Genomic DNA, 998,491 nt, shown 5'->3' on the forward strand with positions numbered 1-998,491 from the left:
TTACCTAATTTTCCAACTTTTATTTTCCTTAATAAATGATTTTAATTAATTAATAACATGAGGAATAAATTTCATCATGATCTGAAACTTATACTGAATTTAGATAACTATTTTTTGCACTCCTGATTAGGTTTTGCTTTTTATCTCTTTAAAAACAGGGGAGTTACATTCTTTTCTCTGAAAGCCTACATTTTCCAGTAAAGAGCCTGGCACTTTTAAACCTCACCTTTACATTTTTGCCTGGCACTAGAAGGGTTAAATATGATCACTGCTACAATTGCTCAAGAACAAATTTGTCTCCCTTATAACAGCTCCTTCAATAACTATCCAACCAGTAATTTTTCATTATTTTGTAATGATGCACATCATAAATATGATGCCCCACAATGAAGAAACACACAAAAACAATTGAAATATTTAATTTTTAAAATTCAATGAAATACAAAAGAAATGTCTGGATCACTGAGATACGACTGTACACAACACAATTCGAATGACAGAAAACTGAATGTGCACAAAGTTGAACACAAAAAGATTCTGCCACTTAATCAGATCTTCTTGACGTAGGGATAAACTTGACACGAGGAAGTTCATAGAAGTTTTATGCTAACTTCAAACAAACTCATTGAATAGTCAACCTGAAGTAGCTTCTTGTTTGATATCTTGTAATGCCTTCTGAACCAACAGTTGTAGCTGAGGTGGGAGGCTATCTTCTGTTACACTGTGCTGGTACACATCTGGAATTCATTCCATTCACAAAATTAAAATACTAGACATTTATTTTTTCATTTTCAGGCACTAGTCATAGGTGAAGAGAAAGGCAGCATTTCCATTTATGCAGTTTGTAGGTTTGGGCATGCAACAGCATATACACATTAATTAAAAGAGAAGAGCATGCAGACACATCACCCTATGCATGTGCAGTGACTGGGTACAGGCTTAAGGAGCAGCAAGAACAACAGTCACTAGAAAAGTCTGTATCAAAGATAGCCACACATTTCGAAACAGCAGTCAACAACATAAGAATAATCCCCTCCAATAGGAAAAACAGACATGAAAGCAGAATAGCAGTTTAGGAGTAACAGTGACAGGAAGTAAGTCCAAAGGAACTTCCTTTTTAATAAAACTAATTTTTAATGATTTTAAATTGCTGTTGCATGTTGTTGATCTGTTGATCCAGCAGCATGATTAAAAATACATTAATCATAAAGCACCATTTTTACATATTATAAAATAAGAACCTGTACTTTCTGCAGCTAAAATATGTTCCCTGTCAAGTTGCCTTTAAATGTTAGAATGTACATTTCAACATCACTCCAAAATTCTGAATGTTCCTACCTTAAGCTACAATGAGGTGAAATGTGCAAGGCATTAGTTGCTATATTCTCATTTTGCTAGTGTGTACATCTTGAGCTTCGTTGCTATAACCATTTGCCGTTAGGTGTGCTGTGACCCACCTGGGTGTCAATATTCCGGCGATCACACAGCGGAGCGCAGTGTGTTGCATTGATGTGACAAGCATGATCCATAGTTGGGACATGCAGTGGTCATGGAGTGGCCTGAAGAATCCTTGTTTTTAAATTACAGTAGAAGTCCACTGTAGTGAGAATTCATAACGGCGAAAAATTTACTCACTATAACGGATTGTCGTTATATCCGATTTTTGTAAAAGTCGGGGAGGGGGAACCCCACACACATTAAAAAAAGTATGAAATGGCAACCAGTTTGTTCAAAACTTATTATTTCACAGATTTCCATACTACAACTTACTCATTAGTTATTTTTCTAATTCCAAGAAAATGTGAACGCGTTTAATTTCATTCTGAAAAACTGGAGTAGTATCACTCCAGTGGTTTCCGTGGCAAACATTTTAGTTTTCTTATTCAAACAGCATTATTGAACCTAACCTACATATTTCAAGCGTGAGTAGAGTAATGATAAACATTTCCGTATAATATAATAAAAATATTCCGGGCTATTATGCCGTGGTCCACTCCTCTCATTCCTTCCAAACGTTTCTACTACTGCTGTGGTAGTCATCTTCTGTGGCAGCGTCTAGGTACTCTCTCCTGTATCCTGCTGGCGACTGCAGTGGTTGCTTGGGAGGCAGCTGCATTTATATCTGAGTGTGTGACCTCCGATTGGTTCGCGCCAAGCAGTCTGACGTTTGGTTGGATCTCTGAGCACACGACCTCTGACTGGTTCATGGCATGCAGTCTGTCATCTTGTTGAATATATAAGAGCATGACTTCTGATTGGGTCGCGTCGAGCAGTCTGTCGTTAGATTGGATCTCAGAGTGCACGACCTCCAGTTGGGTTGTGCCGAGCAATCGGTCCACTGGTTGGCTTCGGCCGCAAGTTATATAAGAGGGTGTACCAGGCCTTGCTGAGCTTCATTCCTTCCTCCTTTCTATTAAAGTTATCTGGATTTTTGTGTATTTCAATAGCTTCCCTGTAGAGGCGGGCGTGGAATTGGGATGTTGTGGCCAGTATATCAGTATCCTTGTAACGGATCTCATGCTTTCTGTCAAGAAGTGCATGCTCCGCTACGGCTGACTTGTCGTATTGCCCCAAGCGACAGTTCTTTTTGTGCTCCATCAGGCGAGTCTTGACACTTCTGCCAGTTGTGCCAATATAAACAGCTCCACAGCTGCACGGTATCCTATAGACTCCAGTAGATGTTAAAGGGTCACGTGGATCTTTGGCAGAACGAAACATATTTCATAGCTGTCGGGTCGACTGAAAAATTGTCTTAATATCATGACGTTTAAAGAGCCTTCCAATGCGATCTGCAACGTCCCGAATATTAAGCAAAAAAGCAACACCTTTCTTTCTTCCTGGGTGGTTCTCATTTATAGTTAGCTGGCTGTCTTCTTCGATGGAGTATCCTCCTGACCTCTTGTACCGTGTAGCCATTGGTTTGTAAGGCTTGATCAAGATGCCGTAGTTCTTTTTCGATGTACTCTGATTCACAGACACGAAGAGTGCAATCCACCAAGGTCTTCATCATGGTGCACTTCTGGACAGGATGGTGATGGGAATCTTTGTTTAAATATCGGTCTTTGTGTGTTGGTTTTCGATATACTTGATGTCCTAGGGATCCATCATTCATCCCCTTCACCAGCACATCCAGGAAGGCTAATTCCCATCCTTTTCCTTCTCCTCAGTGAACTGTATACGAGGAGAATGCTACTTATATGTGTAAGAAAGCCATCTCCCCATATCACGAAAGTGTCATCCATGTAGCGGAACCAACAGCTAGGTTTATTTACAGCAGTCTGCAGAGCTTCTTCTTCAAAGAACTCCATATAAAAGTTAGCAATAACAGGGCAACACCATCAGTCTGTTCATAAAATGTTTCCATAGAAAAAATGTCGTTGTAAGTACCTGTTCAAATAAAACTATTGTCTCATCTGGAAAGAGATTTTGAATATGTTCTAGAGTATCTTTGATTGGCACCATGGTGAACAACGAGACGTCAAAACTGACGAGCACATCCCCTGGTTGTACTTGCAAGTGTTGCAGTCTGTTTATGAAATGAGCAGAGTCTCTGATATGCGAGTCTTTAGTTCCTATGTAAGGTTGCAATAAATTGTTAAAATATTTTGAGACTTCATAAGTTGGAGAGCCAATGGCATTAACGATGGGACGAATTACCAAAACGTAATCTTAGTCAATCGGAGGCCGCACACTCGGATATAAATACAGCTGCCTCCCAAGCAACCACTGCAGACACCAGCAGGATACGGGAGAGATTACCTAGACGATGCCAAAGAAGATGACTACCGCAGCAGTAGTCTAAACGTCTGGAAGGAATGAGAGGAGTGGACCACGGCATAATTGCCCGGAAGATTTTTATTATATTGACACCGGCCATGAAAGCCTTCATACTTTGATTTTCGTATAAATTTACATGCCAATAGTAATTCCGAAATTTAACCAGATGCAAGAAAATACAGTAAAACCTCCTCAGTAGATTTTCTCATTAAGATGATTTCTCGCTTACCATATCATAAATTCAGAGTCCTGGTTCACGTCGTATTAAATCTAAACACAGCATAAAAATACCTCACTTATCACGTAACAAATTTTAACTGTTACTGCTTAATACGATCACATTTTTCCTAACCCTGAAAATGTTCTTTGTCATCCCTTGCGAAAGGAACATGATTTCCAACAAAGATTAGAGCACTCGAAACAGTAGGCCAGCTGAAGAAAGTTGCATAAAAAAGAGAAATGGTCTTGAATTCCTGAAATTTACAGGGTAAGCAAGTCTTTAGCCTCAGGAAATTTCAATTTTGCTCTCCGGTTTTCATCGATATTGCTGAATAACCCAGAAAGCTTGTTTGTGCTTGTATTTCGCATTATATGAGTTACATCTAATGATAGCCAAAACAGCATCAAAAATAGAGTGGGACTGGTTACAGAAGAACATAGAAAATTCAATCCATAATATTTTGAGCAAGAAACAAGTGATATTGGATAAGAAGTTCCAAACTTTACTTGATAATAAAGAAAAACACTTTAAAGGTAATAAGAAGGTAAATATTCCGAGTGGTAATGAATACAAATTCTTTGAACCTGTCAGAAATCTAACTCAAGTTGAATTTGATAGTAATGAAATTAACATTTTAAGTAAAGGGCCTAAATTCAATTGGGAAAAGGAGAATTATAGTAATAGAAAAGATTTTGTTAAATTAATAGCTGAAACTGAAGTAGCCATAGCTAACCTACCAGTTGATGAACAAATTCCTCTTAGATACGAAATTAGTAGAACATTATCCAATATGATGGAACATACAGTAGAGAATCATAAGGAGTTGAATAAGAATATCAAATTATTGAAGAATAAGATAGATAATAATAATATTGTTGTGACAAAAGCTGATAAAGGTAATACTATTGTTCTGATAGGAAGACAGGATTATATTGAAAAGACTAAGAATTTTCTAACTAGCAATAATTTTGAATTGATAAAAAAAGATCCCACATCTTCTATGCAGAAAAAACTTGAACAAATTCTCAATAACATAACTTTTTTATTAAACTCCAAAGATACTAACTGTTTAATTAACATGAACCCAGAAATAACTATTTTAAGGGCACTACCGAAAATTCATAAACATGAAATTCCTATTAGACCAATAGTTAATTTTAGAAATAGTCCAGTATATAAGACAGCCAAATTCATACAAATATTTTTAAAAGAACACTGTAAGTTTTATAGCCAGACGCAGCTAATTAATACTATTGACTTTTGTAACAGAATTAAAAATACTGAGCTAACAGACTACTGCACGATACATAGTTTGGATATCAGAGATATGTACTCCAACATTCCTATCATAGATACTATAAAAATAGTAAGAGAGAATTTAATGCAACACAGCAAATTAAGTAAGGTGGAAGTTGAAGAATTTTTAACATTACTAGAATTTACTTTGGAAAATAACTATTTCATTTTTGACAGCAAAATTTACAAACAGTCTAAAGGCCTAGCAATGGGTTCGCCAGCTTCAGGTATTTTATCTAACATTCATGGATTACAGTGAATATAATAAAATAGTGGATAAAATAGATCGATTGATTACATGGTTGAGATAAGTCGATGATATATTTGTTATTATCGATGAACAAAAGGTTAAACCTGATGGTATATTAGAGTATTTAAATACTTTGGATAAACAAGTGCATTTTACAATGGAATCTGAAAATGATAGGACTTTAAATTATTTAGATTTAACAGTTACTAGAAATTCTGGTCATTTTGATTTTCAAATTTTCAGAAAAGCTACTCAAACAGATACTATTATAAGAAATGAGTCCAATCATCCAGGTTAACATAAAAAGGCAACATTTTACAGTTTAATTAATAGAGCTATGAACATACCTATGTCTAAGAAGAATCATAATAGAGAGATAAATATAATCCATCAAATTACTCATAGCAATGGATATTCCAAAAGATTTATTAATAGAATGATAAATAAAGTGAAAAATGAACCAAAAACAACTTTAATTAAAGTGCAAAAAGAGAAAAAGAAATTTGCAGTTCTAACTTTTCGAAATAAGCATTCTTATCAATTGGCTAAAATTTTCAGGAAAAAGAACATCAATGTTACATATAAAACGGATAGTAATACTAATAAGATAATTTTCAATTCAGATAAGATAGAGAATAAATGTATATTCAATTAATCAGGAATTTACTAATTAACATGCCAAACATGGAAACAAGGATACATAGGGCAGTCTGGTAGAAGTTTGGCTGTAAGGTACGAAGAACATGTTAATGCGGTTAAACATAAAAGATATTCGGCAATGGGAGAACATACGACTGAAATGAATCATAAATTTACAGACATTTCCAAAGACATGAAATTATTACATTCGGCCAAAAAGGGGAAAATTAATGAATGTTTTGGAAAATTTAGAAATTTACCTTACACAAAAAATTAATTTTGAATCAAGTTTAAATGAGAGAAGTGCAGAAGATAACCCACTGTATAGACTAGCATATGATCATTTAAGGAGCAAAAAGAAGAAAAGAAGGAAAACTTGGAAGATCCTAAATTTATATAGTATTCTCTTTCAGTTCAACCAAAATTTTATGTATTGATCATTTTTATATTTCTTTTTACTCTTTGATATGGTGTATTAGGACAATACTTCTTTAAATTGTAAAACAAAAGATTCTGTGATGTTTTGTTCTTTGATCTGACCACTGAGGAAGGGAATGGTTGAGATTTCCCGAAACATGTTTGGTTTAATAAATAGTTTTTCTTTCATTTAATGAGTGTATTGTTCAAGGGGGATTCAAATAAACTATTTTAAATAGTTATATTATACATTCCATTCAGAAAATAGAAATTTATTCTGTGTTGAGTGACAAAGTGAAGGAGAGTGAATATTTTTCATGTGATAGTCTACGTACAGATTAGGAACATAATCGTGTGAAGATGACTAGCGTGGTGCATATTTGTGTAGCACAGTTATGAATACTGGAAAAACCGTAAAGAGACAAAGTGTCTCTTAGTGCACTGGCACTGCCGGTGGCCCCAAGTAGCCTACGCAGTGGCCTCCATGGTATGCACTAGCCAGCGTCTTGGTAGGTGTGCTAGGTACCAACTGATGAGCCCAACCTAGCACACGAGGGCGAAACGCTGGCAACCAGGAATTAGTTAGCTGGAAAATTTATAATGTCCAATAACGGACCATTTATATTGGTATTATAAATTTACTCATTTGGGACAAATATTTCAGATTTCCCTATGGGAATCAACATCTATATCATCTGATAGCCAAGCAGGCATCAATTTTTGGTAAAGAGACAAAGTGTCTCATAGTGCACTGGCACTGCCGGTGGCTCCAAGTAGCCTACGCAGTGGCCTCCATGGTATGCACCAGCCAGCGTCTTGGTAGGTGTGCTAGGTACCAACTGATGAGCCCAACCTAGCACACGAGGGCGAAATGCTGGCAACCAGGAATGAGTTAGCTGGAAAATTTATAATGTCCAATAATGGACCATTTATATTGGTATTATAAATTTACTCATTCGGGACAAATATTTCAGATTCCCTATGGGAATCAAAATCTATATCATCTGATAGCCAAGCACGCATCAATTTTTGGTAAAGAGACAAAGTGTCTCATAGTGCAGTGGCACTGCCGGTGGCTCCAAGTAGCCTACGCAGTGGCCTCCACGGTATGCACTAGCCAGCGTCTTGGTAGGTGTGGTAGGTATCAACTGATGAGCCCAACCTAGCACACGAGGGCGAAACGCTGGCAACCAGGAATGAGTTAACTGGAAAATTTATAATGTCCAATAATGGACCATTTATACCGGTATTACATCTTTGTTTGGAAAACTTGCATCTAGAAGGGTACGATCTGTATGACCTGCCCAGGAATCACACAACTAGGCTCTTTTCATTAGTTACATGTTCGCCAAGGACTGAAGTTAGAAAACGTTTCATGTGTTCTTTAGTCATTTTTCCACTTTTGCTTGCCTCCACATGAATGTTTCATGGACAGGTTGTTGCAAGTTTCTTTAAAATATTTGGACCGAAAGTGCCTTGTACGACTTGTTTGCTAGTTTGCCTGCCATTGATAAAGCCACATCAATTGTGTAGCTGTGGGTAGAGCTATGTACAGACTGCAACACACTACCTGTAGTTTTCTCTCCTCTGTAGGACAGTGTTGATGCTGAAGACATTTCATACTGGAATTGAATCTGGTCACTGCTCCAAACATTACCTTTCTCCACACCCTCCTCTGTTATAAACATGTTCACTTCTTCCACAAACTGTTGTGCCTTCTGACGTATAATATTATCGTCTTCTACGTCCTTACGTGTGACAAATGTAGTAATATGCCTGGATGAAATGCCATATTCAGCCTTGAGATGGTCGATAAAGGAAATGGAAACTTTGAAATTGACCAACCCAACCATTTTAGCCCCTTCTAGTGCCCACGTCTGCAGATGCCAGTAGTGAACTGTAGATCCATACCTCCTTGCACCATCAAATTGTGATATTACATACTCTTTTATAGTTTGTAATTGCGACAGTCTGTTTCCTTTGAAACAAGCACCTGCTCCCCGTTTCTTAGACACATAATTTAGAATTAATGTGGAATTTGATTTACTTTTGATGCACATATAGTGCTTCATTAATTTGCTATAGGAATTGAAGCCACGATTGCAATAGTCCTCATAAATGTTCTCAAGTACGCTGTCATCAATGTCTTTTAATACACTGGACCTCGTCTTTTTGGGTGGAGAGAGTTCGTACTCAGTTTGACTGGACTGTTCCTGTTGCTCTGGAGATGAATGTCGTGTACTGCTCGAAGAGCCACCTTCAGGTTCAGGTTCCTCCTGTCCTTCAAAATCCGTATGTCTATCCAGCGTAACGTCATGTATTTTTGTGTCATCGCCATGATATTTCTGAATTATTATGTTTTATAATATATCCGCGAACTCCATATCCTCGGCCCCAGATGTCATTTTCATATTCAGCACGTCGCAACTTGGTCCCTTGGTGGATGCTGATCTCAAAGGTTAGTTTATTTGGTAAAACCATGTTAGGGCATTTCTAGAGGTTTCTAGAGGGGACAAGAGAATGTGTTCAGCAAGAAAACGTACTACTGAATACACAAATCAGAACTGTCCAACAGGGATATCTAAACACTTGATATGTTTTTTTCTGACACGCGTGCATTTTACATCGTGTATGGATGGCTAGAGTGAAAGATATAGGCTATCTACCATTTCTAAAGATGAGAATATTAAAAGGCATGAAAAATATGAGATGAATACAAAAACCTTTTCCTCTGGGGCTTAATAAATAAAAAGGTGTATAAAACACCAGACAACAGTAATGTAAAAGTATTTGCACTGGGGCACATAAAAGTATCCGCGCATTATATGCAGATCACACTTTTTGTAATACAAATGTCAGCTGAGGCCTTATGTTTCAGACCAGTGAGTTATTAAACATTGTTTCTGGACACATTCTTCGACCATAAATTAGTTGGAGGTTAAACCCGGCCATGTGCGAGACGATTACTTCAACCGTGATCTTCAGTGCGACAACATTTCGATCGACTCGAATCACGTAGTTTCAACATATGCGTCACCGCTGAAAGATGCGAGCGCCTATCCACTTCCTATATTTTAACTTTTTCTTCATTAGTAAGCGACATGGGGATCAACATCTATATCATCTGATAGCCAAGCAGGCATCAATTTTTGGCAGTAAGCGACCCTTAAAAGCACATCCCTGAAAACCTAGAATGGAAACAATAGTTATTAAATGACACATAATTATTCTGTTCTGTTTAACAGTTCGATTGTGCTTCCCCATAGCTATTTCATGCCATTCACTTGACGAAACTCAATTCTCATACTTTTTTTCCCTGAAGCTCTTTTAGATTTGTCTTTCATCTGCTTTATAAATGTCATAAAAATTGTTGCATCCCTGAGTGTTCCATATGTTCCTTTCTTTTGCAAATAAAAGACAGGGCCAACAATACATTATATTTCATTGTTTACAGCCATACAAGTCATTGTATAGACACTAATGTACTTGTTGAAATGCCGAGTAAATATTTTTGTTTTCAAACCAGGAGCTTTGGTGGATCATTTTCAACAATTTATACTTTTTCACTGAGCAAGTTGGCTGTGCAATTACAGATGCACAGCCGTGAGCTTACATTCGGGAGATAGTGGGTTCGAACCCTACTCTCAGCAGCAGTGAAGATGGTTTTCCGTGGTTTCCCATTTTCACACCAGGCAAATGCTGGGACTGCACCTGAATTAAGGCCATGACCACTTCCTTCCTACTCTTAAACCTTTCCTTTTCCATCATCGCCATAAGACCTATCTGTAGGTGACATGCTAAGTGAAAAAGATTTCTCATGAAATGGTTAAAGAAAGAAAGAAGCCTCAAATAGTTTTCAATTGAACACTTCCAACTACTTTCTTTAATCCCTGTACTGTAGGTCCGCGCTAACACCATCTTTGCCCGCTGCTGAGAAGTCTCCCATGCTGAGTTCAAAGGGATGTGAGTTCCCAACTTACATACATCTACACTAATTCACAACACACTGGAAGTCTCAAATGTATAATTCATCTCTTGTGCAAGATAAAATTGACTTCACCAATATACATAACACCGTACACTAATTAAATACCGTATTTCACGGCATAATCGTCGCACTTTTTATACCAAAAATTTCGAAAAAAATTGTAGGGTGCGACCATTATACGATGAATATTTAATACCAGTATTTGTATTACTCAAAAAATGTATTTATAACTAAATTGTATTTGATACAAATTTAAGATGCACGTAATACTCGCGTTTATACATCAAAATAATTAAAATAGTCTAAAACAAAATTCATAATTTTTCGCAACAATTCGGCGAACGTTTTTCCAACCTGAAAATAAAAATGAACGTATTAAGTTAATTTGTCATTAATTTGAGTATTAAAGTTAAAATATTACACTTGCAAAAAATAATCGCTTTGTTGTGAAATGCAGACTTACCGGTACGCAATTTATTCCAAATCTTCGGTGTCGCTATCGCAGATTTCGCTATCTGATGCGCCGTCCTCGCCTCTGTTAATACCAGTATCAGATTCTTCGTCTCCCTGCCACACTGCGTCATCTTCGGAACCGTCTAGTGCATTCGAAATCCCAGTCCTTTTGAAGCTCTTGGAGACTAGTTCAGGCGGTATAAGATCCCAACTCTTCTTCACCCACGAGCATAACAAGTCCAAGGGTGGACGCCTGATATTTCCGGCGGGCGTCAATTGCTGATCGCCGCTCATCATCCACTCGTTGTAAAATCGACGTAAGTGGTCTTTAAAGGGTTTATTAACACATACGTCTAGTGGCTGCAAAGCAGATGTTAGGCCACCAGGAATGACTATCTGTCGGGTCTTATTTGTAGTGAGAATTTGCTTCACTTCGTTCACGAGGTAACCTCGGAAACTATCTAAAACAAGCAGAGCTGGTTGTTTTAGTAGTGCACCAGGTCTTCTATTCCACACAGTTTTAACCCAGTCCAGCATGAGTTCTACGTCCATCCAACCCTTTGGTTGCACTCGTACATGAATTCCACGGGGAAACTGTGTATTCTTAGGCATCGTTTTCCTCTTGAAAATGATGTAAGGCGGCAACTTTCTCCCGTCAGCTGTAATGGCTAGCATTGCCGTGCATCGCAACTTCTCACTACCGCTGGTTTTCATTAATACACTCCGTGATCCTTTTAGCACAATAGTGCTGTTGCGAGGCATATCAAAAAAGATTGGAGTCTGATTGGCATTACCAATTTGAGAAAGCAAGTACGAAGTTTGCTTGCGCAAACGTATGACAAATAGGTGAAAATTTACAATCTTGTCCGTGTAATCAGCAGGCAACTTTTGGCTTAGTGTTGTTCTCCTTCGCACTGACAAATTGTGTCGTCGCATGAACCCCTTAATCCACCCACGAGTCGCCTTAAACTGAGTTACCGGTATGTTGTGTTTGCGCGCTACCTCCTGTGCCTTAATTTGTAACATTTCATATGATACACTGCAGCCATTGTTACGTATTTCACTGACGTAACTAAACACTTCTTCGTCAATTATAGGAAACTTCCCTGTTTTAGGACCTCTAAACGCGCGTCTAGAAGGGTTTGTGCTTTTTAGCTTGTTTTTTACTTTCCGCCAGTCACGCACCAACTTTTCACTCACAGAAAATTTTCTTTCTGCAGCTCTGTTCCCGTGCTGTTCAGCGAAGGCAATTACGCTTAGCTTGAAGCCCGCAGAATAGTTTCTATATTTACCCATAATCGCTTATAAATGCTTCACACGTTAATGTTTTGCGATATAAATGACTTTCCGTAATTGTTCACTATTAAAACAAATTATTTCTGCAAACACCCAAAACACAAATTAAAAACTTAAATTCTCACGCACACATGTCTACAGTAATCACGTAAATCTGAAACAAATAAATGCATCTGTGATCTGTCCATTCCAGAGCAGCCAATACTGTTAGGCAGCAAGGAAGCATGCAACAATTTATCAGTTTAGCTCGTTGGTTGCGACATACTACTGCGCTTGCGCAAAGCTCGCAAACCGGAGCTCTAGCTAGCGCGGTGTAGATCTACTGTATAGTTGACTGTATTCCGAGACGTCAGTAACAAACATTCATTTTTTTCAATTTCTTTTAAACATACGGTAAATAGGTTAATATTTCTTCCCAGTTATTGATGATTTTACATTACATTACTGACGAGTTTATAAAATAAAACTTTAATAGCATTGGATAATAATTATCTTGACTGCTTGGATAAAAGTTTTCATCCCATGCCCGGACACTTATGACGTAGTAGTAAGATAAGAGTCTAGTGATGACAACTGAGACATCGTAAATAATTCGGCTGAATAATTCCGTGGAAATCTGCGTTATCGTCTTGGATTTTACTTCGTGCGCAATAACACAGGAGCCGGCCCCATGGTGTAGGGGTAGCGTGCTTGCCTCTTACACGGAGGCCTCGGGTTCAATTCACGGCCGGGTCAGGGAATTTTACCTGTATCTGAGGGCTGGTTCGAGGTCCATTCAACCTACCTAGCCGGTATTTCCTGGCGACGTTGCCGATAAGCGATAACTTACAGCCTTACGTATTTCAAATGGGAACTCATAATATGTAGGTGGTGAATAAATAGTACACTGTCTCGCGACCACGTTGTCAAACTGCCGATAGCCTACCGGTAAGCATAATATGTAGGTGGTGAATAAATAGTACACTGTCTCGCGACCACGTTGTCAAACAGCCGATAGTCTACCGGTAAGCCATGCGTCGTACATATACCGGTATTATTTATTTATACGTTGTGCAACATGTCGCAAACGTGACTGTGTTGCCAAATTGCCCATAAACCATACACGTATTTAAATTGTGCATTCATGTGCAACTTACGTTGCAGTTCCATTTACCTTTTAACCAGATTAGTGAACAAAATTTGGAGGTGCGACGATTATGTAATTAAAGGTTTAAAGTCCGATTTTTGTATTGAAAATAAAGGATGCGACGATTACGTGGTGGCGACGATTATGCCGTGAAATACGGTATATCACTAACGTTTTGAATGTGCCTAATAAAAACTAAACAGGAACACAGAAGATAACTTTGTACCACGTCAAGACCTTGCCTGTAGTTTCAAAATCGCATCCAAGGGATTCGGGAATTCCTACGCTATTACCAACCTTGAAATGGGGCTCGGGAGTTTGGACGACCTTGCAATAAGGGTTGGGAGTGCGCTAGCCAGCATGCAGATTTACTAGCGAAAGTTAAGCTAAATTAAAATATTGCATACAAATTCTAAATCAATAAATTCAAGCAACATTTAAAATTTGAATGGAAGCGGTACTTCCAACATATCCATGGACACTACACCTGGAATATACAGTTAGGCTGGTATGCATCCTCAGCTACAAAGAACATCAGAAGAAAATTCCAATATTTTAAGATATACATTTGAAGGTTAAAAATAGTTCTCTTGAAAGTACTGTGTATAACTAACTAACTAACTAACTAACTAACTAACTAACTAACTAACTAACTAACTAACTAACTAACTAACACCGTTATGCTTGAAGTCTTATAATCATGATGCTTAATCTTGTGACATAAAAGCCTGTGAAGAGGTGATCTGTTAACACAAAAACATGTGACTTGCATAAAATGTCTCTCTTCAATATTCTGAACATAACTTACATTAAAACACATTTCAAATCCACTAGCAATTTCCCGCTGGCTCCGCCCGCAATATACAATGTATGGTGTTGTTCGTTAATATCCTCACGGATGTATTTGCAAAGTTCCGACTTAATGAAATAAAGCATATGATCTGCTGCGGTAATAGAATGAATTGTGTCAAGAAAACACTTGAAAATACATTACACAAAGAAATTGAATTAAACATTCCTTGGAACAACACTACGCGCTGAACTATTAAAAAGTCCTTCAAAGATCTTTGTCATGGAGACAAATGTACTCATAACTATTCTCATAATCTACCAATGTAAGTAGTTATTACCTCAAAAGAAAGTGCTTGATCCACTGAGCGTGTTTAGACCAAAACGAACTGCGTACCTCAATTAGAACAAAAGATATGATTGGTTCAATGAGAAAAAATGTTGAAGAAATGAGACGTCAAATTTAATGTGCACTCATAACTTTGCTCAGAATGAACCAATTTGAATAGTTACGAGCTGAAATGAAAGAATCTGATCCACTGAGTGTTCTTTGGCCAGAATGAACTCCATACCTCAATTAGAACCAAAGATATGATTTTTTTTTTTTTTTTGCTTTACGTCGCACCGACTCAGATAGGTCTTATGGCGACGATGGGACAGGGAAGGGCTAGGAAGTGGAAGGAAGCGGCCATGGCCTTAATTAAGGTACAGCCCCAGCATTTGCCTGGTGTGAAAATGGGAAACCACGGAAAACCATCTTCAGGGCTGCCGACAGTGGGGTTCGAACCTACTATCTCCCGAATACTGGATACTGGCCGCACTTAAAGATACGATTGCTTCAAAGATACAAAAAAAATTTAAAAATGAAATAATTTGAGGAAGGTGGAAGTTAAGTGATTTATAGTACCTGATGACAAATTTGTGCATGAATACCTTTAAGTTAAAACAAAAATGAAGGAATTTTTTAAAATCAAATCCATAAACACCTTTTCTTTCACAGTAAGATCAAAAATAAACTGTAGCTTGTGGTGCATTTCCAGCAATGGCATTCATAACGGATTGAGACAAACCCCAGAAACGAATCGATACTGTAGATGTAGTACTTAGTTACATTCAATGGGTAATTTTCTTGCCAAGGTAAACTTCCTCACATGAAGAAGTCTGCCAGCTCATCTCAAAATCTTTAAAATCTTGGTGGAGAGTTGTGGGGTAATTTCTCAAAGGACACAATGACATCAGGTGTTGATCATCATGGCAGGTTCCAACATGTAACTGGCCATCTATACAAAGAATGAGAAGAACCGTGGTGTCTCAAAAAGTTATTCAAGTATGTTACAACCATTACTTGTGCTTTTTCTGGTTCAAGGAGCATAGGCCTTCTCAGAACCCAAAACACTAATACCATAATCCCAAGAACATTTTCCACAATCTGCCATTCCTACTAAGGCAGTAATTGAAAACTATCGTAAGAGCTCATGAGTTACAACATTCTCTATGAATCAAGGTGGTGGTGGTGGTGGCTGTTTCAAGACATGAACTAAAATATTTAAATATTCTACCAAAACTTATGAACAGATGCCATAGATAGAATATATAAATTAACCAATTAAATTGCCACTGATCCCTTGTCAACAAAGAATTAAATTTAATTTGCATGCCTAAAAGATCAGATAAAGATACATGAATACACTTTCAGATAGCTATTTTGGGGATTCCCTCCATGGGAATTTAGAATTTTCCATTATTTTGGGGATGCTTTGGAAAGAATCTGCTTAAAGAGGTGCCACTGCAAGTAGCAATGTAAATGTTGCAATCATATTTTAAACTCTTTCCTCTTATTTCTGAGAGAATATTCACTTGCTATGTTTTCAACTGTACAGTATGTAAACATATTATCAACAGAGAAATGAGGAAAATCTCACTAAAAGGAAGAATAGGAGGAGGAGGAGGGAGAGGATTATACATCCTAGAACATACAATGTTCTATAAATTATAATAAATTATCTTAATCACTGCAACTCTAATAAGAATGAAATAAATAGAAAGAATTTGAGTGCACCAGGTTTGAACCACTAAACATTACGACATTATTTACTGACAGGAAATCTACTTAGCAAACTCTTTCCAATGTAAAAAAAGGAAAAATCTGAGTGCTTAAGTTATGCCTGCACATTAAGTACGCAGAAACATACCGTATTTTGGAAACGACTTAAGATTCTTTATAAAAGCAGGCTTAAAGCAATACTAATACAACAGTCCATGCTTTGTATACTTTCTCAATCAAATCACAGCAATAATAATAATAATAAAAAAATTAAACGCACAGGATATTTATTTTCATAAACAGTTCAACATGTTAAATTAAGTTGTCTAAATAATTCAAATAGTTTTGATGTTCATTCTTAGGGTAAAAAAATTTCCCTGTTTACCATTATTAAAAGCAACATTCACTTCTGGATGAAATAAATTTTACCATTTAAACAGCATGATTAGATATTATACTCAAAATTCTTCATAACCAGCACTGAACTCTATAACTGTACTCAGACTTTATAATAACAGAAGAGTTACCACCATAAAGCAAATTACTCATGCATTAACATGTACAATAATGTTACACATGCAAATGGTTACAATATCTATATCTGATAACACTGAAGAGTACCATTTTGAGGAGCTCCGTCGCTCATAGAGGACTGACTATCACTGTGCAATGATGGAGATAATCTTGAGGTTTTTTGAATCACTGTGCTGTCAGGGACTGATACCTCATGATTGCATGTGACATCTTTGTGTTTTGCTTCATCTAGAAACAAGAAACATTCCAAGTTTATGTACAAAATTAAAAGTAATCTTTCTCAGGAGATTCATGCATGAAGTTTTCAAGAAACTCTTTCATAATATAGGTAGAACCCTTGAGATAAGGTAAGTTACAAGGAACCCTAGTATATAATTCAAGTGTCTAAAACTAAAAGCAAGTAAGGATTAAATAATAAAATCTGTCATTGGTCTTTTTATTAGAGAATTACATTTCTTTATTATTCTGTTTAGTACACTAATTAGTACAAGGGCGAATCAAAAAATAAGTTACACTTCCAAGTTATGTCCCTTTGTGAAACCACCTACAGATAGGCAGCAAGGGAAACGTTCAACCAACTTTTTGATTCCAGATGTGTAGAAATCACCTCCAGTGCTATGTAACAACCTGGGGCCTATTCCACAAAAGTATGGTCTTGTACATTACAAGTTACTAGTGTGGGTTCTTGTAATGTATGGAGTTGTACATTTCTGTTCCGCAAAAGATTGAAAGTCTTGTATATCACCAGTGAATTGTTACAAGTTTTACAAGTGCAGACATATCAATAAACACACTACGTCATAGCATGAATCAGCTGTTTATCTTCGTATTCCATTTGTTGAATTAGGTTATGCTTGCTACATTTATCGTAATATCGTGCAGCAAAGATTCAAAGAAATAATATTCCTGTAAATTTCTTAATGCTACGACGTTATTTTTCAATTTATTTCTTTGATGATACGAAATTACTTCGTTATTATCACCCATCCTGTTCTTCCGTGATCCTCGCATATGTTCCACAATAGTCTGACATACCTTGGTCTGTCATTAGGAATCAGTTGCCGCTAATAACGATATTCGGCCGCATGAATTGTTAAAATGATGTCAAGAAAAACGAAGTTATTCATTTTGAAGGAAACAGAAAAAAGGAAAGAGATTAATTTCGGTGCATTCAGCGAGATTCTGAAAAAACAAGACAAAATAAATGGTTGGATGGAAATATTTGACTTGGGAAAAGCTCATGGAGCTTTTGAGGGGAAAAGTTGGGCGTATGTAAGAGATATTCTGCTCATTAATGATTCCAGGAATGTCCTTCTTGGAACATGTTTGTTCAGTATTTACAGGCCAATGAACAATTTGAGGAAATTTTACATCATTTATTGCAGCTACCACAGAATGTTTTGACCTACATACGGAAGATTTTTTAGTAACTGTTGTTTAGCAGAGAGAGATTTATTTCTGTTCGTAGGATGTTTTAACCTATGCCCAATATCTATCAAAAGTTCTTCCACTTGTATTGCGCTTAACCTAAAACGTTCATTGTATTGAAATACAGTGTTAAACTGGAAGTTTATTCTTTCCCTGTACAGATGGTAGTTTTCATTTTCATCACCATCGCTATCACTACTGCTAGACCACATATTTATCAAAATGTATCCGAAATAAGCATATTTAAATAGCACGAGTACATTTACGTATTAATGTCCTTTCACTGGTAGAGAATACTTCCCAATTCACTAGTAAGTTACAAGTACTAGTACTTTCGTGGAACACACCCATAAAATTCACTGGTAATTTGTAAGTATGGAGTAGTAAAGTACAACTGTAGAAAATTCTTTTGTGGAACAGAAAATCTGGTATTTGTACTAGTTACTAGAGAATTTACTTGTAATGTACAAGACCATACTTTTGTGGAATAGGCCCCTGGAGACAGCTGCTTTCACCTCCTCATTGTTTCGGAATCATCGTCCACCGAGATCCTTTTTCAGTTTACCGAACACATGATAATCACATGGTACTAAGTTTGGACTGTATGGAGGATGTTGCCATACCTCGTGGGTCATGCAAGGTGCATTATCGTGCAATATAATCACACCGGCGCTCAATTTTCTTCAATTGCCTTACTCAACCGGTTCAACGTTTGACAATACGAAGCAGAGTTGACTTTCATGCCTTTCAGCATAAATTCCATGTGCACCACATCCTGATATCAAAAAACCCTGTCATCTGGCCTTTCGGTGGTGGTGATGTGGTGTGCACCCATTCCACCGATGTTTTCTTTTTTTTGGACCCACGTTTCATCCCGTGATGATTCGTCGCAGAAACTCATTGCCCTCCACCGAATACCGTTGCAAAAATGCCAGTGATGATTGAAAACATTGACCCTTGTGGACATCAGTGAGCAAACGTCGGACCCATCTTTGACACAGTTTACGAAATCCAAGGTGCTGGTGAACATGGAGAACACACTGCCACACAAAATGTTCAGCATGCTGGAAATTTCCTGCAGTATTATGTGTCAATTCTCTCTAATGATCCCATCCACATGGTCAACATTTGCAACGGTACCGGACGTTGCAGGCCTGCCTTCGCGATATTCGTCTGTGAGATCCATGTGTCCAGCGTCAAATTGTTTACACATCTTTACAATACCTGGGCAAGGAATTGCACGCTAGCCATACACAGCAGTGATTTCACAATGAATGTCCATGCAATTGAGCCATTTAACCCATAGAAATCTGATCGTTGCACGCACCTCCAATTTGGAGTGAACATCGAGTTGACGTGCCACTGAGCCTAGCCCGCTCTGCACACACAACACGACGGGATACCACACCAACCTTCCTATCGGATGTGTCAGTAGTTACTGTAGCTTGCACCGCATTGGCCACGGTTACAACACACAGCGTGCTCTCGCGGCGAGTTAGTGTAACTTACTTTTTGATTCGCCCTCGTAAATATGTCCTCCTTAGCTGGTTCCCCCTCCAAAAAAAATATAAATTCAGATTCAAGCCTGTCAAAAATTCTGTTCTATTTACTTATTTTCCATTAATAATTTTGTGCGGCTATTCCTAGCCTGGTACATCTTTGTAATGCAGACCCTCCGATGAGGGTAGGTAGCATCTACCGTGAATAGGAAACTGCTAGTTAATGTGGTGGAGGATGGTGTTGTATGTGATGTGTGAGTTGCAGGAATGGACAGCACAAAGACCCAGTACCTAAACCAAGGGAATTAACTGTTTAAGATTCCTCAATCTGGCAGGAAATCGAACCCAAGATTCCGAGAACTAACAGCCAAGATGCTGACCACCCAGCCATCGAGCCAGATATTTGAACATCAATTTGTTATAAGGTCATATTTTGATGAAATCCAATTTGTCGGAAAACAAAAAATCCTATTAAGATCTGAACCAAATAATTTTTTTAATTAGATCTCACATGGGATGCAATGAACTGTTTAAGAGATAATAACTTAATACTGAAAAACCTTCACTAAGCCTACTGACTTAAGAGTAATCATATTTCAACATCTAGGAAATTATGCCCTTTTGAAAAAAGTCAAATCAAATACTTAAAATACAAAAGTATTTTTGTTTGAAACTCTTGGTTATTCATTAGGAATAACGTAACAAAAAAACTTTTCAGCCTGTCAAACACACTGCAATTACAATATAAATTATAACACTATAAACATACCTGTAAAAATACACACTATTGAACAAAGAATGACATGTTTTGTTCTATAAGAACATCCTCAGATTTTATCAAATCATTTAAAACATGCTTATATACAAGGATTGGGGCAAAAGTCATGGCAACCATTTTTTTTTTCTTGTGGATATGTGAACGGATTATAAACGTATGTGTGTCGTGTGGAAGTTTTGCAGGCATGGTGTGTATGCAGAACAACATATGGCTCTGTGATAGCTGGTAGTAGTGCAGCGAGGGCTGTGAAATCAGTCAGTAGGTGAGTGTCGTGCGAGATGGACGTAACCCGTGTTGAGTAGCGCGCTTACATCAAAATAGCCGTTCTCCGAGGGAGAAATGCAAAGGAATGTCACAGTGAATTAGTTGAAGCCTTTGGGAATAATGCCCTACCATACCATACAGTAGCACGGTGGGTAGGTAAGTTTGAGCAAGGACACGTGTCAACCAGTGATGCGCAATGTTCGGGACGACCTGCCAGTGTGTGGATCGACGTGGCACGTGCCGTCATCGAGCAGCTCCGGGATGAAGACAGATGATGGACACTACTGGAGTTAGAGAGGGCAAGTGGCATCGAGAAACACACTGTCCACAGGATATTGTGTAATGAGCTGCAACTGTGCAAAATCGCATCACTGTGGGTACCGCATGCACTGACGGAAGTTCAAAGGTGGGTGCGCTATGCAATATGCTCTGACCACCTCGCACGCTGGCAACAGGATGGCAATCAATTCTCGTCACGAATAATCGCCACTGATGAATTTTAGGCCAGAACTGAAACGTCAGTCCGCGGAGTGGCGACATGCTGGATCACCAAGGAAGCAGAAGGTCCGTCATCATTTGCCACTTTGTTCCACATGGCAGAATAATGACTGCACAGTACTACAGGGACTTCCTGATGCAACAGGTACAACGTGGCGTTCGGGAGAAACGTCCAGATCTTGTGGACAGTGCAATAATCCTGCACGACAATGCAAAACTACATAAAGCAGAGTGTGTACGGCTGCTACTGCAACATTGGGGATGGGAAGAATTGGAGCACCCACCATACTCTCCCGACATTTTGCCCTGTGACTTTGATCTCATTCTAAAGATTAAGGAACCACTACGTGGTAGGCGGTTTGCAACACAAGAGGACATTGCTAATGCTGTGCGCCAACAGGTGACCCGATTCACACATGGTGCGGCAAATGCTGAGGCAGATGGTATTCAGTGCCTCCCACACCGTTGGCAGTGTGTGGTGTCAGTAGCAAGGGACTACTTTGAGGGTCATTAGGCCCAGGTGTGTCATGTCAACTTTATGTGTACTGTGTTGTCATTCTTTTGCACCAGGAAGGCCATATTGCCCTGTATACTACCATAATAAATTAGTGTGTTTCGATATTTCAGCGCTATTCATTGTCCACACATGTAGTTAACACCTTGTCCTTTTGTCTGTATATGTCACATTTTCCAATCGGACTGGTATCTTCAAGAAAAAAAATAGTTGCCATGACTTTTGCCCCAACCCTCATATGTACAATGTTGTTTACGTTGCATAAACTTATCAATGATAGAGTTTAGTAAAATATGAACCAGTAATGACAAAACAATAAATTTACAAGTATTAATATAATGAAAAACTTCTGTATTTATCTAGACTGCCGATGCTAAGTCTGTTGTCACCAAACACTATTTCAGTCCTGTGTATTTTTACAGGTATGTTTATAGTGTTATAATTTATATTGTAATTACAGCGTGTTTGACAGACTGAAAAGTTTTTTTGTTACATTTAACTAAATCGACACTGAAAAGTATGGCTTCATTCCTAACAAATTAGGAATAGATTTTTGAGGTTACTGCCCCTAATGGTTTCACATCCTCTCCTGGGTGCTTCATTACTGATTTATATACTTAGTATGTAAACTTATTAAGGCGGTCAAGTACGGTTCAACTTTTTATGGTTTGTTGGTCTATGATTGCAGATATGTTGTCTACATATCATACCCAAAAGAATATCCCACTAAAGTTACTGATGACATTTTTGTCTTTTCAAGGTTATCAATATATATCTTGGCCGAGATTCCTGAGGCCAGTGAACCCATGGGAAAACCAGTCTGTTGATATGTGCTGTTATTAAAAGAAAAATAATTACAGTGGAACCTCGAAAATCCATTCCCGGAACCTATGTTTTCCCGGATCATGCGTTCAAATTACATGGTCCCGCGAACATCGTAATTAAATCACACTGTAAAAATCCCACATTATCCGTCCCTCGAAGAAACGATTTCCCGAATCAACCATCCAGAAATTTCAGTTCCGTCAATGCTAAATCCTCGATCGAGCGTTTTTCAATAAACTGTACATCACGAAAGGACAATTATGTCATATTTATGGATCTTGGCGTTAACGCCCCGTCATTGCAATAATTAGAGCAAGTACTGTACTGGAAAAGTGATCGGCAGTAAACTTGCATACGGGAACACCTTAGCAACAAATTCGGGTGGTATTGTTTAGAGAATCTTGGTAATTATAAAGCGGAGAGTGGCCACAATAATTGTAAGGAGATACAGAGCATTTTGACAGCTCTACTTGAAGATGGAACGAGTTTCGTCAAATGTTCGCACTTATAAAACGTCCACATTATGTCCAGGGTTACATGTATAAATTTTTACTTTTTACGATTGTATTGCCGAAGAGATTTTCAGCACTTTCCTCAAGGCACTGTATAGTAACTGGGCTTTCAGGCAGGAATCGAAACTGCTCCTTCTGAACACAAATCTTGCACAAATCTAGTATTTTAATATTATCGTATACGATTATGTTATTGAGACTAGAACAGATGTTGTACTTCACATACAAAAGGCCATGGGAGGTCTTGACATTGCCTGTTACTGTTTTGGTCCCAATGTAAGACTGGGAATTTTAAGTTTTTGAGTTAAAAGTCAAAAACTGCAGTCGTTTTATTTGCGCACATTACATGTACAAAATAAAGGGTTTGTATCTTCATTTCCAGGTGCCTCTGTGGATCAGCAGTAGAGTGTCGGCCTCCGGATCCCAAGATAGCGGGTTCAAACCCGGCAGAGGTAGTCGGATTTTTGAAGGGCGGAAAAAAAGTCCATTCGACACTCCATGTCATACGATGTCGGCATGTAAAAGATCTCTTGTGACACATTTGGTGTTTACCCGACAAAATTCATTAACTCTCAGCCACAGATGCCCAAGAGAGTTTCGGTTTACTCGGTATGCCATCTAGTGGGCCTAGAGTAAAACGGAACGTCGAAATTGACGAGCAGACAGCCAGATGGCGTCAAATTGAAATGTCTGCACACGGTAGCTGAGGCCATACGATTATTATTTATTATTATTATTATTATTATTATTATTATTATTATTATTATTATTATCATCATCATCTTCATTTCCAACTCGAACTGACATGTGCAGCAAGCTAGTTTTCCAGCTGAGCCCAAGGTCACAAATAACCGTAATTTCTGAAATTTTGATGATTTTATTCTCTCTTTCCAATTTGATTGGTTTAGTTACGGGCAGAATTGAATATAATGCATTCGATAACTTCTGAGTATTGATACTTACCTTCGAAACCGTTCTCGAGTTCAACATAACCTTTAAAAGTCAATGTAGGCCTAATTTACGCGATACAAGATTTCCAGAAACAGAATACGAATCAGAGAACAAATTACAATGGAAGATTACGAAAAGAAGGGATTTCACCATCATATTGAGTGCTTTTGTATCTAATGTGCTTTATTTTATTAGACGAGAGAATTAAAAACTACTTGTGGTAGAATGTTGTTCGGCTTGGCATTATTAGATTTTTCGAAGAGTTTGGCTAGTCAAAGTTGCTGAACTGAAAGAAATTCTCACGGGAAACTGACGGAGTTTCCCCTGTAAAACTGAATATAAAGTATCGAGATTTTGAACTCGCGTACCGGTAATTAATGTTTGATGCCTGTTTCGCGATCTAACTTGCCTGCCTCTCATCCAGAGGACCCGGTTTCGATTCCTGGCCAGGTCAGACATTTTTACCTGCATATAAGGGCTGGTTTCCAGGTCCACTCAGCCTGCGTGATTACCTTTAATTGAGGAGCTACCTAATGGTGAGATGGCGACCCCGGTCTAGAGAGCCATGAATAACAGCCGAGAGGATTCGTCACACTGACCATGCGTCACCTCGTAATCTGCAGGCCTTCGAGCTGAGCAGCTGTCGCTTGGCAGGCAAAGGCCCATTGAGGCTGTAGTTTGCTTTGGTTTAGGAGTGTTGTAATGTTATAATTATACATATTTCATTTTTGTGATGTTTAGTCAAATTGCTGATGGCTTTCATTCATTCCCAGATTTTCCGTTTTCCCATGTTGTACGTTTTATTTTAATGGTCCCTCCATAAAAGGAGAATCGAAGTTCCACTGTATTGTTTAATTTGAACTTTAATATGGTCCGATATTAATTATTTTCTTGTATACATGGACAACTGAATTTACTTAAATTATTGTTAACCAAATTAATGGTTTCTTTTATTTATTTATTTATTTTAATTTTTTAGCCAACATAGGACGACAGTCAGGTTTATGAAGCTTTTCTTCTTTTTGTCAGCTTAATACTGTTTCATCCTTTCCGAACATAATTTTCTTTCTGCTCCTGGACTCACTCTTCCTATTCTCTGCTTGTTGATTTTTGTCTGCAGTCTAGTGTGTTTATCTTTCAATATGTTGAGTGTATTGTTTTCTATTTTAAATCTTCTATTGTAATATGCAACTCTCTCATGTCTTAAGTTCTGTGATCCATCTAATATTATTCTTACTCTTCCATAATTTTTCTATTATTTTTCTAGTGATCCTATTTTCTGGTGACCGTATTAGCTGGCCTAAGAATGATATTCATTTATTTTTCATTGTGCTAGCCACAGGTTCATTTCTTTATAAACTGTCTCATTGGAAGCTAGTCTCCAGACTCCGATTACTCGATAATTTTTATTTAAACAGGTTCTCACTATTCTCCTTTCTAACTTGAGTACTCTATCTATTGCACCTGTGTTTGTTGTTTTGAATAATGTTTCACATGCATATGTAATTTGTGACTGGGTGACTGTTTTGTAGTGTTTCAATTTGGTTGCTATTGAGAGACACTTTTTATTGTACCTATTTTTGGTAACATCCTGTGCTGTAACCAGTTTATCTATTCTATTTTGCAATGCTGGTTTCTCATTCAGGTTATATGTGATTATTTCACCTAAATATTTAAATTTTTCTACAATTTTTATTTCTTAGTCTCCCAGCTTAATTTTATTTGCAAGCAGAAGTTGTGTTAGCGTAATTTCTGTTTTTACAAATGAAATTTTCAAACCAATATTTTGAGCTATTTCCTGTAAAGATTTTATTTGTTGTTTTGTTTCCTGAATATCATTGGTCAGAAGAGCTACATCATCAGCAAATCTTAGACAGTTCAAATGTATGTTATCCTTCTAGGTTCCAATTCTTATATTCTTGGAGTTGTTCTTGTACCATTCCCTCATAACGTACTCTAGTGCACAGTTAAAAAGAAGAGGTGACAATCCGTCACCCTCTCTTAAACCAGTTGTTACCAAGAATGGTTCAAAAAGTTCACCTCTGAACTTAATTTTAAAAATTGTATTAGAGTAAGTTCAATCAATTTGATTAGTTTTGGGCGAAGTCCAGAATGTCTTAAAATATTTAATAATGATGGTCTGTGGATGGAGTCGTAAGCTTTCTTGAAATCTATAAACATTATTGACAGGGACTTGTTTCGTTTTCTGAATATGCCATGACTAGCTTCAAAGTTATTATTTGTTCAGAGCAGCTTGTCCAAGGTCTGAAGCCTCACTGATATTCACCTAACTCTTGATCAAGTTGTTCTTTAATCATATTATATTGTATCTTAGAGAAAATCTTATACGCGCAGTCAAGGATGGAAATACCTCTATAGTTGTCTGGATTACTTCTTTCACCTTTCTTATGAATCGGATTAATTATAGCTGTTGTCCATTGTTCTGGGAATTTTTCTGATATCCAAATCTTCTGCAATATCATATGGAGGGATGTCCGAGTTGCACTGCCGGCGTATTTCCACATCTCTGCAAAAATGTCCAGTCTCCTTTGTACTTCCTTTTCACCCTTTCTCCAAATCACCACATCATCAGCATTCACTTCAACACTATTGCTACTCTGTTTTACACATTTTAAGATTTCATCCATCAATATAATAAATAATAATGGCGACAGTGCACTTCCTTGTTTGAGACCTATTTTTTTGTATAAAATGTTCAGAGTCACCATTCCCCACTTCTACACTGCTTTTACTCTCATGATACAACATTTTTATCTTGTTAATTAATGACTTTGGTACATTCCTTTTCAGTAGGCATTCCCATACAGGTTTTCTCTTAACTGTATTATAAGCTTTATCCAAATCCAAAAATACAAAGATGATTTCCTTGTTCCTTTCCAGATGTTTTTCCATTATTGTTTGCACTGTAAATGTCAAGTCAACTGTAGGTCTATTCAATCTAAACCCATATTGTTCTTCCTCTAACTGTGTTTATACGAGGCGTGTTTTATGAGTAAGGTCCGTTTGAAAATAAGTACACAACGAAAGGTTATTTTTAAAAATTAAAATTGTGTATGTATGTATGTATGTTGGGTATTCAGCCCGAAGGTTGGTTGGATCCTCAACAAGTTCACCATTAGCTGTCATAGATGGCCTAGGTGTCACTGAAGAGGCGTACTAGGGAAATGAGGAGTGAGGTAGTTTCCCGTTGCTTTCCTCACTGAGCCAGAAGTTGCTATTGCACATCAGTCTGCCAAGCCCACTGAAATACGTGCACCAACCGACCCTATGAGTGACATTTTCACACCATTCATAGCAGGGACTGGCTGCATAAGGAATGGCATTACTAGCATCACTCATACCTCAGCCAATTTCATATTGTCAAAGCCAAGTATAAGACTGAGCCAGGTCAATGAAAGTAACAGTTTTATTCAAGCCCTTACCAGAAGACACAATGCACTGTAAACACTACATCTTGCCAGCAAAAGCCTAAAGTAAAGTTATTTTCAGAAAGTACGTTCAAACACTTATCATACCTCGCAACCAATTTTAAAATACCCTCTTCATAGAAACTTGCCACCTGCTCCGATAACCAAGAGTTCACTGCCGTTTTCACATCATAGTCATCATTGTAATGGTTACCACTGAGGTGAAGTTTGAGGTGGAGGAACAGATGGTAATTTCTCGGCGCAAGATCAGGACTGTAGCGTGGGTGGTCTAAAACTTCCCAGGCAAAACTGTCCAATAAATCGCAGGTCTGACCTGCAGTGTGAGGTCTTGCATTGTCATGGAGAAGGACAATTCCCTTTGTCAGCATGCCGCATCTTTTGTTTTGAATCGCTCTGCGTAGCTTTCTCAGGGTTTGGCAGTATTCTTCTGCAATGATAATGGTTCCTCGTTGCATGAAGTCGACCAACAAAACACCATGCCTATCCCAAAACATCGACGCCATGATTTTGCGCTGGGACAGAGTCTGTTTGCCTTCACCTTTACAGGCGAATGTGTGTGTCTCCATTCCATGCTCTGTTGCTTCGATTCGGGCGTGATATGCGAAACCCATGTTTCGTCTCCAGTTACGATCTGACTCAAGAAGCCGTCACCTTCTTCGTCATAATGAGTCAAGAACTTCATCGCACACTCAAATCTTTGGTTTTTGTGATCCTCTGTTAGGAGTTTCAGGACCCAACGGGAGCACAGTTTCCTAAACTTTAGGTGTTCAGAAACAATGTTGTAAAGCACTGATCTCGACACGTCAGGAAATTCGTTTGAGAGACCTGTTATTGTGAAGTGCCTGTTCTCACGAATCTTAGCTTCAACTGAAGCCACCAAATCGTCTGTAATCAAAGAAGGGCGACCGGAGCGGTCCTCATCATGGACGTTGTCATGGCCATCTTTGAATTGTCGTACCCACTTACGCACTTTGCTTTCACTCATAACAGTATCACCATACACTTCGCAAATCTGTCGATGAATTTCTGCAGCAGACAGGTTCCTTGCTGACAAAAACCGTATCACTGACTGAACCTCACACACGGCGGGCGAATTGATAGTCTTAAACATTTTGAAAGCACAGAACAGAACAGTACAGGTTAGTTACAGAGCTAAAACTGAGCACAGTCGTTCCCGAGGCATGCCGGTACACGACGCCCATGCTCGTTGCGATATGTGCGCGAACTACTAGTGTCTACAACAAAATGGACCTTACTTAAAAAACACGCTTCGTATTATATCCCTCAGCCTTATGTCTATGACTTTCTCCATTATTTTTAGCCCATCTGTAATTTTCACATTTCTCCCTATTTCCTTTTTTGAACAATGGTACAATGCTTCTTTGCTGCCAATTTTCAGGTATCCTTTCATCCTTCCATATGGCATTGAGGGCTCGGTATAGCCACTGTAGTCCAATGCTTCCTGCTGCCTTAATCATATCAACATTGAATTCGTCTTTTCCACTTGCTTTACCTTTGGTCATTGCTTTCACTACCCTTTCAAGTTCCAACCATGTTATCGGGTTCTCTTCTTTTTCTCCATTTGTTATTTCCATGTTCTTATCTCCTCCTTCCTCCGAGCAGTCATCCTCACTATACAGTTTTTCAAAATACTTTGCCATCACCTTCTGAAGACCCTTTACGTCATGTACTATGGATCCATCTTCTCTCTCTAATGCCTTGATTTTTTCTTGATTTATTCTTTTCGATTTTACTACTCTGTGTATTTCATAAAAGATGGCAAAAATACAAGACGAGAAAGTGAAAACTGCTCTAAGAAAATTGAAAAGTATACAGGATATAAACGGCTATCTAAGTAAAGTTATGAAGGAGGAATTGCTTAAAGCGGTGAGTACCTTGGAAGATTGTTTCAGATTCATGAACAAAGGCCAGGACAGTGAAACTATGGATAAACATCAGTATGTTGATATAGCAAGCGTAGGAAAAGAGGTTAATGGCATCCCAGAATCAGAGATGACAGAGGTAAGAGACAGAAACTCTGTGGAACTGTGGCGCCATCTACCGATAGTGCGCATGAAACAGAATCAGAGATGACAAAGAAAAGTAACATAAGCTCTCTGGCGCCTACCACCGACAGTTTACGAGACACAACTAGGGCGCTATTCAGAGACTGAACAATTGGAACTACATGCCCAACCCAGCAAGCCTCGATATCCAGGGGCAAATTCGATAACCACAACAGTCAGGAACCAGTTCACACGTCACTGGAAGATAAAATCACCAATAACGTCACACAAGAACTAAACTATTTGATTGATATACTTACAAACAACTTAAGGAAAATGATCAAAGAAGAAATAGAGAGCGCCCAACACCCACCACTGACATCAAAACGTAACGAAAGACCAGCAGATGTTAAGGCAAGCAGTAATAGTAACAAGAAAAATGACAAACAGATTTCAGCATCACACGAGTTGGTGCAGGTAAAAACTCTAGACCTGGAATATGCCAATTTTCCGGAGCAAGTTACTAGCAAATCAGGTAGAATGCAAACAAGACAGCAATACGCAATGATAAGCACAGGTCCAAGAGTTGAAGAATTGCAAGCGGCAAAGAAGAAAGCTTGGCTCTTTATGGGGTGTTTGAGCCCACACACAACCTCCGATGTCATAAAGAAATACCTCGAAAACAGAGGAATCAAAGATGACGTTACCTGTGAAAAAATAGTAACCAATTACGACACGAAAGCTTTCAAAGTGGGGATTCCAGTTGATCTAATGGACAGGGTATATGAAGAGGAATTCTGGCCGAAAGGGATTATTATCAGACATTTTCGATTTCAGTTCTTTCGCCCCATACAAGACAATGGACGCTCCTTCGAATAATTCGGAAAAGAAAATAGTTGAAAGAAGGAACCAAAACTTAAGACGCTTCAAGAAGACTAAGAATCATGATGTGGAATATAGAAGAGCTAAACAGTGCAATGAATATGAGCCCTGAAAACTTTCTATTAGGGTACGATATAGCAATTCTATTGGAAACATTCGTCACTGAAGACTGGCAACACGCAGACTTCTATGGTTTTCATCTCATAGCTAGACAGGGAGAAAAAGGTAGACCTTCTGGGGGGATAACTATCCTCCTAAAACCACACTAACCTCAATATTATCAACAAGGTAATAGAACCATACCCTACTATTGGAAATAGGTGGCCTCGTAATTATAGCCGCTTACTTCCAACCGAACATAACAGCAATCGACATTATGGACGAGCTAGGCCAAATGATCACTCAAAGCAAGCAAGATAAACCAATAATTATAGCAGGTGACCTTAACTGTAGATTGGACATTCCAAATTAGAAAGCAAAGCTAGTCCTCGAGAAACTGAAAGCAGAAGGCTTCATCCTGCTATACAACCCCACTGTCCCTACATACATTTCACATAATGGAAAGAGCACAATAGATATTGCACTTACAGAAGGACCAATAACAGGCAACATGACTACAATATGAACAGCAAACCAAGCCGTGATTAGGAAACACCAATTGAAATATGTATTCAAGGGGAGTGGGAAAAACCACAGGAAAAGACAATTCACCCCCTTTCAAGGAAAATAGATCTTGAGAAAGTTAAAGCTATGCTAGATTCAACAACACATCTAGACACATTAATGGATAATTCAAGACTGGATGATGCAACAGAAATAATAGAAGAAATCCTACAAAAGGCCGCCATTCCGCGGGCCACAAGAAGAACAAAGATATGGTTTGATAGTGAGTGCTATAGGCTGAGGAGGGAGATCCTAGATAAATTGCAACAGTTAAGGCAGAACTTGAATAATCAAAAGTCTAACATACATATACAATGAAAAGAGGAAACTCTACAAAAGAACACTGAAAGAAAAGAAACGCGCCTACTTAAAATCAGAGGGTAGGAAGCTAGCAGAAGAAGCCAAGAAAAATCCGTTCATAGCCCTACATCCAAAGAAATAACTACAGACACACTACATAGACATAGAAACCTGGGAATCACACTTTAGTAAGATTCTCAACATCGAAGACCCAGCGCACCCCAGAAAAGATCTACATATCACTCCACATATACAAATAGACTGGGTACCCCTGGCCATAGAGGAAACGAGAATCGCTATAATAGACAGCCTGATTTATAAATTTCATTTTTGTTCCGTATTGATAGCCACCAAATGTCATAATGTCATAATGTCAGATGGAACTTTTCTTTTATGACATAACAGACAGCACCAAAAACAAGAAAGCTGCAGGTCCGGACGGGATCTATAATGAATATGTAAAAGACACTGCACACCTGCTAGCCCTTATATGGACAAAATTATATAACAAATGTATAGAAACTGCTTCCATTCCCGACCAGTGGAGAAAGTCAATTGTAAAAGTTCTATATAAAGGCAAAGGAGACCCAAGAGATTCCAATAAGTACAGAGGCATAGCACTGGAAAACTGCCCCTTCAAAATATTCACCACAATTATAACAGGAAAAATAAATGAGGAAATAAACCAGCATTTGCCAGAGAACCAATTTGGGTTTAGAAAGGGACGATCTACCCTAAACGCTATTGAACTGGTGCTAAACCAAATCTGGGATGCCTTAGAAGACAACGGAAAATATTACACCATCTTCATAGATTTTACTAAGGCTTTCGACCTGATAAACAGGAAGCTAGTGAGAGACAAGCTTAAGGAGATGCTAGGCACAAACAACATATGGGACTATCTCATCACATCAATACTGCAATGGAACGAAGTACGAGTTTCAGATAACCTCACTCTATCAGATCCAATAGCTCAATCAAACGGGGTCCTACACGGTGACCCACTGAGTCCTTCGCTGTTTATAGTTTCAACCGCAGATATCCTAAGAATTACCCAAAAGGAGGGAGTATTTTATTGCGCATATGCCGACGACATTGTATTTGGCTCAAGAGACATAACAAAACTACAGGAAACTGTAAATGACGTGCAAAATTGGTGCTCCGAAAACAAGCTGTTCATAAACATCTCAAAAACAGACACCATGATCTTCAGGAAAGGAGGGAGAGTACCTGCCTCAGCAGAAATCTTCATTCAGGATAAAAAACTAAAAATAGTACCAGACTTCAAATATTTAAGCATCACCCTGCAATCGAGTGCATATTGTTTCCCAAAACATGTCACAGAAAAGGCAATTCAAGCAATGATGGCAATGCATGAAATATAAGACATTAGATCACTCAGTCTGGAAACAGCAATGTTGCTTTTCAGAGTAAAAATTCTTCCAATAATGACTTATGGCATTGAAATTATATGGTCACATTTAACAATGAGGAACCTATCAACCTTGGAAAGGGTGAAAGCGAACTATATAAAGAAGGTGATAGGTGTATCAAAAATGACACGATCTAGACTTGTACATATATCTACTGGCAAGGGAATCATTTCTCGTAGAAGATCTCAGGACAAGTATGCCCCTACCGAACACCGGTGCATCAGAGAAACTGCTGGCAAAACTGACGGAGAAGAGAGAAGAAGTCCAACCAGACTTCTATGGCACAGGGGCAATGATAGATCGCTCATGGACAAAAGCTAATTTTGAATTAAGACATGTCGTTACAAGATTAGCAGTTCACGGTTTTCATCACCTACTCTGCAAATCAAAACACTTCCATGACCCAAGTATAGACTGTAAGTGCACACTATGTGGAAAAACGTGTGAACAGTCATCATCATCATCCTAAACCATCTCCAGTTTCCCGGGTGTGGTATATGAGCCTCCTCCATCTCATCCTGTCCTTGTACCATTCTTCCTCCACCAACCTGTCCCAATCATGACCGCTCAGCAGTACATCGTTCTTAACTAAATCTATCCATTTCCTTCGTGGCCTTCCCACGGGTCGTCTTCCTTCTACTTTGCTGTCAAATTCCTTCCTTGCAGTTCTGATTACTGGCATCCTCTTCATGTGACCAAACCACTTCAGTCTTGATATCTGAATCTTATTGAGGAGAGAATCATCTATTCCTACTTCTTCTCTAATTTTCTCATTCCTAATCTTATCTTTCCTGGTTTTCTGAATCATAGTGCGTAGGAATTTCATTTCAGCTAACTGAAGTTTGGAATTATCTCTATTGGTCAGTGTTGTGGTTTCGAGACTGTATGTAAGAACTGGTATATAATAGGACTTGTACAATGCCATTTTTTGAAAACTGGAACGCTGTCCAGTTGGGCTTCATTTAACATGACTATTGGTTTTGCTCCATCCCCATACACTTTCATCACCACCGTCTTGGTCTTTCTGATGTTTAAACCATATTTCTTAAACTCCTCATTCCAGCTTTGCACTCTCGCTCCCAATTCCTCTTCTGAGTCACTCCACATAGCAACATCATCTGCAAATGTGAAGGCTTTGATATCTCCATGTTCTTTCCTTTTAATAGATTTCATTACTACATCCATTACAATAATAGATAGAAGTGGTGACAATGAGCTGCCCTGCTGCATTCCTCTCTTTGTTTCTGTACCGGGCGGTACACCTCCACGCCGCTAATTCAAACATTGCGCCAGTTGAAACTCCTCTACTGGAGAAAGCCTGAACTTTAACAACCATATTAATTCTAAGGTTTCTCAGAAGATGTCTCTACGGTAAACTTTGAAGTGTTCTGAACTATGCCTGTTTCGATTTGTATTTGTTTGCTCTGTAGTAAGAAGTGTGAACATTCTCTTCTAGATGGCACTACGTAAGAACTATAATTGTGCACCCTAGTGCGAAATGAAGGAACTCTTTTTTGAAGAAATTTGGTATTCATAAGTTTGTTCTTTGTTAAATTTCTTTCAGTCATTGTTTGGGTTGGCAGTATAACCCTTCTCTTTCCGCCAGTTTGAATTTGACCAATGAGTAATTTCTGTAATTAATTTTCCACCAATCCTAGATGTCTTCTTCAGTTTTGACTTGTAATCTTTATTTAAAGATAAAAATTTCATTGTTCCATATTGAAATTATTGATGTTAAAAATTAAATGTGATACTGCATTTCTTTCTTTTAAGTATTGAATAGGTTGAACCTCCTTTTCAATTATTTAATTTTTAACATTTGTAATCTTTAGCCGACCAATAAAATTTTGTGGGCGGGTTGTAATCATTCATGAAACGTCTCAAATTTTCCGCGAGGGTATATAAACTGCTGATTTTCTGGTCTCGGGGCGACTTCAGTAACATCTCTCCTAGTATGATTATGTAGCAGGGGGGCGGGAAGCGCCTCTTTCTTCGGGCAGCAGTTCATCCATAAGGTAATGGCCGTTTAATAACTTCATTTCTCGCTAGCTCAGCAGTTTAACCCTCGGGGCAGGTTCGAAAACTTTTCAGGACATGAGACAATAGTGTGATACCACGGTAATTAGTACATTTTTGTCGGCTTCCTTTCTTGAACAGAGGTACAATGATGCCCATCTTCCAGTCCTCAGGAATAGTATTTTCCTCCCATATCTTGTTGAGCAGTCTGTAGAGCCATTGGATTCCTGGAATTCCTGCTGCTTTCAGCATATCTGCACTGAGTTCATCTATGCCCACTGCCTTTCCTTTCTTCATGCTCCTGAGTGCATTTTCAACCTCAAGCCATGTAATTGGTGGTTCAGTTGTGGTTCCTCGACTTGGCTCTCCTCTATCCGTTGTTATGTTTTCTGTATCTCCATTCAGCAGCTTTTCGAAATAGACCTTGAGTTCTTGTTTAATTTCTCCCTATTCTTGTGCCAGAGTTCCATCATCACATTCTATTGTTTTTATGGTCTCTTGATCCCTTCGCTTGTTTTTCACTACTCTGTATAGCAATTTCATATTTCCTCTACTGTCCTCTTCCAGTTTGTCTGCAAACTCATTCCACTTCTTCTCTTTTTCTTCCCTTCAATGTTCTGTACAGCAAGTTTCTTGTTCCTGTATACTCCTTGAAGTCTTTGTATTTCTTGTTCATTTCTTTCTTGTCCCTGTTTTTGTTTTTCCTTTTCCAGTGCCTTCTTTATTTGGTTTCTTTCTATCACTGCTGTTTTCACTCTATCATTCCACCATGGTGTCTCCTTTTTTCTTTTGATAAAACTCCACATAGGTTTTTGGCTTCTCCCACAAAGGTGTCTTTGAAGGCCTTCCACTCTTCATTAACGTTAGTTACTTCACCCTTCGGCAAACTCTGTTGAATCCTGTTTGTATTCTTCCTTTATTTGGACTTCTTGCAACTTCCAAGTTTTAACAACAATGTCTATAATTGATCATGCAAATATGTAACCCATCAATGTAATCTATATTCTCAGTTATGGCTATTTGGCTGCATTAAATATATTATTACTCTGTATAATAGTTTCTGATTTCCTCGACTATCTTGCTCAATTTTGTTAGTACACTCTCCCCAACATTCCCCTTTTTTCCTTGATACTCTCCTTTACTTGTAGTTTCAATCTTTTGTATTCCACATGTAACCTTTCTATCTTATTTTCATCTCTCTGATACATTTTTTTGCTTTTCCTTATCCATTTCTTTCTTCACCTTGTTCCTTTCTTTTATTTCTTTTTTTATCTTGTCTGTCCACCACCGTGTCACCTTTCCCTTAACCTTTGCTTTTGTTTCCCCGCATACCTCAGTTGCTGCTTCCACAAATGTCTGTCTTAAATTGTCCCACTCTTCTTCTCCACTTTGTATTTCCGTGATAGGCAACTTTTTTATCCAACCTTGGAATGTCATTCTTTTATCCTACTCCTCCAATTCCCAAATCCTGATCTTTGGTTTCTGCTTCAGTACAATTTTAGGGATTTTTACTTGTTTTAATTCCACAATTAATAATCTATGATCACCTTCCATACTTTCACTGGGGATTATCTTCGTATTCATGATGTATCTTCCCCATTCTCAGTCTGTTATAATAAAATCGATGAGTGTTTCATACTGTCCATCCCAACTACAACTATATCAGCTGATCTTATGGCTATTCCTCTTCATAAACCATGTGTCGTTTATTATCAGGTTATTTCTGATACAAAAGTCCAACAGTGTCTTTCCATCTTCATGTCTATCGCCATACCCACGTGGGCCCAGAACATTCTCAATATCCAATTCTATCAGTTCCCACAAGAGCATTCAGATCTCCCATTATCATGATTCCATCTCCAACAGTATGTGTTTCCAGTTCATTGAGGAAATCATATTCTTCCACGCTACGTCCTGTCTGTGGAGCATACACCTGTACTATCTTCAACAGTTCCTTGTTTACATGTATGTGCATTATTATAATTCTTTCATTTACATACTCAACTTCAGCTATTGGTTCAACATTCTGATTCACTACAAATTCCACTCCATTTCTTTTCTCTTTACTGTTACCCATCCAGTACAAGGTGTACCCCTTTCTTAGTTTCTTCATTCCTTTCCCTTTTCATTTTACTTCACTTAATCCCAGGATGTCAAGTTTTTGTCTCTCCATTAGATAAATCAATTCATTTTCCTTCCCATTCATTGTTAAAATATATATTGTTCCAAATTGGGTTTTGTTCTCTGATCTAACACTTGCACGAACATCAGCATTACCATCATACTGTGCAACTGTAGTCAGAGACTTGTCAGTTCCATTTCCATTTTTAAACTTCCATCCAAGGCTTGTATTATAGTTGAAAGCAAGTACAAATTTATTCATCTGCTGACCTGCTAAGCCTAAAGCATCCGAGGATTTTCTTTCGGGGTTTACTCCCTTAGCCTTTGAAGATCCCTCTTCTCCACAAGGCAGTGGTTCTTCTTCTAATTTTCTCCAGAGAGGATGGGTTGCCTCATCCACCATCTTCGCTATTCCAAAGGTTTCAGTCTCTGCCTAAGATGCTGTTAAGGTCTTCAACCGTAACCCTGGGCATGGGTTCAACGTTATACCCCATTGTAAGTCTACATTAGGAGTAAATATTCACATACAAAAAGTTCATCGTGAGAAAAGAAGAAATAAAATCTTAACACAATATTCTAGTAACATGATTGTTGGGGAAAGCTTACAGTTTACTCACTCAAATGGTCGCTGATAATGAAACCGAAAATAATCCTAAGAAGAGTTGGGAGGATAGGATTTCAAACATTATGCAAAACTGTGATGCTGATCAGCTGGAATCTTTTACTTATGAGGTTATGCAGTTCTTTTCAGATCAGGTAAATCAATTACCTGGCCCTCAACATCCTGCTATTAGATATTACAAAAGAAGAAATTTACAATATAATCGTAAATATGACCATAAAACCTTTAGTAATCCACAGCAGAGGTCTAAAAGGCAACAAGAGAAAAATAGAGAGCATTATGCCTATGAGGTAGCTCAATATCATTTCTATAATCAGAAACGGAAAATTGCTCGCAAAATTTTGGACAAAACTACTAAGGCCATTCTTGTAAAATCCCAATAACTGCGATTTTGTATCAGTTTGAAAAGACTTTTGGTACCAAAAATAACAATTTTCCTCTTTCTCTTATTTACCTGCTGATATTAATATTTCAGTAGATTATGTCCATAAGGCATTATACAAGATTAAAGTTGACACCTCACCAGGCCCAGATAATACTACAGTTCGTGTATTACAGCACCTCAAGGTTACTAAATTTCTGACGTTACTCATGAATACGATGCTTCATTTTTCCTATGTACCTACAAAACTAAAAATGGCCAGAACAATTTTAATACATAAGAGTGGAAACATAAATTATATTAAAGAATGGAGACCTAGAACCATATATTGGTGATTAGGAGAATAACTTAACAAATACTAGATATGAGACTGCGTTCATATGTCACACTAAGTCCTCATCAGCGTGGCTTCGTGCTGTTACCTGAAACTCATGTCAACGCTTCCCTCGCCTCCAGGATGTGAAACGTAACAAAAAGGATTATTAGGTCATTTTTTTAGATGTCACAAAAGCATTTTACTCTATCGGACATGACCATTTGATCCGAGGCTCGTTTGATTGTTGAAAGCAATGTTAATACGCTACCACTGGCTTGCTAGGCCTATAAAGGATCTTTGCGTTAATATTTTATTTACCGAGCTCGATAGCTGCAGTCGCTTAAGTGCGGCCAGTATCCAGTATTCGGGAGATAGTAGGTTTGAACCCCACTGTCGGCAGCCCTGAAGATGATTTTCCGTGGTTTCCCATTTTCACTCCAGGCAAATGCTGGGGCTGTACCTTAATTAAGGCCACGGCCGCTTCCTTCCCACTCCTAGCCCTTCCCTGCCCATCGTCGCCATAAGACCTATCTGTGTCGGTGCGACGTAAAGCAACTAGCAAAAAAAAATTTTAAAAATTTATTATGCACTAGCTGGTCAGTGCATTTCCTCATGTCAGTAAGGTTTATGGTTTAAGGTTTATGGGTAAAAAGAAGGAGGGACAAGATAAGAAATGAAACCATACAAAACACGCTACAGATCAACCCTCTAAAAGAAACTATGGACAGAAATAAGCTGAAATGGTTAGGCCAAGTCAAAAGAATGAGACAAGAAAGATTACCGAGAAGAGCTCTGGAATGGACAGAATCTGGAAAAAGACCAATTGGAAGACCACGAACAAGATGGAGGGATCAGGTGGAGGATGCCGTAAATCAGAGAGGACTACAGTGGCAGACAGTGATGAACGATAGAATGTGGGGAAAAAAGAGAAGATTGTTACAAAGAACACAGTTCAAACAGAAGCTGATCATAAGAAATCAAAACCCATCAAAATTAAGTGTGGCGTAGCTCATGGCTAGGCCTATCATGGATCTTTGCGTTAATATTTTGTTATGCACTAGCTGGTCAGTGCCTGACTTGCATTTCCTCATGTCAGTAAGGTTTATGGTTTAAGGTTTATTGCTGTTTAATTTAGCAATCAATACTGTAATACAAAATCTCACTGACCATGACATATGCCAACATTATGGCTATATTTTATCTGATGATCTACCACCATTATCCTCATTTGCTTTCGCAGATGACCTAGGTATACTCAGCAAAACCGAAAGTAATGCTACTACCTTGTTAAATTTAGCTGAAAGCAGCTTTGCAGAAATTGGTTTTCATATCGATCCTGTTAAAAGCAAATCTATAATCCTGAAGAAAGGAAAATTAACTAAAGGAAACTTCACTACACTTGAAGGATCAATAATCCCATCAATAAAAGCAAACAATGAACGAATCAAGTATTTAGGAATTGATTTCCACAACGAAATTTCTCTTGACAGGCATAAACTAATAAGCACAATAACTTCTGACTTAAATAATCTGGTAAAAACAAAACTTCTAAAACCAGAGCAAAAGATCACGATTATTAAAAAGTTTGTTTGGCCAGGTTTGATCTATCCTCTACAATGTGCCCCTCCGACACATTATCAAACGCTTTTCTTAAAGATTTGGACAAAATTATAAGACGTTCCGTAAAAGAAATAATGATGCTGCCAGATGATACTCCAAATTCGATGCTGTATAGTGCCAGAAAGATCAGAGGGATGCGAATAATTTACACAGAATGGGAAGCCAGTATACAGCATTACAATATTTGTAATTGGTTACTCCATATTCAGGACGTTCATCTACCATACGTAAGGAAGTTTTTTTTTGCTAGTTGCTTTACGTCGCACCGACACAGATAGGTCTTATCATTAAAAATTAAATAATTGAAGTTCAACCAATTCAATACATAAAAGAAAGAAATGTAGTAATTACATTCTTACTTAAATGGGACCGGTTTCGACCCTAGTCCAGGTCATCGTCAGCCGTAAAAACAAGTAGGCGAAATCACACAATGTTTATGAATATTGGAGAAATGGGTTAGTTTCACACTCTGTCAGGCACAAAGTCACAACACTATCAAATAATATATGAAGATTATAAATAAACTTGAAGTCGCAGACAAATAGATTTGTAGAAGCAAACCGCCAGTTCCCGCATGACCTTGAATGTGCCGCGCTGATCAACGGGAACTGGCGGTTTGCTTCTACAAATCTATTCGTCTGCGACTTCAAGTTTATTTATAATCTTCATACATTATTTGATAGTGTTGTGACTTTGTGCCTGACAGAGTGTGAAACTAACCCATTTCTCCAATATTCATAAACATTGTGTGATTTCGCCTACTTGTTTTTACGGCTGACGATGACCTGGACTAGGGTCGAAACCGGTCCCATTTAAATAAGAATGTAATTACTACATTTCTTTCTTTTATGTATTGAATTGGTTGAACTTCAATTATTTAATTTTTAATGTTAATAATTTCAATACGGAACAATGAAATTTTTATCTTTAAATAAACAGATAGGTCTTATGGCGATGATGAGGCAGGAAAGGGCTAGGAGTGGGAAGGAAGCGGCTGTGACCTTAATTAAGGTACAGCCCCAGCATTTGCCTGGTGTGAAAATGGGAAACCACGGAAAACCATTTTCAGGGCTGCCGACAGTGAGGTTCGAACCTACTATCTCCCGCATACTGGATACTGGCCGCACTTAAGCGACTGCAGCTATCGAGCTCGGTGCAAGTCGTTTATTCACAAGTAAAATTTGTTTCTTGCCACTCTGTACCAGAAGTCCAGACACATAAAGAAGAGGTTCTCAAAATTTTCTCTCAAGAAATTAAAGCTGTTTTGCTTCTCAAAAATGTGCAGCTATCCTAACACTGAAAAGTTGGTGTGTAGGAATGTAAAAATAAAATCACTGTTCCTTCCTCCCTCCATATTACTATCCTTAATTCTGCAGCTCAATGGAAGGAGACAAATACCACAACTTCAGCCAATGGGGGATAACACTATTTCAAGACATGGAACCTGAAAACAACTTTAAACGTTTTGAGAAATCAGATTTCTATGCAACCATAAAGAGGGCAAGGGATGATCTTAATGAAAATGACAATGAAGAATGGCTATACAATGATGGTGATCCATCCAGATTATAAAACTCTAACCCAAGAATGGATAGCAGAAAGTGTTCTGCAGGTCAAGAAAGAAGACAATGATGTCAAAGAGGAATATTGGCTTCATTCTCCCATGTTATCAGAAATAATAAATCATACAATGAATATCTTCAGGCCTACAAGTGCTAGCATATTAAGAAACAACATGCAAGTGGGATCGGCAAAGCACAGTCCAAGTGGAGACAGTAACCGCTGTCCTCTGCAATAAAAAGGTCCTCGAATACCTGAAGGCTAAAATGTACAAAACTGTAATAAGACCAATTGCTCTCTATGGAGCAGAATGACACTCTCTGAAGAGGAAACATGGACAGATCCTCCACACTATGCAGATGAGAATGTTGTGGTGGTCACAGAGACTGACTCTCTCTGACCATGTCAGAAATGAAGATGTGCAGTGGAGACTTGATGTGCCACAAATCGTAGAGAAAACAAGAGAGGCTCAACTCTGGTGATATGACCATGGTATGCAAAACAATGATAATTTCATGATAAAAACAGCCCTCTAACTTGACCCAGGAAGACGCCAACCACTGGGAAGATTTCTTTGAGATCATTTAGGAAAAGGCTAGGAAAGCAACAGTTAGGGAATCTGCCACCTGGGCGACTGCCCTAAATGCAGATCAGTATTCATTCATTCACACCTATGTGGTGGATGGACATCTTTGTGGAATATATGCGTGCTCTGAACCTCAACCCTCAAGACGTCCTAGACAGGGCCAGATGGTCAACATGTAGCACAATGGCACACAACATTTGACGGGAAAAATGCTAGAAGAGAGAGAGAGAATGTGCAAGTGAAGATTCTTTCCGTCCACTTGTTCAAAGTAACTTTCAGTCATCAAGTAAATTATGTCACTATCATCAATTTTTAAAATTCATCAGAAACAAACAAAAATCTAACTATATCAAAGTGTGTGTACCTTGTTACCACAGGGCTAATACAGAATAAAAAATTTCAGTAAAATAATATTACAGTTCATTTTATTTCAAAAATCTGCAATGTGACAGACACTCCTTAGCCCCTAACTTACTGCACATGAAACCTTCTACTTTGTTCTAATAATTTATGAAGACATTTGACCATAATTACATTAATTTAGTATACCTACACTCTGATAATTTTCAAAACAGTATAGATTGGCAGGATTTACTAGGAAGTAAAATTAAGCTTGAAATATAGCATGACAGACAGAGCAGATTGATCCAAAGAGAAATATCAGCCTTCCCCAACAACACCATGACTTTTGATAAAGATGATGAAATTCCAGTGATGAAAATTGGACATTAAAGCACAGTAACAATATATTTTAGACAGTCTGCTTGATAACTAAAATTCCTCAGATATCCGTCAAACTACTACTAATAAATTAGATGAAGAGAGTTGAAAAATTTCTGGAAAAAGTTACCCCATAAATACTTAAAACATACCGAGTATAACAATACGTAACTACATATAAATATTTACTGGCATTTTTAATACAGCAGTTTAATCACAGTCCAATTATTATACAATACCTCCATTGCATGGTGACACTCTGCTGCCTTGCTCTCCTTCAGAGTCAGATTCTTCTTCATCTCCATCTTTGTCTCCAGCTAGCATCCGGCTCACATCACGATCTACTTCAGAGCCAGTATAACCTTCCAGCAACAGCTGTGATGGAAATGCTGAGACACGACCTCCTTGCAGAGCTTCAAGTCGTTGCTCAAGTTCAGAGATTCTGGTGGCCAAGATCCTGTGCAGTAAAATGAATCAATATAAACCTAAAACTGGACAAAACATTTTAAATTATGTTGCATTTAGCATTAACAGTTAATTTAGGAGTGAAATACTGATCTCTTTTTCAAGTCTTCCCATTTACTGTTTCTTTTATTTTTTTTATTTTTGCAATTTCATAGTCCAAGGAACCTCTTAAGGTATATCTGTAAGTAACATGAAATAATGTACAGTATTATGCCTCTCTCTTTCTGTGTAGTGTAAGTAATACAAGAAATTAAAACTCTCATAAGAATCATTTCTTGAGACAAAAGGAGCATATAACTGTGATGGTTTAATAAGAACTAAGCTAAAAAATTCAACTTCAAAGACTGGAACTCAACCTTGAAAATATCTATTAACACTGTCCACTAAACAACAGTGGAAACTCCAAAGAGGAGAAACGTAACATTCTAGGTGTAAGAAGCAACTTGGAGTTCTGATGCAGAATTATTTGATAAGATAATCAGTTATGTGGAGAATGACTCAGAAAGGAACATGATTGTTGTGAGTGATCCCAGTTTACCAAATGTTAACTGAATGACAAAGCATAACCAACAAAAGGCAAATAACTGATCTGGGAAGGATAGCTGAATCAGAAAGCGATGGAACCAACTAGAAGGAAGAATGTGGTACTGATAAAAGCAGTAGTGGTAATTAAAAATAACTGTGATGGAAAGGAAGGTTGCAAAAGTAGAAGTATTGAGCAGTACCAAATGGTTGCTAAGAGAGGCATGAGGGAGTTGTTAAAAATGTATTATAACCAGTAGAAAAAGGTAAACAGCCTATGGGAAGGGTTTAAGGCAATTGTTCAGGAGTGCAAAAACAGGTATGTACCTTTAAAAGTGGTGAGAAATGCTAAAGACCCATTATAACAGAGAAATAATGAGTTTAAGAAGGCGGTGCAGATTAGAAATAAATGTTAGGAAATGGTTGTGGAAGTAAGGGGTGATATAAACTTACTAGGAAAATGAATTTAGCGAAAAAGTCAGCTTAGTATAACACGATGGCAAGCATACTTGGCATCGTGCAAGATTTTGTGAAAGTACTTTAAGGCAGAAACAGATTTCAGGAAAGACATTCCATAACCATCTTGGAACCTCAAACAAAATCAAATGTAAATTACCTGAATTTCATAGCCACCTTCAATGCTAATTCTCTTCATAAAACTGGAAAGTTTTACAGACACTCTCAGAAATCACTGAATTATATAATGGCACTTCAGGAGACCAGATATATAGATGAAAACAACTTCAATTCTGAAGGTTTCAGGATATACAAGGGAAAAGTTGGTGAAAGAGTCATGAAAAACATGCCACACCTTGGAACTGACTTCATAATAAACAAGAACGTCCTGGATCCCACAGTCCACTTTGAGTCTCAATCTGAAAGATTTTCAACTTTGGTTTTCAAATCTACCAATAGAATATACAATATCATGAATGCCCATGCCCCCCTAAATGAGGACAACAGAAAGAACAAGGAGAAAGTGGAACTCTTTTGGGATCAGTTGGACGATGTCATCCAAAGGGTACCTGAAAAGCACATCATACTAATGGAAGACTTCATCGCCCAGATAGGGAAGGAGAGAAAGTATCAACATGTAGTTGGGAAATCGTAGGAGTCATCAGCAGTTACTCGTTTTCGAGTTTACAGATTTCCTGGCTAATAGCTCACTTCAATTCACAGCAGTTTGTGTTTAAACTTCCAGTGATTGTACAGGCCAATATTTGCGTAGAAAATACGCCCACACATTGCGCAGCTGAAGGACAGGGAAGATCTTGGCTGGGTTTGGCGATGTTTGCATTCCTGTTGCTTCATACCTTCATGTCATTACATGTTATAAATCTCATTCTGTATTGACGGTTATCACTTTACAAGTAAAAAGTATTTATATGATCCTCCTTTTCAATACAAAACAACCATCTACATTAGGACGATATCTATACATGCTTCAGCCTAATCTAAAGTCCATCCTCAGTAGAAGCTCAATATTACAGTTATACAAACAAATTAAAAATACTGATGAAGTGTGTGGAATTAAAATACAATGATCATGATTGACAAAGTATAAACATGTTGAGGTAAAAAATCCTCTCGTCTGAAAACTCATTTGATTGACTAGATTCACAAGGCCGAAGTCCCCATAAGGTCCATTATTAATTTCAGAAATAGTCTGATGTACAAAATATCTCAGTACATTCATAGTTTTCTCAAAACACTATTTTTTCCAAGCTAATACATCAGTTAAAAATTCCCTAGAACTTTGTAATAGAATTAAAGATCTTACTTTACCAAACCATTACACTCTTCATCCCTTTGACATTGTTAATATGTACGCGAATGTACCTATTAACAAAAACCATTAAATTAGTAAAAACTAATCTTTCCAAATTCAGTAAACTGACTGTAGGTGAGATAGATGAGTTTGTTCACATGCTCAAATTTACATTAAATAATAATTTCTTCACTTTTAATAATACTGTATACCAACAGAAGGGTCTTCCTATGGGGTCACCGGCCTCGGAATTCCTTGATGATATTTACGTTGATTTTCTTGAACACACTAATATCATAGGCAAAATTAACGGTATCAAACATTGGACACTCTATGTTGATGACACTTTTATTACCCTAGATTCCGATACTATAGATATCAATACAGTACTTGAATTACTTAATAGCTTTGACCCTCATATAAAGTTCACGATAGAATCCAAAAACAACAACTCTCTTAATTATCTCAATCTATCACTCGCAATCATAATAAAACTCATTCCTTTTGCATCCACGGATACAGAAGAAGGCAGCTTTTAATAGTATGATTTTCAGAGCACTTACTGTTCCTTTGTACCATAAGAATTTCAGGAAAGAAATCAACACCATTTATACAATAGCTGAATGTAATGGTTACAGTAAAGCCTTCGTGAACAAAATTCTTAATAAATTTAGAAGTAAACCCAAGACCACTTCGGAAAAAGAACCTCCCCCTAAAGAGAAGTTTACCATATTGACCTTTAATAATAACAACATATATCCAATTTCTATTTTTAAAAAGCATAAGTTAAAAATAGCTTTCAAGACCACTCACACCAATGCTAACATAGTTTTTAATTCTCATACCATCAATGGCAAAAGCAAATTTACGAACTCTGGGGTATACAAATTAAAGTGCCAGTCTTGTTTTTCAACGTACGCAGGACAAACAGCCCGTAGTTTCAATATAAGATACACCAAACATCTTAACGCCTTGAAGTACTGCATAACTGCTACTCAACCATGAGCAAACATTGTAAGGAACAAAATCATAAATTGACTGTCTAGTGTTCGCAGATGATATGGCAATTCTGGCAGAAGATGCAGAAACTGCTAAGGTACAGATTGAAACACTTCAAGAGATTGCTGTAAAGACAGGACTTCATATATCGTTTGAAAAAGAGGAACTAATGATTCAGAGCAAAAGTGACCCGACAAAGACTATGGTCACATTAAATACCAAGGAGAGTGGATAATGCCAACAGGACTACCAGGATTACAAAATAGGGCAAGAAAGATGGAAATAGCATACCATTTATGTCAAAGTGTCTATTTTTTAAAAAATCAATGTCAATCACTGCGAAACTCAGACATTACAACAACTGTGATAAAGCCAGAAATTTTGTATGCAATTGAATGCATTCCACTGAACAGAAAAGGATTACTAGAGAATATTGAGAAAAAAAAGAGAAAAAATCTTGAGGAAGATACTAGGGCCTAGGAAAGTAGGACAAGAATTTAGACTGCGACTAAATGAGGAACTATACAAAAGGACCGAGAAAATCACAACATCCTTTAAAAAGAGAAGACTTTGCTTCTATGGACACATTAAAAGAATGACAAGAGAGAGAACAGCCAAGAGAATTCTGGAGTACATGGAGAGCAGGAAGACGCAAACTAACTCACTTAAAGGAATCAAGGAGGACCTGGAATAAAAGAACATACCACAGGAGGCAGCATACAATAGACAAGAATACAGGATGGTCATCAACAAAATTAAGGGATTCCAAGATCGAATGAGTAGAAAACGGACCGGCAAAACCTGGTCGCTAGAACGCAAGGCAGCCCATTCCGAAAGGATGAAGAAGTATCAAATCAAAATCTCTTTATTTGCAAATGAGGTGTCTACCTCGGTGGCAAATGGTACACTAAAATACATTATTGTCAAGCACTAAATATTAAATTAACAAGAGAAGAAAATTTTTCCTATAATACAATATTATACAATTTACGCTAACAATGTTTTCTATTAAACACACAGCTCATCCTTAATAAATTTATATTGTTTACAAAATTCTAATTATAATATCTCCTGTACTACTTACAAATATAGTCAACTGATATACGTATGTGGAATTGCTTCAAATGATACTATAAAACTGGTATAACATTAATATTTACATTGCATTTATTTATTTACTTTTTTTTTTACCCGTTCTGGATCCTAAGTAGCATAACGACCTGCTGCGTCTTAACCAGAGCCCCTTTTGCCACCACTTTTCAGAGTTCCTGAAGGGCCTTCACAGCTACCGTAGCGGTCCCAGGGCCCTCGAAGTCCCCACTGTACTTCACCCCTACAGGCAGTCCCCTACTTTGGCTGTCCAAACTCCTTAGACCAGGGGATGGAATTAATTTATTCACACACATTTTTTTTTTTTTTATTTACAATAACCTGCACCGGTCGAATGCCCTCTAACACTTCATTTATTTTCTCTGTTGCTGTTTATTCTCTTCTTGAATATCTGTACAGATTTTGGAAAAGGATCAAACACTACCCCTGGTAAACTGTTCCACTCCTTCACACCCTTCCCAATGAATGAAAATTTACCCCAATCGCTTCTGCTAAAATTCCTTCTAATTTTATATTTGTGGTCAGTCCTGCCGATATAATTATTTTCCAACTGAAGCCTCTCACGGATATCTCCCCATGCTGCTTCTCCTGTATAGGCTCTATACAATCCTGTAAGTCTAGTTTTCTCCCTTCTCTTACTTAAAGTTTCCCACCCAAGTTCCTTTAACATTTCTGATACACTACTCTTTCTCCTGAAATCCCCTGTTACAAATCTTGCTGCTTTCCTCTGCGCACTATCTATTTCTTTTATTAGGTATTCTTGGTGAGGATCCCAAACACTGTTTGCATATTCCAATAATGGACGAACCATACTCAAGTAACTTTTTTCTTTTAATTCTTTGTTGCATCCTTTAAGTAGCCTCATTATGACATGTAATGATCTGTATGCTTTCCCAACAATGTCATCAATATGACCCTTCCAGTGCAAATTACTTTCAAATCTCACACCTAAGTATTTGCACTTGCCATCTTTTGGGATAACTACCTCATCCAAAGTATATTCAAATTCAGTTTTAAAGCTCCTGTTTGTAAAAGTTGTAACAGTTGATTTGCCTCCATTAACCTTCATATTATTTTCTTCAACCCATTGTTGGATACTTTCAAGGTCCCTTTGTAATTCTGAACAATCCTCAATGTTGTTTATTTCTCTATAAACAATTATGTCATCTGCATACAATCTTATTTTTTGATGTTATATTGTTCCCTAAATCATTTGCGTATATTAAGAAAAGTAACGGACCAATTATACTACCCTGTGCAATTCCCTTCCAAACTTTCTCTTCCTGCGATACATTATTTCCTACTTTGACTTTCTGAACCCTTGAATTTAGAAATGCTTTTATCCAACGTGTAACCCTTACGTCCAATCCTATTCCCTCCAATTTCTTTAATAATATTCCATGTTCCACTCTATCAAAGGCTTTGGAAAGATCTATGGCTATGCAATCTAACTGACCTCCTGAATCCAACTGATCTGATATGTCCTGCTGAAATCCCACCAGTTGTGCCTCACAAGAAAATTTCTTTCTAAATCCATACTGGCTCCTCATGAACCAATTTTTATTATCACATATCCCTCTGATGTACTTCGATATTAAACTCTCCAGAATTTTACAAACTATACTGGTCAGGCTGATTGGTCTGTAGTTCTCTGGTTTCCTTTTATCACCCTTTCCTTTATAAATTGGTATTATTATAGATTCCTTCCATTCCTTTGGTATTACACTATTATTTATGACATAGTCAAAGAGAAATTTTAAATAAGGCACTATGTACCACCCCATTGTCTTTAATACCTCCCCAGTAATTTGATCACTTCCTGCAGCTTTTCCTTGCTGAAGCAGTTGGATTTCTCTGAAAATATCTTCGTTTGTGAATGAGAAGCTTCTTGTTTCCCTCTGTCTCTCTCCCTCTCTATCTTCTGTTTCGGTTTCCAACTCTTGACAATCATCTACTGAATCTCTAAATTCCCTACTAAATAGGTTTGCTTTCTCAGTATCTGTTAAATAGTGTTCACCCCCTTCTCCCACCATTGTAGGAATTTGGACTCCTTTTCCTTTTTGATTCCTGATATATGAATACAGCTTTTTCCATTTCCCTTTGTGGTCATTACCCTCTTGAAGTATGCCATTCATATAATTCTCTTTTGCTTCCTTTTTCACTCTATTCAGTTCCCTCATTAGCTGTTTTCTAGTTTCTCTACTCTCCCTACCCTCTTTGATTTTCCTGTTTACTATTCTACATTTTCTTTTTAATTTTCTTATTTCCCTTGTATAATAAACAGGGTCTGAGGTCATTTTACCCTTCTTAACAGGTACAAATCTCTTCTCTCCTTCCCAAATAATTCCTTTAAATTTAGCCCAAAGTGTATCCACGTTACTCCCTTCACTTATCCAACAACTGAATTGTGATTTAAGGTAAGTCCCAAATTCATCAACTTTAGTATTTCTGTACAATTTCTTGTCTTGTGTAACCCTCTTATTAAGCCTTTTTGGTACGAGTCCTACATCCATTATTACAGCCTTATGGTCTCCTATTCCTTCAATTACCTCGGTTTTATCAACAATTTCCCATGGTTTAACCAAGAATACATCTAGTAAGTTATTGAGACGAGTCGGTTCTTGTACTACTTGTGTAAATCCTCCCTCCCAAATTAACTTATTTGCCAGTTTCTGTTCATGGGCTTCACTTGCAGCTCCTTTCCATTCAACTTCAGGCAAATTTAGATCTCCCCCAATTATTACCATATCATTATTATTGTTTTTATGAGTATAATCTATTATTTTTTCAAAGATTTCCATGTCTCTTTCCTCTCTTCCAGGCCTGTATGTTCCTATAATTCCCACCTCCTTCATATTATCACAAACTAATTTTATCCCTAATATTTCATCCCTTTCATCGGTAAACCATTCATGTGAACAGTAAGTTTCCTTCACCAGAATAAACACCCCCCCTCCCTTTTTATCTCCTCGGTCTCTACGATAGACTGTGTACCCTTCTGGAAATACTTCTCTATTACCCACCCCTTCTTTCAACCACGATTCCACTCCTATCACCACATCAGTCTCATAAGATTCCATCAATGTACCGAATTTTAATTGTTTATTTACTACACTTTGACAGTTTACCAAGAGCAATCTCAGACCCCCTTCCTCCCTAAAACTTGACTGTTGCAATTGGGTAACTTGAAATTCCTTACTATCCTGAGTTTCTTTTTCTAGTTGACTGAGCCAGCTTGAAGTACAGCTGGCTCTTTCTACTAGTTTTCCTGGTCAGTATTATAACTCAAGGGAGTTGCCTGTTTTACAGTACATATCTTAAGATTAATAAAATCTAGAACAATATTTGCTATCTTTCGTTTACCTGAATTGTTTAGATGGAGGCCATGCTTTGTATAACAGTATCTCTCAAAACTGCTGCATTCAATAACCTGAGTATTCCGAAAATGTTTACAAATTTTAACAATATCTGTATTGACCTTGTCCACTTCAATGTTCACACACGAGTCTCTACTCAAATCATGCCTGTGGGGCACGTTCACTACAAAAACGTTAGTGTGGGTCAGCTTCCCTAGTGTATGTTTAAGTTGTGATCTTACATTCTTGGCGTCGTCGCGAGCTACGTCGTTCGTCCCACCGATGATAAGCACTGCATCGCCGCTCCCAAAGTTCCTAGTTGCTGCTTCTACGTTTTCCACAACACTGCTGATAGAAGCTCCTGGATATATTTCTCCGGTTGCTGCTATATTCTCGTCGTTAATAACTCCCGCAATTCCCCTTCCTTGGCTATCACCAAACACAGCTACCTTCGCTGATTTAGGCTTAACTGGGTCTTGAATCTGAATTCTAGGCCTAAATTTTAAACTCGGCACGGCAACGGATCGCGATGATTTGGTTTCACGCACGCGATCACTTTCTTCCAGGATTAGATTATTTAGGGCAGAAAACCTATTTCTAATGTTTATTTCCGGAAATTCAGTTGTAGATTTCTTCTTAGCCGGCCATCCACGAACTACTTGACACCACGTGCTCGAGTTTGTTACTTGTACCGGTATATCACTCGAAGAATGGTCAGTCCCAAATTCTAGCGATTGCAGTCTTTCTTTTAATTCTTGATTTTCAACTTTAAGAGTCTCATTGTCCTTTTTTAGAATGTTTATAATTTCTAATGCACTTTTATATTCCTCATCGACTGTTTTCGGTGCTTCGTCAACGCCGTCCCCAACAACAACATTCCGAACACACTGCTCACAAATCCAGTCAACATTTTCATTAGTTTTTACGTCTCTAGGGCAATTTCCACACTTATAATGCCACCATCGATCACATGAATCACACAACATTCCATTTTTCACTAATTTTCGACATTTTCCGCACTTTTCGTCACATTTTACGGTTAATTTACTCGGAGAATAAAACACTACGTCGTCATTACCGGGCGCCATTTTGAAAAGAAAAAAAAAATGTTTTATTGGAAACCTTTGTCCCGCTCATCTGTCAACAATTTATTAATAAAAACGAGTTTCACTACCGACATTCTAGAACTAGACCCGCCCTTCCCTCAATATCCTCCTCCCGTACTTTACCCCTCCTCCTTCCCCCTTTCTCTTCCCCAGTCAACCACATCAGCTCTGACACGCTGTAAGCTACACACAAGCTTAGTGTCAATGTGACATGAGACCGACAAGGTCGTACCATTTGAGACGACAGCCTTTTAACAAGTAAGTTGATTGAGCCTTTTCTTTTCACGCGATATATTTTGTTTTTGTTTCATCCATTCGTTCTCTTCTTTCCCACTACAGATGATGCACACTTATTATTTCATTTATTGACAGTCTCACTATGCTGCGCAACGGTGTTTCACTTTTTAAAATGAATCAGGAAGTTTTATATTAATCAAACGAGTTTTCAGACGAGAAGATTTTTTTACCTCAACATATTTTTACTTTGTCAATAATGATCATTGTATTTTAATTCCACACACTTCATCAGTATTTTTAATTTGTTTGTTTAAATGTAATATTGAGCTTCTACTGAGGATGGCCTTTAGATTAGGCTGAAATATGTATAGATATCGTCCCATCTAATATAGATGGTTGTTTTGTATTGAAAAGGAGGATCATATAAATACTTTTGGTTTGTAAAGTATCTTCATGTCTGCGGCATTCTTGTTCGAAGTGATGAACTGAGGCACAGACACTTTGCGCCCAAAGTAAACAGTCCTTAGCAAGTGTTGTGGGTTTATTTCTGCCATCTTTATGGTTTGTTTCAGTTGGTCATTCAAACGTCTCAGGGGGGCACCCTGTGGTCTTGAACCGGAGCTAAGTTCACCATAGAGGATCTGGCGTGATAGTCTGGTGTCATTCATATGGCACACATGTCCTGCCCATTTGAGGCGATGGCCAACAACCAATCCTTCTACACTCTTAGCACATGCTTTCTCGAGAACAACATTAGAGATGTAGTTTTCCCACTTGATGTTCATCATGGAGCGTAGATTTTGCTGGTGAAAGCGCTCCAGCTTTTTGATGTCACAGCAGTATGAGGTCCACGTTTCACAGCCATAGAGAAGTGTAGAGATGACTACAGCCTGGTACACCATTAGTTTTGTGCGAACTGTAAGGTTTTTATTCCTGAAGACTCTTGTGTGATAGTCGGCCAGAGGCCACATGGGCAGTGTTCCGTAATAATAAATTTGGAGCTTAATCTATAAGGAAAATAATTTATTGTACAGGAATATTTCCTAACACCATTATTGACAAAAGCACTTCCACCGGAACATAAAAACACACGCACTTGCGCACTTCACGACTGTCATCTGTTTTGAAACAAAACTTAAGGGAGGGATGTCATGATACCAACCACTACAAACACATAACAGGATAGAAATCAAAATTCTCTTAACATCCTCCCCACCTTGCAATTTTGTTTACACTAATCCACAGATAAAATTGCAACACAATGAAAATAGACAGCAGCATTCTACAATAAAACATTACAATCTTTCATTTGACACTGATTTTCATACAATGCTTGTCTCTTCTGGAGTATTTATAAGTCCAAACATTTTGGTGTTTTCACTATTCTACCACTTCTTGTAGACTTCACTTGTGGATTTGCCACTGCATCCGAAGATTGCAGGTTCGGGTCCTGTCACGGTCGCCAGAAAATGTTCCGTAAGAATAAATTTGGAGCTTAATCTATAAGGAAAATAATTTATTGTACAGGAATATTTCCTAACACCATTATTGACAAAAGCACTTCCACTGGAACATAAAAACACACGCACTTGCGCACTTCACAACTGTCATCTGTTTTGAAACAAAACTTAAGGGAGGCTGTCATGATACCAACCACTACAAACACATAACAGGATAGAAATCAAAATTCTCTTAACAGGCAGCATGAAGCCTGTTTTCCACATCCTGTTATGAAGTACAGCTCTTTGACAGATACTCCGAAGGTAAGTGAAGTGGTCTATTTGTTCTAGTTTGGTGTTTGAGATGGTAATGTTAAATTCTGGAATGTTAGTCCATGGTGCAGGCTGATCAAGTACCTTGGTTTTCTTGGCATTGATGGTGAGGCCAAAAAGGTCATAGATAGCTAGACAGACAGACAGACAGACAGACAGACAGACAGACATCCTTTTTTTTCCTCCAGATTTTATAGTTTTTCAACCTATTAATCCTTATGGAGAAAATAGAAAAGAACGAACAAATGAAGAAAATCAATACTAGTAAAATACATGACATTATAAAGATACAAATAATAAACCCTGTTAAACAAAACTCAGCAGCAAAACGGCAACACAAATCAAAAACAAAACAAACAAAAAAACACAAAAGAAACAATGCAACAACAATGGCCTACCTGTCAAACAATGGTTGAATCAGCAAGTCTTGCCTTCCAACTCTGAACTCTACACTCGTAGGCCAAGACCTAGAACAATGCATAACCACATCCTTGATTCATATTTCGCTATTCTCGACAAGGCTGCATGCTCCAGGCCCTGACCTGATTCACCGTAATCTAAGACCTTTGCTGATTCAACCCTCTTTCCTCCCGTATCCTGCTGAGGCTCAGTGCCCTATATTCCTCATTTCCTCTTACTTACTTACCTAGAACCCCAAGATCAAACTACACAAGTTATCTAATACAAAACCACTATATCAAATTCCTACATACACTGTCATACATATCTAATTTCATGTCCATGTGTCTCTTGAACATTACTCACACGTCAACTTCCTTTATTTTCTTTACACATAATTTTTCACTGCACTTAAATACCAACTTAAATTCCCTGCCCTATTACATTCTTTTATCACTCATCTAATAATTTTCTGATCATTACCATTCTGTTTAACAATTCCTGCTGACTTTCACTCAATATTTTCACTCTCACTTTTTTTGTTTCTTTACATCTTAGCTCTTCTCTCACTTCTCCACACAATAAACATAATGCATTATCCTTTCCAAAACGGTCATATGCATCCTTGAAACTGCTGACTGTCTGTTGCAGTTCCTCAGATGTAACAGCCGGTGATGCAGTATCATCAGCATACTGCATTTCAGTTACTCTAGTAACACTTCTATGTCTTCGCGAGTGAAGTCTGGACAGGTTGAAGAGGCCACCATCAAAGCGGTATTTAATCTCTACGCCTGGATTGTCTGTTGTTTCATAAAGCATGGCCGCCAGATACAAGACAAACAGAGCTGGAGCAAGTACGCAACCCTGCTTCAATCCATGTGTAATTGGGAATGGTTCGGAGAAGTTGTTTTGATGGAGAATCTGTCCAGTCATATCATCATGAAGTGCTTGCACTGGGCCTATAAAATGCTCAGGACAGCCAAAGTATCTCAGAACTGCCCACATAGCAATCTTGGAACACTATCGAAGGCCTTTTTCAGGTCATAAAATACAAAATAGAGAGGCTTCTGTTGTTGTTTGCATCTCTCTTGCAATTGTCTTGCACAAAAGATCATGTCAATAGTACCTTTGGAGGCTCGGAAACCATATTGAGACTCTGGTAGAGTCCTCTCGGAGATGAACTGCAGGCAGCTAAGCAGGATCTTTGCGAGAAGTTTACCACCTACAATGGATACAAGAGAAATGCCAAGTTAGTTGTCACATATACTACAGTCGCCTTATTTTAAAATAGTAATGATACTGGCATTTTTGAGATTGCCGGATACTTTTTGGGTTTGCCAAATTGAGAGGATGAGAGTAAAAAGCCTTGTTTTCAGGGGTAAGCCTCCACCTTCAATTAATTCGAGAGGGATGTTGTCTGGTCCATGTGCTTTCCTAGGTTTCAGCCTATCAAGTACCACACAGAATTCCTGATAAGTTGGTGGCATCGCCATCCATGGTTGAGGGGGGGGAGTTGTGGTACATCCCGTAGAAAGCCATCGGTAACAGTGGAGCTTCGGTCTAAAAGAGTGGAGAAATGTTCCTTCCAGCACCAGGATGTGTCTACCTTCGGTAAGAGTGTTAGCACCATCAACTCTTTTCACAGTTCCAAATGAAAAACGAGATGGACCGAAGATCTCTTTCATTCCCACGTAGAAGTTCCGCAAGTCTCTGGCATCAGATAGTCCTTGAAGTTGTAGAGCCTTCATTTCTCTTATTTAAGTCTGACATTTATGCTTCAGATCTTGAAACACAGCTTTCTTCACACTGGATGACGGATCTTGAAGAAGGGATAGGTGAACTTCGCGTTTGGCATTGATAAGGCTCTGAATTTCTTAATTGTTGTCCTCGAACCAGTCTTGCCTCTTTCTTTTCTCGTAACCGATGATTTCCTCAGCTGACTTAATGATAGCCCTTTGGAGTGTTGACCATTCTTACTCCACGTCATTTGTGCATACTGGATTGCTTACAAATCAGTTCATGATCGTATTTTGAAAGTCAGATGATGTGGATTTATCTGAGAACTTGAAACTGGCAAACTTGCGTCAGGGCTTACTTGGATGATGCACAGTTCGTTTCTGACGGAAGGATATTCTGAGTAGACAGATCAGAATTTTGTGATCTGTCCAACAATCATAAATACTTCTCGCAGTCTTAGCGATGGGAACATCTTTCCTGTCACTCTGTCGGGTGATGACGTAGTCGAGGATGTGCCAGTGCTGTCGAAGATAAAGATCGAAATCATCCGCAGAAGGAGATACAAGGCCCTTAAACACACAAGTAAACGATGTGACCCAGAGAAAAACATAAATTCAAAAGAATACCCTCTTGTGATGAAGGATATACACAAACAAGATTGGAATCAAATAAAAAGGAACTTATTATCAAAAGTCAAACAATTAGCCCCTAAAACAAAAGTTTTAAAAAAACATGCTTGGTGGTCGGAAGAATGTGACAATCTGTTTGTTGATAGAAAGGAAGGAAGCATGGCACAAATGGCAGTCGCAATGAACGGAAAGCAATAGACAAAAATTCTTGAATATCAGAAAGGTGGTCAATAAAAAATATCAAAAAAATTTAAAAGGCCTACGAAAACCAGATGCTAATTCAAATAGATGAGGACTTTACTAAAAACAAGACAAGAAGTCTCTATAAAATCTTTAAACAGAGAACAACGAAGTACAAGACACTGACTCTACAGTCATGGGACAAGAACAGAAATATAGCACATAACAACATGGATAATTGCAGGATACTAACCGACTACTTTGAAAACTCCTCAACTGTGAAACGCAAATATAAATGGTTCGATTGGACATTATAAATTTTCCAGTTAACTCATTCCTGGTTGCCAGCGTTTCGCCCCAGTGTGCTAAGTTGGACTCATCAGCTGGTACATAGCACACCCACCAAGATGCATGACTAGTGCATACTGTGGAGGCCACTGTGTAGGCTGCTTGGAGCCACCAGCAGTGCCAATGCACTATGAGAGACTTTGTCTCATTACCAAAAATTGATGCTTGCCTAGCCATCAGATGATATAGATGTTGATTCCCATGGGGAACCTGAAATACTTGTCCTGAATGAGTAAATTTATAATAACAATATAAATGGTGCATTATTGGACATTATAAATTTTCCAGGTAACTCATTACTGGTTGCCAGCGTTTCACCCCAGTGTGCTAAGTTGGGCTGATCACTTGGTAAATAGCACACCCACCAAGATGCATGACTAGTGCATACTGTGGAGGCCACTGTGTAGGCTGCTTGGAGCCACCGGCAGTGCCAATGCACTATGAGAGACTTTGTCTCATTACCAAAAATTGATGCCTGCCTGGCCTTCAGATGATATATATGTTGATTCCCATACAGAACCCGAAATATTAATCCCGAATGAGTAAATTTATAATACCAGTATAAATGGTCCGTAATTAGACTTTATAAATTTTCCAGCTAATTCCTAGTTGCCAGTGTTTCGCCCCAGTGTGCTAAGTTGGGCTCCAAGCAGCCTACGCAGTGGCCTCCACGGTATGCACTAGCCATGCATCTTGGTGGGTGTACTATTTACCAACTGATGAGCCCAACTTGGCACACTGGGGCAAAATGCTGGCAACCAGGAATGAGTTAGCTGGAAAATTTATTATGTCTAATAACAGATCATTTATACAGGTATTATAAATTTACCCATTCAGGACAAATATTTGAGGTTCCCAATGGGAATCGACATCTATATCATGTGAAATGCCAGTCGAAAAAATTACATTTAACGTCCCAACACATACCAATCCCGACTTACAGCCGCCCACCTTCGAGGAACTAGAAAATATCATTTTGAGCCTTAAAAACAACAAACAACAAAGCATCAGGAAAAAACCAGATCACAGTTGAACTTTGGAAGAATGCCAACAAGGAAGCAATAGGATCCCTGCAAAAAGTTTTTGAAGAAATCTGGGTCAAAGAAAGGATTCCAGGAGAATGTAAGATGGCCCTTATCCACTCAATCCACAAGAACGGGGATAAAATGAATCCCAACAACTATAGAGGCATATCACTTTTGGATATTACATATAAGATATTCTCCAAAGCCTTACTTAACAGAACAGAACTACAGTTAGATCATCAATTGGGAGAATATCAAACAGGATTCAGAAAGGGGAGATCTTGTCTGAAACAATTTCTGAACCGTAAAAATCTTATAGCATACCAGAAATCTAGGGCAAAAACATACGTCATCACCTTTATTGACTTCCAAAAAGGGTAGGACTCACTAGACTGGGAAAATCTACTTTCTATACTCAAAGAATTCAGTCTGGACAAAAAGACAACAAACCTCATAAGGGAAACTCTCACTAATACATAAAAAGTCAAGTTGATGGGAAAATTGTCGGCTCTTTTTGAGATCGAAACTGATGTCCAACAGGGTGACGGACTGTCCCCCATACTGTTCAATTGTCCCTTGGAGAAGGTAGTCAGAGAATGGGATAAGACAACCAGTGGTGGAATTCGATTGGGATCGGTAAACAAGGGTATCAAGATCAAATGTTCAGCTTTCGCAGACGACATGGCCTTACCAGCTGAGACGTGGCACAGTGAGATTTGTAACTACTATCATTCAAATTACATTACTGAGGTTGTGATAACTCAATTTAAGGAGAAAAGTACTTTAAGACTACATATAATTGATTGCTAGTTAACAGCTCCATATTTTGGCCAATAATATTATTTTGTGAGGAACTTAACTTCAAATGTGGGAGGAAGCCAAGAAGCACTGCATCAAACTGCTTTTAAAGGAGATTCCAAATACCAATTTTTACATCTGTAAATTAAGCTTTTGAGATATATACTTATTTAAAAAGTTCATCCCCCTTTTCAACCTCTTAACGACGGAATATCCGAAAATCTTTCCTTAGCGAGCACCTACACTCTTAATATAAACGTATCCCCAAAATTGCATTTCTCTATGTCCAGTAGTTTTGGCTCGACGATGATAGTCAGTCAGACAGACAGAGTCAGGACATGTTATTTTGTATATACAGATCAGACTGCAGTATAGGCAAATTGTATGTCATTCCAAATTGATTAGTTCAGTACCTAGATGAACGTTAATACCCTGAACTAAGCCATTTCTTTACCTAATACCCTGAACTAAGCCATTTCTTTACCTATTAGCTTTCTTCTGGTGCGACAGAGCTAAGGTCTTGTCTCCAAGAGCTTCTAGTAAGGCTAAGCAGAGGCTCTTCATATCTGCTAGCGTAGCAGCTGTGTTTGGTAACTGTGCAGATGTACCACGTTCCAACAGTTGCTGCACTGTAATGGGAAAGTAACATGTTCAAAAATAATAGAAAGAAAAAGATAGTTTTCAATAGGCTTATCAGAATCAATAAAAAATATATGACAGGATGACATATTAATGTAATTCCTAACTGCACAATAAAATTACCCATCAAATTGAGAGCATGAAATGAACATTTGCCATGAAGACTTATTGGAGGACTTTTCAACTAAATACTTCAATTGGAATAGATGAGTTCTCATCATCAATCCTAGTTCTTCTGACAAATATCTTCATTGGCCATGGAAACATGTACACCTAGCAGTGTGGCAAGAAACATTTATAGTTAATCTCAAAACAGTTGAGTGATTATCTAAAAATAATTACTATTTATATGCTCTTGTAAAGTCATGTACTAACCTATGTTATGCAAACAAATACTGAAACTGCATACCTTCACTTTCCACACATTTTGATACCCACAGTACTTAGGTAATTACCCATTACCCTTGTTAGTACTCTTTGAAAAATTGCAGATTACAGATATTTTTCTTCAGTTTGTTTAAGGTAGGTATGCAGAATTGTCATATATAGGGTGAGCCAGAAAATATGACTCTATATTTGATCGATTGCCTATGTTTAATTATAACTCTTACAGATAAAAGAATGATCCCGTTAGAAAGTCAAGGCCTGGCACTATCAACATACAACAATGCAAAAAATCAACAATATCGAGTCACATAACTGCCTCAAACTGTTCGCCGTTAACATAACATAGTCGGCAGTGCTTTGGAAAATCACTCATTACTTTCTGATACATGAACAAAGATATAGCACAAATTTCTTCCCACCCACTTGTTTGGTAATTCGCTATTCAAAATTTCCCTTCCCGCAACAGCGTAGTGAGGGGGTGCACCATCTTGCTGTAATATGCAATGTTGGTGCTGAACACTTTTCATCACTGGCACCACAACTTAATTGAGAATTTTGCAAACCTTCCATGACCTTTCTGTTGTTACCCCACATAAGTGTTGCTGCGAGGTCTTTCAGTAGGTTTTCCCTTCTGAATGTTTCCCGTTGTCAGCAGTCAATGACTCAACTTCTCCAGCTAAACGACAAATCCAGACACCCTTCTTGGCGTACTGCAATGAACCTATAGGACACCTCCTTTAATGTATCAGATGCCTGGAAAGAACAATGGCAACAGCAATCCTCGTAACCACATCATCATCACATCATTAAGAAGCCCTGCAAGTGCCCAGATGGATTAGGACCGGCCATGGCAGATCTGGAGCCACTCTCCTCAAATGGGGATGGAATACATCACCACAATGTAATATAAGCTTTGCATGCTTATAGAGGATCTATAGACGACTTACACGGTGTCTCAAGCAAAGCTCTTTTCTGGCTCTCAACTTGAGATATGGAAATTTAGTTATGAACTTGAGATGGTTGTATATATTGTATACAGTATTGTATTCATCATACGCTAAATAACTGACTCACTTTCCCACAGTCTACAGTAGCAACGTTATGTTAAAATGCCGCACGCGTCTCACAGCCTCACAATCATTCGGAAAAGTAATTCCCCATGCAGCTACGGTAACTTGCTGCTGCATAGTCAGCACCATTTTGATTTACAATGTAATCAATTTTGTTGTTGCATTGTTGAGTATCGATAGTAAGGAGCCTTGACTCTCCAATGGTGTCAATTCTTCCATCTGTAAGAGTTATAATCAAACATCAGCAATCGTATTTATAACTCGCTCTGTATCTTTTAATGTTCCCTACATATGATAATCACTGGAGGTTAGGTTAAGGGATACAGCAAATCACATGTTGCTACTTATAATTCTGGCAACAAAAGTCCTGTTGGAAATCTGCAATGTTATACTTTTTTTTTTTTTAAAGGTTGCAAGAAGATTTGCATGTACCAATCACTACTATTTGTTCCCATAAGTTCATTTTGGTTCTTTGGGTGGTATACAGCAAATATAATTTTGCTTATATATATGTACAATACTTATAAATGCTTGGTTGCCATATTCTTGTTGTTTTTTGTTTTTTTGTTTTTTTTACTGTAGTCTTTTCTTAAATGACCTCAATGAAGTTGGAAATTTATCAAACATCTCCCTTGGTAAATTATTTCAATACATAATTCCTCTTCCTAAAAACAAATTTGTCCTCTTGAATTCTGACTTTATTTTTATTGCACTGGAAAAAAATAAAATGTGCTTTTTTAAGATTTGAAATTATGCAACACACTCTCACAGCAAAAGCAGGACTGCCCTGATCCTGAAGATAGGAATAAACCGATACAATTCAAAAGGATGGCTGGGTATCAACCTGTAATCCCTCTTAGAGAGAGGTACTCAGCATCTGTGTCATTTCATACTTATTGTTCACACCTGCTGATCAAGGACAGCAGTAAAATGTCAACCTTTTCTCTAAGTGCTTTCAGTTTGCTTTCTTCATCTATGAAGGCTGGAGTTCCTGCAAGTGGTGCAACAGTGTTCAGTAGTTTCTTCTTGATATTTACAGAATGGTTATTTTACCATGCCTAAAGAAAAGGCAAAATTAACAAACAAAATTATTTTGTTATAGAATTCACTGGTTAATCCTACTCTATAAAGTGTGTAAAATGTCAACAAACTGTGTGAAAAGGAATGGAAGTATGGAATGACACAGATGCTGAGTACCTCTCTCTCTAAGAGGGATTATAGGTTTATACCCGGCCATCCTTTTGAATTGTAATGGTTTATTCCTATCTTCAGGATCAACATATAGAAGTCGCAAAACACAAATGTGTTCCGTGTAGAAGAAAAGCAGCAGAACCAAAAGGAACTCTGATCTCTTCATTCACAATATCTGAATACTAAAGACATATTCTCGAATAGTACCATACTACGAGGGTAATCCCAAAAATAAGGTCTCCTATTTTTTTATAAATATAAAAGTCTGTTCGTGTGGCTGTTGGTCACAATATAGTGAAGAGTGCTTCCCACGCTCGCATATAAACATGCGCACGCCACACTGAGACACTCAGTCTTGGCTTGGCAGCCATTGGGAATGGAGTTCCCGCTGGATGTTACCGCTAAGTGCGAAGTGCGCGCAGTTATTTGGTTTTTGAATGCAAAAGGTACTGAACCGATTGAAATCCATCGCCAATTGACGGAAGTGTATGGTGAGTCGTGCATGGATGTCAAAAATGTTTGTAAGTGGTGTAGAGAGTTTGCAGCCGGTCGGACTGAAATTCATGACGAACAAAGGAGCGGGAGACCCGTCAATTTCCATCGAGAGAGTCGTGAAGGTTGGGCAAATTGTGCGTGAAGATCAGCGAATCACCCTGGATGATCTCTGAACTTTGGTTCCTGAGGTTTCCTGAAGCGCCGCTCACAGAATTTTAACGAAAAAGTTGAAATACCGGAAGGTGTGCGCAAGATGGGTGCCACGCATGCTGACTGAAGACCACATGTGGCAACGAGTTGATTCTTGCCACGCATTTCTTCAACGCTTTGCAGCCTAACAGGACAACTTTTTGGACTCAATTGTCACGGGTGAAGAAACCTGGGTGTTCCACTTTACACCTGAGACCAAGCAACAATCACCCCAGTGGCAGCATCCCTCTTCGCCCAAGCCACGAAAGCCCAAATCTGCCGGTAAAGTCGTGACAACTGTGTTTTGAGATCGAAAAGGGGTACTGTTGGTCGAATTTATGCCCGCTGGGACCACAATTCATGCTGGCAGGTACTGTGAGACCCTGAAAAAACTCAGACGGGCAATTCAGAACAGAAGAGGAATGTTGAGCAAGGGCGTAAACATTCTCCATGACAATGCTCGCCCACACGTCGCCCGGCAAACCGTTGCTCTCCTGCAACAGTTTCAGTGGAACATCACCCACTCACCCTATAGTCCCGACTTGGCGCCCAGTGACTACCACTTGTTCCCTAAGTTGAAAAAACATTTGGCTGGAAAGTGATTCAGCACCGACGACGAGGTGAAAGATGAGGTTCACAACTTCCTAAACAGCACGGCGGCAAGCTGGTATGACATGGGCATACAAAATCTGTCACAATGTCTACAAAAATGCATCGACCAAAATGGTGATTATGTAGAAAAATAGCTAAATGTTCAACCTGTAAAATGATGTAAATTATTGAAATAAAGTGGTCTATGTATTTATAAAAATATAGGGGACCTTATTTTTGGGATTACCTTCGTATTTTTGAAAAGTTTGAAATTAAATTTACTTTCAAGTATAGTATGTATTTTTAGTGCCTATGATAATTAATTCCATAAGATTTCTTAGTGCAATAATGCAATTCCCGCAAAACTAAACATAGAGAAAGATGAATAATGTACAATAAAATCCATACATAAGAAAAACAATCTGATATAAATCTTCCTGTCTCAGTCAAGCAACTTAAATGTATTAATTTCTCCAGCTGACAAAATTATAAAAATCTAAAAATTAAAAATCAGACAGAGTGAAATGTGGAATATTAAGACGTGCAAGGTCTTCCAATTAGAGGTCCCCACAGCACAACATTATAATACATTTAGCTGAAGGTAAACGTGCAGAAGATAGAGCCAAAAAAGAATAATTTCAGTGTGTTACACACTTTCACATAATATAAACTAACCTCCATAATTATTTAATGAAAATTCTGGTAGAGAGCACCTTATTTTAAATTCCAGAACATATTTACAATTCCCTATCTAAAATTAAATACACTGCAAGCAGGGGCACAGCCACAATTTTTCCTGGAAGAAGGTGTGTTAATAAATGAAATCACCGGGCGAGTTGGCCGTGCGCGTAGAGGCGCGCGGCTGTGAGCTTGCATCCGGGAGATAGTAGGTTCGAATCCCACTATCGGCAGCCCTGAAGATGGTTTTCCGTGGTTTCCCATTTTCACACCAGGCAAATGCTGGGGCTGTACCTTAATTAAGGCCACGGCCGCTTCCTTCCAACTCCTAGGCCTTTCCTATCCCATCGTCGCCATAAGACCTATCTGTGTCGGTGCGACGTAAAGCCCCTAGCAAAAAAAAAAAAAAAATCAAATTCTAAAAACGAACTATAATGAGCAGCAATTTTTCTGTTTTCTGAATTGGTAATGTTAACAAGTACTTTATTAACGTGATACTGAGAAAATTGTGGTGGTCTTAATCCACTATATTTATTATTCCAACAGAAAAACCCATTTTAGATATCAATCAATACATAAAATGCTAATCAAAAGTCTTGGATGACACAGAAATATTTATTAACAATGAAAATAATCACAATAATGGCCATAATAATAATAATTTCATGTGGCTATTCCTAGCCAAGTGCAGCCCTTGTAAGGCAGACCCTCCGATGAGGGTGGGCGGCATCTACCATGTGTAAGTAACTGTATGTTATTGTGGTGGAGGATAGTGTTGTGTGAGTTGCAGGGATGTTAAGGACAGCACAAACACCCAGCCCTTGAGCCACTGGAATTAACCAATGAACGTTAAAATCCCCGACCCGGCCGGGAATCGAACCCGGGACCCTCTGAACCGATGGCCAGTAAAAGACCATTCACCCAACGAGTCGGACACAACAATGGCCATAAAATCAAAACAATGTTGTTAATTTAGAAAGGACAAAAGCTGTTGTAAGCAAAACACAGAAGGAAAGAGAGTGCTTGTTGCTAATAAGTTTAGCCACTCCAGAGACACACTACTTTGTTTTTGAAAGATTCAGTACTTCACGCAGAAAAAGTCTATTATGGTGATATTCTGTTTCCAAGGGTCTGAATATGTCATTTGCTTCATATTTTGAGAATACACTTTTTAAGATATTTATTGGTCCACCTTTACAATACTAGTTCATATCCACTATATTTAAATGGAAATCAAAGTCATATTAATTAATGTACCAAGATAGTACAAGTTTTGTCCTCCTTCGAGAACATCCTCAGCTACAATTGATAGCATATTGTTTCGTTAAGGGACTAATTCACTGAACTAGTATTAACCACAAAAGATAGAACATACTATTTATTGCACACGAGACAAAACATGATACATACACATGGCTACCGCCTTTATACATCCCGCTTTTGTCTTCAATGTCCCATCAGGCCTCACACACCACCGAGTCCAAGTAAACATTGATATCCTGCCAGTGTCCACCATTTTTGAGGCCAAGAACAAATAAACATAACCAAATTTTCGTAACATCCTCCCACCTTTTAATCACATGATTAAAACCACTAAATTCACAACCAAAACAAAACAAAGCAAAGAAAAATCTACAAACTGAGACGAGATGGGATTCGTATCTTCCTCCCACATCTTGTAGTAACCACTCGTGGAACAGTTCTGCTAGAGACAGGCACAGCAGGGCTCTTCTCCTGGACCTCTTCTTCATTCTGCCACTCAGTAATGGGAGTTGCTTCCAGTGGATAGATGTTCTGCACAGGCCGGTCCAACTCACCACCAGCAGTCTTCACCTTGACCACCCTGATGACATTGTCCTTCCCAGGACATACAGCAACCACTCTTCCTAAAGGCCAGTCCATTCTACGTGCTCCATCACTTCCAAGGATCACTACTTCCCCAACCTTTAACTCTCGACGGGGGTTCGTCTGACCTTTCCCCGGTTTAAGTTGTCCTAAGTACTCTATCCTGAATCTTTTACGTAATTCTGTCCTCAGATGCTGCATGTACCTGAATCTCTTTCCGTGGCTTATCTGATCAATGTGATCAATATCGGGCATCCCACCCTAGGAATATCCTGAAGAAACATTGCTGGAGTCAATGCTAGTAAATCATCACTGTCTTCAGATAAGTAAGTCAACGGTCGGGAATTAATAACTGCTTCAGTGTCCATTAATACTGTCAACAGTCCCTCGTAATCCAAAGAGGAACGACCAAAGATTCGTCGCAACAACTTCTTTAGCATCTGAACAATACGTTCCCAAAACCCTCCCCACCATGCAGCTGTGGGAGGATTGAATTTCCAAGCGATTCTCAGACAACTAGCTTCTACACTCACTTTCGTCCAGTCAAGATCACGGAACGCATTTTCAGCTCCCACAAAATTCCTTCCATTATCACTGTAAATAACATTTGGTCTCCCTCTCCGAGCAATAAATCTTCGTAACGCTTGAAGGAACCCTGGAGTAGACAAAGTCCTGATGAGCTCAAAGTGTACAGCTCTGTAAACAGCACATGTGAATATCACTATCCATGCCTTTTCACCCCCGCGGAGATGTAATGGACCAGCCAAATCCACCCCTACAATCTCAAAAAACAGAAGCATCTCGAATTCGATCCTCAGGCAAAGGTGCGACCTCTGTGGTAATTCCTTTCACTTGGTATCTTCTACACTTGACACAGCCAGAAATCACCTTTCTTATGGTTCTCCTACCATTGACGATCCAAAACCGCTCTCGCAAAGTAGAGAGCAGAACTTGTACTCCAGCATGAGACAATTCCAAATGTTTCTCCATAATCATCATGTGAACTAGCTTATGGTTTGCAGGTATCAGAATGGGAGTAAGGAATAATTCTTCATCCTTTCTTCTTATTAACCTCGTCTTGACCCGAAGTAACCCACTTTCATCTTCAAACACATTGAGAGATTTGAGGGACGACCGCTCCTTTTCTCCAAGCATCTCTTGCGTCACAATCTTCCATAGCCTCCTTTCAGCCATTTGCAACTCTTCCACTTCAAGTTCCTTTGAAGTGTGTCGTCCTCTCCTTCCGACCATGTTGTGGATGAATCGCAAAATCCAAGCTGTCATCCTGACAACTTTCGTGTACTTTGAAAAATAATGAAGATACCATTTTTCTTCTGGTTTCGCAGAAACTAAAACAGTAGAAAGTCCTTTCCTTTTCTCTTCGTTGACCTTTTTTTCATCAGGCATGACATCGTCATTAGGCCACTCAGAACTGGGGCATCTCAGCCACTGAGGACCCTCCCACCATTTCGACATCAGGAGTTTGGTAGCGGAGCATCCCCTGGAGGGTAGGTCAGCCGGATTATTCACTCCACGCACATGATTCCAACTATCAGGGCTCGACAATTGTTTAATTTCCTTCACCCGGTTGGCCACGAAAGTTCCCCAGACTTCTTTCCTCTTGATCCAGCAGAGCACTGTTGTCGAATCCGTCCAATAATAAGATGAAAGGTCTCCAATTCCTAAACTTGCCTTTACGGAGGAAGCAAGACGAGCTGCAATTGAACAAGCTAAGAGTTCCAACCGAGAAATAGTAGTTTTCTTCAGAGGTGCTACACGAGATTTCGCCTGTAAGAGTGTTACATTTGAATTTTGACCATCTTGTGATCGAAGGAATACAACTGCGGCATATGCTACGCCGCTCGCATCGCAAAATGTGTGAAGGCTCCAAGATTCCTGTGTTTCACAAGGTGCTATTTGTCTAGGAATTTTAATATCAGGCAATACGTTCAGTTCTTGAAGCCAATTTTCAAACTTTTTCCTCATTTCGTCCTCCATTTCTTCATCCCACCTCATTTTCTTCCGCCAACTTTCCTGTAACAGCAACTTGGGTACTATAGAGACAGGGCAAGTAAAACCGATGGGGTCAAAGATACTCTGGGCAGCAGCCAATACATTCCTTTTAGTGATCTTCTCACCAATCCTCGATACGTCAATTTGTTCACAAGAAAGAACATCTCTTGCTTTATTCCATCGAAGACCTAACACTGAAGTTACCTCAGAAGCGGATGAATCTCTTTCAGAAGAATTTAGCCATGTGTGCTCCCAGTTACGAAGATCGAACCGTGCTCTGCTCAGCAATGCAGTAGATTCTTCCATAAACATACATAATTCCTCCTCATTGTCCACAGAAGTGATGCAATTATCGACATAAAAGGAGTTTCTCAACTTTTCAGCTGTCCCTCGGTAGTCTGTACTATGTTTCAAGTGTAGATCTAACACTGCTTCCAGCAGAAATGGGCTGCAATTCAGTCCAAATACTACTCGGCAGTGACGAAATGCCTTTAATTCTCTTCTCTCTATATCCTTACACCATAAGAAGCGTAACCAATCACGGTCCGTTTCTTGGACAGATATCTGAAGAAAAGCCTTTCTAATATCCGAAATCATCCCTATCCTATTCTTCCGAAACATCAAAAGAAGTGTGGGGATTTGTAGTAGCAAATTAGGTCCTTTCTCGAGGCACTCATTCAATGAAGGCGTATCCTTTGACTTGCAGGAACCATCAAAAACTGGTCTCACCTTAGTGGTAGAGTTGTCTTTAAATATTCCTCGATGTGGTAAGTAGTAACATCGATCTTTGTTTTCTTCCTCTGGAACCTCTTCAATGATGTCCTCATTTACCCACTCCTGAAACACCTTTCCATATTCCTCAAACTTTCCTTCCTTGATCAGCCTGTTCGAAACAGAGATCAATCTCTTTTCCGCTATCTCCTTGTTGTTCCGTAGATACTGACGGCTCTCCAGCCAAGGTAACGCAACTTCATATCGGCCATCGCCATTAATTCTTACTGTATTTTGAAAGTAGTTACGTGCGGCTTCTTCCATTTCTTCTCTCGATTTGTTTTCCACTGGATCAGATATGCCTATGGTATCCAAGTTCCATAAGTCAGCTATCGAGGCAGATTGAATGAACAGTGAGGTTGTATATGGAGCTAGAGTGTCCTTCTCCCCTTCCTTCAGTCTGCCTGTCACTGTCCAGCCAAGCGCAGTCCTAACGGCTACCAATCCTGATTCAAGCTTATGCATTTCATCCATCAAAATATTTCTTGCAACATCAGCTCCTAGAAGAACTTCCACGTCAGTTGGATCACTTCCCACATCTGAGAGCCATATCTTTTTCTCTCTCATCTCCTTCATCCAGGGCCCAAACTTCAACTTTGGAATTTTACCACAAATTACCTTCTGATCGATTAACTGCAACGTTGTACTATATGAACCATCGCAGCTGCTCACCTCTACGTTGTACACATGGTGGTCTTCTTCACAGGTCTCAGCGCCTCCAAACAACTTATGAATCATCGTCTCTGTTTTCAAAGGTTTGTATCCCATTTCCTCAGCCGTCTTCTTCAAGATGTAGGATCTCTGGGATCCACTGTCTATCAATGCCCGGACCTTCTTCTGTTTCCCCTTATGTGTCAGCTTGATACACAATGTTTGAAGAAACACCTCCTTTGTGGCACTCTGAATGTTCATGGAGATATTGCTCTGGTTTTTCCCACCTTCCCGAGTTCTAGGTTCAAGTTTCTCTTCAGCCCCTTTCACATTTAGTTTATGGCACATAATAACAACATGAGGGTTAGTGCACAAGGGGCATCGAATGTGTGCCTTGCAATTCTTGGCTCTGTGCCCTAACTTCAGACATGCAAAACAGTTTTCTTTGGCTAGCTTGTTACGCTTTTCTTCCAAGCTCATTTGTTGAGCAAGATGACATTCCTTACTCTCATGTGATTTACTGCAAAACACACACTTTCGCTTCTTGCCATCGAATTTCGCAGAGAACAATGAACTCGCAGTTGGTAGCGATGTATCTTCAGAAATTTTCCCTCTTCCCTTCTCTTGTTTTTTCCTATCGGCTAAACCGAAACCTGCCTGCGCAAAGGTAATCCTTTCTTCTCCCTCCACTTCACGTTTAAGGAAATTAAGAAGAGTCTCCAGTTTATCTTTATGTGGACTGATAAAATCTTCATTCCCTGACGATTGATTTCTGAGCCATACCCTTAAAACATCTTCAGGTAAGCACGATTCTACCAGGGGGGAACAACACTGACCCATATTTATCTCTGGTTACACCTATGGATTCTAATGATCTTAACTTGCTCTCTAGTGTATCATACAAAGCGGCTATCCCTGATTTATCTTTCTTATGGGACACATTCTGGATAACTAACCCAATAAGCTCCCTAACGTAATACTCAGTCAAAAGATCTTCACGTCCAAAGCGTTCCTTCATACACTCTATAACCTTTGGATAGTTTTCGGCAGTGGCAGGGAAGCTATTTACCAGTTCTCTGGCTCGACTGTCAGGTTTGGTGCACTGAATCAGATACTGAAATTTATCTTCAGATTCTATATCACAATCATCATGGATTCTTTTAAACATGCTCCAGAATCCGAGCCAATCCTTTATTTCCCCCCCAAACTTGGCTAGTTCCAACTTAGGTAGTTTTAAATTCTTTTTAGCTGTAGATGAAATATCCGATCTGTGATCTTTAACTATGCCTACATTTTCAGTACATAAATTCGTCATCTTTAACTTAACTTCGTCCAAATTGTCTCTATATGTTTCAATTGCCTCGTACTCACGGTTATAAACATCGTCCTCTTGTTCCAATGTTAGTTCTAATATTTTTTCATCTAGTGGGGAAAGGTCAGCACTTAACCTCTCCAGTTTCATCAGCATCTTTTGTGCCGATTCCAGCTCAACTACTTCACTAGTTAAACTTCGCATTAGTTCGTTATACACCTTTGTAAACGACGCCCGAATTGGTTTACGTTGTTTCACTAATCTTTCCATGGTCGCGTGCCAGTATTTTTCACTGACAAAAGAAATCTTACGTACTGTATTCTATCGCAACTTTTCTTACTGTACGCGTTATGATCACGTCGGGGTCACCATATTGTTTCGTTAAGGGACTAATTCACTGAACTAGTATTAACCACAAAGATAGAACATACTATTTATTGCACACGACACAAAACATGATACATACACATGGCTACCGCCTTTATACATCCCGCTTTTGTCTTCAATATCCCATCAGGCCTCACACACCACCGAGTCCAAGTAAACATTGATATCCTGCCAGTGTCCACCATTTTTGAGGCCAAGAACAAATAAACATAACCAAATTTTCGTAACACATATCATAACTTTAAAAGTTCCAATCCAAAATATATACATACAGAGATTAAAATAAATGAGAGAACGCACAACATAGTACAAAATAGTACATTTCAATTTGAACATTTAATCAGTGCATGTATTTTATGACTATGGCATTTCTGTATTTTATTCATATTAAGAGAAACAGTAGATGTCAAGACAAAGAAAGACATTGACAATTTGTTTTCTCCATTTTAACCCACAAGGAGTCGCATCAAAACAGTTGGGTAATGGGTCACGCACGGTCGATTTTACCGGGAAGTATAAAATACCAGTTTTTGTATCAAAACTCATTGTATTATTAAGGAAAATCATGTCCATGAAACAAAGTACCAGTTTCTCTTGCAATACACATTTATGTAAGGAAAGTATACAAAATACTAGTTTTTATAGCAAAACACAATGTATTATTAAGGAAAAGAATTTCGACAGGACAAAATACAATTTTTATAGCAAAAAGACATTGTATTGTTAAGTAAAAATATATTGTTAAGTAAAAATATATCCATGAAACAAAATACCAGTTTTTTAATATAAAACACATTGTATTACTAAAGAAAAACACATACAAGAAACAAAATACAAGTTTTTCTAGCAAATCACAGTGTATTATTCAAAGAAAAATATATCTGTGAAACAGAATACCAGTTTTTGTAGCAAAACACATTGTATTATTAAAGAAGAACATATCAATGAAATTAAATACCAGTTTCTGTAGCAAAACACACTATTAGTAAAGAAAAGCATATCAGTATCAATGAAACTAAATATCAAATTTTGTAGCAAAACAAATTGTATTACTGAAGAAAAATATGTCCATGAAACTCACAAAACATTTCTATACTGACAACAAAGACCGCAGACAGTGAACGTCAGGAGTCGCTCAAGGTGGAAATGATTAGGCTTGCTGAAAAAACCTTTCCACTACCAGTAACTGACTGGTGATGAAAGGGGGAACAGCAAACGTAGACGTATAGTGGATGAGTCCACTAAAAGGTACAGGAAACTACCGTGAAACTACTTCGAAAGAATAAAAAATATGTGTGCCCGGTCTAAAAGACTGTTAACATCTCAGCAGTCGAAGGGGTAAGTGTCAACACTTTTCATTCAACTTCCACTATTAGCCCCCCCCTCATTCCAATTAATGTTCTTCAATAAATTTCAAAAATACTTTTTAATTACAGACTTTCATCACACTCTTGGCTATCTATCGACTGACAACAACTTTTACAACAACAACGTTCCCTTTTGACTAGCACGCTTACTCCAACATGTCCAACAACAAAGAGCTACACCAAAGCTACACCAATTCCAAACTCTTCCCACAAACACCATATCAGAGAAGGTGGCCCAATGACTCTACAACAAACTTTAATAAGGCCTACAGCATCCAACATTTAAACTAATACTATCTCAAAAAGAACCACGCCATATGAAAATTCTTCAAATTTATATGCACATAAAAACAAAATTAATACATATCAACTTCGAGAACCAAGAACTATTATCAGATGAAATTTTAATGTTTAACATTGCTCAAATTTTTAACAATACGCCATTTTATAATTAACTGGAGTCTGCTTACCATTTTTAACCATATTGTAACAAGTTTTAATATCAAGAATCAACCATCTTATATAATAATTTCTCAAATAATTGAGATGTTTTATAGAATCATTATTTCCACAATCATTGTTAAGTTAACAGTATACTACATCTTATACCGTAATAGTTATATAACGACCTCTCAGCCATTTTACAAGACATAGTTACATATCAACAGTATTCATAAGTCATTTCCGATCAGGTACCTGATTTATTCCTACGGTGAAACTATGGCTGATGATGCCTACTACTGATAGGCAAAACATGTACCATCTAATGTATTAATTTTTATGTTGACAATTCGATAAGGACAAAGTCCTGATTTTTAAGATTGCATTCTATTGAATAGGTGGGTAAACAATAAAAAAAAACTAGTTTTATGTAATACATACCGCTTAGTCGAGCGGCTCATGTCCTTTCTCCCAAGTCATCCCAGCCCAAACTTTGGAACATTTTTGTAACGCTACTCTTTTGTCCGAAATCACCCAGAAAAAAATCGAGCTGCTTTTCTTTGGATTTTTTCCAGTTCTTGAATCAAGTAATCCTGGTGAGGATCCCATACACTGGAACCATACTCTAGCTGGGGTCTTACCAGAGACTTATATGCCCTCTCCTTTACATCCCTACTACAAACCCCTAAACAGCCTCAAACATGTGCAGAGATCCTGTACCCTTTATTTACAATCCCATTTATGTGGTTACCCCAATGATGATCTTTCCTTATATTAACACCTACAGTAGATACTTACAGTGGTTCCCATAAGGAACATTTGCCCCATCAATGCAATTAAAACTGACGGGACTTTTCGATTTGTGAAAGTCACAACCTGACCTTTAACCCCGTTTATCAACATACCATTGCGTACTGTCCATCTCACGACATTATCGAGGTCATTTTGCAGTTGCTCACAATCTTGTAACTTATTAATTACTCTATACAGAATAACATCATCCGCAAAAAGCCTCATCTCTGATTCCACTACTTTTCTCTTATCATTTATATATATAAGAAAACAAAGGTCCAATAATACTGCCTTGTGGAATTTCCCTCTTAATTATTACAAGGTCAGATAAAACATTGCCTACTCTAATTCTCTGAGATCTATTTGCTAGAAATATAGCCACCCATTCAGTCACTCTTTTGTCTAGTCCAACTGCACTCATTTTTGCCATTAGTCTCCTATGGTCTACCCTATCAAATGCTTTAGACAAGTCAATCGCGATACAATCCATTTGACCTCCTGAATCCAAGATATAGTAGATATCTTGCTGGAATCCTACAAGTTGAGCTTCAGTGGAATAACTTTTCCTAAACCCGAACTGCCTTCTATCAAACCAGTTCTTAATTTTGCAAACATGTCTAATATAATCAGAATGCTTTCTCAAAGTTTACATGCAATGCATGTTAAACTGTCAAACTTTATGTAATTTTCAGCTTTCCCTATACACAGGGGCTATTATAGCAACTCTCCATGCATTTGGTATAGCTCCTCCATGCAAACAATAATCAAATAAGTACTATATCCCAACCCATTGTCCTTAGCATATCCCCAGAAAACTTATCAATTCCAGCTCCTTACCTAGTTTTCAACTTTTGTATCTTATTGTAAATGTTATTATCATAGGTAAATTTTAATACTTTGTTAGTATTAGTCACTTTTCTATCTGGACATTATAATTGTAGCCAACAGTCTTTACATACTGCTGACTGAATACTGCTGCCTTTTGAAGATCCTAACATACACACTCCCCTTGTTCATTAAATATATGATTCCTGGAATGCCCTCCTCAGAACCTGTTTCTGCCTTAAAATACCTACCTATACATACACTTCCATTTTTCACTAAAATTTGTATGACTGCCAATTATGCTTGCCATCATGTTATCCTTAGCTGACTTTTTTGCCAGATTCAACTTCCTAGTAAATTCCCTCCATTTCTCCTTACTTCCACAGCCATTTCTATTTCTTTCCAATCTGCACCTCCTCCTTAGTCTCTTTTACTTTGTTATAGTGGGTCTTTACCATTCCTTACCACCTTTAAAGGTAAAACCTATTTTCACATTCCTCAACAATAGCTTTAAACACATCCCAGAGGCTGTTCACATTTTTATTTAGTTTTCCGCTGATCATAGTTACTTTTTTAAAAACTCTCTCATGCCTGTTTTATCAGCAATATGGTAAAAGACCTTCCTTTCCATCACATTTATTTTTAACTACAACAAAAACAGCTTTATGATCATAAATACCACCTATTACTTCAGTTTTTCTATAGAGTTCATCTGGTTTTACCAGCACCACATCCAGAATATTCTTCCCTCTAGTTGGTTCTATCACTTTCTAAATCAATTGTCCTTTCCATATTAACTTATTTGCCATTTGTTGGTCATGCTTCCTGTCAATCACATTACCTTCCCACTTGACATTTGGTAAATTGAGATCTCTTGCTACAATCACATTCCTTTCCATATCGTTTCCCACATAGCTGGTTATCAAATAATTCTGAATCAGCGTTAGCACTACCCTTTCCCGGTCTGTACACTCCAAAGACATTAAGTTGCCTATTATCTTTAGAATTGAGCCTCACACCTAGAATTTCATGTATGTCATCTTCAACTTTTTTGTAGCTTACAAATTCTTCTTTCATCAGAATGAATACTCCCCCTCCTACCATTCCTATCCTATTTCTACGATACACACTCCAGTTCCGTGAGAACATTTCTGCATCCATTATATCATTTCTCAGCCATGATTCAACTCCTATTACAATATATATATATATATGGTGAAGATTGATGATAGCATAAGGTACTATTGTAACATTATTCTCAAGAGAGTTAAGGAAAAAATGTACAAAAGAAGGCTGTCATAACTGGCAAGAGCTGGATGAGTACCAGCTGAACTACACCTCAAATAACAAATTAAAACCAAATAAAACAGGATCTTGAAACATGAGGGTTTGAATGGCAACAGATCCAACAGGAAGAAATCTATGTTGATAGGAAAAGTGAAGAGTGCTTATTTACAGCATTGAGCAACTGGAGTACATTCTTGTTTATGATGGGGAAAAGAACACATTTCTTACTAAATAAATACTGGTTATGTTTCTCAAAAAATATTAAGAACACTACAATTCCATACAAGCAAAGACAGAAAGAGAAGAGAAAAATATACAGACACCAGACCAGCTACTCACCTTGTTTATGAGACATGATCATGCCAGTGCTGTTGTTAGTCCCCAACTTAACCGTCCCTTTGCTGCGCTTCTTTTCCAACATACTCTGTTAATGAATAAGTGTTAGTTGGTTAGTTAGTAGTTAATTCAATTGACACTGTTCAGTCCTGGCATTTGCCACATGAAAAATGGGAAACCATAGAAAACCCATCTTCAGGGCTGCTGATGATGAGAGCTTGAACCCACCACCTCATGAATGCAAGCTTAACTGTTACACAACACATACTCTATAGACAAATACAACACATACTCCATAGACAAACTGCTTAGAATGAAATATTCTCCGGGAAGACCAACGGGCTTTCAGCTCTTTTAACATATTTTACACACCTGGGCTAAGATTATTCCATGAAACATTATTTTCTGAGCCAATTTTCAAACCTCTTCAAATAACATTCAGTTAAATACCTCTCAAAAACTTCAAATACAGTACTGGGCAACTGGAGTAGGTTCATGATTGTGATTATACTCACTCACACCGTAGGCTTCTGAGGGAAGTGAAGTTCCCGTGCCGATCTCACAATCCTCTTCCATCCTTTTTGACCTTGAGCCTGCTCTTCCCAGTTATCAATTTGGAGGGTCTGGCATGCCTTGTTGATCTCCTCCTTCCAGGTGCTTCAGGGTCTTCTTGAAGGTCTTTTCCCATTAAGAGATCCCTTGTATAGATCTACTGGTGCTCTGTTATCCTGCATCCTCAGTACATGACCAACCCAACGCATTCTGTTGGATTCTATCACACCCATTATAGTGTGTCATTGAGAGAGGATGTAAATCTCATAATTAGATATTTTCTGCCAGCTTTGAGAGATCAGATCGAACCATGGGCCAAATATTTTTCTATATAGTTTATTCTCAAAGACTTACAACTGCTGCTGCTCTTTCTTGGTTATACTCCATGTCTCGGAACCATATAGAAGTACTGGTTGAATGATTGCATTGTATATAATCATTTTTGCATTCCTTGCTAAAAGCTTGGGAGCCTAATATAGGGCTCTTAGAGTAAAATGTCTTATTTGCTTTCTTAATTCTAGCTTGGTGTCCCTGATGCCTTTGGTTTTGCTCATCGATTAATACACCAAGGAATTTAAACTCCTCTACTCTCTTAAATATATATTTCCCAATCTTCAAAGGCAATCTGTCAACCTCCTCATGATTCGTTCTCTGTACAACCATGTAATGTGTCTTTTTATCATTTATCCATAAGCCAATTTTGCTGCCATTTCCTCTAGTTCCACAAATAACTGCCTAATTTCTAATTCACTGCAGCCCATAAGAACAATATCATCTGCATATGCAAGGACTTTATGTTGTCTCCCCAGTACGATGTCAGCAGGTACAAGAGCTAATTTCCTGATAATCTTCTCCAGTGCAATGTTGAATAGAAGAGGAGATAGTGCATCCCCTTGTCTCAGACCAGTTTTATTCTGGAAGGAACTTGATTTTCTGCCCTTGAGCAAAACACAGCTAACATTACCATCCATACACAGTTTGCACATGTTAACTTTATGGGAAAGCCAAACTCCATCATGATGTTCCACAGCCCTTGTCTATGGAGTGAATCATATGCCTTGAAGAAATCTATAAAGAGATAATGAACTGACTCCTGGTGTTCCCACACCTTATCATTAACAGTCTTAATTGCAAATATGTTGTCTGTAGTGGATCTGTTACTACGAAAACCGTTCTGATAGTCCCCATTAACGTTTTCAGCAAATGGTTTCACACACTGTAAAAGAATAAAAGACAGTATTTTGTAGGCCGTGTTTACAAAAGATATGCCACGATAATTTTGAAGTTCTTCCTTATCCCCCCGTTTATGAATTGGGACAATAAGTAACATTCTTTTGGAATAACTTCATTGTGCCATATCCTTAGAATGACCTTATATATGTATTTATGTAATCATTCTCCACTGTATTTAATAAGCTCAGCATGAATGTTGTCACTACCTGAAGCTTCATTGTTTTGTAAACATACAATACTTTGTATTACCTCTTGATATGATGGCTCTGGTATTTGTTGTTCTGATGGGGAACTAGATGGTTTACCAATACAGGTTTCTGGATTATCACAATTCAGCAAGGAATCGAAATATTGCTTACAGTAATTTAATAATTTGTCCTGATCAGCAATTAAATTTCCAGACTTATCTCTCATAATACTTGACCTTGGATGAAATCCTTTTTTAATTGTGTTGACAGTTCCATACATCTTGCAGATGTTCCTCTTTCTGTAGTCATCTTGGATTGATTCTATTTGTATGATTATGATTTTTTAAATGCATTTCTTAGAAAAAATAACTGGTTATGCTTCTCAAAAAAAAATATGATGATAGGAGCTTGAATCCATCACATCATGAATGCAAGCTTAACTGTTACGTAACACATACTCTATAGACTAACTGCTTAAAAGAAATATTCTCTGGGAAGACCAACAGATATTTTACACACCTTATTTTTTACTTTTTTCACAATTTTCTTTACATCGCACCGACACAGGTAGGTCCTACGGCAACGATAGGCTAGGAAATGGCTAGAAGTGGGAAGGAAGTGACCATGGCCTTAATTAAGGTAATGGGAAACAATGGAAAACCATCTTCAGGGCTGCCAACACCTGAATGCAAGCTTATAGCTACATGACCCAAACTACACAGCTACTTGCTCAGTGCATGCCTTGTACAATTGCCTTTTGGCTCTATTGCAACTTTAAAATATCACTCTCTTGACATTGCAAAACATTTAAATGGGCACGGCTGAAAACTGGCTCAAGTAAATAGAGATAAATTAAGTGATACAAAATGCCAAGCAAATTGGAAATTGATGCATCTTGAAAGAAAATAGAAGTGTTTTATTAGATGTTGTTAAGTCAATTAGAGCTCTCTGTCCAGCTTTATCTCCACTTATTACTTCAAAACAATTTTTGTACATACTTCTTACAAATAGGCCTAATCTGGTTCTGTTTAAGAGCCACTGGGAAACATTTAGATTTATACGGAGCGTAACTATGGTTCCAATTATTACAATAAGAATATGTGGAGTCAAACCATTAATTCAAAGAAATTAAAGAATTATGTAGGAAATTGAAGTACCGATAGCTAGCTTTCATCTTCAGTATTAATCTGTTGACATTAGAGTATGGTTTTTAACTACCAGATATAAGCCTAATGACTTTCAAATTAATTAAGAATGGCAACTATTAAAAAATGACATTTTTCGCAGAAGTCAACGTTTTGCTGTAAATTTCTATCACAATATCATTATGTACTAAAATTACAGCTGATAGTTCAATCACATTTGATCTGTCACCATCTACAGAGGGGTAGTCGCCATTACAGATTTCTTGCAAAAAAAAAAAAAAAATCAGCGAATTCAATTTTTTGCAGTTTTGCCTGCATATTTTTATGTAAGTGGCGAACAGTATTTTGAAGAAAGGTCAAAGAGGAGAGTATTTAATACAATTATAAATAAATAATTGTTTGGCGATAAGCATGTGGCAAAACAGGCAAAACCTTTATGAAATCTCCCCCAAGACCAATAATTCACCCACCAGAGGGAATGGAATGTCGTTACCTATGATATATTTTAGAAGACAATTCACACACATTAATGAATAACTATTTGCCATTGGGGCATTATTTTTGAGCTGTGCTAATCAAATATCGCCAGCTGCTTTCAAATTTAATTTTAATCCACACACCGAACTCTCATTTCAATTTAGAGGAATTTAGAATGTAATGTGCACTGTTCAATTGCTGGGCAGCAAAACAGCAGTTATTCCTATCCACACTACTGATATAACATGAAGCCCTAAATTGAAGCACTTTTGTATTATATATCCTAAATGTTTCTCTAGTGTCTCCAGGACCATCAATGAAAAATACATTCTTTACATTTGTATTGTTTCATTGGAGAAAGTCAATTATTTCATTAATAATTGAAAATTGTTCATGGTTTGTTATGAATACCATGTCGGCAAAATCAAAATTGAAAATTAGCACATTAGTATAACATGGAGGATTGACTCGCTGCTAACTACTGGAGTCGAAGACATTCACAGCCTCAGTGTTAAAATTATGACATGAAAAGTGTATAAATGGAAAAGGTTGAAATTTTTCCAAAATCACTAAAACTAACAAATATAGGGAGAAATGACATGGAGAAGGCAATGTTTAAATTCAACCAAAATCACTTCAAGCTAGCAAATATAGTGAAAACTACAAAAGAGACAGTAAAATTGCACTGAACAGCTTCTTCTTGGCCAGTGGCTCACTACAACACAGGCTGAAGAAGCCGAAGTACAGCTGACCAGGAAGATGTCTAACCGTGCATGCATGCTTACCTTCTTCCACCTCCTCTATTGTGCCAGATGCCTCGGTGCTTTCACGGTTCAGGCGGTCTTGAAGTACTGGCAAGCGCTTTGGCCAGTCAGAATACTACATTTTTCTTTCATAATTTAAAAATATACAGTAAAAAATGGTTATGCTTTCAAAGACTCTATGGGCCAAGAGCTTTTGTTAGAATGCTCTACGATGTCAATCGGTTCAGACATTCTCTTAAATTCATGGTCACAAAGTCAGCCTCATGTTTTAAATATTATTATTATTTATTTATTTTAATTTTTTAGCCAACATAGGACTACTTAGTCAGGTTTATGGAGGTTTTTCTTCTTTTTGTCAGCCCAATACTGTTTCATCCTTTCTGAATGAAATTTTCTTTCTGCATATGGAATCACTCTTCCTATTCTTTGCTTGTTGATTTTTGTCTGTAGTCTAGTGTGTATATCTTTCAATATTTTGAGTGTATTGGTTTTGTATTTTAAATCTTCTATTGTAATATGCAACTCTCTCATGTCTTCTTTAAGTTCTGTGATCCATCTAATATTATTCTTACTCTTTCATAATTTTTCTATTACTTTTCTACTGATCCTATTTTCTGGTAACCGTATTAGCTGGCCTAAGAATGATATTCGTTTATTTTTCATTGTGCTAGTCACAAGTTCTGTTTCTTTATAAACTGTCCCTTTCGAAGCTAGTCTCCAGACTCCGTTTACTTGATAATTTTTATTTTAAGAGGTCCTCACTATTCCCCTTTCTAACTTAAGTACTCTATTGCAAATGTGTTTGTTGTTTTGAATAATGTTTCATTTGCATATGTAGTTTGTGGCTGGGTGACTGTTTTCTAGTGTTTCAATCTGGTTGCTACTGAGAGACACTTTTTATTATATGTATTCTTAATAACACGCTGTGCTGTAACCAATTTATATATTCTATTTTGCCATGCTGGTTTCTCGTTCAGGTTATGTGTGATTATTTCACCTAAATATTTGAATTTTTCTACAATTTTTATTTCTTGGTCTCCCAGCTTAATTTTGTTTGCAAGCAGAAGTTGTGTTAGCATAAATTTTCAAACCAATATCTTGAGCTATTTCCTGTAAAGATTTTATTTGTTGTTTTGTTTCTTGAATATCATTGGCCAGAAGAGCTAGATCAGCAGCAAATCCTGGACAGTTCAAATGTATGTTATCTTTCTGGGTTCTAATTTTTATATTTTTGGAGTTGTTCTTGTACCATTCCCTCATAACGTACTCTAGTGCACAGTTAAAAAGAATAGGTGACAATCCGTCACCCTGTCTTAAACCAGTTATTACTAAGAATGGTTCAGAAAGTTCTCCTCATAACTTAATTTTAAAAATTGTATTAGTTAGAGTAAGTTCAGTTTGATTAGCTTTGGGTGAAGTCCGAAATGTCTTAAAATTTTCAATAATGATGGTCTATGGATGGAGTTGTAAGCTTTCTTGAAATCTGTAAATGCTATTGAAAGGGGCTTGTTTTGTTTTCTGTAATACGCCATGACTAGTTTCAAAGTTATTATTTGTTCAGAGCAGCTTCTCCAAGGTCTGAAGCCTCCCTGGTATTAACCTAACTCTTGATCAAGTTGTTTTAAACATATAGATAATATATTTGCTTGCATAACTTCTACGCCAATTTTCAACTTCAAAAAAGGGGGGAGGGAAAATGATAACTCAACTTTGAATCTAAAATATCGATGTAATTCCACCGCTTCTGCGGTATGGTATTTCAGCAATAGCTGGTACACATCATTACTACCGTTATTTTCTGCAAACATGATCAATGTTAATTTAAACTTAGTACTGCAACTCCTGTTTTCTTTACCCATCACTAACCACTATTCACTCATGCATGCAAAAATAATTAGCATAGAGACCAGTGTATGTCACAGAATAAATGCATGCCTCCTATGCTGTTACATAGCATACTAGCAATGCATGCATATATCAACATTACATATAGCCTGCTAAGCCAAGCGGTCTCCTTACTGTAGTTTTGCTACTTGCGCATCTCATTCACAGCATATAAACTGATGACCAGCCATTGAAATAACAGGACTATAGCTCAACAGGCATTGTTAAAATGTAACCAATTTTTACTGAAATGTGCATAACATTTTATCCCGTTCATTCCTAATAATGTTATTTGCTTTACGTCCCACTAACTTCTTTTATGGTATTCGGAGACACCGAGGTGCCGGAATTTTGTTCTGCAGGAGTTCATTTACGTGCCACTAAATCTACTAACACAAGGCTGACGTATCTGAGCACCTTCAAATACTACCGGACTGAGCCAGGATTGAACCTGCCAAGGTGGGATCAGAAGGCCAGCGCCTCAACCATCTGAGCCACTCAGCCCAGCTCCGTTCATTCGAGCTGAACTGTGTATTAAATAAAGCGGTTATCTACGCAATGAGTGACACAGGTTTTGGAATGCAGTTGCCTTTGTTGTAAGACCTCTGTGTCAACTATCATGCATTTTTTAAGAAATGAAGTATTTTGAAATAACACTACGGAATTAAGCACAACAACAAAAGCGATTGTTTCATTATTAGCTGTCAGATGTCATGAACACAAACAGCAGAGAAAGTGATGGATATGCTGACTGCTTGAACACTACATTACTTAAACGTGTAGCCACTGAAAGCTGCGTCCTTTACCGGAAGATTAGTAGCCATGATCCATTCATCTGCACTGTGACCTTTAGGGCGGCTTTGTATTCTGATACTGTGCAGTAACTTCCTTAGCATCTAACCACATCATACTGTACACCACTATGTGTATATTTCTTGTGTTATTCAATGAACAAATGTTAGGTTTAAAAATGCCGTAACATTTTCATGACCGCACATTTTGCAAACAAGATAAACAGAAAACACATGGATGACAGAAAACTTTTTACAGTACACAATCATGGTGGGAAAATTATGCAAATTTGTATTTTTCCCAAAATTTCCATTTCAAAATTAAGAGTGGGAAAATGATGTGAGAAGGAAAATTACATGGGTAAATACAGTACACATACGTTCAATGATCTACCTGAAAACTGAAATAAAAGAAAATCATCTACCCATATATGACTAGCATAGAGAAATTTTCAGGTGACAAATTACCATTGACCCTTGTTAAGAAATTTGGAAAAGCAAAAATTAAAATGCATTTCCAGTATTCTAGGACTTGGTCAATTTCTGATACCCAGCCAGTATTGCCTTGACTCTGCCTTAAAGGATGTCTCTCTCAGATCTGATAACTTGTCCAATGTAAAATGTCCACAGTGTTCAAACAAATACTCTTCTATGCATCACATTGCTATTCTTCATATATGTTGCTAAAACCAGACGTCATCACGTAGTTGCTCTAGGGAGCCTGTGTTACTTGCTCCGCACGGGCCGGCTGTCATTCACGTGTCAAGAGAGCAGCGGACAGGCAGGTTGCATACCGTGGCGGTACTGTACTTGCCGCTTGGAAATGTTACCATATGAACAATAGCAATGTAATACATACCGGTACATAAAGAAATCACCTCTGATTATAATATAGAGTTGAGTAGGGTAATATGAAATGTATGTACATCCTCAAATGTGATATTTTAAAGTTTTTCTAGTAACGCTATACTTCCCCAGCCTTCATATTCATCATACTTGTTGGAATGACATAAGGAACAATGGCGCTGCAGATTAAATTTTTGAATGTGATTCAATATTTTATTACATATTATTTGTGTGTTATTTTCTTGAAGTATCAAATACTCTTCTTCCCAAGAAGGTTTGAAACTTGTTGGTGTCAATGGCCTACGCTATGCTGAACTCTCTTCCATAGTGAATGCAACATTTACCGACTAGGCTTGAACGTGGTGTGATGTAAGGATAAAAGCCGGAACACACTACTGTCACCTCACGCGAGTTCACGCGTACTGTGTCACAATCTAACCTGCCCATAAAGATGTGCTATACCTTTGCGCCACTGACCTTCAGTGCGTACTACATCATGCACTTCCCCTACTTGCTCGCTAAGCTGCTCTCGTTCCTCAAGAGCGGGGAACAAACTGGCTCCCAAGGCATTTCACTGTTGATTGACGATGCTTGGCTAAAACAACATTCTCTGTACACAGCAAGTCATGCTTATCACTTAAACAATACAAAATACTCTTATAAATTCACTGCACGAGACATTCCTACAGTAACTTACAGCATTCCTCATGCCGAGACCCAACGGAAGAGCTAAGCAGTACTTGGCTGCACTGGTCTAAATTACTAATTACACCGTACATATTATAAAGTTTCATCCTACAATTTGAGATGAAAGTCTTGCACCTTACTTGCTGGTTTTTTAAACAATAAGACTGCATGTTCAGGGTAAAGCGATAATAGCATCAATTCAAATAAAAATATTGCATGAGTATCCGGGCAAAAAGATCAGGTTTTCCTTTTATAATTTTAAACATTATAGTTTGATATGTTCACTTCCTAAAAATTGATAATAATTACATGTGTCCTAAACAGGTAAAGTCCTTTATTACTAACACTCAGTACAACACTACTTGATTTCCATCCTATGATATAGGAATGCGGCAGCAAGATTTGGCTTATCCAACTACACCTTACAGACAGTAAAAGAACAAATCTTAATACGTAATCAACTACGAAGTATTCCATATTCTTTTGCAAATTTTCAGAAACCACCCACTAGTCTACTAGTCTTACCTTGTATTTTAATAATGCTTGGTTAGCCATGTCTTTCTCATCTTCAGCTTGATGCAATCGGTCCTGTAAATACCTGAAATTATGAGACTGCATCAGACAGGCTGGAACCAAAGTACAATGAAATCTTAATATTACAAACATTTTACAGGCATTTTCAATTGTGAAATTACCAGCGTTTCGCCCCAGTGTAGCAGTGGGCTTATGAGTTTATACCAGTTTGTATTGTTTAATTTCATAAACCAGCCCTCTGGTTCAAGGGGAACACTAAACCACTGAAGCTGAATCATCTTTCAGTTTTAAGCATGTGTAAGTTGAGAACATAGGACAGGGAAGTACAAACATGAGGGAGTATTTACACTACTTCCTATTTAAATGACATGGTGCCAGGTGAATATGATGGACTGATATAAGCTGTAGTTCTTCATAGTTCCATTTAGCATGTATTATCAATGGTTATTTCTGACATTTCATCGTTTGGATTATTTGGATGGTTAGTATGGTGGGTAAGCTACTGGACTATGGATGCTAAGACTAGTGGTTTGAATTAATTTGTTACTGAGGAATATAGACAAGCAACATTCTTTAATAAGATAATCAAGTTATGTATAGAAAGATAGGAACACATAACAGAAAAAATGAAATTACAGGTCGATGTGGAAAGAGGAGGAGAACAGAAAGAAAACACAACAGGACAATATAGTACTAACTAAAAGACAGAAACCAATGCAATGTATGCAAATGTGGAAAAGGATGAGTGTGTGATACGGTAATAGTTTTAAATATTTGTCCCAACCAAACACCCCTTCTTTATAGGCTTAACCCACAAATATGTTATAACTAGGGTTCGAGTATAGAAAAGCATTATTTTATCACATCACTTAATTATTCTCCAAGTATTATTCACATAATTTATGATGATAATGCCAAGAGAATTTGTTTGTATTTGGTTAATTTGGATGTTCTTCCTTAGAAAGATTCTGCAATTAAATGTTTGAAAGTAATGAAAAGAAAAAAAGAATGTAAGGAATGTGTCCAGCTTGCTCCTTGTCTACAGTCTAAATAAAAGTCTTTCTAAGTAATATTTGGGCGATATCTAATTCCTTCCAAGTCATATTTTGAAGTTTTTAACACATATTTTTAGAGTATAAGTGCATGCATATTTCCAGGTAATACAAATCAGAGCTGTATTGTTCCATACATCAGACATGCCAATTCGATTTTAATTACAAGGAATGATAAAGGACTTGAATAAGTTGTTTTTGTTGATGTATGTAAAATGACTTCAGCTTGTATTATGAAACAGATTGTTCTCCAAATATTCATTCTGAGACACCACATACCTATTTTCCATGACCAATGCATCAATGTCAACCAGTCTGTTACTGCCATCTCCTTTGAGGAGAGTATTGAGCTCATGGTTGAGTCGATGAACCTTACACTTGTATGCATCTCGTTCTGTGACTAGTTCCTCCTTCTCATCCAATACAGCCTGCAAGTCTGACTCCAACTGAGTGCACTATAAAAGAAGAGATATCCAAGACAGATAGACCACTTGTATGAATAACATAATACAGTTTGTTGGATTTGGCTGAAAGCTTGGCTTCATTAAATCATTTATTTATTTACGTTCATACTTAACATTATTTAAGGAGATATGAGGTGATTAATTTTTTTTATAATTTTATAATTTATTTATTTACATTCATACTTAACATTATTTAAGGAGATATGAGGTGATTAATACCTTACATTTACCAGTTTTGTTTGTTGCTCCATTCTATAGAATGTTCCCATGATATATACAAGAAAGGTAAGGATAACTTCACATTGTCATTGATGTAAATTTGTACACTTGTTGTTCATCATCTCTATATATATAAAATAAGAGTTTTGTCTGTACATTGCTCAAAATTTGATAAGGATGGTATTTCTGTATCGGTCATGTCCACAGTAACAAGGAAATGCACTTTCTACTTTTCTGTAGTCTGTATGTACACACATCACGCGAAAACGGCTGAACAGAAATGAATGAAAATCGGTATGTGAAGTCGGGAGATGATACACTACAATCTGGGCTATAAATCATTTTATTCACTCTAAGTGGAATGGTAGTTTAGGGGAAGGCCTAAAATTGAGTTCCGAAATATATTATTAGTCGTCCTATCGATAAATCCTACATAACTAAAGTTATACAGAATAATTTCCCATAATTTATGTCTTACACATTTTTACCGATAAGACTGGTACCTGTACAATGGGTAAGGCTTGCATAAATATGTTCATTAAAAATTAATTTTGAAGCTCGCGTTCGATATTGATTTGTGAATTTGTATTCTTGTTGCTAAGTCCATATCAACACCGAGCCACGAGAAAATGGGTTAACAAAATTTAATGAAATTCGGTATATAGAGTCGGGGAATAAGAAACTAAAGTCTAAGCTATAAATAATTTTATTCACCCTGGATAAAATTGTACTTTAGGGGAAGGCGCCTAAAATAAAATTTTTAAATACCTATGTTATTGGTCCTATTAAAAATTACTACATAACAAAAGTAATAGACAACACAATTTCTGATCATTTGTTTAATTCAGTTTTACCGTATCAACTATGATAAGAATGGTATTTCAGAGTCTGAAGAAAACTAAATGTGAAGGCCTGCGATATTGAAATCGCTTAACAGTGACCAGTTAAAATTGAAATAATAAATAAAGAGGTTGCTATTCAATACAAAATAATAAGAAATGCAGTGATTACATTCTTATTTAATAATAAATAGAAGTGGTACCAATTTCGACCCTAGTCCAGGTCATCATCAGCCAATTAAAACATGAAAAACAATGCATAGGAAAAAGAAAATAAAAGATCAAGTTCACTCCAGATCAGTAGAAGAGGCGATATAAAAATGATAGGGGTAGACACTGTCAAATTCAGAAGAAGTAAAATGTAAGTCACTTAAAAGAAACAGTGCGTAATTTTCTGAATGCTAGTATGGCACACGCAGTGTTAGGCAAAGTTTTATGTTTACGAAAAGCGGAGAACGGTTAAATGAGCTAGCTTGTATACACTGTCAGGCACAAAGTCATAACACAATCGAACACATATGAAGATCCATAATCGTGCTGAAGCTGAGTAGATCAATTGAAGTAACTTGCCAGCTCCCGGTGATCAGCGCGATATATTCAACATCAGGCACTGTGGTTTCAAACGCCAACATAAAATGAAGAATAGCTTAATGATCCAGTATTTGCTTCGGTTGCGGGAATGTAAGTATATATAGATATATATAATATAATTCAATATAATTCAATAAGTAATTGTGATCCTGTGGAATTTTTGGAACAGTTGACGTGAAAAAAGAAGAGAAAAAATATAGTAAAAAGCGCAATACCGGAAACAAATGAAAACATATATGCACAGTGCGCTATATTTTAAAATGTAAAAAATTCAGGTTGTGATTGAAGTAGTCGAAGTCGGCGCAAGGCAAGAGTTAAATTTGAATGAGAAGAACCGGTGGCTCACTAAGTAGTAGTAGTAGTAGTAGTAGTAGTAGTAGTAGTAGTAGTAGTAGTATGACCTGGTCTAGAATTACAATTGAGGCCTATTCCAAATTATAGCACCACAGTTCACTAAATAACTCAAAATTCAACCCTGTAATGAGCTTCTTCCTCTTCACTTTTATTAAATTCTACATTCATTTTATTCCAAATTAGCAGCCAAGAGGGGTTTCTCCTCTGGCTTCGAGGAAAAATTTGCCTCCAAGTCTGATAGATTTTCCTCCGCCAGTGTAGTGAATTGAGATTTTCCAACTCATCAGGTACTCCTGGGAAACAAGACTAAAAGGGCATAGTTTTTGCCCTGAGACTCTCCACTCTTTGCCCCCTCTGCACCCCAAAAATAAAAGAGTGTTCACGGCTCGCGGCTGTCTGTACCTGGTCATTCCAGCTCTGGAACATTGGACTGTTAGATCAGCATTGTACTACTGTTCGTTAAAAGTGAGAAAATGTGTGATTTTTCATATGATCGAATATTTCATATGATAGCATTGCTTTTAATCGCGACATTCCCACTGGCGTCATTGTAGTGTTCCATGCTGATTTCAGTTGGGAAAACCACTAAGGCAGTCTTTCTGGGTATGTAAAAAGGCAGGTGGAGAGCGAGTGTGTGCCATTATAATGAAAATTCCCCAACTTGATTGTGATCGGCATTGTTCTACTGATTGTTAAAATTGAGAAAATGTGTGGTTTTTTACATATGATCGAGTATTTCAAATGATAGCATTGCTTTTAATTGCAACATTCCCACTGCCATGAGAAAATTCCCTAACCCAGTCTTTAAATAAAAAAAGACGTTTGTTGACTTCCTTGTCGCATTTCTAGGGTAATGTTAAGAGCTGTACAATTTATTAGCTACAATCTTACTCACAAAATGTACACTACCCAACCTAGAATTCTGTATACAATGTAGAATTCCATAGCGAAGCATGGGTACATCAGCTAGCATATACATAAATAATTTTCCCAAGATATGTCAATACATATGAATTAAGTAAGCTAACCCCAACAAACTGAAGTAGTTTTTTTTAAGTCACACAAGAGTAGCAAATTTAAATCAGCACTTCTTAACCACTTGCTACTACTTTTCAAAGGATAAGTTATTCCATTACTCTCTTCAAATCTTTCCAAGAGTCAAGAGATCCACAAATTTTCCTGTTCTACTCTTGAGTGAATAATAACTACTCTTTCATAACAATAATTAATGCTTTTTTAATTTCATGGGCTAGGGAAATAATGGTTAACTGTTCCATGTTCTCATACGTGTGTGTGAAAATAATGTATCTGGTAATTTGGTACCTAAAGCTATGATGGACAGTAATTATGAACTGAAAATATTGGAGACACTTGCAAATCTAATCTAGTGAAGCCTGATTACTATCTGATGGCACAAAGCTGTCTAACTTGAGGAAAAGGAAAGGAACTGGAGGAAGGGTAAGAGAGCGGAGGAAGTAACGGCTGTGATACTCAACCAAAGCATAGCTGCTGAGGGCAGGCTACAGCCACTGCTCAACCACTCGCTGAACTGGGTTAGAAAGCAACGCTGAATGAGTTGAGCTCAAGGCAAGTACACAGTCAACCACGAGTAGACTATGCGTGAAGTTCTGTGATAGAACTAGACTGAATGTTTCACCTCCCACTGTCTTGAGTTTCAACAATCAATTTACCCAAAATGAGAACTGGTTTCTGCATATTTCTGATCTTGTGCCATCAGATTGCAATCATGCTCTACTATTTGATTGTATTTAACAAACTTGATAAAAGGATTTGCACTCGCGGGCATCACATTTAGAGCTCAAAGCGTTTGTAAACTAATGTTTAGTTATTGTTACTCAGAGTGTGTACTAGATCAAGAAGATCAAAATAGTGCTAGTTCAAACTTTTGGAGGTCTTATTCTACTGAAATATACTAAGAATCTATTTTCTAAAACCACCTTTACCGAGCTCGATAGCTGCAGTCGCTTAAGTGCGGCCAGTATCCAGTAGTCGGGATTTAGTGGGTTCGAACCCCACTGTCGGCAGCCCTGAAGATGGCTTTCTATGGTTTCCCATTTTCACACCAGGCAGTTGTTGGGGCTGTACCTTAATTAAGGCCACGGCCGCTTCCTTCCCATTCTGAGACCTTTCCTATCCCATCGTCGCCGTAAGACCTATCTGTGTCGGTGCGACGTAAAGCAAATAGCAAAAAAAAAAAAAAACTTTCTTCAGCTGCTGTTTCATGATACAGTGTAAGAAATCTTAACATTATTTTTTCCTGTTACTAGTGGTTTAATGTTGCACTAACACATTGAAGGTTTTCCGCGACATAAGGAAAGGGCTAGAACTAGAAAGGGCACAGCTGTGGCCTTAATTAAAGTACTGCCCTAACATTTGCCTGGTGTGAAAATAGCAAACCACATAAAAGCATCTCCAGGGCTGCCAAAGGTGGGATTCGAACCCACCATCTCCTTTGTGCAAGCTCACAGCTACACGAAACGTAACATTAAGTTCAATTCACAGTATAAAAATTGTGTTCATTTTATGTTATATTACGGTAACTGTAGTTCTTTGCTCATGACAACTGTACACTGCAATAAATTCTTTTTACATTCAGGCATTTTGAACAGCAGTGCAATTGCATTTTTGTTCAAGTACCATAAATATAGTCTCTGAATAGTGGACTACAGACTACTTTTAAAGAAAATGAATTATACAAGACACTAAACTTCTAGGTCATAAATTGTATCAAATATATTAACTTAAAAGAGTCCTGTCTACAAAATTTTTTAAATCTATGGGAGATAAAGATGCAGAACTTACATATACTGTATGAGTAGATAAGCATTCATCAAAATACAATATTTGCAACAATTTGAGCAAAAAATTCTGCGTTTATAACTTATCCTCATTGACAATGGAAATAGTTTACCTTTTGATTTAAAGTTTCAAGCTGCTGGACTAGCTCTTCTCTCTGATGAGATGGAAAAGTTTGGTTTTCTCCAGATGCTGCATTTGTCCGTTGTTGGTTCAGTCGAACTCTCAGAACCTACAACAGTTAAACATCCAACAATGACTGCTGCCTCAAAGAAAGAGTTTGGGACATCTTGTTAATAATTTTGTGTGGCTATTGCTGGTCCGCTGCAGCTCTTGTAAGGAGACTCTTCAACGATGGTGATCGGCATCTGCTGTGTACAGAAAACTGTGTATATATTAAGTGGAGGATAGTGTTGTGTTTGGAGCATGTATTTTGAGGACAGTACAAACATCAAATCCTCAAAAGCCAACGGAATGAACCGTCTGAGATTAAAATCTCTTGATCCGGGCAGGAACTGAACCTAGGGCCTCAAGAACAAAGGTCAAAACGAAGTCAGTCAGTCACAATCACAGTCATGGTGATCCACAGTTTTGAAATACATGAGACACGGAAATATTTAACTGTAAACAAGTTTTAAAATGTTACACAATTAAGCACATGTAAATTATTCATCCGGCCCCGTGGTGTAGGGGCAACGCGTTCGCCTGTTATCCGGCGACTCCGGGTTCGATTCACGGCTGGGTCAGGGGTTTTTAATTGTAAATGATTAACACCCCTGGCCTGGGGACTGGATGTTTGTGTCGTCCTTAACATTCCTTTCCTCACATTCAACACTCTACACTTCCACTCATGCAGGTTCCTATCATATGGTGAAAGTAGTGGCAAAAGATCTACAGAGGTCGACGCCACGAACAAATATCATTTTAATGGAAAAAAAAAAAGCAAATGTAAAAGTACTATGTATAGTTTAAAAGTAACATACTGTACAAAGGCCCATCAAGATAGTTTCTTTTTACTGTCATAAGCATACTCTGAAATACACCTTTTCATAGTTTGTCACAAGATCAATATCTATTCTTCAAGTACTAGCATATCTTAATTATCTGTCACGTATACAAACTCTTAAACTGATAACCCACATTGGTTTATGTATATCCTGATTTCTATCACAAGCCCAGGCGGTACTAGGTTTGCGAGGCAATGGAAGTCTTTCATTTTCATGTCCGTTCCCTTTCCTCATTCTTCGAAGGGTTGGACCCCTTCTTCACCCTTGTGATTAGAGTCAAGAGAGGATGGTTGCCCAGCTGCACTTTCTCTTACAATAATAATCACCACCACTACAGCTATTTCAAACAGAAGGATAATAACTAAAGAATTGACAGCTATCACAGTCCTCCTCTTTTCCTAAGCCTAGCTTGTCAATGGAGTGGCAACCTCAGCATCTAATCAGAAGGGAGGGTGCCAAATTAAACAAAATTATTTCCTTACCATCTTTTACCTGATTTAATACACCACTTGATGGTATGGCATAGTTCAGCGATCATTACTACATCCATAGAACCTAACAGTACAATTAGAACAAACCTTGATATCGCCTTGTGCGTCTCGCAGTCTTTGCCTCAAGTCTTCCACTTCAATTCTAAGAGCTTTGTTCTTTTCTTTGGATTCTTCTAAAACCTGTAATATACTGCTCCCAGAGCTGTAGGAATCCAATCCATCGGAGTAGAGATACGCTCTGCTTAAACCCTGAAAATGACGGTTAATCAATAGAAACAAATTTCATAGTCAAATGTCAATTGACCGCATCATGTATTCGGCATTCGTACCAAGTCAAATGATTTCTTTTTCAATGTAGAATACCGATCTTGTAGCTGTTCGGCCATCAACTTGAACTGGTCCCTTTCCGTGCGACATTGGTCAAGTTCTTTACTTAAAATAAGTAATGCTTCTGCTTTACTTTGCAACTTACGACGAAGTGCTGAATTCTATATGGGAGAAAAGAAAAGGAAGTAAATGCCACAAAGGTGAAATATGTTTTGGTTAGGTTCAACTATATCATACCCCAGTGTGCAATACCCAATTACCTCTGCCAAGAAATTCTCAACGTATTCTTCTACACATACTTTTCTAGGTGCATTTGTCATTACTAGGGTATAAACAGCTGATTAAGATTTCAGTCTTAACCAATTTCACCACGTAAATGTAAATGACAGACATCGAAAGTGACAAGTAGCGAGAATCGGAGTCAGATTCGGTTATCGATACCGTACTCGATAAATCATTGGATAAATCGAGCCGATCAAGCAAACATGCCAACTTGGAGAAATTTACGATTTACCGATTTACTCATTCTCTGATTTAGAAAATTGCATCAGTTTAGTCGTAGGCCTAGTTGTTTTCTAAACGCGACAGAAAAATGCACAACACGGAAACAAAAACAGAGGGTAGACTGAAATGTAAAAAACAGTAAAAAAACTGAAAACGTTTCTTTTTTAAACCACTCTTTCTCTTTCCCGACGACCACCATGCGCCGCTGTTGTACCAAATACAGTATTGTATTTGACTGTATTTGGTTGCACCCAACGAGCTAGAATAACATAGAGAGGCGGAAGCGCTGCCTGGGTGAACCTAATAGAACGAACGTCCGCCATGTTTCCTGTTGTCACACAAGCAAGGGGGCATGGCCTTTAAATGACGAAAAGTGTAGAAAATGCGCATTTTAGAATCGCTGGGGGAGAATTAAAGTCCGTTGCCGAAAGGAAGCATGAAAGCGAATACCGCCACTTCATCATATTGCGGCACGAGGCCAACATCACAATCAGTTGATTGTAGGGTAGTTCGAAATCATCGCACAGTGACATACGAATAGGCCTCGAAATCGGAACAAGAGCATTATCCTGCTTGGCTGTTGTGGTTAAGCGTAAATTAGAATAAAAACGATGGATAAATATTTATGACAGGAAACCTTAAAATCATAGGCACCTATAATAGGTTACAACCCCATTCTGTTAATATTTTAAAAATTATTGCATCCTCATGAGTACCGTGTCCCTTTCTTAATCTCTTTACCCTCCCGGGTTGGTTTTTCCCACGGACTCAGCGACGGATCCCACCTCTACCACCTCAAGGACAGTATTCTGGAGCGTGAGACATTGGGTCGGGGGATACAACAGTGAGGGAGGGCTGCACCTGCTATGCTGAACAGGGGCCTTTTGGGGGGGGGGGGAAGGAAGCGGCCGTGGCCTTAAGTTAGGTACCATCCCGGCATTTGCCTGGAGGAGAAGTGGGAAACCACGGAAAATCACTTCGAAGATGGCTGAGGTGGGAGTCGAACCCACTTCTACTCAGTTGACTTCCCCAAGCTGATAGAATCCCGTTATAGCCCTCGTGCCCCTTTTGAAATTTCGTGGCGGAGCTGGGAATCGAACCCGGGCTTCCAGGGGTGGCAGCTGCTCACGCTAACCAGTGCACCACAGAGGCGGCCCATGAATACTTTACCACAATAATCGTTTAGTGTAATTATTTATTATAATATAGGGGGATATCATGTTTCTCCCATTACCATATCATACTGGGATTACTAGCTTTTAAGTTGTCCATTATGAAGTGTGGCATAGTTTTAAAAACCAAGGCAACAGGCATCTACAATAAAGGCTGTATACATTTCAAAAATAGCAGTAAAATGCTGTTTTATCATATTTGGTGTACGTTTGAACGAAATAAGTGATTTTTTGTGGTTACGTTTTCTTGGTGGTGGCCGTTCCATTTCCTTTATTTGTAAATGTGAATGAAAATTTAATAGGGCTGGAAATGTACAAAGCATAAGCAACTGAATTGAGTGGGATACCATTTATCTCTTTTCGCCCTCACAACGCATTGTTCAGTTAATTCCTTGTTCTTTAAACGAAATCTGAAACAAAATTCGACAAATAATTACCATGGCTATCCGTACTTTCGCTAAGTAAACAATAAAATGGATTTAATTAAAAACAGAAATTACAAAAAGGAATCTCGGCTATAATTCAGTAATACTTACTTAAAGTACGATATATCCTTGGTTTTATTACTCCGATTAGTACAACCAATCGCTGAGCTTACGGCTGGCATTCTTGAAAGCGAGAATCTATCTTTTCGCTTCTTAAAACTTAGGGAATTAAATTGGCATGCACGATCTCCCTGTCACCCCAAAATATGCTCTCGCGCCAATTCGCTTTGTTTTGACAACCGTTAACATGGCTGCCCCTTATCAACTTGCTTCAAGCAGGGAGCGCTGATATCAGGTATACAGCCCCTCTATGTTATTCTAGCTCGTTGGTTGCACCTCACGTCACTTCAACTTGTGTCTAGCCTTAGCCTACAAGGAATACAAAGCCTGCTCACTCGCAGTGCTCTCTTCAGAAACAGTGTCCGCCTGGCAGTGCGCGCCTTGACCACTGCAGCGCTAGTATACCACCTCACATCAGCACTCACTAGCATTGCTAACGGGAGTTGAAACCAGCACAAATTTACATCTACACTATACCGCCTGTATATTATGTACGTTACTGATCAGAATGAAGTAGAAAATAATAAATGTTCACATTTTACCCCTAGAAATTCAATTCAGCTGTGGATTTTCATTTCAGATAACACACACAACTGTTAAATTTATGTGGGGCATTTAAAAGGACATAAGGTCTGCACTATATATTTTTACTACCGCACCGCAGATTTTCAGTGAAAAGGGACGAATTTAACCACTTTCGTTGATATTTTCTTCTCATAAATTGTTCTTCTACTCAAGAAGTATTCTCGGCGATACTCATCTGTCATGCCATTAGCGTAGTTAGTGACAGAGGGGCGCAGATACTTCTGCAATATTATTCTGCTTAGTTCCTCAGGATGATCACTTTTCCCATTCTGTAGAATAGGATTTTAGCAACATGTGGCAACAGTATTTCGGTTAATGTTTGTGCTATTTGCGGACTGCCCAGCGTTACCAATATCATTTCGTCCGTTACTTGCCCCAGTTGATCAGCAGTGAAACAAAACTTGGCTTTGGATACGTGAGACCACCTCTGTCTTTCATTTTTATTAATGACGTTAGTGGAGATGGACTCTGGATACTACTAATTTTATTTACACATTCCTGACATGGCAAGTGGTCTTCGGCAACTCATACCAAATACCCTCCAATATATGCCATTTCGGCACTCGACATAGAAACGCATGGTGCTCCTTCGGCTTCCTTTTCGATGCTTTCCAGTTGTGTTTGAAAATTTCTTGTTTTCTTAGGATTCGTTGCTGCCGGTTCATCCGCGTGAATTGTTGAGCTAGTACGTTTCCCTGTTGAGTTAGATGTTGCCATCCAGTCACTGCAGGCGGATTCATGCGCTACATTCCCCGTGAGAGATGCACTAACGAGTCCAGTTATTAAAATGTTATGTAGGGCCTGTGTAACACTTGGAGCGTTTGTTTGGTCGTTGCTACCTCCAAGTTGTCTGATGCAACTAAATAAGCTTTCTACTTCATCAGAAGAAAAATTTCTGGTTAGCTAAAAATGGAAGCCGTTCTCAAGCAGGTGCTTGACACACAGGATAGCAGACTTTGTCGTCAAACAAGCTGCTTGATAAGTTTCTTTACTTATGAATTCCACCGAACTTGCTCATGCTTTCTTCCAGAGTTCCAGATAGGAAATGAAGTCGTTATCCAGCCATTCCAATCTTTCATCATCAACTGAGAAGAAATGCATTGCGTCTTCATTCCGAGAGCGAATATGCTGCAAAGTGTTCTTCACGTTGAGGATGGTGAACCATTTATTAACTATGTTCAAGAACTCAATAGTACCTTCAGCATCCTGAAATTCTTTTATTCCAAACTGAGACCCGTATTGCCTCAAGAAATCGAGCGCCGAAATGACATCTGAAGAGAAAATATCCACGGCACTGCCCGTGTGCATCTTCTCAAATATTGTCGGGTAGACATGTTTTTGTGTCAGTCTTGTTACTAATTTTACTTTTAACTTTCTGTAAGTCGTACAACTTCCTGATGAACCTACCAGATATGTGTTTCCCATCCTTGACGTATTTTCAACAATACGACGTCACCAGTAGGCATACAACGTGTAGAAATACCGCCAACCGAGGTGTTCATGTGAGGTTGAATTGCAGCGCCTCTAGCGGCAAATCTAGCATCCACAGGGCGGACAGCTATGAGTGGCTATTGGGCAGGCCTTGTATTCCTTGTAGGCTAAGGTCTAGCAAAGAGGTGTCTAGGGAATGTCGAGAAGCAGCCATCATCGGCTTTGCTCGCGACTGCTCGAGAAATCTCGGCGTTTAGCACCTCCTACCTATCATGGCGATTTAGCGCCACGTGTGGAGGAGAAGTAGAAGAAGAAGAAGCTAGGTTTTGCTGTCAACGGAATGTCGAGGTGCAGCCGATGCAGCTTTTCGTGAGCGCAGCGCGTGAGGCCGCTCCCACGTTTTAAAGTATGAATTTCCTTCATTCTTAAGCAATAGTACAAATAAAATCTGTCCCTCCAGACGCCGTACATTTTTGTATAACTTTAAAGCCTAGAGTTTTAACTACGGTACCGGTACTGAACTATATTTTTAAAGCGTTTTCAAATCCCTGAAAAATAATCAGGTGGCAAGATTGAACAACGAACGTTACGTGTTTAAAATTGATAGAAATAATGAAACTAAATAATGATTTTTGCTTCTTTCTATTGCGATAGTTGAATGTTAATACTGATAGTAATAATAAAACTCAATAAGGTTTCACTTTGTTCGAATCCTTGGCTGAATAGCGTTGTGGCCGTCCCGGATTTGATTTCCATCCGGATCGAAGATTTTAATCCCGTCTAATTATTTCTGGCCCAGAGAATGGGTGTTAGTGTTTGTTCCACCACATTTCTCTTAATATTCAGACAACACACTGAGCCTCCTTGTTTCAGACGGCAGCGCATCGGCCTCTCACCGCTGGATAACGTGGTTCAAATCCCTGTCATTCCATGAGGGATTTGTGCTAGACAAAGCGAAGGCGGGACAGGTTTTTCTCCGGTTTTCCCTGTCATCTTTCATTCCAGCAACACTCTCCATTCTCATTTGATAGCATCTATCAGTCATTAATAAATCACTTTGGGAGTGGCGACCCCATCGTACTAATAGCCTATGCTTCATTCATTGCACCCTTGACCCAGTCATTGACTGGAAAACAGGTTGGTTTTTTTTTTTTTTTTGCTAGTTGTTTTACGTCGCACCGACACAGATAGGTCTTACGGCGACGATAGGACAGGGAAGGGCTAGGAGTGGGAAGGAAGCGGCCGTGGCCTTAATTAAGGTACAGCCCCAGCATTTGCCTGGTGTGAAAATGGGAAACCACGGAAAACCATTTTCAGGGCTGCCGACAGTGGGATTCGAACCTACTATCTCCCGAATACTGGATACTGGCCGCACTTAAGCGACTGCAGCTATCGAGCTCGGTAAAAAAACAGGTTGTAGGTTTTTATTCAGACAACACTCTGTACTTCCAACCACCGCAGAAACATGCAATAATGATTACTAGACTTCGGATCTTTAGGTGTTAAAAGGTTATTTTAGCTGCCTAAAAGACTCTCAAGTAGGTTGTAAAATACTTTTAGGCAGCTTCAATTGTACATATTTGAATAGGCTTCAATTAAAATACCATACTTATTTTGCTAAATTGATAATAACTCGTTACGGGGAAGTAAACAACTTTACTCACCTCTTTGCTGCAAACTTCACAGGAACAACTCCTATAACCACTTTTTAATTAAAGACGAGTTGGAACCTGACACTTCCGGCATAATTCACACACTGAACAAACGGGAACACCGAAATATTCTCACAGAATGATTTTTTTTTTTCTCCCAGCGGGTCAATGGATACTGTATCATCTCCTGCCTCGTGACAAAATATGGGAGTGTTCGCTGCGGGAGGTTCTTAAGGCATTTCGGGGAGTGTGGTTTACAGCTTCCCGATTTTAAAATTTTGTTTAGGATACTGAACACGAGTTAGCAAATATTTTATTTCCTCGGAATATACCGGTACTGAAAGGCATTTTTAACTGATTTAGGGATTAAAAAACGAATTATATAGGTTTTAACGTCAATTCAGACATTTTTAAGCACAATAGGACCACAGTTTCTAACTACACTAGCAAGATACCCGTGCTTCGCTACCGTATTATACTGAAATTTATAACTGAATGCTTATCGTTTTATATATAACCCGTCGATATTCGCGATTTGACTCGTTTTCTGAGAGATTCCACCAAAATTCGCGATTTGACTCGTTTTCTGAGAGATTACGGCAACGTTCCTCCCATTTTTCAATCTTTTTTCCAGCAATCGATTTTGTACTTCTCGGGCTAGGTCCAGGTATTCCACCCGGTCAGTTGGGTCCCTAAATCTTTGCCATCTTTTCCTATAACGATTTTTAATGTGGATCAAATCCTTGAGGAGATCCGGCGTGGTGTCGTCTTGGGTGCCTTGGCGGTACTAAACCGGCGGCCGGACTGCAATCGTAGTCATTACCCGTCCAGGACCCGTTTCCAGCACGGTCCGCACATTTTGATGGCGGTCCAGAACATTATTATTATTATTATTATTATTATTATTATTATTATTATTATTATTATTATTATTATTATTGCTCTGGACCCCACAGCAAGATGCAAGACCTCTACTTGGCGGTAAATTACATCTGCTGCCATTGTCATTGATGACAGTATGACCAGCACCATTGTCGCCCGTAGGCAAGTGCGCACAACTTCTGGCGATACGAATGACATACTTCCGTGCATTAGTGACCTTATTATAGAGGTGAACAATTGCATGGTAAATCTTATACCTATCGTTTATTTCATATGTGTTTAAATTTTTATTTATATGCCAGAAGAATCTACTGTAATCTAAGAAGGCTCTCCACAGGAAAAGATGGCTCTTAATGTTAATGTTATTTGCTTTACGTCCCATTAACTACTTTTTAAGATCTTCGGAGACGCCGAGGTGCCGGAATTTAATCCCGCAGGAGTTCTTTTACGTGCCAGTAAATCTACCGACACGGGGCTGTCGTATTTGAGCACCTTCAAATACCACCGGACTGAGCCAGGATTGAACCTGCTGAGCCACTCAGCCCGGCAAGATGGCTCTTGAAAACGAACCAGGAAAGATTAAAAATGATCAGTTTATGATCAGAATAAGTGCATTGAAAATCCACAGCCTGTTTCCAGTCATTCAACCGGGTCAAGAATGGAATGAATAAGCCCCAAGCTAGCTGTGAGGATAGGAATTGTGCCTGCTGCCGAGGCCTGTCGCACTCCTCTGGGGCAATGATTAATGAATGACAAATGAAATGAAACGATATTGGAGAGTGTTGCTGGAATGAATAATGACGGGGAAAACCGATGTATCCGGAGAAAAACTTGCCCCGCCTCCGCTTTGTCCAGCACAAATGTCACATGGAGTGACCGGGATTTGAACCACGAAACCCAGCGGTGAGAGGCCAGAGCGCTGCCGCCTGAGCCACGGAGACTCCTTATAAGTACATTAGGAACAGTAAAATCAATTGGTCTCACCTCCGTTTTCACCCCATCGCGGTTAAGTTGATTCCCCGCGCCACAAAAAAAGAAGGCGTGTTTCTTTATGATTAAAGGAGATTCCAAATGCCAGTGTTCACGTGTGTTACCTTCAGTTTTGAGATATAAGTATTCCCATAAAAATAATTCACTTTTTTTCACTTACTTTCACACTCCCCCCACCCCCTTAAGTGAATTTTCCAGCAAAAATATTTGTTTCTTTAATAGTAAAGGATCTTCTATATACCGATTATCTTCAGTTTTTGAGATATGTGTCCTCATGAAACGAATTCAACTCCTTTTCACACCCGCCCCCAAAGATGATTCTCCGCTCCCCCCCCCCCCCAAAACGCGTCTTTTTTTAAGAAGATCTAAATACCAATTTTCACGTCTGTAACAACTTTAGTTTTTATTAGATGTAAGTATCCTCAAATAATTAATTCAATTAATTTTTCAATTTTTCACCCCCTCCCTTCAGTAGATTTTCCGAGAATACCTGTTTCTTTACATTAACAGGAGATTCCAAATACCAGTTTTTACGTCTGTAACATTTTACGTTTCTGAGATATACTGCAGATATAGTCTTTCTAAAAATTCACCCCCAATTTGTCACTCCTGTTTAACCCCCATTAGATTTTCTAAAAAGCAAAAAAATAAATGTTTCTGTATGTTTAAAGGAGATTCCATATACCAACTGTCTGGTCTGTAATATCTTCAGTTTCTGAGATATAAGAATCCTCATTAAAGACATTCAACCCCTTATTCACATTTTCACCCCTCCTATTGGGATTTACAGAAAACAAAAAATACGTGTTCTTTCATTTTTAAAGGAGATTCTAAATATCAATTTTTACATCTGCAAACTTTTGAAGTTTTGAGATATAGATACACTAATTTTTAAAATACACCCCCCTTTCACCCCCACCCCCACTATTTGGATTTTCTAAAAACAAAAAATACATGTTTCTTTATTTATAAAGGAGATCCCAAATACCGATTTTCAGGTCTGTAACATCTTCAGTTTCTGAGATATAAGGATCCTTATTAAAGGCATTCAACCATTTTTTACCCCTTTTCACCCCTCCTATTGGGATTTTCCGAAAACAAAGAATACGTGTTTCTTTATTTTGAAAGTAGATTCTAAGTACCAATTTTTACATCTGTAAACTTTGAAAGTTTTGAGATATAGATACACCCATTTTAAAAATTCACCCCACCTTTCAACCCTACACTATTTGGATTTTCAAAAACAAAATGTACATGTTTTTTTAAAGGAGATTCCAAATACCTTTTTTTTCAGGTCGGTAATATCTTCAGATAAGTATCCTCATTAAAGGCATTCAACCCATTTTTCACTCCTTTTCACCCCTCCTATTGGGATTTTTCGAAAACAAAAAAATACTTGTTTCTTTATTTTGAAAATAAATTCTAAATACCAATCTCTACGTCTGTAAACTTTTACAGTTTCGAGATATAGATGCACTCATTTTAAAAGTCCACCCCCCTTTTCACCCCCCCCATTATTTAAATTTTCCAAAAACAAAAAAATACATGTTCCTTTATTTTTAAAGGAGGTTCCAAATTTAAATTTTCATGACTGTAACCTCTTCAGTTTTTTAAATATAAGTCTCCTCATAAAAGGTGTTCAACCCCCCCCCCCCCCCCTTTTCACCCCCTTCATGGTGTTGTAACCAAGGTTGAAGTTTACAAAACACAACTTTTATTGCTTCACTTTATGATATTTACACAAATAACTGAAATTTATTTTGAAGCAAAAAGGAATATTGAATCTTGAGAAAAGTCTGTCTTTATACAATATGTACAGGTTTACAGTCTTTATATACACTTCTATCTTGAAAAGATAGTCTTTGTGAATTGACACGTTGATAGTCGAGAACTATCTGGCACACTAACATAAATGTCTTTGAGAGTCCTTGTTTGTTGAAGTGCCTGAATTCCTAAAAAGCAAGTTCAATTGATTGAAGAAATTCCACCTAGCGAAACTAAGGGAGCTTGCATAATTTAGGGAATGAAAATGGCTTGTAAAAGAATTACGGAACATAGGCAGCGGAAAAAGGTAAGGGAGCGGTGACCAGAGGTGAAACCTCGTACTGCCAGAAATTCAGTCCACCTGGTCGAAGCACATTTTCAAGAGGAGTAGCCTCCGTGCTCGACGTAGGGTGTATTCTGGAGCTGGACACCGGGCAAGTGGGCCAGTGAGCAGGAAGGGAGCTCCTATTTATAGTACACTCGATGGTCAGGCACGCGCACTGAGGGCTGCGCGTCGAAGCTAGCAGAATGATACACAGGCGCGCGTGCAGCTGGCTGATGGAGCGAGAAGTGAGCGCCGGACATACAACACCCTCCCCTCCTAAATACGCCGGTACGGCGTGAAACGGCGGCGGCGCTGGCGGCGACTGCGATGCTGGGGCGGAGCTGCTGATGACTCTGTTGTATTGTCCGGAGCTGGAACTGGGCGGAGTGGCGCTGTCTCGTCCTGAAAGGAACCCATTGTTATTAAATGATCTAAAGCGCGTTCAGCAATAGATTTATCTGGTTTAGCAATAGCATCAATAGCTGGACAGGGGCGGTAGCGCAGACGTATCTGATCTTGATGGCGGCAGATACGTTTCTCCGTAGTCTGTATCTCGTATAGACGATGACCCAAAGATCTGCAGATGACTCCAGGTATCCAGAGTGGGTTGGATTTGAATGTCCTGGTGTAGACCTTGTCGTTGAGGGAGAACTTCGTTGGTGACGTCTTATGCTGGGCCGGCAGAGGCTGTAACAGAGAAAGCAAAGTTCTGTGAGGTCGTCCGTGGAGCTTCTGTGCAGGAGTGATTTTATCAGCGCCGGGTAGAGTTCTGTAGTTGTTTAAGAGTTGGAGCAAGGCTTGGTCTTTAGTTAAGCCTGAAGAGACAGCTTTCTTCATACTTCTTTTAAATGTTTGTACGAAGCGTTCAGCTTCACCATTAGATTGAGGGTGAAAAGGTGGTGCTAGGATATGACGAATGCCATTATGTGTACAAAAGTTCTGAAAAGCAGTAGCTGTAAATTGAGGTCCGTTGTCTGAAATGAGTACTTGCGGTAAACCTTCTGTAGTAAAGATTTTCTGGAGAGCACGAATGGTAGCTTCGGTTGTAGTAGTCGAATGCATATCCACTACATATGGAAAGTTTGACAGTGAATCGATGACTATTAACCACATGGAATTGAGGAAAGGACCTGCGAAATCGATGTGAACTCGTTCCCATGGAGTAGTAGCAGGAGGCCATGAAGCAAGATCAGAAGACGGGGCGTTCTGATTCGTTTGACATTGCTCACAATGACGTATTAGCTTTTCGATGGCGGCATCAATACCGGGCCAGTAGCAGTGTTGACGGGCGAGTTGCTTTGTTCTGGAGATACCCCAATGACTTTGGTGTAATAATTCGAGAACTTGTTTCTGTAGGCTAAGTGGGATAACCACTCGGAAGATGGTGCCTGCTTCTAGTAATACAACTCCGGCACGAGTCGTGAGACGATGCTGCATACGATGATAAGGTGCCAGGTGGGCAGGAAGTGTGCTCTGAAGAGGCCAACCGTTGCGAATGTAAGTACGTACAGTAGCAAGTGTACTGTCCCTATCCGTAGCTTTAGCTATGCAGGTAGCATCAATAGGAAAACTGGATACAGTATCTTCAAGTTCTATGTCCAACTGAAGACATTCAGATTCTTGAGAATCGAAGGCAGTATCAGGACCAACGGGTAAGCGGGAGAGGGCATCAGCATTACAATGCTGGGATGTGGCTCGATATACAATCTGATAGGAATAATCAGAAAGGAACATGGACCATCTTTGAAGCTTTCTGAGGGAATTTTCGGGGATCTTATTACCAGGATGGAATAAGTGTACGAGAGGCTTATGATCGGTAATGATCAGGAAATGGTTGCCATAGAGATATTCATTGAAACGGCGAATACCAAAGATGATGGCTAAAGCTTCTTTCTCTATCTGTGAGTATCGACGTTGATGGTCATTAAGTGTTTTCGAAGCGAAGGCGATGGGGCGTTCTTGTCCATGACGATCCTTCTGGGAGAGAACGGCACCGACACCGTAGTCTGAAGCGTCAGTAGCTAGCGTGATGATCCTGTCGGGCTGAAAATGAGTGAGTTGTATAGCTTGAATTAAGGCGGTGTTGATTGTTTTCCATGCCTGTTGGCATTGCGGAGTCCACTGAAACTTAACACCTTTTTTACGTAGAGCGTTTAATGGAGCTGCCACTGTAGCGAAGCGTGGAATGAACTTATTATAATAGTTCGCTTTGCCTATGAAGGACTGAAGCTGCTTGAGGTTCTGAGGTGCTGGCATGTTTACTATCGCTGAGACATTCTGTGTACTAGGACGAATGCCATTCTTATCAAGTATATGTCCTAGGTAGTGAACTTGAGGCTGAAAGAAGGTACATTTAGCGAGATTCGCTCGTAGGCCATTGTCTTTCAATTTCTGGAGAAGGAGGCGTAGATTGGTTAGATGTTCCTGATGATCTTTTCCAGTAACAATAATATCATCCAGGTAGTTAGTACAACCGGGAATGGAGGCGGTGAGTTGAGCCAAATAGCGCTGAAAAATAGCCGCTGAGGATGAAACACCGAATGGGAGCCGCTGGAGCTGTAGCAGTCCGAGAGGAGTGTTGAGTGTGAGAAATTTCTTAGATACTTCGTCTAAAAGTAGCTGGAGATATGCTTCTTTAAGATCAACTCGAGAGAAGAATTGTCCACCAGAGAGACGACGGAATAAGTCTTCTGGACGTGGAATAGGAAAGAGATCTGTGTCGAGTTGTGCGTTGACTGTAGATCGAAAATCGCCACAAAGTCGAACATTACCATCAGGTTTCTTGATTACCACGAGTGGAGTAGCCCATTGACTAGAAGTAACTGGTACTACAATGCCAGTTTGTATCCATCTTTCTAATTCTTTCGTGACCTGGTCTTGAAGTGCTAGGGGTACTGGACGAGCTTTGAGGAAGCGAGGCTTAGCTCCGGATTTCAGCTGTATGTGAGCTGTATAGTCTTTTGCTGTTCCGAGCTGAGAGTCGAAGACTTCAGGAAACTGCGCTAGGAGAGCGGTAACGTCAGAAGTAGGATGCAATGTAGATACGACGTTAATGTTGTCATGTATCTGGAAACCAAATAAGTTAAATAGATCCATGCCCATAATGTTTGATGCAGTGTAGTTGTTAACTACGAGGAGAGGAATGGCCTTCTGAATTCCTTTATAACTAGCCTGAAGCTGGATTTGACCTTTGATGTCAATTTTCTTCTTGTTAAATGTCACGAGCTGGATGTCAGCTGGAGAGCATGAAGGTGAACCTAAGTCGTGGTAGGTAGTCAGGTTAATAATAGAGACAGGTGATCCAGTATCTAATTGAAAATCGACAGATCGATCAGAGAATGAGAGAGGAATGATGATTTTGTGAGAATCCTTTGTGGGAAGAATAAGATTGATCTGATCAACTTCCATGTCGTGGCGGGGCTGTATATGCTTCCGGCGTGCTGCAGTAGTCTTAGTAGGGCGGAGCGAACTTTGACAGACAGTCTTAATGTGTCCAAGTTTATTACATCGTTCACAAGTAGCTTTGAAAAAACGACAGTCACGACGTTCATGATGCTTGAAACAACCTCGGCAGGAAGGCAGGAGTTTCGAGGTGCTTGTAGAATTGGGCTTCCGTGTAGCATTACGAGAGGGAACCTGGCGAGAATGCTTGGTGGAGAGCGCCTTATCCGTACGGTTCACTGTAGCAGAGGACTTGCGGGCTTGAGGCGAGACTTGTGCAACTTCGTGTGGAGAAGCTATGGCTGCGGCAGTCTTGGTAGTAAGCTCATAAACCGTAGCAATACGCTGGACGTCTTCTAAAGAAGGGTTACTCTGCTTGACAGCGTCAAAACGTATTTTGTCTTCAGGAGTATGTAATATTATCATGTCCCGAATGAGAGAATCAGTGTAGGATGAACCACAACCGTCCTTGGAGCAGATGAACTGGCAGGGTTTAGCTAGACCACGCAATTCAGTTATCCATTCAGTATGTGTCTGATGGGGTTGCTTTCTGCTCTGAAAAAATTTATAGCGAGCAGCCACTATGTGAGGAGCTTTGGCATAGTGTTCCGTGAGACGGGCCAAGAGCTGCATGAAGGGTACCTCAGATAAGTGTTCTTCCGGACTTAATTTACGTAGTAATTCACACGTAGCATTGCCAACCGAACTAAGAAATAGTGCGCGGCGGCGTTGATCATCTGTGACAGAATGGCAGATGAAATGCTGTTGTAAACGGGCTAAATAAACTGACCATTCTTCCTTAGCTGGATCAAAAGCAGAGAACGGAGGAATAGCTGATGGCTGTGTAGAGACAGAAATAGCTTGAATAGCCTGAATTAATGCTGCCTGTTGTTGTTGCATAAACTGTTGTTGTTGCTGCTGTAAGGCTTGGAAGACCGTAGCGAGTTGTTCCGCAGTAGCCATTGCGAGATGCGTGCAAGAAAGAGTAAGGTAAGCTGTGTGCAGAACTGGTTGGAGTGTCGTTGCTGTTTAGCACGTCGCCGTAGAGTTGACAACTGGGCCTGTTAAATTGTAGTGTCGTTTTAACCTCGTTGCTATAGAGTTGGCGATTGGGGCTGATGACGTGTAGTTTGTTGCTTTTTTACCTCGTCGCCATAGAGTTGGCGACTGGGGCCGATGAATTGGAGTGTCGCGTTTTTACCTCGTCGCCATAGAGTTGTGTTGTAACCAAGGTTGAAGTTTACAAAACACAACTTTTATTGCTTCACTTTATGATATTTACACAAATAACTGAAATTTATTTTGAAGCAAAAAGGAATATTGAATCTTGAGAAAAGTCTGTCTTTATACAATATGTACAGGTTTACAGTCTTTATATACACTTCTATCTTGAAAAGATAGTCTTTGTGAATTGACACGTTGATAGTCGAGAACTATCTGGCACACTAACATAAATGTCTTTGAGAGTCCTTGTTTGTTGAAGTGCCTGAATTCCTAAAAAGCAAGTTCAATTGATTGAAGAAATTCCACCTAGCGAAACTAAGGGAGCTTGCATAATTTAGGGAATGAAAATGGCTTGTAAAAGAATTACGGAACATAGGCAGCGGAAAAAGGTAAGGGAGCGGTGACCAGAGGTGAAACCTCGTACTGCCAGAAATTCAGTCCACCTGGTCGAAGCACATTTTCAAGAGGAGTAGCCTCCGTGCTCGACGTAGGGTGTATTCTGGAGCTGGACACCGGGCAAGTGGGCCAGTGAGCAGGAAGGGAGCTCCTATTTATAGTACACTCGATGGTCAGGCACGCGCACTGAGGGCTGCGCGTCGAAGCTAGCAGAATGATACACAGGCGCGCGTGCAGCTGGCTGATGGAGCGAGAAGTGAGCGCCGGACATACAACACATGGGATTTTCCGAAAACAAAATATTACGTGTTTCTTTAATTTGAAAGGAGATTCTAAGTACCAATTTTTACATCTGTAAACTTTTGAAGTTTTGAGATATAGATACACTCATTTTAAAAATTCACCCCCCCCCCCCTCCTTTCAACCCCCACTATATGGATTTTCTAAAAACAAAAATATTTGTTTCTTTGTTTATAAAGGAGAACCCAAATACCGATTTTCAGGTCTGTAACATCTTCAGTTTCTGAGATATAAGGATCCTTATTAAAAGCATTCAACCCCTTTTCACCCCTTCTATTGGGATTTTCCAAAAACAAAAATTGCATGTTTCTTTATTTTGAAAGTAGATTCTAAGTACCAATTTTTACATCTGTAAACATTTAATGTTTTGAGTTATAAGTACACCCATTTTAAAATTTCACCCCCCATTAATTGGATTTTCCAAAACAAAAATATACGTGTTTCTTCATTTTTAAAGGAGATCCCGAATACAAATTTTCAGGTCTGTAATATCTTCAGGTTCTGAGATGTAAGTATCCTCATTAAAGGTGTTCAACTCCTTCTTCACTCCTCATATTGGGATTTTCCGAAAACAACAAAATACGTGTTTCTTTATTTTTAGAGGAGATTGTATATACCAATTTTTACATCTGTAAACATTTAAAGTTTTGAGATATAGATACTCTCATTTTTAACATTCACCCCCCTTTTCACCCCTCAATTAATTGGATTTTACAAAAACAAAAATACGCGTTTGTTTATTTTTAAAGGAGATCCCAAATACAAATTTTCAGGTCTGTAATATCTTCAGTTTTTGAGATATAAGTCTCCTGATAAAAGGTGTTCAACCAATTTCCCCCCTTTCTCACACCCCTTAATGGGATTTTCCAAAAACAAAAAGTGAGTGTTTCTTTATTTTGAATGGAGATTCCAAATACCAATTTTTACGTCTTTAAACGTTTTAGCTTTTGAGGTATAGATATCTTCATTTTAAAATTTCACCCCCATTTTCACCCTCTTAGTGAAGGAATACCCAAAAATCCTTCCTTAGCGAGCACCTGCATCTTAATATGAATGTATGCTCAAAATTTCATTTCTCTATGTCAAGTAGTTTTGGCTCGGCGATGATGAATCAGTCAGTCAGTCAGGACAAGTTATTATATATATATATATATATATATATAGATGAAACGTGTAAATACAACTTCATTTTAAGTCATTTCTTCAAGAACATGAGAGGTCTTTCCCTAAAATCCGAGGGCTGGTGATTACATCCCTCCATATAGGGTTGGCGTCAAGAAGGGCACCCAGCTATAAATTAGGGCCAAATCCACGTGCAAGACAGGTCACACCCCCTAAGGCGAAACGCTGGTTAATAGAGCAAATGCCTGAAAAGCCATACATCTAATTTTTGATCTGATTTTTGATATTCTTTATTGGTGGAAAAATATCTAATTCCCTCCATGGGAACTTAGAATTTCCATTCGGAATTGCTAGGCGGGCATTAATTCCATTGTGGAGTTTTATCTCCCGTATGCAGTTATCAGACTGTGCCTCTTAGATAGGCATACACCCGGCGTCAATGGGTAGGGTTGATACATCCCACTCTGAAGAGTCTAGTAGCAGACCTAAGGCGAAACGCTGGTTAATAGAGCAAACGCCTGAAAAGCCATACATCTAATTTTTGATCTGACATATGGATCTGGTCGCCATCCTTGATAATCTTACAGCTGCGGGGTACGTTGAGCAGATACTGCTACAGCATGTGTTGGTTGCTGCATACGATGTTGGCTCTGAATTTGTACTCATGCACAACAATGCCGGGGTTCGTGTAGCGCGCATCACCAGAGCTGTCTTGCGACAACTGGACGTTCAAGAGATGGAATGGCTAGCAGTGAATCCCGACCTTAACCCCACCGAGCATGTGTGGGATAGGCTTGGCAGAAAAGTTCGTGGGTGTCCTGTTCCACCACAGACTCTCCAAGACCTCGAACAGGCTTTCATTGAAGAATGGGACCTGATACCGCAACGTGAACTCCGTCGACTTATATGGAGCATGCCACGTAAGTGCCAAGTTGTGATAAATGCTCGTGGAAGACATACACCATACTCTCCAACTGTGATAAAAATCCACCCTGGAGGACCATTATCACTTTGTTTTCATCCCTATTTGGACATTTCCGTTTGTGTTCTGAAAATGAACGTGAATCCATCGTTCATTTGTATACTTCAACGGTAAAGAATAAAGGTTTGGTTGGTAATATACCTGGGTGTGAGGTATTGTTTTGTGGAGCATGGCATACATTCAAAAACATGTTCCCCTAATTTTTTTGAACTGTGTATATATATTTGCGAACGTCATGGACACTGAAGTATGATTCACCCGCTTGCTGCGCACATTCATCAGCACTTTGAAGTGTCTCTTAGTATGTAGTCAAATACGAAATGATTTTAATTGTATAATTACACTGTACTTCTATTTAATTGTAATAAATACGCAATATTGTTCCTTTGCTGAAAGTTTCATTGTGTAGTATTGAATCCTTAAAAAACTATTACTGCACTTAAATTGGTAAATTGTCAACCTTTACCTCTCTTAATACCAATATAAATGGTCCGTTATTGGACATTATAAATTTTCCAGCTAACTCATTCCTGGTTGCCAGTTGTTTCGCCCCCGTGTGCTAGGTTGGGCTCATCAGTTGATACCTAGCACACCCACCAAGACGCTGACTAGTGCATACCGTGGAGGCTTTTTCTTATTGAAATAGTTGTTTCATTCCTGCCCGGTAAGGGGCAGGTGACCGTGGAGGCCACTGTGTAGGCTACTTGGAGCCACTGGCAGTGCCAATGCACTATGAGAGAGTTCGTCTCAATCACCAAAAAATTGATACCTGCTTGGCCATCAGATTTACTCATTTGGGACAAATATTTCAGGTTCCCTATGGGAATCAACATCTATATCATCTTTACCTCTCTGTCGTAATTCACTCAGAGAGCTTCAAAAATCTTATAATTTTGTAGGCTGCTTCTTCAGTTTTGATGTACATTACCCTCCACCCCCACTCACGTCTGCCATATCCCGTAATTTTGTTGACTGTATATTTTTTTGCCCCCGCACTTTTAATTCCAAATCACCGCTACTGAACACTGTAAGTCTTTTCTTCAACATTTACCCCCGACACACTGTTGTCCCTTAACGGCGAGAGACTTTGTGGGTAATAACTGAAAGAACAATCCTATTTCATCCACATTGAAATGTTTGTACTTTGTATTCTGAAATCCAACCTAGCAGTTTTGATTTCCAATCATCCACTATATTTTTCATTCACATCCTTAGATTCCCTGCAAACTTAATTCCAGGCAATATTGTGCCTCTTCTTGAAACTGTCGAGCCATCTCATAGATGCATTGAACTCTTAATTTCCAAGAGATTTGGCTACAGCGAGAGCTTCACTTTTAAGCATCGGACCCGAAATGAGCATGTTTTTTGACTGGACAGAGGTGAACAACTCCCACAATACCTCATTGACTTCCTCGTTACCGGTGATCATCACCTTCCTTTTCATTTGACCATTCCGTTGAATCAACCCATTCACTGTTTTTTATTTATTTTTTATTGTGTTTAAAATTTGCATTTTTCCACACTTGAACCAGAAGATTATTTGCCATACCGAGAGTTTGCCCTTTTCCTTAGCTTCAATTATTTTAACTTTTTTTGTTTAGCAACAATTTCACATAAGATTTAGCTATGATGATCAGTTTGTCTTCACTTTTATGAATACAGTGGCCAACTGTTTGGCAGTATGCCTGCTCCCTTATCTTTGTTAACGATCTATTCTCAAAATCTCGTTAGTCTCATCAACTTACCTGTTCAGCTGCTGTACCTGTTTATCATAGAAGACAGATTCTGGCATTTCCCTGAAGTGGCAGGGTGAAGAAATAGGAGGGTACCTGTACTGATGACAGGGATATCCAAACGCGTGCATCAGTTTGTCCACACAATGACACTGATCATATCAGCACCAGAAATGCACAAATATTGTACATAGGACTACATCAGCTCCTAATATTTTCTGTACTGTACAAGTAGAGTTTAAAGAATTATTTCATTAACCTTTCTGTTTCCTCATTAAACAAAAATAAGAACATTATAATGCCGTAAATTTTGCTAGGACCAAGAAAAAAATTCCGTGGTGGACAGTTTCTGCTTTATTCAAGTTCCGCTTTGAACAAGTTTTACTGTATGTATATCTCCTTCCATTTTTCCCTAAAATACATATTTTTTAGAATTTGCTTTACGTCGCACCGACACAGATAGGTCTTATGGCGATGATGGGATAGGAAAGGCCTAAGAGTGGGAAGGAAGCCCTAGCATTTGTCTACGGTGAAAATGGGAAACCACGCAAAACCATCTTCAGGGCTCCCGACAGTGGGGTTCAAACCTATTATCTCCCAAATGCAAGCTCACAGTTGCACACCCCTAACCACACGGCCAACTCGCCTGGTTCCTAAAATTCATACGATTGCCAATTATGTTTGCCATCATATTATTATTAGTTTACTTTTTTGCTCACTTCTATTTCCTGCCAACTACACAAAATTACATCACGCAGGAATGTTACTGATAAGAGTTTCTTTTGAAGAGCCTCCAGGTGTAGGTGTTCTATTTGATGTTCAGAAAAAAAACACAATTTTGTTCTTCACAGCACATTTTATATAGAACAGAAATATCACTGTAACATAAAATACATAAAATTAATGACATGATAGAGCCAAGTTTTTAGATATTTTGTAATCTTGTCAATCTTTTAACTACTGGTATTTTTCTTTTCATCCTTTTTCTTTTTTAGAGATCACGTTAATTAAGATTACCTTACATTTATCTTTCAAAAATAAAGCTGCATCTCTCAAGAGTTTATACTTTTACATTTTAGATCACACAGGCTCAATATGATGATCAACCTAATTGCAACAAAAACCTTCCACAGCAATTAAGTCACTCTGCCTTCTAAATATGGTACTCTGACCATGATAAAGATGAACCATAATAACTTATTAATATACATCACATTTGGTCTTCTCAAAATATTTCAATCTAAATGAACACTTGATGAAAAATACTTCTGACAATTTACATGTGATCTTCACAGACTTCAAGACTCCAATTGGTTATCAGCAACACCAACAGAGCTTTTCAGTAACTGAATACAGTTACAGAAACCAATGAAGATCACAACACCCTGAGAATGGAGTTTAGGAAATCAGCCCCTCAGTGGGTAGGTGAGGAGTGCTAATGCTAAAATAATATCTTTTTTCACGTGGTTATTTTAAAAAACAGGTTTATTCCTGGGGACAAAGGTGGCCAGGAGCTAACCACTCTGTCCCACTTAGTGCTGAGGTTATGGATAGTGAAAGCCTTTACCTTCCTCTCCTCCAAGAGCCTTCTGGCCTGTACGGAGATGGCTTGGCTTTGCTCTACTTTACTGCTATTTTTAATATGGCTTTGTAACACTCAATACAGACAGAGGAATATCAAGAGAGAAAAAAAATTATTAAAGTCAAAATTTGCAGAAGAATTATTTTGCATCAAGTTTAAGTCAAAAACCTTAGTTTCATTTGTACATTAACACAATAAGAAAGTTTATACATATATTAAAAAAAAAAATTTTTGGTCTCATTTAACAGGAACTGACAGTTACAAGACAAAAGTGGCTTTCACTGATCACGATATTATAATGAAGAAAAGAAATCACAAGGACTAGCAAACAGAGATGTCATTAAAATATAATGCCATGTTCCCTTTCTCCTATTGTTGTCACAAAAAATTCATCTGTTACATAATGAATGTGAAACATTGGAGTACCGGTATCAAGTCAGTTAAATAGGCATGTAGAAACAAATAGGTTCTATACTGTGTCAGCCATTCAACTACTCATCTCATATTCACTCATGACTAATCGCACTAAGTTACAAATAGTTCATCCATTAAATTCTATGATTTAGACCTAGATTTGTAAAGGCTGAAGAAATGCATATGCATATTTGTAGATAATTAACAAGTAAGGAGAATAAAAGAGGAAGGAGTCCAGGGATGATTTAATGCTAGGAGAGACAGTGTGTTACTGGTCTATGAGAAGAACAGTGGACCATATATCATAAGCTGAAGCCAAATGGAAAAGGAAGCGTTGAAGTAAGAACAGACAGGAGAATCCAGGAAAGATATTGAATAGCAACTTAAGTGGGAGAGTAAGGATGAAGACAAACATCCAAACATTTATATCATGCATTTTATATTATTTTCCAACTGAGAAAATTCAGTGGAAACAACATCAAGCTGATAATACTGATTCTAGACCTGGATCTGGACCTCAGCCTACTTTCAATGTTAAGAGTAAAATACATTATTATTTCTTCTGCTGTTTTTTGTAAAAATTTGCAAACAACATCAACCTCCATTAAACATATCTGAATGAAATATCAAATTCTTTCTTCTTTCCTAATAAATACAGAGACTGACATGCAAATTGAACGAATATTACTTATTCAGAAAAACATAATCCTGCATTCCACCCTAGACAAATTTTATCCTATTATGATAAATCTGTCTTTAATGGGAACATGTCATTATTTTGGGACATTTAAGAGTTCAAATATAATATCTATTTACATAATATATTATAAATAAATACATGTTATCACTCTATAAAATTAGATTACTATATAACAAGTTGGAGAACAATTTAACAAAAAATGTGAGGCCTTTAATTCATACATCCCCTAATTATTGATACTGAAGGTACTGTAAAGTATCTGAAAACCAACCACAGTTTCTAGTAAAGATATGGCCAGTTTTCATCAGTGTATACTTGTCACACACAAAAGACACAGATACGCTTTCAAAGAAAACTTGGGAGAAAGTAAAACATAGTTATTTACTCGAGACATCAGACACACATTTGCTGACATATATCTCAAATTATACTCCAGAAAGTCATGAGGAAAAGGGCTCCACATTGTGTAAACAGAGCTTTGAGATAATATCTTAGAGATCTTTTACAGATTTTCATCACCGACATGCTTAATCATCTACACATAATAATTACATCCATGTCAATTCCCAAATATTACATGATAGGAGATGTATAAATCAAAGATGTAATATCATTGTAAAATAATGATTTAGAAACATGTAACTAAGTTGATTTGGAACTCCCGTACCTAGTACAGCACATTATTATTGAAAAAATAATACTTTGAGTAACAAACCATACAGACAGGGCCGGATTTATAAGGAGCCATAGAACTTCACAGGAGAGCCATAGAACTTCGTGCCCCAGGGCCCCTCTTAGACACCTCAGTGTCAAAAATTACTTACAAGATCAATTTAACACTTCATTCTTGTTTTTGATTTCAGATCTGAAGTTTTCTAAAGGTTAATGAAGAAACTACTCCACAATCGTACTTCAACATTTGAAAACTGTAGCTACACAAGGCAGTTTACATTGGTCAAGGAATGAAATTAATGACTGGTGAATGTTATCCCTACTGCATGCAAAGGATTGTTATTTGTTGAGCTACTTGTGCAGTACAATATATTCTGTTTACTGTTCACAACCTTCAAGGAATGTAGTCACACTTCAACTTCACAGTGCATAAAAATATATCAGATAAGTTACTCTCCTCCCCTCCCAACCCCTTACTATTGAGACCTTTTTATACAAGAATATCATAAACCCATTTTTTGTTTTGTCTCTTCATTTTTTAGATTTATACTCCCAAGTCAATCTTTAGAAAATTAAAGAAGGATCATCATATCTTACAGTCCGGCTCCATGGCTAAATGGTTAGCGCCCTGGCCTTTGGTCATAGGGGTCCCGGGTTTGATTCCCAGCAGGGTTGGAAATTTTAACCATGATTGGTTAATTCCGCTGGCATGGGGGCTGGGTGTATGTATCGTCTTTATCATCATTTCATCCTCATCACGACACATAGGTCGCCTACAGGCATCAATTCTAAAAAAGACCTGCACCTGGCAAGGCGAATTTGTCCTTGGCCACTCCCGGCACTAAAAGCCATACACCATTTCATTTTTCATATATTACAAATATTTCAAACATGGTCAATAAGTTGCCATCACATAATGTTGATCCAGCAACATAAATTTTTATCTGGGAGAAGCATGTGTCATTTTGGGATTACTCGAAACTAAAATGACCAACTCCTACTCAGAATTTTGACTCCACTATCAGTCAGGTTGAGTATGATCATCGCTAATTGTTCAGAGGAGAGATCATTCAGAAAATTGGCATTGATAAAGAATTATTTGAGATCCACTATGACCAATGAAAGTACAAATGCTCTGTGCTTGCTGGATATAGAATGCAATGTTTTTAGATGATAAAGGTTACAGGAATTCATTTTAAAAATTCCAGATGTCCCATGACAAAAGATTTTCTGTAGCCATTCTTGTAGTCTGTGTATATATCAACAAAAGTTAATGTTAATGGATATATAACTCAAGTACCTACATTTAATAAACTGACTTTTATTTTAATGATCTGAATATTTTACTGATTCTTTAACTTCTGAGCAGAAGAGGATCAGTGATCCTGGAACTTTCCAGGTCCCAAGATCTAAATCCGGCCCTGCATGTAGACCAATATTCCTACTATTCACTCTTTACATACAGAGCAATTTGTTCCTGAAAAACATATCTTTAAAGATTGAAAGATTATAAATTCTGCCATCCTAGGTTTTATAGAAACATTATGCCATTTTCCTACAAAATCTGTACGGTTTTCTGTCATCGCTGGTACAATTTCAGTTACGTGATTTGCTCCGTTTGTGATCTCTTTCATTACTTTGACATTTTTCAAAATGGTCTAGAAACTTAATGTGCAATTTGGGAGGGAATATCTGCCCACATCCAGGGCAGATCACATCATCTTCAGTCTGTGTTGGTGCACCCTCATCATAGTATGACATTTTCCATGATGGAGATTTGCGTGGAACAGGAACAGAAGATGCCAAACATGCTGCTCCTTCAGAACCCGGTATAACAGCCACAGATGCATCATTCAGCATCTTCTTTGTTAAAGAATCTGCACTAGCAGCAAAATTCTGAGTAATAGGAGGGCTTGCAATAGGAAAATTAGAAACTTGAGAATCAAAAGACCAACGAGTAACAAGAGGGTTGACTCTATCATCAGCTAAAGATGTTTTTCTTCTGTTTCCTTCAGGTGTTGGTAAAGATGATGATTTAGCAACTGGTGTATGAGAGAATGCCATCACAGATGCTAGGCCACTACTATTAAAACCGATGGTAACACCACTGGCTGCCATACTTTCTTCACTAACACCCAGTTCTCCCACACCTGCATCTGGTTCAATACTGCTGCCACTGCCAGATGGAGTGATATGAACTACAGAACAACTTACTCGAGTACTTGAGGAACTAGGAGAACATTCTTCATGTTCCAAATTAAGTCCAACACTGCTGCTTCTACTTTCTAACTGACTGAATGAGTGTTCTGATGATCTGAGACCAACAATTTCAAAACTATCTAAGCTGTCTTCGTGCTTCACAAGCTTGTTATCTGAAACACTGACAGAAGTGTTATTGTTTCCATCAAACTCTATTGCACTTTGATTTTTGAAAGTTGTCTTCTTTTCTGTATCAGTCAGTTTAGTTTCCACTACATTTTCACAAAGTTTTCCTACACAGTCAATGGACGAGTCTGTATTTCCTTTCAGTTCTGCAAAGTCTTCAGAGAGTTCTGTAATTTTAGGTTCTATGGTGTCATCTCCATCAACTGTCAAGTCATCTCCAAAGAAAATTGTAGTTCCTCTTGGCAAAAGGTTACCCTGGAAAGAAAGTGAGAGAAAAATTAATTAAAACTGCATACCACAGAAATAATATCTGCTTTGGAATGAAGGTGCTGTATATGGAACAAAAATGTTGGACATGTACACTACCTGACCATAATATTTCAACATCTACTAAAAACTGTGATCCTGTAATAAGGAGTGGGGTGGGAGTACGGATAGCACTAACTTACTACGGACTTTCTACAAGACATCTGAACAACTGTGGAAGAATAGGAGACAATACTATCCCAACCGCATTAGGGTTGCATCTATTAGGTTCAAAACCAATAGTATGAGTAAGTAATGTTGTCATATTAAAATATGTTACTTCCTTTTGCATTTGCCTTTGCTGGCAGGACCTAGTGTTTACAGTGCACTATGTCTTCTGGTATGGGCTAGAGTAATTTTGTTACTTTCATTGATCTGTCTCTGTCTTATACTTGGCTTTAACAATAAGAAAGTGACTGAGGTATGAGCGATGCTAGTAATGCCATTCCTTTTGCAGCCAGTCCCTGCTATGAATGGTGTGAAAATGTTGCTCATAGGGTTGGTTGGTGCATGCATTCCAGTGGGCTTGGCAGACTGATATGTAATAGCAACTTCTGGCTCAGTGAGGAAAGCAATGGGAAACTACCTCACTCCTCATTTCCTTAGTATGCCTCTTCAGTGATGCCTAGGTCATCTATAACAGCTGATGGTGGAGCTGTTGAGAATCCAACCAGCCTTAGGGCTGAAGACTGAACATACATCCTTTTGCATAACAAATATAAAGTTTCAAGGTGATATTTCAGATGTAAGCAATATCAAACTTGCTTGTTCATATGTTTAAGAGCTTAAGAAGAAAACTTTATAGTTATACTAATGCATTGGTACATTAGAGGGAATTGTTGTTGTTGAGAATATGCATTGTTCATTAAGCTTCCAAGATCTATATATATAAAACAAGAGTTTTGTCTGTACATTGCTCAGAATTTGAAAAGAATTCTATTTCTGTATTGGTCATGTCCACATCAACAAGCAAATGCACCTTTTACTTTTCCGTAATTTTTGTATATCTGTCTGTATGTATATGTATGCATCACAAGAAAATGGCTGAAGAGAATTTAATGAAAATTGGTATGTGAAGTCGGGGGATGAGCCACTACAATCTAGGCTATAAATCATTTTATTCACGCTGAGTGAAATAGTAGTTTAGAGGAAGGCCTAAAATTGAATTCTCAAATATTTATATTATTAGTGGTCCTATCGACAAATACTACATAGGGTAACTAGAGTTATATTCAATTAAATTTCTGATCATTTATGTCATACATTTTTACCAGACTGGCTATGATAATCATGAATTTGTACTTTTGTTGCCAAGTCCATATCAACGCTGAGCCACGAGAAAATGGATTAACAGAATTTAATGAAAATCAGTATATAGAGTCGGGGAATAAGAAACTACAGTCTAAGCTAGAAACAATATTATATTCCTCCTGGATGAAATTGCAGTTTAGAGGTAGGCGCCTAAAATTTAATTTTTAATTAGGTTATTGGACCTATGAAATACTACATAAGAGTTATAGAGAATATAATTTCCGATAATTTATGTTTTATTCAGTTTTACCGTACCAACTATGATAAGAGTGGCATTTCATAGTCAGAAGAAAACCAAATGTGAAGGCCTACAATATCTGAAGTGCATAACATTGATCAACAATAACATTACATTGACCATTGTTTGTGTTAATGTTCTCTGTCTTTTATACAGCCACTCAACTCTGATAGATAAGATTACTGCTGCGTATCAAGTATAACAGCCTGACTGAATATTGGCGGGAAATAGCTGGGGAGTTAGAAAACTTTCTTCTTTACCATGCCATTTCTCCGGTTCATGCATTTTCCGATACTGCTGGTACGTAACACACTGGTTCATCATAGTATTCCAGCTATTTGATCCTTACTCTGATGCACTGTTTTGAATGAGCAGTGTGCACACTTAAAGGCAGAGGCTCACGTAGTAGTAGTACCGGTAATAGTAGTAGTAGTAGTAGTAGTAGTAGTAGTAGTAAAATTACAATTTAGGCCTATTCCAAATTATAGAACCAAAATTAACTAAATAACTCAAATTTCAACCCTGAAAAGAACTGTGTCTTAAGAAAAACTTCTTTCTCTTCATTTTTATTAAATTCTACTTTCATCAAGTCAGATAGATTTTTCCACCACCAGTGTAGTGAATTCAGATTTTCTGATTCATTGGGTACTCCTAGGAAACAGATTAGTAAAAGGGCTTAGTTTTTGCCCTGGGACTCTCCACTATTCGACCTCCCCCCGAAAAAAACGAAGAGTGTTCACGGATCACGGTAGTCTGCGGCTTGGTCATTCCAGCTCTGAAACTTTGGACTGTTAGATCAGCAGCATAGTACTGTTCGTTTAAAGTGAGAACATGTGTGGTCTTTCATTTGATCGAGTATTTCATATGAAAGCATTGCTTTTAATCGCGCCATTCCAACTGATGTCATTGCAATGATCTATACCCATTTCAGTTGGGAAATTGCCTACCATTACAATGAAAATTCCCTAACCTAGTCTTCATATGAGAAAAGACGTTTGGTGACTTCCCCATCACGTTTCTAGGGTAACGTTAAGAGCTATGCGATTTAATACAATCTTGCTCACAACGTGTACACTACCTAACCTAGAGTTCTGTATACAATGTAGAATTCCGTAGTGAAGCACGGGTACATCAGCTAGATGTAAACATGTTTATTTACTCCTCAGTCTCATTTCTTGATACGGGGTCAAGGATGAGGTGAGAAGAAATTATAGGGCATGTTTATATGATCGGATGCCCTCCTTGATGCCAACCTTAGTTGAGGAGCTAATGAAGAAGAAATTAATGATGGTGAATGAAATCGGGTAAGGAGGACGAAGGATCGGCTGTGGCCTATGAATAGGAACTGTCTCTGTATTTACCTGGAAGTGAAAATGGGAAACCATAGAACGCCATTCTCAGGACAGCTGATGGTGGGGTTCGAACCCGCGTGTCTCCCAAATGCAGAGTTGGCTCCATAGCTGTAGTGCGTCAACATGTGAGGCCACTCTGCTCCATTATATATATTCGACGTAATACATTTGTTGGAGCAGCAATGTACCTCATACTGTTTTCAGCCATAATGCAATTATACTACAAGCCACTTAAAATAATCTGAACATGGCTATAGTACATAATACAAAGGAGCACAGCAGGATTCAGTATAGAAAGGAGTATATGCGTTTGTTAAAAGTAGGCTATCTACACGATATACTGGATGGCCCGGTCTCACTACCAACAAATATGAACTGCAGCAGATGATAGAAGCCATCAAGCATACTCTTAATATTGTAAAATATTTTTTTCAGAATACAATACATGTGGCTGCTGTTGACTCAGACAAAGCAAAAAGAATTTGTTTCTGTAACAACAACAACAGAGATATTGAAAGTGGCTGGAGCTGATTTGGTAGTATCCATGGACAGTAAGGAGCAAGGAAAGACAGTTCTGCCAGTTGTTCTTCAGATGTCATGACAGCAATGGTGCAACCAGCAACTGTCAGGGAAACAAATAAGTCATGAAAAGGATGGTAGAGATCAGAGGAGGCCAGTCTGGGAGAATCCTACTTCTATATTTTGTTGCCATAAACAGGTACAGTATCAGGATTACTGTTATTAATAATTCAATATATCTTCACCCATCTAAAGAATTTGGATAAAAGTATTGTGTTTTCTAGTCAGTCAGATCATCATGTCTTGGCCTACCCAAGTTTTCTACCCAACGATAAACATAATTCCTTTATGCAGTCATGTATCAGTTTCTAGTTCGATCCTACAGTACATGTGGTACCTGTGGATTGAAATTACAATCTATCTGCATAAAATATCTTGCTGTTTAACTTTGTTATTTAATTCCTCTACAAAAGTATTTATAGTTTTGTATATTTTAGTACTGTCAACCTCATGGTGTAGTCGTAACATACCTAATCTATTTCCCAGAGGCCGAGAGTTTGATTCGTAACTAGTTGAAGAATATACTGAGGGCTGGAGCAGGGTTCACTCAGCCTTGTGAGATTAACTAAGGGGCTGTTTGATATGAGAGGCAGTGGATCAGGTCATGAAAGTCAAGTAATACAGCTGAGTATCTCGACACACTGATCAATCAGTCCTTCAATATCCGAAGAACCTAAGCTTGATATGAATCACCACCAATGACTCAATTTCAATTTCTGTTTTACAAATTTAAAAATGTATTTACTTTACAATTTTCAAATGCATGGATGAGCTGAAAACAACAAACCCATGTGCACAGCCGAGCATGAAACAGTATGTGTAATGAGAAGTCTGGAAGGTCCAAATTCAGAAGTTCAGTTCTGAGTCACACCTAACTACACTGTCATCTTCACATGCATTTCTGCACATGCTCAACACATATGCAGGAATAACAACCTATATCAAATTCCAGATCTATGTTACAATTACATATGCTCCAAGATTAATGAAGAGAGAGGCCATCTATGTAAATGGTAGCATGTACAGTGATTTGTCCTTGTTCTTTTAAGCTTTCACAAGTCTGTCTTACTCTCTCATTATTATTGTTCCCTTTGCTACACTAGCCAGTCATTGTGTTAAATACTTGTGTGTTTTCCTATCCTGCTTCTTAGCTTCCTATCTTTGATCAATATTTTTAAAGAACCCAAAACAACAGCAATGGTCAATTACTACACACAGTACACATTGCTATTAAACAAAGATCTATTAACTCTCTAAAATGAGTCTGTAATAAAAACTAAATAAAATGCAGATATGAGATACAACCTGAGCAAAGGTCCTCAAATCTGACAGCATACATTTTGGCAAGGATGTATAAGGTAATTCCAATGATAAGATAATTTAATTTAATGCTCATTCTCATTCTGGCCATCTTGGAAAATGAGGGTAGAAGGGCAAGGGATATAATCCAAGTCATACATACTGAAGTGCAAGGAAGATGTACCGATGTTCTGTAGGTCTTGGAAGGAATCTTCTGCCCCATGTGCATCTGGCTGCCAGGGAGGAAGATGTTGCACTGGCCTGCATTTCCTCCACAACACCGACAATGGCTGCTGTTCTGAAGTTTCTCCTCTCGATACTGCAATAAAACAACAACTTATCAATTAAAAAAAGAAAGTAACATAGGTCAGGTAAGATTAATCTGTCATTATTGAAGATGTAATGTTGTTGTTTTTTTTATCATCAGACCAAATACTGGTTTGATGCAGCTCTCCCTGCCACCCTATCCTGTGCTAACCTTTTTTTTCCTATAAAACTACTTCATTCTCAATCTACTCTAATCTCTTTGTCATATTCATGCCTTGGTCAATCCATAACATTCTTACATATCTACACTACCCTCAAAAAGTAACCAATCATTCCTTGAGTAAATAAACAACAAAATACAGAAGGATCAAAGAACCTTAAAACACAATGAGTTGAAAATATTGGACCAACCCTAATCAACAGCCAAAAGTATTAGCATACAAAAATATAACGTGATCATTCCTACAATCACCAACAGCTTTTTGACTAGAGTTTGAGATGTTCCTGCAAGATCCCTCATCTGTACACTTCTACATTAATTTTGTTTTACATCTAGCTACTTTTACATGGGAATATACGTTCACATACTGTGGGTTAAGTGCAAGTTCTAGGAGTTATCATACCCACTCTACAGCCTTATCCAGCAGAATCTCTGACATGAAAATTTCAGTCCGAGATACACATAGTGAAGGTGGATGGTTTACCACCAACATAGTATTTTCACTTCAAAAAAAATAAGGTCTCTTATGTGGGAAACAACACAGAAGGGAATGTAATTGTAGGGGGGAATATCAATTTACCCAATTTAATTGGGAAGGTAATGTGAATAACAGAAAGCATAACAGACAAATGGTAAATACAGTAAATTAATATGGGAAGGACAGTGAATCAGAAAGGAAACACTAGAGGGAAGAATATTCTAAATATGGTGCTCTATAGAGAAACTGAGGTGGTAAATGGTATAAGTACTCACAAAGCTGTTTTAGTCATAGTTAAAAATAAATGTGACAGAAAGGAAGGTTGTTAAAGCAGGACTAATACACCATATGGTTGACAATGGCATGAGGATAAAAATCAAAAGTGATCATAGGTTATACAAAGGGAGACACCATCTCAGCTAGTATGTAGTTAGAACTGACAAGTGAGTCATAATAATTGCGTATGTTTATTGCTAGCCTGGTGCAGCCCTTATAAGGAAGACCCTCCAACGAGGGTGGACAACATCTGCCATGTAAGGGACACTGCAAGTTATTGTGGAGGAGTATAGTATTGTACAAGGTGAATGAGGGTCAGGGATTTTGGGGATAGCACGAATACCCAGTCTCTGAGCCAAGGGAATTAAGACTGAAATCCCTGACACAGCCAGGAATCAAAGCCAGGGCTCTCTGAACCAAAGGCTACTAGGCTGACCTTTCATCTAAAAAGGCAGACAGAGAATTGAGGTGGAAAAATTAAAAAAAACACTTCAAATATTGCCACAGAAGAATTACTACAATAGTGGATAAGGCCAACTTGTCAAGCATTTAAATACACTGAGTATACTGTAAGGTATCAATATCACCCTACCTTTTGTTTGAGGGTTCGTAGATCCTTCAGCAGTTCACGCAGTTTCTTGTCTGCCGTCTCTTTGTCTTGCTGAGCTTGTTGTTTCTCACTCCTCTCTGCCTCCCAGTCATCACGATGTGCCTTCAGTTGGAACTCCAACACTTCAACATGTTCTCGATGTTCCTTTTCTATGCTGTCCAGTCGTTGGCGAAGCAACATCACCTCCTCTTGTAGACGAACATTCTCAAATGTTAACGCTTCGACAGTTGATTTAGTTTCACCTGGTTGATCACAAAGCTGTGAAAGGAACACAAAAATAATAAAGTTTAATTAATTGTCCAATGTTCAAGAGCAGCTTCTCTAACATCATGACAGTCTCAGAAATATGCAACGTATCTCAGTATGTTTTGCAGTCCACAAATGAAGCACCCATAGTTATTAAACACAGTAGAGTGTACATTTGAGTGCTGTATTCTTAATCTCTTCTAATTTGATAAGAACTGTTCTCTGCTCGGAAATACTCTCTTAAGGACTAATGAAAATGAAAACCTACAACCTGTTTTCCAGTCAGTAACCGGGTCAGGGATGGAATGAATGAAGCCCCCATCTTGCGGTGAGGATGGGAATTGTGTCGACTGCCGAGGCCTGTCACACTCCTGTGGGGCAATGATTAATGACTGACAAATGAAATGAAATGATAGTGGAGAGTGTTGCTGGAATGAAAGATGACAGGAAAAACTGGAGTACCCGGTGAAAAACCTGTCCCGCCTCTGCTTTGTCCAGCACAAATCTCACATGGAATGACCGGGATTTGAACCACGGAACCCAGTAGTGAGAGGCCGATGCTCTGCCGCCTGAGCCATGAAGGCTCTAACTCTTAAGGACTAACAGAAGCAGAAAAATATTCAATCTCATTTTTAAAAATGTATTTCTGTAAAGCATGACCATTTCATTACAGACTTCATTCTGACCTGTGCAAGTAGATTGTCACTGTCATGTACTAGAATATCAGAGGGTCATAGGACAAGCTTAACATGTTTTAACTAGTTATTCTAAATAATCACCCCATAATATATTTCAATGTGTGTAATAAATTTTCCTTACCTCTTTGGACTGAAATATCCGCTCTTCTGCGATCTTATTCATCTGCTCCTGCTGGTCTTGGATCGTTGAAAGCAACCGTTGAACATACATTTGCCTATCATTATTGTACTTCTGCCATCTCTTGTTTACTTCTGTCACCTAAGGAAGTTAAAATGAAATTAAAGAACGTCACATTACAACTACTTGAGAAACACAGAGCTTTCATGTAGCGCAAACTTACATCTGTTATCACAGCTTGCAACTTGAAGTTCTCTTCTTGTACTGCACGGAAATTCTTCTTCAATTCATCAAATTCTCCATGAGGAAAATTTGAAGTTTCTGATGAATTCTGAAATTAGAGAAAAAAATATAATGATTAAACACAATTCAGTTTAATTCTTTTACCTTCAACAGTAACTTTTGTAGCACTGTTTCTTCTGGAAGCAAAATAACATCAGAACTCATTTACAAAATCAACTATTTCTTGTACATCAGCTCTGGAGAACAGACAAGTCAACCAAATAAAATTAATCTTGCAGCCAGTCCAAACAAGTCAGTCTGTATGCTGACACTACTCCAATTAACAGCATCAGTAACAACTGTGCAGCTGTCTGACAGTAACCAGCAGGTATCTTCGAGCAGCAAATGCTGGAGTTGTACCTTAATTAAGGCTATGGCCGCTTCCTTCTCACTCCTAGCCCTTTCCTGTCCCACCGTCGCCATAAGACCTGTCTGTGTCGGTGCGAAGTAAAGCAACTTGTATTTTTTTTTATCTGATGCCATTTGGCTGCTTGCTCGTCAATTTCGACATTCTGCTTTATTCTAAGCATACTAGACAGCAAAAAACCGAATCTCTCTTGGGCACTTGGCTTAGTTTTAATGAATAAGTTTTGTCGGGTAAACACCAAATTTGCCTAAGATGTACTGGTTAATGTGATTAGCTGCCACCCCCGGAGGCACGGGTTCGATTCCCGGCTCTGCCACGAAATTTCAAAAAAAAATTAGTACGAGGGCTGGAATGGGATCCACTCAGCCTCGGGAGGTCAACTGAGTAGAGGGGGTTCTATTCCCACCTCAACCATCCTCGAAGTGGTTTTCCGTGTTTTCCCATTTCTCCTAGAGGCAAATGCCGGGATGATACCTAACTTAAGACCACCGCCATTTCCTTTCCTTTTCCTTGTCCATTTCGTCAAATTTTCCCATCCCCCCACAAGGTCCCTGGTCAGCGAGTTACTAGTCCTCCTTCGCAGTTGTATCCCCGACCCAAAGTCTCAAGCTCCAGGACACTGTCCCTGAGCCGGTAGAGGTGGGATCCCTCGGTGAGTCCGAGGAAAAAAACAACCCTGGAGATTAAATGGATTAAGAAAGAAACACCAAATGTCGACATCGTAGGCCTACCACAAGGAGTTGTAGTTACCTTGACATAAAGAGTGTTGAATGGACTTTTTTCCGCCCTTCAAAAATCTGATTCTTTTCTGGATTTGAACCCGGAATTTTGGTATCTGGGGACCAACATTCTACAACTGATCCACACTTTCTTTTAAATTTATTGTTAGCAATTTGCTTTACATCGCCCGGACACATATAGGTCTTATGGTGACGATGGGATAGGAAGTGGGAGTGGTAAGGACGCGGCCCTGGCCTCAATTAAGGGTTAGCACCAGGATTTTCCTGGTACGTTGCACCGACACAGACAGGTCTTAAAGCGACGATGATATAGGACAGGGCTAGGACCGGGAAGAGGTGACCGAGCTCTTAATTAAGATATAGCCTCATCATTTGCCTGGTGTGAAAATAGGAAACCACGGGCTGCCGACAGGGCTGCCGACAGTGGGATTGACCAAATTTAACATTGGTGAGACAAGAACTATTTGGTCTCCATAACATAGGTCAAGAAATACCTATGCGGTTAGTATGTAACAATTCATCTCAGAATAATTGTCATTGGAAAGCTGAAATAGCATAATTGGTATTACATAACAAAATTAAATTTAAATAAACGATACTTCATTCTGCGTTGTGACAGGTTACCAACTCGAGATTTGGTTAAAGCCCCCGGAGGTTTTACGAAACCACATTGTAAACATTATTCCTAAACTCAATGTGATCAACTTAAACTATGCCACTATTGATACAAATTATGTTAGAAATGTGATAGCTCGGCTAACTCAAATGTTTTACGTCGATGTTATCAAGTCGAAAATGTATTATTGAAATTATAAGTGCCGGAACTAACGAACAGGACTCTTAAAAAATATATATTTTAAAAGCTTAGGCGAATTAACGGGCTAAACGCAGTGTTCATGACTTTACATTAATTCTGCAACTTGGAAAGCTGATCCTCCGATACTGTGCTGCGATGAATGTAATCGTATGAAAGTGGGTTTGAGGAAAAGGAAACCAGAAGCCGGCATCAAACTAATTCTCCTGAAGTGAACAGGAATTTCCGGTGATGAAGGATTACTTGCTATCAACGCTGCTAGTGAATGTCAAACGTCCCTGGAGGAAAATACGCTGGAGGAAAACTTTTCAGACGGTTCGAAACAAAGTTTAACACGTGAGAGAAATCTGAGAACAGTAAGCCCAAGAGTAGGTCATGTCAGAAACCCAAGAGTAGGTCATGTCAAACCAATAGACATATCGCAGAATTTCTCTGTCAAACTACTAGATTCTATTCATTCCATCTGCGGCGTATGTTTCAGCAAACAACATCCCGTGAATACTGTTTCATAAGATGTATGGAAAGGATGAATAATGAATGAGAAACGGGAATCAGTCGGCACCTGAGGACACTCGCCTCAAAGTATTCGAAAAAAAAAAAAAAAAAAAAAAACATACCGTAATGTCCTAAGTTTCTCGGGTACCGGTAATCAATAATTTCGTGCAAAGCGACCAAAATAGATGGTGGAATTAGTATAGAGCCTATTAACGCAGATCCACTACATAAAAGAATATTAGAATGGATATAATATCTGTAGGCTACTCATCTGTTATGGTAATTTAAATAATCGAAGTTTAAACTTTTGGTGCACATAACGTTAAAGCATATTTGGAACGAGGCGATAATGCTTAGTAAGCCTACATTTTTTAATTGACATAAATAACTAATTTACACTTAAAGAGATTATCTGAGTGGATATATAGATAATAATAATAATAATAATAATAATAATAATAATAATAATAATAATAATAATAATGTCATTGGTCCCACCAACTAGGCTACTACCGGGCGAGTTGGCCGTGCGGTTAGAGGAGCGCGGCTGTGAGCTTGCATCCGGGAGCTAGTGGATTCGAATCCCACTGTCGGCAGCCCTGAAGGTGGTTTTCCGTGGTTTCCCATTTTCATACCAGGCTGTATCTTAATTAAGGCCACGGCCGCTTCCTTCCAACTCCTAGGCCTTTCCTATCCCATCGCCGCCAAAAGCCTATCTGTGTCGGTGCGACCTAAAGCCTCTAGCAAAAAAACTAGGCTACTTTTACCGTTTTTGGAGACGTCGAAGTGCAGGAATTTTGTTCCGCGTGCCGTCAAATCTACCGACACGAGAATGTCGTATTGAGTACGGTACCTTCAAATTCAAATACCACCGGACTAAATCTACCTCTTCTTTCTACCGCACATTGCACACTTATCTTGATGACAACGCAAGAGTCAGATGCGGTATACCTTTATAATAAGTTACGGCCAAACTGTCAGGCCACGTTCCCCACATGTAGAAGAAGAAAAGGAAGTATGCCACATGGACGTGGGTCAGGAAACGCTTTATTTCCATGTTAAAACTAATTTTCTACAACTCTACGAAGTACATTAATCATGGAAATCACACTAAGCATCAATGTTAACGGAGAGCATTTTGAACATTTCATGTAAGGAAGAGTTACATGTGATATGCTGGTACGTTCTGCTCCTGTGTGTTTCCTTGAAATACAAGTACCTACATATTGTAAGATCTGTAATCACTAACTTGTATATTACCCTCTACTTTCCTTTCCATTTTTATTAGTCTCTTAAGTAACCTCTACACCTGGTCCGGCCTCACGGTGTAGGGGACAACGCATACGCCTGTCACCCGACGGCCCCGGGTTCGATTCCCGGCCGGGTCAGGAGCTTTTAATTGTAAATGATTAATATCCCTTAATGTTCTTTTCCTCACATTCAACACTTTACACTTCCGCCATTTACAAAATACACGCAGGTTCCTGACATATGGTGCAAGTAGGGGCAAAAGATTTTTCTAGGTCGACGCCCCGAACAAGTAGCATTAAAAAAAAAAACCTCTGGCTGAATGGTTAGCGTGCTGGCCTTTGGTCACAGGGGTCACGGGTTCGATTCCCGGTCGGGTCGGGAATTTTAACCAACATTGGTTAATTTCGCTGACACGGAGGTTGGGTGTATGTGTCGTCTTCATCATTTCATCCTCATCACGACGCGCAGGTCGCCTACGGGAGTCAAATCGAAAGACCTGCACCTGACGAGCCAAACATGTCCTCGGACACTCCCGGCACTAACAAGGGGGCAATCCCTACTCGTCCCCATCGATTTCGCTCAAATTTATAGAACATGCGGGGCTTGGCTAGAAATGAAAGTACCCGAAGTGGGAACTCCAGATGACCAAGCGTATAGAAAATAAAAATAAAAAATTTGACGCGGCTCTCGCACCGTATAAGCCACGTACGTTAATGCGCACGCCGAGCAGTTGTTAGAGCTCGGACTGGTAATTCGATGGTCGTGGGATCGACTCCCCGTGTGGAGAATGTTTTTTTCTGTCAACTTTTATATTATTAATTTTCCAATTAAGCAAAAAAGGTGAATAATTAATTTTATTTATTTATACGCAAAAGGCATGGAAAAGATTAAAAAATTGGGATTTCATTGTCAGACTTTTTTCTACCTGCGCCAAGAATCTATTGTTTGTGTACAGCCGCCAGGAGCAACCTTTACTTGTCAGGTGGAAACGACTCCTACAGCGAAACGACTATTCACGTTTATGACACATTCCCCAAGGAGGGGAGATAGCCAATAAAGGAGAAAAAAGAATTTCAGTTTGAATACGTCGGGAAAGTTCGCAATTCCAAATTTTCTACAATTGTACGTCATATATGCCTTTTGCATATAAATAAATAAATAAATAAATAAATAAATAAATAAATAAATAAATAAATAAATAAATAAATAAATAAATAAATAAATAAATAAATAAAATTAAAATAAATGAATAATATAAAAATTGAGAAAAATATTCTCCACATGGGGAGTCGAACTGACGACCATCGAATTACTAGTCCAAGCTCTTACCGCTTCGCCATCTACTGCTCGGCGTGCGCACTTATACGGTGCGAGAGCCGCGTCAACATTTTCATTTTTATTTTCTATACGCTTGGCCATCTGGAGTTCCCACTTTGGGTACTTTCATTTCTAGCCAAGCCCCGCATGTTATATAAATTTGAGCAAAATCGGTGGTGACGAGTAGGGAATGCCCCCTTGTCAGTTTTATCCTTGGTTTTGACAATATGAAATTGAATAAGGTATGAGCGATGCTAGCAATGCAATTCCTTATGCAGTCAGTCCCTGCTATGAATGGTGTGAAATGCTGCTCATAGAGTCGGTTGGTGCATGCATTTCAGAAGGCTTCACAGACTTAGCCTATATGTAATCTGGCCCAGTGAGGAAAGCAACGGGAAACTACCTCACTCATTTCTCTAGTACGCCACTTCAGTGATTCCTAGGCCATGTATGACAGCTAATGGTGAAACTGTAGAGGATCCAACCAGCCTTCGGGCTGAGGACTGAACATTACTGACATAAAAATACGCTAAAATAATTTTAGAAAATAATGGCACACATTAATTCACAGCAAGTGATTATACTTGCTGCACTAGTGTTCTTCATGAAAGTTATAATCCAGGTACAGAAGAGAAGTTGAGGATATAAGGCATGCAAATGAGATAGCCTATAACTGATAAGATGTTACGAGATGGGGTAAAAGCAAGGAATCCGTGGAAAACGTCTGGAGTCTATGGGACATTGATACTAGATTAAATAAGTTTGCTGATGCTACTCTCAAAAATATTAGACGGACATTGACTGACCCAATCAACATTTGGAAAATATGGTTCAGTGAAAACTTTCATGGCCCGCATTATTCTTAAGTAACACAGCATAAAACCCAAAAGACTTTATACATATAAAATAGCAACCAACAGAATAGCTGTAAACCTCTGGCAGGAAGAAACTAAACTGATACCTCTAAATTATTTGTTTCTCAACAAGACTACCGCACCTCTGAAACTTACAAAGCTGACCAATCCTGACTCACCTCACTAATGAGTAGGCCTGTATGTTAGGAAGAGGAAAACGCGGTCGTTAATTCATACGAACCTAGTAAAGAACGCGGAAAGGAAACAGAGCTGTTAATGTTAACAAAACTGCCAACAATGATTCCCTAACATCTCACGCCTAGACACGCAGGTCGCCCAAGGGTGTCAAATACAAAGACCTGCACCAGGCGAGCCTAAAGGTAATCGCCCACTACACCGCGCAGCGCAGCCGAGAAGAAATTTCCGTGGTCTGCTTCTTGTGAAATGAAATGGCTAACACGTCTTCGGACACTCCCGACACTAAAAGCTGTACGCTAAAGAAAAAAATAAAATAAAAAAACAACCACCCGTACATTTTTCTCGGCTACACGGAAGAGCATAAATCATGGATAATATGTTATTGGGCTTGGAAGACGCGAGAGCGAGCTATAAAATATAACTAAGAGCTTGCGTTACTTATGTGATGTCTAGCGCCTGACAATGTGCAGCCACTCGGAGCAACTCGGCTTTCGGTCCGTCACCTATGAAATAAAATATGCCCGGCAGATTGTGTTCTTATAGCAACGTATAAATAACGCTACTGACCTATCATAACACTGGTTGTCAGTAGTTACAATGGTGTCGGGGAAATTAATGACGCTCATGCCAGATAAACCCGCCAGCCCAAAAAGACATATCCATGTTATAAAACATCTCCAATATTTATATTTTTAATAAATGGTAAAATGTTTAGTAAGTCTCATGATACGTGCCGGAGGAACACGTATTGTTCACGGTTTCGTACCTTTAGTCACAATGGAGAATTCTGCAAGTCACACAACAAAAATTTTAGGAAAAAAACACCTTCTATTGTTTGTTTGCTGGAGAAGTACAATAATACGACCGTAATAACGTCTTGATAAATATGCCTCCGGATAAAAATGACTAACACATATTCGGAAATGTTCGAAAAATGTGGATTCTTCTAAAGCGCTTGGCTATCAGCTCCGTGTACTTTACAAATATGGAACCTGTTGGTATTACTGCAAGGAAGACAAGGAAGACAGTTCGGGACAGTGACATTGTCAGCAAAACTCTGGTTAGGCACCTTGGTCAAGTATGTTTCTAATCCTGTTCACCCTGCTGTCAGAATATTTCTTTTTTCTCTGCATATGTATATATTTTTTTAATATATTCGGTTTTATGCCGTGCTACTTGAAAGTTTCCGTGAGTCGCCCTAGAGACTATTCTTGTCATGCCGCATCACTGATTATACCGAGCAATTACTGTAGCTGTAACGTCAATCACGTCCACGGTATTTAAACAAAATAAACCAACACACTACCTGCACCTTAATCATCATCATCACCATCATCTGTTTACCCTCCAGGGTCGGCTTTTCCCTCGGACACAGCGAGGGATCCCACCTATACCGCCTCAAGGGCAGTGTCCTGGAGCTTCAGACTCTTGGTCGGAGATACAACTGGGGAGAATGACCAGTACCTCGCCCAGGCGGCCTCACCTGCTATGCTGAACAGGGGCCTTGTGGAGGGATGGGAAGATTGGAAGGGATAGGCAAGGAAGATGGAAGGAAGCGGCCGTGGCCTTATCTTAGGTACCATCCCGGCATTCGCCTGGAGGAGAAGTGGAAAACCACGGACAACCACTGCCAGGATGGCTGAGGTGGGAATCGAACCCACCTCTACTCAGTTGACCTCCCGAGGCTGAGTGGACCCCGTTCCAGCCCTCATACCACTTTTCAAATTTCGTGGCAGAGCCGGGAATCGAACCCGGGTCTCCGGGGGTGGCAGCTAATCACGCTAACCACTACACCACAGAGGCGGACACCTGCACCTTAAAATGATTTATAATGTTGCTGTAGTCTACGCCCGTAACTGCTGGTGGCTGAAGGATCTGTTTCTAATCTAAATATAGCCATCAAAATCCCTAGGACAATAGCCCCCTGTCCAGGTAGGGACTTCGCTCGGTTATACTCGTTAGGCGAGCAGTCCTAAGGGCTGTTTCTACTAAATCATAATAACAATAAAACCACTTGACGAGCTTCACGCGGGCTGGGAAGCAGTAACTTATCCACCGTTCAGGGATTTAAAAAAGTGTTTCCGAGATTGATAACCGAATTTCCGCAATCAAACCAGAAAAATCTTGCAAATTTGAAGTTTGGAAGCACTTATGGTTACACAACCTAGCATGCTAGTAATAATAAATACCCCTCCCTCCCCACACACATATGTCAAGGTTCTAATGTGAATAACACCACCATTAACCCTGTAATGCCCGGCATGACAAATTTGTCACACGACTTTCAGATGCTATCAGAAGCTATAATGCATCTCTTCTATTCTTAATGCCCAGTGTAGCACATTATTTTGTCACACAGTCGTGAACACACTCTGGTAGATATTTTCTTCAACTGTGGTCCGGGAGGAATAAGAGATGCATTATAGCTTCTGATAGCATCTGAAAGTCGTGTGACAAATTTGTCACGCCGGGCATTACAGGGTTAATACCTACAGCATACACAAACACGCCGAGGAAGTAGATCCGCAAACTGGAACTTTCTTCAGCTTATCCCAGTTATTTCAAAACTTCTGGGGTCGCTGGACCCACAATAACTAACATTAGATTTTGGTCGAAGACTACTTTTCCTGTTGCCTCGTGAAAATTCACTCCTGGATCGACCGGGATTGGAGTCTTGTCTGTCTGGGTGGAAAGCCAGCAACTAAACCACTATGCTATTAACCCCACCCCCTCCAAAATTCCCACCGATATACCACATACATAATTTAATATAAGGAAAACTTGAACCTCTACCAAACCCATCCTGGTAAAACTCCCGGGCGGTAGATTCCACTGACACTCAGCTTGACCAACCGTGAAAATGAAATGTTCACGGGCCGATGACCTAGATGTTAGGCCCCTTAAAACAATCAACATCAGAAGTTCACACATACAAACGCGCACACAGAACTCTCCTTCCTTACGCACTTTGCTCGGCATACAATGAAAGCAGGCCAATAATAGACAATTCACCATAGTTTTGACAACTGCATTACAGTACTCAGTTTTCATCACGACAATGAACTGACACAGTCTCCCACCGTCCGATAGTTTTGCCTTCACCCTCGTGGAACTCGCATGTAGCGAGCGTGGAGTGGCGACCACAGGACCCCAGCTGAGCCCAGCATTGCTTCCATTATTTGTGCCACATCCTATCTCCCTTAAAAAGTCTTATCTTTCACGACCGTTCCCTTCTTTAATCCAATACTTGTTTACGCTAAAGAATCGCAAGCCGCAAACTTTCTTTTTCACCTAGGGTTAGTGTTATATATATATTTCGTATGGCAGGAGGATACATTGTTAAAATTCGGTTATCTTGAGTTGATGAATCCTCTAAATTGCTGGGATATCCACAAAGAAGAGCTCTGGGTCCAGCAGCCAAAGTTGTTGCTCTCTTAGCACCACCCAGGGGTCACGTGTAGGATAATATAAGGTTAAACCTACGGACGTGTAGCAACGAAAACCCCGCTCTAAAGATGGCTGACTAAGTAAGGGCAAAAGGTGTAAATAAACAATTTAAAACCACAACTGAGGCATTAGTTCTTAATAAATCCATAAACTTCTCAGCACATCTTTATCTGATCTTAAATCAAGGCCCTCAGTGAGTGTGTTAATAGAGGATGATAACCGGGCTGAGTGGATCAGACAGTAGAGTGGCTTCCTGAGCCGAAGATGACGGGATCGACCCCGGCTCAGTCTGATGGTGTATGAAGGTGCTCATTAGAGATGGTTGTAAAATAACGTAGCAGTTACTTTGTCACAGTTACATACCTGTCACTGCCACAAATGTAACGAGGACAAAAATAACAGGTTACCGAGTAACGACAACAGAATAACATACTAGTGAAAACAGTAACTGGAGAGTGGGAACTGTCACTAGTAGCAGCTTACAGACACAAAATGTGATCTTCAGCGTTCAGATAGTACGCATGTATTCCAAGTGAGAGCGCTTTCGTAGGAGATTGCTTTAAGTCAAATACACTAGATTTCACAAAAGACGCTATGTTGTCTTCTCATTTCATCCGTTGTCTACCTCTCGTTAACTTTATAGCAAACAGGAACGCCTGTTTTGCTGCACCGACTTTCAATAGTGCAATGATGCGTGCGCGCCTGTGCGAGTGAATGAACGGGACTTCGCAACACAGCTGTAAGGAGACAAGCTTGAAGCCGTGACCAATAAAAGATGAGTATTGTTGTGCGTTATTTTTAACTGTTACTTTTCACAGTTACTTTAAGTAGCAGTGACAGATGTAGCAGTTACACCAATATAACCGTTTGTCACACCTCTAGTGCTCGTATACAGCCCCCTCGTACCGGTAGATTTACCGGCACTCTTGCGGGACAGAATTTCGGTATCTCAGCATCTCCGAAAACCGTGGACGAAGTTATCGGGACGTAAAACTTGTAATGTTACTAGCTGTAGTACCCGTCGTTGAAGGGACAATCATAGGCCTACAGAATGTAAAGAAATATCTAACTCCCGAGCCACTTTCCGCTAATATTCAGGCATGCGGTTTTACTCGGGACGCAACGAAATGGTCAATATAATTGTAATGTTATTGTTGATCAGTTTTATGAGCTATCGATATTGTAGGCCTTCAAAACATTTAGTTTTCTTCCGACTCTCGGGTATTACAAGGCAGTTCTACCTTCTTGTCTTGTTCTTCAAGCGATCGTTCTTTTTCTCATTTTTAAAATCATGTTCACAGTTTTCCTTATCGATACGACCGATGACCACACGGTTTTACACCTTAAGATAATCATGGCATAAACCTTCGCCAGTTAGCACGATTAAACAATATCTCCATGTTATGGACCAAGCAACAAAAGTCTAAATTCATGAATTCCATGATCATAGTCGGTATGGTAATAAAACAGTATAAGAAAGAAATTATTGGTACTTGTATTCTCTACAACGTTTATGTAATACTTTTCGACAGGACCAATAGCATAGGTATTTAAACGATTGAATTTTAGGCACCTTCCCCTAATCTACAATTTTATCCAGCCTTGAATAAAAATTATTTATAGCCTAGACTGTAGTACCTTATTCCCAGGCTTTACATACCGATTTTCATTCAATTCTGTTCACCCATTTTCTCGTGGTTCGGCGTTGATATGGACTTAGCAACAAAGATCGAAATTCATGAATATCTCTGTTATTATAGCCAGTGCGGTAAAAAAAAAAAAATGTAGACCGGGCGAGTTGGCCGTGCGGTCAGGGGCGCGCAGCTGTGAGCTCGCACCTGGGAGATAGTGCATTCGAACCCTACTGTCGGCAGTCCTGAAGATGGTTTCCCGTGGTTTCCCATTTTCACACCAGGCAAATGCTGGGGCTGTACCTCAATTAAGGCCACGGCCGCTTCCTTCCCATTCCTAGGCCTTTCCTGTCCCATCGTCGCCATAAGATCTACCTGTATGGGTGCGACATCAAGCAAATAGAAAAAAAATGTAGAAGATACATGATCGGAAATGTACTTCTATATAACTTTAGTTATGTAGTACTTATAGAGTGAATTCTATGGTTTGGCTTTGCTGTGTAAATAACAACCACTAGTACGTAAAGTGTACGCCAGACGTCGCACAGCGATGCATAAACGATTCATAGTTTGTGTTTGAAAGATTGCCAGTACGAATCTCGAAGATTGCCGAGGTCGACCGCTTCAGCACTAGCGTGTAAATCTATCGCTAAAAAGTGCGCAGATAGTACACACAAACAGATATGACGAAAAATTAAAAAAGTATTTCCTTGTTATTGTGGAAACGACCGATACAAGTACAATTTAAAAAAAAAATTCTGAGCAATGTACAGACAAAACTCTTATTATATATATATATATATATATATATATATATAGATTATTATTATTATTATTATTATTAAAGTACGACAACCTTCATTTTGCTCCTTAGAACAACAATTCCCACCACGCATCTATCAACAAGACCCTTCCATCCTTTACATGTCTGTCACCTGTTATAGGACCATTCTAGCACGTGCCATTTGTTTATATGTAATTTGCGAATGTAAGTTTTCGCGATTACTGGCAGTAGGTTTTCTCCTCTACAAAATTACTAATTTATCATGCGTCTTTGAGGCGAATGATAACAGATTCCACACCATTACAGACATCCACAATAACGCGCTGTCAGTAATGTTACGCTCGCAGACATCCACTAGTACCACGCCACTTTAACCTTCACGGGAATTCCCACACAATTACAGAAACACACGTTGTTGAATAAAAACTACATGGTTTTTAATAACAAGATATCAACGTGTCATTTTTCTTATCACGTTATATCGGAAAGAATGATGCCAAATATTTGATTTCATGAAAAAAATGACCTTACCTCGCTGATGACAGGATGTTTCTTTTTGAGAGCACGACCCATTTTCATGTTCACATCAACCCTCATGACTTCACAGGCTAATTCAGTGCGTAATATCACCTCACTTTGCAACAATGCAATAATTCAGAACTATTCACACGTACACACGCAGTATTCCACTCTGGCAGAATCCGATTCAAGTCCTCTTTGTAGAAATTTCTAGTCCTCTTCAGATAAGTAAACATTCCTATCGAGATAATCACCACGCAACCAAGACGTAATGAATGTAGTATATTACACCGAACAGTACAAACCGTTTTCCGGCGACTATCACCCTGGTGATCCGTATGTGTCGACTACAGCCGGGGCGAAGCTATTTTATATTGCTGCTGGAAGGGAGAGGCGCGGAGGGGAACTCACGTGGCATTGCCGGTCACCAGAATGCGCTAGGCGCTTACATCTGTGACCGCCTTAATGGCGCTACTCGCGTCACGCTTAGACAGCGAGCTGGGAAGTCCGGCAAGTCACACGGAGATAAACACCGCGGGGAAGGTGCACACTTGCGTGCGTTACAGAAATTCCGAGGTTTCGAGGGTATTTTTGATTCAATCTTTGGCGAGGACTGAGTATATCGATATTTTGTATAATACACAGTAATAAAATACTAGAAATATTAGCACAATAGGGTGATGCAACCTAGAATTAATCAAAATATCAATTAAGATTCAAAAACGCACCTGGTTCATTATAATGGCTAGGGACACCGTGATTATCAGCCTTGTGTTTGTTACTGCGTGTGGCTATTGCGTAATATTCTGTTACTGCAATACCTGTTTGTGCATATGTTGTTTTTTCTTTTCTATTTGCTTTACGTCACACCGATACAGATAGGTCTTATGGCGACGATGGGACAGGAAAGGCCTAGGAGCTGGAAGGAAGCGGCCGTGGCCTTAATTAAGGTACAACCCCAGCATTTGCCTGGTGTGAAAATGGGGAAACCACGGAAAACCTCTTCAGGGCTGCCGACAGTGGGGTTCGAACCCACTATCTCCCGGATGCAAGCTCACAGCTACGCGACCCTAACCGCACGGCCAACTCGCTCGGTTGCATATATGTTACTGCGTATTTTGGAAGCATACAGTAGGAGTGCAGTATAGCTTTATTTTTCATGTATACGTAACAACTATCCTTGTTATTTTTTTCTAGGATCCACTTGTCGAATAGTGTACCGTATTTGAAGTACTAGTGGTTTAGTGGAGCACTAACACACATGAGGTCCCTAGCGACACGGGGATGGAAAAGAGCCAGGATTGAGAAGGCAGCGGCCGTTACCCGGAGTGGAAATGGGAAACCACGGAAAACCATGTACAGGGCTGCCGACGATGGGATTCGAACTCACCATCTCCAGAATGCAAGCACACAGTTACACCAACTCGCTCGGTAGTAGCTTATTTGAGATGAAATCATCTCATGTAGGGGCGTAACGAATGCGATACGGACACGCCTGCCAAATTAAAAATTCTGGCCCCCTCAAATAAAATGTAAAAAAACTATGAATAAATAATAAAAATGTAATTAAAGCAGATAGAAGTAATGCAATGTATTGTTAAGTCATATAACCAAAGGGATTATTCGTTTTTGTATGATAATCTATACTACAATCCTGTAGCCTATAATAAAAGAGAAAGCTAAGTTTGTGAGTTTGTGTATATTTGGAGGATAATCTCAGAAACTACTGGACCGATTCTAACATTTCTTTTACTAATGTAAATGTACATTAACCCTGAGGGACAAGGGCTGTATTTTATTTTCAAAACAATTCGAGAGGGGTGCGACGGGGGGGGGGGAGGGAGATATAAAAATAATAGGCTAATATAGGCGAAATATCGAATTTGTCGTACAAGGACGAGACAAAGCTCATTTTAAGCCCCTTGACGCAAAGAACAAAACTCGGTAACTCCTACAGGCCCGAAAACCATGTTTTGAGGCCCTAAAACCAACCGTTATGGAGATATTGGCACCACACTACTCCTGCTCTAGGAATCGGATAAAGAAATGAACTGCCGTAACCATGGCAACGTCAGCTCCATGATTCTACAGCAGCGAAATTATGCGTGTACGTTTGGGCATAGCGCCAACCAAAATTGGTACACAAAATCCCTGAGCATATCTACAGTATATCTCAAAAATTTACCATGTTACAGGCGTGAAGTGGTATTTATAATCTCTTTTAAAATAAAGAAACATGTATTATTTTGTGTTCATAAAAAACAATTAAGGGGGGGGGGGGGTACAAAGGACTGAAAAGTGGGTTGGCGTGAATTTTTAAGATGGGCATATATACAGTATATCTCAAAAACTTAACATATTACAGAGTAAAGATTTTAATATTTAAAAAACAGGTATTATTTTGTTTTTGGAAAAACCACTTAACGTGTGGGTAAAAGGGACTGAAAGGGGGTTGAATTAATTTTATTAGGATAGGCCTACTGACGATGTTACAGACTTAAAAATTGGTATTTGGAATCACCTTTATAAAGAAAGAAATACGTATTCTTTTGTTTTCGGAAAATCTACTTAAGGAGGGATGAAAGGATTGAAACATTAGTTGAATTATTAGTATGAGGATACGTATATTTTTAAAAAGACCTAAATATGTTACAGACGTAAAAAATGGGTATTTGGAATCTACTTTAAAAATTAAAAAACACGCATTTTGGGAGGAAAAACTTGGGGGGGGGGGGGTGAGAAATAGGAGTTGAATTATTTTCATGAGGATACAAATATCTTAAACTGAAGATGTTACAGTGGTGATAATTGGTATTTGGAAGCTCTTTTATAAAAACGTATTTTTTTCGGAAAATTCACTTAAGATGGGAGAGGGGTTGAAAGAAGTGACGAAGAAGTTGAACTTTTTATGAGCATACTTATATCTAGTGTTTACAGTGCACTATGTCTTCTGGTATAGGCTGGAGCAATTTTGTTACTTTCATAGATCTGTCTCTGTCTTATCCTTGGCTTTGACAATATGAAAGTGACTGAGGTATGAGCGATGCTAGTAATGCCAATCCTTATGCAGCCAGTCCCTGCTATGAATGGTGTGAAAATGTTGCTCATAGGGTCGGTTGGTGTATGCATTTCAGTGGGCTTGGCAGACTGATATGTAATAGCAACTCTGGCTCGGCGAGAAAAGTAACGGGAAACTACCTCACTCCTCATTTCCCTAGTACGCCTCTTCAGTGATGCCTAGGCCATCTATGACAGCTGATGGCAGAGCTGTTGAGGATCCCACCAGCGGCATCGCGGACGGACTGAACATACGTGAAAACTGGTATTTGGAACCTGCTTTACAAGTAAGGAAACACGTATTTCTTGTTTTCGGAAAACCACTTAAGGGGCTGAAAAGAATTGGAAAAGCAGGTGAATTTTTAAAATGAGTACCGGGATATCTACAGTGTATGTCAAAAACTTAACATGTTGTAGACATGAAACTTGGCACTTGGAAAGTCCTTTAAAGAAACTTTGCCTTTTTTGTTTCGGAAAATCCACTTAGGTAGGGGTGGAGGGAGGGCTGATAAAGGGGATGAATTATTTTTATGGGGATACTTATATGTCAAAACCTGAAGATGTTACAGATATGGAAATAGGTATTTAGAATCTCCTTTAAAAATAAAGAAGCTTTTATTTTTACTTGAGAGAAAACATTCTCACGTGTACAGTTCTACGTATGTCGCATGTTCATCTTAGCTTCAAAAGGCGGAATTTTTAAAATAAGTATCGGGATATCTACAGAGTATGTCAAAAACTTAACATATTGTAGACATGAAACTTGGCACTTGGAAAGTCCTTTAAAAATAAAGAAACATATCTTTTTTGTTTTCGGGGGTGGAGGGAGGGCTAATAAAGGGGTTGAATTCTTTTTATGGGATACATATTTTTCAAAACCTTAAGATGTTACAGATATGGAAATAGGTATTTGGAATCTTCTTTTAAAATAAATAAACTTTTTTAAAATGGATTTTCAGATAATGTCTTAGTACAGTGCCGAGGAACGATTACTTTTATCAAATTACGAAACTCACGCGAAAGACGCCGCGGGTAACTGCTAGTCTACAGTATATATATAAAATAAGAGTTTTGTCTGTACATTGCTCAGAATTAAACAAGAATTGTATTTCTGTATCGGTCGTGTCCACAGTAACCAAGAAATGCACTTTTTAATTTTCCGTAATTTCTGCTGTCTGTCTGTCTGTCTGTCTGTCTGTCTGTCTGTCTGTCTGTCTGTCTGTCTGTCTGTCTGTCTGTCTGTATGTATGTATGTACGCGCATCACGAGAAAACGGTTGAAGGGAATTTCATGAAAATCGGTATATAAAATCAGGGAATAAGTCGCTACAATCTAGGTCATAAGTAATTTTATTTACGCTGAGTGAAATGGTAGTTTAGGGGAAAGCCTAAAATTTATTCTGAAATATTTATGTTATTAGTGGTCCTATCGAGAAATACTACATAACTAAAGTTATATAGAATTAAATTTTCGATCATTTATGTCTTATACTTTTTTCACGTACCGGCTATGATAACAGGGATATTCGTGAATTTTGATTTTTGTTGTTAAGTCCTTATCAACACCGAGCCATGAAAAAAACTCCCCAACTTGACTGTGACATAACGGGCACGAGGGCCTGCAATTACACTGAAAATTCCCTAACTCAGTCTTCACATGAGAAAAGACGTATGGTGACTCCCCGTCGCGTTTCTGGAGTAACGTTACGAGCTATGCAATTTAATGCAATCTTATTCACAACGTGTATACTACTTACGAGAATTCTGTATACAGTGTAGAATTTCGTAGCGAAGCATGGGTACATCAGCTGGTTAAAAAGTAAAGTTTAAGATTTTGTATTGCTTCCGTGGTTTAATGGCTGAGCTGTTGAACTGCCACCCATGTAACACTTGGATCTTCGTGCTTAACTAACTTCATTTTCCAGTAACTATAGAACTATATTCTCTAACCGATACCGAAGTCTCGGTTATATTCATTTATTCGATTACAAAAACACACACAAATATACGAACTAAATTAAATCAAAGAAAGTTCGGAAAATATCAGACCACACAACTGGTAAGTCTAGTCTAATATTAACTTCGGCTAGAGAGTTCGTTCAAATCTGAGTTGACTGATAGTATACCAAATGGGGCCGATGACCTAAATGTTAGGCCCCTTTAAACACCAAGCATCATCATCATCATCATCATCATCATTACACCAACATCTTATTGGCATTATACATTGTTGTCGAATAATATGTGACAAAAGTTAAATTCAACAAACTTTGTGCATAATACCATCTCAGGTGCACTACACATCGACAAAGTGTCATTTTCTAACTAAAATACGACATTTGGCATCAATTCTCATCGCTGTATTTACTTTTTTAATGTTCTAATGTTGCGAAATATGGCAAGGGCAGGCATTGTTTATGGCTGTGTGTGTTACACTCAACACAATAAACTGCTGCTGGATGCATCCAAGTGGCAATTCCTCTAGGTACAAACTGGAAAAAAAAAAAAAAAAAAAAAAAAAAAAAAAAAAAAAAAAAAAAAAAAAAAAAAGAAAAATAAAACCATCTTTCACTGATTCTACAAAACCGCCCCTATCAGCTATAGGGCTACAATTTTTTTGCGAGGAGTCTTCGGGGCCCCCTTAAAGGACCGGGCCCGCCTGCATTGCAGACCCTGCAGGCCCTAACGTTACGGCCCTGATCTCATGGGTGGGTGTACGAATGCATCCATAGAATATTCTGCATGTTATAATGGTACCGACATATTGTCACTGACTGCTGCAAGTCTGTTTGTTTTTCTTCCTTTTTTCTCTAGTGGAAAACATGTTTTGTATAAATGTATTTCTAACTTACTAAACTCGAGGATCGTTGCTGTTTTTATTTTTAGAACATAGATAAGTAGCGATATTCTGTCCTGAGAACTTCGTGTTCAGTACGTTTCCACCTGTAATGGATCCTCCTGTGATCATTTTGGGGAGAAAGGAAATACTCAAGTAGACCTAAACGTAGACAAACTCCGAGGAAAATTACATTCAAAATGTCACTCTATGCTACGGGGTACCCTGACCCGTTGTCATTTCAAAAGTTTCGGTCCCTGACACTTAATGACAGAAATTCATCGGCTTGTCTCAAAACTCAAAACTGCTTACCATCAAAAGAGATAACGATAACCCTGAGTGGTCATAACAAATGTAGAAACAAGAGTGATGTTTTCGACCTGTGCCTAGATGCAGTGAGTATAAAGGAATTATTTGGTTGTGGTGAAGCTGGTTTTGGAAACGCTAGGGTGTATTATACTTTTATATTTGCAAGAAACAGAATATATTTTTATTCAAGTTGTGTGTTCTACTTTCTTTGCGGACCAGTGTTTTTGTGATGAGATCACTTCACGTCCAAGCCCAGATTTCTAAACAGGCCTCAGAGGTTTAGGCATAGGACGACACTTTCATAAGGGTGGCAAGATTTCTCCCTCCCCACCCCCGAATTTAAAGAATAGGCCTACTTATATTTCGGAAAGCCTACTCTTTCTGATGACACGAATGACTTCATGCGGCATACAAAACAGACAAGTAATAACAGCAGAGCTCTTGGTAACCGAATGCCGTGCTGTAGTCAGTGTTATACAGGGTGTCTCAAAAAGAACACCGACAATGTCGTCCGGCAGATATTCGGCGTTAAATATTAGCGTTCAAAATTGAAAGTAGCCCGTGCGGTTTTCACTACGTCATTGCACAACTTTGTAGAAAATATTGTGTACTAAATTTCAACCAGATTAGAATTTTACACCGAAATCCGTTCCCTTGCTAGTATGTCGTGCGAGAAGGCAAACTGATTCGTTTTCAAGAAGGAACCCATATCCAGAAACGTACGGCTTGGACACTGTAACGCATCGAAGTGTGAGATGGGTATGCGTTCCGCATGTCGTCAATAAATCCAACATGAGTAGCACATCGGACTCATTACAAACAGCGTTCGAACTGTGCACCTCCTACGTCATTGCAGAGTCTACATCGGCGTCTCACGCACATGACCCAATACGTGCGGTTGTCTTTGAAGAATTTCAATCGCTCCGTGGACTCGAGCAATAAGGTCCTCTGCTGACGTTACAGGAGTGTCCTACACCATACTCTTCATATAACCTACGTGGAAATGTCCGGCTTCTCTTAGTCGTCTCTCGATGGCCACGAATGTGGAATGATGTAGAGTACGTCTGTTTGGAAAACATTTCGCATACAGTCTTGCAACAGCTCTACCATTGCAATCCGTTTTGCCGCATGCAAGTACCATGTCGGTCATTTCCTCAGCTGTGTACTGGTACATGCTGCACTGCTGTTAACAACGTTACTGCACTGGCAGACTACAATACACAAGTAACGCAGTAGGATGCGCATCAAGGACTGTATGGAGGAATGTAGCGCATGCGCAGTAACGTTATTAGGCTGAAGTCGTCCATTCGCAGTACTCAGATGGCTAAAGAGTTGCATATCTTCCGTATTAAGACACCAAATCGGAACAAACGTTGGCCGACTTCGACGCTCTCCAGTGTCCAAACCATGCATTTCCGGACAGGGGTTCCTTCTTGAAAACCGATCAGTCCGCCATCCCGCACAACATACTAAACCTTGTCGGTGATTTTTGGGGACACCCTCTATTTGGGCCGGTACGCCGAACCGATGTAAATAAAAACCAGCGGTTAGCATGCAGGCAATAAATAAATAAATAAATAAATAAATAAATAAATAAATAAATAAATAAATAAATAAATAAATAAATAAATAAATAAATAAATAAATAAATAAATAAATAAATAAATAAATAAACTGGAGATGCCACTTTTATCTTTATTAAAAATTGAAGTTATTTGTAAGCTGTTTGAAATATTTATAATTAGGCTAGAGTTATTGTAACCACTGTTTTAATTGTAAAATACTGTGTGTTACTCCTTTGTCGGAATACTTGTCAATTGTTTCCTTTTCTCGAAAACTATGGACAGACGCCTCAAGAGTCGTTGTGATGTGAGTAGTTAAAGTCAAAATATCGTGGCTTGCTCTCGAATTGGCTAGTCCACACTAAACTTATAATGTGGCTCCGCTGCAGTGATTCAATTGGTTGAAACGTCGTGAAGGCCCCGTGTTGTCAGTTTGCTAAAGGAGGAATAAACCTATGACTGTTGCCAATGCAACAACTTGTGGCTAAATAGTTCTTTATTTACCTTTGAAAAGATATCGATTAGCTGTTTTCAGAAGTTCATTTAGAAATTAAATTAAAACATTCCATCACTGTTAATAAAGGAGTTCAGTCATGTTAAATTTCGCGGTGATAATTTTTAGTAAAAAAATGCTGGCTAGCAGCAAGTGCAGCATGAGTCCATCTGTAGCCTCCTTTGATAAGTGATTTTAGCAGTACCAACTGCAGCACTGTTAAAATCTGATATGATACTGACTCTACATTGCTCGAATAATGTTTAGATTCGAAGTCTTACCTGCGAAGTTTAACGGGGAACGACAAAGAGGCTGTAGATTTGTTACACGAGGGTGTATACTTCTTACTCGCCTTTATTTTCTGTATACCAAACTGTATACCACGTCTCAAAGCAAACACGTCGATCCAAGGGTTTCATGGTAAAGATTTTGGAGAAGAAGTGTTTTTTTCTTCGTCTTGTTTTATTCTATCTGTTAATGTATGCCTTGTAATCTTCTGAGATTATAGCTAGATGAGCTAAGGCTTTCCGTTCGTTCATCTTAACAGGAACAGTCTATTCCAAAGACCATGAATCGCTGCTACTTTACAGGCGCCACATTGCCGAAGTGTTGCTAAAAGTTTTAATAATAATAAAAATGTTATTGGCTTTACGTCCCACTCACTACTTTCACGATTTTCGGAGACACCGTGGTGCCGGAATTTAGTCCCGCACGAGTTCTTTTACGTGCCAAAAAATCTACCGACTTAAGACTGGCGTATTTGAGCACCTTCAAATACCACCGGACTGAGCCAGGATCGAACCTGCCAAGTTGAAGTCGGAAGGCCAGTGCCTCAACCGTCTGAGCCACTCAATCTGGCAATAAAAGTTTCACGCCTGCCTTTAACGCGAGATATTCTTAGAATAAAAGAAATGTCGGAATATATTGGACATTAAAGCACCACAGGTTAAAATATTATAAAAGTAACGGGGTTCACTCAGCCTCATAAGACCAACCAAGCTACTGTATATAGTTGACGATGTGGTCACGCAGACCACATGGCACTCCAACATAATTCTATCGGCTATCTGCGCGGGCAGGCACATGATCTTAACGTGCTCTATGTGTTTGTGTTTGTTTGTTTGTTTGTGTGTTTGTTTGTTGGACTATAACGGTTACGAGTTATGCCTATATGAGAAAATGGTTATTTAGTTGTGCCCCCCTTTAAAACAATAATCATAATCACAACAACCATCATCATTGTCCCCGTACCTTCCCAACCGAGACCGTTATGGTTTCGGGAATGCTGAATTCAGTTACACTCACTGTATTACTATATTTCAAGTTCAAACATAATATATATTTAGTATCCAATAGAAACTGAGAAGATCTACTCAATGACTACAAAAAGTTACATTTCTCTGGAGAAAATCGCCGCTGAAGTCACGAATATTCTATACTCTTAGGAAAGTAGAGTTCCTTAGTACATAAAATTAACTTCCTGCACCGTGCATTTAATTAAATTGTTTGCTGTTTTCTTTTTTCAATGATCGTCTTTCATTCCACTAACAGCAGGAAAACGACGGCAATCTGAATAGTATAGTTCCTTTCCGCTATTGCACGCTTCACAAGCCACCGAGAAATTCCCGCTGATTTACTGCGGAAGTCCCTGCGTTCCATGCAGGTTAGGCAAGTTCGTGTGTCTAAGGGGAGTAACTGCCTTATAAACCAATCGGGATTGTAATGGCAGAGTTTCAATTCAACAGTTAGAAAGGGAGTTAGTAATGGATGATAGTTATTTACGCCAACAGCCACGGGAAGTGATCTTTTACGTCAGTAGCGGCTGTTGGGAATTAGAAGTGGCGGACACAAAAATTTGTAGACAACAGAAAGCACCAGTGGCTGCGCGTGACCCTTTCTAGAAACATGGATAAGAATAATTTATGGGTATTAAAGCTTAAATAGAAGCGTCTATTTTTAAACTTACACAAATCTCCGTACATCTGAATATATTACTTCCTGTAACAAAGCTCTATCCGGCGATTTTTGGCAGCAAAAATGTCTATAACAGAATCATGGAAACCCGGATTATTCGGAAAGCTTTTCAGGAGGTTTTTCTCAAGTGACATGAAACAATTTTGATGATTTTTCCTGTGTTTGCGTACTTCTTAAATAATTTTTATCCATTTCATTACCGAGAAATATCATTCAACAGCCCGGCTCCATGGCTAAATGGTTAGCGTGCTGGCCTTTGGTCAGAGGGGTCCCGGGTTCGATTCCCGGCAGGGTCAAAAGTTTAAAACCACCATTGGTTTCGCTGGCACCGGGGCTGTGTGTATGTTTCGTCTTCATCATCAATTTATCCTAATCACGACGCGCAGGTCGCCTACGGGTGTCAAATAAAAAGACCTGCACCTGGCGAGCCGAACATGTCCTCGGACACTCCCGGCATTAAAAGCCATACGCCATTTAATTTCATCATTCAACAGAGGCTCTTGTAGCAGAAATAGTCAACATTAAAGAACAGAGTTTGGTTACTTCAGGTAATGTCACATTTAATCCTGTCATGTTATATATTTATAAAGTTATAGTATGCAGGACTTCTTAAATTCTGTTGATGCGTACATGGCCGAGAACTCGGTTTTGAATACCAGGACGTTGAAGTAGCTACCATATGATTTAACCTGAGACTCGAATGGCCGAGCAGAGAAAGAGTCAATGTATGTTTCAAACAAGTCAAAATCCAAAAGAGAAAAGTATTCCAGTTTATTCAATTCGGGAAAAACGGTAGGTTATATGTCGAACCATTGTATCAAGTACTTCCCAATACAGTCTCAGTAAGATTTCTGTTTGCCGTTTTCCACATCACCAGTTCGCTGCATTTTAACTTTCATTTCCATTTGATGATATGAATGTTCGTCTGTGCACCGCTTCCAAAACAAATAAAATTTATCACGTTTGTCATTCAGAAATCTCTTTAATTCATTGATCTTGAGAGTGGTGGTGGTGGTGATTATTGTTTTAAGAGGAAGTACAACTGGGCAACCATCCTCTATATAACACTAATCAGAGAGAAAAATGGAAGGGGTTTGACACTTCGAAAAATGAAGTTATCGGCCAAAGGAAGACAAGGGCCACGAAGGGCGTGAAAGACTCCCTAGCCCTCGTAAACCTAATAGCGTCGGGGTCGGAAAAGAACAAGAGTTGACCAAGGGAGGTCGGATAGGATAGATGAAAGTGAGGAGCCTGGCACAAGTAAGTGGAAGCAATGCCAGGACTCAGCTAAGGGCCCCGTGGTCGCCACCCACGCTCCAAAGTTCAGAGCCCCTGGGGCCCCTTTTAGTCGCCTCTTACGACAGGCAGTGGATACCGTGGGTGTTATTCTACCACCCCCACCCACAGGGGGTTGATCTTGAGAGCACAATATGTTAGGTTTGCAAAATGCTGAATTAGATTTTTGCTTGGTCCTTAAAGGCAGCTCTTGCTCCACCAGCGAAAAAACAGCATATATTAGACAAAAAATACCCGTGTGCTTCACTTTTATCAATATGTTTGTCCCGATTAATTTTGAAGGCATAGGGATTCCTCTATTCTAAAGCTACCGAACTTCAATAAAGCTATTTTGGAATTAACATTGCCTACAGACTGTTCATATCGTTTAGTACATACACTGACTGACAGAGCAAATGCAACACCAAGAAGGAGTGGTCAGAACTTTATGCCAACTGCAGGGTAGACTGACGTCACTGAGGTATGCTCATGATGTGAAATGCGCCGCTGTGCTGCGCACGTAGCGAACGATAAATGGGACACGGCGTTGGCGAATGGCCCACTTCGTACCGTGATTTCTCAGCCGACAGTCATTGTAGAACGTGTTGTCGTGTGCCACACGACACGTGTATAGCTAAGAATGCCAGGCCGCCGTCAACGGAGGCATTTCCAGCAGACAGACGACTTTACGAGGGGTATGGTGATCGGGCTGAGAAGGGCAGGTTGGTCGCTTCGTCAAATCGCAGCCGATACCCATAGGGATGTGTCCACGGTGCAGCGCCTGTGGCGAAGATGGTTGGCGCAGGGACATGTGGCACGTGCGAGGGGTCCAGGCGCAGCCCGAGTGACGTCAGCACGCGAGGATCGGCGCATCCGCCGCCAAGCGGTGGCAACCCCGCACGCCACGTCAACCGCCATTTTTCAGCATGTGCAAGACACCCTGGCTGTTCCAATATCGACCAGAACAATTTCCCGTCGATTGGTTGAAGGAGGCCTGCACTCCCGGCGTCCGCTCAGAAGACTACCATTGACTCCACAGCATAGACGTGCACGCCTGGCATGGTGCCGGGCTAGAGCGACTTGGATGAGGGAATGGCGGAACGTCGTGTTCTCCGATGAGTCACGCTTCTGTTCTGTCAGTGATAGTCACCGCAGACGAGTGTGGCGTCGGCGTGGAGAAAGGTCAAATCCGGCAGTAACTGTGGAGCGCCCTACCGCTAGACAACGCGGCATCATGGTTTGGGGCGCTATTGCGTATGATTCCACGTCACCTCTAGTGCGTATTCAAGGCACGTTAAATGCCCACCGCTACGTGCAGCATGTGCTGCGGCCGGTGGCACTCCCGTACCTTCAGGGGCTGCCCAATGCTCTGTTTCAGCAGGATAATGCCCGCCCACACACTGCTCGCATCTCCCAACAGGCTCTACGAGGTGTACAGATGCTTCCGTGGCCAGCGTACTCTCCGGATCTCTCACCAATCGAACACGTGTGGGATCTCATTGGACGCCGTTTGCAAACTCTGCCCCAGCCTCGTACGAACGACCAACTGTGGCAAATGGTTGACAGAGAATGGATAACCATCCCTCAGGACTCTGTACCTCGACGTGTTTCTGCGTGCATCGCCGCTGGCGGTGGTCCTACATCCTACTGAGTCGATGCCGTGCGCATTGTGTAACCTGCATATCGGTTTGAAATAAACATCAGTTATTCGTCCGTGCCGTCTCTGTTTTTTCCCCAACTTTCATCCCTTTCGAACCACTCCTTCTTGGTGTTGCATTTGCTCTGTCAGTCAGTGTAATAACTGTTAACATTAAACTCCTTTGTAGCCCAAATATTCGTATCTGTTGAAAATAAAAAGCAAGGCCAGCAATACAAGGAACACAATTTCCTTCAGCCACACAGCCATGTATCATTTGTGTACCAGGAATCATTAAAACGACGCATTTTGCTATTCTTTCTGATACCATACTGATGTACTGGGAGTCTCCCATTGTCTATGACTTGTATCTTAGAAGGAGTAGTTCGACTAGTGAGTGAATGTTTCAGTAAGTCTTCAATGACACAGCAGCATTCGTCCTCATCATAAATGAATCCTCCTTCAGCAACAAAGCCGGTGCAGGTACAAGACACGCTCATAACAATCGCCACTGAACCCAGCACGCGATTACTGTTAAGTTAGCCTTTCGACTGGGGCAAACACGCGAGCCTATTAGCCAGCCGAATAATCTAGCCAGTGCGTAGATATTCATACCGTGCTTGTTGAAATTCGGGTGGCAGTGTTGTTGAACATTAAGAGCGGCCTGGACGAAAACATCTCCGGCAACTTTTCAGCCCGCTCCTCAAATGATAACTGAGGGCAAGGAGGACCCTTCCAGGGTTACGGTGCTTTGCGAAGTTTTGCCAATTCTTACTTCAGGTAAGGAAACTGAGTCATCCTGCTTAATCAGACCCGAGTACTTAAGATTTTTTGAAGTCTCTCTAAATTCCGTATCAAAGTAATCAGTGTATTTGGAATTGAAAAAGGGCTGCAGTTGAGAAGTAAATGGTCGTAGCCTTTATGTATCATCCTGGTATTCGCCTTGAGTCGAAATTTAAAACCACGAGCAGTCACTTCTAGAATGGAAGAGAGTAGAATTTTAATCCACATTTGTGCAGTAAGGCTGAAAGTACGGCACCTTAAAAGTATCCATTTCTAAGCTAAAATGCCTTAACAATACGTTTTCAGTGTTACTGGTGTTGAGTTCTATGATTGATTTGTAAAATGCTTTCCATTTGTACAAAAAAAAAAATACAGCTGTGAATTCATTACTTTCCTCACCATTTGATACTACTTTTAGCACGTTCCGCTGAGAAACTATGCCTTTCTTAATAAGTTCCACACATTGATAACCGACGAATATCATAGACCGCTATTATTTTCAATGAATCATACTCCCCATTTATTGTTTTTATAAATCATCGCATTCGAATGAATGAGAAAATGTATATTTCTTGCGTTAGAAGATTCAGTTGTTGGGTAGACAATTGTTGACTATAATAACATTTTAAGAAATTTCACCATTATTAAGCATGGGATGTTCAACTTCATTCCATTTATAGAACTTCAAAATAATGTATGAATAATAATAATAATAATAATAATAATAATAATAATAATAATAATAATAATAATAATAATGATAATAATGTTATTGGCTTTATGTCCACTAACTACTTTTACGGTTTTCAGAGACGCCGAGGTGCCGGAATTTAGTCCCATAGGAGTTCTTTAACGTGCCAATAAATGTACCGGCATGAGGCCGACGTATTTGAGCACCTTCAAATTCCACCGGACTGAGCCAGGATCTAATTTGCCAAGTTGGAGTCAAAAGGCCAGCGCCTCAACAGTGAAGATGGCAACCCGTCGCGAGTTAACCGACTTTGAACGTGAAATGATCATCGGCGCACGGCGCATGGGTCATAGCATTGCGGAGATTACACGCGAATTTGGGTTTCCGACGTTAACAGTGTCGAGGTGGATCTTCAATATCGCAGAGAGAATGTTACCAACCCCGTAAACCGCCGTACGGGAAGACCACAGGTGTTTATCCAACGGACATCACGTCACCTCCGCAGAAACATACTGGGCGCTCGACGGGCTACTTTGAGTCAGATCAACGCCCAGTTGAGTGTTGCCAGACAGGAACCCATTTCTACCAGGAATATAAAGAGGCAACTGCACCGCATAGACTTCACCTGGCGACGACCAACTCGTGTCCCTTTGCTGACACCTGGACATAGAACTCAACGATGTGCATGGACCCGCGAACATCGACAATGGACCATGAAACAGTGGTGGCGTGTGGTATGATCCGATGAATCCCGGTTTCAGTTGTATCGAGCTGATGGGCGCGTGAGAGTGTGGCGCCTGTTCCATGAAGCTATTGATCCTGCGTGTCAACAAGGTTGTAACCAGACGGGAGGTGGCTCAGATCTGGTCTGGGCGGCGTTTACATGGTCGTAATTAGGCCCCATTGTCTGTCTGCACGGAGCGCTCACAGGTGCACGTTATGTGGACATTCTTTCAGACCATCTGCATCCTTTTCTGACCCTAGAGTACCCTCAGTGAGATGTCAAGTTTCAACAGGACAATGCGCCATGTCACCGCTCTGTGGTGGCACGCAAGTGGTTGGAGGAGCACTCCAGTGAAGTTACGACCATGAACTGGCCCTCCATATCCCCAGATCTTAATCCAGTCGAGCGTTCATGGGATGCTGTCGATACTGGTGTACGCTCCATGAACCCCGCACCAACCACACAAGAGCAGTGCAAAATGCGTGGGTCCAGATCCCTCCAGAACGATTCCACCGCCTTGTAGAGACGATGCCTCGCCGTACTGCTGCTGTTTTGAGGGCTCGCGGAGAAGCAACTCGTTATTAACATCACATTCTGCATCTTCCCATGACTTTTAGCCAGTGTATATAATGAAAGGGCTGCCCAGCCGAGGAGCTAAAGGTGTGTTTACCCCGGAGGGCTCGTTTCATCAGTAAGTTGACAAATTTATAAGGAGAGGCACATGCCCTAAGGTTCACTCCACTTATACCAAACAGGATTAATATGTTATTTCCTAGAGGGGGATGAAACAAAGGCGGCGGGGCATAATGCTAACCACTCTATCATAGTACCGAGGTTACGAAAAGTGGAAGTCTTCCACACCTCCAACGGCCTTTCCTGTCCTGTACGGAGATGTTGTTTTGCGTATTATATGGCAATGTGATTGGAAGTTGGGTGTATTAGGTTAGTACTGTTAGTACTAGAATAAATTATTACAAAAGGAATCCATCCTTTTTGGTACAGTTATTGCTAAGGTTGTTGATAGACGTGGCAGTATTTTAGAATATCAGTACGAGATACGTAGCCCCAGCGCCTGTCCATAGTGTGGAAGTTATTTTTTTAAATTTCTCCCGTTTTCGACATGGAATCGAACCCATGTCCTTCCAAGTGAACCCAGCATATCTTTACTGCCTAGCCCAGGTAACTCCATGAAAGAATAAGAGAGCAACACCAGGAGTGGCAACACAGTTGGCGGCACCGACATTCTCCGAGTACTTTCGCAAAGCACGCTTTTGTGAACACTGACATGCTGCATGGAGACCTAGTTCAATACGCTCTACTTGTAATAAAGAAACTCGTACACTTATTTTCACTAACCCAGTTGCTTGTCAGTGATCCTTTGATAGCAGCAGTCTCATTTTCAAGTCAACAGCCTTCTTGGAAAGTAACGCCAAGATGCACTAATTCTTCAAGTACCTGATCCTCGAGAGGGTGTGTCAAAAATACATTATTTAGACAGGGGAAGTAACTGGATCAGAGTGGGCGTAAAATCCCTTACCGTCATGAAGCTCTCTCTGTATCAGCGGTGGAATATCAGCCTCTACATCCAAAGATCGTGGATTCGAACGCAGTAAATGTAGTGGGATTTTTGTAGAGACGAAAAAAAAAAAAAAAAACAGTGGACACTCCGTACGACATCGACATATAAACGTTCTTTGATGGCACAATTGGTGTTAACTCGACAAAATTAATTAAAAACTCAGCCAATCGGAGATCTGCTTCTCTGCCATCTGGTAGAGTGAAACGGAACGTCGAAATTAAGACGCAGACGCCAACCTATGAAGCCCTCCTTAAGGTCATTTACTCACTCATGCAATGTTGTGAACGTAACATTGTGAAAAAAAAAAGAAGTCTACACAGCCCATGTGTTAGCAACCCTGCGCCTGAAGACAATCGTGCTCAAGAAAGAACGCAGTTCAATAATAACCGGTAATCGCAATGGACGTGATGTTCTAATGGCTTCGAAATTTATTTAACCGGCTGTCCGAATGCTGTCATAGAAAATTTCATAACATTCATTTCAAGTTCTCTTTTTCTTCGCCCTGTGGGTGGGAGCGGAAAAAGGCGACTAAAAGGGGACCCAGGGGCTCTCAACTTGGAAGCATGGTTTGGCGACCAAGGGTCCCTGAGCTGAGTCCTGGCAATGATTCCATTTATTTGTACCAGGCTCCTCACTTTCATCTATCCTATCCGACCTCCCTCGGACAACTCTTGTTCTTTCCTGACCCCGATGGTATCAGGTTGCGAGGCTTAGGGAATATTCCATTTTCACGCCCTTCTTGGCCCTTGTCTTTCTTTGGCCGATAGCTTCATTTTCCGAAACGTCGGATCCCTTCAATTTTTTCTCTCTGACTAGTGGTATATAGAGGGTGGCTGCCTAGTTGTACTTCCTCTTAAAACGATAATCTCCACCACCACCACCACTCTCTTTTTCTTTGTTTCCTAACTTTTGACTCAATTATCTGGCATCGGTACTTAGGAGGATGAAGCCCTGTTTTAGGGCCGGAATGACATCCATGAAATAAATTATCGATATAATAAATATATAAAAATATAAATTAAATAATGATATAAAAATGCACTTACAGATCAAATTAGTACTAGTATCTCAATGTAAAAAAAAAAGCAGATCTTGAGTTGTACAGAGTCCAGTGGTTCGATTCCCTTATGAATCCGAGTTTTACCGAGCTCGATAGCTGCAGTCGCTAAAGTGCGGCCAGTGTCTAGTATTCGGGAGAAAGTGGGTTCGTACCCCACTGTCGGCAGCCCTGAAGATGGTTTTCCGCGGTTTCCCATTTCCACACCAGGCAAAGGCTGGTGCTGTACCTTAATTCAAGCCACGGCCGCTTCCTTCCCACTCCTAGCCCCTTCCTGTCCCATCGTCGCCATAAGACCTATCTGTTTCGGTGCGACATAAAGCAACTTGTAATAAGAAATAAAAAATCCGAGTTTAGAAATGAAACTTCTACTTCAGACGAGCCACATGATTCTGAGGTACCTGTGCGGCCAGGCATAGAGCTATAACCATTCCACCTTATTTTGTGGATAACGGAAACCTCTATCTTCCACTCCTTCAGGCTTTCATACTCTGTACAGAAATATCTTTGCTTTTAAGGATGATATCCACTTTGCGGACATTTAATTTTCAGTTGCAGATTTTCATAATTGGATCTTTTAAACTTTAATCCTTTACTATTAGGTTAGTGTTATTATCTGCCACCCCTGGAGGCCAGTGGTCGATTCCCTGCTCTGCCACGAAATTTGAAAACGGGCTCCACTCAGCCTCGGGAGGTCAATTGAGTAGAGGGGGTTCGACTCCCAGCTAAGCCATCCTCGAAGTGGTATGTTCGGAACTACATTCATGTGAACAATACGTCACTGTTTGGGCAAATGGTCATATCTTCTAATGCTATTCCTATAGGACCTACATTATTTTCCTTAAGAGTGGTCACGGCTCTCAGCCATATATGGATATTTAGTCCATCAGAACAATATTCGTTGTGTTCATTTTCCTATGCTTACATGTAATGGAAAATGAACCTTACCGTACCACACTCTAGGAATGTAAGTTTGAATGGCTTATTTACGCACTCCTACAATATAATGAACTTAAGATTCATTTTCCTCTGCACATCAGCATACCAAAATAAACACAACGAAAATGTTCTGATGGCCTACACATCCATATATGGCTGGGAGGCGTGGCCAGTCTTAAAGAATATTGTAAGATATGACCTTTTGCCCGAACAGCGACGAATTGTTTTCACTGTCGGCCCTGCGGTGAAGAGGTAGTGCGCCTGCCCGTTACCCGGGCAGGTTAGGGATTTTTACCTGGATTTGAGGACTGGTTCGAGGTTCACTCAGCGTACATGAGCTATCTGGTGGTGAGAAAGCGGCCCTGGTCTAGAAAGCTAAGGATAACCGCCGAGAGGATTCGTCGTGTCGACCCCACGACACCTCGCAATCTGCAGGCCTTCGGAGCTGTTGCGCCGTGGGCTTTGGGAATTGTTTTCAATAATGACCTAAGTGAAATCTCTTGACAGGAACACTAAGTAAAAAAGTAAACTCCTGTCCTCATCCCGACGTGGTGTAGCTCTTTTCAGGCACATCCCCAATGGAGGTGAGCTGCATGTACCATTTCAACCACATACCAGCCCTCCCGCCGTTCTTAAATTTATGGCAGTACCGGGAATCGAACCCGTGCCCCCGAGGACGGAAGCTGATAACACTAACCGTTACGCTACAAAGACGGACGGAAGGAAAAATAATTTTGTTTTCATTTTTATAAGTGTCATATTCAATACTGATAAGCTGCTGTCACAAAAGCATTCCGAAGTCTGTGAACAAAAAAAAAAAAGTTTCACAGGCCTAGTTAAAATGTCAATGTTTCAAATTTAAATAGTTTGTTAATGGCGTGCTTAATTTTACCGATCATTTACATAATCTATTGATTTATTACCTGCCCCGTGGTGTAGGCGTAGCGTGCCTGCCTCTCCCCCGGCCAGGTCAGGGATTTTTCTCTCGACCTGAGGGCTGGTTCGAGGTCCACTCAGCCTACGTGATTAGAATTGAGGAGCTATCTGACGGTGAGATAGCGGCCCCGGTCTCGAAAGCCTAGAATAACGGCCGAGAGGATGCGTCGTGCTGACCACACGGCCCCTCGTAATCTGCAGGCCTTCAGGATGAGCAGCGGTCGCTGGGCAGGCAAAGCCCTTTCAAGGGCGTTAAGTGCTGTGGGGTTTTGGTGGGTTTTTTTGTATTGGTCTATTAAGTAGTTAGGCAAATAAACGACTGAGTAAATGTTCGTACCTTGTGGAAAATTTTTCACTTTTTCGCAAGCCTTTAATTAATTATTCGTGCCCCCCCCCCCCTCCCAAGACCCTTCAGATCTACAAATGGCCCTTCCAAGGGGCTGAGTTTGAGATCGCTGCTCTAGATTGTAATTTTACTCAAAAATCATAAAACTGACGAAACGTTTGACAGCAATTCTTTAAATAATAAGAAAAGGTTCACGCATGTCACAGACTCGCCTACATGCCTGCGCATTGCCCTGTCTTCTAACATATCCCCTGAAACTAAAGCTTATGTGAGCGTTCTGTATCAGACGGCCAGGCTCTGAAGCGGGTAGCCTGCGGCGGGTTCGGATCACGCGCACGGAGTGACACCTTGCACGGAGGCTTTACGTCGCACCGACACAGATAAGTCTTATGGCGACGATGGGACAGGAAAGGCATAGGAGTTGGAAGGAAGCGGCTGTGGCCTTAATTAAGGTACGGCCCCAGCATTTGCCTGGTGTGAAAATGGGAAACCACGGAAAACCATATTCAGGGCTGCCGACAGTGGGATTCGAACCCACTATCTCCCGAATGCGAGCTCACAGTCGCACCCGATAAATTCCCAAGTTCTTTGAAAACGGTTAAGAAAATGCAGATTCTTAATGATTGATTGATTGATTGATAATTTTTCGGTACTTTTTCTGATGCAGTCGTTATCAGAAAGACGGTGGATTGTGGTAGCTCATTGGTATTGCGCTAGTTGTTCAGCATTGCTGCAACTATGTGAATGCATGTGAAGTTTACGAAAAAGGAAGTCACGTCGATGTGGCGCGGATTCGAAATGAAATTGTAATTTCTAGTTGCAGTGTCGCAGGAGCATGAGCTCAACAGTCTCTTAAAAGTCCGAGGTTGTTATTCTCCGCGATACGAGGACGTCCGCCAGACACACATATTGTTTCGCCAAGAAAATAACATCTGCGTGTATACCTAACATTTTGCTTAAAGGAAGCGATTGTCTCAGTTCTTCGTCCCGTTTCCTCCATCATGAATTGCGGTTATTCATTCTTTGGTTTCCGGATTAAGAAATCCACATTTCAAGAAAGGAGGAAGCGAAGGAGAAGTACCATCCGATTGTATAATGGATGTTGTTATCCTTATAAATAAGAGTTAGGGCCACGCGAGTGGCTCCATAGTTTGGATCACGTAGCTGTCAGCTTGCATTCGGGAGATCATTGGTTCGAACCCCACTGTCGGTAGTTCTGAAGATGTTTTTCCGTGGTATCCATTTTCACACCAGGAAAATGCTGGGGGCCAAGGTCGCTTCTTTCCAGCTCCTAGTACTTTCCTATCCCATCGGCGCCATAAGACCTATCTGCGTTGGTGCGATGTAAAGCAAATAAAAATACAAGTTAAGTGCTGACAAATGGTTTGAAAACGACTGCACCATTAGTTAAGTAACACACACGTGTTAAACTTTAACAGGATTTATTTTCAGAAGAATGGACAGACAAGTTGAAGCCGAGTTGGATGACAATCAATTTGACTTCCACGGACATGTACGGACACACGAAATAATACCAAATCTGCGACTGATCTTAGAACTTCCGCGGGGAGACATGATAGCCAAGAGGTCATGATAGCTTCCCGCCAAGGTGGCCGTGGTTCAAAACTTGGCCAATGCATGTGGGGTTTTTGAAATGACAATTCACATCCTTGTGATTTGGATTCCGTGTAAAACTGGAGATCCCTTGACTATGATCACGATAAAAGTCACATAAGACTACTTTTTCTTGCTAGTTGCTTCACGTCGCACCGACACAGATAGGTCTTATGGCGACGATGGGACAGGAAAGGCCTAGGAATGGGAAGGAAGAGGCCGTAGCCTTAATTAAGGTACAGCATTTGCCTGGTGTGAAAATGGGAAACCACGGAAAACCAGTTTCAGGGCTGGCGACAGTAGGGTTCGAACCCACTATCTCCCGGATGTAAGCTCACAGCTGCGCGCTCCTAACCGCACGGCCAACTCGCCCGGTCATAAGACTACCAGCCCGCTTTTTGCTTATAAAATCGAATTAAGAAGGATAAGCAGCTGTATATGGCATTCGTTATCTGGAAACGTTCACTGCTCCAAGCTGTTTGAGATTCTGAAAGAGATCGCGTTCAAGGGTTATTTACAATCTGCACAAAACTCAAACGGCAGTGATAAGAATCAAGGCACATACAAGAGAAACCACTGTCTTCACAGAAAGGCATGAGGTAGGGTTGCAGAACACCCCTCTTCTTTTTGACAGGAAGTAAAATATATCAAAGGAAGCGATTGGAAAAGGAAAGCAAATTTATAGAAACCAGGATTTTCCAATTATATTGTCATTTTATCGGAGTCTGCAGACGATCTGTATAAACTGCTGAATGGTATGGACACAGTCTTGGAGGGAGTGCCGTGCCAGATGCGTCCATGCCGCGTGCGACCGGTGCTACTAGCGACCGCATAATCTGTAACCGTGCCGGATGCGACCGGTATTGACAACCCAATTTTCATTTAATAAGCTAGCGTATCATCCAAGATAAGGTAAATTAAATCACAACCAGAAAAAGAAAACAGGCCCAAAATTTATAGCACTGGTTACCGGGTAGGGAATTAAATTGTTCTTTATTCTGTTCAAATAGCGAACTACTATAACAACGAACCGTGCAAAACAGTCAATTATGTACAGTGAATTAGTCGTCGGGAAATACAGCCTATATAGGAAATATCGATGACCTAGTTCTAATACCACATATACAGTCCATCAGACAATTTTCGTTGTGCTAATTTTCCTTCTTATTTGTAAAATGAACCTTAAATACATCATACTGTAGGAGTGCGTAAGTACGTCATGCAGACATACATTCCTACAGTATGATGTATTTAAGATTCGTACGAAAATGAACACAACGAAAATTGTTCTGGTGAACTTCATATCCATAAGAGGCTGAGAGGCGTGCCCAGTCTTAAGGAAAATAATGGCTAGGAAGAGCATTGCCAGATACATGTTATTAGAACCAGGCTATCGAAATGGTTTACGTCTTATCCTACAACATGACCATATATGGAGCTGCGTTTCCATATCTGGGAGAAGGTATCATAATCAAAGCACATTCCAGTATGTACAGGCTGGAAGGGAACTGATACACCAAATAAACACAAGTAATAGATCTTGGAAAGAGGATCATAATGACATAATTTTCAGGTCTGAAGCTTGCACCGTCATGGTAAGACTTGGGAGAAAGGAGACGAGTTGCTTGACTAAGCGGTATGTTCCGAGCTGGCGTGGATTAATATTAGTAGACGAATACGTTTGAGCGTGTTTTTAAAAGTAGAAAAGATGAAGTTTAAGATGAAGGTGGAATTCAAGAGGGCAAATTGGGACAGATATTCGTTTATAGGAAGAGGTGTTAGAGGTGGGAATAATACCAAGAGAAATGTTCGGTATATTTCCAAATTCTCGGAAATTATTTAAGAAAAGACTAGCTAAACAACTGACTGCTACTTCGGCGACTGCCCTAAATGCAGATCAGTGATGACACTAACTGACTGACTGCACATGCGGCACGATCCACTCGGTCGCTAGCGACACAATTTTAGCGTGGTCGCATCCGGCACGGTTGCTTCCGGCACGTAACTCTTGGAGAAGTACAAGATGACATAAGTATTAAATCAAAAACAAAAGTAATGCAGTACCGTCGAATGAAGTCAGGTGATGTATGGGATATCAGATTAGGAAATCAAGTCTTAAAGGAAGTAACCAAATATTGTTACTTGAGTAGTACAATAACACATGATGGCAGAAGTACGAGTGTGCGGCATCTGCTCCATAGGAAAATGAAAAAATATATATATATTGTGGTCGAGGGCAGTGTTGTGTGTGATGTGTGGTTTGCAGGAATGTTGGGGACAGTACAAACACCCAGCTCCCGATCCAAGGTCAAAATCCCCGACCCGGCCGGGAATCGAACCCGGGGTCCTGTGAACCGAAGGCCAATACGCTGCCTATTTATCCAAGGAGCTGGTAATAATAATAATAATAATAATAATAATAATAATAATAATAATAATAATAATAACACCGGGCGAGTTGGCCGTGCGATTAGGGGCGCGCGGCTGTGAGCTCGCATCCGGGAGATACTGGGTTCGAATCCCACTGTCGGCATCCATGAAGATGGTTTTCCGTGGTTTCCCATTTTCACACCAGGCACCTTAATTAAGGCCACGGTCGCTTCCTTCCAACTCTTAGGCCTTTCCTGTCCCTTCCTCGCCATAAGACTTGTCTGTGTCGGTGCGACGTAAAGCCACTAGCAAAAAAAAAAAGTAGTAGACTACAGATAAGGATACAGTTGCATTATGTTTAAGGAAGATTTGGGTTATGTACACAGTTTCCTCCTCTCTATCATAATATATGTCCATCATTAATATAAAGCAGTTTATTCTGGACCTGTTTTCCTTATTTGTCTCCAAGGACAGTAAACTTGCAACGAGATTATAGTCTTATCATGAAATAGACGTCTGGTACTCTCTACCACTACGAAGGCATAAAGCAATGAGACCAAAACAACACATAAAACAACATACGCTAGCTAATCCGTAACTTCTCAGAGACAGATTAAGCCAGACGGAGATTTAAAAGTACATTTATCAATGAGAAGGAAAATTTATATAGGAAACTCCTAGACTGCTAATAATATCCCTGCCATAATACATCGGCTACAGATAAGAATACTTCACTTATCTTGCCACACTTGTCAATCACTTGGGTGTTGCGTACAAAGTCATCTTCTTTTCCCTATGAGCGTAAGTTTTGATAACAAGTTAATGCAGCCTGATAAGTGAGTCTCAAAGAACAGTCCAATTCATTCATTTTTTGACATGAATGGCATGCTTCATTATAACTGGATACTGAAACGCATTTCTCATTTTGGGTTTCGCACTGTTTTCTTTCGTTTGTGTGCATATGGATTCGTTTCTACTGTAGGTTTACGATCAATGCTTGTTTGGTTCATCAGTTCACAGACTGGTTTGTTTGTGGCCCGGACCTTCTGCGGCCCAGACGAAGAGCTGACAAGACAAGCATGTCCAAGTGCGGCTTGAGATATTTTATTACATGTGCAGCCAGATCTAGTAGTTCTGTTCTTGACGTAAAATGTAAATAATATATAAATTGGGCCGATGACCTAGATGTTAGACCCCTTTAAACAACGATCAGCAATATACACAGTACATGGTTACATAGAGTGATGCGAGTGATGCAAAGTTTCCTTCCAACATCTGGGCAGAATTCAACACTTCATGCCGAACAACACATACCTGAGAATAATTTCATTCACGTCTAAATGGGCTATTTTACACGAGTCATCCTAATATTTTGTATTTTTTTAATATTCTAAAGAACATCCAAACAGAAACAAACGCAAAGCTCAGCAGCCAACAAACAAATGAAAAGGCGATAACCATAGGAAAAGCGTTCTTAAGGATACAAATTACGACATTGTTGTAAAACTCCGTCACTTGTCTACAGGTTACAGGTCGAAAATACAGTTTCATTCACGTTTTTACCAGTATAAAGGTCAAGGCCAGGTTGAAAGACTCAACATTAAAAGACGAATGCTATAGCTTTACAGACAGTATTTTTAACCATACCTATAACAAATTTTACACATGACAGCTATATTCATATTTACGAACGCATTGTTACACAATGTTACAGATATTACTAAGTTAGCAAAATGGGAAGTAAACTATTGTATTCATGCCATAACTCAGGTATTCCTGGGCAGCACATAGACGATCACCTAAAACTTCCGGTTGCCGGATATTTGCGGTCACCGGTATAGATGGGAGTTACATATCGTAACATAATACTGTATACATTCCATCAGTGTAAGCTGTTCCAGAAATATTATGTTCCACCGGAGACACTAATACAAAAGTAACTGTCTGAGCGAAACCAAGGGGGATGGTAGGAGTTTCTGATTGGCTAACAGATATTAGGAAGCATAGCATCTCGCTTTAAGGGCGCACTCCTGCGCAGTCACGAGCGGTAATTTTGTAACAGTTTAGAGGCAGTATTGATATTCCTACCCTGCTACTTGCTGGCCTGTTACTACTACTAAAATGTTTTCATTCCTCCCCTGAAGGGGGAGGCGGGCCTCTTAGACGGCGACGCCGTCTCTCAGGCCGGGAGATTTGTTCGATGAAGGAGATTTTCGGAGAAAGGAGGTTGGCGGCCGTGGCCTGTACTAGGAACTGTCCCGGCATTCGTCTTAGTGCAGGAGAATGGAAAACCACGGAAAACCATTCTCAGGATAGCCGACGATTGGGGCCAGCCGTGAGGTCCAGCCCGGTACCGTCTCCCGAATGCAGAGGCGTAGAGCCACGGTAGGGCCGTGGCCACCCCTCCTCTGCTCGGTTGGCCGGTTAGAGTGCAGAGCTGTTCGACCACGGAGTAGCCGTGGCCACCTAAGGGCAGAGACCCACTCTGCATCTACCGACCACCCCTGGCCTGTTATAGATATGCTTTAGTTATTCGAAGTGCTTCGTATTAGGCTTACATGTGATAATACATACAGTAGCGTTGTTCCTCGAAAATGTTACGCGTTGTCTTCCCACTTTGTATCTCGAATTTATTATTATTATTATTATTATTATTATTATTATTATTATTATTATTATTATTATTATTATTATTATTATTATTTAAAAGTCAACTGGGTAATGTAGTTCTCATTAATGTACATGGTACTCAAGTATCAGGTCCTGAAAAGCCATCACGTGCATCTCTCCCTCCTGAAACTTCGTCATCGACTGCAACCTGCAACGCAGTGCGGCAACAGCTGCTATAATGTTTACCAGTACAAAGGAAAAGGAGTGATATAGAGAAAAAGACTCTGGACAAGCCACTTACATAGTTGATTACCGCAAATTCCCAGCCTTCATCCTATGGCGGAAGACGAAGTTTTTGGAGACTTTTTTACTAGATTTACAGAGAGAGGTGGCTACACAGTTTGCGTCACGTAGCTGTTAGCTTGTATTCGGGAGACAGTGGTTTTAACCCTACTGACGGCAGCCCTAAAGATGGTTTTCGGTGGTTTCCCATGTACACACTAAGCAAATGCTGGGACTGTTCCTTAGTTGAGGACACGGTCGCTTCGGTCCTAGTCCGGTTCTATCTTATCCCATCGTCATCGTAAGATCAGCCTGTGTCAGTGCGGCGTAAAGAAAAGTTCTGGATTGAACTCTGCTTACGTCTTGCCTGATAGAAGGACTGTTTCTTCATCTCTTATTCCGCCAGCATCTGAAGTGTACACATATGACACTCGTTCATCAACATATTTTATAATGTCGGATTCGAGTGTCCGTTTAAATACAGATCCTTGAACATCTAGGAATACACAGAGATATCAAATACAGTAGAGACAATACGCGATACTTCCGGATTTAGCATTGTTAAAATGGGAGACAAGTCGCAAGTGGCGTTCATAGTGGCTTGACCTGAAATATTCGCGTTAAATTCAAATATGAATGGAAATGTATATACGGAAATGGATAAATAAATTACGTCTAGAAAGAAAGTGTTACTAAGATATTAACTCCAAAGTTTCTAAAGCAATTCTGGATAAATGAATGAAGAATTATTTAACAGGTCATTATTTAAAGACTGAAATTAGACATATGATCAAGATGTGAAATGGACTGCTGTGAAAGGGCTTGATCTTTCATTTATCCAATTTTTTTAGCTTTAGAATTCCTGCCTGCACGTTCACGGTTAGATTTTTCTTTTTTCTCATTTAAAAGCATTGTATCATCATATTAAAACACTTGTCAACAAAAATATCGGCACATTACTAACACATACGATTCAATGAATTTACATTTAAGAGCTGGACAATTTTCCTTTTAACTTGAAGCCTACTAACAGAAAGAAAATCTATAAATATAGCCTCAAAAACATTCAAACTTGTCACGAGGGAAACGGAAGAAAGACTGCGCATTCTTCTCTACTTCATAGTTACTGCAGCCAAACACAGCACATACCTTTCCCCTCATGTTGAGAGGAGATATCAAGGAATCACACATGCTACTATTTAATTATGTCAACTCACTGAAAACGCATAAATAACACCAAAAACTTCACACACAAATACTCGTGCTCTTATGACAGAATCAGTAGTTCTCAGGTCAATCCGCTAGAGAGAGCTCTAATAGCTGTCCCTCGATATCTCGCAGAGTGTCGCGTATTGTCTCTACTGTATTTGGAGCTACCTAGCAACCACGGCGATATTTACAAATGAAGGTTTTGAAGCATTAGTTTTCGGAGTGTATATGGGTCACAGCAAACATTTCCTAGGAATAGTCAAGAATGTGAGTAACGAGCTGGCGAAAGGGAGAGTGAGAGGGAAGAAAGTGAGATGGAGATTGTGCTTTATCACGGTCACTACCGCTGAGCTAGCTGGCCAGTGTCGTTGGAAGGTGCGGTATCCAAGTGATGAGCCCATGCTGCACTGGTGCGCAACACTGATTCATCCGTCCGTCCGTCCGTCCGTCCGTCCATCCATCCATTAGTGCATACTGAAACGGGAACGCCCTACGAGCATTCACGTTTCATTCTTTTATTATGAGGAGCTCGCTAACACCCGGCCGTAAGCATTTAAAACTTGCGCCGAGCGCACAAGCATAGTGGGAGCTGCAAACAAGCTCGCGATGTTCTAGAACACCGGCCAAGGACAAGCGACGTCACGCAGAAGGTTCCTTCGTGTTCCATAGCATTGCTGCATGAACGAAATATAATATCAATATTTCAATAACGTCACCTTGCAGGCAGGAATAATGAACGCTGCTAACCGAAATTTCGTGTCAATCGGTGTGAAGATGGCCAAGATATAAAATTTTCTTGGGGCCCACATGTGTAGCCACGCCCACCGGCCTTCGGCAATATAAGCGAGTCGCCAGCCTGGGGTAAGGCAGAGAGAGTGTGCGGTACGCAGCGGCAGTGTGCTGTAGGCAGTAAGTGAATGGAGTCGGCAGTAAGCCGTGAGTTCAGTGAGTGTGTGCAAGCAAGCACGTCGCGACATAATTCGTCACTCGGTCCGGCTGTATACTTGAGTTCAGAACGTTCGTGTTAAAAGCTTTCTCCGTAGCCTTGATTTCATTTAAAGACTGTGTTCTCGCATAAACTGTGCCAGCCTTGATTTCATTTAAAGACTGTGTGAAAACAGCGGTAGTGTTTCTAGCCAGCCTTGATTTCATTTAAAGACTGTGTTCTCGCATAAACTGTGCCAGCCTTGATTTCATTTAAAGACTGTGTGAAAACAGCGGTAGTGTTTCTAGCCAGCCTTGATTTCATTTAAAGACTGTGTTCTCGCATAAACTGTGCCAGCCTTGATTTCATTTAAAGACTGTGTGAAAACAGCGGTAGTGTTTCTAGCCAGCCGTGATTTCATTTAAAGACTGTGTTCTCGCATAAACTGTGCCAGCCTTGATTTCATTTAAAGACTGTGTGAAAACAGCGGTAGTGTTTCTAGCCAGCCTTGATTTCATTTAAAGACTGTGTTCTCGCATAAACTGTGCCAGCCTTGATTTCATTTAAAGACTGTGTGAAAACAGCGGTAGTGTTTCTAGCCAGCCTTGATTTCATTTAAAGACTGTGTTCTCGCATAAACTGTGCCAGCCTTGATTTCATTTAAAGACTGTGTGAAAACAGCGGTAGTGTTTCTAGCCAGCCGTGATTTCATTTAAAGACTGTGTTCTCGCATAAACTGTGCCAGCCTTGATTTCATTTAAAGACTGTGTGAAAACAGCGGTAGTGTTTCTAGCCAGCCTTGATTTCATTTAAAGACTGTGTTCTCGCATAAACTGTGCCAGCCTTGATTTCATTTAAAGACTGTGTGAAAACAGCGGTAGTGTTTCTAGCCAGCCTTGATTTCATTTAAAGACTGTGTTCTCGCATAAACTGTGCCAGCCTTGATTTCATTTAAAGACTGTGTGAAAACAGCGGTAATGTTTCTAGCCAGCCTTGATTTCATTTAAAGACTGTGTTCTCGCATAAACTGTGCCAGCCTTGATTTCATTTAAAGACTGTGTGAAAACAGCGGTAGTGTTTCTAGCCAGCCTTGATTTCATTTAAAGACTGTGTTCTCGCATAAACTGTGCCAGCCTTGATTTCATTTAAAGACTGTGTGAAAACAGCGGTAGTGTTTCTAGCCAGCCTTGATTTCATTTAAAGACTGTGTTCTCGCATAAACTGTGCCAACATTCCCTCTTAAGGACTGTGGAATGCAGTATCGTGATTTCTTTTCCGAGGAACCATGTCAATTCCCATCATAACCTGTTCAGAATCACGTATGATCTTAAGTGCCAGTGATAATCTTCTAAAATTTACGACGTAATGGAACTTGGACTGTCATTTATTTCAACAAGTGTATTGTGCTGATGGAGTACAGTGCAGAGACTGTACCCGGTAAATTTAATTTTCTTTATGAAGTGCTTAATCATTGCACCTCGGAAGGTCCTAGATTGTTTTCGTTTGTTTATTATTCCAAATACGATAATTCCTTCCATCTTATCCTCGTGGAACTGTGACTCTAACTTTATCCTTGCCGCTAAAGTGTGTTCAACATCATTGACTGTGGGAACTATTTCGGCGTGCTTCGCCTTAGAGAAGTGTCACACCAGTGTCCCATGACGTCCAATGTGGAAGCTCCACATTTCCCCGTTCCTGCCTCAGGTTCGAGTCATCAACACTAATACAGAGAAAACCCCAACGACGGAAGACAACACCGACGCCGACCGCAAGACGACGCAGCCGCCGCAGGACGACGTCCTCTCCACGCCTTCAGGGATAACTCCACGATTCAGCTGTAAAAGGTGACATAATTCTTTGCATATCTATTGAATAAACTGAAGGATCCACTTAATCATGAATTTTTTTTTCACTACCCTTCTCTCTCACTCTCTTAGCATGGGCCGTACACGCCTTGTCGTTCCTCATGCTCTCCGACAAACTGAAGTACGGGCGTTCCTGTTACAATACATGCATTCATATACTACTCCTCTGTCGGAAATCATCCAGAACAAATCGTGCTGCTTTCCTTTGGATCTCTTCCACTTCTTGTATCAAGTATTCCTGGTGTGGGTCTCATACAATGGAACCGTACTCTAATTGGGGTCTTACCAGGGACTTATACTCTTTCTTCTTTACACCCTTACTACAATCTCTAAATACTCTCATAACCTTGTGAAGAGATCTGTAACCTTTTTTAGCAATCTCGTTAATATGATCGTAAACTAAAACGAAGGTGAAACACGAGGCAATATTTTGAAATATACAGACAAAATTATAATTTTATTTATACAGATGGGGCATGGCAGCCAAACGGACAAGTCAGAACTAAACCAGAATGCTGGCAACGTGCTCGTTCCTGGGTGGATGAATAATCGTCTTCTTTACTACCTTACTTTGCACCTTATTATTATTATTATTATTATTATTATTATTATTATTATTATTATTATTATTATTATTATTATTATTATTGACTTTGTTTCATTGTCAATGGTCATTCATCTTCGGTATAGAATAATTTCTGTCTTCCGGTTTGATCTAAATAAAAAGTACTACGTTACTGAAGTACGATGTATAGTCTAGATCTATACAACAAGATGGGGCACAGTATTCCGATAACGACACCAGATATAAACTTTCCTTTACGTTTTTTTTCTTTTTTTCTTTTTCTCTCTTTTTTGTTACAAGACTTTTTAAAAATGAGAAAAAGAAGTTTTAAATAATATTTTAACAAGGGGAAAGCTAGTTTACACAGAACAAGTTTTCCTGACAGGGAAATGTGATATAACCCGACAGAATGATATATGTTGACAAAGGATCTTTCGCAACAAGGATGAGATGTATTCATAGAGTGGTCGGATATGAGGAAAGTATCTACAGGGAAACTGTCCTTGCTCTTTTTACAGCAGGGTTAAGATTTGCGTGGAGTACAGTGAAGAAACCTTCCATAACAGACACTTTCCACATAAGGACGAATATTCATGTTATGACAAAAGTGTATAACTATAGTTTCCCGTGCTCTTCACTACACGTACAAATCGCAATTACTTTTTTAGAAGTTCAACGATAAATGCATGTTACTAACAGAATGGACCGTATTATAATCAGATGGACCAGGTCATCGAATTCTTCAAATTGATATAGAGCATGCATACATACTGAAACGGGAATGCCACTACGACATTCTCCGTCAAAGTATTTCTAACGTAACTCGTTCTAACTCCCATATGAGAAGTTTGAAAAGACCGATAGGATAGCCGAGTAATTAAAGGTGGAAGATTCGTGAATTCGAAACCTCATGGTCCGGCCTAAAGATATAAAAGGAACCCGCTGGGCTAGTAGAAATCAGTGTCTTCGTGTATTCCCAGCTGCCAAGGTGTGCGGGCCAGCTGTAGAAAGTTATATTCGAGGTTACCCTGTCCAGCTGGATGCCGATGACAGACGTATTACAAAGTACGAGTGTTCCAGTTTAAATTTCTAAGTGTCAGAGGTGCGAACCTAGCACTCTAATTTCGTGTGAGATAGGGAGTGATAAATTACCTCAAGTTGTTAATAGTGACTGACTTGTATGAACTGTGACACATGAGTAATACAATTCGTTTCGTAAAGTGTCGAACTGAAAGGGCTTAATCATTGACATTCTCTCTACAAGCAAACGATCGCGAAGTGACTTGCATAATTCATTTCAGTTCGTAAAGACTGTGCATTAAATTATTTCACAGGACTGTTTCGCATGAACCGCACTTTAACTTATTCTCACATGACTGTGCCTTCGTAACAGAATTTATTTGCAAAACTGTGCTTAACTTTTCTCATAAAACTGTGCTTTAGAATATTTCACAAGACTGTGCCTCAGTGAAATAACTTAATTCCTTCCCGTAAGACTGTGTCTTCGCAACAGTGTTCATTTCACAAACTGTGCTTTAACTTGTATTCATAAGACTGTGCCTTCGTAACAGCATTTACCGTCTTTCGAGTATTACGTAAGACTGTGTCTCAGTAACATAATTTGCGTCTTTTCGTTAGACTGTTGCAAAGTAACAGTGTTCATTTCATTTCGTAAGACTGAGCCTTAGTGTCAGAGAAGGTTCGAGACCTTGTAAATTGTGTTACCCCATTAACTTAAATTTCATTGACGAGTGTATCGGACGACAATTCTTTCATATTTTTGAACTGTGCTAATCTTTCTTTCATCATAAACTGTGCTACTAAATTAATTTGAATTTCTTCGATAAGTGTATCGAATGACTAACATAGTATTTGCGTTGAACCTTATTAACTGTGGAACTTGTAGGCCTAGATTATATGAACAGTGTCGTGTAATATTAATCTTCAGTGCAGTGCGGTAGAGAAGTGCCATATCAGATCCTATTGATAAGTCTGCACACTTCTTTACTCCCTTCATGAGATATCGGTGGAATAAAGTCTAAATTAATTATTCCACGCTGCACACAGACATCACCAGACGTCAGACTCCCGGGTTCGAGTCTCAACATAACCGCCGTGGGATAACGTGGTGCTATGGTGCTGAGAGGAGTTCCATGGTGAGGGGGAAGGAGTACGACAACGTGGGACATCACCGACGCCGACGGACAGCGTCTCTCCCTACCTCTGCCTGGACTTTCTAAAACCCATACTGTTCGTCTGTTAAAGGTGATATAATTTGTCTTACTTGAATAAACGCAAGGTTCAACTTAATAGGAACTTATTATACTACCCTTCTCTCTCTTGTTTTCCTAGCATGGACCGTACACGCCCTGGCGTCAACCCATGCTCTCCGTTGAATTTAAATACGGGCGTTCCGGTTACAATACATACATACATACATACATACATACATACATACATACACATTCGCTATAGACTTATACCTTGCAGCGTTCAGTATGGGAGCTTCTGTGAATTAACTAAGCGCCTCCACATTCCTCTATCTGCAAGGGGCTCAGTGACCTCATAAAAAACTGAGTTTAATTATCATTGCCTTAGTCTCCCTCTGCTTCTCTTATCCTCCATAACCGAGACCATTATCCTCGTAGGTAACTTATCCTTCTCAATTCGCTTCAGATGGCCCCTCCACCGAAACCGGTTTATCGTACAGTTTCATCCATCGACATCCCTAACTTAGTTTTAACGTGCTATTCCATGTACCTTCTCGTCATTGTTCCCACCTGTCTGCACCAGCCATAATTCTCACTAGTTTCTCTTCTGTTACTGCCAATTTATGAACAATACACTGGCGGAAAAATATCCAAACACCATGAAATAAAGAATGTAGAAGACGGAAATTTATGCAATATGTTTGTCGAGGTAACATATTTAATTGATTAAAGGTACAAAACTACGGCGGTCCTCCCTCTCGGTGGTGCCAGGGGTCGTCCAGAGCCCGGTCTTCTTGCGAGCGTACCTTCTCGTGACCACTGCTGCCAGCACGCATGCACAGTGGAGCCATTCAAGTCGTTCTGCAATAGCGTGGAAGGAAAATCCACCTTCACGTAGCCCTATTATACACCCTCGTTCAACAGCAGTGAGCTCTTGATACTGGCCTCTTCGTCGTCGTAAATATATTATTAACCCAGCCACAGTCACTCGGTCCAATCTCACGGTAACTAATGCTCTCGCACGGTACAGCCCGTATTTAAAGCAAACCTGATATGCTAATGCGATTTGCGGGAAATTTGAATCAACGTCATCTTTCATATGTATAAACACGCATACCAATATTCGTTAATCTAGAACAACCCCTTCTTGGTGTTTGGATATTTTTTCCACCAGTGTATATCTTGACTCCGCCCAGTTTTCACACTCGTACAGAAAATTTAGTCTCAAACAGACCGATGTAAGGATATTTTGTCCGAGAGCTGACTTCTTTCTAACAGAATACCATTGGTCGCAACTATTAGCTCACTGCATTAGCGTAACTGTAGCTTGATTCTGATATACCTGCCATCCACGTCAAGTTGGACGAAAAATAGCAACGTGCTACGCCGCATTATTACATTCGCAGAGCCGACCACGTGACTACGATGTCTTCAGACTTCGTACTGGCCGTATGAGTTAACAGTTGAGCGTACGATGTGCAAGACAAGAGATCTTAACGCATTTAAGCGTAACCAGATTGTCGATGCTAGACATATGGGACATTGCATATCCACAATCATGCAGGAACATTTTTTACACAGGCCACAGTGTGAAAAATGTACCGTGCATACGTAGATTCCAGCAAAACCATAGCCGCCCACAGTCAATTGCCGTGGTGTACAATGCCTTGATGACCAGTGTCACCGTCGGCTAGCTCAGATGGCAACAGCGGATAAACGGGCCACAGTGCAGCAGACCACTCGCGGATTCACTGCTTGATAACAACGATGTGTTAGCACGTACTGTACACTATTCAGAACCATCTCGCAATGGGGCACAGAAGCCACCGTCCCACAAGGAGACCTCATTTCTTCACATGTCACAAGGCACAAAGAGTTGACATAGTCAAAGGACCACTGCCATTGTACTCTCGAAGCATGCAAACGGGTCACCTGGATGGAAGAATTGGAAGTAGAAAAATACCAGTTATTTCATGCCGATGGCAGAGTGCAGGGGCGTGGGCAAATCCATGCAGCAATGGATTCACCTTGCCAGCAGAGTACAATTCAGGCCATTGGTAGTGGTATCCTCGTATGGGGACTGTTCACTTGGTATGAAGTAGGATCTCTGGTACATATTCTCACAATACAGGAGGAACCTACTGTCAGATCATGTCTATCTATTCGACCAGCAGCACATGTACAGTGCACTCAACCGCACATAATTTGGCCGGCAAAGATATATTTCATTTTATACCTTCTTAAAACGTGAGGATATTCGTAAATTGCGGACAGCCGGTAGCCGAAGAGGTGATACTTGGACTCCTACCAGCTGCAGAATATGTTAATCCTGTTTTAAACACAAGGATCTTGAAAGAAAGTCATCTCCTGCGACGGCCATTTTTTGTTTCTTTCGGTGAACATTCAGAAAAAAACTGAAAAAAATACTCACGTTTTCAAACCCCCTCATAACGTTGTCCCTAAGGGTCATGGGTACCATTGTGGCATCATCATCTCGGACCCAAGAAGAGTTTTCTAATTCTATCCCACATGAGATGTCAAAACTGATATTTAGATGACTAAATGTCCGATTTGTCAATACATTTTCAGACTTCAATATTTGGGCCCTTCCCTCAAATCAATCAATCAATCAATCAATCAATCAATCAATCAATCAATCAATCAATCAATCAATCAATCAATCAATCAATCAATCAATCAATCAATCAATCAATCAATCAATCAATCAATCAATCAATCAATCAATCAATCAATCAATCAATCAATCCATCAATCAATCAATCAATCAATCAATCAATCAATCTGCATTTAGGGCTGTCAACCAGGTGGCAGATTCCCTATCAATTTTATTGTTTACCTAGCTTTTTCGTAAAGGTTTTCAAAGAACTTGAAAATGTATCGAACACTTCCCTTGATAATTTATTCCAATTCCTTACTCCTACCAACGGCCGTAGCCGTGCTGAAACACCGGATCCCGTGAGATCTCCGAAGTTAAGCAACATCGGGCGTGGTCAGCAGTTGGATGGGTTGCCACGCGCTGTTGGTGGTGGGGTAAGGGAATGGAGGAGCGAAAAGGAACTGGCCACCCCACCGCACGCAAACTCCGGCTCAGGAATACCTCTGCGGAGGTTCGACCTGCCTTCGGGCAGAATAATCCTTACGTTACCCTTTCTCCTCGTCCTATAAATAATTGGTCCAATGTGTCCTCTCGAATTCCAACTTTATTTTCATGTCATGATCTAACCTAGTTTTAAAATCTCCGTTCAAGCTTATTCTTCTACTAATGTCATTCCACGCTATCTCTCTACTGACAGCTCCAAACATACCACATATTCGAGCATCTTGTCTCCTTACTACCAAGTTTTCCCAACCCAAAGTTTAAAGCAGCAATACAGACGCACAAGAGATGCTGACAGTTGGTACAATTAATTTTATTCACATAGAATCAACAAATTAACACACACCTAACCTTAATCACAGTATCACAACAAAATAATTCACTTCGAGAGTATCAGCAAAGCCGCCATTATTAAAAACAACTACCAATCGCTGTACATGGAGATTACAACTTTGAAACACAGTTGAAAACAGATGACTACCGACTGCCTACCCCGGCATGTCAGCTAACACGTGGTCACAAGTATATTCTTGCTACATCGTAACTCGTCAATCAATAACTTCCAAACATCAACTAACTTTTTTCGTCAAGATCGTCTGCTTATATATATGCGCCTGGCCAGGCTTCTAGAAAGTTACATTACAAAATATATCTTCGTGAAAATTCTGGAGTGTCTAATACATAGGTTATAATGTATAGAATATTCTAAATCGTTCTCGTGCCTATTATCATTCTGGAAGTTACAGTGTGTTTCACAATTATGGATTACAATTTATATATACAGGTAAGTATAAATTATAATATTAATTTACAGGCATTTACATTAAATGAACTGATATAAATGTCTATATACAGTGCACGTTTCATGATATAACCTCAAAAACAACGCGATCATATCGTATGTACACACGATGTAATAATAATAATAATAATAATAATAATAATAATAATAATAATAATAATAATAATTTAATGATTTATAATTTATTATTATTATTATTATTATTATTATTATTATTATTATTATTATTATTATTATTATTATTATTATTATTATTATTATTATTATTATTATATAATTCGCTGGGGCCATCAAGGACCACGTTAAGTCTTGTTGCATTTGACACTGAACTTGGCCTTCTTTAGAGCCCAATTTCCCTCATTCTTTATTATTATTATTATTATTATTATTATTATTATTATTATTATTATTATTATTATTATTATTACTCGAGCTCGATATCTGCATTAATTACCCATGGGCGAGATAATATTATTTTCAAGTTATATCTGTTATCGCACTTGCGTCAAGTTTGCAACATTTTTGTAATACTACCCCTTTGTATCTTTTTCAGTTCTTGTATCAAGTAGTCCTGATGAGGGTCTCATGCAATAGAACCATACTCTAATTGGGGTGTTACCACTTTTACGCCATCTTCTTTACATCCTTACTACTACAATCCGTAAATACTCTCATAACCATGTGAAGAGATCTGTAAAATGTCTTAACAACCTCGTTTATACTCGTAAGATTACCCAATGAAGATAATTCCTTACATGAACACTTTGATAGTTACAGTGTTCCCCATGAGGTACTGTCACCCCATCAACACAGTAATTAAAGCTGGGAGGAATTTTCCTCTTGGTGAAATTTATAACTTGACTTTTCATCCCATTTACTATCATACCGTTGTCCACTGTCCATCTGACAAAATTGTCTAGGTCCCTCTGCAATCGCTCACAATCATGCAACTCATTTACTACTCTATAAAGTATAACATTATCCGCAAATAGCCTTATTTGTGATTCCAGATCATTACTCATATCATTTCTATATATAAGAAAACATAAAGGTCCAATAGTACTGTCCTGCGGGACCCACTTCTTAATAATTACAGGATGAGATAACACATCATCTACCCTAATTCTCAGAGTTCTATTTTCTAGATATTTAGCCACCCATTCAACCACTCTTTTCGTCAGTAATCTTCCATAATCTACCCTATCAAAAGCCTTGGATAGGTTAATAGTGACACAGTCCATTTGACCTGAATTTAAAATATCTGCTGTACAGTATCTTGCTGGAATCCCACACGTTGAGCTTCACTGGAATAACCTTTCGTATACCTGAACTGCCTTGTATAAAACCAGTTAGTAATTTTGCAAACGTGTTTAATATAATCAGAAAGAATGCTTACAAACAATACATGTGAAGCTGACTAGCTTAACTAAACGACTTTGCCGTGCATTTAGTGTCGAGCAGCTGTGAACTTGCATTCGGGAGATAGTAGGTTCGAACCCCATTGTCGGCAGCCCTGAAGATGGTTTTCCGTAGTTTCCCATTTTCACACCAAGCAAATGTATGGGCTGTACCTTAATTAAAGCCACAGCTGCTTCCTGTCCACACCCAGCCCTTCCCTAGTCTTTTCCTTGCCCATCGTCGCCGTAAGACCTATATGTGTCGGTGCGATGTTCAGTAAAGTCACTTGCAAACTGACTGGCCTGTAATTATCCGCTTTATGTTTGTCACCCTTTCCTTACTGTGTTTCTTTTGGGATTCGAACTGTTCCGTTATGCGAATGTAAGGCGTACTGTATATCATTAGACATCTTAATTAATCATCTTCGTTAGGCCTGTGTCTTTTGGTTTTGGAGTTATTTATCATGAAGACTACCTCAAAATGGTCACTTTTTAAAGCACCCTCCCTCACATTTTTTTTCTCTTGTCTCATATTTCTAACCGAATTCTACCCATGCACTTCCACTAACTCGCAGTAACAAAAATCAGCCTAGTGTTTTAAATATATAGATCCGTAGTCGGATAGTTAAACTTGATGATAACTATACACAATTACAGTTATCAACAGGGTGTAACTGAACCGTTGGAAAAATGAAATAAAAATGATATGATCTGTGAGGAGTGTGGCAGAGAAAGCAGCTCCACAACACACGTTATTACATACTCCACGCGAAGGAACACGACAAAGAGGCTATGAATGCCCAGTTAACTAAAGGCAGGAGGGACTTTTGGTGGCAATTCAGAACAGTGTCAAAGAAATTCACACAGAAACTACATCATTAAAGATAGAACATAAACTGATAATGTACTGTACCGTACATGTTCGAAGTGTGAAAATAAACATTAAAACTGAAACCATTGACTATATACTGATGGCATGTTCATCACTTGCACAGGACTGCGTACGAAGCCATGACAACGTAGCTAATTGTATGATAATTCTTTTTAATACTGACACACATCGAATCAGACAGGTCATTAGTAGTCAATGATAGAATAGGACAGCTAGGACTGGAAAGGAAGCGACCGTCGGCTTAATTAAGGCACAGATCCATCATTTGCCTGTTGTGTAAATGGGAAAAGCATCCTCAGGGCTGCCGAGAGTGGGCTTCGAACCCAACATCTCCTGAATAGTAGCTTAGAACTACGTGACCCGAACCATACAACCAAATCACTCGATCTACGCCACAAATAAACAGATACGTGTTCGAGGGTTTGTGCATTCGTCTTTGTTTAGTGAGCAAATGGTCCTTTAAATTTTACAACCTGCATGCATTTTGGAAATATGCTTGTAAGCAGCTGTAGCTACAGTGAACCAGTGGTCAGCGTCCGTGACATGTACGCGAGCGTCTCAGGTTCGAAGCTTGCCTGCGCATGACCTTTCATTTTTATTTTCATTTTTATTTGATTTGATCTGTTTTTGTTTTTGTTCAGCTTGAACGAAATGGTGACCCTATAGTTGTGACCTTCCCTTTTGAGTATTCTCTATTACTGAAGGAAGAAATAATAATAATAATAATAATAATAATAATAATAATAATAATAATAATAATAATATTTATTTAAAATGTTAATCCGTTTGCTCTTCAGGGTTCGTTTTCCCTCGGCCTCAGTGAGGGATCCCACTTCTACCGCCTCAAGGACTGTGTTCTGCAGGGTGGGATATTTAGTTGGGGATACAACTGAAGTGGAGGACGAGTACCTCGTCTAAGCGGCCTTACCTGCTATACTGAACAGGGGCCTTGTGTGGGATAGGCAAGGAAGAGGGAAGGAAGAGGCCGTGGGCTTAAGTTAGGTACCATCCCAGAATTTGCGCATTTGCCTGGAGAAGTGGGAAACCACGGAAAACCACTTCGAGGACGGCTGAGGTGGGAATCGAACCCCCTCTACTCAGTTAACTTCCCGAGTCAAAGTAGACCCCGTTCCAACCCTCGTACCTTTTATTTCAAATTTCGTGGCGTAGCCGGGAATTAAACCCGGGCCTCCGGTGGATGGCAGCTAATCATACTAACCACTACACCACAGAGGCGGACATAATAATAATAATAATAATAATAATAATAATAATAATAATAATAATAATAATAATAATTGTACCGGGCGGTACACCTCCACGCCGCTAATTTAAAAATTGCGCCAGGTGAAACTCCTCTGCTGGAGGAAGTCTGAACTTTATCTACGCTATTAATTCTCTACTTTCTCAGAAGATGTCACCACGTGGAAAACTTTGAGTTTTTGAACTGTGTCATTTTTGATGTGTTTTTGTTTAGCTTGAAGTAAGAAGTGTGAACTTTCTCTTCTAGAGGACACTACTGAAGATCAACAACGGTGCACTCTAGTGCGAAGTGAAAGAACTGTTTTTTGGAGAAAATTTAATTTCAAGAGTTTGTTCTTTGTTAAATTTCTTTCAGTCATTGTTTAAGTTGGCAATATTCACCCCTTCTTTCCCCTTGTGTTGAACCTAACCAATCCCGAATTTCTTAAATTAATTTCTATCCAATCAGATGTATCTTCCCCCAACTTGAATATGTTGCTTTGTCCTACCCAATAAAGTGTTTGTGGGAGGGTGTTTTCATTCCCCTAACGCCTAGAAACTTCCGCGAGAGTATTTAAACTGCTGATTTTTGGGTCTCTCGGCCACTTCTGTTCCATCTTTCAGTGTATTAAGTACATAGCAGGAGGCGGGAAGCGCCTCTTTCCTCGGCAGCGGTCAGCAACAAGGTAATGGCCGATTAATAAATTCTTTCTTTGCTAGCTCAGCAGTTTAACTTTCGGGGCGGGTTCTAAGCGTTCCACTATGTAACCTTTTCCTAAAATGTAACTTCTCTTTTCATCTATTCTCTTGTAAAGCTACATACTGGGATAGAGAGTGCTAACCCTCTCGAGCTCCCACTCACATTGTCTGGAGGTGAACTTATTTTCTCAACCAATTCTTCCGTAATGTAATGTAAATTGTTATTTTCTTAAGTCACCTCTGTAGTATGGGATTAGCCCTTGCACTAACGGCCTAAGGCCAAGTAGGTCTTAAACAAAGTGTATTAGGAGTGCAAGTTCGCCTCCCCTCAAATTGTATTTTAGAGGTCATGTATTAACCTTCTTGTCATTTAATAGACCTCAGTAGGTTGGGTATTTTACCCCTGTGTATATGTCCTTTGAGGACAGCTTAAAGGTGGAGTTTGGTGTGGCCTGGGAGAGGCTTAAAATTGAGAGCGAGTGGCTCTTTTGAAAATGGTATATTGTATGCCTCGAGGAGGCTTTTCAGTGTAATTTGGAGCAAGGGCTCCTAGGTATGAATGGGGTTTTCTGCCCCTCCGTTAAAATTGTGTTTGGGGTAAAACTGAGCTGATTGCCCAAGAATTATGTTTCTGACTTTTGAAGCCCCAAATGGGGTACCTATGTAAATGTATTTTTCAATTGTGTTTCGGCTACTAAGTACCTGTTCTATTTGTTGTTACCTAATTTTGAAAAGAAAATATAACCTTGTTAAATTTTAAAATTAATTTCACTTTAGTAGCTTGAGACCTATTCACCACCCAGCACCTTCTTTCATGCATAACTACCACCAAAACACGGTAACAAGTGGTAGCAGAGCGTGGTTGAATGGGTCTCAATTTAGCCCCTTTTGACGGCTAAATATTGTTGGTTCCGAACTCTAACTATTTTCCCAGTTGCTGGAATTTTTTGAGTTTTTCAAAATTGTTCTGTCACCATGCCCGGCCCTCGCGATGTTCTCCTTCTTAACTATTTGCGCAAGGAGGAGTTGATCTATGAATTAATTATCAGAAATGTGCAATCTGGAGGCACGGTTGCAATAGACACTAACAAGCTTAGAGAGTCCCTTGATTTGCCCATTTCCATCCCCAATTTGGGAGAGAAAGAAATTGACGATTCTCTTTCCACGATCACGGAGAATGTTACTGGGCTAGCTTCTGTAGTTAGTTTTTTTGATGAAAATGATCCGTCTCCGAATCAAATTAAGCGTGTGCAAGGTAGGCTATATCATTTTTCGAATAGGGTTAACGATCTGTTGTCTCTAAAACTGAATGATGTTCAGAGGAAGGAAGCTAGTACGCTCCTGGAAAATATTTCCGAATTATCTAGTAAGGTCACTCAATTGTTAACTGGGGAAGTTCCTCCCAAATCTGATCAACCCACCATAGTAAATGCAGGTAGTGAGGAAGCGCCTCCCAAGGGAGAAGTTAATAGAATAACCGTTGCTGCTCAAACTATCCCTGCCCCATTGGACAACGAATCTGAACGTCGTGCATCATTGAGTAACATCCGTTCTGAATTAACTTCATTACCATTGAAACCTTTACCTACTATGTCACCCGGGTTTAGCAGCTTGCCTCATCCATTGGCAATGTTGCTCAGAGGTATCTCTAAGTTTTCCGTTAATACCACCAGTGATGTAATTTCATTTTTAAGATTTCTAGTGGAATTTCAGGATCATGCCCTTGTTTTTTCTCTTTCTCCATGTCAAATCTTGCAAATTATCTATCCGTATGCTATTGGTATTCTCTCTGATAAAATCGTAAGAGCCATTGCCGAGCAATCATCTATTGAGGATTTCCATGCCCACTTGCTAGCTAACTTCATCCCTGCTAGGGCCAGGTCCTCCCTTATTCAGAAGTACTATTATCGTGTACAGCGCTTGGATGAAAACTTGGCTGATTTCATACAGGACATTAAGTTTTATACTAGGGTGTTTGCCCTTCATTTTCCTGAAGATCAGATTGTACAGGCTATCGTAGAGGGAATTTCACCTCCCTATAGGTCATATTTGTGTTTCGCGGCGTGTCCGCAAACCTTCTCTGAACTTGAAGCATTGGCCGTCTCAGCGGAAGGAGTTAGATACGCCGATTCTTTGCGTGTCGCGAAAGAACCCCCGCCTTCCTTTAGTAACACTCGGCCTCCACCTCGCCGACCAGTCAATCCCCGTAAATGTTATGCTTGCGGGTCGCCTGACCATCTGCGCAACAAGTGTCCTCTGATCAAGTCTAGTAGGGCAAATAATGGAGCGGGTTCATCACAAGGCTGTTTTAAATGTGGAGCTTTCACACATATCGCAAAGAATTGTCCCAATTCGAATAGCACCCCCTCCTGCTCAACTTCTGGTGTAACTTCCAACAACAATCAAAAGTGACTAGTGGCTGCGGCTGAGTCAACTAATTCTGCTTCCCAAGGCTCAGCCCCTGGCAAAAAGGTCGAGAATTCAGGGAACGATAAGTCTTCGAATACATCTTTTGAATGCCCCAAAGAGTGTCTTAGGATTGCGGCGGATACCCCCGCACCTGTTCCTTTTCTTAACATTGAGTTAAATAACGAGCCTATAACAGCTCTCTTAGATTCAGGCAGTGTTTGTTCGATTATTTCGGCTGAATGGTATTCTAAATTGAAAGCTGTTTGTAAACTACCTGACTACGTCTCATCTCCTATTCAATATGTTTCGGCTAATTCATCTCCATTAGAAATTCTAGGTTCCGTACTGGTCAAAATTCGTATTTTTAAATTTACATGGAAAATTAAATTGTTTGTGGCTAAGCACTTGTCTTGCCCCATCATACTGGGAGCGGACTTTATTTCTCACACTGGTCTTGTGCTCGATCTTCAGAGTAAGTCGTGCACATTCAAATTTGCGTCCAATTGTAAAATTCCCTTGTTTAAGTGTAATTCTGTGTCATGTTCATCTATTTCGCCTACCCAGGATGAGATGTTGTTAGACCTTAGACATCTACCTGAGGAGCAGGCTGATAGTATTCGTAAATTATGTCAGTCATTTCCAGAGGTGTTCTCTGATACTCTTGGTGTTACTGACCTTATTGAATACAAAATTGAGGTCACGGATTCGATTCCTGTCCGTTTTCCACCTTATAGGCTATCTCCACCTAAAATGAAGGCTCTGAAAGAAATTATCGACCAGATGTTGAAGGATGGTATTATTAGGCCCTCTAAGTCGGCGTATTCATCGCCTATTTTTCTAGTCCCGAAACCCCAAGGAGGCTTCAGGCCTGTCATTGATTACAGGGCTCTCAATCGGAAGGTGGTGTTGCAATCTGTGCCCCTTCCTGACCTTCATTCTTGTTTTTCATGGTTTCGTAAGGCCAAGTTCTTCACTATCTTGGACTTGAATCAGGCCTATAATCAAATTCCCCTTGCCGAAGAGTCTAAACACCTTACAGCGTTTGCCACGGACTGGAATTTATACGAATACAACCGCGTGCCTTTCGGGCTCCCCACGGGGGCAGCTGTGCTCACTAGGCTACTAGATAGGGTCTTCTCCGACATAAAATTCGAGTACTTATATCACTACTTAGATGATGTCGTCGTATTTTCAGAGACTTTTGAAGAACATCTAGATCATTTGCGAGAAGTTCTCGATCGCCTTCGTAAGGCTGGGTTAACTGTTAAGTTGTCCAAGGTTGCCTTTGCTAAGCCCTCTATGTCATTCCTAGGGCATATTGTGTCACCCGATGGTGTAGCAGTCGATCATTCTAGAACACAGGCCATCCGTGATTTTAAACCTCCCAAGGACATTAAAGGTATCGCCAGGTTCATTGGTATGGTGAATTTCTTCAGGAAGTTCATTCCTAACTTTGCTAATAGAGCGGCGCCCTTAAACTTTCTTCGTAGGAAAGGCATCAAATTCGAGTGGGGACCTTCTCAACAAGCCGCTTTTGAAGACCTTAAATTAGCACTTTGTAATGCCCCTGTACTTGCTATGCCTGATTTCTCGAAGAAATTCATCGTCCAAACAGACGCGTCGTCGTCAGCGGTAGCTGCAGTCCTTCTTCAAGAGACTGAACTAGGGAGGCGCCCCATCGCCTATGCATCTAGGACTTTGTCGGCTCAAGAAGCCAAGTATTCCATCTATGAGCTCGAAGGTTTGGCAGTCTTATTCGCCTTAGAGAAGTTCCGTCTCTATCTGGAACATGTTAAATTCGACCTGGAGACAGATAATCAAGCCTTAAGCTGGGTCTTAGGTAGGCCGCGTCGTACTGGTCGTATAGCCCGTTGGGCCATCCGTATTTCTGCCTTCCAATTTGACGTCAGGCATATCAGAGGTACCGAAAATGTTGTCGCTGATGGACTCAGCCGTATGTTTTCAGATGACGTTGAGAACCATGAACAGGGCGACAGTTCATCACCTCCCGAGTCCATGCTATCTGAGGTTAATGCCATCCTAACAGATGCTCCCATGCTTTTTAGGGATATCGAGAAATACCAACGTGAAGATCCGACGCTGGCTCCGATAATGGAAGCCCTTTCTTCTGGGGAACATGCTGTCCCTTATGTTCTGAGGAATGGTGTTCTATGTTGCCCTTCGAGGCATGATAAGTTGATGAAAGTTGTTGTTCCAGCGGTTCTTGTACCTTTGATCTTCAAGTATTATCATGAGACCCCATTAGGAGGGCATCTTGGAATCTTTAAAACCCGTGAAAAGATTCGTGAAATGTTCATCTGGAAAGGGATGGACGGTGAAATCCGTGAACTTGTAAAAGCTTGTAAATCTTGTTTGCTCAGTAAACCCACCATGTCCACCAAGGTAGGCCTTTTGTCTTCGCATCAAGCGTCGCGCCCCATGGAACGCCTGTATATCGATTATGTAGGACCCTTCCCCCAGTCAAAGGGTAATGCTAACAAGTTCATCTTTGTGTGCGTAGATGGTTTTACCAGATTTTCTTGGTTATTTCCGACTAAGCTGGCTACCGCTCAGTCTACAATTACTTGCTTAAATTCTATTTTTGCTTCTTTTGGTCCGTGCCAATATATTGTATCTGATAATGCTAAGGCTTTTACATCTAATCTTTTTCGTAAATTCTGTTTTGACTTGTCCACCTCTCATGTAACTACTTCTGCTTATTACCCTCAACCATCCCTGGCTGAACGGGTTAATCGTAATCTCAGGTCCGCACTTATTGCCTATCATCATGAAGATCATTCCAGGTGGGACACGTCCCTGCATTGGTTAGCTTTTGCTTTGAATTCGGCGGTTCATGAATCTCACAAGTTTACTCCAGCTTCTTTGATGTTCAAGTTTGTTCCCAACTCGCCGCTCTCTAACCTCTGGTCTCTGAATGACATTCTACCCGAGACAATAGATCCGGATAACATTAAAGATCTTTGGAAGAAGGCTAAAGCCAATCTTAAAGTGTCTCATGAAAAGGTTAGGGAAAAGTATGATCGTGGACGGAGACCTACCACTTTGAAGGTAGGTGACCAGGTGATGGTCAAGAATTTTGTTCCCGCGGGCAAGCTTGCCCCCAGATTTCATGGGCCTTGTATAATTCTCGATTTTTTTACGCCAGTTACGTTGTTAGTAAGCAATCCAGCCACCGAGAGGATATTTAGGGTTCACCTGTCACAGGTGAAACCAGTGTAAATTTTGTGTCAACTTGCTTCATATAATTTGATAGGAATATGAAGGTTATATATTATTTTTTTTGAGTTCAACTTTTAAGGCTTTCTGCCCCTTCTATAACATTTTGGTCTTATATGTAAGCCTCGTGTAAAACCTTCCCCGATCCGTTAAACTGCCATTCTGTCCTTGCCTCGGCCATTACCACGCTCCCGTCTCCTTCTTTAATACACACTGTGGCTTGATTTGAGTAAATGCCATGGATATCCGCACGCCGTTGGCCCCTCAACCTCTCCACAAGCCTGTACCCTCAAAGAAGATGATGGTCCAACACAATTCTGCCGCCAAGCTTTAATGTTTCAGTGCCCCCGCAGCCGCGCGGCGCCGTGCAGCAACTGGAGCAGAGGACAGGCCCCCTCGGCCCCAGCGAGGACGAAGTGTGCACGGCGAGCCGGAGCTCTCCTCCCGGCCAAGGCTGATGTGCGGCGCACGACCTGCTACTTGCCCGCAGCCTGTATATGTTCACCGCGGGCGCGGCGTGCTTCAACACCTCTGCTCCCCTCATAGTGCGGGCGAGCGGTATCTCAGGGTACTTGAGGGGTCCGAGCGGCCTCCTTTGGACGCAAGCCGCAACGGCCGGTCTGGCCATCCCACTTCATCACCATCTACTACATGAACAGTTACTATAAGTAATGACTACACTTGGGAATTCAACTGCAATATTTGGCGGACTTTGAAAATTTTTTTTCCTTCACTTTCAAGTATAAAAAGTTATCTTCAGAAATTCAACTTCTACAAATATAAAGACTTTACTTCATCTGCAACAACAAAATTTTGAAACTCAATCAAACCAAGTTAAGAAATCTTATAAATGCTTCTGCAATCAATCTTCATATCTACAGCATAACTTGGACCTTGTTTCAAACAGATTTCATGTGTCACCCCTGGAGGAACTTTTGGGGGGGGGAGGTCTGTACCGGGCGGTACACCTCCACGCCGCTAATTTAAAAATTGCGCCAGATGAAACTCCTCTGCTGGAGGAAGTCTGAACTTTATCTACGCTATTAATTCTCTACTTTCTCAGAAGATGTCACCACGAGGAAAACTTTGAGTTTTTGAACTGTGTCATTTTTGATGTGTTTTTGTTTAGCTTGAAGTAAGAAGTGTGAACTTTCTCTTCTAGAGGACACTACTGAAGATCAACAACGGTGCACTCTAGTGCGAAGTGAAAGAACTGTTTTTTGGAGAAAATTTAATTTCAAGAGTTTGTTCTTTGTTAAATTTCTTTCAGTCATTGTTTATGTTGGCAATATTCACCCCTTCTTTCCCCTTGTGTTGAACCTAACCAATCCCGAATTTCTTAAATTAATTTCTATCCAATCAGATGTATCTTCCCCCAACTTGAATATGTTGCTGTGTCCTACCCAATAAAGTGTTTGTGGGAGGGTGTTTTCATTCCCCTAACGCCTAGAAACTTCCGCGAGAGTATTTAAACTGCTGATTTTTGGGTCTCTCGGCCACTTCTGTTCCATCTTTCAGTGTATTAAGTACATAGCAGGAGGCGGGAAGCGCCTCTTTCCTCGGCAGCGGTCAGCAACAAGGTAATGGCCGATTAATAAATTCTTTCTTTGCTAGCTCAGCAGTTTAACTTTCGGGGCGGGTTCTAAGCGTTCCACTATGTAACCTTTTCCTAAAATGTAACTTCTCTTTTCATCTATTCTCTTGTAAAGCTACATACTTTTTTTATTTATTTATTTGGGAAACCAAAACAGCGAGAAGCCGAATTACAGAGTTCCGCAATGAAATACATATTTACAATAGAGTAGCACAAGGCAAGCATAAAGAAAAGTGGAAGAATAATGACGAAAAAACATCTAACGATAAATATAGAGGAAAAAATTAAAAACTAACATAATTAGAGACACAACATAACAAAAACAAAAAATAAAGCCTAAAGAAACGAGAAAAATTGTTGAACGTAAAACGAAGAGAAGAACTTATAGCTAGGCACAGTAAGATAAATACAGACATAACACTTAAGTAATGGTATAGCACAGTAAAAAATAAATATTATATTATGTACAAAAGAGAGGACAGCAATGAGAAGAGAAAAAAGGAATATGAAGAAAATGAACTAGGTTAAGTTAAGTAAGAATCGATTAAAGGAGGCATACGAAGAAAAAACGTCCAAGTTCCTGTCAGAAGATAAAGAGTTAAGGAGGGTTGGTATGCGGATAAATAAACTTCTTTGAACGAGAGAGAGGCGGGAATACGGAATATGAAGGGGCGTATTAATCCTGGTTTTGCGAGTTGGAACATGTATGGAAAAGAAAGATGAAGGTTCAGGAGAACGAAATAAACCATTAACAGCGTTATATAGGAATCTAAGGTCGGCTACTTTCCTGCGACTAGATAGAGAGTGCTAACCCTCTCGAGCTCCCACTCACATTGTCTGGAGGTGAACTTATTTTCTCAACCAATTCTTCCGTAATGTAATGTAAATTGTTATTTTCTTAAGTCACCTCTGTAGTATGGGATTAGCCCTTGCACTAACGGCCTAAGGCCAAGTAGGTCTTAAACAAAGTGTATTAGGAGTGCAAGTTCGCCTCCCCTCAAATTGTATTTTAGAGGTCATGTATTAACCTTCTTGTCATTTAATAGACCTCAGTAGGTTGGGTATTTTACCCCTGTGTATATGTCCTTTGAGGACAGCTTAAAGGTGGAGTTTGGTGTGGCCTGGGAGAGGCTTAAAATTGAGAGCGAGTGGCTCTTTTGAAAATGGTATATTGTATGCCTCGAGGAGGCTTTTCAGTGTAATTTGGAGCAAGGGCTCCTAGGTATGAATGGGGTTTTCTGCCCCTCCGTTAAAATTGTGTTTGGGGTAAAACTGAGCTGATTGCCCAAGAATTATGTTTCTGACTTTTGAAGCCCCAAATGGGGTACCTATGTAAATGTATTTTTCAATTGTGTTTCGGCTACTAAGTACCTGTTCTATTTGTTGTTACCTAATTTTGAAAAGAAAATATAACCTTGTTAAATTTTAAAATTAATTTCACTTTAGTAGCTTGAGACCTATTCACCACCCAGCACCTTCTTTCATGCATAACTACCACCAAAACACGGTAACAATAATAATAATAATAATAATAATAATAATAGTAGTAGTAGTTTGCTCTCCAGGGTTGCGTTTTCTCCCCGGCCTCAGCGAGGGACCCCACTTCTACCGCCTCAAGGGCTGTGTCCTGCAGGGTGAGATATTTGGCGGGATTCAACTGAAATGAAGGACCAGTACCTAACCCAGACGGCCTCACCTGCTATGCTAAACAGGGGCCTTGTGGGAGATAGGCAAGGAAGAGGGAAGAAAGCGGCCGAGGCTTTCAGTTGGGTCCATCCCGGCATTTGCCTGTAGAAGAAGTGGGAAACCACGGAAAACAACTTTGAGGATGGCTGAGGCGGGAGTCGAATCCCCTCTACTCAGTTGAACTTCCGGGGCTGAGTGGACCCCGTTCGAGCCCTCGTATCACACTTCAAATTTCGTGGCAGAACCGGGAATCGAACCTAGGCCTTGGGGGAGACGGAATAGCGGAAGCTAATCACACTAGCAACTACACCATAAATGCGGAAATAATAATAATAATAATAATAATAATAATAATAATAATAATAATAATAATAATAATAATAATACGTGTATGGTCTCAACTATAGTGTGCAGGTATCTTAATTTGTCGCCATCCAGGCTGCCTGCACGCTGTTTTGACGTTCCGATTTAATCTACCAGATGGCAGAATAAATCGGATGTCTTTTGGGCGATCTATGACTTTGTAATTAATTGTGTCGAGAAAATACGAACTGTATCGCCAGAAATATTTTAGATGCCGACTTCGCAGTATAAGGAGTGTCGAATAGAAATTTTCCCCCTTAGAAAGTCCGATTACTTCTGTCGGGTTTGAACGTGTGATTTTGGGATCAAGAAGCCGACACTGTACCACTGATCCACAAAAGGAGCTCACCACGGCTGTTTCCTTCCCAGTCCTAGCTCTTCCCTATCCCATCGTCACTATAAGACCTATCTGTGTCGGTGCGACGTAAAGCAAATAATAATAATAATAATAATAATAATAATAATAATAATAATAATAATAATAATAATAATAATAATAATAATAAGCAGAAGAAGGAGAAGAAGAAGAAACTTTAGGAAGGATGAAAGTAGAGAGTACTACAGAGCTTTCAGACGCAAACTCAATGGCTATAAACCACCATGTCTATGCTTTGAGCGAAAGGACGGCACACTGGCGACGTCAAATGAAGAAAATTACAGCATTCTGGCTGACTACTTCAAGAATTTACTTAATTGCTCTAAACCGCAAAAGCCCCATTGAGACCAAGGAACCCTTACTCAGGTACCCAGATTACAGACCACCCGACAGAGATGAAATCAAGCGCTACATTGCCCGTCTCAAAAATAACAAAGCACTGGGGGAAGACTCAGTAGTAGCAGAACTATGGAAATATGCCCCAAAGGAATCACTTGATATCTTGCAAAAGCAAATAGAAGAAATTTGGAGCAAGGAGACCCTACCCGAAGATTGGAAAATAGCTTTGATCCATTCTATACACAAAAAAGGCAGCATGAAGAACATCAACAACTACAGAGGAATATCTTTGCTACCCGTGACTTACAAAATTCTATCACTTGCCATCCTGGAGCGTTTGAAAGCACAAGTCGAACATCAAATAGGTGAATATCAAGGAGGGTTCAGGAAAAGTCGCTCAACAGCCGAACAGATCCAAAATCTCAAAACGACCATCAGATATCGTACACTAAGGTCCAAGCAGTATGTGTCTGTCTTTGTGGACTTCAAGAAAGCGTACGACTCCATTGACCGGGAAGTCCTGCTAAACATCTTAAATGAATCTGGAGTTGATTTGAAACTGCTGGCATTAATTAGAGCCACCCTGACCGATACAAAATCCAAGGTGAAGTTCCACGGATGTCTCTCGCATTCCTTTGACATCAAAACAGGAGTCCGACAAGGTGATGGGCTATCCCCGATACTCTTCAACTGTGTTCTTGAAAAGATCATCAGAACCTGGCGGGTGAGATTACAGGAAACCAACTACAGTCCATTGTGAATAGGAACCAAATCCAAGGGGATCGCAACAGACTGCTTAGCATTTGCCGATGATATTGCTGTTCTCTCAAACGACATAGAAACCGCTAGAGCTCAAGTTGAATTTTAAAGGAAACTGCCGAACAAACTGATTTGCAGATATCGTTTGAGAAAACAGAAGTAATGACTAACATCAAAGAGGCTCCACCAAAACTCCATACAAAATACGGGGACATCATCCGAGTAGACAAATTCAAATACCTGGACGAGATCATCATGAAAAATGGGCTGGACAAAGAAGCACTTCAGGAGCGAGTATGCAAACTGGAAATAGCCTACCAAACATCCCGCACAATCTACAACAAAAAATGCCTTTCCCAAAACTCCAAGATACGTCACTATGAAACAGTTCTGAAGCCAGTAGTTCTATATGCAGCCGAAACCCTGTCTCTAAATGCCAACACAGGACTCCTTGAAGAACTGGAGAAAAGAGAACGTAAAATTGTGAGAGGAATCTTGGGATCAAAGTACAGGAATGTAATCCATCAAAAGAGATCCAACAAGGAAGTCTACAGCAAAATAGAGAAAATTACCGACACAATCAGAAAAAGACCGGCACGATTTTACGGTCATCTGAAAAGAATGGACGGAAGAAAGTTAACTAAAGAAATCTTTCACTCTTTTTATTCAAACCCCAAAACCACAATTCCCTGGTTTAGAAATACCAAAGAAGACCTGCAAATGCTACATATCTCAGCTGAAGACGTCCTTAACAGAGATCTCTTCCGCAAGAAAATATTGACGAACGGGCTAAACCGAGACGAGCAACCGAAGAGAAGACACGGTGCCCCTTGGACAGAGGAGCGTAAGCAGGCCCACTCACAAAGAATGAGGGAAATTTGGGCTCTAAAGAAGGCCAAGTTCAGTGTCAAATGCAACAAGACTTAACGTGGTCCTTGATGGCCCCAGCGAATTATATATATATATATAATAATTTAGATAGCGATTTATTTCATTATCCGTGCTTTCTATTCAAATTTAAATCAGAGAAACATATTCTTATTAGAATACTACTACGATGTAAACATGATTTACAGTTTTTTTGCTATTTGCTTTACGTCGCACCGACAAAGATAGGTCTTATGGCGACGATGGGACAGGGAAGGGCTAGGAGTGAGAAGGAAACGGTCGTGGCCTTAATTAAGGTACAGCCCCAGCATTTGCCTGGTGTGAAAATGGGAAACCACGGTAAACCATTTTCAGGGCTGTCGACAGTGGGGTTCGAACCTACTATCACCCGAATACTGGATACTGGCCGAACTTAAGCAACTGCAGCTATCGAGCTCGGTGATTTACAGTTAAAAGTTTCCTTAATATTCTGTATTTTCCTTGGTCCCAGTCAGTTTGCATATTTCTCTGTTAACGCGACAGACAGTGCTGTAATTCTTGGAATGAAAGATTTGTTTGCAGAGAGAAATCAAAGAGGACTGTTGAGAAATGTTCTATCACACCCAACGGAAATTGTGGACTACAGTACTTCTAGGTAGGTGTTCTTTCCGCCCCACTTAAGTTACATTTTCCTGCAGAATGCACGTGGGACTAACCGCGGGGAAAACGGTGGTTGCGATAGGAGGAAAATGTACAATACAGTTTAGATAATCGCAATTCTTTAGCTGTAATTCAATAACACTTGTATGACATTATCTTGTAGATTTGACTGTGGATAACAGGTCTTTACTGCAAGTTCCTGGATATCTAAGCCAAGTTGTCCTCCTCAAGTATCTTCTAATATGTTAAAGATATATATTCTGCTTTTAAATTCTTAAATTGTATTAAAGGGCTCATAAAACACTGTCCAGTTCGTCTCCACCGCGTACGAAATTATCGATAAACCAACAGCAACTTCTTTCTTTTAAATAGGACTATACTAATTTCACCCAATAGAACAGCTAAGACTCGAAAGTTAAATTCAGTGATGTACTTATTTTGCAAATTCGACGAATATTTTGGAGATATGGGCTTTCGTATGAGCAGGTGTTAGACACAAAGCGATGCACCATTGGCTTTGATGTAGAGGGCATGCAGCGTGATTCACGCCTTGTTGATAAACACATAGCTGAATAATCCTGTATATTCTCACCACTGTTTTATTTCACACAGGCTTTCGATAGCTTTGGACCATGTTTTCAGCTTCCCACTAGGGAAGCAGCCAATCACATCCCAACCAATGAAAGAGGGATATCTTTTCGTGTAGGCCTGACTCCGCGAAAACTAATAGTTTATGATGACAGGTCATAACATCATCTAAAACATTTCCTGTCTTTACTTTCTCAACCCTTTCAAAACAAGCGCCCATTATAATGTATAGAGTGAAGGCGAACTCCACCGACGAACTTCCGGAGGTTGTTCAGGGATACCTTCTGAGTACATGGGTATAATGAACCCGTGGTCTCCAGTGCCTCGCTACAGAGTAATTGTATTTCGTTTGGTTTGTTGCCCCAGTTAGCTTTGTATCTTTATAGCACTGAAAATAATATTTTTTTGCTGCTGGCTTTACGTCGCATCGACACAGACAGGTCTTATGGCGACGACCCCAATTTTGTGCCCCAATTTTTTTTAAAAAATGTGCGGGTATTATTCGCGTAAATACGGTATATAACATGTGCTGTACTTGTTTTTTTAGTTTTTCCGGATTATCCGGATTTTTTATAATCCGGATCAGTTCCGGTCTCACTTAATCCGGATAAACGAGGTCCTTGTGTACTCAGAAGTTATCCCTGAACAACCTCCGAAAGTTTGTCGGTGGAGTTCTGCTTCATCCTGTATACGGCATTTTGTCCCATTTTATATGCTAGTACCAGTTGAGATCCACTGATAAAAAAATTTATAGGTACACATTCGTGGACTTCTGTTTCTACCGTACCTAAAGAATTGGCTCTAGTAAAATAAGTATTATGCAATACCAGAGCGGGCAAGCCTGAGTGAACGTTAGCTAGGCAGAGGCGATCCCAAACTTCTCGATATTATAGGTAAATAGATGTTACTCAGTATTATAGGGCAAATACTTATCTCAGATATAATTCACCTTCTATACAACACATACAGTAGTCATATATCGTTAAATTAGCCTACAGCATAGTTTACTGTATTTTTCTACGTAAACATGCCAATGAAATTATTTCTTTGAAGATAGTTCTGGTATTTTGTCCTCTCAAAAGATCAAATTGTACAAAATATTAATCTTTCTACTTCTGAAGAAAGGGTTAAACATTGGCTTTTGTCCACGATTTCGCATACTATTACTACTAAATGTTTTCATTCCTCCCCTGAAGGGGGGAGGCGGGCCTCCTAGACGGTGACCCCGTCTCTCAGGCCAGGGGATTTGTATCGGAGAAGGAGATGTGCGGAGAAGGTAAGAGAGTTGGCGGCCGTGGCCTATACTAGGAACTGTCTAAGCATTCGCCTTAGTGCAGGAGTATGGAAACGCACGGAAAACCATTCTCAGGACAGCCGACCGACAGTGGGGACCAGCCCCTCTCCTTTTCCCGAAAACAGAGGCGTAAACTACGGTAGAGCCGTGGCCACCCTTCCTCTGATCGGTTGGCCGGTCGGAGAGTAGAGCTGTCGAACCACGGACCAGCCATGGTCGGTCACTTGTGGGCCGAGACCCACTCTACATCCGCCGACGACGCCGTCATGCATGAACATTCATTCTCTTGCCATTTTTAGAACTGATGAATGCGGGAAACTGTATCAAAATGCATTCTTTATTATTATTATTATTATTATTATTATTATTATTATTATTATTATTATTATTAACTAATACATCGCAAATGGGATATATTCCGATGGCAATGGTCACTTACAGGAGTGTAATAATAAAGTAAAATTAACATAATTACCCAACTACAACAACAACAAACAACAAGACTAAAACAAGGAATTCCATGGAAAGAAAATATTACGAGAAATACTAGCAAACATTCACTCAGGCTTGCACGCTCTGGTATAATAGGCTACTTCTTTCACTTGAGCCAGTAATGTTGGAATATGTTGATTTCCGTTGATAGAAGTTTAGTATTTTCTGAAAGAAGAAAGTAAGAAGAAGCCACCAAGCCATAAAAATAGCTCAAAGTGGGCAAATAACATCACGTCGGCAAGAAACAATAGTACTGGCATCTCCAAGTGGTACACTACTAAATCTGAGGTCTTGAAACAACATGTCTGGTAGTTAGGCACTGTGCTTCGATTTCCGCTGAGAATAGAAAGCACGAAGAACCAAACACAACCGCTATTGTTAGCAAGAAACCAACACTGGATCTGGGCGTGGTATGGAGGTTTAAAATATAATGTTTCTCTTCCTACTAAACGGGTTGGGATGAAACCAGTTACAGGGAAATTCTGGATGTGTCTACTTTAACACTAGCAAGGTTTATGAAAAAAAAAAAAAAAGGATCAGCAGTTTTTGCACTTATTCAATCTAAACAGAACAACTCTAGCACGGGGCCACAATATATGCACAGCGTTATGAAGACACCTTGCATAAATTGAGGTGCGCCATGAAGTGTAAAAGACCGGGCGAGTTGGCCGTGCGCGTAGAGGCGCGCGGCTGTGAGCTTGCTTCCGGCAGATAGTAGGTTCTAATCCCACTATCGGCAGCCCTGAAAGTGGTTTTCCGTGGTTTCCCATTTTCACACCAGCCAAATGCTGGGGCTGTACTTTAATTAAGGCCACGGTCGCCTCCTTCCAACTCCTAGGCCTTTCCTATCCCATCGTCGCCATAAGACCTATCTGTGTCGGTGCGACGTACAGCCCCTAGCAAAAAAAAAAAAAAAAAAAAAGTGTAAAAGCCCGGGCAAGCTATCGAACGGTATAATCCTTCTTCATGACAACACCCGCCCCTGCACTGCCAACTCTGTGAGGAATACACTTCAGAGATTTGGGCGGGGAACTCTTTAACAACCTCAGATCTCTACCCATGTGACTTTTACTCTCGGGAAAGCTGAAGAAAGACATTCGTGGAAATCGGTTTGTATCGTGTTTGACGACGACCTGTGAGACTGGGTTTAGATGTCGTTTCGTCGACAACCCACCAGCTTTTCCAGTGGGATAAATGTCTTATTAAGTCTGGAGATTACTTTTGAGCTACGAATTGCTCTAATACAGACAGTCACAAAAGTATCCGTCCACTTGCTGGTGTGATAAACACTTTGGTATAAGGGCATCAAATGCCTTCACGAATCCCCGAAGATAGTATCTAGCAAAGTAGGATTACGGCGGTATATATCAAGTGGCCGCGCGTCTTGGGTCACGTACTATCAGCTTGCATTCGGGAGATAGCGGGTTCGAACCCCACTGTCGGCAGCCTTGAAGATGGTTTTTCGTGGTTTCCAATTTTCACTGGGGATGTACGTAATTAAGGCCACGGTCGCTTTCTTCACACCCCTAGTCCCTTCTTAACCCAACGTCACTGTAAGACCTATCTGTGTCGGAACGACGTAAAGCAAATTGTAAAAAAAAAAGTGGAATGTGTAATGGTACCGGTATCATAATATATTATGTGTACCTCCATTTCAACATTGATGTACTGTAGGAACGTAGCGTAATAAATGATAACGCAAAAGTATTCGTCCCCTATGTTTTCTGTGATGTGGAACATCATAAGATGGGAAAATATATGACCCAGGGTTCTTGCGAGCAGTACGTACTGACGGTAAAGCATCACGCTCGGAGCTCGAATGGGTAAGACAAGGGGAAACACTCTTTGAAGGGGAGCGAATTGTCGAACTCCATAAAGAAAGACATTCGCTATGACAGACTGCTGAGAGGATAGGAATACTACGATCAACAGTAGAATGTATAATTCACAGGTTCAAGACGCCCTAGGAAGCTCACACAACGTGAAGAGAGACGCAGCCTACGCACCGTGCCTCAAAATTCACATGTTGCTGGTCTTGTACTGTGAGCAAATGTATAATCGTAAAGTGAGACGAACATCAACACCGATATTGTAAGACGAGTGTTACACAGAGCTGGTATGATATGAAGTTTATATATGACTTTCGGCCGGATGATGACCATACAGCCAGCATAGATACATATTCTGAAACACAGTAAAATACACAGAAAATGAACATAACAGGTACATATTACAAAAAATGTACACAGAAGACTTATTTTTGACGAGGCACTGTGAGAAATTTTCATAGGGTGTATTACAAACAAAGGTCTGTATTCTTCAGCGGAGTACACTGAGGCACGTTTTGTAGCGAGCAAAGTTAATAGTCTGCTTGGTAGTGGTTCATGTAATTCTACTATTGTCTTTAGAAATATTTGTTGCTGAGAAGTAAACCGGTGGCTCTGAAAAAAATGTTTTGGATTCTCCAACGCCTCTCTGTCACATGTACAATACGAGGTGTCGGCAACATGAATACGAAATAGATGTCTGCGGAATTTACCATGGTTGAATCTGATTATGATGATGGATGTAATGTATCGCCTGTTCGAATTCCATTTAGAGAACCAGGGCTTCGACGATGAATGAGGCTGTATCTGAGAATAATAATGTCCACGATGTTGTTTGAATATATTGCACTCTTCATACCACATGTCAAATACTCATCGTTTTGCCTTAGACATGAGGTCCAGTAGAAGCAAGGTTAGCCTGATTCCGCTGTTCATTTGGCGAGATAGTCCACTTATGAGAGGCCGTATAAGCAAAAAAGAAACCCTAGATAAGTAAGGTAAACAGAAGGAAGAGGTTGGAATTCACAAAAAAATATGTTAACAAGCCACTTACATTCTGGAAACGAGTATTATTTAGGGGTGAATGTAAATTCAGCTTGTTTGATGCGTCCGCAAAGCGCCGTTTGTGGAAGAGAGAAGGACGGGGAAATCCACAGTAGAAACCTTCAGCCTACAGTTAAACATGGGGGGTAGATCCATCATGATACGAGGATGTACAACGGCGCCTGGTGTAAGCAACGTCAACATCATACATGCATCAATGGATAGGATGAAGTATCTGGACATTTTATAGCAGCATCTAAATCTCGGTGTCGAAAAATTAGGGATTGCCGGTGACGACTACTTCAGCAAGATAATAACCCGAAACATACTGCCCGGGTCGTTAAGCGCTGGCTGCTTTACAATACACCTTATGTGCTGCAACCACCACTCCAGTCGCCAGATTTAAACCCCATAGAGAATTTATGGGCGGAACTAAAACAGAGACTGCAACAAAAAAGAGGGAAAAGCAAGGAAAGATGGAAGGCAATATTTCTTGAAGAGTGGCAGAAGATAGGCCCAGATATCATGGCAAAACTAGTCCAGTCCATGCCGAAGAGGCTTCAACCTGCCATTGCTGCCAAAGGAAATTCGACTGGATACTGAAGAGATACTTGTTCTGTGAGTCAAGTGCATGTGAAGTCCAAGTAGACGAATACTTCTGCTACATTCCTTGTCGGAACAGACAGCTACAGAAGCCAAAATTTTTAAACATGTTGTGTTATTATTTGATTGTTGCATTGTAATGGACGGATACTTTTGCGACTATATACTTTTTGACAAGTGAACAGTTTTAATAATAATGTTGTCCGACTCGTTGGCAGAACGGTCAGCGTACTGGCCTTCGGTTCAGAGGGCCCCGGGTTCGATTCCCGGCCGGGTCGGGGATTTTAACTTTAATTAGTTAATTCCAACGGCACGGGGGCTGGGTGTATGTGTTGTATTCATTATCATTTCATCCTCATCACGACGCGCAGGTCGCCTACAGGAGTCAAATAGAAAGACCTGCACCTGGCGAGCCGAACCCGTCCTGGGATATCCCGGCACTAAAAGCCATACGACATTTCATTTCATAATAATGTTGTTGATTTTTACGTCCACTAACTACTTTTATACTATTTTCGAGGACGCCGAGGTGCCGGAATTTTGTCCCGCAGGAGTTATTTTTACATGCCAGTAAATCTACTGACACGAGGCTGACGTATTTGAGCACCAACAAATACCACCGGACTGAGCCAGGATAGAACCTGCCAAGTTAGGCTCAGAAGGCCAGCGCTCTACCGTCTGACCTACTCAGCCCGGCATGACCCGTTTTCATTTGACTTCCCCGTATACTATCAACCCTCTCAAAATCGCGACAAATGTACAGACAGACACTGCATTATAATTATCTTAGTAAGATTTCGAGGTAGAACTAGATAAACCAGAGATTATACCACGGCATATTCCATTTCTTCCAATACTCTCCACAATGACTCCATGAAAGTGCGCGAATGGTGCCTTCCTTCATTTCCGAACCTCCGCCCAAGATTCTTGTTCGATTCCGGATCGGCGGCATTTGAGAGTGTCTTAATGTGACAACTATGTATCGCTGGTTTCTATCAAGTTTAAACCTGCCGGGGACAAAATTCCGACATTGCAATGGGCTCTTAAGACCTATAGAAATTGAAGGAAAATAAATAATATTATTCTTTCTTAGCCTTTTTACAGTTATTTGGGGTCGGCAATACATGTGGATTAAGCCTTCTTCTGGGTTACGTACTGTTGAGTTTTCATTAATTTACTGTAGTTCACTGAACATCGCATGTAACACCAGATACCTCTTACATGTCGATATCGCACGACATGGAATGCTGAATAAATTTATTTCTGTTCTGCTAAAATCCAACTACTTCTCCCAAGTTTGAACTCAAGATCATAGGAGCCTGAGGACGGCACTCTACTAATGATCAACCGAACGCGTTTACAAATGAGGCGATGGAAACGGTCTCTATCCCACACTTAACCGCAGTTAGATAATATCGGTGTGTGATAAACTAGACTTATAGATCATGGCATCTCAAATTCAGACCTTTGCTCGAAATTGGGCCAACGCATGTGCACATCATCTCTGAAGAAGCTATTCGGTGATTTACTATGATGTGTTAACCAACATATTGCGTAGAGTGATACAGTGTTTTCCTCACGGCTAATACATGGAACATCCACATCACCAGGAAGATCCATGAGGTAACAAAATAAACTCTTCTCTGTTTATATTTCCTCTTAGGACGTCATAGGAGCTTTTTCCGTTATCACTAAGCTGAATGGATTGCTTACTTGAGGAAGATGGCACAGGGAGAATAATATGATACTAATTCTTTCTTCATACCGACTGTCAGGAAGTTCAACATTTTCTCTCTCTTCTGCATCTATATAGTCTCCCTGGCCGATAGCAATCACTCTCGGTTTATTGCAGCACGGTCCAGCTGTAGAATAACTTTTATTCCAGTCCAGTATTAATGAGGTAAGAGGTTCGTTTTCTCTTCCTCTGTCTTTCAATTTACATTTTTCAGAGTAAGCTATAGTTACAATATTTTGCCGAGTTGGCAAAGGCACGCTTGATTCACGCAGGAGGGCGTGCGGTTCATTTTCTCGTTAGGAAACCGAGCAATTAAGTAGCGAGATTTCCTCTTTTTTCCCCGAGGTTCACTCATCTTACAACAGAGACGAGTCATTAATTTGGGAAAAGATGGCCGGAAACAGAGCAAACTACTCTATCCCACTAGTGCCGAAGTTACACCTGCCCAGTGGATACAGGAAAGGAGCTTGAACACCAACTCTTAGCATTGGCCTTATTAAAATAGAAACAGCTCAGTACCAGGTTTTGATCTACCACGGAAATGACGGATTTTACACGTGGATTTGTCCGATTTCTTGCAGCGCTAGAAAGTATCATTGCATTAAATCTTAGGCTGTAAACCCTTCAATTCACGTGACAATTGAAATCAAATATTTTAACTGTTCGTCTGTCTGTCCGCCCATTAGGTCTTCAGCCCAGAGATTGATTGGATTCTCAAACAACACCATCAAAATTGATTTGGTTACAGAAAAACCGAAAAAATAAATGGAGGTGCCAAATTGGGATGTACTGGACAAAATGAGGAGTGAGGAAGTTTGCTACGGTTTTGCTCGCTGGGCCAGAAAATGCTATTACAGCACGACTAAGCATATGGGTAACACCCCCACCCATCCTCAGCAGCTTTCATACTGTAATAGCCATAGACGGAACTGGGACTTCGGTGGCAGCTACATTTCACTCTGACTGTCAAACCATGCGATGAATAAATTTGGAGGCTTCCATGACCTTTACTGATAGTGACGTTAACATTATTTAGAACATTCTTAACAAGCTGCACACTGAAACGAATAGTACAGTACATAATTGCAAGAAACACTATACTCGGAATGAGTTTATTAAATAAGTGTTCTGTCCATTGCTGTTACTCGATGGAAAGAGTATGTTTTGCACTTGTTCTCTTGCCAGAGGCCAGAGCTTAGGCCTACACTGAAGTTTGGGTCTCATTTTGGGCTGTGACATTATAAGAACATTCTGAGCAAGTCTAGTGTGTCTAGATGCTATGAAAAGTGCCGTACTTCAGTAGCATTTTCTGGCTCAGTGAAAAAGCAATGGCAAAATACCTCACATCTCATCTTTCCCAGTACGCCTCGGTTTATGTATTTTCCCTAATAATAATAATAATAATAATAATAATAATAATAATAATAATAATAATAATAATAATAATAATAATTTCGTGTGGTTATTTCTAGCCGAGTGCAGCCCTTGTAAGGCAGACCCTCCGATGAGGGTGGGCGGCATCTGCCATATGTAGGTAACTGCGTGTTATTGTGGTGGAGGATAGTGTTATGGGTGGTGTGTGAGTTGCAGGGATGTTGGGAACAGCACAAACACCCAGCCCCCGGGCCATTAGAATTAACCAATGAAGGTTAAAATCCCCGACCCGGCTGGGAATCGAACCCGGGACCCTGTGAACCGAAGGCCAGTACGCTGACCATTCAGCCAACGAGTCGGACTGTATTTTCCCTATAATCGCATAACAGTCATTGAAGCTATTAGGGGATCCGACCAATCTCTATACTGATAACAGAAAACATGATGGTTCCTCTGTCATACGTTGGCTTTTTACGGCTCCATTCCAGTTCATATTACGACGACTATGTGAAATTTGACCTACACGAAGTTTTCACAGGGATCTTCGGTTTTCATTCTGGAAATACTTCATAATAATTCGTCATTTATCGATAGATATAAGACATAAGTCAATATTTTTTTTTTTTTTTTTGCTAGGGGCTTTACGTCGCACCGACACAGATAGGTCTTATGGCGACGGTGGGATAGGAAAGGCCTAGGAGTTGGAAGGAAGCGGCCGTGGCCTTAATTAAGGTACAGCCCCAGCATTTGCCTGGTGTGAAAATGGGAAACCACGGAAAACCATCTTCAGGGCTGCCGATAGTGGGATTCGAACCTACTATCTCCCGGATGCAAGCTCACAGCCGCGCGCCTCTACGCGCACGGCCAACTCGCCCGGTAAGTCAATATTAAAGATAGCATTAACGTGCCGAACTCCAACGTAGTTATTCGTTGTCCCCTTTGTTCCCAAGATAGTGGTTTAGATCTCGGTTGAGTTTGGTGTTATTTGAAGGTTTTTATTTAATCGTATGGTGATTATAACTACAAATTTATAAGTCCAGGTCCAAGTGTTTCAGCCACTCTACAGCACTTTCTGAAAGATGCTAGGGGCTTTACGCCGCACCGACACAGATAGGTCTTAGAGCGACGATGGGATAGGAAAGGCCTAGGAGTTGGAAGGAAGCGGCCGTGGCCTTAATTAAGGTACAGCCCCAGCATTTTCCTGGTGTGAAAATGGGAAACCACGGAAAACCATCTTCAGGGCTCCCGATAGTGGGATTCGAACCTACTATCTCCCGGATGCAAGCTCACAGCCGCGCGCCTCTACGCGCACGGCCAACTCGCCCGGTTTCTGAAAGATGAAACAGGTCGCTGGGGCTTCCGGAGTAGGCATGAAGAGAGCAGCGCAGGTTGACATGCTCCATGGTCTGCTCCTCTTCATTGCATTCACACATTGGAGAAACCATCCAACCCCACTTATGGCGTAAGAAATTGGACCTTCAGTCCGTATTTACCAACTAAATATTGAAGGCTTAAGTCGTGCCAAGTGTGAATATCTTAGAAAACAGCTGAATAACCTCGACATTGATATCGTCAACATTCAGGTATTTGAAGGTGTTTAAATGCAACAAATCCGTGTCGTTAGCTTTCAGAACGTTGAAAAAACTCGCTAGAAATACTTCATAATAATTCGTCATTTCTTGAGAGATGTAGGGCACTTAGAGTTTGTGAGACAAACACTCGACACCCCTGTCTCTTAAACGTCTATAAGGACGTGAAGGGATATTATTATTACATTTCATAGATCATTCAACAGGGATCTGGTTTATCTGCCATTTGGAAGCGTAAAAAGGAACGCGGAAACTGACGCGCGGACATTTTATATGGCGTCAAATCAAGATGCTGGCACATGGTAGTTGAGACCATACCATTTCTTTCTTTCTTTCTTTCTTTCTTTTCTCGAATCAGAATATATACTGTAAATATAAAATTAAATTCAAATTAGGTAAACTATAGTATGTGGACTATAGGCATAGATGGAGTTTGATTTATATACACAGGATGATTATTATCTATATATTATAGGAACTTACTAAAAACAGCTTTGAACAATTCGTCCGTCCCTTCTGCTGGACCGATTTGTTTCATTTCTGCTTTATTCCCTCCGGAATTACCTGCCGGTGATAGGTCCCTAAGTTCAGCCAACTGATCTAATTATGCGATGTTCATTCTTAGTAATGTTATTGCATTCAGCCATGTTTGAATACTACGTGTCAAGGCAGAGTGTATATACTTCCTCTGATCATGGAAGAATATTCTGTGCTATTTACTCTTTGATTCTCTGACCTTCCTCAGCTTCTTAATGTACTCAACAGATGGCAGAACTTCCCTAATATCTTACATGCTGCTAATAGAAAACATCGACGTACGCACAGAGAGGAATGTATCAAGAGGACTAGCCTTCTGTATGGCCATTACCAGTAATAAAGGACAGGGACAAACTCTTGAAAAAGCGGGTGTCTACAGGCTCTGACAATATAGCCGAGATCTTATTCTTATACTCGTCAGTGTCCATAACTACTGTCGCATTACCCTTATCAGCTGAGAGAATGGTCAGACTGAGCTCACGTGACCCCACCACTCGTGTGTCCATGTCCAACGCCACCGTGAAGCTCTTAAGACAATCTTCAATTCCAAAAGAGGAGGCTACACATATGTCCCCGGGGGATGCAGTGCCACCTAGATTAAAGGGACTCTCGGTATTTCGTCAACAAGCTGTCAACCATAACCCTTCAACCTAATGCACTTTTGGTGAGTTTCGATGTGGAGTCCTTGTTCACTAAAGTGCCGATTGCTCGGTCATGTCTCTCATTGAACACCTGTTCCCTGAGGACATTACTAAGCTATTTTACCACTGCGTGACTTCCAGCTATTTCTTGTGGGGTGGGAATTTTTACGAACAGACGGGCGGAGTGGCTATGGTAAGTTCACTTTCGCCCGTAGTGGCTAATTTCCTTATGGAGCACTTTGAGGATGAGGCTATTGCTTCGGCGCCCGTCAAACCTATGATATGGTGGAGGTATGTTGATGATGCATTTGTGGTCTGGACAGAAAGTCCTGAGAAACTTCATCTATTTCTAAACCACACAAATCATCAACATCCTTCAATTAAATTCACTATGGAGACGGAGTCGGACGGATGCCTTCCTTTCTTGGATGTTTTAGTAAGAACGAAACCGGACGGCTCCTTAGGACATAACGTCTATCGTAAGCCTACCCACACAAATCCCTATCTTCATGCAGATTCTCACCGCCGTCTGACACTCGCCAAGAGGGCGAGACGAATTTGTGAGCCATCAAATATCCAGGTGGAGATAGACACGCTCAAAGTCGCGTTCAAGGGTAATGATTACAGCGATTTGCAGATTCATAGAGCTCTGCATCCCAGAGAAACGACCAAGCAAAGCTCACAGAAGAAAGAAGTGAAGGGAACTGCCTACTTGCCTTACATTCACAACACTACAGATCGAAAGGCCAAGGTCCTCCGCAAACACAATACAAAAACCGTGTTTGGCACCACCACTAAAATTGCTCACAGTCTGAGTAAAACCAAGGACAAATTGTCCCCACTTTTACATTCTGGGGTATACGAAATTTCCTCTACTTGCGGTAAGGTATACATCGGCCAAACATGCCGGTCCATTGGTACCGCATCAAGGAACACTAGACACTACAGGTCCAGAATTATGCGGGAAGCTGTAGAAATACGTAAAAATCCTAAAAATTTCAACAGGGACACTGGCTATCAATTAAGTAATACCTGGTTGCCAGCCAGAATTTACGTCTCTTCACTATTGTTATTTCGTCTCGGTGTTTTCCACATTCGTACGTTCCTCATCGCCAGATGTTTCATTCCAGGCTTGCGTCAGTGTCATACACCTTTCAATGTCATATATTACGTACACATGTTATGTGAACCTCTTAGACTGATTCTGATGGTTCGGTCAGCTTCCGCTTCGAACGCTAGCGCTGTGCCACGTCCGGGGAGCCATCTGGTGGCGAATGAACGTACCATTTCCACTTCTATTATAACGTCTAAATTTAAAGAGTCATTGTTTAAGAAGCCTTTCTCATGGACAGTCGAGATTTTCTTCTGATGATGCAGAGCACAGTTCTCTGCGAAACATAAATTTCACCTTATTTTCTTGACACGGCATAAGCCCAAAAGCCTATAGAGTATCATGTCTATAAGTACGGGCCGTGAAAGTTTCAATGTCAACATATCTCGTCGTCCGATATTGTTTTCACGAACTGTATATTATACACTTGGCCTCGCCCTGTATTTCCATTTTGTTTCCTCCGCTTAACAACTTCGAATGAAAAGATTATATAATCATCTACTATCTGCCGATTCTTACCCCCGTTTGACTCGTTACCATAATCCCTGCCATGCTTGCTTACACAAAACAGTGTCATCCGACAACCGGCAGGTTGGTCGAGTTTACATGTTGTAAAGAACTACCTGACCTCTGAAATAATCGTCGGTTTTCGGACGAGTTTACATGTCCCCGATAGCCGACTGGCATTAGCACTGGTTTCTCACGAAGGGTGGCCCTGGTTCTGCCTTTCTTTCCCTTGCACGTGCACTAAGCGTACCGAGGAGGGGGGCGGGGTGTTCTTCCAGCGTGGGGGGATCATCAACGCATTCGAAGCGTAGGATTTCAACTACTTTTATGATTCTTTTTTTCTTATTTTTCGACTGACCGTTCCTTCACACACATTTTAGATTGTCATCTTCGTTATCTTCCCGATCAACAGGCGTAAAGAATACGAGGTTTAACAGCTTGTAAAATCAATCACGACGGAAACAACACCATCGAAGCGATATTTCCACGACAGCGATGTTCACCACTGAACAGTAATAAAAATACAAATGTGCAAATATCTCCATTTTGTAACTCGTGGCGTAAAAATGTATCAGCTATAAAAGATTAAAAATTAGATTTTCTGGAAAGTCTGTTGTGTAATATATTGTACACTATTTAGGCAGGCCTAATATTTCCAGAGATATTTGGAAGTAAGTGAAAAATGCAATAATCAGGAATATCTCAGTTATTATTCTTCGTACAACAAAGTCGCATAAAATAAAAGAAAGGAAATATTTTGCACGACTTTTACCGTGTAAAAGAAGAAAAAAGCAAAGTCATCTCCGTACAGGCCGTGGAGGTCCTCGGAGGGGCGGAAGGTAACCTCGGCACTTGGTGAAGTAGCTCTACTCCCGGCCGCCTTTGCCCCACGGAATTAACCTGGTACTCATTTCTGGTGTAGGGTGAGTGCACCTCATAAATCTTCCGACTTCCTGACGGTGTACCGAACCCCACGTCCTTCCGGGTGAACCGAGGACGCCTTTACCACATTCGTCAGGCAGCCCCTCATTACTTGCCTTGGCCACTTTAATATAGCTACGCCACTGCATACTAGTCCGCCTCTGTGGTGTAGTGGTTAGTGTGATTATCTTCCACCCCCAGAGGCCCGGGTTCGATTCCCGGCTCTGCCACGAAATTTAAAAAGTGGTACGAGGGCTGGAATGGGGTCCACTCAGCCTCGGGAGGTCAACTGAGTAGAGGCGGGTTCGATTCCCTCCTCAGCCATCCTGGAAGTGGTTTTCCGTGGTTTCCCACTTCTCCTCCAGCCAATGCCGGGATGGTACCTAACTTACGGCCACGGCCAATTCCTTCCCTCTTCCTTGTCTATTCCTTCCAAACTTCCTATCCCCCACAAGGCCCCTGTTCAGCATAGCAGATGAGGCCGCCTGGGCGAGGTACTGGTCATCCTCCCCAGTTGTATCCCTCGACCCAGAGTCTGAAGCTCCAGGACAATGCCCTTGAGGCGGTAGAGGTGGGATCCCTCGCTGAGTCCGACGGAAACACCGACCCTGGAGGGTAAACGGATTACGAACGAATGAACACTGCATACTAATCAAATACTATAATATATCCTAGTAAATAATCCGGCAATCCCCTAAAAATTTAATGTGTCAAGAAATTCTGTTGGGCCGTTCTCCCGTGATATCATAATAAACAGGTAGGTAAATAAAAATTAAACTGAACCTGCTTTCGACATTTGTATGCCTAACCGGAGATAAAAAAAAAAAAAAAAGTAACGAGACAACAAAGGAAAAGCGTACAGGAAAATTTATAATATGAGTTATCATATGTAGGTCCACTTCGATTTGATCCTCTTTTACTTTGACAGGAAAGTTACAGGAATGTGAGGAACTGCAGACCTCGACAATATTGTGAGATGTACAGTGGTGTGATTGTAAACGGGATGAAGAGTCAGGTCATGATTTCGTCCTCTCAGTTTGAATTACTGTGTTGATGGGGGTGAAAGTACCTCACAGGGATCACATTTACGAGGGTGTAATTAAAGATTACAGACAGATCTCTTCATATGGTTATGAGGGTATTTAGGGATTGTAGTAAGGATGTAAAGGAGAGGGTGTACAAGTCTCTGGTAAGACACCAATTAGAGTATGGTTTCAGTGCATGGGACCCACATCAGGATTACTTGATATGGGACTGGAAAAGATCCAAGGGATTGCAGCTCGATTTGTTCTGGGTGATTTCCGACAAAAGAGTAGTGTTACGAAAATGTAGCAAACTTTGGGCTGGGAAGACTTGGGAGAAAGAAGACGAGCTGCTCTTCTACGCTGCCAGTGAAGAGATTTTGTGGAATAACATTAGTAGCTTGAGTGCGGGTTTTAAAGGAAGGAAATATCATAACATGAAGATAACATTGGAATTCAATAGGACGACTGGGGCAAATATTCACTTATAGGAAGAGCAATCAGGGATTGGAATAATTTATCACCTATCTCGATACATTTCCAAGTTCTGTGAAATCATTTAAGAAAAGACTAGGTAAACAACTGATAGGGAATCTGCCACCTGAGTGACAGCCCTAAATGCAAATAAGTGGTGATTGACTGATTGATTATTTGATTGCTTGACTGACTGATTGATTCGTCTTCCGAGTGACTACGTAGATGTTTATTATTTCACTACCTGACACTCGGTAAGTTTTCGGTGGATACTGTACGCCAAAGTGAACTGACGTGTTCGGAAACAACCCTGTTGACAACAAATCCCCTAAAAAGATCCAAATGGACGGAGAAAGGGGGAAAGGCAAAATTGAGCTGGTCGGTTGGTGTAGAGAGCTGGGAGTGAATAACGGATTAATGGTTGTCTAATTACTTGTCATTACTCATTACATTACTTGTCTTGGCCACTTTAATATAGCTACACCACAGTATAGTAATAAAATAACACAATGTAGTCTAGTACATGATCCGGCTATACGGACTGTGACGGGACCATCTTCCTTTCATATCAACTAGTTCCTCAGCTAGCGAACCTCGTACGTAGGTCCAATATGTTGTTTGAAGTACTTCAAAGGAGTACGAATTGCTTACCAATGAGGAAACAGTGTTGTAAACAAAGTCATTCGGAACATTCACCTTGAAGCCTGTTCTTATCACACAGCTTGTAAATCACAGAGATAGCCCTGCCAGTGTACTGCCACCGCAACCGGCGCGTGCCCATTTCTCTTACGTCAGAGTGGGTAAACGTTCGCGAACTGTCCTTCCTGTCGCCAGGGAAATCACCTCTTTCTTAGAAATTCTTCTCAACTTCCAGCAACCACTTCCGCACATCGGCTTGATATGATAAGTAGTTGCCTCACGAAAGCCGAACAAGGCGGCTGAGGAAGTGGCACATCATAACCAAATAAACCTTATGGCACATATGTCACTTTAAGAGTATTGGCCTACCAAGTGCACTGCTGCCCAGCCAGATGGCCTGTAGATAATGGAGTATTACGTGGTTAGCTTAATATTTATATTTCTTAATCGGGTCTGTTCCCTCTCTTATTATCACACAGCTGCTGAATTGAACTAATGAAGCAGAGTGAACCATTTTTCGGCCCTCTGTCCACGATTAAAGTCTGTAAAGTAATCGGCAATCGAACCCGGAATCTCCAAGTAAGAGACCGGCACACTCCCATTACATCACGGGACGGGTAGGAAATTATGTACACAGTTTACAAAACAATCTGCTGATAACGGTGTCCGGATAGATGTGGGCACAGAGATTTGTAAACATAAACTATCTGCGGCGACTTCTTGCTGCCTGGCAAGGATGTGATGAATCGCTCTTAGTACAGTATTTGGATCCCGGAGATTTGCGGGCACTGCCTTTAAGAGGGGGGGAGTGACCTCAGAGCGAAACAACTTCGGAGACAGTTTGCTCCCCGCTGTTGACGAACGAGAGCAGCTGAGCAAGCATGGAGGAGAAGTGCATGACTTAAAACGTAGTGATGTAATGAGTCAAATATTTAAACTCGTTTAACTCGAGTCAAACATGTATTCGAGTCAACTCGAGTGACTTTCTGTTGTAACTCGAATAAAGAAATCGGCGGATGTCCAGATGAATCATGGCCGACTGCGATAAGACCTCACTCGCTGACGCACTCCCGAGTTACCCTAGTCAGAGACACGAACTCGCCCGGATCACCCCGAGTGAGATCGAGTGCTTTCTGTTCACTGACTGATCGATTTTTAATAAATGCTAGGAAGAGAACTCAAGTTCAACTATCGAGTGAGTATTCATTCGATTATAAGAATAATCCCATCTCATTCACAAGACATAGCAATGGTCGCCAACTCGAGTAGGCAGAGTTTGCGAATACTACTTGAGTTGACGAAGTATTCGACTCGTCATTTGCTATATGAGGGCAAATATACGAAATGTCCCGAATAGCCCCGAGTTCGGCCGAGTGCTTTCTGTTCTTTGATCGGTTCCTAACCTAAGCAAGAAACCAGTAACAGTATTTTCATTTTAAAAAATTATTAAGCGCTCTTTCTTTACAGAATTAGTTTCCTTTACACAGAGTTTAGTCTATTATTTGGTTTACGTTTGAGAAGAACTCAGTATTTCTGTTTTATTATTTATTAATGATTTCTTCAACTGCCAGCGAGTGATAAGTATGTGATTTCTGGTAGAAAATACATTAGGCCCTACTATACTAATACGAATACAATTGTCTTCGTTTGCATGCCTCAAATGTGCAACACACACAGTCATAACACAGATTCGAGCAAACTCTGCCCACACAGAAAGCACTCGGGTTCCCTCACTCGCCTCTTTTACGAGACATAACGATGATCTCGGCGTCTCGTCTCGCTCTCCCTGCCCGACTCGTCAACTAGAGTTTCCTTACTTGCTTCTTTCACGAGATATTGCGATTGTCTCGCTCTCCTTGCTCTATCCGATCAACTCGTCAACTCGAGTTTAAACTCGAGTATTCGACTCGTCACAACTCTAGCAAAAAGTACTCAAGGCCAGTGGGAATGCACTTTATTCTCACACCACACGACCTTCAAGCCTATTTTTTTAAATAAATGCACGTATCTCGAAATTTAAGTTACTTAATGGTGAAAATTTATTTATTCAGGACATATGAATGCACTTTATTCTCACACCACACGACCTTCAAGCCTATTTTTTTTAATAAATGCACGTAACTCGAATTTAAGTTACTTAATGGTGAAAATTTATTTATTCAGGACATATTGCACATCTTCAATTACTATTTGCTTTACGTCGCACCGACACAGATATGTCATATGGCGACGAAGGGGTAGGAAAGGGCTGGGAGTGGGAAGGAAGCGGCCGTGGCCTTAATTAAGGTACAGCCCCAGCATTTGCCTGGTGTGAAAATGGGAAACCATCTTCAGGGCTGCGGACATTGGTCCTCGAATCCACTAGCTCCCGGATACCAGCTCACAGCTGCGCGCCTCTAACAACACGGTCAGCTCGCTCGGTGGATGGATTAGAAGAGATAATACTCATTTTTAGTGAAAACAAAGGAAAATGAAGTTAAAAACGTCTTCTCATTTTTTATGGAGAGCACTGCAGCAAGCAGTTTGCACAAATCTACATCCTCCAGCAGATTTACCGTAGGAGGTCGGAGTGACGAAACAAAAGTTTTTCCCGTGGTATTTGCCCTGGTTCCTAGTAAGAAGAAAGAAACTTATGTTCGCCTGTTCCGTCCGATGGAAGAAGCAGTTCCTGAGTGCTGTCCAAGTAAAGTGAATGTTGATTTTGAGACAGCTGCGATATCGGCCCTTCGTCAGGTTGACTCATCAACTGAAATAAGTGGATAGCCTATTGCTTTCATACAGAGAAGTATCTATGGAGAAAAAGTTCAAGGTCTGGGTCTAACTGAGGACTACCGTCAGAATGACGATGTAAAACTTCACGTCAGCATGTGTGCAGCGCTGGCATTTGTGAAACCGGAGAATGTGAAGGAAGGATGGCTCGAGATTCATGCGCAAGCTCCTGAAAACAAAAAACCTCTCTGCATTTCGACTACTTTTTGGATAAGTAGCTACAGAGTGAGGAAATCCCCATCGCAATATGGAACTGCTACGGAAAAGGCACCGAACAATGAATGCTGTTGAAGGGTGGCACAACAAAATCAATACCTTCATTGGAAATCCTGATCCTAGAGCCAACTCTTTGGTGGAGTGCTTGAAGATGGAAAAGGAACTCAAACTCCATGCACATGAACCTAGAGATCAATGTCGAAGGGAAGAGAAGAATAACTACTTTAAGTTGGACGATAGGATTGCGAAAACTGTAAATAAATATGAAGAGACCGGTAACATTAGGTATTCCTTGAAAGCCGTTGCCTACGTTCAGAAATTGGCAATTTTACCAGTAATCCTCTGATAAGTTGTATAATAAAAACCTATAAGACGACTAACTAGGTTCAAGTATATATATATATTGACGAAGGCCAAGCAGCCTAATCAGCGATGAATTTTAGGATATGTGTATAAATATGCATACAGTAGTAAAAAGCGAAGCCCATTTCAGTTGATTTTTAGCACGCCAAGATGGCAACTGATTAATTATCATTTTGACAGTTCAAAGCCTGTGTAAAAGTGTGTGATGGGAATAATTCTTTGTTAGTTGTATAAATTAAATATTGTTTTAGACCTACGAAAAATATACCTTAAAGAAGAAACTAGCTTGTCATAACTCGCTTCACTAGCAGTTCGCCTCCTCAACGCCTCGCTAAGGTGTCCGCAAATCTCTTCTATGGAAATGTTTTTGAATTTCGTCAGACGCCTATCAGGTAGCCTCACAAGTCGCCGCAAATAGTTCATGTCCCCAAATTCCCGTATCCGCATCTCTCAGGTATCTTTGATAACGGCTGTCGGCTGTTAATTTAACTGGTATATATATTTTGTTTGAATGTATGTTTCACATTGTTTTCTTAACATTTAATTTTTATGGTTGTTATTTTGTTGGTGGCATTCTTTGCCCTATGGGATAGAGAAGAAAACTGATAAATACACAAAGAAAGCAATTTATTTTCTGTTGCTCTGGATTTTTTAAGCACAGTAAATCCTAATTTCTAGACAAAATATCTAGCCGAATGATGGGATATAGTATCGTAGTCATGTGACCTACAGAGAGTGAATTTCAAATAAGTTTTAGAATGTGGTTGGAGGTACTCTTTTCTTCATAAATTATAGTGATATTTCTGCACTTGAGCATTAGTGTTCTACAGAAATTAACCAAAATGGGCCTCTTACATTTACACATTTTTCAGTGCTCTGTTCAATTTCTAAATCACTTACAATTGTTGAATTTTGATTATTGGTGTTTTCCGGACAGCTTATTCTTTACTTGTGCTTTTACTGCATGCTTATCCATTATGCTATAGAATATTAACTTTTGTAAACTGCATGTATCTCAAAGTAAGATTACAATAAATAATACCGTCTCCCGGATCTATGGATTCCGAGATTATGGGAGATGGGTTATTATGATAATTTATCTTACATTCTTCATTGTCGATCGACTGTCCAAATATTATATCATTTGATCAGCAATAAAGGATCGTTTTATTACCTCCCACTAAACTCGACTGTTTGGAGTGAATAAAGACATGTCTGCTCCATTCAAGACAGTCTTCGTCTGACAACGATTCAGTCCCGAAAAGTACTTTCTGCTTCATATTTGGATTTCAATACCTTATCATTGAACAACATAAATGTTGTACAAGTGTGAAGTATTGTACTGATTAGAATTTAAGAACTAAGGATGTTTTTGCATGAAGATGCTGAGTTTGTTTGCGAGACAATTACTATTTGTTTTGTTTTCCTTATTTCTCTCTTTCATTCATTCATGCTACACTGATATAGGTCTACTATTGGAGCTATGTCCAGTACAAAACAATGTATTAGTAAAAATCAGCCATCTTTGGTCAATGAGAAAGAAGCCTCTGACTTGAGACGGATGTAGCATAAATTACGAAACAGAAACCGAGAGCCTTGGAAGTATGAACTACTCTCGCACGCTCCACAATGCTGTGACAGAAATTTGTGGGCATCAAAGTCACTTCCTGAAGGACAAGGTAATGAAATCCAAATATGAAGCAGAAAGTGCTTTTCGGGACTGAATCGTTGTCAGAGATGTGGCGATTCAGACTGTCTTGCTACATCCCTCTGAAGTCAGAGATTTCTTCCTCATTGACCAAATACGGCTGCAGAATTTTACTCAACTGCTGGCGCAGTTTGTACATTTCTGCACAGGATGTGGTAGAGGTAATAGTTTCACCCAGGGGAAAGAACTTTTAATGGGCAACACCACACTAGCAACAACATATTATGGTGTGGAGTCAGATTTGTTTTTCTTCTTCTTTCCCGGTCTTTCCCCCACTTATGTGGTGTCGGCACTCGTGTGAATTAAACCCAGTTTTATGGCCAGTTGCTCTTCCTGAAGCCAATCCTGTGTGGACCGATGTATTTGCTATAGTATTGCGTGTTTCTGCGCTGGTTAGTAGCGTGATATATGAGGATGTGCATCAAGACTGTCACGAACATCAAGCTTCCGAGCTAGAGGAATGAACCAATATCCTCGGCCCAGCCGGAAATCGAACTCTGGGCCCCACGAGGCGAAGGCTAGTACTCTGACCAGCCAAGGAGCCGGATTGATTTTGGAATACATTAGGAATGTTCATCGGTATCCATCTTTTTCTCAGTTTGCTTGCGATTATCCTACGGGCTCACTTCTTCAAGTATGGCACAGCACATTTTTTTTTTTTTTTTACAATTTGCTTTATATCGCACCAATACAGTCAGGTCTTATGGCGACGATGGGATAGGAAAAGGCTAGGAGTGGGAAGGAAGCGACCGTGGCCTTAATTAAGGCCTATCGACAGTGGCGTTCGAATCCACCATCTCCCGAATGCAAGCTCACAGCTGCGCGACCCTAACCGCACGGCCAACTCGCTCGGTGTCACAGTACAGTCAAGTAGGGTCTCATCTTATGTCGAATCAACAGGTTATTGCAGATTTCCGCCTGCTGATTATTTATTTATTTATTTTATTTATTTATTTATTACGTCTACATTGTTTTTTACTGTACATAGCTCCAATAGTAGGCCTATATCAATGTAGCATGATGAATGAAAGAGAGAAACAGATAAAACAAAAAAAAAATAGGAATTGTTTCGCAGACAAACCCAGCATCTTCAAGCATAAACATCCTTAGTTCTTAAATTCTAATCAGTACAGTTCAACTGAACAGTATTATCGACAACTTAATACAGTAATACTTCACACTTATACAACATTTATACTGAAGTCATGCATATGCAAACAAATAACATGATGTTCTATTAACAGTTCTATTTAATAAAAACAAAGGAAATATTAATAACGGTGAAGCTTCATAAACAACTCGTCGTTTTGCGATCGAAGTGCTTGATGTCGTTATACAGGAACCACTACACGGGAGGGTGGGGTTGCGATTTGGTGCGCCGCATCCAGGCACGGAATTCTGGGCCATTATTTCGTCCACGATGCTGCACAGAATCACAAAACAGTGGAACAGGATGTCTGCAGAGACCGAATAATATTCGTCACGTCAGAAACTTGCCCCTCCAACGACAATGGATGCATCTAGGGATTCACTTGCCCTTTTGCAACGGTTCTTTGAAAATCGACTAATTTCTCGCGAAACTCTATTCTCGTACCCTTCCTGCTCACAGCCCCACATGCCTACATAGGGATATGTTGAAATGATCGCTTTTCAAGACAGATGACCCGTCTAAAAGATATTCCCTAATTACAGCATCGATTCTTGTGTCATTACAGCAACCTTTGTTCATCAACATTCAGAAACGTTATGAACAGGGTTAGGATTTTGATGAAATGTAATCTTTCAATTGGTTCACAACAGACACTGATGACTTGTACAGAAATCCTGATCATAGTTCCAAAATTGTAGACGTACTAATTTATTAGGTATTTTTTTGGTCAATTTTTGCCCTTTTGTATATTTAGGTCGTTTTTTAAAAGTATACGTTATTTGTTACAGGGATACCCGTGGAGCAGAAGGAGGTTAAAGAAGGTGCGGGCTTGAATGGGGCTAACTACAATATCAAACTTAATTTAAAATTTGAACAGAAGGTTATATTTTCAGAACTTCAAACTTAACAATTTTTCATAACAATGAAACATCAGGTACAATGACAATCTTGAAACAAGTCCAGGAAAATACAAGATTAGAGAACATTACAAATCCTGGGCTTCAAGCCCCTCGCTTTACAATTCCTGAGCTCCCAGCTCAAATTTACAAAAGAGCACAAATTTATTCGAGGGCAGAAATCCCTTAATTCACAGAGCACTCGCTCCCCAAAATACAATTTCTAGCCTTCCAGAGGCACTCGTAAATCTCACAAAAACGTTGGAAAAGAGCAAACAGGCTCTCAGTTCCTTACTGCCTACTCAAGGCAACCTTACATCAATCTCTTGACTCCTAAACCGCCATTTACAAATTGAACTTACTTTACAGGGGTATCCAATACCCAACCTACTGGGCCTTCGTAGAAAAAGAATAGGTTAGATAACCGGCCCAAACACAAAATGAATGGAGGCGCACACTGCGTTCCAAGATAATGAACACTTAAAATCCTAAATGGCTCTAGGCCGATGAAACAGGGGCTATTCCCAAACTACTGAGGTGACTCGTATAGAAATTACTTTAACACATTACAGAAGGAAAAACAGTTTCAATACGTAGTCACCTCAAACCAAGACGAAGGGGAGCTCGAGAGGGTACTTCACTCTCTATCCCCGGTTTACAGTTAAAGCTTTATGAACTTTTACATTAGCCGGAGGAAGTTACAATTTAGAAAAGTGGGTTACATAACTAACGATTCGGACCTTTCCCCTCGGATTAAGCTGCGGAGGTAGCTACAACAAGAAAGATGTAATTTATGTGGGCATTACCTTATAGATCTTCTTGCTGCCGACGAAAGAGGCCGCCCGCCTCCTGCTTAAGCACATACACTCAGATAGACGACGATTAATTTGCCAAGAAACGTGATAAGCCGCAGTTTATAAACCCTCAAGGAAGGTTCGAGATCATTCAAGACTAAAACAGCCACACCCTCTCAATTTAATTGGTTAATCTCAAAGTTACACTCAGAATCGAACAAGAAGCCTGTGATAGGTTGAAAATTAGTTACAGAAATTTTTCATTGGCCAGTTTCAAAACTGGCGGAAAGAAAAGGGAAATATTGCCAACCCAAAAATAAATGAACATCAGTCAGTTACAAAAACCTAGAAATACAAAATTTCTTTAAATTATAACTTCTTGCACCTCGCACCAGGGTGCATGATCATAATTTTTGGTAGTGTCATCTATGGAAAAATGTCCAAACTTCTTGATGAATGGCAAACAAAACGAGGAGAAATTCACTCAGTTTAGGAACCTTTACAACTAAACAATTACTTAGTTTTTCAGTGGTGACATCTTCTGATTAAAGTTCTACCTGTTGTAGTAGTTTCCACTTTTGTTTGATAGAGGAGTTCATTAAGGCGCTTATTTAGAATGCGCGGCGTTGAGCTGTACCTCCCGGTACAATATTATTTGGTCACTTTATGGAATTTATTAGACTATTTTATACTTTGCGAGCAGTTATTTTCTTGCATGTTTGAGGATTTTGAAGCATTCACGCATGCGGTATTGGATATCATCGCAAATTCAAGTGAGGATGAATACGGAGAATCTTCACAACGCTTTGTCGATCCGGGGACTAAAGAAACTCTGTTCACCGCTTACTCCTTGGAAATGTCCACAATCCAGGAGAGACACCTCTACAGTAGTTGGAGAAGTCTTCCTCGTGAACAGTCGAGATTTTCTCCTGAAAACGCGGAACAAAATTCTCTGCGAAACGTACAGAATTTCACCCTGTTTTCTTGACAACCCAAAAGCTTATTATAATGCCTATAACATAAATACAGGCTATACCAACTCGATTAGTAAATTGATTGTAAAATTTCATTTAAAATTTGTAATTTTTTAAAAGTTTTCGGATCATTTTACTGGAATTTTGCCATCATTTTATAGACAATTTTTTAAACATTTTTAGGTCATCAGAATCCGGCCTTAGTTATGAACAATGTGTGGCACGTTGAACATACCAACGCAATTTAATAACATTTCAGCGCCGTTTGTTTTGCAGCATAAGGTCACAGTAGCAGTAAACATGATTATTATATCGGTAAATTTCAACAAGTCTAAAAAAGGAACTTTTTCTTCCCGTTGCCGAAATTCTCCGCTCGCCATTGAATATGTTGACATGAAGAAGTCTGAAGTTGATAACCAGTAGATGTGCTTACGTACTGTCCACAAGAAGTTAGTGTTTTAATAATATGTCGGTGGAAAGACGTGATTCACGTGGGATTAGGATCTTGGAGGCGTTCAGTTCCGGAATGTGCAGTAACTTACAAGAGAAGTCCTTTCGTTGCAACGTGACGGATGATGTGATTAGTTGTCAACAATGCTTATACTCTCACTTCAAACGAGGTTTATTTCCACTCTGTGACGGTTTGAAATTAGAAATATGGTGAAATGATAAGCTGTTTTGTTTCTCTTCAGGTTTTTCCATTTCAAGTATTAATCGTACGACCTCAGTTAGCATGTGCAGACATTTTGATGTGACTTGAAGTCATCTAGGATACTTGTACCGGTATGTCAATTTCGATGTTTTGATTAATTTTGTGGGTAAACACCAAATGTGTCCATCTTTTACACGCCGACATCGCACAATATCGGGTGCTGAATGGACCCTTTTCTGGCCTTCAAAAACCCGACTGTCTCTGCCGGGTTTGATTCTGCAGTCTTGGGATCAGCTACCACTGATCCACAGAGAGAGAGAGAGCTGCTATTTCCAGTGACGGTCTGACATCAAAATTGTGGTGAGCTGGTTAGCTAACGAATTTTCACCTATTATTAGCTTGTGATAAAAATTATGTAGAGTTGGTTGCTTAATTCATTTTCACCTATAATTAGTTTATGATATTTTTTTTTTTTTTTACAAGTTGCTTTACGTCGCACCGACACAGATAGGTCTTATGGCGACGATGGGACAGGAAAGAGCTAGGAGTGGAAAGGAAGCACCCGTGGCCTTAATTAAGGTACAGCCCCAGCATTTGCCTGTGTGAAAATGGGAAACCAAGGAAAACATCTTGAGGGCTGCCGACAGTGGGGTTCGAACCCAATATCTCTCGAATATTGGATACTAGCCGCACTTAAGCAACTGCAGCTATCGAACTCGGTTGATCAAAATTATATGAGTTGGTTGGCTAACTCATTTTTACTTATTATTAGATTTTAATAAAAACTATTGTATGTCGATCAGCTAAATGACTTTCACCTACTGTTAGCTTAGAAATTACGGCACCTCGATTAGCAAACTCATTTTCCCCTATTGTTAGTTTGTAGCTTAATGAAAATTATTTTATGTGGATTAGTTAATCATAAGCTTACAAGAGCTGAAAATGAGTTAAGACTATGGTATGTTAATTATCAAGTCGCCGGGCTGAGTGGCTCAGACGGTTGAGGCGCTGGCCTTCTGACCCCAACTTGGCAGGTTCGATCCTGGCACAGTCCGGTGGTATTTGAAGGTGCTCAAATACGTCAGCTCGTGTCGGTAGATTTACTGGCACGTAAAAGAACTCCTGCGGGACTAAATTTCGGCACCTCGGCGTCTCCGAAAACCGCAAAAGAGTAGTTAGTGGGACGTAAAGCAAATACCATTAATTAATTAATTAATTATCAAGTCAAAGGGCCTATTCAGCTATTGTTAGCTTGTGATTTAACACTATGGTAGTCCGGCCACGCGGTGTAGGGGGCAACGTGTCCGCGTGTCACCCGGCGGCCCCGCGTTCGATTCCCAGCAGGGTCAGGGGGTTTTTAATTGTAAATGATTAATATCCCTGGCCTGGGGACTGGGTGTTTGTGTCGTCCTTAACGTTCCTTTCCTCACATTCAACACTTTACACTTCCGCCATTTACATAATACACGCAGGTTTCTTACATATGGTGCAAGTAGGGGCAAAAGATCTTCGTAGGTCGACGCCCCGAACAAATAGCATTAAAAAACCACTAGGCCTATGGTATGTTAGTCAGCAAACTCATTTTCGCCTATTGTTAGAAGTTAGCTTGTGATCACAATTATGGTATGTCGATTAGCTAGCTCATTTTCATCATTTTCTTTTACAATTTGCATTTTTTTTTTTTTTGCTTTAGCGCTGACGGACTGAACATACATACATACTTGCTTTACGTCGCACCGACACAGATATGTCTTATGGCGACGATGGGATAGGAAAGGCCTAAGAAGTGGAAGGAAGCGGTCGTGGCCTTAATTAACGTACAGCCCCGGCATTTGTCTGGTGTGGAAATGGGAAACCACGGAAAACTATCTTCAGGGCTGCCGACAGTGGGGCTCGAACCCACTATCTCCCGATTACTGGACACTGGCCGCACTTAAGCGACTGCAGCTATCGAGCTCGGTCAAGAACAAATCATTCAAATTACAACGCTTAAAAACCGTCGCTTTTCCACATGCATTAAAGGTGAATTATTATGCATTAAATAAATAATAATCCTATTGTACACATCTTAAGACACCCAGGACTTGTTCAGTTGGTTTTTGAAGGAAGTGTAGGTGGTAAGAACGGTATGAATATGACAAGCAGATTAGAGCAGATGTAGGATGCAATAGTTACGTAGAGATGAAAAGGTTAGCACAAGATAGGGTGGCATGGAGAGCTGCATCAAACCAGTCTATGGACTGATGACTCAAACAACACAATCATATTGTACCTTGCATTCGTAAACATGTGCATTATGTGAATACCAGTTAATCATTATTCATCACCAAGGGTGACACTCCCTCCGTAAGTGCAGTTGCGGAGGACAGACCAGATGAGCAGGCTTGGAGTGACGGCGACGATATATATATTTCTTTATTTTTTAATTCGTGCGGCTATTGCTGTGGTAGTCTTTATGAGGCACACCCTCTGACAAGGATGAGTAACATCTGCCGTGTATGGGGGCACTGCACGTTCTTGCGGTAGAGGATAGTGTTGTGTATGGTTTATGAGTTGCAGTAATGTTGGGCATAGCATACAAACCCAATCTCCGAGCTGGTAATCGAACCCAGGATACCTCCGACCAAAGACCAACATACTAACCAGTTAGCCACACAGACGGACAATCAAGTTATAAATCACTAACCCCTTTTAATAGTATTTCTGAAAGAAATGGCCCCAGTATCTCTTTCAGACTGAACAAGTTAAGCACGAAATGAACATTTCGTTAAATTATGAGAAATTAAAAGAAAATGTCTCACTTTTCTGCGATTAAATGAATGAGTATGAAACCATATGACTAGAGTGACCAAATGAGCACTACTCAAATGGACACTACCTTTTTGTAATATTGCAGGTCATTAAATGATCTGGTAGTTTTCTCTAGATGTCTAGATGGATTTTAAAACGATCCACATCATACTATTAGAAATGATTTTCTTAGCATTATGTACTTATCAGCTGATACGACTTTTTCCAATGAATCATTCTTGTTCAGTACATAATTATAAAATTTTGTGCATTTAAAATGTTTCAGATTGTATTTCACAATAATACACCTTTTACTAATTCAATGTTTAAATGATAAAGAGTATTAGTTCATTGGGCTGACATTAAAGAAAACAACCTCTAACATTTTAGTCTGGTACTGAAAATAAATACTCTGTATTATTTAGGAATTCGGGATGCTACTCAAAATTTGTCATACTTTTGAGAAAATGTACCCATTTCCAATCACACGTCAAATTTGCCATATCCGTTTTTTAATACATACATTTTCATAAGAAAAACACTAAATAAAGAAACATTCTAATGTAAAAAAAAATTTGGCGCCTTTTCCGGACTCCCTGACATGGTAGAAATATAGGAAATGTCTGTAAAATGTAGCACGTCTGGTCTCGCTACATGTAACTATTTAGAAAGGCTACCGTAGTGCTTTAGTACCATTGCCTTACAAAGTGTTTTTCAAGAATAAATAGTGTATTTCCTGGAAATAAGGTCCGGTTACGATAAACCGCAATATATTTGTGGTCTGACTATATTTACAGTATATTTCCTCCGACCCAGGAATCCCCTGCTATAAAAGCTTATTTCCTGTCACAGTTCCCTTTCCATATCGCGAGGTCTTGTTTACCAACCGTTTATCTGACGATGCAGATATTTTGCAATGATCGAAGCCTTCATGAGGATCTAGAATATACTACGACTGCATTTCAAGGAGGAGTTAAACTAATAATAATTACGACTACAATTCGGAAGTTTATACGTACGTACTCCCTCGCTGAGTCTGAGGGAGAAACCGACCCTCGAAGGTAAACAGATAGAGAAGAGAGCGGTGATAAGGGTACAGAGATATGGAAGTCAAGTAGGGATGACATAAAACTGTTAGTGTTGAACTGTAGAAGTATTGTAAAGGAAGGAATAGAATTAAGTAATTTAATAGATATATACTTACCAGATATTTTAATAGGAGTTGAATCATGGCCGAGAAATGATATAATGGATGCAGAAATGTTCCCACGGAACTGGAGTGTGTATCGTAGGGATAGGATAGGAATGGTGGGAGGGGGAGTATTCATTCTGGTGAAAGAAGAATTTGTAAGCTACGAAAAAGTTAAAGATGAGAATCATGAAATTCTAGGTGTAAGGCTCATTTCTAAAGAGAATAGGCAACTTGACGTCTTTGGAGTGTACAAACCGGGAAAGGTTGTGCTGACACGGATTCAGAAGTATTTGATAAGATAATCAGCTATGTGGGAAACGACATGGAAAGGAATGTGATTGTAGCGGGAGATCTTAATTTACCAAATGTCAATTGGGAAGGAAATGCGAACGACAGGAAACATGACGGACAAATGGCAAATAAGCTAATATGGGAAGGACAGCTGATTCAGAAAGTGACGGAACCAACTAGAGGGAAAAATATCTTGGACGTGGTGCTGATCAAACCGATGAGCTCTATAGAGAAACCGAAGTAATAGATGGCATTAGTGATCACGAAGCTGTTTCTGTCGTAGTTAAAAATAAATGTGATAGAAAGGAAGGTTTTAAAAGTAGGACTATTAGGCAGTACCATATGGCTGATAAAGCAGGGATGAGCCAGTTTTTTAAAAAAGAACTATGATCGGTGGAAAACGGTAAATATAAATGTAAACAGACTCTGGGATGGGTTTAAAGAAATGGTTGAGGAATGTGAAAACAGGTTTGTACCTTTAAATGTGGTAAAGAATGATAAAGACCCACCTTATTATAATAGAGAAATAAAGAGACTAAGCAGGAGGTGCAGATTGGAAAGAAATAGAGTTAAAATGGCCGTGGAGGTAAGAAGAAATTGAAGGAACTTACTAGGAAATTGAATCTAGCAAAGAAGGCAGCTAAGGATAAAATGATGGCAAGCATAATTGGCAGTCATACAAATTTTAGTGAAAAGTGGAAGGGTATGTATAGGTACTTTAAGGCAGAAACAGGTTCCAAGAAGGACATTCCAGGAATAATTAATGAACAAGGAGAGTGTGTATGTGAGGATCTTCAAAAGGCAGAAGTATTCAGTCAGCAGTATGTAAAGATTGTTGGTTACAAGGAAAATTTACATATGATAACAATGATATTTACAATAAGATACAAAAATTGAAAACTAGAAAAGCAGCTGGAATTGATGAGATTTCTGAAGATATACTAAAGACAATGGGTTGGGATATAGTACCATATCTGAAGTACTTATTTGATTATTGTTTGGTTGAAGGAGCTATACCAAATGAACGGAGAGTTGCTATAGTAGCCCCTGTGTATAAAGGAAAGGGTGATAGACATAAAGCTGAAAATTACAGGCCAGTAAGTTTGACATGCATTGCATGTAAGCTTTGAGAAGGCACTCTTTCTGATTATACTAGACATGTTTGCGAAATTAATAACTGGTTCGATAGAAGGCAATTCGGTTTTAGGAAAGGTTATTCCACTGAAGCTCAACTTGTGGGATTCCACCAAGATATAGCAGATATTTTGGATTCTGGAGGTCAAATGGACTGTATCGCGATTGACCTGTCTAAAGCATTTGATAGGGTGGATCATGGGAGACTACTGGCGAAAATGAGTGCAATTGGACTAGACAAAAGAGTGACTGAATGTGTGGCTTTACTTCTAGAAAATAGATCTCAGAGAATTAGAGTAGGCGAAGCTTTATCTGACCCTGTAATAATTAAGAAGGGAATTCTTCAAGGCAGTATTATTGGACCTTTATGTTTTATTATATATATATAAATTATATGAGTAAAGGAGTGGAGTCAGAGGTAAGGCTTTTTGTGGATTATGTTGTTCCCTATAGAGTAATAAATAAGTTACAAGATTGTGAGCAACTGCAAAATGAACTTGATAATGTTGTGAGATGGACAGCAAGCAATGGTATGTTGATAAACGGGGTTAAAAGTCAGGTTGTTAGTTTCACAAATAGGAAAAGTCCTCTCAGTTTTAATTACTGCATTGATGGGGTGAAAGTTCCTCTTGGGGATCATTGTAATTATCTGGGTGTTAATATAGGAAAGATCTTCATTGGGGTAATCACATAAATGGGATTGTAAATAAAGGGTACAGATCTCTGCACATGGTTATGAGGGTGTTCAGGGGTTGTAGGAAGGAAGTAAAGGAGAGGGCTTATAAGTCTCTGGTAAGACCCCAACTAGAGTATGGTTCCAGTGTATGGGACCCTCACCAGGATTACTTGATTCAAGAACTGGAAAAAATCCAAAGAAAAGCAGCTCGATTTGTTCTGGGTGATTTCCGACAAAAGAGTAGCGTTACAAAAATGTTGAAACGTTTGGACTGGGAAGAACTGGGAGAAAGGAGACGAGCTGTTCGACTGAGTGGTATGTTCCGAGCTGTCAGCGGAGAAATGGCGTGGAATGACATTAGTAGACGAATAAGTTTGAGTGGCGTCTTTAAAAGTAGGAAAGATCACAACATGAAGATGAAGTTGGAATACAAGAGGACAAATTGCGGCAAATATTCATTTATAGGATGGGCAGTTAGGGATTGGGATAACTTACCAAGGGAGATGTTTAATAAATTTCCAATGACATTGAAATCATTTAAGAACAGGCTAGGAAAACAACAGATAGGGAATCTGCCACGTGGGCGACTGCCCTAAATGCAGATCAGTATTGATTTGATTTGATTTGATTTGATTTGATACATACCTTTTCTTCTTGCTAGTGGTTTAACGTTACACTGCCAACGGCCGTAGCCGTGTTGAAACACCGGATCCCGTGAGATCTCCGAAGTTAAGCAGCATTGGGTGTGGTCAAGATTTGGATGGGTTGTCATGCGCTGTTGGTAAGGGGTACGGGAATGGAGGAGCGAAAAGGAACTGGCCACCCTACCATACGCAAACTCCGGCTTATGCACACCTCTGCGGAAGTTTGCACCTGCCTTCGGGCAGAATATACCTTTACTAACGATACACTAACACACAGACAGTTTCTGGCAATGCTAGAATGGGAAGGGGCTGGATTGAGAAGGTAGTGGCTGAGACATTAATTACGATATAACCCCAGTATCATCCTGGTGTGAACCTGGGAAACCATAGAAAACTATCTTCAGGACTGCCGACGGTGGGATTCGAACCCACCATCTCCCGAATCCAACCTCACAGCTAAGTGACCCGAATGGCGTAGCCAGGTCACTAGCTGTACGTACATACATGCATACATACACACATCCAGGGACTGCCTAGCCTAGGTGATAAATTAATGCTCGAGTCGCCAGGGAAAAGTCGAGAAATTACAAAAGCGACTTCCACTTCTAAACATGTCCCTGAGATTCATTCTTATCAGTTTATTCCGAAGAAAAAAGATGACATAGATCTAAACATTCCATCCCATTTAATGCCGAGGTTGCAAATACAGTAAAACCTCATTAACACGAACTTTCCTAAGACGAACACCCGGTTAACATGAACAAAACTTTCGGTCCCCCCAGAGAATATATTATTCCTTATAAAAGGTCAATCAATCAATCAATCAATCAATCAATCAATCAATCAATCAATCAATCAATCAATCAATCAATCAATCAATCAATCAATCAATCAATCAATCAGTCTCTACTGACCTGCATTTATGGCAGTCGCCCAGGTGGCAGATTCCCTATCTGTTGTTTTCCTAGCCTTTTCTTAAATGATTTCAAAGAAATTGGAAATTTGTTGAACATCTCCCTTGGTAAGTTATTCCAGTCCCTAACTCCCCTTCCTATAAATGAATGTTTGCCCCAATTTGTCCTCTTGAATTCCAACTTTATCTTCATATTGCGATCTTTCCTAGTTTTAAAGACGCCACTCAAACTTATTCGTCAACTAATGTCATTCCACGCCATCTCTCCGCTGACAGCTCGGAACAAGGTCTCCTCGGTTAACACGAATTTCGACTACCTCGAACTACGAACTTTGTTTTAGCCTTCTGTGCCACTAGATCTCACTTAACGTAAACCACCGACGCCATTTATTGTGTTTTTAAAAATGTTTCTCAACTGGGAATGCAAGAAATGCGTGTAGTATACCATTATCAAATCATAGTTTATTTGGATGTGAAGCTTTTTTGTTTTTGCTAGTTGCTTTACGTCGCACCGACACAGATAGGTCTTATGGCGACGATGCGACAAGGAAGTGCTAGGAGTGGGAAGGAATCGGCCGTGGCCTTAATTAACGTACAGCCCCAGCATTTGCCTGGTGTGAAAATGGGAAACCACGGAAAACCATTTTCAGGGCTGCCGACCGTGGGGTTCGAACCTACTATCTCCCGAATACTGGATACTGGCCGCACTGAAGCTAGTGCAGCTATCGAGCTCGGTGGATGTGAAGCTATGAGCGAGTTAACGTTTCTTGGTGCAATTAGATAGACAATCGTGAATGTTACAGAGTCAACAATGCTCGTACTCTTACTCCATAAACTCATTTCAATAATGTGCACATTGAATGTAAGGAAAGAACACTCGAAGATCAACAGTTGTTATTGTTTGAGGTAGCGGTAGTGATCAGGAGGATGATGTAGTTCGTCTAGCCGCCAGGAAATTTTAACCACCTTGAATATTTTAGAACGTTTTGCTGCAACATCCGAAGTCACCGCTGAGTTTACTGAAACTCTTTTTTTTCCTATCTGATTAACGTCGTACTAACACGTCGAAGGTTTTCGGCAACGGAAGGGTGGGAGATTGGGAAGGTAGCGGCCGTCGCCTTCATTAACGTACAGCCCCAGCATTTTCCTGGTATGAAAATGGGAAACCACGGAAAATCATCTTCAGGGCTGCCGACGGTGGGGTTCGAACCCACTATCTCCCGAATGCACTGAAACTATGAATACAGCTGGCCATGAAGTAACAAGGACCGAGCTCGATAGCTGCAATCGCTTAAGTGCGGCCAGTATCCAGTAATCGGGAGATAGTGGGTTCGAGCCCCACTGTTGGCAGCCCTGAAGATGGTTTTCCGTGGTTTCCCATTTTCACACCAGGCAAATGTCGGGGCTGTACCTTAATTAAGGCCACGGCCGCTTCCTTCCACTTCCTAGGCCTTTCCTATCCCATCGTCGCCATAAGACCTATCTGTGTCGGTGCGACGTAAAGCAAATAGCAAAAAAAATTAAAAAAATAAAAAATTAAGTAACAAGGCATTTTCATTGCCTTGAGCAACGGGCGAAACATAGTTAATTTTTCTCCCGAAAATGACTTGAGTATCTTGGGATGTTATTTATGTAGTTTTTCTAATGACGTTCGGTTTCAGAAGACCATCTGGCCAGCATTAACAGAGTGAGAGAGCATACTTTTATAGATCTTCGTGGTTGAAAAAGAGTCATAACTTATAAATTAATACTACAGTCTGATAAATATTGACAAAATACAGCGCATAACAACAGCATAACAGCAGAATCATCTGTACCCTTCTTTAGTGAAGTTAAATAGGCCTACTCCACTGCCAACTTTAATTTCCATCCACGCACCAGTACTCTATTACACTGTACTGTAAAGTGAGTGATACTCTTAAATTTGAGTATTCTTTTAACACGATATTTTAAATACGAATTCTTCATTTTCCCGTCCCTTGGATATCGTGTTTTTTTGTTTTGTTTTCTTACTACTGCAGATGTCTTAATGGACTGTACGGAGTTGACTGCTTTCTATCTCCAATTGGGGAGCGTTTCTTCAAAAGTCCATAACTGATACTTCTGTTGAAATTTTTCTATATAGTTGTACTTGCTTTCTGACTGGTTCTCCATCAGCGATATTCCGCACACTTAGAAAATGCTGAATATCGAGAGTTTTCGCAAACTACGATATCAACAAAGAAAGTATAAATCCGATATCTTATGCATTGATAATAATTAGGGGCTATTTTATTTCGTGGAAACACTATTGGCTTGTGTTCAGTTTCCGCGTCATACTTCGCTAATTACAGAAACTGGCGGCACAATCAATTAAATTAATTCTTCTCCGATACAGTGGTTTCAGAAGGAAGAAAGTCAATCAATCAATCAATCAATCAATCAATCAATCAATCAATCAATCAATCAATCAATCAATCAATCAATCAATCAATCAATCAATCACTACTGATCTGCATTTAGGGCAGTCGCCCACGTGGCAAATTCCCTATCTGTTGTTTCCCTACCCACTTCTTAAATTAACTTATTGCAAAAAAAATTGTAAATTTATTGAACATCTCCCTTGGTAAGTTATTCCAATCCCTAACTCCCCTTCTTACAAACGTATATTTGCCTCAATTTGTCCTCTTGAATTCCAACTTTATATTCATATTGTGATCTTTCCTGCTTTTAAAGACACTACTCAAACTTATTCATCTACTAATGTAATTCCACGCCATCTCTCCAATGAGAGCTTGGAACTTACCACTTAGTCGAGCAGCTCGTCTCCTTTCTCCCAAGTCTTCCCAGCCCAAACTTTACAACATTTTTGTAACGCTACTCTTTTGTTGGAAATCGCTCAGAACAAATCGAGCTGCTTTTCTTTGGATTTTTTCCAGTTCTTGAATCAAGTAATTCTGGTGAGAGTCCCATACACTGGAACCATACTCTAGTTGGGGTCTTATCAGAGACTTGTATGCCCTCTTTTTTACATCTTTATTATAAGGTGACTCAGGTAACACACTGTGAGAAAGAAACGTCCTACAGTTTTTGATAGGAAAAGATACAAGCCTAACAAACATTGTGAAAATGAAGTTAAAGCAGGGACTGTAATATGCGAAGTGGAAACGTTGTGAGTAATGTGCATGCCAAACCTTGTACATTATAATTAAATATGAAACCATGTGTTTAAAGTCTTCAGCCCGTTTGTGGAAAGGTAAGGGAGGAAAGCACGCGAGGAAGGAAAGGGAGAGAGAGAGAGAAACCGCACCCCCTTCGAAATCACAAACATCACGTGCTAAGGACAACGTGGTGAGAAAAATAGTGTTGCAGACCAATCATTGACTGAAGACATTATAATACACATAATAAGTTTGAAATGCAGGGAGAGCCACAGCAATATGGAAATATATATATATAAATCAGAGATGCATGTGATGCATGTGAGAATAATGGCGGAGACTATTTTGTTTCGAGCGAAACAAATTACTGGTTTGTTCCATAACAAAATACAAATCTTTGTCTTTTCTAGGTTTAATACTGGTTTCGGCAGTCACCATGTTAAAGATGAGAGTGAGAAACATAACGGTTTCAGAATTGAAGGGGATTGCACTACTGATATTTAATAAAGTTAGTCTATATCAAAACTTCCAGTAACAGACGTTTTCTGTAGCAGCGAAGTTTGGCTGTATAAAAATACAACGTATGGACTGTATTTGACTAGAAACTCAATCTACATCTTCTTCCGCACATTGAAGTATAACGGTGTAACAGTTAGTGACATCAGCTGCAGTCCTCAGAGGGTCGGTTTCGATTTCCGGTACTGCTAGAAGTTTAAGATTGGCAGGAGGACTAGTGTGTGGTTAAAAATACATGCAGTTCACCTTCACTGGGGGTATCCCTAGAAAGAGAGCTGCACCGCCTCGGGAAGAGGAGAATAATTTTCAGCACATCGAGGTATTTTGATTCAGACAGGAGGTAGACACCTGTACAAATCAAGATAAGAATTTCAAGATGTGGCAGTACCAATGTATTTCATCAAGTAAAGCAAGTTTTCAGGAAGGTTTCAGATTTAATCCCTGTCCCTGAGTCACCGTTATATGCCTTCCTACTGAGTATTTGGAAGGATAGAGAAAGAGAGATTCTTTCCCCTCAACAATACTGTGACATACTGAAGAAACATGCGGATATTCAGACCCTTGGTATTGGCTGGAAAATTAAGGACTTTAAGAAGGCTAGGTCACCAAGTAATAAAATGTAATTAAAATTGTTTATCAATAGCTGTATAATCATTTGCAACAATTGAAATGTACTGTAATCAAAACATGCATTTGGTGAGTTCATCCTTTGTATTAGAAACGAGTCATACTGAGAAACATGCCGAAAAAAGAAACATTTGTGCCTAGTTCAAAGTTTCTCTCAGTATCTTAGACTATCCCAAGAGAGCTTTAAGAAACTAAAATTTGAGTTGCGAAAGAAGTGGATACACAGGAGCTTGAGCTTTTCAGACAGCAGATATCAGGGCTCAAGGCAAGCTAACTCTCTTGACGTCAAGGTGTTGACTGAAAAAAGTCACTGCTTTTTTTTCAAACTATGTAGTTAAAGGAAGACATTTATAGCATGAAATATCGCAAACACTTTTAAATTATAAATAGTAGCAACGATTACTAGCAATTACACGTCCATGTAAATTATAATGCCTAACTCTTGCCAAGTCACTGCGCTAGGGCAAATTTTTTTTTTTTTTTACTTGTTAGACGTCATGGATGTAATTACTGAATCTTACTAACCGGTCTTATATTCACAAAATAAAACAGACAGCAGAAAAAAATAAGCCTCTTATTTCACTACAGAAGAAAATCACAGGAATTGTACGTCAGAAAGGAGTTAAGACATTTTTGCGGAAGTACTGATTCTATAAGTTTTGTTGAGAAGTTATATATTTCAATGTTACCCAGTTGGAGTTAATGTAATAAAATGGAATTTGCAGTCGATCAAAGTGAGATAAATTTTTGAAATTATTTGGGCAGGCGGTCAATTTAAAAGATTTAAAAACACTGAATGCATCTATATAATTATATACACTTCTAAAATGATAGAGGGACATGATTTTGGTCGGCTGTAGGATTTAAGCAGATATTGTTTAAGTGTTACTTTATCTTGTTGCCATGTGCTTTTCAAAGATAAAAGGTCTAAGAAATTAACTGTTACGGCCATTCCGTGTACGAAATAGTGACATGTAGTGTTTTATATCGAATACTAAAAATGGAAGATCAATGAGGCACGTATTTAACCGTCTTAACCGACGCCTAGTCTATATATATATATATATAAAAATAAAAAAGTTTTGTCTGTACATTGCTCAGAATTTTAAAAAGAATGGTATTTCTGTATCGGTCGTGTCCAAAGTAACAAGGAAATGCACTTTTTATTTTTCCGTCATGTCTGTCTGTCTGTCTGTACGGGCATCATGAGAAAATAAAATCGGTATGTAAAGTCGGGGAATTATGCGCTAAAATCCAGGCTATAAATAATTTTATTCACGCTGAGTGAAATGGTAGTTTAGCGGAAGGCCTAAAATTGAATTCTCAAATAATGGTCCTATCGATAAATACTACATAACTTAAGTTATATAGAAATAAATTTCTTAGACATTTTTACCGTACCGGCTATGATAACAGAGATATTCGTGAATTTCGATGTTCGTTGTAAAGTCCATTATCAGCGCCGAACCACGAGAAAATAGGTGAACAGAATTTGAAGAAAATCGTATGTAAAGTCTGGAAATAAGGTACTACAGTCTAGGTTATAAATAATTTTATTCACATTAGATGAAATGGTAGTTTAGGAGAAGGTGCCTAAAATTTAATTTTTTAAATATCTATGTTATTGGTCCTATCGAAAAGTATTACATACCGTAACAAAAGTTATACAAGTTCCAATCATTTATGTCTTATACAGTTTTACCGTACCGACTGTGAATGAATTTAGACTTCTGTTGCTGTTGCCTGTCACTGTTACGAATGTAACGAGGACAATATAATAAGAGGTTACCGAGTAACGACAACAGAATAACGTACAAGTGAAAACAGTAACTGGGAGGTTGCAGCTGTCACCAATAAATTAGATATACAGCACTTATTGTTTATTTCAGCATTGTTGTGCCAATTACAGGTTCCAAGTATTGTTAACGAGTTCAATATTGTTCAATCGTGTTAACTGGCGATGGTTTTTGTCATGATTGTCTTAAGGTGTAAAACCGCGTGGTCATTGGTCCATATCGACAAAGAAAAATGTGAAGATGATTATAAGAAATGAGAAAAATCTTAAAGGAACGCTCGCTTGAAGAATAAGACAAGAAAGAGTCATGAAAGAAAGAAGGACTGCCTTTACATAAGATGCTCTGATATCCCAGAGTTGGAAGGAAGCTAAATGTGAAGGCCTACAGCCCTACAATATCGAAAACTCATAAAACCGATCAACAATAGCATTATATTGACCATTGTTGTTATGTGATTTGTCTCTTCTGCTGCCACTCATCTCCTATAGATGGGATTACTGCTGCATCCCAGATTAAACAACATGTATGAATATTGGCGGAAAGTAACTGGGGAGTTAAATAGATAACGTTGCACATTTTATATGATTGCCTCGTCAAAGACTAGTACTGCAGCTCGTGTCTATATATGACAAGCTTTCGTTTGTACAGCATGTGCACGTTCAGACAAAATAAAGTACCTAATGGAGGCGGAAACAGTTCACACAGCCACTGTTTATTTATTTAATTAATTTATTTAATTTTTGCTTTAGAACAGGGTAGCGCACTCCAATCACAGTAAACCTACAATGACGTATTATAAAAAAACTATTTTACTTATAATCTATAGCCTAGCTAGCAACGAGTTAGCTCGTTAATAGCTAATCTAAGCTACTCTGTAACAATTACACATTAGCCTATTCGTTAAAAAATAGTATGGTGTTTTGTTTTTACTTCTGCCATAATATTATTACTTCTTCAGTGTGGCAGAAAAATTACCTATAAACTGATTAATTGGTAATGTGAGTTTCAAGGCGCGTCGTCGCAAGAATTTACTGCTATCAAAGTCTTGTCTGATACTAAAAGACATCCAACAGTTTTCTCGTCCGATAAGACATTTTGTCAAATACCAAATCCAGTCTCACTCGTACCAACTCGCTCAGTCATCACCTGTGGGTGGGGGCGGTAGAATAGACCCGCGGTATCGTAAGAGGCGACTAAAAGCGGCCCCAGGGACTCTTAAATTTGGAGCGTGGGTTGGCGACCACGGTCCCTTAGCTGAGTTCTGGCACTGCTGCCAGTTACAGGTTCCTCACTTCCATCTATCCTTTCTGACCTTTCTTGGTCAACTATTGTTCTTTTTCGACCCCAACGCTATTAAGCTCCGAGGGCTAGGGTAATTTTCACGCCCTTTATAGCCCTTGTCTTTCTTTGGCCGATATTTTCATTTTTCGAAGTGTCGGACCCCTTCCATTTTTCTCTCGATTAGTGTTATATAGAGGATAGTTGCCTAGTTATACTTCCTCTTAAAACAAAGATTACCACCACCACCACCACCACTCTCACTCAGTCTACATTAAAGTTTCTCCTGTAATTTCTGATTGTTACATTCATTCACGGTCTGTTTCCTATATTATTTGTCAAAATTGTCTGAGTTGGTTACAGCATATAATTCATTACTGACTAAGTGAGCTGTGGTCTTCTGAGTTGACTATCGTGGAAATCATATTAATTGACAGGAGAAAATCAATGCTTATTCTAAACAATTAGTTACCACTTTCACTCTTTTCAGAAAAAGACGAGACAAAATTGGCTGCATTGCTAGATGCATTACCTCTGCCGACTTAAATTACATCACTGTGTACAAAGACAGTGTGGACGATCAAAGTTTATATGGCGCCAGCGGTGAGGTTAGAAAAGTAAAAATCTGAAGAGGAGGACACAAGAAAATGTCCACCGTCCTAGATAATGCGTACGGTAGTACGTCGAGTTAATCAAGAGGAAGTTTTATTTTTGATACCCGAGAGGAATAGTCTGAAAAGGCAAGTAACTAAGTGTCAAAAATGTGCAAGGCCTAGAATTCCCTTAAGTTTAACTGGTGTTGAAATACCGGAAGATTATACAGTTATAATAAGTCAGGATAGATTGCCTTTTCCTTTTCCTTTACCTTTACCTTTCGATTCTGGTTTTCAGGACTTCTTATGTTCGCCATTACGGAAAATCTGAGAATATTGAGAGCCAGTGACATTATTTTCTCCGACGGCACATTTAAAAGTTCGCCAACACAGTTTGCTCAGTTGTTTACTTTCATGGAGTATTTCGGAAACATGTCATCCCTTTAGTGTATACATTAACTTCCTCAAGAACTGAGAATACGTATAGGCAAATTTACCAGCATTTTGTTGATACAACTCGACAAGGAGGTATCACTTTGGACCCATGCATTAGTATGATGGACTTTGAGTTGGCGGAGCATGATATGTTTCCTAATACAACTGTAAAGTGGTGTTCTTTGCATTTTTTCGATCACTTTGGTGACTTATAGTGGTATTAAGATTGTCGCAGCAGTACAAAGTAGTGGGAAGCCGTGTTCGTGAGGAAGTTTCGTTGCTATTTGGATTACCCTTCGTACCGAAGGATGAAGTACTCGACGTTTTTGATGGCACTGCAGAGACGATTCCTGATGACCCGGAGGGAATGATGGAATACATTGAACCTGTGTACATCAAGGGTCGTCGAGCTTCCCCTAGATGTCTGGAATGTGTACAAAGATCCAACAATGCTGTGGAAAGTTGGCAGAACACGGTTCAAAAATTGATGGCGATGCACCATCCATCACTATGAAGATTTCCTGAAGTAGGAACAAAGGTAGAATTAGCAAGATATCACATCCCTTCTAGGTCACAGAAACATCAGGGCTCCGGTAAATTGCAGATACTTGCGCAATCAAGAGAGAATATTCTTCTTGGTACAACAATATCAACTGTACAAAGATGAAAACACTCTTCAAACATACCTGAAGGTCATTGCTTATCGCCTGAAAGTTAATCCATACGAAGGCACGAATGAGGAGGAATACATTTATAGTCTATCTGATACTTTGGCATTAAAATATATACGTGTCTGTATTAAACATATCTGTATGCACATTTCAACAGTATTTCTTTTCTAACATAGCCGACAAAATTGGACGAAATGTCCCAATGGACGTAATGTCCTATTGAACATGTTTTTCATTGGTCGTAGATATGATTGTTCCATTATTTTAGGACGACATACCCCCAAATCGTAATATGAAGTCTAGATTCTTATCTTGTAGAACAGTTTTTTGATACTATCACACTTCTATAGAATGGTGAATTGTTTGTGGGAGATAGTCAATGCCCTTTGAGTTTCGAAAGCAGTCTTGTGTTCAGGCGAGCTACACAGAAATTCAGTGATGACAAGAAGTAAAGTACGTATTATCTAGACTGCTGTTTACGATTCTGTAGAGATATTTGGCATAATTTTTTCCATGATTTTTCCGAACTAACTATTTTCTAATAATTATAAATACGAGACCATACGGGAATAAATGTCTTCTGTGATGCAGGAATCTGAAGAATTTTTTTCTGAACATTTTCTGTTAATTTGACGTGTTTTTTACACCTGGGATTTCATACTACACTTGCATATTCTAATTTTGCGTTTCCAGTTTCGTCGGCTATGTTATAAAATAAATACTGTTGAAATGTATTGTACCATTACGTTACATTTTGACGTCAGTTGACATGAAGATAGATCGGAAGAAAAATGGCGCAGATCAGCTTCAAGCGTTAAGAATGCACGGAATAACTTTCTGTGACAAGTTGACCGCAATTAGGAGGCAGTGCCTGGCGAGATGGAAAGGAAACTCTATGAGAAATGAACCATTATTTAAAAAAATTGAAAAACGGTCTATTATTATCTACTTTGGCAAGAAGATTTTTCGTCGTAAACGGACTGTGAATTGCAATTACTTGACCAGAAGATTAGCTGACATAATCAATATAACCATAATAGGAGCCATACGAAGGAAGAATCCAGAAACAGACTACTGGAAAATACGTAAAAACGGCAGGGAAACACGCATAATAGATTTCAAATACTGTACGGAAGAAGAGGTGTTGGAATACGGCATTCGTAAATAAGGCCTACACTGACTTAATAAACGGCCAAATTTTCATCAAATTATACGTATAGCCCATTTATAAGATTTAAAGAACATTATTCAGACAACAAAAAAAACCAAGGAAGAGCCAGTTTATGAAAATAAAATTGAATCTGAGCAGTATCTTTAGAGGAAAAGAAATATAAATACAGTTAGAGAAAGTCCTTGGAAAAGCTCTATATACTGAAAATTAAGATGTATTCTATCAATTTAATAATATCTTTTCGTTGCATGGAAATTGGACACGAAATGGAGCTAGCCTAAAGCGATGGAGGGAGGCTGACCAGATCATCGTAAGCTCAAGCCTGAAGACCTAGAGATCCAGCATGACGTGATCCGGCACAAGGCTAGACGTTCCGAGATGCCGTGAGCAGGAAGAAGAAAGCAACGTCGGACATAACATGGCCATGAGGTAAGTAACATTCTAAGAAATTTAACTATAAAGTATTTCATTTGGTGTAGTATAATTGTAGGAATGCTGTAGTGCCAAATATATGACCTGTTTGTGCCATTGTGTGAATTCTAAGGCATATGCCGGAGAAAATAACCACAGATACGTATTATTTATGTGTAGTAATATACTGCCGTGCTCAAAGGTTTGATCTGTGGTTAATGTGAGCAGTATCGGGAAGAGAATTGATGTTTTTGAACCTATATGCTTAGGGAAACGTAGTATTCAAGCTAGGCGAGGCTGAGATATGAAAGTGAAGTGCAGTATAATAATAATAAACCTAGGCTACCCATTGACCAGATTGAATAACGAGGCCGATATCGTCTACATTTACGATGAGTTGAAATAAACAGTAGCAGCTTGCGGTGTTTTGAGTAGATATTAAGGTAAAAGAAATGTTTTACTGCGACGTGGTAGACATTACGAAGTAGCTGAGTAGAAATATTGTTGTATGCGGAGGAATCGCAGTAATTAAATGCAGAAACGATAATATGTTGTTGGAGATTTGAGATGTTGAATAAGTATTGTGTAAGTAAATGATTGAAGGAAATAGGTGCGAATTTATGCTTAGCTACAGTTATGTTGCGATTGAAAATGAGGCAAGCAGTGAAATTAAGGCCTAGATACGTGAATATATTAAGTGTAGCAGTGATATTAAATGGTCTATTGGTCGAACTTATTTGGAATATGGAGATAAATTGATCGTAATTTACATGTGTTTTGAAGTGCATATAGAATAGAGATATAGTCGCCTAGTAATATATTTGTCTCACATAATGAATATACAGCATTGGAGCACGCGTTAACCTGAAAATGGTAAAATTAGTAGGCAGTAGAAGGAGTAATTTTAATTGAAAATACACATAATAATTAATTGGTCGGTACGATTCTGACAGGTCATGACGGTTGAAGAACATGGCGATGGCACTCGTAAATGAAGATATTTAATTTTATTTTTGGCACACATTTTAAATATATATAAGGATGTTGGAATTTCTATTTATGGTTAGGATTAATTTCTTTTAGATACTTAAAATGGCATTTTGAAGCCATCATTGGAAAGAGTTACTTATCTCATGCCATAAATAAGTCAATACGCAAATTCCCAAACCAGTTCCAAAGAGTACTGCAAAGAGACCTAAAGGAAAGAAAGACCACTCCCTCCTTTAATATAAAGAGTAAATCCTAATTGTCCCCATGATGAAATAAAATGATGAAATGTGGTCACGCAACAAAATAATAATTGCCCAGATGAATTAAAGATACCTGCCCAATTTTAATTATGTCAATTCATCAATTTTAGTTGTCAAGAAAAATAATATGTGATTTTTTGAGTTTACTTTCCTCTATTACCAAAGATGATCATTATTTTGTTAATTATAATATTGGCATGCTAATAAATTAGTTTTAAGATTATTCTAGCGTTTATTTTCAAAGGTAGAGATAGGAAGATTAGTTGTAAGGATACATTTAGGATGATATTTCGGAGTCATGATATTTAAAGGCTTATATTAATTCTATGGTAGGATTTCGGAGTAAATGAGTAACACATTGAACTATACACCCTCTTCAACGGAACTTGCGAAAGTAAATAGTATTGTTGAATATGTATAGATGTTTTTACCCTGAGATATTGACTTAATATTGACATGCAACCACCGCGTTTGATTGATATATCCATCCCCGATTTCGGATAGTTAATTAGCAACTTGTAAGTTGGAGATATTGCACGGGCAACATCATATTAAATTAGTACTACAACTTGAGGTGAAGTATGAGGAAGTACCTACAGCGCGATGGTGATGCCTATATATATATATATTTTTTTTATCAGTCCAACCTGGAACTTGGTAAGAATTAGGACTACGAGGCCACCAAAGGTTGCATTAGATTTATCACCCATTCGTGAGGCATAATTGTAGAGAAAGGCACCGTAGGGCATGTTGCAGTATATATATATATATAGACATGTTTAATATAGATTCGTACATATTTTAATGCCAAAGAATCATTTTGGGTTTTATGCTCCTTATTACGAATCCTAGTGCCCGGTATGCCTCGCTTGTTGCCCTGTTGACATGAGCAGGGAAAGTAAGACCCTTGTCAAACAGCAATCAACGGTCGTTTACTTCAGTGACTTCCTGCAGGATGGTCAACCTCGGTATTTTACGAAAAGGTAATTCTGGTTTACTTCCTAGTAAATGATATGGATATGCATTTCGATATACTATTGTTGCAATGGCTGCAGACCTTAATGTGGCTAAATCTGTCATTTGTAGGTCCTGGAAATTAGTGAGGGGAACGCGATTCTTCATTAGGGAAGCAAGCCATGATGGAAAGCCAAACGAATTACGACTTACGAATAAAATACCAAGACCCAGCGGGAAATCGAACCCGGCGCCCTGCCATCCGAAGGCCAAGATACTGACCACTCAGCCATGGGGCCGGATATTTCTATATTGATTGAGTTCTTTCGAATAACAAAAGCTCGTTCTCAGACTGAAAATAGTAAATTCTGACGAAGTTTTGTACTAATAACGAGTAATACTGTCCTGGAATATCGTAGTTAGATCATATTCATGGTATGACTTGTTTTGTACTACGACCATTTCGATCTACTGTGCTTTCCCATTGGGAGAGCTGTGAAGCTCGACGTCGGCGCATAACCTAATTTTGACGAATAACACCAAGCGATCTGCTCAAGGCTTAACGTCTCATTCGACGGACGAATCGCCATTAACAGCTCCATTAGAGGTTTAGAACTGAACCCAGGCTTTTGTCACGCAATCTAGTGGTTGGAAATTGTTTAGCACCCTGTCGGCCAACATTCAGATGGTGACATTTTTTCACCATTGGGCCTCAAACCACGTGGTAGGGTTTACTAGATAAACTCCGTCATTGCCAGAGCCTATTGACGTCACGGACACCTTGAACTTGTGTACAACGACTTTGAGTTGCGTCATCACCCTACATTATTGCGGGCCGTATTGCCATCTTGCTCGCTCCAACTGCGCGCCCTCTCCAATACAGATAATTTACGTCAAGTTAGTTGCACCCACTTCCATGGACCTTTCTTTTCTACAGTCCACAAACATTCATCATCATCATCATCATCATCTGTTTATCCTCCAGGTTCGGTTTTTCCCTCGGACTCAGCGAGGGATCCCACCTCTACCGCCTCAAGGGCAGTGTCCTGGAGCTTCAGACTCTTGGTAGGGGGATACAACTGGGGAGAATGACCAGTACCTCGCCCAGGCGGCCTCACCTGCTATGCTGAACAGGGGCCTTGTGGAGGGATGGGAAGATTGGAAGGGATAGACAAGGAAGAGGGAAGGAAGCGGCCGTGGCCTTATGTTAGGTACCATCCCGGCATTCGCCTGGAGGAGAAGTGGGAAACCACGGAAAACCACTTCGAGGATGGCTGAGGTGGGAATCGAACCCACCTCTACTCAGTTGACCTCTCGAGGCTGAGTGGACCCCGTTCCAGCCCTCGTACCACTTTTCAAATTTTCGTGGCAGAGCCGGGAATCGAACCCGGACTTCCGGGGGTGGCAGCTAATCACGCTAACCACTACACCACAGAGGCGGACCACAAACATTCACAAATGCAAATTTATGCCAAAGTTTCTAACGATCGTACTCTTCACAGGACAGTGACAGTTTCATACAACATATAGATGACTACAAATCTATGCCACTTCCTTTCCAAACAAGCAAGCTTATCTCTCGCCTCGACACCCCAGATTTACGTATTATCCGAACTAAAGGGACGTGCATTTTCATTTCAAAAATACCGAATGCATTGAGCTGGATTTGAACAACTGCCGCCTTGATGAGAAGCTAGCGACAATGCCACACGGCTAGCACGGTCGTACGTTTTTTTTCGTGGTTTTCTTACTGTTAAAAGCGCACTCTCGTGATCAAAACTCGTTCTCTTCAATCTCTACGAACACTGGGGACTTTATTTTTCACTATGAAAACCGAGGCAGACATATCTCGCCTAGTGCACTGTCACAGTAAAATGCTTCGAAGGAGGCTTTCAGGGGTGTCTACAGTGTGCTAGTCCGTGTTTTGGGGAGGTTTAGTATTCCAACTGATGAGCTCACTGCTGGTTATTTTACGACTGAAGCTGCCTGAATAGTTGCAATTTTTGTTGATTTGACATTCTCGGTCGGTGAAATTAAAGGATGATTTGCATCTGGGAAGTTTCCACCTACTGCTATTTCTTGATGGGTCCAACATTTTTGTAGCCGTCTCTTAGTACAATGATTACGTGTTTTTGATGGGTCTGTGAGAAGCCTGTTTGATAGTGCGTATTCGCTTAGATGTTTCAAGTCAGCATTCATATTTTGCACTGGATTTGACAATTCGCTTATCCTGTAGTGGCTACAGTATTTATTTGAAGGTCATCTGAATATAAGTGGTAGTGTAGATAAGATGTCATTGATGTACAACGAAAGAAGTGATCCCACAATACTATCTTGCGGGGTGCCTACTTTCCTAGGTCACCATTCTGAAATGCTGCCATGAGTTGTTACCCACTGCCAACGATCATTCAAATAAGATGTAAAAACTTGAGCTTTAAAGAGTCGAACCAGTAAGATTCGATTTTCCTAATTAATTAGTGTAAGTCTATGGCGTCAAAAGTATCACTGAAATACAACAGCGTTAGAAAAGTCACTTGACGTTGTTCCACAGCGAGTCTAATGTCTTCTGTCACTTTAAGGAGAGCAGTTGCAGTACTGAACGTACGCCTTCTTACAACCTGATAATAGGGGGTCAAGCAGAGAGTGGTTATTTAAACACTGCAATACTTGTTCGTACACGAATCGTTCCAAAGCTTTAGAAAGAGCCGGGAGAATAGAGACGGGGCGATAATCAGAAGGTAGTTTAGGATCAGGTTTCTTGGGTACTGGAATAGCATTTACATTTTTCCAGAGAGATAGGTGTAGTGGTTAGCGTGATTAGCTGCCACCCCCGGAGGCCCGGGTTCGATTCCCGGCTTTGCCACGAAATTTGAAAAGTGGTACGAGGGCTGGAACGGGGTCCACTCAGTCTCGGGAGGTCAACTGAGTAGAGGTGGGTTCGATTCCCACCTCAGCCATCCTGGAAGTGGTTTTCCGTGGTTTCCCACTTCTCCTCCAGGCGAATGCCGGGATGGTACCTAACTTAAGGCCACGGCCGCTTCCTTCCCTCTTCATTGCCTATCCCTTCCAATCTTCCCATCCCTCCACAAGGCCCCTGTTCAGCATAGCAGGTGAGGCCGCCTGGGCGAGGTACTGGTCATACTCCCCAGTTGTATCCCCCGACCAAGAGTCTGAAGCTCCAGGACACTGCCCTTGAGGCGGTAGAGGCGGGATCCCTCGCTAAGTCCGAGGGAAAAACCGAACCTGGAGGGTAAACAGATGATGATGATGATGATGATGATGAGTAGAAAATGTGTGTCACGATAGGAATAATGGCAACCGTAATATTATGGAAATGTATAGGGATGTTATCTACACCTACGGCTTTAGATTTAATTGAATAAAGTACTTTCTTAACTAGGTTGCAAAAGACAGCTTGAAAAGTAAAATGTGAGCTATCAGGTGATGGGTTGTGTGATTGGTACACATTTAATTTCGTCTGGTTAATTGGATTAGGCGGTATTCATCTTCTGAAAAATATGTATTACAGTAAGTTCATCAGGGGGAACAATGAATTTCGTCCGTAGCTGCTGACCTTTCGCAATACCCAGTGAACGAAAATGAAAGAGAGTATAAGTATTTCTTAGGACTTGCTTGACTCTGTTCCTAAGCATACGGAAGTTTTCGAAATAGAATTCATTGCGAGTTATCTTGTACTTTCGGAAATATACGTCACATTTCAGCACGGGCAGGGAGGGCGACTACATTTTTCAAGTCGTTTAGGAACATGCTTGTACAGTCTGGTAGCAAGAGAATTACATCTGTCAACTTTTGTCGTAGCAAAATATAATTTCTGTGTAACCCCATAACCTTTAGTGGTGCTGTTCGAAGATACAATCAGCCTCTAGGCTGATGACGTAACAGACAGATTGGAAACTTTAGAATAATAATATTATTGGTCCTAAGTTCCTCTTATTATATATTTTGTGTTCGGAGACACCACGGTGCTGAAAAATTTGTCCAGTACGAGTTCTTTTACGTACCAGTAAATCTTACCGAGACGAGGCGACATACCTGAACATCTTATAATACCACCGAACTCGTCAACTTGGCCTCAGAAAGCCAAAGAGGCCCACATTTTTTTTCCTAGCTCCTTTACGTCGCAATGACACAGATAGGTCTTATGGCGACGATGGGACAGGAAAGGGCTAGGAGTGGGAAGGAAGCGGCCGTGGCCTTAATTAAGGTGTAGCCCCAGCATGTGCCTGGTGTGAAAATAGGAAACCACGGAAAACCATTTTCAGGGCTGCCGACAGTGGGGTTCGAACCTACTATCTCCCGAATACTGGATACTGGCCGCACTTAAGCGACTGCAGCTATCGAGCTCGGTAAAGAAGCCCACACGCATTGAGCTGGAGTGTTACATCACACGCCTCTTGTCATACATTATATTTACTGCATCCACACGTAAACCGTTCGTGGACAACGTTAAGTGCACCTACTGTGTAATCTAAGTGAGCAGATAAAGCATATCGTCGTTGCCGGGACAAAACCTCCTATGTGAAATATTTTAGCTTAGAACTTTGGCCGGAGTCGGCCTCTGTGGTGTAGTGGTTAACGTGATTAGCTGCCACCCCCGGAGGCCCGGGTTCGATTCCCGGCTCTGCCACGAAATTTGAAAAGTGGTACGAGGGCTGGAACGGGGTCCACTCAGCCTCGGGAGGTCAACTGAGTAGAGGTGGGTTCGATTCCCACCTCAGCCATCCTGGAAGTGGTTTTCCGTGGTTTCCCACTTCTCCTCCAGGCGAATGCCGGGATGGTACCTAACTTAAGGCCACGGCCGCTTCCTTCCCTCTTCCTTGCCTATCCCTTCCAATCTTCCCATCCCTCCACAAGGCCCCTGTTCAGCATAGCAGGCGAGGCCGCCTGGGCGAGGTACTGGTCATACTCCCCAGTTGTATCCCCTGACCAAGAGTCTGAAGCTCCAGGACACTGCCCTTGAGGGAAAAACCGAACCTGGAGGGTAAACAGATGATGATGATGACTTTGGCCGGTAACGTTATGTCATCTAAGGCCGCTATTAGCCGTGGGCGACTAGTGGCGCAACTAAGTTGCGCCACTAGTTGCCAGTGGATTTAAGTACCGGGCGATCAGTGGCGCAACTTGTGAATACTTGCTCGGTTCATACCGGGGAATAGCCAGTTGAGAGAATGGCGTCCTACGAATAACTTCTTCTTGAGCATCTATTAAAAAGGAAAAACCGAAGGGTTAGGAAAGTGCGGAAACATCCTATATTTGTTTCTCGGCTGACTAGAGGATTATATTATACATTGTTTGACGATCTAAATGGGGATGACAGCAAATTTTTCAATTACCTGCGCATGTCAAAGTCGTCATTTTGCGAACTGCTTGGCCACATAAAAGAAGAAATAACGGGAAACGACATACGAAAACAAGTGTTTCCCAGTTGACCTGTAATTCACTAATAGAGCCATATAATGGATCAATGGTACTTGTAAATGTAAACGATTATTGAATTTATATGGGCATTACATACTGTGTTACCATATAAGAGTAGTAAACGTTTTATAACACTCACACACCGGGAGAGTTGGTTGTGCGGTTAGGAGCGTGCAGCTGTGAGCTTGCATCCGGGAGATAGTGGGTTCGAATTCCAGAGTCAGCAGCCCTGAAGATGGTTTTCCGTGGTTTCCCATTTCCACACCAGGCAAATTCTGGGACTGTACCTTAATAAAGGCCACGGCCGCTTCCTTCCAACTCTTGACCCTTTCCTATCCCCTCGTTCCCATAAGACCTATCTGTGTCGGTGCGACGTAAAGCCTCTTGCAAAATATATATATATATATATATATATATATATATATATATATATATAATACTCACCTCAAGTTCTTTAAAATGCTGTTCCAAGAATTCAGTGTTTTTATTTTGTCAGTGTAGGCCTAAGCTTCAGTTCTGGAATCCCAAGTGACCGGTTTTCATTCTAAGTCAAAAATGGTCTTAATTATTTATTTGACTTTCAAATTATTTTGCCATCCCCTTCATTTGCTGTTGTAGTTTATTTGATGTCTCCATCTTCAATAAATAAACTATCACAATAAGTAAAATATTCACTCTGCCACAGCACGATACCAAACAAGGTAATGAAGAAATATAATGGTTAGGTGGATCGCTGATTCAATTGCGTTCCATCGTCCGCATTACGTCAAGCTGGTGTGAGAACACGAACCTGAGTGACGTTTCCGTATGCGCGGGGAGGTACATCCGGCGACTAGTTGCGCCACTAGTCGCCCACGGCTAATAGGCTACATTTACTGCAATGCCCCGTCACGCAGTTGAGCAACTAAAAGTCGCCAGAGCAGTCGCCGGCTCAGATGACGGCCGGCAACTAGTTGCTCAGTTGCGCCACTAGTCGCCCGCGGCTAAAGGCTCCATTTGATCCAATGGTCCGTGACTCGCCAGAGCAACTAGTTGCGCCACTAGTCGCCCACGGCTAATAGCGGCCTAAGGTGCAATATTGTGTGAAGATGGTCAAGGCATTCTCACTCTTCATAATGTATGTGCTGCGGGTCAGTATATCTCCAAAAACGACGATATGCAATTATCGTTACCTGACTCCGCGGTTCAATATTCTGCGTTCTGGTCTTCGGACAATGGGGCTTCGGCCGAGTCGTGGGGTTTTGACCGCGTTTAGTTAACTTACGTGACTCACAGGCTGACTGTTTGTTTTGTCCCTGACATTACCAAAGCTCACTTACTACACGCCGCAATTCCGTAAGCCAGGCCTTTACCAGTAATTAGCCTAGGGCAGGTCCAGGCTCTCAGGGCTGAGAACGAACCCCCCAGACAGATAGCGAATAAGTGAGAAAGATTTTTCCTTTTTTGTTTGCTACTTTTCCAACGTCTCAGTAACACATCGAAGGTTTTCGGTGACGGAAGGATGGGAAAGGGATAGGACTGGGAAGGTAGCGGCCGTGGCCTTAATTAAGGTACAGTCCGAGCATTTGCCTGCTCACGGAAAAATATCTTCAGGGCTGTCCCGACTGCAAGCTCACAGCTGCGCGACCCTAACCACACGACCACCTCGCTTGGTGAACGATGGGAGGGGAATGAGGTGTATGGGCGACACATTTTATGAGATATACAAAGAATATTCAAGAATTACAAATATAAGCCCTCAAGAAAATAATACAACAAAATAAAACTGTCCTTTTATTCTGCATTTAGGATGACATCTGATATTTCTTTGATTTCCCCAACTTAGAGAAAATGATTTGAGCAGAATAAATGCGTAACCCTGATTTCAACGCAACAATCGACATACATTACTATTTTTACTATCATTCAGTTCACTTAGAAATATGACTGGAACCTGCTCAAAATTTAGAGAAGGCCTTCATTAAAATGTTCAATTCATGCAATACGACTTTGATATTTCTAAAACCCCTGCAGAATTATTTAAGGGCTTAACAGTTACTATCAGAGTTGCATTCGGACAAGTCACATACTTTAAAAATGAGAATTCTCAAAGTGTCTCTTCTGAAAATGTTTTTCGAACAGTGGAAGTTTCATCTTACAAGCACGAAATCTGTCCCAAATAGCACCAATCACCATTCTTTTGACTTGCAAAGAAACATTTAAATAACACAAATTATTTTATTGATTTTATCGGGTGAGTACCGAATGTATCATAAGCAGTGTTGGGCAGGAGTGCATTAAAACCTAATGAAAATACGGATTACACTTCAGGTGTGAAAAGCACCGACTCCCTTCATTCGGTGTCGAACTCGACACCTGGCAAACAGAAAGCCAACAAATAACCGACTACGCCAGTGAAGTCGGCTCTATCATTGATGACGAGGCGTCACAAGGTATCTAATCAGATGAGAGCAGCTTTCTCACAGCTATTCAACGACATTTCTGGGAACCAACTTTTGTAATCAGATGTTAGGTAACTAACGTGTTTAGTTGCAAGTCGTACTACGAATTTCACAGAACTGTAAATAGTGTCAGCGGAAACGATGAACACAAGGCTCATGGCGCCAAGGAGTCAAGGTCCGCTACAACAAAATATTCATATGACGATCTATGAGCGTCCGCCTCTGTGGTGTGGTGGTTAGCGTGATTAGCTGCCACCCCCGGAGGTCCGGGTTCGATTCCCGGCTCTGCCACGAAATTTGAAAAGTGGTACGAGGGCTGGAACGGGGTCCACTCAGCCTCGGGAGGTCAACTGAGTAGAGGTGGGTTCGATTCCCACCTCAGCCATCCTAGAAGTGGATTTATTTCCGTGGTTTCCCACTTCTCCTCCAGGCAAATGCCGGGATGGTACCTAACTTAAGGCCACGGCCGCTTCCTTCCCTCTTCCTTGTCTATCCCTTCCAGACTTCCCATCCCTCCACCAAGCCCCTGTTCAGCATAGCAGGTGAGGCCGCCTGGGCGAGGTACTGGTCATTCTCCCCTGTTGTATCACCGACCAAGAGTCTGAAGCTCCAGGACACTGCACTTGAGGCGGTAGAGGTGGTATCCCTCGCTGAGTCCGAGGGAAAAACCGAACCTGGAGGGTAAACAGATGATGATGATGATGATGATGATCTTTGAGCTAGAACTGTATTTCTTCATCTTACTTAGACCGTAGCGTTGTAACCCTTTATAAGAAGGCTATGAGATGCAGTTCAAGAAGGAATATACATTTTTTAAAATATATATTTTAGATAGTGGGGGTGGTGGGAAGGGTCTAATAATAATTTTGTGTGGCTATTGCTAGCCTGGTGCAGTCCTTGCAACGCAGACCATCAGGCGAGGGTGGGCAGTGGTGGTGGTGGTTATTATCTTAAGAGGACGTAAACTAAGCAATAATCCTTTATACAACAATAATCACAGAGAAAATGGAAGGGGTCCGACATTTCGCAAAATGAAGGTATCGGCCAAACAATGACAAGGGTCACGAAAGGCTGAAAATGAAAGCCTCCCTTAGGCCTCCATACATAATACCGTTGGAGTCGGAAAAGAACAAGAGTTGACGAAGGGAGGTCGTATAGGATAGATGTAAGAGAGGAGCCTGGCGCAAGTAAGTGGAAGCAATGCCAGTTAAAGGGCCCCGTGGTCGCCAACCCATGTTCCCAAGCTGAAAGCCACTGGGACCCCTTTCAGTTGCCTCTTACGACGAACAGAGGATGCCGTAGGTACGACTGTCTGTAGTACGACGGTGGACAACGTCTGCTGCATGTTATTGTGGTGGATAGTGTAGTGTGTGGTGTGTGAGTAGCAGGAAGGTTTGGGGACAGCACAAACACCCAGATTAAGATTAAAATATTTTAAAAAATTCCTCCATCCAGCCGGGAATCGAACCCGGAATCCGGGATAATAATAATAATAATAATAATAATAATAATAATAATAATAATAATATTGTGACCAAGAATGTACTAACTTATATAACTTGATCAACAATACCATCTCTTTGACTGTTGTTAGTTGAGATGTATTCTGTCTCTTCTTCTACCACTCATATCCACCACTACCAAGTGAGTGGCTGCGCGGTTTGGGTCACGTCACTCTCAACTTGCATTCGAGAGATGAGTTCAAACCCCGCTGTCGGCAACCGATAAGATGGTTTTCCATGGTTTCCCATTTTTACACCAAGCAAATGCTGGGACTGTATCTTAATTAAGGCAATGCATGTTTCCTTTACACTCCTAGCACATTTCTAACCCATCGTCGCCACAAGATCTGTGTCGGCGAGACGTAGGCCTAAACCGAATTGTAAAAAAAAAAAACAAAAAAAAAACTCCACTATATGTCATTACGACTTTTTCTTCTACAGCTTTTCCCCAACATGTGGGGTCGCGGCTGCTAACTGTGTCGCACACGTTGCCCTGTTTTACGGCCGAATGCCCTTCCTGACGTCAAGTCTATATAGAGGATTACTATTGCGTGTTTTTGTGTTGGTTGGTAGTATGGTGTGTTGTCTGAATATGAAGAGGAGAGTGTTGGAACAGACACCAACATCCAGTCTCCGAGCCAGAAGAATTAATCAGAAGCGATTAAAATCCCCGACCAGGCCTGGAACCGAGCCCGAGACCCTCTGAAGCGAAGGTCAGTCCGCTGACCATTCAGCCAACGAGTCGGACATGGCATTACTATTGTAGTTATATAATAACTAACCCATCTGTGCTAATATCGCAAAGTCAGAAGAAAACAAAAATATTGATGGCGTACAGTGTCCTAAGCACCTAAAGCTTATCAACAATAATAAGGATCTAATACAGATGGCGTACAGTGTCCTAAGCACCTAAAACTTATCAACAATAATAATACTACACTCACAGACTGTCGTTGTTAGTTGGCATTTGGGGTGTGCTTTCTCTCTTCGGCTGCTACTTACTGACGTGGCATTACTGCTCCAAAACATGCGTATAACCCGTCAACGCCCGGGATACAACTGATAGTTCCTAGAAGAACATGGTAATGGATACTGAGCTACGAGATAAAGCGAACAATTTAAGCCTAAAAATACTAGAACACCATGCTACAGGAAACTTATAATGATGATAACACTAAAGAGAACAGTACTTAAAACGAATGTATTTCTTACACGATACGTTGATTTTACCTATAAACTAGCTGATGTACGTGTGCTTCGCTACGGAATTCTACATTGTATACAGCATTCTAGCTTAGGTAGTGTACACGTTGTGATCAAGATTGTATTAAATTGCGTAGCTCTCAACGTTACCTTAGAAACGCGACGGGGAAGTCACCAAACGTCTTTTCTCATATGAAGACTGGGTTAGGGAATTTTCATTGCAATGGTAGGCCCGCTTGCCTACCATCGGTCACAATCAGGTTAGGGAATTTTCATTATAATGGCAGGCACTCACTCTCCACCTGCATTTTTAAATCCTCAGAAAGACTGCCTTAGTGGTTTTCCCAACTGAAATGAACATAGGTCATAACTACGTCAGTAGGAATGGCGCGATTAAAAGCAATGCTCTCGTATGAAATATTCGATCAAAGGAAAAACACACATTTTCTCAATTTTAAGGAACAGTACTACGCTGCCGATATAACAGTCCAAAGTTCGAGAGCTGGAATGATCAGACCACAGACACCCGTGATCACTCTTCGTTTTACTTTTATCGGCGGGGGTTGTCGAATAGTGGAGATTCCCAGGGCAAAAACTGTGCCCGTTTACTCATCTGTTTCCTAGGAGTATCCGATGAGTCGGAAAATCTCAATTCACTACGCTGGCGAAGGAAAAAAAACTATCTGACTTGGAGGAAAATTTTTCTTCCAAGCCAGAGGACAAACCCCATCTTCGCTGCTAATTTGGAATAAAATTAATGTAGATTTAATAAAAGTGAAGAGGAAGAAGCTTTTCTTAAGAAACGGCTCTTATCAGGGTTGAATTTTGAGTTATTTAGTGAACTGTGGTGCTATAATTTGGAATAGGCCTACTACTAAGAGAGCTTCTGTCTCAAGTGTGCACACTGCTCGTTCAAAACAGCGCGTCAGGGTAAGGATCGAATAGCTGGAATACTATGATGAACTAGTGTGTTACGTACCAGCAGTATCAGGAATATGTGAACCTGAGGAATGGGATGCTAAAGAACAAAGCTATCTAACTCCCCAGCTATTTCCCGCCAGTATTCAGGCAGGCTGTTGTAATCGGTACGCAGCTGTAGTCCCATCTATAGGAGTTGAGTGTCAACATAAGAGAACATCACAACAAACAATGGTTAATGTAATGTTATTGTTGATGAATGTTTGCGCTTTCGATATTGTAGGCCTTCACATTTAATTTTCTTCTGGCTCTGAAATACTACTCTTATCATAATCGGTACGGTAAAACTGAATAAAACCTAAATGATCGGAAACTTTATTCTCTATAACATTTCTTAATACTTTTCGATAGGACCAATAACATAGGTATTTAAAAATTAAATTTTAGGTGCCTTCCCCTAAACTTCCGTTTCATCCAGGTTGAATGAAATTGTTTATAGCTTAAACTGTAGTTTCTTATTCCCTGACTCTATATAACGATCTTCATTAAATTCTGTTTACCCATTTTCTCGTGGCTCGGCGTTGATATGGACTTAGCAACAAACATACAAATTCATGAATATCTGTGTTATCATAGCCGGTAGGATAAAAATGTATAAGACATAAATGATCGGAAATGTAATTCTATATAACTTTAGTTACGTAGTATTTATCGATAGGACCACTAATAATATACATATTTGGGAATTACATTTTAGGCCTTCCCCTACACTACCATGTGAACTACTCATCATGAATAAAATGGTTTATAGCCTAGATTGTATTGGTTCATCCCCCGACTTTATATACTGATTTTCATCAAATTCTCTTCAGCCGTTTTCTCGAGATGCGGGTACAGACAGACAGACAGACAGACAGACAGACAGACAGACAGACAGACAGACAGACAGACATTACGGAAAAGTAAAAAGTGAATTTCCTTGTTACTGTGGACATGACCGATTCAGAAATACCATTCTTTTTAAATTCTGAGCAATGTACAGACAAAACTCTTATTATATATATATATATAGATATAGATATATAGATTTACCTCAACGTGCATTATAATATATCGATAATATAGTATTCATTTGTTATAATTCACTTCAGAATTATAATTCACTTTAGAAATGACTCGTATGCGTTCATGAACATCTCTCCTTCGACTTTTGATTAACTATGTGCTATATATTATTAGAGTTTACTGAAAGTAAGACAAGAAGAAGCTTGCAAAACATGAGTGAGCATTCATGTAGGAACAGGGTGCGAAATCAGAAAGAAATGATGTTGGGGGAGAATGATCACAGGGCTTAACTAGAGTGTTTATTTCAAGCAGTACCTGGGGGGGGGGTATATAATTCCCCTGTAAGTATATTACACTGCAAAGTTATTCCCGGTGTTGAAATGGGCTTACCACAGTGAAACATAAAAAAATAGGCTGCATGTGCCGAGTTGCCACAACTACATTGCTTTATTTCTCAAGGTCTGGCAGTCATTCAATATCATTTGCATTATTTCAGATGTTTCTAATAAAGTGTGCACAGTAAAAAAAAAAAAAAGAACCCACAGTAATTTCAGTTTTATAATGAAACAATCTTCCTTTGGCAAGATTTGTCGGGCGTGTGGGGGTGGGGGAAATCCTCCCCACTCCACGATTTCACACTCTGATGCAGGAATACTTCGGAGCGGGGGCGGAATGAATGTGCTACGGGCCCGCTTGCAAAAATTAAAATTCGGACCCCCTCAAATCAAATGTAAAACTTATAAATAAAACCAAACCAAACCCTACGGCGCAACAACCCCGAAGGGCCACGGCCTACCAAGCAACCGCTGTTCAATCCGAAAGCAAGCCTATGAACAACTAATGCAAATTCAGTCACAGCAAGAAGAAGTAATGCAGTATATTGTCAATTTATATAAACAAAGGGATTATTCATTATTGTAAAATTTAAAAATATTGAATAGGTCTTAACTGCCTGTGTGGAGTAACAGCCAGGCTGTTGAACTGCCAACTATGCCGTCCCGGCTCGTTCAAAACTGAGTTTGACTCGTTGACTGTCATTTATCTGCTTCAGAAGGGAGAATCGATTTGATAGATTAACTGTTGATGAGAAGCCTCCGTGGCTCAGGCGGCAGCGTGTCGGCCTATCACCGCTGGGATCCGTGGTTCAAATCCCGGTCACTCCATGTGAGATTTGTGCTCTGCAAAGCGGAGGCGGGACAGGTTTTTTCCGGATACTCCGGTTTTCCCTGTCACATTTCAATTCAGAAACACTCTCCAGTATCATTTCATTTCATCTGTCATTCATTAATCATTGCCCGAGAGGAGTGCGATAGGCCTCGGCAGCCGGCACAACTCCTATCCTCGCCGCAAGATGGGGGTTTCATTCTTTCCATCCATGACCCGGTCAATGACTGGAAAACAGGTTGTAGGTTTTCATTCATTCAACTGTTGATGAGACGAAAGGAGAACGGTATGCAAGTAGCGCAGTTAACTGGGAGGTGTTCACACGCTAGGTACCAGTTAATTTATTACGGCGTAGGCATGTTCGATTCTAAGTGTAATTCTATACATGAAATAATCACCTAAAACTTATAATCGTATGTGAGCTTAGAGATAGTGCTGACATGGTCAGAACATTCAAATGTTGTCATCAACTCAACATCACAGACAAATTAAAATTACCACACAGGACGTGTGCGTGGGACAGTCGGTCTCTGATAAGCCTTTCAAAAATAATATGAACTCACACTCATGTGAGTCATGCACTCAAATGCCATTACTTAGCAAATGCTTAGATTGATGATGATGATGATGATGCTTGTTGCTTAGAGGGGCCTAACATCTAGGTCATCGGCCCTATGCATAGATTAATATATTACATCACGCACCCACGTGATTAAGCGAAGTGCTATGCTAGTGTTTACTTGGCTCCCAAAAATTGATCAAGTCAGAAGTTAAAATCCACCAGAAATATATTTTAATTTTTGTAAAGAGTCTGCGGGGCCCGGGCCTATCTGCATTGCAGGCCCTAACGTTACGCCCATACCTCGGAGACCACCAGACTCAATGAAACTAAAGATAATGAACGTATACTATAACAGACTCGTTAGTAGCAAACAGCTGGCAATGCTGGAAATTAAAAGTAAACAAGAAACTTACGCTTTGAGAAGAAGTCATCTTGTCACCATTCGACCAGGAAGTAAGTAGCCCACGTGTCAGAGTTTTATCACTACCACAGTTATGACAAGAACTGACCTCCATACACTAAACAACACACATGAATACTGAAATTTAACCACAAAAATGTTGAGTTAACATAATACTATATATCTGTGTGCCACCAATACAACAAGCAGCCAAGTCTCTCGCCACGCGGATGAAAGAACAGGATGGTGAGACATTGCTCTATCCGTCCTTATCGTGATACGAGCATGCACGACAAAGAAGTCAGCGCGTAGACTCAGCTATACCGCGCTGTTTCGATTTGTTAGTCACTGGATACAGTGAATTCTTGTAGAGGTAATAGCTTTGAGCTCAACTGTACGACATGGTCATCAAGGTTTAATCATACAACATGCGGAGAAGGAGAAGAGTATTACTATGGCAGACTAAAGTAAATTCGCGTTGAACAGTGCAAACACTGAAAGAGGTTGATTACTGGCCGTTTTGAGGTAATGGCGAACCCGCTACGCTTTTTTATGGGGTCCCCTGTTTTCTTATACTTTTTAAAACCGCGGAAAAAGCAACTTTTTACAGTGTTCGACATAGGCCGGTTTAAATATTATATAGTGTTTGAACTTCACCATCGCCGACTCTTTGGCTGAATGGGCGGTGTAGTCGCCTTCAGTTTAGATGGTCCCGGGTTCAATTCTCGGTCGAGGAGTGGATGTTTTTTCCTCTTAATAAACATTTACATAAAACACAATATAGCCTATTGCCATGTAATATGTAATAGTGAATGTACTCACAACAAAGGGTTGGAGTCAGGAAGTTCAACTGGCCGTAAAACCAGGCCCACCGACGAGTGGCTGCACAGTTTGGGTCACGAAGCTCTCAGCTTGCATACGGGTAATAGTGGGTTCGAACTCCACTGTCTTGTTTCCCTTTTTGACATCAGGCAAATACTGGAGGGCTGAACCTTAATGAAGGCCGCGGTCGCTCCTGCCCACTCCTAGCCCTTTCTTATCCCATCGTCGCCATAAGACCTATCTGTGTCAGTGTACTTCAAGTACACTTACTAATAAGAGGCAAAGTGTATTTTTGTCCAGAAGTGATCTAGAGGAAGGCATTCTTGAACAGGCACATCATGGGTCCCAGTCGATCAACGAGAAGAATTTGAAGGATCCTTTGTCCTTATACTACAGCAAATGCATCCCTACTGCTTATCATCACTTTTACCAAAGCTTGGTTTCAAAACAGTACCAGTAATGTATAAATTACTGATGAATGAGCGTCTGTTTTTCTGAAAAAAGTGGACGTCGATATCTCGAATAATCTCGGGACCTAAATTTCATTTCGAGTTATCGAAATTTCCAGATATAGAGAATACCGTTTTTGAGCATGTATAGCACATAATTGAATCATATGTATCTCCGGACGTATGCTAAGTACATTACTTTTAACATTGTTTAAACATCAATCAATCAATACTGATCTGCATTTAGGGCAGTCGCCCAGGTGGCAGATTCCCTATCTGTTGCTTTCCTAGCCCTTTCCGAAATGATTTCAAAGAAATTGGAAATTTATTGAACATCTCCCTTGGTAAGTTTTTCCAATCCCTAACTCCCCTTCCTATAAATGAATATTTGCCCCAGTTTGTCCTCTTGAATTTCAACTTTATCTTCATATTGTGATCTTTCCTACTTTTATAAACGCCATTCAAACCTATTCGTCTACTAATGTCATTCCACGCCATCTCTCCGCTGACAGCTCGGAACATACCACTTAGTCGAGCAGCTCTTCTTCTTTCTCTCAATTCTTCCCAACCCAAACATTGCAACATTTTTGTAACGCTACTCTTTTGTCGGAAATCACCCAGAACAAATCGAGCTGCTTTTCTTTGGATTTTTTCCAGTTCTTGAATCAGGTAATCCTGGTGAGGGTCCCATACACTGGAACCATACTCTAGTTGGGGTCTTACCAGAGACTTATATGCACTCTCCTTTACATCCTTATTACAACCCCTGAACACCCTCATAACCATGTGCAGAGATCGGTACCCTTTATTTACAATCCCATTTATGTGATTACCCCAGTGAAGATCTTTCCTTATATTAACACCTAGATACTTACAATGATCCCCAAAAGGAACTTTCACCCCATCAATGCAGTAATTAAAACTGAGAGGACTTTTCCTATTTGTGAAACTCACAACCTGACTTTTAGCCCCGTTTATCAACATACCATTGTCTGCTGTCCATCTCACAACATTTTCGAGGTCACGTTGCAGTTGCTCACAATCTTGTAACTTATTTATCACTCTATAGAGAATAACATCATCCGCAAAAAGCCTTACCTCTGATTCCACTCCTTTACTCATATCATTTATATATATAAGAAAACATAAAGGTCCGATAACACTGCCCTGAGGAACTCCCCTCTCAACTATTACAGGGTCAGACAAAGCTTCACCTACTCTAACTCTCTGAGATCTATTTTCTAGAAATATAGCAACCCATTCAGTCACTCTTTTGTCTAGTCCAATTGCACTCATTTTTGCCAGTAGTCTCCCATGATCCACCCTATCAAATGCTTTAGACAGGTCAATCGCGATACAGTCCATTTGACCTCCAGAATCCAAGATATCTGCTATATCTTGCTGGAATCCTACAAGTTGAGCTTCAGTGGAATAACCTTTCCTAAAACCGAATTGCCTTCTATCGAACCAGTTATTAATTTCACAAACATGTCTAATATAATCAGAAAGAATGCCTTCCCAAAGCTTACATACAATGCATGTCAAACTTACTGGCCTGTCATTTTCAGCTTTATGTCTATCACCCTTTCCTTTATACACAGGGGCTACTATAGCAACTCTCCATTCATCTGGTATAGCTCCTTCGACCAAACAATAATCAAATAAGTACTTCAGATATGGTACTATATTCCAACTCATTGTCTTTAGTATATCCCCAGAAATCTGATCAATTCCAGCCGCTTTTCTAGTTTTCAACTTTTGTATCTTATTGTAAATGTAATTGTTATCATATGTAAATTTTATTACTTCTTTGGCCTTAGTCTCTTCCTCTATCTCGACATTATCCTTGTAACCAACAATCTTTAGATACTGCTGACTGAATACTTCCGCCTTTTGAAAATCCTCACATACACACTCCCCTTGTTCATTAATTATTCCTGGAATGTCCTTCTTGGAACCTGTTTCTGCCTTAAAATACCTATACATACCCTTCCATTTTTCACTAAAATTTGTATGACTGCCAATTATGCTTGCCATCATGTTATCCTTAGCTGCCTTCTTTGCTAGATTCAATTTTCTAGTAAGTTCCTTCAATTTCTCCTTACTTCCACAGCCATTTCTAACTCTATTTCTTTCCAGTCTGCACCTCCTTCTTAGTCTCTTTATTTCTCTATTATAATAAGGTGGGTCTTTACCATTCCTTACCACCCTTAAAGGTACAAACCTGTTTTCGCATTCCTCAACAATTTCTTTAAACCCATCCCAGAGTCTGTTTATATTTTTATTTACCGTTATCCACCGATCATAGTTACTTTTTAGAAACTGCCTCATACCTGCTTTATCAGCCATATGGTACTGCCTAACAGTCCTACTTTTAAGACCTTCCTTTCTATCGCATTTATTTTTAACTACCACAAAAACAGCTTCATGATCACTAATACCATCTATTACTTCAGTTTCCCTATAGAGCTCATCTGGTTTTATCAGCACCACATCCAGGATATTTTTCCCTCTGGTTGGTTCCATCACTTTCTGAATCAGCTGTCCTTCCCATATTAACTTATTTGCCATTTGTTGGTCATGCTTCCTGTCGTTCGCATTTCCTTCCCAATTTACATCTGGCAAATTCAGATCTCCCGCTACAATCACATTTCTTTCCATGTCGTTTCCCACATAGCTGACTATCCTATCAAATAATTCCGAATCCGCATCAGTGCTACCCTTTCCCGATCTGTACACTCCAAATATATCAAGTTGCCTATTATCTTTAGAAATCAGCCTTACACCTAGAATTTCATGTGTCTCATCTTTAACTTTTTCGTAGCTTACAAATTCTTCTTTCACCAGAATGAAAACTCCCCCTCCCACCTTTCCTATCCTATCTCTACGATACACACTCCAGTGCCGTGAGAAAATTTCTGCATCCATTATATCATTTCTCAGCCATGATTCAACTCCTATTACAATATCTGGTAAATATATATCTATTAAATTACTTAATTCTATTCCTTTCTTTACAATACTTCTACAGTTCAACACTAACAATTTTATGTCATCCCTATTTGATTTCCAGTTCCCTGTTCCCTTATCACCGCTCCCTAGGCCATCCCATTTCCCTGAATGTACCTCCCTATTACCCTTCCAAACAAATTTCCTAACTTATACGTACCACTGTGGTTTAAATGAAGGCCATCCGAGCGCAGATCCCTATCTCCTACCCACCCATTAGGATCTAGAAATCTCACTCCCAGTTTCCCACATACCCACTCCATAGTCTCATTTAAATCCCCAATCACCCTCCAGTCAGTATCCCTCCTACACAGTATTCCACTAATAACAATCTCCGCTTTCTTAAACTTCACCCGTGCTGCATTTACCAGATCCCACACATCTCCAACTATGTTGGTACTTATATCAGCTTGCCTTACGTTGTTGGTACCAACATGAAACACTACCACCTTCTCCTTCCCCTCCTCCCTCTCTTCTACTTTCCTCAACATCTGCCTCAACCTAATTCCTGGATAACATTCTACCCTGGTTCCCTTTCCTCCACACACTTTCCCCACGTGTCTAACGATGGAATCCCCCATGACCAGAGCCTCAACCCTACCCACCTCATTTGATCCCCTCCCCTCCTGGTCAGCCCTATCTTTCCTGATAGCTGCAGAAGCTACTTCCTCCTCCCTTTTCTCCTTCCCATGACCCTGTTCCACCTGTCTTTTCCTATCCTCTACTCTACATTTCCCTTTCCTACCTTTTCCCTTCCTCCTACTTCCATGCATCTCAGCAACAGTTCCCTGTCCCTCATCTTCCCTCTGTTGTTCTACCTGGAGTGACTCGTACCGATTTCGCACAGACACCTGTCCTGAATTCTGATCCTGAGTAGAGCCCTTGGCCTGCAATCTCCTTCCCCTTAGAACATTAGACCACCTGTCTTCTACAACTCCTCCCTTTCCTTCCCCTCCCTCTTGTACACCTACTGTAACCTGTACATTGTTTGAGGGAGTCCTATCTTCCTTCCTGTCTTCCGTGAGAATCCTAATTATCTCCCTCAAACTTTCCAACTCCTCCCTCATACCCCTCAATGCCTCACCACACCCACAATAAGTACACTCGCGCTCCTTAGCCATTCTTTACGGGGGAAAAATTTTAAATTAAAAAATAAAGTAACTTATTTGCAAAAAAAAATAAATGAACGGAGGGATATATTGTCTGGGATACTACACAACAATAAGGTAATTAATATACGACTACACTACAATACTACTTAGTCGTGCTCTATTTTTTTTTAATCCTACAACCCCTAACAGGATAAAAACTGCTGTTAATTACTGAATATCGAAAGTAATACACAAGAACTACACAATTCCAAACTGCAATTAAGCCTATCCTAATTTCAACAATATTTTAGTAAGAGTTTCTATGGATACCTCTACTACACCAGTACTACACAAATATTTTACAACAACAAAATAAGCACACTAATTTCTAATAGGATATTACTCGTATACCACTGTACAGTACACTACAGTATTTTTTAAACTACTTTCAGACGTATCCTAATTACGATACCGGTACCGTACCGTATGTCACTACTAAGCACAACAGAAATGAAATTTGCAAGAACTACTGTACTCAAAGATTACCAACGAAGCTAAATGCTTAGACAAATTACTATTAGTATTAGGGTCTAATAGATACACACGAAAGATAACACACGAATATAGCAGGCAAGATACGGCACTATCTAAATGTACTGTATCTATACTACAATGTATCTACACTACACTACACTGCGTTTGGTTAAATGCTTAAGTATCGAAAGGATTGCCGTACACGAAGAAAAACACGAATATAACTGGCAAGATACTATCTAATATATTATACCTTATCTTCACTACAATTCTACTGAAATGTGGTTATGTGATTATTACAGCTGGTGGATTACTATTATTTTCCCTACTCCACGGGACGGAGAATAAAAGTGTCCTGAATTAGGCCTACTGAAAAATACGAGGTTGTCTACAATAATTTCTCAAATATTTCTATCAAAATTACTACTACTACTCCAGGGACTTGAACTGCAATTACTGGGATATATGAACTTTATTATTATTATTAGCTAACCGCTCATAAATACTGAAAGATCGAGGGAGCGAAATATAAATTACGGATACTAACTACCTACTCAGAAGTACAAATGAATGGAATACAAGGTCAGCTGATTTTTATTTATATTCACTTGACTACACTACACCCTTTGTTCACGACTGTAGCCAACAATGCAATATTTGAATATGAGGAGCGACAATAATCAATAACAATACGACTGTTAACTATTACCGTGTAATCTCTTTAACTTCAACCGAACGCTATTTTACGGCATCACTTTAATTATAACCCTTATTATAGCAAGTTTTTAGAAGACAGGATACAGTACGTACAGTAGTGAAACAAGAAACATACGTCCGTTAACACCTTTGAAAAAATCCTTTAGTATCTTTCTTTCTTTCTTTCTTTCTTTATCTGTTTACCCTCCAGGGTTGTTTTTTCCCTCGGACTCAGCGAGACACCCCACCTCTACCGCCTCAAGGACATTGTCCTGGAGCGTGAGACTTTGGGTCTGGGGATACAACTGGGGAGAATGGCCAGTACCTCGCCCAGGCAGCCTCACCTGCTATGCTGAACAGGGGCCTTATCGGGTGATGGCAAGATTGGAAGGGATAGACAAGGAAGAGGGAAGGAAACGGCTGTGGCCTTAAGTTAGGTACCATCCCGGTATCTGCCTGGAGGAGAAATGGGAAAACACGGAAAACTACGTCGAGGATGGCTGAGGAGGGAATCGAATCCCCCTCTACTCAGTTGACCTCCCGAGGCTGAGCCCTCGTACCACCTTTCAAATTTCCTTCAGTTATATTCAGTAGAGAGATACCTGAAGAAAAGTAGCGAATACAGTATACGCAATGAAAATATATCAAACAGAAGAAAGGTCCGTCATTTTTAGAATACATCGTCTTAATCGAAGAACAGCGTGATTAAGTTATAACAGATGTTCCCAGGAGGAAATATGAATCTGGAATATGAATACTGACGGCAAAACGTTTTAAAGCTGGAGAAAGAACAACAGTGATAGGAGGAAAATCAACAGACTAAACAAGGCAATAAATTAAAACGTAATGGAGCTGATGAAGTTTAGGTGTTTAAAAGAGTTCTGTATCATAATTGCATTCGCAGTTTTCCAACAGGCTGTAAAATATGCGAAGCGAAATATGACGTTAAATAACTAGGATAAGAAAGTAAAAGCCTTCTTGGGAAGGTTCCTTAAAAACCCTAGTGAAATTTCGTCCAGAGCCTGAGTTTCTGTTTTTCAGTCTCTTGATATGTGACGTGACTTGAGCAGGAGTAACGAATTTGAATTCCATAGGTGGGTGGCGGTCATCAGTTTCGAGCAAAGTTTCCTCAACCTCGTCTATGAAATCCTCGTTCGAAGGATCGCCATTAGGAGAACACGTTGATTCTAAAGTGTCCACCAAAGCCTCTGCATTTACATCAGTACAGTGTAGACTACTCCTCTATGTCCGTATAGTGCGAGTGCGCCTGTCATTTCAACAGCAAACCTGCGAGCCATGCGATAAACGGAGCCATCTGTTGAGCTTAATTCAGATAATTTCAACTGGAATGCAGCTCTGCAGTGACCGGCTCCATGGCTAAATGGTTAGCAGTATTGGTCCAAGGGCTTCTGGGTTCGATTCCCGGTAGGGTCGGGGATTTTAACTTTAATTGATTAATTCCGGGCTCGGGGGCTGGGGGTGTGTGTTGTGTTAAGCATTAGAAATCATCCTAGGTAGGTCCCCATCCTCACAGACGCGCAGGTCGCCTATACGGCGTCAACCCAGACCTCTTCGGAGGCCACACGCCATTATTATTAGCTCTGAGGTGTCGCTCTGGAATAATTCTTAGGTTGCGTCTATGTCTATCTCAGAGTGCCTTCATGCGAAGATCCGTAGTTGCCATCCACAGGTCTCGAACGCTTTCTTTTCTCTTAAGCTGCTGGAGCATCTCGAGAGGGAGGGTGCTCTCCACTGGTTTTCAGATGGTGGATGGTTGAAGTTTCAGTTGCATTCCGTACGGTCCGACACAGATAGGTCTTATGGCGACGATGGGATAGGAAAGGCCTAGGAATGGGAAGGAAGCGGCCGTGGCCTTAATTAAGGTACAGCCCCAGCTTTGCCTGGTGTGAAAATGGGAAACCACGGAAAAACATCTTTAGGGCTGTCGACAGTGGGATTCGAACCCACTATCTCCCGGATGCAAGCTCACAGCCGCGTGCCTCTAACCGCACGGCCAACTCGTCCGGTTTTTATATAATGAAGCCGTGTTTTATATAATCAAGCCGTGTTTTTTTGGAGGACAGTTCTAAGTAATTTCATGTAGCAAGATTGAAAATCCTTCGATGCTAGCATGTATATTTGCAAAGTATATGTCAATATGTGAGTGAGAAATAAATTGCACAGGGTGATTTTGCTTCTTAGTTGAATCTTCCATTCTCACAGTAAAAGTTGTACGAGACTAGAAACTGGATCTTTTGGTTCCTCTGTGTATTACTTCTGACTCAACCCTCTGGTTATTGGCCATCATGCTGCCTAGACAATATGAATTTAGTTACTACTTTAACCTGTTGGTCTTGCAGTTATACAGTACTGAATGTTGATGATGATGATAACTACCTTCAATAATAACATCAGCCCTATGCGTTAGAAAACATCAGGTGAAAATGGATACTCAAGACGTACTGCCATGATCGTATCCGAGAGGGTCAGTTAATGGTTTCATTATTGACCTTACCATTAAAGTGGAAACGAGTAAACACCAACCCGTAGAGGTAGATGAAGAAAAGAGTCAAATCTACAAATTCACCATCAGATGTTATAGAGAAAAGTACAAATTAACATCCATTGAAGTCATAGGCTTAATGTACTGGTGCTAGGAAGTCAATACCCTTGACGACTGCCAAGTGCGGTTAAAAGTTTGGCCTACCGGGCGAGTTGGCTGTGCGGTTAGAAGCGCGCAGCTGTGAGCTCGCATCCGGGAGATAGTGGGTTCGAACCCCACTGTTGGCAGCCCTGAAGATGGTTTTCCGTGGTTTCCCATTTTCATACCAGACAAATGCTGGGGCTGTACCTTAATTAAGGCCATAGCCGCTTACCACCACCCACCGAATCAAGAAAGAGCTCTCAATCTGTCAATCCTTCCGGTGTCCGGGCCTGGTGAGATTTCCCGTGTTGAGTCAAATTAAGCCGCAGGCTCCACTCCTGGTGGTGCCCTTCCGTCAATTCCTTTAAGTTTCAGCTTTGCAACCATACTTCCCCCGGAACCCAAAAGCTTTGGTTTCCCGGGAGCTGCCCGCCGAGTCATCGGAGGAACTTCGGCGGATCGCTAGCTGGCATCGTTTATGGTTAGAACTAGGGCGGTATCTGATCGCCTTCGAACCTCTAACTTTCGTTCTTGATTAATGAAAACATACTTGGCAAATGCTTTCGCTTCGGTCCGTCTTGCGACGATCCAAGAATTTCACCTCTAACGTTGCAATACGAATGCCCCCGCCTGTCCCTATTAATCATTACCTCGGCTTCCGAAAACCAACAAAATAGAACCGAGGTCCTATTCCATTATTCCATGCACACTGTATTCAGGTGCAACCGGCCTGCTTTAAGCACTCTAATTTGTTCAAAGTAAACGTGCCGGCCCACCTCGACACTCAATGAAGAGCACCGCGGTAGGATTTCATCGGGGTCCGCCTACGGCGCGCAGGAACCGCACGCGGATAACCACGGCGGCTTTCCTGTCCCATCGTCGCCATAAGACCTATCTGTGTCGGTGCGACGTAAAGCAACTAGCAAAAAAAAAAAAAAAAAAAAAAAAAAAAGTTTGGCCTGAGACACAGTGTGATTAATCAAGTGTGTTTCTACACTGAGAAAGGCTTTCCATGAACCACTAGGACTCATTTATAGGCTAATGTAAAAATTCATAAGCATTAAAGTCTGCAAATGAAATATTAAATAATTCATTGCAGTATTAATACCACTTCGGTGTAGTGTAATTTAATGATGCTTGAAGCTTGCTGTATGCATTTAGTCCTGTTTCGTAATACAAGGTCGGGGCTGAGGTGAGATGACATTATATGACATGTTCTACGGCTGGTTGCCCTTCCTGTCGCCAACCTCAGTTGAGGAGCTAATGAAGATGAAATGAATAATGGTGAATGCAACTTGGTAAGGAGGTGTAAGGAATTGGCTGTGGCCTATGAATAGGAACTATCCTGACGTTTACTTGGATGCTAAAACGGGAAAGCAAAGAAAACAGTTCCGAGGACAGACAACGGCTGAGTTCGAACCCACTCGCCTCCCGAATACAGAGCTTGGCTCCAGAGTGGTAGCGCATTAACACGCGCAGCTCGGTATGTTTGACACTTGTTATTTTTCGTTATTTGCTCTACTCTTTCAAAAATCATTTCATATCTTGTCATTATTTTACTGTAATTTTTATCATTCGAAGTATTGACACGGAATTTAAGAAGAACAATACTAGAAACTTTTATAGGACCTTTAAAGAGCACATACATGGATATCAACCATCTACCATGGGATTTCGAAGGGAAGATGGAAAATTGGCAGTGAATAAGAATGAAAATTGTGAGATATTAGCTACATATTTTGAGAAATTGTTGAACTGTGAAAAACCTAAAAATAAATGGCCAAAAGAGGATCCAAAGCAACGGAATGAAAACTCAATACCCCCTGACGAAAAAGAACTCCGTGAAATAATTACAGACTTAAAGAACAACAAAGCTGCAGGGGAAGACTCTGTCACAGCAGAGATGCTGAAAAGTGGTGGAGAAATCGCAATAACAATTTTAAGGCGAGAAATGGAAAAGATATAGGAAATAGAGGTAATCCCTGAAGATTGGAAAAATGCTATCATTCATCCTCTACACAAAAAAGATGATAGAGCAGATCCTAACAACTACCGCGGCATTTCCATCACATCTGTAACTTATAAGACACTCTCTAAAGCACTACAGAGGAGACTTGTGGAACAAGTGGATCATCAACTAGGCGAGTATCAAGCGGGATTTAGGAAGGGAAGATCGTGCGTTGATCAAATCTGGAGTCTGAAACGTGTACTAGAGAATCATCTCTCAAAGGATCTGGTAGTCGTTTTTGTAGACTTTAAAAAGGCGTATGATTCAGTCGACAGGGAAGTGCTATTCAATATATTAGTGGAATTTGGAATTGACGCCAAAACAACAGCAATTATTAAGCAGACTTTAACTGGGACACATTCGAAAGTTAAGTTCATGGGAGAGAACTCGAAGCAGTTCAAAATTAAAACAGGAGTCAGGCAGGGTGATGGATTGTCACCAATTCTTTTCAACTGTGTGTTGGAGAAGATTATCCGGGAGTGGGAAAAAGAACTGGACAGAAAAGGATTACTTAACCAAGAATACATTGGAAGGTCAAAAAGTGGTGTCATGATTAATTGCCTTGCCTTTGCTGATGACGTTGCGCTGCTATCTAGGAATACTGACACAGCAATAGAACAGCTGAATGTACTAAAACTACAAGCAGAAAAAGCAGGACTACAGATTTCTTTCGAAAAAACTAAATATATAACAAACATCAAAACAGCCCCTCGGTACCTGAAGACAGAACACGGTAAAATAGAAAGAGTTGATAGCTTTAAGTATTTGGGTGAAATAGTGCAATTGAAAACAAATGAAAGAGAAGCAAACAACACCAGAGGGAGAAAATGGCTGCGGCTTTTCGTAGGACATATCCTATATACAAGAAGAAAACCATCTCCAGACGAGCTAAACTAAGGCACTACAATACAGTGATTAAAACGGAATGTCTGTATGCTAGTGAATGCCTCCAAATGACAGGAAAAGCGGGACTGAGAGAAGCTGAGAAATTTGAAAGAAAGATCCTTCGCAAAATAATGGGTCCAAAGATTGTGGATGGACAGTATAGGCTGCGAGGAAGGGAAGAACTTTACCGAGACAATGAAAGGCTGAGTCCATGAGAAAACGGAGACTTAAATTCTATGGGCATTTATTTAGAATGGATGAGAAGAGACTAACGAAAAGGATTTTCACAATACTAGACAGCAGACCTAAAGTGTCGGACAAATGGTTCAGGGAGGTGAGAAAGGATCTCAGACAGGTGGGACTAAATTCGGAAAACATCTCAAACCGAACAAAGTTTAGGTCAGTGATCGACAGATTTCAGGGATTCCATGACGAACCAAAACTTAACCGTGGGTGGACGGACGAAAGAAGACAGGCTGCCAGAGAGAGGATGCTGAAGTTCTGGGCTGTGAGGAAGGCTTCCAGAAACATGTAATTGTTATCTAACGTGGTCTCTAATGGCCGTAAACGAATATATATATATATATGTATATTATAGGCAACCTCCAGTTACAGAACAAAAATTAAATTTTATTAAAAATAAAATAGAATAACAGGAGGGAGAAATTGTAAAGTTTCTCCCTTAGGGAGCAAAGTTACGTTACATCAACGGTGTTTTATTCAATTGGTTTAACGGGCAGGTTTTCTGGAGACGATGCGAGGGAAAGGGCTAGGACTGGGAAGAATGGGAAGAATGATGATGATGATGATGATGATGATGATGATGCTTGTTGTTTTAAGGGGCCTAACATCTAGGTCATCGGCCCCTGATGGTACGAAATGAAATGACAAAACAAAAGTTTTAAATCATCCACTGACCAAAATTAAAAATGGCATGAAGAATGAATGGATGGACATGAACCCAAAGCAATCAGTGGATCCTACCCAAACTCTACCATAAAGAAACAGCATTACCGACCAAGGGAACACTTCTAAAGCACAATCCTGATGATGGTGATGATGCTTGTTGTCTAAAGGGGTCCAAAATCCAGGTCAACGGCCCCTCATAATGGTACTTATCGCTAGTAAAGTAGAACCACGGTATTTGTCATGTTGGGGTACTAATCAAAAGTAGCGTAGACTCACGGTGTTCCACATATGATAGTATTATTCACAAGTATTGGACGTCGTACAGGTAACACAGACCTATGGTGTTTCTCACATAATGAGACCATACATAGGCAACGCAAACCGATGGTGTTCCTCACTTAGGTGTACTAATCACGGGCGAAGGTAATCCCGTGGTGTTCCTCACATAGTGGGTGCTAAAGCGCAGGCAACGCCCAGACCCGTGGTGTTGCTCACGTGGGTATGACTCACGGATACTGGAAACCTACAGTCAACCTCTCTCTGCTGCTACTAATCACAAATCTATTTTGTACCTAATATAGTGGTACTACTCGCAATTACAGGCAACCCATGGTGTTCCCCGCGTGATGGTACGAATCAAAAGTAGTTTCATGGTTCTAATTCAATCATCCCTTGGTCGCCCCTTTTAGTCGCCTCTCACGACAGGCAGGGGATATCGCGGGTATATTCTACATGTGCGTCCCCCACCCGCAGGGGGTAGTGTGTTTGGTCCGCGAGAGGTATTTTATTTCCCTCAAGTCCGCCGGCAAGCCGGTTAGGTCCCCCCCTATCCGCCACCTGGGACGCGCCACGTGGGAGTATCACCTCTTCCCCTGCTACGCCAGCGTAGTAGGTTCGTGGAGGATGGGAAGGAATCGTCCATAAGGTACAATCTGATGTGAAAACTGGAAACCATTGAAAATAATCTTCAAAGCTGCCGACAGTGGGAATTGAATCCACAATCTCCCAAATGCAACCTAACAGCTACACGGCCTGAACCGTGCAACCAACTCAGTCACACCGAATGTATATAGATATTGCCGCTTCTATATACTGTATCTTTGTACAATAGATTCGTGATTAAAGTAACACATGTTTGCTTCAGTACTGTCAGATAACAATGATATGCAATAAATACCATGCCATACGTTCCCTTGGATTATGGATTGAGGCTATATTAAAGTGATTCATCTTCCTTTCAGCATTTCCCTTATATAAAATTTTCCGCAATGTGTGAATAAATAACTTGGAATTCATCCAGATCACGAGGGTATGAATGAATCAGAATGCGGTCATCAATGTGCCATAGCAGTATTAGTATGCGAGACATCCTATATCTTCTTTAAGATAACAGTCTCCACCACAGCTCGTATCTTGTGATCTGTAGTCGGCATCCTGAGATTACTCACGCCAGGGAGGTAGAAGGCGACTCACGAGTTCTGTCTGGTACAATCAGCGCTCTTAATAAGCAGTCTTGATACTACAGACAGACACGTAGCCAAAGCGAAAAGCGAGTCCAGACCCCTCCCGAAATATTTCCCAAAAGTACAATCTATATCTTATCTTACTACATACAAAAATGGATGTATGTGGGTGTGTAAATGACACATCTCCTCCTAAACCACTAGAGCAATTTCAACCAAACTTGGTACACTTATGACTTACTGTCTGGAGACGAGCACTGTGGGGGTAAGCCATCCGTAGCTCCTTTAGGAGTGGGGGTCGGGGGTGGGGGCAAGATATAAAAATAATTGAAAAAGTGTCGAATCCACAATTTTCGGGGTCTCTGAGATGAATAGTGACACTCCCGATTTTTAAAGTTCAAAGTTCAGCTCCCTTTCGGGTAGGGGGCGAGGGGGTAGTGATATATAAAATTAAACGAAAATAGTATCGAATACATAGTTTTCGGGGTCGCCGAGGTTGAATTGTACACTCCGAATTTTTATTATTAGGAGACAAACCTCGTGGGGGTAAGACAGCCCAAGAACCCTTACGGATGGGGGGCGAGGGGGTCAGATATACAAATTAACGAAAATAGTGTCGAATCCATACTTTTCCGGGTCGCTGAGACGGATAGTGACACTCCGGATTTTTTAAAGTCCAAGTTCAGCCTCTTTGGGGTGGAGGGCGAGGGGGGATTGATATATACAATTAAAAGAAAATAGTGTCGAATCCATAGTTTTCGGAGTTGCCGAGGTGAATTGTACACTCCGGAGTTTTAGTATCCGGAGACAAACCATGTGGGGGTAAGACAGCCCAGGAACGCTTAGGGGCGGGGGCGAGGGGGTGAGATATTAAAATCATCGAAAGTAGTGTCGAATCCATACTTTTCGAGCTCGCTGAAATGAAGAGTGGCACTCCGAAATTTTTCAATGTCCAAGTTCAGCCCCTTCGGGGTGGGGGCGATGGGGAGTAACATAAAAAAATAATAAAATATAGTGTCGAATCCACAGTTTTCGTGGTCGCTGAGATGAATAGTGACACAACAGATTTTTTGTACCAGGAGACAAACCACGTGGGGGTAATACACCCCAGGAACCCTGAGGGTCAGGGGGGGGGCGAGGGGGCTGAGATATAAAAATCATCGAAAGCAGTGTCGAATCCATACTTTTCGGGGTCGCTGAGACGAATAGTGACACTCCGGAATTTTTTAAAGTTCAGCCCCCTGCGCGGTGGGGGCGATGGGAGAGTGATATATACAAATAATCGAAAAAGTGTCGAATCCATAGTTGTCGGCGTCGCTGAAATGAATAGTGAGACTCCGGATATTTTATAAGTCCAAATTCTTCCCCCTTTGGGGTGGGGGCGAGGGGGTGTGATATATAAAATAATCGAAAATAGTGTCGAGTACGTAGTTTTGGGGGTCGCCGGGGTGAATTGTACACTTCGAATTTTTAGTATCAGGACTAAACCACGTAGGGGTAGGACACCCCAGGAACCCTTAGGGGGCGGGGGGCGAGGGTTCAGAGATATAAAAATAATCGAAAGTAGTGTCGAATCCATACTTTTCGGGGTCGCTGTGATGAATAGTGACACTCCGGAATTTTTTAAAGTTCAGCCCCCTTCGTGGCGGGGGGCGTTGGGAGAATGATGTATAAAAATAATCGAAAATAGTGTCGAATCCATAGTTGTCGGGGTCGCTGAGATGAATAGTGAGACTCCCGATATTTATAAGTCCAAGTTCATCCCCCTTTGTGGTGGGGGCGAGGGGGATTGAGATATAAAAATAATCGAAAATAGTGTCGAATCCATAGTCATGGGGGTCGCTGAGATGAATACTAACACTCCCGATTTTTAAAAAATCAAAGTTTAGCTCCCTTTAAGGTGGAGGAGGGGGAAGTGAGATATTAAAAAATCGAATATACTGCCTAATCCATAGTTTTCCGGGTCGTTGAGATGAATAGTAACATTACGGATTTTTAAAGTCCAACTTCAGCCCCCTTTGGCATAGGGGGTGAGAAGGTGAGAAAATAAATTGTCAAAAATGACCGAGATAGTTGACGTGTGTATGTTCCAGTATGACTTTCAAGTATGACTTACTACCTGGAAAACATACTTTGGGAGTAAGACGCCCACAGAACCACTAGGAAAGCGCGTGAAATATAATCGGTATTAAAGAATGGAAGTCAGTTTGGAGCGATCTATATATACTGTACTATATGTATATATAAATTAAGGCATAAAAAATGAAAACAGACGTGAATTAATGAGACCATCCTAGGCATATTAGACTTAAAACTTGGTACCAGACAAGCTGATGACTTCAGGATCCCTAGAAAAATCTAAAATTCTCAAAGTTCTCTGAGGGGGACACGCTCGGAGTTTTTATCCAGAACGATAACTTATAGGTTTCGTGGGCTTAAAAGTTTCCTGAAAGTCCTAATTTTAAACCCCTGCCCCATATGAATATGGCGGCACAATCTTCCAATTGAAATTTGGCAAAATTATAGCTTTTTTGTACGTTAAATTTGGCTGTATTTCTGGATTTACCTAAATTTTCCACTTTGTACACGTATAATTGATGGTTTGATTCACTTATAGGAAAGATGGGATCATCAAATTCTACACGAATATTGGCCCACCCACTAGTCATATGTGAGCCGAAATCTATGTTTGAAGCTGTCGCATATCTGAAAAGTAATTCACTGTGTGAAAATCTTACATAAATTTCAACCTATTCAACGTTTCTGAAACAATCTTACCTTTAAAGAGATGAGATACGAGAAAATATCATAGGACCAGCCATTTAGATCGCTAAATGAGGCCAGAGGCGTCTTACCGTACAATCCGCTTTTCGATATCATGCATCGTTTGGCAGCAGTTATTCTGTAAATGAAGGTGAACATGCATATACTTCCGTATGTCGATCTACGTTTATTCATTGAAGTCGATTTGTAGCGATGTAGAAAGGGGTATGTCTGACACTGCAATTAATACTTTACAAATCAATAGTGACTGTGACTGTCAGGTGGAGGGCGCCTGCTGTTGTAATCAGTACTCCCCACATCGACTTTAACTGGCAGTAGTAATCGGTCCCCCTCCGACGCCTGTCTACCATTGTAATGAATAATTCCCTTCTCAATTTGACTAGCAGATGGCAAGGGAGCGTGCATTTTTTCAAAACTCTTTTAGCTGATTCTCTTTATCATTAGGAATTATAAAAAAATTTAGGTTGCAGGGATGTTGGGGACAGCACAAACACTCTGCCTCCAGGCCATTGGAATTAATAAATGAAGGTCAAAATCCCCGACTCGGCCGGAATCGAACCCGGGACCCTTTGAACCGAAGGCCAGCACGCTGACCATTCAGCCAACGAGTCGGACGCTTTTAGCCTGTAGCCGACGGAAAAATTACGAGGTGTGTTAAATTTTTCATTTTTACCCCCGAAAAATATCGAAATATGCAGGCATTTTTATTAACGGTTCGGAGATTCCTTTCGAGGTATTTGGTGGCTAAACGGTAAGTCGTATCACAAAACGGATGGCACAATTTGGAATGATCTACAACTTTGGCCCTATGATTCTTTGACGTATCTCTCTCCCCATATGCATTAGGTATGGCTGTATTTCTCCATTGTACGTAAGTTAGGTTTTTTTGCTTTTCACGCGTATATTTCATAGTTTGACACACTAATATGAAAGATAGAATCATCAAATTTGGTACACATATTGTCACGACCGATGGCCATATGCGAGCCAAACTTCATGATTCTAGTTTCCACAAAAGTATGCGGAAAATACTGTAATATGTTATAAATGTGCCCAAATTTCGCCTTCTTCAAATATGGGAGATACGAGAAAATTTTATAGTACCAACCATGCAGAACGATAAAACGGGCGTCTGATGGCGCAAACCGTTTGTCGATATGATGTAGCGTTTAGAGCAGTTAATCTTTAAATGAATGTAAAAATGTACATACTTTCATGTCCATCTATATTTATTCATTGACGTCGATTTGTAGCGATCTAGAACGCGTGTGTGTGCCTTTGTAATTAATACTTTACAAATCGATAATGACCCTCAGCAGGAGGGCGTCTGCTATTGTAAACAGAACTCTCCACATCGACTTTGGCAGTATAAATGGCGTCCTTCTCCAACTCCTGTGTACCATTGTAATGAATAATTTCCTTCTCGATTTGACTGGCATAAGGCTAGGGAGCAAGCAATTTTGTTTCAAAACTCCTTTACCCGATTGTGTTTGGCAGTAGGCAAGGGTGCCCGCCATTATAAACAAATTTACCCATCTAAAAAGTGGCTGATGTTAGGCATAGTGGCCTGTTATTATAATGGAAACTCACCAACTCGGTGTGACTGGCAGTAAGGTAACTGGCCTTAGGAAAAGGGGCCTGTCATTACATTGATAACAGCACAACTCAATTTCGATTGGCAGTAGGGAAGGTGCCTGCCATTATAATAAAATATCCTCAACTGTTATATATCTGGAAGTAGGAAAGGGGGCCTGCCATTGCAACGAAAACTTCCCAAATCGATTGTGACCGCGTAGCGGGCAATGGGTCCCGCTATTATGATGAAAATTCCCAACTCGATTGCAAATGGCAGCATGCAAGTGGACCTGGCGTTATCGCCACAACTCCGTAACTCACACTTTACATTGGAAACAACATGGCGACCTCCCTATGCTGTTTCTCGGATAACGCTAAGAGCCATGGAATTAAAAAAAATCTTATTCACAGCATGTACAGTAATTTACTTCTATATCCGTATACAATATAGAATCCCGTAGCGAAGCATGGGTACGTTTTGAGATAACTGCAAGCGATAAGATACGGAATTATAATTTTAAGAATAATAGAATTCGAAATAATATACATAATTATTTACTATGTATCGTTTTGCGTATAAAAGCTATGATAGCAATGGTTCTCAAATGGGCCGAGAGTAGGAATGTCGACTAGATCATATCTTGGAATGCTATAAACAAGACTATCAATAATCTATTTTGTACTCCTCTCCGAAATCCAGTTCTGCCGACGGGCCTGTCTACAGGTTCCCTATAGCCATTGTTGTTACACTAGGCGTAGTCAATGCCAGTGTACGTACGGTGCAGTATTGCCTAATTAGGTAGCTAGGCTATAGGCGCGAGTTCAGCACATAAGAACACTATTCAAATCATGCAAATAATTCTTGAATTTCTTACATCGTCTTCAGTATGCCATCAACGCTTGTACCTAGTACAGTGATGTGCAGTTCTCGAACTAATAGGACACTCTGGCCCCTACGGTATTAGGTTTGCGAGGCCTAGGGAGCCTTTCATTTTCACAGCATTCGAGGTCCTTAACTTATAGCGATATCTTCATTCTTCGAAGAATCAGACTTTTTCCATTTTACAACCTGATGGGTGATACGAGAGAATGGTTACCAAGTTGTACTTCGTCTTAAAACAACCATCACCACCACCACCGTTTCAGAGAAGTGAACTTGTTCGCAACCAGGCATTCTAGTTAATAATGAAATAATAATAACACTGATAAGAAATGTTTTATTGTTATTTAGAAATGAAGTGCTCAGTTCCTAACATGTTCTGTGTATCGAATGATCTACAATAGAACAAATAATTTGGCAATCGAAAGAGTGTTTAAATGAGAGTCCGTGTCAGTTAATTTTATGTCATATTAAATTCCGGCTCTTTTAAACCCATAGTAGTTGATGATATATTAAAAACCTTGCGAGCTGGCTGTGCGATTACGGTCGTGCAGCTGTGAGCTGCATTCGGGAGATAGTGATTTTGAACCCCACTGTCGGTAACCCTGAAGATGGTCAGTCCGGTTGGTGAGGCAGAAGTAGGGAACTTCGTTTCTAGTGGTGTTCGAGATTAGTCTCCAAGACCTAAAGAATTTTGCCACTTTTAGAAATGTCTACTTCGTGCAAGTAGCGCGACGTCGACGGGATAGATAACTAATATAAATACGTGGGAATAGGAATATATTCGTAGTGGAGAAATAAGGCACAACTTACAAATGAAATGGCGTATGGCTTTTAGTGCCGGGAGTGTCCGAGAACACGTTCGGCTCGCCAGGTGCAGGTCTTTTGATTTGACGCCCGTAGGCGCGTCGTGATGAGGATGAAATGACGATTAAGACGACACATACACCTAACCCCCGTGCTAGCGAATTTAACCAGTGATGGTTAAAATTCCCGACCCCGCCAGGAATCGAACCCTGGACCCCTGTGACCGAAGGCCAGCACGCTAACCATTTAGCCACGGAGCCGGACAACTAAGAAATAAATTCGATAGATGAAGCTGTGTGTATGAATCAGCTTCACTGGGGGGATGAAATAACAATGGACACTGTTATTGAGGAGAAACTATAGTGTGTATTCAACCCTTCTACCGTTTCTGTACCGCGTTGGTATGAAGTGAAATGAAGCTTCGTAGCGAATTTTATATATTTATTTTTATTTTTTTCTATTTGCTTTACGTCGCACTGATACAGATAGGTCTTATGGCGACGGTGGGATGGGAAAGTGCTAGGAGTGGGAAGGAATTCACTATGGACTCAATTAAGGTACAGCCCCAGCATTTGCCTGGTGTGAAAATGGAAAACCACGGAAAACCATCTTCAGGCTGCCGACAGTGGGGTTCGAACCCACTATCTGCCGGATGCAAGCTGCGCGCCCCTAACCGCACGGCCAACTTGCACGGTGGCGAATGTTTTCACCGGATGCTCTTCCCGACGTAAACCTCATCAGAGGAGTTAATGTGATGAAATAAATGATGTGATATATGATAGTAGGAAGGGAGAGGGTGAAATCCGGTGCTGGCATATAGTTTATCCCTATCGCATAGCACCAAGGAGTCTGTTTGTCAGTGGTTTGTTTCATGGCCACTAGCCGTCATCTCAGTGCAGAGGGTGACTTTATCTCTGTCTAGTATGTATTTGTGTCTTCATTGTAAACCTAACAACACCTCCTGATTGTCTTTTCCTTTTATCTACATAATTGCGCATAAGTGATGTATTCCATGGGATACTACGACATAGATATGTCTCTACTCAGCCTAACGTATCAGAATTACTATATGATACAAATGATTAAAGCAGTGTAATACTGTTCTGGAAATACAGCATTGGAATCTACATATTGAACCCTTTGGTCCATATTGAGGGATACCTACCTTTCTTACCTATGAGCAAAGTTCATGAGATCTGTCTCTTGGGTCGTTTCGGGTTCTTCGTCACTTGCTGAGGTAAAGGTAGGGTTCAGTAATTCTAATCTATCTACTGGAATGAAAGGTCTGTTTAAAAGATTCCTATTTATTCAGGAAATTCTGAAGTAATTTACTATGTCAACGGTGTCATAGTCAACTGTGTCCATTGGACACCACAATCATTTTTACATAAATGTCAGAACACTGGTGTGAGACTTTAACGTAACTGCCTGATGGGCATTCTTACTAGAAACCATTGTCTCAATTATTAATCATTTAAGAAAGGAAAGTCTGGAAATCCTTAAATTCGGCTTCCATGTGAGACCACATGTACCATCATAGTGATTCGTTATGGTCCAGTCCTCGTAACACGAACTCTGGACTCTGGGAATAATTAAGGCCGTCCAATCGATGTGTGCCACACAGTGGTTCTACGGCATGGACCCTTAATTGAATCGATGTGACCTGCGTCTATGTCATGGACCTACATCTACTCTTCTAAGTTGCTTTAAAGTTATTGTGGATGATGACCGCAAGGAAATGATGCTACAATGGCATATGGCCCTAATCTAAGTCACTGAGGTTGATGACCCCCTGACCATCCAAGTTTCTAGGCTGAAGGCTAAACACAATTAAGTTACATCGGTTTATGACCAAAGTTCCACTTTACTATCCCCAGCACATTCACTGCTCAATCAATCAAAGTTCAATAATTACAACAATAGCAATGCTCACAAACTTTGTGGCAGTAAAATCCATTTCCTTCGGATATGTCCCCTTAATCGTTACTTTACATGTTAACATTCCCCAGAAAACAAACTAAAATTTCCAGAATGCATCTCCAAGTTATTCGCTTGATTAAAGTTATTTCAAATGCGGTTTCACTGAATTTAATAATTAAATAAATTTAAATGATTTAACGAAATATTAACGAACAACAAATTTTATCTCCGCGGACTCTGGTTTCTTCACAAATTTCTACGCAGCTGTGATGTGAGTTCAATATTGCTATGTTTATCTGGCTGGAAGAGAATTTTACATAATTCGTTCCAGCTATATATATCCTGTCTCGTGAAATCACGCTTAAAAATCTAATCTAGTCCTAACCGTTATTAACACTTGGATATCCTAATAATCTACGCACAAACCAAACAACTCGCCATATAATTACGATGTCATATCTCGTTATTACCATAATGAATTTTGCACACCCCTCACAGACAAACCGATCATCACGACCATCGCTCTATATTTTGGACAACCCTGAATTAGGTTACTCAGTTCCTTATACTCAAAGTTCGTGATTTCAAATGTTCGTTACGTCCCCATTTACAGTATTTCACAATACTTAGATCATTACCGGCTATGCATTTCAACTAAATCCAGCATTTTAACGTTTCCCCTGGCCGAGAATTACAGTACAATCTCAACTCCACTCTTTCCCGTTATCATAGCTGAGGCCTCTCATCCCCCCAAGCTCGCTTGGCAGTTACAGGAAACACCTGGTTTATTCACAGTTGACTGACTTCTCGAAATGCTCCCTTTAAACTCTGCCGACATAATTACACAAATACGATATTCTAACCAACAAAATGCACAGGTTATGCTTCAAGATGCCCACACTAATTATACGCGTCGCCAATTGATACCGCTATGGATTTCTATGAATTTCTTTCCATTCCAAACATTATAAAATATTCCTCGGGCTATCATGTCCCGGCTTCAATGACAGGACTCTAACCTGATTCGCACATCTCATCTCAACTCATATAAAACATTCCTCGGGCTTCCGTGTCCCGGCTTCAATGACAGGTCCAACCTGATTCACAAAACTAACCGCTGTTTCCCAGCTCCACAATTATCATCGACAAAGAACTGGAATAAAATCCTCACTAGAAATCCCGACGTCTAATATCGCACAATGCATTAATCATGAATAACTTCGCATAAATGATATCGTATTTAATAACTTGATTTTTACGAGAAATGACTGAAACATTCTACTAGATCTTCCATTGTCAGTCAGACACAGTTTAGAATGGGCATTAAAAAAAACGTTTCTCTCCGTGACCAAATTCATCACCCTAGGTTCTCACCCGACAGCGCGCTTCCACTCGATTGAAAATGAGTGACCATGGATTATTATTAACGTCAAATTGCAGACAGAAGAATTTTACGTCGAATGAACATCTTAATTTGACATCACAAAATATAGGCAGTACACTCACACGGATGACGATCTACATTGGACGTGATATCACTTCGGAACCCTATGCAATCTTTTTACAACATTATACGGCACTCGCAAGACTTCAAACTTTTATCCAAGTGGAAAATAAAACAAATGACTCTTTTAGTCGTACTCTCACATTTACAAAACTTAGTAGGGGTGACCACTGCGTCGTATATCCCCATTCAAATACAAGAAATCACGAGACAAGATATAAGAGGTAGTAAGATGGAAAGTCACCTACCTCATGTCGTCACGCCAGTATTCGTCATAGGGCTCACCTGTGACCCTGGCATTTTATTTAGCCATTTTTACATTCATGGCTTCACAGTTCATTATTAATTTTCTTCAGGTCTCCTGGAATAAAGCATACAAAAAAGAAAATACCCTTCACTTGTTTGTTGAGTGCACACGATGGACTATAGTTATATACGCACACGAATTACTTAATCACATTAGAATTTATTCAGTACTTTGACCGTCCTATCTGGTACAATCATTTCACTCAAGAAAACTATCTCCTCATGGAGTCAAGACTTAGCCGCAATGGCTAAAATCTGCAGTTGAATTCAGTCTACTTTCGTTGGTTTGATTTCGCAGAGCAGCTCAACAATTTTTCGTCCGCTTTGTATCACAAATGCCGGAGAAGGAGAGTTCGTCATGGCGTCCCTTCATATTTATAGCAGTTACCCCCTCTCTTCGGATATCTCCCTTTGCCGCCAAGAAAATTTCTATAAATTTTCTGACTTACCTAAACTGTAATTTCAAGAGTTTTGAAAGTGACTACATGCTTGCTACATTTCTGGCGGTAGTGTTCATGGACATTTAAAATTTTTACGGGTTCGATTTGTGAGATGATTGACCCGCTTTTGATAGGCACTATATTCTTTTGACTTGGCTTGGTCACGCAATGTACACGCCCTTTGAAATAGTTCATAAAAATGACTTGAGATTCTTCCGCCGTCGACACGTGTGGTTGACGTCACGTACCCCAGAGCGTGGGACCGAAGGTAATCACCCCCTCGTCACGTGTCAAATCCATGCTATCAAGAATCCAACTTTTAATTTAATTGTTACATTATGCATAATGTTCTTAGGGCACAAAGGTCATGGGTTCAATATGGCATTTAAAAAAATTGACTACCAGATAGGTATCGTACACTACACAACAGGGTCTGCTGAAGGCTTAACGACTCCATCCGACGGACGAATTTTTTTTTTTTTTTGCTATTTGCTTTACGTCGTACCGACACAGATAGGTCTTATGGCAACGATGGGACAGGAAAGGCCCAGGAATGGGAAGGAAGCGGCCGTGACCTTAATTAAGGTACAGCCCCAGTATTTGCCTGGTGTGAAAATGGGAAAGCACAGAAAACCATCTTCTGGGCTGCCGACAGTGGAATTCGAACCTACTATCTCTGGGATGCGAGTTCACAGTTGCGCGCCCCTAACCGCACGGCCAAATCACCCGGTGACGGACGAATCACCATCAGCAGCGTCATATGCACTCACTCCGTACGAACCACACGGAGAGGGTTGGAATTGAATCCAGGATTTAGACACCTAATCTAGCGTTTAGAAACTGTATACCACCACCTTCCCTACCTTGCCGACCAACACTGTAATGGTGAGAATTTTTTTCGACCAACGGGACTCGAACCGGCTAAACACGGTGTCGGACCATACAGACTTGACACCATAACGATAATGGCCACCATCTTCGTAGCGAGTTTTACGACCGGATGCCCTTCCTAATGTTATTCATCAGAGGATGAGGCTCGTTGGCCGAACGGTCAGCGTACTGGCCTTCGGTTCAGAGGGTCCCGGGTTCGATTCCCGGCCGGGTCGGGGATTTTAACCTTAATTGGTTAATTCCAATGGCACGGGGGCTGGGTGTATGTGTTGTTTTCATCATCATTTCATCCTCATCACGACGCGAAGGTCGCCTACGGGAGTCAAATTGAAAGACCTGCTCCTGGCGAGCCGAACCCGTCCTGGGATATCCCGGCACTAAAAGACATACGGCATTTTTCAGAGGATGGGGCGTAATGAAAATATTAAAAGACATTAGTGATCATTTGAATTTCCCAGAGGGAAATTTGAGACCATTTTTTCATAACTGTCCCATTGCTGGCTTTTCCATCACAAACCACTGTGCCTATTTATTTCATTGTTCATGCCAGCTCATTCAGTTTGAATAGCCTATATTTTAAATTCCTCTGAACAGCTGTTAACAGTTTTTGTCACCGCAGCCAATTCATAAGAATCTATGCATGATACAGAAGACGAATTCACTGTAATGAACATCCCATATCAATTATTTAAATAATTTAACAAAGCAAGTACATGTTCACTTCACTCCACAAGCGATGAAAACAATCTACTCTGCAACGGAAATCTCACATGGTACAAGGTAGCTGTCTGGTTTGTTTTGTTTTTTTTTTGCTAGGGGCTTTACGTCGCACCGACACAGATAGGTCTTATGGCGACGATGGGATAGGAGAGTTGGAAGGAAGCGGCCGTGACCTTAATTAAGGTACAGCCCCAATATTTGCCTGGTGTGAAAATGGGAAACCACAGAAAACCATCTTCAGGGCTGCCGATAGTGGGATTCGAACCTACTATCTCCCGGATGTAAGCTCACAGCCGCGCGCCTCTACGCGCACGGCCAACTCGCTCGGTACTGTCCGTTTTTAAAGCCGGCTTTACATTTACGAGTAACTCTTATACGAGTGGGCTATTCGGACTGACTGGGATAAGAAATCGTAAATGTAAACGATGACTCGTACGAACTCGTAGCCCGTATGCGAATAGCAATTAAAGTAGAGAGGCTTCCGACTTGCATCCGAGTTCGACTGTTTTAAAAAATGGCGGAGACCAAATATTGCATGATGTCTGGTGAAAATCTGGAGGAGTTCATTGATTGATACTACAGTACGGAGTACCTGTGGAACGTTAAGTGTTCTCAATATCGGGACATCAATGCGAGAAATAAGACCTATGAAGGTATAGCGGAAATGTTAAACATAACTACGGATCTAGTTTAAAAAAATCAACAACTTTTGGAATAAACAAGGAAAGAGTTGAGGCTTATATACGCGTCAAGAATTCTAATGATTTGTAGCTATCTCCGGTAGCTAAAAATCTCAGAGTCACTGCCAGTTGCAACTAATACAACTTCTTAACTGAGTATTTTCTTTGGAGATGTGAGGAGCAACCTGGAAAACATGAATTACTAATAATATGCCAGTCTTTAGCATATCGGTACCGGTATTATAAAAGTCATCTCCTCCATTTACCAAATAGTGCAACATTTTAAATGTACTAAAATCCATCCTTAAAAAGTTTCTATAACCATCTCCTCCCTCGTTTAATAAATCAACTAGTAAATCTTCCTGTATTCCAAAAACAGATCTTTTTTTCAAGGATTATTTAACCCAGACGCTTCTGACGTTTTTCGCTTCATTCTGTTGTCTTGTTTTAAAACACAAGCAAGATACCAGCCAGAGCAAGACGTTTTCGTCTGCTTGGAGCCATATTGGAAACTGTACTCTTATACGAGTAAGCATCATAAATGTAAACGCGTTTCCTATTCGGTTACGAGCGCTCGTATACGAGTACTCGTAAATGTAAAGCCGGCTAAGTGTCGTATAGGCAACGCCAAGCTAACCAACTCAAGAATCACCAAACAAATAGATAACGAAATCTCACACCAGAATAAAATACAAAGAATGAAAATTCTGTCCTCTTTGAAAGAAATAAAGCTGTTGGTATTCATTAGAGGTGAAGCACTGGCATAAGCCTTTTGATATTCAGAATATAGCGAAATACGGAATATTTAGCAAAAATGGAGTTGTCCTGCAAAATTCAGGACGCCTCGCAACCCTGACAGACTTAAGTAGAAGCTACATTTTTGCTCTGTCAAGAGACAGATGAAAAATTCTGTATCTATCAGGAAATACCCACACGCGGAGAATGACACGTAATCCACCAAAAACATCTGTAGATGGTACGTATTCCATTTAACAAATTCTGCACTGTCTCATGTGACATTCTGCTACACAGTAAAACTCCCTTGGTGTCGACAATCCAGTAGTTTTCATTCTTGGCTCATAATTTATGACTATTATCGTAATTTGATAATCTGAATGACGACAAGTATTGCTAAGGGAAGCCTTATTCCTCCCTGTGCAGTTCAAACGCAAGACTAATGACGGAATTTAGAACAGCTTTCTGTGGATTTACGTAATGTTGCCATTTGCTTTCGTTAGGATTGATGGATGTGACCTCTGCTGGCTACTGCGCATTAAGACCAGGAAAGAGGATGTTTGGTCAAGTGATAGATTCGACGTCGGGGAAATACTGTCAGCCTTCAAGAAGAAGCGTGTGCAGTGCTGAGGAGGTACCCTTAGGGATACAGCCTACAGCATAAAGAGTTGAATGGGACCACAAAGTAGCACCAAGCTCAGGGGTGCCGCCACGGGGGTGCTAACGTGCTCAAGCACCCACCAACATTTTTGAGGGGTTGCCTAGCAACCACCAAAAGCAGGGAGAAGAAACAAAAAAACGAGGTAATAACAGAAGAAAAGAAAGAAAAAAGGGGGAATTTTTAATCCTAGTTCTTAACCCTAGCAATACCAAGATATTTTTGTCCATATATTACCAACGGGTGGGCTGAGGAGCTCACCAAGAAACTTTTGTTTTCTTTATTCTCAATCCCAATGGATATTTTATGTTATTAATTACAGTTACTCCCATAAATATTCGGTCAGTCTGATTTTTCACACCCTTTTACTCGGTAGTTAATCTTACACTATAATGATAACGTATAATACAATGAAACATGAAGCGCCGTAAGACCTACCTGTGTCGGTGCGACGTAAAACAAGTAGAAAAAAAAAAAAAAAAAAAAAAAAGAAACATGTAGGGAAACATAGTAACACGTTCTACAAACATTGTGATATAATTCAAAATCTTCTGACAGTCATCAGTACGTCCTCTGTCGTACATTAAATAAAAGCAACAATTCCGGTGCCACCTCAAAAATATTCGGCCACTATACAAAAAGCAACATAAACACGCATAATTCACAACAATGTTACACATTCAGTACTTTGTATGTCCACCTTGATGTTTTAGGACCTATTCCAGTCGATTCGGAGTACTGGCGATAACTTTCTTGTAATAATCAGGGCTTAATGCCGCCCATTCTTGTAGCAGTCTCCTCTTCAAGTATCTGAAGGAAATTGGCCGCCGCAATTGCAGAGCTGCCTTCATTCGACTCCATACCTTCTCGATGGGGTTCAGGTCGGGTGATTGTGGTGGAGTTTCAAGACCTTCGGGCAGTTGTACAACAGCCACTCCCTGGCAAGTTACGACTTGTGTTTGAGGTCGATGTCTTGGTAGAACTTGAAAGTATACTGTATACCAAGTTCTTCCGCAAATTGTCACAAATTGTTTTTGAGGATAGCCAAATACCCCCTTTTTTGTCAAAGTATCTTCAATGAAACTCAGTGCACCAACCCCGTTCGATGCTACACATCCCTACACGATTGCTCTTCCTCCAGGATTTTTTCGCCGTTGCTTGTAAATTGCTTGTTCTCAGTTCCTCGTGACGTTTCCGCCACACAAATTGCTTTCCATCGGACCCGAAGACTTTGAACTTTGACTCATCAACAAATAACACATCCTCCCACCAAGCACTGGGTTTGCGTACGAAGGTTTTTGAGAACGCTAGCCGCTTGTTTTTATTTACTGCACTAATGTATGGTTTCCTCCTAGCTCTTCTCCGAAAGAACACATTCCTTCGCAGTGCTCTTCGCACGGTATCAGTACCCACTTTCTTTCCACACTCTTTTAAAACAGCTGCTGGCAGTTTCGGAGCACTCATTTTCGGATTTCGTTTTCCATTCTGAAGCACAACCGCTCCTTTCGTTGTGTCAGCCTTCTTGGTCTGCCTGTCTGGGGAATTGAATCAATTCTGTCTTCATTTTTGCATCGTCTTATTATATCTCCAATTGTTGTTCTGGTTATGTTAAGCATCTGCGATATCTTTCTATGCGATATACCTCGAGCACGATGGAATATCACGAGCTGGCGTTCTTCAAAAGTGGTATTGTGTTGTCTTTTGCACCCCATTTGATACCATTCCGCAACACTGCAGCAAATGATTTCTGCACGACGTGTCTCGCGGCACCGCACTCCTGAACTGAACGTTTTGCAACGCTATCTGCCCTCTCTCTGTCAATGAACACAACGGCAATTCCGGTCTTTTCGGGTGACCGAATATATTTGAGGCGTGTCATTTCACCCATGTCCACTATGTCCTTTCTTTTACAGCATACTGTACATCAATGTCCGTGATTCCTCTTCGGCCTAAGCAACCAAATGTAGTTTCATAACTTGGACACATTTAGTTTCACATTCGGCTCATGGGTGCGTTAGTGTCATCACTTTTTCGCGGATTTTATCAGTGGCCGAATATTTATGGGAGTGACTGTAGATATGATTCATCCAAAACTTCACAAAGGGTAATTGATTCCAGAGGTACTTAAGTTTGCTAAAGATCGTTTTTCTATACCTGTTTTTACATGTACATCAGAACGTTCGTTTTCCGCCTTGAGAAGATTTAAAACTTTCCTGCGCAGTATCATGACGAAAAGAAAATTTGAACGACAATGCAACCATGCATGTCCATAATTAAGAAACAAAAAATAAACTGAACCTTAAAACTGTGGCGAATTTTATCAAACAATTGACTGTTGGTAGGCACACTCTTTATGAGTGACTTAGAAATTTCGCAAAGATTTTAAATGTTGTACTAAAGACTTTAAGTTTCTCTCTTATTATTATACTATTAATAAACGCCAATTTGCTTTTTTAATAAACTCTTTGGTATCATTCTACGAGAAAACTATAATTTGTTTTAACTTTAAGATTTCAGAGACACAATTTGTATATCTTTAGCTCCCATTCTTTTAATTCATATATATTTAAAATTTAAAATCTCTTACATGTCCATGTCGATTGTGTGAGGATATAGCCTACGTGGACTTTAGTTTGTACTCACTCATTATTGTTTAAAAAAGGCTAATAAAACAATAGTTTATGTTTTTCATCTGGCTCTACAAGTGGGGCACAATTACCAGCCCTCATTGTGACTGCGCTGGCGCGGCCAATTGACGCGGCTCAGACATTCCACCATGTTGTGATTATGTGCCCAGTTCGGAGCTTCCAGGGAGGATACCACGAACTTCATTCAGCAAGTGAAGAGGCAGTGAACTGGCTAAATTCTCTGGACATTAAATTATAAGTTATATTTCCATCCATTGATCTCTGTCCGATTGTTGTTGTATCTGCTTTAAGTATATATAGTTTCTTTGTACCCTCTACATGCCATACGAAGTCCAGCTCCATGGCTAAATGGTTAGCGTGCTGGCCTTTGGTCACAGGGGTTCCGGGTTCGATTCCCCGCAGCGTCGGGAATTTTAACCACAATTGATTTTGCTGGCGGGGCGGGGGGGCTAGGTGTATGTGTCGTCTTCAGCATCATTCCATCCTCATCACGATGGGTAGGTCGCCGACGGGAGTAAAATCAAAAGACCTGCATCTGGCGAGCCGAACTTTTCCTCGGACACTCCCGGCACTAAAAGCCATACGCCATTCCATTTCATTTCATTTCATGCCATACGAAATAAATATATAAATAAATCAAATATTGTTAATTTAAAAACACCTAAAACTGCATTTTCATGAGGGTTAAATTTCAACACTTTCCGGGGTCTTGCCCTTTTTCGTGACAATTTGCTTTACGTCGCACCAATACAGATAGGTCTTATGGTGACAATGAGATAGGAAAGGTCTAGGGGTGGGAAGGAAGCAATCGAGGCCTTACCTGAGGTACAGCCTGGTGTGAAAATAGGAAACCACGGAAAACCGTCTTCAGGGCTGTCGACAGAGGGGTTCGAACCCACTATCTCCTGAATGCAAGCTGATAACTACGTGACCCAAATCGTGTAGCCAGCCACTTGCTCGGTAGGACTCTGTGTTAGAGCATCCCCACTAATTTTGAAAACCCGGCTCCCCTGGCCACACTCGTACGGATACGTTCACTACCGCTTGTGTCATATAGCCTATGAACTTACAGGTACGTTTAGGAGATTCTTTCTTCAGTTTCTTCTTCTTCTTCTTAATCTGTTTACCCTCAGCGAGGGATCCCACCTCTACCGCCTCAGGGACAGTGTCCTAGAACTTCAGACTTTGGGTCGGGGATACAACTGGGGAGGAGGACCAGTGCCTCTCCCAGGCTGTCTCACCTGCTATGCTGAACAGGGGCCTTGCGGGGGCATGGGAAGATTCGAAGGGATAGAAAAAGAAGAGGGAGGGAAGCGGCCGCAGCCTTAATTGAGGTAAAGCCTGGCGTGAAAATGGGAAACCACGGAAAACCATATTCTAGGCTGCCGACAGTGGGGTTCAAACCCCACCATTTCCAGAATACTGGATACTGGCCGCACTGAAGCGACTGCAGCTATCGAGCCTGGTGTACATTTTTAAGTTACATATTTTATTCACATTTTTTTCATGACTTTCTTTGGCTAAATAGGCAACGCCGAGGTCTTCGGCTCACGCGCGTGTGTGTGACAGTTCACACCCCAGATTTCACAAGAATGTGGGAAAAGCGGCAGAAGAAAAAGAATAATCATTTATTGACAATCCATAGCCTGTTTCCAAGTCATTCGACACCGGATCAGGAATGGAATGAATGAAACCCTCATCTGGCGACGAGGATAGAAATTGTGCCGGCTGTCGAAGCCTGTCGCACTCGTCTGGGGCAAAATCATTTAATGACTTTTCTGTATTTCTTGTGTCTAGTTAGGTTTCTTCTTCTCTTCGACATTCTTGCTCTTATACACTTTCCTCTTCCACTTTATTGGTCCTTCTTCTCTTAAAGTTTTTATGTTGCTTTCATGTGTCGACAATGATTAGTTAGTGGTTATTCAACGGCTTGACAGTTTCATTCCTTTTTTGTCATGTTTACAATATCTCCAGAAATGTAAGTGTTTTTGAGCGGCGATTAATATATAATTGTTGTTTTAAATGGAAAAGGAGCGAAATTATCAACTCACATCATTATTGTACTGTAGTTTTGATCGCTGTCTCATTGTTGGGCAATTTGTAACTGTAATCTCAATCGAGCTTTGCCAGGTCTCATCATTGAAACATAATTTGTGGCTAATTTTATTTTAAGATAATTGACAGTGTTGTTCGACTACTGAATCTCCTTTTATGCCAATTGTTAGAAGCTGCTGAAGATTAGATGTTGATGGACTGCTATGCATCAATTTTGATGTGATAATTAATTCCCGTTTTCCAGTTCTATTAAGACGAGAAGTACCAGTGGATTATTATGCGACACATTATATGAGAAATAGTAATTTATGTGTTAAATATATATGGGAGCTGGGTAGCAGTCCGACTCCTTGGTTAAATGGTGAGCGTAGTGGCCTTTGGTTTCGAGGGCCCCGGCTTCGATTCCCGGCCGCGACGGAAATTTTAACTCCGTATGGGTGATTCCTTTGGCTCAGGGAATGGATGTTTATGTTCGCCGTTATACACATCTCTTCATCAACATACAATGAACCACGGTAGCACAGAAAATACCCAATAGCGAATACATCCCTCCAATTAAGGTTGACGTCAGGAAGGATATCCGACCGTAAAACTGAACCTAGTCCACATGACGTACCAACCCTAATGAACTGAGTAAAAGGCCAAGAAGAAGAAGGAAGCTGCTTACTCGAGTAAATAAGGCGTAGTCGCTTCACCTGGAAGGCGGTGGTTTCTATTTCCCATCAGGGAGTCAAGAAATTCAGAAACAAGACTTCCATCCTGTAGAAAGCACATGGTCCTAGTTGAGTTCCAAAATTAATTCCTCACAAAGACGACAGGACGCAGAGCTATTCATTCTGACCTACTTAATACCCAGGTTACGGATAGTCCTCCACGGTTCTTCGTTGCTTGCATGACGATGCTTTTACCATAGGCAGTTTCGGTGTTGACCGAAGGTTTAAGATAATATACCCTTCCTTTCTTCACGTTCTGATTCTATGGAAAATTCCAACTGAAGTCGTCGGGATATGAACCCTGGTCACTCAGATTGGAAGTGGACTGGATAAATCACTACCCCATCCCCTCCTCCAGTACAAATATATATTATAATGAAGATTGTATATGAGTCTTAACGTAGGCCTTCCCATCACAGCATGCTCTCAATATCTGACGATAAGGTTAAGCCCGTTTAATAATATCGGGAGAAAGCAGAGTAAGTTAACCACGGTCAAACAAACAATACTATAGCCTACCTCACATAGGTGAATGGAATTTAATTTAAAAATCATGATCTTTGACGTTTTTTAAAAAGTGAAAGTAAAATAAAATATGTAGCATAACATTACACTGACAATGCGCCATAATCTGATCAGAATTTTCCGAGAGTCATTTGTGGATCTATAGGATATTTCAACTACTGCATATGAACACACCAAAGCTTAATTTATTACGCTATATTTCTTCAGCAATTCTTCATAAACAAAGCTTTACACATGAACTATCATATGCTCTCAAGAGTAAGAAACATCGTAAGGCCGTGATTTGCGTGAGGAGAAAGTTCGAAAGCGATCTACGTCTTCTTCAACTATCTTCCTTACCCATGCTCTCTAGCAAACAATCTTTGAATCTTTAAGGTCCATCTGTCATTGTCTTGCCAGGCCATATGACAGGCCCACTGGCATTTTAATCTGGAAACTACACAGGACATCTGCCTCGAACGTCTTTTTGGTGCATACTATCGATTTGTGTGCATATATAAACTAAGATGCTTGAGAAAAAATTAAACACACTATAGAGAGATGTCCAATTGAACGTGGGTACAGTAGTCGCATGCTGAAGGATTGCGGCTAAACTGATGAACATCTTTGCGCCGTATCCAACCACACCAGAAAAAATCGTGTGCGCCTGGAGGATTGAATGCTGTTTACTTGTGTAACAATCGAGTTATAGTCATACCTCGAATACAGTTACGTGTCCCTGTTGTGCAATTTGAAATAGGTCGCTTCGTAGAACTTCACGAGGCGAGATAGACATATCGATGGATTGCTACACACGTTGGTCATAATCAGGGAACGGATTTGTATGTAATAATAATTAATGAAATATATATATAGCGAAATATCGAATTATATATGTACTTGAAACTACAAAAAACGACCATTTATATTTAATATTAAAGTTAAACAAGCTAAACAAAGTAGGCTTACATGAAACATAATGTTCACTTTTCATTTTAATATGACCTTCGAAGCATGAGCGCTCGCAAGGGGGGCAAGGGGGGACACTGGAATTCTAAAGATGTTGATGTTGAATTGTTTAATATCATACCAGATTATTTCATAAACTGAAATTACTGACAGTCATCTAGCATATGTTATAACTGGAAGTTTCTGTAAACAATTTAATGTTGCTGACGTTATATTGGTTTTTATATTCAAGAAAATTGTTAATGTGCCCCCCCCCCCTGGAAAAGATCCTGCGGGCGCCCATGCTTCGAAGAACACACAATCTTACATTCTCTGTTAACTAAACAATGAATTACAAAATGTTCTTTTAAGTGCTGGAAAGTGATTCATTATCTATTGTCTGAAGGCAGATTTATATTCATTGAAACTGTGTTCAACATGTTCAGAAGAGGTAATACGGCGTAACGGCATGTTTGAACTTCACAATGTCTACTGGGCTTAAGCAAATACAGTAGAGACAATACGCGACACTTACGGATTTCACCTTGCTAAAATGGGAGACAATTCGACGGTGGCGCTCCTAGTGACTCGACCTGAACAAATAGCGCTAAATTCAAATATCAATGGAAATGTATATACGGAAATGGATAAATAAATTACGTCTAGAAATAAAGTGGTGTTGAGATATTAACTTCGAAGTTGCTACAGCAATTCTGGATAAATGAATGAAGAATTATTTAAAAGGTTATTATTTAAAGACTGAAATTAGACACATAAACAAGATATGAAATGGGCTGCTGTGAAATGGCTTGATCTTTCATTTATGCATTACTTTTTTAGCTTTAGCATTCCTGCCTGAACTTTTACGGTTGGATTTGTCTTTTTTCTCATTTAAAAAACATTGTATGATCACATTAAGACACTTGTCAATAAAATATCGACACATTCCTTACACACATGATGCAATGAATTAACATTTAAAGGCTGGACAATTTTCCTCATAACATGAAGCCTACTAACAGAAAAAAAAATCTATAAAATTCCGGCTTTAATCTGAGAAGAGGGATTAAAGAAAGAAAAGTATGAAAATGTTGTCGATAGTGATGCTTTGAGGAATATTTACGTTCAATTAGAGTAAAAATGTAACATACCCTTGGCTGTATAGTCGAGGATTTTTAAAGTCGCTGGCCCGGAAATGATCTGAACAGATCTTATAATTCTTATATAAGCGTAACGTCCCTTCTTTCTTGTACACCTTATCCAAATCGCTTCTGTGACATTTCAAAACCCACGGATCACACCTACAACAACACATCGGTATTGAAGGTTAACTGCTGCACTATACAACAAAATATGCGTATTACATTTTATGCCAGTTAAAATATGGGTCGAGCAGGACAGAAGATTATGAAGTACTATAAAGATCTCTGTCACTGGAAGAATATATATGCAAACACAATATTACTTACATATTCTTGTCAGGAGGGAACCTGAAGAACGACCGCGCATTTTTCTCTACTTCGTAATTACTGCAGGCAAACACAGCGCATACCTTTCCCCTCATGTTGAGAGGAGATATCAAGGAATGACACAGGCTACTATTTAATTATGCCAACTCACTGAAAACGCAAAAATAACACCAAAAACTTCACACAAATATACACGTGCTCTTATGAGAGAATCAGTACTGTTCAGGTCTATCCGCTAGAGTGAGCTCCAATAGCTGTCCCTCGATATCTCGCTCAGTGTCGCGTATTGTCTCTACTGTATTTGGCTTAAGTACATTGTTAACTCAACACAGCATTGGAGCAACCTTTCCCACTTCTTCATATTGAGGGTTCTTTGAAAGTACAGTGTCCATCTTCATTTTTGCTACATTTGCAACTTTACCTTTATCACGATCCAATTGTTACACAGTATTATTCACACTTTCGAAACGTTCAGAAAGTGACAGGTGTGAGTTTTGGAGGCTTTTGAGTGCTTTTGTGATGCATGCAAAATTATGCTGAAAGTACCTAACTTAAGTTATTCCTCACATTCTGTCGCAGTCAACTGTTTTCGCACGGTTGATGAATTGGATTTCCAGAGTTACGAAATTAAGGGACGGACACAGCCTGTTAATTTAACACTTTTTAGCCGAAATATGGACTATGTTGATTTTAATGACTAAGAATATAGAACATTATGTGCTAAACTTCGAAATATGGAAAACTATGGAAAATGAATATTGCGTTCTTCAACTCTACACGTCATGATTCGTAAAGATAATACAAAATATAATTCATTTTAGTTTCCTAAATATATATGTATTTACATAGAAATCCGTTACTTTATCATAATGCATCTGTAGTGGGTCTATGTTCAATTGAACAGGTCTACCCCCATAGACCAAGTTCGGGAAGGCCGCGTAGTACATGCGTACATCAAGATCAGGGTAACACATCCGCATCAGAGATACGAGCGAACGTAGCACCAGAGTATGCACACGAATCATTGGTAACCGTTTACCTGCAGCTGGAATACGAACACGTGTGCCTTTGGCCCTGCTTACTCTTCGGTCACAACACCGTCGTGCACGTCTCGTGTGATGTTGGGTTACGAATTACTACTAACTACTAAAAGTTTTCATTCCTCCCCTGAAGGGGGAAGCGGGCCTCTTAGACGGTGACGCCTTCTCTCAGGCCGGGAGATTTGTTACGGTGAGGGAGGTGTGCGGAGAAGGTGAGGGGGTGGGGCGGCCGTGGCCTATACTACGAACTGTCCCGGCATTCGCCTTAGTGGAGGAGAATGGAAAACCACGGAAAACCATTCTCGGGACAGCCGACGGGTGAGGCCAGGCGTGAAGTCCGGCACTGTGCCCCAGGTCCGTCTCCCGAATGCAGAGGCGTAGAGCCACGGTAGAGCCGTGGCCAACTTTCCTCTGCTCGGTTGGCCGGTCATAGTACAGAGCTGTTGGACCACGGACAAGCCGTGGCCTCTTAAGGGACGAAACCCACTCTGCATCCACCGACCTTACGAATTGCACGTTATTTTGTTTAATGGTGACAGCAGTTTCTGCCTTCATGCAAGTGATAACTGTTTACGTATGTGACATCAACCTGGTGAGCGTCATCTGCCAGAATGTACTCCCCCCCCCCCCCCAAATATGGGCCCAACTCCTGGCATCATGGTATGAGGCGCAATGAACTACAATCCCGTTAACCTTTTGGTGTTTTTGGTATACTCGTCCCCATACTGCTGTTGCTAGGTGACGTGCTCTTCATGGTGTTCGACAACTGCCCTGACCAGCACGATCCCTAACTTCTCTCGCACCGAACATGTCTGTGACATGACAAGACTATGTCTCACCCAGTCTATACGGCTAGCTAATAACCTTGCACAATTATTGTGACAACAGGTGCAAGGAGCTTGGAACTTAGTAGTACTGCACGATGACATTCGTCACCTGCGAGAATACAAGCTTTCTGGCTGGCCGAGGGTGGTGCACAGTATTCAGCACCTTCAGTACTTGGAGCCTATTGCTTGGTATGGTCTGCATTGATATCATTTAACGCCAACAACCTCTAGGCTGAATCGTGAATATAAAGTTATATACACAGTCAGGACGTTGCAAATTTTACCGCCAGCGAATTAACAGTAGAAATACATGCAAATTCTTTATTATTATAGTGCGTATAAACCATCACTCTAATAATAACAATAATTTAGTGTGGCTATTTCTAGCCGAGTGCAGCCCTTGTAAGGCAGACCCTCCGATGAGGGTGGGCGGCATCTACCATGTGTAGTTAACTGCGTGTTAATGTTGTGGAGGATAGTGTCATGTGTGGTGTGCGAGTTACAGGGATGTTGGGGACAGCACAAACACCCAGCCCCTGGGCCACTGGAATTATCCAATGAAGGTTAAAATCCCCGACCCGGTCGGGAATCGAACCCGGGACCCTCTGAACCGAAGGCCTGTACGCTGACCATTCAGCCAACGAGTCGGACTATCACTCTAATAATAATGGTTAATGCTATAGACCAGGGATGGCGAACCTTTTCCAACTAGTGTGCCATTTTAAGTCTTTTTTATTACTATCATCTGTTGACTGTGCCACTTATTATTTTCCATTAGGGGATGTCCTACACACACACCCCCCGTCGGGACTTTCTGTATAAATTCCCGATTATGTTTCATAATATGTCATGTATTTATTCTTTTACAGATTTATTTATTTATTTATTTATTCATTTATTATACATATATCTGGTAAATACATTTGATTGCATGTTCCGTGGGGCTGTGCCTCAATTATGGCCACGGCGGTTTCCTTCCCACTTGTACGCCAATCCCATTTTCGCCGCAAGACCTATCTATGTCGGTGCGACGTAAAAGAAATTGTAAGAAAATAGTTATTAGATACAAAATTCAAAAGTACTAATATTGCGAATGGACTTAATTTCCTCCACTAGCTTCATTATCATTCCATGTTGAAGTTTGTATGCTCAACAATTAAACTAATTTCTCCCTCATCACATTTCCATAACGAAATAGAAAATTTAAAAAAACAGGTATCCTTTTTTTTTTTGTAAGGTCACATTCTGCTTTCATCAAAACATTCTGCATACATGTGGGAGTTGTCCAAGTTAGCTTTCAACTGCTCCGAAACTTCTTCATTCATTTTTAATATTCTATCCTTGACAGCAGTTCAGCTGGCTGGCATCCTTTAATTATGTTAATTATTAGTTGTTTGTTAGGGAAGTTTTCAAATAATGTGTCGGACGTCAATAAGAAACTTTGTTTCAACAACTCACCGTCAGAAATCTGTTTCCCATGCATGCTGTACTATGCAGTGAGACAGTCGCACTGATATTATTCCTTGGCCGAAAAGATGATACAAAAGAATTAGTTTGTTTTGTGCAATGTTCGATATTTTGTTAAACGAACTCTCTTCATTTGAAATGGAACAAATATTCGAATGATCAGTCTCGAAGTTGCGCTTTACATTAAATGTGAGGGATACAACTGTTTTCGAACACAGGCAACACATCTTTTTACCAGTCCGAATTCCCTTGGCCAGAGTTCTTGAAAAATACGGTCACCACCTTTGTTAAGTTTCTGCTCTTTTCGGCACCGAAAACAAGTTTGCGATGTCCGTATACAAAACCACCAGAAAACGACTCATTTGACTTTCGGACCTATTAGTGTAGTGGTGTTGCCACATTGCACGTCCGAATGGAACTAGTATTTAGATTTTCGATATTTATTTCTTAGACGTGAAACTTTATATGTATTGTCTGCAGTGCAAGACGTATATATAAAATATTATTATGTTTATGTGGTGTGCCACCGAAATCGTGTTCGCGTCACCTAGTGACACGCGTGGCATAGGTTCGCCATCCCTGCTATAGACTATAAGGGACGCTGGAGGCCAGAATTTTGAGTTCCTTGGCTTAACATGAAATTTAACGACAGTGTTAACTCGCATTTAAATAGGCTTTATTGCTAACCAACTCCAGAAGTCGATCCCCCCAACTGAATTGCGCTTATCAGCCGACTTCGTTCTGGAGACAATCGGAGAGTAGTCTCTGCTAAAGTCAACCGGGTGCTAGTCAGACACAGTAAAGCAATAACACTGAATTATTTTATAAAAACGTCCAACGAAGATTTCTGGGTAAATTTATGAAATTCTAAGCTCTCATCTCTCTAATAATAATAATAATAATAATAATAATAATAATAATAATAATAATAATAATAATAATAATAATAATAATAATAATAATATAGCATCAAAGGAAGGCCTCCAGATATCGTACGGAAAAAACCAGTACATGGAAAATCTACATCTACATAGCAAAAAAACAAAAACAAAAAAAAACCCACCGCTAGAGATGGAAAACAGAACAATTACACAGGTGTCCTCCTTTGAAAACCTTGGAGAAATCATACTACCATCGGGACTAGACAGTAGGGCCAACATAGAAAGAGCCACTGAACTCTATACGACGTACAGACCAACGTGGAATTACTACAAGAGAGTCATATTGCGTAATTAAAAATTACGGCATTACAAGACAGTTGTTTTGCCGGAAGCTTTATACGCCTTAGAAACCATATCCCTTGGAGGTCACTTTAAAATCATAGAAACTGAAAAGCAAGAAAGGAAAATTCTCCGGAAAATGTATGGTCCCACGAGAGAAAATGGAATGTGGATTAAGAGGGGAACAGCGGATCTCTACTCATTAAGTGACAGGTTCACCGATGCCGTACGCAAGAGACGCCTGGCATTCTATGGTCATAGGCTATCTATAGAATCGACAGCGACAGACTCACCAAAATAATATTTAAAGTAATTAGCTCAAAGAAGTTAAAAATAAACTCGCTAGAAGAAACTAAAGTGGACCTCGAGGAAATGAATATCACGGACGACATCATAGAAGATCGTGGAACCTTTCGTACAACAGTGGCCAAGCACAAATTCGTGGAGAAACCTAAAAAGAAAATTGGTAGGAAGTGGTCCATAGAATGCAAGATGCAACACAGTGCATTCATGAAGCGATTTTGGCAGGATAAGAAGGCGAAAACCATCAGGCCATCGAACAAGTTCAAACGCGCTCTTTGAATGGGCATAACAAAGAAAGAAGAATAAGAATAATACCGAGCGAGTCGGTTAGGGGGTCTGGTTGGATTTGGGAGGGACTGGATTCGAATCCCACTTTAGATTGTTTTGTATGGTTTCTCAGCTTTACACCTGTACCTTACTTAAGGCAACGGTCACTTCCTTCACCTTCCTACCCCATCGTCACCATAAGATCTCTTTGCGTCTGTGCGACGTAAAGCAAATACTGTATATATAAAAACATAATAAAACGTACGGCATCAAGCTACTATACGAGGGCATTTTGAATTTTGTAGTGTTGTTGGGAATGTGTTACTAGAGATCTCTTACTTGGCAATATCGCATGACTATTTTTCGCCCTTCAAAAATCCGACTGCCTCTGCCTGGTTTTGTCCCGTTAATAAGGCATCTGGAAGCCAACACTCTACCTCCGTGATCGCAAAGTGTCATTTCAGACCAACATGCGGAAGACGTCATACGATATTCCTCCTTGCTCACCACTTCGCTTAGCTGAGAAAAAAAGGAATCTGCATTCATAAGGAGAACGTGAAGTGGAATGGTTTACTGTGATCTAAAATATTGATGGGTTTCAACAACAACAATATAGTTTTAATGTTTTTAAATGTTTGAAAAAAATAATATTGACCACCGAGCGAGTCGGCTGTGCGGTTAGGGACGCGCAGCTGTGAGCTTGCATCCGGGAGATAGTTTCGAACCCCACTGTCGGCAGCCCTCAAGATGGTTTTCCGTGGTTTCCCATTTTCACACCAGGCTGTACCTTAATTAAGACCACGGGCGCTTCCTTCCCACTCCGAGCCCTTTCCTATCTCATCGTCGCCATAAGAACTATCTGTGTCGGTGCGAAGTAAAGCAAATTGTAAAAATATTGACCCCTCTAAATACCCACTTTCCAGGTCATTTCCTGCCAGAAACGGAGCTATGTTCGGTCTACTGTACATACATTTGTGAGCAGTTTTAAAAAAGGAACACACTCAAATCACAAAAGAACAGTTTCAGATGTCAACATTCGTGCTCAATTAACGGTGATCATTTATGAGGTGACCCCTAGTTTTGAAGGTCTTGTAGGATGAGCGGTTCAGACGGTTGAGACGCTGGCCGGCTCAGTCCGGTGGTATTTGAAGGTGCTCAAATACGTCAGCTTAGTGTTGGTAGATTAACTGGCACGTAAAAGAACTCCTGCGGGACTAAATTCCCGCTCCTCGGCGTCTCCGAAAACCGTCAAAAATAGTTAGTGGGACGTAAAGCAAATAACATTATTATTAAGATGCATGTGCAATGTCACAATGACGAAAATCACTCTTATTTTAATAATACATTAATACAGAAAAACACATATCGATCTAATCCTAGCAGTTTTTCATTCCTTCTTTCTTTCTTTCTTTCTCTCTCAATTCTTTGTTGTGAACACCAGCGGTAGAGAAGGTGTTCATACTCCACCTCTGCGTTCTCGCACACTATGATGAACGACCCCCACCTCTAGCCTTCACCCTGTGTTTAGGGGGTAGTATTCACAATACGTTGGGCCGATGATCCAGATGTTAAGCCCGTTAAACAACTATCATCATCCTCATCCTCATCCTCAGTAATTTGCGACGTTTTGCGACCACTGCTCTACCTGACAGACAGAAGGAGGTCATCTCATCCTGAAACACCCACACGCATTGAAACGTGATATGGACCCTAACATATTTACCCTTCCTTGATCGGTTGAATCCTCTCATAGGTTCTACGTATAGTACACCCAGATATGAGAGAGAGATGTAGGCTCCTAATTTGGTCAGTGTCTACACCACAGAACCAAAGATAACATCTGACATCACAGATGACGTAAGAGTATGCTGGGCATATAATGCAAGGTTGATTCTGACACACACAGCTAGCGGCACTAGAGTTAGAAGCTGTTGAAACCTCAGCTCAGTTTACGCGCTGATGTCATATGCAACAAATATGGCTTTAAATAAATACTGTTGTTAATGCTGCTGCTCCTGATAATCACGATGATAATAATAACTTCCTGTGGCTATTGTAGCCATTCTTAAGCGTCTGCCGTGTGAGACATTGCGTGTAGCTTCACTTTCATCCTACAATGCCTTGTCTCGGTATTGCTCAATTGATAGTCCCATACTCACTCTTAACTCACCATCAGCACTTCAGTTCCTTTCACCTCGCTGGTTGCATTACAGTTACATTGACATCTAGAACAGTTGCTTATTGTGTTAAGAAATAATGGAATATACACTTCTGTTACGGGTGTGTAGGGAGACAGATTAGCAGTCAAATATCTTGATAATAAATATAACGCTAAAACTAGCAGTTTCCCGCTGGCTCCGCCCGTATTGTACAAAGTATGGTGTTGTTCGTTATCCTCACGGATGTATTTGCAAAGTTTGGAGTTAATGAAATAAAGCACATGATCTGCTGTGGTAATAGAATGTAATATTATGTTAACAAAACACTTGAAAATACATCACATAAAGAAAATGAATTAAACGTTGCTTGGAACAACACTACGCGCCGAACTGTTAAAAAGTCCTTCAAAGATCTTTGTCATGGAGACAAATGTACTCATAGCTTTTCTCAAAATCTACCAATTTAAGTAGTTATTACCTCAAAAGAAAGTGCTTGATCCACTGAGTGGTTTTAGACCAAAATGAACTGTGTACCTCAATTAGAACAAAAGATATGATTGCTTCAATGAGAAAAAATGTTGAAGAAATGAGACGTCAAATTGAATGTGCACTCATAACTTTCCTCAGAATCAACCAATTTGAATAGTTAAGAGCTGAAATGAAAGAGCTTGATCCACCGAGTGTTCTTAGGCCAAAACGTACTCCATACCTCAATTAGAACCAAAGATATGTTTGCTTCAAAGAGACAAAAAATTGAAAAAATCAAAAATCTGCGGAAGGCGGAAGTTAAGTGATTTAATATCGTACCTGATGACAAATCTGTCACCCGGTTACTGGATACTGGCCGCACTTAAGCGACTGCAGCTATCGAGCTCGGTCCGGTAGTATTTGAAGGTGTTAAACTATCATAGCGGACTACAGAACAAACTCACAAGATCTTCAAAAATCTATCAGTGACTACTGCAATATATCTGGTGGAAAGCTAAATGCTAATAAATCGTGGTTGTTAAAGTTAGGAAAAAGCCAGCTACGTGATACAACTTCATTAAACTGGGCATCGTTGCAGCAAGAGGTAAACAACCTTAGCCCTTAAATGCACAGCATTTCACATGTGCGAAGGAGAATTTACTTGCTTTTTATTTCTGATTTACGCTTTTACTATTGTCACGGCCGACTGGATCCCTCGCTGCGCTCCGTAAGGAGCTAGCTAGAGCGCATCAAGTCGGCCGTGCTAGTGTGCATTTACTTCTACCTTGCAGATAAACTCGCTGGACGTCGCTAGTGTTTAAAAAATTAACAGTCTTTTACTGTATGCTTTTTCTTGCTAATCATCTGGAGTGAAGTTTAGACAGTTAAGGTAAAACAATTAAAATGTGTCGACATTTTTCTGGACTCCTCTGTAAACGTACAGAAATGTATATCACTTCAAGTGTAAATAAAAATGTAATTATTACTTAGCAGGCATATCCATTTCTTCAGAGATTTTGTTCCATGAATTGCGTTGATGGTCACACAAGTGATATTTCAATCACCTAGATCCAACAAGCATTTTCGTTTATGTATTAACATGAACTTTTCAAACTCCATATTGCTCGTAGTTCGTACGTAAAGATTCGGTAAAATCCCAGCAAGCTGGGAACGTGATAGGACTTTGTATAAGCACGACTAAAGGTCCGCTCCCACCTAGTGGAATCGAATCGAACCGAACAGTCGAAATTTCCGCTCGGCCGCTCACATCTAGCAGCCAGCAGCGGAATAGAATCGAACGGGATTCTACGCGGGAAATATAAGGCACGCAATGGACAGTTTAATAGCGCTAGCACTTTTGTGTGAAGAGGCGGAAAATGAAGATAATGAGAGGAAAAGAGATCGGAGAAGATTCTGGGTACATGAAATTAATTTAACAAGAGAGCCGAAAGGAGAGTATGCAACTTTATTTGAATATTTATTGCGCGATGAAGCTAAGTTTCGGCAGTACTTCAGAATGAGTGTGTTGAAATTTCAACAACTATTTCAGATGGCAGAACCACATTTAACGAAACAGTTTACAAGATTTCGTGCACCAGTACCTCCTCTTCTGAGAATGATCGTCTGCTTGAGGTAAGTTGTAAAATTTTTAAGCCAAAACCGAAAATATATATATATATATATATATCATAATATATGATAATGACAATTATGTGGGTAGGCCTATGTTTAGACACTTCGTTATCAATCCTGTTGAGTGTTTCCGGCAAGTGAGCTTGTTGTGGGCAAGTTTTATTACAAATTATTGACGAAATTCTAGCGAGCTGTTACGGAGAATGTTAATTTCTCCATAGCAGTACCGATATTATTTTAACGTCAACTCGAACGTGAAGCCTAATCAGTTGTCAGCTGACTGGGAAATTTGATAGCAATAGAAGTAAATAAAAGCAATAATTGTTATATAATTACTGCAGTAGAAATGCAAACTAGCTCCATCACTTCACCGTGAAATAATCATCGCATGCATCTCTACCGGTACCTACCTTGTAGAAATTTACTGGAAAGAGCAAGTTGGCGTAATCCCGCCGTGATCTTCTAATTTTACTTATTTGTTCTATTCCCTGTCGAATAAGAGTTTTGTGAAGTTCGAAAGCTACTCGGTGTGAACTAATAAGATAAATGACTTATCCTTATTCATATATTCGTTATTAATGGCTATAAATAGGTTTTTCTGCTGCATTCAAACTTTGAGTTTTAGGCCTAAATTCTAATAACAGCCTATATCGAAATAAAATCTTGATCATGACCTTTTAGAGCATTATAAAACTTTGCATTTGTTATTCTGGCTACTGACAACCTATAGCTATTCTGTTCTACTTTTCTGAATTCCTACAAGACAGCAAATTTAAATTAGTGTGGTGCTTTCCAAGTATTAGTGGGCTATTATGTTCTGTAAAATTAGGACTATAGATTGTAAGAGTGGAACTTGAACTCACATAAAAATATCAAAGGAAATATGTTCAAACTCAAAAAAAGAATAAGGAACGTAAAATACTTTCAACACCAACAACTGAATTACCCCCAGAATATCAGAAAAAGTTGAATGAGAGAAAATTGTTCATTTCATACTAGGCCTATTGGTAGACAGATAGGAATAGTCCTGCATAGAATCCTCATTAGAATAATAATTTAAATCCTCTAAGTTTATGGCATTAGGCTTGACAGCAGCTTTATTAAACATTATTAAATTTAAATTTGCTGTCCTGTGGAAAATCAAAAGTCAAACAGTATAGCTGTAGGGTGTCAGTAGCCAGAATAACAAATGAAAGGTTTTATAATGCTTTAAAAGGTCATGATCAAGATTTTATTATAATATAGGCTGCAGGCCTAATTAGAATTTAGGCCTAAAACTCAAAGCTTGAATTACTTAAATTTAAATTTTCACTGAATAACTAGGGCTACTAATTTTTAATTGCACTCTGGTTGTACCTGATAATGAAGGTGCCCCAAGTTCTTATTGGAACTAAAACAAATTTTATTTTGTTTTTAGTTCTTGTTTGAGGTTGTTCCCAATAAGTTGGCCTACTAATTGTTAACCTAATTTGAATGATATTCGTACCAGTAGTATTAACATGGTTGATGAAAGTAGATTTGTCTCCAGTACCTATGTTAAAACATTATTAATGGGAGACCTTGTAATAAATATACAGGCAGGTCTCTTAGCAAACTTTTTACAACCTGTCAGTAAGATATTTTCTAATTTCTTGATTCATTGGGACCAGATCATATGAGTTATAGGAAGCAGTTGATATTAATTTTGAATAACTCGTAACAGGTCGAAGGTAGATACCACTACAGAGAGATTAAAAGTAGCATTCATTGATAACACATGTGATATACAGGAAGGTTTCTTGGAATACACCATAATATGAGGGACTAATGTATATTTTAAGAAAAAGTTTACCCAGTTTTGAAGTTTCTGAGAATAATTACTTGAGGTAAGCTGCAATAATTTTAAATTTAATAAAAACAGTAATTGAATCTTAAAATAATCTATTTTATTACAACTTATAGCAGTGAACAGAACAACAACAAAATAATGTACTTTTTGTACTCTTCATTGATAACCCTGTCGGTTGACTGCTTCCATCTCAGCATCTGTCACAGCTTCTAGTACCCTTCTCTTCGTAGCAATTTGAAGGTCCAGAGGCAAAGATTTTACAGTCTCTGCCATACTTAAAAAGAAGTGTGTTATCGCATCAGTTTTGTTTGTTTCAAGAGGGTTCACCTTTTCCAGATAATTAGACAAAACTGTAGCTACAGATGTGGATGGAGGTGTCTGGGATCGTTTCCTTTTAAAACCAGAATGCACTGTTTTTGTTGATGGTGAGATTGTTGCCTGTGAAGTAGATGGTTTTTCTTGTGTGAACTGGTTAGGATCTGCAGCACAAGTTCCTTCAGTGGTTTCTGGCTCAATATACACTACAGACTCAGGTGTTACAGGTTCGGTTGATATAATGGTGTTATTGTCATTCAAAAGAAAATATTGAGTTGGTTCTATTATTAAATTCTGGGATGTGTTTTCTGTGGAAATATTGGATAACTGTGGGGAAATTGGTGCAAGGTATGGCTTCAAGAATGACAGCTCATTCTGAAATCTCCAGTCTTTTTTTACCCCTCCCTGACTTCCACTTTTTTCTTTCTTGATCAGAGATTTCCTGTAGCATTCTCTCAAACGCTTCCAGGATTCTTTACATTCAGTTGCTGGAAAAGAAAACAGGCCCATAAGTACCATAATTTATATTTGTAACATAAATACTATATAAGGCAAAATATAGTGAACTGTTCTCTATTTTGTTTCAGGTTCCTTGCTACAGGGGATAGCTTGCGAACAATTTCGTTCAGCTACAGGTTAGGACATTCCACAGTCGTCAAAATTGTTAATGAAACATGTGAAATTTTATCGAACATTCTTCATCCTATATACATGCCAAAACCGACTGAAGAAAAATGGAAAAGTGTTGAGAAGGGATTTCAAGAACGATGGCACTTCCCAAACTGTATAGGTTCCATTGATGGGAAACATGTCATCATACAAGCACCAAATAAAAGTGGTTCTTTGTTTTATAATTACAAGGGCACATTTTCTATTGTTCTTTTGGCATTGGTGGACTCGAACTATAAATTCATAGCCGTGGATATTGGAGCATTTGGTTCTAATAGTGATGGAGGAATTTTTCAAAATTCAAATTTAGGAAAAGCGCTGGAAACAAAAACTTGAATATTCCGGAAAAGAAAAATCTACCTGGTACGGATATCCATTTACCCCATGTTATTGTAGGGGATGAAGCATTCCCCTTAAAGACTTATTTGATGCGACCTTACTCCAAAGCTCAATTAAATGGCAACAAAGAAAAGAAAATATTTAATTACAGACTCAGTAGAGCGCGAAATGTAGTAGAGAACACATTCGGAATAATGGCTCAAAAGTTTAGACTGTATCAAAGACGTTTGCAGCAAACTCCTCAACATGTAAAGAACATAGTTTTCACAACTTGTGTACTGCACAATTTCTTGAGAGACGATGTAATTTCGTTCGTTGAAGAGGAATCGTTAAATTCAACTTCAGCAGCTCTGCAGCGGTTGCATTTTACAGGAGGAAATGCTACTTCTGTTGCAATGGGAGTACGTGATGAATTTAAAACTTATTTTAATGCAGTAGGTTGCGTACCATGGCAAAACGACATCATTAATAGAGGTAGACTGAACACAAATTAAAATCTGTGAAGTGTTTGTTGTCCGCAGCAAAGTGTAGCACTTATGAAATTGTTCAATGTAAATATATATTTTTTATTGTAAATACTGTAAATATAATAAATATAGGCCTAAGTGATGTCAATTATCGTACTAGTATACTATATGTGTACTTCAACATGATACAATTTTATAGTAAGGTCAACAACAATTATGAAATAACTTGTATATAATCTTTCTAACCTGTTTGATTTTTTATTTCCTTGCTTATTTCCTCCCAGGCATTCTCTCTTACGTTGTTGTTACAGTAGTGCTTGTGGGACTTGTCATAAAGAAAACTGTATTTCTGAACTAAACTGATCAGCTTTTCTGTGTCCATTATTATAAATAAAGCAAATTAACTATCGCAAATTAAAACGTCTCATCAGTCTGTAGGAAACAGCTGACTTCCACCTGATACACATTTGCCGCCAAATCCCCGACCGAAAGATGCCGATCGTTTACGAAGTTACACGAATGTTGATAATTCTGTTCGATTCCGCTCCGCTAGTCGAAAAATATTCTTGGCAGAGAATCCTGTTCCGTTCGGTTCGATTCGATTCGACTCGTGGCGATCGCCATCTCTATCTCCCATTTAAACACATGTTAAAAAAAATTCTGTTCGGTTCGATTCGATTCCATTCCACTAGGTGGGAGCGGGCCTTAAGTCGTGTGCAGTGTGCGAGCCCGTATAGCATTACTAGAGTCCGGATAGTTCGTACATATTCGCGCGTATGAATACGGATCCAAAGTGCGCTCACCCTGAGACTTAGAGTTTCTCAAATATTATCTTCATACATACATACATACATACATACATACATAATACATACATACATACATACATACATACATACATCTTACCGAGCGAGTTAGCAGTGCAATTAGGGGCGCGGAGCTGTGTGCTTGATTCGGGAGATAGTGGATTCGAATCCCACTGTCGGCAGCCCTGAAGATGGTTTTCCGTGGTTTTCCATTTTCACACCAGGCAAATGCTGGGGTTGTACCTTAAATAAGGCCATGGTCGCTTCCTTTCTACTCCTACAAACAAAAGAAACTTTGTTGACGTAACAGATGTGTTATAAAGAGAGACCACAAGCAAAATATTAAAGGCCTGTTTCTACTGCAAGGCTACCCCGCCCTATCACTCGTTTTTGGAGAACTTGATCGAGATACAGCGGAACATCTTCAGCATAATGGGTAAGAGCTATATCGTGCTAGAAATAAAGTTGATCAAAGGAATCCTGTTGCAACCTCCGAAGTATATCCAAGTACAGTAAAACCTCGTTTATCCTTCCCTCGTTGATCCGGATAATCCGGATAATTTATAAATGTAATGTTAACTTTAGATATTAATCTTTAATTATGATTGCAAGAACGTAACTATAAGTACCGTACGCCAAATATTCGCGTTTTAGTTTGATTGAATACACAGTTATTGCAAAGATTGTACAATAAATTATGGCAATACTGTACTGTAAAATTATTTTCTTTTTAGTTTAAGAAAGAATTACTAAAGTGCGCTGACGTGGTATGACGGTGGCTACGGCACTATGACGCAAGAAGAAATTGTAGCGGCATGGACTCTACAGCAGACAGCGAGAAAGATGACGTGGACGACGAGAGAGCGATTTCGCCGCAGCAGTGGACGACACATGCAGCTGACAAACATCATGGCGTACTTGGAACGTCAGCCTAACACCACTCCAGCTGAACTATTAATGATAAAGCGTTTGTGTGACCGTGCTTCATTCAAACACCACACGTGTTTGAAACAGAAGACAGTGGGCCAATTCTTTGTTAAGAAATTATGTGATTTCATGTGATTAAGATTGTTATATTTGTAATTTGTAGGCAATCCTATGTAAATGAATATTGAATTTTCACGACCGCATTGTAATCGAAACAGACTTTCAACGTATTAGATCGTGTTGCGTACATGTAGTACGTGTTGAAGAGATGTTAAGTACAGAACAAAAACGGCCACCCGGACACCACTGGGATCCGAACCCGCAACCTCCCGATTTCGCGTCGGTTGCTCTACCAGTTAAGGTATGGTGGCCTACGCTATCTTTGTTCTGTTTGAAAGGATCTGAGCTACAGGTCTGGCACTGCTGCTAGCACACTGTAGAGTGCGTTTAAGTCGCCCGTTGTGGGGCACGTCCGGCTGGTGTCCGGCTGGCCATTTTTGTTCTGTACTTAATATCTCTTCAACACGTACTACATGCACGTAACACGACCTAATACGTTGAAAGTCTGTTTCGAATCCTATGTAAGTTACATAATTTTGTTACGAAACATAGCTTTTTATCTTAATAAACGATAAATCTGCTTATTTAAGGGGTTTGGCTTGCTTATTACTCATATAATCAAGATTATCCGGATTTTCGATGGTCCGGGTTGCCTTTGGTCCCAGTTGGTCCGGATAAACGGCCCAAAGACACCGCGTTCCGCCCAAACATTCACAGTACACGGCCCGTACTTGTAGACATGGGCTTATGCCATGTCAAGGAGAAAAAGATGAAACTCTTTACGTTTTGCAGAGACTTTACTTTGCGTCTTCCGAAGAAAATCTCGACTGTTAACGAGGAAGTCTTCTACAATAACACTAGTCAATAGCCATTTTGCATCTGGGATGTGATATATCAACTAGTATGTATTTTGGTGTGTAGAATCCGAATATACCTTTCAAAATGTTCTAGCAGTACCATTTTGAGTTTTTAAAAGTTTTTTTATTTTTCGTATTCAGTATGTCGCTTTTTGCTGTTCTTCTGTTTTGATGTTTAATGGTTTCTTTTTGATTTGCAGAGGAGAGCTAGAAGATCTACAAATCGTCAGTAAATGGTTGGTGTGGTAATCCAGTGGTGTGAAAGAGATCCTCAGTGAGTGTTTCCTGTGAAAGGTAGTGCAAACGTTTTGTGTTTAAAACTTACACTAAGAAAAATGGCAACTAGTAAATCTCGTTGCTGTCTAAACCACCCCGGCAACTTTTGTTATGTGTGTGGGAAATTCACTCTAAAAGCCCAAAGAAAACCAATTACTGATTTGGTTAAGAAGGCATATAAATTGTATTTCGATTGTCCTGTTGGTGATGAAGATAAAAAATTTGCACCTCATATTGCCTGCATAACCTGTACTATAACCTTAACCGAGTGGTTGAAAGGAAAACGCAATAAAGTATCCAAATGTATCTTCAGTGCATCTGCCTGTGCCCCTTGATGAGGGATTGCCTGTTCCTGTCTGTAACTTGAAAGCCACGGAACCGGACACCATGTCAAGTGAATCAGAAAGTATTGAACATATAGAAGAGTACTGCCCTCAATATCATGACACTTCGCCTCAGCTCTTTAATCAAGAGGAATTGAATGATTTGATTCGTCATCTAAAAGTTTCGAAACAGCAAGCTGAAATATTGGGGTCGAGACTGCAACAACGGAACCTTCTAGCTCCAGGGATAAAAGTTTCCTGTTTTCGCTCAATATTTCGATATGCAGAATTCAATGTGTGTATGTAGAAATGTCAATGGTCTGATGATGCAGCTAGGTGTACAACATAATCCACAGGAGTGGCGACTATTTATTGACTCCAGTAAAACCAGCTTGAAAGCAGTACGACTGCATAATGTCAATGCATTTCCATCGGTACATTCGGCTTACGCAGTAGACATGAAAGAAACTTTTGAAACCATGGCTTTGCTGCTAGAGGCAATCAAATATAAGGATAATGAATGGCACTTTTGCTGTGATTTAAAAATTGTTTCACTCCTTACAGCTTTACAGGCTGTATTCACGAAATACTGCTGCTTCACTTTGTAAAAGCTCTGGATAAAGAAGGTGAGGCCTTCAATCACTTAAAAGAAAAGTTTTCAAAATTAAGTGAGGCAAAGCTGAAAGAGGGTATATTTGTTGGACCACAAATAAGAAAATTGCTGTAGATCCAACCTTTGATACCAAACTCAGAGTTATTTATCAAATTAGCTGCTTGGTCTTCTTTTAAAGCAATTGTAAAGGGCTTTTTGGGTAACAGAAAAGACAAAAACAATGTTACCATTGTGAATGATCTGTTGGACAACTATAAAAATATAAAATTCACTTTTTACATTCTCACCTTGATTTCTTCCCGGAAAATTTGGGAGCCGTAAGCGATGAGCATGGTGAACGCTTTCACCAAGACATTCTTAGCATGGAACACTGTTACCAAGGCCATTGGAACCCTTCGATGATGGGTGACTACTGCTGAGGTCTTGTTAGGGAGAGTGATGAAACGGTAAACAAGAGCTCCGTCGTCGCATTCTCCAAAAACCAAAGACGATTAAAGGTGAAAATACCTTTTGAACTAATTTGAACATTTTATTAGCATCATGCCCATTTATACATACAAAATAGTATTGATTTCAAACGTTCTGAATATGTATTTTTGTTTGTTTGACTTCATTGTGTAAATTTTCGCTATTGCCATCTTTATTCTGCTATATATCTAGGAAATGTGACGTCATAGAGAAAAACTGATTTTACCAGTGTATTCAGCACCCCAGAATTAGGTAAATCCATACTTTTATAAACCAGATAAAAAAAATGTTTAAATGTGTTAACTAGTGTAATCATGCTGAGGTCTGAATTTAAGGATGCTTTACCGTTGGACCTGTAGTGGTACGCTCGTTCGTCACCAGGTTGCTCTCTGTATGCTGGCACAGCGCTCCAAGCGGGAGCTGACGACAACATTAAGCTCAAATCACGGCCGACTTGATGCGCCGCTCTAGCACTTGAGTCTAGGGAATGTCGAGGTGCAGCCAATAATTGGCTATGTTCGGGCCTACTCGAGTCATCTCGGCGTTTAGTACCGCCTACCTAGCGATTGTGCACCACGTGTGGGGCAAGAAGAAGAAGAAGAAGCTTTGTTTTGTTTTGCTGTCGAGGTGCAGCCATAAAGCATTTCCGCGAGGTGCAGCCGATGCAGCTAGACGCCGTACATGTTTGTATAACTTTAAAGCCTAGAGTTTTAACTACGGTACTTAACTATATTTTTAAAGCGTTTTCAAGTCCCTGAAAAATAATTGCTAGTTGCTTTACGACGCACCGACACAAATAGGTCTTATGGCGACGGTGGGAGAGGAAAGGGCTAGGAGTGGGAGGGAAGTGGCCGTGGCCTTAATTAATTGCCTGGTGTGAAAATGGGAAACCACGGAAAACCGTTTTCAGGGCTGCCGACAGTGGGGTTCGAACCTACTATCTCCCGAATACTGGAAACTGGCCGCACTTAAGCAACTGCAGCTGTCAAGCTCGGTTGAAAAATCACGAACGTTACGTGTTTAACAATGATAGAAATAATGAAACTAAATAATGATTTTTGCTTCTTTCTATTACGATAGTTGAATGTTAATACTGATAGTAATAATAAAACTCAATAAGGATTTCAGTTTGTTCGAATCCTTGGTTGAATGGCCAGCGTTGTGGCCGTCGTTTCAGAAGGTCCCGGATTTGATTCCAATCCGGATCGGAGATTTTAATCCCGTCTAATTACTTCTGGCTCAGAGACTGGGTGTGATTAGACCCATATTAAATTAGCTGTAATATGCTTACAATAGTGTGATTTTTTATTCCACCTTTTCAATACAATTGGTTTTATGTTGTTAGATCATAATCATAAAATAGTGTTGTAGCACTATGATCTAACAACATAAAACCAATTGTATTGAAAAGGTGGAATAAAAAATCACAATATTGTAAGCATATCAAGTGGTATGTTCCGAGCTGTCAGGGGAGAGATGGCGTTGGAGGACATCAGTAGACGAATAAGTTTGAGTGGTGTGTTTAAAAGTAGGAAGGATCACAGAATGAAGATAAAGTTGGAATTCAAGAGGACAAATTGGGGCAAATATTCGTTTATAGGAAGGGGAGTTAGGTATTGGAATAACTTACCAAGGGAGATGTTCAATAAATTTCCCATTTCTATGCAGTCCTTTAAGAAAAGGCTAGGAAAACAACAGGTAGGGAATCTGCCACCTGGGCGACTGCTCTAAATGCAGATCAGTAGTGATTGATTGATTGATTATCAATTTAGCAAAAGTATGGTATTTTAATTAATGCCTATCAAAATACGTACAATTGAAACTGCCTAAAAATATTTTAGAAACTACTTGACAGTCTTTTAGGCAGCTAAAATAACATTTTAACACCTAAATATCCGAAGTCTAGTAATCATTATTGCATGTTTCTGCGGTGGTTGGGAGTGCAGTGTGTTGTCTGAATTTAAGAAAAGAAAACCTACCTCCTGTTTTCCTTGACCGGGTCAAGGATGAAATGAATGAAGCATGTTTAGGCTATTAGTACGATGGGATCGCCACTCCCAAGGTGATTTATTAATGACTGATAGATACTATGAAATGAGAATGGAAAGTGTTGCTGGAATGTAAGATGACAGGAAAAAAACCGGGAGTACCCGGAGAAAAACCTGCCCCGTCTCCGCCTTGTCCAGCACAAATCCCTCGTGGAGTGACCAAAATTTGAACCACGTCATCGAGCGGCGAGAGGCCGACGCGCTGCCGTTTGAGACACGGAGGCTCAGTGTTTTGTCTGAATATTAAGAGAAAAATGGTGGAACAAACACTAACACCCAGTCTCTGAGCCAGAAGTAATTAGACGGGATTAAAATCCCCGATCCGGATGGGAATCAAATCCGGGACTTTCTGAAACGACGGCCACAACGCTGGCCATTCGGCCAAGGATTCGAACAAACTGAAATCCTTATTGAGTTTTATTATTACTATCAGTATCAATATTCAACTATCGCAATAGAAAGAAGCAAAAATCATTCTTTAGTTTCATTATTTCTATCATTTTTAAACACGTAACGTTCGTTATTCAATCTTGCCGCCTGATTATTTTTCAGGGACTTGAAAACGCTTTAAAAATATAGTTAAGTACCGTAGTTAAAACTCTAGGCTTTAAAGTTATACAAACATGCACGGCGTCAGGAGAGACAGATTTTATTTGTACTATTGCTTAAGAATGAAGGATATTCATACTTTAAAACGTGGTAGCGGCTCCACGCGCTGCGCTCACGAGACACAGTGCTGGCTTCACGAAAATTGCATCGGCTGCACCTCGCGAGAACAGGCGGACATGCTTTATGGCTGCACCTCGACATTCCCTCGACAGCAAAACAAAGCTTGTTCTTCTTCTCCTCCTCCTTCTGCTCCACACGTGGCGCGAAATCGCCATGATAGGTAGGAGGTCCTAAACGCCGAGATTTCTCGAGCTGTCCCGAGCAAAGCCGATGATGGCTGCACCTCGACATTCCCTAGACACAAGTCCGCTCTAGCTAGTATGTATAAGGAGCGCAACGAGGGATCCAGTCGACCGTGTTCCAATCAAGATGTTCTATCACACCGTGTGTGCGTGAGAAATATCAGAGAGGACATCAGACGAATCAGAGACGAATGTGGTAGAAGAAATGACTAGAAAATAATAACATAAAATAAAATGCAACGAAAGACACCGGGATATAATAGAACAGAGCTGAAGAATGGAAAGAAAACCAGAGGATGATAATGATGTGAGACGGTGTGAGAGGGAGGGAGGCATAACATTTACAGTGCACCTGATTGATTCAGCTCTTGTTCCAGATCATTTCGATTTTCCGTGCAGCAATAAGTACAGTTATGCCAGTTAACATGTCCCGATAGTTTTTAATGGTGGCCTCATACGACCACACTACGTTAAGAAACAAATTGTGATCAACTCGATACTGATCAAGCATAACCTCATAAAATGTAGCGACCTGTCTGAAATATTTTCCAAAACCAATGCAGCTGACATGGAATGCTCACTTTGAAATTTTGGTCACGCAAAATCCTTTGGAATGAACGACGTGAAATTTCGGGATTCTCTCTAGCTAATCGTCTTGTAGTCTTCTTTGGACTCTTTGTGACAGGCAGACAGACAGAAAGAGAGATCTGTTTCTTAGTCTGTGCGGTCCTACGTCACACATCACGAAGTGCATCCAAAACACTACCTTAGTAGTGGAGATTTCAGCCTTGCTTATTTCTCTTCATTCTGAAAAAAGAACGGCGGTGAATATTGCTGAACTTTTGTTACACCTAGTATATTTCAGTAGAGACAGCTTCACTGTGTCTCTTGATTCTCTCGTCTAACGAACACATAGTATTGTTTTTGCTATTACTGTTGTTGATGAAGAAAGATGTTAATCCATCCTTATATCGTCGAATAATATTTGCGAGACTTATGTTTAACATGGAGGAAGTCAATATTTGTTAAGGAAATAAACAAGGAAATAGTGCAATCACCTGGTATTCCTAAGGTCACACATGTTGAGGAAAACAAACACCATATTTAAGTCACCATGGGATTGTTTGTTCTCGTAGTGTTTGGGCAACAGTAAGATTAGATTTGAGAATACATAGCCTGCATGTTGTCTACTGAGGTAAGCACTTGGAAAGAATGTCATTATAACGGTTTTAAAAACTGATAGTGAGGTACACAATATAAAGTTTTACCTGGAATCCGAACCAAATGTGTTCATTGTCATTTCATGCACTGAACACGCTTACACGTGTTTTACATGTTCTAGAGACAGTAGCGCAGCCAGGATCAACCGATTGGGGAAGAGGGGTTTATAGCTACAAAATGATGAAGGTGCTTGTGTGTGTGTGGTGTGGTGCGCGTTTGCACGAGTGTCTTTATAAGGACTGATACAAGTGAATTATGTTGATATTCAGATTGCAATACTCTACACAATATTAAGGTGACACTTCGGAGATAAAAATATATTTTTACCTAACGCATGGATTTCCACGAACCTTTGTGGGAATGTCACCTACATAAAAGTAGAGATATCACGAACATTTCTTTCATATGCAGTTAATAGCTTTTCCAAAATACATTTTTGTATTTGAAATTTTTAATTCAATTTTTTCATGAAATTTAATTAACATGTTAATGTAAATTCGTAATTAGGTAGATAATACGTCTTTTAAAACCACTATGTATCGATTTTTCTGTACATCTATATATATAAAATAAGAGTTTTGTCTGTACATTGCTCAGAATTTGAAAAGAATGGTGTTTCTATATCAGTCATGTCCACAGTAACAAGAAAATGCATTTTTTACTTTTCCGTAATTTCTGTCTGTCTGTCTGTATGTATGTATGTATGTATGTATGTATGTATGTACACGCATCACGAGAAAACGGCTGAAGAGAATTTAATGAAAATCGCAAAGTAAAGTCGGGTGATGAACCGCTACAATCTAGGCTATAAATTATTTTAATCACGCTGAGTGAAATGGTAGTTTAGGGGAAGGCCTGAAATTTTATTCTCAAATATTTATGTTATTAGTGGACGTGTCGTAATGAAAATCGCTAGACATAGATGGGAAATAATTCACTACAATATAGGCTATACACGCTGAGAAAAATGGTAGTTTAGGGGAAGGCCTAAAATTTAATTGTCAAATATTTATTTTATTAGTGGTCGTATCTTCACGAAAATTGGTATGCAAAGTCGGGGAATAGGTCGCTATAATCTAGGCTATCAATAATGTTATTCGCACTGAGTGAAATGGTAGTTGAGGGGAAGGCCTGAAATGTAATCTATATATAAAATAAATGTTTTGCCTGTGCATTGCTCAGAATTTGAAATGAATGATATTTCTGTATCTGTCATGTCCACAGTAACAAGGAAATGCATTTTTTTACTTTTCAATAATTTCTGTCTGTCTGTCTGTCTGTCTGTCTGTCTGTCTGTCTGTCTGTCTGTCTGTCTGTCTGTCTGTCTGTCTGTCTGTCTGTCTGTCTGTCTGTCTGTCTGTCTGTCTGTCTGTCTGTCTGTACACGCATCAATAGAAAACGGCTGAAGAGAATTTAAAGAAAATCGGTATGTAATGTCGGGTGATGAACCACTGCAGTCTAGGCTACAAATTATTTTATTCACGTTGAGTGACATGGTAGTTTAGGGGAAGGCCTGAAATGTAATTCTCAAATAAGTTTTTTATGTTATTAGTGGTCGTATCGATAAATACTACATAACTAACATAACTTTACTTATGTCGTAAGTTAGTAGTAGTTATGTAAGAAGTTATTAAATTTCCGATCACTTTTGTCTTATACATTGTTACCGTACCGCATATCATCAGAGATATTCATGAATTTGGATTTTTGTTACTAGGTCCATATCAGCGCCGAGTCACGAGAAAATGGGTAAACAGAATTTAGTGAAAATCGGTATGTAAAATCTGAGAATAAGGAACTACAGTCTACGATATAAATAATTTTGTAAGACACCCTAATATCACAGAGTCGAAAGAAAACTAATGTGAAGGCCTGCAATATAGAAAGCTCATAAACTTTATCAACAATAACATTACATTGACCATTGTTTGTTGTGATGTGCTTTTTATCTTCTGTTTCCTCTCATCCCCGATAGATAGGATTACTTCAGCGTACCGAGGTTTTTTCATTTGCTTGACGTCGCACCGACACAGGTAGGTCTTATGGCGACGATGGGATAGGAAATGAATAGTGGTGTGAAGGAAGCGGCCTTGGCTTTAAGGTACAGGCTGGTGTGACTGGTGTGAAAATGGGCAACCACGGAATACCATCTTCAGGGTTGCCGGCAGTGGGGTTCGAATTCACTATCTCCCGGATGCAAGCTCACAGCTGCGCGCCCCTAACCACACGGGCAACTCGCCTGGTCGTACCGACTGTAACAGCCTGCCTCTATATTGGCGGGAAGTAGCTGGGGAGTAAGATAACTTTCTTCTTTAGCATGCCATTCCTCTGGTTCATATATTTTCTGATATATCTGGTACGTAACACACTGGTTCATCATAGTATTCGAGCTATTCAGTCCCTACCCTGAGGTACTGATTGGAATGAGTAGTGTGCATATTTAACGGAATAATGACAGAGGAAAGAGCCTCCGTGGCTCAGACGGCAGCGCGTCGGCCTCTCACCGCTGGATACCGTGGTTCAAATCCCGGTCACTCCATGTGAGATTTGTGCTGGACAAAGCGGAGGCGGGACAGGTTTTTCTCCGGGTACTCCGGTTTTCCCTGTCATCTTGCATTCCAGCAACACTCTCCATTCTCATTTCATAGCATCTATCAGTCATTAATAAATCACTTTGGGAGTGGCGACCCCATCGTACTAATAGCCTATAACTGCTTCATTCATTACATCCCTGACCCGGTCAATGACTGGAAAACAGGTTGTAGGTTTTCAATGACAGAGGAGTTTCCACGGCAGTCTGCGACTTGGTTATTCTAGCTCTGGAACTTTGGACTCTTAGATCTCACTGTAGTACTGTTCGTTGAAAGTGAGAAAGTGTGCGGTTTTTCATTTGATCGAGTATTTTATACGATAACATTGCTTTCAATCGCTACATTCCTACTCACATTTTTGTAATGACCTATGTTGAATTCAGTTAGGAAAACCACCAAGTCAGTCTTTCTGAGAATCCCGTAAAGAAGCACGGGTACATCAGCTAGTTATTTATATAAGGAGATATTTCGTACTCAATTTTGTGTAATTTGTACGTTTTTACTTAAAAATCCCTACTACTTAAAAATTCTGCAATCAAAAATTCTATACCGGTACGCAGGTTTCTTAATATAGCTGTGATACATGTACCATGCAAATTTTGTTACATTTGTCAGAATATTATGGGGAAGAAATGGGATTTAACTGTAAAATTACAGTTGGCAAACAAAGCATTTTTACAGTGATAAATTGATTGATTCGGAGTAATAAGTTCTTGACAAGAAAAAAAACTTAATCCTTTCCCTCAGTCATTAAAAAAAATACACCAAAATGACCAAAATAGTCCGCCTCTGTGGTGTAGTGGTTAGCGTGATTAGGTGCCATCCCCGGAGGCCCGATTTCGATTCCCGGCTCTGTCAAGAAATTTGAAACGTGGTACGATGGCTGGAACGGAGTCCACTGGTTACCCTCCTGGGTTGGCTTTTCCCTCGGACTCAGCGAGGGATCCCACCTCTACCGCCTCAAGGGCAGTGTCCTGGAGCGTGAGACATTGGGTCGGAGGATACAACTGGGAGGATGACCAGTACCTCACCCAGGTGGCCTCACCTGCTATGCTGAACAGGGGCCTTGGTGGCGGATGGGAAGATTGGAAGGGATAGACAAGGAAGAGGGAAGGAAGCGGCCGTGGCCTTAAGTTAGGTACCACCCCAGCATTTGCCTGGAGGAGAAGTGGGAAACCACGGAAAACCACTTCCAGGAAGGCTGAGGTGGGAATTGAACCCACCTCTACTCAGTTGACCTCCCGAGGCTGAGTGGACCCCGTTCCAGCCCTCGTACCACTTTTCAAATTTCGTGGCAGAGCCGGGAATGAAACCCGGGCCTCCGGGGGTGGCAGCTAATCACACTAACCACTACACCACAGAGGCGGACTTTATGTTCATATAGGGTAAATAAACAATTGTACATCGTCGCCATAAGACCTATCTGTGTCGGTGCGACGTAAAGCCACTAAAAAAAAAGTAGACAAATGTACGTAGAGTCTAAAATTTAAAGTCAATGTTGGTACAAATTTTTAAAGGACAATATTGCGGGTACTCCAAGGATAAAAACAATTTTACATCTCGCATTACACAGTAATGCCAGCCAATACCAAAACACATCATTTTTTCTTTGTTCTTAACTTTATCGCCAGAAACTTACAATAATTGGAAGTTACTTACTATTTATCTTCAAGTGTCACACAATATGTCCGCCTCTATGGGGTAGTGGTTAGCGTGATTAGGTGCCATCCCCGGAGGCCCGATTTCGATTCCCCGCTCTGTCAAGAAATTTGAAACGTGGTACGATGGCTGGAACGGAGTCCACTCAGCCTCATTGGTCAACTGGGTAGAGGTGGGTTCGATTCCCACCTCAGCCATCCTCGAAGTGGTTTTCCATTGTTTCCCACTTCTCCTCGAGGCAAATGCCGGGATGGTACCTAATATAAGGCCATGGCCGCTTCCTTCCCTCTTTCTTGTCTATCCTTTCCAATCTTCCCATCCCCCTGCAATTCCCCTGTTCAACATAGCATGTGAGGCCACATGGGCGAGGTACTGGCCCTCCCTCCCAGTTGTATCCCCCGACCGAAAGTCTCACACTCCAGGACACTGCCCTGAGGCGGTAGAGGTGCGATCCTTCGCTGAGTCCGAATGAAAAACCAACCCTGGATGGTAAACAGATTAAGAAAGAAAGAAAGAAAGAAAGAAAGTGTCACACAATCATGTTCTTTGTAAAAAATTAGGGTTGCAGAAAAGTTTAGCGTAAAATGCATTGCTGGGCTGATTTGTTCACATACACTCACGTTCATAAAATCCAGAACACCTTAAAACACTAGAGATAGGAAGTTCATATTGACAGGACATGTGCATTACTATGTTCTGAAGAAATGATTAGCATTTGAACCATGTCGGCGCTCAGGTTCAAGGTCCACATCGATATCTCGGCGTACCACCACCGACTGGTAAAATGTGCCTGCGGCTCTCGTTGTCGCTATAAACCGAAGGCAATGGATCATTGTGACTTGACCATGCGTGCAGGATGCCTCGCGGACGTGTGCGAGAACCGTATCGTCAAATGAGTGAGTTTGAAAGAGGGCGCATTATTGACATGAGAAAACGCGATGCATCCATCCGGGAAATTGCTGCTCGTGTGGGACGAAGTGTGTCGGCAGTGCAACGGCTGTGTGCAGAATGGTTCACAGAAGGCCGTAGAACACGACCCCCGAGCACCACCCCCCGAGAAGATGGACACCTCATCCGACTGGCATTGCAGGACAGATCTGCGTCCTCCTCGGCTCTGGCGCAACATTTGAACAGTATGACACATCGTACACTATCAGGAGTGACAGTCTGTCGCCGTTTATTATGGTCTGGGTTACAGGCGCGTCGTTCACTTCTCCGCCTACCTTTGCTTAATGTGCATAAATATGCTAGATTGCAATGGTGTATGGAACGACGTCACTGGGAGCAGGAATGTCAGCAGATAGTGTTTCCGGACGAACCCAGGTTCTGATTGTTTGAAAATGATGGCCGCATTGTGCTTCGCCGCACACAGGGGGAGATGCATCACATTGACAGCATTCGCACAAGACATACCGCGCCAACTCAAGGCCTTATGGTGTGGGGTGCTATTGGGTACAACCACAAATCACAGCTGGTGCGTATCCAGGCACTGTGACTAGTTTGACCAAAGTGACATCCTGCGACCCGTAGCCGTACCCTTTCTGCACGGCATCCCAGACGCAATATTTCAGCAGAAAAATGCGCGATCACATGTTTCTGCACGAACACGTGCCTTCTTGTTGTCACAGGATGTCAGACTGTTGCCCTGGCCCGCCCGATCTCTGGACTTGTCGCCAATCGAAAATGTGTGGGATATGGTGAATCGACGGCTACGGCGCTGTGACCCATGGACAACCACCAAAGATGAACTGTGGAACCAGGCGAATGCAGCATGGATGGCTATACCCCAGGACGTCATTCGCGCCTTATACGCGTCGATGCCATCACGCATGGAAAAAGTTATCAGTGTGCATGGAGGACCCAGCGCCTACTAGGCAACAGGACACATGCTGAACCTAGGTGACTGAAATGCCAATCGTTTCTGCAGAACATACTAATGAACATGTCCGGTGAATATGAAATTCCTATCTCTAGTCTTTTAAGGTGTTCTGTTTCTTATGAAAATGAGTGTATATTACGAGCATATTGTGTCATGAGTGCGAAAAGGAAAATAGGCAAGTCCCGAAGTTCATATTTGCATACGTTCGGACCGCGGCTGTTTGGTGAAGAGACAGAGGCAATGAGACTCGTCTGTCATACACCCTTGGAGTATTTATGCCATTAGTCAATAGGCTGATTAGAAGCAACAAAATATGACACTCTAATCTCAGCGATTTCCAAACTGTAGTACACTTATCTCTCGATGAGCGCAATTATTTGATAAGGGGTTCGTGACATTTATATTATTGTAAAGAATGGAGGGGCAGAAGATGATGCAAAGCAACATGTCTAGAAAGTAAATGGAGCCTTTTTTAAATTTGTATCCTAACTGGCAGTGCAAAAGTATAACCAGAATGCAAAGCTGATGATTTTCTGAAGGAATGTTGAGTAAGTTTTTTATTTAGATATGAATGATGGTCCGACTCATTGGCTGAATGGTCAGCGTTGACGCCTTTGGTCCAGGGATACGAGTTCGATTCCCGGCCGGGTCGGGGATTTTAGTCACATCTGATAATTTTTTCTGACCCGGGGACTCGGTGTTTGTGTCTGTTTCAATACTTTCCTCTTCATATTCAGGCACTGCACTACACTACACCACTAACCACCACAGAAACAAGCAATAGTGATTTCATCCCTCCATATAGGGATGGCGTCAGGAAAGACATCCGGCCGTAAAACAGGGCCAAATCCACATGTATGCCACAAGTCAAACGTGCGATCCCACAGATGTGAGAAAAGCGATAGAAGAAGAGTAAAATGATGGAAAATCACAAATCACTATTTTATTTTTGCTAATGGCTTTACGTCGCATCGACACAGACAGGTCTTATGGCGACGATGGGATGTGAAAGGGCTAGGATTGGGAAGGAAGCGGCCGTGGACTTAATTAAGGTACAGCCCCAGCATTTACTTGGTGTGAAAATGGGAAACCACGGAAAACCAACTTCAGGGCTGCTGAGAGTGGGATTCGATCCCACTATCTCCTGGATGCTAGCTCACAGCTGCGCGCCCCTAACCGCATGGCCAACTCGGCCGGTCAAATCCCTATTAGACTACAAGTGTTTACGAAGCATGCTTTCCTTTATAGTAAGTACCGTTCTGATAAAGAAAACAAAGCAATGCAATTTTTTAAAGTATTCTGTTTATCATTTAAGCCTGTACCTTAAACTACTTCCCAACATAAGTTCCAAGCATACTGAGGCACTTGTCACATCGTGAAACCAGCTTCTGAATTCGATCCTCATAGAAATCTGCCGCCTGATGTGCCAGACACTGCCGCGCGGTCGTTTTAAGGTCGTGATCATCGTCGTGGCGTTGACCTCCTAAATGCTTTTCCAAGTGGAGGAACAAGTGATAGTCACCAAGTGTTCGGTAATGACAGACGATCGCCCACTACGCTTCTCGTTGTGACATTAGTACGGCCTTCTTGAAATGCCTTAAATAGCTTCTTTAAATTTTCTGACCATTGTTTCGCTCAGTGTGTTCTCCATGCACTTCCCTAATCTGCCGATGAATTTCAACAGCTTTCACGTCTTTTGCATTTAGAAAGCAAATCACAACTCGACGGGACCGTTAATTGTCAGAGGCATTTTCAATACGAACAAACAAACGTAAATACGGATAATGCTTCCGTAATGGCGCTTGCGGCTAGTCTACATGTGTATGTAGTGAGCTTTGAACGACGACTAAGTTCTGCAGCGGCCATATTTAAAAACGGTACGTACTTAAAAGAATGCCTCGTACAATTAGGTGCCTCAGAAACATATAAAAATTGGCCAGAGGTAATTACAAATGAAGAATTATGGGCACGATAATCGGAAGACTAGATCAAATAATAAAAGAAAGAAATGAAAGTGGAACTGGGTGGGACACATACTCAAGAAAGTAGACAATACCACTGAGAAACAAGTAATTGATTGGAATCCCCAGGGTGTTTGGAGAGGAGAAAGATCTCGTCCAAGCGTTAGTGGAAACGTGTCATCGAGGACGAGGGTCGACAACAGGGAATGACGACCGCAAGGAACAGAGTGAGATGGCGCAGCTGAGTGGATGTCCAGTGTTCCGTCGAGCGAGTGACTACCCGGTCAGCTGTCAGCTTGCATTCGGGAGTGAGTGGGATTGAACCCCACTGTCGGCAGCCCTGGAGATGGTTGTCCGTGGTTTCCTATTTTCACACCAGGCAAATGCTGGGGCTGTACCTTAATTAAGGCCACGGCCGCTTCCTTCCCACTCCTAACCCCTTCCTGTCCCATCGTCGCCATAAGACCTATAGGGTGCGACGTAAAGCAACTTGCAAAAAAAAAAAAAAAAAAAAAAAATTCTTTCCCAGCCGCAGCCCCTTCCTATCACACCGAATAATAATAATAATTAAAAAAAGTACAATGTTCCAGTGAAGGTAAAGGAAATAAGTCAGTCTACGCGTACAGTATAAGTCTTCTGTCAAATAATGTCAGTACTACTAAAAAATTATTTAGAACCCCAAGTCAGCATCTCAAAATTATGATGTTCGTATTTATTTTATTACTATTTGCTTTGTGTCGCACTGACACAGATATGTCTTATGGTGACGATGGCATAGAAAAACGCTAGGAGTGGGAAGGAATTGACCGTGGCCTTAATTAAGGTAAAGCCCATTTGTCTGGTGTTAGAATGGGAAACCACGGTAAACCATCTTCAGGACAACCGACAGTGGGGTTCAAATTCACTATTTCTCGAATGTAACCTGATAGCTACGTGAAACAAACCACGTAGCCACTTGCTCGGTGATTCTCGTAGTACACGAAATCACTTGTGAAAAGTAAATTATTGTTTGTTTTGCGGCAACATGTGACTTAACATATTGTTCACATTATTCTTGTGCATCCCATATGTATCGGATAACATTCTTTATTATTTTCTGTACTATTATTAGAGAAGCATTAGTGATACATTTACTTCCAGAAAATGTTTGAAATAAAAAGTTTCGCGTTGTATCGAGCACATGGACTCTACGACCAAACCAGGAATTCATTGATTGGGCTCATGACAAACGCCCATTGGGTTTGTATGACGTTACTTAGTTATTCCCCACCCCGCCAATGGCGCTACATCGGTAATGGGCCTTGGTCTATCAAGCAACCACTTCTCATCTTGAAGGCCCACAAAATTACAAGGTGACGCATGGTTAGCGCGACGCACCCTCTCGGCAGTTATTTTAGGCTTTCTAGGTTGGGGCCAATACCCACCGTCAGACAGCTCCTCAATTGTAATCATGTAGGCTGAGTGGACCTCGAGCCAGCCCTCCGATCCAAGTTGAAGTCCCTGAGCTGGCCGGAAATCGAATCCGAATTCTCTGGGTAAGAGGCAGGGGCTGCCTGGCCGAGGTGGTTGGTTCTCCCGAAAGGACGTGGTTACGATTTCCCGCCAGGAAGTCAAAAAATTCAAGAAACGAGATTATCACTTCCGGAGGTGCATATGGCCCTGAAGTTCACTCAGTATACACAAAAACTGAGTACCAGTTTAATTTCTGGGGGCAAGGGCGGCCGGGCGTAGAGCTAACCAGTGTACCCCATCAAGTGCCGAGGTTACAGATAGTGGAAGCCTTTACTTTTCATCCCTCCAAGAGCCTTCATAGCCTGTACGGAGATGACTTTGAATTTGGGTAAGAGGCAAGCTCGCTACACCTAGACAGTGGGGCAGGCTTATTTGTTATTAATTCCTTTTAATTTTTCGCTGAGAAATGTATATGAGCGCAGAAAATTATTGTTCGCAATGTATTTGTTGCCATTAGAAAACCCCACCTAGAAACAAACTAAAAAATGGTACTCGAGAAACAAAATATGGAAAACCTCCATTTATAAGTGATAGAACAGTCGTCACTAAATTACTGTTTGAAATTGCAGTTCCTTGAGTACGCTTATTATAGCAAAGTTCGTTTTAGCAATTCTCCCCACCTTATCACTCAATTCACTGTCCTCTAAATCAACATGAATGAGTTATCGACGCCTGAGAGCAACTTCTATCAACTTACTTCTTCCTCTTCTTCCTTCGATCAAAAGGCTGTAGCCGGACGAATACTTCCCTTGAATTAAATAGGATAGGCCGTACATCAGCCGTTAGCCCATCATTAGAGAAACATTCGTACCAATTTACAAACCCTAGAATGTCCGATTCATTGGCTGAATGGTCAGCGTATTGACCTTCGGTTCAGAAGGTCCCGGGTTCGATTCCCGGTCGGGTCGGGGATTTTAACCTTAATTGGTTAATTCCCTTGGCTCGGGGGCTGTGTGTGTGTGTGTGTGGTGTATTCAACATTAGAAATCATCCTAGGTAGGGCCCTCATCTTCACAGACATGCAGGTCGCCTAATAGGGCGTCCACTAGAAAAAGACCTGCACCAGGCCTCTCCGGAGGCCATACGCCATTCTATTCTACCCTAGAATGAGGTAACAGCTTGAACGTCCGCGTAGAACCTAAGTGTATCTCTGCGATGCCCGAGGTAGAAACACTTCGCAAAATATAAGGGAGGTATGGGACAACAATATATAGGCTACATTCTGTAATGTTTGCAAACTTTAAAATCTCATAATTTTGGTAAGTACAAATAGAAATATTCGAGTGACTAACGCCCTTTTTATGTGGTAGGTTCCTCAAAAACTCTAATATAATTGGCTATATGGTGTCAGTCGCAATCCTCTCCAATGGGTGTCACAGTGAAATCAATTTAAAACCGTCATTGCAGCACGGGTTGCCTATCCTAAAGCAAAAATGTACAGCAACAACATTTCCATTATTTATTATTATTATTATTATTATTATTATTATTATTATTATTATTGTTGTTGTTGTTGTTGTTGTTACGGGGTTACCCGTGGAGCAGAAAGAGGTTAAAGAAGGTGCCGGGGTGAATGGGTCTAATTATATTTTCAAAAACTTCAAACTTAACAATTTTTACAGGTACCAGTAGCAATCATTGAACAAGATGGGGAGAAATCCAAGATACAGAATCTTAACACTTTGGGCTTTAAGCCCCTAGCTTTACTTTTGCCGAGCTACTAGCTCAAATTTACCAAAGAGCACAAATTTATACCAGGGCAGAAATCCCCTAATTCGAAGAGCACTTGCTCCCAACATTACAACATCTAGCCTTCACGAGGCATTCATTAATCTTACTTTGAAAAAGAGCTAACAGGCCCTCAGTCTTCCAAGCCTATTCAAGGCGACATCAACTTACAATTTCTGGATTATACAGGGGTATTTAATACCCAACCTACTGGGCCTTCGTGGAACAAGAATAACGGCTAAATAAATGGCCCAAACACAAAATAAGGCGAATACTTGCACTCCTAGATATGAACACTTAAAACCTAAAGGGCACTAGGCCGATGAAACAGGGGCTATTTCCAAACTATGGAGGTGACTCGTATAAGAATAGATTAGAACATTACGGAAAGGAAGAAAACCAGTTCCAAAACGTAGTCTCCTCAAACCAATATGAAGGGCAGCTCGAAAGAGTACATCACTCTCTATCCCCGATTTACAGTTAAAGATTTTATGAAGTTTTTACACCAGCCGGCAGAAAGTTACATTTTTCAGGAAAACTAGGTTACATAGTTAATGATTCGGACCTTTGCCTCAGGTTAAACTGCGGAGCCTAGCAAGAAGTAAAGATGTTATGTGGCCATTACCTTGTCGATGTACTGCTGCCTGATGAAAGAGGCCGCCCGTCTCCTGCTTTGACACACACACTTAGTAAGATGACGATCAAATTGGTCAAGAAACGTGAAAATCCGCAGTTTATAAACCATCGGGGAAAGTCCGAGACCATTCAAGATTAAACTAGCCACACCCACTCATGTTTATTGGTCAAAATAAAGTTACACTCAAAATCGAAGAAGAAGAAGAAGACTATGATTGGTAGAAAATTAGTTACAGAAATTAAGGATTGGCTAGATTCAAAACTGGCGGAAATAAAAGGGAAATATTGCCAACCCAAAAATAAATGAACATCAATCAGTAAAAAAAACTTATGAATACAAAACTTCATTGAATTATAAGTTCTTATACCTCCCTCTAGAGTGCATGATGATAGTTTTTTGGTAGTGTCATCTATGGGAGAATGTCCAAACTTCTTGATGAATGGAAAACAAAACAAGTAGAAATTCACACAGTTCAGGAAACTTCACAATAACAAAATTACGTCAGATTTTAGTGGTGACATCTTCTGAGTAAAGTTCTAAGTTGGTGTAGTTTCAATTTCACTATTTCATCAATAGAGGAGTTCATTTAGGCGCTAGATTTAAATGCGCGGCGTTGGGGTGTACCTCCCGGTACAATTATTATTATTATTATTATTATTATTATTATTATTATTATTATTATTATTATTATTATTATTATTATTATTACGTGACATGGCCAAACCATATCTTACAATTACATACAATTTAACTATATTACAACTCTCTCTCATACTAAACTGTACACATATAAAAAACACATTAAAGGACATAAACAAAATACTGCAACGGAATTTTCAATGAAATATGGCGTATGGCTTTTAGTGCCAAGGACATGTTCGGCTCGCCAGGTGCAGGTCTTTTGATTTGACTCCCGTAGGCGACCTGCGCGTCGTGATGAGGATGAAAAATGATGATGAAGACGACACATACACCCAGCCCCCATGTCAGCGGAATTAACCAATGCCGGGAATCACACCCGGGACCTCTGTGACTAAAGGCCAGTACGCTAACCATTTAGGCATGGAACCAGACAGAATTTTTAATGACGGACACGTATGCACAGTTTTCAACTAGGACAAAGGTGAAGATTAAAAGCATTGCCCTTTTCTTTCTTTTGTTACCGGGCGAGTTGGCCGTGCGGTTAGGGGCGCGCAGCTGTGATCTCGTATACGGGAGATAGTGGGTTCGAACCCCACTGTCGGCAGCCCTGCAGAGGGTTTTCCGTGGATTCCCATTTTCACACCAGGCAAATGCTGGGGCTGTACCTTAATTAATGCCACGGCCGCTTCCTTCCCATTCCTAGGCCTTTCCTGTCCTATCGTCGCCATAAGACCTATCTGTGTCGGTGCGACGTAAAGCAAATAGCAAACATATATTTTCTTGTGTCTGTGGATGATAGTCTGTTAATTCACAGCGATCTATTCTACATACTGCGCAGCTTCACAATATACAATTGTACAGTTTGTCGTCTGTGTGCAAAATAAAGGCTCTGATACAGCTTATAAATTATACTACTCAGCACTGGTTTAGACGAACACATGACATGCTGTTAACCTACCTCTTTGCTCAGGAGAGGCAACCCGTGTCGCAGGGACGGTTTTTATTGTTAGTTTTTACTATGACGCACACGTAGAGACGGTTTTGAACGATACTATACATACTAGGGATGATGAGGTACCTATCAAATACAAAGGACGTTGATAACTCTACATTATATCTTTTTCCGCACAATAACTTACTGTAGATTTCCCACACATTGGGCATTTTACACGGTCTCTTTCTTGCACGGCTCTATTCGCCTCACTTAACCCTCACTGAAAACCGTTGGAACTCACAATTTCACTGAAAACTTTGCACAGTAAATAAAAGAAATTATCACTTGGACTGAGTTATTTAATGCGAAATATTAGATTCACTGCACGAAATAGTAACATGAAATAATAATAATAATAATAATAATAATAATAATAATAATAATAATAATAATAATAATAATAATAATAATAATAATAATAATAATAATAATAATAATAATAATAATAATAATAGCGTGTGGCTATTGGTAGCCTGGTGTAGCCCTTGCAAGGCAGACCCTCCGACGAGGGTAGGTGGCGTCTGTCATGTGTGGGGAAAACGACGTGTCAGTATGACGGAAGGCAATGCTGTGTGTGGTGTGTGAGTTGCAGGGGTGCTGGGGACAGTAGAAACTCTCAGTCTCTGAGCGAAGGGAATTAACCATTTGAGATTAAAATCCTCGACTTGATCGGGAATCAAACCCGGGGCACCGAAGGCCAGGACAGTGACTGCTAAGCCACGAAGTTAGTTGCCTGAAATATTAGAATGGGTTGATAACGCTTATAATAATCCATATAATCATCATCATAATCGTCGTCAAACCTGGGAACGAAGAACTAGTCTGTCCAGTGATTTTGAAGTCCTAATATGCCGACGATGCTGCTAAATGGAACTGCCTCTCTGCTGAACAAGGAAACATGGACGGATAAATGTTTAATGATAACGCTGGTTTGGCAAAATTATCTGGGATATGTTGCTAAACATATTCTCAGAAAATTATTGTGAAAACATGCACTAGGAACAGCGCTATGATCAGGAAATCCACTTCTCAAGATTACCACTCAACGATCAGATTTACTGATTTTATTACAACATTTCACAGGTTTACTTTAGCAAGGCCTTTTTATAAACAGTTCTGCGTACTCAGTTCGTGGACCAGTGGTACAGGTCGGCCTCTGATTCCGAAGAGCGTGGGTTCAAACCAGCCAGATTTAATGGGATATTTTGAAAGCGGAAGAAAGTCATTTCATGGCTCGACATCATACGATGTCGGTATGTAAAAGATGATGATGATGATGATGATTGTTGTTCAAAGGGGCCTGACATCTAGGTCATCGTCCCGGGTATGTAAAAGAACTCTCGTGGCTCATGCAGTACTTACATGACGAAATTAATAAAAAATCAGCACTAGGTCGCCATCCGGTAAAATAAATCGGGACACTGAAATCGGCACACAGGCAGCTTAAGAAATATCTGCACACTGCAAGTGGGGTCATGTGATGATGATGATGATGATGATGATCATGATGTTCGTTGTCGTGTCCTTGACTGTGAATGGTCATCGGAGCGATTTTCGGTTCAAATGGGTTCGGATTCGATTTGTGACTGGGACAGGAATTTTCGCTGCGGCTGATTAATTCTTCTGGCTCACGGACTAGGTGTTTTAGTTTTAATACTCATTGCTCTATTTACATACATCATCAGTCACCACAGAAACATGCAGTAGTGAGTGCATCCTTCCACATAAGGGTGACTTCAAGAAAATCTGTTGCAAAACTTGGCTGAAAAGTACACATGAATGGCCGACACCTAGTAACTTGAAATACAACCAGGAAAGAAAGAACATTATTATTATTATTATTATTATTATTATTATTATTATTATTATTATTATTAAATTAGAAAAAGATTAATTTAAAATACAAAATTCTAGATTTCCTTACAATGTTGTTCCGTTTTCTTCTTCTCAGTAGGATTTTCCACTTTTCCTGTTGTTATTATTATTGCTGGGGTGGTGCAGTCCTTGTAAGGCAGACCCAGCGTAGCGGAGGGTAGGGGTGGTGACATCTGCCGTGTATGGGAAACCGCGATTTAGTGTGGTTGAGGAGAGTGTTGTGTATGGCTTAAAAGTTGCAGGAATGTTGGGGACAGTACGAAAACCCAGTTACCCTGCCAAACTCTCCGAAAAGCTGTTTTGTACTGTCATTGAATACACTGGACCAGAGTGCCGGAAACGCGAAAGTCGTGTAGAAGTTACTCATGTACGACTCTTGCTTTATTAAATTGTACAGTATATTTAAAGTGCAGCCATAGTGATTGCCTTTCCTGAATAGCGTACGATCTCTAATAACAGAAACATTGTGGATGTGGTTTTCATCCGGCATGGCACAGGTCTGTCAAGGGCCTATTATAATTGAAAACATGTTTTTAATTCTGCTTGCTACGACTTCGGTAAGCAATTTGTAGTCTCCTTTAAGGATAGTGATTGGCCGATGTCGTGATACAATTAACAATAGTTTTCTTAGGGACCAAAATGAATATGCCTTTCGTAAATTTAGGTGAAACTTCATTTTGGAAAATGTAGTTCAACATTTGAGTCAGGTTATCTCCTACTACAGTCCATAAATGTTTGTACCACTCACAAGAGGATGGGATCTGCTCCAGGGGTCTTGTTAGCAGCAGTGTGACGTAACACAAATCCGATTTCCTCTTTCATTATAAGAGATTTGAGACGCTCTGTACGCTGATCGTCCAAGTAACATTTTGTTGCCTGAAACTTCTCTTTCAGTGCCGAGACTGATATTTCTTCGCCTGCTAGTAATTCTCCAAAGTATCCTTCTCCTTCTCTAAGAAGCTGCTTCCTGACCACCGACGAATGTATTGGCGATTCGTTATACATCGTAATTTGACGATGTGTTACGCCAATAGATGTACTTGTTCATCCAAGCACTTCTCTTGATTTCCCATACTGTTCTCCATTATATCACAGATACTTTTCTTAATACTGATGATATTGGCTAACAAATTTTCACTAGCCTATTCACAACAGTGAAAGTCCTGTACCAGCATGCCATAAAATTCAATTTTCTTATTTAGGATTGAGTAATTTCAAAGGATTTTTTTTTCAGTCGACAGAATCACTGGTTTAAGTCTGTGCACCAATAAGCAGTGGTAGAGATTCCTATAGTGGTGGTACAGTTTATAAACTGTAATGAAAATGAAATGGCGTATGGCTTTTAGTGCCGGGAGTGTCCGAAGACATGTTCGGCTCGCCAGGTGCAGGTCTTTCCAGTTGACTCCCGTAGGCGACCTGCGCGTCGTGATGAGGATGAAATGATGATGAAGACAACACATACACCCAGCCCCCGTGCCACTGGAATTAAGCAATTAAGGTTAAAATCCCCGACCCGGCCGGGAATCGAACCCGGGACCCTCTGAACCGAAGGCCAGTACGCTGACCGTTCAGACAACGAGTCGGACACTGTAATAAATCTCTGAGAATAATCTCCACGTAGGAAACATTTGTTATTTATTTTCCAAAGTCCCTCGAACAATGACATAGGCCTAATAGTCATTATTAGATATTAGTGTAAATAAGAAGATATAATGGTCGCTGAAGGGCACATGTATTACCTTTACTATTTATTCGTTCTTTGTGTGTAAAATGAATGCCCTTCGTCTTCGACGTTCAACTGCAAAAAGTTTATTGTACTTGATGAGGATGTAGCGTGTTCCATGTATCTAACAGGTTCATAGACTGTGTCAGTGAATGTAGTCCAGGACAAAAATTAAATTTCTCAAGTGGATCATGTGGATTTAGTATGCAGCTGAAGTCCGCAGCGGGGAGTATTGGAAGATATGTAAATAAAAAATAAATAAGAACATGTGGTAAAATATCATCTCCGAAGAGGTGGTCTCCTATAATTTTTATATTTAGAATGCTACGGGCTGTACACATTTCTTATTCTGATGTCATTCATATAGTCTCCCTTAAGGATGCATATACGTCGTTTACAGACATGCTTTTCCTACAGAGTATTGCAGTACCTCGACTATCTGATCCTAAATTGATGACACAGTAGTGATGCACGAGGGTCTTTATACTGATTGCATTTTCCTCCTGCAGAAGAATGCCATCGATATCGTATTCGCGGATGAGTCGACCTAACAGGATTCCTCAATCCATTGACATTAACAGAGAAAAATGTCAGTAGATGTCCATAAAGAAACCGAGGAAGAAATACAAACTGAAGGGAACAGGGTTGTAATGGTCCATATTGAGAGGTAAGCAGAAATCATTCGTTGCCTTTATGTCCGGTATTATTTTTGTTTGTGCTTTCCGTTTGTCCCCGGGTTTCAGTGAACTCTGTTGTTTCACTGTTCTGGGATGTGTGTGGTTTGTTGCTCAGTTGTTCATGTATAAGGGCTATTCAGAAAGAAATGAGCCGGAAGCTATAAAATGAAAACCTGTACCGTTATTTCAAAAGTATTGCCCAGCACTGCTGAGACACTTGTCCCACTGCGACACAAGGCGGTGAATAGACGTCTCGTAAAATTCTTGGGGCTGCGTTGAGAACCAGTTCCGAACATACTGCTTGACGTCATCGTCCGAGGTAAATCGTTTGCCTTGCAGAGCCTTCTTTAGCTCATCTTGGATTTTTTGGGTCACGGCGACCCTGCATGCTTCCACTGGAGGCTTTGTCGTTTTGGCTCGGGTTGGAAGTGATGACACCATGTCTCGTCTCCAGCGACCACTCGTGACCGGAACGCATCCCCTTCCTTGGCATAGCGCAGCAGATGTTCAGGAGAGTGGTTCATTCGAAATGCTTCTTCCTGTGCTGGTTGAATACTGTGAGGCACCCATTGGGAGCACTTTTTAGCGAAATTTCAATCTGTCCTTAATGATGGCGTGAACACTTCTGACACTCACTCAGACCTCTGCGGCAATGGCTGCTACCGTAACTCGCCGTTCTTGCATAATGAGGGCATGCATCCACCTGATGGACAATGGCATCGGTAATACGGTGTGGCGTTCCAGACCACGCATCATCGGCCAACGACATCCGTCCTTCCCTGAATCGCTCGTGCCACGCATTGACACTTGCAACGGGCATGCAGTGTTTTCTGTTCACTTCTGCCAATCTTCGATGAACTTTCGTTCCCCTCACTCCTACTGCTGTCAGGAAATACTCTCCACCCCTTTGCTCTTCTTTTGAAGTCTCAATTTCAGTGTTGTCAGCACGACTGGGTGCAATGGACGATCAACGGGTGCGCGTGCTCTCTCTGTCGTCACGTGATGTGCACCGATGCCCCTCCAGCGACGAATTTAGGACAGCAGCGCTCTTATAGGGACCGCACCTTCTTCCGCAGGCAATTGCATTACTATCCTTTCAGCGGTTTTCATTTTACAGCCTCCTGCTCGTTTCTTTAATGGCCCTCATAGTACGATGGGGTCTTCACAAGTTGGAGTTCGTTGGTATTTATCAGGTCATAGAGTGTCATCGTTTAGCTGATATTTTCTGATGCATGCTGAGGGTGTGTGTCAGGTGTAGAGTTTAGGTGGCGTGTTTCTGAAGGTGTATCCTCCCTTTCCTGGAAGTCTAATAATCCTACAGTGGACTGTTGTGTCATCTATGGTGTTTCCGGGGATGAGTTTGTATATTTGGACCCAGCAGAGTTGAAGTCTAACGTTTAGCGCCACTAGCGAGAAAATGTCAACTAACGCTGCTCGAAAATGGTCTGTTGCTATGACAACGATAACATAGATGACAAATTTAAGAAAAATATCACCACGTAGCTTGCTCTCAGTCGCTTTTGTGATATTATTAGAAGTAGTACTGTGTTAGCTGCGTTAGTTGTTGCTGGTTTATGTAATAATTTAAGTGTTTGTTTCCTGAATATTATTTTCGTTGTTTGTTTATATTTTTGTAAGTTAATCAGTGGCTTGTTGTACAGTTCTATTCTCTATTTGACATGTGCATTTGTTGAGGTTATTGTCAGTTTAGTGAATATGAAATCTCATTTATATCGGCAATGGCGTGTTCTGTCTTAAATGCCGGAATTAGCACGAGCTTAGGAATGGGTCAAAGTTTATTGAATTGCATTAGGCTAACATAGTTAATTAAATATTCAGCCTGACGTAACTATGACAACGCAGCGTACTTCGTAGTTACAGCTTTCGCCGCTCAAATGTCACGCTTCAACTCTCGTAGGCCCAACTACAGTGCTGTTTATTTACTAACCGAGGAACAAATATAAAAGAATAAAAAGTCAATGGTCTGCTAAAAGGTGTCAAACCTATACTTTGAGTGCTCACATTGTAAATAAATTTCAACGTAATTTATTTTTATTTGTAACCCGTCAGTCGCTGACTCATTCGTTTACTTAGTAGGAGCTTGTATTACTCGCGCAACTTTTAGTGATACATGGGCTCCCTAGTGTTGAATCTGTAGACCTCGGTTATTTTCGAGATGTCCGATTCCATGGTTAAATGGCTGGCATGCGTGCCTTTGGTCACAGGGGTCCCGGGTTCGATTCCCGGCAGGGTCGGGAATTTTAACCATCATAGGTTAATTTCCCTAACACGGGGGTTGGGTGTGTTGTCTTCATCATCATTTCATCTTCATCCTCATCACGACGCGCTGGTCAAAAGACCTGCAACTGGCGAGCCGAACCCGTCCTGGGATCTCCCGGCACTAAAAGTGATTAAACTTGAAATAATTATTTTAGTATTGTGAAGTGGACTGTATTGCCATGAGGCTGGTTCTCTCACAGGATGCAAGAAGGGATAATATAAACAACGGTAAACTTCAGTAACTATATTAAACATTGTCATGTGAACAATCAATACATGCTGTAGGCCTATAGGTAGTTAATACACTGGTGCAGGACTAAGCTGCACAATGCAGGGCTACGCTGCCACTAACACTCAAGTAAACATAATGTCTCCGTCCCTTATGTCCAGGGCACGTCCACTCACCCTCCCTCTCCCTCTCACACCGAGCTGCCAGGGGACATCCGAAGGCCATCTGGTAGCGCCAGAGAGAAGTGCATCACACCAAAGGGAAGTGGTGCTACCTACAGGCTCCTGACATATATACATCACTCTAATATTACCCATCCTCCGCCCCGTTGAACCTGTTCAAAACATAATTATATGACAATGCACAGAGTTAAGGAGGAGGCAGAGGCACCAGCTTCGTGATAGCACGCCTTAAGATATTGGCATTGCATCTTACGTCGGCAACTCTTATTAAATTGTCCCTTCCTGGAAACACCTGCTCAATAATGCCCATCTTCCACTGCAAAGGTGGCAGATGATCTTCCTTCAGCAGAACAAGCGTGCCTGCTTGAAGATTCGGATGCGACGTGGACCATTTCTTCCTCTGTTGCAAAGTGTGAAGATAATCCTTGGACCATCGACGCCACCAGTGCTGCTGCATCTGCTGAAGGTGTTGCCAGCGTGACAGTCTGTTAGGATGAGACTCAGTCATATCAGGGTCAGGAATGGACATGAGTGGAGCTCCAATGAGAAAGTGACCAGGTGTGAGAATAGAAGGATCGCTAGGGTCATCGGATAATGCACACAATGGTCTAGAATTGAGGCAAGCTTCAATTTGCGTGAGTATGGTAACCAACTCTTCGTAGGTTAAAACTGTTTGACCCACAACCCGACGGAAGTGGAACTTCATCGCCTTCACTGCGGACTCCCATATTCCGCCAAAGTGTGGGGAACGTGCCGGAATGAAGTGCCATTTGAATTTTGATGCTGCAGCATGATTGCTCATTTCCTTGTTGAATTGTTCGTCCTTCAGCATTTGCTGCAGTTCCTTATTAGCCCCAACGAATGTTGTAGAATTATCACTGTAGAGATCTTGAATATGTCCACGACGGGAAACGAATCTTCTGAGGGCTGCGATGAATGCCTGAGATGTCAAACCTGTGACAGGTTCGATATGTACAGCTCTCGTGCTGAAGCAAACGAATATCGCAACATAGCATTTGTAGATCGATTTACCCTTCCTGGATCCTATTTTAACATCAACTGGCCCTGCAAAGTCAACACCTGAGGACAGGAATGGACGAGACATCTGGATGCGAGCCTTTGGCAGTTGGCCCATGAGTTGACTTGCATTCTTTGCCTTAAGCCTGAAGCACTGCATACATTTGTGGACGACTGATCGAATGGTTTGTCTTGCTCTAGGAATCCAGTACCTAGATCGTAAGGATGTGAGCAGTAGCTGAATCTCAGCGTGGAGAAGTCTGTGGTGCTCATATTGAATGAGTAGACGAGTGAAATGGTGATTAGGAGGGAGGATTATTTGATGCTTCCTATCGTAGTCTAGGTCTGAGTTGACAAGTCTTCCTCCAACTCTCAAAATTTGTATTTCATCCAGAAAAGGGCTTAGACATAAAATCTTGCTCTTATGGGAAATAGGCTGCCCCTTGCTTAAGGCTTCGATCTCACGTGGGTAGCTGACCTGCTGAATCAGTCTAATACAGGTCAGGCTTGCCTCTTCAAGCTCCGTTGAAGAGAGTGGTGTGATGTGTTTGTGTTGAGGGTTGCGGCAGTTTAGGACGAAGCGTTTGCAATAAGCAACTATTCGGACTAGTTTACTGTAAGAGGAATATCTTTCGATTACATCTTCGGAGGCTCCTGAAGTGGTTAGCAGTGAGGTGACTGGTCGTACTTCGGGCAAGTCTTGAGGAAGGTCTCTGGGAGTTGAATTTAACCAGAATTCATTCTGTTCTTCGAGCCACTTCGGGCCCTTCCACCACAATGGCGTTGACTGAAGTGCTGCGGGATCTGTGCCCCTAGAGATTAGATCTGCTGGATTGTCGTGCGTGGATACATGTCTCCAGGATTCCATGTTGGTCTGCTGCTGAATCTGAGACACTCTGTTAGCTACAAAGGTCTTCCAGCGGGTGGGTGTGCCCATTATCCAGGCGAGCACAATCATAGAATCAGAGTATAAATGAATGCTATGGATGTCGAGTCCAACAACAGGAACTACCCTTTCAATTAATCTTGCGAGTAATGCTGCTCCACAGAGTTCCAGTCTGGGCAGAGTGATCCGTTTCACTGGAGCCACTCTTGATTTGGCGCATAATAGTTTGCTTGTGATTGTGCCGTGAACATCCATGGCACGAATGTAGAGGCAAGCTCCATATGCTCTTTCACTAGCGTCACAAAATCCATGAAGTTGTATATTGGAAGCGAGGTGAGGAACCACAAGCCGCTCAATTCTAATGTAGTTCAAGTGTTGTAGAAGGTTGACTAGGCTGAGCCACTTATCCTGCAATTCGTCTGAGAAAGGATCATCCCAGCCCAAACCAGAGCTCCATAAGTCTTGCAAGAACACCTTATATGTAATAACAACTGGGCTTATGAGTCCCAACGGATCAAATGTAGAAGCAACTATGGACGCGACCTCACGCTTAGTTATAAAGTGTCTTGCAGGGATCTTGTTATCCATCGTTCTTGAAATGCTTCTTATCAGGAAATGGTCTGTTGACGGGTTCCAAAGTAAGCCGAGGGTGTTGACACTATCATGTGTATCGAGTGAAATCAAATCTTGAGTTTCCTTACAGGTGGGTGGAATTCTTTCCAGAAGCTCGCTACGGTTGGCTGAAAACTTTCGAAGCTCAAACCCTCCCCTTTCGAGCAAGGCGATTAAATCATCTTGTAGTTGTACAGCTTCTTCAACCGTTCCAGTCGCGGTGATTAAGTCATCGACATAGAAGTCCCTCTTCAGGATTTGAGATGCTAATGGAAATTGTTTCATTTCGTCATCGGCTAGTTGTTGTAGAACACGTGTTGCAAGAAATGGTGCACAACTTGTACCGTACGTTACCGTTGTCAATTCATAGATTTTAATATTCTGATCTGGGCGTGATCTCCAGAGGATGCGCTGGAGTGGAGAGTCTAGCTGGTGCACGTAAACCTGTCTGTACATTTTGCAAATGTCAGCAGAAAATGCTACAGGCTGCATCCGGAAACGCAAAATAATGGAGTAAAGATCCTGTTGTATGTTGGGGCCCACCATTAATGTGTCGTTCAGTGAAAGTCCGTTGCTAGATCGCGCAGAACCATCGAACACTACTCGGGTTTTCGTGGTGCTACTTGTATCCTTGAAGACGGGGTGGTGCGGCAAGTAGAACACTTCTCTTTCGGAACTGCCATTGTCTGGAACTTCTGTCATGTGACCTAGTTGCTCATATTCCGACATGAATTCATTGTAGGCACGCCGAACATCTGGTTGTCTATGCAAACGACGTTCTAACTGTAGCAACCTCTGTTTTGCGTGTGAGCATGAGTCTCCCACCGGACCCACTTCTAAGCGACGAGGAAGGCGGACAATGTAGCGACCTGTAGAATCTCTCGTTGTGTTGTGAGTGAAGTGTTCTTCACATCTCATCTCTTCAATCGTTCGAGGTTTGTTTGGGAGGTCTTCTAGTTCCCAGAACCGTTGAAGCTGGTCATCCAATGAGGTTTCTCCACGGATGAAGAATGAACGTTGCGGCTGTACAGTTGAAGACGGTGTGCTCGATGCATTTATTGTTCCGGACAGTATCCATCCAAGCTCTGTTTCTTGCAACACTGGATAGTTCCCTGGTTTGGTCATCTTCCCACGACGCAAAATTTCGAAAAAGATTTCAGCACCTAGAAGTAAATCTATTCCGCCTGGCTGATGGAAGTTAGGATCCGCGAGTTGGATGTCATCTGGGAGATTCCAATCATCATAGCAAAGCTTCACAGATGGCATGTCTCCCGTAATACGTGGTAGTACAGCGCAAGTGACTGTTACCTTGTAATTGCTTGCAGTAGACTCTAAGTGCAGACATACTGAGTGTTTCGACTCGGACATGACCTCATTAATCCCTTGGATTGGAAAAGATATGCGAGACTTCTTCAACCGGAGCTTCTGAACTAAGGATTCTGTGATGAAATTAGTTTGTGATGCAGAGTCTAGAAGAGCTCTGCATTTTTGAAGTTGTCCCAACTGATTACGGACCATGACAACGGCTGTAGCAAGCAATACATGAGCCGAAGCCTTAGGTTTAAAGGAACAATAGGAACCGAATCCTTCGTGTGAGTCTTGTGCCGAATCCGACTCCGTACTATTCTCGGCACTTACTGGCATGGCAGACTGTGTATGGTGCTGATGGACAAGTGTATGATGTGCCTTGCCACACTGACGACACACATTACCTGATGGACAATTAACAGCATTGTGCCCACTAGCCAAGCAATTGAAACACAGTTGATGTTCCTTAACAATGTCTAACCTTTCTTGAACACTAATGTCCCTAAATCTTCCACATTTATAGATAGGATGAGAGAGCTTACAGGCTACACATGCATTGTTAGTTGAAACGTAGCTGTGTTTAGTATCTCTGTTTAATTTAGGTTTTGTTTTCTCTTGTTGGATAGTGCTAGGCATGTTAGATTTAATTAATTCTAAGGCATGACACCTTTTTTCTAAGAATTGTAGAAATTCGTCGAGTGATGGAGATTGTTTTGCTGATAACATGAGTTCCCAGTCCTTCCTAGTATTGGCATCAACCTTATCTAAATACAGCTGTGAAATGATTAGTTCATGTAGTGGAGTTGACAATTTTAGTGCTTCAATGGCATGTAAATGACCCTTACAATGACTTAATAAAATGCGTAGGGAATGTGGGCAATCCTTATTTGTTGCTGGCGGAGATAACAATGCCTTTATATGTGTACTGGCTACTAGGCGTGGATTGTCATATCTCTCACAGATCAGATTCCAGGCAATATCGAAATTGTCAGCAGTGACCGGCAAGTTCTCAATTAATTTATGTGCTTCACCTGATACTGCTGACAATAAATAATAATATTTCTGAATCTTATCTATAGTGTCATTATTGATCACCAAGGAATTGAATGTGTCATAAAAATGTCTGAAGTCAATAATATTGTTATTAAACACAGGCACCTTTATAGGCGGCAGTTTTACATTAGCCCTGCCTGAGCCCACAGAATGTAAACTTGGTGGAAAATTACTGCCCTCTTGATCTTCGATTAATCTCGTCATATGAGCCTGCAGATCATAATACACCTCTGAGAATTGTTCCCTATCCCTCTCATGATGTTGGGAGTCGTCATCTTCTATTTCTAGTTGATCTTGCACGACAGTATAGTCCTGCCACGCTTGTTGTAAAGCATCAAGTCTAACCTTAACACTGAATTTATCAATATGACCAGTTAAAGAATCGGTATATTTCTTTATGTTGGTTACCTTCGATTTCGCGATTCCACGCTTCTTTATTAATGACTTTCTAATATCGGGATCCATTGTGTGCAAGGATTTGACAAATGAAAGGAAGTATATGAACTGAGCTTACCAATTGTTGATTCTGCTGATGAACTCGCAATGGTGCTGGATCCAGTGTCAGCGCAATGAATGTGACGTCACGCCGCAAGATGGCTGCTTACAACACACGTTCGAACGACTGGCCGATATGCACAAGCGTATATTGTATCACAGTCACAACACTCTCGAAACTACATTTGGTTCACAGTATGCACAATCCGTTAATTTTAAAGTACACCTTCTATGCATCCGGCCCGTGATGGCCATGATTAAACTTGAAATAATTATTTTAGTATTGTGAAGTGGACTGTATTGCCATGAGGCTGGTTCTCTCACAGGATGCAAGAAGGGATAATATAAACAACGGTAAACTTCAGTAACTATATTAAACATTGTCATGTGAACAATCAATACATGCTGTAGGCCTATAGGTAGTTAATACACTGGTGCAGGACTAAGCTGCACAATGCAGGGCTACGCTGCCACTAACACTCAAGTAAACATAATGTCTCCGTCCCTTATGTCCAGGGCACGTCCACTCACCCTCCCTCTCCCTCTCACACCGAGCTGCCAGGGGACATCCGAAGGCCATCTGGTAGCGCCAGAGAGAACATCACACCAAAGGGAAGTGGTGCTACCTACAGGCTCCTGACATATATACATCACTCTAATATTACCCAAAAAGCCATACGCAATTTCAATTCATCTTCGAGATTTGTATTGGCAACCTTTGAAACACAAACTATGAATCGCTTATGCATCGCTGGCGTACACTTGACGTACTAGAACTGTTGTTGTTTACACAGCAAAGCCAAACTATAGAATTCATGCTAGGAACAAGATTCGCATCGATACATGTTATATAATGATATATAATATTATATAATGTGTGTGTGACAGTTGTTGGCTTAAGATATAAAGGTTTAGAAAATTCATATCGATCGATCATATTATCGATTCAATTCAGATTTCATTTCCATTCAGCTGGCAGTATTGCCGGGACCGGGAGAGCTCCCTCCTTACTCCGCAACCCTGTAACACCAAAGTTGCGCGAGTAATACTTAGTTCTCTATCAGAATTGATAACTGTGGGGGAAGAATGCCTGCGTATGCGCGAGCCAGACACTTTCCTATTGTGAGACCACTGTAGCACTGTGAAAGAGAGGGCTAGAGGGCTTCTGCTCGAATAATACCTTCAGCTCTACGCTTTTCAAACCAACTGTAGAGTTTCCCAAGATTCAATTACGTGCCCCTTACTCGATTAGACAATGCGTGGCATTTTATAACAAAGTTTCCTGTTCGCGCTCCCTATATTGCAATAACATAGGAGATAAGAGGAGCGTGGTTCACAGTATATCAGAGCAAAACGGCTGACTAAACAACAAAGATATGATATCATGAGGAAGTGTAGGGTAACATTACAAGAAAAATGTTGCATGCATGTGCTCTGACTCGAACCAGATCCCTTCTCTGATTCGCCACACTTCAATATTGAAATCATAGTGAACACATATTTGTACATCTGGTGACTTCTGAATTATGAAAACGCGACTGATTAACATACTAACTAATTAACTTTTTTTTTTTTTGCTAGTTGCTTAACGTCGCACCGACACAAATAGATCTTATGGCGACGATGGGACAGGAAAGGCCTGGGAATGGGAAGGAAGCGGCCGTGGCCTTAGTTAAGGTACAGCTCCAGCATTTGCCTTGTGTGAAAATGGGAAACCACGGAAAAAATCTTCAGGGCTGCCGACAGTGGGGCTCGAACCCACTATCTCCCGGATGCTCACAGCTGCGTGGTGCTAACCGCACGGCCAACTCGCCCGATAACTAACTAACTAACTAACTAACTAACTAACTAACTAACTAACTAACTAACTAACTAACTAACTAACTAACTAACTAAGAAATAATTTGATATAATAATAATAATAATAATAATAATAATAATAATAATAATAATAACACAGAGAGAGTTGTTTGCGTGATTCGGATTCTGGGAGATGGTAGGTTCGAATCCCACCATCGGTGCCCTGAACATGGTTTTCTGTGGTGTCCTTTATTTTCACGCTAGGCAAATGCTGAGGTTATAAGGCCACGGACGCTAGTTCCACAATCTTAGCACTTTCCCATCCTTGTCGCCTAAAACCTGCTATGATCTACGTGTTAGTGTGACGTTAAACCCCATGGATGATGTTGATGATGTTGATAATAATAATAATAATAATAATAATAATAATAATAATAATAATAATAATCTTTCGCACTTTGCCCCTTTTGTATTCTTTATTATTAGGCTATTTTCGATCATTGTATGTTTAAGTTATTGAAATAACACACTGAGTAAGAAATAATTGATTACAAATCAATGCACTATATCAGAACACACAGCAGCCCAGACAATCACAACGAAGTGCACCTGAATTATACAGGCACAACATATACATAAGAAAATAGAAAAAAATATGACAGGTGACCGGGAAAATAGGACATTTAGCTATGTAATGACTAAATTACTGTTGATGATAATCGCATAGACACAGGCACAGATAGTAATTACTATCATCAATTGTAATCTAGTAATTACATAGCTAAATATCCTGTTTTCCTGTACTTATTAAATGCACTTTTGTGCAATCACAAACAATCACATACAAAGTGTTTAAAAATTATATGCAAATATAGTTATGCAGTCAAGAAAGTTTACTCGGTTTCAGCCCATTTTCCTTGAGTATTTTACATCGTCGGAAAGAAGAAATTGGAAGGGCTTTGAGATGGCACTAAGAACGTCTGTGAGCTTGTTTCCGGGAGATAGACAAGGAATAGGGAAGGAAGCTGCAGTGGCCTTAAGTTAGGTACCACACCGGCATTTGGCTGGAGGAGAAGTGGGAAACCACGGAAAACTACTTCCAGGATGGCTGAGGTGGGAATCGAACCCACCTCTACTCAGTTGACCTCCCGAGGCTGAGTGAACCCCGTTCCAGCCCTCGTACCACTTTTCAAATTTCGTGGCAGAGCCGGGAATCGAACCCGGGCCTCCGGGGGTGACAGCTAATCACACTAATCACTACACCACAGAATATTATATTATATTATATTATATTATATTACTAGCAAGATACCCGTGCTTCGCTACGGTATTATACTGAAATTTATAATTGAATGCTTATTGTTTTAGATATATAATCCGCCGAAATTCGCGATCTGACTCATTCTCTGCGAGAATCCACCAAAATTCCCGATCTATTATTTTACGGCACGTTTCCTCCCATTTTTAAATCTTCCTTTCCAGCAATCGATTTCGTACTTCCCGGGTTAGGCTCAGGTATTCCTCCAGGTCAGTTGGGTCCGTAAATCTTTGCCATCTTTTCCTATAATATTTTTAATACGAATATAATCCTTCAGGAGATCCGGCGTGCTGTCATACTGGGTGCCTTGGCGGCACTGAACCCGCGACCGGACTGCATTCTTAGTCATTACCCGTCCAGGAGCCGTTTCCATCGCGGTCCGCAATTTGACGACGGTCCGGATTATTATTATTATTATTATTATTACTATTATGTGTTGCTGGAATGGCTGATGACAGAGAAAACCGGAGTATCCGGAGAAAAACCTGTCCCGCCTCCGTTTTGTCCAGCACGAATGCCACATGGAGTGACCGGGATTTGAACCACGGAACCCAGCTGTGAGAGGCCGGCGCGCTGCCGCCTGAGCAACGGAGGATCCTTATAAGTACACTAATAACAGTAAAATCAATTGGTCTCACCTCCTTCTACACCCCACCCCTGTTAAGTTTATTTACAGCCCGCCCCCCCCCCCGAAAAAGAATTAAAAGGATGCTTGTTTCTTTATGTTTAAGGGAGATTCTAAACACCAATGTTCACGTCTATTACCTTCAGTTTTGAGATATAAGTATCCACATAAAAATAATTTACTTTTTTTTCACTTCATTTCACAATAATCTCTCCTCCCCCTAAATGAATTTTCCAGCAAAAAAATACTTGTTTCTTTAATAGTAAAGGATCTTCTAAATACCAATTATCACGACTCTAACTTCTTCAGTTTTTGATTTATGTGTCCTCATGAAAGGAATTCAACTCCTTTACACTCCCGCCCTCCAAGATGGTTTCCCCACCAAAACGCCTTTTTCTTTGTTTTTAAAGGAGATCCAAATACGAATTTTCACGTCTGTAACAACTTTAGTATTAGATGTATGTATTCTCATACAATTGTCAACTAATGTTTCAATTCTTTCACCCCCCCCCCCCCCCCCTTCATTGGATTTTCCGAGAATACGTGTTTCTTTACTTTTAAAGCAGATTGCAAATATCAAATTTCACGTCTGTAACATCTTCATTTTTGAGATATCAGTAGCCTAATTAAAAGAATTCATCACCATTTTCAGTCACTTTACTCCCCCCCCCCCCCCCCGCCTTTCACCCAAGTGGTATTTCCAAAAACTAAAAATACACTTTTCTTTATGTCTAATAGAGATAAAAAATACTATTTTTCACTTCTGTAACATGTTAAGTTTTTTAGATATCCGTAAAAATTATCATTTTAAAATTTCACCCCTTTTGGGTTCCCCTTAAGTAGAGTTTCCAAAAACAAATAACCTATATTTCTTTACATTTACAGGAGATTTACACCCACTGTTTACGTCTGTAACATTTTACGATTCCAAGATATTCTGTAGATATAGTCTTTCAAAAAATTCACCCCAATTTGTCACTCCTGTTTAACCGCCATTAATTGGCTTTTCCAAAAACTAAAAAATACGTCTTTCTTTATTTTTAAAGGAGATCCCGTATGCGAATTATCAGTTCTGTAATATCTTTCGTTTCTGAGATATGTGTATCCTCATTAAAGGCATTCAACCCATTTTTCACCCTTTTACACCCCTCCTATTAGGACTTACTGGAAACAAAAAAATACGTGTTCCTTTATTTTTAGAGGAGATTCTAACCACCAATTTTTACATCTGTAAATTTTAAAGTTTTAAGATGTAGACACACTCATTTTAAAAAATTCACCCCCGTTTTCACCCCCCAATATTTGGATTTTCCAAAAACGAAAAAAATACCTGTTTCTTTACTTTTAAAGTAGATCCAAAATACCAATTTTCAGGTCTGTAATATCTTCAGGTTCTGAAATATAAGTATCCTCATGAAAGGCATTCAACCCATTATTCACCCTTTTACACCCTTCCTATTGGGATTTTCCGAAAACAAAAGAATACGTGTTTCTTTATTTTTAAAGGAGATTCTAAATACCAATTTTTACATCTATAAACTTAAAAAGTTTTGAGATATAGATACACTCATTTTAAAAAATCACCCCCTTTTCACCCCCCCATTAATTGTTTTTTCCACAAACAAAAAATACGTGTTTATTTATTTTTAAAGGAGATCCCAAACACCAATTTTCAGGTCTGTAATATCTTCAGGTTCTGAAATATAAGTAGACTCATGAAATGCATTCGACCCCTTTTTCAACCTTTTCCACCCCTCCTATTAGGATTTTCCGAAAACAAAATATACGTGTTTCTTTATCTTTAATGGAGATTCTAAATACCTATTTTTACACCTATAACCTTTAAAAGTTTTGAGATATAGATACACTCATTTTAAAATATTACCCCTTTTTTACCCCCCTTAATTGGGTTTTCCAGAAACAAAAAAATACGTGTTTCTTTATTTTTAAAGGAGATCCCAAACACCAATTTTCAGGTCTATAATATCTTCAGTTTCTGAGATATAAGTAGCCTCATTAAAGGCATTCAACCCCTTTTTCACCCCTTTTCACACCTCCTATTGCGATTTTCCGAAAACAAAAAAATACGTGTTTCTTTATTTTTAATGAAGATTCTAAACACCAATTTTTACATCTGCAAACTTTAAAAGTTTGGAGATATAGATTCACTAATTTTAAAAATTCACCCCCTTTTCACCCTCCCATTAATTAGATTTTCCAAAAACAAAAAAATACGTGTTTCTTTATTTTTAAAAGAGATCAAAAGTACCAATTTTCAGGTCTGTAATATCTTCAGTTTCTGAGATATAAGTACCGGTATCCTGATTAAAGGCATTCAACACATTTTCCCCCATTTTCACCCTTTTTCACCCCTCCTATTGGGATTTTCTGAAAACAAAAGAATACGTGTTTCCTTATTTTCAAAGAAGATTCTAAATACCAATTTTTACATCTGTAAACTTTTAAACTTTCGAGATATAGACACACTCATTTTAAAATTTCACCCCTCTTTTCACCCCCTTAGCGAAGGAATATCCAAAAATCCTCTCTTAGCGAGCACCTACATCTTAATATGAATGTATCCCCAAAATTTCATTTCATTATGTCTAGTAGTTTTGGCTCGGCGATGATGAATCAGTCAGTCAGTCAGGACAAGCTATTTTATATATATATAGATATTATATTATATTATATTATATTATATTATATTATATTATATTATATTATATTATATTATATTATATTATATTATATTATATTATACACTGACTGACAGAGCAAATGCAACACCAAGAAGGAGTGGTCAGAACTTTATGCCAATTGCAGGGTAGACTGACGTCACTGAGGTATGCTCATGATGTGAAATGCGCCGCTGTGCTGCGCACGTAGCGAACGATAAATGGGACACGGCGTTGGCGAATGGCCCACTTCGTACCGTGATTTCTCAGCCGACAGTCATTGTAGAACGTGTTGTCGTGTGCCTCAGGACACGTGTATAGCTAAGAATGCCAGGTCGCCGTCAACGGAGGCATTTCCAGCAGACAGACGACTTTACGAGGGGTATGGTGATCGGGCTGAGAAGGGCAGGTTGGTCGCTTCGTCAAATCGCAGCCGATACCCATAGGGATGTGTCCACAGTGCAGCGCCTGTGGCGAAGATGGTTGGCGCAGGGACATGTGGCACGTGCGAGGGGTCCAGGCGCAGTCCGAGTGACGTCAGCACGCGAGGATCGGCGCATCCGCCGCCAAGCGGTGGCAGCCCCGCACGCCACGTCAACCGCCATTCTTCAGCATGTGCAAGACACCCTGGCTGTTCCAATATCGACCAGAACAATTTCCCGTCGATTGGTTGAAGGAGGCCTGCACTCCCGGCGTCCGCTCAGAAGACTACCATTGACTCCACAGCATAGACGTGCACGCCTGGCATGGTGCCGGGCTAGAGCGACTTGGATGAGGGAATGGCGGAACGTCGTATTCTCCGATGAGTCACGCTTCTGTTCTGTCAGTGATAGTCACCGCAGACGAGTGTGGCATCGGCGTGGAGAAAGGTCAAATCCGGCAGTAACTGTGGAGCGCCCTACCGCTAGACAACGCGGCATCATGGTTTGGGGCGCTATTGCGTATGATTCCACGTCACCTCTAGTGCGTATTCAAGGCACGTTAAATGCCCACCGCTACGTGCAGCATGTGCTGCGGCCGGTGGCACTCCCGTACCTTCAGGGGCTGCCCAATGCTCTGTTTCAGCAGGATAATGCCCGCCCACACACTGCTCGCATCTCCCAACAGGCTCTACGAGGTGTACAGATGCTTCCGTGGCCAGCGTACTCTCCGGATCTCTCACCAATCGAACACGTGTGGGATCTCATTGGACGCCGTTTGCAAACTCTGCCCCAGCCTCGTACGGACGACCAACTGTGGCAAATGGTTGACAGAGAATGGAGAACCATCCCTCAGGACACCATCCGCACTCTTATTGACTCTGTACCTCGACGTGTTTCTGCGTGCATCGCCGCTCGCGGTGGTCCTACATCCTACTGAGTCGATACCGTGCGCATTGTGTAACCTGCATATCGGTTTGAAATAAACATCAATTATTCGTCCGTGCCGTCTCTGTTTTTTCCCCAACTTTCATCCCTTTCGAACCACTCTTTCTTGGTGTTGCATTTGCTCTGTCAGTCAGTGTATTATATTATATTATATTATATTATATTATATTATATTATATTATATTATATTATATTATATTATATTATATTATATTATATTATATTATATTATATTATATTATATTATATTATAACGCGGCTACTTTATGTCCGATGTGATGGAGTGAAACGAGAAAGAAGGAATATTCGATGCAGCTCTAGGTAAAATGGTAATCACATATTTTCTAAGGCAGGGAGTGAAATAGTTATATAATCGACGAGGGCGGTAAATAGTTTTGGACTAACAACGTCCTTAAAATCAGACTACATACCCATGCGGTTAGGGTCACGCAGCTGTGAGCTTGCATTCGGGAGATGGTGTGTTCGAACCCCACTGTCGGCAGCCCTGAAGATAGTTTCCTATGGTTTCCCATTTTCACACCAGGCAAATGCTGGACTGTACCACAATTAATGAAGGCCACGGCCGCATCCTTCCCATTTCTAGCCCTTCCCAGTTCAATCGTCGCCATAAGCTAGCAGCCCCGTTGTCATCACTGTACAATTGTACATTCCCAAGTTGAATGCTACTCATTAGGGACAGACTAACAAATGAAGAAATTTTTCTAAAAGAACCCTGTTCGCAGAATAAGTTCTTATTTTCCTTACGATTAGGACATATTATTTGGTTATTCATACCGCGTGCTACCGTGTCTAAGAACTGCGATACCTAGTTATCCATGGATTTGTGGATATTTTTATTATTTCGCTGTTTTTTTCTTTTTCTGGTGATTTTGACGTCGCACAATCAAATGGTCTTAATTGAGATACAGTCCCAGCTTTTACCTGGTGTAGAAATGAGGAAACATGGGAAACATCTTCAGGACTGCCGACAGTAGTGTTTGGGCCTACGCTCTCCCGAATGCAAACTTAAAACTACACAACGCGTACCGTGTAGCCAACTCACTCTCTGTGCTACAGTTCTCTTTGGACGAAAGAACTACGAAGTCGGCACAGACATGAAATTAGGCATTATCAAGCATTTGCATGGACTGTACATGAAGAAATTTTGGAACAATCTGATTCAAAATAGTGACTGAACTTCAGTGGCGGGATTCGAACTTCGGATCTTAGAACGATGTAGCTTCACAGATCTAACGCGCGGAGCACAAGTTCATCACATTGAGGTATGAAGGTGAGTTGTGCTCAGCAGAAGAGTTGGACATATTTTCCATTAAAAGAACAGAGTGCATGTGGAGTGTTGTGTCTCTAGATACCAAGTTTCCAACCTATACTGTAATGGTGTTGTGATTATGATACTAGGAATAAAAGAGGTTCCCTAAAATGTCCCCGAGGCTGTGTTTCGGATTTTCCTTGAGTACTGGGAGACTGGTGGGTTGGATGGAAGTGGTATAATCTACGTCAGTTGCATAGCGGATCTCTCCAGGCGAACCGATGTACTAGCGTAATGGGTACCCCGCCCCTGCAGCAGTGGGAATCACTGACCAAACGACCATGTGACTGAACTTAATAACAGGTTCCTGGAATGTACCTGCGGTGGACCACAGATAGGATTCTCTATAGATCATTTCATGTTAAGAAAACAGTACTGGTCTTATGACAACAAGGTTGCCATACCGAACGGTCCTGCTCAGTAGCATCACGGGAAAACGTTGGCACGTAAATTTGTGAAAGTCAGTATCCAAGTTCAAGATAAAAGGGGGAAGAAACTAAACTGAAAATTATTTTCATGAACTCAACGGGTGTGGGGGTTTAGAGGGGGCACTTTTGATATTCACAGGATAACGGGAAAATGGTAGAACCACTGTCTTCATGATGTACAGGCCGTACTGTAGCGAGCGCAGGAAAACAATCAGCTGATCGATGATCGTTAGGGTGGAAGTTTAGCGCGTGAGTTAATTGAGTTACATGTGAATTCTTCGCTGTTTTATTGAAAGTTTTAAGGTTGGCCGCATGTTTACTCAGTTATATATGACAGTGAGTCGTCATCGACTGCATTATTAAGTGAAAAGTCCTTAATTAGTAAAGAAAACTTAGTACGAGAGGGTATTCTTGTGAGGCTATAGGCTAAGAAGATCGCTCTGCAGTGTTTACATTTTGTAGTTTATTTGTGCAATGTGATATCCACAGTGGTTTTTTTTTTTGCTATTTGCTATTTGCTTTACGCCGCACCGACACAGACAGGTCTTATGGCGACAATGGGACAGGAAAGGCCTAGGAATAGGAAGGAAGTGGCCGTGGCCTTAATTAAGGTACAGCCCCAGCATTTGCCTGGTGTGAAAATGGGAAACCACGGAAAACCATCTTCAGGGCTGCTGATAGTGGGATTCGAACCCACTATCTCCCGAATGCGAGCTCAAAGCTGCGCGCCCCTAACCGCACGGCCAACTCGCCCAATATCATAGTGTAAAATGAATTGAGTTAATGCATCCAGTGTCTTATTATCAACCACGATGAGTATATATTTGAATTAAGGTTATCAGCGAAAGAAATCACCATGGCAAAGAGTTGCTGTGTGCCTGGCTGCAAAGTCAATTATTAACGAGGAGAGTACACTCCAGTATTTGTGTTATATTCTGAAGAAGAAAAAGTTAAGGTATGGAAGAAGGCTATTCCTAGGGAGAATTTAATAGTTAATCACCACGCAGTTGTATCAACCACTTTCCTGAAGACCAAATCCTGAGGGAAATAAGAGTGTCTCGTCCAGACGGTGAGTTAAAATTTGTTATAACCTTATGTCATAAACATGGGTAACATTGGGTATATTTTTATGTAATGAGATTTACGGCCTATTTCAATTCGGTGTATTTGGAAATTAAGGTCCAATTTATGCATTTTAGAAATGTATTGTGGAATAAGACTGCTGAGATTTTTCCTATCATAGGCAATGGTACAGGGTTATTACATGACAACTGAATATGAAAATGACTGTGTAGGCGTTATTTGCTACATTTTTAACAATCTTGTTAAAGATTGTTCAACATTGCTGAAAGCTTGACAGGATTTGGCAAGGTTTGATAGCATTTTATTTCACAATGGAGGAAAGGCAGGGAGGAGTTCTGGTTCTTGGACTAGCAGTGGGATATATTCTTAAACAGAGGAGAAACGCACAATAGAGCATAATTTGCGTGAGGAAAATATTAATGTGGTTACCTTCAACATAATTTTTGCAATGTATTTACTGCCATAACATCAATTGCAGAGGTTATGTTATGTTATATTTCATTTACTTACATAAATGCATGTCTTACTACACGAGAACATTTCAATATAATAATAATAATAATAATAATAATAATAATAATAATAATAATAATAATAATAATAATAATAAATAAGAATATCGTCATAAATCGAACATTGCCGATAGTGTTTACTTATAAGAAATTAACATAAAAGCTGCGGATTTCCTTGAGATATTTCTCGCGCAATCTCCTCGTATGCTGCCGTATTTTTAAACATTTTATTGCGGAACTCATTGGAGCCCACTGGATATAGGCAGAGATGTTTCTTATACTTAACAGTTAATACGCAGTGTTACGCACACAACATTCTCCGGCTATGAAGACGAAGCTATTTTTCATGTTTAAATTCCCAGCATGCTTCGTGGCCTAGAGCCACAACAAGCTTAAGCCTACTTATGTAACTAACACAGTACACTAAATCACATTCAGAATTTGCGATGTCATCAAATTACGCCTACTTGTTAAGTGATGCATTCGCATTCAGAAACCAAAGCATGCTAGTTTTCTTGTCACTTAACCTGGTGCGACGTTCGTTCAGCAAATCACCAGCTTTGCCCTTTCGCATGGCACGGACGAAGCCAAAACACATAAATACTCTCTAGCAACCAAACAAAGATGTGGGTAGTTGTACACTGTCTCTCGCCACCATTGCAAAGCGTCGATTTGACGTGGCAGGATGTCATCCTCTAAATATCTCTGTACTTCAATTATAGCTCTAGACTTTCCAGTACCATAGGGCTGAGCTTTAGCCACAGACTTGTCGAATGAATCCCACACAGAAAGTTAATGTGGATCATCATGAGAAACAGTTTGATTACTTTGAGTTTCAGTTGGAGTATTTTGATTAAGTTTTCCAGCAATCATTTCAGTCACATGTTTCTTTGCATTTTCAGCAGCAGTGGCTTTTCTGAACGACAGAGTCTTAAAACGTGAATCAAGGAATGTGCAGATATATATTGTTTTGCTACTCTCAACTGATTTCAGCCTCGTTAAGAAACCTTTCACCGGGCGAGTTGGCCGTGCGCGTAGAGGCGCGCGGCTGTGAGCTTGCATCCGGGAGATAGTAGGTTCGAATCCCACTATCGGCAGCCCTGAAAATGGTTTTCCGTGGTTTCCCATTTACACACCAGGCAAATGCTGGGGCTGTACCTTAATTAAGGCCACGGCCGCTTCCTTCCAACTCCTAGGCCTTTCCTCTCCCATCGTCGCCATAAGACCTATCTGTGTCGGTGCGACGTAAAGCCCCTAGCAAAAAAAAAAAAAAAAAAAAAAAGAAATCTTTCAATTTTCAAGACGACAGCCTTTACTTTTTCGTTCAAGTTACTGCTAAGCGATTTTCGGCACATATCAAACAGCTAACAAACATAATGACAACTGACGCAGTGGCTAGTGTTCCCCACTATTAAACTTTGTAGCACTTTCAAATGGTTTTAGGACGCAGCACATTTATTTCATTGTTGCTCACTCATCCGCAGTGATCACTGGTAAATCTGTGCCAAGTAATGCAACTGTGGCACCTTTAAGTTCAACAAAGCTGTCAAGGATAAAATAAATAGAGTTCCAACATGTCGCCACTTGCTGCAATAACTTTTTTGGTTGTCCTGAGCCATTCCTGGTCTGGTAGCTGCACAGCTTCTCCTTGGCAATAGCGCTTCTCTTGAAATTACGCAACTATACGTTTTACCTTCTCGACGACTAGCATCACTAAGCTCAAGGCATCCATTAAAATCAAATTCAGTGTGTGTGTGAAACATCCGAAATGTTTCCACCTAAGTTCGTTCACTATAGCATTTTTAATATTGGCTGCATTGTCCGAAACACGTAGCAAAATAGAACTTTTCCTGACTGCATGAACTGACACATTCATTTATTTGATTAAGGTTGACAGTGGTGTGGTTACCCTCAATCAAAGTACAGCCAAGCATTACTGACACCAGTTCTAAGTTTTCATTTACGAAGTGGATTGTTGTGGCTAAGAAACTCTGATTATTTAGTGAGGTCCAACAGTCTGTAGTCAAACACAGTTTTATAACAGACTTCAAAATAACTCTGACATTTGTCACACACTCTTCATACAGGGCAGGAATCAGTGCTTTCGAAATGGTTTTGCAGTTTGGTGGCTGATAATTTGAATTCAGTGCCTTTCGAATAAGCTAGAAAACCTTCATCTTCGACTATACTGAATGGTTGCAAGTCACAGACAAGCAATTTCAGTAACGAATTATCAATGAGATTCTTTTCTTTAGCGGTTAACTTCTTCGGAACAAAATTTGATACCGATTCCTGACGTGTTCTGGGTGCTATGGGTCTGGGAACACTAAATGTTCTCCTGTAGACGAAGAGAAACAAGTAGACGTTTCATCAGGTGGAGTATCTGAACTTCTCCGTATTGAGGAAATAGGGGCACGATATATTTCTTGCGAGTCATGGCTGTCTTCTTTACAGTGGGACACCTACAATAAACATACTACGGATGTAACAATTTCAAAAAAATAGCTCATCTGTATATTTAAAAAATACCACCACTGATTAATAAATATATAGCTAAAAATATAGTACATTTACTTAATTCGGACTTACTGACGGCGCCGCCACCGTTGGATGTTTACTGGTGATGTGTTTTTTCAAATTTATTCTTACACATTCTAAACTGAGCGAAGTATTCGTCAATGATATTATAGGACGTCCATATATAACTTCTTTTCGCTGAAAGCTCCATTTTAATGCCACAATATTGCAATATTAACTAACAATAACCCCGGCAAATGAAAAAGTAACTGTTCATCAGGTCCTCCTCTGTGGTGTAGTGGTTAGTGTGATTAACTGCCACCCCCGGAGGCCCGGGTTCGATTCCCGGCTCTGCCACGAAATTTGAAAAGTGGTACGAGGGCTGGAACGGGGTCCACTCAGCCTCGGGAGGTCAACTGAGTAGAGGTGGGTTCGTTTCCCGCCTCAGCCATCCTGGAAGTGGTTTTCCGTGGTTTCCCACTTCTCCTCCAGGCAAATGCCGGGATGGTACCTAACTTAAGGCCACGGCCCCTTCCTTCCCTTTTCCGTGTCTATCCCCTCCAATCTCCCCATCTCCCCGCAAGGCCCCTGTTCAGCATAGCAGGTGAGGCCGCCTGGGCTAGGCACGGGTCCTCCTCCCCAGTTGTATCTCCCGACCCAGAGTCTAAAGCTCCAGGACACTGCCGTTAAGGCGATAGAGATGGGAGTCCGAGGGAAAAACCAACCCTGGTGGGTAAACAGATAAAGAAGAAGAACTGTTCATCAACTGTCAAAACAAAGGAATAAAATGTAGGTAAACTTTTATGAGTGCTTTCTAAGGTGACAGACGAGCATATGGGTAGCAGGTATAAGAACTGCTCTCCTTTGGCTGCACGTTAGGAGTCACAGCTAAGCGGGAAGGTGGACTGCAAAGTGACTCTTGTGCGCGGCACTGTGACCTGTGACTCGATAAGGTGACAGACGGGCTTCTGCGTAGCGAGTATAAGAATTGCTCTCCTATTGGCTGCACGGTAGCAATCACAGCTAAGCCAGAAGATCGACTGCAATTGGTGGACCGGTAGCAGTCCCAGGCTCTCAGCGAGTCAACTCTTGTGTGTGGCTCTGTATCACGAGCGCTAGAAGCAGCGTGACACAATACAGTTCTTAATGCTGCCACTCGAGTTCGTAGCTACGAGAATGTTGATATTCCGAAACAATTCACTTCAGTTGCCTAAATCAGCATTCGGTACATTTTTAACACAAATACATTTTAATCAATTTCATACATGTTCGATAGTTATTCTTTTTTTTTTTTTTTGCTAGTTGCTTTACGTCGCACCGACACAAATAGGTCTTATGGCGACGATGGGACAGGGAGGGGCTAGGAGTGGGAAGGAAGCGGCCGTGGCCTTAAGTAAGGTACACCCCCGCCATTTGCCTGGTGTGAAAATGGGAAACCACGGAAAACCATCTTCAGGGCTGCCGACAGTGGGGCTCGAACCCACAATCTCCCGATTACTGGATACTGGCCGCACTTAAGCGACTGCAGCTATCGAGCTCGGTCGACAGTTATTCGTCGAACAGGGTGTAAAAATTGTAAATCACAGATATTTTGCTCCAATCACCCTATTGTGATTGCCACTGTTTGGTATCTGTGCCTAAATAACAGTTCGTGATTGTGATGCACATCTGTAGTACTACACTTTCTTGGAGTGAAAATGGGAAACCACGGAAAACCATCTTCAGGGATGCCGGCAGTGGAGTTCGAATGCACTATCTTCCTAATGCAAGCTCACAGCTGCGCGCCCCTAATCGCACGGTCACTTGCTCGGTCCTGTATCATCAGATTGAGCCGGGATCAAACCCGACTTGTGGAGTCTGGCCAGTAGATCGCAATGTTTTAATGGCTCAGACTTTATAGCAGCCGATAATCTTAATTCATATGGATCCAGTCTTCAAGAGGATGACAATGAGCCTTTGGGTGACCCAGTGCAGCTAGAAGCTCAGTCGAATAAAGTCTTCAAACTCGCTCAAAATGTCAGCTCTCTATCATCCGGCAATAACATTTTTATTTATTTGACCTAGAAGCAGAGGTAAACATCGCATTGATAAACTACGAGCATTAAGATTCAACAACGGTATTTCAAAATTCAGACTAACGTAGCCAATGGAGTTTGTATGCGTGCATTCAGTCACATGTCAGCCATTGTAATGAAGAACATACGGCTATGGCAGTATATTCCCTGAAATGACGTCATCTTCTCGCTACAGTGGGAAATTCACACAAGCAATCTCCAGCTAGCCCTCGCCAGCTCCGGGCAATCAAAGGTAATGGAGTGTTCCCCTCTGACAGGTACCGTACAACGTTGCCACACTCATCTGCGTTCTTCGTGATTGTTTTTCGCAACTAGCTCAAATGAATTGCAAGTGTCCTATAGTATTGTAGTTGGTTATGGTTGCTCCTGAACTTCAAGAAAGGATCGTTAACCACGCCAAACCGGCCTTAATAAAGTTACATTAAATCATGGTTTCCTACTGGAGACTTGATCTATGACATCACAATGTCTGTCTGTTAGGTCATCAGCCCAGAGGCTGGTTGGATCCTCAAATAGCACCACCAAAGGTTATGTGGTTATAAGGAAACCGCAAAAACCAATGGCAGCACTAAAATGAGGCGTACTAGGCAAGACGAGGAGTGAGGTAGTTTGCCATTGCTTTCCTCACTGGGTCAGAAAGTGCTATAGCAGCATGACTGACCCTATGAGCAACACCTTTCATAACACTCAGATGCACTAGTCGTGTTCTGAATGTCATTACTCAGGACCACTCATACCCCAGCAGCTTCCATATTGTCACAGCCATGGATGAGACAGGGACTTCGGTTAAACCTACACTTTGCTCTGGCCTGTGCCAAGGGATGGATACAAAAGTACTGTATCCATCAAGAAATGGCAGCAGGCAAGACACCACAATACCGAGCTACAAAGACAAATACAAGCTCGAGTCCATAAACATCACTGGCCTTAAAATCGGTGCTCGAGGGACCATTCCTCGGCTACTCGTGGACTTCTTGAAAAGATTTGGACTAGGTACTGACCTCCACTCCATTGTGACAGACGCATAAAAGTGGTCGATAGCCGTCTTCAGAAACCACACCTATAGACTTTAAGTACCACCTTGAAACTGCCCTGTTTTCATTTAAGTATTAAAAAGTCCACAGTTCTAGCCCCTCAGTCAAGCAACTCACTGTTGAAAACATCCTAGGGATATGAGCTACGAATTTTACGTAAATAAATTTATAATAAAATATGAGAATATATTCTTTATTTTTTCTTAAAAGTTACAATCCATTTCTTAATCATCGTTACCCGATCGATTAGATTAGCAGTTTGCCTTTTTGTACCACTACGAGCGCTGATGTGAGTCAATGCATTGTTTCACTTAAGCATCACTACGAGCGCTAATGTGAGTCAGTGCAGAGTTTCACTAAAGCCCTTATAAATACATTCGGTGTGGACATTTTTCAAAAATAAAAAAAACGCCTGAGAGTATTGAACCAAGGAACACATTACACAAAGAATTATGTAAATAAGTTAATTTGGCTAGGATTTAAATAGAAAAAGAAAACTAGTAAAAAAAAAGCAAGCTATTTAGGCTGTTTTCCGAAAATGCATTTAGGCCGGAAGTGATTTTCGAAAATTGTGTTTTTTGCTATTTTGCTGTACGTCGCACCGACACTGATATGTCTTAAGGCGACGATGATGGGACAGGAAAGGCCTAGGCATGCGAAGGAAGCGGGCGTGGCCTTAATTAAGGTACAGCCACAGCATTTGCCTGGAGTGAAAATGGGAAACCACGGAAAATCATCTTCAGGGCTGCCGACAGTGGGATTCGAACCCACTATCTCCCGGATGCGAGCTCACAGATGCGCGCTCCTAACCGCACGGCCAACTCGCCCGGTAATTGTGTTTTTAGTATGACAGAGCTACGCAAGACAATTCGAAACCTTTTCGGACCCTTTAGCCCTTCAAATTTCGGCACAATTTAAGGAAACTGCTTAATTTTACGTTTTTCATAGTATGGGGTCCATAGTTTGTCTGCTACGAAATATTTTCAACATAAAAACTTTTTGCTAATTGGTTAAGGTAATCTTTGTTCCTGTGGCAGCCTGCAAGTATTCCAGGAAGATATCTAATACATTTTATCTGCTTTGCGCTTTCCAGATCAGGGTTGCCGTATCGAAGATTTCAGCGGTATCATGGCGGGAAGGGGTTCCCTCATTACCAGGGGATACCGCGATCAGTCAGGTGTCTCTTTTTTTCTTTTGTTAGTTAGCTGTAGGGAGTAGAATTTTTAGTTTTAGTGGAAGGTGGTGCAGCTTATGGTCCGGCTATCCGCCTCTGGAGCACCACCAAATTAGTTTAAGTATGGAGTAGGGAGTAGAATTTTTAGTTTTAGTGGAGGGTGGTGCAGCTTATGGTCCGGCTATCCACCTCTGCAGCACCACCAAATTAGTTTAAGTAGGGAGTAGGGAGTAGAATTTTTAGTTTTAGTGGAGGGTGGTACAGCTTATGGTCCGGCTATCCGCCTCTGCAGCACCACCAAATTAGTTTAAGTAGGGTAGGGCGGCGCAGCCCATGGTATGGGGATCCGCCTGGGCTACGCCACCAAATGAGTTAGGGTATGTAGTTTTAAGAGACATAGAGTAGATATTGTTTGCTTAAAGTTTTGTTTTGTTTTGTTTCTGTGTGTTTTGTTGTCTTTATTGCCTCTAAGACGATGGTGGATACTAGGGTGGGCAATAAAGAGATGTTCATACTTCATACTATCGAAGATTTCGAACCACTGTCATAGATTCCGCGGCCGAGATAAACGTCTTCATCCACGATCTCGTGATTCCTTCTATATTGCCTTCTCAGTGAAGAAATACAGTTCAAATCCTTTCACTATAGGGCCAAACAATGCACGAATGTCCCTCTAAGCACTATGTTCGTAACCGACAAAAGTACCTAAGTGTTCTTATCTTAAGAGGAAGTTGCTTAGGATAACGGTTTCAACGGGCTGAGTGGCTATGATGGTTGAGGCGCTGGCCTTCTGACCCCAACCTGGCTCAGTCCGGTGGTATTTGAAGGTGCTCAAATACGTCAGCCTCGTATCGGTATATTTACTGGCACGTAAAGGAACTCCTGCGGGACTGAATTCCGGCACCTCGGGAGTTAGTGGGACGTAAAGCCAATAACATTATTAGGATAACGGTTTCCACACGACAGGAAGCAATCCAACGAGGTAATTTATTTATTTGTTAAAAGATAATATTAGTGTAGGCAGTGCAATTCTCTATTCCTGTCCGGCTGCTTGGCTGAATGGTTAGCACTGAGAACTTCGGTTCAGAGGGTGCCGGGTTCGATTCCCGAGTGGGTCGGGAATTTCAATGGCGTCTCGTAAACTCCTCTGATTGTATTTGTGCCAGTACGCCCCCTTCACATTCAGACAAGACATCACACCAACCGTAACAGAAAGACAGTGAATACATCCCTCCACGAGATTGGCATCAGGAAGGGCATAAGGCCGTAAAACAGGGCCAAATCTGCATATGCAACATAGGTCACACCGGCGACTTCATTAGATTGTGGGAATGGTAGGGAGAGAATGTAATTCTGTATCAGTTTATCAGAATTCCCGGGTTCGATTCCCGGCAGGGTCAGGAATTTTAACCATCATTGGTTAATTCCGTTGGCACGGGGGCTGGATGTATGTGTCGTCATCATCATTTCATCCTCATCACGACCCGCAGGTCGCCTACGGGAGTCAAATAAAAAGACCTGCACCTGGCGAGCCGAAGTCTTCGGACACTCCCGGCAATAAAAGCCATACGCCATTTCATTTTTACCTACTGGAAAAGCCCAGATCCATCTGAAGTGTTTACAGTGTCTTCGGGTATGGAATAGCACAAATTGTGATGTTCATCAGCTTCTCTTAGTCTTATCTTTGGCTTTGACAGTAAAAGTGACAGGGGTATGCACGACGCTAGTAACAGTATTCCTTATGCAGCTAGCCCTGTGATCAATGGTGTGAAAGTATGGTTTTGATATCGGTTAGTGTGTACATTATTGTAAGCATTACAGACCAATGAGTAGCGGACCTTTTGGCTCAGAGAGGAAATTAAACGGGTAACCACTTCACTGCCCGTCCCTAGTATGTCGCTTCAGTCACGCCCGGGTTTTCAGTGAAAGGTGATGGTAGAATTGTTGGGGATCAAACCAACGACTCGTAATAATAATAATAATAATAATAATAATAATAATAATAATGTTATTAGTTTTGCGACCCGCAAATTACTTTTATGGTTTTCGAAGGCACAAGGTAGGCTACCATATCTCTTATCCTGCAGAACTTCTTTTACGTGCCGGTAAATCTACTGACATAAGGCTGACGTATTTCAGCACCTTGAAATACCACCTGACTGAACCGGAATCGAACCCGTCAACTTGAGCTCAGAGGGCCAGCGCTCAATCGACTTGAGTTACTCGTTCTAGTGGGTCAACACGCTATTTACTGGACTTCAACATTCAAGAATTCTATGTTTTCCTTCTTTACTCATTTGACTGATCACCCCAACGCCCTGAATCACCAATTAAGTATAGGAAGTAAGTGTAATGATATTGTTGTGGGACGATGACAAGAACATGAGTGGGAGACACTGGAGGCTAGAAAAAAAGAAAAGCACAATTACGTGTCATGTACATTGCTTAAAGCTGAACGATCAGCATTCAGCCTTTCTCTCTCTCTCTCTCTCTCTCTCTCTCTCTCTGTGCGTGTGTGTGCGTGTGCGTGTGTGTGTGTGTAATTGCATTTGGGTTTGTCGCACTACACACATTCGTTACTTGTCGACTGCCGAATATTTGCCGTTCGTCAAGTACAGAACCCGCTGTGCTTGTGATACAGCGAGCACAGGTTAGGTAGATGCAGAGTATATTTACCGACCATCGATTTGTAAGGGAACGGCGAGCAGTAGCGCACAAGTGCAGTAGCTAGGCTGATATTTTATCATACGAAGTGAAACTCTGAAATTATGAACGCTGAGAGAAGCTTTTTAGCTTTAATAAGTTATTGCAAAGAAATTTTTAAAAGCCTAGACGATGAAAATTACGGGTGACATAGCTCAAAGGCGCCAGGAGAGATTCATTTTTGATACTCAAACCAGTAATGGACTACTTCTGTTCCAACATCATTCCTATTCTCTTCCATGCATCATGATACGAAGCATGCCAAATTTCCAGTTTTTTTCCGCATAGATTTAAAAACTCAAACCACACTCAAGCGCTGTCTCATTAGATCATCCCTTCGCTCGGGGGCTGGGTGTTTGTGCTGTCCCCAACATCCTTGCAACTCACACACTACACATAACACTATCCTCCACCACAATAACATGCACTTATCTACACATGGCACATGGCGCCCACCCTCATCGGAGGGTCTGCATTACAAGGGCTGCACTCGGCTAGAAATAGCCATAGGGAATTAATTATTATTCCTGGGAACTCCGCAAATATCCGGATGTAGGGATCGAGTTCAAGTATGTTGCTTGCCGAATATTTGTCCTCTCTGACGTGATAAAAGTCAGACTTCAAGCGTGAAAGAGCCAGCATCGAATATTTGTGACCGGCAGTCGCTCCACTCAAGCGATTTGGCAAGTACTTGTTTGCGATTTACCGAACGTCAGACGCCGCCTTTATACGAATTATGCTAGATTGAGGAGAGTTTAACAATCCACTAGAAATGCCCTGGCACATAAGCAGGACCGATCTTTCACGTAAAGTAAAAGGATGGCCACAGAAAACAAGCTATGGTAAATATCCGTTTGTAAATTAATGAACTGATAATCGAAATTAACTTTCAACCTATTTAAGTCGTGTACCGTACATATAGTACGTGTGGAAGAAATGTTAAGTAGGATACAGAACAAAAGTGGCCAACTGGACACCAGTGAGATCCGAACCCACAACCTCCCGATTTCACGTCGGTTGTTCTACCAATTGAGCTATGGTGGCCTGGGTCATACTTGTCCTGCTGGGAAGGATCTGGCCTGGGTCGTATTCGTTCTGTTGGAACTCCATGGCTCAATTGGTAGAGCAACCGACGCGATCGGGAGGTTGTGGGTTCCGAACGCACTGGTGTCCGGTTGGCCATTTTTGTTCTGTACTTAGCATCTCTTCAAAACGTACAGTACTTTTGCATCCATCTCTTCTTGGCACAGGCCAGAGTAAAGTGTAGCTTCCACCGAAGTCCCAGTCAACATCCATGGCTGTGACAATATGGAAGCTGCTGGGGTGTGAGTAGTGCTGAGTAATGACATTCAGAGCACGACTGGTGCGTCTGAGTGTTACGAAAGGTGCTGCTTATAGGGTCAGTCGTGCTGCAATAGTACTTTCTGACCCAGTGAGGAAAGCAATGGCAAACTACCTCACTCCTCATCTTGCCTAGTACGCCTCATTTTGGTGCTGTCATTGGTTTTTGGGGTTTCCTTATAACCGCATAACCTTTAGTGGTGCTATTTGAGGATCCAACCAGCCTCTGGGCTGATGACCTAACAGACAGACAGACGACGTAATAGGTTGAAAGTTAATTTCGATTACAATGCGATCGTTAAAATTCAATATTCAGTGAACTGATAATTTTAATGCATTTCCTCCATCTGTTATGGAGCTTTTCTTCGAAACATGTAGCGTTCTGCAAGAATAGACTTCATTATCCTGTAAATTTTGTGTACATTTCTATGTGATGGTGTTGTAAATACAATGTAAAGCTAGTCACTGTAGCACTCAATTTTCTGTAAATCGTAGCGTTAAGGTATTGGATTCATCGATGTTATCTGTGAATTCCTATGTGATTGTATTATCATTATTATTATTATTATTATTGTACCGGGCGGTACACCTCCACGCCGCTAATTTAAAATGTGCGCCAATTGAAACTCCTCTGCTGGAGGAAGTCTGAACTTTATGGACGGTATTAATTTTCAAGTTTCTCAGAAGATGTCACTACCTGGAAATTTTGGAGTTTTTGAACTGTGTCATTTTCGACGTATTTTTGTTTTGCTTGTAGTAAGAAGTGTGAACTTTCTCTTCTAGAGGACACTACTGAAGAACTACAATAGTGCACCCTAGTGCGAAGAAAAAGAACTGTTCTTTGGAGAAAATTTTATTTCAAAAGTTTGTTCTTTGTTAAATTTATTTCAGTCATTGGTTAAGTTGGCAATATTACCCCTTTCTTTCCCCTTGTTTTAAATTTAGCCAATCCCTAATTTCTGAAATTAATTTTCCACCAATAATGTGTTTCTTCTTCATTTTGTGTAGGGGGTTCTCTGTATTCTCCAATAAAGTGATTGTGGGCGGGTGTTCTCATTCCCCTAACGCCTAGAACCTTCCGCGAGAGTATATAAACTGCTGATTTTTGGGTCTCCGGGCCACTTTTGTTCCATCTTTCGGTGTGTAAAGTACATAGCAGGGGACGGGAAGCGCCTCTGTCTTCTCCAGCCGTTCAACAACCAGGTAATGGCCTCTTAATAACTTCTTTTCTTGCTAGGTCGGCAGTTTGATTCTCGGGGCGGGTTCGAAGCGTTTCCTCCATGTAACCTTTTCCTAAAATGTAACTACTCTTTTCATCTATTCTCGTTTAAAGCTACATATTGGGATAGAGAGTGCTAACCCTCTCGAGTTCCCACTCATATTGTTGTGAGGTGAACTTAGTTTTCACAACCTATTCTTCCTTGACGTAATGTGAATTGTTTCTTTTGAGTCACCTCTTTAGTATGGGATTAGCCCTTGTATTAACGGCCTAGTGCCAAGTAGGTTTTAAACAAAGTGTATTAGGAGTGCAAGTTCGCCTCCTCTCAAATTGTTAGTTTAGAGGTCATGTAATCAACCTTTTTTTTCTTTTTTTTATTTAAAAGACCTCAGTAGGTTGGGTATTTTACCCCTGTGTATATGTCCTTAGAGGACAGCTTGAAGGTGGAGTTTGGTGTGGCCTGTGATTGGCTTAAACTTTGAGAGCAGATTGTTCTTTTGGAATTTGACTTTTGTATGCCGCGGGGAGGCTTTTCTGTGTAAAGAGGAGCTAGTGCTCCTGAACATGAATGGGGTTTTCTGCCCCTCTGGTAAAACTTATTTTGAAGTAAGGTTGGGCTGATTGCCCAAACATTGTAAAGTCAGGGCGCGAAGCCCAAATCCTGTAAATATTGTAACTACCCTTTGACTTGCTACTTTGTACCTGCCATGCTTGTTATTTCTTTATTTTTGAAAAGAAAATATAACCTTGTTAAATTTTAAATCAATTTTACTTTTGTAGTTTGAGACCCGTTCACGCCCGCACCTTCTTTCACCTCTACCTACCACTAAAACACGGTAACAATTATTATTATTATTATTATTATTATTATTATTATTATTATTATTATTATTATTATTATTATTATTATTTTACACGTCCGCCTCTGTGGTGTATTGGTTAGCAGGTGGGTGCGATTCCCACCTCAGCCATCCTTGAAGTGGTTTTCCGTGGTTTCCCACTACTCCTCCAGGCAAATACAGGGATGGTACCTAACTTAAGGCCATGGCCACTTCCTTCCCTGTACCTTCCAATATTCCCATCCCTTCACAAGGCCCCTGTTCAGCATAGTAGGTGAGGCCGCCTGGGCGAGGTACTGTTCGAGCCATCACTACTGATCTGCATTTAGGGCAGTCGCCTAGGTGGCAGATTCCCTATCTGTTGTTTTCCTAGCCTTTTCTTAAATGGTCCTTCTTAACTGGTCTTCCTTATCAGTTGTATCCCTTGACTCAAAGTCTCACGGTCTAGGACACTGCCTTTGAGGTAGTAGAGGTGGGATCCCTCGCTGAATCCGAGGGAAAAACCGACCCTGGAGGGTAAGCAGAGAAAGAAAGAAAGAAAGAAAGAAAGAAAGAAAGAAAGAAAGAAAGAAAGAAAGATTATTTTACACTAGTTGCATTGAAATATTTAAAGTTGCAAACTTTGTGCGAATTTATGTAGCCTATGGCTGCATTACATTAATATTATTTTACTCTGCGTGTAATGGAACATTTTAAGTTAGAATGTATGTCTGTTAGTTTATTATCCCAAAAGCTGGTTGGATCCTCAAATAGCACCACCAAAGGTTATGCAGTTACGGGGAAACCGCAACAACCGATGTCGGCGCCAAAAATGAGGCATGCTAGGCAAGATGAGGAGTGAGATAGTTTGCCAATGCTTTCCTCACTGGACCAGAAAGTGCTATTGTAGCAACACCTTTCATAATAATCAAACTCACAGATCGTATTCCGAATATAATGACTTAGCACCATACATAGCCCAGCAGCTTCGATATTGTCACAGCCATGGATGAACCTAGATTCTGCTCTGGCCTGTACCAAGTGACAGATTCAAAATGACTGCATCCACCATGCAAAAGTAAGTGAATTTCTGTGTTACTGTATTGCAATAATAATAATAATAATAATAATAATAATAATAATAATAATAATAATAATAATAATAATAATAATAATGGCGTGTGACCTCCTAAGAGGCCTGGTGCAGGTCTTTCGAGTTGACGCCGTATAGGCGACCCGCGTATCTATGAGGATGAGGCACTCCCTATGATGAATTCTAATGATGAAGACGGCACATACACTCAGCCTCCGAGCCGTCGGAATTATCCAATGAAGGTTCAAATCTCCGATCCAGACAGATTTGGAACCCGGGACCCCCTAGATCAAAAGCCAACATGCTAACCATTAAGCCATGGAGCCGGACTGCATTGCAAATTATATTGTGTAACATTACTTGTAATGGAATGGTTTAGATCTTATTTGCAAATCTTGTGCGAATTCCCATGCGAGTTTTTGAAATAATTGTTTGAGTACTTACCAATAACTTTTAAGATTTACACATTTCTTCCTATTTAAAAATTCATTTCATATATCACACCTTTCATATCGTCTCATTAACTACTCCGATGAGGTTGACGGTCAGCAAGGGCATTCGGTCGTAAAAACTCACTACGAAGATTCATGTCACTTCATACCCCACACCGCAGAAAAACGGTATATTTCTTTTAATTCTCCTTTTGTTATTGTTGTATGTCCGGCGCTCCCTTCTCGCTCCGCCAGCCAGCTACACGCGCGCCAGTGTGTCATTCTTCTAGCCTCGACGCGCAGCCCTCAGTGCGCGTGCCTGGACCGTCGGGTGTGTACTATAAAGAGGAACTCCCAGCCTGTCCAGAGGCCCACTTGCCCCGGTGTCCAGCTCCAGAATACACCCTACGTCGAGCACGGAGGCTACTCCTCTTGAAAATGTGCTTCGGCCAGGTGGACTGAATTTCTGGCAGTACGAGGTCTCACCTCTGGTCACCGCTCCTCTTGCCTATTCCGCTGCCCATATCCAGTCATACTATTACATACCGTTATATTTCCCTAATTAATGCAAGCTCCCTTGGTTTCGCTAAGTAAGAATTCTTCCAACATTGAACTTGCTTTTATGAACTCAGCAAGGAAGGACTTTCCAAAACATTTATGTCAGTACTTCTGATAGTTTTCGACTATCGACTTTTCATATCACAAGGACTATCTTTTCGAGATAGTAGTGGATGTAAATACTGCAAACTTGTATATAGTGTACAAAAGATAGACTCTTTCTCAAGATTCCTAATTCATTTTGCTTCAAGTTAAATTTCAGTTTTATTTGTGTAAATAGTGTATTTTGCATTTGAAGCGAATAAAAAAGTTGTGTTTTGTAAATCTCAACCTTGGTTACAACAGTTATCAAGCATTTTGTTGTAAGGTTTCCTTTTCACGAAACCGTTTGTTGTCAATCAATCAATCAATCAATCAATCAATCAATCAATCAATCAATCAATCAATCAATCAATCAATCAATCAATCAATCAATCAATATTGACCTGCATTTAGGGCAGTCGCCCAGGTGGGAGATTACCTATCTGTTGTTTTCCTAGCCTTTTCTTAAATGATTGCAAAGAAATTGGAAATGTGTTGAACATCTCCCTTGGTAAGTTATTCCAGTCCCTAACTCCCCTTCATATAAACGAATATTTGCCCCAATTTGTCCTCTTGAATTCCAACTTTACCTTCATATTGTGATCTTTCCTACTTTTAAAGACACCACTCAAACTTATTCGTCTACTGATGTCATTCCAAGCCATCTCTCTACTGAGAGTTCGGAACATACCACCTAGTCGACAGCTCGTCTCCTTTCTCCCAATTTTTTCCAGCCCAAACTTTCTAACGTTTTTGTAACGCTACTCTTTTGTCGGAAATCACCCAGAACAAATCGAGTTGCTATTCTTTGGATTTTTTTCCAGCTCTCGAATCAAGTAATCCTGGTGAGGGCCCCATAGTCTGGAACCATACTCTAATTGGGGTCTTACCAGAGACTTATATGCTGTCTCCTTTACATCCCTACTACAGCCCCTAAATACCCTTATAACCATATGCAGGAATCTGTGCCCTTTATTATAATCATATTTATGTGATTACCCCACCTGTAATTTTCTGTAACGTAATTTTTATGGAATTTATGTTATTTACGTCGTTGCCATTGTAGGCATAATACTTTGCCACCGGAGCATCTCCCAGTTGTTATGTACTTGTGAATAATAATAATAATAATAATAATAACTGCATATAGACTCACCCAAAATATCTATAACAAAAAGTGTCTCTCCAAGCATGCAAAACTAAGACACTATAATACAGTAATAAAACCAGAATGCCTCTATAGATCAGAGACACTAATTTTGAACAGGAAAACTGATCTAGAAAATATTCAGAAAAAGGAACGCAAGATCATTAGAAAAATTTTAGGCCCAAAACTCGTAGATGAACAGTACCGCCTTAGAGGGAAACAGGGAATCAAACAATTTTCTAACATTTACAGCGACATCAGAAAACGCAGATTAAGATTCTTTGGACATATAAAAAGGATGAACCCAGATAGACTTACCAAGCAAATAGTTGAATTTTATGAAAACCGAAGTAAAGCCAAAACGGACACAATAAAATGGATTGGCGAAATTAAAACAGATCTCAAATTGGCAGGAATTACACCTGAGGACATCCAAAGCCCGGTTATCTTCAGAGCCAAAGTACATAAGTGGCAAGTTGACCAAGAGGAGGAACCAAGGAAGAAGACCGGAACAACATGGTCTCAAGAGAGAAAAGAAGCACACAGCAAACGAATGAAGGAAGTGTGGGCACAAAGAAAGGCAAATGCCTGTCTCTAAGTACTTTGCGTAGTCCTAATGGGCTCATTCGCAAATAATAATAATAATAATAATAATAATAATAATAATAATAATAATAATAATAATAATAATAATAATAATTGTACCGGACGGTACACCTCCACGCCGCTAATTTAAAATGTGCGCCTGTTGAAACTCCTCTGCTGGAGGAAGTCTGAACTTTATTGACGGTGTTAATTTTCAAGTTTCTCAGAAGATGTCACTACCTGGAAATTTTAGAGTTTTTGAACTGTGTCATTTTCGACGTATTTTTTGTTTTGCTTGTAGTAAGAAGTGTGAACTTTCTCTTCTAGAGGACACTACTGCAGATCAACAATAGTACACCCTAGTGCGGAGTGAAAGAACTATTTTTTGGAGAAAATTTTATTTCAAAAGTTTGTTTCTTGTTAAATTTCTTTCTGTTATTGTTTAAGTTGGCTGTATACCCCTCTCTTTCCCCTTGTTTTGTATTTAGCCAATCCCGAATTTCTTTTATTAATTTCCGACCAATCGGATCTATCTTCCCCCAACTTGAATATGTGGCTGTATCCTACCCAATAAAGTTCTTGTGGGAGGGTGTTTTCATTCCCCTAACGCCTCGAACCTTCCGCGAGAGGATATAAACTGCTGATTTTTGGGTCTCCGGGCCACTTCTGTTCCATCTTTCAGTGTGTAAAGTACATAGCAGGGGGCGGGAAGCGCCTCTTTCTTCTCCAGCTGTTCAACACCAGGTAATGGCCTCTTAATAACTTCTTTCTTGCTAGGTCGGCAGTTTAACTCTCGGGGCGGGTTCGAAGCGTTTCCACTATGTAACCTTTTCCTAAAATGTAACTAATCTTTTCATCTATTCTCTTTTAAAGCTGCATATTGGGATAGAGAGTGCTAACCCTCTCGAGCTCCCACTCATATTGTTTTGAGGTGAACTTAGTTTTCACAACCTATTCTTCCTTGACGTAATGTAAATTGTTTCTTGTTAAGTCACCTCTTTAGTATGGGATTAGCCCTTGTATTAACGGCCTAGTGCCAAGTAAGGTATTAAACAAAGTGTATCAGGAGTGCAAGTTCGCCTCCTCTCTAATTGTTATTTTAGAGGTCATGTAATCAACCTTTTTTTTCTTTTTTTTATTTAAAAGACCTCAGTAGGTTGGGTATTTTACCCCTGTGTATATGTCCTTAGAGGACAGCTTGAAGGTGGAGTTTGGTGTGGCCCGTAATTGGCCTAAACTTTGAGAGCCGATTGCTCTTTTGGAATTTGACTTTTGTATGCCTCGAGGAGGCTTTTCTGTGTAAAGAGGAGCTAGTGCTCCAGGGCATGATTGGGGCCTTCTGCCCCTTTGTTGAATTTTGTATATCGTAAAGTTGGGCTTCTAGCTCGAGAATAGTGTGTTTGGCTCTCGGAGCCCAAATCCTGTAATCTCTGTAATTGTACATTTCAAATTGTGTTTCGGCTACCAAGTACCTGTTCTATGTGTTATTACTTATCTTGAAAGAAAATATAACCTTGTTCAATTTTAAATTAATTTTACTCTTGTAGCTTGGGACCCGTTCACACCCGCACCTTCTTTCACGCCTAACTACCACAAAAACACGGTAACAATAATAATAATAATAATAATAATAATAATAATAATAATAATAATAATAATAATAATAACAGTGAGTGAGTGAAGAGTACAGTGGAATCAATATGATACTTTTACCAATAATTATTAGGATTACTGACTAAATTTGTTCTTGTAGTAACAAAACTGCTGACATGACATTCAGTAGATGCATTAGGACAGTCTCCCATCATCATTGACATTAGCGTATTCATCCCTTGAATAAGTCTGGGTTTTGTCTATTGAATGTTTCATAACAAATATAACGTCGTAGTTGGTTACGTAGCTTGTTCTCTGATGCAAATTAACTTTCCTGTTTACCTTTGAAGGTCTGCGTTAATTAATGTCACTTTTAACGTTTTTCCTCTATAATGTACATATTCAAAACTTCTAATGCACGGAGTCCATACATGAGGACACGTATTCAAAGCACTCATACTGAGGTATTGCAATACTATTCATACATATCGCCACGGAGGGTACAGCACGTTACGAAATACAGTCATCAATATATGACAGGCAATGTTAATAATGGAATAACCGGGCGAGTTAGGCGTGTGATTAGGGGCGCGCGGTTGTGAGCTTGCATCCGGCAGATAGTGGGTTCGAACCCCACTGTCGGTAGTCCTAAAGATGGTTTTCCGTGGTTTACCATTTTCACACCAGACAAATGCTGGGGCTGTACCTTAATGGCCACGGCCGCTTCCTTTCCAGTCCTAGGCCTTTCCTATCCCTTCGTCGCCATAAGACCTATCTGTGTCAGTGCGACGTAAAACCAAGTGTAAGAAAAAAATTAATGGAATGTTCTAGTCCTTGTAGATGTTAAATAGAAGAGGAGGTGGAACATTGCCAGAAATGTTAAACACGCTGTTTAATTATCTAGTCAAGACGGTGAGTAAGGTCAAGCAGCACATGAATATTTATGTATCAACATGCACTGCATCTACTATCCTGTATTTGCTGGGAAATCCAATATTTCAGACTTATTTTGGTACAAATCTCGGGTACCGTATTTTTGTAACATTTATCCCGTATTGTTGTTCTGATCGAGCGGAGTGCTCGAGCGTGTTAACGCGGCGTGGCTAAGGAGCCAAGCTTTGCATTCGGGAGAGGAGTGGGTTTGAACCCCACCGTCCAATGTCCTCAGAAGTTTCTGTGGTTTCCCACTTTCACTCCCAGGCATATGTAGGTACAGTTCCTATTCACAGGCCACAGCTGATTCTTTCCGTCTCTTGGCTCAATTTCGTTCACCAATATTCATTTCATCTTCAATAGTTCCTCAAACGAGGTTAGCGCCAGGAAGTGAATCCGACATATAACTTCATCTCAAAGGCAGTGTCCTGGAGAGTGAGACATCTGTTCGGGGATACAACTGGGGAGGAGGATCAGTAAGACATAAAATATGTAATTTGCATCCCGTATTTCTCGTTTGAATTTGTTCCACTTCTTCAGAATTAGCGTCTTATTGTTTGCTGGTAGCGCTGATTGACTTGATACTCTGTCCAAGCAGCAAGTAGTGGAGGGTGAATTGGTGTTCATTTAGCTCATGATAATGGTTGTAACAGAAATTATTAATTAAACATAAAAAAGCAAAGCAAACAGCAAAGTCGTCTTCGTACAGGCCATGAAGGCCCTTGGAGGCGTGGAAGGTAAAGGCTTCCACTACCCGCAACCTCGGCAACCTCGGGGTAGAGTGGTTAGCTCTACGCACGGCCGCCTTTGACACCAGGAATTAACCTGGTACTCATTTTTGGTGTAGGCTGAGTGAACCTCAGGGCCGTGTGCACCTCCGGAAGTGGAAATCTCGTTTCTTAAATTTTTTACGACTTCCTGACGGGGATTCGAACCCACGTCCTTCCGGGCGAACCGAGCACGCCTTTACCGCCTCGGCCAGGCAGCCCCTATTAATTAAACATGAATAGTAATAATTTTGTGTGGCTATTTCTAGCCGGGTGCAGCCCTTGTAAGGCAGACCCTCCGATGAGGGTGGGCGGGATCTGCCATGTGTAGGTAACTGCGCGTTATTGTGGTGGAGGATAGTGTTATGTGTGGTATGTGAGTTGCAGGGGTATTGAGACAGCACAAACACCCAGTCCCCGAGTCAAGGGAATTAACCATTTTAGGTTAAAATCTCCGACCCGGCCGGGAATCGAATCCGGGAGCCTCTGGACCAAAGGCCAGCACGCTAACCATTTAGCCATGGAGCCGGACAACATGAATAGTAATAATAAGTCAGTGGCAATGCGAAGGAAGAAAAAAAAGAAATGTGTGTTTACCGTTCTAACTGCGAATAGATATGTTCCTGGAGTGCACCTGTAAAAGGAAATGATCACAAAGCATATTTTTCATCAGTTAATACATTTTTACAATTTGCTTCACGTTGCACTAACACAGATAGGTCTTATGGCGGCAAATGGAATAGGAAAGGATTAGGAGTGGGAAGGAAGTGGCCTTAATTAAGGTACGGGCAGCCCCAGCATTTGCCTGGTGTGAAAAAGGGAAATCACGAAAAAGCATATTCAGGGCTGCCGACAGTGAAATTCGAATCCACTATCTCCTCGAAACGGGACTAAAGGGTAGAGATGCATGTTATAATTTGCAGTAAAAAATAGAAATCGTATTTTGAGATTAACCACATAATCAAAATACTACATTGTATATTTACCTCAACAATCCAATTAAGATTTACAGTAACAGTTTGCATTTAATGAAAACACAGGAATGGGTTAAATATACAACCTGTACACAATAAAGTTCGGTGAATAGTTCTGTACTGTCAACATAGATGAACAATGCACGACAGTGACCTTACTGCCCTTCGAAATAGTCCCCTTCCATAACTATGCACTGCTGAGATCGGGATACATGTCCTGGAAACTTTGCAAAAATGCTTCCTTTGGGATGGTGTTCGAAAGCCTCGTCACGTTTCGTTGCATGTCAGGAATATCGTTAAATCTCTTTCCTTTCAAAGCGAGTCTGCGTCGTGGGAATAGGAAGAAGTCTGGAGGATTGAGATCTGGCGAGTATGGAGGATGTTCAAGTTGCACCTCCCCCTTTTTCGCCGGTCTTCCGCTACGGGAGTTGTCAGAAACCCTTTCCCGGCCTCCTCGCAAACGAGCGAACCACCCGTACACACACTTCAAGGACAGTGCTTGATCTTCATAAACACGTACCAGCATCGCATGCGTTTCTTTCGGTGTCTTGCCAAGCTTAAAACAAACCTGTACATTGATATTTTGGCCGTTCATGTTCCTGTTCGCAGTTCAGAACCAACGCACTAAACACTCACTGTGTCAAACAGGTCTTACACGGCACACACACGATGCTCAAATGAACAACGTTGGGATCAGGTGGTCAAAACCTGCTGCTACGCAGGTGCAGCGTTGCGTGTCGCTAGTGCTGCCGGATCGACCGTTCTGACTTCATTCACCGAACTTTATTGTCACAGGGTGTAGCATGGCGGAGATAGGAGGGAGCTAACAGGCAGGCAACTGGAAGTGCCTTGGAAACACCCCAAAATGAGTTACGTACGCTACAAGAAACAAGCATCTAAATTATTTTAAAAATGCCCTTTACAGTATGTAATTTGACTGTACAGTATAATTTTATCCTGAAATCTATAACCCTTCAAACAAGTCGTGGTTTAAAGAAAATACAGTATAGCGCCATATAGATAAAATCTGCGAATGGAACATTAAGAACAAACTAAAATTTAATATTTCTAAGTGTGTAACCCTCTCTTTCTCAAGAACTAAAGTGCCGGTAACTTCCACTTAGTCAATGTTAGGGGAGAACTTGAAGAAAATCATAGAATACAGTGACTTTGGTATATTATTCGATATCAACTGAACAATTCGAAGTCATATTGAAAGAACAGCTAACAGCGCTGCGTAATATAAAACCATTTAATGGAATAACGACAATTATTACTCTCTATAATACATTAGTACGTTCTAGACTTGAATACGATACTGCTATATGGGACCAATAAAACAATAAAGGTATCGAAATAACAGAAAAATCCAGAAACGTTTCCTGAAATTTCATACATGAGAAAATGTGGTGAATTTATTTTGAATGTGATTTACGAGTGTCTGCTCATAGATGCCCATTTCAAATCTCTTAAATCACGTAGAGATTTATGCGATGCGATATTTATGTACAAAGTTGTCAAGTTGTAAATAGCGTCTTTTATAATTCATATTTTCTTTCATTTACGTTCTACTGTGAGAATGTGAGAACAGCCAGTCACAATAACTCACCACTTCACTGAATGTACAAAAGTACAACAGAAAGGCCGTGAAAAATATGAAGCTAGGTCTTGGCTGCAACAAGCATTTTTTTTTCTCAATCAGCTCGACTCATGATTTAGGCACTAAAATGAGTTTAAAATACGATCAATTAGCTAGTAATTAAATTAATGTTGACTATTACACGAATTTGTTGCCATCGGTATGTTAATTAAATTTCCTCATTTCTATCATTAACCTAATCTCATTATCATTATCATCACTAATACAATTAATTAATATATGTACTGCTATATTTTAAATCTGTAATGCATACTGTAATTGGAGACTTGTTTTCTGTTGTATGCTTTTCATTAAAATAAAATAAAAATCGTCCACTAATGAACACGTTCTGAAAATTAATGACGTGTTTCCAACATATTCAATATCGAGATGCAATTTTATTACTAAGCTGACACAGTAGTGGACATTGAAAAAAGTATTCCGTTACCTTAAAGATGGCCTCCCGGTATACCACAAACTGATCTTGAAAGTGGGGACTTCTGTTATGTTTATTACACAACGTAAAGCCACCGAAATTCGGCAGTGGGATGTGACTACACATAAAAATGCTCAAAAGAATTTTGACTGAAGCTATTAGTTTAATGGATTGTGGCACTAGAGAAACTGTTTTAATATTAGGAACCACGAAGATCCTATCAGATTTATTATTTCATTTCAAAAGAGCTCAGGTTCCCGTAACACTGCTTTGGAAGGACTATCACAGGGAAAGACGCACACTGTGTCCGCAGTTGGTCGATGTGGACAGTATTTTTCTCAACGAAAACATTACGTGGCTCCCTCGCGTGTCACGTACAAACGAATTCCTTTCGTGTTATCAGAAGGAAAAACCAATCATGTTGGCTAGAAGTAAATCTTAGGAGGCTTATTGCTGTAAGTTCAAATATGAATAAATAAATAAATAAATAAATAAATAAATAAATAAATAAATAAATAAATAAATAAATAAATACTTCTAAAATATTTGTTTATTTCACAATGACGTCGTTGAGTCTCGAAATACCGTTATGTTGAGGGGAGAAATACTGACCCGCAGTACATGTCAAACATTGGTTGTTACAGTTCATGCAGTACTGAACCTAAGATGACAGAGCCTTTCTGGTCAGAGTTCTAAGCTGAAATACTATTGAACAGTGCAATGACGAATTTTCTAGATATGATCAGGGTGATACTTGTATACAGCCACGCACATCACACTGTTGCTAAAAAAACCAAGGCCAAGTCGAAGAGAGAAAAACATACTTAAAGTGGAAGTACTCACCAAATTCTCATCGTAATGGCGTTCTCCTGTTGTCTGAAACAAACAGAAAAGTATTTATTACTTAAAAGAACAAAGAACTATACCTTACCCAAACAGTTCATGAAGGGTCTTGGAATGTAAAGACGACTGTTTCCCAGCCTGCAAATATTTGATTCTCAAGTAGTCAGGGTGATGACGCCCTTAGTCGTTTAACTTGTCTCTCATATCACTAATTCTCAGCTGAACCATCGCTGACTACTACTAAAAGCATAGCAGACGGTGATGGCTGAGCACATGACACCGACAAAGGAACTCTCTTTCTCTCTCTCTCTCTCTCATGTGTAAGTGTTATAAAGGTGAAACTTCGGCAGTGTTCTGCTTGTGTGTTCCAACGAGCACCTCTCTAGTATTGCTTCTTTTTTTTTTTTTTTTTTTTTTTTTTTTTTTTTTTTTTTTTTTTTTTTTTTTTTTTTGCTAGTTGCTTTACGTCGCACCGACACAGATAGGTCTTATGGCGACGATGGGACAAGGAAGGGCTAGGAGTGGGGAGGAAGCGGCCGTGGCCTTAATTAAGGTACAGCCCCAGCATTTGCCTGGTGTGAAAATGGGAAACCACGGAAAACCATTTTCAGGGCTGCCGACAGTGGGGTTCGAACCTACTCTCCCGAATACTGGATACTGGCCGCACTTAAGCGACTGCAGCTGTCGAGCTCGGTCTAGTATTGCGTTTCGGAGTGTTTTGTGATGCAATCTGCAGGGCTTTAAAATTTGGGAAATGTTCTTCAGAACGTCTAGCGCATAGGCAACAGCCAAGCTATGCATTATCTATTTTTCTAGTGAGCAATTCTCCTTTGATTAATAAATTAGGTTAGTGTCCGCTGGAGATAAGATGTTGGTCGATATGAAGTAGATGTAGAAGGAAATTATGAAGGGTATTACAATGAAAATTACAGGCTGTGCTGCTGATCAGTAACTCTTCGTACTTGTTGGGTTAATACATGGCAAGTTCAGTTTCATGTTAAATGAAAAATTGTAAAGGAGATTCGAACAACAATGAAAGAACAAATGAAAAGCAAAAAAGACATGGAAATAAAATCAATACCAGTATACAATATTTACATCACTAGATGGAGCAATAAATAATAGTGAGGTTGCGAACCTCTCAGACTGAACATTTTTAGTTAGATCACACTTCAAAAACAGCACGAAATCACTGTGTTGAAAATTCAGGCTTTGTGGAAACACCATCCCACGAATGGCTAGAAGGGGAGCGAAAAAACTTGAGAAACCAAGTTTGAGAGGAGACAACGTGCCAGGTGAAATGTATGTGATAAGTGATGGGAAAAGACACCGATGAATTTAAAATCTTTCATTGTAAACATCACTATCAGTACTTATTGTTTCATTTCCGTCTGCCATCTTTTATTTTCTTAGGTCTAGCAGATTTTTTGGTTTCAATTATGTTTTATATTAACCCTTTGTTCACTGAATTTGTCTCAGCGAGTTATTTATTACTCCATCTAGTGGTGTAAATGTTGTATATTGGTATTGTTTTTATTTCCAGATTCGAACAATGTTCAGTACTTATACAACACATATACAGGGTGGTCGGAGATAACGCTCGCCGAGAATATTAACGTTCATACTAATAAGTAATTTGAAAAAAAATGTCGATATCTGGCGCCATTGTCATTTCATCAGCTGCTGAAGTTAGCCAATCAGATCACTTCGCGGGCGAATTCAAATGGGCTTTACAAGGCGGTGTTGCTATGGCTGCACGTGGCTTAGTTGGGCTTGAAAGCCTCGCCGAGAAATGAGTATTAAACACTAGTACATCACGGGTTTCAGCCAGTATCACCATAGCGAGCTTGCTATGGGCCGGGCCTATCAGCAGGGAAGTCTCCCATGGAGAAGTTTATCTCTTCTATTGGCGCTCTCAAGCCGGCCATAAGCCACGTGCAGATTCAGAAACACCGCCTCGCAAAGCCCATCTGAAATCACCCGCGAAGCGATCTGATTGGCTAACTTCAGCAGCTGATAAAATTACAACGGCGCCAGATATCCACGTATTTTTTGTTCAAATTACCTAACAGTATGACCAGTGCTCTAACGGTCATATACCCGGTTCACGTTGTTTCCGACCAGCCTGTATTATGGCGTCTTCTTCACGTGCCATCTCTTCATAGAAGGTGGGCGGGCAATCATCACAGCTAACCGGTGTGGCAGCCCTGAATAAATCACAGGTGGTACAGTAATTCGGTCCAGAAAGCCAAGAATAACGGCCGAAAGGATTCGTTGGTCTGACCACACGACACCTCGGAATCTGCAGGCATTCGGGCTGAGCAGCGGTCGCTTGGTAAGCCAAGGCCCTTCAAGGGCTGTAGTGCCATGGGGTTTGGTTTGCTGTGGTACAGTAATTCTACTATTTCAAGTTGTCCAACCAGAATGTACAGTCGCTGAAAAGTAAGTGCATGGTATTGTATGCTCCTCGTATTTAATATTTTGTCAGACTTAATTTTAGTTATTACCAAAATATAACTCGCCTCCCTTGTAGATATAAAACCTGTGTAAACACACAACAAACATTACACCTATAACTTCCATTGTTTCTGAGGAAAGTGGACCTGCAAGGAACTTGCAGTATACAATACCACGTACTAATTTTTTGAGCGTCTGCACGTCTTCTAGCCGATGTTCGTCTGGCTTGCTCACATCAATGAAAATGCCACCGATAACCACAAAAGCGCTGTTTGACTAAACGTCGAATTTTCCGACACTGGCGAATATATCGACTCTTGGTACTTGTACTTGTCGGTTAATAACTGACATGACAAGTTCAGTTTTATGTTAAATGAGAAATACTATGAAGATGTCTTACATCTGTTCACAAGGTATTGCGGATTATACGAATACTGCCTCATCTACGCGGATAGGGGAATGAGGAAAACGCTCAGTATAACAGGACCTCGCTATGACCTTTACAGTGAAAGCTCTAGGACGACGACTGACACTTCTAGAAACAGTACTCGTAACGCCTTCTCCATGGCTCTCTTACTTGGAGGTCTGCAGATCGAGGATGGAACATCTACCAACAAGGTTATTCTATTTACTACTGTACAATATTTGACCTCTGTGCAGCGCAGATTATTCTCCCCCGTACCAATGACTGAGTGACGTCATGTGATGAGCTGGGGACCACAGGACCCAGCTGAATCTGGGATTGCTACTACATTTTTAGTGGGGCAGATTAAAGTAAGGCATTGAGTGGTTCGTCCCTTGGACGCTTGCTCAGTGCGTGTGGGGAACAGCCACCAGAGACAGACAGTAGTAGGAAAGCACTACTGCAAAGTGAAAGTGTAAATAAAATTAAACTTTTGTCAGTGCACTTCAAGTTATTGCCTGATACTATACCTTTTGTGTAATCTCGAATTAGGTATTCAAAAATCAGAGGCAGATTCGGTTTAATTTTTGTTTTCCAGCTCTGTGGCTGAATGGTCAGCGCAGTAAACTTCTGTTCTTGGGGCGTCAGGTTCGATTCCCGGCCGGATCGGCGATTTTAGACACGTTTGGTTAATTTCACTAACTAGGAGGCTGGGTGATATGATCGTCTCAACACACATCTTCTCTTACATATAATATATCACTCTACCAACCACTACAGAAGTACGTAGTAGTGAGTACATACATGCAGAAAGGGTATCCGGCCATAAAACTTAATATACATTAGTGACAACGCCAGATAATTGGGAAAGAAAAGTTGGTTTGTTTTCGTTACAACACGGGGAAACAGCTCTTAGATTTTCCCAAACTCAGTATTTACTGTGAGTTCAGGATTGTGTTCAGAGTTGTGGATCAGGCTATATGTTGTTATTTGACTAGTATTCAGTGGCGTAGCACTATAAGGCGGCTGCATTTGGAGGAAGTTTCAACATTTTCCGTTAATATTACCTGAAGTCGGCCTCTGTGTTGTAATGGTTAGTGTGATTATCTGCCATCCCGGGAAGCCCGGGTTCGATTCTCGGCTCTGCCACGAAATTTGAGAAGTCGTACGTGGATTGGAACGGGATCCACTCAGTCTCGGGAGGCCAACGGAATAGAGGGGATTCGATTCCCACCTCAGCCATCCTCGACGTGGTTTTCCGTGATTTCCCACTTCTCCTCCAGGAAAAATGCCGGGATGGTACCTAACTTAAGGCCACGGCCAATTCCTTCCCTCTCCCTTGTCTATCCATTCCAATCTACCCGCTCCCCCACAAAGCCCCTGTCCAGCATAGCAAGTGAGGCTGCCTGGGCGAGGTACAGGTCCTCCTTCCGAGTTGTATCCCCCGATCCAAAGTCAAACGCTCCAGGACACTGCCCTTGGAGGCAGTAGAGGTGGGATTCCTCGCTGAGTCTGACGGATAAACCAACTCTGGAGTAGAAACGGATTAAGAAAGAAATATTAGTTGACTCGCATTTTCGTGTTTCGGTTTCAGGCGCTGAAGATAAATGATTTGCTTTTATTATCACTGTAATAATAACATTAACTATTTAATTTTGTTTTTCAGTTTCACGCACAACAGTAGATGTGATTTACTTTTGTTATCATTAGGTTTAATTAAGTGGGTATAATTTCACTTATGAAAGCGAAGTGATCAGCACATTTTGCTATGTTAAAGAGACTGTATTATTATTATTATTATTAGTATTATTATTATTGTTGTTGTTGTTTCGGGGTATCTGTGGAACGCAGAGAGGTGAAAGAAGGTGCGGGCTTGAATGGATCTAACTACACTATCAAAAATTGAATTAAAACTTTAAAAGGTTATTTTTTTTTTATTTTTTAGAATATCACACTTAACAATTTTTTCACTGAGTGAACATAACAACATGACAAGTACAATTAGCAATCTTGAAACAAGACTTGAAAAAATCCCAGCTTAGTGAATTTTACAGCTTTAGGGCTTCAAGCCCTTAGTTTACAAATTCTTAGATACCGGATCCAGTTTACAAAATTCACGAAATCTCAATGGTTAGACAGGGACGGAAATATCCTGATTTAAGAGCACTTGATCCAGAAGTTACAACATTTAGCCTTCCAGAGGCACCCCTCACTATTACAAAACTTTGAAAAGACCTTACATGCTCTCGATTTCTTACATCCCGCTCAAGGCAACATAACATCAAAATCTTACACTCTTCGGCCTCCCAAGGCACTATTTACGAATGAAAATAGTTTTTCACAGGGGTATCTAGTACCCAACCTACTGGGCCTTTGCGGAAAAAGAACAGGTTAAATGACTGGCCCGAAACAAAAACCGACTGGAGGCGTACACTTGCGCTCCTAGATAATGAAATATTAAAACCCTAACAGGGCTCTGGACCCGATGAAACAGGGTCTAGTCCCAAGCTACTGAGGTGACTCGCATGGAAATCAATTTAATACCTTACAATAAGAAAACAGTTACGAATCGTAGTCACCTCAAACCAAGATGAAGGGGAGCTCGAGAGGGTAACTCACTCTCTATCCTCGATTTAGAGTTAAAGACTTTATGAAGTTTTACATTAGCCGAAAGAAAATTTACATCTTAGAAAAGTTTTGTTAGATAGTTAAAAATTCGGACCTTCCCCTCGGATAAGTTGCGGAGACAGCTACAGAAAACTAAGTCTGGTGGTCATTACCTGGCTGATGTTCTGCCTGCCGAAGAATGAGCCACTTCGCCTCCTGCCTTAACACACACACTCAGAAAGACGACGATCAAGAGACAAGGAAACTTGAAAAGCCGCAACTTATATACCCTAAGGGAAGGTTAGAGAGGATTCTGGGCTAATCCGGACACACCCTCTCATTTTTATTGGCTGAACCCGAAAGTTACACTCAAAACCGAACAAGAAGCTGAAAATTAATTACAGAAAATTTTCATTGGCCAGATTCAAAAATGGAGGAATGAGACAGAAGTAATCGAAACAGACTTTCAACGTATTAGGTCGTGTTACGTACATGTAGTACGTGTTGAAGAGATGTTAAGTACAGAACAAAAATGGCCAGCCGGACACCAGTGGGATCCGAACCCACAACCTCCCGATTTCGCGATTACAATGCGGTCGTGAAAATTCAATATCCATGAGACAGAAGTGTTGCAAACCTAGAATTACATAAAGAAAATAAATGAAATTTGAGAAAACCTATAAGCACAAAATTTCTTTCAATAACAACTTCCTTTACCTTGCACCAGAGTGCATTACTATAGTTTTTTGGTAGTGACATCTGTGGAAAAAGTCCAAACTTCTTGGTGTACAGCAAAAACAAAACCAATATAAATCCAATCATTTTAGGAAACTTCACAATAACACAATTACTTAATGTTTCAGTAGTGATACCTTCTGATTAAAGTCTCAACTTTATGTAGTAACAATTTCACATTTTGGTCGATAGAGGAGTTCATTAAGGCGCTTATTTTGAAAGTCTGGAGTTGAGATGTACCTCCTGGTACAATTATTATTATTATTATTATTATTATTATTATTATTATTATTATTATTATTATTATTATTATTATTATTATTATTATTATTATTATACGGGTTTTACATAGCACCGACACAGAGAGGTCTTGTGTCGACGATGGGGTACGACAGGGATGGGAATGGCAACGAAGCGAGCGTGGCCTTGCGTTTGCACTGTATGCGTTCTGGGGGCATTTGAGCTTGCCATAAATGGCCTAACCTACTCTATAAATGTGCGAGCTATCATGTAATTCTGTATGTAATAAGTTATTTATAAACATTAGTAGGCGCCGATTAATGGTTATTCTAATGATAAATAATTGAGGAAAATTGACCGTATATAAACTGCGGCAAACCACAATACTTATTTCTCCAGCTCCTGCAAGGAATGCACTTAATGACTTGAAGGAAGGCCTTGAATAGCCATTCTTTTGCAGAGGAACTCAACTTTTCCCTACCGGTATTAGATAACCCCGTAAAGGTTCGCATACAGAAAGTGATGAAAAATAGATTCTAATTTCGTATTCTAGATCTGTTTAGTCGCACAAAAAAATGAAAACGTATAAACTCCACGCAGGTACACGTCTCTGAGAAACAACGGAACCACCGGGCGAGTTGGTCGTACGGTTAGCAGCAGGCAGCTCTGAGCTCGCATCCGGGAGATAGTGGGTTCGAACCCCACTGTCGGCAGCCCTGAAGATGGTTTTCCCTGGTTTCCCGTTTTCGCACCAGGCAAATGCTGGGGCTGTACCTTAAATAAGGCCACGGCCGCTTCCTTCCCAGTCCCATCGTCGCCGTAAGACCTATCTGTGTCGGTGCGACGTAAAGCAACTAGCAAAAAAAAAAAAAACAACAACGGAACCTGCAGATATAATGTTTCTTGTGGGTATCCACATTGTTTGTATCAACATGGAAGGTGAATTACATTTTGATAAACATTAAAATTAAGTTCCGCCTCTGTGGTGTGGTGGTTAGCGTAATTAGCTGCCACCCTCGGAAGTCCAGGTTCGATTCCAGGCTCTGCCACGAAATTTGAAAAGTGGTACGAGGGCTGAAACGGGGTCCACTCATCCTCGGGAGGTCAACTGAGTAGAGGGGGGGTTCGATTTCCACCTCAGCCATCCTCGAAGTGGTTTTTCGTTGTTTCTCACTTCTCCTCCAAGCAAATGCCGGGATGGTACCTAACTTAAGCCTCCGCAAGCTCTTTGAGGTATTGAAATTCGACTCTTCCTTGTCTATCCCTTCCCATCTCCCAACAAGGCCACTGTTCAGCATAGCAGGTGAAGCTTGGTTATTATTTTAGGAAATTAGTGTTATTTATTTTATTTAAGGTGTATTTGTTGTATATTATGTTTTATTGAATCATCTTTCATCGGGAAAAATAACCTGTTGATGATCTATCTATCTATCTATCTATCGAGCTCGATAGCTGCAGTCGCTTAAGTGCAGCCAGTATCCAGTATTCGGGAGATAGTAGGTTCGAACCCCACTGTCGGCAGCCCTGAAAATGGTTTTCCGTGGTTTCCCATTTTCACACCAGGCAAATGCTGGGGCTGTACCTTAATTAAGGCCACGGCCGCTTCCTTGCCACTCCTAGCCCTTCCCTCTCCCATCGTCGCCATAAGACCTATCTGTGTCGGTGCGACGTAAAGCAACTAGAAAACAAATCTATCTATCTATCTTCTATCGAGGCGAAAGAGGTGGATCCCTCGCTGAGTCCGAGAGAAAAACCGACTCTGGAATCCAACATGTTGGCTGAACAGTCAGAGTACTGGCCTTCGGTTCAGAGGGTCCCGGGTTCGGTTCCCGGCCGGGTCGGGGATTTTAACCTTAATTGGGTAATTCCAATGGCATGGAGGCTGGGTGTATGTGTTGTCTTCATCATCATTTCATCCTCATCACGACGCGCAGATCGCCTACAGGAGTCAAATAGAAAGACCTGCACCTGGCGAGCCGAACCCGTCCTGGGATATCCCGGCACTAAAAGCCATTCGACATTTCATTACCGACTCTGGAGGGTAAACAGATTACGAACGGTCGAACAAACACCACCATCGCCAGTTAGTTTGTTACCATGATGTCTGCACAGTATTTCCAAGTCAGCCACGCTCGCAGTTTATGGACTTAGCTATAAATATCTAAATTCGTAAGTATCTCCATTATTATGCATTGTAAAGGTACCATAAAAGATTGGAAATTACATTTTCTATTTTTTTTTTTTTTTTTTTTTTGCCGTGTACACTACTGATATTTTCTGAGCAGGTCTCGCGATGTAGGGGTAGCGTGCCTGTCTCTTACCCGGAAGTTCCGCGTTCGATTCCTGGCCAGGTTCGTTTTTTACCTCGATCTGAGAGCTGTTTCGAGGTCCACTCAGCTTTACGTGATTGTAATTGAGGAACTATTTGACGGTGAGATGGCGGCCCCGCGCTGGAAATCCAAGAATAACGGCCGAGAGGATTCGTCGTGCAGACCACACAACCCCTCACAATCTACAGGCCTTTCGGCTGAGCAGCGGTCGCTTGGTAGGCCATGGACCTTCGATGCTGTTGCACCATGGGGGGAGGAGGGATATTTTCTGAGAATTTTGGAAGTTCATGAAAAATATAATAATCACGAATATCTCCGTTATTCATCTTTGTACGGTGCGGTTTATCGATACAGCTACTGTCATCTTAATGGAGGACTTTCATATTTCCAGTTTTGGTCCGCTTAATGTCGCTACTTCACTTTGTACGAATCAAGTAATATATAATGTGTAGCACAATATGGCTGTACATGAACTTAAATACCAAGTTTCGGGAAAATATATTTAGCCATTTCCCCGTGATGTAACAAACAAACAAACAAACAAACAAACAAACAAACAAACAAACAAACAAACAAACAAACAAACAAACAAACAAAAATTGAACTAAATCTACTTTCAACTTGTGTAGGCCTACAACTAATCTATATAAATAAAAAAGTACGGGATCCGCTGTCTGTAATTTTGTTTGTTTTGCCAATGTTTCAGATATTTATCCGTTTTAAGTCAACTCAAGACCGTATCAGTGGTTTTTAACTTTCGTCTCTGTCTGTTTGTCCGTCGACCGCGCGAGTTAGCCGTGGGGTTAGGAGCGCGCAGCTGTGAGCTCGCATCCGGGAGATAGAGGGTTCGAACCCCACTGTCGGCAGCCCTGAAGATGGTTTGCCGTGGTTTCCATTTTCACACCAGGCAAATGCTGGGGCTGTACCTCAATTAAGGCACGGCCGCTTCCTTCCCATTCCTAGGCCTTTCCTATCCCATGGTCGCCATAAGACCTATCTGTGTCGGTGCGACTAGCAAAGCGACTATCAAAAATAAAAAAACAAATGTCCGCCTGTTCCACTATCACGGTGAAACTGCTGGATAGATCTGGACTAAACTTCATAGTTTACTCATCCAGGAGCGTGTTTAGATATGCATACGATTTAAAGATCACTGAACAGAGGGGGGGGGGGGCGGTATAGGAAACCAGAACAGTTTTTTTTTCATTTTCTCTTAAACTACCGGTATTGATTTTCTGTAAAATCCGTAGACTATATGTGAAATGCCTCTTCATTTTAAATAACTTTAGTTATGTACAGAAATTCGCGTACTCTTCAAATGACGGAGATAATTACTATTTTCTGCGGGTTTCATGTTCTGCACTGAGTGACCGACAAACCGACAACGAACCTACTCGTTACCATGGCAACGTCTCTGACTGCTTGCCAGCAGGGAAGTAACGTAATGCCATTTTTGCCTCTTTTTTCTGTAAACTCATGGTTGTTCGTTGGGTAGAAAACGAGACAGACGTCAAGCTGCCATCCTGCAGAATATTTACGGAATTCCTTTGGAGGTTACAATCGTCCTCCAATAGCACTACAGCTGGCTGCGGAGTTAAGCCCATAATTTCACACCGTGAGGTGTTTTATGGCAGTTGCTATAATTTTTACTGTATTTCTCTTCTAAATTCTGTTTCCTAATTTAATTTCTTAGCCCTGCCTTGCCTCTTTAGGCTTAAGTAATAACACCATATGTTATCTTCTTATCTAAGAATCCCTGAACCTAAATTTCTTTTCTGTAACCGCTTTATTAAATCCTTAACTGATATCATCACAATTTAGTGAGGGACATTTCATTCTTCCAATACATCCACTTCGTACTTACATATTTGTCCTATCCAGCTGTTTTCAGTTATTATCCTATTTTCAATTAATGTCAACTTTCCTTAATGTCTCCGTATGTATACGAGTGCTTATCCCGAAACCTGGACACTCTTCCTTTTGAGGATAATTCTAAGCTGTTCAAATGTGTAACTTTAATAACGATACAGACCTTCGTTTCGGGTAATTGGTACCTAGATGATAAGTCGTATCGAAAAACAGATAGCACACTCGCCGCTCAATTTGTTGAGATGTACAACTTTGGTCTAGTGACTTTTGTACGTTAGAGTTGAATTTTTCTATTATAATCGAAACTCCCCAACTCGATTGTGACTGGCATTATGAAAAGTGGCTTGCCATTACAATGAAAACTCCCCGGCTCGATTTTGAATGACAGTAACATGGGAGCCTGCCGTTATAGTAGATTCTCCTAAACTCGTTTGAAAATGGCAGTAGGAAACGTGGCCTGCCATTATGATCAAATCCCCAACGTGCACCTTACAATCTTAAACAACGTATGGGGATTTCCCCGTGGAGTTTCTCGGATTTACGCTAAGAGACATGCAATTTAATGTAACCTTATTCACTGCGTGTCCAGTAATTTACGTATACATCCGTATGCAATGTAGAATACCGTGGCAAAGTACGGGTACATTTGCTAGTATACAATAAATGGTGATATCAGCTCAGAAAAAGTATAGCTCTTAGGCTGAATGGTCAGCGTAGTCATCTTCGGTTCAGAGGGCCTCGAGTTCGATTCCCAACCGGATCGGAGATTTTAACCTCATATGGTTATTTCTCCTGGCTCGGGGAATGGATGTTTATACTGTACCCAACATTCCTGAAACACACACAACACAATCCTCCACTACAAAATCACTCAGTTCCTATACACGGCAGATGCTACCCATCATCGTTGAAGGGTCTGCCCTACAAGGGCTGCATCAGGCTAGGAATAGCCACATGAACTTATCATAGCTCAGAAAAGAAGGAAATTGAGATTATGCTACAAAACTACATTAAAGGCTTCCAAGAAAAGTCCCCGTGGATGGGGCTGGTAAAATAACACCCACAGTATCACCTGCTCGTCGTAAGAGGCGACTAAAAGGGGTCCCAGGGGCCCTCACCTTGGCAGCGTGGGTTGGCGACCATGGAGCCCTTAGCGGAGTCCTGGAATTGTTTCCACTTATGTCAGGCTCCTCACTCTCATCTACTCTACCCGACCTTCCTTGGTCAACTCTTGTTCTTTTCAGACCCCGACGATACTAGAGCACTTGAGGCCTTGGAGTCTTTCATTTTCACGCCCTTAGTGGCCCTTGGCTTTCTATGGCCGATACCTTCATTTTTCGAAGTGTCAAATCTCTTCCATTTTTTCTCTGATTAGTGATATATAGAGGATGGTTGCCTAGTTGTACTTCCTCTTAAAATAATAACCACTACCACCGCCGCTTCCAAGAAAATGTATATCACCCAGGTGTGAGTAAATTTAATGTGAACCAGTCGCTGTTACGAAACGTACACGATGCATTGTTGCGTAGGCCAAAGGAACAGCTGCTGCAAGAATGTGTGAAGGAAACAGCTGTAAACATTCTACGAAAATAACGGTATGGAGTGTCATTTCTTGAAAGAGAAATGAACCGTTCTTGTTATTTGAGGTACAGTGAGGAAAAACAGTGTCATCAGGACCCGTACTGGACGCATGGATAATTCCCAACTAAATGCATGCTTTCCCGTATCACATGACAAAGATTGTGATGGCCAATTTCGAACAAAAAGAATGGAATAGCTCCAAAGGACTAGGACCAGAATTAGTGTTGAAAGTGTACACCTGATGCCAGTTAATAGAAATGTTGAACACTGTGTGTCATTAAGAAGGAGACTTAGAAACAAATTGTCATTCAAGGAATAAAAAACATGCCTCGGTTCGATCCAGACATTTAAAAAAGGCTAAAAGTTGATATACAAAGTTTTGGGTGACGTTATTTTGTTAAAATAAATTGCACTAATAATACTGTATGTGCACAAAAATTGTGTGCCATGAACGAATGTAGCGAGTATCGTCACAAGTATCGTCATAAACTGGCGTGTATCCCGTTTGTGTTTACTGATTGCTTGCGCGGAATTGCCATTAGGGAGCGTACCTGTCTCCGTAGCCTTTATACGTAGGTGTGAGGTACAGAACACGAAGCATGCCCGGACGACACATTTTTCGTGAATTAACCGCGGATTTGCAGTGCTCCAATACCTATTATTTTGTGAAGAAACATAACCACTAAAATGAAACCATGCCTCATCTGACAAACTTATTAAATGTGGGCCAAGAATGCTGTCAGCAGTAGTTTGCAACGTCCGATTACATGGTGATGATGATTGTTGTTTAAAGGGGCCCAACATCTAGGCCATCGGCCCCTAATGGTATACGAAATGTAATGACAATTTAAAAGTCAAAAATTCATCCACTGACCAGAATTCAAAACTTAATGATGAAAAATGAATGGATGAATATGAGTTTAAAATAATCAGCGGGTCAATTCACAATATTAAAAGTTAAATCCACTGACTAGAATTCAAAAAGACGATGATGAACAATGAGTGCGAACTTAAAATAATCAATGGATCCGACTCGCAATGCCCCACCTTCCCAGAAATTAACTTAAAACAATGGTATAAACCGACCAAAGCACAAACCTGAATCGATGATGCTTGTTGTCTAAAGGGGTCCAAAATACAGGTCAACGGCCCCTCAAAATGGTACTTATCGCTAGTAAAGTAGAACCATAGTATTTCTCATGTAGCGGCATAAATAAAAGTAACATAGACTCGCAATGTTCTTCACATTGTGGTACTACTCACAGGTAATGAACTACGCAAAGCTAACGCGGACCTATGGTATTTCTCACATAAAAGCGCCAGTCATAGGGACCCGTACTATCCCGTGGTGTTCCTCACATAGTGGGCACTAATCGCAGGCAACGCGGATCTATGGCGTCGCTCATATAGTGGTACTAATCACAGGCAACGCCCAGACCCATGGTGTTCCTCCAAACGCAGACCCATGACGTCCACAACCAGATGCGTCCCATTACAGACATTTACTCCGGCTTCATCATCTCAGGCTAGTAATTGCTGGACAATAGTCACTCTGTAAGGCTTTAATTTCAATATTTTAGCAGCCCTATGTACTGAGGATTTTGAGATACCGACTTGTTGTGCAACGCGTCGTACAGATTTAGTGGGAGATCGTGCAAATAATGTGTTAATGTCGTCGAGTTTTTCTTCTAATAGAACTCATCGTTTCGGTTTAGGAATTATAGCATTAAGTGATCCTATTGTTATTAATTTATTCACAAGACATCTAACTGTCTCTCTACCTGGAATTGGAACCACGGGAAGTCTCTCCTGAAATCGTACACACACCTTTCTACATGACTCGGTTGTTACAAATGTGTCATACATAAAAACTCTTTGTTCAAGCGTGAATTTCACTGGTATTTCAACAGTGCAGTTTTTTTTGCTAGTGGCTTTACGTCGCACAGACACAAACAGGTCTTATGGCGACGATGGGATAGGAAAGATCTAGGAGTAGGAAGGAAGCTGCCGTGGCCTTGATTAAGATACAGCCCCAGCTTTTGTCTGGGGTGAAAATGGGATACGAAGGAAAAGCATCTTCAGGGCTGCCGACAGTGGGGTTCATATTAGACTGTGGTGCATACCGACTGCCGGCCCCGCTGAGAGGACCACATTGTACAAGCTCTTGACCAGCTAGATGAGTTTGAGAGAGGCCGCATAGCCAAAAGCAGGTAAGACGTTTTGCCGCACTGCTCGCCACTTGAACCGTTCTGGCTACGCTGTGCGTCACTGTTGGACGCAGTGGGAACGTGAGGGTACATACAGGCGTAGAGAAGGCTTGGATCGACCCCGCCAGACCTGCCGCAAGGAGGAAAATTTCACTGCGCGACAGGCTGTAAGGATTTCACAGGCGTTACTGCGCCCCATCCAGAGATACACTGACTGACAGAGCAAATGTAACACCAAGAAGGAGTGGTCAGAACTTTATGCCAATTGCAGGGTAGACTGACGTCACTGAGGTATGCTCATGATGTGAAATGCGCCGCTGTGCTGCGCACGTAGCGAACGATAAATGGGACACGGCGTTGGCGAATGGCCCACTTCGTACCGTGATTTCTCAGCCGACAGTCATTGTAGAACGTGTTGTCGTGTGCCACAGGACACGTGTATAGCTAAGAATGCCAGGCCGCCGTCAACGGAGGCATTTCCAGCAGACAGACGACTTTACGAGGGGTATGGTGATCGGGCTGAGAAGGGCAGGTTGGTCGCTTCGTCAAATCGCAGCCGATACCCATAGGGATGTGTCCACGGTGCAGCGCCTGTGGCGAAGATGGTTGGCGCAGGGACATGTGGCACGTGCGAGGGGTCCAGGCGCAGCCCAAGTGACGTCAGCACGCAAGGATCGGCGCATCCGCCGCCAAGCGGTGGCAGCCCCGCACGCCACGTCAACCGCCATTCTTCAGCATGCGCAAGACACCCTGGCTGTTCCAATATCGACCAGAACAATTTCCCGTCGACTGGTTGAAGGAGGCCTGCACTCCCGGCGTCCGCTCAGAAGACTACCATCGACTCCACAGCATAGACGTGCACGCCTGGCATGGTGCCGGGCTACAGCGACTTGGATGAGGGAATGGCGGAACGTCGTGTTCTCCGATGAGTCACGCTTCTGTTCTGTCAGTGATAGTCACCGCAGACGAGTGTGGCGTCGGCGTGGAGAAAGGTCAAATCCGGCAGTAACTGTGGAGCGCCCTACCGCTAGACGACGCGGCATCATGGTTTGGGGCGCTATTGCGTATGATTCCACGTCACCTCTAGTGCGTATTCAAGGCACGTTAAATGCCCACCGCTACGTGCAGCATGTGCTGCGGCTGGTGGCACTCCCGTACCTTCAGGGGCTGCCCAATGCTCTGTTTCAGCAGGATAATGCCCGCCCACACACTGCTCGCATCTCCCAACAGGTTCTACGAGGTGTACAGATGCTTCCGTGGCCAGCGTACTCTCTGGATCTCTCACCAATCGAACACGTGTGGGATCTCATTGGACGCCGTTTGCAAACTCTGCCCCAGCCTCGTACGGACGACCAACTGTGGCAAATGGTTGACAGAGAATGGAGAACCATCCCTCAGGACACCATCCGCACTCTTATTGACTCTGTGCCTCGACGTGTTTCTGCGTGCATCGCCGCTCGCGGTGGTCCTACATCCTACTGAGTCAATGCCGTGCGCATTGTGTAACCTGCATATCGGTTTGAAATAAACATCAATTATTCGTCCGTGCCGTCTCTGTTTTTTCCCCAACTTTCATCCCTTTCGAACCACTCCTCCTTGGTGTTGCATTGTCACTGTCAGTCAGTGTATGGCATGGTAGTTGGCGATACGCCTGTGTCCACTGGTACTGTGTAGAGATGAGGAGAATGCAAGAATGAAGAATGTGGTCTGCAAACACGAACTTCCTGTTCTGCCCAGACAGATCGACTCTTATCCGCTCTTATCTGCTACACGAAAATATTGACTCACACTTTGCAGTTTGCTAGATTACAACTGACAAGAGCGAAGAGCTGCCAGTAGAAGATAATACAAAGTCGTCTGGGTAGTAGCGGAGTTGCTATGGTAACCATTCCGTCACTGGCTCTGCTGGTGAAAACCCCTTCGCCCCGTGCCTCACCGGGCATGTGCATTCTTCTGATCTCTCAACAATACCATTTCAAGGCGCCAGCAGGGTCCCTTACGACGTCCAGGATTATGAGTAGAGAATTGCCGAGCACGTTTGAACTTCTACCAGGAACGGGCAACATTGCAACTTGCGAAATGGTGACGAGTGGCACTGAGCGGCGAAGCACATTTCTGTCTGAATACAGGTGACCACCGAATTCGAATCTGGGGATGTCCTGGTCAGCACAGTGATCTACACTTCGTTGTAGAGCGCCTCCAGAAGTGTCACTGTGTAAGGTGCCATTTCCTACGATTCCCACCTACCACTGATGGTGACTGAAGGAATTCTGACGGCGTGGTGATACATCCAGAAAAAATTGCAACGGTGTATGCTGATCTTCTTAGCGCAGCTCGAGAACCCTATTTTCCAGAAGGATAATGCCCACCTCACACAGCACGGGTATTTCTGGCCTGCTTTCGTATCAACATGATTCCTTGGCCAGCGTTATCTCCAGACCTCTCGCCTATCGAGAAGGTTGAGACCAAATTCGACAGTAACTTCGGCCAGTAGCAACTGTGGCAAATATGGAGAAATTGTTACGTCAGCGGTGGCAGGATATTCCTCAGGAGAACATCCAGTGTCTGTAGCATTCGATGCAAGAATATTGTAAGATTCAAAGTTATGTAGACTCTAATTGATGTCTGTATAAATATTGAGCGATTGGGCCGAGATGAACTTAAAATACACCAAAATATATCTCATTTCGTTCTACGTTTAGAAGTGGTATCGAACATTTTTCGTACTTTTAATGCTTCAGATATTTTGTCGGGATCAGAAAAAGGACTTGTTTTTTCTAATCTTCTAAGGACAAAACAGCACTTTAGAAAGGCAAACAATGAAACCTTGCCACCTGAGCGAAATTTTATCCCACCGCAACTCCCAGTGTTCTTAGCCAGCTTTGAAATGTTAGACTTTTATCTTTATTTATATAAGAAGTTATAAATTTGGTGAAAAAACTTTTTTCTCACTACTGGGAACTCGTATGATATTAAGCGTCATAACAAGCGCTCCAATTAGTGTTTTCATAGAAAATAATTATGGAAAACTTGGATCTAGGAACTGATTTTATATCGAAGTTTATTTGATAGAAGAAGAGAATGCTCGCTCTGGCCACACAGTGCTGTGTGGCTGGTACAGTTCCGACACAGCTCTATACTGTCTTGGCACAATCAAGAGTAAAACGTAGTTTCCACCGAATTCATAGTCACATTTATGCCTATGACAGTATGGAAGCTGCTGAGGTATAGGTGGTGCAGAGTAATGACATTCGGAGCACGACTGGTGTGCGAGTGCTACTCATAGGGTCACTCGTGCTGCAATACCACTTTCTGGCTCCGCGAGGAGAGCAGTGGCAAATTAGCTCACTCCTCGTCCTGCCCAGTATGCCTCATTTTGGTGCCATCATAGGTTTTTGCAGTTTCCTTATAGCAGTATAACTATTAAGGGTACTAATTAAGAATCCAACCAGCCTTCGGGTTAATGACAAGACAGACATGGTCGAAGTGCCATAATTTTGTGCTAAAAAGTAGATCGTCCCTAAAAGAACACTTTCGTTTCGACTTTTCATACACCACGAAGCAATTAACAATAGAGAAATAGTACAATTAAACTGGAAGACCTTCTTCAGACAGCCACACAAAATGGGTGAGATACTGCCAGCTGAACAACCTTGAATTACTTAATGTAACGAGAAATATACACTGATGCTTTCCGATAATTCAAATTTTAATACGATACTTTAAAGTACAATATACGAGACAGTTCACGAAAAATGGAACAATATGCGTCTTGTGTATTATTTTCCGGGACAATGCCATCATTTTGTGCTAGAAAGTAGTTTTGTAACTAGTGAGTAAATTGACTCCATGGCGACTATATATTGCAACCTCGAACAGCGGAAAGACGCGCCTAACCAACTATGCTACCCAGTCGAGCAGTATAGTGGTACCAAAAGCCGATAGTGATTACTTCAAATTCCAGAACACCGCGCGACCCAGATAATGAAGACAATTCTTGGAGACATTACAGCACATGAGGATAAACCTTGGCCTCCTTTAGCGCTGTGGTATTGTAACGGAGGTCAGAGGGGAAGTCCCTTTATCATTTGTATTAGTAAATGCTTTATGACTCAACTTTCTAAGAAAAGAAATGCAAAATATTTGCAACAGCACGTGCCATTTATCTCCTAGTCCACCGTGAAAGTGTGAACCACACATCAAATCTAAATTATCTTAATAAATGCTACATGTTTGATGTCCTTTCAGTTATGTTCGGGCTGAACTCATTGGTATAATCAGTTACTCAGTGTCCTGCTGTTTCCAAAATAGCGGGTTCAACCCCAGCTGAGGATGGGGCAACGGCTTGACACTTACTTCCAATACGCCAAACCATTCATACCCAGTATCCATTATAATATCATATCTCATGTGGTATGTTATTCTTACGATTTGTATCATGTATTTCTCTACCTCAGCGCTTAGGAAAATTGCGACATACTGTACATCATGATTTATTTCCTTCCCTTCCTCTTTTTGTCTCATTTCTTAATTTTAGGTGTCTCCAGTATTACTTCACCCTTTCACTGCCTTCTTTTATTTTCCACCCGTTCAAACAGCTGGACATTCCCATCTCTTTCCTGAAAATTCTCAAACGTTCTAATCCTATTGTGAAATGTAAGTATGTCTTGAATTTCTGCTTTCGTATTCCCCATTTATGCCAAGTACTTTTTCACTTCGATGAGCCAAATTATTTGTGTTTAGGAATTTTTGCAAACATGGTAAGATATGTTTTAGTCAGTCATTCTGGATTCATTCGGACCAAGTGACCATAAAAAGAACTTCTTTTCCTGAGGACATCAAATAATTTTTCAATTTTACTATATATTTCTTTATTATTCCTTCTCGTCCAGGTACTCCGAACCTTTCTTGGTTGAAATGCACAGTTCAAAACAATTAGGAGAACATGTTTTTGAACGTATGCCATGCTTCAAAACAATACCTCCCACCCAGGTATATTACCAACTAAACCTTTATTCTTTACCGTTGAAGTATACAAAAGAACATCGATGGATTCGCGTTCATTTTCAGAACACTAACGGAAATGTTCAAATAGGGGCGAAAACAAAGTGATAACAGTCCTCCAGGGTGGATTTTTATCACAGTTGAAGAGCTGTAGTATGATGTATGTCTTCCATGAGCATTTATCATAGCTTGGCACTTGCAGTACCTGGCATGCTCCGTATAAGTCGACGGAGGTCACGTTGCGGTATCAGGTGTAACGGGACGCCCACGAACACTTCTGTCAAGCCTATCCCACACATGTGCGATGGGATTAAGGTCCGGACTCACTGCTGGCCATTCCATCTCTTGAATGTCCAGTTCTCTTAAGCCAGTTCTGGTGATGCGCGTTACACGAGCCCTGGCACTGTCGTGCATGAGTACGAATTCAGGGCCAACACCGTATGCAGCAACCAACACATGCTGTAGCAGTATCTGCTCGATGTACCCCGCAGCGGTAAGATTACCACGGACGACGACAAGATCCGTACGGCCATCAATTCTGATGCCGCCCCACACTATTACAGAACCTTGTCCGAATCGGTCGTCTTCCTGGACAACATTTGGCATGTACTGCTCACCACGGCGTCTCCATACACTTTGACGTCCATCACAATGTGTCAGGGGAAATCTGGACTCGTCTGTGAACAGCACAGGTCTCCATGGGCAAAGTTGCCAGTTGACGTGGGTACCGGCAAACAGAAGGCGAGCTGCACGATGTTGCTGCGTTAAACGGGGCACTCGAACAGGACGTCTGGGTCGTAAGGACACTTCTGTTAACCTGTTCTTTACTGTCTGGTCGGACACCGTGACTCCAGTGACCCTCCAGAGGTCTTGTTGCAGTTCTCTGGCAGTTGCTGAACGACGCCGCAACGCACAAATGGTCATATATCGGTCATCCTGTGGGGTTGCCATGCGTCCACGACCTTGTCCAACCCTCCTTGTGAACTGGCCTGTGTCATTATAGCGATTCCACAAGCGTTGAATAACTGACGGAGAGACATTGAGATCCACAGAAACACGACCAAAAGTCCATCCTTCCTGGATCAAAGTGACGGCCTTGCGACTTGAACCTCGTTAAGATGTATCATGGGATGTGCTGGTTTACGTACAACGTGCTCAAATGCCCGCAGTAGTCTGTGTACCTCACAACGGCTCACGGACGCACCGCTATTCACTTTGTTTTGAGGGATCACCTGACAGTTTAATGCATACTACGCCTTCAGATGGAGTATAACTTCGATTTGACATACCCTGAGTAGCTAAGATCTCAAGGTATGCTGTACGACCACTGGGATCCCATCTACCAAATTAACGTTTACATACCTGACGTTACAAAATATGTTCCCCTATTTTTTTTTTTTTACTATTTGCTTTATGTAGCACCGATACACATATATCTTACGGCGACGATGGGATAGGAAAGGCCTGGGAGTTGGAAGAAAGGGTCGTGGCCTTAATTAAGGTACAGCCCCAGAATTTGCCTGGTGTGAAAATGGGAAACCACGGAACACCATCTTCAGGGCTGCCTACAGTGGAAATCGAACGCACTATCTCCCGGATGCAAGCTCACAGCCGCGCGCCCCTAACCGCACGGCCAATTCGCCTGGTGATGGGGTTATGGGAGCAATCTGTGTTTCACATATACAGTACAGTACAGCACAGTTCATAACGTTTGGCCCAGATTTACGCCAAGAAGCCCTTCCTGTTGCCAGCCTTATATGGAGGAATATATAGAACGGTTACGTGTTCTTATGGTGGTTGGTCAGTGTGGTGTGTTGTTTGTAAACAATCCCTCACTCTCCAAGAATTAATCAAGGGTAACTAAAATCGTCACTGGGTAGTATGGAAGCCTCACAGCAGATTTCGAACAGGCGTTGGAAGAACTGAGCAGAATGTACAGAAAGGATTTTTCATCCGACACGTTTCTGTGATTGTAGGAAGTAAGTGGCAATTCAACATATCGTCGCTGCGCCTGCGAAAAGAGCAATTTTAAAATAATGTTTTGGGAGAAATACTGACCCGCAGCACACCAAGAGTGAAAATTCTTTGAAATTACTCACAAAGTATTGAACCTTATATGACAGAATCATACCGCCCAAAGTTCTACACTGAAATATTTCACATAGCGGTTTTCGCAGGCGCATTGATGATATTTCGATGGTCTAGAACCATGTTGTTCCAAGTCCCATTTATCTTGTGGGAAATACAGAATTATAAACTCTCTGTAAATTCTTACTTAGGTTTGAAATCATTTCTGTGTACATAAGTATTCTTTTCAATATATTCTTTGAAGTGTTATTGTAATGTTAATAGAGAATTGTAAATATATCTTGCTTGGTAGACTGATGAAATATACAATATAAGAAACCCAGTAAAAACCGGTGATATTGATAGTTCAGATAGTGGATGTGAACATAATAAGACTAAACAATCTCATTTTACAGTAGAAGCGATTTCCTTATAGGGCAGTCATTTTATTCCTTATTTATTATCATAGGCTGACCTTGTGACTTTATTAGGTTCCTATGGAATTATAAGATGTATTAATGAACAAACCATTACAAACATTGAAAATTAATAGACCAAAGGGAGGTAATGGTCATAGAACAAAATAGCTTACAGAAATACATATATTTCAGAGATGAAGGACATAGAACATTCATATTAGTTATATTAATTTTAACAAATAATTTTAATACACTACTATTCTCAGTTTCTGACATCACTGATACAAGTTTCACTTCAGTAAACAGTTCCATAGCTCTTTGTCTTCTAATGAAAAATACTTGTAAAGTGACTTAATGTCCATCATCATTGTTTCATCAATTTTACGGCTTGCAATGTTAATTACTTTTGGTTGTGGTAAACTTACTTTAGAATTAGATCTCGTCTTAGTGTGCACTGATACTTTAATTTCCTTAAAATTACTACCTGAAAATAAGCATTTGAATCTCACTGAACTATCTTTTCCATATTGTATACGCTTTAATTTTGAGTATGGCACTTTTTTAGATTTGATTTAAAATCGAAACCAAAAGCATCTTTTGGCACCATTTGGCTAACTTTGAATTTCTTATTTGACCTACAGTTCAGAATAACCCTGAACACAGACAATGGAGTTACTATTTCTATATTTCTCGTTCTATAACTGCATGCATTGAATCGACCTCTTGAACAACACTATTGCCAGTTTCTTGGTATTTTTATATTCTATAATGCTTATGTAATAGTTGTTGCTTACCAAAAATGAATTAAGGCAATGGACATGTTGTGTCTGGTGTCTGACGTTACGTTGGTACTGTGATTCTTGGACATGGAAGAGTGCGGTCAAGAAATTAATAGGAAATATGGACGTAGAACAAAACGGTTCTATTGATATCGGGTGTTTTAAATGGATCTCCTCCCTCCCTGTCATTCACAGCATAGCTCTGCACATGGTACATTCGCTGAGCCTCATAACTAATGCATTGGCGGAAAAATATATCCAAACACCAAGAAGGGGTTCGCTAGATTAACGAACGTTGGTAGGCATGTTTGTACATCTGAAAGATGATGTTGATTCAAATTTCCCGCAAATCGCATTAGCGTGGCGCTAGTAGTGGCCCGATGACGATGTACATCAGGTTTGCTTTAAACACGGGCTGTACTGTGCGTGAGCGTTAGTTACCTGTGAGTGACTGGGAGTGGGTCAAGAATGCCTTTACGACGACGAAGCGGCCAATATCAACAGCCCATTGCGATTGAACGAAGCCGTATAATACGGTTATGTGAAGGTGGATTTTCCTTCCGAGCTATTGCAGAACGACTTGGTAGGAATGTCTCCACTGTGCATGTGTGCTGGCAGCAGTGGTCACGAGAAGGTCCGTTCGCAAGAAGACCGGGACCACCGAGAGTGAGGACCACCGTATTGCGGCGAATGGCTGTGACGCAGCGGACCGTGTCTGCAGCAGCGATTCGAGCGGCAGTTGGCACGACAGTGACGCAGCGAACTGTTCGAAATCGATTACTTGAAGGACAGCTCCGAGCCAGACGCCCTACGCCGTGCATTCCACTTATGCCAAACCACCGCCGTTTGCGACTTCAGCGGTGTCAAGCGAGAGCTCATTGGTGGATGGAGTGGAGATCCGTTGTGTTTTCCGATGAAATCCGGTTCAGCCCTGGTGCCAGTGATGGCCGTGTGTTGGTTGGAAGGAGGCCAGGTGAGCGCCTACATTCCACCTGCCTGCAGCGTCGACACACTGGACCTACACGGGGAGTTCTGCTCTGGGGAACAATTTCCTGTGACAGCAGGAGCACTCTCATGGTTATCCCACCCACCCTGACTGCAGATGTGTATGCCCGTCTGGTGATTCGACTTGTTGTGCTGCTATTCATGAACAGCATTCCCGGGGGTGTTTTCCAACAGGTTAATGCACGCCCCCATGCCATTGTTGTAACTCAACGTGATCTACAGAGTGTCGACATGCTGCCTTGGCCTGCTTGATCACCTGATCTGTCCCCAGTCGAGCAAGTATGGGACATCATTGGACGACAACTCCAATGTCATCCAAACCGACATTAACCGTCCCTGTATTGACCGACCAAGTGTAACAGACATGGAACTCCATCCCACAAGCTGACATCCGGCACTTGTACGACACAACGCATGCACGTTTGCATGCCTGTGTTCAACAGTCAGGCGATTACACTGGTTATTAATGGACCAGAATGGCTCATTTGCGATGGCTTTCCTCGCGCGGATATTAACCTGTAGTCTTGTGCCTTTAATCAATTAAATATGTTACCTCGACAAATATATTGCAAAAATTTCCGTCTTCTACATTCCTTATTTCATGGTGTTTGGATATTTCTTTCCGCCAGTCTATGTTTATTAAAATAGACTTAGAACAGTATGGTCTGTGCATATCTGTGCATATTGTGCCCTATAACACGCACTATGGGAGACCTAAACTCAGCCATACCTAATGCTATTGCCGCTACTGGGAAAAGAACATTTAAAATTACAAGACTATCAGCCTTACAATGTGCATTCTCCCAGGATGGTAGTGTAGTAAGTGAAATTAAATCCAATGACCATGCAGTAAAACTTATAACAGCGAACTTTATGTAAGAAGAAATTATCCTTACAATGCTCTGTTTTTCGGTTGACTTTTCGTACGGCAGTGAAGCTGGGTATACTCAGGATATCATATTCATGGGTTCAATGTAACAGACATGAAAGTAGTGAGGAAGGTTGGTGGCACAAACAGGTGCGAACAGTAGTAGTGAGGATTTAAAGGCTTACGTTGAGCTTTAGTAATGGGATCATGTGAGGCGAACGGGTGAGGATAGGTTACCCGAGATAATAATGGACTCAGTAATAGAAAGTAAGAGAGGCATAAAGAGATCAAGGGTAAGACTCAGTCTTTAACGACTTAAGTCGAGAATTATAGAGCTAGTTGAAAACAGGATTGTGGAGGGATCAGTTCTTTCACAGAAGTTTGCAGACTGAACGCTGAAAGACATAGCAGTTCATAACGAAGATGTATGTATATTATAATAATAATAATAATAATGACAGTTTTGGTTTTACGTCCAACTAACTAAGTACTGACGTATTTGAACACCTTCAAATACCACCGGACTGAGCCAGGATTGAACCTGCCAAGTTGGAGTCAGAAGGCCAGCGCCTCAACTGTGTGAACCATTCGGCCCGGCTTGTATGTATGTATGTATGTATGTATGTATGTATGTATGTATGTATGTATGTATGTATGTATGTATGTATGTATGATTTTATTACTTTTGTTTGGGATCGGTTAACCCAAATTAGTACGGTCCGACTTTCAGGTTCATATAGCCGGTAGGACAAAACAATTCTTAGGGTAGTTGCGGTGTCAAACCAGATGGCGGACGGACCATCATAGCCTGTTGCAATCTACGTATAACGTTGTCAAAGTTAAAGAAACTATTAATATATCAAATCAATTATTAAATTATCAATAATAATAATAATAATAATAATAATAATAATAATAATAATAATAATAATAATAACACTTGCCAGACCATTTTAAATGCATAAATATTTATGTTAATGCCGAAAATGAGGAAATATAATTAAATCATGAATTAATACATATTGAATGCAATTCAAATTAACATAAAAAGGAAATCAAATCAATTTATTCATATACCGCAATCTGAATCAGGCAAGTATTTATAATTCGAGATATTGGGCTTCATGCACTGAAATGAAATTGTGCGCAGCAATAATTTAGGTCTATCTTTCTTCCAGATAGAAACAAACATGTCAGATAAAATATATTTTTTGAACGATTTTACATTTATTCTTTTGATATACCTCTTTGTGCAAAAACTGATAATAATTGACCTAAGGATAAAATAAAACATCAGTTACAATTTGAAAGGAGACTCAGCGTATTATTGTCAATCATCGATGAAACTTGCCATCAGTGAAAAAATAGGTAAATGGTTGATTGTCATCAACGACAAATGAAAAGAAAATGGAAATCAGCGTTGCACGTCTAATATAAAAAATATTCTCACATATTGATGTGGTATGTGTCCATTCGTAACATCTTCCTACATAATATTCCAACACGATAGGGCCGATGACCTAGCTTTAAACAACAAACATCATCATCATCCAACAGGACAAAGTAAGTTCAAATATGGTTGAAAATCAATTAAAAGAGAAAGCGCACTACCACTACTAATTTACAGACGTATTAGACTACCTAACACTACATTATTGGGAATTTCTTTTGTTTAATTTCGTTAGAAGTAATTCATGGTTCTTAAATGTATGGGCAAGCCTACATCATTCCTAAGAAAATATACCAAATAATCAGAGAAAACTATTCTGAAACATCAAATGAAATGGCGTATGGCTTTTAGTGCCGGGAGTGTCCGAGGACATGTTCGGTTCGCTAGGTGCAGGTCTTTGTATTTGACACCCGTAGGCGATCTGCGCGTCGTGATGAGGATGAAAAGATGATGATGAAGACGACACAAACACCCAGCTCCAGTGCCAGCGAAATTAACCAATGATGGTTAAAATTCCCGACCCTGCCGGGAATCGAACCCGTGACCCCTGTGACCAAAGGTCAGCACGCTAACCATTTAGCCATGGAGCCGGACTCTGAAACATATTCAGGACTACGCGTGAAATTCTAATGTTGAGTTTTCCATTTTCGGATATAAAATCGACGTATTCAGACCACTATATGGCTTATTGCACCGAAAACAGACTTCATCGTTAGCAAGCACTCCTACTGAACTCATTCCGAAAATTATCTACATCCAAAATCTATCTGTGCATTAATATAATTACCGACTAGAAATCACAACATCTGTATTACAATAAAATTCACGTGTTAACACTCAAAACAAATCATTCTGTTGATTATCTCTTTACATAGCCATCATATTTCTTGATACCATGTACTATTTATGACCTATTATGGATTTGTTTCTTTTCGAAATGAAACGTGTTTCTAAATATTATGAATATACATAGTATAACTCTAGAGCCTCCGTGGCTCAGGCGGCAACGCGCCGGTCTCTCACCGTTGGGTTCCGTGGTTCAAATTCCGGTCACTCCATGCGCGATTTGTGCTCGACAAAGCGGAGTTGGGACAGGTTTTTCTTCGGATACTCCGGTTTTCCCTGTCATATTGCATTCCAGCAACACTCTCCAATATCATTTCATTTCATCTGTCATTCATCAATCATCGCCCCAGAGACGTGCGACAGGCTTCGGCAGGCGGCACAATATTCCTATCCTCGCCGCTAGATGGGGGCTACATTCATTCCATTCCTGACCCCGTCGACTGACTGGAAACAACCTCATGTATAATTACGTCCCTGATAATTGCTTAATATTCCGTAACCTCCTCAATCATTAAGCAATCACTCAATGAGTTTACTACATTTTCTCCACTCAAGGATCAAGGTGTGTTTTCTTCCAATGTACATTACTTTTTTTTTCGGTTCCTCTCTTCTTTTTAATGATCTTTTGTTTTCTCCTTTATTTTTTTCAAGCTTCAACAAGGAAAATTTAATCTCTACCACCGCTCCATAATTTTAATCTCGTTACAAAAACAGATTTAACCTTTTACAAAATGGCGTCGCAGTGGATCCTCTCGCCCCTGTAGCGACGTATGTGATTGTACGTATATGCTCAGATATTTAAAATGTCACAGTATTTATTTATTTATTTATTTATTTATTTATTTATTTATTTATTTATTTATTTATTTATTTATTTATTATTTATTTATTTAATTATTTATTTATTTATTTATTTATTTATTTATTTATTTATTTATTTATTTATTTATTTATTTATTTATTTATTTATTTATTTATTTATTTGACTCGTACGAATGTAACAAATGATCTACAAATGATCTTCTATACCGATATGGGAGGGCAGCCAAGCGTAAGCTGCGTCTTAACCACTGTATCCTCACATGGCTGCTTGCGAACACGGTTCTTAAAACGTGCCATTTACCGAGCTCGATAGCTGCAGTCGCTTAAGTGCGGCCAGTATCCAGTAATCGGGAGATAGTGGGTTCGAAACTCACTGTCGGCAGCACTGAAGATGGTTTTCCGTGGTTTCCCATTTTCACACCAGGCAAATGCCGGGGCTTTACCCTTAATTAAGGCCACGGCCGCTTCCTCCCCAGTCCTAGCCCTTCCCTGCCCCATCGTCGCCATAAGACCTATCTGTGTCGGTGCGACGTAAAGCCAATAGCAAAAAAAAAAAAAAAAATGCCTTAGACTGAGAGGAAAAGTTTCCTACCTACTTCGAAAGTCATACACTTTTCTTCACTTCTTCTTCTTTCCTTTAGAGTTCCTGGAACGAAGATTATTACGCAAATGGAGAGCAGCCGAAAGGCGTGTTTCCTTATCTGAAATAAGTTACGGAATTTCCAATAAAACCACTCTCTCTTTAATCAGGTTGACCTTTCATTCATATCATAACTCATCTCCAAGGTTCTCAGACAGGATGAGCTTTCAAGGAAATCGAAAGTGCAACAGAGATACACAAGGAAACTGACGAAATCGCCGAGTTTATCATAAAGATAGGCCTATAAATATTAAGTAACCTTCATCTTAAGACGCCGTCTCCCTACGAAGGTTGGAGATCCAATTGATTATGATAACTCTGGAAACAGCGGCTCGAAAGATGTCGATGGAAGTTCGTCCACAACATCGGCGCAGGTCTTAAGTGAGGCATTTCTCCGTCTCCTCATACATCGTTCTCCTTCAAGTTTCCCCTCGATATCTTTCATCTCTCATGATGTACCTGAGCTTTCGTTCCTTGACGAATGTTAGAAGCTCTTGTTTCTTATGTAACGACTTCCTCCTTGGTCCTATTTTCTACCGAGGATATTCGAAGCATTTTTCTGTAAAAGTACATTTCGAAAGCTTCCATCCATCTCTCCAGCAAGGAATTGAGCGTCCAGCCTTCAAAACCATATAGGACACGGAAAACACAGCATCGCAACATGCGAAGTTGGAGCTGAAGGTTGAGATCTCAACGCTCAGTCATTATTTTTATTATTATTATTATTATTATTATTATTATTATTATTATTATTATTATTATTATTATATTTGCTTTACGTCGCACCGACACAGACAGCTTTTATGGCGACGATAGGACAGGAAAAGCCTAGGAATGGGAAGGAAGTGGCTGTGGCCTTAATTAAGGTACAGCCCCGCTTTTGCCTGGTGTGAAAATGGGAAACCACGGAAAACCATCTTCAGGGCTGCCGACAGTGGGGTTCGAACCTACTATCTCCGGATGCGACCTAACAGCTACGCGCCCCTAACCGCTCGGCCAACTCGCCCGGTATTATTATTATTATTATTATTATTATTATTATTATTATTATTATTATTATTATTATTATTATTATTATTATTATTATTATTATTATTATTATTATTGAGTACAGGAGACGGCATAACAATGAACTGTACCTGCATCTGGAAAGGATAACGGACACCATTCGGAAACCGAGGATTATTTTTTATGGCCACATAATACGTATGAGCTCGCAGAGATTGACCAACCGGATCTTATCCTACTTTGTAAACAAGAAAACCAAGCTACCCTGCTTCACCGGAGTTGAAAAAGACCTTAGAGAATAATAGGGATCACACATGAAGACATCCAGGGACATGTTCCTCTCCAGAAGAAAGTTCGAGCATACCAGCGATTCCAAGAAAAGCCGAAGTTGAAAACAGGCAAGAAGTGGACTGATGAAAGAAAGGAGGCTCACAGAAAGCGAATCCTGGAATACTGGCAAAGAATTAAAACTCAAAGATGCAAAAGGTTGAAATAACGTGGTCCACAGCCGATTATTATTATTATTATTATTATTATTATTATTATTATTATTATTATTATTATTATTATTATTATTATTATTATTATTATTATTTCGTTTCGATTCACTGCCATTTACACTCCGGGTTCGGGTGATCCCATCAGTAGGGGGTCTCGGCACATTACCGCCGCTAGGCAATGCTCCGGAGCTGAAGACACTCAATCTGGCTACAACTGTGCGGGAGGACTGGCCCTTTGCTTAGGCTGTCCCACCCGCTAGATCGAACAGGAACCTTCGAGGGATAGAAATCAGTAAAAGTTAGCCGAACATTAAGTAGAAGCAATGATGTTCGCGACACATTCCAGCGTGCTATCCTGGCATTTGACTGGAGCTGAGGTTGGAAGCCATGGAAACCCACTTTACGGGTTCCCGAGGATTGAAATTTCAATCCCCCATTGTGCTTATGGCCGGCCCCACGGTGTACGGGTAGTGTGCCTATCTCTTATCCGGAGGCTCCGGGTTCGATTCCCGGCCAAGTCAGGGATTTTTACGTGAATATGAGAGCTGGTTCGAGGTCTAGTTTGCCTACGTGATTACAATTGAGGAGCTATCTGATGGTGAGATAGCGGCCCCGGTTTAGAAAGCCAGGAATAACGGTAGAGAGGATTCGCCGTGCCGACCACACGACATCTCATAATTGTAGGCCTCCGGGCTGAGCAGCGGTCGCTTGGTATGCCATGGCCATTCGGGCTTCGGGGCTGTTGCGCCATGGGGTTTGGTTTATTTTGGTTTTCATTGTACTTATGAGGCTGAATGCTTCTCGTTCCAAACCTTATGCCAATCTTTTAAATCTCTAGCAGAACCGGGAATCAAACACGATACTTTTGAGTACAGAGCCTCAATGCGTGCCTTAAGACAACTAAGTCAATTTCTTCTTCCTATATTATTATTATTATTATTATTGTGCTGGTCCCGCGGTCTGGCGATAGGGAGCCGGCCTCTTACCGGGAAAGTCTTGAGTTCGATGGCCAGGTGAGGGATTTTTTACCTGGATCTGAGGGCTGGTTCGAGGATTGGAAAGGCACCAGGAATCGATAACATTTTCCCGGACATTCTCAAAATTGATACTGAAATCTCGGACAGCCTTCTGTAACAGGTGATTGGGAGAGTTCGAGTTCGACAATAGAGAACAGGTAAATAGGGAGTAATATTTTTTTTAAACAGTTATTATAGTAGGCACACGCAGCGGAATATTAAATCATAAGCCCCAGAGTGGTCCGAGAATGTAGAGAATGGCAACGATAAACATAGTTAAATGAATGGAAATTATAGTTTCAATAATAACAGTTACTTTTACTCCAGTATTTATACTGTATACATTTCCCGACCATCGGGAGATAATTACAATAGCAGGGATAATTTCCAATGTGAGTTTAAGATATTAATTACACAAATATATTAGCCCAAGTTGATTAGGTGATTACATTTTAGAAAAAAGTGGTGAAGACAACTTGAGTTGAGTAGTTATCCTAGCCCAGGGCCTCTCAAACGCCCAAAATCTCACGCGTGCAAATCGAAGCGCAAGAGCTCCGTGCACTGTGCATCGGTTCCACTCGGCTCGGATCGGACCAACGCTTCGTCTCTGGGCTACTCGGCTAAGGTCGGCTCAACTCGGCTCGGATTTGGAGCGTTACGGACATGTGAGGAAGAGGGAGACAGGGGGAGCGAGCGAGACAGGCATGGGGAAAGAGAGAGACAGCGCTATTGCTCCAAATCGAGGAGTGGGGGTCTGCACTCTGGGCAACCAAGCGAAGTCGTCTTTTGCACCGTGCACAGTGCATGCACCAGGAGCATGCAACCTGAGAGACCCTGTCCTAGTCATACATGTGTATACATCCCTAACGGAAATTTTACAAACACTATTATATCACGGGGTAAAGTATTTGGATAACAAATAATAAATTCAATATTAAAATAGGCAAGAAAATAAGCTAACCGTTTAAAAAGATCAACCAAAAAAATTTACCAACAATCAAATTCAGTGAAAATACCTAGACGAATGATGGACTAGAGGGTTTTTCTTTTTCTCGGCGTGTGGCCTCCGAAGAGGTCTGGTGCAGGTCTTTCGATTTGACGCCATATTGGCGAACTGCGTATGTGTGAGGATGAGGCGCTATCTAAGATGAAATCTAATGCTGAAAACGTTACAAACACCCATTCCCCGAGCCATGGGAATTAACTGATGAAAGTTAAAATTCCCGACCCAACCAGGAATCGAACCCGGGGCCCCTTGAACCTAAGGCGAGCCGTGGAGCCGGACGACTAGAGGGTAAAGTTCTTAAATTCTTGTACAAAAGTATCCATACACACTGAATCGATATCAAAAATTTAACAAGATATAGGATAGGGTGGGGAATGAAGCAAGTTAAAAAGCCGAGAGACACGACTACAACTTTGTTGTTACTAGATGCACAAAGCAACGAGTCCGAAACACACGAGGATTTCCATAATGCGTTAAAAGTTAGAACTGTTCGGATGCACCGAATGACAGAATCGGCCCTGCAGTAGTTGACACACAATGCGAAATAGTGCCCTGTAAGTCGAAGACTACCCCCAACTCCTTCAGTAACTCGAAGAATAGAATAATAAGAGAAGGTATATCACATTATTTTTTCTCTCTGTTTGTCACCTGCCACGAACCTGCTACGCAGGCGTAGCAGGGGGAGAGGCGATACTCCAACGTGGGGCGTCCCAGGTGGCGGATAGGGGGGTCCTAACCGGCTTGCCGGCGGACTTGAGGGAAATAAAATACCTCTCGCGGACCAAACACACTACCCCCTGCGGGTAGAGGACGCACATGTAGAATACACCCGCGGTATCCCTTGCCTGTCTTAAGAGGCGACCAAGGGATGATTGAATTAGAACCATGAATCTACTCTTGATTCGTACCATCATGCGGGGAACATCATGGGTTGCATGTACTTGCGAGTAGTATCACTAAATTGGTACGAAATAGGTTTGTGATTAGTTGCAGTAAAAATCCTGGCCTGGTGGATTCCAGTACCCGCGCGTCGTACCCATGTGAGCAACACCGCGGGTCTGGGCGTAGCCTGTGAGTTGTACCGCTATATGAGCGGCACCGTGGGTCAGCGTTGCCTGTGATTGGTACCCACTATGTGAGGAACACCACGGGAATACCGACGCCCGTGACTAGTACACCTAGGTAAGGAACCTTACCGGTTTGCGTTGGCTATGAGTGGCGCCATTTTGTGAGAAACGCCATAGGTCTGCGTTCCCTGTACGAATTGCAATACTTGTGAGTAGTACCATCTTGTGTGGACCACCGTGAGTCTTCGTTACCTTTGATCAGTACCCCAAAATGACAAATACCATGGTTCTACTTTACTCGCGACATGTACCATTTTGTGGGGCCTTAGACGTGAATTTAGCACCCCTTTAGACATCAAGCATCATTGTGCTTTATAAATGGTTCCTTGGTCAGTAATAGTCTAATTAACTACCGTACCTTCTTTTTGAGTCTGATCTACTGTTTTTGTTTGTTTGTTTGTTTGTTTGTTTGTTTGTTTTTGTAGGTTCATGTCCATCCATTCATTCTTCATGACATTTTTTATTTTATTTTGGTCAGTGGATGAATTTGAAATTTTTGTTATTTCATTTCGTACCATTAGGGGCCGATGACCTCGATGTTAGGCCCCTTTAAACAACAATCATCATCATCATCATCATGTTTGTCACCTGAAGACAGTTACAGTAAATGGAGCAGAGAACCATCTCTGTCCAACAAAGGTAATGTGCTCGCACATCCAGCAGGAATCGGACTCTCGCTCAACCTGCAGGGTAAGGCATATCCTGCATATTACGAGTTACTCTAGAACTGTCCTCACACAGTAGGAGCGGAAGAGTCAAGTGATTGACGAAGATGGCGGCCAGTAGGTGAACAACAGGAGAAGAAGAAGAAGGTAGTTTTAGGATGAAGTACGGGGGATGTGCAAACTAAGTCCGACATATTTGTATCACAGTACATATTGTAGCCAATTTATGGAAAGGTATAGAAGGAAGGGAAACTACCAAGGTACCTACTGGAAAAGAGTACTAATCGTAAACATCCCGAAGAAAAGTGATAATGCGGATTGCAACAACTGGAGGGGCCTCACTGTTCTCGATCCCTTGCAAATTATTATCAAGAATCATCCTTAATCGAATCAAGGACGTAGTAGATCGTAAACTGCGCTAAGGACAAGCTGGCTTCCGCAGAAAAGAATGCAGCTGTAGCGATCTCATAAACTTTTTTTTTTTTTTTTTTTTTGCTAGGGGCTTTTTACGTCGCACCGACACAGATAGGTCTTATGGCGACGATGGGATATGAAAGGCCTAGGAGTTGGAAGGAAGCGGCCGTGGCCTTAATTAAGGTACAGCCCCAGCATTTGCCTGGTGTGAAAATGGGAAACTACGGAAAACCATTTTCAGGGCTGCCGATAGTGGGATTCGAACCTACTATCTCCCGGATGCAAGCTCACAGCCACGTGCCTCTACGCGCACGGCCAACTCGCCCGGTGATCTCATAAACAGTCCTTGCATCATTCAAGAGCAAAGCGTAGAACTGCACAGCCCATTATGTCTCACCTTCGCAGATATTGAAAAAGCATTTGACATGGTGAACTGGAACGCAAGGTGGAATATGCGCAATGTATACGGCATTCCAGATAAAATTTCCAACCTAATCCATGAGATGTATGATCGATACGAATGATATATCGTCCACGAGGAAACGTAACCGAGCTTATCACAATCACCTCAAGTTTTCGCGAAGCCAGCGTGCGTGCTCTGTACACAAAGCCAGTATGTACGGAATCCAAACCGACATTTCTCCTTTACATAAGAATTGGCTAGAAATAATTTTAAGAGGATACTGAATGAAACCAGCGGGCGAGGGCATTAATTCTATTATTAAAACGATTTAATGCCTCCCATGGAAACTATATTAAGAAATGTCTAGGAGTTTTTACATTATTAAAGGAAAAAAATTCAGGCGTACCGTTTACAACACTACTTAATAATAAAAAGCCGCCAAAACTACTCTCAAATGCACGCCCGTGTCATGTTAAGAGGCGGCCGGAGTCAGTTCTAGATCCACATTTTATTTCAAAATATCGCCACTAGTCTCGTTGCTGTCGACAGCTAACTCCACTGATAGTTACATCGCGGATGCATAGATGTCAGTGAGAAAAGCCAAGGCCGAGCGAGCGATTTCCCTCTCACCCTCCAGCGTCACATAGTCTGTCACCAGGAAGTTGTGATACCGTACTTGCACGGAGCTGATGGTGTTGACATTTGTACGGAATGCGAAACATTCCAGGAAATTATTGAGCATGGGTTAGTGCTGAGCAAAACAGTCAAAATAAGGTACTGTTTCCGACAAAAATAAATGAAATGGCGTATGGCTTTTAGTGCCGGGAGTGTCCGAAGACAAGTTCGGCTCGCCAGATGCAGGTCTTTTGACTCGACACCCGTAGGCGACCTGCGCGTCGTGATGAGGATGAAATTATGATGGAGACGACACATACACCCAGCCCCCATGCCAGAGAAATTAACCAATTATGGTTACAATTCCCGACCCTGCCGGGAATCGAACCCGGGACCCCTGTGACCAAAGGTCAGCACGCCGGACATTGTTTCCGATGTTGAAATGAAGTAGTGCATCGTCCCCGTCAGACGTCTTTCCCTGTACCGGCCAGTCAGTGATACATAATATAATTCTATCCAATGAAAATACAAACATATAACAGAAGTTAATTCATTTACGCATGTTTTAGTCACACAGTGATACTTTGGACATACGATAAATATTGTAACGCGACCAAGAGCGGAATTTTCTAACAACCCTGAGTAAAAAAAGAAAAAAAAGCCTTACAAATTTATAACAGTTTTTCCCCTTGGAAACAAACAGTTCTGAAATATATAAACAATGTATAAAACATCCCATTGCATATTGTGTTAAAATTTGAATTCGATCAAATAACTTGTTTTCGGAGACACAGAGGTGCCGGAATGGCGTCCCGCAAGAGTTCTTTAACGTGTCGACCTTCCAATACCACCGCACTGAGCCAGGATCGAACCTGCCAAGGGGCAGAAGGCCTGAGTTCCAACATTCGAGCCGTTGTGAGTCTCTTTATCTTTACAAAGACGGATTTGAAGTCGTATGTTTTCGTATAAGTTTTAAATAATAAATATTACAGCATCTAAATATCCATTAGTTCTGTATTTCATGACTTGAGTGGAGTGTAATTAGAGTAACTACTAAGCTCAAAAAAATACCACTTCATTCTCGCTCTCTCGCTCTCGGTGACGTCAGGCGCTTTAGCCAATAGCAACGCTCCTCACCGGAATGACCTATCTGACCTGTGAGTTATTCCAGTTACGTTGGAAAACCCCATTTCCAAGAAATACAAGGATTGTAAACGACGGTTTTGTATACCTACCCGTTATGAAACTCGGAAACGGTGCTGGTAAAGAACGCAACAGCTGAGGGGCACTGCAACTTCCTTCTGTAGGTGGGGATAGTAGAATAACACCCACAGTATCCCCTGCCTGTCGTAAGAGGCGACTGAAGCGAGCCCCATAGTCTCTGATCTTGGGAGTCTGGGTTGGCGACCACAAAGCCCTTAGCTGAGTCCTAGCTTTATTTCCACTTACTTATGCCGGGCTCCTCACTTTCATATATCCTTCTTCTTCAAGTGACATCTCTTTTCTTTTTTTTTTTTTGCTTTACGTCGCACCGACACAGATAGGTCTTATGGCGACGATGGGACAGGAAAGGGCTAGGAGTGGGAAGGAAGCGGCCGTGGCCTTAATTAAGGAACAGCCCCAGCATTTGCCTGGTGTGAAAATGGGAAACCACGGAAAACCATTTTCAGGGCTGCCGACAGTGGGGTGGTGGTGTTTTTTTTTGTTTTTGTTTTAAGAGGAAGTACAACTACAGTAGGCAACCATCCTCTATTAACACTAATCAGAGAGAAAAAATTGAAGGGATCCGACACTTCGAAAAATGAAGATATCGGTCAAAGGAAGACAAGGGCCACGAAGGGCGTGAAAATGAAAGACTCCCTAGCCCTCGCAAACCTAATAGCGTCGGGGTGGGAAGAGAACAAGAGTAGACCAAGGGAGGTAGGATAGGATAGATGAACGTGAGAAGCCTGGCACAAGTAAGTGGAAGCAATGCCAGGACTCAGCTAAGAGCCCCGTGATCGCCAGCCCACGCTCCCAAAGTACAGAGCCCCTGGGCCCCCTATTAGTCGCTTCTTACGACAGGCAGGGGATACCGTGGGTGTTATTCTACCACCCCTACCCACAGGGGAACGACAGTGGGGTTCGAACCTACTATCTCCCGAATACTGGATACTGGCCGCACTTAAGCGACTGCAGCTATCGAGCTCGGTTCATCTCCTTTCAGAAGATCGGCTACCATCATAGAGATTCTTGCTTTGGATGTTGCTCAGTAGTGGAACAGTTTAACCAAGTTTTCAAATTATCAATCCAAGGAATGCGCCTTCTTCCTGGTCTTCTTTTGCCTTGTATCTTCCCTTGAATAACCAGCTGCAGTAGACGATATTCTCTTCTCTCATCTATCCTATCCGACCACATTTGATCAACTCTTGTTCTTTTCCGACCCCGACGGTATTACGTAAGGGGGCCTATGGAGTCTTTCATTTTCACGCCCTTCGTGACCCTTGTCTTTCCTTGGCCGATACCTTCATTTTTCGAAGTGTCGGATCCCATTTTTTCTCTCTGATTTAGAGTTATATAGCGGATGGTTGCCTAGTTGTACTTCGTTTTAAAACAATAATCGCGACGTAAAACCCCTAGCAAAAAAAAAACCAAACAATAATCACCACCACCACCGCACTGCAACTGAAAAACGGTTATATACTTGTAACTGTTTCATTCAACAACGGTTCAGTTCCCGAAACGGTTGCGTTCTATCTGTCCCAGCTGTAATGGGTATTACAGTGACATATGCACGGAGCCTCAAGGAGGGTTGTAATGCAGAAATAGGGGAGGTCCGCCTACTAGCCTCGTATCGAGAGCAAGGGAAGCAGTGCAGCGGTGTCCGACTCGTTGGCTGAACGGTCAGCGTACTGGCTTTCGGTTCAGAGGGTCCCGTGTTCGATTCCCGGCCGGGTCGGGGATTTTAACCTTAATTGGTTAATTACTACGGCACGGGGTCTGGGTGTATGTGTTGTCTTCATCATCATTTCATCCTCATCACGACGTGCAGGTCGCCTACGGGAGTCAAATAGAAAGACCTGCACCTGGCGAGTCGAACCCGTCCTGGGATATCCCGGCACTAAAAGCCATACGCCATTTCATACATTTCAGTGCAGCGGTGAGTTTTTGTTGCACACTAGTAACAAACGTAGATTAAAACCCATATCCAGAGGCGATTCTAGCCCTGGCGGGGGGCGTCTCAGTTTTAGTGAAATAATTATTTTAAAATTCCTTGATTAATAAAGAAATTGATAATTTACAGATGTAACGTATTTGAAATAAACATGTTGTGCTAATGTTGCCCATTGTATTTTCATAAACATGGTTATTTTTCTTTTGAATTCCGTTACCAAGACTTTCGAATTCCAAACAGCCCCCCCCCCCATTTTAACTATCCTTTTTTTTTTTTTTTTTTTTTTGCTAGTTGCTTTACGTCGCGCCGACACAGATAGGTCTTATGGCGACGATGGGACAGGGAAGGGCTAGGAGTGGGAAGGAAGCGGCCATGGCCTTAATTAAGGTACAGCCCCGGCATTTGCCTGGTGTGAAAATGGGAAAGAACGGAAGACCATCTTCAGAACTGCCGACAGTGGAGTTCGAACCTACTATCTCCCGAATGCAAGCTCAGAGCTGACCACACGGCCACTTGCTCCGTCTTTAATGTTTAGTGAATAGATTTAGAGATAAAACTACATAGCCAATGTAAAATTCCTCAGAATAACTGGTTGGATAGAAAATATGAAACTGATTCGTAAACATCTTATTTGCGAGGCGAAAGATAATTTAGTACTGAGAAAGCTACTGAAATAGTTCGTGTTAAACACAGTTGCAATATTCTGAAAAATGAATAAATTACAAGATAATTAGATAAATGCACAGATATAAAAACCGAGAAATATATTTGACAAAATTGAAAATATTAAACAAGTGGTAAATAAAACAAGCAAATCATTAACAGAAACACACAGTTAACAGTGGGCCGTATACAGCGCTAGCCCGCCAGTGTGAGCCAGCTAACGTCACCAGCCCTGCGCGTGACCCCCTACGGTCTAATCTAGGAACCGTGGACCAATCTGTGTCGGTGCGACGCAAAGCAAATTGTAAAAATATATATACATCTTAGACTTGAACATTGATTACGTAGGCAGTTTCCTTTATTATCTATATGCAAAAGTATATTTTTATCTGTAAACCTTGAACTTTCGTCCCAGACTTATTTCTCTTTTTATCTCGGATAAGGCACACAACATGAGGAGGAAAAGATTCAGTTATATTTTGATCTGTTTATATGCTTGTCAGTTGGTCTGTTATCGCATTGCGTGCAACCAGTAGAACATAATTTACGAAACTCGGTATTAAACATATTTCTTACAATGACTGATACAATCATTATGTGCAGTTAAATCGGAAACCCAATACTAGGATGAGGATGAATAGAAACAAAAGAAGTATGACTACCGGTGACTGACTGGTATGTTCTTTCCCTACGAGGTGCTAGTCCAGCTAATTACGGCACAGCTGACCGTGAACTTGAGTTTTTAAACGGGATGTGAACTGATTCAATTCGGAATTCCTTGCCTAAATATATTTTAAAACAGCGCATTCGTTATTGTGGCGGTTTAAGATTTTATACTATATTTACTGACCCGTGACTGTGCTTATTTACTATATGTGTTTGATGCAAAATAAGATGCAAATCCGTTGCATCGAAAGAAATCGGTCAAAAATTTGAAGGAAATATTTTACAACTCTTGACGACTTAAGACACTGCTTCTTTAGTACATTTATCAACAACGTTTATGTGTCTAGTTGAACTAAGTGCACTGGGCGAGTTGGGCGCGCAGCCGTGAGCTTGCATCCGGGAAATAGTGGGTTCGAACCCCACTGTCGGCAACCCTGAAGATGGTTTTCAGTGGTTTCCAATTTTCACACGAGGTAAATTCTGGGGCTGTTCCTTAATTAAGGCCACGGCCCCATCCTTCCCACTCCTAGGCAATTCCTATACCATCGTCGCCTTAAGACTTACATGAGTCGATGCGACATAAAGCAAGTTTTAATGAACTAAGTGCTTTTGCAGTAATTCATCACAAAACTGACTGCATATCAATTTCAGTTAATAAGATTACTGAAGTTATAACCTAAAATATGCTAACTGCATTACTGTACATACAAATGCCAAGTCATCTCCGAATAGGCGAGAGGGGGAAGGTAATGGCTTCCACTATCCCTAACCTCGACACCTTGTGGGGCAGAGTGGTTAGCTCTAAACTCGGCCGCCTTTGCCCCCAGGAATTAACCTAGACTCATTTTTGATCTAGGCCAAGTGAACCTCGGGGCCTTGTGCGCCTCCGAAAGTGGAAATCTCGTTTCTTAAATTTTGCGACTTCCTGACGGGGAATTGAACCCATGTCTTTCTAGGTGAACCGAGCAGCCTTTATCACCTCGACCAGGCAGCCCTTTGTAGTGTACATACTACATAATATTTAATAATAAGCGTATTAAAGCCATACAGACTGCCACATAAATATTGCAGCGCTGGTGGCTAGAGGGATAAAATTAAAAGGATCCAGTAAGGAATAATATGTGTAGAAGGATCACCATTCTGGTTGACTAGCGTGATATGAAAACCATTTTGCAGGGAAGTGTCGTGATAAATACTCGGAAGATTTCGAAAAATGCGTGGGACTGCTGTGGGATCCAATTTCCATCTCTGTCTCTGTATTTCCACTTTTCCCCACTAATAACAAAACTGTCACAATTTTGGATAAATTCGGCCGAAACATGCAGAACACAGACAAGAATTTTATCACTTAAGGGCATATCTTGTTGTGGAATAGCCTTCGACCACTGGAAAAACAAAGGTGGATCTGTACGTGGTAAAAATGCAGTCGAAATCTCTTATAACGACCCCGAAATGACCGTCAATCAATGATCATTATAACCGATAGTCGCACAAACCGGTTGTTTTGCTGTTGCTAGAAATGAATATATGTAAGTTTACGGCTGCACACTTACACGGTCAATTAAAAGATTTCTAAAACTTAAAAAAAAGGTAACTGAAATAAGCACTGTATTTACAGTACAATATTTGTGGAGTGGGAGTGCGAGGAATTTATTTGGTTTTCCTTTGAAGAATAGGTCCACCGGTCGGCACATTATTTGTTGTTTAATGCTTAAACCACGTAAGTAAATATTCTTCAATATGTTTGCGCTCAGATTATATGGCCCGCTTGATTTTTAAGGAATTTTCTTCGAAAAGAGATTGTCCTTCCAAATTCTAGAAATATTTAGAGTCATGCACCCAATTCCTTCGCGATGCTGATATTCGTTTCCCTATTTTCTAATCGCCATACTATGTGTGACTTTTCTTCAATATCACACACTTTCCTTTTCTTTCGGAGACATCTTCACTGCCTTGACTATTTAACAGACTGATTTGAAATCTACAATAATAAGCGTTATATTGTTGTCTTTTCTTTGTTATTTGTTTTACGTCGCACAGACACAGATAGGTCTTATGGCGACGATGGGAGAGGAAAGGCCTAGGAATGGGAAGGAAGCGGCCGTGGCCTTAATTAAGGTACAGCCCCAGCATTTTCCTGGTGTGAAAATGGGATACCACGGAAAACCATTTTCAGGGCTGCCGACAGTGGGGTGCGAACCCACTATCTCCTGGATGCGAGCTCACAGCTGCGCGCTCCTAACCTCACGGCCAACTCGCCCGGTACACTGTTGTCAGCAGCTCCCAAATACGTTTACAAAAACAATTGGCCAGAAAGAGGGCGTAACCCTCTAGGTGACCCGCCCCACCCCTTCAGGGTGGGGAATGAAAACTTTTGAAGAAGAAGAAGAAGACAAACAAAAATCAACACTGGACTTCATAGCCGATGCATTTCTCCGCAAATATGATCAAAATACGTCGTTTTATACGATCGGTCGTAATAAGCGATGTCGTCCTAAGCGATTTTTTTTTAAATACAGTGTTTATATAGGATTTAGACGGGATCGTTAGATTTCGCCGTTATATCCAATACGTCGTTAAACGCAATGTCGCAATAAACTATTTCGACTGTAAAAGTCGTTTATTATTCCACTCTTTATTGTACCTCGACTTGCGACCGGAGACATGGTAGTAAGTTGTAGGCATATTCACATGCGGTAGCTATTTGGAGCGCATGTCGAAATATACGTCCTGCTTCTCCTGTACTTTCCTATACTTTTCAGTTCACAAAGGATAACGGCAGATATTTCGCATTTTTAGTATTACCGAAAAAGATTGGAGAATGGTTCCAAACACACTGCGCTATATGCCTGCTCGCTATGTGCTCGGTGTGCAAAACGCTCTTCTCCTTATCTTCGTGGCGACAGCAGCGCTGATGGCGGAGGAGTAAAGCCACAGCCTGCCCGTTAACATGCGATTCAGTGACAGTCGTCGCACTGTAATAGTCATTTCCTTCTATTCTATTGTCATTTTCAAGATTATTAGCCTATGCTCATAGGTAACACAAGTTAATTTGCGGTCATTGTTATCTGAGGGCCATTTTTAGGCAGCTTAAATAGGCATTACGTGGTTTCCCACTTTCACATCAGGCAAATGCCGGGGCTGTACCTTAATTAAGGCCACGGCCGCTTTCTTCCATTTCATAGGCCTTTCCTCTCCCATCGTCGCCATAAGACGTATCTGTGTCGGTACGACGTAAAACAAAATAGCAAAAAAAAAAGTATCCTCAGCGTAATGATCATATTTAGTGAAAATTATTATTATTATTATTATTATTATTATTATTATTATTATTATTATTATTATTATTATTATTATTATTATTATTATTATTATTCCAAAATCATGGTAGGCCCTACAGTTTTGAGATCTAAGGCTCAAAAAGGACATTCTATGAACAAGGGCCAATTTTATAAAAGTCGCATACACTGAAGAAATAGCCTCCGGCACGGTCCATTAAATACATTAGCGGCACCTGCGGACGTAAAATGAATTAACAGTATCACGAGTGATTTAGTCCGCCTCTGTGGTGTAGTGGTTAGCGTGATTAGCTGCCACCCCTGGAGGTCCGGGTTCGATTCCCGGCTCTGCCACGAAATTTGAAAAGTGGTACGAGGGCTGGAACGGGGTCCACTCAGCCTCGGGAGGTCAACTGAGTAGAGGTGGGTTCGATTCCCACCTCAGCCATCCTGGAAGTGGTTTTCCGTGGTTTCCCACTTCTCCTCCAGGCAAATGCCGGGATGGTACCTAACTTAAGGCCACGGCCGCTTCCTTCCCTCTTCCTTGTCTGTCCCATCCAACCTTCCCATCCCTCCACTAGGCCCCTGTTCAGCATAGCAGGTGAGGCCGCCTGGGCGAGTTACTGGTCATTCTCCCCAGTTGTATCCCCCGACCCAAAGTCTGAATCTCCAGGACACTGCCCTTGAGGCGGTAGAGGTGGGATCCCTCGCTGAGTCCGAGGGAAAAACCGACCCTGGAGGGTAAACGGATTACGAACGAACGAGTGATTTATATCAATAGTTCCAGCAATATGTCTCATTTAAGTAGGCTATACGTTAATGGGTGTACCCGTGATTGTAGGGAAATGGGTTCAATGAGACAACTCCGTGTCGCTGGCTTCTGGCAAATTAATGAACTTCTGTGGACAAAATTTCGAATTCTCTTAAAAGCTGTAGCAAATGAAAGGACGTTAAATATAATTAATAATGACAATAATGACGTATGACCTCTGAAGAGAACTGATGCAGGTCTTTCGAGTTGACGATCTGCGCGCCTGTGAGGATGTGGCAATACCTATGATAAAATTCTAATGCTGTAGACGGTACACACATCCAGCTCAGAAGCCATCGGAATTAACCAATGAAGTTTAAAACCCCCTACCCAGCCAGGAATCGAACCGGGGATCCCCTGGACCAAACGCCAGCACGATAACCATTCAGCCACGGAGCCGGGCAATATAATTAATAATGGCATAAGATTTACGTCCTTCAAACTGCCTTTCGTACTTTCCAGAAACGCCGAGATACTGGAATTTTGTCGCGTAGGAGTTTATTGCCGGCCCCGTGGTGTAGGGGTTGCGTGCCTGCCTCTCACCCGGAGGCCCCGGGTTCGATTCCCGGCCAGGTCAGGGATTTTTACCTAGATCTGAGGGCTGGTTCGAAGTCCACTCAGCCTACGTCATTAGAATTGAGGAGCTATCTGACGGTGAGATAGCGGCCCCGATCTAGAAAGCCAAGAATAACAACCGAGAGGATTCGTCGTGCTGACCACACGACACCTCGTAATCTGCAGGTCTTCGGGCTGAACAGCGGTCGCTTGGTAGGCCAAGGCCTTTCAAGGGCTGTAGTGCCATGGGGTTTGGTTTGGGTTTTAGGAGTTTATTACCTGCTGGAAAATCTACCCTACCAACACGAGGCTGTTTATTTTGCTCCTTGAAATGCTTCGAGACTGAGACGGGATTGACCTCGCTAACCTGGGCTCAGAAAGCCGGAGTTGTGCCGTCTAAACTACTCAGTTCTTTAAAACACTCACTGCCATGGACGAGAAACCCCTCCCACCTCTCTATGTCGACCGGGTAGTTTTCGCAGAACGTCATTCATTTGTGACGTTTACTATGACTGTTGTACGTGCAACATAGCTTTAAGCAGTGTAAAATTCTGTTCATTTTGTCAAAGTCTCATTTTCGGTATAAAGTGTTTTATATAAACTTAAAATAGAACTATCGGTATATCTTTAAAGCGCATACCGAAGGCCATTTTACGTGGTCAATTAACTGCTCCAAATCACCCAGGTATTTTTCAGCAATTAATATTATAACACTGCCGCTGCTTTTACGGAAAAGCTATTACAGTAGAATCTCATTAATCCGGACCACATTTTTCCGGACAGCCATTATAAAGTTGAGTTACGAGCTCAATGTTATAAACTAAGCAGAGCAGGAGATAAGTGTGATTGTTGCAGAAAGTGCTGACATTGATGAATATGACCAAAATGAAGCAGGTGATATTATTAACTCTAAGCCAACATTTAAAGAAATTAAAGACCGTCTAAAGATTGTCATTAAATAAGTTAAACATAACGATGGGAACATATCTGCACATTACGAACATGTGAGGCATCTGCGTGCGTTAATGAAATAAATTAATGTCAAAGGAAGACAACAAAAGATGAGCAGTTTCTTCAAACCAATAAGCGTGTCAAGTGTGGTTAATGGACGTGTGCCTTGATTGCCATTTTCTAATTCTGTACTGCACTAGTTATTCTGTATTTTATACGGCATAATACTGTATAACATTATATGTTGCATATTAGATAACCTTTGTATTAAATTCTCCTCTGTCGTGTAGTGGTTAGCGTGATTGGCTGCCACCCGTGCAGGCGCGGGCTCGGTTTCCGCCTCTGCCACGAAATTTGAAAGTGGTACGAGGCCTGGAACGGGGTCCACTCAGCCTCGGGAGGTCAACTGAGTAGAGGTGGGTTCGATTCCCACCTCAGCCATCCTAGAAGTGGGTTTCCCCACTTCTCATCCAGGCACATGCCAGGATGGTACCTAACTTAAGGCTACGGCCGCTTCCTTTCCTCACAACCAGGCAAATGCTGGGGCTGTACCTTAATTAAGGCCACGGCCGCTTCCTTCCAACTCCTAGGCCTTTCCTATCCCATCGTCGCCATAAGACCTATCTGTGTCGGTGCGACGTAAAGCTCCTAGCAAAAAAAGCTTCCTTTCCTCTTCCTTGTCTATCCTTTCCCATATTCCCTCCCCACATGACCCTGTTCAACATAGCAGGTGAGGCCGCCTGGGCGAGGTACTGGTCCTCCTCCCCAGCTTTATCCTCCGACCCAAAGTCTCACGCCCCAGGACACTACTGCTCTTGAGGCGGTAGAGGTGGGATCCCTCGCTGAGTCCGAGAGAAAAATCAACCCTGGGGGGTAAACAGATTAAGAAAGAAAGAAAGAAAGAAAGAAAGAAAGAAATAATTTCTTAAATTTAAAATATTGTACTGCACACATTATTTTTACTGAACAGAGTGTTTAAATGGTACCTTAGCTCATTTCATAAATTATTCTGGACTTTCATTAATTCGGACAACCTAAAACCTCAATTAGTCCAGATTAATGGGGTTCTACTGTATTACCATTAACTTTATGGCATTCCAATTGATCATTCACCCAAGTTTCATTGAAATCTGTCAAGCCCAAGCCACACAGCTCCCATGACAGTGACCAGTCACCGTGATCTCATAAGTTTACATCACACTCATCATGTCACCCTGACCGGGAATGCGGGGCTGATTTCTGCGAGCCGCATTGCTAATGACGCCACCAGTTCCCAGTAGCTACGTCTACCTCACCTCCAACAGATAGCGATGACGTATATGTGCGAGTTGGCTCCTCGCATATAATCAATGGAACATGTGTACGTCATGGAAAAGGATGACTTACTCGTGGAGCGCGAGCCTATGGGAGCCCCTTGGTACTATTCAGCGATGTCTGATGATGTCCGCTTGCATAGCCGTGTTTTCTAACAAACAAGGAGCCGAAGTTCTGTCATCCAAAAGTATACTCCCTGGCACGTAAGCCTACACACTAAGGATACAAGCATACTCTTTTCTCTCCTGCTAAAACTGAAGGTAGTGATTTATAGTCATTTTCTAACTGTTGGGCTCGATTCAGTGTCGCTAACCATAAAATGTAGGGACCCTACTTGCCGATACGACGGCTTACAGTGACTGTAAATCTGGCATGTTGGCACTACACAGTCATGGTTTATTTCATGACTTGTAAGAATTACGTATTGCCATGCCGTATTATTAAAATCACTAGTGTTACATTTGCTGTTTTTTTTTTTTTTTTTTTTTTTTTTGCTAGCGGCTTCACGTCGCATCGACGCAGATAGGCCTTATGGCGACGATGGGATAGGAAAGTCCTAGGAGTTGGAAGGAAGCGACCGTGGCCTTAATCAAGGTACAGCCCCAGCATTTGACTGGTGTGAAAATGGGAAACCACGGAAGCTGGTATAATTAAAGCATAATAGGTCATCTGCGTATCCTTGTATATAAACACCTTGTTCGTCGAGCATGGCTATGCTTTTGTTCACCACGAGGTTCCACAGCAGAGGAGAAAGAACTCCTCCCAGAGCACAGCCTCGGGTGCCCTAACCGTCAGCATTTCTTCAAACAGGGTTGCTTTTATCTTCCTTCCGTCTAACATGGAGTTAATCCATTTGACGACGGTTTTACTCACCTTGCTCTTTTCCAATCAGATAGGACCACTAATAACATAAATATTTGAGAATTAAATTTTAGGCCTTCCCTTAAACTACCATTTTTCTGGGTGAATACAATTATTTATGGTCTAGATTGTAGCTGGTTATTCCGCGACTTCGCCTACCAATTTTCGTTAAGATACAACCACTAATAACATAAATATTTGAGAATTAAATTTTAGGCATTCCCCTAAAGTACCATTTCTATCAGCGTGAATAAGATTATTTATGGCCTAGATTGTAGCGATTTATTCCCCGACTTTGCATACCAATTTTCATTAAATTCTCTTCAGCCGTTTTCTCGTGATGCGTGTACATGCATGCATACAGATAGACAGACAGAAATTACAGAAAATTAAAAAGGGCGTTTTCTTGTTACTGTGGACACGACTGATAAAGAAATACCATCCTTGTAAAATTCTGAGCAATGTACAGACAAAACTCTTATTATAGGCTATATATATATATATTTTTTCTTTTTCTGTGGGATTGTAAATCTGTTTGGGTAACACCAGGTAAGTAGAATTGTGGCATGTGTGAAATGACGAGCGCAGCATTTTTTTAAATTACTGTCTTATTTCGTCCAATACGTACGTATACAATTCGATTAGGATGTCTAAGAAGCAAGAAAAATCTACAAGAACTTCTCCGAAAAGGAAAGCAACATTGCCTCCCCTATAAAGATCAGTTTTTCGCCCGGAAGGACGTGGGTTCGAATCCCCGCCAGGAAGTCGCAAAAATTTAAGAAACGAGATTTCCACTTCCGGAGGTTCATATGGCCCTGAGGTTCACTCAGCCTACACAAAAAATGAGTACTAGGTTAATTCCTGGCGGCAAAGGCGGCCGGGCGTAGAGCTAAACACTCCACCCCATCAAATGCCGAGGTTACGAATAGTGGAAGCCTTTACCTTCCACCCCATCAAGGGCCTTCATGGCCTGTACGGAGATGACTTTGCTTTACTTTTCTGCTTTGCTATGAAGATCAGTTCAGTTCAAATGGAAGGAAATTTCGTTTTCTACCTAACTTAACCTTGTCTTATTACGACTTTGGTACGGTTTGCAGACTTAGCCTTCGTGTATTCTTATTGATTTACGGCATAAATACTGTACATGTAATATGTTTGCTAGTGTGCACTATTGCAGCGTGGTCTCTCGTCAGTCCGACAAGTAACAGAAAATTTCAAGAAGGGAGGTGAATTATTTGCACAAGTGTCAGCAGCCCTGAAGATGGTTTTTTTTTTTTGCTATGGGCTTTACGTCGCACCGACACAGATAGGTCTTATGGCGACGATAGGATAGGAAAGGCCTAGGAGTTGGAAGGAAGCGGCCGTGGCCTTAATTAAGGTACAGCCCCAGCATTTGCCTGGTGTGAAAATGGGAAACCACGGAAAACCATCTTCAGGGCTGCCGATAGTGGGATTCGAACCTACTATCTCCCGGATGCAAGCTCACAGCCGCGCGCCTCAACGCGCACGGCCAACTCGCCCGGTGTAGATGGTTTTCCGTGGTTTCCCATTTTCACACCAGGCAAATGCTGGGGCTGTACCTTAATTAAGGCCACGGCCGCTTCCTTCCCACTCCTAGCCCTTTACTGTCCCATCGTCGCCGTAAGACCTATCTGTGTCAGTGGGACGTAAAGCAACTTGCAAAAAAAATATTTACACAAGGCAAACGCCGAAGAATACTGTTATAGTAAAGCATATATTATCAAAAGGGCTTCCTGGCCGAGGCGGTAAAGGCGTGCTCGGTCCGCCCGGAAGGACGTGGGTTCGAATCCCCGACAGGAAGTCGTGAAATTTAAGAAACGAGATTTCCACTTTCGGAGGTTCACATAGCCCTGAGGTTCACTCAGTCTACACCAAAAATGAGTACCAGGTTAATTCCTGGGGGCAAAGGCGGCCGGGCGTAGAGCTAACCACTCTACCCCATCATGTGCCGAGGTTACGGATAGTGGAAGCCTTTACCTTCCACCCCTCCAAGGGCCTTGTATATTATCAAAATAAAAGCAGACATATATAACATGAAACTGAGTGAGGATGAGAGAGTGTGTGAGTGTATTTCCTTAATTCCTCATTAAGATTGAAAGCCAACTTAATTATGAATATCTTGATTGGGTAAGGGAACTTCCATTGTTGATACTTACATTGAGGTTAGTTTGTTGGCTATGTCCAGTAACTGTAGTCGGCTATGGCTATGTCTCGTGATGTTAACATGTAACTAACCAAGTTGGCAGCAGTGATGAGCCATTAAAGTAAAGAGAATAGGGCGGCGATGTTTGCCCTTTACTGTATAGCCTTGCGTGACGAGTAGTACAGTTCTACGTACCTTGTGTCATCCGATACCATTTCTACGCTGCGCGGATCATTTCACTGAAAAAGTCTGGTCCAACCCAGACGTGTGACGTTAAAGGCGGAAACATACTACCGTCACGTTGCGTGACCTCACTCATAATGATGTCGCAATCTAACCTGTATAAAAATGTATTATGCCTTTTCCACACTGTACGAAATGTTGTATGATCATGGTCCGGCTCCACGGCTAAATGGTTAGCGCGCTGGCCTTTGGTCGATTCCCGGCAGGGTCGGGAATTTTAACCTTAACTGGTTAACTTCGCTGGCACGGGGGCTGGGTGCATGTGCCGTCTTCATCATCATTTCATTTCATCCTCATCACGACGCGCAGGTCGCCTACAGGTGTCAAATCAAAAGACCTGCACCTGTCCTCGGACACTCCCGGCACTGAAAGCCATACGCCATTTTTTGTGTGATCATGATCACATTAACACATATGATAATTCTAAACGGTGTGAATAAATCTATGTTGTTGTCTGAGTCATCAGTCCATAGACTGGTTTGATGCAGCCCTCCATGCCACACTATACTGTGGTTACCTTTTCAATTTTACGTAACTACTACATTCGACATCTGTTCTAATCAGCTTGTCATATTCTTACCTTGGTCTACACCTACCGCTTACACTTCCCTCAAAAACCAACTGAACAAATCCTGTGTGTCTTGAAGATGTGTCCTATCATTCTATCTTTCCTCGTCAAATTTAGTCAAATCGACCTCCTCTCACCAATTCGATTCAACCAATGCAAAATATGTTTAATGTATAGTATATAGATTCAATTCTATAATCAATGTAAAATATATATTTGTACATATAGACGTATGTCATTATACAGTATAATGTCCAAGAAGATGAAGAAGAATATTGTATACTGGCAACATGCCCGTGCTTTGCTACGGTTTTAAACTGAATCGTACCGGGCGAGTTGGCCGTGCGCGTAGAGGCGCGCGGCTGTGAGCTTGCATCCGGGAGATAGTAGGTTCGAATCCCACTATCGGCAGCCCTGAAAATGGTTTTCCGTGGTTTCCCATTTTCACACCAGGCAAATGCTGGGCTGTACCTTAATTAAGGCCACGGCCGCTTCCTTCCAACTCCTAGGCCTTTCCTATCCCATCGTCGCCATAAGACCTATCTGTGTCAGTGCGACGTAAAGCCCCTAGCAAAAAAAAAAAAAAAAAAAAAAAAAAAAAAAACCTGAATCGTTGAAAGTGTTAAACTTGTGGAAGTCCACTGACGACTTATCCTGTAAAATGCACCCTCAGTTCGTTCGTCAAAGGGTTTTGGAGGAACCTCTGTGGCACAGTTTAGCCTGAGTTCACGTGGGGTTGACAGTAGTGTGTACCCGCCTGGATTTCTGAACCCTGGTTAGCAAGTTCGTCCCCGTCTCAGTCCAGAGGTATTTGAAGGTGCAAAATACACGAACCTCATTATGGTAGATTTTACGGCACGTAATAAACCTCTACGAGACAAAATTCTTGCATATCGTCGTCTCTGAAATCCATTAAAGGCAGTTAGTGTGACATAAAGCCTATGTCATTATTAATTATAATGCTAGTATAATAGTATTATTTAACGTTCCTTCAATTGATCGTAGAATTGTGTCCACAGGACCTCCGGTTGCTACAGATTTTAAGGGAAATCGACATGTCAGAAACGTTCACACAGGTCCTTCAATTGCTACAGATTTTAAGAGAAGTCGGTATGTCAGAATTGTGTCCACAGGACCTTCGATTGTTACATTTTTTTAGGGAACTCGGCATGTCACAATTGTGTCCACTAATTGATACAGATTATAAGGGAAGTCCGAATGTCAGAATTTCAATTGGTACACATTTTAAGGGAAGGCAGAATGTCGGAATTTTGTCCACATGAGTTCATTAATATCCCAGAAGCAGGGGTATGTCTCATGACGAGAGCCCATGATACGGGCCCGCCTGCAGAACACAAAATCGGGCTCCTTCAATGAAATTGTATAAAACCTATCAATAACACACATGGAATTAACTACAGCGTCACTTTAATGAAATCCATATCCATTTAATATATACAAAGGACTTGCTGTTACAAAAGAAATAATGTATTAAGAGATTTTATTTTTTAAATATTTTGTAGGGATTGAAGTACAACATAAATAAATATACGTCGCTGCTTGAGCTATACCGCGTATCTGACAACAATCTTCCAATCCATTATTATTTTCCTTTAAGACTGGCCCAGCCACATATGGATATGCAGTCCATTGGAACAATTTTCGTTGTGTTCATTTTCCTATGCTACTGTGTAAAGGAAAATTAACTTTAAATACATTATACCGTAGGAGTGAGTAAATACGTCATGCAAATATACATTCCTATAGTACGGTACAGTAAGGTTCACTGATATCATTTTGTTATCAGCATGAAGTTCAGATTTTTCCTGACACACTCTGGAGTATACTCTCACGTGACCAGGAACATTCAGTCCTCCAAGATATGTTATACTTCCTCGCATTTGACGTTTGTTTAATGAATCACTGTCATTATTTCCAGCACTTTATGAAGAAGAAATATTGAAGTGTAATCTAGGACTCTTGGATGTTATATTTAAAAAATATAACAGTAGTTACGCATGAAACTGATCCAAAGTGAAAACTGCTAACAAGGTATCTCCTTTCTTAGCTATATAAACAGCGTAACCACTCAGCGGTACCACGATCTACCAGTTAATATTACTTATAAGGAATCTGTTCCTCAAGAAATATATATTTTCATATTTGTTACAGGCTGTAGATACCGAAACGAATGAAAACAGTAATACTCGAACTGTATTTCCTGAGGGCTGAACAGTGCTTTTTTATGTTATACACCTTTGTTACAAACATTATACTTGCCCTGAGTTTATACTATTTTTCATAAACTCTCTGGCCAAAATTATCCGGGTATGTTTTTCTACCCCTCAGTTCCATTTTCCCACTCACGTGATCGGGGATCAGGTAAGATGAAATTATACACGTGTTTTAAGGCCGAATGCCCTTCCTGACGCCAACCTCAGTTGAGGAACTAATGAAGATGAAGTGGATGATGGTGAATGGAATTGAGTAAGGAGATAGAAGGAACCGGGTGTGGCCTACAAATACGAAATGTCCCAACATTTGCTTGGAAGTGAAAATGGGAAACCACAGTAAACAACTCTCAGGACAGCCGACGGTGGGGTTCGAACGTTACCTTTCCAGTCCTTGCTCGCCAAAACCCGCCTGTGTATTAGTGCGACGTTGAACTACTAGTAACACAACACAACAACCAACCACAATCTCACGGCAGTAAAACATGTTTACCCGATGCGATCATCATCATAACGATGTGCCAACTTCTTCAATGAAACAACAGCTACAATAAATCTTGTGACCATGATCATTAATATCCTGCGTAACGTATCCCCCTATATTCACTTAACATGACCCCGCCACCGAAGCTGGTTAAATGTACTTCATCCATCGAGTTCATTCCTATCTTAGGCCTTTATCTCCTCATTCTGAATACCTTCCTACCATTGTTTCCATCTGTTAGTACTAGCAATCATTCTCGCTACTTTCATGCCTGTTACTTTTAACTTCATATGTGTTACAGGCTGCCTTTGATTGTCTGTAATAACTAACTTCTAATCCCGTAATACCCCAGTACGGCCTCGGTACTCTGCCAATTTTAATAAATAAATAAATAAATAAATAAATAAATAAATAAATAAATAAATAAATAAATAAATAAATAAATAAATAAATAAATAAATAAATACCCTGAGTCCACCCAGCTTTCACTCCCGTACAGTGAAGCTGTCTGGAAACAGAGCGGCGTAGATACAGTTTCGTCCGAGAACTGACACTTTTCTTACAACATACCGTTGATCGCAACTGCGAGCTCACTCCATTAGCTTTGCTGCACCTGATTCAAACTCACACTATACTACCATCCTGAGGCAATACACATCCTAAACACATTAAATTATTTAACTGTTCAAGTTCTGTTTTTCTGCTAGTGGCTTTACGTCGCACCGACACAGATAGGTCTTATGGCGACGATGGGATAGGAAAGGTCTAGGAGATGGGAGGAAGCGGCCGTGGCCTTAATTAAGGTACAGCCCCAGCATTTGCCTGGTGTGAAAATGGGAAACCACCTTCAAGGCTGCCGACAGTGCGATTCGAACCCACTATCTCCCGGATGCAAGCTCACAGCCACGCGCCTCTACCCGCACGGCCAACTCGCCCGGTGTTCAAGTTCTGTATACCGGACCTGACATTCGATCCTCTTAAGTTTCTTCCCTACTGACATAAAGTTAATTGTCATATCACAGTCACTGCACCTATTTTCAAGTTCCAAGATATTAGATTGCAGGCTTTCAGTACAATCTGCCATTAAGATCAAGTCGTCGGTATAGGCCGAACTGCTTACTAAACTTCTACCTAACTGAATCGCTTCCTGACACTTTATCCATTTCAGTACGTGATCCATTGAAATTATGATCAACAAAAGAAGAATACCTTATCTAACACCTGTAACCACCTTGAACCAAGAACCCATTCTACCACAAATTCTCACTGCGGCCCCATAGTCAACATGAATGCCTTTGATTGGATGTAATAACTTACTTCTAATCCCGTAATACCCCAGTACGGCCTCGGCACTCTGCCATTTTAAATAAATAAATAAATAAATAAATAAATAAATAAATAAATAAATAAATAAATAAATAAATAAATAAATAGTTCGCCTCTGTGGTGTAGTGGTTAGTGTAATTAGCAGCCACTCTCTGAGGCCTGTGTTAGATTCCCGGCTTTGCCACGAAATTTGAGGAGTGGTACAAGGGCTGGAACGGCCTCCACATAGCCTCGTGAGATCAACTGCGTACAGAGAGTTTCGATTCCCACCTCAGCCATCCTCGAAGTGATTTTCCGTGGTTTCCCACTTCTCCTAGAGGTAAATACCGGGATGGTACCTAACTGAGGCCACGGCCGCTTCCTTTCCTCTTCCTTGTCTTCCCATCCCCCCACAATGCCCCTGTTCAAAATAACAGGTGAGGCCACCTGGGCGAGGTACTGGTCCCCCTTCCCAGAGATATCCCCCGACCCAAACTCTCGCGTTCCATGGCACTGCCCTCGAGGCGCTAGAGGTGGGATCCCTCGATGGGTCCGGGGGAGAAACCAACCCTGCAGGATAGACGGATAAATAAATAAATAAATAAATAAATAAATAAATAAATAAATAAATAAATAAATAAATAAATAAATAAATAAATAAATAAAACAGCTGTCGATCTGCTTAGGAAATCACGACAGTATCTCTGAGGGCACCTGTGTGGGTTTTGCTAATGATATCACTTTACTTTCTTATTTGTTCTTATACATGACTTATTCACACCACTGTAATCTTATTCCTCTATGAGACTTGCAGTTCTTGATCCTGGCAATGATTTGGCATGTGACTTTGAAACACTCCTATTTGGCAAAGTATTAGAAACGGAATTATTACTCTTGTTATTATCGTGCACTGGTAACAACTCACTGAAGTTCCAATGTAGCTATCTTCAGGGCAAAAAATAGAACTAGATCTACTCATGGGGAAGAAGCTGATTCGGACAGCTCGCTCGGTGATCTCATTTTTAATTTAACAAAGACGATAGAAAGAAGCCTATTTCAGAAGCTTTGAACACTCTTATATAAAACCACAAAAAAAAATTAATTTTATCTCGGAGCAAGGGTAATCGAATTCAACATCTGACAAGAAATCTTGGTGTCAATACTTGAAACGATTTCTTCTTCTTCCTATTATTATTATTGCTAGTTGCTTTACTTCGCACCGACACAGATAGGTCTTATGGCGACGATGGGACAGGAAAGGGGTAAGAGTAGGAAGGAAGCGTCCGTGGCCTTAATTAAGGTACAGCCCCAGCATTTGCCTGGTGTGAAAATGGGAAACCACGGAAAACCATTTTCAGGGCTGCGGACAGTGGGGTTCGAACCTACTATCTCCCGAATACTGGATACTGGCCACACTTCAGCGACTGCAGCTATCGAGCTCGGTATTATTATTATTATTATTATTATTATTATTATTATTATTATTATTATTATTATTATTATTATTATTATTATTATTATTACAGATTCTTAATTCCTAAAATTCCGGGCCAACTCAATGAAATCGGAGAACATATACAAATTAAGGTGCAAGGAAGGGTTCAGATAATACAATCACTTCAAATGTATATATAAAGACAAAAGTCAGTAAGTGAACTGTGTTGCGTGTGTCTGTGGGGAAATGAGTGAATTACAGACCGGTAGGGCGGAAGGATGTGAACACAGGAGCGTGTAAATGACAGACTAGTAAAGAGAATGGAAGTACGAGTATGTGAGCACAGGAGTGTGTGAATGAATGGGTGATTGGCTAATTGTCGATGGAGAGAATGAATGAACAGGGAGATAATATATATACCTACAGACATATCTTGCATAGTGTTATTTTAAGTATTTTGTAAACCATGTAAATATTATAAATAATATCTCATCTTAAGATAGGTCTAAGGAACGCTTTATATATATACATAGGGACTCACCATTTTCCTCTAGACCTTCCATATTTCTTCTCAGAATTGTGGTAAATAAACAGTACTAATAGTAATGGTGAGTTCGTGTCCCACCACCCATCGACCGCCCTGAAGATAGTTTTCCGTGGTTTCCCATTTACACACCATGCAAATACTGCGGCTGTAGCTCAGTTAAGGCTATGATCGAACGTTCTATGTGTTAATGCGATATTAAAACAACTACCAAATTGAGGTGCTATTCGTAAATATCCACTAGTGCCTTAAACCGTCCTCAAGTTAGAATGGACTTAGGCGGGACTAACTACAAGCCAAGAAAACGTAATTCATGGACCTGTATTATCTGTGTACGAAGATGGTCTACAGATAATCCTTGTACATTGCTGCTAAATGTTGAGGTACGCATGTGAGCATTCGCAAAGAACATATCATAGGCAGGTTTGAGACGTCGGCAACAACTCCATTGACATATGATTCACAAGCACTGATAACGAACAGTGATAAAAAGATTTGGGAAGCTAACTGGATCAGTATTTAGTGTATCTCGTGAACGCTTCCCCTCCAACGTGTTACAATGCCTAACATTCAACAGTCAGCATTACGTCTGACTTAGATACCAAAATAATATTAAATTATCAATAAGACACGCTGACAGTGATGTAATAACATGTGCGGTTTATTAATGTTGTTACCTGAATATTAAAGGAAAACCACTCTTTTATGTTAATATAAATGTGTACGTTTTCACCTCCAGAAAATTTAATGCGAATGCGTAACCAGTGTATGGCTCTAAAGACGTAGAACGATTTGTAATAATGAGTTACGGCCGCATGCCTTTCCTGACGCTAACCCTGTATGTGGAGAATGTATTCACTATTTCTGTGGTGGTTTGTAATGTGATTTGTTGTATGTAAATGAAGGTGTGATAATGATGATAACCTACAACCTGTTTTCCAGTCTTTGACCGGGTCAGGGATGTAATGAGTGAATCATATATAGGTTATTAGTACGATGGGGTCGCCACTCCCAAAGTGATTTATTAATGAGTGATAGATGCTATAACATGAGAATGGAGAGTGTTGCTGGAATGAAAGATGACAGGGAAAACCGGAGTACCCGGAGAAAAACCTGTCCCGCCTCCGCTTTGTCCAGCACAAATCTCACATGGAGCGACCGGGATTTGAACCACGGTATTCAACGGTGAGAGGCCGACGCGCTGCCGTCTGAGCCACGGAGGCTCCCCGAAGGTGTGATAATACAACCATAATCACCCAGCCCCCGAGCTAGAGGAATTAACTAGGCAAAGTTAAAATCCCTGCCGGCTGGGAATCGAACCTGGGGCCACCTGAACTGAAGGCCAGTACGCTAACCATTCAGCCAAGTTAAACAGACAGTCGAATAAAATAATGACGTATAGCCCGTGACGTGGTGGCTGGTGAAGCGGGTAAATAATGTGTGTGACCGCCAGACTGGTTGTACACATTGCACTTCTTGTCGTAATGAGAAAGGAAAGCGATTTAACTGAGTTCCAAAATGGGACGATCATCTGCTTTCGGGCCAAGGGAGGTAGGATTTCGGAAGCAGTGACATTTGTAAACTGTTCACAGGCTTCTATCGTGAGTGGACGAATGGAACCATTGGGAATAACCATCATGGAAATTGCGGATCATCATCATCATCACCATCATCTAGTAGATCACGCCTACTCTCTGGCCGGGGAAAACTGCGGAGCTCCATGCGCCAGCGATATTCAAGGTGAACGTCGACTACGCAGGTGTGTGAAGGCCAACCGACGGGCTACAGTGAAAAAGCCCACGGTTCAAATGAATCAGGGGACATCCATGGAAGTTCAGCGAACTCTTCTTTGAACAAGGCTTCGACGAAAACGATTGGATAAGGGCCGATGATCTTCGATGTTAGACCCCTTAAAACAACAAGCATCATCATCATCATCAAAACGTTTGGAATTTACTCGACAGTATGCGACTGGACCGCTGCTGACTGACGACGGGTAACCTTCTCCGACGAGTCACGTTTTCAGTTGCATATAGCGGATGGATGTCAGCGTGTCCGTTACTGGACAAACAGGGGGCTGTGGGGGTAGTGTTATGGTCTGGGGAATATTCTTGTGGTATTCGCTAAGTCCCAGTATCTGCACCTGCGTGAGTCACTGCCAGCATGTCTAGCTGGTTATTCTGGATACTAGCAAGTGGTCATTATAATGTGATTCGGGCTATTGATACAGACAATACACTGACACTACTTAGGGAACTTAGCAATATCGTGCCAGTAATCTGCCATCTTTGGGAGGAAATTTCACGTACTAAGCAAGAGTCTAGTTCTGGTAACTGAGGGGCATCGTAAATAATTTAATTCGATTCGCCGTGGGCTGACAAATTCCCTGCAAATCTGCGTTATCGTCTTGGCAGCCCTATATTGGAAACACGCACAAATTCTATCAGATCTCTTGTATTGGTCTTGGTAAAACTATATCCATTCTGAATCAATACCATTATACTTCAGGAAGATAATCGATCTTCTGGCATGATAAATCTTCTTGTCTCTCATATTTCGTACACTGATGCAATTTCACGTACGAACTCCACGTTAATGAAGATAATCGTCAGATAAACTGTATCTGGAACAGAACTAAAGGTAGTCCAGACTAAGGTCGGATCATCCTCAGACTAACGGAAAAACCGCCTATGAAAAAGCTATTCGGTTTAGTGGTGCTTCCATATTTTGTATTACCAATGGGTGGTGCTCACTATCTTAAAAAGATTGAGGACTCCTGCCCTAGACCCTCAAGGAATCAACAACAATTTACACTTATGAACGTATTCCTTAAAACCGATTATTTGTTGCGGGGGCCTGTGGTGACCTAGCACGTAACGAATCCACTGCTTGGGGCAGACAATAGCAGTCTGAAGTCATCGTCCTGTTGCGGAAATGATAGTCCGCTGAGGCAATCTGGTAACCACAGCTACATTCCTCTAAGGGATTCACGACCGCCTGGTGAACTTAAAAAAAAAAAAAAGGTTAGTCTACCGGAAAAGAGTAGTTCACGCGCATGATGCAAGCTATAATAGAGTTATAAGAAACTTGAGATTTTTTTTTTTGCGGCAGATGAATAATTCATCTCAGAATGGCTTACCCGATAAACAATGAAACCATGACTAGGTGCAGGTTATATAAAAAAAATGAATCCTTCAGGTGGTGGACTAACTTGCTCTACTTCGGCAGTACTGATTAAGGGTTCGGTCAAATGATTGTTGTTATCTTGCCTGATTATATTTAATTGGTGTCCGAATCTATGGATCACTCTCGGGCCTCGTGGGATCTTTTTTATCTTTTTTATTTTTATTTTTTGCTAGTTGCTTTACGTCGCACCGACACAGATAGATCTTATGGCGACGATGGGACAGGGAAGGGCTGGGAGTGGGAAGGAAGCGGCCGTGGCCTTAATTAAGGTGCAGCCCCAGCATTTGCTTGGTGTGAAAATGGGAAACCCCAGAAAACCATTTTCAGGGCTGCCGACAGTGGGGTTCGAACCTACTATCTCCCGAATACTGGATACTGGCCGCACTTAAGCGACTGCAACTATCCAGCTCGGTCGTGGGATTTTAATTGTGAATGGTTGATTAATTTAGTTTCTAACTTGCAGCTTCCCATACACGGCATATGGTACCCACCTTCATCGGAGGGTCTGCCATACACGACATTAATAACCATACGAGATTATTATTATTATTATTATTATTATTATTATTATTATTATTATTATTATTATTATTATTATTATTATTATAGTCCACCTTTTGGTGTAGTGGTTAGAGTGATTAGCTGGCAACCCCAAAGACTCGGGTTCGATTCTCGGCTCTGCCACGAAATTTGAAAGGTGATACAAGGGCTCGAACTGGGTCCACTCAGCCTCGGAAAGTGTATTGAGTAGAGGTAGGAGTGAAAGGTGGTCGATTCCCACCTCAGCCATTCTCGAAGTGGTTTTCCGTAGTTTCCTACTTCTTCTCCAGGCAAATGCCGGTATGGTACCTAACTTAAGGCCACGGCTGCTTCCTTCCCTCTTCCTTATCCCTTCCAATCTTCCCATTCCTCTAAAAGACCCCTGCTCAGCATAGCAGGTGCGGCCGTCTGCGAGAGAAATTGGTCCTCCTTCTCAGTTGTATCCCCGACCTAAAATCTCACACTCCAGGACACTGCCCTTGAGGCGGTGGAAGTGGGATTCCTCGCTGAGTCTGGGGGGAATACCAATCCTGAATGTTAAACAGATTAAGAAAGAAGGATTTTTATTCCTTCGTTCGTCAACAGTTTTATTGATTAACTGACAATGTTAGTGTTATGTGTATACGTAGGTCGAGTCATAAGTCATGGCAAATATTTTTTTCTCGCGAAGAGGAGACAAGACGGAAAATCTAAGATATGCATTTGGAACCGTACGGTATGTACTTGCGTATGATGCTACTAGATGGTGTATGTAAACAACAGTGTGGTTCTGAGCATGCCCCCAAGTTCAGTATGTAAGTGTGAGCGTCACAAAATGGAAGTCAACAAGCAGGAGCAACGATCGTATATTAAAATACCAGTTCTCCGAGGCAGAAATGCACGCCAATGCCATGAGGAGCTGCGGGAAGCATTAGGTGTGCATGTTATGCCCTATAGAACAGTGGCAAGGTGGGTGGAGATGTTCAAACGGGGTATCAACTGCTGATTTGCCTTGCCTCGCCCAGGTCATCCAGTGTCCATGGACAAAGATGTACACACAGTGGAAACCTTGGGTGATTATTTCAAAGGTCTGTAACCGGTGGAGACCTGTCCTTTGTACGTAGTCTTGTGTATTTGCTGTCTATACCATAATAAAACAATGTTTACCAATGGCCTGTGTTCTGTCACTTTCCTACGAGAATCACCTGAAGTCAGAATTGGTCTTCAGGCACTATGCATAAGTACATACCCTATATATCCAAATGCATATCTTAGATTTCCGTGTTGTCTCCTGTTCGCGAGAAAAAAACTATTTACCATGACTTATGAGTCGACCCTCATGACTTTTAAAAATACGAAGGCAAAAGTTAAATTTAGAGGTGAATTATCAGAATCATTCACTATAAAAACTGGACTTCGACAAGGAGACGGACTTTCACCATTGTTATTTAATTGTGCACTGGAGAAGGTTATGCGTGAATGGAACAAGAAATGCCAACCAACTATCAAGATCGGTAGAAATATTAAACGCAACTGCCTTGCTTTTGCGGACGATTTAGTTACTTGCAAATACAATAGAAGAGGCTAAATTTCAAATTTAACAACTAGAAATTATAGCCAAAGAAAAAAAAAAGGGATTACAAATTTCATTTGAAAAAACAGAAATGATGCCAACTTTTAAAGTTGATTTACCAGTTATTCAACTGAACAGTAATAAAGAGATTAAAATTGTTCAGAAATTCAAATATCTTGGGGAAATAATAACATGGAACACAAATGAAAAAGAAGCAATAGAACACAGAACAACTAAATTTAAACAAGCACAAAGACTTATCTGGCCAAGCTATAAAAAAAATCTCTTTCGATAAACGCTATGCTGAAACACTATAATTCCACAGTTAAACCAGAGGCAACGTACGCTAGTGAAACTTTATTCAAATTAAATGAAAAATCTACAACAGACAAATTACAGAAAACTGATAGAAGAATTCTTAGAACAATTATTAATAAAAAAAACACCAAGTTGATGGACAGTGGAGATTGTTGCCTAACAACATTGTCTATAGTGAATGTGAATCAATAATATCTATAATGCTTAAAAGAAGAATTTCCTTTTCCTGTCACATATCAAGATTACCAGACACCAGGATATTGAAACAACTATTTGATTATTTTTTGAAAAATAAAATCAATAATAATTGGTTCAAAGAAGTTCAGGATGATTTGGAAGAATTGGGTATAACTCGGCAACAAATCAGACAGAAAAGAGAAGAGGATTTTGAAGAACAAAAGCATAAGTCTCAAACTAAAAACAGTTGAACGGAAACAATATACTGTATCGGACACACAAAGGGCTTCCAGGTCGGAGAGGATGAGAAAGTTCTGGGAGAAGAAAAAGAAGAAATTAACTCAAATGTATTGATTTAAGTGCTCCAATGTGGGAGTAAAATATGTAAATAAATAAATTATATATATGTGTGTGTGTGTTCTTAATGAGGTTCAAGTTTGTGGCTATACAAGGTTTTATAATAAATTACGAAAATTAATGAAAAACTCTAAAACCTTTCGCCTTAGTAAAATATTCGTTATTCGTATCCTTGGGGCATGTCCGTCACTTCAGCGACAGACTTTCAATGAATGACCTTAGCCCATAGCAAGGCATGTTAATACGGAGAGAGCATTTCTTTTTTTTTTTTTTTTTTTTTTTTTTTTTTTTTTTTTTTTTTTTTTTTTTTTTTTTTTGCTTTACGTCGCACTGACACAGATTGGTCTTATGGCGACGATGGGAAAGGCAAGGTATGGGAGTGGGAAGGAAGCGGCCGTGGCCTTAATTAAAGTACAGCCCCAACATTTGCCTGCTGTGAAAATGGGAAACTACGAAAAACCATCTTCACGGCTGCCGACAGTGGGGCTCGAACCCATTATCTCCCGAGTACTGGATCCTGACTGCACTTAAGCGACTGCAGCTACCGAGCTCGGTGCGGACAGAGTAAACTCAATTCCAAATTAGTAAGTACACGCTGGGCTGAGGGACACAGACGGTAGAAGCGTTGGCCTTCCGAGCCCCAGTTGGCGATTTTGGCCACGGTGTTTCTAGAAGCTCGAATGTGTCAGCTTCATATACACTAAGTAGATTTACCGCCACGTAAAAGGACTCCTGCGGGACAAAATTCCGGCATTCGGCGTCTCCGAAAACCATAGAAGTAGTTAGTGGGATGTAAATTCAATACCATTATTATTTCGTTAATCAGTACACCTTTAATATATTTACGTTTCTCTACTTTAAATACGCATTTTTCCGCAAAATTCCATTTTCCCTCTTTCCAGTACTTAGAAGGATTACTGTTAATCTTAACAGAAGTCGATGCTCCAGTGATATTAACGTACAGTTCCGATATCGTGCCACTGTCCTGATAGAAACATTCTAGACCTCGAAATTATGGTTTTCCTCTGGAGTTGGTACATTAATTTATTTGACACGAGCTACACATGAAATACAATCTATTCAATGAGTACCAAATCACTCCATAGAATTACAGAAACAAACGGTTATGCCAATGATACACGTTGAATTATAGGATAGTAAATGGAAGAAAACTTAACGTTCAAGGAATCGAAGGAGCGGGCGTATATTTATACTTATATTTATATTTATAATTTTTTCACCAGGTCGTTATCAAGACGGCTGTGATTTAAACTTCAGAAATGGAAAATTACGTTCCCGTGATTCGGATTCTACGTAAACTATAGTCCTGTGCCAAATACCAAAATGAAAATCATGTAATACTCCAGGCTAACTTTGAATCAAAAGGGACTGAGCACAGCATACTAATAATATGTGGAAACGGACATTTTATCATACACTTAAAGTAATCTGATAATCATTTATCAATAACAAAACCCAAACGGGGAGATAACAACACATATGAGGAAAAGCAGACTGAAAAATGACATGATCATCTATCGAAGTCCTCATATACGAGGGATCAAAGTAGAATGATCACCACTTCTTAACACTGTAAACAGGCGATTAGTGAGCTCCAATTTATCACGTGTTGTTATTATTATAGGTTCTTTATAGTATCAGTTAATGTCCAGCTCATCGGCTTTATGGTCCACGTAGTAGCCTTCAGTTCAGAGGGTTACGGATTCGATTCTCGACCGGACCTAGGATTTTAATTACGTAAGGTTAATTTCTCTAGCTCGGTAACAGGGCGTTTGTGTTCGTCTAAACACACATCTTTCTCTATTTATACACCACACTACTGCCCAACCACATGCAATAGTGAACACATCCCTGCATATACGACTGGAGGGGCACCCGGCAGTAAAACTAGACAAAATCCACGCCGTGGTACCAAGCCCAAAAATACTGAAAAACACGAAGAAAGATAGAGTTAATAATCGACTTGCATGTTTGTCTCGTAGTTCAAACAAGAATTATCTGTCGTGAGATAGGATTTTTCTACCTTCAATACAGGTACCTGATCAACTAAGCTACGCATTACGTCTTATGTCGTAATCATTGAGCCTCACACAAAGATACACATCTGTACTATGAAAATCTCTACTAAATGCATAGAACAATCAGCAGCATGTTCTAAATATATTCAAATAAGTTAGATGAATAAAACAATATTGCAGCAATATTTGGGAGAATTTTCTGATAACTACGTTAAACATGAACAGAATACTCGTTCAACTGATATTTCTCGTGATTAATTGCCATTTTGGTCATAATATCTCGACTTAAATCGACCTAAGTCTTTTATAGAATCCATCAACAGAAATTTCGGATAGTCTCCGACATTACTTCTGAATTGTAACGTAAGCGATAATCGAATTGTTGAATATTTTGCTTACAGTAGGCAAAAAAATGTGAATGCGGCCCGCGACGGCATTTCGAAAATATATTTTAAGAAATATGAAGGAAATTTACGAAAAATATTTCATAGCTCGTTCAAAAATGTATTAATTTTTATATCCTTTATAGACTGAAGTCAGAACTAATTCCTTCTTTAATATTATTTCTTGTTTTTAAGTATTCACTTGGGCTGAGTAGATTATTTTTGATTTTATAAAATTAAAATCCATCTTCGGCGGAAAATGAGCCCTTAAAAATGCCATTAAGCATTATAAAAATGGCTATAGGATCCATATCAATTCTTGAACTCCATGTCAACCTCACTATGCAGCATAGCAGGTAATCCATACCAAGAAATACTTTAATTGCCATTGGTGTAAGAAGCGGTCTCAGTTCTTCGTTCTCCTCTCATTGGCAGTACTAGCTGGCACACAGGGCTGCACACTCGAAGAAATTGTCAGGGAATTGTTCCTGGAAGTACATTGCTGGGATTTTAGGCTCTTACAACTGTATAGCAATGTGCCCTTCAGACTACTCTCACTAAATTGTCCTCCTTTAAGTTTTGACTACATTATTAATTTCAGTTTGTCTTTGGGTTAATATTTGTCAAATATTAATTCAAATTAACTAACTTTGTTGGGTGCTCTTCTCACAAATTCAATTGTCCTGGGTATAATAGTGTTTATTTTTAATTTTACTTTTTTATGCAATTGTAAAATAGTGTTTTAAGCAATTAAAACTATTAAACCTTCATTCCAATTGAACTATGCGTATTATTTCATACTTGTATCTCTGTTCTATTTGCGGAATGTTACGGAAATTGGCCCATTATTAAAGTGCGGCTCACGATCATGCCTAAGGTTTCCAATGTGGCCCTCGAGTCCGTACTAATTGGAAACCCCTAGTCTAAACATTGGAGATTTAATAAAATATTCGTAAATTCAGTCTTTCAATTTTCAACTTTACATTCACTGTCAGCTATCATCGAGGGGCATTTTTCCAAGGTAACATACCGTCGTTGCGCCTAAAAAAGCCGCTAGGATATTTATAATATTTCAGGTTAGAACTCTGACCAGAAAGGTTCTGTCATCTAAGGTTCAGTATTGCATGAACTATATCAATGAATTTTCGTTCTAAGTGATACATATGCTGCGGGTCAGTGTTTCTCCCTTCAACACGATCAGATAATGATATTTCGAGGCGCAACGACGATATAGAAGGATTTAAATTTTATAGGAAACATGCTATTATTTATTGGAGTAGCAATCATACAAACATTCCTTTCCTTTACTAATACACTTCAGGCCAAACCGTGATGCCATGTTTACATAGGTCATGCCATCATGAAGGAATCTAATAGGAGCATGAATACAAGTTAACTTTTGAATTATTCAGCGCTCAGAAGCACAAAGTCGGTGTCGTCATGAAATACACAACTTGTGAATACGGTATTAAAATGGTTAATAAAAAGTACCAGATATTCATGCAACAAGAGTTATACTGAATTTTCTATTTCGAATCTTCAGCAAGAGTAAAATTTTACCTCTAACATACAATGTAAATTTCCTATTATTTTAATGGAACCAAGAATTTGTCTCAAAGTATACATATGGTACTAACAGATATCGTCCGAGTCAATAATTCCCAACAACAAGACGTTCCTTTGATTGAGTAGGACTACTAAAACAATTTGAAAGTAAATCAGCTTGGATAAAAATCACATTGGAAATAAATACACCTCTTTTATACCATTTTAACAGAGGTGTTCCTCCATTCCGGACAAAAATACTTTACGACATACAGACAGCTTTACGGGATGCATATTCAGGCTGAGATTGAAATTGACAAAAATGTATTTAAGTCACTGTGGAGAGATTCCTTCCTTCAACTGTACAACGTTGGAAAGAGAGAGTTCACTTGAATAATATTCAATTCTTAAAACAATTTCCACTGAAAGCTGTATTCGTGATCCACTTCTTATGGACAATCGACAACTTCTCGTTAGTATTATGCCACTGCCGGGAACATTCATCTTGAGACATTTCAACTGAAAATGATCATCATTGATTAATGTCCGACTCGTTGGCTGAACGGTCAGCGTACTGGCCTTCGGTTCAGAGGGTCCCGGGTTCGATTCCCGGCCGGGTCGGGGATTTTAACCTTAATTGGTTAATTCCTATGACACGGGGGCTGGGTGTATGTGTTGTCTTCATCATCATTTCATCCTCATCACGACGCGCAGGTCGCCTACGGGAGTCAAATAGAAAGACTTGCACTTGGCGAGCCGAACCCGTCCTGGGATATCCCGGCACTAAAAGCCATACGACATTTCATTTTTCATTGATTAATGTTTGAAAGATTTTTCAATATCAGCAACACATTATATTATACATTAGAAACGATGTTCAGCACTCTACTTTGTATTTATTAACTCTATCGTAAGACAATAGTATGCGCCGTAATTATTAATATCCTACCTTTGACATGTTTGTGAATATGACAAAAACTATGCACAATAGCAGAGCATTTCACAGATATTTGGTATTTTGGTTTTCGCTTATGTCCATGCTGTGAACTATAAATTCATCTACCATATAAAATCAATGCATTTTATGCAATTATATAGAATAACATACTTATGATAACCTTATCTAATAAAGCAACGTCTTCAGAACGAAAGGTCACGTTATTTTAATGGGCTTTTGGCATGTTACGATTGGTATGAAATTAGATGTCTTCCTGTAACTCTTTCCAGCTCGGTGATAGCTTTTGGCATAATTATATATTTTAAAAATTATTTCACCCCATGGAAATTCCCTAGGGCTCTTAACTGATGTCATAGTATTAGCAGTTGCTTTGCAGGAGTCGGAGGAGCTGAACAATTGAACAATACCAAACATTTTTGCAAACTCCAGAATAAGAAGTGGGGAAATGTTAAGTGGCCAGAAAAGAATGAGAGAATAGATATGGATAAGAAAAATTAATGCAGAACTGAATGTGAACTTTAGATTCACACTCTTGTTAAATTATTAGAACTTAACAAACTAGGAGTACATCACAAGTGAGTAAAACATCACAGGAATTTAGGGGGAGAAAGCATGAGAAAGTATCTTAGACTTAGTTGAAGTCTGGAAAATACTTCATAAATCCCATGTGCTATTACACTGTATATTAGCCGGGCTGAGTGGCTCTGATAGTTGAGGTGCTGGCTCTCTGACCCCAACTTGGCAGGTTCGATCCTGGCTCAGTCCGGTGGTATTTGAAGGTACTCAAATACGTCAGCCTCGTGTCAGTACATTTACTGGCACATGAAAACACTCCCTCGGGACTAAATTCCGGCACCTCGGCGTCTCCGAAAACCGTAAAAATAGTTTTTTTTTGCTAGTTGCTTTACGTCGCACCGACACAGATAGGTCTTATGGCGACGATGGGACAGGGAAGGGCTAGGAGTGGGAAGGAAGCAGCCGTGGCCTTAATTAAGGTAAAGCCCCAGCATTTGCCTGGTGTGAAAATGGTAAACCACGGAAAACCATTTTCAGGGCTGCCGACAGTGGGGTTCGAACCTACTATCTCCCGAATACTGGATACTGGCCGCACTTAAGCGACTGCAGCTATCGAGCTCGGTCGTAAAAATAGTTAGTGGGACGTTAAGCAAATAAAATTATTATATATTCGAATATATTTCCAAGGAAGATTCGTAGAATGTGTATATGCAAGTGAATTATTTTAATTCATTTTTATAATGATGTATTTTCTTTCATTTGGAATACTTTTTGTATTCTGAATTGCTAATAACTAACAACGTGTATCAGTAAATATTAGAATAAATGAATAGGCCTACCTTCTCCATAATTTCCGCTAATCCATGATTGGGAGAGAAGAGTATTATAATCCTTTTCGGAAATAGTGAGTCTGAAAACTTTAAAACACAAACTCACAGTATCCCGTAACAAACCTTTTGAACAATTAATATAATTTTTTGCACCACTGCATGATTAAGGAAATCTCATCGGCATCTCACATAAACATTGCTAGACGTGGTTTCCCATTTTCACACCAGGCAATGCTGGCCTGTATAAGGCCACGGCCGTATCCGTTTTAAGACACTGGCAAGAAAATGTCAATTGTTTTGTGCATGGTCATGTTTTTTTGCTCTCAGACTGCATTGCTCTGTGGTGATTTATGGCATACTAAATTGCCATCCTTGCGTTACCGAAAAGCTTCAATGTGTTAGTGCTACGTTAAACCGCTAGCAAAATAAAAAGTTCTAGATGATGAAATGGTTACCAAAACCAAGAACAGAAAATGTTTTCTACCACAATAACCTATTTAAGTATTAGGTCATGCAGTGTGGACTGAGTAGATTCCGTACAGATGCACCATCATAGACCTAAACTAAATATTTTGTGGTATGCACTCTAATTTGCACTACACAGCATAACAGAAGAACTTGTGATAAATCTTCACCTTAAGTTGTTATCGATTATTTACACTTTCAAATACCTTGATCTGCCATAATTCTCGTTGCTCAAGAAGACAATATTTTACGGTGATAACTTTTAAGACACTGCCTAGAAAAAGTCAACTATAAATCTTGCTTTTAACATACTTTTCCCTACAAGTGCTTTGTGCATGGTCACTATTTGCTCTCATATTGCATTGTTCTATATTGGGTTCGTCGCCCTTTTGACATGATTGTAGGTACATGTTGAATCACATGAAATTAACATGGTTCAATACAAAGAAGTCCAATCCTATAACCCTACCCGGTCGTTTAGTTCCTCTGCGGTGAACCACGCTAGTGAGTAATTGCCAATAATCCTAGAAAATGTGTAGTAAGAACAAAGAGATTGGAATCCCTGACCTTTTACAGGTTGTGGGAAAATTGTTGAGTTCTTCCCAGGAGATCACTTGCAGGTACGATAACTCACTACCAGTTCCTGGACACAGTGCGAATGGTTATTCCCCTCCATTGTTGTCCATATGGATAAAATCTCTCTTTCTGCAAGGAACGGAACTTTGTAATTCCACACATTTAATTGTCACAATATGTCAGAAGGAAGTTCATAAGTATCAACCAACATTCATTACATTCGATGCTCAATTAGTATATCTTAATTTTGTAACTGTTACTTTATTAATGATCTGTAGTTGCAAATAATGCTTGTCAGGTAATATGTATTATTATTATTATTATTATTATTATTATTATTATTATTATTATTATTATTATTATTACTTTATAACTAGAAATATCTCTCTTGTAACAGCAAATTGAGGCACTACCAGACAGTTATCCGCCCAGAAGCCCCATACGCCGCAGAATGCTTGATACTTAATAGGAAAGGATTGATGGGTAAACTGGAGGTCCAGGAGAGGAAGATCTTGAGATAAATACTAGGACCAATCAAAGTAGATGGCGAATACAGAAAGCGACCAAACCAGGAGCTATACAGTTATAGTGAAAAAAATCACAGACGTAGCCAGGAAGAGGCGTCTGAATTTCTATGGACATGTCACGAGGATGAACCCAACTATTATCGGCACACTTTATCTGGATGCATTTACACCCTAGTGCTGAATCGGTCGACCTCGGCAATCTTCGAGATTTGTACTGGCAACCTTTGAAACACAAACTATGAATCGCTTAAGCATCGTTGTGCGACATCTGGCGTACACTTTACGTACTATTACTGTTGTTGTTTACACAGCAAAGCCAAACTATAGAATTCATGCTAGGAACAAGATTCGCACCGAAAAATGTTATATAATGTGTATGTGGCACAATTGTTGGCTTAAGATGATAACGGTTTAGAAACTTCATATCGATCGATCATATTCTCGAATCAATTCAGATTTCATTTTCATTCAGTTGGCAGCACTACAGGAACCGGGACAGCTCCCTCCTTACTCCTCACCCCCGAACACAAATACATCCAGATAAAGTGTGCCGATAACAGGAAGACCTGCCGGCTTCTCAACTACTGGAAGAACAGGAAGATAAGCTACCACTGCTAACAGTAGTGAAGAAAGACATACATGAAGAGTAACTGAAAACGACATTAAAAACCCAGCATCTTTCAGAAGAATAATCAAACAAAAGAGGTTTAAGGACAGACCACCCTGTAAGAAAATAGGCGCCCTGGACTAAGGAAAGGAGGGAGAAACATAGGCAGAGAATGCGCGTGTACTGCGCAAACATGAAGACCCTTTCTAAGCGGAACAGTTAAACATCATGGTCCTCAGGTGACCCATTCGAAATAATAATAATAATGATATTCGGGATATGGCGGGTTCGAATTCCACCATCGACAGCCCAGAATAAGGTTTTCCGTGGTTTCCCATTTTCACACTAGGCAAACGCTGAGGTACCATACTTAAGGCCACTGCCGCTGCATCACTGTCCTAGCCCTTTCCCATCCTTAAGTCACCGAAAACCTTCGACGTGTTAGTAGGACGTTAAACTACTAGCAAAACAATAAGTAAAAACAGATTGTTGTGCCACCATACTGTTTTGATAAATATGTTCATTAACACCTCGCCTTATACGTTCCAAATGTTTGCATGCAACATCCTAATTTATTATCTTCTTTCACATCCCAGTAAATTCTAGTTGCTTATCTGAAATTATTTTACGTTCTGTTGAACTATAATTGTCCGACTCGTTGGCTGAACGGTCAGCGTACTGGCCTTCGGTTCAGAGGGTCCTGGGTTCGATTCCCGGCCGGGTCGGGGATTTTAATCGTCTCTGATTAATTCTTCTAGCCCGGGGACTGGGTGTTTGTGTTTGTCCCAACACTTTCCTCTTCATATTCACACAACACACTACACTACCAACCACCACAGAAACACGCAATAGTGATTACATCCCTTCATATAGGGTTGGCGTCAGGAAGGGCATCCGGCCGTAAAACAGGGCCAAATCCACATGTGCAACACAGTTCGCACCCGCGACCCCACAGGTGTGGGATAAGCGGTAGAAGAAGAAGAAGAAGAAGAAGAAGAAGTTGAACTATAATTGTGTAGCCAATGATGCTTTCACGGCCCGTACTTATAGACATGATACTGCATAGGCTTTTGGGCTTAGACTGATTCTACTGTTCGGTCAGCTTCCACTTCGAACGCTAGCGTTGTGCCACGTCCTGGGAGCCATCTGGTGGCGAATGAACGTACCATTTCCACTTCTATTATAACGTCTAAATTTTAAAGAGTCATTGTTTAAGAAACGTTTCTCGTGGACAGTTGAGACTTCTTCTGAGGACGCAGAGCACAGTTCTCTGCGAAACGTTAAAGAATTTCACCTTATTTTCTTAACACGGCATAAGCCTAAAAGCCTATACAGTATCATGTCTATAATTGTGTTATTCGTCCGAGCTGGACCAAGTCATCCTACTGTGTACATAAAGTACAGGTTGGTGGCGTTTCGAATACACAGGAGTATTCTAATAATAATGTTATTAATTACTACTCTTTTTTCGGTTTTCTGAGACGTCGTGGTGCCGCAATTTAGTCCCACAGGAGTTATTTTACGTGCCAGTAAATCCACCGACACGAAGCTAACGTATTTGAGTACCTTCAAATATCACCGCACTGAGTCAGGATCGAACCTGCTAAGATAGGGTCAAAAAGCCAGCGCCTCAACCGTCTGAACCACTCATTCCGCCAGGAGTATTTATCAAAGCGACACACAACCGAGGTATCTCGATCGCCTTAAGACAGGCCTGCCGAGGATGCTGGCCACTACGAGAGGCTTTTCGCAAACATGGCAGCTATGACAAACGACTGCTGGATACGTACTTTGCTCCTCTGTACGCACAGAACACTATAACATTGAGATAATTTACATGAAAGTTATTACGTTCAACTCATACTGTGTGTAAGAATAACCGCAATGTGTCAGTCGCGGGGCTGAGTCGCCCAGGCAATAGATCACTGGTCTTCTAAGTCCAGGTTCGATCCTGGCTCAGTCCAGTGATATTTGAACGTGCTGAAATACGTGAGTTTCGTGTCGGTAGATTTACTGGCACGTAAAAGAACTCCTGTGGGAGAAAATCCGGGCACTCCGAAAACCATAAATATGCAGTCAGTGCGACGTAAAAAAACGACATTATTATTGTTATGTTAGTCCACAATTAAATAGATTTCACATAATGGGATTACGAAAACATTGTAATCATCAACATTCTTATTGCACAAATGATTTTCATGTCAAAATGAATACGAATGCGTAAAAATAATAAATTTTCATATTATTGTGGAAAAAACATGGGAAAGGGAATACTTATGCATAAATCTATTTGTTTATTAACTGAAAATGTGTCCGCTTCTGTGGTGTAGTGGTTAGTGTGATTAGCTGCCAACCCCGGAGGCCCGGGTTCGATTCCCGGCTCTGCCACGAAATTTAAAAAGTGGTACGAGGGCTGGAACGGGGTTCACTCAACCTCGGGAGGTCAACTGAGTAGAGATGGGTTCGATTCTCACCTCAGCCATCCTGGAAGTGGTTTTCCGTGGTTTCCCACTTCTCCTCCAGGCAAATGCGGGAATGATACCTAACTTAAGGTCATGGCCGCTTCCTTCCCTCTTCCTTGTCTATCCCTTCCAATCTTCCCATCCCCCCACCAAGGCCCCTGTTCAGCATAGCAGGTGAGACCGCCTGGGCGAGGTACTGGTCATCCTCCGCAGTTGTATCCCCCGACCCAATGTCTCACGCTCCAGGACACTGCCCTTGAGGTGGTAGAGGTGGGATCCCTCTATGAGTCCGAGGGAAAAGGTAACCCTGGAGAGTAAACAGATTAAGAAAGAAAGAACCGAAAGTGTACTATCATGCACCAAGAAATTAACTGACATTTCCAAAAGTTTCTCTCAATAAATAAATAATAAATAAATGGCCTGCATTAAACACAGATAAGTATGACTTTACTTCTATTCAGAGCCAGATAAGAGACAACGTAGACAACAATAGAGACTAAGAAAGAAAAAAGAAAGAAAGAAAGAAAGAAAGAAAGAAAGAAAATCTCCCCTAGGCCTCGAAAACCTAACCCCGTTAAGAACCACGGGAAGTCAGATAGGAAAAATTACAACCAAGAGCATGGCAGAGTTAATCGAAATGTGGATAATTTTTAAATTTCGTTTGCCAAGTATGAAAAGCTGCAAATTATTGTGGTACAGGATGGTGGTGTGCGAGTTGCAGGAATGTCGGGGGATAGAAAGAGTACCCAGCCCGAAGCCATGGCAATTAACCGGTTACAAATACGAATTCCGTGACAACCGAGCGAGTTGGCTGCGCGATACGCATCACGCAGCTGTGAGATGATGGGTTCGAACCGCACCTTCGGAAGCGCCCTCCAATATTCACGTCTGGCAAATGCTGAGGCGGTACCTTAAGTGAAGTCACGACCACTTTCTTCCCAATTCTAACCTTTTCCACATCTTTACGTCACCAAAAACCGCCCATGTATTGGTGCGACGTTAAACCGCTACAAAATAAATAAATAAATAAATAAATAAATAAATAAATAAATAAATAAATAAATAAATAAATAAATAAATAAATAAATAAATAAATAAATAAATAAATATTATGACCCAGCTTCTCTTGGGCCTCGAGACCCGAAGACTAAGATACTAACTACTAGCCATGGAGTCAGAAAGAAGTGTGGTCGCCACTACACATGCATTTCTCAAAACTGAGAGCCCCTATACATATACATTCAGGTCACCTACACTGCCCAAACTATCATTCCTTTAAAACAGAGGTGTTAACAAATCACATATACATGTACTTCTTCAATATTATATGCCGGCTCAGTGCCTCAGACGGTTGAGGCGCTGACCTTCTGACCCCAACTTGGCCGGTTCTTTTCTGGCTCAGTCCGGTGGTATTTGAAGGTGCTCAAATACGCCAGTCTCGTGTCGGTAGATTTACTGGCACGTAAACGCTCCTGCGGGACTAAATTCCGGCAACTAGACGTCTCCGAAAATCGTAAAAGTAGTTAGTAGCCAATAACATTATTATCTTCCTCATTATAGACTGATATACCTTTCAGCGTTCAGTCTACAAAGCCTTTCAAGGCTTGCTAAGAGTATTCCTAGTTCGGTAAATACCTGTGAAATAGGGTGGTTGTCTAATTTACACATAGTCGTAGTGAGAATTTTCACTCTTAACGATTTAGAGACCACCGGTGGATTAGTGGCTGTAATTTGATATTTTTTGTTTGCATTTCATTATCTGGTAGGACGAGTTGTTACCAATAAAAGTACGGAAAATCCTTCCGATATTATTCACATTAAAAAAATAATAATAATAATTTCGTGTGGCTACTGTATTAGTGTTATGGAGGATAGTGTTGTGTGGGATGTATGAGTTGCGGGGATGTTGAGGAGAGTCCTCGAACCAAGGGAATCAATAATTTAAGATTAAAATGATAAAATCTGCAAACCAAAAATATTTTGGGAACATATGGGTTATTAAATATAAAGCATTCTGCATTATAACTAATAATTCGAAATATAAAATGGTAATTAATTTCGTATATTCCAGAGATTTTTAAAGTCGTCAAATCCGAATTGGTATCATAGAATTACATCATCTGAAAATGTTTTATTAAGCGGGTAATTAAGCAACTCTTCGTGTAACTGCCAGTTTCCACCAGATCAAATGCTACGGGAGATAAAGTGTTGAGACACTCACAAGCAAAGTGGCATAATCCTTCCGATGTGTGTAGTTAAATCCTAGATCTTCCCAGAGTGAATAAAATTCAACGGTTGCAGATGGCTGAACAGCCTAGCATTGTTCTTTCTGCTCGAAGGAAGGAAACCGCCAGCATTCTTCAGCTTACAGCTCATTTCCTTTGCAGCCTAATATAGCGGCGAGGCATTCCATCGGCTTCCCTTAACTGATCATAGTCCGGCTCCATGACTACATTGTTAACGTGCTGGCCTTTCGCCACAGGGGTCCCGGGTTCGATTCCAGGTAGGGTTGGGAATTTTAACCATCATTGGTTAATTTCTCTGGCACGAGGGCTGTGTGTGTGTGTGTGTGTGTCGTCTTCATCATCATTTCATCTTCATCACGACACACAGGTCGCCTACGGGCATCAGATCAAAAAACCTGCACCTGGCGAGCCGAACATGTTCTCAGACACTCCCAGCCATTTCATTTCATTTCATTTTCAACTGATCGTAGCATGAACTTTCCTCAAATCGCCTCATTAATCAGAGGTCAGACCACTACAGATGTACATTTTTGGCCAGGCTAGCCGAGCATGATGGCGCCAAGTCTCTTGAGACAGGTAGGTTTGAAACCTATTGACGGTCGTTTTTGAAATGGTACACTACGATTTTCGTGTTGTAATTGCTAGGATTGTGCTATTCTGATAGATCTTGACACTTCTTTTTGAATATCCTTATTCAGAGGGGAAGCATGACTGCCTCTGACCCGGAGGATCCGGTTTTGTTTCGAGTCCAGTTCAGGTATTTTAACCCTTAACTACCCTGGTACCACGATAAGGACGTTACATACGCAGCTCCAGTCTGAGAGACCTCTGTCAGAATTTACCTATAATATTAAAAATAACTATCTTTCCTGTGTTATTTCCGTATTTTATTATTGAGAAAGACCTATTATAAAGTTCTACAATGAAAAAAGCGAAATATTGTAAGAACAGACGAGCAGTATTTTTAAATGTAAGTAATATCACCAACAAAAAAGAACACTTATTTGCATATGCTCCTATGAATATAATAAATATTTACAATACGGTAGCGACAATATTTAAGCATATTTGAAAAGCTAATCATGAATGGACAAGTTATAAAACTGGTGGATCAAATGTCATACCTAGGTGTTGTTTTAGACAGAAAACTAACATTTAGAGCTCACTTCCATTCTCTGTCTACCAAAGCTAGCAAATTGCTGTCTGGCTTCACTATTGCTACCGGATTGACATGGGGTCTTAATCCAGAACTATTAAAGATAATGTATCATGGAGGAGTTGAACCGTTATTACTGTACGGTGCATCTGCTTATCATGATGTGTTGAAAAGGAAGTGGGTTCAAGCCAAACTAGCCCAAATTCAAAGAGGTTTTGTACTCAGAACTATTCCTGTAAACCGCACAATATTCACGGAAACAGCCCTTGTTGTGGCGGGAATCCCATCTCTGTATAACAGCCATTGCCAAAGCTGAGCTCACATTAACAAAATAAAAAGGTGTTTTGTATCCTGATAGGATCTTAAGGGTCACTCCTGAGCTGCAAGCTAATGCATTGACAGCAGGTCACTCAAGTAAATTTGCCAATAATCTTGTGCAAGAAATGTGTTACACACATCATTACAATATTTATATGGATGGATCCCGGATTGGCAAAGAAAACGATGTTTGGTTTTTAGGATGTGCTTTTGTAGTGCTACAGAATAACAGTGAGGTGTATGCTGATAAATGTAGACTATCTCCCTCATGTTCAGTCTTTCAAGCAGAATTGTGCGCTATACAACAGGCAGTTATGTGGATTAAAAAACACTGTTCTGTTGCTCAAATATTGAGTGAATCTCAGGCAGCTTTGAGAGCAATCCAAGAAAAATATAACTTGCATCCGGTAGCTGTTAATATAATATCACACATATTAGGCTACAGTAATCATATCTGCATGAAATGGGTCCGAGGTCATGGTGGAGTAGAAGGAAATGAGAGAGCTGATGAACTTGCCAAAGCAGCTACAACTTCTTCTGACGCCTTGTTGATATATGAAAAGTGCCCTGTGTCTCATCTTCAAAAGGAAGTGAGGGAGTATACACAAGATATGTGGAACAACCAAAGGATCACCAGCACAAACGGCCGGCTAACAAGGGACCTGTTCTTTTCAAATATTCATGACACACTACAAAGTAGGTTATTGCAACATGAACATAGTATAACTCGGTTTCTGACAAGACATGGAAAGTTTGGATCGTACTTCGAGAGGTTTAGAATCAATATTCAGAAGCCCTACAGCTGTACCTGTGAAATGCCACAAAACTGTTCCTCATCTTTTATTTGAGTGTCTAATTTTCGACAGGAGTAGATATGAATTATTAATGCATTTAAACATGTGTAATATAGAATACCAAACACTTCTCACTATGGTATTTCAGAGAAGATGCTGTTATACAGTGTTCGTTAGATTTCTCCACCTCATTTATAAGTCATTTCTATTTTAAATTCAATTACCATGTAGTATCTTAGTCTCACTATCCATAGCCCTAATATACTAATTGTAAAATAGGGTTTATAACGGAATATTCAATAATCATAATAATAATGAGTAAAGGCGATTTCGCTTGGTTGACCAGAGTGCAGACCCGCACTAATCGGTTTGGAGCAATAGCGCCGTCTCTCTCTTTCCCCACGCCTGTCTCGCTCGCTCCACCTGTCTCCCTCTTCCTCACTTGCTCCGTAGCGCTCTAAATCCGAGCCGAGTTGAGCCGATCTTAGCCGAGTCGCCCCGAGACGACGCGCTGGTCCGAGCCTAGCCGAGTGAGACCGATGCACTGTGCACAGGACCTCTGCGCCTCAGTTTGCACGCGTGAGATTTTGGGTGTTTGCGAGGCTCTGCTATAACTTATTGTACAGGACAGACGAATGCAAGTGATACATGAAGCAATTGTGACTTTACGCCCGATATTAGAGGGTAGTTACTATTAGAGGACGTACATGACGTTCGTAGATTTATAAAAGGCATCCCATAATACTGATTTGACCAAGCTATTTGAGATTCTGAAGGTGGTCGGGATCAGATACCGCGAACGAAGAATTATCTACATTCTGTACAAGAATCAGTCTGCTGTGACTTTGAAAAAGAAGCATCAATCCAGAAAGGGGTGAGGCAAGGCTGCATTTGGTTCCTCATCCTTTTAATGATTATATAGAAAAGGCATTAACGGGAATCGTCAAAGAGGAATTTGGAAATAGAAACAAATCCAAGGAGAGGAAATCAAAACCCCGAGATTTACCGATGATATTGTTATTTTATCAGAGACTGTAGAAGATATGGAGGAATTGTTCAATGGTATGGACTGAGTCTTGGGGAAGGAGTACAAGATAAAAACAGATGAGTCCAAATCAACAGTAATGGAGTGCAGTCGAACGAAGCCTGGTGATGTAGGAAATATTAGATAAGGAAATGGAGTTTTAAAGGAAGTACATGAATATTGTTACTTGGATAGTAAAATAACTAACTATTGCAGAAGTAAGAAGGACATAAAATGCAGATTAGCACAAGTAAGGAAGGTATTTCTTAGAAAAGAAATTTGCTCACTTTGAACATTGATATAGGAATTAGAAAGATGTTTATGAAGACTTTCTTCTGGAGAATAGAAGCTTTTGAAATGTGGTGTTACGGAAGAATACTGAAGGTGAGATGGACAGATCGAATCACGAATGAAGAGAGAATGAATCGAACTGGTGAGAGGAGATCGATTTGGCTAAATTTGCGCAGAAGAAGAGAGAGAATTATAGGACACATCTTAAGACACACAGGACTTGTTCAGTTGGTTTCTGAGGAAAGTGTAGGCGGTAAGAACGGTACGGGCAGGCCAACGTATGAATATGACAAGCATATAAGAGCAGATGTAGGACGCAGTAGTTACGTGGAAAAGAAAAGGTTAGCACACGATATGATGGCATGGAGAGCTGCACCAGTTTATGGTCTGATGACTCAAACAACAACAACAACATATATGTACTGTATGTATATAACTGCTAGTAAAACATTTAAAATGAAACCGAAATCGCCCGTATTGCCAATATGAAAAAAAAGAGCGACGAGACAGGTCTATAGGTAAGGTGATGCTTGAACTGCTTTTAACTCAATGGGAATTGTGCACATAGACTTCATTCCTCAAGGAGCAACTGGAAACAAGAAGGACATTCTTTGCCGTCTACGCGATTCAATTCATCGTAAGCGGTTTGGCGTAAGAAGAACTGGCTGTTGCTGCACAACGTAGATTTCATTCTGCCGAAAAGATCATCACAGCCACAAAAGCAGCCGTACGGGATCTTTCAACCAATATCTTTCAGCAATATTTCTAACATCTATACCAACGTTGGTAGACGTGCATGGGGCACCCAAAAGGGAACAAAACTTTCTAACATGGAGGTGGTTGTGTAGAATTGAATAAATAGCTGGTGCAGGGATGTGGAGGGTCTCTTCTACCTGCCGATATGTCAACCGCCTCTCTTGCTGCAACATTTTCCTCACAGCTTCAATGTTTTCCTCAGTCACTGATTCAGACGGTCGCCCAGAACGAGGATCGTCTTCAACCCCAAAATGTCCCCTCTGGAACTCTTTGTACCAGCGGAAAATTGTTGTCCGATGTGGACAGTCTTTCCCCAACACAGGAGTCATTTCCTCCAGGCATTGGTCAACAGTTAATCCACGAGCAAAATTGTAGCGGATAATTGCGCGATATTCACCTTTAGACAACACTGACAACTTGGTTTAAATCCCACTGCTTGGTAACAATAGGTGTGAAGGTCACGCTTTGCTGTCTTCTAGACCGGTTTTCACCCCTCTTTTTCATCCCTCACCATAACAGGGGTGTCCAGCCAACCGTTTTTGCGTATTGCAAAACTATCCTAGTGCCCTTTGTATCTACCAACGGAGACTATTTTGAGGGACGATAAGTGGATGTCATGCTGCGTGGCTGAGTACATTCTAGACGTCAGTCCCCGAATTTTCCAACTGTGCTAATACTGTAATGATAAGACAAAATCTGTAATTGTTTATAAAGCTTTAAATCGGGGTAATTTAAAATTTTCGTATACGTGTTTGGGATCAATATTTTCCAAATTTACCCAAGTTTAACGTATTACTGTTCGAATTACAAAATCCCAGTATTTTAAAATGATAAACTAAAAATATAACGACCGAACGAGTTGGCCATGCAGTTAGGGTCGGGTAGCTGTGAGCTTGTATTCGGTAGGATGGTTTTCCTTGATTTCCGACCCTAATCAAGGCCACGGCCGCTTCTTTCCAAATCCTAGCCCTTTCCCCTTCTTGCGTCGCCGAAAACCTTCAATGTGTTAGTGCGACGTTAAACCACTAGCAATATACTCAACTCTATATACAGGGGAAGTTGTAAATTTTAATTTCATTGCTCCCAGACTTTGGAGTAGCTTTGAAGCTTTTAGTGCTCTTGAAGTTGCTACGTTATAAATCTGAGGTCAATCAGAAAATATAATTTATAAGCACGCGGCTGCCACCCGTGGGCGAGGTGGCCTGAAGGCCGCAAATCAGCCGTTGGCACGGGGGTTGCGCCTGAAAATCGCAGGGGAAAAGCCCCCTAATAATATTTTACTCTTGGTCTTATCACACCGATTCATGCAGTTTTTACGACAACGATGGTGTAGGGCAGGGTTAGAACTGGGAAGGAAGCGACCTTGGCCTTAATAAATAAAGTTACAGGCTCAGCATTAACACAATACGAAGTATCTGATGCAGTTGACTCCGTTCTCTACCGGCAGGGAGACGGTGCTAGTAGGCTCCACGTGCTCAGATTGCACTTTTTTTTTTTTTGCTAGTTGCTTTACGTCGCACCGACACAGATAGATCTTATGGCGACGATGGGACAGGAAAGGCCTAGGAATGGGAAGGAAGCGGCCGTGGCCTTAATTAAGGCACAGCCCCAGCATTTGCCTGGTGTGAAAATGGGAAACCATGGAAAAACATCTTCAGGGCTGCCGACAATGGGGTTCGAACCCACTATCTCCCGGATGCGAGCTCACAGCTGCGCGCTCCTAACTTCTCCTAAATGAGAGTTAATCAGTTCTAAATGAATCTAGAATAAATTATATCAAGGAAAGTAAATTATGATTATCCATCAAAATCATTTGTGATTTAAAGTAACTATACGTAAATTCGACTCGTGAACAGAAACGGACTTCAGCAGATGAACGATGAAAACAGCAGTAATCGCAAAATAAGAATTACGTAAATTCCAGGTAACCACGGAGATTTAAAAAAGGCTCCAAGCAACATATTACTTTTCGCGAGGACAAGGTAAACATTACTAAGAATACAACTGCCAATTATCTTCATGCAAAGATGCTGTAAGAAAGAAGGAACTGACTGTGTAAGATAGCATGTCTAATAGTTATACTCATTTATTACAGAGCTCAAAAATAGTTTTGGTTCTTCTAGTTTAGTGCACTTTTTATATTTTGCTGTGTGTATGTACGTACATTGTTCATTACGAAATGTTTATACAAAGAAAAACGACATGCAGGCAGCCATGTAAAAGCAACAAAAAAAGCAAATTGATTATATGCGATTTTGAACACAAAAGTATCGTTCATTGTGTGGGAGATCAATAACTCTGGCCTGAGGCATGCTTGAACACAGCGCCAAAGACTCCATCTTGCTTTGGGGAAGATTATCTAACTCTTCAACAGAGTTCTTGCCCACCGAATATGCCATACCGGCTACATCATTCGTCGTATGCCATGAGTCTCAAGGAACTGGTTAACCACTCTGGCTCACTGGGCACGAGCATTACCATCCACTTGTGTAAAACCTTTACCTACAGTGGCAGAAACTTCTGCAACTACAGGCTGGACGATGTTGTCTCTATACACCAGACCAGTCATGTTACATCGACTAAACATGATCTCACCCCGAAACATGACATGAGCCCCCCTTGCTGCTGACGGCACTCCAGGATGAAGAGCTCGTTCCATCTCTCACTGAATCGTCTAAAGATTGCTGTTGTATGGGTGCAAGTTTATATGACCTCATCAGAAAGGTGTGTATGTTTCTACTGTTCCTGATGCCACTGACTATGAGTTGTTGTCCACCTCAAACGAGCTGTTCTATGGTGCGGTCTAAAAGGAGCTTTTGGCACAGACCTCCTTGATATGTCTCATTTATGCAGCCTACCTCACACTGTTTGTTCTGACACATTCACTTTGGGGGCCCTCCGAAGATCCTTGCGGAACGAGGTGGCAGTTTCAGTACCTCCTACGACGTGCTGAAAGTAACAAATACCGATCTCTCCTGCAAGTTGTTTTGCGTGGACGTCCCGCCCAATGTCGATCAGCAACATTTTGTGTCTCCCTAAACTTTTTTTCCAAACTCTGGAGACATGTTGACTCACTCCAACATGAGCGGCGACATCCACTTGTCGCCATCCTTCTTGCAGCAGGTGGTCAGTGGGAGAAATGGGTATTCTTGCCATGTTAACCTCAGTCTTACACGTTATGTCTATAACACTTATCACGTTAACCTAAGTCCTGCGCCTGGTGTCTATAAACCACCGACCTCACAAGTGATGATGTTGAACCCAGCGAGTTGGCCATGCGGTTAAGGTCACGCAGCTGTGAGCTTGTATTCGGAAGATGGTGGGTTCGAATCCCACCATCGGCAGTCCTGGAGATGGTTTCGCGTTATTTCCCATTTTCGCACTAGGCAAATTGTGGGGCTGTACCTTAAATATGGCCATGGCCTCTTCCTTTACAGTCCTATCCTTTTCCTATCTTTGCGTCGCCGAAAATCTTCGATAAGTTAGTGCGACGTTAAACCACTAGGAAGACTGACCGACTCGACAAATGCTTCCTAATGGACAAATATCGAACCTGATCTCAGACATTGGTCTGCAAAGCATACTGTCAACATGTTTGAGATACCATGACGTGAAATCGTAATATGCAAAACCTTCTTTTCAGCACTATATATATATATATATATATATATATATATATATATATATATATATAAAGATGGTCTTCAGAGAATTTTGGGCTATCCAAAAATAAGACAAAGTTGAAAACGAGAGCTTATGTAATGTATTTGTAGCATACTGACTTAACCATGCAGTAACATAGGCTATTCTTCGAATAATGCAATGTGGTCAAATAATGTCAAGCGGTGCAGGAAATATTAGATTACATTTTTTTACAAGCTGCTATACGTCGGACCGACACAGATAGGTCTTATGGCGATGATAGGATAGGAAAGGGCTAGGAGTGGGAAGGAAGTTGACGTGGCCTTAATTAAGGCACAGCCCCAGCATTTGCTTGGTGTGAAAATGGGAAACCACGGAAAACCATCTTCAGGGCTGTTGAAAGTAGGCCTCGAACCCACTATATTCCGAGTACAAGCTCACAGTTGCGCGCCCTAACCGCATGGCCAACTCGATCGGTTTTAATAATTGTATTAATTTCACTGTGAGCTTCTTTTCTCTCTTTGGTCCAAGTTGTCCCCGTCGTTTTCTTCGGTTTGTCGTCTTGGTCAACTAGTCATTTGTGAATATTTGAATCTAAAAATTCACTCTTTTTTACGTCTTCTTGTGTGGTTCCTACCAATTAAAGGCTGTTTTGAATTCGCAGTTTCATTTAATAGTGTCAGTTTTGCCTTTTATCTTGTTTTCATAGAACTCGACTATTTGCTTTTGTGTGTCTGTCAGGGTTCAACCTTTTGATGTGTCCGTAAAATGTTTATCTGTGTTGTCTAATGCCACTCTAAATGTCAATGTATTGTTTGACTTCCTGCTTGTTTCTGAGTTTATGCTGTTCATGTGTGAGTTCTGAGCTTAGAATTTTCCTTATGATCTTGTTCCTTTTTCTCAGTGTTTTCAATATCTATTTTCCTGTTAAAAATGAGTGCTTCCCATCCATAGAAACATTCTTGTTTAACGACCGTACTGTAATGTATAAGTTGTGTGTTGGGAAATACTTGTTTTGTGTGTTTTTTGTTGTTAGAGATATTAGGGTGACTCGGCTGTTTCCATTTATTCGTTGGCTTTTGTTCAGGTTCAGTTTTCCTGAACTGCTTCCTCGAGATATCTAAATTATTATTATTATTATTATTATTATTATTATTATTATTATTATTATTATTATTATTATTATTATTTGAATCATTGTACCGGAGGTATACCTGCCCCGTGCATTTCAAATAAGCGCCTTGTAGAAGGCCATCTGTAATATGACTGTTGATCAGAAACCGTAGTGTCTACTGTTGGTTTCTGTTAAATGTAGAATGTGCCTTTAAGAAGCCTAAACCTGTAAATTTTGGAGAATAGTCCCCTGAAGAATAATTGTGTGGAGCAAGGACGCTTTTTTTCTACTATTGTAAATTCTGGAACTCGGTCCCCTTGAGTGTTGGTTGAAGCAAATACAGTAGAGACAATACGTGACACTGCGAGATAACGAGGGACAGCGATTAGACCTCTGTCTAGCGGAGTGACCTGGGAGTTACTGATTCTGTCATAAGAGCACGTGTATTTGTTTGTGAAGTTTTTGGCGTTATTTATGCGTTTGCATTAAGATGACGTAAGTAAATAGTGGCGTGTGTCATTCCTTTATATCTCCTCTCAATATGAGTGGAAAGATATATGCTGCGTTTGGCTGCAATGACTATGAAGTGCAGAAGGATTCACGCTCTTTCTTCCGTTTCCCTCGTGACAAGAAAATGTAAGTAAACATTGTGTTTGCATAGATATTCTTCCAGTTACAACGATATTTTTATAGTACTTCCAACATTTCTGACCTGCGCGATCCATATTTCAACTGGTTTAAAGTATAATCTTATTTTATTGTATAGTGCAGCAGTTAACCTTCAATACCGATGTGTTGTTGTAGGTGTGATCTGTGGGTTTTGATTTAATTCAAGAAAATGCATATGTATATGTGTGTCTGGTTGTGTTCCAAGTTACCCCGTTTGGAATACCGAAATGCGTTGTCAAGCACTGGAGGAAATATGGGTGATTTAAGAAATGTTACATATTTTGTTGAAACAATATGACGATGCAAATTTGCTTTACCCTAATGTAATGACAAGTATTGCTTATAGGGAAATTTTGAATGTTCTTGAGGGTAAATTTATAGATTTTCTTTCTGTTAGTAGGCTTCAAGTTAAAAGGAAAATTGTCCAGCTCTTAAATATAAATTCACTGAATCATGTATGTAAGGAATGAGCCGATATTTTTATTGACAAGTGTCTTAATGTGATGATAGAATGCTTTTATTGAGAAAAAAAGGTTAATCTAGACGTGAAAGGTCAGGTAGGAATATTAAAGCTAAAAAGTAATGCATAAATGAAAGAACAAGCCCTTTCACAGCAGTCCATTTCACATCTTGGTTATATGGCTAATTTCAGTCTTTAAATAATAACCTGTTCAATACATTTTCATTTATTTATCCGGAATTGCTTTAGCAACTTTGAAGTTAATATCCTAGAACCACTTTCTTTCTAGACGTAATTTATTTATCCATTTCCGTATATGCATTTCCATTGGTATTTGAATTTAGCGCTAATTTTCAGGTCACGCCACTATGAGCGCCACATGCGAATTGTCTCCTATTTTAACAAGGCTAAATCGGAAGTGTCGCGTATTGTCTCTACTGTATTTGGTTGAAGGGGGCAGTAGTGCTCTTGTTAAATTAGTAACTAGGGAGCCTCAAGCTCATGTTGTTAAATTGTGTTGATTTTTCTAATATTGTTACTGAAGCTCACGAGCTAGACTTTGTACCTGTTTAATTTTTTATTTGCTTAGCAAAGTGTAATGTTTAAAATTTGAAAAGTAACAAAAGATCGAAGGAAGAAATATAATCAAACATTTTAAAGTTTTAAATTAATCTTTCATCTTTCCTATATCCACTCATTCATGCCTGCACCTTCTTTCACCTCTGCGTTCCACAGAATCCTCGGAACAATTATTATTATTATTATTATTATTATTATTACGGGTTTCGGAGAGAAGCCGGGGTACAGAAAATTTGTTCTGCAGTTCTTTTACGTGCTGATACATTTACCGACACGACACTGGTGTAGTGGAGCAACTTCAGCTATCACTGGACTCAGCCGAGATCGAACCCTGCAACTTAGGCCCTGGAATCCAACTCTCTACCGTCTGAGCAACTCACCCCAGCATGGTAATAATAATAAGAGAAAGAAAGTAAGTAAGAAAGAAAGAAAGAAAGAAAAATCCGGGAGACAGTGCTTTCGAACCCCACCGTCGGCAGCCCTGAAGATGTTTTTCAGTGGTTTCCCATTTTCACACCAGGCAAAAGTTGGGGCTGTACTTTAATTAAGGTCATGGTCGTTTCCTCCCCACTCCTATCCCATCGTCGCTATAAGATCTTTCTGTGTCGATGCGGCTTAAAGTATTAAAAAAAAAATTAAAAATAAGAAAGGAACGTTTCTGCAAAGGAAAGGGAAGGTCGATGTGTCCGAGAGTGAGTGAGTGAGTGAGTGAGTGAGTGAGTGAGACCAAGATAGAATTCCCTTTTTCCCTTGTTTGCCTTAACCTCAGCTTTTAAAGCGTGTATTTATAGCCATTTGCAGTTACGGACTGGCAGTAAATCGTGAACTGAAGAGTTCGTTCTGACGGCGGTCACCTTTCACGAGGAAAAGTGCGCTGCAGCCAACACGTATTTACTGCATCTTTTTCCTGTTGCGCGGTCGTTAGCTCACACGTGGCTGACTTCCACCAGGAAAACTTGACTAAAATCTAATTATGTAACGCCTGACCTTGCGCACACTCCTTGCATTGAATTGCCCGCCATTCAACGACACAATACACAACCGTGTTGTTGTTTATTCATATTACTGTATTATGGGTTCATCAACATTACAGTCATTAGCCAGGCCAGATGTTCTTTTATTTTAACGTATGGTTTTAGTGAGCGAGTGGCCGCGGACATTCGGCTCGGCTGGTGAAGGTCTTTCTATTTCACTCTCATAGGTGACGGATGTGGGATGATAATGAACATGAGATAAGGAGAGGGTGAAACTTAGTGACGGCGCATAGCCTACTCCTGTCGAACAACACCAAGGGGTCTGCTCAAATCACTTAACGTCTCCATCGGCGGACGAATTACCGTACTTTCAACAGCGTCATATGCCCTCACTCGATATGGACACTGCAGAGAGATCCGGAATTGAATCCAGGCATTTGGCACGCAATCTCGTAGTTAGAAATTATAGGCTAATACTATCACCTCTTCCACCCCGACACCGAACATTCTGATCGTGAATTCCTTCTTTTTACACCAACGGGACTCGAACCAGTAAGCCACAGTGTCAGACCTTATAGTCTTGACACATTAACGATCATGGCTACCAGGCGAGCGCCATGCCAGGTGCGTATCCAGGATATATTCGAAGGGATGTGGGGGCTATAACGCATAGATTAATGTACGTAATTCAGCGTACCTTTACAGAATACTAGGTTCACTAGACGTACTCCTTTAAGAGTGCATGTATTCTTTAATCAATCAATTAACATTGATCTACATATAGGGCAGTCGCCCAGGTGGCAGATTCCCCATCTGTTCTTTTCTTAGTCTTTTCTTGAATTATTGCAAAGAATTCGGACATTTAGTGAACATCTCCCTTGGTAAATTGTTCCAATCCCTAAACCACCAACCTATAAACGAAGTTTGCCCCAATTACTTCTCTAGCATTCCAACTTTATCTTCATATTGTGATCTTTCCTACTTTTAAATACACCACTCAAACTTATTCGTTTACTAATGTCATTCCACCCCATCTCTCCACTGACAGCTAGGAACGTACCATTTAGTCGAGCAGCTCGTCTCCTTTCTCCCAAGTCTTCCCAGCCCAAACTTTGCAACATTTTCGTAACGCTACTCTTTTATCGAAAATCACCGAGAACAAATCGAGCTGCTTTTCTTTGAAGTTTTTTCCAGTTCTCGAATCTAATAATCCTGACGAGGGTCCTATACACTGGAACCATACTCTAGTTGGGGTCTTACCAGAGACTTATATGCCCTCTTCTTTACAACCTTACTACAACTCCGAAATACTCTTATAATCATGTGCAGAGATCTGTACTCGTTATTTATGTGATTACCCTAATGGAGATCTCTCCTTATATTACCACCTAGGTACTTACAGTGATCTCCATAAGGAACTTTCACCCCATCAACGCAGTAATTAAAACTGAGAGGACTTTTCCTATTAGTGAAACAACCTGACTTTTAACCCCGTTTATCATCATACCATTGCCTGCTGCCCATCTCACAACTTTGTTGAGGTCTTTTTGCAGTTGCTCAGAATCTAATAATAATGTTATTTGCTTTAGGTCCCACTAACACCTTTTACGGTTTTCGGAGACGCCGAGGTGTCGGAATTTTGTCCGCAGGAGTTCTTTTACGTTCCAGTAAATCTACCAACACGAGGCTGAAGTATTTGTGCACCTTCAAATACCACCGGACTGAGCCAGGATCGAACCTGCCATGTTGGGGTCAGAAGGCCAGCGCCTCAACAGTCTGAGCCACTCAGCCCGGCTGCTTACAATCTTGTAACTTATTTATTCTCTTTGGGGTCTCTATTTTTGCACACTCTTCTTTTTTCAGTCGAGCGTTGTTTTGCACTCTTTTCTTATGTGAAGCTTTTTTTTTTTTCGCTAGTTGCTTTACGTCGCACCGACACAGATAGGTCTTATGGCGACGATGAGACAGGAGAGGGCTAGGAGTGGGAACGAAGCGGCCGTGGCCTTAATTAAGGTACAGCCTGGTGTGAAAATGGGAAACCACGGAAAACCATTTTCAGGGCTGCGGGCAGTGGGGTTCGAACCTACTATCTCCCGAATACTGGATACTGGCCGCACTTAAGCAACTGCAGCTATCGTGCTCGGTCTTATGTGAAGCATAACAAATTAAAAGAATATATGGCGGAGCTGATGTAGGAACGTTAGCAATCACAATACTGCTAGCAACGTTGGCGTAGTTACCAACAGTCATTCTCATACGGTTACTCTCATTAGGTACTGTTCATATTCATTTACAAAGGTACTTTGGAGAATTAATGCAGAAGAAAGGAGTTGCTATTCAGTAGTCCCCCCTATTTGATGAATTTTCAAATTAAAAAAGAACTCCTGAAAGGAAAGCAGGGTGTTGAAAAGCGCAGTGAAACATTGCCGAATGAAAAGTGGATGAAATATTTTAGTGCACTGAAATAATTTTGAAAAATCCTGAGAAGAAAACAGGGAGCTGAAAGGTTCAGTGAAGCATTGTCTAATGAAAAATGGGTGAGCTATTTTAGTGCCACTGAAATAAATTTGAAAATTTTTCCTGAAAGGAAAGCATGGAGGTGAAAAGTAGGCGAGCTATTTCAGTGTAACTGAAATGTCACTTTAAATGCCGGTGTGGAAGGAACTTTTAATTCAATGACAGCACAGTTGTCATCAGAAGCACATAGGCTATCAATGAATCCAGTGAAATGTTGACTCAATTTAACTTCAAATACGGTAAATAAATTGTGTTCAGTTTGTAAACATTCTTTGAGGACAAGAAGCTATCTCATAAATTTACAAATACATACTTAATATTATGACGGCAGGTCTAGCCATTTTGACTAGAATTTCTTTCTCTTCTATTCTCAATCATGAAATAGTGACGGTTAGTTACTACAATGACTTTATATGTACAGTGTGGCCAAGGCCAGTCCAGCCGCCATGTTATAGCCAAGTACTCAATCAGCTGATAGTTGAAGGAGAGTGATATTATTACTATTTCAATAAAGAATGGACTATGTATGTATATAGGCCTATCAGTATTTGTTATATCCAGAGTCTGACTACCTGACGTAAGACTTCAAAATTTAGTTATACGTGGTATAGGCCTACAAGTCACTATTATTGAAGAGGTTGGAAATTCTGTGTTGGTAACTAGGCCTATCATAACATTTATATTATAATACACGTGGCATAAAACACTATAGTCATTGTCTTGAATAATGTACGTGATGACTGTAAAGTTAGCCTACATATTTTTTTTTCTATTTGCTTTACTTCGCACCGACACAGACAGGCCTTATGGCGACGATGGGACAGAAAAGGCCTAGAAATGGGAAGGAAATGGCCGTGGCCTTAATTAAGGTACAGCCCCAGCATTTGCCTGGCGTAAAAATGGAAAACCACGGAAAACCATCTTCAGGGCTGCCGACAGTGGGGTTTGAACCCACTATCTCCCGGACGCAAGTTGAAATCTGCGCCCCCCCTAACCGCACGGCCAACTCGCCCGGTCATTTAAATTTAAACAAAATTATAACATTACCATATATCAGGTTACATGGTTTTACATATCAGAATATACAACGCAATATCATAAAACTATACATATAAATCTACTTTTTATATATGACTTATGACCGGGCGAGTTGGCCGTGCGCGTAGAGGCGTGCGGCTGTGAGCTTGCATCCGGAAGATCGTGGGTTCGAATCCCACTGTCGGCAGCCCTGAGAATGGTTTTCCGTGGTTTCCCATTTTCACACCAGGCAAATGCTGGGGCTGTACCTTAATTAAGGCCACGGCCGCTTCCTTCCAACTCCTAGGCCCTTCCTACCCATCGTCGCCATAAGACCTATCTGTGTCGGTGCGACGTAAAGCCCGTAGCAAAAAAAAAAAATTATGACTTATCGGTATGTATATAATCTGAACACACGCAGAAGATAGAAAAGAATATGACTAGTTAACTGATGGGTAGACAAAATTGTATTACCTAGCTCCATATTTATGTTAACGTAATATAAGTTAACATAATATACTGTACCATTTTACTCGTGGTACTAATAGAAATAATAGCGAAAACCTGCTACTCTTTAGCGGCGAAAACAAGCAACTGCCGTGGTCCCCGGGTTGTGTATAGTGCTCCTTTAATGATGGCTACGGTTTGATCCCCGCAACTAGGAATTAAATATTAATATCACTTCGCAACAGGCCTATCGTTTGAGAAAATACTACTTGTTGCTCGGTGAAAACAAGCAATTTTCCTGGTCCTAGTGTACTTGTATTCGGGACTCAATTATCGACCACCCTCTGTTCGATTTCCATGATGTGCGACTAATAGAGTCACTGTAGTTTATACTGTTGCCATAAATCCCACCAGCAGTATTAAATCTGGCCATGTCTCCTCCATTAAATGAAAAATATACTTGTATTTTCACTTCACAGCTCTGGTAAATCTTAGAAATACGGATGATATGCTGAATCTATATGGCAATAATGTATAAGAGTATTAGTTGGTTCACATTTCATCTAGTACTTTATCTAACAGATTTCACCATCTAACAAGAACAAGGGATGCTTCCCTTATGTTGTCTAACTAGTTCTTTTTTTTTTTTTTTTTTTTTTTTTACAAGTTGCTTTACGTCGCACCGACACAGGTAGGTCTTATGGCGATGATGAAAAGGGTGAGGACTGGGAAGGAAGCAGCTGTGCCCTTAATTTAGGTACAGACCCAGCATTTTCCTAGTGTGAAACCGGGAAACCACGGAAAACCATCTTGAGGGTCTAACTTGTTAGTACGCATTAGTTGAGATTGTATCGCCCTAATTTGTGACTGCTTCTTCGTTGTATTTCTCCAAACAAGACAGATGTCGATGTGGGCTGTACCTTAATTACAGCAATCCTAGCCCTTTCCCATCCTTCCATCGCAGAACACCTTCAATGTATTAGGCTACAGTCACGACTAACTACAATCCTACTTTCTTGCTTATTTTCAGTCTGTAGGCTTAGGTATCCTTCTGTTCCCAGGATATCCGGCTCGATCCCAGCTGAGGTCAGTGACACTTGAGGCAATTTAAATGCGACTTCCCCGTGTTGCTGAATTCTGGCTTATTAAAGAAAAAAATTGGATCAAATTTTCGACATCCTGAAGCAAAAGAAAAAGAATCCCTCAGCTACGCTGAATGGATTAGTTCAGTGCTGAGCGTCCGTGGCTCAGGTGGCAGTGCGCCGGACTCTCACCGCTGGGTTCCGTGGTTCAAATCCCGGTCACTCCATGTGAGATTTGTGCTGGACAAAGCGGTGGCGGCGCAGTTTTTCTCCGGGTACCGGTACTCCGGTTTTCCCTGTCATCTTTCATTCCATTTTCATTTCACTTCATCTGTCAGTAATTAATCATAAGCCCAGAAGAGTGCGACAGGCTTCGACAGCAGCGGGCACAATTCCTATCCTCGCCGCTAGATGGGGGCTTTATTCATTCCATTCCTGACCCGGTCGAATGCCTGGAAATAGGCTCAGGATTTTCAGTTTCATTAGTTCGGTGCTGTACCAAAACGTAAAATAACTCTTACGGAACATTATTTTCGACACCTCGTTGTTTTCAAAAACCGTAAAAGCAAGCAGAGGAATATAAAATTACTTTCACATTTATTATTATTATTATTATTATTATTATTATTATTATTATTATTATTATTATTATTATTACGACATTTTCTCACAATATTCATGAGCCTTGCCATTATTTTGTGGATACACTAATATTTATTTGATTTATCGGAATTATTTATCTCCCATGTCGGTGGAGTCAAAGGACGCGTTATCTGTAGTCTGTTTCCCCTGCATGTTGTAGGAGGCTACTAAGAGCGGAACGGCCAAAGAATCTAGACTCGCTCTTTCGGCTTCTAAGCACAAAAACATATCCATAATTCTACACTTTTCCTAGTAGCGGAGAAAACATGTACGAATGCGAAGGTTTTGCCTTCTTCTTCTTTTTCAGAAGTACACGCGAAGCGTTGACCCTGACATGTATTGCCGATATTGTGTCTTACTGAAGTATTTCTCTATCCAGTTTTTGCATTTGTAACTTAGCATTTTATAGCGTTTTCAAGAAAAATGGAATCTGAATTATTTCTAATAAATAGGCAACGCTTCTGAGTGCCTTATTTTAAATTTAAAAAGGGGGGGGGGGGTCTGGGAGAACTTGAGAAGGAGGAAAGGAAGGTGCTGAGGAAAATTCTGGGACCGCAGAACACTACTGATGGGACTTGGAAGAGAAGGAGAAATGAGTAGCTCTATAAGTACACTGAAAATATCACGGACACAATGGGGAAACGAAGGCTGAAATTCTACGGACACTTAGTAAGAATGGATGACAAAGGGCTGCCAAGAAAATCTTCAGCCGGGCTAAGTGGCTCAAACGGTTGAGGTGCTGACCTGACTCCAACTGAGGGATCTTCGTAAGTGCTCGTTCCAGATGTGACCAGAATTTCTCAACTTCGTTGTTATAGGTTCGTTGTTGACCGGAGCGTGCGCAGTCACTATTCTGTAGGCATTGTTGGCGCATTTAACTGTGAGTACGCAGAGACGTTCCGAGGATGATATGAAGTCTATCACCCAACACATGTAGATTGCTCTTTGGTACCATAATTGCAGGTATGTTGATAAACGGGGTTAAAAGTCAGGTTGTGAGTTTTACAAGTAGGAAAAGTGCTCTCAGTTTTAATTACTGCGTTGATGGGGTGAAAGTTCCTTTTGGGGATCATTGTAAGTATCTAGGTGTTAATATAAGGAAAGATCTTCACTGGGGTAATCATATAAATGGGATTGTAAATAAAGGGTACCGATCTCTGCTCATGGTTATGAGGGTGTTTAGGGGTTATAGTAAGGATGTAAAGGAGAGTGCATATAAGTCTCTGGTAAGACCCCAACTAGAGTATGGTTCCAGTGTATGGGACCCTCACCAGGATTACCTGATTCAAGAACTGGAAAAAATCCAAAGAAAAGCAGCTCGATTTGTTCTGGACGATTTCCGACAAAAGAGTAGCGTTACAAAAATGTTGCAATGTTTGGGTTGGGAAGAATTGAGAGAAAGAAGAAGAGCTGCTCGACTAAGTGGTATGTTCCGAGCTGTCAGCGGAGAGCTGGCGTGGAATGACATTAGTAGACGAATAGGTTTGAATGGCGTTTATAAAAGTAGGAAAGATCACAATATGAAGATAAAGTTGGAATTCAAGAGGACAAACTGGGGCAAATATTCATTTATAGGAAGGGGAGTTAGGGATTGGAATAACTTACCAAGAGAGATGTTCAATAAATTTCCAATTTCTTTGAAATCATTTAGGAAAAGGCTAGGAAAACAACAAATAGGGAACCTGCCACCTGGGCGACTGCCCTAAATGCAGATCAGTATTGATTGATTGATTGATTGAGGTTTTCCCTAGTATATGCGATATCTACAGGAGTCGAAAAGATCAGAATCGCGAAATCACGTTTCTTGTACGGCAAGTATATGGATTCCGAATCTGTCACAGGTGCCTGTCAGTGTCTTGAGTTTTCCTGTTTTGGTCAGTGTCTGTACGTTAAGTATACATTATTATTATTATTATTATTATTATTATTATTATTATTATTATTATTATTATTATTTCGTGTAGTCTGAGTGAACCTCAGGGCCACATGTTTGTCCAGAAGTTGAAATCTCCTTTCTTAAATTGTCGAATGCCTTACGGTGAATCGAAACCCACATCCTTCCAAATGAACTGAGCACGCCTTTAAAGCCTTGGGTAGGAATCCCGTTTTAAAAATCTAGCCCCCCCCCCCCCAAGGCTAATCTGAATTAGAAAATGATTTATTGTAGGCTGTTTCATAATGTGAGGCATCTGTATTTCGTTTTAAATTTTTGATTGTTACAATAGCAGAAAATACATTGTCAACAACTCCACTAGACTTTTCAAGATAAGTTCACAGCGTGGCACTAGCTGCTTTTGCCTTTTAAGCTGACGCTGGTGGCTATGTTGATGGTTCTCCCTATTCGCTGTCTCCACTATTATCTTATTATTATTCTTCTTCTTCTTCGGCGCGCCACTGACTGACTGACTAATTCAATAATTTCTATATCTCTCATCGATGCCGTAAGTTAACTGCAACGCCGTGGTCGATTATCACAATATTTTTGAAAGTAGTATTTTCCGTTCTGAAATGGTTCACAGCAGAGTTCCATTCTGCTTCTTCAATGTGTTTGTTGTGACACCTGCTGTCTCTGCTTCAAGGTCTTCGTCTTCAGCTTGGAACGAAAACATGCCAAAACGACTTTACGAACTCTACAAACTGTTATCGATTCGATATACAGAGATCAAGATTGAGAAAATTGGACTTGCGTGGGTTTCGCTGCATTGACTTCGAATTCAGAGGTTCTGATCGTCAGAATGCGATTGTAATGTTAATTCTCTGTCTGGTAGGTAAGGGTTATTCTGCCCGAAGGCAGGTCCGAACCTCCGCAGAGGTGTTCCTGAGACGGAGTTTACGTGCGGTAGGGTGGCCAGTTCTTTTCCGCTCCTCCATCCCCTTACCCCCCACCAACAGCGCGTGGCAACCCATCCAACTCCTGACCACGCCCAATGTTGCTTAACTTCGGAGATCTCACGGGATCCGGTGTTTCAACACGGCTACGGCCGTTGGCTCTCTGTCTGATACCTTCCAAATACCAATTTATCTACTGTTTCTGAATTATCGAAATTTTTGTCCCAGGGCGGAAGGGAACAGACTAAAACACCAAGTGACAAAGGTTATCAATTTATCGATTTCGATTTTTCAAAGTATTACTGTATGCTTCAGGGAGACAATCACAATCATTACTACAAAAACCTTCACTCGTTAAATCATGTAATCCTCTTTTACATTCTCCGCTAAGCTGTAGCCTATATGAAAAAAAAAAAGATCTCTTGTCTTGAATAATAATTTTCTGTTGCCACTTGATGTGTTCCTAATTCTCCTTCCAGCCCGTTCATTTTAGCCTCTAGCATTTCTATTTCCGCAGAGTTCTCCGCCACCTTTTACGTAATCATTCTTAGCTCTTCTTTTACACAGTCTTTTAATTTCTCTCATTTTATTGCTCAGTTCGCGAATTATCTCCCTCACTTGTTCAGCCTGACAGGCCTCTCTGTTTCCCTGATCTTTTCCTTGCCCTCCCAACTCACTTCTCCAGCTGGTCCAGCATTCACTTCTACACCTCCTATTACTAGATGAATTGCCAATACTGCTGCCACCATCATAGTTACCTCCAGCCCAGACTGTTGCAGGTGCACCTTCCCGACTGCCGCACACATACACCTAGGGCCGCGCAATCCTGTTCGACAGCAACATTCATTCTTCACCGCCAGCACTCACTGCACAGTATTACCTCTCGCTTCGCTGGCTCGATTACAACTCACAATCAGTACAGCAGTATTAATGCTTTCTTTTTCTTTTCTTTTTTTTTCTTCCTTTTTTACAATTTGTTGTATGTTGCAACGACACAGCCTTTATTGAGGTGGCATAAAAATGGATACCACGGGAAAACATCTTCAGGGCTGCCGATATTGGGGCTCGTACCCACTACCTCCCGAATGCAATCTGGCAGCAACGTGACCCAAACCACGCAGCCTCTCACTCGGTATTATTAATCGTAGTTATCAATGTGAAAATATCAGACGCTTTCTATCGTGTGTCTAGAGAACAGACTCGTATAATTTCTGATTCATTTCATTCTGAACATGATGAACAGATGATTATATCATTTGGATAAGGAAAGTGCCCGCCTCTGTGGTGTAGTGGTTAGTGTGATTAACTGCCACCCTCGGAGGCCCGGGTTCGATTCCCGGCTCTGCCAAGAAATTTGAAAAGTGGTACGAGGGCTGGAACCGGGTCCACTCAGCCTCGGGAGGTAAACTGAGTAGAGGTAGGTTCAATTCCCACCTCAGCCATCCTGGAAGTGATTTTTCGTGGTTTCCCACTTCTCCTCCACGCAAATGCCGGGATGGTACCTAACATAAGGCCACGGCCGCTTCCTTCCCTCTTCCTTGTCTATCCCTTCCAAACTTCCAATTCCCCACCAAGGCCCCTTTTCGTCATAGCAGGTGAGGCCGCCTGGGCGAGGCACTGGTTATCCTCCCCAGTTGTATTCCCCGACCCAATGTCTTACGCTCCAGGACAGTGCCCTTGAGGCGGTAGAGGTGAGATCCCTCGCTGAGTCCGAGGAAAAAACCGACCCTGGAGTGTAAACAGATCAAGAAGCAGAGGAACAAGAAGAAGGATAGGGAAACTTTGAAAATTTTGCTACATCAGGAAATGGAACAGCTGGTGTAGAATTAAAGCATAGCATAATCATGAGAAGCGGTGCCAGCCTGCGTTTTCTTGGAAAATTGTGAACCAGCAGGAAATGTCAGAACAGTTATGAGGTAAGTACTGCGGCTATATAACACGGCAGCGGGGAGATCCCTTAGCAGCTAATGAGACTGAGATATAAGATAAAAGAAATTACATATTTCTGAAATATTACGGTAAACTAAAATATCACCTACCGGGCGAGTTGGCCGTGCGGTTAGGAGCGCGCAGCTGTGAGCTCGCATCCGGGAGATAGTGGGTTCGAACCCCACTGTCGGCAGCCCTGAAGATGGTTTTCCGTGGTTTTCCCATTTTTCACACCAGGCCAATGCTGGGGCTGTACTTTAATTAAGGCCATGGCCATTTCCTTCCCACTCCTTGACCTTTCCTGTCCCATCGTCGCCATAGGACGTAAAGCAAATTGTAAAATACATTATCCAAACTTACTCCAGTGGCCTTTTCACTGGCAGTATTTCTAGGGTTTTCAAAAATGAAAGAGTGCAGTACTGATGATTTATGGAAAAACCTGTCACCGACAAATAGGCCGTAGGCTGCGATATTTTAAAAATCTTAATAAATCCCTTCGTTCAAACTTTATTTAATGTCGATTATTTCCAGCAATATACAAAGCAATACCGAACGCTTCAGTACTGAAATCAGCTCCACTTCCTTGGTTTTCATTTCCACAGCCCGTATTCTGCTCCATTCTTAGGACTGGCCAGTAATGGTAACTATTTTTTAAGAGGAAGTAGAACTGAGCACCATCTTTACGCTAATCAGAATAGAAGAAAGGAAAGAGGTCCGAAACTTTGAAGAATGAAGGTATCGGCAAAGTAAAGGAAGGACCGTGAAGGGTGTGAAAATGAAAGGCCCTTTAGGTCTCGCAAACCGAATGCCACCCAAATAGGAGGAGAACAAGAATTGGTCAAGGAAGATCAAATAGCGGAAAGCTTGGCATAAGTAAGCGATAGCAGTGCCAAACTCGGCTAGGGGATTGTCAACTCACACTCTCAAGTTGAGAGCCACGGGACATCTTTCACTCACCTCTTACGAAAGGCACGGAATACCGTTGATGTATTCTAGCGCCCCCCCTCACATGAGAAGTAATAAAGTATCTGCACTAAGAAGATCGAAAAATTCTTGACAACTAAGCAGAAAATCGTGTGACGTATGAAATTCCTATTTAACCAGAAGTAGTGAACCCTGTGATCACTCCATTTGTCTTTAAGAACTCAAGAACTCAACAAAACCCCTAGCGCTTGATACTTTGAACTGCTAGGACGGCTGCAGCCCAGTCGAAAGGCCTGCAGTTACTGTAGTAACAATAATATTAATCGTATGACCTCAGCTACCAGGTGCAGGCATTCTGGTTTGACGCCATTCAGATCGCCTGCGTGTCAATTTAGAAGTTCCATTGTACTCCACCAGATGGCAGAGAAACCGGAACTTTTAAAGGTGATCTGTGGCTGAGTTTTAATTCATCACAGATCTTTTACAGGCCAACATCGTACGATACGGAGTATCGAATAGACTTCCTTCGCCCTGCAAAAATCTGACTATCTATGAGGCATTTGAACCTGCCATCTTATGATCTTGAGGACAACACTCTGCCACTGATCCACCGAGTCACAGATTAAGTTACTGGACGTCTGAATACTAACAGATACTGGAGTTTTAAGTGATCAGTGTGACGACGTCCTGGGCCTATTGCTTGGCTTTCTTGAGAGGGCAGCTGTCCCTCGTATCAAACAGCTTCTCACTTGATCTCACGAGGTTTGAGTAACCCTAATTCCAGCTCTCAGTCCAGAATTAAAATCCCTGGACTCGCCGGGAAACGAACCCAGCCCCTCCAAGTGTTACCCTTACACCAAGGGGCTTACAAAATCTCCAGATTACTAATGCAGAGGAATTAATGAAGTACGGTACTAAGAGTAGGCATGTGACTGTACTTTGCCTACACCACTGTGTTGATTGTTGACTGGAATGTCCTACCTTACTGAAGTTTTACCCTCACATGTTATTTCCTATAATGCAAGAAACCTCTATGCAAATCCTATAATTATTGAGGGAGTTAGCTGCAAGGTACGGGCCGCGGGACCGTAGCTTGCATTCGGGGGATGGTGGGTTCAACCTCCACCATCTGTGGCCTTGAAGATAATTTTCTGTAGTTTCCAATTTTCACAACAGGAAAATTATGTGTCTGTCTCTTAAATTGTTTTTAGAATAGAATAGAAATTAAATGGAATAGAATTGTCCAGGACCATTTGAAACTGAGGAGAGTATATTCATTTATTACAATCCATTGTTTATGGTACATGCAGCTGATTTTTCTCATCATTATTTTTCTGTAACTACATTAGACGTTATAATTAATAACTGTTTATACGCATTTTACAAATCATCCCTTTTTCCCTTAGATTTTATACAGTCTTCCATGACAAACATGTACCCTATCCTTCATTGGTTAAGTTAGTGCTCATTTTATTTTCTCTAATTTTATTTTGACACGCTGTTTTCAAGACAAAAATACTGGTGTGCTTCCCGGCGAGATCTACGCTTTGTTTAATAATTTTACAATATATGGAATTATTTCTCTCTATCTATTTTTGCTTTATATTCACTACCGAGATATTTGACCCTATGTGAATCTGTCTACCTAAATATTATCAGTAGACTGTCCCTTCATAAATTAATGCCACGTAATTCCCAATCTTACCCTATTCTTCTCCCATTGTCGTCGAAAACCTTAGATAGTGAGACGTAAACCCACTCGCAAAAAAAAAAAAAAAAAAAAAGAGGTAACATTAGAGGGGAATTACATTTATTTCACTCAGTAGCTAATGTAATTCGTACCCAACATCTTCCTGGTTTTCTAATAAGTGTAATTAGAAAGCAGAGTTCGTATTTCATTCCTTAAGTTGTTCCACGGCCTCTGTGGTGCAGTGGTTAGCGTGATTAACTGCTACCTCCGGAGGCCACGAAATTTGAGGAGTGGTACGAGGGCTGGAGGTCAAATGAGTAGAGGGGGGTTCGATTGCCTCCTCAGCCATCCTCGAAGTATTTTTCCGTGGTTTCCCACTTCTCTTCCAGGAAAATGCCGGGGTGGTACCCAACTGAAGGCCACGGCCGCTTCTTTCCTTCTTCCGTGTCTGTCCCTTCCACTCTACCTATTTCCCCACAAGACCCCTGTTCAGCATAGCAGGTGAGGCAGCCTGGGCGAGGTAGTGGTCCACCTCTCCTGTTGTATCCCCCCGACCCAAAAGTCTCACGCTCCAGGACACTGCCCTTGAGACGGTAGAGGTGGGATCCCTCGCTGAATCTGAGGGAAAAACCAACTTTGGAGGGTAAACGGATTAAGAAAGAAAGAAAGAAAGAAAGAAAGAAAGCTGTTCCACTTCGAAATCAAAGATCGTGCGTTTAAATCCGCATGACATGGCCAGATTTTCTCTCCTCACTTTCCATCCGGCATTCCATATTGTACAATGAGTGTATTCCAACATAATCATCTAGGAAAACAACAACACTCTTGTACGTATAGCCTACTAATAACCTTGGCCCGGTAAGATGATTGATTTCCAACCAGCTGTCTGGCAGATATCACTTCCTCAGCCGCACTGGTTTACTTCCGTGATCGGATCTTTTTTAAAATTATTATTTGCTTTACGTCGCACCGATACAGATAGGTCTTATGGCGACGATGGGAGAGTAAAGGCCTAGGAATAGGAAGGAAGCGGCCGTGGCCTTAATTAAGGTACAGCCCTAGCATTTGCCTGGTGTGAAAATGGGAAATCACAGTAAACCATCTTCAGGGCTGCCGACAGTGGGATGCCTGTGATCGGATCTCTTAACTCTATTACCAAGATGCTCATCAAGTGAGATCACGAGATTGAGTGAACCCAGTTCCAGATCTCAGACCTGTATTAAAATTCTTCTACGAGCCAGAAATCGAACCCTGGGCTCATAGATTTAATATTACTTCAATTATAATGGCTTATAGCCTCCGGAGAGGCCTGGTGCAAGTCTTTCGAGTTAACGCCTATAGCCGATCTGGGCGTCTGTGAAGATGGGGCCCTACCTAAAATGAATTCTAATCTTGAAGACGGCACATAATCAATCAATCAATCAATCAATCAATCAATCAATCAATCAATCAATCAATCAATCAATCAATCAATCAATCAATCAATCAATCAATCAATTAATTATCTGCATTGAGGACTGTCGCACAGGAGGCAGATTCCCTATCAAATATTTAAATTATTTCAAATAACTTCGAAATTTATATCCGTACGCTGAGGGAGAAATCTCTCTACTTGATAGTACTGCTCTTGAAGTGTAAAATGTTTGCTTGACAACATAGCCTACTGCATCCGGCTATACCAGACGTAAAATTCAGTTACACCCAGCTCTTGAGCGAGAGGAATGAACCATTTAAGGTGAACATCCTCGACCTGGGCGGGAATCAAACCCAGGACTTCTTCGGTCAAATGAGATCATGATTACCATTTAACCAGACATTTATTCAATCACGTCATAATATACAATAAGGAAGTAATATGTAGTTGATATATATATTTGACGGGTTAGTTTTCGTAGTTGCCACTGTGAAGCCATCTAACGGAGATGGGAGGCACCAGATGAGATAAAAGATAAAGCACTCCTTAATCAACAACAACAGTCAGAACTTTATTTCAGATACTTCTCAGGAGCTTAGGGCACTGTAAGTCGCCACCCCCCTCTCTCTCACACACACACACACACACACACAATTTTTATGATTCTCTTTTTCCTAACTTTCGAGTGACTGTTTCTTCACGTAGACTATATCTTCTTATTTCGACTGTAATTATTTTCTTTATCAACAGTAACTAATAACCACGCGGTTTCGCAGCTTATAAAATCAATCAGGAAAACAACCATCATCATCATCATCATCATCATCATCATCATCATCATCATCGCCATTCTGTTCGTTCCCATGACGATTGAACAGTGTTTCGACGACAGCGACGTTCGCCGTTGATGGACTAAGTAACAAAAATCTAAATCCGTAAATATCTCCATTAGTATTTATAGCTTGTACCAAAAAAAATCAGAAATAAATTATTGGAAATTTGTTACAATGTTTTGTTTGGATACAACTGATATTTTCGGAGATACCGTATTGTATTTGGAAGTTTGTGCAAAATATGATAATCACTATTATCTCCATTATTGTTCATCGCAAGGTAGAAAACGCATGAAACATAAAAGTTCGGAAAGTATATTTTATACAATTTCTCTTGTATAGCAATCAGTTTTTATATGCAGCTAATATTAACGGAGAATTTTGACATTTTTTGTTTTGCTCACCCTTAGTATTGCTACTGCACAGTATACTAATGAAATTATATGTAGCCTAGTATCCACGTCGGCTAGCTTTAAACTTAAATGCGGAGTATCGGGAAATTCTGTCAAACCATCCTCGAGTTATGTTGTGACGAACAAACAAACAAACAAACAAACAAATATTGAACTGAACCTATTTTCGACTTTTATTTACCTAATTTTACCTAATTCGAGATAAAAAACGAAATACGGGGCAAAAATTTGAAGTGAGCACAGCAAATTATAATTATGTACATATGGATATACTGTACTTGCATATTATGTAGTAGGATGATTGCCTTTGCAATAAGCAAGTATAGCCTATCATAAATATGTACTAGTATATACTGAAAACTATTTTCTTAGTTATTCATCATTGATTTTTTAGTTGTGGCAACTATTTCTTTTCTAGGTTTTACAGGCCTTCGATGTATCCACCGGTGTTGCGTACAACGTGTTCCCAACGGCGCGGAAGTCTTTGGATACGGCCAGCACTGCCAAATCTCTGGATGGTGCGAAGAGAGAGATCAATTGCCTGAAGAACGTATTTAACTATTCGGAAGCGAATCCCACGCAGTGGCTCCTTCATCTTAGGGATTAATTCGAAGTCTCAGGGACTTAAATCCGGAGAGTGTGGAGGGTGGTAGAAGATTTCCCAGCCCCAGCGAGAGAACAAATTAGGAATCATTCCTGCTGCATGCGTCCTTGCATTGTCGTACAGAATGATGAGAGGGCTATACATTAAGTATCCCTGCAATTTCGACCTAATCTTCAAGACGAAAGAACTACTGCATGGGATTCGCTACCGAACAGTTGTCGAAGACGTTCTGTAGCCCATCGATTGCTCTCTTCGCACCATTCAGAGACTTGGCAGTGCCGAAGTTATCCAAAGGCTTCCGCATCGCTGGGAACAAGTTGTAAGGCAACGCTGATGCTTACATCGAAGATCTGTAAAACCTAGAATCGTATGTTCTTGTATGCTATGTATCTAGACATTAATAGTTTTCACTACAAAAAAATCAGCTTAGGTACTGTAATATGCATGACCGAGGCAGAATTAACTTCATAATGAAAGAAAAATAAATCAAACTGCAGCAGACGGAATTCTTGCGTGTATGTTCGCATATATATATATATATATATATTGAACCCGAGTGACTTAGGCCCATAATCAATCATGATTTGATCGGTAAAATAATATGAGACATTTATTGAAATACAGAGGAGTGTATTTGAAAATATTTCGTTTATGTAATGTTGAAATCAGAGCGAAGGAAGGACGACAGACTGGAGCCTGACGGATTAGCTCAACACGACAACTTTTAGCTACTTCACAGCAGGGAATATCATTAGTTGGCGTACAAGTAAATACAGAGTCCACAAATAAGTCTTGGTCAGAAAGAGGAAGGGGGGAGAGTCATACAAAGAAAACCCACCACATGAGTAAGACCTTGGGATATTTTTGGTGGGACGGAAATTCCATGACCTCATGGAAAATTACAGCGGCTGAGTGTACGTTCGCTAGCCTAAGTCCGAGCAGGTGGAGATTTAAATCACGTGACCGCTTGCCGGCCAATAGTAAAAATTTGATGGGAGACTCAGTGATACCATCTTAAGGAATGATGGATGAGATATTTTCGTAACTACAAAAGTATTCAGTAATAAATTAATATGAGTACGCGGATGAATGTACTGAATTTATTAGATGTCATGCATGGAAAAATAATCAATACTTATTGGCAAATTAATTAAATTGAAGGCTGGATTTCTTGGAAACCGGACAGCTTGAATCTCATTGGCTGAAAGAAGACCACGTTGTCAGGGACGCTTACGAAGGCGCGAAATGTGAGGAGCGAAATCCATCCATATCTCCTAAATCTGTGATCACCTGGAGTTCATATTTTATCCAGCAGATATGCTAGCGGAGTGGATTAATTTGATGTAAATTTTAACTTCCAATTCGGAGTGCAAGTACCGATATTAAAAATCCACCCCCTCCCTAAGGGGCATGACGTCAACGAATCCGCGGGAAAAAGGCTTCATCAATATATACGGGGCGAGGATCCTCGCCAGCACACTTGTCTCGAATCGTTGGAGCTGAATTGACGGTCGCGAGCCACTTGTCTTGAATCGTTGGAGCTGAATTGACGGTCGCCAGCACACTTGTCTTGAATCGTTGGAGCTGAATTGACGGTCGCCAGCACACGTGAATTGAATATCGGGAGTTGAACTGTTGGTCGCCGGTAACTTAGAATTCTACGGACGTACAGTCATTTAATGGCGCGAGCATCCACCAGTGTTTGTAAAGTGTGATCGCGCTCAAGCAACATGTTAAATCTGGAAATAGTTAACGTAGGATAGTGTTTGTTATTTATGAATAATCAGTGACGTAAAGTAATTATCCTGCAAGAGAGTAGTATAAAATATATCACCATAAGTACGTACATAATAGACTGTGTGACGAACAGTACTTTAAGGAAGTAGTAGCCTGTACTTAGCTATACCGAACCGATGTAATGAACACGTCAAGAATGCCGTATAAATCGGGCGTATCGCGACGGGCGAAATAGTTGACACCTCGTCGTACGTGTCCAGGTCCATTGTGCGGTAGGTGGACGAAGATTAAATAGTGTAAATATATTAAATTCTTGGGTCTAGGATAGAAATTTGTTGTATCCAAATTAAAGCATACAGTGTTAACGTAGTAAATGGTGAAGGTTTGTGGTAATCAAGATATGAGTGTAAAATAATAATAATGTGCCAGGAAATCTTTTGTGAAACTACGCCATCAAGGATGGAGGAGTAAAACGCAGAGAGGGGCTAGATGAAGCCTCTCGTCTGCAAAGCTGCAATGGAATACCGATAACTAAGATGAGTACTAAATTGTAAAATATATTTGGGAAATGTTATCGTGATGGGAAAAATGGGAATAATTTGATTATACTTGGTTACCTTCTGTAACAAGATGGGTCGCTTAACGACCCCATCCTAAATTTGTAGCACGGACAGTAGTAAATCATAATAATGTAAATAATCGGGTCTTTTATGTATTCAGTTTGTTGGAGATGTAAATTTGTATATATATTGTAGTACGTTAAGTCATGCATGCATTCATATTTTCTTTGTAGTCGATAATTTTCTTTACATTTGATTTTGATTATGCTAGTTAAATAAGACCCGATATGTGCTTTTATGTTTGTCATTTTAACGAGCCATTTAATGACATGGAAGGAAAATCCAGCTTCGCCATACCAAGTGTGTTTTGTTGAAATTAATATGGTCATATTTTCAAAGTGAAGTTGTTAAATTTGTGAATTGCGATTAAGATAATATTTCCAAGTAAATCATATCTGGAGTGATTAGTGCCAGAATAAATTGAATTTGTAAAAGGGGTTATGCGTTAAACATATTACGAGGGGACTACCGAGTTACAGGCGAAAATATTATTTTTTTTAAATAATAATAATAATAAATAAATAATATAACTACTTTTTTTGTGAAGATATATATTTTTTTTTAAATATGATTCGGGGATAATAATAATTTATGTGATCAAGTGTTGAGTTTATTGGGAATCATTTAATGACGGGAGGTCGTTTTAATTTGGAATTAAAGTGCGTGATAACTTAATTTGATCGATTAATAATATTCAAATGTAGATCGGTGTTAATAATCCGTACATGTTAATGAACGTGTGGTTTAAATTACGGTCCAATATTTTTTACGTATAAATGTCGCGTTTTGAAGTTGCGATTCATTAGCCGGAACATGTAGTGCTAATATTACGAGACCATGATTGTCAAAATTTGGTAAATATAATTTCAAGATGTTACGATTATTTGTGGAGAATGAACTAAGGCATAGATCCAAATGAGATAGAAAATGTGAAAGAATTTGCAGTCAGATAATAAAAGGTCGTACGATGTCCGAAATGAATAAATAAGTCAGTTGATAATTCTGTGAGGAATAAATAAATGAATCGAGGAATATTGAGATAGAGAGGAAAATAAATTCCGTACGAGAGACACTTAGGATATTGATATGAGTGTAAAATGTACGGGCAGTGTCACAGAGAAATACTGAGTTACGCAGCGGGTAGAATTCGAACCCGTGACAGCATGTACGAAATAAATAGACTGCACAGCTATTCGTTGAGATACAACGGATCTAAGGATAATAAGAGTTCAGATCCCACAGAAATGGTCGTATATTGTATTCATTGTAATAACGAGCGAGGACAATCATGATGTCGTGATAATAATAATAATAAATATTGCAGATAAAGGATTGGACCGCCTTAATTAATTGAGCGTTGATAAGGATGTTAAACGGGAATCTAAATGATAATATGCAACCGATAATAATAATAACAATGTAAGGACGATGTTAAATCATCGCGGTCAGATTAATAATAATTGCCATAATAATAACTGTAATGATGTCGTTGGTTGATCAGTGAATTAATTTGTAATTGCGACCGATGTCTTAATATATAATTTGGCGGAAGTGACCGGTCTATTAATAATAATAACCTTTTTAAGTGACGTGAATAATAATAATATCTTGAGTCACCTATTCATTAATAATAATAATAATAACCACGAGAGGGATATAATAATAATAACAGTAATAACCATTTGTGTTTGCATCCCGCATAATAATGATGATATTAATCAACGTGACAGTGCCAGGAACCGTTGAGGAATAATAATAATAATAATAATAATAATTTCGAGGATGATAATTTTGTGGATTAAATTATTTGGTGACAACGTCCCTCTATTCGTATGTTGAATAATGAGAATGATAATATTAGAGTCTTTTGGTACCTCTTTATTGTACGGTTTCCGTACGGGACGATGTTACAGTCATACTTGCGTGTTTGTTTATTTCGCTCGCGATGCGAGGGGGGGTCACTGGCACGGTATTTCCCACCGCTCCTCGTTATCTCATCTGTGTCAGTAGTCTACTGAGGCTAACTGGTGACAATTCAGATCACATGTAAATAAAATGTAAATGCTAATTCATTGGTATGGCATCAGCTGGATATCGTAAGATAGGAACTGTCCGTGGAATCCAGTTTTCGCACTTCACGAGAAACATTACCCAGTCCGAGTACCGGTCTCGGAAAAATGTATATAGCCGGAGTACATCATCTTAGTTAAATCGGGAAGCCGACCGTAACATGGGTTATGCTCGGGCTCCCGATAGAAGGAAGCTATATCCTTGAGTAACGGTTCGATTCAAATGGAATCGATCCGTAAATTATACCTCCAAAATGTCATTTTATTTCAGAAGCAACGCAGCAAGATATTGATACCACTTGCGGTATGGCAAGTGATTTATATATGTAACATGTGTGTAAATTCAAATATTGTTGCCACGTGTATCAAAGTTTTATACGTCAAATGGCGTAATAAACCGCTCCTTCTGGCAAATTATTTCAAAGGAAACCACTCTCATAATCTCTTTATTGTAGTTAGATGATGCCCTTTTTAAGGGACACTGGGACTGAAATTTCCAAATTCTATATAAACTGAGGTACAGCTTTGAAATTTTGTATGCTTATGAATAGTCATAGCATAAACCACTGTGGTAAATTTGAGCATTGCAAGTTGATTAGTTCTTGAGATATTAATTATTTTATACATTTTCATGTGCAAATTATTCAATATTTATAAAGGTCTGCCGCATTAAACCAATCAAGATAGTGTAACTTTTAGGTAATATTCTATTGCATTAATACAATTGGAAGAAACCTACGGATTCTTTTTTGAATTGCATTAATGAGTATGAAGAAATAAATTTTTTCATATCCAAGTTTTTAATCTACAAAAAAATCTTCAATTTTTTAAGTTTGAAATTGTTTTGCAGCCAGATCAAAAGTGCAATCCAAAAATCGATCCGCAGGTGTATAGTCAATGCAATGAAGATAATAGATGCAAATTTTGAAAGCAATATCATAAGATTTATGACGCGTGTAACATTTTGAATGCCTGAAAAAGTGAAACAGAGAAAAAAGCAATTTTTTAAAATAATGGACAATGCTCATAACCTGTATTGCCAGCTGAGAATCTCAAAGAAATTTCTTGTTTTCTCCTACTTTTGGATTTTGGCTTACGCCACCAAGAACTTATTGTATGCATTTCACCACAGAACAACACCAAACAATAGTAGAAAACAGTCGCATACCTCAACACAATCAAACTGGAAAACAACTTGTTTGTAAACAAACAGGATTTGCACATGGTATGTACGGAAATAGTCCTAAATAATGTTGAAACTAATAAATATTTCTTTAATAAGTAATCACTGTCTTTGAAAATAGGCATAAAAATTTACTCAATATATTATGCAAGGCCAAACCAACACCTGAAATTTTCATTCAGATTTTTCAAACTTTTGCAGTTCTTATATAGTTTACGTAGTAAAAGTGCCTACTTCCTCCACTAGAAAGCAGCAAAATTGAGACCGACAGATGTAGGAGGCCTTTTTGAATTATTCTTATGAAATGAAATCGTGAAATCTGCTTGAATACACCACTAATGTGTGCTGATCGTGAGTCGAACGAAAGTGGGCGTTTAAAGGACTGCACGCCAGGCATTTAAAAGCTACACTAGAGCTTTAAAAATTGAGGAATTTGGATGAAAACACTGCTATCTGATCCGCGGGGGTTAGGGGTGTATTAATATGGAAAAAGCCGAAAATCAATATTTTACATATATTTCGCCAAAATTTCAGTCCCAGTGTCCCTTAAAGTAACAGTCACTTCCTAGTCCTATCATGGAGTCCTTAAATTCAAGTTACAATCGAGCCTTCCCCCTTTTAATTTTAAGTTGCTCCGTTCATCCCCGTGTTCTATTATGCCGTTATATTTATATTTGATGATTTAAATAATGAACCGACACCCCTGAGATAAATGCTAGTCTGGGACTCGGGAGGTGGACGGGTGCAAAATGGCTGGCCCAAAGTGGGGCTTTAAGAACGGCAAAGTGTTGCTTTAAGAACGGCAGAGAGGCAAATTTTATTGCTAATCAATTTTTATATTTTTATACTTTTTTTCAAAATTTTATATTTTTAAATTTTTGATTTTTATTAATTGATGACCGCATCACGGTCAAGTGTGTGTTCACTTGTAACGTAATATCATGCTAGAGTAAGGTTAGTTTCGAACGGAGCTAGATTTGACTAGTTTATTAATATAATCCATTGCTAATCTCTTCAAGTTTGGCAATGATTCAAAATTCAATAAGCTCGAAGATTTGATGTTTCTCTTTTCCCATATGAAATTTAATATTATTTTGGTAATTCAGGACTCCATTTAAATGTCATTGGACATGAGATGAATATTATAAACAGGTGTTTAGGAAGGCTTGAGATGGTAACAATTTTACTGAGCACCAGTTCAAGTTATTATTTAAAAAGAGGTTGAGATGGTATAAATTTAAAATTAACGTATTTCAGGGCAGGAGATTTCCAACTTCATCGTTGTTTTTAATGTTGTTGTTGTTGTTATATTGGAGCGGTTTATTGTGAAATCTTAGGCGCAAGCCAGCATTCAAGTTGAATGACCGGCAAATGTAAACAAGTTTTATAGTCAAAATTTTTTTGTTAAATGAAAGTTAGTGTAGGGGTATAATGTTATAGGATAGGGCCTAGACCCAATAGCGTATTCCTTCGTGTGCAGCAAGGTGAGAGGCCGATCGGCCCTTTTGCTTTCTCAAGAAAAGTTATAATGTCTGACGACGGTGGGGAGCGATCCCAGGACATAGTGGTAGAAGGACAAGGAGAGATGAAAGCTCTCACGTTAGAGGATTTAATGCGGAACTTAACTCTGAACATGGAACGTAGGTTAGATCAATTACAGGCCGATAGCGTGTCAGTTAAGCAGACAAATGACAAAATCATAAATAAAGTTGATCAAGTACAGGCTGCGAGTGTTTCACTAGAGAATAAGATCGACCGAGTACAGGCTGCGTGTGAAATAAATAAATCAGAACTCAAGGCGCAAATAGATGCAGTTCAGGCCGCGAGCGTAGCGATGGGACAGGAACTTAGGGACCAATTAACTCAAGTCCAGGAAGCATGTCACTTCGCGAAAGACGAATTAAAAGTGCACATGGATGCGTACATTACCATCGTTAATGAAAAGGTTGACCGCGTTAGAGATGAGGCTCAAATGGAACGCGCAGAAATTAAGGAAAAATTGAACGCTAGTGTCAAGGAACTCGCCGCTCTACGATTAACAGACAGAAAAGACATAGAATCACACATAGAGGAAATTCGGGATGAATGTCGGAAGGAGAATGACATCGTCCGGGGACAAGTCGAAGAAAAATGCGCGCAGATAGCTGGCACCTTGGACAAGCATGACAAGGGCATGAACGAGTTACGTGGGGAAGCCGCACGTACACTTGTCATCGTAGCAGGACTGAAAAACAAAGTCGAAGAACTAACTATAAATTTAGAAGACCGTAGCCAGAGAATAACCAAGTGCGAAGACGCAAACTTAGCGTTATTCCAGCGGACGGAAGACTTAATTGAACAGGGCCAATCATTTGCCGACACGGAAGTTCGCCTATTAGAACAATGCAAGGCGTATAATGGGCAAAATTCCGGCACAAAAGAAATGTCAAGTTGTAATCCCGACGGAATGGATGACATGCGAAAAGACTTGGAGATGTTGAAGGCTAGGTTGGAACCATCAGCGTCTAGCCAAGATTTTAACCTCCAATATCGCGAATACGAACCCCATGATAACCAGGGGATTCATAAGAAAGGAGGCCTATCCCATGCTGATACACACGGTTTCAAGTTTGAAAACAGAGATGGGTCGTCTACGTCATCAAGTGCTATCCCGACATCGGTGGTACACGTCATTAAGATGTCTGATGACAAGCCACCAAAGTTCGATGCCCGTGGGCATGTCACCCCGAAAGGTTTCATCCGGGAAATCGCCAGTTATATAAGTGAGAATAAAATACCAGTAGAGCGACAACTGCGAACAGTCGAGAAATTCCTAGACGGAGCACCAGCTGTATGGTTCAGGGCTTTCTTGTATACTTTTGAAGATTTTGAAGGATTTCGGCGGGCTTTTCTCCAAAAGTTCTGGAGTATTCAGGAACAGCAGGAGTTAAGGCTGGAAGTATACTCCAGACGATATTCGACATCTTCACCCACGAAATTCTCTGATTACTTTGTGGCACAATTTCACAAGCTACGGGAGCTTGATAATCCAATGAGCGAAACAGAATTGATTAGCGCCATTGGAAAGCAATTGCCATTCGAGGTCCAACGAATGATGATAGCGTCAAATGTCCAGACGGCTGTCGATGCGGAGGCTTTATTACGTCAATTAGACCTCACAACGCATCATTCGAACCCAAGACAAATTAGGAGCAGGGACCAACAGGTGAATAATATCGAACGGACAATCGAGCCGAAGACCACTAGTACGAAGAACCAGGGAACTAGTACTGATCCGGAACCTCGTCGAGCATATAATACGGAGTGGAAGCCGCGACAATGGATGAGACCAAGGAATTTTGCGGAAGGCAACCGGCAAACCAACCAAGGGAACTTTCGAGCTGACAGGGGATACCGTGGATGCCAGAGAAGTAATTACAGGCCGTATCCAGCTAGGAATCAAGGGAACCCGAGATATTACCAGGGAGGATCTCGTCAAGAGAAGGATGACAGATACCAAGAGTCTAGGCGGTACATAGAAGAGCTGAACAAGAGAAAATGGAAGGAGGCGATCCATGATCGAGGCCGTGATGAGGAAGCGACAGGAGCGGAGAGCTTGCAATTCCAAAGAGCAAGGATAGGTGGCAGCGACTTGAACCCGAATGCACCGACGTTCGATTCGGGACAAGGAAACAAAGAGATGTGACTAGAAGCAGAGGATGAACGAGAGGAAGCAGATGACGAGCCGGAAGAAGATGATGTCGAAGAAGAGGATGAAGAAGATGACGGAAGGGAAGAAGAAGTCCAAGTAATCCATACACCAATTGAAGCAAGGCCATGTCCAGAGTGTGGAGAGATAGACAGAGACGTGCAGGAATTTGTCAATGCGATCCATGATATCGAAAGACAGAACGAGGAGTTAAGGTTCAGGAACCAGATGTTGAGAGACGAAATCAACAGCCGTCGCAGAACAGAGGATCCAATGTCAAATCATGATAGTGATGATATGGACACATCATAAAAATAAAAAAAATCTCATGATACTCACTAGATTTTTTTTACCTGGGCAAGAGGAAGATGAACCCGAGTGACTTAGGCCCATAATCAATCATGATTTGATCGGTAAAATAATATGAGACATTTATTGAAATACAGAGGAGTGTATTTGAAAATATTTCGTTTATGTAATGTTGAAATCAGAGCGAAGGAAGGACGACAGACTGGAGCCTGACGGATTAGCTCAACACGACAACTTTTAGCTACTTCACAGCAGGGAATATCATTAGTTGGCGTACAAGTAAATACAGAGTCCACAAATAAGTCTTGGTCAGAAAGAGGAAGGGGGGAGAGTCATACAAAGAAAACCCACCACATGAGTAAGACCTTGGGATATTTTTGGTAGGACGGAAATTCCATGACCTCATGGAAAATTACAGCGGCTGAGTGTACGTTCGCTAGCCTAAGTTCGAGCAGGTGGAGATTTAAATCACGTGACCGCTTGCCGGCCAATAGTAAAAATTTGATGGGAGACTCAGTGATACCATCTTAAGGAATGATGGATGAGATATTTTCGTAACTACAAAAGTATTCAGTAATAAATTAATATGAGTACGCGGATGAATGTACTGAATTTATTAGATGTCATGCATGGAAAAATAATCAATACTTATTGGCAAATTAATTAAATTGAAGGCTGGATTTCTTGGAAACCGGACAGCTTGAATCTCATTGGCTGAAAGAAGACCACGTTGTCAGGGACGCTTACGAAGGCGCGAAATGTGAGGAGCGAAATCCATCCATATCTCCTAAATCTGTGATCACCTGGAGTTCATATTTTATCCAGCAGATATGCTAGCGGAGTGGATTAATTTGATGTAAATTTTAACTTCCAATTCGGAGTGCAAGTACCGATATTAAAAATCCACCCCCTCCCTAAGGGGCATGACGTCAACGAATCCGCGGGAAAAAGGCTTCATCAATATATACGGGGCGAGGATCCTCGCCAGCACACTTGTCTCGAATCGTTGGAGCTGAATTGACGGTCGCGAGCCACTTGTCTTGAATCGTTGGAGCTGAATTGACGGTCGCCAGCACACTTGTCTTGAATCGTTGGAGCTGAATTGACGGTCGCCAGCACACGTGAATTGAATATCGGGAGTTGAACTGTTGGTCGCCGGTAACTTAGAATTCTACGGACGTACAGTCATTTAATGGCGCGAGCATCCACCAGTGTTTGTAAAGTGTGATCGCGCTCAAGCAACATGTTAAATCTGGAAATAGTTAACGTAGGATAGTGTTTGTTATTTATGAATAATCAGTGACGTAAAGTAATTATCCTGCAAGAGAGTAGTATAAAATATATCACCATAAGTACGTACATAATAGACTGTGTGACGAACAGTACTTTAAGGAAGTAGTAGCCTGTACTTAGCTATACCGAACCGATGTAATGAACACGTCAAGAATGCCGTATAAATCGGGCGTATCGCGACGGGCGAAATAGTTGACACCTCGTCGTACGTGTCCAGGTCCATTGTGCGGTAGGTGGACGAAGATTAAATAGTGTAAATATATTAAATTCTTGGGTCTAGGATAGAAATTTGTTGTATCCAAATTAAAGCATACAGTGTTAACGTAGTAAATGGTGAAGGTTTGTGGTAATCAAGATATGAGTGTAAAATAATAATAATGTGCCAGGAAATCTTTTGTGAAACTACGCCATCAAGGATGGAGGAGTAAAACGCAGAGAGGGGCTAGATGAAGCCTCTCGTCTGCAAAGCTGCAATGGAATACCGATAACTAAGATGAGTACTAAATTGTAAAATATATTTGGGAAATGTTATCGTGATGGGAAAAATGGGAATAATTTGATTATACTTGGTTACCTTCTGTAACAAGATGGGTCGCTTAACGACCCCATCCTAAATTTGTAGCACGGACAGTAGTAAATCATAATAATGTAAATAATCGGGTCTTTTATGTATTCAGTTTGTTGGAGATGTAAATTTGTATATATATTGTAGTACGTTAAGTCATGCATGCATTCATATTTTCTTTGTAGTCGATAATTTTCTTTACATTTGATTTTGATTATGCTAGTTAAATAAGACCCGATATGTGCTTTTATGTTTGTCATTTTAACGAGCCATTTAATGACATGGAAGGAAAATCCAGCTTCGCCATACCAAGTGTGTTTTGTTGAAATTAATATGGTCATATTTTCAAAGTGAAGTTGTTAAATTTGTGAATTGCGATTAAGATAATATTTCCAAGTAAATCATATCTGGAGTGATTAGTGCCAGAATAAATTGAATTTGTAAAAGGGGTTATGCGTTAAACATATTACGAGGGGACTACCGAGTTACAGGCGAAAATATTATTTTTTTTAAATAATAATAATAATAAATAAATAATATAACTACTTTTTTTGTGAAGATATATATTTTTTTTTAAATATGATTCGGGGATAATAATAATTTATGTGATCAAGTGTTGAGTTTATTGGGAATCATTTAATGACGGGAGGTCGTTTTAATTTGGAATTAAAGTGCGTGATAACTTAATTTGATCGATTAATAATATTCAAATGTAGATCGGTGTTAATAATCCGTACATGTTAATGAACGTGTGGTTTAAATTACGGTCCAATATTTTTTACGTATAAATGTCGCGTTTTGAAGTTGCGATTCATTAGCCGGAACATGTAGTGCTAATATTACGAGACCATGATTGTCAAAATTTGGTAAATATAATTTCAAGATGTTACGATTATTTGTGGAGAATGAACTAAGGCATAGATCCAAATGAGATAGAAAATGTGAAAGAATTTGCAGTCAGATAATAAAAGGTCGTACGATGTCCGAAATGAATAAATAAGTCAGTTGATAATTCTGTGAGGAATAAATAAATGAATCGAGGAATATTGAGATAGAGAGGAAAATAAATTCCGTACGAGAGACACTTAGGATATTGATATGAGTGTAAAATGTACGGGCAGTGTCACAGAGAAATACTGAGTTACGCAGCGGGTAGAATTCGAACCCGTGACAGCATGTACGAAATAAATAGACTGCACAGCTATTCGTTGAGATACAACGGATCTAAGGATAATAAGAGTTCAGATCCCACAGAAATGGTCGTATATTGTATTCATTGTAATAACGAGCGAGGACAATCATGATGTCGTGATAATAATAATAATAAATATTGCAGATAAAGGATTGGACCGCCTTAATTAATTGAGCGTTGATAAGGATGTTAAACGGGAATCTAAATGATAATATGCAACCGATAATAATAATAACAATGTAAGGACGATGTTAAATCATCGCGGTCAGATTAATAATAATTGCCATAATAATAACTGTAATGATGTCGTTGGTTGATCAGTGAATTAATTTGTAATTGCGACCGATATCTTAATATATAATTTGGCGGAAGTGACCGGTCTATTAATAATAATAACCTTTTTAAGTGACGTGAATAATAATAATATCTTGAGTCACCTATTCATTAATAATAATAATAACCACGAGAGGGATATAATAATAATAACAGTAATAACCATTTGTGTTTGCATCCCGCATAATAATGATGATATTAATCAACGTGACAGTGCCAGGAACCGTTGAGGAATAATAATAATAATAATAATAATAATAATAATAATAATAATAATAATAATAATTTCGAGGATGATAATTTTGTGGATTAAATTATTTGGTGACAACGTCCCTCTATTCGTATGTTGAATAATGAGAATGATAATATTAGAGTCTTTTGGTACCTCTTTATTGTACGGTTTCCGTACGGGACGATGTTACAGTCATACTTGCGTGTTTGTTTATTTCGCTCGCGATGCGAGGGGGGGTCACTGGCACGGTATTTCCCACCGCTCCTCGTTATCTCATCTGTGTCAGTAGTCTACTGAGGCTAACTGGTGACAATTCAGATCACATGTAAATAAAATGTAAATGCTAATTCATTGGTATGGCATCAGCTGGATATCGTAAGATAGGAACTGTCCGTGGAATCCAGTTTTCGCACTTCACGAGAAACATTACCCAGTCCGAGTACCGGTCTCGGAAAAATGTATATAGCCGGAGTACATCATCTTAGTTAAATCGGGAAGCCGACCGTAACATGGGTTATGCTCGGGCTCCCGATAGAAGGAAGCTATATCCTTGAGTAACGGTTCGATTCAAATGGAATCGATCCGTAAATTATACCTCCAAAATGTCATTTTATTTCAGAAGCAACGCAGCAAGATATTGATACCACTTGCGGTATGGCAAGTGATTTATATATGTAACATGTGTGTAAATTCAAATATTGTTGCCACGTGTATCAAAGTTTTATACGTCAAATGGCGTAATAAACCGCTCCTTCTGGCAAATTATTTCAAAGGAAACCACTCTCATAATCTCTTTATTGTAGTTAGATGATGCCCTTTTTAAAGTAACAGTCACTTCCTAGTCCTATCATGGAGTCCTTAAATTCAAGTTACAATCGAGCCTTCCCCCTTTTAATTTTAAGTTGCTCCGTTCATCCCCGTGTTCTATTATGCCGTTATATTTATATTTGATGATTTAAATAATGAACCGACACCCCTGAGATAAATGCTAGTCTGGGACTCGGGAGGTGGACGGGTGCAATATATATATATATATACTAGCAAATGTACCCGTGCTTCGTTACGGTATTCTAGCTTGTTCTACGTAAGTTACTGTATACGCAGTGAGTACGTTTATATTAAATTGCATGTCTCTTAGTTCTATCCTAGAAACAAAACGCGGAGGACCCCACTCATTGTTTCCGATATAAGTTGCACATTGGGGACATTTTGATGATAATGGCAGGCCACATTTCTTACTGCCAATCATAATCGAGTCTGGGAGTTCCTATAATAACGGCAGGCTCACTTGCCAACTGCCATTCACAACAGATGTAGATAGATTTCATTATAGTGACCGACCGGCTTTCCTATGCCAGTCCCAATCGAGTTGGAGATATTTGATTGTAATCGAGAAATGCAGCGCTATCTAAAGCATAAAGAATCGAAATACGACAATAAAGCATAGAACCAACGTTGATGATGTCTCCAAATTGAGCAGCGATTGTGTAATCTGCTTTGTCAAATGACTTACCGTTTAGAAAGCAGTTACCACGAAAAGAAGGTCTGCACCGTCATTGAAATTGCCTCCATATTTCGATATGTTCCGGGGCCAAAACGTTATAGGCCTACTTTTGAACAGCTTGGAATTTTTCCTCAAAGGAAAGAGTGTCCAGGTTTTTGGATTAGCAGTCGCATACATATGGAGTATTAAGGAAGAAGGTATTACAGTTAAGAAAGTTGAAATTAATAGAAAATAGGATTATAACTGAGGACAGCTGGATAGGATAAATATGTAAATACACTGAAGAAAATGGAAATTGCAACACCCAGAAGGAGTGGTGCTACATTGCTGCAATTGAACATGCAGGACGAGTGTTCGGTTGTGATTCGGTTGTTACACTTTCAGGTCCCTCTGACTGCAAGTTTGGACAAAAATCAATACAGGATGTGCCCACCACGACCTGCAATACATTGATAAATTCGTCGAGGCATGGAGTCAATAAGGCCCTGGATCGCTTCCTAAGGAATTGTGGCCCATGCTTGCTGCACTGCACGGGTCAGTTGTTCCAGAGTTGCGGGTGGCTGAGGACGGTTGGCCAGTTGTCGACCCGTTCCACACATGCTCAATAGGACTGAGGTCTGTGAACTTGGCGGGCCATTCTAAGGTTGTGCTGTCGTGGAGAGCTTCTCTGGAGGTGCGTGCAGTGTGAACCCGGGCACTGTCCTGCTGAAACATCCATTAGCAATGTTCGCCATCATAGGGACAACCACTGGATTGAGTACCCTATCAACGTACTGTCGAGCAGTCATAGTGCCCTCCACAAGCACTAATTGTGATTTCACATTCAAGCCAATAGCTCCCCAGACCATAATGCTTGGTGTTGGCCCTGTGTGCCTCTCAACAATAAGATCTCGGCGACCCCCCTCCCCGGTACGTCAGCGCACACGATTCCGGCGATCACTGCGGGCAAGACAGAAGCGCGATTCATCATTAAAGACGACCCTATGCCATTCGTCGACCCACGTCGATCTTTCTCGACACCAGGCCAGCCTTACACGTCGCTGTTGTGGGATCAATGGAACACCTTCTGCAGGGACACGGGCTCGTAAGCCAGCTGCACGCAGGCGATTACCAACTGTTTGTTGCGTAACGTGGGGTGCCACAGCTGCTCGAATTTGCGCTGCTGTTGCATGGGATTCGATCCGGGCCATCCGAATGATGCGGCGATCCTCTCTCACAGTTCTCCGTCGCGCTGGGCCTGTGCGAGGTCTACGAGTGTGGGTACCTTCATTTGACCACTGCTGCCATACACGTTGTACCGTAGATGCTTGTCGGCCAACACGTGCAGCGACAGTCCTTAGCGATAATCCAGCCTCACACAGCCCAATTATCCGAGCCCTCTCAAACGGCGACAGTTGTTGATAGCGTGCTCTTCTCTGTCGTCGACGCATGTTTGACGGGGAACACTTCACTGCACAAACTGCAAGTCAACTACGCTACACCAGAGTCCGTATACTGGAGTTGATTCCATCGCGACCAATCACGTGGGGAGACTTGTAGCAACAATCCAATGGGTCTGAAACTTTGATCGTTTTCATACCTACATGGCATCGTTCCATATCTTGAAAATCAACACAAACGACCAATGCCTTCATGGTGTTGCAATTTCCATTTTCTTAAGTGTACCAACTGGATGTATTGTAAAATGAAATGTCCTCGATAAGCCAGACTTAGTTTTCGGATCAGCAAAAATAGAGCCAGAAAAAACTTGTAATAAATTAGTGCTGGGGTATTCGATTCATTTTACCGAATCGACTTACTTGATTCCGTTCACGTTACTGAATCGAAACAGTGATCCGGTTTACGGAACATTAGAGTCACCGTTCCTATTACGTCTGTACAGTGTTTACTAGAGATGGGTAAAAAATAGCACAACAGTTATTTTGGAACTGTTCCGGACTTGTAACTGATCTTTTAAATGAACAGTACGCAGGAACATCCTGTTCCGAAAGATAAGTGTTCCGAGTCGCCTGCACTCCAATGAGATTGGTCTAGCAATATCCTGTTCCGAAAGAACAGTGTTCCGTATCGCCTGTACTCCAGCGGGATTGGACTAGCAACACCCTGTTCCGAAAGAACAGTGTTCCGTATCGCCTGTACTCCAGCGGGATTGGACTAGCAACACCCTGTTCCGAAAGAACAGTGTTCCGTATCGCCTGCACTCAACTGGATTGGTCTAGGTGTTCGAGAACCACGCATGTTGCGCTAGTTGGCTGATTGTTCCGACTCCGGGCGAATGTGACTGCTAGTTCTCTACACTGGCCTAAACTAGTGATTGGCTGTAATGAACAGCAGGTGAGCATCAAGAGCAGGGAAAAGGAACCCACATAATATGAAACTGTAAGAGGCGTTTCAGCATTTTGATAGACAGCGAATCCGCGGTAAGTAATCTTTGTTCGTATGAATTCTCACTGCGAGAATCGCCAAAGCACTCTTTTACCGCGATACGGCTGTTTGTATTGTGCTATTCACTGTAATTTATTCTGTGCTAGGTACCAACTGATGAGCCCAGCCTAGCACACGAGGGCGAAACGCTGGCAAGCAGGAGTGAGTTGGCTGGAAAATTTATAATGTCCAATAACGGACCATTTATATTGGTACTATAATTTATTCATTAGGGGTGTTAGAAATAGACTATATACATACCAGTATCAAAAAACATGGCAATGCCAATATACCAAAATTAATGTTATTGAAATAGGCCTACATGTTTCATTTTTTCAATACCTTCCTTCTTTTGCCAGACAAAAACCTTGGTTAATCTATAACGGCTAGGTTCTTCTGTCTCTCGAAACGAATTTATGATTAAATAAAATTTATAAAATACCTGAAAAATAAAACATTTAATAACAGAACAAAGCTGGAAAATATTTTAACTTAAGGTTTCTTTTTCAGATTTCATTAATACCCTATTTGTTGTGATAAAATCACGTTTTAGAAATTTCTAGGGACACTAAAATTAAAGCATGAAACAAGCAGTGAGAAAACAACTTTCGAATTAGCATTTAGGAGGTTCGTTGGTATTTTCTAAATCCCCACCCCTTCAACCTTTGAGTTTTATTTTGGAACTGTTATTCGGAACATAGTATTCTTACTTTCGGAACAGAAACAACCAGAACTGTGTGGTGTGTACTGATAAGACAGCAGTAACAACATTCAATGCTTGCTGCTGTCATGTGGTCTTCATTCTATGAACTGCTTTCCTATGCGTCATCCAGTTTTCAAATTCAGGCTTCTCCTGCAGCCACCTCTTCGAATCAAGTTTTGATCGTACAAAGCCTTTCCCCCACAGTGACAACGCCAAACAAGTATACAGAATTAGATGAACAAGTATCTGTACACACAGTCATCAATGATTAGCATTTAGGGCTGTCGCCCGGGTTGCAGATTATCTCTCAGTTGTTTGTCTATTCTTAAATGGTTTCAAAGAACTTCGAAATTTTACTGTATTCACAGTTTCCTGATTCAATATGTTTTAGTTAAATTATTGCGTCAGTCAGCTCACTTACTCACTGTCCACGTACACCGGTGATCTCGTGATTCGATGATTGAAATCTTGTGCAATGATGCGACATACGAACAGAGAATACTAAGCGGTTCTTCCCAATATGAAACAGATAATTATGAGTGGTCATGAGCATGACTCATAGTCATATGATTGTCTCGTGAGCTGAGTTTAATTAATTATCGAATGTTAGATAAGTTATAATACTAAAATTCATTAAATTAATAAACAGAATAACCTAATAGACTGCCTGATTGCTAGCTACTTTTACTATATTTTGACTACCGTTTTAACACTGAAAATAAATCGAACTATGATTTAAACCCAGTGTTACTAACTCAGCGGATTTTCTACTACATTTGTCGGTTTTTTTAATGGAATAGCAGAAAAATTTGCAATTTAGCGGACAGTGGATTTTTGACGGATTTGCAAAGCTCTATTAACGATTTTCAGCGGTAACATCACCTTTCATCACCAGGAGAAAAACGATGATGATGCTTGTTTTTTAAAGAGGCCTAACATCTAGGCCATCGGCACCTACAGTAGTGGTACAAAATGAGACGAAACGTTATGACAATTAAAAAAATCGATAATCCTCCACTGACCAGAATTCGAAAACGTGAGGACGAAGAATGAATGGACGGATATGAAGTTAAAACAATCAGTGGGTCCGACCCGCAATGCCCCCGCATTCCCAGAAACCAGCGTTAAACAATAGTATTACTGACCAAGGGACTGCTTCTGAAGCACAATACTGAATCGATGATGCTTGTAGTCGAAATGGGTCCAGAATCCTGGTCATCGGACCCTCATAATGGTACTTATCGCTAGGAAAATAGATCCATGCTATTTGTCATGTTGCGGTACTAATCAAAAGTAGCGCAGACTCGCGGTATTCCACACAGTATGGCACTACTCACAGTTAATGAAATTCGCACATGTAACACAGGCCAATGGTGTTTCGCACACTGCGGCGCTGTTTTTATTATTATTATTATTATTATTATTATTATTATTATTATTATTATTATTTTGCTATTTGCTTTACGTCGCAGCGACACAGATAGGTCTTATGGCGACGTCGGCGCTATTTACAGGCAACGCAAACCTATGGCGTTCCTCACATAAGTGGACTAACCACAGGGACCCGCACTATCCCGTGGTGTTCCTCACATAGTGGGTACTAAGCATAGGCAAGGCAGAACCATGGTGTTGCTCATGTAGGGATACGAATCACAGGCACTGTAAAATGCATCCTGAGCCACACACTGTCGTTACTAATCACAAACCTATTTTGTACCTAATATAGTGGTACTACGCGCAAGTAAAAGCGACCCATGCTGTTCCCTGCGTGATGGTACTAATAATATTACGAGTAGTCTCATGGTTCTAATTTGATCATCCCTTGGTCGCCCCTTTTAGTCGCTTCTTACGACAGGCAGGGGATACCGTGCGTGTATTCTTCGTCTGCGTCCCCCATCCACAGGGGGTAGGAGAAAACATAGTATAGAACTTGCTGCGGTATCATAGTCTAGCAAATACCTTTGTACTGAACTTATGCTGCGTACTAGCACTTGTTTTCTAGACCAGCTCTGGCCCACAGCCTCAGTCACAAATTGTTGCAATCCTTACTGTACTCTTGATGAGCCAGGTAGTGTCGTGTTTGATATCGTGCTTCCTTTGACAGCAGGTTCTTTTGGTACGTCAATATGTTGAAAGTAACGGCTATCCTCGGATATTGTAAATATTTAACTGCAGTATATTAAACCCAAGGTACTGAAACGGATAGATCTGTTAACATAATACAATAGGCCTGACACCTGGCACCAGAACCCCTATAGTCACAGGTTTACGAGGATTTTTCTCTTGCGACAACTACCGACATATTGACCTTTGTTCCTTCATTCCATTAATTGTGGGCAGGTGCCAGGTAGGCTTAGCTCAGATTTACGGCTTTATGGTCTCAAGGTACTTTATATATCACTATCCTCCCATACCAATGTCATAGGTCGCCTAACCGCAAGCAAAAACAAGAATGAAAATCAATAAACGTCATTATTTAGAAAATATCAGCAAATTATCCACACTGCCATATATTTTTTATCCGGCAAGACACTAACTTCCCGAATATCCGCGTCCGTGAAGGGCTCTATCTATTGGCAGTGCAATATAAATGCGAAATTGTTTGGCATTATTTCTTTCCGCACTTATCATAAGCAATGAAAATAGTAATGAAAGTGAAAACAACTTTCGAAATAGATTTGAAAATTTCCGTATGTGCTTTGCTGCTGTGAACTGCCAGAATGTATTTTGAAAAAGAATAGGATACAGTGCGGAGAGGAGAGAAGATGATGACCTCCTGTTCTGAAACTGGTGAGTGTTGAGATAATATCCTCTATTAAAACAGCTGGTATATGCTATTTTGCTTCAGTTCAAAATTTAGCGGAATTTAGCGGATTTTAATCTAAAATTTAGTGGAGGAAAGATTTATGGGTTGGCAACACTGTTTAAACCTCCCTGTAAGGAGAGTCCAGTGAATGAAAGTGTCTATTACTTTCAAATGAGCCAATAGCGACAGCCCATTACAGCATAACATACTTTCAGTGAGCTATGGTTCTGTAATGTATCGCCCCTCAGCGGAAGTGTGGCTCCCCACCACGCCGACAGGGAGAGTAAATGATACTTCACTTACCCTGGTTCCGATAACGAACCGTGTGTGTATCCGTGAGTGCGCCACTCAGCACTTGTTCGCTGAGAGTCAGCTGAATCGTGTGCCGTGAGTTCGCCGTTACTGCGATTCGATTCACTCGGATAGTTGAATGAATCGATACACTGCTTCGAATCATTCCATCACTAGTAAAAATGTAGAATGCAAGGTTTGAACGCTGGCTACAAATGAACAATGACATTCGTTATACAGTTCTGTGTTCTTTGTTGCAGACACACACTGTGTTGTTTCTGCGTACATTATGCTATTGCAACAAACGCATCCCGTTCCCTGTATTGTACAATACTGTATCAATCAATCACCACTGATCTCAATTTAGGACTGTCGCCCAGGTATCAATTTCTATCTACACAAGTCTGCAATCGCCTGCGTGGCATATTTTGTACTAGCCGTTTACCTAGTCTTTATAATTATTTCAAAGAAGCTGGAAATTTGTGGAAGACCTACCTTAGTAAATTATTCCAACCTATAACTCTTCTTCCTATAAACGAACCTTGTTTCAATTCGGACGAGTACCAACTAACTGGTACGATTAGTTTCAAGTATAATTTACCTGAAGGAAAGGTCTTCATTGGTGTAATCACATAAATGGGATTGTAAATAAAGGGTACAGATCTCTGCACATGGTTATGAGGGTATTTAGGGGTCGTGGTAAGGATGTAAAGGGGAGGGCATATAAGTCTCTGGTAAGACCCCAACTAGAGTATGGTTCCAGCCTCACCAGGATTACTTTATTCAAGAACTGAAAAAAAAATCATTGAAAAGCAGCTCGATTTGTTCTGGGTGATTTCCGATAAAAGAGTATCGTTACAAAAAATGTGGCAAAGTTTGGGATGGAAAGACCTGGGAGAGAGGAGACGAGCTGCTCGACTAAGTGGTATGTTCCGAGCTGTCAGTGAAGAGATGGCGTGGAATGACATTAGTAGACCAATAAGTTCGAGTGGTATCTTTAAAAGTAGGAAAGATCACAATATGAAGATAACGTTGCAATTCTTTTTTTTTTCTTTTGCTAGTGGCTTTACGTCGCACCGACACAGATAGGTCTCACGGCGACGGTGGGATAGGAAAGGCCTAGGAGTTGGAAGGAAGCGGCCGTGGCCTTAATTAAGGTACAGCCCCAGCATTTGCCTGGTGTGAAAATGGGAAACCACGAAAAACCATCTTCAGGACTGCCGACAGTGGGATTCGAACCCACTATATCCCGGATGCAAGATCATAGCCGTGCGCCCCTAACCACACGGCCAACTCGCCCGGTAAGTTGGAATTCAAGAGGACAAATTAGGGCAAATATTCGTTTATAGGAAGGGGAGTTAGGGATTGGAATAACTTACCAATGGAGATGTTCGACAAATTTCCAATTGCTTTGCAATCTTTTAAGAAAAGGCTAGGATAATTAGAGGTAGGGAATCTGCCACCTGGACGACTGCCCCAAATGCAGATCAGTAGTGATTGATTGATTGATTGATTGATTGATTGATTGATTGATTGATTGATTGTGAATATTCCACGTTAATAACAAGCACAGAAACACGAAATAGTGAATGCATTCCTCTATACGGGGTTGGTGTCAGTGAGGACATCAGGCTGTACAACTGGGCTAAATCTATACCAAGTTGGGAAAAGGTCATGAAGAATAAGAAGAATAAGAATAAGAAGAAGAAGAAGAAGAACCATACCGGTTGATAGCAAACTGATCCACGGAGAGTTCTAAATCTGTATAAAATGGGAAGAAAATTGCGGAAATTGACCACCAGGCGGAACTGGTACGTTTCGGTCAAGTACAATTTTGTCTTCAGCGCAACAGATGAACGCCCGTGTTTGTCACGCAACTCTATCAACTTCCTAAGTTCCTGTGGTCTCCAGGTGAATCTACCCATTGTTATCATTAAGAATGTAAGGGGATTTTTGTATGGCACGCAGGCTCAGATTACACCTAGACCTAATTGCTCTGACTCATTCAGACGGGGAAGTACTACAGACTCTTTAGACTTAATTGCTGTCATTACTGATGAGTTCGGCTGTATCGACCGTATCAACATTTGTTCACTACGTGGCTTGGAAGAGTCGGGGTTCACCAGACTTACTTCACTGTCACATGCATTTATATTCACTAAAGTTTAACATGTCTTTCAGTCTTTCCGGCTCCATGGCTAAATGGTTAGCCTTTGGTCACAGGGGTCCCGGGTTCGATTGCCGGCAGGGTCGGGAATTTTAACCATCATTGGTTAATTTCGCTGGCACGGGGGCTGGATGTATTTGTTGTCTTCATCATAATTTCATCCTCATCACGACGCGCAGGTCGCCTACGGGAGTCAAATCGAAAGACCTGCACCTGGCGAGCCGAACTTGTCCTCGGACACTCCCGGCACTAAAAGCCATCCGCCATTTCATTTCTAGAAAGGAAGTTTCCTAATTCTGACGAAAATCATCGCTCGTACGAACAGTTGGGAGTGCTGTTAGGACTAGGATTTGTAGCCTAAGATTAGAAATATTTACGAATTTTGCCATTAACATAGATATACTAAATTATCATTTTACTTGCTATTACATTTTTCCCCCGTATTACGCATTACTGTTTTTCTTCTTCTTAATCTGTTTATCCTCCAGGGTTGGTTTTTCCCTCGGACTCAGCGAGGGATCCCACTGCTACCGCCTCAAGGGTAGTGTTCTGGAACTTCAGACTTTAGGTCGGGGTATACCACTGGGGATGAGGACCAGTACCTCCCCAGGCGGCCTCACCTGTTATGCTGAACAGGGGCCTTGTGCGGGATGGAAAGATTGGAAGGGATAGACAAGGAAGAGGGAAGAAAGCGGCCGTGGCCTTAAGTTAGGTACCATCCCGGCATACGCCTGGAGAGGTGGGAAAACACGGAAAACCACTTCGAGGATGGCCGAGGTGGGAATCGAACCCCTTCTACTCAGTTGACCTCCCGATGCTGAGTGGCAGAGCCGGGAATCGAACCCGGGCCTCCGGGGGTGGCAGCTAATCACACTAACCACTACACCACAGAGGCGGACATTACTGTTTTTACAGGACTTTATGTTTAACACTTGACTACTTCGCTGCCACGTGTGCGTGCAGCCCACACACTCAGACTACTTCTACTGCTTTTGCCAACTGTGTCGCATATTTATTTGTTCCTGTTTTACGACCGGATGCCCTTCCTGATGCCAACCCTATGTGGAGGGATGTAATCACTGGTTCTGTGGCGGTTTGTAGTGTGATGGTAATATGGAATGCAGATGAATAAAAACATGCAGTCCCCAATCCATAGGAATTAACCACACACAGTAAAAATCTTCTGTCTGGCCTGGAATCGAACCTGGGACCCTCAGTATGCTGATCATTCAGCCAAGGAGCCGGGGTACTATTATTTATGTTATTCTATGCTCATCCATCTTCGTTCTGTACAGAAAAATGGACCTAAATTCAGAGTGATGTAAGGGTGTAGGGGGCAACGCGTCCACCTGTCACCCGGCGGCCCGGGTTCGAATCCCGGTGGGGTCAGGGATTTTAATTGTAAATTATTAATATCCCTGGCCTGGGGACTGGGTGTTTGTGTCGTCCTTAACGTCCCTTTCCTCACATTCAACACTTTACACTTCCGCAATTTCCAAATACACGCAGGTTCCTAACATATGGTGCAAGTAGGGGCAACAGATCTTTCTAGATCGACGCCCTAAACAAACAGCATTAAAAAAGGGTAATTTACTCGGTGAAGTCATTTCCGTTGTCTCTACCGAGCCAGCTCACACCTTTGTTCTCAGGAATTAACGGGTATTCAGCTGTTTTGTATGCTGAGTAAACCCCAGCGACATGTATCTCTCCGGAAATGACAGTCATGATTCAAAATTTCTGAGCTTTCAGGCGGGAAGTGCAGTAAGGTTTGTTTCTCTTTTTTTCGATACATTCAAATACAGCTTAACCATATGATCCTTTAAGAAAATGGTTTATTTGTTTCATTAATTATTGTTTACTTTTGATATTTGATGTGTATGTTATGATTTTAAATTAGTGAAGGTTTATATATTATTTCAACATCACTGAAATTGCTGGCAAATTCTCTCTTAATTTTTCATTTTACCGTTGGATAAGGATCCCTTTAGAAACTAAGAGGTTTGGTGTGGTTCCGTACATCATACATACAGTATGTCTTTGCTACAGACTGGTACGCCGTTCAGCGTTCGATCTAGAAGCCTCTGTGAATTACCTCCACAATGCTCTCTTTTGCGACTAGCTGGCCTCGTGCAGTTCCACATTTCTTGTTTTTTAAATAATTACTAACTGAGTAGAGTGTAACAGTCATGACTTCGATCCTCCGCTACTTCTCTTGCCGTCTATATATTTTTTTTTACAAGTTGCTTTACGTCGCACCGACACAGATAGTCCATATGGCGACGATGGGACAGGAAGGGGCTAGGAGTGGGAACGATGGGACAGGAAGGGGCTAGGAATGGGAACGAAGTGGCCGTAGCCTTAATTAAGGTACAGTCCCAGCATTTGCCTGGTGCGAATATGGGAAACCACGGCAAACCACCTTCAGGGCTGCCGACAGTAGAGTTCTAACCCACTATCTCCTGAATACTGGATACTAGTTGCACTTACGCGACTGCAGCTATCGAGCTCGGTCGAATGTTCTCCTAGGTAACCTATCCTCCTCCAATCACTTAACATGGCTAAATGGTTAGCGAGCTGGCCTTTGGTCACAGAGGTCCCGGGTTCGATTCCCGGCAGGGTCGGGAATTTTAACCATCATTGGTTAATTTCGCTGGCACTGGAGCTGGGTGTATGTGTCGTCTTCATCATCATTTCATCCTCATCACAACGCGAAGGTCGCCTACGGGTGTCAAATCAAAAGACCTGCACCTGGCGAGCCGAACTTGTCGTCGGACACTCCCGGCACTAAAAGCCATACGCCATTTCATTTCAACATGACCTGCCACCGAAGCCGGTTCACATACTCAGCTTCATCCGCCTTTATCTCCTCATTGCGAGTTCACTCCTGCCATTGTCCCCATCTTATACCAGCAATCATTCTCTTTACTTTCATGCCTGCTAATTTCAGCTAACTCGAATCCATCCAACATTCACTTCCATTTAGCAAAGTTAAAGCTTATATAATATTTCGTCATTATTGAAATTTCCGTCAAATTCTAATTTAATTTTTATCGTTGGATAAAGGGTCCCATAGAAACTAACAGGTTTGGAGTGGTTCCATACATTATGCATGCATCTCTATTATAGACAGAGCAATGTTATTGTTTCAGTTATCAGTCCATAGACTGGTTTGATGCAACCCTTCAAGCCACCCTACCCTGCGCTAACTTTTTATTTCTTCGTTACTGCTCATCCTACATCTGCTCTAATCTGATGCTACATTCGTCTACTTCTACCGTTCTTACCGCCTACACTTCCCTCAAAAACCAACTGAACAAGTCCTAGATGTCTTAAGATGTATCCTATCATTCTATCGCTTCTTCTTTTTGTTAAATTTAGCCCAATCGATCTCCTCTCACCAATTCGCTTCAATATCTTTTCATTAGTGATTCGATCTATCCTTCTAACCCTCAGCATCCTTCTGCAACACATTATCTTTCTTTCTGAGCTGGTTATCGTCCATGCTTCACTTCCATACAATGCCGCGCGCCAGACGAAAGTTTTCAAAAACATCTTTCTAATTCTAACATCAATGTTTGAAGTGAGCAAATTTCTTTTCTTAAGAAAGGCCTTCCTTGCTTGTGCTAGTCTGCATTCTTACTTCTGCCATCATTAGTTATTTTACCACCCAAGTAACAGTATTCATCCACTTCCTTTAAGATTCACTTCCCTAATCTAATATTTCCTGCATCACTTGACTTTCTTCGACTGTATGACAGAAACATTATTTCACACGAGAGCTCCCTTCTTTCTTGCAGAATACCGCTGATCGCAACTACGAGCTCACTGCATTAGCTTGGTACACCTTGAATCCATTTCACTAGTATAGTACTATCCTGAAAGAATACATATCCTATGTACTTGAAATTAACCACCTGTTCCAATTTTTTATTCCGTACCTCGGATGTAGTCATGCTGGGTTTCTTAACGTTGAATACACGATTTCTAAAATATGTTCAATTTTACATTAAGGAAATAAAGGAAAAAAAATTAATGAATTTTTATTTCTGTAAGGATACGTGACTTTACTGGACAGCAACATATTTATGTAGATCTGTCATCCCTTCCATTGCCAAACGATCGAACGAATAATCTCTAATGGAAATATAATGTTAATAGTATGTAATCACTCGTAAGAAGATATCAGCTGGTGTTCTCCCAGCTATACAAAACAATTCTATTCTAGGAAAGGGTTTACCATTAAAAGCTAACGTGTAAATGGTGATAACATGAATGTCCATTCATCATGGGGCACCTTGTTCCTAGCATATTATCTGACGCATGCAGCTGGGTTACGAGAACTACTGTGGACTGTGGGCGTTGTTATCAGGCTTACTGACTTTGAAAGCGGGTGTTCAGCTTAATGGATAATCAAAATCAAGGGATCTGAAGTTTTACGCGGAATCCGAACCACAAGGTTATGATTTTCCATTTCAAAACTCCTCCATGTATTGCCTGCAATTCTAACCACAGCCACCTTGGTGAGAAGCCAGGGTCAATGTCACCCAGCTATGACGCCTAAGTACTAATGTTGCTGTCTTACTTCGTGGCTGAATGCTCAGCGCTTAGTCTTCGGACCGCAGGGTACCGCATTTAGTTCCCGACCCAACATGAGATTTTAATGGCATATGATTCATGATAGTGGGTTGGGCACAACATCCTGACAGATGGACCTCAAGAATTATTCACTGGAAGGCCGTAGAGGTGATGGCTGGATGACACAAAGCATGTAGTTGGTAACACGTAGCTCAAGACCGGCAAGATTGAAAAAGTATGGAAGAGGGCTGTTTTCAGCGGCAGATGGTTAACGGCTGAATAATAATAATAATAATAATAATAATAATAATAATAATAATAATAATAATAATAATAATAATTGTACCGGGAGGTACACCTCTATGCCGCACATTTAAATCTTGAGCCTAAAAGAACTCTGGAGGAAACGTGAACTTGAAACTAGACCTACTTAAACCTTTACTCAGAAGATGTCACTACAGAAATCTGATGAAATTTTGTTATCGTGAAGTTTCCTGTACTGTGTGAATTTCTATTTGTTTTGTTTGCCCTTCATCAAGAAGTTTGGACTTTCTTCAATAGATGTCACTGCTAAAAATTATGGTGCGAAGTGAAAGAACTTTTGATTTAAAGAAGTTTTGTATTCATAAGGTTTTTTTACTAAATGATGTTCATTTATTTCTGGGTTGGCAATATTTCTTTTCTTTCCGCCAGTTTTGAATCTAGCCAATCCCTAATTTCTGTAATTAAATTTCCGCCTATCACAGGCTTCTTCCTCGATTCTGAGTGTTACTTTTGAATTTAACCAATAACGTGAGAGGGTGTGGCTGGTTTATTCATGATAGGTCTCGAACTTTCCCCGAGGGCTTATAAACTGCGGATTTTCACGTCTCTTGGCCATTTGATCGTCATCTAACTAAGTGTGTGTGTGTGTGTGTCAAGCAGGAGGCGGGAGGCGCCTCTTTCATCAGGCAGCAGTTCTTCAGCAAGGTAATGGCCATCTAACATCTTACTCTTTTGCTAGCTCCGCAGTTTAACCCGAGGGAAAGGTTCGAAACTTTAACTATGTAACCAACTTCTCTAAAATGTAAATCTCCTTTCGGCTCATGTAAAAATTTCATAAATCTTTAACTGTAAATCAGGGATAGAGAGTGATGTACCCTCTCAAGCTCCCCTTCATCTTGGTTTGAGGTGACTACGTTTATTGCTGTTTTTCATTCTGTAGTGTGGTAAATTACTTTCTTATACGAGTCACCTCCATAGTTTGGGAATAGCCCCTGTTTCATCGGCCTAGTGCCCCTTAGGTTTTAAGAATTCATATCTAGGAGCGCAAGCATTCGCCTCCTTTCATTTTGTGTTCGGGCCATTGATTTAACTGTTATTTCTTTTTACACGAAGGCCCTATAGGTTGGGTACGAGATACCTCTGCTTCAATTTGTAAGTTGGGCCATGGAAGGCCAAAAGGTGTAAGATATTTTTGGTGTTGCCTGGAGTAGGCTTGAAAACTGAGAGCACTATCGCTCTTTTCTAGTGTTGTAAAAGTGCCTCTGGGAGGCTTGATATTGAGTGTTGGGAGCAAGCGCTCCACATACGGAGGAATTTCTGCCCTTGTGTAAATTTTGTTTTGGTAAATTTGAGCTAGGAGCTCGAAAAATTGTAAAACTAGGGGCTTGTAGCCCAAGAGAGTTAATGTACTGTAATCTTGGATTTTTATATTTTTGTCATTGTTATCTCACTAAGTGAGAATTTGTTAACTTCTTGCTTTTCAAAAATATAACCTTCCATTTCAGTTTTAAATTCTTTCTTGACATTATAGTTAGACCCATTCAGCCCGGCACCTTCTTTCACCTCTGCGTTCCACGGGTAACCCCGTAATAATAATAATAATAATAATAATAATAATAATAATAATAATAATAATAATAATAATAATAATAATAATAATAGCCGAACTTTGGAAGAATGCCAACAAGGAAGCAATAGAATCCCTACAAAAATATTTTGAAGAAATCTGGGCCAAAGAAATAATTCCAGAAGAATGGAAGATGGCCCTCATCCACCCGATCCACAAGAAGGGGGATAAAATGAACCCCAACAACTATAGAGGCATATCACTTTTGGATATTACATATAATATATTCTCAAAGACCTTACTTAATAGGACAGAACCACAGTTAGGTCATCAGTTGGGTGAATATCAAGCGGGATTCAGAAAGGGGAGATCCTGTCCGGAACAAATCCTGAACCTTAAAAATCTCATGGCATACCAGAAATCCTGGGCAAAAAATACGTCACCACCTTTATTGACTTCCAAAAGGCGTATGACTCACTAGACCGGGAAAGTCTCTTTTCTGTACTCAAAGAATTCGGTCTAGACAACAAAACAACAAACCTCATCAGGGAAACTCTCACCAAAACATTTTCCAAAGTCAAATTCATGGGAGAATTGTCGGCTCCTTTTGATATCAAAACTGGTGTCCGACAGGGTGACGGACTGTCCCCCATACTGTTCAATTGTGCCTTGGAGAAGGTAGTCAGAGAATGGGATAAGACAACTAGCGGTGGAATTCGATTGGGATCGGTAAACAAGGGTATCAAGATCAAATGTTTAGCTTTCGCAGACGACATGGCCTTACTAGCTGAGACGTGGGAGGAAGCCAAGGAGCAGTCCTTCGAACTGCTGAAGCAAGCAGAGAAGATAGGTCTCAAATTCGCCTTTGGAAAGACCAAAATAATCACCAATATTAAGAATCCTCCAAAATATTTGAAATTGGGGGAACAAAAAATAGAGATCGTCACAGATTTCAAATACCTTGGTAAATGGATCAGTTGGAATGGTCTTGAGAAGAAAGCAATGGAATCTCGGCGAACCAAAATAGAAACAGCCTTCCAGCTTACGAAAGACACCTATAACAAAAATCCCTCTCCTGGAATTCCAAGATCAGGCATTATAATACAGTAGTCAAGCCTGAAGCCCTGTATGCTGCAGAAACTCTAACTATGCATGGTCCAATGGAAAAGTTAGAGATAAAGGAAAGGAAAATACTACGAAAAATTCTAGGCCCCAAATTCCATAATAACGAACTTTCACACATCAGCAATGAAACTCTGTATAGGAAATCAGAAAGGATTTCCGACACAATAAGGAAAAGGAGAATTGACTTCTATGGCCACATCCTAAGAATGGATCCGAAAAGGATAACTAAAAGAATCTTCGACTATTTCCGTAATAAGAAAACCAAGACGAACTGGTTTAAGGAAACTGAGAAGGACCTACGAGAATTCCAAATTACAGAAGAATGCATGTAGATGGATCTGCAAAGAAAATAACCAAAGATAAAATGAGGTTTCAGGACAGGGTGAAGCCCAAGCGACTATACAGAATTTCTGAAGAAGAGAGGAAGGCAAGATCTGAAAGAATAAAAAAGTACTGGGAGGACAGGAAAACACTACTCACTAACCATTAATAGATCTATCGTACCCCAAAGAGGCTGAAACGGACAAGAAGAAGAATACCCATGACTTACAAAATTATATCATTTGTTATCCTGGAGCGTTTGGAGGCACAAGTCGAACATCAAATAGGTGAATACCAAGGAGGGTTCAGGAAAAGTCGCTCAACAGCCCAACAGATCCAAAATCTCGAAACGATCATCAGATATTGTACACTAAGGTCCAAGCAGTATGTGTCTGTCTTTGTAGACTTCAAGAAAGCGTACGACTCCATTGACCGGAAAGTCCTGCTAAACATCTTAAATGAATGTGGAGTTGATTTGAAACTGTTGGCATTAATTAGAGCCACCCTGACCGATACAAAATCCAAGGTGAAGTTCCACGGATGTCTCTTGCATTCCTGACGTCGGCGCTACAGGAAACAAAGCTCTAAAAGCAAAATTCTGTTCATACTCTTGATCCAATTTCCTTTCTTGGTTACACCGATGAACATTCAGGACCATTTTAAACATCTTCCGAATACTGTTTCGAGAGTGGTTTCGAAGAATAATGTTTCAAAGATGATTGTGTTCAGCTTGCCTCCATTCGATGTGCTCAGTGTGAAAGATGTTTATGTCTACACGACGGTTTATTTATCGACGTTGTAACCGTCCAGGTTTCTCCAGCCCTACTAATTTAATATAATATCATTTTACGCGATATCATTTGATATCAAGTTTACCCGCCATCGGCAATTATTTTTAATAACATATTTATTCAACGTCAATCATTTGTAATCAAGGCATTTTGGAATCATATTATATATATGATAACATCGTTTTATTATTTAAATTATTATATTATGTAGGATAAGAATTCATTATGTTGGAAATACGGTCAATATGTTGAGACATAGTTGTTTTCATTTCATCTCATGTTTGTGTATACGGAGGGTTATTCTTGAAGCTTGGGATTTTGCGTGAGTCATGGGTTTATTTTATGACCAAGGCTAGTAAACAGCGACCCGTGCGCGAGGCTTGCAAGTTGGTCAGCTATATCATCGCCACGCCTTCTGGACTTGTCGAGGAAGAAGAAAAGGGGAGTTGATGCTTCGATCTATCGAATCAGATACTTCGTTGTATATGAGTTTTGAGATTGAACTGTTACCAAGAGTGGGGGTGAGACCTGACAACATTACAACCTTACAACCTTACAACCTAACTACGAGATACTCCATCACTACTAATTCTACTGTGAACATCTACTTTGAACGACGTGATTTGATTTTTGATACAGTGTGTGGTCGCTCCGCGACATAGTTACTTTTGTACAATGTGTTGTCGCTTCGGTTATGTTATCGGATCTACGAGAAACGAAACAAGCTTATGGCTTGTGTGATATTCAGTAAATATTGTGGACGAAGAACTATGTTTAGTTCAAGTCTACGGAAGTTTGGTACAAGTCTGTACCGTATAAATAGTATAGCTCAGTTGGTTTGAGATTTCTACTAATATGGAAAAATTCATATCTCTGAATTTTCTCCTCATACGATCAACGCTGATCAGTTATTACAAGTATAGGGCCAATGTCTAATTTAAAGACTAGACAAGCAGGGAGTGCTAGTCCAGATAGCCCGTACCATATCAGAGAAGGAAGGAAGGATGTCCATGGAGCAAATTCTACATCGAGAAGAAGAGAACGAGCAACCACGGAAACCAGATGACTTCAACGGAAGCTGTAATTGGTGAGCTTCAATTAGATAAAGCAAGCAATAATAAATTCAGTAAATTATAAATTCCTCCACGCTTTAAGGAAACTTTTCCGATTCATCTCATTTTTTGTATAATAAATTCATTGGTATTTTATATTGCGTTAATGTTCTTTCTTAAGCGATACTTAATGGTTAATTATTTTAAATCCTACCCCTGTGATTTCAGTAAAAGTCTCTATGCTAGTAAATATAAATTTTGGTTTACAGTTTTGTTTAAAACTGTAACCATGGCGCCCAAACATTACATAGAGAAATGGGGAACCATGATATGTTTATTGTTTCTATTTGCGTGGCAATTTGCGGGCAAGCCACAAATAGTTTATTTAATATTCATGTGTCCCAAGATAATAACTTTCATCTCCCCAAGTGTTTTGACGAGAGGGAACAGTTACAACGTTCATATCTACTCCACTTGAACTGTCATGGGTGCGTAATGTATTTTATTTCCAGATTTTAAACGCTACAGAATGTACTTGCTCGCCCATCTACAATATTCAGCCGCGTGTGGACTAATCTGCACGAGGATTCCCGTCTTTATGTGTACTCATAGTCTACATTGGCAGCTCTTAGCTCCTATGTTTCTTGCCCATAACAGCTGTAATCTGCATTGTATGCATATCTCGATATTGTATTCAACACACTATATAGATTCAAAATGTGCACGACATCAGTTGGATACCCTTCCTTGTTAGTATTTATGATGGCTTCAGATATTAGCTCGTGATATCTTCCAAGTGCTTAGTAATATTTCCAATGGATAACTACATAACGCTTCTGCACATTAAAACCTCTGTATGTGAAAAAACATCTTTAAGATATGAGTGTCTGTCAAATTTTTCGGAGATTCGGCATGCACATAATTATAATGTGGTGATATTATAAATGGGGATACAGGTATTAGCGCAATGGGATCTTTTCGTGTTCAGGCCTACATCTCTACCCTCTTTCCCTTTCACACGTAGGTCCTATCTCATCATTCCAGTATGAAAATCAAGTGTCAGATTAATATTAAAAAAGTACAGGCAGATGTAGAAAGCCTGTGGGTAATGGTTTAGAACAAAAACGTTTTTAAACGAAATTCTAAAGAAATGTCACGAGCAATTTTTCCGTAAAACCAACTGTAAGGGAAATACATTGAGTTTTATGTTTTACACACCCTTCCCCCCGCCCTGAGGACCCTCCTGATATTTGCCTTATATGTCATTGTAGTGGAAAACTGCGTAGAACAAAAGAGTTTTTACATGAAAATCAAAATAATTTTGTAATAGGAAAGTTTCCTGTAGAAATCAATCGTTAGAGATATACATTGACTTTATGTTTTGACCTCTCTGAAGCCCCCTCCAGTGAATTATTTTGAACACCGTAAATATCATGATTCATGAAAATCCTCCCTCCCCCACATTCCTTTTCCCGTGATGTTGTAACAAACTGACCGACAGGCAGACAGGCAAAAATTAATCTGAACATGAAGTAGGCTATTATTTGTACTGTTCGTTAAAATACCAAGCCGGCAGTCAAAAGTTGAAGCAAAAATAGGTCTGATACCTCCGACTGTACTGTACACTACATGTGCTAAAAGTACAATAGGGGGAGACAATCCCGGCGAGCAGAAGAGGCTAGGGTAATAACTCAACGACTCCAATGCAGATGTCGTACTGTGTACTGACGAGATCGGTGTGCGATGTCTGTACTGCAGGCTTCAGTCTGTGCTTACGGGTTGAAGTGGTACGTTGATCAGCCCTATCCAAATGGAGTCGTAACTGGTTACGGAATTTGCAGATATAGTGTTCGTGTACAAGCAAATGGAAGCAGCAGCGAAGCCGAACGGTCGTACAGGACCAAATATCCAATATCCACGTAGGAGACATCCGGCCCACACGATGTTTCCGCAGCTGTTTCAACGATTAACTGAAACAGGGCAATTGGCACCACAGTAAAATGACCGAGGAGGACAACGAATTACACAGACTCCCGACTTAGAAGATGCAGTGCTTGCTCGCGTAGATGAGGCGCCTGCAATCACCACTCGAACAGTTGCACGTGAAATGAATGTTTCGCTACACCCCTACCATCTACAGAAAGAGCAAGTCCTGCTGACTTCGCACTTCGAGTCGTGTTCAGCTAATGGGTCTTGCAGTGCCTTGCAGTCGATCCTCACTTTTCTGCGTATGTGCTTTTCACAGGTGAAGACTGTTTTACCAGAGACGGAATGCTTAATAGTCACAACAGTCATGTTTCGGCCGATGAGAATCCCCACGCTATAGTTGTGAAGAGACATTAACACAAACTTTCAGTCAACGTGTGGGTAGGCATAGTCAGTGATTACGTAGTAGGTCCGTTTCTTCTTCCTCCCCGCCTAAATGCAGCAGTGTAAACATTGGTGCTCGGAGATGTACTGTACTACCCACGTTCCTGGAACATATCCCATTTGCCCTTCGTCAACGGATGTGGTTCCGACATGATGGAGCCCCACTTCACTTTGGAATGAGGGTTCGTGAACACCTGGATCAGGCATTCCCTGCAAAGTGGATAGAAAGAGGAGGTCCTGTTTCGTGGCCCACTCGTTCACCTGATTTCACCCCACTTGATTTCTTCTTGTGGGACCATGTGGAAAGCCTTGTGCATGAGACACCTGTCGAGACTGAAGAGGATCTCTTGGCCATAATTCTCGCTACCTGCGATGCTGTTCATACGACACCGGGGATATTCGAATGGGAACGACAGAACTTTGTGCGACGACCCCATGCCTGTATTGACGCAGGGGGGGGGGGTGGGCGCCATTTCGAACATTTGTTGTAAATGGAGAAGCTTATGAAATGTGTGCAGGCAAACGGACTCAAATGAGTAAAATTTTGCTTTACTTTTGACTCGATCGTTTCCGGAATATGGTTCCTTATCTCAAATGGATCCATTTGCTCATCCTCCATTATCGCTGAAAGTGTCCGACTCGTTGGCTGAATGGTCAGCGTACTGGCCTTCGGTTTAGAGGGTCCCGCGTTCGATTTCCGGCCGGGTCGGGGATTTTAACCTTCATTGGTTAATTCCAATGTCCCGGGGGCTGGGTGTTTGTGCTGCCCCAACATCCCTGCAACTCACACACCACACATAACACTATCCTCCACCACAATCACACGCAGTTACCTACACATGGCAGATGCCGCCCACCCTCATCGGAGGGTCTGCCTTACAAGGGCTGCACTCGGCTAGAAATAGCCACACGAAATTATTATCGCTGAAAGTTTGTAACATCAGCATGGATACACCCTGTATTAATGTCAGTGAAGGTAAATCGATCTACCTAACAGAGAAACAATCAACTCTGAACTAAATTTTAAAACAAAAAATTATCAAGAATGGATTATAGAATTCTTGCAGTTTAACTAAGTTCAGTTAAACACTGAAGTGCGAGCTCAAGTGGCTTTGAACATGCAACAAACGGGTCACTAATTTCAGGAGATAGTGGAACTCATGTTACCATGGCAATCAAATCTAATCAGCTGGCCCTCGCTCAACGGTATTTCCCTGTTTTGTAGACCAGTAACACAGGTGCAAGAGTCAGATAAAAACTACACGGAGCAGGCGTCGATTGTAACGTATGACGTCCGTTACTTTAGAAATGAGACCCGCATTTCCTGTTAAATAAGAACCGGTTTGAGACGTCAAGGGAAATATAATTATATCTGATATATTTTTTGACGTTTTGGATGCTATTAGTAATGATTGTCATTAAACATTAATGGTAAAACAAACAAACAAACAAACAAACCCCATGGCACTACAGCCCTTGAATGGCTTTGGACTACCAAGCGACCGCTGCTCAGCCCGAAGGCCTGCAGATTGCAAAGTGTCGTGTGGTCAGCACCACGATTCCTTTCGGCCGTTATTCTTGGCTTTCGAGACCGGGGCCGCTATCTCACCGTCAGATAGCTCCTCAATTCTAATCACGTAGGCTGAGCGAACCTCGAACCAGCCCTCAGGTCCAGGTAAAGAACCCTGTCCTGGCCGGGTATCGAACCTGGGGCCTCCGGGTACGAGGCAGGCACGTTACCCCTACACCACGGAGCCGGCAAACATTAATGGTAACAATAGCTAATTCTATTCCGATAAATATTCATCGTCACCTACAGCAAACATTAGTGATATATTAGAACACAATAGAGCAGAAGGGTATTTATGAATATATTGACCACGTCTGAGTTTTGTAGTGCTTTCAATTTAACTAATACACTGAAAGTAAAGTGGACTTGCTATTATTAAATTTGATTTCAAAACAGGAAAGAAAACCAGCTCTTCGTGTGTGTTGTTTATTTTGATGCCAATTATCATTATGTCGATTACACAACGAGTGAACAAAGCAAACTGAAAGAGTCAGTCACATCATTTCCTTGAGAAGTCAACAAAATGAGTAACGGGACCAAGAGAAGGAGATCAGAATGAGAACAGGAAAAACAATAGGCAATTGCTCTGTTGTGATTCTTAACACTTGGCAATTTCTTATTCTTTCCCTAATGATTTTACAGATGCTGGTGGGGTTGCGGGTGCGAAATGTGTCGCATATTAGGACTTCACCCCACTTTACGGCGGGACGCCCTTCCTGACGCCAACTTCATGTGGAGGGGTATATTCACTTTTGCGTGTTTCTATGGCGGGGGACAGAGTAATGTGTTGTGTGTGTATGTGAAGAGGAGTGCACTGGAATAAACACAAACACCAAGTCCCCGAGTCAGAGGAATTAACAAGATTAACAAGATTCGATTAAAATCCACCCCCTGAACCTTAGGGTTCAACGCTGAACATTTATATTCTGAGAGATGGTTTACCCTGAGCCTGTTTGATAAAAGCGCCACTTTTACTGCGGTGTCCTATATGTTCGGAGGTGTCTGTGTTGGTGTATAAGGATGTTAAGGGGAAACAGAGCGGATGTAAAAACGTATGTCTCGCCATTCGCTTAGTTGCCAAATTTCGAGTTTACTGTAAGTCTTGTGCTATGTGAGGTATTGTAGAAATCTTTAATTTCATCTACTTTTGGGCCTTCGTTTCTTGGTGGCCTCAACGTTTAGGCCATATTGCATTTATTATTGGGTTTTCAAGGTTCTCCAGTTTTCTGTAAAATATGACAGTGCTGTGGGTCGTGTAGTCCAGTGCGGTAATTTTGCCGCCATGCGATGGTCAAGTACCAATGTGCGCTTGTCGACTCTCAGCGTTAATCTCGACGCCCAGTTATGAAAAATCATTGTAATTTCTAAAAACGCTCAGAGGTTATTTTGTTCAGAATTATGCAAACCCATTACTACAGTAATTGGAAAAGAACACATGTCGAGACGCCGAGGTGCCGGAATTTAATCAACTTAAAGGTGCATTATTGTCATAAGCCACTAACAACCCTCCCCGAACATGGTGTTGTGATCGCAGGTCCCGTCGTTGAGTCTAGAATTGCTTTAACTTACTTGTGCCATTCTCCTTATTTTAATATATATCCTACCTCCGTTATTCAACTGATGCTTTCTTCTGACCTTAACGATATTATGTTTTCAAGTTCTAGAGGTTATTCCATTTTCACGCCATTCATGGACTTTAAGGACTTCTCCATTCCTTAACCGATGCTTTCATCTATTGAACTGCTGTACCTCTTACTTTTTCTATTATAATAAGAATAGAGTCCGACATTGTTTAGACTTACTTGTGCCAAATTACTCATTTTAGTACCCTCCCCATGTTCAAAATGATCATCTATTCCCTATGATTAAAATTATCATCCATAACTACCTCCCCTTAGAATCACATCATCTAAAGAGATAGAAACTCTTTTTCATGTCCTGGGATACTGTCCCTACGGCGAAACTCTGCGACTTGTCTATCACGCGATACGAAACTCCATCACTAAGTCATTACGAGACGCTGGTTACACAGTACACCAATAGTTCCGTGGATTGTCAGAGAATGGCAGTACCCGTACGATTGATATCATAGCCTTTAAAAATAACAACAATGGAGATATTATTGATCCTACGGTTCGGTTTGAATCGCACGCTAACCAGCCTAGTGAAGTACTCGAGGAAAAGAAAAGCATTTACGAACCTTCTACCGACGTGAATACGGACTGGATAACATGGACGTTATAGGCCGCATGATCGGTGCAAGAGGAACAATTCCTAAGTTCTTCGAAGAAGACGCTCAAAATTAAAACTATCAGAGTCGTTGACGAAGAATGCGAACCTCAGGCCCTTGAAAGGTTCATTATCCATACTGAGGAATCATTTATATAGTCATAAATATATTTAGTATATTGTTTTATGCGAAACCTCCTTACGGAGGAAGTGTTTATACTCTGAATAAATGTGTACATGGGGACAGACACACGAGGAAACGAAGACGCATTTACGAGAAATAAAAGAGGACACAAGTCTTATACCACTTGGCAACTAAACGAATTACAAACCATAAACATTACATCCTGTGCTTTATTTATCCAACAGCGTGGAGACTTCCGAATGAACACGGCATGCAGACAAAACAGACACACAACGTAGGCTGGTTGTGAGCTACCCCTGATAAAGCACCGAGTGCTCAGATAAGTACTCCGGAGAATCTTCGGTTGCTGCATATGGCAGGCGCGTACTCAACATACTCCCGTACGAAGCAGGTGCATTCGTATGGAAAGGTAATATGTATGAATATTGTTGCCGGTTTCATCATAGAAAATGTTTGAAGTAGTCCCCTCCCTACTCTGCAAACAATCTTCTCTTTACACATTCTTGCACTCTTGTTAACATTGCCGGTGTGATAGTTGCTCATAAAGTCCGCCCTAATTGCAGGCAATGTTTCAGAAACTTGAGCGTTTAAATAGCCTCTAGAAAAGAATTGCATGGGGGTTGAAGCGTAACCAGGTAAGCCAAACAAATACGAGACGCTCTTCTTCTCAAACAGCTTTTTCCATACCTCTAGGGTCGCTGGTGCGAACTGTGTCAAGCATATGTAGATTTGGCCCTATTTTACGAAAGGATGCCCTTTCTGACGCCAACCCTATATGGAGGGATGTAATTACTATTGCTTGTGTCTGTGGTGTTTGGTAGTGTCTGAATTGGAATAGGGGTGGGTTGGGACAAACACAAACAACCAGTCCCCGAGCTACGAGGATTACTCAGACGCGATTAAAATAGCCGACCCAGCCGGGAATCAAACCCGGGGCCTTCTGAACCGAAGGCATCAATGCTGGCCATTTAGCCAAGGAGTTGCACAAATTAATAGAAGACACTGAACACGCAAATTTACGACATTGAAGTAACGATGTAAGTTATGCTCACTTCTTCACCGATTTACTTACAGAAAGCCTCCTGAGTCGCAGACTTTCTAAAGTGGTGCCATCTAGGTGCCTGTCAACCAATTCGGTATTCCATCTTGCGACTGTCTACCAATGAAACTAGAATGGATCTATGGCTGGATTAATTTAAATTTTGCCATGTTACACAGAGTACACCAAGCCAATAGGCCTACCTATGAAATGTAATGCCAAGATCTCTATTGTCCTTTAAATATCGACTACCTCAGTTGGGGTGCCTTTGCTGGCGGGACCTAGTGTTTACAGTGCGCTATGTCTTCTGGTATGGGCTAGAGCAATTTTGTTACTTTCATTGATCTGTCTCAGCTTTATCCTTGGCTTTGACAAAATGAAAGTGACTGAGGTATGAGTGATGCTAGTAATGCCATTCCTTCTGTAGCCAGTCCCTGCTATGAATGGTGTGAAAATATTGCTCAAAGGGTCTGTTGGTGCATGCATTTCAGTGGGCTTGGCAGACTGATGTGTAATAGCAACTTCTGGCTCGGTGAGGAAAGCAACGGGAAACTACCTCACTCATCATTTCCCTAGTACGCCTCTTCAGTGATGCCTAGGCTATCTATGACAGCTGATGGCGGAACTGTTGAGGATCCAACCAGCCTTCGGGCTGAGGACTAAACAAACATACATACATACATACATACATACCTCAGTTGGGATCGAACCAGTGAGGTTCGACGACCCATGATTAACCCAGAGAGCTTAGTAATAAAGTACGAACTTAAACAGGCAAAACAAACTGGAGCAGGAGCACACTGTACACTGGATCCGGTCCAAACCCTCCTGCAGTTTACCCTCCTCCAGGGATGGAGGCTGGGGTAAGGGGAGGGGGGAAGTACACTGATAAGAGGGTCGTAAGTCGATGACTGCAGAAGAAACAAGGTTCGGGTCGCTAAAAGTAATTATTGAGCTAGATATTTTATTTTTATATTTTAAGACACCAGAAACCTGGTGAGATGGTTACGTGGTGCAGATCGTAAAAAGGGAATAACGAGTCATTAGTGAATTCGTGAGTTTGAATCACCTTCGCCAAACATAAGATTAATTTTCTGCAGTTCTTCATGTTCACACCATAAAAAAGTAACGATTAAGGGAAAATATTTTATGGAAGAATATCTCAGAGATTCTAGAGCATGCATCAACCGGCCCTGGCATGACGCTCTGATGTATTCCTGGAGCATTGTGTATGAATGTATCAATCAGGGGCGTGACAAATGTGATACGGGCATGCCTGCCAAAATAAAACTGCGGGCTCCTCAAATAAAATGTAAATACCTATGATAAATATAAATGTAATCACAGCAGATGGAAGTAAATCAATATATTGTCCAGTTATATGAACAAAGGGATTATTCGATATCTTAGTAATGAAAATGAAAATGAAAACCTACAACCTGTTTTCCAGTCAATGACAGGATCAGGGATGGGATGAATGAAGTCCCGAACTTGCAGCGAGGATAGGAATTGTGCCAGCTGCCTAGGCCTGTCGCACTCCTCTGGGGCAATGATTAATGACTGACAGATGAAATGAAATGATAGTGGAGAGTGTTGCTGGAATGAAAGATGAGAAGGAAAACCGGAGTACCCGGAGAAAAAACTGTCCCGCTTCCGCTTTGTCCAGCACAAATCTCAGATGGAGTGACCGGGATTTGAACCACGATATCCAGCGGTGAGAGGCTGGCACGCTGCCGCCTGAGCCACGGAGGCTATCTTAGTATTATTTAAAGAATATGTTTCTTCTTCTTCTTCTTCTTTATCTGTTAACCCTCCACGGTCGGTTTTTCCCTCTGACTCAGCAAGGCGGGAACAGGATGACATGTAGCCACAAAACAGGCACTGTAAACTGCGTTAATCGAAATAAAGGTGAACCAGCCTGTGAATCGAACCTACTACCAGACAGCTCAGCTCGGCTGATACAAAAAGCAACGATGCAGTCACCTTAGCTACCGGGAGCCTTGGTGCATAGCTAGCACGTTGTAGTCCTTATATACACTTTGTGTCCAAAGGGGGTAAGATAGTGTTATTCATAGCTGTGGTCGTTTTTCACACCCATTATAGTTTAAATAATAGAAATAACACGTCCGCTTCTGTGGAGTAGTGGTTAGTGTGATTAGCTCCCATCCCCGGAGGCCAAGGTTCGATTCCTGACTCTGCCACGAAATTTGAAAAGTGTTACGAAGGCTGGAACGGGGTCCACTCAGCCTTGGGAGATCAACTGAGTAGAGGTGTGTTCCATTCCCACCTCAACCATCCTGGAAGTGGTTTCCGTAGTTTCCCACTTCTCCTCCAGGCAAATGTCGGGATGGTGCCTAACTTAATGACACGGCCGCTTCCTTCCCTCTTCCTTGTCTATGCCTTCCAATCTTCCCATCTCCCCGCAAGGCCCCTTTTCAGCATAGCAGGTGAGGCCGCCTGGGCGTGGTACTGGTCATCCATCCCAGTTTCATCTCCAAACCCAGAGTCTGAAGCTCCAGGACACTGCCCTTGAGGCGGTAGAGTTTGGATCCGTCGCTGAGTCCGAGAGAAACACCGACTTTGGAGGGAAACCAGATAACGAAGAAGAAGGAGAAGAAGAAGTAACACTTCCGCTAATAATTTCTACCATATTCGCGAGCATTATATAAACGGTATAGTTGTACTAAGGCAATACAGGAGCAAGTACTAATGTTTTTTCGGATGACTATGATATACACGTTAGTTAGGTTGCCTACCTCCGAAAAAAGCAAGGGGCTGGTGAACCACCCGGTGTATTTTTTTTTTTTTTTGCTAGTTGCTTTACTTGGCACCGACATAGATACGTCTTATGGCGACGATGGGACAGCAAAGAGCTAGGAGTGGGAAAGGAAGCGGCCGTGGCCTTAATTAAGGTACAGCCCCAGCATTTGCCTGGTATGAAAATGGGAAACTACGGAAAACCATTTTCAGGGCTGCCGACAGTGGGGTTCGAACCTACTATCTCCCGAATACCGGATACTGGCCGCACTTAAGCGACTGCAGCTATCGAGCTCGGTCGGTGTATTTCTTGCGCGGAGTCTGCGGGGTCTGCCGAATGCTTTGCAGGAACTAACAGTATCATGCTAACGGAGAGCATTTTTGAACATGCTGTGTAAGAATATGTTTCATGTAGTATGTTAGTACGTTCTGTTCCTGTGTGTTTCCCAAGATTAATGTACTATGTTTAGTTGTAGAAAATGAGTTCTAACTTGGAAATACAGCGTTTCCGGACCCATGTCCATGTAACATATTTTCTTCTTTTGTGAGGAATGTGTCCTGAACGTTTGGCCGTACCTCCTGTATTATCAAGAATTCGCTTTAACTCACGGGATGCGAAGTAGTTGTCATAGATGGCAGACATATGGGTATGTAGGGCTCGGAGGTTGGTATTGTAGGATCGAGGAAATGTACTGAAAGAAAACTCTCATGCAGATGTGTTGTGAAGCCATCAGTATTTTATGAAGGGTACTTACTGCGTGGTATGTGCGTTGCACATCAAGACGAGTCCACGAGAGTCGAGTGAACGATGGCGATACATGGTTAAAATAATTCAAGTTACAGATGTATCGCACACGTGAATTTCATTATCACTGCAATCGATTCTGCAGGGCTTTATATAATGTCACAATAATCATAGTGAGGAGATACTAGAACCTCAACTGTAGTTCGTTTCAAGTTTTCTGATAAAACATACTAAATCTATTTAAAGGGTGCAGGGGAGAGAAAACTCGTTTTATTATGTTTGAAACATACGCAGTTGACGTTCTTTCTTCTTTCCAAAGTTCTCATTCCCACCCTGAAGGAGTGGGGCGGGCCACCTACAGGGTTACGCCCTCTCTCCGGCCAAGAGATTCAGGCGGATCAAGAAGATGTGATGGAGAAGGAAGATGGGTAAACGAAGTGAGAAATAATAGGAGATGTGTGCGAATCGGGAAGGTTAGTTGACGGTTCCAGGGCAGAGATGCAAGGTTAGGAGGTGGAGGGTGGCGGTGATATTACAAAGTGCAGTTGACGTTAAATGTTCATCAAGGGTAATTCCCTGGCATTGCACAGTTAAAGGGAGTTGTTTCCGAGTGTTGCACAGAAACACAGAAGGAAGTTCCGCTCGATTCTCTTTCGGGAGGAGAATGATAGCTTGAGATTTTGAGACCGCTCGAGGAAGACGATATGGGAATGGAAAGACGGTCTTGGTTCATAAGGAATGATTATCAGGATGAACATGCAAGCATCTTCATTATAGACGATTATGCATTTCATGGTCCAGTCTGTAAGCCCCTGTGAATTAATTAAACACCACCACAATCCTCTATTTCCGACTGGCTCAGTGGCCTGGTTTAGTTCCACACTTATTATCATTAAATAATTGTCCGCCTCCGTAGCGTAACGGTTAGTACTCGGGGGCCCGGGTTCGATTCCCGGTACTGCCATAAATTTAAGAATGGCAGGAGGGCTCGTATATGGTCGAAATGGTACATGCAGCTCACCTCCAATGGTGGTGGTGGGGAGGGGTCTGAAAAGAGCTGCACCACTTCGGGGTGAGGACACGAGATTTTACTTACTTAACATTAATTAAAAATAGTCTAATCACCATCACCTTGGTCTCCCTGTACTCCTCTAATCCTCCATGGTCTAGTACATTACTCTCCTAAACAGCCTATCTTCCTCCATTCACCTCACATGGCCCATCACAGATAAATTTGTAACTCATCGGTATACATATGGTGCGTACAGTGGCTCAAGTTCTGATAGATATCATTAATGCAAATGCAAAAGAAACGTGAGCCCAATACTGAGCCCTGTGGTACACCTCTCAGCAAGGATACAAAGATGATACAAATTTCGTTATCAAAAATACGCTGTCAATAATATGCTGTCGTAACGACAAAGGGGAAAATATTTTGTGGAAAAATATCTGAAGAGATTCTAGACTTTGTTGTTGATATGCATTATTTTAGGACGCGAATCCCTTTAATTATTTTTGGTATTTATATTGCAAACCCTTTCAGCTGTAAAACATTATTATGCGCATTTGACAAAATATATACAAGGAGTAATAGACTGTTTTATTATACATGAACATTATTTCATTAATGGTGTGTGTATGTTCACCTTGAAACAGATTTTATAGTTGCTGAGCTATGAACATTTTTGTTTTGCTAAAGTTAAGCTAGCGAATCGTAGAACTCCCCCTTAAAGAGATTTTAACAGTAGTTACATTATTTCTCAGTATGTGCCGTGAGCGGTGCAGGACTAATCGGTACCTCCCCGCTGTGTGAGTACACAACCAATCAGATTAGCTCCAACATATGGTGTAACAAGAGTGTGTAGACAGGTTGAGTGACAGTTGAGTGAAGAGTTGCAGGGTATTCACCGCCACGAATACAATGTTTACCCAAGTAGAGCGGATGTCGTACAGACAGTATCTATGAATTATATTATCATACCAACAAGATGTTCACTTACATATCACTAAATCGTTGGTGAAGTTTGATAAATGTACTGACGTGGTGGAACAAACCACAGTCTGACAAACCTCATAGTTAGCAATAAAATGCCGGGATGAGTGGCTCAGATTGTAGACCACTGGCTTTCTCTGAGCCCAAGTTAGATGTATCGATTCTTGCTCAGGCCACAGTATTTAACGGTGTTCAAATACGCCAACGTCGTGTAAATAGGCATTTTTTAAACCATTTGCTTTACGCTGCACCGACACAGATGGGTCTTATGGCGACGATGGGATAGGCGAGGGCTAGGAGTGCGGAAGGGAGAGACCGTGGACTTACAGCCCCATCATTTGCATGGTGTGAAAATGGGAAACCACGGCAAACCATCTACAGGACTGCCGACAGTGGGGTTCGAAGTCGAATGCAAACTCCCTGCTGCGCGCCCCTAATCGAACGGTCACTTCCTCAACACAGGTAGATTTACATGCACGTAAAAGAACTGGAACATAGAGACCACTGAGTCCAACGACTACCACATAACCAGCCGGCCTGCAGATATTGGGAGAGCCACTTGGTCAGTGTGACGAGATACTCAGCCATATTGCTTCCCTTCCGTGACCAATCCACTGCCTTTAGTATCACACAGTTCCTAACTTCGTCTAAGGAGGCTGCGCGGACCCCGTTCCAGCCCTCAGTCGAAAATTAAAAACTATTGGCATGGCCGGGAATAGAACGTGGCACATCTGTGTGTGAGGAAAGCACACAAACCCCACAGTGACTCCAGGAGAACTCCAGGAGACTGAATTCCAGCACCTTGGCGTCTCCGAAAACCGTTAAAAGTAGCCACTGGATTATGAAACATTATTATTATTATTATTATTATTATTATTATTATTATTATTATTAGTAGTAGTAGTAGTAGTAGTAGTAGTAGTAGTAGTAGTAGTAGTAGTAGTAGTAGTAGTATATAATTCACAATTTTACAATTGAGTGTATGAGGGTCTTCGGTACAATGTACATGGAAGAAGTACTATTTAGTACAAACGCACATATGTTCCTTACGTACCAGTATACACTTACATAGTTAACAAATAAAATGGCAGATATTTATATTTACTGTACATAAATAGTAAAAATTACTTCCTTCTTTATTTTCTTTTTTAATCTGTTTACACTCCAGGGTTGGTTTTTCCCTCGGAATCAGCGAGGGATCCCACCTCTACCGCCTCAAGGGCAGTATCCTAGGGATTCAGACTCTGGGTCGGGCGAAACAACTGGGGAGGATGACCAGCACCTCGCCCAAGCGGCCTCACCTGCTATGCTGAACAGGGGCCTTGATGGGGGGATGGGAATATTGGAAGAGATAGACAAGGAAGAGGGAAGGAAGCGGCCGTGGCCTTAAGTTAGGTACCATCCAGGCATTTGCCTGGAGGACAAGTGGGAAACCACTGAAAAACACTTCCAGGATGGCTGAGGTGGGAATCGAACCCACCTCTACTCAGCTGACCTCCCGAGGCTGAGTGGACACTGTTCCTGCCCTCGTACCACTTTTCAAATTTCGTGGCATAGCCAGGAATCGAACCCGGGCCTCCGGGGGTGGCAGCTAATCACACTAACCACTACACCACAGAGGGGGACATTTTTATTATTTAGGATCAAAATATATCCAGCTAAGGTGTATTACTTCAACAACAGTCCTATATGCTCTAGCATAGGCATTATCTGCAAATATGTCTTCCTAGACTGGCAGTACTGAACAGTTTAATTTGTTATTTTCATGGCGGCCAATGCGTGTATCGACTGCTTTTTTAGGAAACTATTAAGTACATTTGAACGACATATGACGATAACGATGACTCTCCGTAGCCTCCGTGGGTCAAGCGGCAGCGCACTGGCCTCTCACCGCTGGATACCGTGGTTCAAATCCCGGTCACTCCATGTGAGATTTGTGCTGGACAAAGCGGAGGCAGGACAGGTTTTTCTCCGGGTACTCCGATTTTCCCTGCCATCTTTTATTCCAGCACTCTCCATTATCATTTCATCTGTCAGTCATTGCCCCAGAGGAGTGCGACAGGCTTCGGCAGCCGGCACATTTCCTATCCTCGCCGCTAGACAGGGGCTTCGTTCATTCAATTCCTGACCGGGTCTTACTGGAAGCAGGTTGTGGATTTTTTATTTTCATGACAATGACTCTCTATCAGGCGGTAATAAATCTGGTATGTAGCCTATCGGCACTTTAAAAAAACACGAGCTACTCCTTTCTTTTTCCCTGTGGAGGAGTAGGGAGTGTATACCACAGCACAGTTACAACTTTTTATGTGGAAGATAACATTTGAACAAAGAAGAAATAATACTTGAGTTCCAAAATGACTGACTGGTACACCAGAAGGGAAATGAGACTCTTATGGCAACGGTAACTGAGTGATCGCTGGATTTCTACTTAGAGAAGTAAAAATTTTCGCAGTGTTCTCATTTAACTTCATCGCACCCAATACTGAATCAGTAGAAGAGTGTGCGGCTCGCCATCCTACTGCTGAAGTACGCGCTTGTTAGTGCTTTAATCTCGACGGGTTTCGATATGAGAATGGGAAGGTAGCGGCCATGGCCTTAGAACTGAAGTACAACCACAACATTATTATTATTATTATTATTATTATTATTATTATTATTATTATTATTATTATTATTATTATTATTATTATTATTATTACGGGGTTACCCGTGGAGCAGAAAGAGATTAAAGAAGGGGCCGGGGTGCATGGGTCTAACTACAATATCAAGAATTGATTTAAAACTTTAACAAAGGTTATATTTCTTTTAGGACTTCAAACTTAACAATGAAACATCAGGTACAATGACGAACTTGAAACAAGATAAGGAAAATCCAAAATTTAGTGATTTTTACAAATCCTGGGCTTCAAGCCCCTCGCTTTACAATTTCTGAGCTCCCAACTCAAATTTACAAAAGAGCACAAATTTATTCAAGAACAGAAGTCCCCTAATTCATGGAGCACTTGCTCCCGAAATACAATTTCTAGCCTTCTAGAGGCACTCGTTAACCTTACAAAAACTTTGAAAAAGAGCTAACAGGCTCTCAGTTTTCCAAGCCTACTCAAGGCAATCACTGGCCTCTCAAGGCACAACTTACAATTTGAAAAATGATTTTATACGGGGGTATTTAATACCCAACCTACGGGGCCTTCATGGACAAGGACAGGTTAAATAACTGGCCCAAACACGAAGTGAATGGAGGAACACAGCGCTCCAAGATAATGAACACTTAAAAACCTAAAGGGCTCTAGGCCGATGAAACAGGGGCTATTCCCAAACTACTGAGGTGACTCGTATAGAAATTACTTTAACACCTTACAGAAGAAGAAAAAGTTACAAAACGCAGTCACCTCAAACCGGGATGAAGGGGAGCTCGAGAGGGTAATTCACTCTCTATCCCCGATTTACAATTAAAGGGTTTACGAAGTTTTTACATTAGGCGAAACATGATTTACATTTTAGAAAAGTAGGTTACATAGTTAATGATTAGGAACTTTCCCTCGGATTAAACTGCGGAGGTAGCAAGAAAGAATAAAGTTATGTGGCCATTACCTTGTAAATGTTTTAGCTGCCGACGAAAGAGGCCGCCCGCCTCCTGCTTAACACACACATATACAAAGATGACGATCAATTGGCCTGGAAACGTGAAAAGCCGCATTTTATAAACCCTCAGGGAAGGTTCGAGATCATTCAAGACTAAACTAGCCACACCCTCTCAATTTTATTGGTATAGTTCAAAAGTAACACTCAAAATCGAACAAGAAGCCTATGATAGGTTGAAAATTAATTATAGAAATTAGTGATTGGCTAGATTCAAAACTGGCGGAAAGAAAAAGGAAATCTTACCAACCCAAAAATAAATGAACATCAATCAGTTACATAAACCTAGAAATACAAACTTTAAATTATAAGTTCTTTCACTTTGCACCAGAGGGCATGATCATAAATATTTTTGTGGTGTCATCTGTAGAAGAATGTCCAAACTTCTTAATGTAGAGCAAACAAAACAAGGAGAGATTCAGTCAGTTTAGGAAACTTCACAATAACAAAATTACTCGATATTTTAGTGGTGACATCTTCTGATTAAAGTTCCAAGTTGGTGTAGTTTCAGTTTCACTGTTTCACCAATAGAGGACTTCATTTAGGCGCTGATTTTGAATGCGCGGTGATGGGGTGTACCTCCCGGTACAATTATTATTATTATTATTATTATTATTATTATTATTATTATTATTATTATTATTATTATTATTATTATTATTATTATTATTATAGCCGGGGCTCAGAGGACTGAGGCGCTGGCCTTTTGACCCCAAAATGGCAGGTTCAATCCTGGCTCAGTCCGGTGGTATTTGAAGGTGCTCAAATACGTCATTCTGTTCCCGTAGATTGATTGGCATGTTAAAGAATTCCTTAAGGGCTAAATTGCGGCACCTCGGCGTCTCCGAAAACCGTAATAGTCGTTAATGGGACGCAAAGATATTATTATTATTATTATTATTATTATTATTATTATTATTATTATTATTATTATTATTATTATTATTATTATTATTTCTTTCGATACAGCCAACTTTGGGCTACGAATACACCAGCTACCTGCCACGTTTCTTCCTAAAGGTGATACCCTTCCCTTTACATTCTCTCCAAAGGTTCTTTAACCTTTGGCTCCTTTGCCGTTCTTCCACCGAGATGTTCCGTGGTTTAGCAGGCCATTTCTCTGGATTATCCCTCAGTTCCGCAACTTTCTGTCTGAATATATTTCTATTTTGAATTTCTGTGGGCGTGATACATCTTTCGTTGAGATCTTTATGTACTTCGTTCAGGCAGCTGGGATGAGTTTTCCATTTTTCTTGAAGAATAATTAATTTATATGCCAGTCTGTCTGGGCTCATTCCTTTCAAATGTCCATAAAATGTCAGTCTCCTCCTCATTTCGGTTGTTATCTTCACAATCCTCTCATACACTTCCTTGTTGGACCTCAGATGGAAGGTAAATTCTCCAGCGACTCTCTTTGGTCCTAAGATCTTCGTGAGGAACTTTTTTTCCTTTTTCTCAATTAAGGGGTCTTTTATTTTAGAAAGTGTCTCCGCTGCATGGAGACATGCTGGTGTAACTACTGTGCTGTAGTGTCTCAGTTGTGCGTCGAAAGAGAGGGATTTGGATTTGTAAGTATCCTGACTCAGTTTAAAAGCCAATTCCATCTTCCTAACTCATTCCTTCAGTGCTTCATTCTCGTTACCATTGGGGGTTAGAAGTTCACCACCGAGCTCGATAGCTGCAGTCGCTTAAGTGCGGCCAGTATCCAGTATTCGGGAGATAGTAGGTTCGAATCCCACTGTCTGCAACCCTGAAATTGGTTTTCCGTGGTTTCCCATTTTCACACCAGGCAAATGCTGGGGCTGTACCTTAATTAAGGCCACGGCCGTTTCCTTCCCACTCCTAGCCCTTCCTTGTCCCATCGTCGCCATCAGACCTATCTGTGTCGGTGCGACGTAAAAAAAAAAAAAAAAGTTCACCAAGGTAGTTCTCTCGACATCTCCATATGGTGTAGGATCAATCTTCTCAGAGTCCATGTATTTAGTTTTCTCGAACGAGATCTTTAGACCAGTCTTAGCAGCTATTTCTTGGAGTACTCCAATCTGCTTTGCTGCCGTTTGGAAATCGTCTGCAAAAGAGCACAACATCATCATCAAAGGCCAGGCAATCAACTGTAATACCGGTAGCTTTACAACCAATTCTCACTCTGTTTTGATGGTCTCTCTTAGCCAAATCCTTCCACCATTCCCAGACGACTTTCTCCAGCACGCAGTTGTAGGAGGGAGAGGCCATCCCACTGTCGGAGCGCTGTTTTGATCTCAAACTTTTCTGAGAGCTCCCCCATAAAGTTTACTCGGGAGTATGTGTCCATGAGAGTCTGTTGTATCAGAGCTACGGATTTATCATCTAATCCGAATTATTATTGTGTATGTATGTATGTATGTATGTATGTATGTATGTATGTATGTATGTATGTATGTATGTATGTATGTATGTATGTATGTATGCTGGGTATTCAGCCCGAAGGCTGGTTTGATCCTCATAGCTCTGCCAACAGCTGTAATGATAACCTAGGCGTCACTGAAGAGGCATAATAGGAAAATGAGTAGTGAGGTAGTTTTCCGCTGCTTTCCCCACTGGACCAGAAGAAGTTCCTATTCCATATCAGTCTGCCAAGCCCACTGAAATTCATGCACCGACCGACCCCATGAGCGATATTTTCACACCATTCATAACAGGGACTGGCTGCATAAGGAATGGTATTATTTAAAAAAATACTAGCATCGCTCATACCTCAGTCACTTTCATATTGTCAAAGCCAAGGATGAGATTGAGATAGGTCAGTGAAAGTAACAAATTGCTCTAGCCCACACCAGAAGATATAGCGCACTGTAAACACTACATTTCGCCAGCAAAGGCATATTATTATTATTATTATTATTATTATTATTATTATTATTATTATTATTATATGTATGTATGTATGTATGCAGATATTCAGCCCGAAGGCTGGTTTGATCCTCATAGCTCTGCCAACAGCTGTAATGATAGCCTAGGCGTCACTGAAGAGGCATACTAAGAAAATGAGTAGTGATGTAGTTTCCCGTTGCTTTCCCCACTGGGCCAGAAGTTGCTATTACATATCAGTCTGCCAAGCCCACTGAAATTCATGCACCGACCGACCCCATGAGCGATATTTTCACACCATTCATAACAGAGTCTAGCTGCATAAGGAATGATATAACTAGCATCGTTCATACCTCGGTCACTTCCATATCGTCACAACTAAGGATGAGACTGAGACAGATCAATAAAAGTAACAAATTTATGCTAGCCGATACCAGAAGACATAGCACACTGTAAACACTATATCCCGCCAGCAAAGATATATTACTATTTATTATTATTATTATTATTATTATTATTATTATTATTATTATTATTATTATTATTATCATTATTGTACCGGGTGGTACACCTCCACGCCGCTAATTCAAATATTGCTCCAGTGGAAACTCCTCTACAGGAGAAAGCCTGAACTTTAACAAACTGAATTAACTCAATGGTTTTTTGGAAGATGTCACTACTGTAAATTTGGTAATTTTGAAGTGTTCTGAACTGTGTCTATTTTGATTTGCGTTTGTTTGCTCCGTATCAAGAAGTTTGGACATTCTCTAACAGATGTCTCTACCAACACTTTGATAACGCACTCTGGTGTAAAGGAATGAACTTTCTTGAAGAAATTTAGCATTCATAAGTTTTGTTTTTACTAAATTTTGTTCTGTGGTTTGGGGGTTGGCAACAGTTATCCTTCTTTCCGCCTGTTTTGAATTTAACCAATAACTAATTTTTGTAATTAATTTCTGACCAATAGTGTCTTTCCTTCTCGATGTTGATGTGTAACTTTTAGTGACCCAATAAAATTGAGGGGGTGTGTCTAATTCTTGAAAGTTCTCGAATTCTCCACGAGGGTATAAAACTGCTGATTTTCTTGTCTCGGTGCCACTTCAGTAACATCTTTCTTGGTGTGTTGATAGGTAGCAGGGGGCGGGTAGCGCCTCTTTCTCCAAGGCAGCAGTTCATCTACAAGGTAATGGCCTGTTAACATCTTCATTTCTTGCTAGCTCAGCAGTTTAACTCTCGGGGAGGGTTCGAAACCTTTAGTATGTAACTACCCTTTTAAAATGTAAATTCTTTTCTGTCTATCTACAAATTACAAATCTGTAAAGCGGGGATAGAGAGTGCTTCTCCCTCTCGAACTCCCCTTCATTTTGAATTTGAGGTGACTATGTTTTCGTAACCGTTTTTCTCTTCCTTCTTAAAGTCTTAAACTTATTTTGCCGACTAGTCACCTCCATAGATTGGGATTAGCCCCTGTATCATCGGCCTAGCGCCACATAGGTTTTTAGACAAAAACTTGGTGTAGGAGTGCAAGTTATCGCATCCATTCATTCTGTATTTTGGGCCATTTTCTTAACCTGTTTGTTTTCTTCATGCGAAGGCCCCGTAGGTTGGGTATTAATTACCCCTGTTTCCTTGTGTGCCTTAAGGGCAGATAGAAATTAAGTTTGTGGTAGCCTTTGATAGGCTTGTAAAATCGAGAGCGGGACAGCTCTTTATAGTGTTGTGGTAATAGTGCCTTAGAGAGGCTTGAGATGTAAAATTGGGAGCTAATGCTCCATGTAATTAAGGGTGTTCTGCCCTTTGGTATCTTGTTATTGTGAGCTGAGGGCTCGAAGCCCAGATCTTGTAATTACCCCCTAAATCTTGTGATTTCTTTGTATCTAATTTTGGCTTGTTGTTGACTTGTTAAGTTTACAAATTCTACGTCGTCATTGTTAAGTTTTGAAAATATAACCTTTGTTAAAGTTTTAAATTAACTTTAATTTTGTAGTTGAGACCTATTCCCGCCCGCACCTTCTTTCACCTCTAACTACCACGGATAACTCCGTAACAATTATTATTATTATTATTATTATTATTATTATTATTATTATTATTATTATTATTATTATTATTATTAATATTTGCTCTCCGTCGCACCGACAGATATATCTTATGGCGTCGATGGGACAGGAAAGGGCTAGGAGTGGGAAGGAAGCGACTGTGGCCTTAATTAAGGTACAGCTCCAGCCCCCAATAGTTAGTCTACCTGTTGTGAAAATAAGAAACCATGGAAAACCATATTCGGAGTTGCTGACAGTGGGATTCTAGTTGATTTTTGTGGGCGGTTAAAATTTTGGCACTCCAAGTCTTTGTTCTTGGCATGATGGAGCACTCAAAGGTACCCGATAAAATAAACGCAACTCTGCCACCATAGTAGCCTATCCATCCAGTATAATTCCCCTTTCGTTATTAGATAGCTGCACAATTGGAATGTCGAAACTGTTAGGCAAGTCGCCTAGGTGGCCTCAGTTCAGAACGTCTGCAACTTGTCAGCTGAAGCGATACGAATATTATCACATCTAATCTCAGTTTTCGTACAGCGCTTTCATTCTTCAACAATGATTGTCAGATACTGTTGCGTTCAAGTTCAATGCACCCAGCTACAGAACGCTGAATGCATGCACTGTATGCGAAGCACAGCCTTCATTGAAAAAAACAAATGCCCTCGTCTGGTCGGCGACTACGATCTGTAATTCATATCAGACACGTGCGTACTGAGGAAAATCCAGAAAGGAAGTGAAAGCATGAACAGATAGGCTGACCTCTTAATACGTTTCGCTAAGTCACGTGATCGTCCCTAATACAATCCTCTCAAGGTAACGTTTAATATCCATGATCGTTTCTCCGCCGTAGAATTAGTTAGTGGAACGTAAAACTATTATTATTATTATTATTATTATTATTATTATTATTATTATTATTATTATTGAAGGTAAACCAACTCTTCTTACCCGGAGGCCCCGCATGCGATTCCAGGCCAGGTCACAGAGTTTTACCTGAACTTGAGAGTTGGTTCGAGGTCCTCTCAGTATACGTGCTTACTTTTCTTTTTCTTTTTTTTCCTGCTATTTGTTTTACGTCGCACCGACACAGATAGATATTATAGCGACGATGGGACAGGAAAGGCCTAGGAGTGGGAAAGAAGCGGCCGACATCCCAAGCATTTGCCTGGTGTGAAAATGGGAAACCACGGTAAACATCTTCAGGGCTGCCGACAGTGCGGTTCGACCCCACTATCTCCCGGATGCGAGCTCACAGCTGCGCGCTCCTAACCGCACGGCGAACTCACGCGGTGTACGTGCTTACAATTGAGGAGCTGTTGACAGTAAGATAGCGGCCCCGGTCTAGAAAACCAAGAATAACGGCTGAGAGGATTCGTCGCACTGAACGTACGTCACCTTGTAATCTGCAGGCCTGAGTGGTGGTCGCTTGGTAAGCCAAAGCCCATCAGGGTTGTAGAGCCATGGGGTTTGGTTTGGTTTGGTTTGGTTTGGTTTGGTTTGGTTTGGTTTGGTTTGGTTTAGTTTGGAATCCAACTCTGTTTCAAACGGTAAGTAATTTGAAAGGCGTCGTTGTCTTTCCCGGTTTTGTCCCAATTATCCAGGGTCGACATTAAAGTGAACCAAGTCCAGTTTTGTGGACGGAACACCTGCTGACACTAACCCTATTCACTATTGCGCGTTTCCGTGGTGGTCAGTAGTGTGATGTGTAGTGAATGTGAGAAGAGTCGAGTATCGATACAATCAAAAATAGCCAATTCTCAAACCAATGGAATGAACCGAATGCGGCTAAATTCCTCGGCCCGGGCAGGAATCGAAACGGAAACCCTATGAACCGAAGGTCACAAAATGCTGACCATTCAGCCAAGACGTCGGATAAACGATGACTTGAAAGTATTTTTTTTTAATTTCGTGTGGCTATTTCTAGCCGAGTGCAGCCCTTGTAAGGCAGACCCTCCGATGAGGGTGGGCGGCATCTGCCATGTGTAGGTAACTGCATGTTATTGTGGTGGAGGATAGTGTTATGTGTGGTGTGTGAGTTGCAGGGATGTTGGGAACAGCACAAACACTCAGCCCCCGAGCCATTGGAATTAACCAATGAAGGTTAAAATCCCCGACCCAGCCGGGAATCGAACCCGGGACCCTCTGAACCGAAGGCCATTACGCTGACCATTCAGCCAACGAGTCGGACGACTTGAAAGTGAAATGCTTAAACTCATTTAAAACTCCGTACTTGAGACTTTAATACATTCTGTTTTTGTCCCATTGTTGGGACTTAAGGCTCAGGGTTTAACATTCGCTGTGGATCCGTCTTGTAGTTGCTGTGTTGCGCTACTCCAATTTGATATTCTAAGTCATATACAGTAGATAGATTGTACAACTGATGTCAGTAGGTAAGAAACCTAAGAGAACTGAATGCCCGATTGGGGATACAAAGCTGATACAGGTAGATAATTTCATGTATTTGGGATATTTGTTCTCCCAGGATGGTAGTATAGTAAGTGAGATTGAATTAAGGTACAGTAAAACTACCGCAGTGAGCTCGCAGTTGCGATCAACAGTATTCTGTAAGAATGAAGTCAGCTCCCGAACGAAACTATCTTTACATCGGACCGTTTTCAGACCGACTTTGCTTTTGGGAGTGAAAACTGGATGTACGTAGGATATCTTCTTCATAAGTTAGAAGTAACAGACATGAAAGTAGCGAGGAATTAGGAGAAAAAGGACAGGTTAGGACTGAACTCGATAGACGAAGGTATATAAACCAGCTTCGGTTGTGGGTTCATGCACTTCGCCCCGTTATTTGTCGCTATACAGGGGGTGAAATATGTACCCCAAAAATCGCATGATTCTTCACCTTCGCAGCTCTACCGACTGAGCTATGGTGGCCTACATCATATTAGTTCTGCTGGAAAGGATGTGGAAGAAGACAAGAAGACAGTTCATTTCAGATACAATGCTGGCACGAAAACTAAATATTCACAGTAAGATGCGTAATTACAACTCTGTCGTTGAAATTTACTGATAATGTTATCAATCAATCAATCAATACCGATCTGCATTTAGGGCAGTCGCCCAGGTGCCAGATTCCCTATCTGTTTTTTTTTTTTTTTTTTTTTTTTCTAGCCTTTTCCTAAATGATTTCAAAGAAATTGGAAATTTATTAAACGTCTCCCTTGGTAAGTTATTCCAATCCCTAACTCCCCTTCCTATAAATGAATAACTTCTTTTATAATGTTCGGAGACGCCGAGGTGGCAGTAAGTGTGTCCCACAAGCAGTGCACCGACTTCAAATTAACTTTTTGCGGCGAGGAGAGCGTGAAACATGACTGGCAATAATATTGATATTTGGAGGGAAAAACAGTAAATAGGCCTATTAATATGAATCTTGCTATTTATTTTACAAATATATTTTCATTTAGGCCTACTAGAAGAAAAGTAAACACAACATTATAACTTGCTTCCAAATACATTTTCTGCCACTAAATTAGTGTCTTGGCGGATGCAAATTGTATGGCAGTGCGGATAATTTCACTCAGATATGTTCTTGTTTTTGCTTGTGGTTAGGCGACCCCTGACAGTGGTATGGGAGAATGGTGATATATAAAGAGCTTGACACGATAAAGCCATAAATCTGTCCTAAGCCTAACTGGCTCCTGCCCGCAATTAATAGAAGGAAGGAACAAAGGTCAATACGTAGATAATTGTCGCAAGAGAAAATCCCTCATAAACCTGTGACTGTAGAGGTTCTGTTGCCAGTTACCAAGCCTATTGTATTATGTTAACAGATCTACCCGTTTCAGTACCTTGGATGTAATATACTGTAGTTACACATTTACACTATCCGCGGATAACCATTTGTGGATGCGAGTGCAGATGAAGGAAGAGCGGATGCGGATAATATGTTGTAAACCCGCGCAGGGCTCTACACATAGACAACTCCAGTTGAATGGAACCAAGGGGTCTGCTCAAGGTCATAGGCCGCGTGCGAATGAAGCTGTTCGGTACTCATGGCGCCCCTAGCGGCAAGGAAGGGCAAACGCTAGTGATGGGTTGCGACTGGAATCGCGAAGAGTCGATTCCATATGTCTGGGGAATCGGATAACCGATTCCGGAATCGATTCCGAGGAACTAGTAGCACTATCTATGATGCAGATATGTAAACACGTGCAGCACGAATGTGTTCTGTAATGTGAGTTCGTGTTGGTTTAAAACCAGGTCACTTTACAAGCCATGCCAGCTCTCCCTCTCATTGTAGTGTCAAGAGTTATATACTCCAATGCGACTGTAATTTGATCAGAAAATATGATCCTCTGTTTGAAAGTAATCAAATTGTATGGATTGTAAACAAATCAAAGCTAGTACGGGGATTATGACATAATATAACACTACGATTTCAACAAAATACAATTGTACTGAAGATACAATCTTAACTAATGTTAAGCAGTGATGAAAACAAAAATAGTAATTCTGACAGTTTCTCATAATAATATTTAGCAGTAGTATGAAATCTTCTTCATCTTCTTCTCTTTCTACCACTTTTCCCATACCTGTGTGGTCGCGGATGCGAACAGTGTCGCACATGTTGATTTGGCCCCATTTTACAACCAGATGCCCTTCCCGACTCCAACCCTGTGTGGACGGAAGTAATCATTATTGCGTGTTCCTGTGATGGTTGGTAGGGTAAAGGGTAGTGCAGTGTGTTGTCTGAATATGAAGAGGAAAATGTTGGGACAAACACAAACACCCACTCCCCAGGCCAAAAAACTAATCAGAGGTGATTAAAATACCCCCACCCTACCGGGAATTGAACCCAGTACCCTCTAAACCGAAACCCTCAACGCTGACGATTCAGCCAATGAGTCTGACTGTAGGACGAAATGTCCATTGCAAATTAAATGTAACGGAAGACAGGTATGCTACGAAACAAGTTGTGTACTTATTAAAAATGTGACTTAATTCCACAGAATTTATACGTTTATACTAGCGATATTTCAAAACCACATTAGAAAATAACAGTATAAGCATAAATAACATCGTAGATTGCTACACTCAGTGTCGAAATGTGTACGGTAATGTGATTTCCAGACAACCAGGATAAATTGTTGTTTCATTATTACAGTATATGGCATAATTCATTCATGACAACTAATAAGACATTTCACTGTATACAAAAGAAATACCATAGTACATATTGCACGTTCGAATTTGCCCCACTTATATACGGAAGACTCACTCTAGTGAGTACGCCCAGCACACTCTGGTGACGTCATCGAGAACCGATTCCTCGCGTGCGACATTGAGTGCGACCTCGGAGTCGTAGGAACCGATTCTCGCGATTCCATTCGTCATTCGCGCACATCACTAGCAAACGCACGTAGTTTGGGCAGCATTTCGATCAGATTGTGAAATGGAACCCGGCTTATTCCGAGACAAGAAAATCAGTTTTTGTTGCATACTTCCATTGATTAATTCACTGAAACTGCGTTGTAAATTTAAAATCAGAAATACGAACCCTATTTAATTTCAAAACGCAGTACTCTTCAAAGAAGTTAACACATTTTCTGTACACAAATATTTTTCAGGCTGAGTCTGGTATCTGGGAACTGCCTGTGTAAGGCAAGCTTGTCAGAAAGGTGCAAGCTCATTCCTGCCATGGTTTATTTGTAAGTAGTGAGAGAGACGCTTCCAAAACTACGTACTTGCAACAATGGTAAAAACCAATGAGTGCTCGAGAACAGAGATATGTGAAAAGTAAAGAGATACAGAAGTTATATTTTCGCCATCCAACTGTTCGTAATTGTCTGATTGTTAACTGGTACTGCATTGTAAGATTAATCGGGATGCCTGTATCATTATTTTCTAATGAGCAAAACATGGTATTAAAATTGCTTATCTTCCTAGCACTTGCGTCAATAATCAGATAGATATTAGTACCTGTGAAATTTTCGGCTGTGTTGTCAATATCATGCCTTAATTTTCGTCTTTTTTTAAACTCAGCAATTATTTGTTTTTAGTAATTTCCATTTACTGATTCAATTTTATAAGTATGCCTACATACACATGGCTATGAGGATCTCTTCAAAGCATTCATTTTACAAAATAACTGATGTAAATACTGGAATTGTTCGTAGGTGTCGTCGATTTTTCATCTTTCGTGATACGTTTTAAAGATTTAGTCCATGCTTTCCTTCTGATCACATTTTTGTTAGTCGTTCGGAAACTTGAAAAAGTCGAATTCCAGGAAGAGAGTAGCTGTACGTAAAATTACACCCAACTACCGGAACAGTATGTTTGTTACTGTTAGAAATACTGGAATCACAATCAATTTTGCACGTCATATTACAGAAGACAGAAGCTAATGTCAATGCAAACCGCATGCAACGATAGAGCAAACGAGCACTGCTCTCCCGATCAGGAAATCCACGTTTGCCGCCAGAGCGCATCACCACCCATTCGACGAGGCCTATACGTCTTCGGCCGACGGACGAAGCACTGTCGACAGCGTCACGTGCCTTCGCTCCATATGAGCACTGCGGAGATGTTTGGAATGTAATCCAAACTTCTGGTACACAATCTAGTGATCAGAAATTGTATACCACCACCTCTGCTACCCTGCCGGCCAACATTCTGATGGTAAATTTTTTTCTACCAACGGGACTCGAACCGGCTAACCACAGTGTCAGACCGTATAGACTTCGCGCCTTAACGATCATGTCGTAGTGTGTGTAATATATTTATTTTAAAGGCGCCTCTCTGGGTTATTTTCGAGTAAAGTCGAAGTAGAAAGCAGGAAAGTGTGCAGTTAATATGTCTTCCAAGCCACGAACAGGGAAGTGTTTGTGGGTCTTTCTTAGAAATGAGGGGCGGGTTGGGGCATGCGCCTGGGGGAACACCTGGTATGTGTCCCAACTTCCTGTTCAATTGTCTGCTTCGGATAAAAGATACTTGTTTGATGTGTCACGCTCTGGAGACCACAATGTAAACAGCTAGTTTTCTTGTGAAAATCTTTCTTTCTGAAGAACTCCTGTGGGCACTGGCACCAATTTTGGACAGTGGGAGGAGGCCACGGTGATTCCCCCACCCCCATCTCTAAGATATCTTGAGGCGCAGAATATCATTTTCATTTTCAAAGAATATTCAATATCGGTTTTTTTTTTTTTTTTTTGCTAGTTGCTTTACGTCGCACCGACACAGATAGGTCTTATGGCGACGATGGGACAGGAAAGGGCTAGGAGTGGGAAGGAAGCGGCCGTAGCCTTAATTAAGGTACAGCCCCAGCATTTGCTGGTGTGAAAATGGGAAACCACGGAAAACCATTTTCAGGGCTGCCGACAGTGGGGTTCGAACCTACTATCTCCCGAGTACTGGATACTGGCCGCACTTAAGCGACTGCAGCTATCGAGCTCGGTAGTCAATATCGTTGTGATGATAATTCCTGTGTCTACATCAACAGCAAATCCGTTCGTTGCATTGTAAACAGTTGTCGCGTTCCATCTACTACCACTACTACTACTACTACTACTACTACTACTACTACTACTCTACAGCAGAGACACCTTTCTCTAATCTTAAGACATGAGATCCTGTGAGTGGCTGCGTAGTTTGGGTTGCATAGCTACGAGCTTTCGTTCCAGAGTAGTGCGTTCAAATCTCACTGCAGTAGCCCTGACGACAGTTCTCCGTGGTTTCCAATTCTCACACCTTAATTAAGGCCACAGCTTTTCCTTCCCGATCCTAGCCTTTTCTTATCCCATCGTTGCTGTAAGCAGTGTTGCCAACTTAGCGGATTTACCGCTCAATATAGCGGATTCTAAATCTTTCTAGCGGCGAAAAAATCCATTTAGCGGCTAGCCGTACTTTTGGCGGAATTTTGATGTGTCAGAGGATTTTCTAATGGTTTTATAAAATGTATATACACTGACTGACAGAGCAAATGCAACACCAAGAAGGAGTGGTCAGAACTTTATGCCAATTGCAGGGTAGACTGACGTCACTGAGGTATGCTCATGATGTGAAATGCGCCGCTGTGCTGCGCACGTAGCGAACGATAAATGGGACACGGCGTTGGCGAATGGCCCACTTCGTACCGTGATTTCTCAGCCGACAGTCATTGTAGAACGTGTTGTCGTGTGCCACAGGACACGTGTATAGCTAAGAATGCCAGGCCGCCGTCAACGGAGGCATTTCCAGTAGACAGACGACTTTACGAGGGGTATGGTGATCGGGCTGAGAAGAGCAGGTTGGTCGCTTCGTCAAATCGCAGCCGATACCCATAGGGATGTGTCCACGGTGCAGCGCCTGTGGCGAAGATGGTTGGCGCAGGGACATGCGGCACGTGCGAGGGGTCCAGGCGCAGCCCGAGTGACGTCAGCACGCGAGGATCGACGCATCCGCCGCCAAGCGGTGGCAGCCCCGCACGCCACGTCAACCGCCATTCTTCAGCATGTGCAAGACACCCTGGCTGTTCCAATATCGACCAGAACAATTTCCCGTCGATTGGTTGAAGGAGGCCTGCACTCCCGGCGTCCGCTCAGAAGACTACCATTGACTCCACAGCATAGACGTGCACGCCTGGCATGGTGCCGGACTAGAGCGACTTGGATGAGGGAATGGCGGAACGTGGTGTTCTCCGATGAGTCACGCTTCTGTTCTGTCAGTGATAGTCACCGCAGACGAGTGTGGCGTCGGCGTGGAGAAAGGTCAAATCCGGCAGTAACTGTGGAGCGCCCTACCGCTAGACAACGCGGCATCATGGTTTGGGGCGCTATTGCGTATGATTCCACGTCACCTCTAGTGCGTATTCAAGGCACGTTAAATGTCCACCGCTACGTGCAGCATGTGCTGCGGCCGGTGGCACTCCCGTACCTTCAGGGGCTGCCCAATGCTCTGTTTCAGCAGGATAATGCCCGCCCACACACTGCTCGCATCTCCCAACAGGCTCTACGAGGTGTACAGATGCTTCCGTGGCCAGCGTACTCTCCGGATCTCTCACCAATCGAACACGTGTGGGATCTCATTGGACGCCGTTTGCAAACTCTGCCCCAGCCTCGTACGGACGACCAACTGTGGCAAATGGTTGACAGAGAATGGAGAACCATCCCTCAGGACACCATCCGCACTCTTATTGACTCTGTACCTCGACGTGTTTCTGCGTGCATCGCCGCTCGCGGTGGTCCTACATCCTACTGAGTCGATGCCGTGCGCATTGTGTAACCTGCATATCGGTTTGAAATAAACATCAATTATTCGTCCGTGCCGTCTCTGTTTTTTCCCCAACTTTCATCCCTTTTGAACCACTCCTTCTTGGTGTTGCATTTGCTCTGTCAGTCAGTGTATAATGTCACATGTTTATGATATAAATATAACCGAATCAAATAAGTGAGACAAATTAGAATACACCTTGTACATGATGGAAGTACCACTACTCTTGTTTCTAAATTGTGTTAGGCCGAGCCTGTAAATCCCATCATGTAATTAGGAAGTATATCTGTTTTATTTTGTGAGTCTGTGTATTAGTTCACTTATTCACTGGGGTCTATGCGGGACTGAGTCTTCCTACTGTAGCACTACAGGGGTCATTATTTAAATATTTGGTGTTTTAGTGCATTTCATCAGTGTGTTGTGCATGCATTCTGTGTTTTTTAATGTTTAAACAATTTAGGGTATTTATAATGATATTAAAATAAGTGTAAAATTTCTTGCGGATTTCTAGCGGAAATGGCAGAGAGGGCGGATTTCACGCTTACAGTGTTGGCATCACTGGCCGTAAGACCTATCTGTGTCGGTACGACGTCAAAGAGAATGTTTTTGACATCTGAGTGTGCGAAGGTTGCTGCTTAAAAAGTACACGTCAAAGAAGAGTACAAAAATAAGTTGGTGACATCGCCAACTATCGGCCCTTCAATGACGGGTGGGTTTTTCTAGAGTACTATCCAAAACACTGAGCTCTAACAACCTTATGATTCTCTAGTACAGTACAAGTATACCAATGTAGAGAAATGACTGAGAGCAAAGCTCGATTAATTATCGAATTAGCTATATGCCACATTTTAAGTTTTATATCATTGACACTAACGATGGTATTTTAACTGTTTAAGTAAATATTAATATCGGGGACTGGTGAACCCACGGGCGTAGACAAGGCGGAGGGGTGTCCTGGGGGTTAGACCCCCCCCCCAATTGATTTTTTACAAAAGAATATAAATGGAAACAGGCAATAAACAAGTGAAAGGCGACTCAGTGGGATGGTTCTTTTGAACATCACAGAGACATAATTGTGTAACCAACAGATCTCTTGAATCAATTTTCTAAGAAGTCTCGACATTTGGATTTTATATTATAATCTATTCACTGTAAAAATGATCTTGATCATATTGTTCTTGTTATTTATTTTAATGCACGATTTTTGTAGTGCATCGGTACTGCAATCTGAATATCAAGTGTCCTTATTATTACACTTACGCATTCGCGCACTACACACGCAAAAGCACCTTCCTTATGTTCTATCATTATATTGTAATTATAACCCCCTCCCCTCTCCCCAATTTGTCGATCTTGGCTACGCTACTGGATGAGCCAGTATATCATTCTTCTATAACGCTCCTCCTCTTTGTAACCCTCTCTTTCATGTGTGAATCCTCTGATTGCCACCTAATCAAGTGAGGTGCAGTTAGAGGTATGGTATTTCACAATATCTGTGACCGGCGTATCTGTGACACAAAAATATCTGTGACTTTTATCTGTGATTCAGTCACAGGAAGCACGACCATATGATTTATCCTCACAGTCACTCTTTGGTCGCGGGCGGCCAGTATGGAAATACTTATAGTTGATATGATGAGATGTCATCATCACCCTCGCGACACACAACGCATCTCTGAAGCGGACCTCGCTGATCTCCGTTGAAGAAAGTCCTGTTTTTTGATCGGCTGGGTGGCTATCCATTTTTACTGCAAGCTCCCACCGACCCGAACAAAGCACACTCGCCGACTCCTCCTTGGATGTTATCCTTACCACTACCTTTCCACACCATGACTACCACCACCTCCATCACAACCACCACGACCTCTGCCCTCGCCTTTTTCTATTATCCTATGACGACTCTGTCACCGCTTATGTCCGCCTTTCATTCTATGCCATTACCTCTTCGTTCAATCAGTGTTCCATCTTCTCCCCCTAGCAATCTACGTCGACCACCAACTGACGCTACACCAGCACCACCGTCGACTCCGTTACCACCATCTACAACCGCACCAGCAGCAGCCACCAGCCAACTGTCATCACCACCGTCAACCTCATCTACTACTACTATCTACAGCTGTGTCGTTATTCTATTTGCAGAAACTGAGGGATTCGACCAGCTGATCCGAGATAAAGTGATCTCAACAAAGAGTTACAAGAAACACATCCTTAAAGATCCCGCTACTAAAATTGAAGAGCGCAGGAAATGCAACAGCAGCCCAGAAACTATTGAGTCCATCATCAGCAACTGCAGATTACTAGCGCCAACATCCCCAACACTGACAGACATAATGATACAGCCAAAACTATAGGCCAAGAAATTGCCCTGACCTGATCCTTGCTCCACAACAGGGTGACTTGCTATAAATACACCTCACAACGTGTAGTGGAAAATGAAGATTTTAAATTGCTGGGGTGCACGATACAAACAGATAAAATAGAGCAGGTATAACATTAACAGACAAACAGAAAACACATATATCTCATTGATATCGCTACCCCTAATGCCCACGATATGCAACGGAAATACAGGGAGAAGACTGACAAATATTCCACTGGCTATGGAAACAAAAGAGTAACAATTCTTGCTTTTCTCCTTTTTCACACTGGTCTTACACCATAATAATTTCCAGAAAACCTAAGGTACTACACTCCCCATGTGGCACAAAAGGCTGCGATTCTGAAGACCTGCAACATCATCCGAACATACCTGAATGCTCAGTATGGAGGATAAAACGTATATAGAACAGAAAAGAACGTAGACACAGTGAAGAATTTTACTGTAAAATTCTCAACGCATAGTCTATATTGTAAATTTATGTAAATATGTCAATTATGACTGATCTCTACTTTTTTTTGTATTTAATGTAACGAAATACGAGCTGTATTAAAAACTATAACAATTGTAAAATAAATTAAATAAATAAATAAATAAACAGTCCGCCTCTGTGGTGTAGGGAGGCCCGGGTTCGGTTTCCGGCTCTGCCACGTAATTTGAAAAGTGTTATGAGTGCTGGAACGGGATCCAGTCAGCCTCGGGAGGTCAACTGAGTAGAGGTGGGTTGAACTCCCACCTCAGCCATCCGCGAAGTGGTTTTCCGTGGTTTCCCACTTCTCCTCCAGGCAAATGCAGGGATAGGACCTAACTTAAGACCACGGCCGCTTCCTTCCCTCTTCCTTGTCTATCCCTTCCAATCCTTCCATCCCCCCACAAGGCCACTTTTCAGCATAGCAGGTGAGGCCGCCTGGGCGAGGTACTGGTCATCCTCCCCAGTTGTATCCCCGACCCAATGTCTCAAGCTCCAGGACACTGTCCTTGTGGTGGTAGAGGTGGGATCCCTCGCTGAGTCCGAGTGAAAAACCAACCATGGAAGGTAAATAAATAAATAAATAAATAAATAAATAAATAAATAAATAAATAAATAAATAAATAAATAAATAAATAAATAAATAAATAATGTTTTCACAGCTGATAACTACTTTATGATTTCCGAAGACGCCGGGGTTCAGGAATTTTGTCCCACAGGAGTTCTATGACGATCCTGTAAATGTACCGACACAAGATATTCATATTTTATTACCTTCCAATAACACTCAACTGAGCTAGGATCAAAACCGCCAGCTTGAATTCCGAAGACCAGCGCTCTACCATCTGTTACTTAACCTGGCGAAACAAACTTTAGAGAAAAATATTCTAGGATACACTTCTCAAGGTGTTCTAACAAATACCACTGTTAACATTCCACTGTCAAAAATCTGTAGGAATTCATTAAATGTTTTGACATTGACTGTTTTGAACATCCATTGTTGTGCTTAGTTACCGACTAGCGTAACGGTTAGTATTGTTAGCTGTTGTCCTCGGAGGCCCGGGTTCGATTCCCGATACTGTCAGAAATTTAAGAATGGTAGGAGGGCTGGTATGTGGTTGACATGGTTACATGCAGCTCACCTCCATCAGGGGTGTGCCTGAAAAGAGCTGCACCACCTCGGGATGAGGACACGAGTTTACATTTACAGTTACCGACTTACCAACGATAGGAAAGAAGTTCCGCTGAAATTTCAGCTTATGTTTTAGTGTCGGAAGTGTCCGAAGACATACTTGGTTCGTCAGTTCGATAGCTGGTTTTCCCGGTACATGCCATGGGCGTGAGTTCCTTGTACCGCTGTGTGAGGCTGTTGTCTGTGGGTGTAGGTCTAGGAATGGGAAGGAAGCGGACATGGCCTTGAAGAACAGTGTCATCCCGGTATTTGCCTGAATTGAAAATGGGAAACCGCGAGAATCATTTTGAGAATGATCGATGGGGGGTATTCGAACTCATCTGGCCGTGTCGCAGAGCACTGAGCTAACTTCTTCGGTGTTCCGCTGATAGAACTTAAGTATAACGTTTATGAAGAGTAACAATTAAGAAAAATGCTTCCGCATTCACCTTAAAAGAGTTTATTTTGGAATCTGCTTTATGTCGCACCGACAAATATAGGCCTTATGGAGACGATGGGATAGGAAAAGGCTAGGAGTGGGAAGGAAGCACCCGTGCCCTTAATTAAGGTACAACCCTAGCATATTCCTGGTTTGAAAATGGCAAAACACGGAAAACAATCTTCAGGGATGTCGGCAGTGGCATTCGAACCCACCATCTCCCGAATGCAAACTCACACCTGCGCGCCCGAACCGCGGGGCTAACTCGCTCCGTAAAAGAGAATTTCTAGTCCACTTTGAAGAAATTCTCTAGTTCTGTGTCACAGCTGAGTCATGTAATGGCAAATACGTAAAGAGTTTATGAGGCTTAAAGAGAATTATATCACTGGCACTAACTACAAGCATAACTGCATGTTAATCCTTAACGTAACGTAACCTGGTGTCTGCCAGACGGCGAAGGTACCATCGTTTTAAAAGTGTACTTAGTTTGTTTACTTTGCTCATTTTTCTACTCGACTGCTTTAATTTAAATAAAAATTTTAATAGAAAATTAAAAATTTTGGGAGGTGAGAACTATGTTCCGAAATACTCTTAGTTACACTGTCCATTTTGCTTCAAAACGTGTGAAATACATCATGTTTCTTCTCTCCTATAAATTTCTCATAAATCAATAAAGAAAACGAAGAGGCATTATTTTTTTGCGTTAACGATAAGCGCGACAACATATTTTTTGAAGCGATTTTGAGATAGGCCTATCTTGACTAATCGTATAATTCTGGTTAAGAAAATGGTGATTTTGTTTTTGCGAATTACAGCGAATTAAAGTAACAAGGCCAGTTTAAAGCGAAATTCACTTATTTTGCGATTAAGTGCAAAACTTCAGCGAAATTCAAGGAAAAAACGAGCTTGGATTTTTTTCCAAAATTAGCTGTCTAAAGGGAAACAAAAGACAGAGTAAGAATTTCTCAATTCGATAGAAGTACTTGTTCGTTTTAATATTGTAGGAAATCCTTTATTGTTATGTCCATGGCTATGGCTATATTATAGCCCTAATCAAGATTACATATGGAATAATGAATTACGAGTACTGTCAATATTGTTTCTACAGTATTTATATCTCCTTCGCATAAAGAATTCACCAATGACACGAATTAGAATTTTATGAATAATTTTAGTAAAATGATTACAGCGAAATTCAAGCGATGGGTTTAGGCCTATTTCTCGAAATAACGCAAGTAACTGTTTCCCTTTCGCAAAATCATACATAAATTAATGAGAGACAGGCATGCCTCCACTTATATACTGCAAGCCAAAATACGCTTCCACTGAACATTGTATATGGAAGGGTACACAATTCAAATAAAATTTATGGAAATTGTGCCATAAGTCTGTTGATTTTGCTGTATTATTCTTTTAGGACAAGCAATGTGAGAAGGTTTATTGCATTGAACGTGTACCCAACTGGAACTAATTGGTACATGGAAGAAGAAAGCAACAGCATCTCTGCGAAGGGAGAAATTCTGCTGGCATCTCCAAGACGTGAGATACATGTTAAAAGTTAGGTGTGAGGTGAGAGTGAAATGTAGAAGAAAAAAATGGCAGTAGGCTGTCACTAATTTAACGGCCGCAGGGTTATGAAAGTTTCGTAGACTTACTTATTAGAAATAAAATACAAATATTATGAGGATAATACATTTTGTTCAATAGAAGGTGGTACACTTGGAATGTCGGTAATAACTCTGTGTAGTACGGGTATCTGATATGAAGAATAAGAGACATCATTTAAGAGTTCGGGAGTAATAATACGAGTAAAATGTAAGATCAATAAATGTGCTCGGTACAACATTCAAATATAAGTGGTGTTTAAGAAAATCAAATGCCTTTTCATTTCTTGGATCTCTATATTAAAATCGGCCACCATGATGTTTGGCACATCAATATCACAACGACAGTTAACCTCCAAATGAGCGCGCGTGTCAACATAGCGCCATCTTATAACAGAGTATGCGTATGACGTCATTTTTTTTTTTTTTGCTAGTGGCTTAAGTCGCGCAGACACAGATAGGTCTCATGGCGACGATGGGAAAGGCCTAGGAGTTGGAAGGAAGCGGCCGTGGCCTTAATTAAGGTACAGCCCTAGCATTCGCCTGGTGTGAAAATGGGAAACCATAGAAAACCATATTCAGGGCTGTCGACAGTGGCATTCGAACCCACTATCTCCCGGATGCAAGCTCACAGCCACGCGCCTTTAACCGCATGGCCAACTCGCCCGGTACGTCACATACTTAGCACAAATTTTGCCTTACTTTGAAGCGCTGTTTCATGAAAACTACACTGCAGATATTCAATGCTTTTGCAACAGGTGTCCTCTCTTATCTGTCAATTGAGACATTAAATAAGTTGATAGTCTCGGCGATGTATGCGTTCTAACCAAACACTAAAAGTACCTTACATTTTTTCTGTGTACTCGCTGTCGAAGAACGTAAGTCTACGTTAAAATAGGCAAATATCCATCACGTTCGTAGATCATACGAGACACACACGCTCACATGCACAGACATGAGGAAATTTGTCTACACAACATGAGAATATTGTTTGTTTCCTCCGCTGCCGTTGGCTGAATGACATCGAGCTCATTGCTTGATACATAGCGTAAATATTTACACGTAGTTTTGTAGAAATTAGTGTTTTTAGAATGCCGGCATGCCCTAGGCAAGATCTTTACGCGTATTATATAGAACGTAACCTTGAAAGTAAAACCACAACGAGACGTCTGACCGCAGACAGCTCTCTCCCGGCTAAATGGTGGTTCCCCACTTCTCAGAAACGTCGCCGGAAACTACAACGCAACGAACACTTCGCAATTACTATGAGTTACGACCTTCATGATCATACAAGACGCGTAGCTCCAGAGATTTAGTACAGTAAATTCCAAGAAAGCCACTGGAAGTAGGACTGTGACTTGGAATTCAAGAAGCCGGGCAGTGGTCGAAAAAAGGCAGCTAGAATTCCCCGGAACATTTTCTAATCAAAGCAACATTTTCCATATCCAACGTAAACATATTCCGTGGCGCGCAATGTCCCAAATTATGTTTGTTGTTCACGAATTAATTGTAATTTTATACCAAATAATGAATATTGATAGATTTAACGAATTTCATCAGCGGAAGGAATGTTGTGCAGAACTGATCAAAGCAGATATTCAAATTCCTTTTTGAAATTCCGATTTAAGATGCTCTGAATTTGTCGATTTTGTTGAAGACAAGAAAATAGGCTATTGGGTGTGGCTCCCAGCAATAAACAGTACAAATGGAAGAGAACGTAAATGAGAAGAGAAACAGGGGGATGCAAAATAAAAAGGTCTCGATTAAGTGACTCCTGTCCTTAATAAGTTGTGGCAATTAATAATATATAATGTCATTTTTTGTCATATGAGGATAGGTCTATCTAAAATATTCAACATTGAAAGGTATATATAGTAAACCTCACTATTTCGGACCTCATTAATTTGGAATTCGCAATAATTCAGAGAGCTTTACAGTAGTAAAATACCACAATCCGGCGCTGGGAAATGTAGTCGCACCAAGGTTATTTATTGTATTTTATAACGTTGCGTCGAAAGCTCCTCCCACCTTCTTAGAAGTTACTTTACGTCGCACCGACACAGTTAGGTCTTATGGCGACAACGGGATAGGAAAGGACTAGGAATGGGAAGGAAGTCGTCGTGGCCTTAATTAAGGTGCAGCCCCAACATTTGCCTGGTGTGAAAATGGGAAACCACTGAAAACCAGCTTCAGGGCTGCCGACTGTGGGATTCGAACCGACCATGTCCCGAATGCAAGTTGATAAATACGTGGCCCAAACCACACATCCACCTGGTCGGTACTCTCACCCTAGCTCCGCCGAAATATTTTCTGCACCAAAAAAGAAAAAAATACTACAAAACCCGATTTAAAAACAGTACAGAAAAGATTCTCAAGCGAAAGCAAGTTTTTCTTTAAGCCATTATCATTATACACTGACTGACAGAGCAAATGCAACACCAAGAAGGAGTGGTCAGAACTTTTTGCCAATTGCAGGGTAGACTGACGTCACTGAGGTATGCTCATGATGTGAAATGCGACGCTGTGCTGCGCACGTAGCGAACGATAAATGGGACACGGCGTTGGCGAATGGCCCACTTCGTACCGTGATTTCTCAGCCGACAGTCATTGTAGAACGTGTTGTCGTGTGCCACAGGACACGTGTATAGCTAAGAATGCCAGGCCGCCGTCAACGGAGGCATTTCCAGCAGACAGACGACTTTACGAGGGGTATGGTGATCGGGCTGAGAAGGGCAGGTTGGTCGCTTCGTCAAATCGCAGCCGATACCCATAGGGATGTGTCCACGGTGCAGCGCCTGTGGCGAAGATGGTTGGCGCAGGGACATGTGGCACGTGCGAGGGGTCCAGGCGCAGCCCGAGTGACGTCAGCACGCGAGGATCGGCGCATCCGCCGCCAAGCGGTGGCAGCCCCGCACGCCACGTCAACCGCCATTCTTCAGCATGTGCAAGACACCCTGGCTGTTCCAATATCGACCAGAACAATTTCCCGTCGATTGGTTGAAGGAGGCCTGCACTCCCGGCGTCCGCTCAGAAGACTACCATTGACTCCACAGCATAGACGTGCACGCCTGGCATGGTGCCGGGCTAGAGCGACTTGGATGAGGGAATGGCGGAACGTCGTGTTCTCCAATGAGTCACGCTTCTGTTCTGTCAGTGATAGTCACCGCAGACGAGTGTGGCGTCGGCGTGGAGAAAGGTCAAATCCGGCAGTAACTGTGGAGCGCCCTACCGCTAGACAACGCGGCATCATGGTTTGGGGCGCTATTGCGTATGATTCCACGTCACCTCTAGTGCGTATTCAAGGCACGTTAAATGCCCACCGCTACGTGCAGCATGTGCTGCGGCCGGTGGCACTCCCGTACCTTCAGGGGCTGCCCAATGCTCTGTTTCAGCAGGATAATGCTCGCCCACACACTGCTCGCATCTCCCAACAGGCTCTACGAGGTGTACAGATGCTTCCGTGGCCAGCGTACTCTCCGGATCTCTCACCAATCGAACACGTGTGGGATCTCATTGGACGCCGTTTGCAAACTCTGCCCCAGCCTCGTACGGACGACCAACTGTGGCAAATGGTTGACAGAGAATGGAGAACCATCCCTCAGGACACCATCCGCACTCTTATTGACTCTGTACCTCGACGTGTTTCTGCGTGCATCGCCGCTCGCGGTGGTCCTACATCCTACTGAGTCGATGCCGTGCGCATTGTGTAACCTGCATATCGGTTTGAAATAAACATCAATTATTCGTCCGTGCCGTCTCTGTTTTTTCCCCAACTTTCATCCCTTTCGAACCACTCCTTCCTGGTGTTGCATTTGCTCTGTCAGTCAGTGTACATTGGTGGTAACAACGCCGGCCCCGTGGTGTAGGGGTAGCGTTCCTGCCTCTTACCTGGAGGCCCCGGGTTCGATTCCCGACCAGGTCAGGGATTTTTACCTGGACCTGAGGGCTGGTTCGAGGTCTACTCAGCCTACGTGATTAGAATTGAGGAACTATCTGACGGTGAGATGGCGGCCCCTGTCTAGAAAGCCAAGAATAACGGCCGAGAGGATTCGTCGTGCTGACCACACGACATTTCGTAATCTGCAGGCCTTCGGGCTGAACAGTGGTCGCTTGGTAGCCCAAGGCCCTTCAAGGGCTGTAGTGCCATGGGGTTTGTTTTGGTTTGGTAACAACACTGCCAACAAGTGAGTTTGCCGCGCGGTTTGAATCACATAGCCGTGAGCATTCATTCGTAAGGTGGTGGGCTCGAGCCCCACTGTCGGCAGCCCTGAAGATGGTTTTCTGTGGTTTTCTATTCTTACATCAGGCTGTATCTTAATTAAAACCATAATCGCTTCCTTCCCAGTCCTAGCCCTGCCCTATCCCATCGTCGCCATTAAGACCTGTCTGTATAGGTGCGACGTTAAACAAATTTGAAAAGAACATTGCCATGGCTTCAACATCCGACACTTCGGCTGCTGTGAAGCACGGCAATGGAGTTTCAACTTACAGCAGCAAATAAAGGGTTAAGTACCATTCTGAATATAGCCTATGAAGTTCAATACGGAGTTTTTACTTTTATGACACATACACTGCCGGCCAAAAGTTTCTGAACATGCAATCAATTGTTAAAGAATGGACAGAGATTAAAAGAAAACAACATATCTATGGAAAGAATTGACAAATAGATATGCTAAAACTAATATTTTACATTAAAACTACGTTTTTACATTAGCCTACATCTGAGCAAGAAGTAGGCAGTATGTAGGCTACACATTTACTCTCACATATCCCCAGAACACATCAAACAACTCTCTTCTTATCAAAGAAACCCCGTTTTGCCGCAATTACACTTTTAACTATTCTCGGCATTCTCAAAACAAGTTTTTCTAACACTGATGCAGGTATACTTTGCCAGGTATTCTGCCAAGTCCCACAGCTTTCCCGATAAAGGAGGACACTCTTTTCGGAATTGCCGATCCAACTCCTCCCACAGCAGCTCAATTGGATTTAAGTCCGGGGATTGGGGGGGCCATTCCATTAAAAACAATTCCCAGAGGTTTGTTTGTTTTGCAGATAATTCATGCAATAGCGAGACGTGCGTCTGGGGCATTGTTTTGTTGGACAAACCCACGTTGCTGTCCAGGCGGGAGAGCATAACGAGATACGATGGAATGGTAGCCGTTTTTGTCCAGTGTTCCTTGTATTCGGTGCAGACTACCAACTGCACCGAATGTGCGACAACCCAAAACCATCAAGAGCCCCCTTCATGTTTCACTGTAGGTGTTATACAGTAGGATGCATTTTCTCCGATGCTGAACGTCGAACATAAAATCGTCGCCGTTGCCTGAAAACCTTCGAAACTTGGTTACAGTAATATTCTGTCATTAAACAATCATTATTCATTACACACTTTTGGCCGGCAGCGTACACATGCTCCACCTGATCACTAATAAAAGTGGTCATTCTGGACTGTAAATAAACATAGAATACACAAATAGAATGATTGTCGATAGGGCTAATACACTCCAGATACATTTGCCATTACACATCGAAGTCATCTACCTCGGATCATTAGTTTCTATCCGGGGCAGCTGTGAGGCAGAGATAGCAATTGCCGGAAACACAGTGATCAGCCTTGTGAAGATCTGATCTGATGAACATATCACAAAATCATCATCATCATCATCATCATCATCTGTTTACCCTCCAGGTTCGGTTTTTCCCTCGGACTCAGCGAGGGATCCCACCTCTACCGCCTCAAGGGCACTGTCCTGGAGCTTCAGACTCTTGGTCGGGGGATACAACTGGGGAGAATGACCAGTACCTCGCCCAGGCGGCCTCACCTGCTATGTTGAACAGGGGCCTTGCGGGCGATGGGGAAGATTGGAAGGGATAGACAAGGAAGAGGGAAGGAAACGGCCGTGGCCTTAAGTTAGGTACCATCCCGGCATTTGCCTGGAGGAGAAGTGGGAAACCACGGAAAACCACTTCCAGGATGGCTGAGGTGGGAATCGAACCCACCTCTACTCAGTTGACCTCCCGAGGCTGAGTGGACCCCGTTCCAGCCCTCATACCACTTTTTAAATTTCGTGGCAGAGCCGGGAATCTAACCCGGACCTCCGGGGGTGGCAGCTAATCACGCTGACCACTACACCACAGAGGCGGACCATATCACAAAATACAGAACGAAATAATAAGTTATGGAAACGTTGTTGTTCAGCATTTTTCTGTACGGTGTTGAATCACAAACAAATGTGGGCCTGGCGGCGATTGCTATGTATTCCTTGACTAACCAGAAGAACGAAGATCTAAGTTTCATACAAACTAGATATTCAGCACAAGCAACCCATAATTTACAGACGCCGTGTTTTGCAATGCATTGGATATGTGATTCGCCGTGATACAACTAGTCTTGAGAAATGAGTTGTCCAAGGAAAAGTAGATGGAAAGCGGCCAGAGGTAGGACAGATATTAAATGGTCGGACGAGATTAAATGCTTCGTCAGAATACCTCTACAAACATCAGTCACTGCCGGGCTGAGTGGCTCAGACGGTTGAGGCGCTGGCCTTCTGACCCCAACTTCGCAGGTTCGATCCTGGCTCAATCTGGTGGTATTTGAAGGTGCTCACATACGTCAGCCTCGTGTCGGTAGATTTACTAGCACGTAAAAGAACTCCTGCGGGACTGAATTCCGACAATTTGGCGTCTCCGAAAACCGTAAAGGTAGTTAGTGGGACGTAAAGACAAAACATTATTTATTATTGACATCAGCGAGCCTCCGTGGCTCAGGCGGCAGCGCGCCGGCTTCTCACCGCTGGGTTTCGTGGTTCAAATCCCGGTCACTCCATGTGAGATTTGTGCTGGACAAAGCGGAGGTGGGACAGGATTTTCTGCGGGTACTCCGGTTTTCCCTGTCATCTTTCATTCCAGCAACACTCTCCACTATCATTTCATTTCATCTGTCATTCATCAATCATTGCCCCAGAGGAGTGCGATAGGTTTCGGCGGCCGGCACAATTCCTATCTTCGCCGCTAGATAGCGGCTTCGTTCATTTCATTCCTGACCCAGTCGAATGACTGGAAACAGGCTGGGGATTTTCATTATTGACATCTGTTAGATACGGTATCAGATACGAGTCAGAAAAGACGTTCAGTAGTCTATTATGAAGCCTGATTAATATACCTTTAAATATTGTAACTTCAGCTGTGCTGTGATAATATGAATTGCTTTTATATTAAAGTAGCATGTGCCCGCGGCTTCACCCGTGTTTATTAATTCAACCGCGTTAGTTATTTCTAAGTCGTAAAAGTTGCTTGCTGGTGACGCAGGCAGCTTCATTTCTTGGAGCAAAAATCGCTCTTTTACTCAACCATGAGTTATTGGTGGAAATGCAATGCCCACGTATGTTAAAAATTTCAGATCTCTACGTCCCGTAAATTTGGTAGGGCATCGCACACATACACACAAACAATTCCAGATATCATGGACTAAACGAAAATAGCTTCCTATGCCATGGACATAAAATGGCATCTTGACTGATATATGTATTACTGTTCCTCCCTTTTTTTTTTTTTTTTTTACAAAAGTGACTTTATGTGGCACCGACACAGATAGGTCTTATGGCGAGGATGAGATAGAGAAAGGGCTAGGAGTTCAAAGGAAGTAGCCGTGGCCTTAATTAAGATACAACCCCAGCATTTGCCGGATGTGAAAATGGAAAACCACGGATAACCATCTTCAGGGCTGACAACAGTGGATTTGAAACCCACTATCTCCCGAATGCAAGGTCACAGATGTGCACCCCTAACCGTATAGTCAGCTTGCTAGATTTACTATTTCTTGTTTATCTTTGTAATGTATTATATGCTTCCTCTGAATGAAATATAGGTAAGGGTTATTCTGCCCGAAGGCAGGTGCGAACCTCCGCAGAGGTGTTCCTGAGCCGGAGTTTACGTGCGGTAGGGTGGCCAGTTCCTTTCCGCTCCTCCAATCCCTTACCCCCACCAACAGCGCGTGGCAACCCATCCAACTCCTGACCACGCCCAATGTTGCTTAACTTCGGAGATCTCACGGGATCCGGTGTTTCAACACGGCTACGGCCGTTGGCTGAATGAAATATAAGACTGAGTTAATTGAAGAAAATACGGTTTACATTCTGAAATAAAATGAGAGATTCTACGGAAAGATCAAAGATCAGCGGACTAAAAATTTCAGTTGAATTTTTAGAAAATGAGGGTACAATGTTAGATGCATTGACAGTTAGAATTCTCTTCCTTCGTGACCTACATAAAAGAGACACGAATTTCCTAACATAAGAAAAATTGGTCAGAAGAACTATACGAGTATTTGAGTCTATGTGAGAAAATCCAGGCTCCTACAGCTAAAGTAGTTTCAAGTCTGCTCCTCTTGAAAACACCATGAGTGTTGCTGAAATTAATCCTGAAAATTTTTACAAAAGTCTTGCAGTGAATCTTGAAAATAGGTTCCTTATCACCGAATATTTTCTCAGTGACAGGAGTCAAGATGACAGTTCTTTGAGTGATATATTATACTAAGATATTTAATCACCTATTAATGTTAAATCCATCTGAGTGGTCTGATTCTCTTTTTTTCAGATGCATCGTATGGAAAAGAAAATGCAAGATAATTGTGTGAACAGATCAGCCTTGAAAACAATACAGCAATTACAAGGGAATTTAGAGAGTTTAAGGTCTGGAAGTGTATGACGAAGTTCCATGTAGTGCCACTGGTGGGAGCAGCAGACGGATCGACATAATCGCCATCGACTGAAGAGAGGATAGCGCTGTGATCTTCGATCCAACTCTCAGATCTGAAGGGAGCTCCAGCCAGCCAGAAGAGGTAGTCCAGGAAAAGAGAGCCAACTATACAGTTAATGTCTAGCATTAATGTTAATGGACTGTTAATCGGGGCCAGAGGAACAATGCTTAAATTTTGTGCGGAATACTTGCAAAATCTACGGATTTCTAATAGCATCCTCCTAGATGTATCAATTTTAGCGATGAAGGGGTCAATTCAAATTGTTCGCAATCACCTTTACAACTCGTTTTAATAACCACTGTTCATTATTATTTTCAACACTGTTGATGTGCTATACTTTGTCATGTCCGGCAACCCATAAATTGAGAAGTAAATAAAATATAACATAAACACCTTAAAGCAGACATTTACTAGCCGTCAAAACAATACTGGTATAACTGCTGAATGTGGACATTCTAGGAACGAGATTTTAACTTCCTTGCGAAGCAGGTCCCTAGTTCCTCGTCTAATGTCGATTAACCTTCTGGGACCAGATCTAAAAAATATCAACCGTGAACCATGTAAAATTGTGGCTGGTGACTAAGGCTATCTGCTCTTAAATCTCGCTCCCGGAAAAGAAACTTGATCAAGAAGTGCATGAATATGGTCCCCTATGGAAGGTTTTGGAATTATATGCGAGTACCGTAACTCGTCTAAAAATTAAACCCCGGATATGAGTTGATTTCGTTTTTGTGGATGGCTCTGTATTATCTTATTTTTGTGAATGACCCCAGAGTTTTTATATCTGACAAATAATACTGATGTTTTACTTTTGTGAATAACCCCAGAGTTTTTATATCTAACGAATAATACTGATGTTTTACTTCTGTGAATAACCCCAGAGTTTTTATATCTAACGAATAATACTGATGTTTTACTTCTGTGAATAACCCCAGAGTTTTTATATCTAACGAATAATACTGATGTTTTACTTCTGTGAATAACCCCAGAGTTTTTATATCTAACGAATAATACTGATGTTTTACTTCTGTGAATAACCCCAGAGTTTTTATATCTAACGAATAATACTGATGTTTTACTTCTGTGAATAACCCCAGAGTTTTTATATCTAACGAATAATACTGACGTTTTACTTTTGCGAATAACCCCAGAGTTTTTATATCTAACAAATAATACTGATGTTTTACTTTTGCGAATAACCCCAGAGTTTTTATATCTAACGAATAATACTGACGTTTTACTTTTGCGAATAACCCCAGAGTTTTTATATCTAACGAATAATACTGACGTTTTACTTTTGTGAATAACCCCAGAGTTTTTATATCTAACGAATAATACTGATGTTTTACTTCTGTGAATAACCCCAGCGTTTTTATATCTAACGAATAATACTGACGTTTTACTTTTGCGAATAACCCCAGCGTTTTTATATCTAACGAATAATACTGACGTTTTACTTTTGTGAATAACCCCAGAGTTTTTATATCTAACGAATAATACTGATGTTTTACTTCTGTGAATAACCCCAGCGTTTTTATATCTAACGAATAATACTGACGTTTTACTTTTGCGAATAACCCCAGAGTTTTTATATCTAACAAATAATACTGATGTTTTACTTTTGTGAATAACCCCAGAGTTTTTATATCTAACGAATAATACTGATGTTTTACTTTTGCGAATAACCCCAGAGTTTTTATATCTAACAAATAATACTGATGTTTTACTTTTGCGAATAACCCCAGAGTTTGTATATCTAACGAATAATACTGATGTTTTACTTCTGTGAATAACTCAAGAGTTTTAGATGTGGATGACTTCAGATTACATTTTGGTGAATGATCCTGGAATGTTTATTTCTAAGAAAAGAACGCAGATTATTTTATGGATGACCCTAGATTTATTTTACTTTTGTGAATAGCCTAGAACATTACGTTAATAAACGAACACAGACTTTTTATAAATGATCCATGTTATTCACTTTTGATAAATGTGAATGACCGCAGATTTTTATTTCTAACGGAGGCATCCAGTAATTTTTGGTAAATGAACCTAGAATTTTAGTTTTAGAAAGCGACCCCAGATTTTTATTTTTATAAATGTCCACAGATTTTTCATTTTGACGAATGATTCCAAAGATATACTGTATTTTGGATGACCCCAGATTTTATTTTTATTTTTATTTTTTATTATTCTTGTTTGCTATTCATGTTTCCAATAATAATTGTATGAAGTAAAACGAACTACAGTACCGGTCAAAAGTTCAGGACTACACATAAAGAAATGACGAAATGTCATCTAGAACCTAAAACTGTGCCACTAGACCTCTCTAATTCTCTTTCTGAGCTCTCACATCCAATAGGATGCATTTCGCCTGATTTCCTTGAGTTAGTCCAAGTACTGTAGAAGTTATGAATTTTTAACTCTTGTAAGGTCACACCAAAAGATCAAATATTTTGGAAATATAATGTACTGAATACTCTAATTAGTTGCAAGTATTATCACTAAGATATTTTTGTAGACTTAGCAATAGGGGGGGGGGGGCATTTCAGTATAAATATAAAAATTTCGAAAATATGCGGCACCGTTTTTTCGCATGTTTTATTTTTTTTTAAAGCAGCGCTAAGATGGTTGATTTTTCTTTGTCTTTGTCATGTATGGCACAAGGTCTCGGGGCGAGCTAACGGCGTCAAAATTATTTGCCCTAATAGTTTCGTTTACACTCTGCGGATGGCATCGAAGAACACATTTTTGATACCGATAGTTCTCACTGAGACCTATGACAAGAACAAGGAAAAATTGACCATTTTAGCATTGGTTGAAAAAAACACACACAAAAATCGGTGCCGCATTTCTTCGGAATTTTTATATTTATACTAAAATTACCCCTACCTATTACTAAGTCTAGAAAAGAATCTTGATGGTGATACATGCAACCAATTAGAGTAGATTTCCAAATATATTTCCAAAAATTTTGACTTTCTGATGTGACCTCCCAACAGTTAAACATGTATAACTTCTAACTCAATGAAATCAGAAGACGTATATCATATTAGATGCGAGAGCTCAGGAAAAAAATACAGAGGTCTAACAACACAGTTTTTAGTTCGAGATGACATTTAATTATTTTTTTTATCTAGTCCTAAACTTTTGACCAGTCCTGTACATTTTATAGTAGTGTTATGAATATCACAATTTTTAGTTATCAATGTATTTTTACTGAACACAAAGTATGCACATTTTAACATTTTCGACTTCTAAATACTGTTCATGTTCGATTGAGCTTTTTGTACTAATTGTTTCTATACGTTCTTTGTTCGATTTTGTGGATCACTTGGATGAAGGAAGAGGTAGTATACATAATATGGGGCCATCCCTGCGTTTATATACAGGGTGTCGCAGGAGGAATGGTCAATATTCAGGGATATGAGAGGAATTACCATTTGACGCAAAAACTTTATAGGGACATATGTCCTATTCCGAATGGTTTCCGAGGTTGGGTGGGTAAGACACTTACGTGCGCGCCACCAGCTCAAAAACAAATGTACATCAAATGTGTACTATCTCGGATAATCGGAATGGGGTATATGTCCATAAAGTTTTTTTTGCTTCAAATGATTATTCCTTTTATATCCCTGAATATTGACCTTTCCTCCTGGGACATTCTGTATACTACTAACGTTACACCCCGAACAATGTGGATTAGATTTAATGAATGCTATTTTCCTTTACGTCGCACCGACTAGGAATGGGAAGGAAGCGGCCGTGGCCTTCACTAACATACAGCCCCCAGCATTTGCCTGGTGTGAAAATGGGAAACCATGGAAAACCATCTTCAGGGCTGCCGACGGTGGGGTTCGAACCCACTATCTTCCGGATGCAAGTTCACAGCTGCGCGCCCCTAACCGCACGGCCAACTCGCCCGGTATTTAATGAGAAGGGTCTAACAGATGAACAGTTCTGCGAAAGCAAGGAGGAATTGTGTGCAATTTACATTCATAACTACGTTTGGAATTACCAAATGTCGTAAGATGTGTCATTGTATTAAAATGGGAACTTTATTCACCGTTTAAGCACTGCACAATGCCCCCACGTCCTGGACAGCAAAGCCTGACTGACTAACAAAAGCTTTAACAAATTGTATAATAATAACTGTTGCTCATATGAACACGTCCCAGTACTACTGAAGGACATCCTATATCCCTATAATATTATTATTATAATAAAGATGTTAAACGGCCATTACCTTTTGAAGGGCTGCTGACTGATGAAAGAGGCGCTTCCCGCCTCCTGCTATTCTTCCATACACTAAGCTAGATGTTGAACGAGTGGCGGAGAGCCAGTAAAGTCAGCAGTTTTTATACTCTCGGGGAAGATTCGAGACCTTTCATGAATGATTAAGACACACCCACAGTCGTTTATTGGGTAGCTTACAGTTACACATCGACATTGGTAAAGAAGGACGCCATTGGCTGAAAATTAATGACAGAAATTTACGATTGGCTAATTTCAAAACTGGCGGAAAGAAAGATTAACATTGCCAACCCACAAATGAAAGAACAACATTTAGTAAAGAACAAACTTATGAATACAAAATATCTTCAAGAAAAGTTCCATCACTTCGCACCAGGGTGCATGATCATAGTTTTGGGTAGAGACATCTGTGAGAGAATGTCCACACTTCTTGATAATTGTAAACAAAAACAATTCGAAATTAACTCAGTGACATCTTCTGATAAACGGTTGAATTAATTCAGTTTTAAAGTTCAGAGTTTCAGCAGTAGAGGAGTATTTAAGGCGGAAAATTCAAATGTGCAGCGTATATGTGTACCAACCGGTACAATTATTATTATTATTATTATTATTATTATTATTATTATTATTATTATTATTATTATTATTATTATTATTATTATTAATGTTCAGGGCACGCTTGAAATTCTGTATGTTCCGCTGTCTCCGTTTTCACTCCCGGGTGAGTTGCTTACGTGGTTTTGGTCACGTAGCTGTGAGCTTGCATTCGGGAGATGGTAGGATCGAGCCCAACTGTCGGCAAATCTGAAGATGTTCTTCCGTGGTTTCCTATTTACACATGAGTAAATGCTGGGTGAAGCAGCAAATAAATTAAGTCTGCGAACGCTTCCTCCGACCTGTTCACGTGCATGTCTAATATATAACTGATATTTACCTTCTATGCGGATTTGTTCCTCCTTTCTTTCAAAATATCACAGAAGTGAACTCGGACACTGTAACAACAACAGTCAGTTATTGAAATAATTTTATGTGGCAATAGCTAGCCTGCTGCACTCCCTCCAAGTAGGGTGGGTGGTATCTGCCGTCTAAGGAGAACTGCGTATTAGTGTGGTGGAGGATAATGTTGTGTATGAGTTGTAGGGACAGCAAGAAATAATAATAATGTTATTGGTTTTTACGTCTCACTAACTAATACTGAGTGGTTCAGACGGTTGAGGCGCTGACCTCCTGACACCAACTTGGCAGACTGGATCCTGGCTCAGACCGGTGGGATTTGAAGGTGCTCTGATACGTCAACCTCGTGTGTCGTGTCGATGGATTTACTGGCACGTGAAAGACCTACTGAGGGACCAAACTCCGGCACCAAAGCCAAGAGAATTGTCCGTATAAGAAAAATTAAATCCCGGTCGCCGAGAACTGGAAGTCAAGACGCTGACCACTCAGCCATGGGACCGGAGAGTCAACCACTGACACCTGCAAATTTTTCGAAGCAGCCGACGATAAAATAAGAAGGTATTTTTTGCATTTTCCAAAGTCTGCACCAAATGGAAGCAGACGTAAATACCATACTTGGAATTATGTCTACCATGCAGCTCAGAAAGTACAATACTGGAAGATTATACTGTATCACGAAAGAAAGCTTGAAACTGTTGAAGATCTTGTAAGACTTGGTAAAGATGCAACCCACCTTACGGAAGAGCAGCACCCATTGCATTCGCTTCAGGAGTTGTCATAACAGTATGAACCAGGTAAGCTCTAGAAGTAAAATTGGCGACCAACGTAAATTCAGACCCTAATATTACTCAGCCTATATTACAGTATCAAAATGCATTAATAAATTTGTTTACTGGTTTTAAGTCCCACTGTCTACATTTTTATAATTATTGGAGATTCCGCGGTGCCGAATTTTGTCCCACAGGAGTATTTTTCAGTGCCAGTAAATCTACCGATACGAGACTGGCGTATTTGAGCACCTTAAAATACCATCGGATAGAGCCAGGAATCGATGCAAAGTCTGAGGAACTCAAACTACTTATAGCATCCTTAATCACATGATCGTTTCCAACTGCAGAAGGATCGTTGTCACTAATTCGTAGCTGTTTACGTTGCGATTGACATTCTTTAGGGAGAAAATAACTATCGTAAACGTCTTGATCAGTTGGATGCTGTAGGCTTAGATTATTACCTGAAATAATTCTTCTGAATCCAGAAGTCCGGAGTTGTAACCATGTTCTTGAGCTGCTGGGTTAGAAACTGCGATTATCTTCTGTTTTTGCTGCTGTTGAGTTGTTGGTGTTGAATATGCTGGTTTACTTGACCGTTAAATACATTGCCTGTTGACAGATCACTATTTTGCTGGTATGTTTCTGAGTAACATGTTTATAACGCGGCACTAATGGCTTGGCCCGTGTCTGGTGGGCCAGCCATATTAAAGCAATAAATCTGTTCTAAAATACAGTACTAGGTGACTGTTAATTAGAAAAAAACAAATTATTTTATAGAAAGGTCAATGTTCCTCGCGCATCAACGAATGGGCCTTGAAAACTTGGACAGATCCACTAGAGTACATCACTTAATGCTGCCTGTGAGCGAGCTGATCCACACGGTTTGTATCTACCTGGGAGGTGTAATATATTTTGATAATAATTCAAATTAAGTCTAATTAAATATTAATAATGTCATTGTTTTTACGTCCCACCAACTACTCTTGACGGTTTTCGGGGACGCCGATGTGTCGGAATTTTCTTCCTCACGAGCTCTTTTACGTACCAGTAAATCTACCGACACGAGGCTGACGTATATGAGCACCTTCAAACACCAGCGGACTGAGTCAGGATCGAACCTAACAAGTTGGTGTCAGAAGCCCAGCGCCTCAACTGTCTGAGCACCGAGCTCGATAGCTGCAGTCGCTTAAGTGCGGCCAGTATCCAGTATTCTGGAGATAGTAGGTTCGGACCCCACTGTCGGCAGCCCTGAAGATGGTTTTCCGTGGTTTCCCATTTTCACACCAGGCAAATGCTGGGGCTGTACCTTAATTAAGGCCACGGCTGCTTCCTTCCCACTCCCAGTCCTTCCCTGTCCCATCGTCGCCATAAGACCTATCTGTGTCGGTGCGGCGTAAAGCAACTAGCAAAAAAAGAAACTGTCTGAGCCACTCAGCCCGGCTGATTAAATATTAAACGCATTGAAGCATACAATGCGCTCATCCTTTTCTGAGCAATTAATTTTGAAGGTATATATATTGCTTGTACCATCTTATCATATTTTTCCAAATGTTCCACGTGTCAATATTACATCAGCACCCCTATTCCGCCGCACTTCTAACCCCGTAAAGACAACAGATCTTCCACATCCCCGGATAGCAACAACAAACAACTGATACGGCAGCTCTTCAAGCTCACCCTGGCCATAATTAATCAAATAAAGACTCCACCAACTGGTAACAGATATCCAGAAGCAATACGAGAAATATAGCCAGTGTAATAACTTGCATTACTGATCATTAATATTTTATAGTGGAACGCTCAATCGGCAAATCCCAATCGGAAAACAATACAACGGGAATGAAATACCCAGAATATATGCATTGCAACAATATTACAAACATGGTTAGGAGATACCTTAAATATATACCAGAAAGAATTTCATGTCTTACGCTAGGACAGAGACGTCAATGCCTGTGGCGGCGTCGCTTTATTTATGAGTACAGGCTTACCTTTTCAAGAGATCATCGCCCATTCAAATATAGAACGCTCTCAGAAGATTGCAGCAAGAATTCCTGTCACTGCTCAAAAAACACTATATATATATATATATATATTCTCCACCGAGGACTGTAATTTCACTCAGAGAATGGTACTCACTCACAAACCAGCTGGAACCACCGTTTTTTTTGTGTGTGTGTGTGGAGATTTTAATAGGTATAGCAATTCGTCGGGCTGTGCGTTTAATGACGCATACGGAGCAGCTATTTCGAATACTATAGATGTGTTCAGTCTATTCATTCTAAAGGATGGATCTCGCACTCGTGTACACCGTCTAAGAGAACAGCCTTCATCCGTGCACCTAACTTTATGTTCCTCTAATATCTCAACGGATTTTCAGTGGAAAACTTAACCTTTCACAATGACATCGGATCATTATCCCATAGTAATACCCACTCTCCATCCATAACCCACAAATAAGAGTTATCCGTTAACAAAATAAAACTCAAAAGGAACCAACTGAAATGAGAACACAATGTAATCTTAATCTCATGTAATATTACATTAGGGACACAAATAAAAAATATATGATGCTCTAGTAAATGTGATCAATTTAGCAGCCTCTCTATCAGTTATTCAAAAAGGCATTTCTACACATCGGAAATGATATGTCTGTTGGTGGACGCGAGTGCTCTTTAATGGTACCTAAAATACATCAATAACTTAATAATTACAATCAATTTCCAACATCGGACAATTTTACGACTTACAAGAGATAGGACACTGAAGTAAAGAGGTTTCAAAAGCTACAAAAAATAGCTGGAAAACTTACTGCCAGTTATGGAAAAAGTTGTTTCCTGTCAATAACTTAGAATTTCTATTGAAGATTTTACCATCCATATTGCTGCAAAAACATTATCGCATACATTCCCCCAGTTAACTACAGCTATAAATACACCAAATAACGTTCTTTTAGATTAGATTTCTCTTCAGGAACTTGATTCTGTACTCCAGTGTTATTCAAATACAGCCCTAACACATCTACTGTTTGATGTTTTATCATTTGCCACCTTCTGTCAAAAATTCTATTTGCATAAACTATTTCAGGAATTTTAAAGAAGGATAAATATCCTTCCGATTAGACTGTACAAATAATTGTTCCCATTTTTAAACACGGAAAGGACCTAATGAAGCAACCTGATACAGGTCAGTCGTACAATCATCCTCTGTTTGTATATGAACTCTTATAAATTTTTTACTAGAATGGTGGCTCGAACCCAATAATCTACTACTAACTTCTCAGTATGGTTTTCGAAAATCTCTAAGCAACTTGCATAATATTAGCGTATTGACGATGTACATTGAACGAGTTAAACAGGGGCCGATAAACTACAGTAGATGTTACGTTCCTTCAAAGAACAAGCATCATCACGACTTAAAAACAAAGTTACCTCAGTGACGTATGTCTATATGTCTGGAGCATATAACAACGTGAGTATAACCTCTACTCATCTGTAAACTGCAGTTACTAGGCTTCCCTGAAACTTAGCTACGCTGAACTAATGGTTTACTAAGGTGCCGTATCATTTACATACGCCTGCATAACAATACTTTATGGCCGATCTTAAACCACGTGCAGATCTATCAACACCTCCTTGCAAAGTCCATTTCAATTCGCAATCTGATTGGCTAACTTCAGCAGCAAATAAAATGACAACGGCCTGAAATATCAAATTATTTTTTCAAGTTATTTTTCAGTATGACTAACCCTGTAACGGTCATATAGCCGGTTTACCTTGTTTCCACATCATCTCCCAAGCCACTGGATCAATTTCTACCAAACCTGGTACACTTCAGACTTACTATCTGGAGACAAGCACTGTGGGGATAAGGCGCCCCAAGGGGTGGGATAGAGAGGGATGAATAGAGATGAATAGAGATGAATAGTGACATTCCGGATGCCGTTTAAATCTAAGTCTTGCCCCCCACCAGCATGGAGTGTAAGAAGGTGTGAAAGGAAAATGTACAAAATAACGAGATTATGGATGTATGTGTGGCTGCTCCACCACAGCTACCAACCAAACTTGCTACACATATGATTTACTACGTATGAAAAAAATACTGTGCGGATAACACACCCCTAGTACCCATAGAGCAGGAGCTAAAATGCAAAAATGATTGAAAACAACCGATATTAGTGTCGAATCCATAGTTTTCGGGGTCGGTTAGATAAACTGTGACGCTCTGGTTGTCTTTTAAGTCCACGTTTAGCCTCCATCGTCATAGGGGTTAAGAAGGGGATGATAAAGGAAGCGTCCAAATTTACTAACATTAATACTGAATCCACGGTTTTTGGCGTCGCTACGCTGATTGGTGACAGCCCCAACGACAGTTGGGATCGTGTACATATCTATAGCGCTACGCGTAACTGTACAGTTTAATTTCGTGTGGCTATTTATAGCCGAGTGGCAGCCCCTCTTCACTGCTAATTTGGAAGAATATATAATTTTATAAAAGTGAAGAGGTAGAAGCTTGTCTTAATAAACGGGTCCTTCAGGCTTGAATTTTTGGTTGTTTAGTGAACTGTGTTGCTGTAATTTGGAATAGGCCTAAATTGTAATTCTACACCAGGTCATACTACTACTACTACTGAGCCTCTGCCTTAAGTGTGCACACTGCTCATTGAAAATAGCACGTCAGAGTAGGGATGGAATAGCTGGAATACTATGATGAACCAGTGTGTTACGCACCGGCAGTATCAGAAATTGTATGAACCAGAGGAATGGTATGCTAAAGAAGAAAGTTTTCTACCTGCCGGCTATTTTCCGCCAATATTCGGTCAGGCTGTTATACACGGTAAGCAGCAGTACGGTAATCCCATATATCGGAGATAAGTGGCAGCATAAGAGACAAAGAGCATCACAACACACGATGGTCAATGTAATGATACTGTTGATCAATGTTATGCGCTTTCGAAATTGTAGCCCTTCACATTTAGTTTTCTTCGGACTCTGAAGTACCACTCTTATCAAACCCGGTACGGTGAAACTGAATAAAACATAAATGATCAGAAATTGTACTATGTATACCTTTTGTTATGTAGTACTTTTCGATAGGACAGAGGTATTTAAAAATTAAATTTTAGGCGTCTTCCCCTTAAATACAATTTCATCCAGGGTGAATAAAATTGTTTATAGCTTACACTGTGGTTTCTTACTCCCCCGACTCTATATATCGATTTTCATTAAATTATGTTAACCCATTTTCTCGTGTCTCGGCGTTGATATAAACTTAAGAACAGAAATACAAATTCATGAATATCTGTGTTATCATAGACGGTACGATAAAAATGTATAAGACATAAATGATCGGAAATTAATTTATTATATAACTTTAGTTATGTGGTATTTTTCGATAGGACCACTAATAATATAAATATTTAAATTATAGGCCTTCCCTTAAACTAGCATTTCACTCAGCGTGAATAAAATGATTTATAGCCTAGATTGTAGGGGTTCATCGCCCGACTTTACATACCGAATTTCATTAAATTCTCTTGAGCCACTTTCTCGTGATGCGTGTACAGACAGACAGACAGACAGACAGACAGACAGACAGACAGACAGACAGACAGACAGACAGACAGACAGACAGACAGAAATTACGGAAAAGTAAAAAGTGCATTTCCTTGTTACTGTGGACATGGCCGACACAGATATACCATTCTTTTCAAATTCTGAGCAATGTACAGACAAAACTCTTATTTTATATGTAGAGATTTGAAAGCATCAACTACTTCCTAGGCAATCTAGGCTGTCACACGGACAAAGTTTAACGCCAAACTAAATAACATCAATCTTTAACTGAAATTAAACACATAACAATAACTCTAAATCTACCAAAGAGTTCGTACAATATCAGTCAATGACACAATAAAGAAATCCACAATAATTCACTTCAGATAGGTAATATACCGGGCGAGTTGGCCGTGCGGTTAGAGGCAAATGCTGGGGCTGTACCTTCCTTCCAACTCCTAGGCCTTTTCTATCCCATCCTCGCCATAAGACCTATCTAGGTCGGTGCGACGGAAAGCCACTAGCGAAAAAAAAAGGTGATACAAATCCTAAAAATTAAACATTCGAAAAAGTACCACATAGAAGAGCCGGGCGCTACAGCCAGTGGGAAATAATGGAAAACCATCTCGAGAGCTCAGCGTGGTTCGAATCCGCCATCTCTCGAATGCACGCTTACAGCTAGTCGAATAGCACCAAGCAACTAAACTCACACGCCCATTAAATTATGAATATAACCTATCATACCAGATGTATGTATTTATCGGATTAACTGGAAGATGTTTTCATTTCATAGCATGTAAATAATGTTTTGAACATCGATATAGTTCTCCATTCGTTTTATTCATTTCTAGTGCTAGATTCTTTATCGAAATAGGTAACATGGGCCCTAATCGCAATTGCTGGAGGTTTATCTCAACAGGAAAAACGACAATTATGCAACCAGCTCATTTCAGCTCAGCATAGATATGCCTGCCTTAACTTCCGTGTGACAAGAAAAAAAATCCCCTTTGGTAGCTTCCTACTGATAAAACGCCGATGTATTAAGCTTTCAAAATAAAATCACAGGGAAAAATGTTTAGAAATGATAGGACACCGCAGTGAGGAAAGAGGTACATACAAGGATACATCCCTTATTTTTACTATCTCTCGAAGTAATTTATCATCGTGTGAAAAACAGTAACCAATTGACTAGAGTAGAATAGAAAATAGCATCACTCTTCCCTTAGTTTTAGATCATTATAAGCAGAGGAGGTAGTTTTAGTTTATTGTCATCCAAAATTTTTGGCAATTGCATTTTAAATAATCCTAATTATAGTTGTTTTTCTATGAATAAATTAGAAATTAGATCTCAGGAATGTATTTATATCAATTTTAAATCAATCAATCAATATTCTAAAGGCTAATGCCTTGTCGATGCAACCACTCTTTTCTTCTATTGGCTGTTCGTGTCAGTTCCATGTAATCGTCACAACCTAACCTCTTCTTGATGTCGTCCAAATACTTCATCCTAGGTCTTCCACTCCCTTTCTTTCCCAGCACTTTCCCTTCAAGTATGTTTGTAATGAAGCTATTGTGTCTGATGACATGTCCAATACATTTTATTTTCCTGTTTTCCATTTCCTTTAAGAATCTTCTTTAACTTCCCTTAAGACTTCCAGGTTGGTTTTTCTTTCCGTCCAGCTCGTTCTGGTCATTTTCCACCATATCCACATTTCAGCAGCTTCAAGTCGATTCCTTTCTAATTTACCTAGAGTCCAACTCTCTCTTCCATACTGAAGTGTACTCCACACATATGATTTTTCTGACATCTATATTCTTGTGTGTGCTGGTTAAAATGTTTTTCTTAGTCATAAATGCCTGTTTTGCCAATGCTATTCTTCTCTTTACTTCCTCTGTTATCATACTACCAAGATAACTGAATTGTTTCACCTGATCAATTCTGACGTCATCAATTTTAATATTGGTTTTAATTTCCTCCGTATTTTTCCGTACTACCATTACTTTCGTTTTGCGTTTGTTTACTTTTAATTTCCATAGTTTAAGAGTGCCTGAGAAGACTTTCAGCATTCTATTCATTTCTTTTTCTGAGTCTGCAATTAATACATGTTATCATAATTAAGTCCTAGATTTTAAACTGTGTTATACCATCTAGGACTAACAAGTGTCATATCCTGCATTATTACATTAGTGATGCTCTTTTACTTTTCTTTCAATTTGCTTTTCGTCGCACAGGCGCAGATAAGTCTTATGGCGACGATGGGATAGGGAAGGGTTAGAAGTGGGAAGGAAGTGGCCGTGGCCGTTATTAAGGTACAGTCCCCGCAATGGGAAAATGGGAAACTGTCTTCAGGGCTGCCGACAGTGGGGTTCGAACCCAGTATCTCCCGAATGCAAGCTCACAGCTGCGTGCCCCTAACCGCACGGCCAACTTGCTCGGTATTCATTTTCCTTTAGCATGTATACTAATATGTAATGAGAGACTGTGAGTTTGTTTGTATGTAAGGGGTAATCTCCGAAATTACTGGACCGATTTTGAAATATCTTTCACTACTTGAAAGATAATATCATTCCGGTGAGCATATGCTGTATATCATTCCGGAATATGAATGGGTTCAGAGAAAACTGTCACCGAAGGAAATGAAATGAAATGGCGTATGGCTTTTAGTGCCGGGAGTGTCTGAGGACACGGACTCAGGGACGCGAGTGACCAAAGGCCAGCACGCTAACCATTTAGCCATGGAGCCGGACATCGAAGAAAAAATGGCTACAACAATAAATTGTACGAGGTTTGGAACTTAAATAGTGTAACACTGCTGTTGAAACGCTATGCAATGGAATCTAATATTGTCGCTGATGGCACACGTTGGTTACATACCTACCTTACCTCAGAGCAAATGGACTCGCCCTTCCCACATCACCTGCGTGCGCACAAGCGAGAGAAACACAGTCACTTGTGAGCTAGCGGTCTAACGTAACGCTGTCACTATGTTTTCCAAACAGGAACAACAGAGTTGGATCAAGACTGAATGTGCCAGAGGTCGTACAGCACGACAGTGTCATCAAGGTCTTCAAGAGGCTTGCGGGCAATCTGCATTGCCTCACAGAACAGTGGCACATTGGGTAAAAGCCTTTAACGATGGTCGGCAAACTGCGGCGGACATTCATCGGGCAGGTCGTCCTACGAGCGTCAGCGTTACTGGACAGTGATCGAAACCAGACGATTCGTGAGCTCGCCCAAGAAACCGGATTAGCGCATACGACTGTGCTTCACATCCTGAGGGAACCCCTGGGCATGCGAAAAATTTCATCACGATGGGCTCCGCATGATTGGACGGAAATGCACAAATGGTTGCCTTACGACGCTGTTAAGACGCACTTTGATTCCCAAGATGAAGGAACCACTTCGTGGCATTCGCTTCAAAACTGTTGCAAATATTGAACAGGCAGTAGACCGCTCCATTCGCACCATCAACAGAACAGGCTCTGCTAAAGGTATACTACGACTTCCACATCGCTGGCAACGGGTTATACACATCGCTGGTGACTACATTGAAAGACAGTTAAGGTTGCTAACATGTAACTCTTTTGTATCTGTTGTAAATAAATAGTTGCCATCATTTAAGTTCCAACCTTCGTATATTTGCCTGCATGTTCTTTTTTCACGTAAAACTATATGCCTTATGCAGCTCAAATTCAGAAACTTTATATCTGGAACCTTCGCTTACTATCACGCTGCCCGTTAAATGTGCTATGTAGTGAAAGAACATGTGAGGCAAATTATTTCTCAGAAAAATGTTTATGTGAATGTTCTTCGTATCTCTAATAGTTTTCGAGAAAAATGCTTTTCTATGTTCGGGCGTATGCTTTTGAGGGATGGAGTGTGATGGCCTCAGTTTGAACGAGTAAAGTAAACCACCAAGTGGGGGAAGCTGCACCATTTAATTCGAGAACAATTTAATGTGCAACACATTTTTGTGTGTAATTCACGGCGCCTATTCACACTCTCGCCTTTCCTTTACCTTTACCTTTTGCTGTACAAACCATAAACAACTGACTCCGCTTTAATTACTTGAGGATCGTATACTAGCGCCGCGAGTGAGTGGCAAGGAACATGAGTAGGTTAAACAAAAGACAAAACAGAAAAACACTCGGTCAGCTATCACGGCTTGGAGGCACTGCAAGACACTGCATCGATATAACACAGTGCGTTTTACCTCTCGCTCAGACACAGTCTTCCTCATTCCTAACATTCTCCAAGTTGTTATGACAAATTTTGCAGATAAGCTATCTTGGAAAATACTATTCCCGAATGCCCTCATCTAAGATTGCTACTACAACGTATCCATGGCCCAACTTCTTTCGAAGACTTACGGTCTGCCAAAGGTAAGTAATGACTACATATCAAGCAGCTTGCAAAGAATGTGGTTTTCTTGAAAACGATGAACGCTGGGGGCATACTTTAGCAAATGCAGCGATTTTCTTATCACTTCTCCAACTGAGCAAAGATCTCCGTGAGGTTCTACACATAGTTCACCATAAGAACTATGATATTACTTCACATTTATCAGATGATATAATAAATGAAGGCCTCATAATGAAAATAAATTAATTGAGTTAAGTAAAAAATGTCGGTAGATTTTGGTCTCCCGTCACCAAACCGGGAGAATCAATCAATTGATTCTTTAGAGATGTCACTAAGATGGCCATACGTCAATTAACTGAATGACTTCGTCTCAAATAATCTGCCATAATTATTATCGGATCAACGACGTGGTTACACCATCATAATAAATAGAGTGGAAAGTAATAAGGGCAACATTTCTTCATTGATGCACCTGGTGGAACAGGCAAAACGTTCCTATGTATCTTAATCCTGACTAAAGTCATATAAACAGGAAAACTGGCTCTACAGTGGCTTCATGCGGAGTAGCGCCTACAGTTCTCAGTGGTAGAAAAACAACACAGTCAACATTCAAACTCCGTTTAAATGTTTCACTTCAACAAGAAAATTGACCCTGAGTTAAAGTTTGCCAATAAGTTGCTTTAATAATGTGAGATGAGTGTACAATGAGCCATAAATCGCATATTGAAACTGTACACAGGACTTTAAATGACCTCAGCTATGCGGAGAAATAATGGGTGGTGACACATTTGTATTTGCTGAAACCTTTCGAACTGGAGTTATCGATACCAATGGAAGGCTCTCTACGCCCTCTACATGGCTGTGAAATTTTCTGTTTGCATACCCTGATAAAACAACTTTAAATGGCCAAAAGAGAGTTCCTTCAACTTGCAAAACATACTAAAATTGAGATAGACGCAGATGCACAGCTTGCTAAACAAATACATTGCAAAACCTGCTAAATTACGTAAGCAGCATGGCCGCTCGTTAGGATAAATATGCAAAACTTACTAATTTTTTCGTTTCAAGACAGTCATAACACCACGTAAAGCATCATGATACCTACATTAATATAACGAAAAAATACTAAAGTTGTAAATCTAGGACAGAATGTATTGTTTGAGACTGGAACTATTGGTCAGACAGCAGGCCTACCTCGAAGGAAACCGGACAGTGGTATTTCCAGTTTCGAAATGCTAAGAAACTTAAATGAAGAACAAAATTAAGACTATTTGCCTCGTTCAATGATAATATATAGCTGCAGTCGCTTAAGTGCGGCGAGTGTCCAGTATTCGGGAGATAGTATGTTCGAACCCCACTGCCGGCAGCCCTGAAAATGGTTTTCCGTGGTTTTCCATTTTCACACCAGGCAATGCTGGGGCTGTACCTTAATTAAGGCCACGGCCGCTTCCTTCCCATTCCTAGTCCTTCTCTGTCCCATCGTCGCCATAAGACCTATCTGTGTCGGTGCGACGTAAAGCAACTAGCAATGATAATATTTCATAATTTCCAATCCGGACAGCCGAGGAGATTGAACAAAAAAGGGAAGTCTGTTCGGAGCAAACTTCTTCTTCCTAATTCCATCCCCAAGGGCATCGTCCTGAAGAGCAAAAAATTAAATGACATCAAAACATTACTAAAATTAACACTTGAGAGACAACTGGAAAGAGTTGGAAAAGCTCAAGTTCTTTTTGTTGGGCCTTTTAAAGGAATAGACCGCCTACTTGGCAATGAAGATAATAGCAAGGATGGAGAGGTGTTCGATGTGATGAACGCTGAAGACATTGAGATTACATGATCGTTTTGTATATTGTCAGTACATTTTTAACATGAAAATTAGACTGTTGTTGAAAAAACGTTTTCGAATTCATTACTTTTGCAGTTTTTAATTACCTGTATCTATTTTCTTTTCGAATCTTTTACTAAGAATTTTTAGTTAATATCTTTGGTTATAATGATTGTAATAGTCTTGCGTTCTTAAAAGCAATGATTGCCATTTTTTCTCCTCTATTTTGCGAGCAAGATTTCTTTAGTTAAATTTACAAGTCATCATGATAGCCGGACTATGAAAACAATTAACTTTGTTAATTACTTCACTCGACTTTTACTTTACTCGTTCATATTTCTTTTTTAATTCCTCCGAGTTCGGCTCAAGCAGAAGCTAAATTGTTTAATGTGCTCAGACGATTATACTGTAATCTCAGTAGGGGTTATTTTACTTATGTGATAATTTGTGTTATTATTTCATTTGGCTGTCAGTCCCCAGTTACTTGTTCCAAAATAATGTAATATTACAGCCTCTTGCATTTTGAAAATGAAAACCTACGACCTGGTTTCCAGTCATTGAACGGGTCAGGGATGGAATGAATGAAGCAGATATAGGCTATTAGTACGATGAGGTCGCCACTCCCAAAGTGATTTATTAATGAGTGATTGATGCTATGAAATGAGAATGGAGAGTGTTGCTGGAATGAAAGATGACAGGGAAAACCGGAGAAAAACCTGTCTCGCCTCCGCTTTGTCCAGCACAAATCTCACATGGAGTGACCGGAATTTGAACCACGGTATCCAGCGGTGAGAGGCCAACGCGCTGTCGTCTGAGCCACGGGGGCTCCCTCTTGCATTTTATAACACTTAAATGAGTTCAGAATACGTAGACAAGAAAGACGTCAGATCTGCTATAACTCTCTGGCAGGTTTTGCAAATCAGAACGTGATCAAGACAGCCGTTGGTGCAGATGTACAACATGGCAAATTTGACTTCCAATTGCAAAACCTGGTATCCGTGAACTTCAAATTACTATAGTTCGAAAATCACTTTGGTGAGATTATACATACTTAAATTCAGCGACATTTTGCTGATTTAAAAGAATATCTTTTGAGAATTATCCGTAAGATGTTTTTGTCAATTTCCTCCCTTACGTTTATAATGCTTTTAGCACAGTTTGCAAAAGGACGAATCAATTTTAACTGAGATCGTGATACAGAGATTGTATGGATTTCATCATCATCATCATCATCATCATCATCATCTGTTTACCCTCCAGGTTCGGTTTTTCCCTCGGACTTAGCGAGGGATCCCACCTCTACCGCCTCAAGGGCAGTGTCCTGGAGCTTCAGACTCTTGGTCGGGGATACAACTTGGGAGTAGGACCAGTACCTCGCCCAGGCGGCCTCACCTGCTATGCTGAACAGGGGCCTTGTGGAGGGATGGGAAGATTGGAAGGGATAGGCAAGGAAGAGGGAAGGAAGCGGCCGTGGCCTTAAGTGAGGTACCATCCCGGCATTCGCCTGGAGGAGAAGTGGGAAACCACGGAAAACCACTTCCAGGATGGCTGAGGTGGGAATCGAACCCACCTCTTCTCAGTTGACCTCCCGAGGCTGAGTGGACCCCGTTCCAGCCCTCGTACCACTTTTCAAATTTCGTGGCAGAGCCGGGAATCGAACCCGGACCTCCGGGGGTGGCAGCTAATCACGCTAACCACTACACCACGGAGGCGGACATGGATTTCATAGTGATATAAATATCAATTTTAGTACAGGATCTCTGATATATAATCAGACCGAACGCACTGTGTTTGTACTCTGTGCTACGGCAGCTGCCTCAGAAGAACTTCTGTCACGTGCGGCCGCCCTGCTTTAAGCGTGTATACAATCTTATATGAAAGTGTCGTCCTTCCTGGGTTATACAGGCACTGTATCTCGTAACCACAGTCTGCCACTGTAACATTTCTAATTTCATTCGTAATGTTTTTTTTAGGATTTGTTCCATGCATTTTTTTCTTTCAGATTATCCCACAAGTAAATATTACACACTGTTAGATCTGGAGAATGAGGAGAAATAGACCAGCCTTGATCACTCTGTCTGCAAACACTTCCGAGATCGTAAGAAGGGAATCTTCTGCTGTATGAGCAGGGGCTGATTCTTGTTGAAACCACCCACACGAGTTTTCTTCTTCCGTTAACTGAAGGAAGAACGGCGTCAAAATGTCATCTTAGTACCTCTCTGCATTTACTGTCGCCTCGAAAAAAATTGGGCCTAATTATTCGTCTCGTTCTAACAGCACACCAAACACCAATCTTCCTGTAATAATGTGCAAGAGTTATAACTGTTCACACGACCATTAAGATGAAACCAGAGATTTTACATACTAAAATACGGTGTTGCAATGATAACTGTCTCACCATGTTAACAGCTGAGGTTCAGACTGGCGACTGATGCTTGCCAGGTCGAACACGTACAGGCTGCTTGCAAGGTCAAGAACTATATGCGCCTCCCACACTGCAACTGCCGTAGCGCAGAGTACTAACACCGTAGGGAAAAATAGCCGGAGCTGGCCCAGGGGCTAATGCGCAAGATGGCCGCCGCGCGCAATCTACCTCTAGCCACGCGCAACGTCCTCGGACACCTTCAGAAAATAGGATGTCGTCATCTTATGGAATACTGTCGAAAGAGGCTACAGAAGGGTGTACCTGACTTGAGAGAGCATGGGTTAGCGACGTAGGGGTCTTTAGCTGAGTCTAAGCATGATGTGTGCTAAGCTGTTATCTATTTAAATTCGCTGGCCAACACATGTAGGACACTTTATTCTGATATGGTGGGGGTCGAGCAGAGGAAAGCTCCTCCAGGGGCACCCTTGTCTTAGGTAGGAGTCGAGCAACCTGTGCTGAAGTTGTGTTTGCATTGGTGAACTAGAGGTCTTTAGCTGAGCCTAGACATGTTGTGTGCTAAGCTCTCCTCTATTTAACTTCCTTGGCTAACTCTTGTATGTTTATATGAGAGACCCTGTATATCTACTGCCTAAACGAGCACAACTAACATAACCTATCTAAATACACTATTTCTAAAGAATATGATCAGAATCAACCGAGCAAACTCAGAGGATACCGAAACTGTTATCATAATGAGAATAATTAACATACGAATAACGCCCTAGGTCAAAATTTTTGGTTTCGGTTAAATGGGGCATTCACTCGTTCTCGATGTGAAACTGACACACAGTTAGGAATAAAGGCCGTATGGTAGATAATTAGTCAATCTACTGGTCGAAGAAATTATCTATTATAAGAATACCTGAACTGTGGTAATTTAAAACACTGATTTCTTCCGATGCCTCATATGACCGAGGTGAAACAGCATTGAGATGGCGTGTAACGTTCTATAACAGATATTCTCTATTTGCTGTAGATATCTGATCATTTGAAACATGGTTTTATAAGTCCTTAAACAATAAACTCAATTCAAAATTTCAGAAAATTACAAAACAGACTGAGATAACAGTGGCAACTTTTGCTGATGTTTTAATCATATGTATTGTTGCCACTATAGCATTCTTCCATTACTGATAGCAATAGTGTCTAATATTCTCTAATATATTATTTAATTTTTGATGAGCATAAAAATTTGACCTATACCATCCTGGATATCCTGACACAAGCTACGGTGTCGAGAGGTGGACATTCTCTGAGTTTTTAACACTCTATCACGGATGTAAAACGAACTAAAATAGTCCCAAAGGTGGGACTTACAATTTATTCCGGGCCACGCAATGGTAGGATCGAGCAAACCGCTTGATGAGGTACGTCACGTTATCACCACGCTTGCATGAACACTGCCGCAGTAGCGTAGCCAGGATCGGCCAATGGGGGGGGTTACAGTTACAAAATTAAGATATAACATAATGAAAGTGCTTGTGCTTGTGCGTGTCTGGTACGCGCATGCATGACTGTCATAAGGATACTGATACAAGAGTGAATTACTGTATGTGATATTCAGATTGCTATACACTACAAAATTCTTACTTTAAAATACAGAACAAGAACAATATGATCGAGGTCAGCAGTTTTATCTCAAACGGTATGTTCAGTTTACAATCTAAGATCTAATTTTCGAGGCTTCCTAGAAAATAAATTTAACACATCTGTTGGTTTTACAACTATGTCTCTGTGAATGTTCAAGGGAGCCAACCCGTTGAGTCGACTTTCACTTGTGGTATTTCTGAGGTAGGTTTTAAGGCGTCTTAATGTTGAAAATGATCTCTCACTGGCTGCAGTGGTGACAGGTAGGGTGGCAAACACTCTCAACAAGCAGTAGATTACAGGGAGTTTATCTTGATCACATAAAAGAAGTTTATTGTTTACTGTCAGTTTCTATTTATTTTCTTTTTGTGAAAGTTCAATGGGGGGTGTTCTAACCCCCAGTAACCCCCCCCCCCCTGGCTACGCCCCTGAACACTGGTACAGTCCATGAAGAAGAGTGTCTTTTGCTCTGCAACACACGGTAAACATTGAACATTCTGCAATTTAGTTTGCCAGTATAATATCATGAACGACTCTCTACCACCGTGATGGAAATTCAAGAAGAACCCTACTTGTAATATGTCGTTCCAGTTGCATACTAAAACAGATTATTGGATCGAGGGAGATAAATATTGGCTACGCTGCAGAAAAGTACAAGTACTTTTCGATATCACATCTTTATTAATGAGGGCTTGGTAGATATTTAATTTCAAATATCGTGGATGTGGAGCGAATTTATTCACGTCGTAGAGAATAAGACGGTATCCCGCTGATTATTTTCTATATAAATACGAGGGCAAGTCAATAAGTATCTGCAATCAATTTTTATAATTCTGATATCCTCTGTAAAAAAAAAGGTTTTTCGTTGCGCAGCAAGCCACGTGTGCACCTCTTCTTTCACATGTTGTTCAGAGCTGAATCGAAGGCCTCTTAGAGCATTTTTAAGTAGACCAAACAGATGATAATCCGACGGGGCGAGATCAGGACTGTGCGCAGAATGCTCCAACACCTCGAAACGCAGCATCTAAAGAGTTTTAGCAGTGTGGGCGGTGGTAATGTGGACGCGCACTCTCATGCAACAGTAGTACTCCTTCCGACAATCGACCTCTGCGTTTGTTGCGAATTACAGGTTCCAGCGTGTTTACCAGCATACCACTGTAACGTTCACTGTTTACTATGTCCTCCTTTCCTGGTAATGTTCCAGAATTGGTCCTTGAGAGGCCCAAAACACTGTGAGCATCATTTTTCCTGCAGAAGGTTGACTCTTGAATTTCTTTTTGACTGGGGATCCGGGATGCTTCCATTGCATGCTCTGAAGTTTGCTTTCTGGTTAGAGAGAAGAATAAAAATGGACCCCACGCAGATCGGAGTGGCGTTTTTGAGTTACAGAAGGGTTTTTTAAAGATTCAAACTTAGCCTATACTACCATCTCCAGTGATGATCAGTTTCAGAAACGTTTCACCTTCGTTAGCATGACGGTCCAGTAGGTGCTGACAGATTCTCACACGATTGCGTTTCTGCTCTTCATTGAGTTGTCTTGGAACCCATCTTGAACAGACTTTGTGAAAGTTACGCCTTTTATGCATGATTTCACATGCAGAACAATGGCTAATGTGCATATGGTTTGTCACGTCATCACCAGTCACTCGTCTGTTATTCAGGATCATATCATGCAGTTGTTCAATATTGGGATCAATTACGGCTGCAGATGGACGCCCGGATCTTCCCTCATCCTTCACACTCATGCAACCCCTTTTGAACTGTTCAATCCACTGGTAAAGACTTCGCTGTGGCTAAACATTGTCCCCGTATTGCGCCGAAAGTCTTCTAGGAATTTCCGCTCCTGGTACACCCTCAGACCATAAAAAGAAGGTTACGGAATGCTGTTCTTCCTTGGTGCAAACAGAGAGTGTCGCGGCCATCTTTACGTCGCAACAGCGCAAGATGTACTGATTTGATAACGCTGAAACCTACCACAGACGTAGAAAATGGTGCCTTCTAGCGGCTGGTGAGCACATGACGCCATAGAGCCAACATAAGGACTATTACAGCAAAATTGCAGATATTTATTGACTTGTCTACGTACAATGTTAGGGCTCCCTCTGTGTGTAAATTCGTTTCTATTCTATTTTTTGGTTTATATTTATCCGTTTCAGGTCAGTACAAGACCATATTAGTAGGTATTAGTTTTCACTTATGTTTATTCGTGTTTCACCATTACGGAGAAGTAAGGAAACTTGCAGCATCACGTGATGTTTAATCTTGTGGATCGGATCAGGGGGGTATGACATTCTACTTCAAACATCTAACGTAAAGCCTACTGGCCGGGATTCAAATAGTAGACGTCCGAATGAGAAGTAGTGATGATATCACTACCACGTCAGTTTAGCATATAGTAAATTGATGCAATGACAGTCTCAAACTGTCATCGTTCATCACTTTTGCAGAGGTCTACATTTATTAGATAATTACGTGCTACTCACAGATAGCTGCACAAAGCTGCATCAGTACTCACCTGAAAAGGAGAAAGAATTAATTAATAAGTTTGTATAAATATACACATTTCTCAACTTAATGTTCCTTGATCATTCTATTATTTATTATTTTTTCTTTTTTTTTTGCTATTTGCTATTTGCTTTACGTCGCACTGACACAGATAGGTCTTATGGGATAGGAAAGGCCTAGGAGTTGGAAGGAAGCGGCCGTGGCCTTAATTATGGTACAGCCACGGCATTTGCCTGGTGTGAAAATGGGAAACCACGGAAAACCATCTTCAAGGCTGCCGACAGTGGGACTCGAACCCACTATCTCCCGATTACTGGATACTGGCCGCACTTAAGCGACTGCAGCTATCAAGCTCGGTGATCATTCTATAATAAAACAACAATATTATGTATACTGGGGTGAAAGAAATTTCACAGAATTGGTGTTTTAGACAGTAGACGTCGCATATTAACAACAGCTCGGTGTGGTTTAATAGCGGAGAACACCGATAGTAGCACTTCAGTCGTACTAATGATTCACTCATAGGAACAAACGCTCAGCGTCACAACACTAATCGAAGTTTCACAAGAAGTCTACGGACGAACTGATGTAGTATATCTTCGTTGCATCTGCAAAAATCGCTATGTGAAATATTTTAGCTTAGAACTTTTTTTTTTGCTAGAGGCTTTACGTCGCACCGACACAGATAGGTCTTATGGCGACGATGGGATAGGAAAGGCCTAGGAGTTGGAAGGAAGCGGCCGTGGCCTTAATAAAGGTACAGCACCAGCATTTCCTGGTGTGAAAATGGGAAACCACGGAAAACCACCTTCAGGTCTGCCGACAGTGGGATTCGAACCTACTATCTCCCGGATGCAAGCTCACAGCCGCGCGCCTCTACGCGCACGGCCAACTCGCCCGGTGCTTAGAACTTTGGTCAGTAAGTTTTTGTCATTTAAGGTTCAATATTGTGCAACAATGTCAAGGAATTCTTATTATTCATAATATATATGTCATTATTTCTCCAAAAATATTATCACATAGCGGTTTTCGCAGGTGCAATGTCAATATATCACCTTATTTACACATTAAAATCAACACAGTCAAGTAGGGGTTATACATAGAGTTTCTGCAATTTACTTCGTAATTACAACGGTTTTATCTTTGTCTTAATTTTTTTATTTAGTCTTTGTGTAAGCTGAGTGAGCCTCAGGGCCAAATATACTTAGCCAGTGATGTAAATCTCGTATCTACATTTTTCAACTTCCTGAGAGGGAATCAAACCCATGTCCTTCGGTATACAGCATACAAGTATGCTATAATCACGGGGCTCTTTTCATAATAATAGAAAACGTTTAAATAATTTTCATAACTATAAAAGGAAGATATTGGCCCTCCAGAGGAACACCATGAGAAACCGAAGAACGAGGCTGTGTCGGAGTCATGGCCGCAGGTGCCGTCACAGCATGGATTTGAAAATTTTCCACGTCTGGGGCAGTAGGCATGATCACCTGGGGCTTCAGTTGCGCGGAACTCACCTCGCCTTTTGAAGCTATGCTTTGGTGACTTCGGACTTTCTTTTTCTTTATTCTGTTAAGCCACTATATCCCCTCAAATACTTCTTCTACCATTTTGAATCCATTTATTGACCATATATCGTGACATTTTGCCAAACAAAGACATATATATATCATATATCAATACATTAGAGAAACTATAGAATAAATTTGTAAGATATCTATATTTCAAGCAGTACAATCACTTATCATATGAATATAGAATATCATACAAAAACCTATTAATGGAAATTACAACTGTAAATGGCATAATAGGCAACAGCACCTTTTTGGAAAAATTCAGCTTTAAATATTCAGGAAATTAAAATAAAATATAGAAAAATAGATTTATTTTTAGTACGATTTCTCATTTATATCGTGAGTCTTCAAGAGTTTATTTATTTAATTAATCGTATGGTGATTATAACAACAAATTCATAAGGCCAGGTCCAAGTTTTCAGCCACTTTACAGAACTTTCTGAAGGATGAAACAGGTCGCTAAGACTTCCGGAGTAGGCATGAAGAGGGCAGCGCAGGATGACATGGTCTATGGTCTGCTCCTTTTCACTGCATTCACACATTGGGGAATCCATCCAACCCCACTTATGGCGTAAGAAATTGCAGCGTCCATGTCCAGTTCTCGGTCTGTTGAGGCTACACCATGGTTTTCTTGGGAGATCGAATCCCTTCATTTTCCGATGGGGGGATGACCGTTGCTCGCGTCCGCAGGATTTTAGCTACTGATTGCCCTGCGCGTGTCCCCCGGATGGTGTTAAGCGAGCAAAAGTGAAGGTGATACAACTGAACAATAAAATGTATTCAAGAGTTAATAAAATAAAATACCATTAATTCATTAACTGTACAACATATGAATACCCTTACTCAAAAATGGGAGTATTTTGGACGAATTATGTATAGTAAAATAAATCCAGTCACCAATTCGAGAAAACTTTAAGTAACATTTCGATGCGTATATAAAATAAGTTTGCCGGAAACTATTCAAATATTCCTCACATTTCCCTAAATCTAGTTAATTCCCTGGAATAGTGACAAAATAATATCAGTTCTTTGACTGAAAGGCAAGTTTGTATTTTACTTGACTGTTGACATCGAGACTTAAGGTGGAATCTGAACCACAGGTTATGAACATAGTTTTCAAAAATCCCACATGCATTGGCTGAGATTCAGATTGTGGCCGCCGTGGTGAGAAGCCAGTGATAATGCTATTGGCTGTTACATCCTTAAGATTCGTGGTTATGGAGAGGTAAATATATAGTTTGGTAATAGTTGTAAGTTGATTCCTCAGTTAAACAGATAGTAGGAATGTTGTGGATCCATCCATTAGCCGACACAGAATGCCTACGAGTAACTGCACAGACTTACTAGGGAACTGAGGACTGAGGTAGTTTTCAGTTGCTTTCTTCAATGAGCCAGAAGGTGTTATTTTATATAATTCTAGCGAGCTCGGTGAAACACTTACACCAATCAAATCTACAAGCGAAAATTCACGCTCTTGTGGTTTGGATTCCACGTAAAAATGGAGGTCCCATGGCTATAATCACGATATCAATGTTCGCATAAACTTCAAGCTTGCTTGCTTTTACTACGTTAAGTTCACAGACCCAAGGCTAGTTGGGTCCTCAACAGTTTCACAATCAGCTGCCATAGCTAGTGAGCGTACTTGCTCCTGAAGTGGTGTTCTATGCAAATGAGGAGTGAGGTAGTTTCCCATTTCTTTCTTCACCAAGCCAGAAGGTACTGTAAAACGTATCCGCCTGACAAGCTCACTGAAAAACATACATCAAACCACCTTACGAGTGACACTTTCTTACCGTTAATCACAGGAACTCGCTGTGGTGAGAATAGTGTTACTAACATCTCTTTTTTTTTTTTTTTAACAGTTGACTTTACGTCGCACCGACACATATAGGTCTTATGGCGACAATGGGATAAGAAAGGGCTAGGAATGTGAAGGAAACGGCCGTGGCTTTAGTTAAGGTATTGCCCCTGAATTTTCCTGGTTTGAAAATGGCAAACCACGGAAAATAATCTTCAGGGTTGCCGACAGTGGGGTTCGAACCCACTATCTCCCGCATACAAACTCACAGCCGCGCGCCCCTAACCGCTCGGTACTAATATCTCTCATACCTCAGTCACCTGTTATATTGTCGAAGGTAAGAATGAGGCTGAGACAGAAAAACTAAAAGCATCAAACTTATTCTTGCCCACACCAGAAGACATAGTGGATGGTGTGCACTGTACCTCACCAAAGTTGGATTTGGGCAGATTCTTTTACAATGACTATTTTTTATAGACACATTAGCACAAAAACCAGAGCCATTCAAGTTATCAGACTTCCAAAACACTAGTAAAATAGAATAGAATAGAATAGAATAGAATAGAATAGAACAGAATAGAATAGAATATATTTATTTTGTCTGGCAAGATTAAGGCCGTTAGGCCCTCTGTTCCATCAAACCATAAAATACAGTATTTACATTAAGAGAATTAAAATAGACTACAAATGAGACATCTTGCAGATAAACAATACAATATTATAATAAAATGAATAATAAAGAATAAATGAATGATGAAGACGATGATTTACACAACTATGACATGACTATAGTATTCACAAAATGTTAACTGATCTAATTTATATTATCCTTAATAATAACAGTTCGTTTATATACACCGTATAGCTTAAAAAAGGCTAATCTACAATATTAACATAACATACGAACAGCAGTCCAGGACTTCATCTATTACCTAGCAGATATTGGTGACATCGTTGTCTGAAACTAACAATCACGTTCCTCTGGTAGAGATAGTTTGTGTAAGCCACTGTCGTGCTGAAGAAATAAATTAGTTTGTGCACCTTGTAGTGCTATGAGGTGGTATTGATAAGAGTATCATTTTATTATTATCATGGCCTTCGTTCATAGGACACTTGGCCATCAACTATGCACAATGAATAAAATGTTACAGACCTGTTCCGAAACTGTGACTGGGTGAGAGGTGGTGAAATTGACAGTACAAGTAGGAAGCCAAGCACGAGGAGATTATTCTATGAAGAGGGCTTAAGACTCAGTCCCTCCAGACGATTCACGGGTTAATGGCAGTACATTACGGAGAGTATGTCTCTGAATTTCGCAAGTTCTTCATGCTCAACACAACTAAAAAAATTAATCCTTCAAAAATCTAAGAGCGGATGATTTCCATGTAGGCTACTTGTGTTTAGTTTAAGCGATAGAGACAAAAATGAGTGTGGTATTGTAACGTAAAGACGGAAAAACTAATAATGATTTCTCAATGTTGTACCACACAAGGTCAAGAAGGCTTAAAAACAAGGAAGGGAACTCAAAACAAACATAAACTATGAGGAAAGGATATTTGTATATTTACGATCAGGAAATTGGGTAACACGCAGAGTAAAAAAATAATTACGAAAACAAAATAATGAGAAGTGACGAAATACAGTATTCCACACGAACCTTGTGCTCCAGTAATAAGAATGTACCTGCGTGTGGAACTTCGTGGCGCAAGTCGTAGGGAAGTCATCGCCCTTGTGATCCCACGATATACCGCGCAAGTTGGCTGTGCGGTTAGGGGCGCGCAGCTGTGAGCTTTCATCCGAGAGATAGTGGGTTCGAACTCCACTGTCGGAAGGCCTGAAAATGGTTTTCCGTGGTTTCTCATTTTTCACACCAGGCAAATGCTGGGGCTGTAACTTAATTAAGGCCACGGCCGCTTCCTTCCCACTCCTAGGCCTTTCCTGTCTCATCGTCACCATAGGACCTCTCTGCGTCGGTGCGACGTGAAGCGCATAGCGATCCCACGATAGCAAGTTCGAACCTGGCTAAAACCGGTGGTATATGCATATGACTGTGTAAATGCGACAACTCAGAATCGTTGCCTTCCGGCATATTTAGGAACGCTTGAGGGGCAAAATTCTAACAACCCGAAGTCTCTTAAAATCTATAGCAATGTTCAAGTTGGTGGTGGTAGTGATTATTGTATGATTAACATGCAATTTTAATCCCACAATGAGTAATTTGGGGTAGTAGATTACCCGATTATAAAGCTCAAAATATCGAAACTATCATTCTATGATATTACAAAATGAATCAAATACGCACACAGTCATGAATTCTGTATGAATAATCCATGGTAGCCAATAGGCCACACAAGTTATTAACGCTCGTTATAGGCGATAGTCGCACAAACCGGTCTTGTGTTGTTGTTGCTAATAATGTCGTATCTGTAGGTTTTAGGCTGCACACTTCTATGGATAATTAATAGAATAAAGTTTAAACTTCAAAAAACATAAGTGAGATAGATACTGTATTTCTAATATGGTATTTATGGATAGGGACTGAAAGGATTTTCCTCTAATGTTTACACACTACGTACAGTAATAACACGTTGGTAAAATATAAAATAATAAGCGAGGAAAGAAGTAGAAACAATATAAAATGCTTAATAATGTCGCACACGGTCTTGGCTAATAAGAGTTCTCTCTACCCTTCCAAATTGTAGAAATCGTTGACTGTGTTACACCGAATTCCTTTGCGACGCAGACGTTTGTTTCCCCCATTTTGTGATCGCCATGTTATTTGTGACTTTTCTTCAATATCAAAAACTTTACCTTCCTTTTGCGACGTCATCACAGCGATGATTGCCTTGATTATTTAACAGACAAACTGATCTGAATCTACAATCTACTGAAAACAAGAGCTTGGAAATAAGCTTTACATTGCTGCCAGCAATCCCCAAATGCGTAACAAACAAAATTCAACATTGGACATTATATTCGATACATTAATCCGAAAATGTGTCCATATCCATGGCTATATGGTTAGCGTGCTGGTCTTTGGCCCAGAGGGTCGCGGGTTCGATTCCCGGCAGGGTCAGGGATTTTAACCTTAATTGGTTAATTCCAGTGGCTCTGGGGCTGGGCGTGTGTGGCGTCTTAAGCATTAGAATTCATCATATGTAGGGCCCCATCCTCATAGATGCGCAGGTCGCCAATACGGCATCAACTCAAAAGACCTGCACCAGGCCTCTCCGGAGGCCACACGCCATTACTATATTATCTGAAAATGTGTGACAAAAAAATGGGCCGTTTTATATGATGTTGTAATAAGCGATGTCGTACTAATAATAATAATAATGTTATTTGTTTTACGTCCCACTAACTACTCTTGTGCGGTTTTCGGAGACGCCGAGGTGCCGGAATTTAGTCCCGCAGGAGTTCTTTTACGTGCCAGTAAATCTACCGACACGAGGCTGACGTATTTGAGCACCTTCAAATACCACCGGACTGAGCCAGGATCGAACCTGCCAAGTTGGGGCCAGAAGGCCAGCGCCTTAACCGTCTGAGCCACTCAGCCCAGCCGATGTCGTACTAGCCGATACAGTATTTATATAGGATGTAGACGGGATCGTTAGATTTCACCGTTATATCCGATACGTCGTTAAAAGCGATGTCGCTATAACCGGTTTCGACTGTACTTTCCTTATCCAAAGAAAGTATCTTCAGAAAACCTGAGCTTAATGAATCACATACGGTAGGCCTATAAGTAATTCAGTCCTTCAATTTAACAGAAATAAATGTGTAAAATAATTATTGTTGATCACACGTGACCTTAACAGACTTAAAACAGTCTTCAATGCAGCAGTCATATGAAGAACACGCTACATAAAGATGCATTTTTAATGTAATTTTCACCTTGAAGCTCTCTCCTTAACATGGGGTTCTTTAATCCCCCAATCGCAGTACATCAACTCACCACAAACTCCAAGGAGCTTTTAAATCTTAGTATACCGTTATGGAAAGTCACAGAATGCCAGACACTGCAGAGCAGCCAGTTCAATATCAATTAAAAAATAACATTCCACAGGAATTCAAATGAAATGAAATTAAATGGCGTATGGCTATTAGTGCCGGGAGTGTCCGAGGACAAGTTCGGCTCGCCAGGTGCAGGTCTTTCTATTTGACACCCGTAGGCGACCTGCGCGTCGTGATGAAGACACATACACCCAGTCCCCGTGCCAGCGAAATTAACCAATGATGGTTAAAATTCCCGACCCTGCCGGGAATCGAACCAGGGACCCCTGTGGTCAAAGGCCAGCGCGCTAACCATTTAGCCAAGGAGCCGGACAGCAATTCAAATATGTAACACAGGGATAATGGGAAGTATAACTGAGCAACAACCCCCTCTTGGTACTCATGAGTGGAAATCGGAATAGTTTCAGTCCTTCGAAGAACAAGGGTATCGGCGAAAGAAGAGAAAGGCCACAAAGGTGTGAGAATGAAAGACTTCCTTAATCCTCAAAAACCTAATAGTGTCGGAGTTAACACAAACTTTTAACTTGCGTCATGATCAGGGAATGAAGAACAAGTCACTGAAAATCTTTTTATTCAAATAGTTATTTCATTCTCCCCGTGAGGGGAGCGGGCCACCAGTCCAACAATGGGACTCTTTGGCCGATTACATGTTTTTCTTTAATGTAGTATTTAATCGTTCAGCATAAATACATGCTATATCAGATTACTGTTGACAAGAGATAAAATAAAAACAACCAAACAAAAAAATCTTAGTACAAAACAAAACAAGGTAAAAATAATCACTTTCTAAGGACGTGATTTGAAGTCGACCTCCTGTAGGCCCTTCTGTAACTAGAATAAGTGAGGAGAGTTTGTAATAAAGTGCTGGAAAAGATACACACACAGATAATAAAATAAAAAAATAAAAAAAAAGCATTTGGTCACTAACACAAAGGGATGTTCCAGTTTTTCTAGTCAAGTTAACTCTTATTTTCTTGAGAATACGTGTTATACTAATATTTCATTGAGAAGCAAATTGGCAGTTGAATAAAAGAAGCACTGAGCAACAATAGCACTCGAGTGGAAAGTCGTACACGTTATTTTATTTTTGATATACACAAACACTCACTGTTCATCTTCAGATTCTTCTCTTGGCGAAAGTAAAAGATCTTGAGGAAGTCTACTTTTAATCCGGCGTGGAAGTGTGGATCGTTTTCCAAGGGCGAAGAACACAGCACCAGGCACATTTGCCGATTACATGTACAATAGTTTATTGTGAAATATTTTGTATGAGTGTGTGCTTATAGCACACATTTTACGAAAGTAAAAAAAAAAAAGTCTTCTTTTGTAGAACACATCAGCAGAAATGAAAGTCTGTTTCTTGAAGTACGAAGCACTACAAACTTAACATAAGAATAGTAAACTTTGTTTTCTTGAATAGAAAGATTATGGAATGAAATGATAAAAAAGATCGGAATTTAAATGTACAAGCAATGACATAATATTATTAACCAATTCTTGTCCAAGTGAAAAGCCAAGTCGTTATAAGTTCTGAGAGGTCACACCTACACTGAACACAAATCTAATCGGAGATGGCGGTGGTATCGCCATTAATTCCACTAAATGTGTAAGGTGGCAATGGAAAAATAGCCGGAATAAGAACCTCAGTCAGAATTGTGCGATCTGCAGTGGTCCATAACTTTATGTGCGTTTAGCTTTAGCTGTGGGCTGAGGTCGATGGTGGGAAGAGGTGTTTGATAAGAGGTGTTGGTTGGTTTGCAAGGATGGCGGTGGCGAGAGGAGAAAGGCTAATTGCTTCTAAAGGTTCAGATGAGCTGCGGGAGACAGCATTCTGTAAATAGCGAAGACGAATAGAATGTACTGTAGATGAGAAAGGATTGTTGGGAATGTATATAGGTCATTTACTACTTCGAGTCTAGTTTCTGGTCTGAGGCGACAAGCCAGTCGGATGGCGTGACGGTCTAGTTTTACTATGTCGAGGTATTGAAAAAGGGAGGCGGAGATCCAGGATAAGGAGGCGTACGTGATAACAGATCGAGCAAAAGCTTTATACGTATTAATAATCTGTGTTGCTTTTAATCCCCGGGTTTGACCTAACAACCAACGGAGGAGGTGAAACCTGCGGGATGCCTATTTGTAAATCTGGTCCAAATGTATATTCCATTTTAAATTATTTTGAAAAGTGATGCCTAGGTAGGTAAGAGTGGTGGTTTCGGTAAGGGGTTGGTTAGTAGGACGGCATCTACGTTTACGATTGCGTAAAATTATAAATTGTGTTTTGCTTACATTGATTTTGATGTGCCAAAGATTCGAGCTCATTTAAGTAGGTTTGTAATCGGGATTGCAGGGATCGGATCGGTTATTAGTTCGTAGAGCCAGTATTGCTATGTTATCAGCAAATTGATGTAATCTGAGTGGGGGAAGAGGTTGGTGAATATCGATACAAAACAAGATATACAAAAGCGGTGACAATGGACTACCTTGTAATACTCCTGCTTTAATAGGAAAGGTGTAGGATAATGCATTATGGATATTGATTTGGGCTGTGTGGGATTTAAGAAAGTTGGCGAAGAAACGGATGATCATCATAGGTAGCGGGAGGTGACGAAGTTTAAATATTAGTCCGTCGATCCATACCTTGTCAAAGGCTTTCCGATGAGGGCTGCGCAGTTTTTGGGAGGTAAATATTTTGTGAGGGATGCAGAGATATGAAAGGAAACAGACAGCTGACATACCAAATCAGGAAGAGACAAGTTTCACGGATGGGTCATAGACTAGGGCATATCAATCTGATATTCGTGGTGACTGGAGGTAAAATACCTGGTAAGTGTCCACGAGAAAGACCAAGGAAGACATCTGTGAAGATAATACTTGAGAGTGCAGGTTAAGAAGCTATGAAGAGCCTAAATGTACAGTAACGAATCAAGTAGAAGAGACTTACTGTAGGGGTGAACCAGTCACAAGACTGAATCACTTGACGACGAGACACTGAAAAGAAATTTTCGTTGGCTTTGAATGTGTCATGACGACTTTCCAAGTGGAACTCCAACGCTGCTCACCACTCACTGTCATTCAGGTTTACCATACGAAAGAGTAACGGACGAATGAATGGACCTCGCTCAACGCCATCTCTTGCAGTTTCCGCGAAGGTCAAGAGCCACTTGTGAGTCTTAAACCAGTACATGCCCGTGCAAGACAAAGTAAACCATCACTCATCCCACTTCAGATTACGACGGCAACCACATCATTCCTTGTGCGTGGCGGGAATGCTGACTATTTAGGCGAATACTTGACAGTTGCCAAGCCAATAGGATAATACAGCTTCTCAAGACATCCACTTCGCTAACCAACAATCAGTGAACTTCTCTGAAGAAACACTTTAACATTACTCCACTTAGATAAACAACCAACAATTATTCGTCAGTGATTTTTGGGCCTTCCGGTGGAGAATCATCAAAATAATATTTCTGCTAGCTTACTAATCCGTAAGATGCTCTCTGGCGTCTTGGATGCATAGTAACTACAAGCGTAGTGAGGAATCAAAGTTATATCTTTTTTATCCATACCCCCTTTTCTTCCACTGACTGTGGGGACGTGATAGCCAAGTGGCATTGTCACTGACTTTTCACCACGCTGGCCGTAGTTTGAAGGCTGGCCAATGTGTACGAATTTGTTCAAAGGCTTACGTCCCTATAATCGGAATTCCTCATATTACTGATCAAGATATCAACAGCCACGTAAAACTAAAAGCCTGTTTTATTTTCTCTTTCATCTCATTATTCCTGTTTAAAATGTGCGTATATGTATATTTACACCAAATTTTGACGATGGCCATGTAACACTCGCCTCATTAGAAGAAATGTCTCCAGTTAGTTTTTATCCACTTCAGATCAGGGGTTCTCAGATGTGAACCTTCACGTCTTAATGATGTGGTCATCAGATGCCTATGTTACGTGAAATGCAACTCACAGAGCGTATCTGTGAATCTCCGAGTCCATGGAATATACACTAGTGGCAGCTTACACCAGATCATCGCTATGCTAGAAGGATATATTCAGTAAAATGTAGACGAAAGATACAGTATATTAAAAAATGTATTCCAGAGAGTCCATGCATTAATGCTGTTGGGTTTCTGTAACCTTCAAATAGTTTTCCTCACACCTAAGTCTTTAATGGCTGCACATTTGGTTCAATAATAAATCACAATTGTAATTCAATGTGAATATTGGAGAAGACATACGTGAGACGTATACCTTGAGAAATGAATATCCAATGCCAAATATGAATAATTTAGGACAGTATATTTTAATAAATAACTATAAAAGAATGTATTTTTCACTTCGTTTAGTCTTGTGTCTACAGAGGTTATTAGTAACATTAAAAAGTATTTCTTTCGTTCGTAACGCATGATTTAGTCACAACTACCCATTAGACATAGTTATGTTCCCGTTTCATTGCTGCTCTGTACTATGAAATAACCCCTATGCTGTAAGAACTATATTGCGCCACTATGTTCTATTTTTCAACTATCATAAAAGAAAGGGATTGGGTTGCAGCAGGTGAAGTTCGTTTTCTTGCTGTACTGTAATTTCTAACTTGGAAAACACACTAGCATTCGTCCTGGTACAGCTGTAAAATGCAATCGTTATGTAAATGGGTAGAAATGAGTCACGATCTAACTAAAAGCAACAGTGTTCTACTTGGGGCGTGTAAGACAGGGCCGCTTGACGTACATGTGCTTCATGACTCATAAGATAAATCCTGCAATTGCAAAATGAGGCTCCTAAAATGTTTACTACCAGCTCTCCCTGGGCAGAAAGTTCACAAGTAACTGGTCAACTTAATATAATGCGTCTAAATGCTCCACACGTTCCAAACTTTTAAATATTATTTCTTCCCACACCTAACTACGCGATGGCTGCATTCATTTCACAATTGGTTCAAAAATGAATACTCCAATTTCACCAAAATCAATTTATACTAAAGCGTCAGAAGTTGAGTACCAATTTCAATAAAGGTGAGTTATGATTTATGCATATACGTATCATAAAATAGAGGCCGGTGTGTGTGTGTATGGGGGGGGTGCTAATCTGGAACCCATCGAATGGATTTTGATGCGATTTTCACCGTTGTATATAGCATTTATCGGGGAAGGTTTATATGCATGAAAAGTTAATTTAGTGCGAATGGGAGCAGATAGTGGTGACTTTAGTGAAGGAAGTCAAAGATGAATCAAACCATTCGGACAATTTCTTGCCTTACGCTGCCTAAACCTCAAGTATGTGTGGAAGAATTACTGAGCAGAGAAAGCCCTACAGATATGTCTGCGTCTATTAGAAAAATGTAGTCCTCAGTGTTATAGTTCGCAGTAACAAAAAACAACCTTAAAATTAAAGATATTTTTAAATCAACCACGTAATCCATTTTAACACAAATTATTTATTCACCTCAAAATATTAAGGTAAAATTAACTTTTCCAGAATGTAATTTTCATGACTGGGCTAAGAGTTATCGTCGTTATAATGAATTTGTAGGAATGGTTTACGTATCACGTGGGGAGAAGGGAATGCATTTACAGGCAGATGGGCTGAAGGATCTTTGAAAAACGTCAAACTGAGCTATATATAGTCGCTCAAAACAAGAAAGAATTGAACCTATATTCTTATGTTTGTTGTGGGTATACACAAGGTTTGTGTTTACATAGGAGGTGAATTATATTTTGATAGTAATTAAAATTAAGTCTGATAAAATATTAAATGCGAGAAACATACAATACCATACGCCCATTGTTTTTTGAGCGACTATACGTCTATTAGAAGGGAAGAACATGTCAAATCCTAAAAAGCTTTTCTTTTGTTTGTTTTTCCTCTATCATCTGGGATCGGCAATGATGTAGATCACTGATGTTGGAAGTATTCATAATTTTGTGTCAAATCCTATAAGGCCTACCACCATGAATTACGAAAAATTGCTCTCGTACGAAGCCGGAGTGGGTCGATGTCTTACATTTAGGATATACGAAAATTTCACAATAACTCAGAAATCATCCGACTAGTGAGACTGAAATTTGACATAGAGGTTCCTTTTATGTCATAAGTAACTGGTAAGAAACCTTATTGAAAATTTAAGCCATGAGGGATGAAAACACAGAAATGGGCAATATCTCGATCATTCATATTTATGCCAATGAAATGAAATGTCGTATGGCTTTTAGTGCCGGGATATCCCAGGACGGGTTCGGGTCGCCAGGTGCAGGTCTTTCTATTTGACTCCCGTAGGCGACCTGCGCGTCATGATGAGGATGAAATGATGATGAAGACAACACATACACCCAGCCCCCGTGCCGTAGGAATTAACCAATTAAGGTTAAAATCCCCGACCCGGCAGGGAATCGAGCCCGGGACCCTCTGAACCGAAGGCCAGTACGCTGACCGTTCAGCCAACGAGTCGGACTATGCCAATTGATAGTATTGATCGAACGTGGAACACTACGATTGTTAATGTTTATCTCCATATATTTATAGGTCGTGGAACACTACGACAGTCAATATTTATCCTCCTTGATAGAGTTGATAGGTCATGGAATACTACAATAGTTAACGTTTATCCTCCTTGATAGTAGTGATAGGTCGTGGAATATTGTTCTTCTTCTTCTACCACTTCTTCCCACACCTGTGCGGTCGCGGGTGCGAACTGTGTCGCACACGTGGATTTGGCCCTCCATATAAGATGTTATCACTATTGCGTGTTTCTTTGGTGGTTGGTAGTGTAGTGTGTTGGCTGAATATGAAGAGGAAAGTGTTGGGACAAACACAAACACTCAGTCCCCCGGCCAGAAGAATTAATCAGAGGCGATTAAAATCCCCGACCCGGCCGGGAATCGAATCCGGGACCTTATGAACCGAAGGCCTCAACGCTGACCATTCAGGCAATGAGTCGGACAGCTCGTGGAATACTACGATAGTTAATGTTCATCCTCCTTGATAGCGTTGATAGGTCATGGAATGCTACGATACCTAATGTTTATCTCCCTTGATGACCGAGCAAGTGGTCGCGCGGCTTGGGTCACGCAGCTATCAGATTGTATTCGGGAGACAGTGGGTTCGAACCCTATTGTCGACAGCCCTGAAGATTGCTTTCCGTGGTTTCCCGCTTGGTAGTGTTGACAGGTCGTGGGCAACTACTGTATAGGTAATAGCTCATTTTTATGGCGCCTGGTACCGTTGATTTGTCTCGAACAGCTAGAGTAGTTCATTTTATGCCGCTAGAGAAGGAAATCACGGGTAATCAATCCTTGGACATCCTAAGAACAAAGGACAAATTTTCTCTTCCTTTATATCATACGCAAAAATGTATTCATTAAAAATACCTCCGTGCGAAGAACGGGCAATTTGTTATAAAATCTTTGTTCCTACAAACAAAGCTAAAGATGCGAAAAGATGCTCCCTTCTAATGACCAGTGATGCGATATGGCATCAGGACCTCTCTTATCTTTCCCAGTGCACAGAAAAGTATGCTTGATGATGATCATTTGTTAAACTCCTCTACTGTAATGCTTGGCGACGTTCATTTGTTCAGATATACTTCACTGTTACGAACCCCAACTCCCAATAACACAAGCATGTAAAATGTGGCAGAACATTTTGCTTTACTATTAGGAGAACTGCTTCATAGCATATCATGTGAAGAAAGTTATTCAAAGCAACGACTGTAGTTTTCCCTTTGCTGTTCTAATTACTCTCTTACCGTTCTTTCAGACCTAATATTTGTATTTGCGTTTTAGTTATGTACTATTCAATGGTTTCTTGGCTCCGCGTTGTTTGGAAGCACTGTTAAATGTTGCTCAACTTTATACTTCGAACCCCACTGCCGATAGGACTGAAAATTGTTTTCCGTGGTTTCCCACTTTTACCCCAGGCAAATGCTGAGGTTGTACCTTAATTAAGGCCGCGGCCAATTCCTTACTACTCCCAGACCTTTCCTATCCCGTCGTCCCCATGAGACGGATCTGTGTCGGTGCGACATAAAACAAATTGAAAAAAGTACTTATTTCCATTTTACTGTAATGTTTATTATTAATGCACTTTATTAATTGAGGTGTGGAAGTGTATTAACATAACTGCCTTCCAATTCTCTTTATCTGCATTGTGCACTTTAATAGAGTTGGTAGGCCTGAGCATTCCTACGTATATGCAGGAAGTTAAGTGTCATTAATTTTGAAGTCTGCAATATCTCAATTAGATGACAATGTGTTCCTATTTTTATTGCAATTGTCGCTTTTGGCGATCTTTTATACAGGTAATGATGAATGTAGCAGTCTAGTTTCTATTGTTACTAATCGTTTCATATTTTAATGGAGGTTTTTAAATTTAAAATGTATGTTATGTCTAATACTTCTTGGTTTGCTTTCCCATGGATATTCCCCATCCCCGGAAACAACCTCTAGGTACACCCATACGTTTAATTAGCACTATTTTCTATTCCACTGAGTATACATTGCTGATTTCTTACCACTGAGAAAAAGCAGTAGCCGTATTAACCAGGAACCAACAAAATCACTCCGGCCGAAAATCGCAATAGCCTACCGCCCGCCATATTAATGCCGACACCATCTAAGTTATACACTAATCATATATACAGTATATACTGTACCAGTTACGCACGGTACATGCCGTATTTTTTAAAAGCAATGTCGCATAATTATCACGTGCGCCGAGAACTCCAAGCTCGATGTGTTTACATCTACCAGTACGAGCTAGCTTATGAGTGAACAGCTGTGAATGACGTAGGAGCGAGGCAGACTAACCCGCCCAATTCGTCAACTTGCCTCGTGGCAAGGACTGGATAACCTGGAACAATGAGTCAGGCATTCTAAAACTTTAGATTTATAAATCGTCTTTGGAGATACGCCATTCTGTAGCCAATTACAAGAACGTCTCCATTATCAAATCTCAAGAAAGTTCATCGAGGGATTTTCTAGTAAATCCACTTTAAAATAATCACGTTATCTTATGACTTGTAACCATATAAAAGGCGGGGCTACACAGCAATAGACAAATATTCTCCAATAAGGGCTCTGCAGGGCCAGACCCTCTTATTCTGTCCGTCAACGGTAGAGTCGAGTAACAACGTAGTGATTATCAAGCGCGACGTGTAAGTTCTCACGCCGAGAACCGAACTCAGTATAATTCTCCAACTGCGGAACTTAGTATTTCTTCGGTCCAAACCCAAGTGAAGTGTTTAACTTATTACATTGCTATGCAAGTGTTAAAATATTATTTCAGTAACTGTGATATTTTAATGCCGTTTAAAATATTTCATCGTGATTACACAAGTGTTTTCCTATTTCTTGATATTCAACACTTAAGTGCTCCGTAACTAGTGAGTACGATAAACGGTGACAACCGCACTGTTAAAAGTGAGCGACGTAAACTGATAATCCATTATAGTTTTAATCTTAACTGGATTCGAACTGATTTCTGCTCATACTTGTACATAATTACTTCTAAATATTCTTCAGTGACTTTATTATTTTACGAGGCTCACCATGCTAAGAGTGACTGACAAGTTATTATTCATTTCATCGCTATTAGCAGTGTCTTACGGATAAACTCTTAAATAGCTATTTCTGTGTCAAGAGCGACATCTAATTTTAAGTTGTGGCAAGTAACCACTATAAGTAAACGGTGTTTAGTTTCAGCATTTTCAGTGGTGAATAACCATGAACTGTGTTCCATCATTTCATTTCTTAAACTACTGCTACCCGCATTGTCATCTTTTGAAGTGACATTCAATCATTTCTATCTGCAAGTGTCAAGTGAATTTTTGACATGCTTCAAATTACGTGTTGTGCGCCTACATCAATTAAAGTCAGTTTTCGATATCGAGTGATTCTGGACGTGCCGGGGGACTGTACGATTGTGGACACTCGTATAAAGTTAAATCAGAGTGATTACCCCTCATCAAGATCGCCACAGACCTTCGAGAAATTCGAGACCTTCAGATACGAGGTACGGGTTCGAGTCCATGGTGGCGAGCGGACTTGGGAGTATGAGTCCAGTTCCATGGTGACGAAAGGATCTGGGAGTACGAATCAAATTCCATGGTGACGAGAGGATCCTGGAGTACGAGTTTTCCTGGAGAACCATTCGAGAAGACGATTCAGGACATGGCGGTTCACTGCATTAAGGTGATATGAATTTCAACTTGCCAATAATTTTGAATAAATTGGACTTTCAAAATACATCTTCACTTATTGTAGACAGAACCTATCCTCCTGTACCAAGCCCTAGCTATTTTTGCCTAGGAAACACCTTGAGAACTTTCATCCATGCTCTTTCAAATAATAAGTTCGTACAGGCTATCTTTTACTGGTACAATACGTATTAAGAAAATGATACAATATTTCTGCAGCCTACGACTACCTCTTACCTACAGGCTATTATGCATAAATTCCAACAACACAGGCTAAATTAATTATCGACTATTTCAAAGATGTTGGACACCAACTAAGCGGGACGCGGAAATAGTAATGAAATAGTGGAAACGTGTTATTCCTTTTGTCTTCACAGATAGACGTACTTTAAAACCAAGAGTAGGCCTATATTAAAACAATAGAACATGAATATACTCGTAATAGGTATTATAAATATACTTCTGTCTCAGAGAGTTGAACAACTTTTCATGAAGACCGTCCAATGATGCCCTATGTCACCACTAATATTTCTGATTAAGGAAATCATTTTTTTAAATGCTGTTTCATGTTCAGAATGTGATTTTTTGTTACATTTAATAGATTTTCCATCACCCCAGGTAATTTGGGGTAGGAAAGGTTAAATTGAAGTTCTAACAACAATTAGTCTTGTAGGGTAAGGCTAGAGTCTTCCTAGAGACATTCTGTATTCGATTCGTGACGAGACAAAGAATTTTAAAGTTGAAATGGGGTTCACTCAGCCTTACCAGGTGAACTGAGGAGCTGTTGGTATCAGAGGTAGCGAAACCAGTCAAGAGAACCAAGTAAGATCACGTGACATCCCAGCCATCTGGGTGGGACAAAGTCACTTTGGCAGGCCCAATGTCCTAATCTCTGCGACTATCTAATTGAAAATCACCGAATGAGTTGGCTATGCGATACGAGTCACGTAGTTTTAAACTTACGTTCTGGTCCAAACTGATCAGTTGACAGCTCTGAAGATTGCTTCACGTAGTTTCGCACCTTCACTTCCGTAAAGCCGCTGGGCAGAGTAGCTCAGACAGTAGAGCGCTGGTCTTCTGAGCTCAAGTTGGCGGGTTCGAATCCGGTTCAGTCCAGTGGTATTTGACGATGCCGAAATTCACCTGCATTCTGTTGGTAGATTTATCAGTACCGATCTCGATAGCTGCAATCGCTTATGTGCGGCCAGTATCCAGTATTCGGGAGATAGTAGGTTCGAACCCCACTGTCGGCAGCCCTGAAAATGGTTATCCGTGGTTTCTCTTTTTCACACCAGGCAAATGCTGGGGCTGTACCTTAATTAAGGCCACGGACGCTTCCATCCCACTCCTAGCCCTTCCCTGTCCCATCGTCGCCATAAGATCTATCTGTGTCGGTACGACGTAAAGCAACTAGCAAAAAAAAAAAAAAAAAGATTTACCAGCACGTTCAAGAACTCTTGCGGGACAACATTCCGGCACCTCGGCGTCTTCTAAAATCGTTAATAATAAGAAGAAGAGAAATGTATTATTATTATTATTATTATTATTATTATTATTATTATTATTATTATTATTATTATTATTATTATTATTATTCAACTTTTACCCATCCCTGGCGGGGTCGCGAGTGTGAACTGAGGCACACTTGTAAACTTGGTCCTATTTTACAATCATATGCCCTTCCTGATGCCAAACTTATGCGGGAGGATGTATTCACAATTGCGTGCGTTTGTGGTGATTGATAGTGTGGTGTGTTATGTGTGTATGAAGAGAAGTGTATTAGGACGAACGCAAACACCCAGTCCTCTAGTCAAAGGAATTAATTATTAGACGCGGTGAAAATTCCCGCAACAGAGAATCAAACCTAGGACTCTCTGAACCGAAGGCCTCGACACTAAACATTCAGCCACTTATTATTATTTATTTATTTATTTATTTATTTATTTATTTATTTATTTATTATGCAATTTGCTTTACGTCGCACCGACACAGATAGGTCTTACGGCGACGATGGGATGGGAACGATCAAGGAGTGGGAAGGAATCGGCCGTGGCCTTAAAATTAAGGTACAGCCCCAGCATTTGCCTGGTGTGAAAATGGGAAACCACGGAAAATCATTTTCAGGGCTGCCGACAGTGGGGGTTCTAACCCCGGATGCAAGCTCACAGCTGCGCATTCCTAACCGCACGGCCAACTCGCTTGGTATTATTATTATTATTATTATTATTATTATATTTAATTAAAGGCATAGCCCTTTCTTATAACAGAACAGCGATAACCAACATCTGTTAGTATGATATGAAAGAGATAACTACAAAGGAGAGAGATCAATATCCCAGAACTGTGAGCTCGGTAACAGTTAAATTACAGCAGTAACAACTTCTCTAAACATTACTTGGTGAATGGGGAAAATAGCGTACACTGGCAGCCACTTGGAGGCTATTTAGAAATAAATGTTGGTAGCAATAATAATTTAATTTCAACCAATTAAGATTCCTGGCAGCAACCTCAGGTAGTTCGCCAGAAGACGTTTGGAGGGTCCCATTGCACAACGCATTTCATAATTATGTTAATTCATTGACCCCCCCCCTCTCTACTCATCCTACCTCCCCTGCACTTACCTGGCTCGTAAATCGTCGCTGCAAATTACTTGGCGAGTGCTTTCGTCAGCTGTGCATTTCTTGCAGGCAGTTTAAAGTAGGTCGACACAACGCTATGCATTGTACTGCATACACAGGAGCATGTATAATGTGTGTTCAATTAAAACATAGACCTAACCACCATTATTCGTATTGTCCCCGTGAAAATTGGCGATCTTACGAATATTTTAACAAGTGGAAAGCAAAAATTTTATTGTCTGCTTGAAGCCGCAACACATCACTTGGGAAGTCGTGGCGAGGTGAGAACGAGTTTTTTTTTTGTCGTTCAGAGGGGTGCGATACGTCATCGGCGAGACTGTGCCAAGGTTATAGCAAACCACGTGACTACCTTCGCACGCGCGACCCAGCTTGTTTCTGGAATAGTCTGCGCAAATTAAAGGAGATCATCAGCCAATTACCGTTCTCGCTGAAGAACACACCTCCCCGGGCTAATTAGATAAAAGGCCTTGCTTCGAGTGAATCGCTCTCTTAATGCTTAATGCTTTATGCTCTTCTTAATGCTTGTTCGCTGCGTGAGACATCACATTACCGGACCACGTGGAAGGAAAATTTTCAAGTCAAGTCGACGTCCGTTCTACCAGAATTTAGTCTGATAATTAGTGAATTCTGTGGAATAAAAACGCCTAGGAGCCAAGTTAAGTGTGACAGTGTAGACGAGCTGTTTATATTCTGCGTGTGCTTGTGCAAAAATACTTAATTTTGTCATCTCAGTTACAGCTTGTGACCAGCAATCAACGGAAGACGTCTTGGAATTGAACATCTCAAGATGAAGAATTCCGCAATTACCAACATCATTTCATCGAGGGACATCCATTGCAGAGCCTCCATGGAGCTGTAAAAATGTAAGGCGTCTCTGGTAATGGGAAGGAGACTGGCCGGAGTATGCTGAAATAACTGACTGTCGACGGGAATCGAACTCTACAAAAACTTGAGTACCCTTTTAATTTAATTTATCTGTCCTATCTTTTGTACAACTAGAGGTCTTTCTTCTTAAGTCGTAGATCTATCAGTTTGCTGTAGTTAAAAATGTTTCATTTTCCTACTTCTTAAGGTGTCGTGGTAGACTAGGTACGTGTGAATGAAATTTTGGAATCTATTAGAGTAGACATGTAGGTTGTCTTTGAATGACTTCCCATGCTTAAGGAGCTTAAGTTTAATAATCACTGACCACACGATAAATCTACTTTCTTTGTAATATTGAAAGTTACCGGACGGAAAATTTGCGTGTACATTTTGAGTGAATAGGGTCGAACCTAGTGTCTTTTAAAATCACTTGTTGTTTTTATGATGAAGTCATCTAATTTTTCGATATTCCAGGAGAATCAGTAGATGTAATAATCACTTAAATAATAATAATATTGACTAAAGATCGGGTAAAACAGATGTAAACGCTCGTGAGCCATAAAACTACTGTAGAGTTCCTAAATGTGAGATGGAATGTGCTCTGTTCATGAAGGGTCTGGAATATGGCCTATCCTGAGGGATATTTGTTGCATAATTGAGTAAATGATGAATTAGTGGTGATATTGATTTATTCTTGTGTATTTGGAGCGCAAGATAGATTATAATTAGTGGAGCACGTGTTTGCGAGTGTATTTCACAGGTAGGAAGTAAAAATAATGCGAGTAAGGCTCACGCTTGCGGTAAATTCAACCTGTAGCCCACATGATGGTAGTGCTTATGGATTTTACTAGAATCTTCCATTATAATCTCATGAATTAGATGGACTTGCGCTGATATGTGAAATGTGTTTCTACCAAGTGATACCCATGACTTCGATCACTAGCCACCATTAATGTAAGAGAATTTCTGTACACGGATTATTCTGCTAGACATTACGCGTCCCGACCATCGATAAAAATCATAAATAAAATTTGCCAAATCAGGATTCGATGTAAATAGTGTACATAAAAACGTGTTTCCCTAGTGTGAATGTGTGTGTGTAAATGTGTATATTTCTCTTGTGCCATGTTGATTTCATTTAATTTTGATCTGGTCGCGCACTCGCTGTGACGCGGATCACATTCATCGTTGTGTGTTGCCTTAAGAAATAATTTCATGCCCTTAAGGGAAAGTTTAATTAAATTAAGTCAAGGAAGACTAGGAAGGAATTTAATTTTTTTTATTAGCATGATTTAAAAGGAAAGATCATCTCGTTACTTTGGGAAGGCACTCGATTTGTAAGTAAAATTTATTTAACTAGCTCACACGTTGGTAATGTAAATTTCTAAAAATCTGAAATACTTTAAGATTAATTTGAATAGAAATGAAATGCAAAGATCAAAGGTAGAAATTTGTTAGCCACATGATTGCTTTGAAATATTGTGAAAATAAGTCATTAATAATTAATTAAAAATCATTACTCTGAAATGCTAATGATGGACATTAGGTAAATGATGCGGTGGAGAATTAATAAGAACACGATCGTGTGACAATGAAACAGGTTAATCGAATGATAAAATAATAATAATAATCAAGATAATAATTAATTAATTTTGAGAATTTTGGAAACAGTTTTTCTTTGCTACTGAAGTTCATGTTGGTGTCATTGATCAATATTAAATACTGTAAATGACTAATTCAGTTGTGTACACCGTAAAAACCACGTGTTGAGATTACTTTAAATTGGTGAAACTTTGAACACATGTTTATTTAATTCTTTCAGTCAAATGTTTGGTTTAAAAGGCAAGTGGCCTAATTACTTCTTTGGTTTCATTTACAGCACAGTAGAGCTGGAGATATGAACACGTGTCACTCTAAATCGAGGAAGAAGTCCGATATTATGAAAGCTCTGTTATGTAAAAAGGAAAATATCATCAAGAATATTTTGTTGTTATTCTGCTTATGTGAATAAATGTCAGAGTGTTGTTTTAATATTTCTTTTTATCCTGCTTGGTCATCAATCCTTAACAACCCTTAAATGCCTCTAGAAAGTGATAGCCAACGATCGAACGGTCCACCTTGGGATTCCTCGCTCGATGGCTGGGCTTAGCTCGGGAAAAATGGGGGCATTTAAGATGGCTTAATCCAAGCGTGGGGCTCGAGATTGGCTTATCCAAGCTCGAAAATGATCTTGTGCTGTCCAGTGTTTATGACATTGACAAGATCAGATGACCAAGTAAATTAGGCTGACTCTGACACATTTATTCGCCCAAATTCTTGTGGCTAACATAAGCACATGTTAAATGTAACTTGTATGAATATTGTTAAAAACAAATTCTTGCTGGTAATTAGAAATTTGAATTTGCTGCGATGATAATTAATTAAAGTTAGATTCATAATTGCGACCGATATTGGTGAAAATTTGGAACTTTCATGATATCGACAAATCGGTGCCTTCATAAATTTGATGGAGTTCGATTCCCAATATTTCAGTATTCCGATTAGAATCCTTCCAGTACCAGAATAGCCATTTAATGAATAATTGTAACTATGGAGGACTTAAGGCAGATGTTGTTGGCTATGGAGGAGAGGATTAATGCCAACTTGAACACTAGTCAAGCTAACTTAGAGAAAAGACTTAGCGAAAATCAGGCAAACCTAGAGAAAAACTTAGAGGAAAAACTTAGTGGAAATCAGGCAAACTTAGAGAAAGGACTCTTTGAACTCAACAATAGTCAGGTGAACTTAGAGAAAAACTTAGAGAGAAAATTTAGTGACACTCAGGTACACTTAGAAAAAGGACTCAGTGATCTCAGTGACGCACAAATAAACCTCGAAAAATCTCTCGGGGAAGCTATTGAAGAAAATTTGACGGACATTAAAAACCAAACTGAAGAAGGTTTAGGAAAAATATGTTCAGACATTAAACTTTTTAACGGCAAGCTAGCCTCAATGCAGAGCGAGCTCGTAATAGTCAAAAATGATTTCGCTACCATGAAAAAGGAGGTAAACGAAAACATTGCCAAGTCTATGGCGGGCATGTCCAATGAATTCAGTGAACGACTGGCGAACGTTCAGCAGGACATATTAACTGGAATCGACAAATACAAGGGCGAAGTCGAACAATCATTCCTGAATATTGAGGAAAAGATTGACACAAATTCAGAGGACCTTAAGGTTACGAAAACGGCTTGGGCGAAGAAATTCATTGGATTAAACGAAAAGCTACAACAAGTCGAAAAGGGCATTCTCGACAAAATCGAGACATCCCAAGTCGATAGCTCGGAACGGATGGATTATATCCACGAGTCACTGGAGGATAGTTGGGGCGAAATAAAAACGATCAAAACCACCCTGATGAATGCCATACACAAGGTCACGACTGAGTCAAAAACTGAAACCGAAGGGATTCGAAAGGAGTACACGGATGGAATTAAGGAGCTTGTACATGAAATGCATCTCCTGAAAATCCAGAACGAAAACACTAGCAAGGTCACTAACTCATTGCTAGAGAAGCAGGCGTTACTGGAGCAACGTGTAACCGGCACGGGTCTGACGTCAACTCCGCTTGCAACTGCAGGGACAGGCGCTGCGAATACAATTGACATTTCTTCAGAGCCGACAGTAAATGCGTCTCAAATGAATACAACCGGCCAGACGCAAATAGTAAATATAATTCGTCTTCACGAAGACCAGCCCAAGAAATTCAATAACGTTAGAGGAAACGTGACTCCGAAAGGCTTCATTCGGGAACTGCAGGATTACTTTCGCGACGCGAAAATCCCACCAGAAAGGCAGCTAAGAGTCACCGAAAAATTCCTGGAAGACTCAGTTCATACCTGGTTTGTCGCATTTCGATTTTCGTTTGACGATTTCGAAAGTTTCAAGAAAGCATTCCTGGAGAAGTACTGGAATAGCGACGTCCAATACAACCTTAGGACGGAGTTATACGCCAGAAAATATGCATCATCTACGCCCACGAGATATGCGGACTTCCTGTCCAGCCAATTAAGAAAATTAAGGGAGCTAGACTCACCACCATCAGAACCTGAGTTGGTTAAGTTGATCACACGACAGTTACCACCAGATGTGCAGAGGATCATGATAGCCTCAAATACACAATCTGCAATCCAGGCTGAGGCGTTATTAAGACAATTAGACATGACGTCCAAGGAACCAGTTCGTCAGGGACGAAACTCGGAACCTCAGATCCATCAGGTAACAACGAATAAGGAGGAAGAATCGAAACCAGTCAACCAAGGGAGAACGTGGAAACGTAACCCTGGAGGGCAAGATTCACCTCGTGATCGATCGCCCGTACGCAGAAATAGACCCATTAGAAACTGGGAATATTCCAGACGTAACGAGAGGAAGCGTCCATACTCAGATTACCGAAGGAGCTGGAAGCGAAACCAGGACTTCCGCCACTCAAGAGGAAGGAGAGACTGGCGAGAAGAAGAAAAGGAAAAATATCTAAAGGACCTTCAAAACTCGACACAGGAAAACGAACGATGGCGAAGAGCAATCCAAACCCAGGATACCAACCCTGATATCGTGGGGGCGGAAAGCCTTCAATATCAAGAGGCCAAGGCTCGGGGAAGCCAACATAACAACTCGAGTCAGGAGCACAGCCAAGGTGCCATTAAGAAAAGACCTCATCTCCAATAAGAAGAGATAGAACGAATCCTGAAGGCAAAATCAGCAAACTTCAAGAAGGAAGTGCGATACAGGTCGACGCATAGACTCTACCGAACACCTACACCACTAGCTGACACCGTGTAACCATCTGTTAAAAGGAAAAATAAGTTACTGAAGATGGAAATAAAACTTGAGGAACACCCTGTATGGAGAGACTAGGCTACTGGATGCCAGGAGCGGAACGAAGAACTCCGAGTCTCACACCTGTCGCGAGCTCAATTAAGTTATTACCAGGTGATTCAACAGCCAATTTTCCGGAACAATAGTAATGGACACTGTTATGTTATAATTTCATCTGCAAACGAAATTATCCTCCAACCAAGGGAGAGATGTCCCCGTGAAAATTGGCGATCTTACGAATATTTTAACAAGTGGAAAGCAAAAATTTTATTGTCTGCTTGAAGCCGCAACACATCACTTGGGAAGTCGTGGCGAGGTGAGAACGAGTTTTTTTTTTTGTCGTTCAGAGGGGTGCGATACGTCATCGGCGAGACTGTGCCAAGGTTATAGCAAACCACGTGACTACCTTCGCACGCGCGACCCAGCTTGTTTCTGGAATAGTCTGCGCAAATTAAAGGAGATCATCAGCCAATTACCGTTCTCGCTGAAGAACACACCTCCCCGGGCTAATTAGATAAAAGGCCTTGCTTCGAGTGAATCGCTCTCTTAATGCTTAATGCTTTATGCTCTTCTTAATGCTTGTTCGCTGCGTGAGACATCACATTACCGGACCACGTGGAAGGAAAATTTTCAAGTCAAGTCGACGTCCGTTCTACCAGAATTTAGTCTGATAATTAGTGAATTCTGTGGAATAAAAACGCCTAGGAGCCAAGTTAAGTGTGACAGTGTAGACGAGCTGTTTATATTCTGCGTGTGCTTGTGCAAAAATACTTAATTTTGTCATCTCAGTTACAGCTTGTGACCAGCAATCAACGGAAGACGTCTTGGAATTGAACATCTCAAGATGAAGAATTCCGCAATTACCAACATCATTTCATCGAGGGACATCCATTGCAGAGCCTCCATGGAGCTGTAAAAATGTAAGGCGTCTCTGGTAATGGGAAGGAGACTGGCCGGAGTATGCTGAAATAACTGACTGTCGACGGGAATCGAACTCTACAAAAACTTGAGTACCCTTTTAATTTAATTTATCTGTCCTATCTTTTGTACAACTAGAGGTCTTTCTTCTTAAGTCGTAGATCTATCAGTTTGCTGTAGTTAAAAATGTTTCATTTTCCTACTTCTTAAGGTGTCGTGGTAGACTAGGTACGTGTGAATGAAATTTTGGAATCTATTAGAGTAGACATGTAGGTTGTCTTTGAATGACTTCCCATGCTTAAGGAGCTTAAGTTTAATAATCACTGACCACACGATAAATCTACTTTCTTTGTAATATTGAAAGTTACCGGACGGAAAATTTGCGTGTACATTTTGAGTGAATAGGGTCGAACCTAGTGTCTTTTAAAATCACTTGTTGTTTTTATGATGAAGTCATCTAATTTTTCGATATTCCAGGAGAATCAGTAGATGTAATAATCACTTAAATAATAATAATATTGACTAAAGATCGGGTAAAACAGATGTAAACGCTCGTGAGCCATAAAACTACTGTAGAGTTCCTAAATGTGAGATGGAATGTGCTCTGTTCATGAAGGGTCTGGAATATGGCCTATCCTGAGGGATATTTGTTGCATAATTGAGTAAATGATGAATTAGTGGTGATATTGATTTATTCTTGTGTATTTGGAGCGCAAGATAGATTATAATTAGTGGAGCACGTGTTTGCGAGTGTATTTCACAGGTAGGAAGTAAAAATAATGCGAGTAAGGCTCACGCTTGCGGTAAATTCAACCTGTAGCCCACATGATGGTAGTGCTTATGGATTTTACTAGAATCTTCCATTATAATCTCATGAATTAGATGGACTTGCGCTGATATGTGAAATGTGTTTCTACCAAGTGATACCCATGACTTCGATCACTAGCCACCATTAATGTAAGAGAATTTCTGTACACGGATTATTCTGCTAGACATTACGCGTCCCGACCATCGATAAAAATCATAAATAAAATTTGCCAAATCAGGATTCGATGTAAATAGTGTACATAAAAACGTGTTTCCCTAGTGTGAATGTGTGTGTGTAAATGTGTATATTTCTCTTGTGCCATGTTGATTTCATTTAATTTTGATCTGGTCGCGCACTCGCTGTGACGCGGATCACATTCATCGTTGTGTGTTGCCTTAAGAAATAATTTCATGCCCTTAAGGGAAAGTTTAATTAAATTAAGTCAAGGAAGACTAGGAAGGAATTTAATTTTTTTATTAGCATGATTTAAAAGGAAAGATCATCTCGTTACTTTGGGAAGGCACTCGATTTGTAAGTAAAATTTATTTAACTAGCTCACACGTTGGTAATGTAAATTTCTAAAAATCTGAAATACTTTAAGATTAATTTGAATAGAAATGAAATGCAAAGATCAAAGGTAGAAATTTGTTAGCCACATGATTGCTTTGAAATATTGTGAAAATAAGTCATTAATAATTAATTAAAAATCATTACTCTGAAATGCTAATGATGGACATTAGGTAAATGATGCGGTGGAGAATTAATAAGAACACGATCGTGTGACAATGAAACAGGTTAATCGAATGATAAAATAATAATAATAATCAAGATAATAATTAATTAATTTTGAGAATTTTGGAAACAGTTTTTCTTTGCTACTGAAGTTCATGTTGGTGTCATTGATCAATATTAAATACTGTAAATGACTAATTCAGTTGTGTACACCGTAAAAACCACGTGTTGAGATTACTTTAAATTGGTGAAACTTTGAACACATGTTTATTTAATTCTTTCAGTCAAATGTTTGGTTTAAAAGGCAAGTGGCCTAATTACTTCTTTGGTTTCATTTACAGCACAGTAGAGCTGGAGATATGAACACGTGTCACTCTAAATCGAGGAAGAAGTCCGATATTATGAAAGCTCTGTTATGTAAAAAGGAAAATATCATCAAGAATATTTTGTTGTTATTCTGCTTATGTGAATAAATGTCAGAGTGTTGTTTTAATATTTCTTTTTATCCTGCTTGGTCATCAATCCTTAACAACCCTTAAATGCCTCTAGAAAGTGATAGCCAACGATCGAACGGTCCACCTTGGGATTCCTCGCTCGATGGCTGGGCTTAGCTCGGGAAAAATGGGGGCATTTAAGATGGCTTAATCCAAGCGTGGGGCTCGAGATTGGCTTATCCAAGCTCGAAAATGATCTTGTGCTGTCCAGTGTTTATGACATTGACAAGATCAGATGACCAAGTAAATTAGGCTGACTCTGACACATTTATTCGCCCAAATTCTTGTGGCTAACATAAGCACATGTTAAATGTAACTTGTATGAATATTGTTAAAAACAAATTCTTGCTGGTAATTAGAAATTTGAATTTGCTGCGATGATAATTAATTAAAGTTAGATTCATAATTGCGACCGATATTGGTGAAAATTTGGAACTTTCATGATATCGACAAATCGGTGCCTTCATAAATTTGATGGAGTTCGATTCCCAATATTTCAGTATTCCGATTAGAATCCTTCCAGTACCAGAATAGCCATTTAATGAATAATTGTAACTATGGAGGACTTAAGGCAGATGTTGTTGGCTATGGAGGAGAGGATTAATGCCAACTTGAACACTAGTCAAGCTAACTTAGAGAAAAGACTTAGCGAAAATCAGGCAAACCTAGAGAAAAACTTAGAGGAAAAACTTAGTGGAAATCAGGCAAACTTAGAGAAAGGACTCTTTGAACTCAACAATAGTCAGGTGAACTTAGAGAAAAACTTAGAGAGAAAACTTAGTGACACTCAGGTACACTTAGAAAAAGGACTCAGTGATCTCAGTGACGCACAAATAAACCTCGAAAAATCTCTCGGGGAAGCTATTGAAGAAAAGTTGACGGACATTAAAAACCAAACTGAAGAAGGTTTAGGAAAAATATGTTCAGACATTAAACTTTTTAACGGCAAGCTAGCCTCAATGCAGAGCGAGCTCGTAATAGTCAAAAATGATTTCGCTACCATGAAAAAGGAGGTAAACGAAAACATTGCCAAGTCTATGGCGGGCATGTCCAATGAATTCAGTGAACGACTGGCGAACGTTCAGCAGGACATATTAACTGGAATCGACAAATACAAGGGCGAAGTCGAACAATCATTCCTGAATATTGAGGAAAAGATTGACACAAATTCAGAGGACCTTAAGGTTACGAAAACGGCTTGGGCGAAGAAATTCATTGGATTAAACGAAAAGCTACAACAAGTCGAAAAGGGCATTCTCGACAAAATCGAGACATCCCAAGTCGATAGCTCGGAACGGATGGATTATATCCACGAGTCACTGGAGGATAGTTGGGGCGAAATAAAAACGATCAAAACCACCCTGATGAATGCCATACACAAGGTCACGACTGAGTCAAAAACTGAAACCGAAGGGATTCGAAAGGAGTACACGGATGGAATTAAGGAGCTTGTACATGAAATGCATCTCCTGAAAATCCAGAACGAAAACACTAGCAAGGTCACTAACTCATTGCTAGAGAAGCAGGCGTTACTGGAGCAACGTGTAACCGGCACGGGTCTGACGTCAACTCCGCTTGCAACTGCAGGGACAGGCGCTGCGAATACAATTGACATTTCTTCAGAGCCGACAGTAAATGCGTCTCAAATGAATACAACCGGCCAGACGCAAATAGTAAATATAATTCGTCTTCACGAAGACCAGCCCAAGAAATTCAATAACGTTAGAGGAAACGTGACTCCGAAAGGCTTCATTCGGGAACTGCAGGATTACTTTCGCGACGCGAAAATCCCACCAGAAAGGCAGCTAAGAGTCACCGAAAAATTCCTGGAAGACTCAGTTCATACCTGGTTTGTCGCATTTCGATTTTCGTTTGACGATTTCGAAAGTTTCAAGAAAGCATTCCTGGAGAAGTACTGGAATAGCGACGTCCAATACAACCTTAGGACGGAGTTATACGCCAGAAAATATGCATCATCTACGCCCACGAGATATGCGGACTTCCTGTCCAGCCAATTAAGAAAATTAAGGGAGCTAGACTCACCACCATCAGAACCTGAGTTGGTTAAGTTGATCACACGACAGTTACCACCAGATGTGCAGAGGATCATGATAGCCTCAAATACACAATCTGCAATCCAGGCTGAGGCGTTATTAAGACAATTAGACATGACGTCCAAGGAACCAGTTCGTCAGGGACGAAACTCGGAACCTCAGATCCATCAGGTAACAACGAATAAGGAGGAAGAATCGAAACCAGTCAACCAAGGGAGAACGTGGAAACGTAACCCTGGAGGGCAAGATTCACCTCGTGATCGATCGCCCGTACGCAGAAATAGACCCATTAGAAACTGGGAATATTCCAGACGTAACGAGAGGAAGCGTCCATACTCAGATTACCGAAGGAGCTGGAAGCGAAACCAGGACTTCCGCCACTCAAGAGGAAGGAGAGACTGGCGAGAAGAAGAAAAGGAAAAATATCTAAAGGACCTTCAAAACTCGACACAGGAAAACGAACGATGGCGAAGAGCAATCCAAACCCAGGATACCAACCCTGATATCGTGGGGGCGGAAAGCCTTCAATATCAAGAGGCCAAGGCTCGGGGAAGCCAACATAACAACTCGAGTCAGGAGCACAGCCAAGGTGCCATTAAGAAAAGACCTCATCTCCAATAAGAAGAGATAGAACGAATCCTGAAGGCAAAATCAGCAAACTTCAAGAAGGAAGTGCGATACAGGTCGACGCATAGACTCTACCGAACACCTACACCACTAGCTGACACCGTGTAACCATCTGTTAAAAGGAAAAATAAGTTACTGAAGATGGAAATAAAACTTGAGGAACACCCTGTATGGAGAGACTAGGCTACTGGATGCCAGGAGCGGAACGAAGAACTCCGAGTCTCACACCTGTCGCGAGCTCAATTAAGTTATTACCAGGTGATTCAACAGCCAATTTTCCGGAACAATAGTAATGGACACTGTTATGTTATAATTTCATCTGCAAACGAAATTATCCTCCAACCAAGGGAGAGATGTCCCCGTGAAAATTGGCGATCTTACGAATATTTTAACAAGTGGAAAGCAAAAATTTTATTGTCTGCTTGAAGCCGCAACACATCACTTGGGAAGTCGTGGCGAGGTGAGAACGAGTTTTTTTTTTTGTCGTTCAGAGGGGTGCGATACGTCATCGGCGAGACTGTGCCAAGGTTATAGCAAACCACGTGACTACCTTCGCACGCGCGACCCAGCTTGTTTCTGGAATAGTCTGCGCAAATTAAAGGAGATCATCAGCCAATTACCGTTCTCGCTGAAGAACACACCTCCCCGGGCTAATTAGATAAAAGGCCTTGCTTCGAGTGAATCGCTCTCTTAATGCTTAATGCTTTATGCTCTTCTTAATGCTTGTTCGCTGCGTGAGACATCACATTACCGGACCACGTGGAAGGAAAATTTTCAAGTCAAGTCGACGTCCGTTCTACCAGAATTTAGTCTGATAATTAGTGAATTCTGTGGAATAAAAACGCCTAGGAGCCAAGTTAAGTGTGACAGTGTAGACGAGCTGTTTATATTCTGCGTGTGCTTGTGCAAAAATACTTAATTTTGTCATCTCAGTTACAGCTTGTGACCAGCAATCAACGGAAGACGTCTTGGAATTGAACATCTCAAGATGAAGAATTCCGCAATTACCAACATCATTTCATCGAGGGACATCCATTGCAGAGCCTCCATGGAGCTGTAAAAATGTAAGGCGTCTCTGGTAATGGGAAGGAGACTGGCCGGAGTATGCTGAAATAACTGACTGTCGACGGGAATCGAACTCTACAAAAACTTGAGTACCCTTTTAATTTAATTTATCTGTCCTATCTTTTGTACAACTAGAGGTCTTTCTTCTTAAGTCGTAGATCTATCAGTTTGCTGTAGTTAAAAATGTTTCATTTTCCTACTTCTTAAGGTGTCGTGGTAGACTAGGTACGTGTGAATGAAATTTTGGAATCTATTAGAGTAGACATGTAGGTTGTCTTTGAATGACTTCCCATGCTTAAGGAGCTTAAGTTTAATAATCACTGACCACACGATAAATCTACTTTCTTTGTAATATTGAAAGTTACCGGACGGAAAATTTGCGTGTACATTTTGAGTGAATAGGGTCGAACCTAGTGTCTTTTAAAATCACTTGTTGTTTTTATGATGAAGTCATCTAATTTTTCGATATTCCAGGAGAATCAGTAGATGTAATAATCACTTAAATAATAATAATATTGACTAAAGATCGGGTAAAACAGATGTAAACGCTCGTGAGCCATAAAACTACTGTAGAGTTCCTAAATGTGAGATGGAATGTGCTCTGTTCATGAAGGGTCTGGAATATGGCCTATCCTGAGGGATATTTGTTGCATAATTGAGTAAATGATGAATTAGTGGTGATATTGATTTATTCTTGTGTATTTGGAGCGCAAGATAGATTATAATTAGTGGAGCACGTGTTTGCGAGTGTATTTCACAGGTAGGAAGTAAAAATAATGCGAGTAAGGCTCACGCTTGCGGTAAATTCAACCTGTAGCCCACATGATGGTAGTGCTTATGGATTTTACTAGAATCTTCCATTATAATCTCATGAATTAGATGGACTTGCGCTGATATGTGAAATGTGTTTCTACCAAGTGATACCCATGACTTCGATCACTAGCCACCATTAATGTAAGAGAATTTCTGTACACGGATTATTCTGCTAGACATTACGCGTCCCGACCATCGATAAAAATCATAAATAAAATTTGCCAAATCAGGATTCGATGTAAATAGTGTACATAAAAACGTGTTTCCCTAGTGTGAATGTGTGTGTGTAAATGTGTATATTTCTCTTGTGCCATGTTGATTTCATTTAATTTTGATCTGGTCGCGCACTCGCTGTGACGCGGATCACATTCATCGTTGTGTGTTGCCTTAAGAAATAATTTCATGCCCTTAAGGGAAAGTTTAATTAAATTAAGTCAAGGAAGACTAGGAAGGAATTTAATTTTTTTTATTAGCATGATTTAAAAGGAAAGATCATCTCGTTACTTTGGGAAGGCACTCGATTTGTAAGTAAAATTTATTTAACTAGCTCACACGTTGGTAATGTAAATTTCTAAAAATCTGAAATACTTTAAGATTAATTTGAATAGAAATGAAATGCAAAGATCAAAGGTAGAAATTTGTTAGCCACATGATTGCTTTGAAATATTGTGAAAATAAGTCATTAATAATTAATTAAAAATCATTACTCTGAAATGCTAATGATGGACATTAGGTAAATGATGCGGTGGAGAATTAATAAGAACACGATCGTGTGACAATGAAACAGGTTAATCGAATGATAAAATAATAATAATAATCAAGATAATAATTAATTAATTTTGAGAATTTTGGAAACAGTTTTTCTTTGCTACTGAAGTTCATGTTGGTGTCATTGATCAATATTAAATACTGTAAATGACTAATTCAGTTGTGTACACCGTAAAAACCACGTGTTGAGATTACTTTAAATTGGTGAAACTTTGAACACATGTTTATTTAATTCTTTCAGTCAAATGTTTGGTTTAAAAGGCAAGTGGCCTAATTACTTCTTTGGTTTCATTTACAGCACAGTAGAGCTGGAGATATGAACACGTGTCACTCTAAATCGAGGAAGAAGTCCGATATTATGAAAGCTCTGTTATGTAAAAAGGAAAATATCATCAAGAATATTTTGTTGTTATTCTGCTTATGTGAATAAATGTCAGAGTGTTGTTTTAATATTTCTTTTTATCCTGCTTGGTCATCAATCCTTAACAACCCTTAAATGCCTCTAGAAAGTGATAGCCAACGATCGAACGGTCCACCTTGGGATTCCTCGCTCGATGGCTGGGCTTAGCTCGGGAAAAATGGGGGCAGTATGAGGTTTAACCATGGGGCATTTCCGGAGCACTTGGGCAAAATCGACGTCTTTACCACATCCAAATGTTTCTGTAGTAAAATAAATACTGGGGATGTACATCACATCATCTTCGCATGCCGAAAGACTAGATATCAGTGACCAGTCTTCAACAGATCCCTTATAAAACTCGGAATTCGCAACCTGCAACTATCCAAATATAATTATCCACAGGAAATCTTCAAATATATTGGAAAATAGCCTCACTCTCATCAGAAACGAAATTAAGACATAAAATATTCCAAAACATTGGTGCAGTGCAGTGTGTGAATAATTTATTGTCATATTATTATTATTATTATTATTATTATTATTATTATTATTATTATTATTATTATAATATTTATAATTTGCTGTACGTCGCACCGACACAGACAGGTCTTACGGTGACGATGGGATAGGAAGGGACTAGGAGTGGGAAGGAACCGGCCGAGGCCTTAATAAAGATACAGCCCCAGCATTTGCCTTGTGTGAAAATTGGAAATTACGGAAAACCATCTTCAGGGCTGTCGACAGTGGGGTTCGAACCCACTATCTCCCGAATGCAAGTTCACAGCTGCGCGACCCTAAACGCACGGCCAATTCGCTCGGTATTATTATTATTATTATTATTATTATTATTATTATTATTATTATCAGTGTGTGTATGTGTCTGCTCTTGATAGGAATAATCAAATGGGATTGAACAGGGCCTGTTTAGTTAGTTTTGAGGGAAGTGCAGATGGTAAGAATGGTAGGGTCTGACCAAGGCATGAATATGACGAACAGATTAGATTAGATTTAGGATGCAGTAGTTTCGTTGAAATGAAAAGTTTAGCACGAGATAGGGTGGCATGGATATCTGCACCAAACCATTCTATAGACTGATGACCCAAACAACAACTATGTATATTAATGAGAATCAAGTGGAAGAAAATGTCAATTCTCAGTAGAGTTCAGTTACACTTTCGCAGAAGGGAAGGAGGAAAGTTAAGGGCCGTATAAACGATGCTAAAGCAATAAAATGTTCTTGGCAACACCGGAAATACTGTAGTTTACGCGGAGTATCTTAACGTCAAAAAAGTTAATAATAATAATTTTATTTGCTTTACGTCCTACTAACTACTTTTTCGGTTTTAGGAGACGCCGAGGTGCCGGAATTTTGTCCCGCAGGAGTTCTTTTACGTGCCAGTAAATCTACTGACACGAGGCTTACATATTTGAGCACCTTCCAAGTTGGACGTCAAAAAAGAGAAACGTCTGAGCTAACCTGCAAGCATTATAGCCTAGTACCGGTAGGCAATCATCACGTGTAAACTGCTCGTGTAGCCTAAATTCGAGGAAACAAGCGCCTGTATTCTTACAGTCTTTGGAGTGAAACATAGAACTGTAGGAGGGGTTGCCTGCCTTCAGGCGTCCGCGTAGCTATAATATGTGAGAGGTGCTGTCTTTTTCCACCCTTTTCCCTCATCGTAGTTGGGTCGTGGGTGGGTGCAAACTGTGTAGCACATATTGATTTGGCAATATTTTACGGCTGTTTGCCCTTTCCGACGCAATCTCTATGTGTATGAATATATTCACTATAGCGTGTTCCTGTGGCAGCTGGTAGTGCAGTATGTTGAGTGTACAGTGTATGAAGAGATATACGAGTGCATTGGGACACACACAAACCCTCAGTCCCAGAGCAAGAGGCCCACTGAACAAAAGCGCAGTACACTGACAATTCAGCCAATGTGCTGGACCGGTAGCTGAGGTGATTTCCTCTCATAATAGCATCCCGGTCTTCGGCTCTTTTCATTCTGTGTGGGACTAAGTAGCTCAGACCGTAGAGTGCTGGTCTTCTGAGTACAAGCTGATGGGTTCAATCCTGATTCAGTATGGCGGTACACTAGCCTCGTGTCAGTATATTCAGTGGCTCATAAAAGAATACTTGCGTGGCAAAATTCAGGCACCTTGGTGTCTCCAAAAACCGTACAACTAGTACGTAACCAATAAGGTAAATATTTTCTTTCCTATCTCGTGAGGATCAGGAGCTTCCCAACCGATTTAGAACATAATCCGCTTACCTTACAAGATATCAGTGCTCTTTTGTGCATTAATTTAGAAATAATCACCCTACATCAGAAATGAGTAGATTCCTACGGCAAAAGCGTTTAGACATGGAACTTACAACTCTATCACACTTGGTGTTGAAGTGACGAATACTCTGAGAATATTAAGTTAACACTCCTCAAAGGGACTTCACGATTTGTGTAGAGATAGCTTTTGAATGTCTTTCATTCACTAATGGTACATATCCTGGATCACACGTAGGTTCGAAGGGCCACAAGAACTTGTCATATGTCTTTAGAACGTAGTCATGGAAACTCATACTTTAGGTTCAAAAACGTTTAAACATTTTTAGGTTAGAGCATTTAGGAAAATTTCAGATTCATATTGTTTTCGTTTATTTCATATTTTACGATTTCAACCCTGAGATTCTATTTCATTTAGGTGATTTATTTTACGCTTTAACGGTTGCTGCCCATGGTTCTACCGGGATCAGCACGAATTTCTGTTATATCTCCCATTAATCTGAATACACAATCAATGTGACTGTCATAACATTTGATTTCCAGTTGCTCCCTGATTAAGGGAAGTACTCTATCCAACAGTTCATTTGGTTTCTCTCTATCTGGCTCTACCAAACCATTCATTATTATATTTTCCTCCTCTCTGCCTTCTCTAACCGTTCCTTTAGTTCCATCTTTTTTATCATCTGTTCTAATTCCAGGACTTTATTCTTTATTTCAGCCATCTTAATCTTATCCTGTAGCAGGCTCTCCTTGTTATCACTGAGTTCTGCTTCTAAAGAGGTCCTCAATTCCTTAGATTCTCTACTTTGCTCCCCCACGTCTTATCTACTTTAATGATCTCTTTGAGCTTCTCCATATCTTCTTGCCAAGACAGTCCAGGTCGTGGAATTAAGTCAATACCACCGATCATCAATAGCACCATCTGCATTATATTATGGTTATTGTTTCCGGCCTGTATTGCTTTCATTTTCACTCTGCATTGCCACCTGCCTATAGCGCTCTGATATTGCTCTATTGATACTCCCATGTTCGGCTTAGTCACGCACCTTCGTATTTTATATACTTGTCACGCATTCAGCACTATTGCGTCATTTCACCTTATTAGCTGAACTCCTGTTACATTCTCAGTCATCCTCAGGTCATTCTTCCACTCACTGTGTGATAAACAATTGTGGTGGCTGACCCATTTATTAGAGGCTGGATGATTTTTAAAAGGATAAATCTTTTACCTTCATGATGGAGGTCGCACCACTTCTTAAATTCCAGGTTTTATGGCAGTCTGAAAATCCGTCCTTGGGATTACACACATTGTCTTCAGGTGATGGGCTAAGACTTGTTAAGGAAATTTTGCTTTCTTTGTCGAGGTTTCTTGTACTGTGGGTGTAGGAGTTTTAACAGTTTTTTTTAGAATTCGCAAACTGTTAATTTGTTGTAAGGAATACCTCCCACTGTGTACAGAATAATCCAAGTCCCTCAGATTTTCTGTAAATCTGTAGATCGGTGATATCTGTAAAGATTTCCCTCAGATTAGATTTTATCGATTTGTCTGAATCGGCGAGGGATTATATTTACAGGAACCGTTTGGAAAGGGTAGAGAACGGCTGACAGATGGAGGTATTGATATTGCAAAATTTATAATTGGCTTTCAACAGAGGGGAAGAAGTGAGTAATTCAGTCTTATTATTCAAATCCTGTATTGCATTTTGAGAATTAAAAGAAATTACACTGTGAAAGCTAATTCCGAGAACTATGAATACTATAAAAGACAAGCTTTTAGGTGACAGATGGTCTTCTATGAGCTGCCCGTTAACAATATGTACAGGACCTACATCCGGATTTCTTTCCTAACATTCTATATTTTACTTCGTTTTTACTGTCAGTTGTACTAATCTCATTTGCGTGTAATTTTTTATAGTTACTCTTTATAGTTCGTTGTTCCTGTACTTGTTGCTGTGCACTTAGTTAAGTGTAAGAGAGAGTCTGAAGCCCGAACTTCGCCACGAGCAATAAAATCCTCTAACTACATAACTTACTAACTAACTAACTAACTAACTTGAAATGATGCCTCCTAAATACACTATATATTTTCCACCTTGATACAGATATTCATACGGCTTAGAAATAATTATATAGAGAGTTGAAGATCGAACACACTAATTGCTTGACGTAAGGGCTAGTAACGAATTTACATACTCCTCACTCCCATTCCACATTCCAGACACCTGTCTGTTGTCTATTTATCTGTTTATTTATCCAGATGTTCCGGTAAATAATGAACAAGGACCATGATTTATTACCAGCACAATAAATCTACGCTGATGCACATTGAGTGCAGCTGCTGCCAGCCTGTCTTGTGTTATCTGCGCAGTGCATGAGGATGCTATAAATAGCTGACGGGTGACTCATCCGACCGTCGCGACGCCGTTAGACGCTTACCGTCTGAAGGCGCCAGGTGCTCCTCGGATGCAGACATGCGTCGCTATTTGCAGTGTTTCTTCACGAGTGTTAGTCACTCCGCTTGTCTTGGCGGCCACGAGAAATACTTTTTGATCGAGTCATCGGAGAACGCCCTACTTTCTATCAACGGCTTGTCCCAGTTTATTAGCATGGCGGTGATTATCTAGCGATCATCGCCCATCTATGGTGAGCTGAAGGACTACAGGGTGCTCTGAAATAGGAATTACCATCAAAGGTCATCTAAGTATTGATGTCTTGAGGAAATATTAACATCATGAGTCAAAAAAAAAAAGTTAAATACTCGCTTAATATAGACATTCTGTATTTCACTACATCTAATCTATGTTTTATCAGTCAACAACTTGACCGTTTAAAGATAGCTGTGTGCCTTAGGTGATTAAGAGCTCACCTCGTGATCCTCGTGATCTATAGTGATCTAACACAGTGCGTTAGCGTTTGAGAATCCTTAACACCTTGACGGTTAGTATACTTTTCATAAAATACGTATTTTGATGATACAGTTTGTATTGAATCTATCGCTGTAAATTAATGAGGAGTTGAAAATAACCTTCTTTTAACAATCTCCAGTAAAAACTTTGAAAAGTCACGTGACTGAATGCGATACACGTGGCTGATTTCCATTAGAATATGTAAACAGAGATAATCAACCAAGTCATGTGCATCAGCTGTGATGCAGGTACATTTAGCTTCAGGAGAATGGAATTTAGAGTCTCCGTTGCTCAGACAGTAGCGCACCGGCCTCTCACCGCTGGATTCCGTGGTTCAAATCCCGGTCACTCCATGTGAGATTTGTGCTCAACAAAGCGGAGGCAGGACAGGCTTTTCTCCGGGTACTCCGGTTTTCCCTGTCATCTTTAATTCCAGCGACACTCTTCAATATCATTTGATTTCATCTGTCATTCATTAATCATTGCCCCAGAGGAGTGTGACAGGCTTCGGCAGCCGGCGCAATTCCTATCTTCGCCGCTAGATGGAAGTTCATTCACTCCATTCCTGACCCGGTCGAATGACTGGAAACAGGCTGAGGATTTTCATTTTCAGGAACGAATTTAGCAACAAGAAGATAAAAATATGTTGTATCCGAGAGGTAAACCAGTAGTTTCTTGATGTAAAATATTAAGTGTTATAATGTCCTGCGTTGTAAGACACGAGTTGTTCTGATTGCAATGACACTGCTAAGGTAAAGAAAAGAGCGCAGAGTGAGATGTCCTGTAACATGGAGGAGCGATACAATGATATAGACGCAGAGAAGAGAGATCATTGTACCGACAGAAAATGTAACGTCCTCTCAATGTTGAAGTTGTTCCAAAGATTTCAACTGTCATCTTTAGAAAATAAACGGAAGTCGCTAGCTAAGTCTGACTGAACCTGAACAGTCTTAGCGTGCCTGAGAGATGGTCGTTCCACCAAGAGACCCGCGTTCCCAGTGGCCTGATTAAATGTATAACTCAGTCAATTCTAAACACTCCTGACAGAATTTTATGTTGTCTTCTAATGCCCAAACACTTGTAGACCGTGATGATGGGCGATTTGTGGTCTTCACTTACTGTACTTGTGCGCAACATTTTTGGTCGAGGTGTTAGTTACTCCTTTCCAAGGAGGCGAAGAATATTACGCGCGCTAGTTTCGGTGTCCAGTAATGAGGGAGGGAGAGGACGAAATCCAGTGTCGGCATATAGCCTACTTCTTTCGAATAACACCAAGCAGTCTGGCCAAGACATAACGCCACCATCCGAGGGACGAATTACCGTCAATAACATATGACTCTCTCTCCATATGAGCACTGCGGAGAGATTTCAAACTGAACCCAAGCTTTCCTTTTTTGCCATGCAAGGTAGTGAATGTACAGAACCACCACCTCTCCAACATTTCGATGATGTTCTTTTTATTTTACCAGTGGGATTCGAACCGACTAGCCATGCTGTCAGATCATAAAGATTTGGTGCCTTAACGATCATGTCCACCAGACGGACTACTTCTGTCAGAGTATTATGAAGCTGACAGCTAACGTAAACTTAGTGGTATTCAGTATATGCAGACAAGTAATGGTAGTTATGTAATGTAATCGTTCATTATGTCCCACTACTTTCCTTTTTTACGGATTTAGGAGACGTCGAGGTGCTGAAATTTTAGTCGCGTAGGATTACTTTTATATGCCAGGCTGACGTATTATACCACTGGACTGAGCCAGGGTAGAACCTGCCAATTTGGGGTCAGAAGGCCAGCGCCTCAACCGTCTGAGTGGTGGTGGTGATGATTGTTTCAAGAGGAAGTACAACTGGGCAACCATTCTCTATATAACACTAATCAGAGAGAAAAAAATGGAAAAGATCAGACTCTTCGAAAAATGAAGATTTCGGCCAAGGGAAGACAAGGGCCACGAAGGGCGTGAAAATGAAAAACTCCCTAGGTCTCGAGTGCTCTAATGCCGTCGGAGTCGGTAAAGAAGAAGAGTTGACCAAGGGAGGTTGGATAGGATAGATGAAAGTGAGGAGCCTGGCACAAGTAAATGGAAGCAATGCCAGGACTCAGCTAAGGGCCCCGTGGTCGCCAACCCACTCTCCCAAGATTAGACCCCCTGGAGGCACTTTTAGTCGCCTCTTAACGACAGACAGAGGATACCATGTGTGTTATTCTACAACCCCCACCCTTATCAACCGTCTGAGCCACTCAGCCAGTAGTAGTAGTAGTAGTAGTAGTAGTAGTAGTAGTAGTAGTAGATACATTGATTTCCTTTTTGTATAGTCCCACTAGTTACTTTTACCCTTTTCAGAGAACCTGAGGTTTCTGACTTTGTTCCATAGGAGTAATTTTACAAGTCGGTAAATATACCGACACAAGGCTGGTGTGTATGTGAGCAATTTGAAATTCCATCACACTGAGCTGGGATTGATCCCACCAAATCCGGTTCAGAAGGCCGGCGGTTTACCGTTGGAGCCACTTAGTCCAAAAGAATCCAAATAGTAGAACACAACAATGGATAAAGATTTATAAAATGGAACCATTCCTTTCAAGAACTAATTTCTTTTTCTTAGTGGTTCAACGTTGCACCAACTCAGACAGGATTTTTTTTGGTGGCGACAGGACTGGAAAGGGCTGCGATTGGGAAGGAAACAACCGTGGCCTGAATTATTGTACAACCCCAGCATTTTCCTGGTGAAAAAATAAGAAATCACGGGAAAACATCTTCAGAGCTGGCGATAGCGGCGTTCGAAACCATCATCTCCCGAACTCATACTAACAGCCACGCTGCCCGTTGTACCACCCTCACAAACGTTGCCCAGAACCAAAAGGTGTCCGCAAAACAAATACCCGGAGTAAACGAGCAAAACGCGTTGGAAACGAAATAACAAAATTACTTTTATTTGGACCTGACCAGAGCGAGACAGAATAAGAGTCCGGAGTTGACTCGTATTACCTAAATGGACAGGATGTCACAAACGAGAAAATCAAGACATTACTAAAATAAAGGAAGGACTGAAAGTAAGCAAATATTTAACACAAGAAATGGAAGAAAGTAGGTGATTAAAATATAAAGGTAGAATAGGTAAAAAGAAAATACTCATACATATACAATTCAAAGGATAGGATGGAGTAAGGTTGGTTGGTACCACATTTTCATACAAAACTCTTTTATTTTGACGTTCACATACCATCTCACTTGAGACTATTATTACCAATACGAGAAATGGTATTCAATAATCGTCGTAGGATAAGGTACGATCTCAAAAGAAGGTTAAAATAATTAATTATGGATGGCTTTCAGGCATTAACACCAGTGCTCAGAGCAATAAATCCACCGTTCTTTTATTTTTATATTCAAAGGAGAATAAAAATCAAAGAAAAGGGAACCGCTGACGGCATAAAAGGAAACGTTCCCGACCCAAAAAGTAGAGCAGCACGCATGATTTACATTCCAAAATGGAGAACGGCCATGTGGTTAAAGGGAGAAGATAAACAAAGGTGGCTACCATAGTTACTGAAAATAAAAGTTACAAAACATAACACAAAGGAACCCTCAGATAAAATATAGTTGAAGGCAACATATATAAGCCGAAACAAAAGGATACTCGAATACAGCAAATCTCTCTTTACGCCTAGCCGCGTCGCATACAGTCAAAGACCACATTCGGAACATAATTGTGGCAATGTTTCAACACTCCGAGTGTGCTGTTACATAACAACATAAATACAAATATTCAGGAGCAATGAACTCAAAAATCCCAAGCCATACATACGCAGACAATCAGCGTCCAACAGACCATTTTGACTAATCAACTTACTACACCTCTTAACATAATATTTTACGTAGGTGGATCAAAAGGTTAGTTGCACTAACGCGCCGCAGCAGCGCGCTGTGTGTCGCAAACGCAGGCACAGCGATGAAAGGGACAGACACTGCCCACACGTCTGTTAGGCAGGTCGCTGTGGTGTCTCGTCTAGTATTGTGTGAATAGCAGCCAAATGCAATGGCGCGTCAACTGGACGTTCACTCCAAATATGAGGTGCGTGCGACAATCCGATTCCTATGGGCCAAAAGGAAGAATTGCACGGACATTCATCGTGAAATTAGTGCTGTGTATGGCGAGCGGGCCATTTCCCGGTAAGGTACCGTAATGTGGTGTCAGCAATTCGAAGCCGGACGCACGGATATCACGGACAACCATCGAGAAGGCAGGCTCGCTACGTCCAGGACCGTGCAAAGGTCAACAGTGTGAATGCGATCATTAGACAGAACCGGCGCATTAAACTGAAAGAAATCGCGACGCAGCTAAACATGTCGTATGGCAGTGTGTTCGCCATTGTTCACGAGGACCTTGGATATCGTAAGCTGTGTCAAAGATGGGTCCTACGCCTTCTCACGGATGAGCACAAGGGACAACGTTTCCAATCCTCCCTAACATTTTTGCAACGCTATGCCGCAGGCGACAACGGGTTTCTGCGGCGAATCGTCACAGGCGACGAAACGTGGGTCCACCACTTCACCCCCGAAACGAAGAAAACATCAATGGAATGGGTGCACCCCTCATCACCACAACGGAAGAAGGCCAAGGTTCAACCTTCAGCCAGTAAGGTTATGGCGACAGTATTCTTTGACATGGAGGGTTTGCTGCACGTGGAATTCACGCCGAAAGGAATGACGATCAACGCGGCGTCGTATTGTCAAACGTTGCACCGGTTGCGTAAAGCGATTAAAGAGAAGCGCCGGGGGAAATAGAGCGCCGATGTGATTTTGTTGCACGATAACGCAACACCTCAGAAGGCCCGCCAAACGAGAGAACTGCTGCGGCGTTTCAAGGGGGAGGTCTGGCAACATCCACCCTACAGTCCCGACCTAGCGCCATGTGACTTTCATCTGTTCGGTAAGCTCAAAATGGAGCTCGGTGGTCGACGTTTCCAGACCGATGCGGAGGTGAAGGCCGCTGTCTCCGAGTGGTTGCAGAACGCTGGAGGAAATTTGTATGCATCCGGCATCGACAAGTTGGTTGTGCGTTCGCAGAAATGCTTGGAGTTTCTTGGAAACTATGTGGAAAAGTGACGTTACAGTGTGTGTCGTTGTAGTCGTGTTGCTGTTGTATAGGTGGTGTAATGAATGGCCATAACTGGGAAGTGCAACTTATTTTTTTATCTGCCCTCGTACGTTGCCCCTATGAAAAGATTCGACGACAATAGCTTAGAATTATCATAGGGGCAACAACCAAAAGAAAGTGGCTAACGAATCCGGGTTCAAAATAACATTCCCGACATAAGGAAAATAAATTCTATCTCCACAAGGCACATGTTCAAAACAATTGTATAACACTACATCATTAAACAAACAGCCTGAATACCATCTACTACAACGAAAAACGCATGGGAAAGGAATGTGGAAACGAAAATAAAGACACAAGGTCATAAAGCAATGACGAGGTGTGTAAAAGAGTTCAAATAAAACGAATAGGGTTCAAACACAAATAATTAAGTAGTAGCAATGGTAGCCGACTCAGAGAAGGGACAGAAATAGATGTCCCAAGGACAGAAAAATATACAAGAATAGGGACATATTCCAAAAAAAAACCGAATACCCAACAAATCTACCTTTTGCAGTGAGTCCAAATAAAACATACACCCTTGAAACGGGCGTAAACCTTGTTGTAAGAAAGGAAGGCGATCTGATGCTCACCGACTCCTGTAATAATTAAGAGGGGAATTCCTCAAGGCAGTATTATTGGACCTTTATGTTTTCTTATATATATAAATGATGAGTAAATAAATGGAATCAGAGGTGCGGATGATATTATTCTGTATAGAGTAATAAATAATTTACAGGTTGTGAGCAACTGCAACATGTCCTTGATAATATTGTGAGATGGACAGCAGGCAATGGCATGATGATAAACGGGGTTAAAAGTCAGGCTGTCAGTTTCACAAATAAGAAAAGTCCTGTCAGTTTTAATTACTGCGTTGATGGGGTGAAAGTTCCTTTTGGGGATCATTGTAAGTATCTAGGTGTTAATATAAGGAAAGATCTTCATTGGGGTAATCACATAAATGGGATTGTAAATAAAGGGTACAGATCTCTGCACATGGTTATGAGGGTGTTTAGGGGTTGTAGTAAGGATGTAAATGAGAGGGCATGTCTCTGGTAAGACCCCAACTAGAGTGTGGTTCCAGTGTATGGGACCCCCACTAGGATTACTTGATTCAAGAACTGGATAAAATAAAATAAAAGCAGCTCGATTTGTTCGGAGTGATTTCCGACAAAAGAGTAGCATTACAAAAATGTTGCAAAGTTTGGGCTGGGAAGAACTGGGAGAAAGGAGACGAGCTGCTCGACTAAGTGGTATGTTCCGAGCTGTCAGTGGAGAGATGGCGTGGAATGGCATTAGGAGACGAATAAGTTTGAGTGGTGTCTTTAAAAGTAGGAAAGATCACAATATGAAGATAAAGCTGGAATTCAATAAGACAAATTTGGGCAAACATTTGTTTATAGGAAGGGGAGTTAGGGATTAGAACAACTTACCAAGGGAGATGTTCAATAAATTTCCAATTTCTTTGAAATCAGTTAAGAAAAGGCTAGGAAAACAACAGATAGGGAATCTGCCACCTGGGCGACTGCCCTAAATGCAGATCGGTATTGATTGATTGATTGATTGATTGATTGATTGATTGATTGATTGATTGATTGATTGATTGATTGATTGATTGATTGATTGATTGATTGATTGATTGATTGATTGATTGATTGATTGATTGATTGATTGATTGATTGATTGATTGATTGATTGATTGATTGATTGATTGATTGATTGATTGATTGATTGATTGATTGATTTTCCCGGTATAAGGACATACACAGTCTAAGACAAAGGACCATAAATGTCCAAGAGAACATAGAAAAATTTTCGCGGCGCAAGATAGTATGTTAGCGCCATCTAGAAACACTACGTCAAAGTAAAAATATGGTACAACCAAAGGAACTCGCAATATGCAACGAGTTTAGAACAACTAAGATAAGTCCAGTCCAGGGCCATATAAGTGAAAATATGGTACAACCAAAGGAACTCGCAATATGCAACGAGTTTAGAACAACTAAGATAAGTCCAGTCCAGGGCCATATGTGTGACACAGGTCTGTCTCACCGTACGTCGAGCCAACTTGCTCTGTGCCAAGAAGACTGTATTGGGGAGTGAGTAGACCAAGGGTAAACTATTGCGTTGGACATCATCATATGTTGGGCTACCTGTAATACATGGTGTCAATGAAATAAGGTACGCCATTTGAACCGGTGGTAGAGGATGGTATTCTAAGCAAACACCTTCAAAAATGTACTCATATCTTAATTAGTATGGGAGAAAATGGTAAATCACAAAACTTCGGTCAATGATTTGAGAATTCATTAAGTCCCCCTGCTAAAGAGAACGTACTGTAATATAAGCGTTTGCATAGGCTCAATAAGGCATAATTGTGCATAGAAACTATGTTTTTTTTTCCTTACTTACAAATTAGTTATTTCATTATAAGAGTCCAGTGTTGGCGACTTCTAGACCACTTTTTCATTTTTATAAGTTTCGTTGTGGCGTAAAATTTACAATTGTCCTTACGTGGTACTCATTTTCTAATGAGGAGGTGGCACAGGCATTTGCGATTCAGAACTTATTCCTATAAGATTAATGTTACAAGCAGGGGATCTATTATTATATTAAGTGATTTAAATACAGTAATGCATATTTATTCTGACTGTGTTAACACAAATAATTACATTAATAATTAGTTATTATACACTGTTATTGGTGACTAGTGTATGATAAAAAAGAACCATGGCGCAACAGCCCCAAAGGGCCACGGCCTACCAAGCGACCGCTGCTCAGCCCGAAGGCCTACAGATGTGGTCAGCACGACGGATCCTCTCGACCGTTATTCTTGGTTTTCTAGACCGGGACTGTATAATAACTGAAACTAAATTATTTTCTCACACATAATATCAATTAAAACAAAAACAACTAATTAATAATGTATTTCCCGTGATTTCTTCAAACTGTTATCTCATTTGCACCTACACATCTATGATCATTATGGACAACCAAAAGAGCATTACAGACAGAAAGAATCGAACATAAATGAACTCCGCTGGCTTCTTCACACTCAGTTGTAGTATGGAATACTACTTCGCAGAAACGTTTGGTGGTTTTCCGATATAGCTAGACGTCAAACTATTGTCTCTACACACCTAAAAAGTAAAAGGTTGTAATTTGATTGTTCATGAAGGATGTTCGCTAGGAGCAAGCTCATTACAAAGTCATCAGAATGACAAGTAATGGCAAATGTTATTTGTATGTAGACTGAAGACACGCGGTCATGGTGTAATCCAAAAGAGTGGGCTGGTACCTGCTTTTGCATCAGCAAGGTCTCTCCGCGAGGGAAATTAGCCGCCTGCTTGGTGTAAGCCTTAGTGACGTTGTTAGGACTTACACAGCCGTTATCGTGTTACCGGAACTAAACAGTAGAGTCAATCGCGGTCCAGCACAGCAACTGATGACCGCTACTGTTGACTTCGGGTTCGCAGGGACCGAGAAGCTACCGCGACAGATCAGCTGAATGCCCCTTCTGGAGGAAACTGAGAGGGTTGTGTCTATACAGACGATCAGGAGCAGTCTTCATAGGGACAATCTACAATATCGTGGCGCAGATCGGTGAGGAAACACCCGGACTGGACCCTGGCGCAATGTCTGGCGAGTGCCGAATGTGTCTAAAGACAGATAATCATCGGAGGAGAGTTTGGAGAGAGTGGGATAAAGCCAGGCAAACCCTCCGCACCGTCCCACAAGGAAGAGAATACAGTACTCATGTTTTAGGGCGGCATTATGTATGGCAGTCGGACGCCGCCCATCGTCTTTGAGAGCGATATGGCAAGTCAACAGTACCGAAACAGAATTCTTGGGCCCATTATTCAGCCATATCAACAACATATCGGCGACAGCTTAGATCTGCAAGATAACAATGCGCACCCACACCACCTCGTTAACAACTTCCACCGGGAGGCCCATATGAATTGGATGGAATGGCTTTCAGTGCCTCCTGACATGAATCCGGTTGAATATGTCTAATGCCTATTGCTCACGGTAAAATGTTTCGTAAAATTTGTTGTACAATTAATTTTATAAAATTTTGGTAAAAACAAGTTGTGTTGCTCACGGTAAAATTATTTTTAAAAATCCGTCGAAGCATCAGGATGGCCATCTATGAACTCACTTCTGAACTAAGATTTGTATCTGCTGCCATCTATCGATACACCTTTAAACCAAGAATCAGCTTTGAGAGTATGGCTCCAACAAACAAAGCAAAACTTGCTGCTTTAGCTGCACTTATATGTTGTACAGTGGTATAAATGAAGAAAGGAAATGCTGGACTCAGGATTGGATCAAAAGAAGAGAACAAGGTAGAGGATTGCTGTCCTTGGTCGAAAATTAGTTGAGGTTAGAAGACCAGCATTTATAGGAATTTGGGGATTGTGTTTTCTGCCTCTCTTCTTGCATTTCTGTTGTAGTAAAGTAGTGTTTTATCTTCGTACAAACAAGGATATTTCTGGTATTCGTCAGTAAAACACTAACAGCTTCCTTAGTCCACCCGGATCCTGCCATTTTAGAAAGAAGTGTTTGTTTACAATCGAGCTTTACAATCTTCTCACGGCGTAGCGCCAACATCATCGTGATGTCAGCTTCGCTGATTGGTTCGTTTCGTAAAATTAATTTTACGGAATAGAACATGTCCTATTTTATGAAAAGTTTTACCAAATGTTTTATAAAACTTGAATTTGATCGTGAGCAACAGAAATTTTATAAAATTAAATTATTGTACAATAAATTTGACAGAAAATTTTACCGTGAGCAACAGGCATAAGACTATCTTAAACAGGCACTGTGAAGACGTAGAAACCCACCTCCCACATTGGACGACGTCTGGACGGCTGCTGTCGAAGCTTGGGACAGAATCGAGCATCGCGTAGCACAATACTGAGACACCGATTGTGATTGCCATGTTTGACAGTCTGATGCCCTGTTATACAGATTCTGTTTTGTTATTTTGTATTCGTTGATTTTTGCGCCAAGTCCATCACGTTGTTCTTTACCGACGGTGTGTATTTTCATTTTATACTAGGGCGTGAGGAACCTAGTAACTCAAAAATACACAGAGTGGAAAACTTCTTGTACGTGTGCATGAGCTTCATACAGGACTCTATAATATATTATCTGCGCACTTTTTAGCGATAGATTTACACCCTAGTGCTGAAACGGTCGACTTCGGTTATCTTCGAGATTCGTATTGGCAACCTTTGAAACACAAACTAAGAATCGCTTATCATCGCTGTGCGACATCTGGCGTACACTTTAAGTACTCGTACTGTTGTTGTTTACACAGCAAAGCCAAACTATAGAATTCATGCTAGGAACACGTTTCGCATCGGGAAATGTTATATAGTATTATATATTGTGTGTCTGACACAGTTGTTAGCGTAAGATAACAAAGGTTTAGAAAATTCATATCGATCGATCATATTATCGATTCAATTCAGATTTCATTTCCATTCAGTTGGCAGTATTTACCGGAACCGGCAGTGCTCCCTTCTTACTCCTCAACCGAGTACAAAAATCTATCACTAAAAAGTGCGCGTACTATACAGACTTCTATGCGTAGTCATTTAACCAAAATTTGTGGAAGTCTTGGGCAGAAAACACAAGGATATCTTTCGATTCTAGGGCAGTCATACGTGGGAAAATAACAAGTTGTTTATTGATTGATTTACGAGTACAAGTAATTCGCACGAACAGAGCTGATAGATGGACAGCAAGGTCAGGCAGTTTCTTGGCAGCCCACTCTAGTGTATAAGACACGTGCGGTGGGTGGAGCTCCAATTATGAATTCCTTTCAACACTGGCTGCCAGATGAAACAGCACAGAGCTGGCCAGACCGTTCTGCAGCCAGAATATGACGCGGTTATCAAGCACTGCGACAATCTACTCTTGACTTCCTGTTCTAAACAATTATAAGGAACCTAGATGAGTGCTTTTCAAACAGTGACCAATATTGCATGCCTTAAAGGATCGTGTTCTAAACTCCAATTTACATGGTCGAATTACCGCAAAGATTAATTGCCGCGTTAACAAGAAAAATTCAGGTCAGAATGCTGGAACTCTGACACATCTTAAGACCAACAGACCGTGGTATTTATTATTATTATTATTATTATTATTATTATTATTATTATTATTATTATTATTATTATTATTATTATTATTATTGATTCGTTATGCCCAACTAAGGAACGCGTTTGAACTTATTAGCACGTTTGTTTTGTTCTTTTCTTCTTATTCTTCTCTTCCCAATATCTCTTCATCCTCTCGCTGTGTTCCTCTTTACGTTCTTCAGTCCATCCTGTATTTAATCGGGTGGGCTTTACAGAGAATTTGTGTTTGTGAATTACGGTTCTGAATATTATTCTATCTTTAATGGTTTCTTTATTAATGCCAATTCCATTTAAGTCTTCACTGATTTCTTTCAGCTAATTATTATGTTTTTCATTGATAAGGCTATGTGGGCTTGTCCTTCTTAATTCCATCCTCTAAGATCAGACGTAAAGTCAGGATTGCTTCACCTGTTCCTACATTTATTCTGAAGCCAAACTGATCTTCTCCCAACTCATTTTCAACTTTTCTTTCCATTCTTCTGTAAATAATACATGTTAACATTTTGAGAGACACTAAACTAATGGTGCGATAGTTTTCACACTTGTCAGCACCGGCCTTCTTGGGAATAGGTATTATAACATTCTTCCGAAAATCTTTCTTTTTTTTAACAATTATTTTGTTTTACGTCACACCGTCTTATGGCGGCGACGATGGGGTAGGGAAGGGAAGGAAGGGGCCGTGCCCTTAATTAAGGTACAGCCCCAGCATTTTCCTGGTGTGAAAATGGGAAACCATAGAAAACCATTTTCAGGGCTGCCGGCAGTGGGGCTCGAGCCCACCATATCTCGGATGCAAGCCCACAGCTGCACGCCCCTAACCGCACGGCCAACTCGGTTGCCGAAAATCGAACGGCACTTCTCCTGTATCATACATCTTACACGCTAAATGAAATAACCTCGCCGTGCTGGTTTCTCCTAAGGCTGTCAGTAGCACAGAGGGAATTTATAATCAATTCCAGGTGCCTTCTTCCTATTTAGATCTCTCAAAGCTCTCTCCTATTCTGACCTCTTCTTATTCCAGAACCATGTCATCTATGTCTTTATCTTGATACACCTGTTGGATGTGTTCTTGTCATCTTTCTGCCTTGTCTTCTTTCCCTAGAAGTGGTTTTCCATCTGAGCTCGTAATATTCATACACCTAGTTTTCCTTTCTCCAAAGGTTTCCTTGATTTTCCTGTACGCAGCACCTACCTTTCCTAGGACCATACGACCCTCAACACCCTTGCACTTCTCGTTCAGCCATTCTTCCTTAGCTGTCCTGCACTTTCTATCCACTTCATTCTTTAATCGCCTGTATTCTTTTCTGCCCTCTTCATTAAGTGCATTCTTAAGGTTTTGTCGTTCATCAATCAGGTCTAGTATCTCCTGAGTTATCCACTGATTCTTAGTTGATCTTTTCTTTCTTCCTAACATTTCCTCAGCAGCCCTAGAGTCCCCTTTACCACGGCTGTCCATTTTTTCCATATTGTGATTCCTTCAGCCTTTCCATGCAGTCCTTTTGCAACGCTTTCCTTGAAACAATCCCTCACACTCTTTTATTTCAACTTATCTAGATCCCATCTCCTTGCCTTCCTTCCTTCCTTCCTTCCTTCCTTCCTTCCTTCCTTCCTTCCTTCCTTCCTTCCTTCAATTTCTTCAAATTCAGGTGGCATTTCATGACCAACAAGTTGTGGTCAGAGTCTACGTCTGTTCCTGGGAAAGTTTTGCAATCCAAAAACTGGTTTCTGAATCTCCGCCTAATCATAATGAAATCACTTTGATACCTTCCAGTGTCTCCAGGTCTCACCCACGTATACAGCCGTCGTTTGTGGTGTTTGAACCAAGTATTGGCAAGGATTAAATTGTGATGGGTGCAGAATTCAACCAGCCGACTTTCCCTTTCATACCTTTCTCCCAATCGAAATTCTCCTACTACATTACCTTCTCTTTCTTGGCCTACCACTGCATTCGAGTCTCCCATCACAATTAGATTCTCGTCACCTTTAACATATTGCATTAAATCTTCTATTTCTTCATATGTTATTTTGATTTCTTCATCATCCGCTGAACTAGTACAGTAGGCACATAGACCTGTACTATCGTGGTGGGGATTGGTTTGGTGTCTGTCTTGATAACAATAATCTTCTCACTATGCTGGTCGTAGTAGCTTACCTGCTGCCCTATTTTCTTATTCGTTATTAAACCAACTCCTGCATTTCCCCTGTTTGATTTTGTGTTATAATTCTGTAGTCGAGTGACCAGAAATCCTGCTCTTCCTGCCAACGTACTTCACTTATACCAACTACATCTAACTTTAGTCTATTCATCTCCCTTTTCAGATTCTCTAACCTACCACAACGATTCAAACTTCTATAATTCCACGCTCCGACTTGCGGAATGTAGTATCATTCTTCCTGATGAATGCCCCCTTTCATGTAGTCCCCACCCGGAAATCCGAATGGGGGACTATATTACCTCCGAAATATTTTACCCGGGAAGAAGCCATCATCAGTACATCATTCATACTGAGAGAGCTGCATGTCCTCGGAGTTAGTTACGGCTGTAGTTTCCCGTTGCATTCAGCCGTGTAGCAGTATCAACACAGATAAGCCATGCTGAGTATGATTATAAGGTTACATAAGTCAATAATCCAGACTGTCGCCCTTGCAACTACCGAAAGGCTGCTACCCCCCTTTCGATGAACCATTCGTTAGTCTGGTCTCTCGACAGATACCCATCCGATATCGTCGCACCTGCGGCTAGGTTATCTTCTTCATTGGGACACGCAAGCCTCCCCACTGCGGCAAGGTCACATGGTTCACAGAGGATGATAATAATAATAATAATAATAATAATAATAATAATAATAATAATAATAATAATAATCATGGATTTACGTTCCATTAACTACTTTTACGACTTTTCTAGATGCCAAGGTGTTGGAATTTTGTTCCTGAGAAGTTATTTCACGTGCAGTAAAGCTACCGACACGAGGCTGACATATTTGAGCACCTTCAAATACCACCGGACTGAGCCAGGATCGAACCTGTCAAGTTGGGGTCAGAAGGCCAACACCTCAACCATCTGAGCCACTCAGCCCGGCAAACTACCTTACTATATTATTTAGGCGATTCCTAATTATAAAATAATAGAAAAAATCCGCAGCCAAGGCACTGTTGTGGATGCCGCTGGACTCACCGACACGGATAGGTCTTATAGCGACGATGGGACAGGGAAGAGCTACGATTTGGAAGGAAGCGGCCGTGGCCTTAATTAAGGTACAGCCCCAGCATTTGCCTGGTGTGAAAATGGGAAACCACGGAAAACCATATTCAGGGCTGCCGACAGTGGGGTTCGACCTACTATCTCCCGAATACTGGATACTGGCCGCACTTAAGCGACTGCAACTATCGAGCTCGGTCCGCTGGACTCTAAGCTGTGTTCTCTACGTGCTCCATTCTTTCCGGCTGTGGGCTAAGTCCATGGCATCAAGAGGGTGGTTGCCTAGTTGTACTTCCTCTTAAAACAATAATTACCACCACCACCACCAATCTTCCACTGGGATGGTCGTTTTCGCCGAAAGAGTTGGTGCTGTCGTCGAGTGATGTTCATTCGACAAATATGACCGAACTTTTGCAATGGACGCCTTTGAATTTATTCTTTGATAGGTGGCACTTTTGACGAGTGGCTTCATTTCGAACGCGATTGCGTACTAAAATCCTCAGTATCTCATATAGAAACTTCATTTGGAATGCCTCCAGTTTGTCGAGGTCGACCTCGAGGAGTATCCACGTTTCAGACCCATACAGGAATACCTGAGAGTAAGTGTCCGAAAGATTCTTGAGAGCTTTCTTTCTTTCTTTCTTTCTTTCTTTCTTTCTTTCTTAATACGTTTACCCTCCAGGGTTGGTTTTCCCTCGGAATCAGCGAGGGATCCCACCTGTACTGTCTCAAGGGCAGTGGACCATGAGAGTTGGGATCGGGGATACAACTGGAAAGGAGGACCAGTACCTCGCCCAGGTGGCCTCACCTGCTATGCTGAACAGGGGCTTTGTTGGGGGATGGGAATATCGAAAAAACGAAGCGGCCGTAGTCTTACGTTAAGTATCATCCCGGCATTTGCCTGGAGAATAAGTGTGAAACCACGGAAAACCACTTCGAGGATGACTAAGGTGGGAATCGAACCACTCCTCTACTCAGTTGACCTCCCGAGGCTGAGTAGACCCCGTTCCAACCCTCATACAACTACCCAAATTTCGTGGTAGAGCCGGGAACCGAACCCGGGCCTGCCGGGGGAGGGTGGCAGCTAATCACACAAAACACTACACCACAGCGGCGGGCATTCTTGAGAGCAAGAGCAATATTGTTCTTCTTCCAGGGGCATCATTTAAGAACGGCTGCTTGTCCAATACTAAGAAATCCTAATGATTCTAAACAGGAGTAATAGCAACTTCACCGAGCGAGTTGGCCGTGCGGATAGTATGGCGTAACTGTGAGCTTGCATTCGGGAGATAGGGGGTTCGATCCCCCCTGATGGCAGCCCTGAAGATGGTTGTACGTGGTTTCCCATTTTCACACCATGCAAATGCTGGGGTTTTACGTTATTTAAGGCCACAGCCGCTTCGAACCCAATCCCAGCCCTTTCTTGTCCCATTGTCGCCGTACGACCGGTCTGTGTCGGTGCGACGTAAAGACAATTGTTAAGAAACAAATGCAACTTCCTTCTGAATTGATATTTCTCATGAAGTTTTCCTTGTTTTATTTGATTTACTTGAACTACTAACCTCATTTCAGAAACGCTCACTGCCGCGCAGCTGTACCTCCTGCACATATTCTAGAAGAGATTGTTACTAATTTAAAAACCTGCCATCTTTAATGAGGCTATCGAACTGGTGACATCTGGCAAAGTATACGCGTACCTAATATAGCCAATCTATTTGCAGGAGCACTGCTACATGAAGAAGCGGGAGTGCTGCGAGATTTAATAATGGCGGGAGAGAGAGGGCGCTATTCGTGGCTACGGTGACGTCATTGTGGGGCTAAATTTAACCCCCTTTTAAATATAACTCGCCTTCACTCCCACTCAACGAACCATTTTCTTTACACACACCAGCTCTAATGGGCATCAGTAGATGGCAAAACGCCTGCATGTCTGCCTGCCAACAGCTTCTAACAGCAGCAGCCGTCCAACGGATCTAAGGAAGTCCCAATCAAGTGATAGTGACTTACAGAAAAGCTGTCAAACCACCTGATAACTTATTATTTAATTATTTCTTTATTTATTTTACTTCATTTATTGATTAGTCAGACCAGGACCATGCCTGAACGGTCAGCGTAGTGACCTTCGGGTTAGAGAAGACCGGGTTCGTTTCCCGGCCAGGTCGGTGATTATAGTCGTGCATGTTTAATTTTCTGACTGAGGATTGGGTCTTTGTGATTGTCGTAATATCCATCTCTTTATTCACACACAATACACTGCACTACCAACAACCACAGAAATACGCAATCGTGAATATATCTCTCCATACTGGGTTGGCGTCAGGAAGAACATCCGGCCGAAAAACTGGAGCTATTCCACATTCGTGACACAGATCAAATCCACTTCCCCATCACAGTGTGAGGAAGATGGCAGAAGGAAATAAGAAGCAAAAATGAAATAATTATTAGTTAGTGATGCTCGCATACGTAAGATAATAATGTTGTTGGCTTTACGTCCCGATTATTACTTTTACGGTTTTCGGAGATGCCGAGGTGCCGGAATGTAGTCCCGCAGGAGTTCTTTCACGTGCCAGTAAATCTACCGACACGAAGCTGGCGTATTTGAGGACCTTCAAATACCACCGAACTGAGCCAGGATCGAACTTGCCAAGTTGGGGTCAGAAGGCCAGCTGAGCCACTCAGTCCGACGGCACAAATAAGAAGTTCCAAAGCAAAACATGTTTAGCTACTGTAGAGAACATGTTATACAGAATTCAATAGTATCTCCTTCGGCACAAAGAGGCAGGGTAGGTCGGGACTCAGTCTGGTGGTATTTGAAGGTGTTCAAATACGACAACATCGTGTCGGTAGATCTTTCGCCACGTAAAAGAACTCCTGTAGAACAAAATTGTCAATGTCACCAAAAACCACTAAAAAATGTTAACTCGTAAAACTAACACTTCTGCCTCCTGGCCTTTTCCCAATTTATTATTTGCAGTTGGCACTACACGTGCACTTGGCTGTGTTTTATAGATGTGGAGGGATGTATTCACTATCGCGTGTCTCCGCGATGGTTGATCGTGTGATATATTAAGTAACTTATATATGAATGTATTAAGACGAAGAAAATTACCCAGTCCCCGAGTCAGAGGAAATAGCCAGACGCGGCAAAAATTCCGATCCACCGAGCTCGATAGTTGCAGTCGCTTATGTGTAGCCAGTATCCAGTATTCGGGAGATAGTGTGTTCGAATCCCACTGTCGGCAGCCCTGAAGATGGTTTTCCGTGGCTTCCCATTTTCACACCAGGCAATTGCTGGGGCTATAGCTTAAGGCCAAGGACACTCCCTTCCTACTCCAAGTCCTTTCCTGTCCCATCGTCGCCATATGTCGGTGCGACGTAAAGCAACTTGTAAAAATATCCGGTCCGATTGGGAATTGAAGTCCGGACCTCCTGAACCGAAAGCCGTAACACGGACCATTCGCCGAAAGAACTGGACTGGAATGTAAAAACCAGTAAATTTATTCATACAGGTACATAAAGGAAGGGGGGGGGGAGAATAGATAAATAGATTATTATTATTATTATTATTATTATTATTATTATTATTATTATTATTATTATTATTATTATTATTATTATACCAGGTAATATTTACTCGGCTATTATATATTATAGATAAGCAAAATTAAATAGGATTAGCGTGATTAATTTTTATAGGGAGAGCATATTCAGGAACAAATACGATAAAATTTCAATCATGTTCAAGAAGCTTTAAGCCTTCTCTTCCCCCATACGTTGCTATTGGAAAAAATACATGTTCTTCTGCACGGGTAGAGCCCCCTACACATGCAAAATTTCTAACCCAAAAGTGTGAAAATTTGTCAGTGTATTCTCCTGAACGTTAAAGAAATCGTTTCCGGGTTAAGTGTGATAAAGGAGAAGAAGAAGAAATTATGTTCGCACCGATATATTTACCAACTGTCAATGCTCCTGTAGCCTAATCAAAACCGATGTCGGTATAGACGGATTAGAACAACAAAAACAACAACAACAGAAATTTTTCTAACGATTACATACGATGTTCAACAGGGTTCTTTCACTTATTAAGAATGACATGGCGTGTGCAAGATCATTCATCTTTTAACGCACCGACACTATGGGATAAGAGAGAGCTAGGACTGGATGTTGTGTCTGTATTTACAGGATTTTTTTTTTTTTTTTTTTTTTTGCTAGTTGTTTTTACGTCGCACCGACACAGATAGGTCTTACGGCGACGATGTGACAGGAAAGGGCTAGGAGTGAAAAGGAAGCGGCCGTGGCCTTAATTAGGGTACAGACCCAGCATTTGCCGATATGAAAAGGAGAAACCACTGCAAACCTTCAGAGCGTCCGGCTCCTTGCCTAAATGGTTAGCACGCTGGCCTTTGATCACAGGGGTCCCGGGTTCGATTCCCGGCACGGTCAGGAATTTTAACCATAATTGATTAATTCCGCTAGCACGGGGGCTGGGTGTATGTGTCGTCTTCATCATCATGTCATCCTCATCACGACGCGCAGGTCAGCTACGGGAGTCAAATCAAAAAGACCTGCATCTGGCTAGCCGAACTTGTTCTCGGACACTCCCGGCACTAAAAGCCATACGCCATCATCACCTTCAGAGCAACCGACAGTGGGGTTCGAACCCAATACATCCCGAATACAAACTGACAGCTACGTGACGCAAATCGCGTAGCGAACTTACTCGGTGCACAAGATCTTCCCATCTTCAAATCCTTTGGTTGCAGCTGGGATCCAACTTGTGATAACGGATACGAGAATCTAGCCTGCTGACTTTACATTGAAAAACTGTATTTTTTGTGGAACTGCGAGATATTTTTAACTATACTAAACTATTATGTGGCCATGGTAGCAGGGAACGTGTTGCCTTTTATGAAACAACCTTCATATATGCTAATTATTATTCAATGATTCAACGCATACATTTATTCACATCTGATGGTGTTGTAAAAATACTGTCTTCCTTAAAATCTCAACTCCCAAATTTCACCAACCACTGGCGTCACAAACGTGGAAGCCGGCCTAAACTTCGAAATTTTATAACTTTCTAGTATTAGTTGTAATGTTTGAAAAGACATTTTTTCTTTGGGATTAGTGGGTGTAAGATAACATGTTGGTCAGTGCGGTCGAATACATGGATTAGTGTAATAGATGGGCTCGAACTTCTCAAACAGCTATATCTGAAGCGATTTTCCATAGAGTCCAATTTTAATACCGTCAGATGTCAGAATGGTGTCATTCCTTGCTAAAATATACAAATATACAAAATCAGCAACACAAGTTACCACTCTAACATCCTGTAAATATAAACACAACATCCAGAAGAAACAGGTGTTTTTTTTTGTTTTTGTTTTTTTGCCATTTGCTTTACGTGGCACCGACACAGATAGGTCTAATGGCGACGATGGGATAGGAGAGGCCTAGGAAGTGGAAGGAAGCGGCTGTGGCCTTAATTAAGGTACAGCACCAATATTTGCCTGGTGTGAAAATGGGAAACCACGGAAAACCATCTTCGGGGCTGCCGACAGTGGGGCTCGAACCCACTATCTCCCGATTACTGGATACTGACCGCACTTAAGCGACTGCAGCTATCGAGCTCGGTGAAGAAACAGTAACACACATAAACTTCAGATTCATACAATCATCCAATTAGAAAAAGGAAAAGCTACGTAATGGAAATAATATACAGGGTGGTGGAAAACGACGTGAAAAGGGTACATGGGTGTTAAAGGGTTGGTCAAACTGATAAATAATTTGAAAATAATAATTCGATATCCCGCGTCGTTGATACTATACCAGCTGCTGAAGTCAGCCAAATCATACCGCTTCGTGGGCGAATTCAAATGGGCTTTGCCAGCCGGTGTTGCTAAATCTGCACGTAGCCTAAGACCGGCTTGAGAGCACCAATGGAAGGAAGAAAATTCGCCAGGGAAGGGATCTGAACACGGACCTCCGAGCTAACAGGATCGCGCCATAGCACGTACGCTACTGTGATACTGATTGAAACCAACGCTGTGTATGATCCTGATTCCTCTGCATGACCTCAATATGACGCCATCAGGTGATGCAACAGCGTGGCAATCTTGAGGTCATAAACTCGCCGTGCCACGCGGCTAACAATTAGTGTAACTCTATAATCCGGGTGGCAGCACGTCGTTTGAGATGTCTTTTGATAAAGATTCGTTTCAGTGATGCCTACATTTATGTGGCGAAAAACTCAAAGAGTGAACATTTGAGAATATCGTTTGGAAGATGTGATTTTTTTTTCAAAATGTCCCCACATGTGGACAGTAAATGACTTCAAAATTATCGTAAACGCAATCGGGAGGACAGAGCAGCTTGTCAGAATTCCAAAACGTATCTTCTGCCCCATGGTAGAAATAGATTTGGAACTCATGACCTTCAAAATGTATAAACGTCTTTCGAGTTAAGAAAAAATGTCAACAATAAACTTTCAAACCTACACTGACTATATACTTTATTTCCACAATACCTGTCACATGGTATGTACTCTAGTCAAATCTTGCGGCTGTTACCCCAGCACAGCCACGTCCGTTTTTAGATTAGGCCTACTTGTTTAAAAGTCACACCGCCGTTTTAATACTTTCAGCGAAATTGTCTTTGCAACAACAAAAATGCCGAGCTGAGTAACTCAAACGGTTGAAGCGCTGTCCTTCTGACCCTAACTTGGCAGGTTCGATTTTGGCTCAGTCCGGTGGTATCTGAAGGTGCTCAAATACGTCAGCCTTGTGTCAGTAGATTGACTGGCAAACAAGAAACTCTGCAGGACTTAATTCCCGCACGTCGGCGTCTCCGAAAACTGCAAAAATAGTTAGTGGGACGTAAAGAAAATTAACATTATTATAATTTGCAATGAAAAGAAGAAAAAGAAAAATTAGAGAGCCGAGATGATTGGCTCAAACGGAATTGCGCAGTCCTGTCGTATTTAAAGGTTCTCAAATACGCATACATCGCGTCAGTAGATTTGTCAACATGTAAAGGAATCCTGGTGGGACAATATACTTGCAGCTCTGTGCCTCTGAAAACTGCAAATCGGGTAAGTGATATGTAAAACCAGCAATAATGATAATAATAATAATAATAATAATAATAATAATAATAATAATAATAATAATAATAATAATAATAATAATAATAATAGGTAACACAAGTGGTTTCACGTCGCTCCGACACAGATGGGTCTTATGGCGACGATGGGTTAGGAAAGGGCTAGGAGTGGGAACGAAGCGGCCGTGGCCTTAATTAACGAACAGTCCCAGCATTTTCCTCTTGTGTAAATAGGAAACCACAGAAAAACATCTTCAGGGCTGCCGACAGTGGGATTCGAACCCAATAATAATAATAATAATAATAATAATAATAATAATAATAATAATAATAATAATAATAATAATAATAATAATAATAATAATAATAGTGAGAATCCTCAGCCTGTTTCAGTCATTCGACCGGATCAGGAATGAAATGAATGAAGCCCCATCTAACGGCGAGGATAGGAATTGTGCTGGCTGCCGAGGCCTATCGCACTCCTCTAGAGTAATGATTAATGACTGACAGATGAAATGAAATGATATTGGAGAGTGTTGCTGGAATGGAAAAGTGGAGTAGCCGGAGAAAGACCTGTCTCGCCTCCGCTTTGTCCAGCACAAATCTCACATGGGGTGACCGGGATTTGAACCACGGAACCCAGGGGTGAAAGACCGGCGCGCTGCCGCCTGAGCCGCGAATGCAGTGTTTTATAATAATAATACTAATAATAATAATAATAATAATAATAATAATACGCCGAAATGCCTGAATTTCGGCCGGATAATTGCTTTTATTAACGTGGCATTATATCTATTGATGCGAGCTTAGCACATCTAAACATCAGTAAATGTCAGTCGTCAATGCTGAGATTCGATCCCGCAATTTTGAGCAACTAATCAGCTAAACTACAGAACGGGTCTACCGCGCATATTGCAATGTCTTGTAACATGCTTCGTGGAACACAACCAAATATGTTCCCTTTATTTACATTGGTACATTACTTCATTCACACTAGAAGTGCCTAGTTAACGCATTTTCCATGTCATCCTTGTTATACGTTTGATAACACTTATCTAAATATTATCTCTCTGCGGTATGCTGATAGCTTAATTCAAGTACTGTACTTCCCCGGCTACTCCAATATCGCGAATCATAGTACTTTCCCTTCGCTGCGTACGGTCATTCATCCTGTGAGCTAACAGCACGAAACCTGTAGACTTCACATCCACTGCCGGATTATATATCTGGATGAGAAGTGTGTGATATATCATATCATATCATATCATATCATATCATATCATATCATATCATATCATATCATATCATATCATATCATATCATATCATATCATATCATATCATATCATATCATATCATATCATATCATATCATATCATATCATATCATATCATATCATATCATATCATATCATATCATATCATATCATATCATATCATATCATATCATATCATATCATATCATATCATATCATATCATATCATATCATATCATATCATATCATATCATATCATATCATATCATATCATATCATATCATATCATATCATATCATATCATATCATATCATATCATATCATATCATATCATATCATATCATATCATATCATATCATATCATATCATATCATATCATATCATATCATATCATATCATATCATATCATATCATATCATATCATATCATATCATATCATATCATATCATATCATATCATATCAGATAACCTTCCTTTAGCTTATCCCAGGTAATTCACTGTGTAAAGCCCGAAACCATTCCGACACCACGTGATCATTCAGGTGCAAACAACAAATCCGAGATCCACTGGGATCCGAAAATCGGGCTTCCGGGTGAAAAGCCACCGGCTAAGGCACTGCCCTTATCACGCCCCCTCCCCTTCCTCAACAATCTATACTAATATTATAAAGAGGAAAAATGTGTATATTTGTTTGTAACGGATAGACTCAAAATCTACTGAACCGACTTTAAAACTTACTTCACCTATAGAAAGCTCCATTGCCAGTGAGTAACACGGGTTGTATTTTATTTTCAAGACAATTCGAGGGAGGGGGCACGGGCGGAGATATAAAAATACTAGGCTAATATAGGCGAAATATCCAATTTGTCGTACAAGGACGAGGCAAAGCTCAATTTAAGCCCCTTGACGCAAAGAACAAAACTCGGTAAGCCCTACGGTCCCGAAAACCATGTTTTAAGCCCCTAAAACCAACCGTTATGGAGATTTTGGCACCACACTACCCCTGCTCTAGGAATCGGATAAAGAAATGAACCCTCGTAACCATGGCAACGTCAGGTCCAGTACTCTTACAGCAGCGAGATTATCTACAATATATCACCAAAACCTAACATGTTACAGACATGAAAATTGGTACTTGGAATCTCCTTTAAAAATAAAAGAACACGGAACACGAATTTTTGTTATCAGAAAATCCACTTAAGGGGTTAGGGCGGGAGGCAGGGGGGGGGGGGGGTAACTGAAAAGAAGTGAGGAAGGAGTTGAATTCTTTATATGAGGATACATACATCTCAGAAACTGAAGATGTTACAGACGTTAAAACTGGTAATTTGAATCTCTTTTAAAAATAAATGAACACATTAAAAAAATCAACTTAAGGGGGTTAAATAATAAAAAAGCGGGTGAATTTTTTAAAATGAGTATCTTCTTCTTCTACCGCTTTCCCCACACCTGTGGAGTCTCGGGTACCAACTGTGTCGCACATATGAATTTGACCTTGTTTTACGGCTAGATGCCCTTCCTGACGCCAACCGCGTGCGTGCGTGCGTGCGTGCGTGCGTGCGTGCGTGCGTGCGTGCGTGTAGGGGTGTAATTACTATCTATTGTTCCTGTTGTGGTTAGTAATGTGGTGTGTTGAGTGAATATGAAGAGGAGAGTGTTAGGACAAACACAAACAACCTGTCCCCGAGCCATATGTATTAATTACACGCGATTAAAATCCCCGACCCTGCCCGGAATCGAACCCAGAACCCTGTGAACCGAAGCCTTCAACGCTCACCACTCAGCCAAAAATTGGGACAGTTTCTAAAATGGGAATATCTACAGTATAGCTCATAAACTTAACATGTTACAGACGTGAAAATTGGTATTTGTAATTCCCTTTAAAAATGAAGAAACGCGTACTTTTTGTTTTTCGGAAAATCAGCTTAAGCTGGAGATCGAAAATAAGTGAAGACGGCGTTGAATTATCTTTATGGGGATACTTATATTTCAAAAGCTAAGATGTTACAGTGGTTTTCCGTGGTTTCCCATTTTCACACCAGGCAAATGCTGGGGCTGTACCTTAATTAAGGCCACGGCCGCTTCCTTCCCACTCCTAGTCCTTTACCGTCCCATCGTCGCCATAAGACCTATCTGTGTCGGTGCGACGTACAGCAACTAGCAAAAAAAAAAAAAAAAAGGATGTTACAGCTATGAAAATCGATATTTGGAATCTCCTTTATTAATAAAGAAATCCTTTTTATTTCGACTTAAAAAGAGGACTGTTACTCACATGTAGAGTTCCATGTTGCATGTTCCAGATTTAGCTCTGCCAGTAGCCTGGTCATCTTAGCCTCAAAAGGCAATGCCACAAACGTGGTTTACAAAGAGGTTCTGCGGTAAATGAAATGCAATTTTTCGGTGAGCGAAAAAATAAATAAAAGACCATACAGAATTATTCAGCTAAGATGTCCACCACAAATAACTTGTAAACTGTTCAAGATATCGACATTCAATGTTCACTTTCAACAATAGCAACAAGAGGCACATAATCGAACTAGCAGTACTTGTCCAGAGTGTCAATATTTGCCGAGATAACGGTGGTCACTTCCTTTTCTTTTTAAATAGCATCACACTATCTTCTACACCTATCCTTAAACTTACAGACCGAGTGAGTTAGCCGTGATATCAGCTAGCATTCGAACCCCATGTTCACACCAGTCAAAAGCTTGGGCTGTACCTTAAATAAGGCCACGGTCGCTTCTTTCACACTCCTAACCCTTTCCTATCCCATCGTCGTCATAAGACCTATCTGTGTCGGTGCGACGTAAAGCAACTTGTAAATTCACATACATTACAAATTTAGCTCTGTTATTATTTTGAAGTCCGCCTCTGTGGTTAGTGTGATTAGCTCCACCCCCAGAGGCCCGGGTTCGATTCCCGGCTCTGCAACGAAATTTAAAATGTGGTATGAGGGCTGGAACGGGATCCACTCAGCCTCGGGAGGTCAACTAAGTAGAGGGCGGTTCGATTCCCCCTTTAGCCATCCTCCAAGTGGTCAATCAATCAATCAAACAATCAATACTGATCTGCATTTAGGGCAGTCGCCCAGGTGGCAGATTCCCTATCTGTTGCTTTCCTAGCCTTTTCCTAAATGATTTCAAAGAAGTTGGAAATTTATTGAACGTCTCCCTTGGTAAGTTATTCCAATCCCTAACTCCCCTTCCTATAAATGAATATTTGCCCCAGTTTGTCCTCTTGAATTCCAACTTTATCTTCATATTGTGATCTTTCCTACTTTTATAAACGCCACTCAAACGTATTCGTTTACTAATGTCAATCCATGCCATCTCTCCGCTGACAGCTCGGAACATACCACTTAGTCGAGCAGCTCTTCTTCTTTCTTTCAATTCTTCCCAACCCAAACTTTGCAACATTTTTGTAACGCTACTCTTTTGTCAGAAATCACCCAGAACAAATCGAGCTGCTTTTCTTTGGATTTTTTCCAGTTCTTGAATAAAGTAATCCTGGTGAGGGTCCCATACACTGGAACCATACTCTAGTTTGGGTCTTACCAGAGACTTATATGCCCTCTCCTTTACATCCTTACTACAACCCCTAAATACCCTCATAACCATGTGCAGAGATCTGTACCCTTTATTTACAATCCCATTTATGTGATTACCCCAATGAAGATCTTTCCTTATATTAACACCTAGATACTTACAATGATCCCCAAAAGGAACTTTCACCCCATCAACGCAGTAATTAAAACTGAGAGGACTTTTCCTATTTGTGAAACTCAAAACCTGACTTTTAACCCCGTTTATCAACATACCATTGCCTGCTGTCCATCTCACAACATTATCGAGGTCACGCTGCAGTTGCTCACAACCTTGTAACTTATTTATCACTCTATAGAGAATAACATCATCCGCAAAAAGCCTTACCTCCGATTCCACTCCTTTACTCATATCATTTATATATATAAGAAAACATAAAGGTCCGATAATACTGCCTTGAGGAATTCCCCTCTTAATTATTATAGGGTCAGATAAAGCTTCACCTACTCTAATTCTCTGAGATCTATTTTCTAGAAATATAGCAACCCATTCAGTCACTCTCTTGTCTAGTCCAATTGCACTCATTTTTGCCAGTAGTCTCCCATGATCCACCCTATCAAATGCTTTAGACAGGTCAATCGCGATACAGTCCATTTGACCTCCAGAATCCAAGATATCTGCTATATCTTGCTGGAATCCTACAAGTTGAGCTTCAGTGGAATAACCTTTCCTAAAACCAAATTGCCTTCTATCAAACCAGTTATTAATTTCACAAACATGTCTAATATAATCAGAAAGAATGCCTTCCCAAAGCTTACATACAATGCACGTCAAACTTGTAATTTTCAGCTTTATGTCTATCACCCTTTCCTTTATACACAGGGCTTACTATAGCAACTCTCCATTCATCTGGTATAGTTCCTCCGACCAAACAATAATTCCGTGGTTTTCCACTTCTCCTCCAGGCAAATGCCGGGATGTTACATAACTTAAGGCCACGGCTGCTTCCTTCCCTCTTCCTTGTCCATCCCTTCCAATCTTCCCATTCCCCACCAAGGCGTTCAGCACAGCAAGTGAGGCCACCTGGGCGAGGTACTGGTCCTCCTTCCGAGTTGTATACCCCGACCCAAAGTCTCGCGCTCCAGGACACTGGCCTTGAGGCGGTAGAGGTGGTATCCCTCGCTGAGTCCGAGGGAAAAACCGACCCCGGAGGGTAAACGAATTCAGAAAGAAAGAAATATTATTTTGAAAATCGGACAAGTTCTTCTCGAGAACATGGAACATGGAAGGTTGTCAGTCATGGATTGTCCTATTTTATTGAATCACAAACCAAACGGTCATAAGACGCGCTACGTATGAATCATGGGCTGTGGTCCTGCAGAATTCCTTCTGTCAGCTAGGTATTCGCTCTACTGCGTCCATAAATACACTATGATGTATCATTTAACATCTTTCAAATTGTCGTACGTAACAGACAAATAAAAAATGATTATGCGACAGTTCTAAGTGACATCATTATTAACCTGAAATGACAGTAAATCACACAGGAACGAGCGATCTTGGTGTGCTGTACGCGCCACGTTTCTGTTAGTTTTTACTCGGAAGATGGCAGCTCGAACCCCACCATCCGCAGTCCTGAAGATGGTTTCTGTTGCTTCCCATTTTCACACCAGCCAAATACTTGAGCTGTACCCCAATTACGGACATGGTCCTTTCTTCCAAGTTCTAGCCCTTTTTTATCCTATCGTGATTACCTGAGTTTGTGGGACGATAGAACACTAATAAAGGAAATCCATACAGGGTTGACGTCAGAAAGGACATCAGGCCGTAAACTGGGCTAAATCAACACGTGTGACACAGATTGCATCCGCGTTCCCACCAGGGTGTACAAAGGATAGAAGAGAAAGAAGAAGGAACATGCATAAACAAAAACAAAAAGGCGTTTTATGGGGGGAGCAATAGTTAATATTACACTAATAATAATAATCTTCAGCCCTTTTCCATTCATTCGAGCGGGGGGCCGCCGAAGCCTATCGCACTCCTCTGGGGTAATGATTAATGACTGACAGATGAAATTATATTGGAGAGTGTTGCTGGAATAAAAGATGACGAAAACCGAGTTACCCCGAGAAAAACCTGTCCTGCCTCCGATTTGTCCAGTTTGGCAATCATAAATCTCACATGGACTTACAGGGATTTGAACCACGGAACCCAGCGGTGAGAGGCCGGTGCGCAGACGCCTAAAGCATTTTAATCTGACGCCATTTGGCTGTCTGCTCATCTCTTTCGACGTTCCGTTTTACTCTAGGCCTACTAGATGGCAGAGTAAATCAAAACTCTCTTGGGCGTCTATGGCTGAGTTTTAATGGATTTTGCCGAGTGAATATCAAATGTGTCACTAGAGATCTTTTGTATGACGACATCGTACGACATGGAGTGTCGAATGGACTTTTCCCGCACTTCAAAACTCCGACTGCCTCTGCCGGGTTTCAACCCGCTATCTTGGGATCCAGAGGCCGGCATTCTACGACTGATCCACAAAGGCAGATTAACATTACAATGAATGTTTGGAAGTAATGGTGGTGGTGGTGGTGGTGGTGGTGGTGGTGGTGATCATAGTTTTAATAGGAAGTGCAAGGCCACAAAGGGTCATGTATGACTTTCTAGGCCTCAAAAAGCTTACATCGTCGGGATCGAAAAACAAGAATTGAGTAAAGGTGATTATGATACTTGTTGTTTTAAGGGGCCTAACATCGAAGGTCATCAGCCCATTGAGTAAAGGAAGTCGGATAGTGAAAGAAACCCGTAGCATATCAGTTTCTCCTTTACCCGTTACCCACGATAACATTTCTTTTTAATCCACAGCCTGTTTCCAGTCATTCGACCGGGTCAGGTATGGGATGAATGAAGCCCCTTCTAGCGGCGAGGATAGGAAATGTGCCGGCTGCCGAAGCCTGTCGCACTCCTCTGGGCAATGATAAATGATTGACAGATGAAATGAAATGTTAATGGAGAGTGTTGCTGGAATGAAAGATGACAGGGAAAACCGGAGTACCCGGAGAAAAACCTGTCCCGCCTCCGCTTTGTCCAGCACAGATCTCACATGGAGTGACCGGGATTTGAACCACAGCATCCAGCGGTGAGAGGCTAGTGCGCTGCCGCCTGAGCCTCGGAGGGCACTAAATTAAATATATATGAAATATAAATATTCTATCGGGAAGTCGAAACTGTGAGAAATCAATTGTTGTTGTTGTTGTTGTTATTATTATTTTTTTTTTTAGAAGCATAACCTTATCCCTTATTATCGTAGAGAAAGCGTTGTGGTACCATCATTTCAGGCTCAGAAAGAGCTCTCTAACGGCACCCTACATAAGGGGTCGTAATTGATATTTACACGGTAAAAATCGCACGAGGTTTGAGAAAATTTTAACTTCAAATTTTTTGCCCTTCCTTTGTTGTGTTTTTCCTTTGGGATTTGAACCACTAAATTATACGATTGTGAGGCTTTAAGGGCTCTGTCTTAGGACATCTTAACCGCCTCATGTGTCTTAGTTTCGTAGTTATTAAGTTATACGATTGTTAGGCTTTAAAGACTCCTCTTAGGACATCTTAACCACTTTCTCATGTGTCTTAGTTTCGTAGTTATTAATTTATAAGATTGTGAGGTTTCAAAGGCTCTATCTTAAGACATCTTAATCACCTTCTTATGTGTCTTAGTTTCGGAGTTACCGAGCTCGATAGTTGCAGTCGCTTATTGCGCCCAGTATCCAGTATTCGGGAGATAGTCGGTTCGAACCCCACTGTCGGCAGCCCTGAAGATGGTTTTCCGTGGTTTCCCTTTTTCACACCAGGCAAATGCTGGGGCTGTACCTTAATCAAGGCCACGGCCACTTCCTTCCCGCTCCTAGCCCCTTCCCATGGCATCGTCGCCATAAGACCTATATGTGTCGGTGCGACGTAGGCCTAAATCAACTTGTAATAATAATAATAATAATAATAATAATAATAATAATAATAATAATAATAATAATAATAATAATAATCATTCAGATCAGATCTTCAGTTCTGGAGATATTTTTTGCTAGTGGCTTTACGTCGCACCGACACAAACAGGTCTTATGGCGACGATGGGTTAGGAAAGGCCTAGGAGTTGGAAGGAATCTGCCGTGGCCGTATTTAAGGTACAACCCCAGTATTTGCCTGGTGTGAAAATGGGAAACCACGGGAAACCATCTTCAGGGCTGCCGACAGTGGGATTCGAACCCACTATCTCCCGGATGCAAGCTATAACCGCACGGCCAACTCGCCCGGTAGTTCTGGAGATACCAGCCCAAATGTGAGCACATGAATTCATTACACTGTGGTGCGAATGCATGTAGCCAGATTTGATTGATGCTGTCCAGTCAAAAAAAGTCAACAAGAAAGGAATACCGTATATAATTTAATAACAAAGCACGTGACCAAATATTTCACGCGATACCTCGCAAGTAAGCACTTGATATTGCATTTAGAAAAACCTCACATGCAAGAAGCGTGATTTGAATCACGGTTGATTTCGTAAGAAGTTGGAAAGAATGGCGCGAAACTATAATTTCCTCAGTAGAAAGCTCAACTTCTCCCTGTCGGTAAGGGCGGTAAAATAACATCTACGGTATCCCCTGCCTGTCGTAAGAGGCGACTAAAAGGGGCTTCAGGGGATAGTACCTTGGCGGCCACGGGGCCCTTAGCTGAGTCCTGGTATTGCTGCCACTTACTTTTGCCAAGCTCCTTACTTTCATCTATCCTAACCGACCTCTCTTGGTCAACTTTGTTCTTTTCCGCCCCAGACGGTATTAGGTTTTCGAACCCTAGGGGATCTTTCATATGCACGTCCTTCATGGCCCTTGTCCTTCCTTTACCGATACCTTCATTTTCCGAAGTGTCGGACCTCTTCCATTTTCCATCTAGATAAAGCATGAAAGCCGTTGGAGGAGTGGAATTCACTTGGTACTCGTTTTTGGTATAGGCTGAGTGAACATCAGGGCCATGCGCAAATGTGGAAATCTCGCTTCTTAAATTATTCGACTTCCTGATGGGGAATCGAACCCACGTCCATTTTCCTTGTGATTAGTGGTAATAGAGGATCACCACCACGACATTAACAACTGATTTCATCTCCGCTAGACGTTCGATGTGTAAAATCCAAGTCGCCAGGTGCAACTGGATAGAAGAAAAAGTTGAAGAAAGAGAGGGAGAGAAACCATACTGAACCTTTTACACAATAGGAAATATATCAGGAAGCAAGAATTGCCGTGGGAAGCACACATGATTATTTCTCGGAATCCATCTTACTTGGTCAGGATGACATTTGAGCCTGAAGTTTCAAGATGTAGAATAGCACTGAAAGGAAATTAAAACATACATACATACATACATACATACATACATACATACATACATACATACATACATACATACATACATACATACATACATACATACATACATACATACATACATACATACATACATACATACATCATACATACATACATACATACATACATACATACATACATACATACATACATACACATACATACATACATACATACATACATACATCATACATACATACATACATACATACATACATACACACACATACATACATACATACATACATACATACATACATACATACATACATACATACACATACATACATACATACATACATACATGCATACATACATCATACATACATACATACATACATACATACATACATACAAGTACATTTAGAGGACTATCCAAGAAGTAAGATGGACTGAACTTTATAATGAAGCAGAATTACGTTTTTAAAGCAACGTGCACCGAGCTCGATAGCTGCAGTCACTTAAGTGCGGCCAGTATCCAGTAATCGGGAGATAGTGGGTTCGAGCCCCATTGACGGCAGCGCTGAAGGTTTTTCGTGGTTTCCTATTTTCACACCAGGCAAATGCTGGGGCTGTACCTTAATTAAGGGCACGGCCGCTTCCTTCCCATTCCTAGGCCTTTCCTATCCCATGGTCGCCATAAGACATATCTGTGTCGGTGCAACGCAAAAAAAAAAAGAAAAAAAGCAACGTGCTAACGTCCACTGGCTTGTCATGCCACCAGTATTAAGGTCACTGTCATATTATAAGGAGAAAATTAGATTTTAATCTCCATCTCATGAAAATTTTGTTTATGTATTCTTGGCTCAGTATTCTTAGTCGGCGACTTATTTGCTTAATAAGAACCCGGAACCATCTTCCGGAACAGTATTAGCGTAACAACCTTAAGGGCATGTCCAGCCAGCCCTTCTATTGGTATGTTATATTTTAAACAACGTTTTAAGGTCTAGCGTTTAGTTTGAAAAACTATGTCATTTGTTTCTTCTTCATTTTACAGTTTCCTTTATCTGGGCTCTATTTTACACTGATGACACATCTATGCAGATCAACATGTTTTAAATTTAAAATCACTGATGAAGGACCTTAGTGTCCGAAAACTAGTTATGAAGTGAATATTTGTGCGATGATACAACTGTTAGATCGTAATAATAATAATAATAATATTAATAATGATAAAAATAAGGAGAAGAAGTGATATGTTAAAGTCCTTCTTATTAGTCAAATTAAGAGGTCGCCGACAAATACCGGCCTTAGATTTTTTCTTATTGGTTGTCACACTGACTAAGATATATCTTATGGCGACAATGGAAAAGGACGGGGCAAGGACCTGGAAAAAAGCGACCGTGGTCTTAGTTAATGTACAGCTACAGCATCTCCCAGGTGTGAAAATGGGAAATCTTATTCAGGGCCGCTGACAGTGGAGTTCGAACCAACCCATGTAATGTCACAGTTGCACGGTCCGAACCGCGCAGCCAACTCGCACCGGCTTTAGAGTCAATGAATATCGGATAATGGCAACTTTAAGGCTGCAGTCGCTTAATTGCGGCCAGTATCCAGTATTCGGGAGATAGTGGGTTCGAACTTCACTGGGGGCAGCCCTGAAGATGGTTTTCCTTGGTTTTCCATTTTCACACCAAACAAATGCTGGGGCTGTACCTTAATTAAGATCATGGTTGCTTCCTTCCAACTTCTAGCCCTTTCCTGCCCCATCGTCGTCATAAGACCTATCTGTGTCGGTGCGACGTAAACCAACTCGTAACGAAAGCTTTAAAAAGTCAACTATCCCAAACATAGCCATATCCTAGGATAAAATACACTCACGCTGGTCTTTATCCTATCTACTTTCCTTTTTGTAAGCCGTTTGAGGTCACACTAATACTGACAGGTTTACGGCGACGCGAAGCTGGGATGGGAGAGGGCTAATTGAATCAGTAATTTGTAAAACCACATAAATCATGAGAAAGTTTTCATAAAATCAGAAACAAAACTATACTTCGTGAATTTTATGCTAGCTCCGTGAAATGTTTACAGAGGGACCACAAATTAGCATGTTTTAGTACAAAAGCATTGTATGTAAATTATCAACTTTCAAATCATATTTCTCTTTAAATTTTGGGATACGGTTGTTATGACAAGTATCCAAAACACAATATGTAGTAGTGTACTGTTCGTTGCGGTGTGAAATACATTATTGTGGTGTACAATTTTGAATCAATTTATATACTTTTTATTTCTGGTACAGAATAGTTCATATCATTGGTAAATTAAACTCAAAATACCATAGCCAGCTTAAAATAGTTATTTCACATTAATCATGTTCAAACTAGTGTGTCACTCTTTAATGGCAATGCATGGGTACACACATATCTATTGCATATTTTTCCATAGGAGATGAGAAATCCGTACAAAACAAAGAGTATTATTTGTATTTTCATATTGTTTTAGCAGCCTACTTAATCATCTACCATTTCTGTCTCCACGGTTTAAGAGTGAGTCGACCACTGCAATAAATAGGGCCTATAGGCATTGATGAAGACTGTGCTTTTACTGATTCCTTGATTACCGTTCTAAGATCAAATAAATGTGTTTCTAATCCAGTGGGGCATGGTCGCATCATAACGCTCAGTGTTAGAACCACATTGAGTTCGAGACTGATGCGGTTTTTCAAAGGAAAACAATGTTTTTTTTTTTAAATACAAAGAATGCTTAGTAATGATCGGACTCGAGTTGGTTTGACTGTGATGCGTCCAATGTTAGTACTCACTATACTGTCGTTAACTCATATTCATAACAATTGGACTCGTGTGGTTTTACAAATAACCTACTTAATTAAAGTACGGTCCCAACATTTGCGTGGTGTAAAAGTAGGAAACCAAGGAAAATCCCCCTTCATGGTTGCCAGCAGTGGATTTCGAACTCACCACCTCCCGAATGCAAGCGTACAGCTACAACAGCCATACCACAGAGCCAACACACACGGTGGTGTGTATCCCCTTATTCTTCCTAGCATTTTCTGAATTACCTGGGACCGGGCGAGTTGGCCGTGCGGTTAGGGGCGCGCGGCTGTGAGCTTGCATCCGGGAGATCGTGGGTTCGAGCCCCACTGTCGGCAGCCCTGAAGATGGTTTTCCGTGGTTTCCCATTTTCACACCAGGCAAATGCTGGGGCTGTACCTTAATTAAGGCCACGGTCGCTTCCTTCCAACTCCTAGGCCTTTCCTATCCCATCGTCGCCATAAGACCTATCTGTGTCGGTGCGACGTAAAGCAACTAGAGAATTGCTTGGTGTCGGCACTACTGGATTGAGTGGAGACACTAATCTCGCTGGCTCTTACCAAGAAACGTCTAACGTCATGCTATCTAAAAGTATATCAATTTCGGTATCCACATGAGAGTAGCCTATCAGGCGTCCACCGGCTTTCTTCAGGGTAAGTGGGATAGAGTCCTCGTGCAGTTTATTATTATTTAAGAGTTCTTAAATGCGTGAGACCCGTGTCAGTAGATTTACTGGTACGTTAGAAAAGTTCCCGCCCTTCTGCGTCTCGTAAAATCTATTTACCAATTGAAAGGATGTTAAACACGTATTATTATTATTATTATTATTATTATTATTATTATTATTATTATTATTATTATTATTATTATTATTATTCACCATCTCAGTATAATGGGAATAGAAAAGGATATAAACACATTCCTTTTATTGCCACCGTTACGACAAATTCATCCAGCTCAACAGGGTTTAAATCGGAATATTTCAGGGTAAAAGAGGAAATTACATATCACAATAATCTCTTTAAATTTATTTTAGCCCAGCTCAGTGGATCAGACGAATGAGAGCTGGCTTTCAGAATCGAAGTTGGTGGGTTCGATCCTGGCTCAGTGTAGTAGTACTTGAAGATGCTTAAATACGTCACCCTCGTATCAGTATATTTGCATGTACATAAAGGAACTCATGTGAACAAAATTCCAGCACCTCGTCGTCTCTAAAAACCATACAGTAGTTAGTGGCACGTAAAAGCAATAACATGATTATTGTTATTTAAATTTATTTTAGTTTGAAGGACACAGTGCTCCAATTATACACTAGTAATTGCGCGTCAAACCTTCGACTCGAAATACCATGCATGTGTCACGTGTAAGAATCCGTAACATTTTTACTAAAATCCTCTACCACTTTTCATGCACATTCTAATGGAAGCAAGCAAGAAATATGAAAAGTGGACTAAGAAGAATGAATTTCTTAGCCGGTAGAACTATTAAAGTGATAATAAATACAGCAGCCTAGTGGGCATTTTATGTACGTCATAATTTACAAATTGTCATAAAAATAGATCAATTAATTTATGGTGTTGAAAGTTGCATAGTACCGTATCGGTGAAATATTTACTGTGAGCAGGATAATTACTCCAGTCTACACCAACGGGCTAGCTGAAAATAAAAATATCCCTATATACAAAGGGCAGGATAAGATGATGTATAAAAGAGGACACAGAGCTTCGATATCTGATAGTGAACATTTCTGTAAATTTTTCGTACAATTGGGGAACAAAGAAAGCTTGAAGTTTTACGTGACTGTCGATATCGTGTTCATGGAATCTGAACCACTTGGATACAGCTTTTCTTTTTTTTTAATCCCGTATTTATTGGCCGGAAATCGAAGGGTGGCCTCCATGCGGCAATCAAAGTACAGTACAAGTGAGAATAGTTTGGTAGAGTAGCGTAGCCAAGACTGACTGATTGGGGGGGGGGGGGTAATAGTTACAAAATTATGATAGGGCATAATGAAGGTGCTTGTGAGTGTGTGGTTCGCGCATGCGTGAGTGCCGTTACAAGGACCCTGATACAAGTAAATTACGTTGATATTCAGATTGCAGCACACTACAAAATTTTACATTAGAATACAGAACAAAAACAATATGATCAAGATGAATACTTTTACGGCGAATGTTATTTCAGATTAGAATCTAACATCCAACTTTCGGGGCTTCTTAGAAAATAGATCCAAGAAATCTGTTGGTTGTACAATTATGTCTCTGTGAATGTTGAGATGACTTTCACTTGTTTATTGCCACTTTCTGTTTATTTTCATTTGTAATAATTCCATGGGGGTGGAGGGTTCTACACCCCCCCCCCCCTACGCCCCTTGTTTGGTAACAATGTAAGACAAGAATCTAGAATCAACATGAAGTGTTTTAAACTCGGTGATTAAGCTGTTACCATAACCATAAAAAGAAAGAAAAGTTTACATCTCTAGATTTTCCCAAATTGCATGCATCCCAAATGAAAACTTACCCTCATTAGAGTTTTGAACTTATGGGCCAGCTCCAGCTTACGTGAAGTGAACTCCAAATCTCGCCTTGTGCCAGCTAAGCGTCCCGACTCCCTTATTGATGCAGCCTGGAGATCTAGACGTCGGGATTCCTCCAGAAATGAAAGATGACTCATACCACCACAGCTTGTTGACAAAGAACTAGCGGTGACAGAAGTGGAGCTAAGCCTGCTGGATCTCATAGAACGAAACGTGCTCCCGCTTCTTAATTTGTCGTCAAATTTGAGCCACGACTCCATGTTGTTTTATGTAAATTAATGAAAACGGGAAAGAAATGAGCCTTGATTTTTCACGGCACGATTCTTTTCTCTCTTTTCCTTTCAGTCTAGCTCCTTCTTTCACAACCTACATACCAAAGCGGTGAATGTCTCGCAGTCCATTCGTTCCTTTGAATACAACTGGCGCCTCGCACACACATAATAGACGCGTCTCGACGGCCAACTGAAATGCCTTCTTACCCAGTTGAACGCGATCCCAAGGAGTGCTAACGTTCTTTTTTCTCTTGGGTTTATTTCTTAAGTTCGTGACTCCCTAGAAGCTCGCAATTCCAGAACCTCCGCCAAGAAAAGAGGCAGCCAACCTTGGCGCAGTTAAAAGTCGCCAAAAAATCTTCTCTACGGACGTCAGAACGGAATACAGCTAAGAATAAATTAACAACGATACCTTCTCTCCAATCGCAAACTGCACTGTACGATTTTCGCGGCTCCTAAGCAAATACGGATGTAAGAGAGAGAAATAATATTCTACACACTATACATGAAAAAATGCATTTTTCACCCAGTTATACCGTTGATTCAAGTTCGTATAAGTGTGTATTATAGATAAGATTTTGCTGTCTGAGCACACAGCCACGCCTGAAATGTGAACTGCCCACAGCGCCTAGTAACCACGATAAACATTTCCTGGCATGAGGGAATCCCCTTCCCGCTTTAGCAGATGACGCAAGACAAATAACTCCGCTCTCAACTGTTCATTATAAATAATCACAACTCGTTTTCTTTTTCACCTTTCAAGGTTACTCTTGAAAATACTCACTCTATACAACACTCGTCGTTAAATCATAAATAATTTTACCTTCCAGGTATGCCACATGCCGGCTCTTTCCTTCTAAAAAAGCATTAGTAAGAAGTGACATTCTGAAAATAGAAACAGTAAACAAATGGATCACTCGAATATAATCCAATGAATTGGAACAGAAACGGTCACTCCGATAAAGAGAAACACTGAAATTCATATCATCCACATCACTGATGTATGCACTAACTGCTGTAATACGTAAAATAATTTTAATTACGCTCTCCGACTTGACAAGCAGCTCATATGCGTAACCCGCACAATTTGTGATCGGAAGTTGACGCAGTACTTCCCTACTCCGCTAGGCAGCACCACACGGCGAAGAAAGCAAAACAACACAGCATCGAATGTAAACAAAAGAGTAAGGCGGCTAGTTCCATTCAAGGTCGTCTCACTGCTGTATACTTGCTAAGCTGACCTGACAAGGTCGAACGTCGAGTTCAGTGACGACAGTGACACTGCGAAGAAACACGTGATAGCTGCAGTCGCTTAAGTGCGGCCAGTATCCAGTATTCGGGAGATAGTAGGTTCAAACCCCACTGTCGACAGCCCAGAAAATGGGTTTCCGTGGTTTCCCATTTTCACACCAGGCAAATGCCGGGGCTGTACCTTAATTAAGGCCACGGCCGCTTCCTTCCCACTCCCAGCCCTTTCCTGTCCCATCGTCGCCATAAGACCTATCTGTGTCGGTGCGACGTAAAGCAACTAGCATAATAATAATAATAATAATAATAATAATAATGGAGCTCTAGCCTTCTGAGTCCAACTTAGCAGGTTCGAGCCCAGCTCAGTTCGGTAGTAGCTGAAGGTGCTCAAATACTTCAGCTTCGTATCGGTAGATTTACTCCTGTAAAAGAACTCATGCAGGACAAAACTCGGTACCTCGGCGTCTCCAAAAACCGTAAAAGTACTTAGTGGGATGTAAAATCAATAATGATAATAATAATAATAATAATAATAATAATAATAATAATAAAGAGCCTCCGTGGCTCAGACGGCAGCGCGTCGGCCACCACTGGATACCGTGGTTCAAATCCCAGTCATTCTATGTGAGATTTGTGCTGGACAAAGCGGAGGCGGGACAGGTTTTTCTCCGGTACTCCGGTATTCCCTGTCATCTTTCATTCCAGCAACACTCTCCATTCCCATTTCGTACCATCTACCATTCATTAATATATCACTTTGGGAGTGGCGACCCCATCGTAATAATAGCCTATATATATATGATTCATTCGTAACATCCCTGACCCGGTCACTGACTGGAAAACAGGTTGTAGGTTTTCATTTTCAATAATAATAATAATAATAATAATAATAATAATAATAATAATAATAATAAACTAGCAGAAGTACCCGTTCTTCGTACCGGTTATCAGAAACTGGCTTTAGTTACTCATACAGTACTATCGGTGCAACTGACTTCATTAGACATTTATTCACTTGTGTACTTACTTAAGTACTTAGAATTTTTTTTTTTTTTTTTACAATTTGTTTTACGTCACACCGACACAAATGGGTCTTATGGTGACGATGGGATGAGAAAAGCCTAGGAATGGGAAGGAAGCGGCCGTGACCTTAATTAAGGTACAGCCCCGGCCAGCATTTGCCTGATGTGAAAATGGGAAACTACGGACAACCATCTTAAGGGCTGCCGACAGTGGGGTTCTAACCCACTAACTCCCGAATACTGGATACTGGCCGCACTTAGCGGCTGCAGCTATCGAGCTCGGTACGTAGAAATTATATGGCATGTTTGAAATTATAGTGCAAGTATACTTCAGCTAGATAGTAAATATTATTGAATGTATTTGTTTGATCCGACATTTCGTAACTATCACAAATATCAAAATAAGATTAGGTCCACCGGGCGAACGGCCGTGTGGTTAGGGGCGTGCGGACGTGAACTTGCATCCGGGAGATAGTGGGTTCGAATCTCACTGTCGGCAGTCCTGAAGATGGTTTTCCGTGGTTTCCCATTTTCACACCAGGCAAATGCTGGAGCTGTACCTTAATTAAGGCCACGGCCACTTCCTTCCAACTCCTAGGCCTTTCCTATCCCATCGTCGCCATAAGACCTATCTGTGTCGGCGACGTAAAACCACTAGCAAAAAAAAAAGATTAGGTCTATGTTATTGAGGGGCAATCTAGATACATTCATGCAAAGTTTTAGATCCAGTGCTGCTGTATATATTGTGTGATTGACCCTTACATAAACCACTTTTCTCTTATAACACTAATAAATACACTATTTGTGGAAATTAATTTATTGAACGTTTATACGTATTCCTTTTTACTTTTGGATAATGAACCTTTCTATTAGTGAAAGAATTGTAAAAATCGGTTGAGTAGTTTCACATGTTATCGATAATAGCTTCCCTGTAAACAATATTTGAAGTCGTTTTATTTTGTGGTTTTTTTTAATTTCGTGTGGCTATCTCTAGCTGGGTGCAGCCCTTGTAAGGCAGACCCTCCGATGAGGGTGGGCGGCATCTGCCATGTGCAGGTAACTGCGTGTTGTTGTAGAGGAGGATAGTGTTATTTGTGGTGTGTGAGTTGCAGGAATGTTGGGGACAGCACAAACATCCAGCCCCCGAGCCATTGGAATTAACCAATGAAGGTTAAAATCCCCGACCCGGCCGGGAATCGAACCCGGGACCCTCTGAACCGAAGGCCAGTACGCTGACCATTCAGCCAACGAGTTGGACTTATTTTGTGGTAGCAAAATATATTGATTTTCGGGACCTCCGACCCCCGATAGGGCAACATACAGTTGACCTTGAGTAAAGCATTCTTTTTGTAGGTCAGTCCCTGCTAAATCGAAGGTTTGTCCCTGGCACTTCTTAATTGTTAAAGCAAAATATGTTTTCACCGGAAATTGACGTCGTTTAAATGCAACTCTTGAATCGGAACGGATCATGGGTAGCCTATAATATGAGCTAACTGACCGGCTGCAGGGCCAGTGATAATGGTCGCTACAATTAAGTTGTCCTTCAATTCCTTTATAAGAAGCATCGTCCCATTGCACATGCTAGAAGGGATTAAATTTCTCAAAATCATGATTGGCGCTCCGATTTTTTATGTTAATACATGAGGTGGCAGTCCAGAGGGGTTAAGTGCATTTAAAAATTCCTGTGGGTAATGGACTGCGTCTTCGATATTAGTTACTGTGTCGATCGATGTATACTTTTTGTATAATCATATTGTTTATTTCGTTGACATTGTCATTCGTATGTGACATTATTGCTCTAACACAGCCAATGAAAGCCCCTTTCATGTAACTTTTCGATGTCAGGGTACACTGCATCTATTAAACTTTCTAAATCATGGACTGGACCCAGAGACTCATACAGAAGGATGTCATAATTACTACTTACATTTGGAGAGGGAAAAATTCCTTCTCCAATTTTTAGCAGTTACTGTGGGAAATTGCTATGCGTGTTTCCACGAAGATGAGCTCTCATATTCGTCTGTAAGTTCAAATTTTGAATCGATGTCCATAGGGGAAACGATTTCAAACATGCATTATAATAATATCTGCACGCGTCCCTCTATTAACAACGGGGAGTGTCTGTCGGACATCTCCTGCAAATATAAAAGTAATGTCACCCATGACGGCAGCGGAGTTTCGGAGATCCTTTAAGGTTCTGTCCACAGCCGCTACATGCGCTCTATGGCTCATGTGCATTCATCCCATATAATCAATGACGCGTCTTGTAGTAATTTACCAAGAGGCCCATTTTTGCGGATAGAACATGTGGATCCTTGCTCCAGAGATACGGAGAGCGGAAGTTTAAAAGTAGAATGAGCAGTTTTTTTCCATCGTGTAAGAGAGTTGCAGCAATTCTTGACGAAGCAACTGCTATCGCTATCTTCCCTAATTGTCTTATTTTAGCAAGTAGTAAATTTGCGAGAAACGTCTTCCCCGTGCCTCCTGGCGCGTCCAAAAAAAATTGTTCTTTGTTATTATTCACGCTACCTACTATAGTCTCAAAAGCATGTCTTTGGTCTGGGACTAATTTTGGCACATTTTGATTGACAAACGATGCCAAATCATTGGTTTTATACTGACGTACCATCGTGTCTATAGCATTGTTCTGTGTAGGAATAGCGGAATGTAATCCAAAATCACTTAAACTTTTATCATTTAATTCCAATAGATTATTTTCTCTTTGTATCAAACTTTGGTTATAAATGTCTTCACTGAAAGGTAAAGTCTTGATTTTTCTGTCTGATTATGTGTCTAGTATCTTCACATAAATCATCTTTGAAATTATCCCATAATTTCAATGACTCCGATGGCTGACAATATAAAAGTATGACTACAAACAATTCTCTCAGTTTTGGTGAGCATTACGAAAACGAAGCTTCTCTCAGAGTATTTTCCGTATGGTAATCGTTTTTTAGCAAACCTCTGTCACGTCAACCTGCTTGATAGGTCTCTTTGACACACCGTTTAAAGTTTTAGGTACTCGAATGAGGTCGGACCGCGTACGTGACCATTTTTTTGGCTAGTGACTTTACGTGGCACCGACACAGATAGGTCTTATGGCGACGATGGGATAGGAAAGGTCTAGGAGTTGGAAGGAAGCGGCCGTGGCTTTAATTAAGGTACGGCCCCAGTATTTGCCTGATGTGAAAATGGTAAACCACGGAAAACTATCTTCAGGGCTGCTGACAGTGGAATTCGAACCCACTATCTCCCGGATGCAAGCTCACAGCCGCGTGCCCCTAACCGCACGGCCAACTCGTCCGGTCGAACGTGATGTAGCAACATTCTGAAAGAGAAACACACTGACTGAGAAGGATATATACCACAGACTCTTTCTAAAGTGGCGTCATTTTGTTTGACTAACTACGTCCTCACCACGCCTCCTTTTGTAAATTTATTATTGGCCCATGTATAACATTCGGGACTTCATGGTATAGAAGAGCCTTTGCGAATTCATCTTCATTACAGAGCTCAAAAAACGCCATGGGTTTTGGGCAACTTGTTGAGCCGTTCATACTGTAAAATACACCTTTTGGCCGTTCTCTAAGTGAGCAACCAAATGCACGACTGTAGGATACCGGTTGTGGATCGGAAATTCTAATATTCGCCCCAGACAGCTTCAGATGTACTTATGTATCGGTCATTTAAATAGGTTTCTACTTCGTAATTTGGATTTCTTACGCTGAAAGTAGTTTGGCCTGATCCTTTATTGATATATTTACACATATGATATTTATAGCTTGAACGGAGTGGCGGTACTCCACATTTATGTGAGCGTTAAACGTTCTACATAATATCGGGGAATGGGGGACAGTCCACCTATTATCTATAATGAACCTACTTCCTCTGATATTCAGCGTAGCGTTCCGACCTCCACGGAGACGGTAAACTGGATGCCCATCCTCTCCGGTCTGGGTATCGTTGACAAAATGCCAAGGTTTTTTTGTTTTTGTTTTTTTGTACAGATACCGTTCTTAATGCATGGTGCTGCTAAGTTGTGCATGGTGCATGCACCACTTTTTAAGTTATGATATCGTACAATACCGGTTCGTTTTGTTGATCAGGTAGTTCAGCAACTATAACACTATCAGTTTCGTCCGGCTGGATTTTTCTTTCTAGCCAGAACAGCATATGACGGTGTAGTAAACTGCTCCTCTGCCACTCCACACTTGCCATGTAACATTACACTTTGCCGACTATTTGATATTTTGTGAATAATTTTATCAATGTTTTCATCTTTAAATGAAATACCCTTGAAAGTATGCCATCACGATCGAATTACCCGAATTACCGTTGCTTTAATTTCAGCCCATTTCGGATTACATGTAAGCGTGACAAATAAGTCGAGTCTCCCATTATTTCGAACGTAAGTCATTGCGTCCTGATTCTTGTCATGCAGATAACATGGAGAACCTATGAATGAAGATGGCGAGATTACATGTTGACCGATATTTGATGGGTCAACATTCGCGTCTTGATTTAAAGCATCTCTGAGATGGATGTAGTCATCAGCCCTCAGTCGTTGTTGATTTCGAGATATGAAATTTAATCTTTCTGATATCATTTTAGCCATCATATTGACTCAATATTGACTAAATAAGTCTCTGTAATATGTAACGACCGGGCGAGCTGGCCGTGCGGTTAGGGGCGCGCGGCTGTGAGCTCGCATCCGGGAGATAGTGGATTCGAACCCCACTGTCGGCAGCCCTGTAGATGGTTTTCCGTGGTTTCCCATTTTCACACCAGGCAAATGCTGGGGCTGTACCTTAATTAAGACCGCGGCTGCTGCATTCCCATTTCTAGGCCTTTCCTATCCCTCATCGTCGCCATAAGACCTATCTGTATCGGTGCGACGTAAAGCAACTAGCGAAGAAAATAATGTAACGGATTAAATGAGTTAGCTCTAACTATCAATTTAAATGCGTAAAATAGCATACACGAAACGGTTTTATTACGCGCTAATAATGAACCTTGCTGAGGTAAGGTAAGGGTTATTCTGCCCGAAGGCAGGTCCGAACCTCCGCAGAGGTGTTCCTGAGCCGGAGTTTACGTGCGGTAGAGTGGCCAGTTCCTTTCCGCTCCTCCATTCCCTTACCCACCACCAACAGCGCGTGGCAACCCATCCAACTCCTGACCACGCCCAATGTTGCTTAACTTCGGAGATCTTACGGGATCCGGTGTTTCAACACGGCTAAGGCCGTTGGCAACCTTGCTGAGGGATGGTCAAATAATAACCGTTTTCTCCCGTTACAAACATTGTAGGATACTGTAATGGATCATAGGAGCGGTGCAATTCAGAGACCACTTTTAGCTGGCTGTCTCTACCATGCAGCACTAACTTATATCCCTGGGACCTTTTTCGTCATCAACCAATACAACGGCTACCTCGTTTACAGTCGGAGCATTATATCTGCCTCGGTGTTCTGTCTGTGGTGTGCGGTCTGAGTGAATAATTAACTTCAAATTATCTGAAGAGTTAAGATCTACGTTTCGCTTTAAAATTCGTATGTATAGGTTGTAACTATTCAAAGCGGTTTGTCATCATCATCATCATCTGTTTACCCTCCAGGTTCGGTTTTTCCCTCGGACTTAGCGAGGGATCCCACCTCTACCGCCTCAAGGGCAGTGTCCTGGAGCTTCAGACTCGTGGTCGGGGGATACAACTGGGGAGTATGACAAGTACCTCGCCCAGGCGGCCTCACCTGCTATACTGAACAGGGGCCTTGTGGAGGGATGGGAAGATTGGAAGGGATAGGCAAGGAAGAGGGAAGGAAGCGGCCGTGGCCTTAAGTTAGGTACCATCCCGGCATTCGCCTGGAGGAGAAGTGGGAAACCACGGAAAACCACTTCCAGGATGGCTGAGGTGGGAATCGAACCCACCTCTACTCAGTTGACCTCCCGAGGCTGAGTGGACCCCGTTCCAGCCCTCGTACCACTTTTCAAATTTTTCGTGGCAGAGCCGGGAATCGAACCCGGGCCTCCGGGGGTGGCAGCTAATCACGCTAACCACTACACCACAGAGGCGGACCAAAGCGGTTTGTAATTCGCTAATTAAATCAATGTTTAGCGTTGAGGCTATGTTTGACAGCAACGATAACTGATCTGCATCTGAAATGAAATATATTTGAAAGTATTGTGGGCTTTGGCCTGATGGTGGTAAAAGGCTACGTATGAGATGATACACTTGTCCTTCTGTTTTAAAAGTGGGCATAAAGTTTTGTTCCCTAACTTATTTCGCACCAAACGAAGTCATTTGAAAGAGGCTATTGTACCTACGTATGTTTGTTAAAAATGTCCAGATAGTGAATGATTATATGTCGAAAGATTTTTTATTGGTTGTGGTGGCTCCTGAATTTTCCAGAAGCACAGCACATACCATAAGGTTCATCGGTCTATTTTTTGGCAGAGCACCTAGCACAGATCTTATTCATAACTCCGATTTGGACGGAGGTCTGTTGAACATAATCAGTCTGTGAATCGCATCTGAATGCCAGTCTATTACTGTGAGGTAAAACTCGATCGTGAACGCTAGTTCTAGTCTTTCTCTCTGTCGTTGGGAACGCTCAGTGCTCGATTCGCATGCGCGTGTTTGTGTGATTCTAGCCCTCGACACTGGACTCTCGTGCGCGTACCTGTGATGTTCTCCGATTTTGTTCAGCAAGACGTTGTGAATGTTCGGCGCTCGATTATCTGGCACGCGATTGCGATGCGTATTCTCTCTAACTTGCAAGACGATTTTCATTTTCAGATGAAGATTCTCCAATACGACGTATTTTGGATGCCCTGACCTAGGAAGTATGTTAAGAAAGTTAAGACCTTGCTCTTCTAGGCATTTTGCAGTATTTCAACAGGTATTAAAATGTTACAAAAACACTGTAAGTTCCCTTAACCATGTCACTAAACTGTTTAGATTTCTTAGTATTCTCCAAGAAATAGTTTACACTGTTGCACTCAAATTACTGTAACTGGAAAAGTATTCAAGGTATCGACCTCTAACTTGTAATAATTATGTACTCACTATGTTGCTTAGTTGTCTCTTTAAGGTTACTCCCCGTTTACTGTTAGCCGTTAATCATTAGAAATATCCAATTCACTGTCACTCGGTACCTATCATAACCGGTTTGCATATATTTAATCTGCTCTAGAGAGCCAAGAATAACGGCCGAGAGGATTCGTCGTGCTGACCACACGACACCTCATAATCTGAAGGCCTTTTGGGCTGAGCAGCTGTCGCTTGGTTGCCCATGGCCCTCCGGAGCTCTTGCGTCATGGGTTTCTTTTTTTTCTTTTTCATCGCAAACATCGGTATCCGTCAGTAACTGAATGTTGACATCGATACTGGAGCTCCAGGGAATATCTCTATATATTCGATGTTATTTTGTTCAATAAATGAAGGTTTAAAGAAAGAAAGGTGCAGCGGTGGTTTATATTCCATGCCTACACCGTTTGGAACTCATAACCTCATCCATAATTGTATGAATGATCAAGGAAATAATTAATAATTTTATTACAGCCAAATGGTCATGTAAGCAAGTACATTAATTTTAACATTTTCAAACCACATAGGTCTCATTCTTCTGAATAGAACTTAATCAACGATTTTCCTCTACTAGGACATGTTAAGACGTGGTATCTATCACATTCACGATCGCACAATTTACATATGCATCCGAATTCAGGTTCATGAAATATTTTGGTTCTGCAAATCTTAAAGTGCAAACCATGAACAGCCAATCTAGTCACAATATGTCTTAATTTGTAGTTCGCTTCCATCCATCCCCGCGTTGTCATAGCATCCGTTGCATAGAACTCTAACCAAATGTCTTCTCTTTTCTGCTTCATTTCTGTAAGCAGTCGATCGTAATTTGTCGTGGATGGTAGTGACATCTTGAAGCATAGCTCTTCGATCAGGAAAGATTCCCTCGTCAGAACATACACAAGTCGAGACGGTGTATATTTCGAATGCCCCAGAGCTCTCTTTAAGTATGCGGCTTTGACCTTCTCTAGTCGTCGTAGACTATTAATGTTTAGGTATTCCCAGACGAATTGTAGACCATAGGTGATTATAGGCACAACTTTAATACTGAAGAGCTGTACCGCTGCTTTAACTGACATCTTACGTAAATCTTTGATTCCGTTCACTGCTTTAAATGCTAAGATTGTCCTGTTCTCTATGTGTGTTTTGAAAACATCACCTCTGGTTTGGAATATGACTCCCAAATATTTGAAGAGTCTACCCCTCGTTAGTTGTCTACCATTGCAATGAACTCTATCAGTCATTGCTGGTCTTTCCCCTTTTCTGAAAATCATGTAGACAGTCTTTTGGTCATTTATCCTGAAATCGATTTCATGTGCCCATGCTGCCAAAAGATCAAAAGACTTTTTCAGGTTCTCCAGTCGTCCTGCAGCGAGAACCATATCATCTGCATATACATATAGCTTTACACCATCTTTGATGCACTGTGTCACGTCCGAAGTGATTACTGAGAACAGAAGAGGACTTAGCGGATCTCCTTGTAGTACACCATTGATCTGTGCTATTGCGTCTGATATTGATATGTTATCCTGTATAAACACCGAACTGTTGGAGAGAATGTCTTTGATTATAACTTTCAAGTAATGACTCTTACTAATTAATTGTTCCAACTTTGCCAGGAGTAGGTTCCTATTGAGCATATCGAAAGCTTTAGAGAAGTCAACAAATACTGCGTGGAGCTTCCCGCCTGGTACTCAATATCTTGCTGCAAACATTCTACTGCTTGCAGGGTAGATCTACCTCTTCTAAAGCCAAACTGTTGCTCTGGTATATATTGATCCACAAGTGTTGTTAGCCTGTCAGTGAGAATTTTGGACATTACCTTAAAAAGAGTGCATTCGAGTGCAATACCTCTGTATGCGTCTGGATCTCCCATGCCCCCTTTGCCCTTGTAGGGCCTATATCATTTTGATTTAGGATCTTCTCCAACTATCTGGTATTCTACCTCTCCTAAGACATTCGTTCATCAAATAAGACCACGTTTCCTTTGAAACTGGGGTCACCGTTTTTAAATGTTCGTAGTAAATCTGATCAGGTCCTCAAGCCTTTCCATTACCCATGCTGTGTATAGCATCCTCGATATTCATTACTGTTATAGGCAAAAACTCGGTTACATCTTCTGATTGTGTCTGTAGTGGTCGAGTACCTTTCACCTGAAGCACTTGAAACGCATGCTTTTCCCAGGTTTCTATTGGTATGTCCCTAGGGAATTTTGGCTTTCTTGGGTTCAGTATTTTATAAGGATATCGTTCAGCTACTTCTATCTTCTTTATGTCTAGCATTTCTTGGTACTCTTTCTTCTTTTCTTTTATTAGCTGCTTATAGAGCCTACGAGAAAGTATGTATATTTCAAGGTTTGCTGAAGACAGATAATTCAGGGAAATGTGTAATTTATTCAGTGTTTCTTTTCTAGCAATATAGCAGTCTGAGTTGAACCAGGGCTTTGCTTTCCGTTTGTATGGATCTGTATACTGTATAGCCTCCTACATTTGGCGGTCTAACTCTAGAACAGCTTCGTCCAACATACCGTCACTGATCAGTTTCTGTACTATATCAAAATTTGCTTCTTGTATTTTGGCAAAGTCAAGTGTCCTCGTGGGGCAGAGTAATTTTATTTTTTCCATCATGCCATAAAAGAGTAAAGTTTGTTACTACTGGCAAATGTTTTCTAATAGCAATAGGGATGACCTGTTGGTGTGTTGGATGGATGTTTTGCATGTTCGTAAATACAAGATCTATTGTACTCCTCTCGTTATATGCTACGTATATAAATTGATTTCGCTGGTTGATTAATTGTAAGCCTTCTTCTTCCAAATATTCCAACACATACGTAGTTTTAAAATCTGGCTTGTCAATTCTACAATTCATATCACTAGCAAGTAACAATGGTTCATCTGGGTCTATCTTGCTTAAGATAGTATCTAACCCTTCTACTGTGTCATTCACTGGAGAGTGTGGTTAGTAGTATAGGCATGCTATGGAGACTCTTTTAGTTCTTACAAACAAGATGTGCTCTGAAGAGTGTATTACTTGAAAAGGTGAGAAATCGCATTTTAAAAGGCACGTGATTCCGCCTTTTGGTCTGCCTACATGCTTCTGAGAGGCAAAATTATGGATTGTATACATACCTTTTGTGAACCATTCATATGTTAGCATTGTGTCAGTTAAAATAGCAATATCGTAAGTCATGAAGAAGTTATCAGGGAGCATATTGCTTGCATTTGTCAGGCCTTCTATATTCCAAAGTAATGTCCTAATTTGCATCCGTGTGGTGCATCCTATGCATTGGCTTCCAATATTTGCAACATAATTACTGTTAGTCAAGTTTGATTCCCTCGGTTCTCCTTTTCCGAAACCGATACTGTCTTACGAGCACACCTTTAGGCCAGAAAGCGGGCGAGCTTGTTCATTCTAGTTCATCGAACCGCATTCCAATTTTAAAAGCTTTGAAATAGCCTTTAATTTGCAGTTCATCACACTGTACTTCACCCGTTATACCTTGTTTCTGCATATGCCTTTTAAGTTTATCAGTTGTGGTACCCCGATGTAACTCCTACGCATAGCTAGGCACGCCTTTCTCCTGCTTGTAATTCTGTACTTGAAGGGTCCACTGTGCCCACAACGGCAATGCTGTTCTTTCTGACTCCTTGTTGTCTTCTAGTTACACCTTTTGTATCCCTCTCTAAATTCCATTTTATATTTGTCATGAACTTGCTCTGTTGGTGAATTTACACTACATTCTTCAATCTCAAATTTCTCCGCCTTTCTCTAAAGACTGAGGAGTGAGAATTGTTGTGAGCTTCAAGGTTTCTCTGCTCTAGGATTACGGATTCATCATATAACTTCGCAGTTTCCTTTACTGTAGTCAGTAGCTCCGTTTGTTGTAACTGAGCTTCTAGAATAAGAGACATTTTCTGCATCAAAATCTCAGCGCTGTATAAAATCGAGAATTCTCGTAGCCCGTCACCGACTGTCATCTGAGAAACTGCGATAATTATCGAGAATTATAATTCTCAGGGCTTGTCACACATGTCGCACATCATATAATGAGTCTGAGTACAAATGTTGAAATACTTTGTCATGCCATGGGGGCGCCATCTTGGCAATTGTGTACATAGGTTGTTTTCATGATTATAATAATCGTAGAAGTGTACAAAAATGTCGGCACTAACATAAGCGATCCTGCTACTCCATGATATGATGGCAAATAGTTCAAACTATAGCTAACAGACAGCGCAAAATGCTGAAACCTAAGAAAGTACGTAAAAACGGAGGCCCGTCAGCAACAGCTGGCCGCAGTACTACGGAGATCTCTGGGGCCGGTCGTCAGTGTGTTAATATCATGATACGAATGTCATCATCTTTCCATTCTACCCGCGTTTTGATTGAGTTATTTGAACAAAAATCTATCTCACCGCCATGCCAATGAGTCTGATCTTGGACTTAAGTTATATCTGGAGTTATATTCTTGAAATCTCAATATCAACATAACTCACTTGTATCAGTGTCCTTATAAATACACTGATGCATGCGCACACCACGCACTCACAAGCACCTTCATTATGTTCTATTATGATTTTATAACCATAACCTCCACCCCCATACCCCGGTCGATCCTGGCTTCACAACTGATTTCTATAGTATCATGCTCGTATAACCACGGCCGAGTAAATACGATACAAATTAAGTAAATAACTCTTTCAATATGACAATAATAATACAGAGCACATGAGCTACAGATTTAAATTAATTCGCAATGAATAACGCAAAGTCCAAGTGTACAGCAGTGCGCATGCGTGAACATGTGACTGCTTACAACCAATCAGTAACCAGAACCAAATCTTGGATTTCTGGTCTGTTGATAAATGTGCGGCCAGGGGCGGGCTAGTAGTCGGTAAACACGACGAAGGCAGCGGTCGTTTGACCCCAGAGGGGAAATCGGAGCCATTACCCCAGCTGTCTAAAATACAGGGAGGACTATGTCGGTTTGTTTAAAAGTAGAGTGTTGACCCCTGCTGTGCGACTTACCTACCTCACAGGCGCTACCTCTTCCCTCACCCCCCACTTTCTTTTTCAATTCAACCCTTGAACAACCACCCTTACTCATGTCGTATTTCTTCTGAACCATTTCGTGAGGTTGTCGTTTTCCAGAATTCTTTAGTTCACATTTTCTCATCCGTCATATTTCAGATATTTGCTTCTAAGCTTCTGATGTCATCCATGTTACCGCCATGACACCTTATATTCAACTGTTCCTATTGGCTGCTCTGCACCTCTCACTTCCTTGGTACTCTTATCACTGAAAGTTGTATTCATTTATTATTCAGTAAGCATTCTGCGCCCTATTGGGATTCGAACTCCAGTGCTCGGCATTTATATTTATATTTCAGTGCCTTACCTCAAGCCCGTACATCATCGTCGGACGTCGTCAATGAGACACTGAGTGATGAAGTTCTAAAGAGAAGGGAGCTAAAATTACCCATTCACTCAAATGTAAGTAGGTTCTACCATGAATTTGATTTTGTAGGCATAATGGCATAGTGGTTAGTGTGATAAGCTGCCACTCCGGGAGGCCCGGGTTCGGTTCCCAAATGGCAGGGGGACTGGGAGAATATGCCGTCTTCATCATCATCACCACCACCACGATGCGCAGGTCACCGACGGGAGTCAAATCAAAAGACCTGCACCAGGGCTCTCTGGAGGCCACACGGCATTTGTATAGAATACATCGTGAGGAAATGAATACGTATTGTGATGTGACCTCGTAGGTGTGGATTATTATTTGTGTGCGTTGGACTCGGTAGGTTGTGGATTCGAATCCCATGCTGGCCGTCCTGAAAATGGTTTTCCTCGGTTTCCCATTTTCACCACCAGGCAAATGGCGGGACGGTACTTTAGTAAAAGATAAAGGCCGATTTCCTTCCCAACTCCTCCCCCACCCATAAGGGAGAGAGGCCAAGTCAGAGCGTATCCATTAAAAACAATAGGAAAAAAATTATTATTGTATCCCTCCTAAAATGGAGCACGTCTGTCGTTCAAAAAACCGCCTTATAGTGTATCCGAACAACTGCGCTGCCGATATTCATATACCTTGAGCTCCAGCACTTAACCGACTCGGCCACGAAGTCAACATACAGGATATTTGCTAGAGGTTTAATATTTCTGCATGGCCGTTCCATCTCGAAAGCTAAAATCCCCGTCAAAGTCTTCAGTGATGTTTAACAATGTTCATTTAATTTCTTCACGTTACAGAACACATGGCATAACCTGTTAATCTGATCGTATTACGGGTACCTGTTTTATTTGAAGACGCAATAAATCACATGTTTGCAGAATGGTCCTTATATGTGGCGCGGAACTGTGCATAGTAGTTTTTTCTTTGTCCGCCTCTGTGGTGCAGTGGCTAGTGTGATTACCTGCCATCCCCGGAGGCCCGGGTTCGATTTCCGGCTCTGAAACGAAATTTGAAAAGTGGTACGAGGGCTGGAACGGGGTCCACTCAGCCTCGGGAGGTGAACTGAGTAGAGGTGGGCTCAATTCCCACCTCAGCCATCCTCGAAGTGGTTTTCCGTGGTTTCCCACTTCTCCTCCAGGCAAATGCCGGGATGGTACCTAACTTACGGCACGGCCGATTCCTTCCCTCTTCCCTGTCTATCCCTTCCAATCTTCCCATCCCTCACCAAGGCCCCTGTTCAGCATAGCAGGTGAGACCGCCTGCGCGAGGTACTGGCAATACTCCCCAGTTGTATCCCCGACCTAGAGTCTGAAGCTCCAGGACACTGCCCTTGAGGCGGTAGAGGTGGGATCCCTCGCTGAGACCAAGGGAAAAGCCATTCTTGAGGGTAAGCATATTAAGAAAAAAGAAAGAAAGAAAGAAAGAAAGAAAGAAAGAAAGAAAGAAAGAAAGAAAGATTTTCCTTTACTAGGTCCATGGATCAATTTACCGTGATGACACGCAGGTAGCGGAGATCCTTATCGACCGTAAGGAGGAATTTCAAGTTACTTGGTGTTCATAGAACTACATTATAAGGATCTTTAGGTTATGCGTGTTATTTGGGTTGCCTATCCCTGAAAAATAAGGGTCTGGTGAACCACCCGGTATAGTGCACATAACAATAAACCCTTATGACAGTGGCATCTTGCTATCAAAATTCTGGTATATTGATATACTGTTAAACGTAGGTAAGTCTGTGAAGAAGGCAGCAAAGATCATAAAAATTAAATAAGAGGATTTAAATCTGAACGTAGCGGATGCACTGAGAACTTTTACCTAGGGCTAGACTTGAGAACCAGTGGCGTACACTGAACCCCATCTACCCCCAGCAGCGCTGGGGTAAATAACTTCGTATTTACATTTATTATTCCTTGGAGCATTTTTTATAAAGTTTAAAAAGCTGCGAACAGCTAAACCAAGCCAAGTACAGCTGTTTCGACAATCCGCTCGCACTAACGCAGTTCAGCTTCTCCAGTGAGCTGGGTTTCCTTGGCGGCGCGAAAGCAAAATTTAAGTCGCTTGGTTGACGCATGCACTTGAAGCTTCCTTGTCCTGGGAGCAGGGCGGAGCTGTGGGCCCATAGAGTTAGTATATTATACACTAGAGGTAGCATAGGCGCTGCAGTCGCGTGCGAAGTTGAACGAGCGCGCTGTTTGGCAAAAGCTAGATTGTTTGGCACTGTTACTACTGGAGCTTCCCGATAAATTGAAGTATATACTTCTCTGAAGGAAAATTCCAATCTCCTGTGCAGCTTATGGCTGCATAGAGAGGTTCATAAAGGGCAGTGGCGTATCATTTCACAGGTATGTTTCATTGAAATTCATTTCCGTGCGTATAAAATAGTACTTTGCCTGACACTCATTGCCATGTGAATTGGCCTACTTGGGCAGACTTCGCAACTGATTCCCCTGTTGGTGTGAATGAGATTCTTTGGATCTTTCCTTGAAGACTGTAATTAAAGTTTTAGGAAATACAAGAGATGGAATTTTCCTTTTACTGAATGGCCATGCCTTTGAAAGCGAATATGCAGAAAAATCATGTGCATGATACCGAGCGAGTGGCTGTAGGCTTCAGGTCACGTAACTGTCAGCTTGAACCCCACTGTCGACAGCCCTGAAGATGGTTTCCAATTTTTACACCTTAATTAAGACCACAGTCGTTTCCTTCCCACTGCTAGCCCTTTCCTGTCCCATAGTCGCCGTAAGACCTGTGTGTGTCGGTGCGACGTAAAGCAAATTGGTACAAAAAAGAAAATAAGAAACTTTGTGCATTCTAGTCTGGAGTTGTGCCCAGTTTTTCTGTTCTGTGTGTATTTATGGTGTTAAAAGCTAATGAATATATTTTCTGTATATACAGTTTGTTGCTTTCCCTTCGTATAGTACGTGTAGCAGTCCCCATTCATACCTTACCAGACTTTAAAATTTAGAGCCTAAATGTGCAACACCGTGTTAACATCTGAGTCCTTACTTTCGTGAATATTATTCCCTTAAATGGCATATAGGACTATATACAACCATAATATGTAAATTATTGACCGAGCGAGTTGGCAATGCGGCTAGGGCCACGCAGCTGTAAGCTTGCTTTCGAGAAATAGTGGATTAAAACCCCGCTGTCGGCAGCACTGAAGATGGTTTTCCGTGGTTTCCCATTTTCACACCAGGCAAATGCTGGGGGGATGTACCGTATTTAAGCCCATGTGCTCTTCCTTCCCACTCCTAGTCATTTCCTATCCCACCGTCACCATAAGGTCCATCTGTGTCGGTGCGATGTAAAGCAAATAGTAAAAATTATTGTATTTTTTCAGTTCTCTTCAATCATATAATTTACCACTTTCCCTTTCCGTTAACACAAATCATTTTACAAGTTAAAATCTTAAAGCAAATCATACATTTCAGGAAAAACTAAATAAAAACTCCATAATAGGCTGAAACCACAAGCGAGAGTCATATTTCCACTTGTAATCGCATTTAGAAAACATCGACAATAATACTAATAATAATAATGGTAATAATGGATTTACGCGGTTTTCAGAGACGCTGAGGAGTCGGAATTTTTTCCTACGGGAGTTTTTTCATGTGCCGGTAAATTTATCTACAAGAGGCTCACATATTTGAGCATCTTCAAGTATAACCGTACTGAATCAGGCTCGAACCTGCCAACTTGGGCTCAGAAAGCCAGCGTCTAAACCGGCAATGACAATATTTTGTCTACTTTACCCCCAAAATCTCGCCAACGCTTTTAGGCCTAAAAACTCTCTCATCCGTTTCGTACGAGAGAGGACATTTTCGGTCATTAGGCAGAATTATAACAAAGTCCTGGCCATTTACACAAAATATAGCGAAATATACGAGCCCTCCTTCTAAACGTATGTTGTTAGAAGACTTAATATGAACAGCAAATTGATTTTGTATTACTTAACTGCAACTGAACACCGTCCTCTTTTTTCACGCATTTCTCCTGTATTTGTGCTTTTAGGGCTTTCTTTTTTACTGGAGAGAAGCATCGCAAGTATACTGTAGTATCTGAGAATGTTTACATGTAAGAAATTTAAACCGTATCTACATCCACATAGTTTTAAAAGTCCCCAATTTACATTGATGAGTACGGCGGAGTGAGCTTTTTGTCAAACAGTTGCGATTTCAACATGCTCCGCTCGCTACAGTGATTCTCTCGTAGACGGTGGCGCCAATGCTACCTCTAGTGTGTTATTTACTAACTCTATGTGTGGGCCCTCCCCTGACACCACGAACCTGGCGTAGGGGGAGAGGTGATACTCCCACGTGGCGCGTCCCAGGTGGCGGATATTGGGGTCCTAACCGGCTTGCCGGCGAACTTGAAAATAAAATACCTTGTGGGTGGGGGAGGCAGACGAAGAATTCACCCACGGTATCCCCTGTCGTAAGAGGCGACTAAAAGGGGCGACCAAGGGATGATCCAATTAGAACCATAAAACTACTTGTAATTAGTACCATCACGCAGGGAACACCATGGGTTGCATTTACTTGCACGTAGTTACCACTATGTTAGGTACCCAATAGGTTTGTAATTAGTAGCAACAGTGTGTGAATCAGGAGCTGGGTCCTACAGTACCTGTGATTCGTACGCCTATATGAGCAACACCATGGTTCTGCCTTACCTATGCTCAATTCCCACTACGTGAGGTATTCCACGGGATGGTACGGGTCCCTGTGGTTAGTCTACTTACGTGAGGAACGCCATAGGTTTGCGTTGCCTTTGTAGGTTTGCGTTGCCTGCAAATAGCGCCGCAATGTGCGAAACACCATAGGTCTATTTTAGGTACCTGTAAATTTATTTTATTTTTGTCATTACTGGTTCATGTTATCACTAAACTGTCTATCATTGACAAGTTTACACAACATAAACAATACTGTACATCTATACTGTAAGCATGTTTTAAGTGATTTGATAGAATCTGAGGATGTTCTTGTAGAACGAAACATGCCATTCTTTGTATATTAGTGTATATTGTACAGGTATATTTATAGTGTTATAATTCGTATTGTAATTGCTGTGTGTTTGACAGACTGAAAAGTTTTTATTGCAAATAGCTTAGGCAAGGCATGTTAGTTTGGATACTTGACACTCGAAGTGTTCAGCGCCACACAGTAGAGACTACAAGAAAAATATAAACATGTTAACTTGCACATTGTCTTGCTAATAAAACAGAGAGTAGAGACAGTTAATGAAATCAATTGTAATATAGAAGAATATATTTTATTTTTGGATTTCTACTTCTTTATCTGTTTACCCTCCAGGGTCGGTTTTTTCCTCAGACTCAGCGAGGAATCCCACCTCAACCGTCTCAAGGGCAGTGTCCTGGAGCTTCAGACTCTGGGTCGGGGGATACAACTGGGGAGGATGACCAGTACCTCGCCCAGGCGGCCTCACCTGCTATGCTGAACAGGGGCCTTGCGGGGTGGGGGGGGATTGTGGATGGGATAGACAAGGAAGAAGGAAGGAATCGGCCGTGGCCTTATGTTAGGTACCATCCCGGCATTTGCCTGGAGGAGAAATGGGAAACCACGGAAAACCTCTTCCAGGATGGCTGAGGTGAGAATCGAACCCACCTCTACTCAGTTGACCTCCCGAGGTTGAATGGACCCCGTTCCAGGCCTCGTACCACTTTTCAAATTTCGTGGCATAGCCGGGAATCGAACCCGGACCTCCGGGGATGGCAGCTAATTACATTAACCACTGCACCACAGAGGCGGACTAATGGAAAATTACCGGTGTAATAGGCAGTCCATTATATGCTAATTAAGAACGCTTGTGAAAAACCACAGCTTGTTCCCAGTCATTCAACCGGGTCAGGGATGGAATGAATGAAGCCCCCATCTAGCGGCGAGGATAGAAACTGCACCGGCTGCCGAAGCCTGTCGCACTCCTCTGGGGCAATGATTAATGACTGACGGGTGAAATGAAATGATATTGGAATGTGTTGCTGGAATGAAAGGTGACAGGGAAAACCGGAGTCCCCGGAGAAAAACCTGAACCGCCTCCGCTTTGTCCAGCACAAATCTCACATGGAGTGACCGGGATTTGAACCACGGAACCCAGCGGTGAGAGTCCGGCGCGCTGCCGCCTGAGCCACGGAGGCTCTAAGAACACTTGTATAGTCCACAAACTAATTCTATTCTAACTTGCATCCTGGATAATTTTCGGTAATCATTTAGTGTGATTGACGTGATTGGTATCTTCCTCTATGGTAAGACTTCATGTGTCACACGGACAGGATTTCGTGGATAGGTATTCTTACTGGGAAAATAGCGCCTTGTCTCTTAAGAAATAGTCGCTAATATACTTCTCAGTGCGAGTGAATACACGTGTGTGCGTATCCATCTATTCCTTAAGTTTTCAATAAAATTGTGTAGACCGTGCTCGATAGCTGCAGTTGCTTAAGTGCGGCCAGTATCCAGTATTCGGGAGATAGTAGGTTCGAACCCCACTATCGGCAGCCCTGAAAGTGGTTTTCCGTGGTTGTGCCTCAATTACGGCCACGGCCGCTTCCTTCCCACTCCTAGCCCTTCCTTGTCCCATCGTCGCCCTAAGACCTATCTGTGTCGGTGCGACGTAAAGCAGCTAGCAAAAAAATAATAATGTGTAGGTATGTAAGGCTAAAACACAAACTGTGTACGTTACTTTGTGCTCAGTTTTCCTTCATCCCGTTCCGTTCCCATAAAAGTTGTAGGTTCGTGGTTGGGAGAATATTGCTTATTCAAGTTAAATGTGCCAATCTTGATAAATACAAGTAATTTATTGGTTATGAAATAATTACCAATCACAGATTTTATTAATTTTTATTCCACAACGCGTTTCAGAGCTTATACTCTATCGTCACGTAGTGAAATTGTGACATTTAATTGTTGCTCTATTTAATACACAGTTGTTTTCTAAGAACATTATACTATTTTATTGAAGACTAGCAGTTACCTGCGGCTTCTCTCGCGTGGATTTCGTAATTTGATAAAAGTAATCGTTCCTCGGTACTGTACAAAACCTCACTGAAAAACTGAGTTTCATTTGCCCTAAGTTTGTGGTATTGCCTTTTGGGGCTAAGATGATCATGCGACATAGGACTGTACACGTGAAAACGCCTTCTCTCAAGTAAAAAAAGAAAGAAATGTTTCTGTATTTTAAAATGAGGTTGCAAATACCTATTTCTACATCTGTAAATCTTCAGGTTTTGAGATGTAAGTATCCCCATGAAAAGAATTCAGCCCCTTTATCAGCCCTTCCTCCACTCCTACCTAAGTGGATTTTCCGAAAACAAAGAAGACATGTTTCTTTATTTTTAAAAGACTTTCCAAGTAGGCCTACCAAGTTTCATGTTTGTAACATGTTCAGTTTTTGACATACACTGTAGATACTCCAGTACTCATTTTAAAAATTCACCTGCTTTTTCAATTCTTTTCAGGCCCTTAAGTGGTTTTCCGAAAACAAAAAAATACTTGTTTCTTTGCTTGTAAAGGAGATTCCAAATACCAGTTTTCACGTCTGCAACATCTTCAGTTTTTGAGATATTGGTGTCCTCATGAAAAGAATTCAACTCCTATTTCTCATGCCCCCCCCCCCCCCAAGTGCGTGTTTTTTAATCTTTAAAGGAAATTACAAATACCCATTTTCACGTCTGTAACATCTTTAGGTTTTTTATATGTAAGTATCCCCATACAAATAATTCAACTGTTTCAATCCATTCATCCCCCCTAAAATTGATTTTCCGAAAAACAAAATAATACGAATTTCTTTTTTTCAAAAGGAGACTCCAAATACCAATTTTACGTCTGTAACATCTTCAGTTTTTGAGATATCAGTATCCTAATAAAAAGTATTTAGGTTGTGTGTTCTCCTAGGATGATAATATAGTAAGCTAATGCAGTGAGCTCTCAGTTGCGATCAACAGTTTCTTGTAAGAAGGAAGTCAGCTCCCGGACGAAACTATCTTTACATCGGTCTGTTTTCAGACCAACTTAGTTTTACGGGGGCGAAAACTTGGTGGACTCAGGATATCTTATTCATAATTTAGAAGTAACTGACATGAAAGTAGCGAGAATGACTGCTGCTACAAACAGATGGGAACAATGGTAGGGTACCCTATTAAGGGTAAGTTAGGAATGAACTCGATGGATGAAGCTGTACGCATAAACCGGCTTCGGTGGTGGGGTCATGCCAGACGAATGGAGGAGGACAGGTTACCTAGAAAAATGGAGTCTGTTATGGAGGGTAAGAAGAGTAGAAGGAGACCAAGATGAGGATGGTTGGACTCAGTTTCTAACGATTTTAAGATAGGGGGTATAGAACTAAATGAGGCCACAGCGCTAGTCGCAAATAGATGATGATGATGATGATGATGATAATAATAATAATAATAATAATAATAATAATAATAATAATAATAAAAGATACATTTCTCAAATTTCTTGAGAATTAGGCCTATGTATGTCTTTCCATACTGAAAATCGTTACAGAAAATATATGCTTCTTATGACCACATATTCAAAACATAACATACATGTTTTCTTGCTTTTTGTTTTTTACCACCAGGATGAGTGCCTGGGACGGTAGAACGCTGGCCTTCCGAGTTCAACTTGGCAGGTTTGATCCTGGCTCAACTCGATGGTATTAAGATGCTCATATACGTCAGCCTTGTATCGGTAGATTTACTGGCACGTAAAAGAACTCATGTGAAACAAAATACCGGCACCTCAGCGGCCCGAAAACCTTAAAAATGTAGTTAGTGCGATGTGAAAAACAATAACATTAGTTTTTTTAATAGAAAATTTTCGAACAGCTCACAGACTGCTTCAATGAAGTTGTAAAAGTCCATCGGGTCAGTTAATAAATTAAATTCTGTTGGTAAGTGGAAGGGGGGAAATTAGCTCAGTGGCTTAACTACTGGCTTACCACCCGAAAGGCTAATGTTCGAATCCCGGTTGATCCTAGATAGAGATTAACTCAAAAATCACGTGGCTTCAGGAAGGGCATCCATTCTAAAAACTCCGGCCAAAACCAAAATGAGCCTGGGCTCCATCGACCTCAGAAATAATTAGATGAAATGATGCAATTATACTTAAATCTCACGGTCGCTTTTTCTTCAGACAATTACAATCTTTCATAAGAGTAAACTAAGAGAGCATTTATATCGACAGATAACTCTCATGCAGCAAGAACACAGATCTGATAAAGCCATTAAAATGTACCCCCGCCGGGCTGAGTGGCTCAGGCGGTTGAGGCGCTGGCCTTCTGACCCCCCAATTTGGCAGGTTCGATCCTGGCTCAGTCCGCTGGTATATGAAGGTGCTCAAATACGTCAACCTCGTGTCGGTAGATTTACTGGCACGTAAAAGAACTCCTGCAGGACTAAATTCCGGCACCTCGGTATCTCCATAAACCGTAAAAGAGTAGTTAGTAGGACGTAAAACCAATAAAATTATTTATTAAAAGTGTCCCTATTTTTTCTAGTGGTTAAATGTCGCACTAAATCAGATAGGTTTTCGGTGACGATAAGAAACAGAAGGACTTAGACTAGCAAGGAAGCGTCTGCCCAGTATTTGCTAGGTGTTAAAACGGGAAACCACGGCAAACCAACGTCAGGGCTGCCGGTGGTGGGATTCGAGCCCGCAGCTTACAGCTACACGGCCCGTACCGCACAGCTAACTAGCTCGTTTTTTTAAATGAAACCACACAACCAAATGTTCAGATAATTTCTGGAATTGAATAAATCACAAAAATAGCAGCTGGATTACTTAAATAGATACCAGCCACGACATCCCCTTCCCCTCTCACAAAGTGTCCGCAATGAATAGAATCATATGTATTGACATTTCCTCCACGTGAGCATCCTCTCCTTCAACACACACTAACCTACTTGAACTCCTTGCCGTGAACTTGAACATTGATTCTCAATAATAAATTTGGTAAAGTAATAAACTCGTGTCCTCATCCCGAGGTGGTGCAGTTCTTTTCATGCACAACCCCAATGGAGGTGAGCTGCATCTACCATTTCAACCACACACCAGCCCTTCTGCCATTCTTAAATTTCTGGCAGTTCCGGGAATCGAACCCGGACCCCCGAGGATGGAAGCTAACAATACTAACCGTTACGCTACGGAGGCGGACATAAATTGGGAGATCTGGGTGATCTGACGGTAATTATTTGTATGCTGGAAAAACAGTGTCATGACCTTCAATGTCAATCGATCAATTACACCAGAGTTCTTTCTTTCTTTCTTTCTTTCTTTCTTTCTTTCTTTCTTTCTTTCTTAATCTGCTTACCCTCCAGGGTTGGTTTTTCTCTCGGACTCAGCGAAGGATCCCACCTCTACCGCCTCAAGGGCAGTGCCTTGGGTCGGGGAATACAACTCGGGAGGATGACCAGTGCCTCGCCCAGGCGGCCTCACCTGCTAAGCTGAATAGGGGGCCTTGGTGGGGGATGAGAAGACTGGAAGGAAGCGGCCGTGGCCTTAAGTTAGGTACCATCCCGGCATTTCCCTGGAAGAGAAGTTGGAAACCACGGAAAACCACTTCCAGGATGGCTGAGGAGGGAATCGAACCCACCTCTACTCAGTTGACCTCCCGAGGCTGAGTGGACCCCGTTCCAGCCCTCGTACCATTTTTCAAATTTCGTGGTATAGCCGGGAATCGAAACCGGGCCTCCGGGGATGGCAGCTAATCACACTAACCACTACACCACAGAGGCGGACTACATCAGAGTTATTGTAGAATATAACATTATTTTAGGGTGTTCTACCTGCCACCTGTTATAGTTTTTTTTGTTTTTTTGTTTTTGCTATTTGCTTTACGTCGCACTGACACAGATAGGTCTTATGGCGACGATGGGATAGGAAAGGCCTAGAAGTTGGAAGGAAGCGGCCGTGGCCTTAATTATGGTACAACCCCGGCATTTGCCTGGTGTGAAAATGGGAAACCACGGAAAACCATCTTCAAGGCTGCCGACCTGTTATAGCTATACGGGCAGTATTATGATGATATAACTCACCGCAGATGAGGTGTCATCAGCCGCGCTCGACATCATGGTCGTCCTCACTTAACTTCACAACTATTGTGCACACTGACAAGTAAGAAATGACGAGCAATCACTTGTAAACTCCTTCTTCCGCTTAAGCTATCTCGTTTAATTACAAGTACAGTAGCAACCTTACGTCGTCATTCAAGCTTCCTCACAGAATGGGAAGTGGGCCGCGAGATTACACTAGTGTAGACAGAGCAAGGGTATTCCCCTGAGCATGATGTAATAGGACTCCGCTCCGCCTAGTGCTATCGTATTGGTTGTAACGTGATAACCAGCCAATAACATGTGCGCAGCGTGATCTAACAAGTTGTTGTTGATGTCTGTCGCTCAGGGGTAACCATGTCTCTCCTTCTGCCGTAAATATACACGGTCTTGATCAGGAATTGTATAACACTTTATCCACACATAGAGTATGCTGCTCTCAGTTTAACAAGTGCCACTATATAGAACTATGCATGGTGCCTGTTGTTCGAGTTCAGGATATGATAATAACTATTCCATTAAAGAGCTGTGACCTTGCATTCGAGAGATGGTGAGTTCGATCTCCACTGTCGGCAACCCTCAAGTTGGTATTCCTTAATTTCCCATTTACATACTAGGCCTTCACTTTAATTAAAGCCACGGTCGCTTGCTTTCACACCGTCACCTAAGAATTGTCTGGGTCAGTGCGTCTTAAAATCACTTCCAAGATCGCAAAAATAGTCATTATAAGAGCAAGTTTCCTCGAGTTCGCTTTCACTCACTACAGAACATAATTGATCAAAATTTACTTCTGATTACAAGCAAATAAACACAATGGCAATCGAGGAGTTCACATTTTATGAGAGGTGTGTTCATAGTTCTCTACTGTGTCTGGAATTTCCTGTTATCCTTCCTCTCCGACCTGCCTTGGTTATCTTTCATTGTCTTCTGGCACGTAAAAGAATTCCTGTGGGGAAAAATTCTGACAACTCGGCATTTCAAAAAACCTTAAGGGTGTAAAACCTAAAAACATTATTTCAAACTTACATTTTGTTTCCAGGGATTAATAATAAACAGTGGAATTTAATACAAGTAACATTTAATACATTTTTCCTACTGAGTCACGGAACAACAAGGTCATTAATAATAATAATAATAATAATAATAATAATAATAATAATAATAATAATAATAATATTACTTTTACGACCTACTAAATACTTTTACGGTTTTGGGAGACTCTGAGGTGTCAGAATTTTGCCCCGCAGGATTTTTTACGTGCCAGTAAATCTACCGACACGAGGCTGACGTATTTGAGCACCTTCACCACCGGACTGAGCCAGGATCGAATCTGCCAAGTTGTGCTCAGAAGGCCATCGCCCCACCGTCCGAATTACTCAGCCCGGCGGTCATTAATTCTTCTTCTTCTCCCTGGCCTCTTTCCCAATTCACTGAGGTCGGGACGTGATGTGGATTTCACCCAGTTTTATGGCCGAATGCCCTTCCTGAGCCAAATCGTATTTGGAGGGGTGTGCTCACTATTACGTGTTTTAGTGGTGCGGTATATAGGGCCTAGTGCATATAAAAAGAGAAGTGTATTGAGACGAACACAAAAACTCAGGTCCGAGCCAGAGGAATTAACCATACGCAGTTAAAATCTTCCGCCCGATCGGAAATCGAACTCAGGACCCTCTGAATCGAAGGCCAGTACACTAACCATTCAGCCACAGATCAGGACACAAAGCCAATTTCAACACATTAAAATTTAGTTTTATCCAACCTGCAGCAGCCTTGATGGTTGGGTTTAAGCTTGACAAAACAAACAGAATCGTTCGTGCCAATGGTCATTCAATGATAGAAACTGTAACGAAATACATGGAAGGATCACAGTTGCGAATAACACTCCTACTTTAAGCCTATGAGCAGACACTGCGAACTTCCCAGCGACGGCTAAACCTCGCCTTAGCTGAGGCGGCAAAAGGTACTCGTCTGTATCGCTAAGAATCCAGGCACTACAGAGGCTAATTCAAATCCCAGACAGTGCTGCTGTTGTTTTTTTATTTTATTTTTTTATTTTGCTGTGGACATAATGTGCACATACTACCTACTCATTTCTAAAGAATAAATTTTTATTTAGGGCCTGTACTACGACTGTCGTCCGCCTCTGTGGTGTAGTGGTTAGCGTGATTAGCTGCCACCCCCGGAGGCCCGGGTTCGATTCCCGGCTCTGCCACGAAATTTGAAAAGTGGTACGAGGGCTGGAACGGGGTCCACTCAGCCTCGGGAGGTCAACCGAGTAGAGGTGGGTTCGATTCCCACCTCAGCCATCCTGGAAGTGGTTTTCCGTGGTTTCCCACTTCTCCTCCAGGCGAATGCCGGGATGGTACCTAACTTAAGGCCTCGGCCGCTTCCTTCCCTCTTCCTTGTCTATCCCTTCCAATCTTCCCATCCCTCCACAAGGCCCCTGTTCAGCATAGCAGGTGAGGCCGCCTGGGCGAGGTACTGGTCATTGTCCCCAGTTGTATCCCCCGACCAAGAGTCTGAAGCTCCAGGACACTGCCCTTGAGGCGGTAGAGGTGGGATCCGAGGGAAAAGCCGAACCTGGAGGGTAAACAGATGATGATGATGATGACTACGACTGTCAGATGAACAACCAGATTTGTAGGTTTTAGTTTTGCAAACTACCAACGGATTTTAACTACGGTATTGTTATGCGGGTCCGCCTCTGTGGTGTAGTGGTTAGCGTGATTAGCTGCCGCCCCCGGAGACCCAGGCTCGATTGCCGGCTCTGCCACGAAATTTTAAAAATGGTACGAGGACTGGAACGGGGTCCACTCAGCCTGGGGAGATCAATTGAGTAGAGGTGGGTTCGATTCCCACCTCAGCCATCCTGGAAATGGTTTTCCGTGGTTTCCCACTTATCCTCCAGGCAAAATACCGGGATGGTACCTAATTTCAGGCCACGGCAGCTTCCTTCCCTCTTCCTTGTCTACCCTTCCAATCTTTCCATCCCCTCCATAACGCCCCTGTTCAGCATAGCAGGTGAGGCCGCCTGAGCGAAGTACTGGTTCTCCTCCCCAGTTTTATCACCCTACCCAAAGTCTCATACTCCAGGACATTGCCCTTGAGGAGGTAGAGGTGGGATCCCATGCTGAGCCCGAGGGAAAAATCAACCCTGGAAGGTAAACAGATTGTCTGTATGTATGTATTGTACCAGTAAAACAGCCCGACTTTATGAATTAATTTTAAAGTTAGCACGGAGAAGATCTCACAGGACTGTTTAATTTAATATGGTTGTGATATGCAGTCGAATTCACTCTTAATCTTGTAGACAGAATTTATAAGTTCACGAAAGATGAAAATGCGAATAGCATCGAGTTTGAAAGAAAATAAAGCACAGTTCATAAATAGAAATAATGAAACTGAAAACTGTGCACGCACTTGGCACAGTTTGTGGTTATTTTCCACTTAACTAAAGTAGCACTTGACAATGAAAGAAATGTTTGACTGCTCTAGAGTTTATCAAGGACACTGCTGTCAGTCATGCAATAATAATAATAATAATAATAATAATAATAATAATAATAATAATAATAATAATAATAATAATAATAATAATAATAATAATAATTTCGTGTGGCTATTTCTAGCCGAGTGCAGCCCTTGTAAGGCATACCCTCCGATGAGGGTGGGCGGCATCTGCCATTTGTAGGTAACTGCGTGTTGTTGTGGTGGAGGATAGGGTTGTGTGTGGTGTGTTAGTTGCAGGGATGTTGGGGACAGCACAAACACCCAGCCCCCGGACCATGGAATTAACCAATTAAGGTTAAAATCCCCGACCCGGCCGGGAATCGAACCCGGGATCTTCTGAACCGAAGGCCAGTACGCTGACCATTCAGCCAACGAGTCGGAAATAATAATAATAATAATAATAATAATAATAATAATAATAATAATAATAATAATAATAATAATAAACACTTTTACGAAGAAATAAGGTTGAAATGAAAAGCACAGTTCGTTGTTAGGTGCACTTGACATAAAATGAAATAGGCGACTGTTCGAGAGTTTATCAAAGACACAGCTGTCAGTCACACACAAATAATTTACACACAGTTCAGAAGAAATAATACACAGTTCTGTTTGAATTGGAAAAAAATACCGTTTGAATTCAGAGTGAAACACTTGTGTCGTAGCACACGATTATACTTGTATCATGGTAATCACTTGCATTAACATTCATAGGAAAGTTCGAACACTTTCATAAACACTCGTGTCTATTAATGAAATTATGCTGAGATTTTTAAAAACGTCACAGTTAATAGTATAACGTAGTAGTGTCACATTGAAATCAATAATGTTGGTTCAGAGACTGACGTTCATATCCAGAACATACCATGTATGTATGTATGTATGTATGTATGTATGTATGTATGTATGTATGTATGTATGTATGTGACACATTTCCTGCCTCTGTGGATCCGTGGTAGAGTGTCGGCCTCCCGATCCCAAGATAGCGGGTTCAAACCCGGCAGAGGTAGTCGGATTTTTGAAGGACGGAAAAAAGTCCATTCGACACTCCGTGTCGTACGATGTCGGCATGTAAAAGATCTCTGGTGATACATTTGGTATTTACCCGACAAAATTAATTAATTAAATCTCAGCCATAGACGCCCAAGAGAGATCCGGTTTACTCTGTCTGCCATCTAACGGACCTAGAGTAAAACGGAAAGTCGAAATTGACGAGCAGACAGCCAGATGGCGTCAAATCGAAATGTCTGCACACGGTAGCTGAGGCCATACGATTATTATTATTATTATTATTATTATTATTATTAGAGACTAAGTTTCACACAGGCAACGTGGTAATAAACTAAGTTCCACAAGAACGAAAGTAAGTTATATCGAGAAGTTTCTATATGCGCACAGATTCTATGTTCAACTCGACTGTTATCACCTAAGTCCCATACACGACTCGTCACAATCAGAGTCCCAATACGCGCACAGATTATGAGTTCAACTCGACTGTCAGAGTTTAAGTTCCACGCGAAGACTTTGAACAAATCGAAGATAGACTCGGTCAGCACTTCGACGAATGATAACATTGCCACGTGGAGAGTCAGGCTGGACTCCCAGCTATGACTGTCTGATCTGGGTCAAGTGAGCTCGGCTTATATTCAGGTTGGGCTCCTACGTCATCAGATAGCGTGATATCTTTGAAGTTGATTATCTCGAGAATCCCTCGACGGATTTACTTGGGATTCATAATTGGAGACCTTTATGTGATCCTCTTCAAAATGAACATCTTTCGAGTCGCTGCGATTATTATTATAGAAGTTTTAAAAGGATTTCCATCGAATGTTCGTGAAGGGGTGACGTTCATATCCAGAACATACCAGGCCAGACAGGCTACACGTGAAGTCAGGCGGGTGACCTATCTTGTTCCTCACTCACACAAGTCGCTGGTTCAAGCCGGCTGGCTTCTCCGAGCGTAAACAAACCAAGTTCGCCGTGAATGCCTTGCGTGCAGATAGAATACAATTTATCATAAAAAATACGGCATGTACCCCTCGTAACCGGTACAGGGTGTGTGTGTGTATGTATGTATGTATGTATGTATGTATGTATGTATGTATGTATGTATGTATGTATGTATGTATGTATGTATGTATGTATGTATGTATGTGACACATTTCCTGGCACACATTGCCAGACGAACCAGAAAATTGAAATTCTGAAAAATTATACTTTTAGCCTGTAACCGACAGGAAAATTCCAAGATATTCAAATGTTTAACATTTTACCCTGTAAAGTACGGAAATATCCAGGAAATTTTAACGTGTGGACCTTTGTTTCGAGCTAATTGGTGGCTATACAGCAAGTCATAGAACAAAACGAATAACACAGTCGTACCCAACATGAAGAGATCTACAACTCTGGTACGATGATGTTTTTTCGTATCTTTCTTTATCCCTCATACATTAAATGGAGTAATGTGTGAAAACCATAACCCAAATGTCACCCTATTCAATTTTTTCTAACTCAATCCAACACATCCTAATACATACAGGGGATAGGAAAAAATGTCATGGGGCCAACCATGTAGATCGCTAAATGAGGTGTCTTATGACGTACGGTAATCGGTTTGTCGATATGACGTACTGCTGATAAACGGTACATGACAAAAACGCTTCTCGGTTTCGTGGCTAAGATCAAAGTATAGACTCGCTGGAAGAGATCATGTAGGCCTATAGCGGAGCTCCGCGATCTTAACATCTTTTCTCATGTTATGTGTAGTGTTAATGGGTATCAGGGAGTATTTGTGCATTTATTTGGTGTGGTGGTTGTATGAACATGTTATCTTACGAGTCCCCAGCTTATTTTAATAATTAAAATTATTAAAATCAATTATTGATTTGAGGGCATGTTTTGGTTTAAGCTTATTGTCCTAAGTGCCTCCATATTGTATTTTGCTACAATCGCTCCATAGATAACTTACTAAGAGTGTGTTTTGGTTGCTAAACTTGTCCTAACAACCACCCACTCGCTAAATTTTCTTGATCTTCATAGATACTACTAACTAGATATTGACTAACTTAGCAAATGTCATGGGATAGTCACCTAATAGCGTGTGGGGCCTCCTCTGACCCTGCGAACTGCAGTGAGACGCCGTGGAAGTGAGTCGATAAGTTCCTGTTAGTCCTCTGGACGCAGCTGATACCAAATCGTTTGCAGAGCGGCCGCCAATGCTGGTCTGTTCGTGGGTGCAGGATCCATTGCACGGAGCCTGCGTTCCAGGATCCCAGATATGTTCGATAGGGTTCATATCGGGGCTCCTGGGGGGCCATGGCAGTCGTTGGACCTCTGCTGCATGTTCCTCGAACCATTCCCGGGCGACGTGGGAACGATGTGGCGGCGCGTTATCATCTTGAAACACCGCAGAACCGTCTAGGCGCTGGAAGGCCAAAAATGGGTGGAGATGGTATCCGAGCAGGTCAACATACCGCGTACCATCCAAAGTCTCCTACAGAACAACTAGAGGGCCCATTCCATACCAGAAAAATGCACCCTAGACCATAGCAGAGACACCAACGCCCTGGACCACACCTTGAGGCAGGTGGGATCCATCGCTTCATGTGGTCTGCGCCATACACGGTGCCTCCCATCGGCATGGTGCAGTTGAAATCGTGATTCGTTGGACCATATCACGTTACGCCATTGTTCCATTGTCCATCCCTGGTGACTGGCGACAAATGCGTGTCGTTGTGCCCGATGGCGTTGGGTTAACAGTGGCACCCGTGTGCGGCGCCGGCTCCCATACCCCATAGAACCTATGTTCCTACGGATTGTCCACGGCCTGTGTTGAATTGAGCCGCGATTTGTTGCACGGTTGCCCGTCTGTCACTATTGACAATCCATCTCAGATGTCGCCGGTCACGGTCATCGAAGGTGGCTGGACGGCCGGTCGTTCATCTGTTGTGGACGGTGACACCCGCATTCAACCATTCACGATACACCCTGGACACGGTTGATCGTGTGAAGCCGAATTCCCGCACCACTTCCGAAATCGCACTTCCCGGGCACCGACCACCATACCCCGTTCGAACGGTGTCAGCTCACGACGACGTTCCATCTTACACCTGTCACATGCACAGCCACTGCTCACAAGGTCTCCTACACAACTGCCGCTGGCACAGGGGGGCGTGCGGTGCGCAGACAACACACCTGCGCATCAGTGTTCTGCTATCCCATGACATTTGCTCAGTCAGTGTATAACTTCACTCTTACATTATGGCGTTTTTTGGTGGTCTGCGAAAATATAATAATATACTTAAGAAGCAGTGTCCAGTACGGCGCGTTCTCCTTCGCCGCACCGAAAGGCGCCTCCCGCCGCCAACAACTTAATATCAAAAAGGCTGGCTGTCGCGCGGGCTCAATACGCACGAGTGGGCTTTTGCGGACGGTTAACTCAACGCGCGCCATGTTTGTTTTCGTTCGTACTGAGTAGCAGTTATTTAGTCATGCGTAAAAGAAAATAAAATCTGTCTAAAACACGAGAAAGGCCAAAAGTCAAAGATTTCAACGTGAAAACGAATTTCAACAGGATAGAGAAAGTCGTCTTACAAATTGTCGATTGAGGCAATCCATGTCTAGGTCGTTTGAAAGTAGTCCTGAGAGGAACTAACGATCACAGTTATAAAGAGATTAATACGAAAAGCCAACAAAACTAAATCAAAATACTTCAAAAGTTGGTAAGGAAGCTTTATATATTAACAAAAAAATTCAACGCGTTCGAAGTCACGGGAACAGCTATTAAAAATAAAAGTACTGTATCTCATCCAATTTATCTATGTAAAAACTTCGTGTGTTAATAAAATATAATGTTATATTTTGCTTTAGTTTAAAACATCTAACGGCTGGATCAATAAACGCGGGTGAAGCCGCGGGTACATGCTTGTCATCACTAAAACTCTGACTCCGTGGCCTATTTGGTCAACGTCTTGATCCTCAAACAGAGGGGTGGAGAGTTCGATTGCGGCCGAGTAGTGGTATTTTAACAACCTATGGTTAATTCATGTACTATTTGTTCTGTTCCTAATATTCCTGCATTTTATAACCGTTATACTTCCACAATATTACGGCATTATTATTATTATTATTATTATTATTATTATTATTATTATTATTATTATTATTATTATTAAAGCCATGTAAACGTCTAACGACGTCCACACACAACATCGAACAAGGTAAACGAAAGTATATTAAACGAAATCGAGGCCCTGACTTGTCCGTGTGTAGGCTAAACAGTGTTGCGTTACACCGTCCTGGCCAATAACAGTACTCGCTTTGTGAACACGTGTGAGAACATAAGACCTAAGTATAAAATAGTACTAGATACATTATACAAGATTTTCCATTACAAAAATCTCACACAAATATTAATTTGATTCAGCCTCGATTACGGGTCACAGATACGTAAAATAAATGTCTCTTTCACTACAATATCTGCAATTTACTTCTCGACCAAAATACGACATAATTCTTGAAAATGACTACCCAGGGGTATAGGATTCGGATTAATGAGCTCATCTTATAATATTATTCTATAGCAATCTAGGAAACCATCTAATCTAAAGTAAGGAGCTTGGGTTAGATAGTGACTTCAACTTTTGCAGTCAGAAACCGTAGCACGCACCATTAAATGTTGAAACTAAACACTGCAGACGAAATTTTCTAAGTGGTTCAAATTGTAGAACCCTACATGATGGATCGATCTCTACTCAGTCCGGTGGTATTCAAAAGTGCTGGGATCGTTAGCCACGCGGAATGGTAAACAGTTGGTTTCGTGCACGCCGCGCTGTTCTCATGCGATGGTGAAATTGTGGTAATGTCTAAACGGAAAATATAGCCTGAGTGTTCAGAAACAATACACTGAACACCTCACCACACTCCAGCATGATACCTTCCGAAGTGAGCGTAGTCACTCTTATGCAAGCAGGTTGACTGCTCTTCTCTCCTCGCGGGAAATGGTATGACCCCCTGGCGATCCTGCGAGACATTTCCGGCACCTCGGCGTGATTGAAGTGAAACTACTTTTTGTTTTCTGTAAGTGTCTTGGATTCTTAGTAGCCATTGTGTGATTCTTTAAATAAATTTTAGCTTTTTCGTTAATGTTTTTTAAAGAATACCTGAGCGAAAGACTACGTGTAGTCATCAGTCGTTGAATTAATTTCCATCCATTACAAAAGCAGGAACGACGAACACTATGTGTATTGTGTCAGTAAAAGAGAAATTGAAGGAGAGAAATCTTCATTTGCATTAAGTGATATGTTTAAAATAATTTCGCATTTTTTAAAATCTATAATTAAATGTTATAAACGACGATGGGGTAAGAAAGGGTGGGAAGGCAGCGACCGGACTTAATTAAGGTACAGTCCAACCATTTGCCTGGTGTGAAAATGGGAAACCACGGAGAAACATCTTCAGGGCTGCCGACAGTAGGGCTCGAACCCAGTATCTCCCGAATGCAAGCTCATAGCTGCGCCCCTCTAACCGCCCGGCCACCACGCTCGGTTTTCTTTTTTTCTTTCTTTCTTTCTTTCTTTCTTTCTTTCTTTCTCAATCGGTTTACCCTCCAGGGTTGGTTTTTCCCTCGGACTGAGCGAGGGATCCCACATCTACCGCCTCAAGGGCAGTGTCCTGGAGAGTGAGATATTGGGTCTGGGGATACAACTGGGGAGGGTGATCAGTACCTCGCCCAGAGGGCCTCACCCGCTATGCTGAACAGGGGCCTTGGTGGGGGATGGGAAGACTGGAAGGGATAGACAAGGAAGAGGGAAGGAATCGGCCGTGGCCTGAAGTTAGGTACCATCCCGGTATTTGCCTGGAGGAGACGTGGGAAACCACGGAAAACCATTTCCAGGATGGCTGAGGTGGGAATCGAACCCACCTCTACTCAGTTGACTTCTCGAGGCTGAGTGAACCCCGTTCCACCCTCGTACCACTTTTCAAATTTCGTGGTAGAGCCGGGAATCGTACCCGGGCCTTCGGGGGTGGGAGATAATCACACTAATCACTACACCACAGAGGCGGACTGCTCGGTTTTCATTGTTTTAAAATCGTGGATACAATAGGGCAAGTTGTAGTATTATAAAGACTGTACAATGTGATGTAAATTGAATGTGATGTAATTTTTTAAAATACACTTGTTAATAGTGATTAAGAATTTTAAAAAATATGTATAATAACGAGTATCGCTTGAATGTGTATGATCAAATATGTTCTTAAAAGTAATTTCATCTATGGAACCACTTGTTACATACCGGTACCTCTTTTGAATAGCACCACCAAATTAGAAATTCAAACAAGCCAAGGCATGTATTAATTTCGCCTCAATCGTTATCCAAGGGAGACTTTAAACAATTGCGAGAGTAGAGTCCATTTCTATCATTCACTCAGCGATGTCAGAGGTCAAAGTCTCGGACCACACCACAACATTCCTGCAGGATTGTCCACACTGGCAGCTCCTGTCACTGTGGTCAACGCTGTATGGCTGCCTCGACGTGTCTGGCGAGTGAGAAGTGAAAACGCTTAGTAAGAAATTCGTAAGACTGAGCATATGACACACATTCTAGTATAACGAGTGTCAAGATGAAAATCATTCACTAACCAGACGCTAGAGAGTATTCTCCATGATAGATTAAGAGGAGAGATTCATATTTACGGGTAAAACAAAATCCATGTATTTCTTCGTTGTAGAAGGTACTAGAAATTAGTTTGACGGTTTTCGGAGACACCGAGATGCCAGAATTTAGTCCCTCAGGAGTTCTTTAACGTGCCAGTAATTCTGCCAACACGAGGCTGACGTACTTAAGCGCCTTCAAATGCCACCGGACTGAGCCAGGATCGAACCTGCCAAGTCGGGGCCAGAAGGCCAGTGCCTCAACCGTCTGAGCCCCTCAGCCTGGCAACAGGATCGCTTTTCAGATAGCTCCTCAATTGTAATCTTGTAGGCTGAGTGGACCTCGAACCAGCCCACAGATCCAAGTAAAAATCCCTGACCTGGCTGGGAATCGAACCCGGGCCCTCTGGGTAAGAGGTAGGGCCAGCTAAAGCTCAGTAGGGCCATACATAATTCACCATGTTTGTACTGCTTGAAGGAGCTTGAATGAAAGGAAAGCACTTAGGATTGTGATGCGCGAGGATATTCCCCTGTAGGGGCCTCAGAATTGGGAATATATCCGCGTGCTGACAAATATCAAGAGATGAGGAGAAGGGCAATTAGGAAAGGGATTGCTCTGTAGGGGGCCGGAACCTGACAACCGTGATAACGGGGGCTGCAGCCAGAAGCACTTGCAAGCTTACATCATCCTGTCAGCTTTTGTACGTCGGTTCCTGGAGACAACAATGTCTCAGGGACCCTGGCACAGCGTAGTCGCGATTGTCGGGTTGTACCGCGTTTGAGTGGGATTTTAAGTTGCAGTGCTGGGAAGACTGTGAAGGATTCTGAGCAGCACATTAGTTCCTCATTTTGTGCCATATTAGTGACTTTTTTGAAGATGGACCGTTTTGTCACAAAGAAGCCAAAACTATGTACAACCTCAGTAAGTTAAGAAAACGTGTTTTTAAATTCTTTTTTTTTTTTTTTTGCTAGTGGCTTTACGTCGCACCGACACAGATAGTTTTTTTTTTGCTAGGGGCTTTACGTCGCACCGACAACAGATAGGTCTTATGGCAACGATGGGATATGAAAGGCGTAGGAGTTGGAAGGAAGCGGCCGTGGGTTTTGTTAAGGCACAGCCCCAGCATTTGCTTGGTGTGAAAATGGGAAACCACGTAAAACCATTTTCAGGGCTGCCAACAGTGGGATTTGAACCGACTATTTCCCGGATGCAAGCTCACAGCCGCGCCCCTCTAACCGCACGGGCAACTCCACCGGTTTTTTAAAATTCTAACAGCAACACTAGCATGTAGCAACAAGACACGAATGCGGATGCGCGCGTAAGTTCTATAGCTAGGCCTGTCTGTTTTGTCAAATGCCCGGGGACTGGTTGGAACCTCAAATAGCACACTCAAAAGTGATGGTGAGTATTTTGTAATTGGCGGGTCTGATAACTCAGTCTTTTCATCAAGACGGGCGAGGCTTGAATCGCAGTTGACACAGTCCCTCCATGGGAATTTAGAATTTTCCATTCGGAATTGCTAGGCGGGCAATAATTCCATTGTGGAGATTTAACTCCCTATGCAGTTATCAGGCTGTGCCTCTTATATAGACTTCTGATAAGTTCACCTGCATACACCCCAGCGTCAATGGGTAGGGTCTGACACATCCCACTCTGATGAGTCTAGTGTTAGACCTAAGACGAAACGCTGGTTAATAGAGCAAACGCCTGAAAAGCCTTACATCTGATGTGTTTTTGACAGTCACGTTCTACTCATTCCGATTCTACTTAAAACCGTAGATTCCATCTCTAATGATTATACAATTTAAAATCTCACGAACCCTAAGCTTGCTTACTTTTCTTTAGTACTTTTGAACCATAACCGCATCATTTATGGTGGTTTATTTTGAGTATCCAACCATTCTTCAGGCTTACATTATACCTTATATGTTGAGTGGATGCAGTGGCGTAACCAGAATTTAATAATTTCAGTGGATGAGGTATAAGTCCAGGCCAATAGCGAAGATACGACTTTTCCTTGGGAGGGGATATGAAGAGAAAGCCCGTGCTATCGAGTGCGGTGACGGATCTTCAACATATATAGATGGTTTTGATTCTTATGATGTAATTATATCCAACAATTAAAATCATAGCTTCTCTTCTGTAAACATAAACCGGCTGCATTATTGAAACTGATCGTAAAATTATGAATATCGTTCTTCGTTTGTGAGGAAGTAGAATTATTTATCTTCTAAAAAAAGGAACCACTTTGGTACTATGCCTCGTAAAGGTGACATTTCAATTACGCGAGACTCAAGGTCAACTCTATTGCACCCACAAACAAGGCTGTATATTCCCCATCCCATGGCTTTTGTTAAATCTTTCAGTGTCGGGAATCGAATGCAGGATGCCTTAAGTCAAATTATAAAATAAGGAGACCTAAAAGTAAACAGAAGTAAGCGGCATCGTAGCAAGGCTCCTTAGCTTCCCGCTAGTTCTTCCGGCGGTCTCGTGCATTTAGGACAGTTGAATAATGTACTTATTAATAAATGCTCCACATAAAACCTTTGTAAAAAGAATAACTGTATCTATTTATAACAATAAGCACAACAATGGAGACAACAAGGTCCCATGTGGCTCTGTTGGTTGAGTAGCCGTCCTTCTTAGTCCGAGTTCGCAGGTTCAAATTCCACCTTGGGACGGTGGTCCTTAAAAGGGCGTTGTAATGGTAACAATCGTTGGCTACTGGCACGTTAAAAAAACTCCTGCCAGGACAAAATTCGACGCTCCGGCGTCCGTTAATAACTAGTACTTAAAAGTCAAACTCCGTGGCACTACACATCTTGAAGGGCCTTGGCCTACCAAGCGACCGCTGCTCAGCCCGAAGGCCTGCAGATTGCGAGGGGTCGTGTGGTCAGCACGACGAATCCTCTCGGCCGTTATTCTTGGCTTTTTAGACCGGGTAACTAGTACTTGGGAAGGGAATAGTAGATGAAGACAAGGACGTATCCAGAGGTGGGGGTGGGGAGTGTCCAAGGAATCAAGATACCCCAGAAGTTTTAACGAATGTACTTTTATTAAGCATTTTATATATAATGTATACTATTATTACCTTCCGGAATCCGGATAAAGAATCTGATCTGGTGGTGCCGCGTGTTTCTTAGGAGCTCCCCGCGTGTGCAGAATCCCAGGGCATGACCAAGAGTTTCTTTCTCTTCGTGGCAATGCCGACAGAGGATGTTGTCCAGGGATCTGCCTGGCACCAAACATTCGAAAAATTAGTATGAAACGGATAACGATAAAGAAAAATTCGAACGGGGATGTGTCGGGGTCTGGGCTGCAAGTTTTGACGTAGAATATGTACCATTATCGAAATAAACTATCTAGTCGGCATGGGTTTGAACTTGTTGTTGTTGTTTCTGTTGCGGACCTGGCCGATCTGTGTCGTAGTCTAAAACCTCCGAGTACCATCTCCCTCGTTCTGCGAGATGACGAGCAGACAGTGGACCTTTTCATCCTTTTTATGAGGGATAGTGGCCTGTTTTATCGTGTTTAAAAGCCAAATTTATATTTGTTTTTAATTTTTATTTTATTGTTAACTGATTTTTTAAATTCTATTAGTTCTGTTTTCGTCTGTCTACCTCTTTTTAATGTGTTTTCGAACTTTTAATTTAAATTAAATATAAGTACAATAATAATAATAATAATAATAATAATAATAATAATAATAATAATAATAATAATAATAATAATAATAATGCTTTTACGTCCCACTAATTACTTTTACGGTTTTCGGAGACGCCGAGTTGCAGAATTTTGTCCCGCGGGAGTTCTTTAACGTGCCAGTAAATCCACCGACACGAGGCTGGCGTATCTGGGCACCTTCAAATACCACCGAACTGAGCCAGCATCGATCCTGCCAAGTTGGGTTCAGAAGACCAGCACTCTGCCGTCCGAGCTACTCAGGTCGACGAATGAAATATATGACTTCATTTCGAAGTTAATGCCTTATTCCATTGTAATACATTTTAATCTATTATTAAATCATTTTATAAGAAAATAAGGCATTGCAAATTAAATCTATTGATTATTTTAATTTCATAATCATTTTTATAATCATCTTTTAAATTCTAGTCAGTGGGTAAATTTCGTTTGTGTATTTTCAATGTGTTTTTAAAACTTTTAATTTGACTGAATTAATAATAATAATAATAATAATAATAATAATAATAATAATAATAATAATGCTATTGTTTTTATGTCTCCAAAAACCTTAACAGTAGTTAGTGGGACATAAAAACAATGTTATATAGAAGTCACTCGATTTTAAAACTTACATGCTCACCAGCCCAAGTACGCTTGCGAAACTATGTATACAGGGTCTCTCTTATAAACTCAGACTGAACACACGGTGTTTGTTCTCTGCGCTACAGTAGCTGCCTCAGCCGAACTTCAGTCGTGCACGGCCACCCTGCTTTAAGCGTGTATACACAATCTTATATGAAATCTCACCTTATAAAAGATGCTCTTCTTGGGTTATACAGGCATTGTATCTGGTAACCATATTCTGGCTGGCGTGAGTGAGTTCTGCCACTGTAATGTATCTGATTCATTCGTGATGTTTCCTTTCAGTTCCTCCAATGTGTGAGGATTTGTTTGATACACTCTTTCTTCGAGTTTAACCCACATGTAAAAATTACACACTGTTAGATCTGAAGAACGAGGGGAAAATAGACCAGCACTGATCACTTTGTCTGCAAACACTTCCGAGATTATAAGAAGGGAATCTTCTGCTGTATGAGCGGGGGCTGAATCTTTCTGAAACAACCCACATGATTTTTTCTTCTGTAAGCTGATGGAAGAACGGCGTCAAAATTCATCTTGGTACCTCTCTGCACGGTTGTCTCGAAAAATTTAGGCCCATTTATTCACCTTGCACTAACAGCAGACCAAACGCCAATCTTCCTATCATAATTAGGGACTTCATAAACACCGTTAGGATTTTCTGCACACCAATAGCTAGAATTATGACTATTCACACGACCAATAAGATGAAACCAGAACTTTTACATACGAATATACAGTGCTGAATGATAACTGTCTCACCATGTTAACAGCTGAGATTCAGACTGGCGACTCATGCTTGCCAGGTCGAACATGTACAGGCTGCTTGCAAGGTCAAGAACTATGCGTGCGCCTCCCATACTGAAACTGCCGTAGCGCAGAGTACAAAACACCCTGCGTCCGGTCTGGGTTTATATGAGATACCCTGTACTCTACCCGTACATCAAAAGTCTGAAGACCAGGGTCGACGACCTTAGATGTTAGGCCCCTTTAAACAACAAGCATCATCATCAAAGTGTGAAGCCCGAGCGAGTTGGCCATGCGGTTAGGGTAGCGCAGCTGTGAGCTTCCATTTGGGAGATAGTGGGTTTGAATCCCACTGTTGGCAGCCCTGAAGCTGGTTTTCCATGGTTTCCCATTTTCACACCAGCTAAATGCTGGGGCTGTACCTTAATTAAGGCCACAGCTGCTATCTTCCCAATAATAGCCCTTTCCCATCCTTCCATCGCAAAAACCTTTGATGTGTTAATGCGCCGTTGAACAAGTAGAAAAAGTATCTGGAGGAATATCTTAGAAATGCTAGAGAACGTTGTTGATATGTCTTTAGATCATTTCATCAAAATAATAATGTAAATTGTACCGGGCGGTACACCTCCACGTCGCTAATTCAAACTTTGCGCCAGTTGAAACTCCCCTACTGGAGGAAGTCTGAACTTTATCTAATGTGTTAATTTTCAAGTTTCTCAGAAGATGTCACTACTTGGAAATTTTGAAGTTTCTGAACTGGGTCGTTTTCGATGTATTTTTGTTTTACCTGTAGTAAGAAGTGTGAACTTTCTCTTCTAGAGGACACTACTGAAGAACTACAATGGTGCACCCTAGTGCGAAGTGAAAGAACTGTTTTTTTGGAGAAATTTTTATTTCAAAAGTTTGTTCCTTGTTAAATTTCTTTCTGTTATTGTTTAAGTTGGCTGTATAACCCTTTCTTTCCCCTGGTTTTGAATTTAGCCAATCCCGAATTTCTTTAATTAATTTATGACCAATCAGGTGTATCTTCTCCAACTTGAATATCTTGCTTAACCCTAGCCAATAAAGTTTTTGTGGGCGGGTGTTCTCATTCCTGAAACGCCTCGAACTTTCCGCGAGAGTATATAAACTGCTGATTTTCGGGTCTCCGGACCACTCCAGTAACATCTTTTGGTGTGTAAAGTACTTAGCAGGGGGCGGGAAGCGCCTCTTTCTTCGGGCAGCAGTTCAACAACAAGGTAATGGCCGTTTAATAACTTCTTTTCTTGCTAGCTCAGCAGTTTAACTCTCGGGGCAGGTCCGATGCTTTTCCACCATGTAACCTTTCCCTAAAATGTAAAGACTCTTAGTATCTATTCTCTTTTAAGCTACATATTGGGATAGAGAGTGCTTAACCCTCTCGAGCTCCCACTCATATTGTTTTGAGGTGAACTTATTTTTCACAACCTATTCTTCCTTAACGTAATGTAAATTGTTTCTTTCTAAAGTCACCTCTTTAGTATGGGATTAGCCCTTGCATTAGCGGCCTAGAGCCAGATTAGGTTTTAAACAAAATGTATTAGGAGTGCAGATCGCCTCCTCTCAAATTGGTATTTTAGAGGCCATGTAATTAACCTTTTCTCACTTAATAGGCCTCAGTAGGTTGGGTATTTTACCCCTGTGTTTATGTCCTTAGAGGACAGTTTGAAGGTGGAATTTGGTGTGGCCTTTGACAGGCTTAAATTTTGAGAGCGAGTTGCTCTTCCTTGAAAATTTTGTTTTCTGCGCGCCTCAAGGAGGCTTTACTGTGTAATTTGGAGCAAGTGCTCCTGGGCATGAATGGGGTTTTCTGCCCCTCTGTTGAAACTTGTTTTGGGGTAAAGCTGGGCTAATTGCTCAAGAATTGTGAGTTCGGGGCTCGAAGTCCAAATCCTGTATATACTGTAATTGTACTTGGTTGCCTTGCTACTCTGTACCTGCCATGCTTGTTATTTCTTGATTTTGCAAAGAAAATATAACCTTGTTAAATTTTAAATTAACTTTAATTTCGTAGCCGGAGACCTGTTCACCCCCGCACCTTCTTTCCTCTCTGCTGTTCCACAGATACCTCGGAACATAAATATTAAGTGAACTGTATCGTGCAAATATGATTTAGCTGCAAAATGAATATGCAAATTTGATTAACAATTTACGGCAGTCTGAAGTTTGGTTTGGTTCGTAATGTCACAGACTGCCCAGTGGGACGGCTGGGTACAGTATCTATTCATTCATGCTGGAAAAGTAACTTGCGATTTGTAGCAGGGAAAAGGATATTATCACAAAGGTTGTGAAATATTAAATAAAAAGTTGAACAGCCTATGGGGTGTTTTTAAAGCAATTGTTGAGGAGTGTGAAAACAGGTGCAGGTTCCTTTAAAGGTGGAAAGGAATGGAAAAGACCTGCTATATTATTACAGAGAACAGAGAAACATAGTAAAGGTTAGACGTTTTTAGTTTGTATACTTTTTTGTTGCCCTATAAAATTAAGACTCTACATTACAAAAAATGTAATCAATAATGGAATTACTTAAAAGAAACATATCGTGGACTCCGCGCTTAAAGGCCTTGGAGTTATCTTTCTACTGCTGAAAGCTACACTGCCAAAAAACGAAACATGCAACATCCTCAAGGACTGTGTTGAGTGGCACCAGGGCATAATATGTGCATACTGAGGGGTGGTTGTGTTAGTGATTCATTTGTCATGGTCATTGGCGATCAGGTGGCGCTCAGGTGACCTGTCCGTGCACACTCTGTTATGGCTCTGCAAACAGTAACTGTACTGAGGTTAGAGGCGAACAGTGTTTGCAACATTAATTCTTTGGTACAAACATGCCCCGCTGAGAGTACGTGCTCCTGTTGAACAACTGCAGCTATTTGAACTAGAGGTGGGGACGGAGCGAGTAATACCGATGAGTAATCCGGTTGTAGCGGTAGAGCGCGCCACCGATCTCCTCCGCTTACAACTGCGAGTACTCGCGGAGGACCTGAGCACAGTGTAGCGCACAACACACGTACGAAAGTACCTGTATGCAATCTGTGTGTTTCGAATGTACGTATATATTCCGTACGCTTGTTATGTTTTGTAGATAATGTAAAGTCTGTTAGATTATCTTTGTGGTGTTAGTGTAATATTTAAACATATTCGTAGATAGTAGTTATATTTTGAGAACATTTAAAGGAATTTAAAGAACCTTTTTACAGAACGTTGTTCCACAAATGCCACGAAAACCGTCGGATGCCTGGCGGTTTTTTGACGTCACGGACAATAGGAAACAAGCAAAATGCAAATTGTGTGGCCGCACATACGCGACGGGTGGTGGCACATCAAATTTGTGGGATCATGTGAGGAGACATCACAAAGATGATATGGGCAGGGCAGCGTCTCCAGCGGAAAGCAACATTGTTGTATTCAGCAAAACGAGTGCCGAAAAAGGAAACTTGGACAGAAGTTTGGCCACATTTGTGGCGCAAGATATGCAGCCTCTACGAATTGTGGAGGACAGAGGCTTTAAAAGGTTCGTCCATGATCTGGAGCCTCGTTACGAACTTCCATCACGTCGCACATTATCGGACGTAAGTAATGTGATATAAACAAACATAAACATGTATTTGGTTTTGATGAAATGTATGCATAACGCACTAAATGTTTGTTGCTTTCCAGATACTTATACCATCATTATACGCGGAAGTGTACGACAAAGTGAAGATCGAAATATCGCATGCTAACCACGTTGCACTCACAACGGACTGCTGGACGTCCAGGGTGCAGGATAGCTACCTCACAGTCACGGCGCATTTTGTGTTAAATGGGGCACTAAAATTTGCATATTTAGAGACCGCCAGGCTTGGAGGGAACCACACCGCAGACACGATTGCTGAACGATTAACCGGTATCATCGACAAATGGGGATTAACGGGAAAGATTCCTGGAGTTACCACGGACAACGCTGCAAATATGGTGGCTGCTATAAAGAAACTAAACCTCCGGCATGTGCCATGCGTGGCCCACACCTTACATCTTGTGGTAAATGATGCAATCCACAACACGCTCCACTTGGAAGACCTTCTTGTCCTGTGTTCTACCACCGTCACATTCTTTCGGTAAGTAAGTGCATCTGGTACTGTCAGTGCATACGGTGTTATACTGTAACGTTGGCGATGGCTTAACATTAGTTGTTTAATATATTTATATTCCAGGCAAAGCAGCATTGCACAGGAAAAACTGCAGAGGTTGCAAACACTTGCGGGCACATCAGTTTTACGCCTTCTACAACGTTGTCCCACGCGGTGGAATAGCACGCTGCACATGATCCGTCGGCTCCTGGATGTTAAAGACCAGTTAATTATAGCTCAATCGGAGCTTGTTAACGCCCCGAGGACACTGTCAGGTAAGAGCTCTTTTAATTAAATCCATAGCATGTTGTACTGGTCTAGTTCACTGATTCATTAACGTGATCAATTACAGCGGAAGAGTGGCACATTCTTACAGAGGTAGCAGGACTTTTGAACCCATTTGAGAAGATTACGGTGATGCTTTCTGGAAGTGCGTACGTCACATCATCTATGGTGGTCCCCTTGGTTCATGGACTAGTTCTACAGATCTCAGGAGTAAAGCCCCAAAGTGAAATCGCCGTGGTGTTTCACAATCAACTGAAGGACTCGGTCAATAAAAGGCTGATGAAATATGAAGGTAGATCGGTAACCCGGGCTGCTACATTTTTGGACCCGAGGTACAAGAAACTCGCATTTCGGGTAGCCGCAAACGCCGAAGGAGCACGCCAACAGGTAAGGCATTTACGAGCTCATTGTACGTTATTGATGTTAACCAGATACTTTCATACAAATTGTGGTGACATAAGGAATGGTGTACACGCAGGTTGAAGGCGAATTGAAGGTCGCATTGGAACGCCGGGAGGTCAGATCTTCGAACGAGCGTACCGCTGCACCTTCACGATGCAACGATGAAGCTGCTGCAGCCGATATATTGAGCTTCATGTCCGAGAAGGTAGCACAATACAAACAGGCGTCTACTCCAGTCTCCGAGGCTGTTATATTTCTGAGGCAGTATATGGAGATACCGCCAGTTATGCAATCAACGGATCCAGTCAAATAGTGGTCAGAACGTGCCGCACATCCGTTGAGCGACCTAGCTCTAGGTTACTATCTCTGCGTGCCGGCCACTTCATTTCCAGCAGAGGAAGTATTCTCCGCCGCAGGTCAAGTAATATCCGAAAGAAGGTCGTCTCTGTCTCCGCAAATGGTCGAAAACTTGTTATTTTTACAAAGAAATGCATTATATACAGAGCATCATTAATAAAGTGCACCATCCTTTCGTTAATCTGTTTTCGTTTTTTGTATTTATAGAAGCATTCTACTGATAGCTGTTTGGCATTGGGACGTTAGGACTATGTTGTCAAATATGTTTTATAATCACATTTGCAAAGAGGGACATTCCAGTCAACGTTTATTTACGTACTTACTTTTGTCATCCTGTAGATGAAATTATTATCCGCGCACTTTTTAGTGATAGATTTACACCCTAGTGCTGAAGCGGTCGACTTTGGTTATCTTCGAGATTCGTATTGGCAACCTTTGAAACACAAACTAAGAATCGCTTATCATCGCTGCGCGCCATCTGGCGTACACTTTAAGTACTCGTACTGTTGTTGTTTACACAGCAAAGCCAAACCATAGAATTCATGCTAGGAACAAGTTTCGCAACGGGAAATGTTGCTTGCTTGCTTGCTTGCTTGCTGATGCTTATTGGGCTGTGTCTACGACATTTCACCCAGTCAATACTCGCTTACGCATGTAAACACACTAGTCTAAATGAAAACACTTCAAATCAATAATTGATGCCTGAACTTGCAAGTAGAAAAACACAAAACACGAAACTTCACTATATCACATAACTACCCCATTTTGCTAGTATAGACTGTTGTCATACGGGAAACTTCCAATCTTGCAATCACACTGCGTTTAAAGCGTCACCCACACGAAAAATCCAAAATAGCACTCACAAGTAATACACTAATGATATGAGGAATCACTCAAATGGAACCTGAGAAAGCATGAGTAATTCTCACTGGATATTATAGACAAAATTATAACACGATCTTGGCTTCATCTAGAAACAAATTTAGCACTCTAATAATCTCTTCTGTAGGATTACAGAGCAAACAAGAAACACTGGTAGGAAAAACCTGCTTAAGTCGCTGGAGGTTAGCCATAAGTTTTTTACGTTGGTTAGCATACAAAGAACATTCAAAGAGGATGTGATTAGAATCGCCATTACGGATATCTGTACCACACAAACAGTTGGTATCTTGCGTTAAATGGAACCGTGATCGATATTGTGGTGTGAGGGCATGATTAAACCGTAACCGAATGATGTTAATAATATGTCGTCTAGTATAAGATCCTCGTATAAACCAAGGTTTAACTAAAAGGCTTGGTTGTAAATGATAATAAAATTTACCTTTGACTTGTGCAGTTTGTCGGAAGAAATTCTGCCAGTCTGAACGTCCCTCCTGTCGAAAAATAACTACATAATCAGAAGCTGGAACGGGAAATGTTATATAGTATTAAATATTGTGTGTGTGACACAGTTGTTTGCTTAAAATAATAAAGGTTTATAAAATTCATATCGATCGATCATATTATCGATTCAATTCAGATTTCATTTCCATTCAGTTGGCAGTATTGACGGAACCCTTCTTACTTCTCCAACGAGTACAAAAATCTATCACTAAAAAGTGCGCGGATAATATGTCAGTTTTTTCATTATATTCGGATAAGATTCGTTATATTCAGGTTATTCTTCTCATTAATAGTGTACCGTATCACATGAACGTACGAAATAATTGTTAATACATTACTTTTCTGTTAACTTCCAATCTCCTTGTATACAAATCCTTTCTGAAGGTATGCGCCATACGTTGTTGTACTATTCGAATGAGTTAACTATATGAGTTACTAACATATATTCCACATACTCCCTCCTACTCCCTAGCGGTTACGTATGTAACAATTCTAGTGAATATATATGCAGTTATTTACAGTTGTTATGTTGTGAGAGAAGGGTATTAATAGGGGGGATGCAATACCTTCGCAGTGCCATACCTATAACGTGTTTAAACGTCCCGCGTCAGGACATTCACTCGGTAGTTCACTCGGTACTACCGGGTGATGACGTCACAACAACTGCTCCGCTCCGCTCCGCTCCGCTCCGTCCCCAGCTCTAATTTGAACGGGGTCACATTGTGGACCAGTGGGAAGCTCGATGGACTAACAATGGATTGCTGCACATGTACTGTTGATCTGTGGTCTGTGGAACATTTTCACACCCCACACCAGGCTCCGGATTTCCGCATAATACAGACGCACGTCAAGATCATCACATTGTGTGAGCAGCAGTGGTGGCCAACCAAACATCACACAGGAATGAAATCCGGTCACATGTTGCGCCTGCTGTGTTACCAAGGACCATTGGGAACTGTCTACTTGAAGCAGGATTACAATCACGTGTGCCTCTGGCCAGGCTACCACTGACACCACAACACCGCCAAGCACACCTACTCTGGTGACGTGAAAGAGTCGACTGGAGAGGGGAATGACGCTCTGTTGTCTTCAGTGATAAGAGTAGGTTCTATCTGTATGCAAGTGATGGATGTACATGTGTATGGCATAGACCTGTTGAGGGGCCTATTCCAGAGTGCATTCGCCCATGACATCCAGGTCCCATCCCAGCTTTCATGGTGGGTGGGTGAAGGCATCAGTTACCACTTGCAGTCACAGCTGGTGTTTCTGCAGGTTAACATAACCTGTGCCCGCTACATTGCACAGGTTGTTGTCTTGTGCTACAGCCATTTCTTCGTCAGGAAGGTGATGTGCTTTTTCAGCAGGACAAGGCACGTCCACATACAGCTGCTGTGACGCAACATGCTCTACATGGTGTACAACAACTGCCCTGGCTAGCAAGGTCACTGGATCTCTTGCCAATTTAATACGTATTGGAAATGATGAAGCGAGAACTTACACATTCTCCAGAGCCTGCAAGAACCATTGCCAATTTGCCTCACATGACCCCATCATCGAAGCGGGTCAATGCGTACAGCTGCATCAATCGAGTTCATTCCTAACTTAGCTTTCATCACCTCATTTTGAATATTCTCCTGCCATTGTTCCCATCTGTTTGTAGGAGCAATCATTCTTGCTACTTTCATGTCTGTTAATTCTAACTTATGAATAAGTTATTCTGAGTGTACCCAGCTTTCACTCCTGTAAAGCAATGTTGGTCTGAAAACAGACCAGTGTAAAGATAGTTTTGTCTGGGAGCTGACTTCTTTCTTCTTTTGTAACAGTGAACTCACTGCATTAGCTTTGCTCCACCTTGATTCAATCTCGCTTGTTTAGGCTACCATCCTACGAGAATACACATCCTAAATACTTGAAATAATCTACCTGTTCCAGCTTTGTATCACCAATCCGACATTCAGTTCTGTTGAATTTCTTAGCTACTGACATCAATTTAGTCTTTGAAAGGCTAATTTTCATACCATACTCATTGCACCTATTTTCAAGTTCCAAGATAATACACTGCAGACTTTCGGCACAATCTGCCATTAAGACCAAGTCGTCAGCATAGGCCAGACTGCTTATGACATTTCCACCTAACTGAATCTCTCCCTGCCACTTTATACTTTTCAGCAGATGGTCCATATAAACTATGAACAATAAAGGTGAAAGATTACAGCCATCCTGTAAGTACCTTGAACACAGAACTAATTCTACCATCAATTCTCACTGCAGCCCAATTGTGAACATAAACATCTTTGGTTGTTTTTAATAATCTACACTTAACCCCTTAATCCACCAGTATGGCTAACATATTTTCCCTCAGTACTCTGTCATGTGCCTTCACTAGATCTACAAAACATAACTCTCAATTACTTGGCACATACTGAAAATCTGATCCTGACAGCCCCTCTATGATCTAAAGTCACACTGATTTTTATCCAACTTACTATCAACCATTGACTACACCCTCCCTTCCAAAATGCCAGTGAACATCTTGCCTGGTATACTGATCAATGAAATGGCTCGATAGTTATTGCAAACCTTCCTATTCCCTTACAGGTAGATAGGAGCAATTACTTCTTTTTTCAAATCAAAATATACCTTACTAACATTTCATGCTAATCTTCTTACTGTATGAAACCATTTCATCCCTCCCTTCCCACTATTTTTCACCATTTCATGTATCCTGCTGCTTTAAGACAATAGAGTTTACCACATTTACCATCCTTTCCACTTCTTCAAGGGTAATTGCATTAATATCATTGTCCTCCTTCCCATGAACTTGGTTGTTCACAACACCACCAGAAAGATTTCCTTTTATGCCCAGAAGATTTTCAAAATATTTCTTCCACTTGTGCAGTGGTTCCCTGCGATCTGTTACGTGTTCACATAATTTACACAAAACACTTTTTCTTTACTTTTCCCCTCCCTTTCTAAGATTCTTTATCAATGTCCGGAAAGGTTTCCTTGCTGCTTGACTTAGCCTTTCCAGGTTATTACCTAAATCTTCCCACGACTTCTTCAATTAGACAATTATTTGGTTTGCTCTGTTTCTTTCATCTACATACAGTTCCCTGTCTGCATCAGTCCTTGTGTGGAGCCATTTCTGATACACCTTTCTGTAATATTTACAAGCTGCCCTCACTTCATCATTCCACCAAGGTGTTCACTTTTTCCCTATCTTCACACACAGTTGTTCCAAAGTATTTCCTGCTGTTTCTACTACAGCATCCCTGTAATCCACCCATTCTTTTTGTATCCTGTTGTCTATTGTCTGGAACTTTTCACTAATCGTATGGATGTACTTCTGATTTCTTCATCCTGGAGATTTTCTACCCTAGGCAAAAGATAGGAAATAAAAAATAGCATAGTCCTTTTTCTAACTGATATCAGGGTGCAGTTGATTAGTGGCAGTTTTATCTTTTCCCAATATAGGAGGCAAGACCTCGACTGAGGCCAGTAGCATCTGAGGGTATATAAATGTGAGAAATCTAGCATACAAAAGAACTCCTGTAAGACTTAATTCCAGCAGCCTGGTGTCTGCGAACTACATAGACAAGATGTTAAATATTTTTATTATCATAAATATTTTATTAAAACATTATAAATAATACAAAATATGGTGGTAGTAATTAATGTTTTAAGGGGGAAGCAAAACTAGATAACCATCCTCTCTTAAATCTTACCAGAAGAGAGAAAAAATGGATGATATCCGAAAAATGAAGGTATCGTCAGAAGAAAGGGAAGAGTGTGAGAATGAAAGACACCATAGGCTTCACAAATCCAATACTGTGGTGTAGAAATGAATAGGAGTTGACCAAAGGAAATTATATAATAATTCTCTCTTATTGTCACTGTGTTTTTTTCCTCTCCATAGAAAGTAGAGGCGAAGGAAGCAATATAGTCAGTGTTTGACTTGGGGCAGAGTGTAATAGGTTGGCATTCCATTACTTCTTAAAATACATTCTTACCTACCATCCTGCTACATTTTGACAGCGACACCACCATCCCAGAATTCTCTGACATGATTTGTTTCAAAACATTTATTTATTCATTCATTCATTAATTCATTCATTGATTCATTCATTCGTTCATTCATTTTGTTCTGGCCAACCATGTACCACATCATTTCAATTGTCCCCTTCTTTGGGCTTTGACATTTCCCCAGTACTCCCGCACTTGTTGTTAACGCTGTTGCTCTCTTTCCTGTGCCCATACCTTTCTCGTTTTCAGCTCTGTCTTTTTTGGAAAACCTTGGTATGCTTGAATTTCTTCTCGTGCAAGTGGGCTGCACTCCGGGATGTCAATACATGTGATCTCCAATTCTTCAAGATATCTTTCCACCTCAGTCAACCAGATCTGTTTGGTTTTCTTCTCCTGAAAGTAAGTAATGATCTGGTTGGCGAATCTTGGTGGAATTTGCATCATATGTCTATAATAAGTAATCCTCTTTTTTTTTTGGATGATGTCAGTTATTTCCACCATGTAGCTGTACAGTCTGTGGTTGTGTTGCCTTGTGCGTTACTGGCTTTGACAGGGCCTAAGATTTTTCTCAAAATTTCGACCAGGCTTTTCTTGTTCATTGCAAAACATTCCACAGCATATAAGACCACTGCCGACACCGCAGTAGTGGCTCAGCTTTGCAGTGAAGGATATAGACCTTTTGTTGTAGACACTTTTAGTTAGCTGGTACTCAGTTTCCTTTTTGTTCATGCGTGACGAGAAGGCTTCTTTCTCGGAGATGCAGGGTTCAATCCACTCTCAAAGGTAATTAACTTTCCTGCTTGTTTGACTTTTCCTTAACTTGAAATTTTTGTTATATTGATGAATGCTTAGAAGTCAGTGGAAAAAAATAAAGAAAATGCACATCAAACTCATCGCAAATCTGTTTCAGAATGTCAAACTCCCAATCTTCATACATTGCTGTCTTCATGTGATAGGCTAAGTAGTTCAGATTATAAGAGGGTACTGGCCTTCGAAGCTGGAGTGGGGGGGGGGCTTTGATCCCGGCTGAGTCCGATGGTATATGAAGGTGTTCGAATATGCCAGTAAGTATATTTACTGGCACATGAAAGAACTTCTGAAAGGCAAAATTCTGGCACCTCTGCATTTCTAAGAACCGTAAAAGTAGTTACTGGGACATAAACCCAAAAACATTATTATTTCTTCCTTGTTAATCCAAGTTCTTCTACATCTATTACTTCCCAGCCCCTGACGAGGTAATTTCTGCTTTCCAGCTTTATGAAGTGTGCCTTGTCCTTTCGTGTTGTCATATTTATCCTTGTCTCTTTTTTCTGTTCCTTCCTGACCTGTTATAGTATTAATCCTATTATGTGTTCCTATCTTCCTAACTAATGATTTTGAGGATGAAGGTAACATTCTATGTAACTACATAATAAGCCCTAATAAGTAATAAACCTACCTAGGCAGAATTCTACACTCAAAATCTACCTTGATGGAAGGCAATATTTCCAATCAACTACATACACCAGCTTATGAACCATTCTTTCTGGATAAAGTAATTAGACAGAACTAACAACTCAACATAGAGACATGCTTAAAGAATAGCAGTGATGTAGTACAGAAGATAAACAGAACAATGAAAAACATAGTGTGGAGGCAAAAATTAATGAAAATGAAATGAAAATGAGAATTCTCCCATGATTTTTTTCTAGTGGTTTTACGTCGCACCGACACAGATAGGTCTCATGGCAACGATGGGATGGGAAAGGCCTAGGAGTTGGAAGGAAGCGGCTGTGGCTTTAATTAAGGTACAGCCCCAGCATTTGCCTGGTGTGAAAATGGGAAACCATGGAAAACCATCTTCAGGGCTGCCGACAGTGGGATTCAAACCCACTATCTCCCGGATGCAAGCTCACAGCCGCGCGCCTCTAACCGCACGGCCAACTCGCTCGGTCTCTCCCATGATTGACAACAGAAACTTTAACATACCTCAAACGGATTTTACTCTGATTCATTCCAATCCATGCTCATAGAAACAGAAGTGAAGAGTACAAGAATTTTAAAAAATGTTGCTTATGAACAGAAACTGTATGTGTAAAGTTGTCAAAAATTGATCCCAAAGCTACAAAAGAAACAATGGTAACAAAATCATATATCATGATGATGATCAGTTTTTTATACTTTATTGTAAGCTTACATTTTATATACTGTCATTTTGTATTTGAAAGGAACATACAATTCATTATTTTACATTGTACAAATAACTTATAAATAAATTCTACTTACCTTGAAAGACTGTCCCTTGAGCATCTTATACAGTATATTGCAGCACAAATCTCAGGAATAATTACTCCCAAAGACTGGGCTGAAATTGCAGCAGAAAATTTCAGATCTTGTCTTCTTCCGGTTGTCAGGAAATGAAATGGATGCAGAGTCGTTCATGTGGTGTTATAGCCCGTCTAATGCATTGTCACTCCTTCTCGTATGGGTGAAGGTGTAAATATGAACATACCAGTCGCCTGGTTCAAGAGTTATAACTTTCATTAAATTTATATGCAGCTCTTTATCTCGTTTATGTAACCAAGCTTATCCCCATTTTGATCTTGAACTCTTATTTTTAGCTTTTAATCACAAAGCTAATGCTGCACTGGTGTAAATAAAAGTTCCTCTAACATGTTAGTCAGTGCACGACTCACGAAAACTGACCGCAAGTCTGACAGCAAAACAACATCTGTGTCCTCCTCCGTGTTCCATCTTACCTGTCATCTTAGAACTGCGGAGGCAAGACGGATGCTAAGACTTGCCCTTTAGTTAGTTTTTGTTAGATATTGTTGTACTTGTGTATTACAATTAGTTTCAGAGTTAACAGTTTTTCTTGACTATTACCATTTTATTATCATTGATTTTATTTTAATATTTACTATCAATGGTATCATTTAATTTTGTAGCATATTAATCAAATTATGAAACAGTGGTCAAGTGTAAGAAAGGACCCAGAGCCCTAACTTCACCACCAATAAAGACAATATCTATCTATCTATCTATCTATCTATCTATCTATCTATCTATCTATCTATCTATCTATCTATCTATCTATCCATAAATAGCCAATGAAGTACTTGAACCAATAGCCAGTCCAGTCCAGTCCAGTCCAGTCCAGTCAAGTGAGTTGAATGACACTCAATTTACTTGTCCAGGTAAGTTCCTCCTACCATGGCAGTCCTTACTGGAACACAGGCAGGACACTGCAATTACCTCATGGAAATGGATCTGGTGAGTGTTGAGAAATTTGACCATGCTGAATTAGAATAATTTTGATTTCCATGATTCAATTTGCAATATATATATTGTACCAGGAAGGCATAGGCCCTGGCACATCTGTGTTATAAAGTCTTTAATCATGAAAGAATGGCCGAGTTGGGACATCTGAAACAGCTGTACAAGGGAAGGTTCTCATCTCTACTTCTCCGTGTAAGATTGATTGTGGTGATTATTGTTTTAAGAGGAAGTACAACTGGGCAACCATCCTCTTCTCCGTGTAAGTGTGAGGGAGACAGCAAGAGAAGGGAACAAGGTTGAGCGACGTCAGCACCACATGTATCTCACCTCCCCGAGGAAAGGTCTAGAAATAATTTTTAAAAGTTCTCAACGGCTTGACATACAAATATGAGACAAACACCAATATTTAGCCCACATTTCAAATGTACAATGTTGAAAATTTGAGATTAATCCGCCTAGTAGTTCAGAAATTATGACGAGTAGAAGTTTGGAATGCATAACCACCCCTCTGTCGCCTGACCCAGTGAGCTCGCTCGCTTCCAGCAGAATATAAATAGGTCAATGACTCAAGGGTACAGTCAGTTGAAATCTACAACACGATCATGACTAGACGTCATACTGCTCCATTGCGCTTCACGAGAGATGTGTAAGTCATGGTCTAAAACTTTGAATTTTTGCGAGATCGTAGTACGTGAAACTTCAACCGCATCGTGGACGTGTGGGATGTTATAAAGTTCTCTCAAACTGAGTTTTCGTCTTATAAAAGTTACAAATTTCTTGAACAAGTTATCTTGCGATATAGACTGTGCATTGAGGTAGAACTGAGAATACCAGTGTTTAATTTACTATTTGACAGTATTATGGACTTTGTTAATTTCTCATGACTCTGTCGTGATCATTTACCGTGACCAGCAAACTAGGAAATTGTGCGTGATAAACTGAACTTTCAATTTATGACGATTTCATTAATTTTGAGACGCATTTCTCGTATACAATTACGATTGTGAACTATTTGAAATACTATTCTACTCGAATATTCAGTAATTAATAGGACTGAATGTGACTATTTTTCACGTATTTTCTCGAACTTTCGATTAGTGCCATAAGAAAAGAACTGAATGTTAAGGACATTTTATGGTGATATTACTGTAGGTTATACGAACCCTTATTATGCAAACTCATTCATAAAAATCACCTAAGCAGTGAATACTAGGATTCAACAGACTGTTATAGAAGTGACATTAATTGCATTTTCTCGAGTATTTAACGGACTGTGATGGTTATTCTAACACTGAATTTAAGACACAATCAGTGATTATTATGAAATGTGCTAATGTTTAACTTCATTTCTTATAAACTGTGTAGTGAGAGACTGTGCTTTCAACTCTAAAAACGATCTCATTTCATTTCCACAGTAACTTGACTTATAGCTCAAACTGTGACATAGACTGTGCTATTGCAAGTCACGTATTTAATGCCATAGTACGAAAGTGTGAGTACAAACTGTGTGTTCGGACTTATTTCAGTGTGAAATGCAACTCACTAATGATAATTAATAGTCCTACAACTCGCTGTACAGTGCCAATTGAACTTTCCCGTGTTTTAACATTTCTTTCCAAAAAACACCGGAAATCTTGGCGAAGTGTCGTGATATCACACTACGTAGAACATCATATCCAGTGTGGGATTAAGCGTGGTATCTTTGAGGGATATTCGTGGTGTCCAGCGAGGGATTAATCATGGTTTCTATGAGGGACTGTAACGTGGTGTCTTCGTGGGATGGAACGTGGTATGCTGACGGTGCTGAGTTCGAGTTCAGGCTGTTCGCTGCAGAAGTTCCAATCACCAAGCTGCAGAACCGTACTTCATCCATTCTTATGAGCAGATCACAGGTGATATAAGTGTATTTTACATTTTCTGGAGTGAGTAATTACACTTAGACACTAACCGACCTTTTAATAAAGCACTCAATCATTCTACAGTGCTACGTTCATCAAAATGAAAAGTGCTTCGTAAGTTTTGATCGTGCTTGTAGGAGGTCATTCAACAAGACTTCAGGTCTTATTTAGATGAACTTAAGGTTTCTCTTCGAAGTTTGTGTAAAAACTGAAGTAATTTCAATAACTTATTTGAACTATAGGGCTTGTCATATAACAAGTGCACAATATAACAATCTTGTATAATCTGTTTAGATGAACTGTAGGATTTTTTCAGCAAGTGATTGAAAATATTTAATTTGAACTATAAGATTGCTAAAGCAAGTGAAAGTTAATATTATGTTTAATAATTTTAGAAAGACTTTAGGTTTGCATCACAAGTGATGGACTTAATTTCTTTGCAATCTAAAATCTTGGTAAATCAACAAGTGGTTGAATGAACTTCTATGTTCAAAGTGACATTTTGAATTTAAGTCTATCCTAGATGAACTGTAGGGTGTATTGAGATCTTAGAAAACTGGTATTTTTTTTTTTCTGAACATTATTAACATCGAGTGGATGTATCAGAATATAACAGCGCAAACATTTCATTTTTTTAATTGCATTCTGAAGAGATCAATTGAAAATTTAAGTTTGATAAATGAAAAACAGGGTGATTTGCTCAAAATTATCAATAAATATTGTCAAAAATTTTAATTACCATCTATTATTCGCCCTGCAAAATTATCCTTCTCTGTAACCTGCTCCAACAGTAACTGCACACAACCTGAGATCCTTCCCATGCTCTGGCCCCATAAATATTTCCCGGTACAATACATGGCCTACACTTGTATCATTATGAATTCCAGGAGGCAGATGTAAATGGTGTTGCATACTTCTGAAATTGCAGCCTTCGATACACATAAAGAATTGTTGGAGGCTTCTATAGCTGTCCCCTGTAGTCAGAAAGCATACTACCGCTTCTAAAACTCTTGCTGTCATAGCATCCCCTATAAAATTTTGTTGTCACTATATGTGCATCGTAATCATTCCCAGTAAATAGTAAGAATTTACAGGTGTCAGCCCTTAGCAAGCCTTATATTCCTTGGGATCCTCTAACACATGCTCAGGAAGAAGTAAAGCTGATGCTCCACGAATATCCGTTTGTTGTAACCCCAAATCCAAAATTCTTGTTTTCTTCTTAGCTACTCTTTGATCATGTTCTCCAACTCATTACATATAATCCTAGTAACATTTTGTGCAGTACGTTGTGTATGGTCCATTTTGATGTCACTTACACAAATACCCTTAAACAACTGGAAATGCCCACTTGAATAACTTCCACTACTTAATTCCCTTCATTTGAATGGCTACTTGACCCATCTAAACCAAGTTTAATCGATGGACTGTTCAGTTATTTGATATGCAGTAAACAAGGACAAAAATTAAGACAATTTAATACAATAATTATTTATCATCATTTAATATGTGGAGTAGGGCCTATATATACATTACACATAATTGGCCATTCTTTACAATCATCTGCAAGAAACAGATCACGAGAATAGTGTAAACAAAAGAAAGAAAGAAAGAAAGAAAGAAAGAAAGAAAGAGAAGAGAAGAGAAGAGAAGAGAAGAGAAGAGAAGAGAAGAGAAGAGAAGAGAAGAGAAGAGAAGAGAAGATTTGCTAACAAAAATACGACTAGCTCTCAATTTTATTTAAGTACTCACAACAAGAGAAGAAATTTCTTTAGTAGTATGTAAATCTTCTGACATGCACAGATTAAAATAAGAATTAAGTAAAAAAAAAAATTGATCAGGTGGAAAAGTTTTTACTTAATTCTTATTTGATTGCAATATCGATACAGAATGAAGTGGATAGTATGTAATATGCACAGATTACTGAAACATTGGAGATAAATATTTACTACAGTAACAAATGCTTTCACCTGAGGAGTAACACACAGTCAATTTTGTTCAGTGGATACTACTTGAAAGTTACAAGAACTATTTATAAGAACTTGGCAATAATGACCAAAGGTAACAAAAATCTCAGGCACTATCGCAATTGAATATATCACCTGCCCCATGAAAATACAATGTTGTTACAAGAGGCAGTTCCTTACATAAAATCTATAAAAAACATATAGATAACTGAATATCAGTTATAATACAATAGTAATATGTTTACATGTATGGTGTGAAGCCATGAGAAAAGTTTAATACACATTTTTATCCAACATTTTAGCTCTTACGGCAATACAGTATAATGGCAGAAAGTTTTCATGACTAAATCTCACCCCTAGTGCAGCAAATTTTGATCAACTAAATGTCACCGTCTCAAAATTAAGCAGTGTTCAATTACTGTATAATCTTTTTGTGGAATTTTTCCAACCTTATACAAAAATATCCTTACAATACCCTTCCCCTAACATTTACACTGAACAAATGTATGTTTCTAAATAAATAACAAAAGAGAGAATATTTTTACAAGGCTACTGATACTATCTTTTATTAACTATTACTGTACATCTGAAAATCAAAGTACTTTTCAGGGTGTTGCAAGTTTGTGAAGAGGCTTTAACACGTTGAGTGCCGAGCCGATTGTAGCACACTATTCCACTGGTGCCAGGCATGTTTTTGAATTACATTCCGCTGGTGCCAAAGCAATTGTACGCCTAGTAGTCTGTTTATATAATCTTGGGATGTATTTATATGATGTGCTAAGTAAATATTATCTCACCATACCATGGTCATGTGTGACGCCATATGGTGTCACATCAATTTTTTAGGAAAGATAAAATATAGCGTGACGCCATATGGTGTCACAGAATTTTTTGACATGGAATGTGCAATACGAATTTCAAATACGGGATATTTATTTGCTAATTCAAATTAACGCAATATTTATGAAAACCTAGTAAAATGCAAAACAAGTACTTATATTACATTACATATTGTTGCGAACAGTTTTCTGATAACTCTAAACAATGAAAATATGCGTCTTGGCACGCCCGAGTTCTTGTTACTCGTTGTAATTTTTCACAACTTATTGGCATCGTTGTTCAAACATCGTCCTTTGTACACTTGTTTCATGTGCTATTTTCATATTTACGTTTTGCACATCTGATCGGGAAGTTAAGGGGAACGCGCTAACTAGACGCTACCTGGCTGCTAGCGCAGCTCGACGCAGCGCGGTTGGTTCACGTCTGCTGCTTCGCTCCTCCCTACCTCTCCGCCACACTCCGATACTCCCGCGGCACTTCTAATTTTATGACTATTTATTTGTTCAATTTTGGCGTTTAAATTTGCGCTGCGTACATGCAGTTGTCACCTTGGTATTCTACTGCCTCCCACGAATGTTCCTACCAAATTTCAACCGAATCCGAGTGTAACACATGTATGTGTTCCCTCGTAAGTCTATTACCAATATCTTCCATTTTTTATATTTTTGCACAACTATATAAACCGAGTGATAATACGTACGTAAACGAGGAATAAACAATGCCTGGCGCGCTTTCACCTGTGACAATGACCACTGGTCAGTCAGTGGCTTCGGAAGAATACTGTGGCACCACATGGTGACATAGAGTAAAAATACATAGCTGGAATAGACCCTGAAGTTCGCCCTTCACGTAGTACCAATTTTACGCGCATAGATGTCACAGCTGATTATCTACGGTGCATCGCCTAAAACTCAACTGTGCCGCCATATGGCGTCACGCCAACTCTGATTTCAAGAACGGTGTGCCGCCATATGGCGCCACGCCATCTCAAATTTGAAGACCATCGTGACGCCATATGGCGGCACGTGGCATCCAACGTGTTAAAATTACTTGTGAGGCTTGGTAACACTGTCAATATTCGTAAAATAATGAAAGTAAATAAATCAATTCTCATGGGGTATGCTCTTCCTGAAGTCGGAAGGTAGTCCAAATGATAATTTCTTCTGAGGATACTGTCTCTGTATTTAAAATCCACACACGTAATGCGAAAAATTTTGGACACTCTAGGCTCAAGGACGTTATGCTGTGTAAGAGAGTGATCAGGAAAGGCAGAAAAATAAAAGGATAAGTAAGAACTCCATAAATAATACCATCAGTATTAGAAGAGACTCAGAGTTGCCAAGGATAGCTTAGATCAGGATTGGTCAAAGTTAAGTAACAGACCCAGCTCTGAGAAGTCCCAAGCTGTTGCTCTGAGCCACACAGCTCCCTCACTATACCATTTCCTCTTCTCATGTCCAACTTGCAATTAAATGCGAGTGTATGACAGAAAGTGTCATGTAATGTAACACGTAACTTAGAAGAAAACATTGCAGTGCTTCGTGTTCTAAACACATTTGAGCCGTGATTTAAGGATCTTTAAAATTTTGATTTTTCCTGTTCCTCTCCCAACTGATAGTGGCACAGCATCAACTCAATATCAGTTAGAACTGACAAATCTGTATGCTGACTGGCAGTTAAATGAAAAATTCCACACATCTCCCAAAGTAACAGGAAGCTAACTTTACTACTTAAGAGTTTCTTATTGTGCAGATAAAACTAGTTATACGAAGTCATTTTAGAGCCCTCAATCAAATATTAATCAGCAGAGCTAAAGCAAGTCAATCATAATAAAAAGGGTTTCATCCACCAAAATAAACAGTGCTTGAAACACTTTCTATAGTTTTATTCACACCTAAAAAGAAAGGAAGGCAAAAGACCCAATTACTGCAGCCAATCAATGAGCTAAAAATAAAATTACTCAATTTCTTACTTACTAAAATGTTGGATACGCTCACCTAGGCTAAAATATTTTGGTTCATAAAGTAAGATGAGAGTCTTTCTTGTTTGTAACTGCCCCGGTCTTCAAATACTTCATTCACAGATCAAAACAGGATAACAAGTATAAAAGATAAGAAGGTGCTATGAAATTTAAATCAAGGTACTGTTATGTTTAACACAATTAACTGGTTATTAGTTACAAGAAATAAATTATTTGCTACTAAAAATGTGAGGACAGACTAAAATGTCATCATTTCCACAATACAATGGACAATATGTTTTGTTAAACAAGCCCTCATCTACAGGGAGAAAACTGTGAGAACAAACACATCAGAACAGCAGCCCGTATTATGTGTAGAGGAAGACATATTCATTAAATTCTCTCCAAATTTGAATCTGCCAAGTCAGTGACACCACCAGGTAAGTTATAAGTGAAAGACTCTGCAAATTACATCTAAAGATAAAATACAAAACCTTTCATACACTGACCAAAAACCAAACAAGGTCCAAGTATCTTGAGATGACTGTAGACTTCAATTTACTTCAGTCAGGCTACTCATTTCCTGTAACACTGTTCTTGTTCAACTCTTAGGTTTGTGAAAGGCTGAACATGGATTACGTTTTCACCCATGCAACGTAAAAGATGGGGTTCAGAGTAGAATTCAGCCATAGTACTACAGTACAACCTTCATCATCTGGCCGTTGAATAGTCTGGCACGTCCAGTAATCAGTCTCTTATTCCACCTGGCATACTCTGTTGAAACATCTGGATTTGAATTGCGACTCATTGTAGTGCAGTCTTTAAAACCATCCACAATCTTCTTCATTGCCATTCACTTCCATTATTGTTATGGCATGTACCGTTCTGTGTTCCTTGTGTAACTGCATATTTTTGGATGTGTGTTAAGTATCGACTATGGTTTGAAAAATACCAAACTCAAAATGCAAGCACAAGACATTATCATTCAGTGAAAAGTGTTATATCCATAAGAAACTAGATCAAGGTGAGAAACAGAAAGATTTAGCGAACCAATAGTGTCAGAATTGCAACAATAAATTATATTAAGAAGATTCAAATGAAAATCGAGACTTTTCTAAAACTGCTGCATGTGGAACAGTTGACAAACTACGGAGATAACCAATAAGTTGAAACACACTATGCACAGTTTCTCCAGGAATGCAGCTGGAATACCCTTATTAATGGAAGTATTCTTAAAGAAACAGCCAAGTTGTCCTACAAACAAATGGCAAGGAAAAGTATTCAAAACATCTTATCGCATAAAGAAACAAACTACAACTGAAATCTTTTTTACTGAAAATAACAATGTGAAGGCTACTTTCCTTTCCCAAAGTACAAAGTGCAATGTCATGGTTATCCAGTGGTTTGTCAATGTTCTTAATAAAACATTACTGGTATGTACATAACAGAGTACATACAATATAAAACGAAGAGTGTATAAATTGACCTCTCTGAACAAGACTTCTATAAAACTCAAAGTTATAGCCTATAATTCTCAATAATCAGGCACCCCTCCTGTTCTGAGAGGGCTAGTTTACTGAGAATGTACTGTAGATTACAGAATTTTGTCCTGCAGGAGTACTTTCATATGCCAGTAAGCAAATACAAGGCTGCCATATTCAAGAAACTTTCAATGTCACAGAACTGGGCTTACAAAATTAGTCGAGACTATGCATTAAGGCTGATGAACCATGGTATTTCTTGCATATACACTCATATTCATAAAAAACAGAACATCAGTCTTTCCATGTGTTCAGTTTTTTATGAACATGAGTGTAATTTGATAGTGATCCACAGCCCAAACCTGGAGTTCCCTGGATACAAGTGATGGAAGAATATGAGGAGTTTGAAAGTCTATTGTGGATACTTTCATTGGAATTAGCAAGCTTAAAGCACTGAAGTTGGATCCACTTTGTTTCTCCTGGATTTTAACTTATTGTCTTACTTTTCATGACTTTAAATCCTTCTTGGAGATACCATAGTTTGTAAGTTCTACCTTCATGGAGTTTACAATTTACAAGAAGAAGAAGAAGAAGAAGAAGAAGAAGAAGAAGAAGAAGGTAATATGTCCTCAGTTACTGTGTGCAGGCATTTTTAATTTGACACCATTTAGGCAGTCTGCATTTCAATTTTGATGTTCTGCTTTACTCTACCAGATGGCAGAAGGACTGGACCTCTGTTAGGTGATCTATGACTGGGTTTTAATTAATTCTGTTGAGTAAACACCAAAAACGTGTCACCAAAGATCTTTCACAAGCTGACATCATACGACGTGGAATGTTGTATGGGCTTTCTTCCCCCCTTCATAACTTTGACCAACTCTGTCATGTTTGAACCGGCAAGCTTGAGATCTGGAAGCCGACACTCTACCGCTGATCCACAGAGGGAGCTATTGCCAGTACAGTCAATCTACAGTAACCTGGCAAAATCAATCAATAACTGTATGCCTGTTTCTTTTACAGAAATATTTGCAAACTAAGTGCACCAGTCATTTCAATACACTTGAGACTTTGCTTAAAACAGGTATTGTCTTCAGGAAACCTGCATGTTTGTGGAGGTGAAATATCTGCATGTCAAATTTACATCTACGGCACACACTTAAAAAAATCATCTGCTGCATATATTATTATAAATATATAACTTTAATTTGTATAACATTACAACATACTTTGATATGATTTGTATGATACAGTAAGTTCCCAATTGCTTTCCCTATTTACAAATGAGTAAAAATTAACTTCATTTCTTAGAATGTAATCAATCAGACACACAGCATTATGCTGCTAGTCAAGATTATCACACTGTAGTTTACATCACAGCTGATATTGAAAGTACATTAGAACACCCACATATACAATATTTACAGCACCACACAAACATACATACATATATAAATATACAACTTCATATCGTTTATGTGAGGAAATTGAGAAACACTTCAGAACATTTGAAATAGATTTTCAGTCTTTTATGTCATGTTGATTACATATAGTATGTATAGCTCAGATCCTTTCCAACAGATCGAATATGACTGAAGCCACATACTTTAATCAGAAGAGCATCAGACACGAAACTGGAAGGTTGTGGGTTTTGTTCCTGCTGGTGTCCGGTTGGACATTTTTGTTCTGTACTTAACATCTCTTCAGCATGTACTATATTGCTCAACATGACCTAAAAAAAGCTGAAAGCCAATTCTAGAACAATGCAGTCATCACAGCTAAATATTTACTTCAGGATATAATTTTTTAAAATACCAATTAATATTATTTATGATCCAGTGAATGTTAATACATGAACTCTACAGAAAATGTAGATCATATAAGATAAAGCATTATTTATAATAATCACTATAGTACAGCCATTTGATGTCTTTTCTATAATAATCCCCAATTGTCACCTACTTCTCTAAGATGGCAAAATTGGCTTTTTTTTTTTTTAAACAATTTTTAGTGTAAACAAGTTTATTATTAATTTTATTACTTTAAAATTATCTACTGTCTTTTCATATGCTGCCACAATTTCATAGGACAATAAATTAAGTCAAGATTTTGCTCCCATACAACATTCAAAGGGCTAATGTTTTACACTAAACTTGCTAAATTTCCATTCAAGAGGATACTTCAGTTTTCTTTTGTATCCTAGTCAAAACATTCAACAGCTTAATTTTCTAGTTACTGAATGAGAGCACACAGGGATAAGCAAGAATCTCCCAGTCACTATCAATACCGTAGTATTTTGTCACGCATGTAATACGGAAGGAACAGTTTGAATTTATTGGTACAGTGTGCCAATTAATGTTCAGGTTTGGAATTTATTATCAGAAAGTTCAATATTTTTTCAAACACTTCTTTTGGCAGTACTTTTGAAACAATAATCCTCATTTCTTCTTGAATACAGTATTAGTAATTAATGATTCAATACAGTTTGAGCAGCAGGCCTATCAGAAAGCAAAATCATGTCTCAGTACTTCTCAATTTACCTCACATTAATATGCATAATGCACAGAAATCAAATAGAAGCAGAGTAACACTCAAAACCATAATACACCAAATAATATTTCAGTTTATGTCTTCATAGACAAAGGATAGTAAAAGTCTGCATTGAATACCATTTCTTGTGTGTTACTAAAGAATATTCTCAAAAATTACCAATACATTTTAAGGGAGTATTGTTTTACCTGTGTAACAAACTAAAGCCCCATGGTGTTACAGCCCTGATGGGTCCTGGACTACCAAGCGACTCCTGTTTAGCCTAAACCCTTGAAGATTATGAGGTGACACATGGTCAGTGTGACAAATCCTCCCGGCCATTAATCTTGACTTTCTAGACTGGAGCTTCTATCTCACCATCATATAGCTCCTTAATTCACACACAGGATGAGTGGACATTAAACCAGTCCTCAGGTCCAGGTAAAAATCTCTGGACTAGCCAGCAAATGAACCTCGGACCTCCTGTTAAGAGCAGCCTTGCTCCCCCTAGACAGCAGGGCTATATAGTCTTTTTAAATTCATTAAAATGAAAAATATTAAATTAAAGGTATCAGAATCCAACACCTGACACTTGATTTTCACCTACTTTTTCATCTCTTTCAGGGAAGATCAGGTAATCGAGACCAGTATATTATTTTGAAAATAAAGAAAAATCTTTTCTTTCTGAACTAGTAGTCTGTAGCAGTGCTTCTAGCAGTTAAAGAGACTTAAACTGAAATTCAGCCATCTTGTTTATAAACATCACTGGACTGTCTTGAAGTCTTAAAGTATAATGCCCGTTGCTCACGGTCAAATTTTTCACCACATTTATTGAACAACTCGTTGTTCAATAAGGAGTGACTGTTGCTAACGGTCAAATTTTACGGAACACCTGATTTGATAAAGTATTTTGTCAAATCATGGTCAAATAGAGCATGTCCTATTTTCATTAAATTATTTGATACAACAGCCAATCACAGCAGTGTATGAGATGAAGTAGCGATCTGGTAGCGGGTCTGTGAAGCTCAAGTTGTAAACAAACATGTCGGGCTGGACGAAAGAAGCAGTCGAAATTTTAATTGAAGAGTATATGAAACATACGTGTTTATATGCAGTTAAGTCTCCACTGTATCATAACAGGAATGCTAGGAGAGATGCGGAGGCAAAAATTGCGCGTGTACTGTGTGAAGTCCGGCCAAACACGGATTCTTCAGAAGTGAAGTCCAAGATCAATGGCCTACGAACACAATTCAACAACGAAAGGTTAGTGCAGTATTATTCCTTCACTTTATTATTATTTTACGATCTGGGAGACGATTGTTCCGTTATTGTAGTTAGTACTCGGCCTGTGATAAATTATTTGAATGATCTATCTCAAGTTCGGTCTAGCCATTCATAGAAAGGCCTATGTTTTCTAAGCAGCAGTAACTATTATACATAGGCCTACTGCATGTGTTTTAATGGATTGACATTACGATTTCAGGAATAAAGTTAACAAACTGAAGAGTGGAATGAGCTCCGATGATGTATACAGGCCATCATTTGTTTGGTATGACAGACTGCTGTTTCTTACTGACCACATCATGCCAAGAAGTAGCAAATCTAACCTTGACATGTCACAGCTCAGTGAAGATGGATTTACTGAGTCTATAGTCTTGGTAAGTGCACTGAATACGAAGTATATTAATCATTTTATGAAATAAATAACTTGCATTCTAATGATCATCATTATAAATATCCCATAAAAGTGAAGCAGAATAAATTAAGAAGCAAGTTAGAAAAGTAAGTAGGCCTAAATAAGGAAACCTTTCTGAAATATTGTTTATTTAAGAGAACAAAAACACTGATGCTTGGTTCTAAGGTTGCTATTGTATAAGCTGTTCATTAAAATAACATTAGACGTTTTAGTGCAGGCAACACTTGTAACAGTTTCATGTGAGAAGAAAGGTAGGGGGATTTTAATGTTGGTGCTTCTTAATCATACTGGTCTCTCTCCTTGCTAGTGGTGCTGATGAGATGAAGTAACAATTGCCATATGTAATTGTAGGAATGATTTGGTTACTGAGTTTAAACACCTGCATTACTGAGCTGCATGTCATTTAGATCTATTAAAATTGTTAAGTAATACTTTATTATATTTACATATATTATCAGACTAATTAACAAAAATGAAACAAGACAGCAAATAGTGAAATCAAAAAAGTGTTTGTTCTGCCTTCAAAATCGGTAGCTGTTCACCCAATGTTCTTGCCACTTCACTTGTCCTATTCTACTAAAATAACCTTTAAAATTATTTGTTATGTTCAGAGGTATTTGAGCTGCTGTGTTTCCACTTTGCCCCTCAGTTCCTTCCATTGACTGACTGTTCCTCCAGTTTCCATGCTGCAGCCTTCCTTCATTTATATTTTCCTGATCTGTGCTGTTCAGACACATGTAAACTGCTTTGTTCTATTCCAGAAGGAAGTTATGCAAAGTACAGGTGACTTGAACAATAGCTCCAACTTTGTCCACTGACAGGTTTATTTTACTTATGGGACATTGGTACTGAGTTTTCACACTTCCATATTTCTGAACCAAACTTCTTGAAATTTTGACAGCTGACTTTAAACTTAGAAACTAACATGTATACAACATTTCATTGAAATTATTCAATTAATTCTCAAAATGTATGCATTTTACTTAAATTATTTTTGCTAATCATGTATTAATCAAAATCTTCCACACACATTAGCAATGCTATTAAAATTTAGTATTTTGATATTACATACCCTCAAACAGGCTTAAGAACTTTACAGAAAGATATCTCAAGTAACTTCAAAGATTTAGCTGTAATAAATTTTAATATCACACATAATATTTTTTAAAAATTTTATGGCTTCTTTCCTACAAATTTTTATTTTTCTTACTCAGAACAAAGAAACCTGAATTTTTGCTCTGTAACTTTGTTCACTGTCTATTTCTGAACATAAATGGAAAATTTCACCCATTTCAGACAAAATGTGATACGTGTGGACTCAGCGAGCTAACAATTCATTGCTTGCTAGTCTCTGGTAGGTAGGCAAAATTCTCAATAACATGCTGTCAGACAACTGAACAGACATCTTGGTATGGCTCTGTGGAGTCCCGCCACGGGCAATGCTTCTATTGTAGAAGCACCAAGAATCTGTTTCTTGGGGACATTTTTTGTGTTCTGGTTTGTGATCTGTAGACCTGTAATGGTACAGGGTAGCATATATTGCATTTTTCATGGCAGGTACATCTGGTAAATGATTCTGAATGTCCTGTCTATAGTAACTTGTGAGTTTCTTTATGTTCTCTAAATTCAGTTTAGTAGGGCCACGACCACCCAGTTTTAGGTCTTTAGTGTCCTTTTTTAGTTTAAAAAATGCTGTGGTCATTCTTTGCCACATGGTTAACACTCCTCTTTTACTATTTCCACACCTTTACCATACATTGAAACTTCATTCAGGTGCTGGTGGGTCCTAGCATCTCCGTCAGAGAGTACAGTGGTGTATCTCATCTTGCACTCCTGAAGAGATCTCCACATTATATCAGCTGCAGTGACCTCCATTGAACCTGAGGAGCCATCATAATTTTTACAGCATTCACCACTCTTTTTATGATACCCTGAAAGCACCATGAATTCTGGTATATCAGGATCCATTTCATTAGCGATAGTGACACAATAGTGGCAAAATTTTGACAAAACCTCATAGTAAATGATCAGTCCTGTTAAAATATCAGCTACCAGGCCAATGCCATACAATGATGTATGGCCTTGCTTGTGATATGTACCATCATAAGACACAGCAATGTCTATGACACTGGCATTCACTAATGAAGAATCAACATCCTCATGTGCTTTGCGAACATTCATTCTGGACTCCCTAAGCATTTTCATTTTTGCATCTATGACCTCTGTGGCTAGGCCATTCATGTGGCTGGTGAATATCTTGGAGTTCATACAGTGCATACCCATGCATATGCAGAACCTTTCCATATATCTATGGCCTAGCCCCATACTTAGAAAAGCCTCTACACTTTTTCTATTGACATCAAAGGGAGGTCTTTCAGATTTACACTGTACTTTGGCCCTAGGACTGGTATACACCTTGTTGGTACAATGCTTGCATGCACTACATATTACATGCAGCTTGTTTGCCAAACCAAGCTGATATTTTACCACAACATTTAGACTAGCACGGTCACATTCAGGACATTTCAAATTGTTTAATAAATCCTGAAGAGTGCCACTATGTATTAGCATGTAGCTCGAATCACTCTGACCTAGCAGCACAGGTGAAACTGCAGATAATTTCTGCTCAGTTCTAGTTTAATTTGATTGATTTTCAATAGATCTGTTATGAAAAGCAACATTATTACCACTAAGCTGTAAATTAGTGGTAGATTGTCCAACAGTAGCATTGCTACAACTAGGTTCTAAATCAGTAGTAGACTGTGCAACAGTTTGGCCTACCTGATTTTTCAACTCCCTTTTCTTACTCAGGCCTTCACGAGCTGCCTCAAGTTGTTTTTTCCTTTTATTAGATCTTCATTTAGAGGGATACCATCGTGAGCTTGATGTATCCATTTTCGTTTTACCAAGAAATGGAAATTAGTACGGCTGAACACTACTTTGTTTGCAAACACACATTACCCGACTCTACCTGCAATTGAAATTTCTTTTGCTCCATTGTCAATACTCTGTTGGGAAAGGGTTTCATGATGTTTATGGACAGTGAAAAAGCATCATCAGCCACAAAAACAAAGGGAAACTCCTTGTCAGATTCAGGCAGCTGACGAGGAGGAGGTATGACCAGCATTCTGTCATGCATTACTGAAGATAAATCACTTTTCTGAAACACACCCCCATCACTTACACGACCATTAGTTCCAATATCCACATAAATAAATTTATAGGTTGCATCAACCACTGCTAGTAAAATAATGCGTTTTGTGCCCTTGTAATTATAATAGTGTGATCCACTTGATTGTGGAGCTGCAAAATGAATATGTTTCCCATCAATTGCTCCCATGCAGTTTGGGAAGTTCCACTTCTCTTCAAATTCTTGAGCAATATTTAACCATTTTTCATTTGTGTCTGGAACCTGAAATGAAAATTAATTCCTTACAGAATTTTGAAGGAAGCTCCATGGTGACGATGGATGATATAGCATTAGATGATGACGGGGCACTGGTAGACCTAGTTCAGGAGTCTGACACAGTCACACCTGCTTCTAGCACAAAGAGTGTGATGAACCAGCCTCCACAAAAAGAAGGTACAAAACATTATATACCCAGTAAAATGGAGTTACTGCATTTAATTTAAAATAACATTCTTAGGAAAGCGTGGTTTCATTAATGATACTTTTAAAATATGAGGGATTTTCCACTTTTCAGGTACATCAATCAGAAAAAGAAAAAAGGTTTCACCTGAGGACCAAGTGCTGGCAAGTGCTAGTCAGGTATTAGCATCCATGTCAGCTTCAGCTGTAGATTCAGAGGAAGCATTTGCAAACTACATTGCTTGTGAGCTCCGTCAAATAAAAAACAAAAGAGTGAAAATTTTAACTAAACAAAAAATACAGAACTTACTTACAGAGGCTCTACTGGAAGAAATGGAGTAAAATATGTCATAAAATAAAATAATTACCTTATGTTGTGATATAATTATTAATAAATATACAGTCCTACTTACAAATAGTCTTTCCTTAATGCATTGTCTATCTCCCTACATGTTTCAGGGATTATACGAGCCAGGGTACCAAAAGGTATTTTTGTAGCATACATGAGGTTTGTATATAATTCACCAGTGGCAAGAAATCGCAGTGTTACATGTAGTCTCATTGCAGCTAGAATAGCTTGCCTCATATTTGTGTCTTTCTTGCTATTCTAGGTCCAACTAACTGGAGCAATTTTTTGAAGTTCCCTTCACTCACTCTTAAGAAATTCCTGTATGATTCAGTGTCCTCTAATCTCAATTCATTCTGGACTAAAGATAACAATCCCCTTCCATCATCCCACCCAAGGTCTGGTCCACCACCTTATAGCTCTCCTCTTCCTACTGTTTTTCCTTTTAATAACTGCACATGCAGCTATTGCAACTAAAGCTGCAATTTGTTTACTATGTACTGATGGCATTTGTGATTTATTCACTGACAGTAGAACATGCTCATCTGACAGCCAAAGAGCAAAACAATCAGTTTCAGTACTTGGGACCTATTCCCACAGAGGTCAGGCCAAACAAATTTAATTCTGAGTTTTGACCAACAGATGGCACTGGTATGAGTTTGAAGAAATATTTTACCGTGTACAACACAACATATTTGATAAAAGATGTTGAGAAATTTTTGTCAAATCTTTTGTCAAATAATTTTACCAAAAATTTGACCGTGAGCAACAGGCATAAAGCTCTTTTCCAATTTATGGGTGAAATTTCCAGTATATATGTAAGCATTTCCTGATGGTACACATGTTGCCTGGGTCTAAGCTTTAAATGCTATCACATAAGTGGCCTACCAGAGGGAAGGCAGGTTCCATTCTGCATCAGCAGAATCAAGTATACTACCACACACAAGGAACAACCACTCTGCTCTGAAATATCTGAAATATTAATCTCAATACAATCAATACAATCTTGTAAAGAGATCTCTAATAATAAAATTTCTTTTGTCTCTACATTGTGATGTATGTATGCAGATTACGTGAAAACAGCAGGGCACACTTATATGAAACTCAGTCTATAATATCTTTACATTTGTGTTACCTTACATGCTGGGCTAACATACACAACAATATTCAAAGGAGAAAAAGGTGATGGGGGTCGTTAAGAGAAAAGTTGAAATAGTTTCTAGCTGATATTCTGACAACTGTCAGCTTTATTCAAACATATTTCAAACAAAATTTACTTTAATTTTAATCATTTTAGGTTCTGACAGCCTTTCTGATAGAGATAAGGAAAAGCAGGAGGAGAAATTAAAACAAATGGAATTAATTTATGGTAAGAAATGTGATAAAAATGCAGAAAAATAAACTAAGATATTTTGAACATACTGAACAGATGAATGAAAAAACAAAAAACAAACTATGGAATTAATTGCAAAAGAAAGGAAAGAGATCAAAGAGGGCCCAGTTTACAAGGAATGCACAAGGTTAAGAATAGTAAAAGCCAACAGTACCTGACTGGAGCACCATGATGGATGAGAAGTGGTGGGGAGATTAATAATAACAATAATAATATGGCATCAACTACCACATGTAGCTATTTTGATTTGAAGCCTGCCAGTTAATTTCAACATTTTGTTTTACTCTACCTGCTGGTAGAGAAACTGGAATTCTACTGGGCAACCTATTACTGAGTTTTAAATAATTTTGTCAGGCAAACAACAAATGTGTGACCAGAGGTCTTTTATATTCTGCAATCATATGACACAGGGGGCCAAACAGGCTTTATTTGTCCTTCAAAAGTCTGATTACCTTCGTTAGGTTTAAATTCACAAGTGGGAAATCTGAAGTTCAATCCTCCCTCACTGTGCTGTGTTTACCAGCAAAGAAGGTGAGTGCTGTAACCATTTTACTATGCAACCGAACAGAGTAACATGGGAAAGAATCATATACATCTCAACCAAGCTTTGTCAGAATAAGGGGAGATGATAAAATCATAGATCATCTGTAAATGTAAATTCTCAATCAAGTTTTTTAACAGTGCAAGTACATGGATGTGTAGCCACTCTGCATCTGTTTTTCTCTACATATTAATGACTTTATAACCTATTTATTGTTTCCCTTCCAAATAAACAATTTATCAGTCATCAAAATTACACAATACAGTGCATAATAAATACAGTATAAGATCCTCTGGAATATATTTATAAGTACAACAAACTTTGCTCACTCACATTTCTACTGTGTCACTGCTTGGACTTAAATCATTCCTGGAACCTAACTTTTAACATATTTCTTTTTTGTAGGAATGTAAGCAAAAGTCTGAGCAGTGAAATCACCTCAAATGGGCACACTTAACAATTCTGAGAGCATACACAACTCTTGTCACAAATCATGAAATATCTTGAGTGAAAAGATCCAGAGATTTAATAAGGCAAAGTGAACTAGTTTTTAAGTTGCAAGAGGAGAGCCATCAGAATAACTCAGCAATGTCAATGCTTCAAATCTCAGCTTCACTAAATGTGACAGCCATCAAGTGTAGGTTTTAGAGTGGAGCTTTACCTCACATATTTTTTACAAATGCTTATGGTAACTACTGCAAAGCACCAAAGTAATTCCTTATTACAGATTGTAAAAACAAACTGTTAATGAAATGGCATCTCAATGTAACTACATGTTCTATTATATAATTGGTGCCATGTAGTGTTGTTCATCAATCTATTTGCTTGATATATTTCTGACCTATGAGACAGTAAAAAAGCAAAGAGCAGACAAAACACAAGGCACACTTGTGACAAAGATAAGAGCCTAAAGTGTCCTGTGAAATGCCCTAATATAATAATGTTCTTGCTTACTGAATATTATCATCTTAGAACAATGAACGGGAGAATTTGCATGTTAATATACAAAACAAGTTCACAATTGGTGAGGAACACTTTTCCATTAGAAGATGTACTAAATAGAATGGTGTCACTTAGGGAGTGCACAAGAAAATCAACTATTTAAAAAGGTGGTTAGGGGTTTCGGAGGTATACATCCAAAGGAAAATACAGTTGAACCAAATTAAGTACAGTATAAGCAATATGAAAAACTGTGTACCTAGTTCCAAATGCCATGACAGTTTGCCAGGTTTAAATGAAGCAAAGAGCTTTGTATGATTTGAAGATGAAAATGAAAACCTACAACCTGTTTCCCAGTCAATGACCAGGTCAGGAATGGGATGAATGAAGCCCCTAACTTGCGGCGAGGATAGGAATTGTGCCGGCTGCCGAGGCCTGTTGCAATCCTCTGGGGCAATGACAGATGAAATGAAATGATAGTGGAGTGTGTTGCTGGAATGAAAGATGACAGGGAAAACCGGAGTACCCGGAGAAAAACCTGTCCCGCCTCTGCTTTGTCCGGCACAAATCTCACATGGAGTGACCGGCATTTGAACCACGGTATCCAGCGGTGAGAGACCAGTGCGCTGCCGCCTGAGCCACGGAGGCTATGATTCAAAGATATCTTCCTAATTTCTCTTTAATAAACAAGGTCATGAAGATTAAGAACATTTTGATTTATGACTATCTTATTGGATCATGTTCAGACATGTGAAAAAAATAAAGCTCATATTCTTCAGATGACAGTATGAGGAAGCAAAAGTAAAATTTATTCAGCTGCTAAGCAAGCACAAAGCTTAGAGTTGCTTGCCTTTGCCTGAGCAAGTTTCTCTCCTTTTTCTACAAATATGGGTCACAGTTACTTGTCTTTGCCTTAGCAAGTCTCCACTCTTTTCTACAATCCACCTGACCATATTTATACAGTTTGTACACTTCAAGGTGTGTATATACATGCAAACAATTAATTATCCAAACACAATGCATATGCATCAGGAATAACATTGTACTAAATATTCAATTTGTACATATAAAGACAGTTTATACACTACATAAGTAACTATTACAACCAAATGCACTGGACAACAGGATTTTCACAAGAAAACTGGATACTGACTTAAGTGCAGATTTTATGCTGAATCCAAATATAGAATCAGAACTGTTCTATCAGAAACAATGGTGATCAGACGGAGGACGATGGAAAGGTGCCATGAACATTCCAACCCAGCAGGAGCTGGACGAGGAAAATGGATGATATTCTACCATAGGTTTTTGTGCAGTCATTTTTTAATAATATACTTCTATGTATTAGGATTTCTTTCTTATAATTTTTCAAGTTATAAAAAAGGGGAAAAACACACACAGGTGCATGAATTTTATTCAGAATGGTATGGCAACAATGTGCAGGCATTTGTATGGTAAGCAGACAGCCAGTATTTAGTTGTATTCAACCGGTAATGTTTTGTGCTGTATATTGCTTTTATTTTTATGTTTACTAGTTTTTAGAAGAGTTTCAATATGGTAAGAAAAGTTTAAATCATCCAGACAATTTTTACTGTGTGTGGTGAACTAACCTTGAAGTTCCAGAAGCAAAATTTCACACTTCTTGTAAAATAAGAGTTATGAACTTTATTTTGGACGAAAATTTGGTGATTTTGATAAAGACTGAGCCCCAAATATTTGCTGGGTATTAGGTGTTAGGCTTCTCACTGGATGAAAAAATAGTACACATCAAATGCCATTTGCAGTTCATATGATTTGGAGGGAACAGAGATATTCAACTAATCGCTACTTCTGTTTAACTAACATAAGAGAAATCAATCTAAAACAAAATATACAGTTAACTATCCTAATTTGTCATTTGCAATGAGACCTGAATTACTTATCACGATGCGCAGGTTGCCTACGGGCATCAAATTAAACGATCTGCTGAATATGTCCTCGGATGCTCCTGGCACTAAAAGCCATACACCATTTCATTTTTTACTTAGTGAAGAATATCCTGTACCAAAGATTTAAAGTTGTCTAAAGAACTGGCTGAAGTTTTAAGTTCTAGGCTCAAAGGTTGGAAGCTACTCAACAAAGATATACAAGACTGATTGTAGTCACAATGGTGATTTCAAAGAATACTTCTTTAAAGAGAAAGGTGTAATTGCAATAATGCTTGTTCAGTAATGGAGGGTCCTGGACATCAGCACCAGCCAACTGAGTGGTGATCGTTCACAGACTCATCAAAATAAGTTTGAAGGCTGATAGTGGTGGTAATTATTATTTTAAGAGAAAGTACAACTGGGCAAACATACTCTATTAACACTAATCAGAATGAAATTGGAAAAGGTCCAACACTTCGAAGAAAAAGAAAGGGCCCAAAAGGCATGAAAATTAAAGAATCCCTAGGCCTTGCAAATCTATTACTGTTGGGGTTGGAAAAGAATGAGAGGTGACCAGATAGGAAAGATGAAGGTGAGGAGCTGACACAAGTAAGTGGAAGCAATGCCAAACTTGGTACAGGACCCATGGTTGCCAACCCACGTTCCCAAGATGAATTCCCTGGTCCCCTTTTAGTTGCTGTCTACGACAAGCAAGGGATCCTGTGGATGTATTCTGCTGCTCCCACCCATTAGAATATTGTGGAGATTTAAAGGTCATAGTTTTATAACTGGGTTTGAAACTTGGATACACCAAGTTCTGCTGTTATGTGAATTGGACAATAGGGACAGGAAGTCTCACTAAATTAAGAAACATGGCCTAAATGTGAATCTCCTATTCCAGGCCACAAAAATGTGTCAAATACCCATTGGCGAATCCTGAAAAAAATGTGTTTACTTCCCCAACATACGGGATTTATGAAAATGTTGTAAAAGCAGTAGATAAAGATTCTGCTGCATTTATGTATCTGAAACCTAAATTTATCAAAGTTAGTGAAGCAAAACAGAAGGATGGCATTCTTATAGGGCCATAAACAAGATTAGTAATCAATGAACCGAGCTCGATAGCTGCAGTCACTTAAGTGCGGCCAGTATCCAGTAATCGGGAGATAGTGGGTTCGGTCCCCACTGTCGGCAGCCCTGAAGAGGGTTTTCCGTGGTTTCCCATTTTCACACCAGGCAAATGCCGGGGCTGTACCTTAATTAAGGCCACGGCCGCTTCCTTCCACTTCCTAGGCCTTTCCTATCCCATCGTCGCCATAAGACATATCTGTGTCGGTGTGACGTAAAGCAAATAGCAAGGGGGGAAAAAAAATTATCAATGATGAAAATGTTGAGAAGATGTATCATTTACTGGAAAAAGTAGCATGAAAAAAATCATTCAACAATACCTGTTTTGGTTTTCTTGGAAATCGAAAAGCAGAAAACGATCACGAAATAGCGAATGATCTGTAATCATAACAAGCTATAGGATGCAGCAAGTCTTTAAAACTTCACAACTTGGACTCCTATCTAGATTTCATCACAGAAAATCATAGGGCTGACTCTGGAGAGATACAACCTAAAGGCAAAGGCAAAAAGGCCCAAAATCATCATACAAAACTTTTCAATTACTCCAAATGAGGTGTATATTTATCATTTAGTGTTATATTAGTACTATGGTAATTCTACAACATTTTAACACGTTGAGTGCCAAATGACCCCATTTGGGTACGTGAGAGTAGACAAGTTTTCTAACATTACATCCCCATATGGGGTCATATGTTTGTTCAAAATCGAGAACTATCGAACCCATTCGGGTGCGCAGTAAGTGTGTGTTTCGAAGCTGTATAAAGTCTCTTCCTGCCATCTGTTGGCCATCTATTTAAGTACGTGCATACTCCACCTTTCATTCGTCAATTCCTGTTGTGGCGCAACCCCATATGGGTATGTCAAGAGTGCTTTGTAGGGTGACAAAGTCATTGTCTATCTCACCCACGGACTGTTTATGTAAGTGTGCAGTGCTGCGAGTTCCTTTTTTCCTTTAAGTCACTATGAGTAAATCGAGCAGTAAAAGACTTAGTGCAGATAGTCTGGACGATATATTGAACAAGTCATACAACAATGATGTAGACGAAGTATATAGTCACAGTGATTTTGAATCCGCAAATAGCGGTCTTGCACCTTCATCCACACTGATGAATTGTAATCTTCAGCATACACTTCCCCACTGTACTCCAGGTTTCCAAGTCACCTATTGCAACACTTTTGACCGACTTCAACAGTCTTCGACGATATAGTCACTGGTTTCCCATGTTGCACAATCGTCACTGCTAGGTTCTCTTACACAAATTAAATGTTATACAAACACAATTACATATATATCAGTATTCCTAAACTAAAAATTATTCTAATAATATTATTCTCTTACATCCTAATTGATTAAATTAGCATGATTTTCACTACTTTATATAACAACATTTTATACGAAAATTTTCTAACCTAAAATCGGAAGATCGTCATTTACAAACATTTCCAGACCTAAAATCGGGGATCGTTCTTTTGTACGGCTCCAGTATGAACAAGCTAACATGTCTCTCATGATCAACGGCATATAAGGTAAGTATGACCGAGCGTCGGGACTGTTTACCTAATATACATAAAAGTCAACCTAATATATCATAAATATATCCTCATTTCAGCGATCACTTGCTTTGTTAAGCCTGTGAACGTTTTGGCACCAGAGAGTAACTCGATGTTATCAGCTCACGGCACTAGACAACAATCCTATGAATTTCTGTCTGGCACTCAACTTGTTAAACAGGTGGGAGGGGGGAAACCACCCTGCCTGATGGAAAAACTCTGAAAGCATACTTGAGCTCGGCATGAAAAACACACATTCAGTTATTTTACTTCTTGTGAATGAAAAAAAGTTTTCTTTTGTATACCAATGATATTAATCAGCATCAAAAATATTTATAAAGGACTTCCTATCTGCCTTATTATTAATCAAATCACCAAGACGCTACAAAGACATTCTTTGGAACAGTTCTATGAAACGTTACGGAGTTAAAGAATCTAATACGGTGCAAATTTTCACAATTATATCTTTATATTCTAGTTTTCTATCAACAGTTACGTTAGCGTAAGCAGAGAACTTTTCTTCCTGAAATGAGAAAGACTGATTTAACACAACACAATACAGCACAACACCTAACTTCCCTGTTATGATAGGCAAAAACTTAATGTACATAACAGGGATAAAGGAAAAACATAATGGTTACAATGATATAACATTCCAATAGCTAATGATTCCCAGTATTCAATAAGCTTCAAGTACTGATAAACAATTATTTCAAGTGTTATGCAAAGTATAATACCTGATATATTGATAGCATATCTAGAAGTAACAATGATCTATCTGAATATAAAAAAAAAAAAAAGAAAGAAACTACCAAATAAAGAGAAGTTTTGGAGAACTTAGGAATTATTAACGGACTGAGCTCTGACCATCATTGAAGAAAAGAGTGAACGTAGAGACTATAAAGAATATAAATTTATTTGCGATAACCATGATAAGATGCTATGAAATGTGTTTATATTAATCAAATAAGACTCTATCTTGAAGACATCATCTCAGTGAGAATGCATGTCAAATTATAGGAGGCTTTTAATATTTTAGGAAAGTGGAATATCACAGACTATCCCATACTTAACAAGCAATGTAATAAAGTTTAATTAATGTGGCAGATGCAGAAGGGTTGCATTATCTATATTGTTGGATTTTTTTCATGTACTATTTCAACCTAATCATAATGAGTTTACTGTACTCTTGAATTCCTTCCTATAATAATGGATTTTGCACCAGTTTTCAGCACTTTCTGTTTTAGCATGAAATTATGCACAGTCAGTAGTTAAGAAAACATATGAAAGATTTAAAAATAAGCTTGGTAATATGTTTACAGTAATTACCTTGTTATTTTTGGAGTTACTCATTTCATAACCAGTATCAGAATGTCATAAGTTACAGTCAAAACAGTTTAATACCAGTTCTGCTTAACAAAAATCCCACATTCACAACCTGTGCATTATGATGAAAGTTCCCACCAAAATTTGTACACATTCTTAAGAAAAGATTTTTACTTCCAGACAACAAACAAAAAAGGTATCTAGAAACCTAAATTATTTTAACAAAGCTCATATCCTTTAGGAGCAATACTGAAAAAGTCACATATACACGAGTTACATCATGAAGGAACTTTCACAGAGTTAAAAAGCTTTGTTCTTCTTCAATCTGAATAGCCTATAATATTTTTAAAGATATCAAAATACTGGAATGCATATGGGTTATGCAATTACGCTATCATAGCTCTCTGTTCTGACCAGCTACATTCTCAAAGAAGGAATAACATCACAGATCTACGCAGACCTTGTATATTGAAGATACTATTCCTGTAGTACAGCAGAAGTTAGAAAAAGATCAAGGAAAGATTTTCTTCCAAGGTGTGAATAAACGGAACTGTTCATATTTTACATTAGAAGATGAACGGACATGAAAGACACAAGCAAGCAGCTTTTCCTCTTTGAACTGCCAACTGTTTATACTAACTATAGCAGCTAATATATTTTCTCAATATACAGTATATCCTTACTACATATTCAGTAAGAAAGTTAAAGGTACTATAGCTGAGGACTCCATAGTCAGTCCTGAAGCCTTTCGGAAGAACACTGACAACAATTCTGATGAGCTTTTTTGTCTCTTCCTCTAAATCAGTACAGTCCTGTATATTTGAACCATCATTACCAGCAGCAGGTTTGTTCCAGCTAAAGTTCCATATCATTATTATATTAATATCTACTAAAACACACTACATGCACTGTAATATACAACCTGGAGTTTGATTTCACTCTTTGTAGCTCTCTCCAAACTTCTTTAGTTTTATTCACTGATTTGCTTTCAAAGCAAGTCGCATATTAACTAATTTTATGAAATTACATTTCACAAATATGATGCTATATAAAATGGACAGACAAAATCAACTATTTTAGCAAGAGTCTTACCCATGGAATAGACACTAATAAGTATCATCTTTGTTTTGGCTATGATGACTTAGCTGCACTGTTCATCTGCATCGTTAATCGGGAAATTTCCATTCCTAAAGTGTCGATATTCTCCTGAAAATGGCAGAAAAGCAAAAATAAAATAATACTTAAAATCTTGCAGGAAGAATATAAATCTGTATGCACATAAAAACAACTTAATGAGAACACAGAAGTTTCGAATGTTTGCCCGTGAGAAACTTTTACGGATAGGAGCTGGTAAGAAGCAATCATCCATAAAGTTCATTTTTTAGTGTTTACCTATTTTACTCAGGGGGGTAGCAGCCTTTCGGAAGTTGCAAGGGTGGCAGTCTGGATGATTGACTGATATGGCCTTGTAATAATACTCAACATGGCTTAGCTGTGCTGATACTGCTACACGGCTGAAAGCAACGGGAAACTACAGCCGTAACTAACTCCCGAGGACATGCAGCTCTCCCTGTATGAATGATGTACTGATGATGGCTTCCTCCCGGGTAAAATATTTCGGAGGTAAACTAGTCCTCCATTCGGATCTCCGAGTGGGGACTACACGAGAGGGGGCGATCATCAGGAAGATGGATACTGACATTCTGCGAGTCGGAGCGTGGAATGTTAGAAGTCTGAATCGTTGTGGTAGGTTAGAGAATCTGAAAACGGAGATGGATAGACTAAAGTTAGATGTAGTTGGTATAAGTGAAGTACATTGGCAGGAAGAACAGGATTTCTGGTCAGGCGACTACCGAATTATCAACACAAAATCAAACAGAGGAAATGCAGGAGTTGGTTTAATAATGAATAAGAAAATAGGGCAGCGGGTAAGCTACTATGACCAGCATAGTGAAAGAATTATTGTCGTCAAGATAGACACCAAACCAATGCCCACCACAATAGTGCAGGTCTATATGTCCACTAGCTCAGCGGATGATGAAAAATTCGAAAGAACATATGAAGAGATAGAAGATTTAATACCATATGTAAAAGGTGACGAGAATCTAATTGTGATGGGAGACTGGAATGCAGTGGTAGGCCAAGGAAGAGAAGGTAATACAGTAGGAAAATTTGGATTGGGACAAAGGAACGAAAGAGGAAGTCGGCTGGTTGAATTCTACACTGATCATAATTTAGTCCTTGCCAATACTTCGTTCAAACACCACAAACGACGGCTTTATACGTGGACGAGACCCAGAGACACTGGAAGGTATCAAATAGACTTCATTATGATTAGGCAGAGATTCAGAAACCAGGTGTTGGATTGCAAAACTTTCCCAGGAGCAGACGTGGACTCTGACCACAACTTGTTGGTCATGAAGTGCCATCTGAAGCTGAAGAAATTGAAGAAAGGAAAGAATGCAAAAAGATGGGATCTAGACAAGTTGAAAGAAAAGAATGTGAGGGATTGTTTCAAGGAACATGTTGCAAAAGGACTAAATGAAAAGGCTGAAGGAAACACAATAGAGGAAGAGTGGACAGTCATGAAAAATGAAGTCAGCAGGGCTGCTGAAGAAATGTTAGGAAAAAAGAAAAGATCAACTAAGAATCAGTGGATAACTCAGGAGATACTAGACCTGATTGATGAACGACAAAAATACAAGAATGCTAGAAATGAAAAGGGCAGAAAAGAATACAGGTGATTAAAGAATGAAGTGGATAGAAAGTGCAAGGTAGCTAAGGAAGACTGGCTAAAGAAGAAATGCTAGGATGTTGAAGGTTGTATGGTCCTAGGAAAGGTAGATGCTGCATACAGGAAAATCAAGGAAACCTTTGGAGAAAGGAATGAAAGAACAGCTTGGCACAAGAACGATGGAATAATACTAAACACAACTTATGACAAGAGGTTACTAGTAGCAAGCTGATCCATTGTCAAAGCTCAGATAATAAACAGGGGACTATCATCTGATCTGCCTCCCACAAGGCCAACCCCTTGTCCATGTCCTGTAGAGGTGATGTAGTACAGTGGGATCTGTGTGCCCCATGACTGCTACGGTAGCTGTGAAGGCCCTACAGGAACCCTGAAAAGTGACGACTAACGGGGCTCAGGTGAAGACCTCAACGGTAGCAACGGCGGAGAAGGAGTCCTTTGGTACGGCGAAGCTGGTGGAGGAGGCAGTCCTTTCTTCTTGGAGATAAAGAAGAAACCACTGCCTTGTGGTAAAGGGGGATCTTTAAAGGCAAAGGGAGATAACCCCTACAGAAAAATCCTGCTGTCTAGCGCAGACAATTGGCAGCCCCTCCACTAGACTTAGGGTGCTGTGGGCTAATAACTCGCACACCTGAATTAAACTCATTACAGAAACCAGACAAAATTTATGCCGGCCGGATTTTAAGGGGATGACTACTGCAATGAAATGCAGGACAAAAATCAGATTCTGGAATGTGAAAACTGTATGAAACTGGCACAGACTGAGAAAGTAATGGCAGAAATGAAAAAGTATAAAGTGGAGATACTTGGGTTGAGTGAAACAAGATGGACAGGCTATGGAGAGGTGAGGACAGAAAAGGGTGGTGTCTTCATTTACTCTGGAAGAGAAGAAAATGATCAACATTCAAGTGGAGTGGGTGTCTTACTCACAAAGAAAGCAAAAAATATCATAATGGAATGGACCCCTGTAGCACACAGGATAATTACTGTATGAATACGAACCAAAGTTAGACCTGTGATCATAGTGCAGTACTACGCACGAACAGAGGTAGCAGAAGAGGAAAAGAAGGAGGAGTTTTATGATAGGCTGACATCAACACTGGCAGGCATAAAGGAGGACATTGTAGTATTGATGGGAGATCTAAATGCAAAAATCGGTAGTGAAAATGAAGGAAGGGAAATCATCATGAGGAGACATGGAATAGAAGAAAATAATAATGGCCAGAGATTCATAGACCTATATAGTCATTTTGGATTGGTTATAGGTGGATCATTGTTTCCACATAAGAACTGACACAAGATCTCGTGGGTGTCACCTGATCTCCAGACAGAAAACCAAATTGATCATTTAGCGATAAGTAAAAGTTGGAGACATTCACTCCTTGATGTCAGGAACAAACGTGGAGCAGATGGAGGGAGTGACCATCACCTTATGATTTCTGACATTAGAATGAAGGTGGCAGCACCAGTAAAATAGGCAGCAGTACGAATGAAACACTTCAACTCCAGGAAATTTGGGAAACTTGAGGTGCAAAATGAATTTAAGATACCCAACAGGTTTGAAGCCCTTGCCGAACAACCAGATGAAGAGGTAAATACTAAATGGAACACAGTCAAGGAGCTCTTTCATGACACATGTGAAGAGACAGTGGGCTACAGAGAACAAGGGAGGAAAGAATGGATATCGGATGATGCTTGGGAATCAATCCAAGTGCAAGACACTTGTCAGCTCCAGTAGAACAAGAAACCAGAAAGCAGTAGCAATGGAAAAATACAGGGAGGCCAACAAGGAGGTTAAGAAGAAAGTGAGGAGAGATAAACAAGAGTTTACACACCAACTGGCAACACTGGCAGAAGAAGCAGCAAGAGTCGGCAACAGCAAAGAAGTATATGCCATTATGAGAAAGCTTTCTAGGAGTAACTTTTCAGGGGAGAAACCAGTCAGAGAGGTAAGCGGCGTAGCCTTGACACCTGAGACACAACAATTGGAAAAATGGAGACATCACTTCATGGTAGTACTCAATAATCTTGGTAAGGAATCCAGAACTGAAGAAGTTGAAACCATTTTGGAGGATCCAGACATCTCGGTAGAACCACCAACACGACAAGAGATTGCACAAGTAGTGAAACAAATGAAGAGTGGCAAAGCACCAGGTGTAGATAACATTATCCCAGAAGCCCTAAAGCATACCTGCCAACTTTTAGAAACCAAAAATAGGAAGATTTTTTAATTCTTGGATTTCATCACATATATTCCACCAAGGTCTACGTGAAAAAAGGTCAGGATAAAAGGCATACTTGTCTACAGTTACGATGCGAATTGACCATTAAATTTAAAATCTTAAACTAAGAAAACATAAAAATGGTTACAAGAAAATGTACCTAATCATTCTCATTTATGACATTAACATACGAATAATATTTGTCACACCGACACGCGCAACAAAATGCATAATACCGTATATTCTCGCGTAATTAACGCACTTTTTTTGACGAAAAATACAGGCGAAAACTTCGGATGCGATTCAAGGAAATCGGATGTTTACAAATTATTTACAATTCATTTACATTTCAAAGATACTGGTACATCAAATATAATCCAAACACAATTGGTTCAACCCATTTGCAGTTATCGTCATTTGGCGTAAAATTCCGGCGTGAGATTTTTTCTGAAAAGTCAAATAGGGTACATCAGATAAGTTAGACACGTGAGTTTGAAGTACCGACACTGGAAAACATTCTTCCCATTACGAGCTGACAATACGACCTGAATGACATACCGGCAAAAAAAACCCTGTCCAACACGAGAAGGGCCGGGCATCGATGGAGGGACCCTGCTACATTACCCCAAACCGTTCGTATCCAATCTTGTACGAATGACGTGTCCATCCACCTTTTTTCTTGAATTAGAACGTGGATCACTCGCGGAAATTTTGCTTTAGGCATTGTTTTTCGTTTTAGAACAATGTAAGCTGCAAGCTTTCTGCCATCAGCTGTTACAGCAAGCATTGCAGTACATCGTTGTTTTTTTGCTTCCGGTAGCGCGTGCGATAACACTGTACGTTCCTTTCTTATCAATTGTTTGACTTAATGGTATATGGAAACTGATTGGCGTCTGACCTGCGGTTCCTATAAGGGAGATAAAATATTCCTTCACTTTACGCTTCCCAATCACAAAGCGCTGAAAATGGTTGAAATCATTCGTCACTTTTTGGCATAATGTTGTTCTTCGTCGAAGAGAAAGTCCATTTCTCTTCATAAAATTAATTCAGCCTCGGCTAACCTTCAAATACGAGACAATGATTCCACGTGCCGCGGCCATTTCTCATTCTTTAAAATGCAGCATTTTGTGAGAAACGGCTTATCCAACATTGCGTAACAAAATCATATAGTTAAGCAGATAATCCTCTACTTGCGGAAACTTGCCGCTTTTTGGTCCGCGAAATGCTTTGCGAGACTTGTTGGCCGCTTGAAGTGCACTTCTGTTGCCGCGGTAGCACATGTTTCATTTGCACACTGAAAAATTGCTGCCCGCTGCTCTATTCACTATGTTTCGGCGTAACTGATCACCGCAAGTTCGTATGATGCAGTATTAATCGAGTACTGTGGACTGACAATTTTGAGATCACATTATGTCCCGTACGCGAAACACCCGTAAAACTAGTGCAGTGGGATTTCCTGCCGGCTAATACAGCACGTTGCCTGTATTTGGAATGCCCGTTTTCGCAATAGGAAGCCTGCTACCTGAGTAGTTGGCATCTTTATTTCGAAACGCATCCGGAGCTGAGTGATGGATCTTCAAAGTTGTGGGTGCGTCGAATTCCACTTTGGACCCAAAAATATTGGGATGTGTAAATTATTCAAGGGCGTCGATTACGGTTCGCGGGAAAATAGGTAGTTTCCTTCAATAGCCGGTAAAATGTACAGAAATTTATAGGCATCTCTGAGCACTTGGAGATAACGTTTGTCATATTTTTTGGCCATAACGAGAAAAGAAAATACCAGAAACGGTCATAGAAATGCAAGGAAAAACACGTGGCCTACAACTCCAACGAAACTACGCACAGAAACGATGTTAACAGCGCGCGAACAACACAATAACAAACTCATTCTTTCGTCCCGATTAACTGAGTCGTTAGCGCGCGCTAGCCTCTTGCTTGCAGGACGATTGCCGCCCCAAATCCCCAGCTGTATAAAGCGCACACGCTGCTGTGGTGAGCGGGAAACACGATACACGAAGGCGACGGACGAAATACTCACGAAATAAAGCATCAAATACGCTTGAAAATTAGGTTTCGTAAATTATACAAGCACATAAGAATTTATCCTTTATTGTAGGGGAAGAGTATTGGCCGTACTAGAGATTATATTAGTCAAAAATCGGAAGAAGTAAAAATAAATCGGAAAATCGGAAGACGAGTTAAAAACCGGAAAGTTTCCAGGTAAATCGGAAGGGTTGGCAGGTATGCCTAAAGGTAGATCCAGATTTAACAGCGGAAATCACAGAGCCAGTTCTAACACTAATATGGAACGAAGAACATCTTCCAGAGGAATGGAAGAAGGGTGTCCTCAGGAAGATACCGAAGAAGGGTAACCTCTCAGATTGCAAGAACTGGAGGGGAATAATGTTGCTCTCATATGGAGGAAAAATGAAGTCAAGAGTCATTCTGAACAGAAAAAGCATAGCCGTTGACAGGAGATTATGTCAAGAACAGGCAGGTTTCAGAGAAGGTCGGTCTACTGTGGATCAGATTAATACACTAAGGCTAATCATTGAACAATTTGCTGAGTATTAGACATCTCTGTATATACTTTTCATTGATTTTGAAAGACCTTTCATTCTGTCAACCGGAGGAAAACGGAAAAGTTCGGAATTCCACAAAAGTAGTCCATCTTACACAGGCAATGTGTGATGGATATAATTGTCAAGTAGAACATAAAGGGAAGCTGTGTGAACCTTTTGCTGTAAAATCTGGAATAAGACAAGGATGTCTACTGTTGCCAATCTTGTTCTATCATGACAGTGGATTGTATGCTGAGCGAGGCAACGAATATAAAGCATGGCAATCAGTGGGGATTAAATAACTGATTGGAAGAACTAGATTATGCAGATGATCTCTGTCTTCTTGCAAAATGTTTCAGGACATGGAAATCAAACTAAATGACTTTATTTTTAAGCTAAAAAAGTAGGCTTAATAACAAAAAGACTAAGGAAATGCGCATAAACCATCATAACAATTCTAGCTTAATTCTAGATGGAATTGATATAGGAAGGGTAGAGGAATTTTGCTACTTAGGAAGCATGGTAAGCCATGATGGAAGTGCTTTTAGAGATGTGGTGAAGTCGTATAAATAAAGCCAAAGGAGTTTTTGCATAGTTACAACCAATATGGAGATCCCCTCACATTCGTATTTTTGCAAATTGTTTTAAGTCGCACCGACACAGATAGGTCTTATGGCGACGTTGGGATAGGAAAGGCCTAGGAATGGGAAGGAAGCGGACGTGGCCTTAATTAAGGTACAGCCCCAGCATTTGCCTGGTGTGAAAATGGGAAACCACGGAAAACCATTTTCAGGGCTGCCGACAGTGGGGTTCGAACCCACTGTCTCCCGGATGCAAGCTCACAGCTGCGCGTCCTAATCGCACGGCCAACTCGCCCGGTCGCATTCGTATAAAAACGAAGCTAAGGATATTCAACTCAAATGTTAAATCTGTGTTACTGTATGGAAGTGAGACCTGTAAAATGACCAAGGACATTACCACAAGGTTACAGACTGTTATAAATCAGTGTTTGAGGTACATTATGAGAATATGGTGGCCAAAGACCATCTCAAACAAAGACCTTCGGGAGGCCACAAGTCAAAGTCCCATACAGGAACAGATGAGAAGAAAATGGAGATGGATTGGGCACATCCTGAGAAGACCACAAGACCGAGCTTGATAGTTGCAGTCGCTTAAGTGCGACCAGTATCCAGTAATTGGGAGATAGTGGGTTCGAGCCCCTGTCGGCAGCCCTGAAGATGGTTTTCCGTGGTTTCCCATTTTCACACCAGGCAAATGCTGGGGCTGTACCTTAATTAAGGCCACGGCCGCTTCCTTCCATTCCTAGGCCTATCCTATCCCATTGTCGCCATAAAACCTATCTGTGTTGGTGCGACGTAAACCAAACAGCAAAAAAAAGAAGAAAAAAGAAGACCACAAGAAAGTATCACAAGGCAGGAATTGAGCTGGAATCCACAATATAGTCGCAGGCAAGGCAGACCGAGGATTACCTAGAAGAGAACCATAGACAGGGAGATTGCTGGAGTTAACAAGACACGGAGGGAGGTGAAAGCATTGGTGGCAGATAGAACAAACTGGAGAAATTTCGTTGAGGCCCAATGTTCCACCTGGAATTAAAGGAAATAAGTAAAGTGATCATCTGCTCTAGTTAATCCCAGCACTGATAGTCGCCATTCTGCGTATTACGTTCCCTACGATTTCAAACAATCATTTTGGCTAAACACTAGAATGGTACATTACTAGCTCGTTTCTCAGTCCTTGCCTAGTTAGAGGATGGTAGGTGATCAAGTATGTTTACTTTGAGACAAAGGGAAAATGATGAAATAGCCATACCTTCAGAGTAATATTCTTTAACAATGTGTCTTCAAGAACTGCTTGTAGTTTCTTGTTAATTTCTAAAGACAGCTCCAGGGTCATTGTACTGTCCACAGCTCTGGATGTATACAGAGATGCCATGATGCCTCCATGTCTGGTCAGCTCAGCCTATGAAATAATATTACATTCAACTGATTTTCACTAATATAAAGTAATACAGATGTTTTGTAACCAGCTCACCACAAGCAGCCCAAATGTTAAACACTGTTAAGTCCCTAATAACAATAACCATTTTATTGAATAAAGGGTCACTTAAATTAGACAATAAAATATACATACCAGAGAAGGAAATAAGAAATAAGAATGGCGACAAACTATAAATGGTAACATGGATCAAACATATCAAAAATGTAATAAGTCTGTTTCAAGACACCAACAAGCTGGTGAAATCGAAAAGAGACATATCTCCAGAGAAAGAAAGAAATTAACTTTTGAAAACTCTTGCAACATAGTGATGTTGCTCTCCTTCATAGTTTTATCTAAAACTATGGTTTGGTAATAATCTATAATAACAGAATATTTTGTATATTGCTGTTGGCAAGAAATTACTGCTCCTATCACAGTAGGACCACTGTAAATAGCAATGAAGTAAAGCACCATGGAAAATGGAAATTGCAACACCATGAAGGAATGGGTCATTCATGTTGATAATGGAAATATGGAATTGTGCGAGCTAGGTATACATATGATACCAGTTTCAGTCCAATTGGACTGTTCATGTAGCCCTCCCCTCCTCATTGGTCATGGACAAATCACCTTTCGTATACACTGCAGCAGTTGAGGCTTTGACAGCTGGTGTTACAAATCATGTCTGTATTTTCCAGGCTTGTAGGCTGTGGTCCAGGAGCGTATGATGGTCCTGACGTTTCACCGAAGACTGCGTTCAGCTATTTCAAGGGTTCCAACTGACTTTGATGGCTGCAGAGCTCACTGTGGAATTGAGTGGTGCCCAATTCCACCTCATTATATAGTGCAGGCTGTGGTCTGCCATGGTGGGGGGCAGTCGCTGATTGGCTGTTCTTTGGTCAATGATAGTGCAGGCTACAGTGTGCTGCTCGCCTATTGGTCCACCACGCTGGAAGGAGGGGAGGGGGGTCGCTGATTGACTATTCTTCGGCCAATTAATGAAACACTAACGAGCCCAACACACTGGTCAACCTGCCTTGGCAAAGACAGGCAACTGATCACAAATAGTAATTTTAAAAAATCAGGATATGATTCAGGGTCTTACTGACTCCATACTGCCAAAGATTCAGCAATGTATTACAGACTGGGGTAGGCAGACCCTGTACTCATCTGTGTCCATATATGCATACAGAAGCACCTGAATATGTTATCATTGCATAACCGCCTCAAACCCGTCCACCATGCACATTTGGGTGTTGTAGGCATACATCTTCATGGTTTAAAAATTTCCATTTTCCTTAGTGTAGACAGCAGTGCAACCACTGTCTTTCTGCAGGGATACATCACTACTTTACTCCACAACTTGCATTTCTTTTAAGTATGGCATATTGTAGGGTGTACTCCATTCAAGAGACTCATTTAAAACAGTTCTTATTTTTACCACTAATCCTTATTTGTTGGAACTGCTTACTACATATTTCTACAACTCAGTATGAATAAATGCTGAACTTGAAAAGCTTCTATTAGTGTAAGGTAGCAGTGATTATGTTGGACTTCTAATTTTTGTCTGAGCACTTCTTGTTGAATCTTTACCTCAAATTTGAGACTATCAAGATAGTAAATAAGTATTCAGTAATTATTTAAGATATACAGGGTCACTCATATAAACCCAGACTGAATGCACGGTATTTCTACTCTGAGCTATGGCAGCTGCAGTATGGGAGGCACGCCGCATAGATTTTGACCTTGCAAGCAGCCTGCACGTGTTCAACCTGGCAAGTATGAGACGCCAGTCTGAATCTCGGCTGTTAACGTTGTGAGATAGTTATCATTGCAACAATGTATTTTTGGACGTAAAAGTTATTCTAAGTACAAGTCAGTTTGATAGGTACGCGATGCATATGTTCAGCAATTTTCTTGTGAAGCCCCACCTTCACTAGCACAGATTTACATAATTGTAAATAAATTTGAAACTACTGCCTCAGTGCTCAATAAAAAAACATGCGCACACACGGACAGTTAACAGAGGAAAAGCTAGATGACATTGGTGCAAATCTTGAATGGTCACCGAATAAATCACTCACAAAATTAGCACAATGAGTAAGGGTTTCTTTTTTTTTTTTTTCCTGCATACAGAGCTACAAATCTGTTAGACATCAAATCATACAGGTTTACCCAGGTCCACTGTTTAAAACCTGCTGATCTAGCCACGAGTGAGATACTGTGATTGGTATCTTGCATAACTGAATGATCATTGATTCGACTCACAACTTGTGTTCTTTTCGGATGAGGCCCGTTTTCATCTTAATGGCCGTGTGAATAGTCATAACTCTCGCTATTGGTGTGCAGAAAATCCGAATGGTGTTTATGAAGTCCCTCATTAGGATAGGAAGATAGGTGTTTGGTGTGCTGTTAATGCAAGACGAATAACTGCGTCTTTTTTTTTTTTTTTTGAGACAACAGTAAACGCCGAGAGGTACCAAGATGACTTATGATGCCGTTCTTCCATCAGTTAACGGAAGAAAAAAAATTTCATGGGTGGTTTCAACAAGATTCTGCCCCTGCCCATACAGCAGAAAATTCCCTTCTTATAATCTTGGAAGTGTTTGCAGACAGAGTGATCAATGCTGGTCTATATCCCCCTCGTTCTCCAGATCTAACAGTGTGTGATTTTTACTTGTGGGGTAAACTGAAAGAGAACGTGTATCAAGCAAATCCTCACACACTGGAGGAACTGAAAGAAAACATTACGAATGAAATGAGAAACATTACAGTGGCAGAACTCACTCACGTCAATCAGAATGTGGTTACCAGATACAATGCCTGTATAACCCAGGAAGGACGACACTTATAGCATCTTTTACAAGATTTCATATAAGATTGTACACACGCTTAAAGCAGGGTGGCCACACGCGACTGAAGTTCAGCTGAGGCAGCTGCCATAGCACAGAGTACAAACACCGTGCATTTGGTCTGGGTTTAAATGACAAACCCTGTATTTCACAATTAGCTATCCAGTTTGAATATGACGGAAGTAAATTCAACTTATGACAAGTCTTTACTTACAGCTCTATCATTTCCTACCCGTGTTTTCAAGAGCTGAAATGTGAATCTAAACTAAAACTTAAAATCAAGAAAAGACCTCTTGTACATAGTAAATAATGTGTTAATTATAATATACTACCAAGCTAAAACCCAAACCAAAGACTATCATGGGAACATTTTAAATTCATACCAATCTGAAAATGATCAGAGTGACAACAGGATGCAGCTTACCTTATGCCTCTGTCTATCCCTTCCAAGTAATGCTGGCTGGTAGATATTGATAACACTATATTAAAGACATTGAAAGAACTACGAGTTGTACAATGATAAGTTGGAAGGATACAATTTCTAGACAAAACGACATTAGTGATAAACACATGTTGAAGATAACAGAGCTGCTAACTTGGTGTAAGATGCTCAATGTCAGTAAAGGAATAATACTAAAGGACATGTAGTAGACTGAGAAAGTACAACAACACTGAATATCAAGACTTCTTACTTATTCACTAAATCCATTAACATACATTTGATGAGCCAGTTACTGTACATACATATGTCACACTGCTTAATGTTGATACCTGTGCAGTAGAGTTTACTCCAAGACAAAAGAGAAACAGAAATAGCTGCGGTCTAGTGTTACAATAGTTGAAATTCAGGCATGATATTTTAAAGACCAAGGCAATTTATTTTGGAGTTTTATTTTCTTAGCTCATTGAATGCAAGATAAAATTTTAATCAACTTGCTGAAAACCTGATTTCATTCCTTTATAATGTTCAGCAGATGTAAGGGTAAAATGGCCACAGCACTTGAGTGAGAGCCGTCAATGTTGGTTCGGCATATTTAACTACTGTAAACTATACCAAGAACCTAAGTGAAAACATGGTGTACTGTGTTGTGTATGGTTGCAACCATGCAACCACTTTGGAAAACATCAATGGAAGAAAGTGCAGGTTTTCACAGATTCCCTGATCAAGAGAAATCTCCAGAGAGATCCACCATAGCAACCTCAGATTCTTTCGATGGACTCTTCGCAGGTCAGGTTTCACTACCATATATCATGACTGGCAGTACCACTATAAATTTCCCTTATTGTTATTGTTTTGTCACACAACACTCCTGAATCCCTCCTCTAATATCTTAAGCCTGCCTGAATTCTATGGTTCACCTTTCTGTCCAGCCCCTTGTTCTCTATCACATAGGAGCCAAGGTACTTGAACTCACTCACACAGTTCAACTTGTAACCTAGCAGTTTTATCTCACAAATGAAACTACTATAAGCTTAAAATAATGTGACTGGTTTTCATGTTCCACTACTATTACAGTTTTCGGAGACGCCAAGGTGCCGGAATTTTGTTGCACACAAGTTCTTTTACGTGCCAGTTAATCTACCGACACGAGACTGACATATTTGAGCACTTTCAAATACCACCAAACTGAACCAGGATCGAACCTGACAAGTTGGACTCAGAAAGGCCAGCATTCTACTGCCTACTGTCCAAGCTACTTAACCCAGCTAAGCTTAAAATTACGTTCAACTTACTGCTTAAGGACTTTGAGGAACATAAGAAAATAACTGTAGGATACAGAAATCACTCCACTTGTTGTTAGATTGATATATAAAACTTTCTTTAGCTTATCCCAGATATTTCTGGGGTTGCTGGAGCCACCCAGGCTCATTTTGGTTTTGGCTGGGATTTAAGACCGGATACCCTTCTTGACACCAGATGATTTTCGGGACTAAAATATCAACCCAGAATCAATTGGCATTTGAACCACAGTTTTTCAGGTGGGAAGCCAGAAGCTTATCACACTCACCCCCCCACCCCAATTGCAGAGCAGTATTCACTACAGTCTATGGCCGGGTCATTCCAGCTCTGGAAGTCGGCATGGTTTGAATGCCAGGGTAGTATTATTCGTGAAAAGTGAGAAACTGTGCTGATTTTCATATAATTTTCATTTAACCGTGACATTCCAGTTGGTTAATATTGTATTCTGACAAGAACACTGTCATTATTGTAATGATCTATGTCGAGTTCAGTTTAATATTTGACTGTGTCTGTTTAAGCATCGCAGGAAAATGGATGGGCATATTTTAATGAAATTTAGTACTTCAGTTTAGAGTAAAGTCAAGTAGAATCTTAGTTGTTCAAAACTTTTCAGCAGGAGGGGGTTAGTTTAGATGGGGCTTAAAGCATAAAACTTGATGTATCTCTCTTACAGTTGGTTTCACATGAAAATCAGTCAATTAAAGATCTACGTTTAGAGCTGTCACCCAGGCGGCATATCCCTTCTCAGTTGCTTACCTAGCCTTTTCTTACATGTTTTCACAGAATTTGGAAATTCATTGAACATTTTGCTGCGGTAAATTATTCCAATCCCTTCTTCCTCATCCTATAAACAAATATTTGCCCCAATTTGTCCTCTTGAATTCCAACTTTACCTTCATATTGTGATCCTTACTGCCTCTAAAAGCTCCACTCAAGCTTATTCATCTACTAATGTCATTTAACGCCATCTCTTAACTGACAGCTCGGAACATACTGTTTACAAGTCAACCAGCTCGTCTCCTTACTCCCAATTCTTTCCAGCCCAAAGTTTCCAACAGGTTTGTAACACTACTCTTTTGTTGAAAATCACCAACAACAAATCGTGCTGCTTTCCATTGGCTCTTATCTAGTTCTGATATTATGTAATTCTAGCGTGGATCACATACACTGGAACTATACTCTCATTGGTGTCTTACCAGAGACTTACAAGCCCTCTACTTTACAACCTTACTACAGCCCCTAAATACTGTCATAAACCATGTGAAGATATCTCTAACCTTTCTTTACAACATTATCAATGTGATTACTCCAATGAAGATCGTTCCTTATATTAACACCCAAGTACTTACAGTGATCCCCATGAGGTACTTTCACTCCGTCAACACAGAAATTAAAACTAAGAAGACTCTTTCTCTTAGTGAAACATACAACCTGACTTTTCATCCCATTTACCAATCATACCATTGTCTGCTGTCCATCTCACAACAATGTCTAAGTCTTTTTGTAGTCGCTCTCAATCGTGTAACTTATTTATTACTCTATGTAGTGTCATCCTCAAAAAGCCTTTTCTGTGATTCCAGTTCTTTACTCATACCATTTACACATACATAATAAGAAAACATAAAGGTCCAATAATAATGCCCTAATGGGACACCCTCTTAATCATTACAGGATCAGATAACGCTTTAGCTACTCTAATTCCCCAAGTTCCATTTTCTAGAATTTTAGCCACCCTTTCAACCATTCTTTTGTCTAGTCCAAGTGTCTCCCATAAACCACCCTATCAAAGGCCTTGGATAGACCAATAGTGATACAGTCCATTTGACCTCCTGAATCTAAAATATTTGCTATATCTTGCTGGAATCCTAGAAGGTGGAATAACCTTTCCAAAGCCCAAACTGTCTTCCATGAAACTAAATAATAGTTTTGCAAATGTATCTAATATAATCAAAAATAATTCCTCCCCAGAGCTCACAAACAATTCATGTCAAGCTGACTGGCCTCTAATCATCCACTCTATGTTTCTCACCCTTTCTCTTGTACTCTAGGGCTACTTTTGCAACCCTCTGTTCATCTGGTATTGCTCCTGCATGCAAACAGTAATTAAATAAGCATTTCAGATACAGCACTATATCCCAACCCATTGCCTTCAGTATATCCCCAGAAATCTTATCAATCCCAGCTATTTTTCTAGCTTTCAACTTTTGTATCATTTTGTAAATGGTAAATTTCAGTAATCCACCAGTATTAGTCGTCTCATCTACCTGGACTTATCCTTATATTCAACTATTTTTACATACTGCTCACATACTCACATACACACTCCCCTCGTTCATTAATGATCCCTGGAACGTCCTTCCTGAAATCTGTTTCTGTCTCAAATTATCTTCCCATGATTTGCTAAAATTCATATGGCTGCCAATTATGTTTGCCATCATGTTATTCTTAGCAGATGTTTTTGCAAAATTCAATTTTCTAGTTTCCTTCAATCTCTCCTTACTCCCACAAACATTCCTAACTTTATTTCTTTCTAATCTGCACCTCCTTATTTATCTCCCTATTTCTCTGTTATAATATAGTGGATCCTTACCATTCCTTACCATCTTTAAAAGTATATACCTGTTTTTACACTCCTCAACAACTGCTTTAAACCCATCCCATAGGCTGTTTACATTTTCAATGACCATACCATACAGCCTTGCTTCCAGCTGCTCAAAGCGCGCGCTTTCAGAGTTTTGTTTACATCGTACGAAGTGTTTAGATTGCGTTTTGTTTCTGCTATAATGATTGGATCATTGAATGAAGGTGGAATTGTTGAGATTTTAGAAGAGATGTTTGATGACAGTGGTTCAGAAGAAGAGGTAGATGATTCAGATTTTGACCTTGATTTCAAACTTCATGTTAGTGATGAAAGTATTTATAACCTATTCTATCATATTCCACCCAGGTGTGATTTTGCACTTTGTAGTCTATTTAGTTAATGTTTCACGATCTTCATATGACTGGATTTTCATTTAGAACGAAGTGACGCAAATGATGATAATTCAAAGGCAGGGACTGATTCACATTCGCCGGGTACTTTTGGTGATTTGGATGCACTTGCAACGCCCGTGCACATAAAGGAAAAGCGGAAAATGGGAAAGTAACGAGGAAAGAGACATACTGGTGATATCCAATGTGTTCTGTAACACTTTGTGTCCTTGAATGCTTCAAGCCATTCTGCACTCAAGCTCATTATTTGTAAGACTTTGTTGTCAGACTTTTTTTGTTGTTGCAAAAGGCATACCGTTGGAAAATGTGTAATGTGAAAAGTATTCAATAAATCTTAATGCAACTTTTTAATCTGTAGAATAGACATTTCTAATTTTTTGATGATATATACTTGTTACAATTTCAACCTACCTACTATTTTCTACAATTTTTTAAAAACCTTCAAAATATGGTGGTCTGCCCGCCCACATGCCACCTTAAGACATGGTCTCCAATGTGTTAACCTTATTCACTATTCCATAAATACTCTTTCCAGATGGCAACATCTGCGAAAGATGACCCAGGACTTCTGGAAACAATGGCACAGGGAATATATTAACACTGCAGCAGTGCCACAAGTGGACTGAGATACATTCTAATCTTCACAATGGAGATCTTGTGTTCATCAAAGATGACAACCTACCGCCTCTGCAATAGCAAACGGGCATAATAGAGTCAGTTCATCCTGGTGAAGACAACCTCGTACGAGTCGCCACTGTGAGAACAAACTCCAGTATCATAAAACGACCCATCAAGAAGTTGTGTGTTCTGCCGGAGAATGAGCAATAATATCAAAAGTGTTGAGTTACACAGTGATGTTATTTATACCTTTATGAACTAATGTGCTAATTCCTGATATGAATTATCTTCCTTCTTTCCTTCTTAAAAGGCCAGTGCCTTTTGGTGGTCAGTATGTTTAGGAGATTTTTATTTAGTCTTGTAAATATTTGTGTTGGTGCATATATTAAACAGGTGAATGTTAATAAATATGGTGTTTGAAGTTACATTCCCAACACTTGCTGTTTAAGAATTCCCCCATGCCTATCAATCATATGGTCTGCTTGATAGTTCTATTTTTATAACCTTCCTTCCTATGACATTTAAAAAAAACTACAATAAAAACAGCTTCATGTTCTCTTATACGATCTATAACTTCAGTTTCTCTATAGACCTCCTTTGGTTTTACCAGCACCACATCTAGAATATTTTTCCTCTCATTGGTTTCAACACACTCTGATTCAGCTGTAATTCCCATATTAACTTATTCACCATTTGTTGGTCATGCTTCCTGTCATTCACATTTCCTTCCCAGTTAATCTCTGGTATATCGAGATCACCCGCTACAATAACGCTTCTTTCTGTGGCATTCCCTGCATAGCTAATTATCTTATCAAATAATTCTGCATCAGCGTCAGTGCCAAACTTGTCAGGCCTGTACACCCCAAAAATATCAAGTTGCCTATTATCTTTCGAGATAAGTCTTACAAATAGAATGTCTTGTTTCTCATCCTTAACTTTTTTATAACTTACAAATTCTTCTTTCATCATTATGAATACTTCTCCTCCTATCATTCCTAACCTGTCTTAACACTCCAGTTCCATGAGAAAATTTCCACATCCATAATATCACTTCTCAGCCATGATTACTATATGTGGTAAATATACAGTATATCTATTAAATTACTTATTATATTCCTTTCTTTACAATACTTCTACAGTTTAAACTAACAATTTTATGTCACCCTTTTTGACTTCCCACTTCCTATACTGTCATCACCGCTCCTTAATCCACCCCATTTTCCGAACGTATCTCTCTATAATGGCAAATTTTTGTTCTATACCATTTTATGATACAGCAAAAAATAAGAGAAATATCAGCATCAGTTGTGTGAAAGTTTAAGCCCAAGAACCAGTAACTAACTCTGTAGACAGTAACGAGAGTTGCTATGCAGATACTTCCGGCAATGTTTTAAAACATTTTTTAAAATATTAACCCCATACTTGGTTTTCTTTTATATCAGAAGGAAGAGATCAAATCAAGCTCAGCAATAATGCAAAAAATTTATGAAACTGCAAAGAGCCAAGGAGAGTAAGGAAGAGAGTAAGTAGCGATAAGCTGCTGACAGGGAGAGGCATGCCCACTTGTGCGCCTCAGAATCTAGGGAACAATATCAGGGGTGGACAAACATGTAATCATGGACATACTAAGTGTCTGTCCCGTAGTGATCTCTGAGCTCATCCTGTTTCACTAACTTGGGTGAGCTCCCCTGCTGGGCATTACTTTATGGTTATCCTGACCCTTGAATATTTTATTTTTATTATTATTATTATTATTATTATTATTATTATTATTATTATTATTATTATTATTATTATTATTATTATTAATAATTCAACCTGATTATCATACATTCAACCAAACTTCAAATATTTTAATAGTTAATGGGCGCCATCTCCTTGTAAAAGTAATGATTTGATAGAGCACGACTCTTATATTTCCCAAGGTGTGAGATAATCCGCTTGATGAACAACATACCATTATACAGGTTTCGGAAAGGAAAAGGTGGCTTGATTCCCACCTCTCATTAAGGATTACTTGCTTTACTCTGGAATAATTAATTAACTGCACATGATAATATACAAATTTATATTATGTGAAATTTAAATTAAAGATTGTAAGATTTGCTGTAGTCGTAATTACAACTTACATGACAATTATCTTGAAATAAAAATGAAGATATTGGCATTGATTTACATTACACTTCTTCGGACATCGCATATCTTCCTTTTGTGTGGTATCTAAACGGATTCATGTTACCTGGAACTGCTAGGGGATGGGTGACCTTCCTTCTCGGGACTGCTATTTGTGGTTTCTGGTGCACTTGTTCGGTATGGGCTCCGCTATGTAAGCGAGACTTGTCAGACCTGTTTTGCTGTCCTCATCTTCTCTTGGTGACTTATTACTATCAACCAAATATTTCCCCATTGGCATGAGGTGTTTTGTTTAAACGTACTGCTCACAGGACGAAAATGCACACGTCCTACTTAACTGTGTTTACTACTGTCTGGACCAGCATTGCATTGTATTGCATAGTCTAACTGCCCCTATGCTTCTTTGTCATAATGACAAAACTACTTCCTCAGATCAGACATGCGATGCTAGACGTTAGAAGTCTAGACATAAGAATGCCTCTCCAAAGAATTTGAGCCCTTTTATAATTTTACGTGGTCACCTGGCTATTCCCACCAACTACCTCCTCCTCCACACATTCAACAGTCCGCCGGCTAATAGAGTCTCTTATTTACCTCCCACATGGTGACACTTTGTTTGAAAACTCTATGGTTTCACCACACTACCAAAACGGTTGTCCACGTGGTTTCGTGTGTAAAATTTGCCCTCGAGCAATCGGTGCAGCACAGCACATCCACACATCAGATTAGTAATAGATGTCTCGCACACCACTGCCAGCTTCTGCCTACATAACTGGTTAACATTTTGCGTACTATAGCAAATCTCACCGTATATACACGTCTTTACCCTTAATTTTACTACACATATATATTCAATCCTAATTTTATATGATACATAATAATTCATGAAAATGAAATGGAGCAAGAGATAAATAATTAATAGTGAAAACTGATGTCTATCTGTAATGGGGTCTGAACCGTTACACCGTCAACAATGGATACTCAAGCTAGTTCTAAATATAATGAAATATCATATTACTAAAAAAAGAAGGTTAAAGAAACAAAAAAGTAATATGGTCAATACATACTGTAAATAGAAAGTGACAATCTTCAAAACTCATAATCTTGAAAAAAATATTTTGGACTGTTTTGGACTGTTTACAATGACTCCCCTGATATACTAATATACAACACATTGCATACCTAAATGACATATGCAACCAACACCTATCAAATGACAAGAATAAAAATACAATATGAGCAACAGATGACAAGGCAAAAGAATGACAAATGGAGACAGAAAAGGCATGTGGTAAAACTGAGAAAACTATACTACGATGGCTTAGGTATATTAAACAGATGATTGAAGAGCACCAGAAGGAAGTGTGGAATTACAAATGAAATCAAAGAGAGGTTGAGAAAGAAGGAGAGGAACCATGTCTGTCTTGACCCAGTAGCATGTTAATAAGAAGAAACCGTGGTGGTGGTGACGACTTAAAAATACAATCACAAAACAGAGTAATCGCTATTTTTTCACATAGTGAGGGATGTCAATAGTGTAGTTTATATGCTTATCATATTTCAGGAGCCTTTTTTACTCACCAGGGGTGGACGGCACGGCCAGTCAGTAAGGTAGTTATAAGGGTGGCGCTCACATGTGGATAGGTTTCCTGCCATGTGAGCGTCCACATAGTAGATTTAGTTTACTTTTATGTTTTAAGGGTGGAGCTTGCATGTGGCCCAGTTCTCCGCCCATGTGAGCGTCCACATAGTAGACTTAGTTTATTTTTATTTTGAGTCCTCATGGTAGATTTAGTTCATATTTTTTATTTTTTCACCTTGTAACGGGAACATGTATTTGGGCCGAAAGCCTGTAATGTTCTTCAATAAATATCCACTAAATATCAACTTAATATTTCAAGAGCCAGTATTCCGGGATTAATGTGACAACATTATATTTCTTCTGTAAGAAATTTCTTCCTGTGTGTGTGTGCACACATGTACTTCGGTGAAAACTTCACTAATTTGCAGAATGGTCAGTAAAGAAATAAAAACTAACAAGTTTCGAAGCTCCAAGTTAACCTGAAAACTATTTCCATTAGTTCTCCACATTTTGTAACATTACAGAAGCTTCAGCCAATGCATGATACCACTTTCTCTTTTTAACTCACCCCCCCCCCCCCCCCCCACTCCGCCACTTTGCTCACCTTCATCTAACTTACAACTTTATAGAAAATATGACTACAAAAATCTTCATCGCTTAGAGTGAGAAGAGGGAGTACTACTTCTCAATACATACGAGACAACACCTCTATCATCCTCTCCAATATTTCATTCACTGTTTCCTCAGTCTATTTTTATTAGTTGAAAGTTACCTTATTCTGATCCATAGTATCTGACGAGAGTGCTCCAGATTGTTCCCGCATAATGTAGCTCTGAATGATGTGAGTCTTCTTCTGCAACTCTGACACCAACTGACGGGCGTGTTCTTCCATGAACTCTAGCTTCTCTTGTTTGCGAGCATTGGCTCTCTGCAACTTCACTATCCTCTCAATCAGCATCTGACGGTCAGGCTCTGTAGGTACACTAACTTGCTGCTGCTGCTTGAACACAACATAAATGATGAGTTCAGAGAAAGTGATATGAACTACATAATTATTAATACCGGTAGCAAGTTCAGAAAAAAAAAAAGTTATACATCTCACATTCACTGGACTCAATTTTACAAAAAAAAAAAAAATTTTTTTATGTTGCATGATGAATCAGGTGGAAGAGAAAATAAATATTTTTTTCTCTTAGTTTTTAGAATAGATAGATATATAGGGTGATTAATATAAACCAGTTGGTTTTCAAAATTAACCCATTTCTGTCTGATAACAGATAGGAAAATGTGATTGCTTTCTAAATGTGAAGAATAACTGATTCACTTACAAATGTTTGCTAACAATAAGCAAGTTATTCTTTGTCAGCATCAAACTGTTTTCTCACTTTTGCATGTTGCTGGCTTTTTTTATCTTTTACCATACATTCGTTCAAGATGCAGTAAACGTTACCTCAACATGTTTTTACTGATAATTATTGGATTACGAAGTCCATCGTAGCCACGCAAAGGGTGTTCAGAAGAGAGTATGGTGTGCGGTATCTTCCTAAGAGAGACATGATACTGGCCATAGTGAAAAAGTTGGAAACAACAGGGTCTTTGTTGAGCATGTCTGGCACGCATCGCACATCTGATTTGGCAGATGTAGCAGGAGATGTTCAGATTTGTTTACTTCGGTCTCCTAGGAAATTATTATGTCATTTGCCTCAGAAGGTAGGGTATTCATACTCCATATGTTAAAGAGTGATCACCGTAAAGAAACTACAGCCGTAAAAGATGAATGCCATTCATGAGTTGCAGGAGCCAGATAAGGAGAAACGAGTCTGTTACTGTACATGGTTCTTGGCTTCAGGGAATTCTGAACATTGCAAGAAATCAGCTTAATTTTATCTTTTGAAATTAGTTTTGTTTTAAGCATAACAAAAGGTACTATTTTAAGTTTTTTTGAGAAGAAGATAATTACAATTTCACCTAAGCAATGTGAAGTAGCTGAAGATGTTCCTAAGGAATAAAACATATTCTAATAATTTGCTTAAAGCAAATATATAGTGTCAAACAGGTGGAAGTTTACTTTTATTGATGTAATTCTGAACATCACATGATTCATAGATGAGGCCTGGTTCCATATGACTAAATACATTAATTCTCAAAATAACTGCATTTGGGCCACATATAACCCACACAATATTTATGAAAGACCCCTGTACGCATGGAAGGTCAAAGTTTGGTGTGCAGTCTCAGCAAACCTAATCGTGGGTCCATTCTTCTTCTCAGATATGATGAACAAAGACTGGTACAAGAAAATTTTTCCCGCAATTTGTTGAGCTTACTCACGGTTATTTTCAGCAAGACTTGCCACATGTCAACTGAATCTTTTGCTCTGATCAGCAGCTTCTATGAGGACAGAGTAATCTCTAAAAATTTGTGACCGCCAAGATCACTAGACTTAACGAGACCAGATTATTTCCTGTGGGGTTATCCAAAGGATAAAGTGTATCAAAATCAACCACAAACATGACATGAAGACTAACATCATGACAGAAATCAATGGAAGAGATGAGGAAATGTCATAGCGAACTGCCAGAATCACGGAGCAATGGGTACAACTGTGTCGACAGGAAGATGGAGGTCATCTCTAACATCAGCTGTGATGATGAGTGAATCTCCCAGAGTTTCTTCATATTTGGAACATAGTTGGGTCTTCCTATCTACTACCAGACAGAAATGGGATTGTTTTGAAAACGACCCGGTTTATATAAATCACCTGTACTAAAAATACACTATCTGATCAAAAGCATCCAGTGTCAAGCAACAAGGACCATCGAGCACTGAAGAAGTTACAGGAAAATGGCATGATACTGCAATTTCCACAATGCCACTAATCTATAATAGGATAGATATGAAACTCAGTAATAAATTTTGTTGCTAAGCGAGATGGCCCTTGTAATTTCAGTCTGCAATCAGAGATAGCGCCACAATGCACATTGTGTGCAATACCTTAACATTATTATCAACAGATAGCGCAGAGAAGTAACTTCCACCATGGTGACGCACGTCCGGTTATGCTCACCACAGTTCCTCCCTCCCCCTCTCCTATCCCATCACCACCTCTTCATCCCCCATCCTACCCCCAACCCCCTCACCTACTACGACGATTACAATGCACTTCTACTATTTCCATTCCCAACACATTACAATTCATATATTTTTACTTTCAAGTAAATAAATATTGTAAATAACGATCTGATACCACTAGTTCGTAGGGCGCACTATGTTATTGAGAACATAAGCTCTCACCACAAAGTAGCTTTACATTGAAATGAATGACTGACACATTAACACAAAGCTGATATTATGACAAATAATACACCCCTTCAAAACCAAGACAGCAGAGCACAGCATACGCAAAATATGGGTGTCACATCAGTATCCACATACCACATGAAAATAAAAACAACAGAATTAAATGCACTGAGACAGGAAATATATAGAAATACTTTAATAGAACCATTCAGCTTCCAGCCCCTGAAGTGTGCTCGAACAGGAAATACGGGATTTCGGGATGACTGGCGAAGATATATTTCTAATAAACAAGCACAAGGAACAAAGATTTACAGCACAGGCACATGGGCATTTGGAATTCAAAGAACATGAATAGCATCATAGGAACTATCGTTTAAAATTGATATGAGTGAGATTGAACAAGATTAATCCACTGGGTAAAGTTGGATTCAATGCAATTCTAGCAATATTATCTCCACAATAATTGACGTTATATGATTATATCAGAAGAGCCTACTGATTGGGGTTAGACTTTGAAATACTTCACCTTCAGTCAAACAGCCTCTAATTATTAAAATCCTCCATTTCATGCCTACTTGCCTGTCATCTACAGAACCTGCCTACAGCTATCAATAACTATCTTCACACTGTGAATGACCTCCAGCACGATCTAAAAAAGGTGACTGGAACTACCTGAAGCTAGCTACAGATTGGAACCAAAAGCCCCATTAGAGTTATAAGCTATAAATTTCATTTTTGTTCCATTTTGAAGTGCAATTATTTTGCCAGTGAATGCTAAACGCTGTGTTGGTGGTGTAAACAGCACTGTCACTGATCCACAGATGACTGGATACGCATGATTTGGAGTGATGAATCCTGCTATACCATGTGGCAGTCAGATAATTGGGTCTAGGTGTGGCAAACGACACACACCAGCCTTTACACTGCCCACAGTGAAATCTGGTGCAAGTGAGGTGATAGTGTGGGGTGTTTTTTGTAGAAGGGAGTTGGTCCTCTTGTAACACTATAGAGCATGTTAAAGGTAGAAGGATTTAAAGACATTTTGGCCAGCTCAATGTGGCCCAGAGTAGAAGACCAGTTTGGAGATGATCAATCATAAAATGGGGTCTGTTTGTGGATAGTTTGTGGGCAATAAAGTCTGGAAATTAACTGACCATCCCAGAACTCTAACCTCAATTCTATCAAACACCTTTGGGATGAACTAGTATAGCAACTTCGCTCCAGACCCCAGTGCACTAACTGATGATGATGATGATGATGATGCTTGTTGTTTTAAGGGGCCTAATATTTAGGTCATCGGCCCCTGATGGTATGAAATGAAATGACAAATTAAAAGTTTTAAATCATCCACTGACCAAAATAAAAAATGGCATGAAGAATGGCATGGATGGATATGAATTTAAAACAATCAGTGAATCCTACCCAACAACTACCATAAAAATAGTATTACTGATCAAGAGACCACTTCTAAAGCACAACCCTGAAAGAGGATGCTTGTTGTCTAAAGGGGTCCAAAATACAGGTCAACGGCCCCGCATAATGGTACTTATCGCTAGTAAAGGAGAACCATGGTAGCGTAGACTCACGGTGTTCCACACATGATGGTACTACTCACAAGTGTTGGACATCGTACAGGTAACGCAGACCTATGGTGTTTCTCACATAATGGCGCCACACATAGGCAACGCAAACCGATGGTGTTCCTCACCTAGGTGTACTAATCACGGGCGCCGGAATTCCCGTGGTGTTCCTCACATAGTGGGTACTAAGCACAGGCGACACACACCCACGGTGCCGCTCATATAGTGGTACTAATCACAGGCAACGCCCAGACCCGTGGTGTTGTGCAGAAGGGTATGACTCACGGGTACTGGAAACCCACAGTGACCCATTCTCTGCTGCTACTAATCACAAACCTGTTTCGTACCTAATATAGTGGTACTACTCCCAAGTATAAGCAACCCATGGTGTTCCCCGCGTGATGGTACTAATCAAAAGTAGTTTCATGGTTCTAATACAATCATCCCTTGGTCGCCCCTTTTAGTCGCCTCTCACGACAGACAGGGGATACCGTGGGTGTATTCTTTGTCTGCATCCCCCATCCACAGGTGGTAGACAGAGAAAAAGGAAGAAATAAGAAGGGATCCGTAACTTTGAAAAATGAAGTAAGGGACGAAAGAAGGCAAGGGCCACGAAGGGCGTGAAAATGAAAGACTCCCTACGCCTCAAATGCTCTAATACTGTCGGGCTTGGAAAAGAACAAGAGTTGACCAAGGGAGGTCGGTCAGGATAGATGAAAGTGAGGAGCCTGGCACAAGTAAGTGTAAGCAATGCCAGATCTCAGCTAAGGGCCCCGTGGTTGCCAACCCACGCTCCCAAGTTGAGAGCCCCTTGGGCCCCTTTTAGTCGCCTCTTACGACAGGCAGGGGATACCATGGGTGTATTCTTCGTCTGTGTACCCCACCCACAGGGGGTAGTGCACTAACCACGCTTGCTTCAGCACTACAGGAAGAATGGTCTGCCATTCTCCCAGAGATATTTTGACATCCGCTGCAAAGTTTGAGTTGTATCAAAGGCCACCCCATACTGATATCCACTACTGGGCAGTACGGTATATCCAAAGGACAGATTCAAGTGGGTGTCCAGATATGGTACTTTTGATCAGATAGTGTAAAAAGAGTATCCAGAAAGTAAAGTTCTGCTCAAAATTTAGCACTGCAACATTGAATTCATGATTGTGCACCTGCGTGCTAAGTTTGTTTCTACACTAGTATGCCATTGTAACCGTACACGTGTACGACCCCCAATTTTAGGTTAGTGAATGATTGTAAATGATAATCTCCACATTTAAGGTTAGGAACTGTTTGTATGTGACGATCTCCCAATTTTAGGTTAGGAAATTTTCATAAATACCAGTAATTTGTAATATAAAGAAGTGAATATCATATGAATTTGGTAAATTAAGATGTAAGAATGTAATATTGTAAGAAGAATTTGTAGTTAGGGAATACTGCATATGTGCATCATTATATTTTGTATAAATTTCTGTTTGGGTAAGAGAATGTGCACATGGCCTAGCAGTGAAGATTGTGCAACAAGGAAAACAGTGACTATATCGGGAAAGACAGTTGAAGTAGGTTAAAAGTGTTTCAACAAGTGGTTTAGAAACCCAGCGTACAGCCAGGAAATGTATGCTGAAAATGTGGATGAAAGTGCCTCATCGCTATTTGCGGATTGACAGCTCGGTAACCAATCCAAACGCTCCGATTTCAAACAAGGTTGCATTGACCAAGAGACGCTCAAAGATGTGGCAGTGGTAGCGCTGTTTCCAGTGGATTTTGGCAGACACTACACCATGGAGAGCAAGCATATATATACATGTGTGCGTATGCGACGGAAATATAATTTATAACGGAGAACTGGAGGAAGCATATTGTGTGCGTGTGCAACGAGACGTTTACAATTACTGTTCATGACCAGCGCAATTGCTGTTGATGACGATTACCACTATCTAAGCAATTCACACTAACTGAACTGGAATTAGCTCTCAGTAAGTGTAAGATTGGGAAGTCAGCAGGACTCGATGATCTTCGAATGGAACAAATTAAGAACTTTGGTCCTACTGCGAAGGGCTGGTTGCTAGAACTCATGAATAACTGCGTTCAGTCTTCCATGATACCTAAAATATGGAGGAAGGCTAGGGTCATAGCCATTCTAAAACCAGGCAAAGATAAAAATGACCCTAGGAGCTACAGGCCAATCTCCTTATTATGCCATCTTTTTAAGATTCTGGAGAGACTAATCCTCAATAGGTTGACTGATAAAATCGAGCCACTTCTGATTCCACAGCAAGCTGGATTCAGGAGAGGGAAAAGCTGCACATCGCAGGTGTTGAAATTAAGTCAATACATAGAAGATGGCTTTGATAGCCGGAAAATCACAGGAGCTGCATTTATAGATCTCTCGGCAGCATATGATACTGTTAATCACCGAATTCTCCTTGGAAAGGTATACAGCATGACAAAGGACTTCCATCTGACTTGTGCCATTAGAAACCTACTTCAAAATCGAAGTTTCTTCGTTGAGTTCCAGGGAAAAAGAAGCAGGTGGAGGATACAGAAGAACGGACTACCTCAGGGAAGCGTGTTGGCACCAATGCTTTTCAATATTTACACAAATGATCAGCCTCTTCCTGCCGGGACGAATAGTTTCATCTATGCTGATGATTGTGTCATCACATCTCAGGGGGATAACTTCGAGGCGATTGAACAAACATTGTCCACAGCTCTAGACACTCTTGCTGGCTATTACAAGAAGAATCAACTAACACCAAACCCAACTAAGACGCAAACCTGTGTTTTTCATATAAACAACAGAGAAGCTTCCCGAACTCTGAAGGTCACTTGGCAAGGCATAGCATTACAACACAATCCTACCCCGAAGTACCTCAGAGTCACTCTGGATCGTGCCTTAATCTACAGAAAACATTGTTTGAACATCAAGCAGAAAGTGGCTGCTAGAAACAATATTGTGCGGAAGCTAACTGGAACATCTTGGGGAGCACAACCAGACACAGTGAGGACATCTGCCCTTTTGCTCTGCTATTCCGCAGCTGAATACGCATGCCCGGTGTGGTACAAATCTTGCCATACCAAAGCAGTTGATGTAGCACTCAACGAAACCTGCCGCATTATTACTGGATGTTTGAGACCTACACCTTTAGAAAAAGTGTATTGCCTTGCAGGGATAGCACCTCCCGATATTCGCCGTGAAGTGGCAGCCAAGAAAGAAAAGAGAAAGGTGTTGACATCGGAAGCCCACCCTTTGTTTGGATATGAGCCATCACGCCAGCGGCTTAAGTCTAGGAAAAGCTTCTTGAGAGTAACCGAAACACTTGCAGGAACAGCGCAGCAGGCAAGAATTCAAGAATGGCGCGTCAGGAGTCAACATATGAGGATCAGTCAATGGATGACCCCAAAAGAGGAACTCCCTCCTGGCCATGTCACAGATTGGGTGAATTGGAGAGCACTGAACAGACTGCGCTCAGGTGTTACGCGGTGCAGGGTAAACCAGAAGAAATGGGGTTTCGAAGTGGACAGTACCTTGTGTGTATGTGGAGAAGAGCAGACCACAGCCCATTTGCTGCAATGCAGTTCATGCCCATTCAGCTGCACAACAGAAGACCTGGTTAAAGAGAAGTCAAATGCACTTGATGTTGCAAGGTTTTGGGCTCACATAGTTTAATGTGGCTCTTCGCCATTGGAGTATTTATATTGTTTTATGTTTTTCCTTATCTTTAATTTTAAACTTATGTATGCTTCTGACACGATATAAATAAATAACCACTATAAAGTCTTTGCTGTACGAGTGCATTAATGTACCATTACATAGTCAAGACGAGTGCATTACTCACTAATTCACATTCCCAGTGAGTAGTTGGTGGAAGACACTACATAGTGTTCTTCTGAAAATAAGATTCTGGATTATTCCTCTCCGAGGTAATACACATTGTGGGTAATTTTTTTTTTTTAGGTAATCTGGAGATAATGTGTTATTGGGGCACAGAACTGACCATTGCAAGAAAAAACTGTAGGCCAAGTATTCAGCGCTTGGTGTTTAAAATTGATTTGACGTGTCATCTGTCTTGCATCGAGTCCACAGAAGTTTTCTTTAACATGGTAAAGTTGTTTGATTAACTGTGTATAGTGAGGGGAATGGGTTTGTTTTACATACAGTTATAACCCGGGATAAATAGATTCCACGGTGATGATGCTATTGTGTTTATGTATATAAGGTTAAGGTGGGCAGTCATCTTATCTGTGTGATACCATGAATAAGAAGCGTGGCCTTCAGAACTATGTATAGTTGTGGTGTATAACTTGTAGATGTTTATATTGGTCTCAACACGTGATGCTTATTGTTTGAGTTTCTTTGTTTGTTTTAATTGTGTTTCGGGAGTAAATTCATGTAGTGAAATTTGTGGTAAATCTTTTGTTGGTGGAGTAAGGAAAAACCAGGCATGCTACCTAAAATGTAATTTCAGGTTAAATAGTAACAGGTAAGGTAATGAAGCAAGTTTTGAGCTTCGTCAGCCTGATGACCGTCGCCTTGGGAGAGGGAGTTCCTTCATGCTCTACAGAGTTAATTATTCCTTAAATCTTTTGCAGGTGGTGCCCAATTTAATTATTTATACTGTATTATAGTTAACATTTATGCATTTTATACTTTCAATTTTGTCAAAATATTACACCATAAATCCTGTTTTGAAACAGTCAATGTTAATGCATCATACTGTGTAATAACAGTATTATGTTCAAAACTTGTTGCACTCTTTGCTTCTTGAATGCAATTCATGTGAAGCATTAAGACATTTAGAATCACATCTGTGGAGTGTAATATGGAGAAAATGTCATGAGTGATTCAATGGCAAGATTAGGATTAAGAAACTCACAAAAACCATCAGGATAAGTGGTTGGAAACAAATCAATCACTTTTCCAGCTGGCTCAGAGCCCAGATGTTTGCATACTGTATTCTATTTTTCTAGGAGATCAATAGAAGTTAGTCTGGCCATCAAATGTTTATCATCATTTCAGTACTGGAAAATAGAACCCAAGTACCTGTGCAGAGGCCTTGGGCTTTGATGGTATTCATTCTGAGTTTCTCTTAAATATGGGTCAAAATACTTTCAAATGGCTTACTCAATCTTTCAGTGACATCCTAAATATAGGAATCCTTTCAAATCAGTTCAAGAAAACTAAAATTATAGCTGTTTTGAAAACCTGGTAAGCCAAAAGACGCACCCCAGAACTATAGGTCTATAGCATTGCTGAGCTGCTGCTACGAACTTCTTGAAAGAGTGATTTATAACAGGATCAGTTCGACTAGAACATATTCCTGTGGAACAGGCTGGCTTTAAATCTAATCATAGTTGTGATCAAGTCCTTGTTCTTACAGCATGTATCGAGTCTGGTTTTCAACTCCAGCTGAAAAACGTCTGTTGTGTTTCTCGATCTCTCTGCCGGTTATGATACAGTGTGGAGAGAAGGGCTACTCTACTAACTGTCGCAAGTAATATCTTGCAGAACTACCATTCAAATTCTTGGTAACATTCTCAGTAACAGACTTTTGCAAGTCATTCTAGGAAAAAGAATGATCAAACAAAAGAAGCTGAACAACAGGCTTCCACAAGATTCAGTGCTGGCTTGCCTTTTCTTCAATCTGTATCTCTCAGACCTACCAGAAACACAGTCCACAAAGTTCTGTTATGTTGACAATATACCTCTGGCTATAAGGCACAAGGACATCAGTATAATGGCAAATGTACTCAATGATGACTTAGCAAGGCTTGAAAGATATTTCCACAAACAGAGGCTCCAACCAAGTGCAGCAAAAACTGAGGTACCATGTTTCCACTTAAACAACAGAATAGCTCTTAGTGTATCATTTAAAGGTTCAGTACTGAGATATAATAAACATCCTAAATATTTAGGTGTCACCCTGGACCGTACATTATCTTTCAAGAAACATCCTGAAAATACAGCTGCCATAAATAGAAGCCATAATAATATCCTGAAGAGGCTTTGTGGTACTATCTGGGGTGCTCCTGCAATAACTCTGAGGTGTTCTGCATTAGGTCTTGTCTACTCTGTGGCTGAATATTATAGACTTATTAAACCTATGCCCACCTATGCCCACCTATGGCACCTTGTCCTCAGCAATATCATGCCACCTGACCTATGCAGGAAAGTTGCCCTGATCTAAGAGTTTAAGTTCCTGAGTAACCCACCTCTTCCTATTCATTGTGACATCACTGGTCTGAATAGGAGCTAGCTGAAATCTAGACATCCACCCATCAAACATGCAACGACTCTCACAGAAAACCATTTTAAACTGAATATCTACTGGTGAAATAAATTTGAGTACCAACATCAACCTTCAAGTTATTTAATTGGAAACAGCCCTGTACCTGGTTCTGACCTGCCAAGAAGAACGTGGAGTGGTCTCAATAGGATTCGGACTAATCACAGAACCTTCCGCAATGTGACTGTAGTGCTTCCTCATAGTCAGTTCACCTCATTATATCTGAATGTGATAGAAGAGCATAACAGCAAAATCGGTTCAATTTCCTATTGACACACCTGCAGCGATAGAATGGATAGGCAGTTTAGACTTAAAGGTATAAGACTGCCATGTCATTTGCCCCTGTAACTTCGTAAATATTAATGTATATGTATGTATTTATCATGTATGCTTTAAATAAATAACTAAATAAATAAAGCAATAAATAAATAAATCAATAAATGCACGATGACCTGAAAGCTGTAAGACTACATCCTGACATGGCCCGTGACTGAATTAAATGGAGACAATGAATCCACACAGCGGACCCTGCCACCAGGCGGGACAAACGCTAAGGAAGAAGAAGAATAATGAATGAATGAATGAATAAATAAATAAATAAATAAATAAATAAATAAATAAATAAATAAATAAATAAATAAATAAATAAATAAATAAATAAATAAATAAACAAACAAATAAATAATTTTTTTTTTTGCTAGTTGCTTTACGTCGCACCGACACAGGTAGGTCTTATGGCGACGACGGGATGGGAAGGGCTAGGAGTGGGAAGGAATCGGCCGTGGCCTTAATTAAGGTACAGCCCCAGCATTTGCCTGGTATGAAAATGGGAAACCACGGAAAACCATTTTCAGGGCTGCCGACAGTGGGATTCGAACCTACTATCTCCCGAATACTGGATACTGATTGATGGTTATGAATTTCATGTTTTTGGTCCGTATTGAACAATATATAAGTAATAATAATAATAACTTAAATGTTTCAACCTTTTCAATACAATATATTCACAAGATTACAAAATTATACGGTACTAGTTTCGACCCATCTAGGGGTCATCATCAGCCGTATTGGAGCAAAGATCATTTGTGGCGAAATCCTAAGACAATATTATTTTAAAGAATAACAAGTGAAATGAGATGTTATGGTAATAGTTAATAATACAAGGAATATACATAATAAGAGGTTTTTAACAAAGAATAAAGTATAAATGGGGTGTTGTAAAAATTACTTACTGATTTCCATGATTATAATTTTTACAACACCCCATTTATACTTTATTCTTTGTTAAAAACCTCTTATTATGTATATTCCTTGTATTATTAACTATTACCATAACATCTCATTTCACTTGTTATTCTTTAAAATAATATTGTCTTAGGATTTCGCCACAAATGATCTTTGCTCCAATACGGCTGATGATGACCCCTAGATGGGTCGAAACTAGTACCGTATAATTTTGTAATCTTGTGAATATATTGTATTGAAAAGGTTGAAACATTTAAGTTATTATTATTATTACTTACTGGATACTGGCCGAAATAAATAAATAAATACAGCTCAGATTAGCATCAAGGATTTTCATGTGTTCTCTGGTGGCTGGGCTTTTAGTGAGAATGTTGAAGAATCTGTGAACATGGCATGGATAGAAAAACTTATGCCATGGTATGACAAGTAATAACTTAACAAATGATGAAAACTATGTAAGAAAGTTCAATAAAGAATGTAGGATAAAACAGACATAAAATATTCTCAGTTTCTTGGTTAACTGGAACTTTCTGAAAATTTTGTTAAGTTACTGCAAGTTACTACAAGATCTCCACTTGTAACAAATATAAATAATATGGAGCGTTACTGGTATTTGAACGATAAAAGCAAAGCAAAGCCATCACCATACAGGCCATAAAAGGCCCAGGGGGTGTGGAAAATAGGCTTCCATTATCTGATTTGGTGGAGTGGAGTGGTTTAGCTCTATGCCCATACGAATTAAACTGCTAATAGGCAGCTCCTATTTGCAAGGTGGTGTAACATATTCTTTAATTTATGAAAAGGCGAAATATCTTTACCATAGGAAAAATCATATCTCCATCAGCAGTGATGTTCTATGCGGTGGCTTCAAATGTGATCTATTGCTCTGCATTGTAGTTTCAACTGCAGCAAGCTAGTACAAGTTACAGTACAAGTTCATGTTATTCCACTCCTCCTAGCAGACTTTCCAGAGACTGCTTCCTAGAGCCCTTTTCACAAACCAAAACACACCAAAATTCATCTACTCCTTCAGATCAGTGGTAGAATGCCAGTCTCTGGATCCCACAATCATGGGTTCAAACCTAACAGAGGTAGTCGGATTTTTGAAGGGTAGAAAGTAGTCTGCCTTCAACGTTGTATGATGTTGGCATGTAAAAGATCTCTGGCAACACATTTGGTCTGAGCCAACAAAATTAATTTAAACTCAGCCATGATCTTCCAAACTAGCTCTATTTCTCTGCCAAGTGGAAGAGTAAAATGGAACACTGAAGCTGACATGCAGGCAACTTAGATGGCCTGCACATGGTAGCTGGAGCCATATTATTATTATTATTATTATTATTATTATGCGTGAATGGTCCCTTTTGGAACACACGAAGCTTTATTTATGATTTCGTTTGCGGAGGATCCAGGATGCTTTCATCTGTTGACTAAAGATCCTTTTCCTTTCTTCCGTCCACTTGGTACCTGCTCTTTTTGGTACTTCATTCTCTGGAGTAACTTCCCAATTGTCAATTTTCTTTCTATATATATTTCGATTCAAAATGTCTTCACAGAGAATTTATGCGTTCTTCATGTCCGCTTTTGTTTGTTGTATCCAAGGAAAATTCTTCAGTTTGTCAACTCTTTCAAGAACTTGGTGGGTTAGTCTAGTTTCTGGAAGCCTCTTAACATGTCCATAAAATTTTAGCCTTTTTTTCCTGAGGTCTGCTGCAATATTAGATAATTTTTCTGTGGATTTCCGGGTTTGGAGGCAGTACCCTTCTCCCGTGTGTCTTGGTCCTAAAATTTTCCTCATGATTTTTCGCTCTTCTTTTAGGATATTTTCCAGTTCGCCCTTTCTATGAAGCGTTAGAGTTTTCCCTGCATATAAAGCCTCCGGTTTGATTACAGTATTGTAATGTTTAATCTTAACGTGGAGAGACATACATTTTTTGTTGTAGATTTCTCTTGTTCTCCCATAAGCTCTTCTGAGTTTTTGGACACGGTTGTTTTGGGCTATTTTCCCTTGTCCGGTTGGTTCGAGGATTTCGCCCAGGTATTTGAAGTGAGGGACTCTGTTGATTTGTCCGTATTTTGTATTGAGACTATGGATGTCTAGTTTTGCACAGAAAAATTCAGTTTTCTGGAAGGAGATATGAAGTCCGACCTTTCTGGCACATTCTTGGAGAATTTCAACTTGCTTTATTGCTGTGACTTCATCGCTGGACAAAAGGACCAGGTCATCCGCGAAGGCTAAGTATGGAATTTCAAGCTTGTTTTTTCGTGTCCCGATGTTTACTGGGTCCCAGCTATTTTGTGCTTTCAGTTCGTTTTCCCATTCCCTCATCACCTTATCTAGTACGAGGTTGAAGAGGAGGGGTGATAGTCCATCTCCTTGCCGGACACCAGTTTTTATCAGGAATTCGTCTGAGATTTCTCCCATGAATTTCACTCTTGACTTCGTGTCAGTGAGGGTCTGTTTGGTCAAGTTTAGCGTTTTTGAGTATAGTCCCTGTTTTTTCAGGATGCTGAACAGAGATTGACGATCAACTGAATCATAAGCCTTCTTGAAATCTACGAAGGTACAGATGATTGGAAGGTTTCTGAGGGCCCTGAATTTTAGAGCGGTTTTGAGGTTGAAGATCTGTTCAGTGCATGATCTGTGAGGGCGGAACCCAGCTTGATATTCACCAATTTTATGCTCTAGTTGTTCTTGTATTCTTTTCAACAGGCATTCAGAGAAAATTTTGTAGCCGACTTCAAGGAGGGAGATTCCCCTATAGTTGTTCACATCAGTTTTGTCTCCTTTTTTGTGAAGTGGGTGAATCAAGGCACATTTCCAGTCTTCTGGGAGTTTTTCATTTTTCCAGATTTTCTGTATGATTTCTGTAAGTTCCTTGAGTGAATTTGGACCAAGATTCTTAAGGAATTCTGCAACAATCCCGTCTCTTCCTGAGGTTCTGTTGTTCTTTAGTTGTTTAATGTGACTCTGAATTTCTTCCTGGTTTGGTGGAGGTGATTCTGGGTGAGTGAAACTGGATGCTTCTTCAAGAAATCTTTCAGTGGGTTCGGGGCAGTTAAGAAGTTCTGAGAAGTACCGTGCAAGTTCTTGGCAGTTTTCTTTATTAGTAAGCACCAATTTTCCGTCTTGTTTCCTAAAACATAAGTTCTGTGGAATGTATCCTCGGATTTTTTCTGTGAATGTTCTGTAGAAATCCCTTGTGTTGTGGTTTCTAAAGTTTTCTTCAATTGACTCCAGTTGTTCTTTCAGGTGCTTTCTTTTCTCTTGCCTGATGGTTTTGGATACTTGTTTTCTGGTCTCATAAAATTCTCGTTGAGTTTTCTGGGATTTTCTACTGTTGTATTTCTGAAACGCAGATTTTCTTATCTCTAGGGCTTGGTTGCATGTTGAGTTCCACCAGGGGTGTTTTGCATTCCTTTTTAAGGGTACCATTTCTCGTGCCTTCTGTATGATTTGGTGTGGAATTCTTCCCATGTTTTCGCTGGTTGATTTTCCCATGCTTCTTTTAGATCCGTAACAGGAATCTGTTTTATGTCAAATTTCTGTTGTTGGATTTTCTTGGGGTAGTATTTTCTTGGAGTAAATTTTACTTTAACTCTTGTGAGATAGTGATCAGAGTCGACGTTTGCTCCTCTTCTCACTTGTACATCATGTACCTCTTTCTGTAGCTAATACGAGATAGCTACATGATCAATCTGAAATTCTCCAATGGATTCAATGGGGGACCTCCAGGTTTTTTGTTTCTTGGGATGCTTCCTGAGGGATGTGGACATGATTTTAAGGTTGCACTGTTGACATAGTTCAATGAGCTTTGAGCCGTTTTTGTTCGTAAATTTGTGCGCCGAGTAGAGTCCGACAGTTTTCCTGTGTTCCTTTTCTCGGCCGATTTGTGCATTGAAATCCTAAGAGGATTTTGACGTCATCCTTTGGAATTTTTGACATCACTTTTTCAAGTCTGTTCCAAAATTTGTCCACGTTTTGGGGATTCTTCTTGTTGTCTATATTTGTAGGGGTGTGTGCATTTATTAATGTATATTTTTTATTGGCACAGTGAATCCTCATGGTCATTAGGCGATTGCTGACGGAATTAACTTCTTGGATCGAGTTCAGTATACTTTTATGTACTACGAAGCTCATGCCAAATAAAGGGGTCCTATTTAGAATCTTTTGGTCTGTTTTGCTTTTGAATATACGGTAATTTCCATAATCCAAGGTGGCATCATCAGTATATCGAGTTTCCTGCAGGGCAAGGATAAGAATTTTTTGCCGATCAAGTTCTGTGACTAAATTTAGTAATTTTCCTGGTTGTATCAAAGTGTTGATATTGAATGTACCAATGTATGTGGGGGTTTTGTGGGATAGTTTACCAGAGAGCTCCGACTCTCTCCCATGTTTTCGTGGTCGTCCAGGCTCCCCAGAATCCGAAAGCCTGGTTGTCGTCTCAATGCGACGGGTGGATTGGATACCACCTGGGGTAATGCTGTTAGTACGCTCACGAATCATGTTTGGCTTGTAATAGGAAATCGGGCAGTGCTGGGTGCTTAGAACCAGGGATTGTTAGTTCCTGGAGCTTGGTATTGCCGCCGCACCTACAAGGTGACAGACGCGGACCAGGAAGCCGGTGGATACCACTCAGACGCACCTGGATTTTAAACAGGCTTTTTATTATTATCCCAAAAAGCGAGGGTGCCTCATCCGCCAGTTACACCGTACCAATGATCTTCATCTCTGCCTTCACTGCCGTTGAGGTCTTCTCTCGTAACCCTGAGCTGGGACCCTTACCAGATGATACACACCGGGTCAGTGTGCTCTGGGACTCACATAGGCAGGGGCGCCACTCCCTGGGCAGGGCTGCCTCCGAAGAGGGTCCCTACCTGCTACCTTATTATTATTATTATTATTATTATTATTATTATTATTATTATTATTACCTTACTCCTTGTGGGTGGGGTTAACTTCTAATAAGTAACCAGGGGAACCTGATCCCTACAGAGCGCGTCTCCAGGTGGCGGATAGGGGGCCCCTACAGTATGTAGGGCTGGTTGAAATAACCAATACAACCCGCGGACCAACAGGTAGCCCAATTCCTGGGGGTTTTAAAATACTGGGACACCCTCTCTCCAGGGGTCATAAATATGGAGGGCCCTTGCCCTGGGTTAAGGGTGAAGACCTCAACGGCATATACGGCGGAGAAGATGGACTTCGGTGCGGTGGAGATGACGGAAGAGGCAACCCATCCTTCTGGGGTGTACAGATGGAACCTACTGCCTTGTAGGACGAGGAAGGCATCCTCAAAGGCTAAGGGAGTAAACCCTGAAAGAAAATCCTCTTATGCGTTAGGCCTAGCAAGTCAGCAGGAGAGTATTGAGTACAGTTGCTTTCAATAAGAAAAAGAGCCTCGGAAAGAATATTATAGACCGGACTGACACGTCCTCTCAGACAATTGTAAAGTATGATGACCGTAAGGCTGATGATATACAATGTTCTGAAAGGAAACCCCAAATAAAAAAGAGACCCAAATACCGAATTGGAACTATGAACATTCTATCATTAACTGGAAAGTTAGAAGAACTCCTAGACATGATGGATAGAAGAAAAATATCAATATTGGGATTAAGTGAGACCAAATGGAAAGGAATTGGAAGTAAGACACTTCGTGGAGGTTATAAATTATACTGGAGTGGACAGGAAAAGGTAGCGAAAAATGGTGTTGGATTCTTAATTAATGAAAGGACTGATGCTACAGCTGAAGTTATCTGCAAAAGTGATAGAATAATTAAAATGTTCATGAAACTGCAGAACACTAAGTACACCATCATACAAGTGTATGCCCCACAGACAGGCTGCAGTGAGGAAGACAAAGATAAATTTCGGCAAGACCTGGAAGATACAGTTAATGAGGAAAATGTTATTATTATTGGAGATCTAAATGCGCAAGTTGGGGTAGACAGACTTGGGTACGAGAACATCATTGGTCCACATGGATTTGGACAAAGGAACCCAGAAGGAGAACAACTATTAGATCTGTGCAGAAGAAATGATCTTATAATCAAAAATACATTCTTCAAAAAAAAAAGACAGTCACAGAATTACAAGGTACAGTTGGGATGGCCAGTATAGAACATTGATTGACTACGTAATCCTGACTGACTGACTGACTGACTGACTGACTGATTCATCATCGCCGAGCCAAAACTACTGGACATAAAGAAATGAAATTTTGGGGATATATTCATATTAAGATGTAGGTGCTCGCTAAGAGAGGATTTTTTGATATTCCGTCGCTAAGGGGGTGAAATTTTAAAAAGAGTGTATCTATATCTCAAAACTTTAAAAGTTTACAGATGTAAAAATTGGTATTTAGAATCTTCTTTTAAAATAAGGATACACGTATTTTTTTGTTTTCTGAAAACCCCAATAGGAGGGGTGAAAAAGGGTGAAAATGGGGAAAAATGGGTTGAATGCCTTCAATCAGGATACCGGTACTTATATCTCAGAAACTGAAGATATTACAGACCTGAAAATTGGTACTTTTGATCTCTTTTAAAAATAAAGAAACACGTATTTTTTTGTTTTTGGAAAATCCAATTAATGGGAGGGTGAAAAGCGGGTGAATTTTTAAAATGAGTGAATCTATATCTCCAAACTTTTAAAGTTTGCAGATGTAAAAACTGGTATTTAGAATCTTCATTAAAAATAAAGAAACACGTATTTTTTTGTTTTCGGAAAATCGCGATAGGAGGAGTGAAAAGGGGTGGAAAAAGGGTTGAATGCCTTTAATGAGGCTACTTATATCTCAGAAACTGAAGATATTACAGACCTGAAAATCGGTGTTTGGGATCTCCTTTAAAAATAAAGAAACACGTATTTTTTTGTTTCTGGAAAATCCAACTAATGGGGGGGGGGGGTGAAAAGGGGGTGATTTTTTAAAATGAGTGTATCTATATCTCAAAACTGTTACAGTTTATAGATGTAAAAATTGGTATTTAGAATCTCCTTTAAAAATAAAGAAACACGTATTCTTTTGTTTTCGGAAAATCCCAATAGGAAGGATGTAAAAGGGTGAATAATGGGTTGAATGCCTTTAATGAGGCTACTTATATTTCAGAACCTGAAGATATTACAGACCTGAAAATTGGTATTTGGGATCTACTTTAAATGTAAAGAAACACGTATTTTATCGTTTTTGGAAAATCCAAATATTAAGGGGTGAAAAGGGAGGTGAATTTTTTAAAATGAATGTGTCTACATCTTAAAACTTTAAAATTTCCGGATGTAAAAATTGGTAGTTAGAATCTCCTCTAAAAATAAAGGAACACGTATTTTTTTGTTTCCTGTAAATCCCAATAGGAGGGGTGGAAAAGGGTAAAAAAATGGGTTGAATGCCTTTAATGATACATATATCTCAGAAACCGAAGATATTACAGAACTGAAAATTTGTATATGGGATCTCCTTTAAAAATAAAGAAACTTTTTTTTTTTAGTTTTGGGAAAATCCTATTAATGGCGGTTAAACAGAAGTGACAAATTGGGGTGAATTTTTTGAAAGATTATCTTGGAAACGTAAAATGTTACAGACGTAAAAAGTGGGTGTTTGGAATCTCCTGGAAAAGTAAAGAAACATAGGTAATTTGTTTTTGGAAACTCCACTTAAGGGGAACCCAAAAGGGGTGAAATTTTAAAATGAGAATTTTTACAGTATATCTAAAAAAACTTAACATGTTACAGAAGTGAAAAATGGTATTTTTATCTCTATTAAACATAAAGAAACGTGTATTTTTAATTTTCGGAAATACCACTTGGGTGGAGGGGGGGTGAAAGTGACTGAAAATGGTGTTGAATTCTTTTAATTAGGCTACTGATATCTTAAAAATGAAGATGTTACAGACGTGAAATTTGATATTTGCAATCTGCTTTAAAAGTAAAGAAACACGTATTCTCGGAAAATCCAATGTAGCGGGGGGGAGTGGGGTGAAAGAATTGAAAAATTAATTGACTTTAATTGTATGAGAATATATACATCTAATAAAAACTAAAGTTGTTACAGACGTGAAAATTCGTATTTGGATCTGCTTTAAAAACAAAGAAAAACGAGTTTTGGGGGGGAAACCATCTTGGGGGGCGGGAGTGTAAAGGAGTTGAATTCCTTTCATGAGGACACATAAATCTAAAAGTGAAGAAGTTAGAGTCGTGATAATTGGTATTTAGAAGACCCTTCACTATTAAAGAAACAAGTATTTTTTTGCGGGAAAATTCACTTGGGGGGGGGGGGGGGAGTAGTTTGAAATGAAGTGACAAAAGTAAATTATATTTATGGGGATACTTATATCTCAGAATTGAAGGTAATAGACGTGAACATTGGTGTTTGGAATCTCCCTTAAACATAAAGAAACCAGCCTTCTTTTAATTTGGGGGGGGGGGGGGGTTGGCAGTAAAAACTAACTGCGGTGGGGTGTAAAAGGAGGTGAGACCAATTGATTTTACTGTTCTTAATGTACTTATAAGGATCCTCCGTTGCTCAGGCGGCAGCGCGCCGGCCTCTCACAGCTGGGTTCCGTGGTTCAAATCCTGGTCACTCCATGTGACATTCGTGCTGGACAAAACGGAGGCGGGGCAGGTTTTTCTCCGGATACTCCGGTTTTCCCTGTCATCATTCATCCCAGCAACACATAATAATAATAATAATAATAATAATAATAATAATAATAATAATAATAATAATAATAATAATAATAATAATAACAATAATAATAATAATAATAATAATAATAATAATAATAATAATAATAATAATAATAATAATGATGATGTTCCGGACCGTCGTCAAATATGCGGACCGCGCTGGAAACGGCTCCTGGACGGGTAATGACTAAGAATGCAGTCCGGCCGCGGGTTCAGTGCCGCCAAGGCACCCAATATGACACCACGCCGGATCTCCTGAAGGATTTTATCCAGATTAAAAATGATTATAGGAAAATACGGTATGGCAAAGATTTACGGACCCAACCGACCGGGAAGAATACCTGAGCCTAGCCCGGGAAGTACGAAATCGATTGCTGGAAAGGAATATTGAAAAATGGGAGGAAACGTGCCGTAATCTAATAGAAAACGAGTCAGATCGGGAATTTTGGTGGATTCTCGCTGAAAACGTGTCAGATCGCGAATTTCGGCGGATTATATATCTAAAACAATAAGCATTCAATTATAAATTTCAGTATAATACCGTAGCGAAGCACGGGTACCTTGCTAGTCTATACAGTAGAGTCTCGCTCAACCGACCTTCGCTTATCCGACACTCCGTGTTATCCGACGCCGGTAGTCTTAATTTGAACTTTAGGTGGATGCAATTCTGGGACACGGGGTGTGGAGGGTGCGACTGTGGGACAAGCACTGGCAGTCATGCGGTAGGATTGTTCAATGTAGTATTGGTTGGGTGCGGATGTTATAGTTTTCATATCCTCTGTGAGTATGGCGAGTAAACGTAAGAAAGTGATTGTTTCCGTGGAAGACAAGTAGAATGGGTTAAAGAGACTGGACAAAGGGGAAACTCTCCAAAAAATGGCTTCATATTATGCTGTTGGACGTGTTACAGTGGTAGACTGGAAGCTTACGAGGGAATAAATTAAAAAGTGGTGCTCTACCAGAGCAACAAGTGATGCTCTGAAAATTAGAAAAAAAAACAGTGAAAAATGTGAGTACGAAAAAGTAAGTGAAGCACTATTTCTTTGGTTCACTAAAAACCAGGAAAAGGGCTTGTCAATATCTGGCCCCATTCTGCAAGAAATGGCGGTGTATATCCAGAAGGAGTTTTATAAAGGGACCCTAATTTTACTGCCAGTGCTGGGTGGCTTGATCGGTGGAAAAAACCGTACAGCATTGGGCAGCTTAATATCTGTGGAGAAAAACTGTCAGCTAAATCCGATGAGGTTGTGAAATTTAAAAGACAATTTTAAGAAATAATTCTTGCTGAAGGATTATCCGGTGAACAGATTTTTAATTGTGATGAGACTGGGCTGAATTTCAAGATGCTGACATCAAAACTCTTGCAGCCCAAGCCAAGACGACTGCACCTGGCTGCAAGCGAAGTAAGAAAAGAGTACTGCATCTACTGTACAATTGAATAAGTAAGTCAATAAATAGAATACCCTTAAAACACAGTACATAATACAGTATAGCCTTCCTGTTTGTTTTAGTTCATTTTCAAAGTTATTCCGTATTATCCGACATTTTCGGTGATCCGACGTACTCCAGGTCCCGTTTAAGTCGGATAATCGAGACTCTACTGTATATATATAAAATAGCTTGTCCTGACTGACTGACTGATTCATCATCGCCGAGCCAAACTACTGGACATAAAGAAATGAAATTTTGGGGATGTATTCACATTATGATGTAGGTGCTCGCTAAGAGAGGATTTTTGGATATTCCTTCGATAAGGGGGTGAAAAGGGGGGGGTGAAATTTTAAAATGAGTGCATCTATATCTCAAAACTTTAAACGTTTATAGATGTGAAAATTGGTATTTAGAATCTTCTTTAAAAATAAGGAAACAAGTATTTTTTTGTTTTCAGAAAATACCAATAGGAGGGGTGAAAAAGGGTGAAAATGGGGGAAAATGGGTTGAATGCCTTTAATCAGGATACCGGTACTTATATATCAGAAACTGAAGATATTACAGACCTCAAAATTGGTATTTTGATCTCTTTTAAAAATAAAGAAACACGTATTTTTTTGTTTTTGGAAAATCCAATTAATGGGAGGGTGAAAAAGGGGTGAATTTTTAAAATGAGTGAATCTATATCTCGAAACTTTTAAAGTTTGCTGATGTAAAAATTGGTATTTAGAATCTTCATTAAAAATAAAGAAACACGTATTTTTTTGTTTTCGGAAAATCGCAATACGAGGAGTGAAAAGGGGTGAAAATGGGTGGAATGCCTTTAATGAGGCTACTTATATCTCAGAAACTGAAGATATTACAGACCTGAAAATTGGTGTTTGGGATCTCCTTTAAAAATAAAGGAGCACTTATTTTTTTGTTTCTGGAAAACCCAATTAAGGGGGGGGGGGTGAAAAGGGGGGTAATATTTTAAAATGAGTGTATCTATATCTCAAAACTTTTAAAGGTTATAGATCTAAAAATTGGTATTTAGAATCTCCTTTAAGAATAAAGAAACACGTATTTTTTGTTTTTGGAAAATCGCAATAGGAGGAGTGAAAAGGAGTAAAAAATATGGGTTGAATGCCTTTAATGAGGCTACTTATATTTCAGAACCTGAAGATATTACAGACCTGAAAATTGGTGTTTGGGATCACCTTTAAAAATAAAGAAACACGTATTTTTTTGTTTGTGGACAATCCAATTAATTGGGGGAGGGTGAAAAGGGGCGTGATTTTATAAAATGAGTGTATCTATATCTCAAAACTTTTAAAGTTTATAGATGTAAAAATTGGTATTTAGAATCTCCTTTAAAAATAAAGAAACACGTATTCTTCTGTTTTCGGAAAATCCCAATAGGAAGGGTGTAAAAGGGTGAAAAATGGGTTGAATGCCTTTAATGAGGCTACTTATATTTCAGAACCTGAAGATATTACAGACCTAAAAATTGGTATTTTGGATCTACTTTAAAAGTAAAGAAACACGTATTTTTTCGTTTTTGGAAAATCTAAATATTGGGGGGTGAAAAGGGGGGGTGAATTTTTTAAAATGAGTGCGTCTACATCTTAAAACTTTAAAATTTACAGATGTGAAAATTGGTAGTTAGAATCTCCTCTAAAAATTAAGGAACACATATTTTTTTGTTTCCTGTAAATCCTAATAGGTGGGGTGTAAAAGGGGTGAAAAATGGGTTGAATGCCTTTAATGGGGATACATATATCTCAGAAACGAAAGATATTACAGAACTAAAAATTTGTATATGGGATCTCCTTTAAAAATAAAGAAACACGTAATTCTCAGTTTTTGGGAAATCCAATTAATGGCGGTTAAACAGGAGTGACAAATTGGGGTGAATTTTTTGAAAGACTATATCTACAGAATATCTTGGAAACGTAAAATGTTACAGACGTAAAAAGTGGGTGTTTGGAATCTCCTCTAAATGTAAATAAACATATGTGATTTGTTTTTGGAAACTCCACTTAAGGGGAACTCAAAAGGGGTGAATTTTTAAAATGAGAATTTTTACAGTATATCTAAAAAACAACTTAACATGTTACAGAAGTGAAGGTATTTCTTTATCTCTATTAAACATAAAGAAACGTGTGTTTTTAGTTTTCGGAAATACCACTTGGGTGGAGGGGGGTGGTAAAAGTGACTGAAAATGGTGTTGAATTCTTTTAATTAGGCTAGTGATATCACAAAAATGAAGACGTTACAGACGTGAAATTTGATATTTGTAATCTGCTTTAAAAGTAAAGAAACACGTATTCTCGGAAAATCCAATGAAGGGGGGGGGGGGGGGGAGAATTGAAAAATTAATTGGCTTAATTGTATGAGAATACATACATCTAATAAAAACTAAAGTTGTTACAGACGTGAAAATTCGTATTTGGATCTCCTTTAAAAACAAAGAAAAGCGCGTTTTGGTGGGGAAAATATCTTGGAGGGTGGGAGTGTAAAGGAGTTGAATTCCTTTCATGAGGACACATAAATCAAAAACTGAAGAAGTTAGAGTCGTGATCATTGGTATTTAAGAAGATCCTTTACTATTAAAGAAACAAGTATTTTTGGCGGGAAAATTCACTTGGGGGGGGGGGGGGGGAGGAGTATTGTGATATGAAGTGCAGAAAGTAAATTATTTTTATTGGGATACTTATATCTCAAAACTGAAGGTAATAGACGTGAACATTGGTGTTTGGAATCTCCCTTAAACATAAAGAAACAAGCATTCTTTTAATTTGGGGGGGGGGGGGTGGCGGTAAATAAAAACGGCGGTGGGGTGTAGAAGTAGGTGAGACCAATTGATTTTAGGTGTTATTAATGTACTTATAAGGATCCTCCGTTGCTCAGGCGGCAGCGCGCCGGCCTCTCACAGCTGGGTTCCGTGGTTCAAATCCCGGTCACTCCATGTGACATTCCTGCTGGACCAAACTGTGGCGGGACAGGTTTTTCTCCGGATACTCCGATTTTTCCTGTCATCAACCATTCCAGAAACACATAATAATAATAATAATAATAATAATAATAATAATAATAATAATAATAATATTATTCCGGACCGTCGTCAAATGTGCGGACCGCGCTAGAAACGGCTCCTGGACGGGTAACGACTAAGAATGCAGTCCGGCCGCGGGTTCAGTGCCGCCAAGGCACCCAATATGACACCACGCCGGATCTCCTGAAGGATTTTATCCAGATTAAAAATGATTATAGGAAAAGATGGCAAAGATTTACGGACCCATCTGACCGGGAGGAATACCTGAGCCTAGCCCGGGAAGTACGAAATCGATTGCTGGAAAGGAAGATTGAAAAATGGGAGGAAACGTGCCGTAAAATAATAGAAAACCAGTCAGATCGGGAATTTTGGTGGATTCTCGCAGAAAACGAGTCAGATCGCGAATTTCGTCGGATTATATATCTAAAACAATAAGCATTCAATTATAAATTTCAGTATAATACCGTAGCGAAGCACGGGTATCCTGCTAGTCACAAATAAAGATGGTGGCAGGTACATCACAGATGTAAAGGTCATCCCTAGTGAAAGCATGGACAGTGACCACAGATTGTTGGTAGTAGACTTCAAACATAAGGCAAAAGAAACGCAGAAACTTATTATGAAAAAACCAAGGGTTAAAACTTGGAAGTTGCAAGAAGTCCAAATAAAGGAAGAATACAAACTAAGGATTCAACAGAGTTTGCCGAAGTGTGAAGTAACCAGCGTTAATGAAGAATGGAAGGCCTTCAAAGACACCTTTGTGGGAGAAGCCAAAAACCTATGTGGAGTTACAAGTTCTATCAAAAGAAAAAAGGAGACACCATGGTGGAATGATAGAGTGAAAACAGCGGTGAAAGAAAGAAACAAAAAAAAGAAGGCACTGGACAAGGAAAAACAAAAACAGGGACAAAAACGAAAAGTACAAGAAATACAAAGACTTCAAGGAGTATACAGGAACAAGAAACTTGCTGTAAAAAACATTGTAAGGGAAGAAAAAGAGAAATGGAATGAGTTTGCAGACAAACTGGAAGAGGACAGTAGAGGAAATATGAAATTGCTATACAGAGTAGTGAAAAACAAGCGAAGGGATCAAGAGACCATAAAAGCAATAGAACGTGATGATGGAACTCTGGCAGAAGAAGAGGGAGAAATTAAACAAGAACTCAAGATCTATTTCAAAAAGCTGCTGAATGGAGATACAGAAAACATAACAACGGATAGAGGAGAACCAAGTCGAGGAACCACAACTGAACCACCAATTACATGGCTTGAGGTTGAAAATGCGCTCAAGAGCATGAAGAAAGGAAAGGCAGTGGGCATAGAAAAACTAAGTGCAGATATGCTGAATGCAGCAGGAATTCCAGGAATCCAATGGCTCTACAGACTGCTCAACAAGATATGGGAGGAAAATACTATTCCTGAGGACTGGAAGATGGGCATCATTGTACCTCTGTTCAAGAAAGGAAGCCGACGAAAATGTACTAATTACCGTGGTATCACACTACTGTCTCATGTCCTGAAAATATTGGAAAAAATAATAGAAACCAGAATCAGAGATATTGTTGAACCAATTTTGGAAGAAGAGCAGTACGGTTTCAGACCAGGAAGGTCAACTACAGACCTTATATTTGCAATTAGGATGCTAATGGAAAAACACTGAGAGAAGAACAAGCCTTTATTTCTAATATTTTTGGACATTGAGAAAGCATACGATAGTGTACCAAGGGAAAGAATTTGGCAATGCATGAAAGAACTTCAAGTGCGAGACAGCCTCATAGACAAAGTGAAAATGTTGTATAGTGGGAACAGAAGCTGTGTTCAAGTAGGATGTGGTTTGTCAGACTGGTTTGAAACAAAGAGAGGAGTGCAGCAGGGCAGCTCATTGTCACCACTTCTATTTATTATTGTAATGGATGTAGTAATGAAATCAATTAAAAGGAAAGAACATGGAGATATCAAAGCCTTCACATTTGCAGATGATGTTGCAATCTGGAGTGACTCAGAAGACGAATTGGGAGAGAGAATACAAAGCTGGAATGAGGAGTTTAAGAAATATGGTTTAAACATCAGCAAGACCAAGACGGTGGTGATGAAAGTGTATGGGGAAGGAGCAGAACCAATAGTCATGTTAAATGAAGCTCAACTGGACAGCGTGCCAGTTTTCAAATATTTGGGTAGCGTTATATCAAATGACAACCTAGCAAAACATGAGGTGAACAATCGAATCAATAAGGCAACACAATTTTACCACCAGGTAAGACACCTGCTGTGGGATGAGCAAATACCCATGAAAACAAAAATGACATTGTACAAGTCCTATTATACACCAATTCTTACCTACAGTCTCGAAACCACAACACTGACCAATAGAGATAATTCCAAACTTCAGGCAGCTGAAATGAAATTCCTACGCACTATGATCTAGAAAACCAGGAAAGACAAGATTAGGAATGAGAAAATTAGAGAAGAAGTAGGAATAGATGATTCTCTCCTCAATAAGATTCAGATATCAAGACTGAAGTGGTTTGGTCACATGAAGAGGATGCCAATAAACAGAACTGCAAGGAAGGAATTTTACAGAAAGGTAGAAGGAAGACGACCCGTGGGAAGGCCACGAAGAAAATTGATAGATTTAGTTAAGAGCGATGTACTGCTGAGAGGTCATGATTGGGACAAGTTGGTGGAGGAAGAATGGTACAAGGACAGGATGAGATGGAGGAGGCTCATATACCACACCCGGGAAACTGGAGATGGTTTAGGAAGATGATGATTATTATTATTATTATTATTATTATTATTACGGAAGTCCATTGACAACACATCAAGTGATTTAACATTGGGTAGATATCGCTGTAAGATTACGAACAACAAAATCTGATGATTTGGCATCCATCCATTGAACAGGGTAACACAGAAAAATTACAAAACTTTTTTACTCTGATCTTGAAAGAGTTGCAATCACATAGAGGTGCAGAAGTTAGCATTGCTTGCAATTATGCACAGTGTAAGCACAATGGACCCCAAAGAACTCAACAAGATTAGACAAGTGAATAACATTGTATTTGGAAGTGTGTATTACTTACTCATATTATGCATGAACTACTGTCAGTGAATATGAACAAGCACACGTACTAAAGGATGTTCTAGGATTGAAGATTTTGAAAAATTAATGCACTGAAATAAATACACCAAGAATGGATCATGTAGGTTTAATTAGCCTATTTATAATATGATGTTATGGAAAGGGAACAAACAAGGGTATAAATACAAATCAAGGACAAAAGTCCAGGAAATATAAGAACACACATGAAGGCAAAATGCACTGACAGGTCAGTGTAGGAAGAGGGAGTAACAGAAAGAAGTGAAAAGGACAAACTCCCATACCTCACAACAAAGACATTGTGTTTATCTCTTCTGGGGCTTTCTATTCCTGGATATTAATAACAAGGCTTGTGTTAAACGACAAGATGGTGATGTCTTCTTTCGGGATTTTAGGTCACCTGAACATTGCCAATATGTCAAATATTTCGACAATACTGAAGTAGCCCTTATCAAGATGAAACAACATGTGGAGGATGGGTTTTCAGAGCAGCCATTCTTGTTTCATCTTGCAGCCTATATAGATCACAAAACACAGCTAATCTGAAGTCTCTCTTCTTTCCTGTTGAGATACCGTATAATCTTGAATACCACCCGCACTGTTTTTTCAAAAACATCGCTTCCAAAATTGGGTGCTGGTCTTATTTAAAATTTTGGGAAATTTATCTTTCCAAATGCACGTAAATCATGCATCACCGTCAGCGCAGCTTGGCAACAATGCTCTCTCCGCTCTCAGTATACACTACTTCCGCGCTTGGCGTCAGTCTCACGCACGTTCTTGGAGCATCAACATAAATTCCACAAAGCGTTTGCGATCTTTTACTGCAAGTGATAAACTGAAAGTAGTTCGGGAATCCGAAATTATTGGAAATCGTGCCGCCGGTAGGAAATACGATATTGATGAGTCATGTATTCGCGATTGGAGAAAGAAGAAAAATGTGCTATTAACATGTAGTGGTGATCGTTGAACTTTTCGTGGACTGAGTGTACAGTTTCCAGAAATTGAAAAAAAAGCTTTATAAATATGTAATAGAAAGGCGGGAATTGGGATATGGTGTGTCAACCGAAATGTGTCAGCTAAAGGCATTAGGAACTTTCATCGGAAGGGTTTAAGGCAAGCCGACAATGGGTTTGTAATTTTTATAAAAGAAATGGGTTGAGCGTACGAAGGCGTACCTCAATTTCACAGTGTCTTCCTGGTGCCTACGATGAGAAGTTATTGTCGTTTCAGCGTCACATAATTCGGTTGCAGAAGGAAAATGCATATTTGCTTTCCCAAATTGGCAATGCAGATCAGATGCCAGTCTACTTTGAAATGCCAGTGGACAGGACTGTGAATGTTAAGGGTGCGAAAAGTGTTACCATTAGAACAGGTGGTAATGAAAAACAACGGTGTATGGTAATGTTGTGTATTCTCGCCGACGGAACCAAATTGCCGCCGTACATTGTTCTCAAGCGAAAGACGCTTCCTAAAAATCTACCCTCTGGTGTTATCTCAGATCTCAGAACTCCGGCTGGATGGACAGTTCACTTGTGGAAGACTGGGTAAAGTGTGTCTGGCAACGTCGCCCTGATGCATTATTGGGACAAAAGAGCTTGCTGTGAAGAGACGCTGTGAAGAAACATATCAAGGTTGGGAAAACCGACCTAGCAGTCATTCCAGGCGGGATGACGTCTATGCTACAGCCGCTGGATGTCTGCGTGAACCGTCCATTTAAAGCAGCCTTGAAACAGCTCTATACAGAATGGATGGTGACTGATAATCACACACTGATGCCAAATGGTCGCATTCAGCACCCGGAAGTTCAGCTGATGTGTTCGTGGATTTTGACAGCATGGAATCGTATCCCTGGACACCTCATACGGAAGAGCTTCAGGAAATGTAGCATTTCTAATGCTATGGATGGCAGCGATGACGACATTTTGTGGGAAAGTGACGGTGATGAAAGTTCCGAAGTTGGTACTGATGGTACCGCATATTTAAATAACAATATACTTTTTGACAAATACCGATCTGGTTTTAGAAGCAATCATAGCACAACTACTGCACTACTTAAAATTACAAACGACATAGGAATAGCTATGGATAAGGGAGAAGTTACTGTTTTAACTCTTCTAGATCTTAGTAAGGCCTTCGACAGCGTTGACACGGACATACTAATAGCAAAATTATGTGCTCTTAATTTCTCACAAAGCACATTATCCTGGATGTATTCCTATCTCTCTGATCGCTGGCAGTGTATATCAACAGGTGAAAATTTCTCTTCTTGGCAATCTGTAGAGACTGGAAAACAACAGGGGTCAGTGCTAGTGCCACTCCTAATTTCGATATTCATTTCAGGACTAACACAAGTAATTAAACATTGTCAATATCATGTGTACGCAGATGACATACAAATATATATACATGCACATCCTCGTGACTTACCGACAGCAATAAATAATATGAATGACGACCTAGAAAGAATATGTAAGTGGACCAATGACCATGCACTAAAAATCAATGCCCAAAAATTGCAGTGCATTCTTTTAGCTACCCAAAAAACCCACGCACGCCTTACAAACATGCATACCTACTCAGTAACATTAAGAGGCACTCAGTTACAATTCAAAGACACAGTTAAAAACTTAGGGATGATAATGGATAAAAACCTTAGTTGGAACGATCATGTAATACGTATATGTCAGCGAGTGTTTTATTCCTTACATTCCCTTAAGAAACTCAGAGATTTACTCCCCCAAAATGTAAGAAAACTGCTTATTCAAAGTATGGTAATGCCAATATTCGACTACTGTGACGTAGTATACAGCAACCTGAACGCCTCACTTTCCATCAAGCTCCAAAAGGCACATAACGCATGTGTTCGATTTATTTCAGATATACCAAGGTTTAGCCATATTTCTCCCGCATTTGATAGACTTGCATGGCTATGCTTAAGAGAGCGACGAAATTAACACACTGTTTCCCTGTTACATCGTATACTGAATCTTAACACTCCTGAATACCTTGCCACACAATTCCATTACCTAGCATCACCTTCTAGTATTCCTACCAGATCATCATCCACCTCAGTACTAAGCATTTCCATTCACCGCTCAACTGGCTACAGTACATCATTTGTAATCGCCGCCAGCCGAATTTGGAGTTCCCTACCTGCTGAAATTAGGAGCGTGTCAAACCACCTCTGCTTTAAAAAACTCTGTCAAATCTGGTTAATAAATAATAATAATTATTCATAACATAGTAGGATTAGATCATAGCTAAGTTATTAGGTTAATTAAAACATTTAATTGATACCTTAAGATATTAAAGTGTAGATAATTTAGTGTATATTTAACTCTTCATGTAGGTGTATGTATGGTGGGACAGAATAGCAGGCTTCATAGCCTGAGTCCCCCCATATAAAACAAGACAATAAATAAATAAAAAATAAATAAATGATGATGATGAATGAACTCATTGGATATCGTTCTGGAAATGTTTGTTTACTTTTATTTGTATTTTCTAATCATTTTGTATGTGTTAGTAAAGATTGTAAATAATTTTGACTTCACTTTTTATTTTTTTTATTTTGTTCTTTCAAAATAAGTGTGCAGGTCTTATTCGGTGGCAGGTGGTATTCAAGATTATACGGTAATTGTCATGTTTCATTATTTAAATAGCTTCTTGGTAAAGATGACCCAATAGTTTCTTGGTAGAAATGAGCATTGATACTGGCGCTGGCAAGTAGTAGCCAGAACTATACTTTCCTTGCCTTGTTTCATGATCCAGAAAAGAGTGTGCTCTATCACATCAGATTTTTCCAGTTGGACAAGGCAGCAATAATGCTTAAGTTCTTTCAGCCTGCTGTTCATGCTGTATTTGATGGTTCTAATATAACATGAGTTTTCTTGGGACCATAAAATTTAAAAAAGGGAAAAAGACATTTTTAAAACAGTCAGGTAAGGTTCCACTGTAACTAACAGTTCTCATCTTTTTCAATAACACTTTCTCCCTTTGTAACACAAAAGATAATTTATTTTCCTACCTAATGCTATTTTTATCTTTCCAACTACAGTAGAGACCCACTAATCCGAACTAATTGGGACCGAACCCTGTTCGGATTAGCGAAAAATTCGGATTAGGTGGATTTTCGTCAAATATGACAACATGTTGACTTTAAGTATTTATGTGTTAAGTATTAAAATGATTGAAAGTAGGAAATTAGTACAGAATGCTGTAATTTATTTTACAACTACATTCTGAGGCTCGAAAACCAATTACTGTACTGTAATGTTTTTATAAGCACTGTTGGCGTCTACCTAGCACGAGCAGCCTGGTGAAAGTCGGAATGGAAGGGGCAGTGACTTCAACTGGCAAGCATGCAAGCTCCACACTTCTCCTACTCCTTCTCTTACTCTCAGTTCAGTGTGTCTAGCACAATCTCCCAGACTGTGTGTGCCTACTGTAATAGTGTATGATTTGTTTTGTGAGTGCTGAGTTTGTTGTACATTCTTTTCCTAGTCCCAGCTGTCTCTCATCATGGCAAGCAAACATAAACACAACTCGTGTACGTTAAAAGAAAAACTTGAAGTGTTAAAAAGACAGAACAATGGTGAAAGTGCCACTCAATTATAATAGAACGCATCAGGCCAACAAAAAAAATTAAATTCAAGGTGCCAGGGAAATTGCAATGAACATGTGGTATTTTGGTGATGCTGAATACGAATCTCATTGAGTTTTACAGATTGGCTCTAGTTTATACAATACCAGGTGTTCATTAAATTAACCTCGTATTCTGACATTACCTATATCCGCTGACTTATGGAGGCGAATATTAATTTTTTAAAAATTTATGTTTGTTTATTGTCATGTAACATTATATTTTATCAACTTTAACATTAACTTTACATGTGATTTGTTTTTTGCAGTGAAATATGAAATATGAGTTCTTCACGACGAGGTTGTGTCCTGATGAGTTCTGTTATGTGTGTGGTGAATGCACTCCCTTGAAAAATAGAAAAAAACATCACCAACTTTGTGAAGAAAGCCTATTTTGCATATTTTGGTATTCATCTTGGGGACCAAGATAAGTCTTGGACTTCCCATAAGGTTTGTAAAAGCTGTGTGGAGGATCTAAGAAAGTGGACAAACAGAACAAAGAAAAGTTTAAACTTTGGAGTGCCAATGTTTTGGAGAGAAAAACAAAACCACCACGATGACTGTTATTTTTGTGTTGTGAGTGTAAAAGGTTTCAATAAATACAAGAAACAGAAGTGGGATTATACAAATTTGGATTCAGCATGGAGACCTATAATCACATAGCAAAGATGTTCCAGTGCCAGTATTTACCACACTTCCTGAACTTTCATCGTCAGATGTTGAAAAATTGCAGGACGTGGAAAGTAATACAGATGCCAGTGAACATGAAGCCAGTATTTCTACACCTCAGCAGTTCTCTCAGGAACAACTCAGTGACTTGATAAGAGACCTCAGTCTATCTAAGCAAGATTCAGAACTCTTGGCATCCAGGCTCAAAGAAATGAACTGCCTGAAGCCACAAACTAATATTACAGTTTACCGGACTAGAAAAATGTGCCATCTTCCATACTTCAATGAAGATAATGAAATTGTGTTCTGCAATGATATTCTGAGACTACTACTTGAAATGGGTTTGCCAGAGTATCGACCAGAAGACTGGCGAATTTTTATCGATAAGTCTGTAAAAAGCTTGAAATGTGTGTTGTTACACAATGGAAATCGCTATGCTTCCATTCCACTTGCCCACTCCACAAAACTTCATGAAGAATATGACAACAAGAATACGATTCTGCAGAAAATTCGTTATCATCAGCATGGGTAGCTTATTTGTGTTGATTTGAAGATGGCCAACATCTTGCTTGGGCAGCAAAGTGGCTACACAAAGCACCCATGTTTCATCAGCATGTGGGATAGTAGGGCTAAACAACATCATTGGGAAAAGGTGACGTGGCCTTCAAGAGAATATATGACAGTTGGATTAGCGAACATCATACATGAGCCATTGGTTGATAGGGACAAAATAATTGTCCCTCCAGTTCATATAAAGCTAGGCCTCACAAAGCTATTTATTAAGGTCTTGGACAGAAATTCAAACTGCTTCAAGTCTATTTGCAAATCTTTCCCTGCACTCAGTTGTGAAAAACTTAAAGCAGAAATCTTCGATGGTCCTCAAATTCGCCAGCTCATAAATGATTCAGATTTCAGTAAAGTCATGACTGACATCGTAGCATTTGCCTGGTGTAGTTTTGTCTGTGTTGTGAGGAACTTCTCGAGCAACCTTAAAGCAGAGATCTACGAGCAATTGGTCCACAACATGCTCACAAAGTTTCATAATTTGGGGGCTAATATGAGCATAAAGGTACACTTCCTTCATAGTCACCTAGATAAATTTCCTGACAATCTTTGTGATTTTATTGAGGAACTAGTGGAGAGGTTTCATCAAGACATCCAAGGCATGGAGGAAAGGTATCAAGGAAGGTGGGACAGGCACATGATGGCAGACTACTGCTGGAATCAACAACGTGACTGTCCTGATTACTCACACAGGAGACAATCATACAGACAGAGTTTTTTCAAGCAATAATTGTGAAAACTATTATGCATTCTGTTATGAACTGAATCTAGTGTCACTGTATAGTTCATATGTTCACTTTATAATGATTTGGTTTTGTTTTCAGACGGTTTGTAAGTAGATTATACTTTTCATATTTATTTTCCTGTTTTAAAAATATTTTCCAGTAGGACTTTCAAAATCTCAAAAACTACAGCCAATTGAGCAAAACCGTTATCATATTCGGAATCAGCATTCAAAAGTCAGTTTAAAATCACTCAAATCTCACTGGCACCAAAATGGTTGTTGACCAGTGAATCGAATTTGGTGTCTGCAAAGCAACCATTAGCGACTGGAAAAAGAACCATGTTAAGATTGAGCAGTTTTGTTCTGCTATGAGTGAAAAGTCTCTTGAAAAAAGGCATACAACGAGACTGTCCCCGTATGTAAAACTAGATGAAGCACTCTTTTTTGTGGTTTACTCAAGAAGGACAGAAAGGAATCCCTCTAATACAAAAAAAGGCGCTTGAACCGAGTAAGCTTATGGACGGCGATCCGTCATTTTTGGCTAGTTGCGTTTTTTTAGACCGATGGAAGAAAAGACATGGAATTAGACAGCTTATAGTAACTGGCAAGAAACTTCAGCAGACAACAATGCGGCTACTGAATACCTTGAGGAATTTAAAATGATTTCTTCTATGTACTCAACACAGCAAGCGTACAATGCAGATGAGATGGGGCTAAATTTTAAAGCGTTGCCAACCAAAAGCCTTGCATCACAAGAAGAAAAATCTGCCCCGGGTTTTAAAATGGATAAACAACACGTAACTGTGTTAGCTTGCAGCAATGCCTCTGCGACACATAAGCTTCCACTAATGGTGATCGGCAAATTGGCAAAACCATGGTGTTTCAAAAACATGAACATGAACTCACTCCCTGTTTATTACAAAAATCAGAAAAAAGGCTTGGATGGATCTCACCTTATTCCAAGGCTGGTTCAGAAAACAATTTGTGCCAAAAGTGAAAGTTTTTAAGAAAGAAAATGAACTGCCTCCTCATGCAATGTTACTGATAGACAATGCTCCATTGCATCCAGAAGAAATGCAACTTGTTTGCAGTGACATTACAGCCTTTTTCCTTCTACCCAATGTCACTTCGATTTTGCAGCCAATGGACCAAGGAGTGTTGCAAGCAATAAAACAAAACATCAGAAAAATTCTTCTCCAAAGCCTACTTGAAAAGAATGAAGAACTTACAATCCTGCAAAAACTTAAGAAAATTACCATAAAAGATGTAATTTACCGGGTTGGGAGAACACAAGCGAAGCCGCACTGCAGAAATCATGGAAAAATCTCTGTTCTGATCGGGAGTTTGTTAAAACAGTTTTTTCCCCGGCAAAAGAATGTGAACTTCTTTCATTAGTAAAAAGAATTCCGGGTTGCAAAAATGCAGAGGAAAAATGCATCGAAGAGTGGATGGCTATCGACGACAGTGGTCACGAGGAATACTATGCAGATGAAGACCTTGTAGCAGTGGTGCAAGGGACGTCAGCTGAGATCAACACAGATGATAGTTGAGGACAAGGGGGACACCCAAACTGGTGTTTCACACACTGCCGCTGTCAGTGCCCTTGACCTTGCCCTACACTACGTCGAGCAGCATGCCGCTGAAACTCCTAATGATGTAATGTTTATGCGATGTTAGCGAAATATTGCCTCTTCAAGTCGTTTCAGTGCGTTGCGTCAAAAGAAGATCACTGACTTCACTTCTTAAGTGTTCATTTGCTTTTCCGCTTGTTTTGTCGTTAACGTAAAAAAATTGCATTCAAAATTTGTTATGCACATAGTTAGTAGGTCTATGCCTTCTGTTTTTTAGATTTTGTGTATATGATAGCTAACAGATTCACTATTTACTCCTGCAGCATTTATTTCATATGTTTTTGTGCTTATAAATTTACATTTTTCCTTCGAAAAATTAGTTTCATCTTTATTTTCCTGTTTTAAAATTCAAAACAAATTTGGTAGATATTTTTTCTTAGCCCTGTTCAGATTAGGCAGATTTTCAGATTAGCGGGGTTTGGATTGGTGGGACTCTACTGTATGTCAAAAGAAAATAAATGGGGGGAAAACTTATGAAATACTGATGATTACATTAAACTTGATTTTATGGTTTTGGGAATTCCTTACCTGATTGTTGTTGGTTTCAGCAGGAGACCCTTGACCTGCAGAATGTTTCCCATTGTTTCCATTTGTTGGAACACTAAAATTACCATCAGAGAGAGCATTTAGTGATGCACACGAACTTGCCCGAGAGCCTTGTCCCAAAGAATTGCTGCCACTTGATGATTCATACTGTTCTAGTCTTTTGCGACACTGCTGAAGCTCTCGAGTCAGTTCCTGAAATTCATTATTCTTATGGATTATAAAATTCTGCAGTAAGGAAGCAAAAGTTGAAGGTAACATATATGAATCTAGCAAGGAAGTCTGCAAGTACAAAATGGGAACAATGGCAAAAGGATATTTCTAGTTAAGACAGAAAGTCGTCAGAAGTAGAATGGATTAAACTGCAAGTATAGATTAGCTTGGATGGTAGGGCCATAAGATGTACTTGAAAGAGGGTAGGAATCATAACAGACTAACAGACTCAGCAGTAGAGAATCAAATATTAGTAGTGTGACTTACTGGGTGTCTCTTTGTTATAATATTTTGGCTGTAATGTGGCTTTTGTACTTTCTCTTTTGTAGGAGGCAGTCAGCGAATATGCAGTTATAACCACCTATAACCTATGACATTTCACCTATTGTTATTTCCTGATGCGTGTAGTATTTTTTTATCTCTCGGCACAGGCAAGAGAAAATTGTAGCTTCTACTGAAGTTTCAGTCTCATTTATAAATACAGCAATACTAAAGCTGCTGAGGTATGGGTGGTACTGAGTAATGACATTCCGAACATGACTAGTGGCTCTGGACATTATGAAAGGTGCTAATCATAGGGCTGGTAGTACTGGTGCTGTAATAGCACTTTCTGGTCCAGTAAGAAAAGCAATGGGAAACTACCTCACTCCTCATCATGTCTTGTACACCTCATTATGACACCATCATTGATTTTTGTGGTTTCCTTATAACTGCTTAACCTTTGGAGGTGCTTTTTGAGGATCCAACAAACCTCTGGGCTGAAGACTTAACAGATAACAGATCCTATGACATAATGGTGTGTTGTTGAGTGTTTGTATGTGCTTCATACTGAAACTAATAAGCATCAATTATTCATGAACAAAGATTAGTTATTACTGAAAAACAACATACAGTACACCATTTTAATCTATGTACAGTTCTTCACATTTCAACATAATCTCCATTGTTCTGCAAGCTCAAAAATACTCTCACAGTACAACTTCATTCTAGCAGCCCACAACACTGGTACTACATCATTTACCTCAGAGCATTGAAGTTAAGTGTCATGTTAGAACTGCAGGCAGTGTGCTGCAGAACTCCCTACCCCATTTTTCCTATTTCCCCTTTGAGAAAACTGAGCAGAATGATGGCACACATTACTGTGCTGAAGGTATTTATAATGCAATGCACAACACAGCATGTGAATATTCTGGACATAACAGTGAGCATTTATGGTTTCATCATGTCCAAAACATTAAATCAGAATGCATTTCTCTGCATCCCAGAAGAATGTGCTAATAATTTTGCCAGCAGACAGCACTACTTTTGCTTCCTTTTGTATTAGCAAATTCCAATGGTGTCAAGTTGAAGTGGAAGTTGTGAATACAGGGAATGAAAGTCCTAATACCAGTATGGATGCCACTGAAAGAACTATGCAAACACTGAAGACTAGTGTGGCAATGAAGCACAAGATTTTCCTGACAACAATGGAGTTTATACCAAAAGCAGCATTACTGACAATGCGAAAAATGGCAACCAAGGACGACATAGTAAAGGTAGGAAGAGGAAATATCCAATGGAGAACCGCGATGTTCGGAAGAAAAGATGCATATAGAAAAATCCTACATGACATGGAGAGAGAAAGGAAGAGAAGACATTTAGAAATTTTCTTTGTAAATGCAGGTGCGGTGAAAAAGTCCCTTTTGATGTTCGTGAACGCGAATTCAAGAAATTTAATAATGCTGAATCCCATGATGCCCAAACCGCCCTCATAACTAGTATGGTGACTGAAGTGCTAATCAGGAGGAAGAGGAATAAATCTTCAGAAAGGAAGTCTTTCACCAGGGAATACAAGATTGCCAGTATTCTAGTTTGTAAATCTATGTTTCTACAGACATTGAGGATTTCAAGCTGTAAGGTTGAACGAGTTCTAAAGAAACTGAAGAGCAGCAACAGAGTTAGAGATCGTTGTGGAACTTGTGGTGGGAGCAAATATCCGATGAGAGAATTCAAGGTGTTATTGAAAAAAAGTCAACAAATATCCACGGTACAAGTCCCATTATTGTTCGAAAGAAACTGAAAATAAGTTTCTCAGAAGTGATACAACCCTTCCGTTGATGTATGACATGTTCAAGGGGGAAAATGAAAATCCAGTTTCGTTTTCAATGTACAAGAAACTCTTTCTAACAAAATTCAATTTGCAAATAAATAAACTCAAAAAGGACACATGTAATTTATGCGATTCTCTCGATGCTGAAATTAAAGGTGTCAAGAATGATCATGATCAAGATATTCTGTCAGCTAAGAAGGCAAAACATTTAGCTGAAGCAGAAGCAGTGCAGAATTTGAAGAGAAATGATTTACTGCATGCCAAGGAAATTGAAGAACTGGAAACAACTACTTCTGACATGGAGAAAACATTACCTTTGCCACGAATTCCAACGAACATTGTGTTTTACAAATGTCAGCTATGGTTATACAACTGTGGATTACACGAGGGAAGTGATAATAAAAGTCACTGTATATTTGGCTGGAAGGTGTGGCAGGTCGCGGGGCATAAGAAGTAGGCTCATGCTTAATGAAACACCTACTGGAAGAAGCATCCACTATTTCTGAGCTATGATGTATCCACAAAGATGCACAAAAAATGCTGTCAGTTGAGTACATTAATTTATTTTCAACTTAACTTCACATTAAATACACACATCAACAAACCACCATTTTTAACAACTGCCTATCACTAAGCGCAAGGAGACTATGACTGCCATCTTGAACAGTTGACTGCTGACTGCTACTAGCATGTCGGCATAAACACAACATGAGTTCACAAGAACGACTCCTGTTAAACAATAACACAACTCCACCATCCAGACTGCCTCAATATATGTTGCCTGATCAGACTTCTAGAAGGATGTTACGTAACACCTTTTCTTGTAAATTCCAGTGTGCCTAATACATAGTTACAATTGTAAGGAAGGTTCTGGGCATAGTTTTATCACAAGATATATGGAACACTATAACACATTAAAACATAATAAATATTCCGCAATGGCTAACCACATGAAAGAGACCAGCCATCAATTTAGTACAATAGAGACCTCAAGAGAATAAAAAGAACTGAAAAAGGAAAGTTAATGACCGAATATGAAAACATTTATATTAATTTAGGTCAGTCTTCAATAGGGGAAAAAACCTAAACAATGTAATCCAAATAAAAAGCCCATTAATAGAACAATTACCAAATTGCTACAAGCCTTCAAATCAGATAACAGTAAAAAATTTTAAATTTTCAACCATAAACCTTTTAATATGTCAACAAATACAACTTCCACCTTGAATATACATAGGGACCCCTCTCCATAAGTTAAGCCAGCATCCAATACCTGGCCCACACCCCCTTCCCTACGTCCCCTACTTACCCTCCTCGCATTATGCCAGTACCCAATGCTCCGCCCGCAGTTCCTTCTCCTTCCCCACCTACTCGCCCTCCACCACACCCGCCCCATACGTATAACACAAGAAGTAAGAACACGACGACAAATAGTCTCAGTACTGCAACAGCACAGCTAGGCACTAAAGTGTGAAATAAAAAGGGGTAAGTTATGCTTCAACCTTAAGAGTCTATAAAAACAATTAAAAACCATAACTCTCATAACATTCTTTTGTTAAAGACACATTCATCCATAACATTGCAGTAAACAGCACACCAACAACTAAGTAACAAATATTCGTGTCCCTTTCAACCACGCTTCAATAACAAACAGACCAGTAAAAATTGGCCAACTCAAATCAGTTGGGGATTGGTGAAGACTACAAGTATAACGCATACAACAGACTACAAAACTCCAATGATTCATCTTTAAACAATGGTGTAATTCTCATCTAACAAGAATATATTGAAGTTTAATCTTCTAATTCATTAATCTTCATATGAACATTTATACTTTGATAAATAACTTAACACTAGCAGTGTTAGAAAAAATGGGAATTTTTAGCCAAATCTTACAATTTAATTGGCACATTACTATGACTTGGACATCAACCTCCTGTGATTAACGTCTAGTCTATTATAGACCCATTTTAATTGTTACTTCTTCCTGTTTACTTTTTATATAGCAATGATACTTTATTGTCTAATAACATTTTAATGAACAAATAATTGTAAAATAAGCTTTAATACAATAACTCAACCTTGAGATAATCGTACAAAATGGCTGAAGATGCTCGACACAACGAGCGAAACACGTCCCATTTAATGTCTGTATTGTAGTAAATATCCTTTTAGAGATAATAAACATTTTTATGTATTGAATAATGTAGATATAATAACAAGAATTTGTAACTATAAGGCAGTAGTGTTGTTCAGTGGGAAATAGCTTTCTGTTCGCATACTCGATGATGTTCCTTCCACCGACGCTCCTCTCCTGGAATAACACTGCTTCTAAGCCAGAATCGCTGGCGTCTGTCTGCAGGCAGATCTTCTGTTGAGGGTCAGGAGGGGCTAGACCGGAAGCGTTGCATATCACAGCCTTAGCCTTAATATCTTGGAATGTTGCCTATTCCTTGCTGGTCCACTGGAATGGGCAGTTGATATGGAGTACGTCAGTGAGTGGTATTGCCTTCTCTTCAAAGTGTGGCATGAAGCTGCTATACCATCCACACAAACCAAGGAACTGACGTACTTATCGCTTGGTCCGCGGATGTTCAGTTTCTTCCGATAGCTTGATTCTTCTCCAGTTGCCTTTCTAAGCCTCAGATGTTAGGACATGGCCAAGATATTCTACGCGGGACAGGGCGAAGTGACACTTCTCCAGTTGGCAAGTCAGTTCATGAATCTTCATTCGTTCCAGCACTTTCCTCAGATGTACAAGGTGTTCTTGAAAATTCTTGCTGTGAATTAAAATGTCATTAAGATACATTTGGCAGAAATCTTCAACATATCCTGACAATACCTTATCCATCAGTCATATGAAGGTGGCAGGGGCATTCTTCAATCCGAAAGGCATTACTGTAAACTGGTACAATCCTCTCGGTGTCATGAAGGCGGTCAGTAGTCTAGAACTTTCCTCGACCTCCACTTGCCAGTATCAGGAGTTGAGATCCAGCGTGCTGAAAATCCTAGACCCACTTACTTGTTTCAGCGAGTCTTTCAGGTCAGGCATGGGGTAGGCGTCACTAACGGTCTTCTCGTTCAACCTGCGGAAGTCCACACGCAGTCGATACTCCCCATTCTTCTTTCTCCGTAGGATGATAGGTGAAGCCCAACAGGATGTAGAGGGTTCGATGAGACCTTGCCTTTCCATCTTTTGAATCTTCTGAATGACGAAGTTGCGCTTATCCGGATTGATTGGATATGGACGTTGCTTGATGGGTGAGGGAGTGCTGCATTCAATGGTGTACGTTACTGTGGTAGTCCGTCCTATTTTAGAGGTGATGACTTCCGGAAAGTCCTTTGAGGCGCGTCTCAGCTCCTCTTCTTCACTCGGTCGAGGATGAATTAACTGGATATCTCTTAGGTATACATCGACTTCCGCATCCTTGCGAGTCCGGAGATTTCCATCGTGCCAGGCGACCCTCAGACATCTGTCTTTTCCCAAAAAGACTTCATGAACTGCATAGTCTAGGATTATCTTGTATTCTACCAGAAAGTCATGACCTAATATGAAAAAAAATGAAATGGCGTACGGTTTTTAGTGCCGGGAGATCCCAGGACGGGTTCGGCTCGCCAGGTGCAAGTCTTTTGATTTGACTCCCATAGGCGACCTGCGCGTCGCGATGAGGATGAAATGATGAAGACAACACATACACCCAGCCCCCGTGCCAGGGAAATTAATCAATGATGGTTAAAATTCCCGACCCTGCCGGGAATCAAACCCGGGACTTCTGTGACCAAAGACCAGCATGCTAACCATTTAGCCATGGAGCCAGATATGACCTAATATGATGTCAGTTATTACGTTCTGAATCACTGCAACGTCAATTACAATAGGCAGGTCCATGCATTTAGCGGTTAGTTTAGTCTGTCTTTAGATGGAAAAGGTTACCCCATCCGTTGCTCCAACTACCCTTCCGAGATGGTGAGGCTTCATAGGCAGTAGTAATCGGGCAACAGTCCCGTTGACAAACGAATGGCTTGCTTGGCTGTCGAGTATGGCTGAAAAATTCTCACTGCCTATCCTTAAGATGACAGCTGGGCGAAGTTGGCCTGTTCTACTCACAATCTGACCAATCCCTCTCCTATTTAACCAGGGTTGCTTGTCTGTCATGTCTTGAGGCACATTCCCTTTCCCGGTACCATTCCACCTCAATCCAGAATTGCTCCACACTGGTAGCACTTCCTAACTGCACTGGTCTCTTCCGTAGCTTTGCTTTTGTGTTCCTCCTCCAACTGGGTGATGATTTTACGTAGATCATCAAAGGATCTCAGTTGTGATACTTTCACTAGGGGTCGAATCTTATCGTGGAGTAGCTCTGTGATGCCTGGTAAAATGTCGTTCTCGCTTCCTTCCAGGTGCAGACGCTTGAAGAGCTGGTACTTCTGTAGGACAAAGGCATTAGCTCTCATGTCAGAGGGTTGTGCCTCAGTCAGTAGCTTCCTTTTCACAGAGTTCTACACTCCTTCAGGATTAAACCTAGCAAGGAATTCCCTCTTGAAGTCCGTTCAGTTTAAATTTAAGCCCTTCAAGTTATTCCACCAAGTAGCGGCTTGCCCCTTTAATCACGGAGTGATGAGTTGCACGAAGATGTTCTTTGGTAGATTAGTCCTTCCTAATAGATTGACCAATTCCTTGATGAAGCTAGTCGGGTTCTCTTCAAGTAGCCTGTGGAATTCCGGAAAGCTCTCTATAATCACTTTTGGGTCTAGGTGTCCTGTATGCCAGTTAGGTTTGAGGGGAGTTAGGGGTGTGGCAATACATCCTGTTTGAGTTTATCTATCTTCTACTTGCGTGAAGGATGCTTTCTCTTATAGTCTGCACATCTCCCTCGATAGTCAAAAACCTGTTTTCTAACCTTCCTTCAACAGCAGAAATACGACTTCCAAAATTTCGGCAGAGATATGGCTTTCAAAGTTTCCCTTGACGGTAGAAATTCTCCGCTCAACCTGTTGCTTTATGCCGGAAACCTGGATTTCCACTTCCTCCTTAAGGTTCGAGATGACCCCTTCCAGTTGGCTCACCCTACTATCGATCTGTTCAACCTGTCCCAGTTTTGACCTGATGTCTGATATCTGCTGCATTAATCGACTGGTGACGTCACTAATTTGGGATGATATTTTGTCATTTAAAGTTGAAATTTTTGATTCTAGGCCCTGTTCTACTTGGTAAATTTGCGTGTACACTTGTGATATTTGTCCAGTTAAAACTGAGTTAGCTTGAGAAATTTCGTAGTTTACTTTCGAAATTTGGTCTGCAAACTGTTCTGTTAGGGCGGAATTGACGTCTGAAATTTTGTCTGAAAGTTTGTCATTTACTTTCAAAATATGATCCGTTAAGGTGAAATTGAGTGCCTCCACGGTATGCACTAGCCATGCGTCTTGGTGGGTGTGCTATTTACCAACTGATGAGCCCAACTTAGCACACTGGGGCGAAACGCTGGCAACCAGGAATGAGTTAGCTGGAAAATTTATAATGTCCAATAATGGACCAACTACATTGGTATTATAAATTTACTCATTCAGGACAAATATTTCAGGTTCCCTATGGGGATCAACATCTATATCATCTTCTCCTTTTTCAACGAGATCTTCTCGTAACAGCGGCTGCAGCAATTTCTTCTTGCCATTCATCGAAAAAATTTTCTTGGTGAGTTCATCTTTGAGTTGTTGTATGGACATATTTTCTAGTATCAGTAGCATTTTGATCTATTTCGCACTTACACTCGTATTTACTTGTAAATTCTTACATCCTCATCACGGTTGCCAATGATGTCTCCACAAAGACGCACACAAAATGCATACATTAATTTTTTTCAACTTAACTTCACATTAGACACACACATCAAGAAACCACCATTTTTAACAATTGCCCATCACTAAGCACAAGGAGACTAAGACTGCCATCTTGAACAGTTGACTGCTCACTGCTACTAGCATGTCGGCATACACACAACACGAGTTCACAAGAATGACTTCTGTTAAACAATAACTCAACTCCATCATCAAGACTGTCTCTTATATATATATGTTGCCTGGACAGGCTTCTAGAAGGATGTTACATAACACCTTTTCTCATAAATTCTAGAGTGCCTAATACATAGTTACAACTGTAAGGAAGGTTCTAAATAGTTCTCATCGTACCTAGTGTTATTGTGGATATTACAGTGTTTTGCACAATGTTACTGTGAATTCTACATCATATACACAGGTAATAATAAATTATATACTATTAATTACAGGTTCTTAGATTAACTAAACTCAGATAAATATACTTTATATATACAGCACATGTTTCATGACATAATCTCACAAATAATGTGATCGTCCGACTACGAAAATAATAATACTAATAAGTAGATGTAAACACTTCAAACACTTCATAGCAATACCTCACAAGTAATAATAATAATAATAATAATAATAATAATAATAATAATAATAATAATAATAATAATAATGTCTGACTCGTTGGCTGAATGGTCAGCGTACTGGCCTTCGGTTCAGTGGGTCCTGGGTTCGATTCCCGGCCGGGTCGGGGATTTTAACTTTCATTGGTTAATTCCAATGGCCCAGGGGCTGGGTGTTTGTGCTGTCCCCAACATCCCTGCAACTCACACACCACACATAACACTACCCTCCACCACAATAACACGCAGTTACCTACATATGGCAATTGCCGCCCACCCTTATCGGAGGGTCTGCCTTACAAGGGCTGCACTCGGCTAGAAATAGCCACACAAAATTATTATTAATAATGACAATAATAATAATAATAATAATAATAATAATAATAATAATAATAATAATAATAATAATAATAATAATAATAATAATAATAATAATTTTGAGCTTGATACTTGTATTATCTATCCATGGGTTAAAGAATATTGCTTTCAAGTTATATCAGTCTATTACACTTGCATCAGCTAATATATGGTCAGGTTCTTGTGGTGGTCAGAACCGTAATACTTAAATGGTTTTGATGATGAAGGCGGTATTGGATCAACACCCTACTCTTCAGAAGATAACTATGCAATTTTTAGTACCTGGTCACAGTTTTCTACCCAACGACAGTGACTTTGCAGATATTGAGCGTGCCCTCCAAATTTCATCAACGTTTATACACTGCAGAGGACTACATAAACGTAATGAGAAACTGCAGGCAGAAAAAACCCATTGTTGTTCACCAGATGGAAAACACATTGTTCCACAGTTCAGTAGAGCTTGAAAAAATAATCGTGAATCAGAAAACTGATGTCCATGGTTGCAAGATAAACTGAAAGAAATCCAGCTCTTGAAATTACAGCCGTTCGCTATGTACATCAAAACTAAATTTGATGGTGTATCTCAGGAAGTAAGTCTAAGTAAGTCAAGACTGGGACAACCACAGGAAACTAGAGTGCCCTTTCATCAGGTATTAATACCTTTGTGGCCAAATGGAAACCTATCTCTGAAGCCAAACTTAAAGACTTTAAGTCACTGATGCACCTAATACCTGCAGATGCCAAACAATTTTACCAGAAACTTCAAGCAGATTCTGACATCGTAGATGACATAGAAGAATTCAATGGAGATCCTGAAATTGAGATTGAATGTTTTGTGTGAATTTATGGGAGCAAATATTTTTAAATCACATTTTCTGTTTCTATTATGTTCGACCGAGATAAGTAATTAAAATTCAATATTTTCTTTTGGAATGGCTTTATTTTTCTTGGAATAAGGTAATCATAACCACATATACCAACCTTTATACCCTTTACTTAGTTTAAGGGACTGCCATTCTGATGATGATGATGTTTGTTTAAAGGGACCTATCTAGATCATCAGCCTGTAATGGTATGAGAGACTGCCATCTACTTAGCAAGTAATGTGTGTCTAAAGCAGAACAAAACTTACCCATAGGCTCGAAAATATCACGTCAGTACTGTACTCTCAGAACATAATAGGCCTATTGTGAAGGAAAATCCATACAGAAATATGCATTGTATAGACTACAATGGCTCATTCCTTACCATTTGTACTTGACTCCAATCAGTTGAAATTCCTCAAATCAGTAAGTGGTTATAGCAAGTGACTTTAGGGAATAGCTCCCCTTCCAGAGTTTTTCCATCTAAAACCTGAATAATGTACCGGAGTTGTGGCATGGCTCACGGTAGTTCAAGCAATTAACGCGCCTTTCTAGACAGTAGGAGATTCAGGTTCTAATCACGGCTGCAGCCACATTATATTTTTTGAAGTTTTACTCAGTAGATACTCAACAGTAAGGGGTTATTGGTGTAGCACTGTGATGCATTATTTGCACGTGAGAAATACCTTAAATTGCATCAGTAGACTAAGTGCCATTTTTCTATGTACTGTGGGTATAAAAATGTTGAAATTTGGTGAGAAGGTACAATCTGTTATCCTAAAACACCAGGAATACCATGTTTAGCAAAATTATGTTCGCTCGAATTTACACATAAACCCAAAGTTAAACGCGATTATCTCGAAACCAACTTTTGGCGCTTGGTCTAATGATGCATAACCGCATCCAATTACAAATCAGAATTTAAAAATTTAAAAACAATGCACAGAGTCCAGAACTTTGTTAAATACAATGATGCCACTGGATATCATCAGTATTCATCTACCCTAAATTAATCAAATAATAACCAGTGCTTACTTTAGTAATGGTAACTTGCTTGCGGCGCAATAACTGATTTTCACCTTCCTGGTCTGCCAGCTGTTGAGCAAGCTGATCAGCACGCTGCGTACGCTCTGCAAGGTGACGAGCTAACAGTTGGCTCTCTTCATGTCTCTGCTGCTGCTCCTGCTCCAACTGCTGCTTCAGGGAGGATACCTCTGTTTCGAGCTCTATCAGACGCCTCTGCAGTGGACCAAGCTCATATTCTAACTGCTGGGCCTGGCATGACAGAAGATCTATTATGTGAATACCACCACAGTAAACTCTGGTGATAATATGCTCTTAATTTATATCCAGATATATTCAATGGACATTTTGATATTTTATGATTCCAACGGGATAATACTGAAATTTTAGGTTTCTTTGTACAAAGTAATTTCCTAAAACAATTGTCTATCTTTTTAAAAAATTCTAAATTTTGACTGTCTACTCTATTTCTTATTTGATTATAACTTACTTGATTATTATGTTAATATAATCTGTCAAGTCAGTACTATAAAACTTCGGTACAAATTAGGGTAGTTTTTCAATGGAGACTTGAAGTTCTGAGTTTCCTAATACTCAAACTATAATGAACTTTAATGCATGATTTGCAATGATCAATAATTAAGAAAAAAGATTCAACAAGAGAATCAACAAGGCAGAAATCAACTTTGTCATTAAACTATTCAGTCTATGGGTAAATAAATCAAGATTTCACAACAAACAAATACACAATGTCAAGCAAACTTGTTTATACAGTAATTATCAGCCTTATCCTAATTTCCTTACACATGAAATAATAATAAAATAAAATATTATTATTTTGAAACTGTATACAGGACAGATACGAGGGCAATGCCAAAAGTTTTTAGCACGTATACATTTTTCCATTCTCTGAAACCACTTATAAAACGTTTCAGTCCAAGCTTCTTTCGGGATGTCACTTAGTGCACTCTCGTACACTGCAATGGCCTCTTCATCTGACGAAAACTGCTGCCCACATATTTTTTCCTTGGTCTTAGGGAACAGAAAGAAGTCACATGGGGCCAGGTCAGGTGAATAGGGGGGGATGAGGTAACACTCGCACTTTTTCCCTTTCCAAAAAGTCCATTGTTCTGACAGCCCTGTGTGCAGATGTATTGTCATGATGCAGCTGAAGGTGCCCACTCTTGGACTTTGGGTGCTGTGACCTCCAAGTGGCAAGGACTTTGGGAAGACAGTCATTCACATACCATTCAGCATTGACTGTACGACGTGTGTCCAAGGTCACAGAGGTGAGATGCCCAATTTTCGTAAAAAAAAAGTTGCCACCATCTTCTTTCCAGAGCTCCGACTCGTAGAACTTTTGTAGGTGGTTCCTCCCCTGGAAAGCACCACACAGAAGACTGTCACTTCGTTTCAGGGTCATAATGGTAGACCCATGTTTCATCACCTGTGACGATATTGTAGGTGTCTTCGGACTGCCCTCCACTGAATTTTTCTAGCATGAAATGACACCAGACCACTCTCTCCTCCTTTTGGCTTTCTGTCAGGGAATGTGGCACCCAACGGGCACATCTCTTGGTAAGGCCTAAATAATCGTGAACAATGGTCTGCGCTGCTCTTGACCCAATATTTAAGGTCCCTTCAATGTCACAAAATGTAAGATGTGAATCTGCTTTGATCATTCCCCTCACAGCATCAATGTTTTCTTGAGTCACAGCTGTTGCTGGGCGACCAGGACGAGGTTCATCTTCAATTGACTGCCGATCCCTTGAAAACTCGCAAAACCAATTTCCAACTGTGGCTCTAGAAGGGGCAGCCTCACCAAAAACGCGCAGCAAAGAAGAATGGCATTCTTCGGCACTTAATTTCTTTTTATAATCATAAAAAATCATTGCTCAAAAATCGCGGCGCGACAGATCCATCTTGCTCCATGTCTGACTCAGCACTGCCTGTGCTCTCTTCCCTCGCTGTGGAGGAACTACCGCTAGGAGGGGTTGCGCGCGCATGTTCCAAGGTCGAAAAACATTGCTCTTTCAAATGAAAATAATCCCACTGTCCTCAGAATTACGGTTTATGTGCTGCTAAAAACTTTCGGCATAACCTTCGTAATTGATGACCGACCAAGACTGAGTGGAGTATCTTACATCTTTAATGTACAAATTAATGAAATGTGGTAAGTGGAATATCTTCTACTATACAATTTTGAAACTGACTGGAAGGTAATCTCACACCTATTTTCTGTTAAAGCAGTCAAGAAAGAATGCAGTATAACTGTTAATTATATGTCATCAGTTTCCAGGAGTACCAGTGAAATGATCTGCACAAGACAGTTGCAGGAAAAATGCAGAGAACGACAGAAACCCTTGCTCTTGGTGTCTGATGACCTGGAAAAGGCCTTTGATACTGTGCCTAGAGATGCTATGTGGATGGTGTTAAGGTAGCTTGGCTGCCCCAAACATTTTGTTGGACTCGTCCGGGCTCTTCATGATGATATGGTTGGTCAGGTTCTCTATCAAAACAATGTTTCAGAAGAATTTCCTATTACTAATGGACTAAAGCAAGGTTGTGTGCTTGCACCTACACTGTTTGCCTTGTACTTGACAGCTATGCTTTATGAGACATCTGGCAACAATGCAGGTGTAGAAATTAGTTGCAGACGATGGAGGGATTTTTAATGTCAAGACTCTGCTCTAAAAGACTTACCCATCTTACCCGGGTTACTAAACTGCAATATGCAGATGACAATGCTACTCCAGCTCATTCTCTACAGGACTTGCAATTGTCAGTCGATTGCTTTAAGGCTGCTTATGAGCAGTTTGGCCTATTTTTCAACATTCAGAAAACTAAGGTTTTAGCACAACCTGCTCCAGGAACTAGTTTGCCAGACTCCAACATTACCATCTCAGATACATCTCTGGAAGAAGTAGACTTCTTTCCCTACCTTGGGAGTATTCTCTCATCTCGGTGTACCTCGGAGATGGATGCAGAAAATAGAATACGAGCTGCTCATTGTGCATTTGGACGTCTATCCCGCGAAGTCTTTTCTAATAAAGACCTAAATATATCCACTAAACTGATGGTGTACCAAGCTGTCGTTGTCTCCACTTTATTGTATGGATGTGAAACATGGACTCTATACTGCTGTGACATCAAGAAATTGGAACATTTTCACCAGCAGAAGCTTAGGGTCTTTATGAATATCAAATGGAAGGATTATGTCTCCAATGTTGTAGTACTTGAAAGGGCACAGATGAACAGTATAGAAGCTTCCATTATAGGTCAGCTTAGATGGATTGGTCGCGTCCAATGCATGGATGACAATAGGCTACCCCGACAGATACTATACAGTGAACTCAGTTCTGGCGGGAGGCCATGTGGTGCACCTCTGAAACGCTACAAGGATCAGCTCAAAAAAACCTTGAAGAACACAAACATTGACCCCAGTAACTGGCGCACACTTGCTGAAGATCACCCTCGCTGGCATGCAATCACATCCGCTGCTGTATTGCAGTTTGAAACTGAGCGTCGAAGACAGCAAACAGAGGCTCGTCTTAGAAGAAAATTCAGACAAACTCAACCAGGTCCACCTCCTTCTCTCAGGTGGGTCAAATGCGATCGCATGTTCTATGCGAGAATAAGCCTGATGAGTCATCAACGTCATTTACACAAAATGGACTGTACATGAATTGCAAGTGAAAAACATACACTCGGATACCAGTAGTGGCCGACGATATGTCATCAGTATTAAGCCACTGTTCTGTACAGCATTTGGCCTTCCAAGTGATGTGATTTAAACCAACATGGAGTGGAAACATACGTGGTGGGGTAAACCGGCCAATGTTCTTGGTCGAGCGATGTAAGTCGACTGCACGACTGGACACAAGTTTCAAGATGACATGCACAGCATCTTAGTTAGACTTGAATGCCTGAACAGTGTTGTTCTACTTGCTTCACTGAACACAGTATCTTAGTCAGACTTATCTGAGAAAATTGTACTAGTCTACTCACTTTACTGGACACAGTATCTTAATCAGACTCATTTGAGCAAAAAGTGCTATTCTACTTGCTTTAATGATCTTAGTCAGATTTGTTTGAGCGAACAGTGTTATATTTGCCTCAGCAAACAGTTATTATACCTGCTTTAGTGAGCAGTTATTCTATTAGTCTCAGCGAACAGTTATTATGATCACACTACAGAACAGTGGTTCTATGGTGGGTTTGAATTCCACCGTCAGCAGCCCTGAAAATGGTTTTCTTTGGTTTCCCATTTTCACACCAGACAAATGCTGGGGCTGTACATTAATTAAGACCATGGCCGTTACCTTCCCAATTCTATCCCTTTTCCATCCTTGCATCACCAAAAACCTTTGATGTGTTAGAGCGACTTTACACCACTAGCAAAAAAAAAAAAAAAACCACTTTTCCTTTGCGAAAATAATAAATTATGAGTTTTATTATGGTCTTTAATAACAACTGATCACTATCATAGAGGGTAGAGAAGGGTCCTCCTATTCAATACCATAAGCTTGTATATTGTCTTATAAAACTGGGACTAGTTTCGACCCCATATATATTGGATCATCTTCAACCAAGCTACAATTGGAAGACATATGCATACATATAACCAATAATAAATTAAACACTTTGTTATGCCACAATTTACAATCTTAATTTAAAACTTGATGAAGTCCGAACAACACATCCAAACTTGGAACTAAATGACACATCAAAACTGCTGTAGTTGATGCCAAACTATGTCGTCACTCCTATAGCAGTCAAATGTTCGAGAGTTGATCTGGGAGTGCATCCCTATCTGCATAGACGAGCCAACTTGATTTATAATTTATGTTTGTTCAATGTAATATGGGTAATGACTCATGTAGCTTGAAAGGGAACATTCGTAATTTGAATACGTATTCCTTTTCGTCACATGTAGTGATCTATTGTTTAATTTGGTATGAAGTGAATGTCCCTATGTTCTTCATAGGTTGCGTGCATCTCATACGGACACCAACACCAGATTGACTGTTAAGAGGGAGCAGGAGTATAGCTTATAGTGGCAGGGGTTGGAGGAGGGATGTCACACCGCTTCACTGAACTAAGTATCTTAATCAGATTTATCTGAGCAAACTGTGCTAGTCTACTCGCTTTACTGGACACAGTATCTTAGTCAGACTCATTTGAGCAAACAATGCTATACTACTTGCTTTAGTGATCTTAGTCAGATTTGCTTGAGCGAACAGTGTTATATTTGTCTTAGCGAACAGTTATTATACCTGCTTTAGCAAGCAGTTATTCTATTAGTCACACATCCCTTCTCCAACCCCTGCCTTATAAGCCATACTCCTGCTCCCTTTCAACAGTCAATCTGGTGTTGGTGCCCGTATGAGATGCACGCAACTTACGAAGAACATAGCGACATTCACTTCATACCGAATTAAACAATAGATCACTACATCTGACGAAAAGGAATACCTATTCAAACTATGAATGTTCTATGTAAGTCATTACTCATATTACATTGAACAAACATAAATTATAAATCAAGTTGCTCATCTATGCAGATAGGGATGCCAACTCCCAGAACAACTCACGAACATTTGGCTGCTGTAGCAGCGATGACATAGTTCGGCATCAACCACAGCAGTTTTGATGTGTCATTTAGTTTAAAGTAAAAAATTTCATTGTTCCGTATTGAAAGTATTAACGTTAAAAATTAAATAATTGAAAGAGGTTCAACCTATTCAATACATAGGAAAGAAATGTAGTGATTACATTTTTATTTAATAGTAAAAATAAATGGGACCGGTTTCGACCCTAGTCCAGGTCATCGTCAGCCGTAAAAACATGTAAAACAATGCATATGAAAAAGGAAAAGAAAAAGATTAATTAAACTCTGGATCGGTATAAGATGAAACAGTACGTAATATTAAGAATGGTAGTATGGCACACGCAATGATAGGCGAAGTCTCACAATGTTTATGAATATTGGAGAACAGTCAAAAGGGTCAGTTTCCACACTCTGTCAGGTACAAAGTCACAACACTATCAAATAATATATGAAGATCATAAATAACTTGAAGTCGCAGACGAATAGATTTGTACAAGCAAATCGCCAGCTCCCGGTGATCAGCGCGGCACATTCAAGGTCATGCGCTGCGGTCTCGAACGCCAAAGTAGAATGGAGAATATCCTGAAGGTCCAGTATTTGTCTCGGTTGCGGGAAGTTAAGTACGTGTATATAGAAATATACAACGCAAATCAGTATAATTGAATGAGTACTTGTGCTCCTGCTAAGTTCTTGGAAAACAGTTGACTTGAAAAAACAATTGTAAAGAGAAAAAAATATAGTAAAAAGTGCAATATCAGAAAACAAATGAAAACTTATATGCACAGTGCGCTATTTTTTAAATTGAAAAAATTTTAGGTCATGATTGAAGTAGTCGAAGTTGGCACAAGACAAGAGTTAAAATTTGAAAGAGGAGAACCGAAATGAAGGTCGATGTTTTTTTTTTTATAATAGAGAAGGTAGAATAAATTAACAGAGGAAGAGTGATAGTGAAATAAGAGAAAGAATAAAAGAAATTGAAGTTAGAAGGTATTGAGGAAGGATAAGATAGGGAAATGAAGGAGGGGTAGTTTAGGGTGGGTTAGGAGGGTGGGTTATTGGAGGTAGAAAATGTGGGTGGGAACTTTGTAAGGCATGGAAAATAGAATTGGGGTTTTGGAATTTGGAATTTTTGAGAAGAAGAATTAGGAAGTCAAAAAGGATATTGGGTTTTTCAGAAATGTCGTTTAAATTGAAATTAGGGTTGAAGTACTGGTCAAGGTGGATAAAGCAATTTTCAGTAATGTTTAAGAGGGGGCCTTTGTTAATGATTTTAAGTATATTCATGTCATTGTCAATATCAGGTACTCTGAACATGTCAACGCCATTAAATACAACAGATTCTCTGCCATAGGACAGCACATACAAGACTCCAAGCATAGTTTCACCAGTATTGACAATGACATGAATATACTTAAAATCATTAACAAAGGCCCCCTCTTAAACATTACTGAAAATTGCTTTATCCACCTTGACCAGTACTTCAACCCTAATTTCAATTTAAACAACATTTCTGAAAAACCCAATATCTTTTTGACTTCCTAATTCTTCTTCTCAAAAATTCCAAATTCCAAAACCCCAATTCTATTTTCTATGCCTTACAAAGTTCCCACCCACATTTTCTACCTCCAATAACCCACCCTCCTAACCCACCCTAAACTACCCCTCCTTCATTTTCCTATCTTATCCTTCCTCAATACCATCTAACTTCAATTTCTTTTATTCTTTCTCTTATTTCACTATCACTCTTCCTCTGTTAATTTATTCTACCTTCTCTATTATAAAAAAAAATATATATATATATATATATATAAAAAAAACCATCGACCTTCATTTCGGTTCTCCTCTTTCAAATTTTAACTCTTGTCTTGCGCCAACTTCGACTACTTCAATCATGACCTAAAATTTTTTCAATTTAAAAAATAGCGCACTGTGCATATAAGTTTTCATTTGTTTTCCGATATTGCGCTTTTTACTATATTTTTTTCTCTTTACAATTGTTTTTTCAAGTCAACTGTTTTCCAAGAACTTAGCAGGAGCACAAGTACTCATTCAATTATACTGATTTGCGTTGTATATTTCTATATACACGTACTTAACTTCCCGCAACCGAGACAAATACTGGACCTTCAGGATATTCTCCATTCTACTTTGGCGTTCGAGACCGCAGCGCATGACCTTGAATGTGCCGCGCTGATCACCGGGAGCTGGCGATTTGCTTGTACAAATCTATTCGTCTGCGACTTCAAGTTATTTATGATCTTCATATATTATTTGATAGTGTTGTGACTTTGTACCTGACAGAGTGTGGAAACTGACCCTTTTGACTGTTCTCCAATATTCATAAACATTGTGAGACTTCGCCTATCATTGCGTGTGCCATACTACCATTCTTAATATTATGTACTGTTTCATCTTATACCGATCCAGAGTTTAATTAATCTTTTTCTTTTTCTTTTTCATATGCATTGTTTTACATGTTTTTACGGCTGACGATGACCTGGACTAGGGTCGAAACCGGTCCCATTTATTTTTACTATTAAATAAAAATGTAATCACTACATTTCTTTCCTATGTATTGAATAGGTTGAACCTCTTTCAATTATTTAATTTTTAACGTGTGATTTAGTTTCAAGTCTGGATGTGTTGTTCGGACTTCATCAAGTTTTAAATTAAAATTGTAAATTGTGGCATACCAAAGTGTTTAATTTATTATTGGTAATATATGTGTGCATATGTCTTCCAACTGTAGCGTAGCTGAAGATGACCCAATATATGGATATACGGGGTTGAAACTAGTCCCAGTTTTATAAGATAATATACAAGCTGATGGTACTGAATAGGTGGACCCTTCTCTACCCTTTGGTAGTTTGCAAAAATCATGTATGTTTGTTGGGTATTCAGCCTGAAGGCTGGTTTGATCCTCTACAGCTCCACCAACAGTTGTCATAGATAGCCTAGGTGCCACTGAAGAGGCATACTAGGGAAGTGAGGAGTGAGGTAGTTTCCCGTTGCTTTCCTCACCGAGCCAGAAGTTGCTATTGCATATCAGTCTGCCAAGCCCACTGAAATGCATGCACCAACCGACCCTATGAGCGATATTTTCACACCATTCAGAATAGGGACTGACTGCATAAGGAATGGCATTACTGGCATCGCTCATACCTCAGTCACTTTCATATTGTCAAAGCCAAGGATGAGACTGAGACAGGTCAATGAAAGTAACAAATTTATTCTAGCCCATACCAGAAGACATAGTGCACTGTAAACACTACATCCTGCCAGCAAAGGCAATGATCACAAATATGTCTCTCGAGCATGGCCATCTGTCAACAGCTGATAATTTCAGATGACCACCAGCCATAAGACATAGTCTGTACAGTTGCTAGATAATACGGTCTCTAGTCATCCATTCATACCTTACATGACAGTCTGCACAGCTGCCAGGGTTACACTTCCATCACACACTTTGTGACGTTAACTTCCGCAATACAAATTTTTCATTTCTTAAGATACCTTTGCTGGCAGGACCTAGTGTTTACAGTGCACTATGTCTTCTGGTATGGGCTAGAGCATTTTGTTACTTTCATTGATCTGTCTCCGTCTTATCCTTGGCTTTGACAATATGAAAGTGACTGAGGTATGAGCGACGCTGGTAATGCCATTCCTTCTGCAGCCAGTCCCTGGTATGAATGGTGTGTAAATGTTGCTCAAAGGGTCGGTTGGTGCATGCATTTCAGTGGTCTTGGCAGGCTGATATGCAATAGCAACTTCTGGCTCGGTGAGGAAAGCAAGGTGAAACTACCTCACTCCTCATTTCCCTAGTACGCCTCTTCAGTGATGCCTAGGCCATCTATGACAGCTGATGGCAGAGCTGTTGAGGATCCAAGTAGCCTTAGGGCTGAATATTGAACATACATACCAATATTCTGGTATTCATTCCTTTTTACAACTCTAAGGTAAAATCAATAATCATTTATGTCATCATTCCCAAGTTGTTTAGACTGTGATACATTTATTGGATAGCAACATCCATATTATAAATCTATACAAATAAGACATATATCAAACAGTGGTTCTGTATGCTTGTATTGGTATAATGACCATGTGTTATGGGTAACCTTGGGCAGTTTGATATTCTGGCGCATCGTGTTAAGAGTGTTGTAGTCAGACTTATAGATTGCACGACTGTGGATTAAGCATTTGTAACTTAAAAGCTTAAACAAGGAATAAAAATACACACTATTAAACAAAGAATGACACATTTTGCTCTTAAAAGATCATCATCAGATTTTATCAAGGAAATATTAGGAAATATGAGGAAATATTTATGTTTAATTCTGTCCAAACACCTTGGAATTTGAAATTTGGAACTCATCTTACTGTGGTCCTGCTTTGTCTCCACTCCACCATACAATGCCTGTTCTTTTAAGAACAAAACATGTCATTCTTTGTTTAATGGTGTGCTTCTTTACAGGTAATATTTATACCGTATTTACGCGAATAATCCCCACACCCTAACTTTAGGTAGGCTTATTTTGAAAAAAAGAAATGCCAACTTTGACGCAAAAAAACGCATCCCAATTTCGTGCCTCAAATTTTTAAAAAAATGTGCGGGTAAATACGGGTATTTACGCGAATATTCCCCGCCACCGTATTTATGCGAATAATACCCGCCACCGAATAATCCCGCACCCTAAATTTAGGAAGGCTGATTTTGAAAAAAAAAAGCCAACATTGATGCAAATAAAACCTGCACCCCAATTTCGTGCCCCAATTTTTTTTTAAAAATGTGTGGGTATTATTCGCGTAAATACGGTATTTACCTTGTGTGTTCGAGAGACTGAAAAGCTTTTAAGTTACATACAACTGAGTCAACACTGGAAAGTATGGGTTCCTTCTTAACAGATTACGTATTTGATGTCTTGTGTATGGAGCATTATGCAATCGGAGAGCTAAATCTTCTGTCAACCTTGAACACATGACTGCATTAAAGGTATCTACTTTCTAATATTCCTCCCTTAAATACATGCTTGTTCTCAAGTTCAATGAGTCAATTTTATTGACATTTTGATGAGAGTGTATTATTTGTAAACTTTAAAATGTTTTTGAAATGTAAATGAATCCAGACTTAAACTGAGAACATGCTTAGGAGATAAGCATGTTTTCCATTTCTTAAGAAAACAATATCCTGGTATTTGTTCCTTTTGACTACCCTAAGCTAAACTCAATAATCATTTATGTCATCAATCCCAAGTTGCTTAGTGTGATACATTTATTGGATAGCAACATCTATATTATAAATCTATGCAAATTTGTCTTTTTTTTAATAAATAGATTATTTTGCTTTTATATCAAATTTTAAAATTTAAATTAAACAAAAATCCTTGTCAAACCCAAGTTCTGATTTCATACCCAGTTCATCCCGGATGGATTAGAATCTCAAATTCAGTATGGTATCAACAAGAGTATTGCAGGCATCTTTATCTGAAGTAATTCAGGCTGCCTGTGCATCAATTTTGAGGTTCCATTTTATTCTACCAGATGACAGAGAAATTGGGACTCTGTTGGGCATCTATGGCTGAGTTTTTATGTTGTGTAAACACCCAACGTGTCACTAGTGATCTCGTATATGCCAACATCATGGTAGTTTCAAATGGACTTCTATTTGCCCTTCAAAAATACAACTACTTCTGCCAGCTTTGAACACATGACTGCATTATAGGTCTCTGCTTTCTAATATTCCTCCCTTAAATACATGGAAAATTAATTATTAACTTTAATACAGCAATATCTGGCATCTTGTTACTGAAATATTGTATCATTCTACATTTGGATCCTCTTTACAATCTTTAAACTCTCAGACAACACAATTTGTCACTTATTTTGCTACAAATACTGCGATTCTTTGTTTAACTGATTCATATGTATTATTCTCTGATCCATTTTTCTTTCCCCTGCCCCCCCCCCCCCCTCCAATTCTCTCTCTCTCTCCCCTCTTAGCCATCTATACCTTTTCGTTTCTCAGATATGAGTCCAGTCATTTCAAGTTATGCCACACTGCAGTGGGGGCCGGTGGGAGAAGAGCAAATTGAGATCTTAAGGCTGCCCTTACCAGCTGTTTTTGCCATTTGAATATACACTGATGATTACATTTAAAGAATACCATCACTGAGGATCTGATATGAAAATTACACATATACGGAATTAGTCAAGCTTTATTTCCCGAACTTTCGTAGATAAACTGGAGGTAAATAAGTCCCCTGGAAGAGTAATATCTCAGAGCTATGATGGTTCGAATGTGATAAGCGGGCAACACAGTGTACAGGCAAGAATAAACGCTGTGTACAAAAATGTGTACTTAATTCATTGTTTCGCCCATCAATTGATCTTGATTATCGAGTGCTGTGCAACCCAAAATGAGCAAGTGAAAGGTTTTTTTTAAAATGGCAATTCAGAAGGATTTTGCATGTTTTTCTCCAAATCTTCCAAACGGTCAGCCGTACTAGATGAGATTGTTTAGAAACATGTCCCGAAAAATTCCTCAACTAGATGGAATTTTAGGGCAGGATGCGTAAGAACTGTTTTCGCCTCCAGAAATGAACTGAGTAAAGATTTTGGATGACTATAATGGTTGTTCTGGTTGTATTCCAGTATATTCGCCACTTGTGATAACAGTGTTAATCCTCTATAGAATTCACACACTTCCCCCCCCCGTTGTTAAAAACTGGTATTATTACTCCCTTTCCCCAGTCTTCTGGCACACATTTCTGTTTCTATATGCACTTTAACAATCTGTACACCCACTGTAGTCCAAGAGTTCCCAGAGCATATATCATTTTCACACTAATTTCATCCAACCCTGGTGCCTTCTGCACGTTCATTTTACGGACTGCTAATTCCACCTCTAATATTATTATATCCTTATTTACTGTTGAGTCATCACACGGTGTTACTACTGTCTCCTCTGTACAGTTTCTCACATTTAGCAGCATATCAAAATACTCCTTCCATCTTCCCTTTATTTTTTCTGGCTGTGTTACCATCTCTCCACCTTCCTCTTCCATCAACTTTGCATAAACTCTTTCTTTCCTATTATTTTGTATAATTCCATACAGCATTCTTTTACTGCCATCTCCACAACATAGAGATAAAATTGGAATCCAAGAGGACAAATTGGGGCAAATATTTGTTTACTGGAAGAGGAATTAGTGACTGGATTAATTTACCAAAAGAGATGTTCCATAATTTTCAGTTTGTTTTTGAAATCATTTAAGAAAACCTAGGTTAATAACTTATAGGGAATCTGCCTCATGGGCAATAGCACTAAATGCAGATCAGTAGTGATTGAGTGATTGATAGATACAGTGTGACTTCCGAGGATTGGAGATAAGATTCATCCCAGAGAAGGTGACATAGATAGAAGAATTGTGAAAGTTTGTATTTGATTGCTGTTCTTCTTTGATGGTGTTATCGGATGAGACATAGCTGATATAGATACAATTTCTATAGATAGAGAAAAGTGAGGAATGTAGAACAAAGCAAGTGAACTGAAGTGCAATAGATTATAAGAAAGACAGGCTCATATATATTGATTGGCAAATACTGTTTGCCCTATCAGTTGCATAATAAATTGATACCGAATGTAAAACTCACATTATATTGGCCCAAGTGTTACCAGATATTTCTAGTTGAAATTCCCATCACATTGCTAAAATTTGTCTCTCCTAACTAATGTTTTCTACAACTCTAACATTTATAATCCTAATATCAACCACATTTCACACAGCTAAATGTATTAAGACCAAAAAAATTGATGTGAAAGAGACAAAAAAAAAAAAAGATATGACAGACACCAATAAAAACAAAACAGAGACAGTAGTTGCTTAAAGATAAAAAATACAGCAGAAATTCAGTATCCTTAACTGTTATTCTAATGTATGCCTACCCCTTAGTTCCTTTTTGTGATACGGTAGTGGGAATGAGGCGAGATTAAATTATACAGAATATTGTTATGGTAAGTTGCCCTTCTGGTGCCAACCTCATTATTATTATTATTATTATTATTATTATTATTATTATTATTATTATTATTATTATTATTATAATATACATCCCACAAACTACTTTTACAGTTTTCGGAGATGCCGCGGTGCCAGAATTTTGTCCTGCAGGAGTTCTTTTATGTGCCAGTAAATCTACCGACAAGAGGCTGAGGTATTTGAGCACCTTTAAATACCACCAGACTGAGCCAGGATAAAACCTGCCAAGTTGGGGCCAGAAGGCCAGCGCCTCAGCCATCTGAGCCACCTAGCCCAGTTAACCTAAGTAGAGGAGCTAATGAAGATGAAATGAATGACGATGAATAAAATTGGGTAAGGGGGTAAAAAGGAATCAGCTGTGGTCTATGAAGACGCATTTGCCTGGAAGTGAAAATGGGAAACTACAGAAAACCATTCTCAGAACAGCCGACGGTGGGGTTCGAACCCACTTGTCTCCCTAATGCAGAGCTTGGCTCCATACCCATCATCATCATCATCATCATCATCATCATCATTGACCAACTCCAGTTTCCCAGGCGTGGTATACGAGCCCCTTTCATTTTGTTCGGTCCATGAACCATTCTTCGTTCACAATCTGCTCCCAATCCTGACCTCTCTCCTCTACATCCTTCTTCACTAAGTCTGTCCATTTTTTTCTAGGTCTGCCCACTGGTCTCTTTCCCCTTATTTATCTTTCATACTCCTTTCTTGCAGACCTATTGGCACTCATTCTTTTCACATGACCAAACCACTTCAGTTAAATCGCACCGCCATTCTGCTCGGTCTTAAACTAATTAAGAACAATATGCGAAAATATTCTTCCCAAGTTTGCAAATTGATCTCTTTCGATTATTAAGAATCACTGAACACTTTGAGAATCATATTGCGAATTACAAACAAATCTAGACTGGAAACAACTTCTACTTTCCCAGATGTAAATGTCTTATTTTCTAATGTAATTTTCAATATTTTCTTCACTATTGATTAGGACTAACAAGATTTTGACCAATTAATAAGAGGTTTTATTTATTTATTAAGTTAGTTAATGTCCGACCATGCATACGGCCGTATACCCGACTGTAAGTTTCATAGAGCAAACAACACAGGGCAGTTAATTTGTTTCAATATAGAATTGGTATAATGTTTTATGTTATTTTGGTGTGATAATGTTAAAATTTCTCATATTTTACAGGCTTTTAATTCCCCCCTCCCCTTTTCTACACAATTCTACAACCATGTCCATTTTCCCCTCACCCGTGGGAAATAACCCTCAACCTGGCAAGGCAGCTATGCCTTAAAGTGAGATACAGTATTAATGAGTTCAATATACTCCTCTCCATCATATTTTTTCCATACTGTACACTTAATAATAAAGAACTATGAAGAACTAGAAACCTTGTATCTGATTAAGTAGGCGGTATGAAATATATGATGCTGGAAACAAACAGTCGCAACTAAAATGTTTTACAAAGATCTGATCATACCTTTGCCTCAGTTGCTGAGAATTCTGATTGAAGTCTGACATTTTTGTCAGTAAGCTTCTGAGTGAAATCAAGGAGTTCTGCCTCTCTCTCCCTGCAAGCTGCCATCTCTTGAAGTAAATCTTCATTACCAGATCTTAACCTCTCTACCTCTGCTTGACATGCCGTTAGCTTCTCTTGCTCACTAAAATTAAATACAGAATTTATCAAATGTTGGTAATTCAACGACGAAGTTGACATACATGATATATCGAGTCATACACAGGTATATGAAGGAACACACAACAGGATTAACACAATATCACGTCAGTATTGGGAAGGAAAAAAGGAGCAATAGAAACAGAGACAAAGACAACTTCCACAACTTCATACACCACCGTCTTCAGATAGACAGGCTCTCTTCTCATCAAACCTGATTCATCGACAGAATGTCAATGTTTATTTCTCTCCCCTCAAATGTTGACCCGTCATTGTGTTAATCCCATTCTGTGTTTCTAACTCTCTATACAGAATGATTTGTCACTTGTTTGTTCCTTTTCACTACACATATTATTAGGAGAAAATATACCTAAACCTAATCTCTATACAGTTGAATCTTATTTATACGTGTTCACTTCTACATTTTTTGCAGTTACACGATAACATTTTTAGGCTCCAATCTTTGTTCATTAATATTCAGCCCAATTAAACATTTTCTGGTTATAAGTTTTCTCATTAATAAGTCACATTCGCCTGGTCCCCAAAAATGAAACATATTAAGTTACGTCTTATTTATACGTTATGCAGTACTGAGGATATGGAAGTCACAGAGAGAAAATTGACAACATATAATCTCATCAATTTCAATAAGCGGACTCTCTTGAAATAACCTTTTTGACACTACCTGTGGATAAAAAGGGTTGCCGGCAACAATGGCTTACGCAAGGTGACAGTAGATACTGACACTCTGTGTATTTATGGAAAGAATTACGACCGCTGCACACATGTGTATGTGTGGAAAAATGAGAAACCAAAGAAAAACTGATGATTTTTAAACCAGTGTAAAGTACCAGTACTCTGCCTGTATGCAGGTAATGTAAGTACAGTACTGTACTCGAGATACTGTAGTGTGTGTGTGTGTGTTAGTTTAATTTACTAACTTTCTTATAAAGTAGTTTGAGTAATAATGTAATACCACAGTTCCATAAGAAAATTCACTTTTACATTTTCTCATTTATACAGAATTTTAGGCGTATAGCTGAGGTTCACTCATATAAAAAATGAAATGACATCTGTCTACCAGTCTGTCTTCCAAAATGATATTACGTCTAAACTGCAAGGTAGAATTGCATGAAAATTTGCACAAATATTCTCACAGAAAACTCTCACATGACTAATTATAATCTATTTTACTTTAAAATATTGACTTAAAAATATAATATTTTCAAAACATCATGTAATCATTTAAAATGTGATGTGTCTGTTTCTTTTCCTGACCTGGTCAAATGACTGGGAACAGGCTGTAGATTTTCATTTTCTGTTTCTTTCTTGCTCAATAATGCCTAAACTACTGTATCAATTGAACTGAAATTTGGAATCGTTATATCTCAGATGTTCAGTTCAAATAAAATCCTATTTTGATCTTTAAATTTTGATCGATTGATTTATCGTATAGCTTTTAGTTTTGGGAGTGTCCGAGGACATGTTCAGCTCGTCTGGTGCAGATCTTTCTATTTGACGCTAATAAGCGACCTGCGTGTTTGGATGTAGGTGATGATGATGTAGAGAGAGGGTTAACCCCAGTGTCGTCACGTAGCCTACTCCTATGGAGTAACACCAAGGGGTCTGCTCAAAGCTTTACGTCCCCATCTGTAGGATGAATCACCATCAACAGCATCATATGCCCTCACTTCATATGAGCACTGCAGAAAGGTTTGGAATTTAATCCAGGCTTTTGGCACGCAATCTAGTGATTATAAATTATATACCATCACCTCTCCTACCTTGCCGGCCAACATTCTCATACAATTTTTTTTTTTTTTTTGACCAACAGGACTCGAATTGGCTAAAAATGGTGTTAGACCATTTAAACTCCAATGCCTTAATGATCATGGCCACCAGGCAGGCTTTGATTCTTCACTAATTAATATTTTCAAAATGGCAGCCTTTAATATCAAGGTACCATACTAATTAAAGTGGAGGAATTCATGGATGTGATGGAGGAAAGGAAAACAGATATACAGTGGAACCTTGGATTGCGAGCATAATTCGTTCTGGCAACATGTTTGTAATCCAAAGCGCTCGTATATCAAAGCAAGTTTTCCCATAAGAAACAATTGATGATTCGTCCACAACACACAGATATTTATTCGCATACCATTTCTAAAACAAAATATAACGTACAACAAATTAAAGTGCATTTTTCCTTACAAAAGAATCATTGTTGGTGTGAGGGAGACGAGAGGTGACATGAGAAGAGTTACTGTGTAGTACGAATTTCACTAACAGAATCACTGCTATCTGTTGGCTCACTGGGATTGTTTTCTTTTCGTGCAGCTTTAACGAGGAACCTGTTCAATGACTGTTGCTTTTGCCTCTTTTTGAGGATTTCACGGAAATGTGACATTGCACTGTCATTGAACTGATTCATTGCTCGCACTTCTACAGCCTTATTCGGGTGGTGTTTTTCTACAATATTTTGCACCGTTTCCTCCTCCTCTTCCCCAGACGAAATCTCCATAACCTCCTCCTGTTGTTCACGATGCAGGTCCATCAGTTTCTTGGTGGTCAGTTCCTGGCTATGATCTTCCACCAGCTCTTGAATGTCCACGTCATCACCTCCAGCCCCATAGTCTTCCCTATGGACAAAATTTCACCGACAATCAGTGGCTCATTGTCACCAACAATCACCTCAAAGTCACGTCCAAGAACACAGTCAAGCCTCAGCTTTCCCCAAGCGGAAGTGAGAGTTCCCTTGGTGACTCCATCCTAGGCTTTATCGATGATCTTCAGGCAGTTCACGATGGGGAAATTATTTCTCCCAAACTCTCAAAGGGTAAGATTTGTTTCTTCGGTCACTTCGAAGCATCGCTGAAACAGTGCTCTGGTGCTTCTTGAAGTTTGAAGGAAGGAAGGAAGGAAGGAAGGAAGGAAGGAAGGGAGGAAGGAAGGAAGGAAGGAAGGAAGGAAGGAAGGAAGGAAGGAAGGAAGGAAGGAAGGAAGGAAGGAAGGAACTTAACCTAAACGAACTTGAATGCCTCCAGTAAGTCGTCCTCAAAGCCTCAAGACCTAGAGCATGAGCAGGAGCATTGTCCATAACCAGTAAGACTTTGAGCGGCAGATTATTTTCTGAAAGGTATTTCTTCACTACAGGACCAAAGACCTCGTTCATCCATTCAACAAACGAACAGGGGAGGGGAAAACGTAGGCGCACATGACGCTCGTATTGCGAAATCTCACTCGCTTATTAAATTACAATTTATTTAAAATGTTTGATAGTCTTACAAAACACTTGTAGACCAAGTTACTCTCATTCCAAGGTTTCACTGTACTAGGTTTGTCAGAGACAAGATGGAGAGGAGAAAGTAATAAAAAATTGAGGAATGGTTTCTGGCTGTACTGAAGTGGAAAGGAAGAAGAAAGGGATAGTGGAGTGAGAGTAGTAGTGAGAAAGGGACTGAAAGTGGAAGTTAAAATGACAAGTGACCAATTTATGAAAATAAAAATATTTATAAAAGAAAAGAGCTTGGAAGTACTTCAGGTGCAAGGGAAGGAAGATTTTGAAGATCAATTGCAGAAACAGCTAAATGACCAACACATTACAGTAATGAGAGATTTAAATGCCCCCGTAGGTATGGATGGGAGGGGCTACGAGAGTGATGGGACCAGAAGGTTGGGGAAAGAGGAATGATGAAGGAAAGAAATTGCTGGAGTTTTGAAAGAGGAAGGGACTGATGGTAGGAAACTCTTTCTTTAAGAAGAAGGAGAGCCACAAGATAACATGGTATAGCAGCGATTGATCACTGAAATCAACTGTGGACTATATGCTCTTCGAATGCGAGATGAAGAGGAACATCACAGATGTGAAGGTAATACCATCAGTGGTCTTAGAAAGTGAATACCGGCTGTTGGTAATGAATCTCAAAATACTGAAAGAAAGAAAAAATACAGACGGCCAGGAAAGGAAAATGAAAGTATGGAAACTGAAAGAGAAGGAAACAAAGGAACAGTATCAAGAACTAATAGGGAAGAAATTACCAACAGACGAACCAAAGACAGGAGAGGAGGAATGGGAAAGATTCAAAAGTACTTTGGTAAAAGCTACGGAAACAACATGTGAAAGGACCTGCAGAAGGAAGAAATGGAAGGAGACACCATGGTGGAATGACAGAGTAAAAGAAGCAGTAGGGAAGAAAAACAAGACCTCTTGGGCGTGGTTTCAACAAAGAACACCAGAGACAAGAGAAGACTATATGAACAAATAGATGAAAGCTAAAAAGGTGGTTACAGAGGAGAGGAGGAAGTGGATGGAGAAGTGGATAGATCATATTGAGGAAACTGATGATGGGTGTGAGAAGAAAATGGAGGAGTTAACCTGGGCAGAAGTGGAGGAAGCTGTGAAGAGGATGAAACTGGGAAAAGCATCAGAAGTGGATGAGTTAAGTGTGGAGATGATAAGAGCTGTAGGGGAAGTGGGTACACTGTGGCTAAACAGGATGATGTGGGTAGTGTGGAATGAGGAAAATGTACCAGAAGATTGGAAGAAGGATGTAATAGTACCCATCTTTAAGAAAGGAGACAGAAGAAAGTGTTAGAACTACCATGGTATAACCCTGATATGTCACTGTGCCAAGATATACGAGAAAGTACTGGAAAAACGAAGAACATAGTCAGTGGAAAAATACTTCAGAGAAGAAAAGTATGGCTTTAGACAAGGTCAACTATTGACCTCCTATTCACAGTGAGGCAGCTACAAAAACGGCACTATGAGTATGAGGAAGATTTAATGATGGCCTTCATGGACATAGAGAAAGCATATGACAGAGTCCATAGAAACAAGATCTGGGAAGCTATGAGAGTAAAAACAATAAATGAACAGATAGTGACAAGGATGAAAATTACGTACGGTGGAAACAAAAGCTGTGTTGAAGTCGGAACCGAAAGAACTGGATGGTTTAAGTTAACAAATGGTGTAAAGCAAGGAAGTGCTCTTCACCTCTACTATTTTTAGTGATTATGGATAATATCTGTGTTACTAAGGCAGAACCCGATATGTCAAAATCAAATTTTTGGTCTTAATGCCAGTAGACTTTGCGATGAAAGGTATGGAGGCAAAGCCTGGTACAATTTTGGTGCCCGTAGAATATGCTGTTCCCAAAATAAAGTACATGAATATTGAGGCATGAGTGATTTGTTCCCTGAAGTTGCTGAATAAATAAGAATAAAACATGTTCCTTCTTTTTATTACATTCACAAACGTCACTTCAATTTTAATGTCAGTGAAATACAATATGAATTTCAGTGAGCTTGCCAACTTTTAAAAGCGCCTCCTGAAAAATCAAGTTCTTCGACATATCAGGTTCTGCCTTAGTACCACAGATATAATACAGAAGGTAGCACAGACTATTGTGGAGAGAAGAATGAAAGTGGTGTTGTTTGCAGAGGATCTATTAATATGGGGAAACCGCGAGAGTGATGTGCAGGAACAGCTAAATGTATGGGCGGAAGTTGTACCATCTTATGGAATGAGGTTCTCAACACAAAAGAGTGAAGTGCTGGTAACGGCATGAAACAAGAACCGAGTGTATAATGGCATGGCATTAGGAGGGGAGCAGTTGAAAAGAGCTGAAAGCTTTAAATACCTGGGAAGTGTAATTGAAGAAAATGGATGAAACAGGATAGAAATCAATAAAAGAGGAAGGTGTGCAAAAGGATTCTTTAAGAGTGTAGGAGGACTGATATGCAACAGGGATGTACCACAAGGATGTAAAGGAGTTATCTACAAGACTTATTTTGCGGCAATTTTGACATATGGATCAGAAATGTGGGTGATGAAGGAGAGGGATAGAAGTAGAATACAAGCAGTGAAGTTTCAAAGGTGTTGAGTAGGTTTAACAAGAATGGAGAGAGTAAGAAATGAGAGAGTTCGGGAGATGGTAAATGAGGTACCCCTACAGAAAAAGATAGAAAAATCAAGGCTGCAGGAGAGAGAGAGAGAGAGAGAGAGAGTGTGTGTGCGCGCGCGCGCGCACGCGCTTTGAGGCAGGGAGATGGTGAAAACTGGCGTCACCGCATGGCCTACTCACGCTGGTGGTGGTGATTTGTCTTTTAAAAGGAAGTGCAATTTGGAAACCATCTTCCATGTAACAGTAATCAAAGGAAAGAAGAGATATGATTTTGAAGGATGAATGTACAGTATCAGCAAAAGAAAGGGAAATGCCATGAAGGGCATGAAAATGAAAATTCCCTAGGCCTCCAAATCCTAATACCATCAAGGTCAGAGGAGAACAAGAGTTGACAAAGGGAGGTCAGACAGGAAAGATCCTCAAAACAATTATGTGGAAGCAATGCCAGACTCAGCTGGTGAACCATGGTTATCAACCCACGTTTGAAAGTTTTGAGCCCCAGGTCCCCTTTTAGTTGCCTCTTACGACAAGCAGTGGATGCCATGGATGTATTCTACTGCCCCCACCTAGTCTACTCCTGTCAAAGAACGCCAAAGGATCTGCTGAATTCTTCACGTCTTCATCCGATGGACGAATCACCATCAACAGTGACATATGCCCCCACTCCATATGAGTACTACAGAGAGGTCTGGAATTGAACCCAGGCTTTTGGTGCACAATTTAGTGATTAGGAACTGTATACCACCACCACCCCTATCCTGCTCGGCAGAATAAAGAAAGAAAGAAAGAAAGAAAGAAAGAAAGAAAGAAAGAAAGAAAGAAAGAAACAAACAAACAAACAAACAAACAAACAAACAAACAAATAAATAAATAAATAAATAAATAAATTAATAAATAAATCCACCAGTGATACTCAAACCAGATAACCACGGTGTCCAACCACAAAGACTGCCACCGAGTGAGTTGGTCGTGCGGTTAGGGTCGCATAGGTGTGAGTTTGCATTTGGGAGATAGAGGGTTCATATTGCACTGTCAGCAGCCTTGAAGATAGTTTTCCCTTTTTTTTTTTTTTTTTTTTTTTTTTTTTTTTTTTTTTTTTTTTTTTTTTGCTATTGGCTTTACGTCGCACCAACACAGATAGGTCTTATGGCGACGATGGGACAGGAAAGGGCTAGGAGTGGGAAGGAAGCGGCTGTGGCCTTAATTAAGGTACAGCCCCAGCATTCGCCTTGTGTGAAAATGGGAAACCATGGAAAACCATCTTCAGGGCTGCCGGCAGTGGGGTTTGAATCCACTATCTCCTGAATACTGGATACTGACTGCACTTAAGCGACTGCAGCTATCAAGCTCGGTTTTCCCATTTTTCACACCAGTCAAATGCTGCAGCTGTACCTTAATTAAGGGCACAGACACTTTCTTCCCACTCCTAGCACTTTCTTATCACAATCATCACCATGTCAGTGAAACGTAAAGCAAATTGTAAATTTAAAAAAGATAAAAAGAAAGACTGTCCAGTGAAATTGTTGCATCCAGTTACTGAGGTCTACACTCAGGATGTCAAAATGGAAAGCAGGAATCCATCTTAGCTACAGATGTACTGCATGCATTTTAAACATAATCTTAAATCTACAGGAAATTAACTCATAAAGAGCAAAGCAACATACAGTTCTTGTACTCCAGGCAACAATATGAAGATCTTCAAAATAAAGGACAATGAATGCAGTAAAGTAAATGATATGGGAAACAGGACTGGAGTAATACACAAGACTTATCTACAGTTATCCCATAGGAAAGCACAAAAATATGAGGTTGGTTCAAAAAGAAAAGGGCTGGAGGCTATAAAATGAAAACCACTGCAAGGATTGTAATGTCCTTGCCTACGGAAGAAGGTGTGGTCTCTATAAGAGCACTGAGGTCCCAAACTCGCCGCTAGAGGGACGCGGACACACACCCACATGACGACACAGCAAGCACGCGCATGCGTTGACCGTCCATTGCAATCAGTCGTGCTGAAAACAGTGAAATGGAGGTTTCAAAAGAAGAGCAGTGGGGTGTACTGCATTTCCTGACAGCGCAAGGAGTGCAGGAAATGGAAATTCATCGAAGAATGGCACAAGTGTACAGAGAACACTGCATGTCCATTGCAAGGGTCAAGGCATGGTACAAGCAATTCAGGGAAGGACGGATGTCGTTGGCCGATGATGCACAGTCTGGAACGCCACACCGCATTACCGACGCTATTGTCCAGCAGATGGATGCCATCATTATGCAAGACCGGCGAGTTACGCTAGCAGCCATTGCCGCAAAGGTCAGAGTGAGCATCGGAAGTGTTCAGGCCATCATTAAGGACAGATTGAAATTTTACGAAAAGTCTTCAACAAGCACAGGAATCATGTCGAATGGGACTCTCTCTTGAACATCTGCTTCGCTACACCAAGGAAGAGAATGAGTTTGTCACAAAAGATCGCTGGAGACATGGTGTCATCACTTTAAACCCGAGTCAAAACAACAAAGTATCCACTGGAAGTATGCAAGGTCGCGCCACCTAAAAAATCCAAGGTTGTCCACAGAAGTGCAGGAATGGTTATGCTCAGCTTCTTCTTATGCACTGCCTGCAACATGGGACAATGGTGAATGTGCACTAATACTCACAAACTTTGACCACCCTTCGCAAGGCGATCAAATTGAAATGATCAGGACAGCTCACCCATGGGATCATTCTGCTCCATGACAATGCAAGACCCCATGCAGCAAACGCAGTCAAGGAGCTCTTGCAGACATTCAAATTGGAGGTCCTCAATCACCCTACATACAGTCCGGACCTGTCTCCCTGTGATTATGCCATTTTTTGTGAGAGGGGCGAAGGATTCACCTCAGACAATGGCTTCAAGCAGTATATTCGGAACTGGTTCACAACACAGCCCCAGGAATTTTACGAGATGACCATTCACTGCCTTGTGTCACAGTGGGACAAGCGCCTCAATAGTGGTGGGCAATATTTTGAAATATCGGTACAGGTTTTCATTTTATAGGCTCTGGCTCATTTCTTTTTGAATGGACCTCACAATTCTCATCAAAATAGAATTTTCAGCAGTCCCTGCTACTTTCCTAATGATCTCATAGGCGGACCTTCTGTCAAGGGTTTTATAAAATAAATATACACACATTAGTGTAAACTTACTGCTGTTTCTGGATTCGCAAAGCTTCCATCTCTGTTAGCTGGCTTTGAAGATCTGCCAAGTTTTGTCGTTGGCTATCTGCTGACCTTTTCAGTTTAGACAGGTTCTGCTCATATTCCAACCTTTCTTTCTCCAAATTCTGAACCTTAAAGTAAAAGAAAAGCCATGTAAATTTCAGTTTTTAGTGTAACAGTTCCTTTACCTAATAAACTTTATTTCTCACTACCCCTAAAATACATCAAGTACAGTTCTATTTATAGATATTTCTTCTCCAATGCGAGCCAATGACCTCAAACTTTGGCCCCTTAAAACATCAACCATCATCATCATCATCATCATCATCATCATCTGCTATAATGATTGGCTAAGTTTTCATATATGATCAGTAAGGCTTTTACTTCGAGCAGGAAAATAAAACTACTTGACCCCACTCAATAACAGATGTTTACAAATGAGTCGTCCAGTTGCAAAACCCGTTATGTCCATTTTTTTCTCAAATGTGTTATCACCACCATTGTATGCAGCTCATCAAAATACACAATCCAGTAATGTAATACGTGAGCAAAGGCCATTTAATCCATACGTTTAAAGGTGATAAATAACGGAACTGCTGAAGAAGTCGTTATGTCCAGCGTGTCTTACGCAGCAAAAGCTCGTTATGTCCCAGAACACTGTAAGAGGATCATACTTACACAAGCAAAATCAGGCAACAGTGTGATAAGAAGTGAAGTAAACTATAACAGCAATTGTGGCAGAAGCAAAAAGCACCTTGAAGCATTGGAAACCCTTTTCTGCTATTGTGCCAGTACCAGTGGGGGAAGGGGTTCCTCTTAGAAAGAAAAGCTCAACAACCTGCACATATTGCTGACCAAACATTACGCAAAAGTGTGGATAAGGAACGATGACCTCACGTTCTACAAGGCACCGTTTGACCAGTGGCAAAATTTAAACAGTGAAGTGCCAGACTATGACACTGATGTGGGAGATTTTGTTGAGGACAATAACGGATTGTCAATATAACTGTCAAAAAATGTTAAAGAACTTATAAAACATTTTGAATGAGTGATGATTTCTTGATGTAATCATTAAATCAAAGAGCGGGGATTAGATATGAAAACATATCCTAACCTTAAAATTATTTCCATGCATGCTATTTTTCATAGTGTAATACTTTCAAAAGTAGCAAATAAAACACGTTCACCATAAATCTGCACACTCTATTCCATATACTGCTGCACATATCTTTTATCTCACAAAACTGCCACAAAACTCGTTATGTCCAATGTTTTTTACAAAAATCTTGGGTTCTATAAGTTAAATTTTGTGGAGATTTTGCAGTATGATGAAGATGAACGCTTAGTATTTAGTTACAAAATTTCAACCTCCTATAATTGTTGCATAAAAAACGACAGTTTTTTGCTCTTCCTGAAAAATTTGTTTGTCTGCACATAATGGGTTTTGCAACTTGATGACTCAAATATGATAACTGAGGGGTTATTATAAAAACAGCATAATCTGGTCACCGTATTTCACACAGTCAATGTCACAAAATGAACTAAGAGTTAATTAACATTACTTTTCTTTTCTGGGTGTGTTTATGCTTTGTGAATAGCTGAATAAATAATTTCTCGAGTTTTATCAAGATCCTATCCCAACCTCATCATAAGTACAGTATTTCTCCTAATTTAAACACAGATAACACGGAAAATCCTTGGCACTGTATGTTCTGAACACAGTGACAGCAAAAGTGGCATCATCATTTTAACATTCAAAATGTTGTTCTCTGATCAGATACAGAAAGCTACCATGATACAATAAAAAGGTAGAATATAAATCTTTCAAATTTCTTACAGTAAAAGAGCAGTTAGCAATATCAACATGTATTAATAAATATATAGATATATTGTGGATCAGTGGTAATGTGTCTAACTTTTTGATCCTGGCTAAAGTAGTCAATTTTTGAAGGGAAGTTACTGTTGTTGGCATGTTAAAGATTTCTGGTGGTGCACTGAGAATCAACCAACAAAATTAAATTAACTCAGGGTGAATGAAGTATTAAGTGGTGGAATCTATGTAGCCGAACATTCCTGCTGCAAGGCAGTGCTAGTGTCAACTGGTCTTGATGCACTGCATACCATAATATGAAACAGTGGAGCTTGTTGGTGCTAGGCTGCTAGACTTCTGCACATGATTTCAATACAGATTAATGCACCTATTTTTGGGTATCCTACATAATGCACTCAAGTAATGTTTGCAGAATGAAATGTTAAAAAAATGCAATGCAGAGTACACTCAATGAAAAATGCTCACCTCTAGTTGGAAGAAACTTTAAATACTCTTCTTGCTGCTTTAGAAGATGACCTGGATTTTGCCTCTCTAGATATTTTCTTCACCCAAAAAATAAATCTGTACTTAATGTAGTGAAATACCATTTTGCAGCACAAATTTCAAAACACTTGAAGTTTCTATATCACCTCCACACAGTCTGAAAATACATCACACCAAAATGCGCCTTCTCTTTTAAGCTTTTCTTCAATTGTAGCTTATACACTTTTCACCGTGGCAAAGAAGGCTAACGAAGGATATCTGAGGCATTTAGAGTCACTACCACCAAAGTCCCGCAATATGGAAAGAGCACTTACATCACTAAGGACACAGTGAGTTTCAGCATCATATTTTAATGATTTCATACTCTCACTTCAAGGTACAATTTTCTTTGCTACTCTGTGAATCAAACAGCCACATACAGTGTAAATGACACACTGGATTATCACCCGCTCTAGCTGAACTGTTACTATTAACTGACAGAGATGATGGTGGTGGTGATTATTGTTTTAAGAGGAAGTACAATTGGGTAACCAGCCTCTAACTGACAGATCTATGGGACTGAGGCTTGATTCAGTATCTGTCAGTGTGATAATCGTTCATAATATTTTCCTTTACCTCCCTACTTCTATGTCTTTCCTGTTGTGTCACTGATCTTGTCTGTTGCATGAAGGAAAACAGCCTATGGTCAATAACAGCGAACTGTGAGTGAATTCCTTTCACTGGTATGTATATAGAATGAAGCAGAAGTAGGTGATAAAAGGTCTGTAGGTGCAATGGTCATCAATGCTAAAGCCCCCGTCATCATCATCATTTTACAGTTCCAATTTCCAGCCTTTTCCATTCTGTCTTACTGAGATACATTCTGTTGTTAATGTCCTCCAGTGTCCTTCCCCGACCTGCAATGTTCATCTTTATGATGACCATCCAGTGGGTTCTTGGTCTCCCACCATCAGTTTCCCTGCCACATGTCTCTCCAAGTTAACATATCTGTCCTTGTTGGCTCCATCCTCATTATATGCCCAAACCACCTCAGTCTGGACATGCTGACCCAATCTAACAATGATGTAACACTCCCAGCTTCCTTCCTAACCACATCATTCCTTAACTTGTCCAGTTTGGTTTTTTGAATTGTAGACCTAAGGAACTTCATCTCGGACGACTGCAACCTTGATGAGTCTTTCTTAGTGAGGGTGCAACTTTCAATTCCATAAGTTAAGATTTATTTGAAGTACTGATTGAACATCACCAGCTTTCATTTTGGTGGTACTTTGGGATCCCAGAAGAGTGTTCGTGCTTGCTGGTAAAACTGAGAACTCTTCTGCACTCTATTTGCCACCTCCTTTGTGGCCAGTGTATCTCGAGATATTACACTGCCGAGGTATGTAAAGCTTTCCAGACTTTCTAATAGATGGTTTCCTAGCATGATGTTTGCTGGTTGTCCCTCTCTGTTTATTGCAATCACTACTGTTTTGAGTTTGCTTATCTTAAGATTGAACTCCTGGAACTTAACCTTTCATTCATTGAGTCTCGACTGTACTTGTTCCTCAGTTTCTCCCCAGATCATGACATCATCAGCGAAGGCCATTGCATTTAGTTCACCAGAGGTTTTCTTGATTATGTGATATAAATGTTGATTCCCATAGGGAATCTGAAATATTTGTCCCGAATGAGTAAAGTTTAATACCAATATAAATGGTCCGTTATTGGACATTATAAATTTCATTATGTCATCCATGATGGTGATAAACAATAATGGGGATAGTGCACTGCCTTGCTGGACTCCACTTTCGGTCTTGAACCAGGATGAATATCCGTCACCCAATTGCACGCAGCTGGTACAGTTTTCATACAGCACCTGAACTTTCCTCACCAATCCCTCTGGCACATTTCTTTTCCTCAGGCATTCCTATATCTTCTCTCTTGCAATGCCTTCTCAATGTCAAGGAAAACCATAAACAGATCTTTGCCTTTTTCCCAATATTTTTCCATTAACATATGGATACTGAAGATTAGGTCTGTTGTGGAGCTGTTAGGCCTGAAGCCATACTGTTCCTCTTCAAACTGTGGCTCTAAGATGACTCGCAATCTGCTCTCTAAGATTTTCTCAAGAATCTTAAGCCCATGAGAAAGGAGTGTTATTCTCCAGTAGTTGGAGCATTTTCGGCAATTTCCTTTCTTAAACAGGGGGATAATGACACCCTTGCTCCAATCAGCAGGTATCTTGCCATCTTTCCAAACTGCATTGAGCACTCTCTGCAACCACTGTAAACCCTGGACTCCTGCTTCTTTAATCATGTCCATGCTGACTTCATTGATTCCTGGGAATTTCCTTTGCAGCATCTTAAGGGCTGCTTCTGTTTCTGCCCATGTAATGGGAGGTTCCTCTGTGCAGGTTTCAACAGCTGGTTCTTTTGTTCTCTGATCTGCTTCTGTCCTGTTCAATAGGTGATCAAAATGATTCCTCAGAACCTCTCTGATGTCCTCTTCTTTCCCAGCCAGGTTTCCATTAGGATCCTCAATTGCTTTGATTGTTTCAACTGAATTACTCATTTTTTATCATAGGATCAAAATGCCTTTCAGCAGAGTCTTGGTTTAATTTTGCTGTTAAATCATACCTGTATCCTGAAGACAAATGGAAATCAGTTAAATCTAGTGCACATCTGTTAGTGACTTGAAGTGATTCTAGAGTTAAAGAAGATGCAAAAGTGTCATCATTACGTTGGATAACTTCATGTAACTCCTTCAATTTGTTTTGATGCTCGTCATCACTTTGCATCCCCCTCAATGGGCAACTTCAAATCCATAGCATTGAAAACGTTCATATCATATGCAACATTTTAATTACAGTAGAAGTCCATTATAGCGAGAATTCACAACAGCGGAAAATTTACTCGCTATAGCGGATTGTCGTTATATCCGACTTTTGGAACCCCTCCCCACATACACATTAACATCGGCATGAAATGATGTATAGGACTATACTCCGCACGGCCTTACTTCTAAATTGAAGTTTCGCAAAACAAATGAGCATCGCCTTTCCTCTGTTGCCAGCGCGCTACGCCTGCGAGAACAGCTGATGCAATTCGACTGCGGTAAACAGCCCTTTTAAATTGTAATACAGTACTCAAAAAAAACGAATGAATATAGATTGAAAACAAATTCACAAGAACTACACTTTCTAACAATATCTGGCACTAAAAGAGAATATATTATTAACAATAAAAGATAATGAGGAAATAACACATCACTAACGGCTAATGGCTGGCACAGAAAGGAGGTTATGGCCTACAATGGGAACACACTACTGATCTCAGTCACTAAAACCCTCCAAAAATATGAAAAACACATTAAATATTGAAGGAAAACGCAAAAGATCGCGAACCGTACCGAATACCACAAACGCTGAGCGAGATAGGTTAACCAAGTGGCAAATGTAAATATTAGAGTTGGCAACTAGGTTTCGAGATCGTGCTCTGCCGATATAAATCGATATGAATGGCAGCTTCGGATTGGTTGGATGTCTATGCTTCAGCGCATAACCACCAGAGAGAGCCAAAATCTGCTGAAACGTCAATTTAGAAGTAGAGCCGTACGGAGTATAATCGTGGACGTTGAAGGTCAACGAACGAGTTTACTGCGCCATGGTATGGCCATTCTGCCCTTGCGTTTTTTCGTGCACATGCCTCACAATTTCATTTTCGACTTCTTTAAAGCGTCCTTGTTGCGGACCACTGAATGCACTTTTTGTACAGTACACATTTTTTAGCTATCTTTGTCTTCACGCTGACTCCAAATATTGGTTTTAGTTAGGCCTACGCCATATTGTCTTGTGGCTGCACAATTATTCTACATTTACAAGTGTTTAATAACCATTAACTTAAAATTGACATCATAATATCGATGAGAACATGTTGAAAATGTGCCGGCAATACCTGCTCCACGTATCTTTACATATACCCATCAAGAAAATATTCCTGCTGTCTATAAAACTTAATTTTACTAAGAGTCAGGTACAGTAGACAAGTTGTAACTCTGCCACTGAGTAGCCGTGGCCTTTCTAAGAATTCGAAGGCTCACAGCAGCCGTTGGGTCATTTCCCTTAACATGATCCTAGTGTCGACGAGAGCGCTCGCAAATGCACATAGTGAGAAAACTATACCATACCAAAGGCAAACATTTCAGTTTCCTTATTCAACAGCGTCACCTATCCTAACTTACCTGTACTATACATATGATGAAAACATACTTCAAGCGCCAGTAGAGAAGTGATAACCTTCTCGCTATAAATTTACATGATAATAACCTTTCTGTAATTTAACCAGACACGAGACAATATAAACTAACCTTTGAAATCAATTATGCACTCTGCCATATCTCGAGGTGTATCCGATTTTTACTTAATTGCAGTATTTAGCATTAAAATTAAGCGATCATTTATCAGCCTTTATTTTTAACGAGTTAAGAACTGTTATCGGACATGTTATTTACGTATTTATTATGAAAATATGTTCTCTTTTATTTCAAATTTTCTTTATGGAACAGCAGTCAATGGGTATTACTCATCAACTCCGACATCGCCTTTGAATGTCGACAAGAGAACGCGCTAGTGGACATAGCGAGGAAACAATATTGAAGATAATCACTGGGGTGCATAAATATCAGTAATGAAAAAAATCGCGTGCTTAATCACTTGTAATAACGGATGCGTCAGTGATAGGGCTCTCGCTGTAACTGAAGGATAATATACAGTTTAATATAGGAATTTTGAAGGGACAGCAAAACATTGTCGGTATGACGGGGTTCTCCTTATATGCCGTACTTGCTATAGCGGACTTCTACTGTAATTGTTTTGCTGTATTTGCAGCCATGTACACCAAGTTCTTTGTAAAACACCAGAACCTATCGCAACTGACCAGCTCAAAAGCTACATTGCCACCTTGAAATTCATCTTCTGAAAAAAGCTTAGGATAGATGTAACTAACATCCCCAATATTATACTCAGATTTACAACCTGACACAAAACAGCATGGCATGTTGTTGATGATGATGATGATGATGATGATGATGATTGCATTGAATAAAAACATTCAATTCACACGCATACAATATTTCGCCTTCTAATATAGTGCATCATCCTACACAACAATGCATTCAACTGCTACTCATTCAGACCAAACGATGTGTGCAGCGTGTGGTGATGAAATATGAAACTAACTTCGCTGGACAACGGAGCCTTATGGAAATTCCAACACTTAATAATCTACTCGCCTTGACTAAGCCATAGGAACCGTTCAGCAGAATTCTGCTTTCACTGTTAGACAGCAGCACAATCAGAATGTCGAAAACTGGTAGGCAGACTGAATAGATTATACCACTTCACAACATTTGCAACTTGGTGACTGAAGTCATAAATTTATTATTATTATTATTATTATTATTATTATTATTATTATTAATGACCTGTTCTTTTCAAACCTTAAACACATTTAAATATCTAATATGAACAAAAGTATTCTGATTTCTTTGATAATATAAATGTATATATGACGGTATAATGCCAACTGAATAAATACTGTTGAATTTGGAATTATATTGACAATAACTCTAGTTTGATTATACACTGAATGGTCAGAAGTCACGGGAAGACACTGAGTGTGATGTTAGTAACGAGTTGCTCCTCCGCAAGCCCTCAAAACGACAGCAACATGGTGAGGCATCGACTCTACAGGGTGTTGAAATCGTTCTGGAGGGATCTGGACCCACGCATCTTGCACTGCTACCCACAATTAGTCTTGTGCAGTTGGTGCACAGTTCATGAAGCATACACCAGCATCGACAGCATCCTGTAAATGCTTGACTGGATTAAGATCAGGGGATGTGGAGGGCCAATCCATGGTCTTAACTTCACTGAAGTGCTCCTCCAATCACCTGCTTGCCACTACAGAGCGGTGACATAGCGCATTGTCTTGCTGAAACATGGCATCTCCATCAGGGTACTCTAGGGCCAGAAAGGGATGCAGATGGTCTGAGTCCACATAACGTACACTGTCAGCGCTCTCTGCAGCCGGAAAATGGGGCCTAAGTGCGACCATGAGAACGCTGCCCAGACCAGAACTGAGTCACCTCCTGCCTGGACACAACCTTGTTCACACACAAGATCTATAGCTTCATAGGGCATACATCATACTCTCACGAGCCCATCAAGTTGATACAACCACACGCCGCCACTGTTCCATGGTCCATTGCCAATGTTTGCGGACCCATGCACGTCGTTGAGCTCTGTGTCGAGGTATTGGTAAAAGGACACGAGTTGGTCGTCCTCTGGTGAAGCCTATGCGGTGCAGTTGCTTCCTTATAGTCCTGGTAGAAATGGGTTCCCGACTCCCAACATTCAACTGGGTGGTGATCTGACTCGCAGTAGCCTGTCGAGTGCCCAGTATTGTTCTGCAGAGGCGACGTGATGTCCGTTCGATGAACACCTGTGGTCTTCCCGTGGGGGTTTACGTGGGTGGTAACATTCTCTTAGCAATACTGAAGATCCACCCTCGACACTGCTGACCCACGATACCCGAATTCATGTGTAATCTCCGCAATGCTATGACCCATGCCCCAATGATCATCCCACGTTCAAAGTCGGTTAACTCGCAATGTGTTGCCATCTTCACGACACTGGTGTCTGTGACAGATTGCTCAGCTAAGCTGCGGCTACCCACAACACTCAGGGGGTAATACATGACACATTTTCTAATGGGACACCCCTTCCCGTGACTTTTGACAAAAAATGTGTGTTTAGACATTGCGAAAACAAAGGTGATCACAATCTAAAATCTAAGTTCAAAATGTAATATACTGATGCAGAAGTTGCAGAGGTAAAATCCTTGATGTCTCCTCCATACGCTCTTATGGGATAATCTTGAATAATGAGCTTCACCGTTTGTCCATTGGCTCAACAGTCGCACTTCGGAAAAGGTAACTTGTTCCACTTATTTAAATCTAAGAATTTCATTTTTGTCCGTATTGAACTGAGAATGGAAGATAGGAAACTTAAAAGGGTCCACCTTTTCAATACAAATAAATATTATAGTTTATTTACAACATATATTTACACTTGGAACTAGTTTCGACGCTGTTTGGCGTCATCTTCAGCCAAAATGTGGGAAATAGGCATAGCATGTAGACATTTATATTATACAAGGTGTTACATCAGTGTGATTAAATGAGAGAATATGAAGACATGAAGTACAATGTCAGTTTCAAAATGGTTATGAAGGGCGAGTCAAAATTGTATAAACATGAGATAACATAAACACATAAACAAAAAACATATATACATATAAACTGTAACAAAACCATGCGGAAGTACGAGATGATTGGCATTGGAGATTCAAATTATTTCAGATGCTCTTCCATTGAATGTTGCCTGCTGCGAGTGTAGTACAAAACATAGGTTAGATTTCAATAAACACAATCGTCTCAAAAATGCACATAACATTTTAAAAATATTTGGTTTGAGATGAAATTTGGCAGTTAGGGATTGAAATCACTTATTCAATAAGCGTCAATTCAAAAAAACAGCTGTGAAGGGTGAGACAGAAAATTGCACAAGCGTGAGTTTGGGCTCGATGAATGCAAAAAACACATGTAATACACACTCGGAAATGTAGGTTCTTGATGGATTTGGCATAAAAGGTCTGCGTTCAATCATTCATTGAATGGCACTGGTGCTAGTGTAGTTCAAATGCGCGTGAGGATTTAACAGCCTCTTAGAATTGCACGTGACATCTGAACTCATGGTGCGAGATGAACTTGGCAGTGAAGGTTCGAATTGTAGATATTCAGTAATGCCATTTCGAAACAGTCCATGAAGGGTGAAACAAAAGCTATAATTCATACGAGTTAGGACTCATTAAATAATACTTTCAAATACAAATAACATATTCAAATTTCCGTAGTACAAGGTGAAATTGGCAGTTAAAGAATTAAAATTTGTAGATATTTCTTCGTCAGGTGCCATATAGGTCAAGCCATATAGGTCAGATGTCACGTGCAATTCTAAGAGGCTGTTAAATCCTCACGCGCATTTGAACTACACTCGCACCAGTGCCATTCAATGAATGATTGAACGCAGACTTTTTATGCCAAATCCATCAATAACCTACATTTCCGAGTGTGTTACATGTGTTTTTTGCATTCATCGAGTCCAAACTCACGCTTGTGCAATTTTCTGTCTCACCCTTCACAGCTGTTTTTTTGAATTGACGCTTATTGAATAAGTGATTTCAATCCCTAACTGCCAAATTTCATCTCAACCCAAATATTTTTAAAATGTTATGTGCATTTTTGAGACGATTGTGTTTATTGAAATCTAACCTATGTTTTGTACTACACTCGCGGCAGGCAACATTCAATGGAAGAGCATCTGAAATAATTTGAATCTCCAATGCCAATCATCTCGTACTTCTGCATGGTTTTGTTACAGTTTATATGTATATATGTTTTTTGTTTATGTGTTTATGTTATCTCATGTTTATACAATTTTGAATCGCCCTTCATGACCATTTTGAAACTGACATTGTACTTCACGTCTTCATATTCTCTCATTTAATCACAGTGATGTAACACCTTGTATAATACAAATGTCTACATGCTATGCCTATTTCCCACATTTTGGCTGAAGATGACGCCAAACAGCGTCGAAACTAGTTCCAAGTGTAAATATATGTTGTAAATAAACTATAACATTTATTTGTATTGAAAAGGTGGACCCTTTTAAGTTTCCTTGTTCCACTTAAACAGAGAGTCCACACAAACTCCAGAGTTGCTCCTGAGCCGGTTTAGTTTTGACCATATGCCGTGAGGTGGGTCAAATTCAGGAACTTTCGAGGTGACTGATGGCGTGTCCTAAAACTCCTCAGTCTTCCAATCTTGGGACCACTGTTCCACTATATCAAAGTTCCCACCCATTAGTCTCGTAGCTATCTTCATAGGGGGCTGTCTTCAACAAAGTCCAGCTAGACAAGCATCAGATATGATAGTATGGATAGAGAGAAACTGCTTTTGGAGTATCTTGCAGTACTCTTTGACCAGAACATTACACCTGCGAAGATGAGGTGTAGGGATGTAGTTCAGAACTGGAACCCATTGAGCAGGGGTGCACTTAATAGTACCGGAGATTAATCGCAATGTTTTATTGACTTCATTTAGCAGCATCTTGTTAATTCCTCTGGCTCTGGGACTGAAGTGTTTGAGATTGTCTCAATATACTACCAACCACCGCAGAAACATTAGGGGAACATGTTTTTGAACGTATGCCATGCTCCACAAAACAATACCTCATACCCAGGTATATTACCAACTAAACTTTTATTCTTTACCGTTGAAGTATACAAAAGAACATCAATGGATTTGAGTTCAATTTCAGAACACAAACGCAAATGTCCAAACAGTGGTGAAAACAAAGTGATAACAGTCCTCTAGGGTGAATTTTTATCACAGTTGGAGTGCTTTAGTATGGTGATGTCCTCCATGAGCATTTATCACAGCTTGGCACCTACATGGCATGCTCCGTGTAAGTCGACGGAGGTCACATTGGGGCATCAGGTCCCATTCTTCAATGAGAGCCTGTTCGAGGTCTTGGAGAGTCTCTGGTGGAACAGGACACCCATGAACACTTCTGTCAAACCTATCCCACACATGCTCGATGGCATTAAGGTCGGGACTCACTGCTGGCCATGCCATCTCTTCAATGTCCAGTTCTTGCAAGGCAGCTCTGAAGACGCGCGCTACATGAGCCCTGGCATTGTAGTACATGAATACCAATTCAGGGCCAACACCGCATGCAGCAACTAACACGTGCTGTAGCAGTATCTGCTCGATGTACCCTGCAGCGGTAAGTTAACCATGAACAATGACAAGATCCGTACAGACATCTTTCATTTCTTATTACTCAAGTAAAGAAATATTAAAATGAAATATCAAGGCATGAATAACTGCTACTTACCTTCACAGACAATACATTGTTCTCCTCAATGATGAGTTGGTGCTTTCTCTTGAGATTGTCTACTTCCTGTTGCAGTTGACGACAGCTCTCCTCTTTGTCCTCTCTTTCATGCCTCTCCATGATGAGTTTTGCTTGTTCTTCTTTCAATTGCAAGCCTGAAAATTTAGAGGAATATCAATATGGTTTTTGAAGGAATCTCAGAATATCTGAGAAAATACTGATTATATGTTGGTTTTTTTTTTTCACCTTAAAAAGTTGAATACGAAAAGCTATATATCAATCGCCGTGTCTGTTGTTGGCAATATTTGATGGATGTTTTAGAACCCCCTGTGGACCAGTGTAAAAAAGTTGGCCTCTGGATTCCAAGATCGTGGATTCAAACTTGGCAGAGGTAGTTGGATTTCTGAAGGGCAGGAGAGAGTCCATTCGACACTCAATGTTGTACGATGTTGGCATGTAAAAGATTCCTAATGACACACTTCATATTTACCCAACAAAATTAATTAAAACAGCCATAGTTCACCCAAGAGAGATCCATTTCTCTGTCAATTCGAAGAGTAAAATAGATCCTCACCTTCTTTTACATATGGTATGAAATTTTCTTTCTCCTTACATATTCTTCCTTTCTATTTCTTCATCATTGCACGTTATAAATTTCATATTAGAGCCCGTATTGTCAAAGTATCAACTTGTGAAAATTTAGATTTTATAATTCCACCTTTACAATACTGTAATTGTCTTTATTACAAAGACTACATTAAATTACACTCGTGAAACATGTTTTGTCCTCTTATAGGACATCTTCAGTCACAAATACAAATACATAACATTAAAAATAAGGCGAGGACACATTAAAATAAGTGAATGCAAAGTCTTTGTATCCTGTGACGTGGCGTTATAGCGTCTTGTCAATCTTCAATGTTAAAATGGTGCAGTGTGAACATGATATGAAGCATGAAGTCCAATTAAAATCATATGTTAAAACTGTTGTTCAAAACAACGAATTGTCAATTATAAAACACCGTAAGTGGCTATGTTTTGAACAAACTGATTGCCGTTTAATACTGATTTTAATGTGTATGGGTTTTTTCCCCCGAGTTTTATGAAAAATCGGATATAGCAACAATCCATCATATCAAGTAAATTTCTCACCATTATGAATTCTCGCTATAACGGACTTCTAATGTATTAACTTTGTGAACTGATGTAACTTATATATGTTATGCTGTAGTTAGTAATGAACTGCCTTTCTTTCCTAGCATTTTTTTGTTTATAAATAAATATTAGTCATAGTGGGGGGATTATGGAATTAAGGGTAGATTGTTAAAAGCAATCAAAGGTATTTATGTTGACAATTGGACTTCAGTGAGAACTGATGATGGTTCAATTATTTACAGGGGTTAGACAAGGATGTAGTCTTTCACCTTCAATGTTCATAGTTTACATGGATCATCTATCGTAAGGTATAAAGTAGCAAAGAGGGATTCAATTACGTTGAAATGTAGAAAGCCGTTTGCCCTATGTCAACAACTTAGTCTTAATGGTATATTGTGCTGAAAGCCTTCAGTATTAATTTATTGGAACCTGAAAACAGGTGCAATGAGTATGAAATGAAAAAGCCTTTCAATGACCAAAGTGAAGTCAGCGGGCAAAAAAGCTAAGAGAAGTGAATGTCAAATTGGCAATACAGAGCTGCACAGGTAGATCATTTCAAGTATTTAGGGTGCGTATTTGAATGACTTGCATAAGCAGAAACATATCAGGAAGAAGAAGGATGTGTATTCTCACAGGATGGCAGTATAGTAAGTGAGATTGAATCAAGGTGCAACAAATGAATTTGCAGTTGTTATCAGCAGTATTCTGTAAGAAAGAAGTCAGCATTTGGACAAAACTGTCTGTTTTCAGACCAACTTTGCTTTCTGGGGGTGAAAGCTGGGTGATCACAGGATATTTTATTCAAAAGTTAGAAGTAACAGGCATGAAAGTAAGGAGAATGGTTGGTGGTACAAACAAGTGGGAACAATAACAGGAGGGTACACCGAATAAGGAAATAAAGGCTAAGTTAGGAATGAACTCGACTGATGAAGCTGTACACGTAAACCAGTTCTGGTGGTGGGTTCATGTGAGGTGAATGGGTGAGGATAGGTTACCTAGGAGAATAATGGACTCAGTTATAGAGAGTAAGATAAGTAGAGAGAGACAAAGACTACGATGGCTAGACTTGTTTTTAATGATTTAAAGATAACGTGTACCGGTGTGGAACTAAACAAGGCTACAGAACTTATTACAAATAGAGGATTGTGGATTTTATTAAATTCTCAGAGGCATGCAGACTGAATGCTGAAAAGCATAACTGTCTATAATGAAGATGTATGTAAACTATACACAATGTACTAAAAAAATTTGTGACCCACTTTGTCTCACAGAATTTCTGGTCACTTTAGTAATAACACCTCACAACTCATACAGTCATGGGCATTTCGAAGGCATCATTTTGTTGTGGCACCACTAAATCATTTGCATACCTTCATGACTTCTGGTGCAAAAGTGTACAATAATATCATAAAATATTTTCATAACTACACACTCAAGAGTTGTATTATTCGAGCAACTAATACTATACCTAGAGTATAAGCTTTGTTTTCTTGGGACTCTTGAAAGGCTCGAATGGATTCTTGACATTCTTTACGTACAAGTTCAGTTTCTTCACGTGACTCCTGAAGTTTCTGAGTAAGCTTATCAACTTTGATTTGAGTCTCCTGAGAAAAGAAAATGACAAACAGCAAGAAAGTTAAAAACTTTCGGAGAATGATTGTTCCATTTACACATTACACATCTTCATATTTACCTTATGCAAATCCATTTCAGATCGCAGTTTGTTTTGAGCCCATTTTATTTTTATTTCACGAGAATTTAGTTCTTCCCTGAGTTTTTCATTTTCTTTCTGCGCTGAAGTTAGTTCATGGCACTGGAACATATACAAATCCGTAAGAAGGCAAGTTAAACTAATCTTACTGAGAAACCACATTTAAAAAATTACTCTTCCAATGTTTTGAACTAATAATAAAAGAGGTAGAAAATATTCAAATGGCATTTAAGTATTAGAAAGAAAGCATTTAAGTACTGGAAAGTAACAAATACGTGTCAAATCAAGTCCTTTTTCATATTCCAAACATAACAGTTAAATGAAAACGGTTTAATGAGATTAATATTCACACTTTTGGACATAGCAGTTAATCCTTTGTAATAAAGAAGTACTGCATCTGGACAATGCAGGCAAGAAACATTTCATTTAAAATAATCATCATGAAGACAAGTGAACTACCTGCATCTATCAAACAAAAATGACAGCCTAAAATTCTAGAATTAAGGTAGATCAACTTTCATATTCAAAGGTCTACACTTCTATATTAGGAAACCTGGACAATAAAAATTCTTAAGACTAGGTCTTTTGGCAGTCCATACTACAAATTAAAACAACAAAAATACAATCAAGCCGTACATTTTGAACAATCAGTGTAAGGTGTCAAAACTATATTACTATGGCACTGGAACATAAACACATCCGTTACAGAAGGCAAATTAAACTAACCCTACTGAGAAAGCATATTTAAAAATCTACTCTTCAAATGCTTTGGAACCCTGAAGATAAGATCAGTCAACCCTGAGGAACAATTTCTGAGATTATGAAGAGTATGATAGAAAACTGGTATTAATATGTATTATATTGGAGATACTGTATATAATAATTAATTACGAAAGTAGCAGATCAACTATAGTACGCAAACTTTTTCATGAGCCCTAGTTCCCATTCAGCACTATGAAGTTCAGGGCTCAAGAAAAGGTTCGCGTACTATACTTTTCAATGCCATACTCAAACTACAGGCAACCTTCTCGCCTGCCAGTCTAAATCAATTATTCAGGCATATTTTAAATTCTGATATATCTTTGATTTTTAATAATACTCACTCACTCACTTCGTAGGTTTCTGAGGGACATGAAGTTCCTGCGTCGATCTCACAATCCTGTTCCATCCTTTTTGATCTTGAGCCTGCACTTCCCAGATATCAATTTGGAGGGTCCGGCATACCTTGTCGATCTCCTTCTTCCAGAAGGTCTTTTCCCATTAAGAGAACTCTTGTATAGATCTACTGGTGCTCTGTTAATCCTGCATCCTCAGTACATGTCAAGGCCAGCGCAGTCTGTTGGATTTTATCACACCCATTATACTGTGTTGTTGAGAGAGGGTGTAAATCTCATAATTAGATCTTTTCTGCCAGTTCTGAGAGATAGGATCGAACCATAGGCCGAATATTTTTCTATAAACTTTATTCTCAAAGACTTGCAACTGCTGCTGCTCTTTCCCGGTTATACTCCATGTCTTGGAACCATATAGAAGTACTGGTCGAATGATTGTATTGCAGATAATCATTTTTGCACTTTAATAATAATAATAATAATAATAATAATAATAATAATAATAATAATAATAATAATAATAATAATAATAATAATAATAATGACCAACATACTTTCTGGCTCAGATCAAACCAGGAACTCTATGAAACGATCAAAAAAATTACGACAATGAGGAAAAGAAAACTGACCTTTATGGACACATTAAAAGGGTGAATCAAGGGAGGATGGCTAACAAAATACTCCTTCTACAAGAAAAGTGGAAAACACAGCCTGGGTGGCTTACACAAGAGCATAACGACCTAGCAGAAGTGGATGTCAAGGAGGAAGAGATACAGAACAGGACAACATTTAGAAAAAAGGTTGTGAGAATGAGGGATCCACTGACCAAGCCATGGAACATCTCGGCAGAAGAAAGAGAAAGGAGAAGCCAAAGACTTAAGAATCTTTGGAGAGAAAACAACGAGAAAGGCATTAGTCTGCATGACAGAAGAGCAGGTAGACTGTGTAAACGTGGCCTACAGATGGCTGTATTTATGAATGAATGAATGAATGAGTGAATAATAATAGTTATTTGTTTCATGTCCTACAAACTACTTTCACAGTTTTTGAGCAGAACACCTTTGAATTTGTTGTTTGAGTCCCTGAATTTCCACGTTTGAACATCATAGAATTGTCATATTCTCTTCTTGCAGTCCTGCTAGCACTCATCCTTTCTACAGGGCCAAACCACTTCAGTCTTGCTTTCTGAATCCTCTGTAGTGGAGAGTCTCCTATTCCCACCTCCTCTCAGACTTTTTCATTAATGAATTTGTCCTTCCTGGTCTTCTGTATCATGGTGCGCAGCAACTTCATTTCTTCAGCTTGGAGTTTTGAGTTGTCTTGTCTCGTTAACGTGGTAGTTTCCAAGCTACAGGTGAGGATGGGCGTGTAATATAATTTATATGTCATCATTGCTTTTAATGGTACTTGTTTATCTCACAGCAGTTGTCTTACTTGGTAGTAAAATTGAGTTGCCTTGCTAATTCAACTGTCCACCTCATACTTTGCAAGGTTGTCTTTTGTTATTATACTACCCAAGTACTGAAACGCTGGAGCACTGTCCAGTTTGGTGTCATTTATTCTGATTTGTGGTTTGTCATCTCCCCTCTGTAACTTCACCACCATCGTCTTAGCCTTGTTGATATTTAAATCATACCTCTTAAACTCTTGACTCCATTTCTGCAGCTTTTTCTTCACATCATTTTTGGTTTCACCACAGATCACCACGTCGTGAGCAAAGATGAAATCTTGCAAGTCCTGCTGCTCCTCCCTTTTTAGAGTCTTTATTATGGCATCCATCACAGTGATAAATAAGAGGGGGTGACAAAGCACTGCCTTGCTGTAGAGAAAATACATTAGTTGGCCTTAGCAATTAACCGCAAAAGAAAAGCACTCACTCTGAAAAGAGGGAACACTATTTGGAAGATATGCCTGCGGATGCGGATGAAGTCGTGTTATATATGAGTACTGCCTAAAAAAATCTCTGAGATGATGACATTTTAGGGTAATATAACACGAGCATGATCTTCTAAAGGCCGGTCTCCAGTGATTAATATTTAACAACAACATGTTAAATGTTAACTGTTGACACCATCAACATGTTAAATGTTAAATATTGTTTCATTTAACATTGTGCCCACACTTAATAAAAATGTTAAACTTGACTTCCTTTGTTTATATACCGGTACAGGTAGTTCATCATATCAGTTTGTGGTAATACATTTAGGTGGTATCTAGTATTTTTAAACAAGGACAATGGACTCAGATGAAGAGGCTTTGGCCTTTGTTGTTGCCACTGTTGCTTCTTGTTATGATTTAGAAATGCAGTTTTATTAGGCACATTTCCTCCCCTCATTCTGCTCATTGCTTCAAAAGCAAACCACTTTGAAGTATAAACTTTGTTCGCTCCCGCCCCCGACTTCCAACTTTTCAGAAATTTTTGCAATTCTCGACTGTACTGGAAGCGGAGGGACACTATTTTTTTTTTTTTTGATGCACTCTCGGGAACAATTATAGAAAATTTAGAGTTCCTGGAAACTGTCGGCTTTCTTCGCTTTATCTCTGTATTCCTTTGATGAGACATCCCACAAACAAGGCCTTTCTATTATGTCATTATTTACTGTAAATCCGGAGTAATCTCCTTGCTCCACTCCATTTATGACTATAAACTTTAGCATAGTGCAGAGAGAACGACACACGCGCGCGCGCGTACTGTATTTGTAGCTTATAACAAAGAGAATGAGTGTTGTGGAGTGTAGTAACTATAATCCTACTTCAAGAGAAGCACGTCATTTGTGTCGTTTAGGCTATCTGTTGGCATGGAAACAGCACGGAAGTGGCCGGAGCTGTGCCAACATCTCACAAACAACGAATCAACTAAATAGTATTTTTAACTTTTCACTTTCATTGATAAGACTCGCAATCCTGTTTGTAAGAACAAATCTAAATCTGTCATTTTGAATTATGTGGGTATACTTGACCTGAGAAGCCGTTTACAGTTCTCTGATCTATGGTATCTTCATAAAATAATCAATGGCTACACCAAATGTAATACTCTTTGGGCGTACTTCCCTATACACATTCCTCCGTGCCCAATCTGCAACTGGCGTACTCATCATGTGTTCCGTCCGTGCCTTACCTTGAAACAATACTCTATCTTCCACCATCTCCCTACTCTTGGTAACTCACTACCTGATATCGACATATTCATACCTTCACAACTAGGTATTTTTTATTTTCCACCTTGTCGATACATTAATTCCTTAAGGCAACTTATTGGTGGCACATGTTTCGTATATTATTAACATCTTCAGCCACATAACACTGTTTAGATGAAAAATTCATATATTAACAAAGTATCAATGCTTGAGAGGAAGTGTCCTTAAAATTAACCACTTTTAACCAGTAAGTTGCCTTAAGCAATTAATGTATCGACAAGGTGGAAAATATAAAATAGTTGTGAATCAGCTGAAGCGATACGGACCATGAAGCTGATTTTTTGTAATATTCACCCTTTCGCATCCTTCAAACAAAAAATTAAAAGATTCCTTTGAAGTCCTCACCAGGTTTCCATTTTCTTCCATCCATCCAACCCTCGATCTTTCTTCTTCCTAATTCTGTAACTGACACTTGCCAATTATTGTTTCCTTGTTGTAACACTGTTATTGTTAATAATTTATTGTTGATATTTAATATTGTTGTTTATACCGATTGTTAACTTTTATACTTATTTAAAATTCTTATTATTAATATTATTATTAGTGTAAAATGGCCCTCCATAGGCTGTATCTAATAATTAAATAAGTAAATTTTAAAAAATAAAAAAATGTTTATAAGCAGACTGTCACCGGTCGGTGGGACGGAGAATTGGAACTACAGTGCGTTTAGAAATGAAGAAATCGAACTCTGGACTCCGCTGGAATATTTTTTTATGTAACTGAAATATGTTTGTAAATTTTTTAAATATGGAAACATCACGATATTATAGAACTGTAAATGAACACTGCAAGATACGAGAATGGTTTTCGAAGTGATTTTTTTTGTATGTAAATTTTATGTAATTTATAATTTAAATGAATGTCAGCAAGGGTGTAACTTGTCCAAAGGTTGAATTGATGTTTGTAATGTGATTTTAATATGTAAAAGGTTATTTAAATTGAGTCACCTTGTACCACACGTGTGGTTTCCAATGATGAAATTTTGGTGTTGTAATCGTAATGTTCCAGAACTTGTGCAATTGCTAACGATGTAAAAATGACCACATATGGTCACGAGATTTTCTATTGGCAAAAAGGTCCAGGAATCTAGGGTAAGTTTGATCTTATTGGTCGATTGTAATCGAGCCATTTCCGGCCTTGTGGCCAGCTTGGGAAAAATGATGCGTGATCTCGGCGTCAATTTCCATCCGACCGCCCAAGCGAGCGTTCGCGCTCGAGGGCTACTACCCTCGGGGACTACTGCCTTTCCGAGGTATGTGTTATTTCAGTGTTTTGCAATGTTATTCTCAATGTTTTCTGGTTTCGTTTCATTTAGTTTAATTCCTTTTGTGTTTCATTATTTCTTCGCTTAATGTCATCTTAAAAGTTTAATTTGATGTGTCCGAGTTTACCCTAGGTTCCAATTGCCGTACTTTCAATTCTTTCATCCATTAAATACTTTCGGTTTAAACTATACCTTTAATGTAGCATCACCATCTTTGTTAAATCAAATTGTATGTTAAGTTACTTAAGTATGTCTTGTTTGCGTGTCGTGGAACTGTATTCTGTAAAACCTTGTCATTTTTAATATAGTTGAGCTAGAGGGTGTTTCTTGTAAGTCTTTTCTCCCCCATAACGTCATACGTTCCCATGGACCTCAGAAAGGGCTTCCCAGCACGTTCCACTATCCTGTCTTAGTTGTCATTTTTAGGCCTGTAAGTGTTCCCTGTATTTGGTTTATATGAATTCTCCGCCACTGCGTCATTTTACTATCTCATTATCATTATTATTATTATTATTATTATTATTATTATTATTATTATTTATTACTGGTATTATTTCTATATTATTATTATTATGGTAACCGTACTTGTCCCGAAAGAGCGGTTACACAGACGATGGTTCCTGGCTCTGATGTCATCCAACTCAGCGTACAGAAAATAATACTGAAAATGTTGATAAATATTGGGTGGTTGTCGCAATGGCCATACAGTATTTCTTTAATTATATCGTTCCAAGTAACTTAATTTAGTTATCCTTAAAGGAATGCAGATAGTATTCCATGTGTCAAAATAATTCCATTAAGACTCAGAACATCTTCTGGAAATTAAGTATAGGGAAGTGACAGTGAATTCTCATGCAATATATTAAAATTGCTAACAGGTACTTAAATCCTGCAAAATAATCACTGCATAACAGTGAGCTAAACACATCCACTGGGACAAGCTTAACCATCTTGCTGGATACAGCAGTCTTACAGCAGTCTTGGAAAACCCATCTTGGTAGGGGAAGTAAACCTCATGACCTTCACTCCTTAGTTCTGGCTGTAGTGACATAACCAAACAGCTCTCTTCTGTACTTCCTCCTGTAGCACAAGCCTAGAGTAACTGTTAATAATCAGACAAGTTCAGTTGAGCCTCAAAGCAGTTCCTACTCATCTATATACAGGGTGAACTTTAGTAAAACCGACAAACTGCAGGGACTTATTCCTGACTGGATATGGAGGAAAATATGTCCTATGAACATGTGTCTGGAAATGCATCGTTGCGACGGTAGAGGGCACGGACAAATTAAAGGAGGAGGAGGAGGAGGTTGACCTGGTCTAGAACTACCATTTAGGCCTAACTCATAACTCAACCCTGAAAAGAGCTGTTTCTTAAGAAAAGCTTCTTCCTCTTCGCTCTTATTAAATTCTACATTCATTTTATTCCAAATTAGCAGTGAAAAGGAGGTTTCTCCTTTGGCTTGGAGGAAAATTTTGCCTCCAAGTCAGATCGTTTTTTCCACCGCCAGTGTAGTGAATTGTGATTTTCCGACTCATCAGGTACTCCTAGGAAAAGGATTAATAAAAAGGCATAGTTTTTGCCCTGGGACTCTCCACTATTCGACCTCCCCCACGCCGAAAAAAGACAAAGAGTGTACACGGATCACAGCTGTCTGCGGTTTGGTCATTCCAGCTCTGGAATTTGGAACTGTTAGATCGGCAGCATAGTGCTGTTCGTAAAAAGTGAGAAAATGTGTGGTTTTTTCATTTCATCAATTATTTCATATGAAAGCATTGTCTTTAATCACGCCATTCCTACTGATGTCATTGTAATGACCTATGTTCATTTCAGTTGGGAAAACTACTAAGACAGTCTTTCTGAGGATGTAAAAAGGCATGTGGAGAGTGAGTGTTTGCCATTATAATGAAAACTCCCCAACCTGATTGTGACTGATGGCAGGTAAGAGGGCCTACCATTACAATGAAAATTCCATAACCGAGTCTTCGTAAGAGAAAAGGCGTTTGGTGACTTCCCTGGCGCATTTTTAGGGTAACGTTAAGAGCTATGCAATTTTACACAATCTTACTCACAATGTGTACACTACCTAACCTAGAATTCTGTATACAATGTAGAATTATGTAACGAAGCAAGTGTACAACTGCTAGTTTTTAATAAAAGCCTCCTCAGAGATCATAATACTTAGAATTGAAGGAATGATAAGAGACAGCTAATAAAACCAAATACTGTATTAAAAGTTGTTGTCTGATGGTGTGTTCAACACTTCCTCACTCTTCATCAGGTTCTTCCTGGAAAACAGTGTTTTCGTGTGGAGGGTAAGCACTGTTGCTGTGCATGCGCCAATCTCAAGTCTCAAGGCCTGACAAGGAACATCAGTTCCGTCTGTGATAATTCTTGTGAACTAACGTGCTGCTGTGAAGTTTCGAATTGGTAGTGTGAACCATGCTAATATAGCATGTTCAATGAGATGTTGTTTCCCGTATTACAAAGAACTCGTATCGGCCTCACCTCAATTCACTTAAGTGTTTCCATGTTTGTATCAGAGAGGGCAGCTCCCTCGGTCGTGAGCACGGGAGATAATTTTTTCATTTCATTTTTAATTCAAGAAAAGTGTCATAAGTGTTACAATTGTGTTGACTTCTTGCCATTTTTGTGTAGGCTGATGATGACATGGACATATGTCGAAACCGGTCCCAAAACATATTAAACCGGGCGAGTTGGCCGTGCGCGTAGAGGCGCGCGGCTGTGAGCTTGCATCCGGGAGATAGTAGGTTCGAATCCCACTATCGGCAGCCCTGAAAATGGTTTTCCGTGGTTTCCCATTTTCACACCAGGCAAATGCTGGGGCTGTACATTAATTAAGGCCACGGTCGCTTCCTTCCAACTCCTAGGCCTTTCCTATCCCATCGTCGCCATAAGACCTGTCTGTGTCGGTGCGACGTAAAGCCCCTAGCAAAAAAAAAAAAAACATATTAAATATGTTGCTACATTAATTCGTGCAACAATATTATTGTATTGAATAGGTGGAATATCTTTCTCTTTTTAGCATTGTAAGATCATTCTTTCGGCGAGAGAGGAGTTTTATCTCTTTGCAGCTCTTCCTTGCATTGTTACGTGTATGAAATGTAAAGATGGACCCCATGCATATTGGAGTGGCATTTTTGTGCCACAAATGGATCTTTAACAGATTTAAACTTGATCCGTACTACCTTTCTTCTTGATGTCTTCAGTACTGATATGCCAGGTACGATAAATCTTGTATTTATATTATTACTATGCATAAATTGTGCCCTTCGCCTTTTAGTAATGATGGCCGGTTAATATGCATCCTTGTGCTCTACTGCATGAATGGGCCGGGTGTCTGTGGTTGATGTGATTGCATTGTATTAATAACTGGGTCTCTGATCGATCATTTTCGTACACTTCATGGTAATGTGTCTAGCCGTCAATGAATGCACACTATGCATGTCAACACGAGATCCATTCGTGTTGTACGCAGCGCGTGAGATGATGGTTTTTATGTGTGACTACTGAGTCTGTATTATCCTGCTGGTAATTGTGCACGCCATTGACGCTGCTCTGTCATACGGGAGACCCTGGTTTGTGACCGTGTGAGTCATACTACTAGTGATTGAGTTCGACTTATTTATGAGAGCTAATGCTCAGATTTTTTGCCGTTCCGGCGATGTCTGAATGTTTGGGAGTGTGCTTGTGAGTGAATGGGGAGAAGGGATGACATATCGATCTGCTTATTTTAACCTTGTTTCTGTGCCTCATGTTTGTTTCCAGCACGATAATATTTGTTTTGCCTAGGTTTTTATCGCGGCCGTTGTTTGCCTAGGAGGCCGCCATTTTCTTTTCTTATTCAGGCCGTGTGCTTGCCTGTGATGCTCCTTGAGTTTAAACTTTACTTCTGTAGTCCAGAGATGTTTGTCTATTGTTATGTAGCGATCTCTCGCATTTTCTTTCTGTACTTTTGCCCTCCAAGCTGCGTGGAAGCTTTGATCTGTGCTGTAATTGTTGTGGATGTGGAAGTTAAATAGACGGGTTCGTAATGAATTTTATCAATCTCGCGGAAAGAATGACCGAAATAAGCCGTATGTATTGTATTTGCATTACCAGATTATGCTGTGAGATTGAGAATATAACGACGAGCCTGTGTTATGAATAATTTGAGGTTGGTATCTGATAAGTTTGTGCTCACGCATTACCGTCATGACTTCAATTGGATGGGCTGTGTACATGTATGTATCATTTATTTATTTAATTTAATTGCTGGCTTCATTTCTTGTTTCCACTTGATTTTATTATTATAATAAACCCTCATTTAAATTTTCTTGGCATTTTATTGCTAGTAGCTTTGTGTTTTTCCTGTTATGATTTTGATATGAGCACCGTTTCCAGTTCAGGGCTGTGTTTGGCCGTTCCTAGTCGAGGTCCGCGCCTCAAATCTCCGACGTGTGCATTTTATGCGTAGGTGTGTTGTTGGTAAGGGTGGGGGTGTGTCTCAAGTGTAATTGTGCTTTAGTTACACATTTACTGTAAGTACTGCATAATGAACAGTTTAATAATGAACACGTATCTCTTTCCGAGAACTTGCACTGTTTATCATGACTAATGTTTGTATCTTAGAGTAGTAACTGTTACTCGTGCTGTGCCTACAGGCTGCCGCAACTTTTTGTGAGACACGGATAGTATATGGAATGAGAAAAAATAACCACCATTAAAGTAGGAAAACTTCCGAAATTTGAACACGTTATAAGAAACGTCAATTATCATTGATCCTACCAGGGTGGAAAACTAAAGAGAAAACAGAAAAGCAACACAGATCTTGTTTTAGAAAATAATGTTACAAGGAAATGTGTTCAATACAACAGATACTGCCTAACATGCTAATATTTGTCAGATGATGTTCTCATTTGGAGAGAAACTGAAGTAGAAGTACAGGAGAAACTAAATCTTTGGAGAGACAAGTTTAAAGAATATGGTCTAAACATCAGTAAAACAAAAACTGTTGAAATGACTATATACAAGAAAGGCACGTATTTAAACATTTTTCTGGAGGGAACTCTTTTACAATCTGTTTTCAACTTCAAATACTTTGGAAGTATAATTTCAAAAGATAATACAATAAAGCAACAAACATAATTAGACTCAAAAATTTTCTCAATTTTATTTTCATGTGAAGAATCTACTGTGTGAAGATAAAATACCCCTGAAAGCAAAACTGATTATGTTTTATTACTACTTCATTCCAATTCTCGGACTCTAAACATGTACCTTACACAACAAGGCTCAAAGCTAATCCAGTCACAGAAATGAAATTCATCAGAACAATAAACCAAAAGAGCAGGAAAGACAAGATTATAAATAAAAGCAAACAGGAAGGAGGCTGGAATCGGATAACCTGTTATCAGGCTTTTGGAAAGATGCTGGATACAATGGTTTGAACAGGTAATGAGGATGAACAGGAGAACAGCAAGAAATTATTTTGACAGAAATGTGAGGAGGAAGAGACCAATAGGAAGGCCAAAGAATCAATGGGTAGGCACAGTGAAATCAGAGGTCAGCAAGAGGAATGTCAAGTGCTTGTACACACACCTGGAAAACTGGAAATAATGACGATTGCCAGATGCACTCATGGCTACCAAGCACTAGTGTACTGTAATGATATATAGGGAAATCTGTAACTACAAAATCCACTTTAGACAGCAACAGTACAAAGAGGAATACCGGTATGACTTAATTAAATTTAGAGTGTCAACACAAATGAAATTTTACACGTCATTCAATGTTTACTTACCTTGCTGTCAAATAGCTGACACAACCTTGCCTTCTCCGAAGTCAAGCTTTTTAGTTTACCCATCAAAAGTTCTTTCTCCTTTACAGACTCTTTTAACTTCTTGTCGAGCGTTTCTAATTCCTTCTTCTGGTTGATCACTTCTTTTTCACTGATAGCATATCGCATCACCATAGACTCTCTCTCCTTGTTTGCAGTCTCATACTGCTTTGTCAACTGTAAATAAAAAAATAAAAAAAGAACAAAAATATTATTATTCTATGATGACAGAAAGTCAAATTTTATTTTTAATAGCCTTCCAGGAGATTATTTTGTCATACTTCCCCTTAAAACAGTAATCACATTCATCACAACCAATGGCCTTCCAAGAAGTATATTCATACAGTTAAGGAGTGGTTAGTTACCAAGCCACTTGCTGTTTACTGAAAGAACTGGCTGTCCCTCCATCTTCTCCCCACGTGGGTGGGGGCAGTAGAATAATATCCACGGTATCCTCTGCCTATCCTAAGAGGCAACTAAAAGGGAGACCAGGTGCTCTCAGCCTGTGAGCATGGATTGGCGATCATGATTACCCTAGCTGAGTCTGGTATTTCTTCCACTTATTTGTGTCAGGCTCCTCATCTTCATCTTTCCTATCTGAACTACAATGGTTAACATCTGTTCTGTCCCGATGCTGCAGTATTAAGTTTACGAGGCCTAGGGAGTCTTTCACTTTTCATGCCCTTTGTGATCCTTCCCTTTCTTTTGCTGATTTTTAGAAGGATTAGATCTCTCTGATTAGTGTTAATAGAGAATGTTTGTCCAGTTGCATTTCCTCTTAAAACAATAATCACCACCTCCACCCTCAATCTTTCACTTCCTATAGTATTTTCAGATCCAAGCTATGTTCCAGGAATAAATTATTGGCAAAGAATCTCAAGTTTAAGTTTGAATCTCATCTCTCTATATTGATAGCAGATAAGAATTGATGAGGAGAGAGCCTGTCTCCTTGAAGATAGCAGTGTATGAAGATGTGGAAATTGTCATTATGCGTTTTCATGTTTGTCCTCGTCTCTTTTTTTCTATTGCTCCCTTTTCACACAATGACCTATCATTGTGTTTATCCCATCGTGTAGTCCTTTCCTAGTTCATATCTCCCTATACATGATTTCACTTGACACTTATTTGTTCCTTTCCATTACATATACTGACAAGCTATCTAAAAAATTTCTTACAGTAGGATGGTGTTTGTGTTTCTGGTGCTAAAGAGACATCAGTCCGATGTATATTCACTGTCCATGTGTATATACCGGTGGGCAAAATAAAAATGGCCTGAAAAATATTTACAGTATGACTGATGCAGGATTGACCTTATAAATGATCACAGAAGATGCTAGAAAAAACCTCATCTGAAGAAATGAAAAACTGAGGATCCAAAAGCCCTGACTCAACTTCACTCAGAAACCACCGGCAGATCTTAACATGCAAAGGTTCGTCTGGACGCTTTAACGCATGCACAACAGTAAATTTGTATGGATACAGATGCAGGTCCTTTTTGATAACGTTTCGACGCGATGCCGATGATGTCTTAATTCCAACTTGCACAGATAAAAGATGTTGAGATTTTGTCGGACTTTGTTCCAGGCTTTCCTTCATTCGAACAAGGTTTTCTGGTGTTCAAAGTCTTTTCGGATAGTTACTGTTTTTATCCGCTACAGAGCCTGTTTCTCACCATTTTGACATTAAGTTTTGTATTGCAGACTTTCCTACAGGTTTTGCCAAAACGCTTCCAGTCTTAAACTATTACAAAAACAGTTCCGCACAGGTTTTCTACAAATCACGCTTCACATAACACTCGACAATGAACATGCGCTGTTTTATTGTGAGCATCATTTTGTGTTGCATTCAAATGGTCACTAAACACATCTGCTTCTCTCACTGACTCACTCATACGTAATGACACAGCGATGTACTTGGGAGATGCGCACACACAGACATGTGACAGCAACTGACTGGTGCATCAAAATTACGATTTCCAGCATTTCCTGTGATGGGCAGTTCTCCTGTGCAATAACAAGGGTCAATTCTGCATCAGTCTTATAAATATCGTACGGGCCTTTTTTATTTTGCCCACATTGTACAGTACATACTTATAGTGTTTTAATCTGGCCTGTCATATATGTTTATCTTTCTTGTCTTGACTCATTTGTTAAGCGAGGGTTTATTGTTGTTGTTGCAGATTATGGTACGCTGTGGTAGCCTAGTCTTAATGAGATGTGTCTTGGCGACATATATTTATGTTGTTTCTTATGGGTATTATCTGTATGGTTATAGTTCATGTGCCCTAGTTCCTGGATAAGTAATTGTGGAACTGTTAACAGGGGTGAAGTGTCCTTCTGTATTTATACAAATATTTGCCTGAGGTGGTAGACCCTGGGCAAATTCATGAGATGTAGCAACGGGCCAAGAGAAACCTTAAGATATCACACGTTAGGGTACAACGCAGCAACCCCCAAAACTCTCTGTAGGTGATCAGGTTTTTGATAAGATTTTTCCGTCCAACAAGGGTGCAAATAAAGTTTTGGGCAAACTAGCACCTAGGATTAAGGTCCTTGTATCATTATACAGTTAACAACCCTAGTACACTATTAGTACCTAACTTGGAGAACAGGATCAGTTGTGTAGACCTTTCACAGCTGATGGTGACCTAGTATAGCATTTTTGGTCTGGTCATCTCCACTAAGACAACGTCATCTTTTGACTGTGGTACAGGACATATAAATGTATGTATGGGTGTGTGGAATAATTGTTATCGTTGAGGGATTTCCTCCCTATTTACATTTGGCCAGCCAAGCCTTGATGTCTCTTGTATTGGTATACACAAAGAATGACCATTTGGGTCAGGTGCCTGGTATCACTGTTATTTACAAGTTGCTTTACGTTGCACTGACACAGATAGGTCTTATGATGATGATGGAACAGGAAAGGGCTAGGAGTGGGAAGGAAGTCACCAAGGCTTAATTAAGGTACAGCTCCAGCGTTTGCCTGGTGTGAAAATGGGAAATCATGGAAAACCATATTCAGGGCTGCCGACAATGGGGTTCAAACCTACTGTCTCCCGAACGCAAGCTCACAACTGCATGCCTATCATCACACAGCCAACTTGTTTGGTGGTATCACTGTTATCTGTGTTAGAAGTGATGAACACATTACTTAGAGAAACTTTTTTTAATTTTAAATATAGCTATGTAATCAGATCAGAAGTAAGTTAGAACCAATGCAAATATTTTTGATGTTATTTTCCATGTTCATTTAATTGTCTCAGTAAAAGTATTTAAATTGTAATTGTTAACACTACTAAAAGTAACCCTGGGCCTTGGAAATATCATAAAAAAGATGGCCTTCCTTCCCTGGTTTTGTACTGGAATAGTAATAGATTTTTATTCACGAGTGGAAATGCACAGTGTTTGGCTCATGCAAGCAAAAAGCATGCCATTATCTGTTTGGTTTGTCTTCCTTTCAATTTCTGCAGCAGCATATTCTTGTTTCAGTCACTGGAGCTTCTGCCTGAAACATGGATGTGGCCACGTACCAAATCACTCTACTGTGAATGGACTGTTCAGTGGATTTCTTGCCGTCTCAGAGTGGATACGAGCAGGTGATTGTCTACTCGCCTCAGTTCGCTAGTAAGCTAACAAGCGAGGGGTTGTAGGTGTGGAGAGAAGGCTGAATAGGTAAGGCCAGGATAAGACTTATCTTCCGCGAGCGCGTGCACGTGTATATGCGCATACATGAACAGCTGTGCAGTCTGTTCTGGTGTTATTGTGCCAGGCATTTGCAGAGCTCATAGGAAACAATGTCCAGCGCAGTTTGACTTGTGTCTTATGAACCAGACTGTGTGTCATTGGACTCGATGGACAAGCTGGTGCTTGTTTGGAGGGCGGGAGTCTGTAACACTTATTTGGGCAGGACCACTGGTTGTGTGAGTGCAGCAAGTAAAGAAGGTCTGGAATATTCAGTATTTTCAATGCAAGTTGTGAGCTGGGTTCATCAGCAGCCAGCACATTTCTTCGTTATTCTCCCGAAAGCCTAAACACTACACTGTTCCCACATTTTATTTTGCTGCATTTTATTTCTTATTTGAATCCGTTAATCCTTTTACATAATCCCCTAAAGTCTGCAGTTAGGGAAATACAGGTTACAATTATAAAAACCAAAAAACATGAACAACTGCCTTGACGGGTCTTGGCCAACCAAGTGACTGCTGCTCGGCTCGAAGTCCTACAGATTACATGGTAATGCATCACAGCCTGAGTGGACCTCGAACCAGCTGTCAGATCCAGATAAAATCCCTGACCTCGCCAGAATAGAACCCAGGGTCTCTGGGTAAGAGTCAGGCTTGCTACCCAAGGTGCCATAGAGATGATGATGATGTTTGGGCTATCATGTTGCAGTGATTTTGTTTTGATGCCATTTAAGGTGTTTGAATATCAATTTTGACATTTTAGACAGCAGAGAAACAGGACCTCTCATGGGTTGTCTAATACCAAGTTTTAATTAACTTTTGTCGGGTAAAAATTGTATCACTGAAGATCTTTAACATGTTAATAATAATAATTTTGTGTGGCTATTTCTAGCCGAGTGCAGCCCTCGTAAGGCAGACCCTCCGATGAGGGTGGGTGGCATCTGCCATATGTAGGTAACTGCGTGTTATTGTGGTGGAGGATAGTGTTGTGTGCGGTGTGTGAGTTGCAGGGATGTTGGGGACAGCACAAACACCCAGCCCCTGAGCCACTGGAATTAACCAATGAAGGTTAAAATCCCCGATCCGGCCGGGAATCGAACCCAGGACCCTCTGAAAAGAAGGCCAGTACGCTGACCATTCAGCCAACAAGTTGGACTTTAACATGTTGACATCGTATGACATGGAGTGTCAAATGGACTTTTTCCCACCCTTCAACAATCCTTCTATCCCTGTTGTGTTTGAACTCACAATCTAGAGATCAACACTCTAACACTGATCCACAGAGGAATTTATTGTGAACACTATTTAGTAATTCAAGGTAGATGCTACGGATGATCCACAACTTTAACAATAACCCAGCAAGAAGATAATTTTTAGTCCATTAAAGACATAGCAGCAACTGACACTAAGAAACTTCAGTATTTGTAACATGCAGTAAAAAATGAGCATTTATAAGTCTAAAGACCTAAGATGATTGAATGATAGGTGGGAAATAAGACTAGCAACAAGGAGACTAGGTGGATCATGTCATATACTTAGATCGCATCTCTCCCACAACGGCAGTGAGAAAAACTGAGTCAAGAAAGCTAATGCAGAGTGTTTATGGTGTAACGTGCTCCCCTACGTCAAGATTTCTACTTTACCATCTGCTCAACTTCTCTGGCCTGCTCTCACTACAGCGTGTGCTTCGACCACTTACCCAGCCCGCTATGCACTCGACTACTGCTCACCCTCCGTCCCCTCCCCTCTGCCGCTGCTTGTGTATGTCACGTCTGGTTCTTGTACTTTCTGGACTCTGCTCTTATGCTATAAATGCTCGCCCTGGCCTCAAACTGGCAGTCAGACATTCAGTGACGAACTGTGTGGAGGGAGGCATTCATACTTGCATTACGGCTGGTCCGTATGCGATATCTTATCTTATGTACAACTTAACATCTGAACCTTCGACGGCTGGCTGGGTGAGCGAAAATTAATCTTATTGTGTTTTCAATTTCTAATTCAGGAAACTATTATTCTCTTCTAATATGCGCTTCTGGCTGAATATGCAGTATTGCATTTGTTGAGGCTACTAAAACTTTATCTACTAGTATATTCATTTTGAACTTTTCATGAATATTTCCAGAACATTATTTTCAAAAAAAAAACCTAACTTCGTGAACAGACGCTAGAAGTGACAATCATACCAGTGATTTTCTGTATTTTGGAACTGTGTTTACGCCTGGCTGTGTGCGTGACCCTACTACTTTCTCTAAACTTATTTGCAGGCTGAAAGTTTTCCTTTCCCTTCGCCAGCCCTTGGATTTCATTTTCTCCCTTATTGTTCCTTTATTCTCCCTTTTAGCTGACGCTGGTGGTTTTCACATTGTACACTGGCCTTCGTGATTTTAGAATTCTTTCTGGATATAGTTAATATATTTTTCTTCATTTCTTGTTTGAATTTATATTATTTACAAAATTGCCCCGTTTCATTGGTGTTACAAATTCTACTTCGTTTGGTTTCAATTGAATATCGTCCTCTGTCGTGTAATAATCAAAACATTGTCCATGTAATCACATTTTGTTGGTTTTATAATACATATGTATTGTGCAAATCTAACTGGTTGTACCTTCCTGACTGCTGTGTCACCTATCCTTAATTTCTTGTCAACCTGTACCTACCACATATGACTTCTGGAAAGGTGTCAGCATAACGCTTCGCGCCAGACTCTGCTCCTTCGCTGCGATTGGATTCTGAATACTATTTGATGAAGAATTTTGTTAAATGCTGGGCACGCATTATGTGAAAGTGTGCATCGGTTTCACTGTTTACATTACCTTGCCGCTGTACTTCGCCCATGTTTGCTTGTGCCAACCACACTGGTCAGACTGGTGTCTTAATTTTTGATGCATATTTCTATCCTATGCGTTATTTCGATTTTTGCTTACTTTGAGTACTCTATTCTTCTATGATAACTAAACACTTCCTTATTTTTAACAATCATTTACGTGACAATGGTAGAAATTCACTGATGTGGCTTTGCTGAAAAAATCAGCTTTACACTGTTCTGTTTTCAGGACAACTTTGCTCATTGGGATGAAAGTTGGTTATATTTGGAATATACATATCAGATGCAGTTATGCACATAAGTTATATGCTGAGGAGCCGGCCCCGTGGTGTAGGGGTAGGGTGCGTGCCTCTTACCCGGACGCCCCGGGTTCGATTCCCGGTCAGGTCAAGGATTTTTACCTGGACCCGAGGGCTCGTTCGAGGTCCACTCAGCCTACATGATTAGAATTGAGAAGCTACCTGACGGTCAGATAGCGGCCCCAGTCTAGAAACCCAAGAGTAATGGCCGAGAGGATTTGTCGTGCTGGCCACACGACACCTCGTAATCTGCAGGCCTTCGGGCTGAGCAGCGGTCGCTTGGTAGAACAAGGCCCTTCAAGGGTTGTAGTGCCATGGTTTTTTAAAAAAAATTTTTATATGCTGAGGACAAGATAATTTTGTTTTTGTTAAATTATGTGTGGCTAACTGTTAGCCTAGTACAGTCATTGTAAGGCAGACCCTCTTAGTAGTGTGATCAGCATCTGCTGTGTGTGAGAAACTGTCTATTGATGTGGTGGAGGATAGTGCTGTTTGTATGATATGTAAGTTGGAAGAACGTAGGACAACTCAAACACCCAGTCCCCGACCCCAGTGAATTAACCATAAAAGATTCAAATCTCTTGAGCTGGGAATCAAACCCAGGGCCCTATGGACTGAAGGCCAAGACGCTGATCATTAAGCTGGTCAAGAGATGCAAATGGAGAATAACAGATGACCAAGGAAGCCAACTTGGTTGTGAAGGAAAAGAGAAGGGGGATGGAAAGCTACTAGATTTCATCTAGACTGTATTTAGGTAGGAAACTTGGAAGTAGACAGGGCACTGTGGTACCTACAAGCAGAAGATAATGGTAGCCCTTAGTATGTTAACAGAGGCTTGTAGACAGAAAATTTAATTTCATATTTATGTAACTGATAACGTAACTATACTGTCAAGAATGATATTGCCATTGGTAATATTATTATGCAACTTCTCAGAGTTGGCAGGATTCACAGAGTGGAAGCAAAAGCAAGCTTGTAGTTTTAGGTGATTGTCAATATTGTGATCATAGCCAAAAAGTGTGTCACATTTCCTACCCTTTCAAGCTTCCCCTCCAGGTCATGCTTCATTTGAGAATAGTTTTTGGCAGCCACTTCAGCTTGCTGACGACTAAGTTCATTGATTCTTTTCAGCTCTCTCTGTTGGTTTCCAATTGTTTTCTCCAAGGTCTCCAACTGCACCAAGTAGATCTCATGGGAACGATCAGCCTCCAAACGCTGGTTCTCACCTTCTAACCTACAAATCAGAAAGAGTTTACATGGATATTCCATTATAAACTAAGAAGGGCATTTAATGGGATAGCATTGAAACAATCTGCTTGAAGTGAACATCGGTCAAGAATAATAGATAGAATGCAAGAAAGGAATAATTAAATCAAAAGCAGTGATTTTTAATTTACATCAGATTTATAAATTTTAAATATTTTTATTTCAATAAAAAATACTTAAATACTTCTTAATTTATTTAAATTGGATTTATTGAAGTAAACAACGTACTGTTGATAACAAATCACACCAATGACAAAACACGAGTTAGACTTTATCCAGTTTTAAGTGTTAAAAAAAATTAAAAAATGAAACAAACAAAACCAGGAGCTCCACAACTGAATGCCCAACCTAAAATGCAGAAGCCTAATATTACTACAATCAGACCCCCTAGTTAATTCCATGTTTAATATTCAGCAAAGACGTTGGACGTGGCATGAAAGGGCCGAGGATGACTACCGTGGTGGCCCTCACTTTGGGGGTTACGTTTCCGGAGTATCTGAGGAATTTCATGGCATGTCCATGGAGTACGTTTGATTTTTTTTTCTTTTCTTCTTTCTTATTAATATTGTTTTGTTTGCTCATTTTTGTTCTCTGCGTGTTTTCTTTTTCTTTTCTTTTTTCTGTACAGTATGTAGAGTTTGAAAGAGTGAATTTTGGCATGGGCTGAACATGTTATTTTTCTCATTTAAAGGATCAAATGGGTATTATTACTGTAGATCTAGAGAAAAATAATAATAAAGTATCACTTAGATGCCTAATTCCATGTTTGCATCAGCATATTAAGCTAGCTAAATACATTGAAAACATCATCAGAAACAACATACAATACATCAATCACACTGCAATCAACAACACAGAACTAGCCAAATACATACCATACAATTCAACACTAGCATCATTTGACTTCAACAGTCTATACACTCTGACTCACTAACATACCCATACATGAATCAATAAAAATAATAGACATATTATGTTAAAAGCCAACAACATACCGGTACTACAGCCACAAATAGAAAAAAATTCAGCAAATTATTTTCAAATATTTCTTTCATCTGGACTTGTGCTCATTTCAAATGTCTGTGTAGGAACACAAGTTTCGATGCTTTGTCTGTAGGTCTACAAAGCCTGCTGCGTAACTTTGAATTCACTACATCAAATGTACAGAAAATATGTTCTACACCAGAAAAAATGCTCTTGTAGTTAGCAGCTGACTAATTGTGTTCATGATGTCTTTGCCATTATTACTAATGATAGATTCTCATGGCTTCCACCTTGCAGTGCAGACACACCTCAAAAAATCTCATCAGTGTACGTCATTTTGAAAATTGGCAAGATTTTGCTTCATATTTCACTATTGTGGGTAAGAATAAGGATACATTATAGTCTGAGCAAACTGAAATGCAGATTATTATTTTTTTTTTATTTTTTTTTACAGTTAGTTTATATTGGGAAAAATGCTGAAGCTTAGATCAACCAAATGAAAATCCACAGCCTGTTTTCAATCATACAACCCGGTCAGGAAATGATATGATTGAAGCCTCCATCTAGCGACGAGGATAGGAATTGTGTCGGCTGCTGAAGCCTGTTGCATTCCTCTGGGACAATGATTAATGACTGACGGATGAAATGATATTGGAGAGTGTTGCTGGAATGAAAGATGAAGGGAAAACTGGAGTACCCGGAGAAAAACCTGTCCCGCCTCTGCTTTGTCCAGCACAAATCTCACATGGAGTGACCGGGATTTGAACCACGGAACTCAGCGGTGAGAGGCCGGCGCATTGCTGCTTAAGCCACGGAGGCTATAGATCAATAAAACTTTTGTATCCACCTGTTCAATACATTAAAAGAAACTTTTGTTGTTTCTCCTTTAAATAGACTTTCAAGACGGAAAAATGAGGATAGTCTCTTGCAAGGCTATACATCAACCAAAAAAAAAAAAGCCAAAAAATGCAATCATGTAAGTGCTTGGTTGTTGCACTTTCGAAATATCGTTGTTGTGCGAAGATTCTGGTCTTCATGTATTATATTTAGTCTTTCCAAGTTTTCTTTTGCAGCTTTACATTGTTCATCAGCTTGGCCAATTCTGCAATTATTTTTCTGACAAACTTTAAGTGCTACTGATAACGGCAGAACCACCATAAGTAATTACATAATGTCTTCACAATTCTTCAGAGCATCTCTCATTTTTAACATAATACTTGCATTATCAGTAACAAACCTTCTCTAACACTACATCTAAATTCCCTCTTGCAACATTTCACATAATCAAAAGCAATTACAGTCATATATAACCTTAAGTATGTGGGTGACATGATATATCAATTGTGGTTGTAAGTTCACCTCACCAGCTCTGTAGCCACTGTCACAAAAACTAGTCGTTCATAATGAATATTTGACCAGCCATCTAAACTCATACAAACAGTTTGTTCACTCATATTTCAGAAATATTAATCTCGTTCACTCTTATACATATCTTGAAGAAAGGGTCCAGCAACACCACTGAGTGCAGGAGGACAGTAATCAGGCCATAACATTTGTGTTAACTTAATAAATTCTGGATGCTGTATGCATTGCATTGATATGAAGTGTTAGTTGCATTACAAAATTTATCTACTTGCTTGTCCAGTGCATCTTTCTGTTGAGCAGCTGCTCTGATTAAAAAGGGGCCAAGTTGACTTTGAGTACGTAATGTTTTTGTGTTGAATTACATTACTTGACTCCATTTCTTCTGCAGCTAAAAATCTCTTCAGCTTCGTTGTTGAAGGTGTTTTATACATATCATTACTGGTACTAGCAGACGAACTTGGCCTAGATGGATTACCTATAAGAAAATTACTACTTTGTAAATAGGCTATGCACTATATACATACCTACTTTTACTTTAACACTTGTAAATTGTAACAGAAGCGACAAGAACACACTACAGGAAAAAAAAAATCCTGTACTATAATCTAATATTAAATATTTCAATATCCTACTTAATACTGGAGAAGAGAGCAACAATCAATCAATCAATCAATCAATCAATCAATCAATCAATCAATCAATCAATCAATCAATCAATCAACCAATTTTTAATTATGTTATTCAAGCCTACTTTCATTTTTATTCCTTTTTTTTTGTTAGGTGTTTAACATCGCATTAACACATCAAAGATGTTCGGTTAAAGATTGGATAGGGCTCGGATTGGGAAAATACCAGCCACAGCCTTAATTATATATATTTACTAGCTGATGTACCCGTGCTTCGCTACGGAATTCTACATTGTATACAGAATTCTAGGTTAGGTAGTGTACACCTTGTGAGCAAGATTGTATTATATTGTATAGCTCTTAACGTTACCCTAGAAACACGACAGGCAAGTCACCAAACGTCTTTTCTCATATGAAGACTGCGTTCGAGAATTATCATTATAATGATAGGCCTGCTTGCCTACCATCAGTCACAATTAGGTTGGGAAGTTTTCATTATAATGGCAGACACTCACTCTCCACCTGCTTTTTTACATCCTCAGAAAGACTGTCTTTGGTTTTCCCAAGTGAAACGAACATAGGTCATTACAATGACGTCAGTAGGAATGGCGCGATTAAAAGCAATATGAAGTACTTGATCAAATGAATAATGAAGCATTTTTTCACTTTTAACAAACAGTACTACGCTGCCGATCTAACAGTCCAAAGTTCCAGAGCTGGAATGACCAAGCCGCAGACAGCCGTGATCCGTGAACCCTCTTCGTCTTTTTTCGGCGGAGGAGGGGGGGTCGAATAGTGGAGAGTACCAGGGCAAAAAACTATGCCCTTTCACTAATCTGTTTCCTAGGAGTACCCGATAAGTCGGAAAATCTCATTTCACTACACTGGCGGTGGAAAAATCTGACTTGGAGGCAAATTTTTCCTCCAAGCCAGAGGAGAAAGCCACTCTTCACTGCTAATTTGCAACAAAATGAATGTAGAATTTAATAAAAGTGAAGAGGAAGATGTTTTTCTTAAGAAACAGCTCTTTTCAGGGTTGAATTTTGAGTTATTTAGTGAATTGTGGTGCTAAAATTTGGAATAGGCCTAAATTGTAATTCTAGACCAGGTCATACTACTCCTACTACTACTACTACTACTACTACTACTACTACTACTACTACTACTACTACTACTACTACTAGTGAGCCTCTGCCTTAAGTGTGTACACTGCTCATTCAAAGAGCGTCAGAGTAGGGATCGAATAGCTGGAATACTATGATGAACCAGTGTGTTACGTACCAGCAGTATCAGACAATGTATGAACCAGAGGAATGGCATGCTAAAGAAAAAAGTTTTCTAACTCCCCAGCTATTTCCCGCCAATATTCAGTCCGGCTGTTAAACTCGGTACGCAACAGTAATCCCATGTATTGGAGTTGAGGGCACCATAAGAGGCAAAGAACATCACAACAAACAATGGTCAATGTAATGTTATTTTTGATCAATGTCATGCACTTTCGATATTGTAAGCCTTCACATTTAGTTTTCTTCCGATTCTGGAATACTACTCTTATCATAGTTGGTACGGTAAAACTGAATAAAACATAAATGATCAGAAATTGTATTCTGTATAACTTCTGTTATGTAGTACTTTTCTATAGGACCAATAACATAGGTATTTCAAATTAAGTTTCAGATGCCTACCCCCAAAATTACCATTTCATCTAGGGTCAGTAAAATTGTTTATAGTTTAGACTATAGTTTCTTCTTCCCCGACTCTATATACCGATTTTCATTAAATTCTTTTCTCCCATTTTCTCGTGGCTCGGCGTTGATATGGACTTAGCAACAAAAATCAAAATTCATGAATATCTGTATCATAACCGGTATGGTAAAAATGTATGACATAAATGATCGGAAATTTAATTCTATGTAACTTTAGTCATGTAGTATTTATTGATAGGACCACTAATAATATAAATATTTGAGAATTGAATTTTAGGCCTTCCCCTAAACTACCATTTCATTCGGCGTGAATAAAATGATTTATAGCCTAGATTATAGTGGCTCATCCCCCGACTTTACATACCGATTTTCTTTAAATTCTCTTCAGCCGTTTTCTCGTGATGTGTGTACATACATACATACAGACAGACAGACAGACAGACAGACAGACAGACAGACAGACAGACAGACAGACAGACAGACAGACAGACAGAAAGTACGGAAAAATAAAAAGTACATTTCCTTGTTACTGTGGACATGAACGATACAGAAATACATTTTTTTTTTAAATTCTGAGCAATGTACAGACAAAACTCTTATTTTATTTATACAGATATCTCTGAAAAAAAAAAAATGTAAATTTGTATCCTTATCCCGAGATCGTACAGCTCTTTTCAGGCACACCACCAATGGAGGTAAGCAGCACATACCTATTTAAGCACATAACAGCCCTCCTGCCAATATTAATTTTTTAGCAGTACTGGGAATCCAACCCAGACACCCCGGCATGACAGGTAATAATACTAACCATTACATTATAGAGGTGGACACAGACAGAGCATGGTACAGGAACTTGTTAGCTGGCATGGCCATTCATACAAGTTGGAGGCAAAATGAATGGTTATGTAAACTGGAATGAAACTGACAGGCAAAACCAGAGACCTCCTTTCTATTTTCTTTTCACTGGCTGTAGGGCCCATATGTGACTGCAAGGTGAACGCTCTCAAGTATCACTCACAGTCAGCTCCAATGATCCGTAGAGTACTCCCTCTGCTGCTTAATTTGGGGAACAGGGGCATCCTTCCTTCTAAAGGTGGTTTCAGCTGTTCGCCACCATGTTGCTCTTGGGCATCCTTAGCCTCTTCTTCGTTCTGTATGGCAAGAAATTTTTGTACAGGATGAGTTTCATCATGCCGCTTGACATGCCTGTTCCAGCGAAGCTGTCTCTCATCCAGTTTCTCATCAATAGGCCTAATGATTATTCCGAACGATACTCGCACATAATCATTATGCACTCGATTAGTTTCAGTAACACCCACAGACCACCACAGCTTTCATATTTCTGTAGGGTGCATTTGCTGAATATGCTTCTTCTGCCTTTCTCAGCATTTGGAGCCATACAAGATGACAGATCTGAGAACTAGCCTATCTTATAAACTTTCCCTGTAAGCTTTAGAGGCATCTGCCAGTCCCATAAGACACCTGTCAGCAATTGCCATTTCATCCAGTCAACATTGATGTGATGTTTTACAGTGTCATCAATTCAATCTATAATTCAAAGGAGGGGATGTTCCACCCGATCAATACAAGATTTAAAGTTCAATTATATTTATAATCCTACTAGTTTTGAACTTTTAACTGGGTCATCCTCAGGTAGATACATAGATTCTTAAATTCTCAAAAATGTAAAAATTATTAACGAATTATTCAAAAATATCACAGCTGTTGTCCAAAAATGTTCACTATGGTTGTTAAAAGTATCTTGTATGCACCAGCTGTTGTGAACTGCTCTTCGCAAAGAGTATGAAAATTCGTGCTTAAACTGTGTGAAAATACAGTATATACAGTGCTGTGGAACTTTGCTTAAACCAGGTATAGTTTGTTACATTACAATATGAAGTTAACCTGAGTGAACATCCTAGGTTGCTATGATGATAATGATAAAATTGAGAATTGTTGCTGGTTAAGGAATCGTCAATATGTGTATCTATTGCCAGTCTGGATTGGAGAGAATGAATGTCTGAAAAGAAAGAAAACTACAGTTAAAGAATACTGTGTCAAATATAAACCAATGTAAAAGATCAATGTTAAACTTACTCCCTCGGTTCCGTGCGGGCCTGTTCCCAGCAGTTGCATTTGTGTTGCACTGAGTGCTATCCACTGCTTGGGGAAAGCTATTACTTGGACTGCAAGAGAAAAAGAAGGGGAGGGAAAGAGGATGGGAAGAGGAAGGGAAGCAGGTGGGAGGTGGCAGGTTTCTCTAGGTCAATGAACACCACGTGGAGCTCCTTATGGTGAATATAGTATTTCATCATGATCTGTATATTCTGAATTACATCACTTGCTGACATACCAGATGTGAAACTTCACTGGTTCTTATATAAGCTGAAGATATTATAGACGCTATTTACAATGACATGCTCCCAAATTTTGGGTTTGTATGAAGTGAGTTTGACACCCCTTTATTGTCATTGATATGGTGACTATGTCCCTGGAGTGCTTCTCACACAGATTGGCAATTTGTAGATTTGTTTCACACCATCTCCTTAGTCTTCACAGAAGCCTTGTACTGCTTCTCCCGTAGCTTCTGAAACTATGGCATCTGCAAGTTTCTTAGCGGCTTTGTACTTCATCCTCATGTGGTTCATTCTGGCTGTTCCTAGATTTCCACCATATCTAGAAACCAATTTTCTTCTCCCTGAGTGTCAACCAGAGATCATCTTGAAAAAATCTATGGTGCCTTTGCTTTGTGCAACACATATTCCAAAATGAGTCGCAAAGATTTGAAGCCAAGAATGCAGCAGTAAAAACTTGACATCTAAACATCTTGACCTATAAGCATTTTTCAGCATCACTTACTCCATCTCCTTAGTGTAACGGTTAGTGCTATTAGCTGCTGTCCTCAAAGGACTGGGTTTGATTCCTGGTGCTGTCAGAGAAGATTGGCAGAGGAACTGATTAAAAAGGTACACACAGCTCACCACCTCTGAAGGGGTTGGTGAGTTGTACCTCCTTTTTAAAACAATAATCACCATCACCACCACCACCTTGAAGGTGTGCCAGAAAAGAGCTGCACTGCCTTGAGGAATATGATGACACAAATTTAACCACCTTCAGGGCTGCCGACAGTAGGGTTCGAACCCACTATCTCCTGGATGCAAGCTCACAGCTGCGCGACCCTAACTGCACGGCCAACTCACCCGGTAGCCCAAAATTTAAAGAACTATTGTATCATAATTCACCATATCAATTAATAAACATAAGTTAGTGGTGTATTAAGAAAATATTATTACATAAAATTTTTAATATTTAGATAATGTTGAATGAGAATCACTTCCTAAATAAATTTAAGAACTTCAAGCTTCCTTAAATGATTAAATGCTAGTTTATATAATGGGTTCTCATCTGTCATTCTTTAATTCAGACTTGATTCAAGTGGGTTTCTGTTTTTTTTTTTTTTTTTTAGAAAGATAACTTTTGAAACTTTCTCAAACATTCATGAATTTTCCCTGTTTGGCCAAATATATTCATTCCATGTCATTAGAAATGTCTGTAAATTTATAATGATTCTTTTCAAACAGATGCTTTCCCATGGCTGAATACCTTCTACAATTCAATCAATCAATACTGATCTGCATTTAGGGCAGTCGCCCAGGTGGCAGATTCCCTATCTGTTGCTTTCCTAGCCCTTTCCGAAATGATTTCAAAGAAATTGGAAATTTATTGAACATCTCCCTTGGTAAGTTATTCCAATCCCTAACTCCCCTTCCTATAAATGAATATTTGCCCCAGTTTGTCCTCTTGAATTCCAACTTTATCTTCATATTGTGATCTTTCCTACTTTTATAAATGCCATTCAAACCTATTCGTCTACTAATGTCATTCCATGCCATCTCTCCGCTGACAGCTCGGAACATACCACTTATGTTTATAAGTTTCATTTCCGTATTGATGGATATTACTTTACATAAAAACAATATATATACAATTCTCCACCTTATCAATACGAGTTTATTTTACATTACAAATATTCAAGACTAGTTTCGACCCCTATGGGGTCATCCTTAGTTGACAATTGTAAATTGTTCATAAAAACATCACATAGTAAAAGTTAGACTAGTTTAGGCTGATCATTAATGTTTGGTGTGTCTAGTACATGACTAGTATGCATTGTTCATAAAGACACATATTACCTTGCTGCTGCTACTATCAAATTTTAAGTTAAATAGTATGGAACACAGATATGTTTGTGTGACTTAACAGTGACAAGTTCAAATATTTACAGAAATTGACTGTTGATTAGTCACATGGTATAATAGAACACAGGCTTGAACATTTTTGATTTAAGTATCAGTGCAACATCTTGCTTTTGTACATACTAGGAGCTAAATTCATTTTGTAAAGTCATTACATTCTGATTGAAACTTAGTGTGAGGTTAAAATTGAATAAAAATATATGCTAATGTGGACATTAAAATATTGTTAAAATGGGCATATAATCAAAAACAGTGGTATGTATGCCACACATGTCTAGTATAAAAACTCATTACACTGGTGTTGTTAGTGTGCAGTACAGCATATACACTGATTTGGAATAAATGGATTTGTATATATATCGTTCCAACAAAGTGGATCCATAAAATTATAAGATGTATAGGTGATTAGTATTATAATGATCCACTGCAAATTAGGTAATGCTGTTGTTTATCTGAAGATCTATTGGCAGCTACAGATGTTAAAGTTATTAAAAATGTTAATGGAGCATGTTTTCTTCCGTAGACGCGATGTTTAAGATTGGTGGCATTAGTCAAATATGATGAAAGTTATGCGTCTTGGTGCGTTCCGGAAGCTGGTATGTTATGAGAAACCAAGGTGGAGTGTGTAAAGTGCTGAAGTCGTGCGTTCTTAGTAGCTGCCTGTTGGGATCCCAACAGGCAGCTACTAAGAACGCACGACTTCAGCACTTTACACACTCCACCTTGGTTTCTCATAACATACCAGCTTCCGGAACGCACCAAGACGCATAACTTTCATCATATTTGACTAATGCCACCAATCTTAAACATCGCGTCTACGGAAGAAAACATGCTCCATTAACATTTTTAATAACTTTAACATCTGTAGCTGCCAATAGATCTTCAGATAAACAACAGCATTACCTAATTTGCAGTGGATCATTATAATACTAATCACCTATACATCTTATAATTTTATGGATCCACTTTGTTGGAACGATATATATACAAATCCATTTATTCCAAATCAGTGTATATGCTGTACTGCACACTAACAACACCAGTGTAATGAGTTTTTATACTAGACATGTGTGGCATACATACCACTGTTTTTGATTATATGCCCATTTTAACAATATTTTAATGTCCACATTAGCATATATTTTTATTCAATTTTAACCTCACACTAAGTTTCAATCAGAATGTAATGACTTTACAAAATGAATTTAGCTCCTAGTATGTACAAAAGCAAGATGTTGCACTGATACTTAAATCAAAAATGTTCAAGCCTGTGTTCTATTATACCATGTGACTAATCAACAGTCAATTTCTGTAAATATTTGAACTTGTCACTGTTAAGTCACACAAACATATCTGTGTTCCATACTATTTAACTTAAAATTTGATAGTAGCAGCAGCAAGGTAATATGTGTCTTTATGAACAATGCATACTAGTCATGTACTAGACACACCAAACATTAATGATCAGCCTAAACTAGTCTAACTTTTACTATGTGATGTTTTTATGAACAATTTACAATTGTCAACTAAGGATGACCCCATAGGGGTCGAAACTAGTCTTGAATATTTGTAATGTAAAATAAACTCGTATTGATAAGGTGGAGAATTGTATATATATTGTTTTTATGTAAAGACATACCACTTAGTCGAGCAGCTCTTCTTCTTTCTCTCAATTCTTCCCAACCCAAACATTGCAACATTTTTGTAACGCTACTCTTTTGTCGGAAATCACCCAGAACAAATCGAGCTGCTTTTCTTTGGATTTTTTCCAGTTCTTGAATCAGGTAATCCTGGTGAGGGTCCCATACACTGGAACCATACTCTAGTTGGGGTCTTACCAGAGACTTATATGCACTCTCCTTTACATCCTTACTACAACCCCTGAACACCCTCATAACCATGTGCAGAGATCGGTACCCTTTATTTACAATCTCATTTATGTGATTACCCCAGTGAAGATCTTTCCTTATATTAACACCTAGATACTTACAATGATCCCCAAAAGGAACTTTCACCCCATCAATGCAGTAATTAAAACTGAGAGGACTTTTCCTATTTGTGAAACTCACAACCTGACTTTTAGCCCCGTTTATCAACATACCATTGTCTGCTGTCCATCTCACAACATTTTCGAGGTCACGTTGCAGTTGCTCACAATCTTGTAACTTATTTATCACTCTATAGAGAATAACATCATCCGCAAAAAGCCTTACCTCTGATTCCACTCCTTTACTCATATCATTTATATATATAAGAAAACATAAAGGTCCGATAACACTGCCCTGAGGAACTCCCCTCTCAACTATTACAGGGTCAGACAAAGCTTCACCTACTCTAACTCTCTGAGATCTATTTTCTAGAAATATAGCAACCCATTCAGTCACTCTTTTGTCTAGTCCAATTGCAGTCATTTTTGCCAGTAGTCTCCCATGATCCACCCTATCAAATGCTTTAGACATGTCAATCGCGATACAGTCCATTTGACCTCCAGAATCCAAGATATCTGCTATATCTTGCTGGAATCCTACGTTTAACCACATTAACGTGTTCTTTGTACCTTATAGCCAAACTTCTTCCAGACTGTCCTATGTATCGCTGCCTACATTCCCTATTTTTCAGTACCCTATGGGAATCAATATCTGTAACATCAGTTGGCCTAGCAAGCATCAATGTTTGAAAATGAGACAAAGTCTCTCACAGTGCATTGGCACTGCCAGTGGCTCTAGGTAGACTATGCAGTGGCCTCCACAGCATCTTCGCCGTTCACAATGCAAGTAGTGGGATGTTTCTCTACTATTTGTGCTCTGTGTCCAATAGAGGTGTGAGCCCATAAATGTGTCACTGCTCCCCCTGCTCCAGTCACACAACTAGAGCTGTGACTCGTTGCCGGTCCAGTGACAAACCGTCCAACCACGGAGCTGAGGAGCATCGCATAGCCTATGGCACAGCATGCAGGCCGGGGTGACAGGCTGCCAGTCCAGTGACAAACCGGTACAAGCATAGATGGAACTGAGGAACAGCATAGAAGGCCTACGTAGCCCAGGGAAGCACGATTTGCTCTGTTATTTGATGAAGTCATGATCACGTCTGTCTTATCTGATTTGATAATGGCACGTTAGTGGTAGGTGAAGTTGAAAGACTCGAAGATACATTTACCATCTTCAGTAAATAAATTCACAATAATGTTATTTGTTTTACGTCCCAATAACTACTTTTACGGTTTTTGGAGACGCTGAGGTGCTGGAATTTTGTTCTGCAGGAGTTCTTTAACTTGCCAGTAAATCTACTGACATGAGGCTGACGTATTTGAGTACCTTCAACCAGACTGAGCCAGGATCAAACCTGACCAGTTGGGGTCAGAAGCCCAGCGCTGTACCGCCTGAGCTACTCAGCCCAGCACAATTTTATTTCATGAAGAATAACTTTTTTTGTAACACGTACCAATTAAAAGTAAAATTTACTATGAATGTAATCGTTACAAGTAACCCGATTACTTTTACTCAATTACTTCCCAAATCTGAACATGAGAGCATTTTGTGTGCAATTCTTTCCTAATATTCTGACAGGTGAATGGCCAATAATAATGTTAAGAGATTGCCGATAAACATTTTGAAATATCTGACATTTAAAAATATATTCAGTGTTGTGAATTTAAAATGTTCATTGATCATATTTGCCAGATTAAATTTTTAGTTATAGTATCAGAAGTGAAGTTTGACTATATTTTAACTAAGATAAACAACCATTAACAATGATGACAATAATAATAATACCGAGCAAGTTGGCCGTGCCATTAGGGGTGTGCAGCTGTGAGCTTGCATTCTGGAGATAGTGTGTTCGAACTCCACTATCAGCAGCCCTGAAGATGGTTTTCCATGGTTTCTCATTTTCACACCAGGCAAATGCTAGGATTGTACCTTAATTAAGGCCATGGCCGCTTCCTTCCCACAACCAAGGGTATCCCCCTTCAAGCCTGAGGGTTACAGACTCAACACAGCGACTCCATGTTCTGTACTGCCATTACCACCTGCACCATCACAACCACACAACTACGACCAACAGTTTGCCATCATCCAGCGCTTCGACGATCACCACTCCCGCATGCAGTCGAGGGGTTGCATGCCCCAGCACAGAATTCCTCCCTCCACTGCCACCAACATGCCATATCTTAACAGATCCAGCACCACAACGAACCGCCAGGATCACTATGAAACGCTCCATTTCCAATCCAATGGATGATGACACCGTCCGGAAGCATCTTTTGGAAGCTGCCGCAGCACAAGAACAACCTACATCTACAACCATCAACCCCATGGACTCTCCAAATTTCCCACCAGAATATTAACTCCATCTCTGAATTCCCACCCTTCTTCCAAGTCTGCCGACCAATCATTAACCTCTGCACTCATCCGAAAACTCTCCAAGACACACATACCTTACTCCTGCACAACCCCTCACCAGAATTCTGCCAGCCACGAAACATCTTCACCACGCTCATCAGATTCAATACGTAGCGCCACGAGATAGCAGACATCCGTCTAACATCTAATGGAGTAATCATTAAAGTCTATACGAGGACGCCGCACACCAGCTCATCCACACCATAGGAGCTGCCCAGTTAGGATGAGGATCACCCCTCAAGCCCTTGTCCACTCCCACCATCAAATCCCCTCCTCCTCCCCCTGTCACAGCCTGTTCAGTTGCGTTATTCGGAGAGTTGCCCAAAATTGCAGAAGACACCGTAATTTCTGAGCTGAATGCAGAGGGCGTCCCCGTCCGGAAAGCCTTCCACATCAGAAACTCACCAGGACCCACCTTCATGGTGAGGATTCTAATCCCCACCACTGAGGATAAGGATAGCGTCATTGCTAGTGGAGGTTTTAATCTTTTGCCACGACCACACGGTGCAAAAATCCTGCGTCCCAGCTCCCCAACCAATCCGTTACGAAAGGTGCCTGGTTTATAACCAGCCACTCAACAGCACACTGCACTCCTGAACATCCAGTGTGCGGACATTGTTCTAAACTACATCCTACCTCCCGCTGCCCCAATGTCCAACGTCCCCCACAAGTGCAATACCTGTGGTGTCCCCCAGTCCACGTACTCCTGTCAACGGGGGGTGTGGATGCGGACTGGGGGTGACATGCGTGAAGCTAGTGCAGAACCACCTCGGCCTCGTGGGGGTGGTCCAAGCGGTGTACACTACCGGTCAATTCGATCACCTATGCACAAAACTAGATACTTTATTTCAATGTACACACACATAGTAATATATATTTTCTCTCTCTATCATTAAGTAGAATACAATATGGTTTATATTTTAGCCTCTTCAAATCCACCCTTTGCCCTCCGAACAACTGCACAAACTCTTGGCATTCTGGAAATAAGATTTTGTATTGTTTGTGTAGATATTGCAGTCCAACAGCTCTGTAAATTATTCCATAGCTCTTCAACATTAGTTGACCTCAGTTTTTGGACCTCCCTATCAAGTTCATCCCATAACAGTTCAATGGGATTTAAGTCTGGTGACTGACTTGGCCAAATCATATTTTTCAGTTCCCCACATTTCTCTTTTCTATTGACATACACAATTTAGAAGAATGTTTGGGGTCATTGTCCTGCTGCAGAACAAACCCACGACCATAAGCCTCTTGTCAGATGGAACTGCATTGTTGATCAGTATCCTATGATATCCTTCCTTCTTTAATGTTCCATTAATTTGTACTAGATCACCGACTTTATCACCCGCAAAACATCCCCACACCATAACCGACCCTCCACCATGCTTTACCGTAGGTGTCACACACTGACTCTTCATACGTTCTCCACGAAGTCGACGAACAAACATTCGACTATGGCTCCTAAATACATCAAACTTCGATTCATTGCTGCACGCTCCAGATTTTATGTTGCTGTGCCCATTGCATTCTTTTCACCTTATTTTGTGTCCGTAATAAAGGCCGCTATGCGCCCCTTTAAACCTCGTTCACGAAGACGGCGTTGCACTGTTGAGACCGAGATTGGAGCAGCTCGAATATTATTGACTTCCTCACAAATTTCAGGTGCCGTACGAGTCCTCTGATGTTTACTCTGTACACATATGAACTGATCTTCCCTGTATGATGTTACACGGGGTCTTTCAGATCGCGAAACACTTGCATTGGCACCGATTTGCTTGAACCGCTGCAATGTATACACCACTGTAGATTGGGCTACGCCAACTTTTGTTGCTACTGTCCTACTAGAATACCCTTCGTGATGCAGAGCTACAATTACAGCACTATTTTCAGTCCCAATCTCCTGCTTCCGTCCCATTTGGAGGTAATATGGTATGCATCTGATCAGATACACAAACACACTGCTAGCTGCACACAGTGTACTGAAAACTAATGTGAACTGCTTGCTACACAGACAGCTGAAGGAATGAGGCCTATTCGAGTGGACACGTCTTGGGTAAAGACACATCAGTGTTGTTGTGGTTACTCATCAGGGACCCTCCATGCAGAGAACCGATCAAATACACAACAGAGTCGTTCCCTCTTTACATGTTTATGCTTGTTTTATTATCAGAACAGGGCTATGATAGATTATTTAAAACAACACTGACTGAGTAAATGTCATGGGATAGCGGAGCACTGATGCGCAGGTGTGTTGTCTGCGCACCACACGCCCCCTGTGCCAGCGGCAGTTGTAGAGGAGACCTTGTGAGCAGTGGCTGTGCATCTGACAGGTGTAACATGGAACGTCGTCGTGAGCTGACACCGTTCGAACAAGGTATGGTGGTCGGTGCCCGACGGATGGGAAGTGCGATTTCGGAAGTGGTGCGGGAATTCGGCTTTACACGATCAACCATGTCCAGGGTGTATCGTGAATGGTTGAATGCGGGTGTCACCGCCCACAACAGACGAACGACTGGCCGTCCAGCCACCCTCGATGACCGTGACCGGCGACATCTGAGACGGATTGTCAATAGCGACACCCGGGCAACAAATCACGGCTCAATTCAACACAGGCCACGCTAGACACGTCTTCCAGTGGACAATCCATAGGAACATGGATTCTATGGGGTATGGGAGCCGGCGCCGCACACGGGTGTCACTGTTAACCCAATGTCATCGAAACGACGCGCATTTGTCGCCAGTCACCAGGGATGGACACTGGAACAATGACGTAATGTGATATGGTCGGATTAATCACGATTTCAACTGCACCATGCCAATAGGAGGCACCGTGTATGGCGCAGACCACATGAAGCGATGGATCCCGCCTGCCTAGAAGGTGTGGTCCAGGGCACGCCACATTGCTCACACGTCGCCCAGGAATAGTTCCAGGAACATGCAGCGGAGGTCCAATGACTGCCATGGTCACCCAGGAGCCCCGATATGAACCCTATCGAGCATATCTGGGATGTCCTGGAACGCAGGCTCCGTAGCACGGATCCTGCACCCACGAACAGACCAGCATTGGCGGCCACCCTGCAAACGATTTGGTACCAGCTGCATCCAGAGGACTATCAGGGACTTGTCGACTCACTTTCATGGCATCTCACTGCAGTTCACAGGGCCAGAGGAGGCCCCACACGCTATTAGGTGACTATCCCATGACATTTGCTAAGTCAGTGTACATCTCTGTTTTAACCACAAATCCATAGTTATGACAGGTGATCGAAAACTTTTGACCGGTAGTGTGGATTGAAACTGTGGAGATGGGCAAATTGTTGAGGCCGGAGCGTAGTTTCATTGAGGAGGAGGATATGCTCCTGCTCCTGAAACCCGTCCTGAATTAGTCGCTCCCATCCGTACCGTAGATTTCCCCACCCAACTCGCTCACTCTTTCCCCTCCTACCCCATTCGATTAATCACCATCTCCCTCTTTAACATTCATCCATTCCATCGCCCCATGGTCCTCACCCAACTGCAAGCCGCGGCCAACCAAACCCTTAATAGGTACCTTCAAACCTCCCACTCTGACCTCAACACCCATTTCCACTTCACCCCCCTTGAGACCCTAATTTGATCATGGATAGTCCCCTCTGGATCCCAGTCTCCTAAGCCCATCTCCATCCTCCAAGCCCTCATAGCCCAATATCCCTCTCATGCCCTCCTCCTCAATGAAACTATGCTCCGGCCTCATCAGTCTGCCCATCTCCTCGGTTTCAATCTACACCGCTTGGACCACCCCCACGAGGCCAAGGTAGTTCAGCACTAGCTTCATGCACGTCACCTCCAGTCCGCATTCACAGCCCCCGTTACCCTCTCTCCTTCCCTGAATCCATTGCCACCACAATTTATTTCCTCTTCCGAATCCTACATGTTGCCACCATTTACCACCGGTCCCACCTCCCACTACCCCTGGCCTGTATCTCCCATCTCCATGACACCTTTCCCCACTTTCTGCTCCTAGCAGACCTTAATTTAACATACCACTCCAATATCGAAATGGATCATTTGCAGAAACTACTTAACCACATTGATTGGTCCCTCATCCCTATTCCTGGACCCCAGCCTTCCTCCACCACCCTAGATGCCATCATCGCCCACAAATCCCTTGCCCACCTCCTTCATGTCTCTCTGCTTCCATGTATTGGCAGTGATCACCTCCCTGTCCCTCTCCAAATCCTCTCTGCTAATCACCGTTCTACCCCCTCCCCCCTTTCTGCATTACCAACTTCGCCCAAGCAGACTGGCCCTCCTACCAGACCCATCTATCCCAACCCCTGGAAAAAACCCCGCTTTCATTGAATGATCAACAATCTGTAGACACCCTGAACACCTATATCCCATCTGCATCCTCAGCCCACATTCCTAACCCCGTCCACTCACCTTCCCAACCCTAACTTCCTCCCCATTTTGTCCATCTCCAAAAGATTCATATCCACTCGTGATCCTTACTTCCTCCGCCTACATCGACAGACCCTCTGTACTTCGCACTCTCAACCAAGCCCATCTTCCCCTAACCCAACTCCTTAATAGCCCATCCCCTTCTTCCCCACTCTTCATCCAGTCCCCTCTTCACCTCTATCATTCCCTTCCCCCGCCCTAGGGTGGTGGCCAACCAGGGCCTGTGACAGGACCCTCATCCTGGGTTTCCTTCCTGTTCCCTTATAACCCTCAGCAACAATAGCAATAACAATTACAATTAATCAAGCTATTTCACCTTCCATTATAATGACCCTCATCTTGTGCGTAAGCCCATGTCGGCGTTGCCCCTTCTTATAAATTTAATGTACATTGTGACACGTTTATGCATGTTAAACTCATCAATCATCCATATTATAGCAACAATCAAATCACTATAATTTGTACTTTCAAAGAAAGAAAAACTGTGTACACGTCCAGCTACTATGCTAAATGTTATATATGTTTTCTCCTCCATTACTATACACACATTATAGCCTATGTTTACAGAGAAATTCTATCAAAATAGTATTGTATTAATAATCTGTATGTTGGGTATTCAGCCCGAAGGCTGGTCTGATCCTCCACAGCTCCACCAAAGGCTATCATAGACAGCCTAGGCATCACTGAAAAGGCATACTAGGGAAATGAGGAGTGAGGTAGTTTCCCATTGCTTTCCTCACCGAGCCAGAAGTTGCTATTGCATATCAGTCTGCCAAGCCCACTGAAATGCATGCACCAACCGACCCTATGGGCGATATTTTCACACCAATCATAACAGGGACTGGCTGCATAAGGAATGGTGTTACTAGCATCGCTCATACCTCGGTCACTTTCATATTGTCAAAGCCAAGGATGAGACTGAGACAGGTCAATGAAAGTAACAAATTGCTCTAGCCCATAACAGAAGACATAGCGCACTGTAAACACTACATCTCGCCAGTGAGGGCAAATTTTGTATTATGAAAATCCAAAATGTATAGATCTTGTCCATGTCAGTATCAAATAAGGTCATCATGTCCTTTGTCACCATATTTGTAACTTAATAAAAACTATTCCCTTAGATAAGAAACTAATGTCCATACCACCTCCCAGTACTCTTCAAATCACTCCTTACCCATCCTACATATTCTTCACTCCCACTCGACGTCTTCATCTCCTGGCCAGAGAGAAGGCATCCCTTCTAGGTGGCCTGCCTCACATCATCAGGGTGGGGAATGTAAACTTTAGTAGACAGATAGATAGATAGATAGCTTCCACGGTACGCAATAGCCATGAGTCTTGGTAGGAGTGCTAGTTACCAAATGATAAGCCCAAATTGGCACACTGGGACAAAATGCTGGCAACAGGAATGAGTTAGCTGAAAAATTTATAATGTCCAATAACAGACCAATTATACTGGTATTGTCAATACTTGTCGCACACATAACATCACCTGTTTTTGTAGTGTCATTGCAACGTATAAAATGAATTATTACCCTATACTGACATATGCGATAGAGACCAGGCCAGTGAAATTAAAGTTTCAAGATGATAAAAAAGACAGAAGATCAAAGTAAGAAATGAGGATGTCAGGCACGAATTCAGAGGAATTCTGATAGAATGAAATAAGCTGAGATGGTTTACAAACCAGAGGATAAGAGAAAAGGATACCAAACTGGATGATGGAAGCTATGATTGAAAGAAGGAGAAAACGTATGTCCAGACTAAGGTGTTTGGACACAGCCAAGAACTGTATAATAAGAAGGAACACACACAAGGAGCAGCAATGACAGTTGGATAGAGGAAGACGAAAAGGTGCCCTTAACATCCCAACCTGGCACGAGCACCGAAAGAAAAATTCTTGACAATAAAGTTAAGAATTAATATTACGCAAAGTAACATGTTATGCCAGTTATGTCTAAAAAGCGTCCTTTTTATGTCTTAAATAGGCCTACTACAGATGTTCCATAAGATGCTTAAAGTGTTATAGGTATATAAATAAATTCATAATGGACTCCCACAACGGTGAAACACACACCCCATTATCATTTAATCATGAAACTCCCATCTGGAGCATACAGCATTAACGATCTTTCACCATCGGATTCTGTTCTTGCCAGGGCCTTGATTTCCAGCTAAGCTTTCTGTTCCTTCTTTCACACTGTTTCTTAATCCATGTGATCTTTGGTCTGCCTCTGTGTCTGGTATCTTGAGAATTCCATTCTAGCGCTTGTCTGGCAATGTTGTTTGTGCTGTACCTTAGTGTGTGCCTGATCCACTTCTATATTCTGTGTTGCACCGTAATGTTGATAGGAGTTTGATTTGTCCTGCTCCACAAACCTGCTTTGGAAATAAGCTATGGCCACCGTATCCTCAGGATGTTCCTCAGACAAACGTCTGGTGGTTCCTGGCTTGAAGTCTGATTAGTCCCCATGTTTCACAACTATACAGTACGAGATTTGACATTGGTGTTGCATAAGTGCAACTTTGTATTAGTATGGAGCTCCTTTGATGTTTACATTGGCTGCAGCATTGCAAATGCACCTTTGGCTTTACTGATTCTATTCCTAACATCTTCTGTAGTTCCCCCCCATCAAGGGTAACGATGCTCCCTAGGTAGCAGAACTGTTCAACTTGTTTGGCCTCCTGATTCTCTAGGATGAATCAGACATTCTTGCTCCTGCATTTTATCTCTTTGTTCTTCTTGATGTTATCTTGAGCTCAGAATCTACTGCACTGGCTTTCAGGTCATTCAACTTAGTTTCATTGTCTTTGAAGCTGCTGGCTGGCAGACATAATTCATCAGCGACGTCTAAATCCTTCAACAGATCTGTTGGTCCCCACTGTACACTTCTGTTTTCTTCAGTGCCTTTACCACCACAAAATTTAGCACCATTAGGAACAGAATTGGGATGGGTTCAAACAGCAATTCTTAATTCTGGATAGGACATGTGTAGTTGGCATGCACATTCCTTGCAATAAGTATTGGGAGGAAACAAATGTTTCTTACCATTTTCTGTATTTATCTGGCTATTTACTTATCCTACAGTTTCCATTTAAAGACTGAAGATTTGTCAAGATGGCCTCTTAATGAGTGTTGATACCCGCCCTGTTGATGAAGGTGGGAAGCAGAAATGGGCTCAATGGACATTGAGAAGAGTAGAAGAACAGGTATTGATGACAAAAGAGCCTACCTCTTCGAGAATGGCAGTAAATGAAGATGTAGAAGTTGTCCTTGTCCTTTTGTGTTGTCAAGTTTGTTGTTGTCTCGTATTTCTATTGCCCCCTTTTCCTACACTGAACTGTCAATGTACTTGTCCTATTATGTGTTCCTTGTATGTTCCTATCTCATACAACCTGATGTTTCTTAATATGTGAATAATTTTTTGTGGGATCCTGACTGTTTTCATAGCTCTCCACATCTCTGTTCTTTCAATGCTATCAAAGGCCTTCTCAAAGTTGGTGAAAACTACACATTTTTTTTAAGTGGAAGCCATTTTCTTTCCAGTTTTGAGTTAGTTAACATATAACCTTTGTTTTCCAGCAGTCAAAACTATTGCAAGATTAAGAAATAGTGAACTACAAAATACAATCTCCAGTCTTGATGGAGGCTCTGAGCTAATAATGAATTACCTAGCCAAATCCCGCCAAAACATGACGGTCAATGGGGTATATATTTAGTAAAGGATTTACATATATAATACATTCTTTGTAAAATTACTGTTTGGCAGTATTGGAACTTCAAGGACAACAGAAGTTCGCATTCCTGACATTGCAACATATGCCATGGCTCAAAACTGGCTGAGGTAAACTGAAACCTGCATGTTCCAGTGTTTCCCCTTGAGCTTTATTGACTGTGATATAAAATGCCAAGCGAATTGGAAATTAATGCCACTTAAAAGAAAATGGAAGTATTTTATCTGATGGAGTTAAGTCATCTCGAGGGATTTTATTGAATGTACAGTGCACTTCAAGCTAGCAAATATAGGGAGAGCTACAATGAAACACTAACATTGCGCTTCTCGACTAAGCGACTGTATAAAACAACAGAGATTGGAACAGCTGACCACGAAGATGTCCAACTGTGCATGAGTACTTGCCCCCTTCCACCTTCCCTCTCGCATCATATGCCTCGGTGGTACCACAGTCTAGGTGGCCTTGAAGTACTGGCGAGCGCTTTGGCCAATCAGAATGCTACATTTTTCTTTAATAATTTGAAAATATACGGCAAGAAATATCTATGCCTTTAAAGACACACTACAAATATGTACAGGCCAAGAGCTTTCATCAGAATGCATTGCGATGTCAATCGGTTTAGCCGTTCTCTCAAACTTGGGTAACAAATATCAACCTGTGGAGGTTTGCCTCAGTTAAGTTTGGACGATTTTGACGTACCTTTTGTCCTAGACAATTCCTTTTCTCCAGACCCGGTTGTGCATGATGTCATATTCTCGGACACGGACTATTGCCCTACATCTCAATTTCCACTGTAGAAGACTTCGACAGAGTACAGGATGAGGAATATTGTCCCATACCTTCTTGCACACTTCCCAATGACACTAATGGTGGTGGGACGTCTAGAAGAAATCCCTCTTTTTAGGAGACTAAAGGCACAGAAATCCATCGGCGAGGCATTGGGGGATTTGACAGGGATGTCACTAAACGGTATGACACGGACACCCGTTTCTGCTTCCTTTCTCTCGTAGTACGTGACTGATGATCTTGTAACAACCTACTGCCATTTATCTCCTGCTAGGTAGTTTTCATATAATTATCTGGCATTATTTAACGTGTCTTGCTTTCAAAGCATGTCCACATGCCTTATTCCACTTTGCCAGGTTCAGATTTTAAAAAATTATACGGTAGACTGTACCTTTAGATGTGCTTGTGTAGCTGGCAAGGTGGCGATGAGTTGGTGGATTTTCCTTCACGACAGCAGCCTTTAAATTCTTAATGATGTCCGGAGTCCTGGCAGGTCGAACTCTCTTCCGCGGCAGTTTCCTTAAAGTTATTGTTTCTGGTGGAAAACCATTCTGATTTTACTACATTGCCTACAGAGGACTTACTAATGTTGAGACCTATCATTTTACATGCTTGTTCACTTCTCATCTATTGGTTGACACGCTACTTGATGCAATTTAGGATCACTCATGAGAGGACCTTACTTGGGATCGAAAGAAAATGTTGCCTTCCCAGTTGATGCAGTTGGTCAGATCTCCCTTCTTTGGCAGCTTGATCAGCAGGCTCTTCTTTCAGTCCATAGGTAGCTTTTCATGGTTCCAAACGTCCCTGAACAATGGAAGCAGAATATCTTCTGAAACTTATATTTCAGCCTTCATTGCTTCAGTGGTTATCTAAACCTGGAACCCTGCCATTTGTAAGTTGTTAGATGGCCCTTACAATCGCGGCAGAAATTCAGTATGACTTACCACACTTTTATAGCATGATAAGGATGCAATATGTTAAAATTTTTAACTGGAATACCTTGTAGAGGAGAGATGTGATCACTGCGACAGCCAAGAAGCCACCCACCGTCCCCCAGAAATAATTTTGCTTTTATAACCTAATACAATTTATCACATGCCATAGTCCATCGCCTAACTACGTACCAGCATTTCCATTGAGTGAGACACGATGGGATATGACGTCACTTCCAGCAATGAAGTAAAATGAATTCCGTTACCAACTCGCGCACAAGAAATATACAACTGCACAATAAATACACAAGTCCAATGGAGGTGTCATGAGGGATACCAGAGGCCTAGGGCTGCTTCGTGGCTTCTAACCTGGGGGCTTATGCCCCCAGACCCCCTTTGCTTGATCCAGACCAATGGCTTTGTCACTAACCTACCCTAACCAATCCAGACCAATTCAAAAGTAGCACCACTGCACTAGGACTAGTACTTATATGAACAGGTGGCAGCTCGGTCCACCACACGATCATGCCCAACGTGAGATATGAGCGAGAGAGAAACAAATGACAGTGCAATTGCGGCTAGATGCGTGTGCTGGAAAATGGTAAGTCTAACTGAACTTTTGCCATCTCGAGTCTTGAGGGTGGCCCTGAGCTAACAGCATTATTTTCATGGTCTTTCAACAGTTCTTTTGCCCCTTTCACTTCTGCTAATATGCATACTCTCAATAATAACAAGCAAGACAGGTGGACGGAGCGGTTTCTGTTCACAAAGAACCTTAACTTTTAAAGTCAAAGAAATGCTTCCCAATGTTTTACATTTACATAAGGACAGAGGTAGAAAAGGTTAAAGATCTAGGCTATGAACAGAGGATTATTGAGGAGTTTAATTCTCTCTCAGACGTTCTGTAATAACAATTTTAATGGTTTCTTTAGAACTGCCATATTTGTTCTGCAGGCTAACTGCTCTACTGCAGCACATAGCAGGTTGTCCCATCATGATTGTATTTGTTTCTAGCAGCTTAGTTTACTTCCTACAAACTACTGCCAAGTGTTCTCAGCTACTGAAGTACTCTTTCTTCATTGGTCTGCACACATCCTGGTTAGTAAAAAGAATCCATTGGTCTAACATGTCAGGGGGCCACAGCATAAACATAAAGCCTCTGACTGTTCCGTGTCAGCCAATCTGCCTAACAACAGAGACATCGTTTAGGAGTTTTGTATTGTGCGATAGGTGGTTATAAAAACTATGATGATATCTGGAAATGATGCCATATTCCATGAATGGCAGAGGTAGTAGCCACAGGATGTATGGAAAATGTTGGCGATTTATGATTAGGTTACAAAAGTCAATATACAATGCTCACAAAAAGGAGGGGGGAGGGGGGGAAAGTATCACAACGTTGGTATGAACTAGCATACACACATGCTGTTTCACAACCATGGTGCTCCGCAGCACAGTGGGTAATTTCTAGCATCCAGCCGGCCAAAAATAATATTTTCAACCCTTGTCTTTGGTGCGCATCTTCTGTGAGTCGCGTTTATAAGACTCTTGGGTACAGTAATTAAGTATTGAAAACTAATCTCACCGAAAGCCTAAAGTGGCTCTCCTTCGTTAGGGCATCATATTCTGGCGAGGCGAGCGCGCAGTTATTATTATGTGAGGGCTCAGTAAAGACGTCAGAACTAAATATTTCTTTAGCTTGCAATGTGATTATATTAGATGAAGGTGTGTATTTTTATACAGTATGTAGCATTTCCTGAAAATTACTACATTGTTGTCTAAAATATGCACTTAAAATTCAGGTACATGGTGTCCAAGCGCTATCTAATTATACAAATTTGAGCTGACTTTCAAAATGGATTGCCTTTGATTTCCGCAATAAAGTCTTTTGGATGAGTTATCTATACTTTCACGAATAGAAAAACGTGACTTTTTGCTGCGACCAGGCGTGACCATGAGAGTAATTAATATTTTTCAGAAGTCATGTGCTCTGTAACCCGGAGGTCGGTTTTCGAGCTGTTGAGGAACAACAGGGAATATAAGCGGAACGATGATATTGCGAATGTTGTAATTGAACATTTAGGCTTTGAGGATTGTTTAGAGGATATATCAAAGTCAATAAGGAAGTCTGTCAGTATTTTGTGTGCTAAAATTCGATCACGCTGGACAAAATATAGTAGAAAAAGGGACAAATTGCTGAAGTACAATAAAAGTTGGTTCGAGCAGAGAATGAGCCTTGCATAAGGACGTGCATCACAACAGTGTCAGGATGAGCCTGCCAGTACTATAGCTCATTCCATGTTAAGAAAACAGTATTGCTCTTATGACAACAGGGTTGCCATATCCAACGGCTCCGCTCAACGCCATCACAGGAAAACGGTGGCATATAAATTTGCGATATTCAGTATGTAAGTTCAAGACAAAAGGCTTAAGAAACTAAGCTACAAATTACTTTTATAAACTGAAGGGGATGTGGGGTTTACAGGGGCCACTTTTGGTTAGTACAGAATCAGAGGTAAACTACAGCACATAAGAAAGCTCAGCACTGAAATATAAGGTAAATTGCAAGAGAAAATAGACAAATAATTTTATGGACTTGAGGGGCAGGTGATGAATTTAATTGCATTTAATAAATTTATCCAGACAATAAAAGCTAGAAAACAGATGCAGTGAATAAATACTGCAGATGACTACAAAAGATCACAGTATTAATGTTGAAGAAATAAATCACATGCGTAGGCTTATTGCATAACTCTCATTCAACACAATACATTTACGCACTGATTTAAAGCCTAAAATACACACGCAATAAATAAATACTGTAGATGACTTCACTACAGAAGTTCAGGGAGGAAGCGCTTCTATTGGTTGATATCCGAAGCAAAGTGCTGACATACCAATGACGGAAACCACTAGAAGATTCTTCAGAGAGGCTTCCACTTCTGCGGATATTACTACGTGCCATCGTAGAAACTCTTTCATGTGGGTATGCCATTGATAAAGTGACATTTGGCATGTACGCAAAGGAAACTATACAATTGTACTTACAAAAATACAAATCGTACTACATGCCTTAACTTTGCACAAACTCTTGGTTCATGGCACTGTATTATACCTATTGGACACCTCTCCGAGGAAGCCCAGGAGACCAGGAATAAAGATAATAGGAAACCTTCCAGAAAGACACAAATACTGACCTTTTCCATAGGCTGCTTATATCATCGGGCGCTTATATTACCAGCTTAGGGAAATCACGGAAGAGGAAGTTGATTCTGCTTTCACGAGAAGTGCTCAACTTACTGTCTGAGGCTCCTGTATCTGGTTCTGCCGAAGGAGATAATGAAAGTGACGATAGCGATTCTGATGTAACTGCATCTAATGAATAAATTGTTTGGCAAGTACATGTATTCCTGTATCTGTTTTTAAACATTCTAAACAGCATGTCCCAGTATTAACATCTATTTAATTTCTGAAAGCTATAACGAAAAATGATTAAAATTACAAAGATTACTAATTCTATTCCTGGCATAGTAATTTGTTCTTTGTACTTGATTGACCACACACTTAATTATCTCCAATAATAACAGTTACATACTAAGTTTTATGTAAATCGGTCCATTAGTTTCCGAGATACGACTTTTGGCTGGCTAGATTCCTGAAATTACGCACTGTGCACAGGGTTGGTTTTTTTTATCCCTTGGTGACATTAATGTGGTGGAATATTGAAGTCAAGTACATAATCCTCCAGTCGGAGCAGTTATCTTTGTGACCACACCCCAAACAGGAGTTGTCCGTGACGTACGGCATGGTCTGTTAGTGCTGTGTGAGCTGTCATATTGGTAAGCAGCAGAGGCAGGGTAAAGCACAAGACATCGGAAGGCATTTACCATCAGAACAAGTCATGCATGCAGTAACCCTCCTGTAGGAAGGACGCACTCAGTGTTATGAGGCAGAACGGCTCGGAGTGTCTCAACCAGTCATCTGCAGGTTGTGGCAGCGATATCAAGAGCTACACACTGTCAAACGCCGACCTGGTTCACGGAGAAAATGGAAAACAACGGAACCTGAGGACCGATTTTTTTCGTTTACAGGCCCTCCAAAATCGCTGCAGTACAACCAGGAACCTACGAGGTGAGCTAATGAATGCACATGCTACGGTCGTCAGTACACAAACAGTCCGTAATAGACTAAGGGAAGGTCAGCTCAATTCCCGGAGACCGCTTAAAGTGGTCCGGTTGACCCCTCATCACCGAAGATGCCATCTGCAGTTTGCACAACAGCATGTCAACTGGCAGCTCTGACACTGGACTCCAGTATTCTTTGCCGATTAATCCACATTCCAGCTTTCTGGGTCAGATGGTCCTATTCAAGTTTGGCGACGTCAAGGAGAATGAAATTTGCCTTGCAACGTGCAGGAAACAGTCGCTCACAGTGGTGGATCAGTGATGTTTTGGGGAGGAATTTCTTTGAACCATAAAAGTGACTTTGTAGTCATTTAGAGGCGACTGACAGCTGTGCGCTACATTGAGGAGGTTCTGGAGAACACATTTTTCTAGAGCCACCAGGGAATTCCTTGCAGCTGCTGGAATTCAAGTAATGGATTGGCCCGCATGTATCCCTGACCTCAATTGTATCGAGCGTCTGTGGGATCAACTTGGTAGGCGTATCTAGAATTTCTCACAGCAATCCTGCACACTCCAGGAGCTGACAGCAGCATTATTGGAAGAATGGGGAGCCATCCCTCAGGATGCAATCTGGAGGCTTATCTGAAGCATGCCACACCAGTGTGCTTCTGTGCTACAAGCCAGAGGTGGGAACACAGAGTACTGAAAAGTGTTAAGTCTAAGTTTCAGTTTGTTTTCAGTTGCATTCAAAAGCCGTAACTTTCAGTTTTGGATGACTGTGTCTGTTTGGGACAATCAAGCGTAAATGTGTGTGTATTTTTAGTTCATTTTTAGTTTCTGTACAAATAAAGGGACATGTTTAGGTTCTGTATAATCTACGTCTGCAAAATAAAGGCACACAAAGTAATACAGCCGACCAAAAGTCTGATAATTTTTTTTTTGTCTTTTTGTGAGCAATATATTTCTAGGCGCAGGTTGATACGTCCCTGGCATTCGTAATTAACAGAACATCACACTCCTACAAGTACCACGAGATAAGATTTTCATAATTTAGCCTACCTTTTGCTATAATGTTACTTGCGCTGCAGAGTGGATACCGGCAATGGAGTTCTACCTAGGTCATACCCCACTAACTACTTTTATGGTTTTTGGAATCACAAAGGTGCTGGAATTTTGCCTCACATGAGATTTTTTACGTTTTGGTAAAATCTACTAACATGGGGCTGCGTATCTGAACAGCTTTGAATACCACCAGACTGAGCCAGGATCAAACCCCCCAACTATAGGTCAGGAGGCCAGTGCTATTATATCTAATCCACTCATTCAGGCACAGAGGCCTTGAAACTCAGCTGGAATTCACAATTAAGAATTTATTTATTTTCCATCTAGTCGATACAATGACTGCTTAAGGCAAACATGTACCACTTTTAACCATTAAGTTGCCTTAAGCAATCATTGTATCGACTAGGTGGAAAATAAATAAATTCTTAATTGTGAATCTACTGAAGTGTGATACGGACCATGAAGCTGATTTTATGTAACTCAGCTGGAAGACGAAGAGTCTGAATATTTACTTGATCTACAAATTTACAATGCTGCAAATGTAGATAATGCAAGAAGAGTAACACATAGTGTGTGCTGATCTATAGCATACCTTGATGTATTTGCTGGATTTAACTTTACTTGTCCTTGTCAGAATTTATCATATAAAAGGATAGCTGAGAAGAGACACGGCAAAGTAAGGTCAATATTGCTGCCAATGGATTGAATGGGAAGTCTACCACACTTTATCACCTGACAGTTCGTTCCAACCATCATACATTAATATGAAATAACAGGGGTTATTTATGTATGATAATGCAAGAGTAAGAAAAGTAGGTTTGAATTTGTCAACTTACCTGTTAATCTCCGATTGGAGGACGCCAATTTGCTCCCTGAAGTATGCCAACTCCTTGATAACAGTCTTATAGGCTGGATGATTAAACAGAGAATCTGATAAACCATTTGGGGAATGAATACTTAATGATTGACTGTCATTCCTTATGTGTTCCTGAGAAGAATTCACAGATGAAGAGTCAGTAATCTGTAATAAAGTCGTATCAGTTTCTTTATTTTCATGACAACTATCACGAGAACATACATCCAATGAATAACTCTCAGTTATTTCTTTCTCCTTTTTTTCCACTGAATGGTCCATCTCTGTACTTCTACAACCATCCTGAATGGGAAAATCTGATGTTGATTCTGGCAAGCTTGTTTCATTTGAAAAAAGAAATGATTGTTGTTTGGAATGGTCATCATGTAAGGTATTTCTAATTTGTACAGTTTGATCTTTTATTCCCTCTTCCAGTATAGTCCTATTAACACTGCATGCATCAACCAGAAATGTACTACAACTGTCAATCTTAACAGGAACATCCGACAGCAACACAACTGCTTTACCTACTTCCGAGGTATTAGGCAATGTACTATTATCAAAATCATCTTTAGTATGGCATTCTTCTAGCTGCACTCTTACTGAATCTCCAGAAAGGCAAGGTGTATTGGTCTTCGATGTGCTGATACCTGATTTCTCCACTGCACAGTGTTCTACATTTATGACATCTGAAATACAAGATTTACCATTTTCAGTACCAAAGGGAACTGAGCTATTATCAGCTAATATTTTCATTGGTTCTTTCTGCACCGTGCTGTAATCAAATAAAATCAATTCTTCACAACTGCCAACAGATGATGAGTCATTTAGTATAGGTGAAGGTGATGGTTCCTGAGAATCAATGGTATCATACTTCTCTAGCTCGGCTGCAGACATGTTTTCTATTCCTTTCCATAGAGAAGAAGGGTTACAAGCCACATTATAACTGTCAGTTAAAGTATAATCCACTTGTGCCTGATTATTACTCTCAAATTTTTGTTTAGGTAGAACTGAAGTACAAACATATTGTACACTAAATATTCCACATGTGGACAACAATTTAACTTGTAAACAAAGTTAAAACGCTTTTTGTTTAGAATATAAATAACTTCCTATCCAATTCACTCGCTGTAGAACAGGACACACACCAGTCAAGTACATCATCACTAGAAAATATTTTATAGCAATCTTAACCTTTAACGAAGAGTAAAATAGAATTATTGTGAAATAAGTAATGCCCGAGTACACCAAAATTTTCTTTATATAGTCCTACTTCATCACTGATAATATGACTACAAATTTCTAACAACATTTTGGAAATATATGTCATAATGTTCAACTAGTGACATTCACTTTGACAAATAAACGACGCCATATTGTTTTGAATGCCATGGCCAACTAGATTACGAACATGTGGTCAAGGGATGAGTTCAAATCATATTTGAAAATGGTTTCTGATAATATAATTATAGTACTGACCGATTATGTTCTATTTTCAAGCTTCATTCTGAATGAATAGCTCTTCTGCAAAATAGTGCTTCAATCGTAGTGAAATAATGTTTGCTAAATATTAAATTTTGAAAGTGCGCGTTGACAGCTGGAGGAATGGGAGGAATGGATAATGATTTAGCAACCAGTGATGGCGAATCGAGAGAATGTACGCGATCAGCTGTTTACAGATTACGAAACAGCCGGTGAAGACGTGGATTTTGTTATGTTGTTGTTAAATGTATCATTCTAGGCGGATGGGTGCTACATATTGTTTTTGTTGAATGATTAGTTGTTGTGGTTTGAAGTATCCAGTGTGATTGTTGTTACTGTCAAATGGCACGTGCGATCGTGAATAATATATTTTATTACCGTGTGCATTTTGATGTTAATGAAAGTGAATGCGGGTAGATTATCACATAGTGATCAGAGAATAATATAGTTCCTTATTAATTTCTGTAAGCGCATGTTATAAATACTTTTTCTTCCATACATTGCTAGCAAAAGCATACCGGCATATCAGTTCATTGATTCCTGCCATAGGTAATTAATAATTCTCCACATGCTAACTTAAAACCTACTTGAGGACAAGAGGTTTACTAAAAATCATTTTATTGCTTCTGTTGTAGAATGGCTCGACAACGTAGACCAATGGCTGTGGATCACTCGCATCCGAAATTTAGCAAGAAAAGTATCCCATCAAATGAAAAACATTCAAAATTCTCCTTGTGGACAAAAGTAGCAACTGTTATTTGTTTGGCTGTGGCAGGTTGCATTGGTTACATGGGATACCTGGAGACACGTGTCAATACACCTTTCGATGATAAGAAAGTGAGTATATTTTTTTATTATTATTATTCCTTCTCTTTGCTAACAAAAAGCAAGTTGCCACAAGGTCAAAGAGAACCAGCACAGTCAATACGAAATCACACTTAGCCAAATATATAAATAATGTAATTCAGCAAGTCTATCTGTCTGTAGAGTTTGTATTTGTAGAATGGGATCATGCATTCGTAACTTATGTATGTTTCTTTCCCTAGTTCATCTCGTAAGGCTGACTTTCGTGTGATGCTAAGTGGATGGTTGGATCTATTATATATCCATCCAAAGAAATTTGGGTTGAAGAAGCATCTAATATATGACAACAGCTCCTTTAGTTTTTCAAAGAGTGTGTCCAGAATTAGCTACTGCTGAGTTGCTGCCGATAGTTCTAGATTTGATGTTGTTTCGGGTGGTTTGAGCAAGCACTGATTCGTGAATGTTTGCAAGGTTTGCAATTCCCTCATGCACGATTCAAATTTTGCAGCCATAAAAGGGCACGGACACTACACTACATTGCTATTGAGGGTAAAACTTCACTAGTTGGGCAGGAAAAGAGAGGTAAGGAATCAAACATGGTGGGGCTCACACAGCATTACAGCGCACTACAAAAGGCTACCAGCTTAGATCTGAGGTCTGGCTAGTGACAAGACCACGGTCTGTATTGATTAGATTCAGCTAGTAGCAAGACCATTGGTCTAAATTTGTTAGATCTGCTAGTGACAAGACCATTGAGCTGGGTTGGTTAGGTTCAACTAGTGATAAGACTATTGGAGTTGCCGTAACAAATGGGGTCTGGGGACTTTAGCCCCTAGGTTAAAGCTGAAGAGCAGCCTATGGGCTTCTAGTATCCCCTGTGACAGTATCAGCTAGTGATAATAACATGAGAGCAGAGGTGCCAACTATTACGGATTGTCCATAATTGTTACGAATTTCACCTCACGATTACGGCATTATGGCCAAGGGGGAAGTTATTACAGGAAAGCAACATTAACATGAAAAATATAATTTTCTTAGGAAAAAAAGAAAGAAGGAAAGATGTTCAATCCTTTTTCAGCATTTCTGCTCAACCTTCCTCGTTTCAATGCTTGTGAGTTGGCAACGATTCATATATTCGATCGTTAATTCCTTTTGCTACTCATAAGGGTTGTGAAATGAAGGTTCTCTACTCTGCGCTTCTCCACTACATTAAGTTCATGCAGGTGCACTGGCATCACTTATGATTCAGTGGACGAAAATGCCATCACAGGGGAAAGGATGCTTCAAGAATACATACACTGAAAAGCAGCTGACCGAGCTCGATAGCTGCAGTCGCTTAAGTGCGGCCGGTATCCAGTAATTGGGAGATAGTGGGTTCAAGCCCCACTGTCGGCAGCCCTGAAGATGGTTTTCCGTGGTTTCCCATTTTCACACCAGGCAAATGCCGGGGCTGTACCTTAATTAAGTCCACGACCGCTTCCTTCCAATTCCTAGGCCTTCCCTACCCCATCGTCGCCATAAGACATAGGTTATCTGTGTCGGTGCGACGTAAAGCAAATAGCAAAAAATAAAAAAAATAAAGAAAAGCAGCTGTTGGATGCGAAACAATTTACAAAGAATGTTTCATTGCTGAATTAACAGGCACTGTACAAATGTAATTGTGTAATATGATATAATTTAGAATAGATTGCTGATGGGAAGGGAAAAGGGGGTATCATTATCAAGAAAGGAGAAAGATGTTTAAAAGGTAATGGATGAACAAATCTTCTTCTTTAGTGTTTGTCCCGCCTGGTGGCAGGGTCCGCTGTGTGGATTCGTTGTCTCCAGTTAATTCAGTCTCGGGTCATGCCTGGATGTATTCTTACAGCTTTCAGGTCGTTGTGCTCTGTATTGGTCCATCGCTGTCTTGGTCGTCCCAATGGCGGAGAGAGCGGAAGAGCTGCCTCCAGGACTCACAATCTTGGTTGTATTTTCATGGTCTTCGGGCCACTCTAGAAATAACTTTCATCAGTCATGGAAGTGTGTCAAAGTCCTTATTGGCAACTGTAGCGGAGATGGAGACCATCAGTACTGTCCAGTTGGCAGATGAGTTACTCTATCGTTCTGGGAGTTAATGCAGAGAGGAACGCAGCATTTGTTCTCCAGTTGGCAGATGAGGCACTCTATCGTTCTGGGAGTTAATGCAGAGAGGAACGCAGTGTTTGTTCTCCAGAGGAGCGTCTACAAAAGGCGTCTGTTCTCCAGGTCAGGAGTGGCTGAACTACCTGTTGGCAACAGCTCTAAAATGCTTGGCGACAGGCTCCGTAACAAGTTGGCCATAAAATCATATTGTCACATCTTTATGGAAATGTTGTCTCATGGTAATGGATGAACTAATGATGATTTTGAATTGAGGATGGGCAGTAAAAATATAGTCAAAAGAAGAAGTTACAAAAAAAAAAAAAAAAAAAAAGCTGTTAAGACCTAAAAAACAGGCTGAAAAAGTGACCAATAAGCCAAAAATGCTGGAAAAAGGCAAAAAGGGACAAATAAACCCTACCATTTTTGGGTCTACAATGACCAGAACGAACATATATTATCAAAATTGACATTCAACTAATGCGAAATCAGGAGGTTGTGTGTTCAGATCCTACTGGTGTCTCGTTGGCTATTTTTTGTTCTGTACTTAACATCTCTTCAGCACGTACTACACGTATGTAACACGACCCAATAGGTTGAAAGTCAATTTCGATTACAATGTGGCCGTGAAAATTCTTCGGACACTCAAGGGAGGAAAAAAAAAAAATTTCCTCAACTTCCGAGCCATAGTAGTTACTGATAATCCACTACAAAGTTTGGTATCTCTGTGAGAAAATATGTCATAGGAACTTAATATAATGTCGTGGATACTGCATTTTACATCCAGCACACACTGTGACACATCATTTTCAGACTCCGCGGTTTCATTATTTTCACAGAATGTGGCAGCATTGGGCCACACATGATGTGAACTCTATCGTTGACAAAACAAGTAGAAATGCCCTCCAGCCAATAGGAACACAGGAAATGGTCACATTTCAGATATTGACATAGTGCCCACATTTAATTTTTCTACAATAGATAAGAATACTTCTAGGAGCAGGTTGGTGGATCCCTGGCAAGCATAGAGGAAGGATTTCACATCTCAGCTACTTAACGTATCATTTTACACAATTTTTGCGTGTTTTTCTCCTTCCTAATAATTTGTCTCTGCTAGTAAAGTGTAACAGTTTTCAGTCTTGTTTTGCAAGAGAAGTTTTACAGACTATAAATCTCATGCTGGATCCGTATTGATGTTTGAACTTCTTACAAAATTGTGCAAAATTATTTGGATTATCCTTATAGTCAATACCACAATATTTATTGTGCGTCTAATGCTTGTAATTGATTATATATGTCTTGCTGAGGATGACCCTATGCTGGGTCATAACATGTCTATGTAAAGTTTTGTCTTAATTGGATGTAAATATTGTAGTATTGTCTAGGAGGATGATCCAAATAATTTTGTAAGAAGTTGCAAGAGAAGTTCTTTCATCTCCATACTGGAGACCATGTGATTATCACATTCAACTCTCCACATCCTCTTCTGCTCCTCTGACAGTAGTAAGTAATGAAGCTATCAAGGTGCGGTACAGAAAGAAGTCAATCTGTTGTTTTGCAGCCATTTACTATCAGGTTTGTCTTCATTGGAGTTGAGGTACATTTGCTTTGTTTTTGCTCGATCTTTACTTTAGCCATTTCTGCTCTCCAAGTATTCTCCAAATTGATTTCCTTTTCTCTATATCTCTGTGACAACAGGCAGTTGTTATCTGTGAAATCAAAATCCTGTTGAACCAGCCCCACATGACCTACTGTATCCCTCTCTTTTAACCCTTCATAACTTTACTTTATCACGTACTAGGAGAAAGATGGTTGGTGTAAAGGTTTCAGTAAGTTGGTTGTATTAGGAAGCCAGGCAGACCCAGGAAGAATTGGATCAATATCAGTGAGGATGTGCTGGCACTGGGGATTCGGACAATAGAGACACCCTGGACAATGAAGAATTGCCAACAACTGTAGGAGAGACCAGGGCCGTGCGGAGCTGTAGCACCAGGAGAGTAAGTGTATGAATACCAATATTAAAGAAAAAAGGAGTGAGAAAAACCATAAATGTGAAAGGGAAATTCATCCCATAGAGGTCAGCATCATTTTAATCCATTCACTTCTTCTATTAAGTGTGCTCTCCGCCATGCACAAGCTGTTGATGCAGATCGGGCAGACTGACTGACAATCCATTTTGACTTCTACATGCCAGTTGAAAAGGCCTCGAGCTGGGTTCTAGAGAATCTACAGCACTCTAGACCAGTTCTAGGTGATGCATTTCCTCATTGAGAAGGCAACAGAGTAGAGATGTGGGTGATGCTCTCGGCGATACATCAACTTTCGGTATTACAATCTCAACCAGGACATTTACACCAGTGCCACACTCCAGATGAAAATCGAGGATGACATGGTAACAGAGAGAATCTCGATAGAGGCTGCAGGGAACTGCCATCTGTTCTTGGCATTAGAGGACATCTTCTAGACACTGTCCTGGGAGGAGAATGGGGTCAGTATTGATGTCATAATTCGAATAGAAGTAGACAACCAAACCCCTGAAGACCACTATGTTTACATGGCCACAACATTAAGCTTGGTAAAATGAAGCTTTCAGAAAAATTGGGTTTATTCTAAAAAAACTTTACAATTCTGATCACCCTCAAATGGAAGACATGTACAAGTTGTGTGTGTTTCTGGTTGTCATGTGTGGTGGTGTTGTGACAGCAACTCACACAGAGCAGTGTCAAGCACCTATGAACTTGCAAATGTACCATGGATAGAGCCATGCTCAGAATGAGTCTCAGGGACAGAGTGCAGAATGAGGAAATCAGGAGACGCTGTGGGGTCACAGACATCTGACACATCGCCAGCCTCAAGTGGTGATGGGCGGGTCACATCAAGAGGCAGAGCAACGAGCAGTGAATGAAGAAAATCCTACAATGGCAATTGAGAACTACCAGGTAGATAGCCGGCAGACTGCAGCTGAGGTGGCGAGAAGACATCAGGAGAGTTGTGAGGAGAGACTGGCTACGGAGAGCCACCAGCAGAGCTACATGGAAAGGGATGGAAGAGACCTACATCCGGGAGTTGGACGGCTATGGGCACTAGGGCACTTCGCTCACATTGCCAGAAGGTTTATCATAGAAGGTGAAGTCAATGGTCGAAGACCTAGAGGACATGTGCCATTGTGGACAGACCAGATCAAGATACTGACCAGGATGAGCCTACATTACAATGCCTGAAACATAGACTCCTGGAAGCAGGCTGTTGCAACAGGATCCAACTACATAGAATTGGACTGAGAGAGTAATAATCTTCTGACATTATTGCTCAATTTCATTCCAATTTTCTCATTTGATTTTTATTTTACGTTTTGTGTCCTCTGTGTTCTATTTAAATTGTATTCCTTGTTCAGTTTAACTCGCAGTTGCTTATTATGTCCCTTAATATATCTTATAAAATGTGTTTTCTTTTTGTACAGATGGTGGTGAAAACTGGAATAGATGTCCCAGATCGCTACTGGGGCAGTTACCGGTCAGGAGTATATTTTGGAATGAAAACTCGAGATCCGCATTCTTTGGTCACAGGCTTAATGTGGTACTTCACAAGACATTTGAGAGCTGATGGTGGGGGAATAAGGTATTCTAACAAAATTTAATAAGTCCATTCCTGGAATTTTGTGGCTTTTCAATCCTTACCAAAAATCAGTGATGTATCTGTTTCTCTATAGGCACTGGTGCGAACAAGGAGATAATCTCAAGGGATATTCTTGGATAGAGCACAACGGTAGGGACTTTGGTGTACAAGAAATTAAGGATGGGCCCTTTCTAATCACAACATCATTTGTAAAGAGGATTGGTGGGAACTATGGAGGTGATTGGACATCAAGAATTGGTGTCTCTACTAAGGTAAGACTTGAATCTATGTTATGGACACAGTTTCGTAAAAGTATGCAGCTATTTTTTTTTTTTTAAGCGAGTTCTCTAAAATGTTATTGTGTTCTCAAGAAAATGTTGTAATTATTCCAGTTATGCTGGATTTTGACATTTTACTATTTTTGTCATTTCAAAGAAAATTGTATTTTCATTTATCCACATTTTTTGAAAATAGAATTGGCAAAGAAACATTCTTTTGCAGTTATTTTTATCAGTTCTTGTAGATGTATGAATATGTACAGTACATTATCCTTATGTAGTGATTGATGAAATAACCATCTCAGTAAATTTACTGGGATGGTGAAAATATTCTGGCCTTCTGGTGTCTCATATAAGTGAAACTTTGTGATGTTTGGGACATCACTGAATGTTTTTAATTATTGAACTATATATTTAATTGATAATATGTATATATTTAATCACTGATAGGTCATTTTAAATTAATATGTATATATATAGGGCTTTTATCATCCATTTCAATCATCATTTCATTTCTTTGTATCGCGGCTATAACGTATTCTGAACGAACAAATTATTAGGTAAAGTAGTTCAACGTCATGCATATTTATAACTTGCAGTAAATTTTCCAATAGCCGTTGTGAGGTGACCAGAGTTAGCAGGCTAATTTCAGCCCAGTTCCAGGAAAAGTACGTCATCGAGGTTACGAGAGATATTACCCTCTCCACCTCATGAAAAGACAGTTGATACATTATTAACACCCACTTTTCAAACTCTGCTTGGGTACGCTTTATTTCAGCGGGAAAGTTCAGCCTATGTGAATGAACGTAATGAAGCAACGTGATGGATGCACAGCTATACAAGGGAGAAGGGATGAGACCTCGAATCTTACTGGACCATGTGATATGGCTGATGGAAGGAGACTTGTGAACCGATATATACCACCGACAAGGGCTGGAGAGGACACTAACATTCTCATTCAGACTCTCATTCAGATTCAGATTCGGAGATTCGGACATTCTGATTCTGATTCTCACGCTTGGAAGATACTCTTACTACGATTCAACGTCTACACATCGGAGAAGATTTTAACTTAGTTCACTTCGCATCTGAGTATATTCTACTCAAAAGTTACTCTCATTGGGACTTGTTATCTCAATGACGAGAGGTAGTCAACGGGAGACCGGTTCTGACTGGTATAGGGGAGGAGAGCTTTTATTATGAATTTAGCTACGCTACTGTTCCGTAATTCGGAAGAATACGAATGTATTCTCTCCATGAACATAACCCATGGTGGTTTTGCACTTAAAATTAGGACTCATTACGACTTTATATAAGGAGTACAATAGGAAGTGTTAAAGACAGGAAATGTGGATGTAGGACTGGAATCCAACAACAGATGAGGCAGCCTGTACGAGAGATCCACCCATCTTCAGCTTCAAGACAACAGAGTCTACATTTGGTGAGCTTATGGCATAAGTTACTGCAAGTCTTCGCGCAACAGTTCATTTTCTTAGAGTTAATTTCATTCACTTTTTCTTTTGCTTCCGTAAGTTCAGATTTCGTTAATACGCCGTTACGTCACGTTTTCATCTTAATAAATAGCTGTTTTAATTTGTATTTTATGAAATGATTATTAATGATCCTTAAATTCCAAGTTAGTGTACTTAATGATTTGTGTTCCGTTCACCCCACCCCTGGGAGTTTTTTGAGTCTCATTACGTATTTTTATTTATTATTATTATTATTATTATTATTATTATTATTATTAATTATCTACTTTTGTTTTCAAACCATAAGCTTGAAGACTGGCGCCCTTGGGATACTGTTTCTGGAGAAACCATGACATATCATTTATTTATTTTAATATTAAAGTGACCCGCCACGTTATAAATTTGTCATACATCTGTGGGCAAAGTGGGTACGTCACAACTTGTCTTAAGTGGACACAGGCTGTCATTGGAGAAAATGGCTGTTAGAGCAGGTGGCTGCTATGTTAAGGTTATATTGTAGTGGAATGGGAGAATAACTTACCTTATAATCCCAAGTACCACCTGGCACAGAATAACCCCACCCTGTAGTTTAAAGGACAAAATTTTAAAAGAAAGTTTCACTCAAATTTATTTACAATATTTGCTATAGAACAAGAATATCATTTCACTATGTATGTTTCACGAATTTTAAAATAGTTTCAGACTGTTTTTAAGTGTCTTGAAATAATACCCAGTAAATTATATAAAACACACACACAGAGAAAGTTATCAATCACAGAACGATAGTCAACACTTCATTCATCATCAGAAGTACCAACTTCGGAGCTTTCACTATCCCTTTGACCATCACTTTCCCACTCAACGTCATCTTCACTGCCATCCATAACATTAGAAATACTGCACTGCTGGAAACTTTTCCAGACGAGGTCACCAGATTCAATCCCATGCTATCTTTACCCACGAACAAAGAAGTTGAGCTTCCGGGCGCTTAATACGACCAGTTGGCGTCATGGCGTCAGTGCGATTGTCAGCTGCCACCCACTCGGTATACAGCTGTTTCAAGGCTGCTTTGAATGGATAGTTTACACAGACATCCAATGGCTGTAACATAAACGTCAATCTGCCTGAAATGATTGCTAGATCAGTTTTTGAGCTTCTGTTGTGTGACTATGGTAGCTGTCCATAACGAGCAAGCTTTTCCGTCCAAGCAGTGCACCAGGGCGACATTGCTAAACACATTTCAGCCAGTCTTCCACTAGTAGACTGTCCATCCAGCCAGAGTCGTGAGTTCTGACGATAACACTGGCAGGTAGATTTTCTTTTGGATGAGTCTTTCTCTTCAAGACAACGTATGGTGGAAATTCTGTTCCATCAGCAAGTATACATAACATTACTGTACACCTTTGTTTTTCATTACCACCCACCGGGCAAGTTGACCGTGCGGTTAGGGCCGCACAGTTGTGAGCTTGCATCCGGGAGATAGTGGGTTCGAACCACACTGTTGGCAGCACCGAAGATGGTTTTCCCTGTTTCTCGTTTTCACACCAGGCAAATGCTGGGGCTGTACTTTAATTAAGGCCACGGCCACTTCCTTCCCGCTCTTAAAACTTTCCTATCCCACCATCGCCATAAGACCTGTCTCTGTGTCTGTGCGACATTAAAAAAACCAACAACAACATTGCCACACGTTCCGATGGTAACACTTTTCGACCCTTCAACAGTTGCATTTCTGTCCAATGGCATTTCAAAATAGACTGGCTTCTGATCTGCATTGCCAGTTTGGGAAAGCAGATACGAATTTTTCCTTCATAACCGAATTATATGGTGCCGGAAGGAAAACACTTTTCTTCATAGGCAGTAGGAACGTGCTGTGAAATCGTGGTACGCCTTCTAATGTTCATTCCATTCCTCGTGTAGAAATTTCTGATTCACCCTCTGCTTGCTTTAAACTCTGGTGTAGAAAGTTCTTTTGCGATTTCTAATGCTTTTAATTGGCACCTTTTGGTAGACACGCCATATCCAAATTCCCGCCTTTCTGTTACATAATTTTTACAGAATCCTTTCAATTTCAGGAAACTGTCTACTCTGCCCGTGGAAAGCTCTACGATCACCACTATTGTTGTCCGGCTCCATGGCTAAATGGTTAGCGTGCTGGCCTTTGGTCCAGAGGGTCCCGGGTTTGATTCCCGGCTGGGTCGGGGATTTTAACCTTAATTGGTTAATTCCAGTGGCTTGGGGGCTGGGTGTGTGTGCCGTCTTAAGCCTTAGAATTTATCATAGGTAGGGCCCCATCCTCATAGACGCGCAGGTCGCCTGAACGGTGTGAAATTGAAAGACCTGTACCAGGCCACTCCGGAGGCCACATGCCATTAATTAATTAAAACCACTATTGTTTAAAAGAAAATCTTTCTTCTTTCTCCAATCTCGAATACAAGATTAATCTATATCGTATTTCCTACCGGCAGCATGATTTCTGATAATTTCAGCTTCCTCCTCTCTAACTTTCAGTTTTTCACTTACAGTAAAAGACCGCAATCGCTTTGTTGAATTAATGTTTTCACAGTTGGCAGTGTGGTTAGGGGCGTGCGGCTGTGAGCTTGCATCCGGGAGATAATGGGTTCAAACCCCACTGGTGACAGCCCTGAAGATGGTTTTCCGTGGTTTCCCATTTTCACACCAGACAAATGCTGGGGCTGTACCATTATTAAGGCCACCGATGCTTCCTTCCCATTCCTAGGCTTTTCCTATCCTTTCATCACCGTAAGACCTATCTGTGTCGGTGCGACGTAAAGCAAGTTGTGAAAATTAAAAAAATCATAACATTACCTAAGATGTGTGAAGTATTGCACTGCGAAATGAGAGGCTTGACTAAGACCCGCACCCAATTTTTTGAAACAATATTTTTTTTAAAAAGTGCGGGTGGTATTTGGGATTATGCGGTATATTATTACTGTGTATTGACATGTGCACACACAAACCACGGGTAAACAAAATCATTACCAGGCTAGTTGGCTATGCGGTTAGGGGCGCGCAGATGTGAGCTCGCATCCAGGAGATAGTGGGTTCTAACTCCACTGTCGACAGCCCTGGTTTTCCATGGTTTCCCATTTTCACACCAGGCTAATGCTGGGGCTGTACCTTCATTAAGGACACTGCCGCTTCCTTCCCATTCCTAGGCCTTATCTGTCCCATCGTCGCTGTAAGACCTATCTGTGTCATTGCGACGTAAAGCAAATAGCAACAAAAAAAACCAAAATCATTCATTCATTTCTCTGTATTTTTTTTCTTTCTTTCCTTTCACTACCCTATATTTGTTTTCTTCCAACTGTTTAACAACATATTCTTTGTTTCTATGAATGTTATTCTCTTGAGTTCTAACACATTTGAACATTTCTGCCCATTTACTTGCAAAAATTCCTTTCTCACTTTCGATAATTACTTTCCCTCTCTCTTACAACACCCAGAATTTTGCTGAATAGTGCATTCATTGGCTATAGACAACTGCACTCTAAAGCCAACTGAAGGCACAGTACTTTTCTCGGACTTAAATGGCATTGTCCCTACTGTATAAAACAGCACTAAGTTTAAGCCAGTAATACTGGCTCTTTCTTTGTCAATGTATTTTACAACTTTGTTGGTAGCTGACAAAGTAGAGAGGTTGAGAAAAGTGCCTTTATTTCACCCCATAAATGTAATTCTACTCCCTGATTTCAGTATGTTAGAAGTGGAGGAGGATTGCTTCCAGGTATGAACAGAGGGGCGTACAATATTTAATAGTATTCAGTACAAATTCATGTCTGGCCACGAAATGCTAGTCAGTGTATGAAAATATGTCTGGCTGCTGACTGCAGTGGAAGGTTATTGCTGAAATGAGGCCATGTGTACACAGGTTTTACATGAAAATTAACCCGTTCTGAAGAGAAATTACCCTTTTTTAATGTGGTTGGTTTGACAGGTTTCTTTTCTAATGGTTTAACATCGCACCAACACATTAAAGCTTTATGGCTAAGCAAGGAAGGTAGTGGCTATGGCTTTCAGATACAGCCCCAGCATATGTCTCGTTTGAAAATGGGAAACCACAGAAAACTATCTTTGGGGCTGCTGACTGTGGGATTCAAATCCACCATCTCCTGAATGCAAGCTCACAGTTACGCAACCCTATCTTGCTCGATTTCCTTGTATCTTCAATTGTAATAGATTTTAAAAATGTCGACACTTATTTTTACCATATTGTTTCCTTTAAGGACCCCTGGAAACACTTGTTAGCCTTTCTGGAATTACTTTACTCTTTCATCTTGATGGAGAATGCAGTTCTTTGCTCTTTGGCCACTTTGCTCTTCACTCTTTCTGGAAGATCCTTTACCCCATGTACCCAGGTCTTGAACTTACCTTTTTCGTGAATCAGAGACACCAGCCAGATCGTCCTTCACTGAAGGTGCCATAGAATGGTACATTCCCAAGTCGTGAGAAGATCAAGAATTCTGTGAGATATTTTGTTGTTAGGCATTCAAGACAGATGACTGTAAAATATAAGATGGTGCTTCCTCATAACAACTAAGAGCTTTTTTAAATTAAGAGTGGGGCCGATGACCTAGATGTTAGGTCCCTTTAAACAACAAGCATCATCATCATTAAATTAAGAGCACAACTCTGCATTTGATCTTATTCTCAGGCGATATTCACCCTCAGAATGTTGATGTGAGCTGAGGAGCTGTCTCCGCAATTTCCGCTCTTTCATATGGATTCTCTCTATCGCATCATGGTGAGTGAGGGCCAAGTATTCAGCAGTATAAGGCTTCAGGACATACTACTGTGGTGTAGTGGCAGTCTTTGGCCTTCCATGAGATTAATCTAGACTGATAAATGGGTTTGTAGAGGTGAAAAGCAGTTTCCATGCATATAGCCTGATATCTCAGAGCTTCTTTCTCTGATTCATCAAAGGAAATGATCTTTCCAAGATAATGAATGAGTTTTATTTTTCCATATTTGGTATCGAGAAAGACAGTGGTATTTTGATGGTCAGACATCAATTCTTCAATTTTTTTCAAATGATGTCGGGAGACCTACAACCTCAGCTACTAATTATAATTTTTTAACCTGGAGGTGGGCAATGTTGAGGTCATTAGGACTACATCATATGCAAAAGCAATGAATTGGATGATGTGGTGAATTTGGTGTAGAAATTGAAATAAACTGTTCTGTTGACTATGTTTATTATTTTGTAACCAAAAAATATTTGGAACAGTGAAGGTGTGGTGGATATAATTAATTTAGGAAATGTTCTGCAGAAGTGTTATCAACAAACAAAGGAACATATTACTGTTTCAATTTCATTAAAAGAGTTGGAAAAGTAATATACAGTATATGGATATATAATACAATATCTACAACCTGTATAAAAATCAGTCTGCAGTGATAAGAATCGAGGGCTTTGAAAAAGAAGCAGCAATCCAGAAAGGAGTGAGGCAAGGCTGCAGTTTGTCCCCTCTCCTTTTCAATGTTTACATAGAACAGGCAGTAAAGGAAATCAAAGAGAAATTTGGAAAGGGAATCACAGTCCTAGGAGAGGAAATCAAAACCTTGAGATTTGCGGATGATATTGTTATTTTATCTGAGACTGCAGAAGATCTCGAGAAGTTGCTGAATGGTATGGATGAAGTCTTAGGTAAGGAGTACAAGATGAAAATAAATAAGTCCAAAACAAAAGTAATGGAGTGCAGTCGAACGAAGGCAGGTGATGTAGGAAATATTAGATTAGGAAACGAAGTCTTAAAGGAAGTAGATGAATATTGTTACTTGGGTAGTAAAATAACCAACGATGGCAGAAGTAAGGAGGACATAAAATGCAGACTAGCACAAGCAAGGAAGAGCTTTCTTAAGAAAAGAAATTTGCTCACTTCAAACATTGATATCGGAATTAGAAAGATGTTTTTGAAGACTTTTGTGTGGAGCGTGGCATTGTATGGAAGTGAAACATGGACGATAACTAGCTCAGAAAGAAAGAGAATAGAAGCTTTTGAAATGTGGTGTTACAGAAGAATGCTGAAGGTGAGATGGATAGATCGAATCACGAATGAAGAGATACTGAATCGAATTGGTGAGAGAAGATCGATTTGGCTAAATTTGACGAGAAGAAGAGATAGAATGATAGGACACATCTTAAGACACCCAGGACTTGTTCAGTTGGTTTTTGAAAGAAGTGTAGGTGGCAAGAACGGTAGGGGTAGACCAAGGTATGAATATGACAAACAGATTAGAGCAGATGTAGGCTGCAATAGTTACGTAGAAATGAAAAGGTTAGCACAGGATAGGGTGGCATGGAGGGCTGCATCAAACCAGTCTATCGACTGATGACTCAAACAGGCATATGAATGTACCTTACTGGCAGAAATCGGTAAACTTCACCGAGCAAGTGGCCGTGTGGTTTGGATCACGTAGCTATCAGCTTGCATTCTAGAGATAGTGGGTTTGAACCCCACTGTTGGCAGTCCTGAAGATGGTTTTCCGTGGTTTCCCATTTTCACACCAGACAAATGTTGGGGCTGTACCTTAATTAAGGCCACGGTTGCTTCCTTCCAGATTCTAGCCATTTCCTATCCCATTGTCGCCATAAGACCTTTCTGTGTCTGTGCAACATAAAGCAGATTGTAAAAAAATGAATGAATAAATCAGTAAACTTCATAGTTGATATCATTGATACATGAACACATCTTTGTATCTTTCAGATAACATATTTATTTATTTCATTTTTAGGTACAATATATGTTATAGCCCTAGATACTTTCACAGCTTCATTGTACATATCTAAAAAGCCAGGGGTTGTCGCTGTTTAAATTACTTGTCATTTCACAGCTTACAATTGTTGTTCCAAATATTTATGTACTTTTATCTTTATCTAACAAGTTTCTTTGGTAAATTTCAGGATCCAAAACTGATTGGTGACCAGGTCTCTTTCCTCCTGTATACTGCCATTGAAGATAAAACTAAAGGCTGGATAAAGGCAAGCAGATTGGGCACACGAGTTTTGACAGGAGTACGAGGAGAGACCGAGGGCTTAGGTCCTTTCACCATAAAGATTTTCAACACATCTGGGGAAGTGGAGCATGAATCCTTCTTGAGCACTTCAACAAAAGGTCTCCACTTGTTAAAGGAAACAGTGCTAAACTCATTTCAGCCTGTGATGGATCGACATTCAGGCAAGAGGTGGCTCTCTCTTCCAGGAGAACAGCATCCGCGAGGGCAAGATGGGAAGGTGATAGAGCCGAATTTCATTGTAACCCAAGTAACTGCCTCAGTCCCATTTGAGGTGGATGTAGTGTTTGAATCTGCTAGTTTTGTGGATCGTTCTGGTACTCTGGTAGGAGACTCCTACACTAAGGAATTACAAGTATGGCGAAATCATTTCAATAAAAAATTTCAGGAAACATTCCGTTTACAAGACAAGGGATACAAAACTGAAGAGGAGGCATTTGCTAAGGCAGCTTTTAGCAATATGGTTGGAGGTATAGGCTATTTCTATGGAACATCTCGTGTGGAATCATATTACACCAGAGGACCTGTGCCTTACTGGAAAGCACCCTTGTACACTGCAGTTCCCTCTCGTAGCTTTTTTCCTCGTGGTTTCTTGTGGGATGAAGGTTTCCATGGGCTCCTTATATCAACGTGGGATTTGGATATAGAATTAGACATTATCTGCCACTGGTTTGATCTAATGAATGTTGAAGGCTGGATTCCACGTGAGCAGATCCTAGGACTAGAAGCCCTAAGTAAAGTTCCAGAAGAATTTGTCACTCAGAGGAATTCAAATGCAAATCCTCCAACTTTCTTTATTACTTTGCAGTACATTCTTCATAATTTTGCTAACCAGCTTACTGAAGATGAAACTCATCTAGCAGCATTAGAGAGGCTCTATCCAAGACTTCAGGCTTGGTTTGAGTGGTTCAACACTACACAGATTGGTGATTTACCCAGTAGCTATCGATGGCGTGGTAGAGATTCAACCACAAACAGAGAACTCAACCCTAAAACTCTAACTTCTGGTTTAGATGATTATCCACGAGCCTCCCATCCAAATGTAGATGAGCGCCATGTTGATCTTCGTTGTTGGATTGCTCTTGCAGCGTCCATTCTGGCAGAAATCAGTAAACTTCTGAGTCGAAATCATCAGCGATACACAAACACATATTTGTATCTTTCAGATAACAATATTCTAGATGAACTTCATTGGTCTCCTCATTCTCAGTCATATGCAGACTTTGGTTTACACACTGATGCAGTGGAGTTGAAAAGGCCTCCTCCATCTAAGTCTCATGGGCATAATTATCAACCACCACAGAATCCAGAGAAAGTGCGAGTAGTACTACGAGATCCTGAACTGAGATTTGTCGATTCTACCTTTGGTTATGTTAATCTTTTCCCATTTCTACTGCAGTTATTAAGACCTGACTCTCCAAAGCTTGGTAAATTATTAAATGATTTGAGACGACCTGAACTACTGTGGACTGAGTATGGCTTGCGATCTCTGGCAAAAACTTCTCCACTCTATATGAAGTACAACACAGAACATGACCCACCTTACTGGCGCGGTCCTGTTTGGATCAACATCAATTACCTGGCTGTGCGAGCATTGGATTATTACAGTAAACAGGAAGGTCCATACAGTAACAAGGCGAAGGAAATATATGGTGAACTGAGAAGAAATATTATCAAGAATATTTTCAAAGAATATAAACGGACAGGCTATATCTGGGAACAATATAATGATAGAACTGGAGAGGGCCAAGGTTGTAAGCCATTTACAGGATGGTCTGCACTTGTTGTTCTTCTCATGGCTGAATTGTATTAAGTTTGTAAACTTTTTTACATAATGAAAATTATGGAAGTACATTGTAATTGTATACATGGTGGCTGTACTGATGAATGAATGATTGATTGAATGTAAAAAATTATTTTATGTGTATTATTTTTAGACTATAGATGTCACGATTCAGAGATATTTTTAAAATTGATGTTTTAGTGTAATATATTACCTCACATGTAAAAACTGATACATGTAGACAGATACAGTAAATTAACTTTCCAGGATAAGGCTGTCAAGTAGAAACATTATAACTTTAAGTAAAGATAAGTTGAATTTTCAGTTTTCACGACTGCATTGTGGTTGAAATAGACTTTCAGCTTATTAGTTCGTGCTGAGCATGCAGAGTCCCTGGTTATGTGTTTTTAACATAATTCAAGTTACAGAGGGGAAAATCTATCTAAATGAAGGATTTTAATTTGTTTTAACATTAGCAAATAATAAAATATATACAGTTATAGTAATTTTTTTTGTATCGCTCCGACACAGATAGGTCTTATGGCGACAAAGGGATAGGAAAGGCCTAGGAATGGGAAGGAAGCGACCGTGGCCTTAATTATTAAGGTTCAGCCCCAGCATTTGCCTTTGTGAAAATGGGAAACCGCGGAAAACCATCTTCAGGGCTGCTAACAGTGGGATTCGAACCCACTATCTAGCAGATTAAAGCTCACAGCTGTGCGCCCCTAATCGCACGGCCAACTCGCCCAGTGTTATGCCTATTGCTCACGGTAAAATGTTTCGTAAAATTTGTTGTACAATTAATTTTATAAACATTTTGGTGAAAACAAGTTGTGTTGCTCACGGTAAAATTATTTTATAAAATCCGTGAAAGCACTGGGATTGCCATCTATGAACTCACTTCTGAACTTAGAGGTGTATGTGCTGCCATCTATCGCTAAACTTTTAAACCAAGAATCAGCTGTTCAACTTAGACTGTGTTTGAGACTATGTCTCCAACAAACAAAGCAAAACTTGCTGCTTTAGCTGCAATTATATGTTGCACAGTGGTAAAAAGGAAGAAAAGAAATGCCAGGAAATGCTGGACTCGGGATTGGATCAAATGAAGAGAAGAAGGTAGAGGATTGCTCTCCTTGCTCAAAAATTAGTTGAGGTTAGAAGACCAGCATTCATATAGGAATTCGGCGATTGTGTTTTCTGCCTCTCTTCTTGCATTTCTGTTATGGTTAAGTGGCGTTTTAACTTTGTGCAAACAAGGATATTTCTGGTATTCGTCCAGTGAAACGCTAACAGCTTCCTCAGTCCACCCGGATCATGCCATTTTAGAAAGAAGTGTTTGTTTACAATCGAGCTTCACAATCTTCTCATGACATAGCGCCAGCATCATCGTGATGTCAGCTTCGTTGATTGGTTCGTTTCGTAAAATTAATTTTACGGAATAGAACATGTCCTATTTTATGAAAAGTTTTTCAAAGGTTTTATAAAATTTAAATTTGACCATGAGCAACAGAAATTTTATAAAATTGAATTATTGTACAATAAATTTGACAGAAAATTTTACCGTGAGCAACAGGTATTATAGTAATCATAATCATGTATAATCTATTTTTGTCAAATATGTACAATTAGCAGCTATTAATGCTTCAATACTGTCTCCTGTGTCAGTAGGTGATGATATCTGACTTGAATTAGTTTTTCAATGAGCCAAATTTTCATGGTGATTATTCCTTTGTAATTTTTATCTTCACCAGCTCACAGATATTTTCAGTCAGTTTCATGCCTAGTGAATTTCCTTGCCAGGATAACAGAGAGACATTTCTTCTTGCAAAATGTCTTTCACATGTCTGGCTCCTTGGCCTTCAGTCCAGAGAGATCTGGGTTCAGTTCCTCTGAATTATTACAGGATTAGATAATACTTCACTTCCCCTAAATCTTTGTGTTCTGTTTTCTAGAAATATAGCCACCCATTCAGTCACTCTTTTGCCTATCCAGTTGCACTCATTTTTGTCAATGGTTTCCCATGATCTACCCTATCAAAAGCCTTAGATAGGTCAATCGCAATACAGTCCAACTGACCTGAATCTAAATTATCTGCTATATCTTTCAGGAATCATACAACATGAGCCTCACAGGAGTAACCTTTTCTAAACCTGAACTGCCTTCTGTCAGAGCAGTTAGTAATTTTGCAAATATGTGTAATATAATTTTAAAATAATGCTTTTCCAAAGCTCCAAAAGTTACATGCAAGATGTATCAAACTGACTGGCCTGTAATTTTTGGCTTTATGTTTATCACCCTTTTCTTTATACATAACAAGCAAGCAAAGCAAAAGCAAAGTCACCTCCTACAGGCCATGGAAGGCCCTTGGAGGAGTGGAAGGTAAAGGCTTCCACCATTGTTAACCTCAGCACGTGATGGTGTAGAGTGGTTAGCTTTACGCCCGGCCGCCTTTGCCCCCAGGAATTAACCTGGTACTCATTTTTGGTGTAGGCTGAGTGAACCTCAGGGCCATATGCACCTCAGGAAGTGAAAATCTCGTTTCTTAAATTTTACGACTTCTTGACGGGGACTCGAACCCACGTCCTTCCGGACGAACCAAGCACACCTTTACTGCCTCAGCCAGGCAGCCCCTTATACACAACAACTCTACATTTATAACTTCTTCATGCAAACAGTAATCAAATAAAGATTTCAGACTTGGTGGTATTGTACTGTACCCAGGGGTAATAACCCTCTAGGACGATGCCTCCATTCCTGATTAAACATCCGACTAACTCAGGGTTGGGCAGAGAAGTGGGTTGATTGTCGAGGGTAAGTCTAAATGTCGAAGTTTATCACTTAACTAAGTATATGACAGGAATAATGGAGGTTTATCTCGAATGAGAAACAATGTAATGGGGTAAGATGAGTTTATTCCATAAAATAACCCCGAATCATACTGTAACAAAGTAAAAATCCAAAAATAATGAAATGATGAATGAAAATTACCAAAAAAATAAAATTGAAATAAATATGGGCAACAAGCGTTAATTACGCAAATCAGTTGTATGGAAGTTCAAAATCATAACATTAAAATATTTGTGAGCTTCAAAATATCTTCACATGATTGTTCAATGTTCATGTTCATATTCGTATTTGTATGGAGTAGCACGATTTTAAGTATCACCATAATACAGATAGAAATTCAGGGAAGATGCCGCAAAAGTTATCATTAAACGAAAATTAAGATACAATGGGACATGATATGAACTACAAAAAATACTAGTGGCATTTCCCTATGCTATATTTACAATAATCACAACATAATTAAAATATCTTGCATATCTACATTGGATTAGGTAGGGGAAAACTTATATACTACACTGACTCGCCGTGAAATGCGGTTTACCAAAGGATCTAGTAAGAACTAGATTGACCACAAACATACACTCAGTACTCGGGCTGTTCCCCATTAAACAAGACAACATATCAAAACAACTTGAAATTATACAAAACACTGTCCTGTAAGAGAAAACAAATAATAGGTATACTCTAAGAAACACGTGGAAAGCAATGGGCAACATTGCTTTCCTCTGCTGCATTTGCACACCAGATAATGCCTTCATCTGTCACATATTTCCTGCTTTGCAGTGGGCTTAAAAAAAAAATGTTAAAACTCAATACTGCACTGAAGACTTGGTCACTGTACCGACAAGATTGTGTTACGGAAACAACATTTCATTTCGCACTGTCTATATAAACACGGCTGATAAGCAAACTTGTAAGGCGAGCTCGTATTTCCACAATTACTCGGACATTCACCTACACAATCGTACTTCTTGTCAGCATGCTATTAAATTCAACAAACACATCATATTCACTGGCCTGACATTAATTCATATCAATTCTGATTCTCAACAATCTCTCAGAATACAATCGCAGGCCTATTCTCGTTGCACACAATTCTTATAACATCATCAGGCATACAATCTGTCTGCATAATCAACTTCATATATTAGCATGCATTTAATTCTCTTGTATATCTTACAATCTCATCAGCCTTTCTCATTATAAAATCAGGGTTCGATTCCCTCTCAAATCATTTCACGAAACAGTTTCCAACCCACGTAAGAAGAATCCTTTCTAGTCAACGTTGCATATACAGCTCCACACACGTTACAGCTCCTGAAATACATGGGTCATGCATCCTATTTGTTACTAATCTTTCTAAATGGAAAAATAGAATTTACTCTCAACGCTGCAAGTGTTTAACTCGGAAAGTGGATGATCTTGGCAATCTAATCCTTCTATCTCTCACATACAAAAATATCGGAATAACCCTAAACTAAGTAACATGCATAATGACACAATAAAACAAAATAAATCCTGACATCCCCCTCAATATCCCATCTAACTAATCGTAACGTAAAAGGAAAATAGAGAAATCATGCGATCCCTTCCTATCCATATTTACAGCATCACAAACGTGAAATGAACACATGCCGTCAGGCAAAAATTACATTAGAGAAAAATCCCTACACTGAGCCTCACTAGTATTACTCATAATTCATATAATATGCTATTTATTTTAAAAACATTCATCTTATCTTTGGCAACTCCCTGGACATCGGTAGTGGGTCGCATCCCCGCTCCGGTGGTGCTTTACTCCATCTTCAACACCTATTCAACAAATGAAAACAATATTCTTTCTTTTAAAGGTGGTGCCATCTTCTTGATGTAAGTTCCTGTACACTGCAACACACACGACTTCTAGGTAACCTGTTTTCTAAATACAGAAATGCAAGTTTCCAGTAAGAACCCATGCATTTTGGAGGTGTCCATGCTCTTCAGTTATCCATTCAGTCTCAGGTCTGCATTAACCCAAATTTTCAAAAGTTTGCTGTATTCAATTTGAATGGCCCAGAGTGGGTGTCTAGCACACCCTGAAGCCCATATTCCTGCCAATAGAACAATAATGATCTAGGCCACCATAGCTCTATGGTAGAGTATTGTATGCAGAATTTGAAGGTTGTACATTAGGATTCCACTGATGTTTGGTTGGCCATCTTGTTCTGTGCTTAACATCTCTTCAGCATGTATTACTGTATGTGCTTAACATGACCAAATTACTTGAAGTCTATTTAAACATTTAAGTTAGTTGTTTGTTGTATTTTTGAAAAAGATATTCATGATCATATTTAAGCAATTTAGTTCTAATCTCTGTCCTTAATTTTTTAATTCATGTTTGAAGTGTGTATGTATTCAGTGCTTGATGGATGGATATCCTTAAATGATATCTTCCATTGTCTCTACCTTTATGCACACAAAACACAAGTATGAATATATTTGCAAACATTGTCTCTATCATTCACAGCGAGAGAAAGGGGGGAGGGGGATTTCAAAGAGCAGGTAGATCCAAATAACTGAGTATCATTATCTTTGGCTTCTCACAAAGGCAGTTAGGCTCTAAATCCTAACCAGTGCATATGAGATTTTCAAAATGAGAAGATATGGTCCTGTGATTCAGATTTTATGTAAAACTGTCATCGTGTGGCCCACAGTGACAAGAGAGACAGACACCCAAAATCTAAGCTTGCTTTTTCCCAAAAACTGGGACCAAATATGCTGAAGTGAAATAATAAAATTCATTCAGAATGGGTTAACAGAGAATTAGAAAGATGTTAGCTATTGACAAGTTACTTATATGTAAAAATAACTGATTAGTTTTAACCCTTTGACATCCAATCACAGTTCTTGTAAATATCAGCATTTTTCCAAGAAATATATTTTTTGAAATCTGCCATATTCCATCTTTATGTGTGTAAGTACAGTGATGGAAAAAGTACAAAATGAAACAAATCAGGCTGAATTACAGTTACCTGAGAAATATTTTATCAATTACTATTACAAATTGCGTTTTCAACAAGTAATCGGTAATATTAGTCACTTAACAGGACATTACTCCTTAGGAAATCAGACTTTTCTTTTTAAGATAGGACTGGAATGATACCAAGATTTCCACGGAAGAATATATTTCTTCTTTTTTTATTTTTAAAGCTCAAAGACATGAAGTGGCTATCATCACGAAGCCAGACTAAACATGATAGCTATAAACTTTCAAAATTATTGCTTCCAAATAAAGTTTGCATTTCACACTCATGTTTTCATTATGTTGAGCACCAGCTAATTCAAAATATATTTCAAATAGAGCAATGAAAATTCCATAACCCCTTCATTGTCATATGTTTATACTGGATCCATTATCGAGTACATGCAAACTCACAAAGTGGTGGTCAGAGTTGGAAAGTAATTGAATTTTTTGTAACAAATTATATTCTTAGTAATTTTTACTTGTAATCGCTACATTCTAGTAATTGAAATACATCCCATGGAAGTAGAAATGGGGAAGTGTAAATGGTGATGAATATAGCTTTTTCAGTTCTCCTACACTGCAGAATCAGTAGCTTCACCAGTGCTGGATGAGATATTTCTTATATATCCAGTATTTCCAGAGACATTCCAACGATGTTATTAAAATTAAACACAGGTATTCCTTCAAGTGTCCCTGTAGGGCATCTTTTCAGTAAATCCAGAGACATCGAGGCTTGGCGACAATAATTTTAAGAACCATTTTATTTATTTGTAAAATAAGTAGTGAATTATTTGAAATGCTATATGTCATTAATTAAAATTAAAATGATGGCAAAAGATAATTGCAGTTGAGTAAACTAATTCTGAGGTAACTGTAATCGAGCCTAGTTACTTTTAATTTTCTCATCACTGTTCCTGGTACATGATTATCTTAATCTCAATCAGTAACCACAACTAGCTATGACTAAATGAACAAGTTCACGTTATATCCTTGGCATAATGCCTTGCAAGTGCTGGGGCTCTAAAGTTTCAAACTATCAGTGCAATTTATATCGATTACTGAAATGTAACTAATACACTTTTATTTCAACAAGATGGCATCAGCTGCAACGCGTATCCGAGTAAACATGTTCTTCAGCAGTTTACATTTTTACCCTCGCAATGCTTTGAAAACATGTTTCATATGACTTAGTAACCCAATCTTGGCATGAAACATACGCTCACACAAATCACATGGAATGGTTGGGGGATGGCAGGGCTGAGTTTGACTGAGCTTCCGTGCTTGTCGTTTATCCTCTTCATTTCTATGTCGTTCCTCTTCAAACACAGTAACTGATGTAGAAACAGTGTGGTGCCCAAAAGTACAGTTCTTAGTTTGCGTTTCCCTCGATTGAGTGTTTATTCCAGCTCTTTTCATAGTATGCTGTAGCTGATCCTTGAAACGTCTCAAAGGGGCTCCATGAAGTGTCTTTTTTTTTCTTTGCTAGGGGCTTTACGTCGCACCGACACAGATAGGTCTTATGGCGACGATGGGATAGGAAAGGCCTAGGAGTTGGAAGGAAGCGGCCGTGGCCTTAATTAAGGTACAGCCCCAGCATTTGCCTGGTGTGAAGTGTCTTTCACCAGAGCAGAGTTCACCATACAGGAGTTGATGTGGAAGCCTGGTATCACTCATGCGACAGACATGCCCTGTCCATTTGAGATGATGGCCAATGATGGTAGCCTCGTTGCTCAAGAACTGAAAGGTTGGTAACACAGTCCTCCCATTTGATGTTCAAGATATGTAGATCTAAATTTTTGCAGACGAAAGCACTCTAGGTTTTTGATATCCTGATGGTAGAGGGTCCAAGTTTCACAGCCGTAAAGCGGTGTTGATATGGCAATCTTGGTATGCACCGTAAAACTTTATTCATGAAGACACGACAGGATAAACGTCCAAGTGCTGAGTGGGTAGCACCAATTCTCCTATCTACATCTTGTGAGCAGTTAGCATTTGTTGAGAGGATACTTCCTAGATATAAAAAGTGATCGACCTACTCCAGTGCAGTATCCGCAATGGAAATATTGAAAGCTGGGAGATTTGACGCAGGTGCAGGCTGTGTGAGTACTTTGGTTTTTTGAACATTAATGGAGAGATCAAAATGATTGCAAGCACTCTTGAAATAATTGACTGACTGTTGCAGCTCTTCAGGTCTGGCAGTGTCATCTGCATATTGCAATTCCATAATGGAGGTAATCTTAGTGAGCTTTTGGGAATAAGGAGTCTGTTGCTGTCTGCCTTGCCTTGCACAGAAGATCATACCTGTCATGCCTCTCGAGGTGTGAAAACTGCACTGCGACTCGGGTAGGATCCTCCTGGAAATAATCTGCAGGCAATTGAGCAAAGTTATAGCAAGAATTTTACCTGCTATAAATAGCAGTGATATACCATAATAGTTGCCACAAACACCACAATCACTTTTTTTTAGTAGAGTAACATTGGTAGCATGTTTAATGTCCCCAGGTACTTCGCAGGTTTCTGAAATTAAGAGGATAAGAAGTAAGAAGTCTGGTCTCTAGAAGTAGGCCTCCACTTTGAATCAATTCCTGAGGAATGTTATTTGGGTCAGCAGCCTTGCCAGGTTTCAGTTTACCAAGAGTGGCATTGAATCAGACTTGAGCGTAAATGTCAGGGGCAAATAAGAGAAATGAAGAACAACTGGTGGCAGCAGAAAGCTCAGGAACTGCAAAGTATGTCTGATGCCCAAGACCTGTAAAACTTCCATGCAGGAATAAAAGAGTTATATGGCCCAACTCACTCCTCCTCCTCCGGGACAGTAAAAGCTGCTGATAATGCTACCACTATTGCTGATAGTCAAGAAATCGTAGAGTCTGTGTTGCTTGTGAGGAACACCTTGGGTCTGTGTTACTTGTGAGTGGTGCCATTGCCACTTGCAGCAGTTAAAACCAAAATGCACTAAGAAGCTGAATATTTTGAAGTTTCTTAGTGGCACTACTTGGGGGGGCAAACCACACAGTGCTCGTATTATTTTATCAGACACATATTTTATCCAGGTTAGACTATGGCAGTCCAGCATATGGATCTGCAATGCAAAGCGTCCTTGCGAAACTGAATAGCATCCACCACAGCAGAGTTAGGTTGGCAATTGGAGCTTTTCAAATAAGCTCTATTGCTAGCCTGTTGCTGAATCTGCGCCTACACACCTGAGATGCCAGCAAATGCTTCTGTCTTATGTTGCAAATTTGCGACAGATGCCACTTCACCCAAGCTATCCCTGCATATTCAACAAAGGAAATCATCAGCTATCGCTGCTTATCCTCGAGCAATGCTGCCGGTTAGAATATGCTTGGATAGCAGCCACAGATTGTTTGATCTACCTTCAGTTCCTTGTCTTGTCAAACGACCAAGTAGGGTACCTCCATGGATAATACGACGACCTGAAGTAATCCTGAATCTGCACACCGACCTAAAAGAGAACAATTTATCGGAGGCTCTTCCTGTTTGTTGTTGGCTAGTATCCAGATTCAGTAGTTGTTTACACGGATGGATCGAGGCCGTTGGCTGTGTGTTCATTGTCGATAATAGCAGGTTTCTTTTTCCTCTATCGGAAGTCTGTAGTGTGTACACAGCGGAGCTGTACGCTATCTTCGAAGCTCTGCGATACGTGCTGTCCAATGAGCACTGGCACTTTCTATTGTATATGGACTCCTTAAGCTCGCTACACTCTATTTATGTGTGTTTCCCTCAGCACCCTCTGGTGCAGCAACCCAGAACCTGCTAGGCGAGTGTTGAGTGTTGAGATGCTAGCACCAGAATCACATGTATTGGCTCCCAAGTCACCTGGGTGTAGAGGGAAATGAGTTAGCTGATAAAGCTGCCAAGGAGGCTGTTACATTGTCCCCGTTGCCTCACAAGGTTCCAGCCAGTGATATTTGCTCTCAGCTGAGACATGGGATCCTTAGGATTCGATTGGTGGTGGAAGATGGTGTTTACCAATGCTAAACAAGCCAACATGTTAATGGTGTATGTACTGTTATGTCCCATTGGGAGATGGAGTGGCAGGCCACCCCTCTGCCAAATAAGCTGAGAGGGATAAAAGGAACCATGCAGATATGGAGGACTTCCCTTCGGGCTTCTTGGAGAGAAGCAGTGGTATTATGTCGTCTTCGGATCAGCCACAGTATAATAACACACTCCTATTTACTGAAGGGGGAACCCCCTTCGGTGTGTACTTGCAACGGTCATCTTACCGTGGTACACATCCTTGCGGATTGCGCGGACCTGGCTGATCAGCACCGTAGTCTAAGATTACAAAGTACCATCTCCCTCATCCTACGAGATGACGAGCAGCCAGCATACCTCGTCATCCGTTTTATGAGGGATAGTGGCCTGTTTTATCGTGTACTAGCTGATGTACCTATGCTTCACTATGGAATTCTACACTGTATACAGAATTCTAGGTTAAGTAGTGTACACGTTGTGAGTAAGATTGTATCAGTGTAATGGCAAGTCCTCTTGCCTACTATCAGTCACAATCAAGTTGGGGAATTTTCATTATGATGGTAGGCCTGCTGCCAGTCAGAATTGAGTTGGGCAGTTTTCATTATAAAGGCAGACACTCACTCTCCACCTGCCTTTTTAAATCCTCAGAAAGGCCATCTTTGTGGTTTTCCCAACTTAAGTCAGGTCATTACAATAACATCAGTAGGAATGTCGCGATTAAAAGCAGTGATATCATATGAAATATTCAATCAAATAAAAAAAACACACATTTTCTTGCCATTATCTCACATTGTCTGCCATTATTCTGCTAAGTGTGCACACTGCACATTCCATTCAGTGCCTCAAGAGTAGCGATCAAATAGCTGGAATACTGTGATGAACCAGTGTGTTACGTACTAGTAATATCAAAAAATTTATGAACCAAAGGAATGGCATGCTAAAGAAGAGAATTGTCTAACTCCCCAGTGACTTCCCGCCAATATTCAGGCAGGCTGTTATACTCGGTACGTGGCAGTAATCCCATCTATCGGAGATGAGTGGCAGCAGAAGGCACAAAGCACTTCACAACATACAGTGGTCAATGTATTGTTATTGTTGATCAATTTTATGAGTTTTCTATATTGTAGGCCTTCACATTTAGTCTTCTTCCAACTCTGTAATATTAGGACATCTAATGAAAAGTGAGTACTTCCTTTCGTGACTCCCTGTTATTATTCAAGCGATCGTTACTTTACGATTATTTTCAAATTTTTATAATCATCTTCACAATTTTCCTTGATGATATGGACTGATGCCCATGCGGTTTTACACCTTATGACAATCATTAAATTAAAAATTAAGAGTAAAATATTTCCACCTTTTCAATACAAAATCAAGTAATGTGGGTTACATTACGGAAGAAACCTTTATTGGAACTAGTTTCGGCCTATTTTTTAAGGTCATCATCAGCCAAATTGCGAGTTGCACAATGTATCTGATAGTTCATAGATATTGTTAAAAGGTCGTAAAAACAGTGGTTTGACACTATAAATGTGAAAAAGTCAAAATTGTTGTAAAAGTTTTGGATAATGCATAAATTAATGCACTTAGCTGTTGAACGAAGAATTCAAGAATAATTTGGGTGTTGAAGATCCTTGAGGTTTGTACGAAGGTAATCCCAAAAATAAGGTCTCCTATTTATATTAATAAATACATAGACCTGTTTATTTCTACATTGGTGTACATCATTTTACAGCTTGAACATTTAGCTATTTTTCTACATAATCACCATTTCGGTCGATGCATTTTTGTAGATACTGTGAGAGTTTTTGTGTGACCATGTCATACCAGCTTGCCGCCATGCTGTTCAAGAAGTTGTGAACCTCATCTTTCACCCCGTCATTGGTGCTGTTACCCACCTTGTGCACACCTTCCAGTATTTCAAATTTTCCATTAAAATTCTGTGAGCGGCGCTTTGGGAAACCTCAGGAACCAAAGTGCAGAGATCATCCAGGGTGATCCACCGATCTTCACGCATGATTTGCTCAACTCTCGACGGAAATTGATGGTCTCCCGCTCCTTTCTTTGTCGTGAATTTCAGTCCAACCGGCTGCAAACTCTCTACACCACTTATGAACATTTTTGACATCCATGCACTTGGCGGTAATAAACGGGAGCTCCATTCTCAATGGCTGCCAAGCCAAGACTGAGTGCCTCAGCACGGGGTGCGCATGTTTATATGCAAGCGCGGGAAACACTCTTCACAATATTGTGACCAACAGCCACACGAACAGAGTTCTGTATTTATAAAAAATAGGAGACCTTATTTTTGGGATTACTCTCTTATATATATCACTCCTTATGAAGTTCTGATAGTTGCGCTGCAATGTGTTGAACGTATTGCTGGTGATCAAAGTTTCAGATTATGTTTAAAAATGCATATAGTTGTCGTTGAAGGATAACAAAGATTCATGTGAATTACATATCACACAATATTACTATATGCATTGATCTATGCATTTATTTATTTATTTATTCACGAAGCACAAGATACAGCTACTCTCAGCAAATTTCACTTGCACTGTCAACAGACTATTTAACAAACGTAAACTTTCATAATAAAATATAACAAACATAACAAAATATAACAAGATCAGGTACACATCCTACTAATAACTGTCCAAATCGAAAACCATGAGAATGTCCATGTTCATAGCCAAGTCGTCGTGGGTCAAGATGGCGGTATAATCCCTTCACATCAACTTATCTTTAAGATACTATTTACACACCTTTCGAATACACTTTTATTTGATGCTATATCAAGCTCTTGTCTCCTATTAATATTGTTAAAGAGTGTTGGGAGGCGGATTAGGAAAGATCGTTGAAGTATTGAGTGCTGAGTGTGGGGAATCTGAAACTTTGATCACCAAAGAGACCTTACCTGCAATATGTCCAACACATCACAGTGCAACTATCAGAACTTCATAAGGAGTGATATATACAAACCTCAAGAATCTTCAACGCCCAAATTATTCTTCTTGAATTCTTCCTTTAACAGCTAAGTGCATTAATTTATGCATTTTATGCATATTCCAAAACTTTTACAACGATTTTGACTTTTTCACATTTATAGTGTCAAACCACTGTGTTTTCATGACTTTTTTTACAATTTCTACGAACTATCAGATACATTGTGCAACTCACAAATTCGGCTGATGATGACCTTAAAAAATAGGTCAAAACTAGTTCCAATAAATGTTTCTTCCGTAATGTAACCCACATTACTTGCTTTTGTATTGAAAAGGTGGAAATATTTTGCTCTTAATTTTTAATTTAATTGTAATCGCAGTTCAGTAGGACCATTCAAAATGAAATTCATATCTCTTTATGATAATCATAAAAAAATACATTGCCACTTAACATGATTGAACAATATTTTCATGTCAGCGACGCTTGGCGTTGATTGAACCAAGCAACAAAACTCTAAATTCATGAATTCTGTTATTATAGTTGTCCCCCTGTGGGTAGGGGGCAGTAGAATAACACCCATGGTATCCACTGCCTGTTGTAAGAGGCGACTAAATGTGGCCCCCAGGTGCTCTGAACTTGGGTGGGTGGGTTGGTTGGTTGCGACCATGGAGCCCTTAGAAGAGTCAGGGCATTGCTTCCACTTACCTGTGCCAGGTTTCTCGCTTTCATCTACCCTATCCGACCTCCCTTGGCCAACTCTTGTCCTTTTCTGACCCCGATAGTGTTACGTATGGAGGCCTAGAGAGTCTTTCATTTTCATGCCCTTCATGGCCCTTGTCTTTCATAGGCTGATACCGTCATTCTTCGAAGTGTCGGACCCCTTCCATTTTTTTCTCTCTGATTAGTGTTATATAGAGGATGTTGTCTAGTTGTTCTTCCTCTTAAAACAATAATCGCCACCACCACCAATCTTACTCGGTACAGTAAAACTGAATAAGATATAAATGATTGGAAATTGCATTTTCTATAAATTTTGTTATGTAGTACTTTTCGATAGGACCAGTAACATAGGAATTTAAAAATTAAATTTTAGGCACCTTTCCCTAAACTACCATTTCAGCCAGGGTAAATAAATTTGTTTATAGCATGGACTGTAGTTACTTATTCTCCAACTTTACATACCAATTTTCATTAAATTCTGTTTACCCATTTTCTTGTGGCTTGGTGATGATATGGACTTAACAATAAAAATCCAAATTCATTAATATCTCTGTTATCATAGCCGGCACAGTAAAAATATATCACCGGGCGAGTTAGACTTGCGGTTGGAGTCGCGCAGCTGTGAGCTTGCATCCGGGAGATAGTGGGTTGGAATGCCGTTGTCGGCAGCCCTGAAGATGGTTTTCTGTGGTTTCCCATTTTCACACCAGGCAAATGCTGGGGCTGTACCTTAATTAAGGCCACGGTCACTTCCTTTCCACTCCTAGGCCTTCCCTAACCCATCGTCACCATAAGACCTATCTGTGTCGGTGCGACGTAAAGCAAATAGTGATTGGAAATTGAATTTTACATAACTTTAGTTATGTAGTATTTATAGACAGGACCACTAATAACATAAATATTTGAGAATTAAATTTTAGGCCTTACCTTAAACTACCATTTCACTCAGCGCGAATAAAATTATTGATGGTCTAGATTGTAGTGAATTATTCCCCCGACTTCACATACAGATTTTCATTCAATTCTATTTAGCCGGTTTCTCGTGATGCGCATACATAAGTGCACTCATACATACAGACAGAAATTACGGAAAATTAAAAAGTGCATTTCGTTGTTACTGTGGACATAACCAATACACAAATACCATTCTTTTTAAATTCTGAGGAATGTGCAGATAAAGCTCTTTATATATAGATAAACGAAGTATTTCCTATTAGTTTTTATTTTATTGTTTACTACGTGTTATTCTATTGACTCTGTTTTTAGTTTTTGTTTGTATAATTTTGTGGTTTAAAAAAATATTAATTTGAATAATATATATTACTGCATTTCAAGGCAGTGCCTTATTCTACTGTAATCTATATTTCCTGTCATTTTATCAGAAAATAAGGCATTGCGAATTAGATCCACTGATTATTTTAAATTTGTTATTAGTTTTCATCATCCTTTGTTTTAAATTCTAGTCAATGGATACATTTTAAAATTTTAATTATCATGTCATTTCGTTCCACGTCGTACCATTAGGAGCCAATGACCTAGATGTTAGGCCCCTTTAAACAACAAGCATGATCGTCATCGAACTGTTCCAACACCCAATTGTTTGAAGTGGTGGTTCTGTTATATTTTAAATTGTTCCCCAAATGGTTGAAAGCATTGCAGTGAAGTAATTTGTCTCTTGTCAAAAACAGTAGTGAAGTCATGATTCATTATCGTACGGGGTGGCGCATGAAAAACCGGTTTGCCACAAGCAGATACAAACAACAAAGGTAAGAAATAAGCTAATGCAGAGGTCTTCACTTACTGAAATGATCTTGTCTTTTACAGTCGACGCTGAGAATGACCACCTTGTGCTTCAGTGCACTGTTGTGCCTGTCTTTTATGTTATCATACGTTTTTTCGCAACTCGGCGGCATCAGTTCTCGAAATTTCATTACCAGTATCCTTCAAGTCTTCTAATGTCCTTGGATTCTTTGTGTACACTTTTCCCTTCAGACCACTCCACAAATAAAGTGGACAGATCTGACAATAATGGTGCCCACAATGCTTTGTTGACACTTTTCTTCTGCAAAATTTAATAAATTCATGAGATTGACTCACGTGAAGTGCGACAGGTTGCCTAATCCTCTTGAATGACAGTGTATTAGTTGTCACGGCTTGTCAACTGTGCATAAAATTCCTCAGTTTCCCATGTACACATCAGGGTTTACTGTTGTTTAAAAAAATTGGAACCCACAATCCAACTTGCAGGCACAGAACTCCACACTCCGATTCTTTTATCGTGAACAGGTTCCTCGTGAATCGTATGGGGATTGTTTGCTGTCCAGTATCTGGTATTCTGGAAGTTTACATATCCTGTGAAATAGAACCAGGCTTCATCACTCATGAAATACAGCAGCGAATCCAACAATCCACTCACAATTGTTTGAAGTTGCCATGTGCAGTAATTCACACATTTTGTCTTGTCTTCCTCCTTCAGTTCTTGGATACATGTCATTTTGTTGGGCTTCAACACTATGTCATGTAAAACATGTTGACATGACGTATGTGAAATGTTCACCGATTGCAACGGTTACGTGTTGACTTCTTTTGACTCTAGATAATTCGTGCTTGAATATCTGCAATCACAGCAGGTGTGTGAATGGATGGGGCTTGATTTTATTTTATTTTTACATTTGCAGCTGACTCTTAATACGCTGCCTTTTCACCAAATCCCGTATACTGCTTCTTCCTGGTATGGAAACGCCAGGAAATACCTCCACTATTGCCACTCTTGTTGAAGAAAATGCATCTCGCTGAGCATTTCACACGTCTCAATGAAGTCTTAATGGCTTTCATACTTACATACTGACAATGGTAAAATATACATAGTCATAACATCTTCACAACAATGGGAAGGCAACCATGACAGTAAAAATGAGACAGCATCAATTTGTACATGGAGTGGTTGTTCATGCACTACTCTGTGCCTATCTATTAAACACAATATTTCTCTGTCAGTCTGTGTACTTGAGCCAATCTGAGAGCACATAAAAATATCCCTGCCTAAATGATACAAATCAAACTTCCCATAATTTAGGCTGTTGCATAAACCAATTCTTCTGCGATGGTCAGCTCATAAGTAATTCATTTTCAGCTCACGTGGAATACGTACCCTTTGAGCAAGGATCAAATTACGAGGTGCATTCAAGTTCTAAGGCTTCCGATTTTTTTCTAACTAACTACTCACCCGAAAACGATGAAACTGGCGTTACTTCTCGATGTAATCGCCCTGCAGACGTACACATTTTTCACAATGTCGACGCCATGATTCCATGGCAGCGGCGAAGGCTTCTTTAGTCTGTTTTGACCACTGGAAAATCGCTGAGGCAATAGCAGCACTGCTGGTGAATGTGCGGCCACGGAGAGTGTCTTTCATTGTTGGAAAATCGTCTCATCCATTGTCACAATCGACGAAAAGAAAGTCCCATTCATGCTGTCGTTGCGCGTCAACATTGCTTGGCAACATGCCACACGGGCATTCGTGGCACCCACCTGGATGACACTTTTCGCATTTTCAGGTCGTCATGCAGGATTGTGTGCACAGAACCCACGGAAATGCCAACACTGGAGGCGATCTGTTCAACAGTCATTCGGCGATCCCCGAAAACAATTCTCTCCAATTTCTCGATCATGTCGTCAGACCGGCTTGTGCGAGCCCGAGGTTGTTTCGGCTTGTTGTCACACGATGTTTTGCCTTCATTAAACTGTCGCACCCACGAACGCACCTTCGACACATTCATAACTCCATCACCACATGTCTCCTTCAACTGTCGATGAATTTCAATTGGTGTCACACCACGCAAATTCAAAAAACGAATGATTGTACGCTGTTCAAGTAAGGAAAACGTCGCCATTTTAAGTATCTAAAACAGTTCTCATTCTCGCGGCTGGCGCTAAAATTCCATCTGTCGTATAGTGCTGCCATCTCTGTGACGTTTTGACAACGAACGCGGGCTCATTTTAAAACAATGCACATGTTTCTATTTCTTTTCAGTCTGGAGAAAAAAAATCGGAGGCCTTAGAACTTGAATGCACCTCGTACTGTGAATCTATATGTGCATTGAATGTACCATGACAAGCATGCTTTCCAAAGTATGTTACCTTTCTGTCAATGTGTTTTAGAGCTGAATGTATGTTAGATGAAGAGTGGTAGTGCCAAGTGATCTAAGTGCCAAAATATATCAAATCCAGTTAATTTAGTGCCAGTGCTGTACTGAGTGTTCTGCATCCAAATTCTCTTCATTTCTATTTTTAAAGTGCATCAACAAATGACATTTGTGCTATATCCATAGCTATTTTGCACCTGTACATGATCTGTATGCCACACACACACACACACACACACACACACACACACACACACACACACACACACACACACACACACACACACACCATTGTAACAACTCACAGCTACAGATGCCTGTGTTGTGTTGAACGCTACCCATTTTAGTGTAGTAAGTGTGTTTGTTAACCATTAAAATAAACAAGAAAGCTTTGCTAAGAAATGTATAAAAAGTGGAAAGTGAAGCTAGAATAAAAGGAAATGTGTACATAGCAGTAATTATTTTTCTGGTTTAGATCTCTACTTTGGTCTGACAGAGAAATGCATGAATCACTGTAAACTACACAGTGTAGAAGACTACAAGGATGCTGTTACAACTGCGAGGCCTTCATGACCATACAAGGTGTTGGATATTGGGAAGGAGAACTTTTAATTTTGATAGTGCCTCATCAAAATATATTGGCACCTACATATTTGGTATTAGTAAGGCATCACGTGTATGAGTCAGCAAAGAAGATACTGGTGTGAATTTTTACAAAAGAACTTGTAGTGAGCCTGTACCGTGCAAAAAACCAGGAGACACCATTAATCTTACAAAGATGCAGAAATGTTAGCTTTACCAGGTGTTGTACCTCTTGTCTGTGTCTAAAAAAGCTGACATTGGTGCTATGCTCAAATTTTTGAGTGAAGAAAATAAGTTTTTGTTTGAAGGTATCTTGAGAGTTCAAAAGTAACTGAGCAGATTTATTTAGACCATTAGGTTATACCAACAAATCAGATCCGTACTTCAAAGTCCATAAGGACTCGGATAATTTCTATACTACCATGTTTATAAAAGCCTTATTTCTTTTCTTTTCTCTCCCCCCTCACTGCACATTCTATTGTTCATTTGTTGATACTGGTAGTTTTCAAAGGAATAAACAGTTTAATAATAAAAAGATATTTGAACATTTACTGGCAGACAGTCTTCTTTTTTTTAATCCTTCTAAACATTCCTTTGGCACTTAATTGCTTTGTTTTGTCACTCTTCAAATAATAGCAGTGTCTAAGCCACAGGAATTAGCTGTACATGGTTAAAACTTCATGATTTAGGGATTTTAACCCAACAGTATGAAGACCAGAATGGTAACTAATCAGCCATGGGACATCCTGTGTGTCATATTAAAATATCCACACCTGTCTGGAAAGTGAGAGATTCGGGTTTGAATCCCCTTAGTGATCATATTTTCAGCTCTTTCAACTTAGTCATTTTGAAAGAATTTGTACTATACAATCATTTCCCAGAAAAATAGAAGGCACTGTCGGATAATAATTATATCTGTGTTGGGGCTGATAACCTAGCTGTTAGGTTCGTTTAAACAACAATCATCATCATATTGTTTTGCCCTTTAAATTAGAAATCGTCACTGTTTCTACAATCTCTTCATCAGTCTTAACATACCTTTGACCTAAGGATACAAGAACTGGTTTCCAAGGTCTCCTTGACTTGTACTTTATTTGTAGAGTTTCTTCTAGGTTAAGAACAAAGAGTAATAATTGGTGAATAAAAAAGTTACCATTCCCTATGAATTCAGCCTTCAATTGCATTTTCATCATATACATGATATAATATGTAGTATATAAGCTTATTGAAAATGCTAACTGGACTTTCGTTGGTTCCTTTTTCCCCATCTTAAAGTGGCCTTGACCCTTTTTTTTACTACCAATATTATGTTTCTTGAAAGTGAAATTTATTCACAAAGCACCTTCATAAGTGACTTTTGTATTGGAGGCAACCTCTGTAAAAGGCAGTGTTTAAATAAATTACAAATTAAACAAATTTCACCTAGCATTGTACCTAGTAGACTCTGTTAGATATACCTCATCTTGTAAATATGTCATGGTTGTGAAAGTCATTCAAAAATAGTGATGGTATGATGTAAATAAGTAACTGCTTCCTTGGCATTCTGCTGTAAATATTGTCTGTATCTAAGCTGTTACTTTAATGATACAGCAATAAGTCATGCAATGGCTGTGTTGATCTTCTTAAATAACTTTTATATCTATTTTATAGCTTGTAATCATTATTCTTATAGAACATATGGTCATGGGTTACACTTCATCTTACTGTAAGGTGTAAATTTTAGAAACTACTAAAGGTAATTTTAGTAATCAGTAGACTTGAATCACATAGTTAATTATGAGCATGTTAGAGACAAATTAGTTAGCTTTAGTTCTTACCAGGCGTTTGAACTCAAGTTGGTGGGTTCAATCTTGGCTCAGTCTGGTGATATTTGACATGCTCAAATATGTTAAATTGTGTCAGTAGATTTACTAGCACATAAAGGATCTCCTGTAAGACAAAATTCTGGAACCATGGCCTCTCCCAAAAGCTAGAAAAGTAGTGACAATTAGATTTAGTTTATAAACCTATAGATTCTACATTTATATGTGAAACTAGTGGCATATTTACACTAGAATATTGCATTTCTACTTGTTTTGTACTAACATATTTTTGAAGATTTTCAGTTTTATTTTTAGTCAACTCATTCCATAGGTACTAACTCTGTGATGCTCAGGGTATTCGCCTTTCCTCTCCCTGCAGTGTATTCATGGGAAGGGGCATGCTTACCCAGTGTGTACTACTGTAGTAATAATAATAATAATAATAATAATAATAATGGCAAATTTTAAATCTTAATCATGATATTACCAGACTTAATAATACCAATATACTGTAGTTGGTCCGTTATCGGACATTATAAATTTTTCAGCTAACTCATTCCTGGTTGCCAGCGTTTCTCCCCAGTGTGCTAAGTTGGGCCCATCAGTTGGTAAATAGCACACCTACCAAGACGCATGGCTAGTGCATACCGTGTAGGCCACTGCGTAGGCTATTTGGAGCCTCCGGCAGTGCCAATGAACTATGAGAGACTTTGTCCCATTTTCACGGTATGCACTAGCCATGCGTCTTGGCAGGTGTGGTATCTACCAACTGATGAGGCCAACTTAGCACACTGAGGCAAAATGCTGGCAACCAGGAATGAGTTAGCTGGAAACTTTATAATGTCCAATAACGGACCAACTATATTGGTATTATAAATTTACTCATTCAGAACAAGAATTTCAGGTTCCCTATGGGAATCAACATGTATATCATTGCTAGACTTGTAACTTTGGTAAACTAATAATAACATGCTTATCAAAATTCACAAGTCATTTGCTACTGAATGGTCCTTAACGGGTTTAATGAGGGTGACACTTTCAAAAAGGAATGACAGCCATTTTTGTTTATAAATTATATTTCAAGTGTTAAATTCCAATACCCTCAATGTTTGTACCAAGTTTGTGCCTCTGCCCCTTTCTTGTACATGTCATTGCACTGCCATTTCTTATTGTTATAAATGCTGCAATCATTTTCTGATAAACTACTTTAGGACTGTTGAGCATCATGTATGTATGCATGTATGTATGTATGTATGTCTGTATGTCCAACTGTTATCCCATTTTTTAAAAAATACTAATATTGAAGTGTTTTTGTACTATATTGATTTGTTTCTTTTATTATGTTACATTTTAAAGTGATGCAAGCTATTCAATCATTTGTATACTGAATATGCCATTGGGTTCAATATTAATGTAATTTGTTAATCGGGATCATTATCTTGTGCCTTTGCAGACAAGGTGAGTGTAGTAGGAACTACTTGATAGTGTCTGTTTTTTAAAAAGAGAGTTCATTTTTATGAGAATATCAGAGAAATTTGACAAGTGTCAGGCAATTGCAATTTGAAATCCTTACATGACATTTAATGTTTACAAGAAAAGAAGTAAAACACCTTAAAATTGCATCAGTATCCTTTCAGAAAATTTTATACTGATAATTGAATAAACATTCAAAAAAATGTTGGTTTTTCGTATTCTTATTCTTCCTGGCCTTTTCCCTTGACACTAAGTTTGGATCAAGCCCAGTTTTATGACCAGATGCCTTTGATGACACCAGTTCTATGTAAAGGGAAGTAGTGTATTTGTGCGGTGGTTTGTAGTGTGATGTGTTTTACTTAAATGAATACAGTATTAAGACAAAGAGAAACATGCAGCCCCTAAGCTAGAGGAATAGATGTGGTTAAAATCTGTGGCTTGGCTGGGAATTGAACCTGGGGTCCTCTGAACCTAAGGCCACAACACTGACCATTCAGCCAAGGAGCCCCATTTCATACATTTCAGTTATATCAAATAAAGTATTTCTGAAAAATAGGGTAACTGTTGTATTTTCCAAAGTAATTCATTATAAATAGATTACATAACGTTTCTTGATATAAAATTGTTCCATGCGCTGCCCGGATACTTTTCTGAACTTTTAATTTTAGGATTTGTATTACCTGTTAATTATGTGTAAAGTGAGATTTTGTAGATTTCTTTATTGTGACATTGATTGATATTTTAAGATTTGTTTTCATTTTTCACAGTTTGTTTGACATCACACCGACACAGATTCTTATGGTGACGATGGAAAAGGAAAGGGCTAGCTAGGAGTGGGAAGGAAGGAAGTGACCATGGCCTTAATTAAGGTACAGCCTCCAGCATTTGCCTGGTGTGAAAATAGGAAACCATGGAAAACTACCTTCAGAGCTGCTGCCAGTGGGGTTCGCACCCACTGTCTAAAGAATGAAAACTGACAGCTACGTGAGCCAGACCGCTCAGCCACTCACTCAGTTTTTACAAACTATTTTGTAGCTTTAGAGTTATTGTTGTGTATTTAATTTAAAGTTTTAGTTTTAGATTATTATTGTTTGCGTGTTTGTTTTGTCCTTGTGGCTGCCCAGATTGTCTGGGAAGTACACTGACTGAGCAAATGTCATGGGATAGCGGAGCACTGATGCGCAGGTGTGTTGTCTGCACACCACACGCCCCCTGTGCCAGCGGCAGTTGTATAGGAGACCTTGTGAGCAGTGGCTGTGCATGTGACAGGTGTAACATGGAACGTCGTCGTGAGCTGACACCGTTCGAACGGGGTATGGTGGTCGGTGCCCGACGGATGGGAAGTGCGATTTCGGAAGTGGTGCGGTAATTCGGTTTCACACGATCAGCCGTGTCCAGGGTGTATCGTAAATGGTTGAATGCGGATGTCGCCGTCCATAACAGACGAACGAGCGGTTGTCCAGCCACCCTCGTCATTCACCAGGGATGGACACTGGAACAGTGGCGTAACGTGATATGGTCGGACGAATAACGATTTCAACTGCACCGTGCCGATGGGAGGCACCGTGTATGGCGCAGACCACATGAAGCGATGGATCCCACCTGCCTCGAAGGTGTGGTCCAGGGCACTGGTGATATGGTCTGGGGTGCATTTTCCTGGTATGGAATGGGCCCCCGAGTTGTTCTGGAAGAGACTTTGAATGGAACGCAGTTTGTTGAGCTGCTCGGAGACCATCTCCACCCATTTTTGACCTTCCAGCGCCCAGACGGGTTCTGCTGTGTTTCAAGATGATAACTCACTGCCACATCGCTCCCACATCGCCCAGGAATGGTTTGAGGAACATGCAACGGAGGTCCAATGACTGCCATGGCCACCCAGGAGCCCTGATATGAACCCTATAGAGCATATCTGGGATGTCCTGGAACGCAGGCTACGTGCCATGGATCCTGCACCCACGAACAGACCAGCATTGGCGGCCACTCTGCAAACGATTTGGTGTCAGCTGCATCCAGAGGACTACCTGACACTTGTCGACTCACTTCCACGGCGTATCACTGTAGTTCGCAGGGCCAGAGGAAGCCCCACATTCTATTAGGCGACTATCCCATGACATTTGGTAAGTCAGTATAGATGCAGATCAGGATTGATTGATTGATTGATTGATTGATTGATTGATTGATTGATTGATTGATTGATTGATTGATTGATTGATTGATTGATTGATTGATTGATTGATCCTTTCAAATAATAAAAATAAATGATAACTGAGTGTATTTACACGTTGTACTTCAGATATGAAGTACACGATACCAACTGTCATTGCAACTGTCACCAGTCAGCCTAGTGAACCTGAAAACTGTATATTCAATATTAATCTTTGTCATTTTGGACATTTTCTTTCTCACCATTTTATGACCCGCATACCAATGGAGACTCAATTTGTACTTAAATGGCATCCAGAGTGTCAAAATTCACCTCATTGACCTCAAAGTATGGATTTGATACTAATATTCCCATATCACCAGGTTACTGTACCTTAATTACAGCCACGGTCACTTTCTTTCTAGGTCAGTGAGACGTAAAGCAGATTGTAAAAGAAATATTATACTGTGTACACATGTGGAGGCATTTTGAGAATTATACCCCAAACTAACACTTCCTAACTCAAGAACAATTGGAGCAATAGATCGACACTTGTTAAACATTCTAAGCACAGAACACAACTCGGAAAGTGAGGGAATTGCTGTGTCACAGAGGGGGTAAGTGATGAATGTACAGCAGGCAGGCTCAGCGTGCTTGCCAGCCGATCAACAAAAAACTCACTGTACTAACAAAGTTATGTCTAAAGCACATGCAACACATACACTCTTAACCCTAGAATGCTAATATTGGATGTCAACATTTATACTAATGCACATTTTGACAAACACTTTTTCTTATAGCAGAAGATTTATTTCAGTTTTGTTTAATTGTTAAGATACAGCTCTAGAACAATGGATGAAAAATACTTGTGTGATTTTCATCTTCTGTAGTTACGTTGACACCAAGTGGACAAACTTCATATGCAAAGTCATCTAAGCAATCTAAGGCTGCGCTTTACCTACTGTTTCACAAGTTCAGTCTGAAGTTCCTTTCCATTGTGCTGAGTCAGTGTATTTTTATTATATTTATATTTAAAAAAAAAAGCACCTCTTATATCCATGCTGGAATTTGTTAGATTGGCCTTTAGGCTCAGTGTGCCTGCACCACACAATAGTTCATTGTAAAATTCATGTCATTTCAGGTTTTTGTCCTGCTGCTTGGTTGAATGGTCAGAAGGTCCAGTTTTAGATCCCAACCAGGCCATGGACATTTGTTGCATCTGGTTAATTCCTCTAACTTGGGGACTGAGTGTTTACCACACTACCAGCCACCACAGAAACATGTAGTAGAGAATAATCCCTCCATGTAGGGTCAGCATCAGGAAGGGCTTTCCAGCTGTAAAACAAGGTCCGGAACACAGATTGCACCTGCAACCCCACCATAGTGTGGGGAGCTGAAGAAGAATCATCATTTCAGGTTTGTTGAATCATAAATCATAAATTGTTGAAAGAACCAACCCCCACGTTATTTAGTTGTCCATTGTTATATTGCAGTTTATTCTAGAAACACTCTTGGTCCTGGCAATTATGAATTGTTGCTGTCATAGTAATTGATATCAGCAGAATGGAGAAGTTAAAAATAAGAAATACTTTGGTGAGAAGGAAAATATTTTTGGACATTTACAAAGAAATCCTACACCATTCACCTTCATGCTTTCTTTGTTCTCTACAGTAAAATATTTGATGAGTTTTATTGCTGCTGTACAGTAAGAGAGAACTCCCAGTCATTATTAACAGAATTTAAGAAAATGATCATATTTCATTATTTCACTCCTGTGATTTTCATTAGTTTTAGGGATAACATTTTCATTGATGTACAACAAAGTTTTTCTTCAAGGCTTTTCTGTTGATCTATTTTGTCAGTATTGTAATGATGTCACATAAAATCATTTAATATTATTTGTTAACCAGAATGCATATAACTTGTAAACTGTTAATCTCAGAGAAATTTTGCTATCTTGTTCATCATATATGATGTAGACAATTGATATCTAATTCTATTCATTGTGATAAAGTTTGTATTCTACTAAATGGACAGAGTCCTGTAGTGTTACCCATATATATTTGCCTGTGCCTTTACAGTCAGAGGTAATGCTTCATTTGAACAAGGATGAGTTAAGCTTTTGCCATACATCACCACTTCAGTTTTTAGTTACGGTACCATACATAAACCAAAAGTGTTACCAGTCAGCTACCGGCATGTTTGTAGCATTTACTTGGAGGACCATTTGCTACCAACGAAAACTGATATTTGTCAAACAAGGTTCACCATTTCTGCTTGATTTTAAAGTTGTGCTTTGGCTATGGTAGTAGGCCTAGTCTGTCTTTCAGAAGGTTCCATGTTCAATTACTGTTTTCCACATTTCACTTTCTTCCACTTGCATCTTGCCAATGTGGCAGCTGCAGTGACTGAATCACTATTCGTTATTTTTGTTCTTGATGCAGACAAAGAAACTCCTAACAAATCAACAAGATATTTCTGCTTATTCCCAGTATTTTCACTATACTTGTTTCTCTGTGACCAGCTTAGTTTTTAGAAATGAACTACAGTGGAACTTCGATTATCCGTTCATGGAAATTACGTTTTCCTGGATTATTTCTTGAAATTACGTGGTCCTGCGAGCACCCTAATTAAATCATGTTTTAAAATCCTGGATTATCTGTTTTCCAAAGAAACTATTTTCTGCATCAACCATCCAGAAATTTCAGTTCCATTAACGCTAAATCCCCGATCAAGTGTTTTTCAAGAAACAGTATCTCACAAAAGATGGCTACAACATACCTATGGATCTTGACATTAGAACCCCATCGTTGTGGTAATTAGCGCAAGTACTTAACTGGGGAAGCGATAGGTGATGAACTTGCAAAATGGACCATCTTAGCATTGCATTCGGCTGGCATTATTTAGAGAAACCCTGAAAATCATAAAGCAGAATGTGGCCGTGACAATTGGAAGGAGACAGCACATTTCGACAGCTCTACTGGAATTGCAAGCTGTCCACTTCATGGCCGTATCGATGAGTATAATCAACAAATTAATCTAAAAAGCCACCTAATCGATACTTTATTTCTTTTGCCTTTGGCAAACTTAAAAATACATTAACAAACACAGTACATGTTTCAACCACTTAGTGGTCATCTTCAGCTGTATATAAAAAATCTTAGATGATAACATTTAAAAGCAAGCACATTGGATCTTAAAACTATATCCCATGGGAATCTAAAAACTATTGTTCAAGATGCTTTAAATGAAATGGAAGATGGTGGGGGGGGGGGGGGGGGGGTTTGGTGGTAAGGAGATTTATGTGAATGATACTTAAATTACAGTTTACAATTGTGTTTAAAAACTTAAATGATGAAAAACATATATAAAATATTTAAAAGCGTCTGTGGTAAAATTCTTTTTGATAACATCAGGTGGCGTGAATAAAAAGTTTGTGTTTGTAATAATCTTCAGGCATTTGTGAGAAAATATTAACTTAATTAAAATTCGCGTCTGTGGTGATGTTAAACACTTTGTTTTTAATAAACATACTTTAAAATATTCTAAAGTGTCTATGGTAAGGCACTTATTCAAAAACACTTGTGCTTGAATGAAAGTTTATGTCATATGCACCAGTCTTCAGGTATTTGTTGTTTATATTTAATAACTTCCTTGAGTGATATTCTTGTGGTTAAAAGGCCGTGTTGACTGTTTAACTTCCGAGAATTGCTCTTCGGAATGTGATAAAAGAAATTGTGTTAGTCGTTTAACTTGCTAAAACCCTGTGGTGGCTTCTGTTATATAAAATGGCGATCTGATTCGGGCAGCTTGCCTCACGATCTGTAACCAGCAGGAGATCGTAATATATTAAAATATGACATATGATAAAAGTACAAAGCTCCGAATTCTAAATAGGTAGCGGGTAGATATTTGTATTCGAGATTGCGTGGCCTTGACTTACCTTGTCTGGCAAATGTTTAATCCGCGTTGCCTTGGAGAACTGCCTTCGTGCACGACCTAGTGTGATAGCGGTGTGGCATGGTCTGGTTGTTCGTGGAATATTCCGGAGGAAGGGGAAGTAGAGTTGTGTCGTCATCTAGTACGTCTTGTGAGGGGGGAGGGATTACTGGTTGTGTTTCAGTGACGTCGTGTTCGAGTATTTCATTTGTTAGTCTTGTTTGTTTACTGTTTACCATTTCCACGTATTTACTGAATTGTTCGTATAGGAGGTTTTTTTTCGTTCGTTTCGTTTAGATTCCGTTCCCTGTTCTCTAGTTTATCGAGAGTAATGTGAATGTTTTCTAGGTTATTCATTAAACTTCCTTTATTAATCCTACTGATAATTTGGAGATCTTGTCTGATGTTAGTGAAATTGTGATTTGCCTCCTTCATATGAGCTCCCATAGCAGAATACCTTCTGTATTTCTCTGCATTAACATGTTCCTGATATCTAATTAAAAAGCTCCTGTCGAAGAAGCAGAAATGGACTAGACTGGAGAGGCGTATTCAACAATAGGTAAGATACAGGAAACGTAGAATGCTCTGAGGATATTTACATCTGTGATGTCAGAAAACCTGTACAGTAAACCAAGGAGTGACATAGCACGTGAGGTAACCCTGTTTATGTGCGAGACAAACAACAATTTACTGTCAAAATGCACTCCTCTTTTTGATTGTCAACAAGAGCAATCAGTTGGTTCAGTAGGTGATATTCTTGTAGAACAGGGGATTTACGAAGTATGAACGAAATGGTGGAACACTTGGAGGAATGAGGTTTAAGACGCCATGTAGTACACCAACCTGACAGTGAATCAAGTGCGTTTTGCAATTGGATTGTATCTGTAGGAGAATCGATCTGCTTGAAGATTTTACAATCATCTTCAGCAAAGAGAAGTATTTCACATGAATGGTGAAAAACAGTATCAATAAGGTCATCAATAAACAGGGCAAAAAGAAGTGGACCTAGGACACTACCCTGCGGGACACCAGAGAGGTTGGTGGTGAGAGAAGAACTGCATCCATCCATCAAGGACAACGTGCTGTAGTCTTTCGCTCAGAAAGCTGAGCTAGGAGTCTCCCATGCACGTTAAACCATTCAGAAAGTTTGTGTGCAAGAAGCGTGTGAGCCTAGATATAGCATACATCAAGTTGATGTGGATGGCAGACGTGGCATGATGGAGGAGGATAGCCAAGTTAGTTACGCAGGAGCTTCCAGAAAGGAAACCATGCTGCTGAGGGGATATATATGAAATTGTAAACGCAAGCAAATGCTGATGGATGATCCTTTCACAAATGATTGATAAAGCAGGTAATATAGAGACCGGGCGATAATTTGCAATATCCGACTTCTGTCCACCTTTAAGAATAAGCAAGTTTCCAGGAGCTCGGAAAGTAGCCGACTGAGAAGCACCGATTGAATATCACACTAATAGGGTATGAAAGAGTTACTGCTGTATTCTTAAGAAAGATAGGACTAAGACCATCAGGACCAGTGGGTTTATTTTCTGACAAAGACGAAAGTAGGGAGTACACTTCAGATTCAGTGGTGGAAATATTACTGAGGTTATGGGAAGTAACAGGTTTGATTTTAGGAAAATCAGCATACTGCACAGGTTTAACAAAATTAGAGGTAAAATATTCATTGAATAATTCAGGATTGTCTGCTCCACTGGCTACAGACTGGTCCCAGGTTACTACTTCCGGTATTCGTTTATTGTCTCTTCTGTTATTTATAAGTGACCAGAACCTTTTACTGTTGTGTCTTACTTCAAGGCAGGCTCCGTTAATATAGTCTGAGTAATCCCGCCTTAATAAATACTTGTGGTGTTTGCGAAGGTCAGAGAATATTTTATAATTTATCTCGGAGGGCGCATTCTTCCATTATCTCCAGGCTACCGATTTTTTTAGTTCAGCACTTTTAGTATCACTCTTCTTCCATGGGGGGAATTTTCTGGACATCGAACGAGTAGGAATGAGGTCACAGATCACAGCAAGCGTCCAATCATAATATAAGTCCACCGCATCTTGAACTTCATCCACATGGAACAAATGCCATGGTAACAGGGACAGGGTATGATTCACAGTCTGCCAGTCAACTTTACGCCACACAGGCACAGAGCTCGTAAGGACAGGTCGATGACATCTCAGAGCACGGGAAGGGGTGAGAGTGAAAGTTGCTTCAACGGACTTGTGGTTGGAGGTAAAAATATTTCGTCCCACAGAAACAGATGAGGGCTCTTTATATGATAAATGAGAAGGAAAATACAGATCGTCACAAAATAGCAAACCACTTCTGTAAACATTACACTTCAAATAGGTTATCAAGACAGAAAAAGGAAGATGACAAGACCCTCAAACAAATAGTGAAAAAATTCATGAATAATATTGCAGAAGACATCTTTTATAATGAATTATCCATAGAAGAGTTAATGTTAGCGATAAAAAACCCACAAGGCAGAAAACAACCAGGACCCGATGAGATATGCCCAGAATTCATAAAAAACCTTGGACCATCTGCTCTTAACTTTTTTTTGTTATTTGTTCGGGGCATCAACCTATAGAGATCTTTTGACCCTACTTGCACCATATGATATGAACCTGCGTGTAATTGGAAGTGTAGAGTGTTGAATGTGAGGAAAGGAACGCTAAGGATGACACAAACACCCAGTCCTCAGGCCAGGGATATTAATCATTTACAATTAAAAACCCCTGACCCCCCAGGAATCGAACCTGGGGCCGCCGGTTGACAGGCGGACGCGTTGCCGCCTACACTGCGGGGCCGGACTGCTCTTAACATACTGCTGCAAATATTTGACAAATTTTGGACATCAAATGAAAACCTACCAAACAACTGGACAAAAGCAACTATCATTCCAATTCTAAAACTGGGCAAGCCAAAAAACCAAGTCCCCTCGTACTGACCTATAGCACTTACCTCCATTCTGGTAAAAATTTTAGAAAGGATGATTACAAATAGACTCAAGTGGTACTTGGAAACAAAATCTCTCCTATCAGAAGAACAAGCAGGATTCAGACAAAACAGGTCCATGTCCCATCAGATAATGAGATTTACACAAGCTGTGAAGGAGGCCGTTAACAAAGGGAAAGTGTTCTTGCAGTTTTCATTGATTTTAAAGGAGCTGATGATACTGTATGGCGAAACATGCTGTTAAAAAAGCTTGTCAAGATTCAAAGTAAATGGACGCATGTTAAAGTGTTTTTCAAGATTCCTTTCCCAAAGAATGATCAATGTTCATTACAGCAACAAAACTTCAGAGTGCAAGCAATCAAAACTAGGTCTCCCACAAGGAGCTGTATTAAGCACAACATTATTCAATGTGTACATCAATGATCTTCCAACAACAATAAAGGAAGTAAGTGATGTGAATATCAGCATGTTTGCAGATGATGTTATCATTTGGACCACAACACATAACAGCCCAAATCAGCAAATGCTTCTTGAATACAGAATGAACCAGGCACTTATAAAACTTAAAAACTGGACTGAAAATAACAATACGGAAATCAATACTACTAAAACAGTATATCCATTTTTCTTCCTGAGACATCGCAATCCTACTTTCAGTCTAAAATTCAGTGATCAGGAACTTCCAAAAAGTGAAAGCACCATCATCATGGACAATAAGCTGAACTGGACAAAAAACATACAACATGTGGAGGAGAAAGTAAACAAACGGATGAAATTGCTGAAGAGACTAGCAGGAGCTACTTGGGAGAGCACTAAAGACACACTCAACAGAACCTACAACATTTACATCAAACCTATTATAAAATATGGCAGTGAAGTACTTACCACAGCACCTCACTCAAACATTGATCACCTTGAGAGGTGTCAGAACAATGCCCTACAAATCATAACAGGCGCAATAAAAACCACACCTGTAACCGCCTTACAGTTGTGTACCTACAACTTACCAATAGAAGAAGAGATGAAACAACAAACAGCCAACGCATAACTCAGCTTACACAGGCTACCTCAAATGACCCGGGCCAAAAAAACCAGTTACTAGCCCCAATCTTAAAACGCAAACAGATCCTTTGAGTCTTGCCAAAGAATACCGTATGTATAAATAAGAGCAATCTGCAAATAAAACTTGAAGCACTCTGTATGCCAGTCAGCCCCTTTGAATATATGCAAGTGACTGCAGATCTTACTTTGCTAGAAGAGGCCTGCAAGAAAGACTGTTCACCATATGATCTAAAACAGCTGGCCCTCTGTACAATAGAAGGAAGATATCCGTCTAATCAATGGCTAAAAATATATATACAGATGGCTCACAGGACAAGGGAAACAGAACTGGGGCAGGAATACATTCATCTCTCTTCTCACTCCACTTCCCAGTAGGTCTTAACAAAACAAATTTTGATGCACAGACAAGAGAAATTTCCCATGCACTACAACAGTTATTAAGCAGAAACAATGATTACCAAAAATTTGTTATCCTTACAGATTCAAAAGCAGCCATCCAAGTCATCTTTTCAAATAATGTCTCAAAATAAAGAACCGAAAGAAATTCTATGTATGATAAAAACCCTCCAAAGACTCCACAAACAGATCTCATTTCAGAAGATTCCTAATCGTGTTGGAATAAAGAGTAAGGAAAAGTCAGACAAATTAGTCAAAAAAAGGTACCACACTACAACAACCTACCAGTCAGACTGATTTTATGTCAGAAAAAAAGGATTCTAAAGAATACTATTAAAAACAGGCATGAAGAAATGGCAAAGAAAACAGCAGAAACCAAGTTATGTAAGGATCTTGATGCTAAATGGGATCAGTATAAAATAAAACCAAGAAGAGAAGCTGTAGCCTTCTTTAGACTTAACACTGGCCACGACTGTCTTGCAGCTGATCTGAAACGAATCAACATCCTGAGATCGGAAAAATGCACACTGGAAGCAAACTGGATGAGGAACACCTGCTACATTGCAACAGACTTGATATGACAGCCAGAACTTCAGGAAATCTCACTCAACTATACTGGAACGCAAGAAAGCTGATGGATTAGAATCCGGGCTAGCCATAATAAACAACATGCGCAGCATTACATTTAAAAAGTTTGTATAATTTCTCACCTGTACTGGCTTGTGCAGCAAATGTCTCAATGCACTATCCAGCTGAGCTCTAGGTCACAAATATACCGACATTCTGGAATTTTGAGGTTTTTTCTTTTCAATTTGCTTGTGATTAGTGACGGGAAGAATTGAATATAAGTTAATGCATTCAAGAAATTTTGAGAATCGATACTACATTCAAAAACCATATTCTCGAGTTCAATATAACACTTAAAAGTCAATGCAGGCCTAATTTATGTGGCATACGACTTCTAGAAACTACAAACAATGCAACTAAAAAGCTTTTCAGTCTGTCAAACATGCAAATTCAATATGAATATTACACTATAACATACCTGTAAAAAACACACTACTAAACAAGGAAGAAAAGTACACACTATTAAACAAGGAATGACATGTTTTGTTCTTAAAAACAACATCAGATTCTATCAAGTCACACTCAGTATTTGGAAATGTTTATATTCATTGTATGCTGGAGTGAAGACAAAGCAGGACTTCGTTAAGATAAGTTACAAATTTCAAATTCCTAGGTGTTTGGACAGAAATAAACATAAATATTTCCAAATATTGAGTGTAACTTGATAGTATCTGATGTGTTCTTTTAAGACGAAACATGTCATTCTATGTTTTTTTTTTTGCTTTACGTCGCACCGACATAGATAAGTCTTATGGCGACGATGGAACAGGAAAGGCCTAGGAAGTGGAAGGAAGCGGCCATGGCCTTAATTAAGGTACAGCCCCAGCAATTGCCTGGTGTGAAAATGGGAAACCACGGAAAACTTTTTTCAGGGCTGCTGAGTGGGGTTCGAACCCACTATCTCCCAGATGCGAGCTCACAGCTGCACACCCCTAACCGCACGGCCAACTTGCCCGGTCATTCTTTGTTTAATAATGTGGTTTTTTTTTTTTTTTTTTTACAGGTATGTTATAGTGTAATATTTATATCGATCTTGCGTGTTCGACAAACTGAAAAGCTTTTAAGTTGCATTTAACTGAGTGAACACTGGAAACCATGGCTTTCTTCTTAACAAATTACTACAAACAGTGTACCGGTGACCAAATTACAGTGGAGGATTAAATAAATTTAAGGGATTTCGCCATCATGTTCGACGTGTTTGTATTGGATGTGCTTTATTTTTTTAGATTGGAGAATTAAAAACTACTTGTGGGCATTATTTATTAGATATTTTTCGATGAGCTGGCATGATCAAAGTTGCTGACCTGAAAGAAGTAAAGCATGAAGATTATTAACTTGTAATTAATGTTTGAAGGCACCCCGCAGTCTAGCGTGCTTGCCTCTCATCCAAAGGCCCCAGGTTCAATCCCGGCCAAGTCCAGCATTTTTACCTGGATACGAAGGCTGCTTCTAGGTCCACTCAGCTTACGTGATTGCCAATAGCTGAGGAGCAGTGGCGTATACTGAGGGCTACCAAGGCTATCGGTGAAGCCCAAACCTCAAATGAGAACGATGGAAATCTAAAGCACATTATTATGTATGCATCTGACACATTCTTCCATTTACAAAACTTCATTGCAATGAGAAAAAAATGTCACACATATTTCTGAGAGCAAGGCATCGGAGAAAGATATTGCAGCCCAGACTCTGCATCACTCTCCCCTTGATCCACCTAGCGTGGCTTGCTGATGTATGGTCGATAGGTGCGGGGACCAGGGGGATAGGTATGTTAGGCTTCGGTCTATAAGATCGCAACTGCTAACTAACAACCATGCGTTCCTCATCGTACATACTTCCTCACATCATATAGATAACGGAGTGCTGATATTTCACTCCCGTTACTTCTACATCATTGTAGGAAGACACTACAGGGTTGCTGTTATAAGAGTAATCTAGTTTTCTTTTTATATGTAGATCTGCTAAAATGAAATGCAATCTTTCAGGTGTAACGTTCTCTTTTGTTGGTTGGAATCGAACCCGTGATCATGGGTCGGAGACCACCACTGATCTCCCGAGGAAGTTAATAAACCAGTGAATGATACGTACGACCCCTGGTAATGTTGTAAAATTCAGAATTTGTATATTATAATAATAATAATAATAATAATAATAATAATAATAATAATAATAATAATAATAATGTTGCACAGCATCTGTATAGGCTTGGTGGTGACCTAATGAGGATGAAACTAATGGCAAAGACGTCATAAACACCCAGTCCCCAAGCCAGGGGAATTAACAGTACGAGGGGGTTGATTCTGAAAACTGAACTGGGGCCATCGTACCAAAAGGCAAGCATTCTATCCATTTAGCCACAAAGCCGGATTTTAATTTGCTAAACCTTAGGCTACCATCTCCACTGATCAGGTGTTCAGCGTTGACAGTAGCAGAGGCTAGGACAGTAGCTTCTGAAACAGCTTTGACAATGCAGTAGGCTACTCTGTTGGCTATTAGCTGCCACCCAAAACTCTTAAAAGGCTTGACATTCACTAAACCAACCATCGAAAAGGGGTAACCTAAGTCTAGTGGTAGCGTATGTCTTGGACTCAGTATACGCCACTGCTGAGGAGCTATCTAATGATGAGATGGCAACCTGGTACCCGGACTAGAGAGCCAGGAATAACAGCAGAGAGGATTTTTCACACTGACCATGTGTCACCTCATAATCTGCGGGCCTTCGGCCTGAGCAGTGGTCGCTTGGTAGGCCAAGGTCCATTACGTCTGTAGTTTGATTTGGTTCAGGAGTGTTTGAAAGATTATTATACATATTTCGTTATTGTGATGTTTAGCCAAATCGTTGATGGTTTTAATTCATTCCCAGATTTTCTGTTTTCCCGTATTGTACCCTCTTTTTTTATGTGGTCCCTAAAAAAGATGGAGAATTGAGGTTCCACTGTATAATATTTTCACTTTGAGGTAATCCAATGCACTATAGCCCCCAAATAGCTATACTTAGATAGTGCAGTTCAAATGCCTCTACTGAGGCTAACAAATTGCGTTTCATTTCACATAATAATTTCAACTCTCTTAATATCATATCACTTGATAATTTTGTTTGTTATTGTATCTAGAAGTAGACTATATGAGTAAGTGTTCAAACCAAGAACATTGCACAAAACTTCTTTGAGACCATGGTCTGAAACAAAATTGACTCGTCTAATATCTTGCACAATCTACTGTACTTTGCAGTTTTATTAGCTATTTCTCATTCTTTTTTAAAGAATAAGATTAAGAACTACTTGTGCTTCTGCTATAACTGAAAAATTTCCACATTTTTGTACAAATCACTGTTTATTCATCAGTCACTTTTCCAGTTATTTAATTTAAATATGAAGCTACTGTCAGGTTCACTATGTAACATTTTGCAACTCATCTTACTATACACTGATCTCTGAGCAACAAACGTCCCTGCAGAAAGTACTAAAATGAACAGGTATAGTTAAGAATTATTTCTTCGTTGGCACAGAATTGTACAGTGAGTTTTTACATGGTTAAAACAGAATTTGAAAAAACTGAAAAGAAAACAAAAGAATTAAATGAGTTGGGGTAGACCCAGAGCAAATCAACAATTCTTTGGGTTCACCTATGGATATATGCAGTTGGGTCATGGCTTACCTTCTAACTTGCCTCTGTATAGAGCCATCCCTTTCCAAGAAACAAATTCAGGTGGTTCAGCCAAATAAGATCATCCCAGGTTTTGCACATGCCCTTGGTATTGATATTTCTGTTAGTTATTTTGTGTCTGATTTTATTGTTTTTTACAAAAGCATCTGTTAGTGCAGAGACAGTTTCTTTCTACTCTACTTTGTTTCTTTCTGAAGCCTCAAACCAGGGATGGCAAACCTTTACCGACTAGAGTGTCAGTTGAGGTCTTGTTTATTACTTTATACCGTCGTGTGTGCCATTGGTTATTTTTCTTTAAAATCACTATGAAACCCCTCAGTGGACTTAGATATTAGATTGCATTACATATAAATGCATTCGATTGAATGTTTCATGATTTTATTTTGCACATATCACTGAAAATTACATTTTAAGAATAGGGTATGAAAATTTGTTAAAAATATGGCCATAGAATTAAATAGACATACTTCTTTATATGAGCGTAATGTTAAAATATTCTATGTTCCCAGATTTTTTACCTGTTTATTACATGATAAAAACATTGATATATGTTAGTATGTTGTCTGGAGCCTCCGTGGCTCAGACGGCAGCGCGTCGGCCTCTCACCACTGGATACCATGGTTCAAATCATGGTCACTCCATGTGAGATTTGTGCTGGACAAAGCAGAGGTGGGACAGGTTTTTCTCCGGGTACTCCAGTTTTCCCTGTCATCTTTCATTCCAGCAACACTCTCCATTCTCATTTCATAGCATCTATCATTCATTAATAAATCACTTTGGGAGTGACGACCCCATCGTACTAACAGCCTATATCTGCTTCATTCATTACATCCCTGACCCGGTCAATGACTGGAAAACAGGTTGTAGGTTTTCATTTTCAGTATGTTGTCTGATGTGCCACAGAAATTGTGTTCACATAGTGGCACGCATGTCATAGGTTCTCCATCCCTGCCTTCGACTATAGGTAAGTTTGTTTTGTGTTCTCTTTCTTGCTTTTTGTTTGTTTGCAAAAGACCATGAGCATCGCCTTTCAATTTCCTTAGCTGTATTACTGTTAATAATAAAATAATCATAGACCTCAGGTATGATGTGCAGGCATTTTGATTTGGTGTCATTTTGACCGTATAGCAAAGAAACGTATCTTGAGTCTTCAATTCCTTTTGTCAGGTAAACACCGAATATGTCACCAGAAATCTTCTACATGCCGACATGTATTTCATGAAGTGCCAAATGGACTTTTCTCCACCTTTTCACTTTTCACCACTGTTAAAATGCTCATCTTTTAGACTGTTCATTGCGGACTCAAAATTGCAATGTGATGACTTAACATTTTAACTTGTTAGTAATGAAGAATTAAATGGAAATATTTAGTGAGAAATTCAAAAATAAGATACCATACAGGCCTACCAATTTCAGTCTTCTGATTGTGCTGATGTCGAGCAGAAAAGCACGTCCTCTCCAGGAAACTTTCTGTGACCAATTTTTTCTCTGGTGATGCTGAGTGCTAACAGTGACATGGAGCTACAAGATTTTTTTCTGCCCTTCAAAAATAAGCCACCTTTACCCACAAACTTGGGATCATGGATCAGACACTCTATGAATAAACCCCCAAGGCAGCTTATTTAAGGTTAGTAACAATAGACATCAAAGAAAAGTACAATAAGTTCCACCTTTTCAATACATTATATTATGTGACAGTTTTACGTTACAGTTAAACCTTCACATTTTTTTATACACTCGGGACCGGTTTCGACAGTGTACCTGTCATCATCAGCCAAGAACAATTAATCGAGGACAATAAACCTTACAATACTTCAGGTATGATATAACAGTGAATATAAAATTATACATTATCTATCTACAAAAAGGTGTGAACATGTCCAGGTAAAAAATCACGATTTAAGAAAAATCATAGTCCTGTAGGGTGTACACTTATAAAATTTCTAATTAAAATAACGTGTTAAAAACCTGCTGTTATATTATAGCTATAGCAGAGATGATTTATAGGTGTAAATCTATGGAGTTTTGGCACTCAAGACATATAGCTATGTTTGACAAGTTAAAGTGTTCAAACATTTAGTTAAATGGTGTTCCACTTAGAATATGTGATACAGTTCAGCTGAGGTTATAGTAATATGTTTGTAGGCTTAGTTTGGTATTTTTAACACTCGGGACATATAGCCATGTGTGACAAGTTAAAAGTTGATAAAACATTTAGTTAATGGTGTTCCACTTAAAATATATGGTGAAGTTCAGCTGAAGCTACAACTTGGACTTGAGGAGCAGATAATTATGTAAAATATCAATATAAGTAGAAATGAACAATTTGAATGGGTCACTGCTTGTTGATGTAGATGATCAGCGAGTCCTATTAAACAATTATACATGTCGACATACACGCTTACATATTTCCCCTACCATCGCACGCGCCCACCTGATCACAGTCCCGCCTCTACCGCGTTGCCTCCTTCCCCTAACTCAGTAACTCCGCCCCTCCCTGCTCCCTTCTAGGCCTCGTCTCTCCTCAGCCTGTCAGTTCCACTACGTTCCGTCTACCATCAACTTGGCACCTGAGGTGAGTTTCTCATTCACCAATACTTCGCGAAATTTAACTCCCTTTCATTTCTTAAATACGGTAACTTTATATCGCGTTTTATTTCTTATAGGTTCCGACTTGGATCAGGATCCCTTCTAGTCAATTTATGTAATCACAACCTACAACATAAGATCTACAAGCACCATTTTAGCCAGGACCTTTGTTACTTCTCAGCAAGATGATATACAACCACATGTCGACATGTATAATTGTTTAATAGGACTCGCTGATCATCTACATCAACAAGCAGTGACCCATTCAAATTGTTCATTTCTACTTATATTGATATTTTACATAATTATCTGCTCCTCAAGTCCAAGTTGTAGCTTCAGCTGAACTTCACCATATATTTTAAGTGGAACACCATTAACTAAATGTTTTATCAACTTTTAACTTGTCACACATGGCTATATGTCCCGAGTGTTAAAAATACCAAACTAAGCCTACAAACATATTACTATAACCTCAGCTGAACTGTATCACATATTCTAAGTGGAACACCATTTAACTAAATGTTTGAACACTTTAACTTGTCAAACATAGCTATATGTCTTGAGTGCCAAAACTCCATAGATTTACACCTATAAATCATCTCTGCTATAGCTATAATATAACAGCAGGTTTTTAACACGTTATTTTAATTAGAAATTTTATAAGTGTACACCCTACAGGACTATGATTTTTCTTAAATCGTGATTTTTTACCTGGACATGTTCACACCTTTTTGTAGATAGATAATGTATAATTTTATATTCACTGTTATATCATACCTGAAGTATTGTAAGGTTTATTGTCCTCGATTAATTGTTCTTGGCTGATGATGACAGGTACACTGTCGAAACCGGTCCCGAGTGTATAAAAAAATGTGAAGGTTTAACTGTAACGTAAAACTGTCACATAATATAATGTATTGAAAAGGTGGAACTTATTGTACTTTTCTTTGATGTGAATTCTGCTTCAATACGGAACCTAAATATGAAGTTCTTAACTTTAAATAGTAACAATAGCATTAGATAGCACGTGGCTTGCAAATGTCAAGGAGGGACAGACGATTCTCTAAAAATTTGTTTGCTGGGGGTTCTGCAATTTTCCACAAATGCTGCCATATAAGGAAGAACTGTATCTATAGATGTGTTGTACAATACTACAGGGCAGTAAAAATGGAGTGGTGATATCTCGAGTGGGAGTTCTCAATGTTTTCACATCATCACAGATGATAAAAGCTCAATTTATCAAATAACCTGAAATAAAAGAGGCTTTTGGAGACCTAAACTTTCAATGTAAGGGCATGATAGCTGAGTGGCATAGTCATTAGCTTCTCACCAAGGTGACCACAGTTTGAATCTCAGCCAATGCACGTAGGATTTTTGAATGAAAAGTCATGTCCATGTGGTTCAGATTCTATGTCAAACTGGAGGTCCTGCGACTATGATCACGATACCAACAGTCACGTAAAACTACAAGGTTGCTTGCTTGTGGTCTGATGATGATTCATGTGTGAAGATTAAGTAATACTGGAGTTTAAGCTGGGAAATGGTGGCCAATTTCCTCTCTCTTGGTCATATTCTGATCAAGAACAAAGAGCAGTCACTGCTAGATGGAGCACCTCTGTCAGTCTTCCCAGAGATTCCAAATGCTGATAGAAGTCTGAAGGGTGAGAATTTTCACTTGCCACAACAATGCCAACATACAGCCCAAACCTGGCTACCAGTATTTTTTAAATTTTCCAAACATCTGAACTGCCACAGGTTTGAGAAAGTAGAAGAGTCTGTACTCCTTCAGAGAGGATATTTCAAATGCCATTTCTAAAGAATGGTGCAGTTGCTTCCATCATTGGTTCCTGAGAGGTTGGAATTTTGTACATGAGGTGAAGACCTTTTTGAAAAGAATAAGTAGGATCAATGAGTTACGGCTTTAATTTAGTCAAATGCAGAATAAATATTGACTATTGTTATACTAGTGTTGTACAATAATTAGATCGAGGTAATTTAGTTTTAATACGCTTGGGTAAACTGAACATTCTGGTTCTGAATTCATGTTCTAGAGCTGATTAACACTTACTGCCACTGGTGGTTGGTGACATTTTTCAGTGGGTTTGCAGCATAAACTTAGGTTTCTTATACAAATATTGATAATGGAATGTTGATAACACAACTATTTGCATTTATAGAAATGTATGTCCATTTAATTGACAAATTATGTAGTATACTTTTATAATCTTTGTGATACAATATGTCAATGCAGAAAATCCATTCTTCTGTCCTTAAAGGCAAATATGTCGGTAACTTTCTTGCTGAAGTTGTCCATGTCCCTAATGAATTGTTGGTCAATAGGTAACATTGCTAAAGCTGTCAGTCTGTCTTCCAGAAATGTTCTCTCTCTGTTTAATATTGAGAAACACCTGTTAGCTTCACCAGTTATTTGTATAGTCATAAGAATTTTCAATAGTTGAAGACCATCACAGAACGTCTGTTCTTAATTGTGTTCAGTTATGAATTGCAGTGGAACATCAGCACTAGAGCAGATGCTCGATGTATGTAAATTATCTGTAGCTCAGTTTGAAGTCTAGCAACATCTATGAATCTGTAATCTTCAAGGATTTTCCTAAATAAGGTTTAGGTAAATTTATTATTGCAGTTTCAGAAATTTTCTGTTGAGAAGAGCGTACAGGCCATAAGATGTCTAGTAAATTTTAAACAGTCTCTGGCTTGTGCAATAACTGTATCATATACTTCTTTTGGTTGCTATTTTTCCTCATCTCAGGCATTTATTTATCTATCTACATACCTATCTGTCCATCCGCTCTGATATTACTGCTTTTCCTATATGGCAGCAAGGTCCATTAAAATCTATATGCATACTGCAACCTGGAGGACTTACACTTACATTATACAAGCTAAGATACAGAGACACAGTGGTAAATAACAACGTAATGTTGCACCTGTGCATTTATTGCCTCACTGCACCTTGCCCATAGTCCTTCACAAATCCTGAAAATGCTCTCAAAATTTGCTTTATGTTGCACCGATACAGATAGGTCTTATGGTGACGATGGGACAGGAAAGGCCTAGGAGTTGGAAGGAAGCGGCCGTGGCCTTTACTAAGGAACAGCCCCACCATTTGCCTGGCATGAAAATGGGAAACCACGGAAAACCATCTTCAGGGCTGCCGAAAGTGGTGTTCGTACCTGCTATCTCCTGGATGCAAGCTCACAGCTGCACGCCCCTAACCGCACGGCCAACTCGCCCGGTGCTCTCAAAATTATATCATGCTATACGTTCTGTAGAAACAGCCTGATTGGCAGCTTTATAATAACTAACAGCAGTTTTAAATTTTCAAAAATATGGCAGATTCAACTTTTACTATGTAAAATAATAGTTAATACTGTTTATAACAGTTGAATTGCACTTCTTTGGGTGTGCATATGTGATCATGCGATAGCTGGCCACTGCTCCTACTCACAGTTCAACTCTGAATTCAATATTCCGGGTGATTAAAAGATAAACATTGAATAGGAGCCTACTGTATTATTTTACTCAAACAATTAATGACGGGCTGAGTGGCTCAGACGGTTGAGGCGCTGGCCTTCTGACCCTAACTTGACAGGTTCGATCCACCAGGCAAGTTGGCCGTGTGGTTAGGAGCACGCACCTGTGAGATCGCATCCGGGAGATAGTGGGTTCGAACCCCACTGTCGGCAGCCCTGAAGATGGTTTACGGTGGTTTCCCATTTTCACACCAGGCAAATGCTGGGGCTGCACCTTAATTAAGGCCACAGCTGCTTCCTTCCCATTCCTAGACCTTTCCTGTCCCATCGTCGCCATAAGACCTATCAGTGTCGGTGCAACGTAAAGTAACTAGCAAAAAAAAAAAAAAAAAAAAAAAAAAGACAGGTTCGATCCTGGCTCAGTCCGGTGGTATTTGAAGGAACTCAAATACGTCAGCCTCGTATCAATAGATTTACTGGCACGTAAAAGAACTCCTTCGGGACTAAATTCCGGCACCTTGGCATCTCCAAAAACCGTAAAAGTAGTTAGTGGGATGTAAAGCAAATGACATTATTATCAAACAATTAATACTGTTAATTGATATACTACAGAATGCTAATGTTGGAAGGCTGCTGTTACTATTGCAAATTTTGAATAGGTGATAGCAGTGTTGAGGAAGTATAGCTGATCCTTTCCAGATGAAGTATTACTATGAACTATAGTTGAGAATCAAACCAAAGCAGATAACATACTTCTCTACACACAACATAAACTCACTCATGCAAACCGGTAAACTAAAAGTGATCACCGACATAATGGACCAACACAAAATTCTTATCATGGGATTACAGGAAATTAGAAACACTGACCAGGATGCCTTGGAATCTCAAGGGTACAGACTTTATAAAGGTATACCCGGGAAGAGAGTGATGAAGAATGTCCCACAATTTGGAACAGGATTTTTGGTCAGCCTTAAAATAATAAACTCAGTTCAAGAATTCAGATCACAGTCTCCACGACTCTCAACGCTCACCTTAAAGGCATCTAATAAAATCTATACTATAATAAATGCCCATGCTCCCACTAATGATAAAAACAACTCCTCAAAAGACCAGGAGGAAACAGGAGAATTTTGGGACCTATTGGACCAGACCATAGATAACATCCCCAAACACCATATAAAATTATTAATAGGCGACTTCAACGCTCAACTAGGCAGAGAAAGAAAATACCGTGACATTATCGGAAAATGGCCAGCACACAAGAAAACAAATAAAAATGGAGAGAGACTAGTTGACCTGTGTAGAAACCATAATTTAATCTCAAAATCTACATGTTTTAAGAGGAAACCTCAAAAACTCAAAACATGGAAACACCCTGACTACACTAAAGGAGAATGGCAACTGGACCACGTCTGCATGGACAAATACCACCACAAAGAGATCTATAACGTCAAAGTCCTCCGAGGAATAGACACAGGTTCAGATCACTACGTAGTTAAAATTAAAATTAAACTCACTCCCCAGAGGAGACAACAAAAGCAAGCCCTTAAAACTAAAAGAAAAATAGATCCTACCCAGCTAATCAACAACAAAAATTACCAGAAAGCAACTGAAAAAATAAAAATCACAGACAAACTTGAAGACTTAGTACACAACCTTAAACAAATTGCAGAAGACCTAGCTCCAATTAAACCACGTAAAAAACACCAATGGTGGAACAGTGAATGTGATGAAACAGTGGAGAAAAGACATCAGGCATGGCTATTACATCAGTCCCAAAAGACAGAAATATCCTATCAAAAGCTAGTAAAACAGAGAAAAGAAACTACCCAAGTCTTAAGAAGAATAAAAAGACAACATCATAAGGACACCCTGCAGTTAATTGAAGAACAGTTCAGTAAAACTAAATCAAGGGACTACTACAAAACCTTCAGAAAGCAGCTCCAAAAATATGAACCCCCGACCCTACTGATGAAGGATGAAGATGGTAAGCTGGCCCATAACAATAAAGACAATGCAGAAATTCTGGCTAAACATTTCAACAAGCTTTTAAATTGTGAGGAACCTACAGAACTCCTTCATTTGGACACCAACACCCCGATAAAAACATCACCAGAAAACATCAATCCCCCCACAATAAAGGAAGTCTACCAGGCTCTGAATAAATTAAAAAACTACAAAGCGCCAGGAGAAGATCAGACCTTTGCGGAAATCTGGAAATATGCAGGAAACTCAGCAAAAGTTGCCCTCCATCAACAACTTGTCTCTATCTGGATTAAAGAAGAACTACCAGAACACTGGACAACAGCCCTCATTCATCCTCTGCACAAAAAAGGGGACAAAACCGACCCTAATAACTACAGGGGAATCTCTCTCCTAGATATAACATACAAAATATTTTCAATAATCATCCTTAATAGGATAAGTTTACAACTTGAGAAAGAACTAGGAGAATATCAAGGAGGTTTCAGACCCTGGAGGAGCTGTCCTGATCAGATCATGAGTCTTAAGTTGATAATGGACTATAACAGGAGAAGAAACAGAGATATGGTGATAACATTTGTAGATTTCAAGAAAGCTTATGATTGCATCCATAGAGAATCTCTGTTTAAAATTTTAAGACACCTTGGACTACACCCCAAATTAATAAACATGATAAAATTGACTCTCACCAATACCAAGTCAAAAGTGAAGTTTAGGGGTGAAACATCAGAGACATTTGAAATTAAAACTGGACTACGGCAGGGAGATGGGCTCTCACCACTATTATTTAACTGTGCTCTAGAAATGGTAATGAGGGAATGGTTTAGAAAATGTCCCCCCAAAATAAAGATTGGCCGAAAAATCAAAACAAATTGCCTGGGTTTTGCTGACGATTTGGCATTACTAGCAGTGGACATAAAAGAAGCAAAAACCCAGATATCAGAACTTCAAAACATTGCAAATAAAATTGGCCTCAAAATATCATTTGAAAAAACAGAAATTATGCCCCAAAAACCAACACAGCTAAAAGAAGTCACCATAAATGGTAATAAAATCAAAATAGTAACTCAGTTTAAATATCTTGGAGAAGTAATAACACATAACTTAAATGAAAAAATCGCAATCCAAGTAAGAACAAATAGATTAGCTAAAGCACAAAAATTAACATGGGATATCTACAAAAAGAAATGTCTATCAATAAATACAAAAATAAAACACTACAACACAGTTATAAAACCGGAAGCTACATATGCAGCAGAAACACTCTTTTACCTGAATAAACAATCAAAGACTGACAGACTTCAGAAAATTGAAAGGAGGATTGGAAGAACCTGTATCAACAAAAAATATCAGAAAGATGGACAGTGGCGGTTAATACCTAACAAAGTCGTGTACAAAGAGCTAGAACCCATTACAGATACTATGCGTAAGAGGAGACTGGGATTCTTTGGACATATCATGAGGATGCAGGACTCGAGACTTCTGAAACAACTAGTACAACACAATCTCGTCTCAAAAAATACCACAACAGGATGTAAATGGATCAGAGAAGTAAGAGAGGATCTGAAGGAAATAGGCCTTACAACAGAAGACACCAAAAATAAGATAAAATTGAATACAAAACTCAAGAATACAAACCTCCGCTTTACCCTTACACAAAACAAACCAACAACACGCACATTTTCAACTGAGGAAAGGGCACGAAGATCGGAGCGTCTTAAGAAGTACTGGGAGGACCGCAAAGCCCGAACAATCCCTTCAAAGAGACCTGAACGACGGACTGACTAAAGTGATCCTATGTGGTCATAAAAGAAGAAGAAGAAGTTGAGATTTACAGTTATTGGTAGTTTTAACTCTACAAGTACCAAGATCTTCAACTTTGTGCTGTAATTTATTTTTCCATACTGTTACTACTATTGTACTCTACACTTGTACTATACTCATGTTTTTGTAAGGTGAACATACAAATAAACTACAGTAGATGATTGTCTCCACTATACAATTTCAAAGTACTGTATTCATTACTCTAGCATCCCTGAAGACTGGTTGAAATCCACCTTCATCAGCATGACAAAGAAGCCAAATTCTAAATGGTGGAGTGATTACAGGCTAAGAAAGCTAATGAGTCATGGAAAGCATTATGGAGAACTCTGCTCTCTTGATTACGTAGAAGCAAAGCATGTTAAGTGTACTAGTTTTGGATAAAACACTTTGAGAGAACTTGCATCTTTCAACACACTGTATACACTGCAGCATTAGAGAACTATCTCACATCTTTTTCTTCTTGGTCTCCATTGGGTCACAATGTATTCAAACCATTTTTATCAAATCTGGCTGCCGTTGAGTGTTCCGTATGTTCCAGAGATTTGAAGGCAATTGGAACTTACTTGATGGGACCTTCAGGGTCTAATTTTACTACAATGAGATTTGCTATATAGTGATCTATTACATCTGTAGTCTTACCCACGGCAGTCCATATGCCGCAACCTCCTAGTTCGCTCTTTATTCTTTCCATTGTTTCTTAATAACATACATCAAGGTAGTTCTTACCTAGTGCAGATTCATAGGTTATGATTTTCATTTCCGTGTTGACATATAACTAATAAAATAGAGTTTGAGGGATGTTCCACCATTCAACACAATGTTCAATATTCGAAATTTATTAAGTGAAGACCGGTTTCGACTCCCTTGGAGTCATCTTCAGTTTTTGTAGATAATTAAATCAATAGGAATCTGATAACAATCATCATGGGGATTGCCTACATACATCTCAATAGGTTGACATAAAACATCATGACAAAATTATACACACAACGGCAATTGCCTAAATACATATCAATAGGTTATCCTAAAACATAATGATAAATTATGTACACAATGCCATGAAACACTTGGCACTTTAAGAAAGATCTTGGATCTGGATTATATTATATACACTAGTGTCAATGTGTATATTTCAACTAGTTCATATATTTTCTAGTAGATTGAAACAAGACGAACAAGTCTGTTCCGTGTTTCACATACACACGGCAGTATTTTTAAACCAGAACCAAGAACTTTCTTAAAGTGCCAAGTGTTTTATGTCAATGTGTATATAATTTATCATTAGGTTTTATTTCAACTGGTTCACATGTTTTCAAGTGATTGTAACAAGACTGACAAGTCTGTTCTGTGTTCGACAAACACATGACAGTATTTTTAACCCAGATCCAAGATCTTTCTTAAAGTGCTAAGTGTTTTATGTCATTGTGTACATAATTTGTCATTATGTTTTAGGACAACCTATTGATATGTATTCAGGCAATTGCCATTGTGTGTATAATTTTGTCATGATGTTTTATGTCATCCTATGGAGATATATGTAGGCAATCCCTGTGATGATTGTTCTCAGATTCCCAATGATTTAATTATCTACAAGAACTGAAGATGACTCCAAGGGAGTCAAAAGCGGTTTTCACTTAATAAATTTTACATTGTGTTAAGTGGTGGAACATCACTCAAACTCTATTATATTAGTGCAGATTCGTTTGAAAATGGTCCCTGAAAGTATGTCTCTTAAGAAATACTGATATTCTGGTACTTGGGTTGTGTACCACATTGTATCTGCAGCTACCAGTGCAGTACATGTTCTTAAAAAAAGTTTTCTGGGGTTGTAGACTCATGCTGTATTTGTATAAATAGAACTTGCTTTCTTGATGAATTACACTGTGAATTATTTATGTGTAATACACTTTATACTTGTTAATCGACTGGTGACTTCATGGAACATGCTTCTTTCTTTCCATATACTTGATACACTTTGATTTTACCATCGGTTTAAGCCCTTCATCTATCACAACCTATGCTTTAAATTTTTCTGCGAGTGAAGAACCTGTTGGTACCATTATAGAATTACTTTTACTTGTAAAGCTTTTCTGGTAGTAATGGTTTCTTGAAAAAAAAAGTAAATGGAGTTAAATTATTCAGAACCAAATGTGCAGTTTTGACAATGCTAACTCAAAGACGTAGTACGTTGGTTTAAACAATTCTGTGATATATCAACAATAAACAGAACCAGGAAATGTTGACTCAAAGACACCATCTACAGGAACTTTGATAAAGCGCAGTGGCATTATTAGCTTGTATAAACTAATTCATCGCAACTGAATAATGTCAGTAATCTTCATTTTATTTAATTGCCAATAGCATTCCTAAAGGAAGAAAAAGAAATAGGCAGGTGTCGGTGAAGAGAAAAAGAAGTGAAGGGAAAACAAGGCAAAATATTTATAATTTAAGATTGTACAAAATGTGAAATACTGTATATGCTGAAATATGTAAAATGAAACTTGAGAATTGTAATGCCCATGCGTGGTGGTGGTGGTGAATTTTTTTTTAAAGAGGAAGCACAACAAGGTAATCATCCTCTCTGAACAAATTAGTGGAAAATAAATTTAAAATAAAATCAAAATTATTTATTCAACAAAGGAATTTGGAAATGCAGTACAAAATAAAACAAAAACTAATTTAATTAGGCCAAACAATTACTAACAAATCAAAAGGGAACGTGCATTCCCTGAGTATCAGTACACTTGTAATTTATATACCCTTGATTAATCCACTGTCGCACATAAAGTGGATGAGGAGATCAGCAGTATTTAAAGATAAAAATTTCATTGTTCCGTATTGAAAGTATTAACGTTAAAATTGAATAATTGAAAAAGAGGTTCAACCTATTCAATACATAAGAGAAAGAAATGTAGTGATTACATTCTTATTTAATAGTTATTAGAATTGGGACCAGTTTCGACCATAGTCCAGGTCTTATTATTTATAAATTTCATTTTCTGTATTGACAGATTCAAAATATAGATAAGAAAAGTGTTTTTCTATTTAAAATTTAAAATTTGAAATTTAAAATAAATTGTGTATTGATTGGTGGAAAAACACTTTTCTTATCTATACATAGTCCAGGTCATCGTCAGCCGATCAAAACATAAAAAACATGAAAAACAATGCATATGAAAAAGAAAAAGATTAAGTGAACTCTGGATCGGTATAAGAGGCAATATAAAATGATGATGGGGGTAGAAACTGTGAGTCACTTAAAAGAAAACAGTGCGTAATTTTATGAATGGTGGTACGGCACATGCAATGATAGGTAAAGTCTCACAATGTTTATGAACAGCGGAGAACGGTCAAATGGGTCAGTTTTTACACACCGTCAGGCCCAAAGTCACAACACTATCGAACAATATATGAAGATTTATCAATATGTTGAAGTCGAAGACAAATAGATTTATAGAAGCAAACTGCCAGTTCCCGGTGATCAGCGCAGCAATCTCAAGGTCATGCGCCGTAGTCTCGAACACCAAAGTAGAATGGAGAATATCCTGAAGATTCAGTATTTGCCTCGGTTGCGGGAAATTAAGTACGTATATATAGATACATACAACGCAATTCAGTATAATTGAATGAGTAATTGTGTTACTGCTGAATTCTTGGAAAACAGTTAACTTGAAAAAACAATGTATTGAATAGGTTGAACCTCGTTTTCAATTATTCAATTTTAACGAGATCAGCAGTAGTCGCGTCATCAGCTAGTATGCATTCGAGTGTTTCCTGCAGGCCGAGGTCAGAGAGATCGGTGCACTCTGTGAGGATTTGGGCCACGGTGAAGTCGGCACCACAAGAACATATGTAGATCTTAAATGACCTATCCACAGCCTACACAATACTATGGCCTCTCTCCGTGAAGGCCGGAAAGAGGACCGCCACATGGTAGTTGTCTTCTTAATTGATCTCAGCTTGTTGGGAGTTCGGATAGCTAGCCACTCCGATTCCCAGGATGCCAAGATGGTTCGACGTAGCTGAGAACAAATATCTTTAGCAGGTACATTGCCAGGTCTAGGAGGTAAAAGTACTACTTCCTTTGCAGCTTCATCCGCATGTTAATTTCCCGCAATCCCAATGTGGCTTGCAAGCCACGCGAAAGTGATTCTGGTGTCAGCATCACTTAACCTGGCTAGAAGGTCATAAATCTGCTGCACCAGTGGGTGTTGTGGGAAACAGGCTTCAATAGACTGCAGAGAGCTTTACGAGTCGGTACACATAAGAAAGTGGCTTCTTTCGTCAAGCAGTGCAAACTGGAGAGCCTCTAAGGTGGCTTAAAGCTCCGCAGTATACATGCTACATCCACTGGGAAGCGAGATCTTCGTGCTCATATCATCGGTGACGAAAGAGCAACCAACATTATCTCCGATTTTAGAACCATCTGTGAAGATATGTTTCGCGTTCAGATATTGGTGAATGAAGTCTTGGAAATACCTCCAATAAACGGAGGAATCCGTGTTCACCTTGGGTCCACGGAGTAGATCTAGACGTATATCCGGTCGCAGAACTAACCACGGAGGTGCCTCGCTGAAAGTTTGTTCAAGACAACCACTGACATTGGTATTCAGATCACGAAAGAAGCTATCAATTCGAAATCCAACGGGCCGTGTGGCTTTCGGCCGGTTTTGGTACCTCTGGTGGTATTGGGTACTAAAAGTGCATTGATAGCCTGGATGTAGTGGCATTTCACAAATTTTGACAGCGTAAGTAAGCATAAACTGCTGCCTCCTTATCCATAAAGGTGGAACTCCTGCTTCAGCGAGTAGGCTGGGAATGGTGCTAGTACGGAAAGCTCCCGTTGCCAGCCTAACTCTACTATGGTGAATGCTGTCTAAAAAGGCTCATATCGAGCCATAAGCCGCACTTCCATAGTCAATTCGGGAGAGGACCGTTGCCGTGTAAAATCGTAGCAGCATCGCATGGTCAGCCCCCAAGAAGTGCCGCTGTGAAACTTAAGCATGTTAAGTCTCTTCATGCAGGCAACCTTCAACTGACGGATGTGGGGCTGCCACGTTAGTGTCTTATCAAAATGGAGACCCAGGAATCTGCAGGAGTCTACCACTGGTAAGACACTGTTTCGCAAGCGGAGCTCTGGTTCAGGATGTACAAGCCAACATCAACAGAAGTGTACATCTGAGGTTTTCGCTGCTGAAAATCGAAAACCTTGTTGCAGAGCCCATCTGTAGACTCGGTTAATAGCTTGCTGTAGCTGTCTCTCGGCAAACGCCACCCTTCTGGAGCTGTAATGTAGAGCTAAGTCATCTACATACAGCAATGGAACAACTGCGGGCCCAGCAGCGGCAACTATGCTGTTGATGGCGATTGCGAACAGCGTGACACTCAGTACAGATTCCTGAGGTACTCCATTTTCCTGAATGTAATATTGAGAAAATGCATTCCCTTCTCAGACTCGAAAGAACCGGAGGGACTTGAAGTTGCCAATAAATGTTGGCAAATTTCCCCGAAATCCCCACTGGTGTAGAGTGGAGAGACTTCCATATCGCCAGGTAGTATTGTAAGCTTTCTCCAGGCTAAAAAACACGGCGAGTAGGTGTTCCTTCTGGAGAAAGGCCTCCTGAATGCCACTCTCTAGTCTGACCAGATGATCAGTGGCAGACCGATGAGAGCGAAACCCATACTGGTAGTTAGACAAGAGACCTTCCTTTTCCATGGCCCACACAAGACGCCGGTTAACCATCCTTTCAAATAGCTTACAAAGGCCACTTGTAAGGCATATTGGCCTGCAACTATCCAGGAGTTTAGATCTTTACCTGGCTTGGGAATTGGTATCATAATTCCCTCATGCCATCGAGATGGAAACACTCTCTCACTCCATATTCTGTTGAATAGGGTGAGGATATCCTTGAGACATCTATCACTCAAATGCTTAAGCATTTGATTATGGATTTTGTCCGGTCCATGAGCTGTGTCTCTGCATAGCACGAGTGCAATCCGCAACTCTCACTCCGTGAAAGGCACGTTGTAGGGATATGAAGCACTAGAAGTGAAAGAGAGATGGTGTGCCTCTACTTCGCACTTAATTGGTAGAAATGCAGGGTCGTATCTACCAGAGCTGGACATATCTGCAAAATGTGATGTGATGTGGTCAGCAATGACTGAAGGAATCGTAACAATATCTCCATTAATGGAGATACCGGGACTGAGGGCACATTCTGTACACCGACAATCCGGCAGAGTTTTGTCCACACTTGTGATGACGGAGTATGTGCCATCATGGAAGACACATACTTTTCCCACGTAGCTTTCTTACTTTCTCGAATCCAAAAATGGGCCTTCGCGCGCAAATGCTTAAATGTGATATGATTGGCCATTGTTGGATTTTGACAATAGTGCTTAAAAGCCCATCAGCAATCACGTATGGCTGCTGTAATTTCGTCCATCCACCATGGGACCTGTTTCCGGTGACAAATACCGGATGAGGATGGAATTGTTTCCTCTGCAGCAGTCAAAATTCCAGTAGTAATGGAAAAAACGTGGTCGTTAACAGACTCCAGCATATCTTCGGCCATCACTGCGTGTTTCGAAAATTCTGGCCAATTTGCCCGATGAAGTTACCAGCGCTTGGGTAATTTGGACTGTCTTTGATTCAAGTGAGATAGAATTATCAGGAAGTAGTCACTATCACAGAGGTCGTCGTGTACTTGCCACCGTAGCAGGTGAACTAGCACACGGCTGCACAAAGTGACATCCAGGTGTGAGAATGTGCCATGTGTGCTGCTGAAATGTGTCGGTTCCCCTGTATTAAGCACACAAAGATCAAACAGGTTGTTCAGTCGCTCGAGAATCCTACCCCTAGCACAGGAAGACGGAGAACCCCGTTGTGTGTTACGGGCATTCATGTCACCCAGCATGAGGAAAAGAGGAGGCAACTGAGCGATCAAATCTTATAGTGCTAGCATTTCAAGATCGTTATCCGGTGGAAGGTACACGTTGCACACCGTTGTCATTACTGGCAACGGAGTGCGAACTGCAACTGCATCTAGCTGAGTACGGAGCGGTACTTCTTCGCTGAAGATGTCGGAGCGAACTAGGGTACAAACGTCCCCAGTTGCCACGCCATCCACAGCTACTCTGTCTTTGGAATAAAGACAATATCCTCTCATAGTCGTGTCATGTCCAGGTCTCAAACGAGATTCCTGTAGGCAGACTATGGAGGCAGCACAGACAGATATCAACTGACGTAACTCAGCTAAGCGACAGTGATAACTACTCCAGTTCCATTGCAATAGTGCCATTACGTGGATAGGTAACACTTCGAATTCAGAGCAATTTCTTGCCATTCGTTTGATTTATTACCTGCCAGGTTCCGCCGTCTTTGTTGGTATCTTTTTTTGTCATCATCACCATCCACGACAATGAGTGGTTCAGTCTCCATTGTGTCCTAAGAAGGAGACACAGTGACTGGGCACTCCACGGACGGTGATCTCTTGGATTGGGAACAGTGGGCCTTCTTCCTGGAGAACTAGGTTCTCCAGAAAGTGATCGAGCAAGAGGGCATCGGGGCCTCTTGCTCTTGCCCACCGTTTCTGTCTTTCGGAAGAGAACCGGCAGATGGCTTGCCGGATTTCTTCGGGGATCCTGTGACCCCCGATTAAGTTGGAGAAGGCTTATTCTCCAATTTCTTAAGGGAGCTCTATGGCTTCATTTTCTCCTCCTTTGTGGTCTGGGCATTGGAAGGAGGGCTGGACTTTCCAGCCCTATTTGGGGAAGTCTTTCCCCCCGCTCTGTTGGGGGAGGACTTCCCAGCCGAACGTTCCTGAGAATGGCCCTTCCTAGGCAACGTCGGCAGTAATGCTCTTTTCGATGCTTCACATAGTGATCCTCCAATTTCTTTAGTTATTATATTTTGTTGCTGGCTTTGACTTTTAGATGCATTTTCATTACTGGGGTTCTGTACACAACTCTGTGGTGTGATCCGCACATTAGCGACCTTTTCAGCGAGGGGGATGGAGAACTCCGGAGCAGCCATGGACTTGAACTTCCTCCGGGTGTCTGGATAAGATAGCTTATGCAGCGTTTTTATCTCCTGGATCTTTTTCTCCTGCTTGAATGTGGAGCACTCCTTGGAGATTGGAGCATGTGCACCCAGGCAGTTAGTGCACACAGGTGGTGGGGGCAGTCAACCCCAGCATGCTCGCACTTCCCACACATTTTGCAGGTCATCGAACCTGTACACCGCAATGAGGTGTGGCCAAACTTTTGACAGTTAGAGCACCTCATCGGTGCCGGAATATATGGACGAACAGTCAGACGATACATTGCCACTTTTATCTGTTCAGGTATGGTCTCGGCATCGAAGGTAAGGATGAAAGCACCCGTATCGAGTAGCTTATCACTAGGGGCCTTATTTTTTGGTGTAATAAAACTGTTGATTTCGGTGTTAAAACTGACACTATTTCGGTAGGTATTTCATGAAATAAATTGATATATTGAGCGATGTTTCCTGCGAAATCTTCCTTGTAGTAGCGTATGGGGTAAATGTAACTAACTTTGTGATAAGGGGTTTTAAAGTAAACCCTTGAATTGTATCTCTGTTACTAAATCTTAGAAAAACGAAATATGCAAATTGTTACAGAAATAAATATATAAATCACCGATACTTCGAAATGAAGTTAGGTGGGCTGCCCTGTGATATACATTTATACATAGCCTACATTTTTCGACATTGAACGTTGAATTACTTGTCTCCAAAGTACAAACTAAGCATGGTTTCAACATTATCAGAATGCAGAGTTGTGCGACAGTCGGAAAGTGTCTTTGTGTAAGTAGAGAAGCTCCTCTCGCTGACCACATTAGACGTTGGAAACCATAATTCTTGAGAACACTTGGATGCAAATTCACTGTGGTATTTTATAAAACTTCCTAAAACTTTGCTAACACTGTCTTCTTTCACTTCCTCAACCATATGTGCTTTCATTGCATTTTGCAAAGTCATATAGTTCATGGATATGCTCTTTTTCCCCGGTCGGGGATGAGTAGCTCGGATGGTTAAAGCGCTGGCTTTCTGACCCCAATTTAGCAGGTTCGATCCTGGCTCAGTCCGGTGGTATTTGAAGTTCAAACACGTCAGCCTCGTGTCACTTGTTTACTGGCACGTAAAAGAACTCCTGCGGGACAACATTCCGTATCTCGGCGTCTCTGGAAAACGTAAAAGTGGTTAGTGGGACATAAAAACAATAACATTATTACTACTAAAACAGGTGTTTTATTTACAATAGGCCTACCAATACCGTCATATTTTAAAGTAAAGACAGTATTATTTATCTTTCCTTTTATATTCATTCTCTTTGTTATGCCAGGATTATCCTATTTTTCTGGCTTGCATGAATGCTTTTTTTGTGTCTATTACAAATTGCTCTCTATAATTTTTCAACACCTTTACAAACTGCAAGGTATCGCCGATTGTTATTTGCCGCTTAGAATTATGTTAATTTGCTTAATTCTGATTCTCTGCAGTGTATTATCGCACGTTTCAATTTTACGAATATTACCGGTACACTATTGATACATTAGAATCTTTCTTGCAGCATCAAATACATAGAACCCCTCACTGTTGTATTCTTCGGCCCTCAGAAACCTCTTGTGACTTCAGTTTTCGGCATTTTTGTACTTAAGTGTTGGACATTTGCCGATAAATGTTCGTAATCGTAAGTAATGAACTCTCATTGCGCACTGCTGTATGTACGACAGGTCTTGTATCTTGTTACGACCACAACGGTATTTGCTGTAATCGATAACAGATATTGATTTTTATCGACTGCCTTAGAGATCGCGGAACTGAATTTTATCGGCACACTTTATCTGGATGCATTTGTGAACGGGGTTGAGGAGTAAGGGGGGAGCTGTCCCGGTTCTGGTAGTGCTGCCAACTGAATGAAAATGAAATCTGAATTGAATCGAGAATATGATCGATCGATATGAAGTTTCTAAACCGTTATCATCTTAAGCCAACAACTGTGTCACATTCACATTATATAACATTTCTCGATGCGAATCTTGTTCCCAGCATGAATTCTATAGTTTGGCTTTGCTGTGTAAACAACAACAGTACTAGTACGTAAAGTGTACGCCAGATGTCACACAATGATGCTCAAGAGATTCATAGTTTGTGTTTCAAAGGTTGCCAGCATGAATCTCGAAGATTGCCGAGGTCGACCGATTCAGCACTAGGGTGTAAATGCATCCAGATAAAGTGTGCCGATAATACACATACTTTTGATACACAGTGTGTACTGCTTTGTGTGCATAATATATGGCGCTATCAAGCAAATGAGAAGGTAACTACAATAGTCAAGTTCTTAGAAGCATTTAAACGTTTATTGGAGAGCTCTTCCAGTGCCATTTCACATTTTTTGCACCAATTGGTGTATATTTTGCGATTATTTGTGCAATTCGTACAATAAATCAAATTTTGCGATATTTTGCGAGTTCATTTTGCTAAAATACGGTATTTTTAGTTTCTGGGAAGTCATATATAGACAAGAAAGAAGATATCAAAAAAACTCTTGCATATCGTTATTACCAAAAAATACGGCCCCTACTTATCACCCACACGCCACTTCAACCTCTTCACGTCAGTTACACCCCAAAGTGCTAGGTACCGGATCATAGTATCATCGGAAGACTTAACCAAATCCCTGTGGAATATAACTCCCTTGCAGGAGTTAAGGGTTTGCTGCTTCTCGATTTTCACCTCTACCTTTCCAAATAACTTGGCTTCAAGTAGCCGTCTGGACTGTTCAGCTGTAGATGTCTTGATAAGTACGAATCCATCGCGGAGCTTGCGCATCTCGTCAACTTCACTAGCAACAATTTCTTAGATTGAATTGCTTGTCATAAAAGGACATTCGTAGAGGAAACTTTTACCATCAACTCTGGAAGCAACCTGGAGTTGAGGAGGACATTCGTCACTTATGTAATCTACTGGAACTGGAGTGTACCGCTTACGTTTTTCACCTATCTTGGACGCTGTTTTTTGAAGGGTGCCACCCTTTGAAAAGGAAGGAAGAGAAGAGAGAGGTTCCATTTTTGGTCCCACGAGTACCCGGGATAAGAAGGTCGACCTTTGACAGAGCCCTGACGAAGAAAAGGGCAAAGCTATATACACCAGAGGGTGCCCGGTATCTGGAGGGGTTTGCTAACAAGTACTCTCCCAGTAGCTATGCATCACCTCGCCACACCCAAAACTTGTGGTTAATGAAAAGCTCTGTACTAACCTATTCTACCCGAGGCAGAGAGGCTGGCTAGACAGGAAGAGGAATGAAATTTAAGAAGGTGAGAATAGAGGGTAGAAACAGTGATGAAGAATAAAGAGCACAGACACCTCTCAGGCAACTCGGAGGACACCTTGTTAGTCTGGCTTTACACCGAAGCCAATCCAGCATGTGTAACCCTGAACTGGCACAGACCTCGGGATCAACAAACACACAAGCCCCCACACCGATGTCAAGGTCTTGGTGTCCCTAGAGTGGGTAATGCCCATGCTTCAGTTTTGAAGACATCTTCTGTTTCTGTGTCTCCGCATATAAAGGAATAGAATATTACCTATATATCTATATCTGTAAAATCAAAAGTAAGTTTGTTTGTTCCTTATACAAATCTACACTCGGCAGTCAGATGGGTTGTAGATGTAGTTCTATTGTCAAATTCAAATTTTAACTTCATGTTGTAATGGGGGCACAAAACAAACAACCAAAATCCATAAAATAGGCAAAATCTTGGAAGTTCTCATAGAAAGACAGGACACAGCTCATTTTATGCCCCTCATAGCGAGAAACAGTATTCAGTAAGTCGGAAACTGAAAACATTATTTTAAGGCCCTATAATGAACTGTTTCTGAAATATTTCCAAGAAACTCTGCAAGAAACTCTAACCATGGTAATGCCAGCTGAAGATGTCTCATTCAAGTTTCCCTCTAGCTCTGAATGAGGCAGTATACAAAAAAATAGTAGGGCTAACTTCAACAACTGTGTATTTTGTGGAGTCATCTCTTGACGTCCTAAAAAAAACCGCTTCATCAAGGCCTGCTGTGATATAATACTTTAAAGCTGGATTTTACTCTGTGATACAATCTACCAATTCATTCTCTGGAAAATTAACCTCAATTCCATGAATGGGTAGGGAATGATCATTTTCAGGGGTGAATTACTTTCTTCAATCGTATGTATCATAGTTTTACATTCCTTTTCGTTTCTTAATTCTAAAACAATGTATCTAACACGTATTTTCTTGAATCTCTAGAGGCTTTGTTTCAGTTGCAGATTGCAACAATTGTAAGGCCTGCGCTGAATCTTTCACCTCAACTTTAGGGGAAATCCTAACTACACTACACGCTTAGTAATAGAATCTGTTGCTGGTTTATGAGATTGTACTACATCAGTGTAATGAAGCTTTTGCAATGACTGAAAACAAGGCTTAGGATTAATTTCAAAACTCTGCGTTTCTCTCATAGTAAATTTTATGTAGCTTGCTTCACGGTTGGTACCGAGAGTCATTTACACATTTATGCTCCTAATAAGGTGCGTCCACACCAAGATGTTTTCGTTAACTTTGTTAATAAACAATGCTAATGAACAATGTTTTTGAACATTTCTGTATGTCAATAAACAAAATAGCGTGTTCATTAACTTTTAGAGCATGTTGATAAACAAAATAACTTTAATTTTTGTGAATGAAACTTTTTGTGTTTTTGTTGACATTTCAGTTTGCACATGCGCAAGGACGCAATTAGACCATGCACGGAATATGATGATTTCTTATTCCTTCTAAAAATTGACTATCAACGCAAGTGAAAGTTCTAATATACAATACCTTTAATTCTGTATGACATTCTTTTAGCTGTATTCTGATGTAGTTTCATTTCCAGCTTCGCTCCATGCTGAATAACCTAGCCTCCCATAATCGCTTTTGTATCATCAAAATAATACTATCCTAACTAGGTTAAATGAAGATTTTCTTTATATCATACCTTTACCAATTCCTTGAGATTGTTGTATAAAGCTTCAAACACCTCAGACACAATAACTGAAATTGCTTGTTTTGATACTCTAGACAAATAGGTATACAAGTGCAATGTCCGAGTGACCAGTTGCTAGGAATCTTATTTAAAGTTATACCAATAAAGAAAATAGCCTGACATTAGTGGAGCCGGCTTTCTGATAATCTATCATTACTTGCAATTTCAGACCCAGTTACTGTCAACAAGAACTGAATGTCATGTGGGGGCATTCTCAAGAAAATTTTGAAAGCCTGCTGCATCATGGATTAAAAGTTCTGACACGAGTGTTTTCCAAACGTAATTTTACTCACCTTTCCAATATTTTTCTTTGCCACACTTCGCATCTGCACTTTTGTCTAATTGTCACTAAAATAATGAAAGGTGCAGCTGTTAGTATTTTCTTCTTCCTGACCCTATCCACTGTAACCTCACAAACAGCCATTTTGGGGTGAACACAATGTTGAAGAAGTTTGTTAACAAAAGTTTATTAACATGTTGAAAAATGTTTTCATTAGCATTGTTTATTAACTTTGTTTCTTTAACATTGTTTATTAACTTTGGTGTGGACTAACCATAATAGTGTGACACGTAATCCTACGGCTTAGTGATGAATTAATGACATCGCAGTTAGAAAAGATGTACAAAGTTAACGAATCAATATCAATAATACAAAAAAGTTACCAAACTACAGAAAAACAAATGTAATTTAATTTATATTTAATGTATTTTCAAGTTTTTATTGATGTAACATTCTGTTACGCCATAAAAAATGGATTACGGATATTAAGGATGAAATCAGATCAAAAATTAGATGGATGGCTTTTCCAGCGTTTGCTCTATTAACCAGCGTTTCGTCTTAAGTCTGACACTAGACTCTTCAGAGTGGGATGTGTCAGACCCTACCCACTGACGCTGGGGTGTATGCAGGTGAACTTATCAGAAGCTTATTTATGAAGCACAGTCTGATAACTGCATACGGGAGATAAAACTCCACAATGGAATTAATGCCCGCCTAGCAATTCCAAATGGAAATTCTAAGTTCCCATGGAGGGAATTAGATTCTTTTCCACCAATAGAGCATATCAAAAATCAGATCAAAAATTAGATGGATGGCTTTTCCGGCGTTTGCTCTATTAACCAGCGTTTCGTCTTAAGTCTGACACTAGACTCTTCAGAGTGGGATGTGTCAGACCCTACCCACTGATGCTGGGGTGTATGCAGGTGAACTTATCAGAAGCTTATTTATGAAGCACAGTCTGATAACTGCATACGGGAGATAAAACTCCACAATGGAATTAATGCCCACCTAGCAATTCCAAATGGAAATTCTAAGTTCCCATGGAGGGAATTAGATTCTTTTCCACCAATAGAGCATATCAAAAATCAGATCAAAAATTAGATGGATGGCTTTTCCGGCGTTTGCTCTATTAACCAGCGATTCGTCGGAAAAGCCATCCATCTAATTTTTGATCTGATTTTTGATATGCTCTATTGGTGGAAAAGAATCTAATTCCCTCCATGGGAACTTAGAATTTCCATTTGGAATTGCTAGGCGGGTATTAATTACATTGTGGAGTTTTATCTCCCGTATGCAGTTATCAGACTGTGCTTCATAAATAAGCTTCTGATAAGTTCACCTGCATACACCCCAGCGTCAGTGGGTAGGGTCTGACACATCCCACTCTGAAGAGTCTAGTGTCAGACTTAAGACGAAACGCTGGTTAATAGAGCAAACGCCGGAAAAGCCATCCATCTAATTTTTGATCTGATTTTTGATATGCTCTATTGGTGGAAAAGAATCTAATTCCCTCCATGGGAACTTAGAATTTGCATTTATTAAGGATGATATTAAAGAACTCCAAATAACAATAGATGATCTTAAGAACAAAACAAAGTTAAGATACTTCAAGACACACACACCTCTAACGGAAGAGTGTTTTCAATTGAAGAAAGGCAGGCAACATCTCTCAAAATGAAGAAATATTGGGCTACAAGAAAAGCAAAAAATCCTATGTATAAGTGGCCATAAAATGTAAATTAATAATTATTACCACAACAGTTCATATACATTATTTCATTACATCTAACCGTTATAAGTACATTTGTGGGGATGTTAATGAACAACATGATATGCTGCGGGCGGAGCTCGTGTTAAACTGCTAGTAATTACATACAAATCTAGGCTCTACTTATCTGGCAAAGGCTGTAGTACAATACAGCTGACTTCAACATTGTAAAGTGGGGTAACTTCGGCCACTGATGAATAACAACACTTATTTTCTCCTGCCTCCTATACCGAAAAAGATGAACCACTTGCAACAACCAAAATGCACATACAATAGAATGCTCTATCAACACTTGGTAGTCCAAGGAACACTGGCGGGCTCATTGTTGAGTCAATCAATTTTTTTCGCAGCCCCGACTGCTGTCTTGTCTAGTAACAACAGAAAATGAACTGTTCTCTAGCCCCAGCATTTGATTCTCCATTCCAGTGGTTTATGGGGTCAAAATGTAAGTACGTCTGGTAACCGATCAACACAATTTGATGCATTTTATTCAAATAGGTTTTTCAGGGAATAGTTTTGTGATAAAAATTGTCTTCTTCTGGCGTAACTTCTGCCATGCAAAGAACATACAGGAAAACGTTACGCGGCCGTGCGTATTGTAATTATAATCCTATTTATTTCAAGAACACTTTACAAGAGATCAATAAAGACACAATAACAATAAACGGGGAAGTTTATTACGACAGGGAGGGGAAAGACGGTTCCCATTTTCACTGATAAATAGATGGATATCAGCTTGATTTATGGCCCAGATATTTTCTAAATTAGGAGACAGTGTATTATGAGAACAGTCTACAAGATTGCTTCTTTTCCCACCTCCTTTTCTCTCCATACAATTGGGTTTTATGATTTTCATATCTTTTATTTATTATCTTTTGTACCATTACAAATATTTATGCAATGCAACATGTAATTTGTAATATCACACAATGCTTGTACGCTTAGGCTAAATAAAATAGTTTCTTCTTTGGGGAAAATGTGAATTTGATCACTATACATCTGTTTCACCACAAATCGTTCTAATTTGTTTGTGATTGTTGATACTGGGCATTCTGCAGGTTTTTAATAAACATTCATGGTGGCCGAAGTAACACTACATCGAAGAAGACTTTGTTTCTTGAGTTATTCTTATGGCGGCCGAAGTTACCCAAACATGGCAGAACTTACATTTTTCAGAAAATTAAGAGGGAATATTTCACATTATAACTTCAAAAATATACAAGAAAGTGGCCAAAGTTACCCTGTTTTACGGTACATCCTTTGTACGTGCTCATCTGGTAAATCACTGCTCTCCATCCGTTTCCTGTGCATATAATTTTTTAATTCTCACATCAAAAACATGAGTTATAAACATCTGCAACAATTATTCTGAATATTATATTTTTGGCCAGAACCAACACATTCTCCTAGGACTGATGTAAGTCTTCTTCATCATGAGAACTTAGACGTAGAAGAGATGTAAGGCTTTTCAGGCGTTTGCTCTATTAACCAGCGTTTCTTCTTAGGTCTGACACTAGACACTAGACAAAACGCTGGTTAATAGAGCAAACGCCTGAAAAGCCTTACATCTCTTCTGTTTTTGACATGCTTTGTTGGTTCCATGTTCCCTCCATGGGAACTTAGAATTTTCTATTCGGAATTGCTAGGCAGGCAATAATTCCATTGTGGAGATTTATCTCCCGTATGCAGTTATCAGACTGTGCCTCTTATATGGGCTTCTGATAAGTTCACCTGCATACACCCCAGCGTCAGTGGGTAGGGTCTGACACATCCCACTCTGATGAGTCTAGTGTCAGACCTAAGGCGAAACACTGGTTAATAGAACAAACGCCTGAAAAACCTTACATCTCTTCTGTTTTTGACATGCTCTATTGGTAAAAAATATCTAATTCCCTCCATGGGAAGTTAGAATTTCCCAACTTAGTCAACAGTTTGGTTTCCTTTGCAGTCACATTCGATTTAATCATATTGTACTGGAAGCCTTATATGGTGTGGTACATATTTTAATTAAACACGAGGCGCTGCGCTACAACACAACCCTGCAAGGGCCACTTCATATCTGAATCGAGCACAAAGCTATATCATGTGAGCAAGACGTTAGCCGGAGGTTCACTAGGCTGTAATGGTGACGTCAGGACCCAATCATGTGCACACAGCGAGGTCTCACAGTAGACAATTCTGGAATTTTCTTTTTGTATCTCCGCAACCAGAATAGATATTGACAAATGGAATACAGCATCTTGTAACCCAAACTTATCAATTTTAAGAATATAACTGGCACATTTAGAAAGTTACTGAGGTATTAAGAAAACATAGTTTCAAGCACCATGTGACGAACTCGAGGCCAGATTTTATGTAGATGAGAGCTCAGAGGGAAAATTGAAATAATTGATAAATAGATTCAACCTATTCAATACAAAAGAATAAGATATGTAGTAAATTACATTACCATTTAATAATAAGTAGAAATGGTACCGGTTTCGACCCTAGTCCAGGTCATCGTCAACCGATTACAACTGTTCTAAGTATTCTATAGGAGCACAATTACTTATCCAATTATATTGAATTGTATTATATTTATCTATATACTTACTTTCCTGCGACCAAGGAAAATGACTGGATCTTCAAGCTATTCTCCATTTTACTTTGATGTTTGAAACCACAGTGCCTGATATTGAATGTGTCGCGCTGATCACCAGGAGCTGGCAAGTTGCTTCAATGGATCTACTCATCTTCAACTCCTGCACGATCATGGATCTTCGTATGTGTTCGATTGTGATGTGACTTTGTGCCTGACAGTGTTTAAACTTGCTCATTTAACCGTTCTCTGCTATTCGTAAACATTGTGGGACTTTGCCTAGCGCTGCGTGTGCCATGTTGCCGCTTAGAGAATTGCGCACTGTTTTCTTTCGACTGACTTTCATTTTACTTCTTCCGAGTTTTACAGTGTCTACCCCGTTCATTTATATCGCCTCTTCTACTGATCCGGAATGTACTTAATCTTTTCCTTTTCCTATGCATTGTTTTTCATGTTTTAATCGGCTGACAATGACCTGGACTAAGGTCAAAACCGGTACCATTTCTACTTATTATTAAATGGGAATGTAATTTACTACATTTCTTATTCTTTTGTATTGAATAGGTTGAATCTATTTATCAATTATTTCAATTTTAACTGTAATATTCTTCAATACGGAACAATGAAATTTTTAACTTTAAAAGCTCAGAGGGAGTCAACACAGTTTGTCACAGCAATGGTCAGTGCCAGTCATCTGTCGAGCCTGCGAGAGTTGTCAGTCGTAAAGACTTGTGATATTCTATGTGACGGTGAGTTTGAACTTTAACCAACGAGTCGAACCCAGTGCGCGGTGGGACTTTGAGTGAGTATAACTCCAATGGACTCTAAATATTTCCAACCTTCTCAAACACTGTGTATTTTGAACAGCATTTGCCTGATGTGAAATGATAAAAAATTTAGTTTATTTCAGTGCATAACATTTTGTATGCATGGCAAAAGACTTTACATTCCAGTGTGTTAAACTTGAAGTATTTCATGAACAGAAAGCTATGTGTTGAATGGACTCAAACAATGTGGAACCCATAAACTGGTGATTTATAAACCTTAGGATTTGTGCTTTTATAAGCGGACTTGTGTTTATTTCTGAATGTGAATAACTTTGAACTTAGCCGGTGAGCTATTGACTTAATTTATTTTCCAATGACAAACATTACATTATTTAAATTAAAGTATTGTATTTATTTTGTATTAGTGGACAGTGTTTAATCAAAGGAACATTTTTCATTATTTCCAAGTTGAACTTTAATTCTGTTAGGACGTAAGCAGTGTTACGTTGCAATTTAAAAGGACTTTGTTTGATTCACACCTCATGAAACTCTGTGATATTTCTTACACCGTCATGCTACTAGACTGAGATACACTTCTCAAATACTTTTGAATATTTCAACATATTACCAACACTAAGTGAACTATGTCGATCACTGAAAGTTACATTAAGTCAGTTGAACTTTCTCAAGCTTCCACACTGTTTCTACGGACAATGAGACCGAGCTCGATAGCTGCAGTCGCTTAAGTGCGGCCAGTATCCAGTATTCGGGAGATAGTAGGTTCAAACCCCACTGTCGGCAGCCCTGAAGATGGTTTTCCGTGGTTTCCCATTTTCACACCAGGCAAATGCTGGGGCTGTACCTTAATTAAGGCCACGGCCGCTTCCTTCCCACTCCTAGCCCTCTCCTGTCCCATCGTCGCCTTAAGACCTATCTGTGTCGGTGCGACGTAAAGCAACTTGCAAAAAAAAAAAAAAAAAAAACCGGACAATGAGTGTCATGTGAAACCCTGACATAATAGTGGTCAATGTTAGCACTCTTAAAAAAAACACTTGCATAATATTATAAACTGTATATACACCTTTACGGACTGCTGTCTTGGCGGAAAGTGAAATTCCATCACTGGATCATCGAGGGAACTTCATTTTATAATGGTTCTGTGGTCCCAAGGGTCGGTGATGGATCTTGGTACAAAGTACCCATGGTGATGTCAGCAAAGCAGAGACTATGTCTTAAAGAGTCAACAGGCTGTAATAAGGTGATATGAACTCAGTGCTTTAATCAGTCACCTTCATCAAGTGAATTACTTTTTGCAAGTCCACAATTAACTTTCCTGAATGTGTAGAGCTTAAGATTAGTAGAGTCAGTGTAATTTTAAGACCTACAAATACTCTTAAATTAGTGCAACTGCTCACACATTAAAAGGACTATAGGGAGAAGAAACTCCAAATTAGTTTTTTAAATTTTTGTACAAATTGCTTTATGCTGCACCGACACAGATAGGTCTTATGGCGACAATGAAACAGGAAAGGGCTAGGAGTGGGAAGGAAGCGTCCGTGGTCTTAATTAAGGTTACAGCCCCAGCATTTGCTTGATGTGAAAATGGGAAACCACGGAAAACCATCTTCAGGGCTGCCGACAGTGGGATTTGTTCCCACTATCTCCTGAATACTGGTCACACTTAAGCAACTGCAGGCAGCTATGGAGCTCGGTATGAATTAGTAAGTTTGCTTTCAGAAAAAAACTTTAAAATTCGTGATAATTTATTTTGTGTTACTCTTGCATTAAGAAAGACTTTACGATTCAATATAAATTTAATTTCTATGTCACTTTATGGAAACTGCTATTCTTCCATGGACTCAACAGAACCGAGGAAAAGGAGGCATTTTATTTTTCTTCTTGTGAATAAAGCTAGCCTTTTAAACTATATGATAATTACTTGAAGGAGAAGCCCCTCTCTGTATCCGCTCTAATCAAGCACTGCACGCACACTGTGTCCTTCTCATGCTTGTCCAAGTGCAGGTCTTTTACTGGTACAATATTGAATGAAAACCTACAAACTATTTTCCAGTCTTTGACCAGATCAGCGATGTAAAGAATACATATGCTATTATTACAATGGGGTCGCCACTCCCAAAATGATTTATTAATGACTGATAAATGCTATGAAATGATAATGGAAAGTGTTGATGGAATGAAAGTTGATAGGGAAAACCAGAGTACCTGGAGAAAAAACTGTCCTGCCTCCGCTTTGTCCGGCACAAATCTCACATGGAGTGACCGGGATTTGAACCACGGTATCCAGCGGTGAGAGGCCGATGCGCTGCCATCTGAGCTACGGAGGCTCACAATATTGAATGTAGCAGTATTTTGCCATGTTTACCTTGAACCTGACCACTTCTGGCCTCAGCCTGTTAAAAGACTTCCATATCAAACATCCCTCATCATAGCCAGTTTGTAAACCTTCAGCTACTTTTATTTTCAACTAGAGGAGCATTCTACAGCTGCAGTAGGACCTTTTCAGCTGGGATAGCAAGTTCCTTCCACACAGGGTTCAGATCCATACAACGGATGGGTATTCCATTTTCATTCTTTCCTGTTTGCTGCTACTTCTTGTCAAGAAGATGGGATAAAGCCATTTATCCAGAGTAGATTTTAGACAGCCTGTTATCAATCTGCAAGTGTCTTTGAGAGCTACATCCACCTGCTAAGTGTGATATGAATTGTAACAAACAGGAAAGGTGCATTCATACATATCAGTGTACAGTATTAATGCTCTGGTTAGTTTTCTTACCTGAACTTTTTAAGGATCTCGCACTTTAAGGATAGGCATGTAAGTTATTATTATCAACAGACCCTGGCATTATAGTTTATTTAAATTTAGTGTCCATTGTTGTCTTGCTGAGGAAATTCTGACCTCAACAGAGGATGGAGTCTTTTCTTCCGCTTGCGAGTAAATATGTTTTGCTTTGTTCTTTTGCTTGTGGTGTGCGCATATAAATCTGAATGCTTAATTCTGCAGATTGTGTTATTTATCCTTATGGAAGACATAGATCCTAAGGAACAAGAAAGAATTGATCAACTTCTCCAGAGTGTAGAAAAAGAATCGTTGAACCGTGCTCTTCAATGAGAACAGATTACTGCTAAACGCTATTTGTTTGATGATGACAATTCTGATTGCATGCCATTTCATGATACCCAGACTTTTGATGATGAGCATTCGTCAGGGAATGATTCAGTGAATGAAAGTGCACATCATACAGAAACCGAGGAGTCTGGTGAATCTAAACATAAAACAGACATTCCTTCCAGTGTCTGATCCAGCACCATATCTGATTGGTAAAGACAATAAAATGAGGTGGGATACTCATGTAACACATAAAACAAGGTCGTACAAGTAAACTAAACATAGTAAAACCATCTCATGTACTAGGTGCTATAAGAGAGGCAAAAAATGTCCATTCTTCCTTAGAAGCCTGGCAGCTGATGTCCCTAACGAGGTACTTGAGGAAATTGTAACATGCACCAATTTATGGATTGAAAAATTGCAGCCTAACTATGACCATGTGATGCTGCTAACACAAACATTGTAGAAATAAAGGCTGTGATTGGTCTTCTGTATTTGGCAGGTGTACACGAATCAAAACATTTGAAGCTGAGGGACCTGACTGATGTTGAAGCTTTTCACCTTATAATGTCCTGAACAAGATATCAGTTTATCTTATGGGCACTCAGATTTGATAATATAAATGATTGAAGTGATAGGATTCAAGTTGTTAAGCTAACATACATCAGGATGATTTTTGAGGACTTCATATTTAGACGCATGAATTATTATTCGCTTAGTGAATATTTAAGATGATAATAAAGTAAATGAAAGTAATTAAGTAATGGAACTAAATGTATTGCTCCTGATATAAAGGTCCGTTTGCGCAGCATTCTGGATCTTGAAGAAGAGAACTGACGTCAGCTACCTGTAAAGCAAATGCACAATGGGTGCTGTGCCTTTTGTGATAGAAAAAAAAATCGTAAAACCAAAACTAGGTATGCTTCATGTTCACGTTTCATCTGCTGAGAACACACATCGCCATCATGTGACCAGTGCACAATGGAATATATTGAAATGGTAGAGGGGGATAATGATGACTGAATACCACTGCTTTGGTGAGTTTGAGTATGTTGTGAAATAACTTTTATTTGCATTGTGGAGTTTGGGTGTGACTTGAATGGGTTTTAAGTTCTGTAATGTTTTATTTGTGTTTTCATTTTATCTTCCTAGAACTCAATTTCAACTAGATTTGTATTCTCTAATGAACAATATTAATAGCAACTAGTTCTGATTGCCAAACATTGTTCATAAGCTAATGAGGGGTATATTTATTTTTGTTATATGTAGGGCAATTTCATCTCAAACCATACAGTGCATGTCAATTCATCATCATGAATTTCTCAGGAAAAAAAAAATTTAAAAGATATTAAACTTCTATATTATATGTGTTACAAAATAAAATATTTTCATTCTCTCTCGATTTTTGAAAATGGTACAGCCCTGTGAAAAATGCATACTTTGTAAATAACTCTTAATACAGTACAGAAATAAAAAACAAAAAACTAATAAACCAAAATTCCTGGAGACTTGACAGATTTTTTGCTTTAAAACTCATTCTTAGTATGTTCAAACTTAGTTGACACACACACTACGTTCAAAACTTTTTTTCTTAAACTTTTGGAAAGTCACAGAATGCTAACTTTCCTGTCGTATTAACACATACAACTGGTCAATTAACAATGCCTCCTCTGCTCCAGCTATCTGTATTAGAGGAATAATTATCAATACAAATTTTAAAAATAATATTTTTATGAGCTTTTACAAATTATTTACTCAAATACCCCTCTTTCATAACTTATGAGAATTGCATAGTATTTTTGTGTGTGTGTGTGTGTGTGTCATTAGAAAGTTTTCAACATTCTGCATATTTTAGCATTTAATTTTGGTAGAAATTCAGTAACTGCCTGCTAAGGCTTATGCCCCAGACCCCCTTCCCCACTTTTGTACCACTACTTAGTAAGTTCAAAAGTGCACCTAACAAGGTACCACTAATTATGTGCAAATGTTGGCAGCCTTGTGCACTGTACGATCACTTTGAGTGAGAAGTCCGTGAGAAAGAAACAAAGGGCAGTACAATAGCGCCTAGCTGTCTGCGCTGAAAAAGTGGTGCAGTAACTGAACTTACGCCTTAATTTCCACTGTAAAATAAGCATGTTGGCAACACTGTTTTCAGCTGCCTTCTGTTTGTTATTATAAAAAAGTCTGAACTTGCACATGAATCATTCTGCTTAGAGTTTTGTGTGTGGCTTGAACTTTTTGTTAGATACAGTGTCGGTGAGGGAAACAATAGTGAAAGGGTGAGATGTGTTGACTATGAAAGCAGGCACAAAAAAATTGTGTTCAAGAAGTGAAAAACACTCCTCAGTTGTTGGAAATCTGGCTGAGTTACTGCAGAAATATCTTGGTTCTCAATTAACTGTGTAACCATCACATCCATTGTGCAGGAATTGCTATACTCACTACAACAAGAAATTCAGTATTAGCTCACCAGAACAATCACATTCACCAGAATGAGAAACTGAAGAAGACAATGCAAATGTATATTCCTGAGAGTGAAGTTGTTGATGTGTTGAATGTCAGCATTTCTGCTACAGCCCCTGATATATCCCTCCTTAAATGACCTGGCAAGATAAGAAGCACAGGAAGAAAACGGTATATAAAAAGAAACGTGGAGAACTGGAAACAAGTTTTACACAAGCAACACCTTCAAAACTTTGCCAAATATATAATGTAGATGCAACTGGTGCAGAACCTGAAGACAGCGACGTGTGCACTCAATGTGATATATGATTTCAAAACCTAAACACGGCAGTCTCAGCAACCACTTATCCTGAGAAGGTACAATTACTGACACTGTACCAGATAGCTGCTTCAAGCAGCAGCTACAGAAACATACCCACTTCCTCACATTAATTAATTTCAAAAGCCCATAAAATAAAGAAGGAAAAAGGTATTTGGGTATGCCCAAATTCTTGCTGTGGACATCCATTGCAAGATGATACATTTAAGGTTGCTCTGGAATATTACCTAAGAGATGACAAAGATTGTAGCAGGCAAAACACTAATCAGGCTGATTATATCGTATCTCTTTAAGTGAAAATGGTGAAAAAGTTAAAATGATATATAACAAGATAAGTAAGAGAAGCATATATCCTAATAAAAAGAACAACTCAATTTTAAAAACTGGTCTCACAAAATTCTACTCCTTACGACCAAAATGGGTAAAATGCCAGCCAGTTAAGGATATATGCATATGCATTTACTGCATGCAACAATCTCCTTTATGACAACTCATGATCCAGCAAATGCTTTCAAATGGCCGTCATCAGCTTATCAGTGTGCAGTTCCCATTGTTCAAGTGCCGCTCTTGATGGATCATCCTTGTCCACATGCAAATTCAGCCCAGCTACACAAGTTCAATGAGGAGCAGATGGAGAGAGAGAGAAAATAACAGCAGACTTTTCTTTCTTTCTTTCTTTCTTTCTTTCTTGAGGAGGTTGTTTGGGATTGAAGTGTCCTTTTTCCCAGTCTCAAGCCATACTTAGTATTTCACCCAATGATATTATTCAATTTGCACACGCATCACTATTAAAGTTTATTTGCACACGAATAACCAAGTGTGATGTTAAATATTAGGAACCATTGCAGGACTATCAAAATGAGATAAGATGCTAACTAAGCACTTAAAAGACCCTGTAGGAGTGTCCTTTCCATGAACGTAGTGAACAAACAAATGAATGTAGTATAATTACAACTGTATGTGAGTAGCATCAAGAAATTGATTAATAAGAGTGATTATATGTGGTGATGGTTCAAACAACAATACTGAGACACGTGTTGGCAGAGGTACGTGGAGACTTATTAATTTCTGAATTAGTAATTGTTGTTGTAAGGCATATTAAGGACACTGGAAAAATAGGTGATCACTATCTCCATTTCTGTGGCCACAAGTACAAGGTAGATGATTAGAAATATTAAATTGATATTATTATTTTGTAGGCTGGGGTTAAGGAGTGATTAAAACGTAATCGTATTATATTGATAATGTGCCGGCGCGTGTACATACCTGTGAAAAACCATGGTTGTATCGGGATATTGGGCTGTAATTGATAATAGTATTTTCCGTTCTTACCTGCAGAAAGTCACCATAATGTTTGCCAAGCTTGATTAGCGTCTTGCTTAATGCGAGAAAAGAGATCAGAAATCGGAATTTTGATTTGTAGTGGGTTTGAGGTATCATGACTTGCCTCCTTGGCTGCAGAATCGGCTTGATCATTACCGAAATTATTAGTATGCCCTTTTATCCAAATCAACATAATATAGACGCCTGACTTCTCAAGTTGATAAAGCAAGTATTTAACCTCGTATAAGTACATATTGTGGGATTGTGAAATGGACTGTAGAGCCTGGAGAACACTTTGAGAATCGGTAAAGATATTTATCTTCCGGAAACCAAGACGCTGGACATATAATAATGCTTGATAGATCGCATATAGTTCTGCTGTGAATATAGTTATAATATTCGGTAGAGGATATTTGAAACTTATGTGTGCTTGAGAGTCAAAGAAAGCTGCTCCTACTCCATTAGGGGATTTTGCCCCATCGGTAAATATAATATAATCTTGTGGGTTAAATGATCCTTTAAATTTTTTGTGAATGAGCTTAGTAGATTCTGTCCCACGGGAAGATTGGGCTGATAGGAAGGAAGAAGATATAATTATTGACGGTTTGAAAGTGAGAATATCATAATTGTATGAATGCATAAGTAAGCGAGGTGTTCTTCGGATCGAGTTTTGAATATTCTGCATGTCAACATATGCCATATATATCGCTGGGTATCGTCTATTTGTTGGGAGATGCTGCTGGTAATATTCATACAATAACAGCAGACTTCTTACAGAGTAGTTGAGAGTAGTGAAGTTTACATTTCAAACCCTGAACCAGTGTAGGCAATTCCAATTCATGGAATGTCATAAAAAAATAAAATCAAGACAGAAGAGAGTAACTATTTGTGAAAAATATCAGACAAAGGGAAATGCATAAAGCTAACATGCATTTTCTATATCTAATTTTGTTATAAAATGCTTGAACAAAATCAAAAATTGTTTTCCCACTTACTCATAGCACTGTAAAACATACTTATTTTGACTCAGAAATATCAATTTTGCATTATATTTACTCAACATCAGCAAACATTTAAGTATATTTTGATAGTTTAAGAAGTTAAAGTATTAATGTCACTGCTGACAGTCAAGTTTCCAAGTTATCATTTCTCAAGACAGTTAACATCCTATGACTATTCATATTTTCAAAACACAATTTTGAAGTTTGCAAAAAGTTACAAATTTTCTTTTCTCCAAATTAAAGATGAAAAAAATTCAGAAATATGTACGTGTTAATCATGTCTGATAGTATTGTGAATAAGGTTTTTGTTGAAAATAATTTCAGATCTCTATTGAGTTTATATCTTTAATTAGATTTTTAAAAATTTTCCCTTCTATTATGAAATGTTCACAAATACCCTCATTTAGGTCTTAATGTTTTAACTAATCAACAGAAAATGAAAATATTTTATTTTTAGATAGATGTCGTGTGGAACTTCAACATATATTTTTTTTTTAGCAATCTTTGAAATATTGATGTGGCGTATTCACTTTTGGCCTGTATGATTTGAGATGAAATCGTCCTGTAGTAGGGTACCTTAATAATGCCACGTAATCTTGACAGGCTAGACATATATTTGAACAATAAAGTGATGGTCCAGCATTTAAATTTATTGTGTGCTAAACAATAATTTTAGTATTAATATCACTCATAGAATCTGTGTGGTCAAAGAGGGCGAGTTACTGAGGGTTAATAAGATACAGTTTGATTTTTTAAGTTTTGGAAAGAAACAAACAGGTGTCAAATCAAGTCAATAGATATACAGTAGATAGGAACATGAAAAGGAATACATAATAGAATGAACATAATAACAGGTCAGTGTGAGAAGAGGGAGCAATAAAGAAAGGAGACGAGGACATTCTCTGCATCTTCATACACTGCTGTCTTCAAATAGGCTCTCTCCTCATCAATCTCTTCTCAACCACCAACAAGCTCATTTATGCTTCCCAGCTTCATCAGGAGGGCAGGCATTAACACTGAGTTCCTATAGTAGTACCTGTGTATAAAGTAAAGGTGATAAACATAAAGCCAATAATTTTACGGGTCAGTCAGCTTGATGTGTTGCACATAAGCTTTGGGAAAACATCTTTTCTGATTACCTTAAGAGATGTTTGCAAACTCATTAACTGAGTGCAACTAGACAAAACAGTGACTGAACGGGTGGCTATATTTCTCGAGAATTAGAGTAGGTGAAGCATTATCTAATCCTATAATCATTAAGAGGGAAGTACCTCAAGGCAGTATTATTGGACCTCTGTTTTCTTATATATATAAATGATATTAATAAGGAACCAGAATAAGAGAAGGCTTTTTTGCAGATATTATACTCTGTAGAGTAATAAATAAGATACAAGTTTGTGAGCAACTGCAAAAAGACCTCAATAGTGTTGTGAGGTGAAAGCAGGCAATGGTATGATAGTAAATGCTGGATGGTCTGCTTTTCCTCACCGCAGTCTCACTAAGGGGAAGATCTCATACTTCGCTTATGTAACAATGAGCCACATCATCCATGATTGGTGTGAACTTAACCGAGGGCAACCTAGGTGTTTCTTGGGAGATTATTGCCAGCTGGTGGATGCTGAACATTAAATAAGGCCTGCCACTCAATTGGAGCTGTGTTGTTCCACTCCAGTTGCCACACAGGAAATCCATTATAGGACCCATTGATGAGCTCCCTGGAAGTTTGGACGGAATGAGATCTTCATGGGATGAAAAGTCAGGTTGCGAGTTTCACAAAGAGGTTCTCTGTTTTAATTAGTGCATTGATGGGGTGAAAGTTTCTAATGGGGATCACATTGTAAGTATCTAGGTGTTAATATAGGGAAAGATCTTCATTGGGGTAATAACATAAATGGGATTGTAAATAAAGGTTACAAATCTCTTCCTATGGGTACAAGGGTATTTATGGGTTGTAGTAAGGATGTAAAGGAGAGGGCATACAAAACTAACAGCTTTCCTGTCTTAACCGTTCATTCATTCATCTGTTAGTTTTATCTTTTCGACATATTTTCTCATTTTTATTATTTTATTTAATTACTTTACAGACTTTGTAAGGTCAATGAGAATACAAGGATTGTTTGATAAATTTCCCAAGTTTTTGACATTATTTAAGAAAAGATGACGATGTTTGTTGTTTAAAGGGGTCTAACATCTATGTCATCGGCTCTTAATAGTACGTGATAAAGCCCAGTGGTATGATTATCAAAATTCCAAAATCCATCCATTGACTAGAATTCAAAAGGACGACGATGAAAAATGATTATGAACTTAAAAAAAGAATCAGTGGCTCTGACTAGCAATGCTCCATCTTTCTTTAAAATAACTTTAAACAATAGTATAAATGGAAAAAGGGACTGCTTCCAAAGCAAAATCTTATATCAATGGTGCTTGTTTTCTAAATGGGTCAAAAATCCAGGTCACCGGCCCCTCACAATGGTACTAATCACTGGTAAAGTAGACACATGATGTTCCTCATATAGTGGTACTAATAACAGGTAACCTAGACTCATGGTGTTCCGCATATAGTGGTACTAATCACAGGTAATGTAGACCCATGGTGTTCCTCGTAGATTGGTACTAATCGCAGATAAGGTAAACCTACAGTGCTCCTCCCTGAATGATACTAATCACCGATGATCTCCTCATGGTTCCAAATCCATCTTCCCTTGGTCACCCCCTTTTAGTCGCCTCTTACGTGGGTGTATTATTCTTCGTCTGCATCCCCACCCACAGGGGGTTTTAAGAAAAGACTTTTTTTGTCCTTCCTAGTGGCTTTACGTCGCACCGACACAGATAAGTCTTATGGTGATGATGGGATAGGAAATGCCTAGGAGTTGGAAGGAAGCAGCTGTGGCCTTAATTAGGGTACAGCCCCAGCATTTGCCTGGTGTGAAAATGGGAAACCACGGAAAATCATCTTCAGGGCTGCTGACAGTGGGATTCGAACCCACTATCTCCTGGATGCAAGCTTACAGCCGCATGCTCTTAACTCGCCCGGATAGAAAAGAGTAGGTAAAGAACTGATAGGGAATCTACCACGTGGGTGACTGCCCTAAATGCAGGTCAATGGTGATTAAATGACATCCATGCCATGAATGAAGAAGTCAGTGAAGCATCTAGTCTTTTTCTTTCTCCCTATCCTTTCAGCAGCTTATTTGTATTCCTAGAAATAACTTCAGGAACAATATATGTTTGTCATACACAACAAAAGAATATACAACACATTAGCAAATTAAATAGCTTTATTGCACGTCATGTAGTAAGCTCCAGAAGAATGTTTCTTTTTTTTTTTCACAATCATTAGGAGCAGCTTAAATGCCAACTTGCTACAAAGTCATTTAGTTGTTATAATAAATTAATATCATAAAAATACCCCCATACATCTTTACAGTATAATTTAATAACAAAGCTGCACACATAGAAAGTGTATGTATGAGAAGCAAATGATGTCACTACATTATATTATTTGAACAACTGTTTGGTTATATTCCTCCTTGAATTTGGTATCAAAACAAGCTTCATAACTGTATGGAACATCTTCATCTCAGAAAATGATATTGCATAATATGCAATGCACAGTTCCAAGAATACTGACAACTGAAAACTTGTGTTTATGGTGCTGACTGTTTCATTGAAAACTGCACTCCATTACAGAATTAGGGCCTCCTATTAACAAAATAATCTTAAGATGTAAAAAGTGTGTATAGCTCACACCAAATAGCATTTATCAAGATATACCAGAAAGAAAACACAGAGGAAGACTTGGTTCATCCAGCAGGTGTGCACAAGATTGTCTCACAGGAGGATTAGTTTTACTAATAATATTCATTAGTTTAATGGCTTTTGTCAATTCCCGCAGTTACCAAATGCTTTGCAGGATGTGGCATATAAGTGAGTAAGATACTGAAACCGAAATATATTCCCAATTTATGAAAATTCTTACAAGTTACCTGGGCTTCAATAGATCATATTGGTTTTTTGAAATTCATACTTTTTCCTACCAAAACATATTTTAGTATTTGTAATAAGATGGCAGCCACTTTTTATTCTTACTAATCTACACTGTAATGTATTGCACTGAGAAGTGAGCTGACGTGTTGCTGATTGTTTCATTGAAAACTGCACTCCATTACAGAATTAAGGCCTCCATGTATGGAGAAGCAAGACAGAACTCACTACAGTCTTATCATCTGTATCATAAGTGATTTCCTGACAGAAGAGTAATAAAAGATGTGCCACAGCATAATCAATTACAACTGTTGCTCCAACAACCAATATATACCAGAGTCTTGAATGCTTCTGAATAACTAAGGTACCTAAGCTCACCTACTGGTAGACATGCTACAATAATATCTGGTCATGCAGGTTGTTGCAGATGCTATCGGGAATGATCCACATTTTTACACAGTACATGGGAACAATGCACAAACATCACCTGATAGTCCGTCATATTGCAAAACAATAAATTTCAATAACTGCAATTACATTACGAGCTTCACGGTCGTGGCTTCAGCGTCTGAGTAGCATTTTGTCGATGAACATTACTCAATGGAACCAATAAGCATCCTTTTTATCAACAGTCCTCTTTTCAAATTAATAATGATTTTACAACTTCAATGTGAATTGCCATAACTGCAATTACATTACGAGCTTCACGGTCGTGGCTTCAGCGCCCGAGTAGCATTTTGTCGATGAACATTACTCAATGAGACCAATAAGCATCCTTTTTATCAACAGTCCTCTTTTCAAATTAATAATGATTTTACTACTTCAATGTGAATTGCCAAAGTATGCATTTGGAGTGTGGAGAATCCTCATTGAGTAAGAGAGGCTTTATTTCAAGTTTAGTGACAACTAAATGCTTGGTATGGGAACGATCTTGGGTGATCACCTAACAAGAGCAGTTACAGTCATTTGCTCCAAAATGAACTTCCACAGTTGGAGGATATGCCACTGTGTAACCAAATAAGAATGTGGTTGCAACATGATAGGGTTCTGCCTTGTGTATTGATGGTCATCTGCAACACATCCTGATAATATTGGTACGAAGGACCTATTTCTCTGACCAGTCAGATCGTCTGATCTTACCCGGCTTGACTTATTTCTGCGGTACCAAAGTGTGTATGTACTGAAACCTGAAAATCCTAGTCACCTTCAACTCATCAGAGAGGGATGCAGAGATGTCACACCCCATATGTTACTACAGGCCAAAATGTTTTTCCAATGGCATTTTCATATCTGTATAATAATGGAAGCTATCATTTTGATCACCTGCTACTCTGAACAATGCAGAAGTACCTTACTTCTTACTTTGCAGGCCACCATGCAATAGTCTAACCTGGCTACATTGCTTGTGATATAAATGGCCTTATCCAAAGTAAAATAAAAAACCATGTTTGGAAGCGAGTAGGTACACAACCTATACGACACCCAGAGTAATAGCTAGGAGGTTGGGGAAACTGAAACTACTCAGGATTTGAACCAGTCTTTGCATGGCCTAGTTTCTTAGCCATAGCAGGCTGTGCTTTTGCTACCTCAGCTACAGGAAGACCTGGGATTTGTTCAGAAGTTCCATTGCCTTAATGTACATTTCCTGTCCAAACAAAGTGTCATTCCAGTCGTCATTAGCCTTGATGATTCTGTAGGTATTCTCAAGCATAAACTCATACATATTGTCGTACTAATCCTGAATAGGAAGAGGGAATATTTTTATGTTGTTTACAAACTATGGATTGCAAAAATTATATTATTATAACAGAATGATGGACCACTCTATATAAGAGAGAATATTCAAGCTTGACAGTCACAATGATACAGGCTACGAAGACTTACACCTATACCAAACATACTGTGAAATGAAAATTCTTACAAAATGAAAAACTTTTATAATCTTCTTATTGCTTGTAATGATGGTTCTAATAGACTGCTTACTCAAGAAAACAAAACATGAATTAAAAAAAAAAAAAAAAAAAAAAAATATTTGTGCCTGTACTACATGTACTCAGCAAAACAGAATAAGAACATTTAACTGTCCACATTTGCTAAGATACTGTTCTTATACAATATTAGAGAAGGCAGATTTTATCTGCTTATATATTCATAAGAAACCACATCATATCCAATACTGGATTATTACATTATTCCAAAATAATCATTAATGGACTCAGTAAACTTTTCTTTCTGAAACATCCTGAATGTATTTTTGGTGTAATTTATTTAAGTATAATAATAATTATTATTATTACATACAATTCGACGGTGATGTATTACGATGTATTACGTACCCATAACAACTTATGGAGCAGAAACTTGGACAATGACAAAGAAGGATGAGAGTCGAATACAGGCCCCCGAAATGATGTTCTTGAGGAGTATGATACAGAAGAGTAGAAGAGACAAGGAATGAAAAAATCCGTGAAGAAATTGGAGTGAAAAAAATGAATGATAGAATAGAGAAGAGCCGACTTAGATGGTTTGGGCACATAAAGCGAATGAGTGATGAAAGAATGCCAAAAAAAAAAAGTGAAGGAAATGCAAATGCAAGGAAGGAGAGTCCATGGACAACCATGATTGAGATGGAAGGACACAATCCATGCAGTATTATGAGAAGAAACCTGGACTGGGACACAGTGTTGGAGGAGGAGTGCTGGAAAGAGCGAAGAAAGTGGAGAGGAACCATATTTGCCCCTACCTGGCTACAGCTAGATAAAGGGAAATGATGATGATGATGATGATGAATAATAATAATTGTGTAATGTTCCTTCAATTGCTGTAGATCTTTGAGATATTAGTGTGTCAGAATTTAGTCCTGCAGAAGTTCTTTAATGTGCCAGAAGCTGTTGCTTTAAAAACCCTCACATGCCACTGACCTTGGTTGAGACTGTACTTGTTGCCTGAAAATGGAAGGAGTGCGCCTAACCGACTGCCCCCAGAGGTCGGCATTAAGCCTAAAAATGATCATTTTAACTACAATAAACATTCAAAAAAACAATTTGATATTTCCTTTATTCAAGAAACTTTTTTAAAAATATTTCTACAGTATATCATCATCAATTTTCTGCTTCCTCAAAATGGGTGCAGGAGTTTACAAGCCTCCTCCAATTTGTCCTGTCTGCCCACAGCTGTTGTTCTACTTTCCGCTGCCAATTTACATCATGTTTAGCTAGGCCTTTCAAAATTTCCTTTTCCTAATAATAATAATAATAATAATAATAATAATAATGTTACTGGCTTTACATCCCACTAACTACTTTTACAGTTTTCGGAGATGCCAAGGTGCAGGAATTTAAGTCCCGCAGGAGTTCTTTTATGTGCCAGTAAATCTACCGACACGAGGCTGACGTATTTGAGCATCTTCAAATACCATCGGACAGAATTAAGATTGAACATGCCAAGTTGGGGTCAGAAGGCCAGTGCCTCAGCCAAAAACATCATGAGGTCTCCCTTTGGACTTCTCACCAACAACTTTCCTTTAATAGTATGGTCTTGAGGTCCTATCCTTCTTATGTGTGTCCATACCATCATAATCTGCTTAATTCTAAGGTTTCCAACAGACTCTTGTCCAATCAAATTTATTGCTGGACATTCTCATTCCATATTTTGCCTCTCCTTGTCTTTTGGAGACTTCATTTCAGTGGCCAACAGGCGACATTTTGCAGGTCAAGTTCAAGTTGTTGCTTCCAGTCCAAACATTAGAAATGGTACAAGATATGTTTCGTAGAATTGTTTACAACATATGGTTTGTACAGTGAGTTCTTGGAAGGTTGGGTAAATGTGTTATCCCGAAGTACACTAGTTGACAAATGGAATGGTAGAATTTTGATTTACCTTGTATACTCTTGGCTATTTTTTGGTTTATGGTATTTTTGAAAGAAAAAAAAAAGATGCTCCCTTAAGTGTGTGCGTCTACCCCTTAATCCTGATACGGGGCTGGGGATGAGATGAGATGAATTTATATGGCATTTTTTTACAGCTAGATGCCCTCCCAGATGCCAACCTCAATTGAGGAGCTAATGAAGATGAAATGAATGATGAAATTGGGCAGGGTGGTGGAAGGAATTAGCTGAGGTCTTTGAATAGTAATGTCCTGGCATTTGCTGGAAGTGAAAATGAGAAACTACAGAAAACCATTCTCAGGACAGCCAATGGCGAGGGTCTGAACCCACGTGTCTCCTGAATGCAGAGCATGGATGAAGCTCCCATAAGTATTTGAAGTTATTAATACTATCCACTTCTTCATTTTGCACTCGCAGGTGAACTGCTTCAGGATTTCGACTCATCACCAAACCAACTTTTTTGACTTAGGATGATCATCATTCCTATCAAATTCTTCTTGCCAAATATCTACTTTAACTTGTACTTCTGCTTCTGTCACATTCCATAGCATAAAATTATTAGGAAATACAAGTGCATTTGTTGTCTAATCATTTTTTTTTTTACTGCTTTTATAACCTCATCCATTACAAAAGTTAGAGAAGGGGTGGTAGACAACTTGGACTCCACTCTTCATTTCAGAACAACTTGACCTACCTTCTTGAATCTGCATACAGATCTTTGTTTCTTGATACAGTTGTTTTACAAGTGTTGAAGATTTTTTTTTAAAGGAAAAATTCCACCCTTATAATACTTTAAATTATTTTATTCCTTTTTTTCCTAAAGTATAGGTTCAACAAATTCTTATTTTTCTCTCCAGGTAGGACACTCATACTTTTAACCCATGAGATAGAAGTTATTATTGTTTTGGTCACCCTTATTAAATAGTGGAATAATCATGCCTTGCCTGCAGTCAGTAGGGATTCCATTTTCCTCCGAAATTTTAGTACTATATACAACCATTCTATTCCAGATTTTCCTAGTACTGTGAATGTTCATACCGAGTTCATCCAGTCCAGCAGACCTTTTGTTTCTCATTTTACATATTGCTTGCTCCCTCCACTTCCAACGAGGTCAAACTTCTTGCATTATTGTTCATAGGGTTTTGGAGGATCATCTGTGGGTTGTTATTTGATTTACTGTTCAGTAATATCTACCAAATTCCTGTATTATTTAATTTCCATCAATAGTTACTTCTCCATTTTCAAACTCTATTGTGTTGGTAGTATTACCAGTTCATTTGTTTTTAACAATGCTGTGCAGGAGTTTCTGTTGTCTGTCTTGGCCTATTCTGTTTGCAAGGTCCTCTTTGCATTTATGTTTCTCAAAGGCCTGATTGTATAAAGCAGTTGATCCTAGATCAAGGCGTAAAACTGATTCTAGATCACGTTGAACCTCAAATTGGTGTTGTATAAACGTTGATCCGAGGTCAATTTTCCTTCATCTCGAATAAAAATTGATCCAACGCTGTGTGATCCAGATCAAGTAGGCCGCATTTATCAATGTGAAAAGAAGAACGCTTTTGTAGTTAAAAATAGTGCCGTAACAATAATCATGGTAAGAAAATAAAAAAGAGGTTCTGCATTATTCTTCTTTCTTTCTTAATCTGCTCCAGGGTTGGTTTTTCCCTCACACTTAATGAGGGATCCCACCTCTACTGCCTCAAGGGCAGTGTCCTGGAGCTTCAGACTCTGGGTCAGGGGATACAACTGGGGAGGATGACCAGTACCTCGCCCAGGCAGCCTCGCCTGCTATCCTGAACAGGGGCCTTGCCGGGGGGATGGGAATATTGGAAGAGATAGACAAGGAAGAGGGAAGGAAGCGGCCGTGGCCTTAAATTATGTACCATCCCGGCATTTGCCTGGAGAAGTGGGAAACCACGGAAAACCACTTCCAGGATGGCTGAGGTGGGAATTGAACCCACCTCTACTCAGTTGACCTCCCGAGGCTGAGTGGACCCCGTTCCAGCCCTCGTACCACTTTTCAAATTTTGTGGCAGAGCCAGGAATCGAACCTGGGCCTCCGGGGATGGCAGCTAATCACACTAACCACTACACCACAGAGGTGGACTTTGCATTATTACCTGTATTTAATCTGATGAAGGGATTTTTATCCCGATTCTGTCTTTGAATTACAGATGTCTGACTTCTCCGATTTTTCTTCAGATGATAATGAAGAATTTCGACAGTCTCTTCGAGTATTCCAAGAAAGAGGAAACCCATTCTTAGAACTTAGCGACAAAGTTTTTTAAAATGAGATTCCGTCTAACCAAACACACTGTTGAGGTAATGGAATGTAGACCTCGCGACTCTCTAATGAGACGATCGAATAGAAACCAGCCACTTACTCCGATGTTCCAGGGATTTATGACCATTTTCTGGAATGACAGTAATCTGTAGATGCGTATTTGTCAGTGACTTAACATGGTGATACGTTTAAAATGAGTTTCATAAACAACAGTTATCAATGCGCAACGACTTAACTACAGCTAGTAC

General features: G+C 40.2%; 6 protein-coding genes across 10 annotated transcripts; 2 read left to right on the forward strand and 4 right to left on the reverse strand.

The window, feature by feature from the left end:
• Window positions 1-403: 403 nt before the first annotated feature.
• LOC136857108 (coiled-coil domain-containing protein 149) lies at window positions 404-94,465 on the reverse strand. Its single transcript, XM_067135506.2, has 11 exons — window positions 94,015-94,465; window positions 93,757-93,915; window positions 93,515-93,676; window positions 92,045-92,161; window positions 86,925-87,100; window positions 85,585-85,657; window positions 76,496-76,580; window positions 59,710-59,854; window positions 43,014-43,231; window positions 16,917-17,057; window positions 404-737 (listed from the first exon to the last, which is right to left on the reverse strand). Exons 1-11 carry the CDS (start codon window positions 94,072-94,074, stop codon window positions 634-636), a joined length of 1,440 nt encoding a protein of 479 aa, XP_066991607.1. The 5' UTR covers window positions 94,075-94,465; the 3' UTR covers window positions 404-633.
• A 19,173-nt stretch (window positions 94,466-113,638) lies between these two features.
• On the reverse strand, window positions 113,639-683,281 carry LOC136857109 (uncharacterized). Of its 5 annotated transcripts, none has more exons than XM_067135510.2 (7): window positions 683,157-683,281; window positions 373,934-373,966; window positions 126,777-126,884; window positions 126,557-126,694; window positions 125,474-125,749; window positions 123,804-123,959; window positions 113,639-118,810 (listed from the first exon to the last, which is right to left on the reverse strand). In XM_067135510.2, the coding sequence occupies exons 1-7, from the start codon at window positions 683,190-683,192 to the stop codon at window positions 117,767-117,769; spliced, it is 1,791 nt and encodes a 596-aa protein (XP_066991611.2). In that variant the 5' UTR covers window positions 683,193-683,281; the 3' UTR covers window positions 113,639-117,766. The 5 variants fall into 5 exon arrangements, with proteins under 5 accessions (XP_066991611.2, XP_068081160.1, XP_066991610.2 ...); XM_068225059.1 differs by lacking the exon at window positions 683,157-683,281 and adding an exon at window positions 658,121-658,153; XM_067135509.2 differs by lacking the exon at window positions 683,157-683,281 and adding an exon at window positions 657,010-657,575 and having other exon boundaries at window positions 123,825-123,959.
• Window positions 302,718-304,763, reverse strand: LOC137497041 (uncharacterized). Its single transcript, XM_068225569.1, has 2 exons — window positions 304,628-304,763; window positions 302,718-303,394 (listed from the first exon to the last, which is right to left on the reverse strand). The coding sequence occupies exons 1-2, from the start codon at window positions 304,761-304,763 to the stop codon at window positions 302,748-302,750; spliced, it is 783 nt and encodes a 260-aa protein (XP_068081670.1). The 3' UTR covers window positions 302,718-302,747.
• A 29,636-nt stretch (window positions 683,282-712,917) lies between the features above and the next one.
• LOC136869236 (coiled-coil domain-containing protein 186) lies at window positions 712,918-897,596 on the reverse strand. Its single transcript, XM_068227117.1, has 14 exons — window positions 896,560-897,596; window positions 867,074-867,272; window positions 859,194-859,406; window positions 847,802-847,921; window positions 847,577-847,712; window positions 844,954-845,108; window positions 832,628-832,770; window positions 823,346-823,526; window positions 808,224-808,463; window positions 797,200-797,409; window positions 760,555-760,782; window positions 747,698-747,847; window positions 739,422-739,535; window positions 712,918-713,191 (listed from the first exon to the last, which is right to left on the reverse strand). Exons 1-13 carry the CDS (start codon window positions 897,471-897,473, stop codon window positions 739,461-739,463), a joined length of 2,964 nt encoding a protein of 987 aa, XP_068083218.1. The 5' UTR covers window positions 897,474-897,596; the 3' UTR covers window positions 712,918-713,191; window positions 739,422-739,460.
• LOC137497045 (uncharacterized) lies at window positions 724,956-729,540 on the forward strand. The gene is made up of 4 exons (XM_068225582.1): window positions 724,956-725,176; window positions 725,397-725,571; window positions 729,048-729,192; window positions 729,314-729,540. The coding sequence occupies exons 1-4, from the start codon at window positions 724,956-724,958 to the stop codon at window positions 729,538-729,540; spliced, it is 768 nt and encodes a 255-aa protein (XP_068081683.1).
• Window positions 897,597-898,218: 622 nt separating the features above from the next.
• On the forward strand, window positions 898,219-915,293 carry GCS1 (mannosyl-oligosaccharide glucosidase). The gene is made up of 5 exons (XM_067144835.2): window positions 898,219-898,607; window positions 898,694-898,895; window positions 904,441-904,598; window positions 904,690-904,867; window positions 913,268-915,293. The coding sequence occupies exons 2-5, from the start codon at window positions 898,695-898,697 to the stop codon at window positions 915,188-915,190; spliced, it is 2,460 nt and encodes an 819-aa protein (XP_067000936.1). The 5' UTR covers window positions 898,219-898,607; window position 898,694; the 3' UTR covers window positions 915,191-915,293.
• Window positions 915,294-998,491: the final 83,198 nt, after the last annotated feature.

This window comes from Anabrus simplex, chromosome 1 (assembly GCF_040414725.1).
Source record: "Anabrus simplex isolate iqAnaSimp1 chromosome 1, ASM4041472v1, whole genome shotgun sequence".
Taxonomy (NCBI): Eukaryota; Metazoa; Arthropoda; class Insecta; order Orthoptera; family Tettigoniidae; genus Anabrus; species Anabrus simplex.

Coding starts and splice junctions, on each gene's coding strand:
- GCS1 (XM_067144835.2), top strand. CDS start 898,695: ATGGCTCGACAACGTAGACCAATGGCTGTGGATCACTCGCATCCGAAA. Junction 898,896..904,440: donor CACCTTTCGATGATAAGAAA/GTGAGTATATTT, acceptor CTTTTTGTACAG/ATGGTGGTGAAAACTGGAAT. Junction 904,868..913,267: donor GAATTGGTGTCTCTACTAAG/GTAAGACTTGAA, acceptor GGTAAATTTCAG/GATCCAAAACTGATTGGTGA.
- LOC136857109 (XM_067135507.2), bottom strand. CDS start 657,285: ATGGAGTCGTGGCTCAAATTTGACGACAAATTAAGAAGCGGGAGCACG. Junction 373,967..657,009: donor AGTTCAAAACTCTAATGAGG/GTAAGTTTTCAT, acceptor TGTTTGTTTCAG/ACAACAGGAGAACGCCATTA. Junction 126,695..126,776: donor TGCAAGCTGTGATAACAGAT/GTAAGTTTGCGC, acceptor TAACTTCCTTAG/GTGACAGAAGTAAACAAGAG.
- LOC136869236 (XM_068227117.1), bottom strand. CDS start 897,473: ATGTCTGCAGCCGAGCTAGAGAAGTATGATACCATTGATTCTCAGGAA. Junction 867,273..896,559: donor CTCCAATCGGAGATTAACAG/GTAAGTTGACAA, acceptor TCTGATTTGTAG/GTTAGAAGGTGAGAACCAGC. Junction 845,109..847,576: donor AAACAAAGCTTATACTCTAG/GTATAGTATTAG, acceptor CTAAATTTTCAG/GCTTGCAATTGAAAGAAGAA.
- LOC137497045 (XM_068225582.1), top strand. CDS start 724,956: ATGTCGGGCTGGACGAAAGAAGCAGTCGAAATTTTAATTGAAGAGTAT. Junction 725,177..725,396: donor ACACAATTCAACAACGAAAG/GTTAGTGCAGTA, acceptor TTACGATTTCAG/GAATAAAGTTAACAAACTGA. Junction 729,193..729,313: donor CCAGCCTCCACAAAAAGAAG/GTACAAAACATT, acceptor TCCACTTTTCAG/GTACATCAATCAGAAAAAGA.
- LOC137497041 (XM_068225569.1), bottom strand. CDS start 304,763: ATGGACACAGAAAAGCTGATCAGTTTAGTTCAGAAATACAGTTTTCTT. Junction 303,395..304,627: donor GGAAATAAAAAATCAAACAG/GTTAGAAAGATT, acceptor TTTCTTTTCCAG/CAACTGAATGTAAAGAATCC.
- LOC136857108 (XM_067135506.2), bottom strand. CDS start 94,074: ATGACAAATGCACCTAGAAAAGTATGTGTAGAAGAATACGTTGAGAAT. Junction 87,101..92,044: donor TTGAAACTTTAAATCAAAAG/GTAAACTATTTC, acceptor CTTCTTTTATAG/TGCACTCAGTTGGAGTCAGA. Junction 85,658..86,924: donor GCATTGGTCATGGAAAATAG/GTATGTGGTGTC, acceptor TCATAATTTCAG/GTATTTACAGGACCGATTGC.